At 43.6% G+C, this 1,153,433-nt stretch overlaps 1 protein-coding gene and 2 long non-coding RNA genes across 5 annotated transcripts; 2 read left to right on the forward strand and 1 right to left on the reverse strand.

Annotated features, from left to right (window-relative positions):
- Positions 1-135,677: 135,677 nt before the first annotated feature.
- On the forward strand, positions 135,678-139,119 carry LOC137324990 (uncharacterized). Its single transcript, XR_010963765.1, has 3 exons — positions 135,678-135,730; positions 136,021-136,183; positions 136,888-139,119. It is a non-coding gene; the product is annotated as an uncharacterized lncRNA (long non-coding RNA).
- Positions 139,120-236,295: 97,176 nt separating this feature from the next.
- On the reverse strand, positions 236,296-778,880 carry pik3r3b (phosphoinositide-3-kinase, regulatory subunit 3b (gamma)). 3 transcript variants are annotated; one of them, XM_067990165.1, is made up of 16 exons: positions 778,676-778,880; positions 777,598-778,226; positions 594,073-594,165; positions 583,953-584,030; positions 463,404-463,535; positions 439,652-439,853; positions 435,070-435,155; positions 253,146-253,257; positions 252,489-252,587; positions 245,519-245,699; positions 244,776-244,901; positions 242,594-242,736; positions 240,762-240,938; positions 240,571-240,645; positions 239,524-239,694; positions 236,296-237,185 (listed from the first exon to the last, which is right to left on the reverse strand). In XM_067990165.1, the coding sequence occupies exons 2-16, from the start codon at positions 777,914-777,916 to the stop codon at positions 236,987-236,989; spliced, it is 2,193 nt and encodes a 730-aa protein (XP_067846266.1). In that variant the 5' UTR covers positions 777,917-778,226; positions 778,676-778,880; the 3' UTR covers positions 236,296-236,986. The 3 variants fall into 3 exon arrangements, with proteins under 3 accessions (XP_067846266.1, XP_067846267.1, XP_067846268.1); XM_067990166.1 differs by lacking the exons at positions 777,598-778,226; positions 778,676-778,880 and adding an exon at positions 694,548-694,562; XM_067990167.1 differs by lacking the exons at positions 435,070-435,155; positions 439,652-439,853; positions 463,404-463,535; ... (2 more) ...; positions 777,598-778,226; positions 778,676-778,880 and adding an exon at positions 269,707-270,240.
- A 166,876-nt stretch (positions 778,881-945,756) lies between these two features.
- Positions 945,757-962,437, forward strand: LOC137324991 (uncharacterized). The gene is made up of 3 exons (XR_010963766.1): positions 945,757-946,320; positions 948,049-948,126; positions 962,083-962,437. It is a non-coding gene; the product is annotated as an uncharacterized lncRNA (long non-coding RNA).
- The last annotated feature ends 190,996 nt before the right edge of the window (positions 962,438-1,153,433 follow it).

The raw sequence follows: 1,153,433 nt of genomic DNA on the forward strand, positions 1-1,153,433 counted from the left end.
AGAATCTCCTCCATCTAAAACTGCAATCCTGTAAGGGTGGCATTGGTCATCTTCATCTCATTGCAGCCATTTCCACCCCTCGTTAGCAGTAGAATTTTACGGTGACCAGCAGCCCCTTAAGAGCTGCTGGCAGCAGACAATGCATTCCTTTGTTTCATGTGTTGTGCACTGCAAGCATCCAATATTTCCTTAAATAAGCTGACCTTATATTATAGCGTGAGATCATAAGCACATAAGAACATAAGAAATAGGAACAGGAGTAGGCCAAACGGCCCCTCAAATCTGTTCCACCATTCAATCAGATCATGGCTGATCTTCAGCCTCAACTCCACTTTCCTGCCCGATCCCCATATCCCTTGATTCCCCAAGAGTCCAGAAATCTATCGATCTCAGCCTTGAATATATTCAATGACTCAGCATCCACAGCCCTCTGGGGTAGAGAATTCCAAAGATTCACAACCCTCTGCATGAAGAAATTCCTGCTCATCTCAGTCTTGAATGGCCGACCCCTTATCCTGCGATTATGCCCCCTAGATCTAGACTCTCTAGCCAGGGGAAACAATCTCTCAGCATCTACCCTGTTAAGCCTCCTCATAATCTTATATGTTTCAATGAGATCACCTCTCATTCTTCTAAACTCCAGAGAGTAGAGGCCCATTCCACTCAACTTATAGTGCTATAGGCACATGCTGTACCTAAAGAGCAGTGGTCCTACTGTCACAGCACCGGGACTGCATTTTTGGCCCTCTAGTTCTAGAATCCTATATCTAACAATATTGAGACATTTTAAATTACCTTAATGAGTTTCACCATTACAACAGAAATCAACAGGAAGTCCACATCTTCTCACTGCAGACCAAGTAAGCATGCAGCAGAAGAAAGAGATTGAAGGCTGCAGGTGCCCTGCAAACATTCAAATGTTGATAGAACTTCAGGAGCTAATACTGGACCTTGCAAATGACCCTGCTGAAAGGGCGAAGCAGCCACCCCCAACTCAAGAACTGCTCAAAGATATGCAGCGCTAGCCCCCTCATTTTCTTTTGCCATTAGGGTAGCACTTAGAAGAGAACAAGATTAGACAGCAGGAGACACTGAGGGGGTAATTTTAATCCTCAAGAAGGGGTGGACTAGGAGCGGGTGGGCAGTAAAAATAGTGGATTTTTAGAGCGGGACCAGATCCCGGCACCAATGCACCCACTTCCAGATTTAACCCAGGCCCGTTTGGATGTCTGTGCAACAGGCACCCAGAAGTCCCGCCCCCACTTAAAGCCGGCAGGCTATAAGACCATAAGAGATAGGAGCAGGAGTAGGCCATTTGGCCCCTCGAGCCTGCTCCGCCATTCAATGAGATCATGGCTGATCTGATTTTCACCTCAACTCCACTTTCCCGCCCTTTCCCATATCCTTTGACTCCCTTGCTGATCAAAAATTTGTCTAACTCGGCCTTGAATGTATTCAATGACTCAGCCTCCACAGCTTTTTGGGGTAAAGAATTCCAAAGATTCACGACCCTCTGGGAGAAGAAATTTCTCCTCATTTCCATCTTAAACGGGCGACCCCTTATTCTGGGACTATACCCCCTAGTTTTAGATTCCCCCATGAGGGGTAACATCCTCTCAGCATCTACCCTATCGAGTCCCCTCAGAATCTTGTATGTTTCAATAAGATCTCCTCTCATTCTTTTAAACTCCAATGAGTATAGACCCAACCTGTTCAATCTTTCCTCATAAGACAACCCTTCCATACCCGGAATCAACCTAGTGAACCTTCTCTGAACTGTCTCCAATGCAACTTTGTCCTTCCTTAAATAAGGGCACCAGAACTGTAAGCAGTACTCCAGGTGTGGTCTCACCAGCACTCTGTACAGTTGTAGCATGCTTTTATAGTCCATCCCCCTAGAAATAAAGACCAATATTCCGTTTGCCTTCCGGATTACCTGCTGCACCTGTCTGTTGACTTTTTGTGTTTCATGTACCAGGACACCCAGATCCCTCTGTACTGTAGTATTTCTCTATTCAAATAATATTTTGCTTTTTTATTTTTCCTCCCAAAGTGGATAACTTCACATTTTCCCACATTATATTCCATCTGCCAAATTTTTGCCCATTTGCTTAACCTGTCAATATCCCTTTGCAGACACTTTGGGCTCGAATTTAGCAGGCCTGCGGGTTCCCAGCGGGTGGTCCTCCGGGAGCGTCGAAAACGCGGACGGGTAATTGTGTGCGTCCCCCACGCGATCGCGGGATAATTGGACCCATTAAGGCCTGCTTCCGGGTTCTGCGCTCCCCAGCTGCGAGCCGGCCGGCTGCGCATGCGCAGTACCGTCGACGCGATGTAGGAGCTCCAGTTAAAGGGGCAGTCTCCCAAAGCCCCTCCTGCTGCAAGCAAGAGGTCTGGGAGAATGGCTCAACCAAGGGGAAAGGCTGCGCCCCGTTTTTCAGATCTGGCACTGCAGCTGATGCTGGAGGGCGTGAGGAGGAGGAGGGAAACACTCTTCCCTGAGGATGGGCGCAAGTTCCCTGCCGCCGCAACCAGGAAGGCATGGGCAGAGGTGGCGGCGGAGGTGAGCAGCAGGGGCAACACCCCAAGGACTTGGGAGCAGTGCCGCAAGCGCTTCAATGACCTGACTAGGTCTGGCAAGGTGAGTACACCAACGCACCCTCCCACATCCCGTCCCCACCATCACGCCAAGCAGATCACAACCCCCTCCTGCACAGCCACCACTGCGCTCCATCAGCAATCCTCACAGCCACTCATTCACCATCCTCGCCGTGCACGCAAGTACCCACCGTCCCTGACCCCACCCGAACACTACCACACACCCCAATCCCCATGCAATGGGATGGGCACGTGGCCCACACTTCCTCCCATCCGTTCCGCGCCACGCTCAACCCAACCACACCGATGCTCGATGCGTCTCACGATGCAAGACGCACCCACTCACACATCTGTGTTTTGCCTTCACAGGAGAAGAGGAGCAAGAACAACCGCGAAAGGGCACGCACCGGAGGTGGGCCGCCGCAAGTGGTGGAGCTCACCGACGCAGAGGTGGAGGCGCTCGACCTCGCCCGCACGCGACATTGCCTGTCGGTGGCCGATGGCGAGTGTGTCGCTGCCGAAACGGCCGGTAAGGGAAAGCTGACACTCAACACCCATGATCGCGAGTGACCGTATCATCACCTGCCATCAGGCGCACTGTCAAGTTGGTCCACATGCCTCAAAGTGCCCTCTGTTCTCTTGCAGGTGCGTCTTTGGATCAAGCGAGCATGGAGGGCGATTCCTCAGAGGACATGGCGGTCTCTGAGGGTGCATCGTCACATCAGAGCCAACCATCCACCAGCGCAGAGACACGCACCTCGGTGGGTCCCCCTCGCCAACTAGTTGGGGTAGCAGTTGGTGAGTCACTGCGCACGAGTGAGCATGAGCAGACCCTGGTGGCAGGGGCAGCCGCGGAGGGTCCGCGACGAAGGGAGCACTCATCTCCAGGCTCTGCGCAGCCGGACCCAGATGCTGAACCCAGGGGGCCACCAGAGAAAAGGAGAGTCGTCGAGGGCCACCAGCTAATTGCTGAGGTGCTGGCAGAGGTGCCGCGCGCATTGTCCACAATAGCGCAGACGATGGAGGAGTCCACCTACTGCATGTGGGCATTGGTGGCGCAGGCACAGGAGGGTACCGGCGACACAGTGTCGCGTGCAGGTGCGGGACTGTCTGCGGTGGAGGACAGGCTGGCCTCCCTCGAGCGTCACGCACAGCTCCACTTCGAGTCCTTGCAGGCCCTCACAACGTCTGTACGGATTCAGGGTGAGCAACATTCCGACGCCACCAACAGGCTGAGGGATACACTAGGGGTGGCCTTGCAAGGCCTCACACATGCCATCCAAACTGCCGTCCAGCAGGGTGGAAGGGGTGATGTGGGCCGAGGCCAAGAGAGGGATGATGGTGACCGGGGACATGGAAGCGGGGACGCCTCTCAAGGCGTCCCCACGTCCCACCCGTCGCCCACCTCTCAACCAGCACCCGCAATGGTGCCTCCTCTCCAGGTGGCCGAGTCTGCCCCTGCCCCGGTGCAGGAGGAGCAGTCTGTGGAGGTGCCCTCACGGGCACCGAAACCCAGGGGCCGTCCGCCAAAAGCATCTACCCGGTCAAGGCAAGAAGACGAGCAACCTGCCACTACCTCTGCTGGAGCCACAGGGGTAGCACCACGTAGGGGTTCCCGGAGAAGAATTCCAAAGGCCTTATAATCACAAAGGGAATACACCAGGGTGTTTATTATTTTGTACTTTGTTTCTTAAATGATGTCACATTCCACATATTAAATAGTCTATTCTCACCACTCCTGCCACCTCTCGTCCATTCTTCCGCGGCTTGTGCAGTAGTTGCGTTCCGTGGAGGCCATCATGACGGCGAACACCTGCTGCCACCCATTGGGCACACTGCTGTGGGTGCAGGATTACTGGCAGCACTCTTCAGTGGAGGGGGCTGGTATGGCCGCTCGCATGTGCAGGTGAGGAGATGCGAGCACCTCGCAGTGTCTGACTCTAGGAGAACCGTTGACGTATGAGTGCGTCCCTGGCCCGGCGACCATCCCGGTGAGTCGCGGCTCGGCGCATGGGTCGTCCAACATCCTCGGGCGCGTCCTCCTCCTCCGCCTCCTCCGCCTCCGCCTCCTCCTCCTCCTCCTCCTCCTCCTCCTCCTCGCCCTCGCCTTCCTCAATGTGGGTGGCGGGTGTGGATGGGGCCTCCTCCAGCGGCACCCCTCTCTGTTGGGCCATGTTGTGCAGGGCACAGCAGACAACTATGATTCGTCCCACTCTGAATGGTGTGTATTGGAGCGCTCCCCCAGAACGATCAAGGCACCTGAAGCGCATCTTGAGAAGCCCTATGGTCTGCTCAATTGTAGACCTGGTAGCAGTGTGGCTGTCATTGTACCGACGCTCCGGCTCGGTGATGGGGTTCCTCAGAGGTGTCATGAGCCACGTGTGGAGGGGATACCCCTTGTCGCCGAGGAGCCAGCCGTTGCCGGCGTTGGGTGCCTGCAGGATGGGCGGGACGGCGGACTCCCTGAGGACGAAGGCATCGTGGCAGCTGCCGGGGTATCTGGCGCACACGTGTAGGAATCTCTGGCGGTGGTCACAGATGAGCTGGGCGTTCATGGAGTGATACCCCTTCCTGTTGATGAACAGCCCTGGCTCATGCGGAGGTGCCCGTATTGCGATGTGGGTGCAGTCGATTACACCCTGCACCCGTGGGAAGCCGGCCATGGCATGGAATCCAACCGCCCTCTCCATCTGGCTGCGCTCGTCCATGGCGAAGTTGATGTAGTGGGAGGCCCTGCGGAACAACCCATCGGTGACCTGCCTTATGCACTTGTGTGCAGAGGACTGACAGACCCCGGTGATGTCCCCGGTGGCACCCTGGAAGGAACCGGATGCGAAGAAGTTGAGGGCAGTGGTGACTTTGACGGCGACAGGTAAGAAGATGCTGCTTGGTCCATCAGGGAGCAGCTCGTCGTTAAGGAGGCTGCAGATGTCGGCGACTACCTGGCGATTGACTCTGAGCCTCCGTATGCACTGCTCCTCGGAGAGGTCCATGAAGCTGAGCCTCGCTCTGTACACCCTGTGCGGAGGGTAGTGCCTCCTGCGACGCATCTCTCTCTGCGGTTGCCCTCCCTCCTGCTGTGGGTGGGTGTGCCGCAGCACCGTGTTGGGGGGCCCCACGTCTCCGAGGCGGACGGCGTGGACTGCGAGGCTGCTGGTGCTGGTCATCCTGTTCGTCCTCCGACGATGTCAACGCACCACCCATCTGGCAGGTGTTGGTGTGAGGGGTTGTGCAGGGTAGGTGGGTGGGTCCTCGGACTGGGGCTGCGGTTTCGTGTCGGTCTGTCCTCTGGCTTGGCGGGGGTTGGTGGAGGGCAGGGGTTGCCCTATGTGACGCGGTGGCCTCCTGCGTGGGTAAGGGCGCTCCCCCGTGGAGCGCACCTTGGCACCTGGCACAGGCTGCTGGCTGCAACACGCCTGGTTTGAAGGGTCCTGTTTCCCCCAGTGTGGGAAACTGACTGCTTTGACCGTAAAATCCCACACTTCCTCTTTTGACAGCTGCTTCAGATCATTAACTGACCACAACGAGCAAGTTAAGTACTCTCAAGTGGAACCCCGCTGGCTTTAATTGCCTGCGGGATTCCCACCAGCGGGGCTTGCGCGCGCAGCCCCGCACGTCAGCGCGGTACCCGGAAGTGGCCGGGATTTCGTCCGAATCCGGTCACGTGATCGGAGATCGGGATTTTCGGGGCCCCCCCGCTGGAAACCCGCAGGTAACCCGACCCTAAAATCGAGCCCTTTGTGTCCTCATTGCAACTTGCTTTTCCACCTTTCTTTGTATCATCATCCAATTGGTTCCCCTTTATCCACCCTGCCCGTTAAGATCCTTTAAGGCCAATACTTAAAGGGGCAATGTACCTCATTGCGATAGTTGAGGTACCTTAAGTTTTTGTGTATTACAAAACAACTTTAACCTTACCTGTTTGGGTTTCCCATCGCTTCCGATTCACGTCAGGTGAAAGCTAGCAGGAAAGGCTGGATCCATGAGGTGAGTGCCTTTATTGCACTTTTTGTGGGCCCAGAGGAGCAGGAGTTCTTCTTCCAGGCCCAACAACCGCACCTAGTGCAACACGACCCCCCAATCGGCCGCCCCCCCCCCCAACCAATGCTGGAACCCACCCCTCCAATGCTGGACCCTCCCCAGATGGTGCCACCCCCTCTACCTCCGATCCCTGGCCTTCCTGCCCGACAGCCAGCCAGCTAGACTGTCATTCAGGTTGGCTGCCGGGCGCAAAGCCCAGAAGTAAAATTTATTGACCTCATTAAGGTCGTGATCACAGATTGTGACCCGCCAACTTAACTTCCAGGCTGTGCTTCCGATTATCTTCCCCGTTCCACACCCCACCCCCCCACCCGGTCCCTTCCCGCCTCAATGCTGAAATCATGTCCTGAGTATCTAATGTCATCAAGGGAAGTTCAGGAGAATGTAAAATAGACCACACTACATTAAAAACACAATAAACTAGACATGGTCACAAGGGATATTGGTGTTTGTGTTTCCTTGGAGGGGCATGCCCTTTAAACTATGGTATATGCCTGGCTGTTCAGTGTTGGTGGCTGAGGGATAGTGGGGCTTCATGGATTGGTATGTCTTAATAGGGGTAACCTGATCCAGAAATGTTTCTACAAGGGCAATGTCCTATGAAGTGGTGAAGCTGGAGGCTGTCACCTAAAAGATAAGTTTGTTTAAAATACTTACCTGTATGTGGAGCCAGGAGGAGAACTCCTGCTCCTCCAAGATCTACTGCAATGATGAAGATTATTGCCAGCATCCACTCAGCTCCCTCCTGATCGCCTCCCTCCCTCCCTCTCCCAGGATCTACCACCATAGGATGGTTGCTGAGGGACAAAGGGTACCCCTTACACACATGGCTCAAGAAACCTCTCTGCAACCCTACCATGCCTAAATAATACGGGTATAATCAAAGCTATGGGGCCACCAGGATGATAATGGAACACTCATGGGGCAGGTGAAGCAGAGGTTCAGTTGTCTGAATTTGGGATGTTCTGAGGCGGTGAATGGTGCTATATAAATGCAAGTTATTTCTTTCTTTCTTTCATGGAAACAACTGAAAATATAAAGATTTTTATATAGCGTCTTTCACGACCTCAGGACATCCCAAATTCCAAAGCGCTTTACAGCCAATAAAGTAGTTTTTGAAGTGTAGTCACTGTTGTAATGTAGGAAACTAGGGCCAATTTGCACACAGCCAGGTCCCACAAAGAGCAATTCAATAATGACCAGATAATCTGTTTTTTAGTGATGTTGGTTGAGGGATAAGTATTTTTCCAGGACACTGGGTGAACTCCCCTGCACTTGTTCGAAATAGTGCCATTGAATCATTTATGTCCACATGAGAGGGCAGACAGGTTTAATGTCTCATCCATAAGTCAGCACCTCCAACAGTGCAGCGCTCCCTCAGTACTGTATTGGAGTGTCAGCCTAGGTTTTGTGCTCAGGTCTCTGGAATAGGAATTGAACCCACAACCTTCTGACTCAGAGATGAGAGTACTATCACTGAGCCACGGCTGACACCTTAAACGTACATAACGCGCTACTGAAATCTCTATAACCACTATAAATGGACAGGGGCTGTTCATACCAATTTGTACTCGTACTAATACCAGAAGAAATCCTCCATTGTAAAAACAATCAAAATGTACACTGTTTTCAACTCAGTACCATTGAAAATCCCTTAGTTTTGACAGATTTAAAACTGGTTTCATTGCCAGAACATTCAAGCAACCGTCAATCAAAGACCAATGCTTGACAACATACAATGAACCATGCACACTTACCACCAGCTGAGAACTCTGTATCAAGTTTCGGGGTAGCTTTGAGAAGACAGCTATACTATTGTGTACCAGAAAAAATACTTATTAAAAATCAAAGTAGAGCACAACACTCAGTCATTGCTGGTATATTTATGTTACCCCTGTAGTCAATTTGTATAAAGGGTTCATCACTTTGATGAGCAAATGAAAGAGAAACAGTATCTTGTTTTTCAAAGGAAGAAATAGTGACCTTTGATTTCTCTTCTATGATTGATACAAAACTTAGATTCATCTGCAGCATAAAGAATGGATACGCATCCCCTTTGGATTTTAAACATTCTCTTTGATACTCAATAACATGAGGCATGCAGAAAGCTGCTTTAGTTTTATATATTTACTAAAGGATCTGGCTGAAAATGTAATGCAATGGGCCAAAACAATGGGCTGTAGCATAAGTGCCAAATTTAGCATTTTACACAATTTATGCAAGTTTATAATAAATAGTAATAAAATTAATATAAGCCTATGAATTTATATGAATGTGCATCAGTTACATAATGTGGGAGTATAATGTGGGAAAATGTGAACTTGTCCACTTTGGCAGGAGGAATAGAAACGCAGTATATTATTTAAATGGAGAGGGATTGCAGAACTCTGAGGTGCAGAGGGATCTGGGTGTCCTAGTACATGAATCACAAAAAGTTAGTATGCAGGTACAGCAAGTGATTAGGAAGGCAAATGGAATGTTGTCATTTATTGCAAGGGGATGGAATATAAAAGTCGAGATGTTTTGCTACAGTTGTACAGGGCATTGGTGAGACCACATCTAGAATACTGTGTGCAGTTTTGGTCTCCTTATTTAAGAAAGGACATAATTGCTTAGGAGGCAGTTCAGAGAAGGTTCACTCGACTGATTCCTGGGATGAGGGGGTTATCTTATGAGGAAAGGTTGGACAAGTTGGGCCTGTATACTTTGGACTTTAGAATGAGAGGTGATCTTATTGAAACATATACGATCCTGAGGGGACTAGAAGGGGTAGATGCTGAGAGGATGTTTCCACTTGTGGGAGAGGCTAGAATTAGGGGCCACAGTTTAAAAATAAGGGGTGTCCCATTGAAGACAGAGATGAGGAGAATTTTTTTCTCTCAGAGGGTTGTGAGTCTGTGGAACTCTCTTCCCCAGAGAGCGGTGGATATTTTTAAGGCTGAGTTCGATAGATTCCTGATTAACAAGGAAGTTAAAGGTTATAGTAGGTAGACGGGAAAGTGGGTTTGAGTTCACAATCATATCAGCCATGATCTTATCAAATGGCAGAGCAGGCTCGAGGGGTCGAATGGCCTACTCCTGCTCTTAATTTGTATGTTCGTATGTTCGTACATTGTAATTATCGTTAAAGAACACAAAATAAGATTATTGATTTTAATTGTAATAGGAAGGTAAAAATATCTGTTCAATTTATAGCACTGGAAACAGATTTGCAACATTCAGCAGATAATGCATCTTACGATGCATTCACACTACAAATTCAACATCAGTGTGAAATGGTTTAAGCTTTGCAATGATGCTCCACTTGCATATTGCAAATTGGATGATAAAGCCCAAACTAAGTCAAAAGTGAAGCAGAGTGAGACACCCTCTGAGTTCAGGCTTCAAGGCCCACTCACCCATCAACCCTATCCTCACTGACCTACATTGGCTCCTGATCCCTCAACACCTCCAATTTATAATTCTCATTCTTGTATTTAAATTTCATTATGGCCTGTCCTTCCTTATCTCAGTAACCTCTTCCAGCCCTACAATTTCTCCCTCTCCCCCTCCCCTATAACTCTCCATTCCTCTGACTGTGGCCTCTGGTGCATCCCTCTATCCCCTCACTCCACCACTGGAGGCCATGTCTCCAGCTGCCTAAACCTCAAACTCTGGAAATCCCTCCCTAAACCCCTCTGCTTCTCCACTTCTTTCTTTCATCTTTTAAGACCCTCTTTAAAACCCACCTCTTGCCCCTCCTCATAACTCCTTCTTAGGCTTGGCATCCTTTTGTGCTTTGATTACATCTCTGTGAAGCGTCTTGGGACATTTGTCTAGGTTATAGGTGCTATATAAATGCAAACTGTTGTTGTTCATTTACACTATAATTGCACCGTCAGTGTGAAGCAAAACCACTTAGCATTGGCACTACAGTTGTGTAAATTCACCCATGGATTTTTTAAAAATATTTTGCCCACTTAATCTGATTAATCCGACCAGAAAGTGTACTGGTGATGTCCTCCATAGAGTCTAACACAAGTTTACAATTGAAGTTACTCAAAGATGTAAGACAATTCAGTTGTTTAATTATCCAGTAAACTCTTTTCTTCTTTTTCCCAATTCTTTGAGTTTAAGGCCTCTGTTATTTTAATTTAAATAAAACATTGGCATTGTAACTTGTGCTTAACACATCTAGCTATGTGTGACTTAATAAGAGATAACTAATCTTGCAGTATTATGATCTTGTGTGCTTCAAAACGTGTAAGCAGCTCTGAAAATGACTTACAATTAGGGATGATTTTAACCCTAACTGCCCAGCGGAAACCGGGCGGATTGACAGTTAGACAGTTACAATTCCCCAAGTTACTTACCCACCCTGAAGTCGCTGGGAGCTGATAGGACTTAATTTTAACCTGCTCTCCCGAGCAGATGGCAAGAACACCCGCCCAAAGCTAGCAGGTCGTTTCTGGCACGCGAGTGTCGGGCCCTGATGACCTCATTGAGACCTGACTGCAATTTTAACTAAGAGGCCTGAGCGGGAAACAGACGCACGACTTTGTGCCTCTTGTCTCCGATTTCCCCCCACCGGAATGGGAAGGAAGTCAGCCCGCAGAATTTAAATCAGGCTCGGGAGTTAAAATACCCCAGGACTTTTCTTTTCCCGAGTGGTTGAGTGTTCAAATCAACCGACTACTGGCCCCCCAGTTAATATCGAGGCCATCGTTCCCAATTACATCATAATGAAGGTCCATGCATCATATTATTGTGGTTAGAGAAGGCGATCGTTTTAATCTAACTTGCCTGGTAGGAAACTGATATGATCAGATTGGTTGCCTATTTTACATGAGGCTCGATTGACTTCAATGGAAAGCAACATCAGGCGGTGTGTAAAATGGGCGGCTGATCTGATCATGTCAGTTTCCCACCAGGCGAGTTAGGTTAAGATGATCCCCCTTGAGTTGATGCACTGGCAGAGGCTCAAATCCATTATTAACAAGTCCTACTTATTTTCCAAGGCTTCCTCAGTAGAATGAATGGAAGCAGAAAAGCTGATTTTGGGGTAGGTAAAACAAATAATCTGCCCCATCCTACTGACTAAACATGGTACAATCTAACTAGAGTGTCAGCAATTCATTAATTTAAGAAGGGCACAGATCTTAATGGCGTGAAAAGGATGTTGGAAAGCAATTAAAAACACACTTACCATAATGTGCAATGAAATTTAGCAGTTGTAAGATGAATTTCAATCTCACAATGGAATGCAAAATAGTGCTTATTTTCTGTAAATGTAAAACAAAAATTATAGATAGTAAATGTTTGCTTATGTCTATACCAGTGCCTACCCAATTTTCCTGTCTCCCCAACCATGGAATGAAAACATATTGTTTGAATATGGCTCACTATGAAAAATTAAGGTACTAACCATTTTTAATGAAATCCTTTCAGGGCTCTGGTGCAATTTTGAAATTATTAACAATATAAATAATTTCCTGTTCTTTCATGTAGTTCTTTTAAAAATTCATTTCTCATTCCATGTTGTTGGAATCATAACTTTTCTGCGTGGAGGCAAGCCAGAACTGGAGACCAAAAGATTAATTCCAAGATTGATCACCTGCACATTGGAAATGAGATCAAATACTGGAATGCTGAAATACCATCCAGTGACCCTCATTAAAAAAAATTGTTATATGTTGGGAATCTAAATAATAAGGTTTAAAAACAAATGCCAGGCCCTTTTTAATTTGAGCCTATGGAAAATCATGAATAAAGACTTAATCCTTTCTGGTCCGTGAGACTGTGCAATCTTGCAAACTGGTCTTGAAATAATGGTGAGAGGTAGAAGGGAGAATCTTTGGAATGCAAAACGTCCCTGCCTCCGTACAGTTTAACCCAATTTCTGTCAGCATTTTGGGACTATTAAAAATTACACAAGAACAAAAGAAAAAATGTAAGAAAAGGAAGTAGGTAATTTTGACTTAGGGTAATAGTGTAAAACGGGCGATATCAGATCGCTCCCAATCTTCATTTCAAATCAGCTGATCCAATATCAGCCAAAGTCAAAATTACCCCCAAAAAATGACAAAAGGCCCTTTAAGTGTGTTCCTTCCATAGATCATGTACAATCAATCCTATTATGGAATTTTCTTTACTTATTTTACTTTATTTCTTGCCAAGTTTTCTTCACTAATTTTCTTCCCTCCTCTCCACAGGCGGGTTGCCCTCATTTACCCTGAATTAAGTTATCATTAATAATATCTGATCCTTGACAATGAGCGTTGACACGATATTTGACCATACAGTAGAGGGGCTTTGCAGCTGAGCATGATTCTGTCCTCATCCAATGTCCACAAGTGCACATGTCCTGTAGGCATTGCCGATAGCTAACAGAAGTAACAACTTTGGTCCCCTCCCTAACCGAGATGCTTTGAAGCCAATATGTACCGGCATGACTAAATGTGCAATAATTAGGACAATGGTGGATATCCTGTCTTCAAGGCACTTTATTTTGCAAATATGAGAATTTAATGAAGGTAAAACGGTGTGAATCATAACCAAAAATCACTTGTCTTAAGAGGTCTCCTTCCCAAATGGAGAAAACATCCAATTCAACTTCCTGCCTAATGTCCTCTCTATTTGTGATGCCTCTTCCACTGTCACAAATTGGCGCTGTCACAGGAAGTCCAACTATTTAAAGTGGGGAGATTCTTTTTCCCCTATTTTACAAAGAGCAACTGGACAAAAGGAAGTTTGAAAGTGAAGTGAATAAATTACAGAAATGAACCAGAGGTACCTGAAAATATTAAAGTTCCTTATTCTGTTATCATTTGATGGACAGTGTTCTAGTTTTTGTTTAGTGTTAAGGTGTCAGGCCAGGCCCAGGCAGTGGTCCTGCTCCTGATTTTGCTGTTTTTCTTATTATTATTAATAATAATTTTTGCTGCATGTTGTTGAAAATGACCCCATATCTAAGGAACCTGCTGCCAAATCAGCTTTTACTTTACGAAGTTCAATTTGTTCAACATGGAATAGGATATATATTAGGATCTATTTTGGGATGAGATTGAGTTAATTTAATATAACTCACAGTAAAGTAAAGTAAGGAATCTTACAACACCAGGTTATAGTCCAACAGTTTTATTTGAAAATCACAAGCTTTCGGAGGCTTTCTCCTTCGTCAGGTGAGTGTGGGATTCCATGAAAGGTACCGCATATATAGTCATAGAACAATGCCTGGTGATTACAGATAATCTTTCCAACTGCCCATTGTCAAGGCAATCAAAGGAGTCGAATAGTGTTCAGACAGAGAGACATTACATACAGGACTACTGAATATACAAACAGTCATAACCCAAAGACAGAGAGAGAGAGAGAGAGAGAGAAACATCCGAAAAGAAGAGAAAGAGAGAGAATGACCAGTTGTATTAAAAACAGATAACTCTTTTTTCGTTAGTGGGGTTACAGGTAACGTGACATGAACCCAAGATCCCGGTTGAGGCTGTCCTCATGGGTGCGGAACTTGGCTATCAATTTCTGTTCGACGATTTTGCGTTGTCGTGTGTCTCGAAGGCCGCCTTGGAGAACGCTTACCCGAAGATCGGTGGATGAATGTCCATGACTGCTGAAGTGTTCCCCAACTGGGAGGGAACCCTCCTGTCTGGCGATTGTTGCGCGGTGTCCGTTCATCCGTTGTCGCAGTGTCTGCATGGTCTCGCCAATGTACCATGCTCTGGGACATTTTTTCCTGCAACGTATGAGGTAGACAATGTTGGCTGAGTCACAGGAGTATGAACCATGTACCTGGTGGGTGGTGTCCTCTCGTGTGATGATGGTATCTGTGTCGATGATCTGGCATGTCTTGCAGAGGTTGCCGTGGCAGGGTTGTGTGGTGTCGTGGATGCTGTTCTCCTGAAAGCTGGGTAATTTGCTGCGAACGATGGTCTGTTTGAGGTTGGGTGGCTGTTTAAAGGCGAGTAGTGGAGGTGTGGGGATGGCCTTAGCGAGGTGTTCGTCGTCATCGATGACATGTTGAAGGCTGCGGAGAACATGGCGTAGTTTCTCCGCTCCGGGGAAGTACTGGACGACAAAGGGTACTCTGTTGGTTGCATCCCGTGTTTGTCTTCTGAGGAGGTCTATGCGATTTTTCGCTGTGGCCCGTCGGAACTGTCGATCGACGAGTCGAGCATCATATCCCATTCTGAATTTACTTTCTTTTCTTTGCCACGTACACTTCTTTACGTGTCAGTTTTTTTCAAGCTTGAAAAATCCAAATTTTTTAAATCTTTCTTTATAACTCAGTCATCTGATGCTCAATTAGAATCAAGATCATTTTTGGTAATATTTTTTGCCAAGAATGATCGTATTGGGCTTGATTTTCCCAGGAACTTGCGGGTGCGTTGGGGCGGGGGGCTCCGAAAATTGGGGAAATCCCGTTTGGGTTCGGAGCCCGGCTCCAACCCGCAGACTTCTGGGTTCCCCATTGACACGTCTGGGTACGTACGCTTCCCAAATGTGGAAGTCCCACCGGCAATTAAAGCCAGCGGGATGATACAGTTGTTGAGGTAATTTAAGTACTTGAAGTACTTAATTTTCTCCACATTTTGGCAGGGGTGCGATTTTGAAGCATCCTCAGCATGTTTCCCGTGCTGTGGGAAACACTCCATGTTGCAAAAGATGTGTTTCAGCCAGCAGCCAGTGCGAGATTCAGATGCTTATTTGACAGATGGGGAGAAAAGGTCACTTATTGCAGCAGGGCACTCTGTTCTTTCAGACAAAGTTTTCGCTATAAGATCTTTGTGTTTGCACTGAAAATTCTTACTTGCCACTCAAAATTCTGCTGTGCAAACATGTTTACCTACTTTGCGGACCCCCTCAAACTCACACTGTCAGGATGGGAGGGCGCCGTGGCTGCATTCACCACTACATCCGAGGACGAGCAACATCACCAGCCTCGCCAGGCACGGCGTCCAACTGTGCCACGTGGAGCTGCACAACACAGTGCTGCACCAAAACCACCTGCACAAGAGCACAGAGGGCAACAACAGAGAGGGTGCCACTTGAGGAGGCCCCATCCACATCTGCCACCCACATGGAGGAGGAGGAGGCAGAGGAGGAGGATGAGGAGGAGGAGCGGGAGCAGGAGCAACCCATGGGCAGAGCAGCGGCTCACCTGGCTGCTCGTGAGGCCAGGGAGTCACTGATATGTGAACGGTTCTCCTAACATCAGACAGTGTGAAGAGTCCAGTCCTCACACCACCTGGATAGAGCAGCACCCACACCAGCAGCCTCCACCCCACCCCTCCCTGCGCAAAACAGGCCAGCAACTACACATACATCCACTATAGATTGACCCAATGGGTGGCATCAAGTGTCACCGTTCATGGTGAACCTCATGAAGGGGCCTTATTACAGAAGCCAGGCAAGAGTGGCCAAGATGTGGCAGTAGTGGTGACAATAATATTTAATGTGAGTTTAACAAAAAGCAAAAAAAATAAAAAAACATGACCAACCGTCAAACACCCTTGTGCATCACCTTCGTGCTTACAAAACCTTCGCCTTTCTCTTACGACTACCTCTACGTGGTGCATCCCCTGTGGCTGTAGCAGAGGTAGTGGCAGCTTGCTCTTGTTCATGCCCTGACCAATTAGATGCTTTGGGCCTACGCCCTCTGGGTTTTGGAGCCCATGAGGACCCCTCCAACGACTGCTCCACCTGTACCTGTGCAGGGGCAGACTCGGCCACCTGGAGAGGAGGCAGCATTGCGGGTACTGGTTGAGAGGGGGGCAACGGGTGAGATGTGGGAGCGCTTTGAGTGACGTCCCCACTTCCATGTCCCCTATCGCCATCATCCCTCCCCTGGGCCAGGCCCACATCACTCCTACCACCTTGCTGGACGACAGTTTGGAGGACATGTGTGAAGCCTTGTAAGGCCACGCTGGTGTATCTGCCTGCCTGTTTAAGGCGGCAGAATGTTGTTCACCCTGAGTCCGAACGGCCGTTGTCAGGGCCTGAATGGACTCATTTGTGAGCCGTGCTTGAAACTTAATGGAGGCTAGCTTTCTCTCCATCACAGACATTCCCGTACTTACCCGTGACAGTATCTCAGGGAGTTGCTGACGTCCCTGTGACACTATCTCAGAGATGCCCTCATGACCCTGTGACAGTATCTCAGGGAGTTGCTCACGTCCCTGTGGCACAATTTCAGAGATTCCCTCTCGTACCTGTGCTACTATTTCACTCATACAGGAGTTGAACTCCTCCATCCTCTGCGCTATTGTGAAGAGTGCGTGTGGCACCTGTTCCAGCACCTCGCAAATGTGCTGCTATCCCTAGATCATTCTCCTTTTAAAGGATGGCCCCCAGGGTTAAGCATCTGCGTCCACCTGAGCAGAGCCTGGAGAGGAGTGCTCCCACCGACGTGGACTCTCCACAGCTGCCCCTGCCACCAGTGTCTGCTTGTGCTCACGTGTGTGGTAGCTCACCAGGTGCCAACTCAACTGAGGACTAGGACCCACCGAGGTGTGAGTATCTGCGCTGGTGGATGGCTTGCTCTGATGTGACGGTGCACCCTCAGAGGCCGGCAGGTCCTCTGAGGAATCACCCTTTGCCGTCACAGCGGTCGCTGAAGGCCCTGTAAGAGAACAGAAGGCAATATTAAGCATGATCACAGATGTGTCATGTTGTGATGAGCATACTGAGGTGCTGAAGATGGCAGGGCATGTTAACATCAATTCATATTGTGTGTGCTGAATATTAAAGTTATGTCACCAGATATTTGTCGGGTGCCAGTCTCAGCATCTCTAAAGGACAGGCACTCGAGGGTTCGGCTCAGCTCCAGTGCCTCCTGCTTTTGCCTTCTCCCGTGTATTCTGGGCTTTCTTCTCGTATAAGGGGAGAAAGTTCAGATGTGTGAGCGAGTGATGGTGACGTGGCCAACCGATGAATGCATTGGTTTGTGTGCGGCTGACCATGAAAGAGATGCATCAGAGGGTGAGTATGAGACAGAGCCATGACATTGGATGAGGATTGGGTTGAGTGGTAGTGGTGGGGTGACTAATGGGGAGGTGAGGAAGTGAAGGTAAGTTGAGGATGAGCCTTAAGTGGGTGTGAGGAGTGATGTGATAGAGTAGTGTTGGCAGTGCAGAATGAGTTAGGGGGTGGGGACAGTGATGTGGAAGACGGAATGTAGGAGAATCAGTAAGTGTACTCACTTTGACTGACCTGGTTAGATCATTGAAGTGCTTCCTGCACTGGATCCAGGTGCGGGAGACGTTGCTGCTGCTGGTGACCTCTTCTGCCACCTCGAGCCACGCCTTCTTGGTGGCAGAGGCAGGCCACTTCCTCCTGTCTGCCGGGTAGAGCACATCCCTCCTCCTCCTCACCCCATCCAGTAGCACCTGGAGTGAGGCATCACTGAATCTAGGAGCAGCCTTCCCCCTGGGCTGCTCCATTGTGGTGTGTGGGTGTTTGCTCCAGGAGCAGCCATTGGAGGACTGCCCCTTTCTCCTCCAGCTGACAGCCTGTGATGCGGGTGCGCAGTCCGTCCGCTGCACAGCTTTCAGACGGCAAACCCGGAAGCCACGTTAAGTGACTCCAATTGACTTGCGATCGCATGCGAAACGGACATTTTTTATTGGGCGGGTTACCCACGAGCCCAATCACCACCCCCCACCACTGCTGCCATCCCACCTCCATGCTACTATCGGGGCCATTGTGTGAGCAAGTTGCAAATGAAGATTGACTTAAAAATCATTAAAATAAAATATAATTTTGATCTAGAGCTTCAGAATTTTGTTCTAACAAAGTTAGGTGTACCACCACTTCAAGGAATCAAACCTGAGACCTTTATTGCATTAATTTAATCTCCTGAGGGAAATTTTTACATAAATAGTTCTTGATTCTCAAATATGCCAGCATCCCTCGCAAATTCTCCAAAGTAATAATGGAAAAATGATGCTCTAGATATGGGACAGATATACTTCAAAATCAATATATTTCTTTATTTTCAAAAGATAAATATCCTGGATCAGTCGGCCACAAATAAAATGCACGGTTTTAACCAACACAGAAAACCTATCTACTTTGCCGGAAAGGAACAAATAAGGTTCCCTGACCCACTTGCTTATTTGATGTTACAGATGGTGACCTGAGGAGAAACACGGCGAAAAAGGTTGAGGGGAAATACTCAAATAAAAATTAATCAGATCCATAGACATAGACATAGAAAATAGGAGCAAGAGTAGGCCATTCGGCCCTTCGGGCCTGCTCCGCCATTCAAAAGGATCATCGCTGATCGTCTAACTCAGTACCCTGTTCCCGCTTTCTCCCCATATCCCTTGATCCCTTTAGCAGCTCACCGACACTTGCAACTACATCTAATTTATCATAATTTATTTAAAGTGATTAAAACAACACAATGTCCTTTCATTTCTGGGACCTGGGATTCAATACAGCCCAGGTTGATGGGAAAAATCTCTGTTGGCTGTAAGTATTTTGTGCGAAATGTTTGGGCTGTTTTAGCCTAGGTTTTAATATACATTAGTCAACAGTTCAAAACTGCCCACAATTCAGCTCAAATTAGTACTAAATTGTTATGAAAAAATGGAAATGTAACATTGCAGTAGTGGAGAGTGCTCTTCTAAGGTTAGAGATTAAGACCCTTATTGGGGCAGAGTATAAAGTGATTTATCCTGCATCTAAGCCAAGTTACAACTAATTTGGGAGTCTAAATACTTTGACAAAACTACTTTGGAGCTATTGGCCATAATTCTTCAAGAATGCATTAACAAAAGGTTTCCCATCACAAAGCTTCTACATCCCTAATATATCGAGTTCATTTCATAGAATCATACAAGGGTTACAGCACAGAAGGAGGCCAATCGGCCCATCGAGCCCTTGCCAGCTCTTTGTAAGAACAATCCAGTTAGTCCCATTCTCCCGCCCTTTCCCTGTAGCCCTGCAAATTTTTTCCCTTCAAGTATTTATCCAATTCCTTTTTGAAAGCCACAATTGAATCTGCTTCCACCACCCTTTCAGGCAGCGCATTCCAGATCATAACTACTCGCTGTGTAAAATAGTTTTTCCTCATGTCGCCTTTGGTTCTTTTGCCAATCACCTTAAATCTGTGTCCTCTGGTTCTCGACCCTTCCACCAATGGGAATAGTTTCTCTTTATTTGCACAGAGTTGGACACAATACTCCAGCTGTGGCTGAACCAGTATTTTATAAAGGTTCAACACGATTTCCTTGCTTATGTACTCTATGGGCTCGATATTAGCAGGGCGGCGGGTTCTCAGCGGGGGGTTGACTGGGACGGTTGGTAACGCGCCCGGTGAAATCAGTGTGCTCCGCATGCAATCGCAGGCTAATTGGAGCCACTTACCCGTGCTTCCGGGTTTCCTGCTGGTAAGCTGCGCAGCGGGCGGACTGCGTATGCGCAGCAAGGTCTGTCAGCTGGAGGAGCCCTATTTAAAGGGGCAGTCCTCCACTGACTGATGCTGCAGAAAATAGGAAAAATTACAGCATGGAGCAGCCCAGGGGGAAGTCTGCTCCCAGGTTTAATGATGCCTCACTCTAAGTATCATTGGATGGGGTGAAGAGGAGGGGGAGTACAGAGATCTTCCCCCCAGCGGGCGGGAGGAAGCAGCCTGTCTCTGTCACCAAGAAGGCCTGGCTCGAGGTGGCAGAGGAGGTCACCAGCACCACCAACATATCGCCCACCTGCATACAGTGCAGGAGGCGTTTCAATGACCTAAGTAGGTCAGCCGAAGTGAGTACACTTATTCTTTCCCCTACACTCCGTCTGCCACATCACCGCCCCCACCCCACATCTCCTTCTGCACTGCCAACACTACTCTATCACATCACCCCTCACACCCACTCAAAGCTCATCCTCATCTTACCTGCACTTACTCACCTCGCCAGTACTCATCCCGCCACTACCACTCAACCCAATCCTCATACAATCTCATGGCTCTATCTCATACTCACCCTCTCATGCATCTCTTTCACGGTCAACCTCACTCAACCTGCCACTACCTGTGCTGCAGCCACAGGGCATGCATCACATATGTGCAGTGGGCAGCGTAAGGCAAACATGTCGTGAGCATGAAGGGGATGCACAAGGGTGTTTGAGGGTTTGTCATGGTGTTTACTTATATTTAATTTCTGATCAACTCACATAACATATTATATTATCACCACTACTGCCACGTCTTTGCGAATCTTTTCTGGTTTTTGCAATAATGCCCTTTCCTGAGGATCACTATGAAGACCCACAAATGATGCCACCCATTGTGTTACTGCAGAGTGGGTGTAGGTGTATTTGCAGGGCTCTTTTGTGCAGACGACTGAGAGACGTCGGCGATGTCCCCGGTGGCACCCTGGAAGGATGTGGAGGAGAAGTTGTTGAGGGCAGTGGTGACTTTGACAGCGACAGGTAAGAAGATGGTGCTTGGGCCAGCCGGGAGCAGCTCGGCATGAAGGAGGCTGCAGATGTCCACGACTACATGTCGAGTGACTCTGAGCCTCCATATGCACTGCTACTCAGAGAGGTCCAGGAAACTGAGCCTCGGTCTGTAGACCCTGTGGCGAGGGTAGTGCCTTCTGCGACGCATCTCTCTCTGCGGTTGCCCTCCCTCCTGCTGTGCAGGTGGATGTGTCACAGCACTGTGTTGTGGAGCTCCACGTGTCAGAGGTGGACGGTGTGGCCGGCGAGGCTGGTGATGCTGTTCGCCCTCCGAGGAGGTCATGACTGCAGCTACGGCGGCCCCCATCCGGAAGATGTACATCTGAGGGGGTCCGCAAGGTAGGTAAATGTGTCTGGACACAGGGGTAAGTGTGCAAGTTGGTGAATTTTATTGTTAGGAGGAGGGTGGTGGAGGCCAAACTTTGTCCAAAGTGACAGAGTGGTCTCCTGCAATGAGTGAGGGTCTCCCCCCACCACCTGTCAAATGGACCTTTGCAGCTGCCACAGGCTGGTGGCTGCAACACGTCCATTTCAACTGGGAGTGTTTCCCCCATTACGGGAAACAGTCTCAGTTCATTGCAAAATCCCACCCCTCCTAAAATATCAGGTCAATCAGGTCTGTAAACAACCTGAAGTACCTGTTTAAGTACTTTAAGTGGCACCCCGCCGGCTTTAATTGCCAGCGGGAGTCCCACATGCGGGGGCTGCGCGCATGTCAGCGCGTCACTGGGGAACCCAGAAGTGGGTGGGTTGGAGCCGGGCTCCAGACCCGCCCCGGGAATCCCCGATTTTCGCAGCCCCCCCGCCAGGAACGCACCCAATCGCGGGTGCTAAAATCAAGCCCTATGCCTCTATTTATAAAGCCCAGGATGCCATATGCTTTTTTAACCTCTTTCTCAAACTGTCTTGCCACCTTTACAGATTTCTGCAGATATACACCCAGGTGTCTGTCCTTGCACCTCCTTTAGAATTGTACCATTTAGTTTATATTGCCTCTCTTCGTTCTTCCTGCCATAATATATCTCTTTGCACTTCTCTGCGTTAAATTTCATCTGCTACGTGTCCGCTCATTCCACCAGCCTATCTATATCCTCTTGAAGTCTATTACTATCCTCCTCACTGTTTACTACACTTCCAAGTTGTGTGTCGTCTGCAAATTTTGAAATTGTGCCCTGTACACCCAAGTCCAAGCCATTAATATATATTTAAAAAAGCAGTGATCCTAGTACCGACCCCTAAACCACGGTATACCTTCCTCCAGTCCGAAGAACAACCGTTCATCACTAGTCTCTACTTCCTGCCACTTAGCCAATTTCCTGTCCTTGCTGCCACTGCCTCTTTTATTCCATGGGCTTCAATTTTGCTGACAAGCCTATTATGTGGTACTTTATCAAATGCCTTTTGAAAGTCCATATACACAACATCAACCGCATTGCCCTCATCAACCCTTTCTGTTATCTCATCAAAAAACTCAATCAAGTTAGTCAAACACGATTTGCCTTTAACTAATCCGTGCTGGCTTTCCTTTATTAATCTAAATTTGTCCAAGTGATATTAATTTTGTCCTGGATTATCCTTTCTAAAAGCTTCCCCACTACCGAGGTTAAACTGACTGGCCTCTAGTTGTCTGGTTTATCCTTATATCCTTTTTTGAACAAATAATTCTCCAGTCCTCTGGGCATCACCCACATATCTAAGGAGGAATGGAAGATTATGGCTAGAGCCTCTGCAATTTCCACCCTTACTTCCCTCAGCAACCTAGGATGCATCCCATCCGGACCGGGTGCCTTATCTACTTTAAGTACAGCTAGCTTTCCTAGTACCTCCTCTTTATCAATTTTTAGCCCATCCAGTATCTCAACTATCTCTTCTTTTACTGTGACTTTGGCAGCATCTTTTTCCTTGGTAAAGACAGATGCAAAGTCCTCATTTAGTACCTCAGCCATGCCCTCTGCTTCCATGAGTAGATCTCCTTTTTGATCCCTAATCGGCCCCACCCCTCCTCTTACTACCCGTTTACTATTTATATGTCTATAGAAGACTTTATGATTCACTTTTATTTTAGCTGCCCGTCTATTCTCATAATTTTCTTTGCCCCTCTTATTTCCTTTTTCACTTCTCCTCTGTACTTTGTATATTCAGCCTGGTTCTCGTATTGTATTATCAACTTGTATTATCAACCTGACATCTGCCATACACCCCCTTTTTTTGCTCCACCTTATTCTCCATCTCTTTTGTTATCCAGGGAGTTCTGGCTTTGGTTGCCCTACCTTTCCCCTTGTGGGAATGTACGTAGACTGTACCCGAACCATCTCCTCTTTAAAGGCCGCCCATTGTTCGTTAACAGTTTTGCCTGCCAATCTTTGATTCCAATTTACCCGGGCCAGATCTGTTCTCAACCCACTGAAATTGTCCCTCTTCCAATTAAGTATTTTTACTCTAGATCACTCCTTATCTTTTTCCATAACTATTCTAAACCTAATGATATTATGATCACTGTTCCCTAAATGTTCCCCCACTGACACTTGCTCCACTTGACCCATTTCATAAGAACATAAGAACATAAGAAATAGGAACAGGAGTAGGCCAATCGGCCCTTCGAGCCTGCTCCTCCATTTGATAAGATCATGGCTGATCTGTGATCTAACTCCATATACCCGCCTTTGGCCCATATCCCTTAATACCTTTGGTTGCCACAAAGCTATCTATCTCAGATTTAAATTTAGCAATTGAGCTAGTATCAATTGCCGTTTGTGGAAGAGAGTTCCAAACTTCTACCACTCTTTGTGTTTTCTAATCTCGCTTCTGAAAGGTCTGGCTCTAATTTTTAGACTGTGCCCTCTACTCCTAGAATCCCCAACCAGCGGAAATAGTTTCTCTCTATCCACCCTATCTGTTCCCCTTAATATCTTATAAACTTCGATCAGATCACCCCTTAACCCTCGAAACACTAGAGAATACAACCCCAATTTGTGTAATCTCTCCTCGTAACTTCACCCTTGAAGTCTGGGTATCATTCTAGTAAACCTACGCTGCACTCCCTCCAAGGCCAATATGTCCTTCTGAAGGTGCGGTGGCCAGAACTGCTCACAGTACTCCAGGCGCAGTCTAACATATTTCAGGAATTGCTCCCCCTCTTTGCCCTTTACACTATTACTATCCCAGTATATATTGGATAGTTGAAGTCCCCCATTTTCACTGCTCTATAGTTCTTGCACCGCTCTGTAAATTCCCTGCCAATTTGTTCCTCTATACCCTTCCCATTGGTTGGTGGCCTATAGAATACACCCAGTATTGTAATGACGCCTCTATTGTTTCTTATCTCTAACCAAATAGATTCTGTCTTTGACCCCTCAAGGATATTCCCTCTCTCCAGCTCTGCAATATTCTCCTTAATCAATACCACCATTCCCCCTCTCCTTTTCCTTCCCTATCTTTCCTGAACACCTTGTATCCAGGAATATTTAGTACCCAATCCTGCCCTTTTTTTGAGCCAGATCTCTGTTTTTCAAAACATTTGTGCACTTGTGTTTTAGTATGATCTGTTTAACTGCAAAACACTGGCACTGTTTTACATTATTGAGTTACATCGAAACTACTGCACAGAAACAGGCCATTCAGCCCAACTGGCCTCTGCTGGCATTTATGCTCCATACAAGTCTCCTCTCTCCCTATTTATCTAACCCTATCGGGAAACCTTTCTATTCCTTTTTCCCTCATGTGCTTATCTAGCTCCCCCTTAAATGCATCTATGCTATTTGCCTCAACTTTAGGACTTGTACTTTATTTTCAAACAATCATCTGTAGAAGGGCTGTGTTTGAGCTGGACTCTAGAACTGGACATGGGGCAAATAAAAGGACCATCCTGTGCAATAACCATTCATTAATTCTTTAATTTAACAAATAGAACTTTAACATAATTTTAATTGCTGCCATGTACAGGTAATATCACATTGAGAAAACTGATTCCATTTAAAATAAGAGGTTTCTTTGAAAGACAAGGGGCTCGATTTTAAAATGGAACTTTGGGCGCATTGGGGGCAAAGAAAATTGCCCAGAGTCACCTGGGTGCGCGTGCTGTTCCCGAACCCAGAAGTCCCGCTGGCAATTAAAGCTGGCGGGACGATACTTAAACAAGCAATTCAAGTACTTGAAGTACTTGAAATGTACATAACTCTAATTAAGAGTGAAGGCAAGCGATTTCAACACTGCTTCAGCGTGTTTCCCGTGCTGCGTGAAACACGCCATGGTGAAGGAGTCATGTTTCAGCCGGCAGCCATTTGGACGTTGAAATCCCTGTTTGACAGATGGGGATAAAAGGTAAGTTATTGCAGCAGGGCACTCAGTTCTTTCAGACAAACTTTTGGCTGGGAGATCTTTGTATTTAGATTGAAAATTCTTGGGGCCTGATTTTACCAGGGGTGCGGGTTCTCGGCGGGTGCGCCAGCGGGCGCGTTGAAAACGCGGCCGGTGAAATTAGTGGGTTGCCCGCGCGATCGTAGCAGGCAACACACTAATTGAATTCACTTACCTGCTCCTCCGGGTTTCCCGCTGCTGATCTGCGCGTTGGGCGGGCTGCGCATGCGCAGTAAGATCTGTCAGCTGGAGGCTCTCTATTTAAAGGGGCAGTCCTCCACAAACAGCAAAAATTACAGCATAGAGCAGCCCAGGGGGAAGGCTGCTCCCAGTTTAATGATGCCTCACCCCAGGTATCATTAGATGGGGTGAGGAGGAGGGGGAGGACAGAGATCTTCCACCCGGCGGGCGGGAGGAAGCGGCCTGCCTCTGCCACCAAGAAGGCCTGGCTCGAGGTGGCAGAGGAGGTCACCAGCGCCACCAACATATCGCCCACCTGCATACAGTGCAGGAGGCACTCCAATGACCTCAGTAGGTCAGCCACAGTGAGAACACGTAGTCTTTCCCCTACACTCCGTCTGCCACAACACTGCCCCCACCCCACATCTCTTTCTGCACTGCCAACACTATTCTGTCACATCACCCCTCACACCCACTCAAACATCATCCTCATCTTACCTGCACCTACTCACCTCGCGAGTACTCATCCCACCACTACCACGCAACCCAATCCTCATACAATCTCATGGCTCTATCCCATACTCACCCTCTCGTGCATCTCTCTCACGGCCAGCCTCACTCAACCTGCCACCACCTGTGCTGCAGCCACAGGACATGCATCACATATGTGCAGTAGGCAGCGTAAGGCAAACGTGTCGTGAGCATGAAGGGGATGCACAAGGGTGTTTGAGGGTCTGTCATGGTTCTTACTTCTATTGAATTAAAGAACAACTCACATCACACATTATATTGGCACCACTACTGCCATGTCTTCGCGAATCCTGTCCGGTTTGTGCAATAATGCCCACTCCTGGGTATCCCTATGAGGACCCACCACTGATGCCACCCAGTGTGTCACTGCAGAGTGGGTGTAGGTGTATTTGCAGGGCTCATCTGCGCAGACGACTGAGAGACATCGGGGATGTCCCCGGTTGCAGCCTGGAAGGCTGTGGAGCAGAAGTTCGGGAGGGCAGTGGTGACTTTGACAGCGACAGGTAGGAAGATGGTGCACGGGCCAGCCAGGAGCAGCTCGGCATGAACGAGGCTGCAGATTCCACGGCTACATTTTGACTGACTCTGAGCCTCCGTGTGCACTGCTGCTCAGAGAGGTCCAGGAGGCTGAGCCTCAGTCTGTGGAACCTGTGGTGAGGGTAGTGCCCTCTGCGACGCATCTCTCTCTGCGGTAGCCCTCCCTCCTGCTGTACAGGTGGATGTGTCACAGCACTCTGTTGTGGAGCTCCACGTGTCAGAGGTGGACGGCGTGGATGGCGAGGCTGGTGAGGCTGGTGATGCTGTTCGCCCTCCGAGGAGGTCATGACTGCAGCTACGGCGGCCCCCATCCGCAAGATGTACATCTGAGGGGGTCCGCAAGGTAGGTGCATGTCTCCGGACCCCGGGGTAAGTGTGCAGGTTGGTGACTTTGACTGTCAGGAGGAGGGTGGTGGAGGCCAAACTTTGTCCCAAGTGACAGAGTGGCCTCCTGCAATGGCTGAGGGTCTCCCCCCCGCCCGCCCCCCCCACCTGTCAAATGGACCTTTGCAGCTGCCACAGGCTGATGGCTGCAACACGTCCATTTCAACTGGGAGTGTTTCCCCCAGTGTGTGAAACAGTCCCATGTTTCTCCAAAATCACACACAGTCCCTTAATCAGGTCAGTTAATTACCTGAACAAGCAAAGTAAATACACTCAAGTGGCATCCCGCTGGCTTTAATTGCCTGCGGGATTCCCACCAGCGGGGTCTGCGCGCGCACGCCGGCGCGTCATCGGGGAACCCGGAAGTGGGCGGGATCGAGGCGCGATCCGGTCCCGCACCTGGATTTCGGGATTTTCGGGGCCTCCCCGCCAAGAACGCACCCGGTAGCGGGTGCTAAAATCAGGCCCTTGGTTTCCGCTCAGAATTGTCCTGTTTACACATATTTACTAACTTTTCGGACCCCCTCAAACTGACACCAGCGGGATGGGGGGCGCGATGGCTGCATTCATCACTACATCCGAGGAGGAGGAACGTCACCATCCTCACCAGGCACGGCGTGCACTTCCACCACTTGCAGCTCCACAACACAGTGCTGCACCACAGGCACCTGCACAAGAGCACAGAGGGCAACAACAGAGAGGGAGTGACGTCGCAGGAGGCACTACCCTCATCAGAGAGTCTACAGACTGAGGCTCAGCTTCCTGGACCTCTCTGAGGAGCAGTGTGTACGGAGGCTGAGAGTCAGTTGCCAGGTAGTCGCAGACATCTGCAGCCTCCTTCATGCCGGCAGCTCCCGGCTGGATCTGGTGGCATCTCATTAAGCGTCGCTGTCAAAGTCACCACTGATGTGGAGATGCCGGTGATGGACTGGGGTGGACAAATGTAAGGAATCTTACAACACCAGGTTATAGTCCAACAGTTTTATGTGAAAATCACAAGCTTTCGGAGGCTTTCTCCTTCGGACGAAGGAGAAAGCCTCCGAAAGCTTGTGATTTTCAAATAAAACTGTTGAATTATAACCTGGTGTTGTAAGATTCCTTACATAAAGTCACCGCTGCCCTCAACCTCTTCGCCTCCAGATCATTCCAGGGTGCCACTAGTGACATTGCCGGAGTCTCTCAGTTGTCTGCACACAAGTGCATAAGGCAGGTCACCGATGGCTTGTTTCGTAGGGCCTCGCAATATGTCAACTTCCCCATGTCGACCTCAGCCAGACTCTGTGGTTGGCTTCCCACATGTACAGGGTGCAATCGATTGCATGCATTTAGCAATCCGAGCACCTCTACACGAGCCAGGACTGTTCATCAACAGAAAGGGCTATCACTCCATCAATGCTCAGCTCGTTTGTGACTACCGCAAAAGATTTCTTCATGTGTGCGCCAGATTCCCTGGCAGCTGCCACGATTCCTTCATTCTGAGGGAATCCAACATCCCGCCCCTCTTCCACGCACCGAACATCCTTAAAGGCTGGCTCCTCGGGGACAAGGGATACCCCCTGCACACATGGCTCATGACACCTCTGAGGAACCCCATCAGCCAGCAACAATATCGATACAACGACAACCACATCGCCACCAGGTCCGTCATTGAACATGCGATAGGGCTGCTTAAGATGCGATTTAGGTGCTTCGATCGTTCTGGGGGAGTGCTTCAATACGCACAAGCGAGAGTGGGTCGCATTATAGCAGTGTGTTGTGTCCTGCACAACATGGCGCAACAGAGAGGGGTACTGGTTGAGGAGGTCCCATGCCCTCATCCACCATCCACATCTGCCATCCACATTGAGGAGGAGCAGGAGGAGGAGGAGGAGGAGGAAGAGGAGGATGAACCAATGGGCAGAGCAGCGGTTCACCTGGCTGCTCGTGAGGCCAGGGAGTCACTCACATGTGAATGGTTCTTGTAAGATCAGAAAGTGAGAAGAGTCCAGTCCTCACACCACCTGGAAAGAGCAGCGCCAACACCAGTCCCCGTCCCCCTCCCAGCAGAAAACAGTCCTGCAACTACACATACACCCACTTTAAAGTGACCCACTGGGTGGCATCAAGTGTCACTGTTCATGGAGAAGCACACGAAAGGGCATTATCACAAAAGCCAGTAAAGAATGGGCAAGACGTGGCAGTAGTGGTGAGAATGATAACATTTAATGTGACTTTAACAGAAATCAGATGTAAATGAAAAACATGACAGTCCGTCAGACACCCTTGTGCATCCCCTTCGTGATCACAAATCCTTAGCCTTTCTCTTCCTACCGCTTCTACGTGGTGCATCCCCTGTGGCTGCAGCAGAGGTAGTGGCAGGTTGCTCATGTCCATGTCCGGACTGCCTAGATGCTTTCAGCCTAGGCCCTCTGGTTTTGGAGCCTGTGAGGGCCCCTCAAAAGACTGCTCCACCTGCACCTGTGCAGGGGCAGACTGGGCCACCTGGAGAGGAGGCAGCACTGCGGGTACTGGTTGAGAGGGGGGCAACGGGTGAGACGTGGAAGCGCTTTGAGTGACGTCCCCACTTCTATGTCCCCTTTTGCCATCATCCCTCTCCTGGATCAGGCCCACATTACTCCTACCACTCTGCTGGAGAACAGTTTGGAGGACATATATGATGCCTTGGAAGCCTTGTTATAAAGTTTCTGCCTGCCTGTTCAAGGCTGCAGAATGTTGTTCACTGTGAGTCCGAACAGCTGTTGTCAGGGCCTGAATGGATTCATTTGTGAGCCGTGCTTGAAGCTCAACGGAGGCTAGCCTTCTCTCCATCGCAGACATTCCCACACTTACCTGCGACACTATCTCAGACATTTCAGCAGTTACATGTGACACTATCTCAGACAGTTGCTCACATCCCTGCGACACTATCTCAGAAATTCCCTCCCGTACCTCTGCCACCATTTCACTAATGCAGCAGTTGGACTCCTCCATCCTCTGGGCTATTGTGGACAGTGTGCATGGCACCTGTTCCAGCACCTCGCAAATGTGCTGCTGTCCCTTGATCATTCTCCTTTTAAAGGATGGCCCCCGAGGTTCAGCATCTGCGTCCAGCTGAGCAGACCCAGGTGCGGGATATATTGCTGCTGCTGGTGACTTCCTCTGCCACCTCGAGCCAGGTCTTCTTGGTGGCAGAGGCAGGGCCCTTCCTCCTGTCGGCCGGATAAAATAGTTCCCCAGACACTAATAATATACCAATAATAGTAGAAAATCAAGGGGCAAAGGGGAGGGAGGAACTAAAAACAATCACTACCACTAGAGAAAAAGTACTAGGTAAACTAATGGGTCTAAAGGCTGACAAGTCCCCTGGACCTGATGGCTTGCATCCGAGGGTCTTATAGGAAGTGGCTACAGAGATAGTGGATGCATTGGTTGTAATCCAGAATTCACTAGATTCTGGAAAGGTCCCAGCGGATTGGAACACCGCAAACGTAACATCCCTATTCAAGAATGGATTGAGACAGAAAGCAGCTAACTATAGACCAGTTAGCCTAACATCTGTCATTGGGAAAATGCTAGAATCCATTATTAAGGAAGTAGTAGCAGGACATTTGGAGACTCAAAATACAATCAAGGAGAATCAACATGGTATTATGAAGGGGAAATCGTGTCTGACAAATTTATTAGAGTTCTTTGAGGAAGTAACGGGCAAGGTGGATAAAGGGGAACCAATGGATGCAGTATATTTGGATTTCCAAAAGGCATTCGATAAGGTGCCACATAAAAGATTACTGCACAAGATAAGAGCTTATGGTGTTGGGGGTAATATACTGGCATGGATAGAGGATTGGCTAACTAACAGAAAACAGAGTCGGGATAAAATGGCAATCTGTAACTAGTGGGGTGCCGCAGGGCTCAGTGCTGGGGCCTCAACTATTTACAATATATATCAATGACTTGGATGAAGGAACAGAGTGTCTTGTGGCCAAATTTGCTGATGATACAAAGATAGGTGGAAAAGCAAGTTGCGATGAGGACACAAAGTGTCTGCAAAGGGATATTGACAGGTTAAGCGAATGGGCAAAAATTTGGCAGATGGAATATAATGTGGGAAAATGTGAAGTTATCCACTTTGGGAGGAAAAATAAAAAAGCAAAATTTTATTTAAATGGAGAAATACTACAAAATGCTGCGGTACAGAGGGATCTGGGTGTCCTCGTACATGAAACACAAAAAGTCAACATACAGGTGCAGCAAGTAATCCGGAAGGCAAACGGAATATTGGCCTTTATTTCTAGGGGGATGGACTATAAAAGCAGGGAAGTCATGCTACAACTGTAAGGGTGCTGGCGAGACCACACCTGGAGCACTGCATACAGTTCTGGTGCCCTTATTTAAGGAAGGACATAGTTGCATTGGAGGCAGTTCAGAGAAGGTTCACTAGGTTGATTCCGGGTATGGAAGGGTTGTCTTATGAGGAAAGATTGAACAGGTTGGATCTACACTCATTGGAGTTTAAAAGAATGAGAGGAGATAATATTGAAACATACAAGATTCTGAGGGGACTCGATAGGGTAGATGCTGAGAGGATGTTACCCCTCATGGTGGAAATGAGAAGGAATTTCTTCCCCAGAGAGTGGTGAATCTTTGGAATTCTTTACCCCAAAAAGCTGTGGAGGCTGAGTCATTGAATACATTCAAAGCTGAGTTAGACAAATTTTTGATCAGCAAGGGAGTCAAAGGATATGGGGAAAAGGCAGGAAAGTGGAGTTGAGGTAAAAATCAGATCAGCCATGATCTCATTGAATGGTGGAGCAGGCTCGAGGGGCCGAATGGCCTACTCCTGCTCCTATCTCTTATGGTCTTATGGTCCTTCTCCTCACCCCAGCCAGTAGCACCTGAAGTGAGGCATCGCTGAATCTTGGAGCAGCCTTGCCCCTGTGCTGCTCCATTGGGTCTTCTTGCTCTTTGCTCTAGCAAAATCCATTGGAGCAATGGCCCTTTAAATCTAGACACTCCAGCTGACAGTCCGCCTACTGCGCAGCTTTCGGATGGCGAACCTGGAAACAAGGTTAAGCGGCACCAATTAAGTCGCAATCGCATGGGGAACGGTAAGTTTTTATTAGTTGAGTTTGCCGCGCGCGCATCGACATCCCTGCTGCCATCCCGCCGCCCTTTTAAAATCAAGCCCTTTGCTTTTCGTTGTAGACCTGACCCCTTTTTAAGCTTCTAGTTTCGTCCCCACTCTTTCATTCTCCCGTGTTACTAGCCATTCTCTAACCAAGAGGGTGGACAGATAACCCGATCTTTGGCATCATCCTACGCTGGTTTATAACTGGCCACTAGAAGACATGTGGGGAAGCAGTGTGACTGACCCTCTGATTCTTTCTTCACTAACACGGAGAAGCATCTTGCCCACATTCTCCACGGATGACCCACCTGGCATCAGCAATTCACCATGTGAACAATTGGAATCTATGACCCATTGTAAATCTGCATGGTATCTAGCAACAACATATTAATGTTTTTATGTTTGTGTGTGATTTAATATAAGCTGCAATCCATACTAAACTGTCTGAGACCTGAGGATTCACATATTGAAATAGTATAAGGCCTTTCTGTGGAAATTATCAAGCTGTTACGGTGTCTTCAAAAACACTTGTGAGTTCCGACTGTGGTTTTCTTACACATTTCCTGCCTCAAAAGTACCTACAGAATAGATGAATAAATGGGTCTTAAGAGACTCATTAGTCTTGATGGACGTTCCCTCTCATGATCCTCTAACTGTCTGGGGAATTTAGATTTAGATTTAAAATGATGTTCCTATTCATCTGACCTGCGGACTTTGATCCAATAATGATGCACCTTCTCCTCAGCCTACAGGATGTAGTGACTGATATTTGATGCCTTCCCATCAGCAATCCTTGTAAATTGAACATACCCTTTTTTCTTAATGCAGCCTTTATCTAGCGCTAGTATTAACAATGTGTTGGTGTATTTGTAATTAATGGTGTTAAGCTTATAAGTCGTAAGATTTGCAATTAATAAATAATGAGATAGGAGATGGAACAACTAGCACTGCCTAAACACTGCCCTTCTCATTTCAGAGGATTTGATGAGGAAAATAATATATCTTCCAGCATTCATCAGCACTTTAAAAAAAATGAAAATCACCATCAACGGCTGCAGAACATTTTGCAGGGGAGGGGGAACAGCCAAAAGTCATGGTCCATGTTGGAACTAACAACATCGCAAAGAAAAGGGTTACGGTCCTACAGTCAGAGTTTTAGGAGCTAGGGAGGAAGTTAAAGGGCTGGACCTCATAAGCGGTAATATCTGGATTACTTCCAAAGTCACATGCCGGTGAGTGTAAGAGCAGTAAGATAAGGCAGGTTAATGCGGGCTGGAGAAATGGTGCAGGAGGGAGGGCTTCAGATTCCTGGAGCTTTGGGACCAATTGTGGGGCAGGACGGACCTGTACAAGATGGATGGGTTTCACCTCAACAGGGCTGGGACCAATGTCCTTGTGGGGAGGTTAAATAACGCTGTGGGGGAGGGTTTAAATTAATTTGGCAGGGTTGCGGGAACCTGGATGAAGCATTAGAGAGGAGAAACAAGGTGCACAGAGGACTGGGAGAGACAAACAGCATTTGAATAAAGAGGAGTTCAGAAATAGGAAGGATCAGACAGGGGGAAATGTGAGGAATGGGTTTGGAGTGCATGTGCGTAAATGCACAGAGTGTGGTAAATAAGGTTGATGAGCTGCAGGCACAAATTGCCACATGGGATTACGACATAGTGGCAATAACATAGACCTGGCTCAAACAAGGGGAGGATTGGGAACTTAGTATTCCTGGCCACAAAGTATTTGGGAAAGATAGGGAAGGAAAAAAAGAATGGTGGGTGGCAGTATTGATCAAAGATACTGTTACAGCACTGGAAAGGAATAGTGTACTTGAGGGTTCAAGATAGAATCTATTTGTTTAGAAAATATGAACAATAGAGGAGCTATTACTCTGCTGGGTGTACACTATAGGCCACCAAATAGTGGGAAGGAGATAGAGGAGCAAATTTGCAGACAAATTTCAGAAAGGTGCAATAACTATAGAGTAGTGATAATGGGGAACTTCGATTATCCCAATATAGACTGGGAAAATAACAGTGTAAAGGGCAAAGAAGGGGAGGAATTCTTAAAATGTGCACAGTTTGATCAGTATGTTTCCAGCCCAATGCTGGATCTAGTTCTGGGGAATGAAATGGGTGGATGGAGCATGTTTCAGTGGGGGAGCATTTGGGAAACAGTGATCATTATATCATTAGGTTTAGAATAGTTACGGAAAAGGACAAGGAACAATCAACCTTGAAAATATTCAACTGGAGGAGGACTAATTTCAGTGAATTGAAAGAGGATCTGGCCAAGGTGGATTGGAATCAAAGATTGGCAGATAAAACAGTAAATGAGCAATGTGAGGACTTCAAAGAGGAGATAGTTCAGGTACAGACTAGATGTATTCCCGTGAAGGGGAAAGGAAGGGCATCCAAAGCTGGAGCTCCCTGGATGAATAAAGATATAGAGATTAAACAAACAGAAAAAGGAGGCTTATGATAAATGTCAGGCTCATAATACAGTAGAGAACCAAGCTGAATACAGAAAGTACAGAAGAAATTGAAAGAGGAAACAAGAGGGGCAAAGAGAGAGTATGAGAATAGATGAGAATAGCAACCCAAAAGTCTTTAATAAACATATAAATAGTAAAAAGGTAGTCAGAGGAAGGGTGGGGTTGATTAGAGACCAAAAAGGAGATTTGTGGAGGCAAAGGTTGTTAATTGTATCCATGTGATTTATATCAATTAGTGTAAATTGTATTCAGGCAGTCCGTATCAATTGGGAACGCTCTTGTATCCATTTATAAGAGAGCTGATGTAGGGTGTGGTGATGGTAATGTGGATCTCTGTGAATAAAGGCTTGAAGCAACTGAAGACCAGGCTCTAGTGTTCTATCCTTCACCACCTGGTTATCCAGTTTATAACAGAGGTCATGGCTGAAGTACTAAATGAGTACTTTGCAGCTGTCTTCACTAAAGAGGATGCTGCCAATGTCACAGTAAAGGAGGAGGTAGTAGAGAAATTAGATAGGATAAAACTAGATAAAGAAGAGGTACTTAAAAGTCTGGCAGTGCTCAAAGTAGAAAAGTCACCCAATCCCGATGGGATGCTTCCTAAGTTGCTGAGGGAAGTAAGGGTGGAGATAGTGGAAGCTCTGGCCATAATCTTCCAATCCTCCTAGATATGGGAGCGGTGACAGAGGACTGGAGAATTGCAAATGACACACCCCTGTTCAAAAAAGGAAAGAGGGATAAGCCCGGCAAATACAGGCCAGTCAGCCTAACGTCAGTGGTGGGGAAACTTTTCGAGACAATAATCCGGGACAACATTAATTGGCACTTGGAAAAATATGAGTTAATAAATGACAGCCAGCATGGATTTTTTAAAGGCAAATTGTGTTTGACTAACTTGGTTGAGTTCTTTAATAAAGTAACAGAGAGGGTTGATGAAGATAGTGCGGTTGATGTTGTGTATATGGACTTTCAAAAGGCGTTTGATAAAGTACCACATAATAGATTTGTTAGCAAAATTGAAGCCCATGGGATTAAAGAGGCATTGGCAGCGTGGATACGAAATTGGCTAAGAGACAGAAAGCAGAGGAGTGGTAAACAGCTGTTTTTCAGACTGTAGAGAAGTATACAGTGGTATACCACTGTATGCCCAGGGGTCAGTATTAGGACCATTGATCTTTTTGATATATATTAATGACCTGGACTTGGCTATAGAGGGTATAATTTCAAAGTTTGCAGAGTTACTCAGAATTCAAAGTTACTCAGAAATGTAATAAACAGTGAGGAGGATAATAACTGACTTCAGGAGGACATAAACAGAGTGGTGAAATGGGCAGACACATGGCAGGTGTAATTTAACGTGTGAAGTACTGCCATTTGGTATGAGTATTGTGTCCTTTAGGAAGGATGTCAAGGCCTTAGAGAGGGTGCAGAGGTTTTCTAGAATGGTACGAGGGATGAGGGACTTCAGTTACGTACAGAGACTGGATGTGCCAGAATAAAAACAGAAAATGCTGGAAACACTCCGCAGGTCAGGCAGCATCTGTGGAGAGAGAAACAGATTTAACGTTTCAGGTCGATGACCTTTTGTCAGGACTGGAAGAAGTTAAAGATTTAACAGTTGATAAGCAAGTACAGAGCCAGGGAAAGAAGGGGTGGGGAGGACGAAGGGAGGAAATAACAAGAGGAAAGATCTGTGATAGGGTGGAGGACAGGAGTGATTAAATGACAAAAGAGATGATGGTTCAAGGCAAGGAGGGTGGTAATGGGACAAGTAAAGAAACAAAAGATGGGTCTAGAGGAGCTGTAAATGGCAACAGCAGAACCATTACCAGCACCTGCTGTCCGAAAAAATGGGAGCAATGGTTATGATCTGAAGTTTTTGAACTCATTGTTGAGTCCGGAAGATTGTAAAGTGCCTAATCGAATTTGAGTTGCTGTTCCACGAGCTTCCGTTGAGCTTCATTGGAACAGTGTCGGAGGCCGAGGACAGAGAGGTCAGAGTGGGAGTGGGACAGAGAATTAAAATAGCAAGCGACCGGAAGCTCAGGGTCATGTTTGCAGACTGAACAGAGGTGTTCAGCAAAGCGATCGTCCAATCTGTGTTTGGTCTTCCCAATGTAGAGGAGACCGCATCGTGAGCCGTGAATACAGTATACTAAAATCGCTGTTTCACCTGGAAGGAGTATTCAGGGCCCTGGACGGTGGGAAGGGAGGAGGTGAAAGGGCAGGTGTTGCATCTCCTGCGGTTGCACGTGAAGGAGAGCGGGTGTTGGGGGTGATGGAAGAGTGGGCTAGAGTGTCGCGGAGGGAGCGGTCCCTTCAGAAGGCTGAAAGGGGAGGGGAGGGGAAGATGTGTTTGGTGGTGGGATCGTGCTGGAGGTGTTGGAAATGGCAAAGGATGATCTGTTGAATGTGGAGGTTGTGGGGTGGAAGGTGATGATTTGCTCTCCTTAGAGTGTTTTGATAAAGTAAATAAGGAGAAACTGTTTCCAGTGGCAGAATGGTCGGTAACCAGAGGGCACAGATTTAAGGTAATTGGCAAAAGAACCAGAGGTAAGGTGAGGAGACTTTTTTTTTACGCAGTGAATTGTAATGATCTGGAATGCACTGTCTGAAAGGGTGGTGGAAGCAGATTCAATTATAACTTTCAAAAGGTAATTGGATAAATACATGAAGTGGAAAGATTTGCAGTGCTATGGGAAAAGGACAGGGAAATGGGGCTGATTGGATAGCGCTTTCAAAGAGCCAGCACAGGAATGATGGGCCGAATGGCTTCCTTCTGTGCTGTATCATTCTATGATTCTATCAACATTGGTTTAAACAAATGTTAACAACAACAGAATCAAGTAAGTTTCAAAAGGCAGTTATATCACCAGCACCCACAAGATAATTGAGCAACAAGCAAACTGAATTGAATTACCAATTGATGTTAACTTTTTGAGAGGAATTAGATTTTGGCAGCACTGATAAATAGAAAAGCAGGAACATAAGGAATTTTAGGGACAAGAAAAGGTCCCTGGGCCCAACAATCCCCTCCTCTCCACTCATTGGATCAATCTCAACAACGCAATTAATAGAAAGAACAGAATAGTTTAAAGTTAACACACTCCACATTATACATTGCCATATAAATTACATTGAGTTACATTGGAACTACAGCACTGAAACAGGCCACCCTGGTCTTTGCTGACGTTTATTCTCCACATGAGCCTCCTCCCTTCCTACTTCATATACTCCTATCAGCATACCCTTCTATTCCTTTCTTCCTCATGTGCTTATCTAGCTTTCCCTTAAATGCATCTATGCTATTTGCCTCAACTACTCCTCATGGTAGCACGTTCCACATTCTTACCACTCTTTAGGTAAAGAAGTTTCTCCTGAATTCATTATTGGATTTATTACTATCTTATATTTATGACCTCTAGTTTTGGACTCCCCCACAAGTGGAAACATTTTCTCTACGTGTACCCGATCAAACCCTTTCAAACCCTTTCCTTATCTTAAAACCTCTATCAGGTCACCGCTCCGCCTTCTCTTTTCTAGGGAAAAGAGCCCCAGCCTGTTCAGCCTCTCCTGATAAGTATATCCCTCTCAGTTCTGGTATCGCCCTTGTGAATCTTTTTTGCACCCTCTCCAATACCTCTATATCCTTTCTATAGTATGGAGATCAGAACTGTGCACAATACTCCAAGTGTGGTCTAACCAAGGTTCTATACAAGTTTAACATAACTTCTCTGCTTTTCAATTCTATCCCTCTAGAAATGAACCCTGGTGCTTGATTTACCCTTTTTATGGCCTTAATAACCTGTGTTTCATGCTTTTAGTGATTTGTGTATCTGTACCCCTAGATCTCTTTGCTCCTCTATCCCATTCAGGCTCTTATTATTCAAGCAGTATGTGGCCCCCATATTCTTCCTACCAAAATGCACCACCTCACAATTATCTGTATTGAAATTCATTTGCCATTTACACACTCATTCTGCAAGTTTGTTAATGTCCTCTTGCATTTTGACACATTCCTCCTTTGTATTAACTACACCCCCAATTTGGTGTCGTCCCCAAATTTTGAAATTGTACTTTCAATTCCTGCCCGTGGATGTAGTGGAACATTGTATTGCTATTGTATTGGTCTAGCTAAGACATAGCAGGGAGTTTTAACCCCCCCCCCCCCCCGCCAACGATGGGCGTAACGCAACCCCAACCTGTTGCGGATGCTCCTGCCGCCATTTTTACAGCAGCGGGTTGCGTAGCGTGTCTATGTCCAGCTCTCAAGAGGTGGGGCACCTCATTACAGTATTTAAATCATGCTCTCACGGTGCAGTTGGGAACCTGATTTATATTTAACGCTGGCCGGCCAGGTTTCCCAGGGCTCAGGAAAAAACCTGGCAGCTAGTTGGAGACAGGAACAGCCAGATCAAGCAGGTATGTGCTTTTTATAGCACTGCTTGTGAGCGTGGAGGAGCAGGAATGCTCCCCCTGCCCCTCAAGCAAACCTTCTGCTGCGATTAGCCGACCCCCACCCTCCAAACCCACCATCCCAAGCCTTAGGACCCAAAGGTCCCCGGTTGCTGCCCTCTATCGCTGGCTTTCCCACCCGGCAGCTGGCCAGCCTTCAATCTGGCCGCCTGCCAGTCTGGAAACGGAATTAAAAAATGATAATGAGTTTCTGCTGTTAAATTCGGCAGGACCTCTACCTTCCCGGGATTTCCAGGTATCCCCCACCCACCCCTGCAAACATGCTCCCCCGCTCCTTCCTCGCCTTCCCGTAAATATCGGGGCCAGACAGTCATTGCATTGTTAGAAATTTAACTGCACTTTTCTTTCTTCAGTTAAGGACTCAAAGGGTTAAAATCTTGATCAGCAGCAAGGGTCAGAGAGTGTACACAGAATAGCTGTAATAGGGTAGGATGGGAGAGTCATAGCTAGTTTAAACAGCTGTGATCATTGCTAATGGCACATAGGTGTGAAAAGCTGTGTGTTTAAACAGATTTCTGTAATCATGTACCTGACTCCAGGTTACAACAGATGCTCTTACTGAATATGTACATAGAGCAGTGGGGTAGGATGGTAAGGAGGGGAAGAGGCAAACAGAGGAGACTGAAAATAAGAGAAAACAAAAACTGGAATTAGAAAAGATACAGAGGTCACATTATGTGAAGGAGGTAGATGGCAAGTTGAGTGCAGACAGTGATACAAGAAAATGGGCTGAGAATAACATTATGACCATGTAGAGAAGTAATAATAGAATGAAATAAAACAGGACAGGCAACAGAATGGGGCTAACTGATGACTCAAAATTCTGTACACAAATGTCAGGAATCTTAAGAATAAAATTGGGGATTTATGGGTTCTTGCTACCAAGGGAAACTATAGTGTATTAGACTTGGCTAAATAATTAAGACTGGAGGTGAAATTACAGGGCTATAAATTTCTTTGTTGGGGTAGAAAAGACAAACTTGGAGGTGTGTGGCTTTTTATATGTAGAAGGACATGGTGGTAACTGAGATAGAGAAATCTGAATCAGGTGCAGGCATTGTGGCCCAGATTTTAAAAGGGGGGGGGACGTGGGAACCTGTGGGAACAGTCCCCAGCAGTCAGTGGGAGGAGGGGTCTGGAGGCGATCGCGGGGACGGGGAAGGGTTCCACTGCGATCGAGGGGAGACTCGGGCTGGGGAGACCCATGGACTCCTGGCAGAGCCTGGGGGTGGGGGGGGCAGTCCTGCTCCTCCTGGCCCACAAGGTGTTGTGACAAAATTAATTTTTTAAAACTTACCGTGGCCTCTTCTGGCCAGTCGGGGCCTCCCGCTGTAGTTCTGCTGTCGGGCTACAGACAATGTGGGACTCCCCCTTACGTTTAGTTAAGATCACGTCGTGGAACCGTGATGTCATTGGGCCGTGACTTTTGAATTTAAAGTAGGCCCCCGCCTGCCTGTAGTGGGAGCCTCGGCCGACTTGACAGTCTGAGAAGATGAAATGGCGCTGGGTGAGAACAAAGCGACCTCAGTGGACTCGGCCTAACTTTAACCCCTCCCACACATCATTCTCGCTAGGTGAGGAAGGTTAAATTCGAGGCCTGTGTGTCAATGTAAGCAGCATTAAGGGAAAAAACTATTGGGATCGGTTACTGGCCACCACGTCGAAGAAATATTGGACCTGGAATTTTATATTGAAATAAGGGGGAAGGGTCAAATGTAATTATTATGTTTAAGTTCAGTTTACCAGGGATAAATTGGGAGGTCAATAATAGAAGCAAAAGGAATGAAAGGAATATGCTTTGTGCATTATCATTCTTCATCTTCGTCGATCTCTCTGCAGCCTTTGACATGATCAACACACTATCCTCTTCCAACATCTCTCCTCCGTTGTGCAGCTTGGAGAGACAGCCCTCACCTGGTTTCACTCTTACCTATCCGACCGTGGCCAAAGCATCTCCAGCAATGGTTTGTCTTCCCACTCTGGCACTGTTATCTCTGGAGTACCACAAGAATCTATCCCTTGTCCCTCGTCTTCTGCCCTTTGGTGATATTATCTACAGACATGGGATCAGCTTCCACATATAGACTGAAGACACCCAGCTCTACCTCTGTACCCTCTCGACCCTACCTTTCTCGACCCCTCTACTGCCTCTGTGTTGTTAGACAGCTGGTCCAACATCTTGTCTTGGATGAGCTGCAATTTCCTCCAATGGGAAGACCAAAGCCATCATCTTCAGCCCCCACCACCGATTTTATCTCCCTACCTGGCCACTGTCCTATTTAACCTCAAGCTGAGCTTCCGTCCCCATTTCACAAAGCTCACCTACTTCCACCTCCATAATATTGCCTGCCTCCACCCCTACCTCAACCCATTTGCTGCTGAAAACCTCATCCATGCCTTTGTCCACCTCCAGACTCAACTATTCAATGCTCTCCTGGCTGGTCTCCCTTCCTCCGTGAACTTCAGCTCATCCAATACTCTGCTGCTACCCATATGTTATCTCACACCAAATCCGGTTCAACTATTACTGCTGTCCTGAACTGACCTACATTGGCTCCCAATCCCCCAGTAATTTAAACTTAAAATTCTAATTCTCATGTTTAAATCCCTTCATAGCCTTTTCACTCTCTATCTCTGTAACCTTCTTTAGCCCTACAACGCAACTCCCTGATCTCTCCATTCCTCTAATTCTGGCCTCTTTTGTCTTCCCCTTCCTTTAACCCTGCCATTGACGGCCATGCCTTCAGCCACCATGTCCTGGAATACCTGCGCCAAACTCCTATAGCACTCCACCTCTCTCTTATCTTTAAGAATCTTCTGAAATCCAACCTCTTTGACCAAGCTTTTGGTCACCTCTCTTAATATGTCCTTTGGCTCGTTCTTGCCATCATGAGGCCCAAGCCCTTTTGAGGCCTGAGCCTCGTTTACATTCTGTTGGTGAGCTTCGAGTGCCAAACGGGTGTGCCGCTGCAGCTTCCATGCTAAACTGGCTGAAGGTGAGGGAGGAGCTGGTCCAATGTGGCGAGGGGGCGGGGGCTTTGGGTGGGCTGACAGTGGTACAATGTTTTTTTGAGTGCCCAGCAGCAATCCTGGCCCCATCAAAAAATAATTAATATTTTCTGGGCCGTTTTGTCAGCAGCCTCCTGTGGCACCCATTTGTACCTTGAAATTACAATCGGGGACCTAGGTACATCATGACACCTCAATTTGCATATTACAAGCAACCTGAAACAGGCAGGTGCACCGACGCCACGCTCAGGACCCTACAAAAGATGGCGGTGGTCAGACCAGCAGTGTAAGCAGGGCACCAAGTGACCCAATGGCATTTTCGGGCCGCTACCATTCCATTCACTGTTTACGCTGGGCAGAGGGGGTTATAATGATCTCTTATGTTTATGGACATCAAACAGAAGTTTTCAAATTGTGTTTATCATAGTATCATAGTAGGTTCAGCGCAGGAGGAGGCCATTCGGCCCATTGTGCCTGTGCCGGCTCTTTGAAAGTGTTATCCAATTAGTCCCATTTCCCTGCTCTGTCCCCATAGCACTGTAATTTTTCCCCTTCAAGCATTTATCGAATTCCCTTTTGAAAGTTACTATTGAATCTGCCTCCACCACCCTTTCAGGCAGTGCATTCCAGATCATAACAACTCACCGCGTAAAAAAACATGTTTCCTCATGTCGCCTCTGGCTCTTTTGCCGATCACCTTAAACCTGTATCCTCTGGTTACCGACCCTTCTGCCACTGGAAACAGTTTATCCTTATTTATTCTGTCAAAACCGTTTATGATTTTGATCACCTCTATCAAATCTCCTCTTAAACTTCTCTTTCTAAGGAGAACAACCCCAGCTTTTCCAGACTTGCCACATAACTCAAGTCTCTCATCCATGGCACCATTCTAATAAATCTCTTCTGCACCCTCTCTAAGGCCTTGACATCCTTCCTAAAGTGTGGTGCCCAGAATTGGACACAATACTCCAGCTGAGGCCTAACCAGTGTTTTATAAAGGTTTAGCATAACTTCCTTGCTTTTGTACTCTATGCCTCTATTAATAAAGCCCAGGATCCCATATGCTTTTTTAACAGCCTTCTCAACCTGTCCTGCCACCTTCAAAGATTTGTGTATGTGCACCTCCAGGTCTCTCTGTTCCTGCACCCCCTTTAAAATTGTACCATTTGGTTTATATTGCCTCTCCTCATTCTTCCTACCAAAATGCATCACTTCACACTTCTGTGTGTTAAATTTCATCTGCCATGTGTCTGCCCATTTTGCCAGTCTGTCTATGTCCTCCTGACGTCTGTTACTATCCTTCACATTGTTTGCTACATTTCCAAGTTTCGTGTCATCTGCAAACTTAGAAATTATACCCTCTGTACCCAAGTCCAGGTCAATAATATATATCAGAAAGAGCATTGATCCTAATACTGACCCCTGGGGAACACCACTGTATACTTTCCCACAGTCTGAAAAACAACCATTCACCACTACTCTCTGCTTTCTGTCCCTTAGCCAATTTTGTATCCACGCTGCCACTGTCCCTTTAATCCCTTGGACTTTAATTTTGCTAACAAGTCTATTATGCGGTACTTTATCAAATGCCTTTTGAAAGTCCATATACACAAATTCAACCGCAGTACCCTCATCAACCCTCTTCGTTATTTCATCAGAGAACTCAATCAAGTTAGTCAAACACGATTTTCCTTTAATAAATCCGTGCTGAATTTCATTTGGCCCATACTTAGCCCATACTTTTCCAAATGCCAATTAATGTTGTCCTGGATTATTGTCTCTAAAAGTTTCCCCACTGATGACGTTAGGTTGACTGGCCTGTAATTGCCGGGTTTATCCCTCTCCCCTTTTTTGAACAGAGGTTTAACATTTGCAATCCTCCAGTCCTCCAGCACCATCCCCAAATCTAAGGAGGATTGGAAGATTGTGGCCAGAGCCTCCGTAATTTCCAGTAACCTAGGATGCATCCCATCTGGACCGGGTGATTTTTCTACCTTGAGTACTGCCAATCTTTTAAGCATTTATGATCATATTGAGCATTGAAAGTTAATGTAAACAATGGGGCATTTTGGTGCAATAACATTGAACAAAAAATTGAGCCACAGGTTGAGATTCACACCATTTTGATTACTCCCATGGTAAAGGCAGATTTTAACTGCATGGGAGGGGAGACACTAGAACTGGTACTGTGAAACAAACAGGCAATTGCAGAATTGGTTACAGTTAAAAAAAACTGCAATCATGGTTTAGTTTAAAGTTAGGAATACAATGGAAAAGGGACAAGTATAACAGAAACTCTCAACCTGAGGAAGGTCGATCCTGAGGGGATAAGGAGAAAAATAAGAGAGGTGGAATGGGATATATCATTAGAAGGCAGGAGCAGAGAGGACAAATGGATTACTTTCAAAGAATAGAAAGAACCATAATGCATAGAGTAAGAAGACAATAGATATGGGAAAAGTAAAGCAATAATGTTAATAATCCTAACTCGCACCAAGTCCCATTCACCCATTAACCCTGTGCTTGCTGACCTACACTGTCTCCTACATAAGAACATAAGAAATAGGAGCAGCAGTAGGCCATATGGCCCCTTGAGCCTGCTCCGCCATTCAATCAGATCATGGCTGATCTTCGACCTCAACTCCACTTTCCTGCCCGATCCACATATCCCTTGATTCCCTAGAGTCCAAAAATTTATCTATCACAGCCTTGAATATACTCAAGGACTCAGCAGCCACAGTCCTCTGGGGTAGAGAATTCCAAAGATTCACAACCCTCTAGTGAAGAAATGCCTCCTTATCTCAGTCTTAAATGACTGACCCCTTATCCTGCGACTATGCCCTCTAGTTCTAGACTCTCCAGCCAGGGGAAACAACCTCTCAGCCTCTACCCTGTCAAGCCCCCTCAGAATCTTATATGCTTCAACGAGATCACCTCTCATTCTTCTAAACTGCAGAAATTATAGACCCATTCTACTCAACCTCTCCTCAAAGGACAACCTTCTCATCCCAGAAATTAATCTCATGAGCCTTCGTTGCACCGCCTCTAAGGCAAGTATATTCTTCCTTAGATAAGGAGAGCAAAACTGTACACATTACTCCAGGTGAAGTCTTACCAAAGCCTTGTACAATTGTAGTAAGACTTCCTTACATTTGTACTCCAACCCCCTTGCAATGAAGGCCAACATGCCATTTGCCTGCCTAATTGCTTGCTGTACCTGCACACTAACTTTTTGGAGGCGGGATGGCAGCAGGGGGTGTTGGGGGGGGGGGGGTGAATGGGCACGTGGGTAACACGACCAATAAAAAATGTCCATTTCCCACGCGATCGCAATTGAATTGGTGCCACTTAACGTGGCTTCCAGGTTTGACGTCGGAAAGCTGCGCTCCCGCATCACAGGCTGTCAGCTGGAGGAGCTCTATTTAAAGGGCCATTGCTCCAATGGCTTTTGCTGGAGCAAAGACCCAGAAACAACAATTGCCTAATCATATTATGATGTTCTAAGTGCCCTGTTACCACTTCCTTAATAATGGATTCCAGCATTTTCCCGATGATTGATGTCAGGCTAATCGGCCTGTAGTTCCCTGTTTTCTCTCTCCCTCCTTTCTTGAATAGCGGGGTTACATTTGTTACCTCCCAATCCGCTGGGACCGTTCTAAAATCTAGGGAATTTTGGAAGATCACAATCAATGCATCCACTATCTCTGCTGTCATCTCTTTTAGAACCCTAGGATGTAGGCCATCAGGTCCAGGGGATTTATTGGCTTTTAGTCCCATTAGTTTCTCATGTACTTTTTCTCTACTGATATTAATTACTTTAAGTTCCTCACTCTCATTTGCACCTTGTTTCCCCACTATTTCTGGTATGCTTTTTGTGTCTTCTACTGTGAAGACAGACACAAAGGGCTCGATTTTAGCAGGCCTGCGGGTTCCCAGCGGGTGGTCCTCCGGGAGCGTGGAAAACGTGGACGGCTAATTGCGTGCGTCCCCCGCGCGATCGCGGGATAATTGAACTGCTTAAGCCCTGCTTCCGGGTTCTCCGCTCCCCAGCTGCGCGCCGGCCGGCTGCGCATGCGCAGTACCGTCGACGTGATGTAGGAGCTCCACTTAAAGGGGCAGTCTCCCAAAGCCCCTCCTGCTGCAATCATTAGGCTAGAGGTGATGGCTCACCCAAGGGGAAAGGCTGCGCCACGTTTTTCGGACCTTGCGCTGCAGCTGATGCTGGAGGGCGTGAGGAGGAGGAGGGACACGCTCTTCCCTGCGGATGGACGCAAGTGCCCTGCCGCCGCCACCAGGAAGGCATGGGCAGAGGTGGCGGCGGAGGTCAGCAGCAGGGCCAACACCCCAAGGACATGGGAGCAGTGCCGCAAGCGGGTCAATGACCTCACTAGATCCGGCAAGGTGAGTACACCAACGCACCCTCCCACAACCCGTCCCCACCATCAGGCCAAACAGATCACAACCCCTCCTGCACAGCCACCACAGCGCTCCCACAGCAATCCTCACAGCCACTCACTCACCATCCTCGCCGTGCCCGCAAGTACCCACCGTCCCTGTCCCCACCCGAACACTACCACACACCCCAATCCCCATGCAATGGGATGGGCACGTGGCACACGCATCCTCCCATCCATCTGCCCCACGCTCAACCCACCCACACCGATGCTTGATGCGTCTCACGATGCAATACGCACCCACTCACGCATCTGTGTTTTGCCTTGACAGGAGAAGAGAAGCAAGAACAATAGGGAAAGGGCACGCACCGGAGGTGGCCCGCCGCACCTGGTAGACCTGACAGACGCAGAGGTGGAGGCGCTCGACCTCGCCCGCACGCCACATTGCCTGTCGGTCGCAGATGGCGAGTCTGTCGCTGCAGAAACGGCCGGTAAGGGAAAGCTGACACTCAACACCCATGATCGCGAGTGACCGTATCATCACCTGCCATCAGGCGCACCGTAACGTTGGTGCACATGCCTCATAGTGCCCTCTGTTCTCTTGCAGGGCCGTCTGCGAGCGCTGTGATTGAGGAGGGCGATTCCTCAGAGGACATGGCAGTCTCTGAGGGTGCATCGTCACATCTGAGCCAACCATCCACCAGTGCAGAGACACGCACCTCGGTGGGTCCCCCTCGCCAACTAGTTGGGGTAGCACTTGGTGATTCACCGCGCAAGAGTGAGCATGAGCAGACCCTGGTGGCAGGGGCAGCCACGGAGGGTCCGCGTCGGTGGGAGCACTCATCTCCAGGCTCTGCTCAGCCGGACCCAGATGCTGAACCCAGGGGGCCACCAGTGAAAAGGAGAGTCGTCGAGGGGCACCAGCTAATTGCTGAGGTACTGGGAGAGGTGCCGCGCGCATTGTCCACAATTCCGCAGGCGATGGAGGAGTCCAACTCCTGCATGAGGGCATTGGTGGCGCAAGTACAGGAGGGTACCGGCGACACAGTGTCGCGGGTAGGTGCGGGACTGTCTGCGGTGGAGGACAGGCTGGCCTCCCTCGAGCGTCACGCACAGCTCCACATCGAGTCCTTGCAGGCCCTCACAACGTCTGTACGGATTCAGGGTGAGCAACATTCCGCCGCCATAAACAGGCTGACGGATACACTAGGGGTGGCCTTGCAAGGCCTCACACATGCCATCCAAACTGCCGTCCAGCAGGGTGGAAGGGGTGATGTGGGCCGAGGCCACGAGAGGGATGATGGTGACCGGGGACATGGAAGCGGGGATGCTTCTCAAGGCGCCCCCACGTCCCACCCGTTGCCCCCCTCTCAACCAGTACCCGCAATGGTGCCTCCTCTCCAGGTGGCCGAGTCTGCCCCTGCCCCGGTGCAGGAGGAGCAGTCTGTGGAGGTGCCCTCACGGGCACCGAAACCCAGGGGCCGTCCGCCAAAAGCATCTACCCGGTCAGGGCGAGAACAGGAGCAACCTGCCACTACCTCTGCTGGAGCCACAGGGGTAGCACCACGTAGGGGTACCCGCAAAAGAAATCCAAAGGCGTTATAAGCACAAAGGGAATGCACCAGGGTGTCTGTTAATTTGCACACTTTTTGTTTATATTATCTCACATTGTACATATTAAACACTATATTCTCACCACTCCTGCCACCTCTCGTCCATTCTTCCGTGGCCTGTGCAATAGGTGCGTTCCGTGCAGCCCATCATGACGGCGAACACCTGCTGCCACCCATTGGGCACACTGCTGTGGGTGCAGGATTACTGGCAACAGTCTTCAGTGGAGGGGGCTGGTATGGCCGCTCGCATGTGCAGGTGAGGAGATGCGAGCGCCTCGCACTGTCTGACTCTAGGAGAACCGTAGACGGATGAGTGCCTCCCTGGCCCGGCGAGCATCCCGGTGAGTCGCGGTTCGGCGCATGGGTCGTCCACCATCCTCTGGCGCGTCCGCGTCCTCCTCCTCCTCCTCCTCCTCCTGCTCCTCCTCCTCCTCCTCCTCCTCCTCATCGCCGTCCTCAATGTGGGTGGCGGGTGTGGATTGGGCCTCCTCCAGCGGCACCCCTCTCTGTCGTGCCATGTTATGCAGGGCACAGCAGACAACTATGATTCATCCCACTCTGAATGGTGTGTATTGGAGCGCTCCCCCAGAAAGATCAAGGCACCTGAAGCGCATCTTGAGCAGCCCTATGGTCTGCTCAATTGTAGACCTGGTAGCAGTGTGGCTGTCATTGTACCGACGCTCCGGCTCGGTGATGGGGTTCCTCAGAGGCGTCATGAGCCACGTGTGTAGGGGATACCCCTTGTCGCCGAGGAGCCAGCCGTTGCCGGCGTTGGGTGCCTGGAGGATGGGCAGGACGGTGGACTCCCTGAGGACGAAGGCATCGTGGCAGCTGCCAGGGTATCTGGCGCACACGTGTAGGAATCTCTGGCGGTGGTCACAGATGAGCTGGGCGTTCATGGAGTGATACCCCTTCCTGTTGATGAACAGCCCTGGCTCATGCGGAGGTGCCCGTATTGCGATGTGGGTGCAGTCGATTACACCCTGTACCCGTGGGAAGCCAGCCATAGCATGGAAACCAACCGCCCTCTCCATCTGGCTGCGCTCGTCCATGGTGAAGTTGATGTAGTGGGAGGCCCTGCGGAACAACCCATCGGTGACCTGCCTTATGCACTTGTGTGCAGACGACTGACAGACCCCGGTGATGTCCCCAGTGGCACCCTGGAAGGATCCGGATGCGAAGAAGTTGAGGGCAGTGGTGACTTTGACGGTGACAGGTAAGAAGATGCTGCTTGGTCCATCAGGGAGCAGCTCGTCGTTAAGGAGGCTGCAGATGTCGGCGACTACCTGGCGATTGACTCTGAGCCGACGTATGCACTGCTCCTCGGAGAGGTCCATGAAGCTGAGCCTCGGTCTGTACACCCTGTGCGGAGGGTAGTGCCTCCTGCGACGCATCTCTCTCTGTGGTTGCCCTCCCTCCTGCTGTGCAGGTGGGTGTGCCACAGCACCGCGTTGGGGGGCTCCACGTCTCCGAGGCGGACGGTGTGGACTGCGAGGCTGCTGGGGCTGGTCATGCTGTTCGTCCTCCGAGGATGTCAACGCACCACCCATCTGGCAGGTGTTGGTCTGAGGGGTTGTGCAGGGTAGGTAGGTGGTTCCTCGCACTGGGGCTGCGGTTTCACGTCGGTCTGTCCTCTGGCTTGGCGGGGGGTGGTGGAGGGCAGGGGTTGCCCTACGTGACGCGGTGGCCTCCTGCGTGGGTGAGGGCTCTCCCACCCGCTGTGGAGTGCACCTTGGCAGCTGCCACAGGCTGCTGGCTGGAACACGACCGGTTGAAGGGAGACTGTTTCCCCCAGTGTGTGAAACTCACTGCGTTGAAGCTAAAATCCCACACTTCCTGTTTTGACAGCTGATTCAGCTCATTTAATGACCTCAACAAGCAAGGTAAGTACACTCAAGTGGAACCCCGCTGGCTTTAATTGCCTGCGGGATTCCCACCAGCGGGGCCTGCGCACGCAGCCCCGCACGTCAGCGCGGCACCCGGAAGTGGCCGGGATCTCGGCGCGATCCGCTCCCGCACGTGGAAATTGACATTTTGGAGCCCGCCCCGACGATAACGCACAGGAAACCCGACGCTAAAATCGAGCCCAAAATATTTGTTTAACGCATCTGCCATTTCCTGATTCTCCATTATAATTTCTCCTATCTCAGCCTCTAGGGGACCAACATTTACTTTTGCTCTGCTCTTCCTTTTTACATACTTGTAGAAGTTCTAATAATCTGTTTATATATTTCTTGCTAGTTTACTTTTGTATTCTATTTTCTCCCTTTTTATCAATTTTTTGGTCATCCTTTACTGATTTCTAAAACTCTCCCAATCCTCAGGCTTACTACTCTTCTTGGCAACTTTCAATCTAATACAATCCTTCACTTCTTTAGTTAGCCACGGGTGGATCACTTTTCCCGTGGAGTTTTTATTTCTCAATGGAATGTATATTTGTTGAGAATATTGAAATATTTCTTTAAATGTTTGCCATTGCTTTTCAACCGTCATACCCTTTAATTTAATTTCCCAATCTACCTTAGCCAACTCGCCCCTCATATCAATGTAATTGGCTTTATTCACATTTAAGACTCTAGTAAAATGTCCCATGGTGCTTCACAGGAGCGATTATCAAATAAAGTTTGACTCCAAGCCACATCAGGAGACATTAGGACAGGCTGTCAAAGAGGTAGGTTTTAAGGAGGATCTTAAAGCAGGAGAGAGAGGTGTGCTCTACGTAAGAGGCCAGAATTAAAGGAGCGCAGAGATCTCGGAGGGTTGTAGGGCTGGAAGATGTTACACAGATAGGAACACAACAATAACTTGCACTGAATAATTCTGGCCTCTTGCGCATCCCCGTCTTTCTCTGCTCCATCATTGGTGGCCGTGCCTTCAGCTGCCTAGGCCTTAAGCTCTGCAATTCCCTCCCTAAATCTTTCCGCCTCTCTACCTCTCTCTCCTCCTTTAAGACCCTCCTTAAAACCTACCTCTTTGACCACCTGTCCTAATGTCTCCTGATGTGGCTTGGAGTCAAACTTTGTTTGATAATCGCTTCAATTCAATGCAAGTTGTTGTTGTGTTGTTGTTTAGAAGTGAGTTATATCACAGTGCTGTGTGTTGCTAAGCAGAGGAAGCAAAGTTTTCCAAACATTGTTTACTCTTAACAAGTGTAAGGGTGGATTAAAGTACCATTTGTGAGGATTTGTTTTAATCATGTATTGCTAATGAAACCAACTGTAACAAATTTAATCTTTTAACTTTATTATACAGCTACTGGCTGAAACCAGCCAAGAAAGACAATATTTAAGGGGTCACTTTGCAAGGTGATTGCAGGTTGCAGAATTGGCCCTGTAATGTTAAGGTCTTATCTTTGACCTGCACCCTGTCTAATGCAGGAGCCTCACCTCGCACAATTATCTCTACAGTGCACATTACATTTAGAATAACGCATAATCAAGAGTGTGTTACGTGCCACCAGCATATCAAGGAGTTTGGATTGTGTAAAAAACAGAAAAGCAAAGCTTGAGTGATTTATCAATGTCTTCTGAACCACAGTGTATGTTAGTGGCTTGTAACATCCTCTCATATGTATTATTTGTTATCTATGTTACTCAAACCCTATTTAGATTACTGGCTTGCCTCTGACAGCAAGATCTCAGTTGGAGGTGCCCCTGTAAATAAAGCAAACCCATTGTCCTGAGAGGCACTGATGTTCTATTTGGAAAGGTTTTCACCAGGTGCTTCTGACCACTCAGTGGAGTAAATATAAGCAGCTGCTGTTGCTGATACTTTGGTACGATTCACCATTCTGCTTGGGCTGCGATGAAAAACACATGCAGGACATACTCCAACATGTAGTAGAGCACTACTTTTATGCTGACTATATGTTATACACTAAATGACCTTGGGGTAGATTTTGACTTTGTGCGATAGTGGAAAACGGGTGACTTCAGATGGAAGTTCTTCATGATAAATCAATAAACCAGACTTTAGCCCATATTAAGCACCGCTTGCCTGTAAAGACCACCTCAAAAAGTCTTCAAGGTTTCAAGGTACAATTAGGTTTCACTGTACTGTCCTACATCACCTACTGCCGCACAAGCAAAATCAGTTAAATTAGCCTGAAGTGATTTTCTTTTTATTAACTTAAAGTAAACAGCAACCAATTAGCTTTTTCATTGGTGAGCAAATTGCTGTTGCCAAGGCTGAAATATAGACATTAAGACAACCAAATTTTCATTTTTATTTTATGTATTTCCATAAATTTTGGCTCCCACCTTATATAAAATTTGAGTGGAAACCAGATATTATAAAATAGATAAAAGTTAGTTTAAAACTGGGTGAAACACAGGAAATACATTCTCTCATTCTCTTTTCATCAGCTAAGCACACAAAATGGAATATTACTGTGAGCTGAACTGTGCATGCATTATCTATTGTGTGCCTTTCACCATGTGTCAGAGTATCTGTGCCACAATGTAACATCTCCAAGGAAGGGGGAAGGGAATCTGGACAAGCATTTTTTTAAAAACCTACTTGATCCCTTTTTGTGTGTAAGTGATGGAGGTGGAGTTTGGGGGAAACATGCATTGGAAACCGGTTTAAACTAAAGAAAAAGTACAGATACAGATAAAATTTGAATATTATTTTACAGGCCATCTCAAAAAGGACATTATCGTGCTTTTTTCCCGTTTAATGTACATTTACATCATGTGAAAATACCTATTTATTTGTATAGAGCACAGATGGTTTTTTGCACTTACCTGCTGTGGAATAGGTTTATTTAGTATTCCAGGCAATTAGTAGAACCATTCATAGTGTATCTCTGCTGGCAAGGTCAGCCTGGGGGGAACAGATGCAATGAGCGCTGTCATACATTGCTCTCCAGCATGCTACCCTTGTTCATGTTCACCCTTTTGTTTAGAAAAATGGATTGAACCTGGCAGATTTCTGCACTTTGTGAAGTAGTTTAAAAGTTCTTTTCTACCTTGCATACTCGTCTAATTAGACCCAGATGTCTGGCATGCATTTTCTAGCTCTGCCACATTTTTTAACAGCTGCAGTTAAATATAAGCAGAGCCAAATACAACATCCGCTCTTTTTTTTTCTTCATGTGCTTGGCTCAGTGTTAGCGTGGCACAAGTTCTATGAAAGACCTCAACCTTAACTGTTGAAAAAAACTATTCTAATTTCCTGTCTGCCCAGGCAGTTTGGCCAACAAAAATGTCGATGACAGATTACAAATTTTCCGCCCTGCCCTGTAGTGATAATCACAGGTGCATGAAATACGGTCAAGAATGAAGAGTGACATCAGATTAATTTGCCATGCCTGAAACTATCAATGAGCCTGTCAGAGTTTTACTATGAAATGTCTGCTCGTGACTATGCTCCTTTATATTTCTTCAAAGCCTTAAAAAAAAATCACCTTGGAAATATTTACTGTGGGCAGCAACTTCCTTTTTCAATAATTTCCGGCTAGAGATCTGTTTTGTTGTCTCCAATCCAGGAAATATGTGGATGGAAATTCTGGGTCACCATTACATCATTACATCTGAAGAAAAAGCCAATATCGTCAGTTGTCCCTGGTCTTAAAGATGAGTGGGGTGTATGAGACCTGAAACGTCAGCAGCATTGTAGAACTAGACACAAGTCAAACTTAATAACATTGTTTCACCACATCCCCCAATTTTATTATCTATAGTGTTGAGTTCATTTTCAATGGAAACTCATCTTGGGTGATTGAATACTTGATTCCCAATTGGATAGTTGTGAGTTCAAGTCCTAAGTTACTTGTCATATTTAAGATAATTTCTGATAAATCAATGGCTCAGACAGATCTCATCTTCCTGTAGGAGGAAAGAATTCATGATGACAAAGGAAGAAAAATTGAAAGAAAATGAGGATCCATTGAAGTTCTTATTGTGGTGCACTGATCCTGTACAGCATAACGTGTCATGGTGACAGTGTCAGTATCAGAAATATTAGACCGATCCTAATATGTAATAAGTAGTTGTATCTGACTTGCTAGGGTTGATAGCTATGTGTAAAACTTGGCTTCCTTAGAGGCTGCATCAAAAAGTGCAGATTGAATGCTGCAGAACTTTTTAAAAGCAGCAGAATACTTATGAAACAACTCAGCTGCATTAGCCAATATCTAATCTGTGGAAATGATTTAAAGTAAATGGTGTTAGAAGATTTAAAGATTAAGCTGCAAGGTCTCATCTGGCAAGGCCAATGAAAATAAAATAAAAATCAATTGATAGTGCTGTGTTCTATACAAGCTGAAGTATAACAAGCTACTCTAAATTTGTTTTTTAAATTAAAATTGAATTACCCAGGCAGGCACTTTATCCTTCTAAGGATTTGCACATGCTTAAGACTGATAGCCTAATCAACTATTCAAGACTGATAATACAGGAACATAGAACCAACCAAATTGATCAGTTCATTAGTGGAAACTTCAAGTCCTTTCAATTCTAACCTTACTTGAGTACTCCAAGACCAAGCTATTCTTTTTGACCTGATTTTTTTTGGTGGTATTTCTATATTTTCTCTCTATATTCCCATAAATACATAAACATTACAATATGGAATCAGGCCATTTGGTCCAACCAGTCCATGTTGACGTTTAATTTCCATGCAAGCAAATAGTTCTAATAACATTTACCCACTCTGTTCCCATATCTCGTCAACCTATCTTCTCTTATCTACCTATCCAATCTAAATAAAAAGCCCACCAAGTATAGAAACAAGGGGCTCAATATTGCCAGGGCTGCGGGTTCGCGGCGGGGGGGGCTATTGGGTGCGTGGGTGACGCGCCCAGTGAAATCAGCCTGCCCCGCGCGCGATCGCAGCCTAATTGGATCCGCTTACCTGGTCTTCCGGGTTCCCCACTGCTGATTTGCATGTCGGGCGGACTGCGCATGCGCAGTAAGGTCTGTCAGCTGGAGGAGCTCTATTTAAAGGGGCAGTCCTCCACTGACTGATGCTGCAAGAAATAGGAAAAATTACAGCATGGAGCAGCCCTGGGGGAAGGCTGCTCCCGGGTTTAATGATGCCTCACTCCAGGTATCATTAGATGGGGCGAGGAGGAGGGGGAGGACAGAGATCTTCCCCCCAGCAGGCGGGAGGAAGTGGCCTGCCTCTGCCACCAGGAAGGCCTGGCTCGAGGTGGCAGAGGAGGTCACCTGCACCACCAACATATCGCCCACCTGCATACAGTGCAGGAGGCGCAGCAATGCCCTAAGTAGGTCAGCCAAAGTGAGTACACTTACTCATTCCCCTGCACTCCGTCTGCCACATCACCGCCCCCACCCCACATCTCCTTCTGCACTGCCAACACTACTCTGTCACATCACTCCTCACACCCACTCAAACCTCATCCTCATCTTACCTGCACTTACTCACCTCGCCAGTACTCATCCCGCCACTACCACTCAACCCAATCCTCATACAATCTCATGGCTCTATCTCATACTCACCCTCTCATGCATCTCTTTCACGGTCAGCCTCACTCAACCTGCCACTACCTGTGCTGCAGCCACAGGGCATGCATCACATATGTGCAGTAGGCAGCGTAAGGCAAACGTGTTGTGCGCATGAAGGGGATGCACAAGGGTGTTTGAGGGTTTGTCATGGTTTTTACTTATATTTAATTTCTGACCAACTCACATCACATATTATATTGGCACCACTACTGCCATGTCTTTGCGAATCTTGTCTGGTTTGTGCAATAATGCCCTTTCCTGAGGATCACAATGAAGACCCACACCTGATGCCACCCATTGTGTCACTGCAGACTGGTGTAGGTGTATTTGCAGGGCTCTTTTGTGCAGACGACTGAGCGACGTCGGCGATGTCCCCGGTGGCACCCTGGAAGGATGCGGAGGAGAAGTTGTTGAGGGCAGTGGTGACTTTGACAGCGACAGGTAAGAAGATGGTGCTCGGGCCAGCCGCGAGCAACTTGGCATGAAGGAGGCTGCAGATGTCCACGACTACATGTCGAGTGACTCTGAGCCTCCGTGTGCACTGCTGCTCAGAGAGGTCCAGGAAGCTGAGCCTTGGTCTGTGGACCCTGTGGCGAGGGTAGTGCCCTCTGCGACGCATCTCTCTCTGCGGTTGCCCTCCCTCCTGCTGTGCAGGTGGATGTGTCACAGCACTGTGTTGTGGAGCTCCATGTGTCAGAGGTGGACGGCGTGGCCGGCGAGGCTGGTGATGCTGTTCGCCCTCCGAGGAGGTCATGACTGTAGCTACGCCGGCCCCCATCCGGAAGATGTACATCCGAGGGGGTCCGCAAGGTAGGTACATGTCTCTGGACCCCGGGGTAAGTGTGCAAGTTGGTGAATTTGATTGGCAGGAGGAGGGTGGTGGAGGCCAAACTTTGTCCCAAGTGACAGAGTGGCCTCCTGCAATGAGTGAGGGTCTCCCCCCACCACCTGTCAAATGGACCTTTGCAGCTGCCACAGGCTGATAGCTGCAACACGTCCATTTCAACTGGGAGTGTTTCCCCCAGTATGAGAAACAGTCCCAGTCGTTTCTAAAATCCCACCCCTCCTGAAATATTCCCTTAATCAGGTCTGATAATGACTTGAAATAGCAAGGCAAATACTCTTAAGTGGCACCCCACTGGCTTTAATTGCCTGCGGGAGTCCCACATGCGGGGGCTGCATGCGCACGTCGGCGCGTCTGTGGGAAACCCGGAAGTGGGCGGGTTGGAGCCGGGCTCCCGGCCCGCTCCGGGATTCCCCGATTTTCGGAGCCCCCCCGCCAGGAACGCACCCGATCGCGGGTGCTAAAATAGAGCCCAATAAGATTGTAATATTTTTGTTATGTAGTTAAAGGAATACAATAATTACACCAGGCTGACACTTACATTTGCTATTAACTTACATGCGAGACATGAAGAAAAGTGTGCCTGTATCATCCTTTTGCAATATTGTACTATGTGTTGCAATGTACTACCACTGATAGTAATGCAACATTTACGAGGGTAGAAATTCCAATTGGGGAAGTTCTCATACGAATACTTAAATGTACTCATACTACATTCCTACGTATTATTAGTATGCTGGTCTTGATCGTTTTTATTTTAATATCACAAACAAAAATGTAATATGAATGTGTTAAGCATTTGTAAGTGGAATTTCCTGATCAGAATTTCTACCATATTGTAATAATGCTACGTAGCATTTTTCATATACTAAATGCTATAGGATATCCCACGCTACCTAAAACACCAAGGAAGCTGTTTATTAAGGAATGGATCGTAAGATATTGGGCCAGAATTTTATGGCATAATAACATCAGGTTTAATGTGCATGCCTTTATTAGTGTGTAAATCATCCAGCAGTTTGCAGGTAGTAAATTGTTCTTAGAGATTTTCAAAATTTAATGTTTTAATTTTTAAATTTTTTTCTTACTTTTCTTTTCTGTCTCTTAATCCAATTTTGCTTTCCCTCCTTATTTCTCTTTCTGTACCTGATTTGACTCTAATTCACCCTATTTCCTTCTCCGTCATTCCTCTGTTTCTTTCTTAATCGTTAAATTTAATTGATTAAGGACTGTCGGTCCAGTCGTTCACCAAGGTTCCAGATGTCCCGTTGACCTCGGTGTATCGTTATCAGCTCGCACTTCCAGCAATTTGCAGCGCAAAACATTTTTGAGCTGAAGGATGAGGGAAAAAGTCTAACTAACGGGGCACATTGTGTGATGTCCCGCTCCAGCAAATTTAGGTCCATTAAGTCAGATTTTGCACAGGTGCTAAACATTTATGCTATTTAAGCGACTTTCAAATAGCGTATTCATCCTGCTATATTACATTGAAATATTTTCCACATATATTCTTTAGTTTCTTTCTCCAATTATAATTAAGAAAACTAAATAAATCCTGTTTTGACTTTTGCATGATTAAAATGAAACCAGTATCTGCCTTTCCTACTAGGCTTTATCTTAAACTAATAATACATACATATATTTATAAATTGCTTTTTCATGTTGAAACATCTCAAAGCACTTGACACAAATAATTATTTTTTGAAGAGCGGTGACTTATTTTGTAAGTGTGGATGTATTGGTATTTGGATCAGTATCATTCAAACAAGCCTTCACTGGGTCATCCTTAGAATGGAATAGTGCTCCTCTCAATCCCACTAGAATGGCCATACATTTCAAAGGGAGTCTAACAGGTAGCATCCCTAAGCTGCACAGAGGAGGGTGCCTAAGCAGATTGATCATTGAGCAACCTTAGATTGACTGTGTCCAGGCTATTTGCATGCTCTGATGCGGAGATATAGAGAAAGATTTTCTGGCACTGGGATTGGTTCCATTGGTACAAATTGGTTGTGCAGGAGATGGGAAAAGGCATAGTGTCATCACTCATGCATTGCATGTTTTTTTTTGGCTGGCCTTTTATGCTGGCATAAAATGTTACCTCACTAAATGCGTGAGGGCATCATCAATACAATGCAAATTAATTCTCGAGCAATTTTCCAACTTTCACCCATGTACGACTCTGCTTAACCTGCCAGTTAAAACCCCAGCAATGTTCTGGCCTTTCAGAAAGTATTTCTTAAAGCTGAACTATTGGAATTTTGATTGCGGCAAGATTGTGAAAATGGGTCTATCGTTAGTGCTCCTCTATTCCTGTGTTTTTGGAGGCAGGTAAAGAGATGAATGAAGGGATGCCAGGGAGGTTTGTTTGCATCCAAAGTGGTATGCCTGTACTTGTCCTTACTCATAGACAAGAGTTTATAGACCCAGATACAATTATCTGGGGCTTTCAGAAGAGGATTGTTTTATGAAGAATATAAGATTCACCATGGAGGCGTTGATGGTCTTACCTGGTCTGACTACTTCAAGTCCAATAACTTCTAATGAATTTGGTGCCACTTCCTCTGGAAGTTGCCATCTGCATTGACAAGTTGCAGTACCTCCTGCCAGACACTCTGTACCATTCTCATGTGCAGAGGGTGCCCAGAAATGGCAAATACATCAACCCTCCCTTCCCCCACTTCTTATGACACACATATATTGCTGCACCCATAAATCTCTGGATGCTCTTTCTTGCTGCCGTTCCATAACTGTTAGCCAAAGAGGCTCAGGCACCCTTTAACTTCCAGCATGCACCTGTGTTTACAACTTTTAATCTTTTTATGATTGACAGCAAGACAGGCCATTCACAGAGTGTGCCAAGGCTTGCTATTTGTAAACCATTCTCCTTCCTCCACTCTGTTGCACCAATGGGGAATTACTGAGAATGAAAATTCCCAGGGGAACCATTTTTAGCACAGTGAAAGTATAAAACATCAAAAATGAAATATAATATGCACTATTCAATTTTTTTCTGTGGTAATGTTCCTGAAAAAAACATGCAGGCTTTTATATTCAAGAAATTGTTTCCAACATGTTGCATCTGTAACAAATTAAATTTTAAATAAAACCAAATTTTGAAGTAGAATCTTAATATCTTCTAATATATTCTAAATGCTTCAAGCATCTGCTAGCCTATTGCACACTGAGAACACAAAAATAGTTTTTATGAACAGGTAGCAAATTCTGGAACGACTGTACCATTATTCAAGTTTGGAGGGAGGTTTGGAATAAAAGTCTTGAATTTAAAATGTCTTATCAAAAGGGTCATTTTAAATATACTGTGTAATGTTCCAAAGATATTTGATAAAGAAGGAACAATACAAATAAAAACGAAATAATAAAATTCCAACATTTCTTGACCTTTGCTATAAAAAGCCATATCGTAAACTAATGGCTACTGAAAGTAAAATGCTACGCCTCCATATTACAAGCAGAGATTTATTGATTACATAGAATGTACAGCACAGAAACTGGCCATTTGGCCCAACAGGTCCATGCAGGTGTTTATGCTCCACACAAGCCTCCTCCCTCCCCACTTCATTTAACCCTATCAGCTTATACTTCTATTCCTTTCTCCCTCATGTGTTTATCTAGCTTCCCCTTAAATGCATCTATGTTAGTCACCTCAACTATTCCTTGTGGTAGCGAGTTCCATATTCCAACCACTCTCTGGGTAAAGAAGTTTCTCCTGAATTTCTCATAGGATTTATTATTATATTTATGGCCCAAATTCTGGTTTCCCCTGCAAGTGGAAACATCTTCTCAACATTTACCCTATCAAACCCTTTCATAATCTTAAATAGCTCTATCAGGTCATTCCTCAGTCTTCTCTTTTCTAGAGGAAAGTTACCCAGCCTGCTCAATCATTCTTGATATGTATAACCTCTCAGTTCTGCTTTCATCCTAGTAAATCTCTTTTGCACCTTCTCCAGTGCCTCTATATCCTTTTTATAATATGGAGACCAGAAGTGTTCACAGTTCCAAGTGTGGTCTAACCAAGGTTCTAAACAAGTTTAACATAATTTCTCTGCTTTTCAATTCTATCCCTCTAGAAATGAACCCCAGTGCTTGGTTTATTCTTTTAATGGCCTTATTAACCTGCGTTGCTGCTTTTAGTGATTTATGTATCTGTATCCCCAGATCCCTCTGCTCCTCTACCCCATTTAGACTCTTATTATCCAAGTGGTTTGTGGCTCTCTTATTCTTCCTACTAAAATGAAATACCTCACATTTACCTATATTGCAATTCATTTGCCAATTACACACCCATTCTTAAGTTTATTCATGTCTTCCTGCGTATTGTCGCAGTCCTCATCAGTATTAACTATACCCCCAATTTGGTGTCGTCCGCAAATTTTGAAATTGTACTTCCGATTCCAGAGTGCAAATCATTTATGTAAATTTTGAACAACACTGGTCCTAGCACCAATCCCTGTGGAACACCACTTGCTACCTTTTGCCAGTCTGAGTAACTACCTTTCACCCCAACTCTCTGGCTACAAAACAGAAAACAGCTTTCTATCCATTCTGCTACTTGTCCCCTGACTCCACATGCTCTGACCTTAGTCATGAGTCTACAATGCGATATCTTATCAAAGGCCTATTGAAAATCCAAATATATTACATCTACTGCATTACCCTTGTCTACCGTTTCTATTACTTCTTCAAAGAATTCAATAAGGTTGGTCAAGCATGATATTTCATTTTGAAATCCATGCTGACTATTCTTTATTATATTTTCAGTTTCTAGATGTTCTTCCATTACATCTTTGAGTAAGGATTCCATCATCTTTCCTACCATCAATGTTAAGCTATTTGGTCTATAGATCCCTGGACTGGTCCTATCTCCCTTTTTAAATATAGCTGTCCGCCAGTCCTCTGGCACTATTCTCTTTCCTAATTAATTTTTATATATATATATATATATATATGTAATAGTGCCACTGCTACCTCTCCCTTCCTTCTTTTAATATGTGTGGATGAAAGGGACGGTGGCAGAATGGATACAAAATTGTCTAAGGGACAGAAAATAGTAGCGGTGAATGGTTGTTTTTCAGATTGCAGGGAAGTATACAGTGGTGTTCCCCAGGGGTCAGTATTAGCAGCACAGCTCTTTTTGATATATGTTAATGATCTGGACTTGGGTATAGAGGGTAAAATTTCTAAGTTTGCAGATGACACGAAACTCGGAAATTTAGTAAACAATGTGGAGGATAGTAACAGACTTCAGAAGGATATAGACAGACTTTCAAAAAGTACCTGGTCCTGCACCTAAAATGCTGTAAGCTGCAGGGCTACAGACCAGGTGCTGGAAGGTGGGATTAGAATGGGCACCTGATTGTTCTTCGAGCCGGCGCGGACACGAAGGTGAAAAGACAAGTTGAGAAGGCTGTTAAAAAAGCATATGGGATCCTGGGGTTTATTAGAATCATAGAAAGCTTATGGCACAGGAGGAGGCCATTCGGCCTATCGTGTCCGCGCTGGCCGAAAATGAACCACCCAGCCTAACCCCACTTTCCAGCACTTGGTCCGTAGTCTTGTAGGTCATGGCACTTTAGGTGCACATCCAGGTACTTTTTAAATGAGTAGAGGCATATCTAATTAATAGAGGCATAGAGTACAAAAGCAAGGAACTTATGCTAAACCTTTATAAAACACTATTTAGGCCTCAGCTGGGATATTGTGTTCAATTCTGGGCACCACACTTTAGGAAGGATGACAAGGCCTTTGAGTGGATGTAGAAGAGATTTACTAGAATGGTACCAGGGATGAGGGACTTCAGTTATGTGGAGAGATTGGAGAAGTTGGGGTTGTTCTCCTTAGAACAGAGAAGGCTAAGGGGAGATTTGATAAAGGTGTTCAAGATCATGAACGGTTTTGAGAGTAAATAAGGAGAAAATGTTTGCAGTGGCAGGAGGGTCAGTAACCAGAGGACACAGAATTAAGGTGATCTGCAAAAGAGCCAGAGGCGACATGAGGAAACAATTTTTTACACAGCGAGTTGTTATGATCTGGAATGCTCTGCCTGAAAGGGTGGTGGAAGCAGATTCAATAGTAACTTTCAAAGGGGAATTAGTTAAATACTTGAAAGGAAAAAATTTACAGGGCTATGGGGAAAGAGCAGGGGACTGGGACTAATTGGATAGCTCTATCGAAGAGCCGGCACAGGCACAATGGGCCGAATAGCCTCCTCCTGTGTTGTACCAGCTATGATATTATGGTTACTTTGGTCTTTGTCTTACTTACGTCCTTCTCAATCTTTATCTTAAACCTTATTGTGTTGTGGTCGCTATTGCCTGGATGTTCCCATACGCTCACTTCTCTTATCTGTTCTGGTTCATGTCCCATTACTAGATCCAGCAGCGCTTCCTCTCTTGTCAGTGCATAAAGCCTTATCCACCACCCTATTTATCCTTTCCGTTCAGACTCTGGTCCCATTCCGGCTCAGGTGGAGCCCGTCCCAGTGGGACAGCTCCTTCCTGTCCCAGTACTGGTGCCAGTGTCCCATGAAATGGAACCCCTCCTTCCCACACCAATCTTTCAACTACACCTTCACCTTTCTGATCTGCCTATCACTATGTCAATTAGTATGTGGCTCGGGTAGTAATTTTGAGATTACCACCTGTGAGTCCTGCTTTTTAATTTAGTTCTTAGTTTCTGATATTCCCTTAGCAGGACCTCCTCCTTGGTCTTCCTAATGTCATTGGTGCTGACATGGACCATGACAATAGGATCCACCCCCTCCCTTTCCAAGTTCCTCTCCAGTTGCTACATGATGTCCTTTACTCTTGCGCCAGGTAGGCAACACACCCCCCTAGACCCTCGGTCGCGACTGCAGAGGATGCCATCCATCCCCCTAATAATAGAATCCCCTATCACTACAACCTTTCTATTCTGATCCTCCCCTCCACCTTGAACTGCCTCATGCTCCACGGTGCCATGGTTAGCAATCTGGGCATCCTCTCTGCAGCCTTCATCCTTATCCTCACACGTATCAAGTACCTCATACCTGTTGGATGGGACCAGTGTTTGTGGCACCTCCTTCTCTCCTCCCCTTATGTGTCGGAGTGTCTCTAACTCGCACTCCAGCTCAAAGACTCTGTGCCAGAATGTCTCAAGCCAGAAACATTTACTGCAGATGTGGCAATCCGGGACAGTCTCACTGTCCACAAACTCCCACATATTACAGTCCCGACGCATAGCCTGTACTGCCATCTCTAGCTTTTACTTAATCAGTAGTTTATTTCTAGGACTAATAGAATCACTTGAGATCTCGATTATATTTACTAAATGGATTTAGCTTGATTTCAAAGTAATTAGTAGTTACTTAGTCTTTTTAAAAAATGTTATGTGTCTTTTATTTAAGTTTTGAAAGTTATAAAAGTTGATTGTTTAGTTTATAGTCCCTTGGTGTAAATTGCTTAGCACCTCCTTCCACCTCTGCGCCTGATTCCCACACTCACCAAATTCCCAGTTGAAAGTCTGTTAGCAATTCACTCCGTTAGAGGTTTACTCTCTGTCCTTACTATCTTTATATAAGTGCGGTATGTAAAGCGAATCAATTTATTCAAAGTACTTGAAATGTACATGAATGTAATTAATTATGCTGGCAAGTGATTTCAACGCTGCCTCAACGTGTTTCCCGTGCTGTGTGAAACATTTAAATCCCTGTTTGATAGATGGGGATAAAAAGTGAGTTATTGCAGCAGGGCACTCAGTTCTCTCAGACAAACTTTTGGCTAGACTTGAAATTCTTGGTTTACACTCATAATTGTTCCGTTTACACATATTTACCTACTTTTTGGACCCCCTCAAACTGACGACATTAGGATGAGGGATGCAATGGCTGCATTCAACAGTATATCCAAGGAGGAGGAACATCACCATCCTCACCAGACACAGCGTGCAGTTCCGCCACTTGCAGCTCCACCACACAGAGGTGCGCTACAGGCACCTGCACAAGAGCAGAGAGGGGAACAACAGAGGGACCCACGTTGCAGGAGGCACTGCCCTCATCAGTGTCTACAGACCAAGGCTCAGCTTCCTGGACCTCTCTGAGGAGCAGTGCTTACAGAGGCTGAGAGTGCGTCACCGGGTGGTTGCAGATATCTGCACCCTCCTTCATGCCGAGCTGCTCCTGGCTGGGCCTGGTGGCAGTTAAAGTGACCACTGCCCTCAACTTAATTAATGCTGTGTCATTACCCATTACCAGATCCAAAATGACCTGTTCCCTGATTGGTAACCGCATCAGTGAGGAACAGCGTTGCTACAACAGCAGTCACATCGCTACTAGGTCTGTCATTGAACGTGCGATAGCACTGCTGAAGATACGATTTCAGTGCCTCGATCGTTCTGGGGGAATGCTTCAAAATGCACCACCGAGAGTGGGTCACATTGTAGTAGTGTGTTGTGTCCTGCACAACAGACAGGGTTACCGGTTGATGAGACCCTATGCCCTCATCCAGCATCCACATCTGCCATCAACATTGAGGAGGATGAGGATGAGGAGGGGGAGGATCCCATTGGCAGAGCAGCAGCTCACCTGGCTGTTTGAGAGGCCAGGGATTCACTAATATTTGGACGCTTCTCATAAGGACATCTGGAAAGTGAGGATAGTCCAGTCCTCAGATCACCTGGAAAGAGCAGCGCCAACACCAGCCCCCCACCATGCACAAAACCAGTCCTATAGCTACACATACACCCACTGTGAACGCACCCACGGAGTGGCATCAATGATGACACACATGAAAGGGCGCTATGACAACAGCCAGTCAAGAATGGCAAGACGTGGCCGTAGTGGTGATCATGATAACATTTAATGTGAATTTAACAAAAAACAAATATAAATGAAAATCATGACAGTCTGTCAGACACCCTTGTGCATAACCTTCGTGATCACAAATCCTTCGCCTTTCTCTTCCTACTGTTCTATGTAATGCATCCCCTGTGGCTGCAGCAGAGGTAGTGGCAGGTTGCTCATGTTCATGTCTTGACTGCCTAGATGCTTTCGGCCTATGCCCTTTGGGTTTTGGAGCCAGTGAGGGCCCCTCGAAAGACTGCTCCACCTGCACCTGTGCAGGGGCAGACTCGGCCACCTGGAGAGGAGGCAGCATTGCGGGTACAAGTTGAGAGGGGGGCAACGGGTGAGACGTGGGAGCACTTTGAGTGGCGTCCCCACTTCCATGTCCCCTTTCGCCATCATCCCTCTCCTGGGCCCGGCCCAAATCACTCCTACCACTCTGCTGGAGAACAGTTTGGAGAACATGTATGATGCCTTGGAAGCCTTGTTGAAAAGTTTCTGTCAGCCTGTTTAAGGCGGCAGAATATTGTTCACCGTGAGTCCAAGCGGCCGTTGTCAGGGCCAGAATGGACTCATTTGTGAGCCGTGCTTGAAGCTCAATGGAGGTTAGCCTTCTCTCCATCGCAGACATTCCCGCTCTTACCTGTACCACCAGTCCACTAATGCAGGAGCTGGACTCCTCCACCCTCTTCGCTATTGTGGAGAGTGTGCGTGGCACCTGTTCCTGTACCTCACAAATGTGCTGCTGTCCCTCGATCATTTTCTTTTTAAAGGATGGCCCCTGGGGTTCAGCATCTGCGTCCAGCTGAGCAGAACCTGGAGAGGAATGCGCCCACCGACGCGGACTCTCCACAGCTGCCCCTGCCACCAGTGTCTGCTCGTGCTCACTTATGTGTGATGACTGACCAAGTGCCAACCCAACAAACTGACTAATAGGATCCACCGAGGCGTGAGTATCTGCACTGGTGGGTGGCTTGCTAAGATGTGACGGTGCGCTCTGAGCTCCTCTGAGTAATCACCCTCTCCCGTCACTGCGGTCGTTGAAGGGCCTGGAAGAGAACAGAAGGCAATATTAAGCCTCATCACAGATGTGTAATGTTGCGATGAGCATACTGAGGTGTTCAACATGCCAATCATTGTTAACATCAATTCATATTGTGTGTGATGAATGTTAAAGTTTGTGAGGTGCAAGTCTCGGCATCTACGTCAGACAGGCACTCGAGGATGCGGCTGATCTCCAGGGCCTCCTCCTCCATCTCTGTGAGGACCACTATTTGTTGTGGCCCCTCCCTTCAGTCCTCGCCCTCTCACGTGCATTTTGCGCCCTCTTCTCCTACAAGTGGAGAAAGTACAGACGTGTGAGTGATGGTGAAGTGGTCAGCCAATAAATGCATTGCTTTAGGTAAGGCTGACCATGGAAGAGGTGCATCAGAGGGTGAGTATGAGACAGAGACATCACATTGGATCAGGATTGCGGTGAGTGGTAGTGGTGGGGTCACAAATGGGGAGGTGAGGAAGTGCTCAGGAAGTGAAGGGAAGTTGAGGATGAGCCTTAAGTGTGTGTGAGGAGTGATGTGATGGAGTAGTCTTGGCAGTGCAGAATGATGTGAGAGGTGGGGTGGAGTGATGTGCAACATGGAATGCAGGAGAATCAGTAAGTGTACTCACTTTTGCTGACCTAATTAGGTCATTGAAACGTTTCCTGCACTGGACCCAACTACGGGATATGTTGCTCTTGATGGTGACCTCCTCTGCCACCTCGAGCTAGGCGTGCTTGGTGGCAAAGGCAGGGCACTTCCTGCTGTTGGCCTGGTAAAATTGTTCCTTCCTCTTCCTTACTCCGGCCAGCAGCACCTCAAGTGGGGAGTCGCTGAATCTTGGAGCTGCCTTGCCCCTGTGCTGCTCCATTCTGTGTCTTTGCTCCTTGCTGCAGCAAAACCCATTGGTGCAATGGCCCTTTAAATCCAGACGCTCCAGCTGACAGCAGGTCATGTGGGTTCACGGTCCGCCCACTGCGTAGCCTTCGGATGGCAGACGCAGAAACAACGTTAAGCGGCACCAATTAAGTCGCGACATCGTGGGGAACGTTAATTTTTTATTATCCGGGTTACCCGTGTGTCCATTGACCCCCACCCCCCCACAACCTGCTGCCACCCCGCCGGCATTTTAAAATCATGCCCAATGGAACTGCTCTCATCTGGTTCCACTTTTACCGATCTGATCATATCGAAAGCATCTCAAGCAATGGTTTCTCTTCCTGCCCACACTGTTAACTCCAGATGAAAATCAGACATGTCCTACAATGGATGGTGAGATGACCACCCACAGGGTGAAGGTGAACATTACCTCCACTATTTATTTTCCCATAAGCAATCATAAAATACTCACTTCACTGTCTTTGGGGAGATCTTTTACTTATTTCTTTCCAAATTCTTTCACTGGATATGTGCAACACTTTCCACACCATTACAACAGCATAACCGTTGAATTCCATAAGCAATGCTATGGGGGGATATCTGCTTGTATCTACCTATAATATTATGGAAACATCTGTGCACACTTCCTGTCCATTGCATTTCAGATATAACACTCCATCTGTGGCTCCCCAATGTCACTGCACTGCTGTATCATTGATGGCAATCATGTGGCCTTCTGGGCAGTAGGTTCCTGCTCCTCCTCTGTCACCACCACTTGTTCCACCTGACCTGTGCACTGTCACTTACCTCCCCAAGTCATTGAGTGTATTCCCCAGGTGTGCACAGTTGTGCTGCTGCTTGAAAATGTTGGTGAGAAAGGTGCTGTGAGATGCTGGCAGTGCTGAGAGTCTATCCTTACAACCCTACAATGATAGGAACAAGACGTTAGAATGCTGGGTCCAATCACACCTTCAAACTGGGCACTGGGGTGGATTTTCATCTTACTGCCTGGACATTAAGCAGCGCTTGGGTGGAGTGCAGAAAGCAAAATCAGGCAGAGATGATTGCACACCGGTAACAGAACCTGCCTGATTTTCTGTCCATTGAAATTAATAGAAGGAAAATCCGTCAGGTTCTGTAAGGGGTGTGCAATCCTCCTGCTAGAATTTTCTTTCTGCGCTGATGCCCAAGCAATGCTTAAGCAATCCTATGCCCAGTAGATCTAATGAATACAAAAGCGACTCTAGTATTTATTAACTTATGTTTGAGTAATGTCTGGCCAAAGGTCATTAATTCCTGGTAAAAGTCTTTGGGAACAAATCCTATGTTTTTAACCAGTCAACAACAAAAAGAGAAAAACAGCCGCAAAATTATTCAGGGATTGATTCTATATTCCTAAATAGCAAGAGAAAGAAGAAAAACATTTAAAAAGAATAAAATCCTTAACTGCCAACAGCAAAACGCAAAACAATTTTTTTACATCAAATATAAATGTTAACGTGCCTCAGCCTGAGCCAAGTGGTGAAGAGAACAATGTAGCTGAGTAATTAAAGTCCCTGGCTCTTACTTTATGTTTTAATTAGCTCTCTGTCCTCGATTCCAACATAAAATCTGATGGTTGATTCATTACAAACTTACAGAATTCATCAATCTGAACTGTACACAATCTCTACCAACATGGTGGCACTGCAAGTGGCATGCATGCTCAAAGTCACCACCAATCTGAACCTTCATGCTAAGATCAATCTGCAACTTCAATCAATATACAGTGCACATATCCATCAAGGAGACCACTGATGCTTTGTTCGCCAGAGCAAAAACCTTCATCCCTTTCCCAATAGAAAAGCAACAGCAAGATGAGAGGGCACTGCAATTCTTCCAGCTTGCACGATTTCCCCAAGTCCAAGGGTGTATTAATGGAACCCATTTATCTATACAATCCCCTAGAGACAATGCCAAGGTGCTCACCAACTGCAAGGGCTTCCGCTCCATCGATGCCCAGGTGGTCAGTGAAGTATAGCCCTGATATGGTTCACCAAATCCTCATTGTCTGTTGCATGCTGCACAACCTTGCCCTCTAAAGAGGTTAACCATTGAGGAGGAATAGAGGAAGCCTGTCAGATCAGGACATTGATAATGACCCAGACATTTCACTGCTGCTGCCTGCAACAATATGTCAGGTGATTATAGAGGAGACTTTCACCTAAATTCCTGAAACTCCCATGTCACAGAGATGCATGTATTTGTGCGCAATACAGTGGCCCAATAGACCTTCATGCAGTTGTCCTCTGCATTACCTTAAATACCATGGATGCCCATCCTTTGATCTGCTGCCACCATATTTTGCGCATTCAGAAGTAAACTCCCTGGACAAAGTTGAAATAAAGTGAAACCAATTTACTACCCTATAAATGATCAGTATATGTGCCTTATGTATTTCTCCCAGTGCTTCTTCCTGGCAGTATTGTATAATATATGTTTTCAGTGCTCCGTCTAGGTGCTTCTCTGGTGGGAGGAGTAAGTGAAGTGGCTGGCTGCTGGTTGTCAGTGGGGCTTTCTTGGGATTGGAGTGGCCCTGTACCTCTTTGTGAGTTAAAAGATAGCCTTGCAATGTCTGATACTGCAGAGGCTTTCTGGCACATCTCCTGTCCTTTGAGTGGGGCACTGATGGCCTGTATGTGGTGTTACTCAGAGTCAGCAGCCTCATCTGCACCTACTCCAGTCATGCTTCTGCCACAGGGCACTCCCTCAAAATGTTCATTGATCTGTGCGGGAGCAAATCTCTGGGCAGCAATGATCGCACTGAAGTTCTGCATTGTTGCATCCTTGATCCGATCCCCCAATGTGTTGACATCGGACAAGAGAGTCCGTTATACTTTTAAGCCTAAGCCCTCTATAGCAGCAGTTTGAAAATTGTGATGCTACAATTGACTTATGAATTCTGTCACTGGCTGCCAATTCGCTACCTCCCATTTTACACTATTGCATCAAGTCAAAAATACCCCATTGAGTGAGTAAAAATGGGGAGAAGAAATAACAGCAAAAGACGGTACTTTCGCTCAGTTTGTGGGAGGCCAACAGCTTCATCCTCCACCATTCCCTTAGCTCTCATCAAAGATTTCCACAGCTGCCTCTTCAGAAGCAGTCAAGGGTTTAAAATTGAGCCCCCGCCCCCTCTCTGCAGTGTACTTCTGCTCCCTTCTGCTCTTTGCTGACTTTTCCTGAAAGCAGAGAAGTAACATTAAAGATTTTCTAAGTGGTATGAGCACATACAAGTAACCCTTGTGCCCATCCTGCATCCTGGCGTGAGTGAGAGAAAATTAATATGCATCATGCAGCTAAGTTTTGTTGGAAGAATTTTTTCAGGGCACATCTTTAAAGATGTGAATGTGACAAGAAAATTTCTGCTGGAAAGCGTGCTATTACAGAATGCATGTAGGGCAATGAGAGGGTTGTATGGTTGTTGAGTGCTTTGCATGAAGCATAACAATCTGAGAGGAAACTCTTTGTGACATACATACTTTGCCCATCTACTTAGTACATGGAAATATTAAATACCTTTACCTCAGCAAATTTGTTTGATGCCTGAAAACATCCTGCACATCTGCCTCCAGGTGTGGTGTTGTTGACGTTCATGATGGCTGCCACAGGCACTCTACGCCTCTCTCCTGCAGGAAATTTGTCTTGAAGTGCTGAATAGGGCAACCTTCCTTTAACTCACTTCTTGCAGCTGTAGTTCCAGTTCTCATTTTGTGAACCGTGGAGCTTTTCCTTGATGTGGCTTCATCACTTTCAGAGGTTCACCTGGAGTCCATCAGGACGGCCTCAGGTCTTCAGTTCAGCAGCTTTCTTTGTAACCCTCAAAGTCTGAAAGTAACCCATAACCGGCATTTTCCAGCTATAGTGAACCTGGAAGACACTTGAGAAAATTTGTAGCCAGATTTACAATCTAAAAGTTGTATTGAGCACAGAGGTTGGGAATGATCGAGACTGAACCTCTAACGGAGTGAATTGCTGACAAGAGTGAGGACTTTTAATTGGGAATTTGGTGAGTGTGGGAATTAGGTGCAGAGGGGGAAGGAGGTGCTAAGTGATTAAAACTAAACTGAGCAGAGCATAAAGGGAGCCGCACGAGGAATCAAAAATCAAGAAAAAGTCAAAAAGTGATGTCACAAGACAAGAAGGAGCGTCGAGGGTGAGTCAGTAAACATTTAGTTCATTGGTTAGTGTTTTTAGTGGTTATTGAGGTTATTAGGGATATAAAGGGGCGGAGGCCCGAGAGCGGGGCAGGGATATAAAGGGATGGAGGCCCGAGAGCGGGGCGGGGAAATAAAGGGGCGGAGGCCCGAGAGCGGGGCGGGGAAATAAAGGGGCGGAGGCCCGAGAGCGGGGCGGGGAAATAAAGGGGCGGAGGCCCGAGAGCGGAGTGGAGACATAAAGGGATGGAGGCCCGAGAGCGGGGCGGGGAAATAAAGGGGCGGAGGCCCGAGAGCGGGGCGGGGAAATAAAGGGATGGAGGCCCGAGAGCGGGGCGGGGAAATAAAGGGGCGGAGGCCCGAGAGCGGAGTGGGGACATAAAGGGGCGGAGGCCCGAGAGCGGGGTGGGGAAATAAAGGGTCAGAGGCCCGAGAGCGGGGTGGGGACATAAAGGGGCGTTTGCAACCATCTTCAGCCAGAAGTGCCGAGTGGATGATCCATCTCGGCCTCCTCCCGATATCCCCACCATCACAGAAGCCAGTCTTCGGCCAATTCGATTCACTCCACGTGATATCAAGAAACGGCTGAGTGCACTGGATACAGCAAAGGCTATGGGCCCCGACAACATCCCAGCTGTAGTGCTGAAGACTTGTGCTCCAGAACTAGCTGTGCCTCTGGCCAAGCTGTTCCAGTACAGCTACAACACTGGCATCTACCCGACAATGTGGAAAATTGCCCAGGTATGTCCTGTCCACAAAAAGCAGGACAAATCCAATCCGGCCAATTACCGCCCCATCTGTCTACTCTCAATCATCAGCAAAGTGATGGAAGGTGTCGTCGACAGTGCTATCAAGCGGCACTTACTCACCAATAACTTGCTCACTGATGCTCAGTTTGGGTTCTGCCAGGACCACTCGGCTCCAGACCTCATTACAGCCTTGGTCCAAACATGGACAAAAGAGCTGAATTCCAGAGGTGAGGTGAGAGTGACTGCCCTTGACATCAAGGCAGCATTTGACCGAGTGTGGCACCAAGGAGCCCTAGTAAAATTGAAGTCAATGGGAATCAGGGGGAAAACTCTCCAGTGGCTGGAGTCATACCTAGCACAAAGGAAGATGGTAGTGGTTGTTGGAGGCCAATCATCTCAGCCCCAGGGCATTGCTGCACGAGTTCCTCAGGGCAGTGTCCTAGGCCCAACCATCTTCAGCTGCTTCATCAATGACCTTCCCTTCATCATAAGGTCAGAAATGGGGATGTTCGCTGATGACTGCACAGTGTTCAGTTCCATTCGCAACCCCTCAAATAATGAAGCAGTCCGAGCCCGCATGAAGCAAGACCTGGACAACATCCAGGCTTGGGCTCATAAGTGGCAAGTAACATTCGCACCAGATAAGTGCCAGGCAATGACCATCTCCAACAAGAGAGAGTCTAACCACCTCCCCCTGACATTCAACGGCATTACCATCACCGAATCCCCCACCATCAACATCCTGGGGGTCACCATTGACCAGAAACTTAACTGGACCAGCCATATAAATACTGTGGCTACGAGAGCAGGTCAGAGGCTGGGTATTCTGCGGCGAGTGACTCACCTCCTGACTCCCCAAAGCCTTTCCACCATCTACAAGGCACAAGTCAGGAGTGTGATGGAATACTCTCCACTTGCTTGGATGAGTGCAGCTCCAACAACACTCAAGAAGCTCGACACCATCCAAGATAAAGCAGCCTGCTTGATTGGCACCCCATCCACCACACTAAACATTCACTCCCTTCACCACCGGCGCACTGTGGCTGCAGTGTGTACCATCCACAGGATGCACTGCAGCAACTCGCCAAGGCTTCTTCAACAGCACCTCCCAAACCCGCGACCTCTACCACCTAGAAGGACAAGAGCAGCAGGCACATGGGAACATCACCACCTGCACGTTCCCCTCCAAGTCACACACCATCCCGACTTGGAAATATATCACCGTTCCTTCATTGTCGCTGGGTCAAAATCCTGGAACTCCCTTCCTAACAGCACTGTGGGAGAACCGTCACCACACGGACTGCAGCGGTTCAAGAAGGCGGCTCACCACCACCTTCTCAAGGGCAATTAGGGATGGGCAATAAATGCTGGCCTCGCCAGCGACACCCACTTCCCGTGAACGAATAAATAAAAAAGGCCCGAGAGCGGAGCGGGGACATAAAGGGGCGGAGGCCCGAGAGCGGAGCGGGGACGTAGAGGGGCGGAGGCCCGAGAGCGGAGCGGGATATAAAGGGGCGGAGGCCCGAGAGCGGAGCGGGGACATAGAGGGGCGGAGGTCCGAGAGCGGAGCGGGGACATAAAGGGGCGGAGGCCCGAGAGCGGAGCGGGGATATAAAGGGGCGGAGGCCCGAGAGCGGAGCGGGATATAATGGGGCGGAGGCCCGAGAGCGGAGCGGGGATATAAAGGGGCGGAGGCCCGAGAGCGGAGCGGGGATATAAAGGGGCGGAGGCCCGAGAGCGGAGCGGGGATATAAAGGGGCGGAGGCCCGAGAGCGGAGCGGGATATAATGGGGCGGAGGCCCGAGAGCGGAGCGGGGACATAAAGGGGCGGAGGCCCGAGAGCGGAGCGGGATATAATGGGGCGGAGGCCCGAGAGCGGAGCGGGGATATAAAGGGGCGGAGGCCCGAGAGCAGGGCCGGGATATAAAGGGGCGGAGGCCCGAGAGCGGAGCGGGGATATAAAGGGGCGGAGGCCCGAGAGCAGGGCCGGGATATAATGGGGCGGAGGCCCGAGAGCAGGGCCGGGATATAAAGGGGCGGAGGCCCGAGAGCAGGGCCGGGATATAAAGGGGCGGAGGCCCGAGAGCGGAGCGGGATATAATGGGGCGGAGGCCCGAGAGCGGAGCGGGGATATAAAGGGGCGGAGGCCCGAGAGCAGGGCCGGGATATAATGGGGCGGAGGCCCGAGAGCGGAGCGGGGATATAAAGGGGCGGAGGCCCGAGAGCAGGGCCGGGATATAAAGGGGCGGAGGCCCGAGAGCAGGGCCGGGATATAAAGGGGCGGAGGCCCGAGAGCAGGGCCGGGATATAATGGGGCGGAGGCCCGAGAGCAGGGCCGGGATATAAAGGGGTGGAGGCCCGAGAGCAGGGCCGGGATATAATGGGGCGGAGGCCCGAGAGCGGAGCCGGGATATAAAGGGGCGGAGGCCCGAGAGCGGAGCGGGGATATAAAGGGGCGGAGGCCCGAGAGCAGGGCCGGGATATAAAGGGGCGGAGGCCCAAGAGCAGGGCCGGGATATAAAGGGGCGGAGGCCCGAGAGCAGGGCCGGGATATAAAGGGGCGGAGGCCCGAGAGCAGAGCCGGGATATAAAGGGGCGGAGGCCCGAGAGCAGGGCCGGGATATAAAGGGGCGGAGGCCCGAGAGCAGGGCCGGGATATAAAGGGGCGGAGGCCCGAGAGCAGGGCCGGGATATAAAGGGGCGGAGGCCCAAGAGCAGGGCCGGGATATAAAGGGGCGGAGGCCCGAGAGCAGGGCCGGGATATAAAGGGGCGGAGGCCCGAGAGCAGGGCCGGGATATAAAGGGGCGGAGGCCCGAGAGCGGAGCGGGGATGTAAAGGGGCGGAGGCCCGAGAGCGGAGCGGGGATGTAAAGGGGCGGAGGCCCGAGAGCAGGGCCGGGATATAAAGGGGCGGAGGCCCGAGAGCAGGGCCGGGATATAAAGGGGCGGAGGCCCGAGAGCGGAGCCGGGATATAAAGGGGCGGAGGCCCGAGAGCAGGGCCGGGATATAAAGGGGCGGAGGCCCGAGAGCAGGGCCGGGATATAAAGGGGCGGAGGCCCGAGAGCAGGGCCGGGATATAAAGCTGAGACCAACTCAAACACAGGCAGAAGTTTGAAAGAGTGACATCAGAGGACAGCAGGTTGGTAAGTAATACAATTTTTAGCTCTGTAAGCTAGGTGAGTGGTTTAAACTAGGAACTAGGAACCTATAACTTGCTAATACTTTCTTAAATGAATAACTTAAACTAGATAAATTAATTAGTTAAAAAAAATTACTAAGAATATACCAAGTGAGTTCATTATACAAAACCTTTAAGTAAATAAATAAAACAAGGTTAGATAGGGATGGCAGTGCAGGTGGTGTGCTGTAACTGCAGCATGTGGGAGCTTGTGGAGAGCAGTGCGATCCCAGACAACCACATCTGCAGTGAGTGTCTGCAACTCGAGGAACTTCGGCTCACAGCTGTTGAGCTGGAGTCCAAGGTGCAGACATTGCAATGCATCGGGGGGGGGGGGTGGGGGGGCTGGTGAGGAGAGTTATCTGGACACTTTGACCCAGGATGCAGTCACATCCCTTAGGTTAGGTAGTGGTTTAGATTTGGTTAATGGTCAGGGACAGGAGGATGTGACTGCGAATCAGGCAGGTAAGGGGACCCCAGATGCAGTGGTGGAGGAGCCTCAGCCTTTGTTCTTGTCCAACAGGTATAAAGACTACAGGCAGGATGGACAAATTGACCACGACACCATGGTACAAGAGGCCATTCAAGTGGGGGGAGTGAAAAGGAATGTGGTAGTGTTACGGGATAGTATAGTCAGGGGGATAGATACTGTTCTCTGCAGTCATGACCGGGAGTCCCGAAGGCTGTGTTGCCTGCCTGGTGCCAGGGTTAAGGTCATCTCCTCGCGGTTGGAGAAGAACTTGAAGCAGGAGGGGGAGGATCCAGCTGTCATAGTCCACGTAGGAACCAACGACATAGGTAGAACTAGGAATGAGGTTCTGCTGAGGGAGTTTGAGGAGCTAGGCTCCAAATTAAAAAGCAGAACCTCAAAGATAATAATCTCTGGATTACTACCTGAGCCACATGCAAATTGGCATAGGGACGGATAGATTAGATGGTTAAATGCGTGGTCAAGAGAGTGGTGTGGGAAGCAGGGGTTTTAGTTCATGGGACACTGGCACCAGTACTGGGGGAAAGAGGGAGCTGTTCCATTGGGACGGGCTCCACTTAAACCAGGCTGGGACCTGTGACCTGGCGAATCGAATAACTAGGGTGGTAGATAGGGCTTTATACTAATAAGAGGGGGGAGGGTTCAAGTAAGGGTAAATTTGTAAGTCTAAAGAGAAAAGTCAAGGCTGTAGATCAGAGTAGTGATTTGGGTAAAAACAAGCAGAGTGTGTCAGGAAGGGACAGAGAGTTTAACAAAGGTAATAGGGCATTAATGACTAAGGTCACATAAGAGAAAAATAGTAAAATGTTAAAATAATACAGGGTACTTGACTTTTAGAAAAGATAGGCAAAATGGAAAAGGAGTCGGTGGGGTGGAGGTGTGGGTAGCCCTGATAATAAAGGATGAGATAAAAGCAGTAGTGAGAAAGGATCTTAGCTCAGAAAATCAGGAAGTAGAATCAGTATGGGCGGAGCTAAGAAATAACAAGAGGCAGAGAACACTGGTGGGAGTAGTTTATAGGCCGTCTAACAGTAGTTATAGTGTTGGACAGAGTATAAATCAGGAAATTAGAGGAGCACGTAACAAGGGTAATGCAATAATCGCGGGAGACTTTAATCTTCATATAGACTGGGCAAATCAAATTGGTAAAAGTAGTTTGGAGGACGAGTTTATGGAATGCATTCGAGACAGTTTTCTAGAACAATACATCGAGGAACCAATGAGGGAACAGGCTATTTCAGATCTAGTATTGTGTAATGAGACCAGGTTAATTAGGAATCTTATAGTTAATGATCCTCTTGGGAAGAGTGATCATAATATGATGAATTTCATATTGAGCGTGAGAGTGATGTAGTTAAATCCAAAACTAAGGTCTTAAATTTAAACAAGGTCAATTATGTAGGTATGAGGTGTGAGTTGGCTAAGGTCGATTAGGGAAATAGATTAAAAGATATGACAGTAGGTAAGTAATAATGAACATTTAAAGAAATAATTCATAATTCTCAACAAATACACATTCCCCGAGGAATAAAAACTCCACTGGAAAAGTAATCCAACCGTGGCTAACTAGAGAAGTTAAGGATAGTATTAGATTAGCTTACAACGTTGCCAAAAAGAATAGTAAGCCTAAGGTTTGGGAGGGTTTTAGAAATCAACAAAGGATGACCAAGAAATTGATAAAGAGGGAGAAAATTGAATATGAGAGTAAACTGGCAAGAAATATAAAAACAGATTGTAAGAGCTTCTACAAATATGTAAAAAGGAAGAGATTAATGAAAATAAATCCCTTAGAGGCAGAGACAGGAGAAATTATAATGGGAAATATGGAAATGGCAGAGACGTTAAACAAATATTTTCACAGTAAAAGACACAAAAAGATACTGGAAATAATAGAATGAAGGGTCTAATGAGAGTGAGGAATTTAAAATAATTAAGATTAGTAAAGAAAAAGTACTGGAGAAATTAACGGGACTAAAAGCTAACAAATCTCTCGGACCTGATGGCCTACAGCCTACTGTTTTAAAAGAGGTGGCTGCAGATATAGTGGATGCATTGGTTTTGATCTTCCAGAATTCACTAGATTTCAGGACGATCCCCATGGATTGGAGGGTAGCAAATGTAACCCTGCTATTCAAGAAAGGAGGGAGAGAGAAAATAGGGAACTATAGGCCAGTTAGCCTGACATCAGTAGTCGGAAAATGCTAGAATCTATTGTTAAGGACGTAGTAACAGGGCACTTAGAAAATCATAATATGATTAGGCAGAGTCAACATGGTTTTATGAAAGGGAAATCGTGGTTGACAAATCGATTAGAATTTTTTGAGGGTGTAACTAGCAGGGTGGATAAGAGGGAACCAGTGGATGTAGTATATTTGTATTTTCAAAAGGCATTAGATAAGGTGTCACATTAAGAGGTTGTTACACAAGATTAGGGCTCATGGGATTGGGGGTAATATATTAGCATGGATAGAGGATTGGTTAACGGACAGAAAACAGAGAGTAGGAATAAACGTGTCACTTTTGGGTTGGCTGGTTGTAACTAGTGGGGTGCCGCAAGGATCAGTGCTTGGGCCTCAACTGTTTACAAAATATATCAATGGCTTAGATGAGGGGAGCGAGTGTAATGTATCCAAGTTTGCTGATGAGTCAAAGCTAGATGGGAAAGTAAGCTATGAGGAGGACACAAAGAGGCTGCAAAATGATATAGACAGGTTAAGTGAGTGGGTGAGAAGGTGGAGCATAATGTGGGGAAATGTGAGGTTATTCACTTTGGTAGGAAGAATAGAGAAACAGAATATTTTTAAATGGTGATAAACTATTAAATGTTGGTGTCTAGGGAGACTTGTGTGTCCTGATACAAGAAACACAAAAAGTTAGCGTGCAGGTACAGCAAGCAATTAGGATGGCAAATAGTATGTTAGCTTTTACTGCAAGGGGGTTGGAGTATAAGAGTAAGGAGGTCTTGCTGCAATTATATAGGGCTCTGGTAAGACCACACCTGGAGTACTGTGTACAGTTTTGCTCTCCTTACCTAAGGAAAGATATACTTGCATTAGAGGGGGTGCAACAAAGGTTCACTCGATTGATTCCTGGGATGAGAGGGTTGTCCTATGAGGAGAGACTGAGTAGAATGGCCCTATATTCTCTGGAGTTTAGAAGAATGAGAGGTGATCTCATTGAAACATATAAAATTTTTGGAGGGTTTGACCGGGTAAATGCTGAGAGGCTGTTTCCACTGGCTGGAGAGTCTAGAAGTAGGGGTCATAGTCTCAAGATAAGGGCCATTTAGGACCAAGATGAGGAAAAATTTCTTCACTCCGAGGGTTGTGAATCTTTGGAATTCTCTACGCCAGAGGGCTGTGGATGCTCAGTCGTTGAATATATTCAAGAATGAGATCGATAGATTTTTGGACACTAAAGGAATCAAGGGTTATGGGGATAAGGCGGGAAGGTGGAGTTGAGGTAAAAGATCAGCCATGATCTTATTGAATGGCGGAACAGGCTTGAGTGGGCATATGGCCTACTCCTGCTCCTATTTCTTATGTTCTTATGTTCTTATAGGAACACAATGGAATGCAACACTAATGCTTGTTAGCAACAAAAGAGTCTAACTCTTAGAGTGTTATAATTGAGCTGCCAGCACAACAGATGAGATAATGGACCAGATTTTCAGGCGAATAAGGTGAGCAGTAGAACAGGAAACCATTATGTTGGATCTCTGCCCATTTTAGTGCCCACCCAATTTTATGGAGGAGTCTACCAGCCACACCTGCAGCACCACAATGCATGTCCACATGGGACTGCAGCAAAACTAGGAGCATGTTGCAGCTTCGGAAGGCCCGGAACCATAGGATCCACAGGCTGTTATTTCCACAGGCACAGCAGCCACAACTGCTGCCATTGAGGCCGTCAGCTCCAGATAAGGGAGGAATAGCTCCAATCTATTGTGGCTGGAATCCAGAAAATTCTCTCTGAGAACTGATTGATATCATTTGGTCTGCTTTTGCATTGATCGGTGGCCAGTCAAAGCCCACGGCCAACTCTAGTGGCCATGCAAAGTGGTGCTGTTTCACAGGTGAACTAAATGCATGTGCCTTCCCTCATCAGCCTGAAAGCAACTAGGGTGAGGGTGAACTTGTCTTTCATCCAGCAGCGTTACCAAATAGCACACAGTTGGAAAGTTGAAGGCACAACAGGTGCCTGTATTGGTTAGGGGGTGTTCTGCAATATAATCTGACTACTATCTCAAGCTCACTGTTGCACAGCTTTGCCTTAAAGAAGAGACCACATGATGAGCGCCCTTGAGGAGGAATGCACCCAACAGCAATATGAGAACATTAGGAGCCGCATGAGTCTGAAGAAGGGCAACCTTTGCCAATCTGAAATGGAAGGCTTTCTCTTGACTACCATTTCTGGCTGCTTTCAACTACAGACTCTTATTTTTGTGCATCAAATCACACAGCTCCCATCCATGTTACCTCATCAAAGTCACTTCCAAACCTTACCAATAGGTAAAAATACTGAAAATTCATTTTTTTTTAACGGAAATAGGGATTGGATGAGGTAAAGTAAACAGATAGAAATGGAAAGTAACATGGAGAGAAAATGGAGAAGAGATAATAGGTGGAAAAGGTTATTGTTTATTTCAGTGTGTGAGCCGAAAATGTATATTAAAAAATTACTGGCTTCAATTCACTGGAATTTCCTGGAGCTTCTGGCTGTCTGAGGATTACTAACATGATTTTTGGAGCATACAATATAATAAGAAACATACTACAAACTTTTCTGAAACAATTATTTCATGGGTCAAAGGTCATTTACACACATTGTATTGACTGCTGGGTATTACTTTCAATAACAAAGACCCCATTTTGATTGTTTTGTGAAACCTTGATCGGTTGATGTTGTAATATAGTGTACCAAATTATGATAACAGACATTCATCTTTTCAAACAGTTTCAAATAAAAGTAGAAAGGGATGAAAATTTGTGCTCACCAAGGTCAGGGGAAGTGATCATTTTTCGAATTCTTCAATCAGTGCCAGCATCAATTATTTCCAAATCAGGTCTAACATTGTTAAGATAAAGTAAAGCCCCCTCTATACTCCCCCAACTTAGAAAAGTACCCAGTGTTTCACTAAAATGCCTTTTCCTTTTCCCATACTATCGAGACGGACAATTTAGTGCTGATTAGTTGCAAATCACGGGCAGGTCCGTGCTGCAGAGCAGCTGTCACTAGAACTGGATTGAACCTCGCCAAGCTCATTTCATTTAGGACCCTTACAGATGTCAAGAGTGAAGAGATTTTCATCCCACCAGCTGGAGCTGGATTTTAGTCCAAGACCAAAGGTGAAAATGCAGTGTTCTAACTCAGCACTATCTAATCTTGTATATCTTTATGTAACAGTTTCTTTAACTCAGCAATCTGCTGGCATGAGCGATCTATTTATTGGATACAAACCAAAGCTGGAACAAGGGTTTTGACAAAAGCTGGAGTTAAATGACAAAAAAAAGTCAAAAACTTCCTCAGAAGTGACCTTTCCCCTATTTAAAAATAACACAATCCAATCATTTTCTAACAAACACAATCCGCCCTGAAATATTTTGAACAAGTGCTGTGATGTTGTGAAGAAGTGCAGCTCATAACATTACAGTTTTCCCCGACAAGGACAATGAAATTGTGCTTGTCTTTTGACTTTGTTGTGACAAAGTCTCCCAGTAAAAATGTTCCTGCGTGTTTACATCGTTAGAGACAACTAGGTGAAGAAAGAGCAAGAGAGAGTCGATGCACATTCACATTCAATTGCAGTAATATTGGGGAGAATTTTAACCCAACCTGCCCAGCGGGAATGGGTTGGGAGAGCCTTTGAAATGGAACGTTCAGCCTTACAGCCCTGTTCCCGCTGGAATCCCTCTGGCCACCATTTTAACTGCTCACTGCAGTTAGGTGGCTGAGGCATTTGTAGAAACAGATGGGAGCCTCATGAATATAGGCAAATTGAGGTCCCATTGTGTCCCATTGTATTTTAACCAGGGCCTGAGGGGGGATGTTGCTCAGGTGAAAACAGGTCAGCAGCTGTCCAGAGGATGAAGAGGCCCTCCAAAATAAGTGGAACTCTTCCTTTTTTTTTATTCGTTCATGGGATGTGGGCGTCGCTGGCGAGGCCAGCATTTATTGCCCATCCCTAATTGCCCTTGAGAAGGTGGTGGTGAGCCGCATTCTTCAACCGTTGCAGTCCGTGTGGTGACGGTTCTCCCACAGTGCTGTTAGGAAGGGAGTTCCAGGATTTTGACCCAGCGACGATGAAGTAACGGCGATATATTTCCAAGTCGGGATGGTGTGTGACTTGGAGGGGAACGTGCAGGTGGTGTTGTTCCCATATGCCTGCTGCTCTTGTCCTTCTAGGTGGTAGAGGTCGCGGGTTTGGGAGGTGCTGTCGAAGAAGCCTTGGTGAGTTGCTGCAGTGCACCCTGTGGATGGTACACACTGCAGCCACAGTGCGCCGGTGGTGAAGGGAGTAAATTTTTAGGGTGGTGGATGTTGTGCCAATCAAGCGGGCTGCTTTGTCCTGGATGGTGTCGAGCTTCTTGAGTGTTGTTGGAGCTGCACTCATCCAGGCAAGTGGAGAGTATTCCATCACACTCCTGACTTGTGCCTTGTCGATGGTGGAAAGTCAGGGGAGTCAGGAGGTGTGTCACTCGCCACAGAATACCCAGCCTCTGACCTGCTCTTGTAGCCACAGTATTTATATGGCTGGTCCAGTTAAGTTTCTGGTCAATGGTGACCCCCAGGATGTTGGTGGTGGGGGATTCGGCGATGGTAATGCTGTTGAATGTCAAGGGGAGGTGGTTAGACTCTCTCTTGTTGGAGATGGTCACTGCCTGGCACTTTTCTGGCGCAAATGTTACTTGCCACTTATGAGCCCAAGCCTGGATGTTGTCCAGGTCTTGCTGCATGCGGGCTCGGACTGCTTCGTTATTTGAGGGGTTGCGAATGGAACTGAACACTGTGCAATCATCAGCGAACATCCCCATTTCTGACCTTATGATGGAGGGAAGGTCATTGATGAAGCAGTTGAAGATGGTTGGGCCTAGGACATTGCCCTGAGGAACTCCTGCAGCAATGTCCTGGGGCTGAGATGATTGGCCTCCAACAACCACTACCATCTTCCTTTGTGCTAGGTATGACTCCAGCCACTGGACAGTTTTTCCCCTGATTCCCATTGACTTCAATTTTACTTGGGCTCCTTGGTGCCACACTCGGTCAAATGCTGCCTTGATGTCAAGGGCAGTCACTCTCACCTCACCTCTGGAATTCAGCTCTTTTGTCCATGTTTGGACCAAGGCTGCAATGAGGTCTGGAGCCGAGTGGTCCTGGTGTAACCCAAACTGAGCATCGGTGAGCAGGTTATTTGTGAGTAAGTGCCGCTTGATAGCATTGTCGACAACACCTTCCATCACTTTGATGACTGAGAGTAGACTGATGGGGCGGTAATTGGCCGGATTGGATTTGTCCTGCTTTTTGTGGACAGGACGTACCCGGGCAATTTTCCACATTGTCGGGTGGATGCCAGTGTTGTTGCTGTACTGGAACAGTTTGGCTAGAGGCGCAGCTAGTTCTGGAGCACAAGTCTTCAGCACTACAGCCGGGATGTTGTCGGGGCCCATAGCCTTTGCTGAATCCAGTGCACTCAGCCGTTTCTTGATATCACGTAGAGTGAATCGAATTGGCTTCTGTGATGGTGGGGATATCGGGAGGAGGCCGAGATGGATCATCCACTCGGCACTTCTGGCTGAAGATGGTTGCAAACGCTTCAGCCTTGTCTTTTGCACTCACGTGTTGGACTCCGCCATCATTGAGGATGGGGATGTTTGCAGAGCCTCCTCCTCCCATTAGTTGTTTAATTGTCCACCACCATTCACGACTGGATGTGGCAGGGACTGCAGAGCTTCCGGGTCCCACAAGGAAATTGGCGGCGACCCGTGCACCAGAATCCATGCGTCTGTTCCACAAGACCTTCCGGAGACCCCTCCCCATGACTTACCTGCTTGTGGACGAGCCTTCCTTTGTTGCGAGCTAACAGCCATCGGCACCCCGAACTTCTACTTCCGCCTGCCAGCCAACTGCCGCCTTCCGCCCATTTTAAAAGGGCAGCTGATCGGTAGCATGCAGATGATGCCTGGGATTTCAAGTACTCCAGACCTCAAACTTAGGCCTGTGAGTGTGTTTTGCATTCACACATAAAATTTACCCCGTTGTATTTGTGTGTGTAAGGTTCCTTAGGGGGAACTGTATCTTACTAAAGATCTAACTTATATAAAGGAAGACACCTGTACACTTACCAGAATCCCTATGTTATTGTATTTTATGTTAGAAAACAGCAGATATGAGGCGTTTTCAGAACATTCATTTTAAGTAGACCTCTCGCTCATGTAACTTCATGTTGTGCTCCAGTGATACCAATAATAGAAAGGGTGGCCTGTGAGCAGAATATTATTGTATTATCTAACATACTGATCACAACTATTAAAACAGTAGCCCCGAATTTAATTCAGAGCAAGCGGCAACCTAAGGTTCAGGCCAGTTTAATTTTTAGCCTTCATTTAAATACACCAGGCCCGACTCCCACCTAAACCCGGCATCTATGACATGAGACCGGAGGATGGGAATCGGGTAAGCACGGTGGGAGGCTGCGTCTCGGGACCTGCGTGAACAGTCCCCGGCACTCAGGTAAATGGATCGGCGGGAGTGGCCAACAGGAATCGCGGTCGGGGGAGGAAGGGGGAAACCCAGGGCAGGGGAGGCTCAAGTTTTCATTATGTGGCCCAGAAGAGCATTTCTGCTACTCCTGGCCCACAAGGAAACTTAAATGAACTTACCTCTTCTGATCTCAACTCCTGCGGAGTCGGAGAAGCACTTAACCTTTCCTCTTGTTGGCAGCCGCGGGGACTGCTGAAGAATCCTGAGTAAATTTCTTGATGGGTTCCTTCAACAGGCGTTAGTTCACTAATTTACATATTTAAGGAGCCTAGCGCCTGTTTCAGGTGTCTGCCCAGCACGCTTAAATAAAGGGCCCCTCGAATCTAGCAGCAGGACCAACGCCTGCACTGATTGGGCACAGGCGGTCCCACTGCTAAATTGGTATGTTCTGCACCCGTTTTATGCCTGATAAACGGCCATACTAATTTCTACCCAACAATGTCTTTAAAATAAGCCAAATTCTAACTGTTAGGGGAAAATTTCATGATAAATCTTTTCAATGCATCTCACCATCATTCTATTCTTGTTCAGCGTCTGAGTAAAGGAAGATACAGTTGAGATACTGGATGGGCTAAAAATTGATAAAGAAGAGGTACTTGAAAGGCTAGCTGTACTTAAAGTTACTCGGTCCAGATGGGATGCATCCTAGGTTGCTGAGGGAAGTAAGGGTGGAAATTGCAGAGGTACTGGCCATAATCTTCCAAACATCCGTAGATACAGGGGTGGTGGCAGAGGGCTGGAGAATTGCAAATGTTACACCCTTGTTCAAAAAAGGGTGTAAGGATAAACAAGGCGACTATAGGCCAGTCAGTTTAACCTCAGTGGTGGGGAAACTTTTAGAAACGATAATCCGGGACAGAATGAACAGTCACTTGGACGAGGGTGGATTGATTAGGGAAAGCCAGCATGGATTTGTAAAAGGCAAATCGTGTTTAACTAACCTGATAGAGTTTTTTGATGAGGTAACAGAAAGGATAGATGAGGGCAACGCAGTTGATGTGGTGTATATGGACTTTCAAAAGGCGTATGATAAAGTGCCGCACGGTAGGCTTATCATCAAGATTGCGGCCCATGGAATAAAGTGGGCAGTAGCAACATGCATACAGAATTGGCTAAGGGACAGGAAACAGAGAGTAGTGGTGAACGGTTGTTTTTCGGACTGGAGGGAGGTGTACAGTGGTGTTCCCCAGGGTCAATGCTGGGACCACTGCTTTTCTTGATATAAATTAATGACTTGGACTTGGGTGTACAGGGCACAATTTCAAAATTTGCAGATGACACAAAGCTTGGAATGATAGTAAACAGTGAGGAGGATAGTGATAGACTTCAAGAGGATATAGACAGGCTGGTGGCATGGACGGATATTTAATGCAGAAAAATGAGAAGTGATACATTTTGGTAGGAAGAACGAGGAGAGGCAATATAAACTAAAGGGCACAACTCTAAAAGGGGTACAGGAAGAGAGAGAGATCTGGGGGTATACATGCACAAATTGTTGAAGGTGGCAGGGCAGGTTGAGAAAGCGGTTAAAAAAGCATACGGGATCCTGGGATTTATAAATAGAGGCATAGACTACAAAAGTATGGAAGTCATGATGAACCTTTATAAAACACTGGTTCGGCCACAACTAGAGTTTTGTGTCCAGTTCTGGGCACTGCACTTCAGGAAGGATGTGAAGGCCTTCGAGAGGGTGCTGAAGAGATTTACTAGAATGATTCTAGCGATGAGGGGCTTTAGTTATGTGGATAGACTGGAGAAGCTGGGGTTGTTCTCCTTGGAACAGAGAAGTTTGAGAGGAGATTTGATAGAGGTATTCAAAATCATGAAGGGTCTAGACAGGGTAGATAGAGAGAAACTGTTAGCATTGACAGACAGGTCAAGAACCAGAGGACAGAGATTTAAGGTGATTGGCAAAAGAACCAAAGGTGACATGAGGAAAAACTTTTTTACACAGTGAGTGGTTAGGATCTGGAATGCACTGCCTGAGGGGGTGGTGGAGGCAGATTCAATCATGGCTTTCAAAAGGGAATTGGATAGGTACTTGAAAGTAAAAAAATTGCAGGGCTATGGGGAAAGAGCGGGGGCGTGGGACTAGCTGGATTGTTCTTGCATAGAATCGGCGCGGACTCGATGGGCCGAATGGCCTTCTTCCGTGCTGTAACCTTTCTATGATTCTATAAGAATGAGGTAGGGTGAAACATCTAAATCTGTTGCAGTTGCAGTTCAATACAAACTAATTTTCAGAATGATTTTCAACTGGAATTGGAATTTACAGACCTCAACACCTCAGAGTTGTACAATTTCTTCATCACACCTCCTTTTTGTACAATCTCAGCGACTCACGTTTACTCACAGCCCATTTGCAACTCAGAGACTATCACTTCCTGCAGTCAGAAAAATAGCTCCAAGCTGTCCTTATCCTTGTCATACTACTTCCTAGGTTCCAAATTCCCGCACAAGTTGTAAAATTATATTCAGCCTTGAGCAACTTGTAACCTTTCAAGGCAGGTGCTATTTCTGCCTCCTTAATGCCCTGTAGGTGCTCAAAAACGAGCTGGTAGTGGGTAGAAAATGGAGTAACAGTGCCTCCTGCTCAGTTTGTACTAGTTGTAGAACTTGCCTGATTTTTGGGAGGGGGAGGGGGATACATTCCTAGTATCCAGGTCTGCCACCTGAACCAGACAGGAGCCTCATGAATACATGAAAATCAGGATGGCATAATGTCATTGCGACGTCAATTTCCCACCCTTACTGCCTAACACCACTTCCTGCCCCCGCCCACAAACCATGGGTCATAGAAGATCTGAGGCAGCCATTTCAAATGCTATTTAGGGGGATCTTCAGCTGCTCACAGGAAAAGCTGTTTGAAGCTTTTGGAGACACTTTTCTTGCACTAGCTTGTGGGTATTTTGACCTTAAAGTTATTAAAAGTTCTTTCAGTCCAATCATTACCCTCCCATCGTACCTGTGGTTCTCAAAGGAATAATGCATCACAAGGCTTTACTTCTGCAGGGAGGCAGTGACAGAGTTATGTCATATCCTGCAAGAAGATCTGTAGCCAACTGCTACAGCCATCACAGCGATAACTGTTTCAGTCAAGACCACTGCAGCCCTGCACTTCTTTACCTCAGCTCCTTCCAGGCTGTAAGAAGGCATCAGTCAATTTGCAGTTCATGCTTGTATTAAGCAAGTAACTGTTGCCTGGTCAGCTGGAGACAAACAGATTGATCACTTTCTCCATTAACATCAGGAAGGAGCAGAATAGAGCTTTGGGGTTCAAACAAATTACAGGATCTCTCCATCAAGGGCATCATTGACTGCATTCTCGTCACCCTGCGGTCTCCTTCACACAACTCAACTGCCTTCATGAATCAAAAAGGGTAGCGGTCTATTAATGTTCAATTGATATATGATGACCAGCAGCGCGTCATGCTAGCTTTTCTGCCAGCTGCCATGATGGTTTTATATTGTGTCAGTCATTCATCCCCCTGCTGTTTGCCCCTGCACTGCAAGTTGCTTGGAGACTAGCACACCAACCTTATGACTCCTCTTAGGAACACTCACCCAGCAGCAGAACTCCACTATAATCAGATCAATCATGCAGACCACTGCAGTCCTAAAAGATGCTTGGAGAGCTCTGGTGGCTTCCTCCAATGCAGCTCTCAGAGAGTGTCCCACATGATCATTGTGTGCTGCATGCTGCATAACTTTGATCTGCACTGAGAACAATACGTGGAGCCACAGTTGGACAACAGCCCTCATCACGATGAAGGCAAGGACACCAATGACATGAGGAGGGCGAGGGAACTGAAGAGATCCAACAGTTACGTGCAGCCAGAGCTGTTCGGCAACAGCTCATTGGAGAAAACTACAGCCGAACAATCCGTGCTCCCCTGCAGTAACAGTCATGTCCAATATCCGTCCCAGTCTTTCCATCCTACAAAACATCTGTCTAAATACCATAATTGCTGTTTAGATCACTTCACATTGCAAGATTACCAGCCACTACAGGAACACTCTCTGCACACAAAGAATTCAAGTAGCATTGTGGTTTTAATGGCTTACAGAAAGGCCTACACACTATTTGGCACCCCAGTATGAGCCTCTCGTGCCTGACTAAAGTGGTATTTTACCTATTTTAGTGCCGCTATGAGGTGATTCCCCAGTGGCTGCAACATGGGAGGAGATTGGCCACTGTGGCTCATTCAAAAGCTCATGAGATACTTGTAGTTGGCAACCTCTAGGAGCTCCAGTCTGAGAGGGCCCAGCAGCAAACTCTAACAACTTTACATTAACTGGAGAATTCTGGCCCAGCTTTCTAGCACCAAGGCAGGCATTGGTTCAGGGGCCACAAGGACAAAGAAGTGTTGTCATCCCGATCTGAGGGAAAGCTGACTCTAGGAGATCACTGATCCAAATAAAGCCCCTATCATTTGATCTTCCAGCCTATCCAAGGTGGAGGAGATGGTTGAATCCAAGGTCCACATGAATCCAGTATGGGTACCGCTGAAAGATACTATTGCTGGTGTCACAGATTCCTGCTGGGAGGACTCAGTGGCAGTGGCCATCAAGATGATCATACATTCCATGGCTGACTGCAGGGTCTCTATGCCATGTGTGAGAACCCCAAACTGCTGCTTGGCATGGTAAGACCAAGTGAAGGTGCATTATCATCAAGGTTTTCATTGTCTGTCTGGCACTAGCATCCCAGTCTTCTGTTGGACCTTGAAAAGGGGGAGAGGGCCAGGGTTAGGAAGTAGTTTCAATGGCAAGCACTTGCCAGATCACTGGCAACACTCTGCTGCTCCAGGTCCTTGTGTTCAGGAGGTCAGCGAGTGAAAGACTGAAAGAGTTAAGTAGAAAAAGAAGAGATATGGAAGATGCCGACAAACCCTGTTGTGACAGGCCTCCAACTTTGCCATCTCAGGTGCTGACTGCTATGTATCGTCCTTTTATATCAGTAGTGGCCTCTTCCATAGCATTTGTGTAGTGTCAGGAACTCCTCTTGTGATCTCCCTCCTGTGCAAACTTCTCCTGCAAGAAGAGTACATGTGCGTTAAAGGGTAGGTACGGCATAGAATTACCAGGGCCAGAGTGATCTCCTGGACTAGTTTCGATTGTCTGCTGGGGGGGGGTCAGAGAGGAATTTCCCAGACTTTTTTCCCCAAACTGGCTGGAGTGTTTAACTGATTTTTTGCATCTCCCAGGAGATCACATGGTTTTGGGTGGGGTGGGGTGTATATATTGTGATACACAAGGTATCACAGTTGTAAGGGACAGGCTGGATGGACCAGAGGGTCTTTTCCTGTCCATCATTGGGTACGGTAGCGTAGTGGTTATGTTACTGGGCTAGTAATCCAGAGGCCTGGACTAAAATCCAGAGTCACGAGTTCAAATCCCGCCACGGCGGCTGGCGAATTTAAATTCAATTAATTAAATAAAAATCTGGAATTAAAATACTAGTATCAGTAATAATAGCCATGAAACTACCGGATTGTTGTAAAAACCCATCTGGTTCACTAATGTCCTTTAGGGAAGGAAACCTGCCGTCCTTACCCGGTCTGGCCCATATGTGACTCCAGACCCACAGCAATGTGGTTGATTCTTAATTGCCCTCTGAAATGGCCTAGCAAGCCACTCAGTTGTAAAAATCTTGCTAGGGATGGGTAATAAATGCCAGCCTTGCCAGCGACGCCCACATCCCGTGAACGAATAAAAAAAAATTAAAAAAATGTGTTCGTATTTAATATGTGTCGTGGACAAAGGCCTTCAACCCTCGCCATGTATGAGTCAGCTTATCACAGTGTGGATGAAGACACGTAGAAGCAGCAAGTAAGGCCAAAAGTGAGAAATGGTTGTGAAGCAGTTACAACTGTTGAGGGCATGAGTGAAAGCAGAAATGAGGTAATGAAATCTTCCCCACTAATTTATAGACAACCATGGAAGCAAGGAACGGATGGATTGATTGTGCAGCGGTGAACGTAGGGTTCTGCAGGGCTGGGCATAAAGTATGAGAGATGTGAACGGGAGTATTACCTTGGCACTCCTGGTCAGATCATTAAATTTCTTTCTGCGCTGCAGCCAGGTCCTGAAGAAAATGGTGCCTGCATTTACATATTGTGCTACCCCTCTCCATGCCTCTTCACCAACTCACCTTGGTACCCACAGACCATCCAAGGTGAAGAGAACCTCCTTCCTCTCACGAACCTGCTCCACTGCTGGAACTCTTCTTACCCCCAAACATCTTCCTGCAGTTTCACAGTGTTGCTTCATTGGTTTAGTCACAAAAAAAACCTTCCCTTTATACTGCCACAGGCCCTTGAGAACCTGCAGCTGCACTGGATTTCCCACCTCCAAATTGGTGAGCTATCTTTGGGAAGGACGTTTCGCACTGGCAGCTTGCCCATGCATACAAATCAGACATGATCCAGAAAATGGAACGGGTCCCACTTCGACTCCTCTGAATGGGCATTGCTTTCACTCCACCCACCTTCCACTGGTTTCATGCCGGGGAACCAAAATGTACCCCAAGGACTCCAGCCTGAGAGTACCTACTTCCACCACTGTAACATCACCCATCTCTACCCCTGCCTCAGCTCATCTGCTGCTGAAACTCTCATCCATGCCTTTGTTACCTCTAGACTTGACTATCCCATTGTTCTCCTGGCAAGCCTCCCATTTTTCACCCTCCATAAACTTGAGCTCATCCAAAACTTTGCTGCCCGTAACCTTGCCCTTCCCTATCCCTCCAGCCCTACAACCCTCTGAGATCTCTGCGCTCCTCCAATTCTGGCCCCTTGTGCATCTCCGATTTTAATCGCTCCACAATTGGTGGCCATGCCTTCAGCTGCCTAAGTCCTAAGCTCTGGAATTCCCTCTGTAAACCTCTCCACCTCTCTACCTCTCTCTCCTCTTTTAAGATGCACCTTAAAACCTCTCTCTTTGACCAAGCTTTTGGTCACCTGTCCTAATATCGCCTTATGTGGCTCGGTGTCAAATTTTGTTTGATAATGCTCCCGTGAAGTGCCTTGGGTCGTTTTACTATGTTAAAGGCGCTATATAAATGCAAGTTGTTGTTGTTTACGTGAAATTACATAGAATTTACAGCATAGAAACAGGCCATTTGGCCCAACTGGTCTGTCCTGGTGTTTATACTCCACACGAGCTTCCTCCCACCCTACTTCATCTAATCCTGTCTGCATATCCTTCTATTCCTTTCCCCCTCATGTACTTATCTAGTTTCCCCTTAAAGGCACCTATGCTATTCACCTCGACTATTCCATGTGGTAGCAAGTTCCACATTCTAACCACTCTCTGGATAAAGAAGTTTTACGTGATTTCTTTATTGGATTTATTATTGACTATCTTATATTTATGACCCCTAGTTTTGGATTCCCCTGCAAGTGGAAACATCTTCTTTATGTCTACACTATCAAACCCCTTCATGATTTTAAAGACCACTATTAGGTCACCCCTCAGCCTTTTCTTTTCTGAGGAAAAGAGCCCAGACTGTTCAATCTTTCTGTGGAAGACTCTTCCTGGATGTGACCCATTTCTAGGTTTTTAGATCAGTTTCAACCTAACTGGAGTCTTATTCCAGCTCTCAGGAACTCTGTTTATAATTCTTATTTGAAACAGTCTAAACAAAAACCTAGCAGGTGGAGAGGGGGTGTGGACTGAGGAGGAGAGGGGATGGTGTTGAGATTGTAATGGGGCAAAGCAATTCCAAAAATAAAACTGGCTTTGCGAAATGCTTTGAATTGAAACTGCAGATTCAAAAAGTAAATATGTAAAACAGTACACACTAAAATGTGTCCTTTTTAAATGTGCATACACCACATTTTATTGAGTCATAAAGTTTCCATTCAGCATTAGTATCTGCCATTAGATGTTCAACCCAATTCGAGACAAAGAGAAACCATGATGCAGGTCATTGTTTTTGGCTTGACAAACACAGCTGTGTTCTTCAGTTGTATATTTACATTCTGCAGAGCAGATGAAGTCCCCTTGAAGAGCATAATGAGCCTCTTAAGATTGACATTCTGGAGTCAAGATTACAAAGCTCTGTAGTAATTCTGTTTGATAATCACAGGTTTCCAAATGATACTGTACTCTTGTCTTTTTAGTCTGTCTCTGTAATGTCTGCTTTGGATAGTGTTTATACTACAAACATTATTACAGTATTACAAACTTATGAGCGTAGCAAAAGTACAGTACCTCCTACTTTATTGCATAATTCTTAATTGCACAATAAACTGCCTACTAGCACAGGGAGTCTTTTTTTCCTCCCCCTGATAATTTTCTCTGCTCCTGAAGAAGTTCACTCTTTGCTGGGATTCACTTCCATTGGCTCGGGCCACCTCTGCTACCTCAACCAAGTGGCCATTCTTTCTATGTGAGCTTTGATAGCAAGTGTCAATAGGCACTTGATCATAGAGGCATCACAACTGAGCCTGGCACTGTCCTCACCCGATGTCCACACATGAGTACTTCCAGCAGTTGTCACTGGCTGATTTCTTTTCCCCAATCTAGGGTGTTGAGGCCATTTGTAGACCAAGTGTCAGCTTGCCTCAGTTTGTAGCACTCTCAGCTTAGAGTCAGAAGATTGTGGGTTGAAATCCCACTGCACAGTGTGAGCACATAATCTAAACTGACATTTTAGTGCAGTATTGAGAGTGTTGCACTGTCAGGAGTTGAGATATTAAACTGTCTGCATGTTTATGTGGATGTTACAGATTCCATGGCACTATTTGAAGAAGAGCAGTGAGTTGTTCTTGTCTCCTGGCCAACATTTTTCAGTCAACCAACACCATCAGAAATAGATTAACTGACCATTCATCTCATTGATGTTTGAAGGAATCTTGCTGGCTGCTGCATTTGCATACATAACAACAGTGACAGCACTTCAAAACCAATTTGTGTGACATGATGAGACACAATATAAATGTACGTCTTTTTTGCCAATCACCACCTTAGCTGATATCATCTGAATCAGTACAGTCCCAGCCCACCGCTTCCAAATCAACTTGATCCTCCATAAATTCTTTGCAGGCTCAGGCCATGACCCATGACTGGACCTCAAGATGAGCCCACATTCACTGTTCTTAGAGCTTGTATGCCTCTTCCTTCTCAGCGTACCGGCTGCCATTATGTTGCCAGGCCAACCCGAGGCTGGGATGAAGCAAACTCCTGGCAGGGGTATGCCAGCAGGCCCACAGATTTTCAGGGCCAATTTGAACGGCCTGTAAAGGGGTAGCGTATATTCCATAATGTTACTAATGGCCAATCAGTGGAACTTATTTTTATTGCCCAGCTTTTAGGCACTTCCACATGCAACTGCCAAATGAGGTGAAGGTCAGTTGCATTGTACATATGATGGCACAATATGTTCAGACGACAGCCACGGTAATGGTAATTCACCAAGCACACAACATAAACAATCCAAGCTGTGCCTTACAAGGATATCATGAGAGTGTAGGAGTATGGTGTGTTGATATTATTTATAAGTACATTCCTGCTAGCACTTCTTTAATTGTATTATAGTTTCTATAATCTTCATGATTAAAAGTTAGTAAAATATTTACTTTTTGGAATTTTGAAAGCAAATTATGTTTAAACTGTGTCTGAGGACAGGAGACTGATCTAAGCTGATTGCTTAATGTGGCATTTTTCCAATTTTGTTTTTAATGGTCCTGCTCTGGTTTCTGTGGTGACCAATGTTATCTTAGTATTGTGAAGAGACCATTATTATGTGCAGAATGGTGTGCAGACTTCACAGGTACTCCATAGTTTAATAAGGATTACCATAAATTTATGATTAAATGAATCTTCCTTTTTCCTTACGGAAAATCTCTATATTTGAAGGAGGCTAACACCTGCACACTGATAGGAGAATGAGAACCTTTGGTTTCAAAACATTTCAGCTTCTTGTCTGAAACCTGAGAGCAGGAGAGGCACCTTTTCCTAATATGTCCAGATTTTTTATTTAAACTAATTGGTTTTCAGTAAAATTGAGAGAGTTTGGTGGGAAGTGCTAGACATTCATAGTGTCATTGTAGGTACAGCGCAGGAGGAGGCCATTCGGCCCATTGTGCCAGTGCCGGCTCTTTGAAAGACCATTTCAATTAGTCCCATTCCCCTGTAATTTTTTTCCCTTCAAGTATTTATCCAATTCCCTTTTGAAAGTTACTATTGAATCTGCTTCCACCACCCTTTCAGGCAGTGCATTCCAGATCATTACAACTCGCTGCATAAAAAAATTTCCTTATGTCACCTCTGACTCTTTTGCCGATCACCTTAAATCTGTGTCCTCTGGTCACCTTCTCACCTGCCCCCAACACACCCGCTCATGGGGTTAAAATTTAGGCCTTTAAATCTGTGTCCTCTGGTTACCGACCCTACTGCCACTGGAAACAGTTTCGCCATATTTACTCTGTCAAAGCAGTTCATGATTTTGAACGCCTCCATCAAATTTTCCCTTAACCTTCTCTGTTCTAAGGAGAACCCTCCCAGTTTCTCCAGTCTCTCCACATAACTCAAGTCTCTCATCCCTGACACCATTCTAGTAAATCTCTTCTGCACCCTCTATAAGGCCTTGACATCCTTCCTGAAGTGTGGTGCCCAGAATTGAACACAATACTCCAGCTGAGGCCTAACCAATGTTTTATAAAGATTTAGCAAAATTTCTTTGCTTTTGTAGTCTATGCCTATATTAATAAAGCCCAAGATCCCGTTTGCTTTTTTAACAGCCTTCTCAACTTGTTCTGCCACCTTCAAAGATTTATGTACATACACCCCCAGATCTCTCTGTCTTGCACCCCCTTTAAAATTGTACCATTTAGTTTATATTGCCTCTCCTCATTCTTCCTACCAAAATGCATCACTTCACACTTCTCTGCATTAAATTTCAGCTGCCATATGCCTGCCCATTTCGCCAGTCTGTCCATGTCCTCCTGAAATCTGTTACTATCCTTCACATTATTTACTACATTTCCAAGTTTTGTGTCACCTGCAAACTTAGAAATTATACTGTCTATACCCAAGTCCAGGTCATTAATATGTATCAAAATGAGCAGTGATCTGAATACTGACCCCTGGGGAACGCTGCTTTCTGTCCCCTAGACAATATTGTATCCACGTTGCCACTGTCCCTTTAATCTCTTGGGCTTTAATTCTGCTAAAAGTCTATTATGTGGTACTTTATCAAATGCCTTTTGAAAGTCCATATGTACAACATCAACCGCACCATGCTCATCAACCCTCTCTGTTACTTCATCAAAGAACTCAATCAAGTTAGTCAAACACGATATTCCTTTACAAAATCCGTGCTGACTTTCATTTTTAACTCATACTTTTCCAAGTGCCAATTAATTTTGTCCTCGATTATGGTCTCTAAAAGTTTCCCCACCACAGAAGTTAAGCTGACTGGCCTGTAATTGCCAGGTTTATCCCTCTCCACTTTTTTGAACAGAAGTGTAACATTCGCAATCCTCCAGTCCTTGGGCACCATCCCCATAGCTAAGGAGGATCGGAAGATTGTGCCCAGAGCCTCCATAATTTCCAACCTTACTTCCCTCAGTAACCTAGGACGCATCCCATCAGGACCGGGAGACTACTCTACTTTGAGTACTGGCAATCTTTTAAGTACCTCCTCTTTATCTATTTTTATCCTATCCAATATCACTGCTACCTCCTTTATTGCTATCCTCTTCTCTAGTGAAGACGGATACGAGGTATTCATTTAGTAACTCAGTCATGCTCTCTGCCTCCACAGGAAGATCTCCTTAATCAGTTCCATGCTTCCTTTGACTACCCTTTTACTATTTATATGTTTATACAAGTCTTTTGGGTTCCCTTCCGTAACCTGCAGAAGTGCTCGCAGAAAAAGTAGAAAACAAAATGCATAAAACTAATTCAACATTTTGTATCATTTGCAAATGCTATATGCATATTGTAAAACAGATACAGGTATTGATGGCTGTACTTTGTTTGCATTAGTCTTTTAAAAATTCACAGAATATATTTTAATAAACAATAGTTAAAAATCAAGTTCTCGAATCAGATGAGATTTTCCCATTATAAATTGATGTTAACCCCGAGAATTCAAAATAATTAATTGTGCAGTCATCAATAACATGTCTTATAGAAGTTTACAACATGGAAACAGGCCCTTTGGCCCAACATGTCCATGTCGCCCAGTTTATACCACTTAGCTAGTCCCAGTTGCCTGCATTTGGCCCATATCCCTCCATACCCCTCTTACCCATGTCACTGTCCAAATGCTTTTTAAAAGACAAAATTGTACCCGCCTCTACTACTGCCTCTGGCAGCTCGTTCCAGACACTCACCACCCTTTGAGTGAAAAAATTGCCCCTCTGGACCCTTTTGTATCTCTTCCCTCTCACCTTAAATCTATGCCCCCTCGTTATAGACTCCCCTACCTTTGGGAAAAGATTTTGACTATCTACCTTATCTATGCCCCTCATTATTTTATAGACTTCTATAAGATCACCCCTAAACCTCCTACTCTCCAGGGAAAAAAGTCTCAGTCTATCCAACATCTCCCAATAAGTCAAACCATCAAGTCCCGGGAGCATCCTAGTAAATCTTTTCTGCACTCTTTCTAGTTTAATAATATCCTTTCTATAATAGGGTGACCAGAACTGTACACAGTATTCCAAGTGTGGCTTTACTAATGTCTTGTACAACTTCAACAAGACATCCCAACTCCTGTATTCAATGTTCTGACCAATGAAACCAAGCATGCTGAATGCCTTCTACACCACCCTATCCACCTGTGACTCCACTTTCAAGGAGCTATGAACCTGTACTCCTAGATCTCTTTGTTCTATAACTCTCCCCAACGCCCTACCATTAACGGAGTAGGTCCTGGCCCGATTCGATCTGCCAAAATGCATCACCTCACATTTATCTAAATTAAACTCCATCTGCCATTCATCGGCCCACTGGCCCAATTTATCAAGATCCTGTTGCAATCCTAGATAACCTTCTTCACTGTCCACAATGCCACCAATCTTGGTGTCATCTGCAAACTTACTAACCATGCCTCCTAAATTCTCATCCAAATCATTAATATAAATAACAAATAACAGCGGACCCAGCACCGATCCCTGAGGCACACCGCTGGTCATGGGCCTCCAGTTTGAAAAACAACCCTCTACAACCACCCTCTGTCTTCTGCCATCAATCCAATTTTGTATCCAATTGGCTACCTCACCTTGGATCCCGTGAGATCTAACCTTATGTAACAACCTACCATGCGGTACCTTGTCAAAGGCTTTGCTAAAGTCCATGTAGACCATGTCTACTGCACAGCCCTCATCTATCTTTTTGGTTACCCCTTCAAAAAACTCAATCAAATTTGTAAGACATGATTTTCCTCTCACAAAACCATGCTGACTGTTCCTAATCAGTCCCCGCCTCTCCAAATGCCCGTATATCCTGTCTCTCAGAATACCCTCTAACAACTTACCCACTACAGATGTCAGGCTCACCGGTCTGTAGTTCCCAGGCTTTTCCCTGCCGCCCTTCTTAAACAAAGGCACAACATTTGCTACCCTCCAATCTTCAGGCACCTCACCTGTAGCTGTCGATGATTCAAATATCTCTGCTAGGGGACCCGCAATTTCCTCCCTAACCTCCCATAACGTCCTGGGATACATTTCATCAGGTCCCGGAGATTTATCTACCTTGATGCGCGTTAAGACTTCCAGCACCTCCCTCTCTGTAATATGTACACTCCTCAAAACATCACGATTTATTTCCCCAAGTTCCCTAACATCCATGCCTTTCTCAACCGTCTTGTCTACATATCTGCAAATATTGTTCAACCTGAATTATAGCTTGTAAACTGTATCAAAATATTTCCTGCAAAACTTGTAACCTTTTTGTACAAAATAAATGAAGTTATTTTTAAAAAAACCTGCTGTTCAAGAGTGATGACATTACCGATTTTTACTTTAACTCACTGTAACAAAGCTTGAAAGTAGTTCATGTTTTCTAAGATAGTAGCAGGTGTCAAGAGGTCGAAGCCATCTTTTATTCTCAGTGGAGGTGGACTATTGAAGGTGTGAATATCCACAGTAATGCAATAGATTGGGTTTCCTTTTTCTCTGTAAAACTGGTTCCTTTTGTCCATTGTAAAATCGTTTGAACTTGTAGTGAACAATTTAATCTGTCTGGATATATGCAGATTAAATCAAAACCTTATAGACAGTAATGGGTATTTCAGTGAAATTGTTTTAGCTCCTCACAGACACAAACACATAATTGCTTGACAGATCTTCACAGGAGTCAATCAGTTACATATCGCAAGATCACAAAATAGAGATGACGGAAACCATTCGGCCCTTCTTAGTTCATTGGAGAATTTAAGTTCATTAGCCTTGAAAAGAGGTCACTGAAGGGACCTTATGGAAGCACATAATTGGCAAAACATCATTTCCTTCAGCCAATTTCTTATCAACACTCACTGTGATTGACTTGCGGATCCATTCTGGGTCAGATCATACAAAACTCTATGGCCTTGAAACTTGATTGCGCAGAGCTCGTTTCTCAGCTGAGAAACAGATGCTGAAGGGTCTGATGTGGAGTGCGGTATGTGTGCACTCAGTCCACGCAGCAAGTGCGCTACATGCCATGTTGGTTAGGGCACCCTGTAGTTGTCCAGGGTGCCTACCTAAGCCCATTGCCTACGCAAATCAGGAGCCTATCGCCTGCTTCAGGCCCCTTTGCTGAATTGGGTCACGACTAGGAGAGAAGCCTCTGAGCAACAAAGAGCAGGGCTAGGGTGAGCTAACACAATTTCACTGAAACACCCATTACTGTCTATAAGGTTTTGATTTAATCTGCATATATCCAGACAGATTAAATTGTTCACTACAAGTTCAAACGATTTTGCAATGGACAAAAGGAACCAGTTTTACAGAGAAAAAGGAAACCCAATCCATTGCATTACAGTGGATATCCACACCTTCAATACTCCACCTCCACTGAGAATAAAAGATGGCTTCGACCTCTTGACAACTGCTACTATCTTAGAAAACATGAACTACTTTCAAGCTTTGTTACAGTGAGTTAAAGTAAAAATCGGTAATGTCATCACTCTTGAACAGCAGGTTTTTAAAAAAATAACTTCATTTATTTTGTAGGAACATAGGAACAGGAGTAGGCCATTCAGCCCCTCGTGCCTGCTCCGCCATTTGATAAGATCATGGCTGATCTGTGATCTAACTCCATATACCTGCCTTTGGCCCATATCCCTTAATACCTTTGATTGCCAAAAAGCTATCTATCTCAGATTTAAATTTAGCAATTGAACTAGTATCAATTGCCATTTGCGGAAGAGAGTTCCAAACTTCTACCACCCTTTGTGTGTAGAAATGTTTTCTAATCTCGCTCCTGAAAGGTCTGGCTCTAATTTTTAGACTGTGCCCCCTACTCCTAAAATCCCCAACCAACGGAAATAGTTTCTCTCTATCCACCCTATCCGTTCCCCTTAATATCTTATAAACTTCTATCAGATCACCCCTTAACCTTCGAAACTCCAGAGAATACAACCCCAATTTGTGTAATCTCTCCTCATAACTTAACCCTTGAAGTCTGGGTATCATTCTAGTAAACCTACGCTGCACTCCCTCCAAGGCCAATATGTCCTTCCGAGGGTGCGGTGCCCAGAACTGCTCACAGTACTTCAGGGGCGGTCTAACCAGGGATTTGTATAGCTGCAGCATAACCTCTGCCTCCTTGTACTCTAGTCCTCCAGATATAAAGGCCAGCATTCCATTAGCCTTATTGATTATTTTCTGCATCAATTCATGACACTTCAATGATCTCTGTACCTGAACCTCTAAGTCCCTTTGGACATCCACTGTTTTTAACTTTTACCATTTAGAAAGTACCCTGTTCTATCCTTTTTTGATCCAAAGTGGATAACCTCACATTTGTCTACATTGAATTCCATTTGCCACAGTTTTGCCCATTCAATATCGCTTTGTAATTTTATGTTTTCATCTACACTGCTTACAATGCCACCAATCTTTGTGTCATCGGCAAACTTAGATATGAGACTTTCTATACCTTCATCTAAGTCGTTAATAAATATTGTGAATAATTGAGGCCCCAAGACAGATCCCTGCGGGACTCCACTAGTCACATCCTGCCAATATGAGTACCTACCCATTAGCCCTACTCTCTGTCGCCTTTTGCTCAGCCAACTTCCAAACCAAGTCCGTACTTTTCCATCGATTCTATGGGCTTCTATCTTAGCTAACAGTACAAAAAGGTTACAAGTTTTGCAGGAAATATTTTGGTACAGTTTACATGCTATAATTCAGGTTGAACAATATTTGCAGGTAGAGATAACATATAATATATAATTATCAAACAAGACATGTTATTGGTGACTGGAGGCTAGTAATGAGCAGGAGAGAATGTAATGGGAGATGGTGACTGAGGCAGCTGTGTGGATAAGCTCAGCCTTCAAATTGAAAAAAACCTATGAGCTCCTTGCACTTGGTGTTGGAGCTGAGGGTGGAGTAGGTTTGAGGAAGCAGATTGTAACAGAAAAAAAGGAGCCCTGGATTTGCGAACATATAAACAATGACGGAGAGGAAAAGACCCTTTGGTCCATCCAGCCTGACCCACACAATTGTGATACATAGGGCCTGATTTTAGCAGGCCTGCGGGTTTCCGGCGGGTTGGGTTTCGGGTGCGTGGCCTCCGCGCCCGGTGAAATTAGTGGGTTGCCCGCGCGATCGTAGCAGGCAATGCACTAATTGGAATCACTTACCTGCTCCTCCGGGGTCCGCGCTGCTGGTCTGCGCGTCGGGCGGGCTACGATCTGTCAGCTGGAGGCTCTCTACTTAAAGGGGCAGTCCTCCACTGACAGATGCTGCAACCAATGGAACAAATTACAGCATGGAGCAGCCCAGGGGGAAGGCTGCTCCCAGTTTAATGATGCCTCACCCCAGGTATCATCAGATGGGGTGAGGAGGAGGGGGAGGACAGAGATCTTCCACCCGGCGGGTGGGAGGAAGCGGCCTGCCTCTGCCACCAAGAAGGCCTGGCTCGAGGTGGCAGAGGGGGTCACCAGCGCCACCAACATATCGCCCACCTGCATACAGTGCAGGAGGCGCTCCAATGACCTCAGTAGGTCAGCCACAATGAGAACACGTAGTCTTTCCCCTACACTCCGTCTGCCACAACACTGCCCCCACCCCACATCTCCTTTGGCACCGCCAACACTACTCTGTCATATCACCCCTCATACCCATTCAAACCCCATCCTCATCTTACCTGCACCTACTCACCTCGCCAGTACTCACCCGCCACTAACACGCAACCCAATCCTCATACAATCTCATGGCTCTATCCCATACTCACCCTCTCGTGCATCTCTCTCACGGCCAGCCTCACTCAACCTGCCACCACCTGTGCTGCAGCCACAGGGCATGCATCGCATATGTGCAGTAGGCAGCGTACGGCAAACGTGTCGTGAGCATGAAGGGGATGCACAAGGGTGTCTGAGGGTTTGCCATGGGTGTCACCTATATTGAATTTCAGAGCAACAAACATCACACATTATATTGGCACCACCACTGCCATGTCTCCGCGAATCCTGTCTGTTGTGTCCAATAATGCCCGCTCCTGGGTATCACTATGAGGACCCACCACTGATGCCACCCATTGTGTTACTGCAGAGTAGGTGCAGGTGTATTTGCAGGGCTCTTCCGCGCAGACGACTGAGAGACATCGGCGGTGTACCCGGCTGCACCCTGGAAGGATGCGGAGGAGAAGTTGTGGAGGGCAGTGGTGACTTTGGCAGCGACAGGTAAGCTGATGGTGCTGGGGCCAGCCAGGAGCAGCTCGGCATGAAAAAGCCTGCAGATCTCCACGACTACATGTCGAGTGAATCTGCGCCTCCGTGTGCACTGCTGCTCAGAGAGGTCCGGGGAGCTGCGCCTCGGTCTGTGGACCCTGTGCGGAGGGTAGTGCCCTCTGCGACGCGTCTCTCTCTGCGGTAGCCCTCCCTCCTGCTGTACAGGTGGATGTGTCACAGCACTCTGTTGTGGAGCTCCACGTGTCAGAGGTGGACGGCGTGGACTGCGAGGCTGCTGGGGCTGGTCATGCTGTTCGTCCTCCAAGGATGTCAACGCACCACCCATCTGGCAGGTGTTGGTCTGAGGGGTTGTGCAGGGTAGGTAGGTGGTTCCTCGCACTGGGGCTGCGGTTTCACGTCGGTCTGTCCTCTGGCTTGGCGGGGGGTGGTGGAGGGCAGGGGTTGCCCTACGTGATGCGGTGGCCTCCTGCGTGGGTGAGGGCTCTCCCACCCGCTGTGGAGTGCACCTTGGCAGCTGCTGGCTGGAACACGACCGGTTGAAAGGAGACTGTTTCCCCCAGTGTGTGAAACTCACTGCCTTGAAGCTAAAATCCCACACTTCCTGTTTTGACAGCTGATTCAGCTCATTTAATGACCTCAACAAGCAAGGTAAGTACACTCAAGTGGAACCCCGCTGGCTTTAATTGCCTGCGGGATTCCCACCAGCGGGGCCTGCGCACGCAGCCCCGCACGTCAGCGCGGCACCCGGAAGTGGCCGGGATCTCGGCGCGATCCGGTCACGTGACTGGATATAGGGATTTTCGGGGCCCCCCCGCTGGAAACCCGCAGGAAACCCGACGCTAAAATCGAGCCCCTCGTGTATCACAATATATACACTCTCCACCCCACCCAAAACCATGTGATCTCCTCGTCCGCTAGGATGATCCTGGAGCATGATGATTTGGCTTAATTTTACCATGTTTATGCATAAAGTACAGTGCAATGAAAATGTCTGGTAGCCCAATGATATCTTTGCATATTCTTCATTTTCACAAAATCTAAAATTAAATACCTAAAGAAACACATTGGGCCATAATTTGCTGTAGCAGGGCATCTAACTGCGTCTGTCATTAGTTAGGCTTGCCCTTGCACATTTAAGCTTTAAAATTTTTTGCAAGTTGGTGAAAGTGCAAACTGATAACGTCATAGCGAGGGAAACCGGGCATCTGGGACCTGAGTGAACAGGGCAAGCAACTGTGTATCTCCTTAACCAATCAGATTGAAGGATTGTGAAATAACTGAGAGGAAAGTGTAAATTAGAGAGGGTGAATTCAATGTCAAATCAGGTGCAGAAAGAGAAATAAAAAGAGAGGGAAAGAAAGATTGGATTAAGAGAGAGAGAAAAAAAAGACAGAAAGGAAAAGTAAAAAATAAATAAAAGAACTTAAATTTCACATTTTTAAAATCTCCAACAACAATTAATACCTGAAATAATGAGACTTCACACTTGTAATAGTTGATTTTCAGTGCCAGAGAGGTTGATTGGTAGTAATTAACATTTATCACATCATTAAAAGGATACTTACACTCGAACTGACAAGACTTAACTTTGTGTGGTGAGTTTAATGCGTATCTACTGTGCAAATACAGCAACTTCACACCGTTCAATGCATTGAGGCTGACACGGAGCTAATGGTGGACCGATGCAACTCGGACAGCAACTCACGTTTAATCGCGCCATTAGCCTGACCGTTATTTTGACAGCAAAATCTGTCCCATTATAAAAGTTTACACTGCAGCACACATTCCCAAGAGCATGGCGTGGACATAGCAGTTCTGCAACAAAGCTTTTAGAGTGTTATGTTCTTGGCTCTACCCAAAAATGCCTAACTTGACAACGCTGCCCCTCTGAAGAAGATGGTGCTCCTAATTTTCACTTACTCAAAAATAAAGGCATGTAGAAAAACATTTTATTCATCAGATTGGATTGATTCTATCTGTTGACATGGTCTTGGATAAGTTAGTGCTGGTGGTGTGGGAGTCATGTGCCTTACACTAATCTGCAGTTGCTGTCAAAAGAAACAAGAGTCCATCCTTGGAGTATGATACAAATGGTGCGTTCTGTACTGCAAGAGCTGGTTTTAAAATAAGCACCAATCATCCTCCTCCAGACAAGATGGCAGGACAGTCTGAATGAAAACTCCACAGCTATCAGCAGTGATACGCTGTGACAGGCTCATAGGAGTCTGTGAGACAAGATAGGCAATGTTGGTATCAGACCGTCTTCTGCCTCCGCCCCCCCACCCCCCCCCACCCTGTACCCCGCTCAAGTCAAGAGTCCGGTAGTGTAGTGGTTGTTATGTTACTAGAGTTCAAGACAGTTTGGAGAATTTCAATTCAGTTTTTAAAAAATCTCCAACATTTATAAAAACCTGGTATCAGCAAAAGTGACTACGAAGATATTGGATTGTTTTAAAAACCCAACTGGTTCACTAATGCTCTTTAGGGAAAGAAATCTACCGGTTTTTTTTATTCGTTCATGGGATGTGGGCATTGCTGGTGAGGCCAGCATTTATTGCCCATCCCTAATTGCCCTTGAGAAGGTGGTGGTGAGCTGCCTTCTTGAACTGCTGCAGTCCGTGTGGTGAAGGTTCTCCCACAGTGCTGTTATAAAGGGAGTTCCAGGATTTTGACCCAGCGACGATGAAGGAACGGCGATATATTTCCAAGTCGGGATGGTGTGTGACTTGGAGGGGAACGTGCAGGTGGTATTGCTCCCATGTACTTGATGCCCTTGTCCTTCTAGGTGGTAGAGGTCGCAGGTTTGGAAGGTGCTGTTCAAGAAGCCTTGGTGAGTTGCTGCAGTGCATCCTGTGGATGGTACACACTGCAGCCACAGTGCGCCGGTGGTGAAGGGAGTGAATGTTTAGGGTGGTGGTTGGGGTGCCAATCAAGCGGGCTGCTTTGTCCTGGATGGTGTCGAGCTTCTTGAGTGTTGTTGGAGCTGCACTCATCCAGGCAAGTGGAGAGTATTCCATCACGCTCCTGACTTGTGCCTTGTAGATGGTGGAAAGGCTTTGTGGAGTTAGGAGGTGAGTCACTCGCCGAAGAATACCCAGCCTCTGACCTGCTCTTGTAGCCACAGTATTTATATGGCTGGTCCAGTTAAGTTTCTGGTCAATGGTGACTCCCAGGATGTTGATGGTGGGGGATTCGGCGATGGTAATGCCGTTGAATGTCAAGGGGAGGTGGTTAGACTCTCTCTTGTTGGGGATGCTCTTTGCCTGGCACCTTTCTGGCACAAATTACTTGCCACTTATGAGCCCAAGCTTGGATGTTGTCCAGATCTTGTTGCATGCGGGCTCGGACTGCTTCATTATCTGAGGGGTTGCGAATGGAACTGAACACTGTGCAATCATCAGTGAACATCCCCATTTCTGACCTTATGGTGGAGGGAAGGTCATTGATGAAGCAGCTGAAGATGGTTGGGCCTAGGACACTGCCTTGGGGAACTCCTGCAGCAATGTCCTGGGGCTGAGATGATTGGCCTCCAACAACCACTACCATTTTCCTTTGTGCTAGGTATGACTCCAGCCACTGGAGAGTTTTCCCCCTGATTCCCATTGATTTCAGTTTTACTAGGGCTCCTTGGTGCCACACTCAGTCAAATGCTGCCCTGAAGTCAAGGGCCACTCCCTACATTAATATGGCTGATTCTTAACTGCCCTCTGAAGTGGCCTAGCCAGCCACTCAGTCGTATCAAACTGCTACAAAGCATCAGCTCAAGAAGAAAGCTCACCAACACCTTTTCAGGGCAACTAGGGATGGACCAGCAAAGCCCACATCCTGAGAATGAATTAAAAAATAACATTCTCTACATCATGTGTCTGGGAGAGTATACATCATTTACAAGCATGTAGGATTAAGCTGCAATGGGTTAGCTGTGATATGGCAGAAAGCCTGGAGTGAAGATCTCAAGGTGGACAATCAAGGAAAATGGGGAAGAGTAGCTGCTGACCAAATCCCCACAATCAGCCATGAAGATTTTCTTTGTTCGCAATGACATCCCAAACTGGGTAAGTGACAGTGAGGGAGTGGGGTTTGGGACTTCAGCAGATTTCCCTCTGTACTGCCAATGGAAGGAAAGGCCAGAATGTAAGAGGCAATATGGGGAACATTGGCAGTGGAAGCTAGGCAGCATTAATTGTAAGGGCAGCAAGATCTCCCTTTTTATCACTTCAGCTGCTTCACGCCCTGCCCATAAATATTCCTTGGAGCAAGGTTAGAATTCATGAATTCCTCTGCACATGTTGACCAGTCCCTTTAAGCTGCTGCAGTGAGGACAATGTTGCAACAGCACAGCATTTCCTTCTCCCATTGTGGTAGGCTTCCAATGCAGAGTGGAGATTGTACCGGCAGTCTGCCCTGCATATGTAATTGACCCCGACCCAGGAAAATGGGATGGGGTCATGCCGGGGTTGGACCAATGGGCTGAAGTTCCACCCTGACCCACTTCTAATGGCAGTTTGGCCCTTGACAAACCCTAGCCCTCCCTCCCCAACCTGTGTTAATACCGAAAATGATATTTGCTGCAGGATCTGGACTAAATTGATAAGAAATAAAATATAACAGAGCTAGGAATATATATTTACTATAAAATATCTCTTGTGTACATCTTGCCCATTGTGTATATTATGACTGTTTTTCACATCATGACTATCTGTCAGATCTATACTTCCTCATTAATTAAATATTTTCTTCATTCACATTGGTTAAGTCTCTGAATTTTTCTAGTTTCGAACTTGTTATTTTCCACTTTTCTTATCCATCATTAATATTATGCAAAACCTTCCTTCCCAAATAAAATTTTCTTCCCAATCATATTCTACCAAAACAATGTACACAATCAAAAAAAATTCCCACACACAACCATCACCAGAATTCCTCATCCACCCCATTATATGCTTCCAGAACCAAAATTTATCATATAACAAACATAAAATATTCACAAAAAAATCAATTACGAATAAATTTGGTTCCAATGACTTCCATCCTCTTCTCCTCAAACAGCATGACACACCCCACCAGGTCCCTTATGCATTACAATCACCACCCACCAAGCCAATTTTCCATATTCAGAGACTTGACGGAATGGCCCTGATATAAGCAAATAAAATGTGCATGCACCTGTCTTGAATTACCTACCATGAGTCACCGCACAGCCAGAGCCCCAGCAGATGCACAAAGGAATGTGCTTCTTTACATAATCAGTGGCAGCCCGATACACATGACAAGAGTCCACCTCTGTTTAACGAACTATCTTCATTTCATTAATTTCAGTAGTGCTGCAGCTCAGGGAGCAGGAAGAGAGACATATGCTGTTGGGAGATAAAGCCTCTTGAAAGAAAGAGGGAGTGAGACCCACATGGAGATCTGGTGGAATAGAAAACAGAGAGAAATACAAACTTGTTAGTATGGAGGGAAATAAATCCTACTTAGGAGGGAGGATGGGAGAAAGAGATATAAAGAGAGACACCATTGAGTGAGAGATTTGTTGTGGGGATGAAGAAAGAACTTGTTGAGAGGGGAAGTTCTTGTTGAGATGGAAGGAAGGAGAAAGCAGGATGAGGAGGGAGGGAAAGACCTTGTTGTGGGGATGGGCACATTTCTGGCTATGCTGAGGTGGTAGAATCAGTTGCTGTTGGGACTTAGCAAGCTTACATTATAAAATAATATATCTGATTCATTGTCAGCAATGCCACAGGACCTTTGTCTTTCCCAGGTGTTAGCACTGCTAATGATGGGGAAAGTGGTAAATAAGGTTTCACTGTCCAATGGATAGGTTGAGTATGAGTGGGCCTGATGATCTTTTTTGATCTTTCTTTTCATGTGTATGGTGAACTTCCATAATTTGAGGGTTTGAACATCAATGGGGAACGAAGAAAAGATCTCTTGTGATGAGAAATCAATTTCCAGTTCTGTGTCTGTACCTATGTTTTTTTTTGTTACATACTATGTTCCACTTTGTATTTATTCATTCTATGTAATACTGAGTGTTGGGAGTGAGTAGTTTGTAGCCTTTGAATTAGCTATTTGTTGGCTGTTTTGTGAAGTGCCTCTGGCTACCAATAAAAGTGCCTGTGGCAATACACTGTGTGCATGTAATAGACAGTTTTTTGTTCTATATTATGGCAGACTAAAGGTAATTTTCTCTGCCAAGGTGAGTTTCAGAATGTAGACGAACACATGGGTGTAGACAAACACATTGCTTGTCAATAGCTATTTTGGGAATCAATTGGGCAGCTTGATTGAGGAATGCCAGCCATTTTCACACTTTTAAGATTGTTGATGGTAGAGTTGAGCAGCAAACCCTAATTCTCAAAGGAAAATTAGTTTGGGTTAATTGACTGAAGTCCTCATTTTTATTCTGGTTCAGACCTTTCACCTTCTGCTCCTCTGGAAGGTTCCTGCAAATGCATCAGAATCTAAAGCCATCCAGGCCCGCAGACGCTGAAAATCGGTAAAACTAGATTTAGATTTTTGGGCAACCGATCGGCGCAGTGCACTGATTGACCGCCCGTTCCAGTGGCAAAGCAGCCCACGTGATTTTGAGGACCCGCCTCATTTCAATTTGGCAGGTGAGCTGCGGGGCGCAAAACAGGATTGAGGCCTCAAGATCGGGCCGGGCCACCAGCTAGGTAAATTGCACGAGGTGGTGGGTAGGTGGCGGTATATGATCGTGGAGGGTGCAGGTCCTGGGGCGGCAGTGACCTGGATTATTGTTGTGGGCCCTGGAAGTGCACTCCTTCTCCTCCGGGGCCCACAAAAGTAATTCAACACTTACCTTTGGTGGGCCTCTTCAGTTCCATCGTCCGTGGAACTGGTCGTGCACTGCGCAGGCTCTGACCACTTCTGATCTAAATTGCCAATTGGGATCCTATTTACGTCATAGGACACTGATTTCAATATTAAAAGTGGCCTATCGCCTGAAACAGGCAGGTGCTTTGGACACCTGGTGGTAGGCCCCTTTCAAAATGGAGCCGGCCACACCGCCAGTTTTTAAAAATTATTCGTTCATGGGATGTGGGCATCGCTGGCAAGGCCAGCATTTATTGCCCATTCCTGATTGCCCTTGGGAAGGTGGTGGTGAGCCGTCTTCTTGAACTGCTGCAGTCCGTGTGGTGAAGGTTCTCCCATGGTGCTGTTAGGTAGGGAGTTCCAGGATTTTGACCCAGCGCCGATGAAGGAACGGCGATATGTTTTGGGGCAGTGAGGTTACTGACCCCATTTTGAGGCCGTTCCTGCCCCATTAACGCTAGGTGAAGTGGTGAAAATCGACCCTGAAATGTCCGATCGCTTTCACCAGGAACTATCAGTGCCCCTGAGAAATTAAAGTGGGATTGGCGGTGAAACACCAAAGTGTGAGACAGTTCCACTCTGTAAAGCTCCGGGAACAGCGATCAGATACAGTGCTCTGGTAAATAAAGTGGAGTTATGATTGTTTTTCTTAATCAAAATAATACATTTTAAAGGGACAGCAGTTGAAAATGATCTGATTAGATCCTGTACAGTGCACAAGGCCTGAAACAATAGCACTGTGGAATAAATGGTCTATTCTCATTCCTAACTTCTTATGTTCTTATATTCATAACTTTGGCTGTAGACAGAGTGGCATTTAACAGCTAGGTTTCCTCAGCTCTCAGTCATTTGTTGGAAAGAAAATCATTTGAGTTCCATCTCTATTCCCACAACTTTTGTGGATCTATTAAATAGTGCTTTTTCCCAGCAAATCACAGTTGTGGCTTCCACAAGAAGCAATTCTGCAATAAAAGTATGTCATAAAATGTGTAAGGACTCAAAAATGCACTGACAAATCAAGCATCTCTGAAACTAAGCAATTGCTAAAACATGGGTTATTTATTGCCTGTATTATTAACATTGGTTAACTTGAGTTTTAGTTTCAATTTAATTTTGAGCCAATTGCTTCATCTCTAAATTGAAGATCGTTTTTGGCTGTAATGGAATATTTCTTAGCATGTGAACTGTTTCATACTTTGACCTTACCTAGCTAGTAAATGAATGTTTCTGTTACGTGACCAGTAATTGCACATTCTACACCCATTACATTCACTTCTGTTAATTACATTTTTTTTAAGCTGTTAAAATTCCATTTTTGCCTCACTGTTGGAGCGTTTGGAGGAAGCTCAGATATTTAGAAAAGCCAGAAACAGTGTGTGGCTAAAATGCAGCAACATTGCTACACTGGATGCTGGGGAAAGCTTGTGCTGATACAGATGTTATGTCTGCTGAGCAGTGAGCGCTTTTACAATATTTTTTTACATTTTTGGTTTAATTAGATGGATTTTTTTTTTCCAAATTTGCAACATATATAGAATCATTGATGTAATGTAAAGCTTTCTTTCTCCTATATTTGTGCATTGTAATATTTCAATGCACATTTCATTTACTCACTTTTTCCTCCTATTACTTCAACAGTCTACCAAATGGTAAGGTCAAAATATGAAACAGTTTACATGCTAGAAAAGAGTCCATTACTTTCAAAAAGCATGCAACAAAAACTCAAACTAATATTTCAATGCAATTTGCTGATAAGCAGATACTTTCATTACATTTTCTTCTTATCAAAGTGAGTGATGGCTGATGTGGGGATGAAGCACTGTTTTACTTTTGGCTCCTTTGCCAAATGCAGAGCAAACCTCCTTTCACTCTGTTAATGATTTGCCTTTCCCGCAACCTCAGAAGATAGCACCTACTGCATCAAATTGGATAATTCCATTTCCTGCACCAGTCATTCTGTGGCTGCCCTGAGTGAGACTGCCAATTTGCTGTGAATGCCAAATTGTGGGCAGTTTGTGTTGTGGAATTGCCGGCACCCCGGGATTTGAGTTCAAATCCATTATAGTCTTCTCATTCTGTCTACAGTGAGATCCCTAAGTGAAATGAGAATGGCTAGCTTTGACCCTGTTCTTAATAGAGTCCACAGTGCAACGTTCTCCATAATTAGCACCAGTTCCCAGTAGATTGGCGGTCTCAATCAGAAAGGCCATGATTGTAGCTGGCATCAGAAACGGAAATGTTATTCTGATGAAATATGGGTGTTCTCTTGAGGTTGTAATTAAGAACACAGGGAGCTTTACTTGGCTGGTGTATCTGATCTTGGAATATTTGATGTTGGCACTAGGTACAATAAATATATAAAAAATGTTCCATTTTGATCAGAAAAAAAGTGCACTGTAAAAGGAAACAAAGAAAAAAATGTGTTTTCCAACTTGCAAATTGTATTTGCTGCTGTTTATGTAAAAATATGTCAAACGACAGCAAAGGGAAATAAAAAGCAAAGAAAAACTAAATGCAAGAAATCTGAAAGAGAAAAGACGCTGGAAACACACAGCAGGTCAGTCAGTGCCTTTGGAAAGAAAAGACCGGATAAGTGCCCTTCTTCAGAACTGAAAAATGAAAAACGAAAGCTTTTTAATAGAATCAGAAACAATGGGGAAAACATACGCCTAGAACAGAGAGGAAGCTAATGGATTGAACCTGTTAAAAGAAAAGCAGGAGATTGTTTTGATGATGTAACAGATCAACTCAGTCAGCAATAGAAGCAAGCATTAAAGACATAAAAGAAGTAAAGATGTGCAAATAGCTAAGGCAGTGAAAGGGCCAACCAAGGAAACAGGCGAGAAAATGGGAGAAACTTAAAAACAGAAAGCCTACAAAGCATGTCTGAAACTAAAATAGAAAATGCAGACAAAAGGTCTGCCAGTCCCAAAAGACTAAACAGCCTAAAGCAAGGATGCCGACGCCTCCCCACCCAGCAGCACCATGGCCTGACGAAGGGCCTTCACCTCCAATGTTAACCCATTTTCTCTCCCCCAGATGCCAACAGACCCACCACACATCATCTTGAGCACCCTGAAGTTACTAAAGTCACTGGGGTAGATTTTGACTTTTGGATGGCTGACTAGCAGATTGTGCATGGGTCTATAGTTGTCTGTGTCTGTTCTGTCACCTTTTGTGAATATGGGCACCATATTAGCCTGTTTCCAATCTACTGGTGCCTCCCCAGTGTCCATTGACTTCCTTATAATAATTGTCAGCGCCTCGTAAATCTCCTTCCTCATCTCGGTCAATACTCTGGGATAAATGCCATCTGACCCTGGGGATTTATTTGCTTTAAGCCCTTTCAGCTTGTTTTGTACTACCATCTCATTCTTATCGGAGTCTTGAATTATGCCCTGGTACTCTTTTTTTGGGGAAGGATGTTTCTTCCCTTGTGAATACTTTCAGGAAGTAATCATTCAGAATATTTACTGTCTTGTGCTCATCATCAGTTTCAAGCCAGTTTGCATTTTTTAATGATCTCACATCTTCTCTGATGGTCTCACTTAGCCCCTCTGATCATCCTTTTAACTTGATTTTACGTGAACTTGTATTCATCCAGAGAGCCCTTTCTCCTTTCTCCCTGCAGGATTTGTGGAGGTCATTCTTCCTCTATTTCACTTTTAGCTTGTTTGTTAATCCATTTCAGGTCAGACTTGTGTAGTTTGAGCTTGTTGACCTTGGATATGTACTTTTCCTGCATGTCTAGCATTATTTTAAAGGTATTTTGTGTTCTATTGAAATGTTAACAAAGATCTTCCTCCAACCCATTTGTCTTAATTCTTCCCTCACCTTTTTGAATTTAGTCTTTTTAAAATTATAAACCTGGCTCCTGATCTTTGGTATAATTGTGTCCCAGATCATGTTAAACGAGTGAGTGGTCACTGCTCCCCAGGTTGCTATGACTTCCAGTTCTTGTACGATAGTTGGATCAGTTACAATACCAGGTCAAGATGAATACTGCCTTTCATGGCTTCGCTAATGCAGTAAGTCATGCATTACATTTACCAATCCTGACTCTGACTTTCCTAATTTATATTGGAGTCTACCATGAAAATAACTCTCCTGTTCTCACACACCTTTCTTATCTCTTTATATAGCAAACTGTCATCTTCCTTGTATTGACCTGGTGGCCTGTAGAAAACTCCTAGAGTTAGCTAGGATTTAGTCATATGAGAAATTTCTAACCAGAATAGTTCTTTCTGTGGCTTACCCACTCCCAACCTCATTTACCTCCCAGTAGTCCCTGGTATATATACCATCTCCTTGTCTGTCTTTTTTATCCTTTCTGCACATTCTATAGCCCTGTCCATTTTCTAAATGAGTACGTGGGGAAGCAAAACCTCATGTTTCTACTTTAGGTTGGTTTAATGAATCAGAAAAGCATGGCTACTGTGTGCCATCTACTTCCTTCTTCCTATAGCCAGATCACCCTTGTTTCAAATGTTTTTTTTCCCTGTACTTAGCTGGCCCGTTGTTTCTGCAGCTGTCGAGCTAACTTTAAAATCTAGATTCTTCAATAACAAATTGTGCAATGACAATGTAAGCCCAGTGTTAAATAAACATTAGTCAACATAGCTTTGGACTGGGTTGAAGCTGGCACCCCTTCAAAATGCTGCTAGATTGCGGTAATGACCCATTCTTGTCACTGCACTGGCAATAGGGTTGCAATTGTGCACAACTTGGAGGAGGAAGAAGAAATTAAAAAGACCTTAACGAATCTCTTCCCATTCTAGCATGCTGAGACCTCTGACAGACTGCTGCCAGGTTTCGCCTCTATTCTATTTTATTTTTGAACAGCTGCTTTACAATCTAAAGATTTGTCCAAGAAGGATTTATTAACATGTAAATTCACTGACTGTGTTGCTGCAGTCACAGATGAGCAAATTATAAACAATTTGAGAGACCAATAACTTAATAATGAAGTTTCTGCTACTATGATTGTGCACCTTATAACTTGAGGTTTTTTTTGGCAAAACCGTGAACACATTCAGAGCAGTCAAATATCTATAATCCACATAACCTCCAGCTTTGACATTCAAGATTCATTTCCATTAGTTCATGCATCCATTTGTTCTTAGATGCCCAATTCAATAGATATCATACAAGTATGAGAACTTCAATATAAATGACTCATTGCAATTGGAATTATTTTTTCCCATTTGAATTGGCTGCAGTTTTGAAGGAGAGGTCAGTTTCAGAGAGGTGTTATTTTTGTTCTCATGCTGGTCATCTTTACTTTTCACTCCAGAGTTCTGGCACTAAGTCTTTGATTGGCAGGAAGCAGTGGAAAAGTGCCAAAGCATTGAACTAGAAAAGATCATTCAGACCATCAAACCCATTCCTTCCACAGTCCATAAACTCTATCCACTTATATAATCCCTCAAGGAAGGTTCTGAATAATACTCCCTGATTCCAAAGATAATCAAGAAGAATTCCATAATATTCATACCTTGTCAGATCACCGTGATTCAACCCTGCCCTACTGCACTCCACAGACATGCCCTTTCTCCCCCAACTCCAACAACAAAGGACCATTGGTTATTTGATGCTCTCAATCTAAAGTTGTGACTACGAGTTCGAATGTTGTTCCCAAACAAATATTTATCCAGCTCCTTTTTGAAGGAGCTAATTGACAGCTTCAGCTGGTTTTGATTGGAGTCTGTTCAATATGTACACTATGCTGTGGAGGAAAAAGTTTCTTCTAATCCGTAGTCTCTCTTGAGGCTATATACTCTAATTTAATGCTCAAAGGCTAACGTCAAATAGCCAGCTTCCATCGACATCACATACACTACACCATTTTAGTGACTTGGATCAGGCAGTCTCTCATTCTATTCTCCAGTCATATTAATTTCAGTTCTATGAGCTCCAGTACTGTTACCAGACCAATATTCATCCAGCTCCTCTCTGAAAGAGTTAATTGACTGAACCTCAGCTCTTTTCATATCTTAGAGCCCTAACTTCAAAATAGCCTATCTCCCAAAGGATCCTCATCGTTCTTCTCTGAACCCACTTCAAAGCACCGATATCCTTTTAAAAGTAGGGTGCCTGAAATTACATAAATATTTTAAATGTGGCCTCATTTGTAATTTATACAAGGTTAGAATAATATGTTTTGATATATAATCACATGCCAGATGATCCTGGTATTTGATAGCAGCTACACACAGACTGGAAACTTTCAGTGAATGATCAGGAATCCACTTTTGCCAAAGGACATCTTGTCCTGATATGTGTTATTGTTACAATTTGGGATTTTTATAGGACGTTTTCTCTTTGAAAAACCCAACAGCAGTCCCTGTAAGTGGACCTTGTCCCCTACAATCCAAAATCTGTACCTTTTCTATAGTCTTTCCTCACATTTAACATGCTCACTGCCAGGTGTTTTTGCACTGAGTGCTACACAACATGCAAGGGTGCTGGAGGAGTCAGAGGTGAAAATGGAAAGCAACGGCTCTGTTGAAGTCAACCCCTGTCTCCCGAGCCTATGGACTCAATTTTCTGCACTAACCACTTCCCCTTGACATTCAACGGCATTACCATCGCTGAATCCCCCACCATCAACATCCTGGGGGTCACTATTGACCAGAAACTTAACTGGACTAGCCACATAAATATTGTGGCTACAAGAGCAGGTCAGAGGCTGGGTATTCTGTGGTGAGTGACTCACCTCCTGACTCCCCAAAGCCTTTCCACCATCTACAAGGCACAAGTCAGGAGTGTGATGGAATACTCTCCACTTGCCTGGATGAGTGCAGCTCCAACAACACTCAAGAAGCTCAACACTATCCAGGACAAAGCTGCCCGCTTGATTGGCACCCCATCCACCACCCTAAACATTCACTCCCTTCACCCCCGGCACACAGTGGCTGCAGTGTGTACCATCTACAAGATGCACTGCAGCAACTCGCCAAGGCTTCTTCGACAGCACCTCCCAAACCCGCGACCTCTACCACCTAGAAGGACAAGAGCAGCAGGCACATGGGAACAACACCACCTGCACGTTCGCCTCCAAGTCACACACCATCCCTACTTGGAAATATATCGCCGTTCCTTCATCATCACTGGGTCAAAATCCTGGAACTCCCTTCCCAACAGCACTGTGGGAGAACCTTCACCACACGGACTGCAGCAGTTCAAGAAGGCGGCTCACCACCATCTTCTCAAGGGCAATTAGGGATGGGCAATAAATGCTGGCCTTGCCAGCGACACCCACATTCCATGAACGAATAAAAAAAGTTGCATTATGGATGAGCATCTCCCTTAATTGGAGGCACTGAGAACCATCTCTGAGGTCCTGAGACTGATGTAGAGCTTACAGCAGAGTCCAATGCAGCCTTCAGTGCTAATATCCAAGAAGGATTCAACATAATACAATGTTACCCAATGTCATCCCGTGAATGAATGAAAAAGCCGACATCTTCTGAGTCATCGTCGAGGGAGCACCGTGGTCTATAAGCTATGAGGGAAGAGGACCACCTAGTTGGTCTTTTTCTTCTTTGGTGCCTCCATCATAGGGATGCATATAGGAATGGCCATAGTGAACCACATGGTAAGGGCTCCATGACATAGGTTGGGAAGAAAAAGATTTCCCTGCCTGAAACTGCTGAAAGACAGTATGCAGAATTCTTTCTTCGCAACACAGCTAAAAATCATTTTTTCTAATCACTCCAGTCAACATTGATATTTCAGACAGAGCTTGTGGACAGTTAAAGCTTGTGAATCCAATCACCTCCTGGTTTGACAAGTCATGCAAGTAACTTATTCTTCTTTTCTACAGGCTTAAGTTGAGTCAGGAGGAATTCTGATGCAGGTGGCAGAATTTCTGGGACAGCAGGTTTTGTCATCATTATCATTTGTATATATGTGCTTTTTGGGCGAGCACAACTGCTGTCCTCAAGTATAAAGAGCACACTTCTGCCACAAGGAAAACAAAGGGCTACATGGATCCTATTGATAACCTTGTGCATTCTGGAAAATCCCATTATGCAGTACAATCTGAGAGCTCCATCCTGGACATCCCTGGCCTCCATAAGAAATTTAGGTGCCAATAGGCACACATGACTTGCTGAATTATCTTTGCACCAATGACTGACAGATGTCACCTGTGGTAATCTGTAGTGACCCAGATGCAAAGAATTTTAATGCAATGGTAACTTTCACTTCTACAGGGAAGGCCATTTTTTCCAATGGGATTAGGGAATAACTTTGTCCTCCAGCAAGATACAAAGCTCCCTTACTATCTCTCTGGTAAAACAAAGCCTTCAAAGGCACTGTTGCTCAGTAAAGTCTAAAAGTGTTCTGTGGGTCCAGTAAATCCTTTGATGCTGGTAAACACCAGGTAGATGTCCTCCTCGCTGGTGTCCAAATGTTCTTCTCCTCCTCATCCTTTTCTGCAAATAAGCTAGGTACAATGTAATTCCAAAAGGTGCGCTCAAAGCAAACCTCTCCGACAGGACGGATTCAGGTTTTTAAGGTGCTCACCATCAAACAGGAAAATTGATCACACGGGGGTGGGGCATCATTTCAGCATTGTGCATCAGCACTCAGATTTCCTCCAATTAAGATAGGCAGACTTCAGGTGCAGACCCAATGAAATCACCCCTTCCATATCTACTTGGAATTCATCATGCATGCCAGGCACTTTGAAGACAAAAGGAACATTTAAACCTTCGACTGAAGGAGAGAAAAAAAGACTGAATTTCGAAAGCATGGGAACCAGGGGGTTCCTGGGTGAAACAGATCTAAAAGTGGGTGCTGGAGCACATTAGAGACTCTTGTTAAAGAGACCCTCTATATCAATTATTAGTGGAGCAGATTCTAGATTTAAAAGGCCTGGTAGTTTCTGTTGTTGTTGTTGTTGCACATCAGCTTGTGCTGTTCTGTATGTTTCATTTATGCAAATAAACCTAGTTAATTAATTTAGCATCTGAGCCCAGCTTGAGCATGGTGAGTTGATAATACCATCTTCTGGGATGGCTTGGAAAGAAATGAAGTGCTGTGGGCACTAGTGATCTAATATTGTGTGAGCCCCAAATTGTACAAAATCTCTGCAAGGGAAGAAAGCCCCAACTTCTAGTTCATAAGCATGATCTACTTAAGGGAAGTACAATGGGGCCGATTGTCAGATAGCGGAGCAGGTGCATTGGGGGCACCTAAAATCGTAGAAATCTGGAGCGGGTTCGGAGCCCGGCTCCAACCCGCTTACTTCCGGGTTCCCCAGTGGCGCGTTCAGGTGCGTGCGCGCCTCCCGAATGCGTGAATCCCACCGGCAATTAAAGCCGGCGGGATGATGATTTACATACTTGTACACATAGTTAAAGTACTTGAGATACCTGATTGACTAGACATTTTGGCAGGGGTGCAATTTTGAAGGATCCTCAGCGTGTTTCCCGTGCTGTGGGAAACACTCCCTGTTGCAACAGACATGTTTCAGCCAGCAGCCAGTGGGAGATGCAAATGCTTATTTGACAGGTGGGGAGAAAACCTCGTTTATTGCAGCAGGGCACTCTGTCACTTCAGACAAAGTTTTGGCTGCAAGACCTTTGTGTTTTCACTCAAAATTCTTACTTTCCACCCAAAACTCTGCTGTGCAAACATATTTACCTACTTTGTGGACACCCTCAAACTCACACAGTCAAGATGGGGCCGCCATGGCTGCATTCATCACTTCATCCGAAGACGAGCAACATCACCAGCCTCTTCAGGCACGCCGTCCACCTCTGCCACGTGGAGCTCCACAACACAGTGCTGCACCACAGGCACCTGCACAAGAGCATGGAGGGCAACAACAGAGAGAACGACATCGCAGGAGGCACTACCATCGCAACAGGGTCTACAGACCGAGACTCAGCTTCCTGAACCTCTCTGAGGAGCAGTGCATACGGAGGCTCAGAGTCAGTCGCCAGGTAGTCGCGGACATCTGCAGCCTCCTTCATGCCGAGCTGCTCCCGGCTGGGCCGAGCAGCATCTCTTTACCTGTCGCTATCAAAGTCACCACTGCCCTCAACTTCTTCGCCTCCAGATCATTCCAGGGTGCCACCGGAGACATCGCCGGGGTCTCTCAGTCGTCTGCACACAAGTGCATAAGGCAGGTCACCGACGGCTTGTTTCGCAGGGCCTCGCACTACATCAACTTCCCCATGGACGACCTCAGCCAGATGGAGAGGGCAGTGGGATTCCACGCTGTGGCTGGCTTCCCACGGGTGCAGGGTGTAATCGATTGCACCCATATAGCAATACGAGCACCTCCACACGAGCCAGGACTGTTCATCAACAGGAAGGGGTATCACTCCATCAAAACTCAGCTTGTTTGTGACCACCGCAAGAGATTCCTTCACGTGTGCACCAGATACCCTGGCAGCTGCCACGATTCCTTCATCCTCCGGGAGTCCAACATCCCGTCCCTCTTCCACGCACTGAACACCCATAAGGACTAGCTCCTCGGGGACAAAGGATACCTCCTGCACAGGTGGCTCATGACACCTCTGAGGAACCCCATCACCGAACAACAGCGTCGATATAACGACAGCCACATCGCTACCAGGTCTACAATTGAGCATGCTATAGGACTGCTCAAGATGCATTTCAGGTGTCTTGATCGTTCTGGGGGAGCGCTTCAATACGCACCAAACAGAGTGGGACGCATTATAGTTGTGTGTTGTGCCCTGCACAACAGGGCACAACAGAGAGGGATGCCACTTGAGGAGGCCCCATCCACATCTGCCACCCACATTGAGGAGGAGTAGAAGGAGGAGGAGGCGGAGGGGGAGGAGGAAGAGGAGGAGGAGGAGCAACCCATGGGCAGAACAGCAGCACACCTGGCTGCTCGTGAGGCCAGGGAGTCACTGACATGTGAACGGTTCTCCTAACATCAGACAGTGTGATGAGTCCAGTCCTCACCAGCTGGATAGAGCAGCAGCCACACCAGCCCCAACCACCCTCCCTGCATAAAACAGTCCGGACATTCCACATACGCCCACTGAAGAGTGGATCAATGGGTGGCTTCAAGCGTGGGCGTTTATGGTGAACCTCATGAAAGGGCCTCATTACAGAAGCCAATCAAGAATGGCCAAGACGTGGCAGTAGTGGTGACAATAATAATATTTAATGTGCATTTAACAAAAAGCAAATATAAATAAAACGCATGACCAACCGTCAGACACCCTTGTGCATCCCCTTTGTGCTGACAAAACCTTCGCCTTTCGCTTCTGACTATTTCTACGTGGTGCATCCTCTGTGGCTGCAATAGAGGTAGTGGCAGGTTGCTCTTGTTCATGTCTTGACCGATTAGATGCTTTGGGCCTTCGCCCTGTGAGTTTCGGTGCCCGTGAGGACACCTCCAAAGACTGCTCCACCTGCACCTGTGCAGGGGCAGACTTGGCCATCTGGAGAGGAGGCAGCATTGCGGGTACTGTTTGAGAGGGGGCAAGGGGTGAGGCGTGGGGGCACTCTGAGTGGCGTCCCCATTTCCATGTCCCCTTTCGCCATCATCCCTCCACGTGGGTAATCCGCCCAATAAAATCTGTCCATTTCCCATGCGATCGCGGGTCAATTGGAGCCACTTAACGTGGCTTCCGGGTTTGCTGTCCGAAAGCTGTGCAGCGGGCGGACTGCGTACCCACATCGCAGGCTGTCAGCTGGAGGAGCTCTACTTAAAGGGGCAGTCCTCCAATGGTTGCTCCTGGAGCAAACACCCACACACCACAATGGAGCAGCCCAGGGGGAAGGCTGCTCCTAGATTTAGTGATGCCTCACTCCAGGTGCTACTGGGTGGGGTGAGGAGGAGGAGGGATGTCTTCTACCCGGCAGATGGGAGGAAGCGGCCTGCCTCTGCTACCAAGAAGGCATAGCTCGAGGTGGCAGAGGAGGTCACCAGCAGCAGCAACGTCTCCCGCACCTGGATCCAGTGCAGGAAGCACTTCAATGACCTAACTAGGTCAGTCAAAGTGAGTACACTTACTCATTCTCCTACATACCATCTTCCACATCACTGCCCCCACCCCCACCCCCAACTCATTCTGCACTGCCAACACTACTCTATCACATCACTCCTCACACCCACTGAAAGCTCATCCTCAACTTACCTGCACTTACTTACCTCCCCATTAGTCACCCCACCACTACCACTCAACCCAATCCTCATACAATGTCATGGCTCTGTCTCATACTCACCCTCTGATGCACCTCTTTCACGGTCAGCCGCACACAAACCAATGCATTCATCGGTTGGCCACGTCACCATCACTCACTCACACGTCTGTACTTTCTCCCCTTATAGGAGAAGAGAGCCCAGAATACACGGGAGAGGGCAAGGACCGGAGGGGGACCGCAACAGATGGTCGTCCTCACAGACGTGGAGTAGGAGGCGCTGGAGCTGATCCGCATCCTCAACTGCCTGTCAGTCGGGGACGCCAGGATTGGCACGCGACAAACTTCTGGTGATAGAACTTTAACATTCAGCACACACAGCAATGTGATTGATTCCTAATCGCCCTCTGAAATGGCCCAGCAAGCCACTCGATTGTACAATCTTGCTACAAAAAGTCATAACAAGAATAAAACCGGACGGACCACCCGGCATCGGACCACTAGGCACTGGACATGACAAACCAAGCCCAGTCGACCCTACAAAGTCCTCCTTACTAACATCTGGGGACTTGTGCCAAAATTGGGAGAGCTGTCCCACAGACTAGTCAAGCAACAGCCTGACATAGCCATACTCACAGGATCATACCGGCAGGACAGACCTACCAGAGGTGGCAGTACAGTGATATACAGTCAGGAGGGAGTGGCCCTGGGAGTCCTCAACATTGACTGCGGACCCCATGAAATCTCATGGCATCAGGTCAAACATGGGCAAGGAAACCTCCTGCTGATTACCACCTCCCGCCCTCCCTCAGCTGATGAATCAGTCCTCCTCCATGTTGAGCACCACTTGGAGGAAGCACTGAGGGTAGCAAGGGCACAGAATATACTCTAGGTGGGGGACTTCAATGTCCATCACCAAGAGTGGCTCGGTAGCACCACTACTGACTCAGCTGGCAGAATACTGAAGGATATAGCTGCCAGAATGGGCCTGCGGCAGGTGGTGAGCGAACCAACACGAGGGAAAAACCTACTTGACCTTGTCCTCACCAATCTACCTGTCTACCTGCATCTGTCCATGACAGTATTGGTAGGAGTGACCACCGCACAGTCCTTGTGGAGACGAAGTCATGTCTTCACACCGAGGACACCATCCAACGTGTTGTGTGGCACTACCACCGTGCTAAATGGGATAGATTCAGAACAGATCTAGCAGCTCAAAACTGGGCACCCATGAGGTGCTGTGGGCCATCAGCAGCAGCAGATTTGTATTCCAGCACAATCTGTAACCTCATGGCCCGGCATATTCCTCACTCGACCATTACCAACAAGCCAGGGGATCAACACTGGTTCAATGAGGAGTGTAGAAGAGCATGCCAGGAGCAGCACCAGGCATACCTAAAAATGAGGTGTCAACCTGATGAAACTACAACTTAGGACTACAGCGGAAGCAACATGCAAAAGACAGAACTAAGTGAATCCATAACCAATGGATCAGATCAAAGCTCTGCAGTCCTGCCACATCCAGTCTTGAATGGTGTTGGACAATGAAGCAACTAACGGGAGGAGGAGGCTCTGTGAACATCCCCATCCTCAATGATGGCAGAGTCCAGCACGTGAGTGCAAAAGGCAAGGCTGAAGCGTTTGCAACCATCTTCAGCCAGAAGTGCCGAGTGGATGATCCATCTCGGTCAGAAGCTGGGTATTCTGCAGCGAGTGACTCACCTCCTGACTCCCCAAAGCCTTTCCACCATCGACAAGGCACAAGTCAGGAGTGTGATGGAATACTGTCCACTTGCCTGGATGAGTGCAGCTCCAACAACACTCAAGAAGCTCGACACCATCCAGGACAAAGCAGCCCGCTTGATTGGCACCCCATCCACCACACTAAACATTCACTCCCTTCACCACCGGCGCATTGTGGCTGCAGTGTGTATCATCCACAGGATGTACTGCAGCAACTCGCCAAGGCTTCTTCGACAGCACCTCCCAAACCCGCAACCTCTACCACCTAGAAGGACGTGGAGATGCCGGTGATGGACTGGGGTTGACAATTGTAAACAATTTTACAACACCAAGTTATAGTCCAGCAATTTTATTTTAAATTCACAAGCTTTCGGAGATTTTCTCCTTCCTCAGGCAAATGTTTGCCTGAGGAAGGAGAAAATCTCCGAAAGCTTGTGAATTTAAAATAAAATTGCTGGACTATAACTTGGTGTTGTAAAATTGTTTACAACCTAGAAGGACAAGAGCAGCAGGCACATGGGAACAACACCACCTGCACGTTCCCCTCCAAGTCACACACCATCCCGACTTGGAAATATATCGCCGTTCCTTCATCGTCACTGGGTCAAAATCCTGGAACTCCCTTCCTAACAGCACTGTGGGAGAACCTTCACCACACGGGCTGCAGTGGTTCAAGAATGCGGCTCACCACCACCTTCTCCAGGGCAATTACGGATGGGCAATAAATGCCGGCCTCGCCAGCGACGCCCACATCCCATGAACGAATAAAAAAACAAATGTGCTGCCGCCCCTCGATCATTCTCCTTTTATAGGATGGCCCCCAGAGTTCAGCGTCTGTGTCCAGCTGAGCAGAGCCTGGAGAGGAAGGCTCCCACTGACGCGGACTCTCCACAGCTGACCCTGCCACCACTAACTGAGGACGAGGACCCACCGAGCTGTGTGTATCTGTGTAGGTGGATGGCTCGCTCAGATGTGACGGTGCACCCTCAGAGGCGAGCAGGACCTCTGAGGAATCGCCCTCTGCCGTCACAGAGATTGCTGAAGGCCCTGTAAGAGAACAGAAGGCAATATTAAACATGATCACAGATGTGTCATGTTGCGATGAGCATACTGAGATGCTGAAGATGGCAAGGCATGTTAACATCAATTCATATGGTGTTTTTTTTATTCATTCATGGGATGTGGGCGTCACTGGCAAGGCCAGCATTTATTACCTATCTGTAATTGCCCTTGAGAAGGTGGTGGTGAGCCGCCTTCTTGAACTGCTGCAGTCCGTGTGGTGAGGGTTCTCCCACAGTGCTGTTTGGATGGGAGTTCCAGGATTTTGACCCAGCGACGACGAAGGAACGGCGAAATATTTCCAAGTCAGGATGGTGTGTGACTTGGAGGGGAACGTGCAGGTGGTGCTGTTCCCATGTGCCTCCTTCTAGGTGGTAGAGGTCGCAGGTTTGGAAGGTGCTGTTCAAGAAGCCTTGACAAGTTGCTGCAGTGCATCTTGCAGATGGTACACACTGCAGCCACGGTGCATCAGTGGTGAAGGGAGTGAATGTTTAGGGTGGTGAATGGGGTACCAATCAAGCGGGCTGCTTTGTCCTGGATGGTGTCAAGCTCCTTGAGTGTTGTTGGAGCTGCACTCTTCCAGGCAAGTGGAGAGTATTCCATCACACTCCTGACTTGTGCCTTGTACATGGTGAGTCAAGAGGAGAGTCACTCACTGCAGAATACCCAGCCTCTGAACTGCTCTTGTAGCCACAGTATTTATGTGGCTGCTCCAGTTAAGATTCTGGTCAATGGTGACCCCCAAGATGTTGATGGTGGGGGATTCGGCGATGGTAATGCCGGTGAATATCAAGGGGAGGTGGTTAGACTCTCTCTTGTTGGAGATAGTCATTGCCTGGCACCTGTCTGGCACGAATTAATTGCCACTTATCAGCCCAAGCCTGAATGTTGTCCAGGCCTTGCTGCATGCGGGCACAGACTGCTTTATTATCTGAGGGGTTGCGAATGGAACTGAACACTGTGCAATCATCAGCGAACATCCCCATTTCTGACCTTATGGTGGAGGGAAAGTCATTGATGAAGCAGCTGAAGATGGTTGGGCCTAGGACACTGCCTTGAGGAACACCTGCAGCAATGTCCTGGGGCTGAGATGATTGGCCTCCAACAACCACTACCATCTTCCTTTGTGCTAGGTATGACTCCAGCCACTGGAGAGTTTTCCCCTGATTCCCATTGACTTCAATTTTACTAAGGCACCTTGGTACCACACTCGGTCAAATGCTGCCTTGATGTCAAGGGCAGTCACTCTCACCTCACCTCTGGAATTCAGCTCTTTTGTCCATGCAAGGTGCTGGAACAGGTGGCACGTGCACTCTCCACAATCGCGCAGAGGATGGAGGCGTCCAACTCCTGCATGAGTGGAATGGTGGCACAGGTACGGGAGGGAATCTCTGAGATAGTGTCACTGGGACATGAGGGCATCTCTGAGATACTGTCATGAGTAAGTGTGGGAATGTCTACGATGGAGGGAAGGCTATCCTCCATGGAGCTTCAAGCACCGCTCACAGATGAGTCCATTCAAGCCCTGACAATGGCCTTTCGGACTCAGGGTGAACAGGCAGGCAGATACACTAGCACTGGCCTTACAAGGCTTCACACATGCTCTCCAAATTGTCGTCCAGCAGGATGGTAGGAGTGGTGTGGTAGGAGTGGTAGGAGGGATGATGGCGAAAGGCAACATGGAAGTGGGGACACCACTCAAAGCACGCCCACGTCTCACCCATTGCCCCCCTCTCAACCAGTACCCGCAATGCTACCTCCTCTCCAGGTGGCCGAGTCTGCCCCTGCACAGGTGCAGGTGAAACAGTCTTTGGATGGTTCCTCACGGGCACCAAAACCCAGAGGGCGTAGGCCCAAAGCATCTAATTGGTCCGGGCATGAACAAGAGCAACCTGCCACTACCTCTGCTGCAGCCGCAGGGGATGCACCACGTAGAAGTAGTCGGTAGCGAAAGACGAATGTTTGTAAGCATGAACGGGATGCACAAGGGTGTTTGACAATTAGTCATGTTTTTTTATTTATATTTGCTTTTTGTTAAACTCACATTAAATATTATTATTGTCACCACTACTGCCACGTCTCAGCCATGCTTGACTGGCTTCTGTAATAATGCCCTTTCATGAGGTTCACCATGAATGCCGACATTTGATGCCACCCATTGCGTTACTCTACAGTGGGTGCATGAGGTGGGGTGCTGGCTGGCTTGGACGTTGCTCTACCCAGGTGGTGTGAAGCCTGGACTCTTCACACTGTCTGATTTTAGGAGAACTGTTCACATATCAGTGACTCCCTGGCCTCACGAGCAGCCAGGTGAGCCACTGTTCTGCCCATGGATTGCTCCTGCTCCTCCTCCGCCTCTTCCTCCTCCTCCAGCTCCTCCTCCTCCTCTGCCTCCTCCTGCCCCTCCACCTCCTCCTCCTCCTTCTCCTCAATGTGGATGGCAGATGTGGATGGGGCCTTCTCAAGCGGCACCCCTCTCTGTTGTGCCATATGACTATAATGTGTCCCACTCTCTGGTGCGTATTGAAGCGCTCCCCCAGAACGATCAAGGCACCTGAAGTGCATCTTGAGCAGCCCTATAACATGCTCAATTGTAGATCTGGTAGCGATGTGGCTGTCGTTATATCGACGCTGTTGGTCAGTGATGGGGTTCCTCAGAGGTGTCATGAGCCACGTATGCAGGGGGTATCCCTTGTCCCCGAGGACCCAGCCCTTAAGGGTGTTCAGTGCGTGGAAGGGGGCGGGATTTTGGATTCCCAGAGGATGAAGGAATCATGGCAGCTGCCAGGGAATCTGGCGCACAAGTGAAGGAATCTCTTGCGGTGGTCACAAACAAGCTGAGTTTTGATGGAGTGATAGCCCTTCCTGTTGATGAACAGTCCTGGCTCATGTGGAGGTGCTCGTATTGCTATATGGATGCAATCGATTACACCCTGCACCCATGGGAAGCCAGCCACAGCGTGGAATCCCACTGCCCTCTCCGTCTGGCTGAGGTCATCCATGGGGAAGTTGATGTTGTGCGAGGCCCTGCGAAATAAGCCGTCGGTCACCTGCCTTATGCACTTGTGTGCAGATGACAGAGAGACCCTGGCGACGTCCCTGGTGGCACCCTGGAATGATCCGGAGGCGAAGAAGTTGAGGGCAGTGGTGACTTTGACAGCGACAGGTAAGGAGATGCTGCTCGGCCCAGCTGGGAGCAGCTCGGCATGAAGGAGGCTGCAGATGTCTGTGACTACCTTGCGACTGACTATGAGCCTCCGTATGCACTGCTCCTCAGAGAGGTCCAGGAAGCTGAGCCTCGGTCTGTAGACCCTGTTGCGAGGGTAGTGCCTCCAGCGGCGTCGCTCTCTCTGTTGTTGCCGTCCATGCTCTTGTGCAGGTGCCTGGGGTGCAGCACTGTGTTGTGGAGCTCCAAGTGGCAGAGGTGGACGCCGTGCCTGGCAAAGCTGGTGATGTTGTTCATCCTCGGATGAAGTGATGAATGCAGCCATGGTGCCCCCATCCTGACTGTGTGAGTTTGAGGGGTCCACAAAGTAGGTAAATATGTTTGCACAGCAGAGTTTTGGGTGGAAAGTAAGAATTTTGAGTGAAAACACAAAGGTCTTGCAGCCAAAACTTTGTCTGAAGTGACAGAGTGCCCTGCTGCAATAAATTATGTTTTCTCCCCACCTGTCAAATAAGCATTTGCATCTCCCACTGGCTGCTGGCTGAAACATGTCTGTTGCAACAGGGAGTGTTTCCCACAGCACGGGAAACACGCTGAGGATCCTTCAAAATCGCACCCCTGCCAAAATGTCTAGTCAATCAAGTAGTTCAAGTATCTCAACCATCGGAGAAACTATGCGAATTATCATCCCGCTGGCTTTAATTGCCGGAGGGATTCACACATTCGGGAGGCACGCGCGCACCCAGACGCATCACTGGGGAACCCGAAAGTCAGCAGTTCGAGCTGGGCTCTGAACCCGCTTGGCATTTCAGCGATTTTCGGACTCCCCCCGCCCCCAACGCACCCGCACCGTCACCCGAAAATCGGCCCCACAGTGAATCAGGTTTTTAAACAGCATTTTCATTCGAAAAGGCCTGATGCCTGCTGTATGTTAATTGCACAGAGCGTGCCATAATCCAATGCGGACGTTTGCACTGCACTTTAGGAAGGATGTGAAGGCCTTAGAGAGGGTGCAGAAAAGATTTACTAGAATGATTCCAGGGATGAAGGACTTTAGTTACATGGATAGACTGGAGAAGCTGGGGCTGTTCTCCTTGGAACAGAGACGACTGAGAGGAGATTTGATAGAAGTATTTAAAATCACAAAGGGTCTAGACAGAATAGATAGAGAGAACCTGTTCCCATTAGAGGAAGGGTTAAGAACCAGAGGACACAGATTTAAGGCGATTGGCAAAAGAACCAAAAGTGACATGAGGAAAACCTTTTTTACACAGCGAGTGATTATGATCTGGAATGCACTGCCCGAGGGGGTGGTGGAGGCAGATTCAATCATGGCTTTCAAAAGGGCACTGGATAAGTACTTGAAAGGAAAAAATTTGCAGGGCTACGGGGCGGGGGAGTGGGACTAGCTGGTTTCTCTTGCATAGAGCCGGCACGGACTCGATGGACCAAATGGCCTCCTTCCGTGCTGTAACTTTTCTATGATTCTATGATTCTATAAAAAGCCTCAAAGCAAAATATTTCCAGACACAGAAGGATAGTACAGAAGGGTAATTAGGAGTTATTTGTTTAAGTGAAACAAGACAGCCCACTGATGAGGGAAAGTTTAGCATTTTCATTATTTTTGTATTCTTACATGAAAATGGGTTGTACATGTTGAATTAAGTGAGTCAGATCATAACTGTTGCTCTTTATGTTCACTTGCTGTGAAATAAAGCAGTTTAATGATTCTCATCTGGCATTATCTTACCAGGTGTTCTCTCTGTCTGCCTTTGAAAAGATTGGGGGCACAAACAAATGATGAAAATATCTGGTTCAGATCATGACTGGGTACCATTGTTACACCTTTGGGCTACAATATCAAAAAACTAGTTATTGAGCAGTGTGAGTGTACACAGGCTCATTAGGAATTTGGGATTCATCTATGGGATGCCATTGAAACTGAGAAGTTATCTACAGCAGACCCGAATTTGTAACAGGGGCCTCAATGAGACTGCCGCTGGCCAGATGTGCTGGCTCTTCATGCTATAACAATGTCCGCATTGGATTATGGCACACTGTGTGCAACTAACGCACAGCAGGCATCAGACCTTTGCGAATGAAAATGCTGGTTACCTGCGCTCAATGCCCATCATCCATCATTGCATTATCAGCCCCTATACGCAAAGCTATTGGTTTGACATGTATAGTGGGAACATTCTGGCATCTACAAAGGAAGCAATTCAAAAGCATATGGCAAGAGTAAAAGCAAAAAAAAAGTCCAAACCAATAATTGTTTGTGAAAGGCAGCTAATTCCTAATATATTTATTTTTCCCTTTTTCTCCTGAAGGCACTGGATCATGCTGTAAGTACTGAACAATGCTTTTGATTGTGAATGACACAAAGTTGTGAATGCATGACTGACAAATAGATTTAATGATGAGAATGTTTATCATATTTTATGGCAAATATATTGTTAGATTGTATTAGTAAATCAGTAATATTGAAACTCTACAAAGCATTGGAAAATCATTCTTGAAGTATTGCGCACAATTTTATTTTAACAGATTTAGAAAAAGGAATAGAAGCACTGCAAACAGCTCAAATACGGTCATGAAGAACTTTAGTGCAATTTAAATCAAGAAGCTATGGAGAGCTACTAATGGTAGAAAGGATCCAAGCTTTAAAAACCGTGAAGGAAATCAGTGAGGTCAATGTACAGCCAGCTTTGTGCTGAACCAGGGAAACAGAACTAGGGACATGATAAAAAGCAGATGGAAACTGCGAGTAAATATTTAGAGTTACTAACAGACCAACCTCCTTGACTTTTTTAAGGCAATGACTTCCCAAGTGGACTATGGGAAGCTCTGTGACATGGTGTACCTGGACTTTGAAGAGGCATTTGACAAAGTTCCATAGGAAAGGTATTAATTAAACTCAAAAGATGTGGGTTTCAGGATAAATTGTGGGAATAGATAAGAAATTGGCTGAGGATTAGAAAATAACAGATACTTGTTAAAGGAGTTATGTCAGGGTAGGGGGGGATTACTGAGTGCGGTGCCCCATGGGTCGGTATTGGGACCACTACTGTTTCTAATTTACATCAATGACATAGATTCAGAAACTCAATGCAAATTGGTTAAATTAGCACAGCATACCAAACTAGAAGAGGCAGTGGATTTGGAAGAGGCAGCTCAGAAGTTACAAAATGAGCTGGGCAAAATATTTAAGTGGCCAGAACAATGACAGATAAAATTTAATATGTACAAGAGTAAATTGCTGCACACAGGAAGGAAAAATGGGCAATGCATGCGCTGCATGAATGATGTTGAAATAGCTAAGGATGAAATTCAAAGAGACCTATGGGTCTTTGTAGACTCAGCACTCAACATATCCAGTCAGTGCAGAGCAACCATCAACAAAGCCATTCATGGAACGTTGAACTATATATCTGAGACAGTAAAATACAAGTCAGGGAAAGTGATGCTCAAACTGCATAGTGCTCTGTTTGAGTACTCTGTCCAGTTCTGATCATTGAGACACAGGGGAGACATTCCAGTGCTGGAGACAATCTTGTGGTTCTTAGTAGTGGAAGCAAGAACACTGGACTTATTTAAGATTCAATTGACTACTGCATTGGGGGGACTTTAGATTCTTCCAGGGTGAATTAAATAAGATGGGCCAAATGGCCATCCTCATTCATAAGTATCTTGTGAACAGACAGTTGCTTTGTGTAGTGAATGTGAACATGCTTGAACATTCAATAAAAGGTGGACAGATTTTTGATTCAGTAGAGGGAAATGGGCTTGGGCCAAGGTAGGTGCAGATTAATATAATATGAGCAGATTCCGCATGATGTACAATGAGTTATTTTTGTTCCTACATTCTTACGTTTTTGAATTCATAACTTTTTTCTGTAGAAAGTGCAATATTCAACAAATAGGTTTCCTCAGCTCCCAGGCATATGTTGGAAAGAAAATCATTTATTGTGATATCTGTGGGCACTGTAGCTTTCACATAAGAGTATCTGGAGTCTTTTCAGAATGTTCGGGGATCTGCTAAATCGTGCTATTGCTGCAATTTTCCCAAAAATCACATTTGTGGCTTTCATATTTTTCAAACGTTTGTTTTACTTGACAAAAAGCACAATACTAGTTGGTCTATTACTGCACTGCAGGAAGGCAACTCAGTGGCATGGGGGTTAGGACACCTCTGGGACTTCGGGTTCAAATCAACACCAAACTGAAGGGATGGATTGATATTCTTTTCTGTCCAAATTGACTCCGGAGGATACTGAGAGCACAAAAAGACTATTGGTTCCATTGTTGCCTCTCTGAGTTAAGTCACTAATTTACTGCCAATTGGTGCCAAATTTTGGGCAATTTTGTGCTGAGATTTTACTCGCCAGGAATGGAGTTGAGACTGCCTGGTATCTTTTCATTTAACATTCTTACAGCCATTTAAGAGAGGGGACTTGCATATTATCAGTCTGTGCCAGATTCTAACCTAAATACCTGAGGTGAAAGAAAAGTGGCCTTGAAATTACACCATGGGATACTAGTGGATGAACACTTAACACAATTATTTCAAACAGGCTAATGCTTCCACTAAAATAGCAAAAATAAGAAATTCAGACAAACATTTTAAGCATTCTTACACTAGTATCCAACAGTGTAATTTCTGAGCCAGTATCATTAATCCATTGTGCCAACTAATCACCTAGTAATCATAATATTGATGCATTACATGAAATGTTGTGCTAAATCCACAGCATTATGGAAAAAAACACTTGTTTTGCTTTCAGCTAGTGCATTGCGAGTTGAAATCATGATGTGCAATATTAGTGCCACGTTTTAGGATTTCTTTGACTATTTTTCCACGGAAAGAATTTAGAAAGAGTCACTTTTAAATGTTGGGTTTTTAAAGCAAAGTGGATTTACACAAGTTTAAAAAAAACACTGAAATGAAAGATGATTAAAATGCAAACAGGCAAGGCATTGAAGTATTTTCCCTAAAGATTAAAAACACTAAGCAATTAATTAGCCAGTTTTGGTAATCTCGCACCTAGGGAGAACATTGGTCTTGGGTGTTTAGCAGGAGTTGTCTTGCATAAGCATTCCCCTCTAGTTTTGAACAGAAGGAGATAAAAATAGGCCAAAAACACAAACTGACAGTCAGCTTTTTAAACAGTAAGCTGCTGGGGAAAGTTTTTGCCAAGTTCAGAAGGTTAGAATGCAAGAGGGTAGTTAAAAGATATTTTGTTTAAGTCAAGGAAGATGACCCACTGATGTGGGGCAGTGTGACATGCTTGTTATTTTGTATTATTACACAAATACAAGTTATACTGATTGAATTAAGTGAGTTTGATCATGACTGTTGTTTTGCTGTGAAATGAAGCTGCTTAAAGATTCATATCTGGTTTCATTTTATCAAGTATTTTTGAAAAGATTGGCTTGGCGTACATGGGAGCACTGTGAAAGACATGAAAATTCAGCTCAGATCACAAGAGGGCACTATTGTTGCCTCCCTGGGTTATGCTATTTATATTTAGACATTGGTCAGTACAGGCACACCCCTAAACATAAGATGCTCAGACCACTTACAGGAGTGACTAGCACCGCTGGACCCAAGAGAAGACCTAAGGCAAGACTCAAATTTGTAACAATTAATAATGAACATATTCACGCATTCTGCTGTGTTAAAATGGTTAACATCTTGGTTAAAACAGCATTAATGCATTCATTGAGCAATATCACACAGCATGATTTCAATCTCTTGAACAATTATTTTGTTTCAGTGTTGATGTATACACTAACTTACTGACCAAAAACAGGACACCTATACTTACTATATGTACATCTAAATGTTGACTTAAAAAGCCCCAATACTAACATTTAATGGATGGTGCATTTATATTACAGATTATGAATTGATACTGATACCATTTTTAGAGCAGTGTGAGCAAAACATGGAGTTACACTGCTGATTTGCCACTTTTTCTAATCGGTAAAAGCAGAGTTCTGCCCGAGTATATTAAAACACGTGCTCACTGGCCTCTAAATGCTGGTGATTTTTTTATATGTTAGGAAGGGGCTGACGACCACACTAGCTCTTTTCTAACTTTATAAACTTTATAAAGTTTAAAAGGAATTTTTAGCAATGCAAGACCACCTCTTCCAGATGGATTAACACCACTAGAAAAATATCAAGTTAACAGGAGCTCAGTGCTGTTATACAACAGTTACATTGTTCCTCTTGCATTGATGCAATGCAAAGACCACACAACTGCCCCATAAGACTAGAGCTTAAAGTCATATATTGATAAACTATCCCATATGGTACATTGCAATCTATAAATTATTTAGCAAATTATTGTGACGGTTTGTAATAAGTCAATCTAATGACCTTACTGAGGACTGTAGAGTAATTTAGAATCATAAAATCATACAGCACAGAAGGAGGCTATTTGGCCCACCAAAAAAGGAAGAGCTATCCAATTAGTCCCACTTATAATAATAATTTATTTATTTATATCTTATCCTTTGTTTTTAGGTAACTCGCTATCCTGTAGGTGTTATATTTTTGACACACGTGGCCATTTACTTTTCTTAGCATTGAATCCTACTCGTCTATAGCCTCCCCACATCATGCAGACTGTTCCTTTGTTCCAGCTCTAGTTTCTTGCCAGCTCTACCTCTGTATATTACGTATTCTGTGTTACAGTTCAAGCTTTCTCCCAACACTTTTGTATTCAAGGAAAAATTGCAGAACGAGTCTCCTATGAACCATAACCAGAACCTGTGCCCTCATGCTTGCTGTGAGTGAAATATCATATCACAGAATTAACAATTACCACCTAGTTATGGTATTTATTACAAAGAAAGTCAGATGGGGTACCCAGCTTGATCTCCTGCCTCCTTTGAAAAGCAGAAAATGCCATGTTGTCAGATCAGTGTGTGTAGGGCTAAAACTAATAGATTTGTTTACAGGAAAAACAATACACAAAAGCAGTAAGACACAGATAGGTACATAAAATATATTACTTAAAAAACAACATAGTCCACATGAAATTAAAATGCCTTTCTTAAAACATATTTCTTGCTCAGCTTGATAACTGGCAGGACCTTGGATAAAACGATCTTTTTTATATCTTCATGACGTAACATTACACATGGGTGTTACGATTCCTACTATACTCATGGATTTCAGATTGCGAGCAATCTGAGTCTTGATTAGTGTCATGGGAGTTCTTCCATGTTACAGCCAGACCTTTGCAGTCACCTTGTGAGATGGAATATTAATGTCTAGGTATTACTATTTTCCTGTAAACATCTCCCTTTAATGATTCAACAATCTGAGAAATTGAATGTGTCTGGTCTACAATCTGTCAGTTTGCATACACAAACATTAATTTAAGTTGCTCCAGTCTTTGATTTCTGAATAAAGGCATACAAACAAACAAGAGGCCAAAACAGCCATCCCTCACTCATTATCCTGACAGGTTTGGTCAGTTGACTCTCTTAGAGACATGGCTGGGTGGATCCTTTTTTAAACAAATGATTGCAGGCAATTGGGACTAGCTTAGTGGTATAAACTGGGCGACATGGACATGTTGGGCCGAAGGGCCTGTTTCCATGTTGTAACTTCTATGATTCTATGATTCTATGATTGTATCCTATCTCTCTAAAATTATATGCCTTAAAATACAAATATCTCTATTTTTCCACACCTTGTTCTGCAGTTGCAGTAAAGGGCAGAGTCTGCTACCTGTGGGCACTCTGTCCAGTGCAGTCCACTGTGCTGTTCTGCTTCACTGATTTTGTAGTGAATCACATACAGAGTTCAATACGAGACACTTCCTAGCTCTTGCACTTTTCTGATTCACCTACCAAGTCCAATACAAGCAAATCTACTACTTCTTCCATTTTCCTGATTTACTCACTTATAGCGTCCATTACGAGGCTGGGGAAGCACTTCACCATTGTTGAAATCTCCCCAAATTGCTTGGTCAAGACTGAAAATCATGATGCAAGCGCGTGCCCTACCACTTAGTGACACAGTGTGCTGGTAAACCAATATTTTACAGCACCAGACCACTGACTACAGACCCATCAAGTAATTTTCTTCCTTCATATATTCCAAATTGTTTTATTCAGCAATTGACTTTCAAACACTGAAGATGCAAAAACTGCAAAGAAATAGTAAACCATTGTGCAGCAGTAATGTGAAAATAAAATGGTAACTATGGCAACACAGTTCAAAGGTCAGCCAGCTTGCTGTAACTTGATTTAAGTATGTGAAGCTGTCAGCATAAGTACCTACGGACCTCTATTACAAAGCATGAAAGAGGTAATTATGTATCATCAAATTTAAAAGCAGAATTATCGAATATTTGCCGAATTGTCTTAACAATCTTTCTGTAGATCTAATAGAGCTCCTATAATTCAGCATCATCACTCAGAGGTATAATGACACACTGTGTGGAAACTAAATGGTTGCTGTGAGATAGTGGGACGTGCTGTGGGGTAGCAAGGAGTGCAGAGCCATGGCTCACCTTAATGTGTGCCAAATAGAAGAAATAAAGCAGGAATAGTCTGTGAAATTTAGGTGGTCTGAATCCCTCTTATCTTTCTTTGTAGAAAACACACCGATATGGATGTTCGCAATAAGAAGATCATCTACATTGGGTATCATTGAAATGCTTTGGGGTAGATTTTTATCTTTACTGCCCAGGTGTAAAGCATTGCCTGAGCAGATTACAGAGAGGAAAATTGGGCAGGAAGAACTACACACTCGTAGGAGGTAACTTTGACTTTGCGCAATAGTGTAAAATGGGTGATAGCGAATTGGCAGCCCGTTTTACATCTCTCCTGATTTTTTATTTCCACACAATAGATCCAGTGGCACAATTTGAAGTAAAACAGGAAGTTATCCTGGTGTCCGGCGGACATTCCTTCTTCAAGCAACATCACTCAAAAACAGATTAATGAACTCTCCATTCCTCTGATTGGCCTCTTGTGCATCCCTCCACTCCCTTCGCCCCATCAATGGCTGCCGTGCCATCAGCCACCTCGGCCTCAGGCTCTGGAGTTCCCACTCTAAATCCCTAAGTCTCTCTACCTCCTTCTCCTCTTTTAAGACTCTCCTTAAAACCCATCTTTTATATCAAGCTCTTGGTCTTCTTCACACAAGGAGTGATTAACCGATGAAATGGACTTTAAGATAGAGCAGTGGAGGCGTAAACCCTGGTATCAATTAAGAATCAATTGGATGGTATAATGGGTGGACTTTAGGGTCATTCAGGATGGAAGCTCAGATGGGCTGACTGGCCTTCCTCATCCATAATTAACATGTGATCTGGCGATGTGGCATTTCACTGTGTAAAACAGTTGCTGAATTTGCCTACATAATGACAGTGATTGCAATTCAAAAAGTACTTAATTAGGTTGTGAAGCACTTTAGGATGTCTGATAAGGCAGTTTATAAATTCAAGTTTTTCTTTCTAGGGTAAGGGGGTGGTTCTTCCTGCTATATACAAGTCAGCAAAGACTCCTCCAAAATGTGGCTGGAATGAAACTCTGATGAAAATGACAATTTCTGAGAGAAAATCGATCACCAACAACCTCACCAGAAGACTTGAATGGCTTTTCGAAGCAAACTTTAACAAAATACATAAATAAATATCAAATCTGGAAAGCAAACCTTCCAAAATCCCATGGGGAACAATCTGTCAATTTTGCTATTGCCGTATGTATATTTACATTGTGTAGTGCACAGAAATTCTGTGACACCAGCTCATCAAATAGTGATTTTCAGCCTCCTCCAGCTGAGGAAGTGATGAGACCAGGAAACATTGGTGCTTGCTGTGTGCAGAGGTGCAAGGGATTTCCATAGCCCTTTTTAAAATCATGCCTTTTAAAAATCAGCTATTAGGGATTATGAATTACTTTAATAATATACTTTAAGCCTCAATTTTTTACCATTTTATATAGGCAGTGCTGATTAAATTGTCTAGGGAACTGGCTTCAAGGAGTTCTTGGGAGTGACAGCTCAAGTGGGCTGAATTAACCTACGCAGTTTGAATAATACAATTGTTGCAGTATTCTAGGCTAATGGCTGCATCTCTAATGCTGTCTCACCCTGCTGGGCTAAGTGACTCATCCAGCCCAGTTTCCCAGGCGATATCATCAGCATTCACTGTTTCAACAAAATGGAAAGACAGAAACAAATGCAATAATTCTGAGGTCAATGATAAATCCTTCTTGAACAATTTGATTTTTTAAAGAGGAGTACTGATTGTGGCATTCAGGGGCCGAAAATCCGCAGCCCTTCCGACGCACTCCCACGGTAAGTTTGGCGGGAATGCGGTGGAAGGCTGGGAGTCAGGTTGGGACTCAGATACAGCAGGTCCTGGCATGCTCCATTAATTCCATGGGGCCTCATTTGGGGCAGAAGCTCTGTCTGCTCAAACAAGGTCACCCATGTCAGAGAGGGCATGGCAGGGGGGTGGGGGGGCCCTTGTTCCTGGCTTGGCAGAACAGCAGTGGCCGGTACATCTAGTGAAAGGAGATGCGTGAGCTGACGCAGGGGCATAGATGAACCTCACTTGGGGGTTAGGCTTGGGTCGCGGCCTCGGCCCCGAAGACATTTTTTTATTTGCTGATTTCTCTTGGCCCTCTTATAAAGGGTAATGGTGGGTCATAGGAACAGGAGTAGCCCATTTAGCACCTCGAGCCTGTTCCACCATTCAATGAGATCATGGCTGATCTGTGACCTAACCCCATATACCCTCCTTAGCCCCATAATCCCTTAATACCTTTGGTTAACAAAAATCTATCAATCTCAGATTTAAAATTAACAATTGAGCTAGCATCGACTGCCGTTTGTGGAAGAGAGTTCCAAACTTCTACCACCCTTTGCGTGTAGAAGTGTTTCCTAACTTCACTCCTGAAAGTCCTGGCTCTAATTTTTAGGCTATGTCCCCTAGTCCTAGACTCCCCAACCAGCGGAAATAGTTTCTCTCTATCTACCCTATCAGTTCCCCTTAATATCTTGATAACTTCGATCAAATCACCCCTTAACCTTCTAAATTCCAGGGAATGCAACCCTAGTTAGTGCAATCTCTCCTCGTAATTTAACCCTTGGAGTCCAGTGCTGTGCCAGGGTTAAAGGCCCTTGAATTTTCGATCTGCATTCTTTATGTCTGTCCATAACTCCTCTCTCCCTCAATCTAACATCATTTTATTTATTGAAAATATTTGCATTGATTCCATTGCCGGGAATTTCTTCAGGGGTTTTCCCAATCAGCAACTGTAAGTTTGGTGGAAGATCCGCAGAAATCCTGATTAGACGTATGAAATAGGTTTCCACCAAACCTCCATTAAAGTTACGGTGGCCAGTCAGGAAAACCCCTGAGGAAATTCCTGGCCATGTGTTTTTGTGTAATGATGACACTTGTAATACAGATATTAGGCTTCAGATGGCAGCAGCAACAACAACATCTTGCATTTATATAGCGCCTTTAACAGAGAAAAAACACCCCAAGGCGCTTCACAGAGGTATAATCAAAAAAGACAATGAGATTATAGTGTTATAAATCTTAATGAACAATTGGAGTTATTTAGAATTCAACCCTGTGTTTGCTATTTTGTTCTGATTAGGCTACTGTGAACCTCCCTGGAACATTTTCTTACATTAAAGCTGCTATATCAATGAAAGTTTTTGTTGTCGTTCGTTGTCCAGGTTGTCATAGTAGCTGCATAGTAGGTACAGCACAGGAGGAGGCCACTCGGCCCATCGTGCCTGTGCCTGCTCTTTGAAAGAGCTATCGAATTAGTCCCATTCCCCTGCTCTTTCCTCATAACCCTGTAAATGTTTTCCCTTCAAGTATTTATCCAATTTCCTTTTGAAATTTACTATTGAATCTGCTTCCATCACCAGAACTACCTTTTCAATATTTTCATTTAAACATGTAGTGGCAAAAGTTACTTTACTGCTGGACTTCGACTATTCCAAATACTTTTGATAACATTATTATCTTTGAGTTTTTAATCTCCAGATATATTCAATAATGTTTCAGTTATTAGATTTTCACAGGAACAAGTTTAAAAATAACATTTCTTTCTGTCTATTAGCTATAGTGGCTGGGGAGCTTCGTTAACACATTTCTTTCATATCTTTACGTATGATTGCTTTCAATCATTCAGCCTACATACACTAGGGTTGCCATCCATCTTTGCATTGGACAGCCCATTTTTTAGAGCAGACTGCCCAGTGATTTCTAAAATGCAAGCCATACACCGAAAGTTTAGATTTTAAAGTAGCAGTCCACTTTCCCACTTATTTCTGTGTCATGGTGAGGCATTAACCATTCAAATGAGTAAGATGTTCAGTGAGTTTGCAACATCAGCAACGAAAACACCAGAACTCAAGCCAGGATACTTCCCTCTATAAATAGTTCCCTCTCCTTCGGTACTGACCCCCTCCCTTTCAAAGCCACCGTCATCACTCCCCTCCTCGAAAAACCCACCTTTCAACCCCTTTGTTCATGCAAACCACCGTCCCATCTGTAACCTTCCTTTCATTTCCAAAGTCCTTGAATGTGTTGTTACCTCCCAAATCTGTGCCCATCGTTCCTGCAACTCCATGTTTGAATCTCTCCAATCAGGTTTCCGCCCCTGTCACAGCACTGAAATGGCCTAATCGAAGTCAGGAATGACTTCATGGAAGGAAGTTCTGTGACTGTGACCCTGCTGCACTATCCTTCCCCATCCTTCTTGACCTCCCTGCAGCTTTTGACGTAGTTGACCACATAATCCTCTTCCAATGCCTCTCTTCCATTGTCCAGCTCAGTGGGACTGCCCTCGTTTGGTTCCACTCTTATCTATTTGATTGTAGCCACAGCATCTCCAGCAATGGCTTTTCTTCCCATCCATGCACCGTCACCTCTGGAGTTCTCCAAGGATCTATCTTTGGCCCCCTCCTCTTGCTCATTTACATGCTGCCCCTTGACGACATCATCGAGAGATATGGAGCCAGGTTACACATGTACACTGACAACACCCAGCTCTCCTTTGAACTAGACTGTTTGCAATCTCAGTGTCCTATTTGGCCCTGAGATTAGCTTTGACCCTATATCCTCTTCATTACAAAGACTGCCTACTTCCACCTCCGTAAAATTGCCTATCTCTGTCTCTGTCTCAGCCCATCTGTTGTCAAAACCCTCATCCATGCCATTGTCACCTTCAGACTCAACTATTCCAATGCTCTCTTGGACAGCCTCGCATCCTCCATCTTCATAAACTTTAGCTCATCCAAAACTCGTATCCTATCCTGCACCAAATCCCACTTATCTTTCATCTCTGTGCTTGTTGACCTATCCTGGCACTGCACAGGCTCCAACTAGTTCCAAACTAAAATGACAATCACAGTCCTATTTATGACGTAGGACCCTGATTTCCATATTAAAAGGGGCCTATCACCTGAAACAGGTGGGGGCTTTGGACACCCAGCGGTAGACCCCTGTCAAAATGGAGCTGGCCGTATTGCCGGTGTTAATGGAGTGATAAGGCTACCGACCCCATTTTTAGGCCATTACAATCCCGTTAATGCCAGGCAACCCCATTGAGCCTAGAGGTGCCAGAAAGCATGGATAAGGGTTTTGGCAGTGGTGCGGTGAAGTAGGATGGAGACAAATGATGTTGCAGAGGTGGAATAAAATGGTTTTGGTGATGGGACTTGTAGCTCAGCTCTGGGTAAGACAAAATACCAAAAGGTCAAAATATTTCACACAGCCTGGTTCAGCCTGAGCATTTAGTTAATTGTGTCTTTTTTCTAGTCCATGAAATTGGTTAAGATTGTGATGTCATGCCAGTGGAAGTACGATTTATTCCCCAGTATAGGGCATCATGGTGAAAAGGTAACATTATAAAGCAATTTCAACTGACTGTCATGGGCTAAAAATATAACAAAATTATCCATTCTAATTAGTGTTTTTTCTTGTTACAAAACACAGAAACGGGGGTGATTTAGAAACTAGTAAATATACATATAACATTTGGAATTCTGCTTCGGTTTAGATGAATACAATTTCTCTTCAAGGTCTGCATTTTTTCAGTCTCCTTGTTAACGTGTAATTCTTTTTAAACAGTGACTTGAAGCTGCTTTGTACAAAACCACTTAACAACTCATGATGGCAATTACGGACGTTCTGAAGCAAATTCCATTAGTGCTCTGACTTTTACAATTGCAGTTTTTGGGATTGGGGGGGATAGATACATTTGTCAATAATACACTTTGCATGATCTCTTCTCGACCTGTGAAATACCTATCCAGATTCCAGGCACAGCAGATAGATAGACAGACGAACTAAGTAGCCCTTGATACAAGCTCACCCAATTTTCTTTGTTGCCAAACAATGCCTTTAGACATACAATAATATTGTTCTTTCCACAATTAACTATTTTCTATGGCTTTTACAGATAAGGTTGCTGGCCACAAAATTCCATCACTATTGGAGTATTGAGGTCTTTTACATTTGTATCTTAGCAACTTGTTTTAGCCACAGAACACTTGGTAGATTTCTGTCAACTTTTAAGATACATTCATCTTTTTTATTAAAATTAAAACTTGTCAAAATGATCATCCAACAGTTTTTTAATGCTAAATATTATAAAGTGGAGTTTCTGGAAATTGGACAGCATCACCGAAGACTCCTTGATTCTCAGCATGAATATTTTTACACATCTCTGCTGATATCATAGTGCTAAATCTTTGTCAAGGGCTTTTCAGTCCACTGTCTAATCTTTCCTACAAGTATTACATGCATACAAATGTATCAGATATTTCTGAAAAACTGCAAGGCTTAAAATCTGTGGCCGTTGCTGTCTGGTAGGAGCGTGGCGGAAGGGCCTTGAATGAGTTTGGGGCCCAGATATGACAGCCCCAGCCTTCTCTGCCAGTTTCCATGGGGTCTTGTTTGGGGCAGGCTCCCCACCTGCCACCTCAGCCAGCATGGTTAACACATTGGTAAGATTCATTTGTGCAGTATTTCAACGGAGATAATAACCCATTTAAACAATTAACTCTTGTGTTAAAATAGCAGGTAATTCTAGTCTATGGTGTCTGCGTCCAATATCAAGAGCTGAAAAGGAGGAAATTAAATGATAAAAAACAATAAAATTAGAGATCTGAAGATTATTAAATAATTCAACCAATTAAGTGGGTGAAAAAGTTAGATGACCCAGAAATAGCAAATTTTCAAACAGGTCACTCATCTATGCCCATCTCTTCCACGTAAACCATTCTGCAGGCAGCAAAAATGGATTTAAAAATGCCTTTTCACATCAGAAATAAAAAGAAAAGCAGCAAGTGTAAACACTTATTTTTTTAAAAAGGCGGAACAGCAGTGCAGGGAAAAGTACTGTGAAATAAAGAGAAAATAGCCTCCCAAATAGCCCCTAATAAAATGTTTATTGTTTCTCCCAGCAGGCAGAATTGTCAGTTTTTTTGCAGACACGGTCCATCTGCTAAAATAATGTGGAGGGGGTGTTTATAACTCTACCCGCCTGGCAGAAACCGGGCAAATGGGCAGTTAAAATCGACCCACTTACTTACCCACCAAGAGCTGACAGGTTCCGATTTTCACCTGCTCTCCTGGGTCTTTTTTAACATTTGTATGTCTGGTCCCAATGACATCATTTGGACCCGATTGCAATTTTTACTAGGAGGCCTGAACGAGAGTGCGTTTCCTGCCAGACCAACCCAGTGGTGAAGAGGATCAAGGCCAGAAAAGGCCTAAAACGCACTTTTAAAATCAATTTTTTACTTTCCTTGTGGGGCCAGGAAAAGCAGGAGTGGTCCTTAGGTCTCCCTTGCCATGAAATTGCCCCACCTCTCCCAATCATGGGGCCCCAGAGAGACGGCCTGGCAGCCAATCCAACTATTTACCTGCTTTTGGGGGACGATCTCCAGGGCTGCGCAACTCTCCATCACTTCCAAAATAGATGGGATTTAAATAATGCCCAGGAGTTTCTAACCTGTCCAAAACTGGCCCGGAGTTAATCTGGGAGCCAGAAGAAGAAAGACTGAGCAGGCAGGGGGTTGGGAACCTGAGCAGGGAGAGAGAGGAAAGCGTAACAGGAAGGGACAGAAGGTATGGAGTAATAGGTAAAGTGTTAAAAAAGGAAAAAGCAGGAACTAAGCGTCACAAAACAGATTTGAAAGTTCTTTATCTGAATGCACGTAGCATTCGTAATAAAATGGACGAGTTAACGGCACAAATAACTACGTATGGGTATGATCTTGTGGCCATTACAGAAACATGGCTGCAGGGTGACAACGACTGGGAATTAAATATGCCAGGGTATTTAACAATCAGGAAGGACAGGCAGGAAGGAAGGGGAGGTGGGGTGGCTATGTTAATAAAGGAAGGAATCACTGTAATACAGAGAAATGATATTGGGACAAAGCATCAAGATAATGAAACAGTTTGGGTGGAGATAAGGAATAATAAGGGAAAAAAAACATTAGTGGGCGTAGTATATAGGCCTCCTAATAGTTGCAACTCTGCTGGAAGAAGTATTAATCAGGAGATAGTCGGGGCATGTAATAAGGGAACAGCCATAATTATGGGGGATTTTAATTATCATATTAACTGGACAAATCAAATTGGGCAGAGCAGCCTTGAGGACGAGTTCATTGAGTGCATCAGGGATGGATTTCTTGAGCAGTATGTAACTGATCCTACAAGGGGGCAGGCAACCTTGGACCTGGTCCTGTGTAATGAGTCAGGATTAATTAATAATGTCCTAGTTAAGGATCCCCTTGGAACGAGCGACCACAACATGGTTGAATTCCATATCCAATTAGAGGGTGAGAAGGTTGGTTCTCAAACAAGCGTACTGAGCTTGAATAAAGGAGACTATGATGGTATGAGAGCGGAATTGATTAAAGTGGACTGGGAAAATAGATTAAAGGGTAAGACGGTACATGAGCAGTGGTGTTCATTTAGGGAGTTATTTTACAACTTTCAAAATAAATATATTCCACTGAGGAAAAAAGGGTGTAAAAGAAATGACAGCCATCCGTGGCTAAGTAAAGAAATCAAGGATAGTATCCGACTAAAAACAAGGACATATAAGGTAGCCAAACTTAGTGGGAGGATAGAAGATTGGGAATTCTTCAAAAGACAGCAAAAAGTAACTAAAGGATTGATTAAGAAAGGGAAGTTAGATTATGAAAAGAAATTAGCAAAAAATATAAAAACAGATAGCAAGAGTTTCTATAGTTATATAAAAAGAAAAAGGGTGGCTAAGGCAAACATAGGTCCCTTAGAGGATGAGACCGGGAAATTAATGGTGGGAAACATGGAGATGGCAAAAATGCTGAACAAATATTTTGTTTCAGTCTTTACAGTAGAGGACACTAAGAATATCCCAACACTGGACAAACAGGGGACTCTCGGGGGGGAGGAGCTAAATACGATTAAAATCACTCAGGAGATGGTACTCAGTAAAATAATGGGACTCAAGGCGGATAAATCCCCTGGACCTGATGGCTTCCATCCTAGGGTCTTGAGGGAAGTGGCAGTAGGGATTGTGGATGCTTTGGTGATAGTTTTCCAAAATTCCCTGGACTCAGGAGAGGTCCCGGCAGATTGGAAAACTGCTAATGTAACACCGTTATTTAAAAAGGGTAGTAGGCAGAAGGCTGGAAATTATAGGCCAGTTAGCTTAACATCTGTGGTGGGTAAAATTTTGGAGTCTATTATTAAGGAGACAGTAACGGAACATTTAGATAAGCATAATTTAATAGGACAAAGTCAGCATGGCTTTATGAAGGGGAAGTCATGTCTGACAAATTTGCTTGAGTTCTTCGAGGATATAACGTATAAGGTGGATAAAGGGGAACCAGTGGACATAGTGTATTTAGACTTCCAGAAGGCATTCGACAAGGTGCCACATAAAAGATTATTACTTAAGATAAAAAATCACGGGATTGGGGGTAATATTCTGGCATGGGTGGAGGATTGGTTATCGAACAGGAAGCAGAGAGTTGGGATAAATGGTTCATTTTCGGACTGGCAACCAGTAACCAGTGGTGTTCCACAGGGGTCGGTGCTGGGTCCCCAACTCTTTACAATCTATATTAACGATTTGGAGGAGGGGACCGAGTGCAACATATCAAAATTTGCAGATGATACAAAGATGGGAGGGAAAGTAGAGAGTGAGGAGGACATAAAAAACCTGCAAGGGGATATAGACAGGCTGGGTGAGTGGGCGGAGATTTGGCAGATGCAATATAATATTGGAAAATGTGAGGTTATGCACTTTGGCAAGAAAAATCAGAGAGCAAGTTATTTTCTTAATGGCGAGAGACTGGAAAGTACTGCAGTACAAAGGGATCTGGGGGTCCTAGTGCAAGAAAATCAAAAAGTTGGTATGCAGGTGCAGCAGGTGATCAAGAAAGCCAACGGAATGTTGGCTTTTATTGCTAGGGGGATAGAATATAAAAACAAGGAGGTATTGCTGCAGTTATATAAGGTATTGGTGAGACCGCACCTGGAATACTGCATACAGTTTTGGTGTCCATACTTAAGAAAAGACATACTTGCTCTCGAGGCAGTACAAAGAAGGTTCACTCGGTTAATCCCGGGGATGAGGGGGCGGACATATGAGGAGAGGTTGAGTAGATTGGGACTCTACTCATTGGAGTTCAGAAGAATGAGAGGCGATCTTATTGAAACATATAAGATTGTGAAGGGTCTTGATCGGGTGGATGCAGTAAGGATGTTCCCAAAGATGGGTGAAACTAGAACTAGGGGGCATAATCTTAGAATAAGGGGCTGCTCTTTCAAAACTGAGATGAGGAGAAACTTCTTCACTCAGAGGGTGGTCGGTCTGTGGAATTTGCTGCCCCAGGAAGCTGTGGAAGCAACATCATTAGATAAATTTAAAACAGAAATAGACAGTTTCCTAGAAGTAAAGGGAATTAGGGGTTATGGGGAGCGGGCAGGAAATTGGACATGAAGCTGAGTTCGGATCGGTCAATGCCCTGTGGGTGGCGGAGAGGGCCCAGGGGCTATGTGGCCGGGTCCTGCTCCGACTTCTTGTGTTCTTTAGATTTGTGGTTGGGATCAGATCAGCCATGATCTTATTGAATGGCGGAGCAGGCTCGAGGGGCCGATTGGCCTACTCCTGCTCCAATTTCTTATGTTCTTATGTTCTTATGTTCTTCTCTTGAAAAGAGAAGACTAAGGTGACCTGATAGAGGTCTTTAAAATTATGAAGGGGCTCGGTAGGGTAGACATAGAGAAGATATTTCCACTTGTTGGGGAGTCCAAAACCACAGGCCATAAATATAAGATACTCACTAATAAATCCAATAAGGAATTCAGGAGAAACTTCTTTACTCAGAGAGTGGTGAGAAAGTGGAATTCACTACCGAAGGAGTAATTGAGGCAGATAGCATAAATGCATTTAAGGGGAAGCTAAATAAGTATATGAGGGAGAAAGGGATAAAAGAATATGTTGATACGGTTAGATGAAATAAGGTGGGAGGAGGCTCATGTGGAGCATAAACCACCGGCAAAGACCAGTTGGGCCGATTGGCCTGTTTCTTCGCTGTAAATTCTATGTAAGTTCCATGGCACTTCTGGCCACGTTACAGTGGCAGAGTGAGTTCAGCTCCAAGGAAATTCTGGGCCATCATTTTGGCTATGGCCATTCAGAAAGGAGCTCCTTGTCAGATATATAATTGTTTTCATCCATGAATTACACACAATTGCAGGTCTCTGCTCAGCTACCATTAACTTTGCTCAGCTTCTCTGAACGCTCTTTGGAGATCCTGGTGGAAGAGATGAGGGTGAGGAGGGAAGTTCTTTCTCCCACCATCGGAAGAAAGCAACCCAGAATGGATGCTCACCTGGCCTGGAAAGAGAAGTGAGAAAGATCATCAGCTCCAGGACCTGGGTTCAGTGATCTGACAAGTACACCTCTTCATTTCTCTCTTTCTCTCAATAACACCTGGCAACAGTATTTCCCTCCTCCCCCAGCATCCTGAACAAATCCCTCCCCTGCATCACATCCGTCACCACATATCACAAGGGCACACTATATCACCTCAGTCCAAACACAAACTCACCTCTTGTTTGTTGCCTTCACGGCAGCCACTAATAGCAATCCGTTCTCACATGGTAGCTATTGCAGAACAAGGAACTCCTCTCATGGCTCCTTACTCACTTCACACTCCAGCCTTTTGCTTTCCATTCACCTCCTCCCCATCCTGCTTGCATCTTGCCTCTTCTCCTTCGCAGCATATGCACACCAAGCAGAAGCCCTACACATGTGCATTCTGCTTTTCAGTAGTCACTCACCAACTCTCCCCCTCTCTTTCTGCAGGAGACAACGGCGCACAACATAGGGGAGAGGAGTAAGGCTGGGGGAGACTTTAACTTAGAGAAGAAAACTGCAGGAGAAAACGGGGAAGCATTTTATACTAAAAGAAATCACAAGGTAAGTACAGATGAGGGAGGCTATTCAGCCCATCTTAGCTCATTCGACCAGGAAATACAACATTCCCATCATGTGGGGTAACTGGATATTGAGTGAATCGAAGGCTTTCACCTCTGCTACCCTGCCCAGAAGAGCATTCCAAATGTTTGAAGAAGTTTTTCTTGATATTTATCTTAAATTGCCTTTCACCAGTTTGCCCAATGGCCTTTTGTTCTACAGTCATATTTTAGTTTGTGCTGGTGTTGACGATTTTTATCGATGCCATTTACTCCTTTATGTATCTCTATAGGGTGCCCTCTCAGTTCTCTCCTTTTAAGAATAAAAAGTTCAGTTTCTCCACTCTTTATCTTCATAATTCAATCCTCTGATATACATGCAAACTTATAAAACTTGGAAAAGCTGATGAACAGCTTGAGAAAAGCTAGCAGAAAACGTTGATAACTCAAGGAAAAAATTACAACTGAGAAACAGCCCTGAATGACCAAGGTCCCTGTTCAACGTAACTGAATAAGTTAAATTCCTTTTTATTACATTGGATTTCAGGATTTTTATTAGCGTTTGGGGATCACATTCCATAATTCTGTTGCTTTTCTGTGAAAAGTGAAAACAATGGGCTCATTCTCGTTCGAGTGCCCACTCCAGCACACAGAGGAAGCAATCAGAGCCAGTAGTGTTGAAAGACTGCAAAGAGGAGGAGCGGGGCCTATATGGTACATTAGACACCAGACTCTAGAAAAGCTGCACAAGGTAGAGTGTAAGGAGTTTGTGCTGTCTGCTAATTTTGGGCCTCAAATGCATAACAGGGACCCCAAACACTGCATAAAAAGTAGATGGTTGGCATCTATGGGTTAGAGCTAGTCTATATCAACAGGCCTAGACTTACTGGAGTCTAAATTCAACGTCACTGCGTTTGTTTTACGAGCGTAAAATGGGCGTAACAATGATGAATTTAGCAGTGGGAAGACCCGTGCCCAATTTGCATGTTAAATTCAGCAGAATCTTTTTGTAGATGGCCATGGCGACTGCCTGAAATGAGCACATTCTGATTGCCTAAACCGCCCCCCGCCCCCCGCCCCCCCACCGGACTCACCTGTGCTCCTTGTCCAGTGTCCAAGCTGGCCAAAATTCAAAGTGACCGCATTGGCAAGCTGTGTCAATGCGCCCGATTGGCTCCCGCAGTTCGCTGCAATTATGATGATGAGATCCCAGAACAAAGTTAGGATTCGGGCCTGTCTGTTCTGACGCACCTTGGCTGTGCGCCACACATATCGCACCCGGTTTCGGGTGGCAATGAATTTAGGCCCCACTGTTTATCAACAGATTACAAACATTTTTTAATGATTTATTGTTCTCTAGAAACTGAGTTATAAGGCCCTCAACTTTTCCTCTTCTTTTCCAGCTGTGGTAAATGTTGTAGAACTATGAGAGCAAAAAGTAAAAATAGAATTAAAAACTTTTAAAATTCCTATAAAATTCATCAGGGTCTACGTTCAGTGTGATTAGAATGATTCCAGCTATATATTATGTCAATATTTATAGCTTCTGCCAAAAGTACCAAGTGGACAATCCCAATCCATTTCTTCCCATGATCCTCACCATCATAAATGCTAATGTCCAACCTATTTGGTTCACTCCACTAAGAAGCATCTGCGTTCACTGAGCACAGTGTGGTCAGTGGGCCCTGACAACATCCTGTCTGTGGTGCTGAAGACCTGTGCATCAGAACTAGCTACTCCCCAAGCCAAGCTGATTCAGTGCACCGACTTGACAATGTGAAGAATTGCCTGGGTATGCCCAATCAACAAAAAAAAAGGACAAATCTAACCTGGCCAATCCCATCATATCAGCCTCCTCCCAATTTACGAGCTGTGCGAAGTCAGTAGAGAGTGTGAGAGGCCAGAAGAGTGTGGAGTTTAGCTTCAGTAGGTGTGATTGGGACACAACTATTGAAATTTTCATTTCTATATTTTACTGTATTTTGTGTTAACATTTATTTTAATTTACATCATTTTAGGTGTTCAATACTAGGAGCTATTTAAAGTTGTTTATTTGGTGCCTTAACTGCAAGTTGGTTTGAAGTGGGTGATAAGTAATTACTGGATACAAAACAGGTGCAATTAGCTGTTGTCTGATTGGCAGTTTTTCTCCTGGCAAAGTTGGGCCATTGTGAAAGGTGTGACCGTATAGATTTAAGGTGAATAGTAAGAGCTTGAACTTGAGATGTGAGAGGTAACAAGACTGCAGATTTTAGCCTCAGTGGGAGTTCAACCTTTGGCTACAGTTGAACAGGACTTTTTTGCCCCTAAAATTAATCCTTGTATGAAGTAAGTGAAGTTCAATTCTTGAAACTCTGGATGCTATCTAGGAGTTCAGGTAATCTACATTTGTTAAAGTTTGATACAAAGGGATGACAGTTTAGGAGACCCTTGTAATGCATGTGGAGTTCAATGTGGGCTATCATGGATCCTCGGTGTATTCAGGGACAGCACATTTGCACTGTGTCGGACAACTGACTCTCCAGAGCAGAGGATTCTTGTGCCCAAGCAGGAATTGGCCACTCTCCGCAGCATCAAAAAGGATGAAGGGTTTCTGAATTGTACTCCCAACCATACGGTCACCCTAGAGGTAGTGTTAGACAGTTCAGGACACAACAACTTGCATTTATATAGCGCCTTTAATATAGTAAAACGTCCCATGGTGTTTCACAGGAGCGTTATCAAACAAAATTTGACACCGAGCCATATAAGGAGATATTAGGACAGGTAACCAAAAGCTTGGTCAAAGAGATGGGTTTTAAGGAATGCCTTAAAGGAGGAGAGAGAGGTGGAGAGGTTTAGGGAGGGAATTCCAGACCTTAGGGTTTATTCAGCTAAAGGCATGGCTGCCAATGGTGGAGCAATGAAAATCGGGGATGCACAAGAGGCCAGAATTGGAGGAACGCAGAAATCTCGGAGGGTTGTAAGGCTGGTGGAGTGCACAGAGATAGGGAGGGGCAAGGCCTTGGAGGGATTTGAAAACAAGAATGAGAATTTTAAAATCGAGGCGTTGCTGGATTGGGAGCCAATGTAGGTCAGCAAGCACATGGCTGATGGGTGAACGGGACTTGGTGTGAGTTTGGATATGGGTACCAGAGTTTTGGATGAGGGATAACGTCGATAGAAAGAAGTGGGTGACCATCTGCAGGAGCAGCAGAGGTAGAGAAAACTCACAGGTGCAACGGAATTCACAAATTTCTGGAACTGTCCAACTGCGCAACATTGTGGCACTGTGGAGTAAGGGAATACCCAAGGGAGTGCAAGAGGAAGCTAGACTACAAGAATAGGAGAGTGGTAGTGGTAGAGGATTCAATAGTCAGGGGTATAGACAGCCTTTTTTCCAGTTGTGACCAGGAGTCCCATATGGTATGTTGGCAGAGTGAGGAACATCAGGGAATGGGTGGGAAAACATCTGGAAAAAGTAGCCAGAAGTTGTGGTCCATGTTGTAATCAATGACATAAAAAGAAGTATGTTTGAGGTCTTGCAAAGGGAGTTTAAGGAAATAGGCATTAGATTGAAGAACAGGACCTCATGGGTTGTAATCTCCAGCTTGTTTCCTGTGCCACACAGTGGACAGGTTAAGGAGAGAGAGAGATTAGAAAGATCAATGCATGGCTGCAAGGCTAGTGCAGGAGTGAAGGGTTCACATTGGAGCAATTTCTGGAACAAGGGAAGGCTATACCAAAGAGATGGCGTTCATCAGAACTGGAATGACAGCAATGTCCTCGTGGAGAGGGTAAATTGAGTAGTGGGAGAGGACTTTAATTAGTATGCTCGGGGTGGGAAAGGTTTAGGTTTGAGACTGGAGAGGGAGGGCAGGATTAATTAAGCTGTTGGAATAGAAGCAGAGACTTAGCTGAAATAAATAGTGAGAATATATTACTAGAGGAGAATGGGAAAGAAACAGACTATGAGGTAATGAGAGACAAAACACTACTGTAGAAGGGGCAAAAAATATCAAAAAACAAAATGAAAAAATCACAAAAAAGAATAAGGGTCAACATTCCAAAAAATTGGAGTCAGGATTGAGTGGAATATATGTGAATGCACAAAGTATTCAAAATAAAATTCAAGAGATAGAAGCATTAAAAATTATGGAGGGATATAATTTAGTAATTATAAGGGAGATGTGGCTTAAATTTGGCAAGACTGGGAATAATATTCCTAGTTATAACATTTTAAGGAGAGATGGGAAGGGAGAAAAGGAACATGATGTGGCAGTGTTAGTGAATGACTCTGTCAGAGCAACTTGGAGGTTGCCTTAAGACAGATTCCATATGGATAGAGTTAAGAAATAGTATAATTCTTGGTGTGCATTACAGGCCATCAGTAGTGGATAGGAGATAAAGCGAGACACCTGCAGACCGTTTAGATAAATAAGCAAGAACAGAGCAATAATATTGGGTGATTTTAATTATCCCAAGATAGACAGGAATAAAGGTTTTGCTCGGTGCTGGCATATCCTAACCCATTCCCCACTCCTCCAGCTCCCTCATGCTTTAAATGACTCCAGTGCCACACCCTCACTAACACTATTTAAGTTTCCCCGCCCCACGTGATAGTTTCTGAGCTGATGCAATAGTAGATAAAAGGCATGTGATACAAGGGTTGTGACAGAGGACCTCGGGGCAGGAGGTCATTTCAGGAACTCTTTGTTGGCTTGACTGTGAATTCCTCTTCCTTTTCAATATATTCCTCCTTGCCTTTGTCATCTTCATAAAACAGTAGAAAAATGTTGTCGCTCCTCCTCATTATCATCATCATCATCTTCATCATGAGCATCGTCGTGATCATCATCATTATCTTCCTCCTTTTCCTCTTCCCCTGACCCCCTCCCTCCCATTGCTCTGGTGGATCTGCAGGAAAGGAGGGTACAAGCTAAGAATGGGTGGGCAATGCCCCATTTTGGATCAAAGAGACAAAGAAAGGGGTGGAAGCTTGTCCCATGGTGGTTGAGGTCAATCACTAAACTGGCACCAGCATTATGCCACCGACTTCACCCTCTCCCATGACATGAACAGAGTACCTCCCCATCAACTCCATGACCTCCTGCTCGTAAGGGGTGAGCTCTTTAATGTCAGGGTTGCCCCCCACTCTCCCCGCCGCCCCCCCCCCCCCCCCCGGTGGTCCGTCACTCACGGGCATTGTGTATCAGTTTGTTCCGCATCAAGATTGAATGAATTAGGTGAAGGTTAGTAGTTGGGGACTGTCTCCCTGGTGGCATGGGACTGTTGATGCAAGAGATGTGGTGGTACAACCCTGTGAAAATTGAGGAACGGGTTTTAGGATTGTATATGCAAGTAACTGATGTTAGGGGAGATGGATAGCCATACTGTGAGATTCCGAGTTGGTGTCCCCTCCTTTTACCCAGTGTGCATGGTGAAGGGTGATAACTGAGGCTGTTGGTTTTAGAGGGTGAAGAGTGTGCTGGTGCCAAGGGTCCCAATGGAGAAAAAAGAGAGTGGCCAGCGTGTTGCTTTCCCTGCCATGGATCAGATCCTTGAACTTCTTGTGGTACTGGTCTGCAGTTCTGGGATGAGAGAGTTGGCACGTTCACTTTGGACTTTGTTGTGTTAAAACAGAATGTGTATTTATGTTGTGCTTTATTGTTCATGGTGATTAGAGTCATACAGGAAAGAGGGCACATATTTTGTGCTGACTTACTTGATCTGGTAATTCTTATTGGCATGATCATGTAAGGGCAAAGAATTCATGTTGCAGGATACGTACTGCATTAATAGACTGGTGCTTTATTTTTTGGATGGGAGGAGCAGTTATGATAGTGATTATTAAAATAACTGTCTTGAATAGAAAAGAAGACTTCATGATCAGTTCTGCACTGATGCATAATTTTGTGAGGCTCTGCTCCCAGTGTGAAGCCTTGCTATACGCGAGCATCTGCCATTTAAAGGCAGCCAGCAGCTCTTAAAGCGGAGGTGCACAGTGGCTGGAGGCAGGTGGGAACACTTGTGAACAGAGAAATGACTTCATGTCCTGTACATCGGGCCTTCTCAGGGCAATAAAAATTATGTTTTTGCCAGTGTTGCCCACGTCCCAAGAACAAACAAAAAAATGTCTGTAAGTTTTACTTTTCTCAGAGAGTGATCAACCCATGGAACAGGATTCCGGAGGTGATAATGGGGACCGACTGCTTGCAGTCCTTCATGGTGTTAGACACATTTTTTGAGCAACAACATGATCCTTGTAGAAGGAAGCCAAGGACATAACAAATGTGCTAGGGGTGTCCTGGGCCTTACGTGATCGCTTTTGAAGGGTTGGAGAGATATTTTTGACAGAAGTTTCCTGAATTGGCTACGGGTCTCTGTTATTTTTGCCTCTCCCAGTAGTTAAGGTAGAGGAATGTAGGTACATTGCCTTTACTTGCCCTAGGTACATGACACAGTACCCTATCTCCAACCCATACTTCTATCAAGTGAAGCTCACAAAAGTTACCCCATATAGTTGATGATGAACCATTAGTGGACATGTGATGAGAGACATAATTTTGTGAGGCTCTGTTCCCAGTGTGGAGCCTTGCTATACACGAGCATGTGTCACAGATAGGGCTATAACACTAAAGCTCTCATTGTATGACCATGTGCTTACAGCCAGTGAGATTCTTTGCCAGGATCAGAGCCTGGCTAAATTACCCCTCGTATAGTTTAACTGATATTACTTTGTTACCCTTTAAATTAGTATCATTGCTAATGTCGTAAGACGTCATTGCTGAAACAAAAAAAATAGCAACTGACAGAATAGAACATTAATTGAGTGTAAAGCTTTCCCTTTATGATGGTCATGGGGTTGAAGAGTCCACATGCATACATTGGCTCCATGTCCAACTATTTACACTCAAGGGGACCCTGCCATTTGGTGAAAGCTGAGTGTTCTGTCCAGGTGATGCCTCCTTTCCACAGGAGGAGTGACAACGTCTTGGACCTTGCAAACTTCCATTTACATGTGTCCACTGCAGATAGCCAGATGTGGACGGTGCCTCTGGCATTAGCCTGGAAGGATGTGATGGCATGAGAGTTTTGTTCTGTGGTGACATTGACTTGACCATCCCTGATCCAGATATTGTTAGCAGATCATTGGACAACAGATGGCAGAAATCTGTGGCAGCCTGTTTTCTGAAAGAGAGACAGCGAAGACAGGAGTCCTCGAACTTGTCCGGGCCCAAGTATTGAGATAGTTACAGGTGTGTCTGCCTCAGGGTTTGTTGCATTTACACTGTTATGCATCTCACATCAAAATGAATGGAAACATAAGGACAAACAACATAAAAAGGAAAAATTTGAGGGAGTAATTTTAACTTTTGGCAATAGTGTAAAACGGTGAAGTTTGGAACTCTCACAAACGGCAGTTGATGCTAGCTCAATTGTTAATTTTAAATCTGAGGTTGATAGTTTTTTTTAACCAAAGGTATTAAGGAATATGGGGCAAAGGCGGGTATATGGAGTTAGGTCACATTGATCTCATTGAATGGCAGTACAGGCTCGAGGAGCTAAATGGCCGACTCCTGTTCCTATGTTCCTATATCGGATTGGCCGTCAGTTATACACCTCTCCTGATTTTCCCTTCAATTTTCCGGATTTGACTTCAATGGAAAAGGAAATCAGGAGAGATGCATAACGGTCAGCCGTTTTACATTATCGTCAAAAGTGAAAATTCTCCCGGAATGCCTTCCCATCCAAATCAAATAAAGCAGGGACCAAATGCAGCAAAGGCACGTTTTTCTAAAAAAAAATATTGCCGTTCTCATTTTAAGAGGTCTCTCAGAGCTGGCAAGCTCCAGAAAGCCAGTGCAACCACGTTTTATGGGCAAGACTCAGGCTGTGGGAGGAGACTCACAAGGACAGCAAATCTGAGGTCATCATAAGAACATAAGAACATAAGAAATTGGAGCAGGAGTAGGCCAATCGGCCCCTCGAGCCTGCTCCGCCATTCAATAAGATCATGGCTGATCTGATCCCAACCACAAATCTAAAGAACACAAGAAGTCGGAGCAGGACCCGGCCACACAGCCCCTGGGCCCTCTCCGCCACCCACAGGGCATTGACCGATCCGAACTCAGCTTCATGTCCAATTTCCTGCCCGCTCCCCATAACCCCTAATTCCCTTTACTGTCTATTTCTGTTTTAAATTTATTTAATGATGTAGCTTCCACAGCTTCCTGGGGCAGCAAATTCCACAGACCTACCACCCTCTGAGTGAAGAAGTTTCTCCTCATCTCAGTTTTGAAAGAGCAGCCCCTTATTCTAAGATTATGCCCCCTAGTTCTAGTTTCACCCATCTTTGGGAACATCCTTACCGCATCCACCCGATCAAGACCCTTCACAATCTTATATGTTTCAATAAGATCGCCTCTCATTCTTCTGAACTCCAATGAGTAGAGTCCCAATCTACTCAACCTCTCCTCATATGTCCGCCCCCTCATCCCCGGGATTAACCGAGTGAACCTTCTTTGTACTGCCTCAAGAGCAAGTATGTCTTTTCTTAAGTATGGAGACCAAAACTGTATGCAGTATTCCAGGTGCGGTCTCACCAATACCTTATATAACTGCAGCAATACCTCCTTGTTTTTATATTCTATCCCCCTAGCAATAAAAGCCAACATTCCGTTGGCTTTCTTGATCACCTGCTGCACCTGCATACCAACTTTTTGATTTTCTTGCACGAGGACCCCCAGATCCCTTTGTACTGCAGTACTTTCCAGTCTCTCGCCATTAAGAAAATAACTTGCTCTCTGATTTTTCCTGCCAAAGTGCATAACCTCACATTTTCCAATATTATATTGCATCTGCCAAATCTCCGCCCACTCACCCAGCCTGTCTATATCCCCTTGCAGGTTTTTTATGTCTTCCTCACTCTCTACTTTCCCTCCCATCTTTGTATCATCTGCAAATTTTGATATGTTGCACTCGGTCCCCTCCTCCAAATCGTTAATATAGATTGTAAAGAGTTGGGGACCCAGCACCGACCCCTGTGGAACACCACTGGTTACTGGTTGCCAGTCCGAAAATGAACCATTTATCCCAACTCTCTGCTTCCTGTTCGATAACCAATCCTCCACCCATGCCAGAATATTACCCCCAATCCCGTGATTTTTTATCTTAAGTAATAATCTTTTATGTGGCACCTTGTCGAATGCCTTCATATGTATAATATCAGGAGGCCCCTGCATGCCAGTAGGATAATAATGTTCAGTTAATGACGTAATTCTGAAAAGATGCAACTGATGGTAAAGTTTCTTCTTTAAAGCTGCTTTTGCATTGATCCAATCCAACAGCACCCAAAGCGCATGTCTTACACAGTTGATGATGACCCCAATATTTTGGATTCACTAAGGCTGGCTGCAGGGAAAACTCTTTTTTTGCAACTGGGTCTCCACAATTGCCCTCAGTCTTCAGGGCTTCAGGTAAAGCGCTGATCGGGATTTAGAGTGAGTCCCTCCATGTGATGTTATAAAGCATTCGGTGCAGAATGAATAATTGGATGTTCTGGGTATCAAGATGTTACCTGTTGCCGATCTCATTATCATAGTATCTTAGTAGGCACAGCACAGGAGGAGGCCATTCAGCCCAACTTGCCTGTGACGGTTCTTTGAAAGAGTTATCCAATTAGTCCCACTCCCCTGCTTTTTCCCCATAGCCCTGTAATTTTTTTCCCTTCAAGTATTTATCCAATTCCGTTTTGAAAGTTAGTATTGAATTTGCTTCTACCACCCTTTCAGGCAGTGCATTCCAGATCATTACAACTCGCTGTGTAAAAAAATATTTCCTTATGTCGTCTCTGGATCTTTTGTCCTCTGGTTATCGATCCTTCTGTCACTGGAAACAGTTTCTCCTTATTTACTCTGCCAAAACTGTTCATGATTTTGAACACCTCTATCAAATCTCCCTGTAACCTTCTCTGCTCTAAGGAGAACAACTCCAGCTTCTCCAGTCTATCCACATAACTGAAGTCCATCATCCCTGGCACCATTCTAGTAAATCTCTTCTGCACCCTCCCTAAGGCCTTGACATCCTTCCTAAAGTGTGGTGCCCAGAATTGGACACAATACTCCAGCTGAGGCCTAACCAGTGTTTTATAAAGGTTTAGCATAACTTCCTTGCTTTTGTACTTTATGCCACTATTAATAAAGCCCAAGAAACCATATGTTTTTTCAACAGCCTTCTCAACTTGTCCTACCACTTTCAAAGATTTGTGTATGTGCACCCCCAGATCTCTCTGTTCCTGCACCCTCTTTAAAATTGTACCATTTAGTGTATATTGTCTCTCCTCATTCTTCCTACCAAAATGTATCACATTACACTTCTCTGCATTAAATTTCATCTGCCATGTTTCTACCCATTTCACCAGTCTGTCTATGTCCTCCTGAAGTCTGTTCCTTATCCTCCACATTGTTTACTACATTTCCGAGTTTCATGTCATCTGTAAACTTTGAAATTATACCCTCTATACCCAAGTCCAGGTCATTAATTTATATCTTCTCTAGTGAACACTGATGCAAAGTATTCATTAAGTTCCATGCCTTCTGCCTCCACAAGAAGATCTCTTTTTTGTCCCTAATGGATCCCACCCTTCCTTTGACTACCCTTGTACTATTTATATGTTTATAAAAGACTTCTGGGTTCCCTTTTATGCTAGCCACTAATCAATTCTCATACTCCCTCTTTGCCCCTCTCATTCCCTTTTTTAGATTAGATCAGTAAACTGCACATGCACACTGGTAAAACAGTCTGTGCATGTGCAGAATGCAGGGGTAAAGTTTGCAGCTGGTCTACACGTGGACTCGTTCCATTGTTAGGTTGCAGGAGTGCAGAGTACTTAGTTTGCTGCTCCACGACCTGGCTTCCTTGGACTATAACCAGTAAAAGAGGCTTAACAGCAGTCCGAGTGAAGTGATTCATTCCCACTAAACTAGTTTCACAAGACCTGACTGCTATGATGGGGGAGAGAGGGGAGACAGATATACTGACTGTGCAAAAGTTTTGAAATTTGGCCAGCATTGCTCAAGCCAAAACCTTATTTTACTAAAGTCCATACTTACCACAAAGAAACTAGCCCATTTTTGCAATGCAGTCTGAGTAACTAAAACCCTGAGGTAGACGGATCAAAAATCCCCATGATTAGATGTTTCTTCTCGAAGTAGAATTTAATGGAATACAGAACCTTGGATTTCTAAAGCTCTTATGGTAACAGCAACTGACATTCCCAACAGCTGAACTTCTTCACTGCAAAATGTTTTTTTTAAACATACTTGTTTTCTTTAGGGCAGCTTCCTTAAGCAAGTCCTGCCATTTACCAGTAGCTTTTTGTTTTACTTTGAAAGGTTCCAATCGTTTAAATTCAACGTAGAACTATCTCTTTGTTGGAAGGGATCACTGATATGTAAGCACAATCTTTTGCAGGACCAGAGGCACTGATTGGCTGCATTAATATGCAGTTGCAGCAGATAAATTAACCAACAAAAATAAACTATAAGGATTTAGGAGCAAACCCTATTTTTTAAATATTCATTTTGAGTCTCATTGCATTTACTTAAATTAACTTAAATTTGATTTGGGTCGCATCACCTAATTTCTCATGTAAAGCAGCAACTGTAATCCTGCTATACTTTTCTTCCCCACAGTTCCCAACTCTGGGAGACGGGAGGAAGGGGTTTCTAAACCTATTATCATGTTTATATTCAGAATCACTTCTGCTCAATGTCGGGCAAGATCAGTATAGTTCAACAATGCTGAAAACAGATTATTGACCTGTATCATCAGGCAGAAGGCTCATCACATGCATAGCCAAAACAAAATGTTAACCCTTGACAACCATTTATATGTCCCATCAGCTGTCAATCAACTTGCCCTCTGACGTGTCTCCCTGTAGGGAGATGCCTCACCTTTTTTAGGAGCCTTTCTCCAGACATTCTGACTGCCTGTTGGACTTTTGACTCTACAGCATGAATGGTAATTTGATTATCCTAAGGGTTAGCATCTCATACAGGCAAATATCCAAATTGTAAATCAGCCATCAGCAGTATCATACAGCTTGGCCCAGAAATTGTACTGAGCGGCGAATGACCCTCGCCTGCCACTCATAAGTAACTGACTCACCCACAAACTTTTTGCGAGCTTCTGGGCGCCAACTTGCTTCAATGGTGATTCAGGAAGTGTCAGGTAGATTAGTAAATTCTCTATAAAATTAGTTAGAGAAAGCAAAATAAAGAGAGGGTAATATTAAAAGACAGAGATCAAAGAGACAGAAAGAATAAGTAAAAAAATAGCAATTTTTATTTTTTTTTAGTCCCCAACAACAATTAATATCTAGAGGAATAAGGCTCCACATTTGTAAAAGTTAATTTTCAGTGTTAGAGAGGAAGTTTGGCAGCCATTAATGCTTACCACACCGTTAAAAGTTAATTTAGACCTAAAAAAAACCCAGCATACTTTTTTTATGGAGAGATTAGTTCATTTCCAGCTGGGCAGTGCAGCGAGTTCGTGTTGGTCCATTCATTCAGCCAACGAGATCTCTTTAATGCGAAGCTTTCAAACGAGCAGGGCAAATGGTACAGCAAGTTCTAGGTTTCCGCATTTGACTGCGCATGCGCGCTCTCCGTAACTTGCTCTTCCATTTGCCCTGAAATAACGGTGAGCCCCGTAGCCTCGCTGTTATTACATGAAAAATTTCCGGGCCATTGTATTTAAAAGGGAAAGTTACTCTCAGGGTAAGCGCTATGAGTGGCAAGAGCTTACCTCTAAAGTGTTCTAGTTAGTGTTTTTTAATGGAAAATAAGAATTGAGCCCTGATTTCAGGTGGGAATCAGACAGGCAAAGCGAACGGCTAACCCCCATGATATGGCCAGTGTGAGGACCACGTGATTTTAACTCCTGGGCCTTGGTTGAATAAGATTGACAGGCTGCCAAATAACAGAGGAAATTAACTTTTTTCAAAATATACTTTATTTCATAATATTTAAGGATACACACAGTTCAATGTAAATACACAATTACAATTCAAACTATACAATACAGATCGTACACACTCCGATCCCGTCATTACAATTCAAAACACAGTACATATCTTCAAATACATTCTGTACAATACAAAGTGTGATGGCCTTACGCAGTGGCCTTTCATAGACTCATAGAATCATAAAATGGTTACAGAACAGAAGGAAGCCATTCGGCCCATCGAGCCCGTGCCAGCTCTTTTTAAGAGCAATCCAGTTGGTCCCATTCCCCCGCTCTTTCCCCGTAGCCATGCACATTTTTTCCCTTCAAGTATTTATCCAATTCCTTTTTGAAAGTGACGATTGAATCTGCTTCCACCACCCTTTCAGGCAGCGTATTCCAGGTCATAACAACTCGCTGGGTAAAAAAGTTTCTCCTCATGTTGCCTTTGGTTCTTTTGCCAATCACTTTAAATCTGTGTCTCTGGTTCTTAACCTTTTTTTTTAATTCATTCATAGGATGTGGGCATCACTGCCAAGGCCAGCATTTATTGCCCATCCCTAATTGCCCTTGAGAAGGTGGTGGTGAGCAGCCTTCTTGAACCGTTGCAATCCGTGTGGTGAAGGTTCTCCCACAGTGCTGTTAGGAAGGGAGTTCCAGGATTTTGACCCAGCGACGATGAAGGAACGGTGATATATTTCCAAGTCAGGATAGTGTGTGACTTGGACGGGAACATGCAGGTGGTGGTGTTCCCATGTGCCTGCTGCCCTTGTCCTTCTAGGTGGTAGAGGTCGCGGGTTGAAGAAGCCTTGGCAAGTTGCTGCAGTGCATCTTGTCGATGGTACACTGCAGCCACAGTGCGCCGGTGGTGAAGGGAGTGAATGTTTAGGGTGGTGGATGGGATGGTGGATGGGGTGGTGCCAATCAAGCAGGTTGCTTTGTCCTGGATGGTGTCGAGCTTCTTGAGTGTTGTTGGAGCTGCACTCATCCAGGCAAGTGGAGAGTATTCCATCACACTCCTGACTTGTGCCTTGTAGATGGGGAGTCAGGAGGTGAGTCACTCGCAGCAGAATACCCAGCCTCTGACCTGCTGTTGTAGCCACAATATTTATATGGCTGGTCCAGTTAAGTTTCTGGTCAATGGTGACTCCAGGATGTTGATGGTGGGAGATTCGGTGATGGTGATGCCATTGAATGTCAAGGGGAGGTGGTTAGATTCTCTCTTGTTGGAGATGGTCATTGCCTGGCACTTGTCTGGCGTGAATGTTACTTGCCACTTATGAGCCCAAGCCTGGATGTTGTCCAGGTCTTGCTGCATGCGGGCTCGAACTGCTTCATTATCTGAGGGGTTGCGAATGGAACTGAACACTGTGCAATCATCAGCGGACATCCCCATTTCTGACCTTATGATGGAGGGAATAAGAACAGTTTCTCTTTATTTACTTTATCTAAACCCTTCATGATTTTGAATACTTCTATCAGATCTCTTCTCAACCTTCTCTGCTCCAAAGAGAACAACCCCTGCTTCTCCAGTCTAGCCATGTAACTGAAGTCGCTCATCCCTGGAACCATTCTAGTATATCTTTTCTGCACCCTTAGTTTATATTGTTTCTCCTCGTTCTTCCTGCAAAATGTAACACTTTGCACCTCTCTGCGTTAAATTTCATCTGCCATGTATTCACCCATTCCACTATGTCTATGTCCTCTTGAAGTCTATTACTATCCTCCTCATTGTCTACTACACTTCCAAGTTTTGTGTCATCTGCAAATCTTGAAATTGTGCCCTGTACATCCAAGTCCAAGTCATTAATATATATCAAGAAAAGCAGTGGTCCTAGTACTGACCCCTGTGGACCACTACTGAATGCCTTCCTCCATTCTGAAAAACAACCATTGACCACGACTCTGTTTCCTGTCACTTAGCCACTTTTATATTCATGTTGCCACTGCCCCTTTTATTCCATGGGATTCAGTTTTGCTGACAAGCCTATTATATGGCACTTTATCATATAGAATACATCCAGTAGTATATTTTCCTATAGAGCCTTTGCATAGGCTGCACCTCACTTCAGTGTGTCCTGCAGCTTGTACTCCTAGACCTTGGAGTGTGCCATTCGGCAACACTCGGTTGTGGACAGCTCCATCAGCTGGAAGACCAGCAGGTTTCAGGCGGACCAAAGGGCCTGCTTCGGAGTTGATGGTCTTTCTACAGCAGTTGATATCTGTCTCGGTGTGCATCCCGGAAATCAGCCCGTAGAGCACAGCATCCTGTGTTACCGAGCTGTTGGGGATGAATCAGGACAGATACCAACGCACCTTTTTCCACACCTCCTGCGGGAAGAGCCAGTCCAACAGGAGGTGGATGACAGTCTCGTCCCCGCCGCAGCCTTGAGGGCAGCTCTTAGTGGCGCTGAGATTCCGTGCATGCAGGAAAGATTGCACTGGGAGGGCCCTTCTCACCAACATCCAGGATACATCCTGGTGTTTGTTGGTCAGTTCCAGCGACGAGAGACGTTCTGCCAAATCGCCTCGACCGCCTGGTCAGGGAACTGCCCGATCGGATCCACCCTCTCCTTTCCCTGCAGGACCCCCAGAACGTTCTGTGCCGACCACTGTCTGACAGCCTTGTGGTCGAAAGGTTTCCTCCTCAGGAACTTCTCCATCTGAGACAGGTAGTTGGGTACGGGTCCAGCTGGATGGAACGTCCTGCATCTGCTCGGCCAGTGTGGCCAGACCCAGTTTTCTCAGTGTGGTGGACAGGTAGAAACTCAGCACGTAGTGACACTTGGTGTTTGTGTAATAGGGCTCTACACACATCCTGAGGCTGCCATCAGAATCAGGGCGGCATTCAGGACACCCTTCCCCAATTTGTCTGGAGGCTTGTACATGGTTTCCCTGTGAACATGGTTTACCTTGGACCTCCAGACAAAGTGGAAGATGGCTTTGGTGACTGTGATGCCGGAGCGTTGGGGAATGGGCCAGACCTGGGCCACATAGAGCAACACCGCAAGTATCTCACACCTTATCACCAGTTTCTGCCGGCCATGGAGAGGGAGCGCATCCCCCCCACATCCCAAGCTTCTGTTTGGCCTTGGTGACCCATTCCTCCCAGTTCTTGGTGCAGGCCTGGGGCCCCCCAAACCAGATCCCCAGCACCTTCAGGTAGTCAGACCCAACAGTGAAGGGGACAAAGGATTGGGTCCCCCACCTGCCAAAGAACATGGTCTCACTGCGGTTCACCCTGGCCCCCGAGGCCAGCTCGAACTGGTCGCAGATGCCCATTAATCTGTGGACCGACCACTGATCGGAGCAGAAGGCGGTGACATCGTCCATGTACAGGGAGGCCTTAACCTGAGAGCCTCCACTGCCTGGGATCGTCACCCCCCCCGATACCTGCGTCCTTCCTGTTGGACACGGCAAACGGCTCAATACAATACATGAACAAGATTGCAGAGAGAGGACAGCCCTGTCTGACTCCAGATCTGATCGGAAAGCTCTCCAACTCCTACTTGTTGATTAGGACTGCGCTATGGATGTCCGCGTAGAGCTGTCAGATCCAATCTAGGATTCCCTCCCCAAACCCCATTTTGGAGAGCAAGTCCTTCATGTACGTGTAGGATATTCTGTCGAAGGCCTTCTCCTGGTCCAAGCTGATGAGGCAGATGTTCAACCCCCTGTCCTGCACGTAGGCGATCGTATCCCTGAGCAGCACAAGGCTTTCAGAGATCTTCCTGCTGGGTACAGTGCAGGTCTGATCGGGGTGGATCACCAGCTCCAGACCAGACTTGAGCCTGATGTCGATGACCTTAGACAGAATCTTGTAGTCGACATTTAGCATGAAATGAGTCGCCAATTTCTGATTTCTTCCCTCTCCCCTTTCCGCTTGTAGATGAGGGTGATGATGCCTGTCCTCATGGACTCTGACATGCTGCCTGCCAGAAGCATACCTCCGTACACTTCTAGCAGGTCTGGGCCTATCCAGTCTCTCAGAGCCGAGTACAACTCAACCGGTAAACCATCGCTTCCGGGAACTCTACTATTCTCGAAAGTCCAGACGGCGTTTGTCAGCTCAAGCAAAGTCAGTGGCCGATCCATGCTCTCCCACTTGCTGTCCTCTAAGACCTCCATGATAGAGGACAGGAAGGACTGGGAGGCCATGCTGTCTGTGGGCTTCACGTCAGACAGTCCGGTATAAAAGGACTTGCTGATCCTCAGTATGTCGGTTTGCGAAGATGTCACCGAACCATCTTCTTCAGGCTGCTGATCACAGAGGTCTCTCTGTGCATCTTCTAGAAGAAGAAGCGCGAGCATTTCTTGTCCTGCTCCACGGAGCGGAGTCTGGACCGGAAAATGATCTTTGAGGCCTCAGAGGTGAAGAGTGAGGCTTGCTGGCCCTTCACCTCTCTGAGTTCCTCCCCGACATCAACCCCCATCGACTGCAGTTGGAGCAGATCCTGCATTCTTTTCTGGAGCTGGGATAATTCCCTCTGTCTCTTTCTTGCCTTCTAAACACCTTTGAGGATGAAGAATCTTGATCGCTTCCCACCAGTGCACTGTGGAGTCAAAGAGTGGTTTTAGAGTCCTGCAACCTTTGTAATCCCTCCTTAGTTCCTTGATGTTCTCAGTGGCATCAGCTATTCGAGTCTTTTTACAACATATCTGCTTCCTAGTGCTTGTTTGAAACCCTGGTCTTCAGCACTAACCTTTTAATAATGATGAAAGTTCAACAGGCAGCATACAATCATGTTTGTGACAGTGCTTACAGGGCAAAAGAATGCTAATATTTTCAATGTTATTTTGGGAATTTGTTTCAAAATACAGCCAAAATAAATAATTTGTTCAAACAGATATAGGTCAGTGTTGCAATGATAATGCTTTAAATGCTTAGATCAACAGCCTGACACTGACACAATTGAGTTTAAGCCAGTTTTATGTTATTGGAGTATTGTTAACTGCAGACACATGAAAATCCTGCAGTCTAATATAAATTAGATTATAATAATTTAATAACTTTAATGCAATATGTTATTACTATAAATTATTATATTAATTACTGGTCTGATTGCATTAGTGTCCTGCATTAGTGGCCAGAGAATCACCTGCAATGGCTTCTCTTCCTGTTCCCGCACTGTTACCTTTGGAGTCCCCTAAGGATCTATTCTTGGCCCCCTCCTATTTCTCGTCTACATGCTGCCCCTCAGCGACGTCATCCAAAAACACAACGCCAGATTCAAACCCTGTGCTTGCTGGCCTAAATTGGCTCCGGGCCTGGCAACGCCTCGATCTTAAAATTCTCATCCTTGTTTTCAGCTGCCCATCAGTCCTGAGCTGACCTTTCACCAGTATGTACCTATGTCCCTTATCCTGTGATCATGGTTTAGCTTAAATAATAACTAACCTTTTTTATTCCATTTAGTATCTTACATACCTCTATAAGGTCCTCTCTCATTTGTGTCCTTTCAAATGTCTTTGAATATTTCCCCCACCATTTCATCTGTCTGGTTGGGGATCATTCATAACCAACTATTAGGACTGATTACCATGATTAGTGCTGTAACTATGGGAATAAACGGTGTGATGTAATATATATCTAAAATCATCAGAAACTGCAATAATGGCTCTTTTACATAAAATATCACAGACCACGACTCAGCCTCCTGCCACAGGTGACAGCCTAAAGCACTAGCCAGACCCACAGGGAGGCCAATCACTTCATAAAATAAGAGTTTCTTTCCATCAGGTTTAGCACAGTGTTTTTTTTCTTGAAGTGGAGATGCCGGTGATGGACTGGGGTTGACAATTGTAAACAATTTTACAACACCAAGTTATAGTCCAGCAATTTTATTTTAAATTCACAAGCTTTCGGAGGCTTCCTCCTTCGTCAGGTGAACGATGTGAAAATGAAATCCTCGAAATGAAATCGCATTTATAATTCACAGAACAATGCTTGGTGATTACAGACAGTTTTTTCAACTGCCCGTTGCCAAGGCAATCAGTGTGCAGACAGACAGGTGTTACCTGCCAGGTCTCACAGAATATACAAATCACCAAAAAAAAACAACAAACAAAAAAAAAAGAGATAGAGAGGTAGAAACATAGAAAAGACAGCAACTGACCCGTTATATTAAAAACAGATAACATTTGTTCGCTGGTGGGGTAACGTGTAGCGTGACATGAACCCAAGATCCCGGTTGAGGCCGTCCTCATGGGTGCGGAACTTGGCTATCAATTTCTGCTCGACGATTTTGCATTGTCGTGTGTCTCGAAGGCCGCCTTGGAGTACGCTTACCCGAAGGTCGGTGGATGAATGTCCATGACTGCTGAAGTGTTCCCCGACTGGGAGGGAACCCTCCTGTTTGGCGATTGTTGCGCGGTGTCCGTTCATCCGTTGTCGCAGCGTCTGCATGGTCTCGCCAATGTACCATGCTCTGGGGCATCCTTTCCTGCAACGTATGAGGTAGACAACGTTGGCCGAGTCACAGGAGTATGAACCATGCACCTGGTGGGTGGTGTCCTCTCGTGTGATGGTGGTATCTGTGTCGATGATCTGGCATGTCTTGCAGAGGTTACCGTGGCAGGGTTGTGTGGTGTCGTGGACGCTGTTCTCTTGAAAGCTAGGTAATTTGCTGCGAACGATGGTCTGTTTGAGGTTGGGTGGCTGTTTAAAGGCGAGTAGTGGAGGTGTGGGGATGGCCATAGCGAGGTGTTTGTCCTCATTGATGACATGTTGAAGGCTGCGGAGAACATGGCGTAGTTTCTCCGCTCCGGGGAAGTACTGGACGACAAAGGGTACTCTGTTGGTTGCGTCCCGTGTTAGTCTCCTGAGGAGGTCTATGCGATTTTTTGCTGTGGCCCGTCGGAACTGTCGATCGATGAGTCGAGCGTCATATCCCGTTCTTACTAGGGCGTCTTTCAGCGTCTGTAGGTGTCCATCGCGTTCCTCCTCGTCTGAGCAGATCCTGTGTATTCGCAGGGCCTGTCCATAGGGGATGGCCTCTTTGACGTGGTTAGGGTGGAAGCTGGAAAAGTGGAGCATCGTGAGGTTGTCCGTGGGCTTGCGGTAGAGTGAGGTGCTGAGGTGCCCGTCTTTGATGGAGATTCGTGTGTCCAAGAAAGAAACTGATTCTTGGGGAGGGAAGAGGGAGTGGAATCCATGGGGTTCATGCCAATAAACGGTACTGCACTCTTTCAAGCAGATGTTTCAAATTCTCCAAAATAATAATACAGGTATTTTCAGACCTTTTGCTGATGTTGTGATTCTGCGTCGCTAGAATATTTATCCAGGGTTTTTCTTGAGTGCCTGCCAGCTCTGTGCTGTGGAAATAATAAACCACTTGCATCTGAAAAAACAGAATGTAGCTTTATAAAAATGACCATGTACCATGTACGGCTAGAAATGAAAGTGAGGAAGCTGAAAGAAACCAACATTTGGGCAGGATCAAAGAAAACTTCCTTGCACCGTGCTTAAAAAGTTTTTTCCGTTTATTTGAGCAGCTCCTGAAATGAAGGCAGCTTTTGTTCTCAAGTAGTTTTTACTTCGACTGATGCAGTGCTGAGCCCTGATAAATGCTGTAAAGTTTCACCATTCATCCTTTAGTACCAGCCAATGTAATATAACTTCAGAGCAAGAATTTTGCATTGATTTCACTCCGAAGGTAATGTACCCTTATGTGCTTTTTCTCCTTTATTTTTTTTTAAAAAGAAAGACTTGCATTTATTTAATGCCTTTCACAACCTCAGGATGTCACAAAGCGTTTTAACCTTTATAAGCATAGTATGTACAAGTCAATCAGATATTAAAATTTTTTTTCATATAGGTAGGAGTTAAGGAAGCTTTGAGATCTTTTATTTTGTATCTAATCCAAGACAAATCGGACTTGAGTATATTCTATGCTGACACTGGTTTCAGAAAGTGGATAAATGTTCCATTCTCGCTCACTAATGTCCCTCATCCAACAGCAGAAAGTTCACCCAGAAATCTTTAAGTTAACCTGCTTTAAAATACAACATACTGGTGGAGCTCCAAGGATTTTAGAAATTATAGCATAGAACAGCCATTATTACATACAATAGCCATTTGGCCCATTGTGCTTGTCCTGGGGTTAGTTCTTCATTTATCTACAGTATTCCTATTTCTACTCCCTTTCCCCACATCTTTTTATGTTGTTCCTTTCAAATTACTCATTCTCTCAAAAACTTTCATAATTTTAAAAGCCTCTGTTCATCCCTTAACCTTCTCTGCGTGTAATGTACCCAAGTTTGCTGATGATACAAAGCTAGGTGGGAAAGTAAGCTGTGAGGGGGACACAAAGAGTTTGCAAAGGGATATAGACAGATTAAGTGAGTGGGCAAGAAGGTGGCAGATGGAGTATATGTGGGGAAATGTGAGGATATTCACTTTGGTAGGAAGAATAGAAAAACAGAATTTTTTTAAATGGTGAGAAATTATTAAATGTTGGTGTTCAGAAAGACTTGGGTGTCCTCGTACAAGAAACACAAAAATTTAGTATTCAGGTACAGCAGGCAATTAGGAAAGCAAATGGCATGTTGGCCTTTATTGCAAGGGGGTTGGAGTGACAGGAGGAAGAAGGTCTTACTCCAGTTCTACAGGGCTTTAGTGAGACCTCACCTGGAGTATTGCATACAGTTTTGGTCTCCTTATCTAAGGAAAGATATACTTGCCTTAGAGGCGGTGCAACGAAGGTTCACTAGATTAATTCCTGGGATGAGAGGGTTGTCCTATGAAGAGAGGTTGAGTAGAATGGGACTATACTCTCTGGAGTTTAGAAGAATGAGAGGTGATCTCATTGAAACATATAAAGTTATGAGGGGGCTTTACAGGGTAGATGCTGAGAGATTGTTTCCCCTGGCTGGAGAGTCTAGAACTAGGGGGCATAGTCGCAGGATAAGGGGTCGGCCATTCAAGACTGAGATGAGGAAGAATTTCTTCATGCAGAGGTTTGTGAATCTTTGGAATTCTCTACCCCAGAGGGCTGTGGATGCTGAGTCATTGAATATATTCAAGGCTGAGATGGATAGATTTTTGGACTCTTGGGGAATCAAGGGATATGGGGATTGGATGGGAAAGTGGAGTTGAGGTCAAAGATCAGCCATGATCTGATTGAATGGCAGAGCAGGCTTGAGGGGCCGTATGGCCTACTCCTGCTCCTATTTCTTATGTTTCTTACCTAAGCTGGGGTTGTTCTCCTTAGAACAGAGAAAGTTAAGGGGAGATTTGATAGAGGTGTTAAGGTCATGAATGGTTTTGATAGAATAAATACAGTGAAACTGTTTCCAGTGGCAGAAGGGTTGGTAACCAGAGGACACAGATTTACGGTGATCGACAAAAGAGCCAGAGGTGACATGAGGAAACATTTTTTTACGCAGAGAGTTGTAATGATCTGGAATGCACTGCCTGAAAGGTAGTGGAAGCAGATTCAATAGTAACTTTCAAAAGGGAATTAGATAAATGCTTGAAGGAAAAAAATTTGCAGGGCTATGGGGAAAAAGCAGGGGAATGGGACTAATTGGATAGCTCTTTCAAAGAGCCGGTGCAGGCAGGATGGGCCGAATGGTCTCCTCCTGTGCTGTACCTACTATGACACTATGACATGATGTATCTGCACCCCTAGGGATTTCTGTTCTTCTACTTTTAAGAATCTTGTCATTTAGGATACATTTTCTCTTACTGTTCTTTTTCCCAAAGTATTCTAATTTACATTTCTTTGTTCTGAACTGCAGCTATCTGCCCACTCAGCTAATCAGTCTATGCTTTCCTGCAATCTTCTGCATTCTTCCTCAAGGTTGCTATGCACATTATTTTGGTATCATCAGCAAACTTCAGTATCAACTTTCTTGTGCCTATATCTAATTCATTTATATAAATGGAAAGCAAAAGAGGTCCCACTGTAGATCCTGGGGTGCATCACTATCCATATCCTGCCAATCTGAAAAACATTCATTTACCCCTGCTATTTACTTTCTCTCCACTCATCATCTTTTGAATCGATGCTAATCGCTGCAGCCATATATTAATAAGCAATCTCCCATGGCATTGCTTATGAAGAAAAAATTAAACATTGCCTTTCTCTTCCTGCAATTATCTTCCTCATTCTTTCCTATTCTCTAATTATTTCTGTGAAGCTCTCACTGTCTTTCTGTTTGTCATCCATCCTTTTTTTTCTCTATATATTTCTCTCACACTCTTTTCACTGTGGCATTTATGTGTCCACATGTCACTTACAAATACTTCCTCATCACACTGAGTTAAAGGACTTTCACACCTTACCATAAATCTCCATTATACAGTGGGGTTTTCTCCATAACTCTAACCTTCACCTGGAAATATTCCTTCACTCATAGCTTTACACATTCTTTCGAAAGGATGCTCTCATTGAATAAGCTAAATGTTGGATGCACATATCACCATATCCACTATGGGCTGTAACAATGGTACCCTCCTGTGATCTAAACCAGACATACATGGCGGAGCAGGCATGAGGGGCTGAATGGCCTACTCATGTTCCTATGTTTCCTATGCCTTTTAAATGTGTCACTATGTGGCTCTCTAATCTTTCCCCCTTAAACAAAGTAACTTTTACCTACCCTCCTCTATTATAACCTTCTGAACCTGGTGAAAGCTTGTCTTTGTGGTTTTCTATTTAAAAACTTGGCTGTCAATGAGTATCTCTGTCCCTGTTTTTTTATCTCGCTGTGTTCACAACCTGACGGGGCCTGTGCTGGACGCCAAGTGCCCAGTACCAAGGATCTCCCAACATAATGGGTGTGAGGTGGTTATTAATTACCCAGAGAGGCTAACGGATTGTTTATTGTTTACAGCCTTAGGGGAAAACTAGCATATAACTGCCTTTCACTTTGCTTTAAAAATATCCTTAATTTTAACTCTTTTATCCACATCCTTTCTGTGGGAAAAATGGTCAACAAAACATGACAAACCTCTCACTCGAAGGATTGTGTACACCATCAAGATTGCTGACCCTACCAGACCCTAGATGCACATAAGCATGGAAATCTGCCCAGGACAAGTGTAACCCCTGTGCTTGGTGCCTCTGACCCCCTGCACCAATTACAGTTCCACCTGTTGTCCAGTAGAGTACCACTAGCATCATCCGGTGAGCCCTGGACTGCCTAGGCAACCTCTGCTGCCGGGCTACTGCTCACCCAGCGCGCTTCATCTTGGGACAGTAGCTACATGCTCATCCTATACTCCGTCATGTGCTGCCTTTGCCTGTCCATCCACCAACGGAGACAAGGCAGCCACATCCAACACTGCAGTCCACCATGGAATATGTGGCACTTCCAGGGATATCTGCAGTAGCCCCCCTCCTCCTCCTCCTTCGCCTCCCCATGCCAGAGGCTTCTCCAATAGTTCAATGTAATGCTATGGGAACATTGCATTGTCAGAGGTGCCATCTTTTGGATGAGGTGTTAAACTGAGGCCCGGTCTGCTGGATGTAAAATATCCCATGGCACAATTCAAAGAGGAACAGTGAGTTCTTTCAGAGTCTTGCCCAATGTTTATTTATCAACCAAAACTGATCATTTATCCCATTTGTTGTTTGTGGGACCTTGTTGTGCTCAAATTGGTTGCTGTGTTTACCTACAAAACAACAGTGACCGCATTTCAAAAGTAATACATTGGTTGTAAAGCACTTTGCAACATTCCAGTGGAAGCTAAAAATGAATTGGCAGCATGAAAGTTCAGGGTAGTCGTGACCTTGACAACCATTGGCAGTGCTGTGTGCCTGTGGATGAGCGAGGCTGAAGGTCTGGCTGGAGATGCAGCATAACTCAGTCATGGCGTCTCCTATAAATCACAGCTCCAAAGGCACTGCTTTTCTGAAAGATGCAAGTATGTGTAAATTGTGGTGTATGGGTACTGGCCTTTGGTGCGGCCTGATCTCCCTCCAAGAAACAGAAAGATAGGGTGATGCTATGGGGAAACTCATGTGGTTTAACAATTACTGCAAAGGCTTCTTAAAACTGAGCGACAGCAGAGGAAAAAAGCAAGCAAACAAAATATTTGAGAGAATGGTATAACAATCTGGCAATAGTTTTACTAGGCTTTTGAATTTATCTCTGTACACAATTCAAAACCTAGGCGATGAATTCCCTCAGGGCTTTTCCTGCTCCGCTGCTGTAAGTTTAAGGTTTTTGCCAAACCTCCGCTGAAGTTATGGTGACGGAGCGAGGAGAAGCCCCAAGGAAATTCACCCCCTTTCCCCCCCCCCCCGCCCCCCCCCCCCCTTCCCCCGGCAACTCTGACTGCCAGGATTATATGGGCGAGTGATGAAAACAGAGTTGATCAGGTGGAAATTACAGAAAATCGCATAATTTTTGTCCCACTTGCAAGCATCCATCCACAAACTGACAAGTGCTTCCTGCGCACATGAAAAGTTGCAGTGCAAAATTGGACATAGCTAAAAGTGGGCAGAGATCCAGCATGGGTCTCAGTCCAAATTTCCAATTGAATTTGATGAATTTACACTTGAAAATTGATCAAGCCCAATTGGGAAATCTAATCCTTGGTTGCTGGGACTTGGGAGCTCTGAGGGTCTGAGGTTGTTGAGTACTGGGGGTGGGGTGTTGGGGACTGGGAGCACTGCCATGAGCACTGATTCCAAAGAAATGTGAGAGGTTTTCATTTTGTTTAAACATGCTAGGCATTGATCCATGTAATGTGAAAATGAGTATCATATGTAGAAGATTGGCAGGGGGACCTTGGTATAGGCAGTGGAACTGCAATGGAATTTAGTTAGCATGATTGATTTGGTTGACCCTTAGTTTGACCATTACATCCGGTTGATTACTGCACACAGTTCTATGCAATGGTGCACTTTGTTAATTAGGCAGACAAGGAACTGACAAACAGTATTGCAGAGCCACAATCACTAGATATGACATGAATGCACGGAGATGAGATAAAAATGATAGTCTAAGGCAGCATATTGTGTTCACTGTTGAAGCAGCAAGTGGATTTGAGGAAATAGCAAAATGCTGTCACTTCATAAAAGATAAGGTTAGCCTGATTCAAAGATTGCATATAAAGAAATAATAGGAACTATTTTTAACACCCACCCTCTCCATTTATATTGGTGTGGCTAGCAGTTGAAAATTTCTTTTAAAAAGCCCACCGATTTACCGCCTGAAGCCCACCTGATGTAACTTTCAGCCAGCATTCCAGCTTGAAACAGGTGAAAGCCTACTTAACTATGCAAATTGGGGTCTTATGCTGGTTTGTAGAACCCTGTTTGTAATTTTCAGTACTAATAGGCGGAGCGTGCACTGCACACACTCTGGACATTTGAACTAGGCCTTGGGCAGCCTAACCAGCAGTTCTTAATGGGACCACTGGAGGCTGCTCGCAAAATGGCTACTAAAAATTGTTTGAGGCCTGCTCCTCCAGGCCCCACAAATGTACTGTGACCCGCAGCCAGCCGCTAGTGGGCCTCCCTGAAGTGCCGTTCCCCCTTTTTACAGTTTTCAGCCAGCATGGCTTTGCTATGGAGCCACCGAATTCCCACCCCCCCTCAGATTGGTGAGCTGCCTGTCAGCACCCATTGAGCTCTCAGCAGCATGTCGACCCAATGCAAACGAGGCCTCACACTACTATTAGCGGGCAGGTAGACCCGATTGCTCCGTCCACTGCCCGTCTGATATGGGAGAATGTTGAAAGTCATCTCCAATGTCTCTGCCTAAGGTGCTTGTTGCTAAGGGGCTTACACTGTAGATAGATGTAAAGTTCCATGGCAACAAAGGACCCTTGATAAGGATGGGACTGAAACACGTAGTGTGAGCTTTTCTTTTGTATTATGAAAAAATGCCGCTCTGATAATTATATTGAAAGCACTGAGATGTGATTGCAGAGTGGAAAATGAAAATAATTAATCCCAAAATGATCACTCCTAGAGTATTCTTTATTCCCCTTTCCTCTCCTCATATCTATCTTCAATTCATAAAGAATATTGATGGCACAGATGACAGCAGAAGCATTACATAGGACACTCTTAAAAAATATGGGTATGAAATTCAATTATGTATGAAATTAATAGAAGAAAGCACAAACAAATGCTATAGTACAGGCTGTTCTTGAAGTCCATTTTATTATCAGATTAGTTTATGCTTACTTGTGTCTTTTTCTTCTTTATTACTATATCTCAGAACATTAATTTGTCACATTAATCCCAAATTATGTTGTGTTAAAATGCATATGAAAGCACTGATAATTCAAATTTTGAGCTTATTCGTCTCTCGAGGCTCATTTTTCAATGTTGTCATGGTTGTTAAGTAATGGAGACCTAATAGTAAAATTTGCAATGATAAACTGATGTGACCTAGTTGGATAACACAGCCCTGGGTACTGTTTTGAAGCCATCTGTTTTCCTCATGTGTCCCAATTCCCAATCTTACAAAAAAAAAATTCTACCTCCAATTATCACTTAGATAACTGAATAAAATGTATGTACTGACTTAAGACAAAGAAATCGAGCTGAAAGTCTCCATAATCATATGAAAAAACATATATATTGTCATTAGATTTATCTCTCTCTTTCTGTATTCATAGGCCTTGGGTTAGAGATGGGATCACATCTGTATTTAGAACTGCGGGCTCAGATTTTCTCACCATTCAATTTGTTTTTCTTCTACATAACAACAGTGACACAGTAAAATTTCATTGGATGTGAAGAACTTTGAGTCATCCTGATGATATGTTAAGCCAAGTTATAATTAGTTTGATCTGATTTATATTATTGTGTGTGCATTTCCAAACAAACAAAAGTTTGCCAAACAATTTTTTCATGAAGATGTTACTCCTCTAACCTTTGTAGCCAAACAATTTACACTAGTCGATGCCTCGTGGTGTTGCATATGGGGAGTCAAAACCAAGTGTGGTCTTCAGGTGAAGTGGGATTAGATGCCAAGATATCATTGGACCAGGGCATGCAGATGTAAATCAGTCTCCTCCTTATTGTCAAAAGTGCTTTCCTTATTTTGATACAATACTTTGATTTTCCATTTATATTTGTAGTTAAATAGCAAAACCTAACAATTTTGGAACCAAGAAGTAGAGTTGGTTGGAGCATAGGACTTTCTCTGCAGTACAGGCTGGGGAGCTGGGAAATTTAAACAGAGGTGCTACAGGGTCAACACCTAAAGGAAGTTTTATTTACAGTGTGACAAGTTTACATAGCAACTTCCATTATAAATGTGGACAAAGAAATTCATAATGGAAAAATTGACACAGGAAGTGCATTGAGATATAATATTTTAACATATATAGATTATAGATATTGTTAACATGAGAGTATAGATATTGTTGACATGCATCTTCCTCATACTATTTCTTATAATCTTGTAGTGACCCTAATGCTTGGCCAAGAGCAAGGTCCATAATCTGACCCGTTAAGAATGCCCAGAACAGAGTTCTGTGGTCTGTTAGTTTAGCCCCAAGCAGCACAGGTAAAGCAGAAAATTAGGAGGCCACTCCTTCCACCGGCACCAAAATAACTTTTCAGGTTCTTTATTTTCTGCTTTCAATGCTTTTAGCAACTGCATTAATTTTGAGAGACTAGATAGTTCATAATGTATTGTGCTGAGGTTGTAGTAATTGCAAGTGTTTATGCTGTACAGCAGAAATTGATGACCATGTAGGAACTACCAGTACAGATGTAAACTAGGTGTAAGTGTTTAATGGAAGACTAATTCTCTTGGTTATATGAAGTGCTAAACATCTTTTAACCAGCTCTCTGGGATTGCTGTAGGGCTCCTATTCAAAATTACTATTTCTCACAATCTTTTACAAACTCTCTAAATACTAGAAAAATGGTGATTTCTTTTTTCTAATTTTCTTGACAATTTTTTTCCACTCTCCTGCCAACGGGGTCTAGTCACCCTTTAGTACCACAGCCAACTTACCATTATTCATCTTTGAGTGTTGATAGGTGCAGAAAGGGATAAGGCAGTGGATGTGATGTACTTGGATTTCAGTAAGGCCTTTGATACAGTTCCTCTGGAAAGGCTGGTACTGAAAATAAAGCCGGAATCAGTAGAAATATTGTATAATGGATACGTAATTGGTTGACCAATAAAACCCAGAAGGTGGTGTCACAGGGATTGTCATCAGCCTGGGAGAATATTACCAGTGTTACATTAGTTAAGTTAGCACATAATGAATCTATAGAACCGGCTCGCTAGGGAGATGGTGGAAACAGAAAGTGTTGATTCATTCAAATGCAAGTTAGATAGATTTCTTTCAGAAAATGACATTTTGGGAGACGGTATATGAGTAATTTGAGACATGACGTATGGTAAGTGTAACATGTTTGGGAAGAACAGGTGACTTTGGACCTAGGTTCCCAAAGCTTTCCACCACCATGGACTTCCTTGCCTCATGTCTGGGTCTGTTGTCGACTAATTGATAGAGATTGATTGCTATGATTAGTCAACAACTTCATTACCATCGTATCATTCGACTATCAGGAAGGTAGAAGGTAAACTAGTTGTGTTTTTTTGTTGTAACAATTCCTATGTAAAGTTTATTAAGCATCCTTTATAAAAACAATGCCTTACCACTTTTTAGATTTGAAAATGACAAATATTTTTACTATAAAGATGCAAGATGAAACCTATTAATTTCTAACATAAGGACGATGGGGCTTTAAGTTGGCATCACTGTAAGTTATAGCATTGGTATCCAGTACTAGGATTTGACCTTTTGTGACTTTGTATTTTCATGACACTGCCAGTGATATGGCTAGGTATTAGAGAATTAGTTATGATCTTTCATACAATAACATTGTGTTCATGACGTTAAGGACAACAATTAAGCAAAATTTGATGCAAAGGTACAAGTTAACTTGTGTTTCAAGCCACACCAATTTTTATTTTGGCACAAGATGAAGTAAAATACAAAACCAATCCCCGGAGTATGAAAACCTCCTGACACACATGCACCTTATTGTTCTTTATTGCCTATCACATTCACGTTCACTAATATGGAAAAAATAATTTACAAGATAAAAGCTGAAAACATTTGGAATGTACAGCATTGGAAAAAGAAAGATCGGTCAGAATCTCAGGTGAGAACCCTCATCACATCCTGAAAAATGAACCTCTGCATTCCAAGCATTTTCTGCATTTATTTCCACCATTTGCAGTTTTCTTTTTATATCACTATAAAAAATTCTATTTTAAAACTGAAGGCAGAAGTAAATTTCTAAAAGCAAATTCTGGATGAGTGTACCAGAGATTTGATAATGTGATGGTCATATACAGCATTGTCATCGATTCCACAGTGCTCCCATTGATAGTCCATTGCTGGAATCAATATTTATTTCCTCACTGTGGTTTTGTTTCATTACTTGTTGCAATGCAACAGAATAAGATAAAATTATTGTTATTCATGGAAGATTAATATTTATATCATGTTGTCATCTCTGCTAGTACTTATTAATTAAGTATTCTTGTTTTGTGAATAGGAACTAAACAAGCAGAAACTATTTTCCATTCATAACATTTACGGCAATCTGTGTGAACACAATGTTTTAATGAAGAAGGATATTTTTGTCCTTTCATCCCTGGGACCTGGGTTACATTCCAACTCTGACCAGTGGAATGAAAGTCTCCTCTGTCTGTTGGCTGTAAGGGAACCATATAAAAGACTTTACACATTGGACTTAACTCAGTTCCTAGTCGTCACAAATCCACAAACGAAGACAGCCTATAATTTGGCAGTTTCACTCACTTGAGGCTACAAGAATGGTTAACTGATGTGGGATTTGAAAAATTTCACATGATACATAGGGCAGTATTTTTCAAGTTGCAGTTTACAGGACCACTAAGGCAACATAGAGAAATTTTCCCCTCCATCTCACCAAAGCGATACCTAACTTTGGAGTGTTTGATATCAACATTGCAAATAGTGGGAAATTGTTAAATTCCTCAGTAGTGAGATCATTAATATTCACCTCTCGAACTAAATATAATTAAAAAAATTAAATGCAATCCTGAAGACCTGTCATGTGTAAAGAATCTTAGGGGTCGATTTTCACTGCGTTCGCCTGGCGTAATAAGCCTCAAAATAAGACCCGTAGCCTTAATGCCATTAATACTGGCGATGTAGCGGGCTCCATTTTGAAAGGGACCTACTTCCGGGTGTCCAAAGTGCCCATCTATTACAGGTTGTAGACCACTTTTAACAATGAAATCGGGATCCAGTGATGTAAAAAGGATCCCGATTGTCATTTTAGGTCAGAGCTGGTCAGAGTCTTTGCAGTGCACACTCTAACCAGATCCATGGGCGATGGAAACGAAGAAGCCCGTCAAAGGTAAGTGTTAAATTATTTTTGTGGGCCCAAGAGGAGCAGGACTGCATTTCCAGGGCCCACAACAATAATCTGGCGCATTGCTGCCCCAGGACCTCACCCTCCATGATCATGACCTCCCCCACCCCCCCCGCCCCAGCAACTTACCTTGCTGATGGCCATCTCAACCCGATTTATAGGCCTCAATCCGGTGAGCTCCCTGCAGCTCGCCTGACAAACTTTAATGAGGCTGGGGCTCTTCGTCGCTGGAACAGGCGGCCGACCAGCATGCTGCGGCCCCATAGAGTGCTACAGCGCAGAAACAGATATTCAGCCCATCAAGTTTGCACCTTATAAGCCACCTGGTCAAGTCCCACTCTCCTGCTCACTCACTATAGCCTTTAGTATTCCTTTTTCTCATGCAATTATTTAATTCTATTTTAAAACAATTTATGGACTCTGGGGCAATCCAGAACAAGGGGCATAATAAAATTAGAGCTAGGCCAGTTAGGAGGGAATTCAGCGAGCATTTTTTTACACAAAGGATAGTTGAAATATGGAACTATGGTTGTTGGAGGCCAATCATCTCAGCCCCAGGACATTGCTGCAGGAGTTCCTCAGGGCAGTGTCCTAGGCCCAACCATCTTCAGCTGCTTCATCCAAGACGTTCCCTCCATCATAAGGTCAGAAATGGGGATGTTCGCTGATGATTGCACAGTTTTCAATTCCATTCGCAACCCCTCAAATAATGAAGCAGTCCAAGCCCACATGCAGCAAGACCTGGACAACATCCAGGCTTGGGCTCGTAAGTGGCAAGTAACATTCGGGCCAGACAAGTGCTAGGCAATGACCATCTCCAACAAGAGAGAATCTAACCACCTCCCCTTGACATTCAACGGCATTACCATTGCCGAATCCCCCACCATCAACATCCTGGGGGTCACCATTGACCAGAAACTTAACTGGACCAGCCATATAAATACTGTGGCTACAAGAGCAGGTCAGAGGCTGGGTATTCTGCGGCGAGTGACTCACCTCCTGACTCCCCAAAGCCTTTCCACCATCTACAAGGCACAAGTCAGGAGTGTGATGGAATACTCTCCACTTGCCTGGATGAGTGCAGCTCCAACAACACTCAAGAAGCTCGACACTATCCAGGACAAAGCTGCCCGCTTCATTGGCACCCCATCCACCACCCTAAACATTCACTCCCTTCACCACCGGCGCACAGTGGCTGCAGTGTGTACCATCCACAGGATGCACTGCAGCAACTTGCCAAGGCTTCTTCAACAGCACCTCCCAAACCCGCGATCTCTACCACCTAGAAGGACAAGGGCAGCAGGCACATGGGAACAACACCACCTGCACGTTCCCCTCCAAGTCACAGACCACCCCGACTTGGAAATATATCACCGTTCCTTCATCATCGCTGGGTCAAAATCCTGGAACTCCCTTCCTAACAGCACTGTGGGAAAACCTTCACCACACGGACTGCAGTGGTTCAAGAAGGCGGCTCACCACCACCTTCTCAAGGGCAATTAGGGATGGGCAATAAATGCCGGCCTCGTCAGCGACGCCCACATCCCATGAACGAATAAAAAAAATATGGAACTCTCTACCCGAAAAGGCTGTGGATGCTGGGTCAACTGGAATTTTGTTAGATAAAGGTATCAAGGGATATGGTGAAAAGGCGGGTCGATGGAACTGAGTTACAGATCAGCCATGATCTAATTGAATGGCAGAATAATCTCTATGGGCTGAATGGCCTACTCTTTTTCCTACGTTCCTATCCTTTAAAAGCAGCTTGTGGCAGAGAGGACTATATTCTAACCACCTTCTGTGTAAAGAATTTTTTGCAAACCACCCTTTAATTCTTTTTGTGATTATCTCAAATTTATGCTCTCTCATTACCATCTCACCATCCAGTGGAAACAATCAATAACTATTTACCTTATTGTAACTCTTCATAATCTTGAATTCTATCAGATCACCCTTAACCTTCTCAGCTCCAGTAAAAGATTCCCTAACTTCTCAAGCCTCTCATCACGATTATAATGTTTCATCCCCGGCAACGTCCGAGTAAATCTATGCTGCATCGAGTCCACAGGCCATTCGGCCCAACTGGTCTATGCCAGCATTTATGTTCACACGAACCTCCTCCCTCCCTACTTTATCTAACCCTTTCAGCATACCCTTCTATTCCTTTCTCCCTCGTGCTTATCGAGCTTCTCCTTAAATGCATCTATGCTATTTGCCTCAACTACTCCTTGTGGTAGCGCATTCCATATTCTTACCACTCTCTGGGTAAAGAAGTTTCTCCCGAATTCCCTATTGGATTTATTAGTGACTATCTTATATTTATGACCTCTAGTTTTGGTCTCCCCCGCAAGTGGAAACATTTTCTCACCGTCTATCCTATCAAACCCTTTCATTATCTTAAAGACCTCTATCAGGTCACCCCTCAGCCTTCTCTTTTCTACAGAAAAGAGCCCCAGCCTGTTCAGCCCTTCCTGATAAATGTATCCTCTCAGTTCTGGTATCATCCTTGTGAATCTTTTTAGCACCTCATCCAATATCTCTATATCCTTTTTATAATATAGAGACCAGAACTGTGCACAGTACTCCAAGTGTGGACCAACCAAGGTTCTATACAAGTTCAACATAACTTCTCTGTTTTTCAATTCTATCCCTCTAGAAATGAACCCCAGGGCTTGGTTTACCTTTTTTATGGCCTTATTAACCTGTGTCGCTACTTTTAGTGATTTGTGAATATGTACCCCGAGATCCCTTTGCTCCTCTACCCCCATTTAGACTCTTATTATCCAAGCAGTATCTGGCCTCCTTATTCTTTCTTCCAAAATGCACCACTGCACCTTTACCATTTTACGTCCTCCCTATAGTGGGTTGCTGAAAATTGTGGCCAAACTCAGAAGGTCTTAAGTAAGTTCAATATTACCTCCTTTCTTTTGTATTTTATGTCTCTAGATACAAAGCTAAGCATTCTGTTTGTCTTTTTAATGATTTTATCTATTTATGTTGCCATCTTTAATGACCTGTACATCTGTACTCCATGGTCCCTCTGCTCCTTAATTGATGATCAATAGTGAGTGCAAGAGGACATACAATCTTACGATTTAAGGTATATTTGTTTCCCTATTATCCAAAATGTATTACTTCACATTTTTCTACATTAAATTGCTCTGATACCTATCTACCCAATCTACTAGACTAGTCCATGTCCTCCTGTACTCACTATCGATCACCAAATGATGCTAGTGGACAAAAGTCTTCAGGATTGGTTATCAGAAGGCAGTACAACAGATATTAATGTCATAGGCAGTTAAATATATATATTTATTTTAAAAGCATCCCAATAAAATGATTCTTGTTATTTAAGTCTATGAATATAATAAATATTGATCACAATGTAATGTGAATTATTACACTTCATACTATTGAAGTGACTTTGAGAGTATAATAATTCTCAAAACTGGCACCTTTGGTTACTTCTGTAACCTTACAATAGTCCTTGACTGCAGCTAATATTTGTTCAATATTAACCGATTACTCCATGTAGGACTGGCACAAATGACTCCTGTGCGTACCTGTACAGAAAGCCTTGCATTTATATAGTGCTTTATCACATCTCAGAAACATTTCAAAGCATTTCACATGCAATTTATTTTGAGGTGCAATGACTGTTGTTATGTAGACAAATGTGGCAGCAATTTTGCAAGATCCCAAAGTTGGATAAAACAAAAGCAGTTTATTGAGATACAGGAAAATGGTTATCAAGCAGTACAGGCCGACCACAAACCACATGCAATGCTGGAATCAAACTCAGCAATAAGCACAGTTAAATCTGTTTCAGCTGGCTACGCACTGCACTTGTACAGCTAAGTAAGGCAACTTGAACTAAAAAAAAGTACTACTGTTAAATGCACAGTAACATCTTAATCATTTGCAGACAAACTACTCATTACAGAGCTATATATCACTGAACCTGGTAACAGCAAGAAATAAACAGAGACAGAAATACTTTGGGCCTAGAAATTTGATGGCAGTGCACCCGTTTTTCAGGCACTAAACAGGCACCTAAGCCTCCAATATGGAGGGTAGGAAGCGCGCGCTCATTACAAGCCAGAAGTACGCCGCCTGCCATGTTGGTGCAGCCAAAAAAATAGGCGTCCAGGGCCCGCACCTGAAACAGGCGTAGGCTCTTTGCATACGCAAATAAAGTGCCTAACTCCTATAGGAGACCCCTGTGCAAAATTAGGTTACCCTGAATGCAGCAAGTGCAGAAGCAGGAGTGCCTATCTTTATAGTTCCTCAGCCCATCTTTATATATCTTCCTATCCTGTTCCTTTCCTGAACATTTAAAAATGTTGTATGCATTTTCTTTCTCCCTGATGCCTTTCACAAATTTGTTAGTAATTCAAACTGGTTTTACTTTTTCCTGTCCCTGACCTATTTCAGGGATAAATTCTTTTTGCATATTAAAAACTATCCCTTTGAAACTATTCCAGTTTCCTTCCACATCTTTTCCTTCCAGTATCTTTCCCCATTTTACCATCCCATGCATTCTCCCATATTCTTAAATTCAGCTTGTTTAAAATTGAACTTTGTAATTGGCTACCTTTTGCTTTCTACCCTCATGTCTACCCTGAATATCAGAGCATTATGGTCACTAGATCCCAAATGTTCCCTTACTTTTACTTTGCTTATTGTTCCTTCCTCATTTATTGGAACTAAATCCAATATTGCATTTCTCCTTGTGGGTTCCTTAATGTACCATTTTAGAAACGAGTCCCTCAGTAAATTCCCACTCACTTGCAGATTATCCACATTGTGGACTTTAGTCAATACGAAGAAGATTGAAACCCCCAGGATTATTACTGAAGACTTGGCACTCATCTGTCTCATCATCTCCCACAAATCAGCCTCCCTTCAATTACTTGGTGGCTTGTATGTCTTCACAATACATATGGAGAGCACTCTGACACATGCGGTGTAGGGAGATTTTATGCAGCCAGTGTCAGCTAATCACTGAAAGAGAAGGCCGCACGTAACAAGAAGATCTTACTGGAGGAGATTTGGCTACATTACATCATCTGTCCCCTTTCAAGCAGCAGGTCCTCCAACTCCAAGGACAGATAATGAAGCAGGAGATGGAGAAGCAGAAGGCATGACACACGTTCAGGGTTTTTATACCACTTGTCCTTTTTCTCTTTATCCTATTCAGTTATGAAATTGCTGACATAAAAGCTTCCATAGACGAGCAACCCCATGCCAACTTTTTGGCGAAGGCTGCTTGGCAACAATGAGGATGTGTTGATAACATTTTTCCCTCTTTCAGTATCTGTATGTATGGTAAAATGAGCTGGCTAAGGACTCTCTGAACTCGAGCCACCACGTTCCCTAGCACCCTGACACTCTCACTCTATAAAGCAGCAGCGTAGATCCATCCACCTGGGCATTTAGATAGTCAGTTTGAGGGCCGCACGTTGGATGAACCACAGAACATAAGTGAGCAGAAACTGTTGTGGGTCCAGGAAGAGCAGGAAGCACCTGGCCAGGAGGGTCATCTGGCATCCATCCACAGCCAATGAGGGCACGGATCTTGATTTCTGGTGCTAAATGTTTAAAAGAAAGATGCTTTTGAAGAAAGAGAGATTGTTAATGTTATTGGAGAACATGCCTAGGAGCTTTCAGCACCTGTCGACTAGGATGGAAGAATCTATAATCTGCATGTGTGAGGTTCATATGCATGGCATTGAAAGTATGCAGTCAGCCTTGGAGTGAGTGGCAGCTCTGGGGACATCCGCAGTGCAGTCTCTCATAGCAGAGACTGTTGTGCCAGTCTTTGTATCTCTCATTAATATTCAGACTACTGCCATACAGGTTTTTGGCTGCAATGTCACCGCCTCCTTGGACAGGGTAGATGACCTTGTCTGAATGGACAGAGCTATTGGTAGGAGCTTCAGCAATGTCATTGGTGCTATTGGGTCTGCTCACCAACTTGTTAGTGGTTGCACTGACACGGAGGCTGGAAGCAGAGAGAGAACAGACCAGACAATGGATTATCCTGTTGTCTCTCCTATCGCACTGAAAAGAAGCAGCAGATTAGGGCGTCAAGCACAACACAAACAGACTGTTAGGAAGAGGAAACACCACGGTGGCAGGCATTAAATTCAGAGAGACTTCACCTTTTGGGAAATTAAATTATTTGACATAGGAGTTGCATTATGTGCACAGAGTTTCATTTATGTGATTGTGGGAATGCGTGTACAGTAAGGAGATGTGTTCTGCCGAGCAGATAAGTAGGGTGGTAGTGAAATTGTTGTACATTGTGATTTATTACAGGGGACATGGAAGTTGCAGGGAGGACTTGTAATGGGAAGAGTCCAGGGGGACATTAAGAGAAAGTGTCCTGTATAATGGTCTGCTGAATGGATCTTGCAGTCGCCAAAGGTGCTTGCGCTGGTGCCTCCTCCATTTCCCCAGACACCTCAATGACAGCCTCTAGCTGCTCTTCAGCGGGCTATTGCTCCAGATGCTCAATGTGGATTTCTCTTTGAACAATGAAGTTATGGATAATGTAGCAGACTATAATGAGCTGAGGAAACTTTGGTTGGGTTATACTGAAGGGCATCCCCAGAGCTGTCAAGATATCAGAAGCACTGCTTCGGCATACCTGTGGTGTACTAGATAACGGATCCGGTGATGGCATTCACTCATTTTATCTGTGCTTCACTGCTGTGTGGGCTGCTTCAGTGGGGTCATAAGTCAAGGCAGCGGGGGATATCCTTGGTCTGCCAGAATTCAACCTTTGACATACTCAGTAACTGCAAATATTGCTGGCACGATGGACTGTCAATAACATTTGCATTTATATAGTGCATTTAACATAGAAAAACACCCCAAGGCACTTGACAGAAGTTTAATCAGTCGGAAAATTGACACCAAGCCAAAGAAGGGGATATTATGATGGGTGACTAATAGGGTGACAAAGTGGAAGGCTTTAAAAAGGGTCTTAAAGGATGAGAGAGAGGCGGAGAGGTTTAGGGAAGGAATTCCAGAGCTAAGGGCCTTGACGGCTGAACCCACGGCCACCAATGGTGGGGTGAAGGGAATGCGGGATGCACAAGAGGCCAGAGTCTTAGGAACACAGAGATCTTGGAAAGCTGGAGGAGGTTACAGACATTGGGAGGGGCGAGGCCATGAAGGAATTTGAACACGGACATCAGAATTTTAAAATTGAAGACATTCAGGATCAGGGAGCATAGGGTTGATGGGTGACCAGGACTTGGAGCAGGACAAGATATGGGCAGCAGAGTTTTGGATGAGCTGAAGTTTACAGTGGGTGGAGGATGGGAGGCTAATCAGTAGAACATTGGAAGATTCAAGTCTGGAGGTGACAAAGGTCTGAATGAGGGTTTCGGAGCAGATGGGCTGAGCAGAGACAGGCGATGTTAAGGAGGTGGAAAGAGGTGGTCTTGGTGATGGAGAGTATATGTGGCTGGAAGCTTGGAATCAAATATGACGCCATGATTACGAACAGTGGGTTTCTACCTGAGACAGTGGCCGGGGCGAGGGCTGAAATCAGTAGCGAAGATACGGAGTTTGTGGTGAGGGCCAAAGATGATGGCTTTGGTCTTTCCAGTGCTTAACTGGAGGAAATTGTAGCTCATCCAGAACTAGATGTTGGACAAGCAGACTGATCACCAAGAGGCATTGGAAACATCGAGCGAGGTGGTGAAGAGGTAGAGTTGGGTGTCATTAGCGTAATGTGGAACCTGACACCGTAGGGTAGAAATTTGTCTGGGCCCGTTTTCATCCCAAACAAGAAGCCCAAGACCTCTGAGGAATTGGCGTTAGGCCTGCTCTGCTCAGGTTTTCGGGGCATGGATGCGGCCTAGCCAGCCACTGCCAGTAAAAAGGTAGAGGTTGCCATCAGTTATGGACCTGAAAATGGGCCCTATCCAATTTCCACACCAGGGTACTTTATATGGGCTTTCTAGTAGAGAGAGCGAGAACAATAAGCAATGGGTGTTGTATCATAGTCTGTGGTTTAATCATGTAACAGTGAATGTCTGGTAGACATAATACTGATACAAGGGCCTGAGAATATCCAGCATGTGTTTATTGACTAGAGAGGGCAATATCCATAGTTGGACTTGCATTACAACCATTTGCACGCTCCTGAATAAATTCCTATTATTCCTGGTTGCTTCACCATAAAGCTTGTAGTTCCCTCAACTATTATTTCACGATGGGCCATGCGATGGAAAGCATCACTGCTGTGATGCCGTTGAGTTGAACTCTTGGAAACAGAAATAATGACTGACCCTAACCAAATGATTATTCCTGGGTGTTACTGCTGGAATTTTGGCAGTAACACTGCAAAGAGAAAGAAGCAAGAGCATCTGCACAAACACAATGGTCTGGTAGGGGATTAACTTTGCTGTGATGTGTAACAAAATATGTTAATTTCACAACTGAGTAATTCAGATGACATCATAAACTTGTAATGTTATCTGGATGACAGGACTATCGTACCAGCTTGTATCCGCTCTGATAAACAGAAGGATTCATTTTAACTTTATCAGACTAGGAGCAGTTTGGGGTCCTATTGGGACATTCTTACCAGAATAGGTCACTGCATCTCATTGTCAGAAATGACACTTTATTTTTATAGATTGGTACTGAATTACACAGTACCCTGTATACATCAAACACAGATTGAACTACAGACCAAGACATCTGTTGCTCCACATATGGAATTTTTCCCTATGTGTTTCTATTACACTTGAGGCTAGAAATTGGACCGTGTAGCGCCCATTGTTTTGTCCCGGAGTGCCAAGGTGGCATCTTGGACGCGCACGCACGTTTCTAGTGTGACATGCTGCCGGCACGGGCAGAGAGCGAATGTCGGCAGCATGTAAAGTAGGGAGAAAATGCATACAATTCCAGTGTGCAATGCTGATTTAAAGTGATAGACACCATTTTGGAACTTAATGCTCCACTCAACACACTGTCCTAACCACGCACACCTGAACATGTCTTAGAGAGCCTGGAGGACCCCCCAACAATGCTATTTAAAGGGACCATGCAGGTGTTGCAGGTTAGTTGCTGGATTATTGCTTCTGGCTGCTGGAGGAATAGGAAGTGTTTTTTGAAGCTCCCTATACTTACTGAGAGTTCCTGGAGTACATTTGAGAGTGGTTTGGCAGGTACTGCCTTAAGGTTGGGAAAGTTACAACAGTGGTTGAATAAGATTCCTGGCAACCATGGGTGGTCTGCTAGGGCTTCGCTGGGCATTGAGCACGACTGGGAGCATGCAGAGAGGCCACGCACAGCAGGTCAAGCTGCGAGGAGAGGGAGGACGAAGAGGCGCAGGGCACTGAGCAGGAGGCCCTACCCAATGAGGGCCTTCAGGGACCAATTCTCTTACCTCAACATGAGCAAAGAGCAATGCATCCGACGCCTGAGGTTCACCAGGGAGGCCGTGACGGAGATCTGTCAACTGGTGCGGCCACAACTGCAGCCTCCGAGCAGGGCGAGGACAGCATTGCCTGTGGCTGTGAAGGTAACCGTGGCGCTGAACTTCTATGGCTCAGGATCCTTTCAGGCCTCTGCTGGCGACATGTGCAACATCTCACAGTTTGCAGTGCACTGCTACATAAGGAAGGTCACAGACGCACTGTACCAGATGAGGAGCAGGTTCATCACGTTCCCTCCTGACAGAGACAAGCAGATCGAGCGAGCACAAGGGTTTGCTCGCATTACCGGCTTCGCCGTGCTGCAGAGTGCCATTGACTGCACATACATTGCCCTGCGTGCTCCGCATATCAACTCAGCCATCTTCATGAATCGAAAGGGCTTCCACTCCCTGAATGCGCAGATGGTGTGCGACTGCATGCATCAAATCATGGAGGTCGATGTCCGCTACCCTGGGAGCAGTCACAACGCCTTCTTATGCGGCAGTCCAACGTGCCAGCTATCTTTCACCCGGATCGGCAAGTCAAAGGCTGGCTACTGGGCGATAAGGGCTATCCCCTCATGTGGTGGCTCATGACTCCAGTGCAGCATGTCATGGAGCACAACATAGGCCTCCTGAAGCTGAGGGGGTGGGAAGATTTGTGGTGGTATGCTGCATGCTGCACAACCTCGCCATCATGAGGGACCAGCCCTTGCCACCAATGATACGACAAGATCTTGAGCCAGAGGCTGAGGAGGAAGAGGCTGAGGAGGAAGAAGTGGAGGAAGTCGTAAGGGGGCAACAAGGAACACCAGCCTTGTCTGCAAGGGCTCTGCATGATCCATGCCCGCTATCAATAATGTGAACATCTCCCAAGTCACCAACAGTCCTACTCTCCCCTCCTTTCCGCTCCCACGTGACCATCAAATCGCCCTCCATCTGATTACACATTGCTTTCCCCCTCAGCTCATCGCACAAATAAAAACCACCACCAAATGCAAATTCAAAGTCAATGAATAAATGAAATTATGCAAACAGAACAGAACTATTCACCCTTGTGCATTCCCTTAGTGCCTATTGTTCATGTGCCTTTACCTTTCCTAGTGCTCCTACGAGGTGCATCCCCAGTGGCTGGAGCATGGGTGGTGGAAGGCTGCTGGCCTTCAATTAAGGAGCATGCAGATGGCCTTGGAGGACGACCTCGAGCAGCTCTGGGCCGGGAGAGCCCGGCTTCAGACTGAACCATCTCAGCATGGCCTGCAGCAGTCTTGCCTGACTGGCTGATAGGCAACAACAAGGGCTCTGGCAGAGTGGCAGGGTGGGAGCAGGAACGCTGTCGTCCTGAGAGAGGACAACAGGTCCTACTGCCATGGCGCCACTGCCACTCTCCCGGGGCGGCGCCTCAGCAATCCCAGTGATCAGCTGGAGAATGAATTGCTGGAGTGCAGTGAATACCTGGAAGCCCCGTTCCACAGTGGTCCCCAGAGCCATGATAGCAGCAGTCTGAGCTTCCATTGCAGCAGTCTGAGCAGCAACCGTAGCTTGCAGACCTTTGATGACATCAGTTTGTGCTGCAATGGAAACCGCGACATCGGCCATCGGGTGCTGCATCATGGTGGGTTCCACAGGTGTGTTGATGGAGGTGGCCACCCGTTCCATGTTGGAAAGGATGGGCTCCAAACTCTCCACAAAGCCCTGTGCCAAATTGGAGCTGGGCTCCTCCATGCCCCTTCTCATTGTGCACATGCTTTCTGGCAGGCTTTCCAGTGCACCAAGCACTTGGTTGTGTACGCCCATCAGCCTTCTTCTGTAGCCTGGCCCATTGAAGTCCTCATCTAAATCCTCTGCAGCAGAACTAGAGAGCGACCTCGCCCTCCGGCGAGCTGGCACCTGTAGTAACCAATCCCCTTGCTTCGGCTCCTGTGCACTTGTGCTCGGTGTCTCACCATGTGCAGATCCCTCCTCTAACCTAACCTCTAAAGGACGCGCAGTGTCAGCTGGTGGATGTGAGTGTCAGATCGAGTGATAGTGTGGCTTCAGTGTCCCCCTCCTCCTCGGACGGTGCTGCCACATGTTCTTGGGTATCTGCAATGACAAAGGGAAACAGGTTGAGTTGTGGAGCAGGGAGAGGAGCAAGTAAGATGTGCGTGCCGACACCATCAGCAGCATATGAGTCAGAAAAGATTATGGAGGAGGGAGATGTGGGAAACGAGAAGGAGCATTAGATATGCAGAGACCCCCTTCACTGGGACCTCCAGCACTGCATGTGATCACGGCTGCAGCGATGGCCGGGCCAATGATCCAAAGCACTGTCTCTCTAGGGGTGGGTGAGGATGTGTAAGCGTGCCCGTCCACCCTCAGGTCCCTCCTGCTGCCGGCTGTTATGCGCCACCTTCTCCTGCAAAACAGAGGGCAGTGTGTCAGTGAATATCCTGCAAGATGTCTGGGTGATGTGCCTGTCATGGTAGAATAGCTGCCAGTGTGTGTGACCTGTGAGTGATGGTTGTGTGGCCTGAAAGTGTGTTATTATGTGCAGGTGAGATGCAGCATTGCGTATGGATGGGCAGTGTTTTTTGGTGGGTGACGGGGAATGTGATGGATGGAACAGTAGTGCAGTTGATCGGATATGCCACTTGACACTTGCATTCACTCACCTTGACCACTCGTGTCAAATCATTGAACTTCTTTTTGGCACTGCACCCACGTGCGCGGTGCCATGTTTCTGGCGTTAACTTCCTGAGCCACAGCCTGCCAATGCCTGCGGGACTGGAGTCTGGAGGGTCTCCTGCCACCCTGCGGGTATAGGTTGGCCCTCCTTTCATCCATCCCCTCCACCAGGGCCTCCACTGCATCGTCGGAGAAGCGTGGGGCCCGCTCTTGCACCAGTCCCCCCATCCTTCCTGCCGTCTTTCCCTCCTCCCAGTGGACTGTACACCTGCCCTTTAAAATGTGCACCTGCACCTTTAAGAGGTGCAGGCTGCCTGTGACGAGCGCTGGCCATGCCGCATTTCGGGCTTCCTGATTCTCCGTGCAGCTTCTCAGTAGCGCTGGCTGCTCGGAGGAATCAATCTAATTAGCAGGCAGCAATAAGTTCACATTCAGCCTGCGCACAAAGCACCGGGGCGTGGGTTAGTCACAGATTGTGGTACCCGGACCAGGTTAGTGGTCTTGTCCAATTTAACCAGCTTAGTTTATGAAGAAACATGTTGTTTCATTTAGAAACATCTTATCAATTGCAGCACAAAATTAATAATTTAATAGGATCGTACACCTTTTTGTCTTGTGATCTTACCATTGCGTCTAGTCTATTCTGCAACATTGACTGAGGCTCCCAATGCTGTGAGTTCTTCCTGTTTACATTGCAGGGCAGATTTCATAACACTGGAATCAAACAATCATTGAATTCTGCAACCATTCAGCCCATTGCGCCTGTAATGACACTCTGAAAGAACCTTCCAACTTAGATCCATTCCCCTGCCCACTCCCCATATCTTTTGACATTTTTCTTTTTCAAATATTTATCCACCTCTCTTTTAAAAGCTACCATGGATTATGTTTCCATCACTGTTTCTGATAGGGGCATTCCATTTCTTAACAGCTAATTGCATAAAAAATCCCCTATTCTCTCCTTGTTCTTTTGGTGATGGTGGAACTATGGAACTTTTTTCCTATTTACTTTATCTAAACACTTCATAATTTTAAACAGCACCATCTGATTTCCTCTTTACCTTCTGTGTTTTAATAAAAAGAACCCCACTTTTTTCCATCTCTACTCAAAGCTAAAGCCTCTAATCATGTGGATATCATCTTAGTGGATCCCTACTGTGCCATCTCCAAGGCTTAGCATCCTCCCTAAAGTAGGATGACCAAAACTGAACATGATGCTCTAACTGCGGCCTAACCAATGATTTTTTAAAACAGCTTTAACAACTCGTCCTCCCAATTTTAAAAATGAGTGTATCTGGTACTGTAAGTCTCTCTGCTCAGTACTCCCTTTTTAAAGCATTACCATTTAGTGTATATTTCCTTTCCTTATTTTTTGTCACAAAATATTAACACCTCATATTTCTCGATAATAAATTTCACTTCACCTCTATCTGTCCAATGTACTAACCTACTTATATCTTCCTGACATCACTTACAGTCCTTTTCTCAGTTAACCAAAGTCCCTATTTCGTGTTGTGTTGTGTTTTTGATACTGTACTGTCATCTCTAGAGCTATTGGTAAAACCCATCTGTTCAGATGAATCTCAGAGCCCCAGTAAGGAGCAGTGCTGCCTCATTCACTTTGCTTTGATGCCTCGAGGAGCAGTCCTGAGTTTGGTGGTAGTGCAGTGAATTAAATGGGGTTTAAAGAGATTCATGGCCTTGTGTCCTATAGTCTACCCTAGTAATCGTAACACATCTTGTGTCCCACTGTTCACCCTAGTAATCCACAGATTATATACTTATTTAATTCAGTAGTCTGATCTAGTAATCCAAAGGCATCTTCTACCCTTTTGTCCTGTACTCTGTCCCATTAATCACATGACACAAACTATAGGATATGCTAATAGTGTACTCTCAAAAAGGTAAAAATAAGATGATATTCCATGCCACCTTACTTCAGTTATATACACTCTTGTGTTTAGCGTTTTGCTGCAATGTATCAGCTGGTTAAGTTTGCTCCAGTTTTATTTGATAACTAATGCTACTGGAAAGATTCAAAGGAATTTACCAACACGGTAAAGCTTTTGCTAGGTTACTAATGCTGGAATGTAGAATGGACCCTGAAAAGGGGAATTTTGGGCTGAAGTAATTTTTGGTTGTATAATTCTACATTCCAAAGAGACTACTACACAAAATTGTTAGTTATTTATAATCGATCCATTCCAGAATATTTATCATCCCTCAAGGAGTTAAAGTGATGACTAGAAAAGTACATTCCAAGAATAAGACTTTATTCATTAGACCAGACTTAATGCTAATATGCAAAAGTAGGCCAATGCTGGCAGCAGCTAAGTGCCAAGTGATATAGCTTTCACTTGGCTCTGTCAACACTTTGTGCAGTTCTCCCGGGAGCTGGACGTTACTGAATTTAATCAAAAGTATTTGTGCATTCTGGGATAGTTTTGCCCATGGCTAGGTGGAGGGTGAATAGTTCAACTGAAGATTTTAAGCAAAAATTGCAGGTCATCTCACTTTTCTGAGAATAGGTACAGTACTTCCTGAATACAGCAGGGATGGGGGCCTAGAAACTCGATCGCACCCGAAAATGGGCGTGCAGGGGGCGGGTGTACAATGTATGAGCCTGTAATTGGACATTGGTGCTGGGACCTGATTGTGATGAGACAGGCGGTTAGCCAGCACTACCCATGCTGCTTATTGGCTGCCCACTTATTTGTGGGGTGGGGGATGGGAAATCAGGTGTCTCTGACGCCAGCACCTCTTAAGGGGAGGTGCACTGTGGCTACAGACAGCAGGAAACATTCTGAAAGGTGTATAACGGCTGCAAGAGTTCCAGGGTGGTCACGCAGGTTCTCCGATGCAGTGTTGGAGGCCCTGGTCTAGGCTGTCGGCAGGAGGACTTGTTCCCCAGGGTGAGAGGTAGAAAGCCCTCCAGGCAACTACTGAGTACGAAGAGGTGTTTGAAGAGGTGACTGCAAAGAGCTTAGCTCCTAGAACGTGTCTGCAATTCTGCAAAGGTTTAATGACCTCAGTAGGGTTGTCAAGGTAATAATCCTTCCTCTCACCTCAATTACTCTCTGTATTACTCTCTGTTCACATCTGCACCAGCTGCAGCTCCACTACTCACAATACTCCCCTCCCCCGCTTCACTACCTCTCCTACATTCATTGCACCACACTTCACTTCCTCGCACACTCTGCACCTCCAACTCTCAGCACTGTTGCAACCTTCACTTCCCCACACCTCATACCTTGCACACAATATCCACACTATTAGACCATGATAGAAACATTCTCAAAACAGCTCACAAGACTACTATTATGCACTCCCTTCTTTGTTGCAGGAGAAGATTGCGCACAACATGAGGTGGCAGACAGCAACCAGAGAAGCCCAAGACCCTCACCCCACTCAAGAAGGACATCCAGGACATCATGGGCAGGAGGCAAATCATGGCCATGATGAGTGGCAACGACGGAGGAGATGTCGCACATGCTTTCTTCACACCTTACCCTATTGTTCCCTTCGCACGTCTATTTCACCCAACACACTCTCCATAGAAGCTCAGACTGATGCCACCTTGGCAATGGGGACCAATGTTAGCAGGGGCTTCCAGAGCATAACATCACTCCTGCACGCTGTTCTCGTGCAGAGCAGTAGATGTACTGAGGCGCAGCCTCAGGAGAGTACCATTGGCTCCTCTTTCAGGGTGACAGCATGACTGCTCCCCTGTCACCTACTCCACCAGTGCCCTTGTCAATGCCACACAGCCAGCTGGGCCAGACTGCCCCGGTCCACGCTGAAATGCTGCAGTCAGAGGCTGGAACCTCAAACCCAGAGCTGCTCGATGTCGCCCACCACAGCCGTCTGACATGTCCTTAATGGAAGCTCAGCAGCCTTCCACCTCCCAAGCTGTAGCCACTGGAGATACACTTTGTAGGAGCATTAGGATAGGTAAATGAGCATACAATGATAGGCACTAAAGGTTTTCACAAGGGTGATTCTTAATTCAACAAGTTAATTGTTATACAATATCAACTGAGTTCTTGCAGCAAACAGTTTTTTTCTTAATTTGGTGTTGGTGTTAATATTTATAGTCAAGTGATGGCAAGACCTATGAGTCTGGACTGCAGGAGGACAATCAGTTGGTGGCTGTGAGGATGGTGGTTATAAGGGTGGTTGGACTCTTGGTGTATTGGAGAGTGGAGGGATGATTCAGTTGAAGCGCTCTTGTATTAGTTGTTCTCTTAGAGCTCTGGCAGCTAGAGGGATTGGTGATCGATGCTACTCCTGCTCGTCCACCTCCTCCACTTCTTCCTGCCTAGGTGGTGGTAAAGGCTTGCCCTTCAGTATTGCAAAATTATGCAGCATGCAGCGCACCACAGACATTGGTCAGGGGTACACGGCAGAGCTTCTCCCGAATGGGCCAGGTAACGGAATCATTGTTTGAGCTTGTTAATGGTCTGCTCAATTAGATTTCTGGTGGCATCACGTCTCTCATTGTATACCTGTACTGCGTCTGCGCCCAGGTTCCTGACAGGAGTCATAAGCCATGTCTGGAGGGAATAGCCCTTGTCGCCAAATAACCAGCCTGTGACCTGGTAGGCTGGTTGGAATAGAGGTAGGACAGAGAAATGACGCAGGATGATTATTAGATCCTTAGAACCCCATTTCATGCCTCAGCAATGGACATGGTGTTATCCAATTTCTAGGTCAGAATTTCTGTTTTTTTTAATGACTACCCAACTTTGCACTTATGTAGTAGCCAAGAAATTCTGATGTAGGAAAATCCTCTGTCCTTCATAAATCTGGCAAGGGGACCTGAAAATTGTTCCTTCATAATTCACTGGGTCCCCACTCTGAATATGCATCATGCAGTTTCATGGCCTGCCTTTACCATAAATATGTACGGCCTTTGCGCGAATTTGCAAGATCCGCATTATATGGATGATTAGAAGAAGTATTATTAAGATTGTGTCTTTCACGTCCTCAGGACATCCCCCAAAGTGCTATACAACCAATGGATTATACACCCTGCTCAATTTTCCTTTCCAGTGACTGAATACAGCCCTAATATCTCTCAAAGGCAGTACCTCTGACAATGCAGCCTTCTCTCACTGAAGTGTCAGCCTAGATTCTGTGCTGAAGACTACAGTGGAGTTTGAACCCACAACCTTCGATGAGAGGAAAAAATGTAACAAGCTGAGCCAAACTGGTATTTAAACAAGGTCATTGGTATCAAACCTCCATTTTTGGACATTTGGATGAAAATCTCACCCAGCATTAAGGCAACCCATTCAAAGGAAGCAAACAGAATTCTCACTTGTGTGGAAGGGAGTTCTTAAAGGGATACAAGCATTTTCTACCAGTATAATTTTTCATTCAATATAGGACTTGTTTTTAAAATGCTCCAACCACAGTTTTTAATGCTTGAAGTGGTAGAAGATCAAAGAAGGCGAGAGAGAGAGAGAGAGATCAGGTGGCACCAGGGCCAAACTGCCTGCACCTGCCATTATGTCATCAATGACATCTACATGCCCTGGCTCACTTATCTGGCAGTGACCAGCAGACTATGAAGGGACGATTTAATCCTGCCCACTCAGCAGAAACCTGGTGGGCGGGCATTTAAAATCGCCTGTGGGACTCACCCACTGATGTACCACACCGATTGCGCGGGCCATAATTTTAATTTGCTCTTTTGAGCGGGCTAGACGGACACCCACCGGCAACTGACGGGGTCCTTCTTTAAATGTGCAGATCGGGCTCCGATGATGTCATCAAAACAAGACTGTAAAATGCCAAAAGATGTATAGATATATCTTTATAATGCTTTGAATTTTGAACGGTGAGGCTAACAGCGCTCACCGTTATTTACGCGCAAATCCAGCAGCAACTTCAGGCGAGGGCAGAAAATCCAGAAGTTGACGTCCAAGATTTGCCGCTCCGCTATTAACTTTGAGAAAACGGCATCTCGCTGTCTGCCTCACCATTGAAGTGCATTGAACTGTGTGAAATTCCTGTACTTACGTGGTAGATACAAACTAATCTCACCACAGAAAGTTAGGACTTGTCCTTTTCAGTCTAAGTACCTTTTTAACAGCGTGGTAAGTCTTAATTACTAACAAGCAACCTCTCTGGTAGTGAAAATTAACTTTTACATGTGTGGAGTCTCATGCCTTCAGCTTTTAATTGTTATTGGCGATTAAAAAATAATGTAATTAATTTTTTTTGCTTTAATCTTTCTTTCCTTCTTTTTATTTTGTTTTCTGTACCTGATTTGACATTGAATTCACTATTCTAACTTACACTTCCTGGTTCAGACTCGGCGCTGTACATTAACAATGCTTTAATCTGTTGGTTAAGGAGATAGACCTGCTTGCCCTGTTCACACAGGTCCCAGATGCCCTGTTTCAATCTCCCACTTACAGCAATTTGCCGTGCAAAAGCTCATGGAAATTAAACGGGCAAGGGAAAGTCTAATGAACAGCAGGCGTGTTCGTTCGCTAGCTACAGTAAGTTCTGGCCCTTCAACTTTGAAATTATTGTTTACATGGAGGAAACATTTGAACATATTTCGAGGTATATATGTCGTCATTAAAATCTCTAGATCCTGCCATGAACAATCTATATTGGAATATGTAGTTATGCACCCTCAGTTAAAACATTTATTTAAATAATCCCAGTAGTTCTCTCTGTGGGTAATTGCACTGACCAGTGTGGAACAGAATCATATCTGAAAGTACCCAGATTTGATTGCTAGTTTGTGTCATTAGCTGATTCTAGGGTGGCCAATCCCTCAGACTACGGAGTAAAAAAATCAGACAAGGATCCTGCTCCTGATCATTATGCAGTGATGTCAAAGTTAATAGCCTATATTATATTCAGAATCATGTCTCCTCTCAATCTACTTTTCTTCAATGGAAACAAGCCCAGTTGTGCGTGCCTGTCTTCACAATAGAGCACTCAGTACTGGAACCATCTTTGTCACACTTCTCTGAACTTCCTCTAATCCATCAATGTCCTTTTGAAAGCAGGGTGCATAGCAAAAAATGTCAAGGTGCTTCATGGAAGAGCTGATTAGACACCAACCAGGAATTGGGAGAAGAGTTAGGCGAGGGGACCAATGGCCTGGCTGAAGGTAGGATTTGAGGAGGCTTTTAAAGATGGGAAGAGATGTGGCAAAGTGGAGAGGTTTAGGAAGAGAATTCCAGTGAGAAAGCCATGATGGCTAAAAGCTCTGCCACCACTGGTGGAGTGGAGAGAGGAGGACGCACCGTAGTTCAGATTCAGGAGAGTGGAGGGTTCAAGCAGGGTCATAAGGCCGAAAGAGGGTGCAGAGACGAAGTGCAGCAAGACCAAGGAGGGATATTAAAGGAGGATGAGGATTTCAAATCAATAACTGGGACAGGGAGCTGGTGGAAAGGATGGAGGACTGGGATGATGTGTGGGTTGGACTTAGTGTTGGGTATGGTGCAGTGGGATGAAGTAAGGACAGAGATGGGTGGTGCTGCAGAGGTGGAGATAGTCAGTTTTGGTGATTGATAGAAAATGGGGTTTGAGCTCAGCTAGGTCAAGCAGGACATCAAGGTCACAATCAAGTTTGGAGAGGGGGGTGAAATCAGGCACTTGGGCATGTGGATCCTGGTGAGAACCAAACAAAATAACATTGGTCTCGTTGATATATAAAATAATATGCTTCAACTTATAATTAAATGCTATTGAAATCCATTGTAATACTTAAGCAGGCTTCTTGACATCTAATCAATGAGTAGCTATTACTTTCAGTGACTGGTGAATAATCACACCCAAATCCTTCTCCTTTTTCACCTTTGCTTGGTACGTATCTTTCATATTGTTTATTCCAATTTTTACATTTATCCATGAAATTTTCTATTTACTATTCCTTAGCCCATTCTTTTAAATTTTTTGCGTTAGTTGAATGCTGTTTGATATCTTCCACTGTGACCAACTGGACACATCGTTTGATATTGGGTACAAAACTGTAATAACCTCCATATTAAATTTAACATTTTAATGCATTAAGCTACTCAAAAGTGAATCTTTCTGCTGTAAGATGCGAGAGGTAAGTACTGCAATAATTCCTTCAATTAAAAAGAGATTAGTTTGTGGCAATTAGATGCTTTAATAATTATTTGTACCCAAATTAAATGTCAAAAAGGTACAGTTGCTTTGGAAATACCACCTTTTCTTCCAAAGTCTAAAGGTCACACAGTTAAACTCAAACAAAGCCCCATCTTTGTGTGATTACACTTTATTGGGTCTTATATTAGGCAACAGCTTTCTTTGTTTCAGTTTGGTCACAAAGTGGTCATTTGGTTGCTCATTCTTCCCTTCATGGCATTTCAAAGACAGGGCTCTTAACTGAACCCCAGTGCTGAAAGTGAGGACCTCAGTGCCTAAAGTTCAAAATTGTAACACAACCTAATTCCCTAAAATATGTCAATGCAATTTTAATGGAATATATACGCCTCATAATACTTGCCAAATCATTGTGAGAAACACTGTGTGTAAACTCATTATGCTTGCGATTTATGGTTAGTAGATGAGCGCAGGCTAGATATATGGATGTACTAAATATGATGGACAGAGACAATAGATAAATCATTGGTAAATGCTGATCCAATAAACATATGCAATTAGGATTCTGTTGGACTTGTATGATGTACTGTTATACATATGGAAATTTATGTAATTAAGACATTTCTTCAGGGAGATACGGCTGGAATCTACTTAATAGGTGCCTGTCAGACCCAAATTGCATATGGTAATTGAAGTTAGTTATTAGCACAAGTATCCATAGATGCTGCTTTATCATTCATTAGGAAAGATACAGCACAAAAACCCATAGGAATATTCATTACTTATTCTTCAATATTCTTCCACTATTGTGAAACTAAATATGCTGTTCAGATATCCTGCTCAACTTTGTGAATTTTGTTTAAATTATTTAGTGTCGAAGAGAATTTTCTTTTCATTTTTGAGGTTTAACCCTTTATTCACTGTTTTTCCTTCTTTAAAAAATCCAATTATTTGTTTTTCAGAAAACAAAACAAATTTCTCCAGAAGGCAACATATATAGCACACAACTTTTTGCAATCATGTACCATGCCATCCAGAGAAAAACAACAAGATTAACCATTCCCTTATGGCTGTAGATGATGTGAATAGATTTATCTCATCTTAAATGTTGTTGTCATAGCTCAGTTAGACTTCAGCCCCATTAATCAACTCCGAAGCATTGTATCTACTCGGGTGGGTGTTATGTTAATGTGCTACACTCTATACTACCCCTCAACACCATTATTTCTAGCATTCTGAAATTAGAGCCCCAATTTTAACTCAGGGTGGGAATTGGGTGGGTGGGGGCAGGGGGGGCTGTGAAAAGGCCAGGCAGCAAGCCCCCATGACATGATCGATGCAAGGCCCAGACCCGGGCCTCATTAACATTTGAAGAATGGGGTGCCATTACAACCGCCTACAGAATCAGGCAGCCCGTCCACGTGACCTGTGCAATTTCTGGCACGTTTCCCCACTGTACTTCATGGAGATGCACCTCTTAAAGCAAGGCTGCACCTCCTGCTTTCATTTTTCAGTGAACAACTGTGGAAAGCTTGTTGGCTGCAGAGATGTGTTGAAGGGCTGCACCCCCTCCCCCCTCCCTCCTCTCTCCCCACCACCCACATGCCCCAACTTTCCTGATGCACCCCTGAAGCTTCTAGTGGAGGAAGTGAGGGCTAGGAGGGAGGAGCTCTTCTCCAGCACCCACAGGAGACAGGGAAGCAGGTGCAGACCAGTCATCAAACACCAGTTAATGTAGTGGAAGTCCTTGCGATTCATGAAGACAGTTGGGTGATGTGAAGGAGCCTGCAGGCTGACTTAGGTGCTGTCAGTGATGCCCTGAACTCAGGGGAATCCTGCAATCTATGTGAACCACAGAGTTCCATCCTGATGCTTCTAAATGTCCATGAGGAAAGTAAAGAAAATTTTTGCTTTGGCAACCAAGGCATCAGTCACCTGCTTAATGCAAGCATGGGGCTGCAGACTGACCTGCTGATATCCCCTATGGCAACCTGGAAAGAGCCAGATGCAAAGAAGTTCAGGGCTGCAGTGAACTTGACTACAACAGACAATGCTGTGCTAGCTCTGGCTGCTAGTTCCAGGTCTTCATGCAGGATATGGCACAACTCTGTCACAGACCCCCTAGAGAACTGAAGCCTCCTTATACACTATTCCTCTGAGAACTGCAGGTTGTACTGCAACTATATACTCTGTTGGGAGGGTAAGTATTCCTCTGTGCTCACCTCCTTCTATTTGCTCACCCTCCAGCCGCAGCTGTTTGCTCCTTCCTCTTGCTCCTGCTTCTTCTCCTTCTCTTCCTAGAGTGGGATTCCTAGAAGAAGCACCATAAAGAAAGATATGCAATGCCAGGAACCCTTTAATAGTCCAGAACCTCCAGCAGCAACTACAAACGCTGGCAAACTGTTTATGGTGAAGAACCCCCACAGGCTAATGCAAGAAAAATGTTTGCAAAACCTCTATATGACTTTACCTGAGAGCAGCTGACGATCCCTTGAAATATCGCTGGAAATAGCTGCCTCCCAATTTGTACCACCCTTAGTTGGTGGTGGGGCCGCCAATTAAATAATTCTGATGTGATCAAGTACTTTACAGGACTTGATCTACTGTACAAATACAACAAAACAATAATAAGCAATTTTTTTTTAAAGCTGCTTAAGACCGTGATGTTTTCTTAAAACATTCCAATATTACTGATATTGTTTATTCCTTTACCACCTTTGTTTCACTCATATGGCTATGTTCCTCTCAGCATTTGCCGTATTGGAATTTGCTGTCCGACATTCCACAGGTTGGTAGAGGAAGGGTTACAAGGTTTATGGTAAGTAGAGGTATGTTCACATTTTATTAAAGAAACTATTCAAATTGTCATCCTTGCATTAGGAAATATATTAATATGTACACAATTACACCATACATAATACTACCATTTACATATCATCTTTTATGAAGTTATATTAGTTGATCTTCCAAAGTGTTGCTCAAGTGAGTCAGAGGGCACATTGTTTTATAACACTTTATAACAAAGTGTGATGGATGAGCAGGTGACTAGGTGGCTGGAGTCCGTGAGTGGGTGTTGGGAGGCAAGGCATCATGGCCAGGGAGAGTAGAAATGGCCAAAGAAAACTTTTAGGGGCTGGAAGGAGACAAAGACCAGGAGGGTGTAAGAAGGCTACCTGGATTAAAGCGAGGCAAGTGGTGAAGCAGAGGAACAGGAAGAGAGGGGGAGAGAGGGAGGGGGAAGAGAGGGAGATGAAGGGTGGGGAAATGGAGGAGAGAAAGTTGGCTGTTGGGGATTGCTTTCATACAGTAGTGGTGGGAGTGTGATTTTGACTGTGTGGGGGGCGGGGGTGGAGTGTGAATCATGTCTGAGCATGGAGTGGGGACTGGTGTGTGATTTTATCTTAGCAAATGGTGGTGTGTGAATTTTGCCTCAAGATGAAGTTCCGGAGTTCGACAGCTGCCTCAGCTGGGTGGGGGTGAGGGGTTGTTTACAACACTGCTTGTGGGCAGGAGTGTTCCCACCACCCCCCCACCCCACCCCCGGCCCTTGGGGGTTAGTTCAGGGGAGGGTTGGAGGTTTTAAATCTTCTGGGGTTGGTTGCCAACTGGAATTTTTTCATTTAGCAGTTAGTTGAATGGTTACTACTTCTTTATGTGGGGCTGCGATCTTTTATTCACCAGTCGGGGGCTTGCAATTTGAATGAGGAAGGGAGAATTTGCTTTCCAAAAAATCCGAACAGAAGATGTTGTCAGGTCTGTTGGTGGGTGAGGAGTTTGCTTAAACATCTTTCTGCAAGCTGCAATTGCCCTTTCAGCGGGTTTGTTAAGTAACCTTTTCATTAACTTTCAAGGTCAAGTATCTTGTTGATTTTTATAAGGCGTTCCATGTTTCCTTATATTTGCAACTGATTTGAGTTTTTTTAAAGAGCTTTTTCTTTAAAACCTTTTTCTCAGTGGTGTGTGATTCCAGTCTTGGTTACTTATTTTTGTTTTAGCTGGTCCTGTCGAGTCACATAAAGGTCTGCTCACAGTCGCATCTACAGATGCAATAGCTTTGGAATGTTTCGACCACACACCTAATATATACATAGTAGATGGCCCGTGACATTGTTCACAGTAAGTTAGCCAATATGTTGTTTCATAAGGACAGGAGGATTTGTTAGTATAATGAAGAATCAGAGCATGTGTCATTGTAGAGCTAAATAGAAATAAGAAAATTAATGTAAGCAATTAGAAATTGGGATGAAATTATATATGAGAAGGTTTGACTTTAAATTGTAAAATTTTGTGGAAAAAAAGAAATGACAGCAAAATAATATGAATTATATAAACTGTACAGTAAAATGTCAGCTTTGGCTCAGTTGTATCACACTCACTACTGAGTCAGAAGGTCGTAGGTTCAAATCCCACTCCAGAGACTGGACCACATAATTCAGGCTGACACTTCAGTACAGTACCGAGGGAGTACTGCACTGTCTTTCAGATGAGAAGTTAAACTAAGGCGAGGCCCTGATTGCCTGCTCGTTGTGGACGTAATAGATCCCATGGCACTATTAAACAAAAATCTGAGGAGTTCTCCTGGTGTCCTGGCCAACATTTATCCCTCAACCAAAACCACTAAAAATCAGATTATCTGGTCATTTATTTCATTGCTGTAAGTGGCACCTCACTGTGTACAAGTTGGTTGCCACGTATCCCTATATTACAACAGTGGCTACACTTTAAAGGTATTTCATTGGCTGTAAAGCACTTTGGGATGTTCTGTGGATGTGAAAAGTGCTATATAAATGCAAGTTCTTTCCTTCTTTACATAATGTGTAAGTATGTAAAAAGAATTGTGGAAGTTTTTTTCTTTAATGTATATAAACCATTTATATATAAATAACAAAGCTTGGAAATTCCTCAGAGCTGTTCCCACTGTGCCACACCATCAACAAAATTATGGCGGCAGAGCTGAAACCAGCTGCGAGGAAAATCCAGGCCATAGTAACTTGTCTATAAATTATATCATAAAAGTATTTTAAAAATGTAATACTTGGGTGAGTGTCAGTTTCTGTGGTGAATTCAAGGGAAGTTCCATATGTGACAGTTGGAGGGTGTAATTTTGGGGAATTATGCTGAAGTGGTGAGGAGGTCATGAAATGTGAGAGGAAGAAACAGTTGATGGTAGTGAGTGGAGAAGAGGTAGTGCTGCTGAGTGGGTGGTAAAAGTTGAGTGGCAGGAAATGTTGAAAAATTTCAGGAGGATTGTTAGGGGATTCCAGAGCATTTGGTGGTGGCAAGTGGTGAGTGCAGAAGAGGTTAGTGGGATGAGGGCTGAGCAGGAAAGTAGTTCTGCCAGTTACAAGGGACTGGTGAGAAAAATGTAAGGAGGGAGGGTAGAAATAATATTATTATTGGACAGGGGAGCCTTGGGATGTTTTAACTTTCTGTGGACTGTCAGAAAAAAACTGGAAAGAGAAAGCAGGAATAAAAATAGCAAAAGAGTAGCAATTAAAGAAACAAAGGTCAGGAGTGGGATGAAAGTAGAAACACCAGGGTCACGATATTAGCGGCGTGGCGGAGAGGGAGCAGGGGCGACTGTCAGTGGCCTGGAAACCAGGGAGTACAGGATAGGTGGAGGTCCTTCCGAATTTAACGGCAGGACCGCATTAGAAATTTTTGTACTCAGTTTCCCGCCCAGCAGCCGGCCAGGCAAACAGGCTGGCTGCTGCCCGATGAGAAAGCCTGCTGCACAAGGCCGGAGCTGGGGAGCAGAGAGGAGGGAGGCAGAGATCGCGGGGAGGGAGAAATCATGGGGGAGGGAGATTGCCGGTGAGAGGGATCACGGGGAAGGAGAAATCACGGGGAGAGATCGCGGGGGAGGGAGAGATCACGGGGGAGGGAAAGATTGCGGAGGAAGGAGATCGCGGGTGAGAGGGATTGCGGGGGAGGGAGATATCACGGGGAGGGGGATATTTCAGGGGGAGAGATCGCGGGGGAGGGGAAGGGAGGGATCACTGGGAGGGAGATATTGCAGGAGGAGAGATTGTAGGGGAGGGAGAAATCGCAGGGAGGGAGAGATCGCGGGGAGGGAGAAATTGCGGGGGAAGGAGAGATCGCGGGGATGGAGGGATCACGGGGAGGGAGAAATTGCGGGGGAGAGATCGCAGGGGAGGGAGGGATCGCAGGGGAGGGAGGGATCGCAGGGGAGGGAGGGATCGCAGGGGAGGGAGGGATCGCAGGGGAGGGAGGAGTCGCGGGGAGGGAGGGATCGCAGGGGAGGGAGAGGTCGCGGGGAGGGATCGCAGGGGAGGGAGAGGTCGCGGGGAGGGAGAGGTCGCGGGGAGGGAGAGGTCGCGGGGAGGGAGATCATGGGTGAGAGGGATCGCAGGGGAGGGAGAGGTCGTGGGGGAGGGAGAGATCGTGGGGGAGGGAGAGATCACACGGAGAGATATCGGGGGGAGGGTCTGATGATCACGGGGGAGATCAGATCGAGATGGGGTCTGTAGATTGGTGTGGGGGTCAGCCAATCGTGGGGAAGGAGGCAGATTGCAGCAGGTTAGCTTGAGGGGTCAGGGGGAAGTAATCCTGCTTCTCCTCCTGGCCCACAATCAGTGCTGGAAAAGCACTTACCTGCTCGATCCGACAGTTCTTGCCTCCCTTTAGCTGCCGGGTTTCCCGAGCCCTGAGAAACCTGACCCGCAACCACTAAATCAAATGGCTGCCAAAAATCTGAGGCATGCATCCTCATTAACATATTATAATTACTGACCCACCTCTCGAGAACAGGTTACTCGCCCGCCCCAACACGCAACAGTTTAACTGGAAATAGGCGCATTTGCAGCGGGTTGGAGTCTGGGTTGGGTTTCCCATTTTTTTACAATGTAAGCCCCCCTCTCCCGCCAATCCTGGGGGGCTAGAATCTCCCCCCAGGAGTGGGAGTAAACAAAAATGCCAGAGTGGGAACAAAAGCGATAAGAAACAGAAATCCTGGGAGTTGAAGCCAAAGAGAGAGCTGTAATTAGAAACACAAATATTGGCAATGGTACGAAAAAAATTAGGTAGATCAGCATTAAAAAAATGAACAAATACTGAGAGTTGGAGTCATAATGAAGAGCAGCACAGCAGTTTAAAAAAGATTGGAAGTAGAAGTCAAAAGGAAAGTGCAAGGAATATATTTAAGAACAGAAACAATGAGAGTAAGACTAAAAAAGTACTAATAAAAAGGAGCATAAGGAACAGGATTTAAAAAAAAGAGAAAAAGCAGTTTAATATTTTGGATGTTCTGATAAAGGTTCTCCACCATAAACATGACCTTGTCTTCTCTATTTTCTAATGTTGATGGCTCAGCTGTTAATTTACAGCATTTTCTGCTTCAACCTGTAGATTGTAAGTCTAAGGAAGTGCGTTAACATTGTAAAAGTACCAGTGCGACTAGTCGTGGTGTACTGTGTCCACTGTGATTAACACACTTACAAAAATATTGATGTGGTGGAAAAAAATCAGACGAGAGCAAGAAAATGGTTTAAAGTATTAACTGTAGAAAGGCTAAGTAAGTTAGGTCTATTTTTAAAAAAATATTTATTCTTGGGATGTGGGCGTCACTGGCAAGATTGGTATTTATTGCCCATCCCTAGTTGCCCTTGAGAAGGTAGTGGTGGGCTGCCTTCTTCTTGAACTACTGCAGTCCATATGGTAAAAGTACTCCCACAACGCTGTAGGGAGTTCTGGAATTTTGACCCAGTGACGATGAAGGAACGGCGATCTATGTCCAAGTCAGGATGGTGTATGACTTGGAGGGGAACATGGAGGTGATGGTTTCCCAGGCACCTGCTGCCCTTGTCCTTCTAAGTGGTGATCGAGGGTTTGGGCGGTGCTGCCAAAGATGCCTTGGCGAGTTGCTGCAGTGCATCCTGTAGATAGTACACACTACAACCATGATAGACTGTGAAAGAGAGTGGGGAGGAGGTGGTGTAAAACTGTTGAGGAAAATTAATAAAGTGGATGTAGAGAGGTATTTTGTGGACAATCATGATGGAAAATCAGAAGTCATAATTATAAATGAAAACAAGCTATACTTAGCTTAAACAATAATTTCTTCATGTTTCAATTTGTTGCCCTGTAAAACAGACTGCCAGCTGGTAAAGTAAATATTGGCTCTGTTGAAATGTTCAAAAGGGAATTGAGGGATATGAGTTCAGGGTAAGCTAAAAAAAAAGATGACTATGATCAGAGCAAGCCCTGAAATGTTGCTTTACAGAATAGTATATGTGTGTGTTTACCCACAATGCTCCTCGCAGTGAGAATCTTATGCAGTCCATCCAGGAGAGGCACATAACAAAATGGCAATTTTCCCGATAGGTAGAGAAAGGTAGAGCATTATTTTATAATGGACCTTACAGCACCCAATTACAGATCAGTATTGATAGAGATCTGTGAGAACGTAATCTGCCTTTGGGGAATAGTATGAGGTACAGGAGAGGGAAAAGTTTAAACTTTTAAGATGGAAATTCAGTATTTAAAAAAAATGCTATGACAATTGATGGGACGAATAATTATAACCTTGTTATGTCTGGAAGATGGTAACTCCCATGTATATATATTTATCTAAAAAAACACTGTCTAACCAGAATAAGTAACATTCAAACATTTAATTTTTCAAATGTCAGAAACATAAATATTTAATATACATTATCAGTAATTAGGATGATTATTAGGAATTAGCATAACTACTATTTAACAATCCTTCAGCAATGTTTTTGAGTAATCCAACAGTCTGGTTACCACTGGAAACCATAATTTTAAAGCAAGTCCCCAACGTAAATCACCAACAATAATTCAACTTGGGGAAAATTATAATTTTAAGGGTTTCAAATTTTGAAATATATATAGAATCATACAGCACAGAAGATGGCCATTCAGCCCACTGTGTCTGTGCCAGTCTTTTGAAAGAACTATCCAATTAGTCACTTCCCTGCTGTTTGCCCATAGCCTTGCAAATTTCTCCTTTTCAAGTATTAATCCAATTCCCTTTTGAAAGTTACTATTGAATCTGCTTCCACCACCTTTTCAGGTAGTGCATTCCAGACCATGTATATAGAATTATCTATTTTGTTAAATTCTTCCCACCACAAGATCTTTCAATAAACATTATAGGTTGAACTGATTTTATTCAATGGAACCATTAAGACAAAAATAGGGCCTCACGATCATTTTGACATTACAATTGAAAATGAATTTCAATTAGACTTTTAAAACTAGGCTACAGACAATGAGACACCTCACAGAGTTTAGAAAGAATATAATTATCAAAGATGTTACTAAACATAATGAAACGATTATTGAGGAGGACTGGGTGCACAGTGAGTTAGCATGCTGTCCTCTAACCTCTCGTCAACAAAAATAGAAAGAGCTGGAAATACTCAGCAGGTCAAGCAGCATCTGTGAAGAAACAGAAGTCAGTTGACATTTCTGGTCTTACGATTAAGACCTGAAACATCGACTGACTTCTGTCTTTCCACAGATGCTGGCTGACTGCTGAGTATTTCCAGCTTTAGCTGCTTTTGTTTTCAGATTTCCAGCATCTGCAGTAGTTTATCTTAATTTCTGGTGGTGGAAACAGATTCAATGATAACTTTCAAAAGGGAATTGGATAAATACTTGAAGTGGAAAAATTTGTAACGCTATGGGGAAAGAGCAGGGGAGTGGGACTAATTGGATAGCTCTTTCAAAGAGCCGGCACAGGCACGATGGGACAAATGGCCTCCTTCTGTGCTGTATCATTCTATGACCCACAATTTGAAACCACCCAGTAGTGATTAGATGGAAGTCTTCTCTGTCTGCATGTATAAGGATTCTGTTTGAGTTGGGTAGTCTCAGTCCATCTCTAGTTGATAGAGGACCACATCATCAAACGGCTCTTAATTTGGCATTAAATGAGCAATCTTACTCAGGCCACAGGGTGGCTGATGTGAGTAATGCAAAATGCCACACTGACAGAGTGGGATATCCAACCTTGGATAGCTTGACACTGACACTGGATTCCTGAAATGGAAGCGTTTCATTTCCCAGCTTTAATATCCCTTACCTTTGCTTTAAATAGCTTTACGGTCTCTGCTTTCACCACTGTTTCTGATAGGGCATTCCATGTCCTAACGACCCTTTGCATAAAAATCTTTCTCCTAACACCTCTCATTGTTCTTTTGGTGATGATCTTAAATTTATGCCCTTTAGTTGCTGCCTTACATACCGGTAAAAATAGTTTTCCCCATTTACCTTGAAAAATTGCTTCAATTTTGAACATCTCTATCGCATCTCCGTTTTAATGAAAAGAGCTTCATTTTCACTAGTCTCTCCTCATAACTAAAAGCTTCCATCCCTGGTATTATCTTAATGAATTGCATCTGCGCCCTCTCCATCCTTTCCATTACATTTTAAATATTACAGAAAAAGTAAAAATTGCTTTCTTAGCAGATACCGGGGCTGTTAAAAGAGTAACTGACTGTGCCAGACCAAGGGAGATTGCCTGAGGCCTCTACAAACTAAAGTAATGGTAAGTCACAAAGATGATGGAAGGGGGAAATCATATGGCCATAGGATATATTTTCCGATTGTTACCGTTGCGGAAGATGGTGCAGAATGGACATTGTGGGGTCAGGAAATCGGGGGGAGACCCTGATTGTCAGGTCTCCATCCATAATATGTCATGCACATAATTGTGGAGAGTGGGTAGGTGAGTGGACAACATTCTCATTGCAAACAGGCAATCAGTTAATTTCAATACTATAATGAATGTAAATGATATTGTGGTAAGTGCAGTGCAGTTTCCAGAGAATGAGCTGTGCATTAGTCTTTTCCATATGAAGCACACTTTGCAGGGCTGTTTGGCGTGGAGAGAAAAACATATTTAAAATGAGACTTATGATTTGGTCTCCATGATCAGTATTGTCTGCTGCATCCATAGAAGAGGTGGTAGGGAACGACATCCAGCCAAAGCCTAGCAATGGGTAAGATGAAGAGTAGGAGCCATAAGAGATTTATACTGAAGTACCTTTGCAGACAGCTGGAGCCATACTGGAAGCTCACACAGATGAGAACATTACCTAAATACCCCATCTACCCAATGCATTAAAAGTCCTCGCCACATATGCACCATGCAGCAGCCAAATATACCATTTCCCAATAGTGCCTTCTATTGTGCTAAAACTTTATACTAAATCATCCTCAGAAAAGTACAACCAAAATTTGATAACCTAAAAGTGAATAGTATGTGTGGCAAGTGTTTTTCACCGAGTCCTTCCCTTGGTGGCAATGTACAATTTATTGCTCTAAAAACAGTGCTCTTTCTTAGTACTCTTGCAGTATCAGGATTAAGTGAGATGGCTGGCTGCTGGGCCTCAGTTGGAACCTTTTGGGATTGAGATGGTCCTCTGCCTCTTTACGTCAGATCATGAAATGGCCCCAAAACTGTTGCTTGGTCCTGTTCACTTTCTGTCACAGCTAGGACCATTTAAGCATGGTAGATGGCAGGGAATAGTTTACTTTGGCCTGAGAGCCAAAAGCTTCATCCGTGTCTACTGCAGCTGAGCCCCTGTTGATAGCCACTCTCTCAGCATGTCCAGTAATCTGAATGGCAGGAGGCAACTGGGTAACATTGAAAGCAGGAAAACCCTGCATAATTCTCTATCCAATCCCCTTAGATGTTGGAACTGAAGGAGAGAGCCTCTTGGAGATTGGAGGCCAAAGTCTTCATTGCCCTCGTTAGAGATTGTCCCACAGTGCCTGGACTTCTCTCGTTGGGGGCTCCACTACAGATTTCCTTGGAGCTGCTACGTTCTCCACGATGGACTGCAGTTTCATTTAGCTGTTGTGTGTGACCAAACGGATGTGGCTAATGAACTCTTCAACACCAGCTGTTGCCTTTGCAGGCTGCTTGGCACATTTTCTTATGACAGTAGAATCGTGGAACCATAGAAAATTTAGGAAGAGGCCATTCGGCCCATCGTGTCCGCGCTGGCTGAGAAACGAGCCACCCAGCCTTATCCCACTTCCCCACATTTGGTCATGGCTCTTCAGGTGCACATCCAGGTATTTTTTTTAATAAGTTGAGGGTTTCTGCTTCTACCACCCTCTCAGGTAGTGAGTTCCAGATCCCCACCACCCTCTGGGTGAAAAAGATTTTCCTCATTTCCGCTCTAATCCTTCTACCAATCACTTTAAATCTATGCCCCCTGGTTATTGACCCCTCCGCCAAATGAAATAGGTCCTTCCTAGCCACTCTATCTAGGCCCCTCTTAATTTTGTACACCTCAATTAAATCACCCCTCAGCCTCCTCTGTTCCAAGGAATACAATCCCAGCCTATTCAATCTGTCATCATAGCTATAATTCTCCAGTCCTGGCAACATCCTCATAAATCTCCTCTGCACTCTCTCTAGCGCAATTACATCCTTCCTGTAATGTGGTGACCAGAACTGTGCGCAGTACTCAAGCTGTGGCCTAACTAGTGTTTTATGCAGTTCCAGCATAACATCCCTGCTTTTATATTCTATGCCTTGGCTAATAAAGGAAAGTATCCCGTATGCCTTCTTAACCACCTTATCTACCTGTCCTGCTACCTTCGGGGATCTGTGGACATGAACTCCAAGGTCCCTCTGTTCCTCTACACCTCAGTATCCTCCCATTTATTGTGTATTCCCTTGCTTTGTTTGCTCTCCCCAAAATGCATTACCTCACACTTCTCCAGATTGAATTCCATTTGCCACTTTTCTGCCCATCTGACCAGTCCATTGATATCTTCCTGCAGTCTACAGCTTTCCTCCTCACTATCAACCACACGGCCTATCTTTGTGTCATCCGCCAATTTCTTAATCATTCCCCCTACGTTTAAGTCCAAATCGTTAACATATACCACAAAAAGCAAAGGACCTAGTACCGAGCCCTGCAGCACCCCACTAGAAACAGCCTTCCAGTCTGAAAAACACCCATCGACCATTACCCTTTGCTTCCTGCCACTGAGCCAATTTTGGATCCAATTTGCCACTTTCCCTTGGATCCATTGGGCCTTTACTTTTTTGACCAATCTGCCATGTGGGACCTTGTCAAAAGCCTTGCTAAAATTCATGTAGGCTACATCAATTGCGCTACCTTCATCGATCATCCTTGTCACTTCCTCGAAAAATTCAATCAAGTTAGTCAGACACGACCTCCCCTTAACAAATCCGTGCTGACTGTCCTTGATTAGTCTGTGCCTTTCTAAGTCACAATTTATCCTGTCCCTCAGAATTGATTCCAATAATTTGCCCACCACCGAGGTTAGGCTGACTGGCCTGTAATTACTTGGTCTATCCTTCGCTCCGTTTTTAAACAATGATACAATATTAGCAGTCCTCCAATCCTCCGGCACTACGCCTGTATCCAGTGAAGTTTGGAAAATGATTGTTAAAGCCTCCGCTATTTCCTCCCTGGATTCTTTTAACAGCCTGGAATACATTTCATCCGGCCCTGGTGATTTATCCGCTTTCAAAGACGCTAATCCCCTTAATACTTCCTCTCTCACTATGTTTATCCCATCCAATATTTCACACTCCGCCTCCTTAACTTCAATCCCTGCATCATCCCTCTCCTTTGTGAAGAGAGATGCAAAGTATTCATTAAGAATCATACCGACATCTTCCGCCTCCACACATAGTTTACCTTTTTGGTCTCTAATAGGCCCTACTCTTTCCTTAGTTATCCTCTTGCTCTTAATGTATTTATAAAACATCTTCGGGTTTTCTTTGATTTTAACCTGCTAATATTTTTTCATGCCCTCTCTTTGCTTTCCTAATTTCCTTTTTAACTTCACCCCTGCACTTTGTATGCTCCTCTAAGCTTTCCATAGTATTGAGTTCCTGGTGTTTATCATAGGCTTTCTTTTTCTGCCTTATCTTACCCTGAATGCTTCTCGACATCCAGGGGGCTCTAGATTTGGCAGCTCCTCCCTTTTTCTTTGTGGGAACATGTTTACTCTGAACCCCTTGAATCACCCCTTTGAATGTCTCCCACTGCTGACACTGATTTACCTTCAAGTAGCTGTAGTAGAAAATGAGAGAGAGCATCCTTCTTTGAAATGCAGACCCTATGAGGTTGGGATCCCAGGGCTTTGCAGCTAAGGATGGACACAAGCTGGCCCTCTGGACAACAGATTGTTGCTCATTCTCTGTCTCCATGATCTGCTTATGCTCACTAATGCTTTGTATTTCACCGTGAACCCAGCTTATGCTGCCTCCCTAAATCCCCCAGGTATTTCAGTATCCTGACCAATATATGCCAAGGAATCAGATGAATCCTTAACACCCTCACTAAAGAACTGTCCGTGGTTTTACCGCCCTTCTTACGTCAAGGAGAGAATGGCGCCTAAGTGTTGCTCACCAAACCGCCTTACATTTGATTCGTTTGGAGTGGAGTTGAGTTCACTAACTCTCGATTAGGATACCCACAAGCTACTGAGTGAATGATTTCTTGCCAGATCACCAAGACAGTCAGACAAGTCGTGCAATATTAACTATTTATTGACCACAAACTCAACTTAAAAGTCCAACAATGAGTATACGAGCAATTCATAGATATAAATGGATGTAGTCAGAGTTACCTAGCAATTAGAATAGTAACAATTAAGACAGTTACTTAAATGAGTAGCAGAGGTTACACCGGCAATTCGGTATAATTCAGCATTAATGGACACTGAGTATTAATTATAGCTGCGATCAGAGTCTGAGATTATTACAATTGGTATATCATATTGCTGGCTAGCTGATAAATTAACAGCATTTAGATAGCCAGTCTATTGAATAGCTCAGAGTCTGTGTGATTAGCAATTTTCCAGAGTTTATATGACCTTGTCCTTGTAAGTGGTGTGGTTGAGTCAATCTCCTTCATTCTCTGGAACAAAAGTGTTGAGCCCCTTAGCGATAAGATTATCTGTTCTACTTGGACTTTTGGTTCCAGCTGAACCCACCTTACACACAAACAATATCTGAGCTAGCTTAACTCTCACCTTCCCTGATCTCAGACACTTGTATAATTAGGTGATACACTTATCTTTGCCTGCAACTGGCTGGTATTGCTGTACAATATGAAGTTTATAACTTTACTCTCACTTTAATTAATTTGGAAGATTTCTAGCCACTTCCCAGCATTCAGTTCAACAGCTGAACTCCATATTGAGTGGGTAGCTTTCAAACTAAAACTCCATTTTGAGAACATCTTAGGCAGTTTATACACTACAATGCGTTAAGCTTAATTTTTGGGGTCACCTTTCCAAAAGGTCACATGACAACACCTGTAGTTTAAAGTGACAGTAATAAAGAGCCTGCAAGACAATGTCCAAAAAGGCACCAAACAATGAAGCAGACTGACTCGTTGCTCCAGCTTGGTGTCTGCTGTATACAGCAACATGTGAACCCCTTCAACTGCAGCTCCACATTATTTCCTGTCCCACCCTTCCATCGAGCAACCAATACCAGCCAAGAGTTCATCATATACAATTAGTGGGTCAATCTCAGAAAATGCATTGGGTCACCGCACTCCTGGCAAGAAATCTGAGGCCCTGCCGCTTCGGTGCTAAAAAAATTCTGCTCAGTCTTGAGCTTCTGAATTGAGTTATGCAACAGGTACATTGACACTCAGGTGAGAACTTCACTTCTCTCTCAGGAAGATGTTGAAAGATGTATTCCAGATGGTACTTCTTACTTATCATTTCCTCACTGCTATTCAGAGGGCACCAGGATAATCAGAGAAGGACCGAGCATAATGAAGTGGAAGATGTACAGCACATCTGATATTAAAGGTTATATTGGCATACTAGCCAAAATTAACACCCAATATCTTTCTAGAGCTCAGGCTGAAGCCAAGGACTGCTTCAGTTGGTTAATAGAGTGCTATGGTATGTTAATTCTTTAATAACTGCATACCTCAAAGCAAGCCTTTATACAGATAAAAGATTTAATTTAAACTTAGAATGTTTGTACTACTTTTTAAGACTTTGATTGCAGTTCAGATTCACCAATGTGTACAAGTGGTGGTTTCAGCAAGCCAAACCTGTCAAGGTTAATTTCCAGTCTTTAGTCTTTTTCGAAGTGCCTAATGGACAGATGGGGAAAGAGGCAGTAAAACCATTTTAATTCAAAAGGCTAAAAAAAAAGGACCTTTCTTGGCAATATCAGCCTGTCCCTTAAGACAGATAGAGCTTTAAAAGCAAGTCCAGAATCAGTAGCACCACGTTTTCCTAGGGATATTGGGAGTAGTGCTATTAGAAGTTTGAGCGTAGAGGTCCCAATATTCACTTGAATGGAATTTACATTGGTGCGCCTTCTTCAGATACGGACATCAGAAAAGCCATTGAGGAAGTTTGCGTGTAGTGCGTCTCAAGTGAAAAATAGGAGCAAAGGATTAGCACCCGATATATGCTTAGGACTTTCAGAACTATGATCTGATTGCTGTTACTGGATATGTATGGTAACTCATACTGATTGGCTGAATGGTCATTGATTTGAGGGGGATAGGGGGGTGGGAAAGAGGTGTTAATATATTAGTAAGTCTGTGACCTAGGTGCTTTTAAAAAAGATGGTTTTAATATGCTAATATAGATTGAAGGCAAAGTTGTTGGGTTACATCAGTTTTATAGTTGCTTTGAGCACTATGGGCAAAGTGTTCAGTTTAAAATATCTTTGATAGTTGGAACTTTAGTGTACACATCCTTTGTGATTGACCAGGAAAGGCTATCCAATAAGTATACTAAGGAAAATTAATTTTTCTATTCTGGGTTTTGTTTCAGCACATCTTCAAAAGATTAATAATGCAACATGTGAACGAGTTTACCTCAGAAGTCAGTATACAGTCTCTAGCCAGCAGAGAAACTCTGTAGCAGTGGTTCATCACACAAGAAATGAACATTCATTTACAAGGTTAAACATAGTTTGATGGCGAGTTCAAAAGTGTTTATTGTTTTGAGATATTGAGGAAGATGGTAAAGTTTATAATTACTATAACATATACAGTTTTGTACTGATCACTGTTCATTTACTTATTTTGTATTTTTTTTCTAAAAAAGTGTCAGTTGATTTATATCCTGAGCCACAGTCAGAACAAATATTCAATCCACCTACAGAGTATGAGGAAAATCGTGGCAGCAGGTGGTACAGTCTAGTGAGCTGGTGTATAGCAGCAGGATTGCTGGGTCTCACTATCATTTACCCAGATATCAGGAAGGTGTGTATGAACATAGGAGACGCAAGGCCCACTTGCAGGAGCTGTCAGTGACATTGAACCAGAGTTGAAGATCTAGCCTAATACCCAAATTATAACATGGATGGAACAAAAATTGCACTAGGCACCCTTTTTGCAACAACTCATTTACCCACTTACAAGTATCATTGTATACCCACCTTTCTATTTCCAACCAGCTCTGATGTACAGCCTCACCTGAAACTTTAGCCTATTTTTTGCTTTCACCTGCTGAGGGACATATTGCATATTTGCAGGACTCATCTATTTTCATCCTAATACTAGCAGTGCACCCTTGACATTGCTTATGCTTTGTAGGAGCGGAGGTGCTGGAATGTGGGAGATAATTCGAAAGGATGGTGGCAGAAAGGAGTTGAATGGAAGTTTGAAAGAAATGTGATTGGTATCTGGAAAATTTAAACCATCGAGGATTTTTTTTGAGAGATAAATACACTTAATAGATCTCCCCTGGAACCTGCGTATGGTGGGTGTGTGATAAGAGTCTAACTACCTCCCCTTGACATTCAACAGCATTACCATCACCGAATCCCCCACCATCAACATCCTGGGTGGTAACCATTGACCAGAAACTTAACTGGACCAGCCATATAAATACAGTGGCTGCAAGAGCAGGTCAGAGGCTGGGTATTCTGCAGCAAGTGACTCACCTCCTGACTCCCCAAAGCCTTTCCACCATCTACAAGGCACAAGTCAGGAGTGTGATGGAATACTGTCCACTTGCCTAGATGAGTGCAGCTCCAACAACACTCAAGAAGCTCAACACCATCCAGGACAAAGCAGCCCGCTTGATTGGCACCCCATCCACCACCCTAAACATTCACTCCCTTCACCACCGGTGCACTGTGGCTGCAGTGTGTACCATCCACAGGATGCACTGCAGCAACTCGCCAAGGCTTCTTCGACAGCACCTCCCAAACCCGGAACCTCTACCACCTAGAAGGACAAGAGCAGCAGGCACATGGGAACACCACCCGCACGTTCCCCTCCAAGTCACACACCATCCCGACTTGGAAATATATCGCAGTTCCTCCATCGTCGCTGGGTCAAAATCCTGGAACTCCCTACCTAACAGCATTGTGGGAGAACCTTCACCACACAGACCGCAGCGGTTCAAGGCAGCAGCTCACCACCACCGTCTCAAGGGCAATTAGGGATGGGCAATAAATGTTGGCCTCGCCAGCGATGCCCACATCCCATGAACGAATAAAAAAATACTATTTGACACAGATTGAATTATTATGCTGCCAAAGTGCAACTGTGTGCAATTGAGCACACAGTTGTAATAATTGTGCTTCCTCAGATACAGTATTTTCTTACAATGTATCCATTGCTTTCTGGTATATACGATTGTGTCTTATTTCACCCCATTCCCAGACACCTGGTTAGATTTTTCAAGGGTCATATTTTGTTACTTTTAAAGATTAATTTTCTCTCAAGCCCCAAAGAAAATTACTATCCACCAAGTACTACTGTATACTCAGCTGCTAAAGAGCTGCATGTCAGCCACAGGGCAGTTCTCATTAAACTCAAGTGAAGCTATTCTGAGTCACGTGCTGCCTGCATCATATATAGTATATATGATATATATTCTAGCCCCATACGTGGTTTTTCGTTCACCAACCTAGAGTTTTCTTATGAGGTCGAGAACTGTGTGTCTGTACAACAGTTTTTCAAATGGAAAGGAATTTCCAGTCTCTGTTCTGTGACCAATACTTGCAGTCAGACATGCTTTATGTCAACCGATAAGGCAACATACAGGACAACACACGCGAGGATAATTTTACTCTTTTCAATTAGTTGAATTACAAAAAAAGTAATAAGAAAATACAATGCTTTTTGGCCTGGCTATGTAATAAGCCTTTTTCTAGCAAATGACATGACTGACACACTTATGCATTGGCTAGGACCTTCTGCCCTCCCGATACTGATTTCTGCACTTTTCAGGTGCAATTGGGGCAGAGATTTGGACAAGGATGTGGTTTATTGCATCTCTTCCTATTTTCCTGCCAGTTGGATTTCCCACTGGTGACCTTCAATATGCCTACACATATATTGGGGGTGGGGGTGATAATATAATATACATTTGAGAGGAATATTTCATCTGACATATTTTCTGTCAGTTGCGCCATAGTAACGCTGGATTCAAGGCATATAAAACTCGGTTTCCAGTAATGCTGGAGGTGGCACAAGCGCCACTTAAAATATAAATGGCTCCAAAGTCTATTCAATGGATGGCCAAGCTTTAGCACCAAGTTCAAAAAGAGCTGGAAATTCATGCAAGCAGTACAGTGACTACAGGAAGTGCTATGCTGAGGCAGGCTTCAGAGACCTGCTGCAGCCATTCTCCAGCCCCAGAATTAGTCTGCCAAAATTATTGAAGTGATGTTGCGAGGCAAAAATTGGCCAGGGTAAGGAACACATCTTTATGGTGGGTGCTGAAAATATGCCCCAAATCTATGTCATTAGCTTAATGTTAGTGTACACTATACAATTGAAGCACCACAAAAAAGTATCTAATTACATGAAATGTACAGCACCAAAACAGGCCATTCAGCCCACCAGGTCCATGCTGGTGTTTATGCTCCACATGAGCCTCCACCCTCCCTACTTCATCTAACCCTATCAGCAGATCCTTCTAGTCCTTTCTCACGCATGTGTTTATCTAGCTTCCCCTTAAATGTATCTATGCTAGTTGCCTCAACTACTTGCGATAGTGATTTCCACATTCTAACCACTCTCTGGGTAAAGAAGTTTCTCTTCAATTCCCTATTGGATTTATTAGTGATGATCTTATAAAATTTATGGCTTCTAGTACTGGTCTCCCCCGCAAGTGGAAACATCTTCTCGACATCCACCCTATCAAACCCTTTCATAATCTTAAAGACCCCTATCAGGTTACCACTCAGTCTTCTCTTTTCTAGAGAAAAGACTCCCAATCTGTTCAATCTTTCCTGATAGGTATAACCTCTGTTGTGGTATCATCCTAGTGCAAAAAATGTTTACTGTCTCCAGTGCCTCTTTATCCTTTTCATAATAGAGACCAGAACTGTTCACAATACTCCAAGTGTGGTCTAACCAAGGTTCTATACAAGTTTAACATAACTTCCCTGCTTTTCAATTCTATTCCTCTAGAAATTAACCCCATGCTTGGTTTGCTTTTATTTAAATGGCCTTATTAACCTGTGTTGCTACTTTGAGTGATTTGTGTATCTGTACCTCCAGATCCCCCTGCTCCCCTGCCCCATTTAGATGCTTATTTTGCAAGGAGTATGTTGCCTCCTTATTCTTCCTACCAAAATGTATTACCTTACTCATCTATATTCATAGAAAGTTATGGTACAGAAGGAGGTCATTCAGCCCATTGTGTCCGTGCTGGCCGAAAAGGAGCTATCCAGCTTAATCCCACTTTCCAGCACTTGGTCCGTTGCCCTGGAGGTTACATCACCAAGTGCTCGTTCAAGTACTTTTTAAATGAGCTGAGGGTTTCTGCCTCTACCTTTCAGGCAGTGAGTTCCAGACCCCCACCACCCTTCGGGTGAAAAAAATTTCTCCTGAGCTCCCCTCTAATCCTTTTACCAATTACTTTAAATCTATGCCCCCTCTGCTAAGGGAAATAGGTCCTCCCTCTCCACTCTATCTAGTCCAGTCATAATTTTATATACCTCAATTAAATCTCCCCTCCTTTGTTCCAAAGAAAACAACCCCAACCTATCCAATCTGTTCTCATAACTAAAATTCTCCAGCCCTGGCAACATCCTTGTAAATCTCTTCTGTACCCTCTCTTGTACAATCACATCTTTCCTGTAATGTGACCAGAACTGTAAGCAGTACTCAAGCTGTGGCCTAACCAATGTTTTATACAGTTCTAGTGTAACCTCCCTGCTCTTATATTCTATGCCTCAGTTAATAAAGGAAAATATCCCATATGCCTTTTAAACCACCTTATCTACCTGTCCTGCTACCTTCAGGGATCTGTGGACATGCACTCCAAGATCCCTCTGTTCCTCGACACCTCTCAGTATCCTCCCATTTATTGTGTATTCCCTTATCTTGTTTACCCTCCCCAAATGCATTACCTCACACTTCTCTGGATTGAATTCCATTCGCCACTTTTCTGCCCACCTGACCAGTCCATTGATATCTTCCTACAGTCTACAGCTTTCCTCCTCACTATCAACCACAGGGCCAACTTTTGTATCATCTGCCAGCTTCTTGATCAAGCCCCCCACATTCAAGTCCAAATCATTAACATATACCACAAAAAGCAAGAGACCTAGTACAGAGCCTTGCGGAACCTCATTGGAAACAGCCTTCCAGTTGCAAAAACACCCGTCGACCATTACCCTTTGCTTCCTGCCACTGAGCCAATTTTGGATCCAACCATCCACTTTCCCTTGGATCCCATGGGCTTTTACTTTTTTGATCAGTCTGTCAAATGGGACCCTATCAAAAGCCTTGCTAAAATCCATGTAGACTACATCAAATGCGTTACCCTCATCGACCTTCCCTTAACAAATCGATGCTGGCTGTCCTTGATTCACCCGTGCCTTTCTAAAAGACAATTTATACTGTCCCTCCTGTTGAAATCCATTTGCCAATTACATGCCCATTCTGCAAGTTTATTAATGTCTTCCTGTATTTTGTTGCAGTCCTCCTCAGTATTAACTACACCCCCAATTTGGTGTAGTCCTCAAATTTTGAAATTGTACTTCCGATTCCCAAGTTCAAATTGTTTATGTAAATGGTGAACAACAGTGGTCCCTGCCCTGATCCTTGTGGAACACCACTTCCCACCTTTTGCCAGTCTGAGTAACTACCTTTAATCCCTACTCTCCATTTTCTGTTTTGTAACCAGTTTTCTATCCATTCTGCGACTTGTCCCGACTCCACATTCTCTGACCTTGGTCAGGAGTCTACGATGTGGTACCTTATCGAAGGCCTTTTGATACTCCAAATATGTTACATCTACTACATTACCCTTGTCTACTCTTTGTTACTTCAGAGAATTCAATAAGGTTGGTTAAGCATGACCTAGAAGTCAAACAATTAGGAAGGCAATCTACAAAATTAAATGATCAAGGAATATAAAAATAGTATTGTACAGGCACATAAATAACAAAAGAATAATCAGGATAGTGATAAGATTCCCACAATAAACTCAGAGGTAGTGACAGCAAAATCCATGCTGACTATTCTTTATTATATTTTTGGTTTCTAGGTTTTTTCTATTACATCTTTGAGTAAGGATGCCATTATCTTTCCTAATCACTGACATTAAACTAATTGGGCTATAGTTCCCTGTACTTGTTCTATCTCCTTTTTTGAATATAGGAATCACATTAGCTGTCCACTAGTCCTCTGGCACTATTCCCTTTTCTAATGATTTTTTATATCTATGTAATAGCACCTCTGCTATCTCTTCCCTAACTTCTTTTAATATGCATGGTTGCAATCCATCCAGACCAAGGGTTTTAGCCCCTCTAAGTTTGATTAGTTCATTATTTTCCTCTTTTCATCTTAAATATCTTTATATCTTTTTTGATCTCTTCTAACATCATGCCCACCGCATTAGTCTCCCTGGTAAATACTGAGGCGAAGTAATTATTTAATATTTCTGCCATTTTGCTGTGAGTTTATCGTGTGTATCCCTTAGTGGCCCTAACCCTATCCTGATTTTTCTATTGTTATTTGTGTTTGTAGAATACTATTTCTTTTTATATTCCTTGATCATTTAATTTTGGAGTTCCTCTTTGCCTTCCTAATTGTTTTTTTGACTTCTTTCCTAACCTTTTCGTATTCCCTTTCGATATCTTCTGCTTTGTCGTCTATGGACTTGGTGTATGCCTTTTTATTTAGTTTCAATTTTGCCCTTATTTTTTATTCCTCCGTGGTATATCATTACTGGCCAGTTGTTTCTTGCTTTTTAGTGGGATATATTTCTCCTGGACTCTATTGATCACCGTTTTAAATGATTCCCACTGCTGTTCTATATCTTTGCTTGTCAGTAAACTTTTCCAGTTTATTTTCCCTAGTTCCATTTTCATCCCCTTAAAATCAGCTTTTTCCCCAATTTATTACTTTGGGCTTTGTCTTACTTACGTCTTTCTCAATCTGCATCTTAAACCTTATTATATTGTGATCGCTATTACCTAGATGTACCCCTACACTTACTTCTCGTATCTGTTCTGGTTCATTTCCCATTACTAAATCCAGCAGTGCTTCCTCTCTTGTTGGGCTTTTTTTAAAAAAACATACTGGGTAAGAAAGGAATCCTGCACATATTGTAAAAACTTCATTCTCTGTACCCTTTTACCTACCTCTTCTTGCCAGTTTATTTGGGGGTAGTTAAAATCTCCCATGATTATTATTCTATGTCCTATACTCATTTTCCATATTTGCTTACATATTTCTTCCTCCACCTCCTTTCCACTATTAGGTGGTCTCTAGTTTTCCTGTATTAGCGTGATCGATCCCTTATCTTTTATTTCAATCCATGTGGATTCTGTTTCTATCCTTCTGTTAGTTATGTCCCTTTTTTCTACTGCCATTGTTATCTCTAATTAGTACATCTACTCTACCCCCTTTTACCTTCCCTAACCTTTATGATTATGTGATAACCTGAACTATTTAGTTGCCAGTCCTGTTCTTTATGTAGCCATGTTTCAGTTATTCCTACAACATCTGGTTCCTTGCTACAGATTATTGCCTCTAGTTCCCCAGTTTTATTTTGGACACTGTGTACATTGTTGTACAGGCAGTTTAATTCAACTTTTAATAGTTGTTGCTTTTATTTTTTTTAAAAGTCCTTTTGTACTTCTGATTTATTTTTATTCGTTCATGGGATGTGGGAGTCGCTGGCGAGGCCGGCATTTATTGCCCATCCCTAATTGCCCTTGAGAAGGTGGAGGTGAGCCGCCTTCTTAAACCACTGCAGTCCGTGTGGTGAAGGTTCTCCCACAGTGCTGTTAGGAAGGGAGTTCCAGGATTTTGACCCAGCGATGATGAAGGAACGGGGATATATTTCCAAGTCAGGATGGTGTGTGACTTGGAGGGGAACATGCAGGTGGTGTTTTTCCCCCATGTGCCTGCTGCTCTTGTCCTTCTAGGTGGTAGAGGTCGTGGGTTTGGGAGGTGCTGTCGAAGAAGCCTTGGGGAGTTGCTGCAGTGCATCCTGTGGATGGTACACTGCAGCCACTGTGCGCCGATGGTGAAGGGAGTGAATGTTTAGGGTGGTGGATGGGGTGCCAATCAAGTGGGCTGCTTTATCTTGGATGGTGTCGAGCTTCTTGAGTGTTGTTGGAGCTGCACTCATCCAAGCAAGTGGAGAGTATTCCATCACACTCCTGATTTGTGCCTTGTAGATGGTGGAAAGGCTTTGGGGAGTCAGGAGGTGAGTCACTCGCCGCAGAATACCCAGCCTCTGACCTGCTCTCGCAGCCACGGTATTTATACGGCTGGTCCAGTTAAGTTTCTGGTCAATGGTGACCCCCATGATGTTGTTGGTGGGGGATTCGGCGATGGTAATGCCGTTGAATGTCAAGGGGAGGTGGTTAGACTCTCTCTTGTTGGAGATGGTCATTGCCTGGCACTTATCTGGTGCGAATGTTACTTGCCACTTATCAGCCCAAGCCTGGATGTTGTCCAGGTCTTGCTGCATGCAGGCTCGGACTGCTTCATTATTTGAGGGGTTGCGAATGGAACTGAACACTGTGCAATCATCAGCGAACATCCCCATTTCTGACCTTATGATGGAGGGAAGGTCATTGATGAAGCAGCTGAAGATGGTTGGGCCGAGGACACTGCCCTGAGGAACTCCTGCAGCAATGCCCTGAGGTTGAGATGATTGGCCTCCAACAACCACTACCATCTTCCTTTGTGCTAGATATGACTCCAGCCACTGGAGAGTTTTCCCCCTGACTCCCATTGACTTCAATTTTACTAGGGCTCCTTGGTGCCACACTCGGTCAAATGCGGCCTTAATGTCAAGGGCAGTTACTCTCACCTCACCTCTGGAATTCAGCTCTTTTGTCTATGTTTGGACCAAGGCTGTAATGAGGTCTGGAGCCGAGTGGTCCTGGCGGAACCCAAGCTGAGCATCGGTGAGCAGGTTATTGGTGAGTAAGTGCCGCTTGTTAGCACTGTTGACGACACCTTCCATCACTTTGCTGATGATTGAGAGTAGACTGATGGGGCAGTAATTGGCCAGATTGGCTTTGTCCTGCTTTTTGTGGACAGGACATACCTGGGCAATTTTCCACATTGTCGGGTAGATGCCAGTGTTGTAGCTGTACTGGAACAGCTTGGCTAGAGGGGCAGCTAGTTCTGGAGCACAAGCCTTCAGCACCACAGCTGGGATGTTGTCGGGGCCCATAGCCTTTGCTGTATCCAGTGCACTCAGCCGTTTCTTGATATCACGTGGAGTGAATCGAATTGGCTGAAGACTGGTTTCTGTGATGGTGGGGATTTCGGGAGGAGGCCGAGATGGATCATCCACTCGGCACTTCTGGCTGAAGATGGTTGCAAACGCTGTATTTGTTCCTTGTCCATTCATTACCTTTATTCCTTACGCTGATCTGGCCCTTAAATTCATCTCCCGTTTCTTATATCTTTAGGCTTCTGTTATTGCTACCAGATCCCGCCCCCCCATCTTGCTAGTTTAAAGCCTTATGCACTACCCTATGTATCCTTTTTGCTAATTCGGATTGGACAAATCTTAACTCTTGTAAATCTCATATTTACAAATAAAACAGAGTTTGCTTTCCACCATAAATAATTTCCAGTCCTTCATTCTTTTTTCTACTAAATTCCCTTCTCTATAGGGATGGGAGGACAGATATGTAATCTGCTCCCAACGTAGCTACGGACAACTGTAAAAAGGACAAATGTCTAACAAATTTGACCCAATTGTTACTGGGAGCACAGAAAGATGCAGAAAAACCACAGCATTAGCAATGGGCACATCAGATTTCCCAAACCTAATGCTTAACTCAGCAACTTTGGTTCAGCAAGTGAGCAGTAACTCTGCATTCAAACTTCTGTGTCGAAGAATCAGTTTCAGATGTTGACATAGATTAGGAGAAAAATCCCCTAATGGGAAACATGGCAAGAGTGAAACTTTGCTGCTGGTTTTGTAGATACTTATCATTGGCAATTCCAGGCAAGTCCAAGTACTTTTTCAGAATTAATATTCTTCAAATAAAAAACCATTGCCTTCTGACTTCCAATGGGACCACCATCTCCATGTCTCTCACCATCAACATCTTGGGGGTCACCATTGACCGGAAGCTTAACTGGACCAGCCACATCAACACCACAGATACAAAAGCAGGGCAGCGGCTGGGTACTCTGCAATGAGACACTCATCTCCCGACCGCTCAAAACCTCATCTGCAAGTCTGCAGGATACTCCACTCCAGGCTGTTCACCTAAATGGCCCCTGTGCCATTACTTGGTCACCAGCAAACTTGAGCTGCAGTATGTACAATGTAGTAGCTCAACGAAATTATTTAAACAACATCTCCCGTCCTCCAAACTCTACCACTGAGGACAATAGCAGCACCATAACCTCTAAGCACACACCCTTTGACTTGGACATACATGGCTGCTCCTTCGTAGTCACTGGGTCAGTATCCCATAACTCCCTATCTAATACCATCATGGAAGAACCATTATCTTCAAGGGCTGCAGCAGTTCAAGGAGAAGGCCCACCACCACCTTCTCAGGGCAACTAGTGACAGGTAATAAATGCAGTCTTGCCAGCATTCATTATAAAATAGGAACTCTATCATTTCAATTTGATAGGCTAGGGAGGACCAGGGGTCATGCGTAAAAATTATGCAAGGGAATAAATAGGTTAGATGTTAAGCTGTTTTTCTTTTTCTGGAGAATAGACGACCTATGGAACAAGTTGCCAGCTTGTATGGCGAGTGCTGGTTCACTGTGTACCTTCAAGAGAGCTGGACCGGTTCCTGCCTGGGGCGAATAGCACATCATACAAGAGGTAGTTACCAATTAAAATAAGTCTCGGTCAATCTGGTCTCCTCGACTAGTTTCAATCGCCTAGAGGAATCGCAGACGAATTTTCCAGATTTTGTTTTTCCTAATTGGCCTTGGGTTTTTTTTTTGAGTTGGTTTTTCACCTCTCCCAGAAAACTATGTACCCATGGGGTAGAGAATCTCTTGACCTGATGCACACGGAGTCACAACTGTATGGGACAGGTTAGATGGGCCAACTGGTCTTTTCCTATCTAACATTTTCCTATGTTCGTACAACCCATTAACAAAAAAAAATTTGCATTTCCAGCCATCTTCACAACTCGTTTATCCCAGCATCGATTATATACAATTACCAAGCTAGCCAACGCGTCTAAAGTTCACACCTGAAGAGAGCTTGCTACTCAAAGTGGAGATGTGTGGACAACACAGCAAACATTTCATGACAGCATTATTAAATCAATCTTCACACAACTTAAGATAATACACCATTCACCCACACTGTAGAGGGTTGTATCAAAGATCTCTCTTAATTACATCCAATGAAAACCAGAAATGAAGTGAGGCCAAGAACACTTCCTTGAAGGACTCTTACAATAGGAATATAAGCATGCATTTACAATATCACGATTACAACCTATTGACAAGTTGACATTTCCAGCTCAGTATTTCACCAGATAATCCATAAGAAGTCAGTTTCTCAATGAGACTAGGATGCCATAATCTTCTAGAGGCTCTAGAAACATCAAGGGCTTCCAACCCCATGCTGAGTACTGAGAGAACTACTCCATTTCTGAACCATAAGAATGAAGAGAAATGCAAGTTAACCACTTTGTTCTGAAGCCAATTTGGCAATCAGATAGCAGTTTCTCAATTATGGTTTCTATAACTTTTGACATAATTGGCAACAACTTGCATTTATATAAACGCCTTTAATGTAGAAAAACATCCCCAGGCACAGAGGCGTAATAAAAAAAAATGGATGCTGAACCAAGAGAGGAGATATTAGAAGGGGTGAACAAAAGCTTAGCCAAAGAACTAGGTCTTAAAAAGGTGATTGTTAAACCAGAGGATCATAATTTGAGGTGTTGGGGGATTGGAATCAATGTAGCTCAGTTTGGAAAGAGGTGATGGGTACCTGGGACTTGGCACAGGATAGGATACAGGTAACAGACTTAAGAGCTCAAATTTATGGAGGGGCAAGCATGGGAGGCTGGCCAGGAGCAACAGTGCACTGTAATTATATGCTAAAAGATGGATTGAAGGTGGCCAAACTGATTCAGTGATTCTCCCTCCCCTTTCCTCACCACCCCACCCACACCCACACTTTCTTGTGAAGGGGAACATAGTTCTTCGGATTCAATTCCCATCTTGATCACTAGTCAAAATGCATACTGTGCTTACAGACAACATCTGCCCCGTAAGTAAAATAAAAACCTGCACAGAACCATCCCCTTCATCAATGCAGTGTTCAGGGCATGTGAGAACTGTGTTTCAATCACCCTTATGAAAAGTGATTACAGATGATAGAATTGCATTATTCCTTGCCAACTGCATGATTGTACTCTATCTGCCATAACTGCCCTCAGACAGGTCAACCCATCAATACGTGGCAATACAAAGTGTTGCCACGTTATGAAGAATGCAGAGATCCCAGATACCACAGGAACAGGAGTTTAGAGTTTGTTCTGCACAGGGAAAGCCCTCTGGCCAATCTGGACAAGTCCTTTCTTGGCAGATGGAAGCAGTTCAGCTCAGAAAAAAATAGGGGGCTAAATCGCTAACCTCCGAATCTGGACACTGGGATCGTGGTGCGCGATTAACCTGCGCCCGGTCATTGCGATGCAGGCAGCACAAGATTTGTGTTGCCTGGTCATTTACCTGATTCCAGCAAGCAGCTAGGTCTGGTTGCGCTGTTGAATGGCTTCTCACCAGCAGAGGGGGCCTGATATCGCATGAGTGCCTCGCACCTCTTAAAAGGCAAAAGATACGGATCCGCACAGAGTCTGAACGGAGATCAGACATCGTACTTAAAACACAGATGCTGGTCCCGTCCCAATATTTACAAACTGTAGAGTTATGGTGAAACATTGAATAAAGGTTGCACACTACTAAATCCCACATCCTCCAATCTGCACGCCAGACCTCACCAATCTACAGCTCTGGGCTGTTTACGACCGGTTCAGCTGTGCGTGGTTAAGACAATGCGTTAGATGGAGTGTGAGTTCCAAAATTGTATCTGTCCCTTTAAATCAGCATTGCACACTGATCTAACTCAGTCTCCTTACTTTACACGGTACCAGCGTTCGTTATCTGCGTGCGCGCAAACACCTTTACTAAGATGGCGTCCGGCGCGCGTCACACAGGCGCTACGTGGCTAAATTTATAGCGCATAGACTCTGGTCTGGAAGTGGGAGTTTTTTTTAAATGTATAAATCATTAGCTATTTTTTAGTGCAATTGCAGTGCTTTTATACTTTTTAATATATACAGTATGCATTGAGATTCTGTTCAGTTTTAGACTTGGTTAAGAGTGGCAACTGTAACTCGATATAAATAGTAGCTTCACAGCTCAAGAAAATCATTTGCGATCTATCAGGGGAAGTATGATTTTTCCAAAGTTATTGCCACACATAAGCTAAGTATCTCTCATTACTGAGGAATATCTGCTCAGTAAAAACAAGGATCTTCCCCACAATTGAAATAACCATAGTATCCTACTATTCCCCACTACGTACATGGCATAAATGTAAATACAAAATTAATTTGAAATTGATTCAAAGATAACTTCAGTCCATGAATGCAACTGAAGACAAAGAAATGCTCCTTTACATTATGAGGCAATGACGTCACAACAGATGTGACATCAGTGCATAATTAGGACATTGTAGAAAGACAAAATTACAGAAGATAAGTCATATCACTAAATAAAACTAAATTGCATCAAATTTCTTTCTAATATCAGAGGCAGAATTTCAGAACAGGGCAAGCTGTGCTGGGGATGGATGACTTATCTATTATCTTAAATGAGCAAAATATTGTGGAACATTAAGGGAAACAATTAGTGGAATGCAAAACCTTCCAGGTTATACACCCTTTAAGCCCATTTTTAAAATTAGCTTGCTGGGTTTTTCCTAGAAGGGCTTTTTTAAAAAAAAACTAACATTCCATGCAAACTTCCTAAATATGCCAAAAACAGTTCTAAAAAAATTTCAGTACCAAAAATTTTGAACATTCTAATTTAAGTAAACTGTTTATTGTTGTTTTGTGAACCATTCCAATTTGCAATGAGGGTTAACTATGTAGATATTTCCTCTTCAAAATGGAAATAGTTTCCTGCATAAATGTTGCCTAGCTCCTGTTATACAGGTGCATAAATGTTTTCATGGTGTATCCTGTAGGTGTTATTGAATCCAATAGGTTTATAAAAGCATCTCAAGATTTTGCTTAGCGCAGATTCTACAGGAATATCCTTGAGCTTTTCCTTCCAATATGGACATAGTGAACATAATCAGCTGTGCAAGAGGAAAAAGTAGTAGGTGGAATAGGTTTTATTTTTGTTAAAAAGTTAAACCCTTCACACTGATTCTGAACAAAATACATTTTTATTCTGCAAGATAGATGAATAATATGAAGTTATGGCAACTTGACAAAAAAAGGAAAAAAAAAATCACAAAAATTCTGAAGACAGTAGCAGTTACTGTGTGGAGAGTGAAACACAGAATCAATGCTTATAATTCAGAAAATCCCATACATGCTGTGACCAGTTATTGTTGTCACAAAAGACTCAGCTGCAGTCTAGGAACAGAGATTTGCACAACTGATACAACCTAATGCAGTATACAGTTATCTGTATAATATACCAGGATTGGGAGCAGATGCTACTCTATTAGTTGTAATGCATGATGTGACCTTTTCTTGTAAGCTACATAAGTTCATATTAAACTACACCATTTACAGACAGAACAAAGCTGAATTACACAGATACAACAGTAAACATACTTAAGTTACATGCTGGGTTTTTGTCTTTGAAAAGTGCATGAAAGTTCTGCATGAATTTTTTTCTTTTTTAAAAAAAAGCGCGAGAGAGACAAAGCAAGAGAGAGAGCGCGAGAGAGACAAAGCAAGAGAGAGAGCGCGAGAGAGACAAAGCAAGAGAGAGAGCGCGAGAGAGACAAAGCAAGAGAGAGAGCGCGAGAGAGACAAAGCAAGAGAGAGAGCGCGAGAGAGACAAAGCAAGAGAGAGAGCGCGAGAGAGAAAAGCAAGAGAGAGAGCGCGAGAGAGAAAAGCAAGAGAGAGAGCGCGAGAGAGACAAAGCAAGAGAGAGAGCGCGAGAGAGACAAAGCAAGAGAGAGAGCGCGAGAGAGACAAAGCAAGAGAGAGAGCGCGAGAGAGACAAAGCAAGAGAGAGAGCGCGAGAGAGACAAAGCAAGAGAGAGAGCGCGAGAGAGACAAAGCAAGAGAGAGAGCGCGAGAGAGACAAAGCAAGAGAGAGAGCGCGAGAGAGACAAAGCAAGAGAGAGAGCGCGCGCAAGATAGATAGACAGCGCGCGCAAGATAGATAGACAAAAAGAGCGAGAGAGCGAGCGCGAGATAGATAGACAAAAAGAGAGAGAGAGAGAGCGAGCGCGAGATAGATAGACAAAAAGAGAGCAAGAAAAAGGAGAATGCACAAAAATGTTTTTTTTTGACCCCACTGCCTGGAACAAATCGTGTAAAGCCTTCTGTCCTGCAGAGAACCAAAACAATCCAATTTATAATAAAAAAATTAAAATGATCAAAGAATATCATTCAAATAAAGCAAGTATTATCAGGATAGAATTTTTAAAGTGTTCGTAAAAAGAACTTGAAAGCACACTTTGCTGCACCTAGCTTTTCTTAAAATAAAAATGTGCAAATACAATACAGACTAAAAGGCGTAAAAAAATAATCTCGGAACACTTTAAGTTAACAATTGGTGACTATGGCATTGGAACCACTATATTGCTCCAAAATAAGGAGTTTCTACTAAGGCTGGGAATTCTTTGTAGTCAACTTATAAATGATGTGCTTTCTCCACAAGTGTAGGAAACACAAACACTACAAAAGATTAATTCAGGGATGATGATGCAGTACAATATGCAAATTAGAACACTGCTTTTCCTCCCCCTCCCCCCAAAAAATGAGTTCAAAGTCCAATAGGTCAAAGTGCATCTGAATTGAATTTGGACAGTCTCAATCCAATAGACATAAATGTCAAGCTCAACGCTGAATTAGCAAGTCTGAAAGGCTACACTGGATTGAAGTCAGAGACACTATCACAATCTTGGGGTTTAGGAATACTGTCATGTGGTAGTGTAGGGCTTTGCATTAATATAACTGATATGGGAAGGCTTGATATGGTCACTGAATAGGACCAGGAAATATAGCTGCTAATCACATAGAATCTTTGCATTTTCAATACTATTTTCAAGATTATTGCATACTGTTAGATTCCTCACTTTGGCAGGCCCTGCATTATGCTTTGAATTCTATACACAACTACCTGATTAGAATGCTACAAACAAGCAATTTGGTGGGGGGGAAATAATTGGGTCATAAGTGTACAAAAAAAATCAGCGACCACTAGTCACGTAGGTTTGCTTGTACCACTTTTTTCAAAAAAAAAGGAAGCTTTTGTGCTTATCAAGAGGACAGGTATCAATATTGAGAATGAAGACTCTCCCACTGTTGTCACCCTCTGTCAGCATCAAGCAGTCCCAAGTCAGGTATAACCGGCCAGATGCAGAGTAAAGCTTCTTTTGATGTCTCAACAATGTTCCTTTACCCTCAACCTCTTACAATATCAGTCTGACATTTGTTTTTTTTTCCATTTCCAATACCAAAATCATCTCCATGGACTTCATGACCCATGTCAATTTACTAATTAATCTAGTGCCAAGTTATGGGCAATTTTGTATTGAAGTCTTCTATCCTGTAGGTACTAGGTAGCAACCAACAAAACTAATGTTACTTAGGGCCTTTGCAGACAGTTTATTCTAACAGTTTGCACAGATTCAAACCAAGATCCCAGAAATGAAAGGGTCAAATAGTGCTACGTACCTACTACTCCTCTTAGTTTCCTCTCTTTTGTTTTTTAATTAAAGATTTATTTTATGCTCAAAGCGAGTGATATTAGTTCTGGGGAATTCTCTTTAAAAACACACTTTTTAAAAACAGAATTGAGAAGACCAATCTGTGGACAAAGGGGTATAGTTCTTATACCATAACTCTACAGACAAAACAATGGCACAAATTGAACAATTTCTCCGTCAATTCTGGAAAAACAAAACTCAAGACAATTTCAATCGCATGCAGTTTTTTTTTTTAAATGCATGTTGTTAAGAAATTGAATGCACTTCATAAACCACATTTTCTGCAGCAATGGCTCTCCTTTACTGAAGGGTGCTGGAAATGTCCAGTAGAACAATGATTCAAATGGATGCGGTATTACTTTGTACAGCTCCACTCCCAAACCCACTCAGTGATTACTACAGGAGAAATTTCATCAAACTAGAACTTCAATCCCAGTCAGCACTGATTCGCTCGGGAATTCCAGTTTAAGAATTTTTATTACAATCTTAGTTTACAAATAGATTCAAGATGTCCTGTAACAGATTATCCCTACACTAAGGTGCCAGGCAAGGCATTTTTTTTGTTCAAAAGAAACATCAGAATGCAACCTGGAATGAGATGCAGTGGTTACAAGCATCCCAATTCACACTCCCTCCTTCTCCTCCCCCTTCCCCAACAGCCATAAATTAGAGCTGCAAAGTCATGGAAGAAGTTTGTCCGTCCTCCCACTGAAAACTAGATGCACTGAGATGTCCGATCATGGAAGGGGAAGGGGGAAAATTGAGGGAAGGGGGAAAATTGAGGAAAGGGCAGGCGGGAAAAGAGAGAAATCACAAACCCAAAAAATATAGCTCAAGAGGTATGAAATATTTAAGCCTTTAGACTAAGATTGTTTCAAATGTTGTTTAATTGTTGGCTACTATGTAAGTACGTGAAAATTTACTTAAATAATAAATCTAAACATTAATCTGAAAATCAGAAGTTAAATATTGTAGATTGAAACTCAATTCAGTCAGCTATTTCTAATTTATCCCAAATGAACTGTATACAAATTGTATGTGTGCGTACAGACCAGTCTGCAACCTATTTTATTACCACTTACTAAACAAAATCTGCCTGTCAAATGGCATTCCCCCCACCCCCTGCCCTTTGGAAATCTTCCTCTATTTGCATTTTTAGTCTTCCTGCCTATCTTTAGCTACAAGGGCAGAATGGTCTGGAGAATAACATCAGCATCAATAGACACAAAGTGCAGTTAATGAGGGGTCGGATCGTTCTTCCTGTTGATTTCACTTCCTCTTCAGAGCATCCAATGGGAGTGCTCCACCACCATGGGGTACTCCACATATAGGTCTTAGAAATGCAGCCAGAAAATGCCAGCTGATCCACAACTTGGGAGCATAACACTCACTGGTAGAGTTGGTATGGTTGTATATTTTTCCTATTAGCATTTATAATCACACAAAAGGAAGATTCTATCCTAATACACTTGTGAGACACTAGGTTTGGTGAGGGAAAAAAAAACCAAGATGGCATCCACTGCATTGCTACAAAGAATCAATATTCCTGCAATTTCTCAAATAGGGCCTATTTTGCACAAGGTTTGATCTTAAACATTTCTTAAATATTTGACCAAATTACCCAGCCTTAGTATTAAAAAAAAACAAGGCTCTCTCTCAGAAAAGGGTAAAGTATAAAGTACCCATTTAAGAAAAGCCAACTTCTGATTATTAGCAGAAACACTTCTTAAAAAGTCTCAGAATTCTTTGTAGTGCTTCCAATATTTGCATTTCAATCCTTTTCAGAAGTACCTACTCCCCTCCCCCCCACCTTCCCATGAATGCAGGAAACATACAATGTTCAACTCCATTCCAGGGTCTGATTCGCTTTCCTAGTACAAAAAAACATTCAACAACAGAAATACGATTGCTCAAGTACCAAGAAAAAAAAAGCTTTGAGTGAGTGAGCCACAGTTACAGCCGCACCATTGATACATGCTGGATAAGCACCAGCACCAGTTTGTGCACAGTGAAGAATTAAAAAGCTGTTTCCATTTTGGCCATGGTCTGCAGCAGAGCAGAGACCCTCACAAAACAAAATGGCAATGTTTCATTTAACTCCAGCTGCCCTCAAGACCTAGGGATGCCCTTATTATTGTCAAGTTCACTGTTAATATATATTGATATATAGTGCATCAGGTGTCTGCGATAATATTAAAACCGCTACATACTTTTAAAATCAATCGCATCTGGATGGCTAGAAAAAAAATCCCAAGTATTTAACATGTTCTGTAAATTCCTAAGTGTCTGGGAACAGAATTAGAAGTGTACAGAACATAACCAGGCCCTCTCAAAATGCTAAGTCTAATTTTCACCTTAATTACATTTTTCATAGAGAGACCATTATTTTTTTACATCTATGGAACAAATAAACCACAAAGTTTTCAGCATTTGTATTAGTGCACAAATGGAGCAATGGCTCAGGGGAGTGGGAGAAGGGCAGAAAAGAACAGGGAGAGTGGAGTGGGTCATGTTCTGCTCTACTAAAGAAAACAGAGAAGTAACTGGTGTTCTAGGCCTTGTAGAGTTTTGGCAGGAGAAAAAAAGACAAAAAACACACTTTGTACACTCGTAAAAATACTATGAATGACCTCTTCATATCCCAGATCTGTAAAAGTATTTAAAACGAAATTGGGTTCAAGAAAGAGACTAGAACTGCAGAAAATTAGCTGCCATCTTTTTATTTTTTTAAAAAAAAAATCTGTAAAATGTTCTTTTATTTGAATTGCACATATCCAAACAAAATGCCCAGTGCATCATGGGACTTTTGTTTCCTGGACGAACCATAGTCTCAAACATGACATGCCAGGGAGCATGCTCAGTGGATTTAGAAAGTAGTCTCTTACACCATTTAAAATTAAACTGTTCACAGAACCTACAAAGACCTCTCCCCAACTCCTCAAAAAATGCTGGAGTTTAATTCAAATCATATTTAATAGACTTGATTCCAAAAATATGATTTGCAAACTAATTGGGCTTGTGTTTTCCACTGAAATAGAATTGTACTGAAAAAAGGAATAGGTACCACCCACCAATCCATACCCACCCCCACTCCTCATACAGGATCTTTCTTTGCCATCCAGAAGCATTGCAAATTGCACTTTCCTTTCTACGAGCAATGAAACAAAAGTATTTAGTTCCCCCCCCCGCCCCCCCCATGGTCTAATGCTAAGCACCTTTAAAGTACTTGCCTCCTTACAGCTAGGTTTTGACGTTCACCTTCTGGGTTAAATATGACTGGTCAAAGTAAAATTGCAAAATTTCAGGGTTATGTTAATAACATTATGCATTAGCTTTTTAAAAAAAAAACACTAACATTTTGGTGTAGATATGTGCGGCTGCAGACATCTGACTGAACATTAAGTGCTAAAACCAACATCAAAAGATGCCCTGGTCTTTTCATTTTGGTTAAAAAAAAATTTTGTGAAGAGCTCTAGAGTCACAGAAGCCATAAAATGTTCTTTATTTGTATTTCTTTTTTTACTTGTACTCCAGTACATTGAACAGCGACCCTTTGTGCAACGTTTTTTTCAAATTTTGCCAGTTTTAAAATGTTTTTTTTTGTCAGAAGCTCTCCTGAATGCCTTTGGTCTTCTTTCACACCGAGTTCAGTGTCCTCCAACGAGTGAAAGAAATCAGAATCTGGTCGAGTCTAGTTCAAGAAGAATACATCGACTAAACTAAAAATGCAAAGAAGTCTTCTTCGTACACTGGGTGCTCTTGTCAGAGTTGCGCTAGATGTTGTAGAGATCTGAAGTTAAGACTAACAGAGTTCTCACTGGCTGTTCCAAGAAAAAGAACATCTGAAAGTTGGAGATTTTTAAACTCTCAAGATGAATAGCCAGAGCCATCAGCACCAGACTGTTTTGGACTAAAGTTTCAGCTCCACACGAATGACACCAAAACAAAAACCAAAAAAAAAATTAGATACATTTCCAGTTTTTCTTGTGTTTCTCTGACTGAAATAAAAGCAAAAAACAGAAAGTCACAGTTGGAGTTTAGGTAGCACCAGGTCACCTGAACTCTGAGTACGCCACTGTCCTGATTCACATTCTGTACTCACTGTGCAAAAGCAGCCAAGTACAATGCCCTCAGTGTTCTGTAATCTGTCACGGCCAACTCTTAAACATTCATCTGCGCAGAGAGGGCATCTGGCTGTAGACGGGGTAGGCCAGTCTCACATTCAGAGAGTCATTGTGCTGGACCAGTGAAGTTTGTTGGTAATGCAGCACCAGGTCTTTAAGCGTGCTGTACAAGTTGTATGGTTCGGCAAATCCATAACCCCTTGGCGTGCTGTAAATCACGCAGTGCTTCACTTCTCCATCAGCGCTGTAAGGGGAGATGCAGTAAGTTGTTAGCAAGAGACAAAATCCTATGAAGGCATATGTTAGGCAAGCAGCTTGTTTCATTGATTCAAGGACTAATAGCTTACTTCAAGCCAGTTACACAATGGTTGAAATACAACATTTCAAGCTTTTTGGAAATTTGAAACAGTAGATATAACAAGTACATTTACAGGATCTCTCAAATATTGCAATTAGCTAAATATTCTGAATCCTGTAATCACTGAAGGAAACTCCATGGTACGGAAATCTATGTTTATTCTTCTATTTTTGTTGTCTCTCCCAGCGTTTAGATTCTCTCACCCCTGCACCATATAGCATTTCCATGGCTGACAGGGCAAGCAGGTGATTTATTCAGAAAGCCAATGCTATTCCATAACGGAGATGCCCAGTGGGGGTGAGGACAATTTACACTCTGGCCTTCTCTCTTGCTCACCAACTACTCCTTCCTAATTCCTTTCCCAACCAGTGCATAGCCAAGATCAGACACTCATAGCAACATGTCCCACTTACCTGAAATTAAGATAATTTTAACATGTGGCCTCTTCAGCTTGCAAATATATTCTCTAATTCGGTGTAGAACTTGTGAAGAACCAGGACAAAGTCATTTTCTGCTCCTCTTCAAGTATTTAAAAACTTGGATCATACCCCTTTCTTACTTTTGATGAGACTAAATATAGCTTCATTAGTGTGTCTTTTTAGATCAAGTGATCCAAAACTTGGAATCATTTTTGTTGTCTGATTCCTTACCACAAACAAGTACAGCGACCAATACTGGACAAAAAAAAAGTACGAGTGAGTGGTCTCACATACTTTACAGTGTCAGTTTAATTTCCCATGAATGTACTTACACAATCTAACATTTTGTTTCCCTTGCAACTGCTGCTACACACTGACACTTAAAATATTTGGTCATTGTTTGTACCAAGATGTTTTTCTCGATCCAAATGGTTTAGAAAAATTTACTTTTTAAAATTAAAAGTTTAGAAGTCCCAATCAAAATTTAATATTTTTTTGGAAACTAATGCTTTCATGATTTGTCTGAATATCTCGCAAAGCTGACTGCAATTATTAAAGGATTTAGATGTCATTTAAATCCAGCTGTTTTCCACCACTATGTCTCCTTCATGTGGTAGCTTATTTTGGACGGCCTCTGAATTAAGAAAAAAATCTCCCATATAAGCTTATGCCCATTTGTTGTGTTGGCAACTATAAATAGAATTTATCCATGCAGCTGGTCAAAGTGCCACCAAGGTTTCTCCTCCCAGAAGACTGCTTTAATTCTTTGAGGCGGTGAGAATTTGGATTTTTACTGTAGTTTATTGTGAATGCAGCAGAAAGGCATTCTTTTTCAACACAATCATCCCTTCTGAAGCATATCGAACCGCTCAGTCTGTCCCACAGAGTACTGGTCATGTGCCAGGCCTTGTAGACAAAGAGCCTTCAATGTATCCCTTGGTACCAGCTCTGAAATGCTAGCTTCCCATAGGATGAGCCCTGCCCTAGGTCTGGCCCCAAGCTGTGGAGATTGGATGGGTGGAAATAAAATTAGATAGATGGCTGGCATAGGGAAAAGGGACTTCTAGGAACAATAGGGAATGGGAAATCACATCAGTATGTCTACAACATTTTTAAGACGCCAATGTTGCACAAGCTTTGTATGTAACATATCTCACCTAGAAAAGACTCCAGTGTATTCCCTCATGTCCTTTGACTAATGCTCATATCCCATCTTGCTTCAAGTGACAGCTCATATGCTGTTTTGTGGTATCTCCTCCCCCCAACTGAAAAATGTATTCCTATTTCCCACTGACCATTTCTATTTTCACTGGGCACGCTGACCACCCCCACTCCTCAGCTGACAGCTTATACGCAATCCTGCACTGTGTTCCCTTGCTTATTTCTTTCTTAAATGCCTCTCCATCATCTACACTAGTCAACTGAAAGTGACAACAAATCGGGGTAATGTAGGAAGATTATTGGCATAGGAATGGAGAGGAAAAGGAGAATCAAAAGGAGTCTGATGGATTCCAATAAGGATGAGATACCAAAAGGAAATGCATCAATAATAATAGGATTGACCACAATTACATCTGCTGCAATGTGAAATTTTGCAACATATTTTCAAATTCATTTTTAAAATTTACATTTATATATATGACCAATGGCATAAATTCCTACATAAAACTTCCTTCAAACATTGCCATGTATAGAGTTTTTAAATAAGACTAATAGGAAAAAAATTGAGCCAACATGACCACCTCACCATTGGGATTTTCTTGATTTACAAACATGCCTCCTTTAAGAAAAAACAAGTTACTTACACCACAGAGCAGGCATAGCAGCCTTTTTTACTGCTTTCCCTGATTAGGAAGGCACCATCAGATTTTCCTCGAAGCAAATCTTCAGCTTGTGTTCGATTAATAGCTCCCACAAACCAGGTCTTCTCATCGTAGTGAGGAAGGTTTTCATCTTCTTCAGTCATGAAATATGTGCTGAGGTGAAATGGTTTATAACAAGAGTTACTCTATTGAGGCTTGCACAGTGCTCTCACAATGAGTGATGTGAGCAATGTTTGTTACCTTATTCCAGGATTTCACTTCTGTGATTAACCCATTCCACAAACTGAGGTAGCAATGTTGTAGTTCTGATGTTTGTGTCACTACATTTGATTTTTTAAAAAATACTTACTATAAAATGTACAGAAACCAAATCTTCTAAAAAGATAACATATCCAATTTATACAATAAGGTTAGCCCAAATGCCACCCCCCCCAACCCTGCTTCTGCTTCACAGCACCAACTTATTACAATGGCACACATATCATGAACTGAGCCCAACTGTCCTCAAAACTGAGTAAAAGCCCATGCAAATAGGTCATCCTGATTATGAGGCATACATCTGGCTCCATCACTGGGAAACTGAATCTGACTATGGGGCCCCATCTATTCAAATCAGAAAGCTGACATTCCCGTTAAGGACTACAGGAGGGACCTTGTTGTTAACAAGGGACAAAAATACAAGCAAAGAGGATGGGTTTTATAATAAAGCTATATTTTGGCCATCCTAACACGCAATAGACGTCTCCATAGGAGACTCACCAGATAGCTGGCCAGCAATTTCTTTCTCCAGCTCAAAATTCAAAAAGAGCAACTCTTTGGCAAAGTCTTTCTAAGCTACACCTAGGATGGTCCATTACTACACAGATTCCCCAACATTTCTCATAATTTGAGGAAGCCTAAAAAGACAGCAGGAAAACCTTTCCTGAGGTTTTAAGGATAACATTAACTGTATTCCTGGTTCAGCTTCAGGTAAGAGAAAAAAAAAAGGAATTTACCAGCAATGTCATTTACTAGGACAATTATACTCACTCATCTGCATTTTCATTTTTGATTCCAAGCCAGTCATTTATTCGCTTTTGACGCACACCTTTGTGATTGAGCCATCTACAAGATGAAGAGAGAGGGAAACCATAAATTCTTAATCATTATTGTAATACTGCTAACATTCACGTTTTGCCCTTCAAAAAAAAGTCCATTATTTATTTTCTGTTTCTACTTACACGAGGTACTGATCCCTGATCTTTCGCAGTTGAATTAGGTCCGGCTTGATGCTGTTCATTTTCTTGTCAATTTCTCTGTTGTCAGATGCTTGTTTCTTCAGATCCTGTTCCAAGCGCATCTTACTGTCATGGATCTCCCCAAGACGAGACTTGAGTTTTTCATAGTTCATCATTATCCTACCACACAAAAAAGGTGTGTTTGAATTATTGGTGACTAATGTATATCAAGATGCTATGTAGATGGCACAAACAGTTTACATTTACTACTTTACAGTCAAAATATGCATGTTACATTATTTGCTTTATTTCTCCTTCCTATATTCAAAGCTGTTCAGCTTTACTGCACCTTCTAACCTGACTTTCCCTTTTCTCCCCCAACGGTAGCTTTCCATACCAGTAATATTCTGATCAGCCAGGTTTACAGAGGAAGTCCACCAACTGGAATGCTTTATGCAAATTAAATCATCCCATTTATCCAATGGCTACATTAAGCAAAACACAATATATTGATTTAAGTACATTATGGAGAAAATTCTTTGAAGCCCCCCTCCCCACCGCCATAACCATATTCTAATATCAAAATTTGCAGATGACACCAAATTGAGGGGTATAGTTAATACTGAGGAAAACGGAGACAAAACACAAGATGACATTAACAAACTTGCAGAATGGTGTGTAAATGGCAAATGAATTTCAATATAGAGAAGAGCGAGGCGGTGCATCTTGGTAAGAGAAATAAGGAGGCCACCTACTCCTTGGAAAATAAGAGTCTAAATGGGTTACAGGTACAAAGGGATCTAGAAGTACAGATTACAAATCATTAAAAGGTAGCAACATGGGTTACAAAGCCATGAAGAGTGCAAACAAAGCACTGGGGTTTATTTCTAAAGGAACAGAATTCAAAAGCAGAGAAGTTATGTTAAACTTATATAGAACCGTGACCACATTTACAGTACTGTGCACAGTTCTGGTCTCCATATTATAAAAAGGATATAGAAGCACAAAAAGAGAGATTTACAAGGACGATACCAGAACTGAGGGGGTGCAACTATCAGGAAAAACTAAACAGGTGGGGCTCTTTTCTCTAGAAAAGACGACAGAGAGGTGATCTGATAGAGGTCTTTAAAATTATGATGGGGTGCGAAAGGGTATATGTAGAGATGTTTCCACTTATGGGGGGGGGGAAATACAAAACTAGTGGCCATAAGTTAGTCACTAATAATTCCAATACGGAATTCAGGAGAAACTTCTTTTCCGAGAGTGGTTGGAATGTGGAACTTGCTACAAGGAGTGGTTGAGGCGATTAGCATGGATGCAATTGAGGGGAAGCTAAAATAAGTACATGAGGGAGAAATGGAAAGAAGGATATGTTAAAAGGGTGAGATGAAGGAGGCTCATGTGGAGCATGTGACACCGGCAGAGACCAGTTGGGCCGAATGGTCTGTTTCTATGCTGTAAAATTCTGTGTAATTAACATGAGGTAAACCAACCCTGGATGGCATCCTGGTTAAGCATAAATCCATTTTATAACCTACAGTGCTAACTCCTTGAAAGAGGTTTCAGTTTTGTTAATGCTGCTTAAAGTTTATTCATTTGAAAAACTACACTTGTTTTCAAACATAAGCACATCAGTTGCTATGTGACAAATGATTCTCAGTACTTTGAGAAATGCTGAAGTTCTGCATACACGTGGGAGGCAACGTTTAAATCAAGGTCCTTATTAGGAGTAGTATTCTGCAATAGGTTCAAGTGAGGGGAGGGCTCCTTTTACTCACCAGGCTACTTCATATATCTAAGATTTGGGGAAAGAAAAATATTTAAAGCAATAGTACCGTTCAATTTCCTTCTCATTTCCTTCCCTGCGAAATCTCTCAATATACTCTTTGCTGTAACGTTCTTGAGTGTGACACTGCTCTTCAAATATTTTTATTGTTTCATTAAAGGCTTCAATTGCGGTTCTCTTCATTTGTATTTCCTGTTAAAGACAGATCGGTTTAGCTTTAAAATGACAGGTTTACAAGTTATATTTCAAATACAGTTCAATAAGGTTTTGCACTAAATATTTTATAGTTTTTAACAGTAATGTGCACCATATGGAATTTTCCTGCATTCTATTGCAAACTACAGCATGCACGTTTAGAATCTACGATGTCAGAAATGGATGCAATATTCTTTTATGAATGCCATTTGGCACTGGATGGTGGCCCTGGAGCACTCCCAAACATACTACAAAATTCAATTCCGCAAATCTTTCCCAAAAAAAGTGTTTTTAAAAAAAAAAATGATATACACAGAGTCTAACAGCCACTCCATCACTGCTACCAATAGCTTTGATCAGCACTTCTGCATGCACGTCAGTACGCAACATTGCCCCAGTAGCAATATAAACATTGCCGCTGAGGTAGCGGTTAACATGTCCTGGAACCAAGCAACTCAGCCCACCCATACAGGCCAGTGATACAGGTTTTTTGGTCACTGATCTGCACCTTTTCCAAGTAATGTTAAAAATGGTAAAAAGCAAAGTTACAAATTACAGCTTTAAAAACCATTGAGTTGTGCTTTGCAAGAAAAAGCATTTATTTGGGAAGTTCTAGTACTGTGAAATTCAAGCCTACAATACGAACAGGTGCAGATTTCACAGCAATGCAAACCTTTGATAATAGTGCAGTGGTTTCAAATATAAATAAGCTATCAAATAATGGGCATGGGGAGGAGCTAATTGCTGTAGCCTAATTTCTAGGTTTATATAAAGTCATCCATATTCTACTACTTGTGTGCTGGTGGTGCAACAGATTTAGGACAAACTTAATACTCTCAAAAAGATTCCCAATATTAACTCAGAAACTAACAGCCCACTGTAAACACTAAGATTCTGCCATACAAATACAACACAAAATATATCCAAGCAAACTGCTGGCATCAGCACACCGAGTTTTACAGGAGCTAAAATGCTCCTAAAAAAAGGCAGTGGGATTTCTGGATCAGTATGATATAGCCAATCCTTTTGACAGCTCTCGTAGCAACTTTTACTAAAATGAGTATCATAATTTAGGGAAACACTGCATTCAAAAAGATTTTTTTTTAAAATTGCACTGTGGTATAAACACGTCTGCAAAGTGAGCAATTTGGAAGAACTTGGCCATGGCATTTCTGACTTAAAGCAAACCAAGCATAAAACACTTGAAGGTTGCGTGCCAGCTTCACACCTCTTTTTTTAAAAAAAGCTAAAACCATTACTAAATAAAGTAAAAAGTAGCGATGCTTTGAAATATGGCCCGTGGAAGCATGCCGGCTTTTGATGAGGTGATGCACAGATCATACAATCCTACTTACTAATTGAAAATTGAGACAAACTTGCTGCTATCCTTCAGTGTAAATACCACCAGGCATCAGCACAGAACACACATCAGTGCCAACATGATCACTAGCAGAATGAAGTACCCAAAATTAAATGAAACAAACAAACAAAAACAAAAAGGAATAGAATGTGAAAAGGCCATTTAGACCATCAACCTACTCTTTCCACTCAGGGTAAATTGCACACACTATCATGTACTTCACACCATACCCTGAAGGAAAGATCTATGTAAATACTCCCTATTCCCACCCTCATATCTACTGCAGAACAGGCTTGAGGGGTTGAATGGCCTACTACTGTTCTTATGATCCACTATCCAGCCCTGGCTTGCTGACAATTTTCCCCTCTTGCCCCATTAGCACAATAGTTACAAACCATTCGAGTTTCACTGAATGGATTAAATTACTGCTGTGTAATCACTCTTGGGTATATATCGTTCTCAATTTGACTTGTAATTAATGTATATTAGAAATTTCGACCACCAATATCAGGGCCTAGCATGAATGGTCCTTTATCTGTAGCACTAAGGGCAACAGCCATATTGGAAATTATGAAAAAATAAATTGTAGTGAAAACTAGAGATGAAAAAAAGTCTGGAATACATGGAGATTATGCCATGATCCAATGCAGCCTGTCATTCAAAAGCCTGGACATACTTGTGAAGTCCTTGTGTATTCTTCATAAAGCCGGTCATATTCTTTACTCTTCTCCTGATATTGGTTATGGTATTCCTGCAGTTTTTTGCCAACAGCATCAATATTGTCTTCTTTCACCACCTGATCCTGTTTTAACAAAATGAGCAGCACATCATACAATACCTGTATAGTCATCTCAAGATTAGCTTTATCACAAAACTAGACACTGCCAAAAATTAGGTGCGCAACTAGGAGTAACTGGATATGATTTCCAAGAAAAAAAGTACTTCATTATTCCCCGAAAGATCATTTTCATTCTACCTAGCAACTAATTACAATAAACACTGTGCAACCATTATATCCAAGACTTTATATAATGTGTGGAGTAGATTTTCCTGCACAATGCTAGATAAAATTGGTATTACAGGACAATATAGTCTATCTACATATAGGTTTCTACATCAAACTAATAATCAAGTTAATGGCTGCATTAAAAATATGGCAAAACCCATCCAATACCTGAGGCATCTGATCCAGTTATGATTACATTATAATTTCCTGAAAAAAAACTTGTTTGGTATGACAGATTAACTTGTCACATTTATTACTCTTTGACCACATGTATTTTTAATATGCAGCATTTTAAATGGTAGCCAGTCCTGTTACAGTAACCCCTCATTGAGGACGCTTATGTTAATATAGCACCCAGAAACTACAAGAGAGGATCCACTACCAAATCCAGAAAATGTAAAGGCTTAACTTACCTGCTGGAACTTTGAGACTGGATACATTAATTTGACATCTAGCTTTGGGTTGTATTGGGCAAGGGACTCGTGTCTGTAATGGTTAATGAGTTCCACCACTGAATTAAAAGTGAGTGGGTCAGAGAAGCCATACTTTCCATCGCGATGGTATATTTTGATTAGCTTGTTATTGCCTCCTTTCCTATAAAAATGGACAAATACAAAGGCAGTGGTCAGTTCAGCAGTTGCACACACAAGAATACATCAAAATGATGCAATTAAAACTGAGAAATGGAGGTTCCAATGCTGTAATAAAAGCAAAATACTGCGGATGCTAGAAATCTGAAATAAACACAGAAAATCATGGAAATACTCAGCAGGTCAGGCAGCATCTGTGGAGAAAGAGATAACATTTCAGACCTGAAACGTTAATTGCTTCTCTCTCCACAGATACTGCCTGACCCGCTGACTATTTCCAGCATTTTCTGTTTTTATTTTAGTCCTAATGCTGCTCTGCTTTTGAGAATTGCATTAAGGTAAACAAAAGCAACAAAGTGAACTTCAGCTGAGCAGCTCTAGTGGTAGAGTGCTGGACTATGACACAAAAGTTTGAGCTTAATAGCAGTCTTGTATTTCAAATCTCATTAATGATGATCAGTTTGTATGTAATCTCAGACCATGTCCCTCAGTGAAGGCATCCTGCACTACCGGAGCACACTGTTCTTGAGAAAAGAGAGGGCAATTTGCAGTATTAGCAATAAATCTTGGAGTGGGGTGCAAAGTGAAGAGTACTGATCAAGAGGGTTTATTTTTTTTAAATCATGAAGAGTATTGAAAAGTAATTGTAGTGCCTCCATTTAAAATACAAGGTAATTGTTAATGGCAATTCACTTTTCACCCCCAGGTCAGATAAATGTAGGTCAATGCAAGATGATGCAATGTCTACTATGCCCCAAAGTGCCTTGAATTCCAATATATCAGCTCTCCTGTACCAATGTGGCACTTCCATTTCCTAGAATGTTGCCACCGGGTAAGACCATCAATTGCTAGTTTGGGCCTTTATGAGTTGGGCCCAGGCTGGCCATAATCAAGCATCAAGTCAGAGGGGTGGGTTTTAAGTCATCATTCGGAGATGGATTCAAACTCAGGTTCCAGTAAAGCGTATTAACTTGTTGCATCATCGTGTACCCCCAGGCATTTTACTCAATATTGGCTTTTAATGGAAATTGAACCATCCTTACAATAGTAACCCCACGAAAACAAAAAATGTGAATCCTTCCTAACAGAACAAGAGGTGCTTTTGTACTTGCATTAAATAATTTACAACAAAGCTCCTCCATCCTCTTCACCTATGTTCAGTTCTAAAATAAGACTCACTCTTTATGGTAAACACAAATGATTCACAGTAAATGTTTGATTCCCATCAACCCCGAATGTTTCATGAAGGTGATACAGTCTATAGCATACACCTGTGTCTATTATTCTCCACTATGTTTTCTCCTTATTCAAGAAAGGTATTTAACAACACTGATCCTCCTTTTATATTCTTATACTGGTCTAGGGCTACATAACATAAGAGAGAGAGAAAGCTACTAGTTGTTGGCTTGAGAAAAGTAATGGTTCAAGAGAATGGCTGGCACTGAATTGTAAAGCAGTAATTCAAATGAGCAAAGCTTGATCACCACCCTCTCCCCTGCCTCCTCAACTTAACAAGTGAGAGGAGCTCATGGACCACTTTGTCACTAAGATTGAGACCATCCATTCAACTGCCTCCCTTCCCCTAGCCCAACAAGCCAAACTTCCCCCTTGCCCTCGCCCTGAACTCTCACCTTTCTCTAGTTTCTCTCCTATTGCCCCCTCATGTCCTCTCTGAGCTCATCTTGACCATGAGACCCACCTCCTGCTCCCTCGACCCTATTCCCACCAAACTGCTGATCACCCAACATCCCTTCCTGGCCCCCATGTTAGCTGATGTTGTTAACGGTTCCCTCTCCTCAAGTATTGTCCCCCTCCCCTTCAAATCTGCCTTCAATCACCCACCCTATCTCCAACCTCCCTTTCCTCTCCAAAGTCCATGTACACATTGCTGCCTCCCAAATCTGTGCCCATCTTTCATGCAACTCCATGTTTGAATCCGTCCAATCAGGTTTGCACCCCTGCCACAGTACTGAAACACTCAGTCAAAAATGACATCCTATGTGACTATGACTGTGGTAAACTGTCCCTCCTCATCCTTCTCTACCTGTCTGCAGCCTTTGACACGGTTGACCACACCACTCTCCTCCAATGCCTCTCCTCCGTCGTCCAGCTAGGTGGGTCTGCGCTTGCCTGGTTCCATTCCTATCTATCCAGTCGTAGCCAGAGAATCAACTGCAATAGTTCCCCTTCCTGCTCCAGCACCACTACTTCTGGAGTCCCCCAAGAATCTATCCTTGGCCCCCTCCTATTTCTTATCTACATGCTCCCGCGACCCCTCCACTGTCTGATTTGTCACACTGCTTGTCTAACATCCAGTACTGGATGAGCAAAAATTTCCTCCAAGTATCGTCTTTGGTCCCTGCCACAAACCCCATCCCTTCACCCCTCTCCCTGGCCGCTGTGAGGCTGAAGCAGACCTTGTTTGCAACCTTGGTGTCCTATCTGACCCGGAGATAAGCTTCGGATCATCCGCTCCATCACCAAGATCGCCTACTTCCACCTCCGTAATATCGCCCGTCTCCGTCCCTGCCTCAGCTCTTCTGCTGCTGAAACCCTCACCCATGCCGTTGTTACCTCTAGACTTGACTATTCCGATGCTCTCCTGGTTGGCCTCCCATCTTCCACCCTCCATAAACTTCAGCTCTTCCAAAACTCTGCTGCCCATATCCTTACTCACACCAAAGCCCGTGCACCCATCACCCGTGCTCACTGACCTACACTGGCTCCTGGTCCAGGAACGCCTTGATTTTAACATTCTCATTCTTGTTTTCAAATCCCTCCATGGCCTCACTCCCCCCTATCTCTGTAACCTCCTCCAGCCCTACAACTCTCCAATTCTTGCCTCTTGTGCATCCTCGATTTAATTGCTCCACCATTGACAGCTGCCTAGGCTGTAAGCTCTGGAATTTCTTCCCTAAACCTCTCCTCCCCTCTCTCTCCTCCTTTAAGATGTTCCTTTAAACCTACTTCTTTGACCAAGCTTTTGGTCACCTGTCCTAATATCTCCTTATGTGGTTCGTTGTCAAATTTTGTTTGATAATCACTCCTGTGAAGCACCTTGGGACTTATGATTTACTACATTAAAGATGCTATATAAATGCAAATTGTTGTCGTCATCATCTGGAACCAGATCTCCAGCCTATCCTCTCAGTTGGGGGACAAATGACAAGGGAGGCAGCAGAATGGGGAGAAAGTCAACACGAGTTAAACAAAAAAAGTCAGTTACAACTAAAACCTTTATACTATGTAGTTTTATGCTTATTAAAATCAATTTTCGGTGTCTATATCAATATGTTGGACATGTTAAATGTTGCATGATGTAGGTGAAGGAGTAACAAAGATGACAGTGACCTATAACTGAAGATAAGTAGCACTCTCGCCTCCGAGTCAGACGGTTGTGGGTTCAAGTCCCACTCCAAAGACTTGACAAAACCTAGAATTACACTTCGTGCAGTACTGAAGGAGTGCTGCACTGTCAAAGGTCCTGTCTTTCAGATGAGATGTGAAACCGAGGTCCCATCTGCCCTCTCAGGTGCACCTCAAAGTAGTGCCGTGAGACCTTTTAAGAAGAGGGGGGGGGGGGGGGGGGGGAAAGTTCTCCCCGGTGTCCTGGACAATATTTATTCCTCAATCAACATCACGAAGATTATCTGGTCATTATCACATTGCTGTTTGTGGGACCTTGCTGTGCGCAAATTAGCTGCTGCTTTTCCTACGTTACAACAGTGACTACACTTCAAAAGTACTTCATTGGCTGTGAAGCGCTTTGGGACATCCTGAGGTTGTGAAAGGCGCTGTATAAATGCAAGTCTTTCTTTTCTTTATAAAATGTCTTCACTGGCACTACATTAATACCAGTTTTGGCTACAGCAGATTCTTGGGTGGGCTACATTATACAGAATTTATCTCCACTGATGATCCAATGTGTAGAGGCACTCCTTAGTGTGATGCTGAGCTATACAGATCAAGAACACATCAGGTTCAGTCACCTGTCTGTGCTGACTTAACTAAATCACTGCTAGATAGCAATTGGCCCCAACATCTCTGGGCTGTCTGGCAGGTGGGAAATGGGTGCAGAGGAGGGAGGCAGAAAGATCGTATCACTACTCTGTGGCTCCTGCTAAAAAGTGCATATGTATGGATGTTGAGTGAAGACATTCAAAAAGCCTGCTGATATTCACTGCCCTGGCTCGCAAGATGAAAACCAACTTCAAAAGCTATCAGAGGGATGACAGTGCCTTTGGAAGCAATACACGAGTTATCATCATCATCAGGAGAGGGAAGGAAATAGGAGAAAACTGAAGAGAAAAAACATTAATGGACACCAGCTGATCCCTCTTTTAAAAAAATTTGAGCAATGGTATTAAAATAACTACCTTTTTAAAAAAAAAGCTTTTGTTGCATTTAAAGGTTTGCAAGAAATTGTGCAAGAGTTCTTACTAATATTTCACTGAAGTTTTTAATAAGCTGATAGTCAGAGTAATATGTAATTGGCTCCATTAACAAATCAAGCACTGGTTTGTGCAGTTCCAAGAAAAATATGGACTCAGCACTAAGAAATACTTCTACAGTGGTCATATCAGTATAATAAAATTTGAAGTGAAATTAGAGACTTTTCCCATTTTCTACATATATCATTACCAAATTTTCTCATTTTATCACAATAGAAGTAAAATACCTTCTGATTAGCTGATCATTGATCTTTAAAATGGAGGAAAGTCAGAAATGACCAATAACATCATGTGGCACTGGCTGAAATACACTAGCAAGCCCATGACGGAGCACACCACTCTAATACATACATTGGATTGTGTGACATCAAATTGATTAAGTATTTAGCGGCAAAGTGGTATAACAATGTAAAGCACCTCTTTCCATTTCACATTAAATAGCTACTCTAGCAGGCCCACAACATAGGATGTCACTCCAGTATATCCTAGGTGTTCACAGTAACAAGGGTGGATACTATCAAAAAAAAACTTGCCAGCTGGATTCTAAGAAAAATCAAAGTGCAATTTGTTCAAGTTATTAAAAAAAGAAAATCAAGCACAAAGTTTGATCCACACATGTACAGAGAATTCAGTTTAGACAGTCTGACCTACAATAGTTTTCTCACCCATTGGCCGATTTATTGGAGGGTGAGCGAGAGTGTGACCAAGATATTTTGTGGAAAAGCATTTTAGGGTGTGGGAGGAAAGAGATTCATGGTTGGCCTAGCATGCTAATTGCCAATGCTAATGAAATCGCAGAGGACTGTAAGCAAATTTATTCAGTAATCCGGTCAATATCGTGCAGCGAAACTTTCAAAAAGCCTTTGATGAAGTGCCGCACAAAAGGTTACCAAGTACGTTTGAGTTGTGGGATCAGCAGGACTATTTTGGATCAGAAAGGAACTGTTTGTATTTGTGTAGACAGAACATAGTTATTAGTGATACAGGCTCTGCATGGGGACCGGTCGCTAGTGGACTCCCACAGGGATAGGTGTTGGGGCTGTTGCACTTCAGCATCTTTAATCAGAGATCTGGATGAAGAAGTCAGGGAAATTACCTGCAAGTTTATGAAGGACACAAAGATATGAGCCCAGTGTAAGGATAATAGATTTTTTTTAAATTGCAGGTGGATCTAGATGCAAGGGGGAATGGGCCCATATCTGGCAGATGTCTTTTGATATAGACAAATGCAACATGATGCAGATGGAGCAACTCCAAGCATGTATACAGGGTTGAGTGCTTGAGGCTGCTGAGTGTGAGAAGGGCCAGATGCTTATTGTGCATGATTCACTAAAGGTATACGACCACTGCCACGAGGCTATTGCGAAAGCGAATAAGGTATGCGAATGTACTGCTAGGACAACTAAAGACCAAAAATAATATCCTTTCTTTGGTCAGGCCACATCTAGAATGAAGTGTCCAGTTTTGGTCCACTCAGTGGGCGATAGAGGCCCTGCAAAATGTTCAGAGGAGGTACCTAATTTTACGGCAGGATTAGAGAAAAGTGTTGACTTTGAGGAAATATGATTGAGGTCTTTAAAATAATGAAAGGATTAGACTCAGTCCTTGTGGATATGCTATTTGAGCAAAATAGGAACAGGGGACATACTTGGAAGTTCTAAAAGTGTAAAATTAGGTTAGATGCTAGGAGGTATTTCTTTTTGCAGAGTTGCCAACTGCTGGGGTAAGATGCCAGGATGTGTAGTGAGTGTAGATTTGCTGCAGGCATTCAAAAGGGAGCTGGGTGAGTTCCTGTGAGTGGCAAACATCTCTACATATAGGAGGTAGGTGGACCATTGGGCATTAGTGTCACCAATCACCCAGGTCTCCTAAAGCTTGAATTCTTGCTTTCAGGGGTCAGAGAGAAATTTCCCTGTGCTTTTTCCCCCTAAATTGGCCTAGGGTTTTTTTTCTAGCCTCTTCCAGGAGACTGTGTGGGGGTGGTAGTGCATGAAAGTTACACCATGCCAGGACAGGACAGGACAGGACAGGCTCAATGAACCAGATGGTCTTCTCCCATTCCTTTTCTGTCAGTTATTTTCCAAGAGCTTTGGTAAGCATTCAGCATGAAGATATTTGTGCACATGTGGATCTAAAAGTGAGCAGGGGATGGTGGGATGACAGTGTTTGGTTTAAAAAGTGACAAGTAAATATCATTGTAGAAGTTTAAAAATCCAACAATCAAGATCTTGAAAATTAGCATAGTACTGTCATTAAATTATCAATGCCTTATCCCTTAATAAACAGTGTGAAATAGATCTAGCATTTTGCCAGGAAACACTTCAGTACTCCAACTTGTTTACCTGAGGGTCAAAGTATAATCTCCCTGCATCTTCGTGGAAGCATCCCGCACCAGGAACGTACCATCTGGCATGTCACGCAACTTATCGTTCACTTCTTCCCTATAGATAAAAAAGTGAAGAGATTAGGCTGGTCCACTGGATGCTTATTGCAAACACGTGATTTATCCCTGCAAAGCTGCTCCTGTTAAAACCAAATCTGCTAGATTACCACAATGACAAGACACACTATTCTGTCTGCTTTTTCAAGCAAATATTAATTATGAATCGTTGCTATTCCAACTGCATTTGATGGTTATACAATGTCTCTTCACTTTATTTTTTTGTTCCTCATCTTTTCCATTCCCTGTCCAAGAATTTTTTTTAAAAATCAGTAATTAGCTTTCTGCTTGATCCTGCACGAATTGGCTTGTTAGGCAAATTGCTGCTTGCCAGAAGAGATTTTTTTTAAGTCATGTTGGTTGATTCAATTGATCAGTTTTAAAATCAGTTTTGCGTGTCAAGGTTTGAGTCAAAATGTTATTTCAGTTAAATTTAGCAGCAGGCGCAGCTGGACTAGGCTGAGGCCCTTATTTATCAAGTCAATGGGTTTTGTTAAGCAAAGCTGGCAGCTACATCTCAACAGCTGATGAGAGTGCACCAGGCACAAATAATACCTACCTAGAGATGTCTCCCCAGTACCACTCAGCATCTTGTAGAGATAAGCTTCCACTTTCTTTGATTCCATTGGCAGTCACTGACGTCATGGGTTTAGGTGGCTTTGGAGGAAGAGCTACAAGCAACAGAAAGAGAAAAAAAGCAAGAAGCCTGAGAGTCCTCTATATTTCTTTTTCATTACCATAAAATATCAGTGTTTGAATAGAATGAAGATTGAACAGCACAATGTGGTGGTTTACTGATACCAACTTTGGTTTGCTATTTTCCTATTTTATCAATTTCTTATCTATGTGGCACTCTACAAATAAAATACGTACAGCAAATTGCAGTTTCAATAAAGTCTTTCACACCTTTTACCAGGAACCTAAAGATGCCCATCTCACCTCTGGAGTTCGCCCTGAAGTGCCAAATTAGGCAACCCTCCTTGTACCCACTTTATGCAGCTACATATCCAAACAGCGTCAGTTGTTGTACCACTGTCACTTGCTCACAAAATCTATTTTGCTCTTCTACACTGGGTTCCCTTTCACTTTGTTTATGCTTACTATTCACCCTTACCCAACCTCGGCCAAGGCTGATGTAACTGAAATTCAATTTAATGCTTTTAAAGCGGAAACATGAATTTGTCCTCATATGCAGCCACTTACCTTTAAGTTCATACATCTCTAATTTGGAAACATTGGCCAAATTTGCCATTTCCCCACTTGGGCACAATGCCACAGCTTTGAATAATTATTCAAATGAGCTGAAGCAGAAAATGCAGGGCAATTAGTTCACTGCTCCTCTGGCTAGTTTTGCTCCAGCAACGTGGCACAAAAGCCTCAATTGCGCCACTAGCAGAATTTCAGCCCTTAACTGTTCATTTGAATTTATATTTCCATAAAAAATGTTAAACAAGATCAATGTTTCCCAGTTCTTTCCTCCTTTATATTAAGTGTTTTAAATTCTTCTCTGCCTCTTTTAATCTTTCCTCTATTACTGCCAGTCTGGGAGGACAGGCTAGAGATGTTCTTTAGATAGGTCGGTTATTTAATGTGCATTGGAGACAATAAACTCAATGGTCGCACAACTCAGTAATTACATTGTTGCAAACACATGGAACAGGATTAGACCCCAATTTAATTTAATAAAAGTACCAAAATTACACATGAAAAAAGGAGGTAATAGTACTGTTCAAATGAGGTTTCTTTAAAGCAAAAAAAAACCCCGATTTGAACAAATACTAAAAAATTCTACCAACTTTTTGGCAGTGATGACAATTCTCAAACAGGAATTATATTCACCTAAATTGCCACATAATTTAATTATACAAATCATAATCTATATTTAAAACTGCTAGTCAAACAGCTTGTGAGCAGATATTACACAGGAATAGGAGTAGACCATTCAGCCGCTCGAGCTGGTTCTGCCATTCAATTAGATCATGGTTGATCTGTATCTTAACTCCATATCCCTTAATACCCTCAGTTTTGAAATTTTCAATTGACCTAGCCGCAACAGCTTTTTTTTTTGGGGGGGGGTGGGTTGGAGGGGTTGGAAAAGAGAGAAAAGAGGAAGAGTTCCAGATTTCTACTACCCTTTGTGCTTTCTGACATCACCCCTGAACAGCCTAGCTCTAATTTTAAGGCTATGCCTCCTTGTTCTGGACTCTCTCACTAGAGGAAATAGTTTCTCTATCTACCCTATCAAAATCATTTAATCATCTTAAGCACCTTAATTAGATCACCCTTTAATCTTCTATATTCAAGGGAATACAAGCCTAGTCAATGCAACCTGTCCTCATAATTAAACCCTTTTAGCTCTGGTATCATTCTGGTGAATCTGCACTGCACCACCTCCAAGGCCAATATATCCTTCCTGAGGTTCGGTGCCCAGAAATGAATGCAGCACTCCAAATGGGGTCTAACCAGAACTCTGTACAGATGTATCATAATTTCTACCCCTTTGTATTCCAGCATCAACATTCCATTAACCTCTTTAAAATTATCTTTTGTACCTGTCCACTAGCTTTTAGTGATTTCTGTACTTGGACTCCTAAATCGCTCTGCTCATCCACAGTTCCTAGCTGCTCACCATTTAGAAAATGAACTATCTTTCTTAGGCCCAAAAGTAGATGACCTCACACTTTCCCATAGTGAACTCCATCTGCCACAGTTTTGCCCACTCACTTAATCTATCAATGTTCCTTTGCAATTTTCTGCTCCCATGTACACTATTTATTGTGCCACCTAACAGTGTCATCAGCAAATTTAGGTATACAGCTCTCCATTCCTTCATCCAAGTCATATATTATATATATATATATATATATATATATATATATATATATATATATATATATAAATAAATAAATAAAAGCTGTGGCCCCAGTACAGATCCCTGGGGGACATCACTAGTCATATCCTGCCAATTTAAGTACATACCCATTAGCCCTAGTCTGTCTCCTACCTCCTAACCAATTCCCTATCCAAACTAATAGGTTGCCTCCAATTCCATGTGCTCTCATTTTTGAGAACAGTCTCTTATATGCAACCTTGTCAAATGCCTTCTGGAAGTCCATATAAATAAAATCCATAGCCACTTCCGTATCTACCACGTTAGTTATTGCCTCAAAATATTCAACTAGGTTTGTTAGACATGACTTACCAGTTACAAATCCATGCTGGCTCTCTGATTAGCTCATATTTGTCCAAATGCTCAGTCACTGTGCCTAATAACAGATTTTAGCAACTTCCCCACAAATGATATTTAGCCTATTAGTTTATAATTTCCTAGTTTATCTCTTACCCTTCTTAAACAGTGGAGTGACATTGGCAATTTTCCAATGCAAGGGGACAATTCCTGAATGGAGTGTTTTGGAAGATCATGACTAACGCAACAACAATTTCCTCACCTACTTTTTTTTTTAAAAATAGCCTGGGGTGGAAAACATCAGATCCTAGAGATTTGTCTACCTTTCATAACATTAGTTTCTCCAGCACTATATTTTGCTTATATTGAATCTAGTTAGTTCCTCTCCTTAATTTATTTTTTATTTTTCCTTGTATCTCTGGTATTTTATCCTCATCCTCTACTGTGAAGACTGATGCTATTTAATAAGTATGCCATTTCCTGATTTCCAACTACAATATTCTGTACAAAGTTTCCCCTGTTGTTATATCATGAATTTCTGCTCCACCAAAAATCAGCGAGGTGGACTGCTCGCAGCCCACCAACGGTATACATATCATTGGAATGCAACGTCATGATGACAAAACAAAGGGAATTCTGCTCATGTCTGCTGTTGGGCTGTTTCTAACATGCAGCTTCAAAACTACAAATGCTTAATGTAATAAGGGACAAATGATAGACAGCATTAACAATATTACAAAGTTATTCAAATGAATACATTTACCTTTATTAATTAACAAAAAACTGATAAAGGGTGTTGGGGGGGGGGGGGGGGGGCAGGGAGATGGTTAAATGTCTAAAGACTGAAAATAAGTTGGAGAATGTAGTAGTCTCCCAAAAGAGATATGCTCCATTTTATTGATGAAAACACACTGGTGGAGACCCACCAGGTCTTATTTCCTCATGCTCAAATAATAGAGATGGTCCATTTCTGGCCAACTGGTGTCAAACTGAACAGAAAACATCATCCTGCCTGCTCTTGGGATATAAATCCTAGTGCTCAAAAGGCAAGTCTTAGCTGGGGCTCTGAGCAACATTCTCCTTTAGTGAACGAATGTTTGGTGAAATTAGTCAAGGATTTCACTCCCCATCAAAGTCACCAGAATTATCAGAAGCTTCAGAGCAGGACAACTAAGGAATTGTCATACAGGGAGTGGGAAACCTAGAGTTAAAAAAAGGGTGGAAAATTTTTAAAAATTGCCCAAGGTGCACAAAAAAACTTAAGACATTAAGTTTTTTTTCTAAAAATGGTCTTATTGAAACTTTAGCCATAAAACAACTGATGGATGTTTCAGATGGTCAGGAACAATGAACTGAAGTGGCAAGTGTTAGCAGAGGCAACCCCAGCTCTAGCTGCTGTTGTATAAAATGTTTACTGATCTCTATTCATCAATAAAGAAATAAGTTGATGATTGTATGCATCAGGCTATCTATCAGCTCTGGATTTACAAACACTGTGAGGTATCTTACGAGAATGTTTGGAAAAATGAATGTTCTTTTATTATCTGCTTCTAGAAATGAGTGTGAGGAATCCCTTGTAAAATTCCTTAGATTCGTCATCTCCTCCACAAAAGAAAAAAAAACACCTATCTAAGCAGTCTATATATACACTACATTGCCTGGCTGTATAGTAGACTGCAGGGGTAATCAATTACATCTCCTGCCCACTTCAGAAGGGTCTTGTGTACAAAGTTTACTATCTCCAGTGCTCAGGGTTAAGCTCCACCTTAGCACAAACTGCAAGAGTAAATTAGAAGTGTGTACACGCTTTGACAAGCCATATATTCACTTTGTTTTGAGCAAATTATTACGGAACAATGTGCTATGGGAAAAAAAAAAGTTCAGTTGACTCATTCTGTGGCTTCATTGAAAAGCATTTTTTTAAAAAAAGTTAAGTGAAGCTAGACATAATTTTGAAGTTGTAAGGTTAGACTCAACCAAATTTAGAATCTCAAAACCATCCAAATTTTCAGCACTTCAGAATTTTTTATTCAGAACAATTTTGCACAAATCAGGTTTTAAAAATTAATTAATTAGTGAAGGCACTGAGTTGCAAGAAACTCTAATTCTTACCTTGCCTACACAAATCAGATGATGGTTAAACTCAACTGAATTGAAAGTGTTGGTCATTTAAGAATGGAGTATATTTCTCACCCAATGCTTAAACCAGTTATATGTATGATGTGGAGATGCCGGTGATGGACTGGGGTTAACAATTGTAAACAATTTTACAACACCAAGTTATAGTCCAACGATTTTATTTTTAATCCCACAAGCTTTCGGGGGCTTTCCCCTTCCTCAGGCGGTGTGGAATTTCCACACCACCTGAGGAAGGGGAAAGCCCCCGAAAGCTTGTGGGATTAAAAATAAAATCGTTGGACTATAACTTGGTGTTGTAAAATTGTTTACAGTTATATATAAGCACTGATGTAGAATTCTACTGCTATAGAAGTCACTATTTTACTTTTAAGGCTTTAAAAATAAAAGCTTCAGATATAGACAATTACCAGATATCAAGTATCATAAGCCAGCTTGAACATATTGAGGTTCCCAAAAGGGCTTGCCTTCAATCAAATTATGTATTATTCTTGATAACCATCACCTCTTTATTGTTGGCCACTGAAAGAGATACTTGCTTTCAAACTGTATAACCACAAGTAGTTTGTAATGTAGTTTCAGTTTCACTATGTACTGTAGAGCATTACTCACAATTGATAGTAAATTCCCGCTGGAAAATTTAGAAAAAATTCATGACATGAATCTCCCCGTTGCTCGGTAAAACTGAAAAATCAAATTACAAGGTCACAAAAGATAGATTTTTTTCCTTGTTTCCCTCTCCCAAAGTCACTTTCCCTGCTTTATTCTGATTCCAATACGGATTCCCAATAAGTGAAGTAAGCTTCCATTGATTGTGGGATTTCCTACCCCAAATGAAACTCAAATATGGGGGAAAGCAACGCTATTAACATCCTTCAACCCGTTACTCCTTTCACCATACATCTTCCCTGGATTTTCTAGGGCTCAGACAATTCTCCCAGAGTTCCAAGGCATAGCATTCCATTTAGCAAGTTATTCAAGAACTAACCAAATTCATCTACGACAAAGTGGAGCAACAGATTGCCAGGCACTTAAGAAGCAAACTCATCCCTTTCTTAGATTGTTATAAATGTTAGTACTGCCCGAGCTACCAGGTCATGAATTTTAGCCAACAAAAAACCACACACATTTTATATCTCTGTGGTTGGCACAATGTGCCAGTTTGCTGTGCTTTAACTCCAAAGATCTGTGTTCATATCTAGTCCACACTGGTGGGATAGCTGCTCCTTCAATATGAAATAAAGCACTCCAATCAAATGCAGAGTGGGTATAAATCCTCTGAACGAAACTAATCATAATTTGGTGCTAATGACAATTTTACTTGGAAAGGCAGCAGGGAAGTTTAGTATAAAAATATAAATGTCAGACTAGTTCACTCTACTGAGGTTGAGTAGAGACACCTTGTTTGGATAGTTTTGTGGGAGCTTTCCTCTGCATCTAGGCAGGAATTGCTAGATCCAACAATGGGAACATTAAATGAAAGACCATTTCCCAAATACCAAACACTTAATTTAAGTTGATTCTTACATAACATTTCTCCTCCCCCCCCCTTCATTAATTTCCTTCCCACCCCTCCCCTCCCCAAGGCATCAACTCATGGCTGGGAGCTCACCCAAGTTGCTATCATTCATGTTGCAGCGTTGATAGTGAATGTCTGCTATTCAATGACAGAGGAATCACAGCTGAGCCCAAGGCTGTCCTCAAAATGACAGCCACACACACTTCTGGCAGGGATCAATGGATAGTGATCAGGAGTTGGCTCCTTGGCTGGTTTTCTCTTCTTTAGCTTGGGGCTCGGAGTTCAATTGTAGCACCCTTACCACTGCCCTAGCTGAGATTGGTACTTCAGCACAAACTTGTGATCATACCCAGGCCCTTCCTTTTCTATTTATATGGCTCACAGGATAAAGTGAGTGCTTGGGGGAACCATTATTTGTTACATTTTTGATCTGGAACTTTGTCTTCTTGCACCCTCCTCCACCACCTCAAACACAAGGTACATGGGCAAATCCAATAAAAAAAAAGTGTTCTTTTGTTCATTTTGACTAGCTTTTCCCACATATAAAATGATAAATATTTCACAGGATATTATTTTCATTTCACCTCACCATGAGAAAAACCCCAAATTTCCCATAGATTACATCAGACTTTTGAATCTCACTTACAAAGCAACGGCAGCCTCATCCCAGAGATATGGTAAGACTAAGAAAATGGAGGAAGTCCCTTGACATTATTCTATCAAATATATTTAAAATGGATGATTTTTGAATTTCTATCTTGCTACGTAATAATTCTTCCAACACAAATTTGGCAATCTCAAGAACAGCTAGTAAGGCTCATTTTCTGAAATCGAAAAACAGGTTAATTTGTTTTCTACCCCTCATTTGAATAAAATTAACCCAATGTAACTTTTCTCTTTCAAATGCCAATCAACCTGCTGTTCATTTCCACCAAGTTCTGTTTTTAACTTTATTATTTGTTCAGACACTAATACAACATATCCAGGACAACAAAGGAGATATTAAGTCAGGTCAAAGCTTTGCAAGAGTGACTTTTGGATTAAACCACAGTTGATATTCTGAACGTCCCATCTTCCTAGATAGCGACTCCCAACCTGTGAAACTCACTTAGCAACCCCCCCCCCCCAAAAAAAAACATTTAGCTTATTAAACCCACGCAACAATTACTACTAATCAAATACACCCTTAAAGTGTACAGAACATTCAAACAATTCAATTAAAAAAAACTGGCCACTGTATGAACATTTTAGGATTAATGCTTTTTTAAAAAAAGCCTAATTACAAGTCTTTTGATTATTGGATCTAAAAGCTGTAATTACTCTCTAGCTGTGTTGTCCAATAGAATTGTCTGCTGTCAGTTTAGTTTGGCAATTGCTATGGTTACAGATTCTTAATGCATGTATGGAGCTGCACAATTAATCATTTTTGCTGATGCAATGTGAATGCAGAATTTGTGCTTTCTATAGGATATTTCAGGCTTAACATTATGGTGAGCAACATAATGGGAAAGTTATGTCAATTGTTATGATATTTCTATCCATTTTATTTGTTTATTTTTAAATATAAATTTTTCATTGCAGCATTTCCCCAGATTTCAAAAAGGATATACAAGGACATCCAGCTAGGAGGTCATTTAAATAATCTATGCATTACTTTAGAACACAGGTATGCTTTGCAGATTATTTCTCTAAGCTCGTAATCAGATGACACTATAGACCAGCACTTAATTCTGGAAAAATACTTGGGCAATTATTTAAAATGTCGACCACCAAAGGCTTTTGATTTAACTATTTTATAAGAAATGGTGAAGAGAAACATTACAAGACAATATCATGCCACTTTACCATTAAAACCTCGGATTGTAGAATATCTAACTGTAAGTATCCCCTTTAGTCACTGTCAAGGCTATTGAACACAAAAAAAAAATGGAAGAGGGTGAAGAATTCTAAGATCAAATATTATAAACTGGGACAACCCAATTTGAGAATGCTTTTAATAACTACATTCTTACGCACAGTTCAATAGAAATGAATGCAGTCAATTTGCTAGAAAGCAACTGTTTCTAGTCTACCCAATGTGTAAATGGAACAACAGGACATTTAAGATTCAAAAGAAGTTTATTGCGGCTTTTGATGCAAAATGAATACAGGGTGGACATTATTTCCACCCAATCCATTTATTTTCTTGTATGGTAAATGCTTTATGTATTCCTCTTTGGCTGCAAAGAGGACAAAGAACCATAAGGGTATTGGGAACAAAGATTTTAAAAACTTGAATGCTGTAGGTCTAGAGGTGTTTGTGAAAGTACAAATGTATTTTGTGCAGCTGTGGCAATGTCTGTACCAAAAGAATTATTGAATATCAAATGCAAATACTATTTTGTTCAATATTTTAAACTGATGACCACAAGGTAAATATATATATTGTCTTGGCAAGCTCACCAGTTCAAAAGGTTGTGGGTTGAAAGATGCTTTGCATGTTCCTGTCATTGCAATCTTGGGCTTTACTGGATTTGCAGTGAGGAATCTGGCAAGTGCATCAATGTTTTATCACAATGATTGCTACTGAATACAATTGTTACTGAAAAATTTGAATTTTAAAGATTTTCAATTGAGTCAAAACTAAGTTTGCTCCAAAAGGGGGCATACTCTTCCCAAACATCCTTCAACAGATGTATTAGATATGTGCAGGTGGGCACAAGCCTTGGACTTGGCCTCATGTTGCTGTGTTCACACAAGACCCCAGTAACACTTGCTTTAACTGGATCTGTCTTCATTTAACACTTTAAAAAAAAAAGCACTGAGCAAACTAAATGGGAAAACTACATCTACTATGATAGCCTGTTCAAAGGGGGCATCTGCATGTGTGGAATTGTGAACGTTCTTAAAGCAGATACAAGAAATGGACTGGCAGCCCATTTTCAGGTTCACCATTAGTCAACCAGTCCCAGACCACTGAACGCATACACAATTGTAACCACTGAAAAGTAAATTATATTTTGGGGGGGGGGGGGGGGCGAGCACTAATTAGGCTTTGTTACAAGTCTTTCATTAGACAAACAAATGGACTTTTTCCCCCCTAAAACAAATTTGAGACAAATAAACTCTGCCCAGATTGATCACACAACCCCAAACCATGTGTTCCTATTTTCTTTCTGATTGGTAACACTTTACTCCCTCCCCTGAACCTCCACATTCCTTTTGGGGTTTACTTCACGAGTGGGCAGTCTCCTATGTGGGTGAATTCTACAAAAGCCTTTTTCACTGTTTAAAGGTCACTGGTTTCTGCAGGGTGGGGTCATAGTTTGGTTATGGCAAACAAACCCTGAGCTAATGACTACAATTATGGGCCGGATACAGTAGTCAAAGATGGTAGATGGCGTGCATCAATTCTTTCCAAAAAGTGCCCTAGACATTCCCCTGCAACAGGACATTCATACCGGTGTAATTATTACAAAAGTCACATTCCAAGAACTCTTTAAAACTAAAATGTTTATCACAGCTGACATTGCAAAGTCCATTCTTTGATGAACAGCCTGCTCTGACCCTAGACGTAAAACTTGTGAATAGGGATTTCTTGCTTACAATAAAGTCCTTGGGTCATTAAATAAATCTGTTAAGCTATATATTTGTTAGATTTATATTTCATCACACTCCCAGATACTCCAACTATCTACTATGATAGGTAACCCTCCTCAGAGCAGGCTATGTTATATCTTTTAAACCTTCTCCCCCAAAATACGGCTCATTAAGATGAATGGAACAGTGGAACTATTTGCATTATAAATATTTGCATTGAAGCTAAGGGTGCACCATAATTTGCTGTAAAACATGTCTATATATTTCATTGTGAATTCCTGTTCAAAGCTCATGACGGTTTGTCAGTCAAAATATACTAGCAAACCTTCAAAAATATACCAAATGTTAACATTGGCTCAATTTAAATCAGTAATGCCTTTTTAAAATAAATATACTCCAACAGTCCATCTGTAGTAACAGAAATAAAAGTTTAAATACTCCAGAAGGAAAATGAGTGACAGGCCCACTATCTGAAAACAGCATCAGGTTTCCTCAGAATGCCCAGAGACAGCTTCCAGAACCATTTGCCACAAATTGTACTTTTGAGGTTTAACCCAACAATCACAGCATTTCAGTATTACATAATTTTAAATACAACTCTCACAATGCTGGTTAAAATGAGACAGTGTAGGAATTATCTGGCTGATCTGACATATGAAACTGTACTGAGTTTACTGCATCACTGAGCAGAGAAGTAGCCATGTTGAAAAATCAGGGAGGTATCAGGCTGTTAGAACACCCATTACAAAACATTTTTTTTAAAAAAGTCTGTATAATCTGATTTCTCCATTACCGGCATGGGTACTAACTATTAATTTTTATTACATGGAAGAAGGGATAATTATTTCAATAACGTTCTTATTTAAGAAAAACAAGAATCATTAGTAGCTGGTAAAAGCTGTTTTAGAGAACTGATATAATAGTTCAGAAAAAACAGATTTTATAAAAATTATTGTATTACATATATATATATATATACACTGACAGCAGGCAGAATCTAAAGATCCAAAGAATGCTCAACTTCATTAGAAATTAATATGTAGCCGTTTATTGGATGCAGGAAACACGTTTATGTTTTCAGTTTTCAACAGCCAATTTTAAAGTTTCAACCCCCGTCCCCTTGTAATGCGCCCTCCAACTGGCATTCTCTGTTTAAATAGAGATTTCAGAATGTTACATCTTTACTGCCTTACCGTGTATGGCAAATGTTTCTGATAGGAGGCTGGCATGCATTACTAAGTGCAGTATATCTACTTCACGCATTGTCAGTTCCTTTATTTGTGCCGGATTCACTCCTTGGTATCATGCTTGCTAATGAGGCTGAACTCGGCATTTGCTGAATTTTAAGCCCTATATCAGAACCTCCTGGCAGTATTAACCTTTTGAATGGAGACAGTGTTCCAGCCAATCAGAGTGCTTCATGAGGATCGTATGTTTCTGACGTTGTGGAGGATACTAATAAAGTGCAAGTGCATTACAGCAAGCAGCAGATATTGGGAACACCACACTAAGCACTCTCTCTCTACATACACGCACATATATATCTAGGAAAGATAGAAGCTGTCCTTCATTCCATACAAAGTTAATGTTTGGAACTATATCAGTCTCTCGGAAATGGAATTTATAAACCTTAATAACCCTTCACGTAATAAGGTTTTGCTTTACTCAGATAGGGCCTATCCATCAACACTTTCTCACTGTTCAATCTATCCCAACTATTTCCCTTTAAACCATTTGCTGAGGGCTTTGACAACCAGCAGTTGAGCACCTGAAAATGAAGACAATTCAGTGCAATTTGAAATAATCACTGCTTTTTGAAAAAATAAATTGATGAGACCAATTTTACATGGCTTAATAGTAACCACCCCTTCCCTTCCCTCCCCTCCCCTCCCCCACAACTATTACTGGGAATGGGAAAAAAAATTCTTCCATTTGCATTACTGCCCTACCGTTTGGGAATACTATTCGAATGTACTAATCCATCAACAAATATGGCTCTTGGTGTTCCTTAACAGAAAAATAATCTACAACTATGATCCAATTTCTGTCTTAAGTGTACAGTGCAAGTGTAACAAAGAAAACGAGCCACATGTCTGCATTCGTGTTTTAACTTGGTACAAATGTAGTTTGGCACAAATCACTAAAATGTAAAACAAACCCCAATCTCTCAATTATATAGGAGTTTCAGTTGATGCTTATTGAGTCAAATTCTGTGGTTAAGTCAGAGGTTCTCTGGAAATGTACTAAACATTGCGCATCGTTTAATCATTTTCATCTCAACTCTCAATTTGGTGGAATGCACTAAAATGATAGCAAATTGCAATTGTATACATATAGTAAACAATTAAAGTACAAAACATTACTTAAGTCAGCTTTTTGTTCAGCTCTTTCACAACATAAGGAAACAGTAACATTGGATTTTTGAAGAACAGTATTTTTCCAAATGGTACAGGTACATTGGTATGGAGAAAACATAGGAAGGTATGCCATGATTTTCACTTTTATTCTGAGAAAGCTAATGAAGGACTGGTTTTCTATCATGTGTTTCCTGCCTTTTATTCATTTTCTTGTAACTTTTCACTATCTTATTCATTGACATTAGGGAAAAGGATACTGCTCTGAGGTCTATAAACAGTGAAGAACATCAGTCAGGAAAAAAGTTTAAAGAGATCGACTTCAAATGTGAAACCATTAATATTTTTCAGACTTGAAATGTTTACATAATTTATATTTACATAAATTAAGATTCTAAATTGACTTACACTGAAATGTCTTGAATCACAGGGCTATATAGTTCATAAACCAAATTCAGTCTGCCTTAACTCCCATTACTTTCTCTAGAGTAGTTAAACTTAATATTGCTTCATTGGTTGGGTGATGATATACAAATCGCTCCCATTTTTCTAAAAATTCTTACATCCCTTGGCTGTACCAATGAAATTATGTTCATCTGTAACAGATCAAATTGAATCCCTGTACCCTGAATTGTTCTGAGCTTGGTGTACTGCTCTACTTCTTGGCAACTCAAAAGAGCTTATTGGTAAAACAATGCAGAAGATATTCTATTCTTCCATGTCTGAATCATTACAGAATAAGTGGCCAGACCTCCAGCATCTGCAGTAATTGGCTTTTTTCCTCCTTCAGAATAATCTTACATGTGAACCTCAATTCACCACAGTCCATCACAATTACACTTGTTCAACACACAAACATCACTTCTCAGTCTCATTCCACTTTTACCATCTAATTTAGAAGTCTTGGATATTTATTGCAAATCCATCATCAGAAAGTTATCAGTCATACAATCATTATGAGACTAGCATAGGAGTCTGAAATGCACATATAAAGAATATCATAATATGATTCAAGACCTAAAGAGGTGCTTGAACATAAACTACGTGACCGGCAGTCACCCCTAGATAGTTTATGCTTGCTAACAGTAGCTATCCGCCTGGTTTAATCCAACAGAGCCCTTGTGACCAGCTGTTCTGAGGATGGGTCTTTCCTGGCACATAACTTCCTGCTTTTGGTTACACCCTCTGAGCATGAAAAGTGCCAGTCCTATTCAACTGCAGCTGTCATATAGTAAAGCAGAGTCCTCACCACCCCCCAAGCTGACATTGTTCTGTTTGAATTAGCTTGACAATTGTGTCTTGGATCAATATTTTCAAAGTTGGGGAAAATTAAAGGGTGGGGGGAGAAAGGAAAGAGGAATGAGAGAGGTAGCAAATTTGCAGCAGCAGGGAATATAATTGGTAGTATTGAATGTCAACAGTTTGGTTAATTTATGTAGGCCAGACTATAGCTAAACACATTTATATCTTCTGTTTGGAAGGGATGTTTGACCATACTGCTGCAGCAATCACAGTCAAGCATCCTTTCTATTTTAACAGTATATGAAGAACACTAACAATGGAAACAAAGCTCAAATTGCATAATTGATTAATTCTCAGAGACACTTAACAGTTCGGAAATAAGTTAGTGTGCGACCAGGGTTGCTAATGTGTCATTGCTTGGATATGCTATTACATCGCTATATTGATCGTCACAAATGAAATATAGAATGCCCTTTGCCATTAAAAAGTGTTTTATTAACATTAGTAATTGCTGCTACAAATAATCCTGTTTACATTAACACTGAAAGATTAAAAATATAAGAAAGCTGCCCCATCATTCAATAATAAAAATCGAATGTATTTTAACCTGTACAATGATGGTGCACTTGGCCAAATGACATATACAAGAAATACAACAGGATTCCAACCATTTAGTTAGATTTGTATCAAAATTCTATCAAGAATTTTACAGGTGCCAGCAATGTATTCTGTATTGTGTTTTGTTCGCCACGGCCTTCCATGTAGGACTTGGTAATTTAACAAGTCAATCACCAGGAATAGCAAAAGGGAATCAACTGCAGCAGCGCAGTTAAGCAGCACCCTGACAGAACATTAGTACAAAGCTCAGCTGTTTTAAAGGAGACTTGCTGCTGTGACATTATCAGGGGACTGAGACATCCATGACCCCCCCCCCCGCCACCCCCCCCACCCCTTTCATAGCTGTGTAATCTTAGCTGCATAATATACATTAATACAAGACCAAGTCCCTTCAGGATGTGAAGGCCGCAAAAATAAAATATAGGTGGCTTTAATGCCTAATACTATGGATCTGGTAACAGTATGCAAATAAAAATAGTGGGAACAAATAGGTCATTGCTCTGTTACAATTGCATAGTTATTTTTCACTCTTGCAGAGGTTTTGGACAAATATAAAATAAATATTCTTGACTTTTGTAAGAGTTCTGCTCGGTGTGCCATTGTCTTCTCACATCTAAGTGACATCATTTGCAAGGAGTCTGTGATGGCTGTACAACATCTTAAGAATGCAAATGATATTTCTGCCAGCATTTGGGTAGCATTCCACCACCAGTTCCCAAACTGTACTATGGCTTTATTTTTTTATTATTTAAAAAAACATATCATGCGCGTTATTTTCATCCACTTCAATTAATATTACAGCTTTAATATTTTGCAGATATTAGTTGACATAAAATGTTCAGGGGTGAGATTGCAAACCAAGGCTGCTGGTATTGAAAGGATTACTATGCAATGCATTCCTTTAAAAGTGTACATCAACTATTTTTAAATTGCTCTCAACACATCTACTGCATTAAATCACAAAGTATAAAATAAAGTTAAAATGGATGGTTGCAGAAATAGCTGTTGCCTCTGTAATCTCACCTAAGAATCCCTAGACATTGCAACGTGATCTGCGGTGATCCAAAGGAAGCAGCAGCCAGAAGAAGGGGGAGTCTGGCCAAACTCTTATCATTACAATCACATCCAGAAAGTCGCCAGGCTAGCAGGATTTCATGGTCTGTGTAGCACTCTGCTGGGAAGAGGCTGGCCAGTGGATCAGGGCAGTGCTGAGTTCACACACCGATTATGTATTCAAAGCTCATAAAGCACGCTACAACTTCCAACTGAAATGACGCCAAGTTCAAGCAGAATCATGTTTCTCTTCAATAAATATTAAAATGAAACATCTGCAGAAGCTCCTCCCCCCATCATTATCCCCAATCCCTATCTGAACAGGGTTAGAACCTCACACTCTCCATTGTCTCCTAATCTGCTGGGACTCTTTGTTTAAAAGTCAGCAGTTCTCTTTTTTAAAAAAGGAGCATTATTAAACTTTTATCTTTTCATTATTAACTCCAAGAGGACCTGATTCCCAAGGAAACTTTCAAAATTACAACATTTCAGCTCAGACTACCTACAAAAAAAATGGATATTCTGAATGCAGAATTATTGAGGCAAATAAAATCAAATTACGTACTATTTTTCACCGACAAAAATTCTGTGAAGCGATATTGTAAACTTAACACTACATCGTATTGCCAAAAAAAACCACAGCACTCAAAGGGTCAATGATTATTACGCACTTTTTCTAAATATGCTCCGAGAATGCAATAATTAGGGTGAGCATTCCTAATCTCTTCCAAAATTCTTCAGATCTTTGCAATATATCAGACTCTCAATTTCCCCCGCTACCTTTTCCTCTCCAAAAAAGTGTTGGACTTTAGAAATACTGCTTAGGTCCCAGGAAGCAGCTGCTTTTCATTCTATCTGCACGGCTGATATGGCCTACAAAGAGCTCCTCTTATCGCCTATGCTGTTAACACAACTACCTTGCATACAAACTTTCTCTCTTCTGGTTATGGTAACAGGGTTGCTGCCATTCTACAGGGACCAGCTATTACTATTCAAAAGTTTTTTTAAAAATAAAAAATGTACAAATGCTACCAAAATATTCCTCTTGGTGGCTGTCTGAATTCATAGACTCAAAATAAATTTCATATTGAAGTCCTTCTTTATAAAAGTTTCAGACAGCAGATATATTAATTCCAGTATGAATATGCATAATTTTCTGTGCGCGGTTTTAAGAAAACGTGTCAGCACCTTCATGATTTCAAAGTCCATAATTCCAAAGCTTTTCCAAGGAATAAAAGATAAAATCAATGTAATGCTTTATAGAATAAATGGGGAACAGGCCCGACCAGCAATAGGACAGTAGCTGCAAAGGCTCTGCACCGACCAGTGAAAACACAAAGGAACAAAGAGGGGTAGAAAAAACCCAACAAACTAAGTAGCTAAAGAATGAGAGAATAAACAGACTAAGGTAAAATATGAAGACTTGTGTTACCTGGAGGGTCCATTTCAATGTAGAATATTAGCTCTGTAGAATAGGGCATCATCACTTCTCTCCAGTCTGCATCAGATTTGTCCATATTCCAAACTGTGTTGTACATTGTCTACGCAGTATTAATATTTTTTATATAAAATGCTATCATACAGCTTATACGTTACAGTATTTCTGAATCCCTGCTTCAGATGTGCTCTTCAAACCCCTTTTTTTTTGTTGTTAGTGCTGACTTTAAGGGCTCCTAGTTCAAGAAAAAAATTAACAATCATGGGATGAATGTAGAAACCAGCTCTACGATTCTGGGCTTACTTAAAACAGAGCCTAGACTTCATTTTAAGAGCTCAAGGGGCTGACCAGTAACCTTTCACATCATAAGACGGTGCCAACTGAAGACAGGGGGAGAGGGGGGGGGGGGGTCAAGCCCAATCAATAAAACGATTTTTAAAAAAAAAAATCACTTTCTTAGAACACAATCCTATGCAACAACAAAAAAAAAAGGTCCGTCCCTGCCGTCCGTTTATTTTATCTGCTCGACGTTTAAAAAATAAATGTTTACACATACACACAAAGCACATGTATTTAAGCTTCCTGCGTTGTCATTTCCACCACCTCCCCCCCCCCACTTTTCCCCTTCCTCCTCCCCCCCCCCTTCAATGAAGCGAGCTGTGGTACAGCCCAATCTTTGGTTGCCTGCCAAGGGCTGGTGCTGTGCTGCACGCAAGCTCTGAATTACACAGCAAATGAGAATAAGATTACTCCAACCGCTGCCAAACTCAGCATTTGCCTCTTTGTCTGCTTCTCAGAGGCTGCTCGAGCGCACCGTGCCACGGTCTCAGCCAATCCCCTGCCAGCAGGCCCGACAGCCACATTCTGATTGGCTGCGCAGTTACTAAGAGGGACAAAGGAAAGGGCTGATTTGAAATAGAACAACTGACAGATCTGTCTGCTGAGCTGCAAGGGGGAACCAACAGATGGCTGAAAAGCTGAGTGCAGAACTAAAACTGAAGCCCCCTCCCCCTCCCCAATCCATCCATCCCTTCTTCTTTGGTACTCATTGAATTATGTTTCCTGCCATTGTGTGAGTGCTGCAAGAATACACATTTAGAGACAATTACCTAAACCAAATGACCAAAAAAAAATCAATGGCCTATGTTACAGATTGTTCAGGCACCAAGAAACCTTACACTGCTTGCAAAGCCAAGGAACACAAGATTGGCTGCAACGATATACAGAAGACCTTAAATCCCCAGTGAACCCAACCATGGTTAACCCTTTCTTCTGCCAGACAAGAACATTTAAGTCACCACAGAAAACACTAAACCCTTTCTTGCAGACCAAAATGTTTTGTAAGCTATTTATCTTAGAGACTGGTGTACGTGATGTCATTCCTAAATAGATTCCAGTGATTTTAAATATAATTGACTGCTTCGCCAGAAGTTCAACAATTCATAGGCTTCAGTTAAAACAGAGAAGCCACTTCAATCCATTTTTAGCATTAGACAAAGTACAGAATATTAACTTTCACTGACAACCCTTGATGTCAATACTTTTTTATGAAAAATAAAATATTTATGTACTGATTATAGCTGAGAATCACCTTTTAAATTTTAGTTACTACTTTAATCTCCCCTGCCTCCCCCCACAAAGAAAAAAGTACCAGCTACAGTGGTCCCTGTGAAGACAAAAATGTTTAAAGAGAAAGAAAAATTACAATTGTTTTTGCATGTTGATAGTATTCTACAATGGTGATCACTACCATTAACAGCATACTCCTTTAACAAAATACCTTCAGCACAATGGTAATCTATATTTAGATTTGCATTACTGTCATTCTTTGCTTTGTGCAGTCAATAAAATTTCACATCTGTGTGACAGTCTGAATAAAATCCACAGAAAGCAGCTATTGTTCGGTAAAAACTTCTCACTGTTTTGTTTACAAGCTAGTGAAATAAGAAGCTGGTTACATTTCACAGCAGCCATCTTGTCAGGGACTGCACGCTAAAAGTTGTATACAAAGAGAGAACTTAGCCATTAAAATCGTACATCCCTTCAGCAGGCCCACTTATCACAACCAGGCTATGCTAGTACTTAATATAATATATTTTGTTCTAGTACTTAATATGTAGTTCAGCATTGTCAAATCTGGAAAATAACCCCCTTTTAGCCAAAGCTAAAGCAAATATACAGTTTTTCAAGTTCAAAAAAAAGAGAATTTGCACATGATATATTTTATGATTTTAAAACAACATTGGCTCTAAACTTTGTGTTGAACTCATTGCATGTAATAGACCAAGAGAGTTTAGGTTTCAAACAGGACATATGATCAGTCTTGCTAATGCCTCAGACATTGATTCCCATCAACCAAACTCACTTGTTTGAATCTGAAGTGGGCCAAAAACAGCTTAAAACTGGGTCATAATTTCCTGCAAGCTTTAGGTACAGTCTGTCACATTAACCTTTAAACTCAGCTAGAAACTGAGGTAGTTAATTCGCAAATTAAAATTTGATATTTCTCAGTTTATCCACTAGGTGGGGTATCTGATCACTGACTTGTCACCATTCATTGTGGCTCAAAAATTGTGCATGGTGACTCCTGAGTCACAAAGATGATATTAGGAAAGAAATCCAGCAGTCTACTGCGAGCTGAAGGAATAATGACTATGATACAAATTGGAACAAACAATTGATGGTAGATTGTGATCTTTTGCAGAACATCTTTGAAAAACAGTCTGCTCAATCTTGAACTGCTAATTTCTTCAAAACCAGTGTTTCAGCACTCACAATTCTCTGCCATTTTAGATACGGTCAGCTCTATTGACAAGCATAACATAACTGCTCACGACGTAACCATTCCTGAAGGATCACTGACCCTCTGGGTTGGTTTACTGTGAAATGCATTTTTTTCCCCCATAAATGTTACTTGCCAGTGCTGCAAGACAGCCTTGGACTCTGCTACTTACCTTTTAATATTGGTTTTCTTAAGTAAACAGCATGCCATCTCAAAGTTTAAAATGGAGTTTCAAAAAAAACATGTTCTTGTGAGCTCCAAACTACACCTCGTTCTGGACCTCATAAAATATATTTGTTGTAACACAAACCTCCGATGAAGGCCATCAGAGCAGCAGTATTCCATTTCTAATTATCTACATGTCAATTTTATAGGTTCAAATCGAAACCAACCAATGATTTCTGTATAATCATTTAGAAGTGGGACTATAAGTAAATAAATTAGCACAAATAAAATGTAAATTAATTTTTAAAAATAATTGGATATAGATAATTAGGGCAATTCAGTCTGGGTGGAACAGTTGATGACACGAAAGACCTAGATATATTCTCCAAAGGTTATTACTTTAATTTCTTTTAAAAGCCTTTATCTGCAGTGTTCTATGAGACAATGAAGAAAACTAGTTTTATATGTATTGATGAGGATGCAGAAATGCTGCACTGCTGGGTTAATAACTGAGATCTATGTGATTTCTCTGATGTACTCATTGCATTAGCCCTGAGTTGCTTCAGGGAGTTATGGAAATCCCTGGTTCTAGCTACTGCATACTTAGTTTCACACCAGCTTCAACCAACATGGTGATGTCATGCTTAGTTGCAATGTGACCTGCTCTCCTTGCCTGATGCAACATTCTACCAACCGTTTCAAGCAAGTCATTCTTATTCCAAGCTATTATCAGCTGCAAGCACTGTCCTACCTCCACTGAGAGGAATGAATTAGGTTTTGTACTTCTGAAGCAAAGAAAGAAAATTATAATTTATAGCTTCATTCTGTTCTTTTACTTAACAGAGCTGGCTGCAATACAAACAATATAATTCTGATAGAACAGAAGTAAAATATTGAAACCTATTAATATACTATTTTTTCCCCATAGTTTTTCTCTTCTAATAATTCTCACCCCTTCATTTTTGCAGCTTGCCTTAATGTCATCCCATTTCTTTCTGCTGCTGGACAAATGTTCTCTTCTTACCAAATTGCTAACCTTAATAGTGTCCTGGACTATGATGCCTTGGATTCTCAATTCTGAATAAAGCAACATGAAGTGAGAAGCCTGGGATTCAGGATTAGTCCCAAATTCAATCTCATTTGATTTTTAAAAAACTATTTAAATCAGATAATGGAATGTCCCTGTTGGCCCAGTAGGTAAATGCATCACCTGGTGATGAACCACATAGACCAGAAGGTCCAAGGTTCAGCCTCATCTCAGCTAGGGTACAGTGAAACTGTTACATCTGAACGAAAGAGGAAAAAAACAGCCAGAGCTCCCATTCCTAATCGCTAACCACTAGTGCCTCTTGGTGAAAAATGCATGTATAATCAGGTGCAGCTGTGACGATATACACAGTCAAATAGTCTGTCAATCTTGTTAGGTTATGGTTCCATGGATGCAGCCTGCCTTCCCATACTTCACCCAAGTGATCATTCTCCATGCAGGAGCCTAGACCATGAGTGTCAGCAGGTTTTTGCTTCCCATGGGGGGCATCATAGCCAACCCTGATCCTGTCCTCATACATGCACACTTTTCAGCATAGACTGAGTGGTTACTGATTTGTCATGGATTCCCCTCCCTAGCCCATGGGAGTAAAACAAGATGTAGTGCCACACTGCCAATCTAGATGAGTTCAACAAACTCAGTATCAAACGGGGAGTCTTCCTAGTTTTTATAGCCCAGTTCCACACTAGGCGGTGCATTTCCCTAAACAGTCATCAGGGAGCTGTAGATGGCTTCTTTATTGAAGTTTGCTCAAGGCAGACTTCATTGTCAGAAGCCAGCAACTCCAGATGTTATGTAATTAATATAATACTGATCCATCAAAAAAGTTTTTTGTTAAAAAATATTAAATATTTATAACTTTTAAACTTTATATACCTGGACCTTGCTTCAGAGTTGACATTTTCCTGCTGATATAGAGGATGGCACAGAAATTCTGCATGGCAGCACCTAGCTCAGCCTGCTTCAGTGGAGCCAATGACCAAGAGCCAGCTTCCAAAATGTTTTTGCCACGATTAAAAATTGATGGTAATTAAGAAATCCTTCACACAGGGCTTCCCTCTGCATATTTACATTAATAAAGTTTGTTGGACAGTTCTGATGGCACTAAAAACTGTGTAACTGTGTAGATCTTTTATTTCAATCCTATCTTGTTTGACTTCACACATTGACGCCATCACTAATTAAATTGCATAATTATTCACAGAACAGACACCTTCAGCACAGGGCGGCTAATTGTGAGGATGCAAAAAGAAACAACTTTGTGCTTAAAACTGGTAAATTTTTATTTATCTCCCAGAGTGGCAGAGGATTATTTGGTAATCTTTATGAATTGTTGTGTTGGATTCTCCCTCATTAACAAAATAACACATTTTAAACCCCTTTTCAATGTGGTCAATTTCATTTTGACATAATCAAAGACTTCTTTAAGAAATGTCCAGCAGTGGTGAAGGCCTAAGGAAAGCAATACTTTCTCTAAATGTCAACTAGGCCATGTTGACTTCATTTATCAGAAATATACTGCAATTATTATTTGCAGGATATGGCGAGAAATGTCAAATCCTACAATAAACTGCTGGCACATTCTCAAAATTACCTTGTGCCTTTTTTCCCTTCAGCAGATGACTGCTAAATGATTGCTATAGGATGACACAAGATTGATTAAACAAAAGCCACCTTGTGCCAGAATTCAGTCCCTGTAAATGGGGTTTGTATCTCATTCTCTGCCTCTGTCAGTCTCTGTCAGCCTTACTCTGAAGGGCTTTTCTTGGTTGACTGGGTCACAGTAAGCAGAAGTGCAGCCATACAGGAGAAGATTGAAAGGAGTAAAAGGCATCACCTTTTCAGATTTGTCTCAACAAGTTGGACCACAATAGAACAGCAAACTCTTCTACAATGGGCATAATTCATGACCTTTGACTTCTAGAAGCAGTTGGATGCCACGTTTATTTACAGTTTATTTTTAATTCTCTCTCATTTAGCTTTCCATTTCATGCTTTCAGTTATTTCAATGTACTGCTGTTTCTTTTGTTTTGTTTTACTTTACATCCTTATTTTTCATTCTTATCCTTTTCCAGTTATATTCTTCTTTCTTACTGTTTTAACAGAATATTCCAGGTTAAGGGTCTACAAATGGTCTTATTCTAGAGTCTGAAAAATATATCCCTGTATACAATTTGAAGAAAATGCAAAATAAAAAGTATGGCAAACAAATATTTTAGTAGAGAACACAGAAATACATTTACATATATAGTTATTTGTATTAAATAAAAAGCTGAATAAGAAAAATGAAAAGTAAGGACCCTGGAATGGCCTTAACCTTAAGTATTCATCTCAAAATTTACCCCTATTTTTTTCATTATTCATAATTGATTTTTTTTCTTGAAGAGCAGACTATAGGATCACTGAAAGTAAGTAGAATCTTGTCCATAGCGCAACGAGAAGCTGAGAGATTACTATGTTTCATCTCTTTCTCCCTCCCCCACCCCCTCATTCCCTTCCTCCTGATAAAGTTTGAAGGTTAACAGTCACAAGTCTAGCTCAGTAGAGGTTTCCTCTTCCACTTTATTCTGTCTGATACAAAATACAGCAAAGATAGTGGTGGTGGTGGATAGGAACTATTAAAAACCTTCCAATATCTCCTGGTTTATAATTTGTCAGGGTACAGAATAGCAAAGAACGATATGCCCTGCTGCCATCCCCATCCCCTACTGCCTGTAGAACAAGGAAAGCTGCAGATAGATGGATTCGTGGGCTCATTTTAACGCTGCAGGCATGATGGATTGTTCTGTGACTAAACAGTCTTTTCAAAGCTGCCTTTCATGAGACCTATATATAGACCATTTAAGAAACCCATATATATTATTTATATGTGCTGTGTATAGGTGCAGAAGAAACTATTACAATGTGTAATAACAGACATTTTAAATGGTTAGCTCAGTCTTAAAGGGACAGCGTCTTTCTCTGTCAGCTCCAACAGCCTGAAAAAATATAAGCCTCGATTTTAACCCAGCCCGTCTGGCGTGAATGGAGTGGGTGGGTCGTTAAGATGGTGGACGGGTGGTGTGCTGCTTTCCTGACGCATAAATACTGGAAGGGAACAAATTTGCAGGACTACGGGAAAGAGCAAGGGAGTGGAACTAATTGGATAACTCTACCAAAGAGCTGGCACAGGCATGATGGGCCGAATGGCCTCCTTCTGTGCAGTATCATTGCTTGATTCTATGATTCCCGGTCCCACCATTTTAACCAGGCAGAATTCAGGCGCGGGAGGGCAGCCCTCCCCAGGCAGGTGGAGCCCTATTTAACATGCTGAAGTCATGGCCTGATGAGGTCACTGTCACCACAACGTGATTTTAACTCCAGAAATTGGAGGCCCGCACGGCATCAAAACTGTCAGCGAAACCTGGCGGAAAGCAACAGGGTGGCCAGTAGAGGCCAAGGTAAGTATTGTTTCTAATTTCTGCAAGGATTTCTTGTGGGCTAGGTGGAGCAGCAGTGCTCTTCCAGGGCCTGCAAGGAACCATTGGGCCTCCCAAGCCACAGGCTTCCCTCTCCCTACCAGCAACAACATCCATTGGAAACATTTCCCCCCCCACCACTCAAATAAAATCGAGGCTACATTGTTTTTCACTATTCAGCTAAATAAGAAAATTCAACTCAAATAATTTGGATAAATAAAAACACAAGCTATACAGTATTGCAGAAATCCATTACTGCCTTTGTTAATTTGCTTATGAAAATTACACTGCAGCTAAAATACAACATGGAACTTTAAATTTCCGATTTAAGAAAAGGATTCTTAAGATGATTGGAATTTAAAAAAAAATAATTAATTACTGTTGAAGTAATGCAAAAAGGTGCATAGTTTCTTTTTAAAAAATCCCCAATTATAATTGGTTCCCTTTGCATTATAGAGGGAATAATGGATACCTGGATCAATAACAAAGCAGTAAACTAATCTCAGGTGGTTTGGATGACACTCAGAATGACGCTTAAATGGTTTATAACCGTCACCTAAACCAAAGTTTAGATTACATCCATAATATCATTCCATGGTGTCCCTTTAACAAATGGGTGTACATTACTACCGCCACAACCACTACTACTAATATTGCTACTCTAACAACAACAACTTGCATTTATATTGCACCTTTATTGTAGAAAACCATCCCAAAATGCTTCACAGAGGTATAATATAAACAGGCACTAAGCTAAAGAGGGAGAGGTTAGGAGGGGTGACCAAAAGAATGGTCAAAATGTGGGTTTTAAGGAGGGACTTAAAGGAAGGGAGGGAGGTAGATACAGAATATTCCACAGAGTGGGTTGAAGGAATAGCTGCCAATGGTGGGGTAAAGGGAAGAGGGGATGTACAAGAGGTCGAAGTAAGAGGAACAGAGAGTTTGGGGTGGTTGTAGGGCTGGAGGAGGTTCAAGAGCTAGATAAGGAGGCCATGAACAATTAAAGCACAAGAATAAAAATTTTAAATTTAAGGCATTGGGCAATCACCAATCAATGTAGGTCAGTGGGGGACAGCTGTGACAGGAGAGCGGGATTTGGTGTGTGATAGGATACCGGCATCAGAGCTTTGGATGAGCTGAACTTTATGGAGGGTGGTTTATGGGAGTTCAGCTAGGTGAGCATTGGAACAGTCGAGTCTGGAGGTGACAAAGGCAGGTTTCAGTGGTGGTTGGGCTGGGGTAGGGGCAGAAGTGGACAACATTATAGAGGTCAAAATAGGTGGCCTTTCTATGCAGAAGATATGGGGTCAGAATCACATCTTGGGGTTAAACTGGACGCCGTGATTGCAAGCAGTCTGGTTCAGCTTGATACAGTAGCCAAGGAGGTAGCTGGAGTCATTGGCGAGGGTACAGAGTTTTGGGGGGGATGTTGGCACACACAATAGCTTTGCTCTTTACCTATGTTTAGCTGGAGGGTGTTATGGCTCATTCAAGACTGGATATTAGACAAGCAGTCGGAGCACACAGGCAGTGGAGGAGTGCAGAGAGGTGATCGAGGTAGAGTGGAACCAAGCTAGGGCAGTCCCATGGAGCTAGACAACGGAGGAAAGGATTGTATGGACAACTTTATCGAAGGCTGCAGAGAGTTCAAGGAGAACGAGGAGGGATACTGCACCATGGTCATCCATGGATTGGCCGCCCATTATATATCCCACCTGATTTTCCCTTCCATTGACTTCAAAGGAAAGGAAAATGGGCCAGAGTGTAGAAGGGGCAGGTGGGTGATCCACCTGTTTTATGCCCCGGCCACAATTGAAAGCTCCAGCTATAATCTTCAGTTGATTGCTGGGAAATACAATAATCAATATATATATATATATATAATTCAGAAATGAGCGATCAAAAAAAAATCTCTTCCTGTTAGCTAACTCTACTAAAGCTTTATTATAGTGAGATACATCAGCATCTTTGATGAATTACAAAACTGGTTTACCTGGAATATATGTGTATATAGAATCAATGTTAAAAATTGGATGTTTACGTGTGGTTACTCCCAGCAATACATGGCAGCTTTTGCCACATGACAGGGCCTGACATTTCATTAGAATGGTATGCTACTAAGATTTCCTGTGAACAAGGTTGATGTGGCATCGTATTGAACCATAAGCAGGGGTCACTTCCATTGTATTAAGTGTTAGAACATCTGGTTACACACAGTACCACAGTAACTCTCTGCTTGATCAGGCCATATACATACACAGATAGATACAGTTAATATATTCACAATCGACTCTTTGCAAATGTTTCCATCTGTTTGACCTCTTTTGTAAATATAACTCCTTTACTAAACCAGAGGTAATTCAACCAATCAAGCCATACCTACTCTGCTGTCCATCCTATTAATACATATCCAATTACACAGAGTGGCAAATAAGGCTTTGCATGACATCATAAACCATGAAAGCAAATCTTCATTGATTAATAACTTCTACCAAATCCCAAGAGTGTATCCGAGCCATGAAAATATTTCCAGAAATTTATTTAAATAATAGATGCAGGTTGCATTTTTTTAAATTTTCCCTTTGGAGGTAATTTGTCAGCATTTATACCTTCCATTAATGCTAAACACTGCCATCATGGTTGATGATTTTTCCATATGATGAACCATCATCTGACACAGAACGAGGAGCTAGTTTATGAAATTCTTACTTTCACTTATATAGCATCTTTCACATTCTCACTATGTCCCAGAGTGCTTTGGACCATTGAATTACTTTTGAAGTGCAGTCAGCAGGTAAATATGGCAGCCAATTTGTGCACAGCAAAGTTCCACAAACAGCAATGAGATAAATGACCAGTTCATTTGTTTTTTTGGTGGCATTGGTTGAGGGATAAATGTTGATTAGGACACTGGGACAGTTCCACACTTCTCGTCGAACAGTACCATGGGTTCTTTTATGTCCATCTGAACAGGCAGACAGGGCCTCAGTTTAATGTGTCATCTGAAAGACAGCACCTCTAACAATGCAGCACTGCCTCAATACTGCACAGAAGTGTTAGCCTAGATTAGATGCTGAAGCCCTGGAGTGAGGATTGAACCCACAAACCTTTTGACTCAGAGAAAAGAGTGATACCACTGAGCCAAGCTGACACATAATCAGACACTTATTACTCTGGAGTGGGGTTATAATATGATGAGGGGACAGGGGGAAAAAACAGAAGTCTCTTTTAAAAAGATCCAATACTTCTGTATTTATTGCATAATACGCTGTATTAGAAAGGGGTAACAGTCTTGTATGCATTATAATACTGTTATATAACTAACTACTGCATAAAAAAACACACCAATTACGCTCCAGAAATCCCCAGAACATTTGCCAAATATTCCGAACTACTATGCAATAAGTAACATTCCTTGTTTTTACTCAACAAACAGAAAAGTCACTACATAAAAAGCCCCGTCACAGCACAAATGCTATAAAAGTATAGTCATTTTTTAAAAAGCCTCAAGTTCCCCAGTGGTTTTTTTGGTAATTATACCAATGTGTAACTGAACCACACACTCCAGCAAGGTCCCAAGTTCAATTCACAGTTTGTGCTGTGTTAGCTAACTTAACTGGTTACAATTGTCCTCAGTGCCCCTGGGCTAGGGAGAAGGAAAAAATATAACCATGGTTCCTATTCCTGATCATTATCCATTGACCCATGTTGGAAAGTGAACTTCAAGCGAGGACATATTTGAGCGGGCTCAGGAGTGATATTCTTCATGGTCAAATAGCCTGACAGCAGTTACTGCCTAATATCACGCATGACAATGGCCACATGGGGGAGGTATTGGAGGGCACACAGTACCAGTTAGTTAGCATCTTTAGAAGAGGGGAGAAAATTGGGAGTGGGGGAGAAGATGAAGGGAATCACAAGTAGTATTCCTGAAATTGTTCAGCTTTCAACAAAAACGGGGGGGGGGGGATGAGTTGGGGGAGGGGGAGGAGAAAGGGGAGAGTGAACTGGAAAAGTAAGATAACATTTGTAAGGTCTACACAATAATGAACTAATGCTTCAATATGCTTGGCAATAGGCCTACATTCATGAAAAGTTGATTGAACAGCTTTTTAATGTCTGCATAGTGGAACTAATGTAATAATTAAACCCCGATAATGATAATAAAGAACACTGTCAGTGCCACTGATCTGCAAGTGTAAATGCTGATATCACATTTATCAACACTGGTACTAACATACTGTCCAGGCCCAAAGCCCATTTTTCCTTCTGGAATATCAGTTCTGTCAAGTCACTTTCTTGTTGAGTCAGACTCTCTGTTCTTGGATTTTTTTAAAAAATAACTGTTTCCATGCATCGATACTTTTGAAAATAATTAAATTCATCAATAAATATTTCAACTGAGTTTGAAATTAGTCACTCTGTTTCATCTTATGAAATGTTCCTCTTCCTCCAGTAACCTATAGGGAGGGCAGCTCTGTAATATAAAAGCTTTGGTGATGTAACTGTAGGCAAGCTTTTTTTTGCATGGAGAAGGAATTGGTGCAAAAGCTTCAGTAAATGCATCTACTTATTCACACCTTGAAGCACCAGTTACAACTTATAACCAAGCCAATTCAGTGTATACAGCCCTGTACATTGTGCGGATGATTGGCCTTTACAGATTGCGGCATAGATGAATGAACATGCAAATTGCAGTGCTGTAGTCCTTACAGTTTAGGGACGGGTACAGAAAATTACAACGACTTACATTTATATAGCATGGAAAACGTCCTAAGGGGCTTAATAGGAGCGTAATCAGACAAAAATTTGACACCGAACCAAAGAAGGAAATATTAGAGGGGTGACTGAAAGCTTGGTCAAAGAAGTAAGTTTTAAGGAGGGTCTCAATTACTACTGTTATGGGTTTACATCAATGAGGTAAAGTATTATCTATAGAATAGAGTAAGGGTACAAAAATATGAAGTTTCTTTAATGGGGCATAACAATGGATGTTAACAGTAATTTGCTGCAATGCCAAAAAGTAAACTTTAAGCCTTGGAAACATGTGGGGGTGTTGGTTTAGGAATGGACCAAAGTTAGTATCTGACACTTTTCCTGCTACATCTGCACTACGTATTTAGAGATACTGAATGACAGACCTGCATCCTGCGACAGGCCTTGAACCGAGAACTTTATCATATGCATCCAAAATAATGAGCAGTCAGTTTGTGAGTTTTATTGGGATAAAACAACAAAAAATCAGGCCCACAAAGCAAAGAGGAAAAGTGTTTTCAAAGCTCCTCACTGCTTGGTGAGTAGGAGTTTCCTTAATTCACTCATAGTGAACATAGTTGAATTTTAATGAGAGTAAATCATCAGTCCTAAAAAGAAGTGAATGTACTTTTGGTACAGACAAGAGCTAGTCAGTGAGGTAGGGTCTAGGAAGAACTGGAACATGCCACAGCAGATCAGATGCAGCAGGAAAATACATAAGTAAAAAAAAAATCATGGCTGGTAATGGAGGAACAGACACCTTGGTGTTACTCGCAAGCTGCTGAATTGCTGGGTTTATCAGCTTTGTGAAAGCTGCAGTCTCACCCCTTGTCATCTTGAGAGTGGAATTCTCCAGCCATAATACAAACAAAGATTTTACGTCATTCTACAGGTGAGTGAATTCAAAGAGTAAAACCCAAATATATTCAGGAAGAAGCTAGGAAGCCACAAATATAAACAGAAAGTGGGTCTCAAGAAAAAGATGTGAGGGCCTCTCAACATGTCAAAATGGAGCTCACGTTCAGGTTGAAAAAAGACAGATACCCCGTAGAAGGTGGGGCTACAGGAAAATGATGAAACAAGCCGTTCGATCTCCATGGAGATAAAATCCTGGCAATAATGCAATGAGGTTTCTGAGTGGAAAGTTTGCAAACAGAGAGAAATATATGTTACTACAGATCATAGGGGAATGCACAATTAACAACTACCTGAACCTTTCAAGGAATGGAGACCTGGATATACCTCACTCAGTTCCAATTATTTATTTTGTTGAGGGGTTTTTGGACCCAATGAGCTTTGGAGATGACACTAAGCTCACTTCACATTTTTTTCAACTAAGAATGCAACTAATCAGCACACACCCTACAGTTCTTAAACACTCTGCACTTCCCCTCAAGGGGAGTGTGAATGAAGGCAACATGATTATTGGAAAATTTTAGATAAGTTACATGTTGCCAGACAAATGCATCTGTAAAATGTTAACCTGAGCACTGAGCTGCAAGAATGAAGTCAAATCAAAAGATCTATCCAACAATACACAATTTGGGGGTGAAATTCCTGTCTCTGCTAATTTCAATGCAAGAGTAGACATGAGCATAAAGTGGTGAAATGTTAGCAAAGAAAATAATGCTCCCCTAAGTTTATTGTTACAATGGTAAGTGGAATTCTCTTATTATGGAGACAAAAAAGCAAACAAAATATTCGCTTCATACGATAACTCTTGTTAAAAATCATGGGGAGAATTTTAATCCCTCCACAACGGGTGGGAGAGGGACGGGGTTAAATTGGCAAATATGTGAAAACCGACCCCATCCCACCACGAACGCACCTGCTTCTGTTTCCGTTTTAACCGGGGCGGGTTTGGGGGTATCTGAGTAACCCACTCTGGAGAGGTGGGTTTGTTATAAGAAGTAAATGAGGCTCCGTTCCTCAGATTTTGGCACCCATTTAAATTTAATGCTGGCCAGCCGGGTTTCCCGGGACTCAGGAAACCCGGCAGCTAAAGGGAGGTGGGAGAAGTTGGATCCAGCAGTTAAGTGCTTTTTATAGCACTGCTTATGGGTCCGGAGGAGCAGGAGTGCTTCACCCGGCCCCTGAAGCAAATCTTCTGCCGCAATCGACTGATCCCCCTCCCTCCAAACTTGCAACGTTTCCCGGTCCCCCCTCCCTCCCGATTGCCAGTCCGACTCCCCTCCCAGCAAACCCATGAAATTTCCCGGTCCCCCCTCCCTCCCGATTGCCAGTCCGACTCCCCTCCCAGCAAACCCATGAAATTTCCCGGTCCCCCCTCCCTCCCGATTGCCAGTCCGACTCCCCTCCCAGCAAACCCATGAAATTTCCCGGTCCCCCCTCCCTCCTGATTGCCAGTCCAACTCCCCTCCCTGCAAACCCGCGATATTTCCTGGTCCCCCTTCCCTCCCGATTGCAGGTCCGACTCTCCCACCCACTAACCCACAATGTTTCCCCATTGTAGGGGACCATCCCGGCTGGCTGCCGGGTGGGAAACGGAGTAAGAAAAAATGATAATGAGGTCCTGCCATCCACATTCTCAACATTTCTGGATACTCCCCCCTCCCCCACCCTGCAAACATACTCCCTGTCTCCCTTCCTGCCTTCCTGTAAATATAGGGGCCATTGTTTGTGATTAGTAGCACTTGCTCTCTATAGAGTACTCTACAGAGTTATTAACCCAAGTCTAACAGCAGTCTCACATAAGATCTTAATAGTAGTTTAAACTGGACAATTTAGTGCATTCTTCCTGAAACTGATGCTTAGCAGCAGGTCAAGTGAGAGCCCGGTGTTGCTGCTGAAGATGATCTGAATTTCAGTGGGAGTGTTGTGGGGTAAATGAGGCAGCAGTTACCCTCTGAGATCAGCTTCCCTCCAGCAATATCAATGCTGTTGGTAGAGAGGGACTGCCTTGTTATCTAATGGTATTGTCTGTGGGTTAGGGTTAGGGTTTATCCTGGCAGGATTATACTGGTATGGTTTTAGTAACACTTTCATACCAGTACAATGTTGCAACTAGGATAACTACAAAGCACTACCTCCAAACAAAATAGTTTCTGTAAAGTTGTAGTTTCTCCATCATATTGCATGGAAAAATGAATCATTGTTGATATGTTCATGATGGTCCAAGTGACCTCCTTCTGTTCTATCAACATCTATCGTTCCATGGCAATGCTTCCTTTTGAAAAACATTCCCAATAGCTACAAAAAGCTGAACTTATTCATCCTAAACATCAAAGTGAACCCATACTGGACTTTTTTCCCCCAGCTCTCAGATAGCATGCACCTGCTTTGCTTGACAGCATCAGTACTGTTACGATGTTATGACGCTTTGGACTGGAATTTGATGGCTTCTAAATTCCTTACAGCACAGGTCCTTAAAAACTTCAGATGTTTTCACACATTGTCCCAGCTAATCCTAAACACAACAGAAAGGTCAGTTCACATTTCCATAAAGCACAACTCTGACAGCCTACACTTAAAAAGTAGTTCTTGTTTTTTTATTTTAGAGTCTGAGAGTGAGGGGAGTGTATCTAAATAAGTAATCCATTTTGGATATTCTGTGCCAAGATCAGTGACATAATACAAACAACAAGCAAGACTTTCTCATCTGTCTGTATAATGTGATTTGATTTGCCCTTAAGTTTAACTGTGGTAACAGTACTGTATAAAATCCAAAAGAAACTTTCCATTGGATTGATTAAAATACTATTGAAAAGGAATTGCAAATTGCAAAATATTCTTTTCTGTCCATTTCTCCAACTCAGTTTGATACAATAATACTTAGTGTCAGAAATTTATAGAAAAAAATCTTGGAGGTCCCAATGAAACATTAGGGGAGTTATATTTAAACAATGACTGCATAACAACTAGCAACAATGTTGTGAATGTTTCATGTCCAGTCAACCTCACTTGCATAAATATTGTAACACAATCAACTATGGGATAAATAATGTATCGATTGGAATGACAGTCATGTCAAGGGTTCACTGCATGAGAGAATGGGACCCAATGGACTACAGCTATACAGAACAATGTGGTTAGTTACTTAATGTGGTTAATTTAAGTAGCCCATCAACATTCACTCTCCAGCCTGATATAAGAATGGCCATTTAGGTGAGGTACTGTATGCTGCCTGGCATCAGAGAGGGGTAAGAAAATTTGTGGGAAAAAATCTTAAAAATTGCTTTCAAAATTTCATAGGATATCAGATATGGGGGGAAATTTTAACCTAACCCTCCTGGCAGGAAACTGCCGATTTTGCTTTCCATTGACTTTATTGCCATGCGGGTTAGGTTAAAATGACCCGTGTATATCTGTTGCAGTGAAAATTTCCATCACATGGCAGAGCTTCTTCAGAGCAGAATCTCCTCAATATATCAACACCATACTTTAATGCCCTGAATGATTCAGACTCATCCCCACTATGACCAGATTTCTTATGCGGAACCATCTCAGAATCCACTCAAATGGGTCCCAACTACAACCGGGGTGCTATCCCAAACCCAGTGCTGCTTGAAGTTGAAGGAGTGGCCTATATATTTAACTATACTACTTGTATTGTTCCATTCACACGGAGACAAGTACTAATATAAGCATTGCCTAAAAGTGATTATATTTGTCAGCAAAAGGAATACTGGCATAAGGCCACTCAATTCCAAACAATTTGGCACTTGTGAGTGAAATTGTTGGGTTAGTCGTGGAACCTTTTCGTATTCACCAATCCACAAGTGCCTGTGCTTTAGTTACACCACGAGTGTTTCCTTTGGCAAAAACAACCAATCTGATCAGGGTCAACTTTACTTTAACTCTCGACACAGAAGTTCATTCAGGTTTTAAAATACGCAGCAGAGTATCCTCTATCCAGTCTAATTCTGATAAACACGTAATTGCTTTGCCAAGAAACCATACACTTCAATAAACTAGTCAATTGGAAAATCTCTGAACTGAAGCCTATTTACTCAATCAGTCACTCAGCATTTTTGTCTGATTGTACAATGGCACATACTGAACTAAAAGCTATAATTGAATAGACTTCAGAGGTTTCCTGCTGTCTCAGGTTTAATTTGGAGGCAGACAGGCCATACTTCTTGCTGAACATTAAAAAATTGTTAATTAGGAACTTTTTTGTCTTCCAATTAGGAATTGTATACTGTAAGAGTAAATGGGAAGTGAATTGGTCCACTGGAATTGCAGACTGTGGAAGTGAATGAGAAGTAGATTGATGTGTTGAAACAAGACAGTGAACTGTAATTGTACAGTATATAGTGGGAGTGACTGTGGCTGGAATTCTCTTCAGTGAGTATCTTTGGGAAATAGAATTCTACACAACTGATGTTTTAGAACTGTGTTTAGTAGGAGTAACTGGAAAGTGGATTGGCCCATTGGAATTCTGAGATCAGGGTGCCTTTAACTAGAACCGTTTAGTGTTGGCCTTGGAACACCATACCCCTAAATCCTCCCTTCTCAATCCACAAACAATACTGAATATGCTGATTTCTACTCACAGTCATATTTTTAATGCAAGCCATCTTTTCAGCATCTGGGTTTTCACAACTGTACCCTCCCTTCCCAAACTAAGAGAAATAAGGGATGATTTTAGCACTGCCCACCCAGCAGTTAAAATTGCCTGGGAGACTTAATTATCAATGTCCTGCTCCCTACCCACAAACTTCCATTTTAATCAGTTCTTCTGAGCAGGCGAAAGGACACTTGTCAAAAACTGGCAGGGTCCTTCTTTAAACTTTAAATCGGGCTCCAATTATATCATCGGGGTCCGACTGCTATTTTAACTAGTGACATGAGCAGGGAAGCCATTGTGATTTTCCAGCCAGATGAAGCTAGCGGGAAGAAGAGTTAGGGATAAAATAGGCCCAATCAGGTAACTATTTAAACTTTGTTCTTTTACTTTCCTTGTGGGACCAGGAGGAGCAGGAGTGGTCCTTTGGGCCCCAAAAGGAAAATTTAGGCCTTCCCTTCCCTCGGCTCTTCCCTCGATCACGAGGCCCTTCCGAAAACCCCTTGCTGTGACTTACCCGAGTGCCAGAGACTGTTCCTTCTTGTTCCCACCAGTGGCCTGCTGCCGTGCGACATTTTGCTCCTGCCCACCAGCCAGCTGCCACTTCTCACCAGTTTTGGGCGGGCAACTGATAGGGGACATGCAGATGAGGCCTGAAAGTTAAAATCACCCAGACCTCATGCTGTTGAGGTAAGGAAGGTTTGCTGCTGGCCTTAGCCCCAACTGCCTGATACCCACCTCGAGTTAAATTCGGGGCTATTGAATAGTATTCGACTATTGCTATATTGATTAATTTATTTATTTAAAAGGGGCACTATTGCTCTTTTTGGGAGTTGAAAGGGAGACAGTTCTTGCAATAGCCAGGAGTAGCAGCTCTGAAACTACACTTACAACTACAAAACAAAAAAGTTCATCTTGTAGCAAATGCGGTATCTGTTGCACTGCAAACTTTTGCGACGTGGTATTGTGGGGTTATTAATTTTTCCCTAAATAAAAATTTTTTCCCCTCCATATCGCAAGTTGCCATATTTATGCCCGTGTCTGGCTCAGGTTCTTTCTGGTATTAGTGGAACTGATTTTCATGCTATAACATCATCCTCATTTACCACCAAACCTGCACTTGGAGGTACAATTAAGGAGGTGACTTTAATTACAATTGTAGAAAATCTCAGCACTGATCGCTGAACTAAACACTTTCAGGCTGCTCAGCAATCTTCAGAATACAATAAAAGAACAAGGGAAAGCTTATTGGAAGCAAGTAACAAAATTCATGTTGAAGTACATTGCAAAAGAATGTTCTAGTAAATCTATGCAGAGTGGGATAAGGATATACATTGTCACCATGTTAATCACTGATATTTGGAATCTGATTATTAGTTTATCCCTAAGTATAAATTTTCAAAATTAAATCTTCATAAATTTATGAGCCATATCTCTGCCAGTCCAGTGCTGTTAATTGTAAACTTACATGATATATTGTGTCTTGGAAAAACTTGCAGAGATTGGGTTCAGATCTGCCGAGAATGTTTGGTCCATGGCTCTACTGATGCTTCAAATGAATTTCTCAAGAGATCAAGTTATTGCAATTGATTAAACTAACAGAACCCAAAGGCTTGCCTCATGTAGGCCCTAAAAGTGTTCCCTTTATCAATTACAGATTTAGGTTTCACAAAATGAGGGACAGGGAGAGGAAGAGGAATTTGCAACTGAGATAAACTGCAGTCATACGAGAACAATGTAACTAATGGAGTAATTCTTTATTATAACAGATACAAAATATTTTCCTATAAATAGCATCCTGATGACAAAAAGGCTACATGAAATAACTGCAAGTATTACCACCTACCCTGGAGAGGCACAATCCTTTCAAATATACTGTTGTCTCCCTAATATCCCAACCATGGATTCAGCAATCAAAAAGTACAGCTAAATTTTGTATATCTGTGACAGACTGGTCATTAAGTTTCTTCAAAGTGATGATTTTCCAATGTTCCTTCTTGGTTGTCTGAGAGTACCATGAACTCAAATAATGCAATGTTGCAACATACCAGTGGGAACATCAAAATTTCCCAAAATTTTGTTTTAATATCCATTGACAAAACTGTCATTTACGATGAGATAATTGTTCTATGAGAATTGAAACAGCTTTAAGGTTTGAAGAACTTTGGATCCTGAACATTGTGAACCAAAATGTAAAAGCATTAGACTGGGGTTATTGCTTTTGGATTTAAATTCCTCAATGATACAATTAGCTTTATTTAGATGGCAGATGTGGCTGAGTGGTAGCACTCTGAACTCTGGCTCAGAAGGTTGTGGGTTCAAGCCCCACTGAACTTGAGCATACAATCGAGGCTGACACATTCAGTGCAGCACCAAGAGAGTGTTGAATTATCAGAGTTGTCCTCTTTTGGTTGATGAGTTAAACCTGGCAGAAACTGGGCAGGTGGGCATTTAAAATGGCACATTCGACTTACCCGCACCGATCCCACTGCCTTCCTAGGGGTTGTGATTTTAACCTGCTCTTTTGAGCAGGTGAATGGGATGCCCAGCAGAAGGCAGCTGGGTCCTTCTTTAAATATGCAGATGGGGCTCCAGTGACATCATTGGGGCTCAAATGCAATTTTAACCAAAGGCTTGCATGGGGATGCCATTGTGGCTTCCTGGCCAGGCCAAACTGCTGGCAAGAGGAGCTGGGCCAGAAGAGGTCCAGAAAGGTAAACATATTTCATTTATTTTAGTTTGCTTGTGGGCCAGGGGGAGTAGGAGCGCTCCCCCGGGCCCTACCAGGAAACCTTAGGCTTTTCCTGCCCTGGGCTTTCCTCCCCCTCCCTCAACCGCAAGGCACTGCCGACCCTCCTCACAACCACTTACCTAAATGCCGGGGATCATTCCTTCAGGTTCCCCAGCGGCGGCCTCCTGCAGCCCAGCATCCCGCTCGTGCCGGGTTCGGGCGGGAGACTGATGTGGGCCATGGAGATGAGGTCGGATAGTTAAGATATCCCGGGCCTCACGTTGCGGAGGTCTGGCTGGTTTGCCATCCCAGATGACACCAGCCCCCAGTTTAAATTGGCCCTGTTGAATTGTAGTTTGCAGAATATCCTCAACCCAAAGATACAGACAGAGGTCACTCTGTACAGCCCAGCTCGTGGGGTACAGAACTTGGAATCTGGATTCCTGCATCTTTCTCTCTCTTTATGTGAAGTGAAGGTGATATGCAGGAATTACACCTTAAAGTGAGTTGAAAACAACAAAGGTTTCAGTGCAGTAACTTAAAATTGGAAAAATCACATTAAAACAATCCGAATAACAGTGCTAATCCTTCTGTATTTTATAGTACCTCTGCCCTTCAAAATGCCAGGGGATCATAGTACGGAGGTTGTAGATTGTATAATTGCTCATCGGACTGCTAAAGGGCAAGGAGAAAACCCAGCACATCAGAGACTTGAGCGAGGGGATGTGGCAATATTTGAGGAATATCTGGACAACAATTATAGATCTGGGGCAGGGGAGAGGAGATGGGAATAAACAGGGACCCAGGGTGAAGAAAGGCAACATCAGCAATCCAGGACCCAAAAGGAAGAGGCGACGGCAGCAATCAGGCATTTGGAATGAGGACAGATCTGTCCGATGGTCGGGAATGGGGGATGAGAATAGATGTAGAAGGAATCTGTGGAGAGAGGCAGTGGCAACAACCAGGGACCTCGAGTGGGGATATCAGGCAGCAACAATCGGGTATTGAGAGTAGGGAGAGAAGCCAGTACAATAGGAATTCACTTCTGCCAAGCATGCACTATCTACAAAAAATAAATTTCTGAGCCTACGTATCCCATGCACATATGTAAAATGGAGGTTTCATAGGGTTGAGTGGCCTATATTCCTGATAGAGCTTTTTCTGTGTTACTTTGCACTGAGAAATAAGGCAATAGGCATGCATGCAATCATTATCCTCTGGCACAAGAGCACAAGATAGTGATTTCACATGTAGAGAGTATTACCACAAGGACTGCAGAAGTTCAAGCAGGCCCACAACCACTTTCACAGAGCAACCAGGCATGGGCAATAAATGTAGCCTTGCCAGTGTTGCCCACATCCTAAGAACAAATATTTAAAGAAAAACCACTGAATACAGGAGAGTTGGCAGGCCTGATCTTAACTGTTCATTTCAGGAGAAAAGTCATACTGCATCAATAAGTCATTTCCATTTCCCAAACCAACCAGAATTTTGCCCTCTCTAGATGAATTTAGTATAAATTAGGACATTCTTTTTGTCAGTTGGATTTATGACAATCATTTAACTCTCTGACCCACCAAACCTGATTTCTGCCTCTCGCTTTCACATTGCATTTTCTCCGCTATCCATAGCCTTAGTCCTGACTCATCATCAACAGTGTATATGTTGATGACAACCGTGCCAAGACAACAGATACAACTGTATATTCTTCTACTACTGAAAATCTAATTTTCTTTAGCTCCTTGCTTCCATTGCTCAAATCACGTACAATGTTTCCGATGGCACCCTGTATTGCTTTCATAGAATTTATCATTTATTTTTTGTTGTAGTAGAAGGGAAAATTAGCAATTTTTAAAAATTAATGAATAAGGACATTGCAATGGGCAGGGAAACAAATCAGAACTCCTTTTTAAACGATCGTAAACCTCTCTGCTTAAATTATAACTTCACGTGGGATTTTGTGTTCTAGAAACTTGAAGGTCTGACTTGGGCTCCAGTGCAAGTGCTTATTGACACTTGGCTGCCTGCCAAAGTCTGACTTCCATAATAGGATGACCCTGCATACTCGTTTTTATTATGTTTCATTCTTTCTAAACAGGTGAGGTACTAATGTAAAAATATTAGTCCTCCTTTTAGTTGCATCAGATTATAATAAGCGGTAAAAATAATATATTCCATGATGAATGCAAGAAGACATTAATAAACTTGCAGAATGGGCGTGTAATAGGCAAATGAATTTCAATATAGATAAAGTGTGAGGTGGTGCATTTTGGCAGGAAGAATAAAGAGGCCACATACTGCTTGAATAATAAGCATCTAAATGGGATAGTGGAGCAAAGGGATCTAGGGGTACAGATATACAAATCACTAAAAGTAGCGACATGGGTCAAGAAGACCATAAAAAAAAGCAAACCAAATACTGGGGTTCATTTCTGGACAGATAGAATTGAAAAGCAGAGAAGTTATGTTGAACTGGCATAGAACCTTGGTTAGACCACACTTGGAGTACTGTGAACAGTTCTGGTCTCCATATTATAAAAAGCATATAGAGGTATTGGAGAAGGTGCAAAGAAGATTCACGAGGATGATACCAGAACTGGGAGACTATACTTATCAGGAAAGGCTGGGGCTCATTTCTATAGAAAAGTGAATGCTGAGAGATGACCTGATAGAGGTCTTTATGGTAATGAAAGAGCTTGATAGGGTAGACATAGAGAAAATGGGGGGAAAATTCGATAGTACCCATTTTCGGGGGCGGGTAGCGTGATCCGCTATTACCCCATGCCTGATGGCCCCTACGCAGGCAGCACGTGAATTTCGAGCTGTCTGCTGCTTACCATGATATCTCCATATAGCCAGTGCTACCTGCACTGTTGAGAGGCTGCACGGAGAATGAGGAGGTGAGAAATGGGACGTGCTCAGCGCACGTAATCGGCAGCCTGCACCTCTTAAAGGTGCAGGTGCGCATTTTAAACGTGACATGCACAGTCCACTTGGAGGAGGGAAAGATGGCCGCGAGGATGGCAGGACCGGTGGGAGAGAGGGCCCCACGCTTCTCGGATGATGCACTGGAGGCCCAACATGTACCAGCAGGGTGGCAGGAGACCTTCCAGACTGCAGCTCCGCAGGCACTGGCAGGCTGTGGCCCAGGAAGTGAATGCCAGGAGCATTGCACCACACACCTGGATGCAGTATCAAGGTGAGGGAATGCAAGTGTCAAGTGGCACATCCGTCAACTGTGCCACTGCTCCACGCACGACACCTCCTGTCAACCACCAACAAACACTGCCCATCCATACGCAATGCTGAACTCGGCAGGCTGCATCTCACCCGCACATGGTACCACACTTGCAGGCCACACAACCAATACTCACAGGTCACACACACTGGCAGCTATTCAACCATAACAGGCCCATCACCCACACATCTTGCAGGATACTCACTGACACACTATCCTCTGTCTTGCAAGAGAAGGTGGCACATAACAGCCGGCAGCAGGAGAGACCTGAGGGTGGATGGGCACGTTTACACGTCCTCACTCCCTTAGAGGAGACCGTGCTTTGGATCGTTGGGCGGGCCGTCGCTGCAGCCGTGACGACATGAAGGGGGTCTCTGCATATCTATTGCTCCTTCTCGTTTCCCACATCTCCCTCCTCCCATAATCTTTTCTGACTCACGTGCTGCAGATGCTGTCGGCACGCACGTCTTACTTGCTCCTCTCTCCTCTCCACAACTCAACTGTTTCCCTTTGTCATTGCAGATACCCAAGAACACATGGCGGCACCGCCCAAGGAAGAGGAGGAGGAGGACACTGAAGGCACCCCTTCATCGATGGGCCAGGCTACAGAAGAAGGCTGATGGGCGTACACAACCAAATGCTTGGGGCACTGGAAAGCCAGCCAGAAAGCCTCCGCACAGTGACAAGGGGCATGGAGGAGTCCAGCTCCAACTTGGCACAGGGCTTTGCGGAGAGTTTGGAGCCCATCCTTTCCAACATGGAATGGGTGGTCACCTCCATCAACGCACCTGTGGAACCCACCATGATGCAGCGCCTGATGGCCGATGTCGTGGTTTCCATTGCAGCACAAACCGATGTCATCAAAGGTCTGCAAGCTACGGTTGCTGCTCAGACTGCTGCAATGGAAGCTCAGGCTGCTGCTATCGTGGCTCTGGGGACCACTGTGGAATGGGGCTCCCAGGGCATCGCAGCACTCCAGCAATCCGTTCTCCAGCTGATCACCAGGATTGCTGAGGCGCCACCCCGGGAGAGTGGCAGTGGCGCCATGGCAGTCGGACCTGTTGTCCTCTCTCTGGACGACAGCATTCCTGCTCCCACCCCTGCCACTCTGCCTTTGCCCTTGTTGTTGCCTATCGGCCAGCCAGGCCAGACTACTGCAGTCCATGCTGAGATGGTGCGATCTGAAGCAGGGCCCTTCAGGCCCAGAGCTGCTCGGGGTCGTCCTCCAAGGCCATCTGCACGCTCCTCCATTGAAGGCCTCCCAACACCCATGCTCCAGCCACTGGGGAAGCACTTTGTAGAAGCACCAGGATAGGTAAAGGCACACGAACAAAAGGAACTAAGGGAATGCACAAGGGTGAATAGTTCTGTTCTGTTTGCCATAATTTCAGTTATTCATTGACTTTGAATTTGCATTTGATGCTGATTTTTATTTGCGTGATGAGCTGAAGGGGAAAGCAATGTGTAATCAGATGGGGGGCGATTTGTTTGTCTTGTGAGAGCGGAAAGGTGGGGAGTGTAGGACTGTTGGTGAGTTGTGGGATGTAGTTGATATTATTGATAGTGGGCACGGATCAGGTGAGCACGCAGAGCCCTTGCAGACAAGGCGTGTGTTCCCTGTTGCACCCTTGCATTTTCCTCCACTTCGTCTTCCGGCTCCTCCCCCTCCTCTTCATCCTCAGCCTCTTCCTCCTCCTCCTCAGCCTCCTCTTCCTCCATCTCTGGCTCAGGGTCTTCTCTGATCATTGGCGGCAAAGGCTGGTCTCTCATGATGGTGAGGTTGTGCAGCATGCAGCATACCACCACGAATCTACCCAGCCACTCAGGGGAGTACTGCAGGGCCCCTCCAGACCGGTCCAGGCAGCAGAAGCATTGTTTGAGGAGGCCTATAGTGTGCTCCACGACATTGTGTGTGGCAGCATGAGTCTCATTATAGGCCTGCTCTGCACATGTGCATGGGTTCCTAACCGGAGTCATGAGCCACGGCGTGAGGGGATAGCCCTTGTCACCCAGTAGCCAGCCTTTGACTTACCGAGCCGGGTGAAAGATAGCTGGCATGTTGGACTGTCACATGACAAAGGTGTCGTGACTGCTCCCAGGGTAGCGGACATCGACCTCCATGATTTGATGCATGTGGTCGCACACCAGCTGCACGTTGAGGGAGTGGAAGCCCTTTCAGTTGATGAAGATGGCCAAGTTGATATGCGGGGCACGCAGAGCAACGTGCGTGCAGTCAATGGCACCCTGCACCATGGGGAAACCAGCAACGTGAGTGAACCCCCGTGCTCGCTCATTCTGTTTGTCTCTGTCAAGAGGGAAGGTGATGAACCTGTTCCTCATCTGGTACACTGTGACTGTGACCCCCCTTATGCAGCAGGGCACTGCATACTGTGAGATGTTGCTCATGTCGTCAGCAGAGGCCTGAAATGATACTGAGCCGTAGAAATTCAGCGCCATGGTGACCTTCTCAGCCACAGGCAATGCTGTCCTTGCCCTGCTCTAAGGCTGCAGCTTTGGCCGCACCAATTGACAGATCTCGGTCATGGCTACCTTGGTGAACCTCAGGTGTCAGATGCAATCCTCCTCGGTCATATTGAGGTCAGAGAATTTGTCCCGTTAGGCCCTCATTGGATACTGCCTCCTGCTCAGTGCCCTGCGCCTCTTTGTCCTCCTCTCCTGCTGAGCGTGGCCTCTCTGCATGCTCCCAGTCATGCTCAATGCCCAGCGGGAGCCCTAGCAGACCACCCATGGTTGCCAGGAATGTTGTTCAACGACGGTTGTAACTTTCTGAACCGTAAGGCAGTACCTGTCAAACCATTCTCAAATGTACTCTAAGAACTCTCAGTAAGTATAGAGAGCTTCAAAAAACACTTCCTCTTCCACCAGCAACCAGAAGCAATAATCCAGCAAGGGTAACCTGTAAATCCTGCATGGTCCTTTTAAATAGCTCTGGTGGGGGATCCTCCAGGCTCTCTAAGACATGTTCAGGTGTGCGTGGTTAAGGCTGTACGTTGAGTTGAGCGTTAAGGTCCAAAATGGTGTCTATCACTTTAAATCAGCATTGCACACTGATTACACGCATTTTCTCCTTACTTTACATGCTTCCGATGTTTGGTATTTGTGCATGCGGTAACTCCTATACCAAGATGGCATCTGGCGCACGTCATGCTGGAAATATGCATACGCAGCCAAGACGTCATCTTGGAAGTTCGAAAGGCTGTGTAGCGCTGAAAGAACGGGCGCTACACAGCCCAATTTAGCACCCATTGTTTCCACTTGTGGGGGTGTCCAAAACTAGAGGTCATAAATATAAGATAGTCACTAATAAATCCAATTGGGAATTCAGGAGAAACTTCTTTACCCAAAGAGTGGTAAGAATGTGGAATGCACTACCACAAGGAGTAGTTGAGGCAAATAGCATAGATGCATTTAAGGGGAAGCTAGATAAGCACATGAGGGAGAAAGGAATAGAAAGGGTAAGCTGACAGGGTTAGATGAAGAGGGGAGGGAGGAGGCTCATGTGGAGCATAAACACCAGCATAGACCAGTCGGGCCGAAAGGCCTGTTTCTGTGCTGTAGACTCGACGAACGTGTTTAGCCTTTTTTAAATCAAGGGCTTTTAACAACATAGATGCAACTACAGCCGCTTTCTACAGAAAGTAGATTAAAGCTTCTTGATTTATAGCTCTTATGTTGTTATATACATATAATAAGAAGTGTCCATGCAATGCTACATGCTTGATGTGCTTTAATACACTCCTCCACAATAGCTTCAGCTGATGTTGTCTAATGACTTGGAGTGATCCCACCACAGTGAATGCAAAAAGACAGAAAATGATATGCAGCATTGATAAACTACTTGACATTTCTGAAGCGAAATGTACATGATATTCTTGCAAGAGGGCTTTTTAGTGGCATTGTCATGTCATCAGGGAAAATTGGGAAGGTGAGTAATAATGGTAATAGCTTGGAATGCTGCAGAAAATTGTTAACGACCATGGCATCCAACTCGGTATCAAACTATACACATGTTGCATTCTTTTTTAGCAACACAGTTTCTGTTCAGGCCATTAGATCTTATATTCAAGCTTATTTTAAAAATACCCTCATTACACTTTGCAAAACTACCTCAATTAAAGCAAATTGATTGCAGATCAGTAGTCTGCCTCCTTGTTGGATACTGTCCAGTAAGGTTTAGTTACAGGCAAGAATTTTTGACTCACAAGAAAGAAATTTTGATGAACATGTCCCTTTTCACCAAAATGCGGCACATTTAAATTTTTTTAAAAACTTATATTAATTAACTACATGATATTTTGTAAAGCAGTGGAGAGATCACACATGAAGTACAGTGTGCGGGTGTGGTCACTGAACACACTGAAAATAGAGGCAGTAGAAAGGATTCACAGAAGGCCTGCAAAGGTTCATTTTTGAACATAGGGCAAGTAAACTAAATCTAAATCTATTCTCAGTAGAAAATAAAAGTTTACAGGGGAAATCAATATTGGCTTAATTTTTCTCACCTGCTTTCCTCAAGGTGCTAACTTGTATATTAGACCATCAATTCTAAAGTGTGCCAGCAACCTTCTGGTAACTTACCCATGTGGCCATTCTTCATGTTGAACCTACAAGTGAATGCTGGCAAGTTATTTCACCATATTAATTATAATACACCTATCATTCCCCTAGCTGAGGTTAGCCAACTCAGCACAGACTGAAAACCAAACCTAGTACCTCCTGGGATTTTTTTTAATTCGTTCATGGGAAGTGGGCGTCGCTGGCGAGGCCAACATTTATTGCCCATCCCTAATTGCCCTTGAGAAGGTGGTGGTGAGCCGCCTTCTTGAACTGCTGCAGTCCGTGAGGTGAAGGTTCTCCCACAGTGCTGTTAGGAAGGGAGTTCCAGGATTTTGACCCAGTGACGATGAAGGAACGGCGATATATTTCCAAGTCGGGATGGTGTGTAACTTGGAGGGGAACATGCAGGTGGTGTTGTTCCCATGTGCCTGCTGCCCATGTCCTTCTAGGTGGTAGAGGTCGTGGGTTTGGGAGGTGCTGTCGAAGAAGCCTTGGCGAGTTGCTGCAGTGCATCCTGTGGATGGTACACACTGCAGCCACAGTGCGCCGGTAGTGGAGGGAGTGAATGTTTAGGGTGGTGGATGGGGTGCCAATCAAGCGGGCTGCTTTGTCCTGGATGGTGTCGAGCTTCTTGAGTGTTGTTGGAGCTGCACTCATCCAAGCCAGTGGAGAGTATTCCATCACACTCCTGACTTGTGCCTTGTAGATGGTGGAAAGGCTTTGGGGAGTCAGGAGGTGAGTCACTCGCCACAGAATACCCAGCCTCTGACCTGCTCTAGTAGCCACAGTATTTATGTGGTTGGTCCAGTTAAGTTTCTGGTCAATGGTGACCCCTAGGATGTTGATGGTGGGGGATTCGGCGATGGTAATGCCGTTGAATGTCAAGGGGAGGTGGTTAGACTCTCTCTTGTTGGAGATGGTCATTGCCTGGCACTTGTCTGGCGCGAATGTTACTTGCCACACATCAGCCCAAGCCTGGATGTTGTCCAGGTCTTGCTGCATACGGGCTCGGACTGCTTCATTATCTGAGGGGCTGCGAATGCAACTGACCACTGTGCAATCATCAGCGAACATCACCATTTCTGACCTTATGATGGAGGGAAGATCATTGATGAAGCAACTGAAGATGGTTGGGCCTAGAACACTGCCCTGAGGAACTTTGTGATACACTGGGATGTGCTTTCGCCACTTAAACCACTGGGGAGCTCAGAATTCAAATTGTTAAAATACAGAACTGTATCACAAAAGTGGATGTGTAATAGTAGTTTTACATAAACTCAGGATAAGTGAGCCAGGAGAAATAAGCTAAACAAGGCACAAACCAATTTTCTCCACACTTAAAGTTGGTGGCCTAGTACGTAGACGGCCATCTACTAAAGTAAATAATGGTACTCACTATGTCGAAGCCTTTTAAAGGAAACTGGATAATTTCTGATTCAGGAGGGAATAGAGAGATAGGGTTTAAAAAAAGTATGATTAAATGGTTCTAAACAGAGTCTTGATGACGGGGCAGGTTGGATCAGCTGAATGACATTTTCCCATTCCTGCATTCTTATGTTCCTTAATATCTGGAAACAACCACCTTTTTCTAATAGTAGAATTTTTATGAGGTGCCATTGCTTTATAAATACATTAACACTTCTGTATGAGATTTTTATCAGCTTGGTTCAGCTACTAAAGAACTAATAAAGCTGCAAGGCGACTACATTCATAAAACTCCGAATTTGTGCTGCAAGGTACGGACATCCAGTTAATTGATTATCTGCAGCATTATGATATTACCTGGGTATAACACTCATAGGCTCTAAGATTGATCTGTATTGATCTTGGCATCAATCATATGGGGAGAGAAGTGTAGTCATCTCAGCCAAAGCAGAATGAAGTGAATGTTGGATCAATGATTGTGTCGAAGGGCTGTAAAAGTTGACTGAAGGTCAACATTGCTGGAACAGATTTACCAACCAATCAGTCCTCCAAAATTCTTTATTCTTTGACGGAAACCATAGCAACCATTTTTTGAGACAGAGTTCATATGGCCGTTGGATAAAGCTACTTTACTCTTGCTAATCACTAATTTCCTAAACCTGGAGTTTGCAACAGAGAATGCGACTCTGATTTAGCACCCTTATTTTTATACATCATTTGAAGTCCAAGCTCATTCAAATATCCTTTAAAAGATTATAATATACACATAATTTTTCTGAATTATAAAAATAACTAAGATGCATTCCCTACAGAGCAATTTCTTAAAAGCAAAAGAGACATATAATAGGTTAGTACACGATCACTTCTGGAACCTAGGTTTGAATCCAGCCAGTCTCCTCTCTCTCTGTCAGCTGTAAGGGTTTTAAAGTGAAGTGAGTTTGGGCAGTGCTGATCCAGCTACTAATGGAGATAAGGCCACAGCAAGTGGGGAAGTGTAGAAGGATCTTGTGATTGATACTACAGCTGACCTGGGAATGTTTGATGCAGACAATGAAGTGGAAAACTTGGAAAAGTGATCCATTCCTAGCACTGGCATCCATTATCTTAATGAGGATGAAATACACCACAAAAATGAAACAATTTATAAATAAACATGAGGGTTTATTCACAACATTTATTTCTTTCTGAAACCCCCTATAACCAAACCACTTTTGGAATATTTGTTGTCCGCATGCTGTTGCACATTATGAGTGAAGACCAAGTGCAGTCTTCAGATGATGTGGGGTTAGAGAAGGAGGTGGAGGGTGGGGGGGGGGGCTGCTGAAATTGGATGAGGTTGAACAAATGTAATTGTGGGCCCTATTTTAATGTCATACTTTCTGTCCTTATTTGTATAATGCCTGGAATTTAATTGATAATTTATAGTTGAATAGCAAAACTTGGCTGGAGCACAGAAGTTTCTCTGTAATATAGGCTAAGTAGTTAGGATATGCAAATACAGTGCCACCATTGGTGGGATGGTGTAATTAAAGTGTGACAAATTTACATAGTGTGAACATAGGAATTTATAATGGAAAAAGTCGACAGTAGGAAATAAATGCATACAGACATAAGGGTCCAGAATTTCCTGGAATGGCGTAAACACCGATGCACGCCATTAATTAAGCCGTTTCATGCCCCAATCTTCCCATTGCAAACGTACTCTAAAATTTCCTAGAAAAGTAATTTGAATACACTGCAGTGAGCACAATGGTGAATCAGGGACCTCAGAAACTACTCAGCCAATGACTTGCCCCACCTGCATCAATTAAGCAGATCAATATTGGCGCAACCTGAGTCATAGAATTCTGAATTTCAAATCCTTTCACGATGCTGAACTTGATCAGTTGAAGAAAATTGTTTTTGAGTTCTGGACACACTCAGCTGCTGCATTCAGTTCAAGTTATATATTTTTTAACCATTTAGAAGAATTTAAATACATTCACCGGCACCATTATTTTTCAGTCTAAGTGGGTGCGGTGAGAAAACTGGGGTACATCCAGGAAATTCGCGATTGCCATTGACTTGACATGGGGGGAGTGGAGCTATCATAATCAACTTTTCATGGTTTCGGCGAGGATATTGGCAGAGTGGTGTAAAAGTCCCAGGAAATGACGGTGTGGCATGAATAATAATATAATTCACTTACGCCATAATTTCCTGGGACATTTGCACTGGAAAACTAACCTAATGCTGTAGATGCACCATTACAATGGCACAAGTCTCCAGGAGACTTTGGACTAAGAATTTTAATATATTATATAGACGAACCTAAAAGCCCATCTATTTGGGTCAATTGGAACTCAGACTGGACCTAAAACTGTCCTGTCCCAGTATGAATGTAACTGAATAGCTCCCAACTTCAAATTTTGCTATCACTGGAATAGATTTTATGTCAGAATCAAATCGCAGGGGTTGCTGATTTGATTGCTACAACTCGACCCTACAATCTCCTGAACCCCTCAGCTCCCCTTTCTTATTGTCCACTATTCAGCAGGAAATTAAATTGAACATTCAGCTGACGCATGCAAAGAAAATGATTCTTTTTGAAGCTGCCCTGTTGAGAGCCAGCAGTCAAAACAGGTCAACTCCACTCAATTGTTTGACGTAGATTTGAGTTCCAAGGCTGGCTTACAACACTGTTTCAGTATCAATGTAGTACAAGGAATCACTAATTTCCCCAGGTATTATAGTTACTCAATTCACGTTTAAGTACTTAGACAACTGAATATTACTTCCGATGATTCTTAACAAGAATCCTTGACACAAAGACATGCAAGAAGACAAGCCTGGTCTGAGTTCTTATTCAAAATGCATGGCAAGGACTAACAGTACAAGCCTGGATGTTAGAAGTACCGTTCTTCTGGTGGAAGCAATTTATTTGTGTGATTTTGCTTCCTTTAATAGGATGTTTCTATCAGTACAGTTCTGTGTATGATGCAGGCTAACATTTTAAGCTAAATATCCAGTTTCTGTTGGAACCCACACATGATCACATTCAGTACGAGGTCAGGATGACCCAAATTGAAAGTGATCTCTTGGGGGTGGCTGCCAAGTGAGTTTAGGCAGTGGGTAGTATTGAGTCACGTGCCTGACCAGTGAGTCAGGATGCTTGCGTGTTGACCTTAATCTCTAATTTCTTCATCTGCATCTGCAGCCAGGTGAATACTTGGAAGTTTATATTCAAACTCAATTTGAGTACATCGGGCCAATTTCCTTCTGTCCTGCTCCCAAATAGCATCTGAAGAAATGGGTCCAAATTCTTTGCTTCCATTATGCTCTTGATCACACTGCACACAAACTTCCCCCATGACTTTTCTGGTGTGAGGTCGCCGCAATGTAAGTCACAGACAAATGAATGTAAGAGGGCTTTGTGTAGATTTCCTCTAATAGCATCAGGTGCAGATTAGCCCGTAAAAATCCAGCGCTCCTGCTTCCTGTGCTGCCATTTAGGTTCTAGCTGTGTTAAAGGGATAGGCTGCCAGATTCTAGTAAATGCTGAAACTTTGGCGAAGTGCTTTCCAATTCATTTTGCTGCATCTGAAAGTATTTGTAAAGGTTGTAGTAGTGCTCCTAGTACCGAAGGGGATTGTTTAATATATTCTGAAGCCCCAGTAGAAAAAAATGGGTGTACCATTTGAAATACAGTTATGTTTTGCATACTTGGAGGAGGAAGAGGAAGAAGAGGCAGAGCGTGCAAGGCACATGCAGCGGTCAGTCACAAACAAATTTTTATAAGGGTGGCCTCAAACAGGCATCAGGTCCCCTATTTGCATAGGCAAAGGGGCTAATGCCTGTTTCAGGCGTGGGCCCATGATGCCTATGCAGGAGCCTTTACCAATATGGCAGGCGGTGCATTTCCGGCATGGAATGAACATGCACATGCCACACACCATGTTGATACTTAGGTGCTTATTTTATGCCTATAAAAAGGGCATGGCGCCATCGGATTTTAGGCCCTGGTACCTATAACGCACCAGAAGCTGTTGGCTTCCTCTTCTAGTCATGGCTGAAGTAAATAGTGCACCTCTACGAGTGCTTGCTAAATTCAAATGAGGCTCCAGAGGAAATTCAGACGCTCAGCTCTTGGTCCCTACAAAGAGCACTTTTGGTGCACTGCATTTGCATTGCTCTTGATCAGCATCAGCAGACGAAGACCGGCCCCAATAGCTCAAGATTATATAGACTAAGCTTCTCAAACTACATCAGCACTGAGAAGCAGAAGCAAGTGTGCGTATGAGGTTTAGTAAAGAAGTTGCTTAAAGTTACTGTGATCGCTTTACTGTTCCTTATTCCACAATGTGCAGCATATTTCCAGGCAGAACGTTACAAGAGAGAAACATTTGATTTTTAAGTGGCAGCAGTTGTAAAAACCTTTCTGTAAAGTACTAGAAAAACTACAATTACACAATACAGACACAGTGAATAGCCAGCTTTCCCACAGTTTATACACTTATGGAAATTGTGCAGATGTTTGCAGTGAAATATTAATAGGACTTTTCTGATCGACAACTTCCTGCATGATTTTAGCTGCTGTGAAGGATCGTCTATCATGGAGAACAGTCCATATGGTTATTGCTCTAAACTTGCTACAGTTTGGCAGGTTGTGTGCAATTCTCAAAACATCTAATATAATTCATTCATCAGAGGTGAATACAACAGTAAGTAGAATGCAGTTTGAGGTTTTCAATTTTTGGACATTAACAGAAATATTTACTTTCTAGGTATTCATGGGTCGACTTATTTTATTATTGCAATTCAACTTCTGCCCTTCACTCTTCCCCTTTCTTCCACAAGGGCCCCTAATCACAAGTTGATTAATTTCCTCATATCCCACCTTTAAAAAGAAAGAACTTGCATTTGTATAGCAGCTTTCACAACCTCAGGACATCCCAAAGTGCCTCACAGTTAATGAAGGACTTTTGAAGTGTTGTAATGCAGGAAACGTGGCAGCCAATTTACACACAGCCAGCTCCCACAAACAGCAATGAGATAAATGACCAGTGTAGGGAAGGGGTTAAAACCCCTTAAAATGTTTTGAATTCACAATGTTCAAGAAATTTGGATCTTTGGAAGGAAAGTTGCCCCTTTGCACAGTATAAATTTAAAACTGCAAATGTGCAGAAACTTCAAGAAACTTCGGTTTTTCAACAACAACTGATAATATCGAAAGACAGAAGCCTTATCAAGCTTCTAGAAGCTTCTAACAGGTCTTCTGTTCTCAAAACAATTTCGGTTCTCACAACAACTTTGATTCTTAAAACAATTAATTTGGAAAAACAGTCCTGAGATAACAAGAAATCCTTGAGAACATAGGAAAAAAGGAACAGGTATAGGCCATTTAGCCCTTCGAGCCTGTTCCGCCATTCAATGAGATCATGGCTGATCTGTGACCTAACTCCATATACCCGCCTTATCCCCATATCCCTTAATACCTTTGGTTAACAAAAATCTATCAATCTCAGGTTTAAAATTAACAATTGAGCTAACATCAACTGCCGTTTGTGGAAAAGAGTTCCAAACTTCTACTACTTTGCATGTAGAAGTGCTTCCTAACTTCACTCCTGAAAGTCCTGGCTCTAATTTTTAGGCTATGTCCCCTAGTCCTAGACTCCCCAACCAGTGGAAATAGTTTCACTCTACCTACCCTATCAGTTAATATCTTGAAAACTTCAATCAAATCACCCCTTAATCTTCTAAATTCCAGGGAATACAACACTAGTTTGTGTAATCTCTCCTCGTAATTTAACCCTTGGAGTCCAGGTATCATTCTAGTAAATCTGTGCTGCACTCCCTCCAAGGCCAATATATCCTTCCAAAGGTGCAGCACCCAGAACTGAACACAGTTCTAACCAGGGATTTGTACAACTGTAGCATAACTTCTACTCCCTTGTATTCTAGTTCTCGAGATATAAAGGCCAGCATTCCATTAGCATTTTTGCTTATTTTATGTACTTGTCCATGACATTTTAATGATCTATGCACATGGTCTCTTTGGGCCTCCACTGTTTTGAGCTTTTCGCCATTTAGAAAGTACCCTAATTCATTCTTTTTAGGTCCAAAGTGGATGACCTCAGACTTGCGTACATTGAAATCCATTTGCCATAGTTTTGCTCATTCACTTAACCTAAGTGAAAAATAACTGCACTTGAATTCACACGGATAAGAAGATACAGCTGATGAAGAGACTGCCCCTGGGTTCTCAAGGTTTTGAGTGGTCCAGCCAACTGTCCATCATTATGCAACGGTGGGTGAGTGGCCAATAATGGGACCTCTCTTAACTTTGTTCACACCCTAACTGCCAAAAATCATATAAAGATGGGACATCGTTGCAGCACGAAGCTTCGCCTAGAGGAAGGACATCAAACTACCAGAAGAACCTCGAAAGCTACGAGAGAACTGATCACTCTAACTGCCTTGACGCTGAAATCCTTGGTTTTTAAGGTTGTATGCATTTGCTTGCTTTACTTGTGTGAACTTTTTATCGCATATGTGTATAACTGGTAGAGTAGGGTTGTATGTGTTGCTTGCTTTGCTTCATGATTGTGTGAACTTTTATATCATTAAATAATCATTTTGATTAATGAACCTACTGCATACATGTGACTTTCTTTGACTGATTATTGTCCAGGTTCACGAATCACTGGAAATCAGGTTTTCTCTACACTAGATAATCTGTTTTAGTGATATAGGTTTAGGGATAAATATTGGCCAGGACACTGGAAGAACTCCACTGCTCTTCTTCAATTAGCACCATGGGATCTTTTATATCGGCCTGGTGGGTGACACCTCCTACAGTGCAGCTCTCCCTCAGTACTGCACTGAAGTGGTAGCCTGGATTGTGTGCTCAAGTCCTGGAGTGGGATTTGAACCCATGACCGGGTTCCCACAAAGTTGTGCCATCTGTTACACAATGATCTGCTCACAGTTCAGAGACGAGAGTGCTACCACTGAGCCATGGCGGGCACCTTAACTTTCAGTCAGTAGTTTCATTTGGAGTAATTTTAACCTTTATGGCCAAGCGAAAAAAGGAGACAGTGAACCAGCTGAATGGAAAAGAAAATCAGGTGGGGTGTCAAACGGGTGCCTGATTCACTATTGCTCATTTATCGTCAGGCAATTAAAGTTAAATTTACGTGTTTCGGGGGGGGGGGGATGGGGAGAGGATAATAGAGTTAAAGCACCAAAAGTACAAGGTTTACAATTTAGCATGCTGCTGAGAGTCAGGATTCTCCATAACACCCTTCCCTCATCACCCCCAAAAAAAAACCCTGGTTCATGTGATGTCATGAGCTTCGTTTCTGATTTAAATAATACATAATTGTGAAAAACCCCACTGTAGTTCAGGTCTTGTGGTATAAGTTACAAGTATCAACCACAGTTCATCATCAAGGATGTGTGCTCATTGCAGAGGAGCCTGACCATGCCATCATTCACCTTTCCATCATTTGTTTTAAAGGGTGCTGTTGCCATGGCAATGCTTTTATGTGGAAGATGGTGCAATGATGCAACTGGTGATCAGATTACATCATTGTGTCACAGATGCTCGAATTTTTTTTACAAATCACACTTTTAATTAAAATTCAAGTAATTGGCTGAAACACAATGCATGAAGTCACACTAAATTAGACATGCAAGCCCTGATTTTGGCAATCCTGGCAAAACCGAGGCTGCACATGACTGTGGAGCAATTGTACTCCTAGTGTGGGAGACGGTGATGGGGAATGGAGGGGGGGCGGCAAGAGAGACTCAGTCTGTGCTGATTTTTATGATCTAAGGCCTGCACTGAATTTGAATAGGTTGCAGGAACAGGAAAAGCTTGTCCACTGAGCTTAATCTGTAACATATCTGACTGAGGATCGCAAAATCCAACAAGCCAGCCCACAAGGGTACCATGAATGACTCTTCACACTCAAGGGAACTCTCACCCTGTGAAAGCTGTGTGCCCTGTCCAGCTGGTGCTTCCTTTCCACAGGAAAAGTAATGAAGATGTTGGCCCTTGCAAAAACATCAGTTGTCACTTGCATGATACATGTGTGCATTGTAGACTTACAGCTTTGGTAGATGCGATTCCTTTTATGACAGGGTTTAGTAGTATGAAGGCATCATGCTATGGTAACCTTCAATTCTACAGGAAGAGCTGTCCCTTATCCAGATGCTGTCGGCAGATCATCGTGCAACAGATGGCACAACTTTGTGGGAGCCTGCCTTCTGAAGCGGAGGCAGTGAAGACAGGTCTCCTCTGATTTGTCCACGCACAGGACCTGGAGAAGTAACAGGCATGGTTAAAATGCCTCAAGGGGTCATTGCAGCTGCATTCAGAATCTAAAGGAATCCTCAAGCTCACCTCTTTGTATGATGCAATCTGAATGCCAGCAGTAGTCAAGATTAGTGACGAGAAAAGTACTGGCAGGGCACGCCACCAAAATAAGTTGATGAATGGAGCAAAATGTAACATGAGGGAAATAAAGATGCAAAAAAAAATACTGCTTCAAAAATCTATCTTCTAGCTTCAAATGACCAGGTACCAAGAGTCTTCCATGCCTACTTTTTACAGGTAAGGATTGCTCTGCAAGCTGATCCCCAACTGAACTCATGAAATTTGACGTGGGACCTCATTTTCTTAATTTATATGCGAGACTCATGCACATAATTTGTGTGGCCTCAGGAAATTGCCCAAAAATGCCCAGTGAAAAATGGGGCCTTGCTAAATCAGGGCCATAGCAACTGCTACAATGCTAATGTGTTATTGCAACTGCCACAGTAACTTTGCAATAAAAACTTTTTTTTAAGAGCAGACTGTTCCCATTTGTTTCTGCCTGAAAACTTCCCAATATGGCCACACTTTCCCTTTAAGAGACCTGTAAATATTGCAGTGCGCCAGACTTTATGACAAGTCTGAGGCGTGTTTCTAATCAGGCCTTGTCTGTCTTACTGGGTTATATCCCATTGAAACCAAATGAGATTTGCTGATTTAAGGCAGCTGAACACTGATAAGAATCAGGACCTTGGATTATGAGACTAACAGATGAGAGAAATTACACTTAACCCTCATTAGAATGCAGGTTTTGGGAACCAAACATAGCACACTTTATAGTGATGTGCCTGCTACAACAAATGCTGTATAACTACAGACCTTCTAACCTGAGGCAATTTTTATAAGGGTGAAAACAACCAAGGGACAAAGGCATGAAGTGTAGTCACATTTGCTGGTATTGTGGGGCCACTTAAATACCCTAGAAGCTTTCTTTTTTCTAATTTCTTTCTTTTATTAAAACTCTACCAGTGAACTAAGTAATACAATAAGTTTATATGGCTATTTAATAAAAATTGGATGATTGTTCACACTTTGAATGTGGGTGAATTGAAAGTTAATTCATGTCAACTGCGTCATGTCTCATGTCAGGTGTCAGGATTTTAAACCATTTTTCCACAGAAAGGATTCGGAAAAACAGTTATTTTTAAATGGTGGGATTTTAAAGTAATGTTAATTTATACAAGATTAGAAAAGAAAGTACATGGACAACAGGTGGCTAATATGTTAATGAATGTTGTTTTCTCACAGACTGTAAATAATAAGCAATTTGTTAGTCTGTCTTGGCACTTGATAAACACCTCACGTCCATTGGGTTGGTAGGTGCCAAGGCTCAGGCGCTCAGCAGGAGGTGTCTAGTGTCGGCTCTTCTTTTGGATTGTGAAGAAAACAGAGACACAGAGGCAGTCACTTAAGATTTTTTTTAAAAAACAAAATGTTATGAGGACAGTCAGGTTCAGCAAAGGTTGAAAGGTCAGTCAGGTTTTTAACAGAAAGCTGCGAGACCAAGCTTTGGCCAGGTTCAGAAGGTGAATATAGGAGATTATTTAGTGAGTGGAGATGAGAATTCTGGTCTCTGAATAGTGGGCTGACATTCAGCAGGGTACTCATAACCTCATGGGACAGGAGTTGCCCCCATCATAGTTTCAGCGAGCAGGGGCCCAGAGCTCCGGCCTCCGAATACAGTGTTGACATCAGCAGGGTACTCATGTTCGATGGGAGTGGTGTGGCGACCCCCACTGCATCAATCCAGTTCCCCAGTCAAGTTAACAACCCTGTCCAAATAAAAAGGGGTCTTCATTACGGAAACAGCCCAATGCGTGATCTGCCTGATGTAAAAGCAATTTAAGAAATGGGTTGCCTCATGTACCATTAGGCACAGAAGAGAAGAAGCAGAAGAAGAATTAGAAGTCCATTACCATCCCCTTTGCCTTGCACCATCATCCTTTTTGTTATTTAGTCATTCCTGCCATCCTGTCATAGACCTTCCCTTTGGTTCTTTCCTCCCCTCCCCCCCAGCTTTCCCTGGCTCTGTACTTGCTTATAAACTGTTAAATTTTTACTTCTTCCAGTCCTGATGAAAGGTCATCAACCTGAAATGTTAACTCTGTTTCTCTCTCCACAGATGGTGCCTGACCTGCTGAGTATTTCTACCATTTTCTGCTTTTATTTAAGAGTTAGAAGTTCTTTTTATGTCAATTAACACGACCCACTTATGTGGGGTAAGTGTGGTTTGTTCGTCATTTTGCATTATTAGGCAAAGAATAGTTGTATTGATTTAACCAAGTCCAATCATAACTGTTGCTATGTCTGTTCGTTTGCAGAGAAATAAAACAGATTAAAACAGGAGGGGGAGGTGAACAGCCAGTAATCATGGTCCATATTGGTACCAAGGACATAGGTTGAAAAAAAGGGATGAGGTCCTGGAAGGTGAATTTAAGGAGTCAGGCGATAAATTAAAAAGCAGGACCTCAAAGGTAATGATCTCAGGATTACTACCACTGCCACATGCTAGTGAGTATAGGAACAGGAGAATAGACCAGATGAAAGCGTGGCTGCAGGGATTGTGTAGGAGGGAGGGATTTAGATTCCTGGGACATTGGGACCGATTCTGGGGAAGGTGGGACCTGTACAAGCGGGACGGGTTACACCCGAGCAGGACCGGGACCGATGACCTCGCGGGGGTGTTTGCTAGTGCTGTTGGGCAAGGTTTAAACTAGAATGGCATGGGGATGGGAACCTGAGCAGGGAGACAGAGGAGGGGGAAACAAGGATAGAAACAAAAGACAGAAAGGGAAGCAATAGTGGAAGGCAGAGAAAACAAGGGCGAAGAACAAATAGGGCCATAGTGCAAAATAAAACTAAGACGACTTGCAATCTTAAAAAGACAAGTCTAAAGGCATTGTGTCTAAATGCGCGGAGCATTCGCAATAAGGTAGATGAATTAACAGCGTGGATAGATATTAACGGTTATGATATAGTTGAGATTACGGAGACATGGCTGCAGGGTGACCAAGGATGGGAACTGAACATCCAGGGGTATTCAATATTTAGGAAGGACAGGCCAAAAGGGAAAGGAGGTGGGGTAGCGTTGTTAATAAAGGAGGAAATCAATGCAATAGTGAGGAAGGATATTGGCTCAGAAAATCACGATGTGGAATCTGTATGGGTGGAGCTAAGAAACACCAAGGGGCAGAAAACGTTGGTGGGGGTTGTCTATAGGCCCCCAAACAGTAGTGGCGGGCATTAAACAGGAAATTAGAGATGCATGCAAGAAGGGTACAACAATAATCATGGGTGACTTTAATCTACATATAGATTGGTCAAACCAAATTAGCAATAATACTGTGGGGGAGGAATTCCTGGAGTGTGTACGTGATGGTTTTCTAGACCAATACATTGAGGAACCAACTAGAGAACAGGCGATCCTAGACTGGGTATTATGCAATGAGAAAGGATTAATTAACAATCTTGTTGTGTGGGGTCCCTTAAGGAAGAGCGACCATAATATGATAGAATTATATCGAGAGTACAAGGGGGCAGAAGATATGCTGCAGCTATACAAAACCCTGGTTAGACCGCACCTGGAGTACTGTGAGCAGTTCTGGGCACCGCACCTTCGGAAGGACATATTGGCCTTGGAGGGAGTGCAGCGTAGATTTACTAGAATGATACCCGGACTTTAAGGGTTAAGTTACAAGGAGAGATTACACAAATTGGGGTTGTATTCTCTAGAGTTTAGAAGATTAAGGGGTGATCTGATCGAAGTTTATAAGATATTAAGGGGAACAGATTGGGTGGATAGAGAGAAACTATTTCCGCTGGTTGGGGATTTTAGGAGTAGTGGGCATAGTCTAAAAATTAGAGCCAGACTTTTCAGGAGTGAGATTAGAAAACATTTCTACACACAAAGGGTGGTAGAAGTTTGGAACTCTCTTCCGCAAATGGCAATTGATACTAGCTCAATTGCTAAATTTAAATGTGAGATAGATAGCTTTTTGGCAACCAAAGGTATTAAGGTATGGGCCAAAGGCAGGTATGTGGAGCTAGATCACAGATCAGCCATGATCTTATCAAATGGCAGAGCAGGCACGAGGGGCTGAATGGCCTACTCCAGTTCCTATGTTCCTAATTCCTCATTAAGATGGAGAGTGAAGTAATTGAATCCGAAACTAGGGTCCTGAATCTAAATAAAGGAAATTACGAAAGTATGAGGTGCGAGTTGGCTATGATAGATTGGGGAACTTTACTAAAAGGGATGACGGTGGATAGGCAATGGGTAATATTTAAAGAACGTGTGCAGGAATTACAACAATTATTCATTCCTGTCTGGCGCAAAAATAAAACAGGAAAGGTGGCTCAACCGTGGCTTACAAAAGAAATTAGGGATAGTATTAGATCCAAAGAGGAGACATATAAAATTGCCAGAAAAAGTGGCAAGCCTGAGGATTGGGAACTGTTCAGAATTCAGCAAAGGAGGACAAAGAGATTGATTAAGAGGGGAAAAATAGAGTATGAGAGTAAACTAGCAGGGGACATAAAAACTGACTGTAAAAGCTTCTATAAATATGTCAAGAGAAAAAGATTAGTGAAGACAAATGTAGGTCCCTTACAGTCAGAAATGGGGGAAATTATAATGGGGAACAAAGAAATGGCAGAACAATTAAACACATACTTTGGTTCTGTCTTCACAAAGAAGGACACAAATAACCTGCCAGAAATGTTAGGGAACCAAGGATCTAGTGAGAGGGAGGAACTGAAAGAAATCAGTATTGGTAAAAAAAATAGTACTAGGGAAATTAATGGGGCGAAAGTCTGACAAATCCCCAGGGCCTGATAATCTACATTCCTGAGTACTAAAGGAAGTGGCCCTGGAAATAGTGGATGCATTGGTGACCATCTTCCAAAATTCTATAGACTCTGGGACAGTTCCTGCAGATTAGAGGGTGGCAAATGTAACCCCACTATTTAAAAAAGGAAGGAGAGAAAAACAGGGAATTACAGGCCAGTTAGCCTAACATCAGTAGTGGGGAAAATGCTAGAGTCCATTACAAAGGATATTATAACAGAACACTTGGAGGGCATTAATGGGATTGGACAAAGTCAGCATGGGTTTATGAAAGGGAAATCATGCTTAACAAATCTACTGAAGTTTTTTGAGGATGTAACTAGTAGAATAGATAGGGAGAACCAGTGGATGTGGTGTATTTGGATTTTCAGAAGGCTTTTGATAAGGTCCCACACAAGAGGTTAGTGTGCAAAATTAAAGCACATGGGATTGGGGGGAATATACTGGCATGGATTGAGAATTGGTTGGCAGACAGGAAACAGAGAGTAGGAATACCGCAGGGATCAGTGCTTGGGCCCCAGCTAGTCACAATATATATCAATGATTTGGATGAGGGAACTAAATGTAACATTTCCAAGTTTGCAGATGACACAAAGCTGGGGTGGAATGTGAGCTGTGAGGAGGATGCAAAGAAGCTCCAATGTGATTTAGACAAGTTGAGTGAGTGGGCAAGAACATGGCAGATGCAGTATAACGTGGATAAATGTGAGGTTATCCACTTTGGTAGTAAAAACAGAAAGGCAGATTATTATGTGAATGGTGATAGATTGGGAAAAGGGGAGGTGCAACGAGACCTGGGTATCCTTGTACGTCAGTCGCTGAAAGCAAGCATTCAGGTGCAGCAAGCAGTTAGGAAGGCGAATGGTATGTTGGCCTTCATTGCAAGAGGATTTGAGTACAGGAGCAGGGATGTCTTACTGCAGTTATACAGGGCCTTGGTGAGACCACATCTGGAGTATTGTGTGCAGTTTTGGTCTCCAGGGGTCACAGTCTCAGGATACGGAGTATGCCATTTAGAACCAAGATGAGGAGAAATTTCTTCACTCAGAGGGTGCTGAACCTATGGAATTCTCTACCACAGATGGCAGTGGAGGCCAAGTCATTAGATGTATTCAAGAAGGAGATAGAGATATTTCTTAATGCTAAAGGGATCGAGGGATATGGGGAAAAAGCGGGAACCGGGTACTGAGTTAGACAATCAGCCATAATCATTTTGAATGGCGGAGCAGGCCCGAAGAGCCAAATGGCCTACTCTTGCTCCTATTTTCTATGTTTCTATGTTTCTATTAACAACTTGTATCTGGCCTTGTCTTACAAAGTGTTTTCTCGGTCCATCTTAGAAAAGATTAAGGCACATATGTGACAAACACAAATATCCAGTTCAAATCACAAGAGCCTATTGTTACATCCTAGGTTAGACTATTGTGTAGTTAGATATTGGCCAGTATGGGAACAGCATTATACATAAGATGTTCAGACTGCTTATGGTAGTGACCAGCATTACTGTACCCAAGAGAATATTTAAGGCAAGACCCGAAATTTGTAACATCAACCTACAAAAGTTGGAAAAGCTGCTGATCAGCTTTAGAAAGGCTGACAACTCACAAGACAATGTACAACTGGTTGAAGTTGTTGCTGTATAATGTGGTGATTTTACATGATGTACAGTGCTCTACAGTTACACTATTCACAGCATTTTCTTTTCAGTTTGTCTCAATGGGATAATAGAATTAGCCAGTACTTTCTATTATCCACCTTCATTTATTAAGCATTAAAATACCTGTAGGAACACAACTTGCTGTTATGATTTATTTACTTGGTGGGAGTATATAATTGGGCCATAACTTGGCTCATCTGCAATTTTTTCCAATTATCTTTATTTGAATTTATACACAATTACAATTTGAGGCTTACACAGTGCTGAAATAATTTGGAATTAGTTGATGCTTCTCATCTGAGCTTCCTGTCTGATTTTCTTATGACAAAGTTAAAAGATCCATTTCCTGGGTATAAACTTCTTAACTAACATAAATGTTTCTCAACTATAATAAATTATTAAAGTGACTTGGGTGAAAATGTATAAGACTGGACAACACTTGAAATCCACATCCCACACTCACCAAGCCTGCTACACATCACTGCTCACTTGTTTGAAAAGTGTTCCCATGTACAGAAGAGATGCATCACAAGGTTTTGTGAGGTGGTTACAGGCCCTGAGATTGGAGAGCATTTTAAAAGACCTTGCGAGTTGCATGAAAGGGGATTTAAAGCACTGACCAGATGTTCAAAAAAGCGAGTAGTTGGCAACTATGAAATGTACATAAAAAACTTGAGATAAGGGTCAATCACCTTGTACAGAGATAATGCTGTAACGGCCTTACAGTGCTTCTAAATAGTTCCCATTGAAATACTGTAATAGTAATTTTTCCACTCTACAAAATTACTGGGGTTGAAAGGAAAAATTCAGAAGGGCCACAGATTAGGCTGGCACGCAGGAATGCCAGCCCTCAGAAGGCGCAAGTTTGTCTCAGCTGGGGATTCAGGCTGGGATCCCCGAAGGTAGCAAGTTTAAAAAAACGTTCAATGAGGCCCCTTGATCAAGGGGACTGCTAGGGGCACGTTTAAATTCCTTCTAGCACCTCCTGGAACCACCAACCTTTGCTGGACATTCCAGCCTGAGGCACAAGGTGGTACAGGGAGTTACCATTAAGAGACCTCCCTCTGACTCACAAATTTCAGCAGGGTCAGCGACAGGGTTCCCAGATGGGCTATTCCAGCAGCTAAATGAGATGCACCTTGCATTACCCTCTTTTCTGTCTCCCCCCTCCCCTACCCCGTCCCCATTGTTTCAATGCATTGCATTTAATCTAAGTCAGGGATTCTCCATCCCCATTCTATAGTACCAGCCTGAGGGAAGAGATGAATACCAATCAGACTAACCCCAGAAGCCTTCCAAGCCACCAGTGTTTACAGTACCACTCATATCATAATAAAAAAGCCTCCCCCATGCAACAATCTCCATGACCACAGTCTTCTATTTCAATACAGATTGGCTGCCTCGAGTGATGCTGAATAGTGTAACATCCTTTATGTACATCCAAAGATGTAAATAGTTTGACATAACATTGTAATGCTGTAAACCATTACATGAACAGCATACATGACAGGGAAAGTAAAAAAAACAGATATTTTAATAGCAAGTCCAAGGCTTCTCAGCAAATGAAGCAATTTTGAAATACAGTCACTGTTATAATGTAAGCAAACGCAGCCACTTTGAGCAGAACAATGAGATAAGTGACCAGATAATCTGTTATACTGGTGTTAGTTGAGAGATAAATGTTTGCCAATACAATGGGAGAACTCCCTTGTTCTTCTTCAAATAGTGCTATGATATCTTTTACATCCTTGTCGTGGTTCAACGTCTCATCCAAAATACGGCATGTCCAATAATGCAGCACTCTCGCAGCACTGTGCTGAAGTGGCAGCCTAGATTATGTGGTCAAGTCTCTGGAGTGAGCTTGATCGCTCTACCTCTGAAGCAGAGGTAAGAGTGCTACCCCTGAGCCATGGCTGACACCAAGGCATACATTGTTGAAGCAGAAGTATATGAAAGAAGCTGTGAGTTTTAAAAAATCCTGAACGAGGTGGATAACTTGTTGGTGCTTCCACTAGATTTTGTGTCACTGGTGGATTGCTCAAATTCTAATAAAAGATCCAATGAAAGTGAATTCACCGCTAGTTAAAAATGTGTTACTTATGCCCATTTTGCAACCCATTTCAAAAGATGGAAATTAATGTTAGTTACTATGCTCAGATTTAAAGGGCTGAATTAGAAAATCATTTTTCATCAACGTCTCTGGAAAAAAAAATTTTCCTAGGAGCACATCTTAAAAAAAATTGGAAACAGAAACGTGATGCTGTCTTGCTGTAGTCAGTGCAATGTCTCAGGAATTTGCAACCATCCTTTGCGTATTCTCTGTATAAAAACGCCTAATGTTGAGGTTATATCTGGCATATTACACACAAAACAAACAGATAAACCTAGGGTTTAGGTGAAGGAGGCAGAAATATACTTTAAAAAAAAGCACTGATAGATGCCAGAGTTTGATTGTGGTACTAAATGGCCTACTCCTGTTCCTGTGTTCCTATATTCTTATTTCATTGCCTGTTGGATTGATACAAGCTGGCAGCACCGAGTTGCCTAGCTCACAGAATACTGTGCTTAGGAAAAATGAAAGGAATCTTACAACACCAGGTTATAGTCCAACAATTTTATTTTAAAATCACAGGTGAGACGAAGGGGATAATCTCCGAAAGCTTGTGATTTTAAAATAAAATTGTTGGACTATAACCTGGTGTTGTAAGATTCCTTTCATTTGTCCACCCCAGTCCATCACCGGCATCTCCACATTTAGGAAAAATTAGACCAAGTGCACTCCTACTTGAACGCATGAGCAGAACTCTGCCCACTGGCACTGGTTAATATAAAAAGAGAACTGACCTTCCTGTTTGACATTTTAAAAATGACAACGGTTTTTCCCTCTTTGCCATAATATATTCTGTTTGTACAATGGTTTGCAGAACCAAAAGTATTTATATTTTAAGTTGCATGCACATAGGCACATTACACTATTTTGCATTTGTGGAGACACCCAGCAGTTGTGTCTGTGGAGGTTCGGTCCAAGAAGAGGCTTTTTTATAATCGTGACAAAGTTTAAAATGTTGGCTTCATGCCAATTAGACTTCACCGTTGCTTGAGGTGAGAGACTTCTTCAGGGTGGTCCCACACCACTTCTGATCAATTCATTTGTGCTCAGACTGATTGCCTTAATCAACAGTTACACTACGGATTCTGCATTATTGTGATGCAAAACTATGCTAAATTGACACAAGATCTGCAGTTTAATTGGCCTTTTAATTAATGTCCTGTAAATACAGTAGTCTCAATGATCCTACTACAAGGAATGGATGCCTTTTTTTGTCTTTCACACAATGTACAAAGCTGATTGAATAAGCCATTCAATGCAAACCATTCCATTTACAGGAATTCTCAAATGTCCTATTGCTGGAAATGACATTCTCTTAAAGTGATACTTCCTGCCCTGGTATTTTACTGTATAGAGTTTCTTTTTATTCAGCAGGGCAGTTAAGGGTTAAAACCAGCCATAGAACTGCCATTATTTCACAAAAAGAAACTGTTTGTTGCAAGTTAGCATTGCAGAAAGGGGAGGATGCTGGCACATATCCAGAAGGGTTTTTTTTCTGCTGTAGATACTGTGCGCAAAGGTCTTGTACTTACTTACTCTCAAGATTCCCAACTGTATACTGCACTACTCAGGAGGATGTAGAACAAAGCAGATGCTGCATAGCGTATATATTTCTAGTATTTTAAAACAAAAATTCTTTCATGTCTTTCCCTGCATCACACATGGGAAACATTTTTTTCCTTTCTACTGCCTAATTTTGTAAAGGGGAGAGGGAGGTAACAGTAAGATTAGGAAGAAAAAAAACATGTACTTTTTAAGTTGGAAGAATCATTAAATCACAATATATGTCCAATTTCAAAAATTCCAGGAAGTCTGAAAATGCAGAAATTCTCACTTTCATTCAGTTATTTTCTGTTCTTTTTTGCTAATGTTTCCCCTCCCTAGCACAAGCATACTGATAAGAACTGTAGCGCTACCTAGCTTGAGACCAGCAAACATAGCACAAATCAGGGATTAAACTTGGCACCTCTCTGTTGTGTATAGTTCAGTTTCATACTGAGCAGTGCATTTCATGGAGCCACTGGGGGAGCTCCATCAATGCCATTTAAATAAAAGATTAAACCATCATGAAGAATTATTCATTTTATTACGCTTTCTGCTGATTTTAGTGAATATTTTTGCTTGAATATTAAAACCTGAACAGCGTGAGGGGGCCAAATTCACATACACTATGAGTTAATGACTGTATCATTACTAATGTTAATTCCACTTCTTCGCTCTGCCAGGCTCAGCAATTCATCCAAACTCAGGGATGGACAATAAATGCGGCCTTGCCGGCATCCACCACAACTCCAGGACAAACATAAAAGCAACACCTTTCATTATATCATTCATGCTTGCTCTTTAAACAAAAATTACTTTTAAAAATAGTTATATTTACAGGTTCAGTTATATTTTTAAAAATCAGTGTTCTTTATAATGGTATGTGCATTTTTTTCTCAAAAAAAGTTACAAATGGTAAGAATACCATTTAAGATATTACCACTTTAACCAAATGCAATAGTCTGATAATTTATTTTGCTGTGAGTCACATTCTCTGTTAGCAAAATGACTTGTTAGTTTAGAATAGAGAAAACCTCATGATGATTTGCACCCCTCTGCATAGTTTTAAAACAGGAAGAAAGTACACTTAGTAGGAAGCTTCATTAACATAATTGCTATCACATTGAAAAAGTAGCTAAGTATGGGCATAGATTTAGTGATAAAAATAAGAAATGCCTAAAAGTCATTTGTTTAGATTGTACAGGAGCCAGCTGTTTCTCTGTTAGTGCCTTTAGATTGCTTCAGGAACTGATAGTGCTGATCTGAATTCTGCCCCACTCCCCCATTTACAAAATAAGGTGGTTTTAATTGCAGCAAGGACAGAAGAGGCTGCAAAAGAATATGGCCACCATCAGGGTGAGCAGCTGAAGTGCTTCTGCTATCCTCTTTAGGCAGTGAAGGGGCTTCAGCATCATGTACATTTACAGACCTTCCCTAACCACTAGAAAAGATACTGGAACAAAAGATTTAAAACATTCTTTAGGAAAGATTTTAACATAAATGGACTTATGCAGCAGCAGTTGCTTGGATATGCATAATTGCTTTGGAAAAGAAGTTTAAAACTATTACTTCCATCCTGATACATTCCCCAATGGCTGAAGTAGCTTTAAACATGAGCAATAGTGAATCCAGCTCAATCCCTGTACAGAGGGGTGAAGGAGAGCGACAGCAGCTCACCCTGGTGGCATCCATGTTTGTTTGCTGCAGGCAGCAGAAGCAGCACTGCCATCAGAAACTTTGATTTGCCATTGCTTCCAACTTCTGCTATTCTGCAAGCTTTACACTACCGGGTTGTTGCCCACTACAGCAGTAGCATCATTGGCAAATGGGTAACATGAATGGGTTATGAATTTTCAACATGTATGATCGTTCCCGATACAAGCCCACTACTGTTTGCATTGATGCATTTAAGGGAAATCTAGATAAACACATGAGGGACAAAGAAATAGAAGGATATGCTGATAGGGTTAGATGAAGAGGGGTGGAAGGAGGCTCGTGTGGAGCATAAATACCGGCATAGACCAGTTGGACTGAATGGCCTGTTTCTGTGCTGTAAATTCTATATGTTTCACAGCAAAGAAATTTGAGGTAATTTATAGCTTTCAGCTAAGACTAACCATAATCCAAAATACCTCAGAAAATAAATAAAATTACAAAATAGTTGAGAGTTTATACTTAATCTGAATTTTAAGATCATCCATCTGAACTGTGCAACTGGATTGAATATCTCTGTGTCGCTCCCTATTATTTATGTTGAGAGCGTGTGACTGTGTGTGCACGAAGTTGGAACTTTACTTGTGTGCAGCTTCCAGCTTCCATGCTTCCTTTGAAAGTGCAACCCTAGGCTGCACTTTTGGCTGTGTCAGCTAATTATTTATATCGTTTTCACATAATAAATTTAAATACACTTTTTTCGATCAACTAGTTCCATTTAAATCAACCGATGCATGAATACTTCCGTTAAGTGAATAGAAAAAACACAAGAACAACCAAACCATTTTCTGTTTCAATCGATTCATTCCTATTAACGAAATACTCTTTAAATTCCCGTTAAGCCAGTACAATTTTTTGCTCAGATTACATAGCTCACCACATTTATGGCTCATGTTACACTCAGTCATGTTCTCGATCACATACTGAGAGATACTTTCACTATCCCTCAGTTCCCAACAACTTAAAATGGACGCAGCAGTGTTTAAAAGATTGGGTGGGAGTCACAGTTACAATAATTACTGCTAACTCAGTTGACAGTAAACAATGGCCAACTAGTACATCAGTTCTGGTGAAGGGTCCCATCTAAAATATTAACCTCTCTCTTTAAAATGCTGTCTGACCTGCTGCACATATCCAGAATCTTCTGTTTTTACATTAGCTTACACCCTTTTAAACTATATATTTTCTACATATATAGTTCAGACAGCATCTGAAGGAGATAGGTTAATATATCAGATGGGATCCTTCACCAGAACTGTTACAGCTAACACTGACTCTCACACAAACACATTAACATATAGGTTGAAGTACATTACACTATACTGGATGACTGTCAGCGAACTATAAGTTGGTATTCCAATTCCAGATGACATTGCTCCCCAGGACTAGATGCTTGCTGGTAATCCTTTGACAAATATCTGGGGCATGATTTTATCTCGGAGCTGGGTACCCCGTGCATCTGTAGCTATTCACGTGGGGAACCCGGAAGTGAATTGAGTGCATTGCAATCTGTAATTGCGACTCATTTGAAGGTGAGTATTCGTGCTTCCGGGTTTCCCACACGCCAGGCAGCCAGCTTGCTGCCTGTAGGAAGGGAAAGGAGCTGCAACTCAGAGGGGGAGGGGGGGAACGGTGGGGGGCAGGAGGGAGAGAGAGTTCATCGGCCTGGAAAAAATCATGGGGGTGGGGGGGGGAGAGGTGGGGGGATGTGGATGAATCGAGCAGTCCAGCCAATATTGGGATGGGGTGGGGGGGGATTCAGCCAGCATTGGGAACGGGGGGGGGGGGGGGGGGGTCAACCAGCATCGGGTTCGGGGGGGGTCCACCAATGGCGATGTGGGGGGTGGTCGGCCGATTGCGGGAATCCTGTCGGCCAGCTGAACCTGTTGAGCCTGGATGAAGCACTCCTGCTCCTGTGGGCCCACAAGCAGTGCAATAAAGGCACCTCATGGATCAGGCCATTCCTGCTTGCTTTCACCTGACGTGAATCAGAAGCAATGGGAAACCTGAACAGGCAAGGTTAAATTCATTTTACTTTTGTAATGCACAAAAACTTAAGTACCTCAAGTATTTCAATGAGGTACATTGTCCCTTTAAGCATCGGCCCACTGGCTTTATGTAGGAACGGGACTTCCTGGTGTCTGTAGTGGAGTTAAACCCAGAAGTGGGCGCGTTGGAACCAGGATGCGGTCCTGCTCCAAACAGCTGTTACTTTAATCTCCCACCCACCCCCAACCCACCCGTTCTTGGGGGTTAAAATTACCCCCCTGATTTTTTTTTAAAAATGATATAAGGCTTTTTTATTCTTGGTCCCCCCAAGATACTAGACTATTTTGGACTGAGAGGTATAGAAGAAATTCTCCAGTAAAACATCTTGGCATCCATGATGTCATAAAATGAGAGTTAATTTTGAGAAGTTTATTAAGATGTGCAACTGCCTTATTATTCTGTATAACTTATGCACATGAAGTTGAGGGGCACGAATGTGGTTCTATTTTGTTTTTTGTAAGCGTTTATTTTTTTGGACATCAGGGCTAGTCTGAGTTTTATTATTTTTATTTAATATTGCGGTGGATGCAAAAGGCAGCCAGCCGTGATGAAATCACGTGATTTGACCTAATGTGCTATTGTACCATGTGATAGGAACTGCAGCGATATTGTTACGTTTTGAACTTCTTTGGATACTTTTCCTTATGAGAGCTAACTTTAGTGTTGGCCACAAATAAGCCTGCGCTTCCTGTGAACTGAAACAAGACCATGTGCACAAAGTAGTCAGGGGTAGTATGCCCTGGGCCAACAATAGACATGTTTATTGTCTCCAGATTACATTCAGGATTTCCACAACATGTACATCACTTCAAAAGACAGTTAATAACAGTCAGGCCTGATACTTTCATAGTGTACTAAACTACCAAACAGGTTGATTCACAGATTGAATCATTTACAGTAGCAAGCAGTAACAGTGAGTTACTGAAGTCAGTTCAAATAATGCAGCAGCTTTGAACCAGTTCATGGAAGAGTTAATCAGACAATCCCATCAGTTATATTCCCTTGAATAGTTTTCTTTGCAGATCTTTCAAACAAAAGATTGCCCGATTCCTACTGGTTAAGCTTTCTTGAAATCATGTAAACTTTCCTACCATGGAGTCATGTTAACTCTGTGTCTGTTTCTGGCAGGTCAAAGAAAAGGTGACCAATCCTTGTAACCATAAAACCCTTTGAAATACAGTCTTGCCTTGAGAAATCAATCTGAGAAACAGAGGCACTTTAGTCAAACAATTAAGAGTAAACCTCATAACACATACATAAACTATTTAGGTCAACGGTTTTGATGAGGCATGCAGATGTCCACTTGTGGTATCTGACAAGTGTCGTCTATGCTTGGGCTGTCCTGATTAGATTATGTTGTTGCTTAATAGACTGGTGCCTGATGCCTCACGTTAATTGTTTCTAGTACATGGATGTACTCAGTGATGGCTTTCCCAGACATATAAATCCGTTAGTAAACAGTACTGGCTTATCTAATTTCTTTCTGATATACTTTATACAGAGCCTAAAGAAGAAGAGCTAATGCCCCAACATGCAGTTGCAAAAATTATTTTGAGGGCAGTATCTTTCTGAAAATGTCCTTTAAGATAAGAGACACAGTACCAAGAGGAAATCCTTATGCTGTGAACAAACATAATCTATTTTGTGGCAATCTGATGCTACTTTATATTACAGTGGAATAGTGCATTCTGTAGTTATTATTTTGAGAAGAGTGGACATCTGGAAGAGATTACGGTACTGGAGTCTCATTAAGGGGTACAGATGGCTTACATGAAGAATACTGAGGACCTGGGAGTGTTAACAAAGCTCAGACTCTCATTGAGGGGTACAGATGACATCATACATCAGGACAGTGAAGTTCCACTGGATTAGAAATGTCATCTCAACCTTGAACTCATTCTTTTAAGTATTAGTGTCATCATTATGTCGTTATGTTAATTGAAATTATGGGCTGGTTTTTCTGCTGACCAGTGGTCTCAGTGCAGCAGTTAACAGAGAACAAACTCCAAGTCATTAGCACATGACAACCCTTCCATTGAACAATTAATTGTTGTTATTTCATTTCTGCAAGCTTATGGAGAAATTATATCTGTATTAATTACTTGAACATTCTAGATGTAGTATATATTATATAACACTATTCTTCTCTTCAACCCCCAACCCATCTCATCACCCCCACCCCACCTCCCATCCCATCCCCCCCACACTCACCACCCCGTCCCATCACCCCCACACTCACCACCCCGTCCCATCCCCCCCACACTCACCACCCCGTCCCATCACCCCCACACTCACCACCCCGTCCCATCCCCCCCACAATCACCACCCCGTCCCATCACCCCCACACTCACCACCCCGTCCCTTCCCCCCCACACTCACCACCCCGTCCCATCACCCCCACACTCGCCACCCCGTCCCATCACCCCCACACTCACCACCCCGTCCCATCACCCCCACACTCACCACCCCGTCCCATCACCCCCACACTCGCAACCCCGTCCCATCACCCCCACACTCACCACCCCACCCCGTCCCCCCACACTCACCACCCCGTCCCATCACCCCCACACTCGCCACCCCACCCCGTCCCATCACCCCCACACTCACCACCCCACCCCATCACCCCCACACTCACCACCCCGTCCCATCCCCCCCACACTCACCACCCCACCCCATCACCCCCACATTCGCCACCCCGTCCCATCACCCCCACACTCACCACCCCGTCCCATCCCCCCCACAATCACCACCCCGTCCCATCACCCCCACACTCACCACCCCGTCCCATCCCCCCCACACTCACCACCCCGTCCCATCACCCCCACACTCACCACCCCGTCCCATCACCCCCACACTCACCACCCCGTCCCATCACCCCCACACTCACCACCCCGTCCCATCACCCCCACACTCACCACCCCACCCCGTCCCCCCACACTCACCACCCCGTCCCATCACCCCCACACTCGCCACCCCACCCCGTCCCATCCCCCCCACACTCACCACCCCGTCCCATCACCCCCACACTCACCACCCCGTCCCATCACCCCCACACTCACCACCCCACCCCGTCCCCCCACACTCACCACCCCGTCCCATCACCCCCACACTCGCCACCCCACCCCGTCCCATCCCCCCCACACTCACCACCCCGTCCCATCACCCCCACACTCACCACCCCGTCCCATCACCCCCACACTCGCCACCCCACCCCGTCCCATCCCCCCCACACTCGCCACCCCGTCCCATCACCCCCACACTCGCCACCCCGTCCCATCACCCCCACACTCACCACCCCACCCCGTCCCCCCACACTCACCACCCCGTCCCATCACCCCCACACTCACCACCCCGTCCCATCCCCCCCACACTCGCCACCCCCGTCCCATCACCCCCACACTCACCACCCCGTCCCATCACCCCCACACTCACCACCCCGTCCCATCACCCCCACACTCGCCACCCCGTCCCATCACCCCCACACTCACCACCCCACCCCGTCCCCCCACACTCACCACCCCGTCCCATCACCCCCACACTCGCCACCCCGTCCCATCACCCCCACACTCACCACCCCGTCCCATCACCCCCACACTCGCCACCCCGTCCCATCCCCCCACACTCACCACCCCGTCCCATCACCCCCACACTCACCACCCCGTCCCATCCCCCCCACACTCGCCACCCCGTCCCATCCCCCCCACACTCACCACCCCACCCCATCACCCCCACATTCGCCACCCCGTCCCATCACCCCCACACTCACCACCCCGTCCCATCACCCCCACACTCACCACCCCGTCCCATCACCCCCACACTCACCACCCCGTCACATCACCCCCACACTCACCACCCCGTCCCATCCCCCCCACACTCACCACCCCACCCCATCACCCCCACATTCGCCACCCCGTCCCATCACCCCCACACTCACCACCCCGTCCCATCACCCCCACACTCGCCACCCCGTCCCATCCCCCCACACTCACCACCCCGTCCCATCACCCCCACACTCACCACCCCGTCCCATCCCCCCCACACTCGCCACCCCCGTCCCATCCCCCCCACACTCACCACCCCACCCCATCACCCCCACATTCGCCACCCCGTCCCATCACCCCCACACTCACCACCCCGTCCCATCACCCCCACACTCACCACCCCGTCACATCACCCCCACACTCACCACCCCGTCCCATCCCCCCCACACTCACCACCCCGTCCCATCACCCCCACACTCACCACCCCACCCCGTCCCATCACCCCCACACTCACCACCCCACCCCATCACCCCCACACTCACCACCCCGTCCCATCACCCCCACACTCACCACCCCGTCCCATCACCCCCACACTCACCACCCCACCCCGTCCCATCACCCCCACACTCACCACCCCACCCCGTCCCATCACCCCCACACTCACCACCCCGTCCCTTCCCCCCCACACTCACCACCCCGTCCCATCACCCCCACACTCGCCACCCCGTCCCATCACCCCCACACTCACCACCCCGTCCCATCACCCCCACACTCACCACCCCGTCCCATCACCCCCACACTCACCACCCCGTCCCATCACCCCCACACTCGCCACCCCGTCCCATCCCCCCCACACTCACCACCCCGTCCCATCCCCCCCACACTCACCACCCCGTCCCATCCCCCCCACACTCGCCACCCCGTCCCATCACCCCCACACTCACCACCCCGTCCCATCCCCCCCACACTCGCCACCCCGTCCCATCACCCCCACACTCACCACCCCGTCCCATCCCCCCCACACTCGCCACCCCGTCCCATCACCCCCACACTCACCACCCCGTCCCATCACCCCCACACTCACCACCCCGTCCCATCACCCCCACACTCACCACCCCGTCCCATCCCCCCCACACTCACCACCCCGTCCCATCACCCCCACACTCACCACCCCGTCCCATCACCCCCACACTCACCACCCCGTCCCATCACCCCCACACTCACCACCCCGTCCCATCACCCCCACACTCAGCACCCCGTCCCATCACCCCCACACTCACCACCCCGTCCCATCCCCCCACCCCACCCCCCCGTCCCATCACCCCCACACTCACCACCCCGTCCCATCACCCCCACACTCACCACCCCGTCCCATCACCCCCACACTCACCACCCCGTCCCATCCCCCCCACACTCACCACCCCGTCCCATCACCCCCACACTCACCACCCCGTCCCATCCCCCCCACACTCAGCACCCCGTCCCATCACCCCCACACTCACCACCCCGTCCCATCCCCCCCACACTCACCACCCCGTCCCATCCCCCCCACACTCACCACCCCGTCCCATCACCCCCACACTCGCCACCCCGTCCCATCACCCCCACACTCACCACCCCGTCCCATCACCCCCACACTCACCACCCCACCCCGTCCCATCCCCCCCACACTCACCACCCCGTCCCATCCCCCCCACACTCACCACCCCGTCCCATCACCCCCACACTCACCACCCCGTCCCATCCCCCCCACACTCAGCACCCCGTCCCATCACCCCCACACTCACCACCCCGTCCCATCCCCCCCACACTCACCACCCCGTCCCATCCCCCCCACACTCACCACCCCGTCCCATCACCCCCACACTCGCCACCCCGTCCCATCACCCCCACACTCGCCACCCCGTCCCATCACCCCCACACTCACCACCCCGTCCCATCCCCCCCACACTCACCACCCCGTCCCATCACCCCCACACTCACCACCCCGTCCCATCCCCCCCACACTCACCACCCCGTCCCATCACCCCCACACTCACCACCCCGTCCCATCACCCCCACACTCACCACCCCGTCCCATCCCCCCCACACTCGCCACCCCCGTCCCATCACCCCCACACTCACCACCCCGTCCCATCCCCCCCACACTCACCACCCCGTCCCATCCCCCCCACACTCACCACCCCGTCCCATCACCCCCACACTCGCCACCCTGTCCCATCCCCCCACACTCACCACCCCGTCCCATCACCCCCACACTCACCACCCTGTCCCATCACCCCCACACTCACCACCCCACCCCGTCCCATCACCCCCACACTCACCACCCCGTCCCATCCCCCCCACACTCACCACCCCGTCCCATCCCCCCCACACTCACCACCCCGTCCCATCACCCCCACACTCGCCACCCCCGTCCCATCACCCCCACACTCGCCACCCCGTCCCATCACCCCCACACTCACCACCCCACCCCGTCCCATCACCCCCACACTCACCACCCCGTCCCATCCCCCCCACACTCACCACCCCGTCCCATCACCCCCACACTCGCCACCCCGTCCCATCACCCCCACACTCACCACCCCGTCCCATCCCCCCCACACTCACCACCCCACCCCGTCCCATCACCCCCACACTCACCACCCCGTCCCATCACCCCCACACTCACCACCCCGTCCCATCCCCCCCACACTCACCACCCCACCCCGTCCCATCAGCCCCACACTCAGCACCCCGTCCCATCCCCCCCACACTCACCACCCCGTCCCATCCCCCCCACACTCACCACCCCACCCCGTCCCATCCCCCCCACACTCACCACCCCGTCCCATCACCCCCACACTCACCACCCCGTCCCATCCCCCCCACACTCACCACCCCACCCCGTCCCATCCCCCCCACACTCACCACCCCACCCCGTCCCATCACCCCCACACTCGCCACCCCCGTCCCATCCCCCCCACACTCACCACCCCACCCCGTCCCCCCACACTCACCACCCCACCCCGTCCCATCCCCCCCACACTCACCACCCCGTCCCATCCCCCCCACACTCACCACCCCGTCCCATCACCCCCACACTCACCACCCCACCCCATCCCATCACCCCCACACTCATCACCCCACCCCGTCCCATCACCCCCACACTCACCACCCCACCCCATCCCATCACCCCCACACTCATCACCCCACCCCGTCCCATCACCCCCACACTCACCACCCCACCCCATCACCCCCACACTCACCACCCCACCCCGTCCCATCACCCCCACACTCACCACCCCATCCCATCACCCCCACACTCACCACCCCATCCCATCACCCCCACACTCACCACCCCACCCCGTCCCATCACCCCCACACTCACCACCCCGTCCCATCACCCCCACACTCACCACCCCATCCCATCACCCCCACACTCACCACCCCATCCCATCACCCCCACACTCACCACCCCGTCCCATCACCCCCACACTCACCACCCCACCCCATCACCCCCACACTCACCACCCCACCCCGTCCCATCACCCCCACACTCGCCACCCCGTCCCATCCCCCCCACACTCACCACCCCGTCCCATCCCCCCCACACTCACCACCCCGTCCCATCACCCCCACACTCACCACCCCACCCCATCACCCCCACACTCACCACCCCACCCCGTCCCATCACCCCCACAGTCGCCACCCCCGTCCCATCACCCCCACACTCGCCACACCCCATGTCTCTTGGGCAATTATCATTGAAGTGTATAGTTTTGCTATCTGTATACACAATGGGGGGGAGGAAGGGGGAGAAATTAGATCCACAGAGATATATTTACTAACCCAATAGTGCTTTAACTTGAATTGTGCATATTAATTCAGCTCCCTCACACTGCTGAGAGTTTGGCAATTCTAGTGACAAACTCACCAGCACTCACTTTTTAAGTGAGTTATTTATGTTTTAGTAGTACTGGCCTAAATTCCCTTTGATTAATTCAGCTCCTTCACATGATAATCACAAATAAGCTACACTGGGGAAAATGGGATGGCAAAGCTGGTATTTTCCTTTAAAAGATTTTTAAAAGAAAACAAGAAAGAACTTACATTTATATAGCACCTTTCCTGATCTCAGGACATCCCAAAGTGCTTTCCACCAATTAAGTACTTTATGAAAGTTAGTCCCTGTATGTAATCACAGAATGTAATGTTGGAAATGTGAAAGCCAATTTGCACAGCAAGGTGCCACAAACAGCAATGAAATAAATGACCAAATAATTTGTTTTAAATATATTGGTTGAGGGATAACATTGGCCAAGACACTGGGAGAATTCTCCTGCTCTGCCTCAAAAAATGCCATGGGATCTTTTACATCCAACTGAGAGGTGAGAGAGGGTCTTGGTTTAACGCCTCATCCGAAAGACAGCACCTTCGGCAGTGCAGCACTCCCTCAGCACTGCAATGAAGTGTCAGCCTAGATTATGTGCTCAAGTATGTGGAGTGAGGCTTGGGGCTCGATTTTGGTGTCGGGTTTCCGGCGGGTTTCCAGCGGGGGGGCCCCGAAAATCCCGATATCCGGTCACGTGACCGGATCGCGACGAAATCCCGGCCACTTCCGGGTACCGCGCTGACGTGCGGGGCTGCGCGCGCAAGCCCCGCTGGTGGGAATCCCGCAGGCAATTAAAGCCAGCGGGGTTCCACTTGAGAGTACTTACCTTGCTTGTTGAGGTCAGTTAATGAGCTGAATCAGCTGTCAAAAGAGGAAGTGTGGGATTTTAGGTTCAAGGCAGTGAGTTTCCCACACTGGGTGAAACAGTCTCTCTCCAACCAGGCGTGTTGCAGCCAGCAGCCTGTGGCAGGTGCCAAGGTGCACTCCACGGGGGAGAGCCCTCACCCACGCAGGAGGCCACCACGTCACATAGGGCAACCCCTGCCCCCCACCACCCCCTGCCAAGCCAGAGGACAGACCGACACGAAACCGCAGCCCCAGTCCGAGGAACCACCCACCTACCCTGCACAACCCCTCAGACCAACACCTGCCAGATGGGTGGTGTGTGGACACCCTCGGAGGACGAACAAAATGACCAGCCCCAGCAGCCTCGCAGTCCACGCCGTCCGCCGCAGAGACGTGGAGCCCCCCAACACGGTGTTGTTGCACGCCCACCTGCACAGCAGGAGGGAGGGCTACCGCAGAGAGAGACGCATCGCAGAGGGCACTACCCTCGCCACAGGGTCCACAGACCGAGGCGCAGCTCCCCGGACCTCTCCGAGCAGCAGTGCACACGGAGGCGCAGATTCGCTCGACATGTAGTCGTGGAGATCTGCAGGCTCTTTCATGCCGAGCTGCTCCTGGCTGGCCCCAGCACCATCAGCTTACCTGTCGCTGGCAAAGTCACCACTGCCCTCCACACCTTCTCCTCCGCATCCTTCCAGGGTGCAGCCGGCTACACCGCCGATGTCTCTCAGTCGTCTGCGCGGACGAGCCCTGCAAATACACCTGCACCTACTCTGCAGTAACACGATGGGTGGCATCAGTGGTGGGTCCTCATAGTGATACCCAGGAGCGGGCATTATTGGACACAACGGACAGGATTCGCGGAGACGTGGCAGTGGTGGTGCCAATATAATGTGTGATGTTTGTTGCTCTGAAATTCAATATGGGTAACACCCAGGACAAACCCGCAGACACCCTTGTGCACCGACCGCCGGGTGGAAGATCTCTGTCCTCCCCCTCCTCCTCACCCCATCTGATGATACCTGGGGTGAGGCATCATTAAACTGGGAGCAGCCTTCCCCCTGGGCTGCTCCATGCTGCAATTTGTTCAATTGGTTGCAGCATCTGTCAGTGGAGGACTGCCCCTTTAACTAGAGAGCCTCCAGCTGACAGATCGTACTGCGCATGCGCAGCCCGCCTGACGCGCAGGCCAGCGCCGCGGACCCCGGAGGATCAGGTAATTGATTCCTATTAGTGTGTTGCCTGCTACGATCGCGCGGGCAACCCACTAATTTCTCCGAGCGTGTTGACCACGCTCCCGAAACCCAACCCGCCGGAAACCCGCAGGCCTGCTAAAATCAGGCCCTTGATCTCTGACTCAAAGGCAAGAGTGCTACCACTGAGCCAAGGCCAACACCCAGTTGGCAGTTTTGGTGCTTTACAAAGTTTGTCTCTGTCCAGTGATGGAATGCTAAAGCCCTTTTTTGGCAGGTTATACTAAGCACCCAAATCTCTAGTTTAGGCCACTGATCTTGATAGGGTTGATTTAATCCACGCCAGACTACTGCCTCTATCAGATTTCACAGATGTGGTTGTGTTGTGCATCTTTGACAAAAGTTTAACTGAAGCAGCACCAAAAGAGCTCCAGGTCTGAATGATAGGAATCTATAGAATCAAACATACTCCAGGGAGAACCTCCACGGTCTACGTCACTCTATTAAATCTGCCCCATTGAACAGTTGAGTGCCTGCAAATGACATTATTCAAACAAATTGATTTTCTTAGAAAGAACTGATTAGTTGTGGCTTATCTAGGGATAAATACTTACCCTGATACTAAAGCCTCCTTTTAACGTTTAATTGCATTCCCAAGTCCCAGTAAACATGTTTATAAATTACATGGTGCTCATAATTAATCATGAGCACCCTTTACAGTCCCCAGAATATACACTCATGAGAGGAGGAACCTGGAACTTGTGCTCTCAGACAGATAGCATGCAGTTCCCATGGTAGCTTTCCTTCATGTTCTCTAGGCTGATTTATAAACATGTTATAAGGCACTCAGAAGAGTTTACCTTCTTTAGACTGCCTCCCATGTGTGAAAATTGCAAGGCTAATGCCTTGTTGTTACAGAGGGCAGGAGGGAGTCTATGGATGGCACAATCACATGAAAGGTAAGTGCCTTTGAGTGCAGTCATTAAACTATAACTGCACAATTTATTACCACAGTCACTAAGACAATGGCAGTAACTGAAAGGGGAATTCTAAAATCTTTCTTAACAGGGAACAAAGTAGTAAGCACATCAATTAGAGAAATGTGACCTAGCTCAGCATATTACTGGTATGGAAGTTAGCAAGTTTTACTGCTCTTGTCTAATGCAGTTAAGAATTTTTTTTGATGCTGACGAAACTCAGCATGATGTAGTAACAATTAACAAGAGCTTTCATACACCATTGCCATATAGTGTATTTAAACTGCTTCACTGGAAATAGGAACTTGAGAAATACTGATGACCTGTACATGTTTTCTGCTCCACTGCCTCTGATCCCAAATCCTATTTGGCATCTCCAAACTAAAGAGTAATGAAGTACAACAGGGAAGGCAGTTTATCATACTAACAATCTGCATCTACTTAATCCCCTTTTAAGATTATTCCTTCAAAAGTACCTTGTGATGACATCATCGCCCTGCAATCGGTTTTGGATAAGTCTCTAGGCATTGTTCATTCCAGTGTTAGGCAGCTTCTGATTGGATTATTAGGTCTCTATCTATTTAACTTAATCCCAGCTTAATGAATCCCTGATATCTCTTAACACCTGGCAGTCTGCATATTGCAGATGTTATGAATACATTTTAGACAAATGAGGAGCTTTCTGTATGAATACACTGTACAAGATCAAATTGTTACCAATTAGTTGATAAAAGGCTTATATTTTTAGCTGCTTGTAACAGCTGAACAGTATTTCCTCTCACTCTGAAATTAACTACTTCATTCCTTGTACACCACTTCATGCACTGCTAACACTCTTCCTTCCTTCCTTTCTCCTCCCAGGAAAGAGGGCATTTCTAAAAAATAAGGAACAGCCTGTCCAAACTAAAAATACACATCAGTAAATTTAAATGACAATTGGAAATTCCTGTCTTTAAATATTAGATATCCCTCACTGCCCACTGGTTGCAGAAAGCTTATGGTGAACTGATGAACATCACATGGTCATACTCCAAGGTCACCTGTGGCATATGCTAAGGTCCTTTGACTTGCTCTCTCTGTGCACCGGGTGACAAAAGCTAAACAATATGGAGGGAAAGAACGATCAAAAGTTAACGTGCTGTGGCTTCAGATGGTGAAATAGGCAACGTGACATCAGGCACTGCACATATAAATGGAAGATGGTTTTGAACTGGCTGCAGAACGGTTATAGGGCTAGGACATCTGTAACAGTGGCTCAAATAAATGTTTCATACCACTGTGCTAAGCAGCACTCTCCAAGGTCCCTGGTAGCACTAGGAAGGATCCTAAATACCAATGAAGGTACAATGTCAATAGCAAAGATTATGGTAGGTGAAGGAGGTATTATCAACTGCCCGCATTAGCTTAGTTGGTAAATTCGTTACCCGACATGGAACTGAGCCATACTGACCCAGGACCATCGCAGGTCCGATTCCCAGGCTATACTGGGCTAGCTAATCTCAGACAAGGTAGTGATAGGAGTGCTACAAATGGACTCAGCACCCTGAGCTAAAAAAGGGAAAACCAAAGAACACAGCCAGGGCTTCCATTGCTGATACCTATCCACCAACCTCCACTGGAAAGTGCACATATGATGATCCCTCTATTGAATGGCCTGCACATCTAGAATTATATACGAGGAATGGCCATTTGGGTGAGGTAGTAGAAAGAGAGGAGTTTCTGTGAAATCATACCTCGAAACAAGTCAGCACCTAGTGAGTAAGGAAGAAAATTAGAGGGAAAAATATAAAAAGGAGGTATTGTTGTTTGGGGAGGTGCTATGCAAGAGATTTTACTAGGTTTGTATACAAAGAAAAGCTTAGTAACAATATTGCCTCACCCATTGTATCTCTCTCTGGATTTTAAAAAGGAGAAACAAAACATTGCAAAAATTCTCCCTGAATTAGGTACAATGTCTGTTGCAGCACAATTCATCCTTATAGTTTCAGGGAATTAACCAGCTTGTAAACTCCATGATACAGTGGCAACACCTATTTAAATCGCATCCTGGGACCTACTGTCTATCACCATGCAAAGCAAGATAAAAAACAAGACAGTATTTGGTAAGTGAATTAGCAATTTTATAATATATCACATTCTCAATCTAATGCACAGTGCTTATGGTTTCCTCAAAAAAACTGTGACATGCCCTTTGCTGATGTAATGCATCAAAGCCTTGTATATATAAATGTCTGATAAAAAAATACTTTACTTATGGCTCCCTGACACAGTGTATAAAGCACTGCTCCAGGATGCACTGTTACATTTTGGTGGTGGGCACATATAGGCTAAGAGTCTGATAGAAACAAAAAAGCAAAATACTGCAGATGGTGGAAATCAGAAACTCAGCATACAAAGGGATCGGTTTCCTCTGTGACACCCTGGTTCACTCTTCCATCACCCCTACCACCTACCCTTCTTCCTCTGGCACCTTCCAATGCAAGCACAGGAAATGCAACACCTGCCCATTCACCTTCTCCTACACGATTGACCAGGCATCCAAATACTCCGTCCAGGTGAGACAGCAATTTATGTATACTTCCTCCAACCTGGTGAAGAGTTTGCAGAGTCAATACGTTAACTTGTTCACTGCCTGACCTGCTGAGTGTTGCCAGCATTTTCTGTTGTTGTTTTAGAGTCTGTCTGAGATTCACAATAGTTCTATGGTAGAATCAAGTCATGGTGGCATCTATCGATGAGTCCTTTAAACAAAATATGATGCTCAGTCCAGCCGGGAATACATTTTAGGAATAATTCATGATATTTCTTCATGCTAAGGCTGTGTAAAGTAAACTGAATGTTTAAGGTAACAGAAATGTATCAAAGCCTTGTACATATCAGATCTCACTGAAACCTCTGGAGGTTCAAAATATAGTATTGGAGGTTCATGTCCTTGACAAATGATGATGTTTGCACAAGAATGTTAATGGTTGCCATGGCATTACTGCAGATTTATCCAGAAATAATCTTCAGTTGACTGTTTTACACTTTAGTATGGACACATAAATGAAAATCCATGCCTCCCTTCTCCCCCATATCTTCCTCTCCCCTTCTTATCTTCCCCTCCCTTTCCCACATCTCAGTTTCCTAGGATGTATCAGTACCATTTTGTCAGCAGAATATTTTTCATTTAGCAGTTTTTGTTCAGTAGTGTTTGAAAGTTACTTGAACAAACTCTATTGGGAAAATTTCAAACACGGAGGGTGTGTGCATGTCTGTGAGTGAGTCAGAGAAAAGAAAATGAGACCACTGATTGCACATCTGTTGTAGCTTTTGTTTTACTTTCGACAAACTTCAGAAAGTATATTAAATGGGGGGGAATCAGAGTGTTCATTTTTCAAAAATTGAATTTTGAAGCAACAAAAAGTCTCCAATTATCACTTATGTTTTGTTGATCAGACACAGAGAGAGAGAAGGGAGATAGAGAGATAGTATCATTTTTCATCCTAATTTGAGTATTTAAAAAAAATACAAATCAGTTGCATTTTCACAGCAGAGAAGCTTTAATTGTAACCTGTATTTTGTTGATAGTAATTAGAATGTTTACATTTTCTTACATTTCTAAGACAGAATGAGGGAACCAGAGACAGACTCACCACTGGTGGCTGTGCCTTCAGCTGTCTAGGTCCTCCTCCAAACTCCTCTGCCACTCTACCTTTATGTCTCTCATTAAAACCCATCTCTTCAACGAAATATTTAGGCCCCGATATTACCAGGGAGGCGGGTTGGCAGCGGGGGGCCGACTGGGCACGTGGGTAACCTGCCCAGTAAAATCGGTGCGTTTCCCACGTGATCGCGGGTAAATTGAAGCCACTTAACGTGGCTTCCGGGTTTCCCGTTGGAAACTGACACAGCGGGCGGACTGCGCACCCGCATCACAGGCTGTCATCTGAAGCAGCCCTATTTAAAGGGGCAGTCCTCCAATGCTGTTCCTGCAGTAAACAACCAAAAGAGGAGCATGGAGCAGCCAAGAGGAAAGGCTGTTCCCAGGTTTAATGATGCCTCACTCCAGGTTACTGGATGGGGTGAGGAGGAGAAGAGAGATATTCTACCGGTGGACGGGAGGAAGTGGCCTGCTTCTGCCACCAAGAAGGCGCGGCTCAAGGTCACCAGCAGCAGCAACATCTCCCGCACCTGGATCCAGTGCAGGAAGCGCTTCAATGACCTAACTAGGTCAGCCAAAGTGAGTACACTTACTCATTCTTCGACACTCCGTCTTCCACATCACCGCCCCCACCCCACAACTCCTTCTGCACTGCCAACACTACTCTATCACATCACTCCTCACACCTACTGAAAGCTCATCCTCAACTTACCTGCACTTACTCATCTCCCCAGTACTCATCCCACCACTACCAATCAACCCAATCTTCATACAATCTCATGGCTCTGTCTCATACTCACCCTCTGATGTATCTCTTTCACGGTCAGCCTCACCCAAACCAATGCATTCAGTGGTTGGCCACGTCACCATCCCTCACTCATGCCTCTGTACTTTCTCCCCTTATAGGAGAAGAGAGCCCAGAATGCACGGGAGAGGGTGAAGACCGGGGTGGGGCTGCAACATCTGGTGGTCCTCACGCATGCGGAGCAGGAGGCTCTCGAATTGAGCTGCACACTCGAGTGCCTGTCCATGGGGGATGCCGAGACTGGCACTCGACAAACGGCTGGTGACAGAACTTTAACATTCAGCACTCACAATAGCAAATGATGTCAACATGCTTTGCCATCTTCAGCACCTCAACATCTGTCATCATGCTTAATATTGTCTTCTGTTCTCTTACAGGGCCTTCAGCCACTGATGTGATGGCGGAGGGCGATTCCTCAGAGGACCTGCCGGCCTCTGAAGGGGCACCGTCACATCTGAGTGAGCCATCCACCAGTGCAGATACACACATCTCGGTGGGTCCCCGTCCTCACTTAGTTGGTGAGTCACCACACACGTCAGCACGAGGAGACACTGGTGGCAGGGGCAGCTGTGGAGAGTCCGTGTCAGTGGCAGCATTCTTCTCCAGGCTCTGCTCAGCTGGACACAGATGCTGAACCCTGGGGGCCATCCATGAAAAGGAGAATAATTGAGGGGCAGCAGCACATTTGCAAGGTGCTGGAACAGGTGCCACGCGCACTCTCCACAATCGCGCAGAGGATGGAGGAGCCCAACTCTTGCATGAGTGGAATGTGGCACAGGTACGGGAGGGAATCTCTGAGGTACTGTCACAGGGACGTGAGGGTCGTGTCTGAGATATCTCTGAGATAGTATCGCGGGTAAGTGCGGGAATGTCTGCGATGGAGGGAAGGCTAGCCTCCATCGAGCTTCAAGCACGTCTCAACAATGAGTCCATTGAGGCCCTGACAACGGCCCTTCGGACTCAGGGTGAGCAACTTTCTGTCGCCTTAAACAGGCAGGTAGATACAGTAGTGCTGGCCTTACAAGGCTTCACACATATCCTCCAAACTGTTGTCCAGCAGGGTGGTAGGAGTAATGTGGGCCTGGCCCAGGAGAGGGATGATGGCGAAAGAGGACATGGATGTGGGGACGACACTCAAAGCACTTCCACATCTCACCCGTTGCCCCCCTCACAACCAGTGTCCGCAATGCTGCCTCCTCTCCAGGTGGTTGAGTCTGCCCCTGCACAGGTGCAGGTGGAGCAGTCTTTGGAGGGGCCCTCACGGGCACCAAAACCCAGAGGGCTTCGGCCGAAAGCATCTAATTGGTCAGGGCATGAACAAAAGCAACTGTCACTATCTCTGCTGCAGCCACGGGGGATGCACCACGTAGCAGTAGCCGGAAGCGTAAGGCAAATGTTTTGTGAGCACAAAGGGGATGCACAAGGGTGTTTGATGCTTTGTCATTTTTTAAAATTTATATTTGATTTTTTTTCCACTCACAATAAATCTTATTGTTATCACCACTACTGCCACGTCTTGCCCATTCTTGACTGGCTTGTGCAATAAGTCCCTTTCATGAGGTTCACCATGAACACCCACACTTGATGTCACCCATTGGGTCACTCTACAGTGGGTGTAGGTGTAGTTGCCCCACGGTTTTGTGCAGGGGGCAGGGGAGAGGGCTGGTGTGGCCACTCCTCTGTCCAGGTGGTGAGGACTGGACTCTTCACACTGTCTGATGTTAGGAGAACTGTTCACATATCAGAGACTCCCTGGCCTCACGAGCAGCCAGGTGAGCAGCTGTTCTGCCCATGGGTTGCTCCTCCTCCTCCTCCTCAGCCTCCTCCTCCTCGTCCTCCTCCTCCTCCTCCTCCTCAATACGGGTGGCAGATGTGGATGTGGCCTCCTCCAGCGGCACCCCTCTCTGTTGTGCCATGTTGTGCAGGGCACAACAGACGACTATAATGCGTCCCACTCTGTTTGGTGCGTATTGAAGCGCTCCCCCAGAATGATCAAGGCACCTGAAGTGCATCTTGAGCAGCCCTATAGTATGCTCAATTGTACACCTGGTAGCGATGTGGCTGTCGTTATATCGACGCTGTTGCTTGGTGGTGGGGTTCCTCAGAGGTGTCATGAGCTGTGTGTGCAGGGGGTATCACTTGTCCCCGAGGAGCCACCCCTTGCGGGTGTTGGGTGCATGGAAGAGGGGTGGGATGTTGGACTCCCGGAGGATGAAGGAATCGTGGCAGCTGCCAGGGTATCTGGCGCACACGTGAAGGAATCTCTTGCGGTGGTCACAGATGAGCTGAGTGTTGATGGAGTGATAGCCCTTCCTGTTGATGAACAGATCTGGCTCGTGTGGAGGTGCTCGTATTGCTATATGGATGCAATCGATTACACCCTGCACCCGTGGGAAGCCAGCCACAGCGTGGAATCCCATAGCCCTCTCCGTCTGGCTGAGGTCATCCATGGGGAAGTTGATGTTGTGCGAGGCCCTGTGAAACAAGCCGTCAGTGACATGCCTTATGCACTTGTGTGCAGACAACTGAGAGACCTCGGTGATGTTCCCGGTGGCACCCTGGAAGGATCCGGAGGCAATGAAGTTGAGGGCAGTGGTGACTTTGACAGCGACAGGTAAGGAGATGATGAGGGTCTCTGCATACCTAATCCTCATTCTCACTTCCAACTTCTCCCTCATCCCACAATCCTTTCTGACTCATGTGCTGTAGATGGTGTCAGTACGCATGTTTCACTTTCTCCTCTTCCCGTACCACAACTCAACCCATGTCCCTTTGTCATTGCAGATACCCAAGAACTGGAACCTGCTCAGTCAGAGAAGGCAGAGGCAGACAACAGTGATGATGAAGACACACCGTCACTCGATCTTACACTTGATCTTACACTCACAGCCACCAGCTCAGAGACTGACACTGTGCGTAGTTTAGAGACTAGGATAGAGGAGGGATCTGCATGCGGTGAGACACAGGGCACAAGTGGGCACGAGCCGGGACGGTGGGAACAGATAGCGCAGGTGGCAGCTCACCAGAGGGCGAGGTCGCACAACTGTTCTGCTGCAGAGGATTCAGATGAAGACTTCGATGGACCAGGCTACAGAAGCCGGCTGATGGGTGTACACAGCCAAATGCTTGGTGCACTGGAAAGCCTGCATACAATGTCAAGGGGCATGGAGGAGTCCAGCTCCAACTTGGCAAAGGGCTTTGTGCATGGAACGGGTGGTCACCTCCATCAGCACACCTGTGGAACCCACCATGATACAGCGTCTGATGACTGATGCCACAGCTTCCATTGCAGCTCAAACATCTGCCATCAAAAGTCTGACTGCTGCATTGGGAGCTCAGACTGCTGTTATAGTGGCTCTGGACACCACTGTTGAAAGGGGCTTCCAGGGCATCACAGCATTCCAGCAATCTGTTCTCTAGCTAATTACCAAGATTGGAGAGGCCCCGCCCCAGGAGAGTGGCAGTGGGGCCATGGAAGAGGAACCTGCTGTCCTCTCTCAGGAAGACAGCATTCCTGCTCCCACCCATGCCATTCCGCTAGTTCCCTTGCTGCTGCCTGTCAGCCAGCCAGCCCAGACTGCTCCAGCCCAGGCTGAGATGGTGCAGTCTGAAGCCCGGGTCCTCTCGGCCCAGAGCCGCTCGAGGATGTCCTCCAAGGCCATCTGCACTCTCCTCAACCGAAGGTCAGCAGTCTTCCACCACCCATGCTCCAGCCACTGGGGATGTACCTCGTAGGAGCACTGGGAAAGATAAAGGCACACGAATGACAGGCACTAAGGAAATGCACAAAGGTGAATAGAATCAGTTTGTTTGATTCACTTCATATGTTAATTTATAAATGTGGACTTGAATTTGTATTTGGTGGTGGTTTTTATTTCTGCAATGGGCTGAAGGAGGAAGCAAAGTGTAACCATAAGGAGAACGATATGATGGTCATGTGGGAGCAGAAAGGTAAGTAGTGTGGGAATATTGGTGAATGGGGAGGTTTTGTTGAGGTTATCAGATTAATAATCTGATCACGCAGAGCCCTGGCAGAAAGGGCCCGTCTACCTGTAGCCTTCCTGCCTCTTCCTCGACTTCCTGCTGCACTTCCTCCTCCTCCTCCTCCTCCCTCTTCTAGCACTGCTTGGCCTCTCTTCATTTTCTCAGTCATGTTCAATGCCCAGAGGAAGCCCTAACAGGTCATCCATATCTGAAAGCAACTTTTTTCAACACACTAAGCAGGTTCCTTTTCTATGGCACCACTGCCACTCTCCCGGGGCAGCGCCTCAGCAATCCTGGTGATCTGCTGGAGAACAGATCGCTGGTCTGCTGTGGTGCCCTGGAAGCCCCTTTCAACAGTGGTACCCAGAGCCACGATAGCAGCAGTCTGAGCTTCCAAGGCAACAGTCCGAGCTCCAAATGCAGCTTGTCCTGCTCTGCGTGGCATCTCTTCATTTTCCCAATCATATTCAATTTCCAGAGGAAGCCCTAGTAGGCCACCTATGTATGAAAGCGACTTTTCTCAACACATTATTTTAAATGCCACTAAAAGTACTGCCAGACCAGCCAGATCACTCTCTATAGAATATTGAAACTTTAGCCAAGTTTAGGAAACTTCCAAAAATTCGTACAATTGCACCAGCAACCAGAAGAAATAATCCAACAATTAACCTGTAACTCCTGCATGATCCCTTTAAATAACGCGGGTGGAGGGGTTCTTCATGCCGTTTAAGTCCTGTTCAGCTGCGTGAGGTTAAGACAGTTCGTCGGCTGGAGCGTGGAGTTCCAAAATAGCAGTGGTCCCTTTAAATCAACGTTGCGCACTGATTCACAACTTAATCTCCCTACTCTACATGCTGCCGGCGTTCATTAGGTGCATGTGCGCAAACGCCTTTACCGAGATGGCGAACTTCATGTCGGAAGTGTGCGCGGCCATCTCAGTTGCCATTTTTGGGGCTTAGGTGTCTGCATAGCGCCTACAAAACTGGTGCTACGTAGCCCAATTTTGCCCCCCATCTCTCTACATTTGTGAACGAATAAATTGAAGAAAGTAGCTTGTGGTGTATTTGACATGATGTTATGGGTGTGCCTAATCAGTGCTTGTCATCAGACAACCGCCTTAGGGAGGAGCCAAGCCATTCAATTCATATACAAGCAATAGTGTGATTTATTCAAATGTATTTTTGATTAGTAGCTCTTCTTGAATTCAACAGTTATTTAAATTCACCATATCCTTACTTTTGAGATATTTTCAAATGAATGAGTCTTTTTGGAGCATTCAGAGACCAGGTAGCTTTCATAGACAGTGAGAAGCAGAAAATAACTGCTAAGTAAATAAAATTATTCACATTATAGCTTAACACAATAATTGTGAAATATTTATTTTCTACTACCTGGAGCGCTAGTAAAACCTAATAACTATTGTAAAAAATATATGTTGTGTTACTGCTAGTATTTTCTTGTTCTCTTGATTCTTATTCAATTTTGTTTGGCAGTTCAAGCCTATATCTAAGTCTCATTTGTGTTATTCTGCTGCCTTCTGAAGACAAAAGAATCATGTAAGGATATTTGTTAAAGCCAGTAGCTGAAATAAACTGAAGAGGGCACTCTGTTTGTTCCTTGGAGCATTGTGAAGTTGGCTAGATATCTGGACATGTGGGACATAGGAAGTTGTGGGCTCATCTACAAAAGTAGTCCGAAATATGGAAGCCAAAAATATCTGGGGTTATAAAAAGTAAAGAAACCTTAAAAACATAACAGGGTCATTGTTACTAACTGTTCATGTTCAGACCAGACAGTTCACATTGTGTCTCCTCAAATGGTGTTTCTGGATCTTGGCTAAGCTCACTGCAGGGATATTTGTCTTTGCATTTTATACTGGTCAATAATCTTTGCATTCTGCTTCTTAAGGTCTGCTCCTTTGAACTGGCATGGGGCATAATGTATGCAAGTCTCACTACGCACCATATTCATTCTTCACTTCTGTCCAGTCACAACTGTCAATGCAAACAAATGAACCAGTTTCTCACCCAAGGCAGAGAAAGATGAAAGTTTAGAGAATGTGGCCCTCAGTCTCAACAAATTGTTAGTAACACTAAATAAACTCTCCTGGGTTATTTGATTCCAAAGTTGGTCAAACCACACACTAACTTATTAGTTACAAAAATCTAGTTTGTTCAATGGAATTTTTTCTCAACGTGTTTCATTTTGCAAGTTTATTTGTTTCACTTCAGACACACCCATATTGGATTATGTGCCATTTTCCAGTTTTTAAATAGTTCAAGTCCCATGGTATTGCTAATGTCAATACCCACGCATGAACATTAGTGTCAGTCTTGGCTCAGTGGTACCACTCTCACCTCTAAGTCAGAAGGTCATGGGTTCAAACCCCACAGGACTTGAACATGTAATCAATCTAGGCTGACACTCCAATACAGTACTGAGGGAGTGCTGCACTGTCAAAGGTGCCGTCTTTCAGGCGAGATGTTAACCAAAGGCCCTGTCTGCCCTCTCAGGTGGAAGTAAAAAATTCCAAAGCACATTTCAAAGAAATGCGGGGGATTTCTCTTGGTGTCCTGGCCAATATTTATCCATTGTATATCCACAAATTTTTTCATTGTTTGTGGGACCTCACTGTAAATTGGCTGCTACATTTCCCTACATTACAACAATGACTACACATCAAAAAGCACTTTGTTGGGTGCAAAGCACTTTGAGTCATGAAAGGCGCTATATAAATGCAAGTTCTTTACTGTTTCTTACCCAAGCATACGTGTGGAAAGTGGTAAAGATGCACGATTGGGATGAATTTCAACAGCAGGGCAAAGAAAAAAAAATCAGGAATTTATATAGAAAAAAGAAAGTACAACAAAAGAACAGAAAATAAGGCGAGGAAAAGAATCTCAGTATACTTCAAAATGCTGGAGAATAGACCAAAAAAATTGCTGGGGGAGCATGCACCCATTGAAAATACATTTTTGAACATCAGATTCACTTCCCCGTTCACTAATCTCTAAATCTATCACTGCACCAGTATATTTTTGTGTACTTTATTTTTCCCTATGATACAACTGATAGAATATTGGGTATAGCTGGAGCTTAAGTTCTGACAAATTCAAGACCGACTTACTTTTTTTGTAGGCCATACATGAAGCCACTAGGTTCAATTTTCAAACTGAAAAAACTGAATTGCAGAATTTGATCCCAAAACACCCAATAGAATCCTGCAATCCAATGTGACAAACAATTTAACTTATCCAGTTGCCTTGAAGTAGTGGCTTTGGTCATAGGCGTGTATTCAGGGTTTTTTTCAGTTTTATTTTGTTTTTTGAGTTGTCAGCTTTTTGCGCTCTCAACTTTTTTCGTGCTATTTGTCAGCTTTTCTGAGTTTTGCAGGTTGGCAAGTAGGCAGGTCGGGATGAATTTTCTCTCTCTACATTTGAATGGCACTGGCACATTTTTCAGCATGTAAGGCAGTGTGATTAGTGTGTTTGCACCAGAAATTAAAAATGAGGTTTCCCTTCCATCCCCCAGAAGTAGCTGACATCATTAATTCAATCAAACTCGATACCATCCAATACAAAGCAGTCTGCTTGATTGGCAGCCCATCCACCACGCCAAACATCCACTCCCTCCACCACCGGTGTACCGTGGCTACAGTGTGTACTTCCTATAGGATGCACTTCAGCGACTTCGACAGCACCTCCCAAACCAGCAAGCTCCATCATCTAGAAGGACAAGGGTGGCAGGAGCATGGGAACGCCTTCACCTCCAAGTCACACACTATCCAGACTTGGACATATATTGCCATTCTTTCATCATCACTGGGTCAATACCCTGGAACTCCTTACCTAACAGTATTGTGGGAGTACCTTCACTGCATGGACGGCAGCGGTTCAAGAAGAAGGCCCACCACCACCTTTCCAAGGGCAAGTAGGGATGGGCAATAAATGATGGCCTTGCTAGTGATGCCCACATCCCGATAATGAATTTAAAAAACAATTCTACAGACAGACTAAAACAGTGCTTCCATTGTGCTCTGCTGACTTTTATTACAGAAGTACAAGAAATGGTGTGCAATCAATATGACACAAATCCTGTTGTATTTACTTTGCACTTTTTTTCTTACAATGTATCTTGCTTATTTGTAGCAATGGGATCAGAAAGTTTACGGTCCATGCACAGCCTTGCTGTGGGTTACCCTTTTTCTGCCGTCTCTACTAGGTATTTGTAGAAGTTCTGATATTGGGCCAAAAACAAACCACATAAGGTCCAATGCCATGACGTTGCACTAAAATTTAAGAATGTGGGTTGCCTACAGAGCCCTGTTAAAACAGTTTCTGAGGAAGGCTGTGAGAGAAAATAATGATCCATTATTTGTTATTTATGGTGATGTTACACACCATTCCTTGTCCTTCGCTACAATCATGGAATTTTCCACTTGAAAAGTGGAAAAAAGAAAAGATCTTTTATCTGGGCAATAATCTACTTTAAAAAAAAAAGATTTTTGTTCATAACAGATCCCAGCTGATAGTGCTGGTAACAAGACATTAACTTTTTTTGTTGGTGGGGGGGGACGCAGAGAGAGGATGAAGGAAAACCAAGTAGCTAATACCCCTCTGCTAACTAGACCAGCCTTACTTTTTGCAGAACACAAAAGCCTTGCTAGCATACATTACTACTAATGGTACCATCAGCACTGTAGCCAGAGTCCACTTTCTCCACCGTTGACCTGTAGATGGGACCCCACATCTGTGCCTGTTGTCTGCAATGCAACAATGAGTTGAAAATGCATCACATTAAGTTTATAACTAACACCATAGTTTGAGTATCACTTTGCTTTGTAAGGACACTAATCAGATCCAGTGGGAAATAACTGGATTCAATTCTTATTATTTCCAAATAATAAGTTTAGTGTACTTTTAAACAAAGATACAACTCTTTCCGATAAAGCATACTTAGCTGGTGATGGAATTCTGATTCCATCAGTGAGGGTGAAACTGCTTCATTATTCTCAGCTTGGTTCCAGGGATGAAGGCTATTTAATGTACCAGTTCCATTCAGATTCAATCTGAATTAATTGCATCCTAGTTGAGAAGCCACTCACATCCGTTGCATCAGGGTTGAAGTTACTCACGTACAATCTGAATGAATAATTTCAGCCTTCAGTCCAATCCATTTTTAATTAACTACTGTAACACTGACATTTTTGAAAAAATTCTTTTTTGGTAGTACAGTACAAATCATGTACTGCGCTTCCAACTGGAAGGCACAGCTTTGTTCCTTGATTCATTACATAATGAGTTCTTGATATCAGCTACGCATTTAGGGTAAATACTGAGCAGAGGCTACGTGTTTTACCAGAGGGAGGGACAATTAGCAGGACATTCGTGATCTAAGGAAGGTGAGAAATAATACAAGAAAAAATTACTTAAAAAGAGAGTAAAACGGGGACTAAAACAAGGCCTAGATTTTGAGCAACAACATTTTGTCTGCACACAATGGGAAACTCTAGGAAATTTCAGTTGTGTAAGAATATGGTTCAAAGCCAAGCATGGTCAATATCCCATCTCACATTGTTCGCATAAAGCTGCCAAGCATCATAGCAAGAGCGCAGATGTTAATAGGAGGAAGGGGCCAGAGTTCAGCATCTCTGTGAGAACATGGGCAGCTCACACAGCAGAACATCAGGAAGGCCATAGAATAGATAACATTAATGTCAGAAGGTGGTTTACACCAAATCAAGAGATATGGTTGCTAAGAAACTGACATTGGTGGGGCTGTGCAAGGCCAAACAATGCGGTGGGGGGGGGAAGAGGGCTGTACTTAGACAAGAAGGACCTATGCATTCCTCAGAGTAACATAACAGCTCGTAAACAGAGGTGGAGGTTGAGGTCATTAGCTATGTTACATAAAGCACCTTATTTGGAGATGCTAACATGGCGTCAACACGGTGGGAGGACTTACGAGCATGAGATAAGACCAGCGGTGCTTAAGCACAGGACACTGCAGCCGAATAGTATAAAGATAGGTAATGCTCCCTCCCAAAGTGAGAGCTCTCAAGAGGGTACAGTCGGAAGTCCATCACGTTGTATTGATTGCTTGTCATTTAATTTAATCTGTAGACTGTTGAATGTAATGGTGAAGACAGCTGTAGTGCAACTCTGTTGTAAGTCAATCCAATAAACGTGCTATTTTATAACCACTCAGGATAGAATCAAGCGGAAGTTATTGATGAAGGATTAACAACCCATTGTTGCGACAGTAACGGGAAAATCTGCTAACAAGTTGCAATTCTGCATCACTTCATTTACAATACATCACAAAACATTGTTTCAGATCACAAAAAAATAAATTTGAAAACATTTTTGTGAAACTAAAATCTATGGAACCAAAGGTGGTGCTTGTAAATATAGTTTGAGGATCACACTGGGGTTTGGTCACATGAATACAGACTAACAGTTACTCTGGAATTTATCTTTTAGAAAGGAGCACCGATATACATACAGTGAAAAGACCTTTATCCCTTCTTTCTAAGCTGGAACTAAGTTTGGTGCATGGTGATGACCCATTATTCAAACTCACTGTCATTGGATTGCTCTGCTTGGGCTGTTGTTGCATTGTTTAACTCTGATTCATTTTGCATCCCCCCCACCCCACCCCAAAGTATCACAAGGCTATTTGAGGATATCATAGCAGAACCCAATCCTGGCCCGGAATTGAGCCGAAATTGATAGATAATTTCCAGTGTTCCAATCTAGCTAGGTACTGCGGAGGCAATGGAAGGCCAGAGCTCCCCCTTCATCCCTTGTCTTGGAGTGTCGCCTCATTGCCATCTCCAGGCCCCTTTCAACCATCGTCACAGTAAACTGGTTCCCCTGTTCCAGGCACCAGAGGAGAAAGATGGAGCAAGGCAGCGACAAATGCTGTCTCATGGCTCTCTGGCCAAGTCTGACAGTTCCGGGAACAATGAAGACTCTGATGGGGTGGGGAAAGTTGCCATTTAACCAGAGATATTGGTGAGAAGGCACCAAAGACTGAGGAGTCATTGGACCTGATGTCCAGTGGCACATGCCTGAGGAGTCATATGGTCCTGGAGCAAAGGTTCATGGATGCACTGGATTCCATGAATAGGAATCTCGAGCAGCTCATGGGTCTGGCCTCTGAATCCATGTCCCTCATTTGTACCAACATTGCATATTCCATGTCAAAGCTGCGTAAGCCAATTCAGCAGGGGGTTGTGCATTGGGCCCCACTGCAGAATCCCCAGCTGGGGGCAGACAGGGAGCAATCAAAACTTCCACTTCCATGGAGGCTCAGACTACAGCTTCTCAGGGTCGTGGTAACAGATTGAAGGCAGTCTGTTGGCCGAGCATTTAACCAGGCCGGGAAGGATTTGGTGGTTGCCATGACGGCATGCCCCCGGCCATAGTTCGTGGCTGCAGATTCATGGTCAACTTGAAGTGCATCAGGTGAGGTCCATGTGCCAACTGCAGCTGTCTCACATGGCGTGACAAAGCTCCGCCCTTCCAGCACCAAGCACCGTCTTACCGGAACAGGGCAGGCGAGACCAGGTTAAGCAGGATCTCCTTCCCAAGGTGCACCCATCAGCAGCCTCGAGCCAGAGACCCGAGGCTGACAGCAGAGAACCACTTCACTCCCATGGGCCATCAGTCATGCAAACGGAGCCCACCACTTTCATCCTCCATCATAATTCATCCGACATTTCCTGGAATGCCATCCGCGGCACGTACACTCTGCAGGTGGAGCATTGTTAGGTCGGTGGGTGTCTGCGAGCATGGCGCCACACTCTGAGGGCCTCCATCCTCTGCTCCTCCTCCTCGCAACTTCTGTACTTATCAGGAATAGACATATGCCCAGTGGGCCACCATTGTTGCTGATTGCTCCTTCTGTAGATGGTAGAGTTGTCAGGGGTCCTTAAAATTTTGACCTTGGAGATCTCCAGCACTCTGGTCAACTTTTCTGCAGCTCTATGACTGAGCATGGCCAAAGGAATTGCACAGACACTGGCTTCAGACTGCAGCAGAGAAGCCTGGAAAGTTCTGGGTCCCATTTGGCTCCATATTTACGCCTGTCACATCAAGCGTAAATGCAGGAAACTTACATTCTCTGGTCTTCTCAATGGGGGTGGGGCTATGTCAATGAGTGGAAGAGGGATTTGGAGGAGGCTGTACTAAAGTGGCATGAGACATTGAGGAAATCCAGTTGTATTATAACTCAGGGATTGAACTGGACACTTTCCTCCGCTGCATGGCACACTACCATATTCAGCAGTGCATTTACCCACAGAGCTATTGGGAAAGCTCTCAAATGCCATTAGTTTAACTGCAAGTCAGCTTGGTTCAGTGATCACACTCTTGCCTTGGAGTCAGAGGTTGTGGGTTCAAACCCCACTTGAGGACTTAATCACTTAATCCAGGTTGACACCTCAGTGCAGTATCAAGGGAGTTTGCATTGTTGGAGGTGATCTCCTTCGATGAACAGTTAAACCAAGGGCTGGTCTGCCTGCACATAAAAGATCCCATGGCACTATTCATAAAACAACAAGGAGTTCTCATGATGCCCTAGTCAACATTCATCCCTCAACCAGCATCACCAAAACAGATTAACTGGTCATTTATCTCACTTGCTGTTTGCGGGACCTTGCAGTATGCAAATTGGCCGCCATATTTGCCTACAAAACAACATTGATTACACTTGAAAAATCAATTGGCTGTAAAGTACTTCACGATATCTTGAGAATGTGACAGGTGCTATATAAATGTCAATTCTTCCTTCTATTAAAAGGATAAGTCTGCTAAAATAGCATGTACTAAAAACTAAATTGTGCAATACAATAGGTACAATAACGGTAAAGAGAGAGGTTTGAGGAGATTGGGTGATATAGTGAATTCATACATTGCTGTTTTAACTTTTGGGACCTAGCTTTGAAAATAATGGGGAGAAAACAGTTGACCTTATCCAGATGGTGGCTGATTATGAAAATGGAAGTTTTATGAAAATGGAAGCAATTCGCCAAGGCTTCTTCGACAGCACCTCCCAAACCTGCGACCTCTACCACCTAGAAGGACAAGGGCAGCAGGCACATGGGAACAACACCATCTGCAAGTTCCCCTCCGAGTCACACACCATCCTGACTTGGAAATATATCGCCGTTCCTTCATCATCGCTGGGTTAAAATCCTGGAACTCCCGACCTAACAGCACTGTGGGAGAACCTTCACCACATGGACTGCAGTGGTTCAAGAAGGCGGCTCACCACCAATTTCTCAAGGGCAATTAGGGATGGACAATAAATGCTGGCCTTGCCAGCGATGCCCACATCCCATGAATGAATAGAAAAAAAAATCACACTGGTGAAGTATGCAATATAGTTACGAGAATGTGGTTAAGGTGTATCTTTGGAACGGTATGGAGCCAGTTTTGCTCGGGATACAACCTCTGCGGTACCTAACCTGGGATAGTTGATGCTGACAGAGGGTGCCATAAATGGAAAAAATTGAGATCACTAGCCTTGAGCCCAAAATTGACAACTTGCCAGAAAAAGAAAAGAAACCAGCTTTGAAGTTTCATTAGATGGGTCAACTTGGGAGTTTTGGCTCCACAAAATCCTTCATTTGAGGTCAGTCAAGCATATGACTAATACATCACATGAAAAAAAAGGATAATGTACCATGAGGCAAATGATTCCCATTTCTCAGAACTTTATTCACATGCCCAGTTGCACAAATGGTTGGTTGTTAACAAAAGGATTTATATATTGACCGTATAATTTAAATTTCTAGGACTTAAAACTGTTTTGCTATTAGTAAATAAAATACATCTTAGTTTGTCATCAAAGATTTCATGCACTAAAGTTATTCAATTAAAAATGGTAAAGAATGCACATTCTAATGTTTAATGAACCATGAGTTATACTACCAGTCATATGAATTTGGATAAGATATTTTTGAGCTATTCCAGAAACTCAGTCTGCCATGGAAACTCCCCATGGAAATGATAATGCCCCATTGGTTGCAAGTCACAGCAATTGTTACGTTAACCATCTGCCTTTTCTATTTATTCAGCAGAGTAAGAGCTCATTTGTGTGATTCACCTCAATTCCCAATGAATCCAAAGCAGAAGCAGTTCTGAAAGTGTTAACCAACTTATCTCTAATTGAGCAGCTCGGTGTAGCATCCGTGTGTTCTAAAGTAAGTCGTTTTGCTCTTGCTTTTCAACTCTTCCCCCTCCATAGCTTTTAAAATCATGTTTATGATTCTTGCACCCGGTAAGGGTGAATTAGCTCTTCTAGATGCTCAAATTTTAAACATTAAAGGGATATTACCCTTCCCTGGGTATTTCCTCAAGTTGCCTCTCACAAACTAGCTCGACTCCACTTCTTTTGCAGTAATCCCCTGATTGCATTTCCCATCCACAGCACTTGAGCACTGTGATTGTACATTCTAGCCACTAGGTTCCCACAAATTGCTTCAAATGACTATTTTCCTCAGTAACTTGAAATTTCTAATGTCCAAAATACTGGTTTAAGCAAAATTTATTAACGACAACATGAATACATTTATGTTGTCATTACTGTCTTCATTAAAATTTTAATTAAAGGCCTCAGCCTCTCCCAAAAGCCTAGGGTGGACTTGATATTTTTGCCCTCGATTCTGAGCTGAATTTGGATTGTGCAGTTTGAGCACATATAGTCTATCTAATTTCCAAAGGTACAAAAATACCAGTCAGCTTCCAGCACTTTCTGCACTGGAGCTTTCCTTCAAATAATTTTCAAAAACATTTCAAAATTTCAAAAGCTTTGAGGCAAATTTTATATTGAGTGGGTTTTTTTGTGAACAGAGAACATGGCCCTGATTTTCAAATCAAATTGCAGTACATTAGGGGCGGGGGGGCTGCAAAAATCGGGAAAATCCCGAGTGGGTGAGGAAGCCAGCCCCAACCCGCCGACTTCCGGGTTTCCCACAGACGCGCCTGTGTGCGCGCGCGCATTCCGAATGCGGAAGTCCCGCCGGCAATTAAAGCTGGCGGGACGATAGTTAAAGAATCAAATGCACCTCATTGAGGTACTTAAGGTGCTTTAGTTCTGACATAGTAGATAGTTAAAATGATTTTAAACTTACCTGGGCGGCTTTCCCACGGCTTCCGATTCACGCCTGGTGCAATGGATTTTTAGTGAAACCAGGCGTGAAGGGCCGGATCAGGTAAATAAATTAAAGTAAATAAATTAAATAAAAAACCATTGCACAAAGTTAAAAAACAAAATAAACCTACCTTTCCACCAATGTCACCTGCAACCCCCCCCCACCCCCGATGTCCCCCTCTCCAATGTCCCTCTCAGTCCTCGGCCTCTCCTTCTCCCCTACGATCTCCCCCTCTCCCCCACGATCTCCCCCCCAATTTTCCCCCTTTCCACCCTCGATCTTCCCCTCTCCCCCCCACCATGATCTTCAGCACCCTCCACTCTCGCCGGATGACGTATCTCTCCCTTTCTCTCCTCCTCCCTCCCCACTCCCCCCAGCATTGCAGCTCCTGTTGGCAGCCAGCCTGTCAATCAATGCTGGCTGCCGGGCGCGAAACCCGGAAACAACTTTAATCGCCATCAATTACATCGCGATCGTGTCGGAAAAGGTAGGTTTTTTTCAATTCGGGTTTGCCCTGCGCACCTTCACCACGCCTCGCCCCCTCCTGCCACCATTTCAAAATTGAGCCCCATGTGTGTGCCTGTGTGAGAAAATAAGAGCGTGAAAAATTTGTTCTAATGACACAGCTGTTGAAGCTTTTGTTTTGTGTTCGATAAACCTTAGAAAGTATATTAACCTGGGGGGAGAAAGTAAGGGAGAGAGAGTGAAAGAAAAGGAAAGTTTCTTCATTTAACAAAACACAGCAGTTGAATTTTGAAGTCAAATAATTATCTCACCTTTGCTTTGTTGACAATTACATAAGGTCAATGCCAATTGCTTACATTTGTGAAACAGAGGGGGTGATTTTAAGCCTACCTGCATGACAGAAACTGGATTGCTGGGGACGTAGAATCGCCCAGGTTACTTACTCACAGGAAAGCCATCAGGAGCCCATTATTCCGGATTTTAACCTGCTCCACTGAGCAGGTGGAAAGGACACCTGCCCAAAACCAGCAGGGTTCTTCTTTACATATGCATGTCGGTCGGGACAGGACTCTAATTTTAACTGAGGTTTGAGCGGGGAAGCTACCACAGCCTTCCCACTCGGTGAAAGCCACTCAGGAGCTGCCGGGGAGAAGAACAGGCCGAAAAAGGTAAGTTTTTTTCTTTCCTTCGTGGGGCAAAGAAGAGAAGGAATGCCCCTCCGGGCCCCACAAGGAAAGCGTAGGCCTCCTCTGCCCTGGACTCTCCCCCCCACCACCCCTTAAATGAGAGATCCTCATGAGATGGCCCCAGAAGCCCATCCTGCCACCTACATACAGCCTGTTGGCGGGCAGCCTGAGGGCTGGGTGATTTTCCACCTCATCCTGCTGACTTTAATTTTGTTCTAGTCGGGAAGACGGCAGGCGAGAATTAAATGAGGCCCGAGAGTTAAACTAGCCTGGGCCTTATTTCTGGCACAGTAGGTGAGTTTCCAACTTAGCTCAGTACCCACCCTTTCAAAACCCATTTGGAGTTAAAATCAGGCCAGAAATTCTGAAACTGATGAGATGGAGGAAGTGAGAGCAGGCGAGCAAGAACCACAAACAGAGAGAAAATGAACAGGCAGTGGCTTTCCTCTTTTTAATTTAATTTCACTTTCTTTTTTGCAAAAAAAAAGAGAGGGGAGAGAGGGGGAGACTTCCCATCAACTGTTTCCAAAATAAATTTTCTGCGGCAATCATCATTGGGAGGAATTTCCAGTATCAAGTATTTAAAATTTAAGGTCACACGGGATTCTTGGACTGATGGGTTCTCTAGGATTTTATAAGTTTGGTGCTCATGGGCTCTCGTGGTCTGTGGCTGGAAACTCTGCTGTTCCATGGGAGGCACATGATTCTCAATGCTGTAAGTTACTGATTCACTTTGGAGTAGTACTTCCTCAGAGGGGTAAGGGTAAGTCGATCTATGCTGCTATTATGCATCCTATTGTAGCTGACTGCAGAGCAGCTTTGGCAGTAATCCAGGATCAAGTCACCTCACAGAATTTGGGGTTGATAAGAGTGCATACTGTGGGGAAGCCGAAAGAGAGTAAGGAAATGAAACGGTTATTTCCACGTTAATCTGTTTTTCATTTTTTTGTTTCACAATTTCTTTACATTTCTTTATAACACATACTATTACCTGGCTAAGAAGCGAGATTATCCCTGAGCCCTGGTAGTGGTTATTGGAGGCCAATCATCTCAGCCCCAGGACATTGCTGCAGGAGTTCCTCAGGGCAGTGTCCTAAACCTAACCATCTTCAGCTGCTTCATCAATGACCTTCCCTCCATCATAAGGTCAGAAATGGGGATATTTGCTGATGATTGCACAGTGTTCAGTTCCATTCGCAACCCCTCAGATAATGAAGCAGTCTGTGCCCGCATGCAGCAAGACCTGGATAACATCCAGGCTTGGGCTGATTAATGGCATGTAATATTCGCGCCAGATAAGTGTCAGGCAATGACCATCTCCAACAAGAGAGAGTCTAAACACCTCCCCTTGACATTCAACGGCATAACCATCGCCAAATCTCCCACCTTCAACATCCTGGGGGTCACCATTGACCAGAAACTTAACTGGACCAGCCACAAATACTGTGGCTACGAGAGCAGGTCAGAGGCTGGGTATTCTGTGGTGAGTGACTCACCTTCTGACTCCCCAAAGCCTTTCCACCATCTACAAGGCACAAGTCAGGAGTGTGATGGAATACTCTCCACTTGCCTGGATGAGTGCAGCTCCAACAACACTCAAGAAGCTCGACACCATCCAGGACAAAGCAGCCCGCTTGATTGGCACCCCATCCACCACCCTAAACATTCACTCCCTTCACCACTGGCGCACCGTGGCTGCAGTGTGTACCATCCACAGGATGCACAGCAGCAACTCGCCAAGGCTTCTTCAACAGCACCTCCCACACCTGCGACCTCTACCACCTAGAAGGACAAGGGCAGCAGGCACATGGGAACAACACCACCTGCACGTTCCCCTCCAAGTCACACACCATCCTGACTTGGAAATATATCGCCGTTCCTTCATCGTCGCTGGGTCAAAATCCTGGAACTCCCTTCCTAATAGCACTGTGGGAGAACCTTCACCACACGGACTGCAGTGGTTCAAGAAGGCGGCTCACCACCACCTTCTCAAGGGCAATTAGGGATGGGCAATAAATGCTGGCCTTGCCAGCAATGCGCACATCCCATGAAGAAATAAAAATAAATCCCTGGGAGACCAGCCCTAGCAGCTCCCCCCATCCTCTTGGCTTTGTCCTTCTGATGATAGAGTGAATACTGGTGTGGCCAGTGAAGTGGGCTGGGGAAGAGAAGGATGGAATTTTTCTTTTTATTCTCCCTGATACATCAATAGGAGACATTTTCTGCTTCCTCTTCAATCATCATATATATCTTGGTTGGGACTCAGCAGCAGCCATTCTGGAGCTTGAAAACTGAATATCCTAATGTGAAGCATCTGAATCACGATGCTAACAAGTCATACAGCAGGATGTAAATTGATGTTACTGTATTATGTTAATAATGTTAAACACACAATATAGTGGACCTTCGTGAAAGTTAATATCCACACTTGATCAAGAATTGGCATAAAGAAATAAAAGATTGAACATAGAAAGCACAAAAAAGTTCTAGGTCACCATCAGATGTCATAGCAAATATTAAGAGTTCCAAAGGGAATCATAGAATTAATGTTACCTTAACATTCAATATTTATGAAATATTATCTTGCTTTATCCCAGACATCTTGAAACTTTTATTTAAAATGATCAGGTAGACTTGAATCTGGGGGAGGGGGTGAATAGTTGAAATATCAAAATAATTTCACAATATTAGGAGCCAATAGTCAGAGTCATTTGTTCTGTAACCGATCAGCTTTTGTGTATTCAATAATTTACTACTGCATGTTGCCAGTGAAGTTCTAAATTGGCTGCAGAGTATGTGAAGGTGATAAATTTAATGGTTTTATAATGTACACATAGGCTTGCAAAACCTCCAAATTCTAAAACACATCAAGCATGCCTGGAGTTTGCGTGTTTTACATACTGTATGCTGAACAAAGTGACTCCCAATTATGACCTATTCTTAACTAAATACTCTTTACAAGCATTTCATTGACACTGAAGCCACAATTTGGTGAGCTGCTGTTTGTACCATCTGGGTGTCAACTCAATTCAATCATTCAACAGAAATTACCAAAAATAAATTTGAGGTGGACAAATTTGTTTTCCTGTCTGTGGCAAGAGGGAAAAAGCATTTTTTGGAGATGGCGGGGTTGGGGGGGGTGGTACGGGGGTAGAAGTTACTTTAAGTTGAAGTTTGCTGAGGCTGATATTTAAACCTTTTGATTAATGTCTCAATTATACCATAATTCTGCTTTACTGCCCTGAGGTCTTGTGAGTGAGATTTAAACAGTGATGCACAGCTTGGGAATTGACATAGCCCATATTGTTTAATAAAAACTTTTCACTGTATGTACAATTGGCAGTAACCTTTCAAAATGTAATCCTAAAGACTGAATCAGTGATGAAAAGCAGGATTCAGTTTAGCTCTGAACGCTCGCATAAATTTTGTGCTCCGCTGCACCCCCCTAATAAAAATAACCTTTGCACAGAAAATCAGCATTAATGCAGAGTGGGAAACTACCAACTTGTGATGTGGACTTAACAGTTTTATTGAAATACACTAACAAGCTGAGGAAGAATCAGAAAATGTGCCAAAAATCTTCTAAAAGACAAGAGAGGAGTCAGAGACCCAAACTATTATGTATCTGTTAAAAGGGAATTTCTTAGTGTACTGAAGATAGCACGTGATGAACTGAGTCTCTGCCCTATTCCTATCTGTGTAGAAATTTTGATTCATTGCCTTCGGGTCTCCTCAGCTTCTAACTGGATTTCAGTAAAACTGCCATATTGTGAGTTCTATTTATTATTCTGCTCCTGTGGAGTTGAGGTGCATCTTTGATGTAGTGGGTCTTCTGTCTGCCACAAAGATGCGCTTCTGACACCAGCCAATTTTCCGGCCTGGGGTAAATTAAATATTGTTGGTGGCCTCCACTGGGAGGTCTACCTGGAGAGGGGCAGAGATTGGTTGTGACAGGCCTGATGCAGAGCAAAATGGCCAACAAACTCTGTGCTGCTGGTTGAATGTTCTCAAAAAATAAAATGTCTAAAATATGCATCTAAAATCTGTGCAATGTATCACCTGTGATCGATTGCTCAGTTTCCAGACTTTTAATTTTTAATACCTGGCTAGATGCCAGGGACAAACAGGCATCACACGTGTCCAGAATTGCTATGGCACAAATGATGGGAAATACATTGGATGAGATATTTCTATCATTTGAATGCCGTTACAATACGCTTGCATATATACGGGCAAATGTGTTGTATGTCACCCCTCAGTTTCAATGGGGAAATCATAAGACTGTAAAAAATGGGTGCTTGACCAGTGGTAGGGGTCCCTCACGCATTTCCTGATCCTGCCCACCCCGGTACCACGAACAAATTGGGATGGTGTGGGGGGGGGGATAGAAAAGGCCAGCACTGGTTTCACTGTCTACATGTTGGACTTAATCTAAATGTTGGACTTAATCTAAATGTTGGACTTAATCTGTCTGTGTAATTTGACCCATTGTGTATTCAGTATACTGGGACCTGTCTGAACACCAACGACACCTTTGATTGGTGTGATGGTGTCCCAGCCTAATATAAGATATGCGATTTGAGAACCTCTCATTCACTCACTCACCTGACGAAGGAGATAATCTCCGAAAGCTTGTGATTTTAAAATAAAATTGTTGGACTATAACCTGGTGTTGTAAGATTCCTTACATTAATCTAAATACAAGTAGGGAAAAAAAAGAGCACATCAAATGTCTCCATTTCCTTCATCACACTATTCCTGATGTATGCCATGACTTTGTCACTACTGCTGTAAAGTAAATGAGGGTTCGAGGCACATCAGAAAGGGTGTTTATTGCTGGTGGGGAAGCAGCAATCTCAATGTTGTGCGATGTCCTGTAAATATCTTCTCCAGCCATTGTGGGAGGCATGACAGCGAGAAAGTCTGCATGCATAAGCTTATACCTGTGCAGTTCTTTTGCTATTATATCTTTGTTGTGGAATCTGCTCTGCACTGTAAAGAAGGTGGATTCCACAGACTGAGCACCCTCAAGCAATATTGCAGCGCCAATGCTTGAAACAGTGCTGCAGTATAAATCACTCAGCATTTGATCTGTACTCCCTGAGAGGATAGTCTTCAGTACCAGCAACCAAATGATCCCTTTCACGGGACGTGTCAGAGACGTTTACACTCTTGTCCAGCCAAAGAATACCAAATGCACAATAGATTTTATAAAAAATTTGAAAAGAAAATGACTGCACCTGCTAGCAGTGTAAAATCAGCTGTTCACTACACCACCCTACAGCTTACATTAGTACACTGCCACTAAATTAATGATTAATCATTATTGACCTAAATCCTTGAATTAACAACAAATGCACTCTGATCCAGACTTCACTCCACAAAGACTATGAAGCTTATCAATGACCAAAAGTTCATCAATTTGAGACTTGTGTTGGAACCCACATTGAGGCTCTTTGTTTTGCCGACACAGACTGTCCTCTCTTGACCTGAACTTCTCACCCCCATCACTCTGCCCTCTGACTCCAAAGGTAATTTGATTGAGATATACTCATTATTAGGGAAAATCAATTGGAGTAATTAGCTTTTTTCCCCTTCCTGAACACTAGTGTCATTGTTGAATTTTATTTTACAGTACATAGAATTTAACTTTGACATTATTGGGCACAGCATAAAAAGTGTGTACTTTGAAAGCTAAAATGAAAATGTAACCTTTTAAGTGCTCCCATTTGTGTCACTGCCAAAGAAACGGCTGAGAAGGTGAACATGAATCTATATGGATCGTAATACTGCCGAGACACTCTAGTGATTTATTTCTGCTAATACAATTAGCTCCACTTCCCGTACATGAATGGAAGGTAAAGGTGCATCTCAGTGTTACAGCAGTGCAGCTCAATGAAGGTGTACGTGTGGAGTACCACCCTTACATCAGCAGTTCTCTGCTTGAAAATTACTGATGACTCAGTTGGTAAATGGATATGGAACTGAGCCTTAGAGGGCAGAAAAGTCCCACTTTGATCCTCCGCTTGTGCTGAGTTAGCTGGTCTCTGCAGTCGGAGTATTATAGTTAGCCTCCGTGCTCACGAGTTGGAAGTGAAAAAAAAATCAGCCAGGGTTTCTGCTTTCAATTGATCCTGGAAAGTGCGTCTGTATGGACATCAGGTAAGGCTGGGCTGCGATATCCCTGTGGTTGAACAGTATGCTGATACTCACTGCCAGCATACACAAAGAATGACTACATGGGTAAGGTATTGGGGAGGCTGTTGGTGATCATGGAACCATGTTCTAGGATGAGTCAACAATCTTCAGCTGAGGAAAGAGAAAATTGAGGGGGGAGAAAACAATGAAAGAACTGCCCCAAGATTTGACTGATGCCCTTCCATTTACCAGCTCTGATCATGGAGTCACTTATGGTTCTTGTTGTGAGGCTATTGTTGAATGCTAACAGTGCATTGTTCTGTTGATTATCCAGAATTGTATTGCAATCATTTCTGAATTACCTTCCTTTCATTCACAAAATGCCATTCAGAAAATAAGTAACTCAAATACTATTCATAAAATGTTGATGAATCAGAAAAAAATGAAGTTAGCAGCACGGACAGAAATTTAGGTTAATGTTGTCTGGAGTACGTTAATTTGAATCAAGATAACCTAATAGTCAGAGTAATAAAGTAAAAAGTCTGAAAAATAAATATGTGACTGGATTAGTAAATGATTGAGATACAAGGATACCTGCCAATGAATTACCAATATAATCAAGAAAGTACAAGCTATTTAAATTCAATATCTGAAACTCAAGATTATTTCCCTAAATTCAAATGCACATGGCATCTGTGATCAATTATACCAGCAAAGTTTGTTGGTTTTTCAGCACTGTGGTAGTCAATTCCTTGGAGTGCACATGACATACAACATAAGACGTTAGAGATCTACTGATTTAGAACCTGATGGCAGGATTACCCCGAGATCATGTGATCACTCTTGAATTACTAGATTTTGGGTGGAGGGGTGCCACAGCAGATCACACTCTCGCTAGAAAATAATTGACAATATTTGAATTGGTTGAGCTCTGCCTGCAATGCATGTTTAGTTTTCATATGCTCTGGACACCAAATCAGAGTTTAAATCAGCATCAAATAACGTAATCTTGGTGATTTAAGCCACTTCTATATCAATCTTTTAAATCAGATCCCAGAAGCCTGCTGCCAGTCTACGAAAACTGGATTTAAGAGCAGAAATGCCGGGAGCTGGCTCACGGATGTCATATTCCCAGATTCCAATTTAAACACCCGGTATCAGCCTTGGCTCAGCGAGTCAGAAGGTTTAGCCTCACTCCACAGACTTGAGCACATAATCCAGGATGATACTTCAGTGCAGTATTGAGGGAATGCTGCACTGTTGGAGATACCGTCTTTCGAATGAGACTTCAAACTGAGGTCCTATCTACCCTCTCATGACGTAAAAGATCACATGAAACTATTTGAAGAAGAGCAAGGGAGTTCTCCCAGTGTCCTGACCATCCTTTTTTCCTCAACTAATATTAAAACAGATTATTTGGTCATTTATCTCAATGCCATTTGTGGGACCTTGCTGTGTGCAATTTGTCTACCGTGAAACCCATGTCATAAGCTCTTCCTTCTTTCTTTCTTAAAGGACACATTATAAAAGCCCCTGAATCCCTAGTCCTTGTCTAAACCATTTAAAAAAAAATCATAATAGTTTTTAAATCCGTGATCGATATTTTAGAATCAGAATGCTAACAGCTGGCTTATTCTATCATTAATCTGGTGCAGCAACAACTTGCATTTACATAGCACCTTTAACATAGAAAAACATTCCAAGATGCTTCACAGACAAAAATGGATGTCAAGCCAAAGAAGTTGATATTAGGAGAGACTTGGTCAAATAGGTGGGTTTTAGCGAGGGTCTTAAAGGAGAAGGAGATGGTGCGGGTGGAGCGGTTTAAGGAGGAAACTGCAGAGCTTAAGACCAATACGACTGAGACGTGTCCACCAATGGTGTGGTGGCAAAACTCTGGTTCAGCCTGAGATAATGGCTGAGGATGGGGATGGAATTAGTGACGTGGATATGGTGTTTGCGATGGCTTCAATCTTACCAATGTTTAACTGGAGGAAATTGCAGCTCATCCAAGATTGAATGTTGGACAAGCAGTCTGACAACACAGAGGCACTGGAGCAATGGAAAGAGATGTTGGAGAGTTGCAGCTGGGTGACAGTGTACATGTGGAAGCTGACCCCATGCCTTCAGATAATGTTGCCAAGGGGCAGCATGTAGATGAGGAAGAGCCAAGGATAGATCCTTGAGTGACTCCAGAGATAACGATGTTGAGGTGGGAAGAGAAGCTATTGCTGGAAATGTTGGCTAAGATAGGTAAAGAGTGCAACCAAACAAGTGCAGTCCCACTGAGCTGGACAATAGAGTAAAGGCATTGGAGGAGGACGGTGTAGTCGACTGTGTCAAATGCTGCAGAGAGGTTGAGAAAGGGAAGGAGCACCATGGTCAGTGTCAGAGAAGGTCATTTATGACTTTGATTTGTGCTATTTCAGTGCTGTGGCAGGGGCTGAACCCTCATTGGAGAGATTCAAACATGGAGTTGAGGGAAAGATCGGCATGGATTTGAGGGGTGACAACACATTTAAGGACTTGAAAGGAAGAGGAGGTTGGAGATGGGGCAATAGTTTACAAGGACAGATAGGTCGAGGGTGGCTTTTTTGAGGAGGTGCTGATGAGGGTGGTTTTGAAATGGAGAGGTACAATATGTGTGAAGATAATTCCATTTACAATATCAGCTAGCATGGGGGCGAGGAAGGGAAGTTAGCTGATTACAGTTTTGTGGGAATGATGTTAAGGGAGCAAGAGATGGGTGTCACGTAGTTAAAGGCGAGGGCAAAAAGGGAAGAGGAGAAAGATTTAAGGAGATGGTTAGTAAACGAGAAAAAAGCCAGGGGTTATCTTTACTTTCCAGTAGTAAGTAGTTTTGGCGGAGGAGAACGAGGCCCGATAGTAATTGCTATAGTCCAGCCAGACCGTTGATGGATGGCTAAACAAGTTGTGCTCCAAATATGCTCAAATCTGCACCCCTTGGACTTGAGGGAGTAAAGATGAGGGTCCTACTGGGGGAATGACCAGGATGGGAGAGAGTAAAGGGTTTATTCTGGAAAAGAATATCAAAAGGGAAGGAGAGAGTGTGGTTAAGCAGATCGAAACTGCCGAAGTATTGTGGCGAATGCAGGACTAAAGGCTGGATAGTTCATAGTTTCAAATTGCAGTTGTAAGTGATTTGGGGAATCGTTTATTTCCAGGGGCAGATGCAGATGGAAGTGGGTAGGGGGATATAGGTGGTGAGGGTACACAGAAGTGGTCGGAGATGGCCTTGCCTGTGATTGTGACTATGAGAGTAGAGAGGCCATGTGAGATAGTAAGGTTGAGGTGGCTGTCAGTATGGTAGAGAGGACAGGAGGGAAACAGGTAAGGTGAGATGAGATGAAGGTTGAAATAGTCAGGCATGAGAAGTTCTCAGTACAGAGACTGTGGGAGAAAAGAGAGAATATCTTGCTGAGAAACTTGAGGTGAGGCTTGGGGGTGGGAGAGGGCAGAGAGAAAAAGGATTTTCTAGGAGAGGTGAGAGGGATGGAACAAGGTGAGGTGTTTGAAGGAGAGACCACTCGAGAAGTAGGCGGAGAGACCAAGGTGTGGAACACAACTAGAAGTACAGTGGGAGAGTAAATCAGGGCAGAGACGTTGTGTAAATAGGTCTGTATCTACTTTTCCATTGTTTTGTGTCAGAAAAATAGACCCACTTCAGAGAACAGCAGAAGAACATCGGCCCTCTTGTGTTGTGTCCTCTGTATTTCTAGGTTCCAAAACTCATGATTCCATTTTACACAATAGAAACAGGACATCCTTTCTCATGTCACATCAAACTGCTTTGCTGTCACGGCAACTTCCTCATGGCATCATGAAGCAGTTTAAATTCCTTCAGAGTTTACTTCCTGTCAGCACACAAATAAAAACAGTGGGAATCATTTGTTTAGACTGTAATGTATGTATAAACCCACAAATGTGTTGCTTACGTGTTATAAAACCACCTTTTCTAGTGAAAAACAAATGGTATCTGACCTATTCCACATTATTTAAGACTATCCTACTTGATTGTACCTCCATATTGCCAGGGGCTAGAAATTATGCTTTTACATTCTAACCTGTGAAAGGTTATTTGGGGTTAAATCTTTTATTTAAGAATATAAGAACATAAGAAATAGGAGCAGGAGTAGGCCATATGACCCCTCGAGCCTGTTCCGCTGTTCAATAAGATCATGGCTGATCTTCTACCTCAACTCCACTTTCCCGCCTATCCCCATATCCCTTGATTCCCTTGGTGTCCAAAAATCTATCGATCTCAGTCTTGAATATACTCAACGACTGAGCATCCACAGCCCTCTGGAGTAGAGAATTCCAAAGATTCACCACCCTCTGAGTGAAGACATTTTTCCTCACCTCGGTCCTAAATGGCCAACCCCTTATCTTGAGACTTTGACCCCTAGTTCTAGACTCTCCAGCCAGGGGAAACAGCCTCTCATCATCTACCCTGTCAAGCCCTCTAAGAATTTTATATGTTTCAATGAGATCCTCTCTCATTCTTCTAAACTCCAAAAAATATAGGCCCGTTCTACTCAATCTCTCTTCATAGGACAACCCTCTCATCCTAGGAATCAATCCATTGAACCTTCATTGCACCCCCTCTAAGGCAAGTACATCCTTCCTTAGGTAAGGAGACCAAAACTGTACACAATACTCCAGGTGTGGTCTCACCAGAGCCCTAGATAATTGCAGCAAGACCTCCTTACTCTTATACTCCAACCCCCTTGCAATAAAGGCTAACATACCATTTGCTTTCCTAATTACGTGCTGTACCTGCATGTTAACTTTCTGTGATTCGTGTACAAGGACACCCAAATCCCTCTGACTACCAACATTTCTTAGTCTCTCCCCTTTTAAAAAAATTCTGCTTTTTTATTCTTCCTACCAAAGTAAATAATTTCACATTTCCCCATATTATACTCCATCTGCCACCTTCTCACCCACTCACTCTGTCTATATCCCTCTGCAGCCTCTTTGCATCCTTCTCACAGCTTACTTTCCAACCTAGCTTTGTATCGTCAGCAAACATGGATACATTACACTCTGTCCCCTCATCTAAGTCATTGATATATATTGTAAACAGCTGAGGCCCAAGCACTGATCCTTGTGGCATCCCACTAGTTACAACCTGCCAACCCGAAAATGACCTGTTTATTCCTACTCTGTTTTCTGACCGTTAACCAATCCTCAATCCATGCTAATATATTACTCCCAATCCCATGAGCCCTAATCTTGTGCAACAACCTCTTGTGTGGCACCTTATCGAATGCCTTTTGAAAATCCAAATATACTACATCCACTCTAATAGATTTGTCAACCACGATTTCCCTTTCATAAAACCGTGTTGACTCTGCCTAATCATATTATGATTTTCTAAGTGCCCCGTTACTACGTCCTTAATAATAGATTCTAGCAGTTTCCCTACTACGGATGTCAGGCTAACTAGCCTATATTTCTCTGTTTTCTCTCTCCCTCCTTTCTTGAATAGTGGGGTTACATTTGCTACCTTCCAATCCACAGGGACTGTCCTTGAGTGTAGGGAATTTTGAAAGATCAAAACCAATGCATCCACTATCTCTGCAGCTACCTCTTTTAAAACCCTAGGATGTAGGCCATCAGGTCCAGGGGATTTGTCGGCTTTTAGTCCCTTTAATTTCTCCAGTACTTTTTCTTTACTAATCTTAATTACTTTAAGTTCCTCACTCTCATTAGACCACATTTCTAATGTATTTAGAATTGATGCGTCACAAACATCTCAATTATGGGGCATCCTACAATCCCATTCTACATATTTTTTGGCACAAATACTTTGACAGCCTATGGTACTGTAGGGTCTATATTAGAAAAAAGCTACTGCACAACCCAATATAGCTGCCAAGGGTTGAAATTGTTGCCTTTTCCGTATATTCTGTATCTCAGCTCTGTGCCTTAACCCCTATTCACCTTAAACTGCCACAAACAGCTGGCAGGACTTGTATGGGCACACAACCAATGACCTACATCACAACTGAGGGCTTATGTCACCTGGCTTCACAATGAAAACCATAACAACCCAGAGAAAGGAGGGGTGGAGATAAAAGAGCAAAGTGGCACAAAATGTGTATTTGTACATGTGAGCAGAATGAGGAGAGAGCTTAAAAACAAACGGATTCTTCAAATCCATCCAAATCTGGCAAGATTACTGCAGAGCACAGTGGAAATACTATGCAGGGGAAAGGGTTAATCACTGGAGAGAAAGAACTGTCAGAGTGAAGAGACCAAGTCAGCCAAGAAGAGATTTGATTTCAGATTGTGAGTGAGTAAATGAAGGCAGTCCTTAATTGATAATTAGCCACAGAACCTATTGGCTAAAAAGTAGGGAAGTTTCTTCATACTGAAGAGCAATGGTTAGAACTTAAAGCAAAAAAACAGGACTGAGCTGCCTAAAAGTGCACAAGACAGCTGAGGGTTTCAATTCTGAGAGGACATGTCCCTAGTGAGCATGGCGTGATAATCTCCAATACTGAATTGAGGAATTTTAGCCTTTAAATCTCTGGCTGTGGAAAGATTCCTAAAATGCATTGCGACAAGGAATTATTCTCAGTTGCATTGTGAAGATGAAATTTCTCAGCAGAAAATGCCCTACATGAGCAGGGATGTCACCACCCAGAAAGTTTTACTGACCTGCCACAACTATCTGACCCACCGTGCCATGCTACCAGCTGCAGAGTTGTAATATTAGAGAGTGTGGCGATGATTATCAAGGACATCCTTGATCAAATTAACCAAGCACTAGCTTCGAACGTTCTCTCTTTGGCTTCACTGTGGTTAACTGAGTTAACAGAAGCACTTTCTGAAAGCCAGGAAACTGCGTGCAATTTCCTGGTCGCCATGAGCGTCAGGTTTCTTAATGAAGTTGCCTAGTTGACAATGGAGCATTTCAAGCAAGGACACCTTCCACATGTATACATGACGAAAACCTTGACAAAAATGTCAACAGAAAATGCGTAGGGAATCTGGGCTATAAATGAGGCCGTGTAGCGCCCGTTTTTTAGGCACAACGCGGCATCCCAAGGTCCCAAAATGGTGTCCAGAATGCACGTAGCATGACGTGTGCCGGACGCCATCTTGGTAAAGGCATTTGTGCACGTGCAGGTAACGAATGCCAGTACCATGTAAAGTAAGGAGAATATGTGTTAGTTCAGTTTGCAACGCTGATTTAAAGGGATGGATACCATTTTGGCACTCAACGTTCCAGCCAACGCACTGTCTGAACCACGAACAGTTGAACATGTCGTAGACGGTCTGGAGGACTCCCACCTATTTAAAGGGACCATGCAGGATTTACAGGTTAATTGCTGGATTATTGCTTCTGGCTGCTGATACATTTGTACCTGTTGTTGGAGGTCTCCTAAACTTGAATACTAGGACTAGGGGACATAGCCTAAAATTTAGAGCCAGGACTTGCAGGAGTGAAGTTGGGAAATGCTTCTACATGCAAAGGGTGACAGAAGTTTGGAACGCTCTTCTGCAAAAGGCAGTTGATGCTAGCTCAGTTGTGAATTTTAAATCTGAAATTGATAGATTTTTGTTAATCAAGGATATTAAGGGATATGGGACTAAGGCGGGCATACAGAGTTAGGTCACAGAGCAACCATGATCTCACTGAATGGCGGAACATGCTCGAGGGGTTAAACACCACTGCCACTTGCTGCCTCCTGTTATGCGCCACCTTCTGCAAGAAAGTAGGACATGTGTCAGTGAGTGTCCTGCAGAATGTTTGGGTGATGTGTCTGTCATGGTTGAATAGCTGCCAGTGTGTGTGACCTGTGAGTTGTGGGTGTGTGGCTTGCAACAGTGGTAATGTTTGAGGGTGAGAGGAAGTATCTGATTGGAAGAGTTGAGTACTGATGGAAAGAGTTTGTTGATATCTGGGTGATGGGGGGGTTTAATGCGTGGAGCAGTGGATGCGGCTAGTGGTACAGTTGGTAGGAGATGCCACTTGACAGTTGACCTCACTCACCTTGATCACTCGTGTCAAAGCATTGAACTTCTTCTTACACTGCATCCACGTTGGCGGTGCTATGAGCCTGGCATTGACATTAACCACAGTGAGCTCCTTTCCTGTTTCACTGTTCTGGCTCCGGCATTTGCAGACTCATTGGTTGAATTCCTCCCACCCAATTTGGAGAACAATCAACAAATGAGAGTAGGAACACTGATTGTACTGTGGCACCTCATTAGTTCAGTCTCCTCGCATTTAGAGAATAAGGCAGCTCAGAATGTGGCCAGCATAAAACCAGCGTTTCTAGACAAGAACAGCAATCGGGAGAAAAAGCTAATTGCCCAGGTAACATGTGCCGTGGCCAAGCAAGAGGGATGAAAGGCAATAGTGGAATTCCTCAGCTGTTGATTCAAGAGCCCCGCCTACCACCCCGTAGTCATCATCTAGATCAGAGTGTCTCAGTCGAAGTGCTCTCGTCTGAGTCAGAAGGTTGTGAGTTCCAGTCCCACTCCAGAAACCAAGCACAAAATCTAGGCTGATACTCCAGTGCAGTACTGAGGGAGTGTTGTACTGTCGGAGGTGGCGTCTTTTGGATGAGATGTTAAACCGAGGCCCCATCTGCCCTCTCAGGTGGACGTAAAAGATCCCATGGCACTATTTTGAAGAAGAGCAGGGAAGTTATCCCCGGTGTCCTGTCAAATACTTATCCCTCAACTAACATCTCCAAAAAACAGATGATCCAGTCATTATCACATTACTGTGCCCAAATTAGCTGCCGCGTTTCCCACTTTACAATAGTGACTACACTTTCAAAGTACTTCATTGGCTTCATGGGATGTCCTGAGGTCGTGAAAGGCGCTGTTTATAAATACAAGTTCTTTCTCTTTCTTACTGATGAAGATTTTAATTCCGGGCTAGTTTTCGGTTGGTGAGCAGAGATGTGAGTTCGAAACTCAACGACTGTTTCAGAAATGAGGACCGATATATTTTAACTCCTAGGCTTCATTTAAATCCCGCTGGCCAGCTTACCAACCATTCCAGGTGGGAAGTGGCATAAAAACACACAGCCTGGAGGCCGCCCGCTGACAACAGATGAGTGGTGGGATCGGCTGCCAGGGCGTCCCGCGGGGGGGGGGGGGGGGGGTTCCGTGATATGGGGGAGGAGGGGGAGGCCTAAGTTTTAATTGTGGGGCCCAGAGGAGCACTCCTGCTCATCCTGGCCCCACAAGTAAAGAAAATTAAGAACTTACATTTTTGGGCCTCTACTGTCCACGATGCTTCTCGTCACTGGGTTGGACTGGTGGGAAACTCACTGCTGTTACCCACACAAGCTGCCTGGTAAAAATTGTAGTCAGGTCCCGATGACTTGACGCCTGCTCAAGAGGGCAGCTGAAAATAGGAACCTGTCCCTTGCAGCGGCTGCAGGGTGGGTGAGTAACGGGCGATTTTAACAGCCCACCTGCCCAGTTTTCGCCAGGTGGAGATAGGTTTAAAATTGCCCCCTTTTCTTGCAATCTGTGAAACAATGTTAATGATCCCCACTACAGTGAAGATGGAGAGAATGTTCTCTGGCCCTTCTTATTGGTGTTTGTCACCATGACTCAGTGCACCAAGGCTTTGACAACAATCTGCAATTGTTTAGCACATCTTTGGGAAAAGAAACTGCAAGCTGGCAGTGAAAGGTTTTTCCTTACTTACAGTGAAAATGCCAATCTCCTTAAACCTCAGGCACTTCTGACATGACTTGTTATTGTGTCTTGTTGGCCATTTCAGTGGAAGATGAAGTGCTGCTGCACTGAGGATAATGCAAGTCCTGAGTCTGAATATCCGTCCAGCAATAGTGAGGGGGTGAGAAGAGGAGATTCCATCATTAGTTGGCTAGAGAATTCAGAGAAGTCTCTGCCCTAATGAAAATGGTAAGCTGCTTTTGTCCAGAATAACATGAATGATATGGAATGGAAGTGTTAGCTCAGTAATAAAGTGTATAAACGGATGTACACTGACCATCATTCCCCACAAAAGGGGACAAATCTCTACAAACTATTAGTATAGTGCTATGTCAGGCTTGCAATAAAAACATAAAGCAGGAGCTTCACCAAATGCTACTGAGTGTTCACCACAATGAGAGGTTGAAAAAACAGGGTGAAGCTTTTACCAATTCTTTCTGTGCCATGATCCACTTTGATGCTACCCACTGTAGCCTGCAGGAGTTTGCTAACTCCAGCAGCTTTAAGAATACTAAAAGTTTCTTCAATATTCCTAGGGAAAAGCCTGATCTAGATATGAATAATACCGAGAGCACACTGGTTCTGTGCTATGGGAACGTGACACTCTGCACCTGAGGAACTAGTTCTGTCCAGAATAGAAATTCTGCCAGCTGTGGGCAGGGGATAATGGCTGAATCCAGGGATCTTACACTAAAGCTGAGCTAAATAAAGACGATGACTCTTAGCCAGATCCCTACATTCCAATCGCCAGATAGTTTCCTTCAATTTCAGCAGAAAAAGGGAGCTGCTGACATAAATACAGGATCTTATTGAGGCCGAGTCACCAGAGCTGCTGCAGAGCCCTGTTCGACAGTCAGCCATGAACGCCTGCATGCATCTCGTACAACGACACACTGAATTGAACCAAGCTGACATCTCACAATTAATTCAAACCAGCATGACCAGTATTTTCAGCTTGGTATCTTCAGAACTAGCCAAGGACAAAGACACAAATGGTAACACCAAAGAGACAGAGACACCTTATACTGGTACAATTCCTAACCCTGCAAGGTCTTCTCAAGCAAATATTACTTCAGGACCTATCCTCTAAAGATGCAGGTAGAAGAGTGGAGAATGTCAACAAAGCATCACGAATGAGAGCGTGCTTTGCAAACCTTAAAGCTGCTGAAATTTTATTTGGAGAAGCTTAATGTTAGAAATACGAAGTTACGAAAAATGACGGATAGGAATAGATCTACTGGTCCATCCAACCTATTCCATGCAGTTGTGACGCCTCGTGCATCCTTGTACATACACTGCCCACCCCATCCGGAAGGCACGTAATCTCTTGGGAGAGACAAAAAAGATAAAAACCCAGGTCAATTAAAAGGGAAAAAATATCTGGAAAATTCCTCTCCGAACCCTTCGGTGATTGAAACTAGTTCAGGTACCTACCTCTTGTACGGGGAGATCTCTGCCTTAACCAGAAACAGGTTCAACACTCGTCTAAAGGAATCCAGTGAATCAGTGTTCATTGTACGAGCCAACAACCTGTTCCAGCGGTCCACTACTCTCTGGAAAAAGAAGAACCTCCTAACATCGAACCTAGTTCTGTCCTTGCATAACTTGTAAGAGTGACCCCTGGTCCTACCTAACCTATTTACTTGAAACAATTTGCCTACATAACCACAATCTAATCCCTTCATCGTCAAATCACCCCATAATCTACTCTTCTCTAAAGTATAGAGACCCAGGTCTAAGATGCTTTAGACTGGGAATTAATCTTGTGGCGCTCCTTTGCACCTTTTCCAAAGCATCAATACCACCTACCATGTGAGGAGACCAAAACAGGACACAGTATTCTAACTGAGCACTAACCAAGGTCTTGTACAAGGATAAAATATTATGCTTTGTTTTATAGTTAATTGTCCTATAAATACACTCGAGAACCCTTTTCGCTTTAGCTTTAGCTTCACGGTATTGGTCATGAGCCTTTAGAGATTGATGCACTCGAACGCCCAGATCTCTTTCTTTCACCACCGGCTTTAGTTCTTTTCCTTGAAAAGCGTTATGCATGTTCAGCACTTGACCTACCCACATATTTAACTGTGAAAAGGGGCAATGTTATGTGTCAGTCAAGGGCTCAATCCCCCAGCACATCCATATCTGCTTGTAGTAGATGAGCATCATCTACAGTCCCAACTCTCACACATTTCTTGGTATCATCTGCAAACTTGCAGATCATTCCCCCAACACCAACATCTAGATCACTAATGAAAATAATAAATAGCAATAGTCCTAACACTGATCCCTGTGGGACGCCATTGGTGATCAGTCTCCAAGCAGATCCAAATCCATCTATAACTCATTTTCTGCCCAAAGTGCTGAGGATGCAATTGCAGTCAATTCCTTACAAGGAGGTGAAACTTTCAGTACTACATAGTATTGCTATTCTGACTTCACATAACACAGCAACAGTTGTGTCGTGTTTCCTCACCTATCTTGATCCTTTGGACAAGTACGTCAGCGACATATGGAGATCACTGGCAGAGCAGACAGAATTGGCCGTGAGTACAATGAAAGCTGCTGGACAAAGGGTTACTATTTGAGGAAAGGAGAAGCTGTTCCATCAGTGTTAACTTGACATAATATTCAACTCTCGAATCCCCTGGCTGCTGTGTGTGCTCTGCATGAAATGATATCCAAACCCAAGTCTGCAACCAAATTATATCCTCAGTTATTCTGCACCCTGTTCATCCATCTCAGATCCTGCGTCAATATTCGTCTGCCTAAGGATTTCGTTCCCTAATGTGAATTCTCAGCCGAGCTTCAAACATCTAGAAGCAATGATGTCTGTGTAAACTGTGCGGAGACACTAATGGCCATGCTGAGTCAGACAAAGAATGAAGAAGTGGTAAATGATGGATCCCTACAAATATCACAAGTGGTTGAACTGCTGACCCTAATCTGACTGGGACTGGCCAACAGCTTGTACCTCTCCTCCTTACTATTCAAGAGTGTCAGAGTATCATGGCCACTGACTTCTTTGGAGAGCCTTTAACATCTCCAATGCCTTCACATCTGTAGCTCAAAGATACTTGGTGAGCAGATTGTTTCAATATCTGCTTTACACTTCTCCTGTTGTCCACTTGCTCTGTGTAAAGGACCTGGGGAACATTACAATTGGAATTCCTCATAGGATAGAGAAATATTCTCAACAAGTGCTGTGTGCAATGATTGTCATTCTCCTTGGTTCCCATCAGACCAGTGAGGTGCTGTCATGTCTCCCTAAGTAATTAAATAATTTAGAAGCAAATACCATCAGACACTTTCTAATCAAAATCTTCACCAGGATTCAATGCTTCTTTGAGACAGAATCTGATAAAGTGCAGGCTAATGCTTTTAACGCGTTGGGGAACTTAGCCAAGTGTGGAAATTGGGATTCCAAATCCTACTTCATCTGACAGATCCATTTAAACCTGGTCCTCTTATTGTTGCACCTGGATGAAAACAGCAAGGAGGTCACTAGGTCTTGTAACATCACATTGCTTTTGGTCACCCCACTTTTGGCTCAGATGAGGCATGTTCAATGATTCAGAAATATTTTGGACAGCCCAGTCTGAACTGCAGGGAGTTCGAGACACATTTCAAAGCAATTCATTAAAGACTTCCCTAACAGAATCAACTCGTACATCACGGACTGCATGTCCTTCTTCAACGACCCACAGGCTGAGCTCAGAGCAAATGCAGTCACCCTTTCCTGTTTCCCTTTCCAAAATCCAGAAGTACATTTCCAACCTGCTGAGAAGATCACATGATGGAACAGATTCAATTTCTAATGCTGTTGCCAATCCCAAGACTGAAGCCAATACAGGCAATGATCCTCCTCCACCTCCTTTTGTTCTTGCAAAAAAATTGTTGCTTGCTTTAAAATGAGATATAAAATAGTGGGGAAAAGTATAGATCCTGATGCTGAAAAAATGCCAAATGTAAGCACTTTGGAAACGATTCGGTGAAAAAGACGTTAGGCCGCATTTGTGCCATGTAGTTCTTCAAAAGTTTACCTGCGATTACAGTGTTAACGCTAAGGAATGGTTGCAATGTTCAATGATAAATTAAATTAGAAAGACTTGATACCAAATCTTTGCGGTTTTAATTTATTGCTGATGATTTATACAGTGTTCCTATAGATATTCCAAATGCTTTAAAACCATTCTTTTAGTTTAATTTTCCCTGCTCCTTTCCGGCTTCTCCTGTGCCTCATCCCACTCCACTTTACCCAGGCCTCTGCTAACACAGCTGTGTCAACACCTGCTGGATGGTGTGCAATAGAGCAATTATCCACACAGTGAGTTTCTGATATCTCTGTGCCGTCCGTGAAAAGAAAGGAGCATAGGTCAAAAAGAAAAGGAAAATAGGCAGAAGAGTCAACCAATGCCACTCTCGCCCCTATCCTCGCTACTGGCTCAAGTGCTGTTCAGAAGTGTGCTCTGGCATGTAGTGGTACCCCCATGCCACCCAATGAAATCAGAAGCGTTACATACAAACAATGAACTGCATCAGGATATAAATTATACGGCTGTCGCAGGAGTCCGTAGAGGAAAAAGATTTCAATTGCAAAGATTTAGTTTTGTTTAGAGATCAATACTATTTTTTTCAACTTTAAAAGAATGATTGCAATGGATGAGGTAAGATGGCTGAATTGTTTCCTCATCTCTATTTATCTTGTGAACTTATATAGCTCAGGTACTCTGAATAAAGTTCCTGAGCCACAAGGTGGGGCGGGGGGGGGTAGCACAGGGGGTGGAGTCAACATTCAAGTTTTTAACAAGTTATGTACTCTCAACAAACGTTATGTTGACAAATTCAGGTCACTTCCAAAGTCAATAAGCAGACCATTTCCAAATCCATGTACAGTGTTTCCTGTGTGATTACAAATCCACCTTTAGTACACTTATAAACACAAGGCTTTTGTTCAACATCACAAGTAAAGCATAACAAACTGGCCAGAGTGGCTGGTCCTCTGCAGCTGCTATGGTATCAACTGCTCAGTACTTGTGAATAAGTTAAATGTTGGAACTCAAGCTATGACATGCAAAGCATTACATCAATGCCTGCAAATGGCTTGGGATATCAACTATATCCCATATTGTCTTGTCTAAGGCATGGGAAAGAAGCCAGAAAATCTCCCTGATCATGTTGCAGAATGGACAAGACCTAACTAACCCAAGACATGGAAGATCTCCGTGTAACAATAATCTTAATCTTTAAGAGGAATAAAAACACGAAGCAGCTCATTTTCTAGAATGTTTCCATTAGGCAGCTCGCATAAACTGAAGAAGGTGACTTACTATTTAATCTAAATAATCTTGTAACCTTATACAGCTCAAAAGATGCTTCTTTTGTTCCAAAGAACTAGCTGATGTTAGCTTCCAGTAACACTAATGTGCCTCACTGAATAGCATTGCTTTTCTTCCTTTTGCCTGGCTTAACCTTTCTTGTATGGCTCTCAATTTCAGACACTGCCCAGGGCAATACTGCAGTCACTGTCAATTGGGCAAAATACCCAGCTGTCCAGTGCTACTGAGAAGCATTCTTATCTTTATGAGTACTGTTCATTTTTAATTCCAGCATTATGGATTAATAAAATGCTCTTTGCTTTAACAATTTTTGCAAATCTGCTTTCCCAGACCTTCTTTATATTTAAATGTAATACATTGAATCAATTTATTTCTGCATTTAGTCATGACAGTTATTGTAAATCACTTTATTCATCTGTAGGATGATGTGATACAAGTACTGTTTTACAGGCACAAATGGAACCCTCTGATTTGGGCAGTCAGTTGCTACGGATTGCATAAAGTTGTTACTTTTACCAAATTCAGATTATTGCCAGTGAGGTTCAAACCTCTGAGGATCACCCTTCCCCCACCACAAGACTGTACACTTGTGGTGTCACAGACAGTATATGGAAACTGATAGAAGATTCCAGGGAGCCATTTTCATTTTGCTGATTCATATAGAATCATAGAAACTTACAGCACAGAAGGAGGCCATTCGGCCCATTGTGTCTGTGCCGGCCGAAAAAGAGCTATCCAGCTTAGTCCCACTTTCCAGCACTTGGTCCATAGTCCTGTAGGTTATAGCACTTCAAGTGCACATCCAAGTACTTTTTAAATGATGAACTAACATATGATATTTTATATATATAAATCTAATTGAGATCGTCAAGTTTTCACCTACTAGTACTGCATTGCAGGTAGTTTTGTACTATGGATTTACAGAGGTTGGAAATGGTCTTTGGCAGTACCACAAACTTGGCGATAGTGAATCGGCAGCCCACTTTACCCGCTGCTCAATTTTCTTTTCCATTGCTTTAATGGCTGCCGACTCACGATCGCTCCTTTTGCTCGACCATCCAAGACCAATTTCACTCTCAGAATCTCTAGGAACTCATTTCATCTAGGACCCATAGATGCCACAGAATGAAGAAACTAATCCCATTAGTCGGAATTTAAATCCTGTTTATATGAATATAATGATTAAAGATTATTTCTTTGAGCATATTCTTTCCCCGGCAGAGTTTATATTGAGAACAGCAATAAAGGACATTGTTCTGCATTTCATTTATGCTAACCAAGCTATTGTTATTGACCTATATATTGCATTAAGAGTTGCTGATTTTGCATGTAATAAAATTGACTTGAAAATGACAACCAGTGATCAAAATGAATGCTGTAGCTTTAAAACCAGAACCAAACTGTATTGCAATTACTATACAAGGGATGAGTTCCAATTTTATATCCAACTAAATTTAATTATTCATGCTGACTTGATCTTTTAATATCAAAATATTTGTCAAAGGGACCATTTAGTCTTTTACATATTTGAGTCATTCATTTTTGTATACATTGAGACCCTGGTATAACGTGCTGTACAAAAGATTCTCTTTCAGAAGATTTTCTAATCATGTCGGACAGGAGGTGAAAGGGGTCATTCAGTGACCATCTAGCTTATGTGACAATGGTTTCATTTGATCAATCCCATCACCCTCCCCTGGGACACAGCTAAAGTTACACTGTACAACCAGTTACTTGTATGCTATCGCATTAGAAACAAAACTAGCATTGCTTTTGTCCTGAAATGTTTGACTCATAAATGTGATCCCTAATTCAAAGGAGGAAAAAAAGGGTCTATTTTGTGCCTGTTTTATGTCTTTTCATACCTTCTACCAGTCACGTAGGCCCCGACCTCTTTCATGATGTGCATGCTAGGAACAGTCTACCATTATACATAACTTACTCATATATATATATATATATATATACACAATTTCTCTGTGACTGAGACTGTGATGGACTGCTTTATGAAGGGGTTTGGGCCCAACCAATGCTGCATCATCTTTTAAGGCAATGCATTGAGAACACGATAAGCTCTTGTGGAAAAATAAACACTTAAGTTGTGACTCTAGGTTACTGATCCTCATAGTGAAGGCTTTATGAATCACACAAACTGATGTAAACCAGTATGACAGGCGACAATGCTGGTGTTAGGAATAAAAGGTGGACTAAGATACACTACTGTTACTATTTTTGGGGATAACTATTACAACTGCCGATGCCAGGAAGAATTGTCAGTTTGCATTTACACAGGCCCATTAGGCCAAGCAATACCTATATGCTTGAAACTTATGGTTATGGGCTAGTTAGTGTTGTTTTCTGATTCACCTCATTTTTACTTATACCATGATCACACTCTGATTCCATCCATTTTTCCATGACAACTGCAAACCTATGGCCTTGCCCATAGTAAAGACCCTACACTTCGATCAAATATTACAGTATTATTTTGGCTAAGAAACCATCTATCAACAAAATATATGTAGTAATGTTTTCAATGTAACCATTTGTAAGGTCGATAATGTGGATTCTGGACCTTGCCTGTGACCTTTATCCAAGTCCCATGCTTTATCCACACATACAGAAAGTGTTTTTCTTCTCCAAAGAAACAGCTGACTGAACTTAAACATTCCTGATTTCACCATAATTAGCCCTATGTTTACAAAATATTGTCGGGCACATTGAAGAACCCAGAAATTTTTTTAATAATAGGTATTTGAAAGAGTTGCATAAAATGTGATCAAAATGCCCTAACTGGGGAGGGGCATTAGGGAAGAGGCATGGTTGACACAGTGAGTTACAACACTGCTTTGTAATTTCTCTGGGATTTGGTTTGAATCCAACCCAGACAGATAGGAAGAATGCTTTGCCTCTCTTTATAGTATACAGGTCTTAAGTGAAATGAGTTTGGTTTAAGTCAAGCTAGTTTTCAGTGGGTACAAATCCACAGCACAAATTGCCCAAAAATCAGCACCAATTGTCATAAAGCTGGAAACCCAGAGAGGCAGTAGAAACGGGTAATGTGGGAAAGAGAAATATAGGCAATAAAGGTTGGTTTTTTGAGGGTGGGGCAAAGCAGAGGGAGCACAAGCTATATGTGACCTGAAAATACTTGGTGCTGACAATTGGTGTCCAAAGTGCAAAAGTTCAAAAAGTGCAAATTCCTCAGCATTGATATTTGGTCACCTTGATCGGCACAAAAAGTCATCCAAAAATATACAATTATCAAAAAAGGATAGGACCTGTAATATTCATCCGTAGAAGGGTGGGTTGCAGTTAAATAATAATGAATGACATGCATGCATATATCAGATGACCAGTAATAAATTAGGCACAAGACGATGCTGAAACAATATTGAATCACTCATTGCTGTAGTAACAACCCAAATAATACATGCTTCAAATTCATCACAGCTATTAGATTACAAAGTTTCTCTATCAAGATTTAGTTAAATAGCCACACTGATGATAGATTTTTTAAATTGCAGGGGCAACAGAACAGCAGAAAGGAACTTCAACAAACGAAACTATTGGCAACCACTAACTGGATCTGAGGGGAGTAAACTGTGATAACTGTAACCATAAGAGTCCTATTATTTATTTTAGTTTGCAACATGCAAGCGGCAACTCAAGTTCATCGCCCAGCATTGAATTTATTTTAAAACAGCTTGAGTTCACATAAACATTGAATAAGTTGGTACAAATATACAACCGAGAGCAACATTTTTATGTTACCTTTTGGTCACAACTGGTTAATATGACATTTAGATTATGGGGGCTACAGTGCTAAAACACAGCTGTTCACTTCAGTAAGGTTGCCAAGGTGTTCAGTCTTCTGCCTGAAATAACTTTCTTCACTTTTCAATTGTTTTAAATGTGGTATGTCCATACATTTACTACAAGTTTATTGAGGCCTGTTTTTCCTCTGTGATCCAATACACTCTACCTTCAATACAATATAGTCAACATTTTATGTGTTGCCATGGTATAGCAAATGTCCCTGAATACAGCACAAAATGTTTATTAAGAATTCAGGAGGCAAAGTCCAGTAGACTTATAATAAATATATTATAACTTAAGAATCTTGTAATGATGATGGAGTGTAGCGATTTCAGTCTCAGTAGCAGCCTGCTAAATAGATCATATCATATCTGTAATATGTTAAAAATATTACATCTACTCACACTTCCCATCAACTTTTTCTATTATAAATTCCTATGTCTGCATTTGTAATGAAAAACTGCCTTTATAAACTTGTCACGCTGTAATTACACCGTCTTGCCCATTGGAGATACTGCAGTGCCATTACTGACTGGACGCTGTAATTATGGTGTGACAAGTTTAGATAGGCATTTTTCATTATAAATGTGGACAGAGAGGAGAAAAGTAGAAGACAGAGAGAAAAGCAAAAGGAGTTAGGGAGGGAGAAGAGGAAGGGATGGGACATGGAGAAACAGCAACATGAAGATGGAGGAGTCAGATAGAGAGACAATATTTTTTGACCTATGTGTAACACATAGGAGGTGAACTAGTAATACATTAAGTCTTATGACAGCTGCATTTGTTATCATACTTATTTATCTCCTGTGTCATGACTTTGTCAGCCTTTGTGACACTTTCTCATCTTTGGGTAACACCTGGAGTGATGCTTGCTGAAAATATTTGAAAAAATAATAACTTACATTGCGGGCCTCCCAACACTAGGTGGTGGTGTTGTGTTTCTCGTCCTGCTTCATAACTGACCTGGCCCCTGACCACACCTGGGTCTCCTACTGCTTTTTCTTCAGCCTCTGGCCCTAGCCTCTATTTTCCTTGGCCTGGCTCCTTGGCCCCGCACTTCCCATCCTGTCAGCACACCTCAGACATCCCTCTCCCATTCACTGCTATGGCCTCTCTATTGTGTTCATTGCAGGTTTCTGCACTGAGCTGGGAAAACCATTGTTTTACTTTGTAAAACGTTCATGGCTCAGTGCGATATAGAAAGCCCACTGGGTTTGGCGTTAGGTTCTTTCATTAAGATATGTCAAAGGGAGATAAAAAGGAGAGAGGGTAAGCAAATGGACAAGCATAAGTGGAAAGGAGGGGGGAAAGGAAAGTGAGTGAGGTACGGGATGGGGAAGAAGAGAGAGGGTAGAGAAAGGGAAGGGAAACTGAAAAGATACAAGGAAAGCACAGAAAGTTTTGGCAGGGAATAAAGAAGTGCCAAGGAGGAACTATGGACCGAATGTGATATAGGCAAAACACAAAAGAAAAGACAAGAAGGAAAGAAAACAACATAACACAAAGGAGACAAGCACACAGATAAAAATCCCAAAAAACGGAATGAATGACCAAAATACAATGAACACGAAAGAGAAACATCCAACGTGAAGATAGCAGAGACAGGCAGGAACACAACATATCCTTTGACTTACCAGCGCAAGCAATACATTAAACGTTCTCTGTTTTGTGTGTTTTCCTAAAAGTGTTCCACTTACTCAAAAAGCTTTTTTCATCATACTTTTCCCCATTGTTATAAAAATACATACCCTCTAGCTCACCATGTGCAATGCCATGGGAGATCTGCTATATATTATAATGTATATTTATTGCAAAATATACAAGAAAAGTGAGTATATTATTGGTGGTCACCTTATTATATTCAGCATTTAAATCTAAGAGTTAACATAGTCTGACCATTCAGAATAGCTATTGCACAAGATCAGGCTACTGTTGGCCAAGTCATTAATAGCAGTGGAGTTGCCAGTAACCCTCTTTGATCGAGCACAGATGGTCTATTATATGTTTGCAGACAGTCCTGATAAAGCCAGACTGATCATCACCCACATGATGATAACATGTATACAGAAAGGCCCAATTAATCATTAAAACCTGATGCTGTAGCACAGAATAAAGGATTTAGTTGAGAAATCAAGCTTCTGTTTTGATGCTGAAGAAAAGTCTCACTTTTTATAAACTAACAACAACCAGTTTCTTGGTAGTAAAGAGCAATGAGATCACTACACATAAAATAAACTTCAGGACATTTCTTTACATCACCTTAAAGTTTTAAATATTGTGAAGTGTAATGGACCAAGGAATGTTGTTGAGGCATGATAATGTGGCTGATGCCACAAGATATACTGAGATGGATTTACTACTCCAGTTGCCCAAAAGGAGAATTCCCAGTCCTGGCCATGAGATCAAGGGCGAGTGCTGAATACAGAGGAGAGGAAATCATCAAGCTACCCCTCAATCATTATCCAGTGAAAATGCCTGGAACGTTCACACGTATGGACATTTGGCAAGGACAACATAGCTCAGCTGTAATGCCCACTATGACTGGCTAGACCACTGTTTAGACTCAGATATGGAAACTAGACACTTGGGTGAAGCAGTCGAGAACTGGCTGATATTCGAGGAACTGTACCCCAATAGGAATACTGCCTTCAGTAGAGGGACATAAAGAGGAGAGATCTCATGCACTCATATATCCACCAATTACACATAAGATAATGGTATCTTTGTATTGTATCCTTTAAAGTTTAATTAAAAATGTACATTCTAAAAAAGTGGACTTATGCCAGGCCACAGTGATGCTGCCTTGACCTAATATCCATTGTTGATCTGTGGGTGGATTTTAAGCACAAAGAGTTTATATGATTTATCTGTACTCACAATCTGCAATCATTGCAGGAAAGGCATTATAGGTCGATGCTACAAGTTTCTTAAATATATTTTTAAAACTCTTGAAGACAATCTCAAATTCAACAGCAATATGTGTGATCCAATGGCCTAACATTTTGCTAAACTTGGTTTCTCCAGCAAAGTCTTTAAGCTCATATCTCAACTGATGATTGACCTGACCTACCACATAGGACGCATATATATGGGGACATTGCAGGAGCAAAGCATTTGAAGAAAGAAAGCTGTGGATTAAAGAATTAAAGCATCTCTTATAGTCAGATAACCCTATATTCATGTGACATTGAATTCATAACTCACACCAAAGAAAATAAAAAAATAGAACATTTACAAAGGAGGCTTATTCCCAGAGTTCCATAAAGTAGGCATTAATCCATGAAAAACATGTCTACATAAACAGGGCTATTACCGAGTCAAAAAGAACCCAAGTTTAACTGTCCAAAGAGTTATTCTACTGAAGGTGTTTGCCTCTGGCGCACGAAGAAAAGAAAAATACTAAGTTGGTTCTTTCAATGAGCCAACGTTCCTCAGGAAATGGGCTAAAGTAACAGAAATTTGAGGTATTGTTTTACTCAGAGCGGATCTAAAGATTTATAGCAAAGATTTAGGAAATTCAGCCAGGGACTGATGGGTGAAATAGGAGAAGACTACTTCAAGCCTCTTCAAAAAACATAAAAACCATCCAAATAAAACATCTTCTGATATAAAGAGAAGAAATGCTGGATTCTGAAATAAACAAATATCACAGGCTCGATTTTAACTCCCGGGTAGGAACGGGGCAAAGTGAGTGTCTGGCCCATCCACAGTAACATGCCGCTTGCCAACTGTTAAAATCGAGCGGCAGGCATCCACCACTGAGGACCCAGGGGAATGGTCTGCAGCACAAGTTAAGTGCTCCGGGAGGAGAATCCAGGTTGGGGGAGGGGGAGGAAGCCCCAGGTTTCCTTGGGGAGGCCCAAGGCTTCCTTGCAGAGCACTCCTGCTCCTCCTTGCTCACAAGGAAATGTGTAAAATTTTAAAAACTCACCTTTTTTTTTATTCGTTCATGCGATGTGGGTGTCACTGGCAAGGCTAGCTCTGGCTGCTGTTCCCAGCAGGTTTTGCCTGTTGGGGAAACCACCACTGCTCCCTCACACAGCTCTCAGGTTAAGACAGCAGATTGAACCCCAATTATGTCATCGGAGCCCGATCTGCATATTTAAGGAGGACCTTACCAGTTGAGGTTATTTTATACTTGTGGCTTTGGTGTAGTGAGAAAATGCCTTTTTTCCAACAGTCTGTTTATTCACTAACTTAGTGTGGCCAACTAAATTAATTCACTTCTGTGGTGGTAAAAAGTTGTTTTTAAAATCAAAATGGCTGATTTTGTGCCTAATTGAGGATGAGAGAGAGTAAAAGAGAGCAAAAGGAGAGAAGAGAGATGAGAGAAAGAATGGAGAGGAGAGAGAGGCAGAGGAGAGGGCAAGAGAAAGAAGGGAGAGTGCAAGAGGGACGGCAGGAAGAGAGAAGATTGCAACAAAAATGGCCTCTGTTCCAGTGAGCTCACTTTCCTCACAGCAGCGGATCACTTTGCAACCTACTGCTGTAAGGAAACTGGCCTTTCAAAATCTGCAGGTCCCCACTCCTGCATTCTTTAAGGTACTGTACACCTGCTTCTTGTAGACGTACAGTATATTGGGGGCACCAGAGCTGGGACTGGTAGAAATTCCAGCAGGTGATGTCATCCCAGCAGTCCCATCTCCTACCATGATGTCCGATTGAAAGTGTGCGGAAGCAGGAACTGCCCGCCCCAGGAAACCCCAGTATTGCAGAGGAATCCCATTATACATGGGTCCGCCTCCAGAATCCACCTTCGCCTGCCAACTTTGCACCCAAGATGGCCCCAAATCAGCACTGGTTTTTGGGGCCAAGGCCTCACAATTATGATTATTAAAAAATGATATTGTTAAAAAAGAATGGTTAATTTTAAAAGGACAACATCCACAGCTTCATACTTTCCAGCAAGATAACTGGACAGGGATCAGGATTGGGAACCCTATAGATTTTTTCTTTCCCTGGCCCAGGGGCATTGAAGTGAATTGTGTCACCTTGCCTGAGATCAACTAATTCAGCACAAACCTGGAAAATTTGTAGTCTATATGTGGCACTTGCCAATTAAGCCAAAGGGACTTTGACCCACAATTGTTTCATCCTTCAAGAAAAATATTGTAAAAGCAACATATGTTGATGAAAAACAAAAGGAAATGATATTAAAAATTAATCATGGGTTATTTTAATTGTGTTTTTGAAAATGGCATGACAGGAAGACTCCTCCTTTAAAGTCTGAGAAAATGCTCTGATTTGGTGATGTGAATGCTCTGGATCATCAATCCAGACGTCTAAAACAGAGCAATGTTCTGACAGCCCGTATCCTTCTTTGTGATGTCTAGGGGTTAACAGCTATAATTAACTGCCAAGCACAGGCTCTGACCCTGCAGTCCCATACCCAAAGGGCCTCCATCTTCATGAAATGTTTGCCAATCGCCTCCAATTGTTCAACACGTAAATACACCATCTGGTGTTGTACTGAACAATACAGACCAGGACGGTCCCAGCCATAGAAAAATAGTCTGAATATTGTGCCGGTACCTCAGCTCCTTTGACTTCTCAGGATGCTCATTAAACATTACCCTTCTCCACACATAACCTTATAAAAGTATCAATAGCTGAGGGATAGAAGGCTTTACATTTTGGGAAGAGTACAACAGAATGCCAACGAATGATACACAACTTCTGACGGTTAACAACTTCTCCCTGATTGCTTCAGGAAATATATCCAGCAAGTAGCTGACCCATATAAACAATGAAAGTCCAAGGTTTCAACCCTAGTCTGTGCCAAGTTAACTGATCTCAGCCTGGCCATCAGTGGTGTGCTGCCATTAGCCTCAATGCCTCCTAATTCTGAAATCATCAGGTGCGGCTACCACTCTTGATATCCAGTGACCTCAGAGGGAAGTTGTGCTTTTGTGGACATCAGACACCCATGTAACATGAATCAGTGCTTCAGGGAAGGAGAGTCAAAAGGGAAAGGAGCAGCAGTTGGGGAGGGAATGTTTGGCAACCTTTTTGGGAGCAAAGAAGACCCAGAAAAGTCATGTCAGATGTAAGTGATGCAATAATAAGAACATAAGAAATAGGAGCAGGAGTAGGCCAATCGGCCCCTCGAGCCTGCTCCGCCATTCAATAAGATCATGGCTGATCTGATCCCAACCACAAATCTAAAGAATACAAGAAGTAGGAGCAGGACCCGGCCACTCAGCCCCTGGGCCCTCTCCGCCACCCACGGGGCATTGACCGATCTGAACTCAGCTTCATGTCCAATTTCCTGCCCGCTCCCCATAACCCCTAATTTCCTTTACTTCTAGAAAACTGTCTATTTCTGTTTTAAATTTATCTAATGATGTAGCTTCCACAGCTTCCTAGGGCAGCAAATTCCACAGACCTACCACCCTCTGAGTGAAGAAGTTTCTCCTCATCTCAGTTTTGAAAGAGCAGCCCCTTATTCTAAGATTATGCCCCCTAGTTCTAGTTTCTCCCATCTTTGGGAACATCCTTACTGCATCCACCCGATCAAGCCCCTTCACAATCTTATATGTTTCAATAAGATCGCCTCTCATTCTTCTGAACTCCAATGAGTAGAGACCCAATCTACTCAACCTCTCCTCATATGTCCACCCCCTCATCCCCGGGATTAACACATTAATGTATTTTATGTCTTCATGCCCTGTGCTTATGAACAAATAGGGAAACATTTGCCAGCATCCCCCCTCCCCCTGAGCATGGTGCTCCTTTTAAAAAAAAGACTGAATATTGAGAGATTAATACAAAACAGAAAAAAAACAAGCATTAACCAGAAACTCCTTTGGGTTAAATGTGCTTTCCCCTCATCAACAGAGACACTACAATGAAGCAATGGACAAAAATAAATTCTCTTGCATTACTGCTGGAGTCTTGGCTGTGGTGTCAGGTTCCCTCAATTATTTAAACCCGTTTAATCTTAACACTCAGTACATGGTACTGCTGTCCCTCTCTTATGACAGCCATGTCATTAAGCCCGAGAGCTACAGACTGAAGAAGCTCTAAAGATCGTGCTGGTGTCTCAGCTCCTTTGACCTCTGTGAATGCTGCCTAAACATTACCCGTCTCCACATGTCAATTGATAAAAGTGTCAAAAACTCAGGAGCAGTTTAGTTTTGAGAAAAAATAGAGCAGAATGTCGACAAATGAGATGCAACTGGATTTAAAATTCTAGTCCTCTTTTACAAATCCACAGAACCATAGACGTTTACAGCACACATGGAGGCCATTCAGCCCACTTTGTCTGTACCAGCTCCTTGCTGGAGAAATTTAAAATGAATTCCATTGCTTTGCTGTCTTCCGTTGTCCTGTATCATCATCTGCGTAACAATGTTTATCTACTGTTCCCTTAAAAGACGCAACGTTTTCTGCCTCAACTGCTGGAATATGGGATTAGATTAGACAGGGCTTGATGGCCGGCGCGGACACGATGGGCCGAAGGGCCTCTATCCGTGCTGTATAACTCTATGACTCTATGACCCTAACTGTTGACTCGGGAAAGCATACCATGCTCTAACAACTCTGCATAAAGAAGTTTTTCCTAATCTCTCTCCTCGCTCACTTGGTAACAATTTTAAGTGACCCCTCATCACTGATTCCCCAACCAAAGAAATAGTATTTTTCTATTCACCCTTCAGAATTTCAAAAACCTCTATTAAATTTCCTCTTGGCATTCACTGCTCCAGTGTGGCTTTATCTACCTGCACTCACACTTTCAAGGAACTATGTATTTAATTCCCAGGTCCCTCTGTTCTTCCACACCCTTCAGCAGCTTTCCATTAAGGATATACTCCCACTTCTTGTTTTTCCTCCCAAAATGTATCTCACACTTCCACATTAAATTGCATCTGCCAATTGCTTACTCTTTCTGTTACCCTGTCTACATGCTGTGAATCCTCTTCCAGTCATCTACTATTTGCCAAACCCCTTTCTTTTATGTCAGCAAAGTTTGATACCATGCTCCCCTACACCCAAGTCCAAATGATGTAGATAAAGAGAACAAAAATGGACCGAGCACTGACCCGTGGTGTACAGAACATCCAACCCTTTGGCAATCTGAATCTTAACATTAACTCTTTGTTTTCTGTCATCTAACTTTCTCTCCATGCTGCTACATTTCTGGTTACACCATATGCCTGATTTTTTGGAAATCCTTTCTTAAACCTCTCCACTTGTCTACCTCCCTCCCAACTTTTAAAAACCCATCTCAAAAGCCAGTGTTGAAGCAGAGACAATAAGCTCGTAAAAGAGAATTAGGTTGTTTGAAACGGAGGAATATTAAAGTGCAGGAGAGTGGGACTGGACTAGGTGGTTCATATGGAGAAAAAACACCAACATAGACGCAATAGGCTGAATGGCCTGTTTCTATGATTCTATGAAAACCCATGTCTTCAACCAAGATTTTGGTCACCTCTCTTAATCCTTCTACAAAAGCTCAATGTCTGTTCCTTCTTTGAGATGTTTTCAATATTAAATGAACTATATAAATGCAAGTTGTTGTGTGAATTAATTCTACTTGAACTCCTATTGATTCCTAATTTTTGTCTCAATTACCTCACATGCAATATGATTATTATCATTGTATTGTGAGCTTGGCAAACCTTATTTTCAATTTTTGCTAAGGACATTTAAGACAATATCCCTTTAACATCAAATACCTGTGCATGTTGCCCTTTTCTGCCTTAGTTTAAAAGCACCGATTACAATGTATTAAAATGCATCAATGTGAACAGGCTGCAGCTGTATTTTTCCGTCAGCCATCTGCATCAACAGCTTGATGGACAAGCTTCTTTTTCTACATAATTTCGACATGTTGCTAATAGAATTTCTAAGCTCAAAGCAACTTACTCCTTTGCCAAGACTTTCTAACTTTTGGCCCTGATTTGAATGAAAATCACGTTTCTAATGACTACCAAACCTGTGCCCCAGATGCACTGCTATCTCTGCTATTAGTAAACTGGTAATACACTGCATTTGATGCATTTTCCTTGCCATTTAGTACATTTAACCATCAATAAATACAGCAGATGGATGTTCGCATAACAGCGGCTACACCAAACTTCATTCTAGATAGGCCCCTTCAGTCAAGCTGCTCTCAGGTCCAGTTCCTTTCCTGCATTAGCGACAGGCAATCTATATAAATGCATTACAAGCGTCTCAGCTCCTCACAGCATTATCCCCACAATTGGTCAACACTGGAAATGTGACACATGGAGAATCATGGTTGTAAACTTATATCCTCTCATTGCAGGTTGGAATGTCAGCTGGTGTAACATTGTACCACTTTAGTAATGTTTTGTACAAATATATTTTAAATCTGCATGACACCATTTAGTAAAATGTAAAAGCATCCTCTGTTTGCACCAATGTGTTGTGCCTTCCTATACGAAATGATCTTACTTAAGGAATTTCTTAAAATCCTAATAGATTATGAATTATTTCAAATCTTGACAATTTGAAATAACACAATCAGAGGGGCAATAATTCAAAATAATAATTGTTTATTCTCAAAAGATACATTTACCAGGTCAGTGAAAAACATCAACCAACAAATAGTAAGGGTTATGATTTGTCCACTTTAATTAAAATATACTCTTTTATCATTATGAAAACCTTTCTGCTGTGTGGGTAGGTTAATGAAGATTTCCTGGTGGCTAGGTAATGACAATGCTAGAGTATTCGAGTTTCAACTGAAAAACTTAAAGTGATAGGGGAAGCATGGGGAATAAGGGGGTGGTAGGAAGGGAGGGTAGTGGAAAGGAGAAAGAGTAGGGACATGATGAGAGCAAGGAGATGGGGGAATGGATGGAAAGGGAACTGCTGATGATCAGGAGAGAGAGAGAGAGAAGAAACAAAAAAAAGACAAAGAAAGAGTTAGGGAGGGAGAAGCAGAAATATAAGATCTATGAGACAAGGAGAGAAACAGCAACATGATGACAACAGAGACAGGTAAGAGCGAGTCCGTATTCTCTGACTTACTGTGAGCAACACCAGTGGAGATTCACCAATAATACATTAAAAGTCTTGTTTCAACTACACTTCCTGTTGTCACACTTACATCCTGTAACACTTTCCCCATCATACTTTGTTAATAACAACCCTGTTGTCACGAAACAGAGTATCCTCTGACCAACCATGAGCAATGCCACAAGAGATTTCCTAATTATAGAAAGATAATGGATATATGGGCATGACTTCAGGACTCTAATCTCATGCTGGGTACAAATGACAATTACAAACAGTTTGAGGTTCTGCACTCTTTAAATATTATGATGTCATCTAAAACCCTTGAAGATATTAATGCCTGGTAATCACTCTCAGATACCCATTGTTCTCTATATAGAATATATGATGTGGAGATGCCGGTGATGGACTGGGGTTGACAATTGTAAACAATTTTACAACACCAAGTTATAGTCCAACGATTTTTATTTGAAATCTACAAGCTTTCGGAGGTTTCCCCCTTCCTCAGGTAAATGTTCAGGAGCTCCTGAACATTTACCTGAGGAAGGGGGAAACCTCCGAAAGCTTGTAGATTTCAAATAAGAATCGTTGGACTATAACTTGGTGTTGTAAAATTGTTTACAATAGAATATATAAAGCAGTAAACCACTACTTAGATCTATGTCACAATCAGCAGAAATACCTTAAGTCACATTTTCAAGTGCTCTACCACTGGCTCACTCCATCTGTCATATACCAGGAAAATATAATTATTTTTTGCTTAGGACTGGTTATTTGAAAGAACAAATATCTAGGATTGAATTAAAAGCTGTTCAAGTTTCATTTTGCTTGTTTTTTTTGGACATAATTTCATTGATCAAATGCCAGTTTGGTTACTCACTTGGAGGTATTCTATAAAGTGTTGAATGATTTGACCAAAATTGGCAATTTTTGCCAAACTCTGAAAGTGCTGTCAATTCCTGAAACTTTTAAAACGATTTGATACTTTTGACAAGGACAGCCTAATGAATCTCTCTGGTAGAATTGCCCCACCCATCTTTAAAATTCATGCTTGGGCCGCAGGCATTGCTGGCAAGGCCGGCGTTTATTTCCTACTCCTAGCTGTCCTCGAGAAGTTGGTGGTGGGCCTTCTTCTTGAACCGCTGCAGTCCATGTGGTGAAGGCGCTCCCATAATGCTGTTAGGCGGGGAGTTCCACAATTTTGACCCAGCGACGATAAAGGAATGGCGATATATGTTCAAGTCAGGATGGTGGGAGATTTGATGGGAACTTGGAGGTGATGGTGTTTCCTGCTGCCCTTGTCCTTCTATGTGGCAGAGGTCGCAAGTTTGTGACATGCTGCTGAAGAAGCCTTGGCAGATAGTACAAACTGCAGCTACGGTACGTCAATGGTGGAGGGAGTGGATGTTTAAACTGGTGGACGAGGTGCCGATCAAGCGGGCTGCTTTGTCCTGAATAGTGTTGAGCTTCTTGAGCATTGTTGGAGCTGCACCCATCACACTCCTGACTTGTACCTTGTAGGTGGTAGAAAAGCTTTGGGGAGTCAGGAGGTGAGCCACTTGCTGAAGAATACCCAGCCTCCGACTTGCTTTAGTATCCATGGAATTTTTGTGGCTGGTCCAGTTAAGTATCTGGTCAATGGTGACCCCCAGGATGTTGGTGGTGGGGGATTCAGTGATTGTTATGTCATTGAATGTGAAGGGGAGGTGTTTATGTTGAAGATGGTCATTGCCTGACACTCGTGTGTATGAATGTCACTTGCCACTTATCAGTCCAAGCACTAGATGCTGTCCAGGTCTTGCTGCATGCAGCCATGGACTGCTTGATTATCTGAGGAATTAAGAATGGAGCTGAACACTGTGCAATCATCAGCATATAGCCCCACTTCTGATATGATGGAGGGAAGGTCATTGATGAAGCAGCTGAAGATAGTTGGGCCTAGGACGTTGCCCTGAGGAACTCCTACAGCGATGTCCTGGGATGGAGATGATTGGCCTCCAATGACCACAACCAACTTCCTTTGTGCCAGGTATGACTCTAGCCACTGGAGAGTTTTCCCTCTGCTCTCCAATGACTTCAGTTTTATTAGGGCTCCTTGGTGCCACACTCAGTCAGATGCTGCCTTGATGTCAAGGGCAGTCACTCTCACTTCACCTCTGGAATTCAGCTCTGTGTCTGTGTTTGGACCAAGGTTGTAATGAGGTCTGAAGCTGACTGGTCCTGGCGAAATCCAAACTGAGTGTTGGTGAGCAGGTTATTGGTGAGTAAGTGCCGCTTGATAGCACTGTTGACGAATCCTTCCATCACTTTGCTGATGATTGGGAGTAGCCTGATGGGACGGTAATTGGCCGGGTTGGATTTGTCCTGCTTTTTGTGAACAGGACATACCTGGGCAATTTTCCACTTTGTCAGGTTGATGTGTTGTAGCTGTACTGGAACAGCTTAGCTAAGAGCACGGCTAGTTCTGGAGTCTTCAGCACTATAGCTGGGTCATTGTCGCGGCCCGTTGCCTTTGCTGTGTCTAGTGCACTCAGCTGTTTCTTGATGGCAGCTCTAACTGGGCGTCCATGAAGCGCTGTGGGATATCAGCAGCAGCAGAATTATATACCACCACAATCTGTAACCTCTTGGACCAGCTCACTTCTCCAACACCATGAAACCAGATGACCAATCTTGGTTTAATGAGGATTGTAGAAGAGCATGCCAGGAGCAGCACCAGCACCAGGCGTACCTTAAAATGAGATGAAGCTACAACACCGGATTTTTCATCTCTTTCAGGGGTATCAAATTCACCTGTTTCTTCTCTCCGATTTTCAAATGAATTTCTTCTCTTTATTTCCCATTTACCTGATTTTGAATATCTCAGCATTCAAATTTTAAAGGAACAGTCAGTCGTCTACAAACTGAACAAGTCACACAGCATTGTTTAAGTTTAAATTATTCCTCCCTCCAATCTGTAACTGATGATAATGGCAATGAGTTATTGGGATAGGGTTGGAATAAGGGTCTGCCTTAGCTGGCTGTTAAACTCCTTGTGTATTATGACTGGATTCAAAGAGAAAGCCACTAAACCAAAACGGCACATTTTTGCCACATTGGCATGTAATTGTATTCTGAATAACCCCAGTGTTTTTGCCTCTAATATTTTACTTGTTAGATTATTCCAAGCATATCTCTGTTTCCAGATTTCTAGGTTCTGTGGTAACAGACTGTACTGCCTCTTTAAGATAGTTACAAACCATAAAGCTTATTCCAGACAGGTACCAGTGAATTAGAACCATCATCTCACATCTTTAGGTGTTGCTTCACATTGGTTAGAAGAGATGTGACAATAGATTATATTTTTTTCTGGAGGTGGTGCTTTTCCTGTAGTTTGGTGCCCCCCTCACCTAAGTGAGCTCCCTCCAAAGCTGGACATTGTGTAAAATAGTCACAGGACAGATCTCCTCTTATTCACAAATATTTTTACTAACCCGTTTCAATCATAAATAGTCAATCCTGTTCTCACCCCAAAGTCTGTACTGGTGCACTTTCCAGAGGCGCCACTGGATCATGACCAGGAGGAGGAGCCCTGCAATAATTTTACCCTCTCCAAAGCCAGTTGTAGCATTACAATTACTGCCCTCCTCGAGATCAGCTCACTTGGCATAGAAGGGGAATGAAACCTGGGACCTTCTCCTCCATATGACTTAGTGCCAGACTAGTTGGTCTTTATACCTACTAAGCCATCAAGAAAGTTGGAGACATTTCTCATTAACAATCCTATATTAAACTCTTTCTGTCAAAAGCAATAGTTAACTTCATATCATGGTATCATAGTATGATCAGCACAAGAGGAGGCCACTCAGCCCACTGTGCCAGTGCTGGCTCTTTGAAAGAGCTATCCAATTAGACCCATTCCCCTGCTCTTATCCCATAGCTCTGTAAATTTTTTCCCTTCAGGAATGATCCAATTCCCTTTTGAAAGTTACAATTGAATCTGCTTCCACCACCCTTTCAGGCAGTGCATTCCAGATCATTACAAATCGCTGCATAAAATTATGTTTCCTCATGTCACCTCTAGCTCTTTTGCCGATCTGTTTCCTCTGGTTCCCAACTCTTCTGCCACTAGATACAGTTTTTCCTTATTTACTCTGTCAAAACTGTTCATGATTTTGAACACCTCTATCAAACCTTTTCTGTTCTAAGGAGAACACCACCAGCGCCTCCAGTCTTTTCACATAACTGGAGTCCCTCATCCCTGGCACCATTTTAGTAAATCTCGTCTGCATCTTCTTTAAGGCCTTGACATCCTTCGTAAAGTATGGTGCCCGGAATTGAACAGAATACTCTAGCTGAGGCCTAACCTATGTTTTATAAAGGTTTAGCATAACTTCCTTGTTTTTGTACTCTATGTCTTTATTAATAAAGCCCAGGATCCCAAATGTTTTTTAACAGCCTTCCAACGTGCCCTGCCACCTTCAAAGATTTGTGTATGTGCATCCCCAGGTCTCTCTTTTCCTGCACCCCCTTTAAAATTGTACCATTTAGTTTATATTGCCTCTCCTCATTCTTCCTACCAAAATGTATCACTTCACACTTCTCTGTGTTAAATGTTACCTGCCACGTGTCTGCCCATTTTGCCAGTCTATGTCCTCCTGAAGTCTGCTACTATCATCATTATTTACTACATTTCCAAGTTTTGTGTCATCTGCAAACTTTGAAATTATACCCTCCATAGCCAAGTACAAGTCATTAATATATATCAAAAAGAGTAATGGTCCTAATACTGACCCCTGGGGAACACCACTGTATACTTCCCTGCAGTCTGAAAAACAACTGTTCATCACTACCATCTGCTTTCTGTCCCCTAGCCAATTTTGTATCCACGCTGCCACTGTCCTTTTAATCACATGAGTTTTCATTTTGCTAACAAGTCTATTATGGGGTATTATATCAAACGCCTTTTGAAAGTCCATATGCACAACATCAACCACACTATCCTCATCAACCCTCTCCGTTACTTCATCAAAGAACCCAATCAAGTTAGTCAAACACAATTTTCCTTTAACAAATCTGTACCGACTTTCATTTATTAGCCCATACTTTTTCAAGTGCCAAGTAATTTTGTCCTGGATTATTGTCTCTGAAAGATTCCCCACAGCCGATGTTAGGATGACTGGCCTGTAATTGCTAGGTTTATCCCTTTTTTGAACAGGGGGGTAATTTTATTTGCAATCCTCCGGTCCGCTGGCACCATCCCCATATCAAAGGAGGATTGGAAGACTGTGGCCAGAGCCTCTGCAATTTCCACCCTTACTTCCCTCAGCAACCTAGGATGCATCCCATCTGGACCGGGTGGCTTTTCTACTTTGAGTACTGCCAATCTTTAAGTACCTCCTCTTAATCTATTTTTATCCTATTCAATATCACTACTACCTCCTCCTTTACTGCTACACTGGCAGCATCCTCTTCTCTAGTGAAGACTGATGTGAAGTATTCATTTAGTACCTCGGCCATGCCCTCTGCCTCCACAAGAAGATCTTTTTTGTCCCTAATCAGTCCCACCTTTCCTTTGACTACCCTTTTACTATTTATATGTTTGTAAAAGCCGCTAATCTATTCTGATACTCTCTCTTTGCCCCTCTTATTCCCTTTTTTAGATCTCTGTACTTTCTGTATTCAGCCAGGCTGACTACTGTATTATGAACCTTACATTCGTCATAAGCCTCTTTTTCTGTTTCATTTACAACTTACAAGGAAGAAATGCATTTCTTCTCCTTAGCACCCCATTTAGAAAAAAAATCTGCTTATACTCTTAATCTTTACAGTAATTGAGTTACTTTCCAGACTGAGTAACCCAAACAGTATTATTTTTGTGAAAAACATTGTTAAACCCAGCCCTTCACAATGCAAATGTGACCGCAATTGGTATTACTTTGAAACTTTTAAAGGGTTGTGTTACAGACAGACCACTGGAACTGGGTAAACATGAGAAGGGAAAAGGTCACCAGATACCTCAAACCCAGAAGATTAATCAGCATTAATTAACCCCTAGTGACACCTTAAGGTCTTTACAAAGTAAATCCCCCCATAATATATATTAACAACTTTCAGAATTCCTGTAGGATCAGCAAACCCCATGAGATTCCTGCATAGATCATTAAATGCAATCCCCCCAAAAATGAAGAAGAGCAGTGAGTTTACAGAGCCAAGGCTGAGCCTTTCAGCTATGGTAATAACTGGTGAAGAAGTGAACAATAAAACAGAATTTGTGTTTGGCAAACACTCAGGAATTCAAAATGGAAAAGTGTGTAATCTCTGAAGTGACTGAGATGGACTCAATTTTTAGCCTTTTTAAACTACATTATTGCTTGCAGAAGAACAGACTTCATTAACAACAGCTGCAAGTCCTTGTTGATTACCAGTAACAACTGTAATCGATGGATGAACTCAGCTGCCATTTTACAACTAATATTTTGGTTACAGATTTTATCGTGGACCCTGCATCTTTTTGTGTTTCGGGATAAGAGAGATAAAAATGGTCTTAGGAGGTCCTGTACATGGACCTTAATGATGGGCTGGATAGCTTTTGCTTGATACTATTACATGTTGTTACAAAGATCCCCATCTATAGACTGATAAAAATGATGCTTGGTTTATGTAACACTGTGGTTGATACAATTAACAACAAGAACCTGATTGGCAGTAGTGGTTGGCATTGATGTTTTAGGGAATAACTTCTGACAACAGAGCAACCCTGAGAAGCAACTCCAGCTGTTTTAACCAAAAGTATTTAACCAACTCAAGACTTCCTATTATAGTGACACTCACTGACAATACACCTCCCGTTCTAGTGACACTCACTGACAATACACCTCCCGTTCTAGTGACACTCACTGACAATACACCTCCCGTTATAGTGACACTCACTGACAATACACCTCCCGTTATAGTGACACTCACTGACAATACACCTCCCGTTATAGTGACACTCACTGACAATACACCTCTGGTTATAGTGACGCTCACTGACAATACACCTCCCGTTATAGTGACACTCACTGACAATGCACCTCCCGTTATAGTGACACTCACTGACAATACACCTCCCGTTATAGTGACACTCACTGACAATACACCTCCCGTTATAGTGACACTCACTGACAATACACCTCTGGTTATAGTGACGCTCACTGACAATACACCTCCCGTTCTGGTGACACTCGCTGACAATACACTTCCCGTTCTAGTGACACTCACTGACAATACACCTCCCGTTCTGGTGACACTCGCTGACAATACACTTCCCGTTCTAGTGACACTCACTGACAATACACCTCCCGTTCTGGTGACACTCGCTGACAATACACTTCCCATTCTAGTGACACTCACTGACAATACACCTCCCGTTCTGGTGACACTCGCTGACAATACACCTCTGGTTATAGTGACACTCACTGACAATACACCTCCCGTTCTAGTGACACTCACTGACAATACACCTCCCGTTATAGTGACACTCACTAACAATACACCTCCCGTTATAGTGACACTCACTGACAATACACCTCCGGTTATAGTGACACTCACTGACAATACACCTCCCGTTATAGTGACACTCACTGACAATACACCTCCCGTTATAGTGACACTCACTGACAATACACCTCCCGTTATAATGACACTCACTGACAATACACCTCCCGTTCTAGTGACACTCACTGACAATACACCTCCCGTTCTAGTGACACTCACTGACAATACACCTCCCGTTCTAGTGACACTCACTGACAATACACTTCCCGTTATAATGACACTCACTGACAATACACTTCCCGTTATAATGACACTCACTGACAATGCACCTCCCGTTATAGTGACACTCACTGACAATACACCTCCCGTTATAGTGACACTCACTGACAATACACCTCCCGTTCTAGTGACACTCACTGACAATACACCTCCCGTTCTAGTGACACTCACTGACAATACACTTCCCGTTATAATGACACTCACTGACAATGCACCTCCCGTTATAGTGACACTCACTGACAATACACTTCCCGTTATAATGACACTCACTGACAATACACTTCCCGTTATAATGACACTCACTGACAATACACCTCCCGTTATAGTGACACTCACTGACAATACACCTCCCGTTCTAGTGACACTCACTGACAATACACTTCCCGTTATAATGACACTCACTGACAATACACTTCCCGTTATAATGACACTCACTGACAATGCACCTCCCGTTATAGTGACACTCACTGACAATACACCTCCCGTTATAGTGACACTCACTGACAATACACTTCCCGTTATAATGACACTCACTGACAATACACTTCCCGTTATAGTGACACTCACTGACAATGCACCTCCCGTTATAATGACACTCACTGACAATACACCTCCCGTTATAGTGACACTCACTGACAATACACTTCCCGTTATAATGACACTCACTGACAATACACCTCCCGTTATAGTGACACTCACTGACAATGCACCTCCCGTTATAGTGACACTCACTGACATTGCTTTTCTTTTTCGGAACAAACTGATATAAAGCAGATAGTTACTTCTGGAATAAAAGTATTAAGCCTACAGGTAAACCACCTCAGACTTTGGCTTAATACATCGAAGAACCTTAAATGGTGTGAAACAGGTATGGGATCCAAGTTACCAAGTGCTTACCACAGAGTACTGGGGCATCACATGGATAATTTTTCTCAGCAGAAGAGGAGTGTGAACCATCATTAACACCATTAACCATTGTAAACAATTTTACAACACCAAGTTATAGTCCAACAATTTTATTTGAAATTCACAAGCTTTCGGAGGCTTCCTCCTTCCTCAGGTGAATGTGGAAATGAAATCCTCGAACCCTTCACATTTATAAATCACAGAACAATACCTGGTGATTACAGATAGTCTTTCCAACTGCCCGTTGCCAAGGCAATCACAGTGTGCAGACAGACAGGTGTTACCTACAGGGCCACCGAATATACAAACAACCAAAAAAAAAACAGAGAGAGAGGCAGAAACATAGAAACATCCGGAAGGAAGAGAAAGACAGCAAATGACCCGTTATATTAAAAACAGATAACTTTTAAAAACAGATAACTTATGTTTGCTGGTTTGGTTACGTGTCGCGTGACATGAACCCAAGATCCCGGTTGAGGCCGTCCTCATGGGTGCGGAACTTGGCTATCAATTTCTGCTCGACGATTTTGCGTTGTCGTGCTTCTCGAAGGCCGCCTTGGAGTACGCTTACCCGAAGGTCGGTGGCTGAATGTCCTTGACTGCTGACGTGTTCCCCGACTGGGAGGGAACCCTCCTGTCTGGCGATTGTTGCGCGGTGTCCGTTCATCCGTTGTCGCAGTGTCTGCATGGTCTCGCCGATGTACCATGCTCTGGGGCATCCTTTCCTGCAACGTATGAGGTAGACAACGTTGGCCGAGTCACAGGAGTATGAACCATGCACCATGGTTCATACTCCTGTGACTCGGCCAACGTTGTCTACCTCATACATTGCAGGAAAGGATGCCCCAGAGCATGGTACATCGGCGAGACCATGCAGACACTGCGACAACGGATGAACGGACACCGCGCAACAATCGCCAGACAGGAGGGTTCCCTCCCAGTCGGGGAACACGTCAGCAGTCAAGGACATTCAGCCACCGACCTTCGGGTAAGCGTACTCCAAGGCGGCCTTCGAGAAGCACGACAACGCAAAATCGTCGAGCAGAAATTGATAGCCAAGTTCCGCACCCATGAGGACGGCGTCAACCGGGATCTTGGGTTCATGTCACGCTACACGTAACCCCACCAGCAAACAAAAGTTATCTGTTTTTAATATAACGGGTCATTTGCTGTCTTTCTCTTCCTTCTGGATGTTTCTATGTTTCTGCCTCTCTCTCTCTCTCTTTTTTTTTGGTTGTTTGTATATTCGGTGGCCCTGTAGGTAACACCTGTCTGTCTGCACACTGTGATTGCCTTGGCAACGGGCAGTTGGAAAGACTATCTGTAATCACCAGGTATTGTTCTGTGATTTATAAATGCGAAGGGTTCGAGGATTTCATTTCCACATTCACCTGAGGAAGGAGGAAGCCTCCGAAAGCTTGTGAATTTCAAATAAAATTGTTGGACTATAACTTGGTGTTGTAAAATTGTTTACAATTGTCAACCCCAGTCCATCACCGGCATCTCCACATCATGGTTACCATTAACCATAATTGGTCTGGTTTTCAGATGAGGGCTGAGTTGAATTTAGGGCAATTAAGATGAATGGATTGTCCAGGATTTTCTTGTTTACAATCAAGTTAAGACAATAGAGCTTGAGACTCAACTGTGTGTGCAGAGAATAACTTAGACAAATGCTTGAGCAAGAAGGATGGGTGTGTTTGATGGAAAATTCACAATTTCAGATCCAGGGCACTCAATGTAAACAAAAAACTTGATAATCTCAAAACACAATTCTAAACTAAGCATGAGATATCTTGGCAAAGTGAAATTTTGTCTATCAAGATTCAAATGGATAATCAGCAGCTTTTATGACAAGGTGATTGACTGCAAATCAAACTCTCTTTTTCCATTTCATATTTTCAATCACTGGGAAATTCTACTAATGTATCCACCACGTCAATTTTCATGGCTCTGTTAGTGAATGGCAGCCACTTGGTGCAGGGAAACACAAACATCACCCCTCACATGAAACTGGGTTAGTTTGGTTCGTCTAAATACACTGTGATTATTTCAGTAAAATGCACAATCACAGAGAAACTTTACTTAAAAGTGTAGCAATGCCTGTTCACGCATGCAATGGGAACACTAAAGCAATAGAGAGTCACTAATTCAATCTTAGCATGCCACAATTTCAGTCAATTTTACATAGTAACTTGCTATTTTAAAGGATAACCCTTCCCATTTCCTCCCAAAGCCAATTAAATAAATTAATATGGTTGATTGCAGATAAATGCAACCTGGTGCAAGCTCTAAATAGTATGTACCTAATTACTTACCATTCACAGCCACCACACAAAATTTAGATTTTTGGCAGTACATTTGGAACTATGAAACTCCTTACTTCCCTTGGTTTTCTCTCCCTCCGATAATCAAGCTTTTAAAACTGAAATTTGGTGTCATAACCACTATCTCTTAATTTCCCTCATTTTCTCTAGTAGTTGTTTCAACCTTGGTACTGTTTTATACTATGGACATTGGCCTTTTACTTGTGCCTTGTGATTTAAAAAAGCACAATTCTGATCTAGTTATACGTTTTGTTCCAGGTTGATCACGCTCTCAACACTCAATAAATTGGGCATTGCTACTGTATTTTGTCAGTTCACTTACAAGACAAACTAAAGGATAGAATTCAAAGGGTAGAGCCCGTTTTCCTGGTGGAAAATACGTCAACACCATAATGGTCTTGGATGAGCTGCCTCTGGACACCCGATTGGTGTCCGCAGTTCGCTGGCAATATGCTGATGAGGCCCGAGGCCTAATTTCGGGTGAGTCTCTGGCCTGTGCTTCTGGTGCACTGCCTATTTCAGAGCCAAAAACAAATTTCCACCCTCAAATTTTTCTCACATCAATGTAACATTAAATTGTTTTTGGTCATTTATTCTTCTCCCCTATAGGCTCCATTTGGCACCTGAAAGGTTGGCACATCCTATTTGAATAATTTACAATAGAGTTAATAACCCATGTCCTACCATTCTTGTGCACAGTATATTGGAGGTCCATTGTGCTTTGCTTTCACTGTGTTGCCATTGATTCTTCTTAAGAATTTTGTGTTGTTGTAACTTATGTTCAGCTGCCTCCCAACCAAATTTGATAGTTTGAAGGACTTTCTTAGTTGAACACAGGCAAAACTAGAAGGGGCTGGCTCAATGGAGTGCAATACCTGCTTTTCTCTGTTCAGTCTTGTCCATTTTTTTGAACTAGCTTGCTGGGGTTTTCTGCAGAGGCCTATTAAAAGACAACTGCATGCCGCAGAACTCTACATACACCACCCAAATATATGAAAACAGCAATTTCTTACAAAATACTGGCTAGATATAATCTGAAAGCAAATGGACCCCTAGTGTAATCACAGTATATCTGTCAGTTTATAACAGATAAGCTTAAAAATAGGCAGAGAAATAGTTGGTCTGTCAGCTTTCCTTTCTCTGCGGACTGATATGATCTATCCCTCGTGATGCTCTTGAAACTACCTGACAGTAGTGAATTTCCATGAATGCAAACAGCGTGTCAACCACATCTAAAAAGTGTGCTACGGTGTGCTGCTGTACAGGCAGTGGAAAGAACTAGTCCCGCACTGGTGTCTTACAGTGACCCCTTCCCCCGCCCGATCTCAACTGAGGTGCTGCAGCGGAGCAGAGGTCCAGGACAAAGAGGTCAATACTCAATCAACCAAAGATAGTATGTCCACATGTCCCAGGTCCAGGATTAGGAAGTCATCATGAATGATGAACAGGCATTTGTCTCATCCAGCTCACCTCTTTAGAACTGCCCGTATCTACAAAACATTTTATTAAAAGGCTTACACTACTTTCCTCATGTCTATTGTTTGCTCTGTTCAAAAATATTTTAATGGTTTTATTGTTTTTAAACTTTTGTTGAAGGGGAGACCAATTCTGTATGACAAATGGAAGTCTATTTTATACCTTTACTCTGTGTATGTAAGGTTATAGCATCCTTTTAGTAAAAGATTCAGGAACAAAATCTTTAGAGTAACATTTCTTGTACCTATTGTTAATCGATTTTCTTCCTTGTTAAATCTGTGTTTTTCTGTTTTCTAATTGATTATTTTCTACTTTTCTTATATTTTTTATTCACCTGTCATATTACACAAAACAATTTCTCTCAAAATCCAATTTTCTTTCCACATTCTACCAAAAAAGGTATTACTCATCACAGTTCAGTAAAAAAAACACTCTGAGGTACAGCCATCACTGTAAAAAGTCAGATAGCCAGGTGGTTAAGGATAGATTACTGGAGCCTTGTCTTCAGTTGCTTCAAGCCTTTATTCTCAGAGCTCCCATTACACACCATGCACCCCCTAGGTGACCTCCCTCCTATAAATGAATACGAGAGTCCCCAATTGATACTCACCACCTGAATACAATTAACACTAATTGTTATAAAGCACATGGATGCAATTAACAATCATGACAACTTCTCACCATTATAAACACTTGCATTTAAAATTTATCACAAAATAGACAAAAGGAATTCACAAAAAATCATAAGTTTACATTCTATGTAGATTCTCTTCCCACCCCAGACAATACAGCAGTCACTGTGGTTCCCATGCTCTGCCACTGTGCTCTGCTCCCTGCTTCTTAGCTCGCCTGTGTGTTACACCTTATCACTCACTCCAGTCACTTCTTGGCCCTCTGTGCTTTCTACTTCTTGTTCAGTCATTCTGTTTGTCAATCCCAGCCCAGCTGTGCTCTCTGTTCACCAGTCACTCCTCAGCCCACCATGTTCTCTACTCCCTTACTTGCATATGCTGTCAACCCATCCATCCCTCCCAGAAGTTCAAGAGATAATAAACTCAAAGCAAAAAAAATATTTGGGAGGTATGAGTTACGTCATCACCAGTTCGGCATTATATGTGCGACCTCATGAATGATCCAAATGGTAGAAAAATATTCACCAAAGTCCTGAAAGGGTTAAATAGCTGAACAAAAGCCAGACATAAATCTCCAGCCAATCCTAATGTCTCTATAGAAACACGTTTAGTTTATATAAAATTCAACTCGATCCAAACTGGCTTAATAAAACTGCCCAGGATTACCGATAAGCACTTGAAGCAGCCTTCAAAGCCTCCCTCCCTTTGCTCTGCGCAACAGGCTACTTTTCAAATTTGTTTGAACTGTGTGCTTCAAGAATAAAAATGCTTCTTCAATATGTACATCTCTCTGCATTTTCCAGGCTTCCCATTAGTTTTAGCATAATCTTAATGCATATATTCAGCCTGTAATCTTCGGCCCCATTGTGTGGTGTAGCATGCTGTGAATGAAATGAATACTTTATTGTTATAATGATAAAGAGGGTATCATAACATGTACTTGAAAATCTCAAATACTGAAAGAAACTCGTTTTATTTATTACAATAATTAGTCTTTTTATTTTTAGAAAAAATATATTACTTCATGGAATAATTGGTAATATTTAGAAACATCAGGACTGAAATCATAGTAACCAATTCTTTGCACAGCTAGACATAAGGTAAGAGATTAAAGCACAGGCTTAACTATTTAAAGCTATGAATTACGCACTGTTGTTAATAACTACATTGGAGTATAGAACCAGTACCAATGCATGCTAGCCCCCATGGTGCAGGCTATTTTTACTACAAAAAAAGACACTCAAAGATGGGTTGAAATGTGACCTCTGGTGAAAACTTAACTCCATTATACTGACACTTTACACTGAACTTGAAATGCATTTCCCAGTATAGAATGAGCCATGTGTATCAGGAAGGCCCCCCTGGTCTGTGCTGAGTTAGCTGATTTCAGGCAGTTGGGATGCATACAATGGACCTCAGTACCTTGATTTAGGGAGGGAAAAAGATCAGACAGCTCAGTAAAAGATCAACCATATCACTAGCTGGTGACTCCATCCTCAAAATCTAAACTTCCATAACCAAAAAGTTACCCATTGTTTCCAGAATATCGATGAGTCATACATCTGAAAGTGGAATTTTTAATTTTTTTAAAAAGTTCCAGTTTTGTTTCCCTCTCCGCTGAAGGCACTGATCTGCTGGTATTGTATAAAGTTCAGAAAGATCCTCAAAAGAGATATTTTGAGTGCCTTATAACCCAACTTTTTGATACTTGTAGGAATCTGGGAACTATATATAGTTGAACTAACTTCCTTACCAGCTGCCTTTTTTAACATTTTTTATGTATGGGAAGCTTGTTTATCTGTCATGCTGAATGTTGTGCAGTGACACAAGTTGGTGCCCTTAGTTCACATTGTTCCACATGACTGTATTTCTCATCACAGGAGCCAAAGTCGATCCTGCTCCTTCCCCACAATCAGGTGCTGCAAGAATAATATCCACCCCCTCTATAGTGACACCTTGCAAACATTAGACATGACTGTGTTATTGTCAGCACTGGGATTCATCACTGTTCTCTCAATTTGCTGTGAGAGGGAACAATGAAACTATTAAAAGGTAGAGCTATCCTAGCCATAATAGTGCAAGTGCAAAGGATGCATTACAACTATGATAAATGTACTTTGGGATGGGGCAGCCCTACATCTCTGTTGTGTTCCCTTATTTTCTCTCACTAAAGACCAAGGAAGAGCTGTGCTGAACCTCACCTCAGACTCCCCTCAGGAGGGTTACAGGGTCATTTGAGTATAAATGGTGGGGGTGGGGGGGGGGGGGTTGGGGATGAGAGGAAGAGCCATGGGAAAGTCTGCCTTAGCAGACATTGAAGCCTGACTGCAGCCAGAGTGTCATTTAGAGTGGGTATGAAGATGACAGAACCTACGTCTGTATCTTACCAAGAAATATTTCTTTAAGAGCTCTACAAGGTCACAGCACCAGATGTAAAACTAGATAAATGCAAAACAGATGCTATTCGGCAACCAGTACAAATCAATACTTTATTAATATAAATCAGATATCATTAGTTGTTCAAGCAAACCAATTCTGATTAAGGATTACTCAGCAGTGAGAAAATAAATCCTCAAATGAATAATGCCAATGTCTAAGATGCTACAGTCTCAAACACGATCACGTGCAATGTATATTAAAATGTCATTTTTAAATGTGTTCCAAAGAAATCTATGGCTAAAGAAAGAAAAAAGACTTGCAAAGACTTTAAAGAAAGTCTTAACAGTCTTTAGCAAAAGATTCCCCCGTCTTATTTCCATGAACACATTTTAAGAATGGAAGCAAGACTCCTGGTACAAATGGACAAAAAGTCCATTACTGCTTTGTATCTCGCTCCCCTGTTTACTCACATCTATGATGTGGAGATGCCGGTGATGGACTGGGGTTGACAATTGTAAACAATTTTACAACACCAAGTTATAGTCCAACAATTTTATTTTTAATCCCACAAGCTTTCGGGGGCTTTCCCCTTCCTCAGGCAGTGTGGAAATGACATTTTCGAATCCTTCGCATTTTAAGATCACAAAACAATGCCTGGTGATTACTGCCCGTTGCCAAGACAATCACAGTGAGCAGACAGAAAGGTGTCACCTAAAAAGGCCACCGAATATACAAACCCCCAAAAAAAAGAGAGAGAGAGAGAGATATGGAAGACAGTCAATGACCCGTTATATTAAAAACAGATAACATTTGTTCGCTGGTGGGGTTACGTGTAGTGTGACATGAACCCAAGATCCCGGTTGAGGCCGTCCTCATGGGTGCGGAACTTGGCTATCAATTTCTGCTCGACGATTTTGCATTGTCGTGTGTCTCGAAGGCCGCCTTGGAGTATGCTTACCCGAAGGTCGGTGGCTGAATGTCCATGACTGCTGAAGTGTTCCCCGACAGGGAGAGAACCCTCCTGTTTTGCGATTGTTGCGCGGTGTCCGTTCATCCGTTGTCGCAGCGTCTGCATGGTCTCGCCAATGTACCATGCTCTGGGGCATCCTTTCCTGCAACGTATGAGGTAGACCACGTTGGCCGAGTCACAACGTTGGCAGAGGTTACCGTTGCCACGGTAACCTCTGCAAGACATGCCAGATCATCGACACAGATACCACCATCACACGAGAGGACACCACCCAACAGGTGCAAGGTTCATACTCCTGTGACTCGGCCAACGTTGTCTACCTCATACGTTGCAGGAAAGGATGCCCCAGAGCATGGTACATTGGCGAGACCATGCAGACGCTGCGACAACGGATGAACGGACACCGCGCAACAATCGCCAAACAGGAGGGTTCTCTCCCTGTCGGGGAACACTTCAGCAGTCATGGACATTCAGCCATCGACCTTCGGGTAAGCATACTCCAAGGCGGCCTTCGAGACACACGACAACGCAAAATCGTCGAGCAGAAATTGATAGCCAAGTTCCGCACCCATGAGGACGGCCTCAACCGGGATCTTGGGTTCATGTCACACTACACGTAACCCCACCAGCGAACAAATGTTATCTGTTTTTAATATAACGGGTCATTGACTGTCTTCCTTATCTCTCTCTCTCTCTTTTTTTGGGGGTTTGTATATTCGGTGGCCTTTTTAGGTGACACCTTTCTGTCTGCTCACTGTGATTGCCTTGGCAACGGGCAGTAATCACCAGGCATTGTTTTGTGATCTTAAAATGCGAAGGATTCGAAAATGTCATTTCCACACCGCCTGAGGAAGGGGAAAGCCCCCGAAAGCTTGTGGGATTAAAAATAAAATTGTTGGACTATAACTTGGTGTTGTAAAATTACTCACATCTAGTTATAGTCCAACAAATTTATTTTAAATTCCACAAGCTTTCGGATCTAAATTTCACAATCTTTCACATCTAGTCTTTTGTAAAAAAATGAAGAGGGGAAAATATACCCATGGTCCCTTAGGCCTTGAAGAATGGCTTGTCTTTACACGGAGATCTCAGCTGCTCCTGCCCTCTTACCTTTCTGTTCAAACACACTATCACAGCTTCTTGGTATCTGCTCCTAACTGTACATGTTTGTTTTTGCTGACAACAGTTTCTTTCAACAGCCAAACAATGGAGCAACAGCATAGATGGGCCAGACCCTATCACACCTGGTAAATGTGCTGCTCCAATAACATATCAAAAAACAACATGTTTCACTGATCAAATGTTGTCAGAAATAGTTATTTCAGCCTCAGCAAAAAGTCAGCCACTGATAAGCTTCATCCCAGGCTATACCCACAACACTTCATAATAAAGTCTGTCACATAAACTATGTCAAAGTATTTTGGTGTAACTACAGTATAAAGGCTCCGGATATCACAACTGTCCCAGAATTTCTAGGATTGCCTTGTGAGTTTCCCTCACTGCCCTTCATCTCAAATGGTCCTGATTCAGGCCAACCTTGATTGAAAATGCTCCAAAGATGACCACAAACATGGTTCCTACAAAGGATCTCATCTCAAAATCCTAACCTGTCATCTCTCTTTTCAGTTGCTTGAATATATTATAGTGTGGAAAATCTATATAATAGGAGTGATGGCTCTCTTCAGACAGGTCCTGAATAGAGTCTGGGATGTGAGATAGTCAACCAAGCAAGGGAACTGATTCTAGATGGGATGAAAGTCTTATTTCTCTACTGCTGTAAGTGTCCTGTGGGAAACAAGTGGACAGAGGGAGAAGGCTTTCATTCCATCAATCTAGGATGGATTAAAGCCCAGGTCCCAGAGATGAAAGGACAGTGCATTAACCTGCTACACTATTTCCAGTTCCATGGCACATGGAGGGAGGGTGGACACCATGCTAGCAACTTCAAATTACCATTGTAGCTTCTGTTATTGTCTGAAGACACACATAGAATGTGAAATATTTTCCCTAGTCTGAAACCTGCCAACCGTTTATACTGTGGGACTCAGAGGCTATTAGTACATGGTGTGACGTCCATAGTTGGTAGGATAAGGAATGATATTTTCCTATGGGTATGATACTGATGGAGGAAAGAGAAAGAATGTTTACAGTTGAATCTGAAGTGGAGCTCATGCAAGCTCTCCCTTGGTGCAGAGAATTTCCCAGTATACAGATCTGTCTTCTACTTTCCCCACCTGGGAGACAATGGGGCTAAATATCTGTGGCTTTTCTGGTGCACTCCCACTGCCAAAGGCCCAGAAATTTGCTGGATGTACCAGCCAGGTGGAACATTGGTGGGCTGGTACATCCAGTGAAAGCAGACATGCTGGCCACCTCAAGGGAGCAATTTGGACCCATCTGGTAGCCCCTGACCTAGGTCATAGCTTGGATCCCCAAAGATTCTTTTCCTCTCTGTGATTTTATGTCCCCTTTTAAAGTCATGTACCTGGACAGCCCTAACACGATGCCTCAGAGCGGTATGCCGCCACAACATTTTCGCAGTTTCCCGACGTGCCCCTAATGGCCTGGGCATCCTTGCCAGGATCATTTGAGTGAGAGATCTTTCCTTGACACCGGAAAATTTGTCAAGGTCAGCAGCAGAGGTTCCCAGAAGAGGGCCGACCTTGGCATTGAAGAAGTTAGTGTAAAATAAATGGTTAATCTTTGTCAAATGTTTGTAAATTTAGGGAAAAAAATACCCAACACCAGTCTCCAGCTGCACAAGCACTCTGCATGATGCAAAAATGGAAATACATTGCCAATTGATTAAAATTCAGACATTCTGTTATGTTGTGTGCATCACTCTGTAAAAAGTGTGTGAAGGTTCATGCAGATCCCCTCTTACCAAGGCCACCTTCTGGAGACCACCTGCTAAATATCCCCAGGATTGAGCTGGACGGTTGATGGATATATCCAAACCTGCCAGATTAAATCTGACACAAACCTGGCACTCTAACCAGGGAGCTACATTTGTATTAGTACCTGGAGTGACTTTAACATTCACTCTGAGTACCTCCAAAATATTTCACAAAATGTGCCTTGTTTGCACTGAAGTGAAAGTGAGGCAGCTCTGAATAAGAAAACCCTATATTGATGGACAGCCATCAGCAGGATGTCAGGAGGTATCACTGATGTCACCAATTTAGCATCTGTTGCCAGACACATCTGTGTTGCCACTGTGTTGCAAAGCCTTTTGGAACAGGGATTCCAGAATGAGACCTATTGCCCACTATTAGACTACAGAGTCGCTGGCTTCACCATAGCTCCTTCAAACAAATCTGTTGCTGGCTGTTCGCAGTTTCATTTTTTTTTCAGTACTTTCTGATCATTAAAGTGGGCCTTGACACATCAAATGTGTTGGGAAGCTGGGGCTATTGGTTTGGCTTTAAGCACATGACCGAACAAGGACATACAATTTTCAATATGTCTTTTCAGGGACATGTTGCTGAAGCTGTGATTCTTCCCCCTGCTATTATACCAAATACTCCACAGAAGTGCAGATTCAAGGAGCACTTAAACATCTTCCTACGTTTGTTCATCATCTGTTTTTTGCTGTTTTATGCAAAAATGCATTCAAATTTGTAAGCATTCGTTCATCAGCTTGAAAATGATTGTAAAGTAACTGATAGTAACGGTAACATTCGAAATTGGAAATGGTTTTGTAGTCTTTCTTTTATAAAGAAAACGTTCCCGCAATTGATGCATTTCTTTGGATCACAAAACATGTTGTGCCACAAAGTGGTAAAGCATGGATTTAGCTCAGTGCCTTGATTCAGCATGTGGCAAGTTTGAGAAGAAGCAATCAAGGCTAGCTACTTTGGAGAAAGAGAGACAGAGAAAGAGACAAAGACAGAAGGAGAGAGAGAGCATGCAAGATATCTTTAGTGTATTGCTATAAAGACCCAACAACTAGTCCTACCTGCCTTCATGGACAAAATGGGATAAATAAAATACTTTGTGTTAAATTAAAAAAAGCCTCATATTGTGCAATTCAAGAGATAAACATGTTTATCATTTACACTTACAACAGTAATTATTGACAGTGTACAAATTACTAATGCCTGACGCATCTGTAAGATTTTTAATTAATTCAGCTCTGTAATTATGTGGGATTAAAAAAAACATTCAAAATACGAAAAAAGCAAAGCCGCAAATCTCTCACTTATGCTTTAAATGATAAGCAGAGAGTACATCACATGATAAGTCTGCATGGTAAGCTGTGCATACCTAACAATGAATAGTGGAGTTAATCTTACAAAGGTTATTTAGGTCAGACTAATGAGTGGGAGAAGATGGGGATCCCCTCGGAGCTTAGCCTAGTCCTGTGTGTTTATTGATTTAGCAGCTCTATGCTGCGAATCTTATTTCTTAAGGACACAGTCTTAATGACCTAAATGTATTTATTGTATTAATTTTGCTTTTGTGTCAAACAGCAAGACTTGATAGTGCAGAGTTATTGTTGTATGTTTGAATGCCCAAAGTCATAATTTGATGGGAATCTCTACACTCAGCCTATATAGGTTGTTTCTGCCAAACAAGTATGTGAATCTCTGCATCTGCAAAGAAACAATCATTGACAGCGTTTCATGCATTAGAAAAAGTCCAGATAATATAATGTAAGATTGGAGGCACTGCCTATATAGAGCAGTCAACCATACAGCAATGGTACTGGTACATTCCTGCTAGATCTACACATGGGTTTGTGAGTATCCATAGCCCTTCCAGTGTACTCAAGGGCCAAATAATTTCCCGATCTAGCTTCAAAATTCCACGATGGCCTGCTAACAGTGGAGCCTCAACCCACACCAAACATGCCCATCGATGTAGGAGGAGGCCGGGGCTAGGGGTGGGGACTTTCTACATCAGGAGCTCCTGTGACTTTGGCCCTCAAAGGGACCCGGCATAGGGTCAGTGCATGAATGGCTGATGAAACTGGCTGACCCAGTTCCTTGTGGGGGTCACATAGGGGTTTAGGCTGGGATCAAGGCCTGGACTATGGAACAGTGGGTCCCACTTTGGCTGGGAGTACAGTCAGTAAGTTTCCAATGGGGCCCTGAAACCCCTCTGGCCAGCCATCTATGCCACAGTTTGCTTCATTCTACACAAAACAGTCACTTTTGATGTGCCCCAAATGGTATGGGTACCTTCTAGAGAGATGCATTTAAGTCACCTCCCCCTGCCTTACATATTCCAGTGGGGGTCATTGGTGGAGGCCACCGGCAGGTCACCGCAATGCTTAAGTGCCTGGATTAAGACCCCAGCATTTCAGGCCCCTCTTCTTCAATATATTCTGATTACTCTAAAGTTCCAGGTACAAGAAATGTTGGTGCAAATCAGCTAATATTGTAAAAGGAACAGGCTCTGAAATTCCATTGGGAGATCAGTGAAACCCTCCATGAAACCGTGTAAACAGCTGAAAATGGCCATTTATGCTGCAGCTCAGCTCCAGCAGGAAACTGGTAGAGTTGTGCTGGGAGATGGGTGGAGTTGTGCTGGGAGACGGGTGGAGTTGTGCTGGGTTACGGGTGGAGTTGTGCTGGGAGACTGGTGGAGTTGTGCTGGGAGACGGGTGGAGTTGTGCTGGGAGATGGGTGGAGTTGTGCTGGGAGACTGTTGGAGTTGTGCTGGGAGAGGGGTGGAGTTGTGCTGGGAGACGGGTGGAGTTGTGCTGGGAGACGGGTGGAGCTGTGGTGGGAGACGGGTGGAGCTGTGCTGGGAGACAGGTGGAGTTATGTTGGGAGACTGGTGGAGTTGTGCTGGGAGTCTGGTGGAGTTGTGCTGGGAGACGGGTGGAGCTGTGGTGGGAGACGGGTGGAGCTGTGCTGGGAGATGGGTGGAGTTATGTTGGGAGACTGGTGGAGTTGTGCTGGGAGTCTGGTGGAGTTGTGCTGGGAGACGGGTGGAGTTTTGCTGGGAGATGGGTGGAGTTTTGCTGGGAGACTGGTGGAGTTGTGCTGGGAGATGGGTGGAGTTGTGCTGGGAGTCTGGTGGAGTTGTTCTGGGAGACAGGTGGAGTTATGTTGGGAGACGGGTGGAGTTATGTTGGGAGACTGGTGGAGTTGTGCTGGGAGACTGGTGGAGTTGTGCTGGGAGACCAGCTCCAGTGGGAGACTGGTGGAACCCCACAGAATTTTAGGGAATAGATTTTATTCTCCAAATCTTTTGAAAATAGTCATACAATTAATAATTATGTGCTCAGCTAAAGAACTGCCACAGTAGCAAGCACCAACAAAAGCAACTTGCCATCCACTTCCTTGCTTGCAAGCAACACAGACAACTCTTACTGCCTGCGAGGCAGACATATTAGGGTCTATTGAACCCATAAATGGTCACACTCGGGTCCTAACAGAGCACAACTCTGAGCAGAGATCAGTTGTGCATCATGTGCATTTCTGGTGGGTGTTGCACAGATCTAACTGTTTCTGGTGAGAGTTTCATTTCATTTTAATATCTGATATATATCTCAGCCTTCATGCTGGATCTGTGCTTAATCCATAAGCATGACCATTAACAATGTGCATCCATATAGCTGGACACTCTGATTTAAAGGAACCGACGATGATACGGTCTAAGTTTGAATGGATGTTTTATGGACTGATTGGGGACCAAAAAGATCTACGCATGGAAGGATAGGGCATGGCTGAGGTACTAAATGAGTACTTTGCATCTGTCTTTATCAAGGAAGAAGATGCTGTCAAAGTCACGGTAAAAGAGGAGGTAGTTGACATACTAAATGGACTAAGAATTGATAAAGAGGAGGTACTAGAAAGACTGGCTGTACTTAAAGTATATAAATCACCTGGTCCAGATGGGATGAATCCTAGGTTGCTGAGGGAAGTAAGGGTGGAAATTGCAGAGATGCTGGCCATAATCTTCCAATCCTCCTTAGATAGCTGTTGCCAGAGGACTGAAGAATTGCAAATGTTACAGCCTTGTTCAAAAAAGGATGCAAGGATAAACCCAGCAACTACAGGCCAGTCAGTTTAACCTCAGTGGTGGGGAAGCTTTTAGAAATGAGAATCCGGGGCAAAATTAATAGTCACTTGGACAAGTGTGGATTAATAAAGGAAAGCCAGCACGGATTCGTTAAAGGCAAATTGTGTTTAACTAACTTGATTGAGTTTTTTGATGAGGTAACAGAGAGGGTCGAAGAGGGCAATGCAGTTGTTGTGTATCTGGACTTTCAAAAGGTGTTTGATAAAGTGCCACATAATAGGCTTGTCAGCAAAATTGAAGCCCATGGAATAAAAGGGGCAGTGTCAGCATGGATAGGAAAGTGGCTAAGGGACAGGAAACAGAGAGCAGTGGTGAATGGTTGTTTTTCGGACTGGAGGAAGGTATACAGTGGTATTCCCCAGGGGTGGGTACGAGGATCACTGCTTTTTTTGATATATATTAATGACTTGGACTTGGGTGTACAGGGCACAATTTCAAAATGTGCAGATGATACAAAACTTGGAAGTATAGTGAACAGTGTGGAGGATAGTAATAGACTTCAAGAGGACATAGACAGGCTGGTGGGATGGGCGGACACATGGCAGATGAAATTTAACGCAAAGAAATGCGGAGTGATACATTTTGGCAGGAAGAATGAGGAGAGGAAAAATAAACTAAATAGTACAATTCTAAAGGGGGTGCAGGAACAGAGAGGCCAGGGGGTATATGTGCAGAAATCTTTGAAGGTGGCAGGACAAGTTGAAAAAGGGGTTAAAAAAGCATATGGGATCCTGGGCTTTATAAATAGAGACATAGAGTACAAAAGCAAGGAAGTTATGTTGAACCTTTATAAAACACTGGTTCGGCCACAACTGGAGTATTTTGTTCAATTCTGGGCACCACATTTTAGGAAAGATGTGAAGGCCTTGGAGAGGATGCAGAAAAGATTTACTTGAATGATTCCAGGGATGAGGGACTTCAGTTACGTGGATAGACTGGAGAAGCTGGGGTCGTTCTCCTTAGAGCAGAGAAGGTTGAGAGGAGATTTAATAAAAGTGTTCAAAATCATGAAGGGTTTAGATAAATTAAATAAAGAGAAACTGTTCCCGTTGACTGAAGGGTTGAGAACCAAAGGACTCAGATTTAAAGTGATTGGCAAAAGAATCAAAGGTGATATAAGGAAAAACTTTTTTACGCAGCGAGTAGTTATGATCTGGAATGCACTGCCTGAAAGGGTGGTGGAAGCAGATTCAATTGTGGCTTTCAAAAAGGAACTGGATAAATACTTGAAGGGAAAAAATTTGCAGGGCTACAGGGAAAGAGCGGGGGAATGGGACTAACTGGATTGGTTTTACAAAGAGCCGGCACAGGCTCGATAGGCTGAATGGCCTCCTTCTGTGCTGTAACCATACTATGATTCTGTGATTATGAGTGTTCCTGTGCAGTTTCTGAGTTGGTGAAAAGATTTAGTGGCACAGGGTTTGGCACTGCCATATTTTGATGAGGTCTTTATGGGAATTTGCTACATTTCTGTTTTCTGCAAGAGGAAAATGAAGGATGGAAGAAAGCTAGGCAGGTGAAATAGCACCAAAGGAAGAGAGCACTCACTTGATGTCACCTTCCAAAGTGTATATACAGGCAGAGTAGGCTTACCTGGGCTAGATTAAGGAACAGTGTCTGCATCCAACCTGCATTATAGGCAATGGCAGACAAGATTAGCAGTGCAGTCAGCTTTTTTGGCTCAACCTCCTTTCAGATTAGGTAGCATAGGCATCACCTGCACTGTCAGCCAGTGTGATGCCACGGATGTACGGAACAACTGGCTGATGCATCAGTGAGCGCAGGCAACTATTTCATCTGATTTCCTGCTGAATGGCCACAGGAGCAGGACACAGTTGCCAAATGCTGCATTCCCAAAGTCTAGCTGTCACGCTCTTTGCAAAGATTGGTGAGAAGGTCACAGAGTGTTTTGACTTGTCCTGGCCCACTGACAGTACTGGCAGGCCTACACTGATAGAAAATTGACTGATGTTACAATGCTGCCTCCAAGACAGATTTTCCAACACAGCTCGCATTACAAGATACTAATTGTATATAAGCAATAATTGTGAAACAGGTTGCTTGGCAACACTTTGCATTATGCATACATAGGCCATGAACTTTGTAAATGGAACTGTGGTAGGTTTTTACTAGCAGCTTCCTTAAGGTATGCCAGCTTCTGTGCCTGTTCCCAGGTCTTGCAGCTAGTGCACGCAGCATTGAGCATAGTCACCTTGTCCTGACAGGCATGCTGGCCCATCATCTTTTCCGAAGGTAGCCCTTGGAGTGGCAAACAGGGCAACCTTCCTCCTACCTACCTCATGTGGCAGTGTCTCCACTTTACCAGGTGTCAAACTAGGGGGTTCAAGAGCAGCATTAATTCACTACTGGCCCACAGACTCAGTTTCCTGCTTCCACATTTATTGTGCCAGGCAGTGGATACTGCCAGACACTTTCTTGCCTCAAAACGTGCTTGGAAAAGCTATCTCTCAGTGTCAAATGTAATAATGCTATTCTACCTTCCCAGAGAGAGAGAGAGAGAGAGAGATTTGCTAAAATGGTTTGGAATCTTCTTTTCTTCACCTGAGCTTTCTGTATCTTTTATCTACTACTGACCCATGCACCCAGTGGCAAAGGTCAAAGACCTAGAACTTTTACTAAATCCCATTGCTATCTGACAGCCTCTCTGTATAAGCATTCAAGATCCAGTTATCAATATAAAGTGAAGTCTATGTGAAAGGTCTTGGGCCATTAGTTTTTACAGGGTCACACAGCTTCCTCTGCCCTTCTGCCCTGTGTACTTAGCTTATAAACTAAAGTTTTTAGCTTAAATATTTACTCCCCTGTAAGCCACAGTTTATTTTTGAAAAATACCATGATACCATTCATTTTGCAGGTTGTGTCTGAAAAGATACAGCGCGTAGAACGTGCCCTATTTTGCTCATCATTATTAACGACGCTTTAGCATTAAAATGGTGATTGTACAGCATTAAAAGAAAACTTTGATGAAGTCAAGGATCCTTTTAACATAAACAGCAGTGGCCTAGTGATGTCACAGAAATGATTAATTTATCATTTCAGTTAAAATTCTCATGCTATTTACTTAACATTTTTCTATTAATTTAACAAATTGATGAGTTTCATCCGTAAAGGTGAGGTCCCACAGCTGGGGCATTATGTTGGTGGTGGCTCCTCATGGATCTTTGTTTAAAAACATTCAGTTTAAACATCCCTGTTTGCTGGCTCTGGTTAAGTTAAGTTTATATGTAGAGCGTGTTTGCATTGAAAAGAACACCAAACCAAACCGAACCTCAAGCACAACTTCAAATAATCAGAACTTAGTGCAACAATTCAAGCATTTTCTCATCAGCACAATGGTTCTACTGAAGGGTGTTCAATGGGAACTTGCCAGGTGATTTTCAACTATTCCAAATTATACTTGAGGAGGGTTAACCCTCCCCAAAACATAAACAAAAAAACTCCTTACACACATACTGTCTCTTCAACTGTTCCAGAGCTTTTAATAGCGAACCCTCATGGAAAATCAATGTCATGCGATTTAACCAGTTGCCGTAAAAATAAAGACAGATTGGAGTTTTATTGGATTTTTCCTCCTGCCGATTTATTTAGTGAGTCATGCAATGTGTGAATAATGCCAAAACAAGTTTACTTTGGAGAATTCCATGCTAAATAAACTCCACACTAAACCAAATTTGTTATCGGATGTTAGTGTTTAAAGAACTATCCAGTGTATAAATCTGACAGCAAGATCTGACTCAGCTCAGAACAGCACAAGAAAGCCTGACTCGGCTCTTTTTTCTGAGAGTATCAATGAAGCTGATTTATCACCTGCTCTTGGATTTAGTGTTTTTTTAGTTTAGGTTTCACTATGTGCAGGTGCTGCATCACTATGATTGTTTATGTCTGAAATCTCTTCTATCATTCAAAGAGCAATGTTTGACATTTCTATTTCATTTTCCACCCACTTTCCTTAATTGATTAACACAGGCAGGATGTAGCTAGGATTTTTTTTACTTTCTATATATGTAAATACATGGAGCAACCCCCCAACCCCAGCTCACACATACATTTGTGGCAGCTCTTCTCCTGTATCCTAAGAATGCTGCAGCATGGAACAGTAAGACACAGCTGTGACTGCTTACATGGTGAGCTCCTCAACAATGCTGCCGTGGATAGCTGCTGACAGGAGGCCAGGCACTTCCTAAGGGGAAGGGGACAAAAATGAATGCCCAGTCACCTGGGGCACTTGCACGCACATCCTAGTGGCTGCTACAGTTTTCATTAGTAGAACCAATGGGGCCCATTTTCCCAGATGAAGAAAATGTAGTCCTCATCTTATTACAGTGGATTTCCTTAGCCATCTACTTAACAAAAAGAGTTTTAAAATGATCGTTTTGTTATATTGTGCACTGTGATTCATGGAATACTGCATTCAAAAATCCAATTTCCTGGAACATACACCCGTTAAATAAAATAAATGGAATTTAATTTTTATTGTTACAAACCCACACTGGGGTGGGTACTCAAAACAAAAGACAGACCATGACTGCAGAGATCAGAATTAAAAAATGATCAATATCCCTTTTACGTTTCCACAATGGCTGCATTTAGAAAAGTGAAATTGCTGGATTATCATTTCCTACACATACATGGAGATTTTATCTGACAATGCTCCCACTCATGGTGCACTATCAGCAGAGCTTCACTGACAGCAAAAAAATATTTAGTAACTTCACTCACCCAGTGAAAATAAGCACTGAACCATTCTAAACTCAATGTCTAACTCGGCTACCTTCCTTCTAAAAGGGCCAAAGATGTGATTGCTTAAGCTGAGATATTACCTAGTGAAAAAAGATTAATTGACATTCAAGGAAATTCTATTATGTATAAATATGGATCTTTTTGCAATTGAAGTGCCCCAATGATCAGTTTAATATCATATTGCACAGGGCTACAAAGAATGTGCTATAATAGTAGCACCGCATTTTAGGTTGCATTGTTGGACAGTTATGGTTCTGCAGAACCAAGCAGACACAAGCAAACTTTAAACATTACTTACACTTAATAAATAGTAGACTGTATGGGTATTGGCATATGACATACTTATTCAACTTTTGGACCTGACTGGACAACAGAATCCTGACCTCAAGACTCGAGTGTTATGTTTGCCATATAATATTGGTTCAGTGAGGATTACAATTTGGCTTTCAGCCTTATTTCTGTCTTCAATGTTATGTGGAAGCCATCCAGAAGATTTCAACTTTCTGCCTCCATTCTTCCTCATCTTAAAACCCAGATGAAATGACTTGAGGTAGTAAGTCAAAATGCCTCAAAAGAATCTCTGCAGAGCACCGATGAGAGAAATGCGACAGAAAGCCGTTCATTATATATTCTTTTTTTTTGTTTATAAAATCTGTATTATTTCCAGTTTGTGTTGAGATTTGCTGGCAGGCTAGTGTGGGAGCTTCCAGCATAGTTACAGTATAGTTAACTTTGTTATACTTGTTAGTAAATTGATTAATTTGCACATTTGCGGAGGGTGGTACATGGGCTAGAAAGGAAGATTAGTGTTCATGGAGTCCTAAAATGTCAGTGACAAAGAGTTAGTATGAATAGATTGATCAAGCTATATAAAAACCTAATGGAGTGTCACTATTTCATGTGTATATGCATCAAAAATAATCCACTATTTATAAGGAGTAGCTGATGATTTTTGGTATATTTAATATGGATCGCTGGTTTTAGGTAGGAGTATTACCAAGTCGTGAGTTTTTTTTAAAAAGGCAATTAGTGAAGCCATGCATCACCAGATGGGAGACAAACTGGGACAAGAGCCAGTGAATAACAAGGAAAGGAGGACACAGAAGTAGATTCCAAAATCTGGTCTCACTAAAGTTAACTTATCTCTTGTACTTGTAGAAGTGTAGGAAACACGTACAGCTACAAGCATGTCTCCCATCAGCCTGTCACTAAGGGCTGTTTACAGCAGTCATGGTAAAGGGGCAGCCTAGCTGACCTCTCTTGGACTGCTGGGTGATGTAGACCTCTGCATCTCGACAGGAAAAAGATCAAGGAAGAAAATAAAATAAAAAGCATCTTTGTTTTGTACATTCGACTCTCCATATTATAATGTTCACCATTAAAAATGTACAGAAAATATGTTTTGCAGATATTATGATATTAAATTAGCTTTATTCAGAAAGGCACTTGATTTTCTCCTAACTTTCCTTTCTCTAGGTCTTACTATGCAACATACGTTGGCTGAGAAAATGTGCAAGTGACTTGCTCTGCCAGTGCTACTCTGTGACTGGTTGCAGATTAGGACAGGATGATGCATTCTCCTATTTTCCCTCCTTCACTGAGGGTAGCGCCTCACCTCCTGTCACTGTATTCCACAAAAGCACTGCTGAGATGGGGAACTCATTGTCTGTGTATGCGTACATGTGTGTGTGTGTGTGTGTGTGTGTGTGTGTTAACATTTCTTAGCATATATGGGCAGGTTGGAGCTACTGGATCTCCTGGACACAGGACAATCGGGCGGGGAGCAGTGCACACCCATATGGGAGCTCACCTGATTTTCCAGCCATTAAAATGGCTCCATTAAAGGCGTGTGCTCCTCCCTGCCTGATTTCCTTGCGTGTGCTCAGGCAATCCAATAGCCCCAGGTGCAGGAACTCGAAAATCTGCCCCTATATGTTTATCACAATCCAGTGACAAATATATACCAAAAAATCTCAGCACACCATTCATTCAGTTGCCACTGGCAGTACCATCTCCACCAGTCTATGACATGACACACTGCTTCTCTTCCATTTATTAACTGTGATGTTTTTCGGAGCCTAATCTGAAAATAGAGTTACATAAATATGTAGACTGGAGAAATAAGGATATTGTAATTTTAACTTTTGCTGGCCTATGCTTAGCTGAAGCCTCTACCCTTTAGATTTTTGCTTTGAGCTGCATCAGATAAAGCATTTGATGGTAATCTTTTGTCAATGTTTCTACACATTGACTGATTCTATTGATTTTTTTCCCCTCTGCTGCACAATACAAGAGCTTCAAGAGCAACTCATTTGAAATTACAGCTCATGCAAATGAGATGACATCATTCTTTATCCCTGCAGTATTTATAGCCTTTTTAATTTACTCATCCTTAATTTTTATCATCTTTATGTGAGTCCTTTATCTTCTGTGTTTAGCATCTCAATCGACAAGTGGTGGTTGAGGCCTGACGCAGTAAGCCCATCTTTCAGTGTCACTGTGGTGTTATCAAAGCACTTTTCTTTCAGAGAATGCTTGCACAAGGGATTAGCTGGAATGGGTTTTAGGGCTTTCGTTTTGGCATCTGAAGAGTGAGCTAACAAAAGCTGCCACGAGGATTCATTACAGATTGCAGCAATCTGTCAGCATTGAGGGCTGTCAACAGACATTTTCCAACATGTGCAAACTGCAATTCATAACCTGTATCCCAGCAGTAGAGTAAAAGGGCAGAGTGGGGAAAGTGCTTGCAACCTGCACAAGTGCCTTTTAGGCCTAAAGAGAAATGAGGTACAATTGAAGAAATTCTGCATGAAATCATAACAGAGGCAGAACATGTTGTGGACCACTGTGATATGCTTCAGACAGTGTTGGGACATAGATGTGAACCCCAAAATACTTCAGTTGAGATGTTCGGAGGTGAGTTGGAATAAAGTAGTTAGGTGTTTTCTACCCCTATTCATCCCCCATGTATGAAAGGGAATAAATTACAGGCTGAATCATCCTCAATGGTTAAAGTGAGCCAGATATATCTGGAACAGCGTTATGGCTTTTAGACAACCTCCGTTGCCTGACTGATTTCTTCTGCTGCCAATCTCCTGCTCTCATCATGAGAGTCCTGAGTCTCTTCTGAGACCCAGTGCTCTCCCACTACTGTTCCACACCTTACTGCAAGAATACTGAGTCTCTTCCCTCCAGGACAGTGTTGTTGAGTGGCCCATTTAATCGATTCTGCTTTCTAAAAGTGTTGGGTTCAATGGCCGATATATATATCAGAGAGAATGTATGGGTTGCATGAAAGCTAAATTGGCATATACAATGGCAGTTGCAGCCCTTTTTAATAACTATATCTTAATTCCACAACATCCACAAGATATGATCATTTATCTTCCTCACATTGTCAAGCTTAGTAACTTACAGATCAGTTCCCATAATGTCAATGGGACTAAACATTTGAAGAGAATATATCTTTTAAAAACCAAGAAATAAATAGAAAGGATGCGAAGGTTAATCTTAATTATTTGTAGCAATTTGTTTTTGAAAAAGAGTATCAAATATCAGTATCCAGTATCACCATCAGGCATCCCAGGTCAAGTGCAACACAGGCAAGATACAGAGTGAAGTCACCTCTCCTTTGCACCAATAGTATGCCTTATTCCAGTTTCAGAACAATACCACTGCTCTATCATTTCTATTCCTTACAGGATTGTATTGATATGGCTTCCTTTGAGCGAGATCCTAATTTAGTGCCAATTAGTGCAGTTAGGGGCAGTTTGTGCTGTGGATTTGCATGCATTAGGCTGTGGGTTGTGACTGCTCTAAATCATAGGAACCCTACAGCCAGTAAAATATGCTCACTCAAGGCACTACCCAATCCATCTCACTTCCTCTTTAATGAATCAGCAGATTTCATATTACTGGGATGTACTTTCTGAGCTGCCCATTCCTTACAGTATTTACGTTGCAGAACCGCTTCCTGAAGCAGTTTTGTGATATTAATTGTCCCTCCCATTGCTGTAGAAGTTACAATGAGGAGCAGTTTTTACAGCAGCAAGATGCACTTTAAACAAGCTTGTGTATGTATAATTATTTCTTCTTGGGGCCTGATACCTTTCTCAATAGCTGTAGGAGGTCCAAATAGACCAAAAACAGCAAGAATACTTTGTTAGCCTGTGAGAGGTCAGGTGTGAGTGTTTTATTTACTTAGCCCACTGCTAACCACACCAAATAGCCTTCTCCAAATGCTCGGAACTCCACATTTCTACTGCCTGAGGCACCATTACCTTCAGTGGAGCAGGCAGGAACCATTCCTTCTGGTGGTCTGTGCTACTGCCATGATCTCCACCCCATATGTTTGCCAATGGAGATACTGTTAGTGCATTTACATTGCTGGATTGTTACTATGAGAAACACCATTGATAATATTTAGAAATGTTGCCACATGAATTTTTGTTTTATACTTAAATAATGCGATCAAAACAATGCACCAAGTGATGTGTCTTCATCGTATAGTCAATAAAATATTTATTGAAACTCATAACAAATAATGTTGAAATGTTTTGAAGTAGTTGTTTTTTATGAGCTTACAATAATGTATTTGCAGTGTTTGCTCTGTGTTCCTTCATTTAAAATGTACTTGCGTACCTAATAGGTTGATGTGGTACTGAGCTATATTCTTCTGTATTTGCCAGGTTAGATCTTTGGGTTTTCTGAGTCTGATTATCTCAGCTGAAGCAGTGGTAATGGTGCAACCTCCTGGCTTGGCGTCGGTTTTTGTCTAATTATGTCTCTGTGAAGCGCTTTGGGACAGTTCCTATGTTACAGGTGCTATATCAATGCAAGTTGTTGTTGTTATCCTGGTAGAATCTGGAATATAGTACAGCCTGATGGATCAATATGAAGCTCAGTTCCACTCAAAGATTTGAGGATATAAATGAGGCTAATTCTTTAATGTAGTACTGAAGTAAGGGCTGCATTGTTGGAGATGTCATCCTTCAGATGAAATATTAAACTGGGGCTTGGTCTGAATGTCCTCGTGGTTCAGGTGGGCACTAAAGATCACATGGCACGATTCAAAGAAGTACAGAGAGTTCTCCCTCACCCAACAATATTAAAAACAGATTATTTGCTCATTCATTTCATTGCTGTTTTTGGAACCTTGCTATGTAGAAAACGGCTACCCTGTTTGCCTACATAACAATAGTTACGACAGATCAAAATTCATTGTATGTGAAATGCTTTGAGATGTTTCGCAGGTGCTATATAAAGTCTTTTGTTTATTTCTTTCTTCATATAAATGTGTATGTATGTGTATATATTTTTTTATTCGTTCATGGGATGTGGGCGTCGCTGGCGAGGCCGGCATTTATTGCCCATCCCTAATTGCCCTTGAGAAGGTGGTGGTGAGCCGCCTTCTTGAGCCGCTGCAGTCCGTGTGGTGAAGGTTCTCCCACAGTGCTGTTAGGAAGGGAGTTCCAGGATTTTGACCCTGCGACGATAAAGGAACGGCGATATATTTCCAAGTTGGGATGGTGTGTGACTTGGAGGGGAATGTGCAGGTGGTGCTGTTCCCATGTACCTGCTGCCCTTGTCCTTCTAGGTGGTAGAGGTCGCGGGTTTGGGAGGTGCTGTCGAAGAAGCCTTGGCGAGTTGCTGCAGTGCATCCTGTGGATGGTACACACTGCAGCCACAGTGCGCCGGTGGTGAAGGGAGTGAATGTTTAGGGTGGTGGATGGGGTGCCAATCAAGCGGGCTGCTTTGTCCTGGATGGTGTCGAGCTTCTTGAATGTTGTTGGAGCTGCACTCATCCAGGCAAGTGGAGAGCATTCCATCACACTCCTGACTTGTGCCTTGTAGATGGTGGAAAGGCTTTGGGGAGTCAAGAGGTGAGTCACTTGCCGCAGAATACCCAGCCTCTGACCTGCTCTTGTAGCCACTGTATTTATATGGCTGGTCCAGTTAAGTTTCTGGTCAATGGTGACCCCCAGGATGTTGATGGTGGGGGATTCGGCGATGGTAATGCCGTTGAATGTCAAGGGGAGGTGGTTAGACTCTCTCTTGTTGGAGATGGTCATTGCCTGGCACTTGTCTGGCGCGAATGTTACTTGCCACTTATCAGCCCAAGCTTGGATGTTGTCCAGGTCTTGCTGCATGCGGGCTCGGACTGCTTCATTATTTGAGGGGTTGCGAATGGAACTGAACACTGTGCAATCATCAACGAACATCCCAATTTCTGACCTTATGATGGAGGGAAGGTCATTGATGAAGCAGCTGAAGATGGTTGGGCCTGGGACACTGCCCTGAGGAAGTCCTGCAGCAATGCCCTGGGGCTGAGATGATTGGCTTCCAACAACCACAACCATCTTCCTTTGTGCTAGGTATGACTCCAGCCACTGGAGAGTTTTCCCCTGATTCCCATTGACTTCAATATTACTAGGGCTCCTTGGTGCCACACTCGGACAAATGCTGCCTTGATGTCAAGGGCAGTCACTCTCACCTCACCTCTGGAATTCAGCTCTTTTGTCCATGTTTGGACCAAGGCTGTAATGAGGTCTGGAGCCAAGTGGTCCTGGTGGAACCCAAACTGAGCATCGGTGAGCAGGTTATTGGTGAGTAAGTGCCGCTTGATAGCACTGTCGATGATATCTTCCATCACTTTGCTGATGATTGAGAGTAGACCGATGGGACGGTAATTGTCCGGATTGAATTTGTCCTGCTTTTTGTGGACAGGACATACCTGGGCAATTTTCCACATTGTTGGGTAGATGCCAGTGTTGTAGCTGTACTGGAACAGCTTGGCTAGAGGCGCAGCTAGTTTTGGAGCACAAGTCTTCAGCACTACAGCTGGGATGTTGTCGGGGCCCATAGCCTTTGCTTTTTCCAGTGCACTCAGCCATTTCTTGATATCACGCGGAGTGAACCGAATTGGCTGAAGACTGGCTTCTGTGATGGTGGGGATATCGGGAGGAGGCCGAGATGGATCGTCCACTCGGTATATACCAGATGCAGTGACATGCAACTCTAACGAGTAGGTTGTGTGAATCATAGAATCATAGACATTTACGGCACTGAAGGAGGCCATTTGGCTCATCGTGTCTGCGCTGGCCAAGAAAGAGCTATCCTGCCTGATCCCACTTTCCAGCTCTTAGTCCGTAGCCTTGTAGATTACAGCACTTCAAGTGCATATCCAAGTAATTTTTAAATGCGATGAGGGCTTCCGCCTCTACCACCCTTTCAGACAGTGAGTTCCAGACCGCCACCACCCTCTGGGTGAAAAATATTCTCCTCAACTCCCCTCTAATCCTTCTGCCAATTATTTTAAGTCTTTGCCCCCTGGTTATTGACCTCTCTGCTAAGGGAAACAGGTTCTTCCTATCCACTCTATCTAGGCCCCTCATAATTTTATACACCTCAACTAAATCTCCCCTCAGCCTCCTCTGTTCCAAAGAAAACAACCCCAGCCTATTCAATCCGTTATCATAGCTAAAATTCTCCAGTCCTGGCAACATCCTCGTAAATCTCCTCTGTACCCTCTCTAGTGCAATCACATCTTTCCTGTAATGTGGTGACCAGAACTGTACACAGTACTCAAGCTGTGGCCTAACTAGTGTTTTATACAGTTCTAGCATAACCTCCCTGCTCCTATATTCTAAGCCTCAGCTAATAAAGGAAAGTCTCCCGTATGCCTTCTTAACCACCTTGTCTACCTGTCCGGCTACCTTCAGGGATCTGTGGAAATGCATTCCAAGGTCTCTCTGTTCCTCTACACTTCTCAGTATCCTCCCATTTATTGTGTATTCCCTTGCCTTATTTGCCCTCCCCAAATGCATTACCTCACACTTCTCCGGATTGAATTCCATTTGCCTCTTTTCTGCCCACCTGACCAGTCCATTGATATCTTCCTGCAATCTACCGCTTTCTTCCTCACTATTAACACACAGCCAATTTTTGGATCATCTGCAAACTTCTTAATCGTGCCCCCTACATTTAAATTTAAATCATTTATATATACCACAAAAAGCAAGGGACCTAATACTGAGCCCCACGGAACCCCCCTGGAAACAGCTTTCCAGTCACAAAAACACCCTTCGACCATTACTCTTTGCTTCCTGCCACTGAGCCAATTTTGGATCCAACTTGCCACTTTCCCTTGGATCCCATGGGCTTTTACTTTTCTGACCAGTCTGCCATGTGGGACCTTGTCAAAAGCCTTGCTAAAATCCATGTAGACTACATCGAATGCATTACCCTCATTGACCTCCTTGATACCTCCTCAAAAAATTCAATCAAGTTAGTCAGACAATAATTTGCCAACCCCCAAGGTTAGGCTGACTGGCCTGTAATTACTTGGTCTATCCCTTTCTCCCTTTTTAAACAACGGTGAAGATGTTATGCCTACAAAAGGCATTATTTGATTTTAGTTGACTCATTCAGCCTTGTTCAGCTTATTGCAAAAGCAGGTCTAGTTATATATTTTGTCACATCTGATTCCAGAATGGCCTTGAAGGTCTATTTCCGTCTCTAAATAAGTGCCTTTGCTTTCAACAATCATGGTCAGCACCTCATCCAAACTTGTTAATCGAAATGGGCTCAGGCTGTGCCTTGAGAGAGTCACATTGTGAGGCCGTTGGACCGTTGTTACTATTCTGGTAACTGGTTGCTGGTAACTAGTCACGAAGCAACATGGTTAGAGGCCCCGGTACAGGGCGCGTGTCCACCCTTTCAGTTAGGAAATGATTTTTGGTACGGAGGTGGAAAAGAAGGAAGAATCTAAAGAAAGGAAGGAAAAACAATAAACTGGGTGGAAATACCAGACATTACAAGAATTGAGTATGTAGGAGTGAATGTGCACCGGTTTGAATTTTAATGCTTTTAACATTTAGCCTCAAGGCTATAAAAGCACTGAAAGCTGAGCTAACTGAATGAGTTCATCTGAAAAGTTTTTTTGTTGAAATCAGATAAATTAACATTAAGATAGAGCTTAACCTTTCTCAGCAGTAAAGATAAGCAGGAAATCTAAGGAGGCCCCTAATTGTTCAGACTCGGTGTTGGCTTCATGCTTGTTTTGAGTCCACAGGGACGATTAATGTCTAGCCTCTCACTCTTGTATTTGTCATCCAATACACCAATGTCCCTAGACATTTGCGAATGATCTTGGATCAGATAAAGGCCCTTTGATAAACTTGCCCAACACCAAGGCCAGTTCAATACAGTGCCCTTAAGATACATTTTTTCCAATATCTCTTCACCTGAGCTGTGCAGAAAGCGGGTAAAGATTCAATTTCCTCCAGTCATTTCAGAGCAGAGCCTCATAAATCACATCCAGCATCTGCAGTGTCATCCCAAATTGCAGCTGACATTGGATAGGGGCTGACTGGCTGCCTGGGCTTGCCCTCACTCTGTAGCAAATGCATCAATGACCCTGCCTGGCATGAGCTATGAGCTGGATTTCCAGTCTTTTAGGCATGACACCGTGGAGAGTCAAACTGTCACATTGCAGGCATTTATGTCTACAATTACCATGGCTAACGAGAGAGAGCTTGTTGAAAATCCAACTGTGAGCAGCTTTTTAGCCGAGATCTGTCTGTTTCTCATTATAAAAAGCTCACGACAATTGGGAGGGTGGGGGGAGGATCACCAAGGATGTGTTAGAAACAACAGAATTTTAATATAATCAATTAAGAATGCCTAATCTGTGTAAAACATTTGACAATATCTTAGTGTGAGTGGGAAGGCTCAGTGCAATATTGTTTTTTTGAGAAGGCAAAAAAAATCCAAATGTTTCTTGTGATTTTTGTATTGCTCCATCTTCCTCTGCACACACGCCTTTCAGCATTCAACTTCTTTTGCATATTTTTCAGAAATATCTTCTATTGTACAATATCTGCCAGCTTGGTGATGTAAAAGAGTACTGAATATTGTATGTTAAATTTGAAGAAATTAATTTTGTAGTTGATCAGGGTTAATTGAAAAATGTAACCTTACATGGCAAATATGCTACCTTGGTTCACAAAAGAAATATTTGTTTTGACCTGTTTTAAAAAATATCAACTATGACGGAGGAAAATCCATTTTTGTTTGAACTATGTAGTTTATATAAAGGCAGTAATCTCAGAGGGATTCTGATGATGTCATACTCTGCAGCGGTTTCTGACTTCCAACTGAATACTGTTTTTCTGTGGAAATGTTCCGTTTTTAGGGCTTCACTTTTTACCAAAGCAGATGATGACAGCTCTTACACTCTGTACGGTGAGGCAGGGCAGTGTGAAAGATTAACGACCATGAAGTAATTGCTGCAAGGCTGAACAGTTAAATAGTAGAAAATACCAAATATCTGGGAGGAGTTAAAATCAATCTCAGGGTTTAGAAAACATTTACCAACAGACTAATTTTTCCTGTCATGGTTTATGATACCATCTGAACAGCCAAGACTGAAGTACAGAATTGAAGTCCTTTCCCTACTAAGTATCATTCTAAAGGTAAAAGGACTATTTTCACATCAAACAATAGGAGCAAGACGGTGTACTGTCAAACAAGAATTTTATTTTTGTGGGTAGGCTGCAGTGTTGCTCATCTATACTGAATGGTGGCATGCTAGTTCTATTATTTTCTTTTGCATTCCTGACACAAGCGACATCACTTTGGGGAGCTGCTGTGCCAAGATCTGGTACCTTTCTGCAAGTAGGGAGAAAACATTATCCATGGACTGCTCTCAAGCATGTCCTGACATCTGACTCTGCATGGCACTGGCAATAGGTCACCTGCTCACTCTCAATCATAGATTGTGCATGGCCAGGAGTTTGGGGAGGGAGGGGGGTAAAATTAGGTGGTGGGGGGGGGGGGGGCGGGGAGAAGAATATCAGAGAGTCTCCTGATTTTTCTTCTCACCATTTTTCTTTGCCAATTTTTTTCCCCTTTTAATTTCTTGTTGGGGTATGGTTCCATGGGCACCAATCACCCTCTGGTACTTCACCCAGGTGGCCATTTGTGATGTGAGCCTTGACGACGAGTGTCAGATTATTTAACTGTGGGGAGCACAACAGCCGAGAGTGATCCTATCCTCGCCTGACATCTACATGTGCACACTTTACAGAAGGATAGCGATCAGGAGCAGGAGCGCAGGCCGCTATACCCCTCTGTAACCTCGGGGCATGGAGGCCAACTAAAGCTGCTGCTCCATCTGTGATCAGCTGACTCAGGACTAACCAAGGCTCAACCCTAGAACTTTCCTAGACTGCATGGCTCGCTACTCACTCGGTAAACTCGCTGAGCCATTGGCGGAATACTTCAAAAGAAATCAGTAGGTCTGGTTTGAATATTCACAATGCATGAAGCAACGTTCAATTTCCCTGATGCTATTTGATCTTTTCAGAAGAACAACTGCATGCAAAGCGTGGGCTTCTTTTCTGTAGACATCAGCAACTGACCCTTCTTTGTAAGGCCCCCAAGAAAATATAGCAGCAGCACAGCACGGCCTCCGTTTGCCGTTTAATCATCCAAACTAGCGCTTTGCTACATAATAACATAGAAACCTCTTTGTATTTTTTAAGTCCCCTTTGTCACACAGTACAACAGTTGGAGTCAAAAATAATCTGTTTGTCATGCAATAAAGTCCAGATGGTTGCTTAACTGCATATTAACAACAATCATAGAACTGTATCATAGGCCAAAGAATTGCTTAGTCATTCCACAAAACACAACAAAATCTGAGTATAGCTGAAAGGAGCCAGCAGTGGAATTCAGAAAATATATTCATACTGGAAAAAAATTCTGGGTAGCGCCAAATAAGAGTTATAATTGGCTGGAAACAATTGTGAGATCTATAACAAACCTGAGGATTCACTTCAATCCAGCCATTGACAATCTTTTCTTCTTGTATGCTAATTAGGATTTTCTTGGAGATGTACACTGATGTATCCTGGATGGCTACTTGCAATCTACTTACTGTATCGTCTGCAAAAGTACCTGGGAGCCACCATTTTGTAGGGACAATGCTCTGGAAGGCCATTCAAATTCAAAGGGAAGTTTAAATAACATGTCCTGTCCAGCATAAAGCTATTTCAAACAATAGGAGTGGCCATCAAATAACAGTTATGTGACAGAATCAATGATCTTGTGTACAAGCAGAAATCTATGGGAGGATCACGTATGGCAACTGAAAAGAAACAACAGCTGTTCAAAGAAAACAACAGGTTTACTACTGAAGATATTATTTAACATTGTTCTATCTATAGTCCCTGCTCCAGGAAAGCTATTGTAACTGTGCAAGTGATATCACCATGTTAGTACTTAGCAAACAAATTGAGAAAGCTATGAGCACTTCCTTTTTATAACAAAAGAAAGTTCTTTATGAGCTTTGTTTTGCTCAGCTTATGCACCTTTGATAAATATACAATTCTTGCTATAGATACTTATAAGCGAAGTAAACGAATGAATGAGCCACTTCAAAATAAATGCTTGTGGTATGCTCTTGAATATCCACCAGTTTCTTGACCATGGACATTTCATAATTGTGGCTCAATTTCCGAACAATATTCTGGTAAAAACATAACATAAGAAATAGGAGCAGGAGTAGGCCATACGGCCCCTCGAGCCTGCTCCGCCATTCAATAAAATCACAGCTGATCTTCGACCTCAACTCCACTTTCCTGCCCTATCCCCATAATCCCTTGATTCCCTTATAGTCCAAAAATCTACTGATTTCAGCTTTGAGTATATTCAACGACTGAGCATCCACAGCCCTCTGGGGTGGAGAATTCCAAAGATCACAGTTGACAGTCAAGGTGTTTGAATTTGATCACGTTAATTGAACACCAATGTCTTTTGTAGCCATATACATATGCTGAAATACAACGTAGGTTAATCCCACATTAAAATGAAAACTAGTCTTAGCAATAATTAGAAATAAAGCATCAAAACTGGTACACTGGAAGACATATAACTCTTGAAAAGGATCAATTAAATATAATTAAAATCCTCTGTTGCTCAGCTCCAAAGGGCTGCCCTCGTGTAGCTCCACTCCTACCTGACCAATGCATCTAGGGCTTCTCTTCACACCCTCTACAGTCACCTCCGTATCCCCAAGGATTTATCCATGACGCCCATCTCTTCCTCATTTACATGCTGTTTCTCAGTGACTTAATCGGCAGGCATGGTTCAGCTTACAATTGTATGCTAACGACACCCATCTCTACTACTCCACCACCTCCTTTAACCTCAAGTCCACCTCTGTGCTATGATGCCTGTTTGACATTAAGTCGCAGATGAATCAGAATTTCCTCCAACCAAACTGGGAATAGGAAGATTTCCATTTTTAATGTGGACTTAAACAACATAGAATTTCAAGCCTGCGTATAACAAGAATTGTATGATTTAACATACACCTCTCCGACATCAATTGACTCTGCCCTTACCTCACTCCCACCCTTGGCAAAACTCTCTATAAAGCCCCTTGGGATGTGTCTATGTTAAAGGTGCTAAACAAATGCGAACTGTTCGTTTAAAAAAAAAGCAGTTTCTTGCTTATTATAGGGTCAGCCTCACTTGTATAAATAAAAATAATTAGCCCCGAAATTCCACATAGGTTCTACCAGCCTCCCGCCATAATTTGCGATGGAATCCCCACGAAAACCTTTGGAATCCACAAAGATATGAGGGAAATCCGGTTATGCTGCATCGCTGCCTTTTCACTGAGCTTCCCGGTTGCCTTGTAAGGGGACTTCTGTTTACCTCTTACAAGGCAAATGTCGAGCTGGGGATGGGGACTCCCTAGGACAGGAGTTCCCACTCCTGGCTGGCCCCAGATAAGCACCCAGCACATCAGTGGCGTCCGGGTACGCTGAGTTAGATGACGTGCACCTAGCCTCACCTAGGCCATATGTGGGCAGAAGGAAAAATTCTTTTTTAAATTTCTTGGATTGGCCCCCTCCTTCAAAGTGAAGTTCACAGCCTCTCTCTCTCTCAAACCTTGTGATTTTGTTAATCTCACTCCCATGACCATCTATATATTTCATCCAAGGAGAACCCAAGGATTAATTTGTTGACGTTTTCCATTAGAGATTTTTCAAGTTGTAGGAGTGCCACAGTGTTTATTAAACTTACTAAGGAGGCATGTATAATGTCGTTATATCTTGTGGGTTTCTTTGGGTTATTTTATATTTTTCTTGTACTCAGCTTGAAAGACCACTCCTTTAATCATGCCCTGATCCCTAAAAGCCAGAGTGGAACCTTTATATCCCAATATTTGATAATATAATGAGTCCAGGGGTCAAACAGAAACCCTTATTGATGTATTTGACTTATTGGTAATGTCATGAGCCTTCTTGTAATCTGTCAAATTTTGGAAAGGAGCAGAATGAGCATTCTATTACACAGAGGCTTAGGCTTATATATTACAGAATAGGTTTAATAAACATAAAAGATGTGCAGTAGCAAAGACAATACAGCAGATTACAATAGTTTACAGAACATATCTATTCCTCCCTGAACACAGAAGAAAATAAACAAACATGATCCTTACCTACTACTCTTAAATAACATAAGACCTGAGTTACCATCCCTTAATGAGCTCTTTGAATCAGATTCTTCTCCTCTCAAAAAGCCTCCCACCCTACTCTTGATTGCCTCAGAATGACTAATGAACTGGAAGCACAGGTTGTGAAGAAGCTTTTGTACTTTAATCAGGAACAAAGGAAAGCAAAAATGTATTTCTCAACATCAAATAAAGCTACCAATCAAACATAAACTTAAAAACAGGAGAGTGTCTGCAGTTTCCAGCTAATAAGTGTCCAACTAAAATTCATTTATCAACTGACTACAAATTGCTTTAGTCTTAATGGACCATCTGCAGAACAAAGCCAGCAGCCAGCAGGTAATATCAACTCAAATGACTTTTCAATTAACAATTATCATATAAAAGCCAACGGGTGTCATCCAGATTAGTCTCTGGGAATGGATACAATAGAATAATGATATATGCAGCTCCCAGAGGTGGGTTATTTCTTTAAGCAAACCTAGTTTTAATGCTCGGGTACTGTAACAAGAAGATGGAATGAAAATACACCATGGACAAAATATTCTATTTTGTCACAACTTGGTCACCATGCAAGTTATGAAGCCAGCTTCATTTATTTCAGAAATACTATTTCACTCATGTTCCTACTGCATACTTTATATTTCCGACATTAGATACCGCATTTGTTTGAGGCTCCCTCAACAATAGAGAAATCCTTTAAAACATTTTCTCTGGAACTAGTCCATCACCAATCTTTCATTTATGGATGGCTCTTAAAGTAATTCATTGTGAAAATTTACTACAGCAAAAACTTGCAGTTATATAGTGCCTTTAACACTGAAAAACGTCCCAATGTGCTTCACAGAAATGTAATCAGACAAAATATAATGGACACTGAGCCAAAGCAGAATTGGAAGATTCAATTGTTTTGCCAAGAAAAGACCTTATTTATTCATTCAGTTCACCCCTTTCTCCCTTTCCTTTCGCAAAAGTGCTAAGATCTGCTGGGGTACGGTTTCATGGGCACCCACTGCCCCCCACTGAACTCAAATAACTCAGTGCAGACCAGGAGTCGAGCCTGAGACCAAGGGCATGATTTTAGCTCGGAGCCGGGAACCCAGCGGGGGAAGGGGGTAGATATTCGCGTGGGGAACCTGGAAGTCAAGTGAGTGCATCGCATTCTGTGAGTGCAACTCAGTTGAAGGTAAGCATTTGTGCTTCTGGGTTTCCCACGCGGCAGGCAGCCAGATTGACAGACAGCCAGGAGGGAAAGGAGCCACAAATCGGAGAGGAGGGAGGAAGTGAGAGAGAGATCATGGGCTGTGGAAAAAATTGGGGGGGGGGGGGAACAACAGTGGGGGGACATGGCGGACATCAGGTGGGCCTTGGAGAAGATTGGGAGGGAGGGGTCCACTATCGGGGGGGGAAATCCACCATCAGGGGGAGGGTGGGTCCATCATCAGGTGGGGGAGGTTGATCGTACGAGGGGTCCGATCCACTCCTGCTCATCATGGCACACGAGCAGTGCAATAAAGGTGCTCACCACATGGATCCGACCCTTCTTGCCTACTTTCACCTGACTTGAATCAGAAGCGATGGGAAACCCGAGCAAGTAAGGTTAAATTCATTTTACATTTCTAATGCATAAAAAAATAAGTGCCTCAACTATCACAATGAGGTACATTGCCCCTTTAAGTATCAGCCCGCTGGCTTTAAGTGGGGACGGGACTTCTAGGTTTGTGTCGCGCACGCGCATCCAGGTTAAACCCGGAAGTGGGCGTGTTGGAGCCGGGTTGCGGTCCCGCTGAAGATTTCAACAATTTTTACTACTCACCCACCTCCAGTCCACCCGTTCTTGGGGGTTAAAATTACCCCCCAGGAGTCGAACTTGAGATCTTCTGATCTGTATGAGTTAGTGTTGTATCAAACTGTGTTTTACCAACTAGTCATTGGTTATTTATTCTTTTTATTCTTTGCCTGTGTCCAGCTCAATCATACAAAAAGTGATGATGTAGATTGGGTGAGTTAAAGAGGCACTATCTTCACAAAAAAGCGCTTAAAGATAAATCAGAAACTTTCAAACTTGATGCAATGGTGTAAATTTTAAAGGCTCGATTTTCCTGGGAAATTGCGGGTGCATTGTTGGGGGGGGGTTTAAAATTGGGGAAATCCCGTTCGGGTTCGGAGCCCGGCTCCAATCCGCCAGCTTCCGAGTTCTCCATGGACGCACCTGTGTGCGCGTGGGCGTCCCGCCGGCAATTAAAGCCGGCAGGATGATAGTTAAAGGGCCAAATGTACCTCATTGAGGTACTTAAGGCACTTTACCTGTGACATATTAGGTAGTTAGAACGATTTTTAACTTATCTGGGCGGCTTTCCCACGGCTTCTGATTCACGCCTGGTGAAACCAGACATGAAGGACCGGATCAGGCAAAAGAAATAAAATAAATTACATAAAAATCCATTGCACGAAGTTAAAACACGAAATGAACCTACCTTTCCGATCTCCCCTTCATCACACCCCCCCGATGTCCCCCCGATTTCCCCTTCTTCACCCCCTGAGGTCCCCCCGATCTCCCCTTCGTCACCCCCGATCTCCCCTTCTTCACCCCCCGATCTCCCCTTCTTCACCCCCTGAGGTCCCCCTGATCTCCCCTTCTTCACCCCCGATGTCCCCCCGATCTCCCCTTCGTCACCCCCTGATGTCCCCCCGATCTCCCTTTCTTCACCCCTCCTGATGTCCCCCCGATTTCCCCTTCTTCACCCCCGATGTCCCCCCCGATCTCCCCTTCTTCACCCCCTGATGTCCCCCCAATCTCCCCTTCTTCACCCCCTGATGTCCCCCCGATCTCCCTTTCTTCACCCCTCCTGATGTCCCCCCGATTTTCCCCTTCTTCACCCCCGATGTTCCCCCGATCTCCCCTTCTTCACCCCCCCGATGTCCCCCCAATTTCCCCTTTTTCACACCCCCTGATGTCCCCCCGATCTCCCCTTCTTCACCCCCCTATCTCCCCTTCTTCACCCCCGATGTCCCCCGATCTTCCCCTCTCCCCCCCGACCTTCCACTCTCCTCCCGACCTTCCCCTCTCACCCCCCGACCTTCCTCTCTCCCTCCCGACCTTCCACTCTCCCCCCCAATCTTCCCCTCACCCCCCCGACCTTCCCCTCTACCCTCCGATCTTCCACTCTCCCCTCCGATCTTCCCCTCTCCCCTCCGATCTTCCCCTCTCCCCTCCGATCTTCCCCTCTCCCCTCCGATCTTCCCCTCGCCCCCCGACCTTCCACTCCCTCCCCGACCTTCCCCTCTCCCCTCCGACCTTCCACTCTCCCCCCCCGACCTTCCACTCTCCCCCCCGACCTTCCCCTCTCCCCCCCCCGATCTTCCCCTCTTCCCCCCCCCCCCGATCTTCCCCTCTCCCCCCCCCCGATCTTCCCCTCTCCCCCCCCCGATCTTCCCCTCTCCCCCCCCCCGATCTTCCCCTCTCCCCCCCCCGATCTTCCCCTCTCCCCCACCCCAATCTTCCCCTCTCCCCCACCCCGATCTTCCCCTCTCCCCCACCCCACCCCCGATCTTCCATTCTAGCACCAGATGACGTCTGGCTCTCTCTCTTTCTCTCCCCCCCTCACGTTGCAGCTCCTGTCAATCAGGCTGGCTGCCGGGCGCAAAACCCGGAGAGGACGTTAATCACCATCAATGACGATGCGATCACGTTGGAAACGGCAAGTTTTGCTTACTCCGGTTTGCCATGCACACCTTCACCCCCTCCCCCCCACCCCCGCCAACCCACCATTTCAAAATTGAGCCCTAAGTGTCAAAACATATTCAAATGCCACTTATGTGTGATGTTATCATGACAAAATATTGTCCCTTTCCAAACAAATATAAATTGCTGAGCACTTTTTCATAAAGGCAGTAGGCTGAAATGCCACATCTACATGTACCATCTCACACAAATCCTGACTGACTCATGCAGACTCCCTGAAATCTAGAGAAAGTTCATATATTGAAAATAGCTTCTGTATCTAAATGGAATCTGTGTAAAGGCCAACAAAGAGTCTATTGTAACTATCTGCTATTTAAGACATATATAGAAATACCTCAAAGCACTGGATTATGAAAGAAATGAATCTGCCAAGGAAATTTCATAACACAGAAAATGAATATTGGCTTCCTACCTGGTGCAGCTTGCATTTCAGCCAAGCCGCCAGTCATGATAAGTGCCTCAATGATCTTGATGTGGTGCTCTGGATTCACATCAGCACTGGAAGCAAATATAACCAGCATTTAACATTTCTGTATACATTCACCCTGGTAGAATGTCTGTTTCAAAAACAATTTACAACATTTGGCTTGACATAGGCATTCTACAAATTCTTGCCACTGACTTCAATTTAGCAAACAGTGAAGTGTTTAATAAATAGCGATCAAGAGCTAGACGTGGAAATGCTGCAAGTCACGGATAGAAATTCAAATAAACCCATTCTTCCCACAGCTTCCCCTGCTTTTTCAGATCTGCTGACAAAAGCTTATAATCTCATTCCAGCTCAGAATTGTGCAGCAAGTACATTTCATTAATCTGTGCTGTGCTCTGTACTGTGCCATGCCGACATTGAATTCCCCTGAAGGCTGCATGGAGGTAGTCAGCACAGGAATGTAGAACATTTACTCACCATCTCCTTTACTGCAGCAAGTTTAACTCCTCTTACCAGTTAAACGAAAGTGACTAGAAATTGAAAAGTACCAAATTTAACTTGGGTTAACTCCTTATGAACCCCTGCCCCCCAAGACTTCCATTCCTCCTACATACTACAGGCTTTGAAAAGCTAACCTCTGTAGTATCAAGTCAATATGTCTTTACCTTGTATTTTCTCCTACTCTTTTCAAACTTCATGATGTACTCTGGGTATTGGCCCTTCACCCTGGTTTCTCATTAATAAAAACGCACATATCCAACTAAAGAACCTTGTTTACAGTTTATAAAAGTTGCCAATGGCCTGGAACATAACAGCAATACAACACTGATGCAGAGAGATTTTTTGGTAGATAAACTGATTCTTACACTTCAGTAAGATTCAAGGAAATATCTCATGCCCTGTCTGGAGTGATATTTTTTGCCCAGTGGAAAAAAATGTTAATGCCATATAAGATCACTGCAGCTCATGCTGTCACTATCCTGCCCTTCAGCTATAAGACAGAAGTCACCCCACATGGGCTGGTTTCTTTTGGACAGACATGTGGCCTGTTAGAGTGCAGCATGATCCCATTACCATTACCACACAGCCAGAAGCATTCGGAGATAGACACAAACTCCTGTTTTCTCACTACATTGTTAGGTACGGCATTGTACACCCAACCTGGATTTGAACCTGGGATCTTTTAGTCCAGAGTACAGCACTCAACCAACTGACCTACGTAGCAGACACAACCTTGAGCTATCTCAAACAATTAAAAAATACTACTTGGGACTGCTTATAATGTAGATTGTTCACTATTTATCTTGCTTCATAGTTCCAAACAAAACAATCCTCCAAAAAATTAGAAAACATGAAAACCATTCACACAAACCAATTTCAAAACAACAGAATTTAGAAAATCAGTTGTACAGAATAATTCATTATTAATTCATGCCTCTATCACTGTGCGATACCTGATAAACAATAGACCATTTTTCTACCAAATATGTCGATATATCACAAGCACTGATGTAGCATCACATTTATTTGCAGCTCCATCATTGACACAGAACTCCCACAAAGTGCCTCCCCTGGAACTTTCCCCTTACTATAGCATTTTCATGCAGCTCCCAAAGACAGCGTTACAGTGAAAATTTACTATATTACCTCACAGTGCCAAGAAAACATCATGAAAGTATGAATGTGAATCAGGACATCAAGGAAAAGTTGGCACATTGAATGTGGTTTGAACTTAGTGAAAAATCCGCAGTAACCAAATGTAATTAGAATGTGCAATCTCATAAAACACTGTGTAACCAACACTTTGTTCTGTTGCCTGGATGTGGCCATATCGGTCAGCATGCATCTAAAGCATTACACAATCGATCAGCATTTTCCAGACCGTTCCACAACATTTCCCTGACATCTGACTGTGTGAGTGTAAATGTGCCAATGTCAGGTGCTGTTTCTGAGATAAATTATTTCAAATTCAGTGGCCTAGAGTTTCCGCTTTGGGTGCAATCGGGAAATTGCACCCGAAATTGCACTGGTTGGGTTACAGTTCAAGTTTCCACTAAAATGCATTTGCATAATCACAAACACAAAATCTGGCAGGAACCAGCACAATCAGGCAACGTAATAGAACGTAACCGTTTTTTCTTCCTTTGCATTAAAAAATATTCCTTGATGTATTTAGGAGTGGTAACCTGGTGCAGTTTTATTAATACAGCTGAAAATGGGTTTATCACAAAAATTAAGCATTTTTAATAAGTGTCTAGTCCTCCATCTGTCAGTAACTTGATTGAAAATCACTGAAAATGATGTAAAAAAACTACACAGAACCATTTACTAGTTTCATTGGTATATACTAGTCAGTTTCTAAGTAAATTAAATATTTTTTGATATGTAAATACTTCTAAAACATGCGTAGTAGTGCCTGTGTGTCTAAAAAAAATGAGCACAATATGAAGAACCTTTCCTAATCACTGCAATTAGTGGAAACTCGTAATGTCGACCTGAGGGTGTGGTCAGTTTTGTGGGCGGGGCCTGATCCGGGCAAATTGAATTTTAAACCAGTGTAAAAGATCACGGAAAACCCTAAACTAAGTGGTTTTGGGCATAACTCACTCACATTTAAAATTCTCCGATCTTATGCGCTGGTTCGGCCAATTCTGCCCAGATTGCACTGATATTACTGGCGTAAAAGAAAGGAAACTCTACCCCAGTATAATTAAAACCATGTTACTTTCATGGTTTGACTCAATAAAATGTAACTAAAGGACTCTGAAACTTACATTGTGTTCCTTTTCAAATTTTTATATTCTGCTAGATGAGAGAAAGTTTTCCCACTCTTGAACCCAGTGCTAGCCCATTACTAACACATTAATCTCATGATACCATGAATTTGGAGTGCTACCAACACCTTACTGTCCCCACTCACAAAAAGAGTGTGCTAAACAAGACGTCTGCTGCTAACGTTTCAAAGTGCAAAACGAAGGAGTAGAAGAAGATTGAGAGACACCAGATCTCTGTGACATTCACAATTCTGTGACGTTTCATATAAACACTTTATCAACTATGGAGGAGATTTCCTCTGTGCATTAGGTGCAGTGAAATCATAAAAGCATTTACAATAAAACTCTGTTTATAATTTCACTACATTGCCAGAGGAAAGCTTTACTGAGTATGAACTTCTGTCAGTTCAGCTTTCTCATACGCTATGGCTCAGCCCTGATATCAACCTCTTTATTGTTCCTTGTACTTTATTTTTTTTACCCTAACTAGTATATATAGAACGCTAATGAAGAATAGGTCTTCCACACTTGTGAAATAAATACAGCATCTTACTGTTAACAATGTAATGTCCATTATTTATAATGGCAATAATAGATAAACACAGGCCCAAGGCAAGCATAATTCTGATCCAATGTACCAAAGCAAGTCTCATGCATTGCCATCTTAAAGAGTTCTAATGCCAAATATGATTCTTAAATAGAAAACCGTGATCCCAACTTAAATGTATTCCACACTCTGTGGAGCGTGCCAACACGGTCAACTTGCTGCTAAGATTCTCTGAGAGACAACAGCGCATTGTAGAAGTCTCATCATTTTTGTGAGAAACTGATGAGTAAATGGGCTATTGTACAAAGATTTACATATTGGCTTGTTTATATATATGTGTGTGTGTGTGTGTGTGTGTGTGCATGGGGGTAGGAGCGATTTTTACCTGCCTACCGCCCCATTTTCAGTGTGAACAGAGCAGTAGGCAGACATAAATTTTTAAAAATAGTTACCACTCACTTGCCGCCCAAGGTCTGCTGGACTCGATTTTTGCCCAGTGGAAGTGAGTGTTCTGCGGCCAAACCAACAATCCTTAAAGGTACTGCTGCAGGCTGTTCAGAAAACCCTTAGAAAATGCTGTGCCACTGATTTTTGTGGGACCAGGAGGATGCTTTTCCTGGCCCCACAAAAATCTCTGGCCTACTATCAGTCCCTCCGTGACCGTTCCCCTGGATTGACTCCCCTCCCCTCCTAAAGATTCACTTCCAGCTCTGTGGAGGAGCCGGTGGATTTCCCCTCTCATTAGCGAGCTGCCCATTAGCGCTCATTCTGCGTTGGCAGCTCGTCGATCAAATTAAAAAAAGGCCCAACCATGCAAACGTTTCAGGCCTCTTGCTGGTTCCATTGTGCAGGTGATGTCACCATTCCACCCACCACCCCACCCGATGTGTACCCAAAACAGAAATTGACTTCATGGAATTTATAGAAAGCGTGATCCAGCCATAATCCTGATCAAAACCCAAAATCAACAAACGGAAGATCAAGTGGGGTGTGCTAATCTCCACGCCTGAATTCCCAATATGCTTTTCCATCGCTCAAAGCTCTGTGCTAATTCATAAAATCTACCCCAACATTTCTTGGCAAATTAGTTCCAAATTTATCAGAACTCAAGAAGCGCAGCAAAAAGCAACCCTTAGGATATGTTATAGAAATCCTTCTGCAGTCCTCCATATGTTTCCATTAAAAAAATAGCCTTAGAAAAGGTTACTTTTCTTGCAAGTTATTTGTTTCCAAAGTCATTTACCTTGATTGTGAATGCCTGAAGAAGACATCACTGAAGATTTCGCCCAGAAACCTTGGGGTGAGACAGTTTACACCCTCACTCTGACACACCTTACAGAAGTGCTTCACCAGATATTGCAGGATAAGGCAGTGTGGCTGGGGCATGCTGGGAGATTCCACAATTCTTCTGATTTGTTGGATGCACTCATCAAGGTTCTGGATTTCTGAATAAAATAGATTAGATGATGTTAGGGCCTACTTTCAATATTGTCAAATATAAGAGCTTCATGATAGACCACATGTCTGCTACACAATGCGTAAACGTCCCATAACCTTGTAAGGCACAGGTATCTGCAATTTCCCCACACAATGAGTTCTGAATATCAATAGTGCTTGTGGAAGCTGCTGAACGAAAGGCTCAAGGAAGGAAGGAAATTAACATCAGAGGGTGAGTCATACAGGACCACCTTCTTAGACTTCCTATTGGTATTGACAAAGACCTTAGAGCAGAATTGTTGTCCACCCTCTTGATCATGTGAAATGATGTGTGGTCTAGAGAGACCTGAAAGTAGAGAGCAGAGAAAACAACAAAACAATGGCATTTCCACTATCCCTGCTTCAATTATCTGTTATAATTTGTGCAGGACAAAGTCTTGAGTGAGATGTTGCACAATCCACTGACATCAATTAACTCCTCTCTGTCATAAGTCAACTTCATCGCTCAATAAAGATTAAATTCAATATATATTATTTGTACTGTAATTTCCTTCATTCCTGTACCTATGATATTGGTGTACCATATGTCCAAGAGTAAAATTTGGAGACTTTTGATTATCTGTTAATTTTAATTATTCACAAAACCAGTTAGCTTAGGATTAGCTTTCTTGAAAATGGGCTTTTGTCCAGAGTTTCACCTTTATGAGAGCTTCATGATTGCGCATTGTGTAGCAGACATGTGCTGTAATGCCTCTTGCACATCCCCGATTTTAATTGTTCCAACATTGGCGGCCGTGCTTTCAGCTGCCTAGGCCCTAAGCTCTGGAATTTTAAGATGTTTCTTAAAACCCATCTCTTTGACCAAGCTTTTTGTCACCTGTCCTAATATCTCCTTATATGGTTTAGTGTCAAATTGTTTGATAATCGCTCCTATGAATCACCTTGGGACGTGTTGCTACATTAAAGGTGCTATATAAATGCAAGTTGTTGTTTATTGATTTTCATGGAATGAGCAACAGTAGGAAATTGACAGATCTCCCAGTGGAAATTGTATTCTGTTCATTCATGCATTTCATGTAATATAAACCAGTTTGTTGGTTTGCTACCATACCTTCTGTTCGGACAGGAGACCGCATGTGGTGGCATGTGTGAAATTACAGTACCGAATAAATGCAGGAAGAGTTCTAAGTAATAATCCCTGGGTCGTAATTTTATCTAACTAGATATCGGGCATTAAAAGGTGCACTCTGGATCATAGGGGATATGATGTCCATTTACTGGAGTGACCCAGTGATGCTGAACCCGAGATCTCCCATCCATCCTGTCTGTGAGTGCAGGAATACCCTTTAGATTCCAAATAATTCAAGGTCATAGAAATGACTTCCAGGTTGATTATATACAACCACCAGTCCAAACAGCCACATGTATTACATTGACAGTACTTTTCACTTATTGCAACCTGCATTACCAAATCAAAGACCGAAGCACTGGCTTTTCTCCAGTTACTTCCTCTATTAGACGAGATTCAACAAAAAATGTTGTCCTCATGCCAATTTCCTGCCCTCCTTTCTCAAGGTATTCACTCTTTATTGGGGAATGGCTCCACATGTACAGGGTGGTCTGCAAATGTGCAATACTCTTCCAATTGTAAGCCTCAACAGCAAGTGTCGGCTGGCAGTTTAACTAGAGGGGGCATCACAGCCGAGCCCAATTCTGTCCTCAGCTGACATCCACACAAAAGCAATTCCAGCACAGGTCACTAGATAGTCGTCAGCAGCAGGAATCCTGGCTGGGTTTTTGTTCTTTAATGCTGGGATATGAAGGCCAGTTGTAGAGTCCCTACTGTCACTCCAGCTGACATCTGCTAGCTCTGTACAGATCAGGAATCAAACATTTATCTCATTTAGTTTGATTTTACATTTTGTATCAAACAAAATGAATGAAAGGTTGGGGTAATACAAAGCTTCTGGGTGCTAAGACAGCCTTTGAATTCCCAGCAAATTTGAGAACATCTCATGCCTTTGACAGTTGACCTCATTAAATTCTCCTCAGGTTGTAAGGTTTGTAAATGACTAGTACTGTTTTGTTTTTGGATTCTACTCACGTTCCTTTGGTCTGGCATGCACCTTTACCCACCCAATATGTAGGTAAATGATAGCGAGACCTAGGGATTGAACAGAGAACTCTTGCCACTGTATTCCAGCTCACTGGAATATATTACATGCCACCACATGATTCTCCTGGAATTCAGTATGCAGATTGAATGTATACTCTATCAGACTGAGATTTAGGCTATAAATAACAAACAAATGTATTTAAGATAGAACAGATAAATGGACAGCATCCAGTACAAAGCAATATACTTACTGTAATTTATAAATTTAACCATCTTCCTCTGTATATCAAAATAATAAAGATGCTTCCCCTGAGCTATCTATCAACATACATTAAACCTTAAAAATTGATGTTTATTTCTTGTGGTGAGCCACTGCCATGAAATCAGACTGGTCTAGTTACTCTCCTGACTAAATACTGTAGACTGACTCCTGAGGTAATCTTACCCACAAAAGTATCATTCCAAATCCCATAATTAAATTAGACGGGTTAATCATTCTTTGTCAAAAGCATTGGGACGTTTGACCCCATTGAAATATGTAAGATAATTAGATTTTAGCACTTGGTCCATCCACCCAGCCATCAGAGAACAGGTACAATGTAAAACAGGTACAACCCACAGTCACGGTTTTTAGTTGACATTAGCATACCAGAACTACTTTTTGTTTCAAAAGAAACCAAGACTCTGACACATAATATCTGATCTTTGCTTGCTAGCATACTTTTCTCCCTCTCAGAGACAACTCACAGAAACAATAATTAACAACAATTTGCATTTATATAGCGCCTTTAATGTAGAAAAATGCGGCACGACACTTCACAGAAGTGCAATCGGACAAAAATGTACTCTGGGCCAAAGAAGGAGATATTAGGATGGATAACCAAAAGTTTGGGCATAGAGGTGGGTAATAAGGAGAGTCATAAAGGAAGAGAAGGAGGTGGAGAAGGGAAGGGCTTTAGGGAAGGAATTCCAGAGCGTGGGGCCTAGACGGCTGAAGGCACGACCGCCAAAGGTGGGACAAAGGGAGGGGGAAGGCATGAGGCCAGAGTCAGAGGAATGGAGCGTTCTCAGGGGGCTTTGTAGGGCTGGAGGAGTTTACAGAAAAAGAAAGAGGCGAGGCCATGAAGGGTTTTATACATGAGGGTGATGATTTTAAATTTGAGTGACTGGGGGACCAGGAGCCTATGTAGGTCAGCAAAGACATGGGTGATGGGTTAGTGGAACTTGATGCAGGATAGGAAATGGGCACCAAACTTTTGCATGAGCTGAAGCTTATGGAGGGTGGGAGGTCGGCCAGGAGAGCATTGGAATAGTCAAGTATGGAAGTGACAAAGGAATGGAAGAGGGTTTCAGCAGCAGATGGTCTGAGGCAGGGCGAAGATGAGGGATATTACAGAGGTGGAAGTAGGCAGTCATTGTGAATTAACCTTGTGTGTACTGTTTCTAGTACTAAAGAATTCAAACCAATAATATAATAGACAAAAATACATTTTTGTCACACCCTCAATAATTTTTCCTCAGGTTGGAAGATCTGTAAATGACTTGTAGCAGCCTAGGTATACTGGAAACGTTAAGAATATGGGAGAAGCAACATCGTAAAATACTGTGAAAGCAGTGATGTACTGAATGGAAAGTCTTAGAGTGGAGCTCCACCTGTTCCTTATCTAGATTCTGAAACAAATTGCAATTTAGTCAAATTTGCAGCTGAACCGGAGGAAGGGAAGACAAAGCCTAAATAAGTAAATCAGAACGCAATGTCTAATTTAATTTTTCTGACTGTCATACAGCTTTTATGTTACAGAACTGTTTCCATTGGAAGTGATACAGCAGGTGAGTCATCTGCCATTTATGCTGAATATGCCCATTTACACGGTGGGATGGATTTGGTAACAAAAGGAAACATACGTGCATGAGAGTCACAAATACGCAATTGCTCCGAGTTTCAACGGTGTCTTTATTATTACTGCAAATGCATGATTCTCAAGCATGCATAGATAATTTGGACAGGGCCCTCCCAGTCTGGCCAGGTCCAAAGCTGGGGAAGGTCCTTACAGGCCAGTAATGTGCAAACCAAATTGTTGCCCTGTACAGGCAGGTTGAGAGGTCCACGGCCAGAACCAAGATAGTAGGTGTAAACTAAGTATCATCAACAGAAACTGTTTGGCTTTGTTTCCAATAGCAGTATTGGTTGGAGGTACCCAAGGACATGCCTACCTGAGGAGAATTTCACTGACTCCAACAGGAAAAGTGTTGACTTATGGCCATTTTATACTTCAGGATTGCCTCTGATGGTATTCTTGCTATTAGAGGCAGTCCTATATAGAAACACATAGAAATACTCCACGCAAGCAAATAGTTCTAATTGCATTTATCCACCCTGTCCCCATGTTCCTTCAACCACCTATCCAATCTATTCTTGAATGTTGACATAGTTTCTGCCTCAACCGCTAACTCTGGAAATGAATTCCACAGCTTCACAACTATTGGTGTAAAGAAGTTTCTCCTGCACTCTGTTATAAATCTCTTGCATTTAATCTTGTATCTACACCCTCTCCTCTTATTGTAAATCCTATAGTGTAAAGGGGTCAGAGTCTGTCTCACTCTCTCTGTCCACCTTCTTGCTTTTCATTTGTACGTGGCATGTTTATTTGTGCCAGATGCAGATATTACACAGTACATAGTACAATTACTGTGTAGAAAGGCAGTGTTGGTTTGGCTTTATTTGATTAAAGGTTTGATCAGTTATATGTATAATGCATAAAGTCAAAATTATGCGACTGTTAACCTACTTCTGTTTTTAATAAACTGCTTTTTTAATACTGCAAAATAAACACGATAATTCTGCTGCCTCTGAAGTCCATTTGCACTATCGCTGGCATCTCCGGAGGTATCGTCCGCAATGCCGACATGATTGGATTTCAATCAGAGGCAGCTATGTTTTCTGACTGCTGGCCAGTTGCTTCCTCAGCCTAGCCCCACATTGCCATTCGGGAAGGTACGGTGACCAGATGCATAGTTAAAAATAACTGCACATGTGCAAGCTTGTGTGTGAGCAGCTGTTTTTGTGTTGTTTTGGCTGCTGTGGAATCTACACCACATTAGAACACAGACACTTTCCAATATCAGGACCTGAGCTGGTATTGCAGAACTGCTTCCTAAAACAGTTCCGAAAAATAAATGTAACATTAGTTTTACTTGACCATGTCTGGTTCTGCATCCAAATCTAGTACTGAAAATGGGTCAATGCTGTACCATGAGTGAATTGGGCTGGAAAGGCTTGGGACCCCTGTTACAGCCTAGAGGCAATAGTTTTAAATTCTGACTAATAATGCATCTTCCATTAAGATTATAATGCACAAGGTTAAGGTCTGAATTCAAGTTTAAGTTCTGAATTTAAATGTTGGCCTTGGCTCAGTTGTAGCACTCTTGCCTCTGAGTCAGAAAGTTTTGGGTTCAGGCCCCACTCCAGAGGCCTGAGCACTTAATCTGGGCTGACACTTCAATGCAGCACTGAGGGTGTACTGCACTGTCAGAGGTGCTGCCCTTTGAATGAATCATTAAACCGAGGCCTCGACTGCCTGCTCGGGTGGATGAAAAAGATCCCATGGCACTAGTTGAAGAAGAGCAGGGGAGTTTCCCAGAGTTCTGGCCAACATTCATCTCTAACCCATTACTGCAAAACAGATCAAATGTGCATTCATCTCATCTGTTGTTTGTGGGATCTTACTGTGCACAAATTGGCTACCGCATTTGCCTACATAATGATGGTGATTGCACTTCTAAAAGTAATTCATTGGATGCAAAGCACTTTGGGAAATCTCAAGTATGTGCTAAGGCGCTATATAAATACAAGTTCTTTCTTGCGTGGTATTAAATTAATTACCTTTCGAGCACAAGCATTGGGGCTTTAAACATCTTAGGAAACATCTTAGCTAGGCGTCAACATCTCTCCCTTACTCATTCATCCTTCCTGAAAAGCAAAAAGCCTCACAGTAGCAGTAACAGAGTGTAATTTATTCTATGACAAATTTTAAGATTTGTTTGGTATTTCTCAAATAAGCCTGAGCTACCTCTGGATACAGATCTCAAATACTTGAAGGCTACCTCCCAGATAATTGATTCAACCCTCACACCTGTGCAACAAAGCAAAGCTGCCAATTAGGCAAGGGTATTGTGGGTAGAACACCCCTTGATAGAACAGCTATTACAGTTAATGGCTTAGTTATTTCCAGTCAAACAACAGGCAAAGCTGCGAGGTTAAAAACATATTTATATATTTATATTTAACATTACAGAGATCTGGAATAATGGAAATTGCAATAGGCTTCAGGTATAGGCAACTGACAGTCCATTGTTTAATATAAATTATCTCTATCATCTGGGTGGATTTTGCAGCCAACACTTCCAAGGCAATACAAGTAGCTTGTTTCTAAGTTATATAACTCTGAGGAACTAACCAAACCAATTTTGACCTGATGAGCAGCTGTTTATAGACAAAATCATGAACAAAGGCAGGATATCGTCTTCAAACATCAAAATCCATTCCAGATAGCCAAGTGTGGATTACATTATACTCAAGCCCTCACAGCAAGAAGAAGAAATTGTTAATAGACACAACAGCAGCTGTGGCTTCCATTTTAAAAATTCCAACACCTAGGCCCAGCTGCAAATTCAGATAACAATATACAGAATAGAAATTCTTTTGAGTTATAAATCTTCTTTTCGTTTAATTTAGTTTAGCTCCTTGAGCCTCTCTATGCAATTTATTCCCCTACGGTTGAATCATTCTAATCACTCTTAATCCTTTTAATGCATCTATTTCTATTTCATCACATTCCAGAACTGGACTCACTATGAAGAAAGAATTGCATTCTTATAGCATCTTTCATGACCTCAGGATGTCCCAAAGCACTTTACAGCCGATGAAGTACTTTTGAAGTGTAGTCACTGTTGTAATGTAGGAAATACAGCAGCTAATTTGCGCACAGTAAGGTCCCACAATCAGGAATGAGATAATAACCAAATAAAGGCAGATGGAGCCTTGATTTAACATCTCATCCGAAAGACAGCACCTCCAACAGTGCAGCGTTCCCTAAGTACAGCACTGAAGTGCAATCCGTACAATTAACATGTTCTGATTTGTAATTCAATGCTTTGCACATCCGAATATCTATATTGATAACTGCTTCACAATGACCAGATGCTTTGAGTTTATGGTCAATAATAATTCCTAAATCCATTATTTTAGGCTCTGCCAATAAAATTTTTTACATGTAATGCACGTGCTTATTGCTATATGTTCTTATGTGCACTACTCTACATTAATTGCCATTAAAATTCATCTGCCAAACTGCATAATTGGTCCAGATCTCTCTGAAGTCTCTTTGGACCATAGTTGGTGATGCCTCTCCAGATGCCTCTCCTCCTTTAAGACCCTCCTTAAAACCCACCTCTTTGACCAATCTTTTATAATATCTCCTCCTTTGGTTTGCTATCCATTTTTGTCTGATTACACCTCGAGCACCTTGAAACACTTTTCTACATTAAAGGCACTAGATAAATGCTTGTTGTTATTGTTGATGATAATCAGTTGCCTTTCTACTTCTTACATAGCTTAATGCCACAAACACATTTAATAATGCTGCTATGTTCTATATCATTTGCAAATATTGTGAATAGAAAAAGTCCCAGAATAAACCAATGGTTTCTTTTTGTGAGAAAGAGCATGTCTTAATCATTATCATCCTGTTTTCTGTTGTTGAACCAGTTCTCAAACCAGTTGTCATCAATTCAACAACCTTTAACCTTCTCTGTTGGTCTCACATGCTAACAATATATAAAACATAAAATACAACAGTCAGATAAAGCTGAAAAATGCACTGTATGGTAAATTCAGCACGCCCATGATCCCAGGGAGAGCTGCGCTCAAAGAGAGTGCAGATCGGAGAATTGTCGCTACAGTGTTGTAAAAGAAAAAGAATTTGCATCTTTATACTGCCTTGTTTTCTAAATAAATGTAGCAGCCAATTCATGCAAAGCGAAGTCCTATCAAAAGAAAATGAAGCAGGTTACCAGCTAAATTGGGGCTTTAGTTTGGGGATAATCCTAGCTACAGTATTGGGAAAACTCCCTGCTGTTCTTTGACATCTCATCTGAAAGACTACACCTCCAACAATGCAGCATTCCCTCTTTGTTAGAATCACAGTATCACAGAATGGTTATAGCATAGAAGGAGGCCATTTGGCCCGTCGAGTCCATGCTGGCTCTCTGCAAGAGCAATCCAGCTAGTCCCACTCCCCTGCCAAATCACCGTAGCCCTTCAAATACTTATCTTTTGAAAGCCATGACTGACTCTGCCTCCACCACCCCCTCAGGCAGTGCATTCCAAATCACAACCACTCGCTGTGTAAAATTTTTTTTCTCGTGTCGCCTTTGGTTCTTTTACCAATCACCTTAAATCTATGTTCTCTGGTTCTTGACCCCCTCCACCAATGGGAACAGTTTCTCTCTATCTACTCTGTCCAGACCCTTCGTGATTTCTATCAAATCTCATCTCAACCTTCTCTGCTGTAAGAAGAACAGCCCCAGCTTCTCCAGTCTATGCAGTAACTCAAGGCCCTCATCCCTGGGATCATTCTGGTAAATCTCTTCTGCACCCTCTCTAAGGCCTTCACATCCTTGTGCAGTGCCCAGAGTTGGACACCGTACTTCAGTTGTGGCCGCAACAGTGTTTTATAAAGGTTCATCATAACCTCCTTGCTTTTGTGTACTTTGTTAGCCTGGATTGTGTGCTCAACTCCTAGAATGGGGCTTGAATCCACAACTTTCTAACTCTGAGTTAAGATTGCTACCACTGAACCAAACTGACACAGTTGCAGCCCTATCTCCAATCCATACTTCCTCTGAGCACAACTCCCTGCTGGGAGAACAGGATTTGCTGAATTTGCTGATACATACATTTAAAATAAGTTTTCTAATCTTTGTGAAAGAAACAAGGAAATAAAACTGAACAAAGAACTTGTATTTTATCACTATAGTCTAATGATGTCATCTAATGATTTACAGCAGGTTTCTCCATTTCTATTTTATTGGACAAAAAACGAATTTTTAGCTGCATTTGTTCAAACCTGAGAAACACAATTAGTGCAATTGGTAAAATACTCAATACCTCCACATCAACTAGATTTTATTCATCACTATGTCTGCTGGCAAGACTGGCTCAATCTCATTTGTGACTTCTCGTGAGTCGTCCAGTCAGCTTTCCTTGTGGAAATATAAAACCTATTTCATTTAGGGGCATTGGGTATCCTGTACATATGATTCTATTTATCAGACGAGAGCGCCAAGGTTGTTCCTGAATCCAAATTTATATGAATTTGGGCCAACTCATGAATTCTATCCATTCCATACAACTGCAGTGACAGGTGTGAAAACCACTGCCAATAAAACTGACTGCACTATGAAGAAATCGAAATTCAATTTGGATTCAAACAACTTTATAAAGTCTCTGAGCTGCATGTGGAAGAAATATAAGGGAAGTAGCAATAAAATATAAAGAAAATACTCAGGGGCGGATTAACGTCCAGGCCTATGGGACCTGTGTCCATACTCCACAGCTAAATATGGGGTCCCTGTCAGAGGGCAGTTTCATGTAAGCATAGTATATTATGATAGCACTTGCTTTATTATTAATGCCATGTGTAAACAATCTACAGACCTATTCCTTCACCCACATTTGTATTTTAATAGATCAGGAATGAGGGGGTGGGGAGGGGTCTCAAATGTTCTTGGTGCCCACGGCCCCGAATTCTTAATCCGGCTCTGCAGATGCTTGAATGCAGGGAAAGAAATATTGAGAAAGACTGCATATACAACAACATACATTTCTATAAAGCGACATCACAGAGTGCTTTACAGGACAATAGTATGTGGACCCTGAGCAGAGGGGTAAAGGAAGAGGGTCTAGAGAGACAAAATCATGGTCAAAGAGGAGGGCCTTCAGATTTGTGAAGATGGGGAGGGAGGTGGCAAGGCAGAGATGCTGAGGGAGTTTGGGAGGTACAGGAGGGGGGAGGGGGAGGCAGAGGCAGCTGATGGTGGTAAAGCTGTGGATGAGAAATAGTTCTGTGTTGAAGGAACAGGGAGTTCACGCATGGGCTTAGGGCTGAAGAAGATCACAGAGGTAAGGAGGAGTGAGGCAGTGGAGAGATTTGAGGGTGAGGATGATAATCTTCAAGTCAATTCTCTGGGACACAGGTAGCTAGTGAAGCTTGACAAGGTTAGGGGTGACGGGGATACAGGTATTATTGTGGGTGAGCACAGGTACCACGCCATTCTAGATGACAATTTATGGGTGGTAGAAGCGGGAACGCTGGCAAGCAGAGCATTGGAGAATTCCAGCCATGGGGTAATAAAAATACAGAGCAAGATATCAGTGACAGAGGGGGAGAGGCAGAGGGCAGAGGTGGGTGATGTTGTAAGAAGTGATCTCGGTCATGAATCAGATGTGGGGGAAGAAGCTGAGCTCAGGATGAGCTCCAGAAACCTTAAGACCAGTCCCCTTGACCTTGTCCTCGCAGATGAGAAGGAGGAAGCATACTGGCTTCTTCTGTGTTGTCAACAAAATTGCCGGATGCCAAAGCTCTTCACAGCACAAAGAACAGAGTGCCTCCAAAGGATTAGGGATAGGCCCAAAAAGGGCAGGGTGGAGAATTGCACCTTGGCAGGAGTGGCAAAAGATGTGACTGCACGTGTCCTCTGCCACTGACCTGGCTGAAATTTGCAGGGTCAGGAGGGGTCATGAGTGGTCGGCTTTTGGGAGTTCAGCTGCGATGCACCACACTCAAATCAGGCAGAAGTCTGCTGGCCGGGGGGGGAGGGGCGGGGGTGCGAGGGGGGCAGCAGGGGCGTTGGGTGTTCCCCAACTCCAGATGCTGCCTGCTGTGGCCCATTATCTTCATGAGTCCGTGCCCTGACACTGGCCTGGACCCCTAGGTGGGCCCCACATCCTAAAGTGTTCATCAGTCTGTCTCTCGAAGGATAGGTGGCACATGCAAGATTGCAGTATCCAGTTCATATTGCAAGAAGTTTTCATTATTACGACCCTGTCATGCTATTGTATAACCAGATATTGGGCAGTAAACGTAAACTCCTGATTGTGAAGGATGTGGGGTCCATTTACAGGAGAGTCCGATGAATTTGAACCAAAAAGAATATCTAGTGCAGCCCCAACCCATTTGTAACAGTCTGCTTCCAGCAAGGGGAACAATGGAAAATTCCCCTCTGTAAGTCACAGAACAATGAAAAAGATTCTCAATGAACTTGGGCACAATGAAAAATGCTCCTAGGTAACTAAGGGATAAAAAAGATCTGCGGCTGGCAAAGGAAGCAATAAAGGCCTGTCTGTAGGGAAGAGAACAATGAAGGATGCCCCACGGTAGCACATTTCCTGCTAACACAAATGTTGGTTTGGACTCAAACTCTGCCTTATTTGAGTATGTATTTCACTAGATATTGTAATAAAAGTTGCATTGGATTTTCTAATTCTTCAGAGATTTTTAAGCCAAATCCTAATGGAAAAATCCATACTGCAAATCTTATGAAATGATTTGGAAAGGAAAGTCAGCGATGTTGCAAAGGAGACCATAATACTTGCCATGTGTATGTATATGGGCTTGTTTGGATGTACAGAAAATTTTCATGATATCTGTGCTGACAAAAGCCATTGATGGATCTATATCTTGTTGAAGTATTTATAATAATACAAGCACTTAAAGTTCAAAGGTCACCACCAGCTCATTGGTAAACTGGTGGATGATGAATGGGTAAAAAGCCTACCTCAGCAAGTATGGATTAATTAGAACTCAAAGACTCGCCCTTGATCCAACATGGTCTGTCGTGGCTGGAACATTACTTACTCCCTGCTGCTTTCCTTGCAGTGATTACCAATGATGTGTGCCCCACAATGGGAACTCACAATGAACTTTAAACTCAGCCAGCTGCTGCTCCGAATGACCTTATCCTTCAGGAGGTTAAACCTGTCCATACAATCTGAAGCCCAGATGGACCCCCACTCATGTTCTTCTTAGCAATCTGGATATTTTTAAAAGTCTACTTATGAATTATTAGCATGTATTTCATTTTTTAAACCAAAGTAATTTAAATGAACTACAAATGACCATTTTTGATGAACAAAATAAATTATTTCAACTTATTTAGTGATGTGACATAGATGGGAAAGCAATGAGATTATACCTACAGCTCAGTTGCTTCTAGTTTTAACTGGAATACATACCATTGAAAAGCTTTTGTCTAAAGATGATGTAGTACAGGTCATACACTTTAAAATTAAACATATACACATAACACATTACATAGTAAAATCACCCTCACCGTGCACAACAATGAAATGTTAACACAGAAAATAGAAAGTAAAATATGTACATTATATATTGACAGAGATTGATACACTCAAACATATGCAGAAGATACACACATAATATATTGGAAATGCATATGCTAAATTCGGAGATGATGTTGCCTTGTTTTGCACTGAACAAGTAGTGACTAGTCCCGTGATTCAGATATGCACTTACCACAGAGTTTCTGAATTAGACGCCAACCAAGAAGTGTCAACATTTATCACCAAATGTATTATTGATTTAAATTTTAGTTAATTACTCAATGCAAGCACAGTTTCAAAAAAGGTCATGCTGGAATTTCTCTTCCCCCCCCTCCCCATCCCCCCCCCCCCCCCCCCCCCCCCTGCCGAAAAGTTCATTCTGGAATGTTTCTCTCTCCCGCTCCTATTTTCAAGGTGTGGAGATGCCGGTGATGGACTGGGGTTGACAATTGTAAACAATTTTACAACACCAAGTTATAGTCCAGCAATTTTATTTTAAATTCACAAGCTTTCGGAGATTTTCTCCTTCCTGAGGAAGGAGAAAATATTATACCTACAGCTCAGTTGCTTCTAGTTTTAACTGGAATACATACCATTGAAAAGCTTTTGTCTAAAGATGATGTAGTACAGGTCATACACTTTAAAATTAAACATATACACATAATTTTACTATGTAATGTGTTATGTGTATATGTTTAATTTTAAAGTGTATGACCTGTACTACATCATCTTTAGACAAAAGCTTTTCAAATATAACATTTGCCTGAGGAAGGAGAAAATCTCCGAAAGCTTGTGAATTTAAAATAAAATTGCTGGACTATAACTTGGTGTTGTAAAATTGTTTACTATTTTCAAGGTGGCATTCTTTTCCCTTTCTCCTCAGTTCTGGTACTTGTCTCCCATTCCTCCCAAAAGAGCAGATGTTAAAAAAAATCAACTTTCTTGATGGCTTATGAGTAAATGTACTGAATTGCATGGTACTAGGCCACATAGAACAGCAAGGACATATGCAGCAAATTTAAAACTATTCTTCTTGCAAATGCTGCATCCCTCGCAGAGTGTTACACACATCTCTAGGAGGGTCTGGGGATGTGCTCTGCAGAAATTATTTATTTTTTACATTAAACGTGGTGCATTCTGAGAACACTTTTTTACTTCACAATTTTCTGAATACGTTATTCAGTACAAATAATACATTCCACAGGGCTTAGAGTGATACAACATTTAAACTACCCTTTGTGAAGAAATGCTTCCTGACAGCATCTCTGAAGAGCCTAGCTCTAATTTTAATGTTATGCCCCCTTGTTTTGGACTTCCCCACCAAAGGAAATAGTTCCTCTCCTGTTGATAAGTTCCCATTTTGTACTCACTTTGATGGGGTTTTTTTGCTAAAATTATCAACAGGTGGAATTTTACCCTGATAGTTCAAAAAAGCAGAGACTAAAAAACACAGATGCCAGAAATCTGAACTAAAGACAGAAACATAGTTCTGATGAAGGGTCAGACCTGATATATTAACCTATCTTTCTCTTTCAGATGCTGATCGACATGCAGTTTACGTGCAGCAGTTCTGTTTTTAGTTCTAAACCTATTGGGTTCTCTTACAAAAAGATCTTGCAGGGTAGAAACATCATGTGATCAACTCTTGGTTATACAGCAAATTTGATGGTGCTGAGATATTTTAATTATTTATTTAATTAATGCAGAGGTGTTGAAATTTCATATCGATGCTCTAATAAAAGGACCAGTTTATTAATGAAAGAAGGTTTGCCCTGAGGTGAGGCCTTTGTAAAGCTCAATGTAATCTTTGAGTCAAATGAAGAGACTGATCAAAAGCCCTGAAGATTTCATCCTAATTTTTTTTGAAGTTGACAAACAATCATCGTCTTTGGAGAACTTTTCCACAACTGCCTTTATATGTCTCACTGCTTCCCGCGGTCCAACTTCACACAACAGAGACTTGGTTAATGGACTGGATTTCCCTCCACCTGCAGGAGGTGGGTCAGGATGGGACTTCCACTTGCCACCCAACCCCGCTGTGACCCTGACAGTTTCCTGGGCCAGGGCTCATTTGGCACGTAGGGCAGGATCACCAGCACCTAGAGGGAGCCCACTGCTGCCGAAGCTGGAAATAAAGGCATTGGACACCAGAAGAGAAGGAATCCCATTTTAATGGGGCAGAAGCATCTTAAAATTGGAGGAACCATTTTGTTTTAGGGCTTGGACTTAGCCAAAGCCATCTCCTGGCAGTCTGTGGGGCTGGCAGTGCCAGTGGCAGAAGGCAGGGAAATCGGGCAGGTTGCTGGATCCCATCTCCTTGCTGTTATTTATATGCATCAAGGCAATGAAAGAGCAGCTGGTCACCTTCTCTGCTGGGGCAGGAAAATCCAAGTCAGGGCAGATATACGGTGGTAGGCCTCCCCACTGATGGTCTTTGATTTTCTTCTGCTATACTGCCCGATTCAGTCTGAGAAAAGTCCATCGCAATGAGTTATTAGACTTTATCGTTTGAATAGATGGCAACAAGAAATAGAGCAAAGGCTACTAGCTATTGTTGTCACACAGCAGAGGCTTGTTCAATTATTTAGGACTGAGGGGCAAAAAGGGGTCTGCGACTTGTTGGTGGGAAAAAATGGGAGCCAATGACAGGTAGGGGGAGAAAATGGGGGCCAACAACTGGTGGGGGGAGAGAATGGGGGCCAGCGACTGGTGGTGGGAGAGAATGGGGGCCAGCGACTGGTGGTGGGAGAGAATGGGGGTCAGCGACTGGTGGTGGGAGAGAATGGGGGCCAGCGACTGGTGGTGGGAGAGAATGGGGGTCAGCGACTGGTGGTGGGAGAGAATGGGGGCCAGCGACTGGTGGTGGGAGAGAATGGGGGCCAGCGACTGGTGGTGGGAGAGAATGGGGGCCAGCGACTGGTGGTGGGAGAGAATGGGGGCCAGCGACTGGTGGTGGGAGAGAATGGGGGCCAGCGACTGGTGGTGGGAGAGAATGGGGGCCAGCGACTGGTGGTGGGAGAGAATGGGGGCCAGCGACTGGTGGTGGGAGAGAATGGGGGCCAGCGACTGGTGGTGGGAGCGAATGGGGGCCAGCGACTGGTGGGGGGAGAGAATGGGGGTCAGCGACTGGTGGTGGGAGCGAATGGGGGCCAGCGACTGGTGGGTGGAAAGAATGGGGATTAACGACTGGAGCTGAGAGAGAATGAGGGCCAACAACTGGTGGTGGGAGAGAATGGGGCCAGCGACTGGTGGTGGGAGAGAATGGGGGTCAGCGACTGGTGGGGGGAGAGAACGGGGGTCAGCGACAGGTGGGGGGAGAGAATGGGGGCCAGCGACAGGTGGTGGGAGAGAATGGGGGTCAGCGACAGGTGGGGGGAGAGAATGGGGGTCAGCGACAGGTGGTGGGAGAGAATGGGGGTCAGCGACAGGTGGGGGGAGAGAATGTGGGTCAGCGACAGGTGGTGGGAGAGAATGGGGGTGAGCGACTGGTGGTGGGAGAGAATGGGGGTCAGCGACTGGTGGGGGGAGAGAACAGGGTCAGCGACAGGTGGGGGGAGAGAATGGGGGTCAGCGACTGGTGGGGAGAGAGAATGGGGGTCAGCGACAGGTGGGGGTAGAGAACGGGGGCCAGCGACAGGTGGGGGGAGAGAATGGGGGTCAGCGACTGGTGGGGGGAGAGAATGGGGGTGAGCGACTGGTGGGGGGAGAGAATGGGGGTCAGCGACTGGTGGTGGGAGAGACGGGGGGTCAGCGGCTGGTGGGGGGAGAGAATGGGGGTGAGCGACTGGTGGGGGGAGAGAACGGGGGCCAGCGACAGGTGGGGGGAGAGAATGGGGGTGAGCGACTGGTGGGGGGAGAGAACGGGGGCCAGCGACTGGTGGGGGGAGAGAACGGGGGCCAGCAACAGGTGGTGGGAGAGAATGGGGGTGAGCAACTGGTGGGGGGAGAGAACGGGGGTCAGCAACTGGTGGTGGGAGAGAATGGGGGCCAGTGACTGGTGGTGGGAGAGAATGGGGGCCAGCGACTGGTGGTGGGAGAGACTGGGGGCCAGCGACTGGTGGTGGGAGAGACTGGGGGCCAGCGACTGGTGGTGGGAGAGAATGGGGGTCAGCGACTGGTGGTGGGAGAGAATGGGGGCCAGCGACTGGTGGTGGGAGAGACTGGGGGTCAGCGACTGGTGGTGGGAGAGACTGGGGGCCAGCGACTGGTGGTGGGAGAGAATGGGGGCCAGCGACTGGTGGTGGGAGAGAATGGGGGCCAGCGACTGGTGGTGGGAGAGAATGGGGGCCAGCGACTGGTGGGGGGAGAGAACGGGGGCCAGCGACAGGTGGGGGGAGAGAATGGGGGTGAGCGACTGGTGGGGGGAGAGAACGGGGGCCAGCGACTGGTGGGGGGAGAGAACGGGGGCCAGCAACAGGTGGTGGGAGAGAATGGGGGTGAGCAACTGGTGGTGGGAGAGAACGGGGGCCAGCGACTGGTGGGGGGAGAGAACGGGGGCCAGCAACAGGTGGTGGGAGAGAATGGGGGTGAGCAACTGGTGGGGGGAGAGAACGGGGGTCAGCAACTGGTGGTGGGAGAGAATGGGGGCCAGTGACTGGTGGTGGGAGAGAATGGGGGCCAGCGACTGGTGGTGGGAGAGACTGGGGGCCAGCGACTGGTGGTGGGAGAGACTGGGGGCCAGCGACTGGTGGTGGGAGAGAATGGGGGTCAGCGACTGGTGGTGGGAGAGAATGGGGGCCAGCGACTGGTGGTGGGAGAGACTGGGGGTCAGCGACTGGTGGTGGGAGAGACTGGGGGCCAGCGACTGGTGGTGGGAGAGAATGGGGGCCAGCGACTGGTGGTGGGAGAGACTGGGGGCCAGCGACTGGTGGTGGGAGAGAATGGGGGTCAGTGACTGGTGGTGGGGAGAATGGGGGCCAGCGACTGGTGGTGGGAGAGAATGGGGGCCTGCGACTGGTGGTGGGAGAGAATGGGGGCCAGCGACTGGTGGTGGGAGAATGGGGGCCAGCGACTGGTGGTGGGAGAGAATGGGGGCCTGCGACTGGTGGTGGGAGAGAATGGGGGCCAGCGACCAGTGGTGGGAGAATGGGGGCCAGCGACTGGTGGTGGAAAGAAGCGAGGTATATAGATGAGGTAATATACTATGTGTAGTTAACATAATTAATTTTATCTAGTTATGGAACTACAGTAGATGTTTACAGCACAGAAAGAGACCATTCAACTTGTGTTGGCTCTTTGTTACATCAGTCTAAAACTAATATCACTGATCCACTCTCTCCCCACAGCCTTAGTATCTTCCTCTACCTCAACTATTTATCCTATTTTCCCTTAATAGATGCAATGGTCTCTGCCTCAACTACTCCTGCTGATAAAACAATCCATATTCCAATAAAGATATTCCTCCGAACCACTCTACCCACTCTGACAATTTTAAATTGATGACCCTTGTCACTGATTCCCCATTCGGAAGAAATAGTCTCAATTCTTTCGTCATAACTGTAGTTTTTAAACCTTTATATCATCCTGGTGAATAGCACTTCCAAGAAGTTATGTATTTGAATGGCTAGGTCTCTCTATTAATCCACACTCTTCAGCGTCTTATCATTAAGTATATTCTCCCATTCTTGTTTCTTCTCCTGCAAAATATTACTTCACACTTCTCCATATTAAATTTCATCTGCCGCCTGATTGCCCATTCCACCAACCTGTCAATGTCGCCCTGAAGTCTTTTACAGTCTTCCTCACTGTTTATCAAACCCCTTACTTTTGCAATTCAACAAATTGCTCCCAATACCCAGGCTCAAATCATCAATGTATATCAAAAACAAAAATGGGTCCAACACAAATCCCTGGGGTACAACACTTCCAATCATTCTCTAATCTGAGCAACAGCAATTCTCTCTAACCATTGGTTTCCTGTCTATTAACCAACTTTCTTTTCAGTTGGCTACATTTCCTCATAGGCCGTATGCATGATTTTTTTTAACAAGCCTCCTGACAGAAATCTTATTGAATATGCCTTCTGAAAATCCATATACACCACATCTACTGGATTACCTTTATCTATACAAATCAGTCACTTCTTCAAAAAACTATTAAGTATGCTTTCAACAGATCCATGCTGTCCTTGCTAACCACATGTATCTCTAAATGCTCACTAATTTGATCTTGAATTATGGATTCTATGAGTTTGCCCACAACTGTCATTAGACTAATTGACTTATAGCTACCAGTTTATCCTCCTCTTCATTCTTGAACAGAGGGCGTTATCCAATGTGCTAAATTTGCATTGCAATTTAATATGCTGTGTTTCTATTATAATTTATTGTGCTTTATTCGGCCCAACAGGTCCATGCCGGTGTTTAAGCTCCACACGAGCCCCCTCCCACTCTTCTTCATCTAACTCCATTAACATATCCTTCGATTCCTTTGTCCCTCATGTGTTTATCCAGCTTCCCCATAAATGCACCTATGTTAGTTGCCTCAACTACTCCTTGTGGTAGCGAGTTCCACATTCCAACCACTCTCTGGGTAAAGAAAGTTCTCCTGAATTCTCTATTGGATTTATTAGTGACTATCTTATATTTGTGGCCCCTAGTTCTGGTCTCCCCCACAAGTGGAAACACCTTTTCTACGTCTACCTATCAAACCTTTTCATAATCTTAAAGACCTCTATCAGGTTACCCCTCAATCAATGTGATTAACTTAATAAATTGTGGTTATTTTGGCCAATCAAAAAAGCATGACTTTCTTTGTGCTAAAGACACATTTCAAGTGCAATGCACTTTATAAGCAAGACAGATTTAGAACTATGTCTTTCAAATGTTTACGTTTTTATTGGCCATTTTCAAAAAATTATATTCAAGAGGACAGAACTCCAATGACACTAATGTCAGCAGAAGTGCAACAAAGTGGAACTTCTGCCCACCACTTTCACCCTCTGGTGACCTTATCCCAAATCCTGGAGACTGAGTCATTTAAATAATTGAGACAGATGCCCACACCTGTAGTGGTGCAATGATGGAGCCTGCCACACTGGCCCAGCAGAAAGGAGGAGCCTGAGGCCCAAAGACATAGATCATTTGTTTTCCTGGCTCCAAGTGAACTTAGGATCATTAATTAAGGTAATCAATTAAATTTAGGGATCAATTATCATTGCACTTGTAACCGCTGGGCCTTCACTAGGCTTAGAACGGGATCCACAGCTAAGACTATCAGGGTAGCCCAGGAATGCCTCCCTGCGACATGTCCCCTAAATGCTGTAAGTGGGGTGGGCACTTGAGTCAATGGGGCAGAAACCCAGAGGATCCGGCTTCCATCCCAAATGTGGCCCCCGTCACTGGTATTATGCCATATTTGCGTAATTTCTGGGCTCAGTTGTGCCATTCTTAAAACACCTAGATTGGTGCCTCTACTCCCAAGAGGTCTCAGGGCCAGCCAGCTCCCAGACCTCACCAATGCCCCCTGCTGCCAGCTTCTGCAAAGTCCGAGTTATTGGTCAGGATGGATTGTCCTCTTCCTCCAAAGGAATACATAGCACTCCACTTGTCATCTTCCAGCTAGTTATTCAGTTGTTCACAAAACTGTGAACTAGTTGGCCACTTGAATTTGTACCCAGCAACAAAGTTATTATTGATGTACAAATATGATCAATGATGGATTGGAGACAGCTGGATAAAAATATTTTTACTCATGAGTTGACAAGTTCCATTGTTTCATATTTCAGTCAAAATCTGGAAAAATAACTTGCTCCAAGCTAGTTGTAGCCCTAGTTTATATATATATATATATATATATATATATAAAATCGCTATATAAAACCAAATGGTCCTTCTGGCAGAAATATTATTTCATAATTTCACTACTTGTTTCACCAAAATTTGCTGGAAACTGAATTTTACCTTGAGTCTGTAACCATGTATAGTTTTTTATGAAATATTGCTAAAGTATAATAGCCTGGGACTTAATGCTCTATTATATTATACTTTGCTGACAGCATCTGGTCAGTGTGAGGCAGCTATTAATAAGACAAATCAGGTACTGGGGTGCATCTGGACAGCATTGGACTACAAGTCAGAATGAGTTATACTGACATTGTACAGATCATTCGTGGGGTTATTTCTGGAGTATGCATTGTAGTTTTGGTCATCGTACCTCAAAAAGGATATACTTATGTTATTAAGATTTAGAGAAGAGTGCCCAGAATGATTCCACACCTTAGTTGTGAAGAAAGGCTCAGTGGAGAAAAGAAGGGTGAGGGGAGACCAGTTTTCAAAATAATGAAAAGTATAGATCAGATGGAAATAAATCTTGGGGGGTACAATGAACATAGAATTAGAGGACACAGCTTTAATATTCATAAGCCTCGAGTAAGATTGGAGATGAGAATAGACTTTTTCTTTGGTGCTATGTGGAGATTCTGCCAGGTTATTTTAACGCTGCTATGAGCCTACTTAAGCAGACAATGATTTGGAGATTCATCTGACAGGGTCAAAAATTACTTTTCAACAAATAAAGTTGCTCTTTGTAGTATCACAAGCACCATAGCATATTGTTATAATAAAATTTAGCCCATGGTATAAATGGGATTAGCTCCATTATCAGATGGTGCGTTCAACAGAAAAGTTTATTATGCATGTAATATTTGTATGGCAGGATTGATTATTAAAACTGCAATCTCCCTTTATTGCTTTGCCCATCCAAACAGCAGTAAAAAGGTCACCTGATTCATGTGTGTGATATTATACCGGTTATCAATTACAGATACACCCTTCCATTAAAGTGCTCTGCATCTGACCCATCAACGCTAAGCTGCCATACGTGTTTTTTTCCTTTAAAGCCATCTGCTTGGTGCCTTGGCTTCAGTTATAAACACCAGATACTGATGGTGGAATATAACAAATGAGAACACCTTTCAGAGAGATATTTTGTGCATATGCACACAATCATATTATTAAAGGGAGAGGTGCATCTAAATTCAAACTGGGCCAAATAAACCCAATTTGGATCACTTTGGGTCACAAATTCAAATTAATGATAATGTATATCTTATTTAATTTTCATAATGTGGAGATGCCGGTGATGGACTGGGGTGGACAAATGTAAGGAATCTTACAACACCAGGTTATAGTCCAACAGTTTTATTTGAAAATCACAAGCTTTCGGAGATTATCTCCTTCGTCAGGTGAGTGAGTGACCTGACGAAGGAGATAATCTCCGAAAGCTTGTGATTTTCAAATAAAACTGTTGGACTATAACCTGGTGTTGTAAGATTCCTTACATTAATTTTCATAGATTGGGAATGTCAGAGGAATAATTTTTTGGCACCTTTTTTTTTTGGAATGTTCGCTGTATTTTCTCCCTAGTCAACTTGACCTCCCTGTGCCACAAACCACATGTGGGCAGGGGGTGGGCAGTTGAACTGCTCACAAACCTTTCCAATCCTCTTCTGAAACAACTACGAGAAACTGTTACTCTGGCCCAGGGATGACTCTCCCTCAGGTACCTCTTTCCCTGTGGAGGATTGAAGCTGCTATGGTGCCATTTGTTGGTGCTCCGCTACCCATCACCATCTAAACCATGGAAATCTCATTTCTAAGGTTGTGCACAAATAGCCTCTCGGCTTTATTAAAACTATTGGATTCAACTATTGGATTTTCCTTTGGATCGATGTTGAATATTTTGACCTGCTCCAGTTACACATATACTGTCTATAATATTCTTCGGGGCTGATTGAGATCTTTATTACTTCAGTAATATTTTATGAAGATGGAGGTGCCACATGTCAGCTCTCAGATGATCAGGCCGGGCTTTGGCTCCAAGATTGGAAAAATAATAATAGTATACATCAGTACCTTGAATATTGGATTGAAATGATAAATAAGGCCTAGGCCTAGTAATTTATTTATTAAAAAGCAACAGTAAATTATTTTTAGTATCAATTTTCAGATGATGTTTGATTTTAATAAGTAAATTACTGTGAATGTTATTACTGAAGACAGCACATAGTTACAGCCAGCTACCTGCAAATAGAAACCAATTCCACAGTAGCTCTTTGTTTGTTCTACATAGGTAGCTTGTACATTTTTTAATGATCTGGTGCAATATCAACCATTTGATCGTACCTATCAATAGTCTCTCATTTTTATTGGCCCGCAATGGTTTTTAAGCTCGATTAAGGATTTGCTGGTAAAACAGGCTGCATCAAATTGACATTGCTGCCATTTTTATTATCAATCTTTTTACCACTTCCATTACCCCCCTACCCCACAGGCACCAGGAACCCCCATCTGCTTTACTCAAGTAGCCATCCTTTATGTGTGGGTCTTGACAACAAGTATCAACAGGCTATTCAACCGTGGGGTAGCATCACAGTCAAGCCTGATCCTGTCCTCATCTGACATTTTACAGACATGTATTTTCCAGGAGTTATCACTGGGTAGTGATTAGAAATTTTGGCTGATTTAACCCTTCCTGAGGCTAGGGATGTTGAGGCCAATTGTAGTTCCGCAACTGCCTCCCTGACTAAAATAAACTAACTCCTCACAAGGAGTGAACCCGAAACCGTCCTGGTCTAAATGGCTCTGTACCACAGATGTAGTGTATTTATTCACTTAGCCAGCAAAGAGCTAAGACCACCATAGTGATAAAAGTAAAATGGACAATGATATGATTGGGTAACAATTCTAACAGTTGATCCTGAATTTCATGAAATAATACATGCACATGAATATCATGATTTAAATATCAAGTCTGCTAAAGATTCACTATAGTTTGAAAGGTCAGACGTAGAGTAGGAATTAAACATTTTGTAGTGAACAAAGTTATTAAAAATTTAATATTGTAAATCTTTCACATATTACATGCTCATGTTTCTGAGACAGATTTGATAGCTCAGTCAACACTCTCAAACACTGATTTTCTTATTTTAATTTTACAAAGGTAAGGAAAATGATTAACCATTTGCAAAAGCAGAACAAGAAAGAATCACAAATTTAATGTTCGTAAAAAGCTTAGAACCAGTCGTCTGCGATGTTTTACCTTGGGCAGTGTAGACTAGCTCACTGTAAATAACTGGTGGAATCACAGGTGAAGGCAACCCTCGTAAGTAATGCTTCAGTGCATCAGCAATGGTGTGGATGTCATTTTGATCAATATCAACAGCTGCCATATCTGAAACATAATGAAGGAGGTTAAAGACCAGTGACTTTATTAGCATAATTCATCAGCTTCCTTACTACATATATGTTAACAGCACAGTCTTGTTGGCTGTTCTGGATTGCCCATGTTAGGGTAAAATTACACTTAATTTGCTCATCCCCTAAGATTAAGTATATTGTGGTTTGACACACCAGAACTGCCAGGTACTTGAATCTGCCAGCCCCACTTCCTGTCAGGTTACATTACTTCCCGTCAGGTCATCTCAGAGCCTTTAAAAACCGATTTAACTTGCTTGCTCATAACAAGTGGGTTTGCTTTTGGTTCATAATGGAAGACTTTGTAGTTTCCTCAGCTGTGCTCCCACTTAAAAAAAATATATAAGAGAGCTCAGAAACGTAACTTCTTGAACACTTCTTATCAGGGACGGAGATTCATATTCAATGGTTACCTGATACTTGACCTTGCTTGCTTTGTTTCAGCAATTCATGGCCAGGGCCCTAGTTGAAGCACCACAAGATGATGAAAGTAAAAGGCTCCCTCCCAGGCAGGAATGGAAAAATAAACCTACATCCTATGACTCCACCCCGAATGGAATTCTAGCTATTCTGGCTGATCATGGAGTGACACAGATGGTAGTCACAGTAGCATCTCCAAAAACCCAGCCATTTGCTGAATGAGGAGAGAATGGGTGATGAGTGAGCTGGAAGAGAAGGGGAAAGAGGGCAAAGTGACACGAGGGAGTGATTTTTTGAGGTGAAACGGTCAAACTGACAAAAATGGAATGCATGGAGAGCGATGTGCTGCACAAGAACCATCCCGAGTGGTGGGGTAATGAGGGATAAGGTTACTAGCAAGATGCCAAGAGAACATTCCAGGGAATGGCATTTGCTGTAGTGGGCTAGCAAAACAACTTCTCTGATATATTGGATATGTAATCGTGTATGGACGCCTTATCATCAAAAACATTTCAGCTCTATTCAATAGGTTCAGTGGAGTAATTATCATTACAAGGGGTCTGTTCTGGGACAAGGGCTCCAACAACATTAACTTAAAATTCATCCTTTAAACTGCTACTGTGAGAATATTGACTTTTCTTAGCTATCAGCTTTGTTATTAGAAGTGGCTTTTCTAGGTTATGTCCACTGCTCTGTGCATAGATTAGTTTGCCACCCACACTTTTCATTATGAAGGAAATCAAATGGGCGCATATAACATACTGTACAAAATCATTCAAATTGAAAAGGGATTGCATCTCTTTCACTAACATTATTCGACTAACTTGTAAAACTATTAACACTCTAATTTAATCAGTTATCCTGAGATGAATTATTAAATCTAAATGTTTTCTTCTGATACCTGTTCATTGAGGTGGATAACAGCAGTGCTGTGGAATGGAATATTATCTGACCTTCTACATGAAACACTTTCACTCTGGGTGAGGTATGTCATATTGTGGACAGAGGCAGAACATTTCCTGCGCTACCCTGACAATTTACTTCAACCTCAACATCAAGACTAGGGTCCCTTGACTCCTTGCTACTGCACAATTAAGGCTCTATTCAAAAACCCTTTGCCAATCTATAAAAATGTGGTTTTCCACAAACGGTCATGGTTATGGGTGGAATTTTTGGCTCACAAACTGCAGCAAAATTTAACAGCCACTGGACTTCAAAGGAATCATATTATTTGAACAACTTTGAGAGATTTCTAAGATATGGTAAGGTACTATGTAAATACAAGTCTTTCTTTCAAAGCATATTTTTTAAGATCTGCAATAGCTCAGTGAATAAGAACTTTCGTGCCAATTAGCATTGAAGGACAATTACGCCCTGTAGCCTTATGTCCAATGCATTCTGGGAGCATTGTTAATATGCCAAAGTGTACAGTGGAAAGACATAATTATATTAGAAAAACATAGAAACAATAACAAATGTTATTCAAATTCGGCACTCTTCTGAATAAGAAAATTAAGATTGGTGCAACGTTTCTATCCTATCTCAAGGTGTCACTAGCATAGTAAATCCTGGCCGCCACTGACGCACTGAGTCCTCACTGAGGCTCTGTAGCGGGAACTCCTCGATTAGTAAGTCTCTGTCCCTGTCGCCAGCCCCTGTCCATCATTTGCCTTGTAAAAGGCAAAGTAACCATTCTTCCCCTCTCTTTGAGGGTTCCACCAGTCTCCTGCCAAAGTTATGGCAGAAAAACAGTAGAACCCACGTGGATTTCCGGGGCCACAATCTCGGGTATCAGATTTTCAAAGTTTGCTTCAGATATCTAAGGACAGAATATCATTTCAGTCCGAACCCTCAGAAACTTGAGCTAGATTCAAACTTAGTCTTGGCCATTATAGCATTGCTTATAACACCAAGAAAATTGAACTTGTCAGCATATATAAATAAGATATGTCCTTGTCAGAGATAAGTTTCAATGTACAGAATTATCAAAAATCAGATCTACACTACCGCCAGTTTGTGCAATTCAATCTGTTCCTAAGCATACAACCTAAATCCTTTAAGCATTGACAGTTCCCTTCAGCACAGATCTACAAAACTGATATCCTGGTACATTACAATAATGAATTAGCTCTGTGAGGACAGCAGTATAATTTTTGCATCAAAACTAGAAAAGAACAGCTGATCCTAATCAAGCAAGACTGGAGCATCTTCCTCCAGATCCCTTAATACCTCACTCCATCAGCTCATGGTTCAACTCTTGCTGTTTCTGCCACCCCCCACCTCCAATGACAATTTATTCATGTCCCATCTGGTACTGCATACAGTTGTCAATGTTTTTTCTTCATTTCCCATCTAACTCTCTGTGTTTGCCCTGTGATAAAAATAAATCCAAGGAGTAACTGATGAGTTTAGACACAAAGACATGAAATAGTGACTCTATGTCACAAGTTTAAACACATTGGGGGTCATTTTGACCTTACATAATGGGCTGCCAATTTGCTATCACCCATTTTATACGATCACACAAAGTCAAAATTACCACCATTAACACAAAACCTTTGTTGCAGACCTTCCAGATTTCTTCCTTCTGACGTCTGATTATACGAGCTTATACATGTGCGTCAGAGGGTAATACAATAGGGCTTAAAGCTCATACTCAGAATATTGTAAATAAATGTATGTTTTCCTGGTTTTACTTTAATATATAATGGTAACATGCTGTGAGACCATGTTTGCTTCAGTGTGTATGATGATACAATAAGAGTACTGTAACAATCATGTGATATCTACCACATTACTGATAGCAAACCATGGAACTGCTATCTCTGTTAAATATTCTATTTGAAATAGTACACAGGTTATTAAATCATTATTAAAAGCAAAATACTGCAGATGCTGGAAATCTGAAATAAAAACAGAAAATGCTGGAAATACTCAGCAGGTCAGGTGGCATCTGTGGAGAGAGAAACAGAGTTAACGTTTCAGGTCGATGACCTTTCATCAGAACTGGGAGAAATAAAAAATTTAACACTTTTTAAGCAAGTACAGAGCCAGGGAAAAGGGGTGGGGTGGGATGGGAGGGAGGAGGGTGGGGAGGGGAGGAAAGAACAAAAGGGAAGGTCTGTACTAGGGTGGAGAGCAGTGTGTTTAAATGGCAAAAGGCATGATGGTGCAAGGTAAAGGGGATGGTAATGGGACAAGCAAATAAACAAAAGATGGGTCTAGAAGAGCTGTGATGGTAATAGCATCTGCTGTCCAAAAATATGGGAGCAGTGGTTATGATCTGAAGTTATTGAAATCAATGTTGAGTCCGGAAGGTTGTAAAGTATCTAAACGAAAGATGAGGTGCTGTTCCTCGAGCTTCCGTTGAACTTCATTAGAACAGTGTTGGAGGCCGAGGACAGAGAGGTCAGCGTGGGAGTACGATGGAGAATTAAAATGGCAAGCAACCGGAAGCTCAGGATCATGTTTGCAGACTGAACAGAGGTGTTCAGCAAAGCGATCGTCCAATCTGCGTTTGGTCTTCCCAATGTAGAGGAGACCGCATCGTGAGCCGTGATTACAGTGTACTAAATTGAAAGAAGTACAAGTAAATCACTGTTTCACTGAGATGGAGTGTTTGGGACCCTGGACGGTGGGGAGGGAGGAGGTGAAAGGGCAGGTGTTGCATCACCTGCGGTTGCACGGGAAGGAGAGTGGGTGTTAGGGGTGATGGAAGAGTGGGCCAGGGTGTCGCGGAGGGAACGGTCCCTTTGGAATGCTAAAAGGGGATGGGAAGGGAAGATGTGTTTGGTGGTAGCATTGCGCTGAAGGTGGCAGAAATGGCAGAGGACGATCCGGTGAATGTGGAGGCTGGTGGGGTGGAAGGTCAGGCCAAGGGGACCCTATAGTGGTTCGAGGAGAGAGGGGAATGGGTGAGGGCAGAAGTGCGGGAAATGGGACGGACATGGTTGAGGGCCCTGCCAACCACAGTGGAGGGGAATCCTCGATTGAGGAAAAAGGAAGACATGTCAGAAGCATTGGTGTGGAAGGTGGGATCGTCAGAACAGATGCGACGGAGACGGAGAAACTGGGATAATGAAATAAAGTCCTTACAGGAAGTGAGGTGAGAGGAAGTGTAATCAAGGCAGCTGTGGGAGTTACTCAGCTTATAACATAGAAACATAAAAAACAGGAGCAGGAGTAGGCCATTCGGCCTTTCAAGCCTGCTCTGTCATTCAATATGATCGTGGCTGATCCTCTATCTCAATACCATATTCCCGCTCTCTCCCCATAACACTTGATGCCATTTGTGTCTAGAAATCTATCTCGCTCCTTCTTAAATATATTCAGTGACTTGGCCTCCACAGCCTTCTGTGATAGAGAATTCCACAGGTTCACCACGCTCTGAGTGAAGAAATTTCTCCTCATCTCAGTCCTAAATGTCCTACCCTGTATCCTGAGACTGTGACCCCTTGTTCTGGACCCCCCAGCCAGGGGAAACATCCTCCCTGCATCCAGTCTGTCTGGCCCTGTCAGAATTTTATATGTTTCAATGAGATCCCCTCTCATTCTTCTAAACTCGAGTGAATACAGGCCTAGTCGACCCAATCTCTCCTCATACGACAGTCCTGCCATCCCAGGAATCAGGCTGGTGAACCTTCGCTGCATTCCCTCTATGGCAAGTATATCCTTTCTTAGGTAAGGAGACCAAAACTGCACAGAATACTCCAGGTGTGGTCTCACCAAGGCCCTGTATAATAGATATTGTTTGACAACCTATCCCCAAAAATGGAGATAGAGAAGTCGAGGGTGGGAAGAAAAAATTCTGGGCTAGAAATTCGGCCGTGTAGCGCCCGTTTTTCAGGCGCTTCACGGCTACCTGAGGTCCCAAAATAGTGTCCGGAATGCACGTACGCACACATCTAGCGTGACGAGGTCCGGACGCCATCTTGGTAAAGGGGTGTGCACAAGCGCAGATAACGAATGCCAGCAGCATGTAAAGTAACGAGAATACGCGTTAGATCAGTGTGCAACGCTTATTTAAAGGGATAGATACCAATTTGGCATTCAATGTACCAGCCAACCACGACCAGCTGAACATATCTTAAACAGCCTGGAGGACCCTCCCCCCCGCCCCCCCCACCACCACCAGCGCTATTTAAAGGGACCATGCTGCTTCATTAATGACCGTCGCTCCATCATAAGGTTGGAAATGGGGATGCTTGCTGATGATTGCACAGTGTTCAGTTCCATTCGCAACCCCTCAGATAATGAAGCAGTCTGTGCCCGCATGCAGCAAGACCTGGACAACATCCAGGCTTGGGCTCATAAGTGGCAAGTAACATTCGCGCCAGACAAGTGCCAGGCAATGACAATCTCCAACAAGAGAGAGCCTAACCACCTCCCCTCGACATTCAACGGCATTACCATCACCGAATCCCCCACCATCAACATTCTGGGGTCACCACTGACCAGAAACTTAACTGCACCAACCAAATAAATACTGTGGCTACGAGAGCAGGTCAGAGGCTGGGTATTCTGCGGTGAGTGACTCACCTGCTGACTCCTCAAAGCCTTTCCACCATCTACAAGGCACAAGTCAGAATGTGATGTAATAATCTCCACTTACCTGGATGAGTGCAGCTCCAACAACACTCAAAAAGCTCAACACCATCCAGGACAAACCAGCCTGCTTGATTGGCACCCCATCCACCACCCTAAACATTCACTCCCTTCAGCACTGGCGCACTGTGGCTGCAGTGTGTACCATCCACAGGATGCACTGCAGCAACTCGCCAAGGCTTCTTCAACAGCACCTCCCAAACCCGCGACCTCTACCACCTGGAAGGACAAGAGCAGCAGGCACATGGGAACAACACCACCTGCATGTTCCCCTCCAAGTCACACACCATCCCAACTTGGAAATATATCGCTGTTCCTTCATCGTCACTGGGTCAAAATCTTGGAACTCCCTACTTAACAGCACTGTGGGAGAACCTTCACCACACGGACTGCAGCGGTTCAACAAGGCGGCTCACCACCACCTTCTCAAGGGCAATTAGGGATGGGCAATAAATGCTGGCCTCGCCAGCGACGCCCTACATTCCTGAACGAATAAAGAAAAAAAAAATTACAGGCTAGTTGATGGATTATTGCTTTAAGCTGTTGATGCATTTGTAACTGTTTTTGGATGTCTCCTATACTTGAATACTAGGACGAGGGGACATCGCCTAACATCTAGAGCCAGGACATGCAGGAGTGAAGTTAGGAAATGCTTCTACATGCAAAGGGTGGGAGAAGTTTGGAACGCTGTTCTGCAAACGGCAGTTGATGCTAGCTCAAATGTTAATTTTAAATCTGAGATTGATAGATTTCTGTGAACCAAGGGTATTAAGGGATATGGGGCTAAGGTGGGCATATGGAGTTAGATCACAGATCAGCCATGATCTGATTGAATGGCTAAATGCCACTGCCACTTGCTGCCGCCTGTTATGTGCCACCTTCTCCTGCAAGAAAGTGAGAAGTGTGTCAGTGAATGTCCTGCAGGATGTTTGGGTGATGTAGAATCATAGAATCCTGGAATCATAGCAAGTTACGGCACAGAATGAGGCCATTCAGCCCATTGTGTCCATGCCGGCTGAAAAAGAGCTATCCAGCTTAATCCCACTTTCCAGCACTTGGTCCGTTGCCCTGTAGGTTACGGCACTTCAAGTGCACATCCAACTACTTTTTAAATGAGTTGAGGGTTTCTGCTTCTACCACCCTTTCAGGCAGTGAGCTCCAGACCCCCACCATCCTCTGGGTGAAAAAAATTCTCCTCAGCTCCCGTCTAATCCTTCTACTAATTACTTTAAATCTATCCTGGTCACTGGCCCTTCTGCTAAGGGAAATAGGTCCCCCCTATCTACTCTATCTAGTCCTGTCATAATTTTATGTACCTCAATTAAATCTCCCGTTAGCCTCTTTTGTTCCAAAGAAAATAACCCCAGCCCATCCAATCTTTTCTCATGGCTAACATCCTTGTAAATCTCCTCTGTACCCTCTCTAGTGCAATCACATCTTTCCTGTAATGTGGTGACCAGAACTGTCGCAGTAGTCAAGCTGTGGCCCAACCAATGTTTTACACAGTTCTAGCATAGCCCCCCTGCTCTTATATTCCATGCCTCAGCTAATAAAGGAAAATATCCCATAAGTCTTTTTAACCACCTTATCCACCTGTCCTGCTACCTTCAGGGATCTGTGGACATGCACTCCAAGGTCCCTTTGTTCCTCTACACCTCTCAGTATCCTCCCATTTATTGTGTACTCCCTTGCCGTGTTTGCCCTTCCCAAATACATTACCTCACACTTCTCTGGATTGAATTCCATTTGCCACTTTTCTGCCCACCTGACCAGTCCATTGATATCTTCCTGCAGTCTACAGCTTTCCTCCTCACTATCAACCACACAGCCAATTTTTGTATCATCTGCAAACTTCTTGATCAAGCCCCCCATGTTCAAGTCCACTCATTAATATATATCACAAAAAGCAAGGGACCTAATACTGAGCCCCGTGGCACCCCACTGGAAACAGCTTTCGAGTCACCAAAACACCCGTCAACCATTCCCCTTTGCTTCCTGCCACTGAGCCAATTTTGGATGCAACTAGCCATTTTCCCTTGGATCCCTTTTGACCAATCTGCCATGTGGGATCTTGTCAAAAGCCTTGCTAAAATCCATGTAGACTACATCAAACGCGCTACACTCATCAAACCTCCTTGTTACCTGCTCAAAAAATTAAATCAAGTTAGTCAGACACGGCCTTCCCTTAACAAATCCATGCTGACTGTCCTTGATTCGTCTGTGCCTCTCCATGTGACGGTTTATCCTGTCCCTCAGAATTGATTCCAATAATTTGCCCACCACCGAGGTTAGACTGATTGGCCTATAATTACTCGGTCTATCTCTTTCTCCCTTTTTAAACAACAGTACAAGGTGAGCAGTCCTCCGATCCTCTGGCACCACACCTGTAGCCAGGAAGGATTGGAAAATGATGGTGAGAGCCTCCACTATTTCCTCCCTTGCTTCTCTTAGCAGCCTGGGATACATTTCATCCGGGCCTGGCGATTTATTTACTTTGAAAGATGCTAAACCCATCAATACTTCCTCTCTCTCACAATGTTTATTCTATCCAATATTTCACACTCCTCCTCCTTAACTACAATATCTGCATCGTCCCCCTCTTTTGTGAAGTGCCTGTCATGGTTGAATAGCTGTCATTGTGTGACCTGTGAGTTGTGGTAATGTGTGAGGGTGAAAGGAAGCATCTGATTGAAAGAGTTTGTTGATAGGTGGGTGATGGGGGGGGGCGGTGTAGTGCGTGGAGCAGTGGATGCGGCTAGTGGTGTAGTTGGTAGGAGACGCCATTTGACAGTTGACCTCACTCACCTTGGCCATTCATGTCAAAGCATTAAATTCTTTCTGCACTACATCCATGTTCGTGGTGCTGTGCGCCTGGCATTGACTTCATTCCCCACTGCCTCCCACTGCCTCCCAGTGCCTTTTGGGCATATGTCTGGAGGGCTTCTTGCCCCCCCCTCCCCCCTGCGGATATAGGATGTCCCTCCTTCTGTCCACCTCTTGCACCAAGGCCTCTAGTGCATCAGCAGAGAAGCTTGATGCACGCACTTTTGCAGGCCTGGTACAAACTCAGATCGGCAGATTGGTGAGGTCTGGAGTGCAGATTGGAGGATGTGGGATTTAGTAGTGCACAACCTTTATTCAATGTTTTAAAATAACTCAACAGTTTGTAAACATAGGGATGGGACCTGCATCTGTGTTTTACATGTGTGATGTCTGATCGCCATTCAGACTCCGTGCAGATCTGTATCTTATTTTCCGCAAATAAGAGGTGCAGGATGCCTTTAAGAAGTGCGAGCAAATCATGCGATATTTGGGCCCCCCCGCTGGTGCGATGTGCAAAGCTGGTGAAAACATCACAGCTTGGCCTGGCTGCTTGAGCTTCAATCAGGTAAATGACCAGGCAGCCCATCCCCAGATTCGGGGGTTAACCAATTTAACCCCCTACATCTTTATAATGCTTGCAGATGTTTGGTGGCATTGCTCACAGGTATTCTAGGATTTGGATCACAGCTGTGATGCTTGGCTGCTAACTTGGCCTATCTGGTCACCGATCGAGTATTCCCTCTGGGAATCCAGGTAATTGTAACTGCATGTAAATTGCCAAGGTCACTTTCCTTGTAAATTTCAGACTCAAAGGTCAGAAGAACCAAGAATAAAATGTATGGCTTTCTTATTAAAAAGGATTGCTTTGCATCTGGAACCAAGTGTGATATTTGTAATTGTGTTGCTGAACACAAGACATGTATATGGTATTGCTCAAGGTGAGTCAGAGGATAAGCTGCTTTATAATGACTGGAGTGTTATACCATGTAATTCACAATGTATCATTTTGTTGCTACGGTGGAGCATTGTGTAAGCTAGCCTGTTCCTTTAAGGGCAGAAAGGAGGTAAACATGTGTTTTTTGAAAGCTGTAGTGAAAGGAATACTCCAAGGAAGTTTCACAAAAATTGTGCTCGAGACTGTAACTTGTGGATTACAAAGAAAACCATGAACTAAGGCAAGTTTGAACATTTTTTTTACATGAAAGAACTGGCAGCTACCAAGGTAAGGCTCACAAATAAAGCCAGAGTATTTCTGTAAGAACATTTAGCATGAACATAGTTAAGGAATGTTGAGGAAAAGCAAATCAGCAAAACAAAGAATTATTGTAATAAAAACAGAAAATGCTGGGAATACTCAGCAAGTCAGGCAGTATCTGTGGAGAAAGATGCCCTTTCGTCAGAACTGGAAGAAGTTTTAACAGTTTTAAGCAAGTACAGAGCCAGGGAAAGCTGCCGGGAGGGGGGGGGGGGGGAAGAACAAAAGGGATGGACTGTGATAAGGGGGAGGGCAGGAGTGATTAAATGACAAAAGGGATGATGGTGCAAGGCAAGGAGGGTGGTAATAGGACAAGTAAAGAAACAAAAGATTTGTCTGCAGGAGCTGTAAATGGCAACAGCAGAACAATTACCAGCACTTGCTGTCTGATAAAATGGGAGCAGTGGTTATGATCCGAAGTTGTTGAAAACTGAAGGTTGTAAAGTGCCTAGTTGAAAGATGAGGTGCTGTTCCTTGAGCTTCCGTTGAGCTTCACTGGGACAGTGTTAGAGGCCGAGGTCAGTGAGATCAGAGTGGGAGTGGGACGGAGAATTAAAATGGCAAGCGATCGGAAGCTCAGGATCACACTTGCGGACTGAACGGAGGTGTTCAGCAAAGTGATCACCCAATTTGCGTTTGGTCTCCCCAGTGTAGAGGAGGCTGCATCGTGAGCTGTGAATACAGTGTACTAAATTGAAAGGTCGAGTAATTCACTGTTTCACCTGGAAGGAGTGTTTGGGGCCCTGGACAGTGGGAAGGGAGGAGGTGAAAGGGCAGGTGTTACATCTCCTGCGCTCGCATGGGACTGTGCCGTGGGGAGGAGAGCGGGTGTTGGGGGTGATGGAAAAGTGGAGCAGGATGTCGCGGAGGGAACGGTCCCTTCAGCAGGCTGAAAGGGGAGGGGAGGGGGAAGATGTGTTTGGTGGTGGCATTGCGCTGGAGCTGGCGGAAATGGCAGAGGATGATCCATTGAACATAAGAAATAGGAGCAGGAGTAGGCCATACAGCTCCTCAAACCTGCTCCGCCATTCAATCAGATCATGGCTGATCTTCAACCTCAACTCCACTTTCCTGCCCGATCACCATGTCCCTTGATTCCCCTGGAGTCCAAAAATCTATCTATCTCAGCCTTGAATATACTCAACGACTCAGCATCCACAGCCCTCTGGGGTAGAGAATGCGGAGGTTGGTGGGTCAAGGTGAGGGCAAGGGGGACCCTATCATAGTTTTGGGAGGGAGGGTAAGGGGTGAGGGCAGAAGTGCGGGAAATAGGACGGACATGGTCGAAGGCCCTGTCAACCACATTGGAGGGGAATCCTTGGTTCAGGAAAAAGGAAGACATATTGGAAGCATTGGTGTGGAAGGTGGCATCGTCAGAACAGATGCGACGGAGATGGAGAAACTGGGAGAATGGAATACAGTCCTTACAGGAAGCGGGGTGGGGGGAAGTGTAATCAAGGTAGCTGTGGGAATCAGTGGGCTTATAGTAGATATTGGTTGACTGCCTATCACCAGAAATGGAGATAGAGAAGTCGAGGAAGGGACGAGTCGGAGATGGACCATGTGAAGGCGAGGGAAGGGTGGAAATTGGAAGCAAAGATGATGAAATTTTCCAGTTCGGGGCAAGAGCAGGAAACATCACTGATACAACCATCAACATATGGTAAAAGTTCTGTGGGGCAAAAACAGGCTGAAACAATGGGTCTACCGGGGCAGTCCTCTTTGTGGATCTTGGGAGGAAGGTAGAAGCAGGCTGCGCGGGGTTGAGGGATTATGAGGTTGGAGGCCATGGTGGGGGGGGGAGGGGGGGAAGATCTCCAGAGGAGATGAGGTCAGTGACGGTCTGGGAAACGATGGCTTGACGTTCAGTAGTGGGGGTCACGGTCCAGGGGAGGTATGAGGAGGTGTCGGAGGGTTGGCGTTCAGCCTCCGCAAAGAATTATTGTTGTGCTCTTGTAAGTTTCACTCTAAAACTGTAAATATTCTACCATAAACAAAAAGGAATGCCAGCAGTAGGCATGGGGTACTTGTCACCTCCTTTCCAGTGTACAACAGAACCCACACACCTGTTGAAGGAAGGTGGGGATGAGGAAGAGGGGAGAGATGCTGTTGCATGGGGGACATCTCTTACTTTAGGGGAGCCCACAGTTGTTGTTGGAGCGTAGCAACATCACTTAAAAAAACAGGGTATACTCTGAATGGGAGCAATATCATAGAGGATTCACTCGTATATTATAAAAATAATGAATATGTCGGAGAGAAAATCTCATCTAAGGATTCAGATAACTGTTATAAACCATTTGAGATTTGCTCTTATGGTTTATGATGTATGTGAACGTCTTAATAAGATTCTTGCCTTGTAATTATTCCCAAATATCCATCTTACTCCCAAATATATGAGTGTTATACTTCTCTAGCGTGAAGTGCATTATTTTTCAGTAAAACCTGACTGAACACATCTGTGAATCCTTGGTCAAATGAGGCAAAAGCGAGCCAGATATTCATTTGAATACATTCAATAATAATTATTCATGTGCAAAATGTCCCATTGTGCATCCAAATACAACAGGTAAAACAGTGCCTCAAGGCACTGCCCACGCACTATTGATTTTTGATTTTGTTTAGAATTTTACTACTGTCCCCACAAAAAAAATCTGCAGCACCATTAAAACGTTTACAAAATACGTAATGAAAATCTGTAAAATGTTTGGGTATGATCGGAGCTTTACAGCCAGTGGCTAACCTATGTTAAATGAGGAAGGAGGAAGCCTCCGAAAGCTTGTGAATTTAAAATAAAATTGCTGGACTATAACTTGGTGTTGTAAAATTGTTTACAAATGTTTCCCTATGGTACAACAGTGACTACATTATGTTAAATGAGTTTGGGCAGTGCCAAACTAGTTCTTGATGGCCCAAAACTGCCCATGATTGACACTAGACTGGCAATCCCATGACGGCACGTGGTACTAGGAAATAGAATAATATTGTATTGATGCAATAAGAGGTGCTTTACTAAGGCTTGGGGCAGGGCAGAGCAAAGGAAGCTTCATTCTGTGTCTAACCAGGCTTTGCCTGACTTGGGATTGCTTAATGCAGACACCCAGGGGTAAATTTTAACAGGGAGCCAGGAAAAGGCCGGGGGTGGGTAGGGAATTCCTGATGGGAAGAAGTACGAGTTTCCCGGACGTCCTTACGATTTTGATGTAAGGACGGCTTTCATTTTTTTTTCTGCATGTTTCCCACCTGACCGCCAGCCAGATTGACAGGTGGGCTGTCAGTTGGAGCAGCCAGAGAGCGGGTGGCAGCAAGTAAGTCTCAGATTGGGGAGGGTGTGGTCGGACATCGGCGGGGGTCGGGGGTCATCGGGGGGGAGTTAGCAGGGTCGGCGGTCATTGGGTGGGCCATCAGAGACTCAGTCATGGAGGCGTCGGAGATCGCGGGGGGTGTCGGAGATCGCGGGGGGTGTCGGAGATCGCGGGGGGTGTCGGAGATCGCGGGGGTTGTCGGAGATCGCGGGGGGTGTCGGAGATCGCGGGGGGTGTCGGAGATCGCGGGGGGTGTCGGAGATCGCGGGGGGTGTCGGAGATCGCGGGGGGTGTCGGAGATCATAGGGAGGGGTCGGAGAACATGGGGGGAGTGGTCGGAGATCGTGCAGGGGGGAAGGATTTGGAGAGGGGGTCGGCCGATTGTGTGTGTGGGATCACGGCAGGTAGGCTTGTCGGGCCTGGGGGAAGCACTCCTGCTCCTCCGGGCCCACAAGCAGTGCAATTAAGGCACTTACCTGCTGAGCTGGGCCGTCTCGTCACCTCTTACATGGCGTGAAGCAGAAGGCCCAGGAATTCCGGCCCCCAGGAGTTAAAAATAAAAAACCTGTCAAAATGGAGGCCCGCAGCCTCCTCAAAAGATTTCACTGACCAACTTGATTCCTGAGAGTGGACTGGTCGCCCGCATCTCGACCCCCCTCCTGAGAGTGGACTGGTCGCCCGCCCCTCGACCCACCTCCTGAGAGTGGACTGGTCGCCCGCATCTCGACCCCCCTCCTGAGAGTGGACTGGTCGCCCGCCCCTCGACCCCCCTCCTGAGAGTGGACTGGTCGCCCGCATCTCGACCCCCCTCCTGAGAGTGGACTGGTCGCCCGCCCCTCGACCCCCCTCCTGAGAGCGGACTGGTCGCCCGCATCTCGACCCCCCTCCTGAGAGTGGACTGGTCGCCCGCATCTCGACCCCCCTCCTGAGAGTGGACTGGTCGCCCGCCCCTCGACCCCCCTCCTGAGAGTGGACTGGTCGCCCGCCCCTCGACCCCCCTCCTGAGAGTGGATTGGTCGCCCGCCCCTCGACCCCCCTCCTGAGAGTGGACTGGTCGCCCGCCCCTCGACCCCCCTCCTGAGAGTGGACTGGTCACCCGCCCCTCGACCCCCCTCCTGAGAGTGGACTGGTCACCCGTCCCTCGACCCGCCTCCTGAGAGTGGACTGGTCGCCCGCCCCTCGACCCCCCTCCTGAGAGTGGACTGGTCACCCGTCCCTCGACCCGCCTCCTGAGAGTGGATTGGTCGCCCGCCCCTCGACCCACCTCCTGAGAGTGGACTGGTCGCCCGTCCCTCGACCCCCCTCCTGAGAGTGGACTGGTCGCCCGCCCCTCGACCCGCCTCCTGAGAGTGGATTGGTTGCCCGCCCCTCGACCCCCCTCCTGAGAGTGGACTGGTCGCCCGTCCCTCGACCCCCCTCCTGAGAGTGGACTGGTCGCCCGTCCCTCGACCCGCCTCCTGAGAGTGGACTGGTCGCCCGCCCCTCGACCCCCCTCCTGAGAGTGGACTGGTCTCCCGCCCCTCGACCCACCTCCTGAGAGTGGACTGGTCGCCCGCCCCTCGACCCGCCTCCTGAGAGTGGACTGGTCGCCCGCCCCTCGACCCCCCTCCTGAGAGTGGACTGGTCGCCTGTCCCTCGACCCCCCTCCTGAGAGTGGACTGGTCGCCCGTCCCTTGACCCCCCTCCTGAGAGTGGACTGGTCGCCCGTCCCTTGACCCCCCTCCTGAGAGTGGACTGGTCACCCGTCCCTCGACCCGCCTCCTGAGAGCGGACTGGTCGCCCGTCCCTTGACCCCCCTCCTGAGAGTGGATTGGTCGCCCGTCCCTTGACCCCCCTCCTGAGAGTGGACTGGTCACCCGCCCCTTGACCCCCCTCCTGAGAGTGGACTGGTCGCCCGCCCCTCGACCCCCCTCCTGAGAACGGACTGGTCGCCCGTCCCTCGACCCGCCTCCTGAGAGCAGATTGGTCGCCCGCCCCTCGACCCCCCTCCTGAGAGTGGACTGGTCGCCCGTCCCTCGACCCCCCTCCTGAGAGTGGACTGGTCGCCCGCCCCTCGACCCACCACCTGAGAGTGGACTGGTCACCCGTCCCTCGACCCCCCTCCTGAGAGTGGACTGGTCGCCCGCCCCTCGACCCGCCTCCTGAGAGTGGACTGGTCGCCCGCCCCTCGACCCCCCTCCTGAGAGTGGACTGGTCGCCCGCCCCTCGACCCACCTCCTGAGAGTGGACTGGTCCCCCGTCCCTCGACCCCCCTCCTGAGAGTGGACTGGTCGCCCGCCCCTCGACCCGCCTCCTGAGAGTGGACTGGTCGCCCGCCCCTCGACCCCCCTCCTGAGAGTGGACTGGTCACCCGCCCCTCGACCCCCCTCCTGAGAGTGGACTGATCGTCTGCCCCTCGACACACCACCTGAGAGTGGACTGGTCGCCCGCCCCTCGACCCGCCTCCTGAGAGTGGACTGGTCACCCGCCCCTCGACCCCCCTCCTGAGAGCGGACTGGTCGCCCGCCCCTCGACCCGCCTCCTGAGAGTGGACTGGTCACCCGCCCCTCGACCCCCCTCCTGAGAGTGGACTGGTCGCCCGCCCCTCGACCCGCCTCCTGAGAGTGGACTGGTCGCCCGCCCCTCAACCCCCCTCCTGAGAGTGGACTGGTCGCCCGCCCCTCGACCCGCCTCCTGAGAGTGGACTGGTCGCCCGCCCCTCGACCCTCCTCCTGAGAGCAGACTGGTAGCCCGCCCCTCGACCCACCTCCTGAGAGTGGACTGGTCGCCCGCCCCTCGACCCACCTCCTGAGAGTGGACTGGTCGCCCGCCCCTCGACCACCCTCCTGAGAGTGGACTGGTCGCCCGCCCCTCGACCACCCTCCTGAGAGTGGACTGGTCGCCCGCCCCTCGACCACCCTCCTGAGAGTGGACTGGTCGCCCGCCCCTCGACCACCCTCCTGAGAGTGGACTGGTCGCCCGCCCCTCGACCACCCTCCTGAGAGTGGACTGGTCGCCCGCCCCTCGACCCACCTCCTGAGAGTGGACTGGTCGCCCGCCCCTCGACCCCCCTCCTGAGAGTGGACTGGTCGCCCGCCCCTCGACCACCCTCCTGAGAGTGGACTGGTCGCCCGTCCCTCGACCCCCCTCCTGAGAGTGGACTGGTCGCCCGTCCCTTGACCCCCCTCCTGAGAATGGACTGGTCGCCCGCCCCTCGACCCGCCTCCTGAGAGTGGACTGGTCGCCCGCCCCTCGACCCGCCTCCTGAGAGCAGACTGGTCGCCCGTCCCTCGACCCACCTCCTGAGAGTGGACTGGTCGCCCGCCCCTCGACCACCCTCCTGAGAGTGGACTGGTCGCCCGCCCCTCGACCCGCCTCCTGAGAGTGGACTGGTCGCCCGCCCCTCGACCCCCCTCCTGAGAGTGGACTGGTCGCCCGCCCCTCGACCCCCCTCCTGAGAGTGGACTGGTCGTCCGCCCCTCGACCCCCCTCCTGAGAGTGGACTGGTCGCCCGCCCCTCGACCCCCCTCCTGAGAGTGGACTGGTCGCCCGCCCCTCGACCCGCCTCCTGAGAGTGGACTGGTCGCCCGCCCCTCGACCCCCCTCCTGAGAGTGGACTGGTCGCCCGCCCCTCGACCCCCCTCCTGAGAACGGAATGGTCGCCCGCCCCTCGACCCACCACCTGAGAACGGATTGGTCGTCTGCCCCTCGACCCACCTCCTGAGAGCAGACTGGTCGTCTGCCCCCTGACCCACCTCCTGAGAGTGGACTGCTCGCCCGCCCCTCGACCCACCTCCTGAGAGTGGACTGCTCGCCCGCCCCTCGACCCACCTCCTGAGAGTGGACTGCTCGCCCGCCCCTCGACCCACCTCCTGAGAGTGGACTGGCCGCCCGCCCCTCGACCCCCCTCCTGAGAGTGGACTGGTCGTCTGCCCCCTGACCCGCCTTCTGAGAGCGGACTGGTCGTCTGCCCCCTGACCCGCCTTCTGAGAACGGACTGGTCGCCTGCCCCTTGACCCGCCTCCGTTAAAACCAGAAGTGGGCAGGTTGGTGTTGGGTTTTACTTTTTTACGATTTTTACCTTCCCGCCCACCCCCACCTCACCCGTTCATGGGGTTAAAATTTACCCCCCAGTGCCCGAAATGGAAACCAGCTTAGTTGCAGATATATGAATTGCCACATTGGCGGATGAGCTTTTTTTGAGAGCAAACTGCAAAAAGCAATTTTATGTGTTTAAATGGCTTAAAGTTCAAGTTTGGCCAAATGGGCCTAATTTGAGCTGAACTAAAACTTCAAATTGGGGCTCATTTGCTGAGCCACATACATAAACTTACAGTTCCACAAATAAACCCTGCACGTAAAACTCGTCCAATCCAAGTCAAAGCTCCCTTTGTTTTTAATTTGTCTTTTTTAATGTATTTGATTTTTTTCACTGTTGAAATCGTTCTATGACATGCACCATTCCTTAACCTGTTCCCAGAATTCTACCAATGACGTGCAAATGAACAGCAACAAGATGATTGAGACTGACCCGAGCTCACATGTCCTCGAATTTTCCCTCCATCTCCATGAGAAATTATCTCACTATTGCTCTGTGCCCGCTGTCCTCCATCTCCTCCCCCCTCTCCAGCAGTACAGCTGATATTAGGAATATACTATTTGGAATATCTTGGGTGCATATTTATCTCTGTGATTCAGAGCCACTCTCAACGTCATTTTGATTAACTTCAGTTTTTGAATAATGGGTGTAGACTTTTGTCTTTGCGAAAAAAATTTTGGACAAAGTCGTCCATTTGCAACGTAGGATGACAAACCACAGCCTTGGTGCAGATGGTGTGCTCTCTTGTTATTTTTCAAGCACAGCACAAGCAAAACAGCCACCATTTGAATCATACATTATTCAACACGCTCTTTCTTTGTCTAAATCACCGTTTTTACATTAAACCTTTATTAACAGATTGGGCCTGTTCAATATTATTTTCCAGAATCTTTTGTCGTTTTTTTACTGTGCAAAACAGGTTTTGTCCTAATTTTGTTCCAGATCTGTAACTGATAAACCTGTGTGTTGGGATTGCAGAATGGAAGACTGTCGCAAGAAAGCATTGGGAGACTGGACAAAGTCAGCGATGAATTTATGAATGAGTAATTTTAAGCATTTTCTTAGATTCAATGTCTGGGCATTTGCTTATACTTAATTTGTGTACTTATGTAGATTTGAATCCTTAGGGGAATTCTGTTTTTTTTTCTCTAACAAAAAACAGGGTTTAGAAAAGTTTTGGGTTCTCGAGGAATCTTTAAGGAGTAAAGAACTGGCAGAGCACTAGCTGGTCCTCCAACATGATGTGCTTCAGAGCGGTATGATGTGGCTTTGTGCTAATAATGACAGTGCTGCGAGTTGCCCATCTCAGCCATGTCCCATAAATAACTGTGGCCAGTTGCTTCACTATAGGCAGGTTATAGTGTGTGGTCCAGGGAGACATTAAGGGAGGACATTTTTAAAAGCAATGTTGTTGGATGACATAAGAGCATATAGATCCCTTCAGTACAATTGCAAATCCTCATAAGATCTTTGATGGTGATTTTTGGGCCCTTGGCTTCATGCCAGCAATATACTTCCACTGAAAGGTCACAAGAGTCTATTATTCAGCAGCACCTTTTAAAAGACAGCAGAATCTCCACACATCTTTTTTATTGGATGTTAATGGCAGATACAGTGATAAATAAAGTATAATGAGCAGCTGATCACTGCAGCACATTGGCATTCAGAGTCCTGGCAGTTTATTAAACAATTCATCAGTCTACGATCAATGTAATTAACAGTCTCTGAACAGATGGAAAAATGAGCAACTACATCAGTGTCACAGCTTTAGTTGCTGTACAGTGCAATAAGAGAAAAGGTTGATTACTTCTAAGAATATACGTGAGCCCTTTAGCTGTCAAAGCCTTCTGTCTGCCTCAAAGATTGTCGGTAAGGAATTGAAGGTTGCGATAGGTTGCCATGTAATTATGTAACGGTAAGCACATTTGTGTACAGTGTCACTGTCGAATAAAAGGTATAATAGCCATTCGGAGTACGGAAATGACTCCTTATGCGGAACAAACCAGGTATAGTTTGGTGTTCAAAGGGGCAACATCAATTCCTCAAAGGGGAAGATAAATTATGAATAAGTATCCTCACTGACAGATATTAGCTAATACTCAGATGAAACTTGGGGGGGATGGTAACATGTAGCCACAACCAATGATTGTAAGAGGCCAGCTGCTTTGCCATCAGTAGGATCGATCCAAAGAACGATCCTCGTTCACTGGAATGCACACGCTGAAAGGGATCCTCCAGACATTAGACCTATCAAGTCTTAATTATTTGGTCTTTTACTGGGTATCGCTCTCAAAAATGTTATAAATATACACAGCTCCATTTGTTTAAGTCAGTTTACAATTTGCCTCATTCTTCATATTAAATCTCCCATCCAACATTTTCTTAATGTTGACAACCCCTTCAACACTCCAAACAATTCAGGCAGTATGAATGTGGATAGCAAAATCATTTTTAAATTTCTGATGTATAAACCTGTAACTTTCTTGCATACCTCAGAGGGAACAAAGACTTTTCTGGCGTGTTAGATCAGGGAAGAAAGGAGCCAATGTCACAGCCACATTTAAATTGGAGTATTCGCAAAGCCTAAACCTGACAACACAAAGAGGATGGATATATCTAAATCACTCCCACACCAGCAGGAATTGGAATTGTGTCTATTTGACTTAATTCTTCTTCCCAGACTGCAAAGACCACCATTCTGGGCCATACTGCCAGGACTCTGATGTCCTCCACTGGACTTTGCTTGATTGCATGTGTCCTTCCCCTCCCCATCATGGCAAGATACTGATTGTGTATGGATAAAGATTTTGTCCCTCTATGCATCCACAGAACAAGAGATATCAAAAATACCACAACGTGGAGGAGAAAGCATCATCTGTCCGACCATGCACAGACATATTCAAGCCCAAAATGGGTCAAACATTGATAATTGCCAAATTTGCCCTGACTGGCATAATTCAGGTCATTTTGGATTCTCATTTTTGTGTACTTTTACAATCAGTCCTTTCAAATACTATCTTGAAGTTGCTTTCAGCCTCGAGGATAATCTTTGCAGTATCATTGACAATTCTTACAGGATTACTTCCATTGCCAGACTATATATGATGACAGGTCCTTTGTTCTACACAAAAGCAAGATAGGATGTGGTTGCATGCCCACAATTTCCTACAATTAGAACTCCCTTGAGTTCTAATTCCAGCTGGACCAGATCGAGGTGCTGACGAGGGGCAAATGGCTTCTTTTTCCCAAAGAGAGACAGGCGGGTGAATAAACCCAAAGTACTTTTCTACACTTCCTAGCTGCATTGGCAGAGGCCTGTGAGTAGGACATCTGCCCATTGTCACATTTAGAAACTTTTGTGTGGCAACGGAAAAAGAAAAAGATATAACTAAAAAAATGGAGGAAATGTAATTTTCTGTAACAATTTTATTTTCTTGTTGCTGCTACCTTGACTCGACTGCTGAAACCATGTTTCATGCTTTTGTCACCTCTAGGCTTAATTTCTCCAGTGTTCTCATCGGCCTCCCCCAGCTTGGCCCTACATTAACTTCAACTCATCCAGAACTCTGTGGTTCATGTTCTATTGCATACAAAGTCAATACACCCAGCACCCCATCTTCCATCATCTCCACAGGCTCCCTATCCCTTAGTGCATCACCTTTAAAATCCTCACCCTTGTATTAAAATCCCTTTGCTGTTTTCCAGCATAAATGGGATAGTGGGCCTAGGAAAATTGCCCCCCATGGAGTTGATGTAGTAAATGTTCTGAGTGCAAATGGGCAGTGAGCTACCTCGTCTGCCACCAGCACATGGTTGAAAATCACAGGTGTGTTGCCCGCAAGTTTCCGATATGTACTAGTGGCAGCAAGCTGCTCATCACCGGGGCATACTTGGAAAATTTAGGTTTACATTTCTTCACAAAGAACAGCGACTGTCACTGAATAATTTTAGATGACAGGTCAGTGAAGGGGAAGTAGCATCTAAAAGTTGAAGGTTAAACAAAAACCATACTCAATTGACTTACAAGTGATCATCACTGATGATACAGCAACTAACATTTTAAACTGGGGTACTTTAAGCACATGTACAACAGCCAATTTACACAACTTCCTGTGCACACAGACATATATACTTACTGTAGCTAATTATAATCTCATTTCTCCCATAGGTACCTTTCCTGATCTGTCATATTTCCATATTATAAATTCTAATCTAGGCCCTGAGCCCAGGGTCTCTCCTGGAGTTCTCTCCAATGTGAAAATGATCTCACATTCCACAGAAAGATCTTTTGTCGGTATCTATTCTTTTCATTATAAAATTCTGCACTGATGCAGAAGCTACTTTATTTAAAGAGCCAGGCCGTATATCCATGGACTGAATAGGATGTTTTTTTAAAGTTTTCTCAAAACCTTAATGATCTATAATGTACTGCCAAATGAAAACACCAACTTAAAGAGCACTGCGATCTTAAATGGGTAGGGCTGATCCCAGTCTTTGGACATAACAAATTGGGTACTTGGGACTAGAAATACTGCTTGTGTGAAGGTTAAACATCAACACGGTGTGGCTGAATGGCCTGTTTCTGTACTGTAATGTATATATAATTCCATATGATCAGCAGAGGGTAAGGACATTACTCTTGCAGGTATCAGTACAATTCTGAAACCGTACAAGTTTTGCTAATCATTTTGCAGTGCCCCAAATCTTGTAGGATGTTATTCCCCTCTTCACCCAGTAGTCTGTTTTTATAAATATAAAAAATCATGGAAAATTAATTTCTCACTTCTATAAGCTGCCCTGCAGATCTGAAAAATAATTCCTTAAAGCTCCTTAAAAGGGGCTTACAATTCATTACAATTAAGGATTTCGTCCAGTTAGCATTTAAACAACCGCATATTTGCTTTAATAATTTAGCCTAACTGAATAGAATATTATTTTACCACCCTGTTCATCTGTGACCAAATTATTGCTGGGTAGTACGATAGTGCAGTGTACTGAAGCTCCAAAGGTATGGCACCATAAAGTGGCCAGACACAGTTGGTGGGGTCCTCTACATCAGTGAGCCACGTGGTGCTGCACAGTGGAGGCATCCAACCACCCACAGAAGGGAAGGAAAATTAGAAGGAAGTTGGCATCAGGCTGCTCTTGGAATCCTCCCAGTGGCCAGCTCCAGAGCACCATAACCAGGAGCCTAGCTTGACCATCTGGCCTCTCTGCCACAGGGGATTCGTGGCCCGAGGATAGCAGAAAGAAGAGAAAAAGAGGAAACATGTCAGAGGGTAACACACTATTGATTAAAAAACGTTCATGTTCAAAATGGATGTCATCATGCTTTCAAAAACAACAACGTGCATTTATATAGTGCCTTTGATGTAGTAAAATGTCCCAAGGCACTTCACAGGAATGTTATCAAGCAAAATTTGACACAGGGCCACATAAGGAGATATGGTGACCAAATATATATATATATATAGAGGTGACCAAAAGCTTGATCAATGAGGTAGGTTTTAAGGAGTGTCTTAAAGGAGGAGAGAGAGGTAGAGAGGGGGGAGAGGTTTAGGGAGGGAATTCCAGAGCTTAGAGCCTAGGCAGCTGAAGGCACGCCCGTCAATGGTGGAGCGATGAAAATCGGGGATATGCAAGAGGCCACAACTCTCAAAGAGTAGTTGTTGATTTCATTAGTTGCCTGAGCTACTGATGCACAACAGAAAAAGATATTTTAAAATCAACAATCCAAAAATATATATATATATATATAAAATTCCATTTTAGAGTTTTTCAGAAATGGGCTCAATTTTCTTCCATGATCCTGCCCAAAATCAGGTGGGATTGTGGCGGAAACAGTGTTAAAATGAGGCAGTGAGGTCTCCTGCCATCTCCCCAACTTGGATATCCCTCCTCCCGTCCCCGCCATGACCACCACCACTGGCTACCTCTTCCCCACGCAAATACTGGTGGAGAGGTTCGGTTCGGATTCCCGGTGGATTTTATATTCTGTCTGTCCCTCTTACCGCCACTCCCAGTAGCTGCCAGGTGACGCCTGGAGCAGTGGCGGTAAAGCCCCGAGGTGTGAGAATGGAGAAGGGGAGCCAGAGGGCCTCGTAATGGCCTCCTCTCCATCCAATTCAACACCAGACACCTACTTTAGCAAGCCTCAGTCTCAGTCGAGGCCTACAAAAACTTGATCCGTCAGGGCCTTCACGGCTCTTTTCAGTGCCTTCCCTCCTCGTCAGCAGCTGCAGCGATAGTTCCATTGCTGCACTACCTTAATTTTTCCATGATGTGGAGATGCCGGTGATGGACTGGGGTTGACAATTGTAAACAATTTTACAACACCAAGTTATAGTCCAGCAATTTTATTTTAAATTCACAAGCTTTCGGAGGCTTCCTCCTTCCTCAGGTGAACGTTGTTGGAACAACACCATTCACCTGAGGAAGGAGGAAGCCTCCGAAAGCTTGTGAATTTAAAATAAAATTGCTGGACTATAACTTGGTGTTGTAAAATTGTTTACAATTAATTTTTCCAGGGGCTGCTAGTGGGTTCCCACTGGCTGATCGCCAGCAAATAATAATGATCTCAGCCTCTGTCTCCCCTCATTTCACTCCTATTACCGAGGAGTGGAGATGCTTTTTTTAATCCATCGGTACAAATACAGCAGAAATTGACTTTTTTTTTAAAAAAAGTAAAGCTTCTCTCAACTGCCAGTGACATGAAATGTGCCTGCAGCTTCTGTATCATTACTGAGAGCATGAAACAAGAAAGATATAAACAAAAATGTTCAACATATACAATGTCCAACAAGTATCTAAATAATACATCAATTATACAGGAGACAAGGGACTGATTTCAAGGCTGTAATCTAATCTCAAGCTTCAGATGATGGATATAAACCACTCAGGCTTCACTTTTGCAGTTTATGATCTCATCTGAAGCTTGCTATTAGATTACATCAAGAATAAATGATGGTCTACGAGGGGGGGGTTATTCCAAATGATGCCATATACCTAAAGAACACAAGAAGGAGTATAGGATTCTTTAAATATGTATCCATTTAGGCTCCAAGGTCCAAATTTCAGCAGTCCAATATTAGATTCAATGGGTAAAAAGGGAGAAAAGAATGAAATAACAACGACGATCTTCCCCAAGATGCTTTTAAATACAATATGTGAATAGATGATATTGAATTTATTGAATGTGGTAGACATCTAGTAAAGAATACTGACAATCCACTCATTTTTATTTGTATATATTAGTACACATGGGCTTTTCTGTGCTATCTAAACAGACTGTAAACCATCCATTGGATATTTCACTTATGTCTTCATTAAATTTTTCTCACGAGTGTTACTGTTTTGAACATATTATTGCAGATAAATTTGGGGAGGTTTGTGTTTAATATTTTTTCTAGTAACTATTTGCCTCTCTTGTTTCTTCTAAACTCCAAACATACTGGGGGAGAAATTTGTGTAGCGCCGGAAACCAGTAGGAAATGGGCATGGCGCCTGGAATGGGCATGGTGCCTGGAAATGGGCATCGCGCCTGGAAATGGGCATCGCGCCTGGAATGGGTGTCCTAAGACGTTGATCTCAGGCCTCATCTCCATAAACCAGGGAGCTGAGGTCTACCATTAATTCTTTTTTAGAGTTCATTTTGTGTACTTTGAGATGGTCTCTAAAGTGCAGTTTATGGCACACCTTTGAAGATGTTTGCTGCATTCTGCCATAAAAAAGACAATGCGATTGTAAACCCCGTGATTTAAAATTCATACAGGAAAGACTGGCAATGCTGAAAGTCCAGTGTGAGTATTCAATGTACCTCTAGGTTGTAAGTTAGAAACTCAAGGTATCTTTAGGATCTAGCCACTCAAGACTATGCACTTATACAGAGATAAGCTTGGTGCTTGAAATCCACAGGCAGTTGATTAGATTTCCCTGGTTATGCATCACTTTCCCAGTCATAAAGCTTCACATATGTATGTCACCTATATTGATATGTTCAAATGTTTTATATAGATATTTTTACAGTTTTAAATATAAATCTAAGCGACAGGATCTGTTTGTTGACGGTAGATGAATCTTGCAGTTGTAGCATGCAGTACTGAAAGGGAATGTGGCAAATTAAATGAGGGACGGTCAACAATTGCAATGAGGAAAGTGAAGAACTTGGCTTTGAGTTTGTTAACCGATCCATCAAGAAACCATACGTAGTTTTCATAAATGCTCACATGAATTCAAACAGAAATCAGGTTAGCGCCCTATGGCTTACTTGGTAAATGCACTGCCCGAGTTAGAACTGAGCCATACAGATCAGGAAGTTCCGAGGTTCAATTCCCAATTTATGCTGCGTCAGCTGGTCTCAAGCAAAGGCCAGGATTTTAACCCGGAGCTGGGAAGGAGGCAGGGGGTCGAATCGCAGGAGGGCCTTATTGACAGGCTGGTCTCAGTCGGATAGGAGTAGAGCAAGTGTCAGGTAAGTCTTAGATTGTGTGGATGGGGGGCATGGGGGCATCGGTGAGCATGGGTGGGCATGGGGGTCACGGGCAGGGGGAAGTCTGTCATTGGGGGGAGGGGTCAGTCATTGGAGGTCAGTCATGGGGGGGGGGGTCAATCGCCGGGGGAGGTGGGGATCGGGGATGATCGTGGGGGTCGCAATCATTGGATGGGGGTCAATATCGTTGGGGGGTCACAATCGTGGAGGGTTGACGATCGTTGAGGTGGGGGGGGGCATCAGCGATCGTTGTGGGGGGCCTGGGGGAAGCACTCCTACTCCTCAGGGCCCACAACCTGTAATATAAAGGCACTTATCCGTAGTTTCGGGCCTTCTCGCCTCCTCTCACGTGGCATGAAGGAGAAGGCCCAGGAATCCTGGCTCCCAGAAGTTAAAAATCACAAAACCTGGAAATATGGAGGCCTGCAGCCTCCTTGGAAGGTTTTAGTGATCAACCCGCCTCCTGAGAGCATCACTGAGGCAGACTAGGGCTGCCAGTCCTCCAGGATTGTCCTGGAGTCTCCAGGAATTAAAGATTAATCTCCTGGACACTGCTGAGTACACACCAGGAGAAAAATCATAGTGGGGATTATTAAAATTGTGTGTTTTTTTTTCATTTTCTTCAAACACTTTCATTTATCTTTATAAGTAAAGGCTGTATGACCGGCAGGGTGGTTGAAGGCGGGAGGTCATTTGATGAAACTTCCAGGAATACGTTGAATCAGAGTTGGCAACTTCACGGCAGGCGGAAATCCAGCTTCATGGTACTTACGCTGCATTTAGAGCCAAACAGAAGATCTAGGCCAGGGTATGAGAGTGAGTTTATTTGGAAAATCATCAGCTACAATGTCATGGAAAGATTTTCAAAGCTGTTGGCTGGAGGTAACATAAAAGAGAAGAGGAACGTATAATTCCAACCAATGATTCTAACACACAGATTTATCCTGAATTTACTGGCTTAAACAAACAGCAAACTATGCCTTAAAATTGTTGCTGCTGCAGAATTAACTGAAAACTGTGTCAACTTTATAACCTGACAGTCAAGACATGTATCATTTTTCATTTGAAATTGCAGTAGGAAGTCTGTATTGTGTTGTGTACAAGTGAACTCTGACCTTGGCCTGACATGCTCAGCTGCAGAGCCTCCTATTGTGATGACAGATCCTTCACACAAAAAACACACACAATGGTCACGTTTGTCATTACTGAGGAGAATGCAGGGCAATGAAAAATTAAACCAGCCGTGTGCAGAGGTGTGATTGCTGTTTCCACTGCTGAGCTAACATCTCACACACAAAAAAAATTGCTTTTTTTTAGCACTGGGGGATTTGGACGATGCAGTAAAAAAAAATTGGACTGTTGGGAATCTGACGGCTATCGTACTGAGTATCAACAGGAAGAGTTGTGTGCTTGACTACAGTTAAAGCAGCTTCAAGTCAATCAATCTGTTATTGCAGAATGATGTGTAGTTATTATAGACTACACTAGAGTCACAGATATACCTGAGAGAATATCTTATTACAATATCCCAATGTCGTTTTGAAATTGGTGCTCCAGAATCCCATAACTTAATTAGGTGTCGCATCAAGAGGCTTTTTTTGTTCTGAGTTTTCCTCCTTTCTCTTCCCTCCCAAGGCAGTGACTTATACTGGGCTAAGGTTCCACAGGCACCAGCGGCCCTCTGGTACCTCATCAAAGGGGTTGTTCTTTATGTGTGAACTCAGACAGTGTGAGCCTGTCAGTAGATTACACTAACAGTGAGTCTGTCAGTAGATTATTCCGCTCAGGGTGGGAGGAGGAGATGGACAGCCGAACTTGATGCTGTCTTCACTTGTGCCATCAGGGGCACAAACCCTGGGTGATTTTTACTTCCCTCTCCTTATTCTGTAAACAATTTTACAACACCAAGTTATAGTCCAGCAATTTTATTTTAAATTCACAAGCTTTCGGAGGCTACCTCCTTCCTCAGGTGAACGATGTGGAAATGAAGTCCTCGAAACGGGTCAGTTGCTGTCTGGGTATACTGAGTATACTGGGTATACTGAGCTTATTCTGGGTATACTGAGGCCAATTGCACCACCCTGCCATCTCAGCTATAAACAGCTAATGCAAAACAAACCAGAGATTAAAACTGGCTTCCCTTTCCTGGTCTGTATGACTGAGCAGTGAATTTACTAACTTTGGGGAGCTCACCATTACAGTAAAGTAAAATATATGTAATTGATACATAATTCTTACATTACAACGGTGACTACACTTCCAAAATAAGTACTTACTTGGTTATAAAGCGCTTAGGGATGTCCTGCGGTCTTGAAAGGCGCTATATAAATATAATTAAGATATTAGAGTAATCCGTGCCTGCAGCACCCATCAATGCGACACCTGGGAGGCCCGAACCACTTTCAGCTTGTGCCTCATTCACATTTTCTCGGCAAGCTACAGGTACCGAATAGATGCCTGGTGGAGCCGTGCCGGTCTGGTGAGGATGATAATCTGCCAATACTGCATGCAGTCAGCCGGCAGGTAAAGCTTGTTTGTGGGGGGAGGGGGGGAACACGAATGCTGGGGGTGGAACTCCCCCAAAACGCGGTGGAAGCTGTGGCAATTGAAATTTTCAAGACTGAGATCGATAGATTTTTGTTGGGTAAGGGTATCAAGGGATGTGGAGTAAAGGGAGGTAAATGGAGCTTAGGTACAGATCAGCCATGATCTAATAGAACGGCGGAAATGGCTCGAGGGGCTGAATGGCCTATTGCTGTCCCTATGGTCCTACGATCCTATGTACATTCACAAAGTTTAAACGAAAGATTCATGCCCTTCCAATGTTCAGAAAGAGGTTTAGGTTGCTGATCTTAGCTTTGCCATAATTGTGCAATAGAACATGTTGAATGAGCATAATGGGCCTACGTGCATCAGCAGTTGGAATGTGATAACAGATAATAAAGGAGAGATAGAATGGGAAAGAAAGGTCCGACTGGCACTGCCATGTTGCTACTGACAGCGGATCACACAATAGGAAACTGTTTGAATACAACAGAAGATTCTAGTGCAGGACTGTCCGTTACTGAATGGGAAGGTGTCTGTTCTCTGTCCTACTTCAACCCCATAGCCTATTATTACCTAAGAGCAATCATTTTAGAGAAGTCTAGGAGAGCTGATTACATTTAATATTCATGGCACATTTGAAATGACCGCTGTAAACGCCCTTTGCAAAGTCAGCATACTGCAACTTTCATAAAGCTGTTGAGTACAATTGCATAAGCTATTCATGGAAGAAGTCACAGCAGAATAGATGGCACAGTAGGTTAGATATCAGAGCAAAGGTGATTTTAAAAAAACAGAACCCGGATTGAAAACTGAGCTAAATCCCACTAATGACCCGTTCACCTCATCTTGAAAGAGAATTTAAATAACTTTAAATGATGTTTAATGCAGGTAATATTCATGGAGTAATTCTTCCTGTTTTTTAAATTTTTCCCTTCTCTCCTGAAAGCGGTGGTGCAAGCTGAGGTACAGTAACAAAAGCACTGGCAACTTTCCATTACTTTGTACAGGGCGACCGTGTGTGATCCCAGACCATACGTGTGGGTAGGGCTAGTCAATCACAAAAAACATCATCGCTGAACCTGCTCTTGTCTTTATCAGAGGTCCACATACACCCATTTCCCACCACTACTTGCTGGATAGTAATCTGGAGCAGAAACTCTGGTTGTCTTTGTCCTTAGTTAGGGCCATGGAGGTCAAATGTAGCAGCTCCAGTGTCACCCTGACTAGGGAGTGAGGCTGGGACCTTCTTGGTCTGTACCACACCAGATAGTGCATCTATCCATTGTGCCATTGCAGGAACTGAAAGATGCAGTTTGTTTTCATAATTTTATTTAATGTTAATCTTGGCCAAAATTGTTCTGTTTTTTGAATCATACTTTCAGATTGCTATGTATCTCTCAGGGTTTTGTTTATCAGTTTTTCCATGAAGAGTTAAACCGAAGGGAAGAGCTGAGGCGATCACATTTTCTTGAACATGAGCCTGAACTATGAGCTAATGCCTGGTTTTCATGATGTTATGGTTCTTGGCTCTACAATAGTCATGGCCAATCATGCTTCTCTTAGTAATTCACTTTCTCTTTGAGAAAATACAATCTAACACATTACAGTGGGACTATCTGGTTACGTGAACTGAGTTGGCACAGGGCACTGTGGAAATGCAGCTCTCCCATAGCAGCAACTGAGTGGGAACTGGAACCTGGTTCCCATGATACAATGTGCCATTTGGACATGATCATTGAAACCCAGTATCTGAACAGCTCAATATCAAAAGATCGCCATTACTGTGTAATTGAAAGGCATCAAGCAGTACTTTCATGATTGTCATTCTGCAGCACTGTCTCTGGATAGGAACCAAAGTGGTTCAAAATGCTGCAAAACTTACCAAAAGATACCAGATTTTCTGTTTGACTTTTCTGCGATGATAATTGTATTTAAATGAGTACTCCAAGAAAGCTTGTTGAGATTGAAACATCAATAGTATAGATAGAAGAAAATGGGGAACAGGCTTGATAGCCAATCAAACTTGATGTTTAATAATGCAGTGAAATAAGGCTTATGGTTTTATCACTTGAACTGTAAAATGTTTTGACATTCTTGTCTGAGGGTAAGGTTGGGAGTATGTGGTTACAGAGTTTAAAACAGTACACTGTTCAAATGCCAAAGTTTCTGTGTCACTTTAGTGAAACCCTCAAGCTACATAGAATTCATTGAACTATATTTCTACATTGCATGCAAAATAAAAAAGACTTGCCTTTATAGCACACCTTACCATGTCTCAAACCCGTTTCAAAGCACTTTATGAAGAATAAATTACTATGAAATGCAGTGATTGTTGTTTGTAGGCAAACAGTACTGAATAATCTCAGTATCATGGGAAAAATTGGCAATTAAAAAAAAAGGTTACAGTACATAGAGTCTACTGCAAAGAAACAGGCCATTCAGCCCAACTGGTCTATGCCAGCATTTATGCTCCATACGAGCTCACTCCCACCACTCTTCACCTAACCCTATTAGCAGTTCTTTCTAGTCCTTTCTCCCTCATGTGATTATCTAGCTTCCCCTTAAATGCATCTATGATATTCACCTCAACTCCATATTCTTACCACTCTTTGGGTGAAGAAGTTTTTCCTGAATTCCCTATCGGATTTATTAGTGACCATCTTATTTTTATGACCTCTAGTTTTGGAGTACTGTAAAACTAAGCCAGTTTAAATATTTCAGATTAGTTCAAATTTGGGATTAAGATTAAAAAGGTCCAGAAGTGGATGTTCTAATTTTGTAAATGTAGATGCAAAATCCAGGAACTGAGGACAGTACATGAAAGAAAAGAAAGAACTTGCATTTATATGGCATCTTTCATATCCTCAGAACATCCCAAAGCACTTCACGGTCTGTTAAAATATAGGCAAATACACCAGCCAATTTATGCACAGCAAGGTCTCACAAACAGCGGTGAAATGCTTGACCAATTTTAGTGCTGTTGGTTAAGGGATCAATGTTGGTCAAGACACCAGAACTATCTTGCTCTCTTTCAAATAGTGCCATGGGATCTTTTACATCCATCTGAACTGGCAGGCATCTGAATGATAGCATCTCTAACAATGCAGCACTTCCTCAGTACTGCACTGAAGTGTCAGCCTAGATTCTGTGCTCAAGTCTTGGAGTGGGGGCTTGAAGCCACAAGCTTCTGATTCAGAGGTGTGAGTACTACTACTGATTCAGGATGACACTTAGGGAGTTGACACTTTGGAAGCAGGTTGCTGAGGCTCACAACATTGTGTCACTAGACAAATGTGGACTCCAATGCAACCTTCTCCTTTAAGTGACCAGGAACCCAGATGCATCCACCATTCCCTACTCACTAGTCTGAAAGTGATTCAAGATAAATGTCCCCCCTCACCCAAAATTGGTCAATCACATCCCAATTGCCCACAAGTGTGGCAGTCATCAGACACTTACCAGCAAGTGGCTAAAGGTGAGACTCAAGAAATCAGTACCAGCGCTGCCCCTTTTGGAAACTAACCCCTTCTAGTTTCTAAACCCACCATGTTGCTGATCACACTTGGTCTTATAGATGTACTATTTTTAACCTCAGTTTTAACAAAAACTTGGATGAGTCATTTGTCAAATCATTCACCATTGCAAAACTGGTTGCATTATTTCTCACTGTTGTGTTATCATTCACAGTTTTCATGAAATCATTATTATTTACCTACTGGCTGGATTAATCAATATGAAATGATAATACAAAATCTTGTGATGATAATGCAATGAATGTCCAGGAAACAATTGAATCAAACAAACAAAATATGGACTAAAATCGATGTATCTCTAAATACTGTCAAGTATAACTCCATGTGGGAATTCATACACTTGTGGCCAGTGGTTTTATGGAAACAGCCCGAGCTTTGCAATTTTCCTTTATACAGCCACTCTCATGTAACCTATTACAATGATCATTCAATACAACGCAGACATGTAAAGTACACAGAATCCTGTATCACAGACAACAAAAAGCCTGCATTCAAAATATACTTTGAAGAACAAATAGATTTCTTTTTGAAAATCTTTGCATGGAATAGCATTTCTGAAAAACAAAACCATTTTCCTCTTTTTGCAAATAGTGTTAGTATCAAACACTCAAAAACGAAGTACTGAGTAATACTCTTTCCCTTCTTCATCCCTCCACTTTTTTCTCCTTAACACTCCTTTCCTGAAGATAGTGACCACACTGTGTGATTCCAAAGTTACTCTGGCTGCTTGGCTAATGTATGCACCATAATTGTTGTCCTACATGATTGGCTATCCCACTGTCACAAACAGACCCATTTCCAGCACTTTACAATCAGGAGCAGAAACCTTGCCTAGCTTGAGGCACTGAGGTGAGTAGAGGAGCAGAAACCTTGCCTAGCTTGAGGCACTGAGGTGAGTAGAGGAGCAGAAACCTTGCCTAGCTTGAGGCACTGAGGTGAGTAGAGGAGCAGAAACCTTGCCTAGCTTGAGGCACTGAGGTGAGTAGAGGAGCAGAAACCTTGCCGAGCTTGAGGCACTGAGGTGAGTAGAGGAGCAGAAACCTTGCCGAGCTTGAGGCACTGAGGTGAGTAGAGGAGCAGAAACCTTGCCTAGCTTGAGGCACTGAGGTGAGTAGAGGAGCAGAAACCTTGCCTAGCTTGAGGCACTGAGGTGAGTAGAGGAGCAGAAACCTTGCCGAGCTTGAGGCACTGAGGTGAGTAGAGGAGCAGAAACCTTGCCTAGCTTGAGGCACTGAGGTGAGTAGAGGAGCAGAAACCTTGCCTAGCTTGAGGCACTGAGGTGAGTAGAGGAGCAGAAACCTTGCCTAGCTTGAGGCACTGAGGTGAGTAGAGGTGCTCCCACTCATGAAATTGAATAATTCAACACAGACGTAGGCCCTTCTTTTTCTGTATAACTCAGAACCAAACTCGACAATGGTCGACAGATGGAGCATGCTACTTCTACAGTGCTGTAATACATCTACCCGAACCTTAGAAAAGCATCCATTTCCCAAACAGATATACTTAAGACCTAAGTGACACTGCCAATTTAATGTCAATTTGTGCTAAATTAGGGCCATTTATCAGCATCCCCAGATTCTGATGTGCCTTTTACCAAAATAATGCTTTATAGCTTCATCCGTTTCTCCAGAATACTATCAAGAGCTAAATGTAGCCAAAGTGTCTAAAATTATTTTACAATTGTGGAGCTGTCTTGTGAAATACTGTCCTTTAGGTATTTCATTTGGAACTAATAATAACAACTTGCATTTATATACCACCTTTACTGTTGCAAAATGTTCCAAAGTGCTTTACAGAGGCGTAATCTAAAAATGGAAGCCGAGCCAAAGAAAGAGATATTAGGAGGGATGACTAAAGATTTGGTCAAAGAGGTGGGTTTTAAGGAGGTCTTAAAGGAGGAGTGGAAGATGGAGAGGTGGAGGGGTTTAGGGATGAATTCCAGAGCGTGGGGTTAGGCAGCTAAAGGCATGGCCACTCATGGTGGTGCGAATGGAGGGGGGAATACACAAGAGGCCAGAGTCTGAAGAACAGAGTTGGGAGGAGTTGTAGGGCTGAAGAAAAAGTTAGAGATAGAGAGAAGCAAAGCCACGAAAGGATTTAAACATAAGGATGACAATTTTAAATTTGAGGCGTTGCGGATCAGGAGGTAATGGAGGTTTGTGAGACAGGATGAAGAGTGAGTGGGACTTGGTGTGGGATAGGATATGGCTGAGATTTGGCTGAGCTGAAGTTCACAGGGTGGAGGATGGGAGATTGGCCAGGAGAGCACTAGAACAGTCAAGGCTTGAGGTGACAAAGGCAAAGATGAGGATTTCAGCAGAGGGCTAAGGAAGGGGCAGAGGCGGGTGATATTACAGAGGTGGAAGTATGCCGTCTTTGTGTTGGGAGAGGATATGGGGTCAGAAGATCAGCTTGGGGTCAAATGTTACTGATTCAACATGAGACAATGGCCAAGAAAGGGAATGGAATCGGTTGCAAGAGTGTGGTGTTTGTGACAGGGGCCGAAGATGATGGCTTTTGTCTTCCCAATTTTTAACTGGAGGAAATTGTAGCTCATCACAATTTGAAATTGGACAAGGAGTCTGACAACACAAAGGCAGTGGATGGGTTAAGAAGTGGTGGAGAGATAGAACTGGGTGTCATCAGATGATGTTGCCAAGGGACAGCATGTAGATGAGCAAGAGGAGGGGGACAAGGATAGATCCTGGAGGACTCCAGAGGTAATGATGCGGGAGCAGGACGAGAAGCCATTGCTGGAGATGATCTGCCTACGATCAGATATGTAAGATTGGAACCAAGCAGGATGGTGTGGTTAACTGTGCCAAAGGCTGCAGAGAGATCAAGGAGGGTGAGGAAGGATGTTAAAATATGGTTACAGTCGCAGAGTATGTTATTTGGGACTTTGGCTAAGACCGTTTCAATGCTTTCACGGGGCAGAAAACTGATTGGAGAGATTCAAACATGGAGTTGCAGAAAAGATAGGCATGGATTTGGGAGGTGACAACATGTTCAAACTTTGGAAAGGAAAGAAGAGAATACAGTACAAAATACTACATCACAACATACAGTCAATTACAAAAGATCCAAAATAAATTAAAAATAAAAATGCTAATTCACAGCCATGTTTGCCCATTTCTAAAACAGTTGTGTTTTATGGCTCTTTACTGCCACTAACAGCACTTCAACATCAGCAGCAGCACCGTCAACAGATGGTCTCCTCAGGTTCCGCTAGAGGCAGAAGCAAAGGTGGCAACATATATAAACATTATCACTGGTAACACAGGCTGCATTTCTTCTGGTTGTGAGTGGGCTGCGTACTCAGCCCACTCAGACCAGGCTAGGAATGCAGCCCTGCACAGACCTTCCCTAGCTTTTGGGAAAGGTCTATGGCCAGAAATCAAAGCTTCGCAACCCGTCAAATAACTGTACATGCACAAGTTTGCCCGTGTGCAGATAGTTATCTGTTATTGACAATGCTGTGGAGTATATCCCATAATGTAAAAGAAGTAGTTCCCACAGCACCGTAACCTCTAGAATATTACAAAAATGATTCTGTAATATAAAGGAGTCTTAAGATATGGAGCTCTGTATTGTAGATACGTGCCAGGAACTTGGAACTGTGTTGTAAATGTCCAAACTTATTTAATTTAGGACTCTTAAAACCAGTATATAGGGGATACTTTTACCTCATCAATCTGGGCTGGATTTGCAGCCAGATCCCTGAGGAGAAAGAACAGCTGTAACCCACTGATCCCCTAAAAAACTGATTTTATAAAATAATTCAGCCTTAATAAACAGTCTGGAGCAGCATGCAAATCCAGAGAGATTAGCCCATGTAAACGTATGAACCTTAATGACTGAAGAAGATCCACAAAAAACATATAAATTAGTAAGATTTCAGCTTACTTAAATAACATTTCATGTTTGAGAATACTCATAAATTAAATAGTTTAATCTCAAGTCTATCACAGTGGAATCAATATCAATAGTGGATTCTCTGGTATGCTCACTCAAAATAATGATTTTAACATGTTAAAGCTGTTCTCTGCTGCTGGTACGACTAATTGCCATTCTGAGTTTAAATTCAGTTTGATAATTGTTTATTGAAAGTTGCACAATCTTTCAAACTTGAATTTTAAAACAGCTATTGATTTTCACTCACAGATCAGTAAACAGAATCTAATGACAATAATTAATCTGAATCATGCAATTTTTTTTTCTTAAAGACGGCGGTGATGATTTTAGCAGTCTACTTCACCGTGGGTCACAGCGAACCTTCACTGTGAGGGGTGAAAAAAAAAACAAAAGTTGTTTAGGGTCCATCTCCCTCCTGTGCTCTGCAAATTTATATATTTCCGTGGCTGCTCATTACACTGAATCAGTTAGCATTGAGACAATTTTTTCACAGCTTAAATTGAGGACTTTGGTAACCAATATTATTGATTATATGTTGTATAACTTTTAAGTTCCTCACTGCCTATCTTTTCTAGTTGTAAACAATTTTACAACACCAAGTTATAGTCCAGCAATTTTATTTGAAAATCACAAGCTTTCCGCGGAGGCTTCCTCCTTCCTCAGGTGAATGTGGAAATGAAATGACCCTTTTTCATTTCCACATTCACCTGAGGAAGGAGGAAGCCTCCGAAAGCTTGTGAATTTCAAATAAAATTGCTGGATTATAACTTGGTGTTGTAAAATTGTTTACAATTGTCAACCCCAGTCCATCACCGGCATCTCCACATCATATCTTTTCTAGAATTGACAATGTTTCCTCAACAATGCACCCAGCATGCCTGCTTTTTTGTTACTAATGTTTTCTGTTTACATATATGAAACACCAACACCAAATGCCTACTAGTTGCATTAGCAGATGTCAGAGCTGTCGGAAGGTGCGACTTGTGCTATCGAGTAATGCCCCGAAGCACTTAAGATTGACACAAGATCAGGCTCTGTCAGTGCTTTATTTTAGCTATGCTGATTACCATCAACTCTGTCAAACAAAAGGCTGGAGGATTCCTCCGTTGGCTGTATGCCCTTGCTCTTCTGGTTGAAAACTGGTTACACAAGTTTACTTTCAAGGTCTGCTTTTCAGTATATTGTACCTTTTACCTCCCACAGACATCTTTAACTTTCAAAGCCCCATTTCAGGGACATACTTGCTGCAATCAACTTTCCACATGTACCAGCCCTGTAAAGATGGTCCAGTGAAAGTCTTGACTTCAAGGTATGTTTGTGCCTTAAGGTTGCACCTTTTACCACGTCCAAAACTGGTCAGAAGGTAAGATAGGAACACAGGAAGTGGGGTGATCGTGGCTTGAATTCTGATTTTTCTTTTGCTGGTGAAAATGAATTAACATATTAATAATTAATGCATCGTGGGGCACAGAAATGAATGGAAAGATTAGACTTTTATTGCTATAAATGAAAAGTCTTTTGGTGTTTGGTTTCCATTAAAAAAAAATTCTCAACAGCCTATTCAAAAACCAGGCTGTCTGGTCCAAAACCAAAGGGTGGCAATGCTATTGTGCACACAGAGAGGGATCTTGCTTTTGGGATTGGATTGAATCCAGGATGAAATTTAGGGAGAGGGGGTGGGTTTTGGCAAACAAATGGTACTTTTTCTATCACAATTCGTGATAATGGAATTACCAGTTTGTACTTTAACTTTCAGGGACAGAATGAACTTCTGCCTTTATTGTGACAGATTTATTTGTAATTGTGCTTGGTGGAAAAAAAAAGTTCCTTAGGGTCCATTTCATGTCCGGCAAGTTTATACATTTCCATAGCTGCTAATCATGCTGAATTGCTTAACACTGCCAGTTTTTCATAGCTTAACTTGAGCCAAAGTTACTGATTATATTCTTTGTTTACAATCTTCTAGAGAAAAAAAAACTATCAAGAAAACCAACAGTTGTAAGCATGGAGCTGCTTTCAAGGGAACAGTCACCATGAAATCCAGGCTGCCCAAAAACATGCCACTGATACTATAATGTCTGCATCATCACTGTGAAATAATAGACAAAATAATATTTAGTACTTGTTCTAGCTCTGGTTTTACAGGTTATTGTTAGTCTCATTGAGATCAACATTTCAGTTCTGCATTACCTTACAGAGCTGCTCCAGTGATGTAGGTTATATGGATGAGCTGCTTTCATCCCTTGGTGGCTCCATTGACCTTAATGAGAGCCCACACTTCGCACTGGCTTGAGCAACAATTTGGAGCTCCCCATCTTTGGAAAACCTTCTATCAACTGTGATTCTCGGCTGGTAAGTTTTTATTCCCCAGGACAACATTTTTACAATACAGTGATATTTCCTGGTGTGAATTACATGGGTTTACATAGTAGGGAAGAAAGCTTTGTGAACTGCATTTTAGGGATGAAGCTGCCCCTTTGAAACTGAAATAATCAATATATTATTAGTATTTCAGTTACTGCAGTAAGTGCAATTTGAAGAGTAGCTGTTCCGGTAATACCAGAGACTTCGAGTCATGAGACTAAGATTTCTGTGCTCTGTCCATTCTTTACGTAGATGAGTATTTGAGACAGAAACCATTGCATCTTCTAAAGAAAAAGTGAATAAACATTTGAAGCAGGAAGGTACAGGGCTACTAGGAGAGAGCAATTCAATGGAATTAGTTTTGGATTGCTCTAGCAAAGACATGGCATAGGCATGATGGACTGAATGGCCTCCTTCTATGTTGTAAACGCCCATGACTATGGTCAAGTGCTTAGAGCATGTAAACTCTGCAATGGTCCTATCAGTGCTCAATTATGTTATTGCATGCATACATCATGACAACATGCATCTCCCAACTCCCACAGACATTTGATTAGAAAAGGCACCTAAGAATGTAGGAGAGATAGGAGAGAGAATACAAGACACAATTTTTTGGCCTCATAAAAAGGACTTTTATTCAAGCAGATGTCTTTATGAATAGATAACTCAGAGTGGAGGGGGGCAGGCGGGGAGAAAAGAAACTAACAACCAGTTTGTACTTGTGCACACTGCTAGCTTCAATATTTAACAGAACATGTCTGTCTGTTCTCACAGAGGTTCAACTTGTACTCAGTAGTGACGTATGCTCTATAATGACCTTGCTCCTTGCTCTTTAGAGCTGGCTGTTCTCTGATTAACAGAATGTACAGTGAGTTTAGCTCCATCACTCCTAGGGCCTGAACTCTTTATGGACTCCAGCTTGTTTCTGCTCTAAATGTGGAACAAAATCCAAAGATTTGGAGAAATCTGAATTTTGGTCCAAATCAAATTATTTGGATTCTGAACATCTGTGCCTTTAAAGCAAAAATGGCGGGTATAAGGATTACAGCCACAAAGTTGAACGTCAGACGAGAATGGTAGACAGCAGCTAGGCAGTTTATTTATTTAAAGGGGAATGTTCCTTTGTAGGGAGATATATTCAACATAAACATTCTCCGCACCCCCCCTCCTTATGCAAAAACACTGGCATTAAATTTTTAAGTCAGTTTGAAGCTCTGGGATTGGACTCTAAGAACAGCAAGGGTGCTGACCTATACTGATGTAAGTTATTGTATTCCCACATAACAATAGTCATTGGATATCAACAACAACAACTTGCAGTTATATAGCGCCTTCGACATAGAAAAACATCCCAAGGTGCTTCACAGAGTCGTAAACAAAAAACGTATCAAATGTAATTCATTCTGGGAACAGGTTTGAGGCATTTTGACACGATAAGGTGCGATATAAATACAAAAATTATTATTTTTATATTATTAATAAAAGGCAGTCACCTACAAGTCTGCTGCTTATGTCCATAACAACAACAATAACAACTAGCATTTATATTGCACTTTTAATGTAGTAAAACATCCCAAGCTGCTTCATAGGAGTGATTTTCAAACAAAATTTGATACTGAGCCACATAAGGAGATACTGGGACAGGTGACCAAAAGCTTGGTCAAAGAGGTAGGTTTTAAGGAGCGTCTTAAAGGAGGAGAGAGAGGTAGAGAGGCGGAGAGGTTTAAGGAGGGAATTCCAGAGCTTAGGGCCTAGGCAACTGAAGGCACGGCCGCCAATGGTGGAGCGATTAAAATCAGGGATGCGTAAGAGGCCAGAATTTAAGGAGCGCAGAGATCTCGGAGGGTTGTAGGGCTGGAGGAGGTTACTGAGATAGGGCGGGGCGAGGCCATGGAAGGATTTGAAAACAAGGAAGAGTATTGTCAGTGTAACAATACATTGTGACCTGACACTGCAACTCTCTAACAGATTGGAAAATAAAGAAGCGCTTCGTTTTTTTTTAAACAAAGCATATGTGGAGGAATACTTTTCTCAAGGGAATGTTTTATTTTATATAAAAAAAAATTCCCTGGCAGTCAAGTTGTTATGGATCCTATTAGGGATGCTCTGTGGATCAGATGTGTGATTGGCATTGATTTAGGAGCAGGTGGCCTGCCTGCCATGCCTCTCGACTGGGAAATGGCACAGGATGCAAGGAAAACTGGCCAGGGAAAATAAAGTGAGTTGGGATGAAGAAAGATGGACGGCAATAATGTCATTTGAGATATCTGCTAGTGTACCAGGAATATGAATTTTTCATTTTTGACGTATCAAAGGTAATGGCTTAAAGCCAGCAGTCAATGCCGTTTGTGCTTGATAGGAAAAAGAAGTCTGAAAGCATGTGCCCAAGGCATGAAACATTGCCATGGCGACATAATGAATATGTGACCTAAAAAAAAGTTCTATCCCCGACAGAAAGTTGATTTCCTGGAGCAATAATTGACTCATACTATCTGAACATAACAAATATAGAGCACATTATCAATACTTGGAGGCCCACAGCAGCATTTCTCTAATGTGGCACTCGATGTCTTGAGGTTACTAATGTTCTCTTTATATTACAGAACTACTTCAGGAAATAGCAGATCTGTAAAACTGGAGGCTTTCAGTGCTGTGAAACCTCAACTTATCACTTTATGGGATGGATTACACAGCAAGCAGTGACTTTATTTTCTGTCAACTGTCCTCGATGGCTGAGCAACTACGGGAAATGGGCGAAGATACCCAAGCCCATACCCTTCTCCGAAAAAAAATATATACCCAAAATAATTCTTTGGTTCTTTTAACATCTTTCTGTAGCTGAAAATTTGGATTGCATTTTGATGATATTTAAAATGTATTTCACTGTTACATTTCCACTTCATTGACTGCCCGACTTTAAGTCCCAGTGGTAAAACAGTTGGAGAGGGTTCGGAAAGTTAATTCTCTGACCAGTGGTGCTACCATCACCACAAAGAGTGAATGGTCATTTCAATATAGTAAAAATGCTACTTCACTGCAATGTGCTCACACAGTGACCCCTCAACATGAATAAATTGCCTGATGCTGCAACTTTAAAGTCTATTTCAGGCTGACAGCGGTACTTTGAAGTCCCATTATAAGTAGACATGCCTATTGCATCCATGTTAAGGTGTGAAATGCTCTTCACAGTTGTTTAAGATGTGCTTGCAGGTTCACTTGGCTTTACAATTAAGATTGGCCTGAATCCAGGACAGAATAATTTTCTACATAAGCATTGATTTTTTTTTGTATGATAGTGGACTTCAATCAAGGACAAAGCTGGGGATGTGAGATGCAGGACAATCAGAGATCTTTGTGAACTCTGTATTCTTAGGCTGCAGACAAATCCTAGTAACATGACCATAAAAACAACAAAAATGGTGGGACAGGCAGAGTATTTACCCTTTCTATAATGGCAGGACTTGCATGGGGTGTAAGGAGGTGCGTGCGGCTATAAGGACCGACTGTCAAAGCTGCAGGAAAATATGGAAATCAAAAGTCCCAGTTTGGGACAATCAGTGTCATTGGCCCCGATATAAGCGGGGAGATGGGAAAGCAGCCAAATCCATTCTCCACGTGATCGCCAGTCAATTGGAGCCACTTAACGTGGCTTCCGGGTTTACCGTCCGAAAGCTGCGCAGCGGGCGGATTGCGCACCCGCATCACAGGCTGTCATCTGAAGGAGTTCTATTTAATGGGGCAGTCCTCCAATGGCTGCTGCTGGAGCAAACACCCACACACCACATTGGAGCAGCACAGGGCAAGGCTGCTCCAAGATTCAACGATGCCTCACTCCAGGTGCTACTGGATGGGGTGAGGAGGAGGAGGGATATGTCCTACTCGGCGGACATATCCCTCCTGGGTCCAGTGCAGGAAGCGCTTCAATGACCTAACCAGGTCAGTCAAAGTGAGTACACTTACTTATTCTCCTACATTCCGTCTTCCATATCACCGCCCCCACCCCCCAACTCATTCTGCACTGCCAACACTACTCTATCACATCACTCCTCACACCCACTGAAAGCTCATCCTCAACTTACCTGCACTTCCTCAACAATTCCTCACCTCCCCATTAGTCACCCCACCACTACCACTCAACCCAATCCTCATCCAATGTCATGGCTCTGTCTCATACTCACCCTCTGATGCATCTCTTTCACGGTCAGCCTCACCCAAACCAATGCATTCAGTGGTTGGCCACGTCACCACCACTCACTCATGCCTCTGTACTTTCTCCCCCTATAGAAGAGAGCTCAGAATGCACAGGAGAGGGCGAGGACCGGAGGGGGGCCACAACAGATCGTCGTCCTCACAGACGTGGAGCAGGAGGCACTGGAGCTCAGCCGAACCCTCGAGTGCCTGTCCGTCGGGGACACAGAGACTGGCACCCGACAAACATCTGGTGACATAACTTTAACATTCAGCACACACAATATGAATTGATGTTAACATGCCTTGCTATCTTCAGCACCTCAGTATGCTCATTACAACATGACACAACTGTGATCATGCTAACTATTGCCTTCTGTTCTCTTACAGGGCCTTCAGTGACCTCTGTGACGGCAGAGGGCGATTCCTCAGAGGACCTGCTGGCCTCTGAGGGTGCACCGTCACATCTTAGCGAGCCATCCACCAGCGCAGATACTCACACCTCGGTGGGTCCTAGTCCTCAGTTAGTTGGGTTGGCACCTGGTGAGGTACCACACACGTGAGCACGAGCTGCTGTGGAGAGTCTGCGTCGGTATGAGCACTCCTCTCCAGGCTCTGCTCAGCTGGACGCAGACGCTGAAGCTGGGGCCATCCTTTAAAAGGAGAATGATCGAGGGACAGCAGCACATTTGCGAGGTGCTGAAACAGGTGCCACTCTCCACAATCGCGCAGAGGATGGAGGAGTCCAACTCCTGAATGAGTGGAACGGTAGCATAGGTATGGGAGGGAATCTCTGAGATAGTGTCACAGGGACATCAGCAACTCTCTGAGATACTGTCATGGGTAAATGCGGGAATGTCTGCGATGGAGAGAAGGCTAGCTTTCATGGAGCTTCAAGCACGGCTCACAAATGAGTCCATTCAGGCCCTGACAACAGCTGTTCAGACTCACAGTGAACAACATTCTGCTATCTTAAACAGGCAGGCAGATACACTAGCGCTGACCTTACAAGGCTTCACACATGTCCTCCAAACTGCTGTCCAGCAGAGTGGTAGGAGTGATGTGGGCCTGGCCAGGGATGATGGCGAAAGGGGACAAGGAAGGGGGACGCCACTCAAAGCGCTCCCATGTCTCACCCGTTGACCCCCCTCAACCAGTACCCATAATGCTGCCTCCTCACCAGGTGGCCGAGTCTGCCCCTGCATAGGTGCAGGTGGAGCAGTCTTTGGAGGGGCCCTCACGGGCTCCAAAACCCAGAGGGCATTGGCCCAAAGCATCTAATCGGTCAGGGCATGAACAAGAGCAACCTGCCACTACCTTTGCTCCAGCCAGAGGAGATGCACCACGTAGAAGTAGTTGGAAGTGAAAGGCGAAGGTTTTGAAAGCACGAAGGGGATGCACAAGGGTGTCTGATGGTTGGTCATGTTTTTTATTTATATTAGCTTTATGTTAAACTCACATTAAATATTATGATTGCCACCACAACTACCACGTCTTGGCCATTCTTGACAGGCTTCTGTAATAGGGCCCTTTCATGAGGTTCATCATGAACGGCGACACTTGATGCCACCATTTGAGTCACTCTACAGTGGGTGTGTGTGTAGTTGCAGGACTGTTTTGTGCATGTTTGGACCAAGGCTGTAATGAGGTCTGGAGCCGAGTGGTCCTGGCGGAACCCAAACTGAGCATCGGTGAGCAGGTTATTGGTGAGTAAGTGCCGCTTGATAGCACTGTCGACGACACCTTCCATCACTTTGCTGATGATTGAGAGTAGACTGATGGGCGGTAATTGGCCGGATTGGATTTGTCCTGCTTTTTGTGGACAGGACATACCTGGGCAATTTTCCACATTGTCAGGTAGATGCCAGTGTTGTAGCTGTACTGGAACAGCTTGGTTAGAGGCACAGCTAGTTCTGGAGCACAAGTCTTCAGCACTACAGCCGGGATGTTGTCGGGGCCCATAGCCTTTGCTGTATCCAGTGCACTCAGCCATTTCTTGATATCACATGGAGTGAATCAAATTGGCTGAAGACTGGCTTCTGTGATGGTGGGGATATCGGGAGGAGGCCGAGATGGATCATCCACTCGGCACTTCTGGCTGAAGATGGTTGCAAATATGTTTGAACAGCAGAATTTTGAGTGGCAAGTAAGAATTTTCAGTGAAAATAAAAGGATCTTGCAGCCAAAACTTTGTCTGAAAGAACAGAGTGCCCTGCTGCAATAAGTGACCTTTTCTCCCCATCTGTCAAATAAGCATCTGAATCTCCCACTGGTTGCTGGCTCAAACACATCTGTTGCAACATGGAGTGTTTCCCACAGCACGGGAAACACGCTGAGGATGCTTCAAAATCGCACCTCTGCCAAAATGTGGAGAAAATGAAGTACTTCAAGTACTTAAACTACCACAACAACTGTGTAAAGTATCATCCCACCGGCTTTAATTGTCCCCAACACACCCGCAATTCCCCGGGAAAATCGAGCCCATTGTATTTCCACCTCCAGCCAGTTATCTATCAGTATGTTCACATGTACAAGAAATGCTGATGTTAATGTAACGTTGATCTATCTTCACTGTGGAGGAAAGTCTTTTCCCAAGTCTGGTTTAAGTCATTGTAAAGTCAGTTGACAGAAGCAGGCTGTCCAAATGGTGAATGTCTGCCTGCGCACATGGTGCGTGTGCTTAAATGTTTATATGTACTACAAACACTCCTGAAAATTTATTTCTCATCTGCCCCTTTCTGTTATTAATTTTTCTCACTGCTTCCCTCCATGCCGAAGCCACATTCCATTAATTGACTGAGAAACTGGCCCAATGACCTGTTCCTAAGCGTCTGACAATGCTGCTCTATAATTGTCTCTGAGGTGGTACATTTCTGATTTTCCTTGCCTCCACTCAGTACCTCCCTCCACTACAGCACATGACATTAAAACTGCATCCTATCACTCTGATGGTGCCAGTACACTATGCCACAGTGTTTGTATTTTTAAACCTTATATCAACCATCTAATTTTCATGAATCATTAATGCAATAAAATTACAGGACGATATAATAGAAGTTGTTAAAATTATGAAAGGATGGGACAGGGTAAATAAAAGCAGATTCTTTCTAGTAGTTGAGGGGTCAATAATGAGGGGCCATAGATACAAGATTAAATGTAAGATATTTAAAACTGGAGACAGAAGAAACTTCTTTACACAGAGTTGTGAGGCTGTGGAATTCACATCCAGGGTTAGTGGCTGAGGCAAAAAGTATGTCAACATTCAAGATGAGATCGGATAGGATGAAGGAAAAGAGATTGAAGGAATATGAGAACATGGTGGTCAAATGTGATTAAAACTATTTGCTCACATGAGGGTAAACTTTAACATGAACTGGTTGGGCCAATTGGCTTGTTTCCATGTTGTAACTTCTATGTATTTCTATCTATGTAAATTCACACGTACACACCAACAGTAAAAATTATTGGTAATATGTACTAATTAAAACAGAAAATGGACAGAAGACTTAAGTGTAACTGCATATTTGACATCAAAGCTTGTCCTCAAGGAGTCCACAACCTGTTCAATTGTTCTCTGCTTGAGGTAGGGAGGGGAGAATGTCGCAGAGGCAAGAAAATGGGAATGGATTCAGGGTAGTCTTCTGTTTTAGATAGATCACAAAACTGTATTGTTTAAAAATCACACGTCACTGATTTGCCAAGCAAGACGTCATGCACATACTGCCCACGCAGGAGTATGGGAAATTGTGGTGCAAATCATGGTGATAATGTTGCTTTCTGGATAGATCTGAAAGCATCATATATCCATCTAAAAGATTTTGCACTTTCTATAAGGCCATTTATTTTTCCCTCCAATTTTCATCCTGTGCTGAAGGCAGCAAATCATGGGATATGGCACCTTGAGCAATGGCAGTCCTCCAGTAACTTGCTCAATGTTCATTCTTCATATGTATGAGCCTGAACTATGAACATTGACATGTATTCAACTACAAGTAGGTAAGAGCATGAGTCTGATACATACACGTACAAACACAATTTCTACAGGGTCACAGAGTAACAAGCTGATTTTCACCAACCCAGCCTGGATACACAGAGGACAATTACAGCAGCCCCACTCCTGCCCCAACTGAGATCAATTCACTCAAGTATCATGGGCATGGGCTTGATGGGCCAAATGGCCTCCTACTGTGCTGTAGGATTCTATGATTCAAAAAGCATTTGATAAGGTGCCACATAAAAGGTTCTTATGCAAAATAAGGGCTCAAGGGGTTGGGGGTAACATATTAGCATGGATAGAGGATTGGTTAACGGACAGAAAACAGAGAGTAGGGATAAATGGGTCATTTTCAGGTTGGCAGGCTGTAACTAGTGGGGTGCTGCAAGGATCAGTGCTTGGGCCTCAGCTATTTACAGTCTATATTAATGACTTGGATGAAGGGACCGAGTGTAATGTATCCAAGTTTGTTGACGATACAAAGCTAAGTGGGAAAGTAAGCTGTGAGGAGGACACAAAGGGCTCGATTTTGCGATGGTGGCAGGTTGGCAGCTGGGGGGGAGGTGAAGGTGCGTGTGGCAAACCCGCATAAACGACGCAATCGTGTGTTGATTGCTGATGATTAACGTCCTCTCTGGGTTTCGTACCCGGCAGCTAGCCTGGTTGACAGGCTGGCTGTCGTCAGGTGCTGCAACGCGAGGTGTGGGAGGTGAGAAGGAGAGAGCGAGACGTCATCCGGCGCTGGAATGGAAGACCCGGGGTGGGGGGGTGGTGTGGGGGGGGGCGGGGGGAGAGTGGAAGATCGGGGGGGTGAAGAGGGGGACATCGGAGAGGGAGACATCGGAGCAGAGTGCAAAGGTAGGTTCATTTTGTGTTTTCACTTCCTTCTATGGTGGTTTATGTCATTTATTTAGTTTCTTTTTTCCTGATCCGGCCCTGGTTTCACAGGTGTGAATCAGAAACGGTGGGTAAGCCGCCCAGGTAAGTTAAAAATCGTTACAATTACTTCATCTGTCACAGGTAAAGTGCCTTAAGTACCTCAGGTACATCTGGCTCTTTAACCGTCATCCCATCGGCTTTAATGGCCGGTGGGACCACCGTTTTCGGGTCGCCCGCGCGCACACAGGTGGGTCCCTGAGAAACTTGGAGGTCGCCGGTTGGAGCTGGCTTCCGAACCCGAATGGGATTTCCACGATTTTCGGAGCTCCCCCACCTCAACGCACCTGCAATTGCCCCCTAAAATTGAGCCCAGAGAGTCTGCAAAGGGATATGGACAGGTTAAGTGAGTGGGCAATAAGGTGGCAGATGGAGCACAATGTGGAGAAATGTGAGGTTATTCACTTTGGTAGGAAGAATAGAAAAACAGAATATTTTTTAAATGGTGAGAAACTATTAAATGTTGGTGTCCAGAGAGACGTGAGTGTCCTCGTACAAGAAACACAAAAAGTTAGCATGCAGGTGCAGCAGGCAATTAGGAAAGCAAATAGCATGTTGGCCTTTATTGCAAGGGGGTTGGAGGACAAGAGTAGGGAAGTCTTACTACAATTGTACAGGGCTTTAGTGAGACCTCACCTGGAGTACTATGTACAGTTTTGGTCTCCTCATCTAAGGAAGGATATACTTGCCTTAGAGGCGGTGCAGCAAAGGTTCACTAGATTAATTCCTGGGATGAGAGGGTTGTCCTATGAGGAGAGATTGAGTAGAATGGGCCTATACTCTCTGAATTTTAGAAGAATGAGAGGTGATCTCATTGAAACATATAAGATTCTGAGGGGGCTTGACAGGGTAGATGCTGAGAGGTTGTTTCCCCTGGCTAGAGAGTCGAGAACTAGAGGGCATATTTGCAGGATAAGGGGTCGGCCATTTAAGATTGAGATGCGGAGGAATTTCTTCACTCAGAGGGTTGTGAATCTTTGGAATTCTCTACCCCAGAGGGCTCTGGATGCTGAGTCCTTGAATGTATTCAAGGCTGAGATCGATAGATTTTTGGACTCTAGGAGAATCATGGGATATGGGGATCGGGCAAGAAAGTGGAGTTGAGGTCAAAGATCAGCCACGATCTTATTGAATGGTGGAGCAGGCTCGAGGGGCCATATGGCCTACCCCTGCTCCTATTTCTTATGTTTCTATGATTATAAAGTTTATATTAATTGTAATTTTAAAACTTCTATTATATATATATATGTGGAGGCGGAAGATGTGGGTATGGTTCTTAATGAATACTTTGCGTCTGTCTTCACAAAAGAGGGGGATGATGCAAGACATTGTAGTTAAGTAGGAGGAGTGTGAAATATTGGATGGATAAAGATAAACATAGTGAGGGAGGAAATATTAAGGGGATTAGCATCTTTGAAAGTAGATAAAGCACCGAGCCCGGATGAAATGTACCCCAAGCGGCTAAGAGAAGCAAGGGAGGAAATAGTGGAGGCTCTGACCATCATTTACCAATCCTCTCTGGCTGCAGGCGTGGTGCAAGAGGACTGGAGGACTGCTGACGTTGTACCATTGTTTAAAAAGGGAGAAAGGGATAGACCGAATAATTACACGCCAGTCAGTCTAACCTCGGTGATGGGCAAATTATTGGAAACAATTCTGAGGGACAGTATTAATCGTCATTTACAAAGGCACAGATTAATCAAGGACAGTCAGTATGGATTTGTTCAGGGAATGTCGTGTCTGACTAACTCGATTGAATTTTTTGAGCAGGTAACAAGGAGGGTAGATGAGGGTAGCATGTTTGATGTAGTGTACATGGATTTTAGCAAGGCTTTTGACAAGGTTCTAAATGGCAGACTGGTCAGAAAAGTAAAAGCCCATGGGATCCAAGGGAAAGTGGCGAGTTGGATCCAAAATTGGCTCAGTGGCAGGAAGCAAAGGGTAATGGTCGATGAGTGTTTTTGTTACTGGAAGGCTGTTTCCAGTGGGGTTCCACAGGGCTCAGTACTAGGTCCCTTGCTTGTTGTGGTATGTGATAACGATTTAGGTTTGAATGTAGGGTGCATGAGTAAGAAGTTTGCAGATGATACAAAAATTGGCCGTGTGGTTGATAGTGAGGAGGAAAGCTGTAGACTGCAGGAAGATATCAATGGACTGGTCAGGTGGGCAGAAAAGTGGCAAATGGAATTCAATCTGAAGTGTGAGGTAATGCATTTTGGGAGGGCAAACAAGGCAAGGTAATACACAACAAATGGGAGGATACTGAGAGGTGTAGAGGAACAGAGGGACCTTGGAGTGCATGTCCACAGATCCCTGAAGGTAGCAGGAAAGGTAGATAAGGTGGTTAAGAAGGCATATGGAATACTTCCCTTTATTAGCCGAGGCATAGAATATAAGAGCAGGGAGGTTATGCTAGAACAGTATAAAACACTAGTTAGGCCACAGCTTGAGTATTGCATTTCTGGTCACCACATTACAGGAAAGATGTGATTGCACTAGAAAGGGTACAGAGGAGATTTACAAGGATGTTGCCAGGACTGGAGAATTTTAGCTATGAGGAAAGATTGGATAGGCTGGGGTTGTTTTCTTTGGAACAGAGGAGGCTGAAGGGTGATTTAATTGAGGTGTACAAAATTATGAGGGGCCTAGATAGAGTGGATAGGAAGGACCTATTTCCCTTAGCAGAGGGGTCAATAACCAGGTGGCATAGATTTAAAGTAATTGGTAGAAGGATTAGAGGGGAGCTGAGGAAAAATGTTTTCACCCAGAGGGTGGTAGAGATCTGGAACTCACTGCCTGAAAGGGTGGTAGAGGCAGAAACCCTCATCATATTTAAAAGGTGCTTGGATGTGCACTTGAAGTGCCGCAACCTACAAGGCTACGAACCAAGAGCTGGAAAGTGGGATTAGGCTGGCACAGGCACGATGGGCCGAATGACCTTCTTCTGTGCTGTAAATTTCTATGATTCGATGATTTCCCCGCAATTTTATTGCAATAATAATTCATGAAAACTAGATGGTTGATGTAAGGTTCAAAAATACAAACACAGTTTTTTTGTCAAGTGCAGTTTTAATGTCAAGGTATCACATGTGCTTTGGAAGGAGGCACTGATTGGAGGCAAGGAAATTTAGAATTCTACCAAAGAAAGACTTGCATTTATATGGCGCCTTTCAAGACGTCCCAAAGTGCTTTACAGCCAATGAATTACTTTTGAAGCATAGTCACTGTTATATTGTAGGAAACACGGCAGCCAATTGCGGCAGCAAGGTCCCACAAACAGTGATGAGACAAATGACCAGATAATCTGTTTTATTGATATTGGTTAAGGGATAAATATTGGTCTGCGCACCGGGGAAAACTCCCCTGCTCTTCTTCGAAATAGTGCCATGGGATCTTTTATGTCCATCTGAAAGGGAGACGGGACCTCAGTTTAATGTCTCATCCAAAAGACAGCACCTCCGACAGTACAGCACTCCCTCAGTACTGCAGTGAAGTACCTCCGCCGGCCTCCATCAGCTTCTGCTCTGACTGCCCCGCCCCTCCCCATCCCTCCTGGTACTTAATTGAGGGCTGTTGTCAATGAAGCAGGCGGCCTATGTTTGCATGCTTCCATCGGGCATGCTGGCTGTGAAGGCACGACAGGCACCTGAATATTTAGATGAGGGCAGAGGACCAATTTCCTGTGATCCTCAGACTTCAGTCTTAGAGCGCAGGGATCATTCCCTGCGTCCATTTGGTGCTTTCAAAATGGCCTTTAAGAATTTCTAGGTCAGTGTCCAAGATGTTTGAAGTTTAAAACATTGTGATCTTCATAGAAAATATTTTAGAAGGAGGTCACTCCACAGAGCTCCCAGATCATCGTCAGGAATTTCCTTTTTATCCATCTGATAAATCTAATCATTTTCCTAAGTGCTTTCCTGCAAATATCCATTGAGGAAGTTGGGAAACTCTAGCAGTATGATATTTTCCTAAACAGTAAAGAGATATAGAGCAAAGAATTTCTCTGTACTGCTGGCGTTTGTGATTTCTCACAGAGGAAATTTTCCTGCTTAAATGTGACACAAATACAAAATCAGCCCCTGCAAGTGATGCACACAACACATGCTATAATTTTAGAGCCTGGAAATTGGAAAACACTGAGACAGTGGGATTTAGATTGTGTTGGTACTGAGGGTTTGCTTTTTTCACTGTGGCCTGTTTTCTCTGTAAAATACAGGGACCCCTGTAAACATGGGAGTGCAGTCATTCTGCCGGTTTCAACTCCCATTTCCAGAGTGAATACAAATTCAATGAAACGAGTTACTTGTTAAAGAAATAAAACAATGGGTTAATGCTAATCATAAATAAAGATCTGAAAAACCCATTGGAAGACAAACAAGAGCTGTCACTCCAACGAGCTAAAGTATGAAAAGAAATACTTTTGTTTCAGCTATTCTGGGTGATCTTTAAGACCTGCATGGGCATGCCTGGTCTGCTGCTGAACACTGTGCACAGGGCGCGTTTACCCAGTGCTGCTCACATTACTTGAGCTTAATGAGAGAACATATCAGTCAGCACATTTGCTGTTTCTTGAATTTTTTGAGCTCTGTTGTACATCTCAGTTAACAAGGATTATAGTGTACATAAAAATGCACATGCTAGAAATGGTTGACTTATGAGCATGGCCTTGGATTATTAAATTATGTTGTTTTGGTGATATCTGGTTACAAAAAGTCATTTGTCTGTAGCTAATGTTTGACGCAGTTCATCAGAATTCAGAAGAAAAGTTTGAGTGTGTTTTCAATCCTCCTAAACACTTCACGTAAACATCTGAATGGAAGACAACATGACCTAGTAGGTCAACAAACTTTGACGATTTGCATGCTTATTATCAAGAGCAGTTGCTATCCAGCAGCTTTTACTTGTAAGCATCTTAAACTTGCCCCTCGGGCTGTAGGTCTTGTAATAAGAGACACCATATTGACGCAGTCTGAATGCAGACACTAACAAACGATGTCCTGTGTCATCATAACAGATCAGAGATCTGTCCTGTTTAATATCATAAGAATTTCTATGTTATATATTTTTATTGGGGGGATTTGTATCTGTATCAACATTGTTTCTACTTTAAATTGGTTACTGCTTGCTAGGAACAGCCTGTATAGATGCAATATGTAAATAATTTGGATTAGGACTCCAATATGAATGGCTCATATCTATGTAACTAGTATGATTTCTGAGTTCCTTTTCTTCTTTGGTGTCATTAAATATATTTGAGGGAATATGTGAAACTGGGGCTAGTAAAGTACAATGGAAATTCCCTTGTCCTATTGTTCATCAAGAGGGAGAAGACTCACAGTCCACCTAGGTGATAGGAACACAGGAGTAGGCCATTCAGCCCCTCGAGCCAGTTCTGCCATTCAATTGGATCATGGCTGACCTGTATCTCAACTACGTTTGCACGTCTTTGCTCCATATTTCTTGATACCCTTACCCAACAAAAATCTATCGATCTCAGTCTTGAAAGTTTCAATGGACTCAACATCCACAGCCTTTTGGGGGAGAAAGGTCCAAATTTCTACTACCCTTTGTATGAAGAAGTGCATCCTGAGATCACTCCTGAATGGTCTGGCTCTAATTTTAAGATTATTCCCCTTTGTTCTGGATTCCCCCACCAGAGGAAATAGTTTCTCTCTATCTACCCTATCGAATCCTTTTATCATTTTAAACACCTCAATTAGATCACCTCTCAATCTTTTATACTCAAGGGAATACAAGTGAAGTTTATGGAACCTGTCCCCATAATTTAACTCTTTTAGCCTTGGTATCATCCTGGTGAATCTGTGGTCCAAGGCCAATATATCCTTCTTGAGATGCAGTGCCCAGAACTGAATGAAGCACTCCAGATATGGTCCGACCAAGGATCTATACAGCTGTAACGTAACTTCCACCCTTTGTATTCCAACCCTCTTGAGATAAAGGCCAACATTCCAATAGCCATTTTGATTACTTTTTGTACCTGTCCACCAGTTTTTAGTGATTTGTGTTCATGGACACCTAAATCTCACCATTTAGAAAATACTCTGATTTGTTTTTCTTGGATAGAAGTAATTAATATTGATTGCCAATCTATTTTATATACTATTGTATCGAATCGGTCCTTTTGAGCATCACAAGCAGCAATGGCTGTCTCATCAGGAGAGCCTGGTTATCAGACTCAGCTCTGCTTTGTCCTGGAAATGTACAAAAGGCTTGAGACAGGCTTCTGAGGGGAACCCCCAGGTAACCATGAAGTCTACTTTGATTGACAGTTCTGTGGCTAGAAGTTGCCTGAAACTGGATTTAAGTATGACATGGTTTTGCTAGGTCACCAGACTACGACTTGTTGTACTGTTAACAAAGGACTCTGTAGAAATTCCGCGTCATGTAAAATGCCATCATGAGCATCTAGTCTAAACCACAAGGTCTATTACTGAAAATGGCTTTGAGACCAATATTATTGTTCTAAAAGGGTGGAAGGGGTAAGCCAAGTAAGAATAGACCAGTCAACCTAACATTAATTAGGGTATGCTTCTAGAGGCCATAAGAGATAAAATTAATGCTCATCTAGAAAGACACAAGTTAATTATGGACAGCCAATGTGGATTTGTAAAAGGACAAATTTAATAGAGTTCTTGGAGGAAATAATGGAATATGTTGATAAAGCAATGTGCATGGATGGTGTGTATATGGGTTTGATAAGTTGCTGCATAGGAAGTTTGTTATAAAGTTAAGACACATGGGGGTCGGTGGATTTTCACCGTTGATTTCAATGGGATGAAAATCGGGCAGGTTCTACACCATGCAGATCATCCTCTCCGCTTGATGACCGCCCAGGTGGTGAAGGTGAAAATGACCCCCACAGTTTTCCAGCACGGGTAGGAAATTGGTTAAAGGACAAAAAACAGAGCAGTGGTTAATCAATGTTTTTTTTGGACAGGAGAGATGTAAACAGTGGTGTCCCCCAGGCACCATTACTCTTGTCAATATATAGATATATATATATAAACTGGACAAGGGTATGTATCAATAATTGCAAATGACACAAAAATAGGGAATGTAGGGAAGAGTACTGCAGAACATGAGCAGGTTAGTTAATTGGGCAGATAGATTTCAGATGGAATTTAATGTGAGGTGATACAAAACTGGGAGGAAGAAAAAAGACAGGGCATATACACTAAACAGCAAAACTTTAAAAGGGAGGAGAGCAGAAAGACTTGGGGTTTCAGATACACAATTCTTTACAAAGTGAGAGGGCAAGTTGATAAAGCTTAAAACAAAATATAACGGGATCCTAGGCTTTATAAGTAGAGGTATAGAGAACAAAAGCAAAATGATGATCCGAAACCTAAATAAATCGTTGGTTAGACCGTCATTAGAATATTGGGTCTCATCTGGGCACCATTCTTTAGGAAGGATGTCAAGGCCATGGAGAAGCTACTGAAAAAAAAAATCAGGGATGACAGGCTTAATTATGAGACACTAGAGAAACTGGGACTCTTTTCATTGGAACAAAGAAGCCAGCAGAGAAAGTTAAGAAGGTTAAGAAGAGATCTGAAAAAGGCATTCAGAATTATGAGAGGTCTTGATAAAAAAACATTATCAACTGTGAGTCGGTAACTAGAGAACACAAATTTAAGGCCATCACCAAGAGATTGATGGGACAAGAGAAGAGAGGTTTTTTTTACACAGCAGGTTGCTAGAATGCCCTACCAGAAACAGTGGTGGAAGCAGAATCCTTAATAGCCCTTAAAAGGAAAATGGATAAATATTTGTAAAAGAAAATTTTTTAAAAGGTTTGGGGGAAGGAAAGGGAATTGCGACTAAGTAGACAGCTCTATTAACTCATAGGCATGATAGGACAAATCGCCTCCTTCTGTGTTCTATGATTCTATCTAAGCTATAGCATACACTCTGCAGGGCCGCAGATAGTGCAGTGGTTAGAGATTTTTAAATCTTCTGGGGGTGGACCTCCCAACACCCACCAGAGGGCCCCTTCCCACTTCCTCCTGTTACCTCTTGCCACTCCCACCTGTGTCCGAGCCTTCTCCCAAGCCATCCCACCACCTCTCCCCAACCTGGGGACCCGTGCCTTATCCTCCCTCAGTGTTCGCTCCTACTGCCCAGCTGCACCCCCACAAGTCCCAAGCAATCGTGCTTTTCTCCCCTTCCTAGTCCAGAATTAAGGATAAACTTTAAAAAGCGGAAGCAATGGCCAATTTACAAACTTTCTTTTCATTATCTTGTTTCCTTAAAACATTCACAAAGTAATTTTTCAAAATGAAACTTGACAACTTGACTGAGGAGTATTTTGACACTCAGAGGAATAAGATTCTAAATTCTGCAATATTGCCACAAAATTTACTTATCTCTTGAATATAAAGGACCAAAATGACAACCATATGAAACTGCTAAGATTAGTAACAACATAATAAGAAGTAGACTATTTCATCTTTCAGATCCACAGTGAACCTCATTCATGCAAACTATATTATTACAAACTGCATGATATAAAAATATTTGTCTGGTTTCTGGCTGAATTGCAGTCAGCAGAGAAAACCTTGATAAGGTGAACCTCGATAAGAACGGCTGACAGTCCCGATGGGTTTATTGTTATGACGTTTGACATTATAATACTGAGACTAAGGAGAACCAGACATCCAAATTAGCAAAAATAGCAGACTGGGTGGAGTAGAAAATTAGAACAGTGTCTTTCACCTCAGCGATTTGAGTTTGATAAGTTTTGCTCCATTTCTCTTTGATGGCCATTGGAAGATTGAGATATACTTTGCTCAGTGCCAGTGTAGCATTTGTATCATGGTGGAGGGTCGAGGCCAGGATGCTACTTATTGAGGGGAGTTTTCAGGGTCCAAAATGCAGCTTGGTATTGACTCTCAATATACCATATTGCTGCAGTTGCTTTAGCAACTACTGTTAGGTGACATTTAACATTGAAAACCTCATCACAGTGTCACCTGCAATGTAACAGGAAAAGCAGTTAAATGTTAATTCTTTTATTATGGGTTTTCCCAAAGAGATAATATGACGTGGAACTTCTCAATGCACTTTGAAATGGACTGTTGTGACTCATTCAATGGCCCTGGTATTTCTGGGGAGGCGGGGAGGGTGAGGAGGCGCGTGTTTTATGGGGGGGGGGGAATGCGGAAATCCTAGGAACGCGGAGGCCCTGCCGAACTTAACGGCAGGATCGCAGGATCTCATTATCATTTTTTCACTCCATTTCCTGCCCAGCAGCTGGCCAAATTGTCTGCCGGGTGGGAAAGTGAGCGGTAGAAGGCTGCAGCTGGGGACCGCTAGGAATGGTCTCTGGCAACGGGGAAACACTGTGGGTTGGCGAGGGTGGGGGGGACTCGCAATCGGGAGGGACGGCGGAAACGGGAAACATCGTTTGTTGGGTGGGTGGGGGGGCGGGGTCGGACCGGCAATCGGGAGGGAGGAGGGAAATGGGAAATATTGTGTGTTGGGTGGGGGGCGGGGTCGGACCGGCAATCGGGAGGGAGGGGGGAAATGGGAAATATTGTGTGTTGGGTGGGGGGCGGGGTCGGACCGGCAATCGGGAGGTTAGCCGATCGCGGCTGAAGGTTTGCTTGAGGGGCTAGGGAGAAGCACTCCTGCTCCCAGGAAAAAGCAACAGCTGTTATTGTAAGTTAGTTGCTTTGAGTCTTCATGCCTTTCCACACCCTGGTCATTGGATGGCCTTGCAGCAGTGTCCTCATTCCAATCGCATGCCTCACAAGCAATAGCGCACATGCCTCACAAGCAATAGCTTGCACTTGAAACACTGGCAATAAATTTAACATAACATTTTTCATTAATATTCCTCCCCCAACTTCCAGTCCAGTAACCCCAGTAATTGTTATAATTGCACATAACATAACCCCCTGACTCCTGAAGAGTGTTGCTAATGAATATGTACTTTCTGGACTGGTAGGCCCTAATGTAACTAGCCCTTGCTGATCTAATGTTGCAGCACCCTGCCCCCACTTTCCTGGGTGCATTGTTCAAGAGCCTAGCACGATTAATAAGACACCAGTCTCCCTCAGGCAAGCTCTCACTGTACTTTCTCCCCTCATTTGGACTTCCACTAGCAGTGACTCCTGCAACCCATTGTTGTTTGGGCTGACCTCAATTGATTCACGACTGTCCAGCAATTTGTTCTATGCTGTTGGTGTTCGGCAGAATCATTGGCCGTCTCCTCCCTTCATTGGAACTTGGGCCTTGGCAGGATCTCACCACCTGCTCTCCTCCTCCTATTGTTTTCCTGAATAATACCCCTCCTCTGATAATTTTTTAGACTTCTCCCATTTCCTGGCATTGCACTCCCCATGTTGAAATCTGACAGCCTTTAAAGGCATCAGGATTTCTCCCCCACTGACACCTTTAGAAGCCTACGGTAACCCCCACTAAGAACTTATGAGAACTTGGCAAACCCCACTCTCCCTGATCCCATCCCTCACCACTGACATAGTTTTCCAGATCTGGCACACGCTCCCCATCTTCCTTCTCCTATCCTCTTCCAGTCCCCTCATCCTTTCTAACCTCCTTCTCACGCCCCTCCTCCAACTTCCCCATCTATTCACTCTCCACTCCCTCTCTCCCTCTACTCCTCTTCCTGTAGTTCCTCTACCCCTCAATCCAATCATCCCTACCCTCTAACCCTGCTTAACTTGAATACTGCACTTAGACTTAATCCCCTGAGTGTAACACACACACACACACACACACACACACACACACACACGTCCATCTACATATAGAAATGTTGCATTTTGTGCATCATACATCAGGGATCACACTTCCTGTACTATACTTTGGACATTACAACTTTATTAAGGCAAAGTTTTATGTTACACTTGCGCCTCAGTGACTCATATTTATATTCACATTTTGAGTTCATAAAACAGAAACAAATGACAACTGTAGAATATATAAATCAAGAGGAAAGTGGGCAGAAAAGTTATCAATGAGGAACTACTAGGACAAATGAAAACAATCAATAAAGCATCAACAATCTGCAAAATCTGCCAGCAATAGAGAAATGAACAACCAAATTCATTCCATATACTTTATTAAAAGTCTTTTTGGCTGCCATATTGATTTCTCCACTAAACTGAGGACTTACTACTGGAAAGGAGGCTTATAATATAAAAAAGGCCTAACAATGCAAAATTTACATGGAAATAATTTTTAAAATTGTATAATACATCAAAATGAGGTAAAGCATAAATTCTTCATCTTTTTCTGAGGTAATGTTGCTGGAAAAAAGGTAGATTACCATATTCAATGGATAATTTATTTATATAATAGAGCACATTTGATATGTGACAAATGAAATTTTGCACTAAGATTTGACATAGTTTAATCTTTATATTTTCTAAATGCTTACCGACCTGAATTCTTTCATTTATGTTTATGTCAAAACTCAAAAACAAATTGTACACACAATTATTAATATCCTCACAGAATTGCACCATTATTCAAGTTTGGAAGGAGGTTCTGATTAAAAGTCTTTGTAAAAAAAAAAGAAATGTTGAATAATAAAAATAATGACAATCTTTAACAGTGAAGAACTTATACAAAATGTCTGACGAAGGCCAGCTTGAGAAAATAAAAAATGCTCCACAGATCCCCCTGGTGGCAGCAGTGACAGAGAATCACCAGAAATTTTTATTTGGAACATTACCTAAAAGGTGTCACAGACAAAAAAATAAGATGTTTGAATTTTAATATAGTATAGATTACTACAGCCTACTCTTAATTCAAAGTTGCTTAATTCAAATCATCTGGTAATTCAATTTTCTTAGTGCAAAAAATGATCATTAGTGGACTGTACAGAATTACCTAACTATTTGAATATTATTCAATTGTTGATCTGAGGTTGTAGGCCAGAAGAAACCCTTTGACACTAAAGACTCTCAAATAATGATATATATTTGGCCAGAAATTGCTCCCGAAATAATGGAGGAGCTCAACAGCACTCTCAGTTTTTAGTGGTGAATTGAAGGAGCAAGTTTCCGCGTTTGCACATGTGCAGTAAAACTCGCAAATCGTGAACTCGCTCCGAATGGTTCGTCTGCGATATGACAGCTTCAAATTAAAGGGCCATCACATGCTGCAATCAGAGAAATCATTGAAAAAGTGCCAACTTGCTTATCTGCCCAGCTGGAAAGTAACTAATTACACCACCAAACAGGTACGCTTAAAAATACCAGGTCTAAACTAAATTTTAACAGCACGGTTAGTCTTAATGACTGCCAAACAACTAAAAATTAACTTTTAAAAATGTGGAGTGTCATATTACTCCTTATCTTAATAGTTTTTGGTCATTAAAAAAAATTTAAAATTTAAAAAATATTATTTTTTTACTTTTCCCTCCTGTCTCTTTAATTTAATTCAATTATTTCTTTGGCTTCTTATAAAGTTTGTTTTATTTACAGTGATATACAGAATACTAAATTTAAATGAATGAAGTCTGCTTGCTTGCTTGAGCAATGCAGGCTGAGTCTGTGGGCGTGACTTCTCGCCCTGACAGATTTTGTGGGCGTGTCTTCACCTCACAGACTTTTCCAGCTATGCAGCAACTCACGCTGCTCGGAGGCTGGGTTGATAGTGGACATTTTATTTAAAGTTCAAATTCAAGCAATTCGAAGCCATAGAGCCCGCAGTAAGTGTTTTTGTTAATTAAATTTGCAGGAGCTGCGGTGAGCGTTGCCTCGCCGCTCTGCGTGATTTCTGGCCTATTATATACTTTGTATTTTATTTTTTAAAAATGTTTTTATCCACAATTTTCTCTCCCATCCTCTTTTAAAGGCACTGATTCCTCACTGGCATAAGGTTATAGGCAATGGGTGTCTGCTGCTCCCTTAATTAAGTGGCAATTATTTACATGTGAGCCTTCAAAGTGAATTTGATTCTATCATGTGGGCTATCACAAGGAAGCCCAATCCTGTCCTCACCTGATGCCCATACTTGCAGCAAGGTTCACTGGACAGCGATCAGGAACAGGAAACCAGGAAAATTAATGTTTTCCTAGTTCAGGGGTATAAAGCCAACTGTACCACTCTCCTAGCTGAGAGCAACCAACTGAGCAGAAGCTGGGGGTCCAAACTTGGACCTATCAAGTCTGTTTGGCAGAGGTACTCACTGGTAAAACTCTAACTTGCAATTTGAAGAACTATCCCAAACAATCACCAAACGGAGATGAATAATCACAAATACACCATTTGTTTTTATAATCTCACCATTTTTGATTCATTTTCTACCCTCTCCTCCTGAAGGTATTGAATACTGCTGGGGTATTGTTCCAAGGGTGATGTTAGACCTCCAGCAGCCATTATTCATGTTTGACAGGCTCTTTGACCTTGTAGGCTCTCACAGCTATGACTGATTCTGTTTGTGCGAACCAATTTTAGCACTGCAGCTGTTACCTTGGTTGAGATGAGGTACAATTCAGCACACACCAGGAACCTTCTAGTCTGTAAGACTTAGTGCTACTCTAGGTGGTGCCTTTACCCACTGGGCTATTGTGGTAACCTTTTCTCTGCCTTATGAAAGCAATTGAGTGAAAATGTTGGGATAATAATCTAATATTACAATCTGTAGAATTACTATATATATGTATAGAAAGGATCAAGGCCTGGATATAGTCCAATTTTCTGACATTTGAAATCTGAATTTTATCTTTGAGGAGGAATTTCACAGAAGCCAAAGTTGAATTTGAAAGTTGAATTCCAAATGCTGATCCTTTATGTACACAGTTGAATACCTGTACCAGACAGCCATTACGAACATTTGAAAGCACTTGTTCATCTTGATAGTTAATATACGGTTATGTTATCTCTCAATGCGAAGCAAAATTATGTGTTCTAAAAATTCTCGTAAACTTAATGCTTTCTAATTTACTGCCGTTTATAGGCTGAACATTGATTAAGGAAGATACATGCCAACTTGTTTGATGTGAATAGTTTCTAAACAGCAATTATCCTTGTTGGTGTCTTGCACCAGGTTATATAACTATAACTAAAGCATGAACTGATGCATTAATGGACACCTTCAGAATTGCAGAGTAGGACTGGAATACTATGTTCCTTCAGCTACCAATCAGCAACGCTAATTATAAAGAAGCAAAATTAAGTAATGTATGTCCCTTGTAGCAGATGCTGCTTGTTTTGTTGACGGTTTTCATACTGTATCTTGGATTATTAGAAAATGACAATGTGTGTGAGTTAGTCTCAATGCTTCTACAAGTTTGCTATTACAGTGCAGTCCATTTATAGTGCATCCGGAGTAAACCAGTTAACAGCATCTACCCAAATCAAATCTGGCAACATGCGTGTATTTTGCTTTGGTTTGTCAAGACACCATTATCAGATAGTCTGGACAGGTCTCTTGTGCTTGTAATAACTTTTACAAATTTTGACAATGGGTTCTTTAAAAAAACATTGAAATTATTCCCCAGCTTTCAGTTGAATTTCAGCATTTTTATCATCTTAATAATTCAGAAAGGAGCAGAGTACGATGTACTTGATGTGCCCCTCTTTCTTTCTCCTTCCCTTTTGCCCCCATGCTTTTGGATTCTCTGTGCCACTTGCTCAGGTTTTGGATCCCATTCCCTTCTTCATTCCAAATTCCCTGTCAGATGCACACCATTTTTTTCTCCCCTCTCTCAGCATCCGAGAGTATCAAAAATCTAATTTGGTTACAACAGACATTGTATAAACAGGTCATTTCATATCTACACAGATCAATCATTATAAATGGATTACACTTTAGATATATAATGAGTGACCAGAAATGATTTATGGATGCGCATGCGGTTGCAATTTGGTTTTGAGCCTTTATTTGAACAAGATGATCAAGATAAATAAATGGCCCCATACAAGTCTCCAATTCAACTCAACCTGTTAGTTTGGATATTATTTTATATGTATGATCAGTGGGTTTCTGCCTCATTCCTTTTTTCAGCACTCTATGGAAATTCTTTTAGGATCTTATAACTTAGTGCCCCCAGTCTTTTCCAGCCTCCAAATGTTTTAATGAAAAAGCAAGACTTGCTCCCCTAGTGGCTCAGCTGGTAAGTACACAGTCCAGTGTGAAACTAAACTGTAGAGACATAAAAGGTCCGAGATGGTCGGAATTAGCTGATCTCAGCCAAGGCAGTGGCACCATGATCGACCACAACTCAGGGAGGGGAATGTAAAATAAAACATCTCGATTGTTATCTGATGACCAGTGCTGGAAAGTGTGCATTTCTTGATCGTAGGTGAGTACAGGAATAAGCTAGGCTGTGTTGACCCCCATTATTTAACAGCCTGCCAAAACTCACTTCGAAGGCTCAAACATGAAGGATAATCAGAAGCGTGTGTGTCCCCACTGAACCATGGCCCAGTCAGTGGCTTCAGGAGACAAGAGGGCCATTGGGAGCAGGGAAACAAACAAGACACTACAGGACTCCATCTAATGATATTTTAAATGGTCACCCGAAACCAGTCATTTTATTGAAATCTAGTTAAAAAGGGAGAAATTGGCCTGTATATTGGATGCTAGAAGAATTTCCAGAAAATGCTGAAGACAGGAAAGAGCAAAACCCCAGCTAACAATTGCTCTCAACAGCACAAAGCTGTTCTTACACAAGTTTCTGAATGAAAAATTATTAATATCACCTCTGAAGAGTGAAGAATTTCGCAGTAATAAAGAACAATGTGCAGTATCGTAGATCCAAGAGAGTAATGAATATCTGATGTCAGAGGAGCAACATTGGCATAACAGTGTGCAAATTACAGTAATATAATGCGCAGAGCATAAATAATTATTGCACATTATGTCTGCTCGAGTTAGCTATCAAGATACACATAAAAATCAATGATTCTTCAGTCTTGCATGCAACAGTAGGAATACTACACAAACAGATACCCTTACAACTCAGAGTACAGATCATCACCAAAATAAAGACTTGATGTCACCATTCATTGAACCACAAGAGTTCTTTGTTCCACCCTACTTAAAACTTTTTACTCTTCTCCACCCAGTGTTTGGCGCCAACTCTAACTACTCAAACCACAAACCAGATAAACTCTACATCACAGGCACTGTATGAGAAAATTGACTGATACAAAGTATTCATCACAGCAATGATCCTTGTCTGGATTGTCCCTACTCTTACTTTTCCTTATTATGAACTCTTTCATGTCCTTCACATCTGGCAACTGAGTTTGAATGCACCCTAGCAAAGTGCACAAACTTCTCTCAATCGTACTTGCCGTTAGATGACTTTTAAACTGCCCAAATGCAATACATTTGCAATGTTATTTTTTCAGAACAACCTGCTATTGAATCATTAACATGGCAAATAACGAATCTTTTAAGAAAATTGCTTACAATACATAAACAGAACCTCAGCTCCAGTACCAAACTGGTCATTGCACATCAATTGTTTTTCCTGGAAGTATCCCTAAACCCTTGTTCAACCCCACACCGCTATCTAGCCTCGCCCACAAGACTGCCAAGCAGCCACAAACATACAGAAACAACAACAACTTGCATTTATATAGTGCCTTTAACGTAGTAAAATGTCCCAAGGCGTTTCACAGGATCGTTATCAAACAAAATTTCACACCGTGCTAAATAAGGAGGTATTAGGACAGATGACCAAATGCTTGGTCAAAGAGGTAAGTTTTAAGGAGCGTCTTAAAGGAGGAGAGAGAGATAGAGAGGCAGAGAGGTTTAGGGAGGGAATTCCAAAGCTCAAGGCCTAGGCAGCTGAAGGCACGGCCGCCAATGGTGGAGTGATTAAAATTGGGGATGTGCAAGAAGCAAGAATTGGAGGAGCGCAGAGATCTCGGAGAGTTGTCGGGCTGGAGGAGGTTACAGAGATCGGGAGGGGCGAGGCCATGGAAGAATTTGAAAACAAGGATGAGAATTTTAAAATCGAGGTGTTCCCAGACCAGGAGCCAACGTAGGTCAGCGAGCACAGGGGTAATGGATGAATGGGACTTGGTGCGAGTCAGGATATGGGCAGAAGAGTTTTGGATGAGCTCCAGTTTATGAAGGGTGGAAGATGGGAGGCCAGCCAGGAGATCTTTGGAATAGTACAGCCTGGAAGTAACAAAGGCATGCTGAGGCAGGGGCGGAGACGGGCGATGTTATGGAGGTGGAAGTAGGTGGTCTTAGTGATGGAGCGGATATGTGGTTGGAAGCTCATCTTGAGGTCAAATAGGACGCCAAGGTTGCGAACGGTCTGGTTCAGCCTCAGACAGTGGCCAAGGAGAGGGATGGAGTCAGTGGCTAGGGAACGGAGTTTGCAGCGGGGACCGAAGACAATGGCTTCGGTCTTCCCAATATTGGAGGAAATTTTTGCTCATCTAGTACTGGATGTCGGATGGAAGATAGGGTTAAAAGCCTAGGTGGTTTTAATTCACAGCACAAAAAATCTGGTACAAGTGTAAGAATTTAGCAACTTCATTCAGAAAGGTCTCAAATGATAATGTAATGCTGGCAGAATATTTGGGTCCTATTAACTAGAATTTAATATTGTCAACAATTGGAATTCAAAAAGCATTTTTTTTCAAAAGATAAACAAAAGGTTCAAAGATCATAAAGTGCGGAATAAGAAAAGACTACCTGGCTCTTGAAACCCAGTGACCACCGCACAGTCCTTGTGGAGACGAAGTCCCATCTTCACACTGAGGATACCATCCAACGTGTTGTGTGGCACTATCACTGTGCTAAATGGGATAGATTCAGAACAGATCTAGCAGCTCAAAACTGGGCATCCATGAGGCACTGTGGACCAATCTGTAACCTCATGGCCCGGCATATTCCTCACTCTACCATTACCAATAAGCCAGGGGATCAACCCGGGTTCAATGAGGAGTGTAGAAGAGCATGCCAGGAGCAGCACCAGGCGTACCTAAAAATGAGGATCCAACCTGGTGATGCTACAACACAGGACGACATGCATGCTAAACAGTGGAAGCAACATGCTACAGACAGAGCTAAGCGATTCCACAAACAATGGATCAGATCAAAGCTCTGCGGTCGTGCCACATCCAGTCGTGAATGGTGGTGGACAATTAAACAACTAATGGGAGGAGGAGGCTCAGTAAACATCCCATCCTCAATGATGGCAGAGTCCAGCACATGAGTGCAAAAGACAAGGCTGAAGCATTTGCAACCATCTTCAGCCAGAAGTGCCGAGTGGATGATCCATCTCGGCCTCCTCCTGATATCCCCACCATCACAGAAGCCAGTTTTCAGCCAATTCGATTCACTCCACGTGATATCAAGAAGCAGCTGAGTGCACTGGATACAGCAAAGGCTATGGGCCCCAACAACATCCCGGCTGCAGTGCTGAAAGACTTGTGCTCCAGAACTAGCCGTGCCTCTAATCAAACTGTTCCAGTACAGCTACAACACTGGCATTTACCCGACAATGTGGAAAATTGCCCAGGTGTGTCCTGTCCACAAAAAGCAGGACAAATCCAATCCGGACAATTTCTGTCCCATCAGTCTACTCTCAATCATCAGCAAAGTGTCGTCGACAGTGCAATCATGCGACACTTACTCACCAATAACCTGCTCACCGATGCTCAGTTTGGGTTCCGCCAGGACCATTCGGCTCCAGACCTCATTACAACCTTGGTCCAAACATAGACAAAAGAGCTGAATTCCAGAGGTGAGGTGAGAGTGACTGCCCTTGACATCAAGGCAGCATTTGACCGAGTGTGGCACCAAGGAGCCCTAGTAAAATTGAAGTCAATGGGAATCAGGGGGAAAATTCTCCAGTGGCTGGAGTCATATCTAGCACAAAGGAAGATGGTAGTGGTTGTTGGAGGCCAATCATCTCAGCCCCAGGACATTGCTGCACGAGTTCCTCAGGGCAATGTCCTAGGCCCAACCATCTTCAGCTGCTTCATCAATGACCTTCCCTCCATCATAAGGTCAGAAATGGGGACGATTGCACAGTGTTCAGTTCCATTCGCAACCCCTCAGATAATGAAGCAGTCCGAGCCCGCATGCAGCAAGACCTGGACAACATCCAGGCTTGGGCTCATAAGTGGCAAGTAACATTCGCGCCAGAGAAGTGGCAGGCAATGGCCATCTCCAACAAGAGAGAGTTTAAACAATTCCCCTTGACATTCAACGGCATTACCAACACCGAATCCCCCACCATCAACATCCTGGGGATCACAATTGACCAGAAGCTTAACTGGACCAGCCACATAAATACTGTGGCTACAAGAGCAGATCAGAGGCTGGGTATTCTGCAGCGAGTGAATCATCTCCTGACTCTCCAAAGCCTTTCCACCATCTACAAGGCACAAGTCAGGAGTGTGATGGAATACTCTCCACTTGCCTGGATGAGTGCAGCTGCAACAACACTCAAGAAGCTCGACACCATCCAGGACAAAGCAGCCCACTTGATTGGCACCCCATCCACCACCCTAAACATTCACTCCCTTCACCACCGGCGCACAGTGGCTGCAGTGTGTACCATCCACAGGATGCACTGCAGCAACTCGCCAAGGTTCCTTCGACAGCACCACCCAAACCCGCGACCTCTACCACCTAGGAGGACAAGGGCAGCAGGCACATGGGAACAGCAGCACCTGCACGTTCCCCTCCAAGTCACATACCATCCCGACTTGGATATATATCGCCATTCTTTCATTGTCGCTGGGTCAAAATCCTGGAACTCCCTTCCTAACAGCACTGTAGGAGAACCTTCACCACACGGACTGCAGCAGTTCAAGAAGGCAGGTCACCACCACCTTCTCAAGGGCAATTAGGGATGGGTAATAAATGCTAGCCTCGTATTTTAATTCAGATTTTATTTAATTAATTGAATTTAAATTCCCCAGCAGACGTGGCGAGATTTGAACTCATGACTCCGGATTACTAGTCCAATAACATAACCACCATGCTACCGTACCCTTATTGTGGAAAGCTGCATGTGTGGATGCCAGGTAAGGACAGGAATGGAATTGACTGTGATACCTTCCACTGCCAAATAAACTGCCAATGCTCACTGTTTAAGTACACAAATTAAGAATGGCCACTTAAATGAGGTTCTGGAGTGCTGCTGCTGCCCAGGGAACCGTACCCAGCACTTCAGGAGATAAAAGGAGGAGGGGAGGAAATTGGTGGGGGGGAAATGGGAGGAGGAATAACATTGTAAAATTTCTGATGTTATAGAGCACTGAAAATGGAGTGACAAGGCTGGCTGCATTTGTCACTGTAGCTGCCAACCACGCCAGCAAACTTTGGGAAAAACCGGTTTGTCTGAAGGAGGTGGCAGAATTTCGAACAATTCCCACGGCACGGCACCATTGTTTGATTTTCTAAATAATGCCTTTATTATGAGCATGTACGTATTTAAGAATCAGATGAAGTAAATTGATTGGACTGAGAGCATTTTGGAAAGCCCAAAAGTGTGGCAAAACATTAAGTCATAAGATAGGCCGGACCTGGTGCTGCTGCTACATTAAGCAAGAAACCAGATATCAGAACATGTTCACCTGACAAAAAAACATACCAGAGAGGCACAGCTAATTCCCATTGGTATTCAAAATCAAATTGAAACAAAGAAGGTTAACATTGGTATGAACTTTAAATGGACAGATAGTACACAACTTCTGGCACCGAAGGAGTCAGGATTCCCTCTTGAACTTAGGGCAAAAGTTCAGTATGGCATGCTTACTGGAGTTGAGGCCTTCTCTGCTCCCAGAAAGCTGCTCTGAAATAGAATGTAACAGATTCTGCCTCAGATGTGTGCTGTGTGGGTGGGAAAGAAGAAGAAGAGAGAGTTTTTAATTATGTTTCCCACCATTTGATTATCTCCGACCTCTAACCTCACTTTGCCTGAAGAAAAGTAGAATCACGTTGTGAAATGAATGTCATTGCAATGTTATTTGGCTTTGGAGCCCCTAAAATTTTGGTAGTAGTAAAGCTTAATTAATGTCAATTTCTATAGGTTGGTGTGCAAGCCCCTGAACTACGGATTGCTCTAGCGCCCACTGGAGAATACGACACATCTGGAAAGGAATTAAATGTATACTGACAGGAATAGAAAGCTCTCCATAACTAGACCAATAGGGTTAAGACAAAAACAAAAATGACAGACAGCTCAGTCTACCAGTGTGACATTTACCTTTGTCATTAAAGTTTTAACAAGAAATGGTGGTCACACACTCAGCAACTAAGTTGAAAAACCATAACAATATGGGGTTTGCCAGGAACATTTTGTCCTTCTGAACATGTGGGGTTCAAAACCCCTTTTAAATGAAGACATTTGGAAACCTGCAAACACAGTAATGTAGTAAGCTGTGTTTTCGCAAATCCTGCTTTTCCCTCAATGACGCTGATGGCATTGGAGATGTCTGAGTTTCGGGATCGAAGACATCGTACTGCGGATAGATATCTAGATTATTAAATAAATAAGCTAGATGGATAATATTGAGCTTAAAGCACTGTCAGGTTTTCAAAACACATAGGCTTTTGGAAACATAAGCGTTTCAACACAGCAGGGGGTAATGTAAGAAAAGGCAACAAGGGCATACATCAAAGGCTTCGGATCGGGAAAGCAATGATAGGTGGGAGAAAAAGCGTGGCCTCTCATTCCTATCTGGTAATCTGTTCAAAGAACTGGGATTTGTAAAACATCAAATAGTATTGTATCCAACATATGTTCAAATGGTATAAGGAATGGACTTGAAACCAATGAAGCAATCAAAATTGGGGACGGTAGGACCATTAAGAATGTCTGCATAGAAATTAAAGTGGCTATCTCTACATTAAAGGCCATAAACAGAGATAGTAAAGGGGCCTTTTACATTCCATGGTTCGAGCACATGGTCTTTTCTATATCAAAGGATCTCCAGTCATATGATCAAAGCCTAAACTGTCAATCATTGAGGTTTATTAATGATTGAGGTATAGCAACAGGCGATTGGACAAAAAGAATGACACTCCCCAATCCTATGTCCTATTGGTAAAAACAATATAAAAGACTTTGAGTGAAGAACAGTCTCTTCACCACATGGCAGCCACAAGGAACACACACTGCAGTCGAACATCATGCAAGAAGAAGAGGACCTCAAGTCACAAGAAGCTGATCACTTCTGAGCTGTCTTGATGAGTAAAATCCTTGGTTTAAAGGTTGTATATATTACATGACTTGCCTGATGTGTGTATGAATTGTTAAGTTATTACATAATAATGCTGCAAATTATTAAGTGTATAATGGGATTTTATAGAGGAAAATCATATGTATGGTTTGATTTTGCTTCATGAATGCTCATATGAATTATGACATAATTAAATAATTAATTTTGATGAACGAAACTACCATTGCTTGACTATTTGTCCAATTCCAAGAATCACAGGAAATAAGGCATACCCTACATAATTGGCACCCCAGATGGATACGGACATAGTCAGACAAAGAAAGTGAAAGGGTTAAAATATTGTGTCCTAGCAGAAAGGATTATACTGGAGCTAACATTTAGACAGAACCATAGTTTTCTGGGCAGGGTTGGGTGGAAGGTACAGCAGAACGAGTTAAAAAAAGTACTGGAGCTAACATCACGCGAACATAGTTTTCTGAGCAGAGGCGGGTGGAAGGTATTACAGAAAGATATTGGAGCTAATGTTTAGACAGGAATATAGTTTTCTTGGCAAGGACGGGTGGAAGGTATAATAGGAAGGTTAAAGGACAATATTTGAGCAGAAAGCGGAAGAGACGAGTGAAATATAAAAATGGAAGCGGCAATTCAAAAACACATAGCAAAGAAGTTACCAAAGAATGAGGAATGATTCCAAGTGGAAGACAATCAGACCCCTTCGAAGCATATGTCGATAGTTGGGCATATATGATAAAAGAGTGGCAACATTTAAAAAATGGGCTAAAGCCATATGGCTACTTGCCTTCAGTAAACAAAAAGAAAGCCATGAGAAGGAAAAGCAAGTTTAAGGAATAGAAGTATCTGATCCAAAGCGGGAATTGGAAGCGGTAAAGAAACAGTTGGGGGAGGATGAGAAGGAAAAGCAAGGGTTATAAATAGAAGTATCAGATCTAAAGCAGGAATTGGAAGAGGTAAAGAAACAGTCGGGAAAGACATTTGATAATTGGAAACAGGAGAGACAGAAAAGTGAAAAACGTATCCATACTTTAGAGGGTCACGTGGAGTACTTTCAAACTCAGGCGGTAGTTAAAGAAAATGATTTGATCCGAAGTCAGGCAACTCAAAATGAGTTATTACAGCGATTAAGGAAAGTAGAGCTGCAGCGGGACGTCCTAACAGCAGCCATCCAAGTAGATGAATGCCAACAAAAAAAGCCATAGAGGAGCAGAAATATCCCATTCCCATTGTAAACACAAGATAGCTGAATTAGAAAGAGTATTGCAAGTAAAACAAGGAATTATCTATACCATGAAGGGAGATGATAGTGAGTCAGACGAACAAGAGTGGGATAATTTAAACAGGGAGGTTATTGAATCCGGACACCACGATGATCAACCCTCATGGGATGCAGGTCCCCCTATGGCAGGAATGGAACAGATTAAATATAATGTGGATTCCGCCACACATGAAAGAACAAGCATTTCAAAGAGATTTATTGTTTCATATACCGCCTAACAAATACAAGATATGGCTAAAGCCATTCCGGTAAAGGCGATGTGTTTAAACACTTTGCCCAAGTTGACCAAACCGAGACAGTAAGCTGAATGGACACGGCTGGAAAAATAAAAATATTACTATGGACGTTAGGTCCTGAGGTATTTGGCGGACTCCCACAGGATAGGAAATTTGGACAAGGAACTTGGGCACAAACGCAAGAGGCCGTACTAACAGCCATTGGGTTTGATAGGGGCGATCCCAGTGAGATGTTAACAAATTGTAAACAGGAACCCAATGAACATCCCGATGTATATGCCCAGCGCTTATGGCAATATTATGATAGAGTCAATGGGTCAGGATTAGACCGAGGTAAACTGGGGGCTCGTTATAATGTTACCAGGTGGTTGAGGACTTTGATTAATCACGCACAACTGTATTACAAGCAGCATGGGGTGACTTTGACCCAGATAATGCAGCTCAGATGGACGCTGCAGTCATGAGACGGATGGTACTTAAATGGGAGAATAGAAAATTGGGTAAAATAAAACCAGTATACACCATGCAAGCTCCAGCATGGAAAAATGAGGGCCCTAAAGCAGAGGACCCAGAATGAACATCGATGCTGAGAAGAATTGCCACAATTGTGGTAAAATGGGACATTTTGCCAGAATGTGTAAAAACCCCCGTGGGGGAAATCCATGGCAACGTGTGGGAAAAGAACCAGCCAAGCTCTATCCCAGTTTGACAGACATGGAAAAGTGTTTTAAGAATGCAATAAAAGGGATGGTAGTAGCCACCACCCCTCCTATGTGTTTGACTGAACAACCAGGGGGTTCAGAGGTCAGTTTGTCCCCCAGTCCCCAATGACGGGGACAGGCCTTACCTAAGTATTTGTGCCCGTTACAGTCTGACTTACATGGATGACCGTGTGTAACTGCTGAGGTTGGGGGCCATCACGGCACATATTTGGTTGAGACGGGAGCGTCCAGAACTGTCATAACTGTGCGAGAACCAAGGGAATCTCTTTTTCTAATGAAGAACCTTCGAGATTAAGTGGATTCACAGGAAATTCTCAAACAGGTGTTGAATCCCAGCCAATCCCGATAAAAATAGGATCTAGTGAGGGAACGCGGGTCTGTACACGAATGAACCCAGTGCAGAAGAGGCAGGAATACTAGGAGTGGATATACTAGTGGGGAGATGTCTGATTGTGGATTTAGCAAATACCACTCTTTGGCAGGCTGAGGAGACAGAGATAGAGGAACTGATAGTGATCCCAGGTTACGGGGAGATCTGTGTGATCACCGAGATAAAGAGGTATGACTTGGATGAAAAAAATCCGTAAATTATGCCCGAGATACAACAGGTGGTAAAAGAGAATGAGGCAGTGTTTGCCAAACATAAACATAATTGTAGTAAAATGAAAGGAGTGGGGCCGGACCTGCCACATGCACAAAAGCAATATGGTTTCCCCCGGGAAGCAAATGAGCACATCAGAAAAGCGATAGACTCGCTCCTCCAGCAAAGTGACTTACGCCCAATAGCGACTGGAACAAACACACCTATTTGGCCTGTTAAGAAACCAGATAGCTCCTGGCGATTGACTATCGATTACCGACAGGTAAATAAGGCAACGCCCTCATGCGCCCCAACAGTAGAATCTGCACCCGAGGTATTAATAAGACCCACACCAAAATCCACTGTGTTCACAGTGTTGGACATATCAAATGGCTTTTGGTCAGTTCCCCTTAATCCAGAACACCAGTACAAGTTTGCCTTTACATTCCAGAACCAACAGTATACCTGGACTTGTTTACCACAGGGGTTTCACAATTCTCCCTCTATTTTCCACTAACAAATGGCTAAAGCCATAAGTCAGTTCAGCCAGCCCGAATGCTTAATACAGTATGTGGATGATTTATTGTTGCATACCCCGGAGATGGAAAGTCACGTAATATTGCTAAGAGAACTATTGCAATTGTTAACGAGAGAAGGGTTAAAGGTTAATCCAAAGAAGGCACAGATATCACAGGATAAGGTAACTTTTCTGGGAGTAAACATTAGCAAAGATGGGAGGGGTATCGATGAAATAAAAATAAAATCTGTGCAAGAACTACGCTTACCAACATCGGTTAAGGTGGTACAGTCATTCTTAGGATTGGTGGGGTACTGACGAGATTTTATAGAAGATTTTGCACCTCTCTATGCTTTATTAAAGAATGATGCTAGTTGGGAAGGACCCCTGTCTCCACAGAGGCAGTTACAAGGCTAAAGGAGGTTTTACAGAAAGCCCCTGTCCTCGCCCCAACTAACCCAGAAAAACCCTCTACTTAGAAACAGCAGCCAGTGAATATTCTGTATCAATGGTCCTAACTCAAACGATCCATGGCAATCAGAGACCGGTCGCTTATGCGTCCCGAGTCCTTGGCCCAGTAGAAGTAAATTACTCTGCATGTGAGAAACATTTGCTTGCGACCTTTTGGGCCATTAAGCATTTTACCTACATAGTGGGATTAGCAACAATGCATCTATTAACTAACCACACTCCAACAGAGTTGTTGTTGGACGGGAGATTAAAGGACGGTTCAGTATCTAACGTCCATTTGGTTTGGTGGACCCTATTATTGCAGGGCAGAGATATTAAGGTCCATCACAACCCAGACCAGCCCAGCTTACCAGGAAACCTGATGTATCAGGGAGAGAAGCATCAGTGTAAGGTGGCCAACCAAAAGTACCAAAAAGGTCCAATAAAGGCAGGAGTGTTACCAGACACTCAAAATATATATATAGATGGATCCAGTTGAGTCGAGAAGGGAGAAAGGAAGACAGGATGTGGAATATATGACCCAGACAAATAAATAGAATTATCTATTAAACTGCCCGCACATATGTCTGCACAGGCAGTCGAATTGGCAGCTGTAGCGTATGTAGTCACACATCCAGTTGAATTCCCAACTCCCTTTACCATACATTCAGACTCCATGTGTGTGTGTAACTCTCAGACGGAATACCTTCTGATCTGGGAAAAGAGAGGCTTTATATCAGCCGATGGGAAGACACTACCCTCTACCCCCATTTTGAAGGTAATTTTTAAAACAGCCCAGGAAGTACCCAGAGAAATAGCAGTTCATAAAGTCAGGGCACATACTAAAAATGAACCTCTATGGGAGGGAAATCAGAAAGCAGATGAATTGGCTAAAAAAGATGAGGAGGGAACGGATTGGGATCCAGTAGAAATGCTTCCTCCAATGGAAGCCAATCAACCCAAAAAAATACCTGATCCAATTGATTTAAAACAACTACAAGATAGGGATCCTGAAATAAAGGCAGTAATGGTAATGCTACAAAAAAAAGAAAGCCCAAGGGGAGAATATGCTAATAAGCCGAAATTAAAGACAAAAGATGGGATCCTGCTGTACGATCAAAAGTGGGTGGTGTCACAGAATGAGCGAAATGCTTTTCTTTACCAAGCCCATGATGCACCCACCTCAGGACATGGGAAGCGTTAGAAAGGCTCCAGCTAGAACCAACAATACTGGGGAACCAAGGGACCAATGAGAGTGTGGAACTTAAAGTAATTAATATCAGTAGAGAAAAAGTATTAGAGAAACTAATGGGACTAAAAACCGACAAATTCCCTGGACCTGATGGCCTACATCCAAGGGTTCTAAAAGAGGTGGCTGCAGAGATAGTGGATGCATTGGTTATGATCTTCCAAAATTCCCTAGATTCTAGAACTGTCCCAGCGGATTGGAAGGTAGCAAATGTAACACCGCTATTCAAGAAAGGAAGGAAAGAGAAAACAGGGAACTACAGGCCAGTTAGCCTGATATCAGTCGTCGGGAAAATGCTGGAATCCATTATTAAGGAAGTGGTAACAGGGCACTTAGAAATCCATAATATGATTAGGCAGAGTCAACATGGTTTTATGAAAGGGAAATCGTTTTTGACAAATTTATTAGAGTTTTTTGAGGATGTAACTAGCAGGGTAGATAAAGGGGAACCAGTGGATATAGTATATTTGGATTTCCAAAAGGTATTCGATAAGGTGCCACAATAAAAGGTTGTTACACAAGATAAGGGCTTATGGGGTTGGGGTAATAGATTAGCACAGATAGAGGATTGGTTAAAGGACAGAAAACAGAGAGGAGGGATAAATGGGTCATTTTCAGAATGGCAGGTTGTAACTAGTGGGGTGCCGCAAGGATCAGTGGTTGGGCCTCAGCTACTTACAGTCTATATTAATGAGTTAGATGAAGGGACCAAGTGTAATGTATCCAACTTTGCTGATGATACAAAGCTAGGTGGGAAAGTAAGCTGTGAGGACGACGCAAATAATCTGCTAAGGGATATAGACAGGTTAAGTGAGTGAGCAAGAAGGTGGCAGATGTAATGTGGGGAATGGTATGAAGAATAAAAAAACAGAATATTTTTTAAATGGTGAGAAACTATTAAATGTTGGAGTTCAGAGAGATTTGAGTGTCCTCATACAAGAAACACAGAAAGTTAGCATACAGGTACAGCAAGCGATTAAGAAGGCAAATGGTACGTTTGTCTTTATTGCAAGGGGGTTAGAGTACAAGAGTAAAGAAGTCCTGTTACAATTGTACAAGGCTTTGGTGAGATCTCACCTGGAGTATTGTGTACAGTTTTGGTCTCCTTATCTAAGGAAGGATATACTTGCCTTAGAGGCGGTGCACAAAGGTTCACTGGATTGATTCCTGGGATGAGAGGGTTTTCCTATAAGGAGAGATTGAGCAGAATGGGCCTATACTCTCTGGAGCTTAGAAGAATGAGAGGTGATCTCATTGAAACATAAGATTCTGAGGGGGCTTTACAAGGTAGATGCTGAGAGGCTGTTTCCCCTGGCTGGAGAATCTAAAACTAGGGGGCAAAGTCTCAGGATAACGGGTCTGAGATGAGGAGGAATTTCTTCACTCAGAGGGTTGTGAATCATTGGAATTCTCTACCCCAGAGGGCTGTGGATACAGAGTTGTTGAATATATTCAAGGCTGAGATCGATAGATTTTTGGACTCTAGGGGAATCAAGGGATATGGGGATCGGGCGGGAAAGTGGAGCTGAGGTCGAAGATCAGCCATGATCTGATTGAATGTCGGAGCAGGCTCGAGGGCTTGTATTTCTTATGTTCTTATGTTTAGCATGGTGGTCACGAATGAAAGACCAGGTCGGGCATTTCTGTCACATCTTTTTAATTTGTGTACAACACAACCCGGATGCGAATACCAAGAAGGCACTGTTTCGCCACACTCGGCCGACAGCGGGCCCTTGGACAGATCCACAGATCGATTATATTGGGCCCTTTCCCCAGTCCTCTCGAGGAAATCAGTACATATTGGTGGTAGTCGGCACATTCTCAAAGTGGGTAGAAGTATTTCTGACTCCCAGTACAGCAGCACAGGCCACTGCTAAGATACTGGTGAACCACATATTCACCAGATGGGGGCTCCTGAAGCCCACTGACTCGGACCAGGGAAGTCATTTTACGGGGGGGGGGGGGGTAGGTATTGCAAGCTGTTATGCAGCTGTTAGGGATTAAAACAAGATTCCATATCTCCCAAAATCCTACCTCATCAGGCATAGTGGGTACGGGTACGGTAGCATGGTGGTTATGTTACTGGACTAATAATCCAGAGGTCTGGACTAATAATCCAGAGTCATGAGTTCAAATCCTGCCACGGCAACTGGGGAATTTAAATTCAATTAATTAAATAAAATCTGGAATTAAAATACTAGTATCAATAATGGTGGCCATGAAACTACCGGATTGTCGTAAAAACCCATCTGGTTCACTAATGCCCTTTAGGGAAGGAAACCTGCCGTCCTTACCTGGTCTGGCCTAAATGTGACTCCAGACCCACAGCAATGTGGCTGATTCTTAATTGCCCTCTGAAATGGCCTAGCAAGCCACTCAGTTGTAAAATCTCGCTAAAAAAGTCATAAGAATAAAAACGGATGGACCACCCGACATCGGACATGACAACGGCGAAATTAAGCCCAGTCGACCCTGCAAAGTCCTCCTCACTAACATCTGGGGACTTGTGCCAAAATTGGGAGAGCTCACCCACGGACTCGTCAAGCAACAGCCTGACATAGCCATACTCACAGAATCATACCTTTCAGCCAACGTCCCAGACTCTTCCATCACCATCCCTGGGTATGTCCTGTCCCACCGGCAGGACAGACCCATCAGAGGTGGCGGTACATTGATATACAGTCAGGAGGGAGTGGCCCTGGGAGTCTGCAACATTGACTTTGGACCCCATGAAATCTCCTGGCATCAGGTCAAACATGGGCAAGAAAACCTCCTGCTGATTACCACCTACCGCCCTCCCTCAGCTGATGAATCAGTCCTCCTCCATGTTGAACACCACCTGGATGAAGCACTGAGGGTAGCAAGGGCACAAAATGTACTCTGGGTGGGGGACTTCAATGTCCATCACCAAGAGTGGCTCGGTAGCACCACTACTGACAGAGCTGGCCGAGACCTGAAGGACATAGCTGGCAGACTGGGCCTGCAGCAGGTGGTGAGTGAACCAACACGAGGGAAAAACTTACTTGACCTTGTCCTCACCAATCTACCTGTCGCAAATGCATCTGTCCATGACAGTATTGGTAGGAGTGACCACCGCACAGTCCTCGTGGAGATGAAGTCCCGTCTTCGCACCGAGGATACCATCCAACGTGTTGTGTGCACTACCACCGTGCTAAATTAGATAGGTTCAGAACAGATCTAGCTGCTCAAAATTGGGAATCCATGAGGTGCTGTGGGCCATCAGCAGCAGCAGAATTGTATTCCAACACAATCTGTAACCTCATGGCCCGGCATATTCCTCACTCTACCATTACCAACAAGCCAGGGGATCAACCCTGGTTCAATGAGGAGTGTAGAAGAGCATGCCAGGAGCAGCACCAGGCGTACCTAAAAATGAGGTGCGAACTTGGTGAAGCTACAACTCAGGACTACATGCATGCTAAAGAGCGGAAGCAACATGCTATAGACAGAGCTAAGCAATTCCACAACCAATGGATCAGGTCAAAGCTCTGCAGTCCTGCCACATCCAGTCATGAATGGTGGTGGACAATTAAACAACTAACAGGAGGAGGAGGCTCTGCAAACATCCCCATCCTCAATGATGGCGGAGTCCAGTACGTGAGTGCAAAAGACAAGGCTGAAGCGTTTGCAACCATCTTCAGTCAGAAGTGCCGAGTGGATGATCCATCTTGGCCTCCTCTCAATATCCCCACCATCACAGAAGCCAGTCTTCAGCCAATTCGATTCACTCCACGTGATATCAAGAAATGGCTGAGTGCACTGGATACAGCAAAGGCTATGGGCACAGACAACATCCCGGCTGTAGTGCTGAAGACTTGTGCTCCAGAACAAGCCGCGCCTCTAGCCAAGCTGTTCCAGTACAGCTACAACACTGGCATCTACCCGACAATGTGGAAAATTGCCCAGGTATGTCCTGTCCACAAAAAGCAGGACAAATCCAATCCGGACAATTACCGCCCCATCTGTCTACTCTCAATCATCAGCAAAGTGATGGAAGGTGTTGTCGACAGTGCCAGCAAGCGGCACTTAGTCACCAATGCTCAGTTTGGGTTCCGCCAGGACCACTCGGCTCCAGACCTCATTACAGCCTTGGTCCAAACCTGGATAAAAGTGCTGAATTCCAGAGGTGAGGTGAGAGTGACTGCCCTTGACATCAAGGCAGCATTTGACCGAGTGTGACACCAAGGAGCTCTAGTAAAATTGAAGTCAATGGGAATGAGGGGGAAAACTCTCCAGTGGCTGGAGTCATACCGAGCACAAAGGAAGATGGTAGTGGTTGTTGGAGGCCAATCATCTCAGCCCTAGGAACGCAGGAGTTCCTCAGGGCAGTGTCCTTGGCCTAACCATCTTCAGCTGCTTCATCAATGACCTTCCCTCCATCATAAGGTCAGAAATGGGGATGTTCGCTGATGATTGCACAGTGTTCAGTTCTATTCGCAACCCCTCAAATAATGAAGCAGTCCGAGCCTGCATGCAGCAAGACCTGGACAACATCCAGGCTTGGGCTCATAAGTGGCAAGTAACATTTGCGCCCGACAAGTGCCAGGCAATGACCATCTCCAACAAGAGAGTCTAACCACCTCCCCTTGACATTCAACGGCATTACCATCGCCGAATCCTCCACCATCAACATCCTGGGGGTCACTATTGACCAGAAACTTAACTGGACCAGCCATATAAATACTGTGACTACAAGAGCAGGTCAGAGGCTGGGTATTCTGCGGCGAGTGACTCACCTCCTGACTCCCCAAAGCCTTTCCACCATCTACAAGGCACAAGTCAGGAGTGTGATGGAATACTCTCCACTTGCCTGGATGAGTGCAGCTCCAACAACACTCAAGAAGCTTGACACCATCCAGGACAAAGCAGCTTGCTTGATTGGCACCCCATCCGCCACCCTAAACATTCACTCCCTTCACCACCGGCGCACAGTGGCTGCAGTGTGTGCCGTCCACAGGATGCACTGTAGCAACTCGCCAAGGCTTCTTCGACAGCACCTCCCAAACCCCGCGACCTCTACCACCTAGAAGGACAAGAGCAGTAGGCACATGGGAACACCACCACCTGCACGTACCCCTCCAAGTCACACACCATCCCAACTTGGAAATATATCACCGTTCCTTCATCGTCACTGGGTCAAAATCCTGGAACTCCCTTCCTAACAGCACTGTGGGAGAACCTTCACCACAAGGACTGCAGCAGTTCAAGAAGGCGGCTCACTACCACGTTCTCGAGGGCAATTAGGGATGGGCAATAAATGCTGGGCTTGCCAGCGACGCCCACATCCCATGAACGAATAAAAAAAAGAATTAACCCAACATTGAAAACAATACTAAGGAAGTTGATTGGGCAATCCCACAAAACATAGGACCAGTTGTTGCCCTTGGCATTAATGGCTGAGATCCACTGAGTCATTTACCACCAAGGTTTCACCCCATGAGTTAATGACAGGGAGGGTGATGAGAACCCCTGAACATTTGACGTATCAGGATATGTCTGAGCTTCAGTATCAGGCCTTGACTCAGGAGTGGTATGTGAACCAATTACGCGACCAATTACAATAGACAATGGTCTTTGCAGTCGCTAATATTGGACAATCTTAAAAGGCCAATAAAATGTATTTTGACACCAAAGTCAAAGCAGTAGAATGGGAGGTGGGACAGAAGGTGATGGTAGAACCATACCAACAGATAGGACCATTTGCGGCTGGTTTTTCTGGACCCCATACCCTATTATGGATGAAGCCAGTCCATCAGTGTACAAAGTAGGCCTGGGAAAGGGAAAAGAAAAATGGTTCCATGCCAATCAGTTAAAAGTGGTCGATCAGCTGGAGGAAACAATTCCTCAAGTTTCACCCATGATGTGGGATGAAAAGGACGACATGATATCAGACCCACCTGTGGCAGGACAGAGAAATACTGGCACATGGCAATTAAGGCCTCGGCCGAGGTCTCGCCCACTGTGGATGGGTGATCCCTCCATTGCATGGAGCCCGAATCAAATGAGACCAAACAAAAGATGGTAACGATGTAGAGAGAATCAGGAATAAAAGTAGTGAGATATTAACAAAGAGCAGACATTACACATACGTTTTGTTTTGTCCTAGGTCCTGACTTGAGTCCAATATCAGGAAAGGCAAATAAACCATCATCAAGTATGAAATTGCTGTTTGTAATGATAATATGTATGTTAATATTGTGTGTAAATGGATATCAAGTAAAAAGTGAAGAATGTAGCATAACGGCATACCAAGGTAGTGAGGAAAAGGGCAGACGTGGGCAATACTGCAGAGTAGAACAAAGACATAGCTAGGAACCTTATGGCTTGACCAGGAATGAACTGGAGTCAGATTACATTGTAAGTGCAAAAAGTACAGAATTCCAAACAACTTCCCCTGATCTGGTGGAAAAATTAAATGGATGACTCAGGGCAAGCTTTCATATTAAGTCCTCTTAACGAAAAGGTGGGACAGGTAGGAGTCCCCTACTCTATGAAAACCACCACTCAAAAGGAGGATCTTATAGAAAGCGATATAAATTGGCCGGAATTTAAAAAAAGACATAAGGGACAGTTTAGTTGTGGCACCATCTTTAACATATATGGTGAAAGGGGAGGACTAGCAATATTTATAGCAAAGTCCCATCAATGGAGGGCGGCCAGAATATTGTCCACGCCACAGACGACAGGCCCCAAGAATGGTCTGGTAGTAACTCGCTCCCACAAGGCATTATATCATAATGTGAGGTATGAGATTGTACCAGTGGTATTTAATCTTAGTGCCATACACATGCCCCCGGGGCTATGTGACCCAAAACATGAAGAATTTTATCAACAATAGGTAGAACAACAGATTAAGGATTTTGTCTGGAGAAATGCAAGCCGTGATCTGGATGAGACTTGGCCCCCAGACATTCAAGAACCCTTGATTCATGTTGTCTGGGACAATGTGATAACCACCCCAATCACGGGGACCCACAGTAGAAAGAGGCGAGGATTAAGAGAATGGTTAGGGATTGGAACCACGGCTGAAATAGCAGCCTGGAACTGGATAGACATAGAGAGCATGTGGGAACACAATGAGGTTATGAGACAGCAAATGAAGGGAATCCTGAGTAAAACAAATAAAGGGCAGAGGGATGAAATTCTGGAACAACAAGAAGGACTGAAGTCCATAAAGGAAATGGTGGATGGAATGATTAAGATAAGAGGGAAGATTAATTAAATAATCCAGCAACATAATAACAAAATACAAGATCAGAACGTGTCAAAGGTCATTACCTTTGCTTTGTATGGAGAGTTTTTATTGAATCAGGTGCAACAGGGCTTGGAGGATATTGAAAATAATAATCTACCCAGCTTTGTAAGCGATAAAACCCTAAGGATCCGTTCAAACACCATAAAAATGTGAATAGCACCGACTGGTACAAACTTAGGAGATATGGGTCGACCTATTATGCCCAGCGACCGTGTAAAATAGATGCAGACAATAAAACGTGGGTTGGTACCGGTGATTATGTGGTTACCATGGTTAATAGAAAAGGATGAATGGAAAGTGTTTAAGGTAGAATCCATCGGAACTATTTAAGGGGATGCGCATAAGGAATTTATACGATTCCCCAAACAGATTATGAGAAAGGGAGCCACATGGAAGGTCCCTTGCCCGAACTGTTGTACCAGGTCAAGAGGATCCTGGATACGTAGGTGTGATAGCACAACCCCAGGCATACCTGCCAATGTGTTTACCCTGGATGGCCAGTCTCCTATGTGTACAGTGCAACTGCAGACATGGGATGCCCACCAGGTGAAAAGTGTCTATGTAGGATGTAGGGAATATTGTGTGACGACCACAAAATTCACGGATGAGCATGGTGACCAACCTTTTGTTTCGTATTGACGGAATTAATCAAGATCGGTCATATCGTGCTGATACCCGTGGTGACCCACGATATAACCACGATTCAAGTTAATATATCAATGCAGCATGAGGCCCTAAAAGCCATGGTCCAGTTTAGACATCTCGTACCTCCATTTTCCTTGAGTCTAAGGACTAAGACTTCACAGAAGCGCCTTGTAAAAATGCAGCAAGATAATGAAAACATAGAAAAAGTGATAAACGTGCAAGGTGCTCATGAGTGGTGGGAGACAGTATATAATGTGGGATAACAACCATGGGTTAGAATGATTAGTATGGCTTTGATACATATGCAATGTACACTAGTGTTTATTATAATCACTTGCTTATATATAATGCGACATTTAATTAGAAAACATAGAAAATAAATATTCTTTTTGCATATGTCACGGCAAACCTGTCCTAAACAGGAATCGATGATAAAAACCTAATAACCAAAAGCAATGCTCAGGGTATGAAGTGGATCAATCAGAAGATTCAACAGACCCACTTGAGGAGGGATTGTGGGGTTCAAAACCCCTTTTAAATGAAGACATTTGGAAACCTGCAAACACAGTAATGTAGTAAACTGTGTTTTCGCAAATCCTGTTTTTCCCTCAATGACGCTGATGGCATTGGAGAAGTCTGAGTTTCAAGATCGAAGACATTGTGCTGCGGATAGATATCTAGATTATTAAATAAATAAGCTAGATGGATAATATTGAGCTTAAAGCACTGTCAGGCTTTTAAAACACATGGGCTTTTGGAAACACAAGCGTTTCAACTCAGCAGGGGGTAATGTAAGAAAAGGCAACAAGGGCATACATCAAAGGCTTCGGATCGGGAAAGCAATGATAGGTGTGAAAAAAAGCGTGGCCTCTCATTCCTATTTGGTAATCTGTTCAAAGAACTGGGATTTGTAAAACATCAAATAGTATTGCATCCAACATTTGGTCAAATGGCATAAGGAATGGATTTGAAACCACTGAAGCAATCAAAATTGGAGACGTCAGGACCGTTAAGAATGTCTGTGCATAGAAATGAAAGTGGCTATCTCTACATAAAAGGCCATAAACAGAAATAGTAAAAGGGCCTTTTATGTTCCATGGTTCGAGCACACGGTCTTTTCTATATCAAAGGGTCTCCAGTCATATGATCAAAGCCTAAACTGTCAATCATTGAGGCTTATTAATGATTGAGGTGTAGCAATAGGCGATTGGACAAAAAGAATGACACTCCCCAATCCTACGTCCTATTGATAAAAACAATATAAAAGAAGACTTTGAGTGAAGAACAGTCTCTTCACCACATGGCAGCCACAAGGAACACACACTGCAGTCGAACATCATGCAAGAAGAAGAGGACCTCAAGTCACAAGAAGCTGATCACTTCTGAGCTGCCTTGATGAGTAAAATCCTTGATTTAAAATTTGTATATATTACATGACTTGCCTGATGTGTGTATGAATTGTTAAGTCATTACATAATAACATTGCAAATTATTAAGTGTATAACGGGATTTTATAGAGGAAAATCATATGTATGGTTTGATTTTGCTTCATGAATGTTCGTATGAATTATAACATCATTAAATAATTACTTTTGATGAATGAAACTACTGTGAGTGAGGGTGACTTTCTTTGCTTAACTATTTGTCTAGTTCCAAGAATCACAGGAACGAAGGCATACCCTACAAACATTGTTGGCACTGTTCTTAAATTTTGCACTGAGGCACTTTCTAACCTAGAAGTGTCCAAAATGGGAAAAATTCCAAGATTTGGTAAATTACTTTGAACAAATCCAAGTCAGGTAAGTTCAAGTTCATTAGTTAATTTGGTATTCATCCCAAGTATTTCAGAATGATCCTGCTTAAAGAACTACTATTTTATATTCCAATTATTTAATTCTCCACAAAGTGGAAATTTGCAGGTCAGCAATTTATTTGTACTTGTTTTCAGGAAGGTCCAAACCCTTACTTGGACAATATTCAGAACATTAATACCCAATGGGGTAGAAATTGGTTATGGCCCATTTTCGGACACATAACTAGTGGCACATCGGTAGTAAGCACCCCAGCTGGGAGCCTGAGGTTGACCCGAAATTGGTTGTTGGGCCTCGATACCATTATTTGGATGAGCTGCCAGCACTTGTTATGCCTCCACAGTCAGCTCACCCCTTTTCCACAGATGAATACCAGATCACTTGCCTCACTGACAGCGGCCCGAAGAGGTAAATCCCAGGGGGTAGGAGTGGCAACGGAAGGGAGGGGGGAAATCGCAAGTACTGTGGAGGAAGCCATTGAAGAATCCCGAGCAGTCATTGCCAATCAATTTTGGCAAGGGGACCTAAAACAGGTGTTAGGCCCTTCATTTAGATATGTAAGGGGCCTAACGCCTGGTTTAGGTGGCTGCCAAGGACACCTGAAAAATGGGTCTGATGAATTTAGCAGTGGCCTGAATGCACATATAGATTGGGTGCAGGCTGCCCCACTGCTAAATTGGTCATCATTGCACACGTTTTACACCCGTGAAATGGGTGCTGCACTGTTGAATTTAGGCCCCAATGTTCTTCAAAAAGGGTAATTCCAGATTTCAAGAATGAGCAGTATCCACAAAAAAATGTCAGTGAAATTTGTAGAAAAATTGCTGAAAAGATGGGTAAACGCAACTGTATAGTTCATCTAAAGTATTAAAACTACTGTCAGGAAGTAGGTCACAGGTCAACATGGGCAAATGGAATTCATGGCTAGTTGGCTGAAGAAATATTTCAAAGATATGGGACATAGGGTAAATTATCACCCATGGCTATTTGTGGTGCGGGATTTCACCCTAAATGTTTAATTACCTCCAGGTACCAGGGAGCAAGGATCCTTACCAACAACAAGAATAGAGGGCGGCCCTGAATGCCAGTGCTCCGAGAAGTTTTACTGGGGCTGAGCCACAGCCACTTCTATTCAGAATGTCCAGTGGAATTTGCTTACATGACTAAAATGTTCAAAGTAGGAACATCTGTATTTATGCACTCTTCACAAACTAGATTGATAACCTTTAACAGCTTAAGCAGGCAACAGAAAATCTCTTTTCAGACTCAAAAGATCCAGTCATATCTCTTTAGCTAAGAAAAAATAAAGCAGTTGACCAGAATTTCAAACCACCTTCTGCCAGGATAAGCTCTTCAGTTGGCCACTGATGGCAGCTGAATTTGCACAGATAATGAATTGCACCCACACACTTACTCTGGGAGGGGAGGTAAAAATTTCTAATTCAATTTAAACTTTGTGTTTTAGACTTTGTCTCTTTTCAATTTGGATCTAAACCAATAAAGGACAGCTGGTATTAATATGGCTCAAAGATACTTAATCCCTCAAAGTGGTCTTGTTAGCTTGCACTGTAACATGCATCGGAATTATCGCTCATGGCCATTTATTTAAGTGCAGGATTTCACCATAAATCCTTAACAGAGAAACATAAGCATGGTACTGTGAATGGGCGCTTTGCATATTGTATACAATCGTGCTCGTGGGACATTTTACGTTGCAGTACTGGCAGGTTGAAAAATGAAAAAGCCTGAAACAATGCCACGGGTTATTAGAATGTGAACGTTTAACACATTTGTCTGAAATTCCTTCCTCTATTATTTTAGCGGTGGTGCTAAGCTGTTTAAAATGACAAGGTTAACCCTTCTGTTAAGAGGGCGAGGAACTTCAGGCTGAAAATATTAAGCATTTGTACGCTACTATCCCATCATGTAGTTTTAGGACCAAAGTCTCGTATACTTCTGATTTGGATCAGACAGAGAGAAAAGAGAAAGACAAAGGAGTTGCCTTTATATAGTGCCTTTCACGTCCAAAGCACTTCACAGCCAATGAATTACATTTTGAATAGGTTAGATACAGAGTAATGCTAGATGTACACTGTCCATAGCTCATAAAAGCACCCCTTTATCTCTTAACACCATCTATGCTTATGACCTCTGAGAGAGACTATCAATCTTATGCCAAATTGTGAGGAATTTTGTAATGTGTACACAAACTCACCAGGAACTGCATTGAAACTGTCCCAAACACATTTCACTTGGGACTGTTGCAGTCAGCAAAGAAAGGAGACTTTCATCCCATCAGCCTGAGATGGATTCAAATCCACATTCCAGAAGCAAAAAGGCAATATTTTAACACACTGCCACAACTGTCTACAAATATGAAGTACTGGAGATCTGGTACAGTATCACATGGAATAGAGAATTAGGAAGAAGAATAGATGCCAAAGGGAAAAAAGCAAAGTGTTTAAAACTGCTTCTATGTATTAAAATATGTTTATTTTAGTTCTACATGGTTAATATTGCAGTTAGAAAGCCATTCCTAACATTTGAGTAGCGTTATTACTTTAACAAATAGCCTATGGAGATTGGAATTTTCCTGAAACTGCCATTCGAGTAGAGGTTAAGTGGCTCAGTAAAAAATAAAATTAGTGATGGGCTTGCCTGTTCAGTATTTTATGGACGACGTTCAGTTGAGCACATGAATAAACAATAGCAAACAGTTAGAATCACTGTCTACAACCTAAAGATTATTGATTTGGTGGCCTAGAAATCCAATTGTGCCCGGAAATGGACACGCAGGGGGCAAGGCACACGCTACACACGCCTGTTAGTACTGACGCAACATTCGTGATGCCCGATCATTTTAATCACGCAGACGTGCAGCTTGCACTACCCGTGCTGCTCAATGGCCGCACAGCCTGTCGGCGTGGGGGGGGGGGCGGGCAGCGGGCAGATATCAAGCTTCTCCGATGCTAATTAAAGGCAACTAGCACCTATTAAAGGGGAGGTACATACTAGCTGCAGATAACAGGCAAAGACATTTGGAAGGAGAGAAATGGCTGAAACAAGAGCTGATAAATTGGGGGGAGGTCTCAGGACAGAAAGGTTAAAATAGCCGTTTGTCCATTGGTATATAAAAAGTAAATTATTCTGCCATTTAATGAGATCATTGAGACTATTAAGACTCACTGCTAAATGATGGTAGACCCTATGGCTTCCATTATGTCAAATACCACCACATTATCCCTGTGCAAGGTTTTTAATTGAAATAAGTTGCAGGACCTTTAACATAAGATGTTAGTACAAAGGAACATGAATATATGGCTACTGCACTAGAGCAGGGATCAACTCAATTAACTGTGGCTTGGAAAACCCAAGATGTGTCCTTTTTGTGAGATTGTTCTGTGTGTCTATGCATCTGGCATCATTTCAGCTGGATCCAGGCTAAGCATAGTGACTATTTTCTAGTCCCAAGGACAGCTGTGCTTTACCAAATTATTTCTCCCCCCATAGAGCAATGCAGTCCTTTGCTAGATGCAGACTGAGAAAATTAAAAAAAAAACACACTCCTCTTTTGTTTGGCTTTCCTCATCCCACTCAATTGCTTTGTTTGAGGGGGTAAGGAAGACAATCTGCTCCTCAGTTTCTGCCAAGGCTGCTAGTAAGCAAGGCACCAGGCACATCTATCCAGTGCCACAGGCACACCTACCTCGTGCCACTCATTAAGAGTGAATCATTTATGTTGATTTTAAAATGTAATCTACTTTATGTAAATTGCTCTTAAAAATAAACAGAGCTTCATGTGGATAAATAAGTTTGCAAGCTATAGTGTTTTTTATGCTCATATTCATTCCTAGCGTTTTGCTATTGTTGACAGCACTGGGAAGGAGGAGGGGGGAAAATAGGAAATCCATGTCTTGAATACCGAATTTCCCTCTGTCTGGTGTGGATCTGACCAGACCTCTGCTGGACATCTTTATTACTTTTTTAGGCTTTACTTAGATATTTCTCTCATGCTCAATGCCAAAGAGCACCCCTGTACGTGAGCTCTTGCTGCCTACACCCAAGGGTGTGACTTCTACGTCCAATATCTGTTAATGTAGTGCTGTCCAGAGATCAAATAGAAAGCCTTGTTACTGTATTTAGCTTACTGGTTATGATTGTGATCCACTGGGCTTCGGATAGTGGAAGAATAAACAAAGACGATGACATAGTGGCAGGAACTATGATATAACGGTAATAACAGAGACATGGCTCAAAGAAGGGGAGGATTGGGTACTTAATATATCTGGCTACAAGGTATTTAGGAAAGATAGGGAAGGGAAGGGGGGGCGAGGTGGCAGTATTGATCAAAGAAACTATTATAGCACTAGAAAGGGTTGATGTAGTTGAGGGGTCAAAGACAGAATCTATTTGGTTAGAATTAAGGAACAATAGAGGAGCTATTATGCTACTGGGTGTATACTATAGGACACCAAATAGTGGGAAGGAGATAGAGGATATTATAATGGGGAATAAGGAAATGGCAGAGACATTAAACAAATATTTTGTATTTGTCCTCACAGTAGAAGAAACAAAAAACAAACCAGAAATAATGGGAAACCAAGGGTCTAACGAGAAGGAGGAACTTAAAGTAATTAAAATTAGTAAAGAAAAAGTACTGGAGAAGTTAATGGGACTAAAAGCCGACAAATCTCCTGGACCTGATGGCCTACATCCTAGGGTTTTAAAAGAGTTGGCTGCAGAGATAGTGGATGCATTGGTTTAGATCTTCCAGAATTCCCTAGATTCTAGAACGGTCCCCGTGGATTGGAAGGTAGCAAATGTAACCCCGCTTTTCAAGAAAGGAGGGAGAGAGAAATCAAGGAACTATAGGCCAGTTAGCCTGTTATCAGTAGTAGGGAAAATGCTAGAATATTATTAAGGATGTTGTAACTGGGCACTTATAAAATCATAATATGATTAGACAGAGTCAACACGGTTTCATGAAAGGGAAATCATGTTTGACAAATCTATTAGACTTTTTTGAGGGTGTAACTAGCAGGATAGATAAGGGGGAACCAGTGGATGTAGTATATTTGGATTTTCAAAAGACATTCGATAAGGTGCCATATAAAAGCTTGTTACACAAGGTTAGGGCTCATGGGATGGGGGTAATATATTAGCATGGATTGAGGATTGGTTAACAGACAGAAAATAGAGAGTAGGAATAAACAGGTCATTTTCGGATTGGCGGGTTGTAACTAGTGGGGTGCCGCAAGGATCAGTGCTTGGGCCTCAGCTGTTTACAATATATATCAACGACTTAGATGAGGGGACCGAGTATAATGATTCCAAGTTTGCTGACAATACAAAGCTAGATGGGAAACTAAGTTGTGAGGAGGATACAAAGAGGGGGCAAAGGGATATAGACAGGAATATAAGTGAATGGGTGGGAAGATGGCAGATGGAGTATAATGTGGGGAAGTGTGAAATTATCCACTTTGGTAGGAAGAGTAGAAAAGCAGAATATTTTTTAAAAGGTGAGAGACTAAGAAATGTTGGTAGTCAGGGGGATTTGGGTGTCCTTGTACACACGAATCACAAAAAGTTAACATGCAGGTACAGCATGCAATTAGGAAAGCAAATGGTATGTTAGCCTTTATTGCAAGGGGGTTGGAGTATAAGAGTCTTGCTGCAATTATACAGGGCTCTGGTGAGACCACACCTGGAGTACTGTGTACAGTTTTGGTCTCCTTACCTAAGGGAGGATACACTTGCCTTAGAGGGGGTGCAACGAAGGTTCACTAGATTGATTGCTGGGATGAGAGGATTGTCCTACGAGGAGAGATTGTGTAGAATGGGCCTATATTCTCTGGAGTTATGAAGAATGAGCAGTGATCCCATTGAAATGTATAAAATTCTTTGAGGGCTTGACAGCGTAAATACTGAGAGGCTGTTTCCCCTGGCTAGAGAGTTAGAACTAGGGGTCATAATCTTATGATAAGGGGTTGGCCATTTAGGACCGAGATGAGGAAAAATTTCTTCACTCAGAGGGTTGTGAATCTTTGGAATTCTCTACCCCAGAGGGCTGTAGATGTTCAGTCGTTGAATATATTCAAGGCTGAGATAGATAGATTTTTGGACATTAAGGGAATCAAGGGATATGGGGATAGGATGGTAAAGTGGAGCTGAGGTTTTAGATCAGCCATGATCTGATTGAATGTCGAAGCAGGCTCGAGGGGCCGTATGTTGTACTCAAAATGTATCACATGGGATTAAAGGGACAATGGCAACGTGGATACAAAATTGGCTAAGGGACAGAAAGCAGACAGTAATGGTGAACGATTGTTTGAAACTACTCAAAGTAGAAAAGTCACCCGGTCCAGATAGGATGCATCCTAGGTTACTGAGGAAAGTAAGTCTGGAAATTGCAGAGGCTCTGGCTGCAATCTTCCAATATTCCTTAGATATGGGGTCGGTGCCGAGGACCGGAGGATTGAAAATGTCACGCCCCTGTTCAAAAAAGGGGAGAGTGATAAACCTGGCAATTACAGGCTAATCAGTCTAACGTCAGCGGTGGGGAAACTTTTAGAGACAATAATCCGGGACAAAATTAATTGACACTTGGAAAAGTATGAGCTTATAAATGAAAGTCAGTATGGATTTGTTAAAGGAAAATCATGTATGATTAACTTGATTTGAGTTCTTTGATGAAGTAATGGACAGGGTTGACGAGGGTAGTGCGGTTGAATTTGTGTATATGGACTTTCAAAAGGCATTTGATAAAGTACCACATAATAGACATGTTAGCAAAATTAAAACCCATGGGATGCTGAGAGGATGTTACCCCTCATGGGGGAATCTAAAACTAGGGGGCAGTCTCAGAATAAGGGGTCGCCCGTTTAAGACGGAAATGAGGAGGAATTTCTTCTCCCAGAGGGTCGTGATTCTTTGGAATTCTTTACCCCAAAAAGCTGTGGAGGCTGAGTCATTGAATACATTCAAGGCTGAGTTAGACAAATTATTGATCAGCAAGGGAGTCAAAGGATATGGGGAAAAGGCGGGAAAGTGGAGTTGAGGTAAAAATCAGATCAGCCATGATCTCATTAAATGGCGAAGCAGGCTCAAGGGGCCGAATGGCCTACTCCTGCTCCTATCTCTTATGGTCTTATTAAAGGGATAGTGGCAGCAAGGATATAAAATTGGCTAAGGGACAGAAAGCAGAGAGTAGTGGTGAACGGTTGTTTTATAGACTGGAGTGAAGTATACAGTGGTGTTCCCCAGGGGTCAGTATTAAGACCACTGCTCCTTTTGATATATATTAATGACCTGGACTTGGGTATGGAGGGTATAATTTCAAAGTTTGCAGATGACGCAAAACTCGGAAATGTAGTAAACAACGTGGAGGATAGTAACAGACTTCAGGAGTACATAGACAGACTGGTGAAACAGGCAGACACATAGAATCATAGAAAGGTTACAGCAAGGAAGGAGGCCATTCAGCCCATCGAATCCACGCCGGCTCTATACAAGAGCAATCCAGCTGGTCCCACTCCCCCGCCCTTTCCATGTAGCCCTGCAATTTTTTTCCTTTCAAGTACTTATCCAGTTCCCTTTTGAAGGCCATGATTGGATCTGCCTCCATCACCCTCTCGGGCTGTGGATTCCAGATCCTAACCACTCGCTGTGTAAAAAAGTTTTTCCTCTTGTCACCTTTGGTTCTTTTGCCAATCACCTTAAATCTATGTCCTTTGGTTCTTGACCCTTCCGCCAATGGAAAGAGTTTCTCTCTATCTACTCTGTCTAGACCCTTCATGATTTTGAATACCTCTATCAAATCTCCTCGCAACCATCCCTGTTCCAAGGAGAACAACCCCAGCTTCTCCAGTCTATCCACTTAACTAAAGTCCCTCATCCCTGGAATCATTCTAGTAAATCTTTTCTGCACCCTCTCTAAGGCCTTCACATCTTTCCTGAAGTGCGGTGCCCAGAACTGGACACAATACTCCAGTTGTGGCCGAACCAGTGTTTTATAAAGGTTCATCATGACTTCCATACTTTTGTACTCTATGCCTCTATTTATGAAGCCCAGGATCCCATATGCTTTTTTAACCGCTTTCTCAACCTGCCCTGCCACCTTCAAGGATTTGTGCACATATACCCCTAGATTTCTCTGTTCCTGTACCCCTTTTAGAATTGTGCCCTATAGTTTATATTGCCTCCTCGTTCTTCCAACTGAAATGTATCACTCCGCATTTTTCTGCGTTAAATTTCATCTGCCACGTGTCTGCCCATGCCACCAGCCTGTCTATATCCTCTTGAAGTCTATCACTATCCTCCTCACTATTGACTACACTTTCAAGTTTTGTGTCATCGGCAAATTTTGAAATTGTGCCCTGTACACCCATGTCCAAGTCATTAATATATGTCAAGAAAAGCAGTGGTCCCAGCACAGACCCCTGGGGTACACCACTGTACACCTCCCTCCAGTCCGAAAAGCAATCATTCACCACTACTCTCTGTTTCCTGTCCCTTAGCCAATTCTGTATCCATGTTGCTACTGCCCCCTTTATTCCATGATCCGCAATCTTGATGATAAGCCTACCATCCGGTATTTTATCAAACGCCTTTTGAAAGTCCATATATACCACATCAATTGCATTGCCCTCATCTACCCTCTCTGTTACCTCATCAAAAAACTCTATCAGGTTAGTTAAACACGATTTGCCTTCAACAAAACCGTGCTGGCTTTCCCCAATCAATCCACACTCATCCAAGTGACTGTTAATTCTATCCCGGATTATCATTTCTAAAAGTTTCCCCACCACTGACGTTAAACTGACTGGCCTATAGTTGCTGGGTTTGAACAAGGGTGTAACATTTGCAATTCTCCAGTCTTCTGCCACCACCCCTGTATCTAAGGATGTTTGGAAGATTATGGCCAGTACCTCTGCAATTTCCATCCTTACTTCCCTCAGCAACCTAGGATGCATCCCATCCGGACCGGGTGACTTATCTACTTTAAGTACAGCCAGCCTTTCTAGCACCTCTACTTTAACAATTTTTAGCCCATCCAGTATCTCAACTATATCTTCCCTTACTGAGACTCTGGCAGCATCTTCTTCCTTGGTAAAGACAGATGCAAAGTACTCATTTAGTACCTCGGCCATCCCCTCTGCCTCCATGAGTAGATCTCCTTTATGGTCCCTAATCGGCCCCACCCCTCATCTTACTACCCGTTTACCGTTTACATGCCTGTAGAAGACTTTTGGATTCCCTTTTATGTTGGCTATCAGTCTATTCTCATACTCTCTCTTTGTCCCTCTTATTTCCTTTTTCACTTCCCCTCTGAACTTTCTATATTCTGCCTGATTTTCACTTGTGTTATCAACCTGACATCTGTCATACGCCCCTTTTTTCCATTTCATCTTACTCTATCTCTTTTGTCATCCAGGGAGCTCTGGCTTTAGTTTCCCTACCTTTCTGCCCCATGGGAATGTGCCTGGACTGTATCCGAACAATCTCCTCTTTAAAGGCCGCCCACTGTTCAATTACAGTTTTGCCTGCCAATCTTTGATTCCAATTTATCTGGGCCAGATCTGTTCTCATCCCATTGAAATTGGCCCTCCTCCAATTGAGCATTTTTACTTTAGAGTGGTCCGTGTACTTTTCCATAGCTATTCTAAACCGTATAATACTATGATCGCTACTCCCTAAATGCTCCATCACTGACATTTGCTCCACTTTGCCCGCCTCATTCCCTAGACCAAGTCCAGCAATGCCTCCTTTGGGCCGGAATTGTACTGGTTAAGAAAGTTATCCTGAACACATTTCAAAAATTCCTCCCCCTCTTTGCCCCTTATATTATTATTGTTATCCCAGTCTGTATTAAGATAGTTGAAGTCCCCAGTTATCACTGCTCTATAGCTTTTGCACCTCTCTGTAAGTTCCCTGCAAATTTGCTCTTCTATATCCTTCCCACTAGTTGGTGGCCTATAGAATACAACCAGTAATGTAATGGCACCGCTTTTATCTCTTAACTCTAACCGAATAGATTCTGTCCTTGATCCCTCCAGGACACCCTCTCTCTCCAGTACTAGAATATTCTCCTTAATCAATACCACCGCCCCCACCCCCTTCTTTTCTTTTCTTCCCTATCTTTCCGGAACACGTCGTATCCAGGAATATTTAGTACCCAATCCTGCCCTTTTTTGAGCCAGGTCTCCGTTATTGCCACAACATCGTATTCCCATGTGACTATTTGCGCCTGCAGCTCACCAAACTTGTTTAACACGATTCATGCGTTTACACACATGCGCTGCAAACCAGTCTTAGACTTTCTTGTACTCTCTCTTAGTCTGATCCCTCCTAATACTGTACTATTACTTGCTCTAGTGCTATCTTTCTCCCCGATCCTTTGTGCCCCTTGTTTCTCCTTTCCATTGCTACATCCTGTGCCCTCCCCAGATGAAATGGCAGATGAAATTTAACGCAGAGAAGTGCAAAGTGATACATTTCGGTGGGAAGAGTGAAGAGAGGCAATATAAACTAAATGGTACAATTCTAAACAGGGTGCAGAAACAGAGAGACCTGGAGGTGCACATACACAAATCTTTGAAGGTGGCAGGAGAAGTTGAGAAGTCTGTTAAAAAAGCCTGGGCTTTATTAGTAGAGGCATAGAGTACAAAAGCAAGGAAGTTATGCTAATCTTTTACAAAACACTGGTTAGGCCTCAGCTGGAGTATTCTGTTCAATTCTGGGCACCACACTTTAGGAAGGGTGTCAAGGCCTTAGAGAGGGTGCCGAAAAGATTTACTAGAATGGTACCAGAGTTGAGGGACTTCAGTTATGTGGAGAGATTGGAGATGTTGGGGTTGTTCTCCTTAGAACAGAGAAGGTTAAGGGGAGATTGGCTCGAGGTGTTCAAAATCGTGAACGGTTTTGATAGAGTAAATAAGGAGAAACTGTTTCCAGTGGCAGACGGGTCGGTAACCAGAGGACACAAATTTAAGGTAATCAGAAAAAGAGCCAGAGGCGACATGAGGAAACATTTTTTTACGCAGCGAGTTGTTATGATCTGGAATGCTCTGCCTGAAAGGGTGGTGGAAGCAGATTCAATAATAACTTTCAAAAGGGAATTGGATAAATACTTGAAGGGGAAAAAATTACACGGTTGTGGGGACAGAGCAGGGGAATGGGACTAATTGGATAGCTCTTTCAAAAAGCAGGCACAGGCATGATGGGCCGAATGGCCACCTCCTGTGCTCTACCTACTACGATACTATCAGACTGTGGCTGGTTCAGGATGTAAATTACGGAGCAGGTTTATTCGAAGTAACAATGTAAAAGCAGCAAGAGATGATATAGGAGCTTGCACTCTTTTTTTTCCCAGAACTTTTAACCAATGCTCCTTCCCTGGATATAAAAATACAAAATACACAGCAGTTTGTTATTTCTACTGATAATATCAAACCATGACTAGCATCCATACTGTAACTCTTATACATGAAGATCCATAAGGGTCCAGGAATCTCCACTAGATCACCTCCACCAGCTTTGGTGCAGCAATATAAGAGGAATTGACTAGCTAGGAAGACACTTTCTCAGATATACCTCTTATACCCAATGAAGTTGAAAATTGGGTAACAGGAAAACCATTTTATCAAATTATTGCAATGGTTTCCTGAACTCCACACAAATGTGAGTCCCCAGCTCATTTGCTTGTGTTACCTAGCATCTTACCTTAGTTTAATTAATTTCAGTTGTAAACAATTTTACAACACCAAGTTATAGTCCAGCAATTTTATTTTAAATTCACAAGCTTTCGGAGATTTTCTCCTTCCTCAGGCAAACATTTGCCTGAGGAAGGAGAAAATCTCCGAAAGCTTGTGAATTTAAAATAAAATTGCTGGACTATAACTTGGTGTTGTAAAATTGTTTACAATTGTCAACCCCAGTCCATCACCGGCATCTCCACATCATAATTAATTTCAGGACAAAGCAGTCTGCTTCTATTTGCTTTGCAATCAAAACATGTTTGCTTAGGAATAATGCCCTTAAAGTGACTTTTTGCATACCAGACAGTGATGTATATGCTCTCCAATATGGGCAAAACAAGTCGAAGTGGCCTACCACATCTCAAATAGATATTAAAGATTTATACATGACTTAAATTGTGACAATGTACTTCCCTTTTCTCCTGAGCTAACCAGAGGGTTGAAATTCCTGTGTGCATTATTTTAGCAAATTCATTCATTTAAAATTAACAAGGTAATGTTATAGTGCACAGGATTTTGACGCAAATGCATTAACTAGTGTATTAAAATAATGCTCAGAATAATTTCAACTCATGTGGCTAGTTTTTAATCTCAGCTGGTTCATAAGGGCGAATAGGGAAAAAGTAAATCCCAGTGCACATCACAGGGGTTAGCACAAAAGAAGCTCAACAGTGGCCTGGGGACAACTTGTCTGTTCACTACCATCTCTTCCTGAGCAGTGCATGGCATGAGTGGGACCTAAAAGGAAGTAACAACTAAAACATCAGGGACATGTCACCAGAGTCATTCTTCTACTCATCACCGCTACACAAAATGCTCAATGGAAGTACATCATTGAGGTTTGTTTGCGTTTAAATGTAGACCACCTTTCATCAGTGTTGGAGTTATCATTAGAAATAATGTCCCACGAGAAACCAGACTGTGTTGACCAGTATCTCCTGGGATGGAGTTTTGAACTCACCCAACTGACTGCTTTTAAAGGAGAACTAAACACCTTTGGTGAAATAACACCTGTTATGGCCTTTTTTGCATCTTCGCAATTTTAATAGCTGCACTCCAACTCAGCCTGTTTTTCAACATGCATGGCACATCCTCTATTGTAGCTGGCTTCAATCCAGGACACGATAGTAACATTAGATGGATATAGGATGCTCCGAGGAAATTCTAGGGCAATTTTGGACCTTTGCCCTGTGTGCTAATAATTTCCATAATAATCTACTTTAAGTTTAACACTGTCACTAGATTATGGATATTTATTGTTTTTCTTTTGTTCTAGTAATCTTGACAACTCATGGTCTGAGATAAACAAAATGTGTATTGTGTGCTTCAATTTCATTTTACATAAATCAGAAGAAAACTTTTTTTTATGTACAACCAAAGTATGGTGATTAATTACTGCTCCTCTTTAATTTTGTCCAGTTAGTGACTTGGTTATTATCAAATCCTATGGATTCACATTCAGTTGTCCGTGAGCTCAGGTATCCCTGAATGGTACAATTAAATATACCATCAGATATAATCAGTAATATGCCTTTGGTAAGGCACAGACATAAACACACACACTCCCAATTTTTCTTGATCCATCTTCCTCAATTTGTTGAGTGGTCTGAGATGCTTCTATTCAATTAATGTGGTGGTGGTGGTGGGCGTTTTTTTTCTTGATAATTGCTACTTCACTTTAATGGGGTTTAACAGAAATTCCTGATTATAAATTGTATTTATATAATGTTAGTGGCATGAATGCCCACTCAGTATGAAAAAGATCTCGAGTAATATATAAATGACACAATACATAACAATAAAATGATAATGTTTTAAAGCTATTTTAAAGGCAGATTTTTACTGTGAACATCTTTTGTGAAGATGTGGAGATGCCGGTGATGGACTGGGGTTGACAATTGTAAACAATTTTACAACACCAAGTTATAGTCCAGCAATTTTATTTTAAATTCACAAACATTTACCGATTTTTTTCCACATCGTTCACCTGAGGAAGGAGGTAGCCTCCGAAAGCTTGTGAATTTAAAATAAAATTGCTGGACTATAACTTGGTGTTGTAAAATTGTTTACAATCTTTTGTGAAGCTCACACTCCAGAAATTGTCCAAAATATTGTTTGATGAAAATGTTGTCATGGTCTGAATCTCTGTAATGGTACAAAATACTAAACTAGCTGCATTTGTCCAGGGTAACCATCTTATGATGTCATTTTGTGCAATGTTCAAGGGGTTTAATTCACTAAACAAATGTCCTGTTTTAAAAATCATTCAAATTGGAAGAATCAGCATTAACTTAATTATCCTTTTGTTTATTTCTATCCATGCAAATGCTGGTAAAATTAAAAAGATTCTATAGTTCATGAGTAATCAATCCATATGAATATTACAAAGCAAGATGAAGGTGGACATTGCCTTTTAATGATGTTGTCTCACGCATTTATCAAAATCTCATCTACAGCCCTATTCAGCGAGTGACCTTTTGACCCATTTCTCCTCTTCCTATTCATTTTCAAGACTGAGCGTTTTCTTCTCTGTTCCCTGGCTGCTCTTACAGGATTATTCTCCTTTCAATTGATAATGGCATAGAATTAAGGGACCTATTGTGTTGAAACATAATGCATTTCATTCTTGCAACAGCATCACAATAAGAGGACAAATTATTGGTTCAGTCCACTTGCCTCCACCCAAATTCCATTCCGTTCTAACATCATTTAATTTAGTTGTCTGTGGATCTGCCCCCCAAATGAGATACAGCTGGTTTTACTATATATCTGGGATAACAACCTTGGCCCTGAGTTGTTTAGCATTCACAGAAAGCTGGATACTATTATGTACCCTGGAGTAATAAATGCACCTGAACACCACACCTTTATTGTTTCTCCACTGTACTGCTGTTACATTAACTCCATTATTGTGGGTTTAATTATCAGTTGTAATCAATACCCTAATCTTGCATATCTAATATGTGTGTGTGTCTGTGTCTGGAAAGTGCCAGGACTCTGTGGAATTACTAGACAGTGTTTCCATGGGGAAAACAAGTCCCCTGAATAGCTTGCTATGCCCCAATCTAATGCTCCCTTTGTGCCAGTTTACTCCTCAAATTGCCTCACAATTCAGTTGTAGAATTCATTTACTTTCTTTGTAAGTTTGCAGCAAACATTATTCAAGTTTTTTTATGCATCCTATGGTTTAACCCTCTAATGGACTAATATAAAAATAAGATTAAATAATTCACTTTACGAGACTGTATGGCACAGTGGAGCAGCGTACCTTTCTTTCACCTTTAGTGCTTTGGATGAAGCTCTACTGCCTATGAAATGTACTAGGCAACTAATTTCTGAGTGGATGCGGACTGCCTGTAATTTCTTACAAATGGCCATTAGATTGGCAGTTTAAAATAAACCACAAAGGCAGCTGGAGTGGAAAATGGCAAAATTCACATTGCTGCAGATCTTCTAAATTTATATAGAAATTACAACATGGAAACAGGCTGCTCTGGCCAACCAGTCCATGTTGGTGTTTACCCACCATAAAGTTGGAGCTCAGGCTCATTCTTTGCAACATGGAGAAATTCTTATTCTTTAATCATTCAAATTAATTCAAGTTCACTTCCTCGTCCCTCGCTGTCATACTGTCACCGGCATCTCCACATACTGTGGTGCAGGTAGAAGTTGGTCCACTATTGCTACAGCCAATTATTGAGTTGTTATAAAATAAAAATAAGTCAGTTCCCCAAACAGCAAATGCACCAGCTGGAGTGATACTGAGCCATACAGGATCAGGATGATCCCAGGTTTGATTGTCTCTCTGTGCTGAGTTAGCTGACCTCAGGCAGGGAAACAGAAGGGACCCCACAAGTGACCTCTGCACCCTGACCTAGGAAGGCAGAAAAACTCAGCTGCCGTGAACTTCCAGTGAGGGCAGGATTGGACTCAGCCCTGATGCTCCCACCATAGAACATCCTGCCGACACTCCCTGTCTAAGCTCATGCTTGAAGAAGGGCCACATGGGCAAAGTATGGGAGGCTGCCAACACCAGTGGAACTGCACCCCACCAACAATCAGTGCAGTCAGGGATGGAGAGAAGGGAGGAGAAAATTGAGTGAAGGGTGAAGAAAACACAACAACCTATTTAATTCAATTAACTATTGGGGGTGGGGGGAGTCTATGCATTTCTCTAACTTAGGCATTCAACCTTAAAATATAAAGGATATTAATTTTGTCTTTCTACGTGTAGTTATTAAATCTTAAATCACTTCTATCATTCAAAGAATAAGTGATCTGGATAGGCAGAACAAGCATGCTTTGCTTGATAGTAATGTGTAAGTGGGGTAGCATTATGTAAGTAATGCAGTCACTAAATTTAGTCCCTACAACTTTGCCAAAAAGACACCGGAAAAAGATACTGCTCTTCCATGATCAGCAAAGGAGAGGTTAGTAGTTTCGTAATGACATATATTAATCACCCAGTTTAAATAATGACATGGATGTAATCTGCCATTGAATCATGGTCTCAAAACAGCATCTTGTGTCATTATTTAGCCAATATAAACTCTGGATGTCTGTATTTAGCAAGCGTGGAAAGTTTCTGTTGCTGACCTGAATGAACTCAACTGATCTACTGCCAAAAATAAGCCAAAAATACAATTTTGTGTTTTTGTAGTGAAACATACATTCAATGACTCCATTTGTTTAATGCCTCATCATTCCTGTCCCACCCTGGTCGTGCCATTCTATCGTTCTATAGTAAATGTGCTTTTTTATTGCATGATGTCCCATAGATGTGCCAGTGAGTTAATAAAGCACGTCGGTGCAGTGCCGCATTAGAGTGAGGCCTAAATGCTTCATAAGGCAGTGTTGTTGTAATAGTGTATGTATGTTAGCATTGTTGGCAGCTACATCAATTATATCTAAAGTGGTGCATCATTTATCATTATGTGCTTTTTGATGATGTCATAGTAAAACATTCACTGTATTCACATTCACTCACTTAAAGTCAGCCTTTGAATGCAATTTGAAGCTGCATTGATGGTAATTGTAAAGAAAAGCACAACACATAAGTATGACTAAATATAAAATAATTTTGATTGTTCCTGAAAATAGAGATGAAATTCAAATTGCATTTTTGTTGATAACTATGATGATGTTGAAAGCATATCAGCCCCCTCCTTGCCCCAACCAGCTACTCCTGAACTCTTGCCCGAGGTCTGAAGAAAATGGTTACTACTCAGAATACTTGCCCACAAGGTGAAAATACTGACCTTGATCAGCAATGGATTCCCAACATTAATCCATTACCTCCAACCTGGTGAGAAACTGTAACCTTTTCAAGTAGGGTCAGGATTACATGCTGAATATAATTAAAAGGTGTATCTGAATGCCTACTTATCAGTTTTATTTGAAAAGACGATTTTATTGGACAAAAGTATAATTCGAAGTACCGTGAAGCGAGTATAGACATTTTTAATAAAACAACTCAAGCATACAAAAATGTTAAAAAAGACTTAGAAACTGGGTGTTGTGTCTAGAAGTTGCCTTCCCCCTCGAGGCTTGAATTTTATACGCTTTCTCTTACAGTACCAGGAGGCCTCAAGTTACTCATGGTTCACCCACAATTCACGCAAGAATTCTAAATTGTCTACTCGCTGTCTGCCTCTCCGGAGAATGTATTCCACACTTCACTGCTGATAGCTGTCTGCACAAATGAGGTACATGTATTGCTCATAACTACAGCAGTTCTACTGACAGGTGTCTGTGGTGAAGTGTACAATACAGTTTAAGTTAATGATAGAAAAGATACTGCAATGATGCAATGAGAAGTTTATGGAGTGATTGATGGCATGATAGTTTATTTCTACTGTACATAAGGGAAAATATATTAATAATGTTGAATATTCAGTAATGCCCTATTGCTTCTGCTGGACTCTACTTATGCACGATAGGCATAAATACGGTTCAGTAGAAGCGACTGGGCATTACTGGATCAATCGACTTGTCCCTCCTTATTCCTCTGTACAGTGGTGGCACGGTACATTTTAACCACTTGGTTGTTGTTTCTGCTACAGTTTGATGCACTTCTACTACTTTGCAGCTTTGAAAAAACCCTACCCGGGTTCACACAGGAGCAGAGAACTTTGTACCATCTTTGACACACAATTTCGATCCATACAGAGCTCCTCGTGTACAAAAAAAGTCTCATAACACTTTACAGAATGGAGTAAAAACTGGGTGCAGAGTAGAAGGGGAAAAGGAGAAAAGCAGGAAAGGAGTTACAAGCGGGTCCAGAAGCATGCTTAGAGAGGAGGGGTTTTAGGAATTCTTTGAAAGTGGGGCAAAGGTAACATAGCAGAAGGATTTCGGATGGGAGTTCCAGAGGGTATGGGCAGAATGGCTGAAAAAGCAGTTGTCAATAGCACAGGGTAGGAAGTGGGTTATCAAATAGAATGATGTGGGGAGAGCATATGGTGCATGAGGGGCTGGCAGAAATCTGTGAGTTAGGTTGGGGCGAGGCCTTGGGAGGATCCTAAAATCAATGTGCTAAAGCACAGGGAAGTAGTGAAGTTTAACAAGGACAGAGATGATGGAAACTTGGGGATTTCTTGCAAGTTATAATTCGTGAAGGGTAGATGTGAACAAACCAGCTAGGAGAGTCCTAGAGAAATCGAGCCTCAAGGTGATAAAGGCAATGATAAAAGTTTTGGCAGTGGTGGGGAGAGGTAGGGATGGAGTTGGCCAATGCTGCAAAGCTGGAATAAAACACTCTTGGTAATGGAGCAGATGTGGGGAAAGAATCTCAGTCTGGGATCAAGCAGTATCCCAAAAGAGATCAATCAGATATTAGAACATCTTACGAGGATCTCCTCAGTCATGTCTGATTGTCCATGATTAAGTTTTAGTGGACTGCATTCACCCAATCTTTACTTTCAATTGTTGTAGATGAATATAAAACTGAATGAGACCAACATGCATCAACTAAATGCGTCATTTATAATATTCTCTGGAGCGAACCTTTGACTTAGTGGTAGCATTTTTGCCTCTAAATCAAGAAGCTGTAGGGTTCAAGTCCCACTCTAGACAATCCCGGTGAACGGAGACCGGAGCTGTGCCTCTAACTTCTGGGTTGACATCCAGTGGGACACTTGAGTCCGGTGCGTGTGGGTGCCCCCCCACACATTGTATGTGTTGTTGGAGCCCATAAAACCCTCCTGCCGTATAGGATTAACCACCCCGTCGGTTGATATAAAAATGGTCCTGGAAGGAGCGTTCACGTCGCGGCCTTTCAGACTGTTTAATTATCCTGCAAATCCATAATGTACTTCACACTATTCTTAAAGGAAAAAGTGTGAAGGCACAAAAAAAAATAACAATAATATTCTCGAGATAATCAAAAATGCTCTAAGATTGTTCAGTTAGTTCATTTATGGTACAATTATATTGTGGAACTGTTTCTACAGAAATATTTTGATAATGTGCTAGAATCCTAGTACTCTGAAATCTTTCCTGTTTACATTTCGGGGGAATTTCAAAGGACTGGCAGCATGGAGAAATAACAGTACGCGTAAGATTGAGTCTTCACATTTGCTCCAATCATCATTGTGACTAAGTTTCAAAGAGCTGGTCTTCCTTGATGTTGTGGGCGTGGGATCATTGCTGGCTTCATTAGGGGTGCTTGAGGAGCGCCTGGCAGTGGCCTACAAAATCAAGAGTAACACAGTGTCTGTTCAAATTCGCCTCCAGCTGCATGGACAAAATGAAAGATCTCTTATGGTCGTCCTCTGTGTTGTCAGAGATACCGGCGCTGCTTCATTGATATTACAGCTCAGTCACTGGAGTCGGGGCTGCCTCTTGTGACAAACGCTGTGACAGAAATGCAGCATCAGATGCTACTGCCGAATGTGAATTTCCCAGAAAAATCTGCTGCCAGATTTGTTCCATTAGAAGAAAGGTCCCAATGAATCAGTGTCTAAATAACAAAGCTCTTCTTTACATTCCCGGAACATGTGGATTGTGAAAGGGAGGAGAGGGAGGTCTCACCCACACAATACATATTACACATTATAGTCCCTTAACAAATAGAACAATTTAAAGTTTGGGATTCAAGAATTAGACACCAATTATCCTGATTTTACACTTGCCAGCTGGTTAGAAGGGTGAATGCACATGCATCTGTGGACATTTCAGTTTTTTCCCCAAAAATCAATCATGATTGACAGTCCCTGAAATCTAGTTAGAATTCTAAAAAGTCGAGCATCTACCATTGCTAATGGCTAACTGACCTAGGAAGCCCTGTTATATTTCAAGCCTGGCAGACAGATGCAGACCTTGGCCTCATCTTTGTATTTCATTTTGGACAAACGGTTAAATGTCTTCTGGATTTTTTTTTAAGTTAAAAAGTGTGATCCATAAAATTCAAAGACTCTGAAATTAGATGGTAAGATAATTAAATGCATTCATCTGGAATGCCTCTCCCTCCAATATTAGAGGAGGCGATAACCCCATTTGTTTTAAACAGGTTAATGCGTCCACTAAAATAGCAAAGACAGGAATTACATTGTGTTCATCCGCTGCAATCACAAGGTATAATTTCAGGGCCAAAGTGAATTGTGTCTGACTTCTGTATACAGATTCCTAGCCGTTACCTGCATAACCTGCAATGGGCTGAGTTTAACGAGGCCAGTCCTGGGCATCTTTTTCTGACAGTATTCCATAGATGCAACCACGGATATTTTTTAAAAAAGTATCCCCCTTTTTTCCTATAGATATTTGTCATACTGGTGTGTAGTTGTCCCCTTAGTCCCAATCAGAAATGTGCTTCACAGCCTCATCTCCTTATCCCAGTTGCTGCTCCACCAAGATTCCAATTGTCTTCATAAGTTAACTGCCTGACAGATAAACAATGCCACCTCACATCAACATTCAAGCATTTCCTAGTGGGCCCTATAATGGCATTCCACAATCTGCAATAAAGCTACGTCAGCAAATGATATTTTTGGCACAAATAATAAAAATGGAGCATCGCTCCTGAAACTGTGCTTAGTTAATCATTTACAATGTGGGTGGATTAAAGGAATTGCAGCTATGCATTCCCACCCACTTGCAGCCTGCCTGCATTTCCAGGGGGTGGGTGATACAGTGACAAACATAATAGGGTCTCCATTGCATTCATCACCTCAGCATCTAACCTCATGCCTTGATTTATAGACACAGAGCACCGGACTGCAGAATGACAGTGGCCATAGACACAAACTACAAACTCAGCAGCATTTTAAAGGGATAAATACAGCAGGATCTTGGCAGGGACAAACTCCAGTCTACCAAAACTCCAAGTGTACCGAGAGCTGCACCGCCCCAAAACAGTATGAATTAATACCTGTAGAGTAGTTTTACTTCCAATCACAGTGATAACTGTTTAGATCATCAATTATTTTCACTCTGTGGCCAGATCATGAAGGTTTAATTCTCCTTGTGCAGGAAGTTGAATCTGCTTATTTTAATGTGCATGTGTTACCGCTGACAACTCCCTGATTAGTCCCAATCTCCACAATGCTGCTTCTCCCTGTTTTCAAAATGCTCAACTTCCATGATTCCAACACTAAAAGTGAAAATAAAGCTGCAATAAAGGCGGCAATCCCATCATTCATTGACTGAGCGACACCAAGGGCCTTATATACAACAGCACCACCAGCTAGCACCCAGCGGTACTACAGCCCTAGAGCTACCGAACTCTCAGTAACTAAATAGGTCCTGATCCAGATTACTTTAGTATGGTATGAGACCGCACATTTGGAGGCGAATAGCATGGATGCATTTAAGGGGAAGGTAGCTAAGTACATGAGGGAGAAAGGAATAGAAGGATATGCTGATTGGGTTAGATGAAGTAAAGTGTGGAACATAAACACCTGCATAGACCAGTTGGGCCGAATGGCCTGTTTCCGTGCTGTAAATTCTATGTACAATCAAAACTGTGGTCTCAACTGGATTAAGATTGTGATTTGGGGAAATATTTATATTTGGTGTCTATTGGAATCGTTTTAGATCTGGCACTGCACTCAGTCCTACTTCCAGAAAAAATGCAGGAAAGAAATATTAACATTAGTCTTTAAAAGACTCCTCCTGATTCCAAAGTGTGCAAAACATTGAATTGGAATATGCACAACTATGTGATCAACGTATCTCATAAATGCTTTGTTAAGAAATGTACAACTGCACTAATGTGTACTCCAGCATACAATTTTTGTCTTTAAAAAAGAATCAGAAAAAAAGGTTTGTATCTTGACTATTAATTGTTAAATTACAAATCTACATAGGAAACATTTAATTGGAATGACTAACATCTTGCTATCTACACTTGTAACTGTTTTATATACACTACTCTCCAGATACCACATTTTGTTACAGAGGCAAAACAATCTTAAAATACTGGGTATTTCTGAGCTGCAGCCTAAAACTGCAAAGCTCCCTGACCAAACATCAATTAAAACTTTGACTGACCTAAGCCTGCAGTTACTTTGCAAAAATTAGACCTTGTAGCCTTCAAGGAGCTTAGCTTCACCTTAGCAGCAGAATAATTGTTTAACACTCCTGTCATTAAAGAGAAAGCAACAACATGCATTGAAATAGAAACTTTGACAGGTGATCCCATGGCACTATTCGAAGACGTACAGGCAAGATCCCCCAGTAATTTATTGGCTGTGAAGCACTTTGGGAGAGTCACAGAATTCTGCAGCATTTCTGAAGCTGAAAACTCATTTTTTAATTCAAAAAGCCAAATCTAAAGACCTTTCCTGACAAAAGCAGCCTGTCCCTTTGCGACAGATAGCACCTACATGGCAGATCTGGAAGCTATAGTGCCAGGTTATTCTGGGAGCAGTTTGCCCCTGAACTGAACCCAGCATTACAGCTGGAAATCTGAGTACACAGATTTCTGACACTCATTTGCATGCAATATACATTGGTGCGCCCCTTTCAGGTACAGCCCCCCGCAAAAGCCATACAGGAAATTCAGATGCAGTGCTGTTCAGGTGCAAAACAGGGGCAAATGATTAACACCCATTTTCAGGCACTAAACCCAGGAAAAATGCCCCAACCATGTTTTAGTGCTTTACGCAGTAGAACAGATATTATTCTTTCAATGTACCATATGCAGAAGTTTGACAATCTGTGAGCAATTATCGGTGGGTTGTGGAGGACTCTGGTAGTTTGTGCTGTTATTTGTTGTGCATGCCAGCTAGACGATTCTTAAGCAGACTTTATGTCATAATTAAAATCACTAAAACAACAACTTTAGTAATTTGATGTCTAGACTCTGCCTGAAGAGTCTCTGTTTAAAAACTTTTAAAAATACAACGATTTGATTAACCTCATCCCTGCCCTACAGTACCAGTAGCACTGGAATCCCATTACTCAGCAATAATGTATGTATTCATCAAGTTCTTGAAAAATAGTAGATTTAGTTTCTGAGCAATCCCAGTTAGGTTGCATTCATAATATAATGCTCATTTAATAAACAAATACTATTGGAAAAGGACATTTTAAAAATTCAATAATAAGCAAGTAAAAATCATTTTAAAAATCCCCAGAGGTTTCTGCCCGCCTCTCCTGAAGGTGCCGACTCGTGCTAGAAAAGGCACTCAGTTCCAGGGATGTGGCCTCTTACCAGTGCCTTGCCCAAGCCATCATTATAAAGATCTTTTTAACATATAAAGTCACAGCCTTCGAAACATTTCCTGGAAAGGAACTTATTATTATAACACTAATGGAAAGTGAAATCATTTTAATTATTATACAATCAAGCTTTACTGGGAAACCGAGACTCAATATGGATCATGGTAGAAGGTGATCAAAGATGGGCATGACTCTGATAAAACAGCACCCCCTAGTGGTAGACATTAGCATTCAATTTAGTTATTGGATCCACATAAGAATAAAGAAAAACAAACATTGCAGAGTAAACTCCTGCACATTAATGAATACTAAACTGGGGGGTGGGTTGTTAAGTCATGGTGTGAGATATAAGCTACATCGTGATTTTAGATTGAACTGCCACTTTGTTAATGCTCTGATAAAACCTACAAGTTAATTCAGATCATTTTCCCTTTAGAAGCAGTCCGTATTTTATTGCAGTAATGCACTTAGTTACTGACAGTCCTGCTCCTGTATTATCCTAGGTACACAGATCAGTAATTTGCTGATTTAGAGTTTATGAAACTGACCTGGAGTTGACAGAGCAGATCAAAAGGAACGAGATACAACTTGGAAACAGACCAAACTATCACTCGCTGTAGGCCAACAAAGTCTGTAATTTCAAAATGAATTGACACTGCATTCCCTTTCACTGACCTCCACTCCCCTCTCAAGACTTTGCAAGAGATTTATAGCTTTTTAACTCTCGAGTGCTGCCTGCTCCTCCGAGCATTTCAAAACACCCACTATCATTTTGGCCACACAACATCTGCAAAACCAATTTTTAAGGAATCTTGACGAGTGACAGAAAACACACAAGATCACAAAATAATTCCCAATTTCAAAGCAATTTTTTTAAAAAAAATTGACTCAGAAATATCTCTCTGGTGCAACCCAACATCTAAAATTATGTGTCATTGTTCTACACTTTCAGAACTCCCATATACAAGCTGGCTTATACTTTAGATGCAGGGAGAGAAAGATGAAGATCTACATACTGGGAGATAAATTGGACCTTGTTGCGCCCATTTTCCAAATGGGTGCAGAGGTCCAATTTAGGGGGCCAACCTCCGCACCAGAATAGTGTCAGAAACACATCCGATGCCATATTGGTCCAATTTATGTACCATAATGTACCCCTTCCTCCAGATAACATCTTCTATTGCCAATGCAATCTTTGTTTTTGCTTGATTTGTAAAATGCCTTCACCACTTTCCCTCTTCTATCTCTCTCTGCTGCTCTGTAACTGGCTGCTGCAGCCCAGGAAGACACTTGTTCTGTTTCACCATCTTACCCATCTATAGGTGGTCCTCGCCTTCACTTAGTGCTGCACCTCGTGATGGCACAACAGAGATGGGCAAATCGCCTGACTTGACCCTGTGACTTACCATTTCAGAGAGGACTGCATTGAAGCTCCAGCCAGCGGAATCCTTGTGCCACTCCCATTGTTACCCCATTCTATACAGAACTACCAAAGTTCTCAGATGTCAACTTGCTAAGGTTTGGTTTGGTGACTGTGTCCCTTATAATCTGAAAACCGCATCTCTTCATTCACTGCCCTGCAGAGTGCATGGATTTAGGGATCAATAATCATCCAAATTGTGATAAATTGCATATTGGAATTTGCGTAGGTATCTCACTATATCTTCAGTCTATTCAAATAGATATTACACACAGGCCAGAGGCTAAAACAACAAATCAAATTTATTATTTACAAAATCAGGCAGATAACAAAATATAGTGAATGAGACCAACACTGGCGTACAAGGTAACTGTGATTTATAACAGATAGTGCATCAGAGCACTCATCATCCCTTCTCCAGCAGTTAAAATAAACTATTGGAACTGCAACAGTCCATTGAAATGAAACAAAGCCCTCAGGACTGGCACAGTGAATGTTAACACTCCAGACGTCACATGCCCCTTGGTAACAGAATGTTGTTTTGAGCTGTATCCTGCAGGTAGGGAGTTTTACATTGAATATATATGTTTCTTCGACAGCACCTCCCAAACCCACGGCCCCTACCACCTAGAAGGACAAGGGCAGCAGGCACATGGGAACAACACCACCTGCACTTTCTCCTCCAAGTCACACACCATCCTGATTTGGAAATATATCACCGTTCCTTCATCATCGCTGGGTCAAAATCCTGGAACTCCCTTCCTAACAGCACTGTGGGAGAACCTTCACCACACGGACTGCAGCGGTTCAAGAAGGCGGCTCACCACCACCTTCTCAAGGTTAATTAGGGATGGACAATAAATGCTGGCCTTGCCAGCAATGCCCATATCCCATGAACAAATATAAAAAAATACTTCCTGTACTCTTCAGCAAAAGCTAAAGAATCTGCAGACATGGACCAGATTAATACCCTGGCTCCCTCCATGATGAGATTCAAAATTAATCTGAATAAAAATCTCCACAAACAACACCATGGTTACATTAAAGTTGCATTGCCTGAATGTTTAACCAGATGAAGTTCACATGAAGCTAACAGTAAAATATGTAACACACAAAATAATTCAAAGATCCCCATTATGAACCTTTATTATGTTATTAAAAAGCACATTTCTGGGTCGCCAATGCAGTGGACTAAGTGCAGTGGTTAGGACTCACACGTGCTGAATTTGGAGGAGGCTGACTGTCAGGAATTCTGGGGTCGTCTAATTTAAATTATATTGGCAGCACAAGGGCAGGAATCCCACCAGGAAGGGGCCAGATATGCCATGAGAGCCTGGAAAATTTAGGATGGGAGCAGCATATGGGCACAATGCAGTCAAAAGGCTGAGCAAGCTATCGGGAGAGGTTCTGAAATGGTTGGTGCTATAGAAGGAAACTTCTCTGAGGCTGTTGTGGGAGTGCTGCTGGCCCATATTAGAGAATGGAAGGATGCCACTGATGGAGTGTCAGTGAAGAGGCCATCACAAGTAACAGTACAAGCCATGTAGAAGGAAGAGACTGCAGCTGTGAGTGGGACCTCTATAACCCCAAAAACCCCCTTGTAGTCTGGGAAGAAGTTTTATAACCTCACTAGGTCATCAAAGGTTTGGGTGTTTTTAGATGTATTACAGGACAGATAACTACATCATAGAGAAGCAATTTGGTATTCCCTAGACTAGCGCAAGAGCAGCAGCGAGAGCAGAGCGCTCGGAGCGGGGATAAAGAGCGACAGTGAGAGGCCCCAGACCAGCATGAGAGCAGCGGCGAGAGCAGAGAGCCCGGAGTGGGGATAAAGAGCGACAGTGAGAGGCCCCGGACCAGCATGAGAGCAGCGGCGAGAGCAGAGAGCCCGGAGTGGGGATAAAGAGTGACAGTGAGAGGCCCCAGACCAGCATGAGAGCAGGGCAATTAGGGATGGGCAATAAATGCTGTATTGGCAGCACAATAAATTACATTGGCAGCACAAGGGCAGGAATCCCACCAGGAAGGGGCCAGATATGCCATGAGAGCCTGGAAAATTTAGGATGGGAGCAGCATACAGGCACAATTTCTGTATTTAATGGGCTCCATGCAGTCAAAAGGATGGTGTGTGACTTGGAGGGGATTGTGCAGGTGGTGTTGTTCCCATTTGCCTGCTGCCCTTGTCCTTCTAGGTGGTAGGGGCCGTGGGTTTGGGAGGTGCTGTCGAAGAAACATATATATTCAATTTAAAACTCCCTACTTGCAGGATACAGCTCAAAACAACATTCTGTTACCAAGGGGCATGTGATGTCTGGAGTGTTAACATTCACTGTGCCAGTCCTGAGGGCTTTGTTTCATTTCAATGGACTGTTGCAGTTCCAATAGTTTATTTTAACTGCTGGAGAAGGGATGATGAGTGCTCTGATGCACTATCTGTTATAAATCACAGTTACCTTGTACGGCAGTGTTGGTCTCATTCACTATATTTTGTTATCTACCTGATTTTGTAAATAATAAATTTGATTTGTTGTTTTAGCCTCTGGCCTGTGTGTAATATCTATTTGAATAGACTGAAGATATAGTGAGATACCTATGCAAATTCCAGTATGCAATTTATCACAATTTGGATGATTATTGATCCCTAAATCAAGGACGCTTCCTACAGGTGTAGGAAATGTCGTCAGCTGGAGGAGCTCGAGCTCCAGGTTTCGGAGCTTGAGCGACAGCTGGCGTCACTACAGTACATGCACGAGGCTGAGAGCGACTTGGATAGCACGTTTCAGGAGGTGGTCACCCCGCAGCTTAAGAGAGTGCAGGCAGAGAGGGACTGGGTGACCGCCAGACAGACAAGGAGGACCAGGCAGGTACAGCAGGAGTCCCCTGAGTGCATCTTTCTCTCTAACTGGTATTTACAGGTAAGGGAGAGGGTTCCTCTGGGGAGCGCAGCCAGAGCCAAGTCAACAGCACCATGGGTAGCTCAGCTGTACAGGGTGAGAGGAGGAAGGTCAGGAGTGCAATAGTGAAAGGGGACTCAATAGTTAGGGGAACAGATAGCTGTTCCTGCGGACACAGACATGATTCCAGAATGGTATGTTGCCTCCCTGGTGCCATGGTCAAAGATGTCGCTGAGCGGCTGCAGAAGATTCTGAACGGGGAGGGTGAGCAGCCAGAGGTCGTGGTCCTTATCGGTACCAACGACATAGGTAGAAAGAGAGATGAGGTCCTACAGGCAGATTTTAAGGAGCTAGGAAAGAAATGAATAAGCAGGACCTCAAAGGTAGTAATCTCGGGATTACTCCCAGTGCCACGCGCTAGTGAGTATAGGAATAGGAGGATAGAGCAGATGAATGCGTGGCTGGAGAGATGGTGCAGGAGGGAGGGCTTTAGATTCCTGGGGCATTGGGACCGGTTCTGGAGGAGGTGGGACCTGTGCAGGCCCGACGGGTTGCACCTCAACAGGGCCGGGACCAATATTCTCGTGGGGAGGTTTGCTAGTGATATTGGGGAGGGTTTAAACTAACTTGGCAGGGGGATGGGAACCTGAATGTAGATTCAGAAGGGAGAGAAGCAGAACTGGAAATGGAAGATAAAAAATTAGTAAGCGAGCTTGGAAGGCAGAGGAAACAAAGGGTAGAAAATAGACAACAAAAGAGTTTGGCAGTGCTTAATGGTATAAACTTCAATGCAAGGAGTCTAGTGAATAAGGCAGATGAGCCGAGGGCACAGATAAACACCTGGCAGTACGATAGCTTACCTATATAGAGGGCGCAGGATTCTTAAATTGCATTCAGGAGAACTTTTTCAGCCAGTACGTAGCAAGCCCAACAAGAGATTTAGTTTTAGGGAATGAAGCTGGGCAGTTGGAAGGAATATCAGGGGGAGAGCATTTTGCTGGTAGTGATCATAATTCAGTTAGATTTATCATAATTATGGAAAAGGACAAAGATAGAGCAGGAGTAAAAGTTCTAAATTGGAGAAAGGCCAATTTTACTAAACTGAGAAGTGATTTAGCAAAAGTGGACTGGAAACAGCTACTTGAAGGTAAATTAGTGTCAGAGCAGTGGGAGGCATTCAAGGGAGAGATAGTGAGGGTTCAGAACAAACATGTTCCCACAAAGAAAAAGGGTGGGACTGTCAAATCAAGAGCCTCCTGGATGACAAGGAGCATTCAGAGTAAGATATGGCAGAAATGAGAAGCTTATGTCAGATACCAAGAGCTCAATACTCCAAAAAGCCTAGAGGAGTATAGACAGTGCAGGGGTGAAATTAAAAAGGAAATTAGGAAAGCAAAGATAGGGCATGAAAAAAATACTGGCAAGTAAAATCAAGAAAAACCAAACGATGTTTTGTAAATACATAAACAGCAAGAGAATAACTAAGGAAAGAGTAGGGCCTATTAGAGACCAAAAAGGTAACCTGTATGTGAAGGCGGAAGATGTGGATATGGTTCTTAATGAATACTTTGCGTCTGTCTTCACAAAAGAGGGGGACGACGCAGAGATTAGAGTTGAGGAGGAGTGTGAAATATTGGATTGGATAAACATAGTGAGAGAGGAAGTATTAAGGGGATTAGCATCTTTGAAAGTAGATAAATCACCAGGCCCGGCTGAAATGTATCCCAGGCTGCTAACAGAAGCAAGGGAGGAAATGGCAAAGGCTCTGACCATCATTTTCCAATCCTCTCTGGTTAAAGACATGGTGCCGGAGGATTGGAGGACCAGTAATGTTGTACCGTCATTTAAAAAGGGAGAAAGGGATAGACCGAGTAATTATAGGCCAGTCAGTCTAACCTCGGTGGTGGGCAAATTATTGGAATCAATTCTGAGAGCATAAATTGTCATTTAGAAAGGCACTGGTTAATCAAAGACAGTCAGCAAGGATTTATTAAGGGAAGGTCATGTCTGACTAACTTGATTGAATTTTTTGAGGCAGTAACAAGGAGGGTCGATGAGGGCAACGTGTTTGATGTAGTGTACATGGATTTTAGCAAGGCTTTTGACATGGTCCCTCATGGCAGACTGGTCAAAAAAGTAAAAGCCCATGGGATCCAAGGGAAAGTGGCAAGCTGGATCCAAAATTGGCTAAGCGGCAGGAAGCAAAGGGTAATGGTCGATGGGCGTTTTTGTGTCTGGAAGGCTGTTTCCAGTGGGGTTCCGCAGGGCTCAGTTCTAGGTCCCTTGCTTTTTGTGGTATATATAAATGATTTAGATTTGAATGTAAGGGGCTTGATCAAGAAGTTTGCAGATGATACAAAAATTGGCTGCATGGTTGATAGTGAGGAGGAAAGCTGTAAACTGCAGGAAGATATCAATGGACTGGTCAGGTGGGCAGAAAAGTGGCAAATGGAATTCAATCTGGAGAAATGTGAGGTGATTGGGGAGGGCAAATAAAGCAAGGGAATACACAATAAATGGGAGGATACTGAGAGGTGTAGAGGAACAGAGGGACCTTGGAGTGCATGTCCACAGATCACTGAAGGTAGCAGGACAGGTAGACAAGGTGGTTAAGAAGGCATACGGGATACTTTCCTTTATTAGCCGAGGCACGGAATATAAGGGCAGGAAGGTTATGCTAGAACAGTATAAAATGCTAGTTAGGCCACAGCTTGAGTACTGCGTACATTTCTGGTCACCACATTACAGGAAAGATGTGATTGCACTAGAGAGGGTACAGAGGAGATTTACGAGGATGTTGCCAAGGCTGGAAAATTTCAGCTATGGGAAAAGATTGGATAGGCTGGGGTTGTTTTCTTTGGAACAAAAGAGGCTGAGGGGAGATTTAATTGAGGTGTATAAAATTATGAGGGGCCTAGATAGAGTGGATAGGGAGGACCTATTTCTCTTAGCAGAGGGGTCAATAACAAGGGAGCATAGATTTAAAGTATTTGGCAGAAGGATTAGAGGGGAGCTGAGGAGAAATTTTTTCACCCAGTGGGTGGTGGGGGTCTGGAACTCACTGCCTGAAAGAGTGGTAGAGGCAGAAACCCTCAACTCATTTAAAAAGTACATGGATGTGCACTTGAAATGCCGTAACCTACAGGGCTACGGAACAAGTGCTGGAAAGTGGGATTAAGCTGGATAGTTCTTTATCGACCGGCACGGACACAATGGGCCGAATAGCCTCCTTCTGTGCCGTAACTTTCTATGATTCTATGAATTGTCAAGCATTGGCTTTTAGGATATCACGTGGCACCAGGTTCCATGTCCCTGAAGCAAGGTCACTTGGTAGCACTCCTGTTGAATATCTCACACCCTACAATGCATACCAGCCCACTGAAGTCTCACATCCTAGGTCCCTGCTCCCTTACACTTACCATCACTACTATACATTCCACAAAAGCAGATCTGGGGACTGCAGCAGCCAATTAACACTATGTACTCCTCCTGCAGGAGAAGACAGCACACATTGGCAAGGAAGGTCAGGCCACTGGAGGAGGACTGCAAACATCAACATTTAACAACACAAGAGGAGGAAAAGAAGTTAATAATTAGCTTCAACTCTGGCCTACCAAATGGGGATGGAAATGTGGGAGTCACTGTGTCGTCAATGGGTACTTGAGGATGCAAACCTTTCCTTATTCAATGCTGTTATGTATTCTTCAATCTCCTCACCAGCTACTACTTTCCTCCTAAGAGATCCACAAAATAGCTGATGAAGATGGAATGGTACTCAAGCAGACCAAAATTAACAGTAATGTTTTCCCTCCAAGGTTGCAAGCCAGGATACAGCAGAAAAGATAACTGAAGAGCAAGACCATATAGTTCCCTACACCTCTGGCAACACTGGCAACCCACCCATCCATCACTCTCTTCCTTGCACTCAACAGCCCAGAGGCACTCGCTCAAGGATGTACAGATAGTGTGGATGAGGAATTGACATGTGGTGAGACACAGAGTGCAAGGAAGCCAAAGGATGCAGATGTGGAAGTGGAGCCTGATGTAATTGAGCAGAGGCCTGACATGACAGTTCTTGGCTGCAGAGCAAATGAATGACAATGTCAGGGACCCCTGCAGGAAAGGATACTAGTGGAGCCTCAGACACAAATGGAGGTTCTGCATGGTCTTTCCCAAGGTTGGGAGCAAATGGTTGGGGTAGCAGTGGAGTCCACTGCCCTGCTGTACACCAACATCTGAGAGGCATTCAACCAAATTGCAAGGCAGCCTGGAGAAAGTGACAACTGCAGGAGCATCTGCTAACCTTCCCCTGCTTCATGACAGATCCAGGCACGTCAGTCAACTCAATGTGAGCTTTGAATGAAGGACTGCAGGTCTTGAAGGACTGTCTGGAGAGCTCAACATAAACTGGATTACAAAGTATACAGGGCAGAATATCAGACAAAAGAGTATTCAGTTGGCTGTCTCTCAGGAATTTAAGGATGTCTCTGATTCTGTGAGGGCCACTCTTCTACTGATTAATGATAACCAGCATCCTGTCCCCAATAGCAGTGGAGAAGCTGGTGTGCATCTGAGGCTTCTTTACCTCATGGAAGCAACACAGAGGAGCACTCCATCAGCTTCCCTTCAGAAACCTTCATTTTTGCAGGACCAGGCTGCCATGAAGCCCATGACAAAGAGCCAGCCTGTCCCCTTTCCAGCCCTGGAGTTGGGGAGCCTGAGAGAAGCACCTTTCAAACAGTGGCACACATTCTCAAGGGCCGTTGAGAAGGAGAAAGTCCCAGGATTCAGGATGATTGACGCCATCCCATGCTAACTTCAATATTAGCATGTGGCTACCATTGGGAGAGCGGATGCTTCTTTGCACTTCCCTGAAACCAAATGGAATTTATGCCGAGGCACTTCTCCAGTGAGACATTGGTCCCTTCAGATGTTCCTGGCCCCACAAACGCATAATTGCTGACATAGTCTCTCCCGCAAGCCAGAATTCCGTGGCCTCTGTCCTTAGCTCTGGTTACACATCAGGTCCATTTGGAACATTCCATCTGCCTGCTTTCAAGTATAGCGACCAGGCATTATTGGCACAAAGCAACAAAAACATTTTATTGGCTGATATTACAAAATTATGAAATTTATATAAACAATTCCTGATTCTGAATTTAATGGCAGAGGCCAATTTACAGAATCCCATCCAGTTAACAACTGCAAAACCCAGCACCTGACATTTACATTTGAGGCTTTAGACTAACTAATTGGATGAGTCTTCCACTTGTAATGGCAAATAACCCCCCTTTAAATGAAGAAAATACAGTCAGATGCTATTTTTTCGCATCATATGTAAAAAAGCACAAATTGCCCAATTTGTGACAGAAGCCACATTAACACACTGATGGGAGCCCTTCAACTTTCTCATTGGCCTATTAACCTAAGGAAATCTGCATGAAGACAGTTCAGCTTTCAACAACAAAAGGAAAAAGACATTATTCCCTTGTTATACTATAGCAGCACTGCAGCTGACAGCCTTAACTGCAGTGGCAGTGTAATATAAATGACGTGACACTACTGCCCCCAGAGAAGACAAGAATCACTATGTAAACACCAGCTCCATCTTTCTTGTCATGCGCATGGTCAGCCCATTCTTATAGGCAGCAATATGGTCTTGACATCACTAATCTGTGCAGACGTTCTGTAACCAGAAGATGAAAGGTGTGAATGCACCATTTTTTGAAGAATTGTGCAAGTGTCCTTGTTTTTCCAGTTGTCACCAGTGCTCTGAAATCCTCCCCATGCAAACGGGTCAGATTCTGTAGCCCCTTCACCCACCCCCGTCTATTGCAGAACTGAGGACGAGGGGCTCGATTTTGCAATGGTGGCAGGTTGGCGGGGGGGTGAAGGTGCGCGTGGCAAACCTGTATGAATAAAACTTACCGTTTCCGACGTGATTGCATGTTGATTGCTGATGATTAACGTCCTCTCCGGGTTTTGCACCCGGCAGCTAGCCTGATTGACAGGAGCTGCAATGCAAGGGGGGGGGGGGGCCGAGAAAGCGAGAGAGCAAGGCGTCATCCGGCACTGTACTGGACGACCGGGGGGGGGGGGGGGAAAGAGGGGGAGATCGGGAAGGGTGAAGAGTGGGACATCAGAGAGGGAGACATCGGACTTTGGAGTAGGGTGTAAAGGTAGGTTCATTTTGTGTTTTCACCTCCGTCTATGGTTTTTTAATTTAATTTACTAGTTTCTTTCTCCTTGATCCGGCCCGTCACCAGGTGTGAATCAGAAGTGGTGGGCAAGCCGCCCAGGTAAGTTAAAAATCTTTCTAATCACTTACTCTGTCACAGGTAAAGTGCCTCAAGTACCTCGATGAAGTACATTTGGCTCTTTAACTGTCATCCCGCCGGCTTTAATTGCTGGTGGGACTTCCGGTTTCGGGTTGCCCGCACACACACAGGTGGGTCCCTGGGAAACTCGGAAGTCGGCTGGTTGGAGCCGGCTTCTGAATCCGAACGGGGTTTCCTCGATTTTTGGAGTCTCCCCTGCCCCCAAGCACCCGCGATTGCCTCCTAAAATCACCCCCGAGGTCTCTAATTGCTGCACTGAGGACAATGATGCCAAAGCCTGTCTCATCTTCCCAACTGAGAATGACATTGTAAAGTCTGTGAGGTTTCAGCAGGGTAAGTGTTAGTACATGTGAGGCTGAGTATGCGGTGTTACAAGCATTTGAAAAGAAAGACTTACATGTTTATGATGCCGTTTCATGTCTTTCAGAAAAATCCCAAAGCGTTTCACATACAATAAAGCATTTTTTGAAATGCAGTCACAGTTGCAGCTAATTTGCACACAGCAAGATCCCACAAACTGCAACGAAATGAATGACCAGCTAACTTATTTTTTGTGGTGTTGATTGAGGGAGGCATGTTGGCCTGAACACCAAATGAACTCCCTCTTCCAATGATATTTAATACCTATGTGAACCACCAGAACAAGCTGTCCACCAACAGTTTAACGTGTCATCCGAAGGGCAGTGCCTGCAACAATACAGCACTCCGTCAGCACTGAATTGGAATGTCAGCCTAATTTATGTCATCATATCCTGGATTGAGACTTGAACCCATGACCCGCCATTTTCATGGACTCACTTCTGATTCTCCTCTAATTAGAAATGAATGCCAAATTACAAACTGCACTTGGAACTTTTTTTAAAGGAGTATTTTTTTTAACTCGTTGTCTTACAATTATAATCTATTGCATTCATCACCCAGTTGGCTCTCAACTCTCTGCAGATTAGCAGAAGTGAGTTGGCTGGAAACCTGCAGCTGCAGTCTGCTCCCCTTGCTCAGATTCAAGACAGACAATGACAATCAATGCAGACCATTCCTCTACATCTACAAAACAAGCATCTAGTAAGAGAGCAAGCTGTCAGATTCCTTGCATGATAAGTAACAGTGTGAACAAATTAGTATTTACCAAACACAAGAATAGTAATAAATAATTAGGCTATATCAGGGTTTAGTTAAATGTCGCGGCCCTGAATTTCCATGGCGGTTGTCCCAAGTTCCTGAATAACTTTGGCGGAAACCCTGGAGAAACAGTACAAACAGCCGCCTACACCGTTTCTCTACAATTTCCTCTGAAGTCATTGTGGGAGATCGGCAGAAGACCTGTGGAAATTCTACCCCAGCTTATCAAAAGAAAAAATAGATCTCTGTGAATATACTAAATTAAGACCTTGCCTTTCATCATGACAATAATAACCAGGATCTTTATGCCTTTTTATTGTGGAAAAACTAATTTAAACACAAACATTAAATTCTAATAAAAATTCATTCAATGGCCCAGTGAAGGACCAGTTTTAAAGCCAACATATCACTGAACATTTAGACCAGGAAGTTTCCAGCCTTGATTCCCATTCTGTGCTGAGTAAGATGTCAGCCAGGATGGTATTTTAGGTGCTACTGTTGGCTACAGGAGGGCTATGCAGGAGAAAATCAACCAGAGTTTCTGCTCCTGATCATCATTAAGTGACCCCTCTGTAAAGTAGGCAAGTGCGAATGTCAGGTTACAACACTCACCGTCTTAGGCTCTTACATGAATAACAGCCACTTGGACAAGTTACCAAAGGGTGTTTAGCCCCTGTGGAACTGTATCCTAGCAGGAGAGGTGGTGGAGAGGAAAAGAAATCCATCTAATATTGAGGATGTCAGTTCAATTCTTTCCCAAATGAAAATGAAGGTGGAGTATCTTTAGTTGCTTTTGAATCCTTAGTATCTTACCAGTTTCAAGAGCTTCCTTGAGCTCCAAGCCACTAGGTGAGCCAGGGGGAGGCCTGTAGAGAGTTTCGCTTTCTGCACCTTTCAGAGAAAGTGAATAAAGTTCAATTCAGATGGGAATAAGATCAATGCAGTGTACTCATTTATTATTTAACAATAGAAATAATGGCCCCAAAAATCCATGATGGGGCATATCCCAGTGTATCTGCCAAATATGCATCTACTGGGAACCTCAGCTACTGACCTTGGAGAACTTTCCAAGATTGGTGGTGATGGTGGTGGGGGGGGGGGAATATCCCTTATTAGGCTGCCAATGTTGAGGACCTGTGCTACTAGGGGTGCATCTAAGACACCCGTTAGTGAGGAGGCTGGGAAGACCAGCCGAAGATTGCCAGGCTCTCCCCACCCCCACCCCCAAAAACAACTTAAAGGTGCTCCCAGTGGCCCCCTTTTTTGTAAGGATCCCACTGAAGTCCAGGAAAGTGGGAACTCCTCATGTAGGCTGTCCCAAAGCCTGGCCCCAGTCCCTTCTACACTGATGGTCATATTTAGGGTGGGCCAAAACGGGGCATGGATTTTTGGTGCCAGTGTCTGAGGCTTTCAATAATTTACTGGTCTTACAATTCAAACAACGTGACCAACTCATCGGAAGTGGAAGACACAAAAGTTACATCCAGTGCTGAAGTACACAGTATTTGCTCTGCCTCACCATTAAATGTTCCCAATGCCTTCTGACACATTGCATTAACTTCACTTGTACCTCCAAAAATTGTTACAACATTTTCCATTCATTCTTTTTATTCTGCTTATTAAAAAAAAGTCACTAAGCATACCATTAATTGAGCAGAAAACACAGTGCAAGCTACAAGAAAAATATAGTGGAGTGAATCCATTTTATATATCCTCTGTATTTCAATGCTCATGCCATTTGATTTGAAACCTGCGGCTACATTTATGTGCAATAGAGACAGATGTGCCTCACAATGAATCAAAAGAATGACCTCTGAGGGCAGGTTTCACACTGAGGATTAACTATACAACAAATTTGAAGAGCACCCTCTGCTGTTATAAGGATTTAATCAAAGCACATCAAACAGTCCTTATTGGAGGCAAGTTAAAAGAGAACTGTTCATCTGAATTACTACATAATCCTAAATAATAGAAAGGGAGATATTTTAGTGGCTGGGTGCTGCTGTGATTTAGAACACTGCCGTTTACCTTTAGGACTTAAAATTTGAATATAAATCTAGTCCTGACTGAAGGAACGAGAGGGTAAGTTACCCACTTGCACGAAACCTCATCCACCTGGAGTACATATCAGGAAATCACGCACACACAGATCGTGGTTTTCTGTCTATGAAAACGAATGAACAGAAAATCGTGGACTGTCTGTGAGTGCGACTCCCCGCGAGCAAGGCTCTGCGTCATGAGCGCACGAGCAGAAACTTCACTCTTAAAAATCTGGTCTCTTATGACAGCAATGGCCCAATTCTCAGTCCCCGGTCTGATACTTAAGTAAAACCCAGCATTGAGCCTGAAAACTGTAGTCCCACTCAGGGAAATTATAAAATGACAGTTTGTGGAAATAAATTTGATTAAGATGTATTATTGGGACAACGTAAATCAAACGTAAACGAAAACACCTGCTGGCCCCACAAAGATCTTTTTAAAAATCCCAAAATGTACCATTTCTTTAGCAGCCTCCGGTGGTCCCTTTAACAACTGCTGGTCAGGCCGCTGATGCCCGAGACAACTGGGATGAACTTGCATGGTGCATGGTCCGCCCGTTTGTTCGTTAAAATTGCAATTGAAGGCTACAACCAGTGTAGGACCGCCCGATTTACATATTTAAAGAGCTGCCCACCTGTTTTGGGCAGGATTGCTGGCCACCCATTTAAAAGCCTTCCTGAAAATTGAATCAGGTGGGCAAATAGATGTCCATGGTCCCCAGTAGATTTTCCTCTGTCTTATGCCCATTTTTCAGGGGCAAAACGGGGCAGCCAACAATTGAAAGTCCCCCCCCCCCGCCACCCCTCCTCCACCTCGGTATGTTTAAAACTATATCTATTTGAAAAGAACAATTTGTCTACTTATTGCTCCCTTTCGATACTCCTGTGTTTATTGATTTCAAGTGGCTGGTCAGCAGCAGCTCTGAGAAAGATACATCATGTCGAATTCCCTCAGTATTTGCATCTCAACATCAGGTATAAGAAATGAGTGGAGTGGGGTTCCAAGGCCTTGCCTTGCAGACATAAGGAGGTGCCAAGTAGAGAAAAGCAGAAAAAAAATAGCATGACGAGTCGCCCTGGGTCCCTCACTCACATGTGCCTGATAGCAACTTGCTATAGAGGAATAGATATTGGTAGAGGCCAGAGAGTAGGGGCATGATTTTAGCTCGGAGTAGATATTCACGTGGGGAAACTGGAAACCAAATGAGCGCGTCGCATTCTGCAATCGCAATTCAATTAAAGGTAAGTATTTGTGGTGCTGGGTTTCCCACCTGACAGACTGACTGCTCGTCGGGAGGGAAAGGAGCCGTGAGTCGGGGAGGGAGAGATCGATCGTGGGCCATGGAAGAAATCGGGGGGGTGGGGGTGGGAGGACATGGACAACATCGGGTAGGCCTGGGAGAAGATCGGGGGGGGTCCGTCACGGGGTGGGGGGGGGGGTTGTTTCCGTATCGGGGGGAGGGGGGTCCAGCATTGGGTTGGGGGGGAGGGGGGAGGGAGGGGTCCAGCATTGACAGGGGGGTAGTGGCCGATCATGGGGCCCTGGTGCACCAGGTGAACTTGTCGGGCCTGGATGAAGCATTCCTGCTCCTCCGGGCCCACAGGTAGTGAAATAAAGGCACTCACCTTCCCCGCCTGCTTTCACCTGATGTGAATCAGAAGCGATGGAAAGCCCGAACAGATAAGGTTAGATTTGTATGACATTTCTAATACACAAAAAATTAAGGGCCTCAATTATCACAATGAGATACATTGTCCCTTTAAGTATCGGCTTGCCGGTTTTAATTTGGGCGGGACTTCCGGGTTTCTGTTGCGCGCGTGCATCCAAATGTGCCTTGGTTAAACCTGGAAGTGGGCGCGTTGGAACCAGGATGCAGTCCCACTCCAAAAATCAACTATTTTTACTGCCACTTGTTCTTGGGGGTTAAAATTACCGCCTAGATGTCCAGTATGCAGAGTCACAGAAGGTCCTTGACATAGGAGACTACCCAAGGAGGAACGGGGGAAGAGACAATGCGACAGAAGGCAGTAAGCTGCCGAGAGTATTCCCTATTCATGAAATCATTGCAGGTGAATTCTACACAGAACGTCTCTTCCCAGACTGCCAGCAGTTTAAAGGTGCAAAGCATGAGAAGAGTGGAGACACGGGCAACTGTACAGCATCTCCCTTTGTAACATTTAGAGAGTATGGCAATTTAGGCCAATGCAACTGTGCTTTTAATACCTGCAAGTTATTTCTTGGTACGTTGTGGTGTTTAGGATTGCATGTGAGCTCTTTTCAGTTCTCTGAAATCCCAGACATCACAAAAAGCAATATTAGATTTGTAATATAATGAATTGAAAGTTCTGCAGCATTGAAGGGCTTGCAGTAGTTTAAAGGGGCAGGCAACATGGTTTGGCCAACTTGGAACACAGCGATCTCATTATAAAAAGTAATGTTTGTAAGGACTGCAGGAGGCAGACAGCGCCTCCTGATTCTCCAATGGGGTCAGTGAAATGCTCCTTCAGGAATTGAGGCAGAGGAGCGACACTACGCACTATAGGAGAGAAGCCCAGAGGAATGCCAGGTCATCCCCTTGACATGGGCCCGATTATTCCCCTTTATTAGCCGGCGGACAAATTCCATCGCCCCAGCACAATTAGGAATATAGGAGCAGGAGTAGGCCACTTAGCCCCTCGTGCCTGTTCTGTCATTCAATGAGATCATGGCTGATCTGTGACCTAACTCCATATGCCCGCCTTAGCCCCATATCCCTTAATATCTTTGGGTAACAAAAATCTATCAATCTCAGATTTAAAATTAACAATTGAGCTAGCATCAACTGCCATTTGCGGAAGACAGTTCCAAACTTTTACTACCCTTTGCGTGTAGAAGTGTTTCCTAACTTCACTCCTGAAAGTTCTGGCTCTAATTTTTAGGCTAGTCCTAGACTCCCCAACCAGCGGAAATAGTTTCACCATATCTACCCTATCAGTTCGCCTTAATATCTTGAAAACTTCAATCAAATCACCCCGTAATCTTCTAAATTCCAGGGAATACAACCCTAGTTTGTGTAATCTCTCCTCATAATTTAATACTTGGAGTCCAGGTACCATTCTACCTGGACTCCACAAACTGGGGGAGGGGGGGGAGGGAGGGAGGGAGATAGAGAGAGAGAGAGAGAGAGAGAGAACAACACAAACTGGGGGAGGGAGCGAGAGAGAGAACAACACAAACTGGGGGAGGGAGAGAGAACAACACAAACTGCGGGAGGGAGGGAGAGAGAACAACACAAACTGGGGGAGGGAGAGAGAACAACACAAAGTGGGGGAGGGAGGGAGAGAGAGAACAACACAAAGTGGGGGAGGGAGGGAGAGAGAGAAACACAAACAGGGGGAGGGAGAGAGAGAGAGCGAACAACACAAACTGGGGGAGGGAGGGAGAGAGAGAGAGAGAGAACGAACAACACAAACTGGGGGAGGGAGGGAGAGAGAAACAAACTGGGGGAGGGAGAGAGAGAGAGAGAGAAACACAAACTGGGGGAGGGAGGGGGAGAGAGAGAGAAACACAAACTGGGGGAGGGAGGGGGAGAGAGAGAGAGAGAGAGAGAAAAACAAACTGGGGGAGGGAGAGAGAGAGAAACAAACTGGGGGAGGGAGAGAGAGAAACACAAACTGGGGGAGGGAGAGAGAGAAACACAAACTGGGGGATGGAGAGAGAGAGAAACACAAACTGGGGGAGGGAGAGAGAGAAACACAAACTGGGGGAGGGAGGGAGAGAGAGAGAGAGAAACACAAACTGGGGGAGGGAGGGAGAGAGAGAGAAACACAAACTGGGGGAGGGAGGGAGAGAGAGAGAAACACAAACTGGGGTAGGGAGGGAGGGAGGGAGAGGGCGAGAGCGAAAGCGAGAGCGAGAGCGAGAGCGAGAGAAACACAAACTGGCGGAGGGAGGGAGAGAGAGAGAAACACAAACTGGGGTAGGGAGGGAGAGCGAGAGAACAACACAAACTGGGGGAGGGAGGGAGAGAGAGAGAGAGAACAACACAAACTGGGGGAGGGAGGGAGAGAGAGAGAGAGAACAACACAAACTGGGGGAGGGAGGGAGAGAGAGAGAAACACAAACTGGGGTAGGGAGGGAGAGAGAGAGAGAACAACACAAACTGGGGGAGGGAGGGAGGGAGAGAGAGAACAACACAAACTGGGGGAGGGAGGGAGAGAGAGAGAGAGAGAGAGAGAAACACAAACTGGGGGAGGGAGGGATACAAAACTGGCTTAGTGGCAGAAGGCAGAGGGTGATGGTCAAAGGTTGTTTTTGTGACTGGAAGCCTGTGGCCAGTGGGGTACCACAGGGATCGGTGCTGGGTCCCTTGCTGTTTGTGGTCTACATTAATGACTTGGATATGAATGTAAAAGGTATGATCAGTAAGTTCGCTGATGATACAAAAATTGGTAGGGTGGTAAATAGCGAGGAGGATAGCCTCAGTCTGCAGGACGATATAGATGGGTTGGTCAGATGGGCGGAACAGTGGCAAATGGAATTTAACCCGGAAAAGTGCGAGGTGATGCACTTTGGAGGGACTAACAAGGCAAGGGAATACACAATGAATGGGAGGACCCTAGGCAAGACAGAGGGTCAGAGGGATCTTGGTGTGCAAGTTCACAGATCCCTGAAGGCGGCAGAACAGGTAGATAAGGTGGTAAAGAAGGCATATGGGATACTTGCCTTTATTAGCCGAGGCATAGAATATAAGAGCAAGGAGGTTATGATGGAGCTGTATAAAACACTGGTTAGGCCACAGCTGGAGTACTGTGTGCAGTTCTGGTCGCCACACTACAGGAAGGATGTGATCGCTTTGGAGAGGGTGCAGAGGAGATTCACCAGGATGTTACCAGGGCTGGAGCGCTTCAGCTATGAAGAGAGACTGGGAAGATTGGGTTTGTTTTCCTTGGAGCAGAGGAGGCTGAGGGGGGACATGATTGAGGTGTACAAAATTATGAGGGGCACAGATAGGATGGATACTAAGGAGCTTTTTCCCTTCGTTGAGGGTTCTATAACAAGGGGACATAGATTCAAGGTAAAAGGCGGGAGGTTTAGAGGGGATTTGAGAAAGAACTTTTTCACCCAGAGGGTGGTTGGAGTCTGGAACTCACTGCCTGAAAGGGTTGTGGAGGCAGGAACCCTCACAACATTCAAGAAGCATTTGGATGAGCACTTGAAATGCCATAGCATACAAGGCTACGGACCAAATGCTGGAATATGGGATTAGAGTAGACAGGGCTTGATGGCCGGCGCGGACACGATGGGCCGAAGGGCCTCTATCCGTGCTGTATAACTCTATGACTCTATGACTAAACTGGGGGAGGGAGGGAGAGAGAGAGAGAAACACAAACTGGGGGAGGGAGGGAGAGAGAGAGAGAGAAACACAAACACAAACTGGGGGAGGGAGGGAGAGAGAGAAACACAAACTGGGGGAGGGAGGGGGAGAGAGAGAGAAACACAAACTGGGGGAGGGAGAGAGAGAGAGAGAGAGAGAAAGAACAACACAAACTAGGGAAGGGAGAGAAAGAGAGTAACAGAAATTGGAGGTGGGGGAGGAAGTTCATGTCAGCCTGTAATGTGCACTGTTGAATAATCTGTTTTATTACGGGAGTCAGGCAGCTTTAGTGCTGCTCCCTGAGGACTGAGCCTCACCTCCCTGAAGCTGGGCTTCAGTGGTGGGGTGTGGGAGTCAGTGAATTGAATTAGGTTTAGTTTTGGTTTTGGTTTTATTTATTATTTTTATAACTTGCTGAGTATTGTAAAAAGTCATAGATTTCTATGAAAACTTTAGTTAGAAGTTACTTATATCGATGATGTTTTTGTTGAATCAGTGGAATTTACTTGGTGTTCCTCACTGCAGTCTAATCAAAAAGGCTAATGGAATGTTTGTCTTTATAATTAGAAGGCTAGAATATAAAGGTGAGGAAGTTTTGCTCCAGCTATACAAAGCCCTGATTAGACCACATCTGGAGTACTGTGTACAGCTCTGGGTACCACACCTTAGAAAGGATATACTGGCCTTGGAAGGAGTGCAGCGCAGATTCATCAGAATGTTAACAGGCCTCCAAGGGTTAGATTATGAGGAGAGATTAAATAAACTAGGCTTCTATTCCCTGGAATATAGAAGGCTAAGGGGTGATTTGATTGAGGTTTTGAGGTTTTTTTAAAGAAGTGAAAAGGGTAGATGGAGAGAAACTTTTTCTGCTGGTGGGGGAGTCTAGAAAAAGGGGACATAACCTTAAAATCAGAGCCAGGCCATTCAGGAGAGAAGTTAGGAAACACTTCTTCACGCAAAGGGTGGTTGAAGTGTGGAACACTCTCCCACAAAAAGCAGTAGACGCTAGCTCAATTAATAATTTTAAATCTGAGATCGATCGATTTTTGCTAGCCAAGGCTATTAAGGGATATGGAGCCAAGGCTGGTGGATAGAGTTAGGATACAGGTCAGCCATGATCTCACTGAATGGCAGAACAGGCTCGAGGGGCTGAATGGCCTACCTCTGTTCCCATATTCCTATGATACTGTAGAAGCATCACATAAGCCATTTTTATTTAAACATTACTTATCCTTAAATCTTTCTAAACTTTTGTGTTCTTTCTTCAATTTATAAATTATGTTATTCATCTCACTATGAAACTAAAAGTCAAATATTTTATTCAGGTCTTGGTAATACTAAGACACTCAACTAAGGTAAATGCAATAACATTTGCAAAAAGTGGGCAAATATAACGCGATCAAATGTCACATGATCAAATCTCCAGGAATACGTCAAACGAGAGTTGGCAACCCTACCATGGGCATATCTTCCACCTGGCCCCCTCTACTTTAAGAGCGCATGTTGGGGGAGTTCCATAGACTTTCCTGGGAAATGCTATCCTTTACACCTTTGAAAGGCCTCAGCAGAACTCACACAGGTTAGAGATGGACAGGATCCCATTGAGGCCTTCTGAATGGTCCCAAACCTATTCTTTTTCTTTGGCCCCTTTGGGCCTGGGGGATCTCAGCCAGACTGGCTTTGGGCTGCTGCATTATAAGGGGAGATCAGGCCAGACTGGGGAGAATGCCTGATGTGCCCCTGCAGGCACCAGCAGCCCATCCTAGCCCTGCAAATGACCTCGTCTCTGGGATTTGAGACAGGGGGCATAATTTTTATTCTGAGCTGGGTACCCCACAGGTCCGCAGATAATCCCGTGGGGAACCTGGAAGTGAATTGAGTGCGTTGCAATCTGCGATCACAACTCAATTGAAGGTGAGTATTTGAGCTTCTGGGTTTCCCATGCGCCAGGCAGCCAGATTGACAGGCTGGCTGCCTGATAGCAGTGAAAGAAGCTGCAAATCAGAGAGGGGGTTGGGAGGGAGAGAGAGATCATCGGGCTTTGAAAAAAATCGGAGGGGGGGATGCTGGGGTGACGTGGACAACATCGGGGGGGTCCAGCCAGCATCAGGGATCGGGGTGGGGGGACCGCCACTGGGCATGGTGGGGGGGGGGGGGGTTTGGCCGATTGGGGGTTCCTGTCGCACCAGGTGAGCTTGTTGGGCCTGGATGAAGCACTCCTGCTCCTCCGGGCCCACAAGCAGTGCAATAAAGGCACTCACCTCATGGTTCCGGCCTTTCCTGCCTGCTTTCAGCTGATGTGAATTGGGAGTGATGGGAAACCCAAACAACCCAAAGTGTCCAATACACAAAATATTAAGTAGCTCAAGTATTTCGATGAGCTACATTGCCCTTTTAAGTATCGGCCCGCCGGCTTTAAGTGGGGCCGGACTTCCTGGTGTCTGCTGTGCACACGCATACAAACCTGCCTGGATTAAACCCAGAAGTGGGTGAGTTGGAGCCAGGATGCGGTCCTGCTCCAAAAAGCTGTTATTTTAACCTCCCTCCCGCCCCCAACCCACCTGTTCTTGGGAGTTAAAATTTACCTCAGAGTCTCTGGCTTAGGGCTAGGGTGGATGGGGGTTCTGCCCTGCCACAATTATGTCTCCCAGGAATTTTGGGGCTATATTTCTAAACTCCACTGTTAATTTTTAACTTGTTCCCTCTTGTCACCACCTCATTGACCAGTGTTAACGAATGTCAAAGCACAAGCAGTTTTGTAAGGTTAGTTTGCACTTACCAATGATCTAAGTTTAGATTGCACATATTCATTTCACAGAAAGGCCCTTGAAGCCAGTAGAGTAAAAAACCCATGCAGGGTCCCTGCACTCAATCTCGATCCAGAGATCCCTGCTACAAAGGCTAGATTGGGTTCGGCTGATCAAATGGGCTGCTGGCACTGCCTATGCCTCAATGAGGGTGATCCACAGGAGGGTGAGGAGAGGAGGGGAGAAGATTAAAGGAACAGAAAAGAAAGAACTTGTGTGTGATTGTGTATTTATATATATATATATAAAATACATGAGGGAGAGAGAGGGAAAGAGAGCGAGAGTAGATGGAGGGAAAGAGGGAGAGAGTAGCTTATCACATCTCTCAGAAATATCCCAAACATACAATGAATTCATTTTAGTGAAATCACTGTAGTTACGTAGCTGAATGTGACAGCAAGATCTCAAAAACAACACCGGCATGAATGGCCATAAGATGAATAATTTATTTTTGGTGGTGTCAGTTGAGGGAGAAATATTAGCCAAGGTATCGGGAGAACCCCCTGCTCTACTTTGAATAATGCCACGGGATCTTTAATGTTCACCTGAACAGGCACAAGGACATCACTTGAAGGGCAATTTGGCACTCCTTCAGCACTGAAACCTTAGCCAGTTTAGGTGCTCAAGTCTTGGAGTGGAGCTTGAATCACTTTGAGAAAGACCTGCATGTACATCATGCCTGCATTTGTGTTTGAGACAGAATAACTGGGAATATTCTTAAAAACCGTACCTTGCTTCTCCAAGGCCTCAATCAGCTTCATCACAATCTGTGGGGCTTGATCCGGCAAAGTTAACAGCTCAGTTAGCTCCTGCCCCGAGGGAACTGTCAATGTAGAACACAGAAAGAATATTCATTATGCCAGCCTGCAGCCTCCTCTGAGCATCAACTGAACTGGATTCTTAATCATGGACATTATGTAACAAGCTGCAAAACATTCTGTATTCTGACACTTATTCTTATCATTTTAGGCAAGTAGTCCAGTTGGCTATTCCATCAGAGAGATGGCTTTGAAAGGGGTACTTCTACTACTGCAATCACATCTGTTACTACTTGCATTGTGCAAAACAATATCAGACCTGTCCTGTGCTATTACGCGGCTGCTCTTTTAAAAATTGGATCAATCCACAATACAAATTTGCATAAGCTCTTAAAATGTAAGTTACCCAACATAGAAGACTTATCAATGGTTCTAACACACCTCATATTATAAAATAATGTAATTTCAACCTCGTGCTAATGACAGCTTTTGAGTGCTGGGTCATTACTCTACTATATCACAGAATGATTGCTCATGGGCTCATTCTCACTGTTCCACATATGATCTGCAGTATGCCAAAATGGGGACCCAGCTAGCAGACGGTGGCCCCAACATTCCACTGGGGGAATTCTAGCCTCCACTTCAGACACTGCCAAAGTTCATGGGATTGGGAGAGGGGTCACGAGTATTGGGACTTTGGGGCATGCATTTGGGGCACCCCCATGTTGAAGTGGCTGGAAAGTCCGGCAGAAATTTCTGCCCCTCAGCGCTGGAGGTCTGGCCCCCAGGTGGGCCCCACGTCTGCCCATGGGCAAGACATGCCCAGTGAGGTCGAGCGTATGTGTGCTGGCCCTACTCCGAGCTGCGACTGAGGGCTGTGGCACAGGAATATTTGAATGGCAACAAGTTGGTCAAGAGGAATGAAGCCACTAATCCAATCTCAGGCTTCACCACATCAGCAAGGTCACATGGGCTATGATGTCACTTGATTTTCTGAATCAGAATGCAGTCTTGTATTCAATCTGTTATCTTCTACATATCCCGTATTGCACCACATACAACATTTGCCCCTCAGTGAGGCAAATTCTAATGGCCTAAGCTAAATGCAGTCATTTTTAAACCAAAAAAACATTTCCTTTTTGTACTGAAACTTATACTCATGCTATATGAATTTTTTTCTTTTATTCATTCATGGGACGTGGGCGTCGCTGGCAAGGCCAGCATTATCCCTAATTGCCCTTGAGAAGGTGGTGGTGAGCCGCCTTCTTGAACCGCTGCAGTCCGTGTGGTGACGGTTCTCCCACAGTGCTGTTAGGAAGGGAGTTCCAGGATTTTGACCCATCGACGACAAAGGAACGGCGATATATTTCCAAGTCGGGATGGGTGTGACTTGGAGGGGAACGTGCAGGTGGTGTTGTTTCCATGTGCCTGCTACCCTTGTCCTTCCAGGTGGTAGAGGTTGCGGGTTTGGAAGGTGCTGTCGAAGAAGCCTTGGTGAGTTGCTACAGTGCATCCTGTAGATGGTACACACTGCAGCCACAGTGCGCCGGTGGTGGGGGGAGTGAATGTTTAAGATGGTGGATGGGATGCCAATCAAGCAGGCTGCTTTGTCGTGGATGGTGTAGAGCTTCTTGAGTGTTGTTGGAGCTGCACTAATTCAAGAGTGACTCACCTCCTTCTCAGGGAGAATATTCTATCACACTCCTAACTCTGCCTTGTAGATGGTGGAAAGGCTTTGGGGAGTCAGGAGGTGAGTCACTCGCTGCAGAAGACCCAGCCTCTGCCCTGCTCTTGTAGCCACAGTATTTATATGGCTGGTCCAGTTTAGTTTCTGGCCAATGGTGAGCCCCAGGATGTTGATGGTGGGGGATTCGGCGATGTTAATCCCGCTGAATGTCAAGGGGAGGTGGTTAGACTCTCTTGTTGGAGATGGTCATTGCCTGGCACTTGTCTGGTGCAAATGTTACTTACCACTTATCAGCCCAAGCCTGGATGTTGTCCAGGTCTTGCTGCATGCAGGCTCGGACTGCTTCATTATTTGAGGGGTTGTGAATGGAACTGAACACTGTGCAATCATCAGCGAACATCCCCATTTCTGACCTTATGGTGGAGGGAAGGTCATTGATGAAGCAGCTGAAGAAGTTTGGGCATAGGACACTGCCCTGAGGAACTCCTGCAGCAATGTCCTGGGGCTGAGATGATTGGCCTCCAACAACCACAACCATCTTCCTTTGTGCTAGGTATGACTCCAGCCACTGGAGAGTTTTCCCCCTGATTCCCATTGACTTCAATTTTACTAGGGCTCCTTGATGCCACACTCGGTCAAATGCTGCCTTGATGTCAAGGGCAGTCACTCTCACCTCACCTCTGGAATTCAGCTCTTTTGTCCATGTTTGGACCAAGGCTGCAATGAGGTCTGGAGCTGATTGGTCCTGGCGGAAACCAAACTGAGCATCGGTGAACAGGTTATTGGTGAGTAAGTGCCGCTTGATAGCACTGTTGACGACACCTTCCATCACTTTGCTGATGATTGCAAAAGACAAGGCTCACTCACGTGCTGGACTCCACCATCATTGAGGATGGGGATGTTCACGGAGCCTCCTCCTCCTGTTAGTTGTTTAATTATCCACCACCATTCATGACTGGATGTGGCAGGACTGCAGAGTTTTGATCTGATCCGTTGGTTGTGGGATCGTTTAGCTCTGTCTATAGCAAGCTGCTTCCACTGTTTAGCATGCTATAGGCAGATCTAAGCAATCCCATAACCAACGGATCAGTAGTCCTGTATTGTAGCTTCACCAGTTTGGCACCTCATTTTTAGGTACACCTGTTGCTGCTCATGGCATGCTCTTCTACACTCCTCATTGGTAATGGTTGAGTGAGGGATATGCCAGGCCACGAGATTACAGATTGTGGTGATATATAACTCTGCTGCTGCTGATGGCCCACACCACCTCATGGATGCCCAGTATTGAGTTACTAGAACTGTTCTTAATCTATCCCATTTAGCACGGTGGTAGTGCCACACAACACATTGGACAGTGTCCTCAGTGTGAAGACTGGACTTCACCTCCACAAGGACAGAGACAGACTACGGCCATTTTCTATTATGGAGTCACTTCCATTGGAAGCCATTCTCTAATTAGGTCAGTTCCTGATGGCGTTAAATTAACCAGCTTATACTGTGGTCTGAATTCCTCAACAACTGAACAACTGCACATAAAATGATAGAATCATAGGATGGTTACAGCACAGAAGGAGGCCATTCAGCCCATCGAGCCCGTGCCAACTCTTTATAAGAGCAATCCAGTTAGTCCCATTCCCCCGCTCTTTCCCCATAACCCTGCAAATTTTTTCCCTTCAAGTATTTATCCAATTCCTTTTTGAAAGCCACGACTGAATCTGCTTCCACCACCCTTTCAGACAGTGCACTCCAGATCATAACTACTCACTGCTTAAAATAGTTTTTCCTCATGTTGCCTTTGGTTCTTTTGCCAATCACCTTAAATCTGTGTCCTCTGATTCTCGACCCTTATGCCAATGGGAACAGTTTCTCTTTATTTACTTTATCTAAACACTTCATGATTTTGAACACTTCTAGCAAATCTCTTAATTTTCTCTGTTCTAAGGAGAACAACCCCAGCTTCTCCAGTCTATCGATGTAATTGAAGTCCCTCATCCATGGAACCATTCTAGTAAATCTTTTCTGCAACCTCTCTAGTCCTTCACATCCTTCCTAAAGTGCAGTATCCAGAGTTGGATACCATACTCCAGTTGTGGCCGAACCAGTGTTTTATAAAGGTTCATCATAACTACCTTGCTTTTGTACTCTATGCCTCGATTTATAAAGCCCAGGATCCCATTTGCTTTTTTAACCACTTTCTCAACCTGTCATAGAGTCATAGAGTTATACAGCACGGATAGAGGCCCTTCGGCCCATCGTGTCCGCGCCGGCCATCAAGCCCAGTCTAATCTAATCCCATATTCCAGCATTTGGTCCGTAGCCTTGTATGCTATGGCATTTCAAGTGCTCATCCAAATGCTTCTTGAATGTTGTGAGGGTTCCTGCCTCCACAACCCTCTCAGGCAGTGAGTTCCAGACTCCAACCACCCTCTGGGTGAAAAAGTTCTTTCTCAAATCCCCTCTAAACCTCCCGCCTTTTACCTTGAATCTATGCCCCCTTGTTATAGAACCCTCAACGAAGGGAAAAAGCTCCTTAGTATCCATCCTATCTGTGTCCCTCATAATTTTGTACACCTCAATCATGTCCCCCCTCAGCCTCCTCTGCTCCAAGGAAAACAAACCCAATCTTCCCAGTCTCTCTTCATAGCTGAAGCGCTCCAGCCCTGGTAACATCCTGGTGAATCTCCTCTGCACCCTCTCCAAAGCGATCACATCCTTCCTGTAGTGTGGCGACCAGAACTGCACACAGTACTCCAGCTGTGGCCTAACCAGTGTTGCCTTCAAAGGTTTGTGCACATATATCTCCAGGTCTCCCTGTTCATGCACCTCCTTTAGAATTGTACCATTTAGTTTATATTGCCTCTCCTCATTCTTCCTGCCAAAATGTATCACTTCGCACTTCTCTGTGTTAAATTTCACCTACCACGTGTCCGCCCATTCCACCAGCCTGTCTATGTCCTCTTGAAGTCTTGAAGGCATGTGCATGTTTCGTACGTGCACAATTGTTATAAAGTTGAGGACATGCCTTTAAAGATCGCAATAAGATCAAATATTGTTTGCGACTTTATTAATCTGGCTGGAACCTACCCTGATGTCTATTAGTGCAAGCAACAAGAAAAACAATGGGCCGGAATTTCCTGGATCGCACTTACACAGAAATTATATCAACATTTGTGCCAGTTTCTGTGCCGATCTTGCCAAAAGGAACTTGGGCCAACATTTCCTGCAAAGCCTATTAGCCTACACCGTAACTTTAAAACTGGCGTAAGATATGCGCGAATGCAGCGGCACCAATAGTGGTAATAGTGAGTGGGCTGCTACCCTCTGCCATAGTGCCTCACTCTGCTCACTGCTGCTGCTCTTCTTCCTCTTCCATAAAAGATAAAAGAGCGGCGGACCGAGGCCCGAGACCAGAGCGGCGGCGGACCTGATCGGGAGCAGAGGAGAGAGACCGAGAGCGGGGATAAAAGAGCGGCGGACCCAGGCCCGAGACCAGAGCGGCGGCGGACCTGATCGGGAGCAGAGGAGAGAGACCGAGAGTGGGGATAAAAGAGCGGCGGACCGAGGCCCGAGACCAGAGACCAGAGCGGTGGCGGACCTGATCGGGAGCAGAGGAGAGAGACCGAGAGCGGGGATAAAAGAGCGGCGGACCGAGGCCCGAGACCAGACCGGCGGCGGACCTGATCGGGAGGAGAGGAGAGAGACCGAGAGCGGGGATAAAAGAGCGGCGGACCGAGGCCCGAGACCAGAGCAGCGGGGGACCTGATCGGGAGCAGAGGAGAGAGACCGAGAGCGGGGATAAAAGAGCGGCGGCCCGAGGCCCGAGACCAGAGCGCCGGCGGACCTGATCGGGAGCAGAGGAGAGAGACCGAGAGCGGGGATAAAAGAGCGGCGGACCGAGGCCCGAGACCAGAGCGGCGGCGGACCTGATCGGGAGCAGAGGAGAGAGACCGAGAGCGGGGATAAAAGAGCGGCGGCCCGAGGCCCGAGACCAGAGCGCCGGCGGACCTGATCGGGAGCAGAGGAGAGAGACCGAGAGCGGGGATAAAAGAGCGGCGGACCGAGGCCCGAGACCAGAGACCAGAGCAGCGGGGGACCTGATCGGATCAAAAACAATAACAGAAAACCAAGGAGTGACGTCACAGGACAGTAGGTAAGTGATTGGTTGGTGAGTATTACTGTTTTTTTTTCTTCTTCTTCTCTAAATTAGGGCATTGGTTTAAACTAAGAGCTGGGAAACTAAGCAGCTTTTATAGCAGGTAGTGTGTTTTTTTTTAGTGAACCTTGGTCCCTGGTATAGTTAACATTTTCAAATTTCAACGTAATTTAAAAGGGGTAACTAAGCTAAGGCAAATCATGGCAGCAGACCTCGCACCCATGATATGCCCCTCCTGCAAGATGTGGGAAGTAATGGACACTACCAGTGTCCCTGCCGACCATGTGTGCAGGAAGTGTGTCCACCTGCAGCTACTGACCGATCGTATCTCGGAGCTGGAGCTGCGGGTGGACTCACTGTGGAGCATCCGCGATGCAGAGAAACTCGTGGATAGCACGTTTAGCGAGTTGGTCACACCGCAGGTAAAGGCAGTACAGGCAGGAAGTGAATGGGTGACCACCAGGAAGAGTAAGAGGTGCAGGCAGGTAGTGCAGGGGTCCCCTGTGGCCATCCCCCTCTTAAACAGGTATACCGTTTTGGATACTGTTGTGGGAGATGGCTCACCAGGGGAAGGTGGCAGCGGCCAGGTTCATGGCACTGTGGCTGGCTCTGCTGCACAGGAGGGCAGGAAAAAGAGTGGCAGAGCTATAGTGATAGGGGACTCGATTGTAAGGGGAATAGACAGGCGTTTCTGCGGACGCAACCGAGACTCCAGGATGGTATGTTGCCTCCCTGGTGCAAGGGTCAGGGATGTCTCGGAGCGGCTGCAGAACATTCTGGAGGGGGAGGGTGAACAGCCAGTTGTCGTGGTGCATATAGATACCAACGATATAAGTAAAAAACGGGATGAGGTCCTACAAGCTGAATTTAGGGAGTTAGGAGTTAAACTAAAAAGTAGGACCTCAAAAGGTAGTAATCTCAGGATTGCTACCAGTGCCAAGGGCTAGTCAGAGTAGGAATGACAGGATAGCTTTTTTTTTTATTCGTTCACGGGATGTGGGCGTCGCTGGCAAGGCCGGCATTTATTGCCCATCCCTAATTGCCCTCGAGAAGGTGGTGGTGAGCCGCCTTCTTGAACCGCTGCAGTCCGTGTGGTGACGGTTCTCCCACAGTGCTGTTAGGAAGGGAGTTCCAGGATTTTGACCCAGCGACAATGAAGGAACGGCGATATATTTCCAAGTCGGGATGGTGTGTGACTTGGAGGGGAACGTGCAGGTGGTGTTGTTCCCATGCGCCTGCTGCCCTTGTCCTTCTAGGTGGTAGAGGTCGCGGGTTTGGGAGGTGCTGTCGAAGAAGCCTTGGCGAGTTGCTACAGTGCATCCTGTGGATGGTGCACACTGCAGCCACAGTGCGCCGGTGGTGAAGGGAGTGAATGTTTAGGGTGGTGGATGGGGTGCCAATCAAGCGGGCTGCTTTATCTTGGATGGTGTCGAGCTTCTTGAGTGTTGTTGGAGCTGCACTCATCCAGGCAAGTGGAGAGTATTCCATCACACTCCTGACTTGTGCCTTGTAGATGGTGGAAAGGCTTTGGGGAGTCAGGAGGTGAGTCACTCGCCGCAGAATACCCAGCCTCTGACCTGCTCTCGTAGCCACAGTATTTATATGGCTGATCCAGTTAAGTTTCTGGTCAATGGTGACCCCCAGGATGTTGATGGTGGGGGATTCGGCGATGGTAATGCCGTTGAATGTCAAGGGGAGGTGGTTAGACTCTCTCTTGTTGGAGATGGTCATTGCCTGGCACTTATCTGGCGCGAATGTTACTTGCCACTTATGAGCCCAAGCTTGGATGTTGTCCAGGTCTTGCTGCATGCAGGCTCGGACTGCTTCATTATCTGAGGGGTTGCGAATGGAACTGAACACTGTGCAGTCATCAGCGAACATCCCCATTTCTGACCTTATGATGGAGGGAAGGTCATTGATGAAGCAGCTGAAGATGGTTGGGCCTAGGACACTGCCCTGAGGAACTCCTGCAGCAATGCCCTGGGGCTGAGATGATTGGCCTCCAACAACCACTACCATCATCCTTTGTGCTAGGTATGACTCCAGCCACTGGAGAGTTTTCCCCCTGATTCCCATTCAGCTAGGATGAATACGTGGCTTGAGAGATGGTGCAAGAGGGAGGGATTCAAATTCCTGGGCCATTGGAACCGGTTCTGGGAGAGGTGGGACCAGTACAAATTGGACGGTCTGCATCTGGGCAGGACTGGAACCAATGTCCTAGGGGGAGTGTTTGCTAGTGCTTGCTAGTGCTGTTGGGGAGGGTTTAAACTAAAGTGGCAGGGGGATGGGAATCGATGCAGGAAGTCAGTGGGAAATAAAGTGGTGACAGAAACAAAAGGCAGTAAGGGAGAGTGTACAAAACATGACCGGACAAATGGTCTGAGAAATCACGGCAAAGACCAAGGGAAGTCTAGATTAAACTGCATTTATTTCAATGCAAGAAGTCTGATGGGCAAGGCAGATGAACTCAGGGCATGGATGGGTACATGGGACTGGGATGTTATAGCTATTACTGAAACATGGCTAAGGGAGGGGCAGGACTGGCAGCTAAATATTCCAGGGTACAGATGCTATAGGAAAGATAGAGCAGGAGGTAAGAGAGGAGGGGGAGTTGCGTTCTTGATTAGGGAGAACATCACGGCAGTAGTGAGAGAGGATATATCCGAGGGTTCGCCCACGGAGTCGATATGGGTAGAACTGAAAAATAAGAAGGGAGAGATCACGTTGATAGGATTGTACTACAGACCCCCAAATAGTCAACGGGAAATTGAGGAGCAAATATGTAAGGAGATTACAGACAGCTGCAAGAAAAATAGGGTGGTAATAGTAGGGGTCTTTAACTTTCCCAACATTGACTGGGACAGCCATAGCATTAGGGGCTTGGATGGAGAGAAATTTGTTGAGTGTATTCAGGAGGAATTTCTCATTCAGTATGTGGATGGCCCGACTAGAGAGGGGGCAAAACTTGACCTCCTCTTGGGAAATAAGGAAGGGCAGGTGAAAGAAGTGTTAGTGAGGGATCACTTTGGGACCAGTGATCATAATTCCATTAGTTTTAAGATAGCTATGGAGAAGGATAGGTCTGGCCCAAAAGTTAAAATTCTAAATTGGGGAAAGGCCAATTTTGATGGTATTAGACAGGAACTTTCAGAAGTTGATTGGGAGAGTCTGTTGGCAGGCAAAGGGACGTCTGGTAAGTGGGAGTCCTTCAAAAATGTGTTAACCAGGGTTCAGGGTAAGCACATTCCTTATAAAGTAAAGGGCAAGGCTGGTAGAAGTAGGGAAACTTGGATGACTCGGGAGATTGAGGCCCGAGTCAGAAAGAAGAAGGAGGCATATGACATGCATAGGCAGCTGGGATCAAATGGATCCCTTGAAGAGTATAGAGATTGCCGGAGTAGAGTTAAGAGAGAAATCAAGAGGGCAAAAAGGGGACATGAGATTGCTTTGGCAGATAAGGCAAAGGTGAATCCAAAGAGCTTCTACAAATCCATAAAGGGCAAAAGAGTAACGAGGGAGAAAGTAGGACCTCTGAAGGATCAACAAGGTCATCTATGTGCGGAACCACAAGAGATGGGTGAGATCCTGAATGAATATTTCACATCGGTATTTACGGTTGAGAAAGACATGGATGTTAGGGAACTTGGGGAAATAAATAGTGATGTCTTGAGGAGTGTACATATTACAGAGAGGGAGGTGCTGGAAGTCTTAACGCGCATCAAGGTAGATAAATCTCCGGGACCTGATGAAATGTATCCCAGGACGTTATGGGAGGTTAGGGAGGAAATTGCGGGTCCCCTCGCAGAGATATTTGAATCATCCACCGCTACAGGTGAGGTGCCTGAAGATTGGAGGGTAGCAAATGTTGTGCCTTTGTTTAAGAAGGGCGGCAGGGAAAAGCCTGGGAACTACAGACCGGTGAGCCTGACATCTGTAGTGGGTAAGTTGTTGGAGGGTATTCTGAGAGACAGGATCTACGGGCATTTGGAGAGGCAGGGACTGATTAGGAACAGTCAGCATGGTTTTGTGAGAGGAAAATCATGTCTCACGAATTTGATTGAGTTTTTTGAAGGGGTAACCAAGAAGATAGATGAGGGCTGTGCAGTAGACGTGGTCTACATGGACTTTAGCAAAGCCTTTGACAAGGTACCGCATGGTAGGTTGTTACATAAGGTTAAATCTCACGGGATCCAAGGTGAGGTAGCCAATTGGATACAACATTGGCCTGACGACAGAAGACAGAGGGTGGGTGTAGAGGGTTGTTTTTCAAATTGGAGGCCTGTGACCAGTGGTGTGCCTCAGGGATCGGTGCTGGGTCCGCTGTTATTTGTTATTTATATTAATGATTTGGATGAGAATTTAGGAGGCATGGTTAGTAAGTTTGCAGATGACACCAAGATTGGTGGCATCGTGGACAGTGAAGGTTATCTAGGATTGCAACGGGATCTTGATAAATTGGGCCAGTGGGCCGATGAATGGCAGATGGAGTTTAATTTAGATAAATGTGAGGTGATGCATTTTGGGAGATCGAATCGGGCCAGGACCTACTCCGTTAATGGTAGGGCGTTGGGGAGAGTTATAGAACAAAGAGATCTAGGAGTACAGGTTCATAGCTCCTTGAAAGTGGAGTCACAGGTGGATAGGGTGGTGAAGAAGGCATTCAGCTTGCTTGGTTTCATTGGTCAGAACATTGAATACAGGAGTTGGGATGTCTTGTTGAAGTTGTACAAGACATTAGTTAGGCCACACTTGGAATACTGTGTACAGTTCTGGTCACCCTATTATAGAAAGGATATTATTAAACTAGAAAGAGTGCAGAAAAGATTTACTAGGATGCTGCCGGGACTTGATGGTTTGACTTATAGGGAGAGGTTAGATAGACTGGGACTTTTTTCCCTGGAGAGTAGGAGGTTAAGGGGTGATCTTATAGAAGTCTATAAAATAATGAGGGGCATAGATAAGGTCGATAGTCAAAATCTTTTCCCAAAGGTAGGGGAGTCTATAACGAGGGGACATAGATTTAAGGTGAGAGGGGAGAGATACAAAAGGGTCCAGAGTGGCAATTTTTTCACTCAAAGGATGGTGAGTGTCTGGAACGAGCTGCCGGAGGCAGTAGTAGAGGCGGGTACAATTTTGTCTTTTAAAAAGCATTTGGACAGTTACATGGGTAAGATGGGTATAGAGGGATATGGGCCAAGTGCAGGCAATTGGGACTAGCTTAGTGGTATAAACTGGGCGACATGGACATGTTGGGCCGAAGGGCCTGTTTCCATGTTGTAAACTTCTATGATTCTATGATTATGCAGAATTGGAGTATGCCCATTGGGAACGCCATTCTAGCTGCTTAGTCCCTTCCGATCACGTGGAGGGGGCAGGGATCCAAATAATTTCGGGGTGCAGTGAGAGTGACATCACTTAGTTAACTATTTTGCAGGTCCCGGTAAGAAAATTCCAAAAAAAAATTGCTGCCAATCTCAGCTGCGCCGATGTCAGGTGACTGCGGGTCATGCTGCGCCTACATTTTTGTGTGTAAATCTGTGCCAGTACATTATTTGCATAAATCCAGGAAACACTCACGAGCTGGTCTTTTGTATGGGTGTGGAGCTACGTAAATGAGTAACAAAGTGTTTTTGCAGACCTATCAAGGAAACTCGTGCACAGCGGTGTTTCGGTGTAAAACTGGTGTAAATCAATTATGCGCGAATATACTCGGAAAAAAATGCTCTTGCGGCCGTAAGTGCCTTTCACGTTCCAAACTGCTTCAACAGCTATGAGTTAGTTTTGCAGTTTTGTCGGCAAAAGGAGTTTATAACAGGGCATATGAACAACAACTTGCATTTATATAGCGCCTTCAATGTAGAAAAATGGTTTTGTATCACTTGGGGGCGTGGGACAGACGGGAGTAGAAATGTGTCTTGGCCGGTAATGCTGAACAGGAGCCTGTCACTCGCCCCGCCTGATATTCCACTGAAGTAAATGGAACTAATTATCGGGCAGGGCGTATACTGGGCGGCCAATTCGATTCCGCCTGTTTTGCGCTGCCGCCCGTGACCAATTTTCCCCCCACTGGTTCTATTTACTCAAATGTGTCCAAGGCTCGTAACCTGTCACTCACTATGCCTTGAATTGATCTTTTTTCACTTCTTTTCACTAGCAATTTCCTTTACATGTTTCACACTGCAAAGTTGATTTTAATTTTTAAGAGTAATCAGCTTTTGTTGAATTAAAGTGACTTAATCAGAAATGTAGGAATCACAGTTAAATATTCTGTATCGTTTCCAAATTGAATGGTCTCTCAAATATTGGAGAATGGTCAACTAACATAACTTAGTTATTATTATTTTTTAGATATTTTGGAATAACATCTGAATAATTCATTCACTACATCCCAAAATAAACATTCACCAAGTAGTTTAGTAAAGAAAAATATGAACAAGCAACGTGCTAGAAGACAACAAATTTCAAGGCCAGAATGAAGACATGGTAAAGAGCAGGTATCAATCAGGTAACTAAGAGAGTACACAGCATTTAAATAGCTACAGTATCATTCTTTCATGTCATTGCCTTTGATCTTTAACATTAGATTTGTTGCATGGAATTAGAGAAAAAAAGACATTTCAAACACAAGTTCCACAATATTTTACTATAACGCCTAGGTTGCTGAGGGAAGCAGTGATGGAGATAGCAGAAGCTCTGACCACAATCTTTCAATCCTCCTTGGACACGGGAGTGGTGCCAGAAGACTGGAGGATAGCAAATGTTACACCCCTATTCAAAAAAAGGGAGAGGGATAAATCTGGTATCTACAGGCCAATCAGTCTAACTTCAGTGGTGGGAAAACTACAAGAGACCATTGTCAAGGACAAAATTAATTCTCACTTGGAGAAGCATGGGTTAAGTAAGGGACAGCCAGCACGGATTTGTTAAAGGCAAATCATGTCTGACTAACCTGATTGACTATCAGAGAGGATTGATTAAGGTAGTGCTGTAGATGTTGAACTTTCAAAAGGCATTTGAAAGTTCCTATGTTCCTAAGTGATGCACTTTGGGAGGAACAACATAGAGAGGCAGTATAATCTAAATGGTACTATTTTGAGGGGGGGTGCAAGAGCACAGGGACCTGGGGGTGCACATTCACAAATCTTTGAAGATGGCAGGGCAAGTTAATAAAGTTTAGAAAGCGTACTGGACACTTGACTTTGTAAATAGGGCACTGAATACAAAAACAAGGAAGTCATGCTAAACTTTTACAAATCACTGGTTAGGCCTCAGCTGGAGAACTGGGTACAATTCTGGGCACCACACTTTAGGAAGGATGTTAAGGCCTTGGAGAGGGTACATAGGAGGTTTACCAGGATGATACCAGGGATGAGGCACTTCAATTATGTGGAGAGATTCAAGAAGCTGTGATTGTTCTCCTGACAGCAGAAAAGGTTAACATGAAAGAGGTATTCAAAATAATGAGGGGTTTTGAGCGAGCAAATAGGGAGAAACTTTTTCCCCTGGCAAGTGGGATGGTAACCAGAGGTCATAGATTTAAAATAATTGGCAAAATAACTAGAGGGGAAATGAGGAGAGATTTTTTTCACACAGAGGGTTGTTAAGATCTGGAACACACTACCTGAAAGGGAGGTGGAAGCAGATTCCAGGGGAACTTTTGAAAGGCAATTGGGCATGAACTTGAAGAGGACTAATTTGTAGGGTTATGGGGAGAATAGCTGGAGTGTGGGATTAAATTGGACAGCTCTTTCAAAGAGCCGGCACAGGCACGACGGCCGAATGGCCTCCTTCTGTGCTGTAAGAGTCTATGATTCTATGACATTCAAAAATATCATGGGTTTGGCTTGGTTAGACCATCTGCATGTATTAATTATCTATTAAAACCTTGTTAATGGCAAAGCTGAATTGTACCAGACAGAAGAGACTCAATTTTAAAAGGGTGGCGGGATGGCAGCGTGGGGGGGGTGGGCAATGGGCACGCGGCAAACCCAAATTAAAAAAAAAATTATCTTTCCCCACGTGATGGCGAGGTCATTGATGCTCATTAATCTTATTTCCGGGTTTCGTGCCCAGCAGCTAGCCTGATTGACAGGTTGGCTGCCGACAGGAGCTGCAATGCTGAGGTTTGGGGCAGGAGAAAGAGAGAGAGAGAGAGAGAGAGAGGCCTCATCGGGCGCTGGAGCAGAGAGTTGGGGGGGGGGGGGCACAAAGATCGGAGTGGGGGGACAAAGATGGGGGGGGACATCGGACATCGTCGGAGGTGGGGGAAGACATCGGAGAAGAGAAATCGGGATGGGGAGGCGGGGGGGGGGAAAAGACATCAGGAGACATCGGGGTGGGGGGGGAAAGACATCGGACATCAGAGCTGGGGGGTGCAAGTGACACCGTTTGAAAGGTTTATTTATTTTTTCAACTTTGTGAAATGTTATTTTATTGCATTTATTTAATTTATTTCTGCCTGATCCAGCCCTTCACACCTGGTTTCACCAGCCAGTTGTAATTACGTACTATGTAACAAATGAAGTACCTTAAGTACCTCAATGAGGTACATTTGCTTCTTTAAATATCGTCCCGCCAGCTTTAATTGCCGACGGGACTTCCAGATTTCAGAACCCAGATGCGTCTGTGTGAGGCGCGGGAGTCGGCGGGTTGGAGCCGGGTTTCTTGCCCACTCGGGATTTTACCGATTTTCGCTGCCACCCCCCCCTCCCCCAACACTGCCAGACTTTCATTTGAAAGTCGAGCCCATGGTATTTTCTTTGCATTTTTAATTAACCAATTTGCAAAGCTGGTGAGAAAAATCAAATGAATAAGCAAAGCATAAGGAGCTGACTCTGGCTGTATCTTCCATGAAAGCAACATTGCAGAATCAATCCTTCAGGCAATATTTGAAAACAGAAATCTGGATTGAAGCTGGTAATGGATAGAATTTCAGCTGTTGTCATTTAGTTGTGTGAATTAAATAGATTTTCTGGGACTGAATGCTTTTTCAGAAAGCACTGTGACAAGGAATCTGTCTTTGTCATAATGCATTTCCTAAATTTAATGAAACAATCTTCTCCATTACAAAGCAATAGTTTTCCAGATTTATGCTTAAGTAAAGGTTTACATGTAATATTTTTCCTCAGTTTTATTTTCCTGTTCTCCCTTTTTTAGGCTCCTCCTTCTTCCTGTTCTACATGTTGTTTCTTGGACAAGATGGTTATGGGCAGATGATCTGCTCCCAGGCCTCTGAGTGCCACTTTCAACTGCCTGATGACTAAAGTGTGCAAAACCGTCCGCTTGCTCCCTATCCCTGCTGGGCGATACATTCTGCCTCCCTCCCTGTGGGAAAATGGCTACAGTGTACAAAGTAAGGAGATTGTAATGCAAGGGGAAATTACAGCCACAAGCTTGTGTGTCACTGCTCCCTGTGTCACCCGAGGGTGCCACATTCTCCACCCACACCTCACCTAAAAACATGGGCCTATTTCAAAACCTCCAGTAAAATTAGAGAGAGATATTAACAGATTAAGTGAATGGGCAAAATTGTGGCAAATGGATTTCAATGTAGGCAAGCGTGAGGTTATCCACTTTGGACCTAAAAGGATAGATCAGAGTACTTATTAAATGGTGAAAAGCTCGAAACAGTGGAGGTCCAAAGAGACTTAGGGGTCCATGTACATAGATCATGAAAATGTCATGGACAGGTACGGGAGAAAATCAAACAGGCTAATGGAATGCTGGCCTTTATATCTAGTGGACTAGAATACAAGGGGGTAGAAGTTATGCTACAGCTAATCAAAGCCCTGGTTATGCCACACCGAGAGAACTGTGTTCAGTTCTGGACACCGCACCTTAGGAAGGATATATTGGCCTTGGAGGGAGTACACTGTAAATTTACTAGAATGATACTTGGACTCCAAGGGTTAAGTTATGAGGCGAGATTACACAAACTAGAGTTGTATTCCCTGGAATTTAGAAGGTTAAGGGGTGATTTGATCGAAGTTTTCAAGCTATTAAGGGGAACTGATAGGGTACAGAGAGAGGAACTATTTCTGCTGGTTGGGGAGTCTCGGACTAGGGGACATTGCCTAAAAATTAGAACCAGAACTTTCAGGGGTGAAGTTAGGAAACACTTCTACACACAAAGGGTGGTACAAGTTTGGAACTCTCTTCCACAAACGGCAGTCGATGCTAGCTCAATTGTTAATTTTAAATCTGAGATTGATAGATTTTTGTTAACCAAAGGTATTAAGGGATATGGGGCTAAGGCAGGCATATGGAGTTAGGTCACAGATCAGCCATGATCTCATTGAATGGCAGAACAGGCTCGAGGGGCTAAATGGCCTACTCCTGTTCCTATGTTCCAGAAATTCACCAATTAAAAATGTTTCAGCAATATTTTACTGAATCAGGGAAGGCTTTGGTAGAAAAGTAAATAATGTAAATATATACACCTCACAATTCTCACAACTGGTTTACAAAATAAAACAGCAGCTTTCAGAAGCAAACACAGTCAAGCATGAAGACGAGGGGTCCACACACACACACACACACACACAGTTCATGAGGGACTAATTGGGATGGTATGCACATTGGTGATTTAGCCTCAACTAGTATTTATTTGATATGTAACACAACCTCACACTGGGTATTACTCAACACTCTACCTTTTACTCCTTTCATGGGCACAGAGAACTGAGCTAAACTGCCACAAACCACCATAAAAGAATATTGCATTTCAATTGCCAATGGCAAAAGTACACTCAAATTATCAATTAACAAGACGCGAGGTTCTTTCAGTGAAACATATCTTTCTCCCAGTCTGTCATTTCTCAACATGTTCAGAATATGTGTCGCCAATTCCCTGAAAATAGCATTAATTATACTTCATGCAAAGCCAAGTCACTGGTTTCTTAAGTCACCTACATCCGGTGCCCCAGTGGAGGGCTCGGAATACTATCCAAAATGCAGAAGAATAAGGGAACAATACAGCAAAATGTCTAATTATTAGAACACCGCCAAACTGAAAGAAAAAAGGAGACAATAAAGAGGGGAGGAATTTTGTGACCATCTCCGGAGATCCTCAGCGACTGGCATTGCACACTATCTACCCACGGGTAGTTTTACTTGAAGTCATTAATGTGAATATGCAAAATGAAATGCATGTGACTGATGTTTCTACTGCTATGACAGACAGACCATGAGTATCAAGCCAAACCACAATAACTTTGATCGGTAAGAGTCAGCTTCCATTGACGTCAATGGAAAGAAAAATCATGCGGAGTGTGTAAGGGGCAGTTGGTTCATTGCCGCCCAGTTTGCGCCCCCGATGAAGTTGAATTTTGCTCATATATTTCCAAGGTCCACTGCTGGGCAGTCAGAGAGCCCGCCTGCGACAAACGTTCGGCCCTTTTAATATGCAAATCAGGGTCCTGTGACATACATAGGGCCCCAATTAACAGTTTTGGACTTAACTGGGCAGAGTGCGCGCCCTGCAGCTCCACACAGTTTCAGCTAGCTATCCAGCCAAAGAGGAGTCCAAAGGTAAGTTTTTATCTATTTTTGTTGGGCCAGGAGGAGCAAGACTGCTCCTTCCGGCCCTAAAAAAAACGACCTGAGCCACTGCAGCACCGGCCTCCCCCCCATCCCCGGTGAGAACAGATCCCCCCCACACCCCCTCTCGAACCTACCTTTTTCTGGACTAGCCAGGCACCTGATATTACAACAGCTGAGAGCGGGTGAGCTGCCCAGGCACTAGTTTTTTGCCCGTAACATGTCAGCAGTACGTTAATGAGACCCAGCCCACCCACTGGCACTGCCAACCGGCCTCCCGTACGGAGGGAAACTTTGCCCCTACGATGGCAAAGAAACTAGGTTGTCTGCATTATAGAATTCAAATGCTAACTATTTCATGGCAAGCTACTGTGTTGTGGTCCGATATAGGTTTTGGTACTTAGAAATATTTGACCTAGAAGCAATTTATCCCCTTGGACCAGTTCTGGGATGATCAGTAGCAATTTTTAGGCTCACTTAGGAAATAATGCCGCAAGCTTGATTTAACTCCATGAACTATGACCTTTAATTCATTTTACAGCTGCCTCAGACAGTGAATAGTGTGCCTGAAGCTCCACTTACACCAGTAATATCCGACTTGCTGCAATAACATCATTGGTAAATGTCATAAGTTCACGGCCATATTTTTCCTTTGACCTGATTGATTGCTTCAATCATGCCTTAACTGAATGAAAACCACGTGAAATCTTAAGGCTCCACAGTGGTACAAATCCTAACAGCACAGGCTTTTGTGTACTTTGCTGCTGTTTGCCTCCTGCTCCCCAGAAATGAGTGCTACATGCACCTATCCCCATTGCCCTCCAGAAAGAAGACAAGCCTTGTTAAAATCATGAAATCGTTACTGCACAGAAGGAGGCCATTCAGCCCATTGAGATATGAGAAACAAGCAGCTATAGTGTTGCAGGTGCACACCAATACAGGCAGCTCCATTATACTTCAGTGCAGTGGAATCATTACTACCAAGGAGCAACTCTACATGAAAAGAAAAATGTAAAATTTTGTGTGCATTTAGTGTCCAGGCCAATACTTATCCCTCAACCAACATCACTAAAACAGAGTATCTGGTCATTATCTCATTGCTGTATATGGGATCTTGCTTACGCAAATTGGCTGCCACGTTTCCTACATTACAACAGTGACTACACTTCAAAAAGTACCTTATTGGTTGTAAAGCGCTTTGGGACATCCTGAGGCCATGAAAGGCGCTATATAAATGCAAGTCTCTCTGCAAGTCTTTCATTAGCTTAACAGCGATCAGTTGTGTTAGATTTACAGCCTCACATACAGCACCACATCTGCCAATCGCCCCGTGTGACTGTTTTCTACGTTTCAATTGTCCTTTTGAGAACTACGATGTTTTGAAGCAACAATACTCCTCTTTATCATAAGCACAAACCCTAGTTAAATATAGAGGGGTAGAATTTCCATCGGGGGTTGTCCCAATCTCCCATTGTAACTTCGATGGGAGATTGATGGAGAAAGGATGTAAAACAAAGCATACATCAATACATGCCCGGACACTAGAAAAAGGAGGTACATGTTAAATTGGTGAATGGACAGTAGGGTTAATGTCAGGGAGAATTTCTTCACATAAAGAGTGATCAATATTTGGAAAGGCTTTCAATCATAGAAAATTTACGGCACAGAAGGAGGCCATTCGGCCCATCTTGTCAGTGCCGGCTGAGAAACGAGCCACCCAGCCTAATCCCACTTTCCCGCATTTGGTCCGGAGCCCTGCAGGTCACGGCTCTTCAGTGCACATCCAGGTACTTTTTAAATGAGTTGAGGGTTTCTACCTCTACCACCCTCTCAGGCAGTGAGGTCCAGACCCCCACCACACTCTGGGTTAAAAAAATTTTCCTAATTTCCACTTGAATCCTTCTACCAATCACTTTAAATCTATGCCCCCTGGTTATTGACCCCTCTGCTAAGGGAAATAGGTCCTTCCTATCCACTCTATCTAGGCCCCTCATAATTTTGTACACCTCAATCAAATCACCCCTCAGCTTCCTCTGTTCCAAGGAAAACAACCCCAGCCTATTCAATCCGTTATCATAGCTAAAATTCTCCAGTTCTGGCAACATCCTCGTAAATCTCCTCTGCACCCTCTCTAGTGCAATTACATCCTTCCTGTAATGTGGTGATCAGAACTGTACGCAGTACTCAAGCTGTGGCCTAACTAGTGTTTTATACAGTTCCAGCATAACATCCCTGCTTTTATATTCTATGCCTCAGCTCATAAAGGAAAGCATTCCATATGCCTTCTTAACCACCTTATCTACCTGTCCTGCTACCTTCTGGACATGCACTCCAAGATCCCTCTGTTCCTCTACACCTCTCAGTATCCTCCCATTTATTGTGTATTCCCTTGCCTTGTTTGCTATCCCAAAATGCATTACCTCACACTTCTCCAGATTGAACTCCATTTGCCACTTTTCTGCCCATCTGACCAGTCCATTGATATCTGCCTGCAGTCTACAGCTTTCCTCCTCACTATCAATCACACGGCCTATCCTTGTGTCATCTGCAAATTTCTTAATCATTCCCCCTATGTTTAAGTCCAAATCGTTAACTTTCACCGCAAAAAGCAAAGGACCTGGTACTGAGCCCTGCGGCACCCCACTGGAAACAGCCTTCCAGTCTCAAAAACACCCGTCGACCATTACCATTTGCTTCCTGCCACTGAGTTAATTTTGGATCCATTGGGCCTTTACTTTTTTGACCAATCTGCCATGTGGGACTTTGTCAAAAGCCTTGCTAAAATCCACGTAGACTACATCAATTGCGCTACCCTCATCGATCCTCCTTGTCACATCCTTGAAAAGTTCAATCAAGTTAGTCAGACACGACCTCCCCATAACAAATCCGTGCTGACTGTCCTTGATTAGTCTGTGCCTTTCTAAGTGACAGTTTATCCTGTCCCTCAGAATTGATTTCAATAATTTGCCCACCACCGAGGTTAGGCTGACTGGCCTGTAATTACTCGATCTATCCTTCGCTCCGTTTTTAAACAATGATACAATATTAGCAGTTCTCCAATCCTCCGGCACTACGCCTGTATCCAGTGAAGTTTAGAAAATGATTGTTAAAGCCTCCGCTATTTCCTCCCTGGATTCTTTTAACAGCCTGGGATACATTTCATCTGGCCCTGGTGATTTATCCACTTTCAAAGATGCTAATCCCCTTAATACTTCCTCTCTCACTATGTTTATCCCATCCAATATTTCACACTCCGCCTCCTTAACTTCAATCCCTGAATCAACCCTCTCTTTTGTGATTCATTAAGAACCATACCGACATCTTCCGCCTCCACACATAGATTACCTTTTTGGTCTCTAATAGGCCCGACTCTTTCTTTCATTATCCTCTTGCTCTTAATGTATTTATAAAACATCTTTGGGTTTTCTTCAATTTTATCTGCTAATATTTTTTCATGCCCTCTCTTTGCTTTCCTAATTTCCTTTTTAACTTCACTTCAAATGTAAGATAGTGAAGGTGACATCCTTAGATTCATCGGGAGTCTGTTAGAAGACATAATGGCAATCTAAGCTTTTCTTTATACACACATATTATTATAAAATACTCCTGCACGATGGCAGATTTCTAAGGAATAAAAAGTAATTAGCCATGATAACATTTGAAACTAAATTAAAGTCATTTTTTAAAAGTAATATATTCTGCCACGATTCCGCTCCCACTATGTGATATAAAATAATGAGGCTCGAAAGAAAGTTTTAAAACAGACATATTTTTACTCAGATGAAACTGGAAAATCCCTGAAATGTCTTACTTAAGTGTGATATCATGATGTCTGGAAATTTCTGTTGGTTTCTTGAATGAATATGATCACATTTTTTCCTTGTGGTCTTCCGGCCTATCCACCTCCGGTGTAGGAGTTGTTTTCTGGGCTGTCACCAATACTGCTCTGGAGCCAGTTTGAGGAGATACTTGAACATTTTCCTCTTGTCCTGGAGGGAGTCCCGTGTAAAATTCCTGTCGCTATAAATGATACCCACAATGCAATTTGCGCATTTCTGACTGAATCAAGTTCCCACACAAAAGGGTCTCATGAAAATGTAACAACTTTTTTTTAAAAAGTACACAAAAAACCCAGACTTCAGATCAAATACATGTAGAGCACGGGAAAGGCGGATGATCCAGTATGTAACACACACCAAGTCATTTAATCTACGAAGTCAGCCTAATTTGTGGGCTAATTGTGGCATCGCCTCCATTTTTGTCAAGTAACCTCTATAAAGTTTGCCAATAAACCGGGGTATGGTTTTAACTCTTTCACCTTCTCCAAAAATTCATACTGAAATCAAGTCTCTTACTACTGTAAACATGTTCAGAGTTCACTTTTGTTTCCTGTATTTCTTTCTAAAAAACTGCGCTGATACCAGTGGCACCAATTCTCTTTCCAATCTGTGTCTGAGAGAGTGAGAGAGACACTCTACTGGCCCCAGTCAGCAGAGGCCACTCTCTGCAGGATCCACTCTTTCTGTTACTAATTTCTGTTTTCCAGTTCCTAGCTCAGTCCCCACAACCAAAAAGTCTTGAGTCCTATCACCAATATACGCTATATAGGGATTGTAAGAGCACCTGTAGCTGTCCTCAACATTACTGAAGAATTAGTTTATATAGGCGGGAATTTTCCTTGGAGCTACTCCTGCTCCGACACCGTAACTTCACTGGAAGTGTGACGGAAGCCCTGTTAACACATGAATTCCTGGCCAAAGAATTAAACTACTCTATTTTGACTACATTAGAATCGATGCTTTATTTTGCATTACCTGTTTTCAAACCAATTCTTTATGCTGTAGTGGTAGGGTTGCCAACTCTGATCGGAGGCATTCCTGGAGGTTTGGTCTTGTGATGTTCTGGTCACATGACATCTGACCATGTGACAGCTGATCACATGATGCCCAATCATGTGACACCTGATCATAAGCCCCCTTTCCGCAGTCTCCATCTTTCCCACTGAGCCCCCATTCCCCAGTCTGGATCCCTCACCTCAACCCCCATTCTCCATCTCTCCCCAAATCCCCATTCCCCAGTCTCCTTTTCCCCCCAAGCCCCTATTCCTATCTCTATTTCTCCCAGAACCTCTATTCCTCAGTCTCCATATCTCCCCGAGCCCCCATTTCCCAGTCTTCATCTCCCCTGAACTCCCATTCCCCAGTCTCCCTCTCCCCGAACCCCTATTCTCCAGTGTCCATCTCTCCCCAAACCCCCATTCCCCAGTCTCCATCTCCCCCAAGCCCCCATTCCCCATCTCCCTCAAGCTCCCATCCCCCAGTCTCCATCTCTCCTGAACCTCCATTCCCCAGTCTCCATCTCCTCCGAGCCCCCATTCCCCACCTCCCCTGGGCCCCCATTCCCCAGTCTCCATCTCCCCCGAGCCCCCATTCCCCATCTCCCTTGGGCCCCATTCCCCAGTCTCCATCTCCTTCGAGCCCCCATTCCCCAGTCTCCATCTCCTTCGAGCCTCCAAGCCCCAGTCTCCATCTCTCCTGAACTCTCATTCCCCAATTGCATTCTCCCTTGAACTCCCATTATTCCCCAGTCTCCATCTCTCCCAAACTCCCCTTCCCCAGTCTCCATCTCTCCCCGAGCCCCCATTCCCCAGTCTCCATCTCTCCCAAACTCCCATTCCCCAGTCTCCATCTCTCCCCGAGCCCCCATTCCACAGTCTCCATCTCTACCAAGCTCCCCTTCCCCAGTCTCCATCTCTCCCCGAGACCCCATTCCCCAGTCTCCATCTCTACCAAACTCCCATTCCCCAGTCTCCATCTCTCCCCAAGCCCCCATTCCCCAGTCTCCATCTCTACCAAACTCCCATTCCCCAGTCTCCATCTCTCCCCGAGCCCCCATTCCCCAGTCTCCATCTCTACCAAACTCCCATTCCACAGTCTCCATCTCTCCCCGAGCCCCCATTCCCCAGTCTCCATCTCTCCCCAAGCCCCCATTCCCCAGTCTCCATCTCTCCCTGAGCCCCCATTCCCCAGTCTCCATCTCTCCCAAACTCCCATTCCCCAGTCTCCATCTCTCCCCGAGCCCCCATTCCCCAGTCTCCATCTTTCCCAAACTCCCATTCCCCAGTCTCCATCTCTCCCCGAGCCCCCATTCCACAGTCTCCATCTCTACCAAGCTCCCATTCCCCAGTCTCCATCTCTCCCCGAGCCCCCATTCCCCAGTCTCCATCTCTACCAAACTCCCATTCCCCAGTCTCCATCTCTCCCCGAGCCCCCATTCCCCAGTCTCCATCTCTACCAAGCTCCCATTCCCCAGTCTCCATCTCTCCCCGAGCCCCCATTCCCCAGTCTCCATCTCTACCAAACTCCCATTCCCCAGTCTCCATCTCTCCCCGAGCCCCCATTCCCCAGTCTCCATCTCTCCCCGAGCCCCCATTCCCCAGTCTCCATCTCTCCCCGAGCCCCCAGTTTCCTCCTCTCCTCCCAACTCTCGAGCCTACCCCGATTTCAGAGCCCGCCCCCCCCCCCGATTCCTGGCTCCTCCCCGAATATGTCAGCCCAAATATGGATCCAGTTTAGTTTATCTTTGAAACATGGCAGGCACCCAATATACTGAAAATCTGCATAAAATTACATTTTACTGACTGGGCTGAAAATCTGTGGTCAGATGCTTGTATCACCAGAATAAACAGACATTAGTAATAACAGAGTTTACACATGCAATACTTGAAACATCCACACAGTGGCGCCACAACAGTTCTCGCACCAAATAAACCAGCATGGGTTTACTGGAGAGGCAAAGAAGGCAGCAGGAACCAAACAACGACAGGGGTTATACTGACTTTTGGTCCAAATTTGGAAGCAAGACCGAGGACAAAATTAATTTATATCGAAACATTTCATCTAAAGCATGGGGTACAAAGGGAGACTTGTTGTGGACTCTGCTCATTCCTCTTCTAACGATTTATGGCTAAAATTTTGGCTCTCACCATGTTTTGCTGTCACAATGGTTGCCAGCTGTCCACATTTGAAGAGGACAACTTGTTTTATCGATGCCTGTTTGTTCCATTCACTCTGTGACAGTTAAAATAATGCTTCTTGGCCTCACTCACTCTCCTCTGTAAAGTGTCATAATTTGTCACTTCTGTGCATGTAAAATGCGCCAGACCTGGAAACGTTCTTTTAGCAGCCACCATGCAAACGGATTGACAGGTAGCAATAAAAGAGATACCAAATACGCAGTGCCCCTCGGAGTCAAAACATTTTCATGACTTTTCTAGGCTTTTTTGGGATAGACCAATTTATTCCTGAATATTCTCTCACTAGAAAAGGAGAAAAAAGAATTCTCTGATTCTCAAAGAGCTTTGCTCATGCAAGTCAGGCAAGTATTTTATTCACTTATACAAGGGCTGATTTTCCCACACAATCTATATTTATCTTTGAATTACACAAAGTTTTCTGAATTAAAGCCATGCAAATTAAAGGGATTCTAAAGATGGAAACCAGCACTACTCTCTCAGTAATAGCTAGCAGTATTTGCTGGACATAAATGGAAGTGGCAGAAACATACAGACTTTTCATTGAGAGTAAACATTGTAGATAGTACATGTATATTCAAAAATCAAAAACTTGCTACCATGCTGCTACTCATCTCCAATGCATTATAACCACAACAGGACTTAGCCCATCAATCAATTTGCCAACAGTTAATGATGCCATCTGGTGCAGTTTTCCACCAAAATTATAAGGCAAATTGGGCACTAGGAACCTTTAAACTACAAGTCTGACAGCTCATTGATGAAGCCAATTCTGCAGTAAGGCAGGAACTTTGGGATATCCTATCTTTAGAGGCATTTGGGTATACCAGAAAGGGATCTGAGAAAAGTGACCAAGATTCTTCCAGGCCTTGAGGGGCTAAGTTATGAAAAAGGACCCAGTGCCAGAAAATTATTTCTGCTTGAGATAAGACTGAGGGGATACATAATAGGTCTTCAGAATAATGAAAAATATAGACGAGGTGGAAGTAAACAAAGTATTTATCTTGGACAACTAGAGGACAGAAGTAAAAAACTTACCACAGTGCTGTTAGATAGGGAGTTCCAGGATTTTGATCCAGTGACGATGAAGGAACGGCGATATACTTCCAAGTTGGGATGGTGTGTGACTTGGAGGCGAACGTGCAGGTGGTGTTGTTCCCATGCGCCTGCTGCCCTTGTCCTTCTAGGTGGTAGAGGTCGCGGGTTTGGGAGGTGCTGTTGAAGAAGCCTTGGCGAGTTGCTGCAGTGCATCCTGTAGATGGTACACACTGCAGCCACGGTGCGCCGGTGGTGAAGGGAGTGAATGTTTAGGGTGGTGGATGGGGTGCCAATCAAACGGGCTGCTTTGTCCTGGATGGTGTCGAGCTTCTTGAGTGTTGTTGGATCTGCACTCATCCAGGCAAGTGGACAGTATTCCATCATACTCCTGACTTGTGTCTTGTAGATGGTGGAAAGGCTTTGGGGAGTCAGGAGATGAGTCACTCGCCGCAAAATACCCAGCCTCTGGCCTGCTCTTGTAGCCACAGTATTTATGTGGCTGGTCCAGTTAAGTTTCTGGTCAATGGTGACCCCCAGGATGCTGATGGTGGGGGATTCGGCAATCTGCAAATGTCTGCATGTTATCAATTGCTGCGATCATGTGTTTTACAATTTCAAGCAGTTGGTCAGAAACAGTCTGGGGCCACATTTCTCGGTGTTGAATTTGCTGTCCGGTGGCATGATGATTTGGAAATTCTGCTTTTAACTGTTCATCCACGCTCATGATGTCATGTCTGACAGGTGAAAGGTCAATGTTCTCATGCAACACATTCTAAATCAGTCCCAGCGCACAGAGAATCCAAGCTAACTGAGCCTAATACTGTTAACAATAATGGCACAGGAAGGCTGTTATAAACTGAGCCATCTGCTCTGGATTAGCACTAGTGTAAAGCAGGCTCCCAACTACCCTCTCGCTGCTGATAGGTCTGAAGCTAGTGCTGATTTGGGCAAATGAGGATGCATTTTCAGCTTAAATCTGTCGTGGACTCGCAACCAGACTTCTGATGCTTCCTCCCGTTCACACACTGCTTGACCCCTTCTGCACACTGTGCGCGCACACACGTCAGATATTGGGAGCACGTTCAAGATGTATGCGGGTGCACACTATTAAAAGTGTTACTTTAGTCGTCCCATGACAACAGTTAGAGTTAATAGGGGTGAGGTGCATAAATGAATGTTAATAATCTGTGCACTCTGTGTGGGCCTGCAACGTAAACAGACACAAAGAGGAAGAAAAAGAAATACAAGTCCTTTGTGGAGATACCAAGCAGCAAAAATGAGGCAGGGCTGGTAGTAAGGGGCAGGAGCTACAGGGAGCAAAGAGGGGAGGAGAAATATTGCTAGTCTGGTCCCCACAATGTCTTTCAGATAGAAGTTCCTTGGTGCTAGTGTAGGGGTGTAGCTATAAATTTGTCATGTCAGTAGGTAAGGGGTTTGCAAGACTAGATATCAATCACCTAACGCCAGAGACAGGTTTTGAGTTTGCTAGATGTCCCGAAACCTAAGCATCAGTTAGTGGAAAATACATAACTCTCCACCATTTTGCAGCTCAGTGTCTGGTTAAAAAACCTGACAGAAAGCTCATGCTTGATAAAGTAACATTTCACAAATTTGTATCTCTGGTCAAAACACACTTTTTTTTTTATCAGCTGGCTTATGCCAGAAAGAATTTTTCTCACACTCCACTGCGCGATACGCTTTCTAAATATTAATGCCAGCATTCGCTGCCCTGCTGTGCCAAGGACACCCAGTCCCTATCAGTTTCAGTGGAAAAAAAAATCTCAACTGGCTTTCAGCAGCAAATTAAAGCGGTCCTAACACGCAAACATATGCTAACAGGATTCAAATAGGGGCCTTTCTCCCCTGCCGTGGAAAAACGCCAAAAATGCTGTTCCTTTGAATAAAAATATTTTCCAACACAAATCTCTTCTGCTGTTGCTTTTGCTGTTCTCAGCAATTTTTTTTTCTAAATTTACAAATGCACAGCTGGTTGACAGGAGCTTCGCAATATAGTTAAAATCCAAACGTTAGTTTAGTTTCCAGCTGTTTCCTGATTTTTCTTTTACATTAATAGGGATTCTTTTTGTAAAAAAAATGTAATCTTGTTCCATTGTTGCTACAGCAGCCATTTACAAGTTAGGTCTCCAAACAGCCAAGCTATCCCTCCATGCATTCACTGTAGCACCACAGTGACTTACATTGAATTATTGAAAAAAAATGATTTAAAAAGTTGAGATGAAAAAAGATTCTGCAGCTGGGAAAAATAGGAGTCAACGTTCCAGTGATTAGCGAGGTGTTTATTAGACTTCATTCAAAGCATGCAGCTTCTTTAACATCAACACTGTAGGGGTAGAGTGGTGTGGTGGTTATGGTACTGGATGAGTAACCCAGAGGTTCAAATCCCACTAAAGCACTTTGCGAAAATGAGTTCAATAAATCTGGTCATTTGTCGGCTTGAACCAGAAAAGTCACCACAAAAGCTGCTCTGGCCCTCTGGGGAGGTGGCCTGCCACTCCTATCCCATTTGCCCACGTATGACTTCAGTCCTACACGATCTAGTTGACTCTTATTGGCCTCTGAAGTGACCGAGCGAACCACCCATCAGATGGACCTATCTGCAACCAACCCAGTTGACCCTGTAAATTCCTTCTCACTAACATCCACCACCCTAAACATTCACTCCCTTCACCACCGGCGCATAGTGGCTGCAGTGTGTATCATCCACAGGATGCACTGCAGCAACTCGCCAAGGCTTCTTCGACAGCACCTCCCAAACCCGCGATCTCTACCACCTAGAAGGACAAGAGCAGTAGCAACATGGGAACAACACCACCTGCACGTTCCCCTCCAAGTCACACACCATCCCGACTTGGAAATATATCGCCGTTCCTTCATCATCGCTGGGTCAAAATCCTGGAACTCCCTTCCTAACAGCACTGTGGGAAAACCTTCACCACACGGACTACAGCAATTCAAGAAGGCGGCTCACCACCACCTTCTCAAGGGCAATTAGGGATGGGCAATAAATGCCGGCCTCGCCAGCGATGCCCACATCCCATGAACGAATAAAAAAAAACATCTGGGGACCGGTGCCCAAGTTTGGAAGAGTTGTCCCAAAAGGAAGATGATCATGTTATCAGAGGCCAATCATCACAGCTCATCATCGCAACTCTAAAACATTGCAGCTAGAGTTCCTCAGGGCAGGACCCTCAGCCCAACCATCTTTAGCTGTTGCATCAATGAACTTCCCTCCATTATAAGGAGAGGAGCAGGGCTGTTCGCTGATGATTCCACAGGCCTGAGTTCCATTCACAACCTCTCCAATAATGAAGCAGCTCATGCTAGCCTACAACAGGCTTTGGATAATATTGGTTGACAAGTGGGAGATAATATTTGCACCACATAAGTGCCAGGTGATGACTTTCTTCACAAAAATACCCAACCATCTCCCCAATCTTCAATGGCACTACTATTGCTGAGTTTCCCCAGCATCAATATCATCTGGGTCATGACTAACCAGAAGCTTAACTGGATCAGCCATATCAACACTATCGCTACAACAGCAGGGCAAAGGCGGGGTACTCTGTGATGAGTGGCTCACCTCCTGATCCTTCAAAGTCCCTCGACCACCTACAAGGCTTAAGTCAGAAGTATGACAGAATACTCCTCACTTGACCGGATGGGTGCAGCCACAACAATACAGAATAAACTCAACACCATCAAGGACACAACAGTCTGCTTGATAAGTAGTCCACCCCTCCACATTAGCTCTCAGAGGGGTGCAGACAGATGACCTATCCCCTAATGTCACACTGTACCAGTTCTGCAAAGTGTGGTCGGGGGCATAACCATTAAAAGAATATACCTGTGACTTTTTGTGCAAATTAATCATCTCAGCTGTTACATTGATCTGTAAGGATATATGTGTTAGAATCCATCTTGTAAGAATCTATCTTACAATGACATCTTACAATGACATTTCTTTGTAAGAATCTATCTTACAAAGAAATGTCATTGTAAGAGAGATTCTCTGAAAAACACATTAAATTGTACTGGAGGCAATACTTTCAATACTTATGGAACTTCAGATGATTCTATGGTTGCTATGTGTTAGCGACATCATAAACATAGCAGGAAGGTTTCTTATGTTTTCTACTTCTATCAAACTTTTAAACGCATTCCCACTATGTTTAGGGTGTTGCTAGCTCAAAGAAACCAGAGGAAATCTTCCACGATGTGGTTTAGGATCTAAATGGTATTATTTCATATGAACTGCTATTTCATAATTCCACGCAGAAAAACAACAGGAGTTTCAAATGAAGTGAAACGCATCTAAATTGTAGTTTATTTGCAGCATTCAGGATATTTTTCCCCTCAAGTCTTTCTCTGCTAATATCTGCAACTGTCATGAATCATATCTGTTTGTGGATTGCTAAATGGGACATATTTTACTCATTCATAAACAGCAGAATAGAAAACTAACAAAACAAGGAAATCATAGCAGTGCAGCTAATAAATATTTTCAATCAGAGCTCTGATAAAGGTAAATATAATGTTATACACCCTGCTTTTTAACTAAAGGTTTGTTACTTTTATTACCTTTCAAAATTCTGGCCATATTAAAGAAGCAGTATCACCGTATTGTGGAGTTTTTTTTTAGGGAAAATCTCACTCTGGTTCATAGCCAATTAATTGCTTTTTGAAACCCTATCACAAATGCAGCAACCAATTTGCACAAAGCAAGGTCCCAGAAACAGTAAATAAGATGGAAAATCACATAATCTATTTTTCTTAGTGTTGTTGAGGGAGCAATGTTGTCCAGGACATCAGGAGAACATCTAATTTTCGCCTCTCCCAGGAGATCACATGGTTTTGGGTGAGGTGGGGAGTGTGTATATACAATTGGTATCACAAGGTATCACAATTGTGTGGGACAGGCTGGATGGACCAGAGGGTCTTTTCCTCTCCGTCAATGTGTGTATGTTCATACCCTGCCCTTTTTTTGAATAGTGCCATGGGATCCTTTACATCCACCTGAACAGGCCAGAGGAGCCTTTCACATCTTATATGACAGGTGACACCTCAGACAGTGCAGCATTCCCTCAGTACTGCACTAAACTGTCAGCCTGGAGTGCTGGAGTACTGGAGTGTAGCTTGAAACCACAACCTTTTGAAGATTAAAAAAAAGACTTGCAGTTATATAGCACCTTATCAGGTCTCTCAAGCCACTCAAAGTGCTTCATGTACAACGAGTTACTTAGGACTACATTGACTGTTGTTATGTAGGCAAATACAGCAGAAGCTTTTTGCACAAGTGACAGAAAGCAGAGAGTGGTGGTGAACTGTTATTTTTCAGATTGGAGGGACATATACAGTGGTGTTCCCCGGGGGTCAGTATTAGGACCACTGCTCTTTTTGAAGCTACAACTCAGGACTACATGCATGCTAAACAGCGGAAGCAACATGCTATAGACAGAGCTAAGCGATTCCACAACCAACGGATCAGATCAAAGCTCTGCAGTCCTGCCACATCCAGTCGTGAATGGTGGTGGACAATTAAACAACTAATGGGAAGAGGAGGCTCTGCAAACATCCCCATCCTCAATGATGGCGAAGCCCAGCATGTGAGTGCAAAAGACAAGGCTGAAGCGTTTGCAACCATCTTCAGCCAGAAGTGCCGAGTGGATGATCCATCTCGACCTCCTCCCGATATCCCCACCATCACAGAAGCCAGTCTTCAGCCACTTCGATTCACTCCACGTGATATCAAGAAATGGCTGAGTGCACTGGATACAGCAAAGGCTATGGGCCCCGACAACATCCTGGCTGTAGTGATGAAAACTTGTGCTCCAGAACTAGCTGCGCCTCTAGCCAAACTGTTCCAGTACAGCTACAACACTGGCATCTACCCGACAGTGTGGAAAATTGCCCAGGTATGTCCTGTCCACAAAAAGCAGGACAAATCCAATCCGGCCAATTACCGCCCATCAGTCTACTCTCAATCATCAGCAAAGTGATGGAAGGTGTCGTTGACAGTGCTATCAAGAGGCACTTACTCACCAATAACCTGCTCACTGATGCTCAGTTTGGGTTCCGCCAGGACCACTCGGCTCCAGACCTCATTACAGCCTTGGTCCAAACATGGACAAAGGAGCTGAATTCCAGAGGTGAGGTGAGAGTGACTGCTCTTGACATCAAGGCAGCATTTGACCGAGTGTGGCACCAAGGAGCCCTAGTAAAATTGAAGTCAATGGGAATCAGGGGGAAAACTCTCCAGTGGCTGGAGTCATACCTAGCACAAAGGAAGATGGTTGTGGTTGTTGGAGGCCAATCATCTCAGCCCCAGGACATTGCTGCAGGACTTCCTCAGGGCAGTATCCTAGGCCCAACCATCTTCAGCTGCTTCATCAATGACCTTCCCTCCATCATAAGGTCAGAAATGGGAATGTTCGCTGATGATTGCACAGTGTTCAGTTCCATTCGCAACCCCTCAGATAATGAAGCATTCCGAGCCCACATGCAGCAAGACCTGGACAACATCCAGGCTTGGGCTCATAAGTGGCAAGTAATATTCGCGCCAGACAAGTGCCAGGCAATGACCATCTCCAACAAGAGAGGGTCTAACCACCTCCCTTTGACATTCAACAGCATTATCATCGCCGAATCCCCCACCATCAACATCTTGGGGGTCACCATTGACCAGAAACTTAACTGGACCAGCCATATAAATACTCTGGCTACAAGAGCAGGTCAGAGGCTGGGTATTCTGCAGCGAGTGACTCACCTCCTGACTCCCCAAAGCCTTTCCACCATCTACAAGGCATAAGTCAGGAGTGTGATGGAATGCTCTCCATTTGCCTGGATGAGTGCAGCTCCAACAACACTCAAGAAGCTTGACACCATCCAGGACAAAGCAGCCCGCTTGACTGGCACCCCATCCGCCACCCTAAACATTCACTCCCTTCACCACCGGCGCACTTTGGCTGCAGTGTGTACCATCCACAGGATGCACTGCAGCAACTCACCAAAGCTTCTTCGACAGCACCTCCCAAACCCGCGACCTCTACCACCTAGAAGGACAAGAGCAGCAGGCACATGGGAACAACACCACCTGCACGTTCCCCTCCAAGTCACACACCATCCCAACTTGGAAATATATCGCCGTTCCTTCAACGTTGCTGGGTCAAAATCCTGGAACTCCCTTCCTAACAGCACTGTGGGAGAACCTTCATCACACGGACTGCAGCGGTTCAAGAAGGCAGCTCACCACCACCTTCTCAAGGGCAATTAGGGATGGGCAATAAATGCCGGCCTCGCCAGCGATGCCCACATCCCATGAACGAATAAAAAAAAATGATAATGACCTGGACTTGGATATAGAGGGTATAATTTCAAAGTTTGTTGATGACACGAAACTCAGAAATGAAGTAAATAAGGTGGATGATAATAACAGACTTCGGGAAGATATAGACAGACTGGTGAAATGGACAGACATGGCAGATGAAATTTAACGCAGAGAAGTGTGAAGTGATGCATTTTGGTAGAAAGAATGAGGGGAGGCAATATAAACTAAATGGTACAATTTTAAAGGGGCTGCAGGAACAGAGAGACCTGGGGGTGCACATACACAAATCTTTGAAGGTGGCAGGACAAGTTGAGAAGGCTGTAAAAAAAGCATTTGGGATCCTGGGCTCCCACTTCCGGTTTTAACGGGAGTCGGGAAGAGGGGCTATGGGCCTCCATTTTTACAGCTTTTTTTATTTATAACTCCTGGGGGCCGGGATTCCCGGGCTTTCTGCTTCACGCCACATGAGAGGAGGCGAGGAGGCCCAAAACAGCAGGTAATTGCCTTTATCGCACAGCTTGTGGGCCCGGAGGAGCAGGAGTGCTTCCCCCAGGCCTAACACGCCTACCTGCAGCAACGCTCCCATCCCCAACGATCTCCGACCACCCTCCCACCATCTCTGACCCCTGCCCAGATGACCCCCGACCCCAATGACCGCGCCCCAATGACCGACCAACTCCCCCATGACCCCCAACCCCGAAGACCGACCCCCGACGACCGACCCCCGATGATTCCCAACCCCTGATGACCGACCCCCGATGACCAACACCCCCAATGACTCCCGACGTCCGATGACTCCCGACCCATGATGACCCCCAGCCCCCCCGATGACTGCTCCCCCGATAACTGACCTCTGTGATTGTCCCGCATGACTAACCCCCGATGACTCCCGACCGCCCCCCGATGATTGATCCCCCTGACGACCGAGCCCGATGACTCCCGACCCCCCTGATGACAGAGCCCGATGACTGACCCCCGATGACTCCCACCCCCAATGACCCCCAACCCGATGACCCCCAACGTCCAACCCCCTCCACCCCCATTTAAGACTTACCTACTCACATCCGCTCCCTGGCTCTTCTCCCATCCGACTGAGACCAGCCTGTCAATCAGGCTGGCCTGTCGGGTGGGAAACTGACAAAAAAAAGACGTCCTTACGTCAAAATTGTAAGGACATCCGAGAAACCTGTACTTCCGTCAGGAATCCATCCCACCCATCCCTCCACCCTCTTCCCGGCTCCGGGTTAAAATTTACCCCAATGTGATCGGCAAAAGAGCCAGAGACAACATGAGGAAATGTTTTTTACTCGGCGAGTTGTAATGATCTGAAAAGCACTGCCTGAAAGGGAATTAGATAAATACTTGAAAGGAATAAATTTACAGGCTATGGGGAAAGAGCAGGGGATTGGGACTAATTGGATCGCTCTTTCAAACAGCCAGCACAGGCACGATGGGCCGAATGGCCTCCTCCTGTGTTGTACCTACTATGACACTATGAAGATGAGTGACCTATCAATTATTTATATATTGGAGAATTGGGTGGTGAAACAGTGTTCTTGGACATGCAGGAAGTGGGTTTGAATCCAGCTTGGATGAAAGTATCTTCTCCCCGCCAGCGATAAGGCTCCTTTAATGCAAGTTCTTTCATTAACTGGTCATGAGTCTGTAGCACAAACAGACCTGATACAAAGTGGCTATCTCACTCAGGGAAGCCACAAGAAAAATACAAATAAACATAAAAGAAAAATAGGGAATAAGAAACAATCTTTTTTATATAAGGGCAAAGTAGTAGGATTTTTCTTTTTGCATCTAATTAATGCTGCACCTGACCTGAGAGTAATCAATGCCAATACTAATGCCAAAAATGGAAATGTACTCCCTCCTCAGCATGGATGCCCCTAAAATGATATCTAAAAGCCCACTCCTTTATTTAACAGAGAACAATTTAATAAAAACAATATGCTTGAAATATTCTTTTGTTGCCGTAATTAACACTTTCCAAACGGGAAGGACAACAGAATTACCACGATGCACTGGTAACATCTGATTAAGTTCGTGGTTCTCATGGCTGCACAGTAACTGCTGGAAACAGTTGGTTTTTGTGTACTTGAATCATGGCAGAGATAGAAAAATGCTGTGGGAGTAAGGGACTGCAGACAGAATACTAAGTGCCTCAGAATCTGTGAGCAAAGATTTATTTGTTAATTAATGGGAGCTGCACAGATTATTTTTCTTGGTTCTTTAACTGTAGTAGATTCTGCTGTTAAGCAAATAAGAAACATTAATTAGAGATCAAATATCCTCCTACAAAATTAGAGAAAAGGATTTGACCAACTTCAGTGCCTGGTTTAGGAAAAGTTTTTTTTGGTAAAATTACATAATAAATGTTCCAGCTGGTGGATATAGAGTCTGATTGCTGGCTAAAAATAGTTACCCATACCTCTCAGCACCTTTTGTAATACTGTAAGCCCTTCATTTGAATAAAAGGCTTCATGGAAATGGGAGGAATAAACATCTGTAATTCTTTTATGAGGTTGGTGTGGTGATAGGGACAGAAATAAGGTCATCAGTGGTAAAAGGAGGAGCGGGAGAGGAGACGGAGAGAGCGGAGCGCGGGATCAGTGATAAAAGGAGAGAGAGAGAGGAGACGGAGAGAGCGGAGCGCGGGATCAGTGATAAAAGGAGAGAGAGAGAGGAGAGAGAGAGAGCGGAGTGCGGGATCAGTGATAAAAGGAGAGAGAGAGAGGAGACGGAGAGAGCGGAGCGCGGGATCAGTGATAAAAGGAGGAGAGAGAGAGAGAGACAGAGAGTGCGGAGTGCGGGATCAGTGATAAAAGGAGGAGAGAGAGAGGAGACGGAGAGAGCGGAGCGCGGGATCAGTGATAAAAGGAGAGAGAGAGAGAGACAGAGAGTGCGGAGTGCGGGATCAGTGATAAAAGGAGGAGAGAGAGAGAGGAGACGGAGAGAGAGGAGCGCGGGATCAGTGATAAAAGGAGAGAGAGAGAGGAGACGGAGAGAGCGGAGTGCGGGATCAGTGATAAAAGGAGGAGAGAGAGAGAGGAGACGGAGAGAGCGGAGCGCGGGATCAGTGATAAAAGGAGGAGAGAGAGAGGAGACGGAGAGTGCGGAGCGCGTGATCAGTGATAAAAGGAGAGAGAGAGGAGACGGAGAGAGCAGAGCGCAGGATCAGTGGTAAAAGGAGGAGCGAGAGAGAGAGACGGAGAGTGCGGAGTGCGGGATCAGTGGTAAAAGGAGGAGAGAGAGAGGAGACGGAGAGAGCGGAGCACGGGATCAGTGGTAAAAGGAGGAGAGAGAGGAGACGGAGAGAGCAGAGTGCGGGATCAGTGATAAAAGGAGGAGACGGAGAGAGCGGAGCGCAGGATCAGTGATAAAAGGAGGAGAGAGAGAGGAGACGGAGAGAGCGGAGCGCAGGATCAGTGGTAAAAGGAGGAGAGAGAGAGGAGACGGAGAGAGCGCAGCACGGGATCAGTGGTAAAAGGAGAGAGAGAGGAGACGGAGAGAGCAGAGCGCGGGATCAGTGATAAAAGGAGGAGAGAGAGAGGAGACGGAGAGAGCGGAGCGCGGGATCAGTGATAAAAGGAGGAGAGAGAGAGGAGACGGAGAGAGCGGAGCGCAGGATCAGTGGTAAAAGGAGGAGAGAGAGAGGAGACGGAGAGAGCGGAGCACGGGATCAGTGGTAAAAGGAGGAGAGAGAGAGGAGACGGAGAGAGCGGGGCGCAGGATCAGTGGTAAAAGGAGGAGCGAGAGAGAGAGACGGAGAGTGCGGAGCGCGGGATCAGCGATAAAAGGAGGAGAGAGAGAGAGGAGACGGAGAGAGCGGAGCGCGGGATCAGCGATAAAAGGAGGAGAGAGAGAGAGGAGACGGAGAGAGCGGAGTGCGGGATCAGTGATAAAAGGAGGAGAGAGAGAGGAGACGGAGAGTGCGGAGCACGGGATCAGTGATAAAAGGAGGAGAGAGAGAGACGGAGAGAGCAGAGCGCGGGATCAGCGATAAACGGAGGAGAGAGAGAGGAGACGGAGAGAGCGGAGCGCGGGATCAGCGATAAAAGGAGGAGAGAGAGAGGAGACGGAGAGAGCAGAGCGCGGGATCAGCGATAAAAGGAGGAGAGAGAGAGGAGACGGAGAGAGCAGAGCGCAGGATCAGTGATAAAAGGAGGAGAGAGAGAGGAGACGGAGAGAGCAGAGCGCAGGATCAGTGATAAAAGGAGGAGAGAGAGAGGAGACGGAGAGAGCAGAGCGCGGGATCAGCGATAAAAGGAGGAGAGAGAGAGGAGACGGAGAGAGCAGAGCGCAGGATCAGTGATAAAAGGAGGAGAGAGAGAGGAGACGGAGAGAGCGGAGCGCGGGATCAGCGATAAAAGGAGGAGAGAGAGAGGAGAGAGAGAGAGAGAGAGCGGAGCGCGGGATCAGTGATAAAAGGAGGAGAGAGAGAGGAGAGAGAGAGCGGAGCGCAGGATCAGTGATAAAAGGAGGAGAGAGAGAGGAGAGAGAGAGCGGAGCGCAGGATCAGTGATAAAAGGAGGAGAGAGAGAGGAGAGAGAGAGCGGAGCGCAGGATCAGTGATAAAAGGAGGAGAGAGAGCAGAGAGAGAGCGGATTGCGGGATCAGTGATAAAAGGAGGAGAGAGAGAGGAGAGAGAGAGCGGATTGCGGGATCAGTGATAAAAGGAGCGAGAGAGAGGAGAGAGAGAGGAGCGTGTGATCAGTGATAAAAGGAGGAGAGAGAGAGGAGAGAGAGAGCGGAGCGCGGGATCAGTGATAAAAGGAGCGAGAGAGAGGAGAGAGAGAGCGGATTGCGGGATCAGTGATAAAAGGAGGAGAGAGAGGAGAGAGAGAGGAGCGTGTGATCAGTGATAAAAGGAGGAGAGAGAGAGGAGAGAGAGAGAGCGGAGCGCAGGATCGTCGATAAAAGGAGAGAGAGAGAGGAGAGAGAGAGCGGATTGCGGGATCAGTGATAAAAGGAGCGAGAGAGAGGAGAGAGAGAGAGCGGAGCGTGTGATCAGTGATAAAAGGAGGAGAGAGAGAGGAGAGAGAGAGCGGAGCGCGGGATCAGCGATAAAAGGAGGAGAGAGAGAGTAGAGAGAGCGGAGCGCGGGATCAGTGATAAAAGGAGCGAGAGAGAGGAGACGGAGAGCGGAGCGCAGGATCAGTGATAAAAGGAGCGAGAGAGAGGAGACGGAGAGCGGAGTGCGGGATCAGTGATAAAAGGAGCGAGAGAGAGGAGACGGAGAGCGGAGTGCGGGATCAGTGATAAAAGGAGCGAGAGAGAGGAGACGGAGAGCGGAGTGCGGGAGAAAGATGAAGAAAAACCTAACATTAGGTCAGCACAAGGGAAGCTGATTGGTGAGTAGCTGGTGAGTGCTCTTTTTTAAGTCTTAAGTTTATTTCTAGTAAGTTTGATTAGTAGCTAATAAATAAATAGAGGCATGGCAGGGCACCTCAGTCCCATCGAATGCACATCCTGTGCCATGTGGGAAGTCCAGGACCTTTCTCGTGAACTGGACAACCATATGTGCAGGAAATGTTGTCAGCTGGAGGAGCTCGAGCTCCAGGTTTCCGAGCTTGAGCAGTGGCTGGCGTCACTGCAGTGCATCTACGAGGCTAAGAGGTATGTGGATAGCACGTTTCAGGAGGTGTCCACCCCACAGCTTAAGGGTGTGCAGGCAGAGAGGGAATGGGTGACCGCCAGACAGACAAGGAGGACCAGGCAGGTAGAGCAGGAGTCCCCTGAGTGCATCTCGCTCTCTAACTGGTATTTACTGGTGAAGGCGATGGTTCCTCTGGGGAGTGCAGCCAGAGCCAAGACCACGGCACCACGGGTGGCTCAGCTGCACAGCGGGAGAGAAGGAAGGTCAGGAGAGCAATAGTGAAAGGGGATTCAATAGTTAGGGGAACAGACAGGCGTTTCTGCGGCCGCAGACTTGATTTCAGGATGGTTTGTTGCCTCCCTGGTTTCAGGGTCAAGAATGTCACTGAGCGGCTGCAGAACATTCTGAGGGGGGAGGGTGAACAGCCAGAGGTCATGGTCCATATCTGTACCAGTGACATAGGTAGAAAGGGGGATGAGGTCCTGCAGGCAGATTTTAAGGAGTTAGAAAAGAGATTAAAAAGCAGGAGCTCAAAGGTAGTAATCTCCAGATTACTCCAGGTGCCATACACTAGTGACGATAGAAATAGGAGGTTAAGAACATAAGAACATAAGAAATAGGAGCAGGTGTAGGCCAATCGGCCCTTCGAGCCTGCTCCGCCATTCAATAAGATCATGGCTGATCTGATCCTAACCTCAAATCTAAATTCATGTCCAATTTCCTGCCCGCTCCCCGTAACAGATGAATGCATGGCTGGAGAGATGGTGCAGGAGGGAGGGCTTTAGATTCCTGGGACATTGGGACCGGTTCTGGGGGAGATGGGGACCTGTACAGGCTGGATGGTTGAACCTCAACAGAGCAGGACCAATGTCCTCGTGGGGGGGGTTTGCTGGTGCTGTTGGGAGAGTTCAGACTAGCTTGGCAGGGGGATGGGAACCTGAGCGTAGATTCAGAAGAGAGAGAAGCTGAGCTGGAAATGGAAGGCAGAAAATTAGTAAGCGAGTTTGGAAGGCAGCGGAAACAAAAGATCAGATAATGGACAACAAAAGAGTTTGGCAGTGCTTAGTGGTATATACTTCAATGCAAGGAGTCCAGTGAATAAGGCAGATGAGCCGAGGGCACAGATAGACACGTGGCAGTACGATATCTTAGCTATTACTGAAACATGGCTTAAAGAGGGGCAGGAATGGCAGCTCAACGTTCCTGGTTACAGGGTTTTCAGATGAGATGGAGAGGGGGATAAAAAAAAGGAGGGGGATGGCAATATTGGTTAAAGAAGCAATTACAGCCATGAGAAGGGATGATATGTTAGAAGGATCATCAAATGAGGCCATATAGGTTGAGCTAAAGAACAAAAAAGGGCAATCACACTGCTGGGAGTGTAGTATAGCCCCCAAACAGTCAGAGGGAGATAGGGGAGCAAATATGTAGGCAAATTTCTGAGAAGTGCAAAAACAATAAGGCAGTAATAGTAAGGGATTTCAACTACCCTAATATTAACTGGGATATAATCAGTGTAAAAGATGCAGAATTCTTAAAATGCATTCAGGAGAACTTTTTTAGCCAGTACGTAGCAAGCCCAACAAGAGGCTGGGCAGTTCTGGACTTAGTTTTAGCGAATGAAGCTGGGCAGGTGAAAGGAGTATCAGTGGGAGAGCATTTTGCTAGTAGTGATCATAATTCAGTCAGATTTAGCATAGTTATGGAAAAGGACAAAGATAGAACAGGAGTAAACGTTCTAAATTGGGGAAAGGCCAATTTTATTAAGCTGAGAAGTGATTTAGCAAAAGTGGACTGGAAACAGCTACTTGAAAATAAATCAGTGTCAGAGCAGTGGGAGGCATTCAAGGAGGAGATAATGAGGGTTCAGAGCAAATAAGTTCCCACAAAGAAAAAGGGTGGGACTGCCAAATCAAGAGCTCCCTGGATGTCAAGGAGCATAAAGGGTAGAATAAGGCAAAAAAGGGAGGCTTATGTCAGATACCGAGAGTTCAATACTGCAGAAAACCTAGCGGAGTATAGAAGGTGCAGGGGTGAAATTAAAAAGGAAATTAGGAAAGCAAAGAGAGGGCATGAAAAAATATTGGCAAGTAAAATCAAGGAAAACCAAAAGATGTTTTATAAATACATAAAGAGCAAGAGAATAACTAAGGAAAGAGTAGGGCCCATTAGAGACCGAAAAGGTAAACTATGTGTGGAGGTATATGGTTCTTAATGAATACTTTGCATCCGTCTTCACAAAAGAGGGGGACGATACAGAGATTGTAATTAAGGAGGGGGAGTGTGAAATATTGGATGGGATAAACATCGTGAGGGAGGAAGTATTAAGGGGGTTAGCATTTTGAAAGTAGATACATCGCCAGGCCTGGATGAAATGTATCCTAGGCTGTTAAAAGAAGCAAAGGAGGAAATAGCGGAGGCTCTCCCCATCATTTTCCAATCCTCTCTGGCTACAGGTGTGGTGCCAGAGGACTAGAGGACTGCTAATGTTGTACCGTCAATTAAAACGGCAGAAAGGGATAGACCGAGTAATTACAGGCTATTCAGCCTAATCTCGTTGGTGCGCAAATTATTGGAAACAATCGAGGGACAGTATTAATTGTCATTTAGAAAGGCACGGATTAATCAAGGACCGTCAGCACAGATTTGTTAAGGGAAGGTCGAGTCTGACTAACTTGACTGAATTCTTTGAGGAGGGTCGATGAGGGTAGCGCGATTGATGTAGTCTACGTGGATTTTAGCAAGGCTTTTGACAAGGTCCCACATGGCAGACTGGTCAGAAAAGTAAAAGCCCATGGGATCCAAGGGAAAGTGGCAAGTTGGATTCAAAATTGGCTCAGTGGCAGGAAGCAAAGGGGAATAGTCGACGGGTATTTTTGTGACTAGAAGGCTGCTTCTAGTGGGGTTTCGCAGGGCTCAGTACTAGGTCCCTTGCTTTTTGCGGTATATATCAATGATTTAGACTTAAATGTAGGGGGCATGATTAAGAAGTTTGCAGATGATACTAAAATTAGCTGTGTGGTTGATAGTGAGGAGGAAAGCTGTAGACTGTAGGAAGATATCAATGGACTGGTCAGTTGGGCAGAAAAGTGGCAAATGAAATTCAATCCAGAGAAATGTGAGATAATGCATCTGGGGAGAGCAAACAAGGCAAGGGAATACACAATAAATGGGAGGATACTGAGAGGTGTAGAGGAACAGAGGGACCTTGGAGTCCATGTCCACAGAAACCTGAATGTAGCAGGACATGTAGACAAGGTGGTTAAGAAGGCATATGGGATACTTGCCTTTATTAGCCAAGGTATAGAATATAAGAGCAGGGAGGTTATGCTTGAAATGTATAAAATATTAGTTAGGCCACAGCTAGAGTACTCCATACAGTTCTGGTCACCACATTACAGGAAAGATGTGATTGCACTAGAGAGGGTACAGAGGAGATTTGCAAGGATGTTGCCAGGACTGGAGAATTTTAGGTATGAGGAAAGATTGGATAGGCTGGGGTTGTTTGCTTTGGAACAGAGGAGGCTGAGGGGAGATTTAATTGTGGTGTACAAAATTATGAGGGGCCTAGATAGAGTGGACAAGAAGGACCTATTTCCCTTAGCAGAGGGGTCAATAACCAGGGGGCATAGATTTAAAGTGATTGGTAGAAGGATTAGAGGGGAGCCAAGGAAAAATATTTTCACCCAGAGGGTGGTAGGGGTCTGGAACTCACTGCCTGAAAGGGTGGTAGAGACAGAAACCTCATTGCATTTAAAAGGTGCTTGGATGTGCACCTGAAGTGCCGCAATCTTCAAGGCTATGGACCAAGAGCTGGAAAGTGGGATTAGACTGGGTAACTCTTTTTCTGCTGGCACAGACACGATGGGCCGAATGGCCTCCTTCTGTGCCATAAATTTCTATGATTTTATGATCACTGCTGACATTGATAGCAGCCAGAAATTCCCTGAAAACAAATCTCAATTACCATTACCTATCCCTTGGAGTGAGAGGCAGGAGGGTGAAAAAAAAGAGTGTGTGTGTGGATGTGTCTGTGTGTGAAAATGAGAGAGGGGGGGGGGGAGAGAGAGAGAGTAGAGGGGAAAGAGAAAGACAGAGGGGAAGGGGAAAAAAGTGAGAGAGAGAGAGAGAGAGGGAGGGGTGGGGGGTGAGTGCCCAGTGTGAGACAATTAGACAGAGCAGAGTGTGTGTGAGTGAATGAAACAAAGAGGAATAAAAAGACAAACATACACACACACACACACACACACACACACACACAGAGAAAAAAGTGTGAGCTGGAGTGAGACCATAGTTAACTGTATATGATTATGATGGATTCTTGCAAACAGATTCTTTTGAACTGGGAAATCAAACTATAATTATTTCATATTTTTTCTCTTCTGTTTATGCATCTCTTTCCACGCAATGCACCATTCCCAATCTAAGAGCTGAACAAATCATTCATTTCTGGGTACCATCCAATGTTGCTTTGTAATCATCCAGGGAAGTACCTGACCTCCAGTCAGCAACTCTCCTTAATGGCAAGATCAAGACGAGGAAGTCTTACAAACACTGCAGGCAAAGTGGCTCTTTATAAATCAAAAGCTGGAGTGTGAAATCTGTAGTTCTCTCTCGTTTCCTCAGCTGTGACCACCCAAGGGAGAAAAATCTGTGACCTATTTAATGACTGAGCCATAACTTTGCAACATTAAATCAGAATGAAATTTGTACAGCTATAAATTATAGATTTGTTTGTTACATGAAGTTCTTTTTTTATTAATACTGACTATATTGGACAATGAGCTATTGTGCCTGTGTTTTATGTGTCATCTGTTTTTACTTTGTAGAGAAGCTGTTCTGATAAAAATAAAATGCTTTTTAACACAATAAAAGGAAAGGCCGTTAATCATGAAGTCGGAAGAACAAAATGCTGCCGACTGCCACGACACCAGTGAAAATTCAGACTGGGCAGATTCTTAAAAAGTGCACTACATTGTGTGGTGATAAAGGTTCTTCCTCCATTGATTCATCATTCTAAAGAAATAAGGAGCTGAAAGTGGAGGTGGACCATTTTCATTTCCATCACAGAATCAAAAATTTAATGAGATCTAGTTTCATTTTTGTGCTGGAGAATGGAACAGAATTTTTCACTTTTGGATCCCAGTGCTAATATTGAATATTAGATTTTACCTCATCTAACTGGCTTATCACTAACCTCAGATCAGAGCCTTCCACTACACCAGTGTGAATACTTTGATTTTGACATTGGTCACTCCTATGGCTTTTTTTGAGTTAAGCTGGTGAATTAGTACGAATTGATGATGAATAATCGGAATTTTCAGTCAACTCCTCTTGGAACTAGATTAAGGCTTTGTCCAAATTCATTTTAATTAGAAATCTTACAGCTGGCAGATTGAGATGACTTTCATTCCAGCAGACCTAGGTCCCAAAGATACAAAAGCAGTGCTTTAACCTAGTGCACCCAGTTAGTCCTTATAATTCTACCACTTTCAATCGGAAGACAATATCCAATTGTAAAAGTTATTTAAAAGGGGGCTGCTTTCATTTAAGAATATATGTTTGACAAACCTTTGGGGAGGGAGAAGAGCCATTCATTAATTTTGTCATATCTTGTCATGAACAAGTGATGTAATAATACACTATAGGCAATTCGATGACAACCTTTCATTAACATGGTTACCAGAGACTTACATTCAGCAAAATCCCCCACGCATCATGGGCTACATGACAAAAATATTTTTCTAATTATTAACTAGAAATTAATCCCATTATGATAGCTTCTAAAAGATGTTAACAAGAAACACTGCTATTAAATGGGAAAGGCATAAGTTAATGTTTGTTTGACCTTGATTGTTTACATCAGTAAAGCAAATGGACTTATCTAAAACAGACTCAAAATAATGATAGTCGCAGAATTGTAGTGGGGACTCTTCACTACTACAATAAATAGTATGATAATTGCTCTTTAACGTGCAATACACTTGAGATTCAGAATAAGATAAATTGCTCTGGCACCTGAGCACTTGAAAGACAGGTCTGGCAACCCGTACATGGAAATGATAAACATTTCTTCGGGGTCCTTTCCTGGAAGCCGTAAACCATTCACTCCAACTTCACCCTCAATGCTCGCCAACTAGACACAGTTGCTTAGGCACCTAAACTATTACCCGATGGAAGCTATAATTAGTTTTCTTCTCTGCTGGTAAGGGCTGTGTTCCAACCAATCAGATTTACAAGTAGACTGGGTGGAGAGGACAAGTCTGCCAAGTTTATCTAAAAAAAAGCATGCTTTGCATTTCAACATCCACTTAGTGGTGAAAAAAAATGTCATCTTATCTAGAATTTCTTTTTTGAAATCTTCTACAGAACTATTTGGTGAAGTCAGATTTGCTTCTGCCTTTTAATATTACTGCACTACTATGAGATTTTTTAAAAATTCGTTCATGGGATGTGGGCGTCGCTGGCGAGGACAGCATTTATTGCCCATCCCTAATTGCCCTTGAGAAGGTGGTGGCGAGCCGCCTTCTTGAACCGCTGCAGTCCGTGTGATTAAACATCAGTGGCTGAGTCCTCTTTCCAACATTATTTTTAAAACTTTCTTTTTCCTCTGTTTCTTATTGTTTGTGCTTTCTTTGATCATTTAGGTTGCCATGCCATTTTTTCTAGCCAAGAATGAAAGGTAAATGATCTCACGGTCTTACGGTTCCTGTTTGACTGGCTAAGAAGTTATTTACTCATAATTCTTACCAGCAAAAAGATGCTACAAACAATCCAGGTGATCTAAGTGATTGAGCTCACAGTGGCCTGACCAGACGAAGAAAGGATGATAGTAATCAAATGAAAGAGGAGTTCACAAGATTACAAAGTCATTACAGATGTGAAAGACCATTCATCCCATATCAGTTTATCGATCCAGGAACACCATGTAGTCCCCCCTATTAGTGTCAAATTAAAGACAGAAAGAGAAATAAAGAGAGGGAAAGAGACTGGATTAAGAGAGAGACAGAAAAAGAGACAGAAAGGAAAAGTAAGAATAAAAATTAAAAGAACAAGCAGAAGAAGAGGATATTGTAACCAAGTTGTGTTTGGGAACTGTTGCATTGGTCCTTGAGAAGTTACGAGTGAATGGGAGGGTCGGTGTGCAAAATGTGCAGACATTCTTGAGCGATGAAATGTTGAACCAGCATATCATCATGATCAGGAACAGTGGAACTGCTTTCATAGAAACATAGCAATTGCTAGACGAAAAAAGACCAAGTACCATCTAGTTCGTCTTCTACCATCCTGGTAGTTGCATGATACAACAGGAGTGTGGATGGCAAGACTGATACAAAAATACTGCCAAGATAGATTAAAAAAAAGTTTTGTAAAAATCTTTAGGAACAATTTACTACCTGCAGGAGCGAGACTCCTTTCATTGTTCCCTTTCTGGGCCTCCAAGGCTGAGGAGCATGTCTTTATGACATGAATTAAACCCCCTAAATGGCTGCGGCGAGATTAATTCACATTAACGGCGTAAATCCAGAAATTTCATGACACGCAATTAATATAAATGGGGAGGCTCAGAGCAAGGTTGTAATGTTTTTCAGTTTTGTCGAGGCTAACGGCAAATCACTGGAAAGGAAAAATCGGACAGTTTCTATAATGGACGACCAATCCGCAAAGCAAGTAGTACGCACGGGCAGCAAGTTCAAAATCAACTGTAATCTTTTCCGCTAACTGACAATGCTTTATTGCTCTTTCTTACAACAGATTGAAATCACCAAACCAGAGATGGAACCCCACTTTCAAAGTTAGAAAGTAATCAACATTTTGTAGACATCTTTGCGTTCAGCTTTACCTTAAAGGAGTTTAAAACAATTGAATGATGCTTTGTCTATGTAACACATTAAAGTCTGGGAATAGAACGGAGAAAGGAAGTGATAACTTTATGGCTTAAACAGTTCCACATTTTACTAAGTACAAATAATCAGTCCTATCTTTAAGAAACTTCGGTGAAAGACCTAGAGAAATCGTGTAAATTGTCATTTTTAGCCATTTATGCTCTTTTTCTGCTCATCTTCCAGCAAAGTTGAGGCAGTAAATTGGGAGAACCGCCACAGAAATTCCAGGTGAGAGAATTCTCCCATTATATTCGTCGCGAAACAAGATTACTTGATAATAATGTAAGCAACTTTGCATTTGCAGATATAATAATTACCAAATGGACTTCTCCTCAATCCAAAATCACTAGTTTTTATGAAACTCAGAGAGTAGAGGATGCATAACAGGTGCAGAAGTGAGGTCATTATGCTACTGGATTAGCAACTAAGACTTAAAGAATTCATAGGGTGAAAGGGTTAGATGAAGCTCGTGTGCAGCATGTACACCGGCGTAGACAAGTTGAGCCGAATGGCCTGCTTCCGTGTTGTAAATTCTATGTAATGTTCCAAACTGGCAAGTTGTGAAACTGGATTCAATAAATCTAATAATTTATGAACTAGCACCAGGAAAATGATATGAAAAATCAACTGTTTCACTAATGTCCTTTGGAGAAGGGAACCTGCCGCCCCTACTTGGTCAGGCTTACATATGATTATTGTCCACACACTATGTGATTGACCTTTAATGCCATCTTTTATACAATTGCTAAGAAGGAAACTCACTACCACCTTATCAGAACAACCAGAGACGAACAATAAATGAGGCCTTGGCAGCATTGTTGCCGTCTTGGAAATAAATTTTTAAAAACTCATCAAGCTATTAAAAACAATAGATTAACAAATCATATGAATTGGATCTAGTTTACATATATAGATTAGAATCATAGAATGGTTACAGCACAGCAGGAGGCCATTTGGCCTATTGAGCCTGTGCCGACTCTTTGTAAGAGCAATCCCGTTAGTCCCACTCCCCCGCTCTTTCCCCGTAGCCCTGCAAATTTTTTCCCTTCAAGTATTTATCCAAATCCTTTTTGAAAGCCATGACTGAATCTGCTTCCACCACCCTTTCAGGCAGTGCATTCCAGATCATAACTACTTGCTGCGTAAAAAAGCTTTTCCTCATGTTGCCTTTGGTTCTTTTGCCAATAACCTTAAATCTGTGTCCTCTGGTTCTCAACCCTTTATCTAAACCTTTCATGATTTTGAATACTTCTATCAACCTTCTCTGCTCTAAGGACAGCAACCCCAGCTTCTCCAGTCTATCCATGTAACTGAAGTCCCTCATCCCTGGAACCATCCTAGTAAATCTTTTCTGCACCCTCTCTAATTATAAAAATAATTTTAAATTGTTTATCTTCTTTGACTCAAATATCTTAAAAGGGTAAAGTACCATTTGGCCCCTGTATTTTGTTATTCTACTTCTTGTAAATGGAAATATGTCCCAGTGGTAAAATTACATTTTATGTCCTCTAAGCTATCTAGTTTCTTCCCCTCCACCTTATAAATCATAAAGTCTGTTCAGCACTTAAGCATGGCTCATATATCTGTAGCACCTCTCACACTCCTGAAAACGATATAAGAAAATGCTTGTTGTCTGAAAGATAACCCTACCTTTACCTCTAGTCTACAACCTTCCCCTTTCTCCAGTGCATTCTTTCTCACCCCTCTGTACCTTATCAATAGTATTTTTGTCACTGAACACTGGGTAGCTCAGTTGGTTGACAACTGGACTGAGGATCAGAAGCTCCATTTTAGAATCCTGGCTGGGTCCTCTTAGCCTTTCATTCTTCCAAGATCAATGAAATGAGTAGAAGACTGCAGTAACCATACGAAATACTTGCCACACTGTTGCAAGTAGCACCTTTGGACACTTCTGCCTGTTGAGAGTCCAAACAGAAACCAGGACCAACCCATGCAGGTCATCTGGTGGTAATGAGATAAATCTCTGTCACTCACTATGGTGATTGCTCCTCTTCTCTTGTATCTTCTAAGCCGGGAATATGCCATCCTATACGCTCCTCCTCGTCCCTGCAATCTCACTGTGGTGAAATCACACATCATCACACAGTTTTCTACTCTAACTTATCCTTTTCCAGGATCTCTAAACTGTGGGACTCCTTTTCTCCATTATTATTTCATTCCTCCTATATTCTACAGGCTTTTAAAACCCAAGCTCAAAGGAATACAATTTATACTTTTAGACAACAGTGGAAATCAAATCATCTCATTACAATGTTCAATATGTGGCACTGTATTTGGGAGACAAGGTTGATTCTATTTAAGATTATTTTGCTTTGAACTTGAAGATTTTTTTTTGCCTCACCTCATTCGCCTATCCCATCATTCGCCTATCCCATCATTCGCCAATCTCATCATTCGCCGATCCCATCATTCGCCAATCTCATCATTCGCCAATCCCATCATTCGCCTATCTCATCATTCGCCAATCCCATCATTCGCCTATCCCATCATTCGCCAATCCCATCATTCGCCAATCCCATCATTCGCCAATCTCATCATTCGCCTATCCCATCATTCGCCTATCCCATCATTCGCCAATCCCATCATTCGCCTATCTCATCATTCGCCAATCCCATCATTCGCCAATCTCATCATTCGCCTATCCCATCATTCGCCTATCCCATCATTCGCCAATCCCATCATTCGCCTATCCCATCATTCGCCAATCCCATCATTCGCCTATCCCATCATTCGCCAATCCCATCATTCGCCAATCCCATCATTCGCCAATCCCATCATTCGCCAATCTCATCATTCGCCTATCCCATCATTCGCCTATCCCATCATTCGCCAATCCCATGATTCGCCAATCCCATCATTCGCCAATCCCATCATTCGCCAATCCCATCATTCGCCAATCTCATCATTCGCCTATCCCATCATTCGCCTATCCCATCATTCGCCTATCCCATCATTCGCCAATCCCATCATTCGCCAATCCCATCATTCGCCTATCCCATCATTCGCCTATCCCATCATTCGCCAATCCCATCATTCGCCAATCCCATCATTCGCCTATCCCATCATTCGCCAATCCCATCATTCGCCTATCCCATCATTCGCCAATCCCATCATTCGCCTATCCCATCATTCGCCAATCCCATCATTCGCCAATCCCAACATTCGCCTATCCCATCATTCGCCAATCCCATCATTCGCCAATCCCATCATTCGCCAATCCCATCATTCGCCTATCTCATCATTCGCCTATCCCATCATTCGCCTATCCCATCATTCGCCAATCCCATCATTCGCCTATCCCATCATTCGCCTATCTCATCATTCGCCAATCCCATCATTCGCCAATCCCATCATTCGCCTATCTCATCATTCGCCAATCCCATCATTCGCCTATCCCATCATTCGCCAATCTCATCATTCGCCAATCCCATCATTCGCCAATCCCATCATTCGCCAATCCCATCATTCGCCAATCCCATCATTCGCCAATCTCATCATTCGCCAATCCCATCATTCGCCAATCTCATCATTCGCCAATCCCATCATTCGCCAATCTCATCATTCGCCAATCCCATCATTCGCCTATCTCATCATTCGCCTATCTCATCATTCGCCTATCCCATCATTCGCCTATCCCATCATTCGCCAATCCAATCATTCGCCAATCCCATCATTCGCCTATCTCATCATTCGCCTATCTCATCATTCGCCTATCTCATCATTCGCCAATCCCATCATTCGCCTATCTCATCATTCGCCAATCCCATCATTCGCCTATCTCATCATTCGCCTATCTCATCATTCGCCAATCTCATCATTCGCCAATCCCATCATTCGCCAATCCCATCATTCGGCTATCCCATCATTCGCCAATCTCATCATTCGCCAATCTCATCATTCGCCAATCCCATCATTCGCCAATCCCATCATTCGCCAATCCCATCATTCGCCAATCTCATCATTCGCCTATCCCATCATTCGCCTATCTCATCATTCGCCAATCTCATCATTCGCCAATCCCATCATTCGCCAATCCCATCATTCGCCTATCCCATCATTTGCCAATCCCATCATTCGCCTATCTCATCATTCGCCTATCCCATCATTCGCCTATCTCATCATTCGCCAATCTCATCATTCGCCAAACCCATCATTCGCCAATCCCATCATTCGCCTATCCCATCATTCGCCAATCTCATCATTCGCCAATCTCATCATTCGCCAATCCCATCATTCGCCTATCCCATCATTCGCCAATCCCATCATTCGCCAATCCCATCATTCGCCAATCCCATCATTCGCCAATCTCATCATTCGCCTATCTCATCATTCGCCAATCTCATCATTCGCCAATCCCATCATTCGCCAATCCCATCAATCGCCAATCCCATCATTCGCCAATCCCATCATTCGCCTATCCCATCATTCGCCTATCTCATCATTCGCCAATCTCATCATTCGCCAATCCCATCATTCGCCTATCCCATCATTCGCCTATCTCATCATTCGCCAATCTCATCATTCGCCAATCCCATCATTCGCCAATCCCATCATTCGCCTATCCCATCATTCGCCTATCCCATCATTCGCCAATCCCATCATTCGCCTATCCCATCATTCGCCAATCCCATCATTCGCCTATCCCATCATTCGCCTATCCCATCATTCGCCTATCTCATCATTCGCCAATCCCATCATTCGCCAATCTCATCATTCGCCTATCCCATCATTCGCCAATCCCATCATTCGCCTATCCCATCATTCGCCTATCTCATCATTCGCCAATCTCATCATTCGCCTATCCCATCATTCGCCAATCCCATCATTCGCCTATCTCATCATTCGCCAATCTCATCATTCGCCAATCCCATCATTCGCCAATCCCATCATTCGCCAATCCCATCATTCGCCTATCTCATCATTCGCCAATCCCATCATTCGCCTATCCCATCATTCGCCAATCCCATCATTCGCCAATCTCATCATTCGCCAATCCCATCATTCGCCAATCCCATCATTCGCCAATCTCATCATTCGCCAATCCCATCATTCGCCAATCTCATCATTCGCCAATCCCATCATTCGCCAATCTCATCATTCGCCAATCCCATCATTCGCCAATCTCATCATTCGCCAATCCCATCATTCGCCTATCTCATCATTCGCCTATCCCATCATTCGCCTATCCCATCATTCGCCAATCCAATCATTCGCCAATCCCATCATTCGCTTATCTCATCATTCGCCTATCTCATCATTCGCCTATCTCATCATTCGCCAATCCCATCATTCGCCTATCTCATCATTCGCCAATCCCATCATTCGCCTATCTCATCATTCGCCTATCTCATCATTCGCCAATCCCATCATTCGCCAATCCCATCATTCGCCTATCCCATCATTCGCCAATCCAATCATTCGCCAATCTCATCATTCGCCAATCTCATCATTCGCCAATCCCATCATTCGCCAATCCCATCATTCGCCAATCCCATCATTCGCCAATCTCATCATTCGCCTATCCCATCATTCGCCTATCTCATCATTCGCCAATCTCATCATTCGCCAATCCCATCATTCGCCAATCCCATCATTCGCCTATCCCATCATTCGCCAATCCCATCATTCGCCTATCTCATCATTCGCCTATCTCATCATTCGCCAATCTCATCATTCGCCAAACCCATCATTCGCCAATCCCATCATTCGCCAATCCCATCATTCGCCTATCCCATCATTCGCCAATCTCATCATTCGCCAATCTCATCATTCGCCAATCCCATCATTCGCCTATCCCATCATTCGCCAATCCCATCATTCGCCAATCCCATCATTCGCCAATCCCATCATTCGCCAATCTCATCATTCGCCTATCCCATCATTCGCCTATCTCATCATTCGCCAATCTCATCATTCGCCAATCCCATCATTCGCCAATCCCATCATTCGCCAATCCCATCATTCGCCAATCCCATCATTCGCCAATCCCATCATTCGCCAATCCCATCATTCGCCTATCCCATCATTCGCCTATCTCATCATTCGCCAATCTCATCATTCGCCAATCCCATCATTCGCCTATCCCATCATTCGCCTATCTCATCATTCGCCAATCTCATCATTCGCCAATCCCATCATTCGCCAATCCCATCATTCGCCTATCCCATCATTCGCCAATCCCATCATTCGCCTATCCCATCATTCGCCAATCCCATCATTCGCCTATCCCATCATTCGCCTATCCCATCATTCGCCAATCCCATCATTCGCCAATCCCATCATTCGCCAATCTCATCATTCGCCAATCCCATCATTCGCCAATCTCATCATTCGCCTATCCCATCATTCGCCGATCTCATCATTCGCCAATCCCATCATTCGCCAATCCCATCATTCGCCAATCCCATCATTCGCCTATCTCATCATTCGCCTATCCCATCATTCGCCTATCCCATCATTCGCCAATCCCATCATTCGCCAATCCCATCATTCGCCAATCTCATCATTCGCCAATCCCATCATTCGCCAATCCCATCATTCGCCAATCCCATCATTCGCCAATCTCATCATTCGCCAATCCCATCATTCGCCTATCCCATCATTCGCCAATCCCATCATTCGCCAATCCCATCATTCGCCAATCCCATCATTCGCCTATCTCATCATTCGCCAATCCCATCATTCGCCTATCCCATCATTCGCCTATCCCATCATTCGCCAATCTCATCATTCGCCAATCCCATCATTTGCCTATCCCATCATTCGCCAATCTCATCATTCGCCAATCTCATCATTCGCCAATCCCATCATTCGCCAATCCCATCATTCGCCTATCCCATCATTCGCCAATCCCATCATTCGCCTATCCCATCATTCGCCAATCCCATCATTCGCCTATCCCATCATTCGCCTATCCCATCATTCGCCTATCTCATCATTCGCCAATCCCATCATTCGCCAATCTCATCATTCGCCTATCCCATCATTCGCCAATCCCATCATTCGCCTATCCCATCATTCGCCTATCTCATCATTCGCCAATCTCATCATTCGCCTATCCCATCATTCGCCAATCCCATCATTCGCCTATCTCATCATTCGCCAATCTCATCATTCGCCAATCCCATCATTCGCCAATCCCATCATTCGCCAATCCCATCATTCGCCTATCTCATCATTCGCCAATCCCATCATTCGCCAATCCCATCATTCGCCAATCTCATCATTCGCCAATCCCATCATTCGCCAATCCCATCATTCGCCAATCTCATCATTCGCCAATCCCATCATTCGCCAATCTCATCATTCGCCAATCCCATCATTCGCCAATCTCATCATTCGCCAATCCCATCATTCGCCAATCTCATCATTCGCCAATCCCATCATTCGCCTATCTCATCATTCGCCTATCTCATCATTCGCCTATCCCATCATTCGCCAATCCCATCATTCGCCAATCCAATCATTCGCCAATCCCATCATTCGCTTATCTCATCATTCGCCTATCTCATCATTCGCCTATCTCATCATTCGCCAATCCCATCATTCGCCTATCTCATCATTCGCCAATCCCATCATTCGCCTATCTCATCATTCGCCTATCTCATCATTCGCCAATCTCATCATTCGCCAATCCCATCATTCGCCAATCCCATCATTCGCCTATCCCATCATTCGCCAATCCAATCATTCGCCAATCTCATCATTCGCCAATCTCATCATTCGCCAATCTCATCATTCGCCAATCCCATCATTCGCCAATCCCATCATTCGCCAATCCCATCATTCGCCAATCTCATCATTCGCCTATCCCATCATTCGCCTATCTCATCATTCGCCAATCCCATCATTCGCCAATCCCATCATTCGCCTATCCCATCATTCGCCAATCCCATCATTCGCCTATCTCATCATTCGCCTATCTCATCATTCGCCAATCTCATCATTCGCCAAACCCATCATTCGCCAATCCCATCATTCGCCAATCCCATCATTCGCCTATCCCATCATTCGCCAATCTCATCATTCGCCAATCTCATCATTCGCCAATCCCATCATTCGCCTATCCCATCATTCGCCAATCCCATCATTCGCCTATCCCATCATTCGCCAATCCCATCATTCGCCTATCTCATCATTCGCCAATCCCATCATTCGCCAATCCCATCATTCGCCAATCCCATCATTCGCCAATCTCATCATTCGCCTATCCCATCATTCGCCTATCTCATCATTCGCCAATCTCATCATTCGCCAATCCCATCATTCGCCAATCCCATCATTCGCCAATCCCATCATTCGCCAATCCCATCATTCGCCAATCCCATCATTCGCCTATCCCATCATTCGCCTATCTCATCATTCGCCAATCTCATCATTCGCCAATCCCATCATTCGCCTATCCCATCATTCGCCTATCTCATCATTCGCCAATCTCATCATTCGCCAATCCCATCATTCGCCAATCCCATCATTCGCCTATCCCATCATTCGCCTATCCCATCATTCGCCTATCCCATCATTCGCCAATCCCATCATTCGCCTATCCCATCATTCGCCAATCCCATCATTCGCCAATCTCATCATTCGCCAATCCCATCATTCGCCAATCTCATCATTCGCCTATCCCATCATTCGCCTATCTCATCATTCGCCAATCCCATCATTCGCCAATCCCATCATTCGCCAATCCCATCATTCGCCTATCGCATCATTCGCCTATCCCATCATTCGCCAATCTCATCATTCGCCAATCCCATCATTCGCCTATCCCATCATTCGCCAATCTCATCATTCGCCAATCCCATCATTCGCCAATCCCATCATTCGCCTGTCCCATCATTCGCCACTCTCATCATTCGCCAATCCTATCATTCGCCAATCTCATCATTCGCCAATCCCATCATTCGCCAATCCCATCATTCGCCAATCCCATCATTCGCCAATCTCATCATTCGCCAATCTCATCATTCGCCAATCCCATCATTCGCCTATCTCATCATTCGCCAATCCCATCATTCGCCAATCCCATCATTCGCCAATCTCATCATTCGCCAATCTCATCATTCGCCAATCCCATCATTCGCCTATCCCATCATTCGCCAATCTCATCATTCGCCAATCCCATCATTCGCCAATCTCATCATTCGCCTATCCCATCATTCGCCAATCTCATCATTCGCCTATCCCATCATTCGCCAATCCCATCATTCGCCAATCCCATCATTCGCCAATCCCATCATTCGCCAATCCCATCATTCGCCAATCTCATCATTCGCCAATCTCATCATTCGCCAATCCCATCATTCGCCAATCCCATCATTCGCCAATCCCATCATTCGCCTATCCCATCATTCGCCAATCCCATCATTCGCCAATCTCATCATTCGCCTATCCCATCATTCGCCAATCCCATCATTCGCCTATCCCATGATTCGCCAATCTCATCATTCGCCTATCCCATCATTCGCCAATCCCATCATTCGCCAATCCCATCATTCGCCAATCCCATCATTCGCCAATCCCATCATTCGCCAATCCCATCATTCGCCAATCCCATCATTCGCCAATCTCATCATTCGCCAATCCCATCATTCGCCAATCCCATCATTCGCCTATCCCATCATTCGCCAATCCCATCATTCGCCAATCCCATCATTCGCCAATCCCATCATTCGCCTATCCCATCATTCGCCAATCTCATCATTCGCCAATCCCATCATTCGCCAATCTCATCATTCGCCTATCCCATCATTCGCCAATCCCATCATTCGCCAATCTCATCATTCGCCAATCCCATCATTCGCCAATCCCATCATTCGCCTAACCCATCATTCGCCGATCCCATCATTCGCCGATCCCATCATTCGCCAATCCCATCATTCGCCTATCTCATCATTCGCCAATCCCATCATTCGCCTATCCCATCATTCGCCAATCTCATCATTCGCCTATCCCATCATTCGCCTATCCCATCATTCGCCTATCCCATCATTCGCCTATCCCATCATTCGCCTATCCCATCATTCGCCAATCTCATCATTCGCCTATCTCATCATTCGCCTATCCCATCATTCGCCTATCCCATCATTCGCCAATCCCATCATTCGCCTATCCCATCATTCGCCAATCCCATCATTCGCCTATCTCATCATTCGCCTATCTCATCATTCGCCAATCCCATCATTCGCCTATCCCATCATTCGCCAATCCCATCATTCGCCTATCGCATCATTCGCCTATCTCATCATTCGCCTATCCCATCATTCGCCAATCCCATCATTCGCCTATCCCATCATTCGCCAATCCCATCATTCGCCAATCTCATCATTCGCCTATCCCATCATTCGCCAATCCCATCATTCGCCTATCCCATCATTCGCCAATCCCATCATTCGCCTATCCCATCATTCGCCTATCCCATCATTCGCCTATCCCATCATTCGCCAATCCCATCATTCGCCAATCTCATCATTCGCCAATCCCATCATTCGCCAATCTCATCATTCGCCAATCCCATCATTCGCCTATCCCATCATTCGCCAATCTCATCATTCGCCAATCCCATCATTCGCCAATCCCATCATTCGCCAATCCCATCATTCGCCAATCCCATCATTCGCCAATCCCATCATTCGCCTATCCCATCATTCGCCTATCCCATCATTCGCCAATCCCATCATTCGCCAATCCCATCATTCGCCAATCCCATCATTCGCCAATCTCATCATTCGCCAATCCCATCATTCGCCAATCTCATCATTCGCCTATCCCATCATTCGCCAATCCCATCATTCGCCAATCTCATCATTCGCCAATCCCATCATTCGCCAATCCCATCATTCGCCTATCCCATCATTCGCCGATCCCATCATTCGCCGATCCCATCATTCGCCAATCCCATCATTCGCCTATCTCATCATTCGCCAATCCCATCATTCGCCTATCCCATCATTCGCCAATCTCATCATTCGCCTATCCCATCATTCGCCTATCCCATCATTCGCCTATCCCATCATTCGCCGATCCCATCATTCGCCAATCCCATCATTCGCCTATCTCATCATTCGCCTATCTCATCATTCGCCAATCCCATCATTCGCCTATCCCATCATTCGCCAATCTCATCATTCGCCAATCCCATCATTCGCCTATCCCATCATTCGCCAATCTCATCATTCGCCTATCTCATCATTCGCCTATCCCATCATTCGCCTATCCCATCATTCGCCAATCCCATCATTCGCCAATCCCATCATTCGCCAATCCCATCATTCGCCTATCCCATCATTCGCCTATCCCATCATTCGCCAATCCCATCATTCGCCAATCTCATCATTCGCCAATCCCATCATTCGCCTATCCCATCATTCGCCAATCCCATCATTCGCCAATCCCATCATTCGCCAATCCCATCATTCGCCAATCCCATCATTCGCCAATCCCATCATTCGCCAATCCCATCATTCGCCTATCCCATCATTCGCCTATCCCATCATTCGCCAATCCCATCATTCGCCTATCCCATCATTCGCCAATCTCATCATTCGCCAATCCCATCATTCGCCTATCCCATCATTCGCCAATCCCATCATTCGCCAATCCCATCATTCGCCTATCCCATCATTCGCCAATCCCATCATTCGCCAATCCCATCATTCGCCAATCCCATCATTCGCCAATCCCATCATTCGCCTATCCCAACATTCGCCTCTCCCATCATTCGCCAATCCCATCATTCGCCTATCACATCATTCGCCAATCCCATCATTCGCCAATCCCTTCATTCGCCTATCCCATCATTCGCCTCTCCCATCATTCGCCTATCCCATCATTCGCCAATCCCATCATTCGCCTATCCCATCATTCGCCAATCCCATCATTCGCCAATCCCATCATTCGCCTATCCCATCATTCGCCTATCCCATCATTCGCCTATCCCATCATTCGCCAATCCCATCATTCGCCTATCCCATCATTCGCCAATCCCATCATTCGCCAATCCCATCATTCGCCTATCCCATCATTCGCCAATCTCATCATTCGCCAATCCCATCATTCGCCAATCCCATCATTCGCCAATCCCATCATTCGCCTATCCCATCATTCGCCAATCCCATCATTCGCCAATCCCATCATTCGCCAATCCCATCATTCGCCTATCCCATCATTCGCCTCTCCCATCATTCGCCTGTCCCATCATTCGCCAATCCCATCATTCGCCAATCCCATCATTCGCCTATCCCATCATTCGCCTATCCCATCATTCGCCTATCCCATCATTCGCCAATCCCATCATTCGCCTATCCCATCATTCGCCAATCTCATCATTCGCCTATCCCATCATTCGCCAATCCCATCATTCGCCTATCCCATCATTCGCCAATCCCATCATTCGCCTATCCCATCATTCGCCAATCTCATCATTCGCCTATCCCATCATTCGCCAATCCCATCATTCGCCAATCCCATCATTCGCCAATCCCATCATTCGCCTATCCCATCATTCGCCAATCCCATCATTCGCCTATCCCATCATTCGCCAATCCCATCATTCGCCAATCCCATCATTCGCCAATCTCATCATTCGCCTATCCCATCATTCGCCAATCTCATCATTCGCCAATCCCATCATTCGCCTATCCCATCATTCGCCAATCCCATCATTCGCCAATCCCATCATTCGCCAATCCCATCATTCGCCTATCCCATCATTCGCCAATCCCATCATTCGCCAATCCCATCATTCGCCAATCCCATCATTCGGCTATCCCATCATTCGCCTAGCCCATCATTCGCCTATCCCATCATTCGCCTATCCCATCATTCGCCAATCCCATCATTCGCCAATCCCATCATTCGCCTATCCCATCATTCGCCAATCCCATCATTCGCCTACCTCATCATTCGCCTATCCTATCCCATCATTCGCCTATCCCATCATTCGCCTATCCCATCATTCGCCAATCTCATCATTCGCCAATCCCATCATTCGCCTATCCCATCATTCGCCTATCCCATCATTCGCCTATCCCATCATTCGCCTATCCCATCATTCGCCAATCCCATCATTCGCCAATCCCATCATTCGCCTATCCCATCATTCGCCAATCCCATCATTCGCCTATCTCATCATTCGCCTATCCCATCATTCGCCTATCCCATCATTCGCCTATCCCATCATTCGCCAATCCCATCATTCGCCTATCCCATCATTCGCCTATCCCATCATTCGCCAATCTCATCATTCGCCAATCCCATCATTCGCCAATCCCATCATTCGCCTATCCCATCATTCGCCTATCCCATCATTCGCCTATCCCATCATTCGCCTGTCCCATCATTCGCCTGTCCCAACATTCGCCAATCCCATCATTCGCCAATCCCATCATTCGCCTATCCCATCATTCGCCTATCCCATCATTCGCCAATCCCATCATTCGCCTATCCCATCATTCGCCAATCCCATCATTCGCCAGTCCCATCATTCGCCTGTCCCATCATTCGCCTGTCCCATCATTCGCCAATCCCATCATTCGCCAATCCCATCATTCGCCTATCCCATCATTCGCCAATCCCATCATTCGCCAATCCCATCATTCGCCAATCCCATCATTCGCCTATCCCATCATTCGCCAATCCCATCATTCGCCTATCCCATCATTCGCCTATCCCATCATTCGCCTCTCCCATCATTCGCCAGTCCCATCATTCGCCAATCCCATCATTCGCCAATCCCATCATTCGCCAATCCCATCATTCGCCAGTCCCATCATTCGCCTGTCGCATCATTCGCCTGTCCCATCATTCGCCAGTCCCATCATTCGCCTGTCCCATCATTCGCCTGTCCCATCATTCGCCTATCCCATCATTCGCCAATCTCATCATTCGCCTATCCCATCATTCGTCTATCCCATCATTCGCCTATCCCATCATTCGCCAATCCCATCATTCGCCTATCCCATCATTCGCCAATCCCATCATTCGCCTATCCCATCATTCGCCAATCCCATCATTCGCCTATCCCATCATTCGCCAATCCCATCATTCGCCTATCCCATCATTCGCCTATCCCATCATTCGCCAATCCCATCATTCGCCAATCCCATCATTCGCCAATCCCATCATTCGCCTATCCCATCATTCGCCTATCTCATCATTCGCCAATCCCATCATTCGCCAATCCCATCATTCGCCTATCCCATCATTCGCCAATCTCATCATTCGCCTATCCCATCATTCGCCAATCCCATCATTCGCCAATCCCATCATTCGCCAATCCCATCATTCGCCTATCCCATCATTCGCCTATCCCATCATTCGCCTATCCCATCATTCGCCTATCCCATCATTCGCCAATCCCATCATTCGCCAATCCCATCATTCGCCAATCCCATCATTCGCCAATCCCATCATTCGCCAATCCCATCATTCGCCTATCCCATCATTCGCCTATCCCATCATTCGCCTATCCCATCATTCGCCAATCCCATCATTCGCCTATCCCATCATTCGCCTCTCCCATCATTCGCCTGTCCCATCATTCGCCAGTCCCATCATTCGCCAGTCCCATCATTCCCCAGTCCCATCATTCGCCTGTCCCATCATTCGCCTGTCCCATCATTCGCCAGTCCCATCATTCGCCTGTCCCATCATTCGCCTGTCCCATCATTCGCCTGTCCCATCATTCGCCAATCCCATCATTCGCCTATCCCATCATTCGCCAATCCCATCATTCGCCTATCCCATCATTCGCCAATCTCATCATTCGCCTATCCCATCATTCGCCTATCCCATCATTCGCCTATCCCATCATTCGCCAATCCCATCATTCGCCTATCCCATCATTCGCCAATCCCATCATTCGCCTATCCCATCATTCGCCAATCCCATCATTCGCCTATCCCATCATTCGCCTATCCCATCATTCGCCTATCCCATCATTCGCCTATCCCATCATTCGCCTATCCCATCATTCGCCAATCCCATCATTCGCCAATCCCATCATTCGCCTATCCCATCATTCGCCAATCCCATCATTCGCCAATCCCATCATTCGCCAATCTCATCATTCGCCAATCTCATCATTCGCCAATCCTATCATTCGCCAATCCTATCATTCGCCTATCTCATCATTCGCCTATCCCATCATTCGCCAATCCTATCATTCGCCTATCTCATCATTCGCCTATCCCATCATTCGCCTATCCCATCATTCGCCAATCCCATCATTCGCCTATCCCATCATTCGCCAATCCCATCATTCGCCTATCCCATCATTCGCCTATCCCATCATTCGCCGATCCCATCATTCGCCGATCCCATCATTCGCCTATCCCATCATTCGCCAATCCCATCATTCGCCAATCCCATCATTCGCCAATCCCATCATTCGCCAATCCCATCATTCGCCAATCCCATCATTCGCCAATCCCATCATTCGCCTATCCCATCATTCGCCTATCCCATCATTCGCCAATCCCATCATTCGCCTATCCCATCATTCGCCAATCCCATCATTCGCCAATCCCATCATTCTCCAATCCCATCATTCGCCTATCCCATCATTCGCCAATCCCATCATTCGCCAATCCCATCATTCGCCTATCCCATCATTCGCCTATCCCATCATTCGCCTATCCCATCATTCGCCAATCCCATCATTCGCCAATCCCATCATTCGCCAATCCCATCATTCGCCAATCCCATCATTCGCCTATCCCATCATTCGCCTATCCCATCATTCGCCTATCCCATCATTCGCCAATCTCATCATTCGCCAATCTCATCATTCGCCTATCCCATCATTCGCCTATCCCATCATTCGCCTATCCCATCATTCGCCAATCCCATCATTCGCCTATCCCATCATTCGCCAATCCCATCATTCGCCAATCCCATCATTCGCCAATCCCATCATTCGCCTATCCCATCATTCGCCTATCCCATCATTCGCCAATCTCATCATTCGCCAATCCCATCATTCGCCTATCCCATCATTCGCCTATCCCATCATTCGCCTATCCCATCATTCGCCTATCCCATCATTCGCCAATCCCATCATTCGCCTATCCCATCATTCGCCAATCCCATCATTCGCCTATCCCATCATTCGCCAATCCCATCATTCGCCAATCCCATCATTCGCCTATCCCATCATTCGCCAATCCCATCATTCGCCAATCCCATCATTCGCCTATCCCATCATTCGCCAATCGCATCATTCGCCAATCTCATCATTCGCCAATCTCATCATTCGCCTATCTCATCATTCGCCTATCCCATCATTCGCCAATCCCATCATTCGCCAATCCCATCATTCGCCAATCCCATCATTCGCCTATCCCATCATTCGCCTATCCCATCATTCGCCAATCCCATCATTCGCCTATCCCATCATTCGCCTATCCCATCATTCGCCAATCCCATCATTCGCCAATCCCATCATTCGCCTATCCCATCATTCGCCAATCCCATCATTCGCCAATCCCATCATTCGCCAGTCCCATCATTCGCCTGTCCCATCATTCGCCTATCCCATCATTCGCCAATCTCATCATTCGCCAATCTCATCATTCGCCAATCCCATCATTCCCCAATCCCATCATTCGCCTATCCCATCATTCGCCAATCCCATCATTCGCCTATCTCATCATTCGCCAATCCCATCATTCACCTATCCCATCATTCGCCAATCCCATCATTCGCCAATCCCATCATTCGCCTATCCCATCATTCGCCTATCTCATCATTCGCCTATCCCATCATTCGCCTATCTCATCATTCGCCTATCCCATCATTCGCCAATCCCATCATTCGCCTATCTCATCATTCGCCAATCCCATCATTCGCCTATCCCATCATTCGCCAATCCCATCATTCGCCAATCACATCATTCGCCTATCCCATCATTCGCCTATCTCATCATTCGCCAATCCCATCATTCGCCAATCCCATCATTCGCCTATCTCATCATTCGCCAATCCCATCATTCGCCAATCCCATCATTCGCCAATCCCATCATTCGCCTATCCCATCATTCGCCAATCTCATCATTCGCCTATCCCATCATTCGCCTATCCCATCATTCGCCAATCCCATCATTCGCCAATCCCATCATTCGCCTATCCCATCATTCGCCAATCCCATCATTCGCCTATCTCATCATTCGCCAATCCCATCATTCGCCAATCCCATCATTCGCCTATCCCATCATTCGCCAATCTCATCATTCGCCTATCCCATCATTCGCCTATCCCATCATTCTCCTATCTCATCATTCGCCTATCCCATCATTCGCCTATCCCATCATTCGCCTATCCCATCATTCGCCTATCTCATCATTCGCCTATCCCATCATTCGCCAATCCCATCATTCGCCTATCTCATCATTCGCCTATCCCATCATTCGCCTATCCCATCATTCGCCAATCTCATCATTCGCCTATCCCATCATTCGCCTATCCCATCATTCGCCAATCCCATCATTCGCCAATCCCATCATTCGCCAATCTCATCATTCGCCAATCTCATCATTCGCCAATCTCATCATTCGCCTATCCCATCATTCGCCAATCCCATCATTCGCCTATCTCATCATTCGCCAATCTCATCATTCGCCAATCCCATCATTCGCCAATCCCATCATTCGCCAATCCCATCATTCGCCAATCCCATCATTCGCCAATCTCATCATTCGCCAATCCCATCATTCGCCAATCCCATCATTCGCCTATCCCATCATTCGCCTATCCCATCATTCGCCAATCCCATCATTCGCCAATCCCATCATTCGCCTATCTCATCATTCGCCAATCCCATCATTCGCCAATCTCATCATTCGCCAATCCCATCATTCGCCTATCCCATCATTCGCCAATCCCATCATTCGCCTATCCCATCATTCGCCAATCTCATCATTCGCCTATCCCATCATTCGCCAATCCCATCATTCGCCAATCCCAACATTCGCCTATCTCATCATTCGCCTATCCCATCATTCGCCAATCCCATCATTCGCCAATCCCATCATTCGCCTATCTCATCATTCGCCAATCTCATCATTCGCCAATCTCATCATTCGCCAATCCCATCATTCGCCAATCTCATCATTCGCCTATCCCATCATTCGCCAATCCCATCATTCGCCAATCTCATCATTCGCCTATCCCATCATTCGCCAATCCCATCATTCGCCTATCTCATCATTCGCCTATCCCATCATTCGCCTATCCCATCATTCGCCAATCCCATCATTCGCCAATCCCATCATTCGCCTATCCCATCATTCGCCTATCCCATCATTCGCCAATCCCATCATTCGCCTATCTCATCATTCGCCTATCTCATCATTCGCCAATCCCATCATTCGCCAATCCCATCATTCGCCAATCCCATCATTCGCCTATCCGATCATTCGCCTATCCCATCATTCGCCAATCTCATCATTCGCCAATCCCATCATTCGCCAATCCCATCATTCGCCAATCTCATCATTCGCAAATCCCATCATTCGCCAATCTCATCATTCGCCAATCCCATCATTCGCCTATCCCATCATTCGCCTATCCCATCATTCGCCAATCCCATCATTCGCCTATCCCATCATTCGCCTATCCCATCATTCGCCAATCGCATCATTCGCCTATCCCATCATTCGCCTATCCCATCATTCGCCTATCCCATCATTCGCCTATCCCATCATTCGCCTATCCCATCATTCGCCAATCCCATCATTCGCCAATCCCATCATTCACCAATCCCATCATTCGCCTATCCCATCATTCGCCTATCCCATCATTCGCCAATCCCATCATTCGCCAATCCCATCATTCGCCAATCCCATCATTCGCCTATCCCATCATTCGCCAATCCCATCATTCGCCTATCCCATCATTCGCCTATCCCATCATTCGCCAATCCCATCATTCGCCAATCCCATCATTCGCCAATCCCATCATTCGCCTATCCCATCATTCGCCTATCCCATCATTCGCCAATCTCATCATTCGCCTATCCCATCATTCGCCTATCCCATCATTCGCCTATCCCATCATTCGCCTATCCCATCATTCGCCAATCCCATCATTCGCCTATCCCATCATTCGCCTATCCCATCATTCGCCTATCCCATCATTCGCCAATCCCATCATTCGCCAATCCCATCATTCGCCAATCCCATCATTCGCCTATCCCATCATTCTCCAATCTCATCATTCGCCAATCCCATCATTCGCCAATCCCATCATTCGCCAATCCCATCATTCGCCAATCCCATCATTCGCCAATCCCATCATTCGCCTATCCCATCATTCGCCAATCTCATCATTCCCCAATCCCATCATTCGCCTATCTCATCATTCGCCTATCCCATCATTCGCCAATCCCATCATTCGCCAATCCCATCATTCGCCTATCCCATCATTCGCCTATCCCATCATTCGCCTATCCCATCATTCGCCTATCCCATCATTCGCCTATCCCATCATTCGCCAATCCCATCATTCGCCAATCCCATCATTCACCAATCCCATCATTCGCCTATCTCATCATTCGCCTATCCCATCATTCGCCAATCCCATCATTCGCCAATCCCATCATTCGCCTATCCCATCATTCGCCTATCCCATCATTCGCCTATCCCATCATTCGCCAATCCCATCATTCGCCAATCCCATCATTCAACTTTGCTTTTGTAGGTATAATGTATTTTTCTTACAACAAAAAAAGTTAAAAATGGATTAGCGTTTAATTTTTCCTATTGATTACATTTTGTGGTGAAAATGAAGGATGGGAATTTCTGCAACTGTATTATTTACCCAGTTTTTGCACTCAGTGTCAGCATCATGTGCTCCTAAGTCAGGAGCAACAAAGGTTAATGCAGGATTGATTCCTTCTACCTTTTCTCCAATCCCAATCTCAAAAGAGACTCACCTATTCCACCAATGGGACACTTCCACTGACCACACCAGACACCTTTGTGCCCTCCAATAGGGATTCCAATTTAGTCCAGTGCTGAAATATGTACAACTTTATACTGTGCATTCACCCATTAGCTACTGGATTGAAATAGATATCATTCAGCACTCATACAACTGTCAAAGAGAGACGACGTTTAGCTGATCACTCTGGGCTAGATTCAAACGTTGGTCCAAGAGATGAAGTACAGTTTGCTGATCAGCTCCAGCACCCACTTCCCAAGTGATTAACATTTCTGTCATAACATGGTATCATATTATGACATGAAATCCTGTGAAGCATATTTAAAAGGCCAGAATAGTCATCATGGCACAAGTAGTCTTATTAATATCTTTCAGAATTTGGTACTGTATTTATGTACATCTTGATTCCAAATTTAACTTCTAAGTTAGTGTCTGCCATTACTAGGATATCTATCCAAAGCTGATTTCTGATAACTTTTCAAATAAAGGGAAGACACCTCTAGGGCAGTGTGTATTAGGATATTATTCAAGCTACACCAATAAAACCTCCAAAGGACAACTGGAATAGTTGTCAATTTATAAAGGTAATACGGGCACTACCCAAGCTGTTTGGGTCCACTTCCTAATGGACCAGAACGCCCATCTCCTCAGGAATCCTCCCACCCTCTTTCATAAGAACATAAGATTTCCAAGTGGCCAACCAAATGAATCCAAAACTGGGAGGGCAGCAACCAATCCAAATCCTATCAGTAGCTTCTCCTCCTAAACAGTAGCAGATCAAATTGCAATATTGGGCTGTGCCTCCATTGTACTGGAAACAGCGGACAGCAGACACTTGAAGGATTTTATCTCCAGTGTCATCCTTCAAACTCAACTGCTTTTGTTCAACTACCTGGTAAAAACAGACAGCTGCAAATGGAACATTTCTGATCAAGATGTACAAGACATCTCCTGCCTGTCCCCTACCTGGATATGATGGTCTGGATACATTTACTTTTGCGTGCCTCACAGATTTTAAAACCAGGGAAGGGCTTCACACTAGGGTTTATTTTCATGCTTGTGTCCCATTTCAAGATTTTCTTGTGCTTGTTTTAATTTTTATTCATTGAACTTTACAATCTTTTTAAATATGAAGCTCCAGAGAGAAAAAAATACAGTCTAAGCAGCTTGATAGGTGTCCACCACAAGCTTATTGGGAAAGTGCTGAAATGTGCAAGATTTTGTTTCCTATTTGGTTACTGAAACTGGGCTCATAGACACTGAAGGGCTTTTGAATAATATTATAAGGAGTGTCATTGGCAAAACTTTCCATCTTAATATCCCAGTGATATGACTTGCATTAGAAAACACAATTGCATTGCTTAAGTATGACATTAAATGTGATTTACATGATCCATTTCCTGAAAAGTGCCGCTTCAGCTTTTCTCAGCCATTATGGTTTTGATATCTTAAAATGCTCAGTACAGCAAAAGAAACTTGCGCAAACTATATGCATAAAGCAAGATACCATCACGCAGTAAAACACTGACTAATCACCACTGATGGTGTTTAATCTTTCCCTAGACATGATTGTGATTGATTGAAAAGGAAGATCTTTGTAGGTTTGCCAAAAATTATGAGATGTATATGGAAGACAGATCATTCTGACATGAAAGAACAAGAAGTCCTCCAGTAGAAAAGTACGATAATACCAGATTAATGTGTACAAAGGTCAAGGACCTTTCAGCACGTAAAGCTTTATTCCAGTAGACACTTCGCTTTTGTTAATATTGGCCCGCAATTTGCTGCAATGGTGATATTGGTGACAAACGCCATAAGTTAGACCGTTTTGCTCCCTGATCCTCCAGTGGCGAATTCACGCTACAATTTGCTGGAAAAATACTTAGAATACACCGCAGGAAGCATAGCGGCAGATCGGGAGCAGTGCGGCCAATGTCTGATACACATCCAAGGTACTGTGGCCCAACACAGAACAGAACAACAGGTTAAATAACAGGGATGTGTTTAGGAGCGAGGGTGGATCTGTTGCTGTAGTGTACCGACAGAATGTCCAAGTTGGGCTAATTTGACTGTTGAGATTGTATTGAAACTGTATAAATATATAATTTGGTGTTAAGAAGGGACCCGTATGCGTAGGGTTGTCTTCTGAACGGTATGCGATCCCTCATGTGTAGGTATTGGAGGGGGTCTTAAGGCAGCAGGTACAATGCCACTCTCTGGAGATTCAGTGACATCTGCACCCACTCCTCGCAGCCCATGGGAGCTGATCACAGCTGAGATGAGCACGGGTTGGTATCATTACAGATCACTAGGTCTTGCAAGCTCTGTGAAGGTGTCCTGTTCAAAGGTTCCATGGTAGCACTGTTAACCTGCCACTCCAGAAGCCACCAATGTCCTTAAGAAGCTGTTCCTGGCATCATGATGTCGCAAAAATCTCCTGGGTGTTCTGCAGGTCATGGGACACTTCCTGCAATATGGAGGCAGGTTGTGGACTCCTCACATTTGTGCATCACCTCAACCATATGCTTGGAAACAATCTCCACTGACTGCACACGAGATTGATGCTCCCTAATCATTGACTGGCAGATAGCCTGCACTACCTACTGTCCTTAATGCCCAGTGGTCTGCCTATCCTGGCCCTTAGTTCAGCCAGAAACACCTCCAGAGATGTACCTGAGAATCTAGGAGCCCTCACACCTGCTGCCCCCTCTAAAGAATGATGCTGCTGCTTCAGACGTTGCTGCCATTCTTCTTGCTGCTCAGAAAGTGATGCCAGCCCCACCCCCCTTTAATTGATTTTCCTTCCCTCCCACCAGATGTGCAGTATCCCACTCTGCCACTAGCCCACTAATGGGAGAAGAATTCAGCCTAGAAGTCTTAAAAGTCAAAGTACAGTATCGCAAACTGTTGTCAAAACAAAAAAACCCAACAAATTCACCTGGACATATAAGTTTATCAAAGTCCTTGCTAGTGGGATCCTTATCATCCATCAGTGCTAGATGACCAGGATTCATCTCGAGGCTTCTGTTCAAGCTAATGTCTGCAAAGATGAAGAGCATTAATTGAGTAAAGTTTTTCTGATAACCTACATATTTCTACTTCCTTATTGTTTGATACCAGAACTTGCAATGTGTAGATGAAGTTTATTTTGAACATGTGTCTATGTGGTGTGTTAGTTTGAGGAGAGTATGGCTGAAGTCACTTCCTGCTTAAGCTTGCAACAGCTTGTTGGCAAAGTATCAGTGTTCCTATAGAGGGGTCAATGTCCTCTCCACATGAAGTACTTTCCGGGAGATGAATGTAAAAGGTCATAATTTCCCGCGGAATGAGAATTTTTGCAGTTTCAGCAGTGTAATTGTTATATGCAGACTTTGTTGAAGCTCTCAATCTTTATTGCGCAAACTTCAACAACCGCATATTTCTACCATGAAGGCTCACCAGTGGCTACTGAATTTGGAATCAGGAATCTGGTGCTTGCAAGCTGGAAATTCCAGATCATATACTTCTTCCAACTCCTTTTGGGAGAACTGTCCTGGTAATTTCGGAAGGTTTTGTGTAAACAATGTATTCCTTGGTCAGGAGCGCGGTGTTTTGAAACGCCACCTTCTTCTGCTGCAGGGACGAGATGATTGTTTGTGCCCTCAATTCCCCACATGCTGAATTACTCTGTGTGCAACCAAGTCACCAGGACTACTCTCGTGCATGGCAAATTTCAGAGCAGTTCCAGCACAGGCCAGGGAGGGGGTCACCTGTTCCTATCCCCGTGGGCAGTGCATGGTGAAGGAAGTACTGCCTGGGGCAAAGGGAGAAAATAACTTCAGAGGAGGAGCGGCATCCATGCGTTAAAAAGCTCTACAGCACCAACTCTCCAGGTAGCTACACCTTTCATCCTGTGAGGACAACAATGGCATCAGTAGAGACAGGAGTTTTACCAACATCCATTTTCGTCCATATATAGTATTCTGTACATGTTTGTGAAATTCAGTGTTATGCTCTTAAAACAGATGCAAAATACTTTTAAAAGAAATTACAAAGTCCTTCAAGCTATCAAAAAGTTAAAGTGGGGCTTGTTTGAGACCTGAATTTTCCAAGATGGTAATGGATGCGTTTTCCAGTGAAGATTGCTGCATCAGTTCTAAAGTTACGGTTTTCAGCATGATTGCTGTAATGTTGAATATCAGCTCAACCCACCTGTGAGGCAACAATAGTGTTTGGGAAAAAAAACCCTTTCAAAGGCAGCTTGTGAAATCTCAGCTATTCACTCGCAAGCCAGCCTTGCTACCAGAACTTAATGGGCAGAACTTGTTACTTTGTGAATGACACTATTTAAAACAGTTTAAATCTCCACCCCCACCAAGATGAGAATTAATCAATTCATCTGATCTTTCTATATATATATATATATATATATATATATATTACATATATATATATCCTAATGTAGAAATTCCAATTGAATAAATAACCATTTAGTAAATCAAGATACCAATCGCTTGGCAAGACTACAAAAATGTAATTATTCTCAAAAAAGTAAACATAAGATTTCAGGGTTATTGTGTCCAATTTATTTGAAATTCTCTCTATCTAAAGGCAAGCTAAATCTTTCAAGTACAAGACTGTGCTATGTTTCATTTTAAAACAATGCTGCATTGCCCCGGGCTGCAGCATTCCCTTCCCTTCTGCTCTCTCCTTACATTTCTACCCATAAAGATCTAACATTTTGAGTCTGCCAAGTCTCTTTATTGTATTGCACAGAAATCCAACTGAGTGCTGACAAGCCAGCAGTTAAATGTAAGGGGCAGTAGCCATTTTATCAACTGTTCTAATTTGGTTTCAAAACAAATATTTTGGAATAATAATGTTTTTCAACAGCTTCTGATAGCAGTTTTCAAGTTGTTTATTATGACACAGTCCTTGTGAAGACAAAATCTCATTTCTACAGACAACGCAAAATCGTCAAGCAGAAATTGATAGCCAAGTTCCGCACCCATGAGGACGGCCTCAACCGGGATCTTGGGTTCATGTCACGCTACACGTTACCCCACCAGCGAACAAATGTTATCTGTTTTTAATATAACGGGTCAGTTGCTGTCTTTTCTATGTTTCTACCTCTCTATCTCTTTTTTTTTTGTTTGTTGTTTTTTTTTGGTGATTTGTATATTCTGTGAGACCCGGCAGGTAACACCTGTCTGTCTGCACACTGATTGCCTTGGCAACGGGCAGTTGAAAAAACTGTCTGTACTCACCAAGCATTGTTCTGTGAATTATAAATGCGATTTCATTTCGAGGTTTTCATTTTCACATCGTTCACCTGAGGAAGGAGGAAGCCTCCGAAAGCTTGTGAATTTAAAATAAAATTGCTGGACTATAACTTGGTGTTGTAAAATTGTTTACAATTGTCAACCCCAGTCCATCACCGGCATCTCCACATCATGTGCTAAGTAGGACAGACTAACAACAACTTGCACTTATATAGCACCTTTAGGCGTTTCACAGGAGCATAATCAGACAAAAATTGACACCGAGCTCCAGGACATCTCTGCAGGAGTTCCTCAGGGAAGCACCCTTAGACCAACAATCATCAGCTGCTTCATTAATGACCTCCCCTCCATCATAAGGTCAGAAGCAAGGCTGTCTGCTGATGATGCCACATTGTTCAACTCCATTCACAACTCTTCCAATAATGAAGCAGCCCATATCAGCCTGCAACAGGACGTGGATAACATCCAGGCTTGACAAATGGCAGGTAACATTTGTGCCACATAAGTACCAGGTAATGACCATCTTGAACAAGAGAAATCTCCACTTGACCTTCAGTGGCACCACCATCATCGAGTCCTGCACCTTTAACATCCTGGGAGGCCAGAAGCTGAACTGGACCAGCCATAGCAACAGTGTGGCTACAAGAGCAGGACAGCTCCTGGGTACTCGGTGACAACTGGCTCACTTCCAGACCCTCAAATGTCTCTCCGCCATCTACAAGGCTCAAGTCTAGAGTGTGAAAGAGTACTCACTACACGGATGGATGCAGCCATAACAACACTCAAGCAGCTCGACACCATCAAGGATAGAGCAGATCTCTTGATTGGCATTCTTACCACTGGACTCAATAAACACCTTCTCCATCACTGTGGCTGCAGTATGTATGATCTACAGGATGCACTTCAGCAACTCATCAAGGTTACGTCAACAGCACCTCCCTCTCCTGCAACCTCTGCCACCAAGAACAAGAGCAGGACTCTATGACTGCCTCCACATTGGAGATCGAGCATTTGAAGTGGACTCATGTTGATGTTTTTGTCTTCTTATCATCTCTTAGCAGTTTGAGGGCTCAATGACATTTTACTTTTTAAAACATTGCACATTTTCATTTGCATTAGAGAGCATAAAATGCTGAACATTGTACATGTCCCAAACATGCATCTCCATAGTACAAGGAGAAAAAATACAGAATTCTAATCTGGAACTTTTGAACTTTAAATTTAAACAATTCATTTCTGGTCTGTTCATTGCTCTGATTTTGTATACACGTTGTACGTTGAAGATTATTGGGTGGACTCATTTACATAAAGGAGCACCGATGAGAATCGTGGCCCCAGTTACTTTTACATATGGATTGGGCATCACAGCACCAACACGAGATCCACCTACCTGCGTCCACACTAGGTTACCCAGGATCAGACAGAAACCACCAAAAGAACACATATCTTTCAATCTCTTCCGCCATCTCGAAACTTCTGTGTAGCAATACTCAATCATTAGAGAGTTTCCGAGGTCTGGTGACTTCGGATCAAACCCCAGTTGGTTAGAACTACAGCAACACATTAAAATCAAGGAAGTTGCCCTCGGAGGAAAATGGACTACCCCCATAATCTATGTAACTGGGCAATGGACATCTAAAATATGGAGAGCTCCTGAAAGGGAAGAGGTTTTTTTTGAGAGAGATGGGACTGGGTAATCCTCTGTGCAGGAAACAATTCTTCCTTTAAACAATAATTCTGTGTAACCATTTGAGATTCAAATTGATAGTGCCTTGTCCTCTTCAAGCTGCTGAGGATCCCCAATATTTTTAATCTGCCCATTTATACTCGTTAGAAATCTTACTTATCTCAGAAGGAAAATAAGCAATGTTGACAAATCAAACCATATAAATGGTTGGAACGAGTACAGAAAATGTTTTGTTTTTTGTTAATATTGTACTGATTTAAAGATAAACTAACTTACACAGACTTCACTAACCCACATTTCCTGTTGTATTATCGTGGGGCTATTTGTCATAAAATCTGGCATATGGGTCACACTGGTATATATGTCACACCGCAATTTTATGCCCAACTCTCAGCAAAATCTTATAAGTCATGGACCTATGATTAGACAATATTAATGATGTGGAGATGCCGGTGATGGACTGGGGTTGACAAATGTAAGGAATCTTACAACACCAGGTTATAGTCCAACTGTTTTATTTGAAACTCACCTGACGAAGGAGAAAGCCTCCGAAAGCTTGTGATTTTCAAATAAAACAGTTGGACTATAACCTGGTGTTGTAGGATTCCTTACGTTAGACAATATTAAAACATGTCTGAAGGTCTGAATAATACATGAGATGTTACATTATAAGATATGGTTTTTAGATCATGGAAAGATTAATGTACGCTAAATAATTTTTAAAAATGGGACACATGGGTGTCTGAAAGAGATCGAAAAAGACTCTGACAATGGATAGAGTGAGACAGACAGACCGGAAGAGGAAGAGAGATAGACAGGATTGAGAAGCAGGATGTCACATTACATACATGGATGCGCAGCAATATATTTTACCTCAACTTTTACATCATGGAAACATTAATATATGACAAAGTACTTGTTAATTTTGAAAACCCTTTGGCTAGATGGATAATTTTTAATATCATTATTTCCATGATATATATTTTAACAGGAGATCAATCTGAATATGAAGGCATCACATTCACCATTAGTAAAAATGTATGATTTGCTCCTATTTTCTAAAGGGTCTCTTGCAAAAATAGAACATTGTTTGGAGAAATCAATAATAATTTCTCAGTTATGATTTTTCATATCAGCCTTTTCAGTTTGAGTGCGCAGGAGTTAATGGGGTGAAAGGGGTCTTGGGCGATAGCGCAAAACGGGCGATAACCAATTAACAACTCATTTTACACCTCCCCCCACCCTTGATTTTCTTTCACATAAAAAAGAAAATCTGACAGAAACAATTCCCAACTTAAAGAACTTTAGTTACTCAGATAGACTTAAAGAGCTGGGTCTATTTGCCGGCCATCATAAAAGGGAATCCAAAAGTCTTCTACAGGCATGTAAACAGTAAAGCGGATAGTAAGAGGAGGGGTGGGGCCGATTAGGGACCGAAAAGGAGATCCACTCATGGAGGTAGGGGGATGGCTGAGGTACTAAATGAGTACTTTGCATCTGTCTTTACCAAGGAAGAAGATGCTGCCAGAGTTTCAGTAAAGGAAGATGTAGTTGAGATACAGGATGAGCTAAAAATTGACAAAAAGGAGGTACTAGAAAGGCTGGCTGTACTTAAAGTAGATAAGTCACCCGGTCCGGATGGGATGCATCCTAGGTTGCTGAGGGAAGGAAGGGTGGAAATTGTGGAGGTACTGGCCATAATCTTCCAAACATCCGTAGATACAGGGGTGGTGCCAGAGGACTGGAGAATTGCAAATGTTACACCCTTGTTCAAAAAAGGGTGTAAGGATAAACCCAGCAACTATAGGCCAGTCAGTTTAACCTTGGTGGTGGGGAAACTTTTAGAAACGATAATCCAGGGCAGAATTAGCAGTCACTTGGACAAGGGTGGATTGATTAGGGAAAACCATAACGGATTTGTTAAAGGCAAATTGTGTTTAACTAACTCCTTAGAGTTTTTTGATGAGGTAACAGAAAGGGTAGATGAGGGCAGTGCAGTTGATGTGTGTATATGGACTTTCAAAAGGTGTTTGATAAAGTGCCGCATAATAGGCTTGTCATCAAGATTGAAGCCCATGGAATAAAAGGGACAGTAGCAGCATGGATACAGAATTGGCTAAGTAACAGGAAGCAGAGACTAGTGGTGAACGGTTCTTTTTCGGACTGGAGGAAGGTATATAATGGTGTTCCCCAGGGGTCGGTACTAGGACCACTGCTTTTCATGATATATATTAATGACTTGGACTTAGATGTACAGGGCACAATTTCCAAATTTGCAGATGACACAAAATTTGGAAGTGTAGTGAACAGTGAGGAGGATAGTAATAGACTTCAAGAGGATATAGACAGGCTGGTGGCATGGGCGGACACATGGCAGATGAAATTTAACGCAGAAGAATGCGAGGTGATACATTTTGGTAGGGAGAATGAGAAGAGGCGATATAAACTAAAGGGCACAATTCTAAAAGGGGTGCAGGAACAGAGAGATCTGGGGATTTCCAGGAGAGTTGGCAACCCTAATGCACGTGCACTTCTTCCAGAGATTATTGAATAGAAATCAGAAGTGGGAACAGTGGCCGATTTCCCCTTCCCTAACCCAGGGATGCTGAGATACTTTGTAGTGCTGCTACCGCTGCGTTGGCTGAAACCAGCTAACAAAGGGCAGACCAGAACCAAATGTGGGGCCATCCTGGTTTGTACCCTCAGCTATTTAAATTCACTGAGCCAGCAGGGAACCCCTGCAGTAATATTTCTGAACGTGGAATAAAATGGCAACTGCAGTCTGCTAAAAAGAAAGGCATGCATTTATAAGCACCTTTCACGACCTCAGGACGTCCTGAAGCGCTTATGGCCAATTAAGTACTTTTCGAATTGTAGTCATGGTTGTAATGTAGGAAGCGCAGCAGCCAATTTGCACACAGCAAGGTCCCACAAACAGCAATGCACCACATTACTCTCAGCTCTCACCTTGAGTGGGAGAACGGTCGGTCTGAAGAGAATAGCCAGTTTCTGGTTGGGGGAGGGAAGAGATTGTGGAGAGCTGGGCAGAGGGGAGACTGAACTCAACATTCTGCAAGTAGATTGACTACATGCTGTAAAAAAAATCTGCCATACCTAAACAATTTGCATTTAAGGTCACCCAGTACGAAAAAATCATTAAGAATTTTTTGCTAAGTTCAGAGCATGTGGCTTCAATTTGCGAGCTGAACCATTTGTACATTCTATATTCAGAGGAACTTACACTGACACTTTAATGAGAACATAAACCATATTCTAGACTCTTACTGGGCGCCAAGATATTACTCTGTGTGCCACAAGGTTATTAACTGTATGAAAATACTGCAGAATTCGTGCTGAATTGCTTAAAGAGACAGCCTCCCTTTTCCTGAATCTTATACAAGCAAATGTTTTAGTGCCTATATTTTTTGTGAAGTTAGTTCTGAAATTAAAAATGTTTGGAGCCCAGTGCAATTGTATTTTTTTTGGTTAAGATTCCTATTCAAAGCGGAGACTTGGAGTAACAATGGAATAAACATTGTTACTTAACATGGAAGAGGAAAAACCTTTTCAGCTCACTCCGTCATCACAGAATCCAATCGGAATAATTTTCTTTTTTTGTGCCAAATTTAATGATTCTTTGCATTTAACAGCTCTTTCCCTCCCTCTCCATGGAGCCCCTTTCTGTGCCACATACGACTCGGAGAAGATGGGCTCTCTGACTGCTGCCAGGCCTGTCAATAGCACTTGATTGTTTACTGGGAAATCATGGAGGCTGGCAGGGATTGCCTTGCCCGTCATTTTCTCTCAGCCCTCCACTTTGTTTTGCACTTTCCCCAAGATCAGAATCTCGCCATGAGAGAAATTTGAGATGTGAACCTATATCTTACCACTCCATAGCTGGCACATTCGGCACCAATGATTCACCTTTCTACAATGCATCTTCAAGAATTTCTACTACTGACTGCTTTACAAATATTAGAAATAAATATGTGAAACAGCACAATGGATTTACAAGGATGACTAATGATGAAACAAATGAACCCGTTCAGACGAGAGTATATATCGCCACACAGCTGCTACTGGGGAGGGGAGGGGAGAATTGTTTCGGTCATTTGGTGCTGCAGGAAGTGCAGACCCTATTATTAGAGAAGTACTTTAATTGTGTATTTTTCCAAGACCCCATTCCCACACCATCAAACTCTAACGCAAGGCCGGGAATTCCCTCGGAGCACCTCTGGTCCACTGCCATAACTTCACCAGTGGAAGTCCAGTTTACACATGTCAGTTACGGTGGTGGAGCGGGAAATTCCACGATTTTGTTCAGTACCTTATAGTGCAGCGTGCCATTTAGTCCAGGTATAAGAAATCAACCGGAACTCCTAACAGGCAGTAAATAATGAATTTATCTGAAACATGCGGCCCCAATTTCTGTGACCCTATAGTAATAATCATTCTTTATTATTTACAATTACAGCCTGCTTCAGTGGCACGGCCCTAAAGTACCTAGATACCTCCTCATGAGCTACAGAATGAAAATCCTTTTGATCTGATTTCAAGGCCACAAACTTTGTTCGGTATATAAAGGTTCTGCCAGCTGCCCTGCCCTCCCTTCAACCCCTTAGTGAAGTAATCTCTTCTCGGGAAGGCAGTAATGCAGCAGCATCCGCCTTACCCTGTCCATGTGCAGCCCTGGCAAGGTAGCAGAAGAATTACCCACTTGAATTTTAAAAAGCTATAATTTAGAAATGACAGCTGCCAATATGAGTGCACTAATATCTAATGCATTATATGACACTCGTCTGTCTGTTAATTTAGTGGAAACATTAGCATGTAAACAAAATGGATTAATGCTTATGTTAAAATAGCAGACTAAGCATTCACCCTCTGATATCATCAGCAGTCATTTTTAAACTTCACAGTATTATGAAGTAGAAGAAGCACCTTCAATGTCATAAATTGTGAGGAATGAATGATCATTGGAATCAGAAGATTGTGTTAGAGCCTTGAATATTTTACTCTTCATAATACATATCACTTTCAAGTGTTTGTTACTTTGTCATTTGAGTTTTACGGCTGGAATCTGTGCCCCACTAATACAGCCATGGCATTTTATGTTGCCTCCATAAAACATTTTGAGGGCAAAGTTTGTGCGTAACAAGGTGAATGATGTCAGTGTAGCAAGGTGAACGATGTCAGTGTTAGGAATCAGTGCCAGGCAATGGAATACTTTTTCACCCTGTAATCAGCATCAAGCTCTCCCAGGTCAGGCGTAGCACAGGCCACAGTGTGTCTTTGCCTAGAGGAGAAACCACGTATAAAAAGCTGGGGGGAGGTAATGAATTTGGAGCAGGCAGAATACAGGAATGTAATCCATGTCAAAGAGATTTGTGGATGAGGAGGTGAAAACACATTCCTCATTCTCACTCTCCAGCCCACTGCCATCATACTATCCTCATAACTGCATCCATCACTGCACCAGTGGAATTCTTTTCCCACTTCCCAGTCTAGCAAACCATATACATTTAATGCTGATTTGAAGGAAGTTTTGTGCTGTGAGTTCATGCCCCGCCCACTTGGAACTGTGTTGAAACTACCCAAACTCATTTTCTGTACAATCTTTACAGCCGGCAGAGAAAGGGAACTTTTCTTCCATCAGTTGGAGCTGACCTTGAACCCAGGTCTTGGATGTGACAGATCAATCACCACGTCATGCAGATTTTACTGAAAAACTCTTTTGCAGTGTGATATAACACTCCTGCATATATTACAAAAAATCAACTCCGTGACATTTTTATTCATGTTATTTAAAATAACTCATTGGTGAATGTAATAACCAATTAATATTTAAATGCAGTAGATTCTTCTTTATGTAACAGCCTGTTTCCCAGTAAAATTCTGTTTACTGAACATGAATTCAAATGAAACCATTTGCAATAAGCGTTTTCCAGTCACTATCTAATTATAAGGTATCATGTAAATTCATCAGTTGTAATTGCAGTACACTATTCCATTTTGATGTATAAACACTTCACTGATTGTTAGAAGGCTAAACAATGGCTGGAAGCAATCCACATCTGAAAAAAAATTGAAACTTGGTGGATATTTGAAAGAAGTAAACTAAATTGGTTTCATCTACCCAGCGCAGAAAGTACACAACAAATGCCACTATGTCTAAGCCAGCACCATGAAACCATAAAATGTACATTGACATACGGATCATTGAAGAGCACCGGATGCAATCACTCAACACACACAACCAAATCAATGACCATTTACTCATCTTCTGAAAGACAAGGATTTTAAAGCTGACGTACTGTATGAGAAGGAGCCAAGTACAGAAGAACAAATCTTACTGTAGCAGTGTAAATGTATCCATTTTCCAATTGCGGAAGATAACTGGATTCAGAGATCTATTTCTCCGAAGTATCTAAACTGACTCAATGATTTGAAGAAACCAACTTATTTAAATGCCCCCTCCTCCATCTGAAAGCAAGCTCACAAATACTGATACATCCATTCAACTCAGATGGGGAACCCAGCATGCTGAGCCTCACTCTGTACCAGCTGGCCCTTCGTCAAACACCACATCCACCCCTTCAAGTGGGGGTGATTATGTTGATGCTCAAACGTGTGGTACTTCTTGTTCTGTGCAGAGAACAGATTGTGCATTACGAGCACATAGTACAATATTGAAATAGGTAAGTGTGCCTATCATTACATGCACTACTATATGCTTGTGCAAAAGTGATGGGAACGTTAATGTAACATATTGTGCAAATCATGGAATAGATGATTAATATGGTAAATACCAGTAGTTCTACTCTGTCCTACAATCTCCTCAATTCATTGCCTCCTACAACATACAAATTCACCATAGCTTTCTCATACAGAGTGATTCCTTAATGTCTACCGTTCATCACCAATTTGAAACTGTAGCTTATTATGTTCCACTTTTCTCTTCAAACATAAAAGCAGTGGGGATTGAGACAGGGTGACTTGGCTGCTAGATATTCCTTCCCGCAAAACATTCTCTCTTCCATTATATATATATATATAATTGCAAACCTGGCTTTTTCGCTTTTAATACCTTACTTGTTAACATTCTCTGTGACAGTACGTTGTTTTTTTGCATACATCTTTCACAGTTACTAGTTTCCTTCATGTCCATCTGTGTCCTGTGGCAGTATTTTATAATAATATTCAAGCTTTACCTTTGTGCTCTCCTTTAACAATGTGCCTTTTTCCAAAACCCTTCCTAGGTCCTCTGACTCCTAGAGTTCACCTAGTCTGACACATATTACCATAATTGCAACCTTCTTTCAATTATTTCCTCTCTCAATCATGCTGCTCCATTACTAAGCTCCCCAATACTTGCGAGGCCTTGACATTAAATCATTTTTTTCTCTCTTGGCATTCAGATATTTTCTCCAAAAATTGCATCCACATCTGAATTTAATGAACTTTCATATTTATACTGGTTAAGTGCTCGTTAGCTGCTTGAGCAGGTGCTGCTACTTTTTCATTGCCACTAACAAAATTATGTTCTCACAAACCAGGCATTTAAAAAGTAAACGTTCCTGCAATTTCATTAGCTTGTCCATTTCAGCTTCTCCCTCTTTTTAATGAAAAGAGTACTGTCAGGCCCATTGTTTCTGGTCTAACCACCAACTTTCAATGGGGATCATTTTCAACTTTTCCGCATGGGTGGTAATCTGGCAAAGCGGATCGCCCACCCGGTGTAGAAACTGCCTGATGTTCATCCCATTGATTCCTGTAGAAAGAAAGAGCTTGCATTTATATATTGCGCCTTTCATGACCTCAGGACGTCCCAAAGCGCTTTACAGCCAATGAAGTATTTTTTGAAGTGTGGTCAATGTTGTGATGTAGGAAATGCGGCAGCCAATTTGTGCACAGCAAGGTCCCACAAACAGCAATGAAATAATGACCAGATAATCTGCTTTTATTTTTCGCGATGTTGATTGAGGGATAAATATTGAATGACCTGGACTTGAGTATACAGGGCATAAGTTTGCAGATGACACAAAAATCAGAAATGTAGAAACGTTGAGAAACTAAATGGTACAATTTTAAAATGGGTGCAGGAATAAAGAGACCTGGGGGTGTACGTACACAAGTCTTTGAAGCTGGCAGGACAAGTTGGGAAGGGTGTTAAAAAGGCATACGGAATCCTTGGCTTTATAAATAGAGGCATAGAGTACAAAAGCAAGGATGTTATGCTAAACCTTTATAAAACACTGGTTAGGCCCCAGCTGGAGTATTGTGTCCAATTCTGGACACCACACATTAGGAAAGATGTCAAAGCGAGGGTGCAAAGAAGATTTACTTGAATGGTACCAGGGATAAAAGGTTTCAGTTAGGTGGAGAGACTAGAGAAACTGGGGTTGTTCTCCTTATACCAGAGAAGATTAAAGAGAGATTTGATAGAGGTGTTCAAAATCATAAAGGGTTTTGATAGAGTATATAAGGTTTCTGTATATAAGAGTATATCTGTTTCCAGTGGCAGATGGGTCAGTCACCAGAGGACACAGATTTAAGGTAATTATCAAAAGAACCAGAGGCGATATGAGGGGAAAAAAAATTACGCAGCGAGTTATGATGATCTGGAATGCACTGCCTGAAAGTGTGATGGAAGCAGATTCAATAATAACTTTCAAAAGGGAATTGGATAAATACTTGAAGTGGAAAAATTTGCTGGGCTATGGGGAAAGAGCAGGGGAGTGGGACTAATTGGATAGCTCTTTCAAAGAGCCGGCACAGGCACAATGGGCCGAATGGCCTCCTTCTGTGCTGTATCATTCTATGACACCGGGGCAAACTCAGTTTTTATAGAATTTATAGGATGAAAATCAGGCGGCTTCTACAATGGGCGGGCAATCCGCTCTGCCAGGTTACCCTCCATGCAGCAAAGTTGAAAGTGACCCTAAATGTGTGGTATCTGCTGACTAAAACACGGTTGCGAAGAGTCCAACGATATAGACAGCGCTCCCAGTTTAGAGTGACTTTCAACAGAGCTGCAGTCACACTTGATGGATGACTACATTCGGAGAATGAAAGATGGCTGATAGGAGCTTCTAGAAAATGTCTTTATTATGCCAGGCAGATTTGTGGAGCAAATTACATTGTTTATTCTGAATCAAATCTGTTACCAATTTTAAAATAGGCAAGATATATTTCTGCTTATCTGTTGTAGAAGCTGAAATCAATCTTCTTCCCCTCGCCCAAAGCTCAGATATTGCACTAAGTCCTTTATATACGTGCCAATGTTGTTCAAAGATGGGACACATGCCAATTGAAACAGCAAACTGCTTCTGAAAGTATTAACCCCAGCATGCATGCAGACACCAAAACCTTCCAGCTATACCTTACTGAAGGACAGTCATTTTTTTACTCATATAATAATTTTCTATTGACTCGGTTGTTAGAAACTCCTTCCTTTGCAGTAGGCTATAGGTTCCAGTGTCTCCATGGAACACTGGTAGGGGCAGGAGAATCAGAGGACAACTCAAGCGATCTGCTTTAGCCTGAGCACAGAAGAAGTAAAAAAAAATTAAATTTAAATGTGACAAGATGGTCATCGTCACATAGGTTTCTATAATCCTCAGAATTGCATAAATGTGTACAAGCCAACTCCTGAAGTCTCGCACACATGTGCCCCATGGATCCCGTGGAAAACAGAAAGGAGATATATTTCTGCTCGACAAAATTTAGAATCATTGGTGCTATTGCATGAGGGTAAGTGATAATACAGGCAACAGTGGATCAACTGCAATATGACTGTGTACATAAGACCATTGTTCCACTCAAGTATTATATAAATAGTGGCCTCCAGTATACAGCATGGAAATAGTAACATAATAAAGGAACAAAGAATAATGTTGCATAGCAGCAATCATTTCTCAAATAAAGTCAGCAGATTTCATAAAGCAAATAAAAGCTTTGATTAACTAATTTAAATTTGATAAATGCTAGCAGCTCCATATACCAAGGAAACTTTAACAATCCCTAATAAGTAATCCACAGTGCTCCAAATAGTTCAGCAAACATATCCAGTGTGTACCTGAATGACACAGAACAGGAAGGTTCCAAGTTCAAATCCTGGTCTGTGCTGAGTTCTCTGATCTCAGCTGGGGCGATGGTAGAGGTGATACAATTGGTTTTAATGTTCCCAGTGCAGGGAGGGGATAATCATCCAGGGTTCCAGCCTCTGATCATTTTACTGGAAAGTTTATTCCCTGAACCGGGAGCACTAAAACTAATTATATCGCCTCTAACATACATGCTTCAGTGGCAGATAAGCTGAGTTGAGGTTGGAGGCGGGCAATGTTACTGAAGTAGAAGTAGGCGCCGTTTGTGTTGGAGAGGATGTGAGGTCAGCAGCTGTGTTCAGGGTTGAACAGGACATCAACTTTCTGATTCAACCTGAGACAGTGAGATGGAGCCACTGGCAAGGGAATAGAGTGTGTACCTCGAGTCGAAGAAGATTGCTTTGGTCTTCCCAATGTCTAGCTGAAGGAAGTTATGGCTTATCCAGGACTAAATGTTGGGCAAGCAGTCTGACAACACAGAAGATGGAGTTGGCGGAGACGTAGAGCTGGGTGTCATCTGCATACATGTGGAAGCTGACCCCATGTCTGTAGATAACGTTGTCAAGGAGCAGCATGTAGATGAGGAAGAGGAGCAGGATGAGGGATGTATTCTTAAGGTAATCCCAATGTGATGGCACAGGGTTAGGAAGAGAACCAATTGCTAGAGATGCTCTGGCTATAATCAAAGAGGTAAAAGTGCAGAGAGATTGAGGAGGACAAGGAGGAATAATGCAACATGGTCATAGTCACAAAGAACGTTATGCGTGACTTTGGTTAGGGCCATTTCAGTGCTGTGGGATGGGCAGAAACCTGATAGGAGTGTTTCAAATGGGACGGAGCATTGTAGGAGAGGGGCACAGATCTGGGAGGCAACAACCCATTGAAGAACGTTGAAGAGAAAAAGGTGATTTGAGATTGGGTGGTAGCTAGCAAGAACGGAGGGCTGGAGAGTGAGTTTTTGAGAAGGGTGATGACAGTTTTGAAAGGGAGAGGGACAGAGCTGAGAAGAAGGAACTATTTATAATATCAGCTACCATGGGGCCCAGTTAAGGGAAGTTGGGCGATCAGGAATTTAGTGGGAATTTGATCGAGGAAGCAGGAGATAGGTCTTGGATCAGATGAGGTTGGAGAGACCCTGGGGCTAAGAGCTAATGGGAGGAGGACTTGGGGGGCAGTAGATGGCCTAGTGGGCAAAGGAAAAGGAGAAGAGGAAGCAGCAAAGGCAGATGAATGCACGATCCCTATCTTTGTTTCAAAGATATCCATGGTCTCCTTGTACTTGTTAGAGAAGGAGGAGGAGGAGGGGGCGGGGAGGGGGGTTTAAGGAAGCGATTGGTAGCAGAAAAAAGGATCCTGGCATTATCTTTGCACTCTAGGATCGGCCTAGAGTAGTGAGCGGTTTTAGCAGAGGAGACTGAGGCTTTGTAGAGCTTGATGTGGTCAACCTAGATCTAGGTGGATCATGCAGTGGTAATAGACTACGTGATTCATGCACAGACTTGATAGACCAATAGCCTGTAACTTACTATGAACATGTGACTCTCCAGTGCACTACAGAATCGGTGAATTAATATCATGAATCTCTAGAGAGGATAAGAGGACACCTGAAAATGAAGTTAAAACCTCTGTAAAACTAGTTCTCTACAACACATTGTTTTTAAGAAGTTCTTTGAGGAACTTTAAATCAACTGTTTCTGTGAATTGTCAGCTTGAACCTCTTTAGGTGTAGCTGGTTTCTCCTTTTACCAAACAATTAAAAAAATGAGAGTAGGTTAAGTCCTGTTGTATTTCCCTTCCATTCCTGGTTTACCTACACTAGGTGACAACAGTGGCCAAGCAGAAGGATGGTCAGCAAGCTCCTTGCCCCTTTTGAACCTGGCCACTACAAAGTGTGTGAAACTTGTACAGAGAAGACTCTCTCGTTGATCTTCTGCAAGAAAAGAAGATTGTTTTTGAGTGATTTTTAATCCATTAAAACTCATTCCTGGACTATTATTTGAGCTCAACAAATGGTTTCAAGCATGCACAAAGCCATGCTAAATGCTCAAATTTATTCATAAGATTACAACATTTTTCATTTAATTTCAGACAAAATATCTTTTTCCAATTCACTTGATTTGGCTGCTTCAGTATTCCTTATCTCCCCTCTCCTTGCCTGGGCTGAGACTTTAATAAGCCTGTACATTGCAGTGGCTTGTTCAAAGATATTGCTTTTCTCCCTCAATAGTAGGTTTCTAGGATCTGAACATGTTTTAGTTCGATGTAAAAAAGCTCTGCATGTATCGACTAACCTCATTACATAGCTGTAGAAAGAGTAACAGACAAAGTACTGTACAGCATTTCATAGATTAAACTAATTGACTCAAATGCCTCTGGCACAGTGCAATCGACTCACGCAATGTACAGCTCATTACAAAATGGCATGAAAGCCTTCTACCCTTTCCATTGCTGGAATTTAAATGGAAGTACCTGAAACTTCCTTATACAAATATTATTCATACATTTCTCTCAGTCGATAAATGCGTCACCTGGCTTAATCCTTGACCTGTGCTGATCTTAGTAAGGCAGCAGTGGGATGACCACAATTGGGTTTAGTTTCCCTGCGAATAATGACCACAATTGGGTTTAGTTTCCCTGCGAATACACAGGGTCTGCTCAGACGAGGAGGAACGCGATGGACACCTACAGACGCTGAAAGACGCCCTAGTAAGAACGGGATATGACGCTCGACTCATCGATCGACAGTTCCGACGGGCCACAGCAAAAAATCGCATAGACCTCCTCAGGAGACTAACACGGGACGCAACCAACAGAGTACCCTTTGTCGTCCAGTACTTCCCCGGAGCGGAGAAACTACGCCATGTTCTCCGCAGCCTTCAACATGTCATCAATGAGGACAAACACCTCGCTATGGCCATCCCCACACCTCCACTACTCGCCTTTAAACAGCCACCCAACCTCAAACAGACCATCGTTCGCAGCAAACTACCTAGCTTTCAAGAGAACAGCGTCCACGACGCCACACAACCCTGCCACGGTAACCTCTGCAAGACATGCCAGATCATCGACACAGATACCACCATCACACGAGATGACACCACCCACCAGGTGCATGGTTCATACTCCTGTGACTCGGCCAACGTTGTCTACCTCATACGTTGCAGGAAAGGATGCCCCAGAGCATGGTACATTGGCGAGACCATGCAGACGCTGCGACAACGGATGAACGGACACCGCGCAACAATCGCCAAACAGGAGGGTTCCCTCCCAGTCGGGGAACACTTCAGCAGTCATGGACATTCATCCACCGACCTTCGGGTAAGCGTACTCCAAGGCGGCCTTCGAGACACACGACAACGCAAAATCGTCGAGCAGAAATTGATAGCCAAGTTCCGCACCCATGAGGACGGCCTCAACCGGGATCTTGGGTTCATGTCACGCTACACGTTACCCCACCAGCGAACAAATGTTATCTGTTTTTAATATAATGGGTCATTTGCTGGCTCTCTCTGCCTTCCGGATGTTTCTGCCTCTCTCTGTGTTTTTTTTTTCTCTTTTTTTTCCCTGTTTGTTTTTTTATTGAATGTGTATTCGGAGGTTCTGCAGGTAACACCTCTCTGTCTGAACACGGTGATTGCCTTGGCAACGGGCAGTTGCAGGGGCAGTCTGTAAACACCATTTATTATTGTTCAATATGTATAAATGCGTAGGCTTCAAGGAGATCTTGAAACATTTGCCTGAGGAAGGAGAAAATCTCCGAAAGCTTGTGAATTTAAAATAAAATTGCTGGACTATAACTTGGTGTTGTAAAATTGTTTACAATTGTCAACCCCAGTCCATCACCGGCATCTCCACATCATCCCCAGGTTAAGGAGATAAGAACAAAAATCAGACAGGGTTTTTATATAGAATCTACAGCACAGAGATAGGCTAGTCTGGTCTATGCCAGTGTTTGTACTCTACACAAGCCTCCTCCCACACTAATTACCTCTTCCCATCCTGCCGCCGTATCCCTTTTCCCTCATGTCTGCATCGAGATCCCCCCTTAAATGAGTCAATGCTATCTGCTCCAACTATTCATTTACATTGTGGTTAAAGCAAACAGCATTCACACATTCAAATTGCTCAACCATGATGCTACCATGGTCAAAAGGCCTGCTGATGCTCACTGCCTAGGCTGAAACATAAAGAATGGCTACCTGGTAAGGTACCAGAACATTAGGAGGGTCTGTGGAACTGTTCCCCAGCACATGTTACCACTTTTAACAGATGTGGGGACAAAATTGAGAAAATAAATAAAAAGTAGGCAGACATTTGGTGAATGTTTCTGTTTTAATGTCTGAATGACACAATCAGCTGTACGATCATTGCACTCCGTGCCTTTCATCTTATTTCTGCCCCCTCTATCAGTATACCTGCATTACTCTGACTGTATATCAATACATAGCCATTGTCAGGTAATCTGAAAATGCCAAACATGAACTTGCTGGAATTACTTTAATATAATTGGAAGATGCAAAAAGATCATGTTGGAGATGTGATGTTACACCAATCCCTTGCCAAGGCATTAGGCAAGTGACCTTCTCTCAGAAACCCATATGGTGTCACTGCTTGATAGATAAATGACATAAGTTATTAAAAACAAGAACAGAGTAGCTTTAAAGCATTCGTCGTCATGTAAAATAATCATCAGCATGACACATGAACACAATTTCTATCACCATGTCCTTATTCTGTTAAGTGATATTTTCATCATTGCTGCATCCAAACGAACCTCTAAATATTTATACCCTTATCCCCAGAGACCTGACTGGAAGGCATTTGCTTGTATTTATGAGATGGTAATTTAGACACAGAATTTGATTCATTATGGATTACTAATCTTCTTACAAAATAAAAGCTCTCCGATTGTTTCAGATTGTGGGGTTCAAAACCCCTTCAACAAAAGACATTTGAAGGAAAGAGTTAACTGTGCCCCTCTTAAACAAAGACAACGTGTAACACGTAGACTGTGTTCTCACAGATCCTGTTTTTCCCTCAATGACGCTGATGGTATTAGAGAAGTAAATTTATAGGGAAGTAACATTAATTTGCACCCATGTTTTATGAAGGAGCGCCAGGGCAAGAGAGAATTTTAATATTACATCAAATTTAACATGAAAATGAGACTCGTAATTAGCCTTTTTCAGCTCTGAGCAGCGAAGAATGAATTCACCTCAGGAAGTTTTATGATGCAATTTTTGTATTATTTGCTTCAGTTTATTGCTCAATGCAGCCTTTAATCTGCTGTTGGTTTATGAATACAGTTTGTTGTGTGAGCCAAAAATACATGGGGACATTTTACCAATTATTGATGAAGGCTATGCTGTTAATGTTTTGTATATGGACTTTTAAAAGGAGTTTGATAAAGTGCCACATAATAGGCTTGTCAGCAAAATTGAAGCCCATGGAATAAAAGGGGCAGTGCCAGCATGGATATGAAATTGGCTGAGTGACAGAAAATAGAATAGTGGTGAACGGTTGTTTTTCGGACTGGAGGAAGGTATAAAGTGGTGTTCCCAGAGGTCCGTACTAGGATCACTGCTTTTTTTAATATATATCAATGATTTGGGTGTACAGGGCACAATTTCAAAATTTGCAGATGATATAAAACTTGGAAGTGTAGTAAACAGTGAGGAGGATAATAATAGACTTCAAGAGGACATAGACAGGCTGGTGGAATGAGCGGACATATGGCAAATTAAATTTAAGGCAGAGAAGAGCAAAGTGTTACATTTTGGCAGGAAGAATGAAGAGAGGCAATATAAACTAAATGGTACAATTCTAAAGGGATACAGGAACAGAAAGATCTGAGGGTATATGTGCACAAATCTTTGAAGGTGGTAGGGCAGGTTGAGAAAGCAGTTAAAAAGGAAATGGAATCCTGGACTTTATAAATAGAGGCATAGAATACAAAAGCAAGGAAATTATGTTGAACCTTTATAAAACACTGGTTCGGCCACAGAGGGAATATTGTATCCAATTCTGGGCACTGCACTTTAAGAAGGATGTGAAAGCCTTAGAGAGGGCGCAGAAAATATTTACTAGAACAGTCCCAGGGATGAGGATCTTCAGTTACGTGGATAGACTGGAGGAGCTGGGGTTGTTCTCTTTAGAGCAGAGTAGGTTGAGAGGAGATTTGCTAGAAGTATTCAAAATTATGAAGGGTTAGATAAAGTAAATAAAGAAAAACTGTTCCCATTGGCAGAAGGGTCGAGAACCAGAGGACACAGATTTAAGGTGAGTGGCAAAAGAACTAAAGGCGACATGAGGAAACCTTGTTTACGCAGCGAGTAGTTATGATCTGGAAGCGCTGCCTGAAAGGGTGGTGGAAGCAGATTTAATCGTTGCTTTCGAAAAGGAATTGGATAAATTCTTGAAGGGAAAAAAATTGCAGGGCTACGGGACTAACTGGATTGCTCTTACAAAGAGCCGGCAAGTGCTTGATAGGCCGAATGGCCTCCTTCTATGTTGTAACCATTCTATGATTCTATATCCAATACCCAGCGCATATAACAGTTGATGTAGTTGCAAGTCGAAAGCAGATGAAAAAAAAATCAGCCATAGTTGTCCCTAAAGCACACTTACAATGGTGCACGTGAATGGGACAAACATTTACATTGCACACGCAAACCTTGTGAAGAAACACAACTGCACTGAAGGAAATTGTTTCCAATAATCTTGCACAGGAGATCAAAGTTTTTTTGCACGAGGAGGATAATTTGTGCTTCGCTTTGAGGAGTGCTAATTTGGGAGTGCCAAAAAACGCATGAAAAATAAATTAAGCCTTCCCCTCCCCAACAATACTTAAGGGTCCTGAAAAGTCCAGCCAGTCTTTAAGCTGTACCTGTGTATGAGCCAATACCCCAAATACATTTCAGTTTTAAAAATGCAAGCTGTATAACAGTATGAACTGGAAAATTTCATCAACTTTGCTTCCAATTTCCATCCCCCCCTCCCTCACTTTCACATGGTCCATCTCTGACTTTTCCCTTCCCTTCCTCGACTTCTCTATCTCCATTTCTGGGGATAGGCTGTTCACCAATATCTACTATAAGCCCATTGACTCCCACAGCTACCTGGATTTCACTTCCTCCCACCCAGCTTGCTGTAAGGAGTCTATACCATTCTCCCAGTTTCTCCATCTCCATCGCATCTGTTCTGACGATGCCACCTGCTACACCAGTGCTTCTGATATGTCTTCCTTTCTCCTCAACCAAGGATTCCCCTCCACTATGTTTGACAGGGCCCTCGACTGTGTCCGCCCCATTTCCCGCACATCTGCCCTCATCCGTTCCTCTCCCTCCCAGAATCACAATAGGATCCCCCTTGTCCTCACCTTCCACCCCGCCAGCATCCACATTCAACGATCAACCTCCGCAATTTCCACCACCTCCAGCACGATGCCACCACCAAACACATCTTCCCCTCCCCTCCCCTTTCGGCATTCCGAAGGGACCATTCCCTCCGCGACACCCTGGTCCACTCTTCCATCACCCCCAACACCTGCTCTCCTTCCCACGGCATCTTCCCGTGCAACCGCAGGAGATGCAACATCTGCCCTTTCTCCTCCTCCCTTCCCACCATCCCAAACACTCCTTCCAGGTGAAACAGTGATTTACTTGTACTTGTACTTCTTTCAATTTAGCATACTGCTCACAATGCACTCCCCTCTACATTAGGGAGACTAAACGCAGATTGGGTGATCGCTTTGCTGAACACCCCCGCTCAGTATGCAAGCATGACTCTGAGCCTCCGGTCACTTGCCATTTTAATCCTCTGTCCCACTCCCACTCTGACCTCGGCCTCCTCCACTGTTCCACTGAAGCTGAACGGAAGCTTGAGGAACAGCACCTCATCTTTCTATTAGGCACTTTACAACCTTCCAGTCTCAATGGTGGTCCCATTATCACCCTCCTTGCCTTGCACTATCCCTTTTGTCATTAATGAGTCCTGCCCTCACCAATCACAGACCTTCCCTTTTGTTCTTTCCTCCCCTCCTCCTCTCCCCATCTTCTTTCCCTGGCTTTGTATTTGCTTATAAACTTAAATCTCTAACTTCTTCCAGTTCTGACGAAAGATCATCGACCTAAAACATTAACTCTGTTTCACTCAGATGCTGCCTGAACTGCTGAGTGTTTCCAGCATTTTCTGTTTTTATTTCGGATTTCCAGCATCTGTGGTGTTCTGGTTTTGTTTAAGTGTACAAACTGTTAAACTGGAATAGAAGGTATTAAAAACATGAACGTGTGGTTTATACCATTTAACTGTGTGCCCTAGAAAACAAGAAATTCATTTGATATAACCTAGCTAAGCACATAAGGATCAAAATAAGGATTATGTTAATGCCTTACAAACTATCCTCCAGGAAATTATAGACATATTCTACACTGTCCTGTAGGATTCTTAGAAGGCCTTTGAAGAAATCCTGCCGGATCTCTTCTAACAAGCTGTAAATCCTTCAGCACTCAATTAGGCCTTAGAAGCTTTACAGTAATAAGATGCTGGAGGGCATTTTCAATCTAGACACAAACATATTGGTTTGCACTATGCTGTGTGAGCCTCACTCTTAAGTGAATTGAAGACACTGGATTGTTGCAGAGCTGTGTAACGGTTTAGATTATTGAAGTGAATAATTGAGCACTCTATTCAATGAACATAATTCCAACCAGTGCAAAACAAAGCTCCCTCTTGAGGAGCTCCTTGTTGTTCGATAGTTTCAGTACAAACTGCCGGAAATTAGAATGAAAAAAACAGCACACAATCAGTACCACCGTTTAAGACACAAAGCGATGGGCTGCTATGGAGATATTGGTGACGAACGCCCTAAGTTATACCGCTGTGTTCCCCGATCCTCCAGTGGCGAATTCATGCCACAATTTGCAGTTCTAATCTGTAGTTAATTAGTCAAGCAGAAATCCTACATTCAAATGAGTTCTTTTACATTTCACTGTGGATGGAGATGACCAGAATTGAGGACATCCATGCAAGTTGTATTACACCCACTGGTCCTTGTGGTTTGTCAGTCATAGCCTGTGGTAAAACCACATTTAAAAAGGTAAAGTATACGGTTGGTCTCTTCATTAAAGAAATATTCTTTCTTCAATATTATGTGCGTTCTGTAGCCAGTAACAGAGACCAGACCAGCCTCTGGTAAAATGGCCTACCCTCCACCATCTGCTCCAGCGTATATAAAAGATACTTGCATTTCATATCAAATCTTTTCGAAGTGCTTTACAAATTTTCTAAATGCAATGTCTATTTTGTCGGAAAACACACCAGCCAATCTACACAAGCAAAATTACACAAACAGCCATGAGATGACTAGCCAATCTGTTTCTTTGAAGCTGGTATTGATTGAGGGAGGAACATTTTGGACAACAGGAGAATCCCCTGCTCTTCTTTAAATAGCACCATGGGATCTTTAATACCTGCCTGAGCCAAGGATAGTACCTTGGTTTCAAGTGTCCTTTGAAAGACAGTGTAAGAAATACAATTTCTAGACCAAATCATAATCATGTATCCCATCATGCAAAGCTTCAGGTGTTTGGCTAAAAAGCGAAGTGCAGACCTTGCGTCTGTGAGAATACAAAGGGAGCCAACATTCCACAGGAAATCATATGTCTGACATCAGGCAAAGCGATTGGGAATATTGCAGAGACAATAAAAGCGCAAAACAGACACATTGAAGACCAATTGTCAGAAACAGATAACAAGAAGTCCCAAGGCACAATCAAAGTCTCAGGACCTGGTCACATCCTGTTATGTTAATTGCAGATAATTAGATAACCTTTGTGATTGGCATACACAGGATGAGACATCTTAAATGTCTGCATCTGAACAATCCAAATAACAGAAAGATAAGGACATGTCCCTCCCCCATAAGCTCGATAGAACTGACAACAGTTAACCCCATAGAATAGGTTCAGACAAGCAGTTAACATCATAGTCAGGCAGTATCTCTGGGGAAAGAAACAGAGTTAACGTTTCAGTTCTAACAAAAGGTCCTCAACCTGAAATGTTAACTCTGTTTCTGTCCCCACAGATGCTGCCTGACTTGCTGAGTATTTCCAGCATTTTCTGTATTTATTTCAGATTTCCGGCATCCGCAGTAATTTGCTTCTGAGAATACACCATAGAATGGATATCCAAAAGATGTCTGGAACAATGGGCACCCTGGGGAAAAGATATCTAGGACAGATGACATCATGGGACTAATGTCATTAAGATGCTAGAAGCAAATATGCTTTAGAAAGATATAAAAACTGAGGCACTGTCCCACAAAAACTCTGAAGCAGTTTCTCAGGACGGCGGAGGTCCACACACTGTACGAGCCAGGTCTGATCACCCTGAAATTTCCTAGGTGCTACAAATTGGATAACCAGGTGGTGAAGGATAGAACACTAGAGCCTAGTCTTCAGTTGCTTCCAAGCCTTTATTCACAGAGATCCACATTACCACCACCACACCCTACATCAGCTCTCTTATAAATGGATACAAGAGCGTTCCCAATTGATATGCACCACCTGAATACAATTTACACTAATTGATATAAATCACCGATACAATTAACACTAGGGACAGGTTGTAGCATCCTTGTTTATTTGATATAACTGTATTAGAACATTGTTATATAAATACTTGTTGTTTGGTATAACTGCATTAGAACTTTGTTCTTGTGTCTATAATAAAGTATGCATGTTCAGTCACACTCGGGCCCGAATCATCATGGAAGTTATTATTAAGAAGAATTAACAACCCTTGGTAGCATTAATAATAACATATTTCCAACAGTCGGCACCTTCAACAATGTAGCACTCCCTCAATACAGCAGTGAAGTGTCAGCCCAGGTTATGTACTCAAGTCCTGGTGTGGCTCAAACCCACAACCTTGTGACCCAGAGGTGGTGGGTTTGAGCCAAGCTAATGAGTTTATTTATTACTTAAACAACTTTTATAAATATACAGAAATATTTTGTAGGTGTTAAACGTAAGTCTATTTTGAGAACTGAGAGCTTAAAAGGGTTAAAGTGCCATTAAGGCAACTTAGGGTACTGGGCCATGCTGTAGGCAGGCGTGAGTTTATTTTCATAATTTTTCACAAGGAGAGCTCCCAATTTCTTTAATGCTTTCCTCACAAGGAGGTTTTAAAAAGTAGTGCAAGCTACCCTTGGTATATTTTTCATATTTACCATCTGCGTGTGACACAAAATTATCCTTAGGAACGATATATTGGCCTTGGAGTGGGTACAGTGCAGATTCACCAGAATGATACCGGGGCTCATTGGGTTAAATTATGAGGACAAGCTACATAGATTTGACTTGTATTCCCTTGAGTTTAGAAGAATGAGGGGTGATCTATTGGGGTGTTTAAAAAGATAAAAGGATTTGATGGGGTAGATACAGAGAAACCATTTCCTATGGTGTGTGGAGGGGGGATCCAGAACAAGGGGGCACATCTTAATATTAGAGTTTGGCCATTCATGAGAGAAATTAGGAACCATTTTTTCACACAAAGGGTAGTGGAAATCAGGAACTCTCTCCCTCAAAAGGCTGTGGATACTGGGTCAATTGAAGTTTTCAAGACTGAGATCGACAGTTATTTTTTTATTAGGTAGAGGTACCAAGAGATATGGATCAAAGTGTAAATGGACGAAAGTTCTGATGAAAGGTCTTCGACCTGAAACATTAACTCTGTTTCTTTCTCCACAGATGCTGCCTGACTTGCTGAGCTTCTCCAGCATTTTCTGTTTTTATTTCAGATTCCCAGCATCTGCAGTATTTTGCTTTTGAAAGAATAAATGGAGTTGAGGTACAGATCAGCCATGATCTAACTGAATGGCAGAACAGGCTCGAGGGGCTGAGGGGCCTACTCCTGCTCCTGTGTAAAATTAACATTGGCTGAGGCTTGGAAGCAGGCCTCTAGTGTGCCCTTTCACTCCAAGGACCATTGACGAGCAGATCTTCCAACCTGAAGAAAATTGTGTGTGTGAAGGCTTGGCAAAATGTTGATGGTATGAGCTGTAGTCATTTTTGCTGGTGATTCAGGAACTGCTTTCAGCCCAGAAGCTTTGAGTTGTCACAAACCTTCATTTATATGTTTGATGTATGTTGCCTCCGCAAAATCCTGCAAATCCACTGGCAGGATAGGTGTACCAATGTGAGTGTTCCCTCCCAGGCTAACATCCCCAGTATCAAGGCACTGGTCACGCTCAACCAGCTGTGATGGGCGGGCCACATTGTCCTCATGCCCGACACAAGATTCCCTAAACAAGTGCTCTACTCTGAGCTCCACAATGGCAGGCGATCACTAGGAGAACCCACCCTCCCGGAGTGGAAGCAAGTCATCCTCGACCCTGAGGGACTGCCAAAGAAGAGGAGAAAAGTGAACTAATAAGAACTTATGAATTTTTAAAAATACACGTTTGTTCAAAAATAAGGATGCCATCTTAAAATGAGGGTGAGTTGAAATGTCTGAAACAGAGAGAGAATTTCAAAGAAAAATTAACAGGGCCAATGATACCTTTTATTGGAGATCTATTCTCTAATGTGCAAACTACTACCACGTGACGGTTTAGTGAGACTTATTAGTTGCGCATTAAGATCAGTGCTTAGAAAAAAAGACGTAAAAGGGGGAAGAGGTAGAATGACTACTCCTAAAATAGGTGCAATGACCTTCTTAACAGATACTAATAGTAGGCCTGCCAATGATTGTCAATGAAATAAAAAACAAAAAACTGCAAGTGCTGAAAATCTGAAATAAATATTGAAAATGCTAGAAACACTCCAAAGGTCAATCAGCATCTGTGGAGAGAACAGAACGTTTTATATCTAATCCTTCATTAGAACTGATAAAGGTCGGCACCTGAAATATTAACTCCTCTGTTCTCACCACAGACGCAGATTGACCTGCTGAGCGTTTCCAGCATTTTCCGGTTTTGTTAGTGATTGTTAGAGGTTGGATTTAGGAACATTAAAACTAAGGTCCTTTGAGAAAAAAAATCTTTTCACTAGCACCACACCACGTGAGGGACAACACAAATTACTCTTCTGTTGTTTCAATGGGATCAAAAAACAGATTAAAGACACTAAAAAATGTCATCTGTTTAATTTAAAGCATTTCATATAACAGTGGCAATTCTGCTCAAATCAAGCCTCACAAACTGAAGGAAGTGGGAACTTCTTCACAGATAGTTATTAGAATTGTTTTAATCATAGTCATATTTTCTAAAATTCCTCCAAAATATAACCTATCCATTCCCTATCCCCTCTGCACTCCCCTGTTTCCCCTCTTCTTCCAGTACTTGTGTCACTGGCTCCAACAATGCAGCTGCCTCTTTTAGCCTCCAACCCCACTGACATCCTCTGGCGAACTTCAATTCTCTCCACCCTCCCCAGATGTCTAACCCTCCTTCTCTGGCCTCTCCCTAAACCCTCCCCCTCCAACACTACTCTACTTGCTCGTTCACCATTCCGTCAGCCTTTATCTTTCCCCACCCCTCTCCACCTTCCCCTTCCTGTCCCACCCCTCTCCACCTTCCCCTTCCTGTCCCACCCCTCTCCACCTTCCCCTTCCTGTCCCACCCCTCTCCACCTTCCCCTTCCTGTCCCACCCCTCTCCACCTTCCCCTTCCTGTCCCACTCCACACTACCCTCCTCTTCCTCTTCCTGTCCCAGCCCACTCCGCCTTCCTCTTCCCGCCCTACCCCACTCCAACTTCCCGCTCCGCTATATCTTCCCCCTCTGCCCTATTCTTGACTCCTATCCTCTCAGTCTTAGCTCAGCCCTGGTCCAATTATTTTCACCCTCTAAACCTCCTTAACTTGAAGACTGCATTTAGTCTTGACTCCCCAAATGCAATTCCACAAGAAATCAAATAGTTTACACAAAATGTCATTTTTTTAAGCAAAGAAAGTACATTCATAAAACAAGCCTGTACTCCCAAGCCAAAAAAGACCCACTAACACATAGTAACAGAATGTATCAATTTAGAAATAAACAGTCAGAATTGTACTTGATAACTAGCCACTATGGTGCAGTTTGTACAGATTGTTCACAGATGAAGTGTCGGATTTGCAGTATTTTGCTTTTTGTTAATATAACTCTGAAAAGTCCATCTTGTGCAGAAGGCAAACACTGGCCAACAATGCTTCATAGCATTGCAGGCGAGTAAGTTACACTGACAAATCGCAAATGGCATATCTCCCAATGAACTACCCAGTTATTGACTTGCAACAAGGGAAGGACTGAATCACACCACTAAACGTGCCCTTTATAACATTTAGAATTATAATTCAATATAGATTTTTATATAAAATAATTAAGTATGAAACTTGGAGTTCAATAATCTGAACCATGTCCTTTACCATAAAGCCCATCTTGCGATTTTAATACTGCCATAAAAAAAACCTTTATGCATATTTGGATCTTGTCTTTCGGTGATTTCCTCTGTGATCCAACAAAAGTTGTTTTTTTGTGATATCCCACATGAATTGGAAGCCTGATGTACATTAAATGAGTGTTCAGATAAACAAACAAATAACTTGTATTTATATAGTGCCTTATCACATCCTTAAGATGTCCGGAAGCAATACACAACCAATTAATTACTTTTTGAAATGGAGTGAATGTTGTTGTGTATGCAAAGTGGCAACGATTTGCATTTTTATTTTGAAACCTGTTAAAATGGTATGCCCAATGATACAATTGTGTCAGTCAAAACACTGGCATTAAAAAGGTAAAATACATAAAGATAAAATTAAAATTCCCCTGTTGGAACCTATATTGCAATAGTTCATGCTGTTACAGAAATCACATCTGCCTCAGTGCAATCTTTCACGATGGCCAATACGGCAGCTGCAAAATGAAGTTTTCCGAGCAGGCTGTTCCAGGAATGCTCGAGGTCTACCTGAATGCTACTGTCACTATCCTCTCTAATTTTAATTCATTAATAGAATGCATTCTTTCTCAGACCTCAAAGCTCCCTGGGAAGATTTTCAACTTGCCGCCCTTGTGTAAAACTGGAGTAGCCAATCGGCCTCCCATCATAGAAACTGTCTAATTTTCATTTGCATTGATTTCAATGGTTTCTATAACGGGCGGCCTATCAGCAACGTCAGTTTTATGCATGGGTGGCAAATGTTAAAAATCGACCCTCTCATCTCCCTCAGGCATCCAAGCTTTTAAAACTCATGCTTGGCCTCTCCTAATCACAACTTCCTGATTTATCTCATCGTCTCTGCTAATCTTTTCAGCCTTGATGATGTCCTGCACTATGTGCCTTGGCTCTTCACCTAGGCTTCTCAATAAGAACTGAACAATGCCCCTTTAAATTCTGCATGAAGTTACTTAAATTAGCAATGCTGCTCTGTGCACTTCACACCCCCGCAGTTTGTGCTCAAAGTGCTCAGAAGGGCAGAATGTGAAAAAAAAACACAACTGTGGTAAATGTTTATATTTTGGAATAGAAGCCTATTTCAATGGAGAAGTTAATCACAACAGGAAACGTTAAATGGCACAGCTATCTAACTTGTAGGGGAAACTTTAATAAACAACTTACCACTGTGTTACTCATGAATTATGATGTTGGCCTCAAACATTAAATGAAAATGGAATTTCCAGCACAGCATCTTTTATACACCTCACAGCTGTTCAAAATACCTTTCATTTCAGTGGACAACAACAGCAACACAGAACTAATTAGCTGATTATAGCCCAAAGGAAAATTAATAACATCTCTAATCTCAGCTAATTAAATCCTCTGCTCAGTTCCAAATGCTAACGACCTACTTACAGGGCACAATAACATACAAGAACCTCTTACAAGCACTTGAGAGACTGAATTCCAGTGACTCTCTCAGGCCGTCTGTGCTTCTACAGGAAATCATTCACGGCAGATTGTCAAAATTGATATATTTCTCAGATGAATTTGAATGAATTCAACGTGGAATGTACTTAATATTTACAGCATTTATATAATATTTAAAATAATATTACAAGCTGAAAACACCACATGGGCCAATTTACAATGTGCAACACACTAGTCAGACACATCACTCTTTGCTGCCTCCGACCCCCTTCCAAAACAAATACAACTGTCATGACATTCTAATAGTGAGTGCTTGTGTGTTTTGAAAAGTATTCTTTGCTTTTCCTAGTACAGCATTTCTCAGTTTCATTGTGCTCTCTCTGGATCTAATGGGATCATGGTGCTCATGGAGTCTGGCATAAACACTCGTAATATGTTTTTGAAAGGTTTCAATGATCGGAAAGGTATGTTGTTATGCAGTTGTCCGTTATTATGTTACTCCAATATGTTATACCATTCCCACTTCCAATAGGTTTTCTACCTTTTGGGATGCCCAAACGTTGTCAGAGGGCAGCATAATGAGATAGAAACATGGTTTTAATTCACAGCTTTGTTTTGTTGTTGCTGAAAATTAATTGAAAACATAGGAACATAGGAATTGCTGGACGAAAAGAGACCAAGGTGCATCTAGTTCACCTTCAACCGTCCTGGTAGTCGCATGATACAATGAAAATGGAGTTGCTGACAAATCATAGTGATCAATCTCTATCAATTAGTCTACAACAGGCCCAGAAATGACATGCAGAAAATCATAGTGGTGGAGAGCTTTGGGAACCATGGGGTAAATTTTAACCCCACGATGGGGTGGGTTAGGGGCGAAGGGAAGGTAAAAATTGTAAAAAACTAAAACCCAACCCCAACTCATCTCCAACCTGCCCACTTCCAGTTTTTACAGAGGCGGGTCGAGGGGCGGGTGACCAACCTGCCCTCAGGAGGCGGGTGGGTCAGTGGGCCTCCATTCTGACAGCTTTTTTATTTTTAGCTCCTGGGGGCCGGGATTCCCAGACCTTCTGCTTCACGCCATGTAAAAGGAGGCAAGAAGGCCCAGCTCAGCAGGTAATTGTCTTTATAGCACTGCTTGTGGGCCAGGAGGAGCAGGAGTGTTTCCTCCAGGCCGATCAAGCTCACCTGCTACGATTCCACACATGTGATTGACCACCCTCCCTCCATAATCCCCGACCCCACAATGACCCCCGACCCCCCTATGACCCTCGACCCCACACCCATCTAAGACTTACCTGCTGGCATCTGCTCCCTGGCTCTTCTCCCGTCCGACTGGCAGCCAGCCTGTCAATCTGGCTGGCTTGTCGGGCGGGAAATCTACAAAAAAAAATTAAAAGATATCCTTACATCAAAATCATAAGGACTTCCGGCTTTTCTGTCAGGAATTCCCTCCGCCCGCCCTCTTCCCGGCTCCTGGTAAAAATTTACCATCATAGGTCCAAAGTCACCTTTTCCCTTCCAGGCATGCTACACTTACCACAGGTCATGTCTCAAATTATTCATATAACTCATATACTATATAAAAGAGTATAAAAGGTATTTTGAACATATAAAAAGAATACAAGACAGACCCCAATTGACACATGCCACCTGAATACAATTAACACTAATTGATATAAATCACATGATACAATTAACAGGTTCCCTTCTCTCTCTTTAAATAAAAAAAATAAACTTTATACATAGAATACAAACCAAAATTTCAAAAAACAGAAACTTCCATACTCTGAACAACTTATACTATTCAAAGCATTACATTGTGAGGCGACCCTTCTTCAGGACCCCTAATAATTTCATTGTACATGTTATTTCTTTTAGTAAAACAATCTGACAGTCGATGGCTTGAAACCACCCATTTAATTTTAGAGATTTCCTTTCCCTCCAGCATTTGTTTCAAGCCAGCAAGGTCAATCCATAATCTTTTATCACTCACATCTTTTGTAGAGTGTACATTAGATTAGATTGTCTGCATAACATTCAATGGGTATACTATCTTCAGTACTTCCATTGTACAGGATGTCAGTCAAAATATTTGCCAAAAGAATCCCATATCCCCTGTATCGACAAGAGCCAGAGTTTCAGCAGCCAGAGCGAGAGAGTACTTTTAACAACCCTTTTTAATTTTTAGCTTCCCGAGCTAAAGGACAACATTTCCCATTCTCACCCATAAGAAACACTATGAAACCAGCTGCACTAGAACACCCATCAGGAAGATTAGCCTGTGAAGCATCGCTAAAGATAACTAACTTCATTTTCTTTGGGTCACCTAAGTATGAGAACTTAAGTATACAGTAATCTATATTTAATATTTGTAATGTTTTATTTGCCCCTAAAACATTCCCTCCAACACATCAAAACTGGCATCTGATCTAGTCTGAGTGCACAACCAGTTCAACTGACCAATCTAGCTTCATAATTGCTCTGTCTCTTCTTTAGATATAACATCACCTTTCTGTGATGACCTAGTACGATTCACTGGGACGGGAGTAACACTCTCTAAATAGGACTGTTGATTTAAAGTTTTACCAGACCCACTCTGTTTAATATCTAAACCAATATATTTACAAATCCCACAGGCCTGACTCCCAATTTTAAATTCTACTCTAATCTTATAAATGATGAATTTTCAAATTCCGCAGCATCACCCATAAGGAATCATCAACATGCATCATGAAAATGCCTGAAAGTTTTCCGTTATGGTATCAATAAAACATTGTGGGATCTGCTTTTCATTGAACACAACATATTTTCAGCAAAACAGTTCTCACCGAAAAATACCATATCCTGGAAGCATCATTCAGGCCATAGACTCATTTGTTTAGTTTCCATAGTTTTCCTTCCGCATTTGCTGCCTCTTTAGGTGGTTTCAGAAACACTTCTCTCTGAAAAGTATCGCCCTGCAGAAATGCAGCTTTTATGTCAATTGACCTAAACTCCCATGAAAATGTTGCCAAAAGAGCCAAAGAGATTTTTAAGATTACCTTTCCGGCAGTGGGAAGATCTACTTGAACATCTGTATCACCCAGTTTCTCTTCAAAACCCCTAGCTCCCAACCTCGCTTTAGCCTTATGAGTCCCATCTGCTGGGGCTTTATGAGTACAAACCCATTTATGTGACAAAGCTGGTTGACTCTTACCTGTGACCTCAGAATAAACTCCAATTTTTTCCAACTATCTAACTCCTTTTGTTTTGCCTCTCATTCATTCATCCTCAAGTTTACTGGCAGCCACCAAAAATTCACAATCATGAGGTCTTCTGCTTCTAGTTCTGTTTTGTGACTGTTCTGTGGTCTTTCTTTCATTGTCTGGTCTAGTCAAGCTACATCCTTTACTTCCACTTCTATGTCTGCAGGGATGACCACTGCGAGATCTCCATCTTTCATCTCTAATTTGTGATCATTTTCTGACATGAGAGAGATTCACTTCCAGACTTCCTAAACGGGTACAGTAGCATAGTGGTTATGTTACTGGGCTAGTAATCCAGAGGCCTAGACTAAAATCCAGAGTCATGAGTTCAAATCCTGCCATGGCAGCTGGCAAATTTAAATACAATTAATTAATTAAAATTTAATTAATTAAATAAAAAAATCTGGAATTAAAATACCAGTATCAGTAATGATGGCCATGAAACTACCGGATTGTCGTAAAAACCCATCTGGTTCACTAATGCCCTTCAGGGAAGGAAACCTGCCGTCCTCACCCGGTCTGGCCGCGATGTGACTCCAGACCCACAGCAATGTGGTTGATTCTTAATCGCCCTCTGAAATGGCCAAGCAAGCCACTCAGTTGTAAAATCTCGCTACGAAAAGTCATAATAAGAATAAAACCGGACGGACCACCCGGCATCGGACCACGAGGCACCGGACATGACAACGGCAAAACACCAAGCCCAGTCGACCCTGCAAGGTCCTCCTTACTAACATCTGGGGACTTGTGCCAAAATTGGGAGAGCTGTCCCACAGACTAGTCAAGCAACAGCCTGACATAGCCATACTCACAGAATCATATCTTTCAGCCAACGTCCCAGACTCTTCCATCACCATCCCTGGGTATGTCCTGTCCCACCGGCAGGACAGACCCACCAGAGGTGGCAGTACAGTGATATACAGTCAGGAGGGAGTGGCCCTGGGAGTGCTCAACATTGACTCTGGACCCCATGAAATCTCATGGCATCAGGTCAAACATGGGCAAGGAAACCTCCTGCTGATTACCACCTACCGTCCTCCCTCAGCTGATGAATCAGTCCTCCTCCATGTTGAGCACCACTTGGAGGAAGCACTGAGGGTAGCAAGGGCACAAAATGTACTCTGGGTGGGGGACTTCAATGTCCATCACCAAGAGTGGCTCAGTAGCACCACTACTGACCGAGCTGGCCGAGACCTGAAGGACATAGCTGCCAGACTGGGCCTGCGGCAGGTGGTGAGCGAACCAACACGAGGAAAAAACTTACTTGACCTTGTCCTCACCAATCTACCTGTCGCAAATGCATCTGTCCATGACAGTATTGGTAGGAGTGACCACCGCACAGTCCTCGTGGAGATGAAGTCCCGTCTTCGCACTGAGGACACCATCCAACGTGTTGTGTGGCACTACCACCGTGTTAAATGGGATAGATTCAGAACAGATCTAGCAGCTCAAAACTGGGCATCCATGAGGCGCTGTGGGCCATCAGCAGCAGCAGAATTGTATTCCAGCACAATCTGTAACCTCATGGCCCGGCATATTCCTCACTCTACCATTACCAACAAGCCAGGGGATCAACCCTGGTTCAGTGAGGAGTATAGAAGAGCATGCCAGGAGCAGCACCAGGCGTACCTAAAAATGAGGTGCCAACCTGGTGAAGCTACAACTCAGGACTACATGCATGCTAAACAGCGGAAGCAACATGCTATGGACAGAGCTAAGCGATTCCACAACCAACGGATCAGATCAAAGCTCTGCAGTCCTGCCACATCCAGTCGTGAATGGTGGTGGACAATTAAACAACTAACAGGAGGAGGAGGCTCTGCAAACATCCCCATTCTCAATGATGGCGGAGTCCAGCAGATGAGTGCAAAAGACAAGGCTGAAGCGTTTGCAACCATCTTCAGCCAGAAGTGCCGAGTGGATGATCCATCTCAGCTTCCTCCCGATATCCCCACCATCACGGAAGCCAGTCTTCGGCCAATTCGATTCACTCCACGTGATATCAAGAAACGGCTGAGTGCACTGGATACAGCAAAGGCTATGGGCCCCGACAACATCCCAGCTGTAGTGCTGAAGACTTGTGCTCCAGAACTAGCTGCACCTCTAGCCAAGCTGTTCCAGTACAGCTACAACACTGGCATCTACCCGACAATGTGGAAAATTGCCCAGGTATGTCCTGTCCACAAAAAGCAGGACAAATCCAATCCGGCCAATTACCGCCCCATCAGTCTACTCTCAATCATCAGCAAAGTGATGGAAGGTGTCGTCGACAGTGCTATCAAGCGGCACTTACTCACCAATAACCTGCTCACCGATGCTCAGTTTGGGTTCCGCCAGGACCACTCGGCTCCAGACCTCATTACAGCCTTGGTCCAAACATGGACAAAAGAGCTGAATTCCAGAGGTGAGGTGAGGTGACATCAAGGCAGCATTTGACTGAGTGTGGCACCAAGGAGCCCTACTAAAATTGAAGTCAATGGGAATCAGGGGGAAAACTGTCCAGTGGCTGGAGTCATACCTAGCACAAAGGATGATGGTAGTGGTTGTTGGAGGCCAATCATCTCAGCCCCAGGGCATTGCTGCAGGAGTTCCTCAGGGCAGTGTCCTAGGCCCAACCATCTTCAGCTGCTTCATCAATGACCTTCCCTCCATCATAAGGTCAGAAATGGGGATGTTCGCTGATGACTGCACAGTGTTCAGTTCCATTCGCAACCCCTCAGATAATGAAACAGTCCGAGCCTGCATGCAGCAAGACCTGGACAACATCCAGGCTTGGGCTCATAAGTGGCAAGTAACATTCGCGCCAGATAAGTGCCAGGCAATGACCATCTCCAACAAGAGAGAGTCTAACCACCTCCCCTTGACATTCAACGGCATTACCATCGCCGAATCCCCCACCATCAACATCCTGGGGGTCACCATTGACCAGAAACTTAACTGGACCAGCCATATAAATACTGTGGCTACGAGAGCAGGTCAGAGGCTGGGTATTCTGCGGCGAGTGACTCACCTCCTGACTCCCCAAAGCCTTTCCACCATTTACAAGGCACAAGTCAGGAGTGTGATGGAATACTCTCCACTTGCCTGGATGAGTGCAGCTCCAACAACACTCAAGAAGCTCGACACCATCCAAGATAAAGCAGCCCGCTTGATTGGCACCCCATCCACCACCCTAAACATTCACTCCCTTCACCACCAGCGCACTGTGGCTGCAGTGTGTACCATCCACAGGATGCACTGCAGCAACTCGCCAAGGCTTCTTCGACAGCACCTCCCAAACCCGCGACCTCTACCACCTAGAAGGACAAGAGCAGCAGGCGCATGGGAACAACACCACCTGCACGTTCCCCTCCAAGTCACACACCATCCCGACTTGGAAATATATCGCCGTTCCTTCATTGTCGCTGGGTCAAAATCCTGGAACTCCCTTCCTAACAGCACTGTGGGAGAACCGTCACCACACGGACTGCAGCGGTTGAAGAAGGCGGCTCACCACCACCTTCTCGAGGGCAATTAGGGATGGGCAATAAATGCTGGCCTCGCCAGCGACGCCCACATTCTGTAAACGAATAAAAAAAAACTTGGACTCAGCTTTCGTACTTTCCATTCTTTTACCCCATTCTGCTTGTCCATGGACCTCGCTTCATGGCCATCATCCTGAACGTTCCACCAAAATTTAAACCTACCAGTAGCTTTGCCTACATGTTCCAAAATTGTTGCATCCCTCCATTCTTTAGTCCCTTCTGGAACATACGGCACCCATCTACCCACTTTGGGTACTTGTTCTGTCGATGTGATAGCTCTGTCACATGTTTCTTGATTACTGACATTATCACTGTCCAGCCCTTGATCTACCTCAATCTGTTCCTCAGGATCCTCATCAAAAATATCATGAACATCTGAGGCACAAGATGCCTCGTTTACTTCTATCAACTGCTCAGAGTCTGAGATTTCAATAATTAATTCCAATTAATCACAAGGATGAACCCTAACAGTTTGATTGCCATGTTGGACAATTACTGTCTTACCATCATGACCTATTGCCTTACCAGAGCCTTTCCATTCCCTATGACCCTCTCTTTTATAATATACCAAATCTCCTGAATTGAACTCTGCCTCAGATGGTCTAATACGATGCCTCAGTGCTCTACGAATTTTCTCGGATACCACCCATCCTTCGGGGTTAAAATTCCCCCTGATAGGCAAGAAATAAAGTTCTTTTATTTAAAAATAACTTTTGGTTCCATTTTACAATTTAGAAATTTACGAGCACATCACTGAAAAAACAGGCCGTCTAGTCCAACATCGTGCTGCATGTTTCAGCCTTACTCTCCAGCACCTTCTGCATTGAAAGAAAGACTTGTATTTATAAGGTGCCTTATCACATCCCTCTGAAACATCTTCACAATCAATTAATGTGTACACCATTCTCACCTCCGGTATTCTTTGTTTACAGAAATCCTGACTGAAATGGAAAATTTCACAAAGGATTCCAAAGATAGTATCTGAATAATCTCAGTTCCATATGTGTTATTTCTGAACACACTCAGCAGGTCCTGTGTATTCAGTACCTCAGGGTCAACACACTAAAGCAACAAAGTACAAGGAGCAAGTGCCACCATCAGAACTTTATTTACAAAAAAACAAATGGTTACAAAAAATTATGACCTTTAAACCATTCCTTTTAATTTCTACCTTTCTGTTGATTAAACAAAAACATTTCAAAAACATATTGAATTACAGCAAGTCTACAGCACAGAAACAGGCCATTCGGCCCAACTGGTCTATGTTGGCGTTTATGCGCCACACGAGCCTCCTCCCACCCCTCTTCTTCTAACCCTATTAGCATACCTTTCTATTCCTTTCTCCCTCATGTGTTTATCTAGCTTCCCCTTAAGTGCTTCCATGCTAGTCGCCTCAACTACTCCTTGTGGTAGAGAGTTCCACATTCTTACCACTCTCTGGGTAAAGAAGTTTTTCCTGAATTCCCTATTGGATTTATTAGCAACTGTCTTATATTTATGACCTCTAGTTTTGGACTCCCCCACAAGTGGAAACATTTTATCTACGTCTACCCTATCAAACCCTTTTAAGATCTTAAAGACCTTTATCAGGTCACCCCTCAGCCTTCTCTTTTCTAGAGAAAAGAGCCCCAGCCTGTTCAGCCTTTCCTGGTAAGTATATCCTCTCAGTTCTGGTATCATCCTTGTGAATCTTTTTTGCACCTTCTCCAATGCTTCTATATCCTTTTCATAATATGGAGACCAGATATCATAGTATCATAGCAGGTACAGCACAGGAGGCGGGCATTCGGCCCATTGTGCCTGTGCTGGGCTCTTTGACAGAGCTATTCAATTAGCCCCATTCCCCTGCTCTTTCCCCATAGCCCTGTAAATTTTTCCCCTCAAGTATTTATCTAATTCCCTTTTGAAAGTTACTATTGAACCTGCTTCCACCACCCTTTCAGGCAGTGCATTCCAGATCATTACAACTCGCTGTGTAAAAAAATGTTTCCTCATGTCACCTCTGGGTCTTTTGTCAATCACCTTAAATCTGTGTCCTCTGGTTACTGACCCTTCTGCCGCTGGCAACAGTTTCTCCCTATTTGCTCTTTCAAAACCGTTCATAGCCTTGAGCACCTCTATCACATCTCCCCTTAACCTTCTCAATGCTGAAGTAATCACTGTGAAAATTAGAAAAAGTCACTTTCAGAGACTTTGCAATTGCTTTTTTATTGCAGCCCAGGTCTATTTTATCCATAAAAAGCAGGATAAATCTAACCCGGTCAATTACTGCCTCATCAGCCTCCTCCTAATCATAATAAAAGTGATGAAGAAGTCATTTTCAGTGCCATCAAGCGACACTTACACACCAATAACCTGCTTGATGATGTTCAGCATGGCTTCCGCCAAAAGCACACAGCTCCAGAAGTTAGACAACCTTGATCCACATATGCACACAAGAGCTGAATGTAAGATGGATGGTGATTGCAGTTGTCCTCAACATACAACTGAGTATGCACCAGCTGCTGCATCAATGACCTTCCTCTGATCATTATAAGGCAAGGAATGGAGTAGTTTGTTGATAATTCCAGAGTGTTCAGTTTCATTCACAACTCCTCTGATTGCTTAGTCCCCCATCATACACATTTTGGGGTTCACCACTGACCAAAAGCTTAACTGAATCAGCCATAGCAACACCACGGCAACAGAGCAAGGGAAAGGTTGGGTACTCAGTGATAAATGTAAAACCTCCTCACCCTTAAATGCTTCTCCAACATCTACAAGACTCCATTAAGGAGGGTGACTGAATACTGACCTGATTGGGTGTAACAACCTTCCAGAAGCCCAAAACCATCCAGGTCAAAGCAGTCTGCTCCATTGGTAACCCTGCCGCTGGACTCAATATCCACCCCATCCACCAATGACACACTGTAGCTTCAGTATGCACTAACTCACCAAGCTCATTTCAATAGCACCTCCTAACCCTGCGACATCTAGCACCAAGAAGGACAAGAGCAGCAATTACCCACTCTCCTTCCCATGGCACATTCTCGTGCAACCGCAGGAGATGCAACACCTCCCCTTTCACCTCCTCCCTTCCACTGTCCAGGGCCCCAAACGCGCCTTCCAGATGAAATAGCCATTTACTTGTCCTTCTTTCAACTTAGTATACTCTATTCACTGCTCATGATGCGGTCTCCTCTACACTGGGGAGACCAAACGCAGATTGGGTGATTACTTTGCTGAACACCTCTGCTTAGTCCGCAAGTGTGACCCTGATCATCCAGTCGCTTGCCATTTTAATTCTCCGTCCCATTCCCACTCTGACCTCTCTATCCTCGGCCTCTTACACTGTTCCAGTGAAACTCAATGGAAACTCGAGGAACAGCACCTCATCTTTCGATTATGCACTTTACAACTTTCTGGATTCAACGCTGATTTTAATAACTTCAGATCATAACCACTGCACCCATTTTTGGGGACAGCAGGTGCTGGTAATGGTTCTGCTGTTGCCATTTACAGTGCCTCTAGACCCATCTTTTGTTTCTTGTCCCATTACCACCCGCCTTGCCTTGCACCGTCATCCCTTTTGTCATTTAATCACTCCTGCCATCCACTCTATCGAACACCTTCCCTTTTGTTCTTTCCTCCCCTCCCCTTCCTCCGCCCACCCCTTTCCCTGGCTCTGTACTTGCTTAAAAACTGTTTAATCTTCACTTCTTCCAGTGCTGACGAAAGGTCATTGACCTGAAACGTTAACTCGTTTCTTTCTCCATGGATGCTGCCTGACTTGCTGAGTGTTTCCAGCATTTACTGTTTTTATGTAAGAGCAGCAATATAATGGGAACAACTTCATCTTTAATTCCCCTTCAAGTCACACATCTTTCTGACGGACATATATCGCTGTTCCTTCATTGTCAAAACCCTGGAATTGCCAACCTAACACCACAATGAAAGCGGCATCACTACAAGTAATGCAGCAGTTTAAGAACAAGGCCCATCACCACCTTCTCAGGGGAACCAGGGATCGATAATAAATGTGGCCTTGCTAGCATCATCCTGTGAACAAATAAAAAAAGCAGGCATTTTTGCAAGAGAAGAGAGCAAAATTGAAAGAGAGTGAAATTCTGAGCTGTATCCTCTAGTGCTGGTTATAGAACAGCATTAATAGATGTAAACAATTTTACAACACCAAGTTATAGTCCAACAAATTTATTTTAAATTCCACAAGCTTTCGGAGGCTTCCTCCTTCCTCAGGTGAATGGTGTGGAAAAATGTTTCCACACCATTCACCTGAGGAAGGAGGAAGCCTCCGAAAGCTTGTGGAATTTAAAATAAATTTGTTGGACTATAACTTGGTGTTGTAAAATTGTTTACAATTGTCAACCCCAGTCCATCACCGGCATCTCCACATCAAGGCTAGCATTAATAGAGGCCTGGGAGCTGGTTGTCCTCTTGTTGGGGATGTTGCACATTTTTAGCTTGTCACTAGAGAGGAAAACAGGAGACGATATAAACTTTTTAAGAATGGAGTTTAGATGGTGATGTTAACTCTTTAAGCATCTGATTGTAGATTTCTCCAAAAAGAGTGAAACAAACAATACTGAATCTCAGATATGTAGCCGATAGCAAGCACCTCAAAGATAACACTTTAATATAGTCAACTTATATAATTAAGAAATGTACCAATTAATTATATGCTGAAAATTAAGGAGACGAAATGCAATATAGGGGCATATCTTCCAAATAGCACTGGCCCCATAGGAACACTTAAGGCATTTATACTAAATTCCTCTCTGTGTTTTATTAATACAGGCATCAATCAGTTTAAAATAAATATGTTAACACTCGCTCTAAAAAGTACAACTTTGTATAAGTACCGTAACAGTGCCGGTTGGAAAATATACCGCAGATTTTTGCTACCAGGATACATCTTTCATATTGCTGTTAAAAAATGAATTTGAATGTTACAGCTGTCTGAGTGTGTTACACCACATTCCCATCGATTACTGACGAATCTTTCAATCCCTGCTTGTTGCAAATGCCTCACTCTCTGCTCATTGACCATTTATTTAAATGTTTTATCTCATTTCCCATGTCTGTGTGAAGTCTGCATTCATTTGCTTCATTGTTTGCTGTTTATACTGAACAAAAGGCTTTTGCTTTAATTTGACCCAAAGAAACCAATGTGCAAGTGAGGGAGCATTACATTCAACTTTCCACTCATTCAGAGGTATTCAGTTTCCTGTTTTAATAGAAATTAATTGAAGCAGCGTTACATAGATTGTGAATATGCTACAAAATCAAGGCCACGGCTGCAGGCACACAACATTTACAGTCTGTGCAGTAAGTGTCCCTTTCCCTGAGCTTTGCGTAACATCCATATGAAGAAATGGACGGTTGCTTTGTCAAGTGTGGCTCAAGCTCATGTTAAACTATGTGAAATTCCAGTCATGAGATGCAGAGTGCAGGCAGAAAACAATGCATTGAATCATTTCGAGGAAATTGGAAGCTGTGCTTGCTTCATTCTTTATTTAAACATGTAGTTAGCAAAGCTGGGGGGCGGGGGATGGTGGGGGTGGAAATCAACTGTGCAGACAATACAAAGATCCTGGCATCTTTGACCTTTTGTTACTTTAACCCTTAAGGCACTGTTGACAATTCACTTGTTTCAAAAGCCCTCATCCTGTGAGGGGACCACAGAGTGTGTCAGAGTTGCAATGTGAGTGGAATACAGAGTGTGTCGGAGTTGCAATGTGAGTGGACTACAGAGTGTGTCGGAGTTGCAATGTGAGTGGACTATAGAGTGTGTCGGAGTTGCAATTTGAGTGGACTATAGAGTGTGTCGGAGTTGCAATGTGAGTGGACTATAGAGTGTGTCGGAGTTGCAATGTGAGTGGAATACAGAGTGTGTCGGAGTTGCAATGTGAGTGGACTACAGAGTGTGTCGGAGTTGCAATGTGAGTGGACTACAGAGTGTGTCGGAGTTGCAATGTGAGTGGACTACAGAGTGTGTCGGAGTTGCAATGTGAGGGGACTACAGAGTGTGTCGGAGTTGCAATGTGAGTGGACTACAGAGTGTGTCGGAGTTGCAATGTGAGTGGACTACAGAGTGTGTCGGAGTTGCAATGTGAGTGGACTACAGAGTGTGTCGGAGTTGCAATGTGAGTGGACTATAGAGTGTGTCAGAGTTGCAATGTGAGTGGACTACAGAGTGTGTCGGAGTTGCAATGTGAGTGGACTACAGAGTGTGTCAGAGTTGCAATGTGAGTGGACTACAGAGTGTGTCAGAGTTGCAATGTGAGTGGAATACAGAGTGTGTCGGAGTTGCAATGTGAGTGGACTATAGAGTGTGTCGGAGTTGCAATGTGAGTGGACTATAGAGTGTGTCAGAGTTGCAATGTGAGTGGACTACAGAGTGTGTCGGAGTTGCAATGTGAGTGGACTATAGAGTGTGTCAGAGTTGCAATGTGAGTGGACTACAGAGTGTGTCGGAGTTGCAATGTGAGTGGACTACAGAGTGTGTCAGAGTTGCAATGTGAGTGGACTACAGAGTGTGTCGGAGTTGCAATGTGAGTGGACTATAGAGTGTGTGGGAGTTGCAATGTGAGGGAGCTACAGAATATGTTGAAATTGCAATGTGAGTGGACTACAGAGTGTGTCGGAGTTGCAATGTGAGTGGAATACAGAGTGTGTCGGAGTTGCAATGTGAGTGGACTATAGAGTGTGTCGGAGTTGCAATGTGAGTGGACTATAGAGTGTGTCAGAGTTGCAATGTGAGTGGACTACAGAGTGTGTCGGAGTTGCAATGTGAGTGGACTACAGAGTGTGTCGGAGTTGCAATGTGAGTGGACTATAGAGTGTGTCGGAGTTGCAATGTGAGTGGACTACAGAGTGTGTCGGAGTTGCAATGTGAGTGGACTACAGAGTGTGTCGGAGTTGCAATGTGAGTGGACTATAGAGTGTGTCGGAGTTGCAATGTGAGTGGAATACAGAGTGTGTCGGAGTTGCAATGTGAGTGGACTATAGAGTGTGTGGGAGTTGCAATGTGAGTGGACTATAGAGTGTGTCGGAGTTGCAATGTGAGTGGACTACAGAGTGTGTGGGAGTTGCAATGTGAGTGGACTATAGAGTGTGTCGGAGTTGCAATGTGAGTGGACTATAGAGTGTGTCGGAGTTGCAATGTGAGTGGACTATAGAGTGTGTCGGAGTTGCAATGTTGCAATGTGAGGAGACTACAGAGAGTGTTGGAGTTGCAATGTGAGGGGACACACTCTGCAATGTGAGGGGAGTACAGAGAGCGTTGGTGTTGTAAAGTGAGGGAACCACAGAATATGTTGGAGTTGCAATGTGAGGGGACTACAGAGTGTATTGGAATTGCAATGTTGCAATGTGAGGGGACTACAGAGTGTGTTGGATTTGCAATGTGAGGGGCCGGCAGATTGTGTGCTACCATGGCTGAATAGGCATGTGGCTCACCATCACAATTTTGCACACACACTGAGCACCCAGTCCCGCTGAGCTGTTTGGCTTTTTCCTTGGCACTTCCCCCTTCCCTAGGAGTATATAAAATTGGACAAGGAGTTACACAAAGGCTATTCTCACATATGTCCTGATGCCCAGTTGCACAGCAAATGTCTGGGAACATTTGACGACCTTTTCAACTAGAGATGGTGTACTACCAGTCTATATAAACGTGAGCCACTGGAGTTAAAAAAAACAGACAGTCTTCCATAGATGTCCTCAACAAGCTTTGTTACTATGATTGGTCATAGATCATGGGGTAGATTTTGACTTTTCACAATAGTGTAAAACAGGTGATAGCGAATCAGCAGCCCATTGTACATCGCTCCCGATTTTTATTTCCACAACACCCACAATGGAAATAAAAATTGTGAGAGGTGTAAACATAGAAACAGAGAAAAATAGGAGCAGGAGTAGGCCATTCGGCCCTTCGAGCCTGCTCCGCCATTCAGTATGATCATGGCTGATCCTCTATCTCAATACAATATTCCCGCTCTCTCCCCATTCCCCTTGATGCCTTTTGTATCTAGAAATCTATGTAGCTCCTTCTTAAATATATTCAGTGACTTGGCCTCCACAGCCTTCTGTGGTAGAGAATTCCACAGGTTCACCACCCTCTGAGTGAAGAAATTTCTCCTCATCTCAGTCCTAAATGTCCTACCCCGTATCCTGAGACTGTGACCCCTCGTTCTGGAGCCCCCCCGCCAGGGGAAACATCCTCCCTGCATCCAGTCTGTCTAGCCCTGTCAGAATTTTATATGTTTCAAAGAGATCCCCTCTCATTCTTCTAAACTCGAGTGAATACAGGCCTAGTCGACCCAATCTCTCCTCATACGACAGTCCTGCCATCCCAGGAATCAGTCTGGTGAACCTTCGCTGTATTCCCTCTATGGCAAGTATATCCTTTCTTAGGTAAGGAGACCAAAACTGCACACAATACTCCAGGTGTGGTCTCACCAAGGCCCTGTATAACTGCAGTAAGACATCCTTGCTCCTGTGCTCAAATCCTCTTGCAATGAAGGCCAACATACCATTTGCCTTCCTAAATGCTTGCTGCACCTGCACCTTTGCTTTCAGTGACTGGTGTACAAGGACACCCAGGTCCCTTTGTACATCAACATTTCCCAATCTATCACCATTTAGATAATATTCTGCCTTTCTGTTTTTCCTTCCAAAGTTGATAACTTCACATTTATCCACATTATACAGCATCTGCCATGTATTTGCCCACTCACTCAACTTGTCTAAATCGCCTTGAAGCCTCTTTGCATCCTCCTCACAACTCACGATCCCACCTAGTTTTGTGTCATCAGCAAACTTGGAAATATTACATTTGGTTCCCTCAGCCAAATCATTGATATATATTGTGAATAGCTGGGGCCCAAGCACTGATCCCTGCGATACCCCACTAGTCATTGCCTGCCACCCCGAAAAAGACCCATTTATTCCTACTCCCTCTTTCCTGTCTGTTAACCAATTTTCAATCCATGCCAGTATATTACCCCCAATCCCATGTGCTTTAATTTTGCACGCGAACCTCTTATGTTGGACTTTATCAAAGGCCTTCTGAAAAACTAAATAAACCACATCCACTGGTTCTCCTTTATCTATTCTACCAGTTACATCCTCAAAAAACTCCAGTAGATTTGTCAAATATGATTTCCCTTTCATAAATCCATGTTGACTTTGTCCAATCCCGTTGATATTTTCGAAGTGTCCTGTTATCACATCCTTTATAATAGATTATAGCATTTTCCCTACTACGGATGTTAGGCTAACCGGTCTGTAGTTCCCTGTTTTCTCTCTCCCTCTTTTTTTAAATAGTGGGGTGACATTTGTCACCCTCCAATCTGCAGGAAGTGTTTGGAAGATGACAAAACGGGCTGCCGACTTGCTATCACCCATTTTACACTTTTGCACAAAGTCACGGTCTACAGATATGTGTCATAACATAAGTGCTACACCATGTTGTATTTTATTTACATAGATTGTCAAACTTGGCCACGTTTGATCTTTTCTATGAAGTCTAATTCCAAAGAATGAACTTGAATTTATATAATGTGCTTCCTATCCTCACGATGTCCCACAGCACATTCACAGCCAATATTTTTTTATATTTGTTCATGGGATGTGGGCGTCGCTGGTGAGGCCAGCATTTATTGCCCATCCCTAATTGCCCTTGAGAAGGTGGTGGTGAGCCGCCTTCTTGAACCGCTGCAGTCTGTGTGGTGAAGGTTCTCCCACAGTGCTGTTAGGAAGGGAGTTCCAGGATTTTGACCCAGCGATGATGAAGGAATGGCGATATATTTCCAAGTCGGGATGGTGTGTGACTTGAAGGGGAACGTGCAGGTGGTGTTGTTCCCATGTGCCTGCAGCCCTTGTCCTTCTAAGTGGTAGAGGTCGATGGTTTGGGAGGTGCTGTCGAAGAAACCTTGGCGAGTTGCTGCAGTGCATCCTGTGGATGGTACACACTGCAGCCACTGTGCGCCAGTGGTGAAGGGAGTGAATGTTTAGGGTGGTGGATGGGGTGCCAATCAAATGGGCTGCTTTGTCCTGGATGGTGTCGAGCTTCTTGAGAGTTGTTGGAGCTGCACTCATCCAGGCAAGTGGACAGTATTCCATCACACTCCTGACTTGTGCCTTGTAGATGGTGGAAAGGCTTTGGGGAGTCAGGAGGTGAGTCACTCGCCGCAGAATACCCAGCCTCTGACCTGCTCTTGTAGCCACAGTATTTATATGGCGGGTCCAGTTAAGTTTCTGGTCAATGGTAACCCCGAGGATGTTGATGGTGGGGGATTCGGCGATGGTAATGCCGTTGAATGTCAAGGGGAGGTGGTTAGACACTCTCTTTTTGGAGATAGTCATTGCCTGGCACTTGTCTGGCACAAATGTTACTTGCCACTTATGAGCCCAAGCCTGGATGTTGTCCAGGTCTTGCTGCATGCGGGCATGGACTGCTTCATTATCTGAGGGGTTGCGAATGGAACTGAACACTGTGCAGTCATCAGCGAACATCCCCATTTCTGACCTTATGATGGAGGGAAGGTCATTGATGAAGCAGCTGAAGATGGGTGGGCCGAGGACACTGCCCTGAGGAACTCCTGCAGCAATGTCTTAAAGAACTTTTGAAGTGTAGTCACTGTTGTAATACAGGGAATTGTAAACAATTTTACAACACCAAGTTATAGTCCAGCAATTTTATTTTAAATTCACAAGCTTTCGGAGGCTACCTCCTTCCTCAGGTGAACGATGCGGCAATACAGGGAAACATGGCAACTAATTTGCAGCAAGGTCCCACAGAAACCAAAGAGAGAAATGACCAGATAATCTGATTTAAATGATGTTGGTTGAGCGATAAACGTTGGCCAGGACATAACAAGACTTTCCTTGCTCTCCTTCGAACAGTGCCATGGGATCTTTTATTTCTACGTTTTATAACTTCTAAATAAGTGTTAGCCTTATCCAGTGGTACTAACAGCTACAAACAACAACAGGTCATTTTACCGTTATGATCGTTCGAGACATGGAACAATATGAAGAAATCGTACAGTGGTGCCAACAGGTTAGTCACAGATGTCCCTTAATACAGCCCATACTTCAACATTATGTTAACTCAGAATATGATGGCAAACCAGCTTTCTGCTGATTTTTCCTCGTATCAAAATAAGGAAGGAAATGCATCAAAGAAAGAATATATTGTACGTCAGAAGACTACCTATTGAAGGATGCTAGTTAATCAATGCAGGTCACAGCACTATGGAGTATCTGAACCAGATGTTGGAAGTACTGCTTAACTAAGTTCATCAATTCCAACTATATCCTTGGGGATACCTAGAGGATAATGGGTCAACATAATATATTTGGCTGTAACCATCAGCAGTAAATTTTAATTTGGCAGCACTGAGTTCTGCAAAAGCTATTCTACAGCTGTTGAAATAAGTTTTGTAAAGACGCCAAAATCATTTTAAGATCTAAAATTCCCAAACGATTATAGCTTGTATTCCAGTATGGAGATTTAATGCCAATTAGAATTCATCCATAATGTTTTGCTTAATTTGGAATGATATTATAAAGCTGTTGAGGTCTCATATTAATTGTTCTCCATGAACTTGTTATGACATTGAGTTCATAGCAGAGTAAGAATCCATACCAATTAGTTACATTTCAACAACTTTAAAATGTCTTTTAACACAAAAATAATTTTCTCCATTCCTTCAATGCTGGCCTCCTGTGCATCTCGCACTCCCTTCGCCCCACTATTAGTGGCCGTGCCATCAGCTATCGAGGCCCTTAGCTCTGGAATGCCCTCCCTAAACCTCTTTGCCTCTCCGTCTCTCTCTCCACCTTTAAGCCCTTAAAACCCACCTCTTTGACCAAGCTTTGTGATTCCCCCACCCCAATATTTCTTTCTTTGGCTCGGCATCCATTTTTGTCTGATTATGCTTCTGTGAAGCACTTTGGGACATTTTTCTGCATTAAAAGGTGCCATACAAATGCATGCTGTTGTTTGTCATCCTCATTTCTAGTCTCTTGTAATGATCACCCTGAACTCTGGCAGCACCAGGCAGTTGTAGCTATCTTTACGTTCTCCAGTGACCTTGTCCTTTATGTTTTTTTGTAACTTATCTGCTTGTTTAGCCTGCTATACAGATGTAAATGATACACAAGTAAGGGAAAACAATTACTTTTTTAGACACCAAAGTTCATCAGCCTGTCCCTGTGGTGAAGTTTAAAACATAAAAATGTTCATTTAAAATCTGTCCAATTTTCACAAAGCCCAATGTTTTTACCAGTCGAGTCCTATCTGAGAAAAAGCGGCTCACCCATCCCCAGCTGTGTCTCATTTATATGGCTGTGCAAATAGCTTAAATTTAATAGTTTACTTTAATTTATTCACTGGCATCATTTGGGACTATGCTCACTGCAGTTCCTGATTCTCAAAAGACACAATATTATTGCAGATGTGCAGAGTTGAATGTTAGCATTAGGAATAAGCCAAACTTAAACATGTTCTAAGACATCCAATAATAACATTGAAAAAAAACCTGTCAAAAAACACCAATTGCAATGTGGGGCATCCATGCATATGTGGGGTTTACCAATATGAAACAATAGGCTTGAATTTCCATGGGTGGTTTTCTGGGGTTTCCGTGGATCTTTACCAAAGTTTGGGCAGACAATGGGGAGAACCTCAGTGGAACTTCAACCCCATTGTATTTTGCAGTGGTCATAGCCGCACAATTTTCTAATGTCACAAAACAAAAATATAGCAATTGCACGTGCAGGAACTCCCTCACTTATACAACTGCACTTTGACACCCTTCAACTCAAAACTGACCTGCAGATGTAAAGGCTTGGATTGCCTCAGTCAGGATAGGACTTCATCGGAGATTCCCCAACACTGACGGATTTCATTCCATTGTCAATGCAACAAGAGTAAGGGCAAAGAGAGAAAGAATCCATCAGGAAGATGTCTTGTTACCTTCTCACTGAAGTGTCTATCAGGCCATCTTATTGTGACAGTGGTCATCGTATTGCATTTTAACGTAAGACCAATGAGCACTTGCCCCACAATCAATAAATCCAGTATAGGAGCTCTGTAGAGTGGCAACTTGCAAAATTGCTTTTTAAAATTACAAATTGGCTTTTATTTTACGGGATACAATGCCTTTAAAGTACAACATCTACATCTTCAGAAATTAGGACAAATTAATGAATAGCTAGTTTGCAATATTAGGAAGCACTCAAGTACTCTAAAAATTATGCAGAGGGCTACTGACATAATAACATCCTGCATTTATATAGCACTAGCGCATTATGGCTGCAGTAAGTACTATCTATAGGGTGCACTGCAGCAACTTGCCAAGCTTATTTCGACACCACTCCCAGCCCAGTGACCACTTGCACCAAGAAGACAAGAGCAGCAACATTATGAGAACTCTATCACCTCCACGTTCCTTCTGAAGTCACAAAGCATCCTGACTTGGACATGTATCATTGTTCCTGCATTGTTGTTGGGTCAGCATCCTAGAATTCCCTATCTAACATCATTGTGAAAGCACCATCACCTCAAGGAGAAGGCCACCATCGTCTTCATAAGGCAACTGGGGATGGGTAATAAATACAACTTTGCCAGCATCATCAAAATCCAAAATTCATTTGAAGTAGAATATGTCCCAAGGCACTTTACAGAAGGGTTAAAAAAAATGGGACTAGACAAGGAACTGGATACTGAGCCATGATGGGAGACATAGGAGGGATAATCAAAGGCTTTGTTGAAAATATAGATTCTAAAGGGGCTTTTTATAGGTGGAGAGTCTAGAGGAAAAGCAGAAGAGGTTTGGGAGAGGGTTCCAGATGGTAGGGCAGAGGTAGTTGAAGGCTGTGACACCAATGTTGAGGCAAAGGGAAGTGGGATGCATATAAGGCCAGAGCTGGAAAACCGAGGGAACGGCTATACGGCTGGAGAAGGTTGCAGAGATAGCGTGGGCTGAGGCCATGGAGGGATCTGAAGACCAGTTTTAGAGTCTTAAATTTAAGTGCTGCAGAACAGTATAGGTCAGTGAGGACGAGGGTGATGGGCGAGTGGGACAAAGTAGCCTTGGTAATTGATAGGGTTTGAAGTTCAATTCTGGGTCAAACAGGAAAGCAATGGTTTGCACGGTCTGGTTCAACCTGAGCGAGTGGCCAGGGAGGGGGATGGAGTCAGTGGCAAGGGAGCAGAGTTCATGGTCAGGGCCAACAACAATGGTCTTCCTAATGTTAAGGCAGTCTGACATCAAGGTTGTGAAAGTGAGAAAAATGGTGGAGGCAGGGTTGGGTGGCGATGGCATATGTATGGAAACCTGTCGATGATATCACCAAGGGACGGCACATAGAAGAGGAAGGGAAAGGGGCCAAGGATAGATCATTGGGAGATTCTGGAGCTGACTGTGGAGAGGCAAGAAGGGAAGTGATGGCTACATTTAGATAGGTAGGAGCGGAACCACACAAGAGCAAATTCATGGAGTTGGACCACGGGAGAGGTGAAGGAGGAAGAGGCATGATCAACCATATCAAATGCTGTGGAGAGGTCGAAAAGGACAAGGAGGGATAACACAGCAGGTTCCCAAACACAGGGTATGTAATTTGTGACTTTGGTCAGGGTAACCTTGGTGCGGTGACAGAGATTTTATTTTAGAATCTGAGCCTATTCTTTTGATATCAATTTTACTGCTCACTGTATGGGTGACTCACCCAAATGAAGATTGAACCTGTTAAATCACTTGTGTGAACAAAAACCATGGTCAGTAGCAGCACATGTCATTTGAAAACTGATTTAACAAAGTGCTCAGGAGTCTGTTTGCAAAAAGATGCACATCATTAGAGCAAACATTGCTGGTGACTGGAGCTCCAGGCAACCTTTCACTTTTGCGAAGGGCGGCCAGGCAGGACATGCTGCAGTGCTCAAATTAAAAGCAGAAGCAAAATAAAAAGTGATTTTTTTTAAAGTGAGAATAGTGGGACATCAATCACCCTTTTCACCTGTTGGGGTGGGATTGGGGGAGACAACTAGTAAGCCTGAAATCCATCACAATTTTTGTCTGTAAATTTTAGGTTAAAGAGGAATAGTAATTAGAACCAAGTTGCTCAGCTCTGCACTAGTGAGTTGCCTGCCAGACTCACAAGAGATTTGTCATTGCCTCAATCACAAATGAGAACTCTTTCATATTCTTGTCACCAGCCAATAAAACCATTTCACTGAACATAACCTACTTATTAGAAAATACATCAATTTATGGGAGCTTCAATACGTTTGTGGTCTTATCTCAGTAAAATGCATGGCCACTGCCACCACAGGAGGGTCAAATGTTTAATTTTTAGTGCAGACACTGTTTAATTTTAATGCGGAAGCAGCAGCCTCTTGGCCTGTCACATTAGTCTGGTTTTAATTGATACGATCGCTCATGTTGCTTCGAGAATGCAAATCAATTTTTTTGGACTTACATACTTGGTCATATTCGGTTGTGCTTCAAACATGCGACTAAGAGAAACATTAAATGTGCTTCATAACATTCATCTCTAATTGAAAAAACCCTATTTGGAACAGTTTGAATAGCTACACATGGGCTAAATCCATCTCTGGGCACCCTGGGGATTTACACTGGACACATTTTTACGTTTTGCAGTTTTAAACTCTTCCAGAAGAGATTTTTTTTTAATGAATTTGTGTTCATCCAGGTGAGGGATATATAAAGTGATGGGAAATGGAACATTTTACCATTTCAAGCACTCAACGTCAGCATCAAGCACTTCCAGGTCAGTTGTAGGATAGCACGATTTTGAGCACAACTCTCACTATTCTGTTCCAAGAAAACATTTTAACCAGAAGAACTTCAGAAGAGTTGCCCCTACAGCAGCAGTGTGACATTTCCATTTTCCACACCAACCATCCTTGTAATGCGAGTGAGGTTGCCAGCTTCGTGCCAAAGAATCAGGGAGGTTTCGTGCTGGGAGCTTGTATCCACCAGAAATTGATTTCAGACTGCCAAAACTGAGTCCACGTAGCACCCTTAGCCAGCAGAGGAATAGTCTCAACCCACCAGGCTGAGCTAGAGTGAAACCTACGTCCCAGAGGGGAAAGGATAGTTTGCTATCCCACTGGTTCACCAACCAAAAGAAGTGACAATCATTTTATCACCAAATATTTGTATCTGGTTTAAAACAATACTGGGTGACTTTTTAAATTGCCAATCCATTTAGTGGACTGTTATACTTTGGGCTTTCAAACACCATTTTCTCACTCATACATTCTCCATAAATGGATCATGAATTAATTTAAAGTTGGCACTAAGTATTATATAGAAAGGATTCAAGCTCCACATAAGACATTGGATAGGTTATCAATATTATAGAAATAATGGTTGGAGTATTTTGATGCTCTGCTATTCAATTCACTGGCACGTTGAGTAAATGTTATATCAAAATAAATCATGCTAAAGGCACCTCGGGCCAGAATATCATTACTCCAGCAACTTTTTCTCCAATTTGTCTCATTGAGTTCAACGTCAGCTGCTGAAAATTGATCATGCCACTCCGAATGGCCTCATAGTTTCCAAATTTTATATATATATATATAAAATTGTGATTTAAACAGTTATAATTTGTTGTGAAAAAATTCAGTGGAGATAAGGGAAGTCACATCTGTTTCATCTGCTTTACACAGAATTTCTATAGATGGACGCTGAATGTGTTCTCAATGTCAAGCTGTGCAAATCGACGCAATTTCAAATCTGTCCGTATCTAAAGCGACTGCAGGTCCACTTAAATGCTTTGCTAATATGATGTGTGGTTTCTTCACTTCTGTTGCAGCTGTACAGTGATAAACCAGATGGCTTCAATCCCTGCTGAGGTGATAGGGAAACAAGCCATTAAGGGAAACAAGCCATTAACCTTCTAAGATGACTTATTTGACAACAGCAATTCAAAGTCACAGCTCTACAGGTAATTGCCACAGTTGCAAAGTGCCAATGTTTTAATTAAAATTTCTATATCAGAGCAATTGCATGTGATGAGCACATTTATCCAATTTGCCCTTTTGTTTTCTGTTAATAGCTGCTATAAAATATGTTCTTACGTCAATAACCCTCTGCCAAATGAACAATTTAAAGATTAACTACAGAAATCTTATATTGCATTCCATTTTTTAATGTGTAAAAATCCAACATAATCAGTCACGGTTCAATAAATATAATAGAAAACATTTCCCAGTTGTTATACTAAATGTTCTAGTAGAAAAGATAATTTGTGATGGTCATGGTAGTGGAGTGCATTAATGCACTGATCCTCTGCAGGCAAAGCAGAGAGGGCTTTATTCTCCATCAGCTCCAGTTAGACCTGATCTCGCATTGACATTGGACTCCAAAAGTGGGAAAATATTTAATTTCTCAGTACTCTCATATCTAATCAGGATGAGAACATTTTTTTTAATTCCAAAAGAAAAGAATGTAGACAATAACTAAACTGCAGTCATAAGAATTTACAGAGTGAAGAAAAGCTCTACAGACCATCTTCTTCGACAGACCTTGTGCAGTTTACTCCATCATAGACTACCCTTATTTAATCTCTTGATGGAAAATCTGCATAAATACATTCTGGTCTTCAAAAATAATCAAGCATAACTCCTGAATACTTATTCATCTACACACCTCCCCTGTTTGTCCCTGGCCTGTTGCCCGCCACACTTAACACTCCACACAGCTCCAGCAGTGCTTGAATTGTGTCCTGCAGTGCCTCTGATCATCTCAGTCTATAGCTATTCTCCAATCTATTCAGCACCTTTTTGAAAGAGTTAATCAAAATAACATCAACTGCATCTGCTGAGAGTCTGTTCTCCATCTCGATTTCAGGTATTAACTTGGCTCAATGTTAACATTCTTGTCTCTGAGTCAGAAGATTATGGGTTCAAGCCTCGTTCAAGATTTGAACACATAATCTAGGCTGGCATTGCAGTACTGAGGGAGTGCTGTTATAAAACACTGGTTAAGCCCCAGCTGGAGTACTGTGTCCAATTCTGGGTACCACATTTTAGGAAGGATGTCAAGGCCTTAGAGAGGGTCCAGAGTAGATTTATTAGAATGATACCAGGGATGAAAGACTTCAGTTATGTGGAGAGACTAGTGAAACTGGGGATGTTCTTCTTAGATCAGTGAATTTAAAATAAAATTGCTGGACTATAACTTGGTGTTGTAAAATTGTTTACAATAGATCAGAGAAGGTTAAGGGGAGATTTGATAGAGGTGTTCAAAATCATGAAGGGTTTTGATAGAGTAAATAAGGATAAACTGTTTCAGTGGCAGAAGGGTCGGTAACCAGAGCACACAGATTTAAGATAATTGGCAAAAGAACCAGAGGTGACGTGAGGAATAAAATGTTTACGCAGTGAGTTTTTATGATCTGGAATGCACTGCCTGAAAGGATGGTAGATGCAGATTCAATTATAAGTTTCAAAATGGAATTGGATAAATACTTGAAGTGGAAAAATTTGCAGGGCTATAGGGAAAGAGCAGGGGAGGGGGACTAATTGGCTAGCTCTTTCAAAGAGCCGGCACAGGCACGATGGGCCAAATGGCCTCCTTCTGTGCTGTATCATTCTATGATTCTAGGTTAAGCTATTCTACAATCCTGCTCCTACCTATTCAGCACCTTTTTGAAAGAGTTAATCAAACCGTCTGTTTACATGGACGTAAAAGATCACGTGGCACCATTCAAAGAAGAGCAAGGAATTTTCCCATTGTCTTGGCTAACATTCATCCCTCACCAACACCGCCAAAACAGATTAACTAGTCATTCATCTCATTACTGTTTGTGGGACTTTGCTGTGTGCATACTGGCCTATAAAAATAATCATTAAATAACCACTGAGTTACTTTTGTTTTATAGGCAAAGATTTTAAAGACAAAAATAATCAAGCATAACTCCTGAATACTTATTCATCTACATACCGCCCCTGTTTGTCCCTGGCCTATTGCCCGCCACACTTAACACTCCACACAGCTCCAGCAGTGCTTGAACCATTGTGTCCTGCAGTGCCTCTGATCATCTCAGTCTATAGATATTCTCCAATCCTGCTCCTACCTATTCAGCACCTTTTTGAAAGAGTTAATCAAAATTAAAAGTAAAACAAAAGTAACTCAGTGGTTATGAAGGACTTTGAGATGTCCTGAGGATGTGAAAGATGCTATGTAAATGCAAGTTCTTTCTTCCTAAGGAGGCTGGGACTTTGCAAATTTCTACTCCTGTTTGAGGCTTGTTATTTTTAAACCTATGTCTGCCGGCTGCGCACCCTTAGTTAAAATAAAACAACCTCCTTACTTTTTTGCTTCTCAGCACTTCAAAGACCTGACTCATGTCTCCTCTCAATTCCCTTTCCTCCAATGAAAACAAGTTCAACTCTTCAAGTTCAGAGCTGAAATCTCGGAATCACCGTTCTCTGAACACTCCAGCATATATAATTTTCTTTTTTTTATATTCATTCCATAGATGTTATTGGTAGTTTATCTACAGAACAACTTTTCTGCAAGGAAACGATATAATGGGGGAAGGGAGGGGAGGATGACTAAGGTCATTATTGCTCCTTCTGCTCCTTTTCGAATTTCAAAGCCATCCAGGTCTTCTCAAGATTGAAGTGTGTAAGAATGGATTATAATAACCAAATATATTTGCTATATATATATGTGTCAAATCGCATTTAAAGCATTCAATTCCAGTTCTATTTTATATTCATTCTTTTTTCCTGCAGCTGAAAGAAAGTACATTCCCCTTAATGCTGTAAGCTGCACATCATCTAAATCACAATTATGACATATGGCAAGAGGCTGTCTAAGAGTTCAAAATGTGGCAAAATGTTCCATTCTCCAAAGCTGCCATTCCTTACCTTAATGAGCACAAGTGCACATAAAATGCTGAGCATAAATATTAAAATAAAGGTTAAACTTTAAAAAGCATAAAACATGTCAGTACTCAACTTGTGTCAGGAATCATCAGCTAATGGTAGCACGATTTAAATGAATTCAGGAACACATTACAACTGCCATTTGAAAGAGGAACATTTGACCAAATGTCTTAAATCAGAAAGAAACTTCAGTTGATTTTGTTTCAGCCAAGTTTCTCCTTTGATAAGTCGGAAATAAGTATCTCTCATTATTAAGGACTCAAAGATCTTGTTCAATTACAATACTGAAGTCCCGAGAGTCAGTTAGTCTCAAATGTAGCTCTATCCGACCTAAAAATGGCTTAGTAATCAAATTAATTTATTTAATAAACTATGGACATCAATCAAATACACTGAGGACAGCTGAAAACTTTTCAAGACTTATGCTTCCCTCAGCCAGTCCCAGCTGAGAGCTGTTGATCACGTCTTTCGATTGTTTGATATGAAACATTTACCTGAAACATCTCGCAGCGTTGAAAGCGCTGATGTAGCTGTGTCGAGCCCCTGCTTTCATGGATGTGATAATTTGAATTATCTACGTGCTGAAAGTCATTGCCAGGCTGAAAGCCACACACTTCTGTAGATTCACAACAGGTGGTAAGGATCAAGCTTCCAGCCATTTACACATGGAAAAGATTTATAAACCCAACTGACAACCACTGCTGACCACATTCAAAACGCAAAGGTCAACAGTAGATCTACAAAGAAATCAATATTCTTAGAATCTAAGGGCAGGAGTGTCAACTTCATGGGGGTATGAAATGGGCGCTATCAGATCAACCGCCCCATTTTCCTTTCCATTCACTGCCACCATTTTACACCCCCACCAAAGTTGAAAGTTCTGGTCTAAGCCTTCACGCATTGAATTATTTGTAAACACTGTAAACAAACACCACGGTAGTGTAGTGGTTATGTTGTGGACTAGTAACCCGAGGCCTGGACTAATAATCCAGTAGAATGTGAGTTCCAATCCCACTATGGCAGTTTCAGCATTTGAATTCACTTTCAAATAAAAATCTAGTACTAGTAAAAAAAAAGTTGTCATAGAAACCCAAATGGTTCACTAATGTCCTTTAGGGATGGCCTTTTTGTGTCTCCAGTCCCACGTCAACGTGGTTGACTCTTAACTGCTCTCTGAAGCGGCCGTAGAGATGGGCAATAAATGCCAGCCTTGCCAATGACGCCCACATTTCGAGAATGAATAAAAAGCATTGTTCCATAGCTTGAGGGGGAGGAAGATGTTCAAGAAAATAAATTTCTATAACTGCAGATTGGAAAATATTAATACTGCAGACACATCATAGACTTTCCAAGGATCTTGAAACAGTTTAGAAAACAAAACCAACTTTAAATTAACTTTGACAAGATCAAACTTATTTAACAAAAGCCATTCCCATGTCCAAAATCATTCCTATTTACCATCATCATGGTTTATGTGGAGAATATAAATACCACGATTGAGACAGAATAAACACCTCGATGTGACAGCTCGCATGCAATAAATTTACAAGCACGCTAAAGCCTTGAAAGTGGAGATGTTAATTTAGCTGCAACCAATGATATAGTATACTTATACCACAAGTTTTAAAATAGAACCTTAAAGTAAATTATGGTTTTGTGAAATCACAGGCATGGAAATAAGAAATAAAATATATCCACAGTTGTCTCAAGTCAAGTATTATGTAAACTTAAATAATTTAAACTGTAGTTTTATTGTTTGGTCATTTATTATTTGTTTTCCTTCCCATTCTATAATAAGTTATCAATCTGATTGCATTGTGGAAGGGTTTTTGGCATCCAACTCTCTATCAATTCTAATAAAGTAACAAGCTCAAGCTTTAACCAATATTTTCACCATCACAATGTCAATCAAAGCATGAAGGTATTAGAAATGTAATCTCTAACTAATGACAGTAGTTTAGTAATAAAACATTGCGGCAGTGCTAGGTTTTATCTCTGTGCAACAGAAGGAAATTTTGTTCATATGAATATGGTCTTGTATATACTTGAAAAAGTATTGTTAAATGTTAAGCAAATAGACCTTGAGGATATGGCGACCACCTATGCAGCGATTCGAGTCACTGCAAACAACAGAGAAAAATTGAAAAAAACAAAGTGCTGGAAACATAAGAACATAAGAAATAGGAGCAGCAATAGGCCTTAGGGCCCCTCGAGCCCACATTGCCATTCAATAAGATTATGGCTGATCATCGATCTCCACTTTCTTGCCCGATCCCCGATTACTTTCCCACCTAGCTTTGTATCGTCAGCAAACTTGGATACATTACACTCGGTCCCGTCATCTAAGTCATTATACAAATTGTAAATAGCTGAAGCCCAAGCACTGAACCTTGCGGCACCCCACTGCCTGCCAACCCGAAAATGACCCATTTAATCCTACTCTGTTTTCTGTCCATCAACCAATCCTCAATCCATGCTAATATATTACCCCCAGTCCCATGAGCTCTAATCTTGTGTAACAACCTCTTGTGTGGCACCTTATCAAATGCCTTTTGAAAATACAAATATACGACATCCACTGGTTCCCCCTTATCTACCCTGCTAGTTATACCCTCAAATAATTCTAATAGATTTGTCAACCACGATTTCCCTTTCATAAAACCATCTTGACTCTGCCTAATCATATAATGATTTTCTAAATGCCCTGTTACTACGTTCTTAATAATAGATTCTAACACCCCATCCACCACCCTAAACATTCACTCCCTCCACCACCAGCGCACCGTGGCTGCGGTGTGTACCATCCACAGGATGCGCTGCAGCAACTCGCCAAGGCTTCTTCGACAGCACCTCCCAAATCCACGACCTCTACCACCTAGAAGGACAAGGGCAGCAGGCACATGGGAACAACACCACCCGCACGTTCCCCTCCAAGTCACACACCATCCCGACTTGGAAATATATCGCCGTTCCTTCATCATCACTGGGTCAAAATCCTGGAACTCCCTACTTAACAGCACTGTGGGAGAACCTTCACCACACAGACTGCAGCAGTTCAAGAAAGTGGTTCACCACCACCTTCTCCAGGGTAATTAGGGATGGACAATAAATGCTGGCCTTGCTAGCGACGCCCACATCCCATGAACGAATATAAAAAAAAATTAATTTTCCCTACTACTGATGTCAGGCTAACTGGCCTATAGTTCCCTATTTTCTCTCTCCCTCCTTTCTTGAATAGCAGGGTCACATTTGTATTTGCTACCTTCCAAACCATGGGGACTGTTTTAGAATCTAGGGAATTCTGGAAGAATGAAACACAGAAATACACGGCAGCATTTGTCGAGAGAAAAGTTAGGTTTACATTTTAGGCACAACCATGTCCTGAGAAAGGGTTCTGCCAAAAACATTAACTTGTCTTTTGTCTCCACAGATACTGATTGGCCTGCGGTGTATTTCCAGCACTCCCTGCTTTTGTTTCAGATTTCCAGCAGCTTTTTGCTTTTTATTTGAGAGAAATGCAAGACACAGGCTGAGGTAAGTCAGTGTTTCAACTATATTGCAAAACTGATTCAAATCTGAACAAAAGGTTGTGCTTCAGATTTACACTTGACTCATCCAAATTTTATGTAATACTGAATTTTCCTATGCCCGTGTTTTTAGAACCGGATCTGGTGCTCCACAAATAGCAGCAAAATTTTACAACTTCTCTGGGCTTTCCCCCATGGCCAAATACGTCTATATTTTGTCTTAACAATTCTTCATGGAGCTACAGCTTCCTTATTTAGCTCTGTAGAACACACCCCCTCCTCTGTGATACAAAGGCCATGGGCATTACAGATGTCACATGACCAGCCTCTCAATCAGTTGATGGTCATTTCATATAAAGACATGAATATTGCACTTTGCTATGGAAGAATAGGAGGTACAAATTGTAAATGTATTAAAAGCTAAGACAGGAAGAATGAGAAAACTAAATAAAATAATGTACGGTTCCTCTCCCCAAGAGATGTCCAATTAAGTTAATATTTCATGTCCAGTGAATGAGACAGTCTCTTGACCCTGTGCTAATCTTGTTAACAAATCAACATTTTTGCTAATCCTGCCGTCAATTTGTAACAATAATCAATTAACTTCACTCTGTCAACTCTAATGCACTCTCTCTGGAGATTTAGGCCCCGTTATTTACTTAAAGCTCGAAAGAGTTGGGGGGTCCTTTCTTTGGACTCAAAACCCCGAAGTGAAGTTAGCGGGTTGGATTCTGCGATCGCAACTTAATTGAAGGATTAAATTTTTACTTCCAGCTTTCGCAACCGGCAGCCAGCCAAATTGACAGGCTGGCTGTTTGTTGGGCAGGAAAACAGCTGGGGAGAGATCAGAATCTCCGGGGTTTGTATGGGGGAGGAAGGGGAGAAATCAGAGTCTTTGGGGTTTGTATGGGGGGGTGGGGTAAGTCAGAATCTTCGGGGTTTGTATGGGGGAGGAAGGGGAGAAATCAGAGTCTTCGGGGTTTGTATGGGGGAGGAAGGGGAGAAATCAGAGTCTTTGGGGTTTGTATGGGGGAGGAAGGGGAGAAATCAGAGTCTTCGGGGTTTGTATGGGGGAGGAAGGGGAGAAATCAGAGTCTTTGGGGTTTGTATGGGGGAGGAAGGGGAGAAATCAGAGTCTTCGGGGTTTGTATGGGGGAGGAAGGGGAGAAATCAGAGTCTTTGGGGTTTGTATGGGGGGGGGCGATCATAGCGGGGGTTGGGGAAGTCAGACATCGTGGAGGGGAAGACGGACATCATGGGGTTGGAGGAAGTTGGACATCGTGGTGTGGGGGTGGGGGGGGCGGTGTTTAAAAGGTTTGCTTGGTGAGCAGCAGGGAAGCACTCCTGATCCTCCTGGCCCACAAGTGTAATAATGGCACCAACCTCATGGATCTGGGCCTTCTGTTTCACTGGCGAGATTCATAAGCCCCGGGAAACCCACGCCGGAGGCTTTAAATGCGAAGGTCTCTTAAAATCAATTTTAAAAGACCTAATTAACATCTCATAATGGCATTAGTTGTTGCAGTAACTACCTGCCCACTTGCACTAATTATGGGCCCGCCTCCAGCGAGTAGGTCACTCGCATGCTTCCAAATGCACCTCCGTTAAACCCGGAAGTGGGCTTGTTGGAGCCGGGTTGAAGTCACACTGGAAAAATAATTAATTTTAACTTCCCACCCGCCCCCAACCCTCCTGTTCTTGGGTGTTAAAATTCCCCCCCTGGGGCCCAGAGTACACTCAAACCGAAGACCCATAGTATTGTTCAAACAGAGGTCACCAGTGTGACAGGAATTTTTTTACAATCCATGACTGACCAAACAACAGAAGTGATTAAGTTTCAATTTCATTATATTCAACTGGGATCGTCAGTTGTGAAATTTAAAAACAAATTGTATGACAAAATTGGTGCCCCTCAGCTGTATTATTGTTACAGTAACAACCTGCTGAGAATCGTCAACACTTTTGCTGTTTCCAATGTTTTTGTTCTCTCATATATTGCTAGTGTAAGGACTCACTCTGATGGAAGCAGATCCAGGAAGAAAAGACAAAATACATATAATGGATAGACAGGAAAAAAGTAAAGGCAGTAAAACAACCTCAGTGTTCAGCTTAGGTGTAGGAACTACGGGGACTGAATAAGTCAAAATCTGTTGTTATTATACAGGATTCCCAGATTGTTACTGGTGATTTGTAATTGTATTCTATGATTATGTCTATTTTTTCATGAAAATCAGAAAGCATAAATTTTTGATGCCACCTGAAGTCTTCAATTTTGTTATGACCTGAAATTACTTTCTGCCTAAACATTAGACTGAGATCACCATAAGAATCATATCAGTTCATTATCATAATGTTGTAAAATCTGTATCTCTACACAAGCTATATCAGCAAAAGTAATTTCTAGGCTAATAACCTGAGATCTGTGCAGGTTTTCTTCTCTTTTAAAATATAAACACTGTGGATATTTTGGTGATGGTTTAATTCTGTTTGGATTAAGTTTCTGCCAATAGTTAGAGTCACGGCATACACCTTCAGGCATGCATGTCACTGATGCTATCATTAGCCATAATAATTAATCACTTTAATGAAAGTTGATAAATGGGAAATAATCATCAATATATTTTACAATTGTTATCATTCTTGTAACAGAGAACCTTTTGTAACTACTGGCTGTTTTGGTCCAGAGACAATGTAAAAAAATCTGCAGTGCACCAATAAATAGGTGGATGGGATTTGTTTGAAAGTGATGAATGGACCTGACTGATCTGACCCTGACTCAGTTAAACATGATATGGGTGCCTAAAAGGGATATATTTCCAATGTCTGGAAACTGCTCTATTTCTAGAAGCTGGACAATGTATATTTATACCATGTTACATACTGGATGCAGTAAGTCACCAAAGCACCTAATTTAATGCAGCAAAAACTGAATAATATTGTTGCCAAATTAATGTTCCAAAACAGGTCAAAACAAAACACATGAATTCCATCATTTGCTATTTCCATTACTTGACCACGCTATTCTGGTATTATAAGGGTAAATCTGTAAAATGATAACCTTATTCATTGAATCCTTACATCTTTCAAGATCTATTGCCATTCAAGAGGGACACCAATGGTGCAACATTTGGTGTGCAGTAAAGTGACAGGATGTGGATTTGTGCCCAAAGAGAATTACAACAGGTCTTTTGGAATCAAATATATGCAGGAAATCATTCTTGGATTTGTTTTGTGATCGGAATTCTTAAAGAGACAGGATGCTATTGTGTGTTAAAAATTGAAGTGAATAAATGTAAAATGCACATTTCAAACAAAGATCTAATGAAAGTAAAATATTTGACAAGGTCTTTCTGAAGAGCCCAAAGGACACAGCAGTAAACCATGGGGAGTTACAAAGTATAATCTGAAGTACAGGTCACGCCTTCCCATAACTAACAGGGGGAGGGCAGGAGAAGTACATCTTCCTCCGAGCAGAATGACTGTCATAGGGATTCTTACACCTCTGTTTTAAAATGAGAGAGAATGACCCTGATGTGAGCCCTCTTTTAACCAAGCCCTCTTATAATCTACAAAAATAATTTGCTCCAATTTAAAAAAAACAAATTAAAAGCAAAATTCAAAACTGAAATCTGATGTGTTATAAATATTCAAGAGATAGAAATTTGTGGGTCTCGACATATCTCGGAAAATCCTTACGCACACAATTTGCCCTCAGCCCCAAAATTACATTTTAGTAATAGTTAAGAAAAATATATGCATGCACATCTGTAGCATAACAACTGATTGCATATTCTGTAAGTGGAACTGAGGTCTTCACTACTCATTCTGTAGAGGATACTGATTCCAAATGCAATTTAATATCGAAAAACGTTTTGTTTAAAGATAATGTAAAATTGGTTCAAAACCGTTCAGGATTTGTACACGTATACAGTGCCGTACTGCTACATACAAGTTGTTTTAAATTGCTTATTTCTGCTGGTGAACCAGAACCTCAGTAAAGGGGATGATTGGTTCTGGCTCCGATATGCAATCTAACTTATACATTTGAACATGGAACTGAATGAGATCATGTTTTCATGATTACATAAAGCATATCTGAAAATTAACCAACTGAAATGATTGGAGTTATTTGGAAATGATAAAAGAATAAAAAATATATCAAGCTGGTAGCATGACAGTGAAATTGTTAGCTTCAGTACTCTTTAGTTCAATATATGGCTTGATACAGCATCCAATTGGTGAGCTATGATGATACACCATGGAATGGTATGGAGAGGGCTGAAACCCATGATTCCCCTACACTAATGTCAAGCAAGGAGGAAGCACTTTCCCACAGGGAAAAGACGACTTCAACCTGTGGTGCTAACATTCACCTTCTAGCAGCAAGCCACAGAGTGACATTGACAAGACTTGAGCAGCTGCTTGGACACTCTTCGAGTTGGAGGGTGGGAGAAAAATAAATAAATAATAGGGTTCAAAAAAGACAGTAGTTCCTCCTTCTTGACAGTTGAATCCACATAGCTGAGAAAGGGAAGCCAGATGTCCTTGAAGTTGTCTTGAGTTAAGAACGGCAGTGTGTATTATATATTTGTAATGCACTAAGTCCCACAATTTCTTAAGTCATTTTCTGTTGGGAGGGTGGCAGTAATATCCACAAGGCTGGGGCACATGTTTGCACTTGTGGGAAATTTAAATCTTTGCCGAATCCCTAGGAAAATCAGGTGTTAGGCCCAAGAGATAGTAGAATGATAGTAAAAGCATTTTAGTTGCAGGAAATCTTTGTTTCTCCTGTTATGAATTTCACCTATAATATTTAACCCAAGTGTTTTCATTAATAGGCATTCCCCAAAATGTGAACTTTGTTTTGTTTTATTCACACACATCTTCAAAAGTCTGCAGAATTAGCACAGGATAAAAGCTTTGGAATTCAGGGGTTATAATATATTTGCTAATCTAATATTAAATATGTCTCAATTAATTTATTACAAGCCAAGATATAATGTCCAGGTTACCTCCCACTCCTTCAGTTTTTGAATCTTTTGTGCATGTGTTTCTTTATCAAAGACCTTGTAAGGGGTTAATGCAGCAGAGAGCTTTGACTGAGGTCAGAATGCAGTAACTAAACTTAAACTATTTTAAAGCTTTATTTTTTATCTCTAAACTGATACAGTTAGTCAAATGATTTCAGACATTGCTCTATGATACCAAGGCACTTACTGAATTCCCTTAATCTCCTAGGTTTAAATTTGAGAGCTAGAGCTGGTAACGTTGCCAAAAAAAGGGTGTATGCAATGAGACGCCAGTTGGAATTTTAATGAGTCTCTGGATTGTACCCATATGTTCAGTATGTGCCAAACCGAGAGGTGTGAAGAAACCAGAGGTGAGAGTTAGCTGAAATCTATAAAGGCAACGTGCTTAATGGGTGACATGTAGCTTTGCTGATAGATAGTACAGAGAGTCCTGTAAGACTTGATTTTATTCTCAGCAAACAGTATCCATACTTGAGCTCTCAAATAAAAATACTGATAGTTCAGTAAATTTGCACAATTTCCTTCCCCTCAAGTTTAAATCTACTCATTCTGATTCTTGACATCTCCTTTTCTACAGGAAACTAGAAAGCCACACTTGTAGCTCTGAGTAGGCTTTGGCTGCAAGTACTTCAAATAACTACAGTAATTGGGGAAGGACATCAATTTTGATAAAGACTTTGAGGCTGAATTTCTGTGTGTGTTCTCTCGCCTGTCCACAGCGGAAGAGCCGTGGAAACCCTGGAGAAACAGTGTCAAAAGTGTTCTCACAAGGCTTCTGTAGCTCTTCCACCAAAGGTTACGACGGACAATCAGGAGAACGGAAATCGCCCCCTGTGTTCCTCAATGAGATCATTAGGAAGGAAGTCCAAATATGTTCTTACAGGTTTTTACAGGAAACTTTGCCATTGAAGAGCTACCCTTCAATTTTTGTGAGATAAGCAATTAGGGAAGATTCTGCCGTTCACTGTTCATAGAGAAATTGTAACCAACATAAAGAACATGACTACAGTTTTATTGTAAATAACAAACAGAGGAAATCTTCCCCTGGTCTCTGGCTTTGGAGATGCGGAGTTTGTCATGCGAGTACTGGCCAAATAATCTTGATTATTTATGAAGGCCTTCCTCATAAATGGAATGAACTGGCATTTCACTGGTCACCATTGTGTATTCACTGTATAAGACATGCAAAATCTAATGGCTTCAAAATTCCAATGGTTTGGGAGGTTACAAATCTGACTGATCTATCTGGGGGTTGGAATTTGGGACTTGGACTGAGTCCGCCAGTTTTACACCCCATTTAAGTTACCCCCTAAATTCCACCGGCAGTGAGGGAGGGAGAGAGATGGGCCTACCCTAGCATATGAGTAGCCATGCAAATAGGCCAAGGTGACATCATAAGGCATAAATTCCATAATTTCTGTGGGTCTAACTTATGCTACTATAAAACAGGGGTAACTTAAAAATGTAGTTGTGGAGGGCCGATGCTGGAAATTTAAAGGTGAATTGCTGTGTTTCATTTTGACATTAGATGCAGACTTAGAATTTTATTTTGGATCAGTCTTTTGTCAAAACTATTTTTGCTCAGTTTTTATGAGGCCTCTAGCTTTGTTTGGAAGTCTACCTTGTGACTGTTTTTGTTTGGGAAATTTCCCTAAGATATACTGTTAGGCTGAACATGGACGTTCCAATGGGGATTTCCGTCTTTATGATAAATGTATTGGAAGAGAAGGAAAAACAGCAGACCAGCCAGCAGGCCAGGTTTGTATGGTAACACCACAGGAGAGCCAGACCTCCTGCAGATACCCAGCCACCAGCGTGTATAAACGCATTAGATCTTGAATATTTCCCTGGAGTTAGGTGTAAGGAGAGTGGGTTGAAGCCCAGAAGGCCTGGATAAGCTTTGCAAACTTCCTCAAGGAAACAGGACAACTCTAACTATACTTCAGAAAGTTACCTCAGCACTTAATTTCTTGGCAACAGGTGACTTCTGGTGTCAATTCTTGCATAAAGTAAATCACTAATGCTCTGTTTGCCAGTTCATTACATTTGATGCAGGACCAAGACAAATGAGTGAGCGGGCGATTAATTTTGATCAGATCATGGGGTTTCCACGAGTGCTTGGAGCTACTGATTGCACCCATGTGGCCAAACAAGCCCCTACTCTCAACCCACACCATTATGTGAACTGAAAGGGATTTCACTGCCTTAATGTCCAATTAGTGGGCGACTACAGGCGCAGCTTTCTGCACAATTCCCAGTAAGCGGAGAGCTACAATGACTCTTTCTTTCTGCAGCAGTCCAGTGTCCCTGACCTATTTCAGAATTAAGAGCAAGGTCCCTGGCTTCTTGGAGACACTATTGTGGCTGCTAACACCACTGAGAAAGGCCACCAGTGAAGTAGAGAAACACTAGAATGAGACTCACATCCAAACTCAAATTAAAATTGAACAGCCATTGGCATGCTGAAGGGATGATTCAGGTGCCTAGATGTGTCAGGGGGTTCTCTCCAGTATGCATCCAAAACGTTGTCTCGTGATTTGTGGTGGCCCACTGTGTCCTCTATAATTTCATTCTTCAGAAAGGCCTGGACTCCTGAGGAGGAGACAAGAGTGAGAAGCTGCATCCACATAGTCAGAGCGATTGGGACATGAAGAGCATACAGCAGGGTCAGAGACAGCTGCTGGGAATGAGCTGTGAGACAAACTAATCAGAGAGACTGTCAGGAACGTCTGATCATATTATATCTGTACAACATCTGAAACAACTAGAATGCTCCACATAATTTAAATTCACAACCCTTCAGAATACTCCATTCATTATATGAACACCAGCCCCATGAGGATCTCTTGTCCAAAACATCTTTCCCCATTCCAGGCAACTTTAAGTTTCCATCAACACAATCATGAACGTCATCAATACATTACAATCAACAAAAAGCAGTTAAGGTTTCTGGAACGTCATGACTGAAAGTCACATAGCTTCACCACTTTGCGTTCTTCTTGAGTCCTTCCTAGATTCCCTTTGTCTGTTGGAGCCATATCTTCAGCTTCCTGCATGCTGGTTCTTCTTTGAATGCAATCCAGCTTTAAATCTTGCAACTGTGTCTGCAGAATGACTTGCCTCCTCCTCCCCCACGTATTTTCTGGGCCTCCCAGGCGCATCTCACCAATTGCTGGCAGGACTCCCACCTGTGTCCAGCCTAACAATATTATAATGAGCTGATCGCTGGATTTCTGACAGGGTCAGCATTGAGGCCATAGAATGAGCAGAAGTCCTACCCCACTGTACTTGAAGTGGCAGATCGCGGGACTTGGAATTTTAGGGCCAATGTATATTGTGGTCTGAGTAAGCAGGAATTGGGCTCAGTGGGAAGGAGGGGGAATGTTTAAGGGAAACTTAAATTGGCCCAGCTAACATGGTCAGAAATTACTGTTCATTCATCATTGAAGCTTGCAAAAATGATTTGTGTCCCACAAACCATAATGAGTACAGCATGTTGCACTAAATTTGTTCTTGATGAATGGTAGTCCTTCTGAGAGTATATAATATCCAAAGTTCTTGGCATTTTACTATAAAATAGTGCAGCTGTGACACAAATTGAAAACAAAGTATTTCATTCTTTAGCTAAATAGTGCAGAGTTCAGTTAGTTTCTTTATCTGTAGCAAGTAACTGTGGTCGAGTTTTACAGATTAATAACTGATAAAAAAAACTGGTTCGTATTTCACCTCCAAACCTAAACTATCTGTGCTACCTTCTTACAAGTTACAACTAATACAGTAATAAGTGCAAGTTTTCTGCTGACAGTGTAGAGACATGGAGGTGATGACATATGCTCTTCCAGAAGTACTGTAAAAATATAAATTTTTGTACACATGGATGAAGATAGGCATTACTACAGGGAATTAAATACAGACATAGAAAATTACACCTAGTAGGCTTTTCAAAAAGAGGCAAGTGCATTAACAGAAAGCACCCAATTAATACTTAAAAAGAAATTAGGAGATCAAGGAGGGGCCATGAAATAACACTGGCGAGCAAAATAAAGGAAAATCCTAAGATGTTTTATAAGTATATTAAGGGTAAGAGGATGACTAGGGAAAAAATAGGGCCCATTAGGGACAAAAATGGCAATGTGTGTGTGGAGCCGGCAGATGTAGGAGGGGTTCTAAATTAATTTTTTGCATCTGTTTTCACTATGGAGAAGGACGATGTAGACATAGAAATACGGCAGGGGGACTGTGATATACTCGAACATATTAACATCGAGCGGGAGGAGGTATTGGCGGTTTTAGCAGGCCTAAAAATGGATAAATCCCCAGGCCCGGACGAAATGTATCCCAGGCTACTGTGTGAGGCAAAGGAGGAGATTGCGGGGGCTCTGACACATATATTCAGAACCTCTCTGGCCACAGGGGATGTGCCAGAGGACTGGAGAACCGCTAATGTAATACCATTATTCAAGAAGGGGAGTAGGGAAAAACCGGGGAACTACAGGCCAGTGAGCCTAACATCAGTGGTAGGAAAATTATTGGAAAAAATTCTGAAGGACAAAATTAGTCTCCACTTGGAGAAGCAAGGATTAATCAGGGATAGTCAACATGGCTTTGTCAAGGGAAGATCATGTCTGACTAATTTGATTGAATTTTTTGAGGGGGTGACTCGGCGTGTGGATGAGGGTAACGCAGTGGATGTGGTATACATGGATTTCAGTAAGGCCTTCGATAAAGTCCCCCACAGGAGACTGGTCAAGAAGGTACGAGCCCATGGAATCCAGGGTGCCTTGGCACTTTGGATACAAAACTGGCTTAGTGGCAGAAGGCAGAGGGTGATGGTCGAAGGTTGTTTTTGTGACTGGAAGCCTGTGGCCAGTGGGGTACCACAGGGATCGGTGCTGGGTCCCTTGCTGTTTGTGGTCTACATTAATGACTTGGATATGAATGTAAAAGGTATGATCAGTAAGTTCGCTGATGATACAAAAATTGGTAGGGTGGTAAATAGCGAGGAGGATAGCCTCAGTCTGCAGGACGATATAGATGGGTTGGTCAGATGGGCGGAACAGTGGCAAATGGAATTTAACCCGGAAAAGTGCGAGGTGATGCACTTTGGAGGGACTAACAAGGCAAGGGAATACACAATGAATGGGAGGACCCTAGGCAAGACAGAGGGTCAGAGGGATCTTGGTGTGCAAGTTCACAGATCCCTGAAGGCGGCAGAACAGGTAGATAAGGTGGTAAAGAAGGCATATGGGATACTTGCCTTTATTAGCCGAGGCATAGAATATAAGAGCAAGGAGGTTATGATGGAGCTGTATAAAACACTGGTTAGGCCACAGCTGGAGTACTGTGTGCAGTTCTGGTCGCCACACTACAGGAAGGATGTGATCGCTTTGGAGAGGGTGCAGAGGAGATTCACCAGGATGTTACCAGGGCTGGAGCGCTTCAGCTATGAAGAGAGACTGGGAAGATTGGGTTTGTTTTCCTTGGAGCAGAGGAGGCTGAGGGGGGACATGATTGAGGTGTACAAAATTATGAGGGGCACAGATAGGATGGATACTAAGGAGCTTTTTCCCTTCGTTGAGGGTTCTATAACAAGGGGACATAGATTCAAGGTAAAAGGCGGGAGGTTTAAAGGGGATTTGAGAAAGAACTTTTTCACCCAGAGGGTGGTTGGAGTCTGGAACTCACTGCCTGAAAGGGTTGTGGAGGCAGGAACCCTCACAACATTCAAGAAGCATTTGGATGAGCACTTGAAATGCCATAGCATACAAGGCTACGGACCAAATGCTGGAATATGGGATGAGAGTAGACAGGGCTGATGGCCGGCGCGGACACGATGGGCCGAAGGGCCTCTATCCGTGCTGTATAACTCTATGACTCTATGACTCTAATTACATTTGTAATGTGCTGAAAAAAAACTGAGCGTGTATGTTTTAACATATGGTAATGATTAGCTATATAAAAGAGAGGTAGCGAAACAGGTTTGAAGCTTCAAGGCATTTATGAAGTTATTTTTGATTTTCTCATTCAAAACATCTTTGTATTCTTGCAGTGAAATCACACTATGTCTTGTACGTACAATGAGAATCTGGAGATCAAGGAGACCAGCCCCAGCCATGCAACAGCCTCTGCTCTAAGATGGCACCAGAACAAGACGTGGTATTCAATGATTTATCCTTTAGACACTGAAGATGCAATCTCTTTTTGCTAATGACATTTTCAATTTTAGGCAAGATTTATTCATTCAACATTCATAAGTGAGACTTTCTTCGTATCCACTTCAGGCAGACATTGATGATTAGACATTAAAATGATTGCATAAATTAAAAACACACACCCATACAGAAGATGGTCATCCAAAGGATAGTAATTCTCCAAGCAGTTTTCCACCAGGAGAATCTGGATGTAAGAGAAATTCCCATGAGCAGGTACGTGTGTGCAATTCTCAGCAACTGGGTTTAGAGACTCTTGAACATGGTGACGGATTCCCATGTGTGTCAGACACCCAGATGACCAAAAATAAAACTGCCACCCCTGATCACTGACCAGTGACCCTTTGCTGAAAAGTATGCGTTTGTGGACATTGGGCTCAGCTGTGATGCGCTCCACAGTTGAATAGCTTGCCAACGCTCGCTGTCTAGGCTCAAACATTAAGAACTGCTACTTGGGAAAGGTACTGAAAGCTGCCAGTGCCCATGGATCCATACTTATGAGTCACTACATTCAGGAATGAAAAAAAACTGCATTGCCTATAATGCAGAAAAGATAATTGCTACATTAATATTTAAATTGGCAATTTGTTGAGGCTGTAGGGCCGGCCACTGTGCAAGATGGAAAACTTCACCCTGGTTCAGTGGCGATGCTCCCTGAGGATGGCAAAGTTGCCTTGAAGTAGCGAGTACCCAGCCTGTGCTGTATCAGCTGCTTGATACTAACACTGTGGTCAAAAGTGGGAAAGGCCGTCACTCCCAACACTAACATCCAAAAAAATATTGTGCTGGAGCAGTTATCGGGTTTAATGTCATCTAAGCTTTTAATAAAATGTGCATTGCTGCAGCCCCCAGTAACCCTTAAAAGTGAATATGAAGTATTGAACTAAAATTGACCTTACTCTCCAGTGATATGGAAGAGCCACTTAATGCACTGCATCAGTTTAACAATGTACAGCTCCAATTTTGTCAATCATTAACTTTTCTTTATGCCATTTAATATCACATTTCTTGCAAGGTCAGAATTTGGAAATGTTGCTGGCAGAAATTCTTCATATGAGCCATTGCTTTCTTGCCAAAAATTTGAACAACATCTGTGGTCATGTTTAGATTTAATTTCAGAGTTATCTAAGTGTGACCAAAGATTTATATGCTTTACCTTTTCATTAAGACAGTTTAATGGTCTTAAGACACAAAGACCCCTAGGCTAAAATGAAGTTTTGCAACTTTTCAGATGTTTGATGTTCTGTGGCAAATTTTTGTGTACTTACCTTCCATAACCTAATAATTGTGATATTTGTCTAGAAAAATTCAAGTCCTGGCACAGGCCGACCCCTGGAAGTGGGGGGAGGAAAGTTCACTATTGCTACAGACCTGAAAGACCTACAGCAGTAGTAATGACCGCCATCGTTGCAGCCTTCTGGCAGCTGTCCAAAACAACAGCCAAAATGCCTCCAGTACTGATCCCTGGCACAACATCCATGGAAAAAACAGAATTCGCCTTCTGGTTTCTGTGTCTTTCCCACCTGTGCCTCTTCAATCTTCCAACTGGAGAGGGGCTTGGCATATGTCCTAAGGCCCACTTTTTGGGAGAAAACAGGAAGATTAGGCAGGAGGGCTGGGAATGCTCCCTTCTGCCTTAATAGCATTGCAGCCCTTAGCCAGCATCAATTGGAAATATTGGCACAGCCTTTCAGAGAAAGCCCCGGAAATGCCAAGCCTACATAAAGAAGGAGGAGACCCAACATTACAGGTCTGTGCCACTTTTTCTATGTTTTATATTGGGAAATCTGTTCCCCAGGCATAAAGGACAGGAAAATTGGGCCTCTAAGATCAGTTTCAGAATTATTATTCTGGAAACCCAAACATGGAAGTAAAAAGAGTGGTCGGCCCAGGATAAGGTACAATACTCAACTTGTATGGGATACAGGAATTCATATAGAAGAATTACCATCATGTATGATGAATAAGGAGGTGTGGAGGTCAGTTACAGAAACTCCAACAACGATGGTGATCGAATTTTTGGCAAACAGTAAATTGCTGCCTCATATTGCAATTCAAACACCGCCCTCATAATTTGCCCTTCTAATTTCCTCAAATTTTGTTTTGCAATTTGAAAACCCCCAAAGTTGTGCTAAATCAGATTCCACTCTGTGCAGAAGATCCTTCTGCTTCATAGATAAAAAGCTCACAATAATATGTAGGCAGATTGTTTGTTCTTTGGGGAAACTTCAGCTCTACTCTTTTTACATTCCTCTTTGCTCTAACCGTTAGACTCTAATTTCCCATACAAAACAATGACATACAACAGGTGGCATTGAAGTGATTTAGTCCAAAATGACAAATGGAATTTAAAAACCTTAAGCAAAAATGAGAACGATTTAAAGACAGGATGAAGTTTGCTTTTGGGCCATTTACTGTTACATTAGGTGATTTAAATTTTAAAAATTCTAAATGAGAACACAATAGGAACATAGGAACATAGGAACAGGAGTAGGCCATTCAGCCCCTCGTGACTGCTCCGCCATTTGATAAGATCATGGCTGATCTGTGATCTAACTCCATATACCTGCCTTTGGACAATATCCCATAATACCTTTGGTTGCCAAAAAGCTATCTATCTCACATTTAAATTTAGCAATTGAGCTAGTATCAATTGCCGTTTGCGGAAGAGAGTTCCAAACTTCTACCACCCTTTGAGTGTAGAAATGTTTTCTAATCTCACTCCTGAAAGGTCTGGCTCTAATTTTTAGACTGTGCCCCCTACTCCTAGAATCCCCAACCAGCGGAAATAGTTTCTCTCTATCCACCCTATCCATTCCCCTTAATATCTTATAAACTTCGATCAGATCACCCCTTAACCTTCTAAACTCCAGAGAATACAACCCCAATTTGTGTAATCTCTCCTCGTAACTTAAACCATGAAGTCCGGGTATCATTCTGCACTCCCTCCAAGGCCAATATGTACTTCCGAAGGTGCGGTGACCAGAACTGCTTACATTACTCCAGGTGCGGTCTAACCAGGGTTTTGTATAGCTGCAGCATAACTTCTGCCCCCTTGTACTCTAGTCCTCTAGATATAAAGGCCAGCATTCCATTAACCTTCTTGATTATTTTCTGCACCTGTTCATGACACTTCAATGATCTATGTACCTGAACCCTAAGTCCCTTTGGACATCCACAGTTTTTAACTTTTTACCATTTAGAAAGTACCCTGTTCTATCCTTTTTTGATCCAAAGTGGATGACTTCACATTTGTCTACATTGAATTCCATTTGCCACAATTTTGCCCATTCACCTAATCTATCAATATCCCTTTGTAATTTTATTTTAAGGACTCTCCTGCAACAAAGCAGTCTCTTTTATCTTCTTCCCTCATGTGGAAACATATATCATAGAATCATGGAATCTTACAGCACAGAAGGAGGCCATTCGGCCCATCGTGCCCCTGCCGGTTCTTTGAAAGAGCTATCTAATTAGTCTCACCATAGCCCTGCAATATATATACATATATCTCACATCACTTTCATTCACTATTCATCTGCACAAGTACATTAGTTCAAAAAGCTAATACATGTATCAGCTGGACTGAAACTGTATTATCAATTTATCAGTCTGACTGGCGACTGAGGATGGTTGTGGGCAGTGTTTATACCACAAATGAACAAAAAACAGAAAACCGTAAATCTGGTTTCAGATTCTGCTGCGAGCACTATATATTTTTAGTGCAATTTTGTTTTCTTCCTGTTTTAGAAAGTTTTTTTTTAAAATCAATACTGCTGTCATTATCACTGCAGCCATGGGTTGGAGTCTCAATCCACAGATTTCAAAAGATGGGAGTCAATGTCACCTCTGTCTAGTGGCCGTTAAGGTTCTAAGTGATATAAATGTGAGCAGCGTTGACTGAGCCCATAGGGGCAGATGATGCAATCCTAGCACAGTGGCCGTTGTTTAGGGGCTGCATGTGACTTTGTGCTATATTATAAGGTCAGCTCATTACATCAAACATTCAGCGCTCCCTGTGCTCAGCACATAATGCTCTGCAAGCATCACAGGGTCTGGGCAGATTATCGGGCATCAGCAGTTTTTAAAGGGATGCTGGTCACCCCTAAAACAGTCATGTAAGTGAGGGACAAAAATGACTGGCGGCAGAAAAGGGGGGAAGACCGTAGAGTTACATGACTTTGGGAGAAAAAGACGATTTGTTGGATTGGAGGGCTACCCTACAATTAAGAGCAGCATGAGCGATATGGATGGAGGTGACAGACCCTTTGAATGTTAGCAGATGAGGAAATTTACTGAGCTATGCACGGTTGCCAAATTTAGTGTGCTAACAGATGGCTTCATTTTATAATATTGCCTTACAATGCAATTTAACTGAACTTCCTTCTAGACACGGTTCACTATCACAAAGAGAGAAATCACTTCACTTGGCCACCTATTCGTCTTTCTAAATGTACAGGCGTCCTTATGTTTTTCCTGGGCATTGTGTAATGTTCCCAAGTCAAAGCATTAACAAGGTGGCCCATTAAATGGATCAAGCATACGCACCAAATACACTTCCAGCACAAGGTAGCTAATTACATGTTCACACATCCCCAGAAGTTGGCCGGTGGGTTTGGGTTGCACAGATCATTCACATTCCTTTTCCCAACATGTTCTTTTTATATTTGCACGCAGGAGAACACTGCACAGAGCAAACAGAAAGGGGGTCACCAAAGCTGTGGCCTTTGACTCATTACGAGTAGAGAGCTATGGCGATCCTGTATGTGGAAGCAATAAAAGAACGGGAGTGGGGAAGGTCAGGGACCTTGCCGAGCTCAAGGCTAATGTCCTTTGCTTTTCATTCCTTACCTCTTTAATTCATTCCCTTACACAGGCAGACATTACAATATTTCAACTCAACACACTCAACAGATCTTGCCATATGAAGCTATGTTTCAGAGGCTGACTCAATGGAAGCATTGTAAAATATATTCCTCTTCTGCCTCGCTAGGTGCCCAAGAAGAGGTGACGGCAAAATCCACTAACCAGCTACAACCGAGCACTTCACAACATCCCGTCTGACCCACTGGTACAGTGGCAAGCACCGCTGCAGACATATCCAATATGTGGGAGGGCAGTGAGTGAGCTGCAACAGGATGCACTTAGTGAAGCACAAAGCATAAGTCAGGAGGACAAGTGCAAGTGGTATTACCAGAGATAAATCTTGCTGTTTGGAGGGCCAGCTCGAAGGCTTCTTCATTTCAGCTGCTGTAGGATTCAGACCTCACAGGACCTCCCTACTCAGGCACTTTAATAGCTCAATGTCAGCACTTTATGGAATCATTTGAGTACACACCACACAGCCTTTATAGTTTGGGAGCATTTATAGTAGAGTCCACAACCTGTATCTGTGCATAACCGCTTGATTGAGCTGTAAACCACCATGAACAACATAGCCACGCCAGGACCCCCTGCAGTGGAGCCCCATTGGCTGAGATCTCCCCTGCCCTGGACTTCCCTCCGTTTCTGAACGGGAGACCCCCGCAAGACAGCCCGTGAAGCCCATCCCACCGCCCACCTGGTGTGGACGAGTGGCCTCCGGGCCACACGATTTTCAGCTGCCTCCCTCCGAATTCCCACCTGGAGCAGGATTGAAATGAGGCCTGGGAGTTAATATATACTGGTCCTCATTTCTGGACTCATCCTGCTACCTACCCACCCAAAAGCCGCCCGGAGTTAAAATCGGGGCCTTAGTCACTGCATGCAGATGTTTCCAGATATATCTAGATAAGATGTATGAAGGGGCGAGGATGTAAGGACAGGCTCTAATGCAATGTATAACTGACATGCAAACAGGACAGTCTAACATGCCTTTTTTGGCCGTCCTCCCCCAGAACCTGCAAATAGAGATATGCCTATTGTCGGGACAAGGCACGATTTCAGACCAATAGCTGGTTTATTTACATCAAATAAATGAATGAACAATATACAGTTTTCACAGTGAGAACAATCAATTTCTCTCTGTTCCTGGCTTATAAAAAATAAAAATACAACTTGCTAACTCTCTAAATGTGGGCTTACCTTCTCTAACTTAGCCATTCAAAGCTAAACCGCTTCAGACTTTCAAAACAGGCTTTGTATTACTGCTGCAGAGGGAGGTGGTGAAGGCAGGGAGGGAGGGAGTGAGGGGAGTGAGAGAGCGATAAGATGAAATGGAGGTTCGGCCTACTGAGCTATCAATCAAAGTTACTATCCTGAGATGGGAGTCTCTCATTGATGTGTGAGCAGAAGGCTCTCCAACGCCTCTGTGGCTAAGCCCACCCGCTGTGCGAATGGAATAGAGTGATACCCTGTACCGTCAGGTGTTGCAAGGAATCATCTTCTCACAATAACATAAAATGTTTGAGATTGTATATTGGACCTGAACTTCTCACATCCCGTAATGTGGAGATTTGCATCTAATTACCAATGTACATGGGCTGGAAATATCTGATGTTGGTAGATGCAAGAATAAAATTGCTTCTCCTATTCTGCAGTTTGAACTGTATAAAATTTCACCAGAACGTATCAAGGAACCAGTAACAACACTTAATAAATGATTGTGGTAATTATAAGGTGTGTTGAGTTTAAGCAGTCGTTTTACTCCTTAAGAATCTGTGGTAGTTGAATCCGAATGCATGACCATTCTACTTTAAACATGCGGTATGGTCAATCCAGTCTAGAATATCATGCTGACAGGGCTCTCCAACTCACACGCCAAATACCTCACTAAATTATTTATTCATAGTCTGGAATCTATGAGAGAGAGAAATTATAACATCTTAGGACAAATAGTTCATTAAACAATTATATGACATTTTGACAAATATTTTGAATATTTATAGGAAATGTAATTATTTTATATTGAGATTGAACATCACCAGGGCACCCTGTAATATACCAGATTAAAAGGCATCTGCTGACCTAATATATTCCTATTTTCCGTCTTAAAGCCTGTAGAGTTTCCCAGTGGCACCAGATGAAATGGCTAGTGGAATGGGTTATCCACTCTTTATCAAGCAAATAGAGTCCATAAATCTAATCGGGGTATCCTGTCACAATATGGATTTTGCAACTATGTATACATAGATACAGCCTCTAAATTGGAAAACAGCTAACACAACAAATTAATTCCATAAGCATGTTTGTCGCTGTAGGTCTGCACAGTATAAACTCAAATTTACACTCAAGAAGTCGATGAATCAGGTAAAAGGAATGGACTCTGGCACCAGCTGAAAGTTGCACATTTCCTTCATCAAACTGAGTGAATGTGTTTTAAGTAATACAGCTATGGTATTCCACCCCTGAATGCGAGATCTGTGTTCCACCTTGGCCCGTATTTTAATGAGCTGCCACGCTTTTTACATCGAATCAGTGCGAACCTTTCAAAGGAACGCTCAACATTCCAAGCTGATACAGTACCAGTAGTAATCTGAAGTAAACGTGTATAAAACTGAAGCATTACCGTGTTTGACAGTTGATAAAATCCAAGACTACGTGTTATCATTTATGTAACAAATGAATCTACAGTAGAATTTCAGTTTGAAGATTCGGTTATGTTTCTTCAACTGTCCTCCTCAGACTGCCTGAAACACATTATCCTGAGAAGGAGCTCAGTATCATGATGTTTGGTTGTGTGACTTTTAATAGGACTTGTATTGCATCTAAAAAGCATATTTCTTCATCTTCTTCACTTTTTCTCTCTCTGTCTCCTCACCCCACACACCAGCCTCAGCAGAGAAAGCAGTAAAGCCGGCCAGCTACTCCCAATCATTGTCCAATTTACCAGCTGTTAGGAGCCATGCGAGTTTAACACAGTTCTGATCTTCTTCCTTCTCTGTGGGAATGCACTCGGGTTATGCTTATATCTCCCCAAAAAAGCTTCGCCAAGACTGGGAATTCATTGTGCAGGGAATTCTAAGGATTATCTGATATCCTGGCACTCTCTGGTGCAGTGGATTGCAATCTTCTGTTGATTTTTCCCAGCGAAATTTTCTATACTAAAGTCAACACATTTTGAAACAAGTTTCTATTCCCGTGAAATTTCAAACACTTGTTAATATGGCCTATGTTTCAAAGAATGTTCAACCTGATTTCTGAATGCATTAATAGAACTCCATTAATTTGTTGCATCACAGGACTTTGCTGTTACAACAAACTATTATACAGAATGGTAAGACACAGGTTCATACAACCAGAAGGTGGCAACAACTGAAAACAACAGGGATTATGCACAGCGACGGAGAAAACGAGAGAGCAAATCAGGCTCGCTACAATTGTGAAACTCTGCATAGCTAATTCAAAAAGTAGTATTAGAGGCATAGGATGAGATGGTCTGTTTATTCTTGGCTGGACAGCACTGCATGGCATGAGAAGATCTAAGTGAAGAAACTTTAAAAGTTTTTAATGAATATGGTGATATTTTTTTTAAAATGCCATGCTATTAATCAAAATTTGTTCAAGGTTTGTATTTTTTGTCCTTATCTCTTCATCCAGCTAACTCATTGCAGACTAGGCTCTCAAAAGTAAGTTTTTCAGAACATAAACTGAATCAATAAAAACCTCTTTGCTTTTACATTGGGCTTTGTTTTTCAGGCTTCCAGAAGTGGGAACCTGATGAATGCATATCCTATTATAGGAATTCAAAACTTTTTAGGTTGGCCTCTTGTATTCATCATCTAAATACAGGGGGAAAATATTCCAAAAAAATCACATTCGTTTAAAGCCAAGAGTGGTCCATTTCCGGAAGGCTTGCATTAGGCCATATAGAAACAGTTAAATATGCCAAAAGGATTGGTCACTTCTGAGCTTAGAAAATGTTTTCTTAGTCCCAGAGGTCTGTTGATGCCATTGTATAGACCCTTCCCCACCCCCACCACACAGTTTAGACATGGTGCTGGCACTCCTGTCTATCATGTGTTCCCAGCCTTTTTCATGAAGGTGACACAATCATATCATACAGTTGTAAAATGAGATCATCTGCGCACCAGACACAATCAAATTTAAACTAATTTTTGGCGCATTTACCTCTCTCAGCATCAGGGTCTACTTGGTTCATTATTGAATCACAAACTCAATTACACAATGCCAAAAAGGACAGAGTTTGTCACGTACCATACTAAAACTGAATACTAAGAGCCAAAAAAACATTTACTTGTACATTGAAGAAAGCATACACAATTATAAGGACATGTATGATAGGTCCCCTTCCCACACTCACCCCAGGATCAAATGGAGAATGCTTTGCTTAACGCAGTGTCGTCTTTGGGGATAAATTGTTTGAGCCTCAGCCTCACAGTTTATGCCATCTTATTCCCTCAATGTGTGACTGACCTGCAATACATTCCAGCCCATGGGTCTACATATAATATATCTTGTTTTGGCTACAGGAACTTTACATGTGTGGGCCACTAATATTCAACTCAGCGAACTCATGTGATATAGATTTTTGTACCTGGCTAAGCCCACGGTATGTTAGGGAAGCTCTACTGTTCAGGCATCTGTCCCAACTTGTCCTTCTGCTCCTCCTAAAAATAACGCCTGCCTTAGATGTTTTCTCAATAGCAAGGATTAAAATAATACTTATTTATAGAAGGTGGTCTTACTGATGAATAACTAGATTGCAAAATTACCCTGCCAGTGAGATGTACGCAGAAAATATATATGACAAACTTACAGCTTGTTGAAACGAGACGTACTAATATAGGGGAAAACAATGATCAGTTATAATATACTTGTAACTTTTCTGGAAGGATATTTGGCCAAAAAACTGCTAAAATACCTTTAAAAACAAGTAACAAACTTGATAAAATTTTGCAGATTTCTTGTACAGAGGGAAGCAGTTCCAAAGTACATTCTCTTAAATATAAAAGTAAATCATTCAATATAAAGACTGGACTTGCACCTCTGGCATCTTGATTCAAATTTAGCCCAAAAGTCTGTTGAGAGTTTTGAGACAGATTTTAATTCATACTCAAGTATACAAAGCTTAATTCAAGTGCGCTTGTGTATATTTTTTTAAAAATGAAAAAGCCCAGAACATATTGGCCCAGATTTTGTTGTGAAAATAATGGCGAGGCTAACAGCGCTCACTGTTATTTATGCGCAAATTGGACAGCAACTTTTGACGAGTACACATGCGCAGTTAAACGCAAAAATCCGGAAGCTGCTGTCCGAGGTGCGTTGCCCCTCCTTAGTGAAAATGGCATCTCGCCGTCTGGCTCCCCATTCAAATACATTGAACGGCGTGAAGTTCCTATACTGACGTCATAGATATGGACTAAACTCGCCACTAAAAGTTAGGGCTTGTCCATTTCAGTCTAAGTACCCTTTTAATGGCATGGCATGTCTTAATTACTGGCACTGAAAATTAACTTTTACAACGGTGGAGTCTCATTCCTTCAGCTTTTAATTATTGTTACAGGTTTTTAAAAAATGTAAATACTTTTTTTAACTTTTTCTTTCTGTCTCTTTTATCTCTTTCTCTTAATCCCTCTCTTTATTTCTCTTTCTGTACCTGATTTGACATTGAATTCACTATTCTAACTTACACTTGCTGGTTCAGACGGCACTGTTCACTAACAATGCTTTAATCTGAATGATAAAGGAGATACACAGGTGCTTGCCCTGTTCACACAGGTCCCAGATGCACTGTATGGACCTCTAATTTACAGTAATTTGCCGTGCAAAACCCCACAGAGAGTCTATGGGCAAGTGCAAGTCTAACAAACAGCCTGCTTGTTCGCCGCTCAGAGCAAAATCCGACCCTATGTTCCCAACATTCCTACAATAAAACACTGAAAAAACACTTCCAGAAAACACTGCTTTCACAAGGTCCATGAGTATACCATAAAGTAATGTGCCCACCTTATACGGACTTCCACTACTTCAGACAGCACAGAATGGGAATGGTCCAAACTAGTGTTAAATATGATAACTTGGGATATGGGTCAGTGGTTTGAGACAAATCTCTTCAGTTGCCAAGTAGAATTAATTTGGATAATTCAGCCCACTTCGTAATAGATCAGGGTACAACAAAAAACAAATATAAATTTAGCACTAATTCAGCCACCTTGCTCAAATATATAACAGCATTATGGGAAATGGAAACAGTACACTGGTGGAATGGGAGGGGGTGATAATCTGACACTGGGGAAGTTTATGGAAGTTGCACTGCAATTAATCTTTTCTTTAACATAGAATATTTTTCATAGTCATCGATAATCTTCATTAATGTATAAATGAATAAATTATTTTAAAAATACTAAAGGGCACACAAATACTTTGCAGCAATATATTACTTATAAATCATTTAATGATATGAAAACTTAAATTCCTTCCATCCGTCATGGCCTTCTCTGAATCATTATTGTACACTGACCGCCCACTCACACTGAAATTAAAATTTTACCAACACAATTTTTGATAAATGTTGTTATTCATTGCAAATTTCAGGCATTCAACAGGTTACAACTAGACACATATTCAATATTATAAAGCCAATCTTATATTTTTACTTTCAAAGCATTTACTTTTGCTGCTCAATGAAAGCTTATTGAAATATTTATAAAACATTTTTATTACAAAGGTAAAATTCTAGTTTAATTTGAAAGTATGGATTTTAGTAGATTTGTTGGTGTGCTATAATTTTATTAGATTTTTGTTTATTTTTACCCTCCCTATTTTGAGGTTCCATTTACATCCATCCACAGAGTGCATCACACCTCTCAATCTGATAGTACTTGAATCAGTATATGGGGTGGGGGCATGGTTTTCTGTAACACCAACAATACAATTAATTTTCGCAGACTTGAGTATCACTGCTGTTTTTCTTAGTGATGCAGGTTAATATTGACATGTTCCGATTAAAACAAGGCAGTTGAGAAATTGCGGTGAATCACTGTCCTGTTCTCATTCTTTTGACATTGCTGCTCATCAGGTGGTGCATGACAATAGCTTGGAGTAACATGCCTTCCGTGTTCCTCCCACATTGTGGGGAAGGATCTGCTATCTACTCATCACCTCCTAGACCCTTCAGCTGGGATCAGGGAATTAGAAGTCATAGATTTAAAGTGATTGGTAGAAGGATTAGAGGGGAGCTGAGGAAATTTTTTTTCACCCAGAGGGTGTGGGGGTCTGGAACTCACTGCCTGTAAGGGTGGTAGAGGCAGAAACCCTCAACTCATTTAAAAAGTACTTGGATACACACTTGAAGTGCCATAGCCTACAAGGCTACGGACCAACTGCTGGAAAGTGGGATTAGGCTGGGTGGCTTATTATCGGCCGGCACGGTCACAATGGGCTGAATGGCCTTCTTCTGTGCCGTAAATTTTCTATGATTCTAATTTTGAGCACACAAAAGAACTAGATTGCCTTATAGCTTCAGCAATTCTTAAATAAATGTCAAAGAGACCACCTGGATTTTGACAAAATATTAACAGAAGTTAGAAATTTGATGAAATTATTATAAAGGGCACCTTATTCCTTGAATCTCATGACAATATGCATTAAATTAAAATGCACATACGCTACATTCTGCGATACATGGCATAACAGTTTTGACATGAAATAATTTGAACAAGTAGAATAGTCCTGTGGAAAGATGCTAAGAAAATAGATCACTTATCTCAACTTAAAGTTGCAGTTTATTTATTGTTAGGAATTAAATTATCTCAAATTAAATTGCAGTTTATTTATTGTTAGAAATTATAATCTAATAGATTAACAAATCTATTAGAAGTGAAATAAGGAGGAAGAATAAACTTTACAAATCCTGCAGGAAGGAGAAGATGTTTACTGGGATGAATATAGGAACATGCAGCAACATGTTAAAATGGTGGTCAGAAAGACAGAGACATGGATAGTAAAGCATAGCTGCAGACGTGAAACACAATTTTTCAGTATTTTAACAGTTTGAAGGCAGTCAGAGAAGAGAACCATAAAAAATGCAAACAGTGCTGAAACAGAGGATGAGCACCAGTTAATGCTCGCAATGATTATTTCATCTAGTACGCCCTCCTTAAGAAACAATGACCTAAGCAGAATTAATGGTTTCAATATAAATGAGATGGAAGTCTCAGATAGGCTATAAAAGCTAAAAACAAATATGTCCCTAGATAGTTATCCCAGAGTATAAAGGAAGACTGAGGAGGAGATTTGCGAGGCATTGACGGTGATTATGAGGGAGTCAATAGATACTGGGGAGGTAACATGGTGCACATTTTCAAGAAGGTGACAAAGCAGACAAAGGCAACTATAGATCCATTAGTCTTACTTCAGTATCATGTAAAATAATGGAATCAAATATCATGAGTAAACTTGAGGTTTATCTGTACAATAATAACCTAGTAAACAGCAGTCAGTGTGGATTCAGAAGGGGAAGTTCTTGCCTGACCAACCTACCTGACATTTTTGATGAGGTCACAAGTGGACTGCGGTAGGCCCTATGGCCTACCCTGACTTCCGAAAGGCATTTGACAAACGTCTACTTATTAGGTAAGCTGAAAGAAATGGAGATTTAGGGTAAATCTCGGGAATAGATAAGAAATTGCCTGAAGTGTAGAAAACAATGTGTACGAGGTGCTAATTAAAGGAGTTATGTTGGGATGGGGTGAAGTGCTGAGAGAAGTGCCCCAGAGATCTGTACTGGGACCACCGCTGTTTCTAATTTACATCAACAACTTGGATTCAGAAGCTCACTGAAAATTGGTCAAATTTTCTGATGATATCCAATTAAGAGAGGCAGTTGATTTTGACGAGGCAGCTCAGAATATAAAAGCAGGACAAAAAATGTGAGCGGACAAACAATGGTCGATGAAATGTAATGTGGGCAACTGTAAAGTGTTAGATATATAAAAAAAATTGGGCAACACACGTACCATGAGCATGTCGAAAATCTACGAATGAGACTGAAAGTGGCCTCGGAGTCTGAGTGGACTCAACACCCTACATGTCCAACAACTACAGAGCATAAAATAACAAAACAAATAGAATGTTGAATTATGTAGCCACAATAGTAGATTGCAAGTCAGAGGAAGTCATGTTCAAACTTCATTTTCTCCGGTCATGGTGGATTAATGTAATTAAACAAGAAATGTACCTTTGGATCTTTCAGTCCCATATAAACTGAAATGTCTTCAGATGTACTTAAATGTATGTTTCAGGTTTATAATAGGACAAAATTACTGCTTTGTAAAGTCACAGAGATGCTGATATCTGCAATGTTAGCTCTAATTATCATGGTAGTAAATTCTTATGTGGAATAACACAGTCAATGATGTATTTGTCCCAGAGACGGTTAACAAAATGTACTTAACACAGCACTTCTTATACCTCTCAAAGACTGCAAGATGGGTGATTTTTTTTGATAACTGCAGTAAAGAAAATTAGTTTTTTTCCCCCTGGAATATACAGCTCCCAGGCTGAACATGTCAACTTAAAACAGATATTTAGGCTGAAGAATTTGAATAGTTTGTGTTTTTTTAAATCTAGGTCTGCTTTGGCTCAGCTGGCTTGAGGTATGATTATGTAATAATCTCCAGCATCAAGCACCCCCGACTAAGTGAGACACAGATTAGAAACAATGCATGACTCCCTCTAGTTTTGGAGGACTACTCAGCTTCCTCACACGGTCGAAAGATTTCTCTGCACGATCTCTAAGAACTTCATGTGGTTAAAAGACAGAAGAATAAGAAAGAAAAGAAAATACTCACATTTATGGAGCTTCTTCTCACTTCATTAAAACATCTCAAACATTTTGATCACGCTGGATTACTTCTGGAGTAGTGTGAGCAGTGCACAAAGAACATGGCATCAGCCATTCTTAAAGAAAGACTGATAATCACATGGGGGAGTGAATGAAGATCTGGCTGGTGTTTCACCATTTTTTCCACAATTATTTATTTGAGAATTTAAACAGTTTCTTATTATACTTGGGAATAATTAATGAATACACTGTAAACATTGAATTCACAAGAATCACCAATGGAAGATGAATTAAACTTGCTTTGTTAAACTATATTATTTTTTCTTTTATTCGTTCATGGGATGTGGGCGTCGCTGGCGAGGCCGGCATTTATTGCCCATCCCTAATTGCCCTTGAGAAGGTGGTGGTGAGCCGCCTTCTTGAACCACTGCAGTCCGTGTGGTGAAGGTTCTCCCGCAGTGCTGTTAGGAAGGGAGTTCCAGGATTTTGACCCAGCGACGATGAAGGAACAGCGACATATTTCTCAGTCGGGATGGTGTGTGACTTGGAGGGGAACGTGCAGGTGGTGTTGTTCCCATGTACCTGCTGCTCTTGCCCTTCTAGGTGGTAGAGGTCGCGGGTTTGGGAGGTGCTGTCGAAGAAGCCTTGGCGAGTTGCTGCAGTGCATCCTGTGGATGGTACACACTGCAGCCACAGTGCGCCGGTGGTGAAGGGAGTGAATATTTAGGGTGGTGGATGGATTGCCAATCAAGCGGGCTGCTTTGTCCTGGATGGTGTCGAGCTTCTTGGGTGTTGTTGGAGCTGCACTCATCCAGGCAAGTGGAGAGTATTCCATCACACTCCTGACTTGTGCCTTGTAGATGGTGGAAAGGCGTTGGGGAGTCAGGAGGTGAGTCACTCGCCGCAGAATACCCAGCCTCTGACCTGCTCTTGTAGCCACAGTATTTATATGGCTGGTCTAGTTAAGTTTCTGGTCAATGGTGACCCCCAGGACGTTGATGGTGGGGGATTCGGCGATGGTAATGCTGTTGAATGTCAGGGGGAGGTGGTTAGACTATTTCTTGTTGAAGATGGTCATTGCCTGTCACTTTTCTGGCGCGAATGTTACTTGCCACTTATCAGCCCAAGCCTGGATGTTGTCCAGGTCTTGCTGCATGCGGGCTCGGACTGCTTCACTATTTGAGGGGTTGCGAATCGAACTGAACACTGTGCAATCATCAGCGAACATCCCCATTTCTGACCTTATGATGGAGGGAAGGTCATTGATGAAGCAGCTGAAGATGGTTGGGCCTAGGACACTGCCCTGAGGAACTCCTGCAACAATGCCCTGGGGCTGTGATGATTGGCCTCCAACAACCATTAGCATCTTCCTTTGTGCTAGGTATGACTCCAGCTACTGGAAAGTTTTCCCCCTGATTCCCATTGACTTCAATTTTACTAGGGCTCCTTGGTGCCACACTTGGTCAAATGCTGCCTTGATGTCAAGAGCAGTCACTCTCACCTCTCCTCTGGAATTCAGCTTTTTTGTCCATGTTGGGACCAAGGCTGTAATGAGGTCTGGAGCCGAGTGGTCCTGGCGGAACCCAAACTGAGCATCGGTGAGCAGGTTATTGGTGAGTAAGTGCCGCTTGATAGCACTGTCGACGACACCTTCCATCACTTTGCTGATGATTGAGAGTAGACTGATGGGGCGGTAATTGGCCGGATTGGATATGATTGTTGGCTACATCAGTGTGACATAGAATTGTTATGACTTTTCTGATATAACTGTACTCAGTACATCCACTGAAGCAGTGATAGATGGACAATTTTATCTAATTTCTTATCGGGAGAAAATGACCAGAATCAGGGCCTAGTTATCTCCCATTGCAGGGAGTATATTTGCTCTGGTTTATAGCTTGGCAGATCTTAAGTTTACCTCCAGCCATTTAGAATCAGTTAATAATCCTTTAATGATGGATGTTTTCATTTGTCACCAAGTTGATGTGGGTTATTTTTATGGTGACAGGATAATTACAGCAAAGCCATTCATTATTTTGAATTCCAGTTTTGAAAAACAGTGCACAAAAACATTCACATAATTCATGCAATTCTGAACCAATTTAGTGATCAAACTCACAGTGTTACAGAAAACATACTGAGCAACTGATGAGAAGGAAATGTTTTTATCCTTATATTGAGTCGACAGCAAAGTGCTTTGGCCTGCATAATCTGAATTTGAACCAATCAAAAATATATTAGAAAGATACAATTGCTTGCCTAAGTCTTCCTATCCATTCAATGTACTCTGAAATGTGAATCCAATTTTTGCAGTACACCTATTTAAAGCATTCTTTTTCTCTTACAGAATGGCTATGAAATCCTAATGCACAGCAATGAGAATGAGCACTGTACAATGTGCTTATTTTTTTTAAGAGGAGCACTAGCTACTTCCCCGATGGGTCAGTAAGTTTATCCAGCGAACTAAAAAGAAAATAAAAAAGAATGCTGGAAATCGGATGGACCTGTCATAGATTTCCAGCATTTTCTTTGTGCCGTTCATTTATCCAGTAAGGTGAACCATACTGACTAGGAAGGTCTTAAGTTAGATCCCTGGTTTGTGCTGAATGAACTGCTTTCAACCAGGACAGCAGCAGAGAAGTTAAGAAGAATAAAATGGGCCAGGGCTCCCATCACTGGTTCCTATCCAATGTCCCCCCCACTGGAAACGTGCTTGTTAAATGTTGCTTGAGGAAAGGACCAGGTTCAGCCGCGATGTCTTGTAGCCAAATGCCCATAGACGGTCTGTCAAGCTCAGTGAGCTAAGCATTTGAGTAGATTAAGGAATTCAGTTTCAGATTCAAAATTTTAATTTATTTTTGAATTTTTTTTTAACCTTGAATGTAATTTGTGAGGTGCCATATTATTTTTCTAGCTACTGGAAGTCATGAACATTCAACATTAACACTAAAACCACAAAAAGTGTATATTTAGATTAGAATATAAATTACTCTAAAGCAGGAGCTTAACTAAAAATAATTGCTCTCCATCTAAGTGATGGAAGCATTGCATAAGCCTTTTAGTCAAAGAGCCAAGTATGGCATGTGGCCCATTTTTGAATCTGGGGTTTCTTCTTTAGTAAGTTCTGCCGTGATATAATTTATTACCTCGAATTCTAAAACATTACCATTTGAAGAAATGGAACATAGGTTTAGTTGCTACCACCCAGAAACACCTGAACTTAAAGGCAATAGCCAGAAAAACAGAAAACCCCAGTGATTGGTCAAGAGTACCCAACATTAAAGTGGACGTGGAGTCATTAATAATTTTAATAATATTTCTGGACAAATGTAGTCATCCAGTTTTCTCCACTTTTTTTGCTGCTGCATCCTCCAGTGCTTCACTCAAGACGACAATGAGCATCAGCAGGGTATTCAACTGAGCGAGCCATCACTCCAGAACCTGATCTGGACAGCCACACATCAGTACGTTCCAGCTGGGAACGTTTGATAGGTATGAGTAGTGGGAACCCCGGCTGATTTTTCCCCTTCCTTGCCCAACGTGGCTGAGGCTTGAGCAGCAGCTGGCATCACTGTTTTACACCAGGATGAAGCATTGGAAAGGAAAAACAAAGTGCACAAAGGATTGGGAGAGAAAGACAGCACTAGAATAAGAAATAGTACGGTATTAGGTGGGATCAGACTGAGAGAGACTACAAGAAAGTCTAAGAAAGGTTTACAGTGCATGTATATAAACGCACAAAGCGTAGTAAACAAGGTGGTGAGCTGCAGGCGGACATAGCCACATGGGAGTATGATAGCGCAGCGATAACGGAGACCTGGCTCAAAAAAGGGCAGGATTGGGTACTAAATATTCTTGGATACAAGGTGTTCAGGAAAGATAGGGAAGGGAAGAAAGGAGGGGGGTGGGGGGTGGCAGTATTAATTGAGGAGAATATTGCAGTGCTGGAGAGAGAGAATATCCTGGAAGGGTCAAGGACAGAATCTATTTGGTTAGAGTTAAGAAACAATGGAGGTGTCATTACACTACTGGGTGTATTCTATAAGCCACCAACTAGTGGGAAGGATTTACAGGAGCAAATTTGCAGGAAATTACAGAGTGGTGCAAAAGCCAAAGAGTAGTGATAACGGGGGACTTCAACTATCCTAATATAGACTGGGATAGTAATAATAAAAGGGGCAAAGAGGGGGAGGGATTTTTGAAATGTGTCCAGGATAACTTTCTTGACCAGAACGTTTCCAGCGCAATGAGGAAGGAGGCATTGCTGGATCTGGTTCTGGGGAATGAGGTGGGTCAAGTGGAGCAAATGTCAGTGGGGGAACATTTAGGGAACAGTGATCATAGTATCATAAGGTTTAGAATAGCTATGGAAAAAGGACATGGACCACTCTAAAGTAAAAATACTTAATTGGAGGAGGGCCAATTTCAGTGGGATGAGAACAGATCTGGCCCGGGTAAATTGGAATCAAAGATTGGCAGGCAAAACTGTAATTGAACAATGGCCTTTAAGGAAGAGATGGTTCGGTTACAGTCTAGATACATTCCCACGAGGGAGAAATGTAGGGCAACTAAAGCCAGAGCTCTCTGGATGACAAAAGAGATAGAGAATAAGATGAAGCAGAAAAAAAGGGGCATATGACAGATGTCAGGTTGATTACACAAGTGAGAACCAGGCAGAATATAGAAAGTTCAGAGGGGAAGTGAAAAAGAAAATAAGAGGGGCAAAGAGAGAGTATGAGAATAGACTGGCAGCCAACATAAAAGGAAATCCAAAAGTCTTCTATAGGCATGTAAACGGTAAACGGGCAAGAAGAGGAGGGGTGGGGCCAATTAGGGACCAAAAAGGAGATCTGTTCATTGAGGCAGAGGGCATGGCCGAGGTACTAAATGAGTACTTTGCATCTGACTTTACCAAGGAAGAAGATGCTGCCAGACTCTCAACAAAGGAAGATGTATTTGAGATACTGGATGGGCTAAAAATTGATAAAGAGGAGGTACTTGAAAGGCTGGCTGACCTTAAAGTCAGTGGTCCAGATGGGATGCATCCTGGGTTGCTGAGGGAAGTAAGGGTGGAAATTGCGGAGGTACTGGCCATAATCTTCCAAACATCTTTATATACTGGAGTGATGCTAGAGGACTGGAGAATTGCAAATGTTACACCCTTGTTCAAAAATGGGTGCAAGGATAAACCCAGCAACTACAGGCCAGTCAGTTTAACCTCAGTGGTGGGGAAACTTTTAGAAACGATAATCCAGGACAGAATTAGCAGTCACTTGGACAAGTGTGGATTGATTAGGGAAAGCCAGCATGGATTTGTTAAAGGCAAATAATATTTAAATAACTTGATAGAGTTTTTTGATGAGGTAACAGAGAAGGATGATGAGGGCAATGTAGTTGATGTGGTATATATGGACTTTCAAAAGGATTTTGATAAAGTGCTGCATTATAGGCTTGTCATCAAGATTCAAGCCCATGGAATAAAAAGAGAGTAGTAGCAGCATGGATACAGAATTGGCTAAGTGACCGGAAACAGAGAGCAGTGGTGAACGGTTGTTTTTCGGACCGGAGGGAGGTGTACAGCTGTGTTCCCCAGGGGTCGGTACTAGGACCATTGCTTTTCTTGATGTATATTAATGACTTGGACTTGGGTGTACAGGGCACAATTTGCAAATTTGCAGATGACACAAAACTCGGAAGTTTAATGAACAGTGAGGAGGACACTGATAGACTTCAAGAGGATAAAGATAGGTTGGTGGAATGGGCGGACATATGGCAGATGAAATTTAACACAGAAAATGCGAGGTGAATACATTTCGGTAGGAAGAATGAGCAGAAACAATATAAACTAAAGGGCACAATTCTAAAAGGGGTCCAGGAACAGAGATATCTGGGGGTATATGTACACAAATCATTGAAGGTGGCAGGGCAGGTTGAGAAAGCGGTTAAAAAGCACATGGGATCCTGGGTTTTATAAATAGAGGCATAGATGCAAAAGCAAGGAAGTCATGATGAACCTTTATAAAACACTGGTTCAACCATAACTGGAGTATTGTTCATGTTCTGGGCACTGGACTTTAGGAAAGATGTGAAGGCCTTAGAGAGAGTGCAGAAGAGATTTACTAGAATGATTCCAGGGATGAGGGCCTTTAGTTACGTGGATAGACTGGAGAAGCTGGGGCTGTTCTCCTTGGAACAGAGAAGTTTGAGAGGAGATTTGATAGAGGTATTCAAAATCATGAAGGATCTAGACGGAGTAGATAGAGAGAAACTGTTACTACTGGTGGAAGGTCAAGAACCAGAGGACATACGTTTAAGGTGATTGGCAAAAAAAACAAAGGTGATATGAGGAAAAACTTTTTTATACAGCAAGTGTTTAGGATCTGGAATGCACTGCTAGAGGGGGTGGTGGAGGCAGATTCAATCATGGCCTTCAAAAGGGAACCGGATAAGTACTTGAAAGGAAAAAAATTGCAGGGCTACGGAGATAGAGCGGGGGAGTGGGACTAGCTGGATTGCTCTTGCATAAAGCCAGCATGGACTCGATGGGCCGAATGGCCTTCTTCCATGCTGTAACCTTTCTATCATTCTGTGATTCTAATTGAAGTGGCTCCACTAACTTCCTTGTCTGAACTGAACTAATTCAGCACAAACCAAAAATATGCAACAGACTCGTTTAATTCCAAAATATTTCTCAGGTAGCTGAACCTTGCAAGAGATTATGGGACATTTGGGGTTTGAATTTGTCTCAGGCGTTAGTGAATCAGCAGCCCGCTTTGCACTCCATCCGATTTTCTTTTCCATTGGACAGAGTGCAAAACAGGCTGCCAATTCACTATTGCCCGTTTTGAACTACCCCCTAGATGAATTTATTCCCCTTGGTCCCTTTAAAATCTTCCAGTTTATTAACCATTTAAAAGTATCCTAAAGCAACAGTATCATTATCTACTTAAGAGATCAGTTAGTGGTTCACTAATCCTCCATGACTTGTATTTCCAAAGAGCTTTCTAAAATAGTGGGAAGCACATTTTCCTGGGGAGTTTAATAGAGTCTCATGAACCCTACAGTGGAATTCCACAAGGAAAGCAGATAAAACTTTAATTCTGCAAATGGTGGTTGGGTTAGAGTGCTGATCTTCCAGCGGGCTTGAAACCACAACCCAAGTTAGGTAACAAAAGTCTGATATTCTACATGCCTGAGTAGATTGCATAATTTTAACTTTTGACAATAGTGTAAAACGGGCAGTATCAGATCAGCCGCCCGTTAAATATCTGGCCCGATTTTCCTTTCCATTGAAGTTAATGGAAAGTAGAATCGGGAGAGCTGTATAATGGACATTTGATCCAAAAAATACCCATTTTACACCATCATCAAAAGTTAAAATGACCCCCTTATTGTTCGTATGACATTCCTATGTTTGCTGTTAAAACAGACAGAAACTCATTTATTTTAAATGGATTAATACCTCCATTAAAATAAAAGGCAGACGAATTTCATACAAAAGCATATATCTGTTCACATTACTACAATTACTTCTAGGCTATAATGTAGAAAACTGAAGCACAGATTTCAGGAAAATGGCACTGTGGCTAAAAATATGAGGGGAGACACACATTTTAGTAGTTGTACGGCCAGTGTAAATCAAATTATGCTACTTCGGCTTTAAGAAATGCATGTCTTGGCTGCAGCTTCTTGGCTTGTGCAGAAAGGGTGAGGTGATAATTCAGTTCATCACTGATTGCTTGTCGACATTATGAAATATGCTTATTTGAAGTTGGGTTCATTCCAAGGTAAAGAAATGAGAAAACTTGGGAGTAATGGTTGAATATAATATTACTCCAAAAAGTGCTGATGGATTTAACTTTTAACTCAGGCAATGGTTCTAATTATTCTGTTATTTATCAAAATGTGGTAAATCATCTTGAGGGATAAAAAATGCTGCCTCCATTATCTATGTAGCGTGTCAGTGCTCAAAAAAGGGATATTTTCCAACATTTTTTGCCACATGTTACCAATAAGCATCCCCACATCAAATACAATACAAGAAATGTTCCCACTAATGTGGCAATTCCGTTTCCCATCCTTGTCGGCTCTCTCAATGAAACTGTTAAATTATGAACAATTCAGTGCTAAGGATTTACTCCCAACACAAACTAAGAGATTGCTCAAAATCATTTTGCATGCAACTCTTGTAAGCAACAGAGAAAGAAAGCAAAACTGCCACCAGTGTGATCAGGTCCCAGGAATGAAAGAACAATGTTCTAACATGTTGCACTACCTAATCTCCAGGCCAATGTTTTTTTTAATTAATAGTTATATCCATTATAACATTTCTCAACCTTAACTTCATCTCAAATAAGACTCAAATAAGGTGAATGAAGATTGTGTCAAACTTTTACTACTTGCAGGGTACGTGCATCATTTGAGAAAACACATACAAATTAAGTGTTTTCAAATAGAACTTATTTTCCAGCCTTTGTAAAATGCTTGGTGAGATTTCTGCAACATTTCAGCTTTAGTGCATACTGCAGTTCCAATCTGTGGCTGGCCTGCAAATAAAGATGGCAGCTTGTCTTAGATCTAAAGGATTATCACAATAGTTGTACAGGAGAGTATAAGACTCCCTACAGAGGGGATCCCTAGTTCAATTCGTGCCTTAGTTGGCCAGATATATGAAACAGAATGCAAGAGGATTTCTTTTGTTCATCATTTGTAGTAAAATCATAACCCGTTCTTTATATTCACATTTACAATTTTGTTACAAATAGTGAAAATCTTTATTCCTATGGCTTCAAAACTCTCCGTCATCGGGAGGGAAGGAAAAGGTCATGTTAATAGTTCTACTCACAAAACTATCAGCGTTCTCATCTATACTGTAACATACTCATAACATGTAAATGGAAATTCTAATACCAACCATTGTTTTTAAGTGTTGAATAAAGCTCCCCCACCCCCCAAAAAAAGTTTTAGGAATTTTCATTATTTTCTATGGAAATTCATAACAGTTTTCCTGTGCTTTAAATGACTTTACAGATGACATTTTACACATGTGCAGGTCAAATGTAGTAGATGATTGGATTCATTATTTTCAATTTTTGCCCAAGGTAAATATAATGTTACCAATGATGATCTAAATTCAGGATTACAAATTAGAACAACTAAAGCAGACTGAAGAGAAGGCAGTCACCATCATCTGTCATTGACCGAGATCTCTAATGCCCATTCCCCCACTACATATATCTACACAAGCTCCTATTTTAGAATTACTAACGGATGTTCCATGGTAGCAACACAAAGTCTACCCAAGTCCCATACTGTCAATCAGGTACATTGAAGAAATATGTCATACCTGATGGGGGTGTGATATAATTATGAAAGAATATTAAAATTCAGAAAGCAGTAAGAAAAAACAAGTTCAATCAAATTAAAAAATGAAAGCATTTGTTCATTAAAGTTGTGTCAAAAGGGGCAAGATCATCTTGCAAAACAAACAATTTGTTGGCCAAATTTAGGGTATTCATCAGAATGGCCGAATCATGGAGCCCTCTCATTTTAGTACCAATACTGTTTTTGAACTATTTGAAAATGTGTAATCTAGATCTATGTAGAAACTGTTCAAAAGCACTGGAATTACAAAAATAACAGCGTGTTCTTTGACTACTCCCATACTGAAGCAGCCCCAGGAAACCAGATCTTTGGAAAAATAATAGTTCTGTAAAAGTGAAGAATCTTGTAAAGTTCCAGCCAAACTGGACGAAAACGAGAGAACAGCTTAAACACCGGATGGGAAGTTGAAACAGATAGAGCAGGCAGTATTAAGACATCCTAAAGGGAGAGCTACTAAAATAGAGTAGATTATGACGTCTGGCCAAATCATATATCAAACCTGTACGTGGAAGGTAATGTTGAGTGTAAAGTATACCATGAAATTATAGGGTAAATTCAATGATCCTACACTTCCAGCAAAGAGCTGTGCACAAAGGGAGTGGAGTTTAAAGAATCGAGGCTACAATGTTGCAGCCCTGTCTCCAACCTGCACTCCTTTAAGCACAGCTTCCTCACTTTGAGCAGAGTATTTACCTTATAACATAACAACTGCTTCAAATGAAGTTGGCCAGGGTAAGTCAATTCCTATGAAAGTTTACAAATGACATCATCTTATCTGGCACATATCTCAGGTCAAGATTCATCAGCGATGATAACTAAACTCGTTACATTTTGTTTTATTTCTGCTCACTAAATAAATCTTTTCTGTTCTCAAACTGCAGTTTCTGTTTTTAAGGCAGAAGGCTTGAAATGCTTGAAACAATCATAAGTGCAGTACACTTTCCACCACCACTGGATAGCATGAACAGTAACAACAATCTGCTTACATCAGGACTTTCCAGAATGTCCACCATCTCAACAAAAATACCCTGATGCCAATACTCTTTTAAAAATGTGACTTTAAGTGCTATAACTGAGATATGGCAGTGTTGTATAAAACATCCCAACACAACACACTAAATGCTGTAGATCTGGTAGAAAGAACAGCCAACTTCAACAGCAGAGTTCTCATCACCACCCCTCCCACCCCTCTTTGCTTTTATATGTGGTTTTGGTTAAATGCTATGAGGCATTGAGTCATGAACCACAAGCTCTTGTGGATTTCTTTTTGTCACTCAATAATTTTCTTTTAACTTTTGTATGGGCTAGCAAAGAGGAAAAAATCCTGACCAAGCATTCCATTATATTCTACCCTCGAAAATGATATGACATGCTCTAGGCCAGTCTTGTGTCAGTGCATTTCAAAAGATCTGAGTTCAATAGCGATAAATAAGTGGAAGAGTGGAAATGGCCAAAGGAGTTTGTGTTAACATGTCTGGGCAAATGCCTTTGTAAAATCCATCAAATGATTCTTGACCTTGATATTGGTGCTTGGCCTCTCAAGCTTATTTTTGTTATTTCTTCATTAAGTAACCTTTCTTACTCTGGATTTCTATCATTTTTAGCCTTAGCAAATACATAAAATTATTTTAAACATGTGATTTTTTAAAAATTGAGAAACCTTGGTGGAAAGTCAATGTCCCTAGTGCAGGAAACCAGTGACCACCTAGGTTGAAAAGAACAGGAAAGACAATGAGACAAACCAGCAGTAGTGGCAAAGTAACTTCAAGTTTCAAAAGTCAGTAGATTATAGCAGAAAGGGAAGCTTGAAGGAGATAAGTAATTCCACAGCTTTGAAGTCCTAGGAAAGAAATTCAGTGTGAAATGTGACATGAAGATTGACATCTCCCCGATCATGAGTTTGAACACTCATCTACAGCAGAAGAATATTGGAAAGCAAATGCACTTCACAGCAGGTCTGTTGAAAACCTAGAGGTTTTCATTAGTTTTCATTACTTTACCATAACATATTGGCACAGATCTTGAAGCTTCTGAAGGCCCATAGGAAACTTTACTCTTTAAAAGGTTCTTGGGGTTATGTAAATAGACTGAATGGATGAGGTTTTGTACACTTGGCGAGAGAGAGCCGTTCCAAACATTATCATGGAAAAACTGCTCGACAATATGTTCCCCATATACTTTACACTGCATATAAATTATGCCCTGGATTTGCAGCTACAGTGACAAGCAATCAACATCATCAGTCGTGAGGAATGAATCTTCATCTTTTCCATGCAAAACAACATTGTTTAATGTGATGAAGCCCACCACAATCAAGGCTGACTTTGGTTTCCCGAAAAGCTGGACCTTCATCCCAGTAGTCTCTAATTTTCAGGGACAATATGGAGCGGACAAGAGATAATGGAAAGTACAACCTCATTTAAAGAGATTAATTTGGAAATACACAAACATCTTGCAGCTGTAACCTTGATTACCACATCTGCCACAAAGCTTTGCCTGGGTCACAGACTCAGTGCTCTATGGTCTGTTTTACTTGTTGGGAACTGGTCTTAGAACAATGTGCATTGTTACTTGTTGTATAATGTACATATTTTACACAGCAATACTCTCAAACCACAAACCCTATTTTCATTAATGACGTTAAATGTAATCAATATTCTCTCACACCACATTAAACTTTATGACTACAAGCTAAGGATCCATGGTACTGCGTTTTAGGGAGGCTTTGTGTTTACGGCCCTGGACAGGAAATTAAAGATTCATTTTGCTCAACCAAAAATTATATTTGAGCACACACACAAGCTCTTCTTTCACACTGTGACAGTTGTAGCCATCAATCTTCAGCTGGCTTCAGTGGTATCTTACAGAACATTGAATTGTGCCAAAACATACTCTGGTTTTACAAAGCTGCACAAAGGCAGTATTCAGCAGCCAGCCACTATTACTTCACTGTTGCAGTGTCAAGTGATGTAGCAGACAATCTCGGACAAGCACATCAGTGAAAGGCAATGATCAAAACAAGCTACTTGTTCAAGAATGTTGATTGGATTCCAAAAGTCACAGTTGGGTTTGGCATGCACACTATTGGAGCAAAGACTAAATCCTTCCACCAATTATGAATTATATCACTCAAAACAGGTAGAATAGGTCGTGAAATAATTTTTAATAGTGCAATGAAATATACACCAAAGGATCTAACTCCTTGCATTGCTGGCTCATTTTTCAGTTCAATTACTGTAAATGTCTCTCAGCTAATCCTTGTTCTACACACCCGAGTACTCCATGCTCACCTGTTTAGATCACCTGGGTTGCCATCGTCTCAAACTTCTTTGCTAATAACTGTGGGTAAATTCTCTCTGCTGTCTTAATTCCTGTGTGAAAGATGTCAATGGCAAGGATCTTTAAACAGCAATAACAGCAATTCTGTGCTTTTGATATAATTTACACATCATTCTTAACATGAAAAATGAAGTCATGTAACTAAAATGGCCTAAATAGATGAGCAGGGAATACCCTGGCTGGCACATAAGTAACAATGCAGAAACAGATCAAGGAAAGAACAGTGAGAAATGCAATGAAAATAATTATTAGGAATTTAGTTATCATAGAATCATATAGCACAGAAGGAGGCCATTTGGCCCAACATGTTCTTGAGATGTGGGCAACACTGGTACGGCAGCATTTATTGCCCATCTCTAGTTGCCCTGAGGCCATTAAAAGTCAACCAATGTTGGAATGAAGTTACATTAGGCCAGACCAGGTTGGGATGGCAGGTCCCTTTCCCTGAAGAACATTAGTGAACCAGTTGAGTTTTTACAACAATCCAGCAACTTTCATGGTCAAGCTTTTGGCAACAGCCCATAAATTACCAAATTTATTGAATTCAGTTTCACAATTTGCCATAGTGGGCTTTGAACTCATGACCTCTAGGTTACTAGTCCATTCAGTCTCATAAAATATATGGTCTCCTGATTGTGGCCAAAAAAGCTCCAATCTATTACAATGGAAGTAGCAAATCCATCCAGCAATATGTCTAGCTCTAAAACATGATTGAAACCTGCCTTTGGACAGGCTAATATGGACAAAGAGAAATCAGAGCAGTTCTTTCATTGAGCAGTCAATCTACCGTTTTTCTCTTTATGCTGCTAAAGTGCCTGAGGACTGTAACTGCATAGAACAATATGGATCAACTGGTTAACGCTGCTATGGGTTGCTACCTGTGCCAAGTTATCCCTCAAAATCACAGCCATAGGAATTGTAATGTTACAATATTATCTTTAAGGAGAATTATTTAATTTGGTATTAAGGTGAGAGGGAAAAATGAAAGAGTATTTGACTGTTGTGGGAAGTATTATGCACTCATTTATTGTATTGATTAAGAAACATTCTTTCATCTATTTATGCACAATTAAGTTCTTAGAAATTAAAATTAAAAACGTAACATAAAAAAAACATGAATCAATAAAAGGCCAATAAATCCATCTTGACCATCCATCCAATGTACTATCCTCAGTGAATTAGTACTGACCACCTTTGATGGAAATCATTTCCACACGTCAATCACATTAACCTCCAGTTTCGATGAAGTTTTACTATCTTGAATCTATGTTCTCTAGACTCATGACCACAATGGAATGAAAACCAGGCAGTTTCTATAACGGGCAGGCAAACCACTCTGCCAGAACACCATCCAGGCGGTAAAGACAAAGATCTATCCCATTATTATAAATGTGACCTCATTAATGAGTTAGAGACGTAAAATAGCCTTCTTAGATTTGAAATCAAGGAATAGGTTTGATAAATTGGTTGTCTTGGTGCAGAGCTTTGCAGCGGGTGCTCATAATAGGAATTTGAGTGCAAAGTTCCACATGATTTGCGTTCATTAATGGCTGCAGAGCACACCGACCTCTGCGCTCAAGTTCATGATATCCACCCCCAGTGTGCAAAGCCTTTCATTGGGAGACGCTAATTTGTAAAATTTAATCCAAAATGCCTCAGAGAGGCATCCTAGGACCTTATTTGCTTTATTAACAACAGTATCACACTGACTGGACATTTGTGACCAATCTTTATTCTGGCCTATCTTTCTGACATGCTTGGTACTTGAAACTTTTCACATCATTTAGGTGTTAGCCTTGGCTCAGTGGTAGTGCTCACACCTCTGATTCAGAGCAGGTGGGTTCATGCCCCATTCCAAAGATTTGAGCACATAATCTAGGTTGATATTTCAGTACAATACTGAAGGAGTGCTGCACTGTCAGAGGTGGCATCTTTTGGATGAGATGTTTCACAGAGAACTTGTCTGCCCTCTCAGGTGGATGTAAAAGATTCCATGGCACTATTTGAAGAGTAGGAGAGATCTCCTGGTGGCCTGGCCAATATAAATCTCTCAACAACATCACCAGATTATCTGGGTCATTTATCTCATTGCTATTTGTGGGACCTTGCTGAGCTCAAAATTGGTGAACACATTTCCCTACATTACAATAGTGCCTACACTTCAAAAGTATTTAATTGGCTGTGAGCGCTTTTGGATGACCTGAGGTCGTGAAAGGTGCTCTATAAATTCAAGTTTTTCATCTTCTCCTTCATTTGTTTCAATGGTCTTTTGGAATCAGCAAAGGAATTTTTCAAATCGCTAACTCCCCCAAATCATAGATAGTACTACTGACATGAGGGTGGTTACAACATTAATTTTTTAATGTAAAAAAAAGTTTTCTATTCATTCATAGATTGTGGGCGTCGCTGGCAAGGCCAGCATTTATTGCCCATCCCTAATTGCCCTTGAGAAGGTGATGGTGAGCCGCCTTCTTGAACTGCTACAGTCCGTGTGGTGAAGGTTCTCCCACAGTGCTGTTAGGTACGGAGTTCCAGGATTTTGACCCAGCAACGATAAAGGAACGGCGATATATTTCCCAGTCAGAATGGTGTGTGACTTGGAGGGGAACGTGCAGGTGGTGTTCCCATACGCCTGTGGCACTAAGAAGCCCTAGTAAAATTGAAGTCAATGGGAATCAGGGGGAAAACTCTCCAGTGGCTGGAGTCATACCTAGCACAAAGGAAGATGGTAGTCGTTGTTGGAGGCCAATCATCTCAGCCCCAGGACATTGCTGCAGGAGTTCCTAAGGGCAGTGTCCTAGGCCCAACCATCTTCAGCTGCTTCATCAATGACCTTCCCTCCATCATAAGGTCAGAAATGGGGATATTCGCTGATGATTGTGCAGTGTTCCGTTCCATTTGCAACCCCTCAGATAATGAAGCAGTCCGTGTCCGTCCCCAGCAAGACCTGGACAACATCCAGGCTTGGGCTGATAAGTGGCAAGTAACATTCACGCCACACAAGTGCCAAGGAATGACCATCTCCAACAAGAGTCTAACCACCTCCCCTTGACATTCAACGGCATTACCATTGCTGAATCCCCCACCATCAACATCCTGGGGGGGGGTCACCAGAAGCTTAACTGGACCAGCCACATAAATACTGTGGTTACAAGAGCAGGTCAGAGGCTGGGTATTCTGTGGTGACTCACCTCCTGACTCCCCAAAGCCTTTCCACCATCTACAAGGCACAAGTCAGGAGTGTGATGGAATACTCTCCACTTGCCTGGATGAGTGCAGCTCCAACAACACTCAAGAAGCTCGACACCATCCAGGACAAAGCAGCCCGCTTGATTGGCACCCCTTCCACCACCCTAAACATTCACTCCCTTCATCACCGGCGCACAGTGGCTGCAGTGTGTATCATCTATAGGATGCACTGCAGCAACTCGCCAAGGCTTCTTCGACAGCACCTCCCAAACCCGCCACCTCTACCACCTAGAAGGACAAGGGCAGCAGGCACATGGGAACAACACCACCTGCACGTTCCCCTCCATGTCACACACCATCTGGACTTGGAAATATTTCGCCGTTCCTTCATTGTCACTGGGTCAAAATCCTGGAACTCCCTTCCTAACAGCACTGTGGGAGAACCTTCACCACACGGACTGCAGTGGTTCAAGAAGGCGGCTCACCACCACCTTCTCAAGGGCAATTAGAGATGGGCAATAAATGCCGGCCTCGCCAGTGACGCCCACATCCCATGAACGAATAAAAAAACAGGAGAAAATGCTGGAGATACTCAGTAAGTGACTTGCTGAGTATCTCCTGCATTTTCTGTTTACATAGCAATGAAAGCATGTTCTGGTTAGTTACAAATTTGGTAGAAGTGCCTTTGAACCAATAGAACCATTTTGGCAATTTAAAATCCAGAATTTTAATTGAATTTACACTCCTTTATTTTGTAAATCAGCACAACACAGACGGAAGCTCACAGGAAATGCGATGTGCTATCAAGCTGCTAAGAATATTTAAATTAGATAATCAAGATAATTTCAACCATGTATTTATTCCAAATGTAAAATTAATATGAGTTGGGGTAAAGTAACAGCAAGTGATCAATTCGTCACTTCTGAATTGTAAACAGGCTTTTAATCAGTGAGAAAAAGATTTGTCATAGCTTCCTTTCACCATGGGCACAGTGTCCCAGTTCTGGCACTTTCTGGAATATTCTGTGGTCATTTCAAAATCCTGTGGACTTTGCCTTCAAGAATCCTGGCTTCATTTTATTGTTTTTTTTATGGGTGATGCTGATTTAAGGAAGCGAATGTGAATAGGGTGCATTTTTCGCTATCTGCTTTGCGCTTTAGTTCTTACCGGTCATGAGGTGTTCATTGTTCATAAACAATTAGAACAGTCAGTGGCTGTAGATCTTCAGTCAAGGATGCTGGACTTATCTAGCTCAGTGCTGAAGTTCAGTTGGGTTTAGCTCTGATTCCCAGGTATCTCAATGTTTATTGAGTTATAAGGCAGAAGCCTAGCGCTTCAATTTTAAAATAAGTTTGCGTGAAGAAAGACAACAATTTCAAGAAATACCACATTTATAATCCTTTTACTCCTTTACTAATCACTGGAAGTGCAAAAACTTTGAATAATCCGAAAAAAACCTCTTACAACAACCCCATAAGTAGCAAAATAACACTTGGAAGATTTGCTTTAATCCCCTTAGAATATTGAAAGTCTTAAAGGAATGAATTATAAAGGAATCTTGGGGAAGCAATGTCTTCGGTCATACAATCTGTAGCTATAGGATATGTAAAAATGCACTAGTTAGGCCAGCTTGCTGCTTTTTTGAATTTGAAGTTATAGTTTTTATGTCCTGTAACAATAAACTGCAACAAAGATCTCAGAAAAGAAAAATATAGTCGGCCTCAAACTTCAGGAGCTACAGAGGCAGTAATAGGTTAGGTAGAGTCTACCCTCCCTCTCACCCTGGCTCAAATGTAAGAAGTGGAACTCCTGGAATGCATCCCTGAACATACTACTGTTTCTGATGAACTGCTGAATGTATTAACTGCAATTGTTGAAAGGGCACTTTCAGTGTCAGTCTTGGTTCAGTGGTAGCATTCTTGCCTCTGAGTCAGAAGGTCATTGTAAGGGTTCATGCCGCACTCCTGAGAATCAACCACATAATCTAGGCCGACACTTCAGTACAGCACTGAGTGAGTTGGAGGTACCGTCTTTCAGATAAGATGTTAAACCAAGACACCATCTGCCTTCTCGGGTGGATGTAAACGATCCCATGGCATGATTCGAAGGAGAGTAGTGGAGTTCTTCCGGTGTCCTGGCCAATATTTATCCCTCAATCAATGACACTAAAAACAGATTATCTGGTTATTATCTCATTGTTGTTTGTGGGACCCTGTTGTGCACAAATTGGCTGCTGCGTTTCCCTACATTACAACATTTCAAAAGTACTTAATTGGCTGTAAAGCGCTTTGGGATATCATGAGGTCATGAAAGACACCATAGAAATGCAAGTTCGTTCATTCATTGGATAGCCTGTTCCATTGGAGTATAATGTGAGGAAATGTGAAATTATCCACTTTGGTCGCAAGAACAGAAAAGCAGAATATTTTTTTAAAAGGTGAGAGACTAAGAAATGTTGATAGAGGGATTTGGTTGTCCTTGTACATGAATCACATAAAGTTAAAATGCAGGTACAGCAAGCAATTAGGAAGGCAAATGGTATGTTAGTCTTTATTGCAAGGGGGTTGGGGTACAAGAGTGAGGAGGTCTTGCTGCAATTATATAGGGTACAGTTTTGGTCTCCTTACCTAAGGAAGGATATACTTGCCTTATAGGGGGTGCAACGAAGGTTCACTAGATTGATTCTTGGAATGAGGGGGTTGTCCTATGAGGAGAGATTGAGTAGAATGGACCTATCTTCTCTGGAGTTTTGAAGAATGAGAGGTGATCTCACTGAAATATATAAAATTCCTAGAGGGCTTGACAGGGTAGGTGCTGAGAGGCTGTTTCCCCTGGCTTGAGAGTCTAGAACTAGGGGTCATAGTCTCAGGATAAGGGGTTGGCCATTTAGGTCCGAGGTGAGAAAACATTTCTTCGCTCAAAGGGTTGTGAATCTTTGAAATTCTCTACCCCAGAGGGCTGTGGATGCTCAGTCATTGAGTGTATTCAACACTGAGATCAATAGATTTTTGAACACGAAAGGAATCAAGGGATATGGGGATAGGGCGGGCAAGTGGAGTTGAGGTAGAAGATCAGCCATGATCTTATTGAATGGCGGAGCAGGCTCAAGGGGCCCTATGGCCTACTCCTGCTCCTATTTCTTATGTCCTTATGTTCTTATTGCTGATGTATAGCTGACTGAGAGCAGCCCTGCATAGGTGACCTATCTAACTGTTCCTCAAATTATCCCTCTCCCCTTCCCATTCACTCAATCTTTTCACAATTGCAAAATATTTTCCATTATTTCTTTAGGTAAAAGTGATTGAACACTTCTGGGATTTAATCTGAAAGAATTACATAGCTACAGTAACTGAAAACAAGCACTTCCTTCAAAGTCTTTACTAGTAACGTTTTTGTCTATGATAAATGTAGCGAACACCTTTATACAACATATGAAACTACCAGTAATTCACTGGAGCAGCAAACACACACATAATCAACACATCACATTACATTCAAAATTATAAAAATGAAACAAAAATTGGAATTGAAATGATTCTAATAAACTTGTTTGAGGGAGAGAAAATTAGAATGTTGTTCAATTTCTAACCAACACAGGCAGATTGCCTCTATAAGGAAATGCACACGCAAGTCTTTTTACTTATTTGGTGCATGCAGTTCCCTAGCAGCACCTTTAATGTGCCAAGATAGTCAACACACTGACAAATATCAGTAAGGACATACTGGAGCACCAGTTAGTAAGTACTGCAACTTACCATTTAAAATTCTATATATTGTACGTCTTTCAAACTAGAAATAAAACACTACTCAAGATTTCTGATTTGGAATCATATCATCTGCATTTCAGTCACCCATACCTGAAGAAAAACTCATCTCCAACATATTACAGCACACATCTTTTTGAAATGGAGTTCAAGGCTGTAACACAGTTCAATGATCCAGAAGATCTTAAATTATTTGAACATCTCACACTGTTTATAATGTAACCTGAATCCCTTGATGGCGCTATAGCGTGTTAACTGCCTACATTACTTACGTAAGATAGCTGGAGTTAAGTTTCATAAAGTCTACAAGTGTCAGACTTTACAACTAAACAAATCAAAACATCTCCGATCCTTACCACAAAATGGGCCGAATCTGATATCAGGAGGAAAGCCTTTCAAGGAAGATAATAGTCTCATTAATCAAACTCTGCACAAAAAAATACCAAGACACTTTCTTATTCAAGATCCTTATGCACAGCAGTAAAAAGGTCAAACGGCACAAGGTAAAATCAGTCATGGTACAAAATAATTGCAGAATGAGAAAAAGTGAAAATCTCAAAAACAAATTCCACCCAACAATTACTGTTATATGAAAGGAAATAATTAAGAGGCTTACCATCTCCTACCATCTGTTAATGTGAGAGGAAAGCAATATCTTTCCTCTATGAAATGTCAAAACAAGGCTGCATTTAGTATGACCGGTCTCTGTTTTTTTCCCAGTTCTGGCAACATCCTCGTAAATGAATCCAATGTCAGGAGGAAAGCCTTTCAAGGGAGGTAGTATTTGGGGGGCCAAACAAGACAAGGGAATACACAATAAACGGAAGGACACTGAGAGGTGTAGAGGAAGAGAGGGACCTTGGAATACACATCCACAGATCCCTGAAGGTAGCTGAATGGGTAGATAAGGTGGTTATGAAGGCATACAGGATACTTTCCTTTATTAGCTGAGGCATAGAATATAAGAGCAGGGAAGTTATGCTAGAACTGTACAAAAACTATTTAGGCCACAGCTTGAGTACTGTGTACGGTTCTGGTCACCACATTACAGGAAAGATGTGATTGCACTAGAGAGGGTGCAGAGGAGATGTCCGAGAATGTTGCCAGGGCTGGAGAATTTTAGCTAGAAGGAAAGATTGGATAGGCTGGGGTTGTTTTCTTTGGAACAGAGGAGGCTGAGGGGTGATTTAATTGAGGTGTATAAAATTATGAGGGGCCTAAATAGAGTGGACAGGTAGGACCTATTTCTCTTAGCAGAGAGGTCAATAACCAGGGGACAAAGATTTAAAGTAATTGGATTAGAGGGGAGCTGAGGAAATTTTTTTTCACCCAGGGTGTGGTAGGGATCTGGAACTCACTACCTGAAAGGGTGGTAGAGGCAGAAACCCTCATCACAATTAAAAAGTATTTGGATATGCACTTGAAATGCCATAACCTACAAGGCTATGGACCAAGTGCTGGAAAGTGGGATTAGGCTGGGTAGCTCTTTCTCGACTGTCACAGACACAATGGGCCAAATGGCCTCCTTCTGTGCAGTAATTTTTTCTATGCTTCTAGTCCAGGAGGTAGTAAAAGTGCAGACTTCTGAGTGGATCTGAGCAATAACAAATCACTTGCCCCTATTTGTAGTTTGGGCACTTTTAACCCAAAGAAACTAGAAAATTAACCTCTTTACAACTTCCAATTATGACTCTTCATTTCCATTAATTGCTGTGCTCCACGCTCGTGCTCAGACTTTATCCCTGTGTTCTTGGTACTTTTCCTGGACAGCTCATGATCACTGCCTGATGATTGTTTACACGGAAACATCTAAGTAAAAATACATCAAGGACAAAATAGAAGCTTTGAAATTAGAATTATATTTCATAAGTCAGAAGCAGAAATGAGTTGAAGTTCTTACCCACCATCCATTTGTAGTGAAAGGGAGGTGGGATAATTCAACGTATGATCAATTAAGCTTACTCTGATATTTAAGTTGTCATGTGAGTGATGCACACAACACTCAGCACTATTTTACATTCTGCAAGCAGAAGGCAACTATTTTGGAACTGGGTAGAAAATAAGTGTTGCACCAAACTTGCAATTTTGTCATTTTTTTTCAGATTTCATGTTGGACATAATTCTCTGTAAAACATAGGAATTCCTGTAAATGTCAAAGTGTTAATCTGTTAATGCATTTCCATTCTGACTCAAGTTAGACCTTTCTCCAAGACACAGTTGTGACTTTGCAAATGCGCTCAGAATTAATTAGAAAAAAAGGCTGTTTTTCTTTCGTTACACATTTTATTTCTCTTGTGATGTGCAGGGAAAGTATTTGCAAACATCTTTCAGTGCCTCTCTGGAGCTTGGCTGCTGGGATGTGCAAACCTAGAAAACTAAGAAGAGTTGATCCTACAGCTTCAAAAAAAGCTGACACAGCCTCCAAAGAGCTAACAGCCCAAGAACAGCCCTGACATGTAAAAACAAGCCACATGGGATTTGTAACTTAAGCAGTAGGTATACATAACATTCCTTCACTTATATTGGAGGGATAAAATCATAAATACACAAAATTCTGAAGGGGAAATCCAAATGTTGAAGGCACAACATTAATGGGATGTTTCTAAGAGCTCTGCTGTAAAAGTTTGAATTTTTTACATTAAAATAGATGTACTCTTGTTCACTTTAAGCACTCTTAACATTACAATTAATAGATTTTAAAATCTTATATCTTAAAAAGGGAAAATAAAGTGACATTTGGAATTTTAACAGATTATCTAGAACATTACTTACGCAATGGTTAACTTAAGAGCTACTTTCCCAAGTCCAACCCCCTCCCCTTAGTGCTCCAGTTCAGAAAGGCACTCTACAGTAAATGGGGTACACTCTCAGGGACACTGTACCCCATCCAACTCCTCACCCTTTCACGGTGGCACTTGACTCCTCTAGCCCTCCCAGTTCGTACTAGAACTCTTCTACCTCTTCCCTGTTAATTCAACCTGGTACTTTTCTCCTCCTGGTACTCTTCTTCCACTCCACCAGTTTATTCTGGTTCTTCCTTCCCCCTCAGAGTTCACGCTTGCTTTCTTTCCCTCCTAGTAGCCAACTCAGGGCAACATTGACAGATATCTGGCAGCATTTTGGTCAGAGCTGAGAAACATAGAACAAGTCTACCTTCAAATCTATTGGGAAAATATTTATCACACATGCGTACACACGCACGCACACACACACACACACACACACAGCCATAATTAAAGTTTCAGGGACCCTTTGCCAACCAGTGCTGCTGAGTAAGTTGAATTACACTCTATCAACTTTCTTAAGTGGTCCTTGATAGTCTCACATTTTATGCATTGTATTCTATAATACATATCAAACAGGAAAAGAAGTTATAAAATCTTACAGTACAGAAGAAGGCCATTTGGCCCACATGCTGTCCAATTTAGTCCCACACCCCAGCTTTTTTCCCATAACCCTGCAAATTAGTCCTCTTCAAGAACACACCCAATTGCCTTTTGAAAGTTCCTATGGAATCTGCTTCCACCACTCTTTCAGGTAGTACGTTCCAGATCTCAGCAACCCAAGTGTGAAAAAAATTCTCCTCATTTCCCCTCTCGTTCTTTTGACAATTATTTTAAATCCATAACCTCTGGTTACTGACCCACTTGCCAGAGGAAACAGTTTCTCCCTACTTGCTCTATCAAAACTCCTCATAATTTTGAATACTTCTATTAAGTCTCGCCTCAACCTTCTCTGCTGTAAGGAGAACAATCCCAGCTTCTCCAATCTCTCCACAAAACTGAAGTCCCTCATCCCTGGTATCATCCTGGTGAGCCTCCCCTGTACCATCTCCAAGGTCTTGACATCCTTCCTAAAGTGTGACGTGCAGAATTGTACACAATACTCCTACTAAGGCCGAACCAATGATTTGTAAAGGTTTAGCACAACTTCCTTGTTTTTGTATTCAATGCCCCTATTTACAAAGTCAAGTATCCCTTACACTTTCTTAACCACCATATCAACTTGGCTGCCACCTTCAAAAGATTTGTGAAGATCTTGTACCCCTCTCAAAATAGTACCAAAAAGTCAAAAGCTAAGCCCAGTAGTAGCCTTGCAAAATACAAAGCAGTAACTATTGCCAAAGATGATGCTGATTGTATAACTCACAAGTGAGAATGTTCGAAGTGGATCATAGCTATCTCACAATGATAGACATTTATTAAACCTCATGTCTTGTTGGTGTATATTTTACGTAAGAAGCTTGTAGTATATTTTATGGGAAAAAATGACATTCTAGTGAGTGTTTTTGTAGACCAAGAAAATCAGCTGGTCACTTTATTTCCACAAAGGCATTACATATAAAGTGAAAGTGAGACTTAGTCGATCTGTACTACATTGGGAGGTTTCAGATTGCCTTATTCTTAAATCTATTGCACAAACACCGGAGAACATTTATAATAAAATACAGAAAGTATGTGTGGGCATATGAAGAGAATCTGAATATTAGGTCAGGAACATAATTTTATAGATCAGGATTTACAATGGTGTGATCAGTTTTATATGCCTAAATGATACCTGCTGCTGTATTTACCTGGAATGAGCAGATATAGCAACAACACCCAAACTGAACAAAAATTGGCATATTTTGAATTGTTTAATTTGAATGGCTTCAAATCCAAAGCAATTTCAAACCTTGTTCCCAATAATCAACAATATAAAACAGAAAAAAAAATTCCCCTCAGACAAGTTAATGATGTAAAAGTTAACAAAATCAATAGAAGTCATTTGAATTTATAGAAATTAATATAGAATTGAGGCTACTGCAAAAAACAAATAATGTAGAAACCCTCAAATACAATTACTACAAGAAATCCTGACTGGTAGCACCATTTTGCTAAAAATAACTTTTGACTTACAATCAGCACCTGTATGTCTCAGGCAAAAAGGACACTGCAACTTTAAACTTGGTAGAAAAGAGCTACAGAAGATACATTATTTCTGATAAACAACAAAAATTATGCAGGGAAAAGGTTTCAAATTGCCTGCTGCAATAAATCCACTCAATTGATTAAAGTGTAAAAGATGTAACCCTAATGCACAGCACTCAATGGTAACATTTCCCACTTCCTAATCAATAGGTAAACATTTTATTCTCTTCTGTTAACTGTGCACAAACCCATTTTTAAAATTGTTCTATTCCTCTGCTTCCTCAAGGCTCTCCTCTACTAAAAGAACAAGGCTCCCATGATGCCGAATGAAAGACATTTGCACTGTCTTCCACTGCACTTTATTGACCAATTCAAAAGCCCAAAGGTCGATGCAAACTCCTCTCTTGTATCAGGTTTACACTTCAAAATGTAAAAATCCAAATAATAAATGCTGAATTGGCACTTACTTGAACACTACGTGTCAATATTTTCAGTTTTGTTTCCAATCAGAAATATAGAATAGTTTATTTAAAAAACGAAGGACGCGAGCAATAAAAGGGATATCTGGTTATCAAGAAAAGTCTGCAAGCTTCAACAGATGAAAAATACATAGTTAAAATGTAATTAATTACTCCTGATTTTTTTTGAACAGGAATCACATATTCTAAAATTAAATTGTATGAAAAAGATCTGCTTAGAGCAGTGGGAAAAGCTTTGGATTAACACATTCAATTCCTTTAAACAGTTGCTTATTGAACAGGTCTAGTATCTTCCCTGGCATTCAGAAATCTTGATTTCCAAGATTTCTTTTCTTTAAACTGTTAAACCAAAAAGGTGATGTTTCCATTTTTTCTAAACAATTTTACTTGCTTTTTTAAAAAAAATCAATGCAGTATAGTTTCAACAGAAAGAACCATACATCTTCCACCTATTTATTTTGTATCTTCAATAGTATTTGATTTTAACCAGGTAGAATGACCCTTAAATTATAAGCATATAAGCAAGGCTTTTTATAAATAATTATAAAAATTAAAACATTGCTGTTATGCCCCGTACAAAACACAGCACCTCCATTTGTCATGTGTGATAGCTGCTATACATGCAGGCTTCTGGTGTCTATGCAGTGAGAAGCACAATCTTTAGCGCAATCCAAGCTAACCATACATTCAGGATTGCCATTTCCAACACATTTTACTGCATTTCTAATGCGCCTGATTTTTTCTTGAAGAACTATAGTACTCAAAGAAGCCCCTCCATCTTTTGGATAGCATATTGATCAAAATATCCTCTACAAATCTCACTCAATCACCCTCACAAATTAGCAAATTTCTGGCATCTGTCACATACACAAGTGCTTGTTACCCTCATATCCTAGGCAGTAACACATGCAATAAAATACCTGTTTTCATGGATGTTCAAAAAGATATTTAAAACGTGTTTTATATACGGTACTTTCAGCAGCGTAGACATAAATTCTTATGAAATAATGATACTGTAGCTTTTAGTTCACAATAAAAACTTTACTTTTATTGAAAGCACAAAGCATTTATTGCAAAGGTGACATAGCGATTGTGGCATAAAGTTGATAATATTTTTCATAGTGACCCAAACCATAGATAGATCCAATAAAAAGCATAGCCAGTGTCAAAAGCTCACTACATTTAATTTGTTTTACATGAAAGTCATCTCTGTTACGACATCTCGGTTCCACCATGCTAGCCTGCTCACCTAATCCACCACTCTATCCCAAAAGGCTATTCAACTAACCAATATTACTGACTTAGCTCCCTAAAACTAAAAGATTTTGTTTATGATCAACTGATCATTTTATATGACACGTATATGTTTTGTACCTGATACACAATTTAAAATGTATTATACATGATTGCAGGTGCAGAGCAAAACATTAGCAAACCTTTTTATTTAATGCCTCATCCTTACTGAAATGACAGCCTTATACCCTGGTATCTTAACCCAATTTTTGGAAGATTATGCCTGTAATTTATTTAATATAAGCTACAACCAACTTTTACTGGAGAGGTTGTAACAAGAAAACTGGGACTTGCAAATGAAGTTAAGCTCTTTTTATTCTGTTTCGCTTCTTCAAATAACATTTAGACTGAGATTGATTTCCTTCAACAAGAGAGACGATTACCACAGATATACAAAAAAAACATATCTGAACTATTTTCATTAATTTATTACATCTTTCCCTTGACAGGAATTGTCTGGTTTTGTATTTGCTGTTGTATTGTGGCAGTTTAAACCTGAAGCACTACAATTGCTTTGTGTAAAATCAAACTTAATTCAAGCTTTTAAATTAAAGACTCTGTATTTTAACTTTGAAGCATTTTCAAAAGTATTGAAAACAAGATTTGAGTCATCCTGTAATAATGAAAAGATAAGAGCACCTGGCCAATGAATTGGGACTCTGGTTTGATTGCGCAATGAAAAAGGAGCCGCAGCTGCAGTCTGATTTATTGAAGTTTCCACAAAGAACATCTGAAACTCTGCGACACACTGCAAGAGTATTCTGAGTTAAATGATAGAACTCTCGACTGATGCCATAATTATTTAGTGGTTCCATCCAAGTAAAGTTCTCTGAGCTTTGAAAAACTTGAACTCATTGTTAATGCATTAACTAAATGACTAATGCTTGACTGGATTTGCAGTGTATAATTTTAATTTTGCTTTCTCTTGAAGAGAACATTGTCCTTGGAGTAAACAATACTCTTTTTACACAGCATAAAATGATGTGGTCTTCATTCAAATTACATTATCATGGTGCAATATTAATGCAGATAATTAGTGATATTATTCTCTGTAGAATGTAAATAGATGACATTTTTCCTCAGGAAAACAAGTGAAGATTGGTAAGGTAGCTGAATATATTCACTGTTAAACAGTAGTTTCCTCTCTATCTGAAAGCATACATTAAGAATATGTAGAGCCGACACGTAGGTAATGAAATGAACAAGAAAATATAAAAGTATTAATAATTTGATGGCAGAATATTGGAATTTAATCCAGTATTTTCAAACCTCTTTCAATATCTTTATCAGCAGATTTGTTTTACAGGGTCAGAGTAAAATGTTACCATGCTTAAGATCGGATAGCTCTGTGTATTTTAGAATATTAATACAATGTATCTATCCATTTTAAAACTTTAATTCGTGGATTACCTAGATGCCCAGTTGAACTGACCCCAATTAAGAAGTCCAAAAGGCTTAGTAAGGAAGAGGTTGAATTCTTTTGTATTTTCGAAAATCAAAGCGTGAAATAATCATAAATTAACTACACCCTTTTAAATTTATTTTCATTATTGTATGTTACCTATTTCCATTCTCTCACCATTATACTTAATTACTTGCTTTCAATCTTTAAACTACTAAATATTGAAAATAGCACAAATTATTCCATTTCGTTCTGAGCAAAAAGTGCCATACACCCATGGCTAATGGGTCAAAACTATTGTTGCCAATTCTATTTTTAAACCATAATCTACATCAATAATGTTTTTAAAGTTTCAGAAATTGCCACAGAGGTGTTTAAGGAGCACGTACCATAAATGGGAGCTGAGCTGGCCGCTGACGTGCCGCCTGGTGTGGGAGGGACTGGTCTTGGTCTTGGCTTGGGAGTTGGAGGCACAATTCGAACTGGTCCAACAAACTCAACATAGGTTCCGGGGAAGTCTCCTTTATCTTTGTTTCTTTCGTTAACACCATTTAGCCATCCTTTGGGATTTTTCTCATCTCCCTCTTGATAATCCGCCGTCAACGTCTTGTTAACGGTGAGAACGTCACCCGGCAACAAGTTGATATCTTCTTCTCTCTCCTTCTTGTACTCAAACAGAGCTCGGTACTGGAAACCTTCGGTGCACATTGCTGTCCTATTCCAAGAATTCAATTCTGGTTAAAAAAAGGAGGATTGGCTCCTGAGAACCAACAGTCTGACTCTTCCCTGGAACTCAAGGTCAGTCTCAAAACCTTGTTAGTTTCTCCAATATGAAATCCCAGCTCTTCCACTTGGTGCAATTTCCATTCTCTTCACGATGATGTGCAACACTGTCAAACTTTACAAAGTCTGCTGGTTGTTTGGCCTTTTCTGCCTCAGACAGTCAATTCCGAATCAAGCGGAATCCATCCGGACGTTTCCAGTTTAATCTTCAAGTCTTTTCAGTAATCCAACCGAACTGTCCCAGAGAGAGAGAAGCTTGTTAAAAAAGATCAAAGGCAGACCGCTGACTCTCACCATAACATGCGCATTTTTCTGCAAGACACTAGTGGTGTCTGTACGGAAGTACATCAAATGCACTAACAGTACTTGGGGATAGGTTTATCTTATAATTCACTACAAAACAAAATCACCCACTTCAATTCATCTCCAAAAACACCCTGCAGACCTGTGGGGATCAGATCTCACCAATCATCTACTCTATGTATCATTGAAGCTTTTGACATTGAGGTGCAAAAAGAGAAAGTTTAGCAAAAAAAAATCGCAGATAAAAATGAATAAATCCCACGATAAGAGATTGATGCAGTTTTTTTTTAAAGCTATGAGAGTACAAACACCATGTCAGAAAACAATAAGACAAATGCACACCAGACGTCTACAGTCTTCTACACTGGGAGAAAAAAATACCTCTCCAAATCCCAGGCGAATCCCCGGTAAGATGTCCAACGGTTTCAGGGAGATGATTCAGGGAGCAGATCTCTCCGCACTGTCTGCTGAAGGTGACGCGCGCTGCCTTTTCATGTTATTTTTTCCTGTTGCTTTATTTTAGTTGTACATACGCTGAGAGATCCGGGACTCTGCAGTCTGGACTGTTCATTGCAGTCACTTTCACCCAGCCAGACTTCCAGTATTTATAGTGTGACGTATCTAACCACACCTCCTGTCAGTGATAAATTGCAAGTGAAAGTCGGTCATTGCATTGCAGAATATGTGCAGATGCGCTGATGCCTCCCTTGGAAGGAGCAGAATCTGGTTCACTAACTGGGTTGGAGCCGCAACGTGTTGCACTAAAGCATGATGTGCTGGGGCTGTGGAGTTAGACAGCTGTGAACTTTTGGCATCTTCAAGGGAAGGGGAAAGAAAACCCAACAAGAACAAAATTACAGAAAAGCTTTATTTTTTGGAAAAGGATTCCTTGTTATAAAAAAGTTTTCAGGATTTTTTTTAAAATCTGCTAATTCAGGATGTGTAGATAAATGTCTGAACATAAACAATTTATACAGTTAGATACTAAACTCTTAAAATATAATGGGCCAGATTTTGCTGGAGCGGGGCATCCCACAACGGGCCCTGTTAGACAAGTATAGGTTTTAAACATTTTTGCCCGCTGGTAGCAGTGCAGCAACGGCAAGAGGGCATCTGGGACCTTGGTGAACAACAGAACAAACAGTGTATCTCCTTAATCAATGAGATTAAAGGATTGAGAAATAAACAGAGGAAGGACTGAGAAGGAGGGTGAATTAAAGGGGGTGAATTCAATGTCAAATCAGGTACAGAAAAAGAAATAAAGAGGGAAAAAACAATTGGATTAAGAGAGAGAAAGAAAAGAGACAGAAAGGAAAAGTAATAAAAAAAGTTTAAATTTAAAATTTGACATTTTTAAAATCTCCCCCCAAAATTAAAAAACCTGAAGGAATGAGTCTCTCCACTTTTAATAGTTAATTTCTGGTACCAGTGAGGTTAATTGGCAGTAATTAACGTATCACGTTGTTAAAAGGGACAGAAAGGAAAAGTAAGAAAACATTTTAAAAAATTTAACATTTGATATTTTTCAAATCTCCTGAAACAATTCACAACCTGAAGGAATGAGACTCCACATTTATAATTGTTAACTTTCCGGGCAAGAGAGGTTGATTGGCAGTCATTAAAAATTATCACATCGTTAAAAGGGTACTTACGCTGATAATTAGTCGACCTAATCTTCTGTGGTGAGTTTAATGGGCAATTAAAGTGCAAATGCAGCACCCTCAGGAAAATCACGGGGAGGTTAAGAGGGAGATGCCGTTTTCGCGAAGCTAAGGGCAGTGCAGCGCAAATCGGCCAGTATCTTGTGGCGATTCACAATTCACGGGGTATCTCTTCCTCGCCACAAGTTGCTGACTGATCTGGGCATTAATAACGGCATGTGTCATTCAGATGCTGTTGTTACTTCAGCAAAATCTGTCCCATAATCATTTTACATGTACGATGATTACACCCGGCTCTGCCTCTCCACCACCTCTGTTAACCCCTCCATTGCCTCTGTGTTGTCCAACATCTTGTCTTGGATGAGGCACATTTCCCTGAATTCAATATTTAGAAGACTGAAGCCATCATCTTCACCGCCCAGCACAAACTCTATACCCTCGCCACTGACTCCAACCCCTTCCATGGCCAATGTCTCAGACTGAACCAGGCTGTTTGCAACTTCGGCATCCTATTCGACCCCTAGCTAAGCTTCTGACCCCATGTCCTCTCCATCACCAAGATCGTCTACTTCCACCTCTGTAACATCGCTTACCTCTGTCCTTACTTCAGCCCATCTACCGCTGAAATCCTCATGCATGCCTTTATCACCTCCAAACTCAATTATTCCTATGTTCTCCTGGCCAGCCTCCTACTCTCTACCATCCATAAACTCCAGTTCATCTAAAACTCTGCAGCCGGATGATAAGAACACGAGGATCTGTACCCTGAAAAGACTATTTATCACGGGCACCATCTGAGTGCTTAACACCCTCACTTTAACTCCTCGTTAAGGATTACTTTGGGTCTTATCACCTATGCCTAGGAGAGAGTAATGTAAGATTGTTTGAGAGCCAAATCTAGACTTCAACCAATATAGACTAATTTAGCATTTACACAACCAACCTTCAATTAGGTTATGCACAAGCTACTGAGTAAATGAATTAATCTTTTCTTGCCAAATCGTTCAGTATTATTTGGCTTGCTGATTATAATTTGACAGTTAAGATCAGTGTCAGAGGTCGATAAAAGTTGGTGAAAGTAATTTATGATTAGAATCTTTAGATGGCAGACAGGTTAACAGCTTTAGATCGCCAATTTTTTGGATAGATTAAAGGTTATATGTATTTCAGAGTGGACGAAAGCTGGGATTTTTCTCTAACACTCGGATTTGCTAATCAGGACACAATGTGATTCAGTGAACCATAGGCTAGGACTGCATACGATGTCACCACCACTCAGGAGCTAGCAGGTAATTCAGCTGCCTTCTTTTCCATAGTACAAGCCCCAACAATCCATTACTGGATTGTTCTTCCCACTCACCAAAACAAACAACAACTTACAAGCGAGGAGGGTTGGTGGCCAGAAAAAGCTAAGCATTTATTTAAATAATTATTTGTCTAAACTTATAGTTTTTACTATATAATAGCTTCAGGCGTAGGACAGAGAGAGATTTTCAAAACATAATAAATAAAAAATAATAATTTGGATTGAGTAAATAGAAATAATTCAATGAACAATAACTTAATTTGTGTTGGGTTAAATATATAATGAGGTATGGTGGGATCAGAGTCTGGAGTGATGCGTGCGACATGCATGTTATGGTCCTGTGTGGACTCGCGTACCATGCAAGGTGAATACATATGTCTGAAGTGTACCAAGGTTGCATTCCTCAAGCAAAAAGTGGCACAGCTTGATAGTCAACTGCACATACTCTGCAAGGACGGAGAACGTTTTCTGGAGCAGATGTTCCAGAGGATGGTCACCCCACAGGTTGCTAGGAGTAGAGAAGCTGATATGGGAGACTGGGTGATCATCACCAGACAGGGCAGGAAGTAACAGGTGAGGGTAGAAAGGGGATCTGTGGAGCAGGATTTGCCTAATAGGTACACCTGTTTAGGTACCAGTGATGTGGACAAAAAGGGTGACGCAGAGAAGGGTAACCATGAGAGACTACCAGGCACTGAAGAGCAAGTGGTTACCCATGGGGGAAACAGTAAAGTATTAAGAATAGGCGAGTGGTGATTGTAGGGGATTCTATAGCCAACGAAGGCGAACATCCCCATTTCTGACCTTATGATGGAGGAAAGGTCATTGATGAAGCAGCTGAAGATGGTTGGGCCTAGGACACTGCCCTGAGGAACTCCTGCAGCAATGTTCTGGGGCTGAGATGATTGGCCTCCAACAACCACTACCATCTTCCTTTGTGCTAGATTCAAAGTAAGGTTTTAAATTTAAGTAAGGCAAATTTCAAAGGGTTGAGAAATGAATTGACCGCAGTGAAATGGGCTGAACTGTTAATGGATAAACCTACAGACAAACAGTGAGAAGTATTCGAAGAAGTATTTGATACGATGCAAAACCAATATATAGCCCGAAAAAGCAAAAGTTCCACTTGTGTAGTTAAGCAACCATGGTCAACAAATGAGGTAAGAGACAGTATCCAGCTAAAAGGCTTACACAAATTCAAGAAAAAGTGGAAATCCGTGAAGTTGTAAAGGGGCAATATAATACAAGTTGTTAAAATTCTGATAGAAGCAGACTATTTCCAGCAGTTGATGTGCCAAGAAGGAGGTGCCATAGATACAAGATTATATCTAAGAGATTTAAAACAGAGAGCAAGAGAAACTTCTTCATAGAGAGTTGTGAGGCTGTGGAATTCGCTTCCAGGGTTAATATTTGAGGCAGAAACTGTATCAACATTCAAGATTAGATTGGATAAATGAATGTAAGAAAAGGGGTTGAAGAGATTTGGGAACAGGGTGGGTAAATGTAATTAGAAGTACTTGCCCACATGGAGGGTGAACACCAACATGGTCTGGGTGGGCTGAATAGCCTATTTCTGTGTTGTAACTTCTATGTGTAATGATCTCACGTTAATGTAGATCACAACCCAGACGTGCCAGGTGTGACATTCATCCCCCCTAACGTCTCAGTTTCTTTTTAACAAAGAGCCTTACACACTGTCAGATAAGGAGTGATACATTTGTATCTCCTAACAAGCTATATCTGAGCTGTGGCCTTGATGGTTTATGCCTCCTTTGTAAGGAATGCTTTGTTTCATCTAAGCATTTAATGTTTTAATTAGAAGTGGCTTTTTGGTTTCCCAGAATTTAGTCTGACTGCTAACTTTATTTCGAGGACACATTTAAGGTAATCCTTAGAGTATTTTTCCTACAGTATCATATCCATGCCAAGTCCTGCTCCCTCATCACACCTGTCCTCACTGACCTACATTGTCTCCTGGACCCCTAACGCTTCAAGTTTAAAATTCTCACCCTTGTATTTTAATCTCTCCATAGTCTTGCCTCTCCCTATCTCTATAACCTCCTCTAGCCCCACCCCTCCCGTTCCTCTGACTCCAGCCTCTTGTGCATCTCTCCACTCCCTCCCCCCCGGCCCACCATTGGTGGCCATGTCCCACTCACTAGAATTCTCTCTCAAAATCCTTTATTATCTCCAACTCCCTCTTCTCTTTTAAGAGAATCCTTAAAACTCGCTTCTCTGACCAAGCTTTTGGTCACCCCTTCTAATAAATCTTTCTTTGGCTTGGCATTCATTTATTTGATTCTGCCTTAAGAACGTTGGAACATTTTTCTATGTTAAAGACATTATGGAAGTTGTTTTATTGTAGTTGTACTCCACATAACTGCATGCCTGCCTCCCACATCATGGAAAAATACATTTTTTGAAGTTTTAAATTTACTACCGAACACATGATTGATCCATATGTAAACACACTGTATATAAATGTTCCAGGCTTGCTTCAGGGTTTAGTTATGTTTCAAGGATTTTTTACACAAATTAAAAACTAGAACATTAGGAGCAAGAAGGGAAATGAGGCACAATGTTTCTTTTACCCAAATGGCACAAGGAGGATTTTGAAGTGGACAGAATAAATGGGGTCAAGAGTCTTTTAGGAGAGAGAAGAGTTGAGAGACACGCTGCAAAGCTTGTTAGGTATAATGTCCATTTCCAATTCTGAAAAATTCTTACATTCTTACAGACTGTGGTCTCATCAGGGATAATCACATTGTCTCTCTGTCAACATAACCCCAGCAAACACTCCAATCAGTTCCAAACGGGGACCATGATAAATTCACTGCTTGGAGAAAATTCTTCAAACGGTTATCTGAATATCCAAGAATCCACATAATGCTTGCTTTGGCATGCTGGGTTTGGTCTTGGTCTTGAATGACCATATGAATTATTCAACTCCATAGAGGAAGCTGATGCTACTTGACAAAAAAAGGCATCCTCCCTAAGTTTCAGGTCAATGTTTTGAAGTCTTCTTTCAATGTAAAATCCAACGAGAAAAACAAATTTCAACGTATTTTGAGGAACAAGCTCTCACTGCACAGACCGATTTCGATAATCAAGAAATAGGACATTTTCCCTGGTACTTACACCTGTTCATAGGTGGTAACCAGTTTGCGGGGTGGCAACCATATGTTACAGCGTAAGCTTTTGAGAAGCATATTACGTATACATTAGCATGTCAGCATCAGAAGCACGGTAGGAGGAGAGGCTAAGTGGAAAACATTCTGCAATGCATAAGATTGTGGGACAAGATAAGCATTGAAAATTTGATACCATGTACTTTTTCTCCCCATCTACACTCCACATCCAGTGAAATTCACAAGGTTCTTGTGTGTCTTCAATCATTACATTTAAAAATAATTTAAACTTGTAAATAATGAGCCAAATCAAATTCACAAATGACATCCTCTGTGACTGTGATTGGGGTGCATTTTTCCTCCTCGACCCGTCTGTAGCCTTTGACATGGTTGATCACATCATCCTCCTCCGATGCCTCTCCTCCATTATCCAGTTCAGTGGGACTGCCCTCACTGCCCACTCTTACCTATCTAGACACAACCAGAGCAGCTCCAACAATGGATTCTCCTCCCACCCCTGCAGTGGTATCTCTGGAGTTCCCCTTGGGCCCCTCCTCTTCCTCATTTACATGCTGCCCCTTGGTGGCATCATCTGAAGACATGGGGTCAGCTTCCACATGTATGCTGAGTACACTTAGATCTACCTCTTCACCACCTCTCTCGACACTTCCACTGCATCTATGCTCTCAGACTGCTTGTCTGACATCCAGTCTTGGATGAACTGCAATGCCCTTCAGTTAAACATTGGGAAGACCAAAGTCATTTTTCAGACCCCATCACAAACTCCATACCATTGCACCGATTCCATTCTCCTCCCAGCCACTATCTCAGTCTAAAGCAGATTGTTCGCAACGTCGACGTCCTGATCGACCGTGAGCTGAGATTCCAACCCCATATCCTTGACATCATCCATCTACTTCCACGCCCTCCTCTGCCCCTGCCTTAAGCTTTTTGCTGCTGAAATTCTCATCCTTACCTTCAAGACTCAACTATTCCAATGCCCCCCTGGCTGGCCTCCCACCTTCCATGCTCAGTAAACTTCAGCTCTTCTAAAACCTTGGTGCCTGTATCCGATCCCGCTCGACCATCACTTTTGTCCTTGCTGTGTCCTAGTCCTGCAATGCCTCCAATTTAAAATTCGCATTCCCATGTTTAAATCCCTTCATGGCTCCGCCCCTCACTACCTCTGTAACCTCCTCTAGCCCTACGACTCTTGCCTCTTGTGCATTCCCCCTCCCTTGCTGCATAGTTGGCAACTGTGCCTTCAGCCATCTAAGCCCCATGCTCTGGAATTCCCTGCCTAAACCATTCTGCCTCTCTGCCTCCTTCTCCTCCTTTAAGACCCTCCTTAAAACCCAATCATTTGGACACCCCTCCCAATATCTCCTTCTATGGCTCGCCGTCCATTTTTGTCTAATTATGCCTTTGTGAAGCGCCTTGGGACATTTTTCTATGTTAAAGTCTCTATATAAATGCAAATCGTTGTTGTTGATCAATTTTCGTGGTTGGTCCTCATTTAAATAGAACAGGTAAGCTGAGAGAGAGGGAGGTCCACCAGGCATAGACTGATGTGGGCCAGCAGCAACGACTTAAAGGGAAGATTGGAAGGGGGGGGGGGTCAAAGGTGCAACAGATTGTAAAGAGATTATAAGGTCTCCAAAAGAATTAAGAAAAAGTATTTGCCAGACCTGCTTCCAGCTTTACCCAATGGCAGATTATTATCCCCTTAAGTAGTGCTGCAAATGGTCACCTTCTGACCTGCATCACCCATGGTTTGTGGATGGATTGAGGAAACTGCGGTGGCAGCAATGATTGACACCAAATTTGCATTGGGGTCCTAACTACATCACTTGACTTCTGTGTAAATATAATAATGAGGCCCCTGCCTGTTTCTTGCAAAAATGTTGGCCACCTAAATCACGGTCCACTCGAAAATAAAAACAGGCAGAGCCTCCAGCGGTAACCTGGAAAGTTATTTTTTTAAAATTTTGTCAGGCTACCAATCATTTATGCCTCAGAATGGTACAATAGTGAGATGAAAATCAACCCAGTATGCCTTGTGTAACACATAGGTTTTATAACTGTGGTCTCAGGATCTTAAGGGGTTCTCAAGATTATCAGATTTCTGAATTTATGTCATGTGGTAGCTTTTGAGTCAGAAGGTTGTACATTCAGACCCCACTCCAGAGATCTGAGCACCTAATCTAGGCTGACATTCCAGTGCAGTACTGAGAAAGTGCTGCACTGTCAGTGGTGTCATGAGGTGTCTGCCCCTTCAGGTGGAACTAAAAAATCCCCTGGCACTATCCCAAGAGGATCAGGGGAGTTCTCCCAGTGTTCAGGCAACATTTATCCCTCAACCAACAGCACCAAAAACAGATTACCTGGTCATTTCTTGCTGTTTGTGGGACCTTGCTGTGCATTTTCATTCATTACAACAACTACACTTCAAGAATATTTTATTGGCTGTGGATCGCTTTGGGAGTTCGAGAAAGACATTATAAAGTGCAAATAATTTCTTTCTCGACTTGTTAGCACATTGCGTCTGTTGTAAAGAATAGAATATAGAACAATAGAATTCAGTTACAACCATTAATTTGGGCATGTCCAAAGGTGACAGTTAGGCAGTTTGAGTGGCAAATACACTGATCAAATCATCCAAGATACTTCCCCATGTAAAAGATCAACTACATTTAATTAAAGTCTACTGAAAGAATATTAATGTTTAAAAGTTGAATTCAAACGTAAAGGGATTTCCAGCTCTTATTGCTGTTCACTGGCACCTTAAACAGCTGAGCTGCATTGAGAGAATGTAATCAAGTTAAATTTTGAATGTAACTACTTCTTGATCAATTTTTAACATTCTTTCAATGAACTTTGATTAAACAAGGCTGATCATTTTTATGGGAAACCATTTTAATGGTTTACTGGCAGATTGAGCAGTGCAACAGCTGTTTACCAATCAGCTATTTAAATCCCAGATGCACTGCTCAATCTGCTACTCAAACTACCAGCAGACCATCCAAATACTTTCCCAAGAAAATTATCACCCTCATTTAATTAAGGTCCACTGAAGGAATGTTAAACATTAGTCAGTTTAATTAAAAGTTGAATTTAACTTTTAGACATCATGGGCATGATTTTCACTCAGAGCCGGGAACCCAGCACGTGGGGAAATGTTCGCGTGGGGAACCCGGAAGTCAAGTGAGTGCTTCGCAATCTGCGATCGCGACTCAATTGGAGGTAATTATTTGTGCTTGTGGGTTCCCCATGGACCAGCGAGCCAGATTGACAGGCTGGCTGCCTGTTGGGAGGGAAAGGAGCCGCGAATCGGAGGGCAGGGAAGGAGGGAGAGATTGTGGGCCATGGACGACATTGGTGGGGTGGGGCCTTGGAGAAGACCCTGGGGGGGAAGGTGATCGGGTCAGGAAACAGTTAGAGGTCGGAAAAGGCTGGAAACATTGAAGAAGGCTGGAGACCTCACGAGGCTGGTCGGAGGATGGGGGGATTGGAGACATCAGAGGATGGAGGGGTCGGAGACATCAGAGGATGGAGGGGTCGGAAACATCGGAGGGTGGGGGGTCTCGGCCATCATGGGGGAGTCTACCATTGTGGGGGGGGGGAGCCAGAGATATTGGGGGGGGGTCGGAGACATTGGAGGGGGGGCCGGAGACATTGGAGGGGGGGGGTCAGAGACATCGGAGGAGGGGGATCTACTATCGGGGGGGGGAGCGGTCGGAGGGAGGGTCTTGGCCATCGGTGGGGAGGGGTCGGCCGATCGCGGGGGTCCAATCGTGCCAGGTGAGATTGTTGGGCCTGGATGAAGCACTCCTGACCCTCCTGGCCCACAAGCAGTGCAATAAAAGCACTCATCTCATGGACTCAACACTTCGCGTCTCCTCTCACCATCAGAAGCGGTGAAGAACCCATGCAGGTAAGGTTAAGTACGTTTTACCTTTATAATCCACAAAAAATTAAGTGCCTCAACTATTGCAGTGATGTAGATTACCCCTTTAATAATCCACTCCCCCGGCATTACGTAGGGACGGGACTTGCAGGTTTTGGATGTGCGCGCAGACTAACATGCCTGGGTTAACGTGCGTGGGCACGTTGGAGCTGGGTTGCGATCCCACTTCAAAAATCTGTTATTTTTACCTCCCACCCTCCCCAAACCCACCCGTTCTTTGGGGTTTAAATTACCCCCCTCCCCCCAATGCCTCGAATCAAAGACCTTTCCTCCCAATTCTAACCGGTCAGTACAGCTGATTTGTTCAGTATAACTGACGGGAAAAAGCACGTTCTATTTGCTTAGGTTTTGAACTCCCTGTGCAATCCAGCACTACAAGCAGTGATTCACTCCATATCCGTGCACACTCATAAAATGCTTCTTGAAATGAGGACGTTGTTTTTCTTTCAGTGGCTAACACTTTCTTTCAGAAATTAGGACAAGGAGTCCCCAAAGTGTGCAGGTATTTGCAGAGTCCTCAGAAATGTGTCAAATCTTTGCAGAGGGTCCTCCACACACAGGAAAGTTTGAAAACCACTGGTATAATGGTAGCCTTAGAAGCTTTGTGTGCAGCAACCACATAAATCAATGCGCTGAAAATTTGGATCCATTGAATTAACGTTTACTATTAGTGTAACAAGATCTAATTAGTAGCTAGTTAAAATGAGCCACTTAACATAGACACAAGAACACAACATAGAACTAATGGTAAAGAGCAGAATATATGATGAGAAAGAATAAACATAGATGAGGCCACATTTCAGTGAAATAGAATGATTTGTTTTAAGTCAGGAGTACGCCAAATGCAGTATTCTCTTTTGGGGCACCAATACATTACATTACATGGAACAAACACCATCACATGACACCCCCCTCCCCCCCACTGCCAAAGATACTCATTTCGCCAGGAATCTAGAGGTTCTTACTGTTCTTCATCAACAGGAAATGCCAAAGGGCACAAATGATACTTAAACAGTACATTAGAATACAAAGGGCGCTAAATTGGGCCGTGTAGCGCCCGTTGTTTCAGCGCTACACGGCCTCTCTGACATCCAAGATGGCGTCTTGGATGCACACGCACATTTCCAGCATGACGTGCGCCGGATACCATCTTGGTAAAGGAGTTAGCGCAGGTGCAGATAACGAACGCTGGAATCATGTAAAGTAAGGAGAAAATGGATACAATCAGTGTGCAACGCTGATTTAAAATGATGGACACCATTTTGGGACTTAACGCTCAACTCAACGCACAGTCTTAACCCTAACCATCTGCACGTGTCTTAGAGTGCCTGGAGGACCCCCCACCAGCGCCATTTAAAGGGACCGTGCAGGATTTACAGGTTAGTGGCTGGCTTATTGCTTCTGGCTGCCGAGACATTTGTAACTGTTTTTGGAGGTCTCCTAGACTTGAATACGAGGACGCGGGACATAGCCTAACATTTAGAGTCAGGATGTGCAGGAGTGAAGTTAGGAAATGCTTCTACACACAAAGGGTGGGAGATGTTTGGAATGCTCTTCTGCAAACAACAGTTGATGCTAGCTCACTTGTGAATGTTAAATCTGAGATTGATAGATTTCTGTGAACCAAGAGTATTAAGGGATATGGGGCTAAGGCGGATATATGGAGTTAGGTCACAGGTCCACCGTGATCTCATTGAATGGTGCTGCCTCTTGATATGCGCCACCTTCTCCTGCAAGGGGGACGTGTGTCTGGGTGATGTGCCTGTCATGGTTGAATAGCTGCCAGTGTGTGTGGCCTGTGAGTTGTGCATGGGCGGCTTGAAACAGTGGTGATGTGTAAGGGTGAGAGGAAGCATCTGGTTGGAAGAGCTGAGTACTGATGGAAAGAGTTTGTTGGTATGTGGGTGATGTGCATGGTGCAGTTGGTAGGAGAAGCCACTTGATAGTTGACCTCAATCACCTTGACCACTCATGTCAAAGCATTGAACTTCTTCCTGCACTGCATCCATGTTCATGATGCTGTGTGTCTGGCATTGACTTCATCCCCCGCTGCCTTTTGGATATATTCTGGAGGGCTTCTTGCACCCCCCACCCCCGCCCCCCCCCCCCACCGCTGTGGATATAGGATGTCCCTCCTTCTGTCCACCTCTTGCACCAAGGTCTCTAGTGCATCAGCAGAGAACCTTGGTGCACGCACTCTCACAGGCCTGGTACCAACTCAGATCGGTGAGGTCTGGCGTGCAGATTGGAGGATGTGGGATTTAGTAGTGCGCAACCTTTATTCAATGTTTTAACATAATTCATCAGTGTGTAAACATAGGGATGGGACCTGCATCTGTGTTTTACGTGTGCGATGTCTGATCTCCATTCAGACTCCGTGCAGACAGTAGACAGTTATTTTCAGCAGATATCAGTCACCAGCTACATTTAAGAGAGTGCTAAGAAACATCCTCCCTTTAAGAGATTGGCCTCCCCTGCTGGTGGAAAGCACAAATTGCATTGATTCCACATGCAAGGCCCGGAATGGAAAGCTGACTGCAGGTTAGTACTCAGGCCGACTGAAACTCGCGTCCTGCCTGCGCAGGGGTCATTGGGCGAGGGGTAATAGTGCATCATGCAATCCGCGCCCAAAAACGGCCCTTATCCACTTTTTTCCCCCAAAAGTTTTATGTTTGCCTTCCAACCTTTAAGAGTAGGGCACTAGATAGATCAGTTAATAGTGGTGTGTGAGATACTTAGACACATCACATAGGGTCTAGTGGTACTGGACTTCATTTCCACAGTGCATGAAAATCTCTCCGTTATGATGAATGGCCTTACACGGTGCAAGGATCAGCTAAATCTACTAGCTTTGTCAGAAAACAAATACCTTTGCATTTTTATTGGTAATCATGTAAAACCACTTAACTGGCAGACAAACTTCCAGTTATGGTTAGAAGGATGAACAAAGAATTTCCTGACTCCAACTGGTTGAAGTGCAGTCTGGATGTTACAGTACAGTTTTAGTCCATCTTGCTTTTCTCTATTCTTGACAACACTGAAAGGCAGGCACGTATCTTTGCCAAAACACCTGGATTAAAATATGATATTGCTATAAAGATTAGATTCTGTTTACAAAGGGTTAACTCCCAGAGATACGCAAGCCATTAGAATGTTGATTAGGATGTTTCCCAAATGGAGACCCAGACCGGCCAGAAATCAGATTGTTTACTTTTGCATGTTACTTTAACTTTGAGACAATGAGGTTCATTAAGGTCTGGTCCTGGATATTTCTTGCTATTATGATAGAATGGGTTTTAATTTAACATGCCCAGCAGGGTGCTTGGCTGAACAAGATATATAGGGGTTGCAGGTTTCCACATCATAGGGTGGCATTTAATTCAAGGTAGTAATTTTGATTGGCAGTTTGGCAGGCCAATCCGCATAGTACACAACGTTGAGGGAGGAGTCAGAGGATTGTCTGTATTCCTCCTTGTCTCTCTTTCTCTCATAGCCAGATTCACACAAACAGACTCAGAGTGACTCAGTTAGAGACACACAGAGGTTCTAAAATGGTACAGTGAACCCATAATGCTTATACAAAAGCAAAATGCTGCGTACGCTGAAAATCTGAAATAAAAACATAAGATGCTGGAAAATACTCAACAGGTCAGGCAGCATCTGTAGACAGCGAAACAGAGTTAACAGGCTCGATTTTTGCACCCCTGAGCGGGTGCGTTCGTGGTGGGGGGGCTGCGAAAATCGGGGATTCCCGGGGCGGGTCTGGAGCCCGGCTCCAACCCGCCCACTTCCGGGTTCCCCAGTGACGCGCTGACATGCGCGCGCAACCCCCGCATGTGGGACTCCCGCTGGCAATTAAAGCCGGCGGGGTGCCACTTAAAGTCATCATTAAGGTATTTCAGGTCATTTAGAGACCTGATTAACATGACATTTTAGGAGGGGTGGGATTTTGCAAACAACTGGGACTGTTTCCCGTACTGGGGGAAACACTCCCAGTTCAAATGGACGTGTTGCAGCCATCAGCCTGTGGCAGTTGCAAAGATCCATTTGACAGGTGGGGTGGGGGGAGACCCTCACTCATTGCAGGAGGCCACTCTGTCACTTTGGACAAAGTTTGGCCTCCACCACCCTCCTCCTAACAATAAAATTCACCAACTTGCACACTTACCCCTGTGTCCAGACACATGTACCTACCTTGCGGACCCCCTCAAATGTACATCTTCCGGATGGGGCTGCCGTAGCTGCAGTCATGACCTCCTCGGAGAACGAACAGCATCACCAGCCTCGCCGGCCACGCCGTCCACCTCTGACACGTGGAGCCCCACAACACAGTGCTGTGACACATCCACCTGCACAGCAGGAGGGAGGGCAACGGCAGAGAGAGATGCGTCACAGAGGGCACTACCCTCGCCACAGGGTCCACAGACCAAGGCTCAGCTTACTGGACCTCTCTGAGCAGCAGTGCACACGGAGGCTCAGAGTCACTCGACATGTAGTCGTGGACATCTGCAGCCTCCTTCTTGCCGAGCTGCTCCCGGCTGGCCCGAGCACCATCTTCTTACCTGTTGCTGGCAAAGTTACCACTGCCCTCAACAACTTCTCCTCCGCATCCTTTCAGGGTGCCACCAGGGACATCGCCGATGTCTCTCAGTCGTCAGCACAAAAGAGCCCTGCAAATACACCTACACCCACTCTGCAGTAACACAATGGGTGCCATCAGTTGTGGGTCTTCATTGTGATCCTCAGGAAAGGGCATTATTGCACAAACCAGACAAGATTCGCAAAGACATGGCAGTAGTGGTGACAATATAATATGTTATATGAGTTGATCAGAAATTAAATATAAGTAAAAACCATGACAAACCCTCAAACACCCTTGTGCATCCCCTTCATGCTCACGCTTCCTACTGCACATATGTGATGCATGCCCTGTGGCTGCAGCACAGATAGTGGCAGGTTGAGTGAGGCTGACCGTGAAAGAGATACATGAGAGGGTGAGTATGAGATAGAGCCATGAGATTGTATGAGGATTGGGTTGAGTGGTAGTGGCGGGATGAGTACTGGCGAGGTGAGTAAGTGCAGGTAAGATGAGGATGAGCTTTGAGTGGGTGTGAGGGGTGATGTGATAGAGTAGTGTTGGCAGTGCAGAAGGAGATGTGGGGTGGGGGCGGTGATGTGGCAGACGGAGTGTAGAGGAAAGAGTAAGTGTACTCACTTTGGCTGACCTACTTAGGTCATTGAAGTGCCTCCTGCACTGTATGCAGGTGGGCGATATGTTGGTGGTGCAGGTGACCTCCTCTGCCACCTCGAGCCAGGCCTTCTTGGTGGCAGAGGCAGGCTGCTTCTTCCCGCCCACCGGGAGGAAGATCTCAGTCCTCCCCCTCCTCCTCACCCCATCCAATGATACCTGGAGTGAGGCATCATTAAACCTGGGAGCAGCCTTCCCCCTGGGCTGCTCCATGCTGTAATTTTTCCTATTTCCTACAGCATCAGTCAGTGGAGGACTGCCCCTTTAAATAGGGCTCCGCAGCTTTCCAGCGCAAAACCCGGAAGCACAGGTCAGTGGCTCCAATCAAGCTGCAATCGCGCGCGGAGCACCCCAATTTCACTGGGCGCGATACCCATGCGCCCAGTTGACCCCCCGCTGTGAACCCGCCGCCCTCCTAATATCGGGCCCAACATTTCAGGTCAATGACATCAACCTGAAACATTAACTCTGTTTCTCTCTCCACAGATGCTGCCTGACCTACTGGGTGTTTTCCAGCACTTTTTCTATTTTTATTCCATACTGCTTATAACCAGTTAGTTTAGGAACAGCTAACTTGAAAGTGAGCTTTGCTTAGAGTAGTGGCAAAGTCATGTATTTTTATTATTTTTTATGGTATGAGGCATGGTAGGAATTAGATGAATCTTGCTGTGAAAACTGGATTCCATTCATTAATATATTTTATGTAAAATAAACCAGTGTCTTATCTCACTGGAGTGCTTTCGAGTCAACTTTTCAGTCAACAAACAGAAGAATGAATGTAGCGGCACATGAGATTTCAGTATCCAGAGCAAGCATCGAGGATCCCTGTTATGATCCCCAGATTATGCTATTGTTTATTGTGAAGTAAAGGTGCACTCCTTATCACTTCCTTTTAGAGATGCGAGGTCCACTGATAGGAGTGACCAGTGATGTTGAACCCAAGAGAATATCCATGCAGACCCATGAAATTTGTAACAACTGCCAATGAAAGACTGAAACTCTGTCAACCATCTTGTGGCAGATTCATTAATCCAGTACCTCAGCAAGGCAGGTTGGCATTACTCCAGAGCACTATTGATGATTGTCCAGCCAGGCTAGCTCATTAATGGGATCTGGTGGGACACGCTGAGGGGCGGGATCCTTCCCACTCTGTTCCAGATAACTTGCAAGCCAGTGCCCAGGAAAGGGTGCTCCAGGCTGGACAGGTGGCAGGATGCCTAATAGCAAGATATGCATTTTTAACTGATTAAACATTAGCTATAACACTAGCATCCTTATTGCGTCAACAATGATCAAATGGGTACTTTAAATTGTTTTGTTACAAACTGTCACATTTCAGGATTGCTGACCATTTTTCCACAGAGGATTTGGGAAAAAAAAGTTATATTCAAGCATTGTTCTTGAAAGAAAAGTGTATCCACAAAAGTTTTCTTTAAAAAAGGCACTGAGACAAAAGATGATTAAAATGTCAATTTTTCCCAAAGGTTATAAACAATAAGCAATTCATTAGCCTGTTTTGGTAATTAATAAACACTTTGCGATTTTTGTGTTAGGGGGTCCATAATCCCAAGCACCCAATAGGGATGTCTGTTTCAGCACCCACTCCATTTGTGAACTTAAGACATAAAAAAACAGGGGTAGAGACATGCAGTTGTCAGGTTCAGCAAAGACTGCAATATCAGTCAGCATTTTTAAAACAGAAAAGCTGTGAGGACAGACAGGCCCAACAAAGACTGTGAGAAGGTTAGTATGTAGGAGAGCAATTAGAATTATTTTTTTTAAGCCAAGGAAGACAACTGATGTGGGGAAGGGCAGCATGTTCACTATTTTGTATTTTTACACAAGACAAGTTGTACTGTTGCTCTGTATGCTTGCTTACTGTGAAATAAAATAGCTCAACAATTTGTACCTGGCTTTATCCTACCAAGTGTTTGATCAGTCTGCCTTTCAAAAGATTGAAGAAGCACATGTGAAAGACATGAATATCCAGGGTACTATTGTTTTACCCTGGGTTATACTATCCTATAATTAGATATTGGGCAGTAAGGGCACACCCCTGGGTGTAAGATGATCAGATAGATTGACCAGCCAAGCCAAGACCCTAAACTTGTAACACAAACACTGAATCACGCTGACCAAGGATCAAATTGTCCTACTCTGGGAAAAAGAGTGGAAAGTTCATATCTTAGGCATATCTGTGGTTTTCCTGGAGGCTATAGTTTCAAACAGGGTGGAGCTCCAGTGTGCCTTGCAAGTTGACTCAGAATGTGGTTTAGACGTGCCAACGAATCAGTAAGCACCTGTGCCACCTATTTGTTTTGTTGCTGCAATAAGTACTTTTGGCAAACAGTTACTGCTCGAATTAAGCATTTTAGTCAAATAAACTTTCAAGCAGTCTATACCATCCTCCATACACTTCCTCCTTTGTTCATGTCACACTACACGTAACCCCACCAGCGAACAAATGTTATCTGTTTTTAATATAACGGGTCATTGACTGTCTTCCTTCTATCTCTCTCTTTTTTGGGGGGGTTTGTATATTCGGTGGCCTTTTTAGGTGACACCTTTCCTGTCTGCTCACTGTGATTGCCTTGGCAACGGGCAGTAATCACCAGGCATTGTTCTGTGATTTTAAAATGCGAAGGATTCGAAAATGTCATTTCCACACCACCTGAGGAAGGAGGAAGCCTCCGAAAGCTTGTGGAATTAAAAATAAAATTGTTGGATTATAACTTGGTGTTGTAAAATTGTTTACAATTGTCAACCCCAGTCCATCACCGGCATCTCCACATCCTTTTTTCTCCTCACTGTGTTGAAATTAAAACTCATTGCGGCTGATTTTAACATTTTGCACACAATGGGTGATCAGCAGGTGGATCAGGTCTGCTGTGTGCCACCCACTCATTGTTGCTGCCATGAGACTGGAGCCATTTTAAGGCTCCGGCTTTGTTTGCAAGGATCCCAGCGAGCCGTGCCCACCGAACCAGTGCTCCGATGGAGCTCACTGGTTGGAGTGGGAGGGGAACTGCCCGATACAAATTGGCAGAGAATGCGTGACGCAATCAAAAGTATCCCAAAAGTGTAACCAGGTTCCTATATACAGCATAGGATCCTGATTTGTATATTAAAAGTGACCTTCTGTTTGAAACAGGCAGGCCCCCTACCACGATGACAGCATCTGAAGCACCAGTCTAAATGGGGCAGGAAGTGACCTGACACAATTTTCATGCCTCTACCGCCCCATTTATGCAAAGTGGCCACAATTAAAATCAGCCCCATTATATCTAACTCACTCTCTCTGCAGGCTTTTAAAATCACAACTTAAGTTATCTAGTCTTTTCCTTTACTCTTTTCAACTTTGGATGTGCCCTGTTCTGTGGACCGTGGCTCTTAACAAGTTTTTTTCTGTTGAGAAACCTGAGTTCAGCAGACTCTCTCTCATTTAAGGAGTTTTAACCTAGTGCTATATATCCTTATCAAGTCTGCCCTAAGGATCTCAATGAGCATGGTTCCCACGAAACATAGCACATATTAAGCCCTGGATATCAAGGTATGTGTCTAGGTTGTGGGACACAAATCCCCAAGTGCACCAATGCAATTGCTTTATCTAATTGTGATCCTCACAGAGATTCCAGTCCTAAATTGTGCAATATTCAGTGGGAAATGAGAGAGTCTGCTGAACTCGGGTTTCTCAACAGAAAAAAACTTAAGTTAAGAGCCATGGTCCACAGAACAGGACATAACCAAAGTTGAAAAGAGTAAAGGAGATATTCTATTGGGTTGAGACTGACCAAGCTAGTTTCACTTAGGCTTCTTACAAGTGACACAAACCTGAATTAATTTGTGATCCCAGAAACAAAAAATTTGTTAACTGAATCTGCAGAGATCCTTCCATTATATTCTTATGAAGGGCAAATGACCCATTGCAGACTTTCTTTCTCCTTTTCCCTACAAATTTTTGTGCTTCATATTACACTTCACTTGTAAATAGAAATATTAGTTGCTGTAGTCGACATACCTCTAGTCCATGTGGTAATATCCACCATTTGGCAGCAGAATGTAAGACTTCATTAAATCCAGTAAGTAGTATTTTTGTTAACCACTCAGGTATGTAACTCTGTGAGAATAAATTACATGAAAGGTACAGGTTACAGATCATAGGCAACAAAATCCACTTAAGGTAACAGCTGAGGGAGCATTGAGAGAGGGTGGTTCTCCAAAACTCCAGAATTGTACCAGTCACACTGATACAATGAAAGGTGGAGATCCTTTTTTGAAGATGGGGTCATACCACATTGTTGAGTCACTGCAGTAGGGTCTTGGTGTTAGCCCATACTATGCTTGACTTGGGAGTGTCCAGTGCTTATGATGGGATGCAAAAAGTGGGAAACTGTTCCATTCCAAGAGCTGATGATTTTCAGCATAATAAATGCAAACATGCAACACACTGCAGATATGTTGCAGCTGAAGGTCAGTAATAGTTAGCTTCGGCAGGCAATCAGCAGACCTATTGCCAGAAAATTCCTCAGGGCTTTTGGGGCCTCAGCTTTTCACCATATATGTTGACGATTTGGATGAAGGAATCCACTGTGTCCCAGTGGAGGCAACAAGCACCAAAGGGGCTGGGAGCCATTGCACAAGTTGTGTGCTAGGCTCAATACAACAACAACAATAACAACAACTCGCATTTATAAAGTGCCTTTTACGTAGAAAAAAAGTTGCAAGGTAGCTCACAGAGACGTAATCAAAGAAAAATGGACAACTGTAAGAATATGGTTTAAAACTAGGACTAGATGAAGCAGAAAAAAGGGGTGTACGACAGTTGTCAGGTTGATAATAGAAGTGAGAACCAGGCTGAATATAGAAAGTTAAGAAGGGAGGCGAAAAGGGAAATAAGAGGGGCAAAGAGAGAGAAGAGAATAGACTGGTGGCTAACATAAAAGGGAATTCAAAAGTCTTCCATAGGCATATAAATAGTAAACGGGTAGTAAGATGAGGGGTGGGGCCAATTAGGGACCAAAAAAGAGATCTACTCAAGGAGGCAGAGAGGATGGCTGAGGTACTAAATGAGTACTTTGCATCTGTCTTTACCAAGGAAGAAGATGCTGCCAGAGTCACAGTAAAAGAGGAGGTAGTTGAGATACTGGATGGGCTAAAAATTGATAAAGAGAAGGTACTAGAAAGGCTAGCTGTACTTAAAGTAAATAAGTCACTCGGTCTGGATGGGATACTTCCTGGGTTGCTGAGGGAAGCAAGGGTGGAAATTGTGGAGGTACTTGCCTTAATCTTCCAATCATCCTTAGATACGGGGTGGGGGGATGGGTGCCTAGGACTGGAGAATTGCAAATGTTACACTCTTGTTCACAAAAGGGTATAAGGATAAACTCAGCAACTACAGGCCAGTCAGTTTAACTTCGGAGGTGGGGAAACTTTTAGAAACGATAATCCGGGACAAAATTAATAGTCACTTGGACAAGTATAGATTAATAATGGAAAGACTGCATGGATTTGTTAAAGGCAAATCGTGTTTAACCAACTTGATTGAATTTTTCGATGAGGTAACAGAGAAGGTCGATGAGGGCAATGCGGTTGATGTGGTGTATATGGACTTTCAAAAGGCGTTTGATAAAGTGCTGCATAATAGGCTTGTCATCGAATTTGAAGCGCATGGAATAAAAGGGGCAGTGGCAGTGTGGATACAAAATTGGCTAAGTAATAGGAAACAGAGAGTAGTGGTGAACGGTTGTTTTTTGAACTGGAGGGAGGTGTACAGTGGTGTTTCCCAGGGATCAGTACTAGGACCACTGCTTTTCTTGATATATATTAATGACTTGGGCCTGGGTTTACAGGGCCCAATTACAAAATTTGCAAGTGACACAAAACTTGGAAGGGTAGTGAACAGTGAGGAGGATAGTGATAGACATCAAGGGGACATAGACAGGCTAGTGTAATGAGCGGACACGTGGCAGATGAAATTCAATGCAGAAAAGTGTGAAGTGATACATTTCGGTAGGAAGAATGAGGAGAGGCAATATAAACTAAAGGGTACAATTCTAAAAGGGGTGCAGGAACAGAGAGATCTGAGGGTATATGTGCATAAATCATTGAAGGTGGCAGGGCAGGTTGAGAAAGCGATTAAGAAAGCAAAAGGGATCCTGGGCTTTATAAATAGAGGCATACAGTACAAAAGCAAGGAGGTTACGATGAACCTTTATAAAACACTGGTTCGGCCACAACTGGAGCATTGTGTCCAAATCTAGGCACTGCACTTTATAAAGAATGTGAAGGCCTTAGAGAGGGTGCAGAAGAGATTTACTAGAATGATTCCAGGGATGAGGGACTTCAGTTACGTGGATAGAATGGAGAAGCTGGGGTTGTTCTCATTAGAGCAGAGGAGGTTAAGAGGAGATTTGATAAAGGTATTCAAAATCATGAAGAGTCTAGTCAGAGCAGATAGAGAGAAACTGTTCCCATTGGTGGAGGGGTCAAGAACCAGAGGACATAAATTTAAGGTGATTGGCAAACGAACCAAAGGCAACATAAGAAAAAACTTTTTTACACAGTGAGTGGTTAGGATCTGGAATGCAGCGGCTGAGGGGGTGGTGGAGGCAGATTCAATTGTGGCCTTCAAAAGGGAATTGGATAAGTACTTGAAGGGAAAAAATTTGCAGGGTTACGGGGATAGGGTGGGGGAGTGGCACTAGCTGGATTGCTCTTGCAGAGAGCCAGCACAGATTCAACGGGCCGAAAGACCTCCTTCCATGCTGTAACCATTCCATGATTTTATGATAGTCAAGTATCCTATCTCACATAGCTCGCATAACGCCCCAGACATTTAGCAAGAGGGTGATGTTAAGGGAGGCGAGGTTCAGCATCTCTGTGAAAACAAGGACAGCTCACACAGCAGAACAGCAGGGAGGATGAGCCTAACATTCCACAGAATAGATAACATTGAAAGATTGCTTACACAAGTAAGAATTATGGAGACATGCTAACATCAGAAGGTGGTCTACACCAAAACAAGAGATATGGTAACAAAGGACCTATGCATTCCTCACAGGAACAAACAGCTTGTAAACAGAGATGAGATTGAGGTCATTAGTTACGTTACGTAAAATAGCTTATCTTGAGTTACTAATGTGGTGTCAGCGTGGTGGAATGACTTATGACTACAAGATAAGGCCAGAGAAGCTTATGTGCAGAACATAGCAGCTGAATAGAATAAAAACAGAGCATTGCTCCTCCCAAAAGTTGGAGCTCTCGAGAGGAAAGTTGGAAGTCTGTAGCCATAGACAGCCCACAGAGGCCAAGTCTGATTGTCTTGGGTCCGCAAGAACCAGGTTGCATTATTTGTTTGTCATTTAATGAAATCTGAAGCAGTTGTAATTATAATACTATTGTGAGTCAATATATTAAAACTTGTTGTTCAAGAACTACATGTACCAGAATTACACGGAAGTTATTGTTGAAGGATTAACAACCCTTTTGTTGTGACAGTAATGGGAAAAATCCACCAAAATTGGTGTCCCTGGGTGAGCAGAAGAATTAAAGGTTTAAAAATAATGAGTGGTAAGAGATTGACTGAGTAATTCCGACGAGATGGGGAAGAGGGATAAATGGTTGTGACCAAGTGTGTAAAATTGGATGAGAGGAATTGATTGAGAATATACGATAGAAACAGGGAAATGACACCACCGAATGGGAATTTTGCTAAAGGCATCGCCCTGGGTGATTATGGGTAAATAAATCACCTGGGCATGATTTACCAAAAGATATGAATCTAGTATAAATGTACAATTTAGTGAAAGTCAGGAAAGTGTAGTTGAGAACAGCAAGTTGATAGCTTTCTCTTGGAGATATTTGTGTCCTCCCTATCCTGAACAATGAGAAAACTGCATTTGATAGCCTGGTCACTACCCGAGACATCGGGACCATGCAAAGGGAGATAAGCAAAGACCATCAGACACCCTCCGATCTTTTGATAAGATAACCTGAAAGCCCAAGGATAGCTACAGTGGACATGAAAGATACAAATGTATGTTGCCATCAATTTGAAACAGTGACCAGGATGAAGGATGTGATTACAAAGGCCTACGGCCTGGTGAGCCATTGAAACCACTCTTTAAACAGAGCAGTTGCTCTTACAGGATTGAATCTTACTGGACATATGAAGTGTGCCATAGAAAACATATTCGCCAACACCATGAGAAAAAAGAAATTTCCCAGCAGAAAGTTGATATGATGCATGTGAGGCAACTAGTAAGCGGAAATGCATGGTGAAGATGCACTGAAGAATGGGTCTCAGACATGCTCAGTTACTGGACAACAGCACGACATGAAATGGTTAGTGTGATTCAGAAGAGTGAGAAAACCTTTTAAGCAAGGCACTGACACATGCTCCATAGAGAAACTGACTAATTAATGCAACAATCAGGAAACACTGGTATCAGACGGATTGAAATTAAAGCAAAGAGGAACTTAGAAATTTGGATTTCCAAAATTCAGGGTTAGGTTCCTTTGAGTTAACAATGAAATTGGGCAAGGGAGAAATAATACATAGCAAAAATATCCACAAGATGGATATTAGTAAAAAGAGAGCTGGAGAATCTTTTAAGTCCGTGATTTCTTGACAGTATGATTCACTGTGATTTTCTACACAGTGTATTATGATTTTCTTTGTCTATATCATGATGTGTAATATTAACCAAATGAAACTTAGAAGCAATGTGTATAAGTCTGAGTGAAGTTATGTAAACCTAATGTTGATAAAATGCAAACTCAAGATGATCTTAGGCAGCCAAGAACAAGTCGAGGGATAAAGTAAAAATTGAACCGGAGTGGTTTCATTCAGATTCAAAAGGAGTAAGATGTAAGAATATGGTTTAAAACTAGGAATGGTCAAGTATCCCATCTCGCATAGCTTGCTAAGCGCCCCAGACATTTAGCAAGAGGGCGATGTTGAGGGGGGTGTGGTTCAACATCTCTGTGAAAACAAGGACAGCTTACAGAGCAGAACAGCAGGGAGGATCAGGCCAACATTCCATAGAATAGATAACATTGAAAGATTGCTTACACAAGTAAGAATTATGGAGACATGATAATGTCAGAAGGTGGTCTACACCAAAACAAGAGATGTGGGATTGAAGGACCTACACATTCCTCACAGGAACAAACAGCTTGTAAACAGGGATGAAGGTTGACGTCATTAGTTACATTACGTTACATAAAACAGCTTACCTTGATTTGCTAACGTGGCATCAGCACGGTGGGATGACATGACTAGAAGATCAGGCCAGAGATACTTACGTACAGAACATAACAGCTCAATAGTATAAGGCAGGGCATTGCTTCTCCCAGAAGTCAGAGCTCTTGAGAGAACAGTCGGAAGTCCATAGCCAAAGACAGCCCATGGAGGCCAAGTCTGATCATCTTGGATCTACGGGAACTAGGTTGTATTACTTGCTTGTCATTTAATGTAGCCTGAAGACAGTTGTATATTGTTGTGAGTCAATATATTAAAGCTTGTTTAATAATCATTTGTGCCAGAATCACACAGAAGTTATTGTTGAAGGATTAACAACCCTTTTGCTGAGGGAATAATAGGAAAAATTCGACAACTAGCTCAAGGAGGAGGGAAAGCTTGGTCAAAGAGGTAGGTTTTAGAGGTATCTTGAAAGAAGAAAGGGAGATGAAGAGTTGGAGGGGTTAAGGGAGGGATCACTTTCCTTACTTCCATTCCAAATGGACGTATATAGGAGAGTTAACACAGTGCAAAAGCCACAGTATTGAGCTAGGTGTTAACTTAAATATTTTTGCATTCATTTAGGGGCCCTAATGAGGCTAAGGCATGAAACTGGGGCAAGCACTTCAGTTTATCAAAAGCATTGCAGCATTGTATTACAACTCAGTAAGAAATGGGCACAGGGTCTGCTATCCCTGTTCTACAATCCCCTGCATCAGTTACTGCTCTCCTGGTACACAGACCGAAGAAGCTATCCTATTGTATGTGCCACAGCAAACTGCTAATAGTCAAATATAAAATCAGATTGTACATTGAAGTTAACCTTAAAACTACAAAACTTTTAAATCTGTCCTTCCTTGAGTAAAGTATTAGAAACTGGTTATGTCCAGTGGATTGGAATCATTTATACGCCTATGTGCTTGTTGACTGGCAACCAGCTTTATCATGTGAAGACTTATTATTGCAACTATGATCCCATTCTGCCTGTCAGTGCACAAAGGTCAAGGATGAATAATTTAGGGTATTTGGTGAAATACTCGGGCCCTGATATTCCTGGGGGTCCCGCTCCACCGCACAGTGCAGTGGAGCAGGAGCCCCCATCTGTCCATATCACAAGACGCAGACTCTGCCAATAATTGTGAGGACGGAGTCATTTGTATGACTAGGGTGAACGCATTGGGGCCGATTTTCAGGTGAATTGGGGGCGGGGGGCTCCGAAAATCGCTAAAATGCCGAGCGGGTTTGGAGCCCGGTTCCAACCCACTGACTTTCAGGTTCCCCAGTGACACATCCAGGTGCGCGTGCCTCCCGAATGCGGGAGTCCCACCAGCAATTAAAGCTGGCGGGAGTCATACCTAGCACAAAGGAAAATGGTAGTGGTTGTTGGAGGCCAATCATCTCAGCCCCAGGTCATTGCTGCAGGAGTTCCTCAGGGCAGTGTCCAAGGCTTAACCATCTTCAACTGCTTCATCAATGACCTTCCCTCCATCATAAGGTCAGAAATGGGGATGTTCACTGATGACTGCACAGTGTTCAGTTCCATTCGCAGCCCCTCAAATAATGAAGCAGTCCGAGCCCGCATGCAGCAAGACCTGGACAACATCCAGGCTTGGGCTCATAAGTGGCAAGTAACATTCGCGTCAGACAAGTGCCAGGCAATGACCATCTCCAACAAGAGAGAGTCTAACCACCTCCCCTTGATATTCAACGGCATTACCATCGCCAATACCCCATCATCAACATCCTGGGGGTCACCATTGACCAAAAACTTAACTGGACCAGCCATATAAATACTGTGGCTAAGAGAGCAGGTCAGAGGCTGGGTATTCTGCAGCGAGTGACTCACCTCCTGACTCCCCAAAGCCTTTCCACCATCAACAAGGCACAAGTCAGGAGTGTGATGGAATACTCTCCACTTGTCTGGATGAGTGCAGCTCCATCAACACTCAAGAAGCTCGACACCATCCAGGACAAAGCAGCCCGTTTGATTGGCACCCCATCCACCACCCTAAACATTCACTCCCTTCACCACCGGCACACAGTGGCTGCAGTGTGTACCATCCACAGGATGCACTGCAGCAACTCGCCAAGGCTTCTTCGACAGCACCTCCTAAACCCGCGACCTCTACCACCTAGAAGGACAAGAGCATCAGGTACATGGGAACAACATCACCTGCACGTTCCCCTCCAAGTCACACACCATCCCAACTTGGAAATATATCACCGTTCCTTTATCGTCGCTGGGTCAAAATCCTGGAACTCCCTTCTTAGCAGCACTGTGGGAGAACCTTCACCACACGGACTGCAGCTGTTCAAGAAGGCGGCTCACCACCACCTTCTCAAGGGCAATTAGGGATGGGCAATAAATGCTGGCCTTGCCAGCGACGCCCACATCCCATGAAGGAATAAAAAAATTAGTTTCTCCGATAGTTGACATACTTGAACTACTTGATTGACAAAACATTTTGGCAGGGGTGCGATTTTGAAGGAGCCTCAGCGTGTTTCCCGTGCTGTGGGAAACACTCCCTGTTGCAACAGACATGTTTCAGCCAGCAGCCAGTGGGAGATGCAAATGCTTATTTGACAGGTGGGGAGAAAACGTCATTTATTGCAGCAGGGCACTCTGTCACTTCAGACAAAATTTTGGCTGCAAGACCTTTGTGTTTTCACTCAAAATTCTTACTTTCCACCCAAAACTCTGCTGTGCAAACATATTTACCTACTTTGTGGACCCCCTCAAACTCACACAGTCAGGATGGGGGCACCATGGCTGCATTCATCACTTCATCTGAGGACGAGCAACATCACCAGCCTCGCCAGGCATGGAGTCCACCTCTGCCACTTGGAGCTCCACAACACAGTGCTGCGCCCCAGGCACCTGCACAAGAGCACGGAGGGCAACAACAGAGAGAGCGACGCCGCTGGAGGCACTACCCTCGCCACAGGGTCTACAGACCGAGGCTCAGCTTCCTGGACCTCTCTGAGGAGCAGTGCATACGGAGGCTCATAGTCAGTCGCCAGGTAGTCACAGACATCTGCAGCCTCCTACATGCCGAGCTGCTCCCGGCTGGGCCGAGCAGCATCTCTTTACCTGTCACTGTCAAAGTCACCACTGCCCTCAACTTCTTCGCCTCTGGAGCATTCCAGGGTGCCACCAGGGACATCGCCGGTGTCTCTCAGTCGTCTGCACACAAGTGCATAAGGCAGGTGACCGACGGCTTGTTTCACAGGGCCTCGCACAACATCAACTTCCCCATGGATGACCTCAGCCAGACGGAGAGGGCTGTGGGATTCCACGCTGTGGCTGGCTTCCCACGGATGCATGATGTAATCGATTGCATCCATATAGCAATACGAGCACCTCCACACGAGCCAGGACTGTTCATCAACAGGAAGGGCTATCACTCCATCAACACTCAGCTTGTTTGTGACCACCGCAAGAGATTCCTTCACGTGTGCACCAGATACCCTGGCAGCTGCCACGATTTCTTCATCCTCCGGGAATCCAACATCCCGTCCCTCTTCCATGCACTGAACACCCGTAAGGGCTGGCTCCTCGGGGACAAAGGATACCTCCTGCACAGGTGGCTCATGACACCTCTGAGGAACCCCATCACCGAACAACAGCGTCGATATAACGACAGCCACATCGCTACCAGGTCTACAATTGAGCAGGCTATAGGACTGCTCAAGATGCATTTCAGGTGCCTTGATCGTTCTGGGGGAGCGCTTCAATACGCACCCAGACAGAGTGGGACGCATTATAGTTGTCTATTGTGCCCTGCACAACAGAGAGGGGTGCCACTCGAGGAGGCCCCATCCACATCTGTAACCCACATTGAGGAGGAGGAGGAGGTGGAGGAGAAGCAGGAGCAACCCACAGGCAGAACAGCGGCTCATCTGGCTGCTCGTGAGGCCAGGGAGTCACTGATATGTGAACAGTTCTCCTAACATCAGACAGTGTGAAGAGTCTAGTCCTCACCACTTGGATACAGCAGCACCCACACCAGCAGCAGCCCCCCCCACCCCCCCCCCCCCGCCCCAATGCTTGCACAAATAAATCCTGCAACTACACCTACACCCACTGTAGAGTGACCCGATCGGTGGCATCAAGTGTGGGCGTTCATGATGAACCTCATGAAAGGGCCCTATTACAGAAGCCAGTCAAGAATGGCCAAAACGTGGCAGTAGTGGTGACAATAATAATATTTAATGCGAGTTTAACAAAAAGCAAACATAAATAAAAAACATAACCAGCCGTCAAACACCCTTGTACATCCCCTTAGTGCTCACAAAACCTTCGCCTTTCGCTTCCGACTACTTCTACGTGGTGCATCCCCTGTGGCTGCAGCAGAGGTAGTGGCAGGTTGCTCTTGTTCATGCCCTGACCGATTAGTTGCTTTGGGCCTATGCCCTCTGGGTTTTGGAGCCCGTGAGGGTCCCTCCAAAGACTGCTCCACCTGCACCTATGCAGGGGCAGACTCGGCCACCTGGAGAGGAGGCAGCATTGTGGGTACTTGTTGAGAGGAGGGCAACAGGTGAGACGTGGATGCGCTTTGAGTGGCGTCCCCACTTCCAAGTCCCCTTTCGCCTCCTCTGGGCCAGGACCACACCATTCCTACCACTCAGCTGGATGACAGTTTGGAGGACATGTGTGAAGCCTTGTAAGGCCAGTGCTAGTGTATCTCCCTGCTTGTTTAAGGCGTTAGAATGTTGTTCACCCTGAGTCCGAACGGCTGTTGTCAGGGCCTGAATGGACTCATTTGTGAGCCGTGCTCCATGGAGGTTGGCCTTCCCTCCATCGCAGACAATCCCGCACTTACCCGCGACACTATCTCAGAGATACCCTCACGTCCCTGTGACAGTATCTCAGAGATTCCCTCCTGTACCTGTGCCATCATTCCATTCACTCAGGAGTTAGACTTTTCCATCCTCTGCGCGATTGTGGAGAGTGGCACCTGTTCCAGCACCTCGCAAATGTGCTGCTCTCCCTCGAACATTCTCCTTTTAAAGGATGGCCCCCAGGTTTCAGCATCTGTGTCCAGCTGAGCAGAGCCTGGAGAAGAATGCTCCCACCGACGTGGACTCTCCACAGCTGCCCCTGCCACCAGTGTCTGCTTGTGCTCACATGTGTGTGGTAACTCACCATGTGCGACCCCATAGAACTGCGGACTGGGACCCAACGAGGTGTGTTTATCTTCGCTGGTGGATGGCTGGCTCACATGTGATGGTGCGCCCTCAGAGGCTGGCAGATCCTCCGAGGATTTGCCCTCCGCCGTCAAAGCGGTCGTTGAAGGCCCTGTAAGAGAACAGAAGGCAATATTTAGCATGATCACAGATGTGTCATGTTGCGATGAGCACACTGAGGTGCTGAAGATGGCAAGGCATGTCAACATCAATTCATATTGTGTGTGCTGAATATGTTAAAGTTCTATCACCAGATGTTTGTCGGGTGCCAGTCTCGTGTCCCTGATAGACAGGCACTCGAGGATGTGGCTCAGCTCCAGCGCCTCCTGCTCCACGTCTGTGAGGACGACGATCTCTTGCGGCCCCCCTCCGGTCCTCGCCCTCTCCCGTGCATTCTGAGCTCTCTTCTCCTATAAGGGGAGAAAATACAGAGGCGTGAGTGAGTGATGGTGATGTGGCCAACCGATGAATGCATTGGTTTGGGTGAGGCTGACCATGAAAAAGAGGCATCAGTGGGTGAGTATGAGACAGAGCCATGACATTGTATGAGGATTGGGTTGAGTGGTAGTGGTGGGGTGACTAATGGGGAGGTGAGGAGGTGCTGAGGAAGTGCAGGTAAGTTGAGGATGAGCTTTCAGTGGGTGTGGGGAGTGATGTGATAGAGTAGTGTCGGCAGTGCAGAATGAGTTAGGGGGTGGGGGCGGTGATGTGGACGACGGAATGTAGGAGAATCAGTAAGTGTACTCACTTTGACTGACCTAGTTAGATCATTGAAGCGCTTCCTGCACTGGATCCAGGTGCGGGAGACGTTGCTGCTGCTGGTGATCTCCTCTGCCACCTCGAGCTATGCCTTCTTGGTGGCAGAGGCAGGCCGCTTCCTCCCATCTGCCGAGTAGAAGACATCCCTCCTCCTCCTCACCCCATCCAGTAGCACCTGGAGTGAGGCATCACTAAATCTAGGAGCAGCCTTCCTCCGGGGCTGCTCCATTGTGCTGTGTGGGTGTTTGCTCCAGGAGCAGCCATTGGAGGACTGCCCCTTTAAGTAGAACTCCTCCAGCTGACAGCCTGTGATGCGGGTGTGCAATCCGTCCGCTGCGCAGCTTTCAGACGGCAAACCCAGAAGCCACATTAAGTGGCTCCAATTTACCCGCGATCGCGTGGGGAACAGACAGATTTTATTGGTTGGGTTACCCACACCCCCCCTCCCCCGTTGCCATCTCGTCCCCCTGGTAATATCGGGGCCATTGTGTCTGCAAGTGAACATCAGCAATGCTCGCTCTGAACTGCTGGTCAGAATGTCAAAGTATCACTGTGTCAATCTGACAGCAGAGAGAAGGCTCTAAAAGGGCTCGATGAAAAACTTGATTTCTTCAATCTTCAGTTTCCAATGGAGCAAGCAGGCCTCTTGGAGAAAGTAATTGATCCTCATTAATGGTTTGGGACCTGCTTAAGGTCCGCAGCAGGACTCAGGCCAGCTCTCAGCTGGTGCAAGTTCCCCAGAGGCTTTACTCGGTGAAATGGGTGGAATTTATAGGGGTGCCTTGATGCACGGGGTGTGGGTGGAAGAACTGTTCCAGAATCCAGGATTTGAAGAGGGGCTGGAAATGAGGTGGATTCCTGATAGAATTTGGGTTCGACCCCAAACCCCAGGCCCTCTTGGCAGAATTTTTTTTTCAGCTATCCCTGAACCCAGGAGTTTTGGACGGCGTCCGAGTTTCCCAGGGACCCACCTGTGTGCGTGTGGGTGACCCGAAAACGGAAGTCCTGCCGGCAATTAAAACCGGCGGGATGACAGTTAAAGAGCCAAATGTACCTCACTGAGATATTTAAGGCACTTTACCTGTGACAGAGTAAGTGATTAGAAAGATTTTTTTTAAACTTACCTGGGCGGCTTGCCCACCGCTTCTGATTAACGCCTGGTGAAACCAGGCGTGAAGGGCTGGATCAGGGAACAAGAAACTAAATAAATTAAATAAAAAAACATGCAATGAAGTGAAAACACTAAATGCACCTACCTTTGAAACCTGCTCTGATGTCCGATGTCTCCCGCTCCGATGTCACCCCAATCTTACCCTTCCGATCTACCCCCCGATCTTCCCCTCTCCCCCCCCCCGATCTTCCTCTCTCCCCACGGATCTTCCCCTCTCCCCCCCCCCGATCTTCCCCTCTCCTCCCCCCTACCTTCCAGTCCAGCGCCGGATGACGTCTGGCTCTCTCTCTTTCCAGCCCCCACCTCGCGTTGCAGCTCCTGATGGCAGCCAGCCTGTCAATCAGACCAGCTGCCGGACATGAAACCCGGAGAGGACGTTAACCACTATCAATCAACGTGTGATCGCATCGGAAACCCTAAATTTGGTTCATGCGGGTTTGCCACGTGCCCAATCGCCCCCTCCGCTGCCAACCCACCTCCCCGTTAATATTGGGGCCTTGGACTCTTGTCCCACACTCACCAACATTTCTGGTAAGTCGACCTCCAATCAAACTAATTAAATACCCCTGCGGTACATTTTAAAATTCAATGTGGAGGTGGCATGGTACAAAACATTTTATGCTCACTAATTTGGCAAAGCAATAATCACACCAGTGTGCAAGGTATACTTTCAGGCTTGTAGGTCACAAAAAAAAACTCTCAGGCTATCAGATTGTACACTGGGATTTACAAAAGGCCATTGTTCAGTACAGTTTGATGCTTGTTTTGCGCTAAGATTAATGGATAAAAGTAGTTTCTTTCTTTAATGGTGAAAAAATGTATTGAACGCTTTGCAAAATACATATTATAAAATCCGTTCTCGATATTACAAAATTTTAGTCATCGAGATCAAAAAATGCATAAAATGTACACAAATATTACTCTCATAATTTTTTTTAGATGTAAAAAGGGTTGTTTTCTTACTGGCTGGGATTATAAATATGAGAATCAGCAAATTCAGCCTGTAGCAAACAGAATGAGAGTTTCCTACTTTGCCTTACAACAATAAAAGAACAGCTTCTCAAGTCAGATAGAATATATCAACTGAAAGGAGGCCTCGTGAGTAGCTAAGAGTTTTTTTTTCCTTTTCTGCATGTGACACCCACCACAGCAGAGCAGACATAGAGAAGATCTCTGAGCCAGACGGTGCTTCAGACTTCAGTCTATAATCATGTTGATTGAATCAGGTTAAGTGACTTGAGAGTCCTCGACATGAACAAATTCAAGCTTAAAACAAGCATTCTGTGCTCTAATATATAATCACAGGCAATTTTAATTCAACTCTAAAACTATTTAAAGAAGAGTTGCAAAATGGGATCCACAAATACCGATGACATTTTCAACTTAACTGGAGAGTAAGTAAGCTTCTTGAAAATTTTAGTAACCTGGAATTATTTTTAAATGTAATAAAAATGATGGTCAGGATAAGATGAGCTGGTCCATTGAGCCTGTCCTATACAGTCATGGTGCAACTGAGCATAGTGATTGTCAACGCGCCCCTATCCACCAGAAACCTCTTCCTGGGAGATGGAAAAAAAGAGAAAAACCCTAGGCTAATTCAAGGGGGAAAAATCTGGGAAATTCCTTTCTGATCCCCGAAGGCAATCAAAACAAGTTCCAGGAGACCAAGTGACCATAAGGCAGCGTTTGTTGGTGGGTGGGTGACGGGGGGTGTCGTGCGTGGGGCAGTGGTGCAGTTGGTAGGATGTACCACTTGACACTTGAATTCACTCACCTTGACCACTCGTGTCAAATCATTGAACTTTTTCCTGCACTGCATTCACTTCCAGCGCCACTTCCTCCCACTGCCTCCGCAGCAGTTATCTAGAGGGTCTCCTGCCACCCTATGGATACAGGATGGCCCTCTGTGCATCCACCTCCTCCACCAAGGCCTCCAGTGCGTCATCGGAGAACCTTGGTGCATGCTCTCTTGCAGGTCCGGCCATTACACTTGTCTTCCACCACCAATTGCATTGACAGTGCACCTCCCCTTTAAGAGGTGCAGGCTGCCTTTAAGTAATATGCTGGTCACATCCCATATCGGGCCTCCTGCTGGTGCGTGCAGCCACTCAACAGCACAGGTAGCGCTATCTGCACGCAGAAATCATGGAGATGATCCAGCAGCACGAATCTCATGTGCTGCCTGCATCTCAATGACCGGGCACGGGTTAATTGCACACCGTGACCCCCATGCCCTGATTCGAGGGATACCCAATTTAACCCCCCAAGATTCTAAAATGACCCAGGTTCTCAGCCTATCGTGTTAACCAAGGCATCAATCTAGTGGCTCTCTGAATCTTTTTCAGGCCCTCTATATCACCTACCATGAGAGGGGACCAAAACTGGACTCAGCATTCTAGGAGAGGCCTAAACAAAGTCTTATACAAGGACAATATAGGGCTTTTTGTTTTATACTGGTTCATCCTAGCAATACATCTTGATACTCTATTGGATTTTGCTATAGCCTCACAGCATGGGTCACGGACTTAGAGATTCATGTACTATGACACCTAGGTCTCTTGCCTGCTCAACATTTGGCATGGTATACAGGTACTTGGCACTAGCCCTACCCACATGCATAGCTCTACATTTATCATATTAAATTGCATTTGACAGATGCGGGCCCATTTTCCAATCGCATCTAGATCTGATTGCAGTTTTTTTCTCATTCAAGATCCTAACACTCGCAAAAATCTTTGTCTCATCTATGAACTTGCGGTCAACTCTCGCAACATCTTCAACCAGATCATTAATAAAGAAAGTGAAGATCAACGGCCCTCACACCAATCCCTGTGGGACTCCATTAATGACCAGCTTCCACGCAGAACCACTGCCGTAAATAATGACCTTCTGCCACACAAATGCACCCAATTCCTTATCTAACCCAAGATCTGCTTTTCAGCCCATACTGCTCTATCTTATAACATAGCCTATTATATGGCACGTTGTTCAAAGTTTTGAAACTCCAAGTGTACAATGTCAACCAGGCTACCTTCATCCACCAACCTAGTAACTCCCTCAAAACATTCAACCAGATTATTAAGACACGATCTTCTTTTCCAGAAGCCACACTGAGAGTTTCTTATAATCCCTTCTCTGTCCAGATGGCCATACAGAACATCTTGAATGCTCTGTTCTAGCAGCTTGCCTAGAAACAAAGTCAAACTAATAGACCGATAATTTCCCAGTTCTGTCTTGCTGAGCTTTTTGAAGGCCTGGAATTTCCCAAGTCGGCGTAATCGGCAATTTACGGTGATAATTTCGCTGATCTCCATGCTGATATCACCAATGGCAACTTGCAATCTCCGTGAACTCACGGACCCCAGAACAGTGTTGCAAAAAATTAACGACCTGAATAAGGCTAGCAAGGTAAGACACTCACCATGCTCTGCCTTTCTTCTGCTGGTTATACATGGACATTTTGGCAATTTGAAAAGGTGGTAGCCTTTAAGGATAGCCTGATACTGAGCTGCAGGTGACAGGTCTTTAAACTATGGGATGGGCAGTTGTCTCACACAGAGTGCAAACAATGGGCAGAAATTGCTAGCCGTATCTGTTTTCTCAGAAAGACATCAACTTTGATGTTGAGAGGCCCATTTAATCTGTTTTGATCAGGTAGGGAGAGGTTTTTTAAAGCGGTGCATTGACACCATAAAGTCAGTTAGGCAGCAGCAGTTGTTTTTTTCTCATTCAAGGTCACATCAATAACCCAAAGTTGCAGCATGTATATCTGCAGAGCTCACTGATAATACACCAGCGACGTCCCAAACAGGCTGGCACCCTGACATCTGCACCTCTCACATACCGAGTTTGTGAACTATTAGCTTCAGTTTTCGTGCTTCTCCCTCGAAGCACAGTAGGGAGCAGCCCAGGACTGAGGAGGCATGGGACGTGGACTTCATGCATCTGCACCTCAAAGGACAGATGCTCCGGAAGCAGTTCATTCATGCTTTGAGGAACATTGTCAATGGCTCACAGACGTTGCCACTCAGGTGATTCTTGCAATTTATGAGAGGATTGGGTGATTGGGGACAGATTGGCGGCCATGTTAAATCATGCTTTCTAGTCTCTAGGCCACTCAGGGCCTGCAGCTGATACCAATGCCCGCAGCTGCCCGAGCATACAGCGTATACCAATGCCCGCAGATTCAGCCCCCGTTGGGACAGAAGCTACTGACTCTCAGGAGGCAGAACGTCGCAGGGCCCCGTCCTGCTCCCTCTTCCCAGGGATTCATGCCAGTGGCTGCTGGCAGCCGAGACCTGAGGAGATCCCTCCAGCGATGCGGCCAACAGGATCTCCACTCCAGGAGTCAGCTGCCATGAGTCAAAGTATATCTGAGCCCTACGCCCCTTCAGTCCAACTTCAGCAGCATCTCCTTTCTTAACTCCCTGATCCAGACTGTCAGGCGCAGCAGCAGGATATTCAGCTGAAAGGCTCCTCTTGGCATGAGAGAAAAGCACGGTGCCTCAAATGATCAGGGTGAGTGCCTGCTTGCTGACTCCACCTCCTCCTGCTCCTTCTTACCCTCAGGGCTGCTTTGCACTGTGCCGTAACTGAGTGAGCAGTTTACTGTTAACTGTTTCTGTGTTTGACGTGCTGCCTCTGGCCTGTTTTTTTTTTGCCACTGTTGTAAGAATTTCCTTTTGCTCTTTGACTGAATATATTTGTTTAAGATAGTGGCACTATGTTCCTGAAACCTGCAATTACTGTAAACTGTTTGATAATTAGTCTGTTTTGAGTCGTTCATGCAGCCCAGTTTGTGTAAGGAAAGTTATTCATTAACTAACGAAGAACATGACTTATCAACTGTTTATGTTCAATTTTAAAGTTTAAATTTTTAAGTTTCTGTCAGGCTTCAGCAGAGAGAGCTGCTGTAGTTAGTTAATTGGTTAGCTAGATTAAACTGGTTCCTGAAGGTGGAGCAGGCCTGACTCATCTGAGTCACAAACAGTAGAAATACAGGGGCCTGTTAGTGCTAACTGAGCACGGAGTGCAGCGGAGCACAGAGTGATCACCTCAGAGTTTGGTACGTGTGGGAGTTCGGTGAAGTGGGGGAAGGAGGTGCTGCTTTGCCTTGCTTTTCCTAACTTTTCCCGCAGAGCGGCGGTGGACCTGAGCAGCAGAAGACTGAGAGTGGGAATAGAAGCAGCAGCAGACCTGCAACAAGAGACAACTACTGTGCGACATCGCAGGTGAGGCAGGAGAGTCCGAGAGGTGAGCAGAGTATAAAAGGAGAGACTGAGAGCAGGAGGAGAGTCTGAGAGGTGAACGCAGTGTAAATCTAAGGCAAGTCATGGCAGCAGAGCTCGCACCCGTGATATGCTCCTCCTACACTATGTGGGAAGTCATAGACACTACCAGTGTCCCTGGTGACCATGTGTGCAGGAAGTGTGTCTAGCTGCAGCTACTGGCAAACCGCATTTCGGAGCTGGAGCTGCGGGTGGATTCACTGTGGAGCATCCGTGATGCTGAGACTATCGTGGATAGCACGTTCAGTGAGGTGGTCACACCGCAGGTAAAGATTACGCAGGTAGAAAGGAAATGGGTGACCGCCAGGCAGAGTAAAAGGACTAGGCAGGTAGAGCAGGAGACCCCTAGGGCCATCTCCCTCTCAAACAGATATTCTGCTTTGGATACTGTTGAGGGAGATGGCTTATCAGGGGAAAGCAGCAAGAGCCAAGTTTGTGGCACAACGGGTGGCTCTGCTGCACAGGAGGGGAGGAAGAAGAGTGGCAGGGCTATAGTGATAGGGGATTCAATTGTAAGGGGAACAGATAGGCGTTTCTGCGGCTGTAAACGTGACTCCAGGATGGCATGTTGCCTCCCTGGTGCTAGGGTCAAGGATGTCACGAAACAGCTGCAGGGCATTCTGGAGGGGGAGGGTGAACAGCCAGTAGTCGTGGTCCATATTGGTACCAACGACATAGGTTAAAAAAAAGGGATGAGTTCCTGCAAGGTGAATTCAAGGAGTTAGGAGATAAATTAAAAAGCAGGACCTCAAAGGTAGTGATCTCAGGATTACTACCAGTGCCACGTGCTAGTGAGTATAGGAACAGGAGAATAGACAGGATGAATGTGTGGCTGCAGGGATGGTGTAGGAGGGAGGGATTTAGATTCCTGGGACATTGGGACCGGCTCTGGGGAAGGTGGGACCTGTACAAGCGAGACGGGTTACACCCGAGCAGGACCGGGACCAATGTCCTCGCGGGGGTGTTTGCTAGTGCTGTTGGGGAAGGTTTAAACTAGAGTGGCAGGGGGATGGGAACCTTAGCGGGGAGTCAGAAGGGAGTAAAGTTGAGAGCAGCAAGAGAGGGGAAGACACAGGGGAAATCTACAATACAAATAGTACAAACAGTTGTTCAAAAACAAGTGAAAGGGAAAAGCGTAGAGCAGCAGAAAGAAAGTGTACTTTAGGCATGACAGATAAAGTAAAAACTAGAAGGCGTAAGGCGATTAACCCAGCATAAAAGCTGAAGGTCAGGCTAGGGTGTGTGGCCCAACTAAGAGTTCTATATACAAATGCACGGAGTATAAGGAATAAATTAAATGAACTACAGGTTCAAATTCAAATTGGAGGGTATGACATGATAGCTATTACTGAGACATGGCTGCAGGATGGTCAGGATTGGAAACTAATTATACCAGGTTATAAGGTCTACAGGAGAGATAGGGAAAATGGAAGATGGGGAGGAGTATCCTTAATGATTAGAGATGAAATCAATTCAATGATAAAGGAGGATATAACGAGAGGTAAGCAGCCAACAAAGACCTTATGGGTTGAATTGAGAAATAGGAAAGGATCTAAGACTATAGTGGGAGTTGTGTATAGGACCCCTGGCAGCAGCTCTGAAGTGCTAGATTGTATAAATGCAGAGATTAGACAAGCGTGTAACAAAGGCATAGTGGTCTTAATGGGGGACTTTAACCTTCACATAGATTGGGGAAAGCAGACTAGCAACTGTCAGAAAGGTAGTGAATTTCTTGTGTGTCCGGGATAGTTTTCTACAGCAGTATGTCCTGGGAGGCAACAAGGGGGCAAGCCATACTAGATTTAGTAATCAGTAATGAACCAGATTTAGTTAACAGCTTAACTGTGCGTGAACATCTATCCAATAGCGATCATAACATGATCGAGTTCAATGTAATGTTTGAAAGGGAAAAAAGTGAATCAGCTGCTAAGATTCTAGACTTGGGTAAGGCCGACTTACTGTCCACAGTAAACTGGGCAAATCTGTTAACGGGTAAAACGACTGATGATCAGTGGGAAATGTTTAAAGAAACATTTAACGTGATACAGAACCGGTTTATACCCCTGAGGGGCAAGAGCTCGACTTGCCAAAAAAAACAGCCATGGACAACTAAAGAGGTAAGGGACAGTATAAGACATAAGGAAAGGGCATACAAAAGGCAAAAAATGGCACAGATCCTGGCGAATGGGAAAGATACAAAGAGCAACAAAGGGTCACAAACAGATAGTAAGAGCTACAAAAAGAGAGTATGAAAAGAAACTCGCAAGGGATATCAAAACCAATACAAAGAACTTTTATAGTTATTTTAGGAAAAAGAGGGTGGTCAGGAGCAGTGTTGGCCCCTTAAAAACTGAAAGTGGGGATATTGTCATTGACAATGGGGAAATGGCAGACATGTTGAACAATTACTTTGCGTCAGTATTTACAGTAGAAAAAGAGGATGGCATGCCGGAAATCCCAAGAAAACTAATATTGAATCGGGGACAGGGACTCGATAAAATTAACATAAGTAAAGCAACAATAATGAAGAAAATAATAGCACTAAAGAGTGACAAATCCCCAGGACCAGATGGTTTCCATCCCAGGGTTTTAAAGGAAGTAGGTGAGCAGATTGCAGATGCCCTAACTATAATCTTTCAAAGTTCTCTAGATTCAGGAACTGTCCCTCTGGATTGGAAAATTGCACATGTCACTCTGCTTTTTGAGAAAGGAGAGAGAGGGAAACCGAGGAATTATAGACCAGTTAGCCTAACATCTATTGTGGGGAAATTGCTGGAGTCTATAATTAAGGATAGGGTGACTGAACACCTCGAGAATTTTCAGTTAATCAGGGAGAGCCAGCATGGATTTGTGAAAGGTAGGTCATGCCCGACAAACCTGATTGAATTTTTTGAAGAGGTGACTAAAGTAGTGGACAGGGGAATGTCAATGGATGTTATTTATATGGACTTCCAGAAGGCATTTGATAAGGTCCCACATAAGAGACTGTTAGCTAAATTAGAAGCCCATGGAATCGAGGGAAAAGTACGGACTTGGTTAGGAAATTGGCTGAGTGAAAGGCGACAGAGTAGGGATAATGGGTAAGTATTTACATTGGCAGGATGTGACTAGTGGAGTCCCACAGGGATCTGTCTACTGGGGCAGTGCTGTTTGTGGATCTTGGGAAAGAGGTAGAAGCGGGCTGTGCTGGGTTAGGGGACTATGAGAGTGGAGGCTGTGGGCAGAAGATTTCCAGAGGAGATGAGGTCAGTGGCGGTCTGGGAAACTATGGTTTGATGTTTGGCGGTAGGGTCATGGTCCAGGGGAGGTAGGAGCAGGTGTTGGAGAGTTGGCGTTTAGTCTCCACAAGGTAGGGATCTGTTCACCACACAACAGTGCCGCCCTTGTCAGCAGGTTTAATGACAATGTCAGGGTTGGACCTGAGAGAACGGAGTGCTGCAAGTTCAGAGGGAGGTAGGTTAGAGTGAGTGAGGGGAGTAGAGAAATTGAGATGCCACGCTGGTAGTTCCCAATGAAAAGATCAAGAGAGGATAAGCAGCCAGAGGGAGGGGTCCAGGAGGAATGAGAACTTTGAAGGCAGGAGAAAGGAGGGAAGACTCCTGGCCAAAGAAGTGGGTGCGGAGGTGAAGGCAATGGAAGAAGAGCTCAGCATCGTGTTGAGCTCAAAATTCATTGAGGTGGGAGCGTAAGGGGATGAAGCTGAGGCCTTTGCTGAAGACTGATCGTTTGGGGTCAGAGAAGGGACGATCAGAGGGGATAATGAAAACACGACAAAGGGTGAGATTGGAGGGAGGGATGGGGTCAGAGGAAAGTGAAGTGGAAGACGGATCAGGTGGGGCATTAGTAGCTAAGAGTTGTTGAAGCTTGGGGTCCGTGACACCTGAAAAGAAGAACAAAAGTTTTTTGTTAAAGCGCTGGTTGAGGTGAAGGATGAAATGGAACTGCGGACCAGGACAGCTCTGAAGTAGAGTGAGTCGGTGCTGAAGAGCGAACTCGAGAGTGCGCATGTGGCGGCGCATAGCATTGAGCGTGGATCCCAGGAAGCGGCGAGAGCAGTGGTTCGAGGAACGCTGATTATCATGGAGATATCTGTAATCGCGGGTGGATCCGAAACATGAAGGGTGGAATTTAAGTTGGAATAAATGGAATAAACTATTGCATTTGGATTGGGATATTATAAAATTTCTTTTTTCAAAGTGATAAATTTAAGTGGTATTCTTTTCTCCATTCATAAATGATCATGAAAAAGTTAGTATGATTTATTTTGCTACATTAGTGAATGGAGGAAACATATCCAAAAGGATAGTATATGTCATTAAACCATCTCAGCCTCTAAATGTTTTAAATAGAGGATGTTAAATTTTATCCTCTCAGTGCTGGTTACTTCTATAAGTGGTTCAAGTATCTTACATTCAGAAGTGTGTCCCTATAGCATAATCTGGGGGTGCAACGATAGTGCCCTCCCCTTGTGATCTGAACTGGATATAGAGTCTTTCACACATGCACTCATGTGTGCTCCTCCAGCCTTTCTGAAGGAAGACTGAAACATGTTGTAAGATGAGGCCAGGTATGAAAATTAAGCTGCTTTATTTTACAGATTACAAGTGAGCATACAGTCATAATCAAATTCGCTTTTTTTACAAAGCCTTCTGATCCTGACCAACTTGAGACAAATGAGTTTTTCTTCGCTAGGCCAGGCTTTCTCTCCAGATTTAGCTTACTGACTAACTTGGTCCTTTTCTCTCTGTGTTCCCAGCCAGTGGGAGGGCAGTCCCTTCAACTGCTTCCCTGCTCAGTGATTTTCCAGTAGTCCTGTCAACAAAAGCGTCTACGTCTCCTACCCCTTCGCCGTGTGAACTTAAAGAAAACATCTCCTGCTATTCTTAAAACGAATGGGAGGAAATCTGGCTTAATTGGGATAAGAAAAATGACCCTCATTCTCTCAGGTTGAAATAGACTGTGCGCCATGACAGTTCACAAACTGGCTCATCTGGCTTTAAACCTCCCATCTAAGTGGCTTCAGCCTGTAGCTTTTTAAACCTGAGTGACATTAGTTTGTTTTAAAACATAACACTTCAAACATAATTCATTTCTAAATCTTCTCTACGACAAATTAAAAAACCATTGAAAATCCCTAAATGTAACAGAAGTACATGTACTATTTCAACTATTGGCTAGAGGTAGTTTGGAAGCAGACATCATGGATTCAAAATTGTGGGCAGCGCACCTGCGATTTCCTGATGTGCACAGCTGGCAGATGAGCCTCACGGCGGCAGCACAAACTCGGATCGAATTCCCAATTATGCAACATCATGAAGTTCCATTCCAGTATCACTGATAGTGACAGTGGGTGTGGTCTGAGGGCAGCAATCCTTATTCATGTTAACAGTGAAGCAGAACTTCATAATGACAGGGTGGCAGTTCTGTACAAAATGTGATTACAAGCTGTACTACGATAGCAGTTTGATGCGGAAGCAAGAGGCAAATGAAAGACACCAGTAAGGGGACTCACTAGTTCATGCTTCCTATTTAAGACGAATGCATATTTACATACAAATTATATATTTCAAAACCGGCAATGATTTGTAGTGTTTTATAGTTCACAGTTAGATAGCAATGGTCACTCCAACCTCTTCAGACAATTGCTGTGGAGTATCTGAACAAACAGTTACATTTATTAAAAATTGCACTCACTGAGGTGATGGATGTTAGTGCTGGGGAATCACATTCTTCCCATTTCAGATACCTAAGGGGGGATTTTAACTCTCTCCACCTGGCGGAAACTGGGCAGAAGGGGTGTTAAAATCCAGTGGTTCTCTTTCCCGCTCCGATACTGACTATTGGAGGTTTTAATGCCAAGTGGTTCAGGCATCTGCTTCACTCAGGCGAATGCCTCATAAATAAATATACACTAATTGGGGCGCTAATGCTCAGAAAGGACCTCAGGGCAATTTTAACAGCAGACTGTAAACTATAAAGCAGTGAAACCTAGTAGTGGCCCCAAAAGGTAAATAAAAAACTTTTCTTTGTGGGGCTGGGAGGAGCAGGAGTGCAAAGTCTGTCCCTATGTTGCTCCGAACTATGGACTGCCCGATCTGCGTTTGCGGGCAGCTGGCCATCTACCTCTTTACGCCCGTTTCGGGCGGGCAGCTGACCGGCAGGATGTTACTGAGGCCCGGCCATCATTTATGCTGTCCGGCAGGAAGTTTGATGGCTTCCCCTGGCTTTCTGCCCGGGAATTACATTAGTGTCAGCATTAAACACTCCTAATTCAGAAATAGCAGAGCCTGGTGCAGAGTAAAGTTCTCCATTCTCTGTCCCAACAACAAGCCTCAACCTCAACCATGAAGGAGTACCACTATTGCACTAATGTGACAGTCTTTCCATTTTCCAGACCAGCCATTCTGTGGCACCTCATGTGAGATTACCAATTAGTGTCATATTAGGGAAAGTAATCCATGCCCACTAGAAACTGGATTAAGACTGCTCAAGATCAGTTCATCATTTCACATAACATCCTTACAGCCAGCAAACAGAGGAGATTTTTATTCGACAGCCCAGGCTGGATTTCAATCCTGCTCCCACAGTTGAAAGGCATGTCTCCTCACATTGCCAACCAGTTCCCCAAATAGCTACTTGCATTTATATACTGCTTTATCATGTCAAAAACATCTGAAAGCACTTCACAGAATGATCTGCTTTGAAGTGTAAGGACTGTTATTAAGTCGCGAAAGGCAGCAGCCATTCTACACCAGCAAGATCCTACAAACAGCAAGAACATGAATGATTAGCTAATCTTTTTTATTGTGAAAAAAACCAATTACACACCAGTACAATGTACAATGGAAGTCAGATCAGTTATGTTGCAATTTGTATCAATGTATAGCACTGAAATTGTTGTAATCTTGGTTATATTCATTCTTGTTTTGCATATTTTATCAAGGTCATTTTTGTAAGCTTTAAAATAATATAAAGATATCTTATTGGTACATGGAATGTCATTTGAAGATTTAAAGGGGCATCTCCTTAATTATTGGAAAACTTTATTGACAATGCTGAGCGAGGGGAGCCAGAGTGTCATTTTCACCATGGTGGTATAACATGCGAATGACACAGTGGGGGCAATTTTAACCTAAATCACAATGTGGGAAACCCAAAGGATCGGGTGGAACGCCGGTTTTACACCTTGACCTCAATGGAGAGTAAAATCGGGTAGGGTGTAAAACCAGTGTTGCACCCGATCCCATCTGTTTCCTGATAGATGGGTTAGGTTAACATTGCCCTCTATGTGTTTTGATGTAATTGTAGCATTCGGTCATGCTTTGCCAAACTCTTCTGCATGCAGACAATATTCCTTTAACATGTATAACATTGTGGAAACACCTATTTTTCCAAAAATACAACCTGCACCCCTCAGAAAATAAGCATAACATATTAATGTATTATCAGTTTTGGGACAAATGTATCGATAAATTTTCATAGCAACCATGCCATGCCATACTAATTTTCAGCTGCTCTGCAATGTTATTGAAAATATGCCTAATTTGATTGGTTAAAAATATCCCTACAAATTCTATCACTGTGCATTATTAACTAATAATTTTGTATTTTATGTTTCATAAAAAGGATGATGCATACAAACCAAGAACATAGGAACATTCTCTATTTAGCAGTAATACTGCATACTAGACTTTACACAGGATTCTCACTGTTAAGTAAATATTTTTCGATTCAACGAGGATAAATCTTTATTTAAATTTGTCATCGTTTATCAAAGTTGTAACAATTGCTAAAGTTTACGTTTGTTTATAACTCAGGTCTCCAACTGTTCCTGACGTTGATTAAAGATTCATTCTTGTAAATAGTTGTAAACAACACAGAAACAGACTATTCAATCCACCAAGTCTGTGCTGGAGCTTTCCTCCACATGAGCCACCTAGTCCAATCCGACTCTTCTGCCCATTCACCATACACTCCAATATTTCTCTTTTTCAAGCAACTGTCTAATTCCTCTTTAAACAAAATTAGGACACTTGCTCCAACAACAGAGAATTCCATATTCTAACCACCCCTTGTGATTATCTTAAATTTGTGCCCTCTCGTTAGTGTCTTGCTGACTAATGGAAACATTCACAATTTACTGTATCATAACCCTTCATAATTTAAGGTCATCCCATAATTTTCTCAGCTCCAGTGAAAAAAGCCCTAACTTCTTAAGCATCTCTTCATAACTGTAACCCCTCATCCCTGGTAAAATCCTAACAAACTTACGCTGCATCTTTTCCATAGCTTTTATATTCTTCCTATAATGGGGTGGTCGAGACTGCGCACAATACGATGACCAAAGATCTTATACAACAATATTAAAAGCGACGAGGGCACAGCGAGAGCGGCGGGGATATAAAGTGTGGCGGCAGCGGAGGCTCGAGATTAAAAGCGATGAGAGCACAGCGAGACCAACTCAATCACAGGTAGAAATTTGAAAGGGTGACATCAGAATCAGCACAGAGAGAAAGGAGTGGTGGAACGCAAGGGAATTAAGATAAGTATCAAGGTTAAGTATTGAGGTAAGGATCTAGAATAAGTATCTAGGATAATCTGTAAAAAAAAATTAAATTTAAAAAATAATTAAAACCTTTTGTAAAAAAATAAACAAATAAAATAACTAGGCTAACTAAGGAAAACAAATAAAAACTAGAAATGTCAGTACAGGCTATGTGTCGGGATTGCAGTATGTGGCAGCTTGTGGACAGCAAGACTGTCCCAGTTTGCCACATCTGCAGTAAATGTTTCTGGCTTGAGACACTCTGGCTCAGAGTCTTTGAGCTGGAGTGCGAGTTAGAGACACACTGGCACATAAAGGAGGGAGAGGAATGTCTGGACAGTTTTCTCCAGAATCCAGTCACACCTCAGAGGATACCAAAGGTACAGGAGGGGAAGAGTGTAGTCAGCAGGGTAGTGGGAACAGAGAAGAGACAGAGGAGGAGGTCCCACAGACCCTAGTCTTGTCCAACAGATATAAAGCACTTGATACCCGTGAGGATAAGGAAAAAGACTGTGGGAATGACGGCCAGAATGCTGACCAAGGCATTCTGGAGCAGGAGGCTGTCCAAGGGGAGGAGGTGCAGAGGAGTAAGGTGGTACTTATAGGAGATTCGATAATTAGAGGGATAGATATGATTCTTTGCAGTCAGGATCGAGAGTTTCAAAGGGTGTGTTGCCTGCCTGGTGTCAAGATAAGGGACATATCAAAACGGCTGGAAAAGAATCTGGAAAGGGAGGGGGAGGGTACAGTTGTTATGATCCTGATCCACATTGGAATCAATGACATAGGAAAGAATATTGAGGAGGTCATGCTAAGGGAGTATCAGGAGTTAGGAACTAAATTGAAAAGCAGGACCTCCAGGGTAGTAATCTCAGGATTATTACCTGAGCCACGTGCAAATTGGCATAGGGACAAATAGATCAGGAAAATAAATATGTGGTTGAAGGATTGGTGTGGGAAAGAGGGGTTCCTTTTCATGGGACACTGGGACCAGTATAGGAACAGGAAGGAGCTGCACTGTTGGGATGCGCAGCACCTGAACCAGGCTGAGACCAGGGTTCTAGCAGAAAGGATAAAAAGGGTGGTTAATAAGACCTTACACCGATAAAGTGGTGGGGGGGAGGGGGGGAGGTTCAGACAAAAAATTAGTAAAAAAGATAAAACAAGAGTAAGAAAAAGTGACCAGAGTAAACCCAGGCCAATGTTACAGAAACCACAAATACTCCAGGTCTGGGAAACAGTAAAATAACTGAAATAAACACCGCTGGAGTGATAAATAAGAGAAATGATAAGGTAAAGAGTGTAAAAGGAAAAGGAAAAGCTACTAAAGATGATTTAAACTGCCTGTACAGCAATGTACACAGTGTCCAAAATAAAACGGGGAATTGGAGGCAATAATAGGGAAGGAAGAAGGGAGGTGGAGTAGCTGTACTAATTAGGGATAACATGATGGCAGTAGAAAAAAGGGACATAACGAAGAGAAGGATAGAAACAGAATCCATATGGATAAAATATAAGAGATATATATAAGTCATATATATAAGACATATAAAAGATAAGACAGGATTGATCACGCTAATAGGGGTATACTACAGACCACCTAATAGTGGAAAGGAGGTGGAGGAATAAACATGTAAGCAAATATGTGAAATGAGTAAAGGGCATAGAATAATAATCATGGGAGATTTTAATTATCGCCAAACAAACGGGCAAGAAGTAGGTAAAGGGGGACAGAGAATGGAGTTTTTACAATATGTGCAGGACACAGTTCTCACCCAGTATGTAAAAAGCCCAAAAGAGGAAGCACTGCTTGATCTAGTAATGGGAAATGAAGCAGAAGAGATAAGAGAAGTAAGTGTAGGGGAATATGTAGGCAATAGTGATCACAACATAACAAGGTTTAAGATAAAGATTGAGAAGGACATAAATAAGACAAAGACCAAAGTAATAAATTGGAAAAAAGCTGATTTTGAGGGATGAGAATGGAACTACAAAAAATAAACTGGAAAAATTTACTGATAAACAAAGAAATAGAACAGCAGTGGGAAACATTTAAAACGGTGATCAATAGAGTCCAGGAGAAATATATCCCACTAAAAAGGAAAAACAAATTAGCCAGTAATGACACATCATGGATGAATAAAGAAATAAGGGCAAAACTGAAACTAAAGAAAAAGGCATGCACTAAATACGTAGACAACAAAAGAGAGGACATCAAAAGGGAATACAAAAAGTTTAGGAAAGAAGTCAAAAAAATAATTAGGAAGACAAAAGGAAACCACAAAATTAAATTATCAGGCACATAAATAACAAAAGAAAAATCAGGAAAGGGACAGGGCCATTAAGGGATACACACAATAAAGTCACAGGTATGACAGTGAAATAGCAGAAATATTAAATAGTTACTTTGCTTCTGTATTTACCAGGGAGATTAATATGATGGGCATGACATTAGGAGAAGAGATCAAAGAAGATGTAAAGACATTTAAGGTAGATGGGGGGAGATAATTGACAAGCTAGGGTAGATAAAACCCCAGGGCTGACTCATCTGTGTCACAAACAGTAGAAATAGAGGGGCCTGTGAGTGCAACCGGCACTAAGTGCAGCGGGCACAGAGTGACCAGCTTGAGAGTTTGGTAAGTGTGGGAGTTCGGTGAAGTGGGGGAAGGAGGTGCTGCTTTGCCTTACTTTTTCCACAGAGCAGCGGTGGACCTAAGCAGCAGCAGACCGAGAACGGGGATAAAAGCAACAGACCTGCAACAGAGAAGACTGCGGGCTGAGCTTGAAGTTAACATATAGCATATAACTAAATTTAAAAACTGAACTTAATTTAATTAATCTAATAAATTAAATGATGTAAATAATTTGATTAACACTAAATTATTTAATTAAATAAATAAGATAATGGGAGAACAGGAGATGTGTTGCTGCTGCAATATATGGGAGCTTGTGGACATTTTTGTCCAGGGCGACTACATCTGCAGTAAGTGTCTGCGGCTCGAGGAACTTCAGCTCCGAGTTGAGGAGCTGGAGTCCGAGCTGTGGACATTGCGAGATATCAGGGAGGGAGAAAGCTACCTGGACATTTTGCTCTAGGAGGCAGCCACACCCCTTAGATTAAATACTTTAGAATTGACACGTGGTCAGGGACAGGAGGGTGTGACTGCGAGTGAGGCAGGTTCGGGGATCCAGGAGGTGATATTGCAGGAGCCTCAGTCCCTACGCTTGTCCAATAGATTTGAGGTTCTTGCAACCCTTGTGGACAAGGGCGGGCACTGTGGGGAGGATGAGCAAAGTGACCACAGCACCGTGGTACAGGAAGCCGTTCAAGTGGGGGGAGTAAAAAGGAAGGTGGTTGTAGTTTGCGACAGTATAGTTAGGGGGTTAGACCCTGTTCTCTGCAGCCAGGAGCATGACTCCCGAAGGCTATGTTGCCTACCCGGTGCCAGGGTTAAGGACATCTCCTCCAGGCTGGAGAAGAACTTGGAGTGGGAGGGGGAGGATCCAGTTGTCGTGGTCCATGTAGGTACCAACAACATAGGTAGGAATAAGAAAAAGGTTCTGCTGAGAGAGTTTGAGCAGCTCGGGACTAAATTAAAAAGCAGAACCACAAAGGTAATAATCTCTGGCGAGCCAAGAACGAATTGGCATAGGGTCAATAGGATCAGGGAGATGAATGTGTGGCTCAAAGATTGTGGGAGAAGTGGGTTTCGATTCGTGGGGCACTGGCACCAGTACTGGGGAAAGAGAGAGCTGTTCCATTGGGACAGACTACACCTGAACCATTCTGGGACTAGAGTTCTAGTGAATCGAATAACTAGGGAGGTAGATAGGGCTTCAAACTAAATAAGGGGGTGAGGGTCCTGGTGGAGAGAAATCTAGAACGCTAAAAAGACAAAGAAGCAGTGCAGGAAAGTGATTGGGGTAAGGATAACCAGATTGTGTCAGGAAGGGACAGAGCGTACAAACAAAAGACAATAAATAGGGTCCAGAGTAAGAAAAAATGGTAATTAGACAAATAGGGCCATAGTACAGAAAAATGTTAAGATGTCTAAAAATGTTAAAAAGACAAATCTAAAGGCACTGTATCTGAATGCACGAAGCATTTGTAATAAGGTAGATGAATTAACAGCGCAAATAGATGTAAACAGATATGATATAATAGCAATTACAGAGACATGGCTGCAGGGTGACCAAGGTTGCAGCTGAATATCAAAGGGTACTCGATATTTAGGAAGGACAGACAAAAAGGAGAAGGAGGTGAGATGGCATTGTTCGTAAAGGATGAAATCAGAGCAATAGTGAGAAAGGATATTGGCTCAGAAAATAAAGATGTAGAACCAATCTTTTTTTTTATTCGTTCATGGGATGTGGGCGTCGCTGGCGAGGCCGGCATTTATTGCCTATCCCTATTTGCCCTTGAGAAGGTGGTGGTGAGCCACCTTCTTGAACCGCTGCAGTCCGTGTGTTGAAGGTTCTCCCACAGTGCTGTTAGGAAGGGAGTTCCAGGATTTTGACCCAGCGACGATGAAGGAACTGCGATATATTTCCAAGTCGGGATGGTGTGTGACTTGGAGGGGAATGTGAAGGTGGTGTTGTTCCCATGTGCCTGCTGCCCTTGTCCTTCTAGGTGGTAGAGGTGGCGGGTTTGGGAGGCGCTGTCGAAGAAGCCTTGGTGAGTTGCTGCAGTGCATCCTGTGGATGGTACACACTGCAGCCACAGTGCACCAGTGGCGAAGAGAGTGAATGTTTCGGGTGGTGGGTGGGGTGCCAATCAAGCGGGCTGCTTTGTCCTGGATGGTGTCGAGCTTCTTGAGTGTTGTTGGAGCTGCACTCATCCAGGCAAGTGGAGAGTATTCCATCACACTCCTGACTTGTGCCTTGTAGATGGTGGAAAGGCTTTGGGGAGGTGAGTCACTCACTGCAGAATACCCAGCCTCTGACCTGCTCTTGTAGCCACAGTATTTATATGGCTGGTCCAGTTAAGTTTCTGGTCAATGGTGACCCCCAGGATGTTGATGGTGGGGGATTCGGCGATAGTAATGCCGTTGAATGTCAAGGGGAGGTGGTTAGACTCTCTCTTGTTGGAGATGGTCATTGCCTGGCATTTGTCTAGCACAAATGTTACTTGCCACTTATCAGCCCAAGCCTGGATGTTGTCCAGGTTTTGCTGCATGTGGGCACAGACTGCTTCTTTATCTGAGGGGCTGCGAATGGAACTGAACAATGTGCAATCATCAGCGAATATCCCCTTTCTGATCTTATGATGGAGGGAAGGTCATTGATGAAGCAGCTGAAGATGGTTGGGCCTAGGACACTGCCCTGAAGAATTCCTGCAGTAATGTCCTGGAGCTGAGTCTGGATGGAGTTAAGAAGCACCAAGGAGCAGAAAACACTGGTGGGAGTTGTCTATAGGCCTCCAAACAGTAGTGGTAATGTAGGGGACGGCATCAAACAGGAAATTAGAGATGCATGTAACAAGAGCACTGCAGTAATCATGGGTGACTTTAATCTGCATATAGACTGGCCAAACCAAATTAGCAATAATACTGTGGAGGATGAATTCCTGGAGTGTGTACGAGATGGTTTTTTAGACCAATACGTTGAGGAGCTAACCAGGGAACAGGCTATCCTAGATTGTGCAATGAGAGGGGGTTAATTAATAATTTTGTTGTGTGGGGTCCTTTAGGAAAGAGTGACCATAACATGATAGAATTCTTCATTAAGATGGAAAGTGAAGTAGTCCAATCCGAAACTAGGGTCCTAAATCTAAACAAAGGAAACTAGAAGGTAGGAGGAGTGAGATGGCTATGATAGATTGGGAAATTTCATTAAAAGGATGACGGTGGATAGGCAATGGCTAATATTTAAGGAACGAATTTCATGAATTGCAACAATTATACATTCCTTTCTGGTGCAAAAACACAAAAGGAAATGTGGCCCAACCATGGCTAACAAAAGAAATTAAGGCTAGTATTAGATCCAAAGAGAAGTCATATAAAGTTGTCAGAAAAAGTAGCAAGCCTGAGGATTGGGAGCAGTTTAGAATTCAGCAAAAATGGACCAAGAGATTGATTAAGAAGGGAAAAATAGAGTATGAGAGTAAACTAGCAAGGAACATAAAAGTGGACTGTAAAAACTTCTACAAGTATGTAAAAAGAAAAAGATTAGTGAAGACAAATGTAGGTCCCTTACAGTCAGAAACTAGAGAATTTATAATGGGGAACAGGGAAATGGCAGAGCAATTAAACAAATACTTTGGTTCTGTCTTCACGGAAGAGGACACAAATAACATCCCAGAAATGCTAGGGAACCAAGGGAATTAAAGGAAATTAGTATTAGTAAAAAAATAATGCTGGAGAAATTAATGGGACTGAAAGCCAATAAATCCCCAGGACCTGATAATCTGCATCCCAGAGTACTAAAAAAGGTAGCTATGGAAATAGTGGATGTATTAGTTGTCATCTTCCAAAATTCTATAGATTATGGAACAGTTCCTGCAGATAGGAAGGTGGTAAATCTAACCCCACTATTCAAAAAAGGAGGGAGAGAGAAAACAGGGAATTACAGACCGGTTAGCCGAACATCAGTAGTAAGGAAAATGCTAGGGTCTACTATAAAGGATGTGATAACAGGACACTTAGAAAGTATCAATGGGATTAGACAAAGTCAACATGGATTTATGAAAGGGAAATCATATTTGACAAACCTACTGGAGTTTTTTGAGGATGTAACTGATAGAATAGATTAGGGAGAACCAGTGGATGTGGTTTATTTAGATTTTTAGAAGGTCTTTGATAAAGTCCAATATAAGAGGTTAGCGTGCAAAATTAAAGCACATGGGATTGGGGGTAATATACTGGCATGGATTGAAAATTGGTTAACAGACAGGAAACAGGGAGTAGGAATAAATGGGTCTTTTTCGGGGTGGCAGGCAGTGACTAGTGGGGTACTGCAGGGATCACTGCTTGGGCCCCAGCTATTCACAATATATATCAATGATTTGGATGAGAGAACCAAATGTAATATTTCCAAGTTTGCTGACAACACAAAACTAAATGGGATCGTGAGTTGTGAGGAGGATGCAGAGAGGCTTCAAGGCGATTCAGACAAGTTGAGTGAGTGGGCAAATACATGGCAGATGCAGAATAATGTGGATAAATGTGAAGTTATCCACTTCAGAAGGAAAAACAGAAAGGCAGAGTATTATTTAAATAGTGATAGATTGGGGAATGTTGATGTACAAAGGGACCTGGGTGTCCTTGTACACCAGTCACTGAAAACAAACATGCAGGTGCAGCAAGCAGTTAGGAAGGCAAATGGTATGTTGGCCTTCATTGCAAGAGGATTTGAGCACAGGAGCAAGGATGTCTTACTGCTGTTATACAGGGCCTTGGTGAGACCACACCTGGAGTATTGTGTACAGTTTTGGTCTCCTTACCTAAGAAATGATATGCTTGCCATAGAGGGAGCGCAGCGCAGGTTCACCAGACTGATTCCTGGGATGGCAGGACTGTGGTATGAGGAGAGATTGGGTTCACTCGGCCTGTATTCACTCGAGTTTAGAAGAATGAGAGGGGATCTCATTGAAACATATAAAATTCTGACAGGGCTAGACAGACTGGATGCAGGGAGGATGTTTACCCCGGCTGGGGGGTCCAGAACGAGGGGTCACGGTCTCAGCATACGGGGTAGGACATTTAGGACTGAGATGAGGAGAAATTTCTTCACTTAGAGGGTGGTGAACCTGTGGAATTCTCTACCACAGAAGGCTGTGGAGGCCAAGTCATTGAATATATTTAAGAAGGAGCTACATAGATTTCTAGACACAAAAGGCATCAAAGGGTAAGGGGAGAGAGCGTGAATATGGTATTGAGATAGAGGACCAGCCATGATCATATTGAATGGCGGAGCAGGCTCGAAGGGCCGAATGGCCTACTCCTGCTCCTATTTTCTATGTTTCTATGTTTCAATGTCCGGATGGATTGCATCTGCACATACTAAAAGAAGTTAGGGAAGAGATAGAAGAGGCACTATTACATATAGGTAAAAAATCATTAGAAAAGGGAATAGTGCCAGAGGATTGCCGGGCAGCTAATGTGATTCCTATATTTAAAAAGGGAGATAGAACAAGTTCAGGGAACTATAAACCAGTTAGCTTAATGTCAGTGGTAGGAAAGATAATGGAATCTTTACTCAAAGATGTGATAGAAAAACATCTAGAAACCGAAAATATAATAAATAGTCAGCAGGTATTTCAAAAGGGAAAGTCATGCTTGACGAACCTTATAGAATTCTTTCAAGTAACAGAAAGTGTAGACAAGGACAATGTAGTAGATGTAATATAATTTGGATTTTCAAAACGCCTTTGATAGGGTACCGCACAGTAGACTCATGACTAAGGTCAGAGCATGTGGAGTCAGGGGACAGGTAGCAGAACGGATAGCAAGCTGGCTACAAAACAAAAAACAGAGAGTAGGGGTTAAAGGTAGTTACTCAAACTGGCAAAAGATGGGAAATGGTGTTCCACAAGGATCAGTGCTAGGACCGGTGTTGTTCACCACATACATAAACGATTTGGACTCGGGAATCGGAAGTACAATTTCAAAATTTGCGGACAACACCAAATTCGGGGATATAGTTAATACTGAGGACGACTGTGACAAAATACAGGAAGACATTAATAAACCTGCAGAATGGGCGTGTAATTGGCAAATGAATTTCAATATAGAGAAGTGTGAGATGGTACATTTTGGTAGGAATAATAAGAAGGCCACATATTCCTTGGAAAATAAGTGTCTAAATGGGGTAGAGGAGCAGAGGGATTTAGGAGTACAGATACACAATCATTAAAAGCAGCAAAGCAGGTTAATAAGACCATAAAAAAAGCAAACCAAGCACTGGGGTTCATTTCTAGAAGGATAGAATTGAAAAGCAGAGAAGTTTATGCTAAACTTGTACAGAACCTTGGCTAGACCACACTTGCAGTATTGCAAACAGTTCTGGTCTCCATATTATAAAAAGGATATAGAGGCACTGAAGAAGGTGCAAAAAAGATTCACTAGTTGATAACAGAAATGAAAAGTTATACCTATCAGGAAAGATTGAACAGGCTGAGGCTCTTTTCTCTAGAAAAGAGAAGACTGAGGGGTGACCTAATAGAAGTCTTTAAGATTATGAAAGGATTTGATAGGATAGACGTAGAGAAGATGTTCTACTTGTGGGGGAGACCAGAACTAGGGGCCATAAATATAAGATAGTGACTAACAAATCCAATAGGGAATTCAGGAGAAACTTCTTCACCCAGAGAGTGGTAAGAATGTGGAACTTGCTACCACAAGGAGTAGTTGAGGTGACTAGCATGGAAGCATTTAAGGGGAAACTAGATGAGGGAGAAGGGGATAGAAGGATATGTTGATAGGGTTAGATGAAGAAAGGTGAGGGGAGGCCCAACTGGAGCATAAACACCAGCATGGACCTGTTGGGTTGAAAGGCTTGTTTCTGTGCTGTACATTCTTTGTAACATCACCCTACTTTGTATTCTATGCCTTTAAATTAAATAAAAACATTAATGACCGTCTCGTTGTGCTGCTGCTTTTCATGATAGAAGGAAGTGGATACTAAGGGGTAGATTTTCAACTTGTCCCTCCTCCCCCCTCCCTCCCCCAGCATAAATTGAATAGACTAGCCACCAGCTGCAAAAAAAAACCCAATTTACATTTGCAGATGGCAATTTTAAAATCTACCCCCAATTCTCTGTGCTCCTCCACTCCATTTAAAATCTTACCATTTAACGTGTACTTTCCTTCCCTATTCCTATTTTCAAAATCTATTAGTTCACATTTCTCTACACTGAACTGAATCTACCACCTATCTGCCTATCCTGCTGACCTATTTGTCTTCCTGCAGCCTTTCACAATCCTTATCACAATTTACCATTCCCCTCCTCCCAGTTGGAGTTATCAGCAAATTTCAAGATTGTTCCCTTAATTTCAGATCATTTATGTATATAGCAAACAAGAGCAGCTCCAATAATGACCCCTGTGGAACCCCAGTCACCACACCTGTCCAGTCTGAGAAACTTCCCTTTACCCCTATCTTTTTCTTTTTGCCCTCCAATCATTTCTCTTTCTATATTGCTACATTCCACTATGTGCTATTATTTTTTATCATAAGTCTCTTAGCTGGAACCTTATCAAATACTTCTTGAAAATCCATTAACTACATCCACTGCTTTTCTTTTATCAATCCTCTCTCGTTTATTCAAAGTATCCTACTAGATTGGTTAAGCAGGAACTGCCATGTACAGATCCACGTGGATTAGCCATGTTTCTCTAAGTGCTTAGTAATTTTGTCTTATATGCTCCAGTAATTTACAAACATCTGAAATAAGACTAACTGGACTATAACTTCTTGGCTTAACCCATACTCCTTTTTTGAAGAGGGGCGTCATATTTACTACCTTCCAGTCCTCTGAGACAATTTCTCTTTCCACAAGAATTTGGAAAATTATGATCACTATTTCTTCCATAGCTTCCCTCAGGGTCCTTGGATGTAAATCATCACATTCCTGTGATTGGTCTACCGTAAGTCTGAATAACCTCTGTAGTACCATTTTTCTTTGAATAGTAACCTTCACTAACAGACCAGAGCAGAATCCATAAAATTAGACTCCAAGACCTACCACACTTTGAACTGTTGTGAAATACAACTTCCATATGCTTTATCCTGCAAAACTTTCCATACTAAAATCAAATGGTTGCAACGTAAAGAAGCTTGATGGAAATCGTAACATTCTCAATCTAGAATATTTCTACAAGTATCTATGAAAACAACCAATATTTCAATCATCTGCAAAACGTCAGCTTGTAATTCTGTACAATGCCTCATCATCCTTACCACACACAGGTGGTGAAATGCATTTTAAGAGAGGGCAAGTACAATACAGTTTCGAAATGTAAGTTTATAATCAGTAAATAGAAGTGCACAGAGTTTCTGGTTGGGTAATTACTGCCTTCTCATCATTGGATGTAGCTCTTAAGCTAAATGTGGATTAATAGTGGAGCTTTTAAAAATATTGACGTCATTCCTTCTATTAGAGAGAAATTGGCAATTTCAGAGTGACATGAGCTCAATCTGCAGCTCAATGGAGGTTGTACATTTTCCACCAGAATGCAGTAATATGCCACTTGAACTCAGTGCAATGCAGCATTTAAACAACACTTCAGAACAAATGTAGAAAAAAAAATCACGTAGTAGTTATTAGCAAAGTTTCAATATGGGGTTGGGAGTGCATACTAAAGAATGCCTGATCTTAAAATGTCATACTTTGGTAAACAGAATGCTAATGAGAGTTTCAGTCATCCTATGAATTTAGCTGGTAAATCATACAGTCTTATACGGATAGTAGTGACCAGGTATTTAAAAAAAAACAATGTGAAACCACTCACTAGACTTAGACTGTCCTTTCTGGTATGTAGTAGTTTTTAAAACACTTTTAAAAATGAGACAATCCCTTTTATACCAGCTGGCCAAGTGGAGTCCTAAAATCACTAGAGTGACAGATCATTTAAAATTCATATGAATACATACAAGAAATTACTTAGCATCAATCTGGTGAGCTAGCATAAATGAGCTGACTCATAAACTCATGCAATATTCTGCTCTGCCATGTCCTTGTGGTAAAGCATTTGAAATCTTGACATTTATAAACTTAAATGAGGCATTTGGGGTTGAAATTTCTCTGTACATTACTTTTAGTGCATTGATTAACATGTTTGTGTCAAATTCCTGAGTCCTATGTTAACCCATTTTTTTCAGGAATACTAAATGGACACAAACTATATTAAACTAATATAGATTCTCCATTTCTAGTTTCCTTTTTATTTTAAAAAACAGAGTCTCTTGCAATGCACCTCCAGTATCTGAAGTTGTTATTCTCCATACTCTCCAGGATGGACGGTAATACTAACATCCTGTCTTAAACTAAGAACACGTTCCTTGTTTTTGTGAACAAGTGTTTAAAGTAGATAACATTAGCTTAGCTATTGCAGAAACATGGCTTAAACAGGGGCAGGAATGGCAGCGCAACGTTCCTGGTTACAGGGTTTTCTGACGAGATAGAGAGGGGGATAAAAAAGGAGGGGGGTGGCAATATTGGTGAAAGAAACAATTACGGCTGTGAGGAGGGATGATATGTTAGAAGGATCATCAAATGAGGCCATGTGGGTTGAGCTAAAGAACAAAAAAAGGGGCAGTCAGACTGCTGGGAGTGTACTATAGACCCCCAAACAGTCAGAGGGAGATAGGGGAGGAAATATGTAGGCAAATTTCTGAGAAGTGCAAAAACAATAGGGCGGTAATAGGAGGGGATTTCAACTACCCTAATATTAATTGGGATATGATCAGTGCAAAAGGTATAGAGGGCACAGAATTCTTAAATTGCATTCAGGAGAACTTTTTTAGCCAGTAAGTAGCAAGCCCAACAAGAAGGGGGGCTGTTCTGGATTTAGTTTTAGACAATGAAGCTGGGCAGGTGGAAGGAGTATCAGTGGGAGAGCATTTTGCTAGTAGTGATCATAATTCAATTAGATCTAGCAGAGTTTTGGAAAAGGACAAAGATAGAACAGGAGTAAAAGTTCTAAATTGGAGAAAGGCCAATTTTACTAAACTGAGAAATGATTTAGCAAAAGTGGATTGGAAACAGCCACTTGAAGGTAAATCAGTGTCAGAGCTGTGGGAGGCATTCAAGGAGAAGATTCAAGGGGTTCAGAATAAACATGTACCCACAAAGAAAATAGGTGGGACTGCCAAATCTAGAGCCCCCTATATGACAAGGAGCATACAGGGTAAGATAAGGCAAAAAAGGGAGGCTTATGTCAGACACCAAGAGTTCAATACTGCAGAAAGCCTAGAGGAGTATAGAAAGTGCAGGGGTGAAATTAAAAAGGAAATTAGGAAAGCAAAGAGAGGGCATGAAAAAATACTGGCAAGTAAAATTAAGGAAAACCCAAAAATGTTTTACAAATACATAAAGAGCAAGAGGATAACTAAAGAAAGAGTAGGGGGCCAATTAGAGACCAAAAAGGTAACCTATGTGTGGAGGCGGAAGATGTGGGTATGGTTCTTAATGAATACTTTGCATTTGTCTTCACAAGAGGGGGACGATGCAGAGATTATAGTTAAGTCGGAGGAGTGTGAAATATTGGATGGGATAAACATAGTGAGAGATGAAATATTAAGAGGTTTAGCATCTTTGAAAGTAGATAAATCGCCAGGCCTGGATGAAATGTATCCCAGGCTGTAAAGAGAAGCAAGAGAGGAAATAACGAAGGCTCTGACCATCATTTTCCAATCCTCCCTGGCTAGAGGCATAGTACCGGAGGATTGGAGGACTGCTAACATTGTACCATTGTTTAAAAAGGGAGTGAGGGATAGACCGAGTAATTATAGGCCAGTCAGTCTAACTTGGTGGTGGGCGAATTATTGGAATCGATTCTGAGGGACAGCATAAATCGTCATTTAGAAAGGCATGGGTTAATCAAGGACAGTCAGCATGGATTTGTTAAGGGAAGGTCTTGTCTGACTAACTTGATTGAATTTTTTGAGCAGGTAACAAGGAGGGTTGATGAAGGTAACGCGATTGATGTAGTGTACATGGATTTTAGCAAGGCTGTTGACAAGGTCCCACATGGCAGACCAGTCAAAAAAGTAAAAGCCCATGGGATCCAAGGGAAAGTGGCTAGTTGGATTCAAAATTGGCTCAGTGGCAGGAAGCAAATGGTAATGGTTGACTGGTGTTTTCGCGACTGGAAGGCTGTTTCCAGTGGGGTCCCACAAGGCTCAGTACTAGGTCTCTTGCTTTTTGTGGTACATATTAATGATTTGGACTTGAATGTGGGGGGCTTGATCAAGAAGTTTGCAGATGATACAAAAATTGGCCATGTGATTGATAGTGAGGAAGAAAGCTGTAGACTGCAGGAAGATACCAATGGACCGGTCAGGTGGGTAGAAAAGTGGCAAATGGAATTCAATCTGGAGAAATGTGAGGTAATGCATTTGGGGAGGGCAAACAAGGCAAGGGAGTACACAATAAATGCGAGGATACTGAGAAGTGTAGAGGAACAAAGGGGCCTTGGAGCGCATGTCCACAGATCCCTGAGGTAGCAGGACAGGTAGATAAGGTGGTTAAAAAGGCATACAGGATACTTTCCTTTATTAGCTGAGGCATAGAATATAAGAGCAGGGAGGTTATGCTAGAACTGTATAAAACATTGGTTAGCCACAGCTTGAGTACTGTGTACCGTTCTGGTCACCACATTACAGGAAAGATGCGATTGCACTAGAGAGGGTACAGAGGAGATTTACGAGGATGTTGTCAGGGCTGGAGAATTTTAGCTATGAGAAAAAGTTGGCTAGGCTGCGGTTGTTTACTTTAGAACAAAGGAGGCTGAGGGGAGATTTAATTGAGGTACATAAAATGATGATGGGACTAGGTAGAGTGGATAGGGAGGACCTATTTCCTTTAGCAGAGGGGTCAGTACCAGGAGGCATAGATTTAAATTAGTTGGTAGAAGGATTAGAGGGGAGCTGAGGAGAAATGTTTTCACCCAGAGGGTGGTGGGGTCTGGAACTCACTGCCTGAAAGGGTGGTGGAGGCAGAAACTCTCAACTTATTTAAAAAGTACTTGGATGAGCACTTAAATTGCCGTAACCTACAGGGTTACGGATCAAGTGCAGGAAAGTGGGATTAAGCTAAATAGCTCTGCTTCAGCCAGCACAGACACGTTGGGCCGAATGGCCTCCTTCTGTGCCATAACTTTCTCTGAACTCTCCTCAAGAAGAAACTAGGTTATGCTATCCATTTCAGCACAGTCGAGTGTTATGGTGACAAAAGAAGAAGGTAAGCCTACAGTAAGTTATGTAGCAGGGAACAGGAAGTTACAAAGGAACATAGACAGACTAAATGAGTGGAGTTCAATGTGGGGAAGTGTGAGGTCATCCACTTTGGATCTGAGAAAGACAAATTGGAATATTTTCTCAAAGGCAGCAGACTAGGAATTGTGGAGGAGCAAATGGATTTGGGTGTTCATGTACACAAATCATAAAATCTAGTGAACAGGTGCAAAAAATAATCAAAAAGGAGAATAAAATGTTAACCTTTAACTCAAAGAAGCTGGAATACAAAGGGGAGGAAGTTATGCTTCAGCTGTCGAGTCCTGGTCCGATCCCGTCTGGAGTACTGCGTTCAATTTTGTGGACCACACCTGAGGAAAGATATATTGGCCTTGAAGGAGGTACAGTGCAGATTCACCAGATTGATACTGAGGCTTAAGTGATTACATTGTGAGAACATAAACTTGGTTTGTATTCCCTTTAGTTTAGAAGGTCTTTAAAATGGTTAAAGGATTTGATAGGGTGGATAAAGAGAAACTATTTTGTCTGGTGGGGGAATCCAGAACAAGAGAGCATCATTTTAAAATTAGAGCTCGGCCATTTAGGAGTGAAATCTGGAAGCACTTTTTCCACACAAAAGGTAATGGAAATCTGGACCTCATTGCCCCAAAAAGCTGTGGATTCTGGGTCAATTGAAATTTTCAAGACGGAGATTGATAGATTTTTGTTAAGTGAGGGTATTAAGGGATGTGGCGTAAAAGTGGGTCAATAGAGTTGAGGTACAGATCATCCATGATCTAACTGAATGGTAGTACAAGATCCAATGGCTTACTGTTCCTATCACCTAGGTGAACCTGGTTTATGACTTCTCTGTTCTTTTTCTTTTCTTCTCACCTCTTTTCATCATATTTTATTCTGTCTTTATCCTCTTCCCTCTTCTCATGGACTTCAGGTTGTTAGTGAGTCTTGATCAAAAGCAACAAAAATGGTAGTGAGAAGGCAAGCAGAAAAATGGCAAACAGCAGAAGTGACCAAAACAATTTACTGTCAACCTAAAAAGGAGCTCATAGGTACTCCAGTACTGGATGGAAAAGGAGCACATATGTATAATTTTCTATAGAGAGCTTCTGATGCATCACATTTCTAAATATCCAGCCCATAAAACCTCATCGATGGATTTTAAATGTTAAAGCTTAAGCTTGTACAGTCTTTTAAAATGTGGCGGCCTTATCCAGCCAACACCCCTGGATAGCTTAGCAAGTTTATCCAGTGCGTAGCTGAGCCACACAGACCAGGAAAGTCTTAGGTTCAGTTTCAAATCTCTGCTGAGTTCACTGATCTCAGCCAGACCATTGATAGGGGCACCAGTATTGGGTTAGAGAGGGAAAAAACAAAGGCAGAGTCCCTGCTCCTGAATGATGTTCAGCAGGAATATGCAGGAAGTGCAGAAGTTGAAATTGGGTAAGGACAAGATCAACTGTGGAAACTCTTGAGGAAAGCCATTGCCATTCCTTTATCATTGTTTTCAGCTCATCTTTTCTTGTGGTCACTAATTAACCAGTCTTTCAAAAGAACTCAAAAAAGTATTTTTTATTCAGCATCAACAGAGCGGAGGCATCAACTGTGATACCCCCACCTTTCAATAACCTGCTGCCACTCACCATCAAACCTCACACATGAATAATAAGCACTTAGGTGAATGAATAGTCATTACCGCCTTCCATGGATTCAGTGCCCCAGTTGGGAATCCACTTCTTGAGGAAAGGATAAGAGCAGAGAAAATTGATGAGAAGAACAAGTGTGCTCAAACTTCAAAAATGTCCCTTCCTAATAAGGAAGGGGGCAAAGTGAGAATTTTTAAGATGTGAACGTAGTGCTGCAAAATGGAATGGAGAAATATTTCTTCCACCAAAGGGACACAGACAGGATTTTATCTCTAAAGTAAAATCTTTTCTGCAAAATATCCTGCAGCAAAAATTGATTGGAAGTCTGGAGATCTGTGATCAGCCTTCCTCAAACTGCAGGCTATTCAGTCCAAAAGTAAACACACAGAAACAGTGTGACTTTTCTTTAGCGTGCTTTGTATTTTCCTCCATATCCAGGAATGAAGTGCTAGAATTTGCAGTCTACACTGATCTTCAAGTGTTTTTTGTGGAAAGGCTTAGTGACTTTAATAAATGACTCATTGCCAGGATTGTACTAATTTCTGTCCGGATTGAAACTGAATGGTGGATTATTGCTCTTTATCCAGAAATAGCCAGGTTTAAAGTGAATCACAAATCTGGCTCTTGAGAAAAAACATGGGGTAGAGATTGGATCACATTGCACTGGTTTTACTGTCAAAGGACACCTGAAAACAGTGCAAACCAATATTGGGTCTGACCATTTTGCAGGCATTCCTGGTGGCTTCCTAAAAGGCGTTAGACCCCTTACATATGTAAATTAGGGCCCGTTTTCGGCTCCCTCTGGGAAACTGGACATTGCAGAGCAGAGCAGGAGCCGGGCCTCCTCCACTCTGGATTCTATAGTTGTCACTGCGGCCTAAGCAGCAGCTGTCACCAAAAGGTAAGTTTTGGATTTATTTTTTTAAAAAAGCGTTCCTGGGGACCAGGAAGAAGCAGGATCCGCTGGCCTCCGCACACCCACCCCCCACAACCCTCTTTGTCACTCCACCCTGTGAGGCAAGCTGCACAAAATTCATATTTTTAAAATGTGTTTGCCCAAATAATATCAATGAGGCCCAAGGCCTACTTTTGAGCCAATCTCGGCCTCCTGGTTGGGGCTGTGCTCCGTGCACAGAGTCCATTTCAGGCCTGAGAACGGGCCTAAAGAAATTTCCACCTCTTTTTTTTATTCGTTCATGGGATGTGGGTGTCGCTGGCGAGGCCAGCATTTATTGCCCATCCCTAATTGCCCTTGAGAAGGTGGTGGTGAGCCGCCTTCTTGAACCGCTGCAGTTTGTGTGGTGAAGGTTCTCCCACAGTGTTGTTAGGAAGGGAGTGCTAGGATTTTGACCCAGCGACGATTAAGGAACGGCGATATATTTCCAAGTCGGGATGGTGTGTGACTTGGAGGGGAACGTGCAGGTGGTGTTGTTCCCATGTGCCTGCTGCTCTTGGCCTTCTAGGTGGTAGAGGTCGCGGGTTATGGAGGAGCTGTCGAAGAAGCCTTGGCGAGTTGCTGCAGTGCATCCTGTGGATGGAACACACTGCAGCCACAGTGTGCCGGTGGTGATGGGAGTGAATGTTTAGGGTGGTGGATGGCGTGCCAATCAAGCGGGCTGCTTTATCTTGGATGGTGTCGAGCTTCTTGAGTGTTGTTGGAGCTGCACTCATCCAAGCAAGCGGAGAGTATTCCATCACACTCCTGACTTGTGCCTTGTAGATGGTGGAAAGGCTTTGGAGAGTCAGGAGGTGAGTCACTCGCTGCAGAATACCCAGCCTCTGACCTGCTCTTGTAGCCACAGTATTTATATGGCTGGTCCAGTTAAGTTTCTGGTCAATGGTGACCCCCAGGATGTTGATGGTGGGGGATTCGGCGATGGTAATGCCGCTGAATGTCAAGGGGAAATGGTTAGACTCTCTCTTGTTGGAGATAGTCATTACCTGGCAATTATCTGGCGCGAATGTTACTTGCCACTTATGAGCCCAGGCCTGGATTTTGTTCAGGTCTTGCTGCATGCGGGCTCGGACTGCTTCATTATTTGAGGGGTTGCGAATGGAACTGAACAATGTGCAATCATCAGTGAGCGTCCCCATTTCTGACCTTATGATGGAGGGAAGGTCATTGATGAAGCAGCTGAAGATGGTTGGGCCTAGGACACTGCCCTGAGGAACTCCTGCAGCAATGTCCTGGGGCTGAGATGATTGGCCTCCAACAACCACTACCATCTTCCTTTGTGCTAGGTGTGACTCCAGCCACTGGAGAGTTTTCCTCCTGATTCCCATTGACTTCAATTTTACTGGGGCTCCTTGGTGCCACACTCGGTCAAATGCTGCCTTGATGTCAAAGGCAGTCACTCTCACCTCACCTCTTGGTCTATTCTGGGCTTTTATACTGGTACTCCCTCTTCCCGAATAAATGAGTGTCCCAGCTCCCACTCTACCTTTTCCAAGTCGTGGTTCCTAATGCCTCTTCTCCTACTTCCCACTGCTTCCCTCATCCTCTCTGAACCATGACTCCTACTGTTCCCTCTCTCTCTTGCCTCAGTCCTCGGTCCTGCTATTCGCATGTGCTCTCCCTCTTATCAGATTCCTGATTCTTGCTGCGTTCTACCTCCCACCCTGAATCCCAGCAACTTCCAAGTTCTCTCTCTTGCTAAGACTGAATCCTGACTCTTGACCCAGCACAACATTGCCAATTGTTACCAAAAATGTAGCAATCCCCTTTTCTGTCACCATATAGACACATCACATATAGTAACAAGATTCTCCAGGATTTAAACAGTATTACAATGATTGTTAAGAAAATAATTCCAAGAGCGATTCTTTGTCAGTGTTTACAGTAAGTTTAAATTGTTGTTCAGCTTTGTTTCTTTTTTGCTTTCTCTATCCCTTTCTCATCGGTTTCTCACTTCCTCTTTCAAAAAGTTGAATCTTTCCATTTGTCTTCTACTTACTGTGAAAATTGAGTTGAGAAACGATCAGGTGTGTGAAAATCTTTGACTGACACCAAGTAACACATTTTCCCCAAATACTTTTAAATATTTAATATTTGATATTTCACAGGGAAAGTGATAGTTAAATGAGTGTTGAATTTAATATGGGTAATTATAAATTACATTGGATTATTTTGTAGACCACATGTGCAACATTATTAAATAATAAGGTGAATATTCATCGTGTTCTGAGCAAGGAGGAATTCATTACTTTGCACTTCTCTGTAAAAGGGAAGGGAAATTGAAGAGCTAGTTATTCCAGACCATTCTCACACAGCTAGTGGCCAGGTTCTGAACAGCACTGACAGGGGTTTCCAATATATCCACCCAGCCACTGAAAGAGGTACATGGCATGGGGAGACTTAAGGGAGTGGGAAGCTAAGTGTGGAATGAGACAAGGTCACTAAACCTGTTTCTTCCACAGACCAATTACAATCTGCCAATCATAGTTGACCAAATTTCATAATATTGACTTTCACTTCCGTTATTTAGACTTTGCTCGTAGATTTCCGCAGGTGTAATGATAAAGTGGACTCTGCAGCACAGAAGAGCACTGGAGTACATGTCTATACCGATCCTGATAACCTTCAATCTGATTTCTAAGCAGATATTTATCCAGCTTCTTTTTGAAGGAGTTGCTCAACAATTAGCTGCTTTTGTTGGAATTCTTTTCCACATGTCTGCTACTCTGCGGGGAGGGGGCATTCTGTTATACTCATTACTTCAATTCTTGCATCCTCCAGTTCTACAAGCACTATCCAATTAAATAACCTGATCAAATAACATCTACATCATGTACTGGATAAACATCTGAAGCAGACGATGAAACACGGCTACAGGGAGAGAGCAGGCAGTGGAATTAATTTTGGATTGTTCTGGAGCCAGATACAATGACCTCTTTCTTTACTGTAAACATTTATGGACTGTATGCCTTTCAGTATCTCCTCATCCTGTTTTCCCCAAATGAAAAGAGTTTGCATTCAGAGAATCTCTCTCTTTCATAATTTAGAGACCTGAAACTTGGTTCTATCTTTGTCCCTTTTCTCTGAATCCTCTCTAATGCATTGATATTCAGTCGGTGTTGCAGTGACTAGATGCTTTATGACACTGATCAATGAAAGGGGCACGCCACTGCTCCTTATAGCACATGTAATGAAATAAATGTTACAAAACCAAGTGGAGGAGTTTGTGGGGGACTCAGTTAAATATATTTACTGAAACAAACCGCTTACAGTGAGCTGTAGCTGGATTTTTTTTTCTCCAACCCTCTACAGAAGGCAACCGTTTCAGATTGTCGTCCAGCTGTGGGGACAGTCTCTGTCAAATATGGAGGATATCATATTTGTGTTCACTACACAACAGAAGCCTGGTTTGCTAAATTACTCATGCAATGCAACGGAGTTGCTCTGTAAACATTTGGCATAGATGTGTGGTTACAACGATTCATCTCCAACATTCCACTGCAGCTAAAATAACTGTGAATCCTCCTGTGTCTGATTGTTGTAGCAATTGATTTTGTTGTTTAATAAACCCTTACAAGGAGTTCAACCTTTAGCCAGCAGTATTTTTTATTTATAGCATCACCATGATTTTGTAGCTGATACCTTGGTGGACTATAAAAATCTGTACTACAAATACTGCTTTAGGCAAAATATTGCAGTGGCTGTTTCAAGAGGATGTTTCTGGAAATTCTCTCTATTGGTACTTGTCTAATTCCACATCATACAAAAACGGCCATCCTCAGGAAAAATGACAAGGAGCATTATATGGAAAATACAACTTGGTAATAATTCCATAGATTGTAAAACCAAACCTATTTGCAACAGAAACAGAAAAACAAAATGCTTAAAATCTGAACTAAAAACAAAAAATTACCAGGAATACACAGCAGTCTTTCATCTGAAACATTAACCTGTCTTTTCTCTTTTCAGATATCGATGGACCTGCTGTGTATCTCCAGTTATTTATGTGAGTTGCTGAACACAATTTCTTTCAAACGCTCTTGGAAAAATAATCGTGCTCTTTAAGGCAACTGATAAGAATTAAAATCTTATGTTAGTCTTTGCTCCCAGTGATAACATTCACCAATTCATGTTAGACATAGCATAGCTTAGATGAGTATAAAAGGCTCTCTACACTTCCAGTAGTGTGACAACTCCACCATCAGAAGATCACTTCCTACTCTACCATTCTGACATTTCAATTTCGCACACCAAACATCCTTGTGAACTCTGTGAATGCAACTGTTTATTCAATGCAAATTAGTACTGAATTCTGAGTAGTTCTTGTCCCTGGAACAACAAAAACAACCACAACATCTCATGTTGAGACTATCCAAGCTCATTTCACAAAGACCCCTGGCAATCTATTGAATGTGACTATGGGGGTAATTGGTCCTATTTGCATCCATTTCCTGTGCATAAAACGGGCAACAAGGGACAATTTGGGGGCACAAAGTCCTGCTCCTGATCTGCACTTGGGGTACAAGCACCACCATTTTGGTAAAGGCGACTTTACCGGCATCTGCAGTGCTCACCTAAAACAGACACCAGGCGCACTAAATTGGGTATGTGTAGTGCCCGTTTCCAGCATGATGTGTGCCGGATGTCATCTTGGTATAGGAGTTAGTGCAGGCGCAAATACCGAGCGCTGGAAGCATGTAAAGTAAAGGGAAAATGCGTGCAGTGTGCCACGCTGATTTAAAGTGATAAGGTCCAAAATGGTGTCTAAAACTCAACTCAAAGCACAGTCTTAACCCCAACCATCTGAACGTGTCTTACATTGCCTGGAGGACCCCCCCCCCCACCAGCGCTATTTAAAGGGGCCATGCAGGTGTTGCAGGTTAGTTGCTGGATTATTGCTTCTGACTGCTGGTGGAGTAGGAAGTGTTTTTTGAAGCTCTCTATTCTTACTGAGAGTTCCTAGAGTACATTTGAGAGTGGTTTGGCAGGTACTGCCCATGGGCTGTCTGCTAGGGCTTCTGCTGGGCATTAAGCATGACTGGGTGCATGCAGAGAGGCCACGCACAGCAGGTCAAGCTGCAAGGAGACGGAGGACGAGGAGGCCCAGAGCACTGAGCAGGAGGCCTAACCCAATAAGGGCCTTCCGAGACCAATTCTCTTACCTCAACATGACCGAGAGGATTGCATCCGACGGCTGAGATTCACCAAGGAAGTCGTTTCGGAGATCTGTCAACTGGTGCGGCCACAACTGCAGCCTCCGAGCAGGGCGAGGACAGCATTGCCTGTGGCCGTGAAGGTCACCGTGGCGCTGAACTTCTACGGCTCAGGATCCTTTCAGGCCTCTGCTGGCGACATGTGCAACATCTCACAGTTTGCAGTGCGCTGCTACATAAGGGAGGTCACAGATGCACTGTACCAGATGAAGAACAGGTTCATCAACTTCCCTCTCCACAGAGGCAAGCAGAACGAGCGAGCACTGGGGTTCGCCCGCATTGCTGGCTTCTCCATGGTGCAGGGTGCCATTGACTGCACGCACATTGCCCTGCATATCGACTTGGCCGTCTTCGTCAACCGAAAGGGCTTCCACTCCCTCAACGTGTAACTGATGTGCGACCACGCACATCGAATCATGGAGGTCGATGCCCGCTACCCTGGGAGCAGTCACGACACCTTTGTCATGCGGCAGTCCAACATGCCAGCTATCTTTCATCCGACTTGGCAAGTCAAAGGCTGGCTACTGGACGACAAGGTTTATCCTCTCACGCAGTGGCTCATGACACCGGTCAGGAACCCACGTACATGTGCACAGCAGACCTATAGTGAGAGCTATGCTACCACACACAACATCGTGGAGCACACCATAGGCCTCCTCAAACAACACTTCCGCTGCCTGGACCGGTCTGGAGGAGCCCTGCGGTATTCCCCTGAGCAGGTGGGCAGATTCATGGTGGTATGCTGCATGATGCACAACCTGGCCACCATGAGGGACCAGCCTTTGCCGCCAAGAGAAGAACCTGAGCCAGAGGTGAGGAGGAAGAGGCGGAGGAGGAGGAGCCAGAAGAGGAAGTGGAGGAAGACGCATGGATACAACAGGAACCACAAGCCTTGACTGCAAGGGCTCTGCTTGCTCGCCTGATCCATGCCCGCTATCAATCACATGAACTACAACCCCCAACTCACCAACAGTCTTACACTCCCCACCTTTCCGCTCCTACAAGACAATCAAGATGCTTTCCATCTGATTACACATTGGTTTCCCTCTCAGCTCATTGCATAAATAAAAACCACCACCAAACGCAAAATCAAAGTCTCATTTATCAATGAATAAATGAAATTATGCAAACATAACAGAACTATTCACCCTTGTGCACTCCCTTAGTAACTTTTGTTCAAGTGCCTTTCTCTATCCTAGTACTCCTACGAGGTGCTTTCCCAGTGGCTGGAGCATGGGTCCTGGGAGGCTGCTGGCCTTCAGTGGAGGAGCGTGCAAATGGCCCTGGAGGATGACCTCGAACAGCTCTGGGCCGGGAGGGCCCGGCTTCAGACTGCACAATTTTAGCATGAGCTGCAGCAGTCTGGCATGGCTGGCCAATAGGCAACAACTGGGGCACTGGCAGAGTGGCAGGGGTTGGAGCAGGAAGGCTGTCGTCCTGAGAGGGGACAGCAGGTCCGACTGCCATGGCACCACTGCCACTTGCATGGGGCGGGGTCTCAGCAATCCTGGTGATCAGCTGGAGAATGGATTGTTGGAGTGCTTTGACACCCTGGAAGCCTCATTCCACAGTGGTCATCAGAGCCACGATAGCAGCAGGCTGAGCTTGAATGGCAGATGTTTGTGCTGCAATGGAAGCCGTGACATCAGTCATCAGGCGCTGCATCATGGTGGGTTCCACAGGTGTGCTGATGGAGGTGACTAACCGTTCCATGTGGGAAAGGATTGGCTCCAAGCTCTGCGCAAAGCCCTGTACCAAGTTGGAGCTGGACTCCTCCATGCCCCTTCTCATTGTGAGCAGGCTTTCTGGCAGGCTTTCCAGTGCCCCAAGCATTTGGTGGTGTACGCCAATCAGCCGTCTTCTGTAGCCTGGCCCATCGAAGTCCTCATCTGACTCCTCCGCAGCAGAGCTAGCGAGCGACCTAGCCCTCCGGCGAGCTGGCACCTGTGGTATCTGTTCCCCCCCTCCCTGGCTCCTGCACACTTGTGCTCGGTGTCTCATCACATGCAGATCCCTCCTCTAACCTAGCCTCCACACTACACGAAGTGTCAGTGTCTGTGCTGGTGGGTGCGAGTGTCAGATCAAGTGATGGTGTGGCTTAATATCACTGCCTTCCTCCTCCTCCTCCTCAGAGAGTGCTGGCTCCAGTCATTAGATATCTTCAATGATAAAGGGAGACGGGTTGCGTTGTGGAGCAGGGAGAGGAACAAGTAAGACGTGCGTGCCGACAGCATCTGCAGCACATGAGTCAGAAAAGATTATGGGAGGAGGGAGATGTGGGAAAGGAGAAGGAGCATTAGATATGCAGAGACCCCCTTCACCGGGAACTCCAGTGCGGCATGTCCTTACGGCTGCAGCGATGGCCAGACCAATGATCTGAAGCACTGTTCTCTAGGGGGGTGAGGACGTGTAAATGTGCCCGTCCACCCTCAGGTCCCTCCTGCTGCCGGCTGTTATGCGCCACCTTCTCCTGCGAGACAGAGGACAGTGTGTCAGTGAGTGCCCTGCAAGGTGTGTAGGTGATTGCCTGTCGTGGTCGAAAAGCTGCTAGTTGTGTGACCTGTGAGTGGTGGTTGTGTGGCCTGCAAGTGTGGTTCTATGTGCGGGTGAGATGCAGCATGCCAAGTGCAGCATTGCATATGGATGGGCAGTGTTTGTTGGTGGGTGGGTGACGGTGAGTGTGATGCGTGGAGCAGTGGTGCAGCTGGTAGGATATGTCACTTGACATTTGCATTCACCCACCTTGACCACTCGTGTTAAATCATTGAACTTCTTTCGGCACTGCATCCACATGCATGGTACAATGCTCCTGGTGTTGACTTCCTGCCCCACAGCCTGTCAATGCCTGCGGAGCTGCAGTCTGGAGGGTCTCCTGCCACCCTGCGGGTACATGTTGGCCGCCTTTTGTCCACCCCTTCCACCAGGGCCTCCAGTGCATCATCGGAGAAGCATGGAGCCCTCTCTTGTGCTGGTCCTGCTATCCTCATGACCATCTTTCCCTTTTCCTATTAAGCTGTGTACCTGCCATTTGAAATGAGCCTGTACCTTTTAAGAGGTGCAGGCTGCTGATGATGTGCACAGTGCACGCCCCATTTCCAATTTCCTCATTCTCCGTGCAGCCTCTCAGCAGCGCGGGTTGCACTGGCTGCACGGAGATATCATGGTAAGTGGCAGGCAGCACAAAGTTCAAATGCTGCCTGCGTAGGGGCCATCGGGCACGGGGTAATAGTGGATCACGCTACCCCCGCCCAAAAACGGCCCTTATCGAATTTTTCCCCCTAGGCCCCTTGCATCAGCAAGTCAGGAGCCTAAGGCTGGTTTTAGGCCCCCTCTGGGAAATTGGTCAAAAACGTGCTCCGACTAGCTTTCCCAGGAAAGGAACCTTTGCTGGAGGCCGCTGAGCAAAAAGGTCATTTTAAAAAAAACTCACCTGTGCTCCTCCTGTGCCTTTACTGCGGGCCGCTGCCGACCTGCGCAGCTCCCTTACCATTCTCGTTGCCCCACTGGACTTATCCTGAGGGCCACTGCCAGCGAGGCAGCAGGCCCACGTTGGTACTGCGGTGAACAATGAGTTGCCTCTGGAGGTGCAACTGGCGTCCGCAGCTCGCCAGTAATATTATAATGAGGCCTGAAGCCCAATTTCTGTCCTGCCTCGGGCCCTTTGAGCTGGAAGCATGCCATCAGTAATGCACTGAAAACAGCCCATAACGAATTTCTAGCTCAACCTCAGAATACATCTCATTAAAAATTAACATGTTGGAAAGACAGTTGAGTCAGGCCTAATGCACAACCAGATCAAGGGTAGCCTCAATGCAAACTTCAGAACCACATTAATCATTCTGATTAAGGTGCTCAATGATGAGCATAGCTGAAAGATTCTCCCTGAATTCAAAGTTTGTTTTCCTCTTCAGTGTTGTTGAAGCATGATTATTTCAGGATTTATCAAGTCAAGTTGGGATCTTCATTTAAGGTCAGGTATTGTGAGGGCTCTTCCCTGTTTCCCATTGTATTCCTTCAAATTTGCAAGTGGATCCCTTTGGCACTAGTTGGAAGCACTGGTCACCCTATTAAAAACATTGATCTCCTTGATAACTTGTATTTGTCACTGGATTCATGATTTTTTTCTCTGTTGCAATGTTCTTCCTGTCATCATAACTGTTAAAGTGAAGGACCGTCAAGTACTTCACGCCAGCTAGACATCAGTGCTTTCAGGAAAGGAAGTGAGGAAGAGGAGAAAATTGGCAGAAATAAAATTAAAAACTTAGCTAAGGTATGAAGATGCACATATCCTGTTAAGTGCATCAAGAAAATCTGACTTCTGCTAGAGCTCTGGAGTCCAGTTACATGAATACCATCATGAATGTTGATGGCACAGAAGAGAAACCCAGACCAATTAGACAATTTTTTAAATAAGCATTTCAAACAAAAATGGTTTGTGTAAAATTTTACAACTTTGAATTGCCCACTGGAGTAGTAAGACTATTCTTTTGACTCTCTCCTGAAGTGCAGAAATGCTGAGCTAACACTACGCAACCTCAGTGCACAAGAGGTGAAAAGTACTTGGAACATAACAACATGAAGCTGCAGTAGAGAGTTCATGTCTGCCTTTCCTAGCTGCACAGCTCACCATCCGGAACAGAATTGAAAGTGACCTATACGGCAAACCGCTGATGTCAGCTTAAATTGACCTTCCTGTCGCTCTAAATACATTAAGTCCAGCATTATTTACAGCCTTGCTTTTAAAAACTGGATGAAGCTGAAAGCCGTGATGGAATCTATCACATAAGGTCTGCAACAGCTGACTGAGCAGCTCCAATGTTAAGCGTCTAACAGACTGCAAAATCAACTATCATAGCATTTAATCTCTTTTTGCAGAATAAAATGGCATAAATGCAACAAAACTCCTCTCATTATTGTTATTCATCCATTTGTACATCTCAAAGAGAAAGTTATTCCATAGCCAGATGTTACAATGGGCTGCTCTGGGGAATGGTGGGATGTACATTTATGCCCTTGATTCTCCATACCATGATCATTTAATTTCATCAGAGGAAACGACAAGCACTGTCCTTCATGGGGGGGGGGGGGTGAAAATCGAAATGTACAACGGCAGCGTATCAAGTGAAATATGTACTGTTCCATGATAAAAAGTGAGGGATACAAAAATCTACATAATTTTCAATTGTATAAAATTATGCGACAAGGACAGTGGTACAATATCACAGTAACACACTGCAGTTATTTTTTTAAAAGGAAAAGAAATTAATCGATGAGTATCATCATGTCTCTGGATAACTCCATTTTGTCCCCATGACTAAATCTACTATTTCCAGTAGAGATTTGGGTGGTAGGGGTGAGAATCAAAATAAAAGGCCAATTTGTGATTGGTCTAAAGAAACTTTCAATGGCGGTTCTGATGAAAAGTCATCAACCTGAAACATTAACTCTGTTTCTTTCTTTATTGGTGCTGCCTGACCTGCTGAGCTTTTCCAGCTTTTCTGTTCTTATTTCAGATTTCCAGCAACTGCACTATTTTGCTTTTGTTTCAATGGTGGTTGCTTGATTGCTCGATATTGTTCCAGTGAACCTAATGGCACTTCAACAAATGAAGGTTTCACAGCTTTTAATAAAAATTTAATGAACTAAGACCATGAAGGTGCTTCATAGACACTCATCAGTGTTAGCATTTACAGATAATCACCTTCCACTCAATGAATGGGATCTCTTCCCATTTTCACCGAAACTTGAGCGCTTAAGTACATAACAGAAGTGATATCTAAATCTATAGTTTTGCAGGTTAACAGACCAATCTTGACACTTCACAAAAATGAACCTGCTTTTAACACATCGGAATCATATATGTTTAACACCTTTTTATTTATAACCAATAGCGTGTAATCTCTAAGATTTCAGAGAACAGCCATGGGACTGATCCCTAGTGTTGGAGATCTGAGTTTTCAGAAAAAACGTAGGTTTCTCAACCTTGAAATGAGGCATCTGAGCAGTGGCCACATCGAAATATATGAAATAGTAAATGGTATGGAAAAGATAAATCTGGAAAATTACTTCAAACTACATTATAAGTGTAGGTCTAGGGAAAATCAAATTGAAACAAGTAAAAGATAAATTTAGATCTGATCTCAGGAAGTTCTTTTTCATACAAATGGTGATTAATACGTGGAATCAAATTCCAGGTAGGTTAACAGAGGCAAGTGGATATTGATGTACATAAACTTATTGGTGACATCTCATTTAAATTGCAAGGCTGAACTCAGCGAACTGAGCAACACTGTGCAAGATCAGCATGTGCAGTTGCTTCTAAGTTGTATTTGTCACGTTACATTTTTTGCTGTGCACCTTCTTTGATGTCAGAGGAAAGTTCTTACAGACCAACAATTTGGTGCCAGCGATGGCTGCATCTATGGCACTTGGAAAGAAAGTACCTCACAATGGATCTTTGTACAGTAAGAGGCAGATGCTCAAGGTCATGGATGATATAAAAGATGCAGCAGTTGATTTTCCTGACCTTTGCCCAGGAAATGCCTATTTCCTGGGTGCAAAGGTTAGGGAAAAAGGAGCAGTGATTGATTTTGCTGGATCTCCGCTACTTTCACATGGCCCTGGGATTTCTGGAGCTTCCCATTGGGTGGAATAGTGACCTGCATCCTGGGTGCCCTGGGTCTGGACAGGCACATCAATGGAAATGAAATTGGTCAAATTCTACAAAGGGCGGGCATTCCATTCTGTCAGTTTACCACCTAAGAGGTGATGGTAAAAATGACCCCCAATTAATCCAGTAGAGGTCCCACTGGACTGAAAACAAGCCAACACATTTTCAATAAAGACAGCAAAAGAAACCCAGCTAACTACAGACCAGCAGAACAATGGAATCAATCGTTCGGCACAAACCTGTGGATTTTCCATATGAAAATAACCTGATAATTGGCAGTCAATGCAGCAGGTCAGATGCCACCTGACCAACCTTCTTCCCTCTTTAGAGGAAATGACATTCAAGTGGACAGTGAAAACCTCTGATACAGTCCATCCAGACTCACAGCGAACCTTCAGTAAGGTTCCATATGAAAAGCTGTTGCTCAAGATTATCATCATCGGTCAACTATCATTGGAATCATAGAATCATAGAATGATTACGGCACAGAAGGAGGCCTTTCGGTCCATCGAGCCTGTGCCGGCTCTTTGTAACAGTATTCCAGTTAGTCCCATTAGTATTTATCCAATTTCTTTTTGAAAGCCATGATTGAATCTGCTTCCACCACCCTTTCAGGCAGTGGATTCCAGATCATAACTACTCGCTGCATAAAAAAGTTTTTCCTCATGTTGCCTTTGGTTCTTTTGCCAATCACCTTAAATCTGTGTCATCTGGTTCTCAACCAGAGGAGCTTACACAAGATTAAGGTACTAGGTATCCTAAGTAAAACTTGGAAGTGAATAAGCAGTAGCTGAAAGAAAGTAAGCAGTAGGTATCAATTAGCGGAATGATGTCAGGCTGGTGCTAGAGGATGGTTTCCTTTATGATTCGCTGTTCTATCTATTGCTCAAAATCAATAAGGTTCTTGAAACATTGAGGTCAAGTATTCATAGTTTTATTAACCACACAGTACATGCAATAGTACTTAGGCATACACTTAAAACGTAATACTTAAAACCGCACCTGATGGCTGGGGACTTCAGGTGGTTACTTCATGTTAAAATCTGCTGGTGTGATCTCAGTTCAAAAATTCAGTGTCACTACTTTAGAATTGCTGTACATTTGTAGTTATTTTAAGATATTACAATTTAAGAATCATACTTCCCTATTTAACAAACAAAGGTTAAAATCTAACATTATTACAATGTAAGGACAAATCAATAGCAGTATTACATTAGCACACTTCAAGTCAGTCTGATTAACCATTTCCTTACACTCGGAAATGTTCTGAGTGGAGTGCCTCAGGGGTCGGAGTGGGGCCCCCCACTGTTTCTGACTAAAATAAATGATCTGGATTTAGAAAAGCAATGTAAGTTGGTCAGATTTGCAGATGATACCAAACCTGTGGGGCAGAAATAGAGCCAAAGAGTTACAGAAGGAACAAAATATTTGCAAGTGAGCAGAACTACAATACAGATAAATGCAAAGAGAGCTCCCCCTTACAGAGGTATATAAGATACTAGGAATAGCAAATATTAATCCTGGAGTATTATTTCAAGTTAATCCTAATTTGCAAGATAGGGAAAAATAGGTACAAGTTGGTAAAAGACAAATTCAGAACTGATATAAGGGAACAATTCTACACACAAAGGATGCCATATCTGGAATTTTCTTTCAGTTAGGGTAGTGGAGGCAAATGTTCTGAAGTTATTTGAGAGGGGAGGGAATAGGTTTTGCTGGAAGGATGAGGTAGATGTGCCACATCTGGACTTTATGATTATGCCAATCTCAAATGACTGACGTACACATGTGGAGAGTTTGGGGCTTAATGATGGTCCATTGGCTGAATGCAGACTCAAACTGCATGAAATCGGTCTTGGGCAGTCGTGCAAAATGAGCGGTAGCGATTGGGCAGTCTGTTTTACCCTCCCACTCGATTTCCTTTTCCACTGAGCTCAATGGTGGGGTACAAAACAGGGGGCCGATTCACTACTGCCCGTTTTGAGCTACAGCCAGGTCCAATTTCACCGCCAGAAATTGAATGAGATATTTTTACTATCCACCCTCATTTGCCAATTATACTGAAGTTCCTACATCAACTTTCACCCTGCATTAACACATGAAGTGCAGTAGAACTCTGGTTTGAGACCGTCGATTACAGTGCAATCCAATTTTTGGCAAGTGTTCTGAGACTGCCTTAAAAAACTGGTCACACAACTTTGTACTTCAAAGCAGAAACAGTATAAATGGTGTAAAGTTTCAAAATCTTCCAAATAGCACATCGGACCACCTCTAATGTTACTAAAGAGCTGATGGGATTCCCTGCTGCTTATTAACAATAGAAATGTAAGTTGTCATTTCAATATCTAATGCATAGACCTCCACCGAGTACAGAATGATGTGGAGTTGGCAGAATAATTGCTGCTACAGCCTGCACCATCCAGAAACAGAGATATGTACTAGAATTCAACTTATTTCAGCTTGTTTTCTGCTGTGCTGAGTTTTAAGTTGTAGTAAAGTTTAGCAAATAATTTCAGTTTTATCCCCCTAACAGCAAAGCTCCACGCCGACAAAAATATTGATTTATCAGAGGTTCTTCATCTCAGTGGACTCCTTTGCTCCATATTTTGCTGGCAAAGTGGAAGAGAAATTTGAAGACTGCAATAAGATAATCCATTTCGATGCACTTTAAGCAGCAATGGAAAAAATAACACTAGTGCTAGATCATTCCAATCTCATTCCTCAATGTAATTTGGTTCGAATTACCAATCTTTTCTTTTGGTCCCACTCCATTTGTAGATTTTTCACTTGTCCCATGTTTCCCCTCGTTCTTTTCCATTTGTGAGACTTGTATTTACTTGTTCCACGTTCAGGATGACACAGGCTACAGATTCACGCTCCCATTGCTGAGTTCCAATAGCAGGTACAAGATCAGGCAAGTAGAGTTTATATTCCTCATTCACCTTAGCAATGTAAAAAGGCCACCTAACAGATCATCCGATTGATTGGTTTAGAATATAAATCAAGAATTAATGATGGATACAACAAATAGTTTACCCAGTTTTGGCTTTAGGGAGGGATATGATATGTAGAGTTTGAGAGACATTTCCAACTGTAACATGCAATAGAAATTGTTAGATTCAGCACTCCTTGACATTAACTCAATTGGAGACTCTTAAGGAAAATGCCAATAATAGGCATTGGACCTCAAGAATTTTAAGTATATTTGATACCATACACTCATGTCCCGTGTTGGATTTCAATGCAACCAACTTACAGGTCAGTAGCAAATTATATTTGCAATCCTCAGATGACATAACAAGAGCAAAGACCTTGCAGAAGTTGATACTAATATATAGTTAAAATGATTAGCTGAATATGTGCATGGATTAACAGTGCAGTTATGCTGCTAAATTTCCTACAGTGCAAAAATGATTAGCTGACATCTCACAGCTTATGTATAAGAGGCACTCTGGAGAATAATGTCTCAGTAAGGAAACAAGTACATGCACTTAAAGTTCGAAATTTAAATTAGCTTCATAACAAGTCATCAGAATACATGGTTTTTGGAACAATATTTGCCTGCAATTAAAAAAAAATCCCCACAAATTCCTGCTAAATAGAATATAAAATCTTCTGGAGAGGTAAAAGTATTTTGCTATAAAGACAATGGGTTGAAATTCGTTTCCGACCAAGACAAATTTCACCCCCAAGAGGTATTCAAGTCCTTTTCGCATTTACAATAGCCAATGCTAAAATAAAATTGATGTAATAAAATTCCATTGTTATTGTATATGTATCCCACTTGTAGTAAAGAGTGAAATCAGAACTTTGCTATTTGCCTTTGTATACATATGTGGCATAAAATCAGCCATGATAGATTTCGGGGTAGAAATTGGACCTCTATGGTGTAAAACTGGCGCAAAAAGGGCCAATTTCAGGGACCAACATCCTAAGCCCAAAGGAAGCCTGTAAGATATTTGGCCCGATATTGGGTGGGGCAATTTTTCAGGTGACACTGGCGGCCGCCTAAAACAGGCGTTAGGCCCCTTATATATGTAAATGAGGGCCTATCGCCTGTTTTAGGCCCCGTCTGCTAAATTCTATATCACAGAGCAAAGCAGGAGCCTCACGCCTTCTAAATTTGGGTGTGCTTTGCGGCTGCATCGCGGCCATTGTGCCTGAATCCGGGTGCCGTACGGTACTGTAGTGTTTGCCGACGATATATATCGCAGATATTTTTCACTACAAATATTAGAGATTATATGAGAGCAGAAATTTATAACCTTAAACAGCCCTTCAAAAACCCATGCTTAACGATACAAGCTGATTTCTTATGGTGTACTGGTATCATTTTAATACATGACACAAGACTGGCAGAGTTTGAAAAAGCTCTTTTGAGGGTTTCAAGTTGCAAAATTTCTCAATCTCACTGAAAGTTACATGCAGTGCAGAATTCAGGCCATTTACCTTCAAGCAACTTCTATCTTCTGTTTTTGGCCAATTAATTTTGCTGAATACACATTCCACATCAGTACTCCCATGTGGGAGGGCAAGTACACCAGGAACAGAGCGTCAAGATTTCTTTGTTTTTTGGGCAGATTTACTTTCCTGGTATGATATCAATAATGGTCTACAATCATTTTTTTGTGGGATTAAATTCATATCTCAGCCCTTCAGCCTCTATCTGGTGGCATGGAAAGTGGGATGAATGAAGCATAGAAAACAGGGTATAGCAGCAAATGGATGTATTGGCAAGATTTGGCAAGTAGCATGTCCTAGGGATGTGTGTTGGGAGCTCACTTGTTCGCCATGTAAATAAATAATTTGGTTATGGGCGCAGAAGTATATATATATTTATTTCTACATAGTAATATAATAAAAATGGTCTGAGTGCGTACATTCCCTGTCCTATCACATAATTACATTTCCTCTTACACTTAGTAATAAGAAAATATATTCATATGAAAATTAGTTGCAAGAAATTTGCCTATGAATCAATGTCTTCCAACAAGTTTTTTTTTTAAAAAGCCAGTCATTTGGAATATACAGAGAAACTCCTCACCAGCACAAAATGCCTTATTAATACAGGAGTCAGAATGTATAACTAAAAGAGAGGAAAACCAGAAATTTCATCTTGAAATCTGAAGATTAATTTCATTAACTTCATCCTGCAGTTTCTTCACCAAACAACAAAACTTTAATTGAACCACGGCTCTATTTAGATAGCAATGAGACTCTGGGCTTAAAGAGACACAGCTCTACCTTAGCAACAGAATAATACATTTGGCATTAGATGGTGTAACATTCCTAAGTTTATAAAACAGTACATAATCTAACTTACCAGGAGCATTACTAATAAAGATAGATAGATGCATAGATAGATAAGACTAGAGGAGATTCTCCAGTCTACATCTATCCACATTATAAAAACAGTATATCGAGCACACATGTCCAATCTGTCACACTTCAAGTGCTGTCTTTCAAAAGAAAAATACAAAGCAACAAAGGAACTCTCCAGGAGCACAAAATATCAGAGCAAGAACCTCTGCCGCTTCGTCAGTGATCTGTGAACTCACCCAATGTTTACTTAACAGTAATTAGACTTTGTAACTTTACAGGATATGGGCACATACAGAAAAATACATTGTGCATTCCATGGTATAATGGTTTGGTCCTTATAAAATAACATTCCATCCAACTTACTGTAAACAATGCCACTCTGAACTCTTCCAATCTTGTCCCCATTTTATTGTTATCCAGGTAAGTTGTATTTTAAATTTTATCATGCATTTTTAATATTTTAAAACATTTTATTTACTAATTTTGATCTTTTAACTTCTTCTCTCCCACTCTTCCTTTGCTACAGCTGTCCAAATATTTCCACACTACAAGCCTCCTTTTCCACCCTGCAGGTAGTCCCCAGCTCTCCCGTTGTTTATTCCTCTCTGCCTGGCTGGAAAAAAATCACTTTAGGATTAAAATTCACATTTACCAAGTTTCAGACAGAATTTATTTATTTTTATTAAAAGGAGAGAAAGCTAGAAAGCCACTTTATTCCATCATCCTCCAATTGGTGAACTATTACTTTACGATCTGCTTGACCAAATTTAATGGGCTCAATTTTCAAACGGAGGCGGGAAAGGGACGAGGGGGTCAATTTGAGGTCAGGAAACTCACGAGTACGGGTTTCCTGGAGTCCTTATGATTTTGATGTAAGGACGTCTTTTATTTCTTTTGTTAGTTTCCCGTCCGACTGACCAGCTGATTGACAGGCTGGTCTCAGTCAGACGGGAGACCAGCCAGGGTGAGGACGTCTGCTGGTAAGTCTTTGTTTGCGTGGATGGGGGGGGGGGGTCATGGGTGGGCATAGGGCCATGGGTGGGCAAGAGGCATGGTGGGCATAGGTGGGCACAGGGGTTGCGAGTCATGGGGGATGAGATCAGGGGTCAATCACGGGGGCTCATGATTATTGAGGGGGAGGGTCGGGATCGGAGGATCGGGGTCGGAGGATCGGGATCGGGATTGGAGGGGGAGGATCGGGGTTGGGGGGTCAGGGGATCTGGGTTGGAGGATTGGGGTTGGGGGGGTCGAGATCGGGGGGCCGCGATCAGTGTGGGGGGGCGGGGGGGGTCAGTGCAGGTAGGCTTGTTGGGCCTTGGGGAAGCAGTCCTGCTCCTCCGGGCCCACAAGCTGTGCCTTTCTAGGCACTTACCTGCAGTCTCAGGCCTTCTTGCCTCCTTTCACGAGGATTAAAACAGAAGGCCCGGGAAGCCCGGCCCCCTGGGGTTGAAATGGGGAATTAGTTAAAAATGGAGGCATCGAGCTTCCTTGAAAGGTTTTAAGGCCCAAATCACCTCCAGGGAGTTGGTTGGCCACCCACCCCTCGTCCCGCCCCCGTGAAAACCAGAAATGGGCGGGTTGGAGGCGGGTTGGGGGTGGGTCTGAAATGATGGCCATTTTCAATGCCTCCCCACCCCCAATCCACCCGTTTTTTTCTTTTAAAATCAAGCCCAATGTGTGGGTGTCCATAATTCACGACTGACATCAATAAATGTTGCTTCTCAAATGAGCTGAGACTGGATAAACTTGCATAGGAATTTTCTATACAGCAGCAGAAACCATCCATTAAGTTGTTAGAAGTTTGGACTCTTTTAAAAAAAAAATAAACTCAAGAATAGCAAGAAAGGTATAATGGAGTAACATGAAACAAGTAAACGATCTAGAACTTAGAACATCAAACAATTTTTCAATTGTGCTCTCAAACTAAGACAACTGTGTGAACAACTTTCCTGAAACTGAGTTCAGTGAGCCACCTTTTCTACAGGAATTCATTCTTGAATTAGACAACAAATTGTTCAAAACTATACTTCAAAAAGTACTTAATTGGCTGTAAAGCACTATGGGACGTCCTGAGGTCGTGAAAGACGCCAAATAAATGCAAGTTATTTCTTTCTTTTTCTTTCATAACAAGAACTGAAAAAAGAGGAAAGTGTACAAAAAGGAAATCTAGCTGGTTGGAAATCAGTCTCACACATGCCGACCATCTGTGTTTTATGCCAATGTCAGCATTCACAACCCAGTGTCCTCTAGTCTGCAATTCAGCAAGAAAATCAATGTTTTCTAGATTAAATGCAGGTCAGTTGGGCTTTCTGTTAGGTCCACCTAAGAGCACAAATTTCAACTTTATGTGCATGTTCCTATAAACCAATAGCAGATTTAGGGAGGAAGCATGGAATATGGCTGCGGGACCCTTATTGATTTTGTAAACTTGACAGTGTTTGCTGTGAGTAAAGTCAGTCACCACAGTAAAGGTTACTGCTGGGAAGTGGAGATGGACCTCTGACATTAAGGAGCATGGATGCACCCTGCTTAGCTCTTGCACTTTTTCTTTCTCTCTCTCCACAGGTACCTTGCACTTCTATAGTTTTACACAGATCTATTAGTGTTAACATCAGAGCTTGAGATGGCCTGGTCCTAGCACTGCTTTCACTAAGGTCTTTTGGGCACCTGAAGCTGGTTGGCTTTATTGTGAATTCATGTTGTTAAAAAGTTTCAGGTAACAGATCAGCGCAGTATATCTAGGGTTAAATTTCCAATGGAAGCAACTGGACCTATAAGTTTTTACTGAAATCTGTGCAACTACTTTATTTTCCTGTTTATAACATCTAACCATTCCAGGATAGATTCGTTTTGGCTTGAAAGAAGCAATTCCACAGATTCCAAAATGCTAGAAAATGCACCAGTGTCAAAAATCTAAGTTATATTTCTGTGCTGCGCAATCAGCAATTGCTTCAAAGTCGTCTGGTCATTGTTGCTGAAGTATTGAGAGAGCTCCTTAACCACAGATTTTTACAACTCTCTTCCCAATGACATTTTACAATTTTTGAATCTTAAAACTTGACTTGGAAAAATTCAGTGATATGGTTTCTCAAGATTGAAGGGGAAATGATCATAAACCACTTCTTGTACTCATGTTGATTCAGTTAGTGAAATGTCGCTATTTGCATCTTCACGGGGGGGAAAAGACTGTATTGCTTTACTTTTTTCATCTTTTCTGGAGCCCTACCGATTATTCTTGCCTTCCAGTGATAGTTTAACACGCTTGTTGCAAGAGCCAAAAACAGAGAAAAATGCAAAATGCTTTTTACAGTATATATCAATGATTCAGACTTAAATGTAGGGGACATGATTAAGAAGTTTGCAGATGATGCAAAAATTGGCCGTGTGGTTGATAGTGAGGAGGAAAGCTGTAAACTGCAGGAAGATATCAATGGACTGGTCAGATGGGCAGAAAAGTGGCAAATGGAATTCAATCTGGAGAAGTGTGAGGTAATGCAATTGGGGAGGGCAAACAAGGCAAGGGAGTACACAATAAATGGGAGGATACGGAGAGGTGTAGAGGATCAGAAGGACCTTGGAATGCACGTCCACAGATCCCTGAAGGTAGCAGGACAGGTAGATAAGATGGTTGAGAAGGCATACGGGATACTTTCCTTTATTAGCCAAGGCTTGGAATAGAAGAGCAGAGTTACGCTAGAACTGTATAAAACACTATTAGGCGACAGCTAGAGAACTGCGTACAGTTCTGGTCACCACATTACAGGAAAGATGTGATTGCACTAGAGAGGGTACAGAGGAGATTTACGAAGATGTTGCCAGGACTGGAGAATTTTAGGTATGAGGAAAGATTGGATAGGCTGGGGTTGTTTTCTTTGGAACAGAGGAGGCTGAGGGGAGATTTAATTGAGGTGTATAAAATTATGAAGGGGCCTAAATAGAGTAGATAGGAAGGACCTATTTCCCTCAGCAGAGAGGTCAATAACCAGGGTGCATAGATTTAAAGTAATTGGTAGAAGGATTAGAGGGGAGTTGAGGAGAATTTTTTTCACCCAGAGGGTGGTGGGGGTCTGGAACTTGCTGCCTGAAAGGGTGGGAGAGGCAGAAACCCTCAACTCATTTAAAAAGTACTTGGATGTGCACTTGAAGTGCCGTAACCTACAGGGCTACGGACCAAGAGCTGGAAAGTGGGATTAAGCTGGATAGCTCTTTTTCGGCTGGCATGGACATGATGGGCCGAATGACCTCTTTCTGTGCCATAAATTTCTATGATTCTATGAAAAGAAATTTAATCTTTGAAAAAAGTAACACAATCACTATGTATAAAAGTTGTCAAAATGTGGCAGCCAATGAAAGGCTGAGGAGAGCACAAAAAACAACCAATTTATTTTTATTTGTTCATGGGATGTGGGCGTCGCTGGCGAGGCCGGCATTTATTGCCCATCCCTTAATGTTCAAATAATGTTCAGAGAAATCCTAGTGTTCGTTTTCAAATTCAAAAACTATTAGAATCCATAATGTTTTCCCTTTTGAATTATCTACAGCTGGACTTTAAACTTCGGTTCTAATTCCCTTTCATTCCTGTTTCCTTGGAGCCATCAGGTTTAAATCCCAGCTGTAAAGCTGGCTGGGGACATAGATATGTTGGAGGACATTGTGCTTCTTAGAAATAGTTGCTGGACCCCCAAGTCCAATGTTCTAAAATTGATTAAACTCTGCCACTGGCACTAAATTCAAAATAAGTGAAAACTTTCAACATGCTAAAGACAATAATAAATTGCTAACTAAGAAAAGTTGCTCTCTTTAAAGTGCTGAAAAATCAAGCCTGCAGAAATAAGCTGTTCATTTGTTTAAACACGACCATGTACCGAATACCCCACCATTTGATTCTTCCATTATTCAGCTAAGTAAGGCCTAGTTCACGTAGTACAAGTTTAAAGCGACATTATGGCTGCCAGCAGTAGTCGTCTCTTTACCATTTGTGGTGGTTCAGTGTGTGGCGCTCAAGACTAGCCTGTTCCGTTCTGTATAACATAAAGCATTCACAGAGATTCTAATTTTTTTATTATTCATTCATGGGATGTGGGCGTCGCTGGCAAGGCCAGCATTTATTGCCCATCCCTAATTGCCCTTGAGAAGGTGGTGGTGAGCCACCTTCTTGAACCGCTGCAGTCCGTGTGATGAAGGTTCTCCCACAGTGCTGTTAGGGAGGAAGTTCCAGGATTTTGACCCAGCGCCGATGAAGGAACGGCGATATATTTCCAAGTCGGGGTGATCTGTGACTTGGAGGGGAACATGCAGGTGGTGTTGTTCCCATGTGCCTGCTGCCCTTGTCCTTCCAGGTGGTAGGTGGGAGGTGCTGTCAAAGAAGCCTTGGCGAGTTGCTGCAGTGCATCCTGTGGATGGTACACACTGCAGCCACTGTGCGCCGGTGGTCGAGGGAGTGAATGTTTAGGGTGGTGGATGGGGTGCCAATCAAGCGGGCTGCTTTGTCCTGGATGGTGTCGAGCTTCTTGAGTGTTGTTGGAGATGCACTCATCCAGGCAAGTGGAGAGTATTCCATCACACTCCTGACTTGTGCCTTGTAGATGGTGGAAAGGCTTTGGGGAGTCAGGAGGTGAGTCACTCACTGCAGAACACCCAGCCTCTGACCTGCTCTTGTAGCCACGGTATTTATGTGGCTGGTCCAGTTAAGTTTCTGGTCAATGGTGAACCCTCAGGATGTTGATGGTGGGGGATTCGATGGTAATGCCGTTGAATGTCAAGGGGAGGTGGTTAGATTCTCTCTTGTTGGAGATGGTCATTGCCTGGCACTTGTCTGGCGTGAATGTTACTTGCCACTTACCAGCCCAAGCCTGGTGTTGTCCAGGTCTTGTTGCACGCTGGCACGGACTGCTTCATTATCTGAGGGGTTGCGAATGGAACTGAACACTGTGCAATCATCAGCAAACATCCCCATTTCTGACCTTATGATGGAGGGAAGGTCATTGATAAAACAGCTGAAGATGGTTAGGCCTAGGACACTGCCTTGAGGAACTCCTGCAGCAATGTCCTGGGGCTGAGATGATTGGCCTCCAACAACCACTACCATCTTCCTGTGTGCTAGGTATGACTTCAGCCACTGGAAAGTTTTCCCAATTCCCATTGACTTCAATTTTACTAGGGCTCCTTGGTGCCACACTCGGTCAAATGCTGCCTTGATGTCAAGAGCAGTTACTCTAACCTCACCTCTGGAATTCAGCTCTTTTGTCCATGTTTGGACCAAGGCTATAATGAGGTTTGGAGCTGAGTGGTCCTGGCAGAACTCAAACTGAGCATCGGTGAGCAGGTTATTGGTGAGTAAGTGCCGCTTGATAGCACTGTCGACAACACCTTCTATCACTTTCTACCTGCTCTTGTAGCCACGGTATTTATGTGGCTGGTCCAGTTAAGTTTCTGGTCAAAGGTGAAAGTAGACTGATGGGGAGGTAATTGGCCGGATTGGATTTGTCATGCTTTTTGTGGACAGGACATACCTGGGCAATTTTCCACATTGTTGGGTAGATACTAGTGTTGTAGCTGTACTGGAACAGTTTGGCATTATCCTCCAGTCATTTGGCTTTCCAGTGCTTCCAATAGCTGCATCCTCCATGCAGTACACAGCGTGCAGCAAACCTCTCAAAATTTTTAGCTTTGGTCACTGAGCTGTAAATTTGACTCAGATAAACAAAACAGGATTAATTAATGATCTCAAAGTAAAGGATCCCTTGGGAAGCAGTGATCATAACATGATAGAATTTCACATCCAGTTTGAGAGCGAGGATCTTGGGTCTGAAACTACTGTATTAAACTTAAATAAGGGCAATTATAAAGGAATGAGCATGGAATTGGCTAAAGTGGACTGGGTAAACAGATTAGATGGTATGATGGTGGATAAGCAGTGGCAAACATTTAAAAAGATATTTTATGACTCGCAACAAAAATATATCACTGTGAGGAGGAAAGACTCCACAAAAAGGGTGAACCAACCATGGCTAACTAAGGAAGTCAAGGATGATATCAGGTTAAAAGAAAAAGCATACAACATGGCAAAGATTATTGGTAAGCCCGAAGATTGGGAAAACTTTAAAAACCAGCAAAGGATGACTAAAAGAACAATAAAGAGGGAGAAAATAAATTATGAGAGTAAACTAGCAAGAAATATAAAAACTGACAGTAAAAGCTTCTACAAGTATATAAAAAGGAAGAGGGTAGCTAAAGTAAACATTGGTCCCTTAGAGGATGAGACTGGGGAAATAATAATGGAAAACAAGGAAATGGCAGAGGAATTGAACAGATATTTTGTATCTGTCTTCAGAGTAGAAGACACTAATAATATACCAATAATAGTCGAAAATCAAGGGGCAAAGGGGAGGGAGGAACTAAAAACAATCCCTATCACTAGAGAAAAAGTACTAGGTAAACTAATGGGTCTAAAGGCTGACAAGTCCCCTGGACCTGATGGCTTGCATCCGAGGGTCTTAAAGGAAGTGACTACAGAGATAGTGGATGCATTGGTTGTAATCTTCCAGAATTCACTAGATTCTGGAAAGGTCCCAGCGGATTGGAAAACCGCAAACATAACACCCCTATTCAAGAAGTGAGTGAGACAGAAAGCAAGCAACTATAGACCAGTTAACCTAACATCTGTCATTGGGAAAATGCTAGAATCCATTATTAAGGAAGTAGTAGCAGGACATTTGGAGACTCATAATACAATCAAGGAGAGTCAACATGGTTTTATGAAGGGGAAATCATGTCTGACAAGTTTATTAGAGTTCTTTGAGGAAGTAACGGGCAGGGTGGATAAAGAGGAACCAATGGATGCAGTATATTTGGATTTCCAAAAGGCATTCGATAAGGTGTCACATAAAAGATTATTGCACAAGATAAGAGCTCATGGTGTTGGGGGTAATATATTGGCATGGATAGAGGATTGGCTAACTAACAGAAAACAAAGAGTCGGGATAAAAGGGTCATTTTCAAAATGGCAATCTGTAACTAGTGGAGTGCCGCAGGGCTCAGTGCTGGGGCCTCAAACTATTTACAATATATATCAATGACTTGGATGAAGGAACAGACTGTCTTGTGGCCAAATTTGCTGATGATACAAAGATAGGTGGAAAAGCAAGTTGCGATGAGGACACAAAGTGTCTGCAAAGGGATATTATCAGGTTCAGTGAATGGGCAAAAATTTGGCAGATGGAATATAATGTGGGAAAATGTGAAGTCATCCGCTTTGGGAGGAAAAATAAAAAAGCAAAATATTATTTGAATGAAGAAATACTACAAAATGCTGCGGTACAGAGGGATCTGGGTGTCCTCGTGCATGAAACACAAAAGTCAACATACAGGTGCAGCAGGTAATCCAGAAAGCAAATGGAATATTGGCCTTTATTTCTAGGGGGATGAAGTATAAAAGCAGGGAAGTCTTGTTACAACTGTACAGAGTGCTGGTGAGACCACACCTGGAGTACTGAGTACAGTTCTGGTGCCCTTATTTAAGGAAGGACATTCTTGCATTGGAGGCAGTTCAGAGAAGGTTCACTAGGTAGATTTTGGTTATGGAAGGGTTGTCTTATGAGGAAAGATTGAACAGGTTGGGTCTATACTCATTGGAGTTTAGAAGAATGAGAGGAGACCTTATTGAAACATACAAGATTCTGAGAGGATGTTACCCCTCATGGGGGAATCTAAAACTAGGGGGCATAGTCTCAGAATAAGGGGTCACCCGTTTAAGATGGAAACGAGGAGGAATTTCTTCTCCCAGAGGGTCGTGATTCTTTGGAATTCTTTACCCCAAAAAGCTGTGGAGGCTGAGTCATTGAATACATTCAAGGCTGAGTTAGACAAATTTTTGATCAGCAAGGGAGTCAAAGGATATGGGGAAAAGGCGGGAAAGTGGAGTTGAGGTAAAAATCAGATCAGCCATGATCTCATTGAATGGCGGAGCAGTCTCGAGGGGCCGAATGGCCTACTCCTGCTCCTATCTCTTATGGTCTTATGGTCTTATAAGCTGGTGGCCTCAAACCTCATATATACAGGGAAAAGTACAAAATGACCTAAACTGCTGTCAGGAGAATTCCTGTGCAGCTCCAGCTGTGGAATAAAAACAAATGACTTAGTGTTAAGCCATAGGATAAATTTGTATTTTCTTACAGTACAGTCTATTTCTTCAAACTCAAAACATTACTTGGTGTTTTGTACTTTTTGTACTTTTCCCTGTATATATGAGGTTTGAGGCCACCAGTTTATCTGACTCAAACTTACAGCTCAGTGACCTAAGCCAAAAATTTTGGGGGTTTGTTGTATGCTGTGCACTGCATGGAGGATGCAGCTATTTGATGCACTGGAAAGCCAAATGACTGGAGGACTAGTGCCAAATTAGAATCTCTGTGAATGCTTTATGTAATACAGAACAGAACAGGCTGGTCTTGAGCACAAGGCAGTCCAGATAATAGGAAGCTCTTAATTTGGCTTTCGCATTCTTTTTCCTGACTTCAGCAATCTGGATTGTCACGATGATGACAAAAAACTAAAAATTCTTAAAAAATATTCTTTATCTGTGTACATGATAACTCTTTGGCTGGAAATTTCATCAGGGCTGGTCCTGCTCCATCGCCAAAACTTCAGTGGAAGTGTGGCGGAAACCCTGTTTACGATTATAAATAGGACCAGCTCCGAGGAAATTCCCGGCCTTTGTATTCAAAGAAAAAATATCAATATTCTTAACTCATTAGATTTCAACAGCAACAGCTTGCATATATATAGCATCTTTAATGTAGATAAACATCCTATGATAGTTCACAGAGACTCAATCAGATAAAAATGGACACAAGCCAAAGGAGGAGATGTTAGAAGGGAGGAGGTGAGTTTTAAGGTGAGTCTTAAAGGAGCAGAGGGAGGTGGAGGGATTGGGGAGGTAATTCCAAAGCATAGAGCCTGGGAAGGTCAAGGCATGGCTGCCTAAGGTGGGGCAAAGTGAGGGGAGAGCCACAAGAGACCACAGTCAAATGAATGGAGAGTTCTGGGGGCTTGTCGGGCTGGAGGAGGTTATAGAGAAGGGGAGGAGCAAGGCCATGAAAGAATTTAAACATGAGGCTGCAAATTCTAAATTAGAGGCATCGGAGGACTGGGAGCCAAAGGAGGTCATCAGAAGTCATGGCTGTGTGGAACTTGATGCAGGATAAGATAGAGGCAGCATAGTTTTGAATGAGCTGAGGTTTACAGAGCACAGATGATGGATGACTGGCCAAGAGAGCATTGGAATAATCGAGTCTGGAGGTGACAAAGGCATGGATGAGGGTTTCAGCAGCAGATGGGCTGAGACAGGGGCAGAGGCGGGTAATGTCACAGAGGTGTAAGTAGGTGGTCTTTGTAATGGAGAGGATATGAGGTCAGAAGTTCAACTCTATGTTGAATTGGATACTGAGGTTGCAAACAATCTGCTTCAGCCTGAAACAGTGGCTGTAGAGGGGGATGGAATTGGTGGACAGGGTACAAGCCTGGAAAATCCTAACTTTAAGCTATTATAGTACAGATAACTACACATAAATTCATAATTGATCGAAGCATTGAGTTCCAATTTCCCAAACTACTTTCTGTTACTCCTAATGTGAGGAAAACCCCAGTCTAGGTCAAAATAATAGCCCCAGTGTTGAAATTTAACTTTATGGAACATGTCCGCTTTTAAATTTGCATGATTTGGATTAATAGGAGATCGTTTAAAATGTTAAATATATCGTCAGCCCCAAAATCACATGGGCTTAGGGCTTCAATAGAAATAGCCCCTCAAACTGCCAACCTGATATATCAAAACAGCTTAGACATAGGAAAAGCACAACTTAAACTGATAAATTTTAGAATTTCCTATGGGAATAATTGGATCTGAAGCCAGGTAGGAGACTCACAGATTATTAATCACTTTTGTAGAAAGGATTTGCATTACCAAAACCACATTACATGCTGACATGAAGCAACATGTCTTTTACTAAGTGACAATAACCAGAGTCAAAAGATTAAAACAATATTTGTTATAAAGCAAAGTTAATAAGTGCTGGCATTATGCCTGGAGAAAGGAATGCCATGTTGTAAATGCCAACTAGAACATGTCATTGAGAATTTACGGCTGGCTTAGAATTGCTTTCTGTAGATTTTTCTTTTCCATCATTCAAAATGTAAATGCTAAATTAATAAAAAAAAATGCAATAGTCAATACATTGAAAAAGCTTTTTACTTGAGAAGACCTCTGAAATACTCAAAACAAAAACTCCAGAACTCAAATGTAAGTGTTCTTATTGGGAATATTTTTCTTCTCACGCCATGCCAGGACATTCTTATGGAGTTTGTTTTTCTTTTAAATATTAATTGAATTAAAACAGCCCATCTTTAAAATCTACTGCATGCCTCTGAATTGTTTGAAAGCATTATAACGGAATAGATCTGTGCTGCTGCCTTCAAACTGTCCTTTGTTCTTTCGCATGTTTTATGCTTTAAAACTGGTTGATGACTACAGGAAATGTTGGAAGACATTTTGAGTAGAATTTTTCTCACAGTGACATTATAAATTCCCATTCCAATTACGTTGTAAATTTGGAAAGATGAACCCAGAGTACTAATAATAATCAAGTTCTTGTATTAGCAGCAGGCGTGGAGTTCTGTAGAACTTACATTCATGAGGATTATTTTCTCTCTTTCAAAATGCTCCAGAGAGTCAGCTTCTGTGGAACAGAAGTAATGCTCACCAGATGCCATTCATGTAAATGTTCAAATAATAGCAGGCCTCCAGTCTCTCACCCAAGTGACCATTTTTCATCTGTAAACCTAGACAGTAAATGTCAGCCGGCTATTCAAGTTTGGAGGTGTCCCATTCGATCTCCTCGATGCAACATTATCTGCTAAAACATTATATTCTATGTGAAAATGGAACTCATTAAGTTTGTTTACTGCAGTGAGATACTAACAAGCAGGCCATAGACATCTGTTTTTTACTAGAACATGCTAAAAATAGCTAACCTAATACTTCAATGTTTGGTCAGATTTTCAGTTAGGAAGACGGAGAATGAGTGGTGAAGATCTTCACCAAATATATTAATTGTTGTGCAGTATTAATGGCTAGTTATAATAGAAAGCTACCTTTAAACGTCATAGGGCTGAATTTCCTTGGAGCTGCTTCTGCTCTGCCATCATGGGCCTGATTTTAGCAGGCCTGCGGGTTTCCGGCGGGTTGGGTTTCGGGTGCGTGGCCTCCGCGCCCGGTGAAATTAGTGGGTTGCCTGCGCGATCGTAGCAGGCAATGCACTAATTGGAATCACTTACCTGCTCCTCCGGGCTCCGCGCTGCTGGTCTGCGCATCGGGCGGGCTGCGCATGCGCAGTAAGATCTGTCAACTGGAGGCTCTCTACTTAAAGGGGCAGTCCTCCACTGACAGATGCTGCAACCAATGGAACAAATTACAGCATGGAGCAGCCCAGGGGGAAGGCTGCTCCCAGTTTAATGATGCCTCACCCCAGGTATCATCAGATGGGGTGAGGAGGAGGGAGAGGACAGAGATCTTCCACCCGGCGGGCGGGAGGAAGCGGCCTGCCTCTGCCACCAAGAAGGCCTGGCTCGAGGTGGCAGAGGGGGTCACCTGCACCACCAACATATCGCCCACCTGCATACAGTGCAGGAGGCGCTCCAATGACCTCAGTAGGTCAGCCACAATGAGAACACGTAGTCTTTCCCCTATACTCCGTCTGCCACAACACTGCCCCCACCCCACATCTCCTTCGGCACCGCCAACACTACTCTGTCACATCACCCCTCATACCCACTCAAACCCCATCCTCATCTTACCTGCACCTACTCACCTCGCCAGTACTCACCCGCCACTAACACGCAACCCAATCCTCATACAATCTCATGGCTCTATCCCATACTCACCCTCTCGTGCATCTCTCTCACGGCCAGCCTCACTCAACCTGCCACCACCTGTGCTGCAGCCACAGGGCATGCATCGCATATGTGCAGTCGGCAGCGTACGGCAAACGTGTCGTGAGCATGAAGGGGATGCACAAGGGTGTCTGAGGGTTTGCCATGGGTGTCACCTATATTAAATTTCAGAGCAACAAACATCACACATTATATTGGCACCACCACTGCCATGTCTCCGCGAATCCTGTCTGTTGTGTCCAATAATGCCCGCTCCTGGATATCACTATGAGGACCCACCACTGACGCCACCCATTGTGTTACTGCAGAGTAGGTGCAGGTGTATTTGCAGGGCTCTTCCGCGCAGACGACTGAGAGACATCGGCAGTGTACCCGGCTGCACCCTGGAAGGATGCGGAGGAGAAGTTGTGGAGGGCAGTGGTGACTTTGGCAGCGACAGGTAAGCTGATGGTGCTGGGGCCAGCCAGGAGCAGCTCGGCATGAAAGAGCCTGCAGATCTCCACGACTACATGTCGAGCGAATCTGCGCCTCCGTGTGCACTGCTGCTCAGAGAGGTCCGGGGAGCTGCGCCTCGGTCTGTGGACCCTGTGCGGAGGGTAGTGCCCTCTGCGACGCGTCTCTCTCTGCGGTAGCCCTCCCTCCTGCTGTACAGGTGGATGTGTCACATCACTCTGTTGTGGAGCTCCACGTGTCAGAGGTGGACGGCGTGGACTGCGAGGCTGCTGGGGCTGGTCATGCTGTTCGTCCTCCGAGGATGTCAACGCACCACCCATCTGGCAGGTGTTGGTCTGAGGGGTTGTGCAGGGTAGGTAGGTGGTTCCTCGCACTGGGGCTGCGGTTTCACGTCGGTCTGTCCTCTGGCTTGGCGGGGGGTGGTGGAGGGCAGGGGTTGCCCTACGTGACGCGGTGGCCTCCTGCGTGGGTGAGGGCTCTCCCACCCGCTGTGGAGTGCACCTTGGCAGCTGCTGGCTGGAACACGACCGGTTGAAAGGAGACTGTTTCCCCCAGTGTGTGAAACTCACTGCCTTGAAGCTAAAATCCCACACTTCCTGTTTTGACAGCTGCTTCAGCTCATTTAATGACCTCAACAAGCAAGGTAAGTACACTCAAGTGGAACCCCGCTGGCTTTAATTGCCTGCGGGATTCCCACCAGCGGGGCCTGCGCACGCAGCCCCGCACGTCAGCGCGGCACCCGGAAGTGGCCGGGATCTCGGCGCGATCCGGTCACGTGACTGGAAATCGGGATTTTCGGGGGCCCCCCGCTGGAAACCCGCAGGAAACCAGACGCTAAAATCGAGCCCCATAACTTTGCTAGAAGTGTAGCAGAAACCCCAGCTTTACAGTCATTTGGTCAAATCAGCCAGGATACCCTTTCTGTGAAGCATTCAAGCCTCTTGTGGACTATGTAGTGACTGTGGCTGAGAGAGTAAGCAGGTGACCCACTCCCAAACCTCCACAATGCCATTCTAAACCAACTGCAAGAAAGCACATTAGTGCGATCCATAGTTGAAGCTCCCTCTGATTTTCTTTCTTTTCTGGACTCTGATCTTCCCAAGAGTGATGTGGCTAAGATCACGAGCTCTTTCAAAAGAGAAAACTGAACCAGCATCCCAGCACTAATAGTCATCACTTTGCTGTACAGGTCAATGCTTTCAAAGGGATTTGACAGGTTCCTGAATGACAAGGACATTTCTAAATAAAGATGGTAAGTTGTTAGAAAGCTGTAATTGTGAGGAGTAATGACCTGCAGTTTTGCTTCGGAAGTCAGAAGAATTTCCCAGAATTTTTCCTTGATTGGCCGTAGTGTTTTTCCTTTGGCTATTGTCTACTCTGGGAGGTTGGGGGTTTGGAGATGGGTTAATGTGCATGATGGCACCATATCAGATTGGGGCAAAAATGATGGGCCTTTTTGTACATTTCTTATGAATGCACCGCACAGCATTTTAACCAGTGCCATCAATTGAATGATCAAAGAAAATTATTTGAACAATTTTTCCCTAAACTTATCTGGTAAGCTATTTTTTAAATAAATAAATAGTCTTCAGAAAGGCCTTGGCGGGGGTATAGTGCAGATTCATCATAAGAACACCAGGACTTAAAGGATTAAATTATTGCATAAACTTGACATATTACATTGAGTTTAGACGGTTAAGGGGTGACCTAATTGAGATGTTTCAAATTATAATAGGATTTGATAGGGTAGATAGAAAGAAGCTATTTCCTCTGGTGGGGGAATCCAGATCAAGGGGGCATAATCTTAAAATTGGAGCTAGTCAATTCAGGAGTGAAATCAGTAAGCACTTTTTCACACAAAGGGTAGTGGAAATTTGGAGTTGAAATACAGATCAGCCATATCTAATTGAATGGCGGAACAGGCTCAAGGGGCTGAATGGCCTACTTCTGTTGCTATATTCTTATGCTACTTCAGCTCCCCTGTTGGCTCTGTTCCTGGACAGTAGCTGAGCCACACAAACAGGGACGGTTCCATGTTCAGCCTGTGTGCTGAGTTAGAGAATCTTAGCCAGGATGGCACTAAGACTGTTACAATTTACCTCACAGCTCCTAGTTCAGGGAGGGAAAAATCAGCCAGGGTTTCTGCTCCTGACCATTATCCAGCAACCCCTGCTTCAAGTTCTCATCAGATGACAACAAGGTGAGACTTGTTAGTGATATCCTCGCAGTTGAATAGCCTGCAAAAAAATTGTGCAGAGGGAGTCATTAGCATGTTCAAGCCAGGCACAATGCACCTGAAAGGACACATCAGTGGCATTCGGCCTGAATGAAGCCCAAAATATCTCACCGGTACCATTACGCTCCGACACAGCAGTGATGCTCCAGGAACAAGAGCTGCACAACTATTCAGCTTCCAAAGAGCTATTGAGCCATTCCTGCAAAGTAATCAATCCCCTCTGGTCATAACTGTACTCTGCTACTTCCTCTTGTGTGAAATGGAGTCCCAAAATGTGCGTGTTTATTCATTATTAAGTGTGCAGGTCCTTCAACACACAATCACCTTGTAGAGGCTGATTGAAAGTAGCAATGATAAAATATGACTGTTAATGTGTGTGCACTATCTAGCAACAAGTTGAACATAAGCATTGCTTTTCATAAATACTTAAATTATTCTAATCTGTTACCATGGTTGTTTGCCTTTTCCCTGGGAAAACAAAATACTTTTAGCTATTACACAAGGTAAATATAAATCATGTGATAAATTAGATTCAAACTAGATTGTGTTTACATTTTACGTTCCAAATCTCCCTGAAAATTCCACCTTTTTCATTGCTTGCTATTGAGACTAGACTAGTTTTAACTAGATAAATGTTGAACTTTGCATTTGAGGTCATCATCTCGCAGTATCAGATCTAAAGATTTTGCAATTTACACAGTTGGGTTGGAACATATGTTGTAACACAATTGCTGGGTTCAGATGATAAACTATGAAAAGAAAGCTTAAATAGGTTGTAAAAAATCATCTGGAGCCTCCAATTTGTCAAAACATGATCTGACCCAATTCTATGTTAAATAATTCAGTCGTCTAGCTTTTGCGCAGCCACGCCTACAGCTGCTTTGCAGTCTGACATTGTTTGGAAATGTCCCAGTCCCATATACCCGAGGACTTTCATCACAACTGCTGCTACTCGCTGCCATCAGGTCACATGGCATTGAAACTACCATGACAAGGAATCAACAGCAGTCATGATAACAGTCCTTAGGTATATTGCATATTGTGATAAAGGAATATTTTTGCTGTTGTGATGTACAAAATCTATTATACCATTACAACACGTAAGTTATTTCTCTGTTTCGATGAGATATGCCATATCACAAATGCTTTTTTTGAATGGCTCAATTATCTTGGTTCAAAAATCTATTATTCCTGCAGATAATACAGTGCAAAACATAACTGTACAGATGTGTCCTTAATGTCATGATATATTGATGCCCCAATAGACTGCATCAGTGATGTGGTTTCTCTCACAATTCACAACACACATTTCGCCCTTTCCGTCTTAACACCTAATGAATGTGTTGAACAGGTATCACGCATTTCTGCAGCAGGAGACACACAGGTACATAGCAACATAGGAACAGGAGTAGGCCATTCAGCCCCTCGAGCCTGTTCCACCATTCAGTGAGATCATGGCTGATCTGTATCCTAACCCCATCCACCTGCCTTGGCTCCATATCCCTTAATAGCCTTGGCTAGCAAAAATCGATCGATCTCAGATTTAAAATTATTAACTGAGCTAGCGTCTACTGCTTTTTGTGGGAGAGTGTTCCACACTTCAACCACCCTTTGCGTGAAGAAGTGTTTCCTAACTTCTCTCCTGAATGGTCTGGCTCTGATTTGAAGGTTATGTCCCCTTGCCCTAGACTTCCCCACCAGTGGAAAAAGTTTCTCTCTATCTACCTTATCAATTCCTTTCAAAATCCTAAAAATCTCAATTAAATCATCCCTTAACCTTCTATATTCCAGGGAATGCCAGTCTACTTTATGTAATCTCTCCTCATAATGTAACCCTTGGAGCCCTGGTAACATTCTGGTGAATCTGCGCTGCATCCCTTCCAAGGCCAGTATATCCTTTCTAAGGTGCGGTGCACAGAACTGAACACAATACTCCAGATGTGGTCTAATCAGGGCTTTGTACAGCTGTAGCAAAACTTCCTCCTTTATATTCCAGCTCTCCAGTTATAAAGGCTAACATTCCATTAGCCTTTTTGATTTTTTTTGTACCTGACCATTACATTTCAGTGATCTTTGCACATGGACCACGGAATCTTTTTGGACTTCCACTGTTCCTAGCTTTTCACCATATAAAAAATACTTGGATCGATCCTTTTTTGATCCAAAATGGATGATCTCACACTTACCTGCATTGAAATCCATCTGCCACAATTTTGCCCACTCACTTAATCTATCAATGTCTCTTTGTAATTTCATGCTGCATCTACACTACTTACTACACCACCAATCTTTGTGTCATCGGCAGACTTGGATATATGGCTCTCTATTGTGTTATCTAAGTCATTAATAAATATGGTGAATAGTTGAGATCCAGTACAGATCCTTGTGGGACACCATTAGTTACTTGCTTCCAATTTGAGTACATACCCATTATCCCTGCCCTCTGTCTTCGGGATCTTGATAAATTGGGCCAGTGGGCCGATGAATGGCAGATGGAGTTTAATTTAGATAAATGTGAGGTGATGCATTTTGGTAGATCGAATCGGGCCAGGACCTACTCCGTTAATGATAGGGCGTTGGGGAGAGTTATAGAACAAAGAGATCTAGGAGTACAGGTTCATAGCTCCTTGAAAGTGGAGTCACAGGTGGATAGGGTGGTGAAGAAGGCATTCGGCATGCTTGGTTTCATTGGTCAGAACATTGAATGCAGGAGTTGGGATGTCTTGTTGAAGTTGTACAGGGCATTGGTGAGGTCACACTTGGAATACTGTGTACAGTTCTGGTCACCCTATTATAGAAAGGATATTATTAAACTAGAAAGAGTGCAGAAAAGATTTACTAGGATGCTACCGGGACTTGATGGTTTGACTTATAGGGAGAGGTTAGACAGACTGGGACTTTTTTCCCTGGAGAGTAGGAGGTTTAGGGGTGATCTTATAGAAGTCTATAAAATAATGAGGGGCATAGATAAGGTAGATCGTCAAAATCTTTTCCCAAAGGTAGGGGAGTCTATAACGAGGGGGCATAGATTTAAGGTGAGAGGGGAGAGATACAAAAGGGTCCAGAGGGGCAATTTTTTCACTCAAAGGGTGGTGAGTGTCTGCAACGAGCTGCCAGAGGCAGTAGTAGAGGCGGGTACAATTTTGTCTTTTAAAAAGCATTTGGACAGTTACATGGGTAAGATGGGTATAGAGGGATATGGGCCAAGTGCAGGAAATTGGGACTAGCTTAGTGGTATAAACTGGGCGACATGGACATGTTGGGCCGAAGGGCCTGTTTCCATGTTGTAACTTCTATGATTCTATGATTCTATGATTCTACGCTAACCAATCTCCCAACTAGGTCAATAATTTGCCTTCAATTCCATCAGCTTTAATTTTAGCTAACAGTCTCTTACGTGGAATCTTATTGAATGCCTTCTGGAAGTCCATATGAACTACATCCACAGACATTCCCCTGTCTACTACTTGAGTTACTTCCTCATAAAATTCAATTAGATTCGTTAGACGTGACCTACCCTTTACAAATCCATGTTGGCTCTCTCTAATCAGCTCAAATTTCTCTAAGTGCTCAGTCACTCTGTCCTTAATTAAAGATTCCAATAACTTCCCCACTAACAGGTCTATATTTTCCTGGTTTCTCTCTCTCACCTTTCTTAAATAGTGGAGTTACATTTGCAATTTTCCAATCTAAAGGGACAATTCCTGAATTGCGAGCGCTTTGGAAGATTACGACTAAAGCATCTGCAATTTCCTCACCTACTTCCTTTAAAACCCTGGGGTGGAAACCATCAGGTCCTGGGGATTTGTCAGTCTTTAGTGCCATTATTTTTTCTAATACTGTTTTCTTGCTTACATTTACATTAGTGAGTTCCAGTCCTTGATTCATTATTATTTTCCCTGGAATGTCAGGTATATTATCCTCTTCCTCTACTGTGAAGACTGATACAAAGTAATTATTCAACAAGTCTGCCATTTCCTTATTTTAATTTGCAATATTACCCACATCTGTTTTTAAAGGGCCCACATTCCCCTTGACTACCCTTTTTTCTTCCAATAACGGGGAAGAAACACAATGAGGCAGAAATTACCCCAAACAGCGAACCAACACTGCTCGACGCTCCATAGATTTATGCTAACCCACTAACCTACCGCCATCTTTACTGGGTGCAATTCCTCGAATAGGAAGTGGAGAAGAGCCCTGGATTAGTTCAAGTAAAGCTAGGACCCATGGGAGAAGCAAAAGGATCACACTCTCTCCTCAACCAATCAGATTGCAACATTGTTGACCAGCTGCAAAATTGTTTCTGTAGGCTTCCAATGTGAAATCCAGGAAGTGAAAGGTGCAACATTAAAATCATTGTAAAAACAGTTATAGACAGTGAAAAAAAAGAGGGTAAGAAATAATTGAATTAAGTAAAAGAGACAGAAGGGAAAAGTAAAAAATAAACTTTTAAAACTTTGTTAATTTAAAAAAAATTGTAATGACCAAAAAACTATTAAAGTAATGAGACTTCACATTTTTAAAAGTTAATTTTTAGTTGTTTGGCAGTCATTAAGACTTACCATGCTGTTAAAACTTAGTTTAGACCTGGTATTTATGCGTACCTGCTTTATGGCGATATATGTAATTACCTACTTTCCGGCTGGGCAGATGAGCAAGTTGGCGCTGGTTCATTGATTTCACTGTTTGCAGCGGTGGATGTCCCTTTAATTCGAAGCTGTCATATCGCTGGCAAATCAGTGAGAGCAAGTTCCAGATTTCCACGTTTCACTACGTATGTGCGAACACTGGAACTTGCTCCACGATTGTGTCGCTAACAATGGCGAGCGCTGTTGATCTCACCATTATTTTCCAGGTGACTTCTGTCCCAATAAAACGCAACGATCAAATACACTTCCTTGTAACCTGTTCAAGACTAACATTGACAGAGGCCCAGAAATAGTGGACAGCATGAAGAGGGAGTAGAAACTAATGAAGCACAAGATGTGGTGGGTGGGAAGGGCACATGCTATTGTGATGATACAAGAAATACTTGGTCAACTGATGGGTAAGTCCTCTCCCTCACCATCACAATCTTTCTTGTCTATTTTACCTATACGACTGTTCCTCTGAGCTTTCTTCTCTTATTCAACAACAAAAACTTGCATTTATATAGCGCCTTTAACGTAGTAAAATGTCCCAAGGCACATCACAGGAGCATAATCAGACAAAAATTGACACCGAACCAAAGAAGGAGATATTAGGATGGGTGACTAAAAGCTTGGTCAAAGAGGTAGGTATTAGGGAGCATCTTAAAGGAGGAGAGACAGGCGGAGAGGTTTATGGAGGGAATTTCAGAGCTTAGGGCCTCGACCACAGAAGGCACAACTGCCAATGGTAGGGCGAAGGGAGTGGGGAATGCAGAATGCACAAGAGGCCAGAATTGGTGGAGCGCAGAGTTCTTGGAGGGTTGTAAGGCTGAAGGAGGTTACAGAGCTAGGGAGAGGCAAGGCCATGAAGGGATTTGAACACGAGGATGAGAATTTTTAAATTGAGGTGTTGGTTCCTTCTGAACTCCAGAAGGTCATTGTACTGTAAGAATTCTGGGAATTCCACCTTTTCCCTGAATATGTAAAACTTTGGCCATTGACCAAAATCCTAGGATAGGTGAGAGGTCACCAGACGAATCAACAATGCACACAGTGGAATGTGGGAGAATTACTGCTTCAGACATGTCTCTGTTTTAATGCAAAACCTATAGCAGATGGTCAACAATCAGCACTAATTCGAGAGGCAGTAGGCCATTGAGAGAGGCAACTGCTCCAGACTTGGCGGAGCCATGCCTCGGTTCCGATGCAAAACCAATCGACACCTAGGACGTGGGATGAAAAGGGAGCCTTGTGTGGCAAGTGCTCGACGATCAGAATGAATTCAAAGAACAATGGCCCACCGAGAGAAGCAATTGCAACACGATGAGAGATCATCAAAAGCCATCAAGGACTCTTAAGGACTTTGTAAGAACTGTTTAAACAGACATGGAAGCACCTCATTTAACGACAAAAACTATTGTAAGAGAGGGGTATATAAGTGGAAGCTCAAAACCCCTCTTTCTCTTGTTTTGGTCTCTTGTTTTTTGCTCTTGTTTGCTGTTTCTGGTTCTTGCTTCTTAGCTCTTATCTCTTTTCCATCTCTCTCTCTTTCTCTTTCTCTTAGTTCCTGCTTGTTTTTTTCTTCCACCCGAGCTCTCCAGGGAGGAGAGCAGCTTCCAGCGAAACCAACGATCCCTACGTGAGAGACCCGGTCAGTCAGACCTGCAAGTGCAAAGGATTGGTGAGCCTCGACCATACGTGTGTGTGTGATAGGTGTCTCCAGAGTCCCCACCAACCTCTTAGTTTAGCGGGATAAAGTACTGTAGTGGGTGTGTGTAACTCAATGTACTGTGTAGGACCATTTTTATCGTTATTTTCTTCGTGTAGACGGTATAATAAAACCAACATTCCAATTCAATTCAAACACCGAGTTTGTGTGTTCTCTGTGCTATTCGGCTGCGTGATCCATCACCGGGTGCGTTAGCATAAGTCCCGTTTTCCTGAACCCCCAATCCGTGAGGTATAAGTGTTCCCTGGCTAGACTGGGGACCAGATATCTGCACTGATCAATAGGGTGAGAACAACCCCAAAACACCCTACAGAGAATGGCAAGCCAGCCAGGAGAAACAGGCAGTGTGCCCGTTGGATCACTGAGCCATAGCACAGTAGAATTGGAAGGGATGGAAAGGCGGAGTAACAGCTATGCCTACACGAAGATTAATGTGGCTAAGCAGTGGGTTCTGGACTTGGTACACTCCAGCTGCCTGCAACAGAGTGCGCTGGTGAGGACGGGGTCCAAAGACCATAAGAAGTCTCAGGAGAAGGCCGTTTGGTTGCTGTGTCTAGTGAAACAAGTCCAGCTGTTAAGAGAGCAGCTGGACCGGCTAGAGCAGGAACTAGAGGCAGCAGATAGGGAAGCAGAAGCAAGGGGTGTAGTGTCGAGCCAGTTGTTAGAAAGGCTCCACTACACAGAGCGTGAGATGAGTAACCAAGTAAAAGCCTCGCAGACTGAGGTAGAATTCCTAAGGGGTGAGCTGACCGAGGTGAGAACCCTGGTTAGGAACAGTCGGGATGAAATACGGGCATTAGAGTATGAGAATGCAGAGCTAGAAGAGCGCCTCAGGGATACGAAGGGTGCGTATATGGCGATGAAAGAAACGACCCAGGGAGGGACAGATCACAGTCTGTGCCAGGAAAGGATTCAGGAGTTAACCCAAGCTCTGTCCAACGCCAGAGGAATGGTGTGTCTGGTAGCGCCGGGGGCAGCCTTGGTGGCCAGGGATGGGAGACGATAGGGAGGTAGCATAGTGGAACCCGAGGTGAGGGTGGCCGTAGGGGATCTCCTGACAGTGCCAGCACTAGGGGCTGTGAATGGGTGGGAGGACTTCTCACTGGAGGTGGCTTTGGGCGAGGACAGCTTGGGGACCGTGCTGCTGCAGGAGCGGCATGGCAAGCTGAGGCCCATAGTGTACGCCTCCCGAGTCCTCACGGATGTAGAGCGGGGGTACTCCAACTGTGAGCGGCACCTCTTGGCCACGCATTGGGCCATGAAATGCCTTCGCCTCTTCACGGGGTTATCCCAGATAACCCCCACTCAGATGCTGCTGGACAGCAGGATCAAGGACAGCGCAGTGAGCAGTGCTTGCATTGCGTGCTGGACCTTACTTCTGTCTCAGCTAAATCTGAAAGTGTAGGGACTCACGGAGCCCCGCTTGGCGCTGAACCTCCTTTATACGGGAGAGCCCCATAGGTGCTCGGTCGAGGGGGTTTGGGACCAGGACATAGGTTTTAAGGCCGGTATTTGTCCTACCGGCCGGGATATCTATGTTGGTGGGTCCAGTTCGGTGGTGAAGGGTGAGAGGCTCACAGGTTGCGGGATTTATGACCCTGAGAATCAGGTGGAAAGGGCGATTAAACTCCCGGCAAAGTTGAGCGCCCAACAAGCCGAACTCGCGGCAGTAGCGTACTTGGTCACGCACCTGTTTCCCATTCCTTATACCATTTTCTCAGACTCGGTGTTCACGTGTAACTCGTGTACTGAGTATCTGGCCATCTGGAGCGGTCGTGGTTTCAGAGTGGCGGATGGGAAGACCCCAGTAACAGCACCATTATTAAGGAGAATCCTGAGCGCCGTTGAGGGGAGGGAAGGGTTTTATATCCATAAGGTTAAGGCCCACTCAAAGAATGAGCCCCGATGGGAGGGGAATTCAAGGGCAGATGAGCTGGCCAAGAAGGGGGCCAGAGAGGGAGAAGTATGAGACCCCTATCCGATAGGCCCGGTAGGGGCGATTTGAGACAAAGGAGAGACACAGACCTGCACCGGGTGCAGGAGCAGGACCCCGAGATCAAGGCGGTCATAGGGGCGTTGAAAGAAGGAAAGAATGTACAAGGGCCGTATGGAGCGGCCGATGTAACATTGGAGCAAGGAATGCTGTTTAAGGGGGTCAAATGGGTAGTCCCGGAGCAGCACCGGGAGGATTTCTTCCAGCTGGTACACGGGGGACCAGGAGCGGGGCACCCCGGGCCAGAGACAACGTGGAAGCGGGTAGAAGAGGCCGGGTGGAGGCCTCAACTTAGAGGGGACGTACGGGAGTTCTGCACGCACTGTTTGGTGTGCGTGGCGAACAACCCCGATCCCCAGTGAAGGAAGGCAATTTTGGGCCATGTTAGAAGGGCAGAGGAGCCATGGCGGTCCCTGCAAATCGATTACATCGGGCCACTGCTGACTACAAGGTCGGGGCACAGGCATTGTCTAGTGGTGCTAGATGGGTTTTCGAAGTGGGTGGAAGCGTTCCCCTGCAGGTCGGCCACGGCATTAGTAACCGCGAGGTTGCTGGTGAGGGAAGTGTTCTCCAGGTGGGGATTGCCACATGTGGTGGAGTCCGACCAGGGGAGCCACTTTACCGGAAGGGTAATGCAGGCCATGCTTCAGCTCTGGGGGATACAGGGGAAGTGGCATGTGTCCCACAATCCCCAGTCGTCGGGAATTGTGGAACGCATGAACCGGACCCTGAAGGAGAGATTAAGGAAGGAGATTGTCGCTTTTCCCAAGCAGTGGGATGAGGCCCTTCCTACGATCCTCATGGGGGTACGGGCCAGCCCGTCCGAGAACACCGGGTATTCCCCACACCAGTTAATGACGGGGAGAGAGATGAGGACCCCCACGCATTTGATAACGCCAGGCTTGAATGAGACGCAGCTCAAGGAAGTGAAGCGAGACCAGTTTGTCAGTAACCTTCACGAGACGCTGCGGGCGATTTACCTGCAAACTGCAGGTAATATAGGGAGGCAGCACAGGCAGAATCAGTTACTGCTGGAGCCACAGCGCTGCCAGGAATGGAAGGTCGGGGACCAGGTGATGGTCCGTAACTACGCCCACGTAGGGGCGTTCGAGCCACTGTACATGGGGCCATTTAACATCATCGATAAGGCTAGCCCCATGGTTTATGCAGTGAAGCTCCCCAGGACGAGATGGCTGCACATCAATTAGTGCAAGCTATATACTCCTAGGGAGGAGAGAAGGGCAGCCAAGGTGAAGGACGGCACTGGTCAGGTGTCCTCGTTGGCGAGCTGTGGTCTCCCACCGATCATGTGGGATGACGAGGACGAGGTCAGGGTAGGGGTGAGGAGGAGCGACCGGGTGCGTCGGCCACCGGAGCGGCGGACGCCACCAAACTCACCCCCACGGCGTCGCAAAAACCCCGGCTAGTTTCCCTGTAGCCGTGGGTGGCTTTGTCGACAACCATGTATATAACCTTCAACATGTCGTCGATGACGACGAACACCTCGCTAAGGCCATCCCCATGCCTCCACTACTCACCATCAAACAGCCACCCAACCTCAAACAGACCATCGTTCGCAGCAAATTACCCAGCTTTCAGGAGAACAGCGTCCACGACACCACACAACCCTGCCACGGCAACCTCTGCAAGACATGCCAGATCATCGACACAGATACCACCATCACACGAGAGGACACCACCCACCAGGTACGTGGTTCATACTCCTGTGACTCGGCCAACGTTGTCTACCTCATACGTTGCAGGAAAGGATGCCCCGGAGCATGGTACATTGGCGAGACCATGCAGACACTGCGACAACGGATGAATGGACACCGCGCAACAATCGCCAGACAGGAGGGTTCCCTCCCAGTCGGGGAACACTTTAGCAATCAAGGACATTCAGCCACCGATCTTCGGGTAAGCATTCTCCAAGGCAGCCTTCGAGACACACGACAACGCAAAATCGTCGAGCAGAAATTGATAGCCAAGTTCCGCACCCATGAGGACGGCCTCAACTGGGATCCTGGGTTCATGTCACGCTACACGTAACCCCACCAGCAGGAAAAAAAAGTTATCTGTTTTTAATACAACTGGACATTCTCTCTCTCTCCCTCTCTCTCTGCCTTTTGGGTCTCTTTCTCTCTTTGTCTGTGTAATTTGACCCATTGCGTATTCAGTATACTGGGACCGACTGTTTTCCGTGGCTAACCTGTCTGAACACCAACAACACCTTTGATTGGTGTGATGGTGTCCCAGCCTAATATAAGATATGCGATTTGAGAACCTCTCATTCACTCACTCACCTGACGAAGGAGATAATCTCCGAAAGCTTGTGATTTTCAAATAAAACTGTTGGACTACAACCTGGTGTTATAAGATTCCTTACATTTGTCCACCCCAGTCCATCACCGGCATCTCCACATCATGTATATAGTAGTTTCAGTTTGTACTGTACAGTTTCACAATAATGTTTGTTTTATAATCACGGACCTGTGGAGGCAGTCGCCACGCACCGAGGATTATGGTGGAGTTTGTTTGTTTTTTGGTTTTCAGAGAGCATGAAGGCCCAGCGGAAAAGGGCAGCACACGGCGCCATATTGACAATGGCATTCATCCTGGGAATGCTCCAGACCGGGAGCGCGAGAAGGGGAGATACCGAAGCATCCTTCGTGTACGGATGTACTGGAGGACTCGGACTGACGGTGACTAAAGGGGGCGCGGGGACAGTGGACGGACTGGGGAGGTGGCCTGGGTGGGTAGGGTCGAATTCAACGCACTACCTGAATGAGACTGGGTATACCTTTGGGGAAGCATCCGTGCCATGTCTCCGGACTCGGATAGTCGCTGACAGGGTCAGGGTAGCTGAAGGCAAGCGCGTCTGCCTCAGATGCGCGGGACACAATTCTCTGGGAAGGTGGTGGTGGTTGAGGAAGTTAGATCAGGACGAGGGCAACGCCACCAGCAGCCTGGGAGAGACTAGGGAACGACATCTACCGGACTATCACAGGGAAACAAGGGGGTGTAGAAGTGTGTTGGAACAAGTGGTGGAAGGAGGGACAAGGGATTTATTTGTGTGTGTGGGGATCGTTGAGGGTCTGTCCAAAGGGTGTGTTGATTGCCTTCCAGAGGCAATGGCAGGATGAAGGGACAGGTATGGGATGGTACAGGAGTCACATTTCCTGTGTGTCCCTGGATCCTTACAACACAATAAATGCCACCGAGTTTGTGACACAGGAGAAGAGGCCCCCGTCAACACCCCGACCGGTTAGGGAAGATGAGATAGGTTGTCCGCACACCACACCGGGTCCCGGGAATGGGTCAGTGTTAGTCCCCACGGGAAGGGTATTATACCACGAGGTACACCATCAGATCGCCTCAGTGATTCTGAACCTCACGCGAGTCCAGTTACCATCATGGTGCCCGGTACAGACGGAGCAATTGTTCGAGACATTGCTCAGAACCATGTACCATCAGTTCTATGAATTAAGCTACGGTGAGGATCACTCAAATGTTGAGAGAAGCCCCAGGGAGGGCACTGGTTCTAGTAGGTCCAAGCGAGGACTGACAAACGATGCGGCGACTGCGTTCAGTACGGGAACGTCGATGATTAACAGTCTGGATAACGCTGAGTTACAGGTGCAGATAAACACCCTCAGGAACCAGATGCGAAAGGTCCTGGGGGACGGGAACAAGATTGTCATGAATGAGTTGCATGAGGACCAAGCAATGACCATCCACTTGCGTGAAGTGATCGCCCAGCTTGAGTCTCATGCTAGTACCATAAACGCTTTAATGATGGAAGATAAGAATGCCTCTGCTCAGGCGGCACGGAACAACGCTTGCGTGTTTTACGGTGCCTGGCTGTTAAATGAAGCACGCAGTAATTTGGAAGACCTTAGGGAAGGTCGCATCCCTTCATGGGTCACGAACAGGCACCTCGCAGCGATCAGTCCGTACCACAATGAGCTGAGTTTGTGTCAGCTTCGGTCAGCCTCGGAAGCGTTCCCAGTTCCGATGGACTGCGGCCGGTCGAACCACACAATTATGGGGATAGTGTTATGGTTACCGGTCCTCAGCACGGGGTCAGAGGCCTGCGCCGCTATACCGAGTTGAGAACATTGGGGTAATAAGGAACGGTGTCCATGTGCATCACCGGGGAGGTCCCAGCATACGTGATCCAGTGGGAGCACGGTATGGGTGGGAGTGACCTGCAGGGATGTCAGATGCATGGGGAACACCTTGTCTTGTGCCCTCAGCATCTGAACCCATTTGATCAACCGGTGTGTGGGTATAAATCAGAGGGAACTGAGCCGTTGAGTTGTACCATGGAGGCGATGGATGGGGATCACGTATCGCCTCAGGTGGCATACTCTGGGAACGGCACGTATTGTGTCACCATGGGGGTGGACAGGTACAGGGTTCACGAGGACACGTGGTGTCCTGTGACCGAGAGCACCTTCTGCTTTAAGCCCAGCACCAAAGTACAGATTGGGAATGAGCAACTGCTTCCGATCGCAGGGAGGCAGTTACGGTCGGAAATCAATGATTCTGTGGGGGACTTGCAGAGGTATCTGGTCACGTTTGGGTACGACATCCCACCTCTGCCTGATCACCTCACAGCCTTGGTTAAAGCAGTGGAACTGGTTCAGGCTCATTTTTACAAACTGGAGCAGCACAGTAGAGAGATAGGGACAGCGATCCTGGATGTGGTATCGCCACCGTGGTGGGACTTCGGTTTAAATATAGAGATCCCACCGTGGATCCGAATAATTTCACATGTTCTAGTTGTGTTACAGCTTCTCATGGTTCTGTACCTGATATGAAAAGCTTGCGCGGGGAATCGAGACATTCTCCGGCACAGACAGGACCGGTTGCTGGAAAGACCCACAGGGACCCCGATATACAGCCCATGAGATGCACGACAAGCTATGATGAGTTGTTTTAAACTCTGCAATTGAAGGTTTTCAGTTCTCTGTAATGAAAAGTCCAAAAAGTTTGTACAATCCTCTGTAGACAAAAGTTTGACCAAAGGGCATCTTCTGTAGCGTAAGGTCAGATGCCGGTGTTTGTGATGTAATGTTTCACATGTACAGTTGAGTTGATTTTGAAAATGTGTATGTAACTGAGAGGGGGGAATGGACGAGGCAATGCCTCCCCGAGTTAATGTAACAGGGGAGGGAGAGCTTGGTTGGCATCACTGGGGGGGGGGGTGCCGACTCACACAGGCGCCGCACCAGGAAGCATCAACCAGCGAAAAGTACTTTTCGAGGAATCCACGTCCGTTGAGGAGCTCGCTTCCTCGTAGGGGCGATTGTAAGAATTCTGGGAATCCCACCTTTTCCCTGAATATGTAAAACTTTGGCCATTGACCAAAATCCTAGGATAGGTGAGAGGTCACCAGACGAATCAACAACACACACAGTGGAATGTGGGAGAATTACTGCTTCAGACATGTCTCTGTTTTAATGCAAAACCTATAGCAGATGGTCAATAATCCGCACTAATTCGAGAGGCAGTAGGCCATTGAGAGAGGCAACTGCTCCAGACTTGGCGGAGCCAAGCCTCGGTTCCGATGCAAAACCAATCGACACCTAGGACGTGGGATGAAAAGGGAGCCTTGTGTGGCAAGTGCTCGACGATCAGAATGAATTCGAAGAACAATGGCCCATCGAAAGAAGCAATTGCAACATGATGAGAGACCATCAAAAGCCATCAAGGACTCTTAAGGACTTTGTAAGAACTGTTTAAACAGACATGGAAGTGCCTCATTTAACGTCAAAAACTATTGTAAGAGAGGGGTATATAAGTGGAAGCTCAAAACCCGTTTTGCTCTCTTGCTTTTGGTCTCTTGTTTTTTGCTCTTGTTTGCTGTTTCTGATTCTTGCTCTCTTGCTTCTTAGCTCTTATCTCTTTGCCATCTCTCTCTCTCTCTCTCTCTCTTTCTCTCTCTTCCTCTTAGTTCCTGCTCGTTTTTTTCTTCCACCCGAGCTCTCCAGGGAGGAGAGCAGCTTCCAGCGAAACCAACGAACTCTACACGAGAGAACCGGTCAGTCAGCAAAGGATTGGTGAGCCTCGACCATACGTGTTTGTGTGATAGGTGTCTCCAGAGTCCCCACCAACCTCTTAGTTTAGCGGGATAAAGTACTGTAGTGGGTGTGTGTAACTCAATGTACTGTGTAGGACCATTTTTATCGTTATTTTCTTCGTGTAGACGGTATAATAAAACCAACATTCCAATTCAATTCAAACACCGAGTTTGTGTGTTCTCTGTGCTATTCGGCTGCGTGATCCATCACCGGGTGCGTTAGCATAAGTCCCGTTTTCCTGAACCCCAGATCCGTGAGGTATAAGTGTTCCCTGGCTAGACTGGGGGATATCTGCACCGATCAATAGGGTGTGAACAACCCCAAAACACCCTACAGTACACAAGTCTTGCATCCCACTGTGTTGAAATCAAAACCCATTGCACAATCTTTTACTCTTTTTCTAGGACCTCAACTCTTTAGCCCATCAGTCTTTCTTTCCTCATACAATCTTCAGTCTTTTAAACTCTGAGTCTAATCACTACTTCCCGATGTACCTCATCTCTTTTACTCTGTTTAGCTTTACTGGTGTCCTTTGCCTTAGTTTCTCAACAAAACAAAATAATTACAGCAAATGAGTACAGCTCCACTGTGAACACGAGCCTTGAGCCTTCACCTTGGTTTCGCAATAAAACTCACTTAATATTGATTTACAGAAATTAAGCAAAGAAGTAAATGGCCCCCCATCTCATCTAAAATACAAGTAACATTATTTTACTTGTAATTCATCCTTCTTATGAAACGTTAAACCGAGGCCCCATCTGGCCTCTTGAGTGGATGTAAAAGATCACATGGCAGTGTTTCAAAGAAGAGCCTGGGCATTCTCACTGGTGTCCTGGCCAATATTTATCCCTCAACATCACTAAAAATACAGATTACCTGGTCATTATCACATTGCTGTTTGTGCGATCTTGCTGTGCGCAAATTGGCTGCCGCGTTTCCTACATTACAACAGTGACTACACTTCAAAAGTACTTTATTGGCTGTAAAGCACTTTGGGACATCCTGAGGTCATGAAAGGCGCTATATAAATGCAAGTCTTTCTTTCCATTGCCAAATTAGCTGTAACATTATGTTTGTAGACAGCTTTATAATATTTTGATTCAGGATCTGTATAACCAATGTTCATAAAGGAAACCTGGGATTCAAATGCTCCAATAACTGGGCTGTTGCTGTTTTTACTTGGTCTGTTCAAATGTTGCAAGCTAACAAAATCATCTGTCATTTCTCTGTCTATGCAATGCCTAAAGCAATTTTCTGTCAGTGAATTAATTCTAACATTCAGAAACACAAAAGTGAGTAGATATTAAGCCTTGCAATGAACACGACATGAAATATAAGTTGTAGTTTATTTGAACTGCTGACTTATCAAACAGCAGAGCAATTAGACACGCAGAATTATTCTCACTATAATTGGAGCACCATTTACACAGTCAGAAAGATGATCAAGGGCACATACTAATTAAACAAAATAAAGCACACTCCTGATTGATTGAGAAAGGGGTGATGTCCTTCAAATCTACCATCAGATTACTTAACAAAAAGCCACAGGCAAAGCAATTACAGCAATGAGGATCACATCATTGTGAACATGCTGTAGTACTGAAAACAGTAACATTTAACTACCCAAATACAGAGTTAGGCCAAAAATAACAGTGGGAGAAGCTATAAAAACTAGGGAAATCATCAAATTTTTTTTGTAAATTGGCTACCCGCTGGTACCTACCACTGCTTTGCTTCCTTCTTCAGCTAGGACATTCCTTATGGCCACACTCACCCCTCTCCATAATAAAACCATTCTTTTCTTTGGTGGTTTCAGAATTCTAACTGTTTTTCAATTGTGAAACATTGCCCATTATAATCTAATTTGTACATTTTTCTTCAAAATGGTACATTAAAAGTTTAATCCGAAAGACGATTTAATACAGAGTAACTTACAGGTCCTTACGCACTCCTGAAAATAGTGCCTTTTCCCTGGGAAAGCAAAATACATTTAGTACTACACGAGGAAAATAACAGATCAACTGATAGACTACTGAAGAAATTAAGATCTCAGACAAATAACATTATGGGTTTAAACCACCATCAAAACAGATGCCACTATAAAAATCAGCTTGAAACAAAAAAGAAGTGAAAGAAAAATAAAGAACAAAAGTTTTAGTAGTCAATTTCTTCCAGACACAGAGACATGCAAACTAAAGCCTAATAAATGCAAACTGTCCTTGTGCACGCAGAGAACAGATAACAGCAAATTCTTCAACTATGCACTTTCCTATAAGTGATAGAGGCACCAGAGTTGAAACCAGGCTTGATGGACCAACTGGTCGTTTCCTGCCAGTCATTTCTGTATGTTCGTATGTAATAATTTTAATTTAAAAATTCAATTTCAAGCAAATTTCCGGGCTTGATCGGGTGGATGCGGTAAGGATGTTCCCAAGGATGGGTGAAACTAGAACTAGGGGGCATAATCTTAGAATAAGGGGCTGCTCTTTCAAAACTGAGATGAGGGGAAACTTCTTCACTCAGAGGGTAGTAGGTCTGTGGAATTTGCTGCCCCAGGAAGCTGTGGAAGCTACATCATTAGATAAATTTAAAACAGAAATAGACAGTTTCCTAGAAGTAAAGGGAATTAGGGGTTACGGGGAGCGGGCAGGAAATTGGACATGAATTTAGATTTGAGGTTAGGATCAGATCAGCCATGATCTTATTGAATGGCGGAGCAGGCTCGAGGGGCCGATTGGCCTCCTCCTGCTCCTATTTCTTATGTTCTTATGTTCTTATGTAAATTTCATTCATTGCATTTCGACCTCATTCATTGCAAACTCAGGAACGGATGTTCTAAGACTGGGATATGAAGGAGAGTGGAGGGAAAGTGCGGGAATTCCCATCCCCCCCACCCCCACCAGCAGCCAGGATATAAAGGAGTGCGGAGAGAAAGCGGGGGAATTTCCCCCCCCACCCCACCCAACGGCCGGGATATAAAGGAGAGAGAGAGTGAAAGCGCGGGAAATCCCCCCAGCGGCCGGGATATAAAGGAGAGCGGAGAGAGAGAGAGAGAAACGCGGGAAATCCCCCCAGCGGCCGGGATATAAAGGAGAGCGGAGAGAGAGAGAGAGAAACGCGGGAAATCCCCCCAGCGGCCGGGATATAAAGGAGAGCGGAGAGAGAGAGAGAGAGAGAGAGAGAGAAACGCGGGAAATCCCCCCAGCGGCCGGGATATAAAGGAGAGAGAGAGAGAGAGAGAAATGCAGGAAATCCCCCCCTGCGGCCGGGATATAAAGGAGAGAGAGAGAGAAATGCAGGAAATCCCCCCCTGCGGCCGGGATATAAAGGAGAGAGAGAGAGAGAGAGAGAAACGGGGGAATCACCCCCAGCGGCTGGGATATAAAGGAGAGAGAGAGAGAGAGAGAAACGGGGGAATCACCCCCAGCGGCCGGGATACAAAGGAGAGAGAGAGAGAGAGAAACGGGGGAATCACCCCCAGCGGCTGGGATATAAAGGAGAGAGAGAGAGAGAAACGGGGGAATCACCCCCAGCGGCTGGGATATAAAGGAGAGAGAGAGAGAGAGAGAAACGGGGGAATCACCCCCAGCGGCCGGGATACAAAGGAGAGAGAGAGAGAGAGAGAGAAACGGGGGAATCACCCCCAGCGGCTGGGATATAAAGGAGAGAGAGAGAGAATGAGAGAAATGCAGGAAATCCCCCGCTGCGGCCGGGATATAAAGGAGAGAGAGAGAGAGAGAAACGGGGGAATCACCCCCAGCGGCTGGGATATAAAGGAGAGAGAGAGAGAAACGCGGGAAATCACCCCCAGCGGCCGGGATATAAAGGAGAGAGAGAGAGAGAGAGAGAGAGAAATGCAGGAAATCCCCCCCTGCGGCCGGGATATAAAGGAGAGAGAGAGAGAGAGAGAGAAACGGGGAATCACCCCCCAGCGGCCGGGATATAAAGGAGAGAGAGAGAGAAAATCGCAGGAATCCCCCCCAGTGGCCGAGATATAAAGGAGAGCGGAGAGAGAGAGAGAAACAGGGGAATCGACCCCCCAACGGCCAGGATATAAAGGAGAACGGAGAGAGAGAGAGAGAGAGAAATGTGGGAATCCCCCCCTCCCGCAGCCCGGATATAAAGGAGAGAGAGAGAGAGAGAAATGTGGGAATCCCTCCCTCCCACGGCCCGGATATAAAGGAGAGCGGAGAGAGAGATAGAGAGAAACGCGGGAATCCCCCCCTCCCGCGGCCCGGATATAAAGGAGAGCGGAGAGAGAGAGAGAGAGAAACGCGGGAATTCCCCCCCTCCCGCGGCCCGGATATAAAGGAGAGCGGAGAGAAAAAAAAATCAAGGAGTGATATCACAGGGCAGCAGGTAGGTGACTGGTTGGTGAGTCTTACCGTTTTTTTTTGCTCTCTAAGTTAAGGCAGTGGGTTAAACTAGGAGCTGGGAAACTATAACTATTATTTTATTAAATCAGTAACTTTTACTAGATAAGCTAATTAGTCGTTAATTAGCAGGTCGCTAGCAATGACTTCACATTCCGCATTTTTAGCAACTTCATTTGGAGGAATGGGGTTTTCTTTACTAATTGAACACTCAAATATTTGTTCCATGTACTCTAGGGGTGCCTCTTCACTTAAACAACCTGGCAAAAGGGCATCATAGCAATGTTTCCACGTGCATTTCCTCTACTTCAAGCACAAAGGTTGATACACCAGCATGCACTGCAACACCCTCTAATATAATAATGATTGTGTCTCCTTCTTCAACAGAAGATTCATCTAAAAGCACCGCGTAATGCAGACTTTGCAATAAATGATATTTGTTTCTTTGGTCCTGAATGCAATATTACAAAGAATGCTCTGTATGGCTCAGCTGAAAGTGATGTCACCTCCAAACACTGGACTGAAGATTCAGGACCCCCATCAAAAGAAAAAGAATGACTTGAATTTATATATCGCCTATCACGGCCTCAGGACATCCCAAAGCACTTTACAACCAATGAGGTACTTTTGAAGTGTAGTCACTGCTGTAATGTAGGAAACGCAGTAGCCATTTTGCACACAGCCAGGTCCCACAAACACCAATGTGATAATGACCAGATAATGTATTTTGGTGATGTTGGTTGAGGGATAAATATCGACCAGGACACCCGGGGAATACTCGAAATAATGCCATGGGATCTTTTACATCCACCTGAGAGGGCAGGCGGGGCCTTGGTTTACCGTTTCATCTGAAAGACACTGGAGCGTCAGCCTAGATTTTGTGTTCCATTCTCTGGAACAGGACCTGAACGCACAACCTCTGACTCAGAGGTGAGACTGCGACCACTGAGCCACAGCTGACACCTATATATATGGCAATGTTTACTTATTTTGTTATCCAAGTCAAATATTAATGGGTAATGCACTGTTGAATAAAACAGTGCAAAGTAGCTGATTTAACAGAGGTAGAGATAAGGTGCTTTGGTGACTGTTAGTTCAATAGCACGCATTAATGCACCTCTCTCAGATGGCCACGATCAATACCTTTTCTTAGCCAATACTCCCAGTTAGGTTACCAGCATTTACGATTTAAGTAAAATATTAAACAAAAAAATCAAGAGAGGTTGAAGTAAAATGTAGTGCCCTGCAGCCGATTTTTAAGAAAGAGCTGAGGCTGTGTAAGTACTGGACTCATCCGTAATTACGATACTGTGTTGCTCGGAAGGACAAAGAGAGGTCACACAGATTATCAGCTTCTTTCCATCTAAAGAGGGGAAAAGGTGATGTGATTTTAATTATGTTTGTTTAACTATATACACTGCACAAATCATGTAGGATAAGGTTTAAAAAATGAAAAACAATAGAAACAATGGGAGAGAAAATGTATTAATGAAGTCCATCAACAGCTAATAGATTCCAGTTGATTGATTGATATTCCCAGACTACATTTTCATCTCCTGGTGACTTTGCCTAATAGATAATGCAATTTGCAAGCACTCACAGAATGACATCATGCTTCCATGTTAAAAGCATTATTAGGGATTTCATCTCACAAGGGATGTTTTCAATGCCAAAGATAAAGATATAAGTTTCCAAATATGATATGACAGGCATTATTATTAGATACATATTACAAAGTGACAATGGGACCATTCGACTGCCCAACACATATTAAAGATTCTGTTCAATTATATTTCCTTTTATGAAGGATGAAAAAGAGATTTCATTCCTAAAGGTTTCTGGGTCAAGGATAGGCTAATGAACATGATTATTTAGTCACCTATTTTCTTCCATTGATCTACAGAATTCTGCATTTAATTTGGCTTTCGATATTGTCGAAGTCCAACAAGTCACGGATACACTCGTCTGTGGGACTGAGGTTTGAACTTAGCCTTTCTCTCCATTTTTTCGCTTTGCTATCTCCAAGTGTCGTACATAAACTTTTATGAGTTTAGGTAGTTTCAACCCTGTTCTTGCTGGATGTTGGTCAACGATTGGAAATTCATTACTATTCAACATAAATTATCAATCTCACTCAGAAATGCCACAGGATGAATGGAGTGGAAACTAGAAAAATCATCTTCAATAAATTTTACTTTCTTTCATCTAATCTACAATGTCCACTCCAGGAGTCTCCTTACAGTAGCTTATTAGCAAACATTATTTACCATTTCTACAATAATTTTCCTCATATAACACGAGCAACCTTATGCCATATGGCTGGCAAACTGAGATCTTTCTCTCATTGCTTCTGGACCCTTTTCCAGCCTGAGTCATATGACATATTTAGAGTACTATCTACTGCCTACTTCAATATCTTCTGAAGCTTTCTTAAAGTTATCTCAACACAAAATTATGCCAGTACTTGATAAGGTGCTGGGTGGAATCCTCCTAATTGTAGTCATATTATTGCTCTTTTGTGGCTTACAGTTGTATGGTTATTTCGGTGGTAACCCAACTTTTGCCACATTTATCGCAAATTTTCATTTTCTTCTCTTGCCAATGGTCTTCCCTCCCATTTTTCCTAACAGTGTAGACTCCTTCCTGGGGTTTCACAGGCACACATTGGTAACTTCCCAATATGGCCATTATTCATGTGTGAGCCTCGGCAGGCTATTTGGCTGCAGAGTGTCCTTATTTGATATCCACATATCAGAGATGATTTTTAAACCCCAAGAACGGGTGGGTTGGGGGTGGGTGGGAGTTGAAAATAGTTTTTTTTGGGTTGCAACTTCAAAATTTTCGGACTTTACATTCCCAGTGGGAAGCCTGAACTTTTATGCGCCGACGTTAAACCCGGAAATAAAGCCGGGTTGTGGTCCCGACCCGTTCTTGGGGTTTAAAATCACCCCCATGCTCACTTCCAGCTTAGGGTTTCTAGACAGTAATCAGGAACAGGACTTATTCCTAGGAGCACTGAGGCCCATTATAGCACCATGCCATGCAAGCCCTCCCATACATTCAACCTAGAAAACTAACAAAACCTGACCAATAAGTAAAAACAAAACTGATAGAACCCCCAAAAAACTGACAACTCAAAAAAAGCTCTCAATATAGCGCGGTGACCTGTAATTTTACAAGTAATTACACTCAGCATGCAGTGGAACATTGCTTGTCGCATCCTTCACTCATATTGGAGGAAGTAAACTATATGGAAGTTTGAAATGGATAGGAATGTTAAAGGCACAATATTTTTCAATGGGATGCTAACCACATGGTCCCTACCTGAGAAATCTTAGATTATCAAAATTTCAAAATTTGCAGACGACACCAAATTGGGGGTGAAGTTAATACAAAGGAAGAATGTGACAAAATACAAGACGACATTAATAAACTTGCAGAATGGGCGTGTAATTGGCAAATGAATTTCAATATAGATAAAGTGTGAGGTGGTGCATTTTGGTAGGAAGAATAAGGAGGTCACATTCTGCTTGGATAATAAGAGTCTAACTGGGATAGAGGAGCAAAGGGATCTAGGGGTTCAGATACAGAAATCACTAAAAGTAGCGACACAGGTTATTAAGGCCATTAAAAAAAGCAAACCAAGCACTGGGATTTATTTCTAGAGTGATAGAATTGAAAAACAGAGAAGTTATGTAACACTTTCATATAACCTTGGTTAGACCACACTTGGAGGACTGTGCACAGTTCTGGTCTCCATATTATAAAAAGGATATGGAGGCATTGGAGAAGGTACAAAAAAGATACACAAGGATAATACCAGAACTGGGGCTCTTTTCTCTAGAAAAAAGAAGGCTGAGGGATGACCTGATAGAGGTCTTTAAGGTAATGAAAGGGTTTGATAGGGTAGACGTAGAGAAAATGTTTCCAATTGTGGGGAGTCCAAAACTAGAAGTCATAAATATAAGATAGTCACTAATAAATCCTATAGGGAATTCAGGAGAAACTTCTTTACCCAAAGAGTGGTAAGAATGTGGAACGTGCTACCACAAGGAGTAGTTGAGGCAAATAGAATAGATGCTTTTAAGGGGAAACTAGATAAACACATGAGGGAGAAAGGAGTAGAAGGGTATGCTGAAAGGGTTAGATGAAGAGGGGTGGGAGGAGGCTTATGTGGAGAATAAACACCGACATAGACCAATTGGGCTGAATGGCATGTTTTTGTGCTGTAGACTCGATGTAACTTGATGTAGCTTAAGCACTGTGGAGCCTACAATGGTTCAGTCGATCCATTCCTCACTTTCCACCAAGGAAACCTCTCCTCAGTTCTCCTGGATAGGCATGTCATTACTATGAATAAATTACTAATCATAATGAAGTATTTCAACAAGATGATTAAAAGCTGTGATAATAAATTTAATCAAAGTATCAAATTTTGATGTGTTCTAAAATAAAAGAAATCTAAAAGTAAAAAAAAAATTGCTCATCTGAAATAAGAGCAATTTAAAATATATTTATCTGCTCTACGTGTCTCTCAAATATTCCTGCTACAATTTGCAGGCATTTTTTAACTACTGAATTATCCTAAAAATTCAAATTTTAGTTCCTTTACATCAAGCAATTTTTAAGCATCCATAACTATAGCTGTTGTTCCAGTACTTTTGTTACAATTTGCACAAGTGTAATTAAATGTTGGGAAAAGTAACAAAAGTTTTTTTTTGCTTGAGAGTTTCTATCTGAAAAGAGCAAATGGGTGCAACATGTAAGTGGGAGATACTCCTTCCTATCCCTGCCACCCTCTCTGTATTTGACACCCAGGAAGTGCACCCTAGTGGGAAGAGGGGCAGCACCCTCCAAACTGGGAACCAGTCTGGGGCAGGAAGTGGTCACAGGCAAATGGACTCCTTCTATGCTGTATCATTCTATGATTCTAGGAAGTGGTTTGGTGCAGGTGGTTCTGCCACCTTCCCCTTATCACGGAGCCAGCAAGTCTAGCTCGTCCTGCTCTTGGTACTTGCAATATTGCTTTCTGCACTGATGCCTGGCAGTCAGGTGGCACTGAGGACACTGGCAGTACAGTCGGCCCCTGCCTGATGTCTCGTGCAACACCTCAACCTTATTGTTCCTGCACTGCAAATATCTGAGGGTCCATGGAAACATTAGCTCTCTCCCATTTCTATTTCTTCCTTCGACCCATCCGTCATACTGCATTCATAGGAAGTTTTTACACAATAGGTGATTGCTGTGAACTCCATGCTGATGGCACAGTTACCTTAATACAACAGAAGGGAGACTACACTAATAATACCTGTTATCAGGTATGCATACAGTGGGAAAATGAGTATTCAGGTAATAATAGCAAATTTGCCAGAAAACTTCAGAAAGTTAAAATGCAGGACACAGAGCCGCCTCGTAGCACTTGTGATCCTGGGACTGTGTAGCGCTCAGTCTGACAAATTACCATTTGTTCATTTGCACACGTCAAAGTGACAGCCAGTGGCACAGGATCCCGAGGTTTCCACACTTTATACAGCTGCTGCACCTAGGGCATGTAACACTCAGTTCAATGAGGCACAGCAGTCATCAGGAGCAGCTGGTAAAGGCAGAATTGAAAAGTTCCTGAGAGAGAGGAGGCTGAAGATCTCTAAAAACAGATTTCTGTAGGTAGGAAATGAATTTTTAAACTAGTTTTTTTTGTTGCCATTCTGCCTACAGGCACCTGTACCTGATTCTTACAGGGCCAGAGCACCGGTAGATTTTGAGATTTCCTCCCACACCTTCCCCTACCCAATGTTGGGTGTACTCGGGAGTGGCTCCTTATGCTACCACAGAAGGATCATGGGACTGAGGTGACCCTCATTTCATGGCAGCTGGCTGCTGGCTTTGAGCTGGTTCCGGTTGCATCTCTGAATGGTGATCCAAGGCCACCTGGTCTCGCCTCCTACATTCCACTGACATGGTGGTCTAAGGGAGGCACCTAGAGGCCTGGCATGCATTGCTTTTCTAAGGAATGGCAGTATCCTGCAGCTGTAACTCCAGGGTGGCTTGGTCCTCACCATCATCTTCCTCCTCCTCCTCCTATGCCCACCGCTGTTGCTCTGGTCAATCTACAGGATCGGCAGGTAGTAGCCAAGAATGGGTGAGCACCATCCCACTTGGATTAAGGAGACAGAGAAGGGGTAGGGGGTGAAAGGCTGTGGCTGTGTGGTGCTTCACAGGGATGCCAGAGTGTCAGTGTAGGTACTCAGTCAGTAACCTGGGGCCAGCAAGGTGCTGCTGAACTCACCATCTCCCACAGCAACAGCTAAGTGCCTCCCCACAAGCCACTTGGCCTTTTCCTCAAGTGGGTCAGAGGTTTAAAGGTGTAGAATGCCCCTTCAGTGACCTGCCTTTGGCAAATATTGTGTGTCAGTTTCTCCTGAAAAGAGATAAATAAATGAAGGTAAAACTGACAGTTAAGGATTGTGTGGCAAGTAGCTTGGGAGATGTGAAGTATTAGATGTGGGGGTGTGAGGGGGTTAAAGTTAACAAAGGTGTTTTGGGGTTGTACAAGGCAATTGTTGTGTGCTGGAGGAGCTGTGTAGTCACAGTACAGGATAGGGAGTTAGAGGCCCCCTTAACCAGAAAGCATTGTATAGGATTAGTTGGGGAAGTGTTGGTAACAATGAGTGACTCGTGTGCTGGTGTCCAGTGTAGGTTAGGAAGAAAAGGGAGAGGCTTGTAGTGTGTTATGTTGCCCTCCAGGTGGCACAAGTGAAAATTCTGAGTGACTTGATGGCACCTACACCCAGGAGTCTGTTCATCTTGTCTTCAATGTCCTCCAGGAGGGCTTGAAGTTCTAAACAAGTGAAGTTGTGCACATCCCTTATAGAACCCATTGGATTTTCCGGTCATTCATTTCAATGGAATGAAAATCAGACGGGTTCTGTAAGGGGCATGTGATCCTCCCCGCCAAACTTTTCACCTATCCAGGGGAAGCTTAATGCCCAGGCAGTAAAGTCGAAAATCTACCCTAGGGCTACAACACTGGGAGCACAAGAGCATGTAATCATCCCTGATATGCAAGCTTGCATTATATATTATATTCATTTTTTAAAATCACAAAAATTATACTGAGTTTTAATGAAATCATCTACACGTTGAAGACACAGATATCAGTGATCAATTTAAATAATGAACTACTGATATAATGTATAATGTGCACATTCTCTCTCTCTACTCTTTTTTAACCTCATTTTAGATTTAGTAATTGAAACTTTGGACCCTCCAAATTCGCAACTGGAATTTATCCAAATGTTCAACATAGTAAAAGATGTATTAGATTATCACCTTCCAGGGAATGAGTTCAAGGCTCTAATTTAATGGGCTCTAATTTAATTCTAGTGTCAAAATGATGTTTTGGACTGAAACTTGTGTCTCATGATTTAAAATATCATTTAAACCACTTGATTAAATTACAGCCTGAAAATTCACTCCTAAGTATCCAGTATTTTACTATTAAATTCAGGTTAGCTGCGGCTGCCTAAAATATTTTAACCTAATAAGATTTATCATAAGATTACAAGATACTTACAGATGATGAAGGTTATTCGGCCCATCTTAATTCATCCATCCAGAACAACCCCACCACAGTGAATGTGTAGGATGTGTGTTTTCCACTTCCTAAACTTGTGTTCATTTGGAGTGCTTCCCCAGTGGGAAGAGGAGGTGAGGTATCTGATCTTTTTGGCTATTGATAATATTCCTTTGACTTGCGGTTGGTTTGTGTCCATTTCTTTCGCAGAGTGCCACAGTTACAACCCGAAGACTAAGTAAATGTTGCTTGGAGTACATTTTTCTCAAAACCAAACATAGCACTGAGGTGGTGAAAGAATTAATTGCAAGTCTGGTTTCATTCTTTCTTTGAACAGGCAGTCATGTGAGCTCAGCTATGGGTCATTGATGCCTTTGGAGGATGTGTATAGAAATTCAATGCGTTAATGATGGATAAAAAGATCGTTTTGGGTTTTCAATGGTTGGCAACTTCAAAGCTTTTATTTCAGTAATAAGCAGTTCTAATTATTAATACTTTCTGCCTATGCTATTGGGAGATTCCTGCAACTGGGACTTGCCAAAATTTTCTATACCATATTATTACAAAAATCCCCAGAAGGCAAATAAAACCATGAAACGTTAAGGTTCGCTTCATTTATTTTTATAAACATTGATTTAAATAATTATACATAGAAAAATGAAAGGCCTAGTGTGACACAGGGATGCAGATGTTAGACCCTCCCACACAGTAAGTCCCCACCTCAACTGTGCTGGGTAGGAAATGCTGACATGAACCTAGTACTATCCACTAGACTGTTGGGAAAATTAAAGAGGGTTTCTCCTTGGCGTCTCCTACAGGCTGGCTGTGGACTAGCATTGGCAGAGGCTCAGGAACAGAATGTCCTCTTTGCTCAGGAATGTACATGGCCAGAGAGAGGAAATTGGGTAGAAACAATAAATACATTTTAAAAAAAAGTCAAAGGTCAAATTCGACTTGGCAATCACAAGTCACAGAGAATTGGGTTCAGTTTCAGAGCTACTACTTCAGACACTTGGGGCGTGATTTTGACTTGGAGCTGGGATCTGAGCGGATGGATAGATTTTCACCTGGGAAATCCGGTAGTGAATTGAGTGCACCAAAATCTGCAATCGCAACTCAATTGAAGGCAATTATTTTTGCTTCCAGATTGACAAGCTGGCTGCCCGTCGGGAGGGATAGCAGCAGGGGAGTGGATGCCATGTGTCAGGTAAGTCTGAGATCGGGGTGGAGGGGGTGGGGGGTTGGAGACATTGTGGGGGGTGGGGGTCGGTCATCGGTTGGGGGGGGGCGGTTCTTGGGGTGAATGTTGGATTAAATCCGAACCAGCAATTTAGGAGACGGGGGAGGTTGGGAGTGAAGAAGAGTTTGTGATCATGTGCCAGAATTTCTGCTCAGTGGTCGGGAGGAGAAGGTTTGTTGTCCTATCCTGGGATTTCTGCTGTGTGTTCGTGGTCTTTTGCTGTGGAGATGCATTTGGGCTTATGGTCAATTTTTGGGGGGTTGTTCTCAGATATATACTTGCTGGCTTGGTTCCCAATTTTTGCTCAATGGGTGGGGTTTGATTTGGGTTTTTTTTTGCTCAGTTAAGTGTGGGCCACGTTTATTATTCTACTGGGGGATGTAGAAAGTGATGCAATGGTGGTGCTGCGGGAGTGAGATTTCTCTTCATTGGTTGCAGTTTTTGCTAGTTGATCTCCCATGGTATTGCACATGGAGAGTCAAAACTAATGAAACTTTTCAGGTCAACCAAGGGAGATACTGTAATTGAACAAAGGCAGGGAGGGAGGGGTGAGAGCAAGGGAGAGGGTGAGAACAGTGAAGGCAGACCGAGTGAGGGCGAGAGGAAGGGTAGGGAAGGGAGAGGCAGCGAAGGGGAGGAATAGGGAGGGGAGAGAGGGCGGATAGAGGCTGAGGATGGGAGGGGTGGGGTGAGGGAAGGATGAGGGGAGAGGAGAGAGGGAAAATGAAAGAGGATGGGAGGAAGAGAAAGGGAGCAAGAGGAGGGGAGAGGGAGAGCAGAAAGTAAGGTAGGGGAGAGGGAGAGCAGAAAGTAAGGTGGAGGAGAAGAGAAGCAGGTGAGGGGGAGAGAGGGACGAGCGGGGGAAGGGGCAACAGGGCAGGAGCTTGAGACTTATCTGATTTCTGGATTGGATGTCTTGGTGCTTCCCAAGAACTCAGCCACAAGTCTGAATGGTAGTTTCCTCAGCAGGTTGGAAGTTTGCCGAGCTATTTGCAGGACACGTCCATCCGCTGCCAGCCAAAAGTGTAATTCAAGTAGATTTGTTAACAAACTTCTTCGATCATTTTAGGTTGGCTTCTGTGTTTCATGTTATTTGGGATTCATTCTTTGTGGTTGTCTATTGCTCTGAGAATTCTACTATTGATTCTGTGGCCATTTTTTTAGCCCCCAAGATTGGGTGGGTTGGGGGCGGGGGGCGGTGGGGCCAGACAAAATTTGATGTGTTTAAGAGCGGGCAGACATTCCGGCTCCAACCCGTCCATTTTTGCATTAGACCCAGGTAGATGTGTCTGCGTGCACACAGCAGTCACCAGGAAGTGCCCCCCCTGCCACTTAAATCCGACGGGCCAATACTTAAAGGAGCAATGTACCTAATTTAAATACTTAAGATACTTTATATTTTGTGTATTGGACACTTAAAATGATTTTAACCTTACCGGTTCGGGTTTCCCATCGCTTCAGATTCACGGCAGGTGAAAGCAGGTGGCAAGGGCCGGATTAATAAACAATACAGTAAATAAATTAAATAAAATCACATTCTCCATGCACATGGAATTGGAGGCAACCTATTGGCTTGCCCTCCACATCTGTCTCCAAACCTGGACATCAGTTTGTCGATGCTCCAAGTAGATTGCACCCTATCTGCGTCAACCTTATCTCAGCACAGGACCTCTGACTTTAACTTTGGACTCTCTCCTGTTTTCTCTTCTCTATTTCCTGTTTATTATCAGGACCGATCTGTCCTAATCTTGCTATGTAACCATGCCTATGTAACTTGAGTTTCCCTGTGTCCATTCATGTGCGTTTTGGCTGTCGCTCCGCATCTGAGCCCATCGTTTCTATTTCCCTTTTTTCTTCTTTTCTCTTTATCCCGCCAAGGTCCCTCTCTCCTGTCGTCATGCTTCCTTTCATTTCTCCCCTTTCCAGCACTCTGCCCCGCCAAATTCCTACCCCCAACCCTTTAGCACTCCTCGACCTTCCTACTCTCCTGCTGCTGTCCCAGGCTTGACTCCCTCTTAGATAAGTCTACAGCTTCCCTCTGTGCCTCTCTTGGCATCCTCCGAAAGGCCCATCATCGCTGCCTCCTTACGAGCAGCGACCCCAACTGCCCCATCCTACTCTCTCACCAACTTTCCTGCCCAGCGCGCCTGATGGGGGCTAATCTTGCCAATCTCCTTCCCCTCCCACTCGCCCCTCCCAGCGCTGACCCTGTGGATTCTGCCAGATCAGCTATCACTGCACCTCTCCACATCTCCCTTCAGAATGTCCGTTCACTTGCGAACAAGGCCTTTGCCATCCATAAGCTTATTGTGGATGATTGCATCACCATCATGGCCTTGAGGGAAACCTGGCTGACGGGTGATGACACCTTCCCCCTTAATGAAGCCTCCCCGCCTGGCTGTATCTTCCACCACTTTCCCCACCCAGACCGGTGGTGGCAGTGTGGCCCGTATCACCAAATCACACCTTGGTCAGTCCCCCTACTCCTCTGGCACCTTCTCCTCCTTTGAGCATCTCACCTTGTTCCACCCCCCTCACCTCTCTTTTAAAATCCTCATTCTCTACCACCCATCCAAGTACCATGCCAAGTTTCTCACCGAGATATCTTCACTGCTTTCCTCCCTCAGCCTCTGCACCAAGTGATTTCTCATCCTCAGTGACTTCAACCTCCATCTCAACTCATCATGCTCTCTCTCCTCTGAGTTCACTGCCCTCCTATCCTCCCTTAATCTCTCCCTCCATATAAACTACCCTACCCATAATCACGGCCACCCCACTCGACCTTGCCATCTCACGTGGTGTCTCTACTCCCATCATGTCAATCATGGATAAAGCCATCTCTGACCACTTCTTTGTATCCCTCTCCACCCATATCCTCCTTCCCCCTCTCAACCCCACCTCCTTCTGAGTTCGCCCCTGGCAAAAACTCTCCCCCAAGTCAATTACAATGGCACTTTCAAATTCCCAACTGTCTAGCCTTTGGCCTCCATTCACCACAACATTTCTGCAGCTACCGATCTGCTCAATCACACCCGCACCTCCATCTTCGATGCCCTTGTCCCTGTTAAAACCATTACTCTCTCTCACCCTGGTTGTTCCCCCTGGTATGGTCCTCAACTCTGCTCCCTTAAGTCCAAGGGACGCAGCCTTTAAAATTTATGGCGGACAACTGGTTTAGTTATTCATCACCAGATCTGACTGGACCACATAAAGCACTGTCGGGTCCTGCTCTCCCCTCTGCCAAAACTGCTCACTATTCCACGGTCATCCTGGAATGCAAAGATAGCCCACGGCTTCTCTTTTCCACTACAAACCATTTTCTTAAACCCCTCTCCCCTGCCTCCTCCACCCTCACCTCCAACAACTGCGAAGACCTCATGGACTTCTTTGTCACTAATATTGAGATCATCCGTTCAGCTGCCTCTGCCGCTTCCCTCCCTTCCCCGAGCCCAACAAGCCAAACTTCCCCTATGGTCCCCCTTGCCCTAGCCCTGAACTTGCATCTTTCTCTAGTTTATCTCCCTTCATGCCCTCTTCCAGCTCATCTTGACCATGAGACTCACCTCCTGCTCCCTCTACCCTATTCCTACCAAACTGCTGACCACCCAACTTTCTCTCCTGGCCCTCATGTTAACTGATATTGTTAATGGTTCCCTATCCTCAGGTACTGTTCCCGTCCTCTTTAAATCTGCCGTTATCACCCCCCTCCTCAAAAAACTTACCCTTGATCCCTCTGTCCTTGCAAACTACCGCCCCATCTCCAACCTCCCTTTCCTCTTCAAAGTCCTTGAATGTGGACAGTTGCTTCCTAAATCCACGCCCATCTTTCCCACATGTTTGAATCCCTCCAATCAGGTTTCCGCCCCTGCCACAGTAATGAAACGGCCCTTATCATAGTCACAAATGACATCCTATGTGACTGTGACGATGGTAAACTATCTCTCCTTATCCTTCTTGACTTGTCTGCAACCTTTGACACGGTTGACCACACCATCCAACGCCTCTCCTCCGTCACCCAGCTAGGTGGGACTGCGCTCGCCTGTTTCCATTCTTATCTATCCAGTCACAGCCAGAGAATCACCTGCAATGGCTTCTCTTCCCGCTCCCACACTGTTACCTCTGGAATCCCACAAGGATCTATCCTTGGCCCCTTCCTGTTTCTCATCTGCATCCCCTCAGTGACATCATCCGAAAACACAACGTCAAGTTCCACGTGTATATTGACGACACCCAGCTCTACCTCACCACCACCTCCCTCGACCACTCCACTATCTCTGATTTGTCACACTGCTTGTCTGACTGAGCAAAGATTTCCGCCAACTAAATATTGAGGAGACCAAAGCCATTGTCTTGTTCACAGTCTTGACATCCAAATTACTCTGAGATGAGCTTCCGACCACACGTCCGCTCCATCACCAAGACCACCTAATTCCACCTCTGTAACACTGCGCGTCTCCACCCCTGCTTCAGCTCATCTGTATTGTGCCTTGCCTGACAATGACTGGATCAAATTACACATTCCACAGAACTTGTATTACTCTGCTGCAGACTGGATCAAATTACACATTCCAGACAAAGGGTTGGGTGAGTATTGTCCTCCCACATCCTGTCGGTGGCAATACCAGAATGTGTTACTGCCACCATAGTGACCGCCAAAGGAGAGAGAAAGTCAGAAAAAGAAAAGATGGACCACACAAAGGTAAAAAATGGATGAGAATTGTAAACATATTTGAAGTGCTATAATTTATAATAGCAAAAAAGCCAAGTTCTTATAAAATTTCATGATTCTTTCAAGTAACCTGACTGCAGAACATTCCAATATTTTAGATGTTGTCATCATTCTTAAAAATATAAGCTTGTGCACATACTCAAGGTTGATTCAGGATGTTAACAATTAATTATTTTCTGAATATTTAATTTAATTGAGTGATGTCTGGAAGAGTGAATAGAGACCCAATACAAAGAACTCTCAGCCAAACCTTTGCCTAAGAGAACTGAGAGACCAGAAACAATATCTGAGCTTTTATTGATATATGTCAATCACAGATTGAAAGGGCCAAATCAATTTCGGCTGCAGCTTGCCCGCCGCCGTTAATTGGGGATGCGACTTCTGGGATTCGGCAGCGCGCGCAGATCCAAACGCACTCACGTTAAACCAGGAAGTGGGCGTGTTGGAGCCGGGTTGCGGTCGGCCTACAAAAACCAGGAATTTTCCCAACCAACCACCCCCAACTCATTTTTACCCACTTTGTGGCCGGTTATTGCACTTGTAATGCAGAGAGCTGACCTTGTGCTATAATACGAGGTGAGCTTCATTCAAGGTTGTGGGTCCAAGCCCTACTCCAGAGACTTGAGCACAAGGGACTGGCACTTCAGTGCAGCACTGAGGGAATGCACTGTCGGAGGTGCTGTCTTTCAGATTAGACGTTAAACCAAGGCTCCAGCTGCTTTAATGTCAAAATCCATCCTCACCAACTCTATCATTGCATCTTACCTGCCCCAGAATCAGCCCAGATACACCTACTAAGGAGGAAGTACTTAGTGAGACAGATGGTTTTCACTGGGTGAAGCACTGAGCTTCAGGACGTGGGAATGGAAGAGCATCATGCCAAGATGCCCATTAAAAATAACATTGACCGGCTTGTGAAGGTTCCCAAGATATTGCTAGCTTAATAAATTACAAAACTATTGATGGTGTATATTGAGGCTCCAAAGACAATACAGAAGAGGGAAAGAAACTTAGATTTCTGTGTTATGAAGCTAGGCTCGGTGAATTAGGATTATTGACTTTGGAAAAACGTAGGCCCCGAAATCTATGGGGAGGTGGGGGGGTGGGGGTAGTGTGAAAAAGGCCGGGGTACACGGCAAGGCTGGGGCGTGGAGGTTCTGCCGAATTTAATGCCAGCGTCTGATTATAATTTTTTTCTTCCATTTCCTGTTAATTTGGTTGGCTACCAGGCAGGAAAACCAATGGCGGGAGGCCGCAGCCAGGACCCTTGGGGAGGTCCCCAGCAATCGGGGGGGAGGGGGCAGGAAGGCCGGAGTTCGGGGCTTGGGGAAAGTGGGGGGGGTGGGAGAGAGAGGCATTGGGGTAGGGGGTGCCGGAGATCAGGGCTTGAGGGAGATGTCTGTGAACACAGCAGGGGGGAGAGAGAGGCCGAGATCAGTAGAGGGGAGGCCAAAGGCTTCCTTGAGGGGCCGGGGAGTGCTGTAAAAGACACGTATCTTCTTGAGCCAGCGGCTCCCGCCTCCCTTTTACTGCCGGGTTTCCAGAGCCCTGGGAAACCCACACGGCAACTAAATTTAAATCAGGATCCCAATTGCACGGTGGGAGCCCGGTTTAAATATGTTAATGAAGTGTCCTGCCTCTCACCGCAGGACACTCACAAACCATGAAATCTGTCGCCGTGAAAATGGCAGCAGACGCGTACGTGGCAGATTGGGGACTCGTTCTTTTCATTTTTAAGCCCCCACCCTCTCTCGCCTGTCATGGGCGGGTTAAAATCGAGGCCATAGACTTAAGGGGATATAATTGAGGTTCATAAAGTTATGAAAAGATTAGATTTTGTAGATTTGGTTCCGATATTAGAAATGGATAGTTATGGTAGGGCAAAGACAAAGGCAAAGAATCAGGTTAGTTGAAAGGAAGTATTTCTTTTCTCACTGGGTTAATACTCTACAACTGGTTACTGATGGGTATTCTACATTCTTCTAAGGAGGAACTTGATAAGTTCCTGAGGGAAGAGGATATTGAAGTGTATGCATTAATTTAATTCACCTAGGTAAGCATCATGGTTAACCCTGGTCTCCTGCAGCTTCCTCAATTATCTTATGGAGTCAGGGAAGAATTATCTAGAATTGTTCCAGAAATTATCCACAGTTTCTTCCGGCTCTTTTTTGTTACCTTTCTCAGGAGTTAACACAAGTAGCAGTTGGAAAAGAGGAGTGCATGAGTTTTCACCCTCTATTGGATAGGGTGAACATTAATGGGCTGAATGGTCTTTTCTTGCCCTTCTTGTGTGTTCTTATGCCCAAATCACTGAATGTATGTGATTCTGTATCTCCATCTGCTAATGAAAGCAATCTTAATAAATTAATTTAAGTGAGATGCAGGGGAAGAGAGATATACCAGAATAGATTCTACAAAAACATAACAAATAGCACATGGTGTAAGTAAACATACAATGTACTGTTAACAAAAATGTCCTTCAGAAAATTTTACTTCAAGACTTTATGAATCAGAATAGTATTTGAATGTAATCGCATTTGTTTAAGCATTAGTGCTAATTTCTTGCACTAACTTTTCTTGAAACAAGTTAAAATAAGACCTTATAAAGTTGAAGTAAGAAACTTGTCAGTTTCTATGCTAATGAGAATGATATTTTTAGGTTTTTGGATTAAAAGATTTTGGAGCATGTGATTTTCTTAAAACAGAAAAATTACTTCTGGCAATGTGTTGCATAAATTTGCCTTGCACAGTAAAATATGAAGAGTCAGAATATCATAAACTGGCAGATCCAGGGGGATAACTGTCTCCTTGGGCCAGCAGGGTTTTTATTTTACTCACATTTGGAGTGGAAACAAATCCTAATATAATAATTTTAATATTGTAATATTCAAAATAAACTACAAAAATAAACACTGAAAAAGAATTTGGTTAAAAATAAATTCACTTTACTAATGCTCAATCTCCCTTTTCTGTTTTTCCTTCTAATTGTCTCTCCCCCACTTAATTCTTTTTTCTAACTAATCTTTTACAGAATCTTACAGCACAGAAGGAGGCCAATCAGCCCATCATGCCTGTACCGGCTCTTTGAAAGATCTATCCAAATAGAGCAGGGGAGTGGGACTTTCACCATATCCTTACAATGTAGTCCATTCTACCAGTTCTAATCTCTTTTTCTAAACTTTAAGGGGTAATTTTCACATTTACTGCCTGGGCTGATCACCAGCCCATTGTAAAACCTGCCCAATTTTCACCCCATATTTCAATAGGATGAAAATCGGGTCGGTCCTACAATGTGCGGGCAGATGAGCTGCCCTGTTAAATTACCACCCAGGTGGTGAAGGTAAAAATTGCCCAATAAGGTTAAAATATTTTAAGACTAGAAATTACTATATTTGGTATTACTATATGACCGGCTTGTATGAAATAAGTGTCCACTATTCTAATTGAGGTTGCAACCTGTTTTTAAAAAAAAATTGGTCAATATCTGTTAAGATAGTAAGCAGAGAACTGTCATATGCTTTACCTACCTAATTACTTCTTTCCTCCTACTGTCTATTTTGGAAGTGGAGCAACTTTTAAAACAATTGTCGTTTGCGAAGGCCTTTTATTCAGCCAGATAGAAGGGAAGCAAGAAGTGATAAAATCAGGTTAACCTTTGATAAAAACAAATGTATCAAAAGACAAAGGTTCACTGACAGACAAGTGTACTTGATGGTGGCCCACAGAAGAGTAAACTCATTGGCAGTGCACTGAGGGTTAAAGTTGCATAATGTCCTTCATGAGGCTTATAAATGTCAGGCTGCACGATGTTCCACTTTTTGATTATAGAAGTGAAATGTGAGTGTAAAAGGGTAATCCTGGGAATGGTGTACGTATGTAAAATTAACTCAAAGCTGAAAACTGAATTGAATTGCTTGAGGAGAACAACACTTTTAATCTAAACCACCTTTTGCACAAATACTAAAAATGTGCTTAGAATTTCAACTTTCAAATAGGAGAAATTTTGCATTTTTGGAATGAGAGAGCAGACTGCTGTGATCGTATTAAGTCTCTCAGCTGGAAAACACCCACACAGGTAACATGTGTCACCTGAGTGCATCTTTTCCAGCTGGAAGATATAATATGGTCCGAGCTATCATTATGACAAATGGCAGCTTCCTGGTCTTTGTTCTGGCACTGTAAATGTAGTTAAGAAGTTAAGTGGGCAGGATTTCGAAACATTCAATGTCAGTCATTTTTTACCAAGTTGTACACCTCCATCCTGGTCTTCCTTTTCTGACTTTTATTCCTGCCAATGTTCTAATGTTATTCAGTTAGTTTTTATGTTCCTCAGCATTCCTTTTTGGCAAGACATCCAGTTCCATTCACAAAATACACAATGCCATTATGGACTAGTCCAGTAAAATATTCACACTTCCTTTGCTTTGGGTTATTTTAGCCAGCCATTTTGATGTGGGGAAGTTATTGATATTTTGTTGGGAGATTCATTGTTCCCTTTTTTATTTTTATAAATTGTGATACCAATATATACAGTTCCTTCTATCTCTGAAATGTGTAATTTTTGTAACTTTGAATTTGAATACAATTTACTGCACTTGTGTGCCTTAAGCCACTCAATGACTCACTCAATCAATTAAGTAATACATTTTCATCTAATTTACCACTGGAAGGCTTAATTTGTTATTGGTTCTAAATTACTTTGTGGGAGTGGAGAAAATAGCACTGTATGACTCAGATATGTGATGCATTCTTATTTGCCACCTAAAGTGCCTAATGTATGTCAGCAGGATGGGTCCTCTATTTTGAAAATTGCTTGGCAAAATTTAGTTAAAACAACGCATAGATAATGGCCCGAAAATTAGCACAGGCCACATGCCGCAATAGGTACCGAGATGCACCTGCACTGGATTTTCACCACTGCACTTGCAGAAGTTAGGCATCTCGGGTGTCTGCTGAAGAGGTAGCAGAATGCAGAATGTGGCTGGTGTGTTGGTCTGGGGGAGGGTGTTGGAGCCCTTCCACTCCCTGAAACAGAAGATTGCTAGTAAGTGATCCAGTTTAAAATAATTTATTTAAAAAAATTTCAGCTGGGCCACATTTTTCTCGCTTGTCAGCAAAGTTTGCCTGCCTACACTAGATCCTTTAAGGGATCAGATGTAGGGAGTCTCTGATCTCAGCCCCACCATTCTTACACCACTGACCTTTTTTGGGGTGAGCAGAGACTCCATCACCACAGGCCAATTAGGCTGGATCTTGACCTAATTTGCAGCCCTTCTGGTAGATTCTAAAGTTACGGCAGGAGTATCCAGGTAAAGTCACAGATTTTAGGGGCCAATATCGGAATGTACCCATCTACGGTGATTAATATTTGCCTCACATCTCACCTGACCTACCTTGCATCTATGTTAGCATAGGATAACAATTTAGAAAGTAATAAAAAGTCTACTTGCCCTAATAAAAATAGGACTTGGATTTAAATGCACAGTGGAAAATTGGGCCTCTGCGTTGGTTAGTCTTTTTCACATCGTTCACCTGACGAAGGAGGAAGCCTCCGAAAGCTTGTGAATTTAAAATAAAATTGCTGGACTATAACTTGGTGTTGTAAAATTGTTTACAATTGGTTAGTCTAGTTCATTTATTTACAACTTTTTCTTTGCCATGAAGGAAACCAGTGCAATCTGGAAGGTTATCAAAGGAACATTGCGCCAATTACACAATTGTAAAATCGTCTCGGTTCCCAGGTGCAGACCGAAAATGGCAGACCAAATAAAAATAAATTGAAGTTATGTAAAGCGACTCCTGGCATTCCTCAATTAAATTAATGGAAGCATAAAGTAGGCAATAAAATGTTGGCAAAACATCCAGTTCCACGCACAAAGTACACAATGCCATTATGGATAATTCCAGTAAAATATTCACACACGTGTTCTACGATCAAAAAAGGCATAATCATAGAATTGTTACAGCACAGAAGCAGGCCATTCAGCCCATCGAGCCCGTGCCGGCTCTTTGTAAGTGCAATCCAGATAGTCCCATTCCCCCGTTCTTTCCCTTCAAATATTTATCCAATTGCTTTTTGAAAACCATGATTGAATCTGCTTCCACCACCCGTTCAGGCAGTGCATTCCAGATCATAACTACTCGCTGCGTAAAAAGGTTTTTCCTCATGTCACCTTTGGTTCTTTTGCCAATCACCTTAAATCTGTGTCCTCTGGCTCTTGACCCTTCCGCCAATGGAAACAGTTTCTCTTTATTTACTTTATCTAAACCCATCATGATTTTGAACACCTCTATCAAATCTCCTCTCAACCTACTCTGCTCTACGGAAAACAACCCAGCTTCTCCAGTCTATCCATGTAACTGAAGTCCCTCATCCCTGGAACTGTTCTACATCCTCTCTAAGGCCTTCACATCCTTCCTAAAATGTGGTGCCCAGAATTGGACACAATACTCCAGTTGTGGCCGAAACAGTGTTTTATAAAGGTTCAACATAACTTCCTTGGTTTTGTACTCTATGGACCCGATTTTAGCACCCGGTTCCGGGTGCGTTCTCGGCGGGGGGGCCTCTAAAATCCCGGTTTCGAGGAGCGGGACCGGATCGCGCCTCGATCCCGCCCACTTCCTGGTTGCGCGATGACATGCGGGGGTGCGTGCGTTGGCCCCGCTGGTGGGAATCCCGCAGGCAATTAAAGCCAGCGGGGTTCCACTTGAGTGTATTTATCTTGGTATTTCAGGTCATTAAATGACCTGATTGAGCTGTTTATTTAACAGGTGTCGGATTTTACAGTGAAATGAGACTGTTTCCCATACTGGGGGAAACACTCACACTCTCAACGGACGTGTTGCAGCCAGCAGCCTGTGGCAGCTGCCAAGGTGCATTCCACAGGTGGGGGGGGGTGGGGAGAGCCTTCACCAACGCAGGAGGACACTCCGTAACATTGGGCAACGCCTGCCCTCCACCACCCTCCTCCAAGCAAGAAGATTCACCGGCGTGGAAGTCCAACCCCTGTGCGAGGACACACTTTTCTAGCGTGCACAACCCCGCAAACCTAAACCTGCCAGATGGGTGCTGCGTTGACATCCTCGGAGGACGAACAGGATGACCAGCCTCAGCAGCCTCGCAGTCCACGCCGTCCGCCTCAGAGACATGCATCCCCACAACACGGTGCTGCGGCACATCCACCTGCACAGCAGGATGGAGGGCATCCGCAGAGAGAGATGCGTCGCAGGAGGCACTACCCTCCGCACAGGGTCTACAGACCGAGGCTCAGCTTCATGGACCTCTCTGAGCAGCAGTGCATACGTAGGCTCAGAGTCACTCGCCAGGTAGTCGCCGACATCTGCAGCCTCCTCAATGACGAGCTGCTCCCGGATGGACCAAGCAGCATCTTCTTACCCATCGCCGTCAAAGTCACCACTGCCCTCAACTTCTTCGCCTCCGGATCCTTCCAGGGTGCCACGGGGGACATCACCGGGGTCTGTCAGTCGTCTGCACACAAGTGCATAAGGCAGGTCACCGATGGGTTGTTCCGCAGGGCCTCGACCTACATCAACTTCGCCATGGATGAGCGCAGCCAGACGGAGAGGGCGGTTGGATTCCATGCTGTGGCTGGCTTCCCACGGGTGCAGGGTGTAATCGATTGCACCCACATAGCAATACGGGCACCTCCACATGAGCCAGGGCTGTTCATCAACAGGAAAGGGTATCACTCCATGAACGCCCAGCTCATTTGTGACCACCGCCAGAGATTCCTACACGTGTGCGCCAGATACCCTGGCAGCTGCCACGATGCCTTCGTCCTCAGGGAGTCCACCGTCCCGCCCCTCTTCCACGCACCCAACGCCGGCAACGGCTGGCTCCTCGGCGACAAGGGATATCCCCTGCACACGTGGCTTATGACACCTCTGAGGAACCCCATTACCGAGCCACAGCGTCGGTATAATGACAGCCACATTGCTACCAGGTCTACAATTGAGCAGGCTATAGGGCTGCTCAAGATGCGCTTCAGGTGCCTTGATCGTTCCGGGGGAGCGCTCCAATACACGCCATTCAGAGTGGGACGAATTATAGTTGTCTGCTGTGCCCTGCATAACATGGCACTACAGAGAGGGGTGCCGCTGGAGGAGGCCCCATGCACACCCGCCACCCACATTGAGGACGACAATGAGGAGGAGGTGGAGGAGGAAGAGGAGGAGGAGGAAGAGGGAGAGGAGGAGGAACGACCCATGCGCCGAACACCGGCTCACCTGCGTGCTCGTCAGGCCAGGGAGGCACTCATATGCCAACGGTTCTCCTAACATCACACTGTGTGAGGCGTTCACATGTCATAACGTGCACAGACGAGGGTCCATACAGGCTCCCTCCACAGAAGAGTGGTGCCTGTACACCTGCACCCACTGGATTATGCTCAATGGGTGGGACGGGGTGGTCGTCGTCATGATGAGGCGCAGGGAAGGGACATATTGCACAAGCCGCAGAATTATGGACAAGAGGTGGCAGCATTGGTGAGAAAAAGTGAGTTTATTTTGTGGTGACATTCAAAGAGTAGAAAATTAAAAAAAAACGACAAACACCCTGTTGCAATCCCTGTGTGCTCACGGAACTTTAGGCGTTCGTTTTCGGGACCCCCTACGTGGTGCTACCCCTGTGGCTCCAGCAGAGGTGGTGGCAGGTTGCTCCTGTTCGTGCCCTGACCGGGTAGATGCTTTGGGCCGACGCCCCCTGGGTTTCGGTGCCCGTGAGGGCACCTCCACAGACTGCTCCTCCTGCACCTGTGCAGGGGCAGACTCGGCCACCTGAAGAGGATGGACTATTGCGGGCACTGGTTGAGAGGGGGGCAACGGGTGAGACTTGGGGGCGCCTTGAGTAGCGTCCACACTTCCATTTCCCCGTTCACCATCTTCCCTCTCATGGCCAAGGCCCACATCACCCCTTCCACCCTGCTGGACGGCAGTTTGGATGACGTGGGTGAGACCTTGCAAAGCCACCTCCAATGTATCTGTCAACCTGTTGATGGCGGCAGAATGTTGTTCACCCTGAATCCGAACAGCCGTTGTGAGGGCCTGGATGGACTCATTGGTGAGCTGTGCGTGACGCTCGAGGGAGGCTAGCCTGTCCTCCACCGCAGACGTTCCCACACCTACCCGCGACACTATCTCAGAGATGCCTTCACGTCCCTGCGACACTATCTCGGCGATACCCTCCTGCACCTGTGCCACCATTCCCCTCATGCAGGAGTTGGACTCCTCCATCCTCCGTGCGATTGTGGAGAGTGCGCGTGGCACCTCTCCCAGTACCTCAGCAATGTTCTGGTGCCCCTCGACGACTCTCCTTTTGACAGGTGGCCCCCTGGGTTCAGCATCTGGGTCCGGCTGAGCAAAGCCTGGAGAAGAGTGCTCCCACCGACGCGGACCCTCCGCGGCTGACCCTGCCACCAGGGTCTGCTCATGCTCATGTGTGCGCGGTGACTCACCATGTGCAATCCCAACTAGCTGAGGGGGGGGACCCACTGAGGTGTGTGTATCTGCGCTGGTGGATGCAAGGCTCATGTGTGACGATGCACCCTCAGAGACGGGCATGTCCTCTGAGGAATCGCCCTCAACCGAGACGTCGATCGCAGACGGTCCTGGAAGAGAACAGAGGGAAATATCAGGCATGTGACCAAATGTGGCGGTGCGGCATATGCCATGTGATGCTACGATCATTCACGATCATGAGTGATGAGTGCCAGCTTTCCCTTACCGGCCGTTTCGCCAGAACCAGACTCGCCATCCGCCATCGACAGGCAATGCAGCGTGCGGCTGATCTCCAGTGCCTCGACCTCGGCGTCTGTCAGGGCCATCTCGTGTGGCGGGCCCCCTCCGGTGCATGCCCTATCGCGTGCGTTCCTGGCCCTCTTCTCCTGTGAGGGCAAAACACAAAAACGTTATTGAGTGATGATTACAATGTGAGACGCTTCAAGCATTGGTGTGATTGGGTTGAACGTGTGCCAGATGGATGGGAGGATGCGTGTGCCACATGGCCATCCCATTGTATGGGCATTGGGGTGTGTGGTAGTGGTCGAGTGGGGACAGGGACGGTGGGTACGTGCAGGCACTGTGAGGATGATAGTTGGGTGGCTGTGAGGATTGGTGCGGGAGCGCAGTACTGTCAGTGGAGATGGGGTTGTGAGGTGTTTGAGGTGATGTGGAAGACGGAGTGATGCAGAATGCGTTAGTGTACTCACTTTTCCGGACCTGGTGAGGTCATTGAATCTCTTGCGGCACTGAATCCAAGTGCGGGTGGTGTTTCCCCTGCTTGTGACCTCCGCGGCCACCTCCTCCCATGCCCTCTTGGTGGCGCTGGCAGGGCACCTCCTTCCATCCGTGGGGAACAGCGTCTCCCTCCTCATGCGGACCCCGTCCAGCAGCACCTGGAGGGCGTGGTCCGTGAAACGGGGAGCAGCCTTACCCCTGTGCTCCTCCATCCTTGATGGAGTGTAGTTTGTGGCTGGAGGGGCTTTGGTGGACTGCCCCTTTAAATAGAGCGCAACCATCGCTCAGACGTCAATGCGCATGCGCAGGCCGCCGGCACGCAGCTGAGAAGCGCGGAACCCGTAACTGCCGGCTAATCACATCAATCATCCCGCGATCGCGTGCGCAACGCACTCAATTTGGCCGGCGCGTTTTCCTCGAGCCCGCCCGACCACCCGCTGCCAACCCGCACCCCTGGTAAAATCGGGCCCTATGCCTCTATTTGTAAAGCCCAGGATCCCATGTGCTTTTTTAACCTCTTTCTCAACCTATCATGCCACCTTCAAAGATTTGAGCACATATACCCCCAGGTCTCTCTGTTCCTGCACCCCCTTTAGAATTGTACCATTAGTTTATATTGCCTCTCTTCATTCGTCCTACCAAAATGTATCACTTCGCACTTCTCTGCGTTAAATTTCATCTGCCATGTGTCTGCCCATTCCACCAGCCTGTCTATGTCCTCTTGAAGTTGATTACTATCCTCCTCACTGTTTACTACACTTCCAAGTTTTGTGTTGTCTGCAAATTTTGAAATTGTGCCCTGTACACCAAAGTCCAAGTCATTAATATATATCAAAAAAAGCAGCAGTCCTAGTACCGACCCCTGGGGAACACCACTGTATACCTTCCTCCAGTCCGAAAAACAGAGAAGTCTGCCAACAATTTATGGTAGCAGTTCCATCATAGATGAGATAATCCAAGTAATATCTTTCAAAAGCCTTCAGTTATACTGCTAATGGCATGGCTGCCTTCATATGGCATTGTTTCTTGCATAGACACAGAAGGGAGCAGTGACACCAGTAGAGAGGGTTTATCTAAAGATCCCTGACATTCTAGGTAATGTAGAGAGAAACTGGCACACCTCAAAATAAAAAACAGCATTATCTATTCTGCCAAACTTCAAGAAGTGATAATCCATCAGATTTCCTGCTAGCTCAGGCTTCATGGGTCTTGGTCCTACATTACAACAGTGACTACACTTCAAAAGTACTTCATTGGCTGTAAAGCGTTTTGGGACATCCTGAGGTCATAAAAGGTGCAAAAAAAAGCAAGTTCTTTCTTTACTCAGGCTGTTAGGCAGTGCAAGATAATTGTATATTTTCTAAAGGGTGGAAACTAGGAAGTTGGGGAGAAATATGCGCAAATTTCTGCCAGTCTCAATTGTCCAGCCCATGTTATTTGGACAGAATATTTTTTCTGCATAGTCTAGAGATCCACCAATTAATAGGGAGCAATTCTAATCACAAACACAGAGGGCACTCAATTGGGCCGTATCCAAGATGGTTTCTTGGATACATGTTTACGTGACGTGTGCCGGACGCCATCTTGATATAGGAGTTAGCACAGGCGCAGATAACAAACACTGGAATCATGTAAAGTAGGGAGAAAATGGCTTCAATCAGTGCGCAACACTGATTTAAAGTGATGGACACCATTTTGGGACTTAACGCTCAACTCAATGCACAGTCTTAACCTCAACCATCTGAACATGTCTTAGAATGCCTGGAGTACCTCCCACCAGTGCTATTTAAAGGGACCATGCAGGATTTACAGGTTAGTGGCTGGATTATTGCTTCTGGCTGCCGAGACATATGTAACAGTTTTTGGAGGTCTCCTAGACTTGAATACTAGGACGTGGGGACATAGCCTAACAGTTAGAGCCAGGACGTGCAGGAGTGAAGTTAGGAAATGCTTCTACACGCAAAGTGGGGGACACGTTTGGAACGCTCTTCTGCAGATAGCAGTTGATGCTAGCTCACTTGTGAATGTTACATCTGAGATTGATAGATTTCTGTGAACCAAGGGTATTAAGGGATATGGGGCTAAGGTGGGCATATGAATTAGGTCACAGGTCCACCATGATCTCATTGAATGGTGGAACTGGCTCGAGGGGCTAAATGCCACTGCCACTTGCTGCCTCCTGTTGTGTGCCACCTTCTCCTGCAAGAAAGCAGGACGTGGGACTGGGTGATGTGCCTGTCATGGTTGAATAGGTGCCTGTGAGTTGTGGGTGGGCGGCTTGAAATAGTGGTAATGTGTAAGGGTGAGAGGAAGCATCTGGTTGGAAGAGTTGAGTACTGATGGAAAGAGTTTGTTGGTATGTAGTGCGTGGTGCAGTTGGTAGGAGATGCCACTTGACAGTTGTCCTCACTCACTTTGACCACTCATGTCAAAGCATTGAATTTCTTCCTGCACTGCATCCATGTTCATGATGCTGTGTGCCTGGCATTGACTTCATCCCCCACTGCCTTTTGGATATATTCTGGAGGGCCTCTTGTCCCCCCCGCCCCCACCTCTATGGATATAGGATGTCCCTCCTTCTGTCCACCTCTTGCACCAAGGTCTCTAGTGCATCAGCAGAGAACCTTGGTGCACGCACTCTCACAGGCCTGGTACCAACTCAGATCAGCAGATTGGTGAGGTCTGGCGTGCAGATTGGAGGATGTGGGATTTAGTAGTGCGCAACCTTTAGTCAATGTTTTAACATAACTCATCAGTGTGTAAACATAGGGATGGGACCTGCATCTGTGTTTTACGTGTGCGATGTCTGATCTCCATTCAGACTCCGTGCAGACAGTGGACTATAGATAGAGCTAAGCGATTTCACAACCAATGGATCAGATCAAAGCTCTGCAGTCCTGCCACATCCAGTCGTGAACGGTGGTGGACAATTAAACAATTAACAGGAGGAGGAGGCTCTGTAAACATCCCCATCCTCAATTGCCAAACAGGAGGGTTCCCTCCCAGTCGGGGAACACTTCAGCAGTCATGGACATTCAGCCACCGACCTTCGGGTAAGCATACTCCAAGGCGGCCTTCGAGACACACGACAACGCAAAATCGTCGAGCAGAAATTGATAGCCAAGTTCCGCACCCATGAGGACGGCCTCAACCGGGATCTTGGGTTCATGTCACACTACACGTAACCCCACCAGCGAACAAATGTTATCTGTTTTTAATATAACGGGTCATTGACTGTCTTCCATATCTCTCTCTCTCTCTTTTTTTTGGGGGGTTTGTATATTCGGTGGCCTTTTAGGTGACACCTTTCTGTCTGCTCACTGTGATTGCCTTGGCAACGGGCAGTAATCACCAGGCATTGTTCTGTGATTTTCAAATGCGAAGGATTCGAAAATGTCATTTCGACACGATTCACCTGAGGAAGGAGGAAGCCTCCGAAAGCTTGTGGAATTTAAAATAAATTTGTTGGACTATAACTTGGTGTTGTAAAATTGTTTACAATTGTCAACCCCAGTCCATCACCGGCATCTCCACATCATGGCTACCATCGACACCACAAACTGCCGGCTCACAGTGGAAAGGATATCCAAGAAGATCGCGCATTTAGACACAGACATCAAGTTTTTACAGAGCTGCAAGAAAGCAGACAAGATCCCGAAAGGACTACAGATCACGAACCCACTCAAGTCCACATACAACTCGGATTACGCTGAGAGACTCTGCCATCGTACCTCTCGCACACTCCGCAACCATCTCGTACACCAACTCTACAGCAGACGCCGCAACCTCAAAACTAAGATAGAGTCCATACTCTCAACCTGTACTCAGGACACAGCAGACCAGCTACGATACACCGCCAAACAGACGAGGCAAGACGCCCTAGTAAGAACGGGATATGATGCTCGACTCATCGATCGACAGTTCCGACGGGCCACAGCGAAAAATCGCGTAGACCTCCTCAGAAGACTAACACGGGACGCAACCAACAGAGTACCCTTCGTCGTCCAGTACTTCCCCAGAGCGGAGAAACTACGCCATGTTCTCCGCAGCCTTCAACATGTCATCAATGATGACGAACACCTCGCTATGGCCATCCCCACACCTCCACTACTCGCCTTTAAACAGCCACCCAACCTCAAACAAACCATCATTCGCAGCAAATTACCCAGCTTTCAGGAGAACAGCGTCCACGACACCACACAACCCTGCCACGGTAACCTCTGCAAGACATGCCAGATCATCGACACAGATACCACCATCACACGAGAGGACACCACCCACCAGGTGCACGGTTCATACTCCTGTGATTCGGCCAACGTTGTCTACCTCATATGTTGCAGGAAAGGATGCCCCAGAGCATGGTACATTGGCGAGACCATGCAGACACTGTGACAACGGATGAACGGACACCGCGCAACAATTGCCAAACAGGAGGGTTCTCTCACGTGCTGGTCTCTGCCATCATCCTCGATGATGGCTGAGACCAGCACGTGAGTGCAAAAGACAAGGCTGAAGCGTTTGCAACCATCTTCAGCCAGAAGTGCCGAGTGGATGATCCATCTCGTCCTCCTCCCAATATTCCCACCATCACAGAAATCAGTCTTCAGCCAATTCGATTCACTCCACGTGATATCAAGAAACGGCTGAGTGCACTGGATACAGCAAAGGCTATGGGCCCCGACAACATCCCAGATGTAGTGCTGAAGACATGTGCTCCAGAACAAGCTGTGCATCTAGCCAAGCTGTTCCAGTACAGCGACAACACTGACATCTACCCGACAATGTGGAAAATTGCCCAGGTATGTCCTGTCCACAAAAAGCAGGACAAATCCAATCCGGCCAACTACCGCCCCATCAGTCTACTCTCAATCATCAGCAAAGTGATGGAAGGGGTCGTCGACAGTGCTATCAAGCGGCACTTACTCACCAATAACCTGCTCACCAATGCTCAGTTTGGGTTCCGCCAGGACCACTCAGCTCCAGACCTCCTTACAGCCTTGGTCCAAACATGGACAAAAGAGCTGAATTCCAGAGGTGAGGTGAGAGTGACTACCCTTGACATCAAGGCAGCATTTGACCGAGTGTGGCACCAAGGAGCCCTAGTAAAATTGAAGTCAATGGGAATCAGGGGAAAACTCTCCAATGGCTGGAGTCATACCTAGCACAAAGGAAGATGCTAATGGTTGCTGGAGGCCAATCATCTCAGCCCCAGGACATTGCTGCAGGAGTTCCTCAGGGCCGTATCCTAGGCCCAACCATCTTCAGCTGCTTCATCAATGACCTTCTCTCCACCATAACGTCAGAAATGGGGATGTTCGCTGATGATTATACAGTGTTCAGTTCCATTTGCAACCCCTCAGATAACGAAGCAGTCCGTGCCCGCATACAGCAAGACGTGGACAACATTCAGGCTTGGGCTCATAAGTGGTAAGTAACATTTGCACCTACAAGTGCCAGGCAATGACCATCTCCAACAAGAGAGAGTCTAACCACATCCCCTTGACATTCAACGGCATTACCATTGCCAAATCCCCCACCATCAACATCATGGGGTTACCATTGACCAGAAACTTAACTGGACCAGCCATATAAATATTGTGGCTACAGGAGCTGGTCAGAGGCTGGGTATTCTGCGGCGAATGACTCACCTCCTGACTCCCCAAAGCCTTTCCACCATCTACAAGGCACAAGTCAGGAGTGTGATGGAATACTGTCCACTTGCCTGGATGAGTGCAGCTCCAACAACACTCAAGAAGCTCGACACCATCCAGGACAAAGCAGCCCTCTTGATTGGCACCCCATCCACCACCCTAAACATTCACTCAGCAAATAACAGGTACCGGCTACCTTTAAGAGATTTCTAAGAAACATCATCCCTTTAAGAGACTGCACTCCCCCTGCTGGTGCAAGTGCGAATTGCATTGATTCCACGTGCAAGGCCCAGAATGGAATGCTGATTGCAGGTTCGTACTCAAGCCGGCCGAAACTCGCGTCCTACCTGCACAGGTGTCATTGGGCAAAGGCTGCACAGGGAGGTCATTACAGAGATCTGCCATTTGTTTGTTCCAGATGTAGATACTGGCCTGAAAATTCTTGGGATCCCACTCTGCCAGCATATGTGCATTGGAGCAGGTACTTATGCCCGCTGAAATCAGAGGAAGCTGACACTGTCAGAAATTCTGAAGTCATCTTGTCTTGAAACTGAATGGAATTTCTACTGGGATACTTCTTCAGCACAACCCTGGCATACATCAACCCTGGCATACATCAACCCTGGCATACATCAACCCTGGCATACATCAACCCTGGCATACATCAGCCCCATCAGAAGGTGGGGTTGATGTATGCCACATTGGAGATGTGCGCCGCAAAGGCACACATCCCAACTTATGCCCTCCCCCAAACCAGGAATTTTGGGGCTATTATTTAAGCAATTTTTGCTGCTCTATCTTGGCAGTAATACCGTGAATTTTTTCACCACAGGGTCCATCCACGTCCATGGAGATTGAGGAGCAGAACTGCACTTATTTGCTGCAGAAAAAAATGTTGTTTATCAAACTGTAAACTCCTGAAAGATTTAACTTCTGAAAACTGATGAGATTTCTGAGAATTTTGGTCAAACTCTTGTACACTTTGGCTGCCAATCTGTGGTTTAATATTTCTTTCAAACTTTCCCTGCAAACATTTCATGAGCCAAATTATTTTCTCTTACAAACTGTAACACTCTGGATTTTTACTTGTGTTGCCCAAGCTGAATTTCTTAACTAACAATATTTCTGTAAGTTTAAATTTGGCATTTTTTTCTCAACAATAAGCCAGCAAACTGAAACCAGGCTGGTTATCATAATGATTAGGAGCGTTAATTGGTAAAGAAAAGGTCGTTATATACAATTGCAAGTGTTTCTGGCATTGTGAGTTGAGCACTGTCTGTGATAACTAAAGGGGCCAAATGCTAATTCATTCCATTTGCAGAGTTTGAGGCTTACCTAAGGTAAATGTCTGGGAGCCTCATGCCCCCTCATCAAAGGGTACTAGCTTTGATTGACAGCTTGGTCAGCTGAACCTCCGATCTCAAAGAATTAAGACAGGACAGAGAAGTCTGTTTTTTCTCACACTCTCTCAGACACAGTTGTGAACTATGTCCTGGTAGGCAGCAAGAGGCAGTCTGGACCATTCGCTTTGAATGGCTTAGTTAGAACTTGTTCTTAGTGAAACCTATGTTTACAGAGTCAGCAATGTTACATTTTTATTGTTTTTCCATATCAAGGAAATTGAGAAAACTGTATACTATTTATTCATGTATTTATTCAAGATAAGTTAGTTGTTGGTTTGAAATCATTTCACATTTCAATGGAGCGGTTTTCAGTTTCATGTATCCTGTAAGAAAAAAATTATATTTTATGGAATACTTTAAATATCAGTACTTCCCTATTTACCTAGCAAAATGAAATCTATAATATTTTTCAGATCTGTTAAGAGGCAAAATGGGCCTGAATTTGTTGAAAATTTGTAATGGTGCCTCTACGACATAGACCATTATTATGGTGTAGAAATTCCAGTAAATTATGGTGGGAGTGATGCAATAATTTGCTGGGACTTTAATGCTGCACCACAGAGACCCTCACTGAAAACAGCTAATTATCATAGCCTTGCCCTCATTAAAATCAATGGGGAGATCAAGTTTGCTGAATTAATGTCACTGTGATCACCACAGTCACTTAGACCATTACAAAATGGCACTGGAGAGCTCAGAATCAGTATTCAATCGCTCAGGAGGTTGCCTGAGGGGAACATTTTTACTGACTGGTTTCAGGAACTTCATTGAAATCTTAAACCTCGTTGGGGGGGTCCGCGATCATTGTTGTGGGGGGGGGGGTCCGTGATTGTTGAGGGGGGGTGCTGCAGGTCCATGATCACTGTGGGGGGGTGGGGTTGCTGCAGGTAGGCTTGTTGGGCCTGGGGGAAGCACTCCTGCTCCTCCGGGCCCACAAGCTGTGCTATATAAAGGCACTTACCTTCAGTTTCGGGCCTTCTCGCCTCCTCTCACGTGGTGTGAAGGAGAATGCCCGGGAATCCCGGCCCCCAGTGTTTGCAATCACAAAACCTGAAAAAATGGAGGCGCCGCATGCTCCTTGAAAGATTTTAGTGACCGAGCTGCCTCCTGCCCCATATCTCTTTACTCCGTTTTCTTTCAACCACCGATCACACCTATTAAATGTTGGCACGGTCTCTGCTTCAATCACTAACTCTGGTAGGAAATCTCTACCTTTTACTGGATAAAAGGAGTGTATTTTACATTGAAATTGTCCCCCTTCTCCACTGCCATCCTCTTTAATGTCAGCATATAGCAGGGACAGAGTAGATTGTTCCAATCCTCGACATGGAATAAACTTTACTTTGATCACATTGGTTGAAAAGCAATTTTTTGATCTTGGAGCCTTTGCAGTAGTGACATCATCTGGAGTCAATGTAGGTTTTCCTTCTTGACACATTTATAGCAGCTGGAGTGTTCATTTAATGACTGTCTTCTGTAGATACTTTAGAAGCCCAGTTAGCCCTATTCAGTGTGAAAACTGCTTGAAAAGAATTTGATAAACAGTGATGAAAGGTACTGCCACTCAGCTGGGGAAAAGGACAATTTTTTGTTTAAAAACCCATATTTATAATTCATGGTGTGAGATCCTGGGGAATGATACATGGCCATGAGAATGTTAAAAATGAAGGACAAGAAAATAACATACAAATGGGTAAAACAATTTAAAAAGAAAACTTTAATTAATATTTCATTTCTAGATTTACAGATTTATTGAATTCCTGTTAAAGTAACTGCTGGGTTGGAGCACGTAACAAATTGAGGGGTTCAATTAATGTACTGCATCAAGTAGATTACTAAACTCAGTGGTTATATTATGTAATCTGTAATGGTTGTTATTATTGTGCCTCCAACTGATTAGGGTGCTGGATAACCTTCCCACCTTATTGCCCGAATAGTTTTCTATACTTTGAGTAAATGTGTATGTGTACCGATTGCCAAGGTGAGGTAATTAATTTTCACACAGTCCCAGGAAAATCAGATTATACCATGGACCACATGCAGAGTACAGCTCCAATTACACTGCACCAGCAATTCCTCACAAGAAAATCAGGGCCAATCTTGTGTCATGTATTTGCACTAACTGATGGGTATACTTTCCAGCCAGCAGGATCAGTTCCACTGGCATGGAATATGCAAACAAGGGCTGGGAGATGTGACTTTTCTGAGAAAGTGATATGCTGAGTGAATTTTGGAAACTACCACTGCAAAGTGTACTGAGACTTTCAAAAAGCACATGACCAAGTTTCTCGTGAAAGGCTACTAGTTAAGCTCAAAGCAGTGAGGATTCAGGGTAAACTTTGGGAATGGGTAACAAATTAGCTGAAGGGTAGAAAGTAGCATGTACTAGTTCGAGTTATGTCAGGCTAATGAGAGTTGCTGAATGGGGTGCCCCAGGGATCAGTGTTAGGACCTCTACTGCTTCTGATTTATATTAACAACTTGAACTCAGAAACCCAATGCAAACTGACTAAATTTATGGATGATACCATATTAAAAAGGGCAGATGAACCTCAGGAGGCAGTTCAGGAACTACAAAGTGGGTTGGACAAAATATGTAAGTGGATGGAACAATGGCAGATGAAGTTTAGTGTAATTACTGCATTTGAAAGGAGAAATGGTCAACACTTATATTGCATGAATGGTGGCACAAAGGGATAAGCATGAAGTTGAAAGCAATTGATGGGTTTTAGTAGATGTCCAACCACAGAGCACCAGTAATCAACAAAGCAGATAGAATGCTGAACTATAAAGCCAAATAAAGGCCCACCCATCTCACTCTCCTGTCATTGTGCTGGAAGGTACCCAGACACAGTGGTGCCCAAAGAAGCTGATGGTTGGCCTTGTGCCTGGACCCGAGTCAGATCACAGAATCTGAGGGGGTGAGGCAGCAAGGTGAAGAAGGCCAAAAAAAGTGTGTGGCCCTAAATTTATTGCAGGGACCCTTCAGATCTTCGGGCCTGGAGATAGATAGTTGTATTATATAGATACATGGTTATATTTCGCCTATTGTGACAATTACTAATAATATAGTGCAAACTACCATGGACCTATGTCTTAACCATAAATGAATGTGGTCTAGAGCGCGTCCTGAAATGGTCAATTAAGATGGGAGATTAAGGCATTTCCACACAATAGTACAGAGAGGTAATGAAGGTCTATACACAGGACACAGTGAAAAAAAGAGATCAAGAAATCCATTATGCTTTACCCTTCTAGGAACACTGGGGGTTAAATTGGATAGGGCCGGAAACTGGGTGCGGGTATCGTGATCCACAATTAGCCCGCGCCCGATGCTTTCTGTGCAGGCAGGCAGGAGACATTCATCCTGCCTGATGACTTATCTTCAAGCAGTGTTAACAACTTGGCCTGACACGACGATTCAAGGAAATGTGCACTTTCCACCTGCAGGTGGAGCCCCAATCTCTTAAAGGGAGGATGGGGGAAATTTGGATAGGGCCTGTTTTTGGGCGGGAGTAGCACGATCCGCTATTACCCCGCGCCCAATGGTCCCTGCGCAGGCAGGACGAGATTTTCATCAGGCCTGAGGACTCACCTGCAATCTGCGTTGAACGAGGATTCCATGCAATTCGCATTTTCCACCAGCAGGGTGAGCTCCAATCTCTTAAAGGCAGGCTGTCTGTTAGAAATCTCTTAAAGGTAGCTGGTGCCTGTTATTTGCTGAATATAGCAGCCTGCTGTCTGCACGGAGTCTGAACGGAGATCAAACATCGCACACAAAGCACAGATGCAGGTCCCATCCTTATGTTTACATACTGATGAGTTATGTTAAAACATTGAATAAAGGTTGCGCACCGATAAATCCCACATCCATCAATCTGCATGCCAGACCTCACCAACCTGCCGATCTGAGAGTCCGTGCACCAAGGTTCTCTGCTGATGCACCAGAGGCCTTGGTGCAAAAGGTGGACAGAAGGAGGGTCATCCTATATCCGCCAGTGGGGGGGGGGGGGGGGGGGGGGGAGAGAGGAAGCGGTCCTGCAGACATACACCCAAAAGGCAGTGGGAGGCAGTAAGGGATGAAGTCAATGCCAGGCGCACAGCATCATGAACATGGATGCAGTACAGGAAAAAGTTCAATGCTTTGACATGAGAGATCAAGGTGAGTGAGGTCAACTGTCAAGTGGCTTCTCCTACCAACTGTACCACTAGCCGCATCCACTGCTCCACGCACTAAACCCCCCAACACCCATCTACCAACAAACTCTTTCCATCAGTACTCAACTCTTCCAATCAGATGCTTCCTCTCACCCTCAAACATTACCACTGTTGCAAGCCACCGACCCACAACTCACAGGCCACACACACTGGCAGCTATTCATACATGACAGACACATTGCCCAGACACACGTCCCGCTTTCTTGCAGGAGAAGGTAGCGCATATCAGTCGGCAGCAGGTGGCAGTGGCACTCAGTCCCTCAAGCCTGTTCCGCCATTCAATGAGATCACGGTGGACCTGTGACCTAATTCCATATACCCGCCATAGCCCCATATCCCTTAATATCCTTGGTTCACAGAAATCTATCAATCTCAGATTCAGAATTCATAATTGAGTTAGCATCAACTGCCATTTGCAGAAGAGCGTTCCAACCTTCTCCCATCCTTTGCGTGTAGAAGCGTTTCCTAACTTCACTCCTGCACGTCCTGGCTCTAAAAGTTAGGCTATGTCCCCTAGTCCTAGTATTCAAGCATAGGAGACCTCCAAAAACAGTTGCAAATGCATCAGCAGCCAGAAGCAATAATCCAACAACTAACTTGTAAATCCTGCATGGTCCCTTTAAATAGCACCGGTTGGGGGTCCTCCAGGCCGCCTAAGACACGTTCAGATTGTCATGGTTAGGACTGTGCGTTGAAGTTCCAAAATGGTGTCTATCACTTTAAATCAGCATTGCACACTGATTGTATCCATTTTCTCCTTACTTTACATGCTTCTGGCGTGCGGTATTTGCGCATGTGCTAACTCCTATACCAAGATGGTGTCCAGCGCAAGCCATGCTGGTGCATGCATTGCCAAGGTGCGTTCTTGGCACTTCAAGAAGCCATGTAGCGCCAAAACAACAGGCGCAACACTGCCCAATTTCTACCCACTACATCTGGCAACGTAATGCTTTATCACTGAAATGATAAGCCAAACTAAAGCAAATATTCATCATTGCCTTTTGCCAGCCATGTGAGGTATGAAGTTAAATTAAGTTAGACTGTCCACCTGTAAGCATGCTTTGAAGCTTTATGCTATAGAAGGATTCAATATTTCAACTTCATGGTGTCCAGCAGAAATAACTGGCAATTCATATTTTAATGATTTCCTATCTTTTCTAAAAAGTTGCAGTAATGCATCTTGGTTGCAATACTAAACACTCATATTTAATATAAAGTGTTTTGTTTTAATATCCAAAGTGTCTCACATTTGTTCTATTGTCTCAAAAGCTTTGAAGTGTTCAAGAAAACTAGTACAGCATGTATCAAACCATTTGTACAGCTGGGTGCAGCATGCAGTGGCAATTGTTTTGATGCCATTTAGCACTATCCCTGAAATACATTTGCACAAGACCTTATGTTAAATCATTGCTGAAAGTAATTTCCAAACACTGGGATGGAACAAGAACTAAATAATAACATTTAAGGTAATTGGGAACATCCTTTTTAGCTGACTTGTTTTTTTAAATATCAACATGCTTTACTGAAGGCATACACCCAATTTGCTCCTAGTTTTTTTAAAATATAAATCTGAACTAGGACTCTCCAGGACTGACAACCCAAGGTTCCAAAACAGAAAAGAGAATAATTTAAGAGTATGGTGAAAGGACGACAGAGTGGCACTAAACAATTAGCTCTTTCACAGAGCTAGCACAAACATGATGGGCTGAGTGGCCTCCTACTATGCTGTAAAATTCAGTGCTTCTAAGTAGTAGAAATTATTTTTTAAAAATTACAAAAAGTGAAATGAAGACGATTAAGGAAATTAAAAATGAAAGTAGATTTGTAAAACAGAGGTAAACAGGTGAGATTAAAAGTAAAATAAAATATGAAGTTTAAACTGAGAATTCTTAAAAGCTCTATGTTGAAAGACGTCTGGGTTCTGCAAGGAGCTGGAGTGCGATTTTTTTAGTCCTGTCTCTGGCTTTAAATCTAGGCCAAATTGATGGGCTGAGAATCTACTCTCTCTGCTGGATGTGAAGGACTCTGAAGGTTACATCTGGAAACATCAGGAGCACCCTCAAAAAGTACCATAAACAGGTAATTTATGAGACTGACAGAATAACTTATAAAGTATGAACACTGCTAGCTATGACACTATATATTTTTAACATACAATAAAGTTGGTTAATGTTTTAACAGGCACTCTGACATTCTGAATGTAAGCAAACATCTTGTAAATAATGAACGTAATATGTTTGAATTTGATATTAGGTTTGAGAGGGAGAAGAGAGTCACAAACCAACATTTTAAATTTAAGTAAGGCAAACTTCAAAGGGATGAGAAATGAATTAATCACAGTAAACTGGGCAAAGGCTCCAACTGTGCAGTTAAGCAACCATGGTCAACAAATGAGGTTAGGCACAGTGTCAAGCTAAAAGAAAAGGCTTAAACAAATACAAGGAAAAGTCAAAAACTGGTGGACAGGGACAGCTATAAACAGCAACAAAGAGATACAAAGAAAGTAATGAGGCGCGAAAATGGAATAACAAAAAAAAACCTGCTAGGGCCAAAGCTAACAGCAAAAGTTTTTATAAACACGTTAAGAGAAAGAGAATGGCAAAGTCAAATGTGGGCTCATTAAAGACAGATGCAGGTAAGACTAAAATTGACAATAAGGAAATGACAGACTTGTTAAATGAGTACTTACCCATTTTCATAGTGGAGCAAGAGGTCAAAATGCCAACGGTACAAGAGAACCAAAAGATAAGTCAAGGAGTGGATTTAATATAAGTAACAAAAATGGCAAAAAAGGGGATTTAAGATAGAAAAATCTCTAGGACCTGATGGTTTCCAACCCAGGGTATTAAAACATATAGGCGAGGAAATTGCAGATATATTAGTCATAATTTTCCAAAGCTCTCCACGTTCAGGAATTGTGCCTTTGGATTGCAAAATTGCAAATGTCACTCCATTATTTAAGAAGGGAGGAAGGGTAACTACAGATCTGTCCATTTGACATCAGTTGTGAGGAAGTTACTGGAATCTATCATCAGAGCCAGAGTGACTGAGCACAAATATAAGCTGATCAAAGAGGGTCAAGCATTGGTTAGTGAAGGGTAGGTTATTTCTGACTAATCTAGCTGAACATTTTGAGGCGGTCACTAGCATGGTCGATGGGGGACTATCTGTGAATGTTACCTATATGGAATTCTAGAAGGTATTTGATTAAAAAAAAAACTAGTATCAGTAATGGTGGCCATGAAATTACCGGATTGTTGTAAAAACCCATCTGGTTCACTAATGCCCTTTAGGGAAGGAAACCTGCCGTCTTACCTGGTCTGGCCTATATGTGACTCCAGACCCACAGCCAAATGGTTGATTCTTAATTGCCCTCTGAAACGGTCGAGCAAGCCACTCAGTTGTACAATCTCGCTACAAAAAGTCACAATAAGAATAAAACCGGACGGACCACCCAGCATCGGACCACTAGGTACCAAACACGACAAAGGCAAACCAAGCCCAGTCGACCCTGCAAAGTCCTCCTCACTAACATCTGGGGACTTGTGCCAAAATTGGGAGAGCTGTCCCACAGACTAGTCAAGCAACAGCCTGACATAGCCATACTCACAGAATCATATCTTTCAGCCAACGTCCCAGACTCTTCCATCACCATCCCTGGGTATGTCCTGTCCTACCGGCAGGACAGACAAGCAGAGGTGGTGGTACAGTGATATACAGTCAGGAGGGAGTGGCCCTGGGAGTCCTCAACATTGACTCCGGACCCCATGAAATCTCATGGCATCAGGTCAAACATGGGCATGGAAACCTCCTGCTGATTACCACCTACCGCCCTCCCTCAGCTGATGAATCAGTCCTCCTCCATGTTGAGCACCACTTGGTGGAAGCACTGAGGGTAACAGGGGCACAGAATGTACTCTGGGTGGGGGACTTCAATGTCCATCACCAAGAGTGGCTCGGTAGCACCACTACTGACCGAGCTGGCCGAGTCCTGAAGGACATAGCTGCCAGACAAGGCCTGCGGCAGGTGGTGAGCGAACCAACACGAGGGAAAAACCTACTTGACCTCATCCTCATCAATTTACTCATCGCAGATGCATCTGTCCATGACAGTATTGGTAGGCGTGACCACAGCACAGTCCTTGTGGAGACGAAGTCCCGTCTTCAAACTAAGCACGACCACCATGCTAAATGGGATAGATTCAGAACAGAACTAGCAGCTCAAAACTGGGCATCCATGAGGTGTTGTGGGCCATCAGCAGCAGCAGAATTGTATTCCAGCACAATCTGTAACATCATGGCCCAGCATATTCCTCACTCTACCATTACTAACAAGCCAGGGGATCAACCCTGGTTCAATGAGGAGTGTAGAAGAGCATGCCAGGAGCAGTACCAGGCGTACCTAAAAATGAGGTGCTAACCTGGTGAAGCTATAACACAAGACTACATGCACGCTAAACAGCGGAAGCAACATGCTGTAGACAAAGCTAAGCAATTCCACAACCAATGGATCAGATCAAAGCTCTGCAGTCCTGCCACATCCAATCGTGAATGGCGGTGGACAATTAAACAACTAACGGGAGGAGGAGGCTCTGTAAACATCCCCATACTCAATGATGGCAGAGTCCAGCACGTGAGTTCATAGGACAAGGCTGAAGTGTTTGCAACCATCTTCAGCCAGAAGTGCCGAGTGGATGATCCATCTCAGCCTCCTCCCAATATCCCCACCATCACAGAAGCCAGTCTTCAGCCAATTTAATTCACTCCACATGATATCAAGAAACAGCTGAGTGCACTGGATACAGCAAAGGCTATGGGCCCCGACAACATCCCGGCTGTAGTGCTGAAGACTTGTGTTCCAGAACTAGCCGTGCCTCTAGCCAAACTGTTCCAGTACAGCTACAATACTGGGATCTACCCGACAATGTGGAAAATTGCCCAGGTATGTCCTGTCCACAAAAAGCAGGACAAATCCAATCCGGCCAATTACCGCCCCATCAGTCTACTCTCAATCATCAGCAAAGTGATGGAAGGTGTTGTCGACAGTGCTATCAAGTGAACCTCACCCACCAATAACCTGCTCACCGATGCTCAGTTTGGGTTCTGCCAGGACCATTCGGCTTCAGACCTCAATACAGCCTTGGTCCAAACATGGACAAAAGAGCTGAATTTCAGAGGTGAGGAGAGAGTGACTGCCCTTGACATCAAGGCAGCATTTGACCGAGTGTGGCACCAAGGAGCCCTAGTAAAATTGAAGTCAATGGGAATCAGGGGGAAAACTCTCCAGTGGCTGGAGTCATACCTAGCACAAAGGAAGATGGTAGTGGTTGTTGGAGGCCAATCATCTCAGCCCCGGGACATTGCTGCAGATGTTCCTCAGGGCAGTGTCCTCGGCCCAACTATCTTCAGCTGCTTCATCAATGACCTTCCCTCCATCATAAGGTCAGAAATGGGGATGTTCGCTGATGATTATACAGTGTTCAGTTCCATTCGCAACCCCTCAGATAATGAAGCAGTCCATGCCCGCATGCAGCAAGATCTGGACAACATCCAGGCTTGGGCTGATAAGTGGTAAGTAACTTTCGCGCCAAACAAATGCCAGGCAATGACCATCTCCAACAAGAGAGAGTCTAACCACCTCCCCCTGACGTTCAATGGCATTACCATTGCCGAATCCCCCACCATCAACATCCTGGGAGTCACCACTGACCAGAAACTTAACTCGACCAGCCACATAAATACTGTGGCTACAAGAGCAGGTCAGAGACTGGGTATTCTGCGATGAGTGACTCACCTCCTGACTCCCCAAAGCCTTTCCACCATCTACAAGGCACAAGTCAGGAGTGTGATGGAATACTCTCCACTTGCCTGGATGAGTGCAGCTCCATCAACACTCAAGAAACTCGACACCATCAAGGACAAAGCAGCCCGCTTGATTGGCACCCCATCCACCACCCTAAACATTCACTCCCTTCACCACCGTTGCGCCGTGGCTGCAATATGTACCACATACAGAATGCACTGCAGCAACTCACCTAGGCTTCTTCGACAGCACCTCCCAAACCAGCGACCTCTACCACCTAGAAGGTCAAGGGCAGCAGGCACATGGGAACAACCTGCACGTTCCCCTCCAAGTCACACACCATCTGGACTTGGAAATATATCGCCGTTCCGTCATCGTCGCTGGGTCAAAATCCTGGAACTCCCTTCATAACAGCACTGTGGAAGAACATTCATCACACGGACTGCAGCGGTTCAAGAAGGCGGCTCACCACCACCTTCTCAAGGGCAATTAGGGATGGGCAATAAATGCTGGCCTTTCCAGCGACGCCCACATCTCATGAATGAATAAAAAAAGGTTCCGTACAATAGATTATTAACAAAAATGAAAACGCTTGGAATTGGAGGTAAACTTGTGACATTGGTTGGGAAGTAGAAGACAGTAGGGTAAAGGGAATGGTCTCTGGTTGGTGGGCTGTGACAAGTGGTGTTCTCCAGGGATCTGTACTGGAGCCTCGGCACTCTCATCTCTGAGTTAGAAGATCATAGCATTAAGCCATTATCCATAGACTTGAGCACATAATCGAGAATGACACTTCAGTGCAGTTCTGAGGGAGTGCTGCATTGTCAAAGGTGCCGTCTTTCAGATGAGACGTTAAACCAGGGCCCTGTCTGCCCGCTCAGGTGGGCGTAAAAGATCCCATAGCACTTTTCAAAGAGTAGCATGGGAGTTCTCCCGGTGAACTGGCCAATATTTATCCCTCAACCGACATCACTAAAACAGGTTATCTGATCATTTATCTCATTGCTGTTTGTGGGACCTTGCTATGTGAAAACTGGCTGCCGCGTTTCTTTACATTACAACAATGACTACACTTCAAAAAGTCCTTCATTGACCATAAAGTGTTTTAGGACATCCTGAGATTCTGAAAGACGCTATATAAATGCAAGTTTCTTTATTTTCCTTTCAATAGCTATGAAAGCTATTATTTGTCTGAGAGATACTGGTTCTGAAATTCACGGAGCCAGAAAGTCTAATTTCTGCCCAAAGTGGCCGAGGAGGTGAGGAATTTGGGACAGAACACAGTTATAGTGATATTCTTCTCCATTTGCTGTGGCCCTTTAAATTCCAGTAGGGAGGCCACTGGTGGATCTTCTGACTGCTCCACCGCTGCATATATCAAGGACACATGTCCGGGGGTGTTCCCTGACTTCCCCAGGAATACAGTCCATTTTCTTCTTTGGCACGTAGGGGCCTGGGTGCAACTGCTGGTGGCCCATTCTACCTCTGGCAGCCATACCAGGGAGAGTGCTGGTGAATTGCCCTTGCTGGTATGATGTGCTTGCCCTGGGATTTGGGACTGGGTATCCAACTTCAGGCTCCGGCAAATGGGAGTTCCGCTCTACCACTTTGCGCCAGTGTAATGGGCTCTCAAGAATTTCGGGCCATTAATTATAAAGTGCTTAATGGTGCAGCTGAATGATAACAGCTAGCTAGACATTTTAAATATCAGCTCCCGGTATCCCAGCCACAGGAGAATAGAAAAATCCAAAGGTGAAAGATTCCACAAGAAAACACATATCATTTATGTTAAGAGTCTAAATGTTTTTTTTAAAATGGGTTTGACTTTAAGAAAGAAGCAATGTTAGAGTTGTATTTTGGACAATGCTGTCTGGCAACAGTCTTTCAAGAGTTAATAAATTGATGAAAATTAAATAACCCAAATAACGCATGGCAAAATGAAGCAATAAAACACTCACTGCAGTAGGCACTTTTCCTGGTGGCTAAAATGATGGTGTATCTGGACTGCCCATTGAAATACAATGCCTCCCATTTAAAATTCACAGGACTGTCTTGAATCTTCAAAACAACAGCTTTTCCAGTTCAGCTTTGGACCACCACATAGAAACATGGGGCCAAATTTTGCTGGAACGGGGCGTATCGCAGTGTGCCCCATTTGTTAGACTTACAACTGCATGTTTGGGTTTTAAACATTTTTGCCCACAAAGTTGCTGGAAGTGCGAGCTGGTAACAGCGCAGCGAGGACAAGAGGGCATCTGGAACCTTGGTGAACAATGGAACATACGGTGTATCCCCTTAATCAATGAGATTAAAGAATTGAGAAATAAACAGAGGAAGGATAGAGAAGGAGGGTGAAATAAATAGGATGAATTCAATGTCAAATCAGGTATAAAAAGAGAAATAGAGAGGGAAAGAAAGACTGGATTAAGAGAGAGAAAAGAGACAGAAAGGAAAAGTAAGAAAAATAATTTAAAATTTGACATTTTTAAAATCTCCTAAAACAATTCACAACCTGAAGGAATGAGACTCCACATTTGTAATTGTTTACTTTCTGGGCAAGAGAGGTTGATCGGCAGCCATTAACAATTATCACGTTGTTAAAAGGGTACTTACTCTAATAATTACTAGACTTAACTTTCTATGGCGAGTTTAATGGGCAATTAATGTGTAAATGCAACATCATGAAACTCACGGGGAGGCTAAGGGCAAGATGCCGTTTTCGTGCAACTAATGGCGGGGCGGTGCAAATCGGCCAGCAACTTGTGGCGATTCGCCAATTCATGGGGTATCTCTTCCACGCTACAAGTTGCTGGCCGATTTGCACATTGATAACGGTGTGTCATTCAGACGCATTTATTTTTTCAGCAAAATCTGGCCCATAGTCTGCAAATGCAACACTACTGTTACAAAGCACCTGGAAGTAGAAGGAAGATCAGCTGTGCACACGTTCAACCACTGCTTCATTGGGAAGTACTGCCTGGGCTCATTGTCTGATGACATGGAAGCAGGGTTTTTATTTGCATGGTTGCCAGACCACATGAATGCGATTTACATGTGTTACATAGACTGATCTAAAAACACCCGGAACTGTCGTATGTCATTTTCTTTTTACGGCTAGTATTATTGAGTCCCACACCCACTGAAACAGCAATTTTGTGTCCTGCGGTAGTAATTGAGACAAATATCAGCATGTTGTGTCTGAAACAAATGCCTCTGGAACCTTGATGTTCCATTTCATAGATTTCAACTCAGACTGACTGTAAAACCACAATGATACAAAACAAGGAAGCATTCGATGATTCTGTCAATTTACTTGCTTCGGTTATCCATTTGATGTTATGTATATGGACTTTTAAAAGGCATTTGATAAAGTGCCACATAATAGCCTTGTCAGCAAAATTGAAGCCCATGGAATAAAAGGGGCAGTGGCAGCATTGGTACAAAATTGGCTAAGTGACAGGAAACAGAGAGTAGTGGTGAACGGTTGTTTTTCGGACTGGAGGAAGGTGTGCAATGGTGTTCCCCAAGGGTCAGTACTAGGACCACTGCTATTTTTGATATATATTAATGACTTGGACTTCGGTGTACAGGGCACAAATTCAAAATTTGCAGATGACGTAAAACTTGGAAATGTAGTAAACAGTGAGGAGGATAGTAATAGACTTCTAGAGGACATAGACAGGCTGGTGGAATGGGCAGACACACGGCAGATGAAATTTAATGCAGAGAAGTGCGAAGTGATACATTTTGGCAGGAAGAACGAGGAGAGGCAATATAAACTACATGGTACAATTCTAAAGGGGGTGCAGAAACAGAGAGACTGTGGGGTATACGTGTACAAATCTTTGAAGGTGGCAGGCCAGATTAAGAAAGCAGTTGAAAAAGCACATGGGATCCTGGGCTTTATAATTAGAGGCATAGAATACAAAAGCAAGGAAGTTATGTTGAACCTTTATAAAACACTGGTTTGGCCACAACTGGAGTATTGTATCCAATTCTGGGCACCACACTTTAGGAAGGATGTGAAGGCCTTAGAGAGGGTGCAGAAAAGATTTACTAGAATAGTTCCAGGGATGAGGGACTTCAGTTACGTGGATAGACTGGAGAAGCTGGGGGTGTTCTCTTTGGAGCAGAGAAGGTTGAGAGGCGATTTGATAGAAGTATTCAAAATCATGACGGGTTTAGATAAAGTAAATAAGAGAAACTGTTCCCATTGGCAGAAGGGTTGAGAACCAGAGGACACAGATCTAAGGTGATTGGCAAAAGAGCCAAAGGTGACGTGAGGAAAAACTATTTTATGTAGCGAGTAGTTATGATCTGGAATGCGCTGCCTGAAAGGGTGGTGGAAGCAGATTCAATCATGGCTTTCAAAAAGGAACTGGATAAATATTTGAAGGTAAAAAATTTGAAGGACTATGGGGAAAGAGCGGGGGAATGGGACTAAGTGGATTGCTCTTACAAAGAGCTGGCACAGGCTCGATGGGCCGAATGGCCTCCTTCAGTGCTGTACCAATTCTATGAGTCTATGTTTTTCTCTACAAAGGTATAATGTCCGACTGTTACTTACATTTTCCAAACCTGGGCAATTGTTATGTCAAACTCATAAGCTGGACATATATGTCAGACTGTCATAGGAACAGGAGTAGGCCATTCAGATCTTCAAGCCTGTTCTACCATTCAGTTAGATCATGGCTGATCTGTACCTCAACTTAAACTCTTACCTGCCTTTGCTCCATATCCCTCGAAACCCTTACCTAACAAAAATCTAGCGATCTCATGCTGACAGTACTCTTCACTGGAGGATACCCCTACTCCCCTCTTTGCAGGATCTCCTGTAGCAGCACCTCGAAAGCATTTTCATTAAATGAGGCTATTCTGCCTCCTTGACTTGTTCCAGCCAGTTCAGTATCCTTTCAGTAGCAGGACAACTTTAAGAATGAGCAGCAGCTCCCTGACACTTGAGCACTCACAATGCATCATGTGCTATGTGCCTGGCATGTCGTACTGATGTCGCTATCTGGTAGGGTTGCCAACCCTCCAGGATTGACCTGGAGTCTCCAGGAATTAATGACTGATCTTCAGGACACTGCTGCGAGCACACCAAAAATCATAGGGGCATTAAAAAAAATTGTGATTTTTTTTTTCATTTTCTTTGAACACTTTCGCTTATTAGTTATAAAAATATTGGAGACGGAGGAAAAAAGTTGTTGGACTGAGTCGAGAAACATCCAATCACGTAACGAAGAGTCTGTGCATTTCCCAAATGGTGTGGGAAGGCAGGGCACTGAAACGATATTGGACAACCAATGGCAGGAGTGTGGAGGCGGGGCGGTTGGAGGCAGGAGGTTATGCGATAAACCCTCCAGGAATACGTCCGACCAGAGTTGGCAACCCTACTATCTGGTGAGGTCAGCTTTCTGAAAAACCTGCACGTGCAGCACTTGACGAGGAGTGGTCCCGATGTCATTGTGTTGGGGCTGCATTATCGACTCTTATATCAATTCATTCCGGTGTGCTCACATTCTACAAAATATGTAACTAGTCTCAGATCTGACCTGCTCGAGTCCGAATTCTTTTCTCATCTTTTTATGAAAATTTTGACATGGGCGAACCAGAAGAAGACTTGGATGCAACACACTCGGGCTGTTCTCTGCACAATCCCATTGACCTCGTGTTCCAATTCTGGGCTTTTTTTGAGTAGATGGAAAATCACATCAGAGAAACAACTAATACAGGAAAAGCTTAAGGGGAAAAAATGTGATGAACAGGAAAATTCTGCTGCTGCTCTTGCAGTTATCACATTCTCATTTGAAGAGTGCCCACTGTTAAACAGCCTCAATGTAGTTTGTTGAATAAGATGACCTACGCATCAATTTTCTTTCATCTAACCCTATGTTTAGAAAGTTTTTCTTTCCATCACTGACACTCAATTGCTGCTCCAGGATTAACCTAATTTCATGTGTGGGCTTCTCCCAAAAACAGTTTCAGTGCCATTAGTCATCAAAGCCCCGTGATTTCTGACAGGCTAATAATTACATTTCAGTTTAACCTGAAGAACTTTTGTCCTGTGAAAATAGATTAACGAGGGCAATAAAGCAAAAATTTCAGCAGAGATCAAAACAGTTTCAGTCCGGACTTCATTAATGCCATTTTTACTTCCACAAAATATATTCAACTATTATTGACTTCTCCTGAATTGAAATAATAGTGAAAGATCCGACAGTATATTAAGTTGAGTGCCCAAGGGTCAGGGAGCTGCTGCTCATTCTTAAAGTTATCCTACTACTGAATGGCAGCATTAATGTTTGATGTATCACTGGCCCTTTCTGTCAAGTGACATTCGGTATTTAAGGACTTTTATGTTGAGACTGGAAGGGTTGCAATGAAGACTTTTATATAGATATACCACTGTCACAATGTTTGTTTTCAGAAACCTAGGAGAAGGGCCGAGACAATTGTGCACCTCAGGTACGAGGAAGAAGGTGCGGGCATTTTTATTCCCCTGGGGAGATTCGAACATAGGTAGACACCCGGTTGGGCCTTGCATCTAAAAACCAGAAGCAAATGCCCTAAGATGAGGGCCTCCTGGCTGCTGATGGAGATCAACAGCCAGGAGTCCCTAAATGTCTCAAATCTTCCTGGGAGGATTGACAATAAATGATCTGAACTACCTGGATTGTCTTCAGCCTTCAGTCAGGATCCCTGAGGGCCCTCCAGTCGGTGGGGATCCGGGGACATGGTTATTGCTCCTCTGAACTTTCCGTTATTGTTCCCAAGTAAACCATCCTACATAGTCTTCCTCTAATGTGTTGAAATCAACATACATCACATCATTTCCTACTCTAACTCATTGTTTCCCAGGGTCTCATAAACATAGAACTCCTTACTGCCCTATGCTGGGGCATCCAACAAGCAAAGTAACAGCAAACCGAGGCAGGAGGTCAAGAACATCCCTTCCAGCCCAATTGCATCCCATGGGGCAGCCCCAGAAGATCTCAGTAGGATGCAGTAGGGTGAAGACCTGATGTAATGGGTCCCTTATTCCTCTGCACTGCACCTGGTGAATGCCGATTGCTTAGGCGCAGGGCAATCTATCCTTAGAAATGAACAAGTAGTGAGTAGGTGATATTAAGCTTGATGTTTAAAAACCTGTAGAAGGAAGGGAAAACTGAGGGAAGTAAGGAGTTCTATGGTTATGAGACCCCGGGAAACAATGAATTAGAGTAGGAAATAATGCGATGTATGTTGATTTCAACACGGAAGAGGAAGACTATGTAGGAAGGTTTACTTAGGAACAATAAGGGAAGGTTCAGAGGAGCAATAACCATAGTACTATTGATTGTAAAAAGAGATTGAAAGGGTTACAATGAAGAGAGTAAGGTTGGTCTTGGAGATGACAGAAAGAGTGCCTATCAGATAATAAGGATTTTTTGTTATATTGAATTAACAAAATCCTTGTGGCATATATTAAGACAATGATAGACTTTGTGGCTGTGACAGTTTTTACAATATTGTTACTGCTTTTAAGTACAAAGAAAAGCAAACCAGTATCTATTGCAAAAAAAACAGTTGTTGAGTTTTCAAACTCATTAAGTTTGACTCTCAGTTTATGACACAATCTGAACCTTTCAATTGAGTTACCTCTCCCACCCAATTGTTATTCTACATGCTGCCTGACATAAAGAAAATGTTTCCTGCAGTATTTCTGACTTCTGTCCAGACCAGCTTCAGTGGCTGACAAATGATGTTAAACTTTAAGGTCTGTCTGAGATGTTCAAAAAATAATAGCATGTAATCCATCTCAGGAGAATCCAGTCTTAACCGACATATGGAATTTAGCTTTAAAGGAGAAGCTGGCTCTATCAATGGTAGATACTTTCCCTTGCCAACTAATCATGCACACAAAAGAATTGGGTTGTGACTGGCCAAATTCATACCATGTTGAACACACAGCCAGCAGGGAAATAAGAATTCTGTTCCATCAGTCATGACTAAATCTGTACATAGTCCCAAAGGCAGAAGGGCAATACTTAAGCCCAGTCTTCTTTTGATGTACTTAAGTATTTAATGTAGTCATATGGTTGCTCATTCACTGGAGAATATCAGGATTTGACCCATTAAGTAAAAGCAGACAACTTACATAAAAGAAAATTCTTCAGGTGAAAAGAGCAAGGTTGGAAGCTGGAGTTGAAAGTCAGAGCACATAGTTGCAAAGCAAATAACCTATATGGATAATTCAAATACTTAACCACATCAATGGAGGACAGGAAAGCAATGATATTACAAGCATTTAAGGATAAAATGGTTGTAAGCTGCCTTTGTAGGTTATACTAAGAATCATTCTCTTATTTAATTTGGTGTGAAAATACTGTGTTATTTCTGGAAATATTGCACCAGAAGTTCAAAAATTGCACAAATTCTTCCCTTGTAACATCGAGCTGTAATAAAAACGCACTGCCTTATTGCTCTCCCTAAGAAGCAGTGATATTTCTTTCTGTTTTTTTTTTGTTCATTCCTATGTTGTGCACAATCCATTCCAACGGCAGTATTTTCCAGTTTCTTATTCTGCTGGTGTCCCTGCACTTTCCTCTTTATGCCTGGAAAATTTTGCTATGTTACTGTGGACTGAATGTTTACTAGGTTACCTCATGTCCATATATCTCTCTATCATTACTTGTAAAATCAGCAATTTTCCATATATTTTTTTTCATTACTTTGGTTATATTTTAATGAGTAGAAACTACTATAGGTTTTAGTGTAATAAAAATTAACAATCAAAACTAGATTACTCTATTTTTTCTCCCCTGTGTATGTTTATTTTCCCTTTTCTATTTCCATGGGCACTAAAGGTGTGGGACCAAGGGCAGTGAACTTAACATTAGCTGATATCACACTGGGCTGACTTTGTGGAATATCCTGAGGTTTGCGATGATTACTTGTCCATGTGAGCTCCTGCCCAAATGGGACCTAGTCCTGGGAACTCACCAAAGGCGGAGTGGAAAATTGTTCACCAGCAACTTAACTGAAGGGCTGAAGCCAAAATTTATAGGAATGCAGCCACTTAAAGGCAAGTGGCTACATGGGAGAGAAAAATATTTTTCAGCATTTACAAAGATTGGATAAAAGAAGTAATTAGCAAAGCCCAAAGGAAGAAGACCTACACGTGGAGTCCAGTGATGAATTGAAGCACCCAAATATTTAGTTTGATGGTAAAGTGGAGGTGCTGCTGCATGAAATGGGTGCCAAGACCATGTCCTATTTGGCACTTGAGGATGCTCTCCCCAGAGGACAACCTGTAGTGTACCTGGCAGGAGATGGTGGTCAGGGTTAATGCTGTGTGCAGTGCACACAAGACCTGGGAATAGATACAGATGAAGATGTCACACTTTATAGAGGCTGCCACGATAGGATTACCCAACAGTACCATTTATTAGGTAGATGGTCCAAGTATCCATGCCACAGTATTAACCTGATCCATGTGTAATGCTGCCCCATGTGAAGGTCTTATACAACCATTAAGCTCTTTAATTACTTAACATGTGTGTACAGAGTCCAGCAGTGACACAGTCAAGATGTAATTTACAACTAACACCCTTGGCATATTCACATCTTCAAAAGGATTCACACATAAATTACTGTAACACAACCTACCTATATGACTCATGGTCTCATGCAGATGCATAAGCTGCAGGATGACCACTTGACTGGTATCAATGGCCCGTCTACTTTGGAAAATACAGCAGTGTGGCAACATTGGACCATAATGTCATACTGCTGTTGTTATTCACTGGGAAGGGAAATGAATGTGCTGGCCATGCTGGCTTATGTATCAGTCACCTGTGTGTACAATTTATGGGAAATGCATTGACTGATGCTGTAAATGACCTTTATGCTAGCCTGGAAGGAGACAAAGGCAAGAAAGTTGAGGGAGAACATGATTTTGACTTCACTGGCAGTGCCACTTCTATGAAACAGGTTAGTTGCAATTGATGGTACAGATCTTCAACTGGCTGACCTGAAGATCTCGCAGACAGTTCCCAGATCATTGCTAGGTATGTGTGTCAGGGGCTGCAGATATAGTTGGTAGCATAATGGTGGGTGTGGGCAGTACCATTCTTGTGCTTGTTGATCTCCCTAATATGTCTTCTTTCATCTTCTACCACTTCGATCGCTGTATTTGATGCTCTTCAAAACCAACCCTCATCATTACCTTTAATTTGACGCCAACTACCACAGGACTCTTCACTTAAATGCCTTGTTGTTCCTTGTGCTCCCATGAAAGTTTATATAAATATTATAAGAGCCCTTTTTCATATCTCCTGTTTTTTTCAGCTCTCCCTGTCATGAAGTCTTGTAAATGGTTCACTTACAGTTACTTTCTAGTGAATTAGTAGGCATTTCAGCGACTTTAGATTCTGCATAAACATTCGTACAGCTAAAAGAATTATTTTTAAAAACTGTTCAAAATAGAGTTGAAAATCCTTTTCATAAAAATGCCAACAAAAATTACTAAAAGCATACTGTGAAATTTGAAAATTAGAAATAATGGCTAAATGCCTCTTATCCTTTAAGAGTTGCATTGTCTATGGCCCTTCCCTTAGACCTACTCCAGATGGTTGAAGGGAGCACCCAGCAAAATCCCATCCTAATTGGATGGAAAATCATGTTAAACAATATTTAAATGCATTGTAATATTTAATTGAAGCAATGGTTTCTTTTCAGTGAGACTACTCTAGAATGGTCTAAAAGGTTTATTAAAGATCTAGCTAGATTCCAACAAAGGTCACAAAACACCAGAATATGACTAATGTTAGGATTAGCTGCACTAATCTGTTAACCCTATTTTAGTTAAAATAGAGAATTAAACAAAATTGAATATCAATCACTAGCTAAGTTATCTGTCATGGTTCTCCCTATACTTACTTTATCTTAAGGTAATTTAGTCCCAGTTAGTTGATGCTCATGCCAATATAGTATGTTGGGACAATAAAAAATAATAGATATTTGTTTCTACCTGTGTTTGAGTTTTTAAAAAACTATCATTTTGTTAGGGAGAATGGTTTCAATCAAAAATGGATACAATCCAAGCCTAACCAATATCTGCAAAGGAATAAGTGACATTGGACGTATGACAAATATATATATATCACTTCTCAAAAAAACTTCCTGTGTAAACAACACATCTGTTTTCAGATCACAAGGCCTGTTAAATCAGAATTTGTTGTTCTTATATTTATAACCAAATATGTTTAATTCAAGCTTGAATCAACCTCTTGAGGCAAAAGCTCAGTCCTGGCTGATGCATCTCATTGGTTTGATTGGCTTTGTTTCCTTTGTCTTAAATTGTTGCCTCTTGCTATATTACATTGTTAAATCTGCAGACACACAATGACACAATAAAGGCGGGATTTGAAATTTTAATAAAGTACATGTAACATTTTGCAGTTTTCCTAAATCTGCTAATTACAGCCTGGATTTGAAAGGCAAAGGGATGAGACTAACTGGGTGACTTGATAATTGTTGGAAGGATGCAGGCTTATTTTTGTTCAACAAGAACAGCATCTATGTGAGCTCAGTGAGTGTTGGTGTAAATATCTATTAGTGAAGCCGGGGCAATGTTCGGGCTTGAAGATAATCAAGTCAATCGCACTAACAAATCACACTGCATAATACAATGGATGCCTGTTTAGACGTGTTAGCTTAGAATGATTATTGTGGCTTCCAGCCAAGAGGAGCCAGATGGTGTTCTGCATGAACATGCGTCAAAGAGGATCTACTTTCGGTGCATGGGAAAAAAAACACACCCATGAAAGCTTCAGTTCAATTTTTTTTAAAACAGGTTGGGCTTTAATGTTCCTCATTCGGTGCTATAAGTTTTATAAACACGCAGAATTATATTGTAATATACTGAGATGTAATTCGCAACCTGCCTTCTTTCTTTGGGAGAACTCACTTGCCTCGTCAGCAGTCTGAGCAGACAATTGAATGTCCGGAGGTTACAAGTCATTAAAAGTCCAGTGATAATTCAGCAATCGGACTTACTGGGGTTGATTTTCGTATTCAGCGTATATTGGGCGGGCAGTGGGCGAGGAATCCGTCCCCTCGTCTGTGCAGTCGGGGGCGGGAGACCCAAGTCATTTTAGCGGTCGGGCTTCATCAACATAACCAGTAAGCTGCCAAAGCAATCGTGCTTCCTATGAGCAGCTCGCCAACTGGGAGGGTGGGAAATCAAGCAGGACACCCGGTACTTAAAGGCAGCCTGCAAATCCTTAATGGGGAGGTGCGCAGTGGAAAGTGATTTTTTGAAGCAGCTGGCAGCATAACATCAACCAAGGCCCGTGAAGATGCTTATAGAGCAAGTGAGCAGCAGGAAAGAGGTTCCAGTCCCCTCTAATGGAGGACAGGTACCCAGACAAATGAGTCAGCAGCAATGGAGAGGTGGCAGAGCAAGTCAACGCCATCAGCATTGTTCCCAGGACTGCCAAGGTAAGAATCCTATTTACATCTCTCTTACTCTTTGTACAGCCTGCACCATCCTACTTTAACCCCAGCACTATCAATCCTTCCTTCCCCCACTTGCCATGCCTCTCCTCCAATTACAATGAGACACTTCACTGCACTTGCATTCACACCCTCAAAACTATTTCCTCCCCTCTTGGCCACATTTGCTGCTTCTTCCTCTCATCACGCACACTATGCTAAGCTGCCTCATACATCTTAAAAACCCTTCAACAGAGCGTAGACTAATCCACTTCCACACTTGTTGCATGAGAAGCTGACACACAACAGGAAGGAGACTAGCAGAACAGGAGGACAACCTGCATCTATACACATCCTGACACCAATGGACGAGGCGGCCATCAACATCATTGGCAGAGAGAGGAGATGGCCAGGCTGGAGATGCCCAGTAGAATGTTTAGGCATCTTCCCTTCCTTTTCTCATTCTACACAACTGGGCCAGAACATTCCAGCAGCTTCTGCAATTGATCCCTCTCAGGTCCGACCCCCTAGAGGTTGCTGACCGTAAGTATCTGAAGAGATTGAGCTACAACAGCCTTCCACTTTTCATGCTGAAGCCACTGGGGAGTACCTCATTGCAGGACTAGACTAAGTAAGAGAGCACTTCAGGCAGGCACTAGAGGGTCAGAACATGGTAACAATTAATGTTAGGCATTTATGTAAGGCAGGAAATTTATAATCTTTTTTGAAATGTTTGTGTACAGAGAAAGTTCCTCTAGCAGCTGGTGACCCTACATTGTTAGTTGACATGAATAATTATGTTAGTTTTTGGTTGGATACAGTTCATTTGAGGGCGGCAAGGCAGAGAGAGATGTTGGACATGACTGTCAATGCAGAGGAGTCAATGGGATAAAAATTGGGTAAGTTCTACAATAATCTCCACCAGATTACTGCCCAGGCGATGAAGGTTAAAATGATCTCCATTGTTTCTCCAAAGGCAGTCTGATGCCCACTTCTGGTGACTGTGCCAAACTGTGTTTGCTGAGAAGAAATTTGAATGTCATGCAGATTAGATAATTATACGTCTAGACTCTAGCAAATATTCTGCATTGACAACCCCAAATTCTATGTTTCACTTCCTTGGCTAATCAGAGAATTTCTGATATGCCATCTGTGCATTTCTATTTCTCCTGTAAGAACAGGTAAGTTCCTTACATTCTGAAAGCATTGGCAGATTTACAGATGCTCTTTGTCCATCATGTTGAGGCACGAATCACTGTCACCCTTTCTTTGAGCTTCTTCCTTCAACAGACATGTCCCTAAAGGCTAGTATGCCATTTCCAAATCTCTCCAAAACAGATTGGATTCAATACTGTTGTTAATGTCCTGCAGCAATTGCAGCACATCTTTCTTCACCATCGGCTTTCTCAACATGGAGCTTAACCACCAACTAAACCAAGATTCTGTTGCAGTAAATTCTGGCTTTCCCATTTCAGATGAAAAGCCCATTACTTTTTGCCTAATCAATGAACACTCATTACTCCACAAGGCAGTGCTGCTTCAACTCACAGCACATTCTTAACATCAAGATCTTTCCAATGCTGCTTCTTTTTTCTGTCTTCGTTTTCATTACTGAGCCATTCGTCATTTCTCACAAATTTCTCCTAATAATTCAAAAGTTCTGTCAGTGTTGATTGAGGGAGCTTTGTGCAGAGTTAGATCTCTCTCATTCATTTTGCACATTGTCCCCAACAGCTGCAAAATCTGCACCTTTCTGCAAAGTGGCAAAACTGAACATCTCTCACTTCCCATGAGGAGCACTGGACAGAGGAGGTGAGTATAGAATGAACAAAAGTCAGATTACACCTTCAGGGTTCAATTTACAGCTGCGAATGATTACAGGTGAATTTGATAAGACAGGGAACCGATGGATTTTTCATGCAGAACATAACAATAATCAGTGAATGCTGATTGAATAGGACAATCAATTGGTATAGATCAATACAATTAGTAGAAAAAGTGAAAACTAATGTAATCTGGTTTTGGAAGTCATGATTTGACACTATGGGCTCGAATTTAGCAGGCCTGCGGGTTCCCAGCGGGTGGTCCTCCGGGAGCGTGGTCAACACGCTCGGCGAAATTAGTGGGTTGCCCGCGCGATCGTAGCAGGCAACACACTAATAGGAATCAATTACCTGCTCCTCCGGGGTCCACGCTGCTGGTCTGCGCGTCGGGCGGGCTGCGCATGCGCAGTACGATCTGTCAGCTGGAGGCTCTCTAGTTAAAGGGGCAGTCCTCCACTGACAGATGCTGCAACAAATGGAACAAATTGCAGCATGGAGCAGCCCAGGGGGAAAGCTGCTCCCAGTTTAATGATGCCTCACCCCAGGTATCATCAGATGGGGTGAGGAGGAGGGGGTGGACACAGATCTTCCCCCCGGCGGGCGGGAGGAAGCGGCCTGCCTCTGCCACCAAGAAGGCCTGGCTCGAGGTGGCAGAGGGGGTCACCTGCGCCACCAACATATCGCCCACCTGCATACAGTGCAGGAGGCGCTGCAATGACCGCAGTAGGTCAGCCACAGTGAGAACACGAAGTCTTTCCCCTACACTCCGTCTGCCACAACACTGCCCCCACCCCACATCTCCTTCGGCACCGCCAACACTACTCTGTCACATCACCCTTCATACCCACTCAAACCCCATCCTCATCTTACCTCCACCTACTCACCTCGCCAGTACTCATCCTGCCACTAACACGCAACCCAATCCTCATACAATCTCATTGCTCCATCCCATACTCACCTTCTCGTGCATCTCCCTTACGGCCAGCCTCACTCAACCTGCCACCACCTGTGCTGCAGCCACAGGGCATGCATCACATATGTGCAGTAGGCAGCGTAAGGCAAACGTGTCGTGAGCATGAAGGGGGTGCACAAGGGTGTCTGCGGGTTTGTCCTGGGTGTTACCTATATTGAATTTCAGAGCAACAAACAGCACACATTATATTGACACCACCACTGCCATGTCTCCGCGAATCCTGTCCGTTGTGTCCAATAATGGCCGCTCCTGGGTATCACTATGAGGACCCACCACTGATGCCACCCATCGTGTTACTGCAGAGTAGGTGCAGGTGTATTTGGAGGGCTCTTCCGCGCAGACGACTGAGAGACATCGGCGGTGTAGCCGGCTGCACCCTGGAAGGATGTGGAGGAGAAGTTGTGGAGGGCAGTGGTGACTTTGACAGCGACAGGTAAGCAGTTGGTGCTGGGGCCAGCCAGGAGCAGCTCGGCATGAAAGCGCCTGCAGATCTCCACGACTACATGTCGAGCGAATCTGCGCCTCCCTGTGCACTGCTGCTCGGAGAGGTCCGGGGAGCTGCGCCTCGGTCTGTGGACCCTGCGGCGAGGGTAGTGCCCTCTGCGATGCGTCTCTCCCTGCGGTAGCCCTCCCTCCTGCTGTGCAGGTGGGCGTGCAACAACACCGTGTTGGGGGGCTCTGCGGTGGACGGCGTGGACTGCGAGGCTGCTGGGGCTGGTCATGCTGTTTGTCCTCCGAGGATGTCAACGCACCACCCATCTGGCAGGTGTTGGTCTGAGGGGTTGTGCAGGGTAGGTGGGTGTTCCTCGCACTAGGGCTGCGGTTTCGTGTCGGTCTGTCCTCTGGCTTGGCAGGGGGTGGTGGAGGGCAGGGGTTGCCCTATGTGACGCGGTGGCCTCCTGCATGGGTGAGGGCTCTCCCCCGTGGAGTGCACCTTGGCACCTGCCACAGGCTGCTGGCTGCAACACGCCTGGTTGGAGAGAGACGGTTTCCCCCAGTGTGGGAAACTCACTGCCTTGAACCTAAAATCCCACACTTCCTCTTTTGACAGCTGCTTCAGCTCATTAACTGACCTCAACAAGCAAGGTAAGTACTCTCAAGTGGAACCCCGCTGGCTTTAATTGCCTGCGGGATTCCCACCAGCGGGGCTTGCGCGTGCAGCCCCGCACGTCAGCGCAGTACCCGGAAGTGGGCGGGATTTCGGCGCGAACCGGTCACGTGACCGGATATCGGGATTTTCGGGGCACCCCCGCTGGAAACCCGCAGGAAACCCGACGCGAAAATCGATCCCTATGTCTGCATGATAAGTTTAAAGGGCATCACTAAAAGCAAACTATACTGTAATATTAAACTCTAACTACTCTGCAGTCCAATAATCTCTGAAGAACCAAATATTCAGCAAGGAATTAGCATCTGCGAAAACGTAAAATCAAGACTAGTGACAGATTCCCATTACAGTAAAACTACTTTTTTTTCCATGAATACATTTGTTAAAACTAGGGAAATAAATTGTTCCATTTATTTCATTCAAACATTCTGATATAATATTGGATTTCTTATGTCACCAATGGACTGAGGAGGTAATGACATTCATTTCTCAAGAGATTGCCCAATCAAATCTGTCCATTCCCTACGCGATCGCGGATCAATTGGAGCCACTTAACGTGGCTTCCGGGTTCGCCGTCCGAATGCTGCACAGCGGGCGGACTGCGCACCCGCATCACAGGCTGTCAGCTGGAGGAGCTCTACTTAAAGGAGCAGTCCTCCAATGGCTGCTCCTGGAGCAAATTCCCACACAGCACAATGGAGCAGCCCAGGGGGAAAGGCTGCTCCTAGATTTAGGGATGCCTCACACCAGGTGCTACTGGATGGGGTGAGGAAGAGGAGGAGGGATGTCTTCTACCCAGTGGACAGGAGGAAGTGGCCTGCCCCTGTCACAATGAAGGCCTGGCTCGAGGTGGCAGAGGAGGTCACCAGCAGGAGCAACATTTCCCGCACCTGGATCCAGTGCAGGAAGCACTTCAATGACCTAACTAGGTCAGCCAAAGTGAGTACACTTACTGATTCTCCTACATTCCGTCTTCCACATCACCGCCCCCACCCCACAACTCATTCTGCACTGCCAACACTATATCACATCGCTCCTCACACCGACTCAAAACACATCCTCAACTTACCTGCACTTCCTCACCTCCCCAGTATTCATCCCACCACTACCACTCAACCCAATCCTCATACAACATCATGGCTCTGTCTCATACTCACTCTCTGATGCATCTCTTTCATGGTCAGCCGCAACCAAACCAATGCATTCATCGGTTGGCCACGTCACCATCACTCACTCACACGTCTGTACTTTCTCCCTTTACAGGAGAAGAGAGCCCAGAATGCATGGGAGAGGGCAAGGACCGGAGGGGGTCCGCAACGGATGGTCGTCCTCACAGGCGCCGAGCAGGAGGCGCTGGAGCTGAGCCGCACCTCAAGTGCCTGGTCCATCGGGGATGCCGTGATTGGCACCTGCCACCTGAACTTTAACATTCAGCACACACAATATGAATTGACGTTGACATGCCTTGCCATCTTCAGCACCTCAGTGTGCTCATCGCAACATGACACATCTATGATCATGCTTAATATTGCCTTCTGTTCTCTTACAGGGCCTTCAGCGTCTTGGCCATGCTAAACTGGCTTCTGTAATAAGGCTCTTTCGTGAGGTTCACCGTGAATGCCCACACTTGATGCCACCTATTGGGTCACTCCACAGTGGGCGTGTGTGTTGTTGCAGGACTGTTTTGTGTGGGGGGGTGGTGGGGAGGCTGGTGTGACCGTTGCTCTATCCAAGTGGTGAGGACTCGAACCTTCACACTGTCTGATGTTAGGAGAACTGTTCACATATCAGTGACTCCCTGGCCTCACGAGCAGCCAGGTGAGCTGCTGTTCTGCCCATGGGTTCCTCCTCCTCCTCCTCAATATGGATGGTGACTTCTCAAGCGGCACCCCTCTTCTGTTGTGCCACATGACTATAATGTGTCCCACTCTGTCTGGCACGTATTGAAGCGCTCCCCCAGAATGATCAAGGCACCTGAAGTGCATCTTGAGCAGCCCTATAACATGCTCAATTGTAGATCTGGTAGCGATGTGGCTGTCGTGATATCGACGCTGTTGCTCGGTGATGGGGTTCCTCAGAGGTGTCGGGAGTCACATGTGCAGGGGGTATCCCTTGTCCCCGAGGAGCTAGTCCTTATGGGTGTTCGATGGGTGGAAGAGGGGTGGGATGTTGGACTCCCGGAGGATGAAGGAATCGTGGCAGCTGCCAGGGTATCTGGCGCACACGTGAAGGAATCTCTAGCGATGGTCACAAACGAGTTTAGTGTTGATGGAGTGATAGCCCTTCCCGTTGATGAACAGTCCTGGCTCGTGTGGAGGTGCTCGTATTGCTATATGGGTGCATCGATTACACCCTGCACCCGTGGGAAGCCAACCACAGCGTGGAATCCCACTGCCCTCTCCGTCTGGCTGAGGTCGTCAATGGGGAAGTTGACTTACTGCGAGGTCCTGCGAAACAAGCCGTCGGTGACCTGCCTTATGCACTTGTGTGCACATGACTGAGAGACCATGGCGATATCCCCACTTGTACCCGAGAAGGATCCGGAGACGAAGAAGTTGAGGGCAGTGGTGACTTTGACAGCAACATATAAGGAGATGCTGCTCGGCCCAGCCGGGAGCAGTTCGGCACGAAGGAGGCTGCAGATGTCTGCGACTACCTGGCGACTGACTCTGAGCCTCCGTATGCACTGCTCCTCAGAGAGGTTCAGGAAGCTGAGCCTCGGTCTGTAGACCCTGTGGCGAGGGTAGTGCCTCCTGCAACATCGCTCTCTCTGTTGTTGCCCTCCGTGCTCTTGTGCAGGTGCCTGTGGCGCAGCACTGTGTTGTGGAGTTCCAAGTGGCAGAGGTGGACGCCGTGCCTGGCGAAGCTGGTGATGTTGCTCGTCCTCAGATGAAGTGATGAATGCAGCCATGGTGCCCCCATCCTGACGGTGTGAGTTTGAGGAGGTCTGCAAAGTAGTTAAATATGTTTGCACAGCAGAGTTCTGGGTGGAAAGTAAGAATCTTGAATGAAAACACAAAGGTCTTGCAGCCAAAATTTTGTCCAAAGTGACAGAGTGCCCTGCTGCAATAAATGACGTTTTCTCCCCACCTGTCAAATAAGCATTTGCATCTCCCACTGGCTGCTGGCTGAAACATGTCTGTTGCAACAGGGAGTGTTTCCCACAGCACGGGAAACACGCTGAGGATCCTTCAAAATCGCACCCCTGCCAAAATGTTTCATCAATCAAGTAGTTCAAGTACCTCAACTATCGGAGAAACTATGCGAATTATCATCCCGCCAGCTTTAATTGCCATTGGCACTCCCGCATTCGGGAGGCACGCGCGCACCCGGACGCGTCACTGGGGAACCCGGAAGTCTGCAGGTCGGAGCCAGGCTCCGAACCCACTCAGCATTTGAGCGATTTTCGTAGCCCCCCCCCCCCCCCCGCCTCTAACGCATCCGCTGCGTCACCGAAAATCAGCCCCATGGTCTTTTCAGTTCTTAAAAAATATTGATATTAAAATAGCACGTTCAAGGTCGATTAGAATAAACGGTCTACTCAACTTTAAGTTGATACATTCTTGATAGATTCAATAGGCTCTCTAATCCAAAGAATGTACTGCAGTTTCTGATTCTTAAGGTCCTAGGAATTTCAACCTGATCTAAAACTAAATAAATATTTAGTTAAAAATGGTAATACTCTTGGGAAAACTAATTTCTAGGATGTGAACTGGAATATAAGGTCATGATTCTTTTCAATAACTTATTGTCCAAAATAACCTAGGAATACTGATTACTTTAGGTCACAATATTTCACATCAGCTAATGCTTACTGCAGTATGATCTAAGTCTTTAAAACATACTTGGATTGAAAATTCATAATCCGCTGCATATTAGAAAAATTACTGGTTGGCTGTCAATGGATTGCAGACAGTAATCCAACCAGGGTTCGAATGATGAGCAGATGCTACACAAGGTTATGATGTAATCTGAACCTATTGATGACTGAATTACTATCTTGGAATTCACTGACAGTCATCCAATATCCTCTATTTATAGAGATGTGGCTCCATTCCTTGAAATGGTTTTCATATTTCACAGAGATGACATCATGATTCAGGAGGGGGAGGAAGGAAAGGTTCATGTTGATATGACCAGAATGACTTTACTGTTCAGGGACATTGGGATAGATTTTCAAATGGCTGCTGGGTCATAAAACTGGTGTGATGAATCAGCCACCCATTTCAGAAATGAAGATCGGGCAGTTTTTGTACTGGGTAGCAGATCTGAGATGCCAGTTTTATGCCCGAGTGGCAAATTGAAAATCTACCCGAATAAGACTCCCATTTAATATCATATTAAGTCTATAATTCTTGACTGGATCTGTGTTATGTGAGATGAATATCCAAAGGATAAATTTCATATTGTGATACTGGCCACGACATACTGATATCTTCATAAACATCAGCAGTGAATTATCGTGCAGAGAAAAATATCTGTAAATAGTTGATATTTTACACTCCCCAGACAAGATATTAAAAAAAACCTTATGATCTGATAGGCAATCCCTGTCTCGCCTAATACCCAACCTCTGTGTGTCCATTCTTGCCTCTTTTTATTTTATCAATGTTACTATGCACATTTGATTGCAACTCTCTTAATCCCCTTAAGCTGCAAATGTAATGTCCTTCACACTCTTCCCCTCCTCGCATTCTCACTGCATTGGAATCAAGCCTCGTGGCACCATCTCTTACTCTAACTTTCTCAGGACCTCTAAATTGAAAAACTGTTTAACTCTTCCCGAACTCCCAAAACCAAAGCTCGACATCAAAACATCAGTGACTGCTCTTCAAAAAGAAATTACTCATTTGGCTGTGAAGCATATTGGAGTGTCCTGAGTTTGTGAAAAGTGCTATATAAATCCAAATTCTGACTCTTTTACCTTGTCCTTGGTTGTATTTCTTATCAACAGTGGAGGGGTCCTGCATGAAGAGGCTTAATCCTTGACCCCGGCTTCTCAGTTTTTGAATAAAACTTAATAATAAAGGGACATTATGTTGCAGCTTCATCTGAGTTTTACTGGCAATAAAATTACATAAGTACTCATTCAGATTCATGTCTTGAGTTGAAACCATATTGTAATTACTAGAATATGCCACGACTTGCAATGGGATGTGATAAACACATTACTCATTAAGTAAGCCTCACATGTGAAGATTTTGATATAACCAGACTGGCCTTCACATGTTCTTTATGAATTTTTTAAAAATGTGTAATTTAGAGATGATCAGTGTGCAGACAGATATTAAGCACTTTTTTGGAAGTACAGGTTTCATTGATCTGTGAGGTACATCCCATTTCTCCTTAAAGGCTAAACGATGAAAGACAAAGGTTCATACATTTAAAATGTGCAGACAGTAACTTTGCTTTAACAGTAATGTTATTCTATTCAGTTATAAGATAAGTGAACTGAGACACTGATGCATTCACCATAAAGCTTAAGGTTGGCAGTTTATGCTCCGAACTTGTGCATATCTGATAACAGAAAACCCTCATCCTTTAAGAATTTGGGTGATATCCCTCACCCTGCCACCAGGGAGGCATTAGACCATGTGTGGCTCAGTCACGGCTGCAAAGCACACTATAGGTGTCAGCCTTGGCTCAATGGTAGCACTTCTGAGTCTGAGTTTGTGGGTTCAATCCCCACTCCCGAGACTTAAGCACATAATCTAGGCGAGCACCTGCATACAGTACTGAGGGAATGCTGCACTGTCGCTAGTTTTCAGATGAAAGGTTAAGCTAAGGCCATGTCTGCCCTTTCAGGTGGACATAAAAGATTCCATGGCACTATGCAAAGAAGAGCAGGTGAGTTCTCCTGGAGTCCTGGCCAACATTTATTCCCCAAGCACTATTACTATTTATCTCATTTGTATTTATGGGATCTTTCTATGTGCAAATTGAGCGCCATATTTCCCTACATTACAACAGTGACTACACTAAATTGGCCACAAAACATTTTGCGATGTTCTGAGGTAGTGAAAGCTGCTAAATAAAATGCAAGTTTTTTATTCCTCTTCAATCTTTGCCTCTGATTATGGAATCTCCTACGACAAATCCCTTCATCTTCTCCTTTAGAACTTTCCCCTTCACACCTTGGGTAGCCCCTTTCACCATAGTGCTGCAGAGTTTCCTTCCCACAGGTCACTGTTACTGTCCTTCTCATGGCTATGCAGAATCGTATACCTTTTGGACAGCTCCAGAAACCTAGGATTTCTTGTATTATCCATCCCTTACTGCCTTTTTCTTGGATGGTCACCCACACATGTCCTCTCCCTAAACATTCCTCTCTCATTTGACTATTTGCATGACCCTGTACGGTGACCATCTCTGGAACATGTGATTCCAGATGCTATAGGCTGCAAAGAGTTAGCTCTCAAGCTCAGCAATCTTTCACACAAGAGACTCCTCCCTCTGGCACCTGATGCCGATGTAAGTCTCTTAGATACCCTGGATACCATCCAGGGTGGCTCACTGCTCCACTCTAACACTTGCCTACTAGCTCCATTTCACTCTTTCATATTGGCTATTTACATCACTTTTTCCTGCCTTGCATATAGCCTTTGCAAAGACTGCCAACTTTTTGCAATCATTTAAAAAGGATAACAACTTTTTTTGTCTGTAGGTGGCTGCATCAATTCAAATTGGAACTGAAACTCTTTAAGGGCTGCACACTCCCATGATTTCTCATTGCACCCCCCACCTTACATAACTAATTAAACAGAATTAAAATTTCTACATAATAAGGCAGCTTGCCCGATCACAGGTCCTGAGCTGATGTCCTTACCACAGACTGTACATCTCTTGTTCATGACTCTCATAAGTTGAAGTTCCTGTTGCCCCAATAACGGGAGCCCAAGGTCATCAAATGAGGACCTAATTACTATTGACCTTGTAACCTGGGAGATTATACTAATATAGCAAGAATTCCCTCATTCTTTTTCTAAAGGACAACCACATAATGTGGCCAACAACAAACAATTACTTCTTCACCTCAAATTTAATAACTCAGTTCTTTTGAAATTAAGCAAGGGACTTGGTCCTTTTTGAGCAGATAGCAGAACACTAGCCATTTTACAGAAATCTGTAAAATTCTTATAGCCAGGAATTTAACCATACATAACCCCAGTATCAAGTCAATTCTACTTGTCTTCTAATTTCCAATATCTTTTCCAATAAGAGTTTGGCTGAATTTAGTATTTGTATTGTGTACAAAACATGCTAACCATTAATCAATAGAATACATAACATAATATACATAATTCAGTAGCTTTAGTGGTAGGGGTAAGATGGATGTCCTTTCATTTCTAGGAGATACTGTAATATATGACCTAGGTACAATAAGGGTTGTTAAATACAACCAAGTATTGTTCCTTTGTCCATACACAAGAACATCACCATTCTTACAATTACCTAAAGTGCACATTGCAACTGCATTTTTTGCATCTACTTAAGAATGCAATTAGTTTCCAGGTAACCATGCCATCAATGTTCGCCAACAGGGAATTAAAGCTTGAATTAAAACAAAGTACTCTTGTGTCTTTTTCTATTTTTGTCTGAACTTAAGGAGGCTTGTTCACAATAACTGAACCTTTTTATTCTTTTTTCAAAGACATTGTACAATGACACAATTTGAGTTCCTTAGATGTTAAATGATGATGATTTATGTTTGATTTGGGCCTTTAGAGCTATCAGTTAATTCCTGTCAGAATTATTTATTTGACAGCATTATTTTAATCCCACAGTATGGACATACAACAGAGAAATATATCTTGATAACCTGACATACATATAATGGGCATCAATCCAACCCAGAGTGTTACATGAAATATGTAAGCCTTGAATTCCCTTGGGGAATGTGGGAAATACAGTGGGGTAAGACTTCTTCTGTAGGCGATGTGAGCCGCTGACTCTACTGCTGGCAGGGTAACGAAAGAAGATCGAACTTGCATTTATATAGCGCCTTTCATGACCTCAGGATGTTCCAAAGCACTTTACAGCCAATAAAATACTTTTGAAGTCACTGTTGCAATGTAGGAAACATGGCAGCCAATTTGTGTACAACCTGCTCCCACCAGCAGAAATGTGATAATGACCAGATCATCTGTTTCTTTATTGATGTTGGTTGAGGAATAAATATTGGCCAGGACACCGGAGATAACTCCCCTGCTCTTCTTCGAAATAGTGCCATGGAATCTTTTACATCCACCTGAGAGGGCAGATGGGGCCTCGGTTTAACGTCTCATCCAAAAGACAACACCTCTGACACTGCGACACTCCCGCAGTACTGCACTGAAGTGTCAGCCTAGATTTTGTGCTCAAGTCTCTGAAGTGTGGCTTGAATCCACAACCTTCTGATCCAGAGGCACAATTCTATCGTGTGGAGATGCCGGTGATGGACTGGGGTGGACAAATGTAAGGACTTGCACAACACCCGGTTATAGTCCAACAGTTTTATTTTAAATCACAAGCTTTCGGAGCTTTCCTCCTTCGTCAGGTGAGTGAAGGGTTCTAAAAACGCATAGCATATATAATCAGAGAACAATGCCTGGTGATTACAGATAATCTTTCCAACTGCCCCCTATCACACCTCGGCTGGGAGACGATCACAGCAATCAAAGGAGTCGTTGGTGTTCAGACAGGTTAGCCACGGAAAACATTACATTCCAGGATACTGAATACACAATGGGTCAGATCACAAAGACAAAGACAGAGAGAGAAAGAGACCCAAAAGGCAGAGAGAGAGAGAGAGAGAATGTCCAGTTGTATTAAAAAGAGATAACTTTTTTTTCGCTGGTGGGGTTACATGTAGCGTGACATGAACCCAAGATCCCGGTTGAGGCCATCCTCGTGGGTGCGGAACTTGGCTATCAATTTCTGCTCGATGATTTTGCGTTGTCGTGTGTCTCGAAGGCCGCCTTGGAGAACGCTTACCCGAAGATCGGAGGCTGAATGTCCTTGACTGCTGAAGTGTTCCCCGATTGGGAGGGAACCCTCCTGTCTGGCGATTGTTGTGCGGTGTCCGTTCATCCGTTGTTGCAGTGTCTGCATGGTCTCGCCAATGTACCATGCTCCGGGGCATCCTTTCCTGCAACGTATGAGGTAGATAACGTTGGCCGAGTCACAGGAGTATGAACCATGTACCTGGTGGGTGGTGTCCTCTCGTGTGATGGTGGTATCTGTGTCGATGATCTGGCATGTCTTGCAGAGGTTGCTGTGGCAGGGTTGTGTGGTGTCGTGGACGCTGTTCTCCTGAAAGCTGGGTAATTTGCTGCGAACGATGGTTTGTTTGAGGTTAGGTGGCTGTTTGAAGGTGAGTAGTGGAGGCGTGGGGATGGCCTTAGCGAGGTGTTCGTCGTCATCAATGACATGTTGAAGGCTGCGAAGAACATGGCATAGTTTCTCCGCTCTGGGGATAGACCTCCTCAGAAGAAAAACACGGGACACAACCAACAGAGTACCCTTCGTCGTCCAGTACTTCCCCGGAGCGGAGAAACTACGCCATGCTCTTCGCAGCCTTCAACATGTCATCGATGACAACGAACACCTTGCTAAGGCCATCCCCACGCCTCCACTGCTCGCCTTCAAACAGTCACCTAACCTCAAACAGACCATCGTTCGCAGCAAATTACCCAGCTTTCAGGAGAACAGCGTCCACGACACCACACAACCCTGCCACGGTAAACTCTACAAGACATGCCAGATCATCGACACAGATACCACCATCACACGAGAGGACACCACCCACCAGGTACATGGTTCATAATCTTGTGACTCGGCCAACGTTGTCTACCTCATACGTTGCAGGAAAGGATGCCCCAGAGCATGGTACATTGGCGAGACCATGCAGACACTGCGACAACGGATGAACGGACACCGCGCAACAATCGCCAGACAGGAGGGTTCCCTCCCAGTCGGGGAACACTTCAGCAATCAAGGACATTCAGCCTCCGATCTTCGGGTAAGCGTTCTCCAAGGCGGCCTTCGAGACACACGACAACGCAAAATCGTCGAGCAGAAATTGATAGCCAAGTTCCGCACCCACGAGGATGGCCTCAACCGGGATCTTGGGTTCATGTCACGCTACACGTAACCCCACCAGCGAAAAAAAGTTATCTCTTTTTAATACACCTGGACATTCTCTCTCTCTCTCTGCCTTTTGGGTCTCTTTCTCTCTCTGTCTTTGTGATCTGACCCATTGTGTATTCAGTATCCTGGAATGTAATGTTTTCCGTGGCTAACCTGTCTGAACACCAACGACTCCTTTGATTGCTGTGATCGTCTCCCAGCCGAGGTGTGATAGGGGGCAGTTGGAAAGATCATCTGTAATCACCAGGCATTGTTCTCTGACTATATATGCTATGCGTTTTTAGAACCCTTCACTCACCTGACGAAGGAGGAAAGCTCCGAAAGCTTGTGATTTAAAATAAAACTGTTGGACTATAACCGGGTGTTGTGCAAGTCCTTACACAAGTTCTATCAACTGAGCTACGCCTGATACCTAAATTCATTACCATAATAGTGTGGAGCACAGTTACCATGTAAAATGGGAGAAACATGCTGGGAGGGTTGGTTTAAACGCAATTTAAAGTGACAACAGCTTTGTGCAGGGTCTGCAGGTAAGTGAATTCTCTTGCAGCATTTATCAGCATGTTAAATTCCACTGGAAAGGATGTTCGACCAGCATCTTACCTACTTACAGGTACTGAGCTCCATCTCCTCAGATGTGCAGTAGAGAACAACGGCCACAATAGAATCTGCTGCCCTCAGATATGGCACCATCTGGGTAGCATTTTTATCACTACAAACATCAATGGAGTATGTGGCAACTTCATTGCAGAATGCAACCTCCCCTCCAGGTACCTCCTTTTTAGAAGTGCAGACTGCAGCCCTTGAGGCCCTGGGAGACAGGTTTGATGGAACACTATATTCCGACTTTCAAATACTTGTGGCTGGATTAGAGTGAGGCTCCTCCGACATTATGCAGCTGTCCCCAGGATAGTAGCACATGCCAGCCTTCCAGCCAAGCCCTACTTAAACAGTTGTAAACAATTTTACAACACCAAGTTATAGTCCAGCAATTTTATTTTAAATTCACAAGCTTTCGGAGGCTACCTCCTTCGTCAGGTGAACGATGTGAAAATGAAATCCTCCTTTTTCATTTTCACATCGTTCACCTGACGAAGGAGGTAGCCTCCGAAAGCTTGTGAATTTAAAATAAAATTGCTGGACTATAACTTGGTGTTGTAAAATTGTTTACAATTGTCAACCCCAGTCCATCACCGGCATCTCCACATCATGACTACTTAAACAGCACATAAGAGACAGGGCCAGGCTCCCCTGGCAGTTACAAAAGAGATACAGCCCACAGGTGGTCCTTCCCAGAACTTGGCTGTCATGAGACAAAAGGCACCTCAGTCCTGAGAGGCTTTTGGTCCATTCATGCAGCCAACCACCTCTCGCAACACTGGTCCTCGGGTTACATTTGGAAGAGGCACTAGCATCGGTCATAGGAAAGCACATCTGGGCACCCAGGGGAAGCCTGGTGATTGACTTATATGGGATGTGTCCTCAAGAATAATAATTAAATAGCTCTTGCTATTTGCATTGGCTGTATTGCTCAATGAGATCATTAGTTTTCTTTAGGTCTGGTTTGGGTATAAAGGCATAATGGTTTGTGAGACCGAAAGACAAATATTTTTACATGAAAGCATTGGAGCAGCCATGAGTGTTAAGGAGATGTTGTGACAGATCTGTAGTTAAGGGAGTGATGTTATTCCAATGAAAATGTCTGATTAATAATCTACCTATATTTTCCCTGGCAGCCAGGACAATAACCTCCTCCGAATCAAGATCCTCCATATGTTGGCTTCCAACTGCCCTCACCACCACAGGAGCTTGGCCTTCCTCCTCCGGAGATCCCGTTTCAGTCCTTTTTGAATTGCAAATTTGTGGAGGGCACAGCAAACAACCACAACGTGTACAGAACAACTGATAGGTACTTTACTGGAATATCACTAAGGTTCTTCTGCCTAGACTCTTCCATTGAGTCTCCACAACATAATCTCCAACTCACAAATATTTAAAAAGGCCCGCTTATGAAGTGTTCACATAAAAAGCCATTGTTAATACTTTAGATTCCCATATTCTGTGTAACACAGAATAACATTAAAAATAAAAGTTACCATACATACCCGGTTTGATACATTTACAATTAACGTGTCCTTTTTTTCTACACCTGAATATATCTGCATCAACATGTTACTGTCTTCTAGGCAGAATGCATTTGGTTTGTTGGGTCAAATATTGCAATATAAATTGCCAAGGAGAACCACCCTGGCAATCTTAGAATATGACTGCAGAACTAAGATTAAATTAATATGAAAGCTTATTAAAGCTACTTAATTTATTCCTAGGGCCAAACCTCAAATGCAATTTTTTCATTGACTTTTTCAGAATTTGTTTGTAATATAATAGGGGGAAGATGAGGTACAGGTTCAATTTGTGCTCTGGTGGTGTGCCTGCCCAAGAGGAGGGTATGCATTCAGTGCCTGGCAACATTCTCTTTCTGAATTTCAGTGACTGGGATGGGGTGATAGTGATATATATTAAAATCCCTGGCAGCATAGGACTGAGTTTAGCAGTGGTCTACTAATGGCTCTCCCTCCTCCACCGATTTGGAGAATTTGATTTTGAGCCCTCTGAATATAAACTCCAAAAGCAGTTTAGGTGCACTTCTGTGATTATCTAAACAAACAAGAGCAGCACACCTTTCCTTCCTTAATGGACACCATGGTGATAATTCAATGCTGGCAGCCTCTAGCCATGTATCTTATTGTTATCTCTATGGGACCATTTCCCCACTTACATTTGTGTGCGTTTTTAGAAGGAAGATTAGTGTATCACTCAACATCTTACAATGTGTAAAAAATGATAAGTGCAATGGGAATGGAAAAAAATATTTTTAGATCCCAAGGGCTAAATGCCCATGTATTTAAAGGAATAATGTTTTTATTTTGTCAGTTAATTATATTTTAAAAAGCAGAATTTTGTGGAAGGGGAAATTAGAGAAGGAACACTCCCTGTCCTGTAAGTTCAGAATTGTCATGAACTTGCCTCGTATTCATCAAATTCTTAGTACTGGTAAGAGTAACTTTGTCTCCTGGATTCTATTCACCAGAAGGTGGACACCCTAATTTATGCTATACCTCTTGGCTGTCTCTAATTCCAACCCAACAGGAAGTCAAAAGGTCAGAACAAAGCACAAAATAAGTCAGTGGGTAGTATATCCTGAATAGCAGGCACCACTGATTAATTCCTCTTCAGAGAAAACAATATTTCAAATACTGCAATAGACCAATATGTTCTTTCACTAATGGTAAGCCTATCGCTTAGGGCTCAATAATATTCATAAAATTATTGATTGCAACTTATAGAAATGCACCCATAAAACAATCAGCAACCACAATACACACTTTAATATGAAAGTTAAAAATAAAAGACTACAAAGCATTTGCAATAATAATGATATTTTATTTTAAGTACAATTTTTCTCAGTAGATTATATTTCATATTAAAGAAAAAAGGGTTATAATGAATATGTGTGAAGTAACAAATTTTGCATGAGGGGCGAGTTAGCTAAGGTAGTTTGGGAAATTAGATTAAAAGATATGAAGGTCGATAAGCAATGGCGAATATTTAAAGAAATAATTCATAATTCTCAACGAATACATTCCGTTGAGGAATAAAAATTCCACGGGAAAAATCATCCAACCGTGGCTTACCTAGAGAAGTTAGGGATAGTATTAGATTAAAAGAAGAGGCATACAATGTTGCCAAAAGTAATCCTGAGGATTGGGTGGGTTTCAGAAATCTGCAAAGGATGACCAAGAAATTGATAAAGAGGGAGAAAATTGAATATGAGAGTAAACTAGCAAGAAATATAAAAACAGATTGTAAGAGCTTCTACAAGCATGTAAAAAGGAAGAGGTTAGCGAAAGTAAACGTGGGTCCCTTAAAGGTAGAGACCGGAGAAATTATAACGGGGAATAAGGAAATGGCAGAGACGTTAAATAAACATTTTGTATCTGTCTTCACATTAGAAGACACAAACATACCGGAAATAGTGGGGAAACCAAGGTCTAATGAGAGTGAGGAAATAAAAGTAATTAATATTAGTAAATAAAAAGTACTGGAGAAATTAATGGGGCTAAAAGCCAACAAATTCCCTGAACCTGATGGCCTTTATCCTAGGGTTTTAAAAGAGGTGGCTGCAGAGAGAGTGGATACATTGGTTTTGATCTTCCAGAATTCCCTAGATTGTAGAATGGTCCCCGTGGATTGGAAGTAGCAAATGTAACCCTGCTATTCAAGAAAGGAGGGAGAGAGAAAATGGAACTATAGGCCAGTTAGCCCGATATCAGTAGTAAGGAAATGCTAGAATCTATTATTAAGGACGTAGTAACAGGGCACTTAGAAAATCATGATATGATTAGGCAGAGTAAACACGGTTTTATGAAAGGGAAATCGTGTTTGACAAATCTATTAGAATTTTTTGAGGGTGTAACTAGTAGGGTAGATAAGGGTGAACCAGTGGATGTAATATATTTGGATTTTCAAAAGATAAGGTGCCACACAAGAGGTTGTTATGCAAGATTAGGACTCATGGGATTGGGGATAATATATTAGCATGGATAGAGGATTGGTTAATGGACAGAAAACAGAGTAGGAATAAACGGGTCATTTTCAAGTTGGCAGGTTGTAACTAGTGGGGTGTCGCAAGGATCAGTGCTTGGGCCTCAGCTGTTTACAATATATATCAATGACTTAGATGAGGGGACCGAGTGTAATGTATCCAAGTTTGCTGATGATACAAAGCTAGATGGGAAAATAAGCTGTGAGGAGGATGCAAAGAGACTGCAAATGAATATAGACAGCTTAAGTAAGTGGACGAGAAGGGGGCAGATGGAGTATAATATGGGGAAATGTGAAATTATCCACTTTGGTAGGAAGAATAGAAAAGCAGAATATTTTTTAAAAGGTGAGAGACTAAGAAATGTTGGTAGTCAGAGGGATTTGGGTGTCCTTGTACATGAATCACAGAAAGTTAACATGCAGGTACAGCAAATAATTAGGAAAGCAAATGGTATGTCAGCCTTTAATGCAAGGGGGTTGGAGTATAAGAGTAAGGTGGTCTTGCTGCAATTATATAGGACTCTGGTGAGACCACACCTGGAGTACTGTGTACAGTTTTGGTCTCCTTAATAAGGAAGGATATACTTGCCTTAAAGACGGTGCAACAAAGTTCACTAGATTGATTCCGAGGACAAGAGGGTTGTCCTATGAGGAGAGATTGAATAGAATGGGCCTACATTCTCTGGAGTTTAGAAGAATGAGAGGTGACCTCATTGAAACGTATAAATTTTTTAGATGCTGAGAAGCTGTTTCCCCTGGCTGGAGATTCTAGAACTAAGGGTCATAGTGTCACGATAAGGGGTTGGCCATTTAGGACCGAGAAGACAAAATATTTCTTCACTCAGAGGGTTGTGGATCTTTGGAATTCTCTGCCCCAGAGGGCCATGGATGCTCAGTCGTTGAGTATATTCAAGACTGAGATCGATGGATATTTGGACACTAAGGGAATCAAGGGATATGGGGATAGGGTGGGAAAATGGAGTTGAGGTACAAGATCAGCTCTTAGTTTGTTTGGATAATTATAGCAATGAGCAGGACGATACTCTTGGACTTTAGATTCAAAAAAAGCCACACATTTCAAAATCTTAATCCAAAGTTCATATTTGAAAAACTTGCATGCAAATAGAGATGGCCTCCAACAGACGAGTAAACACAAATGTACACGGGTATGGAATCAAATAGCCTCCCTCCCCCTCACCCCCACCCCGGTCATGGAGATTCAAAAGCAGGCCAGTCTTTAGGCCACTGGTCAATGAGTACGTACCATCCTGGTCAGCTGACAACACTCAGGCATGGACCAACCAGCAGAGAACAATTACAACTTGTACCTCGTCCTCCCGCATTAACTTACCAACAATTATACCGAAAAATGGGAAAACTTTGCATTTGGATTTTGGGGTTGCTGTTAATCTTGGTTTCACTCTAACCTGTCTGATTCTAATCAGAGCATCTTTTAACTCCCCCCCCCCCCCCTTGATGGGCAGGAGAGGTTCGGGTTGGGGGCGGAAAAGAGAGTTTAAAATATCAGGATCGGGCAACCTGCCCCCATTCCCCCCCCTTTTAATTTTAAAGTGCATAATTTAGGGCACAGACGAGACGCCCACAAAAGGCAAACATGGGCTTAATTACCATACCAAATTTGTGGCAAATTCCATATCCTTGCCACTGAATGTAACCCCCGCCCCCCCCTCTCCCCAGCCAGTCTCTCAGGTTGAAGCTGACTGTTTACAACCTCGGCATTCTATTTGACTCCAAGCTGAGCTTCTAATCCCAGATCGTCTCCGTCACAAACCTCGCCTACTTCCACCTCCGTTATGTCACCCAGCTCCCTGCCTGCCTTCAGCATCAAGTTATTAGGTAACAATTGTTTGAGCACAAAAAAAGATTGATTTACTAGGAAAAGACCCACTTTTGCAAATTGATTTTATCATTTTTTTCCTGAAGCTGAGGAAACCTATACTTTTTATTCTTCCATATTCAAGTTTTTCAGCTCCAGCCCCATGGAGATTCCATTAAAAAAATCTGCTCCCAGATTTGACCAGCAGCTTTAAACCATGAGGCACAGTAATGAGGAGTGAGTTGAGCCAGCAATAAGTTTATAGATCTCCTTTGTAACATTTGGAATTACAGGCACATTCAGGGGAATAATGTTCACCTTTAAAGCACCGTATTTCATCAGGCAAATATAGAACTAAAATGCAAAATTCTTTTCAGTACTGAATAGTGATAATAGGCAGGGTTATGTTCCTTCTGGCAAAAGTATGAGACTAGAAGAATGAAAGCTTTGTTTTGCAACCATGCAGCCAAAAGTCAATTTGGTAAGACAGCACACATGCACAGACATTATATCTTAATTACAATAATCTGAACACAGCTTCACAGACCAGCTACTAAATCACAAGCATGGTTGGTTATTTTCTTCCTTTGTAAGGAATTTATTTTCAGATTAAATACTGTGAAATCCAGCTATATACCATAGATGTAAATAACAGTGGCTAAAGTGGTCTGGAACACTCTGAAGTAGTGCTCTGGCCCACTTCAACCATGAGTAAATATTACATGTTAACAGACTCGTTTTTAAGAGGATTGCCACATCAATGCATCCTATGTAGAAGTGAAACTGCACCATATATATCAGAACACATTTAGGCAATTCAATACATCAGATTCAGGTACACAAGGAACCAATTAAATATAGATCATTGGAAAATGGATGATGCAGCTTTCATATTAAGACAACCTGACTTTGTGTTCCAATTGATGTAAAGAAGAAAGTCACAAGAGCACTAATCCATTGCTGAAAAAGCACTGTCGATTTTGTGGTCACTCAATGATTGCACTGCAGCAATTTAACTCTCCATGGATACAGAGTGCAGGGAATTAAATCTGCACTCAATCATTTGTTCAGCCAAGGACTATTGCATTAGTAAATGTGACAATTTTTCTAATGTCATTGCAACCACTCAAGCAATCTTGGGACTTGGAATTTTATTGAACCTCCGGGTCAAATGTGTTTAAGAAGTGGGCTTCACCAGCATCAACGACTCACAAATAAACTAACCATTTCAGAAATTCTACTTCACAGCCTAGAAAGGTATTTAGTCCCACCACATTATTGATATACTGGGTATTTCCAGTACCTTTGGGCAGAATGTTTAGCCCAGTACAACATGCAGCCAGCACTAATGTGCTTTGAGGTTTGGTGCTGGAACAAAGGGAGAGTTTGTTGTAATGCCTAGCAATGATCATCTTTGTTTTATCTCCCAGGTGGAAACAACGGCATGGAGTTTACTTTTGTGTGAGGAGGCAGAAAACAGATTGAGTGACAGAGAAATTGATCCCTTCACACTGGGAGCCCTCTATTTATTTCCCCCGTGAAGATAAGAGGTGGTGTTAATATAAAGCAAAATCCGAATTTTGTAAATAAAAAAAATGAACGAATTCCTAACCACAGGAAGGCAGGACTCCAGGAGGAAATATTTTTAATCTGTTTTTATTAATAAAGGCAATATACTTATGTGGTTAAAATGAAATTTGTTATCAAGGAGTACTCACTCTCCCCATCACCCCCCTCTAACGCACGCACACGCAACACAGACACGCTGAAAGTCTCTGAACAAGATATAGGCAGGCATGGGGGGGTGGTGAGAAGTAAGAAGTATATATATATATATATGTATATACACTTTAAACTGGTGCCACATTTTTGTTAAAGTAACGCTATAAGCAGGAACTTGGGGACAAGACTGGAGGAAGAAGATAGCTGAACCCTGAGAAATACAAGGTTCAGCCATGCAACACTCACTCCACCTCAAGCGATTGAGATAATGAAGCAGTCCGAGCCCGCATGCAGCACGACCTGGACAACATCCAGGCTTGGGCTGATATGTGACAAGTAACATTCGCACCAGACAAGTGCCAGGCAATGACCGTCTCCAACAAGAGAGAGTCTAACCACCTCCCCTTGACATTCAACGGCATTATCATCGCCGAATCCCCCACCATCAACATCCTGGGGGTCACCATTGACCAGAAACTTAACTGGACCAGCCATATAAATACTGTGGCTACAAGAGCAGGTCAAAGGCTGGGTATTCTGCGGCGAGTGGCTCACCTCCTGACTCCCCAAAGCCTTTCCACCATCTACAAGGCACAAGTCAGGAGTGTGATGGAATACTCTCCACTTGCCTGGATGATTGCAGCTCCAACAACACTCAAGAAGCTCGACACCATCCAGGACAAAGCAGCCCTCTTGATTGGCACCCCATCCACCACCCTAAACATTCACTCCCTTCACCACCAGCGCACTGTGGCTGCAGTATGTACCATCCACAGGATGCACTGCAGCAAATCGCCAAGGCTTCTTCGACAGCACCTCCCAAACCCATGACCTCTACCACCGAGAAGGACAAGAGCAGCAGGCACATGGGAACAACACCACCTGCACGTTCCTCTCCAAGTCACACACCATCCCGACTTGGAAATATATCGCTGTTCCTTCGTCGTCGCTGGGTCAAAATCTTGGAACTTTCTTCCTAACAGCACCGTGGGAGAACCTTCACCACACGGACTGCAGCGGTTCAAGAAGGCGGCTCACCACCACCTTCTCAAGGGCAATTAGGGATGGGCAATAAATGCTGGCCTCGCCAGCGACGCCCACATCCCGTGAACGAATAAAAAAAAACATTGCATCACAGCACCTCCCAGCTATGTAACTGCACCGGTGTCTAAGACTTCCACTGGCCCCCTCATACTCTGTGAATTTTGGCCATGTATATAATTAACTAAATGCCTTTTACTCACTCAAAAAGTAGGGGAATTGTTTAAATATTTTTTTAAAAATATTAAACTAAAAGTTACCACTGCTATCTGCTAGCTCTCAGGAGCAGGACTTGCTTAACAAGAAACAGCATTTTTCATGTAATAACCAGAACAGCATACTATTATTCCAGCCCACTTTAACCTAGGTATATACATTTTTGTTCTGTGCCTGATATACAGTGGTCCTTCTCCATCAAGTCCTGCCTGCATCTTTGTGGCCATGTGAACTGAATGAAGTAAAAATGTCCAGCATCAGTGGAGGAGATCCTGCATTTACCAACAAACTCATCATCAAGGTGTTTTCAATGCGGATGTCATTATCACTTGTAAATTGAGTGTTTTATATACAAACTTTTTGGGGGGGTGGTGGGTGCTTACTATCTAATTGGTGTTTACTAAAAAAAGGAGCTGGACAAATATTTGGCTCAGAACTGAAATGACGACTTGATGATTAAATACTTAATGAAAAACTGTTGGGACCATGGAAATGTAATTTCTGTATTCAATAATGTAGATTATAACATTAAATTGATAGTCTAGAGTTCTCACTGGGGGGAAGGGGGGAAGGAGGTTGCAGATCAAGAACAATCTCTGTCATTCATCTGATCCAGAATGTTAAATATATCAGAGTACATATTCAATGGCCTTTCTATTCCATGCCTTCTTATAGTTTTAAACAATTTTGGCATTTGTGCCTTTAGCAGTATTACCAACTTGTTTTAACTAGTTCTGTTAAGGTTTTGGGTTTAAATTCAACCCAGGTGGAAGTCTTTGTTGTGTGCTGACTGTAGGAATTATATATAAATGAGCTCAGATAGTCTCAACCTACTTCATAGTACGGGTGGGAGTAGTGTGCATAACTGCCCCTAATTTTGCTCTAGATTAGCAATCTCATTCACTCAAGCCACAGGAACGGTTTGTAATTCATTGATTGTAAAACACTTTGGGATGTCCGGAGGACATAAAAATACACCACATAAATGCAAGATGTTTCTTGTTAATGTACAAAATAGAAATCTCATATTGGTGTTCTTCCAAAGTTGAAGCAAAGGCACACTGTTGAGGAAATCAAAGAGAGCTTTACTTTGCAGCTAGCTGTGCTATACCTGATGAGGTGACACAGTAGGCGATGGCAATGGGAAAGGATTCCATTTCCTACATTAACTTTCTTCTCCATCACTGGAACAAAACGTAACCATTTTTTTTTAAAGTAGAACAGTCTGATGATATTTGCCATTTGCTATTTGAACCAGAATGCTTATTTTATTATGAACTTTACCTTTGTTGCAATTACCATAAACTCACTTTTTGTGTGGTTAATCACTTGTGCAATAGATTAGCATACCTGCATAAGGTCAGCAATTCAATCAGTTATTATAAATCTAAGCCGAGAACTTATTTTCCACTTTTGTGACCTGCTCGATGGCTCCGATATTTACGGGGAGGTGGGGAGAGAGCAGAGGGCATGAGTCGGTGGCCGGGAAACCCGGAAATACTGGGAAAGCGGAGGCCCTCCCGAATTTAACGCTAGAATTAGAATTCTTTAACTCCGTTACCCGCCTGGCAGCCGGCCAGATTGAGTGGTGGGTTGGGGTCAGATTGAGTGGTGGGTTGGGGTCAGATTGAGAGGTGGGTTGGGGTCAGATTGAGTGGTGGGTTGGGGTCAGATTGAGAGGTAGGTTGGGGGTCAGATTGAGAGGTGGGTTGGGGTCAGATTGAGAGGTAGGTTGGGGGTCTGATTGAGTGGTGGGTTGGGGTCAGATTGAGAGGTGGGTTGGGGTCAGATTGAGAGGTAGGTTGGGGGTCAGATTGAGTGGTGGGTTGGGGTCAGATTGAGAGGTGGGTTGGGGTCAGATTGAGAGGTAGGTTGGGGGTCAGATTGAGTGGTGGGTTGGGGTCAGATTGAGAGGTAGGTTGGGGTCAGATTGAGAGGTAGGTTGGGGGTCAGATTGAGAAGTGGGTTGGGGTCAGATTGAGAGGTAGGTTGGGGGTCTGATTGAGTGGTGGGTTGGGGTCAGATTGAGAGGTGGGTTGGGGTCAGATTGAGTGGTGGGTTGGGGTCAGATTGAGTGGTGGGTTGGGGTCAGATTGAGTGGTGGGTTGGGGCCAGATTGAGAGGTGGGTTGGGGCCAGATTGAGAGGTAGGTTGGGGGTCTGATTGAGTGGTGGGTTGGGGTCAGATTGAGAGGTGGGTTGGGGTCAGATTGAGTGGTGGGTTGGGGTCAGATTGAGTGGTGGGTTGGGGTCAGATTGAGTGGTGGGTTGGGGCCAGATTGAGAGGTGGGTTGGGGCCAGATTGAGAGGTGGGTTGGGGCCAGATTGAGAGGTGGGTTGGGGGTCCGATTGAGAGGTGGGTTGGGGGTCCGATTGAGAAGTGGGTTGGGGTCAGATTGAGAGGTAGGTTGGGGGTCAGATTGAGAGGTGGGTTGGGGGTCAGATTGAGAGGTGGGTTGGGGGTCAGATTGAGAGGTGGGTTGGGGTCAGATTGAGAGGTAGGTTGGGGGTCTGATTGAGTGGTGGGTTGGGGTCAGATTGAGAGGTGGGTTGGGGTCAGATTGAGTGGTGGGTTGGGGTCAGATTGAGTGGTGGGTTGGGGTCAGATTGAGTGGTGGGTTGGGGCCAGATTGAGAGGTGGGTTGGGGCCAGATTGAGAGGTGGGTTGGGGCCAGATTGAGAGGTGGGTTGGGGGTCCGATTGAGAGGTGGGTTGGGGGTCCGATTGAGAAGTGGGTTGGGGTCAGATTGAGAGGTAGGTTGGGGGTCCGATTGAGAGGTGGGTTGGGGGTCCGATTGAGAAGTGGGTTGGGGTCAGATTGAGAGGTAGGTTGGGGGTCAGATTGAGAGGTGGGTTGGGGGTCAGATTGAGAGGTGGGTTGGGGGTCAGATTGAGAGGTGGGTTGGGGTCAGATTGAGAGGTAGGTTGGGGGTCTGATTGAGTGGTGGGTTGGGGTCAGATTGAGAGGTGGGTTGGGGTCAGATTGAGTGGTGGGTTGGGGTCAGATTGAGTGGTGGGTTGGGGTCAGATTGAGTGGTGGGTTGGGGCCAGATTGAGAGGTGGGTTGGGGCCAGATTGAGAGGTGGGTTGGGGCCAGATTGAGAGGTGGGTTGGGGGTCCGATTGAGAGGTGGGTTGGGGGTCCGATTGAGAGGTGGGTTGGGGGTCCGATTGAGAAGTGGGTTGGGGTCAGATTGAGAGGTAGGTTGGGGGTCAGATTGAGAGGTGGGTTGGGGGTCAGATTGAGAGGTGGGTTGGGGGTCAGATTGAGAGGTGGGTTGGGGGTCAGATTGAGAGGTGGGTTGGGGTCAGATTGAGTGGTGGGTTGGGGTCAGATTTCCATGGGGGGGGGGGGGGTTAAAATTTCCCCCGCTATGTCAGCTGGAGAGATAGGGCTTAGTATATTGACGGTGCAAATAAAGAAGGAGAAGATAAAAGACAAAAAGCTACCAATCTGTAGCAAAAGAGTGCTTACTTTGAGCTACAATCAAACTGGACAACAAAAAAGTTAATTATACATAAAACCTCTGTAATTACTGCACACTTACAAGGCTCTGTGCTGAAAACCAAATGCTTCCTGCTCTGATTGACAAGGCTTGACAGGGTATTGTAATCTTCCCAGAATTACTGTTTAGGATTAATTATATGTTTTTGTTGGAAATGGTATGCACCTTTGAGGGGAAAAATACATCATAATGCATTCCTATGTTACGAAAGTAACAGCCCTTTAGGCAGCCTAAGCAGGTTGTACATCAGAAGTGCAAAAAATGTAAATAACCACAGTTTTCATTTTCAGTGGACCAACGGCTTCCCGCAGTATGGAGACCAATGGTTACTCAAAGCTTGCAGTGGTGTTCAAACATGTCATTGTTTGAAGCACTGATCCGGAGAAATGGAACACAAAAGAACAAGACGGATGGGCTGAGCATGAATGACCGTTTTTTGTTCCTGACAACAAAGATATGACAATTTTTTTAAAATTACAATTCAGCTTTTAACAAAAAACACTTATGATTTCTGCCATTTCACAAGGCTGTGTCCTCCCTTTATGTGAGCAATATCATCTTGTAGATATATAATCTTGTAAAAAGGGCCGATTACTGAGAGCACATCGTGTCTGGAGACCCAAAGATTAAGGATAACATTTGGCTGGCACAAGTAAATTATATCTTTCTTTGTGTTGGGGGGAATGTAATTAAATGGTAACAAATATATATATTGCTGCAATGGCTGGATTATTTTCAAATAATTTGACAAAAAAAAAATCAATATATAGATAACAACAACATGCATTTATATAGTGCTACATAATATAAACTTAGAAATTATGTGGTAAATTGAATTGAGAAATAGTACCTTAAAATAACATACCAGTGGACTAATGACTTATTCAGGTCAAATATTTTAGCTGGAATAATTCAATAAATCTCTGTTCGTATCTGATGCTAAATTATTTCAAGACTTTGCAGAGTGCCAAACTAAGTTGGTTGAGTTGATAAGAAGTAATCCTTCTGCTAACAAAAAGAAACACGGTATGATCATTTGAAAAGAAACTACAGTGTAGAGATATTAAGGATACTAAGTAAAACATTCAGAAATTTTGTAGTGTCTGAAAAGGTCCCACAATCAGTGTCCAGAAAAGATCAATTCCATTGTCACCAATGTTATAGGGTCGATGCAACAAAGAAGGATCCCGGCCTCACATTAATTCATCAGATGTCATTCTCTAAAACAAATGAAGGCAGGAAACCCACAGAGCGCCTCCTCTAATGAGTTATTTCAATAAATTGATTTAAAGGGGAAAAACTAATTAGTTACTTTGTCACTTCCCTTCAAAATGGATCTTTAGCGAGACAATGCAAGAAAGGTATTAATTCATTAGAAGATGATTTGGATGCATTCGTGAAAATGGAGACATAGACAAATGCCCAATTTTTTAAAGACTGAGAGCAGACAGTTGTTTCTCTGTTGTAAAGGAACAGACAAATAAACATCAAGTGCAGTATTACTTCGGCAGATGAAGTACTGGCACACTGCGCCATTGAGTGATAGGATTCAATTCCTCCTGTGGCAAATCCCCAATCTCAGCTGCATAACGTGCAGAGGCAGCAAGCTGAGCTCAGTCGGATGGGAAGTCAGACTTCTTTCATACATCTCCCTGCAGTCAGTTCATGACACTGACAGAAGTCTGGGATTTGTCTACCTGCCGTCTCAGTGAGGGACACAATTTTAAAAAAGGCAATAAAGAAAAACAAAGGAAATTTTTTAAACAAATAGAAAATAAGTCGTGTTATTTCTCAGTAATCCGCTACGAGATTAAACTCTTATAATCTTATGATAACTTTTCAAATTTAATCCTTCAGTAATGTCATCAAAAATAATATATACATATAGTGCAAAATAAAATGGATGAGAAGGAGCAATTACAAGAAAATAATTTCTGAGTTGCTGATATAATTTGAGCCTCTTTTGTTACTTTCTGGTAATAAATCCCCCTGTCATGATTTTCTATTAAAGTCTTGATAACACATTCCAAGTTGATCTTGTCAAAACTTATAATATTCAACATTACATGGGATTTATATCACTTTCACCTTTGGGAACTGAAGGTGACTGAGGTCTGGCAGCTACATGCAAGTTTGATTTAAGAAGTGGAACCCTGGCAGCATTTTGATTCAACACCAAGTTAATACTGAAAAAATCTGTTCAGCTGGGGTTTAGGTCCTCCCCTATCATGAAGCACATCATCAGCCTAATCATGTAAACCCTTCTCAATTATAAATATATAAATAATCACATCACCCAATTGTGAAGTAAATACATTAATACATCTGGTGATGAGTGATTAATCCAAATGATACTCCTAATTCCTTCATATCTCTGTAAATTGTGTCTGATAGAGTACATTCCTCGGAAGAGTTTAAAACTTGTCAGGCCAAGAAAGAGTCTCAATTAAACAACTGCCAGAATTTGCTGAAGGGTTCTCAGTAAGCTTGCATCTGAATCAAATCAATGTAAAATGATTTACAGCAGCAAATTCAGTTCAAGGAACGTCTGTGGAAGTGGGTATTATGTCTAAAAGTGTAACCTCAATTGTGCTGGAGTAACTTAAACCATAGTACCATTGTAATATGCAATGATACTATTCTAGAGGAAGAAACCATTTCTACATACAAAAATCCCTCCCTCCGTCCCTTGACAATTTTTTTCATAATTTATTCAGCCAAGACCACCATTGAAAGAGAATACCCAATGATTAAGAAGAAAGAAATTGAAATGTTGATTCCTTTCACGACATTCCAAGGTTTCTCCCAGCTGACCCCAATTAAAACAAATCATCCTTACAATATCTGGATGTTCTCTTTCAAAGCTGGTCCAAAATTGTTCCATATACACAAACTTGATTTTCAAACTGCTACAAAATGTGCAGCAAGTTTCCAGCCTGAAACACCAACCCTCGAAGCAGATTTACATTTGCCTGTCACACAAAAAAAATACAGTGGTTCCCAAAATTCCCAAACAACATCAACGGATGCTATTTTCAATTTTATGATTTCAATTTGAATAAAGTCAAAGGCTACTTTCTGATACATTTGATGGAGGGGGACCTGGAAAATCATGGAGCTACATTTAAAAGATAAGCACTGAAAACTTGTGGGAGACAGCGCTTTAGAAAAAAAAAGCACAATTGGATAATACGACATTCATTACTGTGGTATGAACTGAGAGAAATTACTCATCAGAAGAGGCCAATAACCATTTTTATGTCTCTTTGTGCTGTGCTATGCTTATTTTTCTTTTACTTCAAGACTTAGCTGGGGAAGGAAGGGAAAGATTTAATCAAGAAAACCTCAGAAAAAAAACAGGCCAGACTCAGTTTTCTCTCTTTTGCTTTCCCAGTTTGATTTCCGCTCTCACCTTATTTTCTGCCTTCCTGGTCTTTGTCATGTAACTAGCTTGATGGCACTGGTGAGGCCAAGAACCCTGTGAGCCATCACAAACATATCCCCAAAAACAATGCATTGAACCGCTAACATACTAGAGTCATAGAGTTATACAGCACGGATAGAGGCCCTTCGGCCCATCGTGTCCGCGCCGGCCATCAGCCCTGTCTACTCTAATCCCATATTCCAGCATTTGGTCCGTAGCCTTGTATGCTATGGCATTTCAAGTGCTCATCCAAATGCTTCTTGAATGTTGTGAGGGTTCCTGCCTCCACAACCCTTTCAGGCAGTGAGTTCCAGACTCCAACCACCCTCTGGGTGAAAAAGTTCTTTCTCAAATCCCCTCTAAACCTCCCGCCTTTTACCTTGAATCTATGTCCCCTTGTTATAGAACCCTCAACGAAGGGAAAAAGCTCCTTAGTATCCATCCTATCTGTGCCCCTCATAATTTTGTACACCTCAATCATGTCCCCCCTCAGCCTCCTCTGCTCCAAGGAAAACAAACCCAATCTTCCCAGTCTCTCTTCATAGCTGAAGCGCTCCAGCCCTGGTAACATCCTGGTGAATCTCCTCTGCACCCTCTCCAAAGCGATCACATCCTTCCTGTAGTGTGGCGACCAGAACTGCACACAGTACTCCAGCTGTGGCCTAACCAGTGTTTTATACAGCTCCATCATAACCTCCTTGCTCTTATATTCTATGCCTCGGCTAATAAAGGCAAGTATCCCATATGCCTTCTTTACCACCTTATCTACCTGTTCCGCCGCCTTCAGGGATCTGTGAACTTGCACACCAAGATCCCTCTGACCCTCTGTCTTGCCTAGGGTACTGTGGCACCTCCTTATACATCTTAATCTTTGGTTTTGGTTTGAATAGTCCATCATGATGTTCATGCATGTATTGGTCAACGGTCTCTGAACCTGATAGACTAGGTCAGAGTGGAATTCCACTGGAACTTACTTCACATAATGTTTGATGCTTTACTTAAACAAAGATGTGTTCAAAAGCTCCAGGTGACTATCTTGAGATTTAATGAATGAAAATATCAAAATACAGCAACCTGTAGGATTAATGCAAGCATGTAATTACAGAATGGAACCTGCCAAGTCTCTCCCCATGTAACTACTCTTTTAAATGTCAAGCAAGCTGGTGCACTTGGCATCTTTCACTGCTTACTTGAGAGTTCTGACCTATGGATGGGGAGAAAGAGATGATAAATGGCCATGCAAAGGGCTACAGGAATTGCCCAAATATTTATTTGTTTTATTGCGGGCTCGATGGGCCAAATGGCCTCCTTCTGTGCTTTAACCATTCTATGATTGCAATTCCAGTCTGTTTTATGGCAAGACAAAATAATTGAAGGACATTAAATCAAACATGAAACATTCTTCCATTTTTTAAATTATTAAACCAAACCTTCCGAAAGCAAATTGTCATGGAATGTTACAACCACAGCTTTTCATCCTTTTTAAGTAATGGCAGATGACAAAAGACTGAACCAGATTAAAATGCTTGAACTCCTAACAGCTCCACACAAAGGGTAACTCAAGGACTAAGCCTCACTTTTAAAACAAATCATTTAAATTACTAGAGAGATTTGTGACTTTTTTGTGCTTTTGTGTGAAAGAGAAACTATAAATAATCTTCTAACATTCACCTTTGCTGCTCATGTCACTTTCTCACACATAAAAGTCTTGTCCTTGTAAGAGGTAAGGAATTCAGAAGAATTAATTCACAACATGCATTTATCAGGATTAATATTAGGAATGTTAAACAATCTACCACAAGTACATTGTCACATGATTATTCCAAAAAAAAGTACAAGTAAGCAATTTAACATTAATCATACTCATCAATGCCTATTTGTTGTTAATATTTTAGAAATAGCATAATCATTTATATCACATATTAAAAAAGGAAAAATTACATTTCTCTAGGAGGAGCACTCTGTTCTAACCAACTCCTTTAGAAAAAACTTTACAGCCTGCCAAGAAACGCTTGTGTAAAAGTCAGCAGACTCCTGCAATGACCTTCTAACAGAGATTGGCAGCTACAATGGAATCAGTCATGGCTCCACAAGTTGCAGCAATCCTGCCATCAGTGGGCACAGTATCAGGAAATGCTACACAGGTCTGGTTACAGTGAGGGGTAAGGAAAGAAAGAACTCACATTTATGTAGTGTCTTTCATGAGTTCAGGATAGCCCAAAGTACTTCACAGCCAATGAAGTTATTTTGAATTGTAGTCATTGTTGTAATGTAGAGAAATGCAGCAGCCAATTTGCTCGCATTAAGGTCCCACAAACAGCAATGTGATGAATGACTAGATAATCTGTTTTATTGATGTTGGTTGAGGGAAAAGTGTTAGCTAGGACACCAGGAGAACTCCCCTGTTCTTCTTCGAATATTGGCTTGGAATCTTTTACGTCCACCTGAGAGGGCAGACATCGGTTTAACATCTCATCTGAAAGACGGCACCTCCGCCAATGCGACACTCCCTCAGTACTGCACTGAAGTGTCAGCCTAGTGGAGCTTGAATGGAGAACCTCCTGACCCAATGGCGAGTGTCCTACCATCAAGGCAAGGCTGGTACCTTATGGAATCAGCAATACACAAGTAACATTCAGGGAAAACCTCTGAGTGTCAAACTGGATCGAGCAGCATAAAGAAAACTAAGAGCTTTTCAACAAGGCCATAGAGTATGGACTTAGACAAGAGACTCCTTGGCAGGAAAATAGCTCTTCCATCAGATCCTGGTCAAAAAAAATAATATAGGAGCAGTGGAATTTATAAATCTAGCCTATCCAAGTAAAAACACAAGACTGGTGAAATGGGTAGACACATGGCAGGTGAAATTTAATGCAGAGAAGTGTGAGGTGATGCATTTTGGGACAAAAAGTGAGGTGAGGCAATATAAACAAAATGGTACAATATTAAAAGGGGTGGAGGAACAAAGAGACCTGGGGATTCACATACACAATCTTTCAAGGTGGCAGGACAAGTTGATAAGACTGTTAAAAAAGCATATGGGATCCTTGGCTTTATAAATAGAGGTATAGAATACAAAAGTGAGGAAGTTATGCTAAACCTTTATAAATCACTGGCCTCAGCTGGAGTATTGTGTCCAATTCTGGGCATCCTACTTTGGGAAGGATATCAAGGCCTTAGAAAGGGTGCAAAAGAGATTTACTAGAATGGTACTAGGAATGAAGGACTTCAGTAGTGTGGAGAGACTGGAGAAGCTGAGACTATTCTCCTTAGAACAGAGAAGGTTAAAGGAGATTTAAAAGAAGTATTCAAAATTATGAAGGGTTTTGATAGAGCAAATAAGGAGAAATTGTTTCCACTGGCAAGTGGGTTGTTATCAAAACCCTTCATAATTTTGCCAATTTAAGATAATTGGCAAAAGAATCAGAGGGGAGAAGAAGAGACTTTTTTTTTAAACACAGGGAGTTGTAATGATCTGGAATGCACTGTCTGAAAGGGTGGTTGAAGCAGATTCAATAGTAACTTTCAAAAGGGAATTGGATATATACTTGAAAAGGAAAAAAAAATGCAGGGCTATGGGGAAAGAGTGGGGGAGTGGGACTGTGGGCAAAATGGCCTCCCTCTGTGCTGTAAGATTCTATGATTCAACGTGCTCCCCGTACAGCTGACCTCAAGGTGAGTGAGAAGGTTAAGATGTGCACTATTCAGTGAGGTTGCCCCAGTCTATATTCTGGTTTGCACCATTGATTAAAGAACATCAGCCTGCTGTCAGGTAAGGAATTATAGCTATGTAACTGAATCACTTGGATAATCCATACTTTGGAAGGGGTTATCAGAAACAGAGGATGGCAATGCTGCCAGTAATATCATCTGAAAAGGCTGCTAATTAAAAGAGTATTTGGGCTATCAGATGGCTGAAGATTGTTTAAGTGCACAGCCTCACACAGCTGCTGGGCACTAAAGGACTGCAGCTGTTTTCACACAAAATCTGGAATTGTATCACTGAGTTGCCATTGTCACATTTAACATAGGCAGTCCATTTGGTAAATCCTCCCCAAGTCTGTAAGTACCGTAGCTTAGTAAAGGATACAAGCTGCATGTGTACAGTAAGTTCTACATATTTTCACATTAGGGTATAGGGTACACAGTGGCTAGGGAGTGGCCTGACTGCACAAACACTTTTCTAATACCAACTTTTGGCTGCAGTTGCTTCACATGTATAGGGTATTGTCTGCCTGTTTTAATTATTCTTTGTCATCAGAGTTTTCTCCTTTTGCTCTCCTCTCCCTAAGGTGGTGACTGATGTTGAGATATGATTAGTCCTCTGATACCTTGCTTAAAAAGTCATTTTTCAAATAACCAATTCAACCATGGGTGCCATCTCAGCCTAGTCCAACCCTACGTGTTTACCCATAGACATGCCATTTGCCTGTTCATTCATTAGCTTGTCTCAGTATACTTGCAACCATTGTCTCTTATCTAAATTCTAGATCAAATTGACCTGAACGCTCAGTTTTAATTCTTTGTGTCTTTTTACTTATGCAAGGGTATGGACAATAAATTTGCTCATCACTTGTAACAGGTCCTAAAGTATAACAACACTATTGGCAAGTAGAAAATACAGCTGTACCATTGAAACTACACTTGACACTACAATTACTATCCTTGGTTGCATATCTCCTGCAATGATAGTGAAGTTTAATTACTGGTTCAAAATATCAAAGGAACTCTCTGAAACATGAGGAGGTTCAACATGGCTTGAATACCTAACAGTCAGCAAAAGCCCTACTTGAAGAAAGGCAAGAGATAAATGAAAAATGTGGGAAATAATGGTGTGTAAGGTAAGCTCTGCCCCAGGGTCAGGGCTCCTCCTTACCCAGAAGCTGGGGATAGACGGTTAAGCTAGTTGTACGCCAGATATGTTCAAGTCTAGTCTCCATGGACTTGAGAGAGTGAAGATTGGGGTCATGTTTGGGGAACGACTGGGAAAGGAGACAGTTTTGCTGGAGACAACTGCATCAAATGCAGAGATGAGGGAGTGGTTGAACGAATCAACAACTGCAGAGATATTGTGGTGACTAGGCAGCTTGGAGTTTGAAAGTTCAGTTTTATCAGTTAATAATGGCAATAGTTAGATGCTTTGTTGCATTGTTTTTTGATACTATCTGTACTATTTAAATCCAGGTAACTAGCAAAAGGTGTCCTTGCTACAGATAATCAACATACTGCAGCTATGTAAGCTTTCTGTTGTAGGAGGGGGTCCAACTTGTCGACACTTCTAGACGTGACAGTGGTTGCATGAGACATGTTAGATCAGGAGTCGGAAAGCTCCATGAAGGAAGGTTGGAAAATGAACCAATTTGGAGCAAAAAAATTTCAATGAAGAATCCATTTATAGTCATAATTCCTATCAGTTATAAAGCTATATGGTATAGATCATCCATTTAAATTGTAATATGGCATACTTGCTAAAAAATCTATACCTATGTAATATTCCCATGTATCTAAGTACAAACCTACTGTCCACCTGCCTGAAGATGCTGTCCAATCAATTTCACAGCATAGAATCCTCTTGAAATAATACGTTTCACATTAACTATGAATGTGAGCATGTGTACATTACATTTGAATCAGATCAAAGTGTTATTTTGGAAAGTAGCTTGGAGAACCAATGCAACCATTGCTAATTAAATTGCCTAATTTGATGAATCACTTTCTCATTCTCCCCAAACCCTCCTATGGTGACCATTTAAAGCTGTTCGGCTGAGTCAGACTGCTGCAATGGAATCAATAGAACAGTGGGGTATGTTGCCATAGGAATATTATGTTCTTTAAACTCAACAGATTATTTATATGTTCATAGAATCATGGTAGGTACAGCACAGGAGGAGGCCATTCAGCCCACTGTGTCTGTGCCAGCTCTTTGAAAGAGCTATCCAATTAGTCCCAATACCCTGCTCTTTTCCCATAGCCCAGTAATTTTTTTCCCTTCAAGTATTTATCCAATTCCCTCTTGAAAGTTACTATTGAATCTGCTTCCACCACCCTTTCAGGCAGCGCATTCCAGATCTTAACAACTCACTAGGTAAAAACATTTAATCTCATCTCCCCTCTGCTTCTTTTGCCAATTATCTTAAATCTGTGTCCTCTGGTTATTGACCCACCCACCAGTGAAATCAGTTTCTCCTTATTTGCTCCATCAAAACCCTTCATAACTTTGAATACTTCTATTAAGTTTCCTTTAACCGTCTCTGTTCTAAGGAGAACAATCTCAGCTTCTCTAATCTCTACATATTACTGAAGTCCTTCATCCCTGGTACCATTCTTCTGCACCCTCTCTAAGGCCTTGACATCCTTCCTAAAGTGTGGTGCCCAGAATTGGACACAATACTCCAGCTGAGGCCTACCCAGTGTTTTATAAAGATTTAGCATAACTTGCTTGCTTTTGTACTCTATGCCTCTATTAATAAAACCCAGGATCCCATATGCTTTTTTAACAGACTTCTCAACTTGTCCTGCCACCTTCAAAGATTTGTGTATGTACACCCCCAGATCTCTCTGTTCCTGCACCCCCTTTAAAATTGTACCATTTAGTTTATATTGCTTCTCCTCATGTTCTTGAATGAATGAAAACAAGTAATGAAACTGTTTCAAGAGTTAATTAAATTAAACTGAATAAACTTTTGCTTGTCTAATCTGTGCTATGATATTCTTCAATATGCAAATATTTTGCTTAAGGTCATTACGAGAAAACATATCATAAATAACTCACTTAATCCAATTACAATGGCTGCTTGCTTTGAGCCAGGTGTCAATGGGACATGTGATAAGTTAGCACTGCTATACCTTGTGTTTATAGGTTGTGAGGATTGGTGGTAATGTTTGAGCAGATTGCCTCTTTCCCACAGATTGACCTTCAAAATAGACTGTTTTTAAAAAAGTTTTCCTAGGTATAAAAATCCCCAAAATTTAATATATCTGCAATTGGGTTGGTCTAGCTAAGACACGTGGAGGCAGAATATGACTCCATAGGTATATATGTATGTATATTTCATAAAACCTGTATCCTGTTGATTCAAAGAATCAGATTATCTCTCTGAAAGAATTCATTATATCGAGTTTTCAAAGGACCTCATTTGATTGTTTGTCTGTTTAACCCTTCATGAATTGTCTCCAACCAAATTGTTTGATTGATTTCAGTATCTCGCTTTTACCCTTCGCACCTGTACAGATCTCTACTCTGAATAAACCTGTTTAATAGTTCAACTTATTGCAAAGCTATCTAGCTTGGTTCTTATTAATGACCGTTTAAATTGACATGATATCTAGTGGAGTTCCTACAGATCATCAAGGAAATATGAAGGGTTCTTTATTCACTTGGAGACGATGGTAGTTAAGTACAAAGGGGTTATATAGATGTAGTGACACTCACCCTTAACAAAGCATGGATCTTTCAATACATTTCTTATCTGTAGAACTCCCTGGAATACAGAGTTATACATAGCTTACATTACACTCTGAATGACCTAGTGTATAGACAAAGCAATGAGAAAATTGATTTACTGCCATTATGAAGCACACACACTAAACGCAGTATAACAGCAGATGCCAAACACAACGCTCCAAGGAGGAGAATCGGGTATTTTTTAAAGTGACTGCAGCTTTGCGGGGGAGGGAGGAGGAGAATTTCAATTATTTGGTTCTCGCAAACTGCTGAGAGAGCCAAGCAACAGTTTTGTTTCATTAAATCATTATCACAGAATGCACATTAGGGGGGAGCAGCACAACTATGTTTTAATTCTGTGTGAGATTTTAACAATATGATTGAAATCACATCACAATGACAAACTTGCATTGAGTACTTATCAACAAACTTACAAAAGGACCTCATTTGATTGTTTGTCTGTTTAACCCTTCATGAATTGTCTCCAACCAAATTGTTTGATTGATTTCAGTATCTCGCTTTTACCCTTCGCACCTGTACAGATCTCTACTCTGAATAAACCTGTTTAATAGTTCAACTTATTGCAAAGCTATCTAGCTTGGTTCTTATTAATGACCGTTTGAGTTCTTCGAGGATATAACGTATAGGGTGGATAAAGGGGAACCAGTGGACGTAGTGTATTTAGACTTCCAGAAGGCATTCGACAAGGTGCCACATGAAAGATTATTACTTAAGATAAAAAATCACGGGATTGGGGGTAATATTCTGGCATGGGTGGAGGATTGGTTATCAAACAGGAAGCAGAGAGTTGGGATAAATGGTTCATTTTCGGACTGGCAACCAGTAACCAGTGGTGTTCCGCAGGGGTCGGTGCTGGGTCCCCAACTCTTTACAATCTATATTAACGATTTGGAGGAGGGGACCGAGTGCAACATATCAAAATTTGCAGATGATACAAAGATGGGAGGGAAAGTAGAGAGTGAGGAGGACATAAAAAACCTGCAAGGGGATATAGACAGGCTGGGTGAGTGGGCGGAGATTTGGCAGATGCAATATAATATTGGAAAATGTGAGGTTATGCACTTTGGCAGGAAAAATCAGAGAGCAAGTTATTTTCTTAATGGCGAGAGACTGGAAAGTACTGCAGTACAAAGGGATCTGGGGGTCCTAGTGCAAGAAAATCAAAAAGTTGGTATGCAGGTGCAGCAGGTGATCAAGAAGGCCAACGGAATGTTGGCTTTTATTGCGAGGGGGATAGAATATAAAAACAAGGAGGTATTGCTGCAGTTATATAAGGTATTGGTGAGACCGCACCTGGAATACTGCATACAGTTTTGGTCTCCATACTTAAGAAAAGACATACTTGCTCTCGAGGCAGTACAAAGAAGGTTCACTCGGTTAATCCCGGGGATGAGGGGGCGCACATATGAGGAGAGGTTGAGTAGATTGGGACTCTACTCATTGGAGTTCAGAAGAATGAGAGGCGATCTTATTGAAACATATAAGATTGTGAAGGGTCTTGATCGGGTGGATGCAGTAAGGATGTTCCCAAAGATGGCTGAAACTAGAACTAGGGGGCATAATCTTAGAATAAGGGGCTGCTCTTTCAAAACTGAGATGAGGAGAAACTTCTTCACTCAGAGGGTGGTCGGTCTGTGGAATATGCTGCCCCAGGAAGCTGTGGAAGCTACATCATTAGATAAATTTAAAACAGAAATAGACAGTTTCCTAGAAGTAAAGGGAATTAGGGGTTATGGGGAGCGGGCAGGAAATTGGACATGAAGCTGAGTTCGGATCAGTCAATGCCCTGTGGGTGGCGGAGAGGGCCCAGGGGCTATGTGGCCGGGTCCTGCTCCGACTTCTTGTGTTCTTTAGATTTGTGGTTGGGATCAGATCAGCCATGATCTTATTGAATGGCGGAGCAGGCTCGAGGGGCCGATTGGCCTACTCCTGCTCCAATTTCTTATGTTCTTATGTTCTTATGTAAAACTAGACCAAAACCATTCCCATCATTTCTTTTTAACATTGTTTCAGTAACACAAATTCTGAATTTTCTGTACAACAGCTTGCATTTATATATTTAACATATAAAAATAAATAACGTAAAGGAGAAACTCAGGGTGGGGCTTGCAGGGGTGGTAGAGAATGAACAGTTTAAAGGAGAGGCGAGAGAGGAGGAACGAGGTGAGATGCCCAAAGTAAAAGTCGTCGTCAGAGGCTTAGGTGGAGAGACCAAGGTGTAATTTGGTGATAAGGGCCACACCGTCACCATCGTGATTTGGGCAAGGCAGGCAGTGGAAAGTATAGTCAGGGGCGGAAGCTTCAGTAAGGGCAAGGTGTTGCCACCCGTGAGCCAAGTTTCAATCAAAGCCATGGGGCCCGATATTAGGAGGGAGGTGGGTTGGCAGCAGGGGGTCGACTGGGCGCGTGGGTAATGCGCCCAGTGAAATCGGGGTGCTCCGCACGCGATCGCAGCCCAATTGCAGGCACTTACGCGTGCTTCCGGGTTTCCCGTTCCAGACCTGCGCAGCGGGCGCACTGCACACCCGCATCACAGGCTGTCAGCAGGCGGAGCCCTATTTAAAGGGGCAGTCCTCCAATGCTCCTCCTGCAGCAAACAGCCAAACTGGCAGCATGGAGCAGCCCAGAGGCAAGGTTCTAAGACTGCTCACTCCAGGTGCTGCTCGATGGGGTCAGGAGGAGGAGGGAAACGTTTTTCCCAGCGGACGGGAGGAAGTGGCCTGCCTCTGCCACCAAGAAGGTCTGGCTTGAGGTGGCAGAGGAGGTCACCAGCAGCAGTAACATCTCCCAAACCTGGGTCCAGTGCAGGAAGCGCTTTAATGACCTAACCAGGTCAGTCAAAGAGAGTATACTTACGCATTCTCCCACACTCTGTCTTCCACATCACCTCCACCAACACACAACTCCTTCTGCACTGCCACCACAATGCTTTCGCATCACTCCTCACATTCACTCAACTATCATCCTCACCTTGCCTGCACTTACTCACCGCCCCAGTTCCCATTCGAACACTATCACGCAACCCAATCCTCATACAATCTCATGGCTGTGTCTCACACGCACCCTCCCATGCATCTCCCTCACGCTCACCCCCACCCACACCAATGCATGCAGCGGGTCACTGTGTAACCATCACTTAATCACGCCTCTCTGTGTTTTGCCTTGATAGGAGAAGAGATGCCAGAAGGCCCAGGAGAGGGATGATGGCGAAAGGGGACATGGAAGTGGGGACGCCACTCAAAGCGCTTCCACGTCTTACCCGTTGCCCCCCTCTCAACCAGTACCCGCAATGCTGCCTCCTCTCCAGGTGGCCAAGTCTGCCCCTGCACAGGTGCAGGTGGAGCAGTCTTTGGAGGGGCCCTCACGGGCACCGAAACCCAGAGAGCGTCGGCCCAAAGCATCTAATTGGTCAGGGCATGAACAAGAGCAACCTGCCACTACCTCTGCTGCAGCCACAGGGGAAATACCACGTAGGAGTAGTAGGAAGTGTAAGCCAAAGGTTTTGTGAGCACAAAGGGGATGCGCAAGGGTGTTTGACGATTTGTCATGTTTTTTATTTATATTTGTTTTCTTTCACATTCACAATAAATCTTATTGTTATCACCACTACTGCCACGTCTTGCCCATTCTTGACTGGCTTGTGCAATAAGTCCCTTTCATGAGGTTCACCATGAACACCCACACTTGATGCCACCCATTGGGTCAGTCTACAGTGGGTGTAGGTGTAGTTGCACGACTATTTTGTGCAGGGAGCGGGGGAGGGGGCTGGTGTGGCCACTCCTCTGTCCAGGTGGTGAGGACTGGACTCTTCACACTGTCTGATGTTAGGAGAACTGTTCACATATCAGAGACTCCCTTGCCTCACGAGCAGCCAGGTGAGCAGCTGTTCTGCCCATGGGTTGCTCCTCCTCCTCAATATGGGTGGAAGATGTGGATGGGGCCTCCTTCAGTGGCACCCCTCTCTGTTGTGCCATGTTGTGCAGGGCACAACAGACGACTATAATGCATCCCACTCTGTCTGGCACGTATTGAAGCGCTCCCCCAGAACGATCAAGGCACCTGAAGTGCATCTTGAGCAGCCCTTTGGCCTGCTCAATTGTAGACCTGGTAGCGATGTGGCTGTCATTATATCGACGCTGTTGCTCGGTGGTGGGGTTCCTCAGAGGTTTCATGAGCCACGTGTGCAGGGGGCATCACTTGTCCCCGAGGAGCCAGCCCTTACGGGTGTTGGGTGAGTGGAAGAGGGACAGGATGTTGGACTCCCAGAGGATGAAGGAATCGTGGCAGCTTCCAGGGTATCTGGCACACACGTGAAGGAATCTCTTGTGGTGGTCACAGATGAGCTGAGTGTTGATGGAGTGATAAACCTTCCTGTTGATGAACAGTCCTGGCTCGTGTGGAGGTGCTCGTATTGCTATATGGGTGCAATTGATTACACCCTGCATCCATGGGAAGCCAGCCACAGCGTGGAATCCCACTGCCCTCTCCATCTGGCTGAGGTCATCCATGGGGAAGTTGATAAAGTGCGAGGCCCTGCAGAACAAGCCGTCGGTCACCTGCCTTATGCACTTGTGTGCAGACGACTAAGAGACTCCGGTGATGTCCCCGATGGTACCCTGGAAGGATCTGGAGGCGAAGAAGTTGAGGGTAGTGGTGACTTTGACAGAGACAGGCAAGAAGATGCTGCTCGGTCCATCCGGGAGCAGCTCGTCATTAAGGAGGCTGCAGATGTTCGCGACTATCTGGCGATTGACTCTGAGCCTCTGTGTGCACTGCTCCGCAGAGAGGTCCAGGAAGCTGAGCCTCAGTCTGTAGACCCTGTGGCGAGGGTAGTGCCTTCTGTGACGCATCTCTCTCTGCGGTTGCCCTCCCTCCTGCTGTGCAGGTGGATGTGTCACAGCATTGTGTTGTGGGGTTCCACGTGTCTGAGGTGGACGGCGAGGCTGGTGATGCTGTTCGTCCTCCGAGGAGGTCATAACTGCAGCTATGGCAGCCCCCATCCAGAAGATGTACGTTTGAGGGGGTCCGCAAGGTAGGTAAATGTGTCTGCACACCGGAGTTGAGGTTCCAAGTTGGTGAATTTTTGTGTTAGGAGGAGGGTGGTGGAGACCAAACTTTGTCCAAAATGACAGAGTGGCCTCCTGCAATGAGTGAGGGTCTCCCCCCCCCCACCCCCACCTGTCAAATGGACCTTTGCAACTCCCACAGGTTGGTGGATGCAACACGTCTATTTCAACTGGGAGTGTTTTCCCCAGTGCGGGAAACATGCTCAGTTGAGATGAAAATCCCACCCCTCCTAAAATATCCTCCCAATCAAGTCTGCTAACAACCTGAGTATCGAAATAATTGGTTTAATTGGGATCCCGCCGGCTTTAATTGCTGGTGGGAGTCCCACAGTCCCGGGGGCTGCGCGCGCATCTAAGCACGTCATTGGGGAACCCGGAAGTGGGCGGGTTGGAGCCGGGCTCTGCGCCCGCCCCAGGAATCGCAAATTTTCGGAGCCCCCCCCCGCCATGAACGGACCCGCTCGGCCATCCTAAAATCGACCCCATGATGTCAATGCATTCATTCATAATAAGGTTGTGATAGCAATGGCCTTGTATTGTGAATACAGTCAATCCTCAAAGAATTAACTGGCCGATAATAAAAAAAAGTATTTGGAGGATCTACACCTTGAATACTACATTCAGTCCTGGTCACCGACGCACAAGGGAAACATTCAAGCTTTGGAAAATGTACAGAGAAGAGCAATGACAATCTTATTGAAACATATAAGATTGTGAAGGGGCTTGATCGGTTGGATGCGGTAGGGACGTTCCCAAGGATGGGTGAAACTAGAACTCAGGGGCATAATCTTAGAAGGGGCTGCTCTTTCAAAACTGAGATGAGGAGAAACTTCTTCACTCAGAGGGTAGTGGGTCTGTGGAATTTGCTGCCCCAGGAAGCTGTGGAAGCTACATCATTAAATAAATTTAAAACAGAAATAGACAGTTTCCTAGAAGTAAAGGGAATTAGGGGTTACGGGGAGCGGGCAGGAAATTGGACATGAATTTAGATTTGAGGTTAGGATCAGATCAGCCATGATCTTATTGAATGGCGGAGCAGGCTCGAGGGGCCGATTGGCCTACTCCTGCTCCTATTTCTTATGTTCTTATGACATTGCAAGGGGACTAGGTTATAAGGAAAGGTTAGAAAAATTGAAGACTCTTCAGCCTTGAAAGGGGGAAAAATGAGAGAGGACCTTATAGTGGTATATAAGGTGCAATTCCCATGTCTTATACCGAGCATATTAGTGTTAACACATAAGCGTTGGACAGTAAAACCATAATTGGTTGCTCGTAAGTATTGTATTACCAAGTACAATCTCCAGCGTTTATGAAGCCTCCTCATTACTGATGAAAGTGTCTCTGGAGTAGATTTAACAGCATTCCCCGTGTCTCAGTGATGGATTCTAGTCTGTCCATCACAGATTCACTGTCTGGACTCAATTCCCAACCTAAACAGTGTATCATCTTTTATAGACACTGAGAGAATGGGAACAGAGAAGGAATCAAATGGCTGAGTGGATTCCAATTCAGTCCCTGGTGATTAACTCCTATGGTACTCGTAAATGGTTAGCGCTATTTGCCTGATATAGGTGTCTGCCCATGATAAGTGTGGACAGTATAAGTGGTGGGAACTGAACTATGTGAAATAGAAAAGGTCAATGTGGAGCACTTTTTTAACTTAAATCACAACTGCAGGTCAAGGGGACATGGGCACAACCCTGTAAAAGGCAAGTTCAAGATTGATATCAGGAAGTAATTCTTCAAACAAAGAATGATTAATACTTGCAATGATCTTTCAGGTAGGGTAGTGGAGACAAACTCTGGAACCATTCAGGAAGCAGTTGGCAGACTATAGTGTTCTAAGAAAAGATGAACTAGATGGGCCAATTGGGTTCCCTCATTTGTATTCACCTTTGTGATTTGTGTGTTAAATTGATGCAATCAGAAAATGTTGCATCAATGAGTATTAAACACAGGTTATGCAGACATCCCAGTGGGGTATTACATTCACGTACCAGCCCTTTTCACAACAGAGCAGTACGATATGGCTGATCCCAGTGATTAGCTAAAACATTGAGCTTCCAATATTGAGTACGCCCTTGTAATAAAAAGCTGGTATCAGTGAAAGTGACCATGAAGCTGTCGGATTGTCGTGAAAACCCAACTGGTTCACTAATGTTCCTTAGGGAAGGATATTATTGTCCTTACCTGGTCTGGTCTATATGTGACTCCAGTCCCACACTAATGTGGTTGACTCTTAACTACCCTCTGAAGTGGCCTAGCAAGGCACTTAGTTCTTTCAAACCGTTACAAATAATTACGGACTGCAGCGGTTCAAGAAGAAGGTACACCACCATCTTATCAGGGCAACTGGAGATGGGCAATAAATGCCAGCCTTGCCAGCAATGCCACATCCTGAGAATGAATAAATCTTTAGCAAAGAAACTAAGGAACAAGTTACTGCCAGCCTTCACTGTTGGAGTGCTGTCCAATGCAAGAGGAACGAAATAGTGCATGCAAAATAACTTTAAAAAGTAGAAAATAAAACTACTTTTTAGAATCATTAAACATACACGAGTACAAGGTTCACTGAGTGCCAAGTTGCAAATTAGCTTTGGGCCAAATCCGATTACTCTACGTACGTATTAAATATTTTATCACATTCTGATACGTGAGAACTCTGATCAATAAGAACAGTTATTTCTATTTGGACAGCTGTGGATTTTTTTGTTTTTCTTTTACATGTGTGAACATTCAACAATAAACCTTTCAAATTCCTTAACCATCTACATATAGTTCAAGGACACATTTCAGACATGGGGTCTGTATTATGTATAGTTTACATGCCAGTTTCCTGGCATATCACAGCATTCATCAGGAGCGGTATGTTGAATATGTACTTGCCGTTTAGTCAACAGCAATTGTACTTCTCCAGAAACTTAACAATGATCATTTTTAATCAACTGAAACCCACTACAAACCACCGAAGAATGAATAACTATAGTATTAATTGCTTGATATTTTAGTTTGCTTTCTAATGAAATAATAGGCCTGCTAAATTCTGATTCCCCAGTAACATTCCATTTTGACTCACACATCACCTTTAAATTATTGTGGCCAATGATTCTATTCGGCCTCAGGTCTCTTGCACCAGGACATGTCCATTTGCCCTTTCATTGATAGAAAGTGGTGGAGGAGAGATTGGCTGGAGTCAGGGGAGTTTCTCTGTGGTGGGCAGAAGTCCCACTCAGCAAGAGGTTCTAATTCTGCGGAAGCTAAAATCTAGGCCTACATATGTAATAATACTGTAACTTCTGGCAGGGATGGACCCAATATTCTTCTTAAATTAATGACAAGGAAACAGTACCTCCATTCCATCTGGATATCCAGCTATTCCAGATAAAGGATCAGTGAATTAAATATGCTCCACTGGAGATTCATATAATATTTCCCAACATTACTTTCGCTAAAATAAAGGAATACAGTCTACTCTGCTTAATTGGAAGCCACTTTTTGCATTAAAAAAAAATTCAATTAACCGGAAGTACGAATAAACAAAGTTTAATGGAGCTTCAATGAAACGGCATATTATATATACACTACATGAACAAAAATACTGCTTAGCATTTTTCCCACCTGAGCAATTTTTGTTGATCTTCTGTGTTCTGCATGAGTGAAGTTTGTAAAATAAAAGCCTGTTCCATCTTCAGGCTTATAATGAGATAACATTTCAGGAATTTTATCATTCATCCAGTTGTTGATGCTTTCTGTAAGAACATCACTTGCCTCCGTGTGTGTGGACTTGGACTTGATCGTGTCGTGATTTCTGAGGCTACTAATTCACAATGCCAAAACAGGGTCAGCTCCAAATTATTTGGAGAATGAATACATTTGCCTTTTCCAGCAATATGAGGTAAGATAGCCCAGGATGGTTCACTGCTTTGAACCAGCTCAAAGCTGATTTGACAATTAGACAAGCTGAGGTGTGCATCCTCTTCCTTTGGCTACAAACTTTCTACTGGTAATCATTGGTGATTCTGTTCTTGTTTTTCAGGTATGTGGAAAGGATGGTGGGAGGATTGTTAAATTTCTGTGCCATCACTTCCTTCATTTCTCCAGGATGCCCCTTCACATATTTGATAATCTTACATTTTACCTCAGTGGTAATGGACTTGTACTTCTGGCAAGCCATGTTCTCAAATTGTTCTCTGTCTCTACTCAATGAAGCATTGCAACCAGGTGACACTCCCGGACACCTGATACCAAATTCAAATAAAGCAGCATATTTCATTGGTTGCACCCTTGGCTGGAGTTCGCACTCGAATTATCTCACATTTTGAATTATGAATTAAACATTGAATTTTTAATCCATTTTCAATGGGGGCTGTGTTTAGCACAAGTTGTTTTGAATTAATGGACAATTAAAATAAAACAGTTGCACATAAGAAGGGACCGTTCCCTCCGCGACACCTTGTTCCGCTCTCCTTCCCACAGCAGCTTTCCATGCGAGCTCAGGAGATGCAACACCTGCCCCTTCACCTCTTCCCTTCCCACCGTCCAGGGCTCCAAACACTCCTTCTAGATGAAACAGTGATTTGCTTGTACCTCTTTCAATTTAGTATATTGTATTCACTGCTCACGATGCGGTCTCCTCTACATTTGGGAGACCAAATGCAGATTGGGTGATTACTTTGCTGAACACCTCTGCTCAGTCCACAAGTGTGACCCTGAGCTTCCGATTGCTTCCCACTTTAATTCTCCATTCCATTCCCACTCTGACCTCACTGTCCTTGGCCTCCTAAACTGTTCAAATGAAGCTCAACGGAAGCTCGAGGAACAGCACCTCATCTTTCAACTAGGCACTTTACAACCTTCCGGACTCAATATTGATTTCAATAACTTCAGATCATAACCACAGCTCCCATTTTTTTTGGACAGCAGGTGCTGGTAATGGTTCTGCTGTTGCCATTTACAGCTCCTCTCGACCCATCTTTTGTTTCTTTACTTATCCCATTACCACCCTCCTTGCCTTGCACCATCACATCCCTTTTGTCATTTAATCACTCCCGCCCTCCACCCTATCACAGACCTTCCCTTTTGTTCTTTCATCCCCTCCCCTTTCTACCCCCCTTTTCCTGGCTCTGTACTTGCTTAAAAACTGTTAAATCTTTAACTTCTTCCAGTTCTGATGAAACGTTAATTCTGCTTCTTTCTCCAGATGCTGCCTGACTTGCTGAGTATTTTCAGCATTTTCTATTTTTATTGCACGGAAGACAGAGTTCACTGTATTGTCTTAAACATAATCAATATCAATGTCATAAATCTCCCAGGTTGCTCATGGATGGAATATAAATGTTATACACAATGTTCTCTTGTTCAGTTCTCCTCAGCTGTTACTTTTAATTACAGAGTAGGCTTTTCAAATAGGAACCTTGGTTAATTTTCTTCCCTTCCATAGCCCAAAGTCACTGAGGCCACTTGTATAGTGCCTTTGCCGCTATTCAGGCTAGTACATACTAACTTATACAATCCACTAACTGAACTAAGTAATTTCCTGATCTGTACATCTCAGTATCACATTTGCAAAAAAAAAAGTTAGAAAGATAATCAACTGCCCTTTTTGCTTTATGAGTCTGTATTTTGTTGCATACAAACTCCACTTTCATTTTATAAAACTTTGACACACTATCATGACAGATTTAACTGCCTGGAATTTCCCAAAAAGTTGCAGCAAAACAACAACCTATTTATGGCATAAAGCCGATTTTCGGTGCAAAAGGCGGAAGAAATTTGGGTGTAAGAGACATTCGTCCATTTTGAAGCTAAGCTCGAATTTCTCCATCTTTTGCATGAATTCAGTGAAGCATCTGCCGAAACCCACTGCCACTCATTAACATAACTCCGACCCTCCACATAAAAACCATAGAACGTGAGTGTCCTGCATTTATGCCAGTTTTGAATGGGTGTAAATGTATGCCTATTATTTTAGGTGCAGCAGGACCCAAGGTCATATTTCTGGTGATTTGTGACGATTTTGAAAACATTTCTCCTCATTGAGACCTACATTTCTATATTCTGGATCTTTGAATGAACTTTTACAGCAATGAGTTACATTAAAAATTGAAAAGCTTCCACGATTACATTTTCTTAAATATGCTGTGTCTAATGTGCATAAAAGACGCTTTGATGGCTTCAAACTTGTAATTTTCGTGCATGGAAGAAGCAATAAGGCATAAGGTCTGCACTTTCCTCGGGCCCCAGTTGTTTATGCTGATTTCTGCTAGTTTTACGCTGGGTTTTTATGTTCTGGCGTACGCTAATGAGATTCTCAGGAAATTTCAGCGTAAGATTCCGGTTACACCCTATGAGGAAATTCCCAGCCAACATTTACAAAATCGGGCATTTAGCGAGCAAATTGAAACGCGAAATGAAAACATGTACATATCAACTAGATCGAAAAGCAGTTATTCTGGAGGATGAAGCTGTAGTTGATAAAGACCGGCAATGTCTCATATCTAAAGGGCGATGCTCCTTACATGGAGCAGTAATTTACAGAATGTCTGCTGGGTGAGCTTGGCATGCCATGACTGGAAAATTGTACACAACAGGTGTCTGCATGCTCTTGGCTAGACGTGGTATTAATTTGTCTGAATTTAATAGTAAAAGGGCATTGTTTATAATAGCTTGTAAAATATCCTCAAAAGGTTGTAGGAAGTTCAATCTATACATCACACATATTACAACTTTTTTGGTTGAACAGTAAACTGTACATGAGCTGTTGTATACAGTAATTATATGCTATTCAGCACAGTAATGGCCAAGCAAAGATTAAAATCTGTATAATAGCAGTTTACTAAAGGGTGAAATGCTGGATAATATTACAGATTGTATAATTAACATCTGTTAAGGCTTGTATTACTGTCCAGTCTAGTTGGTATTTTGTTCATACAGCAAGGCAAAAAATTCAACTAATTTGTTACTTCATTAACAGTGAAACAATGTAAGTTACATACAACACTATGGTTAAGCTGAAATGTGTATGCTTGACTTGAAGTTAAAGCCATTGTGACTGGAAGCCTTTGCAGACTATTCTCTTGCCAGTTCCTTCACTTTTTTATTATTTTTACTTCTTCTCCTATCCTTCCTCTTCCCAGATTTAGGTCTCCCTCTACCATGCACTATTTCTGGTCAAGAGGTGAGGCAGGTTAGCTGTTGCTAGATATCTGTCAATGTCACTCATCCACCAGTTACCAGGAGGTTCAAAAGTGTGCATTCAACATTTGATTAAAAAAAGTTGCAGTATGATGGAAAGCTTATCCTTCTACAAGTGTTTGTAACCATTCACCCACAAAATGGAAAGCACGTTCAAACCCAATGTGATATGAATGGGACCAAGTCAAAAAACATTCAAACACTTTTCCAATTCAGCTATCCCTTCTTAATAGCTCTGCTAAAAATATATTAATGTGTAAAACTTTGAGGCTATTCTATTTTTCCAAGGATCACCATATCCTTATGACATTATTGTAACTATGGAGTGGTGTGGGAGGGTCAATTTTTTTTGAAAGATATATTTGAAAAGAAGAGTTGGTACTGCACATGTGAAGGAGCATTTAGCGTAGCACTAATTCTCCCTTCCAGTTTAAATTGCAATCATGCCATTTTGTAGAATCCATAAGAAGCAGTATTCTGCATAACACTGTGGCCCTGAACCTTAACCAAAAGGACAATGTGGAGGATAGTAACAGACGTCAGGAGGACATAGACAGACTGGTGAAATGGGCAGATGAAATTTAACACAGAGAAGTGTGAAGTGATACATTTTGGTAGGAAGAATGAGGAGAGGCAATATAAACTAAATGGTACAATTCTAGAGGGGATGCAGAAACAGAGAGACCTGGATGTGTATGTACACAAATCTTTGACGGTGGCAGGACAGTTGAGGAGGCTGTTAAAAAAACATATGGGGATCCTAGGTTTTATTAATAGAGGCATAGAGTACAAAAGCAAGGAAGTTATGTTAAACCTTCATAAAACACTGCTTAGGCCTCAGCTGGAGTATTGTGTTAAATTCTGGGCACCACACTTGAGGAAGGATGTCAAGGCCTTAGAGAGGGTGCGGAAGAGATTTACTAGAATGGTACCAGGGATGAGGGACTTCATTTATGTGGAGACACTGGCGAAACTGGGGTTGTTATCCTTAGAGCAGAGAAGGTTAAGACGAGATTTGATACAGATGTTCAAAATCATGAAGGGTTTTGATAGAGTATATAAGGAGAAACTGTTTCCAGTGGCAGAAGAGTTGGTAACCAGAGGACACAGATTCAAGGGGGCCGATTTTCGGATGGCTGAACGGGTGCGTTGGTGCTCCTAAAATGGCGGAATCCCAGAGCGGGTTCGGAGCCCGGCTCCAACCCGCTCACTTCCGGGTTCCCCAATGACGCGTTTGGGTGTGCGCGCAGCTCCCGCATGCGGGATTCTCACCGGCAATTAAAGCCGGCAGGACGATAATTTAGATACTTAGATGGCTAGTTGAGGTATTTGACAGACCTCATTGACAGGAGATTTTGGCAGGGGGGCAATTTTGAAGGATCCTCAGCGTGTTTCCCGTGCTGTGGGAAACACTCCCTGTTGGAGCAGACGTGTTTCAGCCAGCAACCAGTGGGAGATGCGAAGGATTTTTTGACAGTTTGGGGGAATACCTCATTTATTGCAGCAGGGCACTCTGTCACTTCAGACAAAGTTTTGGCTGCAACACCTTTGTCTTTCCACTCAAAATTATTACTTTATACACTAAACTTTGCTGTGCAAACACATTTACCTACTTTACGGATCCCCTCAAACTCACACCGCCATGGCTGCATTCATCACTTCATCCGAGGACGAGCAACATCACCAGCTTCGCCAGACACGTCGTCCACCTCCGCCACGTGGAGCTCCACAACACAGTGCTGCTCCACAGGCACCTGCACAAAATAGTCATGCAACTATGCGTACACCCACTGTAGGGTGACATCAAGTGTGGGTGTTCATGGTGAACCTCATGAAAGGGTCTTATTACACAAGCCAGTCAAGAATGGCCAAGACGTGGTAGTAGTGGTGACAATAGAATATTTAATGTGAGTTGAACAAAAATGAAATATAAATAAAAAACATGACAAAGCATCAAACACCCTTGTGCATCCCCTTTGTGCTCACAAAACCTTTGCCTTATGCTTCCTACTACTCCTACGTGGTGCTTCCCCTGTGGCTACAGCAGAGGTAGTGGCAGGTTGCTCTTATTCATGCCCTGACTGATTAGATGCTTTGGGCCTACGCCCTCTGGGTTTTGGTGCCAGTGAGGGCTCCTCCAAAGACTGCTCCACCTGCACCTGTGCAGGGGCAGACTCAACCACCTGGAGAGGAGGCAGCATTGCGGACACTGGTTGTGAGGGGGGCAACGGGTGAGATGTGGAAGTCCTTTGAGTGGCGTCCCCACTTCCATGTCCCCTTTCGTCATCATCCCTCTCCTGGGCCAGGCCCACATTACTCCTACCACCCTGCTGGACCTCAGTTTGGAGGACATGTGTGAAGTCTTGTAAGGCCAGTGCTAGTGTATCTGCCTGCCTGTTTAAGGCGGCAGAAAGTTGCTCACCCTGAGTCCGAAGGGCCATTGTCAGGGCTTTAATGGACTCATTGTTGAGCCGTGCTTGAAGCTCGATGGAGGCAGGCCTTCCCTCCATCGCAGACATTCCCGCACTTACCCGCGACACTATCTCAGAGATGCCCTCACGTCCCTGTGACAGTATCTCAGAAATTCCCTCCTGTACCTGTGCCACTATTCCACTCATGCAGGAATTGGACTCCTCCACCCTCTGCGCGATTGTGGAGTGTGTGCGTGGCACCTGTTCTAGCACCTTGCAAATGTGCTGCTGCCCCTCGACCATTCTCCTTTTCATGGATGGCCCCCAGGGTTCAGCATCTGTGTCCAGCTGAGCAGAGCCTGGAGAAGAGTGCTCCCACCAAGGCGGACTCTCCACAGCTGCCCCTGCCACCAATGTCTGCTCGTGCTCACATGTGTGTGGTGACTCACCGTATGCAACCCCAACTAACTGAGGACGGGGACCCACCGAGGTGTGTGTATCTGCGCTGGTGAATGGCTCGCTCAGATGTGACGGTGCCCCCTCAGAGGCTGGCAGGACCTCTGAGGAATCACCCTCCACCATCATGGCGGTCGCTGAAGGCCCTGTCAGAGGACAGAAGGCAATATTAAGCATGATGACAGATGTTGAGGTGCTGAAGATGGTAAGGCACGTTAACATCATTTGCTATTGTGAGTGCTGAATGTTTAAAGTTCTGTCACCAACCGTTTGTCGAGTGCCAGTCTCAGCGTACCCGACGGACAGGCACTAGACGGTGCAGCTCAATTCAAAAGCCTTCTGCTCCCTGTCCAGGAGGACGACCTGATGTTGCGGCCCCCCTCCAGTGCATTCTGGGCTCTCTTCTCCTATAAGGGGAGAAAGTAGAGAGGGGTGAGTGAGGGATGGTGATGTGGCCAACCGCTGAATGCATTGGTTTGGGTGAGGCTGACCGTGAAAGAGATGCATCAAAGGGTGAGTATGAGACAGAGCCACGACATTGTATGAGGATTGGGTTGAGTGGTAGTCATGGGATGAGTACTGGGGAGGTGAGTAAGTGCAGGTAAGTTGAGGATGGGATTTGAGTGGGTGTGAGGAATGATGTGATAGAGTTGTGTTGGCAGTGCAGAAGGAGTTGTGGGTTGGGGGCGGTGATATGGAAGATGGAGTGTAGGAGAATAAGTAAGTGTACTCACTTTGGCTGACCTAGTTAGGACATTGAAGCGCTTCCTGCACTGGATCCAGGTGCGGGAGATGTTGCTGCTGCTGCTGACCTCCTCAGCCACCTCGAGCCATGCCTGCTTGGTGGCAGAGGCAGGCCACTTCCTCCTGTCCGCCGGGTAGAAGATCTCCCTCCTCCTCCTCACCCCATCCAGTAAGACCTGGAGTGAGGCATCATTAAACCTGGGGGCAGCCTTTCCCCTGGGCTGCTCCATGGTCCTGTGTCGTTGTTTGCTGCAGGATCAGTCATTGGAGGACTGCCCCTTTAAATAGGGCTCCTCCAGCTGACAGTCTGTGATGTGGGTACGCAATCCGCCCGCTGCGCAGGTTTCTGACGGGAAACCCGGAAGCCACGTTAAGTCGCTTCAATTTACCCGCGATCGCGTGGGGAACGGACGGATTTTACTGGGCGGGTTACCCAGTGTTTGGCAAAAGAACCAGAGGCAACATGAGGAAACATTTTTTTAAGCAGGGAGTTGTAATGATCTGGAATGCACTGCCTGAAAGGGTGGTGGAAGCAGATTCAATAACTTTCATATGGAAATTGGATAAATACTTAAAGGGAAAAAATTTACAAGGCTATGGGGAAAGAGCAGGGATGTGGGTCTAATTGGATAGCTCTTTCAAAGAGTTGGCACAGGCCTCCTTCTGTGCTACTATGATGTAAACACCTCAACCAAAAAGGATATTGTAGTACTGAATCCTTTGAGGCGTCGGCAATGATAAGAACATAGGTATACAAGACCAAGGAAAGGCTATCTGGCTCATCTCGCTCACTCTGGCATTTATTCCACATATAAGATCATTCAGATCACTTTCATTTTCTTCCTGCCTTGGATTCTCTCTACTCCCAGTTCAATCCAGAGACTGATCATTACATTTTGAAAAACTTTAACCAAGTCTGCACACATTGTGCTGAGTGGTATACATTCCATGAAATGAATAAGTCTGCGGTGACTACTTTTTAAAATTATGTTTAGGTTACAGCTTCTTTAGATTATCATGTCCCTAGTTCTATTGCTTTGGTTCAGCACAGTCCACCTTACTAAAATGATTGATTCAAATTACTACTGTACTCAAAAAAAAATACTACGCAAATTTGTTATACCTGGCAAAGAGATGTTGTAGCCTAATTAATTTGAAATATTATTCTTTATCCTACAGTACAAGTTGGCTTACATCAAAGGATTGTACTACATGTGCATAAATTTATATTCTAAGAGCAGGATAATTATCAAATAGCCCAGTCCTATGGATCTCAGCTAAATGCAGTCTCTGGGGAGCAATGTTCTTTCTTTGTAATTATGATTTGTTGCTTACATAAGTTCCCCTGGACCTTCCTGCTGTTGGTTCCTTTTTTTCCTTCCTGCTAAATTTAATGTATAATTAAAACATGCTAATGGCTTTTCTCTTTTTAATTACTTTCTCATCTGTGGCTACTGCTTAATCATGGGCTGGTAGATTGTGATGGCAACATTTGAGTTGACCAAAGACCTTTTGTTTCTGGTGTTTTCAAAATGACTGTGCCAGGATAATTCGATTCTTTCTGCAGTATTTTATCCAGTTATGAAGCCTTATAATTCTCACAAAGACTCTGCTAAACCTCAACCTATATGTATATTTCAACATCCATTTAAAATTTTTCAAACTGAAATGACCTTTCACTGTATTATCTATTCTAATAATTAGCATCTGTCACTTGACAGTTTCAATTGCTATTACTGATAGCATTTTTTATGCTGTGTTTCTAATTACCACCTAACCAGTAGTGTCTGCAAATGAGGAAGATTAAAATATAATGAACAGAAGAGAACAATTATTGCAATATTTCCACTGTAAAAGATAGCCCAAGACGTTGAAACAAGGGGAGGGAAAGTAAGCTGTGAGGAGGATGCAAAGAGTCTGCAAAGGGGTATTGACAGGTTAAGTGAGTGGGCAAGAAGGTGGCAGATGGAGTATAATGTGGGGAAATATAAGGCTATTCATTTTGGTAGGAAAAATAGAAAAACGGAATATTTTTTAAAATGGTGAGAAACTATTAAATGTTGATATTCAGAGGGATTTGGGTGTCCTTGTACATGAAACACAGAAAGTTAACATGCCTATGCAGCAAGCAGTTAGGAAGGTAAATGATATGTTGGCATTTATTGCAAGGGGGTTGGAGTACAAGAGTAAGGAAGTCTTGTTACAATTGTACAGGGCTTTGGTGAGACCACTCCTGGAGTACTGTGTACAGTTTTGGTCTCCTTACCTAAGGAAGGATATACTTGCCTTAGAGGCGGTGCACAAAGGTTCACTGGATTGATTCCTGGGATGAGAGGGTTTTCCTATGAGGAGAGATTGAGTAGAATGAGCCTATACTCTCTGGAGTTTAGAAGAATGAGAGGTGATCTCATTGAAACATATAAGATTCTGAGAAAGTTTGACAGGGTAGATGCTGAGAGGCTGTTTCCCCTTCCTGGAGTGTCTAGGGAACATAGTCTTCGGATAAGGGGTTGGACATTTAGGACTGAGATGAGGAGGAATTTCTTCACTCAGAGGGTCGTGAATCTTTGGAATTCTCTACCCCAGAGGACTGAGGATGCTCTGTCGTTGAGTGTATTCAAGACTGAGATCGATAGATTTTTGGACTCTAAGGGAATCAAGGGCTATGGGGATAGGGTGGGAAAGTGGATTTGAGATCGAAGATCAACCATGATTTTACTGAATGGTGGTGCAGGCTTGAGGGGTTGCATGGCCTACTTCTGCTCCTATTTCTTATGTTCTTATGACATTTTCCCAAACGGCTATTAGATGTCTTAATTTTCATACAACTTAGAGAAAATTGCTGATTTGGAAGAAACCACAAATCTGTGTGTAACCTATTGATCGAAACATAGATAATACTGCACATATCAGAAAATACTAGTCTTGTTTGACTAATAACAACTATTCCATTCATAACAGATTTTGTTAAATATATCAGGCCTTCTAAGTGGTTGGATTGGATGGTAATTGTTGTCATTTTGGTAATCATTTTGAATTTTGAAACTCAGGGTGGTCTCATTGTATGGACAGTAGAGCTTCTCAGAGGAAGTGAGTTCAGGGTTTGGGAGAGAACTGTCCATCAAGGCCACTTCTGGGATTACATTTCATCAGTTCACAGCTGGATTGATGGATGGGATCATTTGCTGTGCACGGATTTTCCATTTGGGGAGAGGGGAGAGATTGAGAATGAAATTTCCTTTGCGTGGAACTCCTGCTGGCTGATCAAGTAGAAATTACTCTTTTGCAGTCCAGTTAATCCCAGTCTACCAGCTGAAAGAGGTTCTGTGACGATGATTAACAGAGAGATACAGATAGCGTGAAAGAGAAACAGAAAGCAAGAAGGGTGAAGGTAGAATTTTTAAAAAGTCATCCCAAAAACCTATCTAGTATCTAGCTCAAACCACATGACGTGACATCAGTTAATGAACATTTTACTATTACAGACACTTTGATCTAGAAATTGGATCACACTGGCGTAAAACGGGCACCTAAGGGTCCAATATGGCAAGCAGTGTTCGCGTACACAATCCGTGCTGGATATTGGTTAGGGTTGCTCAGTAGGCGTCCAGAGCCTAAAGCCCGTTTCAGGCCCCTTTGCCAAATTAGGTTGCAAATGACCGCATCATGGACCATGCATGCTGCAGTCAGTTTCTTCAGGCACTCAGCAGCCAAATCAATGGTCCTTAAACAGGCACATTGGCCAAGGAAAATCCTGGCCAATCAGAAACATGGTGGAGTGGGACTTCCTGTGACCCATGTGATTCCCCCGGCACACAACTGCATTTTCCTGGGAATTCCTAACTTAGTATGAAGCAAAGGTTAAAGGTTGGAATCCCAGTGCCGGATGGTGCTGTGGTTCTCTGCCGCTGGGTGGATGGGAAAACCAGTTTAGCTGCAGCAATTAAAAGGCTGCTGCAGCGTAAAAGACTCGAGGGCGTTGCAAGTTTTAAGGATGTAAATGAAGAGTAAGAGCACAGCGATAGGAGACTGACAGAGGGTAGACCAGCATCAGTAATGCTGCTGTGGATTTTTGGAAAGTTACGGGGAGGTGATGTCCGCGGAGAAAGGGCAAAGAACACAGAGCTATTTGGAACCCAAGACAGGAAGCCCTAGAAAAGGGTGGTCCAGGCAGTACGGATGGAGGTGGTACAGACAGTCAGTGCCACCTCAACCACCCCAGGGATGGCTGAAATAAAGTAGGAAGCATGACCCACCTCCACATCATCCATGTCTACACCCTCATGGTCACACATCCCTCTCCCACTATTGTTCTTTACTACACTTGCTCAGAGCAAGAGTGGTGCTGTCTGAATGAATAGCAAAGAGATTGCTGCGTAGCCTGTACCTGAAAGCATGATCACAATGGTGTCTGCATACACCTTGGTGATATTCAATTTTTAATGGTTTCCTAGCCTTTCTATAGCTTCTAATTCTCTGCAAAGAGGAAGATTACTAATAATCAGAGGCAATGAAGTACCATGGGTGGAGAAAGGGAGAAGCATTAGCCCCGATACAACCACCTGGGAGAATGTAACTAGTGAGACAGAGGGTATATCACGGCACGAAGCACAGAACACCAGTGAGTAGGAGGAGTTGGAAGGGATTGATGAGGAACCAGCCATCTCTTTCCAAGGGGAAGAAGAAATGACTGCCCTTGACTGCGGAACCCAATGTTACACAAATTGGTTCAGTATGATAAGTATTACATAGTTTATGATTCAGTTTAATCATTTTTAATTTGCTTATTTTGAGTAGACCAGCATAAAATCTGTGTTTGAGAAGCCCTGAACCTAACCTAATTCCAAATTGTTGGAAATTTTAATCCTTAATTATAGATGTTTCTTATTTTTCTGTGGGATGGATTAAAATTTCTGTCTGGAATACTGTGATTTACTACCATCACATTGAAGTTTACATTTTGAAACAAGACTTTTACTGGCCACTGAACCCATCTGATATTAACTTGATATTTGAACATCCATATAAATGGAATCTGTGTGTCAAGATTTAAATTTATTTTAAAATTAAAATTATTATAAAAACAGTATGATGGTACACGTTTCCTGTCTATCACAGCACACTTTGTATCATATTTCAGCATCACACTTTTTGATTGACTCACGCTTTGGTATCACACTTTTTGATCACTCAAATTTTATATTCAAAACATCAGAGTGTAGTAGCCATGGAATGTACAAATCAAAAACAAAGCAAGCATGAGCAGCAATCAATATTTACCAATAAAACATACCAGAGCCTGAATCAATGAACTCAACTAATTTTATCAAGTTGCGACCATCCTGCATTTATTCCCATTTCAAAATTTACACCACAAGAATAACCGGGTAGAATTTTTGGAGTTTTCCTGATCTTCTGTTGTAACTTTGGTGGAATATTCAGAGAACCCCAGCAAAAATTCTAGGCTGACATGTCTAACATAAAAAACTCATTCAAAAATAAATAGTTCTGCATATCATGTTTATTCTTACATATAAACTCACCTATATTATACTCTAAATCCCTACAAAATATTTTTTGCAACTGGCTACTCCTTCATTTGCAACCTGTCCCTGAATTACTAACAATTCCCTCCAGCTTCTATTTCTCAGCCAAAAGCTGCCTGGAACCTGTATCAAGTCAAATATGCATGCATAGCCCAAAAAAATTGAAGTAGGGTCCTTGTTTGCATTTATGACCACTTTTCTCCCTTACATCAGCTGTGGCCTCTTTATTTGCCTCAATGATACTTTCTTGTGGCAGCCTGGGTCATTTTCTTTACTTTCTCCATAAGCAATAATATAAGGTAGGTTTAAATAAAAGTAGGTTTTACACATATTGTCTAATTTGTATAAATGGATGTGAGAGAATCATTGCTAGAGTATTCAGTAGTCAGCCATTGGCCCAAAAAGTTGAGAGTGCAGTACTCCTGTGTTTCACTCAGCTTTCCTTCTTCAAGGTCAGTGAAAAGAGTACCTCCGTGTGGGAGGTAAATAGATACAGGTGGGGTTCCATGCACAGCACTTAGTATATTACTAGCCGAGGCAGAGAATATAACAGCAGGGAAGTTATGCTTGAACTGTATAAAACATAGGTTAGGCCATAGCTTGAGTACTGTGTACAGTTCTGGTCACCACATTACAGGAAAGATGTGATTGCACTAGAGAGGGTACAGAAGAGATTTACGAGGATGTTGCCAGGACTGGAGAATTTTAGCTTTGAGAAAAGATTGGATAGGCTGGGATTATTTTTTTTTGGAACAAAGGAGGCTGAGGGGAGATTTAATTGAGGTATATAAAATTATGCCAGGACTAGATAGAGTGGATAGGGAGGACCTATTTCCCTTAGCAGAGGGGTCAGTGACCAGGGGACATAGATTTAAAGTAATTGGTAGAAGTATTAGAGGGGAGCTGAGGAGAAATTTCTTCACCCAGAAGGTGGTGGGGGTCTGGAACTCAATGCCTGAAAGGGTGGTAGAAGCAGAAACCCTCAACTCATTTAAAAAGTACTTGGATGTGCACTTAACCTACAGGGCTACGGACCAAGTGCTGGAAAGTGGGATTAAGCTGGATAGCTCTTTTTCGGCCAGTACGGACATGATGGGCCGAATGGCCTCCTTCCATGCGATAACTTTCTATGATTCTATGATTACTGTGGGAGCTTTCCATCCCTCCTGGCTCGGGGCAAGGAAATGCAAGCCAAACTCGAGTCCCAAAAGCCTATTCAAATGCAAGACAATCAACCTCCTCTGAGATCTTTCACTCTTGTAACAAGAAAAAGACTTCTTGACAGAGTGGTAGCATCCTACAAATATTAACTTGGGATGGAAACTGTAGTGGCAACAGCATCATAAACAAAATGAAAACATGTGCTATTGAAACGTAATTACTGTAGTAGGAGTACCGCTCAAGCAGGCATGCTGTTCATGTGGACAGCATATGCATAGGAACAGGAGTAGGCCATTCAGCCCCTCGTGCCTGCTCCGCCATTTGATAAGATCATGGCTGATCTGTGATCTAACTCCATATACCTGTCTTTGGCCCATATCCCTTAATACCTTTGGTTGCCAAAAAGCTATCTGTCTCAGATTTAAATTTAGCAATTGAGCTAGTATCAATTGCCTTTTGTGGAAGAGAGTTCCAAACTTCTACCACCCTTTGTGTGTAGAAATGTTTTCTAATCTCACTCCTGAAAGGTCTGGCTCTAATTTTTAGACTGCCCCCTACTCCGAGAATCCCCAGCCAGCGGAAATAGTTTCTCTCTATCCACCCTATCCGTTCCCCTTAATATCTTATAAACTTCGATCAGATCACCCCTTAACCTTCTAAACTCCAGAGAATACAACCCCAATTTGTGTAATCTCTCCTCGTAACTTAACCCATGAAGTCTGGGTATCATTCTAGTAAACCTACGCTGCACTCCCTTCCAAGGCCACTATGTTCTTCCGAAGGTGCCGTGCCCAGAATTGCTCACAGTACTCCAGGTGCGGTCTAACCAGGGTTTTGTATAGCTGCAGCATAACTTCTGCCCCCTTGTACTCCAGTCCTCTAGATATAAAGGCCTGCATTCCATTAGCCTTATTGATTATTTCCTGCACCTGTTCATGACACTTCAATGATCTATGTACCTGAACCCCTAAGTCCCTTTGGACATCCATTGTTTTTAACTTTTTACCATTTAGAAAGTACCCTGTTCTATCCTTTTTTGATCCAAAGTGGATGACCTCACATTTGTCTACATTGAATTCCATTTGCCACAGTTTTGCCCATTCACCTAATCTATCAATATCACTTTGTAATTTTATGTTTTCATCTCCACTGCTTACAATGCCACCAATCTTTGTGTCATCGGCAAACTTATATATGAGACTTTATGTGCCTTCATCTAAGTCGTTAATAAATATTGTGAATAATTGAGGCCCCAAGACAGATCCTTGCGGGACTCCACTAGTCACATCCTGTCAATGTGAGTACCTACCCATTATCCCTACTCTCTGTCGCCTTTCGCTCAGCCAACTTCCTAACAAAGTCCATACTTTTCCCTCGATTCCATGGGCTTCTATCTTAGCTAACAGTCTCTTATGTGGGACCTCATCAAATGCCTTCTGGAAGTCCATATAAATAACATCCATTGACATTCCCCTGTGCACTACTTTAGTCACCTCTTCAAAAAATTCAATCAGGTTTGTCAGGCACGACCTACCTTTCACAAATCTATGCTGGCTCTCTCTGATTAACTGAAAATTCCGAGGTGTTCAGTCACCCTATCCTTAATTATAGACTCCAGCATTTTCCCCACAACAAATGTTAGGCTAACTGGTCTATAATTCCCTGGTTTCCCTCTCTCTCTCCTTTCTTAAAAAGCGGAGTGACATGTGCAATTTTCCAATTTAGAAGGACAGTTCCTGAATCTAGAGAACTTTGAAAGATTATAGTTAGGGCATCTGCAATGTGCTCACCTACTTCCTTTACACCCTGGGATGGAAACCATCTGGTCCTGGGGATTTGTCACTCTTTCGTGCAATTATTTGCTTATGTTCCACCGTAGTGTACAAGCCCCTTTCACATTTCAATCTACAAATAGGGTATTAAATTTGCTATCAAATTTGCCGTCAACAAGTTCTTTGACTAATTTGAAAACCGGCAGAGTCTGCATTGCAGAAGGGCTGATTTTAGTGTTGATTTTTACTTTTCTTTTGTATATTTGTTTTGTTCTGAAGAAATGAATAATTTTTTTGCGAACTGGTTGTACAGTTTATCACAGTACTTTCAGGTGAGTACATAGAAATACATAGAAGACACAACACGGAAACAGGCCATTCAGCCCGACCAGTCCGTGTCAACGTTTACCCTCCATACATGTACATTATTACATTAAATTGGTATGTTTGTTCACATACTAGGGTGAGAGCACTGTTTAAGTGTCAAGATGATTTAGCAATGATTCTTGGGTTGAGCTGGGCATGGCAATGGGAAATTATTAAGTATATACATGTTGGAGATGCTGTCTTTCAGATGGGATGTTTGCCCTCTTAGATAGATGCAAACGATCCCGTAGCTGTCCTGACTAACATTTATCCCTGAAACACCACCAAAATAGATTATCTGGTCAATTATCTCATCCCTGTTTGTGGCTCCTAGCTGTACACAAATTGGCAGCCACTATTCCCTATATTACAATCGTGGCTACATTTCAAAAAGTACTTTATTAGCTGTGAAGCACTTTGGGATGCCCTGAGGATAAGAGAGGCACTATATAAATGCAAATTCTTTCTTCTTTCATTGCAAACTATTGTGGATATGTTAAATCTGTTTGTTTCTATGGTTGCCAGTTGTCTCACGGAAGCACTCCCCCTCCCTACCCCCAATTCACACTGGTGCTCTTCTTCTCTCCACTCTGTGTCCAGTTCATGCTGACAGCTCTTCTGTTCCGATTCTCCCGTCTGTCCTGCGCCTGGATCCTAGCTGCTGCTGCTCCAGGGGATTAAACTCTGCAGATTACAGTGGATGGGAAATCCTGATGTTGTGAAATTACTACAGGATCAGAAATTTCAGACCCCCCCCCCCCGCCCCCACCTTAATGTCAATAAAGTTTATTTTATTATCTCATGTAACTAAATAGATCATTTTCCATTGACATTACTTCCAGTTGCCATCTTTATTTTCCTCAGTGTACAGCAAATTTTAATGCGTAAACAAAGCAGCAGAAGCACAAGATAGGAGGCAGGTCGAAGCTGGGAGTGGAGCAGAACCATTACAATTGAATTGTAGTGGCTCTTCGGACATCCACATTGAAATGTAGGAAGTTTGAATGCCCAGCACACAAACAAATGGCAAGTCTGAATTGCTGAATATTTGTATAAAATGCAAATATGAAAGAATCCTGCCATGTGGAGTGGTGATCTTGCAGGGTTGGTCATTGCCTGTCATGGCCCTTTAAAAGTAGATGGTTAATTTGTTTCCCCTTTCCCTATTGGGCTCTTGGAATGGTCTCCAGATTGCTTCGTTCTTTTAGAGCTCCAAGCAGAATCCATACATTACCTCTTCTAAATGACACATATCCCAGTAGTATTTTACCTAAATTTTCTTTGGGAGCATTTCTAGAGGAGAAATCTACCTTCTTGAAGCTAGTAGTGAGAGTTGCACTTGCCTATGTGTTGCTGGAAATGGTCACTGTTCAATGTATAGACCCAGCAGGCATGGGTCTTAGTCTGAAGGGATATCAAGGCCAAGGTCTTTCTGGCCTCCTGGCCAAAATGGCTGAACCTGGGATATAATGATATTGATTGTTGTTAATGGAATTCAGAAGAACACATCAGGCTGCTTACAGAAAGTACATATCAGTTCCCATTAGGGAGAGGTGTTTTGTATTAAAGTGTGCAGATATAGTACTGAAACATGGCCATATAGGAAAGACGAACAAAGTCTTCCTTAGTTCTGTGATTTTTTAGTTACTCAGACAATACATCATGTATTACCAAATGTATGTAGCAGTGTGAATTTCTGGCCACAGCCCCTCCAACAGTCATCACCCAAGGAGGGTTGTAATTTGTGTGAGATGTACTATTCTTAGTGAATGATCTGGAGGTGGCTCTTGAATATTTTGTCACTTGCAGTGGTTTATTATTAGACTATTCCAATGCTCTCTTGGCTGGCCTCCTACCTTCCACCCTCTGTAAACTTCAGCTCATCCAAAACTCTGTTGCCTGTATCCTAACTCGTAACAAGTCCCATTCATCCATCACCTCTGTGCTCGCTGAACTATATTGGCTCCTGGTCCGACAATGCCCTGAATTTAATAAATTCTCATCCTCGAGTTAAAATGCCTCCCTGTCTCTAACCTCCTCCAGCCCTATAATCCTCTGAGATCACTGCGCTCCTCCAATTCTGGCCTCTTGCGCACCTCCCATTTCCATCACCCCACCATTGGTGGCCGCGCCTTCAGCTGCCTAGACACTAAATTCTGGAATTCCCTTCCTAAATCTCTCCGTCTCTCTCCTCCTTTAAGACGCTCCTTAAAACCTACCCCTTTGACCAAGCTTTTTTCACCTGTCCTAATATTTCAAGTTTTGTTTGGTAACGCTCCTTTGAAGTGCCTTGGGATGTTTTACTACATTAAAATGTACTATATAAATGCAGTGGAGATGCCGGTGATGGACTGGGGTTGACAATTGTAAACAATTTTACAACACCAAGTTATAGTCCAGCAATTTTATTTTAAATTCACAAGCTTTCGGAGGCTACCTCCTTCCTCAGGTGAACGATGTGGAATATCAATTTTCCACATCGTTCACCTGAGGAAGGAGGTAGCCTCCGAAAGCTTGTGAATTTAAAATAAAATTGCTGGACTATAACTTGGTGTTGTAAAATTGTTTACAATTATATAAATGCAAATAGTTGTTGTTATTTTGAGGGCCACTCTCATTTCTCCTGTGCTTCTGGCAGTCATTGAGTGTCGATTTAAACAATTGGTTGGGATTCCAGTCTATTTTTAGTACAGTGATTAACTCATTCACATTAAATTCCTTTGTGAGCTATTTTACTAAGTCATTTACCCATTTATTTTAAACAGTTAATGATTTAATTAAAATAGCACGCAAGAAATTTAACGTGATGATATGAACCATTGCGGAGACAGGTACTACAATGAAAGCAAGGATTTATTGCTGCTGTACCCTGTAGCAACACCTCACTCCCCTCCCCAACCCTTGACAAGAAATTACCTCTGTCACCAAATATCCCTTATCCTAATGTATAGAAGTGTATAACAACCCTCACTGCATTCACCTGCAAGTATTGTGAAATGTGCGCTGTAACATGTACTCTGTGTGAAACCAAATCCTAAGAAAATGTGATTTATATCAAATAAATTGTTTTTAAAAGCTCACAGAGGAACTTCAACCCCCTCAAGTGTCGTGTTTCGATTTGGTAATTAGTCAGAAAGTTCTAAAAAAAAAAGTTGATAAACCAATCATTATAAATTGTACACAAAAAAACATTGCTACTTGTGTTGACCAGTGATGGATGCAAATCACTAGACTAATCATTATGGCACACAAGGAATTAGAAGTGATCATAATAACTGCTGCCTATGGCAGACATTTGTCAATATCATTTCTGGTTTGTTGCACACACCAGATGTTGACAAATTCCAGAATTAATGAACATCCTAAGTATTGTCAACAAGTATTCGATGACATACAATTAGCCAACAGAACATCAGTTACATGTGAATGGGCCAGAATATCAATTTTTCAAATTTATTGATTAATTTTAATCAAATTAAAGAAACCAATATTGTGAATTTTGTGTAACTAAGACTAGAGACTGCTATGCAAATCAGGTTGTTTTGTACACTCAAACACACATGGGCAAAATTCATCTCGGGCAATAGCGCAAACAGGCGATAGCGAATCGGCTCCCCATTCTACACTCCACCCAATTTTCTTTTCCATTGTCTTCCTTATCTCAGTAGCTTTCTCTCCCAATGTGGTCTCATTTACCCCACTATTATTTAAAAAAAATAGGAGATATTAGCAAATACTGTCCTGGTTACAATCCCCACCCTCAATCAACACCATAAACAGTAGATTAATGGTGATTCTAATCATTGCTGTACAAAATAAGATGCAATCAGAGGACACAGATTTAAGATAATTGGCAAAAAAAGGCGGGGGGGGGGGGGGGGGGAGGGGGAGATGAGAATTTTTTTTTTACTCAGCAAGCTATGATCTGGAATGCACTGCCTGAAAGGGTGGTGGAAGCGGATTCAATAGTAACTTTCAAAGGGGAAGTGGATATATACTTAAAAAGGAAAAATGTGCAGGGCTACGTTGAAAGAACAGTGGAGTGGGACTAAATGGATAGCTCTTTCAAAGAGCCGGCACAGGCACGATGGGCCGAATTGCCTCCTTCTATGCTGTATGGTTCTAAGATGGCTGCCTCATTTTCCCACACAAGCACAGACCCTACATTTCAAGCAATTCATTGCATCTGAAATGTTTTAGCACATTTCAAAAAGACCTGATAAGACATGATTCCGGGTGAATTTTCACTTCTACGGCTGGGTGGAAAAGAGTCAGTAGTGGATCAGCCGTCAGTTTTACAACCCGTCCGATTTTAAGTTTCAATGGAAGTCAATGGAGATGTAGAATGGGCGGCTGATCGGTTACTGGCTGGTGTTAAAAGAGAAAATTCACTCGATATATGTCTTACCTTCTTAAATCTACTTCGAAATTGTATGCTGAAATAAGAAATGGATAATAATTGAAGTTTGCCTACATGCTTGTCTATCCTATACATTTATCCATAAATACAAATATTCTTGCATCGAGCACATTTCACTCACATCGCAATGTATCATTTTTTTAAAAAACAGTATCGTGCTGAAAGTGTCCTTCACACTTGCATCAAATTGGCTCAATTGTCATTTTCATAAACAACGGCAAGTCACAATGGAAGAGGTACAGAACATTACAATCAACAAGCTACAAGAGGGAACAGACAAACTATCAGATATTTTCCTCAATCTGAATTGTACAGCAGAAGGCTTGCTGGAATGGCAGGATTAACAAACAAGTTGGCACTGTCAATCACCTCTTATACGATCAATCATTTATAATATATTAAAAATCTTATACCTGCGTACTTTCTGTGTACAAAGCCTTATTTCCAGCTATCATGTTACTATCACACTTTGGTGCCAGCATTTTTCATTATAGATTTCTATATCCGTATTTATAATGGAAACTGCCTATGTAAATTGGTCATGATGTAATGACATCCTCCCGTGACACTGCAGCACCTCAGATTTATGTCTCCCAGTTCTTTGGGAGAAACTCCTAATCTGGAACCAATTTTACTTCTCTGCTTCCCCAAATATCTTATGTTTTGTTATCTAACTATAAGTAACAATGTAACATCAAAGTTTTGTACAAAAATAAGGATAGAATCTATAACTTTAAAATGGAGACTAAATTACATGTCAATTTCTTCTCAGGAATCTCATTGAGCATGTTTGTTTAAGGTTTTTACATCTTAGTACACCAGGATTTCTTTTTAGTTCATTTCCCCCCACTTAACTTCTCTTCACCTGAAGGCTACACTTGGGGGGGGGGGGTGAAATTGGGGCGGTAGTGGAAAATGGGCTTTGTTATCTGGAGTGTCCATATTTATTTTCTGCTATTGCAGAACTTGGATGCTCAGAAGAGTCTGTTGACAACCTAAAGAAGTGGGCTGACGTTATTTACCGTGCACAAGGAAATTCAAAGCTCAAGAAGCTCACTCTGACACTAATCTGCAGTAAAACATTTTATCTTGTCAGCTTTTCTAGCTATGCCAACCAAGCACTGTGCAGGTAAAAAGCATCTCAAATATTAATGAAAATCTGTTGCCAGAAATGACAGAGAATCTACACAATAAACGTAACAGCAGTCAATTTCCTATGTATAATCCAACTAGCTATGTGTATATAAGTAAGCAATAAGAAGAAAATGAAAATGTGCCCCTATCATTTAGTGACAACAAGTAACATTCCCAAATCTGTTCTGGATCATGATCGAATCATTAAAAAATTCAGCACTGAAGGGAGGACTAATTGGTTCATCACACCTACACGAATGTTAGCTCCACAGTGGAACCATCTAGCCACATTTTCACTTTATCCCCATACCTTTCTCCTCCAAGTATTTACCTAATTCCCTCTTAAATGTGATTAGCACAATGAAGGAAGCCGAAGATAGTGGGGGTCGTTTTAACCTAACTCGCCCGGCAGGAAACTGATGGGATCGGATCAGCCTCCCTCTTCACACCGCATCTGATTTTAGTCTCTATTGAGGTCGTTGGAGAGTAAAATCAGATGCCAGCGGCTGCCAATCCAATCCCATCAGTTTCATGGGGGACAGGTTAGGTTAAAATTACCTCCAATGTGTCTTACATACAAACTCAGGAGAAAAGTTACACTGAATCTGCATCACGTTTCCAATGTGCACACTGCGTGACAAACCTAATCAAACAGATAACAATAAAGGAAATTCCAGTGGTAAACCTTTAAAAAGAAATCTCTCAAATATAAAAGGCCTTTTACTAAAAGTGGTTAAGTTTAAAATCCTGAATTTTGTCTTCAATTCTTCCCTGCTCTCAATAAGTGACTCAACTAATACTGTCATAGTCTAAATCTCAATTAGAGTTGTTGTTTAATTCATAAATGGGGCAGAAATTGCTCAGAAAATAATGATGAGCTCAGCAGCGCTCACTGTTATTAGTTTCGAAATCGTGGAGCAAGTTCCAGCATTCGCACATGTGCAGTGAAACCTGGAAATCCGGAACTTGCCCCTAGTGGTTCGCCGGCAATATGACAGCTTCGAATTAAAGGGACATCCACCGCTGCAATCAGGGAAATCATTGAACCAGCGCCAACTTGCCGTTGGAAACCGGTAAGTACGAACTAAAATGCACGTTAAAAATTAGAGCTGCTCTGAACTGGCGATAGGAGCCTGTCCTGCTGCCATTTAAATTTCTCGCATTATTAACGAAGCTAGGATTCAGCCGAAAGGAGCTTTTTCGCTGTTCGGGAGTTTAGAATGTCAGAGTTTGATTTTTTTTCAGATTTCTGTGACTTCAAGAGTCCTGGAAGTGTTTAAAGAGGCCTGTATGGAGAAAAATAGGTAAAACAAAATGCCATTTCCACCACTTTGGATCCCACTGCTTTTTTATGTGCTGTACAGAGTGGATCTTAGGTGGCGAGAACTACCCGCTGAAGCCGTGGCTGATGACACACTATCGCAGGACCAATAGTGAAGCACAAGAAAGGTACAGCTGTGCCCACGTGTGCACATGCCTAGTGGGGAGGACAGTAGGGGTGCTGAAATCACGCTTCTGGTGCTTGGACAGGTCGGGTGGAAACTTTGCAGTAGTCACCTGTCAAAGTGGCGAGGATTGTGGTGGTCTGCTGCACATTGCACAACTTTGCCCTGCGGGAAGGACTGACCTTTAACCCGGCAGATGAAAGGCCACTGGAAAAGGACGAGGTGGAGGACCCAACCCAGGTATCGCTAAGGCAATGGGTCATGGCCCCGTCTCCCCCCCCCCCGAGGAAGCCACGGCTGCAGAGGGCAGGGCTGTGAAAGAGCAGCTGGTGGCTGACGCATTTAGACAGCGATGAAAGTGACAAAATTCCTCCCCTCCCCAGGAAAGCACACAACGGGACAGACAAGATTGAAAGTGAAAGTGAACGTGAACTTTTATTGCCGCATCAAAAAATTAGTGCAAAATTTTTTAAACATTTTGCGGTAGTTAGTTATTGCAAAACTTTATTGTAAACATTGAGGTGCATAGTGCAAAACTTAAAATAAAAATTGTGTTAATTTAGTCATTTTCTACTTTGGAAGCAGTTCTGATGTTACTAAAATTTTATTAATATAAACCATGTTAACAGTTACAATTGATTTCTGGCTGATATTTAAGGACAGCAGCAACAACAAAAATTATTATACAAACAAACAATCATAACAGATTCATTAAATAACAAAACACCAACAAGCAAATAGGAACAAACAGCAAAAATATTAATAGAACAAACAGCAAAAAAAATGAACAGACTTGCCCCCCTCAAGACATGCCTGAGGGTTGCTGTGACAAAGTCTGAGCAAGAGGAGGTGTACTCAGCACAAGAGGGGCACCCTATTTCTTCCTGGTCCTCAGCTCCCTGTGACCTGGCCCCTCCTGTGCCACGGGTACGACCTCTGTGTCTTGTCCAATAGCTGTAATCAGGGAGCTCAGAGCTGGGGTGCCACCTCCTTCCACGCTAACTTTCCGTGGTGCCCTAGACTTCCCGTTACCCAGAAGCCGCCAACGCCTCGCCTCCTCTTCATTGAGGTGTGTGCCAAGGTCTTCATCACAAAATTTGTTACATCTCCTCTTCTCATTAATCTTTTGCTGTTCCATCTATTTTCTGTTAAGTGCAAAAACAGTTTAAATGCCTTTTCAAAAACAGTTCATTTTATTTTGCACTCCTTTTTTAAAAAAAACTGTTCATTTAAATTTGCTCTGCTTTTTACAAGCTGTTCATTTAACTTTAGTTTTTTATAAAAAGTTTTAAAAATTTTATTTACAATTACTTAGAGTTAGAATACTAACTTTAAATGAATGAAGTCTGCTTACCTCTTTGAGCAATGCAGGCTGTATCTGTGGGCTGTCTTCTCCTCCTGGCTGATTTGGTGGGCGTGTCTTCTCTCCGACTTTTCCATCAGTGACAACATACGCTGCTCAGAAGCTCGGGGGATAGCGCATAACTTTTTTCAGGTTCCCATTCCAGCAATTCGACGCCACAGAGCCAGCAGTAAGTTCGTTAATTTAAAATCGAAGGAGCACGGTAACCGTTGCTTTGCCGCTCCAAACGATTTCTACCCCGGTAACACGCAAAAGAAAAGATCATACTAAGGCAGGGAATAACATTACTCTTGGAAATAAATTGAAGGTATAAATCCATGGTTTAAAGTACTTTAACCCATTTGATGTAATTTGTGATCTGGGCGGTCTCTCAAAATGCACTTGGCTACCATTAGCTTCATTGCACCGAGTTGAAGGAGGATTTCTGCCCCCCCGATTGCTGTCCAGCAACCCTATGTCAGAAGTGCACTTGTTTGGATGTTGTACGAGGACAGGACTGGGATTGGTCATGATACGTATGAGGCTGAATAGCTGGCCAACACTCGCTATCCAGGCTCATACATCAGTGAGGATATCTGGTACTAGTAGACTTGTAACCTGGCAAAGAATCAACACCTTCAGGAGAGAAAGATGGAAAGGGAAATAACTGGCAGAAAAAGAGGAATTTTTTTTCAGCTTATTATTTACTGAACTTGTTGCACAGTTTAAAAATCCAACAACTGCCAATGCACTAAAAAAAATAGCAAAATTGGTCACCTAAACTGCAAAAATTTGATATGTCAAAAAATGGTTTCCATGCTGGCAGACTGAGTAGCCTAGGTTTATTAAATACATACAGAAGCAAAAATAGATCGGCAGACTGGACAGATAACAGTTCTTCGCATAACCTTAGACAATCTGTTCCAAAATATTATTAGAAATTCCAAGCTTTTTCAGGAACTTTTGACTGTGAATCCAGGAAAAAAGGTTTGTGTGAGAAATAAACCTCAGAGTACCCATGAAGTTCCCAACCCTTATAGTGGCACAGCAAAAATAGAAAACTAAAGAACATGGGCCAACAGTCCAGTAATATCTCTTTGCTTTTGACATTCAATGTAGTACAAAAGAAGATAAAAAGATCTTCTTCACAATTAATCAAGATCAATGACAAAATGTATTTGAAAGGTATCAGGTTGGCCTCACAGGTATAGGGGTGTCAATCAAAACCAACATCAGAAATCTATACTGCTGCTGCAGCTGAATTAAATGCCGATCCACAAATTATTCAGGTCTTGCAGATCCAATTAATACCTCAAATAAGGCATCAACAGATTAGCCTAAGAAACCCTAGACTGACCTGCCAAATGAAGGAGGTGGCCAGCAGATAAAATGACTCTGGCATCATCTTGTGGACAATAAGATTAGAAACTTCCATCCAACACAGTTCAAGGTCATACACATTTCCTTCGTACAATTAAAGAAGTAATCATTGTCTTTTCAAAAAGATACACTACTTGAATAGCCTTTGGTCAAAGGTATCAATCTTGACATCATTCCAACTACAAACACAAAGGCAGAAAAATCCCAAATCAGCAAAGAGCAACAGAAAAAAAATTTAAATTTTTGAAACAATACTGGTCCTAGTTAAAATTAATTTAGTAAGATAAAATACAGAATTTCTAACAATCTGAAACAGGATGGATCCTGAGGCTTTCACAATGCCCTCAGTACAGCTGCTAGATTGCCAACATCACATACTTTGAACTAAAACTCATTTCTATATAAAGATGTTATACCATCAAGGAGAAAAAAAAAATCTCATTTGGATGCAAGATACAATAAAACATTAAGTATGCATCACTGTATAATACAGCAGGTAATCGGTGTTCTGGAAAAGACAATGGGGCAGAAATTGCTTGCGTAATAACGGTGAGCTCAACAGCGTTCACCGTTGTTAGTGGCGAAATGGAGGAACAAGTCCAAATGATTAATGTTAAAAATTAACTTTTAAAAATGAGGAGTCTCATTACTCCTTATTTTAATAGTTCATGGTCATTAAAAAAATTTTTAAAACTTTTCCCTTCTGTCTCTTTTATTTAATTCAATTATTTCTTACCCTCCATTTGCTGTCTATAAAAATCTGTGTCAAAACAGTTAATAATGTACCTTTCACTTCCTGGTTTTAAAGTTGGAAGCCGGCAGAGAGTTATGCAGCTTGTCAAAAATGCTGCGATCTGATTGATCGAGGGGAGAGATCGATCCTCTCGCTTCTCCCAGGGTCCTAACTTCACCTGAACTGACGCCGGGCTTTTCTCAGCTTCCCATTCGAGGAATTGCTCGAAGTAAAGAGCGTGGTAAGTCAGTGGGTTAGTATAAATCTATGGAGCAGCGAGCACTGTTGGTTCAACACTCTGCAATTCCTGCTCCAATGTCCAATTAGAAGACTTAAACAAAAATCAAATGTGTACAGCAATGTAATGTTCTTTAGGGAAGGAAACCGGCCGTCCTTACCCGGTCTGGCCTATATGTGACTCCAGACCCACAGCAATGAGGTTGATTCTTAATTGCCCTCTGAAATGGCCTAGCAAGCCACTCAGTTGTAAAATCTCGCTAAAAAAAGTCATAAGAATAAAACCGGACGGATCACCCGGCACCGGACACGACAAAGGCAAACCAAGCCCAGACAACCCTGCAAAGACCTCCTCACTAACATCTGGGGACTCGTGCCAAAATTGGAAGAGCTGTCCCACAGACTAGTCAAGTAACAGCCTGACATAGCCATAATCACAGCATCATACCTTTCAGCCAATGTCCCAGACTCTACCATCACCATCCCTGGGTATGTCCTGTCCCACCGGCAGGACAGACCCACCAGAGGTGGCGGTACAGTGATATACAGTCAGGAGGGAGTGGCCCTGGGAGTCCTCAACATTGACTCTGGACCCCATGAAATCTCATGGCATCAGGTCAAACATGGGCAAGGAATCCTCCTGCTGATTACCACCTACCGCCCTCCCTCAGCTGATGAATCAGTCCTCCTCCATGTTGAACACCACCTGGAGGAAGCATTGAGGGTAGCAAGGGCACAGAATGTACTCTGGGTGGGGGACTTCAATGTCCATCACCAAGAGTGGCTCGGTAGCACCACTACTGACCGAGCTGGCCGAGTCCTGAAGGATATAACTGCCAGACTGGGCCTGCGGCAGGTGGTGAGCGAACCAACACGAGGGAAAAACTTACTTGACCTCGTCCTCACCAATATACTTGTCGCAAATGCATCTGTCCATGACAGTATTGGTGGGAGTGACCACCGCACAGTCCTCGTGGAGACGAAGTCCCGTCTTCGTACTGAGGACACCATCCAACGTGTTGTGTGGCACTATCACCTTGCTAAATGGGATAGATTCAGAAGAGATCTAGCAGCTCAAAACTGGGCATCCATGAGGCTCTGTGGGCCATCAGCAGCAGCAGAATTGTATTCCAGCACAATCTGTAACCTCATGGCCCGGCATATTCTTCACTCTACTATTACCAACAAGTCAGGGAATCAACCCTGGTTCAATGAGGAGTGTAGAAGAGCATGCCAGGAGCAGCACCAGGTGTACCTAAAAATTAGGTGCCAATCTGGTGAAGCTACAACTCAGGACTACATGCATACTAAACAGCGGAAGCAACATGCCATAGATAGAGCTAAGCGATTCCACAACCAATGGATCAGATCAAAGCACTGCAGTCCTGTCACATCCAGTCGTGAATGGTGCTGGACAATTAAACAACTTACGGGAGGAGGAGGCTCTGTAAACATCCCCATCCTCAACGATGGCGGAGCCCAACACTTGAGTGTAAAAGACAAGGCTGAACCATTTGCAACCATCTTCAGCCAGAAGTGCTGAGTGGATGATCCATCTCGGCCTCCTCCCGGTATCCGCACCATCACAGAAGCCAGTCTTCAGCCAATTCGATTCACTCCATGTGATATCAAGAAACGGCTGAGTGCACTGGATACAGCAAAGGCTATGGGCCCCGACAACATCCCGGCTGTAGTGCTGAAGACTTGTGCTCCAGAACTAGCTGCGCCTCTAGCCAAGCTCTTCCAATACAGCCACAACACTGGCATCTACCCGACAATGTCGAAAATTGCCCAGGTATGTCCTGTCCACAAAAAGCAGGACAAATCCAATCTGGCCAATTACCACCCCATCAGTCTACTCTCAATCATCAGCAAAGTGATGGAAGGTGTCGTCAACAGTGCTATCAAGCGGCACTTACTCACCAATAACCTGCTCACCGATGCTCAGTTTGGGTTCCGCCAGGACCACTCGACTCCAGACCTCATTACAGCCTTGGTCCAAACATGGACAAAAGAGCTGAATTCTAGAGGTGAGGTGAGAGTGACTGCCCTGGACATCAAGGCAGCATTTGACCGGGTGTGGCACTAAGGAGCCCTAGTAAAATTGAAGTCAATGGGAATCAGGGGGAAAACTCTCCAGTGGCTGGAGTCATACCTAGCACAAGGGAAGATGGTAGTGCTTGTTGGAGACCAATCATCTCAGCCCCAGGGCATTGCTGCAGGAGTTCCTCAGAGCAGCGTCCTAGGCCCAACCATCTTCAGCTGCTTCATCAATGACCTTCCTTCCATCATAAGGTCAGAAATGGGGATGTTCGCTGATGATTGCACAGTGTTCAGTTCCATTCACAACTGCTCAAATAATGAAGTAGTCCGAGCCCGTATGCAGCAAGACCTGGACAACATCCAGGCTTGGGCTGATAAGTGGCAAGTAACATTCGCGCCAGACAAGTGCCAGGCAATGACCATCTCCAACAAGAGAGCGTCTAACCACCTCCCCTTGACATTCAACGGCATGACGATCGCCGAATCCCCCACCATCAACATCCTGGGGGGTCACCGTTGACCAGAAACTTAGCTGGACCAGCCGTATAAATACTGTGATTACAAGAGCAGGTCAGAGGCTGGGTATTCTGCGGCAAGTGACTCACCTCCGGACTCCCCAAAGCCTTTCCACCATCTACAAGGCACAAGTCAGGAATGTGATGGAATACTCTTCACTTGTCTGGATGAGTGCAGCTCCAACAACACTCAAGAAGCTCGACAACATCCAGGACAAAGCAGCCCATTTGATTGGCACCCCATCCACCACCCTAAACATTCACTCCCTTCACCACCGGCGCACAGTGGCTGCAGTGTGTACCATCCACAGGATGCACTACAGCAGCTCGCCAAGGCTTCTTTGACAGCACCTCCCAAACCCACGACCTCTACCACCTAGAAGGACAAGAGCAGCAGGTACATGGGAACAACACCACCTGCATGTTCCCCTCCAAGTCACACACCATCCCGACTTGGAAATATATCGTCGTTCCTTCATCGTCGCTGGGTCAAAATCCTGGAACTCCCTTCCTAACAGCACAGTGGGAGAATCTTTACCACACGGATTGCAGCGGTTGAAGAAGGCGGCTCACCACCACCTTCTCAAGGGCAATTATGGATGGGCGATTAAAAGAAAAATATCCACAAAAGAACTGATATGCATTTAATCAAAAAAAGACATAACAATAAATGTACACTGTGGCTTTTCTTTAACAGACGTGCTTAATATAAGATTATAAAGCACAAAATTGGGAAAGGTCAACTCATGAGTAATAAAAATTGTCACACCATAGTCTTGTCTTTATATCTCCTGCAACACGCCTTTATCAGGGTTTAAAAACAATCCATGGCACAGTCTATAATACAGACAATAATAGAGAAGCTTACCAAAGGGAAATATTGCTTTTAATTGAATTGCAATGGGTTACCAGAGAGGAAGAAATGAAAATGTTGGCTGGAGACTAAAGAGTGCTTGAAGTGAATTTATGTATAGGTAAACCAATTTCTGATAAATCCCCATTCCCATCCACAGTTACTGAGGTTGGGCTTCAGGACTTCATTACCAGTTACAAGGCAGTTCAAATGGTTGAATAGTAATGATCTTCTGACAATCTAAACTTGGAGACAAACTAATCTCAAAATTCACATCATATTTCAGCTTTGGGCCCCTGGAAATGCATCCAAACTGAATCTCAGATACTTAACACAGAGATGATGTATACCTCGACTTGCATGATACTTGTTAGAGGTAATGTGTATCCCTAATATTGATGGTGATCTCTGGCTTTGTTTTGTTTAATCATTGCCATACTTATGTAGAATCATAGAATGGTTACAGCACAGAAGGAGGCTATTTGGCCCATCGAGCCTGTGCCAGCTCTTTGTAAGAGCAATCCAGTTAGTCTCATTGCCCCGCTCTTTCCCCGTAGAACTGCAAACTTTTTCCCTTCAAGTATTTATCCAATTCCTTTTTGAAAGCCACGACTGAAACTGCTTCCACCACCCTTTCAGGCAGTGCATTCCAGATCATAACTACTCGCTGCGTAAACAAGGTTTTCCTTATGTTGCCTTTGGTTCTTTTGCCAATCACCATAAATCTGTGTCCTCTGGTTCTCGACTCTTCTGCCAATGGGGACAATTTCTCTTTATTTACTTCATCTAAACCCTTCATGATTTTGAACACCTCTATCAAATCTTCTCTCAACCTACTCTGAGAACAACCCCAGCTTCTCCAGTCTATCCACATAGCTGAAGTCCCTCATCCCTGGAACTATCCTGGTAAATCTTTTCTGCACCCTCTCAAAGGCCTTCCTAAAATGCAGTGCCCAGTTTTGGACACAATACTCCAACTGTGGCCAAACCAGTGTTTTATAAAGGTTCAACATAACTTCCTTGCTTTTGTACTCTATGCCTCGTATGCTTTTTTTTAAAAAAAACTGCTTTCTCAATCTATCCTGCCACCTTCAAAGATTTCTGCACATATACCCCCTGGCCTCTCTGTTCCTGCACCCACTTTAGAATTGTGCCATTTAGTTTATATTGACTCTCCTCATTCTTCCTGCCAAAACATATTACTTCGCACTTCTCTGCTTTAAATTTCATCTACCATGTGTCCGCCCATTGCACCAGCTTGTCTCTGTCCTCTAGAAGTCTATTACTATCCTCCTCACTGTTAACTACATTTCCAAGTTTTGTGCCATCTGCAAATTTTGAAATTGTGCCCTGTACACCCAAGTCCAAGTCATTAATATATATCAAAAAAAGCAATGGTCCTAGTACCGACCCCTGGGAACACCACTGTATACCTTCCTCCAGTCCGAAAAGCAACCGTTCACCACTACTCTCTGTTTCCTGTCATTTAGTCACTTTCGTATCCATGCTGACACTGCCCCTTTTATTCCATGGGCTTCAATTTTGCTGACAAGTCTATTATGTGGCCCTTTATCAAATACTTTTTGAAAGTGCATATACACCACATCAACTGCATTACCCTTTCTGTTACCTCATCAAAAAACTCAATCAAGTTAGTTAAATACGATTTGCCTTTAACAAATCCATGCTGGCTTTCCTTTATTAATCCATACTTGTCCAAGTGACTATTAATTTTGTCCCGGATTATCGTTTCTAAAAGCTTCCCCAACACAGAGGTTAAACTGACTGGCCTGTAGTTGCTGGGTTTATCCTTACACCCTTTTTTGAACAAGGGTGTAACATTTGCAATTCTCCAGTCCTCTGGCACTACCCCCATATCTAAGGATGTTTGGAAGATTATGGCCAGTACCTCCGCAATTCCCACCCTTACTTCCCGCAGCAACCTAGGATGCATCCCATCTGGACCGGGTGACTTATCTACTTTAAGTACAGCCAGCCTTTCTATTACCTCATTATTATCAATTTTAATCCCATCCAGTATCTCAACTGCCTCCTCTTTTCCTGTGACTTTGGCAGTATCTTCTTCCTGGGCAAAGACAGATACAAAAAACTCATTTAGTACCTCTGCCATGCTCTCTGTCTCCATGCATAGATCTCTTTTATTGGTCCCTAATCGGCCCCACCCCTCCTCTTACTACCCGTTTACTATTTATATGCCTATAGAAGACTTTTGGATTCCCTTTTATGTTGTATCTGAAATCTTTTTACCTCTTTTTCTTTGAAGGGAATTAAAATCAAATGTTTTGTTGATCATGTTCCTGAGGTCATTATAGTACATCTTGTTCCAGCTAATAATAAGAGCTTAAAGTGTCTTATATTTTCAACAAGGAAGCTCAGAAAATGAAGCCAGCATTGTCCATGACCTTTACAAGTGCAGTAAAATCAATACCTAGGTATCATTGGGATTAAAGGATCAGGTATTCTGAGGTTATAGTAAAGCAGAGTTTGGCCAAAATTTATCCATATGTAAATCCAGTACTAAACTCACCATTCCTGAGTTTGATGAATAGGTAAAGATAATTTCCTCTGGTTTGAGAAATGGTGGTGAAGGGTCTTCAATTTAAAATTGTTAATAAGAGAGTGAGGAGAAAGTTTTAAAGGAACCTCATTACGCAGAGCGTTGTTAGATCATGGAATGCTTCACCACAGTGAATAGTTAAGGCACAGAGCATTTTTTTCTTGCATCTGTTAAGTGGATAAATATTTGAAGCAGAGGAATTCACAGTGCTCTGACGAGAGCACAGGTCAATGGCATTAGTTTTGAATTGCTCTAGCAAAGAGCTGGCACTGACATAATGGGCTGAATGGTCTGTTTCTGTCCTGTAAACTTTCTATGGTTTCCTTATAACATTTTGCTCTATTTGATCACATCTCCCACTGATTTCCAAAAATTACTTTCTGATGTTCAGAAATCAGTAGGAAACATAGTTAAATTGGGAAAAACCTTATTTAAATTTATTTGTCCTAACCACTACAGCATTGTCTCTTAGGAATATCAGAATGAGAACAGCAGCTGGCAGGAATGAGAACACTGCCAACAGAGGAGGGACGAGAATATATGAAATTTGACTTAAGACAGCGTTCCCATCCCATGGCCCCGATATTAACTTGGAGCCGGGAAGAGAGCGGGGGCGGGGCAGGGCAGGAGAAAAAGAGTTTATTGGACTCGAAACCCCGAAGTGAAGTTAACGGGTCAGATTCTGCGATCGCAACTTAATTGAAGGATTACGTCTTTTCTCTGGGTTTCGCTTCTCCAAGCTGTGTAGCGGGCGTAATGCTCACCTGCAGGACGTGATCTGAAGTCCACTATTTAAAGGGCCTAATCAGGTCAGGAAAAGTGAGTACAGTTGCTGATTCATCTACATCCTGTGGTGCACAACAATCCCTCTCACTCTGTCTTGCTAAGCGTTGTCCATCACATTACTTCTCACACCCACTTGAGTTTCAGCAGCAGCCATCCTTCCCTTTCTATGCACATCCTCACCTCCCCATGTATCCATCCACCGCTGCCACTCACCCCTATCCTTATGCAATGTGATACATCTGTCTGATAGTCACCTTCACCCAATGCACTGCATCCATCGGATGAATAAGTCATCGGCAGTCACTCACAGATCTGTTCTTTTGTAAGAAAAGAAAGCGCAAAACGCAAGGGAGAGGGAGAGGACTGGAGGTGGCCCTCCACAAATTGTGCAGCTCACACTGATGCAGAGGAGGAGGCGATGGAGATAAGTGGCACATCCGCATCCTTCTCAATTGGAGATGGGGAAACTGGGAACTCGCAGATGCCTGGTGACAGGATGTAAACATCTTTCACACACATGATGACTTTATTTCATCAATGACTGACTGAACTATGAGAAGACTGAATATGTTGAATGGCAAGATTGTTACTTTGCTAGGATTAATTCATATTGCTTTCTTTCGTCTTCCAGGGCCTTTACACATACAAGAATCATCTGCGTAGATTCATGACAACGATTCCTCAGAAAGCCTCATTCCTCCTGAGGGTGCACCATCACAGGGCACACAGCCATGCACCAGCGCAAATACTCACCCTTCAGTGGGTCCTGTTAGACAGTTAGTTGGGTTCTCACCTGGTGATTCACAACTCAAGTGAGCACGAGCAAATACTGGTGGCAGGGGCAGCTGTGGAGAGTCCGTGTCAGAGGGTACCTCCTCTTCAAGCTCTGCTCGGCTGGACACAGATGCTGAACCCCGGGGTCATCATTAAGAATGAGAATGATTGAGGTACAGCTGCAACTTTGTGAGGGACTGGAAAACGTGCCACGCACACTCTCCACAATAGCAGAGAGGACGGAGGAGTCCAACTCCAACTGTAGTGGATTGTTGTCCCAGGCAATTGTGAGAATGTCTGCCGTGGAGAGAGTGGCTGCCTCCACGGAGCTTCAAGCACAGCTCTCAAACGAGTCCATGCATGCCATGACCATGGCCGTGCAGACTTTGGAAGCCAGTATGACTGCTGCCTTAAACAGGATGGCGAATACCTTAACCACGGCCTCACAATGCGTCACTGATCTACATCAAGCTGCTCTCCAGCAGAGTGGTAGGAGTGATATGGTACTGGCCCAGGAGAGGGATGTTGGCAAAACAGAACGGAGGAGCTCCACTCAAAGCACTCCCATATCTCACCGTTGCTCCACCCCCCATCAACCGTACCTGACATGCTGCCTCCTCTCCTAATAGCAGAGTCTGATCCTGCACAGGTGCAGGTGCAGCATTCTTTGGCTGGGCCCTCACGAGCTCCAAAGCCCAGAGGTCGTAGGCCAAAAGCATCTCAGCGGTCAGAGCAGGAATCTGAGAAGCCTGCCTCTACCTCTGCTGAAGCCAAAGGGGATGCACCACGTAGAAGCACCAGGAAGCGCAAGAGAAAGCAATTGTAATTCATCAAGGATATATACATGGGTGGTTGAAAAAATGTTATGTTGTGAAGTTTCCTTTTTTTATATCGGCACATAAAATTTATTGATTAGCGCCACTTCCACGCCTTGCCCATTATTGCGTGCCAAATGCCAGCTCACCCTTTCATTTGCTTCATAGTGAATGCCAATACGCGAGAGGACCCATTGGGCGGATGTGTAATGGGTGTATGCATGGTTGAAGGACTCTTGTGCAGGGTGGGGGTTTGGTGGTGGTGAGAGCCAGCCTGAGTATTTCAATGTTTCTTTTTTCCCACTCTGACTAAGAGAACCTTTGAGACATGAGGGCATCCCAGGCAGCAATTTACACGGCTAGTCTGGTGATGGGTGCCCTATCTTCATATTGCTCATTGTCCTCCTCTTCTTCAAAGTTCTCATCATCAGAAGATGATCGACAAGTGCCTTCATCGTCCTCTACCTCTAATCCTCTCTGCTGCACAATGTTGTGAAGGAGCCAGCACACCACTAAGATTCTGGACACCCTCACTGGAGTTCTAAAGGGCACCTCTAGACTTATCCAGGCACCTAAAGTGCATCTTCAATATGCCGATGGCTTGCTCAATGACACACCTAGTCACGTGGCTCTGGTTGTAGTGCTCTTGAGCCTCATTGGTGGGATTCCTCACAGGTGTCATGAACCAGGTTTGGAGGAGGTATCCCTCATCTCCAAGAGCCCGCCCATAAGTCTGTCTCCTGGTAGGAAAAGGTCTGGAACGTTGGACTGCCGCAGTATAAAAGCATCACAACAGCTTCCAGGGAATCTGGCGCACACCTGCATAAATCTCTTCTTGCGGTTGCACACCAACTGTGCTTGATGGAGTGAAGTCCGTTGTAGTTGATGAAAACTCTTGGCTCATGTGGTGGTCCTCGGATTGTCACATGTGCACAATCGATTGCACCCTGCACCCGTGGGAAGCCAGCCAGAGAGGCGAAACCTACTGCCTGCTCATTCTAGCTATTGTCGTTGCAGAGGAAGTTCCCATAAGTGGATGTCCTGGCAAACAATCCATCCATTACCTGCCTTATACACTTATGTGTAGCCAACAGAGACCCTGGAGATGTCTCCAGTGACGCACTGGACGGGGCCAGAGGCAAGGAAACTGAGGGCAGTGGTGACTTTTACAGTGACGGGCAATGCGTGGCCATCAGGTCTAGCAGGGAGCAATGGTTCATGAAGGAGGCTGCAGAAGTCTGTGACCACCTGCCAGCTCAATCTGAGCCTGCTTAAACACTGCTCTTCAGATAGGCCAAACGTTTGCCAGAGGGAACTGAGACACCAACTATAATCACGGAGCTTTTATTCACATGGGACAATCGCAACTTTAAATACCCCCATGAACTGCGGCTCAATCTCGCCTCCATTTCACTGGTGAGATTCACAGCTCTGGGAAACCCGTGGTGGAAGTGTTTAAATTTAAAGGTCTGTGAAAATCAATTTAAAAAGACCTAATGAACATCCCATAATGACGTTAATTGCTCCGATAAGTGCCCACCCGCCTGCACTAATCAGGGAGCCGCATCCAAACGCGCCTCCGTTAAACCCAGAGGTGGGACGTCAGAGCCGGGTTGCGGTCACGCTGGAAAAATCAATTATTCTAACTCCCCACCCATCCCCCAACCCACCCATTCTTGGGGGTTAAAATCCCCCCACCCCCTGTGAGGACAGATGTGAAATATCTATTTAATAATTGCTATTTCTTTGTCCCAAGATTACATCTTCCCACAATCATGTTTAGTGGACCAATACCTTCCTTAACCCTTGTTTACTGGGTATATATTTTTAAAAAGCCTCTCTTGCTATTTGAGATGTTTTTACATTTGATGTTTCTCTCAGTGTCTCAGTACTTTTAGCACTTGCTTTTGCATGTCTTCATAATTTACCCAATCTTTTTGACTACCAGATCACTTACATACAAACATACGAATTAAGAGCAGGAGTAGGCCATTTGGCCCCTCAAGCCTGCTCTCCATTTGATAAGATCATGGCTGATCTGATTGTGACCTCAACCCTACTTTCCTGTCTACCTACTATAACCCTTGACTCCCTTATTAATCAGGAATCTATCTAACTCAGCCTTAAAAATATTCAATGACCCTGCCTCCACCGCTCTCTGGGGAGGGGAGTTCCACAGACTCACGACCCTCTGAGAAAAAATTTCTCCTCATCTCCGTCTTAAATGGAAGGCCCCTTATTTTTAAACTGTGGCCCCTAGTTCTAGCTCTCTCACAAGTGGAAACATCCTCTCAGCATCTACCCTTTCAAGTCCCCTCAGGATCTTATATGTTTCAATAAGATCACTTCTCATTCTTCTAAACTCCAGTGTATACAGGCCCAACTTGTCCAACCTTTCCTCATAAGATAACCCCCTCATCCCAGGAATCAGTCGAGTGAACCTTCTCTGAACCTCCTCCAAAGCAATTGTGTCCTTTCTTAAATAAGGAGACCAAAACTGCACACTGTATTCTAGCTGTGGTCTCACCAATGCCCTGTACAACTGTAGCAAAACATCTCTACTTTTATATTCCATTCCCCTTGCAATAAATGACAACATTCCATTTGCCTTCCTAATCACTTGCTGTACCTGCATACTAACTTTTTGTGATTCATGTACTAGGACACCCAGATCCCTCTGTACCTCAGTTCTGCAATCTCTCTCCATTTAAATAATATACTGCCTTTCTATTCCCCCTGCCAAAGTAGACAAGTTCACATTTTCCCACATTATACTCCATCTGCCAAATTTTTGCCCACTCACTTAACCTATCTATATCTCTTTGCAGACTCCTTATGTTCTCTTCACAACTTACTTTCCTACCTACCTTTGTGTCATCAGCAAATTTAGCAACCATACATTCGGTCCCTTCATCCAAGTCACTGCCATAGATCGTAAATAGTCGAGGCCCAAGCATTGATCCCTGTGGCACTCCACTCGTTACATCTTGCCAACACTTGTAGGTCTTGAAAGTCTTTGACTTACATAGGAATAGGAGGAGGTCATTTAGCCCCGTGAGCCTGTTCTGCCATTCAATGAAATCATGGCTGATCTGTGACCTAACTCCATATACCCACCTTAACCAAAGATGTTAAGGGATATGGGGCTAACAAAAATATCAATCTCAGATTTAAAATTAACAATTGAGCTAACATCAACTGCCGTTTATGAAAGAGAGTTCCAAACTTCTACCATCCTTTGCGTGTCGAATTGTTTCCTAACTTCACTCCTGAAAGTCCAGGCTCTAACTTTTAGGCTACATCCCCTAGTCCTAGACACCCCAACCAGCGGAAATAGTTTCTCTCCATCTACCCTATCAGTTCCCCTTAACGTCTTGAAAACTTCAATCAAATCACCCCTTAATCTTCTAAATTCTAGGGAATAGAAACATAGAAAATAGGAGCAGGAGTAGGCCATTCGGCCCTTCGAGCCTGCTCCGCCATTCAATATGATCATGGCTGGTCCTTTATCTCAGTACCATATTCCCGCTCTCTCCCCATACCACTTGATGCCGTCTGTGTCTAGAAATCTATCTATCTCCTTCTTAAATATATTCAGTGACTTGGCCTCCACAGCCTTCTGTGGTAGAGAATTCCATAGGTTCACCACCCTCTGAGTGAAGAAATTTCTCCTCATCTCAGTCCAAAATGTTCTACCCCGTATCCTGAGACTATGTCCCCTCGTTCTGGACCCCCCAGCCAGGGGAAACATCTTCCCTGCATCCAGTCTGTCTAGCCGTGTCAGAATTTTATATGTTTCAATGAGATCCCCTCTCATTCTTCTAAACTCGAGTGAATACAGGCCGAGTCGACCCATTCTTTCCTCATATGACAGTCCTGCCATCCCAGGAATCAGTCTGGTGAAACTTTGCTGCACTCCCTCTATGGTAAGTATATCCTCTCTGAGGTAAGGAGACCAAAACGTACACAATACTCCAGGTGTGGTCTCACCAAGGCCCTGTATAACTGCAGTAAGACATCTTTGCTCCTGTGCTCAAATCCTCTTGCAATGAAGGCCAACATACCATTTGCCTTCCTAAATGCTTGCTGCACCCGTATATTTGCTTTCAGTGACTGGTGTACAAGGACACCCAGGTCCCTTTGTACATCAGCATTCCCCAATCTATCACCATTTAAATAATACTCTGCCTTTCTGATTTTCCTTCCAAAGTGGATAACTTCACATTATAAGTGCAGGCAATTGGGACTAGCTTAGTGGTATAAACTGGGCGACATGGACATGTTGAGCCGAAGGGCCTGTTTCCATGTTGTAACTTCTATGATTCTATACTGCATCTGCCATGTATTTGCCCATTCACTCAACTTGTCTAAATTGCCTTGAAGCCTCTTTGCATCCTCCTCACAACTCATGATCCCACCTAGTTTTGTGTCATCAGCAAACTTAAAAATATTACATTTGGTTCTCTCACCCAAATCATTGATATATACTGTGAATAGCTGGGGCCCAAGCACTGATCCCTGCAGTACCCCACTGGTCACTGCCTGCCACCCCGAAAAATACCCATTTATTCCTACTCCCTGTTTCGTGTCTGTTAACCAATTTTCAATCCATGCCAGTATATTACCCCCAATCCTATGTGCTTTAATTTTGCACACTAACCTATTATGTGGGACTTTATCAAAGGCCTTCTGAAAATCCAAATAAACCACATCCACTGGTTCTCCTTTATCTATTCTACCAGTTACATCCTCAAAAAACTCCAGTAGGTTTGTCAAACATGATTTCCTTTTCATATTCCATAGTTTGTGTAATCTCTCTTCGTAATTTAACCCTTGGAGTCTAGTTATCATTCTAGTAAATCTACACTGCACTCCCTCCAAGGCCAATATATCCTTCCTAAGGTGCAGTGCCCAGAACTGAACACAGTACTCCAGGTGTGGTCTAACCCGGGCTTTGTATAGCTGTAGCATAACTTCTACCTCCTTGTATTCTAGTTCTTGAGATATAAAGCCTAGCATTCCATTAGCCTTTTTGATTATTTTCTGTACCTGTCCATGACATTTTAATATGATCTATGTACATGACCCCTAGGTCTCTTTGGACCTCCACTGTTTTAAGCTTTTCACCATTTAGAGAGTACTCTGATCTATCCTTTTTAGGCCCAAAGTGGATGACCTCACACTTGCCTACATTGAAATCCATTTGCCACAGTTTTGCCCATTCACTTAATCTGTTAATATCTCTATGTAACTTTATGCTTCTATCTACACTGCTTACAATGTTGCCTATATTTGTGTAATTGACAAACTTGGATATGTGGCTCTCTATCCCATCTTCTAAGTCATTAATAATGAATAGCTGAGGCCCCAACACAGATCCCTGTGGGACACCATTAGTCACACCCTGCCAATTTGAGTACCTGCCCCATTATCCCTACTCTCTGTCTCCTGCCGCTCAGCCAATTTCCTAACCAGGTCAATAATTTACCCTCAATTCCATGAGCTTCAGCTTTAGCTAGCAATCTCTTTTGAGGGACTTTATCGAATGCCTTCTGGAAGTCCACATAAACAACATCCATTTCTCCTAGCTCTAAAACTGCTCTTCAATTGCCTTCTTAACCAAATTGCCGTTTTTCTGTCTAATGGGAGAAGACTTGAACACTCAAGGAGGAAAACTAAGCATTTAACATCCAAACACAAGAATCTAACATCAGAAACTTCAGTATTGAGAGAAAGTCTTGCATTCTAAAGATCAGATACTACAAAAGGAGCAAGCACCTGCAGTGTCTGATTGGGCAAGCCTTGATTATCAATGCAGAATCCTTGGATATTTGACAGGGATGCTTTGAATTGTCAACTAGAGGGCTTTGGTTTCCTGCAGGAAAAACCGAACTTTAATCGAGGGACCTAGAGTATCTACAGTCGAGCACTCAACCAGAGGACCTCTGCCATCTGGTCCTATTGGGCACTATCCAGTGGGAAAAGCCTTGAGCAAGTTACTAGAACAATTCAACAATTGATAGAGAAACATCTTGGTAATCTAACTTTACATCCTAAAAGGGCATCTTGAGATTCTAGAACATCAGCCATGAAAAGATTTAACCTGTTGTGCATGGGGCATGACCATCTAACTAGTGGAATCCTTCAACAAAAATAGAGAAACTATTGAGGGAGCATTAAGTATATGAAAGCAATAGGAAAGGCCTTATGTACTGATGTGAACAATCTGCAGAGGGAAGAGAGGCCAGTTGTTGATACATTATTTTTGTTTTCTTTGATATATTGGTGTTAGAATTTCCATTATGGATGGTTTTGGGTCAGTTTTACTTGACTTGTATCCTGAACCTGAGCTAGTTAGTTCATGTCTGCTGAGTAGTCCTCAAGTTTAACTATGGAACAGCAATTTCTCATCAGAGCACTTGAGTTCCACATGCAGTCAACATGCGCCTCTGCAAGATTAGACTGTAAAAGCAAATCAGAGTTGTGTTGTATTCAAATTGCAAATGCTTATTTGTAACCACAAATACGTCCTATGTAAATAATTTTCTAAAACAGTATTGCTGAATTTAAACAAATTGGTTGATGAAGCTTGATCTAAAACAATTGATTATAAATACCTTCAACAACAGCATTGCTGGTAACAGTTCAGTTGTTTTTACACAGGATTTTTCAATATATGATCATTCATATTTCCACACTTATTGTTTATCTAATTATAAAAGAAAATTTTGTACAGCATGAAATTGTCCACTAAAATACAGAAGAATGAGAACACAATGTGTTTTCATCTTCATTAAGAACTAAAACTGAAAGAAAGTCTGACAGCCCCTTGTTGTTGCTATTTCTCTCGAATCAGATAACAGGCAACCGGTTTTTATATATGTGTAAGTGGGCATTAAATCTGAAGATAGTGTCATGTGTTAATCTGTTGCTAGGTGCTGTTCAATCAAGCATGCAGCAAACAAAACAAACAGGCCTAAAGCTTAGCTTTTAGTTTTCACTAAAGAATGGAGAGGGGATAAAAACAACCAGCCATGTGTTACTAAAACCACAAGCATCCAAGTACAAAAGAGTCTCCGTGAATTTTTCTGGAATATACTTTCTTGTTTGTGCATATCAAATATAATAATTAACTGGAATTTGTCTAAGGTGAAAAATCAATATCCAAAACTTGCGCCAGAACAACCATAGTAACTGGGTTAAAAATAGGAATGACATTGGTAACTAATAGAGGGCACGCAGCTGGCCAATATTCAGGTTGACTATTGTGTTTGATATAGGGAATAGAATAATATTTGTAATTAAAATATTGGTACAGTGGAAGCTGACTAATGGACATCTTGTAAATATTTAATGGAAATGTTTGACACAAGGTAACAACATGGATTTATTTCCTGTATGCCCTAATGGAAAAACTATAGGTTTGCAGGCACAATTCTTACCCAGGGCAGAAACTGATCTATTATCAGAGCAAGTACTTTAAAAACAAAAATAACTGAGTTTAATTTGAATGTGGTTAATTAAGCACAGTAACTGCTTGAGATGAGGTTCTGGTTAGGAGGACTGGAATGATTGTTTCTATGTGTCTAAAGATCTATGAATGAGTGCCAAAGTTAATTCAATTCCCAAAAGTGACCAGAAACGGGCCCAGGATTGCTGATCATATGATGCCATCCCTTTATGTAACTTTATTTTTTAAAAAAAACCTTACTGTTCTTTTATTTTCTACCGTTTTTTCTTTACAGTCCATACCCTGCTACATATCCCATTCTCTGGCTCAGTTCTAAGAAAACCTGCTAAATCTAGGCTTCTGCCAATGTTGCTCTGTAACTGGACGGCAGAATGCAATTTTGTCAGGTTATTAATTATGCAAAAGGAGGCATTCTTCCATTAAACTGATATAAAATGATTAGAAATGACCCATGATAACATAATACTAGCAGATCCCCTGTGGCATTGCTCAGTGAGTTAGTGATTCATTTATGGCAGTGGGAGAGGATTTGGGAGCACTTGGGTGGGCCGAATGTGAATTTTTTTTGGCGGCGGGGGGGTGGAGTTTGCTGGGATTTTGTAGTAGAGAGTGCTTGATCGGTAAGTAGACTGGGATTAGAGGCAATTAAGAGAGCCTGCGTTAAGAACACTGGGGAATGCTGGTGTCATAGCTATATAAGATTTTTAAAAATTATTTTTCCTTTTCTTCTACACATTACAATTTCATTCTGGAGCAATTGCTAAAGTGCAATTGTTTTTAGGAGGTGCAGAGGACACAAAGACAGCACATTTGATGGGTACAACATTTGCTATAATCTCTCATTTTAATTGTCTGCAGGATGATGTCTTGTGGCATTGCTCACAGGTAGTCTTAAATCTGGAGAGTGGTTGTCGTGTTTAGCTGGTGAAGATGTTGTGGTCTGGAAAGAAGCTGTACCCGGAGCCCAGGATGTTGCGGGACCCAGTGGGATGCTTGGTTAAAAAGATAAAGATGCTGGAGTCAAGTCTATGCGTAAGTTTAGCGATTTTGGAAAAAAAAAGTTCATGTTTATGGTAAATTTAATTGTTTGCTGTAGGCAGTGTAATGGGTCAGAATAAACAATTCTACTAAATGACTTTGCTTTCTTTTTTTAAAAAAAGTGCTTTTGGGATATTTGCTGGTTCATGAATGGTACCTTTGAAAAAATAATGATTTGATTCCTTGGTTTTCTACGGGTAACTTGTTCCTCATTGGTGCCTTGTGCTATCAGCCCAGTGAAAGGAATGATTCTGATTTAAATTGCTTCCGATTTGTTTAGATTTAGATAATCGGTTATTTGATTGAGTCATTCTGTTAAATTGCCAAATAAACACGGTCACAATTTTGGGTCCCAGTTGTGTCAGTTTTGAAAGTTGTGATGCTACAGAAGCTTACTACATGCAGGATTTTTAAAATTCTAATAGATACTTAGTAAGTTCCCTGGTGTCCTATCTTGAAATTTAACAAAACTTTTTTATGAATGATGTAAATACTATGTAAACTTTACATTCTGAAATCACAGATATTAATCAACACAAGAGATGAACACTAAACCTGAAGCATGAACCTTGAGGTTCCTGTTGTTCAAATAAAATGACACTGAGTTGTCATGGGGGACTTTAATCACACCACCCCGCCCCCATCCCATGACAGGCAGGAGAGGGTCAGGGGGTTAAATTGTTAAAAATGTGAAACTTGACCCCAACCTGCCATGAACGTACCTACTTCTGGTTTAACAGCGGTGGGTGGGTCAGTGATTTTAATATTTAAATGAGGCTGTGTTCCTCATATTTGGGAGCCATTTGAATTTAACGGCTGAGGGCCATGTTTCTCAGGGCTTGTGAAACCTGGCAACCGAAGGGAGGCGGGAGCAGCCGGATCCCTCGGGTAGGTGCTTTTCCAGAACTGCTTATGAGCCAGGAAGAGCAGGTGTGCTTCCCCCCCCAGCCCCCCAAGGACATCTCTCCCTCCCCTGTGATCTTCAGACCACCCATGATTGGCCTCTTCCCCCAACCCATGATCTTCAGACCCCCACAATCTCTTCTCTTTCTTCTCTACTCTTCCTCCCCCACAATCTCTTCTCTTCCCCCCACACCCCCCTCCTCTGCCACCAATCCCCGATGTTCTTGATTGCTGGGGACCATCCTCAGCGATCCCCAGCGGTGCCTTCTACAGCAGGCTTTTCTGCCTGGTAGCTGGCCAACCTTTCAATCTGGCCGGCTACCGGGCGGGAAACAGAGTAAAAAAATTCTAATGAGGTCCTGTTGTTAAATTCGGTAAAACCACCACCTTCCTGGTATTTCCAGGTTTCCTGGCCACAGGCACGTGTCCCTGTTCCCTCCTTATAAATATCGGGGCCATGGAGTTTGCCTCTCAAAGTTTAATGTATTTTTGTTTGCTGTACCTTGTTACTCAATTGTGTAGGTGCTTGTGCATAAGTGTGTATGGGCATGGGGAGGTTAAGTGCCTTTGAGCTGGATGTATGTATGATAGGAATGTCTCTGATTTGGAGCTTGCCTGGATGAAGGGGAAGAGGTGGGAAAGTCCTTCAAATCCTAATCTTAAGCCTGTGCGAGCATAAGAATTTTTACGAACAGGAAAAGCCCATTAGTTCCATCCCTCAGACATGTGCATGGTATGGAAATCCTAACTATAGAATCATGCATATTCTTGAAAGTAGTATCACTAATTTTAAGGGCCTTGGATAAAAAGAGTGGATAAAATCATTCCATAAGATGTTGGGTTTTGTCTCTTTTTGCAGATGAAAAACAAAGTAAGAACTTACTGGAGTACCACTTTTATACTTTAGCTGAACTAGAGGGAACGTTTAAAAAAAAAGTACAAATATATGCTTTCTGTTGGATGTTAAATCTGAAATTCTTTTAACGGCCATTCGTTTTGTCACAGTAAAAAAAAATCTTTAGTATACAGTGAAAGCTGTAAATTAGGGACACCTAAGGGTCTTGCATCAGATGTCCTTTATTTGAAGGTGCCTTTATTTTTAAAATAACCTGTGGAATTCTCTACCACAGAAGGCGGTGGAGGCCAAGTCATTAGATGTATTCAAGAAGGAGATAGATATATTTCTTAATGCTAAAGGGATCAAGGGATATGGGGAAAAAGCGGGAACAGGGTACTGAGTTAGACGATCAGCCATGATCATTTTGAATGGCGGAGCAGGCCCAAAGGGTCTACTCTTGCTCCTATTTTCTATGTTTCTAAAATGTTCATTGCATGTACAGTAAACCGGATTAGCCAAATATCTCGGAATTGGCTGTATCTCCTGCAGCGTTCCTTCTTTTTTCCGCCCTCACCTGAGATCATGCCTGCCAGCCAGCTGGATGTGATTTGAGTTCATTTTCTGTTTGTTGGGTTTCCTGGTTCATTACTATCCAGGGGTCCTTTTCAATTGAAGGAGGGATTTCCTGATCCTGGGTTCTGCTACGTTGGCAGCCTTCACAGGGTGAAGTGGCTGCTGTAAGTCCAAGTGCCTGGGAGATCCCAGCCAAATTGGAAGGGATTAATGTCCTGCAGACCCCTGTCTGGGACCCCCGCCCTCTGTGTGTTGCAGCTGCTAATGTTTGAAGTACTGGGGATTGGGGTAGGGGCTGTTAGCAGTTCATCAGTACCTGATGTACTGGTGGGGTAGGGTTGCTAACTCTGGTTGAGGCATTCCTGGAAGTTTGATCACGTGATTGTCAGACCACGTGACTTCTGTAAATGTTATTGGATTTACCTTATGAAGATTGGGTCTCCTGTTGTTGAGAATCTTCATTTGTGGTTTCGTGCCAGCAGCTGTTGTGTGAGAAGTTCCAAGAACCAGGAGGCCACCCGTGAACAAACGAAGAGGGGAAACTGAGGGTGGAAAAGGGGAAACCATTCTCTCTATCTCTTTCCCCTAACCCGCAGTCTCCATTTCTTCCCCCATGTTCCCATTCCCTAGTCTCCCTCTCCCTCCAGCCCCCTTTCCCCCCTCTCACCCCAACTCTTGAGCTCCTCCACAATTTCAGGCACCCCCTCCCCTGCGATTTCAGGCCTCCTGATTCCAGACTCTTTCCCGCCACCCCCGGTAGTTCCTGGCTTTTGCAGGTATCTGCTTTTTGGGGGTGAACGTTTGTACAAGTTTCACTGTATTCAAAAACATCACCCTGTAAAAAGAAATCAATTTCAAAAAGGATGATTTCCTAGTGGACAATATGGTATCATCAAAATTGAGCCATCAAAGCATACTGCACAAAAACCCTCAATTGCTGCCTCTCCACATCATTAAAAATGATGGTGCCTATTGTCCTTCACCAGTTCTGTGTTTTCATTGAGAAAATGCGACTCTTTGTAGTCTCTTGAATTTATTAAGCAGACCTCTCACATGCATGATTACCTCATAAGATCAAAGAACTATCAACAAAGGACTAAGAACAACAACCACTTGCATTTATAGAGCGCCTTTAATGTAGTAAAACATCCCAAGGCGCTTCACAGGAGTGTAATCAGACAAAATTTGATACCAAGCCACATAAGGAGATATGAGGACAGGTGACCAAATGCTTGGTCAAAAGGAGGTTTTAAGGAGCGTCTTAAAAGGAGGAAAGAGGTGGAGAGGTTTGGGGAGGGAATTCCAGAATTTAGGGCCTCAGCAGCTGAAGGCACGGCCACCAATGGTGGAGTGATAAAAATCGGGGTTACGCAAAAGGCCAGAATTGGAGGAGTGCAGAGATTTTTTTTAAAATTCGTTCATGGGATGTGGGCGTCGCTGGCGAGGCCGGCATTTATTGCCCATCCCTAATTGCCCTCGAGAAGGTGGTGGTGAGCCGCCTTCTTGAACCGCTGCAGTCCGTGTGGTGACGGTTCTCCCACAGTGCTGTTAGGAAGGGAGTTCCAGGATTTTGACCCAGCGACAATGAAAGAACGGCGATATATTTCCAAATCGGGATGGTGTGTGACTTGAGAGGTCGCGGGTTTGGGAGTTGCTGCAGTGCATCCTGTGGAGGAAGGGCAAGGCCATGGAGGGGTTTGAAAACAAGGTTGAGAAATTTGAAAGCGAGGTGTTGCCAGACCAGGAGCCAATGTAGGTCAGCAAGCACAGGGATGATAGGTGAAAGGGACTTGGTGCAAGTTAGGATACGGGGCAGCAGAGTTTTGGTTGAGCTGAAATTTAAGGCGGGTGCAAGGTGGGAGGCCAGCAAGGAGAGCAATGGAATAGTCCTCAATCCCCTTTCTCAACATGTACTGATTCAATTCCTTTTTAAAAAAAAAAGTGTCAACTGGATTGGCTATTTTAATAAGTACATTGGGCTCTAAATTAGGCCACGTAGCGTCCATTGTGTAGGTGCTACGCGGATCCTAAGGAACCAAAATAGCATCCAGAATGCGTGTGCACGCTTCTAGCATGACGTGCGCCGGATGCTATATTGGTAAAGGTGTTTGCACAAATGCTGGCAGCAAGTAGGGAGAATATGCAGTAGATCAGGGTGCAATGCTGATTTAAAGGGACAGGTGCGATTTTGGCACTCTGTGTTGGCTGGAGCGTTATCTTAACAGCCCACAACTGAACAGGTCTTAAGCAGCATGGAAGACCCCTGACCAGCACTATTTAGAGGGATCATGCAGGAGTTAGTTGCTGGATTTTTGCTTCTGGCTGCCGATGCATTTGTACCTGTTGTTGGAGGTCTCCTATACTTGAATACCAGGCCTAAAAATTAGAGCCAGGACTTGCAGGAGTGAAGTTAGGAAATGCTTCTACACGCAAAGGGTGACAGAAGTTTGGAACTCTCTTCTGCAAACAGCAGTTGATGCTAACACAATTGTTAATTTTAAATTTGAGATTGATAGATTTTTGTTAACCAAAGCTGTTAAGGGATATGGGACTAGGGTGGGTATATAGAGTTAGATCACAGATCAACCATAATCTCATTGAATGGCAGAACAGGCTTGAGGCAGAGTGGCAGGGGTGGGACAGTGGAGAGAGGTGGTATTGAGTTGGAGCTGGGTGTCGTAAGCGTACATGTGGCATCTGACATTGTGTTTTCGGATGATGTTGCATGTAGATGAGAAATAGGAGGGCGCAAGGATAGATTCTTGGGGGACTCCAGAGGTAACAATGCCGGAATGAGAAGAAAAGTCATTGCAGGTGATTCTCTGGCTATGGATAGAGTTAATAAGATTGAGCATTACATTAAAATAAAATAATTAAATAATTAATCCAGCTTTTCATTCATCCACCTGCATCAGCTACAGTGACAAACGTAACTAGAAAACTAGATCAGCAATCTAGAGTTGATTTACGGAGTGAAATTCCTCTGAAGGAAAAATTGAAGAATGCCTCCTTTTGCATAATTAATAACCTGACAAAATTGCATTCTCAGAAATCTCATGTTTCGAAGCCATGCATTCTCCAATTTCATTACTTGCTCAATTACAAAAAAAACATGCATTTCACTCCATAGCCTTTTAGGGAAATCACATCTAAAAGTGTTGACATGGTGACCTCTCTTTTTACCTACAGTTGAACTACAATAATGCAATTCCATTGTCTTCACTAGCTGGGCTGCTGTTCATACTGTAATATTCTTTTCTGAAGCTTTGCTTGGAATTTTACAAATCAAATGTGTTGCCAATTTCTAAAAGTCTTACGGGAAACTATTGGAAAGATGAATAAAATTACATCACAAATAAGCATCTATATAGTGTATTTTCCCGTTTTGGAGCTTCCTTCTGTTAAAAAGTTGGTGTGGTCAAAATGTTAGTCTTTTCCCTTCTTCTGTCAATACCATTTTATAGTATACTGACAGTAGACATTCTCAGCTGTGAGGCGTGCAATGTGAATTCTTTCTAACAGCTCTTTTCCCTCACCTTTAAGATAGAATACAGATCTATTAAAAGTTGCCCAGTTAAGAACTTTGGCTGGATTCTTCATCAGGGGAGAAACTATATGGAATTAATCAAAACAAATCATTTACACTTGATCAATAATTTATTCTAGGAACAGTTTAAAGTAATCCTGTACTTTTAGTCAGGAGATATTTATTTATTCTGATTTAGTCTAACATTCACACTGATATTATTCATTTCCATTTCAATCTCATATGAATTGGTGAAATATACATTTACAAAAATTCAGACAGACAATTTCAAAGTCACTGAGGAATCCTTTTACAGAAATCATACATTATGATGTTAGTAGAATTGATTTTAATCTAGGCCTAAGTGATTACTGCTGGCGCTAAGCAAATTAGAGTAGCTTCTGATGTCTGATTTAGTTCTGTCCGGGTTAAACTAAATCTCTTGTACGGAGGAGAAAAAAAATAATCACAGTAGTCCATATTTACAATGCCCTGTTTTGTACAAATCGATAAGTGGTGGCATTGGCCCAACTTCAGCAACCCCTTAAAGGAAGGTACCATTAGTAAAAAGTTAGACGGTCTAAACTAAAAATCTGTAATTGGTAAATTTTTCAAATGATTGAATCTATATTCAACCCAAATTTTACAATCTCCTTCAGTCCCCACCGATCATGGAAAGCTTCTATGCACAGTGGATTGTTATACTCTTATGGTCATCAGGACATACATTAAAGATGGGCAACCAATTGGACTGACTCATTTCCAATATCTATCCCAAAATGATTAGACTTTTTTTTTGCTGAGATTATTTACCTTTCAATAATGTTCAATGTTGCCCCTAGATCCCTGTTGTTTCTAAGTCCTGCCTGGGTCCTCAACTCTACGGCCAATGATCACTTTGGCTGATTGCCAGGAGGCATAGGATAGAGATCAGGCAAGGAAACCACCATTCAATTTTCCTTCTTTCCTGTAAAGTGTGGGTATGACCAAGTAACAATGGTTAAACTGATGAAAGGATCAGCTCCTTTCAATTATAACATTGGCACTGATGACAGCTCCAACTTTGGCAGCACTATTCCATGACAGGAATGGAGGAGGGGTACCTAAAGGTACGGTTTTCTAAAGTTCTCCCCAAGTCAACAACACCACCAGTAACAAATATAAATATTGTTTCTGCCATCATTTCTTATGGCCACAGGAAGAACTATCCACACAAGTCACCAGATGCAGTTATACATTTGCATTTCTGTAAAGGTCTTCTCAGGCATCAGTGAAAATCCACAAGCAGAAATTAAAGTCACAATTCATATCTTTCAAGAGACTATCCAGACTCAGTTGTTTGTTTGTTACCACCATTGCTGCAGAATTTGCAATATGAATGGGGTAGGTGCCACAACTTCAGGAACTCCAACATATTATAACAATTCTTCTGCTTGAAGTACACATGTAATATAAAGAAGGTATCGTATTCACTTCAGCTATTGGTCTGCTCTATCCTTCCACATTATCGTCGGCTAATCCATTAGAACAGACACCAAATTAATTTCTCTGTTACATAAATATAGGACACTGGATACCTGCCAGTTATAAGAGAATAATTCAATTGAGTACTTCAGGTAACGTCATAAATCACAAGAGAAATTCAAGTATCTTATGATATTAAGCAGAACCTGTAGACTGAATTATGACCTTAAACTCTCTGCCAGACATATGTGGCTCTTTACAATATTGTCTATAATTTAAAATCACAATTTTCCTTTGACAATTGTACAGCAAGGACATTGAGAGCAAACGGGTTCACTCTTCCTCGTTCACAGTGTGGTGTTGGGCATGCAAGACTGCCTGATATTTTTTCAGTTGTGTAAGATTCTCAAAATTCACAGATCCCCCAAAACTCAGAGAAAAAACCCTAAAGAAATTCACCTTTTCCCTGAGTATGGAAAACCTTGGCCATTGACTGAAATCCTAAGATGGAAGGATAGGTGAGAGGTCACCAGGCGAATCCACAACCCACACGTGGAATGTGGGAGAATTTACTGCTTCAGACATGTCTCTGTTTTAATGCAAAACCTACAGCAGGTGGTCGACACTCACTGCCATTGAAAGAGATAACTGCTCCAGACATGGTGGGGCCATGCCTTTGTTTTAAAGCAACACCTAGGACGTTGGATACAAAAGGAAGCCTTGTGTGACAAGCTCTAAAAAAAAAATCGGAATTAACAATGACCCATCGGGAGAAGCAATTGCAACATGATGAGGGACCATCAAAAAAGCAATCAAAGATTCTTAAGGACTTTGTAAGAACTGTTTAAACAGACATGAAGGGCCTTTTTTTAAAAAAAAGGTGAGAAAGACCATTTGTAAGAGAGGGATACACAAGTGGAAACTCGAAATCTCTCTTTCTCTCTGGTGGGCTGCTTGTCTTGTTCTGCCTGTCTCTGGAACAACAAGGCGAGGAAAGCAGTTCGACAGGGAAGGTCAGCAGCTCTAGAAGCAGGCCGACACACAAGAAGAAACCAGAGCAACAGCCCCAGTGGCCAGACACCTCGTGGCAACAAGGGCCTTACGAAACAACCAACCGAATATTGCCACCAACCAACCGGGTAATATTGGGCCATCACGACCAAAGAAAACCAACTCGGGAGAAAACCGAAGATCCACAAAGTTTCCACTCTACAATCTATTTCTGACTTACCTCTGGGTGAATTACTGTCAAAGATTCGTTTGGTGAGCATTATCTCTGGCCTTTTAGAGTCCAACTTAGCTAGTACAGTGAGATTGGGAGGGGTGAGGTATCTTTCTACTGTAATTTCCCTCGTGTGTACCGAAGTGTTCCCCATTTTATTAGAGTATTAAGATTGTTGTGTTGTATTTTCTCTCTTGAATAAAGGTCAAAGTTTCTTGCACCAAAACCAGTTGTCTGCTGCACTTTGTCACAACCCCCAAATAAGTCCAAGGTCTAGAACCCAGGGAGTGAGAGCGATTCGGACCGCTCAGAAGTCAGAGGCGAAGCTGACACACACCACCACCCCCTACAGTTGCAAGGGCTACCTGAACAACATTCATTGAGATCAGAATATAACCTATTTGTGTTTTACCTAAGTTTCTGAAAATTGTCCAGTGAGATATAGTATTCCAGTGGAAAAAGTTCAGAGGAGGACTACTAGATTAATACCTAGTTTAAAAATCCTTAGCTATCACAATAGGTTCAGGGAGCTGGGTCTCTCTTCTCTAGAAAAATGTAGACTTCAGGGAGACTTAATTGAAGTATTTAAAGTGATGAAGAGACTAGACTGTGTATATGTGGACAGATTATTTGAATTAGATAAGTTAAAAAGAAGAAGGGGACATGTTTACTAGCTATTAAAACATTGAAGTAGGTTAGATGTCAGGAGACTTTTCTTTTCCCTGAGGGTCTCTGATCTTTGGAGTAGGTTTCCAGTTCATACAATGGGTGCAGATTCATTGCAAACTTTCAAATGGAGCTGGACAAGGTCCTGGAGGAGGATAATGTTGCTGTTTATGAAAGGTAGGTTGGATGGTGGGTAATGTACCTCATGACCATTCTTATCACCTGGGACTCAGTTTTGATCATCTTTGGGGAGTTAGAGAGGAGTTTCCCAGAATTCTGTTTTAAATTCAATCCTGAATTGGCCCAGATTGTTTCTTTTAATTTGCTTTTTGACTCTATCAGGAGATTACATGGTTGCTGGCGAGTGGTCAGTATTGGTGGTCGTGTTGCCTTGTTGCAACACGGCTGAATGGGGCAGGCTCGATGGAACAGCTAGTCCTTTCCTGTCCATCTTTTTCTACGCTTTGCAGAAACCTTTGAAAATAATTCAAGAACACAAATTGGCTTTGAGATTCAGGCTCCAAATCTCATGAAAGGTTTAAAAAATAAGGTGATTAGATGCACACATTAAAAAAGCCCCAATTATTTAAATAATAATAATGGGGCCACCACAAAAAGTAGTGACTAAATTGACTGGAAGGTGATAAAATTTACTTAGACTTCACCCGACGAAGGAGCAAAGCTCCGAAAGCTTGAGATTTCAAATAAAGCTGTTGGACTATAACCTGGTGTTGTGCAACTCCTTACACTTAAAAAGTAGTGAGGCAAAATTGGGTAAACAGTATGTAGGCAGCATGTGAATAGTTCATGGCCCCTGTGCAACAATACATAGGTCATGGGTTCACCTTTCTCAGCTATCATTGCTTTAGTAACATGTAACCAATATAATATAACAATGCTCATACATTATTTCATGATAAAAGTTGAAAATAAGCAACATTATGGGCTGGAAATTGCTTGTAAAATAACAGTGAGCCAAACAGTGTTCACCATTATTAATGGGCAAATCGAAGAATAAGTTCTGGCAACCGCACAGTCAAACACAGCAATCTGGAACTTGTTCGTCCTGATTCACCGATGATCTGAAAGCTTCGCGTCAAAGGGACCTCGCCAGCTGCAATCAACGGACCAGCATCAACTTGCTCTCCTGCCCAGCTGAAACCAACTATTCTCACCACAAAAAAAGGTACGAAGATGTTTTTGGGTCTAAACTAATTTTTAACGGCATGGTAAGTATTAATGACTGCCAAACAACCTCTCTGGCACTGAAAATTAACTTCTAAAAATGTGAATTCTCATTACTCCTGATTTCAATAGTTTTTGGACATTTCAAAAAAAAATTCATTAAAAGTTAAACTTTTTTTTAAAAATCCTTTTCTTTGACTCTTCAGTCTTTTAATCTTACCCTCTCTTTTTTCACTTTCTCTATCTCATTTTATTGTACATTTACTAACCTTATCAGGCACGTCCTGGTTTTGAGTCTGTGTGGTTTGTCAATGAATTTCACTTCCTGGTTCTCACAGCGTGACTTGCTTCAAGCTGATTGGTTGAGGTGACCGAGATCCTTTCCCCACTCACACAGCCCAGGAATGAACACTGTTGTTTTTTGAACTCACATTTCAAGGAAGTTGCAGCCAAAATGAATGTGCTAACTTAGTGGGTGACTTTAAATCTCATAAGCGGCGAGCACTATTGGTTTGCCGCTCAGAGCAATTTACAGGCCAAAATGAGAATAAGAAAGGATCTAGAAATGCAAATATGTAGAAAGCAAGTAAATTACTCTTCCAAGCCTGATGGAGAGTATGAGCCACAGATAAAGGAAACTATCACTTTTAAGCAAACTGGGAAATAAGTAATCAGAGCCTCCTCCCTTCCTCGTCAAAAATCAGAACTAATTTTAATTGGAAATAATATCAACTGCCTGGCCTATTAGGATGTTCAGACTGCCAATAATTTTCATATCCAATCATACTCGAGTGGAAAATAGCACCTTAGGTAGTAGAGGTGCTTTAATCTCGCATGCATTTTGAATATAGGTTTAATATGGCAGTAAACATAACACTAGTAAACTAAAAATGACAACATAGCCTATTTTGAGAAATTGACTACTAATTCTAATATGTTATTGTCCAATATTTTAAACTGTAAAACAACTTCCTAATGATAACTTTTGTTTTAGAAATTAAATTATACTGTGACATTATACAAACAATTTTTTCCAATGAGAATGAGCAGACTCCATAATGACATCTTTGGGCACTCATCTTTTCTTTAACCATTGACCAGAAACTTAAACTGGACCAGCCACATAAATAATGTGGCTACAAGAGCAGGGCAGAGGCTGGGTATTCTGTGGCAAATGACTCACCTCCTGACTCCCCAAAGCCTTTCCACCATCTACAAGGCACAAGTCAGGAGTGTGATGGAATACTCTCCACTTGCCTGGATATGTGCAGCTCCAACAACACTCAAGAAGCTCGACACCATCCGGGACAAAGCAGCCCGCTTGATTGGCACCCCATCCACCACCCTAAACATTCACTCCCTTCACCACCGGCGCACTGTGGCTGCAGTGTGTACCATCCACAGGATGCACTGCACCAACTCGCCAAGGCTTCTTCGACAGCACCTCTCAAACCAGCGACCTCTACTACCTAGAAGGACAAGAGCAGCAGGCACATGGGAACAACACCACCTGCACGCTCCCCTCCAAGTCACACATCATCCCAACTTGGAAATATATCGCCATTCCTTCATCATCGCTGGGTCGAAATCCTGGAACTCCCTTCCTAACAGCACTGTGGGAGAACCTTCACCACACGGACTGCAGCGGTTCAAGAAGGCGGCTCACCACTACCTTCTCAAGGGCAATTAGGGATGGGCAATAAATGCTGTCCTCGCCAATGACGCCCACATCCCGTGAACGAAAAAAAAACAAGTAAATCTTTCACAACACAAACTTCAATAGAAATGCCAACATTTAAACTTAGATTTTTTGCTAGTTCCTGCGGATCGGAGGGTACATGCATGGCCATTATGCTAGAGGAGATCACAGAGGTGATCAGGGGCGAGGCCATGTAGGGATTAACTCTGCTTTGCTCTCTCTTGACCCTCTTCCCATTTCTTCCCTGCTGCTCTGTATCCACTCCCTATCCTTTGCCCTGTAAAGTGCTCAGAGATGTCTGTGCATAATGAACAATATAGTTGTTGTGTTGTTGTAGAACTGCTGATACACTTGAATTTAAACATATAACAGAATTTTCAATATAAAGTGATGCATTACTAACCACAATGAAGCAATACTCTGACCCAAACAATGTAACAAAACCTATTACCACTTTTTTTTTGCATAGCTGTACTGCTCTGGATGGGCACTTTGGAAGAGTTAGAAATTGCAAAATTTTAGGAATATATAAGGGTAGATTTTCAACTTACAGACTGGATGCAAATTCCACATTGTGGATTGGCCACCTGTTATAGAAACTGCCCAACTTTCATTCCCACTGATTTAAATTTAAGGTGCCAGTAGATAAGTGTTGTGTGTTGTGGTTTGTGATTTCTTCTCCAATGCAGTGATATCTAATCAAAAGGATTCCTTTGTTTTCTCAAGACTTGATAATGGCTTCTGCCTCACACTCTGGTGGCTCGCAAGGAAGGTAGAAGAAAAAGGCAAGCTCAGAATCTTTCAGATGCTAATCTTCAGGTCTTCTTTGATGAGATCAGCCAGAGAAGAGACCACCTGATGGCCTCCTTCCATGCGAGCCTACCAAAAACACCGGAGGCACATGAAGGGAGGTAGCACTGGTGCAGAATCAGTGCTGAAAGAAATTTAATGCCTTGACCTGGGTGGAGAAGGTAAGAGAACTGTCACTTTCCCATTTTCACTTTGGTACCATAGGACCCCTTTCACTGATCACACTCACTTCTTAAATGGAATGACAAGACTTCATTCACATTGCACTGTGGCTCAATAACTCTCTCCACCTGGACCCATTGTTTGGAACTCCCTTCACAAGCCCTTCTAATATGTAACCCGTCACAATTCCAACCTTTCAGGTTACAGAGTGCCTTTAGCACTTGTCTTTCTGGTTATATTGGCTGCCTGCTGAAACCTGGGACATTCCCTTCATGTGCTTTCCTTCACCTACTGCTGTTAATATTGTTTCAGAAGAAATTGACACAAAATGGCCAGGAGCACTAGTTGCTAGACCCCAGACATGAGAGCTGGCAGACGTCAAGAAGCAGTCTGTCAAACTCCAGGGAAGACAAACAGCAGTGGAAGTCGGCCATGACGAGGTCCATGGACTAATGCCAGTTGCAGGTGAGTGAATGCTATGTTCCTGGTTCTGCTACCTCACTTCAAAGGACCAAGTTCCCATAGAACTCCAGGTTATCTGTGCTGCCCATCTTTGTTTACTTCATGTCCTCTTCTTCAGCATCTCCTGCACAGCAACGGGGAAGGTTGGGGGCAGATGAGGATAGAGATGATGACTAAGAAAGTCCTTACCTGCTTAGAGAAGATGACGACAAGGACAATGATGACCATCCTACCCCTTGCAACTCTGGCGTCCATTCCTCCTTTCTCATGTCACTTGCCAAGTCTGTCCCCTATGCACCAGCTCAGAGACTTTCAAAGGGGGCTAAATAGTGGAAATGAGGATATTGTGAGGAGCCAGAGGAGTGGGGAATTGATGAGGATTTGGTTATTCACCAACAGAGGCTTCCCTTGGCTGAGGAGATCACGGACTCAGAACTCTTGAATCCGGCTATTAAAAAGGACGTTTGATAAACATCATACCAAATTGCAAGCACTGAGGTTGTTCTACCAGGATGTGCAATGTATGACAGGAGTCTCGATTTGGTCAATTGGCTTCATATGCAGCAACATTAGGGAAGCTTTTTCCTCACTGGAGCTTAATAGGGCATGTGGCAGCTTCATTGCAAACTGAAACTGTCACCCCCTCCACAGCAGCATCCCAGGAAAAGTTGGTGTCTCCTCCACATTGGAGGCATAGACTGCCACGTTGCATGCCCATGGGCAACAGGCTTGACAGGGCTGTGCATTCCGGCTCTCAGAAACTTAGGGCCTGGTTACAGGAAACAATGTCTTGGAGCTTTCAGGATCTGATGGAAGCCATTAGATCTGCCATTCCGCTGATAAATGATCACCCAGAACCTGGACAAAGTACCATTGGCGCAGCTGGAGTTGACTGACATAAGGATGTTTCTCAGGATAGCAATGCACTCCAGGTCTCTGATTCACCTTTTCAAGGGCCTACTTAAAAGGCAGGGCCAGGCCACCCAGGCAGTCGCACATAAAATGCAGCCCAGTGGGTCCATCCCAGGACTCATCTGACTTAAAATGAGGGTCAAAAAGTTCCAAGAGCTTCTTTTACCTGAGCAGTAGCCAACATCTGTAACCTAGATGCAGCACCAGGATGGGAGGTAGAAAAACGCATCTAAGCATCCAAGGGAAACATGGAGATAAGAAATACTTTGTGACACTCATTGCAAAATATAAAAGATGTTGCGCTTTGATTTGGCTTTATAGCTCGATAATAACATGAGGACTTGTGAGATCTAGTAGGGGCGATGTGTCATTTTTGTTAATAGGAGCCAGAGGATACAAATAATATGCTAGAAATAATTGTGAATCAAGAGGTGAAAGGGAGGGAGGAACTTAAAACATTTACAATCACCAGGGAAAGGGTTCTGAAAAAATTATTAGAATTGAAATCTGACAAGTCCTCAGGTTCTGATGAACTTCATTCTAGGGTCTTAAAAGAAGTGGCTGCAGAGATAGTAGATGCATTCGTATTAATTTTCCAAAATTCCCTAGATTCTGGAAGGGTCCCATCAGAATGGAAAATAGCAAATGTAACTCCTCTATTCAAGAAAGGAGGGAGACAGAAAGCAGGAAACTACAGGCCAGTTAGCTTAACATCTGTCATAAGGAAAATGCTAGAATCTATTATTAAGGAGGTTATAGCAGGGCACTTAGAAAATCTCAATGCAATCAGGCAGAGTCAAAACGGCTTTGTGAAAGGGAAATCTTGTTTGACTCATTTATTAGAGTTCTTTGAAAGTAACAAGCAACGTGGATAAAGGGGATCCTGTGGATGTGGTGTACTTGGATTTCCAGAAGACATTTGACAAGGTGCCACATCAAAGGCTACTACACAAAATAAGAGCTCATGGTGTAGGGGGGTAACATATTAGCATGGATAAAGATTGGTTAGCTAACAGGAAACAGAGAGTGGATATAAATGGGTCATTTTCAGTTTGGCAAGATGTAACAAGTGAAGTGCCACTGGGATCAGTGCTGGGGCCTCAACTATTTACAATCTATGTCAATGACTTGGATGAAGGGACCGAATGTATGGTTGCTAAAATTTGCTGATGACACAAAGGTAGATAGGAAAATTGGTTGTGAAGAGGACATAAGGAGTCTGCAAAGGGATATAAGTAAGTGGGCAAAAATTTGGCAGAGGGAGAATAATGTGGGAAAATGTGAACTTGTCCACTTTGGCAGGAGGAATAGAAAAGCAGCATATTATTTAAATGGAGAGAGATTGCAGAACTCTGAGGTACAGAGGGATCTGGGTGTCCTAGTACATGAATCACAAAAAGTTAGTATGCAGGTACAGCAAGTGATTAGGAAGACAAATGGAATGTTGTCATTTATTGCAAGGAGAATGGAATATAAAAGTAGAGATGTTTTGCTACAGTTGTACAGGGCATTGGTGAGACCACATATAGAATACTGTGTGCAGTTTTGGTCTCCTTATTTAAGAAAGAACATAATTGCTTTGGAGGTGGTTCAGAGAAGGTTCACTCGACTGATTCCTGGGATGAGGGGGTTATCTTATGAGGAAAGGTTGGACAAGTTGGGCCTGTATACACTGGAGTTTAGAAGAATGAGAGGTGATCTTATTGAAACATATAAGATCCTGAGGGGACTTAAGAGGTAGATGCTGAGAGGATGTTTCCCCTTGTGGCAGAGACTAGAACTAGGGGCCACAGTTTAAAAGTTAGGGGTCTCCCATTTAAGATGGAGATGAGGAGAATTTTTTCTCTCAGGAGGGTCATGAGTCTGTGGAACTCCCTTCCCCAGAGAGCGGTGAAGGCAGGGTCACTGAATATTTTTAAAGCTGAGTTAGATAGATTCCTGATTAACGAGGGAGTCAAAGGTTATAGTAGGTAGACAGGAAAGTAGGACTGAGGTCACAATCAGATCAGCCATGATCTTATCAAATGGAGAGCAGGCTCGAGGGACCGAATGGCCTACTCCTGTTCTCAATTCGTACGTTCGTATGTAGGTTTGCAGAAAGATAAATGTTTATACATTGAATGATTGGAGTCAGCAGGAGGATGAGAAGCTTTATTTGTGACAGACTTCAAGTATACCAGCAAAGCAGCAACATGGACCACAGCAGCAAGAGAACATCACACTACATTCCACTATGGGGCAACCTTACCAATTCAGGATACAGTGATATTACCTCTATCCTGCGAGTTACGCCAGTCGAGGCTTCTTTTTTCTCTAGAGGATTCATTGTAGCTCAGCTCCTAGATGCAAACCCTCTCCCTTTATACCTTATCTTATCACTGCTACGTGACAGCCAGGATATCTTTCTGGCTGCAACTCACCTGTTTCCCAGACCTTCTATGAACTTTATTACATTTGACTGAACAGATGATGCTGTTTTGCTGAAGTAATATTTCAGTGTCCTTACACTTATCTCCAGTAAATGCTAGCTATCTCATCACCCAGCACATTCTTTCGATCTCTGCTAACTATTCACCCTTGGGAGCCTGCTGTTGATTCCCAGGTCTTCAGACTCTTCTAATCCTCCCAACCTCAGAACTTACCACAAGAACATTTGTATACTAATCTGGTCTATTCCTACAGCTACAGTGTGCTCAGTAACCTTATTATAGAGAAACAAATAATTGGCAACGCTACACTAGCAAACTTCACCATATCACTTCAGTTCAGTTGCAGGAATTTCCATTACATTCACCCAAAGTTACTATCCAACAGCTCAAGTCTGTGGAGTGGGACTTGAACCCACAACTTTCTGCCTCTGAGTCAGAAAGTTATCACTGAGCTAGAACTTGCACAAATAGACTCATATAGTTGAGTAGATCCACTTTAACTGACAAAGTAGCAGTGTATATGTTGTAATGGGGAATGCTAGCGGCTTTGAATATAAGCAACCACAGAGAAGGTTTCAAAGCACTATTGTAAAACATCATATTTGATCACAGAAACTGATATCCCTTAATGTTGATAATACCTGACCAAATCCTTTGGACAGAATTATTTTTCCTTAAAGCTGATAAATAACTTACATTTTTATAGTATGCCTCGTGTAAAAACAAATCATACCACTTTACAGGGTGGAGAGAAGGAAAAGATGGACATGGAACAGGACAGAAGAAGGGAATCAGAAACTGAGGATTGAAAGCACGAAGAGAAAAGAGTTTTAAAGGAGGCTTTTGAAAGCAGGGAGAAGGATGGCATAGTAGCAGGTTTAGAAATGGAGTTTAGAGAGGATGGGCACCATTGGGAAGTAGAAAACAAAGAGCAATCCAATACCAGAAGAGCAGAGAGATTGTGCAGGAATGTATGGTTGGAGGAGATTGCAGAAGTACACTGGGACAAGTACATGGAAAGATTTGAAAATGAGAATAAAGATCTTATAATCTAATCGACTGGGACACTGGAAACCTGTGCAGCTCGACAAGAACAGAAATCATGCAAGTGTAGAACTTTGTGTGGGTGAGGTCATATGTCGTGAGGTTCTGGGAAAGAAGCTGAGCTCATGGCCAAGCAGGGTGACAAAGCTTTGTGCCTCTAGGTTAAGCCTGAAGCAGCAGCTGGAGAACTTGATGAAATTCAAGCCAGAAGCAGAGGTGAAAAAGATGGTTTTAGTTTAACAACATTAAACTGGAAGAAATCATGACTAATCTATTACTTAATGTCCTGTTCTTTTTCAAACTAATTTCAGTTATACTGCTGTAATCTATTCACTGACGTTCTCTAGCTTAGCCCTGGTTCTCAAGGGCCACAGGCTGTTTATTTTGACATTGAAAGCTAGATTGTCAGAAAATGCAGACTGTCACTTTAAAGCAGAGACACAGCCAGTTCTGCTTGTGAATCACCCTGGAAACATGATTACAAATTCAGTTGCTGTCAAATTGATGTCAGTGCTATGATTGGTTGTCACACTGTTTCAGTTCCCCAGTGTACTCACTCAGAATGCTGATTTTAGGATTTTGTATCCTCCACATATCCCCATACAAAGGTTTCTTGCTGCTGGTGGAGTCATTTAAGACTAAACTGACTTTAGCTCAAGTTAGAACCTAGACACTTTTTTAAAAAGAAACATAATTGAAAAATTGCAATTTTACTTACATATCAGTAAACAGAGATTGAACAAAAAGGTAGCTGTATATCTACTTCATCTTGTGCCAAATCACTCACTGGAATGGGAAATTAATGATACACCTATGTCAGTTTTCATCTTTGATTAATTGGAAGGGGCATCATCACAACCCTCAGTCCTTTTCTTAATCATATATTCATCTGGTCTTTTCTTTTAAATAAAGGTGTTAATCGACACATGTAATCATACACACTTCTACAGGATCCTCTGGTCTACATTACTTTGGCACATCTTTGATTATTCAAATGGATGAGTGCACAGTTCCTCAGTAAAACCTCCTAAATGGTAACATTTATGAAATTAATTGTTTAAATAGTACTTGCTCTTCATAGTACTTGTACTATGGTGCTGCCCTTTGAACACTGACCTGTTCCTTGCCCCAATTCTTTTTCCCCCCCCTTTATATAAAGAGAACTACAATTATAATATGTACTGATTCCTGACTGCACGGGGAGTACAGATATAATGCCAACTCAGGAAGGAGATGAAAAACACTCGAGGTCTGAAAAGAAGAGACAGGTTTGTTGAGTCTAATAGATTTTTCCCGTTCCTAAAAAAAATGTTATGTTCTTACACATGGAGCTAAATGGCCTTTATTCCTACCTTAGGTTGTGGATGCCCTTACTGGCCGAGACACTGACAAGTGTTTGTTCCTTCACTGACTAGCGCCCATGCTAAGGTAAGACAGATTTCTGGAATTGCTTTTATCCTGCCTGGGACTGAGGTTTAGCCAACCACAAAGATACTCCTCTGAGCAGTGTGGCTGTGGAATTCTAACTGATACTTGAGCCCAGGGTATTACGGTCTTCATTTAATTGGTATGACAGAAACTAGCCTTCAGCTTGCCAAGATATGGTCTTTGAAAAAAAAATCCCTTTTCACATTTCACTTTTAACGAGCAAGAAAGCTTTTTTCCCCTCCTTTTATCTCTGCCATATGGCAATGATCAGCTGCTGCAGATGAGCACAAATAGAATATATAATCAGCAGCACATCTCAAATAGATACATTAAAAAGTAAAGTCTTGTACTTTTCTGAATAATGTCAGCATCAGATGTGGAGAAAGTTAATTTGCACCTGCTACCTAACAACAGACCCGTTATAACATGTAGAAGCACGATCATAAGAATCATTCTTAAAGCAATCCTGATTGTATCTAATTATGTTATTACAAGTAATAAAAGGGTCAGTGATGCAATTTTAATGTCTGCTGCATTGAATTCTGTTGAATTTCCTGGAACTCTGCCACAATGGTCACTGAAATGCTTTTCCCTTGCAGAAGACATTATATCGGCTGCAGCACAAACTTTTACATCACACTGTTTCCTTCTTACTTTTGAATTAAAGCCTTAATGAACTGCAGACAGCAACCTGGTGAAATATCTTGCAAGACAATTTAACACATTACAATACCTGTTTACCTCTTTTGGATTTTTAAAATCGTTTGTGCTACATTTAGCACACTGCCAGCAATGATAGTCCCAATGTCAGCGGCAGTCGTAGCCATTTATTAGTGACTATCTTATATTTATGGCCCCTAGTTCTGGTCTCCCCTGTAAGTGGAAACATCTTCTCTACATCTACCCTATCAAACCCTTTCATAATCTTAAAGACCTCCATCATGTCACCCTCAGTCTTCTCTTTTATAGAGTAAAGAGCCCCAGCCTGCTCAATCTTTCCTGATAGGTATGACCTCATTTCTTGTATCATCCTAATAAATCTTTTTTGCACCTTCTCCAGTGCCTCTATATACCTTTTATAACATGGAGACCAGAGCTGTTCACAGTACTCCAAGTGTGGTCTAACCAAGGTTCTATACAAGTTTTCAATTCTATCCCTCTAGAAATGAGCCCCAGTACTTGGTTTGCTTTTTTTTTAAATGGCTCTTCCAGCACTATCTCCCTCCTACTTTAAGACCCTCCCTAAAACCCACCTCTGACCAAGCTGTTAGTCACCTCTCCTAATATTTCCTCCTTTGACTCAGCATCCGTTTTTTTTGTTTACACCTCTGCGCAGAGCAGTGAACGTTTTTCTACATTAAAGGTGCCGTATAAATGGCAAGTTGTTGGTTTTTGAGGATGGGGTAATGATTGCGGTTTTGAAAGGGAGAGGGACAATGTTGAGATCAGGGAACCATTTATAATGTTAGTTTGCAAAAGAGCATGGTAGAAAAGTTAAATGGTCAGGAGTTTAGTGGGAATGGGATTGATAGAGCAGGAGGTAGGTTTCGTGGATGAGATGATCTTGGAGAAGGCATAGGGAGATTGGGGGAGAAACTAGAAAATAAAAATGCCATCTAGCCAGGCCAGTGAAGTAGTTTTGTGTTCACTAATCTAAATGCACTTTCCTAGTCATTGGGGAACACACAGCAACCAGATACACAATTGCAAACCACCATTTAAAAATTATTGATCCAGTTTCTGCAGAAAAACAAGCTGTAGAAACCACCCCACAATACCTAAAGCCCAGAAACACATTAACAGAACCATTTGTTGAAGCAGTTCTGCAATAGTAATACACCATAAGAGAGGAATAATGACTGTATTCAACATGCATACCGACAGCACCGAGCATACCCAGTCCAGGTATAATATAAGACCCTCCCAGATGATTTACCCTGAAAATTTGCCTCGATGCTCTCCGAAGAGCACCCACTTGGTCAGCAGCATGACTTTTTCATCTCCCAAACTCTGTATCCTTCCTTCATTTCTAAATGAGATTTCCTAATTATTCTGAGTCGTACAGAACTTCTGGACAGTTTCACATTAGGGACGAATACCCATTGAAAACTTGATGAAACTAGTTTCTGGCCAAAAATCATTGCATTTAATGCACCTTAACTCATATCCGAGGGGAAATTTTTACCCCAATTCAGCCTTAATTCCAGGGTAAAAGGACAGTATTCTAACTTATTGGGACACATTCTAACTAAAAAGCATCACCTACTCCCCGAAGAACCAAGTTTGTGTCAATGGAAAACTTTGGGTTTTTTATTATTATAGAATGTAAGCTCAATGGAATTCTGTTTTATGATAGATGTGCACAGACCAAAAAAAAGATAATTATACTTACAAAGATAATCTTCTGTTTGTGAGATTAAAATAGAACATTAGAGTAGTTTAACATAAGAAAAGTAGAATATTTTACATCTTTCTGGATTGCATACCACAGGGGTGTCAAACGTAGGACCACATGTAACTCTAAGCACTGGCAATAGGGCCCTCAAAGTCCAGGCAACTCGGTCCTATTTGTGCTTATACTTCTTATTTGCTGATTTGTCCTGTTTCAATTTGGTTGACCTAGAAGCTTGGATAGAACTGTTTTAAGCACTATTGCCTCATTGATGGATGAATCCTGAACCAGAACAGTTAGTATCAGCAATTTGAAGTATATGTGAATTAATCTTTATATGTGGCCCCTAAGGCTCCATGGTATGTGCCTGTACAGCTTAGAAGACCAAAGCTCAGAACTCCTGGCATATAGCATGTGTAGCTTCAACTGCATTTAAATGTCAATAAGATGCTGGAGATTGCCTCAAATGAAGTGCACATTCTAATTGATAAAAACTATGCAGCTCATTTGCTTCTTTTTGGTTTCATATACCATAACTAATGAACAAGAACCATAGCTAACAAAATATCAGCTGTCATGTAAAGGTAGGCATGTTTCTAATTACCACAATTTAAAGGCAATGGGCTATAAAGTGATGCTGTGGCATTTTCCATCTTGAAGATACCAAAAATAACTAATAGCAAACCAAGGCCACTGCCCCAAATGTAAATATTGAGGTTTTCTGGCTAACACAAGTCACGCATTAGAGTCTGAAGGTACTTATAAATTGAAGGTGTGGTCCTCCTGCTGTTGAGCAGACACTATTTAAAAAAAAGTGTCAACAATATCCATAGTCTCAACAATATCAGAGACCTACACTTTCATTGGTCCTATTAGCTGCTGTTGGGTCTCTGTTTGAACCTACACACGCAGAGCTGTATTTTTAATGGGCCAGAATTTGCGGTAACAGGGCACCGAAGGCATCTGCTGTTAGTTAGACTTCTCTCTGTGCACTTCAGCTCAAAAAATTTTTGCCCGCAAAGTTTCTCAAAATGCAAACTGATAATGGTGCAGCGAGGGAAACAGGGTATCTGGGACCTGAGTGAACAGGGCATCTCCTTAACCAATGAGATTCAAGGATTGGGAAATAAACACAGGAAGGATCGAGGAAGAGGGTGAATTCAATGTCAAATCAGATACAAAAAGAAAAATGAGAGGGAAAGAAAGATTGGATTAAGAGACAGGAAAAAAAAAGAGACAGAAAGGAAAAGAAAAAAAAACTTAAAATTTGACATTTTTAAAATATCCCAGAAAAATTCAAAACCTGAAGGAATGAGACTCCATACTTGTAATAGTTAATTTTCGGTGCCAGTGAGGTTAATTGGCAGTCATTAATACTAATCACTTTTTTTAAAAAAGGGTACTTATGCTTGTAATGACAAGACTTAACTTTCTGTGGCAAGTTTAACGGGCAAACACTGAGTTCCGAAAGAAAACGGGGAGGCTAAGGACAAAGTTAATGGCGGAGCAGCGCAACTCGGACAGCAACTTTTGGATATTCGCATTTAACCACACATCTGTTCCTCTCCTGAAGTTGCTGTACCATTTACCCATAAACAACGGCGAGCGCTATTAGCCTCACCGTTATTTTGACAGCAAATTCTGGCTCATTAACTTCGATCCATAAATTGTGGGTCTCTGGCCTCCAATGGGCCTTGATTTGGAGTGGTGGCAGGAAGAAATGTAAATCAAGGAGAGCAACACTTGATGATCACAGGCCTTTGATTGAGCAAGGCTGATCCTTGCCCCCATATAAATATGAAAAGTTCCTTGGGATCACAATACAAATTTCTGGTTCATCAGTGACGTCTGGTTATGTTATGTTGGATGTCTATGGAGCCTCTCAACTTTAAAGAGATTGGTTAGCAAATGGATGTAAATGGATGCGTTAGTCTGGCCTGCTGGAGCCTCAGAGTTTTGGAGAACAAATATTTCCTCCAAATTGTTGGGAATTAAGGTTTTTCCCCCCACATGTATCAGATTTGATTTTGCTTTGTTCCCCTTTAAGAATAGCACACCGTGTTTGCGAATAACAGTCACATCACTTGCCCCACTGCAGAAAAGCTACTGCTCACAAGTTTTCCTTGACTTTCACCTCTGTTGATTTTATGTAAGTCCCAAAGACGTGAGTAATGAAGGGATGAGCTAACAAGGCTGTATCTGAAGTTCAACTTGGTCTCAACCAAATCAGCTCAAGCTCCCAAAATAATAGTCAGTCTTCCTTCTCTCCTTCCCCTCCCAACAGCCCAATCCATTTGAAATAATCCTGTTTTTGCCACTTTCGGTTTTACCTTGAACACTGCTCATGCCTCTCCCAACCAGCTGAATAAATAAATCCCTGAATTGTTAATTAACTGAGTCGGTATTGGTTAATTTAACATCTAATACCTGAAACTAAACAATCCTGGAAAAATATGCTGAATAAGTCAACTGACTGGCTTTGAATTTATTGATTTTATTTCAAGCCCCATTCAAGGGCTTGAGCACATAATCTAAACTGACATTTCTGTGTAGCACTGAGGGGATGCTATATTATCCATTGACGGAGACATTAAACAGAGGCCACACTTGCCTGTTCTGGTGATTCCTATTCAAATAATTGTAAACAATTTTACAACACCAAGTTATAGTCCAGCAATTTTATTTTAAATTCACAAGCTTTCGGAGGCTTCCTCCTTCGTCAGGTGAACGATGTGAAAACGTTTCAGGTATTAGATTTTCACATCGTTCACCTGACGAAGGAGGAAGCCTCCGAAAGCTTGTGAATTTAAAATAAAATTGCTGGACTATAACTTGGTGTTGTAAAATTGTTTACAATTGTCAACCCCAGTCCATCACCGGCATCTCCACATCATGACTATTCAAATAAGAATAGAGAGGTTTCCCCCCAATGTCCTTGCCAACATTCCTCCCTCATCCAACACTACCAAAAACAGATTAACTGTTCAGTCATCAAATTGCAGTTTGTGGGATTTTGCTGTGTGCAAAGTGGCTGCTTCACTTGCCCACATAACTGCATTTCAAAGTAATTAATCGTGGGTAAAATGCATTAGGGTATTTGTGAAATCTGTTAAGGTGCTAAATGCACCTTTTATAATTGTAACAGTACCAATACTTTGTTCCTGGAACAAGCGAACAAATGTTATCTGTTTTTAATATAAAACGGGTCATTGACTGTCTTCCTTCTCTCTCTCTCTCTCTCTTTTGGGGGGTTTGTATATTCGGTGGCCTTTTTAGGTGACACCTTTCTGTCTGCTCACTGTGATTGCCTTGGCAACGGGCAGTAATCACCAGGCATTGTTCTGGGATTTTAAAATGCGAAGGATTCGAAAATGTCATTTCCATACCGTTCACCTGACGAAGGAGGAAGCCTCCGAAAGCTTGTGGAATTAAAAATAAATTTGTTGGACTATAACTTGGTGTTGTAAAATTTTTTACAATTGTTCCTGGATTCCAGCAATGTGTGTGAATTGTAGGTACCTAGGCTTTCCAATTTTTGGTGTTTATTTTTTAAACAATTTTTTGGCTTCACCAAATTCAACGTTTTAATTCTTTCCTAATTACAAAAAGAATGCAAAATAAGGGAGAAGCAGCTTTTGGTCACAGCCTTCCTTATGTGGTTGTGCAGATGTGATCTTTGTTTTTTTTTTAAAAAATCAGAGATTGATGTACCAGTGGAAAACTCCTGTTACAAATATTGGTTCATTGAGTATTTTCTTGGTGTTATCAAAATAAACATTGACTTCAGAGTTTTCCCACCTAGCCGGGTTTAAATCAGTTTAAATCTGAAAACCAAGAACCCTGTATTTACTGCACAATATAGTATTTTACGGCAGAAGTAGTAATAGTATGCTACTTAATACTTAGTTAAGTATCAGCAAAAGGGTCAGTGTGCTTTGTTGTCTGGGCGGTAAAAGGATTATGTTTTACTTTAATAGTCTTGTTTTTTGTACTGACAAATGGAACCCTTCATTTGAGGCACCCAGTGTCAGCATCCAGCAGGCTCATATCAGGCTTAGTACAAAGTAAAGCACCCTTTACTCTGCTCCAACAATGGCAGCACCCCATCCTCAAAAGAGCACCCCTATGAGATTTTTTCCATTTCCAACACTAGCCATTCTGCCTGAATAAGACTGTAAATTAGTGCTGAATTGTATTTTATTCACTGTGTTTTCTTAGCAATATTTAGAATTTAGCCATAATGTTTGGCCTTAAATAAATTTATGTCAGAGTTCTGCTTATAGAAGATACCTTATGCAGTTTCAGAATATTTAGCTTTCCTCATCAACCCTTGTAAGTGGCCTTCAAAATACTGCAACCACTTGGAGTAAAATCTGTGTTGTAAGTTAGAGGTTTGATGAGTTATACGGTCATATAATTGCCATTACTCACATTTCTGAAGGAACATCCCTGCAGCTTCTGTTTCACTTGCTTTTTGAAATCTTTGTCAGTGCTTCCTTTTTTAAACTTACCAAGGCTTTCAGCTCTGGCTTCTGACAAGTTATGTTTGAATTTTGCTTTTGTTTACGAGATGACTTTTAAGAAATTAAGTTTCAATTAAACTTCATTTCTTTCATACAGTCATGAAATAATGTCACATAGATGAGAAATATTACATGAAATGTAACCTTATGTCACCTGGCAGACATTTTGATCAATCACAAAAGGGAACAGAGAATGGTTTACATGGGTTTTGAAAACTATTCTTCTTTCCACTGATCTGGCGAGCTAGGTAAAGAAACATTTTATACCACGGTATCTTCAGAGACCACTACTTAAGTGGATTTTCAGATTTAGTCAATCCTGCCTATCTACCTAATAGGTAATCTATAGGCTACCTATCTACAGTGACAAATAATCAATCAGATTGGAAACTGAATTATGTGTCCACCCAAAATCAGTGCCAGAAGTGAACATTTTGGACAAGTTTCACACTATTATTGCTAGAAATATTGGGGTAAATTTTAACCCCCAAGAACAGGCGAGTTGGGGGCAGGGGGGAGGTTAAAATTTTAAAAAATTAATTCATGGGATGTGTGCATCGCTGGCAAGGCAAGCATTTATTGTCTATGCCTAATTGCCCTTGAGAAGGTGGTGGTGAGCCGCCTTCGTGAACTGCTGCAGTCCATGTGGTGAAGGTTCTCCCACACTGCTGTTAGGTAGGGAGTTCCAGGATTTTGACCCAGCGACGATGAAGGAACAGTGATACATTTCCAAATAGGGCTGGTGTGTGACTTGGAGGGGAACGTGCAGGTGGTGCTGTTCCCATGTGCCTGCTGCTCTTGTCCTTCTAGGTGGTAGGGGTCGCGGGTTTGGGAGGTGCTGTCGAAGTCTTGGCGAGTTGCTGCAATGCATCCTGTGGATGGTACACACTGCAGCCACTGTGCGCCGGTGGTGGAGGGAGTGAATATTCAAGGTGGTGGATGGGATGCTTTGTCCTGGATGGTGTTGAGCTCCTTGAGTGTTGTTGGAGCTGCACTCATCCAGGCAAGTGGAGAGTATTCCATCACACTCCTGACTTGTGCTTTGTAGATGGTGGAAAGGCTTTGGGGAGTCAGGTGGTGAGTTACACGCTGCAGAATACCCAGCCTTTGACCTGCTCTTGTTGCTACAGTATTTATGTGGCTGTTCCAGTTAAGTTTCTGGTCAATGGTGACCCCCAGAGTGTTGATCGTGGGGAATTCAGCGATGGTAATGCTGTTGAATGTCATGGGGAGGTGGTTAGACACTCTCTTGTTGGAGATGGTCATTGCCTGGCACTCGTCTGGCGCGAATGTTACTTGCCACTTATCAACCCAAGCCTGGATGTTGTCCAGGTCTTGCTGCATGCAGGCATGGACTGCTTCATTATCTGAGGGGTTGCGAGTGGACCTGAACACTGCAATCAGTGAACATCCCCACTTCTGACCTTATGATGGAGGGGAGGTCAGTGCTGACGCAGTTGAAGATTGTTGGGCCTTGGACACTGCCCTGTTAAAATAACAGCTTTTTGGAGCGGGACCGCATCCCAGCTCCAACGCGCCCACTTCTGGGTTTAACCCCGGCAAGTTTGTATGCATGTAGACAGCAGACCCCAGGAAGTCCCTCCTCCGCTTAAAGCCGGTAGGCTGATCCTTAAAAGGGCAATATACCTCATTGAAATACTTGAGGTACTTAATATTTTGTGCATTGGAACATTAAAATGAAATTTAACCTTACCTGTTCGAGTTTCATAGAATCATAGAAATTTACGGCACAGAAGGAGGCTATTCAGCCCATCGTGTCTGTGCCGCCCGAAAAAGAGCTATCCAGCCTAATTTCACTTTCCGGTTCTTGGTCTGTAGCCTTGTAGGTTACGGCACTTCAAGTGCACGTCCAAGCACTTTTTAAATGCAGTAAGGGTTTCTGCCTCCACCACCTTTTCAAGCAGTGAGTTCCAGGCTCCTACCACCCTCGGTGAAAAAATTTTTCCTTAGCTCCCCTCTAATTCTTCTGCCAATTACTTTAAATCTATGCCTCCTGGTTATTGACCCCTCTGCTAAGTGAAATAGGTCCTTCCTATCCGCTCTATCTGGGCCCCTCAATTTTATACACCTCAATTAATTCTCCCCTCATCCTCCTCTGTTCCAAAGAAAACAACCCTAGCCTATCCAATCTTTCCTCATACCTAAAATTCTCCAGGCCTGGCAACATCCTCGTAAATCTCCTCTGTACCTTCTCTAGTGCAATCATATCCTTCCTGTAATGTGGTGACTAGAACTGTATGCAGTACTCAAGCTGTGGCCTAACTAGTATTTTATACAGTCCCTGCTCATATAGGAAAGTATAGGCTAATATAGGAAAGTATCCTATATGCCTTTTTAACCACCTTATCTACCTGTCCTGTTACCTTCAGGGATCTGTGGACATGCACTCCAAGATCCCTCTGTTCCTCTACACCTCTCAAGTATCCTCCCATTTATTGTGTATTCCTTTGCCTTGTTTGCCCTCCTCAAATGCATTACCTCACACTTCTCTGGATTGAATTCCATTTGCCACCTTTCTGCACACCTGACCAGTCCATTGATATCTTCCTGCTGTCTACAGCTTTCCTCCTATGAACCACACAGCTAATTTTTGTATCATCTGCAAACTTCTTAATCATGCCCCATACATTCAAGTCTAAATCATTGAAATAAACCACAAAAAGCAAGGGCCTAGCATTGAGCCCTGCGGAACCCCCTGGAAACAGCCTTCCAGTCACGAAAACATCCGTCGACTATTACCCTTTGCTTCCTGCCACTGAGCCAATTTTGGATCCAACTTGCCACTTTCCCTTGGATCCCATGGGCTTTTACTTTTCTGACCAGTCTACCATGTGGGACCTTGTCAAAAGCCTTGCTAAAATCCAAATAGACTACATCAAACACGCTACCATCATCGACTCTCCTCGTTACCTCCTCAAAAAATTCAATCATGTTAGTCAGACACGACCTTCCCTTAACAAATCTGACTGTCCTTGGTTAATCAATGCCTTTCTAATGATGATTTATACTGTCCCTCAGAATTGTTTCCAATAATTTGACCACCACTGAGGTTAATTACTCGGTCTATCCCTTTCTCCCTTTTTAAACAATGATTCAATGTTAGCAGTCCTCCAGCAACACACCTGTAGCCAGAGAGGATTGGAAAATAATGGTCAGAGCCTCTGCTATTTCCTCCCTTGCTTCTCTTAACAGCCTGGGATAGATTTCATCCGGGCATCCAAAGATGCTAATTCCCTTAATATTTCCTCTCCCACTATGTTTATCCCATCCAATATTTCACACTCCTCCTCAACTACAATGTCTGCATCATCCCCCTCTTTTGTGAAGACAGTCACAAAGTATTCATTAAGAACCATATCCACTTCTGCCTCCAGACATAGTTTACCTTTTTGGTCTCTAATAGGCCCTACTCTTACCTTAGTTATCCTCTTGCTCTTTATGTATTTATAAAGCATCTTTGAGTTTTCCTTGATTTTGCTTGCCAATATTTTTTCATGCCCTCTCTTTGCTTTCCTGGAAATTTAGTTTCCTATTGCTTCCGAATCACAGCAGGTGAAAGCAGATGGGAAGGGCCAGATCCATGAGGTGAGTGCCTTTATTGCACTGCTTGTAGCATAAGTGTTTCATCCAGGTCCAACAAGCTCACATGGCCAACAAGAAATCCGATCCCACCCCCAATCTCCGTTGCTGGCTGGATTCCCCTGGCGTCGTCACTGGCTGACCCCCCCCTCCCCTGCTCTCTGATTATGGCTGACACCTTCCCTGCCATGATATCGTCCACGTTTCCCCCCCCTCCCCCCCGATTTTTTCCAAGCCCAATGATTTCCCTGCCACTCCCATCTCTGATTTGCTGCTCCTTTCACTGCCGACAGATGCAATGCACTCAATTCGCTCCCGGGTTCCCCACGTATATAGCCACGATGCGTGGGTTACCCGGCTCAGAGTAAAAATCATGCCCATTGTTTTAGATGGAAACTAATATAGACTGTATAATTCTGAAACTAGGATTCCATTTAAATTTTTTTGTCCAATTTTCAGGGGTTCAGTATTGGATTCAAAGGGTTAAAATTGACTAATGATACTTTACTCCAGCTGTTTTACCATGCTGTGAATTTACTATAGTATTTAAATAGATAGCCACACCTGGCAGCAGAACATTAAAAATGACTAAACTTTTCTTTACTATAATAGCGGGCATCCAATTATAGAAAAGACACAGAGTACACAGCATAGATTTACCAGGATGATGCAAGGATAGGAAACTATAGTTTTGAGGAAAGACGAAATATTGAGATTATTCACACTGGAACAGAGAAAGCAAAGAGAGATTTATTAGAAGTTTTTAAAATTATAAAAGGAACTTGATACAATGAATCGGGAAAGACTATTTCCTCTGGTTGGAGGATCAGTTTAAAGTAAAGTCATTGGAAATTTGTACTCAGTGGGCAACAAACAAACAAACAAAGAAAAAATGCTCCCACGGTGGCTTCGCAAGGAGTGAGCAGCTCAACTATACTGTCGAGACCAAAAGAGGTCTGAGGTACGATCCTCAGTCTTTTTTTTGATTCAATCTTAGGACATGGGTGTCGCTAGGAAGACCAGTATTTAATGTCCATCCTTAGTTGCCCTTGAGAAGGTGGTGGTGGACCTTCACGAACCACAATCATCTTGTCTTGTGCCAACAATGACTGAACTTTGGTGCCAGTCCCCAGATTTTAGTGAGGACGACTTTGCGGGGTCGACTGGGTCGAGTGTACCTTTTATCGTGTCCTAATTTGATGCCGAGCTCGCAGCCGAGTGGTCCGTCCGGTTTTATTCTTCTTATTCTTTGCAGCGGTTTGATACAACTGAGTGGCTTGCTAGGTCACTTCAGAGTGCAGTTGGTGTGGAACTGGAGTCACATATAGACCAGACTGATAAGGATGGCAGGTTTTCTTCTCTAAAAGGACGTTAGTGAACCAGTTGGATTTTTACGACAACCTGACAACTTCATGGTCACTTTTAGTGATACCAGCTTTTTATTCCAGATTTTTTTATTTTTGAAACTGAATTCAATCCGACAGCTTTTACTGATACCAGTTTTTTTATTTCTAAATTTATATATTTTTTTCTTAAAAACTGAATTCAAATTCTCAAACTGCCACGGTGGGATTTGAACTCACGTTCTTGGGATTATTAGTCCAGACTCCTGGATTACTAGTCCAGTAACATAACTACTACACGACCGCTCATCACCGTCTGTGATGAGTTATCTGATTTCAGCAGGGTGACGGTAAAGATACTGCAGTTCACGTCAGTGCCTCAAGGTAGGGAGATAAAAAATGAACCTCTTTTTAATTGCTCTTCAGCAATCCCTGTTGGAAGTGTGTATGTATGGCTATTGGGTGAGAACATAATCAGTCTGGCTGTAATGTGCACTGCTCCACCCTCCCCGCCACAAACGGCTAGCTGGCAATACCAAGTATCAAGTTTCACATATGGATAATACCCATTTAGGTAATTGGCGCTCATGGAACCATAAGAGAAGGCAGACTGGCTGAAAAAACATGCTCACCCTAATAATGATTTCCAATTTCCTAGGTTCACCAGACCAACATGAGCGGCAGATTTCTGGGAATGCTCAATTCTCGTGGGAACTATACAAATAATCTTAGAGTTTCTCTGAGAAAACATTCGAGGTTATCATCTCGGTGACACAATCAGAGGTCTGAATCTACATGTACTAGAGGAATGAAATAAGGAAACACTAAAGGAGGAAATGCAAGGAAAAGACATTCTGAGGAAGCAATGGAATTTAAAAATCATGCAGAGTCTGAGAAAAGGAACAGCAAAAACACGAGAAAAGAAGCAACAACAGCAGAAAATATAGTGCAATCTAATATATTTTGTGGAATATAGCATCTAGGCAGAGCCTTATCCTGATTGAAAACAACAATAGAACAATCTTTATCTTTTTCTCAAACAACAAAATGTCATATTTCCACACAAATTGTATGGTTCTCCTGTATGTACTGGCACCTTGGATCAATATGTCTTCATTTAATTGTTTGCAAACTGGTTGGGTTCTCACTCATGTCTAGAATGGAAAATGCACACAATAGGAATACAGGAAAAAAGTGTTAACTACAGGGAAGATGTATTTATAAAAAGGAAGCATTTCCTTACATTGTATCTGAATTATCTGTATATGGGACTAACAGCTATCCTCCAGGGAATTACCATTAGCAAGATGGAACCAAGATTTTATTTTGTGTTTCTTTTTGTTGAGGGAAAAATTTCAAATGAAATGTGGCAGGGACCACATTTGGGAAAACTGTCACTACATCTACTATTTAAAAAAATAAACAACAAAGTTTTCTGATAATTTCTAAGAAATCTTGCAGTCAAGAACCTAGCCTTGCTTGGCAGGCACCCTGTATAATTGCCAGAATAAACATTCCAGTGACTGCTGACTAAAGTGTTTTAAGAAGTATTCAAACACTAACATGTATGACTTCCACAATTTAATACTGAGAAAACAGTTTCAAATTCAGCTGAATTAAAGCTATAGCATTCATATTCAGTTTTAAACTTAGAAAAAACTTTAGAACTTATAAAATTATTTTAATTAACTATATACAGGCGTCAGTCAAGTGTCTTGACCATGGATACAAAGTTACGCCAATATCAATACATCTTCCTCTTCAAAAGAGAAACTTTTAAATATGAACACTTCAGCAAAAATTATAAACTCTATCAACTATAAACTCAAACATTACCAATATTAACATATCTTACAATGTTACTGATAGATAAAATGGTGATGTGGTTTTCCACACTTCTCTATCACTCCTTGTTGTTAGGGTAGAAGGCTTGTTATTCATAGTGTTGATGGGACCCTTTTCCATCAGAGATTTCAGTTGCCGTTCTGGCTCATTGTTTAGTCGATTACTGGCCATGATCTTTTCTTCCTCTGGGTTTCATTGTGCTAGCTGTTGTTTAGATACTGTGGATTGGTTGGGCAACTCCACACATGTTATGGAGCGTGTAACCAAACTCTTGGGTCTCTCCACAAATTACGGTTCTGTTTTCCACAGATGTCTCTGGTGCCTCCTAAAGATCCTTTCATTTTCAGTTTTTACGTTGTAGGATCTCATATCAACTTGCTCCTGTATTTGTGCTGAATTTCCCTTTTCCTATTGGCTATATTCTGAAAACTTCTCATTCTCTTGAATTTATCTATGGTGCCTTTATTGTAGAACTGGGCCTGTTTGGCTTTGAGGAATAGCTTCTCTTTTACATCACTTATTGACTTGGTTTCAGAAATTGGCTTCTAAGGACCAGTGTCTTGGTTCATCTGCCAAATAGTCTTTCTGCTGGTGAGTTATTCAATATCTCACTTATTGTGTTGTGCAAGCTAAGAGAGCACTAAAGATCTGTGCCAGTCTTGTGTGCTTGTTCTAGGAGTGCCTTTGTAATTGTAACAGCATTTTCTCCTGTTTGACTGTGGATACCTTTGTGAACTGATCATATGACTGAACTCACATTGTTGCACAAACTATTGGAATTTTCTTGAGTCAAATGTTGCTCCATTGTCTGATCTAACCTCATTTGAAATATCATGGTGTGCAAAATGACTTCTTCCCCCTTTTTACTCAGACTGCCTGACTATTTCAAAGAAAACAGAGTAATAGTACGAGAGATAGTTTCTTCAATCTGCTTCAAACAGATCACACCTTGTTTTCTCCCAGAGCTGGCATTTAATAAGCAGTTTTTTTTGCTGTTGACTTGAAACTGTTGACATACATCATAGAATTACATAGAATTTAATAGCACAGAAACAGGCCATTCGGCCCAACAGGTCTATGTTGATGCTCCACACGAGTCTCCTTCCATCTTACTTCATCTCACACCTAGATATGTATATCTTTACCTCCTTGTTTATCACAGGTCCACTGTCATCTACCATAAGTGCCTCATGAAGTCTTCGAAATTGTGATGGACCTGGAGATTCTGAAAGGCATGCGCAACCATCTGCATCATGAAAAGGTAATCATCAGACTCAATTCCTAATCTAAAAGAACATCCCAAAACCCATTCTTTGCAATCACAAATTGTTAGTCCAGGCAGAATATCTATCGCTCGGAGTGGGTAATGATTACACTTGGGGACGTTAAATGGCTTTGATCATTCCTTTTCACTACCACCACCATTGGGAGGACCCAGTCAGTTGGACTTTTAATAGGTTCACTAACATGCTTCTTCACCAGCCAGAGATAGTTTCCTAGTTGGAAATTGAATAGTACGGTCTTGGGATTAATTTAAATGTGCAGAGTGCCTTTTAGCTTCCCCTTTCCTCTGAAGACATGGACACTGCATCTTGGTTTGAGAGTTTTGACAAAGCATCCATTATCATAATATTCTTATGATTCACATGTTGCATACTCTACCACTTGGCACTTTTGAAGCTCAGTGCTGTACTTAATCTTGTTCTTGGAGCTTTTAACACTGACTCTTCCTTTTCCCCCCCAATGGCTTTATTCTTGTTTTGTTGAATGTGAGTATTGAAGTGTTAGAATTCTTAACCTTCCTCCTACTTGGATCATCAGTCTCAGGTTTTCAATTTCAGTTAGAACATTGACAAAAGAAACATATTCAAGCTGAAATTTGACTACCTTGTTGTTTATGAGCATGATGGCCTACATATTGTTCCTATATTAGTCTTCCACAGATCCAAAAACTTAAGCAACAGACTGACCATCATCTAAGTCACAAGTAGCTTCATCTAGTTTGTAGCTGGTGTTTCCCATTGTTCCACTTCCTAGACTTTGGATACTTTGCTGAGAAATAGTTTTGTTCTCTATATTGCACTTCTGACCCCAAGCTGATTAGGCTTTTTTCTTTCTGACATGACATTTTCCACAATACTTACTGTCTACTTCAGAAATATTCCAAAATTTGGGAGTTTTATATTTGGAGTCACTGTCTTTGTTTTCCTCACTCAGTATTACATTTCTTCCTGGGTACTTCTTTCTTTCTGTTGCTTTGCTGTTGATTAACCAGCTTTACATATGTTGTGTTTTCAAAATCAGTTTTGGTTCTTTTGTTACTAAGTTCAGATGGTAACAAACTAGAAAGACTTGAGCTCATAAGCATCTGCTATTTATTGATCAGCCATTTTAACTTACATGAAGATGTCAATCATACAAACACTCCAGAAGGAACTTTCTATATTTGAGTATCGATATAGAATTACACCAATAGGGATACAAATAAAATATAATGAATATGTTCTTGAAATGAGAAGAAGCATGATAAAACCTCAGGTCTGAAGAAAATTGATAATGTTAACTCTTTGATCAGCAGAAATACACACACATTTGAACAAAATACCCATAGGGCAGTAGAAACCAGCACTTAAATAAAACAAGTTTTTATTATTGTACAGGTAAAATAGTATATGGTTTATTGAGGCAATTTACATTCTTTGTTTTATATCATTATAGTTACACAACTTTAAAAAGCTGCTCCAACAGCACTCCTGATAGTTCAGCAAATGAATGCACCAGATGGTGTGGTACTAAGCCACATTGCCACAAAGGTTTCAGGTTCATCCCTTGATCATTACGGAGTTAGCCAATCTCAGTCACTGTGGCACTAAGAACAATTAGCTTCAGTGTCTCTGGGTTAGGGAGAGGTATGAAATATATCAGCCAAGGTTCCCATTTCTGACTTGAGCAGTAATCCCTGGTCAGAAAATGTGAGCACACATGGGGTCATTGAGTAAAGACAGGCTCAGACTTGGCTGCGACATCCCTTACAATCAATGTCTCGCTCACATATAAAGACGAGACAATTGGGCAAGGCACTGGAATCATTCTGTTGCATATGAAGACATGAATCATTACTGTAATTGTCAATAGCTCCCCCACCAAGTGTTCACTTATACAGCACATCTGATATTTTCAATGTGTTTTTATTACTTGCCAATTCCAGAATATTTTACACATCAGAATATTCATCACTCCATCCACTCTAGTAAACCTGTCCAAAATCAGTGAAATATTAACTAAACATCTGTTCACATACTCTAAAAATCATTCATTTAAATGTTTTGTATAAAGAGAAAATGGCAGGTGCAAACCCTTTGTGCTGTCCCAACCACCGTTACTTGCTCGCTGTGATGTGGAACACACCATTCTGTGGTTTGATTGCCATGAACAAAACACCCTGAAGTAAATCCAATAGTAAAAACATTATGGACCTTTTATTCTTCAGACCTCACCATTACAAAGTGAAGAGCCCAACAGAGTTCACTGCACATTGAGTAACAGCTAGCCATGCACTCAAGTGTAGTAGTTTATGGTTCAGCTAGGTTTCGGCCAACTTACGTACATGAATGCTGGAGAGTTAAGAAGCTCTGCCCATAGAATCAGAGTACTACAGCACAGAAGGAGGCCCTTTGGCCCATTGTGCCTGTGCCAGCTCTTTGAAAGAGCTATCCAACTAGTCCCACTCCCCTGCTTTGTCCCCCGTAAATTTCCCTGCAAATTTTTCCACTTCAAATATTTATCCAATTCCAGTTTGAAAGTTATTATTGAATCTCCTTCCACTACCCTTTCAGGCAGCGCATTCCAGATCATAAAAACTCGCTGCGTAAAAATTTTTTTCCTCATGTCCCCTCTGGTTCTTTTGCCAATTACCTTAAATCCGTGTCCTCCGGTTACCAAGCCTTCTGCCACTGGAAATAGTTTCTACTTCTTTACTCTATCAAAATCCTTCATGATATTGAACACCTCTATCAAATCTCCCCTTAAGCTTCTATGCTCTAAGAACAACCCCAGATTCTCTAGTCTCTCCACATAACTGAAGGCTTTCATCACTGGTACCATTCTAGTAAATCTCCTCTGCACCCTCTCTAAAGGCGTGGACATCCTTCCTGAAAAGTGTGGTGCCCAGAATTGGACACAATACTCCAGCTGGGGACCAACCATTGTATTATAAAGGTTTAGCATTAACTTCCTTTCTTTTGAACTCTATGCCTCTATTTATTATGCCTTTTTAACGGCCTTCTCAACTTGTCCTGCCACCTTCAAAGTTATGAACATATACCCCCAGGTCTCTGTTCCTGCACCCCCTTTAAAATTGTACCATTTACTTTATATTGCCTCTCCTCATTCTTCTTACTAAAATGTATCATTTCACACTTCTCTGCATTAAATTTCATCTGCCATGTGTCTGCCCATTTCATCAGTCTGTCTATGTCCTCCTGAAGTCTGTTGCTATCCTCCACATTGTTTATTACATTTCAGAGCTTCACGTCATCTTCAAATTTTGAAGTTACACCTGTATACCCAATTCCAGGTCATTAATATATATCAAAAAGAGCAGTGGTCCCAACACCAACCCCTGGAGACACTACTGTATAATTTTTCCAGTCTGAAAAACAACAGTTCATCTCTACTTTCTGCTTTCTGTCCCTTAGCGAATTTTGTATCCATGCAGCAGCTGCCCTTTTAATCCCACAGGTCATGCAGGGGGGCTGATACCAGATTACTATATTGGTGGGAGCTGTCCCTTTTGTTTTGTCTTGCATTTCAAATGGGTAGAGCCAGGGACTGGTAACATGGCCTCACTGGTTTTCTAAATAACTGATCATCCTTCTCACTTTTGAAATGCAAAGATATGAAAGCCTATGGACATTTAATTAATAATGTGAAACTGTGCAGCTGACTGCCAAATGTAATAGTCAAAGTGGTATCTAGGGGCATGCTTCAAACATAGATTCAACTCTAAACTTTTTGTTCTTCTCATCAATTTTCTCCCTTCCTTCATCTCCTCCCCTGAAGGTACAGTTCCACAGGTGTTGGGCACCTTCCAGTATCATGCTCAAGTGGACATTTTTCACGTGAGCTCATGGCCCTACTAAACTGCTGGAGACATCACAGCAAAGCCTGATTCTATCCTCACCCACATCCATATCTGAATGCTTCCAACAAACCCTGACCGATCTTTCCCTACCTAACCCAGGGGCACTGAGGTAAATTATATCTCTGCTGCTGCCCTGTCTAAGATCAGGTAACTCAGTAAAGAACGATATAGAACCTTTAACATAGCAAAGCATCCCAAGGCATTCACAGTTGGAACTCAGACCCAAATAAGAGGGAAATTAGGCAATGGGGTTAAAGGTACTGTTGAAGTATGTTTTAAGGATGCTTTTGAAGATGAGGAGAGGCATAGCAAAGCAGAGAGATCAGGGATAAAGTTCCAAAATATTGGGTGAGACAGCTGAAGATTTTATCATCAACAGCAGAGTGGGGTGTGGAGAATAACCTGCAGGAGTTCGGAGTTGGACCAGTGAAGAATGCAAACAAGAACATAAGGCTGCAGAAGGTTCCCTAGGTAGGCAGGAGTAAGGCCCCAGTGTCATAGATAAGGAGGCAGATTTCAATCAATGCATTGAGATGAGGAAGGACAGGGATAATTGATGAGTGAGCGTTAATGTGAATAAGACATGGGTGGTGTTTATAGATTTATAGCAGATGGAGCTCAGGAGGCCAATGAAGAGGGTGTTGGAAAAGTTGCAACTGGAGGTCACGAAGGCATGGATGAGGTTTTCAATGGGGGAGGTATGGTAGGGAGGGAAACCAGGGATCAAACCCAGGACTTGATGTTCCTGACCTTCAGCTACTCATTGCCTTAGTCAGCTGAGCTACTAGATTAGCTCCCTCAAGCATTTTAAAAACAAGGAGCAAATCATCTTTCGTCACTTTTGAGATGTTATAATCAGGACTTTTCTTTCCCAAAATGATATGGGAATCACACTTATCCTATATTGGACAGCCAAGATTTATTCCCTTTATTCTATTTTGCTGGCAGTTCCCAGTTTTTCTGTTATTAGAAAACATCATCAAGTTCCTAGTCAGTCAATCAATCACTCAGCACCTTATTCAAATGTGCCTCCTTCTGGCTAGATTTTAAGTTGATAATTTAAAAACAAAATTTGGTCATTTAATCCCATTGCCCTCTTCCTAATTCTATGCACCTTCCTCAAAAATGGAGGTCACTGGAAGACGTGCAAGAGTGGATCTAGCAAATTGGTCCTCCCAATTTCCCTACCCTCCCTTACGAAGCTCCTGAGCTCTATTTGGCAACTCCTAAAGCAGTACAGTTGAGATTAGGAATTCACTATTTTGGTAGCTGCTATGCACCTAACTTTGTACTGCCCGAACAGCATGTTATGTCAGCACAAGTATTATTCTGTGGTCATTATTGGGTTTTTTTGCCATACAAAAAGTAGAATCAGGAGATAAAACATAGGAAAAGCTGTTAACCTTTAAATAAGGTTCAGGATTGAATCAGAACACTAACTAATTTCTCTATGATCTCAGAGTAAGCCAACAAAATAATCAGATTCTGTCAGTTTTAGTATTCCTGCCCAGCATTCCCCTTTCTGAGGTAACCATCTATTTTAAATTTCCTTGCTCTGCTCTATTCTGCACCCTGCTGCCTTTGGAGAGAACTACAGCAAGCTGTGTGGAACACTTTGCTCAGAAAACAGATTGCTGAAGTCAAAATGCTATGAAATAATCTGTAGTTTGTACGATCAATTATAATCATAATGTATATTTAAATACCTACTCCAAAACAGAGAGAAACTAAATAAAGAATAAAAAGGACCATCACTAGGTTGGATTATCTGATTTTTAAAAAACACTGCTGCACTAGTTAAATGGTTTTAAAGACATAATCACAATGCCACATTCCTTTACATTGGGAAATATCAGCAACAATTCTATAGAGCTGAGTAATTTATGCAAACAAAATTAACACATAGCAAAGATTTTTTAAAAAGGTCTCAATAACTCGCCATCAAATTAGAAGACAAATCCAAGAAGTTTGCTGGCCCACAAATCACTACCATGGTTCAAGTAAAGTGAAGCAACAAGTCTGGCAGCACTGGGAGCAGGAACAGTAGTATTCTATACCACAGAGTGGCAGGATTTGCATACATGCTCATGGATCCCATATGATTAGTTCTGGCTCTTAGCCAGGATCCTCTGGAGTGCATCCAACCAGAGACAAAATAGTGCCTCCATAAAGGTGACAGGTAAACACCAGAGGTTAGCCAGCTATACTGCTCTGGTGCACTGCCTAGCAACTGTTTCAGCCATCTCAACTGAATCCTTGGTGCAGGAGGAGAGCAGGTTGAATGTGGCAGGGAAATAAGCTAGCAAAAAAAGGGAGGGGTGTGAATAAAACAAATAAAAGACAGACACTAATACAGAAAATTCAGACAGGAAATACTAAGTATTGCCTCTCAGGACCATTCACTTCTTATCAGGTTCTTTTTACAGTGCAGGTATCCTCTGGTGGGGCTGCCAAAATTCATACATTACAGTGAACAATAATGGACTGCCTGCACTAGTTTTCAATATTATATTTCTTTTATTTGTACCTTCCTCAGCTTTTAGACAAACCAGACATAAACATGGATGCAGATAACAAGAAGATTCCCTCCACTTATGTGCTAACAACATTGTATAAAAGCACCAAGTTTCCTCTGTTTGATATTTCTGGACAAATCATGCATTTTTTTTTAAGAATGAGATTTATGACTTTACGAGAAAGAAATCATAGGAACCTTCCCACTGTTTTTATGATATCTATAATACATAAGCCGCAATTTTAATTTGGTGCAGGAATCAGGTGGCGGATGAGGTGAGCAACAAATCTCCCTGACCTCGGCAGCATGAGGCCTGGGTGATTTTAACGGCCAGGCCTCACCTGCGTGCCCTTAGTTATTTACCCACCCAAAACCAGTGGGAAGCAGTGGCTGGCCAGCAGGCAGGAGTGGAATATCAGGCGGCAGGAGACCGCTGGCGAAGACCGGAGGAACAGTCCTCAGCACTCAGGTAAGTCGCAGGGAGTGGGTATCAGGAGGGTCTCACAAGCAGGAGAGGCCTAACCTTTCCTGTTGGTCCCACGAGGAAAGTGAAAAAAAGTTTTAGAATACTTACCCCTTTAAACCTCTTCTGGACCTAATTCTTTTTCCCACTGGTTTCATCTAGCAGGAAAGCAACAACAAGTTGCACACTCAAACGACTGGTTAAAATAACAGTCAGACCGTGATGACATCATCAGAGCCCAATCAGCATAGTCAAAGAAGGACCCCGGCAGTGCTCGGCAGGTGTCCTTGCTGCCCGCTCAGCAGAGCAGGTTAAAGCTCAAGACTGTGGGAAGGAGTAGGATGTTGGCGATAAATGTCCCACACGATTTTAACTGCCCACCCACCCGTTTTTCGACAGATGGGCAGGGTTAAAATTGCCCCTATAGTGATCAGAGAAAATCTCCCTCATAACGTTTATGCATCAGTCGAGGGAAACAGTCTACTTGAAATTCAAATATGATGTATTTTCTTTAACGTGTATTATTGTACTGTTCCTTTAAACCTTGCTATGCTACAGAATCAGGGGGTGATTTTTGTCTCGGGCGGTAGGTCAAAACGGGCTGCTGCGTGACCACCCGAGACAAACCTCACCCCCTGGATTCTCAATTTTATAAAGTCCTACTATATTACACAGTATGACAAAGGATGTACAGCACAGAAACAGGTCATTCGGCTCAACAGGTCCATGCAAGTGTTTTGCTCCATGTGAGCCTCCTCCCTGCCTACTTCATCTAAGCCTAGCAGCATACCTTTCTATTCCTTCCTCCCTCGTGTTTAACTAGCTTCCCCTTAAAAGCATTTGTGCCAGTCGCCTCAACTACTCATTGTGGTAGTGAGTTTTTTTTATTCGTTCATGGGATGTGGGCGTCGCTGGCGAGGCCAGCATTTATTGCCCATCCCTAATTGCCCTTGAGAAGGTGGTGGTGAGCCGCCTTCTTGAACCGCGACAGTCCATGTGGTGAAGGTTCTCCCACAGTGCTGTTAAGTAGGGAGTTCCAAGATTTTGACCCAGCGATGATGAAGGAACGGCGATATATTTCCAAGTCGGGATGGTGTGTGACTTGGAGGGGAACGTGCAGGTGGTGTTGTTCCCATGTGCCTGCTGCCCTTGTCCTTCTAGGTGGTAGAGAACGCGGGTTTGGGAGGTGCTGTCGAAGAAGCCTTGGCAAGTTGCTGCAGTGCATCCTGCAGATGGTACACACTGCAGCCGTGGTGCGCCGGTGGTGAAGGGAGTGAATGTTTAGGATGGTGGATGGGGTGCCAATCAAGCGGGCTGCTTTGTCCTGGATGGTGTCGAGCTTCTTGAGTGTTGTTGCAGCTGCACTCATCCAGGCAAGTGGAGAGTATTCTATCACACTCCAGACTTGTGCCTTGTAGATGGTGGAAAGGCTTTGGGGAGTCAGGAGGTGAGTCACTCGCCGCAGAATACCCAGCCTCTGACCTGCTCTTGTAGCCACAGTATTTATATGGCTGGTCCAGTTAAGTTTCTGGTCAATGGTGACCCCCAGGATGTTGATGGTGGGGGAATCGGCAATGGTCATGCCGTTGAATGTCAAGGGGAGGTGGTTAGACTCCCTCTTGTTGGAGATGGTCATTGCCTGGCACTTGTCTGGCGCGAATGTTATTTGCTGCTTATCAGCCCAAGCCTGGATGTTGTCCAGGTCTTGCTGCATGCGGGCACGGACTGCTTCATTATCTGAGGGGTTGCGAATGGAACTGAACACTGTGCAATCATCAGCGAACATACCCATTTCTGACCTTATGATGGAGGGAAGGTCATTGATGAAGCAGCTGAAGATGGTTGGGCCTCGGACACTGCCCTGAGGAACTCCTGCAGCAATGTCCTGGGGTTGAGATGATTGGTCTCCAACAACCACTACCATCTTCCTTTGTGCTAGGTATGACTCCAGCCACTGGAGACTTTTCCTCCTGATTCCCATTGACTTCAATTTTACTAAGGCTCCTTGGTGCCACACTCGGTCAAATGCTGCCTTGATGTCAAGGGCAGTCATTCTCACTTCATCTCTGGAATTCAGCTCTTTTGTCCATGTTTGGACCAAGGCTGTAATGAGGTCTGGAGTTGAGTGGTCCTGGTGGAACCCAAACTGAGCATCGGTGAGCAGGTTATTGGTGGGTAAGTGCCACTTGATAACACTGTCGACGACACCTTCCATCACTTTGCTGATGATTGAAAGTAGACGGATGTGGCGGTAATTGGCCGGATTGCATTTGTCCTGCTTTTTGTGGATAGGACATACTTGGGCAATTTTCCACATTGTTGGGTAGATGCCAGTGTTGTAGCTGTACTGGAACAGTTTGGCTAGAGGCGCGGCTAGTTCTGGAACACAAGTCTTCAGCACTGCAGCCGGGATGTTGTCGGGGCCCATAGCCTTTGCTGTGTCCAGTGCACTCAGCCGATCCTTGATATCATGTGGAGGGAATCGAATTGGCTGAAGACTGGCTTCTGTGATGGTGGGGATATCGGGAGGAGGCTGAGATGGATCATCCACACGGCACTTCTGGCTGAAGATGGTTGCAAACACTTCAGCCTTGACTTTTGCGCTCACGTGCTGGACTCCGCCATCATTGAGGATGGGGATGTTCACGGAGCCTCCTCCTCCCGTTAGTTGTTTAATTGTCCACCACCATTCACGACTGGATGTGGCAGGACTGCAGAGCTTTGATCTGATCCGTTGGTTGTGGAATCGCTTAGCTCTGTCTATAGCATGTTGCTTCCGCTGTTTAGCATACATGTAGTCCTGAGTTGTTCCTTCACCAGGTTGGCACCTCATTTTTAGGTACGCCTAGTGCTGCTCCTGGCATGCTCTTCTACACTCCTCATTGAACCAGGGTTGATCCCCTGGCTTGTTGGTAATGGTAGAGTGAGGAATATGCCGGGCCATGAGGTTACAGATTGTGCTGGAATACAATTCTGCTACTGCTGATGGCCTACAGCACCTCATGGATGCCCAGTTTTGAGCTGCTAGATCTATTCTGAATCTAACCCATTTAGCACAGTGGTTGTGGCACACATGTTGGACAGTGTCCTCAGTGTGAAGACGGGACTTCGTCTCCACAAGGACTGTACAGTGGTCACTCCTACCAATACTGTCATGGACAGATGCATCTGCGACAGGTAGATTGGTGAGGACGAGGTCAAGTAGGTTTTTCCCTCGTGTTGGTTCGCTCACCACCTGCTGCAGGCCCAGTCTGGCAGCTATATCCTTCAGGACTCAGCCAGTTTGGTCAGTAGTGGTGCTACCGAGCCACTCTTGCTAATGGACATTGAAGTCCCCACCCAGAGTACATTCTGTGCCCTTGCTACCCTCGGTGCTTCTTCCAAGTGGTGCTCAACATGGAGGAAGACTGATTCATCAGCTGAGGGAGGACGGTAAGTGGTAATCAGCAGGAGGTTTCCTTGCCCATGTTTGACCTGATGCCATGAGATTTCATGTGGTCCGGAGTCAATGTTGAGGACTCCCAGGGCCACTCCCTCCTGACTGTATATCGCTGTGCCCCCACCTCTAGTGGATCTGGCCTGTCAGTGGGACAGGACATACCCAGGGATGGTGATGTTAGAGTCTGGGATGTTGGCTGAAAGGTATGATTCTGTGAGTGAGGCTGTTGCTTGACTAGTCTGTGGGACAGCTCTCCCAATTTTGGCACAAGTCCCCAGATGTTAGTGAGGAGGTCTTTGCAGGGTCGACTGGGCTTGGTTTGCCTTTGTAGTCTCTGATGCCTAGTGGTCCCATGCTGGGTGGTCCGTCCGGTTTCATTTTTATTGTGACTTTCTGTCGCAAGATTGTATAACTGAGTGCCTTGCTAGGCCACATTCCAACCACTCTCTGGGTAAAGAAGTTTCTCCTGAATCCCCTATTGGATTTATTAGTGACTATCTTATATTTATGGCCCCTAGTTCTGGTCTCCCCCACAAGTGGAATCATCTTCTCTACGTCTACCCTGTCAAAACCTTTCATAATCTTCGAGACCTCTTTCAGATTACTACTCAGTCTTCTCTTTTCTCTTGAAAAGAGCCCCAGCCTGTTCAATCTTTCCTGATAGTTATAACCTCTCAGTTCCGGTATCATCCGAGTAAATCTTTTTTGTACCTTCTCCAATGCCTCCATATCCTTTCTATAATATGGAAACCAGAACTGTTCACAATATTCCAAATGTGGTCTAACCAAGGTTCTATACAAGTTTAACATAACTTCTCTGCTTTTCAATGCTATCCCTCTAGAAATGAACCCCAGTGCTTGGTTTGCTTTTTTTATGGCCTTATTAACCTACCCCGCTACTTTTAGTGTATTGTCTACCTGTACCCCCAGATCCCTCTGCTCCTCTACCCCATTTAGACTCCTATTTTCCAAGGAGTATGTGACCTCATTCTTCCTACCAAAATGTAACACCTCACACATATCTATATTGAAATTCATTTGCCAATCACACACCCATTCTGCAAGTTTATTAATTCATCCTGCATTTTGTCGCTGCCCTCCTCGGTATTAACTATGCCCCCAATTTGGTATCATGGCAAATTTTGAAATTGTACTTCCGATTCCCGAGGCCAAATCATTTATGTAAATGATGAACAACAGTGATCCCAGCACCGATCCCTATGGAACACCACTTCCCACCTTTTGCAAGTCTGAGCAACTACCTTTAACTCCCTACTCTCTGTTTTCTGTTTTGTAGCCAACTTGCTATCCATTCTGCTACTTGTCCCCTGACTCCACATGCTCTGTCCTTAATCATGAGTCTACTATATCTTACTATGTTGAGTCTACTATGCCTTATCGAAGGCCTTTTGAAAATCCAAATAGATTACATCTACTACACCACCCTTGTCGATCCATTGTCTCTCCTGTTGATAGAGTTGAATAACCAGAGACACTAACACTAAGGTTGATCAGTAGGAAAAACATCCAAGCTAAGATCAGACGATCCAAAAACTAAATTGAATAAAATGTCCACATTGATAATAACGTTTGCTGGGCAGTTGAGAATGTATTCTAACCAAAGTGTTGCCAAAGTTACCAACAAAAAAAAAATCACGATATGCAAAAAGTTCTAATAAAATGATTTAACTTTTTTTTTTATTTGTTCATGGGATGTGGGCGATGCTGCCCATCACTCCCCATCCGTAGTTGCCATGAAAAGGTGATAGTGAGTCTTGTGGTGATGGGACTCCTACGATGATGATAGGTAGGGAATTCCAGGATTCTGACCCACTGACAATAAAGAAATGGTGGTATATGTCCAAGTCAGGATGGCGTGTGACTTAGAAGGAAACTTGAAGATAATGATGTCCCCATGAGGTTGCTGCTCTCGATGGTAGATGCAGGGGGGCTGGGAAGTGCAGTCGATGTTAACTTGGCGAGTTGCTGAAGTGCATCCTATAGATAAGAACATAAGGAATAGGAGCAGGAGTAGGCCATATGACCCCTCAAGCCTACTCCGCCATTCAATAAGTTCATAGCTGATCTTCGACCTCAACTCCACTTTCCCGCCTGATCCCCATATCCCTTAATTCCGCTAGAGTCCAAAAATCTATTGATCTCAGCCTCGATGGTACATATTATAGCTACAGAGCACCAGAAGAGGAGATGATGAATGTTGAGTCCAATTGTAGCAGTGCCGATCAAGCAGATGGATGGATGGTGTTGATGAATGGATGGTGTTGAGTTTCTTGAATGTTGTTGTGGCTGTACCCTTCCAGATAAGTGCTGATTACTCCAGCACAGCTCTGACTTGAGCCAGGGTCAGGATGTCCTAGCCTCTGCCCTGCTTTTTATCAAAATGCTAAAGGAACATTTTATACGACTACATCAAACAATATCACAATAAAAGCTTTCTCATTAAAACAGTTATTTAGAGTATTTTTTTGCTAGTCCAGTGTAATTCCAGGCATGCAGCTGGCTTTCTATTTCTGATTTTAACCAAAGTGGGAGGTCATAGGGTTACAATTGTTAAAACATTGTAATTCCTTTCTGCGTGACCTCAATTATATAACCAGTAAAATGGCATTTAGCCTACATAATTCAATATACTAGATATGAAAGGCTGTTTAAGTGATGTGCTGTCTTTAGGACTGGTGAGTGCAATTCACTGCAAGTTCAGCTAATGCAACTTGCCAGATTAATCAACTTAAATTCATACAGTGCAGAGTGTATCTCACGAGCAGGCTGCTATTGAGTGATTGAAAAAACTAGTCATGTAGGCTCATTAAATGTGGAAAGGAGGATGTGAATCATGTATAGAAACTGTATCACTTTGCTTAAATTTTAAATTCAGTTCCCATGCATAATACATAGAATAATGGATACTGTGGAACAATTATTGAGGTTATCAAGCTCTGAATACATACTGCTGCTGAAAATTATTTTCTCTGCAAATGGTCATGAAATAGTTACAAATATACTAGTACAGCTTGTGACAATTCCTATCATTGGGATTCATCAAAAATTAATTAGACAACATAATTTTTTTTTAGTTTTATGAAGACAGCTTTCAAATTGCTGCTGTCTGCAGTGTCGCGTAGTACTGATGATATTTGTGAAGCACAAACTGCAAAGCACTTGGCCAGAAGTGTCTGGCTAGATGCTACAATATCAGCTATTGATGCTCTCTCCTCTCTGACATTAGAAACAGGGTGCTTCAATTAGGAGAGTCAGCTTTTCTTAAGCTTAGAGCGCATTTCTATGACTGTTTTCCAGCAGTGTGATTTTAAGAAGGAAATATTAAACTGCTTCTTTTGGGGTATTCCTTAACTTTCATTAGTACTGTTTAATCTCACTAGCTTGGATCTACTCACGTATTAGTTTACATAGTCTAAATATCCACTAAGTACTGTTAGTACACGGTCTATGAGCTTGTGAGCCAAATGGCTATTTTTCGTACCACGCATTCTTATATTTTTATAACCTGCTGAACTGTGATTCAGACACTCTGACCACTGCTCACCATCTCTTTCTCTCAACCGAAAGGTCGATATTCTCCTGGCCGCATCCTTCAAAGATTACCACAGGGCTGTCACAATTAGCAGCTCGGTGCAGTTAACAGTGCTGGACAGCACATTGACACCTGTTTACTTTTGTTTTAACTTGGACTCCTGGAGGTGTGCAAGGGTCTAGGTGATAATCTGCAATCATATGTATATTATGTCATAATTTTGATCTTAACTATTCTTACAACGGTAAATGCTATCACACATGCACTGAGCACTTACTAAGACAATCTTACAATATAGGATTTTGGCACGAGATATTTGAATATTACAAATCCTGCAAGACTGAGAAAAAGTACTACAGAATTTTCGTTGGGGGGTGAAATTCAACTTCGGCAGCAGCGCAAAACGAGCTGTATCGGATCAGCGACTCGGTATATATCCTGACTGATTTTCTTTTCCATTTGAATTCGATGGGTGGCCGATCTGATCGTGCTTGTTTTCTGCTGCCACTGAAGTTGAATTTTGTGCCCATTGTGTTCTTGTAGGATCCTGTACAATCATTTAACTTAACATAAAACAATCTTTAATGGCTTTTTTCCTTTAAGTATTTTACATAGGATAAAAGGTAAGGGAGGAGTTACCTGATTATAGGAACATAATAAGACAGGAACCGGAGTAGGCCATTCAGCCCCTCAAGCCTGTTGGGTCCTTCAATTAGATCATGGCTGAGCTGTACCTCAACTCCATTTACCCACCTCTGATCCACATCCCTTGATATCTTTATCTAAAAAAACTATTGATCTCAGTCTTGAAAATGTCAATTGTCCCAGCATCCACAGGCTATTGGTGGAGAGGGTTCCAGGTTTCTACTACCGTTTGTGTGAAAAAGGGTTTCCTGATTTCGCTCTTATATAGCCTAGCTCTAATTTTAAGATGATGCCTTCTTTTTTGGATTCCCCCATGAGAGGAAATATCGAAGCCCTTTTTAATTTGAAAGACCTTGGTTAGATCACCCCTCAAATTCAAGGGAATACAAATCAAGTTTATTCAACCTGTCGTTATGATTAAATCCTGGTATTGTTCTGTCGATCTGTGCTGTACCTGTCCAAGGCCAATACATCTTTCCTGAAGTTTGGTGCTCAAGACCGAAAGCAGTACTCCAGATGGAGTTTGACTAAGGCCCTGTACAATTTTTCCCATTTGTATTCCAGCCCCCTTGAGATAAAGTCCAACATTCCAACTCTCTTTGATCAGCTCATACTTCTCCAAGTCACTCTGTCTCTGATGATAGATTCCAGTAACTTCCTCACAACTTATGTTGATGGAGGGACATTTGCAATTTTCAAATCCAAAGGCACAATTCCTGAATCTGGAGAGCTTTGGAAAATGATGACCAACACACCTGCAATTTCCTTTTAATACTCTGAGATGTAAACAATCAGGTTCTGGAGAATTGTTTCTCTTGTGTTCCATTATTTTCCCTGTTACCATTTTTTTTACTTATATTAAATCCACTAAATTCCTCCCCTAGATTTATTTTTAGCTTCCCTTGTACCGCTGGTATTTTATCCTCTTTCTCCACTGTGAAAACAGATACAAAGGGTTTGATTTTCAAAGTAAAAAACGGGTGGGTTGGGGGCAGGAGGGGAATTGAAAATTGCCACCATTTCAGACCCGCCTCCAACCCGCCCATTTCCAGTTTTCACGGGAGCGGGACGAGGGGTGGGTGGCCAACCCACTCCCAGGAAGTGGGTCGGGCCTTAAAACCTTTCAAGAAGGCTTTAGGCCTCCATTTTTAACTAATTCCCCATTTCAACCCCAGGGGCCCGGAATTCCCGGGCTTTCTGTTTTACGCCTCGTGAAAGGAGGCGAGAAGGTAAGTGCCTAGAAAGGCACAGCTTGTGGGCCCAGAGGAGCAGGAGTGCTTCCCTCAGGCCCAACAAGCCCACCTGCACCGACCCCCCACCGATCCCGGACCCCCCCAATTGTGCCCCCACTCCGATCGCGGACCCCCGACCCCGACCCCCCGACCCCGATCTTCCACCTCCGACCCCGATCATCCCACCCCGATCCCCCAACCCCGATCCTCCGCCTCCGACCTCCGATCCACCCCCTCCGACCTCCACCCCGATCCTCCAACCCCGACCCCGACCCTCCAACCCCGACCCCGACCCTCCAACCCCCAACCCCGACCCTCCAACCCCCAACCCCGACCCTCCAACCCCCAACCCTCTCCCGCAAGGATCGCAGACCCCCATGATGACCCCCGATCCCGCCCCCCATGACTGAGCCCTGATCCCATCCCCCATGACTCGCGACCCCCGTGCTCATCTATGCCCACCCGTGCCCCTTGCCCACCATGGCCCTTTGCTCACCAAGCCCCTTGCCCACCATGCCCCTGTGCCCACCAGTTCCTTCCCCCCCCCCCATCCATGCAAACAAATTGTAGACTTACTTGCATACATCCTCTCCCTGGCTGGTTTCCTGTCCGACTGAGACCAGCCTGTCAATCAGCCGGTCAGTCGGACAGGAAGCCAACAAAAAATAAATAAAAGTTGTCCTTACGTCAAAATCGTAAGGACGTCCAGGAAACCTGTACTAATGGGTTTCCCGACCTCAAATTGACCCCTCCGCCCTCTTTCCGGCTCCGTTTGAAAATTGAGCCTAAAGTACTCATTTAACAAGTCTGCCATTACTTTATTGTCAATTATAGTCTTACCTGCATTTATCTTTAACGAGCCCACAGTCCCCTTTACCATACTCTTTTTCTTAATATATTTATAAAAACTTTTGCTGTTAGCTTTGATATCCCTTGCAAGTTTTCTTCATAATTCCTTTTTCCACCTCTTTTTACTTTCTTTGTATCCCTTTGTTGCTTTTTATAGCCCTCCCAATGCGCTGGATTTCCACTTTTCTTTGCATTTGTGTAAGCCTTTTCTTTTAGCGATATACACATATCTCATTCGTTGACTATAGTTGCTTAGCTACACAAGTGGAGCCTGATCTCCATATTTCTAAATTCCCCCACTACATCACCACTATCAGGTCAGTAGACAATTCCTACCAGAGTCTTGCATCATTTGTTGCTCCTTAATGATAGCCATAGCGTTTTCACAACCTGATCACCTTTACTGAAATCCTTTCTTTCTACTGCTGTAATTGTGCCGTTTATCATTATTGCTACTCCTCCTCATTTCCCAATTTCCCTGTCTTTTCTAATCATGCTCAGCTTGTATTGTTTTAAGCAATCAAAGAAAGCTTTTTAACCAATAATAATTACTACTGATTGGTGCCATGACAGTATTTATTTTTGGCCTGATTGAAATATATTTATTTTGTTTAAGATAAAATTGTAACAAGTTGAGCAACAAAAGAGAGAAAAGAATTTACTTTATCCAATGCTATAAGCCTCAATATTTTGCTTTCCCGAGCCAGCAAAACTCAAAATGACAGCTCCATTGAAGAGACACTATTATCTGGTAAACTGTTGAAAATATTTCGCCAACACACTACAGCTCCCTATGATTTATCCTCTATTTAATGAATTGCATTGCTTCAAGACTTTGAAAACAGAAGGCCAATTTGTCAAAGCTTTCTATCACAGAAACCCGAGAGAAACTTGAAGAATAAAATTGGAATAAGCTGTGATTAATTCATCAGATATGAAGAATTGAGAGCTGGAGTAGGACAGCTGGCAGCAAATGTGCTGTTGTTGAACAGCAGACAGAAACTGACAGACACTGCTGAGTGAGGCAAACACTGAAATGATCATCCATTTGTTAAAGCAGACAAACAGAAAAAAGGCCAGACACCTGGTTAGGGTTGCCAACTCTGGTTGGATGTGTTCCTGGGGGTTACATCCCATGACTTCCCGTCTCTAACTGCCCTGCCTGGTCAGTCTTTTTTTTCTCCATCTCCAGTATCTTCATAACTATAAAACGAAAGTGTTCAAAAGAAAATGAAAAAAAAAACCTTTATTTTAATGCCCCTGAGAGTTTTCTCCTGGGTTGCATGCAGCAGCTTCCAGGAGATTAATCTTTAATTCCTGGAGACTCTGCAGACAATCCTGGAGGGTTAGCAACCCTTCATCTGGTGATTGTTGATTTTATTTAGGGAGGGGTAAAGAGTGATGAAAGATCACATTAAATGGCAGCAGTATGTCCTTCTTTCATTATGACAATGATGACTCATAATGACTGAAGACCTTAAATATTTAATTCTAATCTTTTAAAGACATTGTAGAACTGATGAGACACGCTAATATTATTAACTGCAGCTTCCTGTGTCAGGTTAGTTCAGTTCTATCAGTGTTTCAGCCCTTAACTGAAAAGTACATTTGTGAAAGCACTTATCAAACCAATGTCAGGTCCTTAATAACAATGGCCTAAAACAGATCCACTTGCATATATATCCATATGTGAGAGAAAATAGCAATGTGGCATATGCAGGAATATTAAATGAATTTATAAATCTTTCCAAATGTTAGTGGGTTAATCCATTGCAATCATTTAAATTGTGATTAGAGCAAGCTGATTGGCAAATAAAAGAAAAACCTGAAAGATCATGGGAGGTTTGTTTTACAGAGCGAGTGAGGATAAAATGGACAAAAGAGCCAGATTTATAAGAGTAGCAGAGTAAGAAAATGCAAAAGGAGGCAGCTTTCAACGAGAACTACCAGACTATAATTTAAATTAGAGCAATAGAGGAATATAACGAGAGACATCCATCTGATTGGTAAAAATACAGAGATGATAAGCTTTAAAGGCAGCCTGACTTAATTTCTACCATTTGAAAACTTCAATTGGATAGTTCCAGCTTTCATTTTGATGGTTGCATCATGTCTCTTTTAAGATCTGTTAGAAGATTTTAATTAGTGCCTATCTAACTGTGTGATTCAGGCTGTGTTAATTAATGTCTCATTATTTATTGGAATTAGTAGTCAGTAAGCAGGCAATTATTTTTTTTCTCACAACTTCACTTTGCAAGCCAAAACAGATCAACAATACAATGGGCTGGATCTTGCTGGAAAAACAACAACATGTTGACGATGCGACGCACGTCATTATTAATGTGCAAATTGGCCATCAAATTCAAGGGATTAAGAGATACGCCATGAGTTGCGTATCTCCACAACTTGTTGGTCGATTTACACCGCTCCTCCAATTGCTGCGTAAAAAACGGCATCTCGCCCTTAGCCTCCCCGTTATTTTTAACAATTTGCTGGATTTGTCCATTAAACACGCCTCAAAAAGTGAAGTCTGGTCATTAAGAGTGTAAGTACCTTTTTAACAGTGTGATCATTGTTAATGCAATGCCAATCAACCTCTCTGGCCCAGAATGGGAACAATTTAAAGTATTCAATCTCATTCCTGCATGTAGTCAATTGTTGTTAGAGATTTTTAAAAAGTCACATTTTAAGTTTCTTTCTTACTTTTCTTTTCTATCTCTTTTTACTCTCTCTCTTAATCCAATCTTTCGCTCTTTTTATTTTTGGTTCTGTATCTGATTTGACTCTAATTCACCATTCTAATTCACCCACTCTAATTCACCCTCCTTTTCCGTTGTTCCCTTCTCAATCCTTAAATCTCATTGGATACACTGTTGGTCCCGCTCTTAACTAAGGTCCCAGGCACCCCATTGCCCTCGCCATATACCATTATCAGCTCACACTTCCAGCAAATTACAGCTCAAAAAATTTTCGAGCTGAGACGAGCGAGATGCCCTGCTCCAGCAAGATCCGGCCCAATGAAATGAACACAAGATGCATGTGTACCAAGGGGATCCACAAGACTAGAGCAACGGTTTTTAAACTTTTCTGTGGGGGACCCCCTAAGATTTTGACATGCTCCCAGGGCCCGTTCCCCCATCCCAACTCATGAAAGACCGTATTTGCTATCCAAAGGAAAACAATGCTATCATTTCAGATTTTTTTTCATTAGTGTAAAACAACACAGAAAAATACGGAAGCCTGATAACAGATGGCCAGAAGGATGATAAGTAAAAGGACGGAGATAATAGTTGAACATTTTTAAACACTTCCAAAAGAATAATGGAAACACAGTTTTTTGTTTTGAAATAGAGAGATGACAAGAAATGGATTGGCAAATAAACAGGTCATGAAGAATAGAACAGATCCAGAGCTTTTGTAATGATTGCACACGTGTGCAATTTAAATTGGATGCAGTAAATAATGCTATGGTCACATGAAAGAATGTCACAACCTTAATAAATCTCAGTGTTTCACTGTAGTTAATTACAATGTGGCGTCTGCTTTCCTATCTCATAGTGGATGGAATCATTTCATGTAATCTTGTAAGAGAGTGTATCAGTGCAGCATGTCTAAATAATTAAAATCATTCTCCTTGTAGAATTTCTATATTTTTAATAGCCTCCCAATCCCTTTGCAAAATGTCTGTCACAGTAGCTTCTGAAAACAGTTTAAATCTCAAGAGTAAAAAATGAAAACATAAAAGTGCTTCATTTGGAAAACCAACTGGTAAACCTTAATGAAAGAACTCATTCAAGCAAGATCGAGGTACATCGAGTCTACAGCACAGAAACAGGCCATTCGGCTCAACTGGTCTATGCCGACGTTTATGCTCCACATGAGCCTCCTCCGGCCCCTCTTCATCTAACCCTATCAGCATATCCTTCTATTCCTTTCTCCCTCATGCTTATCTAACTTATCTAAATGAAAAGATGAAGTATTATGGACTGACTGATATAATGGGTTAGGAAATTGTCCTTTCATAACTGGAACCTGTGTTTAAATTCAGACCAGATCAGGCCATCACTGCAATGTGTTGCCAGTGTGAATATAATTTCCAGGGAATGGAAGTCCACAACAGGAACTGCCTATATCTGTGCAAACAGCTATCTCTATATCTTTTAAAATATCTGCCCATCTAATATGCATCATTTTAAAGCTTATAAAAAAGGGAAATGTTTTTGGCTCAGTTCCCTTCATTTTTCTGCAATTTTATCCCCATCTTCACCTGGTAAGCCTGACAGCTCCACACTTTCTTTAAGTAACTATTTTCTGTACATCCAATTACATATCTGTTCACCAACCGTCCATTTTTTATCTCCTTCTCTATCACTCTATTTTACTTGAGTAAAATGCAATATAATTGATTGGTTAGATTTTGCAGTGCTGAGAGGACGTAGATAGATGGGGCAAATATTCCAGCACTCGGGAATGCAGAGGCCAGCCTGAAGTAAGTGACACACTTACTTAGGAATGGTACATATGAGCCTGAAAGTTATTGTAGGTGATATTAGCGGACAAGTGCTTAACACATTCATACAGCATTCCTTGGTCTGCTCTTTTGCATTGTCATTAACCAGGGTTAATGCCTCTGCTACAATAGTGGATAGAAGGACATGATATGTATACATTAATCATTCATCCACTCTATCAACAATGATCATTTCTAGACTATGATCCCTTAATTATGGAGCTGGAGCTCAGTTCACTTTTGCCTAGTGGAGAGTTAGTACGCTACCCACATTTTCAAATATAATAAAACTAAATTCAAACATAAGAGGCTATATACACCACATGTTAATTAGTAGCAATGGATATCAGGAGAACCAAACCAGGTGTCCTTTCATAGACATAAGAAGCCGTGATCACTGGTATAATTGAATTCAAATAATAAACATGGTGTGTAATGTGCCATGGAATTGAAGGTAAGTAAATTGACAGACTTTAATTGATTTGCCTGATTTCAGTTTCTCTGTAACATCCTCATGGATCTCCATTATTGCTTAATTGACGATAGTATGCAGGTCAATATATAAGAAACTCTGAATTTGATCAAGGTACACTTTCCTCCCGTTAAGCCAGTTTAGCCTGCTACATGATGATTTATGTTAAATGAATAGAAATTTGAAAATCCCAAACCATTTTCTATTTAGACCTTCATAACTGAATATTAAAGATTAAATTCCTTATAAAGTGAGTCATTTTTTCTCTTTAACACCCATTTCACCACGTTTATACCTAAAATGATCCAAAAAAACATTAAAAGAAATTTTAGCTCAATTTAAATTGCCCTGATTCAAATTGCCCTATCATGTTAAAACAAATGTGATTCATTTTCTACTTGCTTATGTATGTGTGAGAGTTCCTATCAGTAGTCTAAATATTTGTTTATATATATGCAAGTGTGTACATCTAACAATTTTCCATCTGTTTCTTTGTATCACCCTACTGGCTACTCTTCATACAGTGTCAGTACAGTACTCGATTGTGAAAGGCATCATAACTAAGCTTGATTCGAGCCGAACTTAATGATCACACCCATATACTTTCCGATTGGATATATGGGCAACTTGTCTGATTTTTCCCCTCTCTAATCCAGGAATGTTGAGGCCAATCATTGTACTATAATTTCTGCATAGCTGAGATCAACTAACTCAGCACCAAACAGAAATGGAACAGGAGACCTTCTGGCCAATTATGTAGGTACGAGGGGCGAGTTGGATAAGATAGTTTGGGAAATTAGATTTTTAAAATATGACGGTAGATAAGCAATGGCGAACATTCAAAGAAATAATTAATAATTCTCAATGAATTTACACACCCTTGAGGAATAAAAACTCCACAGGAAAAGTGATCCAACTGTGGCTAACTCGAGAAGTTAAGAGTAGTATTAGATTAAAAGAAGAGGCTTACAATGTTATCAAAAAAGAGTAGTAAGCCTGAGGATTGGGAGGGTTTCAGAAATCTGCAAAGGATGACCAAGAAATTGATAAAGAGGGAGAAAATTGAATATGAGAGTAAACTAACAAGAAATATAAAAACAGATTGTAAGAGCTTCTACAAGTATGTAACAAGGAAGTGATTAGCAAAAGTAAATGTGGGTCTCTTAGAGGCAGAGAAAGGAGAAATTATTTTGGGGAATAAGGAAATGGCAGAGACATTAAACAAATATTTTGTATCTGTCTTCACAGTAGAAGACACAAAAATCATACCGGAAATAGTGGGAAACCAAGGGTCTAATGAGAGGGAGACCACACCTGGAGTACTGTGTACCGTTTTGGTCTCTTCACCTAAGGAAGGATATACTTGCCTTAGCGGCGTTGCAACAAAGGTTCACTAGATTGATTCCTGGGATGAGAGAGCTGTCCTATGAGGAGAGATTGAGTAGAATGGGACGATACACTCTGGAGTTTAGAAGAATGAGAGGTGATCTCATTGAAAGATATAAGATTCTAAGAGGGCGTGACAGGGTAGATGCTGAGAGGCTGTTTCCCCTGGCTGGCGTGTCTAGAACTAGGAGACATAGGGCCCGATATTAGGAGGGAGGCGGGTTGGCAGCGGGGGGTCGACTGGACGTGTGGGTAACACGCCCAGTGAAATCGGTGGGTTTGGCACTCGATCTTAAGTAAATTGAAGCCACTTCCCTGTGCTTCCGGGTTTCGCGTTGGAAAGCTGCGCAGTGGGCCGACTGCACACCCGCATCATAGGCTGTCAGCTGGAGGAGCCCTATTTAAAGGGGCAGTCCTCCACTGACTGATGCTGCAGAAAATAGGCAAAATTATAGCATGGAGCAGCTCGGGGGAAGGCTGCCCCCAGGTTTAATGATGCCTCACTGCAGGTCTCACTGGATGGGGTGAGGAGGAGGAGGAGGAGGGAGATCTTCCACTCAGCGGAGGGGAGGAAGTGGCCTGCCTCTGCCACCACGAAGGTCTGGCTTGAGGTGGCAGAGGAGGTCACCAGCACCACCAACATATCACACACCTGCATACAGTGCAGGAGGTGCTTCAGTGACCTAACCAGGTCAGCCGAAGTGAGTACTCTTACTCATTCCCCTAATTCCGTCTGCCACATCACCGCACCCACCCCACATCTCCTACTGCACTGCCAACACTACTCTATCACATCACTCCTCACACCCACTGAACCCTCATCCTCATCTTACCTGCACTTCCTCACCTCCCCAGTACTCATCCCACCACTACCACTCAACCCAATCCTCATACAATCTCATGGCTCTGTCTCATACTCACCCTCTCATGCATTTCTTTCACGGTCAGCCTCATCCCACCTGCCACTACCTGTGCTGCAACCACAGGGCATGCATCACGTTTGTGTAGTAGGAAGCATAAGGCAAATGTGTCATGAGCATGAAGGGGATGCACAAGGGTGTTTGTGGGTTTGTCATGGTTTTTACTTATATTTGATTTCTGATCGACTCACATTACATATTATATTGTCACCAATACTGCCACGTCTTGGCCATTCTTGATTGGCTTGTGCAATAATGCCCTTTCATGAGGTTCTCCATGAACACCCTTGATGCCACCCATTGGGTCACCCTACAGTGGGTGTATGTGTATTGCATGACTGCTTTGTGCAGGTGCCTGTTGCGCAGCACTGTGTTGTGTAGCTCCACGTGGCGGAGGTGGACGGCATGCCTGGCGAGGCTGGTGATGTTGCACGTCCTCCAATGGAGTGATGAATGCAGCAATGGACCACCCCCCCATCATCCGACGGTGTGAGTGTGAGGGGGTCCATAAAGTAGGTAAATGTGTTTGGACAGCAGAGTTTAGGGTATGATTTAATAATTTTGAGTGTGGAGCCAAAGGTGTGGCAGGCAAAACTTTGTCTGAGGTGACAGAGTGCCCTGCTGCAATGAATAAGGGTTTACCCCGTGCCTGTCAAATGGACCTTTGCAGCTGCCACTGGCTGCTGGCTGCAACACGTCTGTTTAAACAGGGAGTGTTTCCCCCAGCATGGGAAACACGTTCTGGCTAGTCCAAAATCCCAATCCTCCTAAAATCTCCAACTAATGAGGTCTGTAAACGACATCAAGTGCCCAGATAATGATCTTAAGTGGGATCCTGCCGGCTTTGATTGCCAGTGGGTGTCCCGCATGCGGGGGCTGCGCGCGCACCGATTCGCGTCATTGGGGAACCCGGAAGTGGCTGGGTTGGAGCCGGGCTCCAGACCCACTCCGGGAATCCCCAATTTTAGGAGCCCTCCCACCACGAATGCACCCGCTCGGTCATCCAAAAATTGATCCCATAGTCTCAGGATAAGGAGCCAGACATTTAGGACTGAGATGAGGAGAAATTTCTTCAATCAGAGGGTCGTGAATCTTTGGAATTCTCCACCCCAGAGGGCTGTGGATGCTCAGTCGTTGAGTATATTCAAGATTGAGATCGATGAATATTTGGACTCTAAGGAAATCAAGTGATATGGGGATTGGGCGGGAAAGTGGAGTTGAGGTTGAAGATCAGCCATGATTGCATTGAATGGTAGTGCAGATTCGAGGGGCCATGTGGCCTACTCCTGCTCCTATTTCTTATGTTCTTATGTTCTTATGGTCTGCGTGGCTCAGTGTTACCCTGGGCAATGCCTTTACCCAGTTCTATACTTGAAAAATTAACACTTGTAGAGCTATATCTCTATACGTCTATTGTTGGAGAAAAAGCAATGAACAAAAATGAAAGCAATTAACTTCCTTCTTAAATGGTATGGTAATAGCAGGTTCACCTAAAGATTGATCTTTACTGAGTGCTTCAAACGATTTCAGATAAAGGTTAGTGTTCATTCTGAGAAACTGGAGATGTTTTCACAGTTAACAGTATATGACAATGTGACTTGAAAAATACCCAAAGCTATGGAAATATTCCTGTCAGCTTAGATATTTGAATGTGCTGATAACACGGAATGACTTGTGCTCTGCTTCTATTGTTTTCTGCGATATATTGCAGCACAGCTATTGTTCAAATATAGTGTAGCCAGGGGAACAAAAATTAATTGGTAATGAACAATGAAAGAAAAAGAGCTATATAGAAAGAGTTAATGATTGTACAGCCTCTGGCTAGAATTTTATATAAATCGCCACTTTTCATCAGTGGTGCTCTAATGAACTATTACCTAGTCAGAATAAAGGGCTAAAATCTAATTAACATCTTTTTTCACTTGGAATAGCTAGTGCTCACATAAATTAGATTTTCAAATTGTAACAATACATTATGAAGAAATTTCAACTTGACTTCATTATAAACTGCTATTTTGTTACTAGCTATGAAAGAAAATGTTTGGCAATTTTTACTTACAGCACTCGGCAGTTATCTAACATCAATATCTAGAGGTTTGATAGAACTGGCCCTCATGTTCCAGTTTTCCTCCAGAGTCCACTCTTCTCTTAACCCTATTAAACCACTCAAATTAAAGCCATACAAGGTGATTTAAAAAGTCAGTTTAATGTTCACTACCGTCCTCATCTCTTGGAAATGAGAGCTGAATTGCAATGGTGTTTGGTACTATATAGAGAAAATGAAAAAATTACCTTTGGGTTATTTGAAATCTTTACGTATCTCAATGTCCCTTAGTCCAACATAGTTTGGATAACTAATTAAGGACACTGATTATAGACTGTAACTTTAGCTTCTGAAAACCAAGAAAACTGCATAAGACAGTCTCCAGACATGGACTAATTCCAATAATCAAATATCTACCAGAGGCAAAGGCTAGTGTTTTTGCTCGTGCCCTCCATCTATTATGTGTTGACTCCACAGATTTTGATTTATATCCTCGAATCTATATAGTAGGTAGAAGATGACAATTCACTAATACCAAGTTCTATATGTCGTGTGCAGTGCACACTGGGTAAAAGTTCATTGACATTCAGTGCTGTCAGGTTCCTATCTCGGATACAAAAAGTCATCAGGAAATGCCCGAGTTAACAGATGGGGATGAAGCTGAGTGCCAACGTTCTCTATTCCTCATTCCCTACTCTATGAATGTAGAGTGACCTATCAAGGTTCATTTATTCTTAGTGAGACTTTCATTGATTATGGAGTCGATATTCACCCCCCCACCCCCCATGATGGGTGGGAGAGAGTGGGAGGTGGTTAAAAATAAAAAATTGTGAAATGTGACCTCAACCCGCCGCAAATGCACCCGTTGCCGTTTTTCCCAGGGCTTGGGTAACCTGGCAGCTAAATGGAGACAGGAGCAGTGGATCAAGCAAGTAAGTGCTTTTTATAGCACTGCTTGTGAGCCAGGAGGAGCGGGAGTGCTTCCCCCTTGTCCTCTCAAGCACACATTCTACCGATTGTGGCCTCTCCTCGATGCTGTGATCAGCCGACAATCTGCCAATCCCCCTCCAAACTCGTGTTCCCAAACCTTCAGCCCTGAGATCTGCCGACACCCCACTTCTGCCCCACAATCTGCCGACCCCCCCGCCTTCGACCCCTCTCCTTCAACTCCCGACCTCTCCCTCCCTCCCAATTGCCGTTCCGGTCCCCGCTCTTCAACCCGCAATCTTTCCTGATTGCCGCGGACTGTCCCCAATGGTCCCCGGCTGTGACCTTCTACCGCTGGCTTTTCCACCCGGCAGCCGGTCAGTCTGTCAATCTGTTCGGGAAACCGAGTAGAAAATGATAATGAGATCCTGCCGTTAAATTCGGCAAGATCTCTGCGTTCCAGGGATTTCGGGGTTTCCCCTTCACAAACATCCTCCCCTGCTCCCTCCCTGCCTCCCCGTAAATATCGGACTCATTGTACATGAAAGTAATAATCTTTGAATTCATGGATTGGAGGGCGCAAACTAATCTCTCAATCTCATCTCATTCCCGAATGTCACAACACTGAATGAATGGATGAAGCCTGAAATTAAATTCTCTAGTGTCTAAAAGAATCTCAAGATTGACAACAATTGATCAATCAACCACAATTGGCATTACCAAATGATTCCATGTATGGTCATTGACCTGAAAGGTTAACTCTGTTTCTCTCTCCACAGATGCTGCCTGACCTGCTGAGTGTTTCCAGCGTTTTCTGTTTTTATTCCAGATTTTGAGTATCCACAGTATTTTGCTTTTGTTTACAAGTATCTCTTCCATGGATCTCTGTTCTTCATGGTATTCCATACAAAGACCAGACTGATTGAGGTGTTGTTCCACCAGGGTATCAAAAACTTCAAAGAGCATGACACGCAACAAAGATAACACGTAGTAAAGATCCGCCTCTATTGATGCAATTGGAAAATATGGCACCCACCATCATGCATGGAGTGAGCCTTTGGCTTAGTGGTAGCATTCCCACCTCTGAGTCAGAAACTGCAGGGTTCGAACCCCATTCCAGATAGTCCCACAGCAAGTAGAGACCCGAGCTTCGGCTATAAATTCTGGGTTGACATCCAGCGGGATACTCGTGTCTGGTAGCAGTAGGCGGTCTCCTCTCATCGTATGGGTTGTGGGAATCCATAAAACCCTCCCACCATATAACATTAACCACTGGTCGGTTGGTACAATGATGGCTACGGTCATGGACGCAGCGTTCACATTGCAGCCTGTCAGACTGTTAATCAGCCTGTGATTCCTTCCACTACTTCACACCATTCTCCAAGGGAAGAGTGTATGAAAACAACAACCAGCGTCTGCATGTCTTCCTCCATCTTTAAGCAACTCTGCAGGCACAAGAGTTTATGTTATGGCCACAGTCTAATCCTATTACCTAATCAGATACCTAATTTTTATGCAGAATTGCTCACTGTTGCTTGATGTTGCCTGATTTTCAGAGACCAATACACAATGGTAGGATATTCCTAATTGTGCCACAGTGTTAGAATATTTTGTGATTTAGGAGCAAAGCAAGGAATTTGCATACAGCCTAGATCTTTAGGGTTTTTTGTAAACGAAGCCTGTCTAAAATGATGAAACTAGCTGTATTCATTTTAATGGATTTGAAATCTGCTTCACTGTAATAAACAAAACTCTTAATTTCTCTGGGTTTGCAAACTGTCACTGTAAGTTAACCCAGCTTTGTTCACTGCCATAGGTTGCAATCACAGTACTGCAAACACTCGGAATTTTGTTAATGATTTATTCATTCTGCAGTATTATTTTAATAAGTACAGTTCATGGAAATAGAAAAGATAGAGAAGGAAAACTCTCTCATTTTCTTTTTTCTCAGTGAATCATTTATGTTAAAGCAATAGAGCAAAATCAATAAATTGTTATTGAAGTGCAAGCATTGGCAATACTGTAATCTGGTTCACTGTAAGTAAATCCAGCTCTATTGATTGGCAAGGGTTTACAATCTGGATCACTGTAAATAAACCCAGCTCTATTGATTGGCAAGGGTTTACAATCTGGATCACTGTAAATAAACCCAGCTCTATTGATTGGCAAGGGTTTACAATCTGGATCACTGTAAATAAACCCAGCTCTATTGATTGGCATGGGTTTACAATCTGGATCACTGTAAATAAACCCAGCTCTATTGATTGGCATGGGTTTACAATCTGGATCACTGTAAGTAAACCCAGCTCTATTGATTGGCATGGGTTTACAATCTGGATCACTGTAAATAAACCCAGCTCTATTGATTGTTAGATTGAACCAGACTATTTGTCAGTGGGTCTGTCACAGCAGTACGTGAGTGTGTGTAAAGCATTGTCAGAACCTGCTGCAGGAATTTACTGTAACAAACAAAATGGCTGTTTCTACATTGTTCCTCACTATGGGTGGTTCTGGCCCATTCTTAGCTCCTTTGCTCTGCTTCCACAGATCACTCACAGGACAGTGAGGCAGATGAGGAAGAGAGAAGACGAGGTGGAGACTTTACTTCAGCTTCTGGCCACTGCCCCTCTCTTTCACCTCTTGCTACACTAGCCTTCCTTTTTCCCATTTATCAGTTCAGGGGGGAGAAAGATAGTGGGGATAAGGAATTAGCACAGGAAGAGATGCAGGGTACAAGAAACCAGAGGAGTGGGAAAGGGAAGAGGACTCTATTCTTCCTGCTCTGAAAAGAATATTCAACAAGCATCATACCTATGTGCAATCACAGAGATCCATCTCCCAGGATGTGTGGTAGATGGAAGAGGTCACATAGGCTCCGCTGCAACATACAATCTGGATCACTGAATGTGCAGCAACATCAGGGAAACATTTTTCTTATTGCCGACACCAATGGAGCATGTGGTAGTTTCATTGCAGTTTGAAACTGTGTGCCATCTTCCTTTGCAGAAGTAGCCCAGGACAAATCAGTGTATCCTCTTCAGAAACGCAGAATATCACCATTGAAGCCCTGGGAGATGGGGCACTGTATTCCAGACTAAGATACTCGTGGCTGGATTACAAGAGATCCTTTCTCAGGGCTCTCTGGATCTGGTCCCTCCTACTGATTAATGACCATTCTGAACCTGGGCCCAGTGCCACTGCCACGACAGGAGTCCTCCAACATGATACAGCTGTCTGTCAGGATAGCAGCACTTTTGTCAAGTCTCTTGCCAAGCTCCTCAGAGGCCTACTGAAATAGTACATTCAAGGCAGGGTCCGATTGACCAGGCAGTTGCACAAAAAATAATAATTAAACAGATGTTGATGTTTGCATTGGCCCTGTTGTTCAATGAGATCACTAGATGTCATGTCTGATTGTGTTGACTTGCCACGGTTAGCTTGAGAAACCCAAAGACAGATGTTTTCACGTGAAAGAATTGGAGTAGCCATGAAAGCTGGGGAGATGTTGTAATGGGTGTGTAGTCAGAGGAGTAATGTTAATCCTAAGATGTCTGACTAATAATCACCTAGAACTCAGCAACAGGAAGATCTTGATTTGGAGGAGTCTGCCATCCCTGGAAGCCAGGATGGTAGACTCCTTCAAACAAAATCCTCTTTATGTTGATTTCCAGGTGTCTCTGCCTCCATGGCAGCTGAGCCTTCTTCCTCCAGGAATTACAGACCAGTCTTCTTTGAACAACAAAGTTGTATAGGGCACACTAAGCAACCACAATGTGAGAGACCTGCTCAGGAGCATACTGCAGTGCCCCTTCATGCTCTATCAAGATGCCAGAACCTTCTGGTGGCTGAATGTACATCTTTGCACCTCAACTCAGCTGCTGAAAATGGTACTTGAAATTCAATCATGAGGCACAGTAGCAAGCGATGCACCTTCTTACCCAGAATCAATCTGGACACCTAACTGCCTTCCATAACAGAGGTGGGATGTTGGGTTATCTCATGACTAAAGCATTGTGGCAACTTCCAACAAATCTGATAGTCACATTAAAAATTTGTTGCTGCTGATCTCAAATTATTTGAACATTCAGGGATTAGAATCTCTTTCTATTCGGGAAATTCAGTGGGTCACTGTGGGTCCCATCTATTTTCCCCTGAACTTCTGGGGAATCGAGCAACATTGTAGACTAGAATGCCTCTTACATGCTGCTGCCTTGGTGTCATTCCAAAATTACATAATTACATAGAATTTACAGCACAGAAAGAGGCCATTCAGCCCAACTGGTCCATGTCGGTGTTTATGCTCCGCACAAGCCTCCTCTCACCCTTCTTCATCTAACCCTTCTATTCCTTTCTCTCCCATGTACTTATCGAGCTTCTCCTTAAATGCATCTATGCTATTCACCTCAACCATTCCTTGTGGTAGCGAGTTCCGTTCTAACCACTCTCTGGGTAGAAAAGTTTCTCCTGAATTCCCTATTGCATTTTTCAGTGACTATCTTTTATTTATGGCCCCTAGTTTTGGTTCCCCCACAAGTGGAAACATCTTCTTTAATTAAATTTAAATTAATTTTAATTAAGTAATTCCCCAGCTTTCCTAAAGAGAACACCCATGACCAGGCAAATGTTGTACCAGACAGCACTCCTATTGAATCTTGGAAGGAGACAGTGATATAAAAGCTGAGAAGGCCTTCCTTGTTAAATCTATGCCTGTAATGGCACATGTCTTCCTTTATTCCCTCGCAAGAGCTCCGGGGCCTAAAGCCTTGGAAGGGGAAAGAGGGATACAGTCAGGATTTTTTTAGCCTTTTCCTATGCTTTCACACATTCCTTTTCTCCCTTTGGGACTGCACCTCTTCTTCCAGCTTTATTAATTCAGAGGAAATCCCACAGCGAAACCCATGTTCTATCCTTTATTGTGGCTGGCAGTTTGAAGTCCAGCTCAGCAGCTCCACAGGGGGAAAACTTGCAAAATATCAGGCAAACTGAGATATGAGAAAAATGTCTCCAGGGTCAAAGGTCTTTAAATTAAATACTTCCACCAGGATCAGCTGGTCCTGGTAAGCTAAAATACCTCTTTTATCACACTGTATACTACATAGAGTGCAATGAGGGCAGTAAGGATGGAACATTTGACTTATAATATATCTTGTCATTATCATTAAATTTACATGGCAACACTACCAAAGGGGCAGGTGTAAGTAGTGCCTGCCTCTACATTGGAAGCAAATTGTATCATGTCCAAAATGGGGGTGGACACTTGGCAAGAACGGGTCCCATCACAATTCACATTCTCCTTAGCAACCCCCGCCCCTGACATTATGCCCCAATAATACCTCAAACAGCAAGGACATTTGGGGTCCAAATCTTTGTCCATTTAACAAATCAAATTCTTGATATTGCAGTGCAAATTCAGTCTGTCTCCATTCCAGCAGAATAATTTATTATTTCTTCAGACCATCATCATTTGGTAGACCTTCTCTCTTGCTGTCTCAAGTTCCTAGTTTTTAGCCCTTTAAATGTCAAACCTGTTGCCTCTCAGAGCCTACAAATGTACTGGTTATCAATCAAATAACATCTAGTCTGACCTCTGATTAGAAATGAAGCAATATTTCAAACATAAATTCAATTAAACACAGGCAGGTGTGGAATTTCCCATCAACAAGTAGACAGAACCCACTTAGTATAGAAGAGGAAACATATACTTCTCTCTTTGATAATATAAAACAATTTGCATCTGCAAGTAGTTATTTGGTACAATATCTTCACAATGGAATAAATCAGGTCTTTATGTCAAAGGAAAATCCTGCTAATGACATCAATGAAATCATCTCAATTTAAATTGATGAGCCAATCTAATCTAAGATCAAAGGCACAATTCAAAGTTAAAATCAAAGAGACAAACCATTCAGATTCTGTTATATTAACAAGTCTAAGATGAGTTACATGTTATTGAGGCGAATGGAATACATTGAGAAACATTCATCGTGCATGGTGGTGCATACGTCCACCTGACGCAGGGGGTTTGGAAAGTTCAAGGGAGAGCTGATGCCATGAAAGGTTTGTCTGGACCGTACTTTCTGCCCGGGTTACATGGGTACTCAAAGAGGTTCATGTTGCTGGTGTGCATGGGCCTTCTTAAACATCTGAAAATAATGTTCCTTGGGGAAGGACTTTCTTACCCTGTATTTTGCCTGCTCTTCTCCCTAAACACTACAGAGGAGACTTTCAACTGCTGGCCACCCGTTTCTTGCCTGATAAACAGGCGTCTGGCAGTTGAAAATCTAATGAGGGCCTTGTGCAAACATTTGCTCACCTGAATCGACTTTCACACAAGCCTTTAAATGAGCACCCAGCATCCCTGCCCAAAACAGGTGGGAGGCTGTTTAAATATGCAAATCGGGGTCCTACAACACCTATAGGACCCCGACTGCAACTTTCAAGAGGAATGTGCGAAGCATGCATGGCATATGCCAGTTCCACATTCTCCAGGTGTTGAGAGGCCTAACTGGCGATACTTCAAGGGGGGGGCCTCTTACAAAAAGTAAGTTTTTTTTTTACAGATTTTTGTGGGGCCTGCTGCTGACCTGTTTTCTCCCCCCTCCCCCGGTATCTGCTCCCCCCAACAAGAGGCCTTACTTGCCAACAGGCCACGTGCAGCAACCGGACAATTTACCTCCTCACTGGTTTGGCATTTGCAGCTTACTGAGAAAATGTTGACAGGGTCCAAACTGGAAAGTGGTTCGGGCCTCTCTACTGCCGCGTTGGGCAGGCAGCACAGGCAAACTATTGATATCGTGCTCATTCATCGCCCAAAATCTCCCCCTACATCATGGCTTAAGGCTTATTTTACAACCAAGCAGCCTCGACCTTCAACAGATTATCTTCTGCCAATTCCACCACCACCAACATGAACCCAATATAATCCACATGGGCCCAGAATTTCCTGCAATAATGAGACTGGTGACACATACCATAAATTTTGTTGTTTTGCTCGCTGATTTTGCAGATCCAAAATTTCTTGCTTTTGTAATTTGCATACTCCATGTCCAATAGCTAATTCTGGGACAGCGGCAGTATAACAGAGACAGCCTCTCACCTCTCTAATCTGTCTCTACTTTCGGTTTCTTGTGCACTACGTAGCTTTATGTATTTGGCAATACGTGTTAACCACAGAATTTTGATTTTAAAGTTACCTTTGCCTTCACTGATCTCCAGCAGGGTTGGACTTTAAACTAGGGGATGGATAGTGTGTGTGGTGAATCAGGATGGGATGCTTAGTTATAGCAGGCCTCCTGAGAATCTTCTTTGACAGTGGGAATTTTACATATTATAATCAAGAATTTGAGCAGCATTTTTTTGCATAGGTTGTAAATTGCAGTGAAAGTTAAAAACAATGTAACATTGAAGAGCATGACCTATTTTTTTTAATCTGGCTTGTTTGTTTCTGTCTCCAACCATCGCAGTTTGAGAATTTGAATTCCATAGAACCATAGAACCAAAGAAAAGATACAGCACAGAAAGGGGGCCATTCGGCCCATCGTGTCCGCGCCGGCTCGAAGAACAACCAGGTGCCCATTCTAATCCCACCTTCCAGCACCCGGTCCATAGCCTTGCAGCTTACAGCACTTTAGGTGCAGGTCCAGGTACTTTTTAAAAGAGTTGAGGGTCCCTGCCTCTACCACCAATTTGGGCAGTGAATTCCATATACAATTCAGTTTAAAAAATCTTGAAATAAAAAGCTGGTATCAGTAGCAGTGACTATGACCATGTCAGATCGTTGTAAAAACCCCAACTGGTTCATCAATGTCCTTCAGGGAGTTTCAGGTAGGTTTACTTTGCCAAATTCCTCAGAGTGTTCCATCTTCTTCTACATCTGTTCCCAGGTCCTGCAAGTTGTGTACACAATGGAGGCGATTTTAACCACCAGTTAACCACCATTTTAACCATCAGTTAAAATCGCCACGGTTACTTACCCATCAGAAAGCTGTCAAGAAGTCACCTGACTGAACAGGCGGCAAGGACACCTCCAAGTGCTCCTCCAGGTCCCACAAGTTAAGGTTAGGCCTGTGCTGGTGCGGACTCCCTCCCTTCCCAAACACAGACCCCCACAAGATGGTCCCTGAAGCCAATCTCACCACCTACCTGGTGTCAGCGGGCAGCCTCTGTGCCAGGTGATTTTCCAGTGCTTACCACTGATTCCCACCAAGAATGGACAGGAAGTTGGCCATTGAAATTTAAATGAGGCCCGGGAGTTAAAATAGCCGGGGCCTCATTTCTGGAACAACGGGGGAGTTTCCAATGCAAATTGCTATCCACTCGCCCAGAGTTCAAACCGGGCCCAGTGTGCCTGGTTATTGCCTGCTGCCAGAAATGGTGCACTGCTGTCCTCTGGTTAGGGTACTCTGAATTGCTGATTGCTAAGTTTACTCGTGAAGGGTCAAAATATTTTGGTAATAACGCAGATAAGAGTTTATGAAGTGATGGTTATCCCTATATTATTATACAGACCTGAGTGTTGAGACATGAGAAAAGTTGACAAGCAAAAGATACTAACAGCAGAGATGAGTTGATAAAGAGGAACACTAGGAGTTCCCAGGCTGCAAAGGATCAAGAATGATACAAGAAGAACATGGTTTGGATGAGAAACAAGGATCAGAGAAAGGCAACTGTGATGGTTTGGGCATGTTTCAAGATTGGAAACAGCTAGAATATTTTCATGATCCTGCGTACAGAGGTACATGGAACAGGAAGCCAAGGAAGACCAAGGAATAAGGACATAGGAACATAAGAACATAAGAAATATGAGCATGAGTAGGCCATATGGCCCCTCCAGCCTGCTCCACCGTTCAATCAGATCATGGCTGATCTTTGACCTCAACTCCACTTTCCTGCCTGCTCCCCATATCCCTTGATTCCCCTAAAGTCCAAACATCTATCCTTCTCAGCTTTGAATATATTCAATGACTCAGTATCCCCAACCCTCTGGGGTAGAGAATTCCAAAGATTCACAACCCTCTGCGTGAAGAAATTCTTCCTCATCTCAGTCTTGAATGGCCGAACCCATATCCTGCAATTATGCCCCCTAGTTCTAGACTCTCTAACCAGGGGAAACAATCTCTCAGCATCTAGGATAGACAATGTCAAGAGTGCTTTGTCACAGAAAGGGATACAGATGTCTGAAGTGGCCAGACTAGTTCAGAACCGACAACAATGGAGTGAATTCATTCAGACCCATTGTCGCTGCTGAGCTGATGGACGGGAATTTAGTAGAAATAGTAGTCAGCACCAATCATTGTTTCAACAAAAAAATGACAACACAAATAGACGGAAAAAAATGTGTACTTTTAACAGTTGGTAGAATTAAACATGAATTTTAAATGTGGCATTGGAAAGGTTAATTATTGTGCCAACCATTGTTAATGACTTGGATGGTCCAGCTATACATCCTTTTGTTTACCAGAAATAACAGGAAGCCAATTTATTTTGTAGAATGTGCAAATATAATTGCAGCTTCTGCTGCAGGGACAGTGGACACTCAGAGAGAAAAAAAAAAAATTGGACATGGCCTATTATTGGGCGTGGGTAGCGCGATCTGCTATTACCCGGCATCCAATGGCCCCTGCACAGGCAGGACGAGACTTTCATGAGGCCTGAGGACTTACCTTCAAGCAGCATTCCGAATCAGCGTTGCGATGAGGATTCAATGCAATTCACATTTTCCACTAGCAGGGGGACCCCCAATCTCTTAAAGGCAGGCTGTCTCTTAAAAATCTCTTAAAGGTAGCTGGTACCTGTTATTTGCTGTAAATAACAGTCTGCTGTCTGTATGGAGTTTGAATGGAGATCAGACAGCGCACATGCAAAACACAGATGCAGATCCCATCCCTAAGTTTACAAACTGATAAGTTATGTTAAAATATTGAATAAAGGTTGCTGACTACTAAATCTCACATCCTCCAATCTGCATGCCAGACATCACCAATCTGCTGATCTGAATTTGTACCAGGCCTGCGAGAGTAGGTATACCAAGGTTCTCTACTGATGCGCTAGAGGCCTTGGTGCAAGAGGTGGACAGAAGGAGGGACATCCTACATCCGCGGCGGGTGGCAAGAGGCCCTCCAGACATATACCCAAAAGGGAGTCAGCGGGGGACGAAGTCAATGCCAGGCGCACAGCATCATGAACATGGATGCAATGCAGGAAGAAGTTCATTGCTTTGACATGAGTGGTCAAGGTGAGTGAGGACAACTATCAAGTGGCGTCTCCTACCAACTGCACCACTAGCCGCATCCACTGCTCCACCCACTTCACCCCCCATCACCCACATATCAACAAACTCTTTCCATCAGTACTCAACTCTGCCAATCAGATGCTTCCTCTCACCCTTACACATTACCAATGTTGCAAGCCGCCCACCCACAACTCACAGGCCACACGCACTGGCAGCTATTCAACCATGACAGGCACATCACCCAGACACATGTCCCGCTTTCTTGCAGGAGAAGGTGGCGCATATCAGGAGGCAACAAGTGGCAGTGGCATGTAGCCCCCTGTTTCGCCATTCAATGAGATCATGGTGGACCTGTGACCTAACTCCATATACCCGCCTTAGCCCCATATCCCTTAATACCCTTGGTTCACAGAAATCTATCAATCTCAGATTTAGAATTCACAATTGAGCTAGCATCAACTGTTGTTTGCAGAAGAGCGTTCCAAATTTCTTGCACCCTTTGTGTGTAGAAGCGTTTCCTAACTTCACTCCTGCACGTCCTGGCTCTAAATATTAGGCTATGTCCCACGTCCTAGTAGTCAAGTAAAGGAGACCTCCAAAAACAGTTACAAATGTCTCAGCAGCCAGAAGCAGTAATGCAGCCACTAAACTGTAAATCCTGCATGGTCCCTTTAATTAGCGCTGGTGGGGGGGATCCTCCAGGCACTCTAAGACACGTTCAGATGGTCGGGGTTAAGACTGTGCACTGAGTTCAGCATTAAGTCCTAAAATGGTGTCTATCACTTTAAATCAGCGTTGCAGACTGATTGAAGCCATTTTCTCCCTACTTTACACGCTTATGGCATTTGTGCACGCGCTAACTCCTATACCAAGATGGTGTCCGGCGCACGTCACACCGGAAACGTGCGTGCACAGCCAAGATGCCATCTTGGATGTTGGAGAGGCCAAGTAACGCCAAAACAACGGGCGCGACAAGGTCCAATTTAGCACCCTCAATTCTGATTTCAAGTAAATCCTGATCAAAGTTCACATTGTGAGACATCGCCTTTTTATTTATTTTCTTCCCATTCTCAGTCTCCAGCATTTTTACTAAAAGATGGGAAAAACTCAACAAAGAAGATGAGGGAACCAGAAAAAAAGGGCAATGGATCATAAATCAAATACACTCACTAACACCCGTTGTAGGAAGCTAATATGCTTCAAAAGGAGACTGTTACTGGATGTGCAAGACATCAAGCACAATAGCAACTTTCAAAAATTAAATGGATAAAGCCTTATCTTTAGTTCCTGATCCCTGTGGACTTTTTTTGCTATTCGGCAACACAATGTCAGTGTAACTGTGGGGAGATCACCAAATGAGGTTAAAGAGTCAAACAGCATTTGTATGTGTGGTTTTCAAACAGTGAAAGTATAAAGCAGCATTAAAGCATAAGCACCAAACTTCTAGGAAAGGTTTATGATATAGCACTTTGCGATGCAAGGGTTTCTCCGATGGTTCTTGAGGTGGCTTTTTTGAATCATTCTGCTCCTGATCATGTCAGGAACTGATGTGTACCCAAATGGCCTGCAATGTCTCTTTAATAGTTAATGGATCCATCTGAACCATTACAAAAGGACTGAGCCAGTCACAGGAGATTTCACACAATTTATTTTTGATAGTTTCCACATGCTCTTGTGCTGGCCGGCAAAATGAATACTGCAAAAGTTTGGGTAGCAAGTGAAATTTGAAATATGTTGGCAGCCCTAGACTTGCCCCTTGAGAGATGATTATAAGCTATAGAAACAGCTTCAGTTTGGCTAGACATTGGGGAATGACTTCAGGTCTTAGGGGCCCAAGCTGTTCAATTTTCTGAAGGATAGAAACTGCTGCCAAGATTGGGGGCAGGGGGAGAGGAAAGGATAGCAGCACATCCTGAGTTCTTTTCTGTATGTATCTATGCGTATTTGGATGTTTTGGATATCAACAAGGTGCAGGTGAAAGCAACAGTAATAACCTCAGATATTTCATAAAAGTAACCCTGGTGACTGCTGAAGAAATTGTGCCAAGGTGCAGAAAAGCCGCAGATTCCTCATGCTTCAGTAACTCTGAGCTGTTTCTGTTTCCTAGTTCAGTTCCTACGTGGATCCATGACTCCATCATGAACTAACACTAACACGTGAGGTCCTAACACATACAGTAGGATAAAATTCCACAGGATTTTTTGAGTCTCACCATGTATTCAGAATCTCAGCATTTTATTAAATTGTGGGAAAGCAGGCCACCGTACATTGTTTCTGTTGTTTGTGCAGTGACAGTCAATATTATAGATTACTACCCACCTGTGGTTGTGTAATACATTTCACCAGTCCCAAAGTATCTGATACAGTGCTCTCTAATGGTCTATGTACACTGCACCATGTCTGTAACAGCCAGTGTCAAGATTGGATTCATCTATCACTGCATACATTTCAAAAAATCATCTGATTCAGTTTTTTGTGATCAACAGGTGAAAGTCGGGAAGCTCTGACGTACTGGACCCCATTAATAAAGTGCTTCCTTAATAAAGCTGTACTTCTGATCCATTTTGTGGAATTATTTCAATAAATCTTGTTGACTTAAAAAAAACGATCCACTTAGTTCCATTCCCTGCCCTTATCCCCATACCCTTTCAAAATGTGTTGTTTGTGTGACCTTGCAGCAAGCAAATTAGCTGCTGTGTTTGCCTACATAACAACAGTGGCTGCACTCCAAGAGTAATTCAAAGAGTAATCCAAAAGTTGTTTAGCACTTCAGAATGTCCAAAAGATATAACAAGGTGCTATATAAAGGTGAGATCTTTCTTTCTTTTGAAATAGAGAAGTAGTCTTAACATGTTGTAAGTTGAAGGATGTGCCCAAACAACAGTCCATGCTGTGTCAGTAAGTGGCTACGTATCTGATGCAGCTAGATTGTATTATAATTGGGGTGATTCTAACCCTATTAAGCCCAGTGGAAACTGGGCAGATGGGCATTTAAAATCGCCCAAGTTACTTACCTGCCAGAAAGCTGCCAGAATCCCGCTGTCCGTGATTTTAACCTGCATTCCTGAGCAGCGTCAAGGACAGTCGCCCAAAGCCGGTGGGGTCCTTCTTTACATATGCACATCGGGTCCCAATGACATCACTGAGAACTGACTTGCAATTTTAACTCAGGCCAGAGTGGGGAAGCTGCCACGGCTTTTCCTGCCAGGTGAAAGCCAGTCAGTACCTGACATGAAGAAGAGATCGAGAAAGGTAAGCTGTTTTCTTTCCTTTGTGGGGCCAGGAGGAGCACTTGATAGCCTAAAGGAAATTTAGGCCATCCCACCTTTCCTGACTGCGAGACCCCCAGAACATGATCTCGCCACCTACCTTATATAGGTGGGCGGCCTCTGGGCTGCACAATTTTCTGCTGCTACCCACCAACTTCCTGCAGAATTGATAAAGGCCCAGGAGTTAACATATCCTATCTAACATAAACTTTTATCCCAAAAAATAATCCATTTGGAAATGCGAGCAAGTTCAGAAAAGATTAGGTTTTCATTGGCTGAAAGGGATGCTTTGCCAGCTAAGTGAAAGTCCAGACTTGGAAGACTGACTTCACTGTAAATCAGTAGCAGTCCTGGCTCAGTGGTAGTACTAGTGATCCCTGAGTCAGAAGGCTGAGGGTTCAAGTCCCACTCTAGAGACTTGAGGAGAACTTTAAAAACCCCCCACCTGATGGAAACCTGGCGGAGTGGGAGTTAAAAGCCCCGCGGTGATTTCAACACCACTTTTTCAGGCGGCAGAGGCTCCTGCCTGAATCAGGTGAGAGCCCCATTACATTTATGCAAATTAGGGTCGTATGAAGTACAGGTTATCTGGTTATTTATTTCATTGCTGTTTGTGGGACCTTGCTGTGCATAAATTGGCTACCTACATTACAACAGTGATAACTTTTCAAAAGTGCTTAATTGGCTATAAGGCACCTTGGGGTATCCTGAGGATGTGAAAGGCGCTATATAAATGCAAATTTGTTCTTTCTTCATAGGACTGGAATTGTGAGGCTCCATTGCCAGGATGGACTCTAACTATGAATTTCTGTGGGGTTCTCCCACTCATCCACTGTGACCGGCAGAAGAGCTGTAGAAATCCTGGGAAAAGGCACTTTTGCCACTTTTCCAGGGTTCTCTTCCACTGAGGTTACGGGAGATGAGCAGGAAAACTGCTGCAAAAATTCACCCCCAAACTGTTATTACAAATTGTTTGTTGTCAATGTATCTTCCCAATATTATTGTAGGAAAAATGAATTGCGGCTAGCAAAAAATTATATGTGCATATTGATGGTGTACTATGTGAGCCATCAAATGCAGTATGACAACTGTATTAAGATGGACAGCAGAGTGCTGTAGGCAAACTAGTTAATTTAATACTTTCAGCAAAAGGTTTTTACTGTCCAGTTTTTATTTTTCACTTTGCTAAAATTTTACTTTAATGAACACTGTTCTTTTTCTCTCAAGTCTTTTTGTGCCTAAATTAGAATCTGCAGCCAAAATATTATTCAGTAAGCATGAAAACTTGTAGTATTAAGAGTAAATTACAATTCAGCTTCTCGGATGTTCCATAGAGTCTGCTTTTGTACAAGTTTTAAACTAACTAGATAGGTTTCTGAGAAACCGATGCTCAATAAGTGCAACAAACATACAGGATTAACGGGCAGGAAAAGACCAGCTGGTCCATTGAGTCTGCTCCACACAAAAACAACACCTGAAGCATCACAATTAGACACCATTTCCCACGAGCACATATTCCCACCAACACCCATTCACACCAGCACATATTCCCACCAACACCCATTCGCACCAGCACATATTCCCACCAACACCCATTCCCACCAACACAGATACCCACCAACACCCATTCCCACCAGCACAGATACCCACCAACACCCATTCCCACCAGCACATATTCCCACCAGCACACAATCCCACCAGCACACATACCCACCAGCACACATACCCACCAACACACACATTCCCACCAACACACATTCCCATCAACACACATAACCACCAGCACACATTCCCACCTGCACACATTCCCACCAGTACACATTCCCACCAAAATCCAGTCCCACCCACACACATTCCCACCAGCACACATACCCACCATCAGTTCCCACCAACATCCATTCCCACCAACACACATACCCACCGACATCAGTTCCCACCAACATACGTTCCCATCAGCACACATACCCACCAACACACATACCCACCATAATCAGTTCCCATCAGCACACATACCCACCAACACACATACCCACCAGCACACATACCCACCATAATCAGTTCCCACCAGCACACATACCCACCAGCACACATACCCACCAACACACACATTCCCACCAACACACATTCCCATCAACACACATAACCACCAGCACACATTCCCACCTGCACACATTCCCACCTGCACACATTCCCACCTGCACACATTCCCACCAGCACACACAGCCACCAGCACACACAGCCACCTGCACACATACCCACTTACAAACCATCTGTCATGGAATCTCCTGGCAGAGGCAAACATCAGAAAAAAAACCCAGGCCAATCAGGAAAAACAATTCTGGTGAGTCCTGCTCCACCCCCCAATGAAGTCGTGGAGGCTCTGTGTGATTTTTGTGGCTGGGCCTAATTTAAATGCAATCAGTGAACTACTGGTACACTTTGGAGTCCCAGCATGTGTTGTCACCATACAACCAACCTAATTACAACATTAAAACATGTCACAAACTAAAGGGACACATTTCACATAGCTGTTTTTTTCTTGGGTGTAGAAGTATTGAACAAAAAGGCTAATGTATTCTGAGACTAAATCAAATACATTGGGGGTGATTTTAAACCCCAAGAATGGGCGGGTTGGGGGAGGGTGGGAGTTGAAAATAGTTGTTTTTTGGGTTGCGAAGGCAACCCGGCTTTATTTCTCGGTTTAAGGTCGGCGCGTAAAAGTACAGGCTTCCCAACCCCACCCATTTGTGGGGTTTAAAATCACCCCCATTGCCTAGATATTTGGGCCTCTTTTCTTTGAGTACTGCCATTAACTATCCCACTCATTCATGACTACCTGACTTGGAGAGTCGGTGCCCTTTCCCATTTTTTAATAAATATACTAGTCGATCTCCCCTGTCGTTGCATGTGGGCGGTCAAGATTAAGTGCACTCTACAAATCAAGTAGAAGTAGAGAGTGGAAGATAATTAAACCATGACTGAGGTAGGACTGCAAAGAATAGGTCAGAGGGGGAAGGTAGAGTGAGGTTATGGAGATAGAGGCAGGTGACTGGACAAGGAAAAAGGTATAATAGTGTTGGAGAGTGGAGTGTGAGGGAAGGCAGAGGAGAGCTAGGGGCCGGCAAGGCAGAGGTGGTGGGGAGAGAGAACCGAAGATTGCTGAGTGGTGTGGGATTGGGACGGAGAAGAAGCAACTGCATTCTTGGAACCAGTGACTCCAGTACGTTGAAAAGAGAGGAGGAGGAGGGGAAGGAAAAGGAGATGGGGTAGAGATCAGGGCGGAGGTGGGGAAGTGGGATGAGGAAATGAAGGGGATAGAGAGAGAGGGAAGAAGAGAGAAAGGGGTTGTGGATGGGGAGCAGAGTGGATAGTTGAAAATAAAGTTGAAACTCAGGAAAATGAAATAAATAAAGATGTGGGATTCATGAATTTAAAGCAGTTTTACACAGAATAGGAAGAAATGGCACTAAAAAATGAATTGAGAAATTTGGCAATGATGGAGAAAATTTAAATAAATTGGGAAAGAAATTTGACAAAAGTAATTAAATAAAGACATGGGGTTAACAAAATGAAAAGAGCCTTAAACATTGGCAACAGTAATTAAATACAGGCGGGAAACTAAATAGACTAATAGTTTCTAAATATTTCAATGCTGAGAATATCCTGCCAGTGTATGCTGCAGCCTATATCATTCTTCTCTGTTTATCTGTATTAGGCACAGCTTGATTATTTCTAAATGAAAATAGAGTAGAATCCTTTAACTTTAGTGGAATCATTCAGTCAGTGGGATCTTTTTCAAAAGCTCAATGTTTTTCTAGTACAAAATCCACGATTACTGTGATTACTTTTCTACACAAATTCAGTTAGTGAAGTTGGCTTTTGGACAGTTCTGAATACATACATTCTTTAAATGACAAGTTCAATTAAGGTTTGTGCCCTACTTTCTGTAGTGACTATTAAAAGTTCTGAAACTGAGTTTGCAACTGTACCTACTGAAAATTTAGACATAATTGTATCTTTTAAGTGCACAATGTAACAACAATATAGGATATTTAATGTCCATGGGATGACTATCCTGTTTTTGTGTAATCACTCACGTTAATGTGATTCAACTGGGAGTTCTTGGGAACTTGATCATTAAACACGGCTTCTATTGGATTAAAACCAACAAACCCAAACATGGGCTGCACCTGATTATCTCCCTGGAAATAGTTGTAGTCAAAATGCACTCTGCATTATGGATCCTCAACATCTATTTGTACAGAATGTTTCTGGAAACTTTCATTAAGCTGATTCAAAACTGTTTACTGATTACTTTTAAAATGAAAAACAGAAAAGACTGGAAAAAAACAAACAGATCAGTCAGCAACAGAAAAAGAAAAACAGGTTAACATTTTGGGTGAGACCTTTCAGTTTTAATAAAGACTTCCACCTACAATGTTAATCTATCTTTCTTATTCAAAGGCTAACCGCCCTGCTGTGTATTTACAGCATTTTGAGGTTTTATTTCAGATTTCCAATATTGATGGTTTTTCTTTCTATCCGTATTGATAACATTTAATGCACTATGCAACAAATTTGGTGATTAACTTTTATTAGAAATAAAAAATGATGCCCACTCAGGCCTTCCTTCTGTCTATCCCTCAGGAAAATAATACTAAGCTGGGGCTTAGTCGGGTGGTGAGTTCTCAGCACCGGCCTAAATGTGAGTTTTCTGAATACTGCATAATTTTGCGGAGTCAACTTCATGTACATAATGTGGGTGAGCTCCTGGCCATATTGGACCTGGCACTGGGAGCTTGTCAGGATGGGGGTTGAGAAATCTTTCTGTATCTGTTCTTTCAGTTTCCAACAGATCTACGTTTTGACTTCAATGTGAAGCTTCCTGGGGATCAATGTTGTCCAACAATAACAACTTGCACTCATATAGCACCTTTAACATAGTAAAACATCCTAAGGTGCTTTGCACGAGTGTTAACAAACAAAATTTGACACCGAGCCACATAAGGAAATAATAAGATAGGTGAGCAAAAGCTTGGTTAAAGAGGTAGGTTTTAAGAAGCATCTTAAAGGAGAAAGAGGGAGAGAGGTGGTGAGGTTTAGGGAAGGAATTCCAGAACTTAGGGCCTAGGCAAATGAAGGCACGGCCGCCAATGGTGGAGCGATTAAAATCGGAGATGTGCAAGAGGCCAGAATTGGAGGAGCGCAGCAATCTCAAAGGGTTTTAGGGCTGGAGGAGGTTACAGAGGTAGGGAGGGGCAAGGCCAGGAATGGATTTGAAAACAAGGATGAGAATGGCGCAGAGGTAATGGCGCAGTCCAGAGAGGGATGTTGCAATTCTGACCATTGATTTAGTCAATGTAGGTCAGCAAGCGCAGGGGTGATGTGCGAGCGGGACTTGATGCAAGTTAGGATATGGGCAGCAGAATTTTGGATGAGTTCAAGTTTACGGAGGGTGCAAGGTGAGAGGCCAGCCCAGGAGAACATTAGAATAGTCGAGTCTGGAGGTAACAAAGGCATGGATGAGGGTTTCAGGAACAGATGAGCTGAGGCAGGGTCGGAGACAGGCGATTTTATGGAGGTAGAAGTAGGCGGTCTTGATGGTAGAGCGGATATTGGGTCAGAAGCTCATCTCAGGGTCAAATAAGATGCCAAGGTTGCGAATGGACTGGTTCAGCCTCAGACAATGACCAGGGAGAGGGATGGAGGCAGCTGCCATGGAACGGAGTTTGCGGTGGGGACCAAAGGCAATAGCTTTGGTCTTCCCAATATTTAGTTGGAGGAAACTTCTGCTCATCTAGTATTGAACGTCGGACAAGCAGCGTGACAAATCAGAAGCAGTGGAGGGGTCAAGAGAGGTGGTTGTGAGGTAGAGTTGGGTGCCTTCGGCGTATATGTGGAACCTGACGTGGTTTCAGATGAAGTCGCCTAGGGGCAGCATGTCGATAGGAAATAGGAGGGGGCCAAGATAGGTCCTTAGGGGACTCCAGAGGTAATGGCGCAGTCCAGAGGGGGATGTTGCAATTGTGCCCATTAATTTACCATACGGAGACTGCCTTCCAAAAGTGAATGGGAAGGTGGCGGTTGAAGTTACCCCCACTCACTCATTCATTCATTCACTGACACAGTCATACACCGTACCACAGCTGCAAAACACATGGGGATCAATTTCCATGGTCTTTCTTCTGATCTTCCACTGTAACTCCATCATAAGAGTTGTGGAAACCTCGTAGAAATGGTACAAACAGTGTTTATGCTGTCTTTCTGGGGTTTCCGGAGCTCTTCCACCAAACGGAAGAGAACGTCCACAGAATTAGCCTCCAATGCATTGTTAGGTGAGTCTTATTTGAGGTGAGATCTTACTGCCAGCATTCTAACGTATGTTCTCCTTCTGTTCATACAGGTGCGTATGAAGAATAGGGCAATGCCCACTGTCTCCCCAGCATGTCACAGCATTCTGTGTCACTCATTCCAACAGTGGAAAATACGAACAGAGATATACAGGGAGTGAGTTCAGGAGGAACTTAAAGCACAGAGCTTGGTGAGAATTAATGAATCTACTAAATGGAGTGACTTGTAAAGAGTGACGACGGGAATTTGGTGAGAGTGAGAATTAGATGCAGAGGTGGAAGGAAATGCTAAGTAATTTAAACAAGGGACAATAGTAAATAAGTAAATATATAAATAAATAATCAGAACAATTAATTAGATCTAAGGGGATAAAATTAAAATAGAGGATACCAACATTAAAGGGTTCTGAATTCCATTAAATAAAAATCTGGTATACATAAATAATTAATAGGAGTTAAGCGGATACTAAAATAAAGAAGTTAATAAACAAAAAACAAGACTAGTTAATTACAAATCAATCTGAAATCAAGCTAAATCCATCTTCTAAATATAATCTGCATCTCAAGTAATTGTATTATATCTAGAATTAAATCACTACGAATAAATAAATATATTTTAAAACATTTTTAAAGTCTAGATATGGCAGTGTGTTGGGACAGTAAGACTGTCCCAGATTACCACATCTGCAGGAAATCTCTCTGCCTCGAGACACTCCAGCTCAGAGTCCTTGAGCTTGAGTACGAGTCCGACACATAAGTGGAGGGGGGAGAAATTTTTGGATAGTTTTCTCCAAAGTACAGTCAAACCTCAGAGGAAGCACAGGTGCAGGAAGGGGGTGTTAGTCAGCAGGGTAAGGGGAACCAAGGGAAGGTAGAGAAGGAGGTCCCACTGACACTGATCCATCCAACAGGTACAATGCACTTGCTATCTGTGAGGATAAGGATGCAGGTTGTGGGATGGACAGCCAGAATGCTAACCATGGCACCGTAGAGCAGGACGCAGTCCAAGGGGGGAGGAGCAGAATAGACAGTTTGTAGTCAAAGGGGATTCGATAGGGGGATAGATAGCATCCTCTGCAGTCGTGACCGAAAGTCCAGGAGGGTGTAAAGGATATCTCGGAGCAGCTGGAGAGGAACTTGGAAAGGGAGGGGGAAGATCCAATTGTCATGGTCCATGTTGGGACCAATGACATAGGGAGAAAAAGGGAGGAGGTCCTACTAAGAGAATATCAGAAGTTAAGACTGAATTAAAAAACAGGACCTCACGGGTGGTAATCTCAGGATTACTACCCGAGCCACTTGCTCATTGGCATTGGGATAGGCAGATCAGAAAGGTAAAGCATGGCTGAAAGACTGTTGTGGGAAGGAGGGGTTCCATTTCATGGGATATTGGCACCAGTATTGGGACAGGAAGGAGCTGTACCACTGAAACGGCCTCCCCCTGACCGGAATGGGATCAATGTCCTTGCAGAAAGGATAAATAGGGCAAAATAGGACTTTAAACTAGTAAGATGGGGGGAGGGATCTGATGAAAATAACATAAGGCTGAAGATAAAAAAAATAGGAGATGAGAGTAAAGGTCAGACCAAGGTAAGGAATAAGGGTAACATAAATGGTCAGGGAACAAATACAGTTATAGAACTTAAGTACAAAATGACTGTTAAAAATAAAGCGAGGGGTACAATTATTAAAAACAAATTAAATTGCCTGTACAGCATCCAAAACAAAACCGGGGACTGGAAGCAATAATATGTAGCAAGGAGCCAGATAAAGACCAATGTAATAGATTGGAAAAAAGCTAATTTTATGGGGACGAGAATGAAATTAGGGAAGGTAAACGGGAAAAAAATGTTGACAAAGAGATAGAACAGCAGTGGGAAATATTTAAAACGGTGATCTATAGAGTTCAGAGAAATATATTCCTCTAAAAAACAAGAACAGACTAGCCAATAACGAAACACCATAGATAAATAAAGAGATAAGGGTAAAATTGAAACTAAAGAAAAAGGCATACTCTAAGTACATAGACAATAAAGGAGAGGATGACAAAAGGGAATATGAAGAGGTTGGGAAAGAAGTCAAAAAAACAATTAGGAAAGCAAAGAGGAACTATGAAATTAAATTATCAAGGAATATAAAAAGATATAATATTCTACACACGCATAAATAACAAAAGAAAAATCAGGAGAGGAACAGGGCCACCAAGGGGTGCACAAGATAAACTCACAGGTAATGACAGCAAAATGGCAGGAATGTTGAATGGTTACTTTGCCTCAGTATTTACCAGGGAGATTAATAAGGTGGGCATGACATTAGAAGAAGAGATCAAAAAAGATATAAAGACATTTAAGATAGAAAGGAGGGAGTTAATTGAAAAACCAATCAAACTTAAAGACGATAAAACCCCTGGTCCAGATGAATTGCATCCGCGCATATTAAAAGAAGTTAGGGAAGAAATAGCAGAGGCACTATTACATATACAGAAAAATTCATTAGAAAAGGGAATAGTGCCAGAGGGCTAGCATTCAGCTAATATTATTCTTATATTTAAAAAAGGAGATAGAACAAGTCCAGGGAACTATAGATCAGTTAGCTTAATGTCAGTGGTAGGAAAGATAATGGAATCTTTACTCAAAGATGTAAAAGAAAAACATCCAGAAACCAAAAATATAATAAAGAATAGTCAGCACAGATTTCAGAAGGGAAAGTCATGCTTGACCAACCTTATTGAATTCTTTGAAGAACCATCAGAAAGAGTAGACAAGGGTAATGTAGTAGATGTAATATATTTGGATTTTCAAAAGGCCTTCGATAAGGTACCGCATTGTAGACTCATGACTAAGGTCAGACGAAGGAGATTGTTCTATCTCCCCTGATATGTGGAGTCAGGGAGCAGGTAGCAGAATGAATAGCAAGCTGGCTACAAAACAGAAAACAGAGAGTAGGGGTTAAAGGTACCTATTCAGACTGGCAAAAGGTGGGATGTGGCGTTCCACAGGGATCGGTGCTGCGACCATTTTTGTTTACAATTTACATTAACAATTTGGATTCGGGAATCGGAAGTACAATTTCAAAATTTGCGGACAACACAAATAGTTAATACAAAGGAAGAATGCATCAAAATGCAAGGACATTAATAAACTTGCAGAATGGGCATGTAATTGGTAAATGATTTTCAATATAAATGATTGTGAGGTGGTGCATTTTGGTAGGAAGAATAAGAAGGTCACAAGCTGCTTAGATAATAAGAGTCTAAATGGGGTAGAGGAGCAAAGGGATCTCGGGGTTTGAGAATACATAAATCACTAAAAGTAGCGACGTAGGTTAATAAGGCCATAAAAAAGGCAAACCAAGCACTGGTGTTCATTTCAAGAGGAATAGAATTGAGAAGCAGAGAAGTTGTGTTAAACCTTGGTTAGACCACACTTGGAGTACTGTGCACAGTTCTGATTTCCATATTATAAAAATGATATAGAGGCATTGGAAAAGGTGCAAAAAAGATTCACAAGGACGATACCAGAACTCAGAGCATATACTTATCAGGAAAGGCTGAACAGGCTGGGGCTCTTCGCTCCAGAAAAGAGAAAGCTGAGGGGTGACCTGAAAGAGGTCTTTAAGATAATGAAAGGGCTTGATAGGGTACACGTAGAGAAAATGTTTCCAATTGTGGGGGAGTCCAAAACTAGAGGTCATAAACATAAGATAGTCACTAATAAATCCAATCAGGAATTTAGGAAAAATTTCTTTACCCAAACAGTGGTAAGAATGTGGAACGTGCTACCACAAGGAGTAGTTGAGGCAAATAGCATAGGTGTATTTAAGGGGAAGCTAGATAAGCACATGAGAGAGAAAGGAATAGAAGGATATGCTGATAGGGTTAGATGAAATAGGGAGGGAGAAGGCTTGTGTGGAGCATAAACGTCGACATAGGCCAGTTGGGCCGAATGGCCTGTTTCTGCACTGTAGACTCGATGTAACTTGATGCAACATGTGGAAGACTCTGCATGGTAGGGAGTGAAAACTTAAGAGAGAAAGAATGTTGATATCAAAGTTATTTTTTACTAGGGAATCAGTGGAAACAACTTTTCTGTGTGGGTTGAATTTTGATTTTCAGGAATCTTAGACATAGACTGAGCCGTGTGAGCCAACCAATCATTCCTTACATCGTAACTCACGTTCTAGTCACTGCAACATGCTGGATTTATTAACCAAGATCTTAAAGCCACTACTGCCTGAAATGTGGGCAGAGTTAGGTTTAAAAAGTGCATTATTTTTCTTGCAATGTTCTTCAGTGACAGGTGAACGATATATATTGAGCTTTATTCAATAAATCTATCTTTAAAAGATCAGTAAATAACCTATAAAAACACAAAATGTTATTAGGCCCCTGAAGCAAAACTGACTTTAAGCTAAACATGGCAGGAGAGAACTCTACTGTGTTTTCTCAGTACACTTAATCCTCTATGTTGTACAGATGGCAGACATTCACTCCAGCTTAACAAACAGAACCTTCATTCTAACAGAGGCTTTTGTACACTTCCTCCAAGTGCAGCTGCATACTTCTTTTGAAGCTCCTGGGCATTTGAGAATGTACTGCGCATTCTCCATGGGTTTAGGATGTCACCCAAGCATGCCAGTAGTGCCATGCCGCACTCCAAATCAAATCACTGCACCATAAACCTCACAATAACTCCAAAAATTTGAAATTGGGAGAGGAACTGTCGGTACAGGATTTATTTAACTCTCATATTGATTTTTACACCTATTCATTGCTATCTCATGTTATCTGTAATTGTTTTTTTGTAGTACACATAAATAACAGTAGCATTACAGGATAAATCTCCAGTGACTACTAAACAGAAATTGTTGATATTTTTTCTCCTTCAAGGTGCAGACATACGGAAGCAATAGATTATTTGTATTCGTACACAGTAAAATCATAATAAACTCATTAGGCCCTTTGATGAAGATTAATTGATCAAATTTAATAGAAAACATGTGCAGTATGAATCATACGCTATAAGGAGATCTTAACCTTTGAGAGCGTGACTGTGGTATAAAGAGATTAGCAGAATATGTACTATCAACCAATTAAATGTAATGTACTAGTGATCATGCTGTTTTCAGAATGATCATACAACAACTTAAGCATTTATATTAGTGACCAAGATGTTTTGTTTTTTATTCACATTTGATGCAAAACTTGTTTGTGCGGTTTTCATAATACAGTTATTTATAATAGAAGGAAGCTGTAGAATTAGACAAGAGTGTGCTTATTACATTAAGAGATGCACTGAATAAGTTGCACTTAATGATTAGGAGGTTCAATTCAGCATTACATTCACTAATTAAATCTCCTGCCCTAATGTACTTTTTGTCTCTTGTTGTTAAAGTTGTAAAAGGGTAGTTTTTCCAATAGCCTTATGATGTTGATTGCAGCAGCTCATTTAAATAAAGTTCAGAGCTCACTGAAAGGCTGCATCTTATGTAGGAATCTTGCCTAACAGGGGGAAGGGTATGAATGAAATTGCAGCTGGCTCAAGCCTTTAAATGTCTGCTGGAAAAATTAAAGGAACAGGGCCACTTAAAGGTAAGTAGCCATGTTCATGAGCAAAAATTCTGTTAACCTTTCTAAAGGCTCAAAATGCATTCAAAACAGCTAGCAGCCTTTGCCAAGGCTGGATTGGGGGCTGGAGGGAGAAGCGTCTGACAAAAACAAAGTGTAGGCAAACCCAATGTGGAGGCGTGAAACAAAGTCTGTGGGTGTGACTGAGTGGAACAACATCCTGTTTGATAGCTGACCAAGTGGTCATTCTGCTGCATAAGGTGGATGTGAGGAGGGTTGCCCTCTTTAGCACACCCTTCCCAGGGAATGGTAGTGCATTATGTCCAGGAGGAGGAGACAACCAGGTTTAACCCTGTGCACCCTACCTCCAGGACCTGGGAACATATGTGTGAGAAGACAGCACAGCTCTTTCATTGCATCTCATGCATACCTATACCTTAGCAGGGCAGACATTCAAGCTGCAACCTACAAATGAAAGCTTTGTAACACTCATATTTTCCAAGAGTTCCCACAACATTGTATGACAGCCTAGGTACATGATGTGTGGTTACTTACTGACACCCAGGATGAAGGAAGGAACTTACTTTTATCTAGCAACCTTCATGTCTCCAGATGTCCCAAAGCAGACATTGATGTTTTTAATATTTTGTTCTCAGGATGTGGGTGATGCTGGCAAGGCTGTATTTATTGCCTGTCCCTGCTTGCCCTGAAAAGGTGGTGATGGGCTTTCTCCTTTTACCACTGTAGTCCTTGTGCTAATTGTGCTCTCACAATGGTGTTAGGGAATTTCAGGCTATTGACCCAACCATAATGAAGGTAATATATGTCCAGGTCAGGATGATGTGTAATTTGGAGGAGAACTTAGAGGTGATGATGTTCCCACAACATTGTTCCTCTTGACCTCAGTGATAGAGGTCACAGAGGTGGTAGAAGTGACTGCTGTAGACATAATCTTGGTGAGTTGCTGCAGAGCATCCTGTAGATCATATATACTGCAGCCACAGTGCACCGGTGGTGGAGGGGGTGGATATTGAGTTAATTGGCAGGGGCACTGATCAAGCGAATTGCTCTGTCCTGGATGGTGTAGCTGCACGCATTCAGGCAAGTGATGAGTATTCGCTCACACTCCTGTCCTGAGCGTTGTAAATGGTGGTGAAGCTTTGAGGGGTTAGAGGTAAACCATTCATCACAGAATACTAAGCCTTTTCCCTGCTCATACCCTTGGTGCTGATATGACTGGTCCAGTTAAGGTTCTGATCAATGGTGACTCCCAAGATATTAATGTTGGGGGACTCAGCAATGGTGGTGTTGTTTAAGGCCAAGGGGAGGTGGCTGGGCTTTCTCTTGTTCAAGATGTCAATACCTGGCACTTATGTGGCGCGAATGTTATCCAGGTACTGCTGTACACAGTGGAATTGATAATTTCATTCATTATTATTATGTATTATAGAGCAGACCACTATGAAATCTTCAGTAAACAGCCCCACTCCTGACCTTATGAAGGAGGGAAGGTCGTTGATGAATCTGCTGAAGATGGTTGGGCTAAGGACACTTCCTGAGGAAGTCCTGTAGTGATGTCCTAGGGCTGTACTATTGGCCTCCAAAAACCACATCCACCTTCCAATGTGTCAGGCAAGACTCCAGACACTGGAAGGTTTTTCCTCGATTCCCACTGATCTCAGTTTTGCTAGGGATTCTTGTTGCCGTCCTCGGTCAACTGTTGCCTTGATGTTATGGGCAGCTATTTCCACCTGTCCTCTGGGATTGAGCTTTTGTGTCCATGTCTGGATGAAGTCTGTGATGAAATGTCTGGAGCCAAGTGGTTCAGGCAGACCCCGAACTGAGCTTCGGATGGCATTCTTGATTACTCCTTCCATCTCTTCATTGATGACTTGGAGAAGGCTGATAGGCAGTAATTGGCCAGGTTAGATTTATTCTGTTTTTTGTAGCTAGGGCATACCTGCGAAAACTTCCACATTGTTAGTTAAATGCCAGTATCATAGCTGTAGTGGAACAGCTTGTCTAGGGTAGTAGCTAGCTTTGGTGCACAGGCCCATAGTCTTTGCTCAGCCATTTTTTGATGTCACATGGAGTGAACCAATTTGGTTGGACAGTGGCATATATGATGGTAGGGTCCTTGGAAGGAGGCCGAGTATGATCACCACTCATCACTTTTGGCTGAAGACGCTTGCAAACACTTCAGCCTTGTATCTTGCAGTCACCTGGTTGAGCACGGAAATATTCTTGGGGCCTTTTCCTCCTGTTACTTGACTGGTTGTCCACCAGCATTCTCGATTGGGTGTGACAGAGCTACAGAGCTTTGCTCTGATCTGTTGGTTGTGGGATCACTTAGCTTTGTCTACAGCCCGCTGCTTTTGGTGTTTAGAATGCAGATAGTCCTGTGTTGTAGCTTCCCTAAGTTCATACCTCATTTTAAGGTATGCCTGTTGCTGCTCTTGGCGAGTTGCTGCAGTGCATCCTGCAGATGGTACACACTGCGGTCATGGTGCGCCAGCGGTGAAGGGATTGAATGTTTAGGGTGGTGGATGAGGTGCCAATCAAACGGGCTGCTTTGTCCTGGATGGTGTCGAGCTTCTTGAGTGTTGTTGGAGCTGCACTCATCCAAGCAAGTGGAGAGTATTCCATCACACTACTGACTTATGCCTTGCAGATGGTGGAAAGGCTTTGGGGAATCAGGAGGTGAGTCACTCGCCAAAGAATTGCAGCCTCTGACCTGCTCTTTTACCCACAGTATTTATGTGGCTGGTCCAGTTAAGTTTCTGGTTAATGAGGTGACCCCCAGGATGTTGATGGTGGGGGATTCGGCGATGGTAATGCCGTTGAATGTCAAGGGGACGTGGTTAGACACTCCCTTGTTGGAGATAGTCATTGCCTGGCACTTGTCTGGTCTGAATGTTACTTGCCATTTATCAGCCCAAGCCTTTCTTTTCGAATTGCTTACTGACCTGCATACTAACTTTTTTTGTTTCTTGTACGAGGACACCCAAGTCTCTCTGAACACCAACATTTAATAGTTTCTCACCATTTAAAAAGTATTCTGTTTTTCTATTCTTCCTAGCAAAGTGAATATCCTCGCATTTCCCCACATTATACTCCATCTGCCACCTTCTTGCCCACTCACTTAACCTATCTAAATCCCTTTGCAGACTCTTCATATCTTCCTCACAGTTTGCTTTCCCACCTGGCTTTGTATCGTCAGCAAATTTGGATACATTACACTCGGTCCCTTCATCTCGGTCATTAATATAGATTGTAAATAGCTGAGGACCAAGCACCGATCCTTGCAGCACCCCACTAGTTACAGCCTGCCAACCTGAGAATGACCCGTTTATCCCTACTCTCTGTTTTCTGTCCTTTAACCAATCCTCTATCCTTGCTCATATATTACCCCCAACCCCATGAGCCCTTACCTTGTATAACAACCTTTTATGTGGCACCTTATTGAATGCCTTTTGAAAATCCAAATATACTACATCCGCTGGTTCCCCTTTATCTACCCAGCTAGTTGCATCCTGAAAAAACTCTAATAAATTTGTCAAACACGATTTCCCTTTCATAAAACCACGTTGACTCTGCCTAATCATATTATGATTTTCTAAGTGCCCTGTTACCACTTCCTTAATAATGGATTCCAGCATTTTCCTGATGACCGATGTCAGGCTAACTGGCCTGTAGTTCCCTGTTTTCTTTCTCCCTCCCTTCTTGAATAGTGGGGTATCATTTGCTATTTTCCAATCCACTGGGAGCATTCACATACATTATGTGAATGACTTTTAATGTCCTTGCTATTTCAGTCTTGCAATCATCATCAATATGCCAAGAACAAATAACAAAAATCACTTTCAGTTGTCTAATATTGTCTATATATTCCACATTAGCAGGGAACCTATGATTGCCATACTGAATATTCTTCATAAATAACAGATTTCCTGTACAATTTGGTACTTTACATCACATAAAATATGATAAATAATATGCCTCATTTAACCCTCTTGTAACTTTGCTGCATGTTGTACATATTTTGTATGAAAGCATTCGGTAAAATGATTCCATTAGCAAAGGAAGTCTATTCAAGGTAGAATAATAGTGTAAGAATTGATCAAAGCCATGTTAATTAGATGAGCACAAGCAGTCAATAACACTTCAGATAAGTCTTTCATTCATCAAGCCGTCATTCTTTCCTTAAGGCTGCAGGTATAAAAAAATAAGAAAATATTGCAGATGTCGGTATAGATAGCAAAATATTGTCGGTATAGAAGTGATCCTTGCAAAGAGTCTGGACTGCAGCATCCAAACAAGCATACATATACACGCTCAAAATCAAGGACTGGCTAAAGATGACTGTAAAAATTTGTAACTTCTACTTTTGAGTTCTAGTTTTCAATCCAATCTAGGTAGATGGTGTGAAAGCCTCCTTTCTTTAGAGTCATAGAGGTAGACAACTTCAATAATGTTTAGCAATCTTGCTCAAGTAAGGCATAGAGAAAGATAGAGTATTACAAATGTAAGTATTCCATTGGCACAGCAGGAAATACACCTCTAGTTTAGATTAGTGGTTCTATTCGAAGAAGAACAAGAGAGATCTCCCCCGGTGTCCTGGCCAATATTTATCCCTCAACCAATATCACTAAAACAGATTATCTGGTCATTACTTCATTGCTATTTTTGGGACCTTGCTGTGCACAAATTGGCTGCTGTGTTTCCTACATTACAACAGTGACTACACTTCAAAGATACTTCATTGGCTGTAAAGCACTTTGGGACATCCTGAGGTTGTGAAAGACACTGTATAGTGCAAGACTTCCTTTTTTTTTGGTTTAGATTTGAGGGCCGATTTCCCACGTGCATGCTCTTGATATGGAGCCTCACCCACTGGAAGGCATATCAGGAAATCATGGATATGAAATTCACAATTTTTCTACTGGGACCTTGCATTCGAAAATCGTGTCTTTGAACCTGCTATACATTTTAGAAATAGATTTGTTTTGTTTGCAAACTTTACCCCATGCTGACTTCAGAATGTTTAATGCTGACACTGAATCACTAAACTCAGTGCTCTCATTTAGATGAGAATCTACATTTTTAAAAACACAAAAACCAAACATTGAGTATTGCTATGCTTTAACTCTAGCTTTTCCTTTTCGCGATGTGGGTCTGAAAAATGCCAGAGTAGTAAGATACAAAATCATGTCTTCCTGCTGTCTGAACGCAGGAATTGGGGGCAATTTTAACCTAATCCACCCGTTGGGAAACTGACGAGATCGGGTGCAACGCTGGTTTTACACCCGCCCGATTTTACTCTTCATTGAAGTCAAATTGTGTTTGTGTAGGCAGTTTGTTTCAACTAAATAGGTTAGGGAGGACCAGGGGTCACAATCTCAACTTATATAAGGCCAGAAGTAGATTAGATGTTAAGAGGTAGTTCTTTACCCGGGGAATAGTGGACCCGTGGATCAAGCTGCTGACTCATGCAGTGAATGCTGATTCGCTAGATTCCTCCGAATAAGAGCTGGACCTGTTTCTGGCTGGGGTGGAGATCACCTCGTATAAAAGGTAGGTACTGTATAACATTGAACAGGACCAGAGTGATCTCCTGGACTAGTTTTGATAGCCTAAGGGGGTCAGAGAGGAATTTTTCAGATTCTTTTCCCCCCTAATTGGCTTGGGTTTTCATCTGTTTTTTTTTCCATCTCCCAGGGGATTACCTGACTGGTGGGGTGGGGAGTGTCTGTATTGTGATGCACTAGGACTACAGTTGTATGGGATGGGCTGGATGGGTCAGTGGGTCTTTTCCTGTCCATCATTGTCATTGTCATATGTTCGTATGTTTTCTACACCGTTCATTATTTTTAATACCTTGGGGGTTGTTTCTTTGGGTCGCTACCGCAAAATGTTCAGACTTTGCATTCCCAGTGGGAAGCCTGAACTTCTGTGCGCCCAAGTTAAATCCAGAAGTGAAGCTGGGTTGCGGTCGCGACCCGAAAAACAACTATTTTCTACTCCCACCCACCCCCCCTAACCCACCCATTCTTGGGAGTTAAAATCACCCCCCTTGTACCATATCTCCCAAGACTTCTTTTCTCCGGTTTAGATGCTTATGAGCATGCAAACATATTAAAAAGGACAGGAAATGACGAGCTGGTCCATTGAGTGTGTTCTGTCCTGGGACGGTGTAACTTCCACACACCATCATCCCAGACCCACCCCCTCCTCACAGCCACGTACCCTCCTTGACTTTGAGTTTTTCTTCATAACTTAGTGTCCTAAAGCCTGGAATCATCTTTGTCATCCTTATATGAATCTGTTCTAAAGCATCTATGCCCATTTTTAGCTACGTCCTTTAAAGCACGGAGCTCTCTCCTGGTTGTTAGAGCGCACTTTGAATCTCACAGCAGAACTCAGTTGCTGTTGGCTGTAAATCGCATGCCAGACTCTAGATTTGACCTCACCATTGATCTGTGAAATATTAGTATAACTTGTTCTGGCGTGTAACCTAATAGCCTGTAGGTGCACCTCAGTATCCAATTAGCCTTATTGACTAACAGATGTTTTCAGGGCATGATCAATAATGATCAATTATTGCGCACTACCAGTTTGAGGTAATTAGCTGCACAGTGTGACTTGCAGTTGACAGCAACCCAGTTATGCTGTGGGCTGCAGATCATATGCAAACAGCCAGGAGAGAACTCTGTATAAGTGTGCTTACTCCCATTTGCTCACAGATGGTAAATTTTGAATGGTTTCATAGTACGGATGGGAGTGTCCATTTCTCAGATCATTGACAGCACTTAGCTTAAGTTTATAGTGTGTCGGTGGTGCAAACAGATCGCCACAATACTTCTTAAACCTGGCCTGACAGCACACTGGAGTTCTACAGTACGAGATGTCCCCCATTTCCCCCCCCCCCCCCAGAGGAAATCTCATACCACCTCATCCCAAAAACAAATCAGGACCTGACTGCATAGTTATACTGTCACTTTTGTATCACCGCAAAGCAGACAAAGCAGTAAACACTTCACAGCAATATAAAAGTGTTAGTTTAAATGCATCCGAAGAAACATTGTTGAATTTTTATAGCTGCTGTATCCCAATCATATCGGTGGCTGTCACTTGAGGGTGGTTTTTGATTAATCCTTAACATTTTGCAAATTTTACAGTAAGCTCTTTGGGAATGAAATTCCTCCTGTTGACAATTTTTGCCAAACGTTGGCATGAGTACAAAATAGGATTTTTCATTTTCTATTCATTTGATTGCTGAGTTGAAAATGTACGGTTCTTCCATGTGTCTGCACTTATTGATGTTTTCTGGTCTTTTCTACCTCTGCAAAATGGAAAACACTATTTGCACTTAAAGGGGTCATTTTGAATTACTAGAATTGAACTTCAGTTGCCTGTCATATTTTCTTCCTGGCAGAAATCCTTTCCAGAATTTATAAGGCTATTATGGTGAATGATACTGGGGGTGTACATACACAAATCTTTGAAGATGGCAGGACAAGTTGAAAAGGCTATTAAAAAGGCATATGGAATCCAGGGTTTTATTAATAGAGGCATAGGGTATGAAAGCAAGAAAGCTATGCTAAATCTGTGTAAAACACTGGTTAGACCTCAGCTGGAGTATCGGGGCAGAAATTGCTCCCGAAGTAACAGAGGAGCTCAACAGCGCTCTCCGTTGTTAGCAGCGAATTGAAGGAGCAAGTTCCTGTGTTTGCACATGTGCAGTGAAACGCGGAAATCCAGAGCTCGCTCCTAGTGGTTCGCCGGCGATATGACAGCTTCGAATTAAAGGGCCATCGCACGCTGCAATCAGAGAAATCATTGAAAAAGTGTCAACTTATCTGCCTAGCTGGAAAGTAACTAATTATGTCACCAAAAAGGTACGCTTAAAAATACTGGTCTAAATTAAGTTTTAATAGCGTGGTAAATCTTAACGACTGCCAAACAACTAAAAATGAACTTTTAAAAATGTGCAGCCTCATATTGCTCCTTATTTTAATAGTTTTTGGTCATTAAAAAAAAATTAAATTAAAAAATAAATCTACTTTTCCCTTCTGCCTCTTTAATTTAGTTCAATTATTTCTTTAACTTAATTCGCAGGAGCAGCGGTGACTGTTGTCTCGCCGCTCGGAGCAATTTCTGGTCCATTGCGTTCAATACTGGGCACCGCATTTTAGGAAAGATGTCAAGGCCTCAGAGAGGGTGCAGAAGAGATTTATTAGAATAATACCAGCGATGTGGGATTTTAGTTATGTGGAGAGACTGGAGAAGCTGGAGTTGTTCTCCTTAGAGCAAAGAAGGTTAAGAGGAGATTTGATAGAGGTGTTCAAAATCAGGAACAGTTTTGATAGAGTAAATAAGAAGAAACTGTTTCCAGTGGCAGAAGGGTCGGTAACCAGAGGACACAAATTTAAGGTGATTAGCAAAAGAACCAGAGACAACATGAGGAAACATTTTTTTACACAGTGAGTTGTAATGATCTGGAATGCACTGCCTGAAAGGACAGTGGAAGCAGATTCAATAGTAACTTTCAAAAGGGAATTGGATAAATACTTGAAGGGAAAAAAAATACAGGGCTATGGGCAAAGAGCAGAGGAATGGGACTGATTGGATAGCTCTTTCAAAGAGCCAGCTCAGGCACGACGGGCCGAATGGTCTCCTGTGCTGTACCGTACTATCATACTATGATATTATGATTGGGGGAAATGGTGTGCAGTGTAGACCAGCCAAAACTTTACCCTCACTGCCTGTTACAAATCTACAGATTTCACTTGTTTAATTTTTCATTTGATTTTAGACAATTAAATACTTTTGAGATGCAGTGGCAAAAATTCCCACCATCCTACCAAGAGCATGCATTTTTGTCAATCAACACAGGAAGATATCAATGGACTGGTCAGGTGGGCAGAAAAATGGCAAATGGAATTCAATCCAGAGAAATGTGAGGTAATGCATTTGGGGAGGGCAAACAAGGCAAGGTAGTACACAATAAATGAGAGGATACTGAAAGGTCTAGAGGAACAAAGGGACCTTGGAGTGCATGTCCACAGATCCCTGGTGGCAGGACAGGTAGATAAGGTGGTTAAAAAGGCAAACAGGGTACTTTCCTTTATTAGCCAAGGCATAGAGTATAAGAGCAGAGAGGTTATTCTAGAACTGTATAAAACATTGGTTAGGCCATAGTTTGAGTACTGCGTACATGTCCACATTACAGGAAAGATGTGATTGCACTAGAGGAGATTTATGAGGATGTTGCCAGGCCGGGAGAATTTTAGCTATGAGAAAAGACTGGATAGGCTGGGGTTGTTTTCTTTGGAACAAAGAAGGCTGAGGGGAGATTTAATTGAGGTATATAAAATTATGCCTGGACTAGGTAGAGTGGATAGGGAGGACCTAGTTCCCTTAGCAGAGGGGTCAATGACTAGCGGGCATGGATTTAAAGTAATTGGTAGAAGGATTAGAGGGGAACGGAGGAGAAATTTTTCACCCAGAGGGTGGTGGGGATTTGGAACTCACTGCCTGAAAGGATGGAAGAGGCAGAAACACTCAACTCATTTAAAAAGTATTTGGATGTGCACTTGAAGTGCCATAACCTACGGACCAAGTGCTGGAAAGTGGGATTAAACTGGATAGCTCTTTCTCGGCCGGCACGGACACGATGGGCCGAATGGCCTCCTTCTGTGCCGTAATTGTCTATGAGTCTATGATTCTATGAACACATCAAGGGGAGGTCCTTTGATCCTGGACCAGATTAGTTTGCTGATTTAAATTGTTATTTCACAGGAGTTTCCTATAACTTGAAAGAGCTAATAGTTGATCCATCCCAAATGCCACTGTTGCTTACCAAAATTGGCCCACTAGGCACTGGCACTGCACTGGAAAAATGTATATTTAATGAATATATGCAGGCAAAATTTTCCATATACTAATTTAAATGAGCATGTGATCATCCCTGCCCTATTTTACTCTGCACGCTGTGCCCAAGCAATCATTTATGCCCAAGTGCAAATTAAGAAAATCTGCCCTAATATTTAATCCTGTGAGCAAAAAGAAAGATTTACATCTACTCTTATAATACTTTCAAGTACTATATCTACTTACAGTCCAGCAATTTTATTTTAAATTCACAAGCTTTCGGAGGCTACCTCCTTCCTCAGGTGAACGATGTGGAAATGAAGTCCTCGAAATGAAGTCGCATTTATAATTCACAGAACAATGCTTGGTGATAACAGACAGTTTTTTCAACTGCCCGTTGCCAAGGCAATCAGTGTGCAGACAGACAGGTGTTACCTGCCAGGTCTCAGAATATACAAATCACCAAAAAAAAAACAACAAACAAAAAAAAACCAGAGATAGAGAGGTAGAAACATAGAAAAGACAGCAACTGACCCGTTATATTAAAAACAGATAACATTTGTTCGCTGGTGGGGTAACGTGTAGCGTGACATGAACCCAAGATCCCGGTTGAGGCCGTCCTCATGGGTGCGGAACTTGGCTATCAATTTCTGCTCGACGATTTTGCGTTGTCGTGTGTCTCGATATAACGGGTCAGTTGCTGTCTTTTCTATGTTTCTACCTCTCTATCTCTGTTTTTTTTTTGTTTGTTGTTTTTTTTTGGTGATTTGTATATTCTGAGACCTGGCAGGTAACACCTGTCTGTCTGCACACTGATTGCCTTGGCAACGGGCAGTTGAAAAAACTGTCTGTTATCACCAAGCATTGTTCTGTGAATTATAAATGCGACTTCATTTCGAGGACTTCATTTCCACATCGTTCACCTGAGGAAGGAGGTAGCCTCCGAAAGCTTGTGAATTTAAAATAAAATTGCTGGACTATAACTTGGTGTTGTAAAATTGTTTACAATTGTCAACCCCAGTCCATCACCGGCATCTCCACATTATATCTACTTAAGTCAACTTACATCGACTTACTTTACAGGCAGTAGTGGTTCGGCCACCCGTTATACACTGCACTTGATTTTCCTTTCCATTGACTTTAAATACAATGGATGCCTTTCTAGTTGGGCCCTTTGGATGTTGTGGGTACGATCATTTTGGATTTGAGTATTAACCTGTTTAAGGTAAATTCACAGGCATTGACACCTTTAATTCTTCACAATCGGTTCCATCAGTAGGTCCATTCCAGCAATTTTATAGTTGTAGTCAGGTTGACGATGGTGCCACAATAGCTAAGATGACGATGTTATGTCAGAAGGCTGTTACATTAATGTAACACAACAAGCTTTGCATGTCCATAGAGTTTCAGTGTGGATAATACTCTGCAGAAGTTGGTAGACAACATCATAGCCAATATTTGTAAAATGTAGGAGCATTTTTCATCACTTTGTGAACAGTTGAAATAATTCCAAAATGAAAACCAAGTCCTGGAACACCAGTTGATAGATGTTGTTATCAAATAGGTGAAATTCAATATTTTTTAGGTAAGAATTCCTGGCAGAGCCCATCAAAAGCCAGTATCAGGCAACTTGAAGCACTCTCCATGGAGTGTTGTTGAGGAACACGAGGCACCTATTAACCCACTCTTTCAATATTAAAAAACATGTTTGGCCAACATCAGCCAATCTTCACTTTAATCTGAACAGTTCCTTTCATTATTTTAAATATTGTTCAGCCTATAGACTAGACTATCCTAGACTATCCAAGAAATATTACACAATATCCAGTTTCATCCTCTGGGTGTCCCACAAGATCTGCTTTCCCAAAGTTATCTGCACCACTAGTTCCAGATGGACAGTTTGATTTCAGACCTTACCAAAAGAGCAACATGTGGGGAAAAGCTCCATGCATGATATCATCCTAATATCTCACCCATGTATAATCCCCATGTAGAACACACTCCCTGGTTTAACATTTGTATCTGTATTTATTTGCCAATTCTTAGTGCCGTACTGACAGTTGAAGCTTACTAATTAGATTTCAAGCTTGCATAGTGACTAATTACTATTGCGCTGTGATATTCTGCAGCTGTTGCCTAAGGAAGTTGTCAGGGTCAACATGACTTTTCTCGCAAAAGGATTATTTTAAATCCCAGTTTAGAAAGCATTACGTCCATTTACGACAATGTATTCGGAAATTATTCTAAAATGGAGGTATTTTGAGTTTTGTACTTGTTACGTTATTTTGATGTAATTCTTTCAGTTTTGTGGTCTCCAATTCTTTTTGCAGTGGAAACAGAAACAATTGAGTTTTGATATTTATTTATATTTTTAAACCATATTTTGTACTTTACCCTAACATGCCATAACATGCATTGCTCACCAACTGAGAGGAGATAATCAGTTTGCTTCCCAGCCTCTGATCTACGGTTATCTATAGCTGAGTGCAAGTAGATATATGAAGGTGATGTGGTTCACTTCCCCTCCAAACTATCTCCACTGGAGAAGCATATGGACTTTGCTCAGTAATTCTCCTGATGGCCTAGAACAAAAGCAATCTGAAAAACACACCCACTAATTAAAACTAGGCTGAAAGATTTGCATTTTTTTTCAGTTTTCCCATGGCAGATACTCTTCTGTACATGCATGTTTTAGTTCTGATCGTTCCTTTCATTAATTTCTTTCCCTTGCGTCTTTTATCTTGGTGAATTTTGTGTGTCAGTTCTGGAAAATGGAACACTTCTCACATTTGGGCACCTAGGGGTAAAAATTAAACATTAATTTTGCACATTTTGTGAGCCTAAATTGAAGGATAGGGCACTCATTTTGGGCATGATGTTCTGTGCCAATCACTCCCGGAAGTGTGCCAGCTGCCATATTGGAAACAGGCAACTTTTAGGTGTCCAGGGCGCCCGCCTGAAACAGGTGTTAGGTGAGCTCAGCCTAGTTTTACCAAGTTCTGAGTGGTCAAACCAGTGATCCTTAAAGGATATATGTAATTTGGTGATGTAAGTTCTGCCTCTATTTTAAACAGGCTGGTAGCACAGTGTGGGCGCTAAATTGGGCCGTGTAGCACCCGTTAATTTGGTGCTACACGGCCTCTCCGACATCCAAGATGGCGTCTTGGATGCGCACGCACTTTTCCAGCGTGACACGCGCCAGATGCCATCTTGGTACAGGAATTAGCGCAGGCGCAGATAACAAACGCTGGAATCATGTAAAGTAGGGAGAAAATGGCTTCAATCAGCGTGCAATGCTGATTTAAAGTGATGGACACCATTTTGGGACTTAACGCTCAACTCAACACACAGTCTTAACCCCGACCATCTGCACGTGTCTTAGAGTGCCTGGAGGATCCCCCCACCACGGCTATATAAAGGGACCATGCGGGATTTACAGGTTAGTGGCTGGACTATTGCTTCTGGCTGCCGAAACATTTGTAACTGTGTTTGGAGGTGTCCTAGACTTGAATACTAGGAATAGGGGACATAGCCTAATATTTAGAGCCAGGACGTGCAGGAGTGAAGTTAGAAAATGGTTCTACACGCAAAAGGTGGGAGACGTTTGGAAAGCTCTTCTAAAGATGGCAGTTGATGCTAGCTCACTTGTGAATGTTAAATCTGAGATTGATAGATTTCTGTGAACCAAGGGTATTAAGGGATATGGGGCTAAGGCGGGTATATGGAGTTAGGCCACAGGTCCACCATGATCTCATTGAATGGCGGAACAGGCTCGAGGGGCTAAATGCCACTGCCACTTGCTGCCTCCTGATATGCGCCATCTTCTCCTGCAAGAAAGCAGGATGTGTGTCTGGCAGATGTGCCTGTCATGGTTGAATAGCTGCCAGTGTGTGTGGCCTGTGAGTTGTGGGTGGGCGGCTTGAAACAGTGGTAATGTGAAAGAGTGAGAGGAAGCATCTGGTTGGAAGAGTTGAGTACTGATGGAAAGAGTGAGTTTGTTGGTATGTGGGTGATGTGCATGGTGCAGTTGGTAGGAGACACCACTTGACAGTTGACCTCACTCACCTTGACCACTCATGTCAAAGCATTGAACTTCTTCCTGCACTGCATCCATGTTCATGATGCTGTGTGCCTGGCATTGACTTCGTCCCCCGCTGCCTTTTGGGTATATGTCTGGAGGACCTCTTGCCCCCCCCCCCCCACCCCTGTGGAAATAGGATGTCCCTCCTTCTGTCCACCTCTTGCACCAAGGTCTCTAGTGCATCAGCAGAGAACCTTGGTGCACGCACTTTCGCAGGCCTGGTACCAACTCAGATCTGCAGATTGGTGAGGTTGGCGTGCAGATTGGAGGATGTGGGATTTAGTAGTGCGCAACCTTTATTCAATGTTTTAACAAAACTCATCACTGTGTAAACATAGGGATGGGACCTGCATCTGTGTTTTACGTGTTCGATGTCTGATCCCCATTTAGACTCCGTGCAGACAGTAAACTGTTATTTTCAGCAAATAACAGGTACCAGCTACCTTCAACAGATTTCTAAGAAACATCCTCACTTTAAGAGATTGAGCTCCCCTGGTGGTGGAAAGTGCAAATTGCATTGATTCCACTTGCAAGGCCCAGAATGGAACGCTGATTGCAGGTGAGTCCTCTGGAGGGCCGAAACTTGCTTCCTGCCTGCACAGAGGTCATTGGGCGCGGGGTAATAGCACATCACGCTATCTACACCCAAAAAAGGCCCCCATCCAATTTTTTCCCCAAAAAGTTTGTCCAGAGAGCTTGGTCTGTAGCACAAACTCCGCTGAGGGAGTATCTCTTGAAGGGCTGTAGCTCACCGTAAAAGAAGTTATGGTGATGGCAGGTAATTGGACTCATTGTTCACAATGGCATAGCAGAGATATGCAGGCAACTCTGCTCTCTAAGCTGTTGAAGAGTTGGAGGTCCTGCTGCAGATAGTGCAACAAAGGAAGGCAGATGGCCACCCCCCAGTAAAAGCGCAGATGCCAGCTGCACGGAGGGAGTTCGCTGCCCAAGTCAGTGTAATCACCTAATTTCCTTGTACATGACTACAAATGAGGACTGTGTACCACTATCAGCAGCAAGGCAAAAGTGTATGTTCCCCTCACTTTTGCAGACATTTCTTATGGGGCCATTCAAGCACGGTGCAGGCCTAAGCGGGGAACTGCTGCACTCTCAGGAAGATACCATTTTTTTTTTTATTCGTTCACGGGATGTGGGCGTCGCTGGTGAGGCCAGCATTTATTGCCCATCCCTAATTGCCCTCGAGAAGGTGGTGGTGAGCCACCTTCTTGAACCGCTGCAGTCCGTGTGGTGAAGGTTCTCCCACAGTGCTGTTAGGAAGGGAGTTTCAGGATTTTGACCCAGCGACAATGAAGGAACAGCGATATATTTCCAAGTCGGGATGGTGTGTGTCTTGGAGGGGAACGTGCAGGTGGTGTTGTTCCCATGTGCCTGCTGCTCTTGTCCTTCTAGGTGGTAGAGGTCGCGGGTTTGGGAGGTGCTGTCGAAGAAGCCTTGGCGAGTTGCTGCAGTGCATCCTGTGGATGGTACACACTGCAGCCACAGTGCGCCGGTGGTGAAGGGAGTGAATGTTTCGGGTGGTGGATGGGGTGCCAATCAAGCGGGCTGCTTTATCTTGGATGGTGTCGAGCTTCTTGAGTGTTGTTGGAGCTGCACTCATCCAAGCAAGTGGAGAGTATTCCATCACACTCCTGACTTGTGCCTTGTAGATGGTGGAAAGGCTTTGGGGAGTCAGGAGGTGAGTCACTCGCCGCAGAATACCCAGCCTCTGACCTGCTCTCGTAGCCACAGTATTTATATGGCTGGTCCAGTTAAGTTTCTGGTCAATGGTGACCCCCAGGATGTTGATGGTGGGGGATTCGGCGATGGTAATGCCGTTGAATGTCAAGGGGAGGTGGTTAGACTCTCTCTTGTTGGAGATGGTCATTGCCTGGCACTTATCTGGCGCGAATGTTACTTGCCACTTATGAGCCCAAGCCTGGATGTTGTCCAGGTCTTGCTGCATGCGGGCTCGGACTGCTTCATTGTTTGAGGGGTTGCGAATGGAACTGAACACTGTGCAGTCATCAGCAAACATCCCCATTTCTGACCTTATGATGGAGGGAAGGTCATTGATGAAGCAGCTGAAGATGGTTGAGCCTAGGACACTGCCCTGAGGAACTCCTGCAGCAATGCCCTGGGGCTGAGATGATTGGCCTCCAACAACCACTACCATCTTCCTTTGTACTAGGTATGACTCCAGCCACTGGAGAGTTTTCCCCCTGATTCCCATTGACTTCAATTTTACTAGGGCTCCTTGGTGCCACACTCGGTCAAATGCTGCCTTGATGTCAAGGGCAGTCACTCTCACCTCACCTCTGGAATTCAGCTCTTTTGTCCATGTTTGGACCAAGGCTGTAATGAGGTCTGGAGCCGAGTGGTCCTGGCGGAACCCAAACTGAGCATCGGTGAACAGGTTATTGGTGAGTAAGTGCCGCTTGATAGCACTGTCGATGACACCTTCTATCACTTTGCTGATGATTGAGAGTAGACTGATGGGGCGGTAATTGGCCGGATTGGATTTGTCCTGCTTTTTGTGGACAGGACATACCTGGGCAATTTTCCTCATTGTCGGGTAGATGCCAGTGTTGTAGCTGTACTGGAACAGCTTGGCTAGAGGCGCAGCTAGTTCTGGAGCACAAGTCTTCAGCATTACAGCCGGGATGTTGTCGGGGCCCATAGCCTTTGCTGTATCCAGTGCACACAGCCGTTTCTTGATATCACGTGGAGTGAATCGAATTGGCTGAAGACTGGCTTCTGTGATGGTGGGGATATCGGGAGGAGGCCGAGATGGATCATCCACTCGACACTTCTGGCTGAAGATGGTTGCAAACGCTTCAGCCTTGTCTTTTGCACTCACGTGCTGGACTCCACCATCATTGAGGATGGGGATGTTTGCAGAGCCTCCTCCTCCCGTTAGTTGTTTAATTGTCCACCACCATTCACGACTGGATGTGGCAGGACTGCAGAGCTTTGATCTGATCCGTTGGTTGTGGAATCGCTTAGCTCTGTCTATAGCATGTTGCTTCCGCTGTTTAGCATGCATGTAGTCCTGAGTTGTAGCTTTACCAGGTTGGCACCTCATTTGTAGGTATGCCTGGTGCTGCTCCTGGCATGCTCTTCTACACTCCTCATTGAACCAGGGTTGATCCCCTGGCTTGTTGGTAATGGTAGAGTGAGGAATATGCCGGGCCATGAGGTTACAGATTGTGCTGGAATACAATTCTGCTGCTGCTGATGGCCCACAGCGCCTCATGGATGCCCAGTTTTGAGCTGCTAGATCTGTTCTGAATCTATCCCATTTAGCACGGTGGTAGTGCCACACAACACGTTGGATGGTGTCCTCAGTGCGAAGACGGGACTTCATCTCCACAAGGACTGTGCGGTGGTCACTCCTACCAATACTGTCATGGACAGATGCATTTGCGACAGGTAGATTGGTGAGGACGAGGTCAAGTTAGTTTTTCCCTCGTGTTGGTTCGCTCACCACCTGCCGCAGGCCCAGTCTGGCAGCTATGTCCTTCAGGACTCGGCCAGCTCGGTCAGTAGTGGTGCTACCGAGCCACTCTTGGTGATGGACATTGAAGTCCCTCACCCAGAGTACATTTTGTGCCCTTGCTACCCTCAGTGCTTCCTCCAAGTCGTGTTCAACATGGAGGAGGACTGATTCATCAGCTGAGGGAGGATGGTCGGTGGTAATCAGCAGGAGGTTTCCTTGCCCATGTTTGACCTGATGCCATGAGATTTCATGGGGTCCAGAGTCAATGTTGAGGACTCCCAGGGCCACTCCCTCCTGACTGTATATCACTGTACCGCCACCTCTGGTGGGTCTGTCCTGCCGGTGGGACAGGACATACCCAGGGATGGTGATGGAAGAGTCTGGGACGTTAGCTGAAAGGTATGATTCTGTGAGTATGGCTATGTCAGGCTGTTGCTTGACTAGTCTGTGGGACAGCTCTCCCAATTTTGGCACAAGTCCCCAGATGTTAGTAAGGAGGACCTTGCAGGGTCGACTGGGCTTGGTTTGCCGTTGTCGTGTCCGGTGCCTAGTGGTCCGATGCTGGGTGGTCCGTCCGGTTTTAAAGCCTTGAGCACAACAATTACCCTTTTGCATGTGCTCTTTTATTATGCCTAAGCTGCATGTGGAAGTGGCAGCCAAGAAACAGCAATCGGATTCTGAAGCACTCGGGACAAGGTGCTCCTCTGCTGTTGAGCGGTTTATTGGAGGGTTGGCAGACATAGGTCCAGAGGTTAGCCCTGATCTCCTAATAGTCATCTACCAACTGTTTCTTTTTTAAATAATGTGACCACTGTAGCCTGCTACACAATGAAGGCATCACAGCTGCTTCCAGATAAATGATACCTTTGTGTGTAATGATGTTTCTGTGGTCAGATACTATCTGAACATTAATTGAGTGCAAACCCTTTTGCTTCATTAAGGCTATGCTGTTAATATGAGGAATTCTGATGCACACAAGGCTACCATGTGAGATTCTGCACTCGGGCGAACACGTTCTTCCAGTGAAGACTCTGTGCCCTGTCCAACTGATGCCTCCTTTCCACAAGAAAAGTGATGAAGGTGTAAGCTCTTTGCAAACAACAGCTGTCACTTCACTGATACATGTGTGAACTGCAGAATGCCTGATGTGGCAGATATCTGCTGGGATGGCTTGGAAAGTTGAGGTGGGGTTCACATTGTGGTAAACTTCACTTCTATAGGCTGCCCAATTTTCTGATTCAGATAATTTGTACAGAACAAAGCAACAAAATTTCTGTGCAAAAGTACTTTCATGGAGAATGTAGCAGGAGAAGATTGATCTTTGTTCTGGTTCCCATAATGTAAAGAATTTTAATTGTCTTGAGGTCTATATGTTTTTTATTCCTGTGGTGCCACCTTACTTACTGCTACAGATTGCATACACATTTATTTAGCATTGACAAGGTCTCCTTGAGATAAAGCATTCAACCCAACAAGGGAAGCTAGTTTATTGCTGAGTATTGATGTGACTGATCAATGTGGCTCAGTAATACTTGGAACCCAGTTCAATAAAATAACAATTGAAGGCTACAGATATTGTGAACACCATTTCTAACTTTGTGTTCAATATAATCTCAGTTAATAGTTTTTGAAGGAGAAAACTTCAATTACCCATTTCTCCTGTTTTCGGTTGTCAACTGCTTATCAGTAGAGTAATATGATAGCTGGAAAAAAGGAACTGTTGATAAATTAACGTGCTGGAATGTGTACGTGAACTGCATGCAAAATATGACTGCAAAGCCTTTTCTTGAAAGGGCTTGGAATACAAAATGAACTGTGGAACTGCACAGGAGCAGAGATTAATGTTCAGAATAATGGAGGATGTAACATGCTTGAGGAATCAGTTCAAGAATGTCATCCACATCCCAAGAGTTTATTATGCTGTTGAAAGCACTCAGACCTTTTTTTTAAAGTTTTCTAATATCGTAAATGCCCAAAATAATGTATTGTTTGCAAACCATTGAAAGGCTATTTACAATGTTCTAACCATAGGGAGTTAATATCCCAGGATTTGAAGCATGGCTTTCAAAGTCAAAATGGCAGATACTCTGTCCCAAACGTCTTAGCATAGCAAAACTATTCTATAACGTTATTGAACATTTTCAAATGCACAAAGAAGCTAGGCCACAAATTCAGTTAAATTAGGCAGCAGGCTCCTCAATTCTTTGCATCTCTTCTCAGAAAACTTACCTCATCAACCTTGTTATAAGCCATTTGGCTAGTCAACACGGCAGGCAACAAGGGTTCAAAGGTTTAATCTAGAACACAAAGGGTCTGATTTTAACTGGAGGTGCCTGCTGCTGTTACCGCTTTGGGGCCGAAGCAATTTTGAGGCCCGGGCCTGACTTACATGAGCTGTTGGCGCCAAACCATCAATTTGAGAATGTGACTGTACTGAGATCAAAATGACAAAAATAAACTTACTGCCGACTTCCCGCTCAACATCTGCTTGCTGACGTTTCCAAGTGGACGTGGATTTAGGTGGCCAGCGCTCCTGCCTGAAAGAGGTGGGAGCTTTATTATTCAATGCAAATCGTGGTTCTATGACATCATTAGGACCCTGATGCTATTTTGCTGATACGCCTGCTGAATGCTAAAGCTGCCGACGACACAGAACAGTAAAAGGCCAGAACCAACATCCCTTGAAGGGATCACTGAGAGAAGCTCTTGGAACAATAAAAATAATTTATTTGACACTTTTTGGGCAGCAGGATTCTGGAGCATAATTGCAGTCTTGTGCCTCATTGCTGACCTTCCCCCTTCAATAATACTCTCTATTGGGCCCCACCCGATTGGCTCTGCTCTCCCCTTTCATCCCTTGCTGGAGGTGCATGCTTTGTGGTTGGCCTGCCAGATGTCCTGCCCACCCCTTCAAAAAGCAAGCTGCCTATCAGCACTCAGAATGCAAATGAGGCCTGACCATCAAAATTATCTTTCCCAACATTCTATCAAAATCCTTCATAATTTTAAACACCTCTATTAAATCTTCTCAGCCTTCTGGTACCTTACAGGCTGAGTCAGGAGATTAAAAGACGAGGTCAATAATGTTGCCAAGAAGAGTAGTAAGCCTAAGGATTAGGAGAGTTTTAGAAACCAGCAAAGCACAGCCAAAAAATTGATAAAAAGGGAAAAAATAAAACATGAAAGTAAACTAGCAAGAAATATAAAAACCAATTGTAAGAGCTATTACAAGTATGTAAAAAGGAAGAGATTAGCAAAAGTAAATGTTGGTCCCCTAGAGGCTGAGATAGGAGAAATTATAATGGAGAATCAGGAAATGGCAGATGCGTTAAACAAATATTTTGTATCTGTGTTCACAGTAGAAGACTCAAAAAGCATACCAGGAATAGTGTAGAACCAAGGGGCTAATGAAAATGAGGAATTTAAAGTAATTAATTTCAATAGAGAAAAAGCACGTGAGAAACTAATGGAACTAAAAGCCGATAAATCCCCTGGACCTGATGGCCTGCATCCGCAGGTTCTAAAAGAGGTGGCTGCAGAGATAGAGGATGCATTGGTTGTGATCTTCCAAAATTCCCTAGATTCTAGAATGGTCCCAGCAGATAGGAAGGTAGCAAATGTAACCCTGCTACTCAAGAAAGGAGGGAAAGAGAAAACAGGGAACTACAGGCCAGTTAGCCTGACATCAATCGTCAGGAAATGCTGGAACCCATTATTAAGGAAGTCATAATAGGGCACTTAGAACATCATAATATGATTAGACAGAGTCAACATGGTTTTATGAAAGGGAAATTGTGTTTGACAAATTTATTAGAGCTTTTTGAGGATGTAACTAGCAGGGTTGATAAAGGGGAACCAGTGGGTATAGTATATTTGGATTTTCAAAAGGCATTTGATAAGGTGCCACATAAAAGGTTGTTACACAAGGTAAGGGCTCATGGGGTTGGGGGTAATATATTAGCATGGATAGAGGATTGGTTAAAGGACAGAAAACAGAGAGCAGAGATAAACGCGTCATTTTCAGGTTGGCAGGCTGTAACTAGTGGAGTGCCGCAAGGATCAGTGCTTGGGCCTCAGTTTTTTACAATCTATATTAATGACTTAGATGAAGGGACCGAGTGTAATGTATCCAAGTTTGCTGACGATACAAAGCTAGGTGGGAAAGTAAGCTGTGAGGAGGACACAAAGAGACTGCAAAGGGATAGAGACAGGTTAAGTGAGTGGGCAAGAAGGTCGCAGATGGAGTATAATGTGGGGAAATGTGAGTTTATTCACCTCTCCTCATAGGATAACCCTCTCATCCCAGGAATTAATCTAGTGAAGTTTTGTTACACCGCCTCTAAGGCAAGTATATCCTTCCTTCGACAAGGTGATCAATTTGTACGCAGTATTCCAGATGAGGTCTCACCAAAGCCCTGTACAATGGACCTATTCTCTCTGGAGTTTAGAAGAATGAGAAGTGATCTCATTGAAACATATAAGATTTTGAGGTGGCTCGACAGGGTAGATGCTGAGAGGATGTTTCCCCTGGCTGGAGAGTCTAGAACTAGGGGGCGTAGTCGCAGGATAAGGGGTCGGCCATTTAAGACTGAGTTGAGGAGGAATTTCTTTACTCAGAGGGTTGTGAATCTTTGGAATTCTTTACCCCAGGAGGCTCTGGATGCTGAGTCATTGAGTATATCCAAGGCTGAGATGGATAGATTTTTGGACTCTAGGGGAATCAAGGGATATGGGGATAGGGCAGGAAAATGAAATTGAGGTTGAAGATCAGCCATGATCTGATTGAATGGTGGAGCAGGCTCGAGGGGCCGTTTGGCCTACACATGCTCCTATTTCTTATGTTCTCTACTCCAGTAAAATATTTACAGTACCTAAAGTCTTTCCTCCTAACTACAGTTTCCTTGAAAGTAGATGAAGCCATAAAAAGACCAATATAATTTTGGGTTTTATAAATAGGGGCATAGAGTACAAGAGTAAAGAAGTAACGGAAAAATATGTTAAAAACTTTGGTTAGGCTACAGTTATAGTACTGTGTGCAGTTTTGGATGCTCTCTCTCTCTTTATATATATATACCAAGAACAAAAGTGGACCCAGCACACTGACCCCTGAGGTACACCATTTCCGAACCTTCTCCAGCCTAAGCAACACCCATGTACCCCAATTCTTGTTTTCTGTCTGTCAACCAACTTTCTATCCATGCTGCTTCAGTTTCTCATATACCATATGCCTAAACTTTTCCAGCAAACCTCTTGTGAGATATCATCTCAAACATGATCTGAAAATCCATATACACTACATCTACTGCATTCCTTTTATTTATCCAATTGGTCACTTCTTCAAAAAGGTTTTATTAAATTTGTTACACCCCCCCATCACCCATTTACCAAGAAACTCTTCCATCAGTACTCAACTCTTCCAATCAGATGCTTCTTCTCACTCTCACACATTACCACTGTTGCAAGCCGCCCACCCACAACTCACAGGCCACACACACTGGCAGCTATTCAACCATGACAGGCACATCACCCAGAAACACATCCCGGTTTCTTGCAGGAGAAGGTGGCACATATCAGACGCAAGTCCTGCTTTCTTGCAGGAGAAGGTGGCAGCAAGTGGCAGTGGCATTCAGCCCCTTGAGCATGTTCCACCATTCAATGAGATCATGGTGGACCTGTGACCTAACTCCATATACCCGCCTTAGCCCCATATCCCTTAATACCCTTGGTTCACAGAAATCTATCAATCTCAGATTTAGAATTCACAATTGAGTTAGCATCAACAGCCATTTACAGAAGAACGTTCCAAACTTCTCCAACCCTTTGCGTGTAGAAGCGTTTCCTAAATTTATTCCTGCACGTCCTGGCTCTAAATGTTAGGCTATGTCCCTGTGCCCTACCATTCAAGTATAGGAGACCTCCAAAAACAGTTACAAATGTCTCAGCAGCCAGAAGCAATAATCCAATATCCAATAAACCTGTAAATCCTACATGATCCCTTTAAATAGCGCTGGTGGGGGTCCTCCAGGCACACCAAGACACGTTCAATGGTTGCGGTTAAGACTCTGCGTTGAGTTGAGAGTTAAGTTCTAAAATGGTGTCAGTCGCTTTAAATCAGCAATGCACACTGATTGTATCCATTTTCTCCTTACTTTACATGATTCTGGTGTTCGGTATTTGCACATGTGCTAACTCCTATACCAAGTTGGCGTCCAGCACACATCATGCTGGAAACATGCGTGCACAGCCAACATACCTGCCGAAACAACGGGCACTACACGGCCCAATTTAGCACGCTTCATCTCTTTCAACAATTGTTCTTCCAGAGCCTACACAGTCTCCTCCAATGTGTCCTCAGGCTCCATGCTCAGCCTCCTTCTATTCCTTATCTAGATTGAGAGGATCTGTCATCTAAGGGGCTGGGTCAGCAGACAGACCAATGCCAAGATGCACTACCTGCTGTAAGGGTACCTGCAGCTGCTATGCATCAAGACAGCTGGCATATGCAGGGACAGTACACTCAGCTGTGACCTTAAACTTGACTGCACCTCCTTGCAGATGTGCTGCACTGACAACCTATCGGGATGGTGCTGTGGAGTGGCACAAATGATGTCCTCCTTACAAGCGCCACCTCGATTTCAGCAACCATCCAACAAAAGATTGGGTGATGAGCTGCTGTGTCAGTTGTCTGTGGACTCATGACTCTAGAATTCCTTTTCCCTTCATCTTTGCCATCTTAAGCCTCTACCCTTTCAGTCTTGGCAAATGCTTCTGATGGATTGAAATGCCTATTAAGGCTCTCCAAAAGCTTTCAAATGTTCGTTCCCACATTTTTGGTCCCCCTTTTTGGATTGTTGAATTTTGATTGATTACGCTTCTGTGAAGCGCCATGGGATGTTTTTCTACGTTGACGCTATATAAATGTTGTTGTTGTTGTAACCCTTTCCTTGAATTATTCTCATAATTTTAAGTTTCACTTGAACATAATTTTCCTCTCCCACCATTCATATATTCCTAGACCCATCTGAATCTGCATTTGGTGCTGTGAATGCAACTGAGCTTAGACCAGGGAATTAAGTCCCATTAGTACTTGACCTTTCGGACAAGGTTTGTACCAGTTCTAAACCACTTCGAACTGGCTTAGACATGAAGATGAAAATCGGCCCTGGTATTTTCTAACCGTACAAAAATGGTGAATATGTTTTGCCTACCCTTTTACTTCATTCTTGTTAAATATCTCTGTTTTCCTCGCTGCTTTGTTCAGCTTATTTACTGATAGCCATAAATTGGTTATCAAATAAAATTTTAAATGCATCCTGTGGCTCAGTTGGTAGCATTCTTGCCTCTGGTTGTGGGTTCAAGTCCCACTTCCGAGACTTGAGTACATAATACAGGCTGAGGGAATGCTGCACTGTCGGAGGTGCCATCTTTCGGATGAGATGTTAAACCAAGGCCCCATCTGCCCTCTCAGGTGGATGTGAAAGATCCCATGGCACTATTCAAAGAAGAGTAGGGGAATTCTCCCCAGTGTCCTGGCCAATATTTATCCCTCAACCAACATCACTAAAAAAAACAGATGATCTGGTCATTATCACATTGCTGTTTGTGGGACCTTGCTTTGTGCAAATTGGCTGCCGTGTTCCTACATTACAACAGTGACTACACTTCAAAAGTACTTCATTGGTTGTAAAAAGCTTTGGGACATCCTGAGGTTGTGAAAGGTGCTATATAAATGCAAGTCTTTCTTTCTTTTCTGATTACAGAGGCTATAGAGCGAAATGACCTGTGTCCAGTACCATCGACTTTCTAGTGAGGCTATCCTGTCCTATTGTATTTATGTGAAAAATGGCCCGCACTGTCTCAGATTATTCATCAATTCAATCAGATAGTGTCTCATTTGCTTCTATTATTAGCTACTACACCTTCAAGGCTCCTATAGAATATGGTTATTGTGCTAAGGCAATTTTACACAAATTAGATTGCTTAAAAATCCTAAAACCTCTCAATCAATACCTATCAGCTGTTTAAGGGAAAAGAATTGATTGCCATTACATGTAGTAGCAGCTATATGTGAAACGTAATGTGAAACATTTATCTGGAAGCGCTTTAGAATGGAATAGTTGTACTAAACCTTAGTTCAAATAGACCTTAATATCACATTTGTCTGCCACTGGCAAACATAATGGAAAATACCACCTAGCTACTTCCAAGGGTGATCTACCCATTAGTTATTGGTTTAATTGGCCCTAAACTATTTGCTATTAAACTGAGCAACTTGGTATCACTAAGTCAATTGCAATGTGAACTAAACTAAATGCTAGAGAGTCACAGGCAGTCAGCAGCTGAAAGAGAAAGATAGATTAATGTTTTGGGCAGAATCTTTCATCAGATTAGATACAGTTTTCTTGAAGGGTCCCACTCGAAATGTTGGGCTAACTTTCTTTTTCAGGTGCTATTTGACCAGCTGTGAATTTGCAGCATTTTCTGCTTTTTTTATTTTCAGATTTCCAACTTCCACTTTTTTTCTTTTTATTTCTGCAAATGTGAACTGATGGTAATATTGACAAACGTTGAATTAACACCCAAAATTCTATTTACAATAGGCAAAAAAGCTACTGAACATGAGGAAATTCAGTCTAGACTGTCCCCTTTTGTTCTCCTTCCATAAATACCGAAATATAAAGGAGTCAGCATTTAATTTCATGGGTATTTCCAAAATACAGCCTGTAGTGATTAAGACTGCAAACGAACAGAACACACATGAAAGCATTAAATAGAGAAATGTTGGACAACATTAAAACAAAAGTACATAAGAAAGGAAAAGGATGGTGTAGTGAACTAGAACATTGTACGATTACCGCAGACTTGGCTTGAATACAGCATGGGCTGTTGGGATTAAACTATGGTTTCTCTAATGGTGTAACTGTGAGCTGCCCAAGTAAAATAAGTTTCGCAAGACTTAGTCATATTCCTAGTGGATCAGAGTCCAAGGTACCAAACTTACCCATAATTTGACCCTGATTTGCCAATCTTACTTGGAGACCACAAAAATGGCTGCGGTCCACAACTTTCACCTGAGGAAGGAGGAAGCCTCCGAAAGCTTGTGAATTTCAAATAAAATTTTTGGACTATAACTTGGTGTTGTAAAATTGTTTACAAGTAAAAAATGGAAGTATCATACTTGTCTGATATAGCTGCCCTTCTGAGCTTAGGGTGGAGACACATTAGTGGGCCAGAATAGACGGAGCTTTGTTCCACTTCACCTTACCTGGGATTTTTTGATACTGATACTGGGTACTGAAAGTGAAAAGATGACATCCTCCAGCATTATCTCAACTAGCACAAGCATTTGTCAAATGTTTATTTCAAAAAGAACACAAATATTCCGAAGGTATAACACAGAAAAAAACTTTAAATGCAATGAAAGCATGAAAAACATGATTACAAGATAAAGATCAAAGAAAAGATCTTGGGGCTGAAACTGTTTGGCCCTTCTGGCGCATTCCTGCTGCAACTACAGCAACAGCAACTTGCATTGATATAGTGCAAACCGTAGGAGTGTAAAGGAAGGACTTGGAATTTGGCCGGGACCTAAATATTTCAGGTTCTGGCTTATGCTGGGAGTTCCTGCTGGACTTTGTAAAGGGCAGAAACTCTGCGCTGGCCCTCCCCCCACCATTACAGGGCCAGTGAGTCAAGGGTGTGGAATCAAATGCATAGCCGGGTCCGGGCTGGTGTTAGGCCAGTAAATTCTTGATGGCTGGGACAACCAATGAGATGAAGTATACTGGCCTCCAGAAGGACACAAGTGGGCTCAATGAGGTGGGGGGGTGGGGGGAGAGAATCCAAGCTAGGGAAGTGACATTAATCCCCAAACAAGGATGATTCTTTTGAAATGTTCTTTTGAAATGTTTCTATTGACCCTCCTTACACAGGAGGCTGAGGGATGGTGTCTGCACAGGATCTTTGGGGGTGGGGCTGGGCACCCTACCCCTTTGACAACTGGGTACCAAAGTTTCTAGCAGCATGAGGTAAGCAAGCACCATAGATTGGCTGATAATGGCATGGTCACCCGCTGGCTCCATGCAAATGAGGTGCCCTCCCACTTACCCCATGAAATTTGCATGGTCAGCACTGGAGGGCACTGGCAGGCATGATCCCAGCTGGGTTTGCACCGCATGGATTTTCAGGGCCCTTCACGCCATGATTTTAACACGCAAAATCAAAAGCAGGTTCAGCTAAGGTGTGTAGAAGTCACATGGCTCGGAGTCAGAAGTAGCATTAATCCTCAGCAATTGCTCATCTGGCGTGCTGGTTCTTGAGTGGGTGATCAGTGCGGGCTGTTGAAGGGTATGTAAGAAAGACTGACATGTGATTACGATTACCACTTCAATAATATTGAATAAAGCAATGTTAGAGATATAGGTCAGGAATTTCCTTGAAGTAGCTCCCGCTCCACCACCATAACTTTGTACTTTGTTCGGGGTTTCTGCCACATTCCTGGCCAAGTTATGGTAGCGCAGTGGTTGTAGCTCCGAGGAAATTCCTGGCCATGGTTCTTGCAGCTTTAGAAAGGATGGTTAGTAATAAAAGCAAGATCTAGGTCATTTTCTTAGACAAACCAAGTGTTCGTCTCCACAGGGAAGCCTCTATAGCACGATATAATGAAGGGATGTATTTGTAATATCTTTCACACCATCTTTTTTTAATCAAGGACACGCTCTTGTAGTTATAGTGCTTTAAAAATATTACAGCATTACAATGCAATGTAGCAAAATATAAACCTGCGCAGGAGATAGGTATTAACACCATATCTAGCCTGAGAATTGAAAATGATCAATGCACAATATTCAGAAGTAAAAATGTTTCTTTTTTCTGGTAGAGAATTACCATCACTTACTTCTTGTTCAATCTTTGGTCTTTTGTAACAGGAAGAGATTAATTAAAGGAAACCTCAGACAACTGCATCTTTGCAGCTGTTATTATAATCTTGTTCAGCAGGGCTGAAATAGTAATTCAAAAGATAGGTGGAGTCAGAAGTAGCATTAATACACAGGCAATTTATTGAGCCTTCACACGACAACCAATCTGTAACCTGACATACAACTGGGCTCGTATCTGCCACACGACAACCCTTCTCTCCCACTAACCCAAGAATTTTACACATGCAGATTGTTAGGCTGAGCAAGCAATAATGTAGGGCATTCTACCATCATTATGCTGCGACATAAGCTGCAGAGGACCTGCACTCCAACATGGCCTATCTCCTTCCCCTATGTCGCCTGGGTCTTCTCTGCTGCTCAGCTTTATGGATTGACTCTGTTGCCTGGAGCTGCGAAGAGTGAGAATTCACTTTTCCCCAGGGAGTGGGGGGGGGGGGTAGTTTTACAATTCCTCAGGGTAAAGAGAATTTTCTTTCTTCCAGGTCAAGCTATAAAGCAAAACACCCAGAAAGGCAGACAGGGAAGGAGAGAGGCCACATTAGAGACCCTTAGCAACTTATCTTGCAGCAGATCAAGATTATGGTAGAACTGCTATGCATTTTGTGTTTTTATGTTGACTCGGCCCAACCTCAACACATATGTAAATTCCCAGGGTTAGTGTGAAAATACCTGGCTTATCAGTGGGGATGGGGTTTGTTGCTAGGCATGTTTGAGCATGGTGAGGAAGTTGTGTCCATGATCTTGTTGTCACTTTAGGTTTAGGGTGGCTTGGTGTAGAAGTCCAGGACCCCAAACTCTTTGGTTTCCAAGATTTCCAGCCTCCCTAGCATCTTTTAAATATTTTCTTGAGGGGAAGGCAAATGCAGGTTTTCAATTGTCTCCTGTGGCAGAATTTCCACTTCAATGTTTTGGGCCATGCGTGTACGGAACCTGATTTCGAGCCCATGTGATAGCAGTTGTCTTCACTTCTGTGAGAAAAGAATCCAGCAGTTGATAAGTGGTACCATCGAAGAGAATCAGGACTAATTGCAAGAATCCAGTCCCAGCCGCTAGTTGGCTCCAATCATGTACAAACGAAGCGCATTTCACCTCATGCCAGCTACAATGGAGCATAATGCAAGTTGGCACAAGGGCCAAAATACCCAGACTAATAATCCAGAGAACATGGGCTCGATTTTAGGGTCGGGTTTCCTGCGGGTTTCCAGCGGGGGGGCCCCGAAAATCCCGATATGAGGTCACGTGACCGGATCGCACCGCGATCCCGACCACTTCCGGGTTCCCCGATGACGTGCGGGGCTGCGTGCGTGGCCCCCGCTGGTGGGAATCCCGCAGGCAATTAAAGCCAGCGGGGTTCCACTTGAGAGTACTTACCTTGCTTGTTGAGGTCAGTTAATGAGCTGAATCAGCTGTCAAAAGAGGAAGTGTGGGATTTTACCTGCATCGCAGAGTGTTTCACACACTGGGGGAAACAGTCTCCCTCCAACCAGGCGTGTTGCAGCCAGCAGCCTGTGGCAGGTGCCAAGGTGCACCCCACGGGGGAGAGCCCTCACCCACGCAGGAGGCCACCGCGTCACATAGGGCAACCCCTGCCCCCCACCACCCCCCGCCAAGCCAGAGGACAGACCGACACGAAACTGCAGCCCCAGTCCGAGGAACCACCCACCTACCCTGCACAACCCCTCAGACCAACAATGGCCAGATGGGTGGTGCGTGGACACCCTCGGAGGACGAACAGCATGACCAGCCCCAGCAGCCTCGCAGTCCACGCCGTCCGCCGCAGAGACGTGGAGCCCCCCAACACGGGGTTGTTGCACGCCCACCTGCACAGCAGGAGGGAGGGCTACCGCAGAGAGAGACGCATCGCAGAGGGCACTACCCTCGCCACAGGGTCCACAGACCGAGGCGCAGCTCCCCGGACCTCTCCGAGCAGCAGTGCACAGGGAGGCGCAGATTCGCTCGACATGTAGTCGTGGAGATCTGCAGGCTCTTTCATGCCGAGCTGCTCCTGCCTGGCCCCAGCAACAAGTGCTTACCTGTCGCTGCCAAAGTCACCACTGCCCTCC

The sequence above is a fragment of the Heptranchias perlo genome, chromosome 9 (genome assembly GCF_035084215.1).
Source record: "Heptranchias perlo isolate sHepPer1 chromosome 9, sHepPer1.hap1, whole genome shotgun sequence".
Taxonomy (NCBI): domain Eukaryota; kingdom Metazoa; phylum Chordata; class Chondrichthyes; order Hexanchiformes; family Hexanchidae; genus Heptranchias; species Heptranchias perlo.

What these genes read in the sequence shown, in the direction of transcription:
- pik3r3b (XM_067990165.1), bottom strand. Translation starts at nt 777,916, where the DNA reads ATGTGCACCGAAGGTTTCCAGTACCGAGCTCTGTTTGAGTACAAGAAG. An exon ending in TGAGGCCTTGGAGAAGCAAG is followed by an intron (nt 584,031 to 594,072) that starts GTACGGTTTTTA and finishes TTTCTCTGAAAG; the next exon opens with GTGCAGAAAGCGAAACTCTC. An exon ending in CAAGGAAGCTCTTGAAACTG is followed by an intron (nt 463,536 to 583,952) that starts GTAAGATACTAA and finishes ATTATGTTTCAG; the next exon opens with ATATGGCAGCTGTTGATATT.